Source organism: Rhinolophus sinicus, linkage group LG10 (assembly GCF_036562045.2).
Source record: "Rhinolophus sinicus isolate RSC01 linkage group LG10, ASM3656204v1, whole genome shotgun sequence".
Lineage (NCBI taxonomy): Eukaryota > Metazoa > Chordata > Mammalia > Chiroptera > Rhinolophidae > Rhinolophus > Rhinolophus sinicus.
The window spans coordinates 102,104,962-103,108,609 of NC_133759.1; the positions used below are offsets into that span (position 1 = coordinate 102,104,962).

The 1,003,648-nt window shown below is 46.1% G+C and overlaps 5 protein-coding genes and 1 pseudogene across 5 annotated transcripts; 4 read left to right on the forward strand and 2 right to left on the reverse strand.

Moving 5' to 3' along the window:
• The first annotated feature begins 3,036 nt into the window (after nucleotides 1-3,036).
• On the forward strand, nucleotides 3,037-127,538 carry WWC1 (WW and C2 domain containing 1). Its single transcript, XM_074313878.1, has 23 exons — nucleotides 3,037-3,522; nucleotides 63,287-63,396; nucleotides 67,251-67,454; nucleotides 77,033-77,109; nucleotides 78,492-78,571; nucleotides 84,006-84,135; nucleotides 85,521-85,667; nucleotides 86,882-86,955; nucleotides 90,597-90,839; nucleotides 95,842-95,931; nucleotides 96,790-97,325; nucleotides 100,452-100,560; nucleotides 101,002-101,082; nucleotides 101,730-101,816; nucleotides 102,976-103,168; nucleotides 107,638-107,790; nucleotides 109,775-109,866; nucleotides 115,363-115,477; nucleotides 116,690-116,854; nucleotides 122,015-122,107; nucleotides 125,264-125,497; nucleotides 125,705-125,826; nucleotides 126,788-127,538. Exons 1-23 carry the CDS (start codon nucleotides 3,404-3,406, stop codon nucleotides 126,852-126,854), a joined length of 3,321 nt encoding a protein of 1,106 aa, XP_074169979.1. The 5' UTR covers nucleotides 3,037-3,403; the 3' UTR covers nucleotides 126,855-127,538.
• A 4,195-nt stretch (nucleotides 127,539-131,733) lies between these two features.
• RARS1 (arginyl-tRNA synthetase 1) lies at nucleotides 131,734-153,609 on the forward strand. Its single transcript, XM_019740948.2, has 15 exons — nucleotides 131,734-131,831; nucleotides 133,123-133,257; nucleotides 136,282-136,470; nucleotides 137,387-137,495; nucleotides 138,050-138,150; nucleotides 138,734-138,855; nucleotides 139,999-140,119; nucleotides 142,093-142,222; nucleotides 143,215-143,319; nucleotides 145,182-145,360; nucleotides 145,883-145,992; nucleotides 148,709-148,814; nucleotides 151,960-152,132; nucleotides 152,272-152,519; nucleotides 153,393-153,609. The coding sequence occupies exons 1-15, from the start codon at nucleotides 131,787-131,789 to the stop codon at nucleotides 153,500-153,502; spliced, it is 1,983 nt and encodes a 660-aa protein (XP_019596507.2). The 5' UTR covers nucleotides 131,734-131,786; the 3' UTR covers nucleotides 153,503-153,609.
• An 11,055-nt stretch (nucleotides 153,610-164,664) lies between these two features.
• On the forward strand, nucleotides 164,665-166,055 carry FBLL1 (fibrillarin like 1). The gene has a single exon (XM_019740114.2). It carries the CDS (start codon nucleotides 164,991-164,993, stop codon nucleotides 165,918-165,920), a length of 930 nt encoding a protein of 309 aa, XP_019595673.2. The 5' UTR covers nucleotides 164,665-164,990; the 3' UTR covers nucleotides 165,921-166,055.
• Nucleotides 166,056-177,610: 11,555 nt separating this feature from the next.
• Nucleotides 177,611-204,173, reverse strand: PANK3 (pantothenate kinase 3). The gene is made up of 7 exons (XM_019740953.2): nucleotides 203,840-204,173; nucleotides 194,194-194,546; nucleotides 191,537-191,790; nucleotides 189,053-189,229; nucleotides 187,398-187,521; nucleotides 184,577-184,702; nucleotides 177,611-183,544 (listed from the first exon to the last, which is right to left on the reverse strand). Exons 1-7 carry the CDS (start codon nucleotides 203,865-203,867, stop codon nucleotides 183,494-183,496), a joined length of 1,113 nt encoding a protein of 370 aa, XP_019596512.1. The 5' UTR covers nucleotides 203,868-204,173; the 3' UTR covers nucleotides 177,611-183,493.
• A 46,829-nt stretch (nucleotides 204,174-251,002) lies between these two features.
• Nucleotides 251,003-802,975, reverse strand: SLIT3 (slit guidance ligand 3). Its single transcript, XM_019740962.2, has 36 exons — nucleotides 802,299-802,975; nucleotides 757,609-757,680; nucleotides 751,498-751,569; nucleotides 704,368-704,439; nucleotides 437,614-437,685; nucleotides 403,116-403,187; nucleotides 381,778-381,849; nucleotides 376,134-376,297; nucleotides 366,964-367,105; nucleotides 357,108-357,179; nucleotides 352,284-352,355; nucleotides 348,652-348,723; nucleotides 337,797-337,940; nucleotides 336,411-336,574; nucleotides 326,168-326,318; nucleotides 324,855-324,929; nucleotides 317,245-317,388; nucleotides 316,372-316,515; nucleotides 313,734-313,897; nucleotides 312,526-312,658; nucleotides 303,998-304,066; nucleotides 302,066-302,137; nucleotides 301,413-301,484; nucleotides 293,542-293,613; nucleotides 291,730-291,893; nucleotides 289,610-289,734; nucleotides 283,209-283,306; nucleotides 278,989-279,128; nucleotides 275,932-276,025; nucleotides 271,975-272,112; nucleotides 270,214-270,454; nucleotides 268,272-268,402; nucleotides 255,625-255,779; nucleotides 254,241-254,526; nucleotides 253,152-253,360; nucleotides 251,003-251,600 (listed from the first exon to the last, which is right to left on the reverse strand). Exons 1-36 carry the CDS (start codon nucleotides 802,493-802,495, stop codon nucleotides 251,365-251,367), a joined length of 4,572 nt encoding a protein of 1,523 aa, XP_019596521.2. The 5' UTR covers nucleotides 802,496-802,975; the 3' UTR covers nucleotides 251,003-251,364.
• Nucleotides 802,976-813,178: 10,203 nt separating this feature from the next.
• On the forward strand, nucleotides 813,179-813,843 carry LOC109451699 (methylosome subunit pICln; annotated as a pseudogene).
• Nucleotides 813,844-1,003,648: the final 189,805 nt, after the last annotated feature.

A 1,003,648-nucleotide genomic window follows, 5' to 3' on the forward strand; every position in this document is an offset into this window, starting at 1 on the left:
TTCCTTGAAGAATGCAGAAGCTAACCGGAAACTATTACTGACATATCTGTTCCTTTTTTTTTTTTTTTTTTAAAGCTTAATTTCTCCTCCTTCCCATCTTCGTGAAATATGTTACCCTGATGCTCTGAAATTCTCTGAATCACATTTGTGGAAACTGGCCTTCCTTTGTTGTTGAGTGGGGGAAAGGATTTAAGTGGACATCTTTTATAAAAACAAGACAATGTATCCCCGGCACAGGTGTCTCCAGTGAGCCGACTGGATATGAAAGTAAATGAAGAAAGGCTTGGCTTGTGGTCACTTCTGCTCAGCCCCCAGGCTGGCCATCCTGTCTCCTCCAGCTCCACTCACGGGCAGCCAGACGTAGCCCCAGGAGAAAGGCCGGGAAAGGCTGGGCCGCTTGCCTTCAGTTCAGATTCCTGCAGTTCAGTCACCTGTAGAGTAACGTCCAATTCGCTCTATCACGTGGCTCAGCCAGTTTTACCTTTAGTCCCTTTCAGGTTTGTCCTCAGCCTTGAAGAATGCCTGGGGATGATTCACCCGCCACCACCTGGGGCAGGCAGTCATCTGTTTTATTACCTCACCCTGCTTGCAGCTCCTGGGAGATAACCTGGGATTCTTTTGTTTCGGGGGTGTGTTGGGGCGGGGGCGATGGAGGGAAGAAGGATGGACAAACAGACCAAAGCTTTAAAGAGCCAATTCCTGCTATGGTCTCACTTTCCTATACCCCAGTTGAGATCTAAAGGTTTGAAGGAACAGCCATTTGGAAAATGCCAGGGCTTCGGCACCTGGGCTAAAAAAGAAAGTTGGGTTTGGCAGTGTAGAAGGTGTTTTCCCTTCACAACCAACACCAGCCAGTGAGAAGGTTTGGTTGCAAACCAAGACAAAAACAAACCCAATAATTAGGATTATCACAAGCAACAGTGCACAATTTTCAGGAAAGGGAAAGGCATGGGCTTGTGTTTGGAACAGAAAAGACTTCATCGGTTCCCATGTCATAGGGGAATGCTTGCTGCCAGGCAGTCATGCTCCAGATGTACCACAGTGAGGGCCCTGGGTGATGGCTGCCTGCTGAGTGCCAAGCCCTCTACACTCCTCACTTCCTACTTAGCTCTTTCAACAAGCCTACTGAGTCTGTATTAGTCAGATGTCTTCCAGACCTAAGACTGAGACTTTGTTTAAGCAATTTCCTCAAGGTCAAAGGGCTAGAAAATAGCGTGGATTTGGGACCCAAACAGACTGATTCCCAAGCAAAATGATATTATTCAAGGACCTGCTATAATTAAAAAACGAAAGAGAGAGAGAGAGAAAAAGTATAGGTCAGTATTTGAAAGCACAAGTGCAGGAGTAGGACAGACCTGGATCCACTGATTAGCTGTGTGTCCCGAGCAACAGAACAATATCTTGGAGCCTCAGTTTTCTCATCAGTGAAATGGATCTAAGGAGTAGTATTCCCTATTCCAGAGGGTTGTTGTGAGAATTAAATGAGATCATGTGTGTGTGAAGCATCTAGTACCATGTTGGTTTTACTAACCCATAGTGGGAGGCTATTGATTTTTCTGCAGTGAAGGCTTGGCCCAAGCAGAGGAAGTGTAGAGGGCTGTGGGAATGCCCCATGAAAGGGTGGGGAACTCCTACTTTTCGGTGTTGGTGGCCAGTCTGAGGCACATGGCATCTACAGAATGAAAGAGGGGAGGAAGGGCCAAATGCTGAGCCCATACATTGGCCTGCCTCGGGGAAGTAATTGACCCTGTAGAAGGCATTTGGAGGTGAGGAGATGCGTGGTGGGTCTTCCCCAGTGAGATGAGATGAGACCACAAACATGGGATTCCCGCCCTTGCTCAGCACACCTGGGCCCACCCAGCACAGGATGCTGGCTTGTCAGGGAGATTGTGGGGCTCAGCCAAGAGGATACACGGCACTGGGCCTCATTCCTCCAGCCCAGCTTCCTGACACACATACAGGACAAAAAATGACTAACCACACACTTAGGAAACAGACAAGTCCATTGATCCTCAACTCAGTCGGGCTACTATCTTTTTTGCATTTAATTTCACATTCTTCACTTCTCAAGAAATATTGTGTCAGATTTTTGAATTTCTTCTAATTTTTTTCAAGATGGAATTTTGCTTTGCTTTCTTTACTCCTTTTCATAACACCCTCCCTCAAAACCCATAACATACCTACCTCAAGGATGTCGCAGGAAAGAACGCATGTGAAACTGCTAGCCCACAGCCTGGGACAAGAAGTATTCAATTTCGCTAAAAACAGCAACCTCATTACTATTACTTTTATGAACGAAGTGCGCACCCTGACACCCTCTGGAAGACCTCCCGGGGGAGGGGATTCATAGCACTCCTAATTTTATGGACCCGTAGGCGAGCCTGCTACATTTGCAAATACGGGGTAGGGTGGGGGATGGGTGGATCAACATGGGGAGAAGAATGGACTAAGAGGGAGACAGATGGTGCGTGTGTTGGGGGAAGGGATCAGAGATTCTGGAAAACTTATGTTCCCCGATTTACAAGAATGTTTCTATTTAACCACTTCTTGCCTGACTCCTAATTCTACATAACAGAGAAGCGGGGAGTTGTAAGATCTGGGGCACCTGTGCCAAGAGCCTGGACACGCGGGGTGGAGAAAGCCAGGAGCGTTGGGAAACAGAGGCAGAGCGGGTCCTGCTTTAGCCTCCTGGGGCTCCAGTCTGGGTCCGGGACCCAGGTAAGGGGAGGTCTCCCATTGCCCTGACAGGGGCAGCGAAGGGGCGGGCGGGCGGCGGGCGGTTCGGACTGTCCCACGAGAGGGCGCGTCTCGGGCCCTAGGACCCGCCCTCGCGGCGCTGGGCGTGGGGAGGAGACCTGGAAACCCAGGCGCCCGGCGCTCCGCCTCCCGTTTCCGGGGCAGCGCGTTACCTGTACCGCCCTAGCCGCACCTGGCGGAGGCAGAAGTCGCAAACCGTGCGAGCGCAGAACCGCGGATCCGAGAGGAGAAGCGGGACCGGGCTGAGGGGAGGAAGAGGCGGCGGCGGCAAGCGGCGTGGAGGGCGCAGCGCGCCGCGCGGCGGAGGAGGGCAGGCGGCAGCTGCGCTCGGCTCCTTCTGCCCCGCCGGGCCGGCGCGCACCCGGGCCCGCACCGCGCGGCTGCGGGCGCACATGGCAGCGTGAGAGGCCGGCGGCCGGAGGAGCGGGCGGCGCCGGGCCGGGGCCGTGGGATCTCAGGGCCGCATGGACAGCCGCGCCACCCGGGCCAGCCCTCGCTAGGGCCCCCAATCCGCGGACTCCCCCCCCACCCCATTATGGTGCCTCGGCGGCCGCCCGGGCCGGGTACAGCCAGCCGGAGCCGCTGAGCCTGGGGCCCCCGCGGCTGCCGGGAGCTGCATGGGGGAGCGCGGGCCGCGCTTGGGAAGATGCCCCGGCCGGAGCTGCCCCTGCCGGAGGGCTGGGAGGAGGCGCGCGACTTCGACGGCAAGGTCTACTACATAGATCACACGAGCCGCACCACCAGCTGGATCGACCCGCGGGACAGGTAGGACCCCAGGAGGCCCCCACCCCCAACCCGGGCCCCCTTCTGTCCCAGGGACGACCAGCCGGGACTGGGCAGGTGATGAGGGGGAGCTCTTCCAGCCTCTTGCGCTTTCTTCAGTTTGTCCCCCCCGCCGCCCCATCCCCTTCTGGAGCGCTGCTGCTGTCCCTGTGGGCTGCTGGGAGGAGGGGACGGCCAATGAGTTGTCTCAGGCTGCTCCCTCTGCCATCCCTGGATGGAGGACTTAGGCCCCAGCCGGCACCTGCCCAGAGTTTTGACCTTAAGCTCTAGCCCCGCCCCCCGCCCCCTTTAGAAAGAGTAGGCGACCGGGGGCGCGGGGAGAGACCTAGCGGAGTGATGCTGGGGCTTCCCGGGGGAGGCTTTCCCCAGCAACCGGAGGGGAGAGCGGCGAGGGGGATGCGGAAGCATCTGGTTTAGAGGGGGTGGTAGGACCCCAGGATTCAGTGGGAGACTGCTGGAGGAAGGACACTATGCGGAGGGAAAGGCAGCCTGGAGTGTGATTTTTGACAGGTGACTTGGAGGCTCTGAGAAGAGTACTGGAGCAGCCCGGGGGGGTGGGGGGAGGCCTGGAGGCGGGTGTGGGAAGGAAAGGAAGGAGCTAGGGAGGGCTGATGGAGAGACTGGTTCTCCAAGAATCTCACAGCAACTTGGAAGCTGTTAGGGTGTCGATGGGGTGAGAGGCCTCTGGCAAAGCCCAGCCCATCGCCTCTTTCTCCTGCCTTTCTTTCCCCTGGGGACCGGGCTCCTCAGTTCTGCACCAGCACGCCCTGACCTTGATGGCCACCACGCTGGCTGTAGCACGGGATTTTTATTCATTTTTTTGCTGAGGCAGGTGGAGTCTGAGATGGCTGGTGTGGCTCTTAGCTTTCAGACTTTCTCCGGGTTTCCACCGGTTGGGATTTCTTTGCACACACATACTCCCTCCCCGTATATGTGTTGGGGGGAAGGGAGGACCACCTTCTGGGATAGCTTTGTTGTCGTTTGCCCATGCGGTCTGTGGTCAGAGTGGCTTAGAAATGTGACATTTTCACCTGGTCATTGCGACCTTGGGTGTCAGGTGACTGTAAAGCAATGGAGGTGAATTTTTTGGATCCTTCATCTTGCAGGAGTTGAGATTGAGGTCCCACAAGTCCAGAATGGGTGTGTAACAAGGGGAGGGGTGAGAAAAAGAAAAGCGAAAGATGTGAGTTGACATTTCCAGTAGTTTCTGTGAGCATTTAAATTCATTCAACATTTACTGGGTTCCTCTATGCTCAGAACCATGATGAATGTCTCATTAAGGTAAATCTGGAAGAGAAAATTTTAATGCTAGAAAGCGTCCCTCGGGCAAGCTGCCTTTACCTCTGAGCCTCAGTTTCCCTGTTTGTGAGACTAATGGTTGGCCTGGAAAGGAAGGCGTAAAAGTGGAACTTTTAAAAGCTGGGAAGGACGTAGAAGAGCTGAGTCCGACTCCTGTTTTCAAACAATAGAAAACTTGAGGCCCGGAGGTGTGATTTGCTGTTTTTAATCCTTCCACTGTCCTGCCATATGTCAGCTCCGAAGGTCTAGGTCTAGCCTAACGTGTTCTGACTCACTCGCCTTCCCCACCTACCTCAGGGTCAGTTGTCCCAGGGACTCTGTTACTGTGTTGGTGAACTGGGCAGCCCCTTGTCCTCTCCTAGAACAGATACAAGTTCAAGCTTCTGTGTCCTCCCCCAGTTTAGCTTCCTGAGGAAGAAGTGCTGGCAGCAGCAGGACGTCAGAGGCGGACAGCCTCATACCTGCGCTGCTGACCACTCCAGGTCATGCATCTGCGGACTTTTCTGGGGCTCTGAGAGGATAATACAGCTGCCAAAAGCTTGTCAAACAACAGTGATTCTTTACCCTTGGAAGAGGGGCAAGCAGTATAGCTTCCGTGGAAAACCGACTGGGCTAGAGCATAATTTCCCAAATTTTAGTATTATGTGAATCATCTTCACTACGTTTTGCCACATCCACCTCTGCTATTGCTTACATAATACTTGATTTTAAATCAACTCAATTCGAAATTTTTTTTTTACCACTTTCACAAATGGAAAGCTAGTAATATCTGTTGCCATAAATAGAAAGGATCCTTCAAACTACAGTGGAGGAAATAAAACAACCCAGTACCATTATATTTTAGCTCAGTACTGTGACCTGCCCCTGGCCCTAGCAACAGGCCTGTGCAGCCTTTGCTTTCAGGCAGATTGGCAAGCAATGAAGAGGGATTAAAACTGTACTGGTGCTTAATGGAGCTTCCCTCTTCTTCACCTTGCAAGCCGTTGGTTTTGGACCTCCCGGTCATCTCACATGCATTGGGCTGGTGTGAGGCCCCTGAGCTTGGGGTGCTGAGTGCAACCCTGGGGTCACTGTTGTGGTGGGCCAAATTTGGAAGTTTGGGGAAAGAGCTGAGCAGAGGGCATCCACTCGTGGCTCTCTGGAATTTCCCTCCTGCACACCCTGGTAGGGATTTCTGCCTTCTAGTCCTGCCTGGGTGGCCTCAGGCAAATTGCTTGAGCTCTCTGGGGTGTAAGTGCTTCACTGGTGAGAGAAGAGAGTTGATTTGATGACCCCTAAGGACCCTGCCAGCTCCCAGATATGATTTCAGACTCCTAGGCCTCTCTTTACCCTGCCTGACTCTATGGCAGAATTTGAGAGGTGGGTAGGCGGAGGGTGATGGTGCTACTACAAGGAGGAGGAAAAAACTTAACAAAACTAAAAAGAGCCGGACTCCTTCTTTAGGGTGGTGGAGGAGATAAATTCTGTAAGGTAGTTACATCTCTGTGACTGGTTAATGCTGTGAGACAAAAAAATCATACAAAAAACTTCTACTCCTTTCAGTGTGTGTGTGTGTGTGTGTGTTTGCATTTGTCTTGGCTTTTTCCTTACCTGAATCGAGGAGATGCCTGCCCATTCCCCTGAATTTAAAAGAAGTAAGTCAAATGGTCTTTCAGTCAAAAAAGTGATTTCTTAGCCACCAGAACAAAATAGTGTCTCGGGTTACCAACCCTGAAGAATGTCTTGGCACATTCCTGCCTCTGGGGCTGTGCTCTTTTGTGTGCTGTCCGGCCTGAGGCTGCTGGGGGTAGGGAATTCAGTTTTCAGCTTTCTCTTTCACCAGGAGGTTGGAAGAGCAGCCAGGCTGCTGGCCTTGCCAACTTTCTCCCCTTCTCACCCAGGGCAAGACTGGGAGGCTGTAATTCCTGAGGATGGTTGTCCCAACAACCGGAGAGGGTCCAGTGGGCAGCTTAAGCTCTGCCTACTGGGCCAAAGGCTCCAGCAACACCAGGGGCTGGCTCTTTCTGAGGCAAGGCCGGTCTGGGAGGGTGACCGTCCATGGGGCACCAGGTGCAGCCCCATGCTGAGGTGTTTCTTTAGCAGAATAACTCCCGAAGGTCTTGTGTCCTGCCTGTATTTGACTTACTGGTATGCAAAAAACAAATATGCTGATTATTCTCTAAGGAAGAATGGATTGTGGGAGCTGGCCTGGCCAGAGAAGGTTCCTGAAGCCTAATTCCTGTTTATTCTGTGGTTTGTGGTTAGACCTTCTTGGAGGAACCGGTTGGAAACTGGGGGCACGGTTTTGGGGTCTGTCTGATAAGTACCTGGCTGAGAGGCCATATTGAGAGGACTCAGCAACTTCTCTCATGACTTGAGGAAGAACTTTAGCTAACTCTGTTATTTCAGAAATAATGTGTATTGTGGGAAGCTGGGTCTACAGCACTCAACAGCTCTTAACCTCCTCTGGTCACAGACCCTTATGAGAATCTGACACAAACGTTAAGGACGCTTCCCGGAGAAAAGTGCAAACACGGTTTTTGGCACATAATTTCAGGGGGCTCATGGACCCCAGGTGCTTCAGCCCTGCCACAGGTGAACTTGTCACTAGCTATATCCCCTCCTGTTCAGCTAGGTGGGAAGGAAATAAGGACTGAGCGTTTATTGCACTCAGGCTGTCTACAAAGAGCTTTACATGGGTGGTTTCTTTTAATCCCCCTAACAACGCTGGGATAGGTAGTTATCTGCCTGGGGCTCAGGGGCTGCGTTTGGTGAAGCCTCTCAGCTTTTGTGGATCTGAGTGCAAATGAAGGCACTCTGAGTCCAGCGCGCACATTTCTAATGCTGCACCACTCAGATGCCGGCTGCATTAGATACGGAATCAAGACCTCTGCTGCACTGCCGAAGGAATTCGGCTTTGGGGAATGGAGCTGGGGCAGGCGTAATTTTACTTCCCTGCAGCCATTCTGGCGTGGAGGCCGTGGTTAACCAGAGAGCAGGTGTGGACAGTGATGAGAGGGTGAGCCTTTGCATCCTGGCGTCTTGGGTCTGCTACTTGCTACCTGAGTGACCTTGGCAACTTACATATTTTTTCTGAGCCTTGGTTTTGTCTTGGGATGGGGAGGTGCACGTAAGCCGATAAGGGCAGTTCTGAGCGTGAAATAAGCTAAGTCAGGTAGGGCAGCTAGCTAGCACAGAGCCAGACACGCTGGAGACTCTTGGAAATGCCAGTTCTTTTAGCTTTTACTAGAAGTACCTGCGAAACACTTACGTCAAATGGAGACTCAGTCTCTGCCCAGCTCTGTAGCAATTTGTCAGTCAAGATGGGCCTTTCTGTTCATGTAATCCAGCACTCTCATTTTACGGATGAAACAGACTCAGAGACAAGTGACTTGCCCAAGGCCACACAGCAAATAAATGTCCACCTGGAGTCTCTAGTACAGGTCTCCTTTCCTCTTTTTTTTTTTTTTTTTTTAATGAAAGCTTGTCCCTAAAAAGAAGATCCAGTTTCTCCTCATCCATTGTTATAATTTGGAAATATTTATGCTTATGGCTGAGTTATTCTTCAAAATCCTTTTTCACTGTGGAGACCGGCAAGTTTCTTTCATAGTGTCACAATCATTTGTGCGTTGTGCCACAGGAATTGGTTATGTGTCAAACAGTTAAAGTACCAGCAATTGCTAGTGAGTTACTATTTTTATAATCAATTAAAATGGATTTAAGGTTATTGTCAGACTGATGATGCCACTTTCTGCCTATTTACGTTTCGACATGCTTTCTTTTGTATTTTTTTTTTTTAAGGACCCATCAGCTCCAAGTCCAGTAGTTGTTTCAATCTAGTTGTGGAGGGCGTAGCTCACAGTGGCCCATGTGGGGATCAAACCAGCCACCTTGTTGTTAAGAGCCCCACGCTCTAACCAACTGCGCTAACCGGCTGCCCCTCGACATGCTTTCTTAAGTGGGAGTTATAACCAGCCCTATGAAGAATGTCTCCAAAGCCTCTATTCTCCATTCTTCTGCCCTTAATGATCCACTAATACCTATAGATTGGGCCTCCACACGTTAGTAGAGGGCTTTTCTTCTCTTTAGAACACTTGAGTTTAAGATCCACACATTCCATGGGAGTCTACGATGCATGAGAATATCACGCCAATTATAAGGAAAAAATAAGATTAAAAAGTGGTAGTATAGATAACAGGAAGAAATAAGAGACTTTGGAACCCATAAATGAATAAAATAATAATAAATGCTAACATCTGAATATCTACTCCGTGCTGCACAGTGTTTTATATTATCTCATTTAATCCTTCTGCCAACTCTACGAGATAAGTACTATTATCTCCATCTTCAGATGAGGAAACTGAGACTTAGAAAGGTTAGGTAATTTGCTCAAGGTCACCGGTAGGTGATTCACCCAGGATTGGAACTCAGGTAGTTGGACTTCTCTAACTCCACGCTCATATTGGCTGTGGCATTTCTGGGCTCCAGAGTGGCCTGTTGCCAAGTCGGGCTTGAGAGTTACCATTTAGTCCTCAACTGAGGCAAACCTGCTGTGGATCTCAGGGAGAGATGTGGCAGAGGAGATCTTGAACAGAGAGACCAGTGAGATCCACGTGGTAGTTTAGGAGACTGCTGGGCACAGACTCAACCTTCTGGGAGTATCCAGCTAAACCAGAGCTCTGGGAGGGAGAGAACAGAGATCGATGGAGGAGAGAGACTCTGAAGGATGCAGTGTGTGTAGAGAGTTCAAAGTCATCTCCAAGTCGCTTGAATAAATGCTCCCAACGGCCAGAGATTAGTAGCCAAGGCAGCTGCTGTCTGTCACCACCCCTCCTGCTTCCGGCCTAACCAAACTGACCTGGTTCTGCAATCCCCGGGGACTTCAGGTAGCTGGGAAACACTGCTCTTTTGAAGAGAATCAGGTTGCCTTAGTTACTGGGAAGGTTGGAAGGCCAAGCTCAGGTGCATGTAAGGAGAGCAAGGCTAGAGTAAGTGGCAGTTGAAGGTGGCTGTGGTTCGGATTGCTGCAGAGCTCTTGGGTGGAAGAAGCCTTGGTCAGGTTTTGATGGCATTTGCAGGGGCGGAGGGGGCGTGTGCCCACCTCCTGGCAGTTGGCTGTCCGTGCTGAGTCAGGAGCTCTCTCCGGCCTGCAGGTGATGAGGACCTGTGGTCCCCCAGCTCCGCAAGGGGCCCCGGATGAGAGAAATCCACTTCTTTTGTGAGAAATGGCTTGGGTGACATCTCCCAGGATTTCCACTGGGACAGAGCTGAGAGCTGGATCTGGGCTGGGTCCGTGTGAAAACTTCCCGCCAGAGGGGCCAGCCGGCTGTACAGCTCTGAGGTGCAACAGCGAAAGGCTCTGCTTGCTGCTGCTGACAGCCTTCTCGGCCTCCTCGAATCCCTGTCTCAGAGTGAGCTAAAAGAAGGGAAAACTCAGAAACTGGATACAGTGGTGTTTTGTTATTTAACCTTCACGGACAGGCCATTAAGCCTCCAGCTCCTGAGCAGAAAACCTGTTGCCAAAATATGGGGGGAGACTGAGGAGGGGACAGTCACTGTTGCTGTGTAGGGAGGACATGGAACGTTTCTATAAAGATGCTGGGCAGGATAGAGAGGGTGGAGTAGACTGGGAAGGAGGGAAAAAGGGCAAGTACAGTGGGTCCCATGCCCTCCCCCCGCCCATTTCCTTCTCAGTGTTTCTACCCGTGACATCTCACCATTGGGAAGAAATGGGATCTTTCAGTTTCAAATGTCTGCCTAAGAAAAAGGACCGGGGCTTAAATTCTCACTCAGTGATCAGCCAGAAAAAAGATGAGGCTGCATCGAGATTAGGGATACACTGGTTGGCTTTTTTCTTCCCCCTCTCCATTTATCACTCTCTGGCAGCCGGGACACCAGGCCAACGGCAGCTGCGGACTTGCCCCAGCCGGCTGCCTGCTGTCGCTGGGCCTGGTTCAGTGGCAGCCCGGCTGGCTGTCCCCACGCTGGCTTCTTCCCCTCCCAGTGGCAGTTACTCATTCGATTCGTCACTGGGGCAGCCCTTAGGATCCACTGACTGGTCCCTGACTTGGAAGAGTAGAAGTATCAAGATACAGGCATCAGGTGGCTGCTAGGATGAGATGACCCTGGGACAGCCTTCCCATCCTGCATCTGTCGTGGCTTTTCTTGGAGAGCGAGGGCTCTGTGAGCGTTTCATTGTGCATTTCCAGGAATTTCTGACAAGCGCGTTGTTTGTTGTCTCTGTGTCACTAACAATGAGAACAGTAAGAGGCCCCTGGTGACAGACAGCGGGATCGTCATAATAATCTCCAATCATCTTGATCTAGCGCCTGTCGTGTGCCAAGCACTGGTGCTGATTGTGTTTTTCTGGCATTTTGCAAATGGGGAAATGGAGGCTGAGAATGGTCAAGTGACAACCTCAAGGTCCTACAGGCAGAAAGAGGCAGAGTTGGAATCTGAGTCTAGGTCTGTCTGATTTCAAAGCCTCTCTGTGCCACTGCATTGTCTTTCGGTGAATTTGGAGAGAGGAAAGGAGGAGAAAGGGGCAGCAAGGGGAAAGGGACCTTTTAACTACAGAGAAATAAACAGAAACACACCTATTAGCATACATACCTTGTTCACTATGGAGTAAAATGTTTGTGGGGTTCCAGACACACATTGGTTTGACATACCGCACTATCTTCAGAGGACACCAAGTCAAGTCCTGGCTCTGCCATTTACATAGTAAATGACCTTGAATAAGTTCCTTCTTCTTGGCTGTGTGAAACGAGTAAGAGTACCTGCCTACCCCCGAGGTTGTGGTGAGAATGAAACGGGCACCAGACACGTCAAGTCTTAGCCCAGTGCCTGGTGCTCACCAGGCTTTCCGATGCGGGCGGTGACGAGTTAGGCTCATTTGCCCCCCATGTCTGGGTCGAGGCGCTGGGACCATTGCTCCGTCCTCCCCAGCTCAGGTCTCTTCCTGGTAAGCCACTGTTGACATCAGCGCTTGCAAGTCACCTTGGCAGCACTCGTTGCATAAATAAGTCAATAAATTCTTTTCCCCCAGTCTTATCGGAGGCAAGCCCTTCTTAGGAATTTCTGGGGTGAAGTGACTCTTGCCAGTGAGCTGGCAGCAGGGCTGTATGTGCAGCAGAGGTGATGAACCACAGTTGTCATGGCAGAGCTAAGAAGGCTGAGGCAGAAACCAGAGGTCTCTGGAATTCATGGGGAGCTGCTTTGATACCATGGCCTTCCACTCTGGAAGTCATTCCCCCACCCCCCCACACACCCAATTTGTGAACCTGCTGAGTTTAGCATGGTGATGGCACAGAAAAGCACTGGTTTTTATCTCGTCCCACCCAGTGGGGCCTGGCCATTCATTCAGCAGGTATTTCTTGAGTGCCCACTGGGCTCCAGGCCCCATTGCCAGTGCTGAGGATCAGAGCAAAGTTCCTGCTGCCACGGTGTACCCTTGGGCGAGGGACATGGACAAACAGTTAAACAGATAAATTGCACTAGGACAGGGGCTTGGTGTTCTCTAGAATCCCTTAGGAAGACGGGGGCGGGGGGGTGGATGTGTCTGTGACACCTGTTGGCAGTTATGGTGTGAACTTAGATTTGGAGCTGGGAAACCTTTGTGCCGAGAGAGGGTGTTACCGAGAGCCTGCTATGATGAGTGGGCACTGGGTATGCAGGGTGGGACAGGACAGACATTCCCCGACTCAGAGCCTTTCCTACAGATCAGTGTGGGACAGAGTCATCCAGCTGTGCAGCTATAGTATAAATACCAGGTTCTCTGAATCTTGGTTTCCTTCCTCTCCCGTTTCCTCTGGACTCATCCAGTCATTTGCAAGTATTGAATGCCTGTACAGGGGTAGTGTCTGTAATATGCCAGGGATTGTGCCAGCACTGGGGCTTCCGCAGTGATTAAACCAATAGAAATCCTGTCCTAGTGGAGTTTACATTCTAAAGCCATGGTTGTCAAATTGAGGGAAGCATCAGAAACGCGCCCCCTTCCAGGGCTGGTTAACCCCATTCCTACCTCCAGTTTGTCTGTATGGCTGCTGTGGGTTTGGAAATTTGCATTCCCAACAGGTCCCAGTTGATTCATTGAATCTTCACAATAACTTGGGAGGGGGGTACTGTATTACCCCTGTTTTATAGTCAGGGAAACTGAAGAAGGCAAGTGAGGTAACTTGATTCTCCTTGTGTTTTCCTGAGGATTGCTAAGGGCGTACCATTGTTCTTCTGGAGGGTGGGGGGATCCAGAAAGGTTTTTCTCCATTGTGAAATAAACCACTGAGAAGCAGGAGGTCTGGGGGGATTCTAGGAGCCACAAGGACATTCTCTTTACCTTGGAATGTCCAAAATGATATATCCTTGGTCACGAGAGGATCCACGGAAACACTCCCTCCTGTCTGTCAATGGCGCTGACACTCGTGCTGAGCTGCTCTTCAGAGGAAGGGTCCCTGGGCCCCTTCAGCCCTGGGAACTTCCGGGCCCCACCAGTCCTCATCAGCTCTAGGAGGTGCAGCGATGGCCGTGGGGAAGAGGCACGTCCCTCCTCTGTCCCCTTCTTGCTGAGGCCTCAGCAGCCCCCTAGGGCAACAGCGTCCCTGACTGCTCTCCTTGATGGTGACTTGGGTTTTACCCCCCGGCCTTCCCACGGGCTATTCCTGTGACCGTGGTTACATTACTGAACCCTCCAGAGCCTCAGTTTCTTCACTGGCAAAATGAGAATTAATTAAAGCCTGCCTCCTAGGGTGGGTCGGAATCAAGTTCGAGGTCTCTGGTTATATTCAAGTTCCGCTGCCCGGACCATTCTAACTGCAGCCTCGACAGCTTTATCTGTAGTTACATAGTTCCTGCTCAGTTTTTATATTTTCGAAAGCCACATTTTTGGGGGACACAAGCCACTTTCGTGTTTCTCTGGAAAAACCAATCCTACTGACACAGATAACCATATTCTCAGTCAACAATGCCGTTTGCCAACAGGAATGTTAAGAGGTATCTTAACAGCTCAAGGAGTTTCAAAGCCAGCTTGGTTCACTTCCGTTGCTGACACAAAACATTTGCCGACAGCCAGTGGAGAACCCTGGATGTTTCTTCAGCCGTCTTCTCGGTCACTGCGCCCAAGTGGTTCTCTGCATGTGGCCCCAGCCCAGCACATCTGTCTCACCTGGGAACTTGTTAGAAACTCCGGTTTTCATATCCCACCTTAGACATAACTGAATCAGAAACTAGGGGGTGGAGCCCTCCAGGTGACTCTGCTGCCCCGTCAAGTCTGGGAACCACCAGCCAAGTGTTTGTAGCCAGAATGACTTCTGAAAGCCTGTTAGTGGTTGCAGGCAAAAACTAGTCAGGTTTGAAGAACCTGCTGAGCACACATAAATGTGACCAGTTGAAATGGTCTTCATTAGCTTATGAACATTTTAATAGCATCCCAAACCCTTGCTGTCCAAGCTGGACCAATACTCTTCCTTCACCAGGCCCCACCAACACTTGACATCTTATTTGCATTAAGACTCAGCTCACAAACAGAGTTTAGAAAGGTCTTCCCACCTCCTTAGCCTGGGTTCCATGGCACCTTATGCTGTATAGTGGTAGGGCCGCTCAGTGGCTGGCATACAGTAGGAGCTCCCAAGCCAGGAAATGAATGCTCCCCAGTTGGGAGTTTGGGATTTTATTTCTGGCCCTTCCTCATAGCAGCAATCGCTTGCCTTTCCTGAGTCCTAGTCTCCCTTGCTCTCCACTGGCGGATAAGAGGTTGTGTTTGGAGTGTGCTCCTCAAGTTCAGGTGTACGTTGGACTTACCAGAGGGGAGTGCTAAAAATACTCATGCCCGACCCACTCCCAGAGATTCTGGTTTAATTCGCCTGCAGTTTGGCCTGAACGTGGCATTTCTAGAAGTTCCCCAGTTGATTGCGGGGTACAGCCAGGTTGGAGAAGATCTCCTTCCTCAAAACGCTTGTAGAGTTTGAATGAGATTATGCAAACGTACCGTGTAAAGGGCTTTAACATTTAAGATTTATACAGTTCTGCGTAGGAAAATTGAGTTCCTTCAGGAAGTATTAAAAAAGTTTGTGTGTGCGGAGAAGTAGATATTTGGGGCCATCAGGCACCTTGCTATCTAGTAGTTTCCCCTCTTCTGTACCTGTCTTGCTATTTCTTTCCTGATGTGTTAAATATCAGAGAGATTTGGGCTCATCTTTGCCTTAATGTGAAAATCTTTCACCTCCCGTTGTATCAGAAATGTTTTTATATAAATTGGTCTACGCTACTTTAGAGTTGTCGGCCTGGGGGTTGGGCCTCTCAGCTGCTGTCTGCCCTCAGCAGAACCTGGTGTGGATTTCATGCACACGTCTCTGTCCTTGAGACCACAAGGGAGTGGGGAGTGCAGATGTTGTCATATAGATCATAGCCTGTGCATAGGAACTGATAATAGCAAACACTGCTTCAGATTTTAGATTGTGCCAAGATCTGGCCCGTGTCCTTTGAACGTATCGTCGGGTTTAATTCTCATAGCAAACCTATGAAGTAAGCACTGTTACCATCTCCATTCTGCTGATGGGGAAACTGAGGCCGAGAGAGTTGAAAACTTGCCCATGATTGCACAGCTGACAAGGAACGGCACTGGGGTGTGAGCCCAGTCTGTCTGCCCTTTACAGTGCATGTCCTTCGCCCTCCTGGAGGTCAGACGAGGCTGCCCAGGAGAGCAACACTGCCTTAATCCTGGTAATGCAGACCAGAGTCCCTTTCACTACTGTGATTCCTGCAGTGGCAACTTCTCCCAGTGGCTCAGGCTCTGTCTGGAGAGCCAGACCTTTCTGTTTGCTCTCCTCCTGTTTTAGCAGATGTCCCTCTCTCGGTGAGCAGCGGGCGTGAGCTCTTTTTCTGCGTACATTCGTTTTCTCAAAATCCCTCCAAGGACTGAGTCCCCTGACCACACCCCCATTCCGTGGTGGTGATCAGCATCTCTGCTTCGTCCTCCTTCCACCCTGTTCTGCACAAGGGAGCCCCATCTCTCGTTACCCTGATATGAAAGGCTTAGCAGAATCAAGTTCCCTTTGCACGCTGGTGTCGGAGCAGCATACGGGCTTGGTCTGCAGCACTGTTGCTTGCCCCATAGACCATCCTTCAGGATGTTTGTTCTGGGCTCAGTAGAAGTCAGGAGGGTCATCTGAGACCTGAGGTGGCCCTAGCTGTGCACGAGTTACCTTCCGTTGCAATTGGATAGGACTGACACCAAACAATGACCTTCCCTTGGCATCGTTTGGTTCCTGGTGGGAGCTGTGCTAGGAAGGGGGTACAGCAGACAACAAAGACAGACATTATTCCGCAGGGAGCTTACCGACAAATAATAAAGACGTAAACAAAATAATTACAGATTAGGAAAATGGAGGATGCCGAATTAGAAATAACAGGCCTTGTGAGGGACACCGAAGATCAAACTACATTATAAAGGTCCGTCGTCAGAGAAACTGAATTTGCTTTTAATTTTAAATAACATACCTTTATAGTGATCACCTCTCTATGTCTTCGGGAAGATTGTCTTAGTTCCAGTCAGGAGATCGTGGCACCCACTGTAGTGGCAACAAGCAGTGCTGGCCTGGACAGAGGTGTTGTTTTTTTAACTTTGGCAAGGAGCTCTTTTCCCCCCAAGCAGCGTGATCTGTGACCACAAACATCTGAGCCTCCGAAGAGAGTGGCTGAAATGCAGGTTTCCCAGCCAGGCCTCAGTGGACATCAGAACCTCTAGATGGGGTGAAATGCAGGCTCCACATTTGTAAAAAGAACCCCGAAGTGATTTTGACACCATCTTACGTTTGAGAACCACTGATGAAGGGAATAGACGTGTCACACGTTGCAAATCATTCTAAAGACCCGGCCAGGACTCCAATCCTTTCAGCCTCCTCCACGGCCTGGCCTACTTCTTGGTCCTCACATTAAAACAATCTCTTCCTTTCTTCAGGCATCCATGGATTTTTCTCCACGGTGCTCAGGTGTTCCTTCTCCAGGAATAGCCTTCAGCCTTTACGCCCCTTTCTCTGAAGAGCTCGGAGGAGTTCCGTACCCAGTGCCTCCACCGCCCCCATTCAGACTTCACCCTCCATCCTCCTCCTCCCTCACCCACCTTCTGAGCGTAGTTCCAGGCTGTCACCAGGAGAGGCACAGTGCCATCTTCCATAACCTTCCTTGGTTTCTGATTATGTCACCGACCTTCCTTTACTGGCAGTCATTCTTATCCAAGAAAGGAAGGCATTTTGCACATTCTCCCTCGCGGTGTCCTGTGTCCCCAAGCCTTCACCTGCTCTGCCCATTTCCTGTCTCCCGCTGGACAGCGTGTCTCTGTCCAGGCCAGCACTGCACACTCCCACAAATCTAGAACGGGGTCCAGCCTGGATCTTGAACCAACAGCTTTGCCCCTCGTGCCCAGCGCCACCTGTACCCGTCGACGCCCCACCTCCCTCACAGACCACGCGTGATGTCACTTGCTCCACGAGGCCTTCCTCATCCATCATCTCCCTCCCTGCTCCTGGCTCGAGGCGATCTACGTTAAGTCAGGCCTGTTCTGGTCAAACCACCAGAGGCCCACATGCGATGGCTCTAGATAGAGGCTGCTGTGAAGTTGGAGATTTCACAGGCATCTAAAGAAAAGCATCGTGGCCCCCACTGCTGCGCAGGTGGGAGCTGCCGCTGGAGGCCACGAGGACCGGAGGCAGCAGTGTCTCCATGCACGTCCCTCTATTCCCGTCTGTCCCTCCATCCCCATCATGGTTTCCTCCAGAAGCTTACAAACAAACTACAGCAGATCTGAAATTTGCTCGTCCATTTGCAAACCTTGTTATGAGTCAGTTCTGTCTCGTTGGGCAGGCTGCTTAATCTCTTTGAGCCTCAGTTTCCTCACTCTGTACGAACAAGGCTAAGAGTAATTAAATGACAGCCAAGATTTGATTGAGTGCCAAGCACTGCTCTCCGTGTTTTATATTGATCAGCTCAACTGCCTGTCACACCGACCTTCTGAGGGAGGTACTATTACTGTGCCTAGTGAGACATGAGGACGTGGAGGCACAGAGAAGCTAAGTAATTTGCCCAAGATCACACAGCTAGACTGTGGCAAAGCTGCATTCAGACTCAGGCTTCCTGGCTCCATAGCTCAGGCTCTTAGACTGCCATCCACGTTGAAGGATTGTCGTGAGAATTACAGCAATGAATTCTCTTGTTTAAGGCACTTAGCAGAGAGCAACGCGCAGAGTAAGTTCTCAAAAATGTTGACAGGTATGACATCATTACAGCATTAGTTTGCAGGTGACTCATATGGCCTTCACGACCCCAGCCTATCTCATAACCCTTTAGCTCAGCAACCACAGCTAACTCAGTGTCCCCAAAGCCAAATTCTTGTGACAGAGGCTGATTTGGAAAGATCACAGAGCTGGCCTTGCACTGGATTCACCTGGTACAGGAAACCACGGCAGGGGTCGGGGGTCATGTGGTAGCCAAATTGGATGGCAGGTGCCCATTCAGGAGAGGCCGTGGGCAGTTGGCATCCTGAGGTCATTCTTTCTCCGAACTTCCGGAGTGAAATTGTTCTGAATGCAGTGGCAGTTAGCAGGACCCACTGGTTGCTGTATCTGAGCGCTGTTCAAGCCTGAGCCCTGCTGGGGCCTCACCCCTGGTGGCAATCTTCCATTCACTGTGTGATCCCGACCCTCTTGCTGCTGGAGGTGAGGGCTGTGGACCAGCGTGGTGCATGGGCAGGGCCGGGGAGAAAATGCCAGACTCACCGATCAGAACCTGCATTTTAACAAGACTCCCAGTGATTCTGATGTACGTTAAATGCTGAGTGGCACGGACCCTTCGACACTACCTCTGCTCGCCCGGCCTTATTGTTTTTTGTTCTGTGGCTGACGGTGCCTCTCACCAGCTCTGAGCTTGGGCACAACACATAGTTGTCATATTCATAAACAGCGGATTATTACAACCGATTGTAAACACATTATCAAGGGAAAGGAGCTTCCCAGCCCCTCGCCAGGGCCCCACGTGGAATAACAATGGAAGCTGGACTGGGTGGTTGGTGAAGGGGGCTCAAGTGAAAGGGGATCACACCTGCTGAGAAACGGCAGGGTCCTGAGGCCATAGCATGTCCACCTGCAGGGTCAGATGCCAGCGGTCAGAGCAGATGTTGGCTGTGCAGGAAGTCCACCAGGGCACAGAACAGGACCCCGGGGGGCATGGGGCAGTCAGAAGGTGGGAACCCTTGCAGGAGGGTAGGGCCTGTCGCCTGTCATGCGTAAGGATGACGTGGCCCAGCAGTCACTTGGCAGAGCTCTCACAGGCAGGATTCCATTCCTCAGAGAACATTGGCAAGAGCAGGACAAGGGTCTGGGGTCCCTGATAAGCTTCCCAGGCAGGGGCTTGAGCCAGCAAAATAAATGGCGGGCTCCTCGGAACTAACTGAACGGCAGAAATATTGCCACGAGGGGGCTAGCAGAAACAGTGCCTTCAACCGAGGCTTAAGCTGGCTGAGCCAGCCACCCTCCCCCCCCTTCCCCCAGCAAACCCTGCTCTGAGCTGTAGGGAGCCTGAGTGGGTGGCATTGGGGCTGCAGAGGGCAGGCTCCTGGTGGGGAACCGGTGACCAGAGACGGGGGAGGCAGCTCCGGCTGCAGAGTAGCTCTGGAAGAGGCCCTGTGAACCGCCTGGCCTTTCCTGGCATGAGGGTGGTGAGGCGGCATGGCCGGCTTCCAGCAGGCTTTCCCATCATTGCTCACGGACTCTGGCTCACCTGTGAACAGTGTTCCGGCATAAGCATGGACCTTGCCTCGACACATTCCTGAGACAACACCCACCACCGTCCTGTGGAACACAGTGACAGCCCAGCAGTGGGAGCCAGGCTCCTATCACCCTCCCTGCTTGCATTTCCAGTTTGTTTGATGTTGTGTGTATGTCTGTGTAAAATGACTGAAGAACGAGTCATTAGTGAGCTGTCCAAAATTCCTTTGGGGACATTCCAGGAAAATAAACCAATATTCCATCTAAGCCACAAGTGGCTTCCCCCTCCCTCCCATTCCTTTAAAACAGGATTTCTCAGAGTGTGGTCCACAGGCTTCCTGCATAAGAGTTGTCCAAAGAGCTTGTAAAACACAGATTCCTGGGCCCCCGCCTGAAACCTACCAAATCAGACTCTCATCAGGGCTTCCAGAAATCTGCATTTTTGATGTGTTGCTCAGAAGATTCTAATACATCTTAAACTCAAAACTGTCTCCTTCCCCTCACCTATGAGGTGCTTCCTTTCCTTTGCAAACATGTGTGCGCCCTGCCTGCTCATACTCCCTCCCTGGGCTGCTCCACCCAGCTAACAGCCACCTCTTCCCGAGAGACTGCCATGTCATCTTTGTCCCAGAGAATGAGGGAGCCAGCTGTGTACCCTTTGACACAGTTGTCATTTTTCACGTTCTGTGTTCTCCACGGAATGGTGAAGTCTCCACAGGGACACAGCACAAAGTTTTGCACATAATCAGTACTAACGAATGAATGAATGAGTGAATGAATGAATGCATGAATGCATGAATGCAAGTGAAGGTGGCAGAGAGGCAACTGGGAAGCTACAAAGTAGAAGAAGATAAGCAGACACTTCCCAGTAAGAAACTGCCACCTTCCGACTCTTCTCTGGGTCAGTCTGAACTCCTAGGGGAAGCACTGGACGCAAGGAGAGCCCAGGGCTTGAATGAGCAGGGACACAGCCCACCTGTTTGGGGCTGAGAAGCCCAGCTCTCTATCTACATTTCAGAAAGACGGACTTGGTTTTCCATCCCCGGGCCCAACCCCTAATCCAGGACGGCTGGAATGCTCAAGCCTCCCCGGGTAGCCTGGAGGAGGTAAAGGAGAGAGCTGTTGGACCACATAACTCCCTAGTCCTTTCCCTCAGCATTTCTCAGAGTTTGCTGCCATGGCGTTGGTGTGAGGCTCTGCATTGCTATTTGCCAAACCGGTAACGACTGACCCAACAGAAATCACACACAGATCTGAGAAGCCCTGGGCAGGCTGTGGGCAGGCTGTCTTAATCTTTTGGGGGGAAGGGAGAGCCAAGTGCCTGCCATCTGAAGAATGCTGCCCATCGCCTGGCTCTGAAAAACAAAATGCATTTCCTTCTTACCAACTCGAACACCACAAAACCTGCTTTTCCAGTCCAGCCCGGGCGCTTCCTCTGATCTCGCTTATCTCTGTGTGGGGGGGAGTGGGGGACCTCTGGGGGCTGGTGGTGCGGAGGAGGGAGGGGGGCTTTGGAAAGGCTTGACCTAATGAGACTCTAGGGTCAGTCCAGATTGCTGTGACCGCAGGGGACTTCAGAACAGGAGACAGACTAACCTCTTAATGTGTGAGGTCAGGGTGAGGGCAGCCTGTCTTCTCAGTCCCAAGCAGGGTCAGAACCTTCCTCGGTTCTTTGAAAAGAAAGGGTTGGCTGAGTTATTGTCAGAGCGGCTGAGGACTCAGTGCAGAGTGGGCCCTCAGCAAGTGCTTCTCGAATTGAGCTGGTGAAAGGGGGGCATCCAGTGTTAGTTAAATGTGGGCTGTGTCCGAATCTTCTGACGTTGGCTGTAATTCCCTGAGGGAGTCGGGTATTATACGATTTTAGGTAATTCCTGAGTTTCTCCTGTGCCTTTTTTTCCACAGGGATGTTATTTCTGAATCCACTCCCTTTTCTCTTCTCACCTCCCCACGTTACACGTGGTTTGCTTCCTGAAGGAAGACGTTACAGTGTTATCATTTGGTCAGGATTCCATATTCAAAAAAATGATAAAGTTCCAAAATCCAGCTGGATGCGTGACAGCTGCCATTTCCTGAGGAATTGAATGTGCATTTACTATTTCATTTGTGCTCATCTTCCAGGTGAGGCAGCTGAGGCCCAGAGAGGTTAGGGAATTTGTCAAGTTCACGTAGCAAGCTGGCAAGAAGGTTAGGTTTCAATCCAGAGCTCTCTGACTGCACAGCCTGAGTGCCTGCCAGTGCGGCATTGGCGCGTTTGATGTAATATTGCGAACACTCATTGAGTTCTCCACCCTTTCTCAGAGCATCTTGTGTGGGTCCTGATTGGACAGTGAGTTAAGCTCTCACAACCTCCAGGGTGCAGTGGCTGGAATGCAGGCTCTGGCAGAAGTTTCTGCCTCCTTCCTAGAGTCTAGATCCCACAGACCCTGCTCTGTAGTGAGAATGGGAGACGTGGCCCAGTGGCTGGCGGGCAGCATGGCCTGGGGTGCTGAGCAGGTGGGTCTGTGATGACTCATGAGGCGTCTGCTCCCTGTCAGTACCCAGGCCCCGCCCCCTGCCCAGCCTTCCTGCCATTTCCCCCTTTGCCTCCTGCCCTCTTAGGATCTACAGCTATTTGGAAATGTGAGCACAGGGGCCTTTTCAGAAAGAGTCCTGTTCTCCAGGATTCCCAGTATCCTCACTGGAAAGAGAGAGGCAGGATTATGTGGGGAGCATAAGCAAGTGCATGGGAACAGGTTGCATCTAATTGCTAGACTCCTGGAACGCGTCTCCCCAAAGTCCCTGTCGGCATTCAGGGACTCTGCCTGCCTTTGTGAGGGGCCACACTGCAGTTCAATGATGTGTTATCAGTGCAATGCAATAGCCCAATGACGTCGGGAAAATCCTGGCTTTATGAGGACCTGTTCCTCGATCAGAAGGCTGCGATGAGATGGAAAGGCCTTGTTACACTGCGGCATCCAGTTTTTATTGTGTTACCCTGGGCTTATTGGCCCTTTGTTCCCGTTTTCTTTGACAAAGAATTTTTTTTTTTTAACTTTCTGATTAGAAATCAGTAGTTTGAGCTTGCTAATCACCTCTTTGGCTTGGCAAGCAGACCAAGGAAAGGCCACAGTACTTAATCTATTTGCAAATGTTCTCAGTTCCAGAAGTTCAGAAATGTAGTCAGCACCCTATTCAAGGAAAGAAAAGAAGAGAAAAGAAAAGAAAAGAAAAGAGTGTAATTCAGGATAATTCCAACTATAATCATAATAATACACGTTCCAAGGTTTATTACACAGATACTTAGTTTTACTTTACTCTTGTAAAGATTATTTTTAATTGGGGCAAAATATACATAGCATAAAGTTTGCCATTGTCACCATTTTTAAGCGTACAGTTCAGTGGAATTAAGTACATTCACATTGCTGTGCAGCCAGCCATCACCACCATGAAAGATGAGTTCTTTTCATCCTGCAAAACTGAAACTCTATACCCCTTAAACACTAACTCCCATTCTCTCCTCCCCCCAGCCCTTAGCAACCCACCAGTCTGCTCTCTGTCTTTACCAATCTGACCACTCCAGGTACCTCATATGAATGGAATCATACAGTATTTGTCTTTTGGGATTGTCTTGGTTCACTTAGACTAATGTGCTTTAGGTTCAACTATGTTGTAGCTTATGTCAGAATTGCCTTCCTTTTTAAGGCCAAATAATTCTCCATTGTGTGTATAGACCACATTTTGTTTCTCCATTCATCTCTTCTTGGACAGTTGGCCTGCTTCTATCTGTTGACGCTCTTGAATGATGCCACCATAAACACGGGTGTACAAATTACCTGTTCATGTCCCCACTTTTAATTCTTTTGGTTATCTACCCAGAAGTGGAATTGCTGGATCACGTGGGAGTTTGAACAGCTACCCTGTTTTCCACAGTGGCTTCACCACTTTACACTCCCACCAGCAGTGCACAAGTGTTCCAATTTCTGTACACCCTCCCCAACACACCTGTTATTTTCTGCTTTTTCCTTTTTCTTTTTAATAGTAACTATCCTAACGGGTATGAAATGGTTTTGATTTGCATTTCCCTAGTGATGTTTAGCATCTACACAGATATTTAAAACAAACAAACAAAAAAACACAGATAACTCCTCATGTCGCTTCAAAACTAGAAAGGCAATAAAGTGGAACTTTACTTCTTTATCATATTAAAAAAAAAAAGGCTAGTCAGGGTTAGGGAGTGGTGGTTCCATTGTCACCAGGAACCCAGATTTCTTATGTCTTTCTGCGCCCCATTCTTAGCATGTGACTTCCATCCTTAAACTTACCTCATAGCCCAACAAAGTTTTAAAAGCTCAAGAGAATTAAATTGATCTGCCAGTAAATTAACTGCCCATCAGGATGAAGTTTAACATTCTTTAAAGAAGAAACATAGAATCCAGGTTCTCAACAATTTAGTGTTCACAATGTATAGCATACAGTAGAAAAAGGTATTAAACTTAGGAAGAAAGGCAGTCAATAGAAACGGACTCAGAGATGCCAGAGATGTTGGAATTAGCACAAAATGACTTTAAAATAATTGTTATGTATGTTTAAGGATTTAAAGGGGAATACATCAGTCGAGAAATGGAACTGAATAAAAATTCTAGATGGAAACTACAGTATTTGAAATGAAAAATTTGATAGATGGGTTTAACAGATCAGATGCTGTAAGAAAAAAGATCACTGAATGGGAAATCAGGGAAGTGGAAACTATTTACACTGAAGCACAGGAAGAAATAAAAACCTGGGAGAAAATAGTGAAGATCTCAGTGCTCTGTGGAACATTATTAAGCAGTCTAACAAATGTATATTTGGCTTCTGGAATGGAAAGGAAAGGAGAGAGAGCTATATTGAGAAAGAAAATATATTTGAAGACATAATGGCTGTAAAGTTCCAAAGTTAATGAAAAACATCAACCCACAGATCCAAGAAACTCAACAAATCCCAACCAAGGTATTCATATGGAAAAACCACACCTAGAGACATCATAGTTAAATTGCTGAAAACTAAAGATAAAGAGAAAAACCCTAAAATCCGCCAGAGAATAAAGACATGTTACATACAGGAGAACAATGAGAATTACTGCTAACTTCTCATCAGAAACAGTGCAAGCTAAAAGTAACTGAATAATAATCTCTAAGGTGCTGAAAGGAGGTAAAAACTGTCAATCTACAATTCTATAACCAACAAAAGTATCCTTTAAACAATGAGGGCAAAATCAATACATTTTCAGATAAAAGCTGAGAGGAATTCTCACCAGCAGATTTATATGACAGCAAATGTTTATAGAAATTCTTCAGGCTGAAAGAAAATGACATCAGATGGAAACTTGGATCTACATGAGAAATTAAGACCACTGGTAATACAAAAGACTTAAAATGTTTTTCTTAATTTCTTTAAAAGATAATTGACTGTTTAAAGCAAACACAATATTAGTGTATTGTGTGGATGATTTTTTTTTAAGAGGAAAAGAGAATTAAGAAACAGATAATACAGAAAACAACTGGCAAGTTGGTAGACATCAATCCAGCTATGTTAATAATTCATTAAAACATGGACCGCACACTCCCATTAAAAGGCAAATACTGTCAGGATGAGGGGGGAAAAAACAAGACAAAAGATTCCCTTTAAATATAAATACACAGGTTAAAAGTCAAAGGATGGGAAAGGCATACCATACAAATACTAACCAATCAAAAACTAGGATGGCTAAAATGATAACATACATACAAAGTATACTAAAAACAGGAGTATTCTCAGATACAGAGGGAGAGCTTTTATAATAACAGGCCAATTCGTCAAACAGACAAAATGATCCTACATGTGTACACACCTAATAGCTGAGTCCAAAATACATGAATAAATGGCTGGATCCAGTAGAGCAAGTTTCCCAGCTCTTGCAAGGGGAAGGATTGATGGAGGCATTTCCTCATTCCAAGCCTGATCTCCTTTGAGTCAATGACAGGACAGAAGTGGGCAGAAGCAAGGTGAGCTTCACGGTCTCATTCTGTGCCCAACATTGTGACGACTGTGTCCTTCCCATGCCTCTGGGAAGGCAGGCCCTGGGGCTCTCTGACAAGAGCCCTTAGGATACTCCTATATCCTACAGTTCCCCATAGGATACACCACCTCTTCTTGCCATAGAGCGTGTTCTGCAACGTGCCAATCTCACTTGGGATGTCAGCCAGTCCTGGGGGTCCTGGTTCCTGAGGTTGGAGAGCTGGGGTCATGGAGTGATGGGTGGGGTCAGTGTTTGTCACCGAGAACTTCAGGTGTCCCAGGACACAGGTTAAGGTGGCTGTGTTCACCCTCAGTCTGGCTTCTGCCATTCAGATACTACAAGGGGCTGAGTCAGCACCAGGTGGGTCGGGGAAGGGGTTAGGGGGGGTTTTAAAACAGTAATGAAAAGTTGCCTGGAAGAAGAGAGGTGCTTCCCAGATGGGGTGTGCCTGGGTTACAAAGCGTTGTATTGTTTTCAGGCAGTCCCATTAGCTGACAATCCAGCAATGATTGATTGATTCCTTTTAAACTTTTTTAAAAATTGTGGTAAAATGCACATAACATAAAATTTACAGTCAAGCATTTTTAAATGTGCAGTTCAGTGGTATTAAGTACATTCATATTGCTCATGTAACCATCACTACCATCTGTCTCCAAAACTCTTTTCATCTTGTAAAACTGAAACTCTGTACCCATTAAACACTAACTCCTCATTTCACCTCCTCCCTCCCTACCCCCTGGCAACCACCATGGGACCTTCTTTCTGTCTAGGAATTTGACTACTTGAGGCATTTTATGTAAGTGGAGTCGTGCAGTGTGTGTGTTTTTGTGACTGCCTCATTTCACGTAGCATAATGTCTTCTAGGTTCATCCATGTTATGGCATGTGTCTGGCTACTTTTGCATGTTATGTCTTCATTTTTAAGGCTGGATAATATTCCACTGTATGTACATACCACTTGTATCTTATCCATCTGTCTGACCCTGGGGTTGCCTGCACTTTTCCACTACTGTGAGCAATGCTGCTGTGAGCATGAGTGTACAGCAAAGATGTTTTTGTTTAATTTTGTTTTGTGTTAACGTGATGAGGTGAATGTTGGGATAGAAGTTAGTGGGTTCAGGACACTGACATGACAGCCTCGTTTCACACTTGAGACCTAGAACAACAAGAAACATTTGGGGGAGTTTATCTTTGCAAATCTGCATGTTTGATGGGACAGAAATGTCCAGAACTTTCAGTAGTTGAGGTCTTTAAAGTCCATCCCACCCTTCTACCAACCCCTCGCCCTTCATGGTCCCCATGGCCACTCTCTAAGATTTATGATGTCGTTTCATGCATTGGCTATGGTAACAGTCCCTGGCTAACAGGGTGGCCAGACTCCAGAATCATTTTCCAGCAACTCACGCTGAGGCTACTTTTAGAGTTTTCTTCCATTGGGCTTCCCCGAGCAAATTGCTCCCCTTCTCAGAAACTTCTCATGGTTCTCCAGTGCCCATAGGAAACCCCAAAACTTCTTCACATGCCTCAGGGCCCCCCTGGCCTTTAGCTCCCTCCCCCTCTTCTTCCCTCCATTCCTTCATTTATTGGTGAGTTCATTTGTTCACCCTGTGTCCTGTATTTTTGCATTTGTTTCTGACATGCATGTTTCATACTGACTCATTGAAATGGTGTGTTAAAAGGCCCAGCACATAGTAAGTGCTGACTGGAATGTTTATGATAAAAAGAGTTTTACCTTCTGAGGTCTCATGAGCTCTCCACTGACACTCTTGTGAGGGCAAATCATTTCATCCCCCATGGACAGGTCGGGAAATTGAGCTTTAGAAATGCAGAGAAATGGGTTTGTAGTTTTGGTCCTTGGATCAAATTCAGGGTGTTTTTCGGAGTGAGACTGAGGCTGTATGAAGTACTGGAGGCAGCAGGTAGAAATGCTGAGAGCCTCTGGATGTGCTGTCTGGCCAAGTCACGATGAGGTCTCGCTGGGGCTGAGTTTGAAGAACCATGAAAGGCCTGTAGACGTTCACTTCCCGAAAGCTCGACTGTAAAATGGTTTAGTGTAGTATGAAGTTGTCTGCTTTGCCAACTCTGGAAGGACATAGAATGAGACTAGAAGCTCACATTAGAAGGAACGTGCGTCTCCCATCATGGGGAACCCAGGAGTGAGGAAGCCTTACCAAAATTGGTTGCGGTTTGTGCTGGTAAACTTCTGAATGCTCAGCCAGATCAGAGAGGAAGTGGGAACAAGTGGGCGAGTGGAGACTCCTTCCTCCAGCGTGCAGCCCACTGAAATTCCACGGCTGAGGACAGCACTAAAGCCAGAAACACTTGCAGAGGGTTGAGTGACTTGTTCAAGGTCACCCGGCTAAAAAAAAGCTGAGCTAGGCCTCCAATAATTTAGGAGTCCAGGTTCAGTGCTGCTTCTAGCGTATCAAGCCTGCTTTTAATACACGTCTTCCATGTGGAGGCCTGCAGTGCAGGGGAAGGAGAGTGGAGCCGAGCAAAGTTTGCAACTTTGGCCCGGTTAGCTAGCCTCAGTGATCTCATCTGTAAGGTGAGATAAGAATGCCTGCCTCACTGGACTGGGCTGGAAACTGGTGCGCCGAGCAGGTAAGGCAGCCAGCAGCAGGACAGAGCTGGTTATTAATGGTGCTATTTCTTGGTGAGTCCTTGCTTCCTCAGCTCTTCTTCACTGCGCAGGGCAGGTAACCATCTCCTGGTCAAGATTCTTGGGTGATTGCACCTTACTGAGGTGCTGTCGCTGAAGGAATAGAGGTTCTGATTGGATACAAACGCCACACCACTTCACAGCCTCCCTTTTCTGATTAGAGCCTTTCCATCGGCCCACACCAGCCATCTTAGGGAAAAGTATGGGGAATTGTTTCACTTCTTTTTACCCCGAAGTACCTACATGACGTCAGTGTCTGATGACTCTGCTATCTGGTACTTGCTCAGCCGGCATGTATCCTGAGCTGGCGGTGCCCTACCCCTCGCCCACCTCCAATGAATCAAGCACACCTCATGGAGAAAATCAGCTGTGTCTGGAATGAGCGGGTGGGGTTCAAGATCTTTCACACCTGTAAAGTTAGCCATGCCCTTTGGATCCCCCTTTGTAAGAACCTCTTTCCTCCTCCCCCCTCCGTAATATCTCAGTGAGGAAGAAAGTTCTACCCTAGAGTTTCCAGAAAGTCACTTGATAGCATGGCTGACGGGTAACCCCATGTACCCTGGAGCAGAGACCTGTAGTTTTGATTGATTCCGAGGGTTTAGGCCTGAATCCTTGCTGGTGTCAAGGGCAAGTGAAAAATTGAGAAGGCCCAAGTCAGACATCACCTAGAAGGGTTTGAGGTTTCTTATTTTTATATATTTAAAAGGGGCTCCTTCTTCTGAGACTGAACTTCAAAGGATGCATTCCAGGGCACACTTCCTTTTGGTAAATCTTAACCAATGTAAATGTTTACTTTTGTGTTGTAAATCCCAGGAGGTGGGGAGAGGAGGAATTTCAGGAGCAGGTGTCCTGCCAGCAAAAGTTAAAACTTAATCTGTTCTCCCCCCGCCCTTTTTTTGGTATTTGGAGGGGAGAGGTGGCTGGGGAGGGGAGCGTGTATAATTACCGAGCCATGCTAATGAACCTGGGATTAGTAGACGTAGCCTTTTTGCCGAGTTCTGTGAATTCCTGGGCTCTACTCCTGACCCACTGTAAAGGAGGAGAGCTTAGGAGAACCCACCTTACCTCTTCCCCTTTTGGGGAGGTCGGTGAATGAACATGAGAGGGACCCAGGGAAAGACTCATTAAAAGGGTAGAAAGATAAAGGGAAAAGTGAAATGATGTAAAGCAATATCCATTGAAAATGGTTGTCTTTGGTTAAAAATGTAAATTCTTCAAAAGATTTCTAACAGAAGTGTCCGTTCCCCTGTGACCCCGCAGTGGGTCCCCTCACCATAGCCAAGGACGTAATACATTGAACAGGGGGATCTTGGGGGTTGGCCTGGGACCCACACCCTCCAGGAAAAAGATTTCTGACAGGCAGCTTGCTGCCCAAGAAACACCCCCTTGGAAGAAACCCATGAAAAACGGGGACATTCTGTGGAGGCAGGCCACTTATGGGTTGTTTAACTTAGGCAAAAGCGGTCACCTTCTCTGAGACTCAGTTTTCGTATCAGTCAAATCGGCACCTTCAGAATTGTGAGGGTTCATTGGGATGGTGTGGGCTCTGCATGGGGTTCAGTAATCATTATTGTTACCCACCCCCCTACAGAGCTCACTGTGCAGGTATGGAATGTGCCCGAAGGGGACAGTTTGGTGGGAGGGGAACCTGGGGTCATGAAGCTGAGACCTCCCTCCACCTTCACACGCACTCAGTTACGGAAGTCCCTTTTCCTTCTCTTTCTTCTGTTTGTATAGAAGGGGTGGGGGCTGGAAGGGGAGAAAAGGGGGCATGTTGCAGAGAGCACCACGTAGTGAGGGTGTCGGCAGGCAGCCGCTAGGTTTGGGGGCTACAGGGCTCTGCAGTTTAGGAAGAGGGAGATGGGAAAAGAGTGGGGCCCTCTTCACTGTCCTCTCCCCAAAGCTGCTGAATTTCTGAGTCTTAAGAAGCAGCAGGTACCTCCAGAATCCTCCACACCCAGTCCCTCCCCACCTCCTCAGAACTTCAAACTGACCTGAAGGCAGATCTGCCAAGAAAGAAGTGAGGGGGTGGCTCACAGCCCCCAGCTTGGGAACCCCAGAGTCCCTCCTGCCTTGCTGGGGGCCATACTTCAAATGCAGCTTTGCAGCGTCCTCACTTAACCTTGAGCGTGAGCGCCACAAAACCAGGAAACAGCCGAAATCTCTCACTCTGGAGCTGGATAGAGGAGTTACAGGGCAGCCATGCAATGGAGTGTGCCATGTAGACAGCTAAGAGAGCCAGGCAGAGCTAGAGGTGCAGGTACAGAAAGAATTCCAACATAGACGATTGAGCAGACAGCAAGATTCAGAATGGCATGTTGGTGTTTAAAAATGGGGTTCAAATTACTCACGCTTCCCTATATATTATTATTATTATTAGGTTGGTGCAAAAGTAATTGCAGTTTTTGCAATGATTTTTAACCTTTTAAGCCGCAGTTACTTTTGCGCCAACCTAATAACATCTTGTAGAGATGTGTCAAGGAATTCTCTGTCCCATAAAAATGTGTGGCCCACATGGGATTCCAAGCTGCTGGTCCAGGACCCCCCCTTGGAGAATCACTGCTCTAGAGTCTCCGTGTTCACTGCAGCACCGCCTTTCCCACTTCACCCAGTTACCTGCCCGACTCATGTGATTGGAGTTTGCAAATCCAAGTCAACAGAGTGAGTTGCGGGAGATTGTGTTTGCGCTGATGTGTAATTCATCAGTTTTTTTCACTTGTTTTTGTTGTTGTTGTTGTTGTTGTTTTACAAAAACAAAGCATTAACCTCTTCAATTGTTAACTTGTTCAAATAGGGGATGAATCTTAGAAATGCCGTTGGCCACGCTCATTGCCGACACATACACAAACTGGTATTTCTGCTGATGGACCCGGATCCTGGGCCCCTCCGTGTTTCCATTGCAAACCATTTAAGGACTATGGTGGACAGACCTTTGTTCTTAGCAAGAAAAATCTTTCTTTGACACCTTCTGGTAAATTCAAGAAGATACCAGTATCAAAACTCCAAGGTACTTTTCCGTGACTTGGAAGAAAATCGCAGAGACACACTTGGAGCTCTTTCAGGAAATGCCGCCTCAACGCTCAAAAGCACAAAGAATGACACAGTGAGAAATACACAGGTGCAGGTGACTCAGCGCTGAGAAAGGCTTCTGTCTTATCAACGCCTTCGCGCATTTATTTTGCTGATATTTTTTTTTTCATAAATGGGAAAGACAGCCATATAATGAAGTCCATTTCTACATAAGTCTACAGGAGCATTTTCAATCCATAAAAAGTAAATAGTCTAAGATAAAGAAAGCATTGGGCCATAGTTTATTGGCAGTGTTTTCCTTTCTTCATTGTATAAATAATAAAACTAGTTTTGTAACTGAGGCTTTCTTTCTTAGGTTTGATGTAGATTGTGTGTGCATGAGATCAGCATACATATGTGTGTGTGTGTGTGTGTGTGTGTGTGCACGCACATGCTGGGTACGCACACAGGCTGGTATGTCCATGACAATATTTCTGGAAGGGCAGATAGGAAATCTTAACTTTCCTGTTAACTTTCGCTTGCACCCATGGGTGAGGAGGAAAAAGGTTTACATTGCCTGTGTTTTAGGGTTGTTTTTGCTGATTCTTTTCTGATTTATTTTTGTATTTTCTCTGATTTATTATTTTTTTACTCAAGCCCCACCTCAAACCTCCAGGATCTCTGGGGGTGGGACCCCAGGGGGCAGGCAGCCAGCTTTGGTCATCCATCGAACCAGGCTGAAAGCCAGCCAGCGTGTCCACACTCAGGGGACCAAGAACTCCATGAGACTCATCAGGGTTTCAAAGAAACCACAGCGGGTCTTCGAATAACATCATTTCGTTGTAATGTTGATGAGATGTTGTAGGAACTGGCCTCTTGTTGCTATATCAAGTATCCGATGGTAAAATTGGTTTCATTATCCGTCGTTTTGATGCTGTTCCAAGAATCTATCGACGACAAGGAGCGAGGACTTACTACACTAATTAACTAGCAGATTAACTGTTGTTTGGCCCTCCTCTCTTCCTCCCTGCCTCCCTTCCTCAAATGTTTTTGGAGCACGTCTCCTGTGTGTAGTGTCAGACAAGCTTCTACAGAACTTCCTGTCCCTTCTGGAGCTGGGGTGGGGGGTGCCCCTTTTGCACTGGAGGTGCATAAAAAGTGTGAATGTCATTACAGGCCTTGGGCGTCTCTTCACAGCCTTTAGGCCTGAGAATGGAATGTGCCCTACAGGCTGGGAGTCCCCTATGTCCCCTTCCTGGAGTGACGCCATGCAAGGCCAGGTGGAGGTTTATCAGCGTCTAATGGTGGGCAGCACCTCTGTGACCTTTGCAACCCAGAGAGGCTGCTCTGAAGCATTATCAGTCCACGGACACTGCGCTCAGTGCTGATGTAGCTACCAGAGCCTTCCAGAAGGAGAGGATGCAGGAGAACGCCATGTGGAAAGAGGACAGGCCACCCAGGCTCCATCTACACAGCACCCCCACCCCCTCCCCCACCCATCAGCCCAGGTCCATGATTTTGACAGAGACTTTGCAAATCCCTGTACCTGGAATTTTCTCCCCTCCTCTCTTCACCCATACGCCTCCTCATCCTTCAGCCCTGAGCTTAATCACCACTTTCTCAGGGAAGCCGCGTCGCCTTGCTGACTATGTCAGACCCTCTTCCACACACTCTCTTGCCACTGTGTGCTGCTGCTCCGTAGAACTGCTCACATTGTGTAACAGTCTGTCTTCTCCGCTGCATTGCAAGCTGCTCAGCAGCTGGAGCTCTGGCTGTTTTCCCGTCATGCTCCATCCCCACTGCCTGGCTCCAGTGAGCTCTGAACACATGTTGCACAAGTGAATGAATGGACCACCCTCCTGCTAAGCAGCGATGCTTCTCCCAGAACCATGGCAGGCCCTAGCCCCAGCAGGATATGACTGAGGAGGCTGATTGGTGGGATGGAATGTGACAGGTCCCTCCCGTATCCTGGATACCGAGAGAGTGGGAATGTAAACTGGGCCCAGACACTGCATTCTTGAAATTTCACTTCAGCCCAGGAGGAGCCTTCAGGGAAATGAACCTGACCTTGAAGTTCTTGCCTTTATTTTTTTCTCCTCTCTTGAAAAAAAAATCAAGATAAAAGGTGCAATCATGCAACACATTCTTTCTGAGGTGCTGCAAGGTGAGGACTTATAAGTCACACTCCGCTCGTGACCCACTCCTGCTACGTGGTGGTGCAGGTGCGCCTTCCAAGATTCCTCGGCTTGCGTACCTTGGAGGAGGTGAGGTTCCTAGTGCATGCTCCTTGCGCACTTGCAGGTACATCTCAGCAACCGTTCCTCCAGTGAGGGGCCACAGAGGTTAAAAAGTGGTCTGATGAAAATAGCAGGTGTTTACTGAGCAGCTGTTATGTCCCAGACAACGCACGGGGCATGCTTCGTGTGATCTGGGTCCCCCATCTGTAAGGGAGGAATTCTTATGCCAACTCAACAGATGAGGTCAGGGCTCTAAGAATTGAAATAATCTGCCCGTAGTCACACAGTGGGGGTGGAAGTGCCGGGATTTGAACATAGATCCATGTAGGAGCTCTGAATCCTTTGTTCTGACGACTGCACAGTCTCCAAGTGGCCCTGAGAGCCAGCAGCCGACCACTTACCATCTTCTGAGCCCTTCACGTTCACTAGCTCATTTAATTGTTTACAAAACTTGAGGAGGAAGATGACTCTCCTTTCTCAGATATTAGATTCAAGAACTTTCGTGGCAGAACCCGGCTTCACACACAGCATCATCAGCCTGCTTTCTTCCCCCTCAGGGGATGGGAGTCTGTGTCACTTCGAGCGAATCACTTTTCCGCTCTGGTCCTCAGATTCCTCAGCTACAAAGCAAGAGCCCTGGACTCTATCCGGGGTTTCCGCACGTTCTTAGCAATGGAGCCATTTCTCCAAGCGGAATCTTACATTGCACCCTGGTGTGTGGACCCTCCCAATGCCTCCCACCCTCACTGCTGCCAGCCTGCCTGGATGGGTAGGGCCTGTATATCCCACACAGTCTCAGACAGAACCCAGTTTGAGACCCTGAGCAGTAGGTGGCTTGCAAAGGCCTTTCCAGTATGGTCAGCCATCTCTGCTTCTGTAATTTTGGGTCCAGTACGAGAACCAGGGCACGCTCTGTTTTTCAAAGCAGTACCCTGCGGTCTCCTACCTCCTCAGCACCCCAAGCCAGAAGCATCTGAGCCTGTGTCCCAGAACACCCTGCCCGTGTGTTTAGACACTGACTTTTTCTACTGGGAGTAGGGATGCATGTCACTGTTAATTGTGTGGTCGGCGTTTCTAACTTGCTAGGAAATCCATGTATTATTGCAAGGATTTCAATGGGTTCCAATCTCTGCTCCCTCACTTCACAGCTTGCGTCTGTGGGCAGGATCCCTAACCTCTCTGTGCTTCAGTTTCTCCCGTGTGTCAGAAGGTGATGATGCCCGTCTCACGTTCTCATATTAAACTGGCGGGTGTATGTACTCAACAAATACCAGCCATTCTTAATCATCTTGATTGCAAAGCATTCATTATTATTTCTAATGCACCACGACTACAGTTAGAAATTGGCACCGAGATGGATGTCCTTGGGTTATGTAAGGATCAGCGTGACATTCTAAGAAAAAGGGGCATCACCTTCTCTCCTTACCAGCCGCCTAGCCATCTACACCAACTGATGGTGGCAAAATTATTGGGGGTCCTGCAAACACCTGGACCTGTATGTCTCCTGTCCCCCTAGACAACTGTCTCTGGGGCAGGGCAGCTCCCTCCTTCCCCGAGTCTCAGGACACCCCCACCCCTCTGTTCTGGGGGAGTCTGGTTTCTACAAGGAGCCCGGCTGATGTGCTCTGCTTCTTCCCTCTCAAAGCTCCTTCGTTTACATAACTCTATGTGTGTCCTCACAGCTACAGGTCAGTGGCTTCCAGGGGGACCTTGGTCCCTACAGTGGCCAAGCCTGGTTTCTTAGCACCTCACATTTTTTTTTTTTTTTTTATGAAGATATAATTGACATTCAACATTAGATTAGTCTCAGGTATGTAACATATTGATTCGATATTTGTACACATTGGGACATGATTACCGCAGGAAATCTAGTTAATATCTGTCGCCATACATAGCAGCATAATTTATTTTCTTGCGATGAGAAATTTGAATATCTACTGTCTTAGCAACTTTCAAATATGCGGTACAGTATTGTGAGCTATAGTCACCGTGCTGTACATCACACCCCCATGCCTTATTTATTTTATTACTGCAAGTTGTACCCTTTGACCCCCTTCATCCATTTTGCCCCACCCCCAGCCTCTGGCAACCACCAGTCTGTTCTCTGTAGCCATGAACTTGGTTTTGTTTTTGCAGAGTACACATACAAGTGGATCATACAGTATTTGTCTTTCTCTGTCTGACTGATTTCACTTATCATAGTACCGTCAAGGTCCATTCATGTTGTCGCAAATGGCGATAATTCCTTCTTTTTTATGACTGAATAATATTCGTGTGTGTGTGTAATACATCTTTATTCATTCGTCGGTGGACATTTAGGTTGTTTCCATGTCTCCATGTCTTGGCTATTGTAAATCATGCTGCAGTGACCGTGGGGAGGCAGATGTCTTTTCAAGTTAGTGGTTTTATTTTCTTTAGATAGATACCCAGAAGTGGCATTGCTGGCTCATATGGCAGTTCGGGTCACAGGACCTTGGGGAGGGGTACTCTCATGCAAAGGAGAAAGTTATCTTGTCTGGTTTTGCCAGGTGGTTCCCACTTCAAGTACAGGGGCCCTGGATTTGGGGAACATTGTTATGTGTATATGTGATGGTTCAGTGCACGGGCTTTGCCTGCTTCTGCCATGTTCCTATAGGCAAGTTACTTAATCTCTGGGAGCCTCAGTTTCCTCATCTGTAAAGCGAGTGAGGCACCTCGCTGGGCTATGAGGTTGAAATAAGGTACGATTTGTAAAGCGCTTAGCAGAGTGCCCAGCGTAGAATCCAGGTTTACTGAGTAGTATTATGTGGTTAATTTAGGTAACAAACACTTTCACAAATAATGCATTTAATTTAACCTTTGTAACAACAGTTTGAGATAAGTACTATGTATTTTTAAACAACTTGATTGAGATAAAACTTTATTGGGAGAAGTGGCTTTTAGTAAATATATTCACAGAGTTGTGCCACCATGACCACAATTACTTTCAGAACATTTTCATTACCCCGAAAAGAAACCCTGCACCCCTCAGCTATCAGCCCTCAGTCTCCTCCCGGCCCACCCCCAGTCCTAGGCAACCACTGTCCGACCTTCTGTCTCTATAGATTTGCCTGTTCTGGACATTTCATGTAAATGAAACCAACCGTACAAGTGGCTTTTTGCATCTGGCTTCTTAGCATCGTATTTTCAAGCTGCATCCATGCTGTAGCATGTGTCAGCCCTTTGTTCCCTTTTCCTGTCAAGTAATAGTCCGTTGTATGGTTATACCACATTTTGTTTCCCCATTCATTTGTTGCTGGATATTTGGGTTATTCCCACTTTTAGGCTATTATGAATCATGCTATTATTAACATTCATTTACAAGCTTTAGTGTGGACGTAAGTTTTCATTTCATGGGTATCGGGTAGGTACTATTCTTATCCTTATTTTACAAGTGAGGGGGCTGAGGCACAGAAGGTAAGTGACTTGCCTTGGTCACACAGCTCATGTGTGACAGTTGTCATTAGAACTCAGGCAGTCTGGCTCCAGAGTCCATGCTTCCTGAGAGCTTCCTGTGTAGCAGCAGCTGGGCAAGGAGCCAGAGAGACAAGGAGAGCAAAGCAGACACATCCCTGCCCTTCGGAAGCTTCCAGAGAGACCACAGTGCAGTCATCAAAGGCAAAACAACTGGTGTGACAGCTGTAACAGTAGAGTTACAAGGTCTTGTCATGGGGCAGGGGTGGGGCACTGGGACTTGTCCTCGTCCTCGTCTGAGGTGTTTGGGCTGAGATCCACAGAATGTGTAGGTGGTAACCTGGAAGAGATGGAGGGAAGGGCAGCAGCAGCCTTGCACAGGTGCGTGCCCCCAGCATAGGATAGGTCCGGTATAGCGTGCCTCCTTCAAAGGCCAAGAACTTACTTTGCCTGTAGTTAGCACTCTGTGTAGGCACAGGGCTCCATGGATAACGGGTCCTAGGGGCAGTGCTGACTGAGAAAAATCTCTTCAGCTCAAGGTGCAGGCATGAACAACACATCTTGCTGTCGGGTATTCCTGAGGTCTCAGTCAGGGAGACCCAGATTTCCATTCCCACCTTTCATCTTCAACATTAAAAGGCTGGAATGCTTCAGATCTAAACCTGGGGTGGTGTTTTTCATCTCCTTCCCTCCAGTGAACTGGCCTTTCAAACGGGGGAGAATATCCATTCCTCCTCAAAGGGATGCTGGTGGCATTTGCTGATGAAGAATGGATATGAGAAAAAGTAAGGTGTCAGTCACTCGATAATCCCCTGCCAGGGACTTGGGCAGCCATGCCCCCTTCTGACCCCTTCTTAAGTGAGCCATGAAGAGGACCTGGTGATTCACCCGCATGCAGAAGAGAGCCCTGCCATCTCCTGCTGGCAGCATTTGAGCCCACCCCGATTTTCCCAGGAGGGCTGGGAGCAGGCCTTAGCTAATTATGAGCACCCCCACACAGAGCCATGCTCCTCCCTGCCCGGTGCCAGTGGGGTTCAGGGCCCAGAGTCAAGTCTGCAGCCTGTGTCAGACAACAGCCCGCCTGACGGGAGGAAGCAGCTCTCCGTCCCCAGGGCACGGCTTCCAAGTACTTCATCAGACGGAAGTTCCACCCTCCGCATGGGTGAGTTTCAGTGCGCAAGCCGGAGCAACTGCTGAGAGACGTTCACATGTGGGGAAGACGAGTCACAGCTCGGGTCCAGGTGGCCTGCTCGTATTCTGAACTGCGTAGAGCAGAGGAAGGGAGAGAGAAAAGCTACAGGTCAGGGTAACACGTTCTGGGGGCTGATAGAGCTGAAGCAGGGAGGGACCGTGGAGGGCAGAGTTACTGAGCAGACATCAGACCACGAGCAGCTGGACAGGCGCTTGGCCGAATTCAAGGCACAGTGTTAGGTGCTGCCGGGGATGGCAGCACCCCTGCCTCCTACATAGGAGCCTGCATTCAGCCAATGACGCGTGTTCACAAGTTTTCAGCAGTGAAATTAGACACAGGGTTGAATTCATGCTGACCGGGTTCCGGCCCAGGCAGGTGCCTGGAGATTTCATGGAGGCGCTGAAAGGTTTGTAGGATTTAGAAAGGCATGGGGTGGACTGGGGTTGTGAAGACCCAGGCATGCTGACACGTTGAGGGGGCAGGAACTCTGTGTCTTGACCCTATTGTGTGGAGGAGGGGGTTCACGGAAAGGGAAAGAACCCCAAAGGGTAGGTGAGGAAGAGCCCGAAGACCCAGCTAAGGAAACCCGTAGGCGACAGAGGTTTGTTCCTAAGCAGAGAATGTGAAAGTGCCACAGAGAACAGACCGTGTTGTGGATCGAGGGCACGGCTGTGGGGCTCCTGAGAATTTCCGCCCGTATCCAGTGGGCTTATCCAAGTGCCCACTGCCAAGGACCCGTGTCTGGGCGCCAGGCAGGGAGCAAAGGGCATTTTTAATTCCAAAGTCAAGCAGTTGTTTCTGTTTATACCAGAAGCTTGGAGTTCCATGCCCACCCCCTCAGCCCTAGGAGTTCCCCTGGGGACTCTGCATGCACTTCCCATTGCACATTGGGGGACTCCCGTCCCCAAACTTGCCCACCTTTAATTCTCTCTCCCATTAACACAAACCTATAGTCATGGTTTTGAAGGCTGATTTACACCTCAAGAGTTGAACTCTGGCTTGAGAGTTGTTTCTTCTCAGTGTTCAGGGGTTCGGACCTCTTAGAGCTTTTTCCCAGCACCCCAACTCAGTCTTCCATTGATGGCATTTCTTAATAATTCCTGTGCTTCTCCCTTGGCTCAGTTAGGAATTAGAGAACGCTGCCACATCTAGCTGTAGCCAACAAGAAGCTGTCAGGCAGCAAATCCAAATAGTGGCTTGCAAGGCCTTCTAACCATTTGAATTCGAGTTCCTCTGATACTCATGTTCTACCTAGAACATTCAGGATAGGGTCGTGGAAATGTACTAATTATCACTGCTTTGCTTAATGATTTTAGACTGTTTCTGCGAAAGGAGAGATGTTTGGCTGTGTTAAGGCAGCTTTGCAGATAGTTTCTAAAAAGACTTCATTGGCCCGAAAAAATGTTCGTTAGCCTGCAGGATTTTCATTGGTCCTTCTAAGCTTGAGAGAGCCCGGTATCTCATGGGAAAGAATAAGCAGTTAAAACTTGGGGTGCAGTCTAAAACTTTTACCTCTGATTTACGAGGCTTCCAGCACATACGTTCACTCCCTCTGAGCCTCAGTTTCCTCACCTGTAACACGTGAGTGTTCATTTTGCAGAATTGTGCTGTGGGTCAAGGTGACAGAGGAGAAAGAATAAGAGCTTTGTAAACTGCAGAGTTTGGGGTTCGTGGGTAGCATAGCAGTACACACTTGAACTGCTGGAGTTCCTGAAGGCAACAGATGGAGCCATACCTGGGAGAGTTCTGGGAAGAGTGAAAAGCTCTCTGCATCTCTGAGGAATATTGGCTGCTCAGCTCTTAGCAAAGCCGCCCACAGCAGGGAGCTGGGAGGCCTGGACAAAGCAGTGCCGGGGCTTCGTACTCCAAGGGGAGGTTTCATTTAGAAGACAAACTACTTAAAACAGAGGTCAGACATTTATAGTAAATATTAGGCGTGGGGGGAGATTTTATTAGGGCTTAATTTTGAGAAACAAAAGTGCAAAGTATGACAATTTGTGTATTTTAGGTCCCATTTAACAAAACTTAAGTTGTAGTTGCAACTATGGCCCCATTCTTAGTATGAGTAAAGTGTTGATTTATTTTTCCATAATTATTTGGGCACAATTAATGACAGCAATAAGGAACAGCTTGCTCTTTTCATTTGACTTTTCTCAGCAGACTCGTAAGGAGGTGGTCATTTTTGCAAAACATTGGAGAGAGAATCACCAGTTTCCCAAGGGCCTCGTTTTATTCCTTACTGGGGTTGAAATTCTCTTTTGAAGGGCCTATTGTCTCTCCTTCCTCCTCGTGGGTTTTCTCCTTAGTCGTTAACTGAGAAACTCGACCGCTCCTGGGGTGTGATTCGAGTAGTATTACGGCATTACTTTCACCTACTTGATGGAATCCTGCATCAGTTAGAATATCGACGATCTCCCTTTCAGTGGATGTGCATTGTATTTGCATTGCTTTGTCAACTGCAGAGACATCTAACTAATGCATTAAGATGTTGACTTAAAATGTTAATGGGCTGGGCTGGACACTGATATTGAAAGGAGACTAATATTTGAGTAGGCACTGATTTTATAAGTGCTCAGTTTTAGATTGTGGTCATTCTTCCCTCCCTAAGCGAGCTAAGATAATAATAATCAATATCCAGTTATTGAGTTTTCCATAATCAAGAGTGTGGGCTTTGGAGTCAAGTGCTTGGGTTTGAATCCCAGTGTCTACTTGTACAATCTGTGTGACCCTTGACGAGATAATTAAATTATGGTTTTTCCCACCTATATACAGGGGGTAATGTTGATCCCCTAACTCATAAGGCTTTTATGAGGGTTAAATGAGATAGATAGTTGAGGTCAAAGAGTTTAGTTCCTGAAACTTCGTGTACCCTCAGCAAGTGTTACTATTATTACCACATGTTGTTCATGGTTTTCACCAGAATTTTTTACTTATCTTTGGCCCAGTTTTTCTGTGGAGTCATAGTTCCCAGTGTCAGCGACAGTCTACATCCAAGTCTGAGGTCTAAAATAAATGGGGCTACAGCAGGAAGGAGGCATTTCAGAACCACATAAAGGTTTGGAACAAATGACCATACAAGAGTATGACCAGTTCCCAGCACCGCTCCAGGATCTCCTTGCCCCTTTGTGTGGTGCAAGGGTCTCTACCCAGCACTGCCTTGGTAAGGAAGACTCACTGACCCGTCTCATAACAATCAGATGGCCAAGGGAGGGCACAGCCCTTCGAGAGTGTGGGACCCAGATGCCGCAGCCCTGCCTTTCCAGGTGCTCCCTGAAGTGAATCAGGTGCCTTGTGCCTGATGTAAGAAGCAAAGAGGAAAAGGGTGTGGGAAGGGCAGGTTCTTGTAGACCGATGTCAGCAGGTCTGGCGTTAGGCTAGATATCTGTATTTTGGAGGTGCAAAAACCCTGTCAAGAGAACCACATACTTTGTCCTTAGTAGGCATGCCTGACATGCTTGTTGAGCGAATAAAAGGCATGCAGAATACATTGGAAGACCTCCTGTTTTGCTATGAGCAAAGGAATTCAGCTGAGCCATTGTTGAAAAACCTGTGCGACTAGTTAGGATTAGTTAAAAAGTAAAAGCTAAGGACCTCCCAGGGCCCAGGCTTGGTATGTATGCTCTTTGAGTGAGATTGTTCTGTAAATTAGTGGCTGTTTAGAAATGATTGCCGACATGCCTTCTTTTCTGATGTGACAATGGATGTTTGGGTCCCTGTCAAAGGATTTGAATAGGAGCTGTGTGCTTACGTCTGGCACTGTGTCCCCCTCCATTCCCAGGTCTTTCCCTCTGATGTCGGAGCACTGGACAAGCATTCAGGGGGTCTCTTAGCTGTCTCTGAGGGGGCTTGGAGGGCAGTGGGAGCTGAGCAAAGCAGGAAATGAGCCTGCTGCCCCTGTCTTAAACAGGCTTTTTCCCCTAATCACCCCTTCTCCCCACCAAAAAAAATCATTCTCAGTCTGTGACACTGGGCCTGCATGCTAAGTACCTCCTTCCTTTTCCTAAGGGGTCCTCAGAAATCACCCCAGGCATTGGCAATAATCCCTCATCCAGTCCCCCAAGGCCAGGGGCTCTTGCAGCTGTGCAAGGACTTGGGGGCACTCAGGCACGGTTTCCTGGGGCCCGGGATGCTGTGAATTCTTGATGAACTCTTTGGGCCACGTGCCCTTGGGGCAGACCCCAGGAGGGAGGCCAGTCCAGGAGGCTTATTCAGCCCACCTTGCCTGGAGGGGTCCATTCACAGCCCCTCTCCCCCCACTCACCTTCGTCTTGCCTTGAGAGAGGGTTTGGAATTCTGTGCCAGTTCCCAGCACCGCTCCAGGATCTCCTTGCCTCTTTCGTCAAGATGCTGGACTTGAGGAAAGGGTCTTGTGAAGTCCTTGCTTGTTCTGTGGGAGCTTGTTTGTGGGTCCCTCGCTAAAGTGCAACTAAAATCCTCTTTGTGCTACTCTGTCAGCTCATGGCTCCATCTGGACACAGCCTTCATTTTCCCACCTGTACCCTCAACCCCCGTGTCGGGGAGGGTCTGACGAAGGCACAGAGGAAACTGTGAGCATCTATTGCATGCATTAGCCTGGATGCAATCTGATGGGGTTGTTTTTCATGAAGTCATCGTCAAGTCCATCCAAAGAACCAAATCCCTATATATTCATGGTTATCGTATGTGCCAGGCCTTCTTCGCACTGTCCCCTGGGGAAACACAGTGAGCTAAACAGTCCCGATGCCTGCCCGGGGCGGTCATTGCCTGCAGAAAACATTGTAAGTCATTTGACGCAAAGCTGGCATCTCACCTGGTCTGGAGGGTCAGAGGAGTATTGTTTGGTGGTGGTGATTTAATTATTCGACATACTTACCCTGGTAAAGCGTATTGAGCACCTACTGTGTGCAAGCACTGTGCCGACCCCTGGCACGCCCTAGCTCCTTTATTTACCTCTGTGAGATGGGTGTTACTGTCAGCCCCTCTGACAGGTGCATGGTGCAGCATCGAGAGACACAGTGCTGTGTGCAGGTGCACAGCTGCCGAGTGGCAGAGCTGGTCCTGAGCGCTGGACGCAACTGCTCTGCGTGCGTGTGTGTATGTGTGTGTGTGTGTGTGTGTGGTGTGTTAGGGTGCAGCTCAGTTAGACCCAAGCCGTCACCCTCACCCTCTCTCCTGTTTTCCTGCCAAGGAGGGGCACGTCCCCAGGATGTTTGCAGGCTTTATTCCGCCTGGGCACTTACCCAGGCTCCTTTAATCCACGGCCGGATGGGAAGAGCTGCTGGCATTGCTGGCTGAGGGAAGGGCCACACACCATTGTCTCATTCATGAAGCACACCTCTCAAGAAGTTCCGGTGTGGGGTGGGAGCTTGGCCGGGAGCACAGGCCTCCCTTTATCCCACCTCAACATCGGACGGGCCAGGGGAGCCTCTCCAACTTGCCAACTGGGGGTGATAGCCATCACAAACAAGGGCTTCTCCAAGGAGGAAACTCAGAGGCTCCTCCGGAAGGCTGGGGACGGGGAAGATCGAGGAGTCGTTGTCTGGTTCGGGTCCCCTTGAGAAGCACAAAGAAAGATAGACATCAACCCAGGAAAGGGCCTTCCTAGGGCCCTTCCTGAAGGTAGCCTAGAAGGAATTTGGTTGGGGTGGGGCTAGGGGGCGACTGGTCCCCAAACTGCAGTCTGGGTTCTTTGTTTGGGGATGTGGGACGAAAAGGGTTTATCTCCTGGTGGAAAAGGTCCTGAGTCGTCTCAGAATTATAACAGCTAACATGCCTCGACTGCTTTCCGTATGCCAGATGTAATGCATGGTGGATTGTTATGAAGGTTAAACTACTCTGTGTAACTCGTGGGACAATGCCTAGCAAACAGTAATGCTCTGTAAATGAGAACTATTATTGTTACTATTACTGATGAGATGAATGACTGAACTCAAATTCAAACCCAGATCTGCGTGCGCCAAAGCCCTTGTTCCTCCACTGGCAGCCTCCCTCCCACTTGGAAACCCTTTGGTGTCTTTCGGGCCCTTGCAGGGGTCCTGGGACAGCCCCTTCCCTGCTGCCTCTCAGCCTTGGGCGTCTCCAGACTCAGCTCAGCAGTTTTGCTCACCTTCCTCTCCTGCCTTCGCTAAGAAGAGGCCACCACCAACTTTCCCCCCTCCCTCCCCAGGCTTTCCTAGAAATGCCCTGTAACTGGCCTGGCTCTTTCTTCCAGAATTTTCTTCTAGTCCCATGCTGTTCTTCCAGACCCCGAGGCAGTTCTTGCCCTTTGTATGTGAAGTTCTTACATGAAGGTAAACCAATAAGATGCTACTGATGTAGCAAACGGGACACCCCTGCTCCTAGTATCCGCCTGCTCTGACCTCACTGAGCCCGGAAGAACCAGGGTTGCTGCCTTTCCCTTCCTAAGGCCCCAGGGAGCCTGACCTCCTTAGCCCCTGGACCAAGGTCTTGAGGGCCGTTCCTCCACAGCTGTGTGCCATTGGGCCAATCACAGCCCCTCACAAGGCCTTAGTTTCCTCAGCTGCACACTGCCTGGTTGTGAAGGTTGAAGACAACCTTGGTTGAAAAATGGCTGCCCTTCAGGGCCCAGGCTGCTACTTCCTGCTTCCTTTCGGGAGCCTCCCGGGAGCAGTGCCGGATGCAGACATCTCTCCTTTCTCTGAATCCTGGGGCACCTTTCATGAACGTTTCATTTTGAACAACGTCTCCATTGTTTTCCTCCGTAGATGTTATTATGTGTGAATGAATATGTTTATGTGTCTATTTCCAGCTGGTTTGAAGCTCCTATATGGGACTTGGTGCTGGGCCACGTAGTAGCTGCGTCACAGATATTTGTTCAAAAATGGCATTTTTTTAAATCTTTTGTTTTCCAGTATTGATGACCGGAACAGACAGAAATCGGGGAGGGGTTCATTGCTGAATCTTTTTTAATGGGTTTGCCTGTTCTCTAAAGAAAAGAGAAATGTAAACTATTTGGATACATTTCTGAAATATATTTTAGCTGACTTTCAAAAAAAAAATCATTCTTTCTTTCCTCCATTCTACATTTTTCAGGAACGTGGGGTGTACCTACCACTAGCACTGTCCTCGATATAGAAGTAATTACACCTGAAGCTTGTGGGACCCTCGGTTGTTTACTGCAGATCCACTTCTAGGGCCTAACTTTTGCCCGTCCGCAGAGAGAGGTTTCTGGATGCCATGTGGTCACTCCATTGGCAGGTTTCTCCGGTGTGGACCTGTCTTTGTCCTGTCAGTTCAAAGTCTTCCCAAGGAGTGTTCTCAGAACCTGTTCTTTGGCAGTTCCCACTGTGCTGTGGGTGGGGGGAGGGTTCGGAGAGCACTGAGGTAAGAGGGGGAATGATTCCAGCACTGAGCCCTGGTGTAGGGCTTTGGGCTTTGTGCTCCTGGAACTGTAGGAGTCTGCTGCTGGCCTTGTAAGTGTTGGGCTCAGGGGCTTGGCCATAGGAGGGAGAGCAAAGGGAAAAAGAAAGGCGGAAAAAGAAATCCAAAACTTTTCCCCTTGGAGAGGAAGGGACCCTCACAAGTTCATTAATTCATCAGGAATAGGGCACATCAACCAACTCTGTACTCCATCATAGTAAGACAGAGGTGAGCTACGCAGGCTGGACCCATGCAAGTGGGAAAGGCCGTCCACGTGTCAACCACCAAATCCAGTGATAGGAAGTAATGGGAGGGCCCACTCCGATGGGTCTACCTGGGAACGCCTCTTAGAGATAGCATCAAGGCTGAGAGCTGATGGACAGAAGAAGACAGCCCTGGAAAATATAGATGGATTTGTGGGCAGGGATGTGTGTGAGAGAACTGCGTGAGCAAAGGCTGTGAGATGGGAATGAGGTTGCTGAGTTCTGAGAATTACAGAAAGTAAGGCTGGAGCGAGCGAGGCAAGGGTCTGGCTCGGGGAGGTCCCTGTACAGGCCACAGCAAGGAGGTCGGGTTTCATTCTAGTTTTGGTGGCAAGGGGCTGAAGCAGAAGAGCAACAAGATTAGATTTATTGGGGTTTTTTACGGAAAGGTGATGAGCTGGAAAGAGCAGGTGGAAGAATTGAGAAAGCCAACAGCTGGAGAAATGAGGAGAGGGGGCTACGAAGTGGGACGAGAGGAAGAGGCTGAAAGAAAGAGAAAAAGACTGACAGAGAGAGCAGGAGCGAGCCAGACATCAGTGATTCTCTGGGGGACCGTGATGAGGCCAAATGGGAGAGCTCTCGGGGCTTTGGGAAATCCAGCAGCTGAAGGTCCAGGCCACTGGCTGAGAACAGAAAGCTCAAGGATTAGTTTCCCATCTATGTGGGGCATGGAGAGAGCCAGAGGGAAGAATCGTGGTTCCTCAGCTGGTACTGGACCCAAATATGTTCTTTTCACCAGGAAATCTTGCCACGTGGTTTCCACTGATTAAACTTGTTAAGTAGCTGAAGAGTTTAGTTCTTGGAAGGCTTCATTCTGGATTGAAAGCAAAAGGAAACAGAGGAACCCACACTCCTTGAGCCCCATTCTGTGTTGGGAAGCACGCCGCATAAGTTCATGGCAGCAGCTCTCCTAGCTGGGAACCCTGGTCTGTGGTCCCCAAGCTCTTGCCCACGCCCCTGGCCTAGTTAAGGCTCGGGGCTCCCCTGTGTTGGTGTCCGTGCACAAGAAGCCAAAGTACATTAGTGTGAAGCAAGGGCCCTCCAAGGCCCCTGGCTGGGAGAGTTTCTGGGCAGCACACATGGTGATGGAGTCAGCGGGGGCTCCTGTGGGCAGTCCACAAGGATCCTTTCCACCTCCTTTTCCCAGGACTCTTGGAGCAGAGCTATAGAACGGCTGTAGCGTGCCTGTGCTGGGGAGGGTTTCGCTTCTCCATGATGTTGATTATACTAATGAGAATGAAACAGGAGTAGGAGACAGAGGCCTCCACGGCTACCCAGTGGGTTATCCATTCCCGGGCAAAGGAGAATTGGCTGTTGCCACACTTCTCCAGTTACTAGCTGGGAATGAGGGGGGAAACCCATTGGGACAGCTCATGGTGGAGGGGACCAAGCAGTGGGCCAGAGCTCAGATGGCTCCTGTCCAATCCTGGCACAAACCAGGGACCCGGGAGCCCTGTAAGTGTAGGAAAGTCTTGAGTGTTGGTTGCTTCATCTGGAAAGTGGGGGCATAGTAGTGATGGCAATAACGCTACTCTTGCGATGGTTATTTGAGCATCAAATAAGGTCAAGAATGCAAGAGCAGTTTGAAGACCCTACCACAGATTTCTCTTTGTTAGGACAGGACAAGCGAAACTTGGAAAGTAGAGGGCCTAGCTGTGAACCCTGCTGGGAATGCCAGTGAGACATTTCTTTCTTCATTTGTTCTTTTGTGAGCTCGTTTATTCATTCAATGAGCATTCACATGGTGCCCTCTCATATAGGAAGATGCTGAGGTTACAGTGATTAATAAGATACTGCTCAGGTCCTCATGAAACTCACAGAAGTGACAGACATATGGACACATAATAAACGTACGTACATTGTAGAGAAACAGTTCTCCAGCCCCTGCCTCAGATAGATACAAGTGCAGGGAAAGGTGTTCTGGGCAGAAGGAACAGCAAAGACAAAGGCATGGAGTGTATGAAATACTATGGAGTATGCATCACGCGGTCTTGGAGTTGTGTCTTGACAACGTCCCCAGGGAGCTGCCAGTTTTCCTAGGCTAGAACATTCTCAGGGCAGAGAGGGTCAGGGGGTTGGGTGAGAGTTGTTGTAACAGCGCCTACTGTCGAATATCCTAACGCTGGCCTCACCGCAGTTGATGTTATGAAAGGCTGGTCTGATCTCTGTCAGCTTTCTGTTTGACACACAGAAAGTTCCAAGTGGGTTATTCGTATTTATCACCCTCCACCAGCACTTCTCCAGCAAAATGTAATCGGTTGTAATTTGGGGTGATTGCTAATGGTTTGTTTTTTCCCTTTGTTCATACCTGGACACCAGTGGAGGGAGTATCTAGAAGTCATTTGCAAGTCTCCTCTGGGCCTTTCACATCAGGTCCTGACGGCCTCCCAGGCTGGTCCCTTCTGGGGTCTGCAGGCTTTAGGGAGGAGACCCAGGAGGGCCCACTCGGTTCTCTCCGGGCGGCGGGACCAGGGCCACTCATTGGCCTCCATTCTGCTTCATGGCCTCTCTTCTAAGCAGAGATCCTGTAACTACTCTTTATGCTTGTTTTCTTTCAGTCTTTTAATGTTTTTCTATGCTTTGAATTTTTTTATAAGAAAAAAATAGGATTCATTTTAGAATAATTTTTTTTTATGAAGGCATTGTAAGAGATTCTGAATAGAAGGGCTTGAAGATGGGTAGAAAAATGTACTTGGTATTTTTAAGTTCTGTGGTCTTATTTCTGGTTATAAAAGCCGCAGAAGCAAATGAGAAAACAAACACACACAAACACCCTGAACCTTATCCTCAGCACTGAAAAGCAACCACTGTCAACATCGTGGCATTTTTCCTTACAGTCATTTTCCCTTTTTCTTATAGGCAGGTATGATTTTACTGTCTGCACAATGTTTTATCCTGCTTTTTAAATTTCTTTTTAAATTCTGTGACATAAGCGTTCCCCCCCTTCTGTCATTAAAAATGCTCATGAGCAGACATTGTAAACAGTTGCATCAAATGGTTATAACCATAGTGGACCAACCATTCATTCCCCATAGATACTGAGGCTGCGTTCATTTTTGTCCCCCGATGAGGAACGCCGCTTAGAGCATCTTGGTATGTATATCTTTCCACCTGGGTGAGAACAGTAGCAATTCACGGATGCATTTGTCTTCAGGACAAGTGGGTAAGTTCTTGAGGCCTCTTCTTTTTAGGGCGCTTCTCTGCCTCGTTCTGTCCGTCACCAGCCGAGACCGCTGCTCCTGGGTTGGGCTCCAAAAATGAGCATCCATTTATCGGATGGATGATTCTTTTTCTTTTTTTCCTCCCACAGCCTCACCCACAGTGTTCCTAATTAACTAACATTAATTAACTAACATTCCCCATTACTAAAATGTATATCTGGGGGCAAAAATAGACCCCCTAATTTTTACAGTTTAAAGCTATCGGGGATAGTTTTAGATTCTCTAGTATTTTAAAAATTCCTGCGTCTGGCCACCCAATTGTGTAGCGTTGGCTGTCTCCGTTCGCTTTTGAGTCGTAGTTAAGGTCTGAATTCAATTCCTCAGTCTACCTGCCTCTTATAGCTGAGAGACCTCGGACAAGTTAGTATAGCTCTCTATGGCTCGATTTACTCATTTGTACTGTGGGATTGTCAGAGGAACCCCTGAACTAGACCCCTGTGAGAATTTAATGACCTCTAATACATGTCAAATGCAGAACATGTTTTAGTGTCATTATTCTCTAGAGCAGGGGTGTCCAAACTTTTTTCAACGTTTTTTACCAAGGACCATATGCGGTAAAATACACAAACACCCGGGCCACCCACTCGAGGTGAAGTACGTATTGCCTCACCTGGTTTATTTAAGTAAACTAAATATGTTTTCGGAATTTGCTGCGGGACAATTAACAATGGACCATGGGCCGCAGTTGGCCCGCGGGCCGCAGTGTGGACACCCCTGCTGTAGACGTTTTGACCCTGGATCTGTACAGAGGAGCATGCAAGTCAGTTCTCAGATGCTAGATTTTCGTGACAGAATGGCACCATGGAGTGCCCGACCTGGGAGGACTGGCTGAGATGGAGTCGATCCCCTTGTTTCATTGATGGGGAAACTGAGGCCCATAGAGGCAAAGGGACTTGACCACAATCACTCGGATGGATATAAGATACGGTACCACCGTGGTGTCCTGTGTTCAGGCAGCAGGAAGGGCTGATGGCTTCAGAGTCCAAGTGGAGCCCTTCTGCCAAGCCTGCTGGGTGCAGCCTTTGATGTCCAGACCTTGGGCAGGCTCAGTGTGGGGGGGCAGCTGATGTCCAGATCCCACGCATTGCCTGTTGAGCCTCTAAATCAATCCCAGAGCAGCTGGGAAGCTTGTGGAATATTAGAAACACCACGCACGCATCGATTCTCTCCTGTGCTGTGCCGGTGATCCCACCCCCTTACCTCCAACATGCGCACAAACCTCTTGAGCCAATCGGAAATTCATACATTCTCCCCTGGCACCAGAGCTGAAGGCGCCTGCCAACCTGTGGGTTTCTTTTCCGTGTGGCTTACCATCTGGAGTGGCCACCTGGCCTCCTTGTGGGGTGTGTGTGTGTGTCTGTGAGAGACAGAGAGACAGAAAGAAAGAGAGAGACAGAGAGAGGACATTTGCACGTGTACGTACGCACACACTCGGGCACCCATTCCCAGGGCCAGGGTACTGTGTCCCCTCTCCGTGCTTGAACAGCTGAATGCACAAGAGCAGGAGATCAGAAGACAGTGCCCAGAAGTCATCCTGGCAGTATGAATGAATAATTCATGTTGTAATCCTGATTTCCAGGGCTTCCCAAAATAGCTGTTTTAATTGCTTATTTGTCTCACTGCTGACTTCAATTCAGCTGCCTCCACTGTGGTCCCTAGTGTTGACTTGCAGGTAGGGTTTCCCTTGAGGGAACAACAGTCTATTTTCTTCTTTGAAAAGAAATGATGGGGGGGAAATAACCCTTAAAGAAAGTCATACTTTTCAGGGATGAAAACCATTTTCTTTTCAAAGCCTGTGCAGAGCTCCTTTGTAATCAGTTCCTATAAAGCCTCTGTGGTCTTGGAGAATAAAGAAATAGATGGGCAGACAAGGCGAGCTTCCGGGCTATGTCAGTCTGCCCCTTGTGATGCCACCAGCAAACCCTTGGGCGTCTGCAGGTTTTCAGAGCCTCAGACAGGCCAGGCTTGTGCTTCCCTAGATATGCCAGCTATGGCATCTAGGAAAGGTATCAGAATGGCCCCCTGTCTGAGCGGACAACCTGGGGGAATGCCCTGCCTCTGCTGCCCTTAGAATAGGAGGGGGGCTGTCCCCTGGGGCTCTGGCAGGATGCATCTAGTGTGAAGTGCATGGCTCGGCTTCCAAAGGGCTTCTTCCAGTTGTCTAGTGGAAGGACCTGGAAAAGGGGGGTGGTTGGAAGCCAGGCATTTGGAGCCCCTTACGTGTGCGTACAGGGCCAGTGAGAGGTAGAGATACAGAGTTAGGAGGGCCTGGGCAGATGAAAGCCCTGTGGGTTACAGTGACATGTCAGCTGTCATTGATAGCGAAGGAGCAGGAGAGGATTTCTTGAACGCAGGTTGGATAGCATTTATTTTTTAGGTCCCTGCAGTTAGGAGGTAGGGATGCTACACCAGTGGGTCCTGAGTGTGGTGGTAGGACCAGCAGCGTCAGCAGCGCCTGCGTGCTTGTTGGAAATGCAAATTCTCAGCCCAGCCCAGCATCAGAAACCTATTGAATCAAAAACCGTGGGTGGGTTGCAGCCACCTGCACGTTACCAAGCCCTTAGGAGGTTCTGACACAGCTCAGGGTTGCAAACCATTGAGCAGACGGCAGGAGGTATTTTCAGGGAATAAGTGAGAGGCAAGAGGAAGAGGGGTTTCAGGAAACCTGGATACCCAGGAGGATCCACTCCTCTGTTGCCACATGACCTTGGACAAGTCCTTAGGACACGGTCTTGGAAACTCAGGACTGAACAGTCCCCTGGCAATCACTGTGTCATCTTCTCATGGTGGGGATGGCAAATAGCAGCCTGGGGTGGAAAGGGGCTTGGCCACACTCAATGGCAGAGCTCATTTACCTGTCAAGTAGCTGAGTACTCCTGGATGTATCAGCCTCCCACTCTACCCCCCAGTTTCCACATCTGTAAAACGGAGCTAATAGTAGTATTTACAAGATTATTTTAAACAAGTTAATATCATATTGCACTGAACATGGGGTTTCCCTATATTTTTTTCCGTACAACTTTATTGAGGAATTAATTATTGAAATGCTAAATTGTATATATTTAAAGAGTGCAATTTGATGAGTTTTGACATGCATACGTGTGTGTATATATATTATGTATCTGTGAATCCATCTTCATAATCAATGTAACAGACATTCCCATCAGCCCCAAAATGTCTTTTATGCCCCTTTGTAATCCTTCACTCCCTCTTCCCTCATCCCTAGGCAACCACTGGTCTGCTTTCTGCCCCTATAGGTTAGTTTATATTTTCTAGATTTTTATATCAATAGAATCATGCAGTATAGTCTTGTTTTTCCTGGACTTCTTATGCCCAATAGAATGCTTCTGAGATTCATCGATGTCGTTGCATATATTAATAGTTTGTTACTTTTTGTTGCTGAGTAGCACGTATTCTATGGTATGGATGTATGGTCGTGCACCGGCCACATAACACTTCATCAGCGACAGACCACATAACATGGTGGTGGCCCCATAAGATTATAACGGAGCTGAAAAATTCCTCTCGCCTAGTGACAGTGTGGCTGTCCTAATGTCGCAGCGCAACACATTACTCACGCTGGTGGGGATGCTGGTGTAAACAAACCTACTGCACCGCCGGTCGTAGAAACGCGTAGCGCGTACAATTACGTACCGTGCATAATACTTGGTAATGGTAACAAACGACTGTTACTGGTTTATGTGTTTACTATTTATTATTTTAGAGTGTACTCTTTCTATGGAAAAAAATGTTTGCTGTAACCCTGTCATGTGAAGCTGGCAGCAGCCTCACACATCTCGTGTTTTTTGGGGAGGCTCTTGGTTGCATCATTTTCCCTTGTGCTTGAGTGAATCTCGTGTTGTTTTGGGTACGTAGCGTGTTGTACAGGCTTGTCACCTAGGAGCAGGAGGCTGTCCTATAGCCTAGGGGTGCAGCAGGCTGTACCCTCTAGGTGTGTGTCCGTGACTCTATGATGTTCGCATGGCGACGAAATCACGTTAACAGTGTATTTCTCAGACTCTGTCCCCTTTGGTAAGCGGCACGTGACTGCACTACATTTGTCTATCCATTCACCTATTAATGGACATTTGGGTTGTTTCCAGCTCGGGGTCATTACAATCAGCAGAACACTGATTTTAAGAAGCACCACTATTTTATGTGCCCCTGAGAAAGGAAAAATGCTGGCAACTAAATTATGACCCAATTTTTAAAAAATTAAGTAGACTGTTGATTTCATACTTGTTGAAATAAATCTTTCACACTTCAATTTTTTTTTTTACTCACATATTGCTTTTATACATACAACAACAACAACAAGGAAATACATAAACAAAACAAAGCTCCCGTGTTCCTAAAACATCTCCCTATTCTGAATCCAATGCTTTGGAGTCGCAAACTATTACTGTCTGTGCTTTTCATATCGTCCTCAGTGTCCTCAGGGGAGTTGGTGATGTTGCCTCGTGATGAGGACCCACGGAGGAATTCAAAGGCTTTGATCTGGGCTCTGCAGCCAGAGGCAATTATGCAAAGTCAACCTACTCTTGCTTTGGGAATGTTGCTGAACGTGTCTGTTCACTGCCTCCTCCACTCTTCCCCACAACCATTCCACTCCTAGGGGTTAAAAGTGCCCCCCTGTTGTCTCTGGGATTTGGTCCCAAGCCCCTGACACCGCTGACATCTGTGCACACATAGGCAGTGACAGCTCCATCAGCCACAGCCTGGCTGACAATGTGGTGAGGGGCCCGCAGTGGTAACGCACGCCCCCATTGCAGAGATGTTAAAATGTATTTACAAGTCTGCTGCTCAGAAGTGTGGCACTAGAGTCTCTGTGAGGGACCCTGACCAGGGCTAGGTGCTTTGTAAACACTCAGTGAAAGGTAGTTTTTATTATTATTACAAGCAAGCATCCGTTTCCTTGTTGGTTAAATGAGGGTGGTTCTTATCCTCCTCACCGAAAAGTTGTGATGATAAAAGAAATGATTTGTTTTACGGAGAGCATATGGTCCAGTGCCTCATACTTAATTGGCCTGCAGTAAAAGATGTTTTGATGATTGTTTCTTTGCAACTTCACAATGCCCTGGATGGGCCAGGGGGCCGAACGGGCCAGACTGTGGACTTCTGAAGGCTGACGCTGCAAGGAACCCTTAGAGATGTTACATCTCAGCTTGTTCTGCACACGGAAAGCCCACAAAGGGTACGTGCCTTGGCCAAGGGCACAGCTAATGGCGGCAATGTCAGGATGCAAACCCTGATCGTACCACTCTCCTTCCAGTGCTCTGTCTAAACTCCTGTCCTGGAAGGGGCCCTGGGTCAGGCAGGCTCCCGGACAAGCCTTCACGGCCAATTCCATGTCTCGAAGGACCAGCAGCTCAGGCTGCATGGCTGGGGTGAAATCAAGAAAACAAGAGAAATCAAGAAACAGAGAAATGGCCAAATTCCAGGGAAGGGTGGGCTACGACTTCTGTTCTTAAAGCTGGAGGCTCCTGGACAGCCCCGCACCTAGGAAGACCCCGTGGGAACCCAGGTCATAGGAAAGGAAGGCGAAAGCTGGGCGTTGAGTGCCCTCTCTGCGTGCCTGCCCAAGGCTGTGTGCCAAGTGCAGTGTTGAGTCATGCCTGTGTACTAGTTCAGTGTATCCCTGGGAGAACCCTGCAAGGAAGATTTTCTTGGCGACTTTGTACCTCTGGGGGAAACTGAGGCTTAGAGCTGGGGAAGGAACGGGCCAAGCTTACGCAACCAAGAAGGATGGAACTGGGAGTCCCGTTTGCTTCTGTTGGCCCTTCTCTGGGGCACAGGACTCCCTTAGCCTATTTGGGAATGAGAATGAGGATGAGGCTGGGGTGGGGCTGGGTGAGGAGAAGCATGTTTACCTGCCCTCTGTTCTGCTGTGGTGCTGGGCTGTAGGAAACTACCCCTTCGTGAGGAAATGAGCCAAGTGGGGGGGTCCTCCCACCTCCCAACCGTTTCTCTCCATGAAAGGGAGCATAGTTTCATATGGGTTCTTGCCCAGTGATCATTTTCCTTCCAGTATAAGGGGGTTATGACTATTCTATGACCCCAAAAGTACTATCAGTAGCTATTTCTTGAAGGCTGTTCAGACACCTGCTGCATTTCAAATGGATCCTAACTCGGCACCAGGATGAGTTGCTCTCTTGCTGTTGTGAGTGTGAGGTAGGCCTGGGGCTGTGCCCACGTTTTAGTCTCAGCCCTGCCACTGTCCTTGGGTGGCTCTGGGCAAGTCTTTCTGTGCCTCCGTTTTCTCACAGAGAGAAACAAAGCAGTTAGCTTCCAGATATCCCTGTCAATGTGAACACGCTTTAATACCCCTGCATTAGGGCCTCATTTAGATAACAATGGAAAGAATAATAGTGAATAACTCCCATTTACTGAGCATACACTGTGTACCCACATGTCGCTTCATGCGTTATCTCATTTTATCTTCACAGAACACTGTGGGCTGGGTCTGAACGGTTGCCTACCTGAAAGGGTTGTTACAAGGACCAAGTGAGTTAATATATGTAAGGTGCTTGGAACAGTCCCTGGCACATCGTGAGTGCTCAGTAAATGTATTCTTATTTTTCCTGTCTCGCAAATGCGAAAGCTGAGCCCCAGAATGGTTAAGTAGCTTATCCAAGGTCACACAGCTCAACTATGGCAGAGGCTGGGTTCAAACCCAGGGAGTCTGGCTCCAGAGTCCTGATGCATCTTGAGAAGACAAGTGGCAGGAGTGACCCGTGACAGAGCAGTAGGGACTGTGGGCCAGACACTGCCCACCCCCAGAAGCCATGCTGATTCCAGTTTCAAAACAGAGCACTGTAATAGACAAACATGTCTACGGTCTGAACTGGGCCCTGCAGTAGTCAGTTAGTTGGTCCATGATCTGGTTCTCAGAGTATAACCTTAAATCCCAGCGAATGACACCCAGAGAGGAACAGCAGAATGGATTCACTACTGAGTCAGTGAGCTGAAGGCACAGAGACATGGGGATGGCGGCCGAGGAAGGGGACAGGCCCAAGACTCAGGTGTGGGGTCCCAAAACCGAGTGAGGACAGAGTAAAGGCAAGATTGAGCAGAGAGAGAGGAGCCACTGGTTTGTGGGGACCCAGTTTGAAGAGGAGAAAGGGATGGGGGAGCAGTCTGGAACCCTCCCTCTAGCTCTCTCCCTCCTCCTCTCTTCCCCATACAAGAATTACGGGAGTGGGAGTGACGAGGTCAGGAAAGCTTCTGGATAAACCGGCCCAACCGAAGCAGAGAAGCAAGGAGATCTGGAGGTCAGAAAACCAGACTATTGAGAGGGGAGGGAAGGAGAAAACATTTTTAAGAGAAAGAACTTGAAATTTTCTTCAGAGAGCAAATTTTGAGCACCAGATCCACTCCCGCTGCCATTTCCTAACTTCTCTGGTTTAATTTCCAAAAAGAGCGAACATGAGCATAAGCAGACAGTTCCCAGCCTCTCTAGGAAGGGAGCTGGGGGGAACAGCGTGCGGCTTACAGACTTGTATCCTGGGCAATTACTTTGCCTCGGTCTCCCCCCCCCCCCCCATGACAATAGGGTTATACAACCTAACTCATAAGAACAGCTCGTTTTAACCACAGAGTCACACTCTGTACAGATGAAGCACCTCACTAATGAAGAAGCAGAGTCAGACAGGGTAGGGTTTGTGCCCAAGGGGACAGAGCAGGTAAGTGACGTGCCTGCATTGGAAGGTGGTGGCTGACTCTAGAGCCTGTGAGTTTTGTTTTTTGTTTGTTTTCTTAAGATTTTATTGGGGAAGGGGAACAGGACTTTATTGGGAAACAGTGTGTATTTCCAGGACTTTATTGGGGAACAGTGTGTTTTTCCCAGGACCCATCAGCTCCAAGTCAAGTTGTTGTCCTTTCAGTCTTAGTTGTGGAGGGCGCAGCTCAGCTCCAAGTCCAGTGGCCGTTGTTCAGCCTTAGTTGCAGGGGGCGCAGCCCAACATTCCTTGTGGGAGTCGAACCATCAACCTTGTGGTTGAGAGGACGCACTCCAACTAATTGAACCATCTGGCCGCCCAGGAGCTCAGTGGCTGCTCAGTGCAGCTCATTGTCTTCATTCTAGTTGCGGAGGGCGCAGCTCACTGGCCCATGTGGGAATTGAACCCGCAACCCTGTTGCCCAGAGCTCACGCTCTAATCCAGCCACCCGTCCGCCCTAGAGCCTGTGACTTTTAACCATCACCCATCACCGGGCATCTGTTGGGATGAAGAATGATGGTGACGATGATGATGATGATGATAGCTGACATTTGAACCCCTAAAGATGAAAAGTGACACAATTCTCACAGTGCGTAGAACACAGAAGTCTCTCGACCGATCACGTTAACAACCCACAAATACCGAGGGCTTATGCCACGCCAGGCCCTGTGCTCAGCACTTTATGTGGGTTATCTCACTTAATCCCCACAACACCCTCAGGAGATCGCGACTTCTCAGTTTCACAGAGAAGGAACCTCCTCCTGACGAGGTTACGTAACACACCCATGGTTCCAAGAGGCAAGCATGTGTTTCAGCCCAGTTTCATTGATTCCTGAGCCGTTGTGGGGAGTATCCACCCCTTCTCTCTATTAACCGTGAAGCCAACCACCATCCTCTTCCTCTCCAGCCTCTTCCTCTCCAGCCTCCCCTGGCTGAACCCCGTTGCCTCTGTCCCTTTTTCTCCCGATTCTTTGCCCTTTCACATCTGTGTGGCTGCCCTAGCACCGTATTAGCTATCCCTGCGTTCTCTAATTGTCTGTGGGGCACAGCCTCAGATAGTGTAACTGCCATATACACTGTCACCAGATGTCATGGGGATGGGTCCCTGCCTGCTCTCAGTGGAAGCCGTCCTCCCTGGCTGGACCTTCTGCTGAGGACGGAAACAAGGTTGACTCGAACGTCTGAGCCCTTATCACGCCTGGCATGGGATGGAGACGTTGTATCCACATGATCTATGCCTGTTGCTTGGAGGACAGATGGAAATGACAGAAAAGAGGGAAGCGGAGGGTGAGGTGTGAGCTGCTCCAGGCCACCGCCTTCAGGTGGGCACAGGGGAGGTGCTCAGAGCCCTTACCGGGGACCCCAGGGCCCTACCAGCCCAGCTGCTGACTCTGCCTCTGCCTCATCGCTCGTATCATAAAGAGAGGCCATGTGTCTTTCTTTAACATCCCTCAAACTTGTCAGCACTGTCCCGCCCCAAAGCCTTTGTGCCAGCTGTTCCCTCTGCTTCCACCATCTGGCCTCCCCTCAGAGATCACCTCCCAGAGGCTGCCCTTTACCAGCCCACCCCCTTCACTTGTTCCTGCTGTATTTTTTTAAATGACCACGTTGATTGGCATCCTGGCTGGGGTGTCTCCCCACTAGCATGTAAGGGCAGGGCTCGTGTTGAGTAAATGAGCTTTGTCTCTGATCTGGGCGATCAGCCCTCCTAACAAAGTTGTGAGATGGTGATTTTTATTATCCCCACATTTGTTAAAGGAATGAATGAAGGTGTTTGAACCGAGCTGAATGAGAGGAAGGAAGGGGAACTTCCTTAGTGCACTTTCTTCCCGCCCACCCCAGATGCGAAAGGTGGAAGGGACTGCTTAGAAATGGTGCTGAGCCACAGCCTGGAGGTGAAGGAGTGTAATCAGGGCTTGTGAAATCTAAGCTATGGGAACTATGCGTGTGAAACACCCCGGGGAGGGAGGAGAACCAGCCTGTCCATTGTGCTGCGCAGGGAGGAGCGGTTCAGCTGAAAGTTTGGACAGTTCTTGGCATGGAGTCTGGGGGGCCCTTTAGAAAGTGGTCCCGCCCAGCTGGCCCAAGGAGAGAGCCGGGTCGGGGGCCAGCATCTTGCTAGAGGAGATAAAGAGGTTACTGTGGGAAGCGTTGGGATTGCTCGGGAAGCACCAGGAACTTGAAAGATATGTTATGTGTTCTTCAGTCCCCAGAGAATCACCACCCAGCGTTAGACTTGGCAAAAGCCTTTCCGCTCCTTCTCTGAGCTGCCTTCTTAGAAAAGACACACTGTCTGAATACTGAATGCCGGGCGGCCGTGGAAGTGTGCTCCCAGACCCTCTCCCACAGCCCACAGGAAAGCAACGTGGAGCTGGGAGGCGGGACAAGTGTGCCTGTGCTCAGGGATCTGCCAGAACCTACCTGTCTCCAAGGTGACACATCCGGGCCCATTTTCCAGGAGGGTCTATTGTGAAACATTCTGGAATGTTTGTATTCCTTCAGAGATTTGTAATTAAGAAGAGGCAAAACTAGTTCTTGCTTGGCACCTTTCCACCCCTGTCCTCCCTCCCTCTCGCCCTTCCAGCATTTGGGTCATTTGATTTCACATCAGGGTTTTCAGCAGCCCAGGGTGTGGAGGCTGAGGGCTGGGACTGGATTGGGGCAAACCGCTTCATGGGAGGGTAGGGGCTGAGAGTTCCAGGCGGGGACCCCAAGTCCTGGCCACATCTGAAAGCGGACATCTCTTCCCAGCTCACATTCTTGGCACCTGCCCAAGGGGAAACGTTGCAGACCAGAGAAGCACCCACAGTTTCCCGGGAGGACTGGTTTAAACACTTCCTCTCTCTGGCAGGAAGACGACCATGTGTATATACGTGTGTGTGTGTGTGTGTGTGTGTTTAAATCCTTCTGCAGCTCAAAACACTTCTCTTCATCCTGATTCTCTGAATGACACGTCTCTGCACACTGAATAATTCATCTCCCTCTTGGCATTTCTTCCAGAGAGATGCTTGCTGTCCAGATTTTTTGTAAGTTGTATAGTCTTCTAATAGAAGCATTCTCTTTCCCATGGAAGAGCTCTAGGAGTCAGGATATCAGCCCTCTGCTCCCGCCCATGTCACTTCAAAGGGAACCCTGCATATCGAACCACCGCCTTCCTTTCTCCTCGCCCTCTCCCCACCTGGGTGCTCTTTACTCTTCTTCATCCCTGTTAGGCACTGTTCCGAATTCCTGCCGGTGGGAATCAGCATGTCAGCAGCCTCCCCGCCCCCTCCCCACCATCCACGGGCCAGTCACATTACGGGTTCTTGTAGCTAACATTTATTTCAGTCCTGACTTCTCGGTGTCTAAGACTGGAGCAATCTGCGGAGTTCATAGTTTTCTGGAAAAGTGATGCATTTGGTGTTTCAGTCCTGCCTCCCCCATCCCCATCTTCATACACAGAGAGCGCAGTGAATCACTTGGGTTAATGACTTTGAAATGTTTAATTGCCTCTTCATTAAGCAGCTGTGGGTTTTCCAAGTGTACTGAACGTCTTTGTAGGGAGGGATGTACGCGTATAACTAAAGGTACAAATACGCCGGAGCTCCAGTGCCTTTTGCCTGCGTCGGACTTCCCTCTGGTCCAGCTGGGTCATCTGTGTCTCTGACTTAGCTTACTCTGTGTTCCAGATTGTTCTCAGACTCTCATGGTCTCATGGTCTCATTCATTTTTGTTAGCAAAGCTCAGGTTTGGGAATCAGGCCGTGGGGCTTCATATTATATTCTGGGGTTTACTAACTGCGTGATGCTGATCTTTTCTTGTTGGTAAAATGGAGTAAGGGTGCCTGGTACCCAGAGAGGGAATGTGATGTGTGTAACGCGCTTTCTAGGCCTAGATTTAGCCATTGTTAAATATTTTAGTAACAATTAATACAAGTAGTATATGAACACTATGGAGAAATTAGTAAAAAAAAGAAAAAAGGAAAAAATTTAAATCAACGTCGAAATCCCTGTACCGAAATAACCTTTTAATGTGTATCTTTCCAGTTTCTCTTCTACACACAGACACACACACACTCACACACACACTTTAAGGCAAACTACACATAGCAGCATCCTGTAGATGTTCTTTTAACAATGTTTTTCTCATAGTAGGTTGAGAACATCCTTCCATGATAGCAGACTATAGAACACATTGTTACATATAATATAGAATACTTTGTTATTTTTTGTTCCTACGTAACATTGTTGTATTCTCCCATTCCACAAATATTTATTGAGCACCAATTATGAGGGACGTAGGATTCTGTTGCTCAGATGCTCCCTGGATGAAATCATGTCATTAATCTCCAGGGAGGAATTTTGAAAGGTGATGCGCCTTATACCAGAAGATTCAGGGGAGCTGTTGGGAAGGGACACATCTTCTCGGTTTCCTGGGTTGCAACTTGTATGTATCATAAGATTTCTCTCTCCACAGCCAGGCTGGCAGGCAGGGTTTTCAGGGCAGCGTGCAGGGAGAGAAAGGAGCCAGCAAGAGAAGTCTTGAATGTGTTCGGCCTGAGCTTTCCTGTTTCCTCAGATGTACCTGTCTTCATTAATAGGCTAACTCACCGTGGAGGGGAATGCCTATGTGTGCTTTTTCTTCAGAGACCCTTTCAAAGATTTGTTGGGTAAAATGATGTTGGATGAGATTGGGCTCTTGGTCCCTGGTCTTCATTCTCCATAAGGAAGACGGAGCAAACACAGAGAGAAGCTGGAGGAGGGGGAGGTACTCTGCGATGGGGCCTTTTGTTTCTGAAATCTGGGTGGAGCATGGGGTGGTGGTGGGGTGGGCTGAAGACAGCTCTGCAAACACTTTATCCAGACTGGCACAGACACTCCTGAACGAAGCGCATTCTCAGCTGAGGAAAGTTCCCTCCACGTGTGTATCTTCTCCATCTTTTCCTCCTTTTACTCCAAGGCAGTGGCTTGTGATGTATTTTCCTTGGGGCTGGGGAGATGCATTGACGATGTCAACTTTTAAGAGAACCTGTTGGCTCACAGCAGGGGCTCTGGAGACACTGCCTTCTTTGACATCCCATCTTCGTCATTGACGTTGAGAATGTTATTCAGTCTTTCTTAGCCTCAGTTTCCCTTCTGGGACACAGAACATAACAACTAATGTTTTCTGAGCACACCAGGATCTGTGCTAAATGTTCTTGCACACATGAGCTTATTTAAGCTAACCAATGACCTGGAGAATTATTATTATCCCCACTTTTCAGATAAAAATTCTGGGGCTCAGAGAGGTTAAGTAAGTTGTCAGACTCACACAGCTAATACAAGTGATGCTTATTGAACACTTATTAGCCAGTGCGTAGCCTGGTGCATATCGTACATACCTCTGGCTTCATCCTTATTGTCTCCTACAGTATAGCTATAAATTACTAATAGAAACTTTTGAGCTATCCATTCAATAGATATTTTTTGCAGCCTACCAGACTCTGGATATACAGTGGTCGTGAACACACCAGATTTCTTTACCTGGACTCTTAAGGTGTTGCTGTTTTCCCATGTATTTTGCTTTAAGTTTGATTTGGAGTGAGTTTAAGAAGGAAGGAAATTGCACAGGATGAGAGAGAGTCGGTTTCTGTGGCCTGGAGGGAAGCTCTCGATGAGGAATCCCAGACGCCAACCGAGGCACCTTTCTTCCTGTCCTGTTGAGCTTCAGTTTGCCAGTCTGTAGAAAGAGTGGCGACTCCGAAGCTGAGCCTCTGGGCTTCCGAAATTGGGAGGGGGTGGGAGCAGACAGGAGAGGGAGAAGATCCGAATGTGTATTTTAGGCAGAGGCAGTAAGTGGGAGAAACCAAAGGAACTGTCTGGAGGGGCCCCTCGGTCTGACTTTTGTATGTCTCGATTCCTGGCTCCCTGCACCCTGGCTGAAATACTTGACCAGTGGTCTGTGGTGTTTTCCAAGCTTGACAAGCCTTTGTTCATTTAGCTGGGTGATTTCTTTGTCTGACTGGGTGCTTACTGCCACTCCCCGCAAAATGGGGACATAGAGGGTGGTTATTGCCAAAAGATCAGTTTGGCCTGGCTTGTCTAGGGAAGGCCACCAGTGGGCACAGGCATTACGGAACTAGCTCAGGAGGCAAATAAATACTGCTTTTGGCCAAACTCACAGGGATGGAACATCTGCTATTCTAGATGCTGCTACTGCAGCTTTGCAGAGGGGAAGCGGGCTTGGCACACATGGGCCAGGGCCAGGAGGAAGACTGGGCATGGGGTGGGTACTTGAGTTGCGGGTGGAGAAGCCAGAGAGGGCTGGAGTCCCAGCCTAGAAGCCGGACTTGACCTGCGAGCCCTTTCCTGCAAAGCCCTCTGTTAGAGATGCAGAAACAGAAGCCCAGAGGAGGAAGGTGACCTGCTCAAATTACTTTTCGTTAGTGGCAAAGCTGGGGCGGGAACGCAGATTCCCTCGCCTCCTTCCATGTGTTCACCTTCCCGGGACAGCAGGGCAGATCTGGTGGCAGCACAGTGTCTGGATCTGTTGGGCTAGCCCTGAAGAGCAGGAAAGCCAAGAGAAGCAGCGAGTTGCAGGGGCGTGGGGGCTGTCGGCTGATGCGCTCTGTTTCTCCTCTCCCTGCCAGGTACACCAAACCGCTCACCTTTGCCGACTGCATCAGCAATGAGCTGCCGCTGGGATGGGAAGAGGCGTATGACCCACAGGTTGGAGATTACTTCATAGACCACAACACCAGTAAGTTCCTGGCCATCCTCCCTTCCCCATCCCTTTTCCCCGTTCCCCTCCCTCCACGCTCACCCCCAAGTCTGAAAGAGCTACCAGCGGAGGTTCTTGAAGCCAGATTGCGTTTTGTGTTATTAGTTCTATAGAGATGTCAGTGTTGAGATAGCTAGATAATGTATGTTCGTATAAAATAGCAGTTTAGAAGAGGTTTAAATAGAATCCGAAACTCCACCTCTTGCAACCCATCTCCCCAATTTTACAGAGCCAGAGCCCTGCTAACAATTTCTTATGTATCATTCCAGAAATTTCCCAAACGTGTGTGTTTATGTGTGTGCGTGCATGTGTTCTTTTCTTTTCTCCATGCATCAATTCACGCGTGTAAGATTTTTTTTGCATTAAAGATAGAGGTGTCATTGTCATTGACAGATCATTTTGGAGCAGCCAGAGCCCCAGCAAGCTCCCAGCCGCGTGCACACATGTGTGTCCACAGTGGGTTGGTATGTGTGTCTCTACCCCACCCGTCCACCACCCTCACTTTGCATCTGCGATCCAAATATCCTGATCCAGAATGAAGATTCCTAGTGTCTTTCTCTTTGGGCCTGTGATGGAGGAATAGGTTGAGAAAGGGAGAAGCATGTTGTCTGGCAGGTGGAGGCAGCCAGGTTGTGGTCCCCCAGCCAGGGAGACTTGATGTGTATTTGGGCCTCATCCGTTATGTACCTTCTTGGCCAAGACCACTCCTGTCCTCTGAAATTTGCTGCCCCATTTGTTCGTGTGTACAGAGGAAAGAGGGTTTTTCTGTTTTTCTGTCTCCATTCTCAACTTTCTGAACAAGAGGATTTCCTTTATCCTTTCAGGCAGGAGGAGAATGGAATGAGACGAGACACGCCTGGCAAAGCCTGAGGCTCCAAATCCTAGCAGCCCATTCCCTGAGCATATACTCTGTGCCCTGTGCTGGGCGAGGCCCCTTGACAGGCCTCATGTCATTTAATCCTCTCAACTACCCTGAGGGGTGTCGGATGATGGTCCCCATCTAACAAATGGGACTTAGCGGTAGTAATTGACCGCTCCGTACGCAGCTAAAACACGGCAGAGCTGGGGTTTGAACCAGCCCTGAGATGCTTCTCCGTCCACTTCCCTGTCTGGGTTTCAGTAGCACCTGGCCATGCCTCTGTGTGCCCCTCATCACCCCGTAGTGTAACCACTTAGCTGTTGCTGCAATTGTTTCTGGAGTAGGAGAGTGTCCAATTCATCTCCCTAACCCCAGGCCTTTGCCTGGTAGGACACACAGTAGGTGTGCACTTGACCTCTGCTAGAAAGAAAAGGGCGTAAACGCATGAATGCGTGACTAAAATGGATGAATGAGCAGACTGTTGGCACCAAAGGGTAGAAGAGTTTCTGAGAGACAGCTAATGGCATTAATTGCATTGTTGGGGGTAGCAGAGCTTTTTATTAGCACTCATGATTGCGTACTGGGTAATGAGAAGTAAATATGCCTAATTGAGTGTGTTTGGGGAATGAGGTTAGTGCTGGGAGGGCTGCATGGTGTGCTGGGTTAAACACGGATGCACAGGAACCCTCATCAGTCCTTTCCTGCTTCTAATTGCTGAGCGCACCCCCCTCATTAAGGTCTGATGGTGAGAGCGGGGTTTGAAGGTGCTTCTGGGAGATGATGGAGAGATGGAAGGAAGGAAGGAGTAGCGGGCAGTAGCAGAGTTTATTCTTGAGGGGATGATGGCAGACATGGGGTGGGTATGTGGTGGGGAGTGAGTAAATGGGGGTCAGAATGGGAATAATTCTATCTGGTTATTTTACCAGCTCTTAGGCTACTGGTTTCCTTCTTGTTTGAAGGTGCCCTTGTTGCATGGAGGGTGCCCCCTGTGTAGATGGAACCAGTGATACAAATACGGCCTGAAGGTGACCATCGAGGCCCTCGCATTCAGAGCTGTGGACTCGGACCCGTCCTCTGTCTGTGTGTTTTGTGCACTGACTGAAATTGCACTCTTAAGAGTTATAGACGCAATAGAATTGAACAACAAATTAAATCCACCATCTAGCATTCATTCATTCAGCAAATGTTTATTGACACGTGTTCCAGGCACTGTTCTGGGAGCTTGGGATACATGAGAGGGAAATGATCCTTGCTCTTAGAGAGCTTTCGTTTTGGCAAATGAGAAAATAAACAGAATAAATAAGCAGATTGTGCAGTGTGTTAGAAAATTATCAGTATTATGGGAAAAATTGAAAGCAGTGTGTGAGGCCGGGGTGTGCTGGGATGGGTTTGGGGGGCCGGGGGAGGGCAGGGGAAGGACTTGTTGAGAAAAGGCCGTGTGAGCTAAGACTTGAAGGAGGTGAGGGAGCGTTTCAAGTAGAGGACAGACAGAGCAAAACACTAAGGTGTGATCACATTCAGCTTGCTCTGGGGATGGCAAGGGGGCAGGTGTGCAGACAGCGGAGTGAGTGAGGAAGCAGGGGGAAGGACAGCAGCCAGAGGACAGCAGTACGTAGGTGGGCGGTGTTCTGCCTTAAGGGTTCTTCTGGCTTCGGCTCCATGTCAGGTGGGAGCCGTTGGAGAGTTTCAAGCTGCGAGTGGCATGTGCTCCTGGTTTTGAATACCAGTACTCAAAAGGCCTTTGGGCTAAGCAAAACCTATCTGCAGGCTGGATGTACCGTGTGGCCCTGATTATACAATTTCTGGTGTGTCAGTCATGCCTGACTCCACCCACCAAGAGGGAAATGACTGAGGAGTTGACAGTCTTGGGCATTGATGCTTTGACCTCTTCTACGTCTGCTCAGCTTCTGGCTAGCCTCTTTTCTTTAATGTCTGTCTGTCTTCTGACTCTCCCCCCCCCCCAAATTTTCACTGCACATATTTATTGTACATAAAATTTAAAAAATTAAAATGAAGAATCAAGACAGTGACTATTGATCATTTGCTAAGTTTCCGCTTAATCTTTTGGAGAACTGCATATTTATCTTGATAAATACAAAATTATGCAGTTTTGGACCCTGTACTTTCACTTTTATATCAGAAGCACCTTTCCAGTTTATTTATTTTCTTCAGACATTTTTAAAGACTGTCTTAGTGTATTATGTAAATATAACATACTTATTTGAGCACTTATTTCCTGTATGACCTTGAGCAAGCTACTTAACCTCTCTCTGTTTCAGTTTTCTCTTTTGTGTAATGGGGGTAGTAATAGAATCTCCTTTATAGGGTTCGTGAAAGAATTGAAGGAATAAATAGATATAAAGTAATTAGAATCGTACTTGGCATAGAATAAACATTATGAAGTGCTTGTTATTTATTTTCATTGGTATCGTTTTTATCATGGTTTTGTACCAATGCATCTTTGCCTGAATTGTTTATTAATTTTTATAATAAATTAGGGGAATTGTTGGTCAAAGGGTATGAACATTTTAAGGCTGTTACTGTGCATGTCAGATAGCCCTCTAGTTAGGGGGTTCTAGTTTACATTTCCAGTAGGGTATGGAGGTGCCTCTTTCTTCATATCCTCTGCAATGTTAGTTGTTTTACCTTACTCTTTGTCAAAACAGGTGCCCTTAAACATCTATAATGTCTTTGAGACTCTCTGTCCAGATTAGAACTCAAGTCTGGTCTTTCTCCTAGCGGTTTTCAGACAGATGGACTTTAGGTTTGGAAACCGATCCTGGTTTATGGGGTGTTGGTTTGCTTAATCGCAATGAATAGTCTCTGTTCTTTAATAGGTTAAGTTTAACCCATTCACATTGATTGTGGTTTTGTATTCGTTATGCTTTTTGTTTTCTGGTAGTGGATTCCATAGGCCCCCAACCAAACACACAGTTGTGAGGTGCTGACCTAGAGTCTCTGGGGTCTGTTCCAGAAACCACGCAGATCGAGGACCCCCGGGTACAATGGCGGCGGGAGCAGGAGCACATGCTGAAGGACTACCTGGTGGTGGCCCAGGAGGCCCTGAGCGCACAGAAGGAGATCTACCAGGTGAAGCAGCAGCGCCTGGAGCTCGCGCAGCAGGAGTATCAGCAGCTGCATGCCGTCTGGGAGCACAAGCTGGGCTCCCAGGTCAGCTGTGAGTACCGCCCCCCACCCTGCAGCACCCATCCCCCACCCCTGTCAGTGCCCATCCCCTGACCCCCCACCAGCACCCAGCCCCACCCCCCACCCCACTACAGGGAGAGGGGAATGGCTACCCTGAATCCTGCCTGTACTGCCTCTCAGTGCTTCTCTCATCTGCCTGTTTTCCTCCGTGTCCACTCCTGCGCAAACCATCTCTCCCTGCTCCTGCCCTGCAATGATTCATTTGCCGTTTTCATTCCATTTTTTGTTCATTCATCTGTAGTCACCTCAGAATGCCAGTCAAGTTACATTATCGCTTTGTTTCAAACCCTTCCGGGGCTGGGGGAAGTGGGGTGTGGAGAGTTCATGTTTAATGGGTATGGATTTTCAGGTTGGGAAGATGAAAAAGTTCTGGAGACAGATGGTGGTGATGTTTGCACAACCATAGGAATGCACGTAATGTCCCTGAACTGTACACTTAAAAATGGTGAAAGTGGTCAATTTTATGTTGCATATGTGTTACCACAATGTAAAAGCACGTCTTCAGTGGCTTCCCATTGCCCTCTCTGTGGCCTCCGCAGCCCTAGGTGGTCAGGCCTCTGCCGGCCACTTCCAGCCCATCTCGTGCTCTCATCCATTAATCTCCAGATGCACGGAGGCCACCCCTCCTCCACTTCTGCTTCCCTAGCCTGCCCTGCACCTTTGCACCTCAGCACTTCTGCACGCTGCTCGTTCTTTCTCATCCTTCCAGTCTTATCCTTCAGGCTGTGTCCTCTGAGAGTCCTACTTGTGACAACTCTATCAGCAGACCCCCCGCGCCCCAAAGTTATCCTCTGTAATGGCTCTGTGTGTATTTTCTTCATAGCACGTATCACAGGACATCTGCTTAGCTGCCTGTCGGTATTTCCTCCACTAGAAGAGAAGCTATAAGGCCAGGGCCTCTTTGTGGTCCCTGCTCCCTGCAGGGGGGCAGCAGGCATGTCAGAGCCCACCCCCCCACCCCCCGTCGTTCACTCCCACTGCATGGCCACACCAGAATGGTGGCTGTCACAGAGCCCGCTAACCTCTTCCAACGTGACTTTGTTTAAATCTTTGACCCCTGTTTCTAATACCCAAGCCTCTCCTGTGGTTGATGAGTGCTTACTACATGATGGGCTTTCTGCGAAGGTCGGAATTTGCTATTTCAGTTCATCCTTGTACCGACTCTAGGCAAGTACAATTAAACGTCTTCTCACACATAAGGAAACCGAGATTTAAAGGGGATCGATAACGTGCCTGGGGTCTTACAGCTGGTGAGAGGCAATAAGTTCCAAACCCATTCCGTCTGTCTCCCCAACATTTTCAGTGTGTGCCAAGGAGCCAGCATTAGGCCATAGTGTCAGGGAGGCCGTGGCTTGGCTGGGTCACCAGACACCCCTCCTCCTTATGAAGCCCTCACTTTGAGAAGTTTGGTCTGCCAGGGGCAAGTTTGGACAAAACTTACCAGGTCACTCACTGTCCCAGCCCTGCCCTTTTCCTGAGCAACTCAAGAAAAATCCCAGGATTTCAGATTATGGAAACGAATTCTGTTATACTCATTAGCTATTTCTGGGTCAAATTATGTCCTGGAAACTGTCGTGAGGGTTTTAGCTCTTAATCTGTCTTGGCTCAGGCTGCCATGACAAAAATACTACATAGACTGGGTGGTTTAAGTGACAGAAATGTATCTTCCCACAGTTCTGGAGGCTGGCAGTCCAAGATCAGGGAGCCAGCATGGTCTGGTTCTGGTGAGAGCCCTCTTCCTGGCTGCCAGACGGCCACCTCTCACTGTGTCTTCCCATGGCAGAGAGAGAGACAGCATGCTGTCCGTTGTGTCACTTCTTATAAGGCCACACCCTCGTGACCTTACCTGAACCAAATCACCTCCAAACGGCCCCACCACCAAACACCATCACATTAGGGGTTAAGGCTTCAACACGTGATTTTTCGGGACACAAGTTAGTCAGTCTATAGCATTGCCCTTACCGCAATCCTGGAAGGGAGATACTGTCCCTAGTGAAACTGAAGAAGTCTTTTTTTTTTGTCTCTGAATTCACGCAGTCTGAAAAAAATGACAAGTGTATAAACCTTCCTGTTTGAGGGACAGGATGTTTACATAGACCCAAAGTATCACCCCACAAATCAATCAGTAATTTCGGAGGATGAAGTGTATGTGCACGTGGCACAGAGCTGCAGCCACCGCCTTACACAGCTGATAAGTTAGCGTCGCCAAGAATGAGACAGACTGACATGTGGTTTCTGATGAGGGGCAGGAGGAACCTCGTGGAGGAGTCTTGACAAGAACGCTTACTCTCAATCGCATCATGACAACACAGCCAGACAAATCCATAACATGGAATATCCTACAAGATAGTGGGCTTGGACTCTTCAAACACAACTGCTTTGAAAAACCAAAAAGAAAGGAAGCTGTTCTAGACTTTTACAAAAGTCTCAGGAGGCATAAACCATATAAAATGTTTGCACCTTGATAAGACCCTGGATGGGGGGATGAGGGTGGGAGGGGAAGCAGCCGTAAAAGACATTCTCAGACAGCTGAGACCTTCTCATAATGATGTGGTGGCTTTGTAGGACGATGTCCTTGTTCTTAGGACACACATGCCTGCGACTTAATTCCAAAAAAAAGGGGAGGGAGATGATGTTGTCAGTCTCATGAGCAGATGAATGGATGTCAGTGACATGTTGATGGCTTTGAATGTGGGATGGGTTTTCATCTTGGCCACCATCTCCGGTGGGACTTACTATGAACCAGACATCTTACTGAGAGAAAGAATTGGGGTGGCGGGAGGGATAGACAGAACAAACATGGGGACATGTGATAACTTGGATCTAGATGAAAGATATAGCAATATTCATTGTGTTGTGCTTTCAAATTTTCCGTAAGTGTAGTTTCCAAAATAAAGTCAGGGTGGAGAAAAGAGGCGCTCGGGCAAGAATGAAGCCGCCCTGCAGAGCAGCACTGTGTGGGGGGAAGTGCGGTCCCTGGACGGCAAAGTCAGAAGTCTCGGGTTCCGGTCCCCGTTCTGTCGTTACTGTGTCCACTTGGGGACCGTACCTCATCTCTGTAAGTCTGAGCTTTGTTCCATTTAAATGTAGAAGTGTTCATGGTATGGACCTTCCTCTCGTGGCTTCGTGTCAGGGCTTCTCCACCTCAGTACTACTGACATTTGGGTCAGGTAAATCCTCGTTGTAGGCGTTATCCTGTATATTGTAGGATGTTTTGCAGCGTCCCTGGTCTCTATCCACTAGACACCAGTCGTCCTCCTGACCCCAAGTTGTGACAACCAAAAATGTCTCTAAACATTGCCAGATGTGTCCGTGGGGGCAAGATTTCCCCATCAAAAACCACTGGTCCAGGTAAAACAATTCCCTTAGAACATAAGTCACAGCTCAATAAACATTCTTCTTGGCAGGAAACACTTGACATAATATTTTGAGTGTATGGACTTTGGAGCTGGACTGCCTGGGTCCAAATTCAGGATATGCAATTTACTAGTCCTGTACCCATGCCCAAGTTATGCCACTTTTCTCTGCCTCAAAGTCTGCATTTATAAATGGACATAGTAATAGTATTACCTTCATTGGGGTGTTATGGGGCTTAAAGTAGTTAACAAATGTAAAGGACTTGGAATAGTACTTGTCATATCCTTAAGCTGTCAATAAATAATAACAGTTATTATTTGATATTATTAATTCATTGGCATTGAAATGACAAGGATTTTTAACAGATCCTTGGAACCTATTGAAAAAAATCCATGCTTAATGATAGGGAATAAACTATGCAGTCCTGTCATGTGACTTCTGGACGCTCCCAAGAGCACCCTCAGGCCCAAAGACACCTCTGTTAAAGAATGTTAAAAAACTTCCATCTGACGGCAGCGGGGTCATCTCAGGCAACCTGATCTGAGATCCACACTGGCCAGGAATTGGGGCGTCCCCCAGCCCAACCATCCCAGTTAAAGTGAAATGACCCAAGCTTCCTCATGACTTTCTTCGGGTTTTACAAGCCAGGTTTGCCTTCCAGGTCAAGCTCTTCCGCCTGTCGATAGACGGGTGAGGTTACATGCCTCGCTTCTAACTCACCTGGCCTGCTGGGGCTTGTGAGAGTTTTGCCACCTGGCCTTGGAATGTGGGGCCTGGCCAAAGTGGAACTCCGCTCTGGGGATGGAGACTTTGTTGTCACCTCTGGTGCAATCTCTAGCTCCATGAGGAAGGAGAAGACAACTAACATTTAATGTGCACCTGTTATATTCCTGCAGGGCAATGTGCTGGCCACTCTACACGTGCCATTTAAAGTAACCTCCCTCCCCACGCACGTACACATAGACACACACTCCTGCAGGATACTGCTGTTCTCATTTTACAGATAAGGAAATGGAGGCCCCGAGCGGGGAAGTAGCTTCCCCAAGGTCACCCTGGTAAAAAGGGGCAGAGCTAGTCTAGCCTTTTTACCCAGGAGTGTCTTACCCTAAAACCAATTCTCTTTAATTAAATCCAAGTCAGCCAATCAACTTCTAAGGTCCTTGGGCTACACTGGGGTCCTCCCATTCTCTGAAAGATGAGAACTCAAGCGTGCTGAGTTCTTTGGGACTTCCCCATGCTCTTTCCTCTCTCCAGGTCTTGGAGAGAGAAAATTCGAAAAATAAATCATTGGGAACCTTGCAGTTAAAAAGGCCAGTTGACCCACCCATCTGATTTCACTCACTCCTGAAACTAAGAAAAGATCAGATAAGAGATTTTTAAAGGCACATGTGCAGAAAGACAGGGAAACTTGGAGAAAAAAGAACAGCAGTAAAAGGTGAAAGCAGACAGGTGGCAACCTATCTGATAGACCTGAGAAAAGAGAAAATGTACCAGGAGTGAGAAAAACCAACACTGTCATCTACATAGTGCAAACTGGAGATGCACCTATGACTGGGATTGGGAGTGAAGTGAGGACAGTCTCAAATAGAGAGGATTGGAAGAAAGTTGTTTCTGGGACAGACTACCAGATCTCCTTCCCAAATTGGAACAGCCACGCAATTGCCCATCCCCAACCTGGAAAAAGACTTGAAGTTTATTTTTTTTTGGAGAGAGCAAAACAGAGTTTCTGGACTGCAGGATCAAGGTAAGTTCAATGCCAGGGTGTACCATACTGAAAACGCGATTAAGTGAATGTGGACAGTCAGGATTTTGGAGATGCCAGCCATGTGTACTCCTTGGTTCCCAGAATGGTGCCAGGCTATTACCCTCCAGGCTGGACAGTAGAAGAGTCTGGGGAAATCTGAACAGAGAAAAGAGATGAAAAGATGTAAAGACACTGACAGTGAGGATTCCTGATGAAACAGTCCAGCCAAGTCATGTACCATGGAATCCACAGTAAACAGCTCTGCTTCAGTCAACATTTTGGGCCCCCACTCTTAAATGTGAGCCAACAGCTGAGATTGCAGACATTGAGGAAAGGCTCACACATGAAAAATAGAGATTGATACAAACACATGGTGATGGGAGGGCCTCGGAGGGAACAGGAAGTATACGTGGAGAAGAAAACATAGAGAAGCTACGCAACCATGAAGCAAGCACAGGAGGCTACCTTTTATCAAAAGGAACCTCCAGAGAACAGGAAAGAACCTTTGAAAATTAAAATACGATAGAAATGAAAAATCTGTATGAAGACTAGAAAGTAACACTGGGGAAATCTTCTAAAAAGCAGAAGAAAAGTATAATGAGATGGAATATAAGAGGGAAAAATAGAGCACCCGGCCAGGAAATCTACTTTCTGAATAAAGAAAGTTCAGGCAGAGCAGAGGCAACGGGGAAAGAAGCATCAATGAAATTATACAGAAGAATTTCCCAGAACTGATGGCAGAGGGTTTTTAGATGGAAAAGCCTCTGGGAACAACCCAACACAGTGGATACAAGTCAACCTCACTAAGGCCTGTCGTTGTGCAACTTCAAACACTGGGAACGATTCCACATCTTAAAAGCTTTCAGAGAATAAAACCGGGTCACACAAAAATTATTAGGGCTCCAAACAGCTCCGGACTTCTCAGTGGTAACACCGGAAACCTAAAAGACAAGAGAGCAATGCCTTCAAACTTTTAAGGGTAATAATCGTTTCCGACCTAGAATTCTATATCCAGCAAAACTACCTTGAATCAAGTATAGAATAGAATAAAGATATTTTTAGGGCCGGCCGGGTGGCTCAGGTGGCTGGAGCGCCGTGCTCCTAACGCCTAGGTTGTCAGTTCAATTCCCACATGAGCCAGTAAGCTGCGCCCTCTACAGCTAAGATTGTGAACAACTGCTCTCCCTGGAGCTGGGCTACCCTGTGCAGCGTGAGTAACAGAAAAAAAAAAAGATATATTTAGACACACAAGCGTTCAAAAAAAGTATTTCCTTTGTGGTTTCCTTCTCGTGAAGCTCCTAGAAGTGGTGTTCCACCAAAATGAAGGGGTAGGCCACAGAAGAGAAGACAGAGGAAGGAGACGGAGGCAAGTAGGGAATCTCAGGGTGCCAGCTGTGCAGACAGAGTGAGCAGTTCACACTGAAGCTAACACGCCTGGTGAGGCAGAGCCAAATAGAGCAACCCGGCAGACTGGGCATACTGGCCTGGCCTCTGAGAGGAGACTGAATTAACTGGCAGGCTGTAAGTTTGAATCAGTGATAAGTTTGTAGACAAACATAAAAATGACAATTATTAACTCTTGGAAAAATAAACGTGCTTGGAAAGGAAAAGCAAGCAAGAGGCTACATGCCTCTGCCCCAAATAGTGTTTACAGAGTAAAAGCAATGCAAACACCAAAGATTGCTTTCACCGAAATTACGCTGTCTCTGAGGGGGCTAGGGCATTGGGAGTGGTGCACAAGTGTGGTGTAGGGCTGAGAAGGGAGGGAACCTAAGGCTTCCTTCTTCAGAGAGACAAGTGAATAAATAATGCCTAAAACTGATAAAAATCAAGAAGTAGCAATACAAGCATATTACACACATATAGGTGGATACCTGAAAAACTGGCTGACAACGTTGAAATGGTTCCCTTACAGGGAGTGAAATATTGGGGTTAGGGACCTGTGACATGCTCTTTTTTTAATAGCAAAACTCGTACTGTGTTGGACCATTAAGCTGTGTTCCTATATAACTTGAGCAAAAACTAAAAATTAAAAACTATGAAAAGGTGAGACTTTAAAGGCAGTCTCTAAGGTCCTTTTCAAATATAAACTTCTTTTTGTTGGAGGGGCAGTGAGGGGACACAGACACCAGCTGATGACCTGTTTCTTGATGGGGGAGGCTAGTTTGTTGAGTGTATTTTTATGAAAATTCTTCAAGCTGCCCACATATGATTTGTGCACTTTTCCATATGTATTTTTTTACGTTGATAAAATGTTTACTTAAAAATGATAACAGGCCACATCTCATTTCAGCAGCTTTGGGTACAAATAGTGTGCATTGCTCAGTGATGCTCCAGAGGATAATACTTCAAGCCCCGGTGGCCCAGGTGGCGGAGTCTGTTCTTTCTGGGGTTCCCGTTACTTCAGGATTTCTGAGCATGCCCACTGAACGCTCCCATGTTCCACAAGTCAGCCCTGGTATTGCTGGTCCCTGCAACCACCCTCGCTGTGTTAGGGGACAGGTCTTGCCATTTTTTATGAGTTCTCCCAGGCGGCTCCCATGCTCGTCTGACCATTTCCCTGAAGTGTGGACCCAAGTCCAGCACCATGGTCTGATGAGCAGGGTGGTGGGTAGGGCAGAACGCTTGCTAAACAGGCACCCCCTTTTTGCGTGTATCCCCATCTCATTACTGGAGGTGATTCTTGTTTTTCCCTGGGTTTATTCTTATTGATCAGTGGGTAACAAGTATATTAACTACCTTAACATTTTGTTGCCCACCTGGGGACTATGCTTAAGTCACTGCCTCCAGCTCTGCATCCAACCAGGTTGCCCCCACCCCCACCCCCAATCCCCAAGAGCAGCAAAGACCAAAGAAGTTAGAACGCAGGAAGTGGAAGCTTCCATTTGGAAACGAAACGTCCCTGTGCCTGAAGACCCTGTTCCATGCTCACCACGAGGGCCACAAGGCCCTCTCCATCCTGATGCCCCCTCCTCATCTCTTCTGGGAAAGCCCAGCCTCAATCATGCTCCTCACCCTCACCATCGCCATCATCACCATTGTAAACAGGCAGAAATGCAACACTGCCATGTGCAAACCATCCCATGTGCTGTTATGCAGAGCAGTTTTAGCTCTCCTTCCCCCCCCCCCAGCTTCCCGGTGTTACATTGTAACTTTCCTCATGCAAGCAGAAGGCCCATTCAAGTATTTTGCTACATCCGAAGAGGCAGAGCAGTTTTAGCTCTCCTTTCCGGAGCTTCCCAGTGTTACATTGTAACTTTCCTCATGCAAGCAGAAGGCCCATTCAAGTATTTTGGCCACATCTGAAGAGGATCATCCCCTTCACTCTGTATGTCCCGGTTGATCTCCAAATAAGCTTCTCTATCTTCAGAAAAATCCGGGTAGGTCTGTAGCCAGCAGGTGGTCTTGCTACACAGGAATAGGCAGCGTGATGGGGAGTTGGTGAAATTGGTCACACAAGTGGGATTGAGGACTCATGGGAGAAACACTTCTCTGGCCTCCCGACCAGGAATGGCTGTCCTTTTCCCAAACAGTGGGGTTGTGTTCACCTTAAGGATACTGTGAATCCTTTATCAGCCCTGTTTCCCTCTTCACAGTTCCAGTGAGGAAGCTCAGCCAGGTTTGTGGCGACTGGTCAGGAAGTGGGACCTCATGGATGCTGTGAGCCCTAACCTCACACCTATGGCCACGTTGCTGCCTCACTCTCATTTTCCCTTTTGTCTCATTTTTCTTTAAATGGATTTTGCTCTGTTGTGTTTATTTTTGCTAGCCTTAAAATCCTTTTTCAAGACATAACTATTTTTAAAATGCAGTAAGATGACAGTACACGATGGAACTGTCGATAAACATTGGAAGGCAACTCGGAGGAAAAAAAATCATTGTGTTAGGACAATAGGTTTATGGGTAATTCATTTTCCTTTTCAAATGTACCTTAATATTGTAAAGTACAATAAGTAATATTTTCAGTAATTTTTTTCTGATTGTAAAAATATGTTCGTGTTAGAAAATGTGGAAATGTAGAAAAGATAAAAACACGAAGATGAAAATTAATAGTATCCATCATCCAGATTTGTAGATATCAATGTTATCTTTTTGGTATATTTCTGTCCAGTCTTTTTTAGAGGTATATGCATGTGTATATATTTGTTTACTGTGTATATTTTCCATATTTAGGTTATTTATAATTTTTTGTAAACTATCATTTTCACATACGTTTTGGACCTTTTCTCTTTTGTTCAATATTCTTCTGCACCATTATTTTAAATCATATAAGTTGCATAGTCCCCATTTTATGCATGTACCATATTTATTCAACAAACTCCCCTTTGTTGGATATTTAGGTTGTTCACTACTAGTCATTCCTCTCTGGGGTCATCCAGATGGCCAAACAAGCCAACTTTGCCAAAACGTGTTTCTTCTACAGAATTTTTTTCTTTTTTTCATTGCAGTGGTTTCCGGTTCATCATCCAGCTCTAAGTATGACCCTGAAATCCTGAAAGCTGAAATTGCCACTGCAAAATCCCGGGTAGGGCCTCTTTGTCTGTGCTATTGATGGGGAGGGGGGGGTCACTAAAGCAGCCTTAGGCCCCTAGCCGCCCCCCACCCCCAAAAAAAGCAACAACAAAAAACAGAGTAAATCCTTCAAGCGGGCAGTGGCAGCCAGTGCTGACTAAGGAGGCCCTAAACAGTAACATGAGTAGCAGTAGTTGTCCTCAGCATGGGAATAGTAACAGTAACAGCGGCTACCATTTCACAACCAGTCACTATGTACCAGGCATGGGGCTAAAAGCTCCATACGTATTGCCTCAGGTCCTTAGGACAACGCCATGAAGTAGCTACTGTCGGTGTCTGCATTTGCAGATGAGTAAGCAGAGGCTTAGGGGAGAAGTGACTTGCCCAAGGTCACCAGGGATGGAGTCTTATTCCAGAGTTCGTAGTGTCATGTGCTACCTTCCTAGCTACTGCTCGTGGCTACGTTAGCTTATTTAATTACGTCACAGTTACCATTTCCCTGATGTAGAAACTGAAGCACAGCAATTAAGTGATGTGTTCAAGGTAAAGTCCGTATTTAGAACACTGGTTTAGTTAAGCTTCAGATGGGTTCTACCCACGCACATGCCTGGAAGCAGCCATACAAGTGGGGCGAGGGCTGGCGGTGAGGGAGGCAGACGCTCTAACCTGGACACAGACACCGTGTCTGAAGGAGCTGAATTTCGGCCCTCGCCTGCCGTGGCCGTGCAGGAATGTGGGCTCAGTGCTGGCACACCTTCAAGTATTTGTAGAGAAGAACTGCATAGCGAGGCTTATTATATGAAATTTCTCAATATTTAATTATTAGCCACTAATTTTTAAAAATTTACAAACCCTGCAGGCCACGCACAGCATTCCTGCCTGCCGGAGCTGGCTCCCGGCCATGTCTTGTCTCTGAAGTTACTGTATTGCCTCTTGCATCCATGCACAGCACTCCCACACCCATTACCTGCTTTAAGGAATGCCATCGGTGTCATTCAGCAGAACCGGAGGGGAGGCTCAGCGAGGGGAGAGGCCCTGAGAGAGCTCACCCAGCTAGGTAGTGGGGAGGCCAAGCTCTGTGGCACGTCCGCCAACTCCTGCCCGCCTCCTGTTTCCCTGGGGCAAGGGCTGGCTATGGATGACGTCCCGGACTCCGGGCTGCAATGCCGGCTGAAGGGGCAGTGCAGAGAACAAGGCAGCACCGGCCAGGGGAGGGTATTGTGACCAGTGTGGCCCATGTGGTGGTGACCTGAGTCATTATGCCGGCAGTGGGGGGAGTCTGGGGTTCCCTTTTGGGAGAAGGCAGCCTGCAGCTCAATGCCAACCTCTTACCTAGTCCCGTGTGTGTGTGTGTGTGTGTGTGTGTGTGTGTGTGTGTGGTTTTCTGTCACCCAGGTCAACAAGCTGAAGAGAGAGATGGTTCACCTCCAGCAGGAGCTACAGTTCAAAGAGCGTGGCTTTCAGACCCTGCAGAAGTGAGTCCACTCCACTGTGCCCCCCTCCCATGCCCCCCACCTGCCCTCTGTCTTTCTCTCTGTCAGGCCCTTTCCTCCTTCTCTAAATGTGGCTTTCTATTCATTCATTCTGTTCTGTTCCATTGGCATTGACTGACGATGTCATCACCCACAGTTCAGGTTTAGAAAGAGAAAGGGGGAATCATTTCAGACCAGAGTTCCTGTCGTCCCCTGAATTCCAGAAGCCGTTCAAGCCTGTTCCATTCAGTTGAGTTTTACGAGTCAATCCTAGAAACACATAACATGGAGCATTTCTGTGCCCCATCTCATCCGCTCCAGTAGACCCAGGAGATTCTCATAGGCACACCAACAAAACAAGCTCTTTTTTCGCCCACGACCTCCCTAAAACAGCAGCGACTTCCTCTGGTGTGCTCCACGGAAGCAGCAAGGATCTCCCCCACAACAAACAAATTGCTAGAAGAGTCCTTTATGGTGACTTACGGAGTCTCCGGGATGACTCTGACCGAGTTATCCTGGGTAACGATAATTCTCACGTTCAGAAGCTGACTTGGAGCCAAGCAAGATGTAGCTCTGTCGTTTCCTGAGAGCAGATGTGTTCACTGTCGTCCCGCTTGTGCTAGCGCAGAGCAGTTACTCCCTGCCAGGAAGTATTTTCAGTGTTTCCGCCTGAGTGACCTCGTTTGATCCTCATTGCAACTCTCTACGAAATGTGGTTTTCGCTAACTCCATCTTATAGATGAGGAAACCGAGTCACATAGTAAGTGCTCAATAAGTATTAGCTTACTGTCGTTATTGACAACACACATGAGCAAGACTTGCGCTTTGAGTCCCATGCAGTGTATCTGATGGGCTCATTGTACAGTCATTACAAAGGTGCCTGGTCTTGGCAGCTCCAGGCAGGACATCCAGTCGGACATTCTCTGTTCTCAGGGACACATCTCGTAGATTGCCAGGGAGGTCACATCTGTACAGACAGCAGCTTCTATAGTCACTTGCTTTTTGTCTCTCCCTGATTGTACCTTTTCCTTATCCTCTGAACCTCAAATCCACTTCTACCAGTCTGTGGCCACAGCCTGAGCCTTTGGATGTCTAGCTCTAAGACCAATTTATTGAGGGAACTGTGACCACCAGTTGAGGGGCCGGTTGGTTCTTATTCACATCTTCCCACCCCCAAGTCCCCAGTGCCTGGGGTGAACCACCGTGACTCCCCCACAAGGTATAGGAAAGTACGGCTTTGTATTATAGATGGTGTGTAATACATTTCTGCATTATAAATTACCACATATTATGGTTTTATACGTATGTGCTCATATAGATATATGTTAGTTACCTACGTATAGCTACATACTCAATCCTGTCTGAAACCGGATTCTAATCTCATTAAGGGATCGTGCTTTATGTTTCTCGCTGATCTTTAGTGCTGCCAGGGACGGTTGTGGGCAGTCATGTGAGCTTAGGAAATTCGTGTTTTTGACCTGGGAAGCCTCCTCAGTCCTCCACTTCACTCGCAGTGGAGCAGCTTCTGAGCACTTAGTTTCGGGCTCCTCACTCCCTCATCGGCTTACCCCAGCACCCTCCCCTCTGCCCTCTTCTTACAGTCCTCGGAGCTGGTGGTGAGAACACGTCCCATTATTCTCTGAGCCACCACAAACCTGTTTTACCACTTTGTCACCCTGTAGCAGCATTGAAAATTCTTGTCGTTTGGTAAGCTGAGCTGAAACCCCAAAGACAAGCCTCCTTTTGATTCCCTCCCTCCTCCCACCCGACGTTTGATATCAGCCCAGATAAGTAAGACTCCACCACAGCTCTGGCTGCCCACGCTCCCCAGCTGGAAGCCCGCTCGCTCCCGTGTTCCGTTTGGAGGAACTTCTGCTTTAATGCACACCTTGGCATGGGGGCTTGGGAATGCAGCCTCAGGAGGAGATGGCCTGGGTTCAAATGCGTTTCCTGGAATCTCTGAGCTTTGGTTTCCTTATCTGAAAAATAAGTCATTGTAAAGATTGCATTGGAAAAGTCGTGTCAGATGTGTGCCAGTGCCTGGTACATACGGGGAACCCAGTGAGTGGGAGGGGAGTGGGGTGACCTCTAGCTAATTGCCTGCTTGGCTTTGGGAAGGAACTTGGATGAACTAAATATCTGCCCTGGGCTGGAGGCTGTGCTGGGTAAGCACTGCGCCTCATTTCATTGCCTTTACCCTGTTAAGAGACGTCTTTATTCTGACCCATTTTATAGATGAGGCACTGACGGGGTGGAAAATATACCCAAGGCCCCCCAGCTAGTAAGCGTCAGAGCTGGGATTGGAACCCAGCACTGTTGGCTTTTGAAGCTTGTTTCCTAATACATGCCTCCCTTACTGGCATCATCCCAGATAACCCCTCCCCATCCAGAAAGCATAGGCTCCCTTGCCATCTATGTCCCTTGGGATTCTTTTCAGAGTCTAGTAGGGGACAATGCAGCCACTTCTACTTCCTGTCTGCCCTTCTTTGCGTTCCATGGGGCAAGGGGGAACGTAGCCATTTTTTGTTCAGTTCATGGTCACCAACCACAGTTTGCAAAAGAAACAAGGTTGAAGGCTGAAGGATACCTCTTAGAGGAGACTGAAGAATGAAGTCAAAAGCTGGGCACAGGGGCCTGCCAGCTGCCTTGAGCCCATGTAAATAGGAGAGTTGGGAGGTGGCACTTTACCCCTATGGGAGGAGGGCAGCACTGTGTCTTTCTGCATGTCCCCAACGCCACCCTGCCCAGGTGAGAGCTGCCTGGATAAGACCAAGAGGAGCTGGCTGCCGTCAGAGCCTTTCCTCTGCCTTTCTTCTCTGTGGTGGTCCTGTGGCTCCGGGCGTGTGAATCTCTGGAGTGCTGAGAGAAAGGACAGCTGCGTCATTTGGAAATCCTAAAACACATGTACCCCTCCCTTCCCCGCAACCACACAACTTTTCTTTTCCCTTAAAAAAAAAAAAGATTCATTCACCGAGTACATAATGGTGACCCTTTGTTCCCCTCCCCCCATCCCAATCCCAAGAGTGTTCCCTTTCTGGAGCCAAATTCCAGAGCCGGGGTTGCTAAGGCTCCTGAGAAAAATCAGGTAGAGGCTGTCTGAAGAGCCAGAGGCCCAGAGACAGACCGCTTCTGTCTCATCCTGCTGAGGATTCAAAGCCATCCTGACCCTGTTGGCAGAGGGCGACTGGGCACAGCCCCCTCCCCAGAGCCCCCAGCCCCTGCATGTACTCAAGCGCACAGCGTCTCCCCTGCTCTTCCCACCGCCCCAATTTGGGACAGGGCCCCCTCCAGTCCGGGACACTTGCCCTCAGTGATCCTCCTTTGCATGGGGCGCCTTGGGCAGGCCTCCACTGGGGAAAGCTCCCTTTAGACTAAGTTTCTCAAAAATCGGAGACCAGTCTTCGCTGACCTGGCAGGCTTGCCCAGGCCCAAGTTCTCGAAAGGAATAGACAGGCTATTTTTAGTGAGGAGACATAAATGGGGCTTTGTTTTCTCTCCACGGAGGCTGAAATAACGGAAGGGAAGGGGGGGAGGGCTCTTCTGAGGCAGTGGTCCCTCCCTCCCTCCCTCCCTCCCTCCCTCCCTCCCTCCCTCCCTCCCTCCCTCTCTCTTCCCCACTCTTGCTCAGAAGCTGAGACATGAGACCAGGATGAAAACCTGCTCCCGGTCAGTGATTCCCCACTCAGGTTATTTTTAGCCCAGGAAAATTTGGCCTCTAGCAAGAAACCAGAAAGAAATGCCTATGAGCCATTTCTTGTCCTAAACTAATAGGTTTGTGGTGTTCCCTCAGACTGTAAAACTTTCTTTTCTCTACTTAGAACTGAAACCTCAGGCCTCCTCACCTTGGGCAATAGTGAGAAGCAGTTAAAATTCTTCTCTGTCCTCAGGCCCTGTCCAGCCACAGCCCTCCTGTCCCCAGAGGGTTGGGATCCACACCATCTATGGTTTGATCTGGAACATCACAACTCTTAACTTTTTTTTTTCTTTTTTAATTTTTCCGTCCCCATCAAAATACACCTGTTTAGGACCCCGATGACCTGATGGGTGCTCCAGGCTGGGAGTATTTGAATCCCTTACATTTGTCTAGTACTTCCCAGTTCACCACCCGACTTTCCATCCTTTATCCTGCTGGCCATTCCTAATAGCTCTGTGACATAGGCAGAGCAGGTGACAATATCAAGCTTATTTTAAAGGGAGAAACTGGAGGTTCCTTGTGGCTGAGGGCCATGCCCAAGGTCACATTATGAAGTGGTAGGTCTGGGGCGTTTTCATCCTTCTAACCTTTCTTTCATTGTGTTCTCAACTCCACTCATGCTTATGACAGAAGGTAATTTTGTTCTTCTCCCCCAGATGACATTAGGCAAAGTATGGACACCTTTTGGGTTGTCACAACTTGGGGTCAAGATGATACTGGCATCTAGTGGGAAGAGGCTAGGCATAATACTAAACATCCTCCAATACACAGGACGCCCCCCCACAACAAAGACTAATCTAGCCTCAGATATCAAGAGTTCTGAGGGTGAGGGTCGGCCCGGTGGCTCAGGCAGTTGGAGCTCCATGCTCCTAACTCCGAAGGCTGCCGGTTCGATTCCCACATGGGCCAGTGGGCTCTCAACCACAAGGTTGCCAGTTCAACTCCTCGAGTCCCGCAAGGGATGGTGGGCTCCGCCCCCTGCAACTAAGATTGAACATGGCACCTTGAGCTGAGCTGCCGCTGAGCTCCCGGATGGCTCGGTTGGTTGGAGCACGTCCTCTTCCTTAACGGATGGTGGGCTGTGCCCACTGCTACTAGCAACGGCAACTGGACCTGGAGCTGAGCTGTGCCCTCCACAACTAAGACTGAAAGGACAACAACTTGAGGCCGAACGGCACCCTCCAAAAACTAAGATTAAAGGACAACTTGACTTAGGGGGAAAAAAAAAAGTCCTGGAAGTACACACTGTTCCCCGATAAAGTCCTGTTCCCCTTCCCCAATAAAATCTTTAAAAAAAAGAAAAAAAAAAGAGTTCTGAGGGTGAGAGATTAAAGGACTCGTCGATGCCAGATACTAAAACTACTCAAATATATTGCAGCCTGCCAGAGTCAAATGAAGGACACTGCCACATACATTATTACTTATAACACAACGTAGTGAGTGCAGCGTCGCATCTCTGTGCCATGTTATGGGAACACCGAGCCCTGCCTAGAGGACCCAGGGAGGTAGTCAGGGAAGGCTTCATGTAAGAGCTGACACTTAGAGGATGCTTGACTTCCAGAGTGGGATTGCCTCTGCCAGCCCACACTACGGGACATTTGCCATTTAACAGCCCCTCTCTGTGTCTCGTCCCATAGGCAGGACAGAGAGGAGACTTCTTGAGGGAAGGAAGCACTGTGGTCTGTGTTTTTCTCCTGGGGAAACCCCATCTTCGTCTGACCTTTCCCATTGACTGTCTCCTAGAATCGATAAGAAAATGTCTGATGCTCAAGGCAGCTACAAACTGGACGAAGCTCAGGCTGTCTTGAGGGAAACAAAAGCCATCAAAAAGGCTATCACCTGTGGAGAAAAGGAAAAGCAAGATCTCATTAAGGTACGAGCGTTTCCTTGATGTGGACCCCATCTCCATTTCTCTTGCACACTTTTCTGTGCCAGGACTCATGCAGGCTCTTTCCACTTGCTGCACAGATCACTTGAGTTCTCCTCACTGGTCACCTTGATCTTTCAGTCTCATCTTAGAGGGGAGGAAGCACTGAGTGACTTGCCGAAGTTCACACAGCCAGCGTCAATGGCAGAGCTGGACCAGGATCCCTTGAGTCCAAAGCCCATGTCCTTGCCACTAGCTCGGGGCACTTGGATTACTTTTCAAAGAACCAAATGGAGGGAGGTGTTTCAGCTTCATTAACCTGGTGTTTCAGCATCATTAAAATGGAGCATCTTGATAAGCATTTCGTTGCGTGTTCTGACTCTCTGCTGGAGACTGAACGAACGATAATAGATGTGATTTAATGTGCCAGGCACTTGTGCCCAGCACTTGGCTTGTGCCTCACTTATTCCTCACCTCAACCCTACTTTACCCCCATGATACAGCTAAAGACTGTACGGCTCAGAGAGTACGTGGTAGAGCCAGGATGCAAACGCGTGAACGCCTGACTCAGAAGCCCCTTCTCTCCACCCCTGTGCCTCTCCCTGACTCTCCCAGTAGCCGCCCTGACCTCTGAGATATGATTGTTCTCGTCAGCGGAGTAGGAGCCTGAGGCTCAGAGATGCTCTAAATTACTTGCTGCAGGAAGCTTTACGCTCTGTCCCAAACAGAATAATTTCGAAGCCCCTGCTCAGGGAGAGCATTCAGACGAGGCAGTAGTGGGCAGTGAGGCATGTTCCTGCCATGATGAGTAGTTCAGAGCACCGAGTCTCAAGGCAGATAGACTAGGACCAAATCCTGCCCTGTCAAGTGCCAGCTTCTCCATGTCAACTCCCTCATGGGTAAAGTGGGGATAATCGTGTCATTCCTGGCAGGACAATGGTCAGACTTGCGTAAGACAGTGACAAAGCTGACAGTTACTGACTATTGGCTGTACTAGCTCTTTCCATTGGTCATCTCGTTTAATCGGAATGGTAGCCATGTGAGGTCGGACCTGTGATTATTCATATTTTGCAGGAAAGGAAACTGAGGCACAGAGAGGTGAATCAACTAGCTCAGATCACACAGCTAGGAAATAGCATGGCCGGGGTGCCTTTCAGACAGTGTGACTCCCGAGCCAATGTCCACCCCATGTAAGTCGCTCCCATGTAAGGGCCCTGGCACCTACTAAGTATCCACTCACTGCTAACTCTGTACAAGATGAGCAGAATGTCTGGAGGAGCATGGGTTCCTACTAAATTACGAAAGGTAGAGAGAAAGGCACATGGCGTGTGACAGGCCCAGAGCTCCCTCCCAGGACAGGTGTGTCCCTAACTCTGCCCTCCCCGCTTCAGAGCCTTGCCATGCTGAAGGACGGCTTCCGCACCGACAGAGGGTCCCACTCTGACCTGTGGTCCAGCAGTAGCTCTCTGGAGAGTTCGGGTTTCCCACTGCCGAAACAGTATCTGGACGTGAGCTCCCAGACAGACATCTCAGGAAGTGTGAGTATGCAGTGCGCGCTGCTGGGGGCCAGCCTGGGGGAAGCTGCTGTGATGGGCGGTCACCTTCTCCTTACTCACCTGAGGCGCGGGCTGGTGGCTCTGTGGGGCTGGCTGCTAACTCAGCCTTCGGTAGCTCCGTCTTCCCCCAGCCCTCCTGGCCCCAGCGTGACAGTAGATAAACCAGCCCTGACTCCATGTCCGCAGGGTTGCCTGGCCATGTGCTTGTGTCTCTAGATACTGCACAGAAAGTGTTCTTGAAGGACCAAGGGTCTTTCTCTGGTTTCCTTCATACCATTTGGCAGCAGCGTTCTGTTTTTCTTTCAGTAGCTGGAAAACAGAAGATATTTTCCTCCCGAAACAATGCTGCAGCTTTCAGACAGCTGCCTAACCCCCAGTTCAAAAGCTCAGTCGCGTCATAAAATTAAATAGGGCAAGTCTGTCCAGACGTAGCTCAAGGAAGCAAGAGTAGGACCAACGTGTGGCAAGCCATTGTTTTTGGAGAGCTTTTGTTTCCTAGAGCAGGTGACATTGAACAAACTGTCCTCCCAGCCTCCATGGCTAAAATGCTATTTCTATCTGATTTCTATAGTTGTGTTCCCACTTGTGAAGAGAAGCTCTATCTACGTCTGACTGGGTGAGCCTTGCAGCTTCTTGCTGCTCTTGTCAGATTGGCATGGCCCACAGGGCTGCCCCCTCCGCTCCCACGCCACCCATGTGTCCGTCTCTCAGCCACCTGTGGGCCAAAGTATTTGTGAAGGAACTTTGTGCCTCCTTCCACTTCTAGGATCTTTTCCTCGCTCACCCAGTGTTTTGCTCCTGCCTGCAGCCTCCTGAGTTTTCAGTTGAGCCTCCCCAGTGCCCACAGAATGGCTTTCTTGTATATTGGCTGTCCCGATTTCCTCCTGACCAGCTGTCCTCCATGCTTCTGGGGTTTGAATGGGCTCCAAGCCATTTGTGGCTGCAAGATGATATTCTGGGCCCTCGGCTTTTCTTCTAGACGGGATCGAAGTCTGCGTTTGAGGCTCTTCCCACGGCCTGGAAGAAAGAATTTTTGCCTCACTCGCTTCCTTGCGATCCTCACAGCCAGCTCAGTAATTGGGGGCTGTTCTTAGCTACTTCCCACGCAAGCTGTCAAGTCTCTCCTGAGTTCCTGAAATCCCACTCAGCCCTGGCCACACCAGCCATATAATTCCTGACTTTGTTCTTTCCTCCAGTTTGGCAGCAGCAGCAACAATCAGTTGGCAGAGAAGGTTAGATTGCGCCTTCGATATGAAGAGGCTAAGAGAAGGTAATGAGAGGCTGGTGGCTGGGGGTGGATGGTTCCAATAGTAGCGATAATAGTAATAATAGTAACTATTGTGGAGGGTCTGCTCTGTGCTTGGCTTTTTACATGCCTCATCTTGTTTAGTCCTACAAAGGTTATGAAGATAGATATTATAATCTTCATGTTTTAATCCTCTCTGAAACTCGGGAGAGGAAATGACTGACCCAGGGACACTTAGATAAAGGGTAGAGCTATGCTTTGAAGCCAGTTTGGGTAAACCTCAAAGCCTAGTTAGTTATCTTTCCCCTTGTGGCCTCAGTTTCTATAATCAGGGTTTTCCAATGATCCTATATGCAGTTTAGTTTGAAGGAACATAACTGAGGTTTTAGCAACAGGGCTAAAAAACTATGGATCCTATCCACTCGTGTTTCCTGCCCAGCTGGGAGCAAGCTGTGCTTTTCAACTGTGTGGAGACCCTAGTGACTTTACATGTTCTGTGGCTTCACAGAATCCTAAGCAGTTGCATTCCATTGCCACAAGTAACATTAAAATAACAATCAAAGCCGACGGATTTAGGGCGTCTTTTATGGGCCAGGCATTGTACTAAAACATTTGTATGTGCATTGTCTCATGTAATTTTAAAAGCAGCCATGTAGCATAGCTTATATCGTGTCATCTTGATGTGAGAGAGCAGAAAGTTACGATCAAAACGTTTCATGACTTTTTAAGGTGGTGGAGTCCAAATTTGAACCTGGGTGATCTGGCTTCAAGTTCATGGTCTTGCTATACACTGAGCCAGCCTCCTGGGAAAGGCCCTACAGGGCACCATGGTAGTGAATGAACTCAGGCATGTTGCATCCATTCCTCCTTGGGCTAAGTTGCCTGGCCCATCGATCTTCTAAGCCAGTATCCAGGTGGAGTGTGGCAGCGCCCAGCTCTTCCCCTCTCTCAGCTCGGTGTGAGCAGCAGAACCCTTTGCAGCAATGATAGAAATTCGATAGGAAGTAGAGGAAGCAAACAAAGGAATTTCTTGGCTTCTTGAACTGCAAAGTACTGGGGCAACTAGCTTCAGGCACAGCTGGATCCAGGGACTAACATGGTATCACACAGACTCAGTCTCTCTCCCTTTCTCCACTCTGCTTGCCTTTGTGTTGACAGATTTCCTGTCAAAGTGGCGAGATGACCCCTAGCAGTTCTCTGCTTACATTCTACCAGGTTAGCAGCCCCCAGCTGAAAGAATGCCTACCTTTCCCAACAGTTTTAACAAGTGTGGGGGCTGAGACTGACAAGCTTTTCTGAGTAAACCAGTCATTGTTGCAGGATGGGGGGAATTAGAATTATCTGCAGGTCCAGGCATGGGTCCCGTGCCCAACTCTGTGTAGAAGGGAGATTGAAGTCAGCTTTGTGGGAACCAAGTGACCTGAAAATACGGGAGGAGTGATTTCCCAAAGAAAACTTGGAATATTAGCAACAGAAGGAAAAATTGGATACTTGTCAGGTAGAAAAAAACATGCTGTGCACTATTTCAGCTCCCCGTAGAGGTAGAGCAAAACAACAGGATTTCGGTGCTGGGACAGCCACTTTTTGTCCCCTCTGAAGGGGGCCACTCTGTACCCTAGATTTGTTCCAGCCGGCAGTCATGCCAGTCTTAGGGGATCAGTCTGGAGAGACTAAAGGATTGGAATCTTCCCTCTGGGGTTGAGCCCTTACACTTCTCATCACTGAGAGACGTTGCATCACAACTTCTGATCTCCTGGCATCCTGGCTTATCTGCATTTACAACGTTGTGTGCCCCACCCCCACCCCCAAAGCTAGTTTAAGTGTAAGAGACAGAGCAGCCTGCTGAATGGGACACAGAGGCTGCAGGACCTGATGGAAGGAGAGCAGATGGCTGTCATGCAAAGTCTGGTCAGTGTAGGCCAAGCTTTGTCACATATGCATTTCTAGGGAGTGAGTCTAGTAGTTTTCATCAGATTCTCCAAAGGATAGATGGCCCTGAGTTTAAGGAGCACTGGCATAGGGACAGTGCCACTAGAGAGAACATCCAAGAAAGCATCAATCACCCCTTCAATGTCCCACGCGTAGTGGGGCCCCTGCCAGATCCGGCCATACCGCTCTAGTCTCAAAGCAGCCGGAGAACAGCAGCTACGAAGTTGTTCCAAAGCCAGTCTTGATGGATTGCTGTATATGTGAAAATGGAATCCGCATTAATTAACTCTAAGAATCCCTGCTGAGACACTTGGCTGGGGAATGAACAGACCTAGGTGTGTCTCTCTGTATGGAATTTTCACTACACGACCTGGAGATCTTGTGTCCAACAGTGTGTTCTTAAACTGAGAGTTGGGCCACGTTGTTGGCACACAGGATCAAAGTGGGAGTCCAGCGGATGGGCTCTCGACAACTATTGGGCATGCTGAAGAGTTGCAGTCTTGAGTGAGCCAGGTCCTTTCTGGACATCCGCCTGAAAGGGTTAACCACCAAGTGTCATCCACCCCTCGAGGGCAGGCTGAGGCTAGGACATGGTCATCGAAAGCACTTTGCAAAGACTGAATCCTAAAGGACCACATGATTGCTTTGAGATACTTGTGTTAGTACTCTTAATTATACTACGGCTTTTAATTTGGCCCAACCATACCCCTACCTGATACCTAAAAGCACTTGGCAGTGGATAAAGAGCTCTTAATGGTAAGGTTCTCACTGGTCCTCATAACCCATCTCACAGGTACCATTATTATGCCCACCTTACAGATGACGATATTGAGGGTCAAAGCAGTTGAAGGATAGGGTTTCCAGCTCCCTCCTTTAATATCGTTTAAGTGCCTGCAGTGTACCAGGCACTGTACGAGGAGCCCATGATGCCAAAATGATTTCTTAACCAGAGTTCCCTTTTGTCACGAAGGCCAGAGCCAGGACTCGAACTCAAGGCCTCTGGCCCCAAATCTGCAGTGGTTCATACTGCTGCCACCACTCTGAACTGGGGACACCTGGTTAGCAGTTGTAGTGTGTGCTGTCGTTGCAGTGGGCCCATGACTGCCACCGGTTTAGCAGCTGTTGTGTGCCTGACAGTGGCTCATTTTCACAATTCTGAAGCGTGAACAATTGTTTTTTTAACCTATGAGGCTCATGGGGTTTGCCCGATGTTAATACCTAATAAATGGTCAAACCAGGTGATAACAGCAGAGGCAGCAGAAACATTTATTGAGTGTTTACCATGTGCCAAGTATTGTGCTCTGAGCACTTGCGGATTTTGTCATTAAGCCTTCACCTTCAACCCAGGAGGAAAGAGCTTGTGTGACTCCCTTCAGAGAGATGGCACGACTTGCCCAAGGTCACAGCGCGAGTGGGAAGAGGCTATTGCCTAGTGATGAGTCTTTCTATTCTGTCAGGCTCAGTGTCCCTCAAGGCAAGGTCATGGCCTGGTTTATGTGTCTCCCCTGTCCCTGCAGAGTGTACTCACTGTTGGCACGTGGCAGGTACCACATGGGTTTGTTAGATAACAGTATGTTCCTTGAGATGCCACACGGATCCAAAGGAAATCAGTAACTGTCAGGTTACACCGAGGCTGTCATGGCTCCTGGTCCCTCAGGATCTTGGCCATGCAGCCTGGTACCCTGGTCCTGCAGTGCCATGGGCACACGCGTCACCCTCACCTTCTCGGCCCACAGGATCGCCAACCTGAAGATCCAGCTGGCCAAGCTGGACAGTGAGGCCTGGCCTGGCGTGCTGGACTCGGAGAGGGACCGGCTGATCCTCATCAATGAGAAGGAGGAGCTGCTGAAGGAGATGCACTTTATCAGCCCCCGGAAGTGGTCCCAGGGGGAAGTGGAGCAGCTGGAGATGGCCCGGAAGCGGCTGGAAAAGGACCTGCAGGCCGCCCGCGACACCCAGAGCAAGGCGCTGACGGAAAGGTGCGGCTGGGCTGGACCCGGGAGGGGGCCTGGTGGTCAGTCCTCCAGCCCCCAGCACGGAGAAGGGGGGGGGACCACCTGTGACGCTTGGGCTCCACCCTGAGAGCGCTCAGTTTAGAGCACTTTCCAAAGTGGCAAATCGGGGGACATGAGTCACCATGCGTCTACCCCAGGATTTTACACACGGGGTCTCATTACCGAAAGGGTCCACTCAGGTGCGGGTTTTCAGAAACTATCTTCTGACTGAGGTAAACCATGTAACTGTAGAATTTAGAGCAGTCGTTTTCCTACTTTGTGACAGTGACTCAATTTATACAAAAGTTTCACAAAACAGTGCATACTTTTCCCTTTGTGTGGCGGCCCTCGGATGTTTTCGCTCTCATTTTGCATTTCTTTTTATGCTAGTCATGACCCACTAAATTGATTGCAGGCCACACGCTAAGGAGTTGCAATTTTTGGTTTGTAAAACACTTTTAGATTTCGATGGAAGTTGTAAACTGAGATGCTTATTGGGGTCAAGCAGATGACATAAATGCTAGAGGGCCACCTGGCCGTGGGCCAAGTCAGACTGGAGTGGGGACACCCCATTTGTCTAACATGGGCGCCCCCAGTGAGTGGGAGAGCAGGGCCCAGGCCGCCAGAGGCCGTATCTCAAGAAAAACATTGTTTGGATTGTTTTGTTAAATATTGGCAACGAATCCAAATTTTTCTTTTAAATGCTATAAAAGCGAAATCAGCTTCATCGGTGGGTTTGTTTTAACCTGAAAGCCACACTGGTTTACATTCTCTGGTTTAGAGACTTTATTTCCTTCAGTGTCCCACCAACCTCAGCACCCACATTACACAGAGCACAACCCCGTGTTCACAGGAGGTGGTGTAATCCTCAGCTTCCCGTTCATTCATTCACTCATTCATTCATTCTGTCCATCAGCCCAGTGTTTATTCACTCATCGAAGAAACGTTTTGTTGTACATTGTCTGTGTGCAGGGCAATTCGGAGGATTCAGAAATGAATAAGTCACGATCCCTGCCCTGATGCTTTAAAATCTAGTTGTTTTCACTTTTCCTGGCAGCAGACTTTATGGAGCAGGATCCCTGCCCTTAAGGAACCTAGATCTGAAGACAGTGATTTTCAAGTGCGCACGCGCATCTGTGTATGTTTGGGGGCAAGGGAATTCCTCTCCATGGTGAAATCAGAGGTTGAAGCCCAGTGTATAAAGCAGTAAACTTGCCTGTGTCCCAGTGGAAGCAGGCGGGAGGCCTAGGTGCCTGGATATGCTCTCTCTGTGTCACCTCACCCCAGGGTGGGTCCTAAGACACCTTCAGGGAGCCTATGAACTCTAAGGCACCCAGCTGGCAATCCCATTCTAGCAACTGAGTAAGCGCCATTTGCACACGGTGGGGTGCCGAGATGGATCAAGCTGACCAACCTCTGCCTGGCCTCTTGTAAAACATCAAAGAGTCCATTGACCAGTCAATAGCGGGGGCTCTCTCCCCACCAAGCCATTTGTGAGGGTTGTTGCTGGGGACAGGTCACTTTCCTCCTGTATCCTCCCCTGGGAGGGGCGGCTGATTCACACTGACCCACCACGAGGCAGGTGGGAGGAGGAGAAGGATAGGGCTTTAGTAACTGGTGTTTTGGAAGCACTTTCTAGAAATCTCCTTTAGCGCCAAGACTCTCTGTCCTGCTTTCCCTCAGACTGTGTGCCTTGGGGACAAGGCCCGTGTGTCTACACTCTCGTGCCTTTAGTGTTAGTTGAAAGAATAAGTGGTGTGTCGGCTTGGGCAGACCTCACCAGGTCTCTGCCTGCATATCCTGGTCTGTCTACAAGTCCTCTGGGTCCCTCCCTTGTTCCCAGAACTTACAGCTGCCACTGGGAAGCGCTTAGCTGTTGATCATGCTCACAGCCAGCTGCTAAAGAGAATCAGACTCATGGCAGCCTCACTCCTTGTGGATCAAAAGAGGTCTCCTGCCCACTGCTGACCTTGAACAGGTCATTGACCCCTATGGACTTCAGTTGCCTAATAGGGAAAAGAACAAAAACAGGAAATTACATTGAATACCTATATAGTCTGAAGGCAGGTGGTTGGATCAGATTATGAATTGAGGCTCTTCCCTGGTACCTGCAAAACATACCATTATGGCAGACCCTGTAATAACCTGTATCATCTCATTGAAACTTCCCAGCCACCTTGAGGTTAATCTCCATTTTATAGATGAGGAAACTGAGGCTCACCCAACATCCCCACGTGGCAGAGTTGGGATTAGAACGCAGACTCACTGGCTCTGGAGCCCGTATTTGCTTTAGGCTGCTTGCTGCCCACTCCTCTTTTCTCTCTCTTTCTCTTTCAAAATGAGAGTGTTGCGCTCCTCACCTTCACACACCGGCCTCTCCACTCAAGGTGCCTTTGAGGACAGGGCTAGACGCCTCCTGAAAGCCACATGACTGAGCGTGCCAAACCCCACTCACAAACCAGTCAGCACTGTAGACATCCCGACACCTCTCATCCTCCCCTGCGTCCCCGCCCTTCCCGGGGGCCCTCCCCACCACTGCCGAGCGCTGCCCTGCAGTCAGGCCGGTGCTTGTCAGAGCGTGGACTCCCTGGTTTCACCCTAGGGACCGGTTTCCCAGGCTCTTGCATTTTTAACCAGCACCCCAGGTGCTGAGCTAAGCTTGTGGGGAGTCCAGCCCCACCTTCTGGATCCTCTGCCTTCTACGCTTGATGTGTTTTTGGCCTCCCAGCCTGTGCCAGGCATCACACACAAATGCCACCTGACCTGGGGAGGAGGCCTCAGCACCTGCCTGTTGCTGCCGGTGGCCACACCCCGTGCTCAGCAAGTCAAGGCCACCTGACTCCCAGGGCCCTCAGCATCCTGTTGGGGGCTCCAGTGTGGACCTGCCTTTACACCTGGGACACACCTCTATGGTTTGCTCCCAGGGAAGAGGAAAACGGAGGCAGCGGTGGTGAGCCCCAGAGCTCACACCGCCTCAGTGCTTTGCTCTCATGGAGGGTCAGGAGAGTCCATAGTCCTGTCCGTTCCGTGGAGAGTCAAGGATTTTGTTCACTATGGGCTCCATCTGCCTGTCTGCTCCTGTCCCGCCCCTGAGAGGACTCTGGAAGAACAGTCCCAGGGATTGAGCTGGCCCAGGACCGTGCTGAGGCTGCTCTGCCCACTGCTCCAGGTGCCGTTTCTGGAATTTCACAAGTCTAGTTGCCCAGTACCAGGCCCCGCCCATCCCTCACCACTTCTCAGTTGTTCCAGAGCCAGGTCTGGTCTTCACTGCAGGGCCTGTGGTTGCTGGAGGGAGGGTGTGGTTAGGCTTTTCTATGGAAATGAACTCTTTCTCCCAGGCCCTACGCTGGGTTGGCTGTGCTTTGGGAGCACCAGGTCAGCCAGTCCCCTTCCAGCAGGATGGCTAGGGGGCCATCATCCAAGAGGCCAACTGTGGAGTACATCTGTGCATGGGAGATTGGAGGTCCAGGTCCAGCAGAGCAAATGAACTTGGCCTGCTTCAACTGGGGAAAAGTCCTGCCTCCGGCAGTTACTTGTTGAGCAGAGGTCCATGTGGTGGGCGCCTTGCTGGGGGTTCAGTGGCGGGAGGGCACAGATCCTTGCAGTGCCCAGTCGGTGCAGCAGCTCCTAGACCTAGTGTGCCTAAAACTCACCTGCCTCTTCCTCATTAACTCCCTTGCCCCCCATGCGCTCTTTTGTCTCCTCCAGAGCCACCTCAGTCCACACCATCTGAATCACAGCATTGCAGCCACCTGTCATTAGCCCACAGCCTCCAGCCCATTATCTGCACTTGAAAATGAAAGAGGCCTCTACTGAAATTCCCTGCTTGGAATGTTCTTTCCACTGCACTTTTCCTGGCCAGCTGCTGTCCATCCTTTATATCAGCTTAAATTTTTTTACTAATCAGAGAAAGCCAACTGCTGTTAAGAAACAACCCCCAAGTCTCTGTGGCCTAACCCAGTAGAAGTTTATTTCTTCCCTACGTAACCTCCAGGTGGATATTCCTGGCTGACAGGCAGCCTTCTGTGTGGTTGGTCATTCTAGGACCCAGACTCTTCTCGTCTTGCGGCCCCTCCCCTTTGGAGCCAAAAGAGTCCTCCAAGGGATAGTGGAGAAGACCCAGCCACCTCTCTAAACCACACCAGCCTGATGCTCATGACGTCTCTCACATCCTATTGGCCAGAACTTGGTCACGTACCCCACCCAGCCAGCTGCAAAGGAGGCTAGGAGGGTGGTCCAGCTGTGGGTCCCGGGAGCTGAGGAGAGCACACATCTGGGCCACACCCGCAGGTTCAACCACAGAATCACGTGCTCAGAGAGGCTCACCTGCCCGTCGAAGGCAGGTCTCTCGGGACTCATGTTCTTTTCTGTCATTCTGTACTTTTCCCTCATGGACCTTGTCACACAGTGTTTTAATGAGATATTAGATATTTGAGTGTTTCTTAATATCTGTGCTCCCCCAACCCTCCCCAGTAGAAGGTAAGCCCCATGAGAGCAGAGACAACTTCTGTCTTGCTCACAGCACCATCTCCAGTGCCAGTATAAGATGGGCATTCTACGAGTGGGTGGGGGGGGTGGATAGATGGATGGGAGGAAGGGAGAAACAAGAGGGAAGAGGAGGGAGGGAGGGTTGGGTGGAATCCTAATTCTGCCACTAAATCCGTAGCTTTAACTAAATTATTTAACTCTAAGAACCTCAATTTCCTTGTGTGGAAAGTGGTAAAAGCCATTCTGACCACGCAGGTATATTGTACACGTGAACGGAGGCAATGGCATACGTTTCCAAGCACAGCACCTGGTATATAGTAGGTGATGAATGATCTAGGAGTTCTTATAGGATTCTATGTGGAGGCCACATCTCCCCAAATAGCAGAGTAAAATGCTTCCAGAAAGTTCTTGTGTCTGTGGGTCTACCTGTAATTCCTCTTTCAGGGAGATAGAGGCTGGATTCCTTGGGGCTCCCACCTCATGACGTCTCTCCCTTTAGGTTAAAGTTAAACAGTAAGAGGAGCCAGCTGGTGAGAGAACTGGAGGAAGCCACTCGGCAGGTGGCAGCTCTGCACTTCCAGCTGAAAAGGTGAGTGGTGGGCAGTGAGGGACTGCCCCCCTGGGGCTGGCCAGATGCAGGCGTCCCGAGGTGGCCCCGCCCAGGCTCTGCCCTGTATGTGTCCTCTGGGGCCCGTGTGCACACGTAGAAGCACAGCAGGTGGGGGTTCACCTGGCAGACTCAGGCTGGGCCTGACGTGGCGAGGGCAGGGCACATCACCTCTCCAGCCTACAGCCCCCAGTCCTTCTGACAAAAGAGGACCAAGGCCCAGTCAGGCGCTGCTGTGTCTCATTCACGTCTCTAATACCTGCCAACTGACATCCACAGTGCACAGAGTGGGCCTTGGGCCTGGGCCTGGGCCTGGTGGGCACAGTGTGTCCCTGGAATTTCATCCCATTTTGTTTCTGTCAGATATTTGTAACAGTTGCCTTCTATCTGTAGTAAGTGATACTGCTTTTCAAATGAAGCTTAGGATAGAAAGTTTCCTTTTAAGATAAATGTATTAAAGCATAAAAAACTGAGTTGATTTGAAGAGAAATATTCAGAAGTATTATTTTGGACTCGATTCAACTATGGAGAACTATCGTGAAAATGGAATGCAGCCAGTGGAGGTCTGGGAAACAGAGAGACAGAGAGGAAAATGGCTTTTTAAGGCAGTCGGCTTGGGTTTGAATCCCGTGTCTGCCACCTTCTGATTATGTGGCCGTTTCGGGGTATCAGATTCCTCTTTAATGAAATGGGGGTGCATGGTCTCCCCTGGAGACTGTCAGGAGAGCCCAGTGAGGTGATGTGTTCTAAGTGCCTGTGGTGCTTTGCAGAGCCAGGCGGGACGTTCCCGGTGGCCCAGCCGCCCTGTGTGTCCTCAGCCTCCTTTCTCCCCGTCCCCAGCCTCTCGAGCAGCATGCAGTCTCTGTCCTCGGGCAGCAGCCCCGGATCCCTCACCTCCAGCCGGGGCTCCCTGGCGGCCTCCAGCCTGGACTCCTCCACCTCGGCCAGCTTCACTGACCTCTACTATGACCCGTTCGAGCAGCTGGACTCGGAACTGCAGAGCAAGGTGGAGTTCCTACTCCTGGAGGGGGCCACGGGCTTCCGGCCGTCGGGCTGCATCACCACCATCCACGAGGACGAGGTGGCCAAGACTCAGAAGGCAGAGGGGGGCGGCCGCCTGCAGGCCCTGCGCTCCCTGTCGGGCACCCCGAAGTCCATGACCTCCCTGTCACCTCGCTCCTCCCTGTCCTCCCCATCCCCGCCCTGCTCCCCTCTCATCGCTGACCCCCTCTTGGCTGGAGACGCCTTCCTGGGCCCCCTGGAGTTTGAGGACCCGGAGCTGAGTGCCGCTCTTTGCGAACTGAGCCTTGGTAGCAGTTCCCGGGAGAAGTACCCGCTGGAGGAACCGGGGACAGAGGACAAGCCGTTGGGCCAAGGTAGAGAGCGCCACCCCCGAAGGGTGGGAACCCCGAGGAGGGCGGAAGGTGGGCTGAGCCCAGGCCTGAGCTCGGGGCCCAGGGATCCTTATGGCCATCACTGACTGCTTTCTGTGTGCCAGATCTTGACGTGGTGTATTGCGTTGTTTATTCGTTCAGTGGGTATTTATTATGTGTTCACTATGTTCCCAGGTCCTGGGCAGAGGAAGGGTTTTTCTGTGGTGGATTCATTCGTTCCACAGATAATTATTATTCAGTACCTACTTAAATTAAATGCCAGGTCCTGTGCTAATGGATGGACATGGTTCATTCATTCAGTCACCAAATAGGCCGTGTCCCAGGCACTAGTTAATCATCAGGATACAGTGCTGAGGGCAGGTGCCTGTCCCCATGAAGCATATGTGCAAATGGAGGCACAGACAGTAACTGTCCAACCAGACCAATCAAAGCACTGGGAAGAAAATAGAACAGGATATGGTAGAGCCTTTCAGGTTAGGGTGGGCCTGCCCGTTCAGATTGGGTTGGGAAGGAAGGGGACATTTGAAGGGAGGCTTCAGCAGTGAGAAGGAGCCAGCCTTGGGAAAAGCAAGAGCAAGATCTCTGAGGTGGAGCAAGGGGCTGCAAAAGGAGCCAGAGGTAGGGGGTCACCAACAGGGCTGGAAACTCAGGCAGAGCCTGGGTCACATAAGGCCTGTGGTGAGGACTTTGGGTTCTGACCTCCTGGCATGGGGACGCATGTGACTGTTTGAGGCCAGGGAATGATCTGACTCCCGTTCTGCATGGGGTCAGAAGGACCATTCTGATGTGGATTGAGATTCAAGTAATAATCTTCCAAAAAGGTGACGATGCTGGTGGTGACCACTGAGACTTCCTGAGAGAAAACCTCTCTTAACAACCACATCCTAAAGCCTACTAGTTAACCTTTCCTGGGGCACATTACATGGTGAGCAGTGTGCGTTATACAGGTGCCTTTGGTTACGTCTGTTGTGCCCGTTTCACGGGTGAGGAAACGGGGGTTCAGAAATGGGACATCATTTGCCTTAGGTCCCCTAGTGAGCAAGTGGGAAAGCAAGGATTGGAGCCCACCCTCTTTGTCGTCACTCACCACGCTCCTCTTAGGATGCTCAATAGCTCAGTGTGTTCGTACCTGAGACACTCTGGTCCTCGCTGGCCCCACCACATCCATCTGGCCCTGGGAGTGAAGGTCGGGACTGAGCAAGGTGCTCAGTAAGCTCCCCTGGGGTTCCTGGGCCTTCCTGGCCATGACTGACTGAGTGCAGGTATACAAGACACAGGTACTGTTACGCGCATTTATTTGTTTAAGCCTCATAACAACGCTGAGGTTGGTGCTGCTTCATCCCTATCTTACAGGTGGAAGAAGTGAGGCACAGTGAGGTTAGACGATGTCCAAGGCTAGTGGCATTGCTCCAAACCAGTTGAGTCAGGACTGATAGCAGGACTACCTGCCTAGAACCCTCATGAAGGCAGGTACTGACTCCTGCTCCTGGTGAGCCAGCTAGGGAGAGGAAGCTGGACCCATCTCGGCCCTAAGGCTCCAGGAATGGGCAGGAGGCCACCGCCGTGCCCAGAATCCACCATTCGTGTGCAAGGACCAGTGGCAGCAAGGGGGGAAGACGATTTCCTGGTTAGTGAAAGACTCTGCTGGGTGAGTGCCAGCCATTCCCTTAGACGAGGAGCCGAGCGATCCCTGGGGCTCCCTCCTCAGGAAGAGAGTCATGCTGAGTGCTCTCAAACAAAAATAAAAGCAGGCTTCCTACTACAGCAGGTGGCAAACTTCAGAAAATTATTCTCTGGAGAGGAGGAGCTGCAGGTGGAACCTCTAACAAGGCTCAGGAAGTTCCCGATGCTACCCAAGGGGGTGTTAAGCCCAGCAGGGCACCCGCCCGGGAGTGACCCCCCTTCCCTCCCCCACAGCATCCCGGGGGCTGGGGGTCAGAGACTGCGTGTCTCAGGATGGCGTTTTCATCATGCCACCTCCAGAACCCTTCCCTCCGTGAGCGATGCCCGGCTGAGCGCAGACGCTAAGCAGGTTATGCGATTAGTGCTGCTGTTCAGTCAGCAGACAAATTAATCTCCTTAAGTGGTTTAGTGGAGGGTGGAGGTGTGGGGGTGCGGAGGCGGGAGGGCTCCGCAGGCTGCAGCAGGCGTGGGACACAGGCTGGGAAAGCTGCACCCGGATGGCTGCTTGCATCTGCCAGGCGTGCTGCCACCATCCCTTTCCCCAGCCTGCCCACCCCAGTCTCTTCTCCAGCCTGTCCCCAGCACCTAGCAGGCAGCCGGTGCTCAGCAGCAATGGCTTTGAAGTTGAGGGACCTGAATTTGGCCTTTTGCCGTGTGGAGGGCAGGAATTGTCCTCTTCATCTTGGTAGCTCTGAACCTGGCAATGGGCCTGGCACGCTGTCAGCCCCTGTGATGGGTCAGGAAGGAATGTGCAGCGTTTTCCAAGTGGCTGGTCTGAGCTGTGGGTCCCAGACTTTTGAGGGCCTCCGTCAAGGGCAGGGAGACAAATGGGGTAGGCCAAGGGGAGAGCCTGTGCTTCAATCCTTCCCTCCCCGTTCGTCCCCTTCCCTTTCCCCTTCCCCAGGGTGCAGGGGCTGTTCCTTTGCCCCAGGCTTGTAGGGATCCATCTAGAAGCCCTCGCCATAGTGAGAGGAATGACAGTCCTGGTAAGCACATCGGTAATGGGTTTGACAAAGCATTCTCTCCGCACTAGTCTCTGTGCTGTGGACTTCCCTGTAATGTCTCACTGCATCCCCCCAACAGCCCTACAAGGTTAAGTATCATAATCTCTGTTTTACGGATGAGAAATTGGGGCTGAGAGGGGTTAAAGCAGTGTCCCAATATCATGAAGCAATAAGTGGTGGAGCTGAGGTCTGAACCCAGGCAGTCTGACTCCAGAGGCTGGGATGCCAGACGCAGCATCTGATGCTCCCTTCACTTCACCCTAATGCAAGGCAGGGCCTGGCTGTGGAGTTCAGGGGGGGTTGGAATTCGGCAGGACCATCTTAAAACAGAGGATGAATAGATTAAAGTGCGTTACAAAAATGGTGCCTTGGTTTCTGAACCCCGTCTTGCCATCCTTCCTTTTCCCACTTCTTCCTCCAGCGGTGAATACAGCCCAGGGGTGCGGCCTTAAAGTGGCCTGTGTCTCAGCTGCCGTGTCAGATGAATCCGTGGCTGGGGACAGTGGTGTGTATGAGGCGTCTGTACAGAGGTGGGTCCCTGAGTCCTGGATCTCTGGGAACTCTGAGTCCGCAGAGTTTGGGTCTCCAAGGTATGGGGGAGGGACCCACAGGAGGACTTGCCTGGGTGACCCCACACCCCAACCCCCCAGGCAGCCCTGTTTGGAGCAATGCCAAAGATGCAGACGGTGCAGCTCCTTCTAGGGCTGGGGGCGCTTCGAATTTGGGAGAAGGCTAGTTCCACGATTGCCATTAGGGGTGTAAGGCTAGGGGGACAAGTACTGGAGACAGGGCAGCCCCTTTGAGAGGGATCCAGAGCAATGATGGGATGGAAGGGTCTGCAGGGAAGTACACTTTCCTCCTTAGGATCCAACTGTACCTTTCTAGACAGAACCCTGTTTCTGGAAAATGACTTTGGCCCCAGGTCGCCGCAAGGATGTATGACCCTTTTTCTTTCCGATATTGCCTTCCAGACTGGGTGCTTCAGAAGCCGCTGCTTTTGACAGTGATGAATCAGAAGCAGTGGGTGCAACCCGGGTTCAGATTGCCCTGAAGTAAGTGACAGGGAGGGCAAGGTCAGAGGGGAGAGAGTGGTCTGTGCAGGGTCCCTTCCTCGAGGGCAGTGTCTTACCAGCATTTACCTACCCGGCTGCACAGAGAGGAAGGTCACACCACCGGGCCCTGCTGACAATTGTAGGCTCCTAGCTAAAGGGGACCCACCTTTTCCCCTGCCTCCCAGCTCCTCACTTTACAGAAGAGAAACATGAGGTTTTTGAAGACCTTATAACCTGCCCTGACTCACTGAGCTGCCCAGTGAGTCTATTTGGCCCTTGTCCCTGTGGCTTTTGTCTGACCATCCCATCGAGATTTCAGCCACCTGGACCGAAGTCGACCCCTGGGGCCTGCAGCCCAGACTTATTGTTGTTTTCTCTTGATGGGGGGATGGCCTCAATATGTTTGTAATAGGAATTAATTGCCAACATTTAAATATCGGGACATGCCACACGCACGTCTGGCTTCTCTTTTAAAACTGAGACCGATAGCGCCTACATTTCTGAATGGCAGCAAAACCCTGGGTCTGTGCTCTCGGGTTCACCGCAGTCCCCGGCGCAGCCAGCAGCCACCACGCCTGTGATGATTAGCGAGAGAGAGAGAGAGAGATGTTACTAAGAGGTTCTCCATATGCCCCTTTCCATTTCAGGTATGATGAGAAGAGTAAGCAATTTGCAATATTTATCATCCAGCTGAGTAACCTTTCTGCTCTGTTGCTGCAACAAGACCAGAAAGTGTGAGTATGTAGCCCACGGGGTGTGCGTTATCCTCTCACCGCCTGCGGCCATCCCCAGGTCACTCTCTCTCACTCTGTCCTGCTCAGACAATAGGCCCTGTAAACCCACTGGGGGTATTTAATGCCTGTGGCATGATGCCGTGTCAGCACTGTGAATGTGGGTGCAGGCGTGAGGGCAAACACGCTTCACAAACCCGTCCTGCGCACCTACCATGTGCCTGCACGAAGAGCAGGGTGCCCAGCAGATCCCTGCCCTTGTGCACTTGAAACCTCATGGAGAAGAAGGTCATGGCCCCTTGTATCCGCTCTCACAAGTATTTCACGCAGAAAGACACAGGTCTTCCATTCTCAAGAGTCAGCGCCTGTCACTGTACTTCTATTGGAGGCGATGGGTGTTCCCTTGAAATTGAGAATTCGGCCAATTCCTTCACTGTCTGCCTGTTGGCTGTTCCCAGCGCAGACCGGGTGTATGTTTCACTGCAGTTACCTGCCTCCATGTTCTCCTTGAATCACACCGTAGCCTCACAGCAGCAGCAGGAGCTTTGTATGTATCTGCAGTCTGCACCCAGCCAGCATCGGGGGTGCAACGTGTGGGAAGGAGAGAGAAAGGCAAGAGGAAAGCAGACCACACAGAAGGAAGATGGGATTGGACCCTGGGGTTGTTTTTACTCTTTTGCTCGCACACACGGTGCCAGGATGAATAACCTCTGGGTGTCATTGGCACTTGTGCAAGGGTTTCAGTGCGAGGGTGCTTAGAAACGAGCTGTCTGGGTCAAAAGGGTAAATGCACCTGAGATTTTGTTAGGACTGGCACGTTCCCCTCCGCAGGGGTTGTCCGTCATGGTTTGCCCTCCTCCCAGCAATTATATGAGGATTCCTGTGTGTGAACAAGCACCCTCACCATAGAAGTTCACACGCTGCTGGCCTCAAGCTCCATATGCTGTGAAGTCCTAAGGATTTAGGGGGTTCAGGAGAAGGAAGAGCCATGTATTATTCTTCTTAGGGGCCCTTTCTGCAGCCCTCACAAACACCTGCGTGACCTCTTGAGCGATCACAGGCCCTGGTCCACGGTTTTCTTCATCATTTGCAGCAGCTGGTTAGCTCAGCACGATCCCAGACCTGCGCTGACCCAGGCTGCCCTGCGTTTGTCTCCCTGTAGCAACATCCGGGTGGCTGTCCTTCCCTGCTCTGAAAGCACCACCTGCCTGTTCCGGACCCGGCCCCTGGACGCCTCGGACACCCTCGTGTTCAACGAGGTGTTCTGGGTGTCCATGTCCTACCCAGCCCTTCACCAGAAGACCTTAAGAGTCGACGTCTGTACCACCGACCAGACCCTTCTGGAGGACTGCCTGGTGAGGGCTCTTTGTCTGTCTGTCCGGACTTCTGTCCTTCTGGGTGTTGGTCCACCTTGTACTTCATGATGAAGGCTTAGAGAAAACACAGATTGGTGTCATCCAGGGTCATCTGGGGCTCTAGGCAGACTCTTCCACAGGTAAACAGCATTCTCAGACTGACTGGGGGTGAGGAGAGCTCTTTTCACGGGAGGAAGAGTAACAGACCTGACAATGTTTTTCTGCACTATCAGAACCTGGAAGGAACTAGCCACATGTCATAGGTTTACCGTGCAGCATTAGAGGAGAGCAAATAGACAGGAGCTCAGATCCCACCTTTACCACTCATTATACAGCTGGGTGACTTTGTGTGAGTTACTTAACCTCTCTGATCCTCAGTTTTCTGATCCATAAAATGCAAATGATAATGCCTCCCTCATGCCCACTGGAAGAGTCATTATAAAGATGAAGTGAGAGAGTTCATGTAAAGCACCTACTCACGTGTGTGACACACAGTAGCTTCTCATTGGATGGGGCCACTGCTAGTCCCCTCCCTAGAGCAGAGCTCCTCCGATGTCCTCCTCCTCCTCCGCCTCCCCTCCCCCAGCATTGGCAGGAGTCAGGATTGGAGAGGAAGTAGCCCCGGGTCCCTAGAGACAGGCAGACCCAAGTGCAGATGAATGTTCCTCAGCTTTCTCATCTCTAAAATGGGGATTTGTAGCTAACGCAGGGGCTTGATGTGGTGCCCAAATGATTTAAAAGAAGTGAAAGCTTTGTTACCCGTGTGCCATTTAGATTTCAGAGCATTTGAATGATAATATGATATAAAGCCACCGTTGATGGCTGCCCCTTAAACCAGTGAGGATAAATGACGCATGGTGTCGAGGGCCCTGCTGGAGAACAATGGCTTTAGGTAGCAGGAAACATGGGCACCTGCAAAGGAGACACAGGATGTGAACGCCTCTCGGAGCTTCTCCCGCCCCCGAGTCTGGAAGCTGGGACAGTGGCAGTGGCCGTCCTGCCTCCTTACGGGCTGGTGGGAGCCACACGTGACCCGCAACCTCCTTGCTCTCCGTACTTGACGGATGTGCTTGTGCTATAAAACCTTTCTCTGCCGTGGAATTGTGGGGCCACGTGCCTTGGCCCTGAGGCTGAGTCACCAGCCCTGCCCTTCCCTGCCATGTCACCTAAGCCTCTTCCAATCTCAGTCTCAGTTTCTTCATCTGTAAAATACAGCTAACACTGCCTGTCTCGCAGGTGGTTCTCTGGGGATTAGAGAGGCTTCAAAGCAGCACTTCCCAAACTTTCACACCCCCCCCCACACACACACACACACACGAGTTCCCTGGGGCTCTGGTTACAATGCAGATTCTGATTCCGCACGTGTGGAATGAGGCCCGAGATGCTGCATTTCTAACCGGCTCCCAGGTCGTGCTGGTGGTGCTGGTCCCTGGACCGCCCCTTGGACAGGAAGCATGGAAAGCAGTGAGGCGTCTGCAGGATGCCAGTTCCCCTCCCCTCTCCTCCTCAGCTGGGGTGCATAACAGCTGCGTTGCCACTTGCGTTGTGATTATCACTGACAACACTGCAATAGCTAGTGTCGATTGGGTGCAATTTACGTGGCAGGCACTGAGCTGAGCTCCTTACATGTATGATCTCTATTGAGCTTCAGTCAATCTTATAAATAGGTCCCGTTATACCAGTGAAGAAACCGAGGCACAAAGATGAGAAAGAACTTTCCCAAGGACACACAGTCAGGAAGTGGCGGGAGCATAGAGAACCCACCTCTGAGGCCCCCCACGTCAGCTTCCCGGTGTTGTCTCTGTGCCAGCACAGCGCTCCCTGGAGCCCACAGGTGGGGATGGTAACCGGAGGGTGTGGCAAGCATGGTGGACGCTGAATGACAGGGCAGAACGCTTGTCCAAACCTGGGCTCCTCCAGTGAAGCGTTGCCTCAGCCCCGGCCATTCCGAAACGAGGAGAGACTCAATCCTGTTTTCTTCTCCTAATTGGATGCCTTTTATTCCTCGTCCCTAATTGAAGTCTGGCCATTGCTGGTTGCCATGGCAGCAGCCAAGCGCTCATCCCACGGTGGCTTTTCTCCACCCGTGGCCAATGGGAAACCTACTTCTCCGTATCCTGTGGGGACATGGAGTGGCAGGCTATCATGTTTTGGTGGCTGGAGGAGGCGAGGAAGTGAGCCACAAGGAGAAAGGGCTGTCTGCTCCCACGCAGACTCTCCCTGCAATGCTGCGTTTGCAGAATCCCTGGTCTGTTCAGAGCCATTGAATCAGCCAGGCCACAATAGTACATGTCCTGAGCAGTGTCTGTGTGTCCAGTACTGGCCTAAGAACTGTGTGCAGTACCTCATTTAATCCTCACAACAGCCCTAGGAAGAAGCATTAGGATTACCCCCATTTGACAGATAAGGGGTCAAGGCCCAGAGAGGCTAAGTAACCTGCCCGGGTTGTCCAGCACATAGGTTTAGAGGTCTGGATTTCAGCACAGATTCCAGCTTCCTTGCGCGTAGTCATCAAACTCTCCGATCTGTCACAGGATGACTTTAAGGGTCTCTCATGTCCTTGGACCTGGATTATGGTTTAAAAAGAATACATGGTCTGCCTTCCCCAATACCACAGGCACCAGTTCTCCCCAAAGCTTTCGTGTGGCATTAACAGGTCACAGCCTTTCCAGCTGGGTCCTGGTTGCCCACCCCCAGCTGCTAAGCTCAGTGCCACTAAAGCTCAGGTTCCATGGAGGCAGCCTTCTTCCCAGGCCCCACTCATGTCCCATAGTTAACAACAGTTCATTACACCATCTCCTTGGCCCCTTTCTCACTTTGCCATCCCCACTTGGCAAAATCCTGGCCCTGTCGAAGTGAACTCTCCACCTTTCCACCTATGCAACTGGACAAAAACACACACAGCCACACCAGATGGTATCATTTTAAAGTCATGGTCACCAGGCTCCCATGAGCCCTAATGCTGCCCAACTTACACGGCATCTCCGCAGACTTGCATGTCCAGTAGGCATCTCACATAACTTGTGCACGAGTGCACCCTGATCGTTCCTCCTGTGTCTTCACCGTCTCAGCTGATGGTGACGCCAGTCTTCCATTGCCCAGGCCAAGAGACCACAAGGTCATCCTTGACCCTCTCTTTCTGTTGTGCCCCACGCAGTCTTTCAGGAACTCCTGGTAGCTCCATCTTGAAAAGAGCCCCAGCTTCCAGCCACCTCTCAACACTGCCCCACACTGCCATCTGTCATGTGGCTTGTTGCAGCAGTCTCCTTCTGGGTCTCCCCGCCTCTGTCCTCTGTCCTCGCCTCCCTTCACGTCTTCAACACAGTAGCCAGAGTGATTCTATTAAAATTGCAAATCAGTGCATGCCACTCCTGCTTGAAAGCTTCCCATGGCTTCTGTCTCCACCTAGAGTCCACGCCTGGGCCCTTTACCTGGCCTCCAAGGCCCTCCAGGATCTACTCCTTGTTACCTCTTAGCTGTCATCCTCAAGACTCTTTTTCAGCTGTTTTGTGCCCCTGGAATACACCAGCATGCTCCCTACTCCAGACCTTTGTACTTGCTGCTTCCTCTGGCTGGAATTCTCTGTTCCCAAATATCAAGGCACAAGGCTCGCTGCCTCACCTCATTCTGGGTTTGGCCCAAGTGTCACCACCTATTGACAATCACATTCCCCCTCCACTCTCCCATCCCCTCCCACCCTGTTTCCCCGAAAAGAAGACCTAGCCGGACAATCAGCTCTAATGCGTCTTTTGGAGCAAAAATTAAATAAGAGCCGGTATTATATTGTATTATTATATTATAATTACATTATATTAAAGACCCGGTCTTATATTAAAATAAGACAGGGTCTTATATTAATTTTTGCTCCAAAAGACACATTAGAGCTGATTGTCCGGCTAGGTCTTATTTTCGGGGAAACACGGTATCCGCTTTCCCTGTATTATTTTTCTCTACAACTTTTCAGCACCTAATAACATTTCTCTATATCATAGATTTTAGCGTACGCGTTATTTTCACATTTTATCATCTCTGAAGTCAAGATGCAGTTTATACTCGATGGCGGGCAGTTCATAGTTTAATTGGCAACTATTTTTCTTTCTTTGTGGTGCATGAAATAATGTATGTATTCTTATCCCTCTCTCCATTTCTTGTACAAAAAGTAGCACACTGTGTATGTATCCTCTTCTGCACTATCCTATTTTTTCCATTAACGTATATCCTGGAGAGCTGTCTATATCAGTATCTATAGATAAACATTGAATCAGCATTTTGCAAGTGAGTAAACTGATGAATGACTAAGTCAGTGAATGAGTGAGTTATTGGAAATGATTAACAACTAGCCCTTTCTTTTTCCAAGGAAGCTTCCATGTCACCTGGACAGGTATTGCGCATACTTTTCCCAGGAGCCAGATTCCCCGGAACTCCTTTCCAGTCCTCGCTTATACTCTCCCTTTTCGTATCCTCAACAGGGAGGTGCCCAGATCAGCCTGGCTGAGGTCTGCCGGTCTGGGGAGAGGTCGACTCGCTGGTACAACCTCCTGAGCTACAAATACTTGAAGAACCAGAGCAGGGAGTCCAAGCCAGGGGGAGCCCTGGCCCCCACCCCGGGGCCTGAGAGCACGGTGAGCTGAGCCTCAGGTTTGCGCCATCCTCTCACCCATGCAGCACCGGGATGCAAGGAAGGAAGAGCTCTCCCAGGGTGGGAGATGTCTGGGTATCTGAGGTGGAAGAAATGGAGCAGAGGGGAGTGAGAGGAGAGGGAGAAGGGGCCAGGGTAGGAGAGATCTCTGTGAGGGACCAGTCCCCCATCTGCAACTGTCCCCCTTCCCGGTCGTGGTCTTCCTTCGGTATTCTGCTTGACCTAATTTGAAAACCTTAATTGATGGGTTTTTTTTAAATTAAGTGAAGAACGAAGGCGAAACCTGTGGAAGTCAGAAAATTCAGACCCTGCTACATGCAGAGTAGTCTGTCGTGGAGGCTTTCTGTAAGAGGCAGAGGAAGGTCACAGGAAGGACCGTCAGAAGACTGACCTGGTGTTTCTTAGTTGGCTGATGGGGGTCAATATTGTACCTCCCTGCCCCTCCATTTCTTCATGTTGAATCTGTTAAGTCTAAAAGGGTTGTTAGGAAGTTTGGAAGAAATGCAAGTTTTAAAGAGCACTTGGTAAGGGCTTGAGCCATGCTGTTTCATTATTTATTTCTTGAAAATCAACCTTTGCCTATTTTGGGCTAAAGATATGTATTGTGTTCACTTTAGTGCAGTGTACTTTAACCTATAAAAGTATCCTTAAACTGTTTCCTGCACTTGTAAGTCCACAACTGCTGGCCAACTAGACTGGCCAGAACTCCACGGAGCAGTGAAATTCCCCTTGAACATAGTGCCACAGTGTGTGGGATCCCAAATGGTTGGTTACTTGGGACATCACTGCCCAGAATTGCAATGGAGGGGGTGGGCTAGGTCACACAGGTAGGGATAGGGTGAGGATGAAATCTGTTTGCTTCTCTGCCTCCTCCTCCTCCATTTTTTATCATCATCCTCATTTTCTGCACTTCCTATGGTGTCAGGCACTGTCCTGTTTGTTATGTGCATTTTACCAAGGCTCCGAACGGTTACCTAAGGACATACGTCTCCTAAGCAACCAAGCCCACTCCAAAAAGAGTCTGCGAAGGTCTAAAAAATAGTCCCCTCTACTTTCTAGCGCATTTTCTTGGATGAGGAACATCAAATTTAGCCATATTAGTTTCCTCATTCCCATTTCTCAAGGGACTAATCATAATCTCTCCCTATCGGGATGGTTGTAAAGATTCCATAAAATGCTATATCTGTCAGTGCCTGGCATATACCAGGCCTTCAACGGATTTTCAGTTTCCTCTTTCCTTCCCCAAAGAAAATTTCAGGAATTATCCAGACTCTGGCTCAGGGTTTTTGCAAATTAGCCGTTTTCTCAGGAAACTACGAGATCAGTTTCACTGCTACTTGCTGCCATTTACTGGGGGCTAATTATGTGCTAGGTACTCTTCTGCACACCTTATGTATACTCAATTCATCTTCATAACCACCCTTTGTGGTAGGTATTAGAGGAAACTGAGTCTCAGAGAGGGTAAAGCATTTCTTCAAGTCACAAAGGCTTTTCCACTCGAAACAACATTCAGTATAGACCTTTTTCCTCCAGGTAGCCTTCCCTGACTGCAACCCCCCAAGCTGGCTTTGCCATTGTTCCTCTGTTCCCAAACATCCACACTTACCTCTCTCACAGTGCTTCTCACATTGTTTGGTTATTGATGGTTCATGTGATAGTCTCCCTGACTACATTGTGATTTCCTTATAGCCGAAGATCTCTAATTCTGTCTCACACAACTATTGAACTTGGCTGTCTTCCAACACTGTCCACATAGACTGGGGTTCTTCTCAAGAGAACTGCTAGTTAGGAGAACTAAGCACTGTATTTCTAATGTGGAAGTGACCCTGGGGCAAGACACTTACCCTCTGGTCTTCAGTTTTACCCTCCGTTCACTGGGAGGCTCACGCTCTGAGAAGCTCTGATTCTTGCCAAGAGGAGCGGTGTCCGTGATGTGCAGATGAGCCCATGAGCCTTTGTCTCCACAGGATGCCGTGTCTGCTCTGTTGGAACAGACAGCAGTGGAGCTGGAGAAGAGGCAGGAAGGAAGGAGTAGCACCCAGACCCTGCAAGACAGCTGGTAAGTGAGCGTTCCCTGGAGCCTCAGGAACGGGTCCGGCTTGGGCCTGGGCCAAGGGCAGAGATCCCCAGACACCAGGGCAACCAAGAGACGTGATCCCCTGGGGAGACTGAGACACTCTCTCTCATGGTTTCTCCACAGGCAACAGGACAGTATAATAGCCTGGTATAGCGGTTCCCCAAATCCCTTCCCAATTTGTTATTTTGTGTTCTAGGAAACAGTCATGCTAGTTCCCCTCTGATGTTAGTTTCTCTTGAGGCACTTACGTTTGTTTTGGTAAAAAAAAGAGAAAAGAACCTTAAAGGCATTTTATATTATTATAAATGGAAAATAAATGTAATTTGCCATAAAGTGACGATTCCTCATTAAGGAACGGCATTTGACTGCTAAGAACAGAAGACAGAAGTTTATTTCTTTGTGACTTGGAAAGAGGAATGGGAGAAGGCAATCCAAGGCTCATCTGTCAGCTCCAAGATGTCACTGGGAACCCCGACTCCTTCTCTCACTCTGCTGTGTCCTTACTGTGTGGCCTCCACCATCAAGACTGCGTTATAGCCCCAAATGGCTGCTGGGTCACCAGCCCTCGCATGCATCGGGAACGAGGAAAGTCAAGCGTGTGTCTATGTACCTTTTAACCAAGGAGCGTTCCCAGAAGTCCCACCCAGCCTTTTCTACTTGCTTCTCATTGGCCGAGCATAGCAAGTTGGCCTATCTAGCTGCAAGGGAGGCTGGGAAATGAGGTCTGTTGAGTACAAAAATCAGCATTCTACTACTAAGGAGGAAAGTGGAACTGGATATTGGGTGGGCCATGAGCCAAGTCTGCCTCAGAAGGTAACGATGGACAATTACATGTAATGAAAATAAAACAAGAGTATTGTTAGAGATATTGCTTGCTATGGAAAGGACTGAACAAATAGCTATTAATGAAGATTAAAAAGCTCACAGTAGACGCTCCATAGATGGTAGAAACTATTATTAAGAAAGCAAGAAGGTTGGGCAGCCGGGTGGTTCAGTGGTCAGAGCACAGTGCTGGTAACACCGAAGTTGCTGGTTTGATTCCCACATGGACCAGTGAGTTGGACCCTCCACAACTAGATTGAAAACAACGACTTGACATGGAGCTGATGGGTCCTGGAGAAACACTGTTCCCCGATATTCCCCAATAAAAATTTAAAAAAGAAAACAAGAAGGAACGCTGCTAACTGCGAGCTCAAAAGGAAGCAGGCAGATTCCATCTAGAAGATGATCGTAGCCTGTGAGTCTTGGCATTTGGGAGGAAGGACGGTTGGGCTGCTTCCTGTGGGAGCCCAGGTCTGGGTGAGGCCTGAGCATCAGTACATTTGAAAAGCCCCCCTGGGTGAGTCTAATGTGTAACCTGGGCTGAGAACCATGGCTCGAGGCCTCCTTTTGCTCATCTGTGAAATACAGATTTTAGGAATAGCCACCACCCATGGGTATTTTGGAGACTCAATAAAGTGATGGGTGATAAGCTCAACACAGACCCTGACCCACAGGAAACACTCAATAACTCTTCTGTATTATTCTGTTCCAGCCCGAAATTCTACATGTGGCCTCAGGAGGAATCTTTCCTTAATCTCTTTTACTCCAGGAGTCAGCACATGTTTGCTGGAAAGGCCCAGAGAGCACCTGTCTGCTTTATGGGCCACACAGATTCTGTTGCATCTACTCTCGCTGCTGTTTGGGGCGTGAAAACAGCCACAGACCAAATGCACACCAACCACTGTCACTGCCCCTGTCACTGACACTTTGATCCAAAACAGGTAGTGGGCTGGATTTGGCCCTCGGGCTGACCTCTCTTTTACGCATCTTTACTATCCTTCCATGTGATGAAGGGTATGGCAGCGTTCCTTAATTTTTATATGTTCATTTGTTTGTTTTAGGATTCTCTCTAAATTGTCTCAATTCCTCCCTCCCTTACTCTCCCTCCCTCCCTGTCCGCCCTCCTCTCTCTCTTCTCTCCCTCTCCCCCACTCCCTTTTCCCCCTTCCTTTCTGCCTCCCTTTCTCTGTCTCTCTCCGTCTCTCTAGCACACTGCTGGGCTGCACTGGGGTTCATACAGGCAAAGGTCTGGTGCCGGAAATAGGCTCAGGACCTGTCTTCCAAAACCTCGGCACCACATCAGTGCTTTCCCCAAATTCCAAGCTTGTGTTGAGGCTTTGCACACCATTGCCTAGCAACCGCCTTCTGTTCTCTCTCCCTTTGTGGCCCCTCTCTCCCCACCCTTTGCCATTCAAACTCCCCTAGACACTGACTTGCAAAGAGGGCTGGGAATCCCAGAGCTGCTCTACTGGGGTAAATCCATCTGCAGCCCCCGCCCCCAGGCGGCAGGCTTCTTTGGGCCCTGGAATGTTAACTAGCCTTGCTGTGCCTGCCCAGCTCAGGCGTCATGTGCAGAGGCCTCCAAAAGAGCAGCTCTGTCTCCTCATTTACTCTCCTTCTCCCCCAGTACCCAAGGCCCAGGGTGCCCTTGTCTTTCCCTCCTTTGGTTTGGTTAGGTTTCTTCAGCGCATATACTCAGAAGACTGGATCTTTTTTAAGATTCACAAGCAAAGCAAAGCTCTAAAAGTGTTAGACAATAGAGGGGAATATAATCACAAACAATGCTAGAGTGGAAATCCCTGTGTTGGCCTCCTTGGGAACTTGTGTTGGTCTAGGGCAGATGTTGAGAAGTGGCCTTGTGGAATAGTTCTCAAATAAGACGGCGCTAGGAAATGCTCCTGCCAGCAGTGATTACGTGTACCCCCAAACCTGCTGCCTCTCCGCCACTCAGTATAATCCAACTACAGTACTTCATAAAGACTCTGTCCATGCTTTATTCTGGCAGATTCTGCCAAGTTGACGTCAGAGTGTCGACCGGCTGCTCTAATTTACACTCCCCACAGGGATACGCCTGTTACCCCCACCTTCACCAGCCCTCGAGATTATCAGATATTTCTTTTCATGCTGCTCCAAAGGGTAAAAAGGTGTTGTCTATTTTAATTATTTCTCTCTTTACAATCGAGGTGTTTGTTTTCTTTTCTTTCTGAAAATATTTAAATCAGATTCATAATCAAAGGAGATTTCCATATGGTTGAGTGCTTAGAGGATTTGAACAAACCTGGGTTGGAAACCAGGCTCCACCACTTAGCAGCCCGTGAACGGGACAAGGCCTGTCAACTGTCTGATCCTCAGCTTGTGAATCTATAAAATGGAGGCAGTAATCACTTGCTGCAGTGCTACAAGGCCTTAGCATAGCACCTGGAGCTTATTAAGTCCTCAGTAAATGCCGGTTAATGTGGCGTCTGCAGAATTCCGGAGGAGGCACTTTTTGCATGTTCCCATGTTTAATGGTTCTTTTATAAGGAGACAGAGAGGCTGCGGGTGCCGTGGAAGGGAGAGCAAAGCCCCGCCGTATCCAAGCCCCCATCTAAGTGCAGAGGAGGTTTTAATGGTGGGGCTGGGGGTAGAGAACCAAGATCTCCCCACTGGGAAAATCCTAAGGGAGATTTTAGGTTTACCCACAGTCTCACTGAGCCAGCTAACTAGATGTCAAATTTTCTGCTTTTGGCTGGAATTCCTTCAGCTCAGTATGGTAATGCTGTCTCATGCTGATCAGAAGCCTGGCGGTTATGTATGTCTTTGAGAAGGAAAAGATGGGAATAGAGATAGATTACTAATTAACAAATGCAGTCCATTTGTCACACCAACTGCTTCCAACCGTGAAGTCCATGGAGAAAGACTAATTATGAAGAATATCACCAAAAGTAAAGCCTCTTCAACAAAGGATGCTGGAACAAATGAATATCCATATAGAAAAAAATAAATAAACTTTGAGCATCATGTACAAAAATTAATCTGAAATGGAGCATAGAGCTACACATAAAAGCTGAAAACTATAAAACTCCTACAAGAAAATACAGGGGAAATTCTTTGCAACTTTGGTGTCGGCAAAGATTTCTTAGGTAGAACATAAAAAGCACAAGCCATTTTTAAAAATTGATAAATTGGACTTTATCACAATCAAAAGCCTCTGCTCTTTGGAAGACACCATTTGGAAAATGGAAAGTTAAGCCACAGACTTGGGGAAAATATTTGCAAAGGATTTATATCCAAAATGTGCAATGAACTCTTACAACTCAATAATAAAAAAGCAACCCAGTATTTAAATGGGCTAAAGATTGTAAAAGACACTTTGCAGAAGAAAATACAGGGATGGCCAATAAATGCATGAAAAGGTTGTCAGTGGGAAAGTGCAAATTAAAACCACTGTGAGACGTGAGTACACACCCTGTAGAATGACTAAATTTAAAGACTGGCAATACCAAGTCTAGATGAGGAACTGGAATTCTCATAGCATTGCTGGTGGGAATGTAAAGTGGCATAACCACGGTGGAGAACCAGTTTGTCGGTTTCTTAAAAGTATAAACTTAGACTTACTGTATGACCCAGCAATTCTATCCCTAGCTATGTATCTGTTATGTTCTGAATTATGTTCCCTGCAAAACTCATGTATTGAAGCCGGGACCCCAGGACCTCAGAATGTGACTGCGTTTGAAGATAGGGCTTTAAAAGGTTAACTTAACATGAGGTTGTTAAAGTTGCGATGGGCCCTAATCCAATATAACTGGTATCTTTGTAAGAAGAGGAAATTTCGGCACACGGAGAAAAGCCAATGACGGGAAAAACCATCAGAGGACACAGCAAGGAGGTGGCCGTCTGCAAGCCACAGAGAGAGACCTCAGAGGAAACCAAACCTGCCCACACCTTGATCTTGGACTTTTAGACCTACGAGAAATAAGTATCTGTTATGTTAAGCCATCTACTCAGTGATATTATGTTATAGCATCACTAGCAAACTAACACAATATCCAGGAGACAGGAAAACCTGTATCTACACAGACCTGTCGGTGAATGTCTGCAGAAGCTTTATTCATAATTGCTAAGAAATGGAAACAATCCAAATGTTGATCACCTGATGAAGAGCCAAACAAACTGTGGTCCACCCATCCGATGGAATATTACTCAGTCACAAAAAGGAGTGAACTATTGATACAATCACCAACATGGATGAATCTCAGAAACGTTCTGCTGAGAGAATGAAGCCAGAGACAAAGGGGCACCTAACTCTCTGATTCCCATACACACGAAATGCTGGAAAAATCAGATTTCACCTATAGTGACAGAAAACTGACCAGTGCTGGGCTGGGGGTGGAGGGAAATTAACAGATAGGGCATAAGGGAAGCTTTCGGGGTAATGGAATGGTCTAGATCTTGGTGGTATTGGTCACAGAGGAATACGTTGGTCAAAACTTGTCACAATGTACACTGAAAAGGCATTTTGCTGTATGTAAATTATATCTCACTAAAATCGATTTTTTTTTTCTTCAAAACTACACCTTAAAACATCCTGGAAGCCCTCCCCTGGGCACATTTAAAGGCAGGTGAGCAGATCAAGGTGGTCTCTGGGTGGGTGACCAGAGTTCTGTGTCATCACAGGAGGTTCGAGGAGGAGACCAGCGAAAACGAGGCAGCAGCAGAGGAGGAAGAGGGAGAGGAGGACATTTTCAGTGAGAAATCCTCCCCAGAAATGGATGAGTGCCCAGCGGTAAAGGTAGGGAGGGCCGGGGAGACGGGAAGGGCTATCTTAGGGAAATTACCTTCAACCTTTGAGCCCGGGCAGTTAGAAAAGGCTCAGGGCTCAACTAAGTAAGTTTTGTCCTCCAGCGTCAGGGGACAGGCCTCTGGAATGGGTTGACCTGCAGAAGGTGTAAAGTAGTGTCGTTGCCTATACTTTCTCTACCTAGCTTTGCAGTCAGAGGGGTCTGGGTTCAAATGCTGGCTCTGCTACTCCCTAGCTGGGTCATCTTCGGCAGGTGACTCCATCCCTCTCGAGCCTTCATTGCCTCATCTCTAAACTGGACAGAGTAATGCTCACCATGCAGACAGGTTCTGGAATGCACGTCTTCATTTGGGTCGGCCCAAAGTGCACCAGCAGAAGCAGGGAGTCTAGTCAGGTTCCTCTCGCCCCCAGCTTCACTGCTGCACTAAGGTGACGTGTTACAACAGGACTCACTCCCCACAGAGATCTCTGCGCTCTTTCCACCTGCAGGACTCCTGGAAACAGAGCCCCTCCACTGTGTTTGTGCCGGGCTCCTGGAGGCGGAGCTGCAGGCCTTGCACAAAGGTGCCTGGCCAAGGGGGACCGGAGAAAAATCCAGGGTCGCCTTCTCACCGCTCCACACCAAGGGGAAAGCATTTCGCAGTTTCTCCAGCCAAAGGGGGTGCCATTTTCAAACTTACCCAAAGGCAGTGTTAAGGCTAATGGAGGCCCCGCATTTAGGTGTTTTTGTTTGCTTATCTTTTACTGGTGACTACCGTGAAAGGGCGGTAGAAAACCGAATCGCCTAGTGTAAGAAACGAAATTTGCAGGTTGCCTCCGTAATTCCAAGAAAACGTCAGCAGTTCTTGGCTGGGGCAGTGGAGGCCTTGGGTGTGACTTTGTCAAAATGTACCTGGCATGTAAGGCTTGAGGATATGAAGTCCAGGACATGTGTGGTTGAGGTGTGTCTGCTACTCACGCGAGCTAGCTTGGGGACTGAATATGCTCCCCTTAGCCCCAAGGAATAGTGGCCAGCACTCGGGACCTTGGGCTATGTTCTGGCTGAACAGGGCTGGGGCCAAAGAAGCCCCCAGCTGTGTCTGTGGGACAAAGGTGAGGTACCAGGAGTGGGGAGTCGCTGGAGAGTCTTCCCCGTGGGTCTTGGGTTGGGTGGCTGAGACCCTGTGGTTATTGGGGTCCTCACAGCCATGGCTTCTCCCTCAGGTGGACAAAGAGACCAACACAGAGACCCCAGCCCCTTCCCCCACAGTGGTGCGGCCCAAGGACCGGCGTGTGGGCACGCCATCGCCAGGGCCGTTTCTTCGAGGAAGCACCATCATCCGCTCCAAGACCTTCTCCCCCGGACCCCAGAGCCAGTACGTGTGCCGGGTAAGCAAATACTACGTTGTTCTTTCCTCCTCCCAGAGGGCCTGCTTCCCACAGGGTAGCCAAGAGCCTTCAGCCTTGCACAGTTCTGGGTGCAAATCCCCATTGCTCTCCCCTTGTCAGGTCACCTCAGGCAAGGTAACGCCTCTGAGCCTCAGTTTCCTCACTTGGAGTTAATGGGCCGACTTTACAGGGCTGTTTGAAGGATTGACTTTGGTAAAGTGTGGGAAAGGCTCGGTAACTCGTATGTGGCCAATATTATTACAATTCCAACCGACACTCCCCTCCTACCTGTCCACACCCTGCCCTTCCACTCAGCTGCTTGCTGAGCTCACACTGACCCCTCACGGTCCCTGAACGGGCATTTCTTCCTCACCTCCTGGGCAATCAATCCCAGGGTGCAGGTTCCATAATGGCCACAGACTTAGGAAACAGGAAAACTTCGGAAAGGCTATTAAACATAGAAGAAACACGGAGCGATTTCACTCAATGTCAGTTTCTCTTGAAGAAAAGGGACGGTCTGGCACCACGAGCCACACATTCTCTCCCAGCAAAAACTGGCTGAAGCCGAGAAGTTGAGTGATTGGAGGGGAGGGGGTTTTCCGGTTCGCTCTGGTCCCCTGGCTCTCTTTACCTATTGGGTTGCCAACCTGTCTGGCAGGCCCTGCTAGCATGTAGAAGCCCTGCTCCCCAGATAGTCTCCCCCTTTCCTAGACCAGCCCACTCCTTTTAGTCTTATCATGAATGAGGGTTTGAGCACGTGCGTGGTGGTTGCTGGGGTTAGAGAGCAAGACCTGTTACTGACCTTCCTCTGAGGACGGCACAGATGTGACACCTGTACATCTTACCTGAGTCCTGGGTTCAAGGGATGTGTCAACATCCATTTTTCGCTGCCACCATACAGAACCAGTGCACAGTGACCGGATGTGTAAGCAGAGCTTTCCTGCCTAATGTTCCAATAAATCATTGTAGACGGAGAGGCCCATGGAACCCGCCCTGTATCTTCAACCTGCCACCTACCTATCTACTGTTATTTGCGAGGGGCAGGGCATATTGAGGGGGGTTCTCGATATTCAGTATCCAAGGCCTACAAGTATGAGATTGAGTTGAGGACCTAACGTCTTCAATATATGAAAATTCCACTAATTTACTGGCTACTTATCAAATTAGTCCCCCCAGAAATATTCCCTGCAGTGCCTCCCAGAAATGCCATAAACCCATCCCTTCTGTGTCAAGTCTCAAAAGAGCTAATTGTTTGAGCTTGTAAGCCTTTGAATGAGCAGTATAAGCACAGTGCACGTTGGCTGCCTGTATTGCAAAAGGTACAGGGGTTTCCTGACGTCACTGCATGTGACCTGGACACTGGGGATTCCTGAATCACAGTTGAAGAATCCTGCAGTCAAGCCAGCTCACAGCTAAAGAAGAGAAAAACCCAATCCCTGTTTTCAGATGTGTTTTGAAGGATTTAGAAAAGCCCTTAGGATAATGGTTAAAACCCTCTGTGTGGGGTAACATTACCGCCTTTATGAACACACAGTGGAAATCAAATACAAAGTGAAGAATGTTGTGGGAAAAAAAATCACCCCAAAAGAAATTAGTGTTAGATTCATTCTGTTTCATCAGGATGAGCATGCAGTTGTAAGTTTGTTAAGTGGAAGACATAAAACACAGCTTTTGTAACGTGTCTTTCTTTTCCAACTAAAGACTCAAAACTTCCCTCCCCCCACCCGCACCCCAATGTTTGCTGTAAAATTCTGGTCCCCTGTTTAAATGGATTGATTTTCAGTGGCCCTTTTCTAGGTATGGCATCCTCAAATAACCAGGAGCTCAGTTCTATTTATTAAGCATCGATAGCACGCCTAGCACCACACTCCCCGTATTTTATCATCTGGACCAGTTTCCAACCCTGCACGGCTGCAAATTAAGAAACTCCCAGTCAGCATGGAACATATGCCTCAGGCAGACAGGGCTTTCCTTAGTACAGCCGTGTGTTTTTCTTTCCTGGCTTTCCAACTGGCCCCCTTCAGCCCAAGTTTACCTCTTTCTTGTACAATCTTACTGAAAGCTACAAGAAGTAGTCACTGGTACAACACCCTAAATTGTTTCCCATCTTTCACCCTAAAACTCCTTAGTCATGCCGTCTGTCTCCCAAGATACAACAGGTAACAATTTAGCTCTCTGTTCTGCACCCACTAAACGAGCATTATGATCCCCGACGGGGGACCCTGGACTCTGTGCTGCCCCCCCCACCCCCGCCTACCCCCAGTACCCAGCCAGCTCCACATTTTCCAGTCTGTGACATGTCACTCCACTTCCAAGCACCAAGTTCTGTGCTACTAGTCAGGGTTCTCAGTGGCAGGCAACAGCACTAAACTGTGGTCAATAGACGCGGGAAAGAAATTTTTGGAAAGGAAGTTGAGTCACCCACATATTTATCAGATGCCTGTAGAACCCGCCTCAGAAATCAGGGAGGAACAAGATGGGCCAGACCACAGCCAAAATCATACCACAGAGGCAATCAGGTGAGGACGTTGCCCGTGCTGGTAGAACTTGGCCCCAGCTCAGCCCACCACTGTCTCAGGGTTCAACACCGAGGCCTCCACGGGACTCCTGCCACTGCAGGAGGTCACAGCTCTGGGCGCTGCTGCTCACCACTCAGCGCTTCTTCCTGAGATACCGATGAACATGACATGCTGGTGGAACAAGAGGGTGGCCCGGTTACTCCCAGAAGCTCAGTAACAGAGAACTGTGTCCAACTAACCAGGCTGTGATTCAAAGATTGTGGCAGTTGCATCTAATTGTCTGAGTCTAGTCCTGTGCCTGCTTTTAGCTCAAAGGGAAGCCACCAAAACGAGACTGTGCCTTCAGCTTCATTAGTGGGAGGTGGGCTTTGTCTCCCCCCATGAATTATAAAGTGGGGATTTCCCCACCCATAGGATAGAGTTTCAAATGCAAATTAGCACCCCCCCCCAAAAAAAAAAAAAAGAACTATTTTCTGTGTCATCAAATCTTACAAACAATCCTGCAAGGCACGTTGCATTAACCCCATTTCATAGATGCAGAAACTGAGACTCAGAAAGTGAGAGCACTTTGTTCTAGGTCAAGAGCTACTAAGTGCAAAGCCAAGAGTGTGACTCCAGGGCCCTCAGCCTTTGTAGTACTCAGAGCAACCTCCTGAAGGACTTCTCTGCCTTCCTGCAGTCTGAATAACAAGTAAGCCCCTCTGCTGGCCTGATGCCAACCTCTGCTGGGTGTGTCCCTCCTGCGGTCTTCATTCAGCATGGCCTGCGTCACTTGGTTAGTGTCCTGGGCTTGGGCCCCCACTGAGCTCCAAGTCCACGAAAATAGGGACAGTGAATTGCACCCTTACAGCTCTCCAGCACCCCGTGTCTTAAAAACCTACGTATTGATCGGCAGTGCTGATGAATGGGCTGGTTGGCTCACCTGATGGATACAATCCTTCTGAAATTCTCATTCCTGAACTAGCTCTCTGTGGCTTGCAGTTATTTTAGTTTCCCTCCTTCGCCCATGGAAATAATAACAAGGCAGCAATATGTTCTACCATGTTTGAGATAAAATGCATTATAATATTTTATGTAAGAAAAAACCCTGTTAACTTCAAGGACTTATTATGGGTTTCCATCACTCACGTATAACATGGTTTTTAACACATAGACACTTAAGGATTAAGTGTCCTGATTCTGCAAGTGCCACCTTTGGATTGAAGCAATGCAGAATAAAGCTCCCTTCTGGTGTGATAGCCAGTCTGTTCATGTGTACGAGTTCACCCCAGTCACAATGGTCCACCCCTCCATCTGTATATTAGCTTCATCTCTGAGCCTTGTGTGCACCCTGGGGGCCAGGAGAGGACGTGGCCTTGGAGTCAGACTGGATGTTGAACTGTTATTCTGATGCTCACCAGCGGTACGACTTGTGAAAGTGTCTTGAACTCTCTGGCCCTCCCGTCCCTCTGTTAGGATTGTTTGAGGATTAAATGAAATCATCAGTAAAGCACATGGCACCTAGTAGGCGCTCTGTCCACGGGGCTGTAATTGTTGCTACTAGTCTAGTTCTGGTTCTGGTCGAGACTCTGCCTGGCACAGTAACCGTTTCATCCGTGATGTCCCTGGGGTGGCTGTTCATCAACATAGCAGGGCTATTGATATCATGATCACTAGTAATTGTTAATAACCACAAAAATGATGACACACAAACAGCTTCTCAAGACAGATCTGCAGCAGTCAGCTGCCAGCTGCCAGAACAAACAGGCTCTGTAGCATCGGCCTTTGGGGATCCCACTCACTTGGAAAAATAGGACTCAAGAAAGAAGCCCCTGCCCCACACATGCAGGGATGTGCTGTCATCCCAACCTCCCTTTCCAGTCCTGTGAGGAACACGCACACTCGGTAGAAAAGCATCTCCCTGGACCACAGCCTTGATCACTGGCCATGGATGGAGAACGTCAGCTTTCTCGGGAGGGTACAAATAACCAAAGGATTGAAGGGATTCTGAGGAGGGGAGAGAGAGCTGCGGTGGGTGCAGCCCTTGCCCAGCCTGTCTGCGCCATCTTCTCCAAGGATACTACCCCTGATATATATATATATAATGCAGCACAAGAACAAAGCCTCAGGGATATATATATATATATATATATATATATATATATATATATATATATATATATATCTCAATCTTGACAGTGGCTCCATTTCAGCCATAAAGGGAGACAGGGAAGAGTCCATGCAAATAGGACTTTTTGTGGTAGGTCAAGGGGTAGTATATCCTAGAGTCACACTGCTGCTACCAGCTCGCCAACCATGGGCAAGTCCCACAACCCCTAAGCCACTATCTCCTCACTGGTAAAAGCTAAAAGGAGGGTGCCCCCATCCCACGCGGTTGTTGGAAGGATTAAATGAGATGTCACACATATAGTGCGCAACAACATGCATGGTGCTGAGTACGTGCTCAGTAAACATTCCTCTAGAAAGGAAAGGCAAGTCAGAATGAAACCTGCCTCCTGCAGTCACCAGGGATCAGGAACTCTGGGTGTTTGCACAGGAGAGCAAAGAATGGGCTGAGTGGGGGGGAAACACCACCCTTCTGGCCTCCACCTGCCTTCCGAATGCATTTGGACCTTAATTTCCCTGACTTTTTTCCTTGTAGCTGAATCGGAGTGATAGTGACAGCTCCACGCTGTCCAAGAAGCCACCTTTTGTGCGGAACTCCTTGGAGCGACGCAGCGTCCGGGTGAAACGGGTAAGACCATCCGCTCAAAACCGTTTGAACATGGGCTCTGCCCTTGTTTCCCCAAACACATCCCCTGACTTCTGACTGTTCCTCCTCAGCCACTGGATTTAAGAAAGCCATTCTTGCGATTGTGCTGGTGTTTGAGAATGGACATTTGTGAACTATAAGGCCTTTGTAGGCCCCGGGGAAGGTGCCAGAGTGTAAATGTAACATTATCATCATAACGTATACGTTAGATCAGGAATGTGGCTTCCTGGGTAGAAATCCCTGTCGCTAAGAACTAACCAACCCAAGACGTTGCGGTCACCGATTCCCATAAGACTGCTCAGTGTGGTGTCCAGCGGGCTGTGTGGTTAAAGGTTCTGACAGCCCTCCGTGACGGCATAGACGCCAGGCACTTCCAGCACCAACCAGAAGCAGGGAGGCATGGGTGGGCGTCTCTCAGTGCAGTTGGAAATGCCCAGAAGAGGCCACAGCTGTCCCTGGAGGGAAATCTCACTTTTCCTTATGGAGACTTGGCTGAGGGATGCGGGTGGGGTGGCGTTAGGCAAAGGACTGACTCCTGATCGGGACTTTTAGCAGCCATGCTACTGGAGAGGCAGAGCGGCCCTCCCCTCTTTGTGCTTGGAACACAGACTTTACAGCTCTTCTGGTGAGTTTGCAGAACTGGAAGAAACCAAAAGCCAGAATGTCAGAAAGAGGTAGACAAAGGGAAAGGGAAAGGAGAGCGTGCTGACGGCCCCGAGCAGGGAAAGGTCTGCGTGTCTCTCCAGAAAGAACTAGAGTGAGCAGGAGAAAGCAGTGCAGACGAGGGTGCTGGCTGCGGGACAGTGTGGACAGGCGTCAGGTGGCGGGGACGGCCGACTGCCCACCCTGGGTCTCCTACCCCTTCCCTGTCTCCTGTGGCTGCACAGTCTCCTGGGGAGCTTTGGGTGATGCACCCTCCAAGGCCACATTCCAAGACCGTTGAATTCAGCAGCTGGGGTGGGGCCCTGGAAACTGCATTTTTAACAAGGTCCTCAGAGGATTCTGGGTCCATTCCAGGAGAAATGCCACTGCAGAAGTTCCCCCTTCCTCACCTCCTCTTCCTCGTAGCCAAGGGGATGACTTCCTCAGGAGCCTTTGGTGGTGGGTCTGAGCCCACACTTCTGGGGGGCCAAACTACACCCTGGGGAACAGGAGAGTCCAGAGTCTGGGCCAGGGCCCTGGACGCTGCCCTGAGCTGTGCCTCCGTCTGCTGTGGGTAGGTTTCTAAGACTGGACATCAGTCAGTGCAAAGCAAAAGAATCCACTTCTTCTTGCTCTGAGAACTGGAGCCACATAGATCCTCAACAGGGTTTCCTGACCCTGTTCATTTATGAGCACAGACCAGATAATGGCCACCCAACGAGCCTTCTAGAATTTCTGCACTGAGCTGTTTCCTGTTCCCGAAAGTATACAGGTCAGCCTTAAGTGAGGAAGTTCAGAGGAGCATTTTACGGACCATGTCACAAATCCCTTCACTGGTCATTGTATTTGTTTTCTGTTGCCGCATCACGAGGTACCATCAGCTTAGCTTAACATCATACAAATTCATTATCTCACAGTGTCCATGGGTCAGGAGTTCAGGCACAGGTTAGCTGGAGCCTCTGCTCAGACTGAAATCTAAGAATCGACTGACTGCATCCTCCTCTGGAATTTTAGATTCCCTTCCTGGCTCCCTCAAGGCCTTGGCAGGATTCATTCCCTTGTGTTTTCTTGCTAGCTGCAGGCCGGGGGCTATTCCCAACTCCTACAGGTCACTCCCAGGGCCTGGCCACAACATACATTGCTCCAAGGCCGGCAGGAGATCTCTCTCCAGGAACAGCCCAGTTCATCTTTTAAGGGGTCCCCTGATTATGTCAGGCCCACCTGGGATAATCTCCGTTTTTATTAACGCAGAGTCACCTGATTAGTTACCTAATCATGGGAGTGATATCCCATCGTATTCAGAGGTCCCACCCACACTGAAGGGGAGAGCATTGTACAGGTGTGTGGGTTAGGGGGTGGGAATCCTAGGGGCCGGCTTAGAATTCAGTCTCCCACCGTCACTGAGCTGCTCTTTTTTAACCATGGCTGGGTTTTGGTAGGAGAAGAATAGTTAATGGTTCTATTACTCAGGACTTTTACATGCAGGTAACTGAAGAACTCACACACAGCTTGAAAATGAAAGGGAGACTTCACTGGCTCATTTAACGGGAAACTCCAGGATGTTGGACTAGTTTCAGGCATGGATTGATCCAGGACTTGAAAGAATGTCCTCAAGCCTCAGTCCCCCTCCCATGGCGCGGCTCCCTCCAGATAGCTTACCTCTTAAACAAAGCCACCCCGTGTGATGATAAAGGTTTATATATTGCCAGCTTAACAACCTCTGTGTAAAGATACTGCTTTTTGTTCCAAGGAGCTCAGCAAAAGTCCCAGAATTGAGTATTACTGGCTGGCTTTCAATGACATACTCACCCCCAAAGCAGCCACTGCAGCTCTGATCGGCCACGTTCGGGTGGCATTCCCATCCCACACGGGTTGAGCATGGAGGAGGAGAGGATCCCCAGGGGAAGATGAGGGTGCTTTACTATAGGCCTGGGGAAGTCGAGGCTGGCCAAGCAGAAGCAACAGATGTCCATTACAGGAATACCACGTCAGGAAGACTAGGCTTCTGCTCTCAAAGGGAAGCAGATCTGCATGGAGGAAACAGCTGGAAAGCAGGACAGACACAGGAATGCACCGGCTGAGTGTGAATGTTGAGCGCACTGAGAGTGGGGAACCGGGCATGTGTGGGGAGTGAGTGGGTCGGGTCTGGAGCCAGCTGCCTGGGCTGGACTCTCAGCTTTCCCACTGATGACATGTGTGACTTAGCCCCTGGGAGCCTCACCTGTGCAATGTCGACAGAGGAGCCCTCAGAGGGTGGAGAAAAGGACCGGAGGTAGTGGGAGTAAAGCACTAGCACTGTGCCTGGGACCTGAAAATGCTCAAAACACATGAGCTGTAGAAGTGGGGAAAATCAAGACAGGTCGCGGGAGGCGTGGAGGTGGGTATTTGAGGTTCAAAGATGAATGGAGGCAGGTATCTGAGGTTCAGAGGAGGGGTCATGTGGCCTCACTGGTCCCGGCCCAGTAGGAAGCAGTCAACACCATCTCCGCCCCGCAGCCTTCATCCTTCAGATCGCTGCGCAACGAGCACCTGATGCGCACCTCGCTGGACCTCGAGTTAGACCTGCAGGCCACCAGGACCTGGCACAGCCAGCTGACTCAGGAGATCTCGGTGCTGAAGGAGCTCAAGGAGCAGCTGGAACAAGCCAAGAGCCACGGGGCGAAGGAGCTGCCGCAGTGGGTGCGGGAGGATGAGCGCTTCCGCCTGCTGCTGAGGATGCTAGAGAAGCGGGTAAGTGCCGCTCGCCAAAGGCGAGGGGGGGCGGCGCCCGGCTGCAAAGGAGACAGGCCCGAGCTCTGAATGGGTCCCACAGTCCTGAGCCCCACGGACAGTGTGGGTCCCTCGTTCCCATCCGCAAAGGGATTCTTTGGCTGACCCATTCCTGGAGGCCCTAAGGATTGTCCACAACCTCATGGCTTTGCCGGCTTTGCCCTACAGATGGACCAAGCAGAGCACAAGGGTGAGCTTCAGACAGACAAGATGATGAGGGCGGCCGCCAAGGACGTGCACAGGCTCCGAGGCCAGAGCTGTAAGGAGCCACCAGAAGTGCAGTCTTTCAGGTGAGTGAGCGAGCGGCCAGCTGCCCACCTGCCCTCCTTTCCCTTTCACACCAGCCTATCCAGCCGCAGACTTCTTTCTCCACCTCACTGCTCTCTTCTCTAGCAGAGCAGCGGCACTGTCTGTATCAGCTGTCCATCCTCTGCCACGGGGTCCCTGGTGGGCTGTGCGCTCTGCAGTACTTTTCCTCGGCTGTCTTGCTCAGTCCCCGCACAACTCGAGCTAATTTGTCAGATCCTCTTGTTTAATGAACGAGCCACCTGCCCTGGCCTCTCCTCCTAGCATTTCATCACCAGTAATTGTGGAGGATTGGCTGAATGATAAATAAGCTGGAGGTGATGGATGCCTGCCGGGGGGGGCCCCCCTGGCTCTGCCTGCTTCCTGCCAGGATCTCAGGGAGGCACATTCTTGCTGTGCTGGACCCAGGCGTTTCACAGCAGGGCCCCCAGCCCCAGTGATCTGGGCCTCCCATCCACAGAGGGCCTTGTGTTTAGACTCGTGATGTCCTCTCAGAGAAGACTAACAAACATGCCTTTGTGGTACATAAACATTTAAAATATACTGTAATTTATATAACCATGTTTGGACATCTTCTAATTTTCAGCCAGTTAGGAATCTAAAACAAACAAACACTACAAGTAGCCCAAAGGTCCTTTTAAACTCAGAGAGGTCCCTGATTTGAACTAAAAGTCACTGACCCTGCTAATGCCCCCTAAAGCACTGGTTCTAAACCGTGGATAATTTGCCCCCCAGGGACATTTGGCAGTGTCTGGGGACATTGTTGGTTGTCACAACTAGAAGAAAGGGTGGGGAAGCTGCAACTGGCATGTAGTGAGCAGAGGCCAGGGCTGCTGCATGTCCTGAATGCATAGGACAGCCCGCACAGCAACGAATGGTCCTGCCCATGCTGGCTGCCAGGTGAGGCTGGAAACTCCTGCACTAAAGGCATGGCCTCTTTCACAGGGAGAAGATGGCATTTTTCACCCGGCCTCGGATGAATATCCCAACCCTCTCTGCAGATGACGTCTAACGCCAGAAAAGTATTTCCTTTGTTCTCATGACCACGCTGTGAACATAGACTGTGGCTAAAGTTATTTATGTGGTGTTATATGAAGGTATTGAGTCACAAGTCCTCTAGCGCTCCTGTTGGTTGGAAGATGAACAGATTTTTTAGTTTGGGTTCTATTATTATTAAAAAAACAAAAAACCAGCATTAAAATGACAAGATTGTATAGTTTGTATATTTAGGAATGTATTTTTGAGAAAGAAAATTTAAATGAACTAAAGCAGTGTTAAGTCGCTGCTCTTCTTAAAGTTGTTTAGATTTTTCTTTTTTTGTTCTTTTTTTGTACAGCTCTACCTTCTAGAGGTTTCACTGCAATAAGTAAGTAATGTTTGGGGGACGGTAATCCTAAAAGGACGTCCTCCAGGCATCACAGCACAGCTGACCTTTCCTACTTAACATATTTTGTACAATATTTTAAAAATGCACAGGAACTGTTTGGGGGATTCTGGGGTGCATCCGTGAGTCTTCTTTGAGCTGTGATGTGTTTTTCTGTGGCCGCCTGATGTGGAGTGGGCAGTGCGGAGCTGGCAACGGGCCTGCCCACACCGGTCTCAGATGCCCCGTGAAGCCACTGAAGTGAATGAGGGAGGGCTGCGGAGAATTCCTTTCCGTTTTATCTCCATCAATAAAGTGGCCTTTCTGAACGAATTTCCTCTCTCTTTTTCTCCCCAACCCCTCCCGTCATCTGTTTCTCAGATTGTTGACTCTTCCCCTTCCCAAGCATTTCCTTCCCACCCATCCCCAGCCCAGTCCAGGTGATGTTTTGTTTGGTTTTGTTTGGTTTTAGGTTTTTGCCCACCGTTCCACTCATTAAATGAAAATGGCTGCTCACCTGGGACTATTGCAGACAATTAGAAGCCCACCTTTCACAAACAAGTGGCAAAATCTCTTCCTCCTTCCTTTCTCTGACATCGTCCAGTGCAACTTTCCTCAAAGTCTGTTGCCCCACCTGCCACATCAGAATCACTTGGGGCAGCTTGTTAAAAATACAGACTCCTGGGCCCTCCCCTGACCAGGATGGGCCCAGAGACCTGCTTTTATCCATGCTCCCACTGTCAGTCTTAGGCGCACTGCAGTTTTTGAGGGACCAACTAGTATAATGTGAATGAAACCCAGATAGAGATGGAAGCGTTCTATTAGAGAGTCACACAGGGGACACTGACATGTGGGCACTGGAGGCCACTGGGGGAGGCATGGTGGAGGAAGTGGAGCTTCCTTCCCTTGGCTGTGGAGACTCTCCCCCACCTCCCCACTACATTGCTTACCTGGCTGTTTCTCCTTATGTAGAAGGAACCTACAATGGCATTGAATCCACCATTATTCCCCACATGGCTTCCAGGGCTTTCGATAGCCAGGCCTCCCTCCAACTCTCCAGTCCAATTTCTCACCACCAGCTGGGACTTCCTCTTTCCCCAGGGTGTCACTTCTCTGAACACACCGGTGTCCAGTGCGCTCTCTCTCCTTTGTGAAATTCCATCCCACACGTTGAGGATTGGCTTTGCGTTTTCTTCAAATGAATATCAATGTCCCCAATCAGTTGCAGCATGCCCAAGAGCTAAAGTATTGTGTCTTGTGCTGCTCTTGTGCACCCTAATACCTGCACAGCTCAGAGCTTTGAGACACCTGCTGTCCTTGCTGACCTTGCCCTTCTGTTAAGGGCACTGGCAGCAGCGATGGAGCTGATGACCCAAACTGGGCAGTCAGAGTGACCCATCCCATTGGCTACCACGGATACATGTGGGATCCCGGCTGGGCCAGTCAGAGCCGTTCCCCTGCATTTTCTACCTGAAGGTTAAAGACTGGATTTTCTCTTCCAAAAGCCACCTGGAGCCATGGTTCCAGCTTCTGGGGCCAACCCAGCAGAGAGAAGCATATAAGTAGTGGGCAAAGAAGGGGTGACCTTGGGGTCAGCTGCATCCTCGCTCTATTTGTAAACTGGGGTGAACCGTGTCAAGAGTGCTCAACAAAACGGGAAGGAAGTTCTTGCGACGGGATTTTTTCACTCAGTCACACCTTTATCCGTGTTCAGCTTTCCCAGCAAGGGTCAGCCCCTCACAACTCCGGAGCAGCAGCTTCTGTGAAGGCGAGCTCTAAACGGCCTCCTTGTGTATGGGAAAGGCTACATAGAGCAAATCCTCCTGCCTGAGAAGTGTGTTTCGGTGTCACTTCAGCTGACGGAGCATTTGAGGGGAGAGCCAGACCCCCTCTTCAGAAGAAGAGGGCCCTCTGTCTACCATGGCATTGAATTCTCTAGAAACAGTCACTGGCCAACTACCAGAGTATCCGTTGTCATTTGCCTGGCAAGGAATTTAGGAATAAATAAACAGCCACTCATAAGCATGTACACGTTCTCCAGAATCTTCAGGAAACAGGAACTTAGAAATGTGAAATGACCTGCCCAAGGTCACTCAGCTAATAAGTGGCCAGAGCTAGAATGCACCTCCTGTCTTCAGATTCCAAAGTCTGTATTACCTTTCAGCTCTAGTTTCTGTTTCTGTTTCATAGCAATGTGGTCACATGAGGCCCTACTTGAAGGGACTTTGAACATGTGGTTTTCAGGAATGAAGTCTGAAGTCCTCTGGTTTCTCATGGAGGTATAAAGAAAGGGGGTGACTAGGATACTGGCCTGAGAAAAGACACTCAGCAAACCTCACTGGGTCTGATGGTCCTGTTCATAAAACCCGTGGTTGCCTTTTGACTACAAATCTTTTGCAATATGCACACTGGCTATCGTTTTGCTTCCTGCTTCTAAGAAGGCTAACAAGTGAGGTTTGTCCAGTTCACTGCTAATCAGACTCCAGCCATGCTCATCTTCTTCTTCCTTCCCACCACAGAGCCTTTGCAATTCTGGTTCCTTTTGCCTGGCATGCTCTTCCACTGTGTCTTCATCCCGTCTTCATATGGCCCTCTCTTTATCACGATTCAGATCTCTGCTCAAGCCTCACCTGCTTGGAGAGCCCTTTTGACCCTGACGTTAGGCCTGCCCATGCCCTTACCCTCCCACAGGTCGCTCTGGCAGGCACGGCAACCTGATTTATTGGCTTCAGAGCACTGTACCCTCGTCTGTCTCTTCCCTCTAGAATGTAAGACCTTAAAGAGCGACCTTGTTTGCCCTGTTTTCTGTTGGACTTAACAAAGAATAGGTACTTAATAAATATTTGTGGGATGAATGAATGAGATTAAATGTTTGCCCCAGAGATGAGTTTAGTCCCTTCTCTGTAATTACCAATCAGGAAAAGGGTTCTGGGTGGGACGGGAATACCTTTTTTGCCAGTCTCTCCACCACTGCCCACACCTAATACCCCTCCTGTTTTCAAATAAATTTAGTTCCTGCCTCATGCAATTTACTACCTCTCTGCCTAGCAGCCTTCTATTCTTTCAGTTAAGAAATAGTTTTTGAGTAATGCGCTGTGACAAGCTCCACTCTAGAAGGGTCTTCCAAGCCAAGCTATAAGCATCCCGGCATAGAGAAGACATTTTAAGGGATCTGTGGGCCTGGAAACAGTAGGGGAATCCATTTCCTGATCCTGACTTTTTGTATATCAGTACTCCTAAAATTGATTAGCCTGCAAACTCAGTCACCCAATTCTCTTTATACATATGCCCTTCTACAGGGAAAGGCATATCACCCGTCCTATTGCCTCAAGTGTAAATTAACAGGAACTGAACAAGGTACTCCAAGAATGTCTCTCTCCTGGGGGTGACTCCTTGAGCACCAAGCAAAGGGAGCTTAGTAAGAAGATGGCCCTTACTTTCTGCTTTATCTTGAAGGTGGAGATGTATCTGTCCATCAATTTGTCCATTCACCAACTCATCCATCCCTCCCTCCATCCTTCTTGGAATTAAGAAATGAGAAGGTGTCACGGGGACATAATATTAACACTTTTATTTGGTTTAAAAGTTAAAAATTAAGGCAAATAACTTTTACATTTAAAAAAAGTAAGTATGATTTAGATTATTTGATTTGACAGAGGATTAACTTTGCCAATTAATACGGTGGATACTTGCCATAAATCGGCTGAGCTAAATTTACAGCTCCACAGTTTTGATGGAAACACGTGAGAGCACTTACACAAGAAGCAACATGCCAGAAAATAGCCCATTGCGATAATACTATTTAAAGTGGTGGCAAGAGTTTGCAGATGTCAACTTTTACAAATCTACCTGGAGTATGAATTTTAAAAATTCTTTCATGCGGCAGAGAAACAAAAAAGTTTAGAGGCCGCTGCTTTAAAGCACTGGGGCTGCAGGGAAGCGTGGACAAGATGGTTAAGGCACCTGCCTTCTCAAAACTTACATCCCCGGGGAGCTGTTGAAAATGTTAACTCAAATGTTGCAGAGAGAGGGGGCTTCCCTGACCCGACTCACTCCACCACATTATTTTCCTGGCCAATAAAACTATGAGATTGATAGCTACTGTTTTTGTCCTGTATGTATCTTCACTCTAAAATGTAACCTCCATAAGAGCGGGGACTTTGTCTGACTTGTTCCAGCTTGTGTTCCAGCGCCTGGACTAGTGTCTGGCATATTAATGTGCCCAGTAAATTCTTGATGAATAGATTTTGTTCTGTACCCATTTCACAGAGGGGCAAACTGAAGCCCTTGAGAGACATTAGCTCTAGGTAAGTGCCTCTGTCCAAGTCAGTCCGCGCACAGAGCCGCTCTGGTCCGGTTCCCCTGAAACCCTCCGCCCTCGCGCCAACAACGGAGTCTAAGGGCGCATCGTCCCCGCCTTTCCCGTGGAGTCTCCCCTCAGTGCCGCCTGGATTCCGCCAGGAGGCAGCAGAGGCGGAGGCACCCAATCAGCCTCCGGACCGCGGGAGGGGGTTTCCGCTTCCGGGCAGGACTGGCCGTTTCCGCTTCCGGCCACTTGTTGCGGGAGGTGCTGGCAGGAGGATGGAAGGGCAGGTGGCACAGTGCTCCGCACGGCTGCAGCAGCAGGTAGGACCGCGTGGGGCCCGTGGAGGGGCCTGGAGGGCAGGGACCAGGCGGCGGCAGCGGCGAGGCGGAGGCCGCGCTGCCGCCCTTCGACGCGGACAGACGGAGGGGTCCCGAGCCCCGGGCCTGCGCTGCCTCGGAGGCGAACGCCCTCCCCGGGGTGGGCGAGGAGGAGCCCAGCATTCGAGGACCCCTGTGACAGTGAGGTTCAGTGGCACGGAGGGTCCCGCCGTCTCATGGACCCTCCCAACCAGCATCTCCGGTGGCCGGAGCCGTGCGTGTTCCGTGCAGCCTCTCTCCACGGTGTTTCTCTTGCCCGCGCACACGCGTGCTCTCGGGGCAGGCGGGAGGACAGGCCGAGGGACGGGGGATACGAGCAGGACCCCTGGGTTGGCAGCTCGGCCACTGTTCTGCCCATGACACTGAGCAGCAGGAATCCGCAGTAGCCCCGTGGTTCATTATCCAACAGGAGTTTGCTGTCTGCCTTCATAGTAGCTCCTAAAACTGAAAGTGAAACAGTTCCTTTACCTTTTACGCGCAGCAGGGAGGGGTGATATGAAAGTGGTTTATTCTTATCATATCAAAAGGAACTGCTTTGTAGGTCGTGCTAAATCAGCAGCCACAAAGTACAAGTTAGTCAAGTACATTGTTCGCTGTTCTGAGCGTACGTTCTTTGTCATTGGGGAGATGTAATAAGTACCTGTTCACTGGGTTAAGGTAAGAATTAGAGAGGTAATTTCTGAAGTGTTCAGCTCAGTGCCTAGAGCATAATGTGTGCTTATTTATGCCGTAGTTATGTCCTGGCAAACATTCTGAAATTTCAAATGAGGCCTCTCTCCCTTAGTAATGCAGTTAGGTTGGACACTTGACTTCCTTCAGAGTTGGTGTATCTTTTGTTTTAGGTATTAGAGTAAAGAGCCTCCTCTAGGACAAGACACTGGAAACAAAGAGGAAAAACATGGGAGAATTGTTTTGTCCCAGAAAGGGCAAAAGGCAGACAGTTGAGCCAAGGAAAAAACTAAGGATATGAGGCTTATCCCACTGTGTGCTTAGCACTCCTGTTCCTCTTCCCCAACACATACACTGAATTTGTTCATATTATGGGTGATATGCTAATGTCATGAAAGACCTTGAGGAAGAAGAGTCACAATTTATCAAAGAGACAGACCTTCATTCCTGTTACCTCTGCCATGCCCTGGTGGAGAGGGGAAGTGAAGTAATTTTATGGACAATTTATTACATCATGGAGGCCATCCATCATACTGGACCAAACAAAGTGCCTTTTCTTTCCTAGGAAAAAGAGATTAAGTCTCTGACTGCTGAAATTGAACGGTTGAAAAACTGTGGCTGTTTAGAAGCTTCTCCAAATTTGGAGCAGTTGCGGGAAGAAAACTTAAAATTAAAGTATCGACTGAATATCCTTCAAAAGGTGAGTACTCAGTTCTGGTTTCATCCTACAATTGGAATTATTGCACCTTTTTTAAAAAACCCTTGTCAAAGATTCTGAAAGGAAACCCTAATGGATTTGGCAAAAGGAGAACAACCCTATTCTTCTCCCTGCCTGAAACAATTTAAGACTAAGTTGTTGGTGCACGTAATGGAGAAGTTGGTGTCCTGTACTCCCAGGGCTCATTGAAATGTTTCATGGTACTTAATGTTTGGCCAGCTTAATGCTGGCTTCACGTAGGGTTTGAGACATTTCTTTCAACAGTGTATGCCTGTGCCTTTAAAAAAAAGTTTTGTTTTTGAATTTTAAATAATTGCTTCAATCAAAGGGAAATATTTTAAAATACATGAACAGTCCTTCACAGCCCTAAGTTGGTTTTTTTTACAATTTCATTTTTATATTTTACATAAAGTGTCATAGTGGCTGGGTTTTGGTTTTTTTTCCCCACTTAATATTTCAGAACTTTCTTTTCCATAAAGCTTGTGCTGTGTTTGTTATTTAATGACCTCGTGATCTAACAGTGTTTATCAGTTTTGTCAAAAAATTGAGCTTGCTTCATTTGGGTCTGCCAATGACGCATCCTGAAGGGTGACCTCACTTCCATAATTGTCCTCCTGTGTGTGTGTAAACTACTTCCAGCCAGGCTGCACTGGCACTGTATCTGAGTTTTTCATCTTAGACTCTGCCTGACCCATGTCCGTGAAGTCTTTCTTATTACCTACCCGTCATCTGTTCTGCTTCAATCGCTTTGTCTTAGCCTTCTAAAATCAGAGTTCCTTTTCCGTGGAATCTTCCCAGAAATATCTCACTTCTCTGATGACCTCATTCATTCCACACTTATTTGTTATACTTATTCCTCTATTTGAATTCAAAAGTATTATTAAATGCCTAATATTTGCTGGTGGCTATGATGGACAGGATACAAAAGGAAGTCGTAGGGTGTATTCTAATACACGTGTCCATAATAGAAATTAGCTCTAACGTGTAAATAGGCGAGTACAGTCAGTGTAATGCGGAAGGCGTATGGTTTCTTTCACAAATACTTTGGCCTGCGGAGTGACACTGACAGAGCTGAACACGAGGTGCACAAACACACTGGAAAACAGCAAGCCACAGAAGGAAAAACGACTGTGTGGGGCGCCCATTCACCCCACCTCTGACCCTGGTTCACTAGCCACAGGGTCTGACGTAGAAACACTTACTGGACGTCTGTCTCCGAGGCATTCCACCCTTGTTTTCCTTAACTCAGCCACTTCAGCTCTTCTTATCCCTCTATCTTTTTATAACAAAGTCTCATATTTAATTAGTACTTGCTAAGAATTACAGATACCTTTTTAACAGTGATGAGTTTAAGATTGCTGTTGTAATGGTGCCCTTGTTACAAAAGCAATGATTATGAGTAATCTGCTTCTGGTGCGGATTTCCTCATAAACTGTTATTTTTAGGATGTCATTTTTTTGCATATTGTGAGGTGTTTCAGAAAGCTTATGTTGAGTTATAGCAGAGATGTTCGTACCTTATGTAATATTTCTTAACCTCATGGAGCTTACTATTTTTGAGGAGAAAAGACTTGCACAAATCTTTGGCAAAAAGTATTAAATATAATGAAATACGAAGTTGCATGGTGCAGAAATCAAGTACAGTGGATTCATATATGTGTTTTTACATATATACACACAAAAACCTGCATGTATGCACATATACTGGTACCCCTAGCCTTTAAAAATACAAAGATAGAGATGTATTTGTAGTAGGTTTTGGGTCTTAGGATCGTATCTTAAAAGCTTCAGTATTCGCTATTGGAAATCTTTAGATTGTGAAAAGCATACCTCCCCCTTTTTTGAGTGTCACCGCAGAGGGGTATCAATTATTGATCAACTGAAAACTTAAATCGGTTTTTAGTAAATTTAAGAATACAATTTTTTCCATATACTAAAGGGGGTGCTGAGGAAGCATAGAACTTGGCTTCTTTGCTCCAGAGAACTGAGTTGGAATCCTGACTTTGCCACTTAACCTTTGTTTCCTTTGGCAAGTTACTCAATCTCTAGCCCACATGAAAGTGATAGAAGTGACAAACTCAGTTTTGCTGTGTAGATGAAGTAAGATGATGTATCTAAATACAGCACATGGCTCAGTTCTTGACACAGTACTACTCGAATAATAACTTTAATTATTGTCACTATTAATACTGCACATCACTGACATTTTGATTAACATAAAATTGTGACTAGTGTGCAGGCAGTATTTCGTTTGTACCCCATTAAAAGCACGTGTGTTCATTCACCATTTCCTGACCTGCTCCATGGCAGGTACGGTGGTGCTAGATGCCGGGGATAGAGCCATGAATAAGCACTTTCTCTGCGTCCAGAAGTCGGTGGGACAGACATCTGATTTTGTGGGGGTGAGAAGTGCAGTAATAGAGGTAATTAACTATACACCCTCTTAAGTGAGTATATTCGACTTCAAAGAAAATGAGAAATAGGTAGTTTCCAACATGGGATTATTTAATATTAAGACAAAACAACCTGTGTTTCTGATATATTGATATTATCTATCAATACAATGCTCCATTTCATTTCGTGCCTGGAAGATGTTAACATTTTAATAAAGAGAATAGATGAATATATTTTTTTACTTGTTTTTGTCCATAGAGTTTTCACTGTCATTTGACATGTGTGTATCAAATTTTATACTATTTTCTCAGAACTTGAGAGAAGCTGAGAAGATTTAGTCAGCCCTTTATGCTCCCTACTCCCAGTTTCTGTTCTGGTAAAATGATTGTAGAAGGAGAACTGAGAGCATTTCCCGTGTCTGCCTCAGGTGCTGTGGGACAGGCTTGTCCTGTTACCTTTCTCGGCATATCCCAGATAGGAGAGCGTGGTGCTATGAGTGTACGTTACCTTTTGATTCTTCTGCAGACATTTGAAAGTTTCTCAAAATATTTGGATACATCATATAAGATAGCTTTTTATTTTATTGACACATTTTTCATTCTTATCTTAACAGAGTCTTCAAGCAGAAAGGAAGAGACCGACTAAAAATATGATTAACATCAATAGCCGCCTACAAGAGGTCTTCGGTTGTGCCATTAAGGCTGCGTTTCCAGAGTTGGAAAACCCTCCTCTCATAGTGACACCAAGTCAGCAGCCCAAGTTTGGGGACTATCAGTGCAATAGTGCAATGGGAATCTCTCAGGTGACTGACTGTATTATTACAGAGCACTCTTGGTGATTTCATTTTCTGAAGCATTATCGTCATCGCACCATCTATATAAATAATAGTGAAGGGTTGTATCCTGAACAAAAACATTTTCCACAATTCTGAAAAACTTGAGGAAGGGAGATACATGTTTTTCTTTTACAAAAAGCACAGATTTGAATATTCAGTTAAATTTTTGTATGTATTCTCAATATTGAAGGGCGATAGTAGGGACCGTTTTATTTTGTTTGTTCCTTCCTGTGTGTCCAAGATTGCTGTGTTATTCGTGAGTGTTGGAAGGGGAGGAATTAAAAGTAAGCCATTTACCAACCAACATTTCCATCAAATTCTTGGTGCAGCTGTGGGCTGACATTTCATTTCCAGTTAGAAGAATTCCCTATTTTTAATAGCTACATTGTCTAATTAGTTTATGGCTCATTGTACCTGGTTTGGGACTTTTTGCTTTCCTTTCTTTGTTTAATAGAAAGGGTTAATCTAAAGAGTCCAGATTTTTCTTCCAGATAATTTCTGTGTGTCTGTGTTTGGGTTGAGTTTATAAGGGTGCTGTTTATTTTCCCAGCTCTGCATGTTGCACATTTCTGTGATTGGAAAATTAGAAATGTAAATATCTTGGAAACAGGCATAATAACTAAAGACTCTTATGTCTTCATTGAAAAGTTATAGATGTTTGTGGCAACTCATTTTGAAACGGAGATCACGTGGTTTTGGCACTTTTGTATTCCTCTTAAGACTATTGATGCTTAAATCTGTCCATGTACAAGGTCATTGGATTTCTCTGCTTCTGCCTTTTGATCAGTCTTATGTCAGATGCTTCTAATGCTTTGTCAGTTGTGCATTTCAGAGTAACTTGCTGAAACGTCTGTGTAATAAATCATTTTATATTGTGTTATAGATGCTCAAAACCAAGGAACAGAAAGTTAATCCAAGAGAAATTGCTGAAAACATTACCAAACACCTCCCAGACAATGAATGTATTGAAAAAGTTGAAATTGCTGGTCCTGGTATGACAATGTTACCCTTCTTAAGTAGTTGTATTGATGCTGAGTCCTTTTTGAAATAAAAAAAATGAAAACCACTTTTAAATATAAATGTAGGCTTAAGACTTGTATACTGAATAAGGTGGTGAAAGCACCTCAGATTGAGAGGTAGGAAACAGGTTTAGTCTAGAGTTAGCTGCCCAATTTTGGATGAGTTACTTTACCTCGTGATTCAGTTTTTGATCAGCAAAAAGGACATAGATAATGGCAGGTAAATCTGTGGCAAAAGGGCTATTTTCTGTTAAGAGGTGAACAAATCATTTGCTGAGTGTGAGGGGCCCTGGATCAAGTAAGAAGCTGTCAGGAGAGTGGTGTTGTTTGAAACAGATGCTGAAACTAGGAGCTGATAAGAGAGCTTAAGTCAAGGCCCCAGGTGGTATTGGGTTCCGGAAGCCTTTTGCCAGAGCCACATCAGCTCTGGAGCCAGCACCAGTGAGATTGAGAAAGCATTTGGGTGTGCGCAATCCTTCAAGACAGGAAGCTATCTGATTTTTTTTCTCTCTTCTGTTGTTCTTTAGGTTTTATTAATATCCACTTGAGAAAGGACTTTGTATCAGAACAGTTGACCAGTCTCCTGGTGAATGGCGTTCAGCTGCCTGCCCTTGGAGAGCATAAAAAGGTATATGTACAATTTTCAGTTAATACTAATCTATACGTTAGAACTGTGTGAAAAGCTCTTAACTGGGAATGGCTTTCATTTATATTGAAATTTAGTCATTAGTATTTGAGATTATGAACATAACTGATGTAGCCTTTCTCCTGGGTCTTGCTTGTTTTGTGATTTTTCTTTTTACTTCATTCCACAAGGTCCAGCTGATACTTTTGAGGTGTCGCTGAAATAGAGAATGATAATTTGTATAAATGAGTTTGACTCTTTTTTTAGTTAATGGTGAACAAGTAGATTCATCAGGAAACCTAACACAGTTGAATTACAAGCCAAGCTACTGTTTAAGTCCCAGTTTATTATTAAATATGTTATTAACGAATGTGTTAGCTGAATATAATGTTTACAACCCTTTAAAAAAAATCTCTTTTTTATTGAATATATTTGACATAATGTTGTGTAAGTTTAAGGTGTACACGTTATTTGATTCAGTCATATATTGTAATATGATTGCCTTTGTAGCTGTATTTGTCACATTACATAATAGTAGTACAATATTGTTGTCTATAAAAAGAAATCTCTTTATTTTCTATCCCAGGTTGTAGTCGATTTTTCTTCTCCCAACATAGCTAAAGAGATGCACGTAGGCCATCTCAGGTCAACGATCATAGGAGAGAGCATGTGCCGCCTCTTTGAATTTGCAGGGTATGACGTGCTAAGGTATGTGCTCTTGCCTTTGGAGATTCCCATAGAAATAGCACATGTCACTTGAGAAAGAATCTAACTCAATCAGTGATTCATAAGTGTGGTTCTGCTTCTATTCACCCAGTAAGTAGGCGTTTAAAATCAGTTATGTCCTGGATCTCTCTGAACTAGTGACTTTAGATTCTGTGGTGTAGAACCAAGGAAAAGGTCCCCCCACCGCTCCTTCATTCCACAAATATTTCTAGAGTGCCTCCAAAATACCAAGGATTTATATTCTAGTATGGGGAGACATCGGTGGGGGACAGATTATGCTGGGCCTTGTAGGCCATGGTAGGAAATTGGGATTTTATTGACTGTAATGAGAAGCTATTGGAGAGTCTTAGTTAGTGGAGCAATGTACAGGCAGACCTCAGAGATAGTGTAGGTTCAGGTCCAAACCACCTCGATAAAGCAAGTGACACAATAAAGTGAGTCATAATTTTTTTTGCTGGTGTAGGATCTTGCCTTCGATTTTTTATTTTTTTTTTAAATGCAATATCTGTGAAGCACAAGCAGAGTGCAGTAAAATGAGGTGTGCCTGTAATCTAATTAAAGATTACTCTGGCTTCTGTGAAGGAGCTAGGCAAAGGAGGGAGAAGTATGGTAATAAGTTAGAAGCCTATTGTAATAATCCAGGCAAATCTGGCGGTTTGAGATTAGTTAGAAGCAGTGAGGGATGGGAAGAGGTTGGATTGTCATATTTTGAAGAGTTTTGTCCATTGACATTTGAGAACCACTGGTATATAAATTAACCCTAAGAAAATTGGTTGAAGTTAAATTTTCATGAAATTGTGGTACATGAGCTCAGCTTTCATTGTCCCAGTTAACTACACAATAAACATTATAATCCATGGATAGAAACCTCAATCATTTCGCAAATCCTGGAGGCCTGCTGTGTGCAGTCTCTGCTACTGGGTACGCATTGCTAAACAGAACAGATGTTGTCTTTGCCTCTCCTGGAGCTTGCAGACCAGTTGAGAAAACAACTAAGTGAAGAAGATATTACTAAATGTGATGTACTGGCACTTAAATGGTAGTGGTTCCTAATGGAATATAATTCCCCTAATTTAAATATATTTATCATTTAAAAATTATTTTATGTTCTCTGATTGGTATTAGATTAAACCATGTAGGAGATTGGGGAACCCAGTTTGGCATGCTCATCGCTCACCTGCAAGATAAATTTCCGGATTATCTAACAGTTTCACCTCCTATTGGGGATCTGCAGGCCTTTTATAAGGTTTGATACCATTTATTGTTGTGTTATTGGTGTGTTTACCGTTCAGCATAATTACTCGTCTTCCTTAGGGAGTTCAGAATGGTATTTGAACCTTCCGTGGGGTAAATAAAAGTTGCTAAACTCTCCACCCTTTAACATCCCATCTTTGCTTTTGTATTGGTGTCTGCTAAAAATTGAATTCTAGCACATTACCCATTGTTAAGTGGGTTAGGAGTTTGTTAATCCAAATTTTAGTATTTAAAATGGTTTTGATGCTCTTGTCTTCTTCACAATACTTTGAAAATGTCATTAAGTATATGTAAGAGCAGTTTTATAAAAGACAAATGGACTATAAACCGTAATTTCAGAGTCCAGAGTGCTAACCATTATACAATGGAACCCATAAACCATAATTTCAAGTCAATCACTGTGGTCAGCTTTTTTTGATTTTTTGACTCATCCATATACAAACATCAGTTTCATCATTTGTGATTTTATTGTATTGTAATTATTTAACATTTTATTATAAACTTTATTACGTTACTTTATGATATGACTGCACATTGTTTTGTTGGATTGATGTACAAAGTTTACATTAATCTCTTGATTATTTTTTTCTCCCCCCATTTTGGGGAGTCTCTTTGTTTAGTAAATAACTTTGTCCACATAGGTTTTCTTCGCTGTTTAAAATTATATTCTAATGATAGACAACTTCCCAACAATAGGATTGCTGCATTAAAAAGTAAACATTTTAAAGAAATAAAAGAATGAACCAGTGTTTTTAGATCTCGTAACTGAGGCTGTATAATGAGATAGACATCTGGATTATAAATTTAGAGATTATGAATTTTGATTTAGTGATTATGATGTTTCTGGTTGTGCTGTAGGAAAATGGTATGATCCTATTGTACCTCAGTTAAGTCATTTATAATATAAACAATATCTACTTTGGCTGTTAAGAAATGAAAATAAATAGTGCAATCAATTCTTGATTATTAAGGCATTACCTACTTTGGGGAATTTTCCTATAATTTTGTTTCATTTTCATTTAGTCTACACTACCCATGTTTTGAAAATTTTGCCATTTGTTATTGATTATATTGCAGTAGTTATTAATACAGAGCAATAGATTGTAAAAAAATAAATAAACATTTGTGGGTTTTTTTGTTGTTTGTCTTGGGGAGATTTTTTTTGTCTTTTGGTAAATATTTTCTAATGAAAAAATTGAAAACAACTGAAATGTTTACTAATACCAGACAGATAAAATAACTAATGTTATAATCACCTTTTAGAATTCTGCACTCTGAATATAATGAGGCATATCTATGAGTGCAAGAAAATATTTATAATACACTGCTAAATTTTAAAGCCATAGTAAAAGAAAAGCCATATATTTACAGTTTTGGTTAAAACACAGTGGTGTGTATTTGCAAAGAAATGTCTAGAATTACACACCAAAATGTCACTGGTTTGGGGTGGGATTAACTATATACCTATTTATGTATTTTTTTTTACAGTAAGCATGTATTACTTTCAAAATAGAAATAAAACTATGAAAGGATTTTTATTTGCAAAAAAAAAAAATTACTCATCCAAGACCACAGGCAGAATGGAAAATTGAGCCCAGAAAATTCACTCCTACCTGTTAGCTATTTTTCACGTGTACTCTACTGAAACACGGTAGCATTGGTGTGAGTAGGCTTGTGTGAATTAGAAAAGTGGAGATAGCACTGTGGTGAGAATTTTGTGTTTTCAGGAAGAATAATTTCAAGCGAAATAATAGGATTCTTGGGAACATTAATTTGTAACAATATTCTTGATTATTAAGATAGAGCACATCTTTTGTTTTTGTTCTGGTATCTAAATTTTCACTTCCTGGCTTTTTTCTTGTGGGTTTTGTTCGTTTGTTTTTTGAAAAATGAATAAATTCTTAATACAGAAATGCAGGTTTGGCTCTTTTTTAGAAACCTCACTTTTTTTTTTTTTTAACACAGGAATCCAAGAAGAGATTTGATACTGAGGAGGAATTTAAAAAGCGAGCATACCAAAGTGTAGTTCTGCTCCAGAGTAAACATCCAGATATCATAAAAGCTTGGAAGCTTATCTGTGATGTCTCCCGCCAAGGTGAGTTTCTGGGCTTTTTTTCGTTCATTCAACAAATACTATTGCATGTAGTGTCCTTGAGAATTGATGTTAGGGTCCTTCAGAATTGACCTTACGTGACATGTTAAACTTTCAAGGACTAGCAAACAGATTTTTTTCTTAAATATTTTCTGAAACTGAAACAACTAAGAATGAACTAGAATAAACTAAGAAATAATAGACAGGCAGATGCAAAATTTAACTTTCTCAGAAGTCAGCAAAAATTAATTAGGAAAGAAAAAGAAAAGATCCTATTCACAGTAGCAACCAAAGTTATAAACACTTAGGGATACATTTATCCAGAAATGTATAGGACAAAATGAAGAGAAATGCACAACAAATATAATAGAATGTCTGACTAGGGTATCATGCACAGTCCCCCAGTGCTCCAAATTCATTTGTCGTTTTAAGACAATTTCAAGTTTTCAAACTTGATAGAGTAATTTTAAGTCACTTTGAAGGATAAATGGACAAAAATAGCCAGTAGATCTTTGAAAAAGAAGGCTAATGGTGGCTGTTTTCAGTACTAGGTAGTAAAATGGTTTCTAATGCTGCCATAGGTAGGCTTGTGTCACTGATGCATGGCTAGACAGATAGGTAAATGGGACAAATTAGGAAAAAGTAAGAAAATTTAGTAAATGCTTAATCTACAAATAAATGCTTTTCTCTTTTTGTACTCGTACATTTTTTAATTTTTTAAAAGGCACACAAGAAGTATGTGGTCTTTGCAGAAAAAAAGTAAATGTAGACAGGAAAAAAGAAAATAAAAATTATCTATATAGTCCCACCCACTTTAATATTTGAATGTGTGTCTTACCATATTCTTTCCACATTTTCAAAATGGCAGTATGTATATAATGTTCTGTATTGTACATTTTTTAATATTAATTTTAATAAATAAAATAAGTTTATTTTAATATAAGATGCACGTTTCCGGTTTGTTTAAATTCTTAACCCTTTTTTTTCCCCCCTAGAGTTTAATAAAATCTACGATGCATTGGACATCTCTTTAATAGAAAGGGGGGAATCCTTCTATCAAGATAGGATGGATGATGTTGTAAAGGAATTTGAAGATAAAGGTAGGCACTCTTTAGCTTTTATGAAAACTTTCAAACAAAGACAAAAGTGAAGAGAATATTATAGTACCCCCCTCCTTTATGCATGTGTCACCCAACTTCAGCAATTATAAATACAGGCCAACCAATATGTCTGTACACTGCTTCCATCATACAATTTTGTCTATAACTATTTTGGTATGTGTCTTTAAAAGAACCAGGCCTTTCCTCCAACTCCAAAATCACGGTGTCACTGTCACTCCATGAAAATTCATAATGATTTTTTAATGTCATTAAGTAGCCAGTCAGAGTTTAAATTTCCCAGATTGATTCGTAATCTTTTTTAATCAGGAGGGTTATTTTTCAGAGTCTGAACATTACATTTGTTTAATATATGTCTTAAGTTCTGTAAATCCGTAGGTATCTCTTTCCCTTCCTTTTTGAAGAAACTGGGCCGTTGATGTGTTTTACAGAAATTCCCACATGGTGTTATTTAACTTAATTCCATTTTCTGTATTTTCTAAAGCGGTTTGATTAGATTGTGGTTTGTGTTCTCTTTTCTTCCTTATTTTGTCTTTTGTTTAGTTTTAGAATGCAGACAATGTCTGGTTGGCTCTTTTATGATGTTAAGACGGATTAGTGGGTTAAGGTGTTGTCAGCCCTATCTAGCCTTAAATTTCCCCATTAAACTTTCCTCCAGTGGTTGTAGCAGGTATTAATGATCATGACTTCGATCCATTACTTCACTAGAGGTTAGAAAGTGGTGGTATTCTGTCATTCTTTCTTTGTCTGTTACCTGGAATTCTCCTGTACAGAGCTTTGTCACATAATTTTTTTGGTTATCCTGAGGTACAGTTCACATAAGACCAGCAGTATAAATGCATGCTTCTTTATTTTTCTTTATCAATTTTCAGAATAATAAATTAGTTTCTTAGCATCTTCCAGATAGGACAGCTGAGTTGTTTTTATCATTAATATGAATGAGGATATTTTTGTATTTCTCAGTCATTTGCCTTTATTCTTTTTAATGCTAAAATTATTCCATTTTTGGCTAATGGTAGCTCTTCAAATTGTCTCTTTTTTTTTCCTTGACCCCTATAATCTTTGATAGTTTACTTGCTTTCTAGTACATAATATTTGAGAATTATTTTGTACATTCCCTGCCTTATATCTGAAGTCAGCTAATCTGGTATCTCCAAGAAAGCCTGGTTCCTTGAATGGGAAATGGATTTATTAGTCTGGATCCAAGGGACCATACTTTTAAGATAATAAAATTGTAAGGACTTTTTTTTAATGATGAGAAAAGAGGCAGAGAAGTTAGTAACTTCCCAAGGTCACGGAGCTAGTAAGTGATAAATCTGAGACTCAAACCTCGGCAGTCTAGCTTCACAGCTTGTTTATAACCATCCTTTTATACTGCCTTTACCTTCCCAAGTATCAGTTTCCTAAACTGTACAATAACAATAATAGTATCTGACACATAGTAGCACTCGTATATAGCTGTTATCATCATCATGTTCTTTCAATACATTTTAAGAGGCCGTGATAGAAATTGCATCTGTCTCCCAGAAGAAGGCTATGGTTCCGGCTCAGCTTGAAAACAAAGCACGGAAAACAAATGTTCTGTACCTGCTGAGCAGGTAGACTCCAGTGAGGTTCTACAAAGAGTTTGGGAGCCAAGTGTAGTGTGGGTCCAGAAAACTGTTCCCTGAAAACACCCTAGGTGCCCAGACAACCTTGACAGGAGCCATTTTCCAAGGTTCATAGTTGGTCGTGGTGAGAAAAAACGTGATTTCTTGAGCTCACTAATAAATATCCTGTGATAGCTAAGCATTTATATTGCTTCAGGGTTCTTTTAACATTATTAATGAAGTTTATTTTTTTAGGATTTGTGCAAATGGATGATGGCAGAAAGATTGTATTTGTCCCAGGATGTTCCGTACCATTAACCATCGTAAAATCAGATGGAGGTTATACCTATGATACATCTGACCTGGCTGCTATTAAACAAAGACTATTTGAGGAGAAAGCAAATATGATTATCTATGTGGTGGACAGTGGACAAGTGAGTTTGTAGATCTTTCTATGTTCTTACATTGTCTGATTGGAGATGAGATGCTATGGTGAGGTCTGTGGCATTTGGCACTTGCAGACTATAAATTTTCTCCCAGAACAGCACTGTAACTAACATAGGTGAAAGAACAGGGTTTCGATTTGGCACTTCCCAGCTTTTCAATTTATCTCTGTAAACTGGAAGCAGTGTTACTTCTCTGAACCTCAGTGACCATTCCTGTCTGAAAAGGCAGTTGTGAGACATGAAATTTAATTGATATTAGTGCCCATGAACCTGCCCTAAATTCAGTTGCTTTAAAACCCTTCGAATATAGAAAGTAATTTTAATAGTCCTGCTCTTACTGTTTCTCATACATAGGGAATAAAAAAGAGCTTTTATAATTATACTTGCCTTACAAATTTTGTGAGCGATTTGAATTTTCCATATCTTTATTCTTAAGTGCAAGAGCTTTAAGTCATTTTTTTTATTATTAGAAAGTTTAGCAAGTCACTTCTTAATTCTGTTCTTTTGTAGTCTGTGCATTTTCAGACAGTATTTGCTGCTGCTCAGATGATCGGTTGGTATGACCCGAAAGTAACTCGAGTGTCTCATGCTGGATTTGGTGTGGTGCTGGGGGAAGATAAGTAAGTCTGGACCATCCACAGGTGATAACGATATACCTGAGCCCCAGATGTCTTTGGAAGAGGCTGCATTTCGTTTGATGCCATATTAGAATTAAATTTAGTTCACAATTTTTTTTTTAAGTCTACATATGTTCTAATGGTGAATCAGCTGAGCTGTTTTGTACCTATATCTTATCACTGCCAGAGAATGTAGCCTTTTATGGAGATTTGTACAAAGTTGAATGGAAGCCAGACTATAGACTTAACAGATTACAAAGAGGGTTTCCGTTCCCACAGATCTAAATTGTAAAATCTATCACAGTACCGCCTCAATTCAAACAAAATACTCATTAATGTATCTCAAATGTTTTGTAAATGTCTGTTTCTTCCCTCACTGTTGAACACCTGGCCAACACACAGAAAGAAGTTTATTGAGATTCCAGTTGAGTTTTAAGGTTTCCAGCTTTCATTTTTATGCTCATCTCAAAAATATGTTTATTGAGACCTACATGTTAATATCCATATTTTCAGTTTTTCTATTTTCCAGTTCTTTTCCCACATTCTACCCAATGTTTATCAAATAAAAAGGTAAATACAAGCAAATATTTATATACAATACTCACCAATTCAAAGGCACAAAATTTTTAACAGTACCTTGGGATCACTTAACTAATTAATCGACATGTCTTCAAAATCAAGCGTTTTAGATTTAGATTAGGTGACATGGCCCAAATAGTACCGTCGCACAAAGATGGTAACGCTTCTGAAAACCACATGAAGTAGCTCGGGCTGCTCCAGCCAATGTACAGAATCCCCAGTTAAGCATATAAAAGGCAGCCTCGGTGTGTCAGGGTCTTCCTTCAGGTACAGGTTATATGAAGGTCATAGACCTTGTTGGCAGCAGCAGCGGACATTTTTTAAGTATAATATATGAATCTTCTGTAGAGCTGCACTGTTTTGGGATCAAAAGACACTGGTCCTACTTAGTACGTAGTACAGTGTCCCTGATCCTGAGATGGCGCTGAGCTAACTGATGAGTTGAATATTGCTTATAGTATCTTAGTTTCTTAACTTGGGTTTTTGGACTATCATTTAGATGATTCTTCCTACAGTTGGGTAAAATTACCAAATTTGCTTTTATTCCTGATATTTATCACCAATATTCGTATCTTACATTGAATTTATCATGTAATGGCTAAGGGGCTTTTTCCCCTTGATTATTTTTTCAGTGTTGTTTTATATTTCCGCACTCTCAGCATCATGTAATTATGGCATCCTAGGCCATGAAAAATGAAGAATAATTTCAATGATACTTAACCAGTGGCAGCCTGCCATATTTTAAACATTTCCATTAAAATGCTCCCAGGTTCTTGCACCTATTTTTCAGTGAGATTTTTCTCTTTTAAAGAGTTCTTATAATAAATAATTCCTCCTTTTATTGAATCATCTTGCTGATGTTTCGTGGACAGCAGTCTTTTGAGCACCTGCTGTGCAGGGCATTGGCTGGGTGCTGCTCGGTGTACACACAAAGGTACATAGAACATGACCCCTTCCCTGACGGAGCCTGTCTCCTAGAGCAGGGCAGTGCTCTGGAGCCCGGGCCCCACCGGGGGTTACTGACTTACTAGGTCTAACATGAGTATTAGGCTTGTTTTTAAATCTCCTTCGGTATTCAGATATGCATCCCTCCACTGGTTAGAGGCGTAAACACACAAAAAAAATCACAAAAATTCAAGGTGCGCACAGGTAGGGAGTAACGAAAAAGACCAGTTATTGCAAAGTAGAGACATGAAGGAAGGCTTAGCACTCTGGCTAGGCTTTAGGATGGATATCATCTCATCAGACAGAAAACTTGGAAGCTGTTGGACACTCAAGAAGGAGCGGATGGCATAAGGAAAGCCATGAAGTATTTAATATATTTTGGGGATAATAAAAGAGTCTTAACTCTGTGGTAAAGGGCAAGAAGATCTTTCTAAGGCAACTCTGAAAATATAACTTTAGTAGGAAGTATCACAATTATTTTGGTAGGCTTTGTGTTAGAAAAGTATGCTTCATTTGTACCATTGTGTTTGAAAGATTTTTAACTTGAAAGAAAAAGACATTATATTCTCGGTGTTGTGCAAACTTCTGTTTAATAGGTAAAAACCAGTTTTCATGAAAAGCTTTTAATGATGCAGTTGCCCAGGGCAGTGCTCACCAGTGCCTTTGCCCCATCCACAGACAGTCGGATTTTAGTTAAGTGTGAATGGCGTCCTGGCATCATTTTAAAGCTCTCTAGCTGATTCCAATATGCATCCAGGGTTGGTTAGCACTGAACAAGTGGAATTCCCATGTAGAGAAATGCGACTGAGATTCCAGTTAGGAATTTGCCTACTTCCCAAACAATTCTAGAAGCAAAGTGTATTTTATTAATAATTTTTCTAAGGTAAAACAGCTAAGCCAAACTTTGTGTTCAGGAAAATGAACAAAAGAACAAATGTGTCCTTTCTTTCCCTTTCAGGGAATGTATTAAAAAGGTGAACATGCAGGGAAAGCTGTTAGGAGCCTAACACATAGAGTGCTTTGAGTTGAGGGCGACAGATGAAAGACACTTGGAAGTACCCGTTCTCTTTCTTTTGGCACCTTCCCTGGGTGCCAGCTGGAACAGAGTGGGGTCAGACCTTCATTTACAAAGATTTCTAAGTCGGATGGTCTACTTCAAAATCCACTTAATGAGGACTTTCCTTGAATCTTTTAGGAAGAAGTTTAAAACACGTTCAGGTGAAACAGTGCGCCTCATAGACCTTTTGGAAGAAGGACTAAAACGATCCATGGACAAATTGAAGGAAAAAGAAAGAGACAAGGTAATCCAAGACCTCATTTGCATATTGTGCACCATGCATTCTATTGTGATTTTTTTCATTTTTGTTTCAGAGAACTGAGAAGGATTATAAAGGGTCGTTCCACTTGGGACAGGCTTATGTTACTCAGATTTTATTGCACAGTAAGTTTGTTTCATGAGTTGCTGCGCATTTATTTTGAAAATACAGTTCTTGGCTTTTATACAAGGCCATGGCCTTTTTGCCTTTTGTTAGTGTGCATGTGGTCTCTGCCTTTTATTGGCAGTTCACCTGTCACTGCTTTGAACCAGTGGTGGGAGAACATTGCAGACCGATATGGGGTGAGTGTCCGACTTCTGGCAGAGTTGACATCCGCTGAGCTCCTTTCTCCAGAGCTTTTGTAGAGCGGTGACCGCAGTCAGCATCTCCCACCCCAGGCCGCTGCTGAGCCATCTGGGAACATGACGGGCTTTCATAGCGCCCTCAAAAAGGATTATGGTTGGATTTGTCTGCAATTTGGAGGAATGACATCACAATGAACAAAATGCAATGAGAAAATTTTTTAAGATGGGGTAACAGAGGTCAAGGATTGAGATTCAAAGGGTCTTATGTCTTTTACTCTCCAGCAAGTCAGGTGATACTTGAAATGAACATAACAACTGTAAATGCAAAGGTAAAATTACAGAAGGAGAAACAATAGGATTAAATATAGACACGAAAGAGCCAAACACGAGCAGAGGTCCTTTGAGGAGGCGCGCCCTCAGAGCTTCCTGATGACCCAGAGAGTAAGAAGTCGGGCCCTGAGGCCACGTTCTCTCCACCTACTCCCTTAAAAAACATTGCTAGCAAAATGAAATGTGAAATCATTTTGCTGTCTACTTCTAGTAGGTGGGTGCCCTGTGAACCCGGCTGGTATCTCCAGAGTAGCTTGGCCTTTTAGTCCTGGCCTAAGCACATCTGGTGCAATCAAATGAAAAGTGGAAATTTAGTTATCTAACAATTTGTTTACTCTGCATGATGACAAAAACTACTTTGGCTGTTTTATGTGGCCAGTCCAGCAACAATTTTTTGAAATTAATGTGCATACAATAAAATATAAAGCTTCATGAATTGTTATATATATATTCCTGGTAACACCAGCCAATCAAGTTCCATTTCCATCATCCCAGAAAGTTTTCTGTAACCATAGATCACTTTTGTTCATTCTAGAACTTCATATAAATGAAACCATAAAGTATGTGCTGTTTTCTGAGTATATCATTAGTTCATTTCTTTTTATTGCTGAGTAATAATATTCTGTTATACAAATATGCCACATTTTGTTTATTCTTTCCCCTGTTGGTGGACATTACGGTTATTTCCATTTGCTGGCTATTATGAATAAAAGTCTAATTTCAGTATTGTCATTCAAGCCCTTTTATGGGTACCTGCACTTTTGCTCTACGATATATATCTAGGAATGGCATTGCTGGGCTGTAGGGTGGGCTTATGCTTAACCTTATTAAACATTTCCAAGGAGCTCGCACCACGAATATATGGTTGTTCCAGTTGCCCCATATCTTCACCAGCACTTGATTTTGTTGGTGTTTTTAGCCTTTCTCATGAGTGTGTGATGGCATCTCACTGGTTAAAATTTGCGTTTTCCTGATGAGTAATGATGTTGACTACCTTTTCTTATGCTTCTTGGCCATTTAGTTATCTTCTTTTGTGAAGGGTCTGTTCAAGTCTTTTGTCCAGAGTTTGTTTGTTTCAAACTATCATTGTTATATTTATTCACATATTTATTCTTCCTGTGCATTTTATTCTTTCCCAGAGTTTTTTACTTCTATCTGGGATTACTTTCCTTCATTCTCCTTTTGGTATCTTTTGGTAGTGCAGGTCTGCTGGTGACAAATTTTATCAGCATTTGTCTGAAAACATCTTTATATTGCCTTCAGTTTGAACAATATTTTTATTGGTTATAGAATTCTAGTTTGGCAGCTGTTCTTTCAATATTTTAAAGATGGCATTCCATTGTCTTCCAGCGTCCATGGTTTCTTTTGAGTATCGCTTTTCTTGTTGCTCAATTAGAGATAATGTATCTTTTTCTCAGACTGTTTTTACTATGTTTCTTAGTCTTTGTTTTGGTGCTTTGACTAAGAAGTGGTTGGTTGTGGTTTGGGGTTGGGGGGAAGTTGTTTCTCTCCTTTGTACTTACCCTGAGCTTCCGAAATCTGTGGGTTGAGTTCTTTTATCAGTTTAGGAAAATTCTTAGTCATATCACTTCAAATATTGCATTTTTCCCGTATTCTGTTCTTTCTAGAATTCCAAGTACCTGTGTTAGAACTTTAATTGTGTCCTATATATGTCTCTCACATTGATTTTTTTCTTTCACTTTTTTCTCTCTGTGCTTCATTTTGAATATTTTCTATTTCAGGTATTACATTTTGTTCTACATTCCAAATATCTTGAAATTTTGCATCTTTTTATCTAATTTTGTCCCTCTAATTTTTTGAATACCTTAATCATAATTTTCTTTTAGCCTTTCATTTTGAAATAATTTTAGGCATGCAAAATTTACAAAGTAGTTCAAAGAATTCCCTTAATAGCGTCCCTAAATATTAATATTTTACATAGCCATAGTAGGATTGTCAAAATCAGGAAATTAACAGTGATACAATACTATTGTGTAATCTGTAGACTTTATTCAAGTTTCCCCATTTGTCTCATGAATGTCCTTTCTCTAGGACGGGATCCAGTCCAGGGTCACGTGGCATTTAGTCATCCCATCTCTTTAATCTTTTTTAACCTGAGCTGTTCCTTGCTTTCTTTGATTTTCATGACCTTGACACTTTCGAAGGGTACTGATCAGTTTTCTTGTAGAATTTCCCTTGGCTGGATTTGTCTGATATTTCTTCATAATTAAATTCAAGTTACGCAGTCTCGGCGAGAGTTCTTACTTCATTGATTTCAGGAGGCACATGATGTTGATAAGTCTCATAAATAATCGTTAATGTTGATTTTGAGCACTTTGGGACGGTGATAGGATTAGTTTTCTCCACTGTGTAGGTACAGTTTGTTGATAAAGGAGCACCATTAAATACTCATACCCTCGTCTTGTGCCTATGAGACACCAGGACAAAGGCAGCAGTCAGCAAGCTGTGAAGTATTTTGTTTGTTTTTCCTACAGGTCTTAACCACAGAGGAACTGAAGGCTGCCCAGACATCCGTTGCTTACGGCTGTATCAGATATGCCGATCTCTCCCATAACCGGTTGAATGACTACATCTTCTCCTTTGACAAAATGCTGGATGACAGAGGAAACACCGCTGCTTACCTGTTGTATGCCTTCACCAGAATCAGGTAATTGTGGGCACAGCATTGTTTTATTTTGAATCAAACAATGATTCCTAATTTCTGTCAGTCACTTTATGTTACATGTTTTTGAGTGAATAAGAATGTGTCTGGCAAAGGGAATGATGGCTGTTGCCTGATTTTTCAGGTCTATTGCACGTCTGGCCAATATTGATGAAGAGATGCTCCAGAAAGCTGCTCGGGAGACCAAGATCATCTTGGACCATGAGAAAGAATGGAAATTAGGCCGGTGCATTTTACGGTTCCCTGAGATTCTGCAGAAGATTTTAGATGACTTATTTCTCCACACTCTCTGTGATTATATCTATGAGCTGGCAACTACTTTCACGGAATTCTACGATAGCTGCTACTGTGTGGAAAAAGATCGACAGACTGGTGAGTGCCTCACCCAGTGACCACACGGGGGATGGGGCACCTTTGGGGAAGGCATGTATTTGAATTGGGTGTGGGTGGTTTTCAGCTTGTTTTATTTATAGAAGCCGCCCCCCCTTTTTTTCACAAACAGTTACACAGTGAGCCATATTGTATAACAGACAGAATTAAACCAACTCTAATAAAAGCGTTAGTGGAATTCATCCCAGTCCCAAACAGACTAGTTTTTCCACACACAGGCACATGGCATGAAACCGGAAGCCTCGAAAGAAAACAATTGAAGACCATTCATTAGGAATAGGACATTTCCAACAGAGCAGTGTGACTGAGGGTCCCAGAATGAATCTGTAGGGGTTCTTGATAATGGAAGCTGCCCTTGGAAAAAAAAATGATCAATTTTCTTACCTTAGGCTTTCTGCTCTGGCATGTTCCATAGTTAATGAAATAGACTGAACTAAGGTGTCACAGGGCAGGTAGGCGTTTCAGAGGGTCGTGCCTGTGAGCTGAAACTTTATTAGGAAAAACCATCTCACCATTATCATGGTATTAAAGTTGATACTTATTTCAGACCCTGAGGCCTAGGAAAGAACTCTACATTTTAAAAAGAAATATAAAATTTACAGTTCTAATCATTGCAAACCCTGTATCTCTTGTCCTCATTATCAGATAAAAATAGACTTCTTGAACAGGAACACCTTTATTTCTCGGATTGTCTCTTTATAGTTTAAGGTAAAGTGATTCTAGTTAAAGCTCAAGACACATATGGGTTAGGCTGTTCACTTCTCAGTAAAATCCAGAAGTAACATAGATTCTTTAATAGTGATTTTCAAAGAGAAAAACGAATTAACGATTATGCTCTTCTCTCTGTCTTCTCAGGAAAAGTGTTGAAGGTGAACATGTGGCGTATGCTGCTATGTGAGGCAGTGGCTGCGGTCATGGCCAAGGGCTTTGACATCCTGGGGATAAAACCCGTTCAAAGAATGTAATCCTTCCTAGGTTCGAACACTGTGTGTTTCTACCAAAGTGGCCATTAGCACTGTTTGCTTTTTTACAATCGTGAATACAAAAACAAGTAAAAGAAATTTGTCAACTATCTACGTAACATGTGGTTCTTTATCTCTAACACCTAGGCTTCTGAAAAGAAAAACCAATTCTTTCACAAATATGCTTGTTTCTGCTGAGCATTAAACCAGAATGGCTTAGTGGGGGACATGGAGTAACAGGGTTCGTGTAGCAGTGAGAGTGTTTATTGGCTGAGCAGGGATGTGATTTCATTCATTTTAATTAGATAAGGAATCCCATTGATTGAGCCCTGATACAGGCCCATGAACTTTGCGCACCTTCATTGTCCCATTTATTCCTTATTCCATTGTTCTATCGTAGATACTGTCCCTGTTTCACAAGTGCCAAAACTGAGATTCCACAGAAATAAGTAATTTGCCCTGGATTGCTCAGAAACAAAATTGGCATTCGTATCCATGTGTGTATCTAACTCTCAAATGTAAGCTCTTTCTATTTTAGCAAAATATGACACTGGCAATATAATAGCCCTGGATTCAAGGGAAGGAGCAAGAAAATTTAACAGATGGGAAATTTTCATGAAGTTCCAGATTAACTGTTAACACCTCATTGGTCATAATGCCGATTCCAGTTGCAGGGAAAGCTGGAAGAACTTGACTATCTAAGCAAAGAACAGGATTGCCATGATTTGCTCAGATCAGTCCAGATTCATCCCCTGAGCTTGGTATCATTTCACCCCATGAAATGGAGTTTTGCTAGCAAGATAGAAGGTGGAGATTTTTGATGACAGTGAGGGGGGGGTCAGCGGAAGGGAAGTAAGAGTGATGGTTGGGTCCGTTGTTGATGTAGTCTGCCAACATAAAGCTGAAATGAGAATTCATGTAAAGAAGCTAACACAGTACCTGCAAAAACAAGCGCTTGATAAACCCGAACAGGATTGCTCCCGGCTGTTTCCAAGGGTCTCCAAGTTCAAAGAAACCTTAGGGATGATGATCATGAGTTATAACAGTATCTGCGAGTTGCAAACTGGTGTATAAAAGTTGAATGAGGCCGGCCCGGTGGCTCAGGTGGTTGGAGCGCCAAGCTCCTAATGCCGAGGTCGCCAGTTCGATTCCCACATGGGCCAGTGAGCTGTGCCCTCTACAGCTAAGATTGTGAACAACAGCTCTCCCTGGAACTGGGCTGCCCTGAGCATCTGGAAGTGGGCATAAGCTGCCACACCGGTAGCCAGCATGAGTGGCCAGCAGTCAGCGTCGTAGGCTGCCATGAATGGCCAATGGCCGGCAGCCAGCGTGAGCGGCCAGCAACCAGCAAGAGTCGCCATGAGCTGCTGTGAGCGGCCGACCAACGATTGGTGACTGTCTGTCTCAGCTGGATGGGAGCGCAAGGTTCCTAATACCAGTATGGGCCAGGGAGCTGTGTCCTACACAACTAGACAGAAACCACGGCTTGAACCAGAGGGAGCGGGGCAGAAAATGGGAGGGAAAAGTTAGTTGGAAGGAAAAATAAGGTATGTTGTAAAAGAAAAAGTTGAATGTGTCCACATCAGATCACTGCTCCCTCCAGCAAACAAGGGAAGCTAAGCGGTGTCTCCCTAGCCTGCCGACTGCAGAGACCGTCTACCTGTACTACTGAGTCCACGGGTCAGGAGATCCGGGAAACTTGATGGGTAAACAGCATTCAATGAGAAGGAACTCATGAAACCCTATGGGAGTATATTACATTAACTGAAGGTCGTGATTAGTTCATATATTGACAAATGGGGACTCTTGGCTTTCTGCATCTGATTATTTCGTCTTTAAACCGTCTTACTAGAAATTATGGAAATGTGAATATGAGGCAACAGATGATATCAGACACTCTTCCCTTAGGCAGTAGTAAACCTGATTAGCCAGTTTTTGATGTGCTAGACTTTAGGAGAAGTAAGACTGTCAGAAAACAGCTAGACTTCTCAGTGGGGGAGTGAGGTTGGGGGAAAGTGAATGCTACCAGACCAGACCTCTGGATGAGGGAAGGACTAGGGGCAGCCCTGTGTCAGACAGAGCCCTGGGTTGGGAGTCCTGGCAGATAGACCTAGCTCCGCCCACAGCTCCTGTGTGACCTTCGGCCCTCGGCCTCCTTGTAAAAGGGAGGAGCAGACTAGAACATTTCTACTGTCCTGCTTTACAACCCTGGCATCCAATGATTGTGACGTGCACTTTAGTAACCAGCTGGCTGCTAGATTCGAATCGTCTTTGTCACTGAGTTCTGTTTTAATTCCATTATTGGAAAATATATACATTCCTAGTCTAAAATGCATTATCTCAATTCTGTGAAACTGTTGAGACTTCCTTTACAGCCCATCAGTTGTTTAGTTTTTATAAATGCTTCCTGTGCACTTGAAAATATGTAATGTCTACAGTTTTTTGGGTACACTATCCTATATAGTTCTTTCAATCCCTTATACCCTGTTTCCCCAAAAATAAGACCTAGCCAGACAATCAGCTCTAATGCGTTTTTTGGAGCAAAAATTAAGACCGGGTCTTACAGTAAAATGAGACTGGGTCCTGTATTAATTTTTGCTCCAAAAGATGCATTCGAGATGATTTTCTGGCTAGGTCTTATTTTTGGGGAAACACGGTATGTAAACTGCAGCAAAAATGGTGGAGTAAGGAACTTTAAAAGTCTGCCCCTCCAAAAAAGGAATAAAAAACTGGCAAAACCTGTCATAATCAAAGTTTCCAGAATTCTGGAAACTGACTAAAAGTTTGCAGTAACCAGGGCAACATAATCAACAAGAAACAGTTGAATCTTGGTAAGGATGGAGAGCTTTGTGGCATTTTAACTTACCTGGTCTCATCTCCCTCTCCCCCAGCTCAGCATTGGCTTTGAAGATAACAGCCACATTCCCTGTGAAGGTACCAGCACTACAGCCAGTACAGCAGCATTAAGTTGCAAAGAATTGGCTTTGTTCCTTTTGAACGGTCTGGTGGCTCCCAGGAGTACCAGCTCCTAGGCTTTGTCCTAACCTAACTCAAAACTCTTCCAGTACAAAAATGGTTACCTAGAGAGTACTTCTCCAAAACATTTACAGGTAAGTGTATTAGTTGCTGTTGCCTGGGGGGAACGGATAACAATTGGGGAAAACAATAGACTAACCAAAGAGCTTGAGTAAAGAAAGGCTGGGGAATGAGATGCTTTGGGGAATAAGGACTTTTGAAAACTTCTGATAAACAGCTGGGTACCTAGAAATCCAGGGCCGTGCCCAGGGCTGTGCATATCCTCTGGAAAGATCTGAAAAGGCCCAAAGCTCTTACCTTTCGCTGCTCTTAAGGCTTCATGCAAGCAGGAAGTAAATACTAAGGCGGAGTTGTGAACTTCCTGGCTGAGTGTTGAAGGTTGCGCCAACATGCACAGAGCACATCTGCAAGACCGGGAGATATTTTGGAATTCCAGGCTTTTAAGGAAATATCTCTCCAATCACTAGTGAACCACTACAGTAATAGAACTGAGACTCCAGTGGCTACACACAACAAATAATACAGACTTTACAAAATTAGTTCAGAAGTCATTAAACAAGCAATAACAATCCCTGGAAAGGGGGGAGAACCTGATTTCTAGAGTTGACACACTAAAATATTCAAAATGTTGGGTTTTCAAAAATTAAAAAAAAAAATTACAAGGCATGTAAAGAAACATACATAAGAAAAAAACTAATAGAAACTGGAGACGTGGAGAAAAGGGAACCCTTGTGCACCGTTGGTGGGAAGGTTAATTGGTACAGCCACTATAGAAAACAGTATGGCGGTTCCTCAAAACATTAAAAATAGAACTATATGATCCAGCAATTCTACTCTGGATATGTACTTGAAGGAAACAGAATCACTGTGTCAAAGAGAGATCTGCAGCCCCATGTTCATTGGAGCATTATTTTCAATAGCCAAGGCATGGGAACAACCTAAATGTTGATGGATGAATATAAAGAAAATGTGAGCTATAAATGTATCTATCAATATAGATCTATATATATATAATGAAATATTCCGCCATAAAAAAGGATATCCTGCCATTTGTGACAACACGGATGAAACTTGAAGGCATGCTAAGTGAAATAAGTCAGACAGTGAAAGACAATATTGTATGATCTTGGTATATGTGGAATCTGAAAAACCATACTCATAGAAATAGATTGATGGCTGCCAGAGGCAAGATGGGGTGGGGCATAAGGAAAGTGGGTGAAGGTGGTGAAAGGGTACAAACTTCGAAATTTGCTAAGAGTAGATCTTAAAAGTTGTCACTACATACACAAGAAATGTTAACTAGGTAAGGTGATGTACTGGTGAGCACGTCACAATACATGTACACATATCACGTCCACCTTAAATTTACACAATGTTAAATGTCAATTATAGATAGCTCAGTAAAGCTGGGAGAAAATAAAAATAAACTGATTTTATTTTTATTGAAATCACTTTCAATCGTCTGACACCTTGGGAGAACTTCAAGGGCAACTGGAATCATCCAGAGGTCAGTGGTACAGGAGGGGTCTCCTTTAGTCTCATTATTTCTTTCTGGAAGCCTTTGATTTTCCCCATCTTCCTAGAAATTCCTAAAGGGCAGAGACGAGGTTATAAAGATAAGGTTAGGGTTAAGAAGGAGTCATGGGGTTATTTTAGAAAAAGTTTTGTCAGGCTCTGCATTTGACCCCTCTGACAAAACGAAAAATTCCTGGAGGCCACAAACATGTTGTTTAGAGTTCCTTGGGGTCAGAGAGGATCCGTGAGAGCAACTGAAGCCCAAATATGTTGTTTCAGTTTTTGTGCCTATGTTTGGGGGTTTCCTGTTGACCATCAAATTCATAGAAAGCAGAGCAAACTAATGACACAAATACATTCATAGAGAACTTATTTAGAATATTGGGGTAAATGAGTCATTTGGCAGCCTTGATTTCCCCCATTGAACAATTATTCTTACAGCGGACTTAAATAAACTAGGGCATGAACAGTATCAAGGAGAGATTACTCAAAGTTAATTTGCATAATTTTATTTTAATTTTTCCAGTCGGTCTTTGACATTCCTTCTTGGCCAATGTCAGCCCCAAATGGCCAGCATTAACTATCCTAGAAACTTGGTTAGATAATACTCAGTTGGGTCACAGAAACTTCATTGAGGTTAATGAAAGTCCATAGGGTCAGTGGAAGTAAAAAAAAAAAAAAAATGCTATATTTTGTGTTTGGCATGCTTTGCATTTCCTTATTGGCCAACAATTTCATGACAAGTGTCGGCATTGCTTGCAAAGGATAAAATGTAATGGACTGAAGGAGAGCCCAATTCGACTCACTGTATTTTTGTAGGGTTTTAGATCATTTGTAGCAACTTGTGGATGGTTTAAGGATTTGTGGTGTGGACAAGCCAGCTAGCCTCTGAATCACAATTTCTTATTCTGTAAAAAGAGAAATTGCTAATGATTTCCAAGGTTTCTTCTAGAAAGACCACCTTTGGAAAAGTAGCTCATTACTATAGACTTAGTTGTGTCTCCCCAAATTCATATGTTGAAGCCCTTTCTCTCAGTGTCTGTATTTGGAGGAAGGCAGTCATTAAGGTAAAATGAGGTCATATGGTGTGGCACTAATAATAGCTCACTCTCTCCCCACCTTAGAAGGACACAGTAAGAAGGCAGCCATCTCCAAGCCAGAAAGATAGAGGTCTCACCAGAAAGTGACCGTACTGGTCCCCTAATCTTAGACCACCAGCCTCAAGAACTGAAAAAATAAACTTCTGTTTCTCTGGAGAACCCTGGCTGAAACACCCATTTAAGCCTCGTGAGCATTTACTGAGTGCTGGTCGCTAATTCTGCAGAGGGAAATAGAATGAGAGCTGGGGACAGTCCAGGGATGAAGGGCCACAGCAGCAAGATAATGGCCAAATGGTATGGGATCCCAATTAAGGGACCTGAGCTGGTCTCCAAGGCCCAGAGACTAGAAAGGAGAGACAGTTCTCTTTCTACTTCGTTCAACAAGACTATTAGCTATGACGGGATAAAGACTCTGGGTTTTAATCATGTGGTAGGAAAAGGTATGACTTTTGTCTTGATAAATACATTTAAATATATGCACCTTAAACAGTCGATTTTGTGTGTGCTGTTTATGTTGGGTACACTGGTCCAGGCGAGCCAGCCTGACATGATGCAGGGGTATCTGTGGCAAACACAGTTATTGTTCCCCCATTGTCCCACTCACATTTCCCTGCTGCCTTTCAGTGAGCGCGTGAGACTGGTTCTGGCCAGTGAGTTGAGAATAGAATTGACTGTGTCAAACCCAAGGCCAAAACAGAGAAAAAAAGAATGTGAGTTCTCCATGTGTTCTCTTCCCCCATGGTAACAACGGAAGCCTTCTCATTTCTCATGTTACAGCCACAAGATGTGAGCGCCTGAGCCCGTCAGTGTCCTGTGGAGCCAAGTTCATACGGACATTCACTGGACATGAAACCTAAGCAAGTAATAAACACAGTTGCATTAATGCATTGAGATTTGGGGTTATATGTGACTGCATCATGGCCCAGCTCATCGTGACCAGATACAGCTGTGGCTGGCACGGGGTGGGGGTGGGGGTAGACATGCAAATACCTTGAGTCACCTTTGGAAGTGAACTATGGCTTACAGAAAACAGGTGGGAGAAGCCACTTGGCTTATGACTGTTTAAGTACTAATGAGAACTGGCGTGGGGAGTCACAGCCTACAGCTATTCCAGTTTTACCTAAATCATGGCAGTCCCCCCTCAGGCGATTTTCTGGAACGGTGTAGGAGAGAAATAGAGCAGATTCTCATGTGTCTTGTTAAGTTTGTGTGTAGGACTGATGTACCCCATGTTCACTACCGGGGCCCAGCACAGATAGAATTGTGAACATCAGCACACGCATATCTTTCAGAATAAGAAGTCAATTGTAATGTGAACAAATGTTGAAGTGACCACAGTTGTTCCGATTGGCTGTCAGAAATGTCTGAATCATAATGTCAGTTTATCCTTTTAGGAAGCGTCTTGAGTAGATGGGTCTCACTGCTAAAGAACCTTTGGGAATGAGACAGATTTAATGTTGTCAGCAGCCCGAGATGAAAGTTTCAGTGTAACAGTTTTTTTGACACCTCAGGCCCCTTATAATGCCAGTACTTGGCATGAGTCCCTGCCTTGCTAGCATTCCAGGGTCAGGACAGGTGGAACATGTCCAACTGGGCTAAGAGTCATGCTGGCTGACGGGAGCTCCCAGCTGTAGGATCCCAACAGACGGGCTGTAACAAACGGCTGTGCCAGGTTGGGGTCAAAGCCAGGAGACAAAAGGTGTCCGTGAGAGTCATCACACACCGCCCTGAGAAAGGATGCCTCTGGTCAGAAGCAAGATCTGAAAACTGTGGTTTGGGTTCCTTCCAAGACTGTCACCAGCAGTGAGGCAGTGAGGAAAGGCCTGAGTCAGCTGCCCTGGGCTTGCATACCTTGAGGGAGGATGGTTCTGGAACCCTTAGCAGATTATTGGCAATGACAGCAGTAACATGGTGAAATTGATGGGTAGCCTGGGGCAGATGTGGGAAGATACCTGGAGAAAGTGTCACTGCTAGAGCGTAATGGAGGCTGCCTTAGTAGGAAATCTAGTGAGCAGGATGGGACACAAAACCTAGGGGAACAGGTACCTCCAGCCAGGTGGCCCATCCTATTGGTGGTTTACAGTAATTATTCCCCAAGAGCAACTCTAAATTCATGAACATGTTGCTCATTAGATAGAGCGTTTGTAATCACTAGCCGCCCCTCAGTACCATTTCGTGGCTCACATAGGAACGCACGACACCCTTGAGAGCATGCATCAGTTCTGAAATTAACAGCAAGTGCACTAAAAAGGGCACCTCGGTCCATTTAAAACAGAGGCTATGAACGCGGGTCTGGGAGATACTTGTGGTAAAGGAAATTAATGACAACATAACAAAGTGATAAGACAAAGGTCAGAATGTGTCAGTAGGTGTGCTCTCAAAGGCTTAAACCTGCAGTGGTGAACAGAATTATCCAAAGCAATTTAGGTAAAATTTTGGCGGATCTCTTGGTGTTGGGTTTGCATCTTCAGTAGCCTGGAGGCATAGCAGGGAGGATTCATTGTGCGGGATTGGGCTTTTGTACTTTGAATAAAAGCAAAGAAGGAATAAGCTATCCAAATGTCGCTGCAGACCTCAGTGATTCTGCGTACCACAGTGAAAAGTATTACTATTCATGGATGAGGATTTTGTACAAAGTTGAATATCTGTATTACAGGTATTTAGTACATTTATAGTACGACTTTCTTTCCTGGTATAATAAGCTTTATGAGCCCTTGTCCATTTTCTGAGTTACAAAGTCCTGGTTGTATCTGAGATGCAGTGGTCAAGTGAAGCAGGCGCTGTCGAGATGCCTTACCCAATATCCCCTGGCCCACCTCTGAATTCACCTCAGGTGCCTACCTGTTTGCCTGGGAACTCTGCTGTTTCAGGGGAGTTTGCTGAGCCATCCACAGGAGCAACTCAAAGGGCAAGGAAGTTAATGCCCTAGAAACAGCTGACAGTAGGGGAAAGGAGAATAACGGATTAATGCCCCAGCCTCCCAGCCTGCTGTAGAACAATTCTGAGTTGCCGTCCACAGTTTCTCAAAACAAGTGAGCCCTAATCATCCAATGTGTTCATCTGCTCATTAATGCACCCTTTCTTACAGCCTTTCTGCCTTCCCTGTCTCATTTTCCCCAACCCCATAAGTGCTTCCTGGGATCACCTCCCAAAAAACCACCTGGACCCAGGTCCTTGTGTCAGGGTCTGTATTAGTCATGGTTCTCCAGAGAACACAACCAGTAGGATAGGTAGACTGAGTTATCTATGTCTGTATCTACATCGGTATAGAGAGATTATAAGGAAACAGTTCACATACCGTGTTTCCCCGAAAATAAGACCTAGCCGGACAATCGTCTCTAATGCGTCTTTTGGAGCAAAAATTAATATAAGACCCGGTATTATATTATATTATATTATATTATATTATATTATATTATATTATATTATTATATTATTATATTCTACCCAGTCTTATATAAGATCCAGTCTTATAGTAAAATAAGACTGGGTCTTATATTAATTTTTGCTCCAAAAGACAAATTAGAGCTGATTGTCCGGCTAGGTCTTATTTTTGGGGAAACATGGTAATTACAGAGGCTCAAAAGTCCAAAATATGCAGAGCCAATGTTGCAGTTCAAGTCCAAAGGCAGACAAGCTGCTACAGGTAGAACCAGGAAGAGTCAGTATGCCTGTTGCAAGGCCGTCAGGCAGGAGAATTCTCTCTTAATTGTGGGAGGGTCAGCCTTTTTTAATTCAGACCTTTAAGTGATGGGATAAGGCCCACCCCCATTAGTGAGTGCAAGCTGCTTTACTCAGTTTACCAATTTAAATCTTATGTTTATCCCAAAACACCCCCACAGGACCACTCAGAACAATGTTTGACCAAATATCTGGGCACCCTGTGGCCCAGTCAAGTTGACATATAAAATTAACCGTTACAGGGTCTTATTCGGGGGAACTTGAGTCCACAGCACCAGGCGTAGCCCATCATTCTGGGGAGCACTCCTTAATTTGTAATGAGAGCAGGAGCCTCTGAGGAGAGTGTTTTTCGTGAACCATCCTCCTCAGGAATCATCCATTGCACTCTCTGACTTCCTTTCCACATTCCAACATATGGACTTGTGGCCCCCATTCAGGAGGCACTTTTGCCCTCAGGGAAAACCAGACCTGGTGTTGCTGTCCATGAATTTGAGACAGGAAGAGTCCTGGTATGGGATGGAATGAAAGCGTTGCTGTGTGCACATTCGGCACCCTCTGCCTGATATTTTCCCTGATCTTCAGGTACATTTTGTATCACATTGGAGCAGGCACTTAGTCCCACTAATATGGAGGTCTGCTAGTGGCTTACACCGCCTACACCACCTTCCCAGGCTATTGGGTGGGCCTCAGGCTAGCTCCGTAGCAAAAAAATGGCCCCGATCGGTGTCGCTGTCCGTGGTACTGACCAAACGCTCAAGCTTCTGTGTTGGCATCTGTTTGCTGTCCTTGGTGCTTCCCAATGTTTTTTTGTTTTTTTGTTTTTTGTTTTTTGTTTTTTGTTTTTTTTTTTGTTTGTTTTTTTTTTACTCAGGAAGATATTGCAGACAGAAAGAGCGGATTTTTGAAGCATAGAGTAGAATTCAAGGATAAACATGAGATTTTGGCTCCTGTTGAGGTGTATTGTAGGATTTAGGGCTCCGGCCTATGCATCCCCATTCACACTGAAGAATCAACAGTTTCTTGCTGCCCCATGTTCCCAGAACAGGTTCTGGGATTTAGCACGGCTGATGGAAGAGAGCAGACTAAGTAAAAGCAACCGTGGCTGCAGTTTGCAGGCTGTTAGCCACAGCAGAGAAGCACTATACTTTGGCAACCCCTGGCTTGGAATTTTCCTCTTTCTGACTTCCTATATCCAATCTATCAGAAAGCCCTGTGAATTCTATCTTCTAGGTATCTCTTGGATTAGTCTTCATCTCACCTCCACCACCACTTCCATGAGAATAACGGTCTTCACCAACGCTGCCATCACCGCCCTAGCTCTGGTAGTTCTAACTACTATCACTGGTCATTGCTGGGCTCATCCCTTTAGGGTAAAATTTTCAAATTAGTTAACTAAGTCGAAGTTTAGGCACGTCGTTTAAGTGTTTTGTCAGAGTATGTGTACCAATTTGCATCCCCACTAACCCTGTGTAAGAGTTCCAGAGCCACTCACAGGTGGCAAATGCTCTAACAGTAGTACATTTATTTAAAACAAAATGGTACGTTTTTTGTGTATGTAAACTCTACCTCAGTAAAAAAGACTGGCCAGAGGAAATACATTTTTTAAAAGAGCTAATGCTAATAGAGCACTTAGCATGTGCCATGGCTGGGTAGGTCCTGTTTTACAGATGGGATGAGGCACAGATAACTCAAGGTACTTGCTCAAGTTCAAACAGGATCCGAAGAGAGGGGTCAGGCAAGCTTCCCGAGACCACACAGCAAGCGAGTGGCAGGGCAAGCCCATGCTTGTCTCCCGGTCTCCTGCCGAGGAGACGCCCCGGAGAGGTGCCAGGGGTCCCGGATAAAGCCGAGGAAGAGGAGGCGGGCAGAGGGAGCGTTACCAGGCAGCGGGCTGCATGTGCGCGTGGTCTGGGAAGAGTGGCTTCCGGGGCTACAGAGTCGCCAAAGCGGGTGATGCAATCACGCCAGTCTCTGCGTCAAAGGGCGGCTCCAAGGATGCGGGGACTGCGGTGGAGCCGGTCCCGACCGCTGCCCACAACGTCCCCGCCGCGGCTGAGCTGCCCGGCCGCCGCCGCCGCCACCCTTCGCCCCGCGGCAGGACCGCCGCCCGGAGCCACCGGTAACGCCTGACAGCCGCCGCCGGGCAAGCAGGGCGCGCCATGAAGTCCGCGGCCAGCTCGCGCGGGGGTGGGTCTGGGGGGCGCGGGGGCGGCGGCTGGGGCGGCGGCGGCGATGGCGGCGGCCCGGGCGGCAAGGGCTTCGGGACGCGGACGCGCGGCTCGGGCGGAGGCAGGGGCCGGGGGCGCGGGGGCGGCGGGCAGCGGCGCGGCGGAGCGGCCAAGAGCAAGAGCCGCCGCAGGAAAGGCGCCAACGCGGTGTGCGTGGAGCCGCACCGGCACGAGGGCGTCTTCATCTACCGCGGCGCGGAGGACGCGCTGGTCACGCTGAACATGGTGCCGGGACAGTCGGTGTACGGCGAGCGGCGGGTCACGGTGAGCGAGGGCGGCGTGAAGCAGGAGTACCGCGCGTGGAACCCCTTCCGCTCCAAGCTGGCCGCCGCCATCCTGGGCGGGGTGGACCAGATCCACATCAAGCCCAAGGCCAAAGTGCTGTACCTCGGCGCCGCGTCGGGGACCACGGTGTCGCACGTCTCCGACATCGTCGGCCCCGACGGCCTGGTCTACGCCGTCGAGTTCTCCCACCGCGCCGGCCGCGATCTGGTCAACGTGGCCAAGAAGCGAACCAACATCATCCCGGTCCTGGAAGACGCCCGGCACCCGCTCAAGTACCGCATGCTCGTCGGGATGGTGGACGTGATCTTCGCCGACGTGGCCCAGCCGGACCAGTCCCGCATCGTGGCCCTGAACGCCCACACCTTCCTGCGCAACGGGGGCCACTTCCTCATTTCCATCAAGGCCAACTGCATCGATTCCACCGCATCTGCCGAGGCCGTGTTTGCCTCCGAGGTGAAGAAGTTGCAGCAGGAGAACTTAAAGCCTCAAGAGCAGCTGACCCTGGAGCCCTATGAGCGAGACCACGCCGTGGTGGTCGGGGTCTACAGGCCCCTGCCCAAGAGCGGCAGCAAGTAGCGCCCGCTCAAGCTGACCCCCCCCCGCCCCCCCCCCCAAATCGCCCCAGGACTGCTGTGTTCAGCGTTACTGTGTGTTTTCTTTGTGTGTTGTTTTCCTTACTTTTCGTTTTTCTAGTAAATGGCATAAAAAACAGCCTCCAGGTGTATTGGTGAGATCAGATTGGGTTTTGCTGCACTACCAATCCCCCAATCTCCAAATCCCCAAATCCCTCAAACAGCTGATGATAACAGCTGATGATAGCGGTCCATCAAGGAACAGCTTGGGAGCTGTGCTTACTCTAATCATTCAGGGCACTGACTCCCCAAGGCCCCTCTTCACACATGCTTGCGTGTCCCAGGGCGAGCAGGGAGAGCTGGGGAATTGGTAATGCGCTTGTAAAGTCCCCCTTGGAGCTGAGGGGCACTTCCTACACATTCCAAGTCACGTGAGCAAGCCTGATTCCAGGGAGTGACATTGGATACTGAAGGACCATAATACAGTATAGTCCAACACACTCAGCCTGCCTGTCTCCAAACCAGGGTCCTGACCACCATACATGTTCAGTACTTCACTCTTCAACTAAGCCCCTTTGCATTCCCATAGTCCATAATCAGCACCACAGCCTAAGAAGGCTTTGTTACCATTTCTCTTGTACCAGGGAAGCATCCGGCTTCTGAAGGCAAACTGGTGGCCCAAGTTTACACAGCCTGTAAGGAGGAGGGGCTTAAATGCCAGTCTTTTGGTCTCGAATCCACTGCTATTTCCTCTACACCAGTGGGACCTTCCCTCTCCTCCACGTGCCTCACACTGGAGAGACGGCAAGTCTCAACACAGGAACACAGACTGTGGGCTCTCTGGCTGCATTGTTTTTTCTTCCACCTTCCTGTGCTACCCTTTTCTTAGATTTCAAAGTAGGGTGTGGATCCACCTTGCAGAGTGTCCCACTGTAAGGCATGACATCACCACATGTCTGAGAAACTGCCAGAGAAGTGATTCTCAGAAAGTACCCGTCTCTGAAGGGCATTTCCTGCAGACCCTGAGTTGCTGGACTCAGCACATTAAATTCCGGTTCTCCAAACATGCCCGAAGGGAGCAGGAGAGTAGGCAATTCCAGGAGAGCTCGGAGTGCTCCAAAACCAGGCCTTACTAAGGCCTCTCATTTACTCATTCACGCACACACTCAAAAAATCCCCATTCCCAATTGGCAAGGTCGGGGACATGTATTCCGAAATGACGGCTCCCTGATGCATCTTTTGGAGAGTGGGTCTACCTTCCTAAAGATGTACTTGGGCATAGATTGCGGTGAGTCTGCACTTTCTGAGGACATAGTTTTTGAACCCCAAAAGAAGAAAAATGAGATTTTTTAAAAAGACAGCCACCATTCTACTCCTCCCCAGCAGGCCCCCACCACACGCACACACAAGCTACAGTTCCAGGGGGAGAGCTACAGTTCAGATTTGTTGGTCCGACTGACTCAGGAAGAGAGGGTGAAGGGAGTAAATGTCTGTAAAAACCCAAAACAGACATTTCCATACAGGGTGTGAAATCATTACAGCTCTGCAAAGAAGGGTTATTATTCCCATTTAACAGATGGGAAAGTGCAGTTCCGAGAGATGACGTGGATTGCTACAGATACCCCAGTGAGACTCACAGCCAAATATCAAAACCATAGGAGTCTGACTCCAAAATCTGTGGCGTTTCCATAGAGGTCTGTGCTGGCTCCTTTGCTTTGAAAAGCCGTCTCTCCAATCCCAGGCTAATTGGTTGCTGGCCTGAAACCCTGAGGCTGGAAATGGACTCCCAGGAAACATTACTTCCAGAATCTTACAGGATCCAGCCCGTCCTCAGAGCCAGCTCAGCCTCCATGAGAAGCTCTTGGTTCTTCCCTAGGGACGGAGCAGAGGAAACTTGGCCTCTTTCCCTGACATGAGCATTCGCACATACACACACACAGACAGTTCACAGCCCATGTCTGAAGCTTGAAATGAGAGCATCAGTGGAGAAATGGCATGAAAACAACCTCCTAAAGAATGCCTTTGAGTTTCAGGTGGGTTCCTGACCCAATAGAACGACAGTCAGCACCAAGAGAAATGTGGGAATAAGCACTAGGAGACTATAGAAGGGTTTTGGAGAATCAGGGCAGAGGAAAGTGTGGGGCTGTAGCTCCAGTGGGCAGGAAGGCCCAGGAAATAGACAGCAGGGACACTGGACACCTGACCTGCTCAGAGCCCAAAAGCGTGCGTTCCCAGAATTTGGGGCCTCTAGGTGTCAGACTGCTCAGGCTGCCGTAACCAAATACTACAGTCGGGGTGGCTTGAACAGCAGATGTTTATTTTCATACAGTTCTGGAGGCTGGAAATCTAAGTCACGGTGCCAGCAGGTTTGGTTTCTGGTGGAGTTTTTCTCCTCGCTTTGTTGATGGCTGCCTTTTCCCTTTGTCTTCACATGGCCTTTTCTCTGTTCCTGGGGAAAGAGGGAGAGATTGAGAGCGAAGAAGGGAGGGAGGGAGGGGTGGGGGAGAGAGGGAGGAGGGAGAGAGAAAAGGAGGGGAGAGGAGGGGGAGAAAGAAGGATCTCTGGTGTCTTCTTGTAAGGACACCAGTCCCATCAAATTAGGCTCCACCCTTATTATCTCATTTAACCTTAATTGCCTTTATGGCCTCATCTCCAAATACAGTCACTCTGAGGGTTAGCGCTTCAACATTTGAATTTGGGGGAACACAATTCAGCCCATACACTAGGGCTGGATGGGAACTTTCAGCTAAAAACCCTGTCTTACTGGCTTGTGAGAATTGACTGAGGAAACCAGTGTGCAACGTGAAATGCCTGCACGGAGCGCTGCATCTTGTTCTTTCCTCCTTGTTTCCTGTTCCTGTGATAACAAGGCAGCTGAGAGTTAGCCCAGAGGCCTGGGGTTGCATTGCTGTGTGGCTCTTAGTAGGGCTGCTGAGGGGTCTGGTTCATGCTGGGTTCCAGGTGGAACTTCACCCAGAGGGTCAGAAGCCTGACAGGAGCGGGTTGAGCCCGGCCCACATGTCCGTCTGTCTGTGAGGGGCCAGCTGCATTCACTTTCCGCAGCAGCTGCACTGAGCAGGGAGGCTGGTGCTCAAAGGCCAGGAGTGATGGATCCTGGCGCCAGAGGAAGTCGGCAGGGGCCAGCGGGAAGGAACACCCAGCTCGGACCTCCCCCCCACCCTCTGACAGCCTCCCCCTGCCCAGACACCTCCTGGGATGAAGGGAGGAAGGATGGGAAGGGAGAAGCTTTGAAGGAATGAACCTTTGTTTAGAAGGGACTATTTTAAACCAGAAGAAACCAACTTCCTTTAAACTGGCGGCTTCCCTCCCAGCTGCAATCCTGCTACCAAGCAACCACAGTGAGTACGTTTGGATTCTTCTATTTCCTATTTATCAAGCACTTATGATGTCCCAGGCATACAGCTCGGCACTTATTTGTTTTTAAAATGTATTGTTTTAAAACTAACAATGAGAAGAAAGATACCAGAAAATACTGAAACATCAATGTTCAGCGTAATGAATTGCTGTGAAATGAGCACTGATGTCGGAGCTTCCCCTAACATCTGTGTGGCCCGACGTGGCCTGTCCCCTGCTCTTTCCACCCTCATTTGTCCCAGATCCTGCAAGGCCTCAGGAGCCATGTCTGTAGAATCACAGCCCTCAAGGGGGAGATGCATTGCCCTGCCCTTCAAACAGCCTCTTTAAGCCACCCCTTGGGACTTGAGTTGCAAACTGGGAGAGTGGTCCCCTCTGGAGAGGACGGGCCTGGGGAAGGTGACGGAAGCAGGCTCAGGCTGTGCTGGCTGGTTCTGGTTCCTGGTGCTTGTTCTAGAAAGTGGGAATATGGGCTCCCGGGGTCGTGGGAGTTGTTTGCTATGGACCCCTTGCCCCGTGGGCCGAGGTGGGGACAGAGAAAAGCCACAGTGCAGTCCTCCAAAGTGCAGGGCCTAGGACAGGGCCTCTGGTGTAAGACTGGCCCCATGGCATCCCCACCCACCCAGGTCTCAGCATTCCTCCTTAATTGTCTTGCAAGCCCTTAGGCTGAAAGAAAGCTCCTCTTCTGAAAGCTCTAGATTCAGGTTCTGATGGCGACACCGTTTACATATTATGTGTCAGGTGCTTCCAGACTCCTTGTTTCACTCCCATATCACAGAAGAGGAAACTGAGGCTCAAGAAAGCGATGTGAATCACCCAAGGTGGTGTGGCTCGAAGGTAGCAGACCTGGGATGTTATGGAACAGATTGGCTCCCTTCTCTAAGTCAGTGGAATTAATATCAGGAACTCAGGGGAAGGCATCGCTTCGGTGTGTTTTTATAAGTCCCCCGGGGATTCTAATGTGTGTGCAAGGCTTACACCCACTAGTTAAAACCCCACACAATTCTCGTCATTGATGGGGAGAGGCCGACTCTGGACAGTGTTTTGAATGACAGCTGAGCTTTTCTGCGGCACCTGTTGGTACCTGGGGCCTCTGTGACAGCACCGGTTGCTCCCAGACCCCAAAGAGGAGGAGGGTTGAAGTCAGTGCCTGAAAACGCAGTGTTGACGCGCTGCGTGCAGGTGGCAGTTGGTCTGGAGCTCACCTGAGCTGGGAGACAGCCCTGAGCTGTCAGGTCTCAGAGCAGCTCAGAGAGCAAGGAGCGAAAAATAAAGGAGTTAAGTGTTTACAGGTGCGACTTAGGATTTTCCGACTTTGCAGTGGAGCAGAAGTGATACATATTCAGTAGATGCCACACTTCGAATTTTGAATTTTGGTCTTTTCCCTGGCTAGCGTCATGTGGGTGCGATACTGTCTCTGCAATACTCCCTCGTGGTGCTGGCAACACCCTGAGCCCAGTTCCCAGTCAGCCCTGTGATCACAGGGTCCACAGCCCATCCCCTCGTGTACTGTTTTTTGGATATTGTGTTTCCCATCCCATCATGACTACAGAACGCTGTCCCTGCGCCAGGGGGCCTTCAGCTGTGTCTGCTAATGACGAGTACCATGTGACCACCCTCTTTTCACTTTCAGTACAGTATTCAATAAATACACGAGACACTCAACACTTCCTTACACAGTAGGCTTTGTGTTAGATGACTTTTCCCAACTGCAGGCTGAGGTGTGTGTCCTGAGCATGTCTCAGGCAGGCTGGGCTAGCGATAGTGTTCGGTCAGTTAGGTATATAGTACATGCGTTTTCAGCTTGGATGTTTTCAACTTACTATGGGTTTCTCAGGACACAACCCCATCGTAAGTCAAGGAGCATCTGTACTTACTGCCATGAAATCAACAACAGGATGAAAGTGGAGAAGTCACCGACTCCCCTGTTCCATTTCCCCATGGAATGGGGTGCGTTAGCCAAGGGTCAAGGTGATCAGCATTTCGTGGTGCCAGCTCATTGTTGAGGGCGCCCCAAACAAAAGGCTCTGGCAGCTTACGGCCCCTGAGGCAGGTGGTGCAGGGATGAGGGGGAAAGGTTAGGAGGGAGAAAGTTCTGAGAACTGAGTCTGAGAGGGGGAAGAGGAGGAAAGAAAGGGAAAAGGGGGAAAGCGTCTTCAAGTTCCCCCCTCCCTTCCAGGAGGCAGAGGTGCCAGAAGGAGACCTCCTGTCCAAGACTTCAGGTAAGGAGACCTAGAAAAGTCGGTGATGGATGGGAATGTAAACGGGCTGCCAAGGGCCCTGAGCCCTTGACTGTAACCCACTCAGACAGAGACCCCCGTGCGCAGGTTTTGCGCCATGTCTGGTGTGGACAGAACACCATCCCTGTGAGGTGTGCCAGGTAAAGCCTTTGTGGTCACCTGTGGCCAGGCCTGGAAAATTGCACGTTGGTTTGCAGTCAGTGTTTATCTCCACATCTAGGCTTTAAGTAGGATTCCCAACACTTAGGTTGGTTTGAATGGGCTTTTCTGTCTCTGGAGCAAAAACATTTATGCATTTCTTTCCAAAATCTTACCTTTTTTCTTTTATTTCTCCTGTTCGCCATTTCTACTTTCTGGTGGCCACCAAGCTCCACATGGGCTTTGGCTCCAAGTCCCCTGTCCTTTAGACACCTCTTCACCCACTGCCTCCAGCTGAGCCTCTGCCTGGAGAACTCAGGTTTCTGAAACAAACGTCACGCCGGGATTCCGGCTGCGTGCAGTAGCCACTGTGCACAGAGAGTTCTATCTCTGCCACATGGGAAGAATTGCTGAGGAAGAAACCAGAGGCAGTTTTTATGGAGAACACTGCCTTTCTCTGCTCCTCCCACCCTAACCTCCTTCCTCCCGTTAGGTGTCCTTTGGGAACCCCAAATCCAACCCCAGGAGGCCTTCTCGCCTCTTGACACCATCTTTTCACCACCCCTCCACCTCCCCCGCCCACGTCGTCACTTCCCTCCTTACCTGGCTAAGATTTCATGGTCCAGCGATACAGTCACTAGCTTAATCCCTTCTCCCTCTGTCTTCATTTCTGCTTGTAAACTGGCTAATTCTTTTCTGAACCCACCTGTTTCTTGGAGTAAGTTATTAAATGGAAACAAAGCTGCCAATATGTGCTACTGACACTCTGTTTTTCCCAAGACCATAAATTCTTTGGCACATTACCTACCTTTCAAGTTAGCAGGTGACCGAAGTTTCTCTTCGTCATAACATGAGTCAACATCCTTCCATCCTTGACAGAGGTGTCTGTGCCCCCTGCTGCCAGCCCCCAGTCCAATGCCACATAGCTTAGGTTTTTGCTCTTCAGCAGCATTCCATTTCTGTTTTCAACTTCTTATCAGTTGGAAATAGTATGTCAGATGGTTTATGCTGCAGTCACAAACTCCCAAAGTCTGTGCCCAAATGAAGAGTTTGTTTTCTTCCTCACACTTCATTATTTTGCCTTCATTATTTGTTGGAGGGTTGAGGGAGCGGGGCTTCTGTTAATTTTAGTCACTTAAGAATCTGGACTAACAGAGTGGCCACCATCTTGAATGCTGTTGCCTGTGATTCTAGAGGGCAGAGATGGTTCCGGAAGGTCTCAAACAGGTGATTGAGTGCACCAGCTGAGAAACAGTGCACATCCTTTGTCACAACTCACTCACTAGTTGGGCAGAACTCATCGGATGAATCTGCTCAACTACACGGGAGCCAGAAATGCACTCCTACCATGTGTCTGAGAGGTGGGACTCTGATCTCTGCTGAATGTTAATGACCGCAAGAAGGTACTATTATTAGCCTTATTGTGCGTGTGACCAAGTACCCGGAAGTTAAGAAATTGGCCTGAGAACACATGTCTAGTCAGTCAGAGCAGGGTTTGAACCCGTGCTCAAGAATGCTTTTTTAAAAAATTACATATATATATATATATATATATATATATATATATATATATATATATACATATATTGAAATTGAGGCATAACTGACATACAGCATTATATTAGTTTCAGGTATACAGCATGATTTGATTTTCAGAATACTTGCTTTTAACCACAAGCCATCAGCAAATATGTACATTTTTATCTTCTTGTTATTGTCATATAACTTAATTATGATGTGCTTAGAGAACGTGGTCTTTTTTTTTTTTTTTTATTGAGACTTACTCTATGGTCTTGTATGTGATCAATTTTTATAAATGTTCCATGTGTGCTAGAGAAAAATGTGTACTCTCTTATTGCTGGATGCAGAATTTCATGTGTGTCCATTAGGTCCAGCTTAACTGTGGTGTTCCAACTTATATTTTGTTGATTTGTTTGCTTGAACTATCAATAATTGACAGAGGTGTTGAGGTCTCCAACTGTGATAGCAGTTTCATGCCATATGTTTCATCAATGTTAACTTTATTTCCTGGCTATTTTATTATTTGCATATATTTTTTGTTGTCTTGTTGGTTAATTGAACTTTTTATGATTATGTAATGACCCTATTTCTGATGATGACTTTTGTGCTCAGGATTATTTTACTTACCTTAATATAGGTACATAAGGTTTCTTTTGCTGTTTGCCTGATCTGTCATTTTTTACCCCTTTGATTTCAAACTGTTCAGGTCCTAGCTAATATTTATTACAAAAAGCATATAGATTTTTCTCTTTTAAACCCAATCTCCTTTAACTGGAAAATTTAGTCCACTTATATTTGTGTCTATGGAGATATTTGCCCTATTTCCTATGATTTTTCTTGTTCTGCTTTTTCTATATTGATTGTTCTTTCTTGATAGGGTTTTATAACCTATTTATTTTTTATTTATTTGATAACATTCTGGTGCCATATGCTATCATACTTCGCCAAGACGGAAAGGGTTTTGTTTTTTGTGGTTTTTTTTTTAGCACTGGAATGGGTAAGGAGACTTAGGGTTGAGCTTTGGTTCCACTGATAAACTGTTGTGTGACCTAAGACAATCCACTTGACTTCTCTGAGCTTTATTCCTCCCTGTAAAATCCTGAGTTTGAATTAGCTGCCTGTGAGATTCCTTCTAACTCTTGGATCCTCCATTCCCAAACCTGGCTCGTCACTGGCTTGTGGTGTGTGAAAGATCCTAGGGCACCTCTGATTTGAAGTTCGCTCTTAGGCTAGGAGTCTTTTTATTTTTTCTAGCTTTATTGAGATGAGTCTGTTTAAGATTCAAAATAGCCTTCTTTCTTTACAGTATTGGGAAGATTTCAGACTAAATTAGCGTTATGAAAAGGCACCCGAGAAAAAAAACAGAACATCAGTCGTTTCGTTTTACTTACTTGTCTAGAATTGGTTGAATCATAAATTTCATAATCAGGATCAAGAGAGGGAAGTGGCTGTGTGGACCAAGCGAGTGGTTACTTTGTATCTTTTTAAGCTTTATTTAGGCATAATTGATGCACAATAAACTACATATTTATAATAGACAATTTGATGAGTTTCGACATAGGTATAGATCTGTGAAACCATCACCAGTTAAGATATGAACATACCCATCACTCCCACAATCTTCCTCCTGATTCTTTGTAATTCTTGCTTCCCTCCAATCCCTGGACCCCACACATCAAAGGAGTAAGAATAGTGTTTTCAACAAATGATGCTGATCAACTGGGTGTCCATATGCCAACAAAGCAAACAACCAACCACCCCTAGACGCTTAACTCATGCATTTATAGACCTAACTATAAAAACTAAAACTACAAAATGCCTAGACTAACACAAGATAAAATATTCATGATCTTGGGTAGACAAGGATTTTAGGACATAAAAAATATAAACCATAAAGAAAAAAATGAGAAAAATGCACTTCCACAAAAGTTCTGTTCTTAAAAATAAGAAAATAAAAAGAGAAGCCACAAACTGTGAGAAAATATCCAAACATATATCCAACAAAGCACTTCCAACTGGAATAACTATAACTTTAACAATTCAGTAATAACAGAACACAAAAATGGGTAAAAGATGTGAAGTCTTTACAAGATACATGAAAGACCAATAAGCATCTGAAAAGATGCTCCTCATCAGTAATCAAGGAAATGCAAATGAAAACCACACAGAGATACTAGCCAAACACAAAAATGGCTAAAATGAAAAAAGACAGACAATACTAAGTGCTGAAAGAGACGCAGGGCAAGTGGAACTCGTGCTTTGCTGGTGGGAATGTGGAAATGTATCTCTTTGGCAGTTTCCCAGTTATTATAATAACCCAGCAATTCCACTATTTACCCCAGAGAAAAAATATGTCCATTCGAAGACTTGCATATGAATGGATTAGTTCTAGAAAGCCTAAAACTGGGAGGGATGGGGGATTGGGAGATGGGAAAGGAAAGGTGCATACTGTAGGAGCCCACTTAGGTGAAAACTCTAAAAAGATAAATTATAATCTAGTGACAGAAAGCAGATCAGCGATTGCCAGGGGAAGGGGATGGGAGGGCTTGACTAGGACGGGGGCCAAGGGAACTTTGTAGAATGATGCAGTATCTCTGAGTGGTGCTGACATGGGTGGGTGCATACATTTACCAAACTTATTTGAATGTTATTGTACTTAAACCATACCTCTATAAAGTTGACTATAAAAAAAGCAAACAGTTCTAAAACCAAAGTAAACAAAAATCAGTCGTAGTTACAAAATTCACCAAAATCATTTTTTTTAAGTATTAAACAGTTGTCCTGAAAAATTGATCAGGTGTTTTAGGAAATCTGAAAACACGAAGTATCATGATTTTTGATGCAAGCTGTTGAAATATAACTCCCCAAAAGAAACCCCTACATAATATGTATTCACTTGTGTGTCTCCAGGTTCAGGGCCTTGATTTTTCTGAAAGGTTTAATATAATGTTTTGGGGTTTTTTTTTGTTTTGGTTTGGTTTTTTTGCAAAGAAATCAGGGTAGCTGACTCCAAACTCTTACTAGAGAAAAATGAGCAAATTGGGTTCTTTACTTCCAAAGAACATGCCTTTGTGGCTTTGGCAGTCTGTGTTACTATTTCCAGAAACTATAAAGTCTCCGCTTCAAGCCCTCACTGGGAATATGCACTTCTTTATGCAAATGTCCAGTCAACTGCACTCTGGAGTGTATGCTGACCTCTGAGAAAAGCAACATTAAAAAGTACCAGTTTTTATGTAAAGGAAGACGTAAGGTCCCAGAGATGAGTCAGGTTTGCCAAGTTTATCTTAGGAAAAAACAAAACTTAAACCCCCTCAAAACCCAGAAGCATAGGAATATCTTAAAGTAGGAATTTATAAATCTTTTTGCATAGAAGTGATCAATAGACTTTAGATGCTGAAACAGTACCAATGTTTGCTCAATATACAATACACTCAGTTGAGGAACCTGTAACTAGGAAAGACTTCTTGCTTTCAGAATTTATATACCATCCAATACAAACCCCTTTTCCCTCCTGGAGTAAGTTTATTTTGAACGACACTCACACGTAGGTGAGTAGCCTTGAACTGTGTTTGCGCTTCAGTACTTCTAGTTGGAGAGCTAACTACACCTCAACCGTGTTATTTCCACACCAAACTCATTTCTCCCTTAGTCACCATCTCATACTTTTTTCATCCTAGTTCCTGCTGCATTTTTTTTTTTAACAGAAAGGATTATGTACTTCACATGGTACATAATTTAAACCATTCCTGTATACATGAAGTCTAGACAATCATGTGGTTTGAAAACACACAAGTTTTCCAACTGAATTCCTCATGTATTAAAAATCAATGCCTTTTTTTTTTTTATAAAGCAAATCTAAAAGGCATTGCTTACTATAAATAAATAAATGAAGTTTTGGTTTAAAGGAAACATGTGAAGTAACGCTCCCCCAACTGTGATACCAAAGCACCACAGGAGTTCTGGCTTCTGTCCTGTGAAGCACAGCTAAGAGGAGGGCGAAACGACGTCCACGTTTCTTTCTGGTGTGGGGTAACGTGGCCTCATTTCAAGGGGAAGCAGAGCTTTTCACGTTAACAAATGAAAGTCTTGAATTTCAAGGTTTTGCATCTTTGAAGAACTAACATTTGTGTTTTCTAATGTTGTGGAGAGGAAGGTGGTGAAAAACTATAATTACTTTTATCTTACACAGACCAGACAGATAACACTTTCTCTATAATTAATTCACTCAACAAATATTTCCTGAATGCCTTCTCCGTGCCAAGTACTGGGGGGATCCAGGCGTGAACAGGACTATGCAAAGTTCTTGCTCTCAGAGTTTACATTCTGCTACAGCTCATTTCAGTTAAACCTCACATTTAATCAGAGTGGAAACATGGGAGTACAATCTCTAAGATAAAAAATAATAAAAAGATACACATAGTAAACAACTTAGAGAATTTATTTATAAAGTAGGAAATAAAAAGCATGATTTTAACATTTATTTAGAATATGAACAAAACTAGAAAGTTAAACTACAGAAAAGGCAGAGAGTACTGAAGTTGGCTTAAAGGCCATACAATGTATTTACATACAAACCAGCCAAACCCGTTTCTTTCATGCAAGTAAGCGTTAAGAGTGTGGTAATGTTTATAGAATAGGTCACAACAAATATTTTAAAAATTTACAGAAGAAACTGTACACGAATGAAAAAATAAATTAGACAATTTACAAGAAATGTCTTATAGGTTATAATAGGCTATAACTTAGTTTATTATGAATAAAATTTGTAGTACATCCATCGTACATTTTTACATTACAGATGCAGTGTTAGAATTCCAACATGACAAACCTTAGACTTGACAAGAAGACTGCAATAGAGAGAGTAAGGCAACTTAAACTGAAATGGCTTTTATAAGTAAAATTAACACATACAAAGATCTACGTATGATTTGGTCAATAACTGGGAAGAATTAAGACAACTTCAGTTACAAAGTCAAAAGTTTTACTGTAGTTCAAATAAAAAGTGAAAGCACACAATGTATTAAAAAAATGATAAAACTATCTTATCATGACTTACATCCTAATTCCAACAGCTGTATTTGGAAAAGGAGAGGAGGATACTGATGTCAGGTCTATAAAGTCATCTTCTGTTTCTAAATGTTGTAAACTAAACAGAGTACCTCAGAAAAAAGTGGCAAATTTCAAAATGGCTTAATATCTGCGACAACTACTGACTGTGCCAGTATAATATCCATGATTCAGATACGATGTAAGGCTAAAATAATCTCAGACTACCTCCATTATTTGTGTAGACTTTACACATTTTGCAAAAGCAGCTCTGTCTCATTTGAAAGCTATTGAACTGGTGAGTACTGCAGAGTAGGAAAGATGTTAGTAACAAAAAATATATAGCACTAGCTTAGAATTGAAGTTCACTTGCATATTTATACAATTCAAAATCTTGAATTTTAACTTCATTTACTCCTTTGAAAAATACATTCCTCATTAGTTCTTTTGAACACAAAACTAGCGGCAGCTGCGGCAAAGACTGAAAATCGAAAAGGAAAATAACCTCTGACTACAGAAAGAGCCAGAGTGTAAAGATTTTCCTTTTTTTCTTAAGGGGGGCTAAAAACCTGACTTCCCCCTGACGCGTCACTCAGCACTGCCTCAGTACCTGAAGTCCCACTGTCAGCTCACTGCTCCATCTATTTTCAGTAGTACACTGGGAATGTCATACACAGGTCCAGTTGGATTCTTCTCAGACATCCCTAAGGATAAAAGTGTTTCCGGTCTTCATTACATTTGAAGTAGACGACTATAATCCATCACGAAATATTTCAACTAACTGGTAGGTAATTAAAATCGTGTTTTATAAATTTCGCTACAAACTGTTTGACAAAAGCAATCAATAATTGCAGGAGGGGTTTATGACACATCTATCCCCACTCACAATGTTCAGAGATAAACAGCTTGAAGAAAAGGCCACTAAAACCCTTCCCCAAAATACCTAATATTCAATTATCTATGGATTTAGTGGGATGTTTCTTTTTGTACAATGGAAAAGTTATAATAATGCCCACATAATTTTGAAGTTAACACAATTAAAATTCCAGATACCTTTACAGATTAAAGTACACACACTTTTATGGACATACTCGTACATAAAACCCTTCAGATTACTTTAAGGTAAACCTATTTGGCCCACATCCACTGACCTCTTAAGACAGATAATGCAAAAAAAGGGATCACTTTAAGAAGATGTGAACTTTCTGGAAGTGGAAGTTACTAAAAATTTAGATAAGGCTGCAAAGCTGGGATGACTTTTCATGCCATAATTTTTAACTAGCTATGCAAATACTTTAAAGGAAGGAAAAAATTACTTTTTTGGGTCTTTGATGATTTTTACCAGGCTCAGTAGAAAATATAAGACAATTACTGTCTCAAGTATTGAAAGCAGGCGGTAGTATATAAAGCACATTATTTTGAGATTATCTGATAGATAAAAGTTGGCTGAACTCCTACGGTATTACAATGAAACACTGTAATAAACTTATTGGGGAAAATAGGACATCACTGACATGTCATGGCAAATCATCTTAAATAGGTCCAAGAGTAGTATTACAAAAAGGCAATATATTCCTAGTTTTTTTGTTCATACGTACCACAAAATAGTAAGTTAAATGCAAAATAATGCACACTCACTTTCCTGGTGATTATTCTTTTTCACATGGCTTTAAAGGAGAGTTTCTAAACTACACTCTCAAATGCAACAGATTAAAAAGCATTACGTGCTCAACCAGAAAAAAAAAAAAGATAAAACACGAAAAATTTTGAACATAACAAACAGCGGTTGTGAAAGATATCTGGAAGCTATTGCCTTGCTAAGCATTCCACCCAAGAATGCAACCTTAGAAATCAAGGCAAGATGTGATGGACTGCTCTTAGAGGCAAGACTTATCGCTAGACATACCGGAAAACCTTTTCCCTTTCAGCCGCATCCTTTTGCTAACAGAAATGAAACTGTCAGGAAGCAGTATTTATATAGCAATCACACACAAAGGCAAGAACTCAGGAATCTTTGCAGAGTCTAATGTTTGGCAAATATTCTGACCCTCTTGAAGGACTGTCAGTTACCACACAGGTATTATTGGCAATGGCACTGACTACCTAAACTCAGAGTCCACCCATTTAGAGGAGCTGAGCAAGGAACTGCCCATGTCGATGGGCAACCGAGTCAACTAACACTTTGTCTTTGAAGAAGTCAGGCTGCAGAACTGAAAGCCACGACTTGTGCAAGTCTCTGGTTATAAAAGGCAGTCTTTTTTGTGTGGTGGTGGAAAGTTCTAGACCTTGTTCTTTACCAAGCCCCAACACAAATTGATAGTCCTCCCTGCATTTGCAATGTTACCACAATTTTTAGGAATGAAAATTAAATCCGAAAGGTATAAAGAAGATTCTCTTGGGTGTACAAAACTCAAGGAAGAATTAAAAGGGCCTCTTTTCACTCCTTTACGATTGGCTTCTGACAGTTTAATTAGATCAGGTGGGGGAAATGGAAGTCCCTAGAATCATCGAATTTGCTTCAGTGAAGGACATGTGCATTTTGGAGACTGAGGGCAGTCAGAATGTGTCTTGGGGACTCCATCAGTATCCCTGGAAAACATGACACACACTACGGTGAGACGGCAGGGTGCAATGGAAGGTATTTTTGGAATGGTCAGAAATACAACTTGTCTGGGTAAAATAAACTTGCCCAACTGAGCCACTTCCTATCCCCCTTTATTTGAAAAACAAGCTTCCCATATTTTCCCCTCAAACATTCTTTAAAAGCACATCTTCATGAAGTTTTAGTGGAGAAATCACAGTACTAGTTCTGAAACTGCATTCATTCAGTAACCACCTACCCAAATGTGGCTCCCGAGAACCATGGCTACTGAAACGTGGTTAGTCTAAACGGAGATGCGCTGCAAATGCAAAATAGAAACTGCCTTTGACGATTAAGTACAAAAAAGCCAGAACGTAAAATGTCTCCTAAATAACTTTTAATATTGATTACATGTTGAAATAACATAGAGGATATACTGTATTCAACAGAAATATATGAGAATGAATTTCATCTGTTTCTTTTTATTTTTTAAATGTGCCTACTAGAAAATGTAAAAATTACACGTGGCTCACATTTTATTTGTTAGCTCTTTTCAAGAACGCAGATCTCGGAGGCATTACATTGATTGGGACTAGAGTCAAACCTATTCACCATTGTATACTTACAAGGAATTTGAAATCAATAAAAAACTAGAAATCTTGGCAGCCTCCATCATAATTCTGTTATTATTCCAGTAATTCTAGGATACCCATGAGAAAAGCCAAGAGCAGGAGTGGAGGGGCGGTACTCCCCTCATACGCATTATAGCAGGTAACTTCAGTTACGAAGGACAAGAAGTATGAATCAGTTCCAAATTAACCGAAGTATTGATGAAATTAACTTACACAGACTTGGATCATTCCATTTCTTTCTTAAAGACCGCCCCAAACCCACAGCTGCTAACATACAGTTTGCCACAGGAATATAACTTGAAGTTATTGTCATTTAGAAATAAACACTTTTTGTACAGCCCAAATCGCAGAATTTTAAAATAGACCGGAGAGATAGCTTTGGCTGAAATGTCTAGTCATTAGAATGGAAACATTAAAGGAAGAAACTTTTAGTCATTGTAGGTTTTCAAAATGACCACTGGTTGACATAAATTCAAAGTTCCAAATATTCTAAATTCTAACAATTACCTTGACATACTTTCCCCCTTACCCACTCACTTCTGTTATTCACGTTAATGTCTTTAGTAAAGCAAACTGGATTTTCAGTAATTGAGCACAAAATCTGAAAACTACAGAAATGTCTTTATCAAGCACCTCTTGATAGTCTAATGAAAATTATTCTCCATGGAGCAAAACTGCATGTTCCGTAAAAACACATCGTAATACTTCTTTCTGTAATGTAAACAATTTTTAAGCTCTTCGGAGCACATCCAGATTTCCTGGTAATCTCAGGAGGCAAACTTTCCCCCCATCTCTCTACTTTGTAAACCATAAATAACAGTCTCGAACAACTTCACTCAACTACTGGACCTCCAAAATGTTACTGTCAAAGTGAAAATCTGAAAAAAATTATAACATTATAAAAAATGATTCAAAAGAAAGAACAAATTCCAAGGCAAAAGGATTTACAAATTTTGGAACTATAATCCCATTATTACCAGAGTGTATAAAACACTGATCCTTTTGTAATTCTGCAAATTACTGAAACTCAGAATCCCAGTTTCAAAACAACTCATCTTTCAGATTTCTGTTAACATCCTTTTAGAATAAACGTGATTTTGTTGCTGTTCATAACAGAAGGAAATCTTTAGCTTTGATGGTTCAGAACTAATTAAACAGAACTGACTGAGTCTGGGCCTGAGATAAGTATGGGATAGGAAACGCACGGAACTCTACCAATGCATGCAAACCATACTCCATTAGAATAGTCCTGGGACTGCATGGCATGGGCTTTCAAATAAGTAATTAAGTCTCCAGTTAAAAAATATTAAACATTTTTAAATGTATTGATTAACTAATAAAATACAGAAAATGCAATGTCACCAAATATGTGCATTTTCTAGGATTCACTTAAAATTCAGGCTAATATTTAACAGTATTTCAATTAAATTACAGCATTTGAAAAAGGTACTTCTGGGAAAAGATCACATAAACGTACTTTTTTTGGAGGGGGGGATATGTTAGAAAAACTACAATAATGAAAATTAATATTGCCTTAACATTTCTAAAATCACATAAAAATGATCATCTTTGATTGCCATTTCAATTAATTTTGATACAGGGAATGTTACTGTCTGATTACTAGTAACCAAAACACACATAGAACAGACTTGTAACAAATATTCAGAATCAATTATTTTCATGAGCTAAACATTTCTGAGATTTTTAAGATTTGTGTTTGAGCATACAGTACTGTAATGTTGGCTGCATAAAATAAATAGAAAATCTTTTTGAGAGAAAGCTCAATTATCAGAGGCTGTATTGCATTTAACACTGAATATATACAGAAGGGAAAGCACTTCAATTAGAAATACTTCACCTGTTACCGAGTTCTCTCTTTTAATATGGCAACATTTAGCGGCTTTCCATTTTGACATTTAAAAATCAACAGGAATAGTGCTACTCTTTTATCCTTTGGTTCCCAGTGACAAACAATGCAGTAATAATGCCTCTGGTTTTCAGTTCTTCTTGGATGACATTTATTAGCAGAGAGAAACCTGATGCTTTAGCTGAAATTTGGCAGCCCAAGAAGTGCACCAACTGCTCCAAAGTATCCCTGTATAATGTGAAAACAATTATTGATGAGGAACAGCTTTTTAAATTAGCATACAGCATTAACTACTATTAAGAACACATATTTATATTATAATCTACTTAAGAATATCTATTCGGATATTAACAATGTCTGTGTTGTCAGCTATTATAAAGAGTTTTTTAAACTGTATTCTCAATATATATACCTTTGCAATACCTATGTAAGTGTGGCTTTTAGACACTAAAGCTTCTAGGGCTATTATCACAGTTCTGTGCCCCATCCCCTTTCCTAGTAAACTTCCCATTGCTCCCGCTGCCACTCTCACTGCATACCCCATGCCACGCGGAGCTGCCAAGAGTTTCTATACCACTCTGATCTGTCCAGTCAGAGCAGCAGCAGTGAAGCACGGGCACTTCTAAGAGAACAAATACTGACTCTGTGTTATTACATTTTCAATATATCCCTTTGACGGACCAGAAACAAAGTAATTCAAGCTAAGTTTACTTAATCCAAAACATTATGTGAATTGGTATTTGCTTAGATCAGAATTTAACTAGATGTAGTGAATAAATACCAAAGAAAAAAATAAATAAAAAACGTGGAAGAATAAACTCCAAAATGTTAACAGTGGTTACCTCTGGAAGTGGGGGGTTAGGTTGTGGTGGGAAGATTAAGAACAATTTTCATTGCTAAATTACATATTGTTGTATTGTTCACATTAAACACTTGTTATCTCATGGGAGGGGGGAAAAAAGGAAAACAGTTTAACAAAGCAAATCATCTACTAAGTACACAAGCAGCCCCAGCATTTAAGCTCACAGACCTGACATAACTCTCTTAGAAGGACTGCGCCGTTCTCGTGTTAATGGGGTTCCTGCCAGGTCCTAGTAACCCCCCACCCCCCAACTCAAAATGAAGTGAGGGAATCAATGGACTACTCCGGTAAATCGTCGTTTTATAGTTTACTTATAACTACAGAGCAAGAAGCAATACATGGAACCTGCATGTAAAAGCATTACATTAAAATTCACAACACATTCTTTCCTGTCCTACCTCATGCTCTAGAAACAACGCTTTCAGTTGACCTTTTGACCAATAATCCAGTGCATATGCCAAAAGTTTCATTGAGAGAGTATTGACACGTAAAAAGTTTCCAACAAAGACAACTCTGTTTATTTTCTAAGAGAAAAGAACAAAGAAAATGACTTGAAAAAAGAATTATGACAGATTTCACAATGCAAGTATCTTGACTTAACGTAAACTACCTTTTATTAGTGTCTACTAAGTCCTGGTACATACCTCCATAATCCTGACTATTTAACAATTAGTTCTGGACATGTCACTGCACACTTGTCAAAACCCATAGGATGTACACCCATAGGATGTGAACCCAAATGTAACCTCCGGACGTGGTTACAGTGACAACGCTGTGTCAGTGCAGGCTCCCCGCCTGGAACAGAGCAGCCATGTGGTGCCGCATGTGGACGGTAGGGGGCGCTGTGCCTGTGGGGCCAGGAATATAGGGGAACTCTGTACGCGCCACTCATTTTTGCTGTGAACCTAAAACTGCTCTAAAAAATAAAGTCTATTTTAAAAAGGAAAAGTTCTGGAAAGACTGTAGTACATGGTTATAGATGAGACTGTTTTTGAAAATGGCCAAGAAATCTGTTTAACAAAGTAATTTGGAGAAACGTTACTGATGAGATTAAAGGAGACAAACCACGGAAGAGTATTTTAAATGTGTTTAGGGGTAAACCAAGCTGTACACTTGGCCAGCATGTTGCAGCGTATGCTCAACAATGACGTGCAAACCGTGGACTTTACAGAGGCCACACTGAGGGGGGTGCCGCCTCCTGTACTCTCTGTCCCAGCCCACCCGTCAGCTCGCTCTCTGCTAAGATCCCACTCACTAATGGTTGCTTAGGTATCCCTATGATTAGGAAATCTTAGAGGGAGGAACTGGTGTCTGTAGCTACAGAAAACCTATTTCTACTGTCACAATCATATATTGACTTTTGAGTATACATTTTTGCACATTAAATTTGGACAGCGTCAACTATGGCCTTAGTTACTATTAAGACGATTGGCCAGTGAAAATCTAGACCTGCAGGGCTATGAAAAAACGCCCCGTGTTATTATGAGCCCCCAAAAGTGAAATACTGCAAAACCTCGGTTAGAATGCCTGCCAGCGGCTCCTCCACCAACTCACTACACGGTTATTAAGAAACTAAAGAGATACAACTCTGGATTTCAACGGAATAATTCAGAGGATCAATTCGGGTTTGTACACAGTTATTCTCTCGGTTGGAGCCTCTCCCCCTGCCAAATATCTACATGTATGATTCTCTCATGAACTTCAGATCTTTGCCTAAAGGTCACAATTTCAAAAAAGCTTCCGTCAATCACGCAATTACTCAGCAATCTGTCCTCTGCCACTCTGGTCTATTCTCAATCCTTTGTCCTGTTTGATTTTCTCGTTTTGAAAAAGAGCATTTGTTACCTGATACAAACTAAACAATTTCCTTATTTACTACATCATTAGAATGAATGCAAGCTCCAGATCATCGTTTTCTTCACAAATGTACCCCAAGTGCCTAGAACAATCCCTGGTGCATGGTGTCTTGTAAATATTTACTCGATAAATGAATGAATGAACAAATGAAGGGTTCCTTCAAACAGCAAAATTCTCTATTCATTTAAAAGTATTTGACATTTACAAAAATTAAATGGACAAATATATCTATCACATGCACGCAGAATTGTATAGCCTCCTTCAAATAAAAACCATCCGCCTATGAGCTACATAAGCTGGAACAGTAAAAGCCGCAGACCTCGCGAGAAGAACAGCCTCCGTGCCGTCATAGCCCTGTACAATGCTGCTTGATCCATATGCAACAAGGCAGCACTGTAAAGAAGCCGAGGGCAGTGAGCAAACTTCCAGGCACTCCACTCAGCAAACGCAACATCAGCAGGAAAAAAACGAACAAAAAACCCCATGTTTTTCCTTTTACATCCTCAAGAGATTTAGTTTGTATATAGTCATGTGCCACATGCCAACATTCTGGTCAACAACTGACCGCATATACGATGGTGTTCCCGGAGATGATGGACCAGAGAAATTCCTATTGCCTAGCGATGTCACAGCCATGTCACAGCCATTTTAACTGTTGAAGCACAACGCATTACTCACGTTTGTGGCGATGCTGGTGTAAACAAACCTACAGCACTGCCAGTCGTATGAAAGTACAGCATGTACAATTGTGTACAGAACATAATAGTTAATAATGATTAACAACTATGTTACTGGTTTTGTATTTAGTATACTATACGTTTTATTGTTACTTTAGAGTGTACTCTTTCTAGGTAGAACAGTATGTCATTATTATGCCAACAGCAGCCTCACGCTTCTGTGTTACCAGGTCTCTTGGTTGCATCATTTTCCCTCGTGCTTGACTGAATCTCATGTTGTTTTGTGTAAGTAACGTGCTGTACAGGCTCGTAGCCAGGAGCAGGAGGCTGTCCTATAGCCTAGGGGTGAAGCAGGCTGTACCTTCTATGTTTCTGTAAGAGCTCTGTGATGTTTGCACACTGAAATTGCCCATCGTTAAGTGGCACATGACATGCCCATCGTTAGGTAGCACATGACTGTATTTCTTTTTGAAAAGGTGAAATGTACATATCTATTTGTCCTATTTCCGATTTGAGTGATCTACATTCTTTAAAGGTAATGTAACAACTGAAACTTAATGAGTCTTGGGATTTAATGGGTTAGGAGATCTGGACCCTATGGGCCTCCTTAAGGAACATGAAGAAGCCTGGCTAGATGTACATCGACTCCAATTCACATTTTCCCTGTAATTATACATGTTCTTACCTCATTAACAGCACACATTCGTGCCACAGAACCAATGTTATTGGTGATAGTTACTAAAGTAGCTCTTGCTAGATCTTCTTTACTAACAGATTCTCGCTTCTCCTTATAAATCATATTCCCAAAACTGCAGAGAAATGAGAAAACAAACAAAATCAAATGTGATCAAAAGCAACATTTCAGTCATTTTGGGAATTTAGCCTACAACTAAATCTACGCGTACACAGGGTTACTCATTGATCTACGAAATGGACATAGCAAAATCCTGGAAACAAACATCATCAAACAATGAAATACCATGAAGCTGTTAAGAAGGGGAGGGAGGGAGAAAGGTAAGGAAGAAAAGGGAGGGAGGCAGACAGACTACCGTAGAATATACTGCTGTTGAAGTGCATATACAGTACACCTTTTAATGGTATATAAATGTTACCTTCTGTATAAGGGAGGGTAAGGATACGTATTTATTTGTATAGAGAAACATTGAAAGGATACTCAAGAATTAATGAAAAGACTTTCCTATAGGGTGCGCTCAGAAAGATTTTTAATATCTAACTTTCAAAATAAAGGAGTGTTCAAAATTTAAAACCTGAACTGGGCAAGAGGAAGCCCTCTTATAACTTCCTTTAATTACAGTTGACAAATAGTATCAGGTGTGCAGCATAGTGACTAGACATCACATAACTCACGGTGTGATTGCCTCAAGAGTCTAACACCCATCAGACAGGATACATAGTTATTACATTATTATGCTGCACTTTGCATCCCCATGACTGTTTTTATACCTGGCAATTTGTACATCTTAATCCTTTCCCCTTTTTCATCCGTTCTCCCATCTCTCCTGCCATCTGGCCACCACCAATTTGTTCTCTATGAGTTTCTGTTCTTTGTTCTGTGCTCGCTTTGGCAGCACATATACTAAAACTGTTTTGTTTGTTCATTTATTTTGTTCTTTAGATCCCACATATAAGTGAAATTATATGGTATATGCCTTTCTCTGTCTGATTTACATCACTTAGTATAATATCCTCGAGGTCCATCCATGTTGTCACAAATGGTAAGATTTCATTCTTTTTTACGGCTAATATTCCATTGTATACATGCACCACATTTTCTTTATCCATTCATCTATCAGCGGACACTTAGGTTGCTTCCATATCTTGGCTATTGCAAATGACACTACAGAGAGCATAGGGGTGCGTATGTCTTTTCGAATTAGTGTTTTGGATTTTTTCTGATAAATACCCCCCCAGAAGTGGAACTGCTGGGTCCTAAGGTAGTTCTATTTTTAATTTTTTGAGGAAACTCCAAACTGTTTGCCATAGAAGCTGCAACAATTTGCAATCCCACCAACAGTGCATGAGGGTTCCCTTGCCTCCGTAACCTCCCCAACATTTGTTATTTGTTGATTTATTGACGATAAGTTATATCTCATTGTGGTTTTAATTTGCATTTCTTGATGATTAGTGACATTGAGCATCTTTTCATATGTCAGTTGGCCATCTGTCTGTCTTCTTTGCAGAAATGTGTATTTAGGTCCTCTGCCCATTTTTCAATTGGATTTGTGTGGTGTGTGTGTGTGAGTGTAAGTTGTATTGAGTTCCTTACATATTTTGGATATAAATAAGCAACTTCAATTACAACATAAATGTTAAACTTACCTAGATGCTACAGCCCAACCTGGCAGACCAAATCTTTCATAATCTCCTCCATAAATATCACGGACCAACTTGTCAGCTTGGGTGCTGTCACCTTTGGATGCCATTTCAAGAGCCTCTTCAAAACTTTCACAGCCAGTCAATAAACTGCATAAGCCCAGAAAAGTACCCCCTCCAAGGCTAAAGAAAGTAAAGAAACATGATGAGCTGCATTTATACACTGTGTTCTTTCTTCAAAGTAAAACGGTGGATCATTTATTTACTCAATAAACACACAGAAAGAATATACTACTAATGCTAAGTGCTGAAATATTAACATAATGAGGAAAGGTGAACAATGCTTAGCAAAACCAAACTTGTCAGATCAAAGAATAAACTGAAGGAATAAATCACTTGCTGGAAACAGCATGAGGACAGGAAGAGATCTTTTTATCTTCCACTATCTTCAGTTGATACTTTATACATTGTAATTGCTAAAAATAAATGTTTTTGTATACATTAAAAAGGAATGTGTTAAAATCAGTACCATATTAAAAGGAGAAAACTTGTAATTCTAAATGGCTTCCAGGAAATGATTTTCTGAAAGGCCAATTTACTTGGCCTGACAACGCTGAAATCAATTCAGTGTGATACATTAACATTTCACATGACCTAGAAATGAACACAGTGAGGAAATTTACATCAGGCTGGTCATCATGTTAGTGATGGAAACTACCTGGTTGTTATTCTTTTGGATACGCTCACAAAATGAAACCAAGTGCTCTCTAATTCCTAAAATCAAAAGCTTTGCTTCCCAGTCTCACTTAAAATTCTAACAGGGTCTATCCCTGAATAACTGTTGGAATTTAGTTAACAGGCTGAATTTCTGTCTTTTAGAATTAAGTAAGGTAATACTGTAGTCCCCTCTTACCTGCAGGGAATGAATTCCAAGACCTGTAGTAGATGCCGGAAATTGTAGACAGCAACGAACCCTGTTACATGCTATATACACTTACTTATGATCAAGTGTGATGTATAAATTAGGCACAGTAAGAGATTAACAATAACTAATACTAAAATGGAACAATTATAACAATACACTGTAGGAAAAGATGTGACTGTGGTCACTCGTGTCAGGGGATCCCTTGCTGAAGTCTTTCTGGCGCAACGCGTTGCCATCAGTCAGAACCGGTTTTCTGTTCGTGTCTTCCATCCGCAAATTTGATGCCTTTTCCATCGTAACTAAGCACTTACCACGCACGATGGCTGTAATTTTTGCAGTTTGAGGCATAATAGCAAAACTAGCAGGCATTTCTTTTACCCTTCTTCACAATTTCAAGCATAGAAAATGTGTTCTTACCACAGATCTTAGGAACCTCAGCACACTCTTTTTCTTCTTTCCTTATTAAGAACCTTCCCCTTTTCACTTAAAGAAGCACTTTAAGACTTCTTGGTATATCCGAATTGCCAGCATCACTACTCTTGTGCTTTGGGACCATTATTACTCAGTAAGAGTTACTTGAATACAAACACTGGGATACTGAGAGTCAATCTGATAACCAAGTTGGCGACTAAGTGACTAACGGGCAGGGAGTGTGAACACGTGGCGACACTGGATGAAGCAGGACAGCTATTCAGAATGGTGTGCAATTTCTAGCTTATAAATTTTCTCAGGAAATTTTGATTTAATATTTTCGGACTGCAGTTGACCACAGGTAATTAAAACCATGCAAAGCAAAATCGTGGATGGGGGAGGGGGAAACTACTGCACTGCCCTGTAATTCTCTGGCGTACATATACAATGGAGGTAGATTTTTAGCCATTACGGAAATGAAATACTAATTAAAGTATCATTTAAGTAGGAGGACTATTTTAAAACTGAAATGAGTTTTTTCTACAAACCAATCTAAAGTATTCCTGATCTTTCTTCCTCAATTAAAGATAGAAGTCTCCACCCTCCTTGAAAGTTGAAAAAATACGTATCAGAATCATAAAGAAAATTTAAAAATCTCATTTCACATTCATGTTTTAGGTAGTATAGAAAATTTGATAGGATATTAGGGACATTAATATTATCCCACAAACAGCTCATGTTAAATCAATCCTCTAAGAATTCATTACAGTGTTGCCCTGTACTCTGCATGAAATCAGCATGTAGCAAGCTTTAGGCTTGAAATACATCTATAAAAAAGTGAAAAATAAGGAAAGAAAAATGCTTTGGAAAATAGTTACTGGTATCATTCCAGATAAAACTTCACTCATGACATTATGGAAATTTTAATGCCAACTGATGCTAAGCAAACATAAATATTTAATGATTTTAATTTGAGTCATAATATTTGATACAACAGTATTATCAGCAACACTTTCACTTATATTTGCACATCTACATTTTTGCTGTGGAACAAATGCACATTATTTTCCTGATGAAGCTAGTATTAATTTAATGATTTTACAACTTCTGTGTACAAAGCACTATGGATGCTGCAAAAGAAAAGGGTTACTTACCTCGTCCCAGTTACTCGTTTATAGTTGTCTTTGGAATGGACTGCTAAAATGCTGACTCCCGAGCCAATGTTCACTACCAGCAGTGGATAGGGGTCATCCAGGTTAAAAGGCATCTTTTGGCATCGCTCAGGTTCTGAGGCATTAGCAAAATAATAGCACTCTGCTTGTCCATTGAAACTGACAGAATCTATATACAGCAAGCCCTTTACAAGGCAGTCAAGTTCATCCAGTTTGTGCAGGTGGAGGTTTCCAATCTGTAAAATAATACCAAAGAGGAAAAAAAAAAAAGAAAAATGTTTTACAAAGTGAATGAAAAACAGCATTCAGAATACTGAGTCAATTATACTGTATAATTTTCAAAATCATTTACAACCCCCCTCAGTTTCACTTGTCTTGTTTCATGTCAAAATCTCTATGGGACTTGGAGTCCAGTGGTTCTCAATGATAGTGGTGCTACCTCTTGGAGGCATTTTGAAAATTTGTGGGGACATTTTAGTTTTCACAAAGATGCAGGAGAGGGGAGGACAGAACTAACATCTAGAGGCAGGGGTTTAGGATGCCAGACATCTGTAATGGGTGGGGCAGTTGTGCAAAACCCAGAATTATCCCATTCCCGCATTATCTTGGTTTTGATGGACATTTTGTAGGTAGCAGAGGAAAATCTGTTTATAGTTACCGTATCTGAGCCTATGTAAGCACAAAGTGTTTATCTATCTGTGTGTATAAACATAGTCTTATTTACATGGTTTTAATATACACTGAATTGCTAGGAATGCAACCACCAAATAAACTGAGGGAGTACTTCTTATTGCTTGTGTGCTTGTGCAAGTGTGGTTTTAGCATCTTATAAAGTTATATCCCAACAGCAACAACATATATGTTATTAGATTCTCCAATAAAACATACCATATCATATCTAGGATTTGAGCTTTAGAGTTCACGGTGAATCTATGTAGGTGCAGGCATCTAACTACTTCATTATACCCTCCCCTGTGCTCATACCAGGGGCTCTACCTACTGACATTCACACCCTGTTTCCCTGAAAATAAGACCTAGTCAGACAGTCAGCTCTAATGCATCTTTTGGAGCAAAAATTAATATAAGACCCAGTGTTATATTAATGATATTACATTATTTATATTATATTTATTATATTAAAGACCCAGTCTTATTTTACTATAATTTACTTAATATTTTACTATATTAATTTTTGCTCCAAAAGATACATTAGGGCTGATTATCCGGCTAGGTCTTATTTTTGGGGAAACACGGTGTGGGTTTTTGTGTATGTGCGCGCGCGCACACACCTTAATTTCCTGTCTTCATGTTACACTTTGGGTACTAGTTTGAAATTATTAAATTCATTACAAATTCATTAGTAAAGAATCTATTATAAAGCATTTGTTATAAAAAACCTCAACTTAGATAACACTTCCTCTGGGAAGCTTTTCAATTCTCTAGGACTTATGTAGCACTCCTCTGGTGTTCCCATGGCACCTCTTTCCATAACAATAGTATTAATTATAAGGCATTGTACTTGTACTTGTAATTCACTTAATCTGTGTAGTCTAGAATACTGCACTTTGCGGGCTCAGTTTATGTGTTGTTCCCAGCAAAGTGTCTATCTAGCACAGTAACTGACACATCTTAGATGCTCAAATATTATCTTAATAATTGAGCATCAATAAAAACAAGTATTACAGAAACTCATTACTAGAAAAGAACTGATACTTTAAAAGAAAAAATCAGAAGTCCATGTTTGGATGCCAGTTATTTTCACTGCTTTTGGCAAACACATCCAACCAAACTGGGCTCAGATTCCTGAAATTTATGTTCAAATAACAATACGCTGAATATAAATCAGTATTATCCATCAAAGAAAAAAATTTTTAATAAAAATTTAGACTTTTAAATTATCCCAAATTGTTAGGGGCTCACTTATTGTAAGCCATGTACGTGATCACTTATGTTCTAGTAACAGACTTTTCTATGAATTGAGAAATTAAATGGTGTACATGCATATTTTCAAGGAAAACAAGTTTCAGTAGCCAGAAATACCAACTTTTTAATCTTTATTCTAATGAAAAGGACTAGAAGCCTGGCAAACCCCGATTAGTATATACCTCAAATTAACACTTATACAGTCCTCTTGCCATATCCAAATGGCCCCCTCTGAGACAACATAAAACCAGGGAAAAAAGGGTAGCGAACTTTCCATCAGGTTCTACTAATCAAAAGACACTGGCTTCAGCTGGGGTTTGGGAAGGAGGTGGCCCTGGGAGAGATGACTATATGGATAATATTGCAAAAAACATGCAAGCACAGCACACAGTAATAGTGAGAGTAATTGAAGCCCCATTTATATCTGGCTTTGCACACTGCCAAATTCACTGAAGTCCCTTTTATTGTAGCAGTCTCTAAAGTTAGCAGGTTTTACCAAACATTATGTACAACAATGATCCCAAATCTGGGCAATTTTTACTAATCCTATAAAGGTATTTAAATGCCCCAAATCAAAAACGAGTCATAAATACGTACTTCCTCTGCATCAGCAGGAAGAACTTATGTACGAAACATGCCAGATGGAAACTTAGCGTCATATTTTAAAAACTGAAGTGAATGGGTATCAATTTTTAGCTTTGAGTCAAGATACCTACTGTACGAAAATCTTTTTCAAACTTGTAAGCACCACCTCCTGTAGCACATAGCACCGTGTGTAATGTTGAGAAGTTTTTATCTCTTCCCATTTGGATAAAAGTAGGCAGGTCCTGGGTTGGAAATCTGATGAAGTGCAGGTTCCCTCTTCGGCCAAAAAGTGTTAAATCCTTCAGTTCAAGGTGTACGTCCCGAATACCAGTGGATCCATAGGCCACATTAGAAGTCAAATATTTCCGGATACTTTTCAAGCTTTCCACTTCTTCTTGTTCTTCCTCTGCTGTGATATCAATAGGTTCAAAATATGAAAGCTTTACTAGCGTTCCCCCAATGTCCATGCCAAACCATGGGAAAGCTGTGGATAAAAGACGAAAAAAAAGAATAAAAGATAAAAAGATATTTTTGGAAATGCGAATTAGGAACTAGTTCATTAGCCACAAACTTCATTTACTTGCAATCATGCATTCAGTCTGTAATACTTTGGGGTTAGACGTATCTTCTATGTGCAACTCACTTTTTCCCCTTCAAAGTGTTGTGTATTTTCTAAAGACTCCTAACATAGGATGCTGATATAGTTGGCCAAAAGCCTTTTTTTTTTTTTTTTAAAGATTTTTATTGGGGAAGGGGAACAGGACTTTTATTGGGGAACAATGGTCAAATTGTTGTCCTTTCAATCTTAGTTGTGGGGGGTTCTGTTCAGCTTCAAGTTGTTGTTCTTTCAGTCTTAGTTGTGGAGGGCGCAGCTCAGCTCCAGGTCCAGTTGCCGTTTTTTATTTCTAGTTGCAGGGGGCACAGCCCACCATCCCTTGCGGGAGTCGAACCGGCAACCATGTGTTTGAGAGGACAGGCTCCAACCAACTGAGCCATCCGGGAGCTCAGCGGCAGCTCAGCTCAAGGTGCCATGTTCAATTTTAGTTGCAGGGGGCGCTGCCCACCATCCCTTGCGGGACTCGAGGAATTGAACTGGCAACCTTGTGGTTGAGAGCCCACTGGCCCATGTGGGAATCGAACCGGCAGCCTTCGGAGTTAGGAGCACGGAGCTCTAACCGCCTGAGCCACCGGGCCGGCCCTCAAAAGCCTTTTAATTCCCAGTCTGGTAGGCTTTCCTTTTCCTTTATGAAATCCTTACCATGTAAAAAAATTTGGGCCAATTCTGTTTTAAATAAATAGGTCATCACCTAGGGCTTGAAAACATTTCTAAAACGATTTTAATGTAATAAAATTGGCCAATAATCACTTCAGGTACACTCCAGGGGAAAGCACTTCCTTAAAAAGAAATCTTGGGCCGTCCCGGTGGCTCAGGTGGTTGGAGTGCCGTGCTCCTAACACCGAGGTCGCTGATTCGATTCCCACATGGGCCAGTGAGCTGCGACCTCTACAGCTAAGATTGTGAACAATGGCTCTCCCTGGAGCTGGGCTGCCGTGGGCTGCTGAGTGCTGCCGTGGGCTACCACGTGCTGCCAGGAGCAGCCCGCAGCTGGAGGGAGCACAGCCTCATAACACCAGCACGGGCCAGGGAGATAGATGTGCCCTACACAACTAGACTGAGAAACAACGGTTTGAACCTAAGTGGGGGAAGGGGGTGGCGGAAGATGGGGGGAAAAAACAAAAATATATTTTCTTTGCTTATTGAGCATATTAGGTTTCTTTAGTAACCTGGTTAATAAAATTAGCTGTTAATACTACTGAAGGTATGTGTACTTGGGGGCAAGCACATTTGGGGGGGGGCAAGCCATGTATTTGGGTTTGGGACTTGGGGCTTTCTCACTGAGTGGGCCATGTGACTGGAAAAGCCAATAACCTCTGAATCTTAGTTTCCTCAATGTTTGTTTCTGTTCTCTGGGATTTTTATTAGAGAGAGACTCAAAAATAATTTAAGACTTAAGATACACAGATTCCAGAATGCCTGGTAAAATGTATTAATAATTTTTAATGTAAAAGTTCTCCAAGAAAACTACTTCCCTCTAAAATTCTACATTGTTTCTTAATTATTCATATTTTATTTATTTGATACGTGTGTACCATTAGGAACTCAGAACATGATTCAATGAGAAAGCATTCTCTACATTTCTCTATTTCAGAATTTATATTTATTGAAATGAGTAAATGAAACTGAAGATGAGGAAGGAGTAATTCTCATTCTCTTCTGGTGGAGAAATAGCTCATTTATATTTTGTGTTTGAAACCCAAGTTGCAGATCAAGCTCTACTTACATTAAGGACAATCTTTAGAAAGAAATATATATACACATAAATATATACGTATATATTTATGTGTGTATATATATATATATTTTTTTTTTTTAAGTAAAATGACTTTAGAACATCATTTGGGAAGCTAGGGCAGCAAAACCCTTTTTTGTGTCACCTGTAGATTTGTGTAAACAACTAAGATGCAGAAGAAACGGCCTCAGTCTTCTCAGCTCTGTTGGGTGGCTAGCAACGGAGGCCATCTTAGATAATAATCTCTTGAAATGAATGACAGGCTATTTGCAATTTAAAAAAAAGTAGAAACCATATAATATATCTTTAGGTAAAAAAAAATGTGCTATCACTACATTTTACTTTCAGTTTACTCATGAAATCCAGAATTCCTGCTTTAAGAGATTCATCATGTAAAAGGTTACATGTCAGCTTTCTCCCCCAACTTCAAATTAAGTCACTAGAAGCAGTTAGAGGGGAAATTCACGGCAAGTGGTTAGACAAACACATTTAAAGAAAAATATATGGAATAGCTCTATTGATCCAATAAACCAGAGATTCCTTCAGAATTTTCCTAATTTGTTGAACAGATGTATAATTAGGACACTTTTCATTGGGCATTAGATAAAATACAGGTCCTTCTGCGATTACATAACCAAAATGAATTCTCCCTATTTGATACTCGATCATTGCCTGCATGGGGAGGGGAGTGTGGAAATCACTACTGCCACATGAAGTACATTTTAGGATAGAAAAATTTCTACAAGGCGAGATTACTAAGCTAAAAACCTTTATTTTCCAAAATTCAAAACACATTAAAAATCATTTAATGTTTTTAGTTTTTCTTTCTGTGCCTTCATCAGTGTCAAACACACACAGGTGTCAAAGTATACACACACACAAATAAAAATGTTACTCAGAGAGCAAACTACAAAGCTGAAGCCTTACCAGGTTCAAAGTTCATGCCATTTTTATTTTCAGTCGGAAGCCTCTTTGCTCCTAGGTAATAAATACCTGAACAATGTCCTTCTTCAAAGCAAAAATTCCCGTCAACTTATGTGAAGAACTTTGACTTCTTACATAAAACCATGAATTAAGTTTCAAAGTAAACCTTACTGCCTAGGAAAACATTTCAAGTTTATAGTAAAATATCGGAGTGTGAGAAATTATCTGATTTTCTAAAGCTGATGCATGAGCACCAAGGTTTTTGACCCAAGGTATGTCAGCAGCCAATTCCAAAAGACAACTCTGGGGTGGGCAGTAGAAAGACTCACTGAATGAAAACCTATTTTTAAAGTCTAGGCTGCTGGAAAGTGTCATTTCACTCTTTCCCATAGAAAGAAAATGATTGTTTGGGTGTAACTATCATCAAATGATAAAGAAAAACCAAAACCTGCCACTGCTTCTTCTTTACAAGGCTTTTCGTTGATCTAGTTTCATGAAACCACCAAACTTGTCCTACCTCAAAAACATTACAGAGAAAGTAAAACACCTGTAAACAAAGCTATGTTATATCATTACAGTATATTGCGTCTCTCATTTGTCTTAAATTACATTCACTACTGAAGAAAATTATAAAATGTTTATGGTACGTAAGGCACAAAGAGTTACAACCATCAACAACCAGGAACTCATGAAACAGAACAGAACATGACCCCTCAATTTTAAACCGTTGTGTGACCCGCTCGTTTGTATGTATATTCGACTAGAGAAACAGGTTTTATGAAATGACTAAGTTGGAAAATGATTACATTTCCTTAAGGGGTGTTGCCCACAGAGGTAGGTTTTTTTAAATCAACAGTGCAAAAAGCCCAAGACTCAGCTCACATCCAGCCTATTAGCTACGTCTGTCTTTTCTTTTAGCGCTGTCCTTAAATGGAGGATAACTAGAGAGGCCAGCTGACAAATTTCTTAGTAACCATAATATGCAAACATTACCTGTCCCTTCTATTTCTAGCAGATCTCAATTACGACAATTTTCTTACTATTTGGAAGGTAGGGACTGAAAGAGAACTCAGTATTGCCAGTGGTTCCAAAAAAAAAAAAAAAGTTGGTAATAGCCCTCTTTTGCATAGGGAGCCTTCCGACTCAGCAGATCTGGGATTCATTTCCTTAGGCCAGAGAAGCAGTCACCAAGAAAAAGTGTGGGGGAGGCTCCAAGAACACAGAAGACACAAATCTTAATTATGATCCATCCTGTCGTTTAGCAATTGGTCTAATTAGGCACATTTACATTTTTCAGTGTATTAGGGAAAAAAACACCAAAAAACACCTTTATGTTTGTCATGTTGTCACTGACCAAAATGAGAGGGGGAGAGGGCACGGAGCCCAAACATTATCTGCAATGAAAGTATGAAAATAGTAAGGTTATTAAGTACAACCACAGGTCCAGTAATAGTTCCACGAAGTAAGAAAAATATCAGTTTCCTAAGACCTCAGGCAAGGATCTAGCTTTGTGGCTGTAGCCAAGGACAGGTTAATAGGTGACCAGTGCACAAGAAGCCTACTAACTGCATATAGCCTAACATTTCCTATTCTTTTAAGACTAAAATTATCCACTGCCAAGGTGAAAAGTGAAACAAAATACACATTTAAAAAACAAAACTACACATTCCATAAATATAAATAAGTACTTTGATGATGGCAAATATACATTACCTTCTCTAAACTGAGAATGTCCTAGAATCGCTTATGATCTGTATATTCGGTCTTCAAAAAATAGTAGCTTCTATTGTTTCTGATTGGAGCCTACAACTAGTTCCCCGTATGTTTCAAAAATATCCAAAACTATCATAAGGATAGTGCTACCAAAAATTATGTTTCTTATCAGATAATGTATGCAAAAGAAATCCACATGTCCGATCATCTTTTTATTTTTTCCAAATACGAAAAGCAGTTACAATTCAACTCAGCCGATCATGTTTTTAAATGACTAAACAGCATTAGCTATCTAGCCACAAGGGCAGACTGATAATTTCTTAAAAGCTTTGTTACAAAAGTTTGGTATCTTGCTAAGTATCAGTAAAGGGATGGGAGGAGAATCATTTAATTGTTATTGGCCCAGTGCAGATTTAACCCAAGCCTATGTGAAATTAGCATTTTTCTTTTGCATAGAGAAACCAAATGCTGAATATGTTCAGAACATTATTGGATTATTTTAAGGAACACAATTCTAAAATGGACATGTGTACTCGTAAATTCCAGATACGTTTCAAGTTTTTGGATAAAAGAAATTTCACTCTTCCTAATAATCATTCCAAATAAAAATGTTGGTGTTTTGAAACAGACGGGAAAAAAAAAACCATCTTCACATATTATAATTCCTTAGAAGAGCTCCAAGTAATCCCTCTCCCCCCACCTTTGGTAAATTAGTTACATCCATGGGGTTACCAGAAACTATCATATCCAATTGCACCTTATTATCTACTGGAAGTGGTAATTCTTCTTTTTTAAAATTAAATTGGAGTAAAATTGGTTAATAACATGTAAGTTTCGGGTGTACAGTTCTAATACCTCATCTGTATAAAGCATTGTCTGCTCACCCCCAAAGTCTAGACTCCATCCCTCCCCTTATATTTGACCCCTTTAACCTTCTTCATCCTCCCCCCCACCCCCGTAACCACCATATTGCTGTGTCTGAGTTTGTCGCTTTGTTGTTTTTACGTCCTACATGAGTGAAATCATATGGTTCTTGTCCTTTTCCGTCTAACCTCTTTCACTTAGCATGATACTCTCAAGACCCATCCATGCTGTCACAAATGGCAGTATTTCATCTTTTCTTATGACTTAAATAGATTACATAATACGAGTATATATGTACCATATCTTCTTTATCCAATAATCTCTCAAAAGACACTTGGTTCCATGTGTTGGCCTATAGAGAATAAAGGTGCAAGGAAACGGGTGCATAGATCTTTATAAGTGTTGTCAAAAGGGACTGCGAGGTTATATGGTAGCGCTATTCTTAATTTTTTGAGGAACCACCATACTGTTTTCCACAGTGGCTGTACCAGTTTACGTTACCACCAGCAGTATAGGAGGGTTCCCTTTTCTCTGCACCCTCTGCATCATTGATAATAGCCTTCTCACGGGTGTGAGTATCTCATGATGGTTTTGTTTTGCATTTCCCTTATACCTAGTTACACTGAGCATCTTTTCAGATCTCTGTTAGCCATGCGTATGTGTTCTTGGGAAACGAGTTTGTTCAACTCCTCTGTCGATTTTTTAATTGGATTTTTTGTTGTTTAGTTGTATGAGTTCTTTACATATTTTGGATATTAGCTCCTTACCGGAGGCATCATTTGCAAATATCTTCTCACATTCAGTTGGTTGCCTTTTGTTTTGATGATAGTTTCTTTTGCTGTACAGAAGCTTTTTAGTGTGATACAGTTCCATTCATTTATTTTTGCTTTCATTTCCCCTGCTTTCAGGGTCAAGTTCACAAAACCTCCTCTAAGACCAAGGTCTGCAAGTTTACTACCTATGATTTCTGGAAGTGATAATTCTCAAATAATGATTCAATTTACAAACAGGGCAACCAAATTATACAGACGCTAACTACAAACGTTAAATACTTCTCTCTGGTTTTGACAAAAACTTCAGATACTTTATTGTTTGGCTTAGCAAAGCCAGACGCAAAAACTGTATCATATCCAATTTTTAAACATATATATACTGTATTTTACTATCATCTTGTTAATCACGTCACATGCCGTATGGGTAAGCAAAACTTTAGTTTTGCTTAAAAAATTATGTCAGTTAAGGTACAGAGGAACACATGATTGTTCGGATTTTTAATATCTTTAATATCTAATATTTAAGCAGTACGAAAAACACAAGTAAAGTCAAAGCACACAAACTTTGCCATTATTTTGGTTCTCATATTTTAACTAGCCAAAATTTTTCATTAGGTTGATGTTTGACTTCATCCTTACCCTAGAGTTGAATTAACACACAATTCCAAATGTTAAGTTTTTAGTTATACAACCTAGAGGATGAAACCGATTCCTTTTTTCAAAAAATTTTCTAGTTAAACACATGCATTTGTTTTATAACCTGGTAATATATTAGAGACATATCTAAAAGCAAATGTTTTCTAACTCTTAGGGGAATAATGTAAGAAAGTGTGGGAAGCCATAGTCACTTGTTCAACCAATATGAGATAAAGCTTCTAGTTACTGGTGCTGTCGTACGTGCTAAATGAGGTACAATGCATATAAATAGTGCCTTACACATACTAAGGGCTCACTAAATTTATAATTATTAAAAAGAAAACCTATACAAGTACTCAAAAAACAAAACAAATATCTTTAGCTAATTCAAGTGGTTTAAAAAAATTAGAAACACTTTCCAGTAATAGACGGTGCCAAAAAAATGTATACACATTTTAAGAAAGGAAAAAACTGTATTAAAAGTACACTGATGGTAACCACTTTGAGCCCCTCTTGTAATTACAGAAGTCAAACGTGACACGTGTATTCATCTTTTGTTATCGATATATATTGATTATTACAATTTTAATACAGTTTTCCTTTCTTAAAATGTGTCTACATTTTTTGGGCACACTCTGTATTTCCAGGGCAGTTCATACTTTCTTCAAATAGAGATGTTCTTTATTTTTACCATAAAGAATTGAGTAGGCAGTAAAATCACCTTTTACATATAAGAAATTGAAAATGATATTTTAGACTTCTACATCAAATTAACTGACTAGGTTTTCAGCACGACCCTATTTTAACATTAATGGTCTCACAATGTAATAGATCAGTTACTTTTAAACAATAGGTGTCCTTTTATTTCTCAAACTAATGTTTATTTTATAAACTTTTAATCTTTTCCAAAAACCTTTGACAGAGGTGGTAGTCATACCTTATTATAAGTTTGCCCAAATCTAAGTAACCAAATCACTATCATGGCAAGAAAAACACACAACAAAAAAACCCCTACGAGTCAGCATATGAGCTTGTCATTGTTAAACTCATTATACTAAATGGAAATTCCAAGACAAGCAGAGAAAAATATACGTGCTGGGGGAAGATGGCCAAGTGTTTCACATACTGCATCTGTGCAAAATTAGTAATTCAGCAAATGTGAATTAGAAGCGTTTCTATTTACTTTGTCATTTAAGCCTTCACATCCCTATTTTATAGACTCTTTGAACAAAACTCTTTAGTTATCACGAGAAATCACCATTAATTTCTTTACATTGGTAACTATAGCTGCCAGATCAGAAAGGTTTGTGTTTCTCAGGGTATTTAGACTATGCCCTATGGGTGCAGAAGACACAACACTAGACTATGAGTCAGCTGACTTCAGGCCCTGAACTTCATCAGCACTGAGTTGGTTGGCTTCGCCTCGGAAAAGTTCCTCTAGGACTCAGTAAGTTCAAGTTACTCGACTGTAAAATTCAGAACAAATTATCTCACATTTAAGTAACAATTAGCAGTTTTCAGAGTGCTTTGGTATGTTTCCTCTCCTTTGAGGGTTACAAGGACCTTGATGGGTGGGAAAAGATGGTGCTTCCCTTTTACAGATTTCTTAGAACTGTTGGAAACATCACATGTGACAGTCTAAAATCTGCAAAGTATCAACACCATTCTGAGATATAAGCAGGCATCCTCACATTCCTAGTTGCTCTGCTAGAATGGACTTAAAGTACGGTCATCACAACGGCTGAGGGATTCAACAAACCATTTACAGAGGCAAAAGGTTTTAAGGCTAAAAACAAAAGGAAGCAAATGAAAGTTGATCTGTTCTCTGAAAACATGGAAAGAATGTTTTCAAAAAGTACATACATATGTAGTCATAAAAAAAAAATCTTAGTATTCACCAAAATGTTTAATAATGGTTTCACAGTAGTTAACCACTAATAGAGGTTAGCTCCGACTGGTGGAAATACCGCGATTTCTCTTTTTGTTCATCTTGTGTGTTTTTTCAAACAAACATAAACTCGTTATCCTTCTAAACAAAAATAAGCCGCTAGCAGGTTACAAGCATGTATATGTAAAAGTTCTGATTCTAACTACGGTGACAACAACTCCCGGGAACCCGCCGGGATTTCAAGGACACGAGCAGGAAGCCCAGAAATCGGTAAAAATGGGTGGTATCTGCCCCTGCGCAGTTTGACAGGCATGACCACCCGTTTGCAACCCGACTGCAGAGGAAGCACAGACAGGGCACTGGTGTGGTGGCTCGGGTCAAAAACTCCCTCTAGCACCCACCCGACCTCGAGGAGGAAGTAAAAGGGCCGGGGGCTGCAGGCGTTGGTCGCACTATAGGGGGGTAGGGAGGGCGCCTCGAACCCCAGGCTGAAATGGCCCCTCCACCCGCCACCCATGCAAGGCACCGGCGAGGAGCGACGGGTTTGGAACCAGGCCGCCCTGCCAAGGGGCTTCCGGACGGGGCCACGGTGCTCTCCCAGCCCAGGGGGCCCAAGTCCCCATCTTACAAGGCTTCTTGGCATCCTTGATCTTCATGGCGACGGCCTGGCGGACGAGGGGCAGCCCGGGTTCAGTGCAGCGAGGGTAGTGTGGCGACTCCGGAGGTGGCTGGGCAGCTCAGAGGCCTGGCGGGTCCCTCCCCTTAGGCCGGGCAGGCGGGGCGGGCCTAGGGCGGGGCAGCGGGCCCGAGGTGAGGCCCAGCCTCGGGGCGGCCCCCCACCCCCGCGAGGGGCGCCGGACCGAGGGAGCTGGGGAAGGCCACCGGCCTCGCCGCTCCAGGGCCCCCCCTCCCGCAGCTGCTCCAAACAAAAGGCCCGGTCCCCGAGCCACCACCGCCGCACTGAGAAATAGCCCGCCCCGGCAGGGCGCCCACGTGACGCTAGCCCCCCTTCTCTCCGCTCTCCGCCGGGCTGCTGGGAACTGTAGTTCTCCGGGGCGTGAGCCCCAACTCTCTGGCTGCAACGGTGCAGATGGACTACGAAGCCCAGGATGCATCACGGTCGCCCCTCCAAGGCCCCTCCGATTCCTAAGATCTCCTCAGAGTGGTCCCAGGGAGAAGGGGGCGGGGTCGTAATCACGCCAGTGACGAGGCGACCAATGGTGACATATGGGTGGGCTGGAAAGTCTAGGGTTCTGGCCAAGCCCCGCCGCCAAAAGAGAAGAAGGGGAAGGGAAGTCTGCGGGGACTGTCATGGCTGTCCTGCAAGTCGCAGGCTTTCCCTGGAGGCAAGAAACCTAGTCATTGTACCATGGAAAGCGCTCAATACGGGGCTCTCGAGGCACTCTTTAGACAGACCGTGGAATGCATTTATAAATAAGTCATTCACAAAGGAATCCCCTGGTTTTAACAGAGACATGTCAGATACTGGGTTTGGAGGGATGATGATGATGATGATGATGATGACAGCAATAGTAGTAATAGGTAACGTTGATTAAATGCTTACCATGTCCAAGGCACGCTGCTAGGTACTCTTTGTGAATTATTTGATTTCACTTAGCAACCTTGTGAAGTACTTACAATTATTATTCGTTTTATTGCTCATTTTAAAGATGGGGCAGGATATGAGAAGTCACTTGCAGAGCACATGCTCTTTGTCACCGTTCCATGGTCCCCTTGGGAGCTCTGCAGCCCAGCTCCCTCCTCCCAAAGGGGAAATTGATTCCCAGGGAAGAAAATTAGGTGCTCTAGTTCTCCTGGCAAAGCCAAGGCACCGTTTTCCCTCTGCCTCCTAGATTGTGAGTCCTCTAGCTGGAAAAGGAAGGGATGGCATTGGGAATCTTCTCCTGGCCTCCCCTCCACATCTGCCCCCCACTTAGCTGACCCAGGACTCAGGTCACAAATGCTTTGAGAATTGGCAATGGAGGATTGAGCCTTTTTGCCCCTTCCTTGTACAGGATAAACCACAGGCTATGAATAAGGACAGGGAAGGACACAAACTACCACTTAGGGAACGTGTTCTAAGACCTGGCACTATGCAAGGTGATTTACTTCTAAAATTTTAATTTAAACTTAATCCTCATCACCACCCTTTAAAATATTATGATAAAGAACTCAAACGTGGAGCAGCCGGTTATCTCAGTCAGAGCACAGTGCCCTTAACAACAAGGTTGCCGGTTTGATCCCCACATGGGCCACTGTGAGCTGCACCCTCCACAACTAGATGGAAACAACTACTTGACTTGGAGCTGATGGGTCCTGGAAAAACACACTTAAAAATATTTTTTTAAAAAACAGTAAAAAAAAAAAAACTCAAAATTGCATTTACATTTTGGTCCTACAACTTGATGATAAATTTGGGCAAACTGTTTCATCTCTCTGGTTCTTATTGGAAATAATGATGCTAGTCACATTTCAAGGGATTGAGATGGGGATTCGATGAAAGAAAGCATATAGCGTGCTTAAGGCATGGCCTGGTAATGATAAGTAAGTGATGTCTACATTTATTATTGTATTACAATTGTTATCTTAAAAATAAGAAAGAAAGTTTAAGTATCTATACTGCCCAAGGTAATTATTTAGGATTGGACCCCAAGTTTGATTGGTGCTTTGTTACCTTTTGTAATTTTGATCCCAGGTTCCACATTTATTGTTTAGAAATATATTTTTTATCTAGATTGTTTTATAGAAACATTCTTCCAGGCTCCAAGATATGTGACCTGATAACTTAGAACCCTGAGTGGTAGACTTAACTTTCTTCTCCTCTTGTTTTTCCCCTTTTGTCACTTCATCCCACATAGAACCCCACATATTCTTGAATGGTCTTGTTTTCTTACAGTTTTATTGGGTGAGAGTCATGATTTCTGATTTGACATAACTTCAAAGAGTGTTCATTATCTAATATGATTCACCCGCTGGTTGTGTAACTCTTGTATGCACTGCCTGTTCTCTACCAGCATGTATCTTTTGCTTGGTTCCTGCCTCGTTTTGATAGCATCAGCTTGGAAGTCAAAGGAGAAGTGACACACATACCTTATGATAGGCTGGCCATAGTCCAAGAGGAAGGAGGGCTAGAAATGAGAAGCCATAAGAATTTGGGTGATTTTTTCAACATAGACTCTTGTTAGTATCTGTGGCCACAGAGATGAGAGTACACATGGATGACTTAACTTAATGTAGCTTAAAAGTTAGGTTTACAACAGTGATGTTATATGCTAGGAAACCAGTGAACTTGAAATAGTAAGAATTCTTAATATATGGTGATGGAAAGAGAACTGACTCTGGGTGGTGAACACACTATGTGAGATATAGATAATGCATTACAGAATTGTACACCTGAAATCTATGTAACTTTACTAACAATTGTCGCCCCAATAAACTATTTTTTTTGAAAAAAGAATTCTGGTCTTAGATCAGCCCCAAAATTTCTTTGTGACTTTGAGAAAGTCCTTTTTCCTCTCTGGGCTTCAAATTACCCATCTGTAAAATGAAATGCTTGTGTGAGATTTCTTCCATCTCTGCTTTTTGAGGTTCACAAAACTATGTCTCTGTCAGGGGCAATACAAGATGTGTCCAGCTATGTTTGCCTTTAAGTTTCCCTCCTCCGCCCCCCCCACCCCCCCGCCCCATGTTACTGAAATTGACAGGTCATCCTGCTTCATTTTTTGGCAAGAGTCTTTCTTCTGCAGCCCCTGCTGACTGTCAGCCCCAATCCTCACCTCCAGTCCTGTCTGGTTACCTGCATTTTCTCTTTGCTCTAGCATGTCTTCAAAATCCTTCCCAGTAGAGTGGGTGTGAGAGCTGGGAAGAGCATCTAAAGGGGCAAAGAGGCTGTCTTCCTGTCTCAATATTTATTGTCTACCAAACACAATAAATCCACCCTATCTTGCAAAGTGATAGAGGACATCTGACACATCCTCATTTTGCTTTTACTGAGTGGGTATCCATGGAGACAGGTGGTAAATTATACCTAATGAGGACTCTGAGGTCCCCTGGCATGAATTAAACACACACACACACACACACACACACTAGCTTCAAAGCCCAGCCCACACTTGTAACAACGGATTCTTTTTCTAATTAGATGGTCAAGAACATGCTACAGTCAGTCCTTGGATCCACAAACTCAAACCGGCATCTCTCGGTGGGGGAGCACCCTCGTCTGAGTTTCATCGTCGTCATCACCATCATCACCACCATCGTGATAGGGGGAGCACAATTTCATCCAAGAAATATTAATTGAGCTTTAACTATGTTCCGGGCACTGGAGTACCTGATGTGGGGAAGAGAGGTAAAAAGAGAGAGAAACAAAACTCAGGTTAACAAATCTGTAAACAAGGGTCGGCTGGGATAAGGGATGTGAAGGAAACGCTCAGGTTGATGGGCTGGAGGGCGTCTGGGTTGCAGGAGAGGAGGAGGCTCTAGTTTAGGTTGGATGGTCAGAGCAGGCTTCTGGGACGAGGTGGAGGGTGGCATAGGGGCCGGGATCCACGCAGGTTGCTGGGGAAGACAGAGGTGTGGCCGGTCCTGGAGGTAGGTTTGGTTTGAAGAACAAAAGCCAAGGATGGGGAGTGGGGAGCAAGGAGTGAAGTGAATGGAGGTGAAGCTGGAGAACTGGGCGTGCTGGGCCTTGAGGGCCACTGGCAGAGTGTCAGCAGGGGCGTGACATGATGTGTGATTTTAGAGAGCTACTCTGGCTGCTTTGTGGAGAATGGGTGGATTGGAGAATTGCCGCGACTTGGAAATGGAAAGACTAGTCACCTCAGGCCCCTCCGTCGCCCTCCTGGCCCACAGGCAGTCAGTCACCAAGTCTGGGGGGCTCCAGGAGTTGTGCGGGGGCTTAAATCAGTGCAGTGACAGCAGAGATGAGAGAAGTGCTTGAATCAAGTGCTCCATTGAACAGATGCTTATGGAGCTCCTATCGTGTGCCAGGCACTGTTCTAGGGGTTGGGGATACAGAGAGGAACAGGACAAGCCCCTGCCCTCCTGGAGGTCACATTCCAGAGGGAATAGACAGGAAACAAGTGGACAGATGTATAAGATTATTCTAGATAGTATAAAGCAGACAGATAGTGATATTTAGATACCGTAAATGCTGTGACGAGAAAGAAGGAACGGGGCGTCAAGAGTGAGCAGGCTGTTGAAGACAGAGTGGTGATGGATGAAGGAGATGAGGGGAGGTCTGAGGGTTTGGGCTTATGCTTTGGGGGATGCATGGTACTGACACCAAGAAGGACGATCATGGGGAGTAAATAAGTGGGACATTAGGGTTCTGCCTTGGCCTTGCTGCTCCTGCAGGGACATCCAGTCCTTAGCTTGGGGATGGAATCCATGTCCTGTCACTTGTTTTAGCCGTTGACAATTAACAGCTTAGAGAACCCCAGCCTGGTTGGCACATACTTCCGTTCTGCCTGGGACTGAGTCCTCCCAGACGTTTGCTTATGGGGACAAGATTGAGCCTCTCTCTGGATCTGTGCTCTGCCTGCTGACCCCTACCTCCTGGCACTTTCCCTGAAGCCCAGACTCGAATTGCCACTCGCTCAGCCCTCTTGTCTTACCTGCTCGCTTTCCTGAAGGCCCTGCCTCAGCTGGTGCTGCCAGCACCCACCGACTCACCTGCCGGAAAAGTTGAGAGTCATCCTGGACTCTCACCCCTCACAGCCCACGTCCAATGAGTCACCCAGTCCTTTCACTGCGGTCCATGTGTGTCCCTCCCGTCCAACCTCCTGCTCTGGCCTGACCACCAGCCTCCTCATCTCACAGTTTTATACTCATAAAGGCCCTTCTTGCCTCTTGGCTGGCTTTTTCCCACCCACCCTCCTTACTGATGCCAGAGTAAGTTTTCTCAAAAGCAAAGCAGACTGTATTATTTCCAGGGCTTAGAAACGTGCCTCTCCCCCACCTTGTCTTCAGGATAAAACCCCCAGCCTTTTAGTTTAAGATATAAGACCCGTCATGATGGGCTGCTGTGGACCTCTTCAGCTGCCTCACTTGCAACTATATACCCTTCATTATATGCTCCAATAGGACCAAAACTGCTTATAGTAAACTGAGTACACGCAACGGCTAATGCCTTCACCCCTTTTTGCATGTGTAAGGTGCTCTTCTTGAGTTCCTGTTGAACACCTATTCATACCTTACAACCCAACCCAGAAATCCCCTCCTCCAGAAGACTTCCTGTAGTCTGTGCTACTTTCGGTCCTTGTATAGGCTTTTATCTTTGCCACTCATTGCATAGTAACAGAGTGAGCCATTTACTTGCCTGTCCCCTTCAATACTAGAAGAGCACTTTGAAGACTAGGGTCGTGATTTATTCTACTTGGAGTGCCCAAACCTCTCATAGGATCTGGCCCAGAATGGTGGCTCACAAATAATTAAATTGGATGAGTTTGGACCTAAGTCCTTCACAAGTAACCTAGAAGCTCTCATCCTTCTAGATGCTTACAGCAACCAATAATTATTTACAACAAAGGCAGTTTAGGGGTGTGAAACATACTTTATGGGCATAATATTGAAGAGAGTATGATCTGGGAATCATCAATGTACTTCCTAACGCCATGTTTAATCAGGGGCAGTCCTAATTACAGCTGGCCTCTTCCTGGGCCTGGGATGACTAGGAAAGTGTATTCATCAGGGCTTTGACAAGGTTGGAGTAGAGTGAAATAGTTGTAAACTAGGCAGCACAATCAGGCAAAATTAGGTTCCCATGTCTGATTGGTTGTGCAACTTTGGAGTGGTAAGTTTACCTGCCTCTGCCTTGGTGTCCTCATCTGTAGAATGGGGATAAAAATGGCTTCCCTACCATTCACACTTTGTGAAGATGAAGTGACTTCCTGCATATAAAGTGCTTAACACAGTACCTGGCAAATGGGAGCAAAAGGGTGACATTGATGGTGACTATTAGAGAATAAAGCATTCATGCTGGTATTTGAGCATTGATTTATGTCTTTCTGCCTCACTAGTGTACACATCTAGCAGACTAGATGAGGGTGCCTGTCTGACCTTCTAAAACTTTGGTACTTTTTTTTGGGGGGGTGAGGGGAAGGGGAACAGGACTTTATTGGGGAACAGTGTGTAATTCCAGGACTTTTTTCCAAGTCAAGTTGTTGTCCTTTCAATCTTAGTTGTGGACGGTGCTGTTCAGCTTCAAGTTGTTGTCCTTTCAGTCTTAGTTGTGGACGGTGCTGTTCAGCTTCAAGTTGTTGTCCTTTTTCAGTCTTAGTTGTGGAGGGCGCAGCTCAGTTTCAGGTCCAGTTGCCATTGTTAGTTGCAGGGGGCGCAGCCCACCATCCCTTACGGGAGTTGAACCGGCAACCTTGTGGTTGAGAGCCCACTGACCCATGTGGGAATCGAACCGGCAGCCTTCGGAGTTAGGAGCACGGAGCTCCAACTGCCTGAGCCATCGGGCCGGCCCCAAACTTTGGTACTTTTGTTCATAGCATTCCTCATGGTATTATTTCAATTACGTTTGGTCTAACTTCCTCTCTAGGCTCAGAAAACTCTTAGAGAACAAGGGCCCTGTCATTTAATCCTCAACTCTTAACAGTTGCTGGCACATAGAAAGTTCTCACTGAATGTTTGAATGAATGAGCAAACCTTCCCTACTGGCTGCTACCACTACAGATCTTGGCATAGGGTGTGTGTGTGTGTGTGTGTGCGCGCGTGCACGTGTGCGCAGGGTGGCTATCTGGTGAGGTAAGAGGTGAAAACTGTGGTAGAAAACCCATGGTGATGGCGAATGGTGGCAGACTGTTTAGGAGCTCAGCACCAGTGTACCAGGAAACTAAGAGCACATAAGGACAGGCGCATGGCATTTTTAAGGCTGTCACTGCCTCGGGCTGTGAGGCCAGTACGGACAAGAATAGTTGCATAATTCTACGCTGGAAAGCAGGGCTTTGAGAGTGTAGCCAACTAACCAGCAAGAATAGCTTTCTGGAGCTTAGAGCCTCATGAAAATTCCAAACCTGAGGACAGTTTAAAAAAAGGTTTTCTTGCTGGCTTTGAAAAGCAGGGTTTAAAAAAGAAAAAAACAAGTCTCAATATTCTCTTCATCTACGATACAAATTAACTGACAATTCTGTGCGTAGGCCCACAGATGAGAGGAAGGAGCCAGGAATCAACCAGGTGCTTCATCTGAAGTCACCGGCTAAGAAGAGTCAGGAATACAGGTGGTGGTCAGACCAGAGCAACGCTCTTGACACTGCACTGCACAGGGGGTGCTGACCCCCCTGCTGTTACCAGCTCCCAGTGAGACACAGAGCTCACAGCAGAATGTAAATCAAGTACCTCACCGAGCCCACGGGTTTTAGTTCGGCTGATATTTTTTTTCATAGCAACATATGCTGCATGAAGGTAGATTTGCGTAGTTGTCCATTTTGACTCCATCTGTCACTGCCTTAAGCTTGGGCCAGTCGCGGAGAGTTCACTGAGTAGCTCCTTGGACCAGCACTGCTCTAGACCCTGGGCCTTGAAATCAGTCAGACTTGGCTTTACCACTGAAAGTCCTCCATGCTCGCCGAGCTTTGGATTCCAAATTTGTGACATGGAGATTTAACAAACATTTTGAGCACGTACTACATGCTAGGCACTGTTCCACAAGTTGGAGATATTGCAATGGCCTTGGCTGATAGGATTCCTACAGATAAAGTGAGATAATTACAGCTTGTGATAAATGCTGTTAAGAAAAGTCAACTCTTTGATGCTATGTAACAGATTGGATGATTAGGGAGGGGTTGACTTGAGAAGTTTAAGAAGCAGCCAGCTATGCAAAGATCTCAGGGATGAGTGCCCTGAGCGAGCAAAGGCTCTGAGGCATATTGGGAAAACAAGAGGGTCAAGGGTGGAGTGAGCGAGATAAGGTGGGGGGAGTGCGGGGGTGGTGAAGTCCGAGAGGATCCAGTTTCCCCAGGGCCCAGCAGGACACCGAGAGTTTGGATTCCATTCTAAAAGGGATGAGAAACCATTGGAGGGTTTTAAGCAGACCATAAAGTTTCTTGTGAACCATGTGAAAGAATTTGGACTTTGTCCAAAGAACCACAGGGACGCACCAAAGACTTCAAAGGAGGGGAGTGTCAGGATTAGAACCACATTTTTGGAAGTTTACTTGGTCTGGGGTAAAGATAACAGCTGAGGCAAAGAAACTTGCTAGAGGAAGACATCATGGTGGTGGAAAGAGTGAATAAATGTAAGAATGATTGAGTTAGTATCTTCACTAGATCGCAAGCCTCCCTTTGGCAGGAACCTCCACTTCTGCAGCAGCAATTTGAGGTTGTTGTGCAAGTCAACTTTTAATTAACACCCACCTTGCTGACCTGACTAACACAAAATCAGACTGTACCCTCCATCCCCTCGACCGAGGTCGAGTCTGTGCACAGTGCAGGTCTTGCCCATGGTACAGAAATCGGTCTCCTTTCCCTTATTTGCTTTTCACCTGTTTACCTTCATACCCACCAATGCTCAAGGTCAGAAGGTGAGTCCGTTCCCAGTAGGAACTGAACTGGAACAGTTTCCATCTGGAACCAACCAAAGGCCCAAGCCCCATGTGACATGTCTGCTTCCAGAGTCATCCAGCCCCAGAGCCTTCTGCACAAGGCAAACGGGCGCATGGCCGGCCTGCTTAATAGAATTCTTAGTGCTTGTACACGGGAGAAGGCCTGTCTGTTATCGTGGCCTTGCCAGCCAACGCTGACGCAACCAATATCCAGTAACAATAATGAAATATTTATTGAGCAGCTACTATGTATCAAACACTGGGCTAGAGGATTTACGTTTATTCTCTGATGTTAAAGCTCACAATCTATGTAATGGGTGTTCTTACTTCTATTCTAAAGAGAAACTGAGAATCAGAAGCTAAGTAGTTTATCTAATGTCATGCAACTGTTATGAGGCAGTGAAAAACCAAAGGTAGCAAGCTGATTAATATGCAAGCAGGGTTTATTAGTGCTACGTCCTCTGGGAAGTGAACAAGACTATGGAGGTGGGAGAGAGGCCTCTGACCAGTCAGTCCCCTTGTCCTGAGGACTTATATAGTTTGCCAGGTGGGATGAGGGAATTACATATTGATTTGCTGGGAAAAGGTGGTGCAAGCTCTTCTATGGGAGGGCGTGAGCTTCTAAGAAGGGTGGAGTTCTGTTAACTCAGATCCTTATCTTGCTCCAAACTACCTCTTGTCCTCTGTGGCTGTAAAAACAGACGTGTGGCTGGAGGCAATTAATCAAAGCTATTTAGCGCTTTCTCTGTAGGTACCAGTATGGACACCCTCGTACCCCTCCTCCTCCCCCTACACTTTCTAACTTTTACCTAACACAACGAACAGGATGCCGAGTAGGATTTGAATCTAGTTCTCTCTGATTCTGAAATCTTCTGTCGTTTTAATAGTAAAGTTACATTTGTTATTTCTTTTATTTTTGTGACTCCTTATAATTATTAAAGTTATTTATGCTTATTGTCACATAGTCACCGTACTTAAGATTATATAAACTACTGAAAGTACTTGTACTGGCTATCGCCCGCTGTGTAACAAATCACTCCAAAGCTTAGTGGCTTTAAAAAAACCAAAAAAAAACAGTCTTTTAATTATTATTTCGCATGGTTCTGGGGCTTTACTGGTGTCAGCTAGTTGTGTCACTGATTTCTACATGGTTATAAGTGGATATCGGCTGGGGCTGGAATCTTGGTCAAGCTTTCTTACTATCACGTCTGGCAACTGATGCTGGCTCTACACTGGGACCTCAGTGAAGTTTTTGACACTTGGATTCTCTCCTTGTGGCCTGGACTTCACAGCATGATGGGTGGGATCCAAAAGCCAGCATCCCAAGAAAGAGATAGACAGTATGTACACCTTTCTTAAGACCTGGGCCCGAAACTGGCACAGTGCCACTCTGCTGCCTTCTTTCGATCAAGCAGTTACAGAGTCAGCATTGTAGGGAAGACACCTAGACACCGCTCTGGAACGTCAAAGAAGTTGGAGGTCAGATTTCATAACTACCACAGTCTATCTCTGACCACAAATTATTTACATTCTTCCTTCACACAAAATGCAGTTCCATCTGGCGACTCTTCCAAACATCTTAAAGAACAAAATTCAACAAGTGGATTTGAAGATATAATTGACTTTATTCAGCGATTCATGAAACGCACCTCATCCCACCCAGCAAATAGAAGGGAACCCCTAGAAGTTGTACAAAAATAGAAGGTTTTTATAGAAAGAAACCAAGGTGGGGCAAGGGAGCCATTAACCAGGAAAAGAAAGGATTATTTTTAGACCTACCTACAGAAGGGGACATTTTTGGGGGTAGAGAATGGGGATAGCAGGGGTTTTTATCATGCAGATTACCTTTCCTTTCATGGGAGGATGGGGAGGGCGGGCCCAAGTGAGAGATTATTTCATTGGAGTTGACCAGAAAATTCCAGACTGGTTAATTAAGGTTGTTTCTTGGAGGGGCTGAAACAGCAGTCAGGTCAGATATTAAATCTAGGTTTGCCATATGGGCTATAGCACAAGTGACGCCATTTTGGGCCTGTGGTTTTTCTCTTTACCAGTCTCACGCCATCAGTTTCAGGATCCAGGATCTCATTGTCTGGATCACTTTCCAGTGTGGATGAGGTGCCTTGAGTGTGCTTCCTTAGTTATAACTCTTCAAGAATGATTCTTCTTGATCTGATTACCTGGGACCTAAAAAGACAAGTTTTCTGTCTTCCACACCCAACATATATTGGTGGGATAGAAATCAGAAAACTGCAGTAAACACATTACAGATTCCTTGATTAGGGTCCAGTTCTGTTCAGGATTCTCTGCAGCTCTGCCTTCTGAATTCTTGGTTCCGTTTTGTGGATTTAACCTTCTTTTGCCATGAAATGTAACCTGTATTTGCCCCGAGTAGTTTCTGAGCCTACTTCCTGCCTGTTAGAAGTTCTGGAATCCAGAGCCCTCTTTTCACCCTGTACTATTTCCTCTTTTAGTTCAAGCCAATTCCAAAAAAAAAACACAAAAAAACTTTGAGGATTTTTTTTTTTATGATGCTTACTGGAGTTCTTTCCACTGAGAAAAAGAACCACAATCACATATCTCTTTGGCCCATGTAAGTCCTTTTTTACCCTGTTTCCCCCAAAATAAGACCTAGCTGGACAGTCAGCTCTAATGCTTCTTTTGGAGCAAAAATTAATATAAAACCCAGTATTATATTATAGTATACCCGGTATTATATTATATTATATTATATTATATTATATTATATTATATTATATTATATTATATTATATTATTATTTATTATATTATAAAGACCCAGTCTTATAGTAAAATAAGACTGGGTCTTCTATTAACTTTTGCTCCAAAAGACACATTAGAGCTGATTGTCTGGCTAGGTCTTATTTTCGGGGAAACACGGTATCTTGGGTGCCTTTTCAGGCTGCTGTGGGACAATGCTCTTAAGAGTCTTAAAAATCTTGTTTAATAAAGACAGACAGTGAGACATACCTGTAAGCTCTTTAGAAGATTTTTCTCTATTTGAAAGGATTAATGAAGTACCTTCCTAAACCTTTCTGAGCTCCTAACAAAAGATGTTAGGCCAACCTTTGCTGGAAGGGCATTTTAACTGGAGAATAGTTTTCCCTCTGGTGAAGCATGAGAAGTAGATTTACTTCCAAATCCAGAAAACGCTGGCTGTTTTACACACCCTCTAAATTTTGCCTGAAACCAAAAAAGTTCCTTTTTTTAACTGCACTCTCTCTTTTGCATTTTATAATAGGTAGATTGGCCAGATCGTCACGTTCATTATGAACTATTTCCTACTTTTCACATGACAGCAGAAAACAGTGTCTCCAAACCTTCCAGCACCCACAAAGGTCCCCTTTCCTCCAGCTTCCAGTAGATTTTCTTCACTTTCCTTTAAGTCACAATCAAGGCCTCTAGACTTTCACTAACATGCTGTTGGAGAGCCCTCCAGCTTCTGTCTGCTGGTCAACACACAGGATGATTGTGATATTGTGACTCATAATAGAAATATGTATTTGGTCTTTGGACTTTGAACTAGGGAGCAGAATTGTAACGATGCCACATGTTTAGGTTCCTGCGATAGCAGCAACCCACTTTTGATACCAAAATCTGTTTTATTGATCTATTGCCGTGTAATACTAAAAAAACAAAAAACAAACAAACAAAAAAACAAGCAAAAGAAACAACAAGCCAAAATGGAGTCACTTTTGCTAAGCCACTGCACCAAACCAAAACTTAACAACTAGCCTACTTACAGTTTCAGCCTCTCCCAGGAGTGGAATTTTAAACCAATCAGTCCGGAACTTCCTGATCCACACTAGTGTGACAAAACTCCTGCCATTGCCTTCCCCTCAAAAGAAGACGACCTGGCCTAAAAATAGTCCTTTCATTTCTCTCTTTCTCTTTCTCGCTTTCTCTCTCTCTCTACTTATTTATTTAGTTTTGCTAATAACTCCCCTGCTGTACCTTTCTTCTGTAAAAACCTTCCATTCTGTGGAACTGTAAGCGGAGGCCAAATGCATCCCGGGCTCATGCTGCCTGCACCGCTCAGCCAATAGACCAACACAGGGCCTGGGTCATAGAATGAACATTTATTATCAACTCACTGGTGGTCTGAGAAGGCAGTTGGTTAACACCTCCAAAAACAGCTCTACATTCTCAGACCGGCCGGGGGTATTTAAGGGAAAATCAGGGCACTCTCCCAGAGTCTGCATGATGTCCCGGAGGTCTGTTCTCCTTTCATGATGCCCCCGTCTGTCATCGTATCTCTTGTGGCACCAGTGGTCCAGGAACGTTGGGGGAATAACCTGGGAAAATGCTAAGCGATAGAGTTTGTACTTAATAAGCATCTACAAGGTGATCTTCTAAGATAAGGAGCCAGGGCTGGAACCGGGACAGGGCATCCTGGAGGCATTCTGAGTACAGGGGGCCCAGCTGCGCCCCGCTTCATAACCTCTTGGAGCACCTTCTAGCTGCTAGAGATCGTCCTGTCCAATTCATGAATCACTTAGTCAAGCCACTTAGATCGTCACATTTACTTGGTTGAATTTTGTGCTTTGATGGTAAAATGTCGCCCCAAACATAGTTGCTTAAAAGAATATTTTTGTTGCTCATGGTCCTTAGGCTGGATGAGGCTCATTTGGCCCATTCTCATTCAGAGTGTCTCGTGCAATTGCAGTTGTCTGGCTAAGACAGAGTCATTTTGCAGGTTAGCTGAGGCTATACAATCTAATTCCTCCTCCAGGAGGTGTAATTAGGATATTAACAGACTAAACTAGTTAACGAAGAGCCAAGCTGAGAGGCCATTGAGACTTTCAGAGTCAACGTGGAGCTGAGGCTGGTATGTTGAGTCATAGGCAAGATGGTTAAACAAAGCAAATCATGTTGGGGGAGCAAACTAAGATGCAGAGATAACAGCATGGGACATTCTGATTCCTGGTGGCTTTCTAAGTTAAGTCCTGACTGTGCTTTGTTTCCCAAATACCTCTGCATTCTCACCATAGGCTTCCATTTTGACTTGAGTTGGCCTGGGGAGATTTCTATTCCTGGCATCTGCAACATATTGCCCTGACCAAAAACCTGAATGGATCTTTATTATTCTCAGAAAGTGGTGGGATGAAATGTGCATGTACTTCAGGGCCATTGACTCGTGCATTCATTGATATCCATTATTAATTCAAGTAAGTCTCTATTGAATTTCTGTTAGGTACCAACTTCTGCTAGGCACTGGGTATCAGACCTAATGAGAATTACCCAGAGTCAAGTTCAAATTCCTCCTTTGCTAGTTACTAGCTGCGTGAAGTCCCCACTGAATTGGGGATTTTCTCATCTGGGAAATGGGCACACTTTGTGAAGATTAAATGGTGTGTGTGTGTGTGTGTGTGTGTGTGTGTGTGTGTGTGTGTGTGTGTCATATGGCACATGAAAAGCCCTTAAATATTTCAATCTCTTTCTTCCTTTGTTGTACTCTTAAATCAGAGTTGACATTTGCGGCTGGGTAGTTCTTTGTTGTGGGGCGTTGTCCTGTGCATTGTTTAGCAACATCCCCGGCCTCTACCCACAAGATGGTAGTAGCACTCCCCGAACCCCAAGCTGTGATAACCCAAAATATTTCCATACGTTGCCAAATGGGCCCCTGGGGTGGAGATAGGGGCTGGGCAGAATTGCTCACAGCTGCAAGCCATCTCTTTAGCTAAAAGGTGAAGACATTTATGCCTAACGCTACAGACCCCACCACCCACCTCTGTCTGCATTTGGCCTCCTAATCCCTCTGACTCCCTTTCACTGGGGTTTTGCCTCCAAAACTAAATGGCATTAGGAGGAAAGTAGATACCAATGCCAATTTTGTAGTGCTCGCACTGCAGAAAGGAAAAGTTGCATAGCAATCTCGCTCCTTCCTTCTCTGAGGCCAAGCCCAGTCCTGCCTGTTTAATTACCTCCAGTGGTTTCAGCATTAACCAGGGCTGTTGATCCACCCTGGTACTGGCATGAAAAACAACAGGCTTGGCCAGATCTGATAGTGCAGAGAAATTGGAGCCTTTCCCTAGCACTGTTCACATGGGCCCCAGCTGGGGGTTGAAGGTCATGGCTTTGGGGCCTCATAGCTGGAACATACTTGTCTTTGCCTGAGGGAGATAAAAGGGGTTCTGTTTCCAGCGGTTGCTCCTCGAGCACAGCAATCTGATTTGTGCAGAAACTGAAATTGCATGGCAAGCATAGGATTTATCCCACAGACGGTGGTATAACACTGTGAAAAATATCTTAGTTTTCTAAAAAGGCCTTTGTTTACACGTTGCATAAGTTTGAGAAAAAGTCAATCCTTTATGTTAATTATGATGGCGATGATGATAGTGATTTCATTTGGCGTGGGTGCTTTTTCTTGATGTTCTACCCTCAGAGCCTGTGGTTACGGCTTAGGACTGGCCTTGCTCTCTGACCCTTTGTCTTACCACATTCTCCCTTGCTCCTCTACTGGTTTCCTGCTGTTCTGAGAACACCAAGTTCCTCCTGGGTCTTTGCACTTTATATTCCCTTTACCTAGAGTATATTCTATCTTAGTCAAGTTGGGCTACCTTAACAAAATACCACAGACTGGGTGGCCTAAACAGCAGAAACGTCTATCTCACAGTTTGGAGGCTGCGAAGTCCAAGATGAAGGTGCTGGCAAAGGAGGTTTCATTCTTAGGCCTCCTCTCTCGGCTTGTAGGTGGCCTCCATCTCTCTGTGTGCTCCCATGGCCTGTCCTAGGTGCCTGTGCCCAGGGGGGTGGGGAGAGCAAGATCTCTGGTGTCTCTTCTTATAAAGACTCTAATCCTATTGGGTCAGAGCCCACCCTTATGACCTCATTTCACCTTAGTTGCTTCCTTAGAGGTCCCATCTCCAAATGCAGCCACACTGGAGGATAAAGCCTCAGTATATGACGTTTGGAAGGACGCAAACATTCAGCATAACAGTCCCCTGTCAGACCTACACTTGGCTTTCTCCTTAACATGAGTTAGCTCTTGGCTGTCTACATCACATCCTCTTCCACTTTTTTCCTGTTACGCTCTGTCCTTTGCTTTTCTTCCGAGCACTTCATGCTACTGAAAATTATTTTACTATCTGTCCCCACTTCATAGATTTGTTAAGGATTAAATGAGCTCGCTTGCATAAAGTATTCATTTAACACATGTTTATTGAATGTCTACAATATGCAAGCCACTGAACTACGGTCTAGGGTTGCAGTGGTGACAAAAGCACACATACTCCCTGCCCTCATGGAGCTTACAGCCTGGCAGGAACATTTATTGAACATTTACTGTATACCAGGTGTGGTGCTGAGACTTGTACTTAGATGATTTTGTTTGAACTTCATTAAAATCCTATGACATAGGTTCTACCGTTGCTAAGTTTGTAGAAGGAACAACTAAGGCCCCAAATGGATCAGCTATGTGTTCAAAGCCATTTCAAAGCTAGTAGTTGGATCTGGGTCTTGCCGTGTGATGGTGTAGCTGGTGCTCTTGACCGCTATGCTAACCTCTTCCTGGAAGGCTCGCTAGAGCAAAAAGCGTGGCCGAGGGGGTGAACAACGTCACAGATGGCTGTAATCTCAATGTCGAAAAGTTTTAAATACTGGTTATCCCCATTAACCATGAGAATCATCCAGAGTTATACTTCACTATAAACAAGCTTGGATATAAAAACCTACATGCTCATAATTGATACTCTGAGGCATTATCAATAACGTGATAAAAGTCATTGCTTTGGGATTCCTTTTCTTTAGAGTGTGTGATAGAAAACACAGTGGTGGCTTGGGAGACGGACAGACCTGGGTTCAAATCCTTGCTGGCACTTAACAGCCCTTGGAACCTTCGGCAGGTTCTGAGACTCGGTTTTCTAATCTGTGGAATGGAGATAATATCTATTTCATAGAGTTTTAAAATAGCCCTGTGAATAGAGGTCACTTAATAAATGATAGCTAGTTTTCATTATTGTCTTCACAGTGCATTTAAACTACAATTTGATGTTTAAAAAAAGTATTAACCTATACAGAAGCATCTGTACTACGTAAAGTAAGGCCAACCTGGGAGTGAGTTGTGTAAACTGGTCACTTAGAAGCAGTTCCTTTTCCATTAGTTCTCCTGAGGGCCTCAGCATAACCCCATCCATCCCCACTTCCCTTTCTCCTGAAAGGAATGTCTTTGGGATTGGCAGCCTGTCAAGGTTCTGGGAGGTCCAAGGAATCCAGGTCCCTTGGCATCACATGTGTCTCCTTTTTCTTTGCTTCCTCAACAGGAGGGCATCTGGATAGTGTGTGTGGGTTGGGTAAGGAAGAAGTGAGAAGAGGAAAGAAGGAAACGTTTGAACTTGAATCCAAGTCATACCCAGTTCTCCTTGGAGCCCCAGAAACCACCTTCCTCTTTTGGGCAGGGCAAAAAGAGTTAGAATCTCACCATCATTGGGCTTGTCAGACCATATGGTACCACGCTTTTGGCTGTGCGTATTTGGAAAGCGTCTGTGGATTCTGCCTGTCCAATCTCCATTCTCACTTCTAAAAGTAACGACTTTATTTTTTCTTTGGGAAACCAACCTTTTCCTGCTCTCCGTCCCTATTCCAGATCAGCCTGTAGCCAGGCCTGGCGATCAGCGTGTTCCATTCCTCTGGCCAAATGATTGGTTCAAGGATGGTAATACAATCCAAAACTGGACCACCGAGGCTTAATTTTGGTACTTTTATTGGCCTCCTTTCCCCCCAGGGATGTGAAGCTCTGGGGGTGTAAGCCTGCTTCAACCCTCTAGAGAGAATTGACAGCAGAGGGAAGACAAGGAGACAACGTCCTCATGCTCATAATATATTTGCGTTCTTCCCTCTTGTCAGGCTTGGATTTTCGGTTCCTTGAGCCAAAGAACCCAGTTCCTCTGTTCTTTCTTTTCTTCAGTTAAGTTGATTTTGGTTTGGGGCCCTTGGAATCAAGAGAGTCCTGAGTAATAGATCTGACTTTGTGGCACTGGAGTGAGGGGAGGAGGGAGCCAGGAGGTGAGGGGCCTGGAAGCCATGCCCTCGCAGAAACTGTTAGGGAGACCGGCAGTGTTCATCCCGGTCAGGAGGTCATGTCGCTGGGGAGCTTGTCCTGTCTGGTCTGGTTAGCTGTGCTCTCGGGACAGAACTAGACCAGAGAGGGGGTTACACAGGAACAGATGGTAAGGATGTTATTTCCAATAGTAACTGCGGGAGAAAAGAGGTGGAAATTCCCAGTATGGGAGTGAGAGCCTGTCCTTAGGCTGAACTGACACCGCCAGGAATGGAAGGTGTGAATTTGGATTGCCTTTGAGCTTCCTTTAGATTTTGAGAGTTTGTGATTGAATGCAAAATTTTTGAAAATATCATTTGCCTGGACTATGTATAAATAGGCCAATACTTCACTAATAAAATGTGTCTTTGTGGGCTGTCCCGGTGGTTCAGGTGGTTGGAGTGCTGTGCTCCTAACGACAAGGTCGCCAGTTCGATTCCCACATGGGCCAGTGAGCTGCACCCTCTATGTAAGTTTGTGAACAACAGCTCCCCCTGGAGCTGGGCTGCCGTGAGCAGCCAGAGATTGGTGTGTGCTGCAGCGGGCTGCTGTGTGCCGGCCAGCGTGAGTGGCCGGCAGCCAGCGTGAGTGGCTGTGAGCCGCTGTGAGTGGCCAAATGATGACTGGCGGCCAAGTGCCTCAACTGACAACCGGTGACCGACTGCCTCAGCCTGGGGAAGCACAAGGCTCATAATACCAGCTGGGCCAGGGAGCTGTGTCCTACACAACTCGACTGAGAAACAATGGCTTGAATGGGGGCGTGGGGGAGGTGGAAAAAAGGGAGGAAAAAAATACCTATTAGTCTGTCTTTTGAGCAATGAGTTTACTTTCATTGAAACTAAAATTAGTATTATATATGGGGTCTTGAAATCTTATTTTATGTTTACTATACATTCTATTTTTTAGCTAATCAAGATAAATATTTGTAGATAGCTTCCCTAATAATTTCTTAAATGTATTAATATCACTGTCTTCCTGTTGAAGATATCATCAGGGATGCAATTTCTGGTTCGCAAGGTATGCATATTTCAGCTTTAGTCAATACTGCTGTACAGATGTGTGTCAGTTTATACCCCCATCACCAGTGTATGAGAGTTCCAGTTGCTCCACAGTCTCACCCACATGTGATATTATTCTATCTTTCTAATTTCAGCTTTTCTGGTTCTGATGGGTTTGCATCATGTTGTGTTTTTGTTTGCATTTTCCTAATGACTAGCAAAATAAGTGCTTTTTCTTATGTTTATTAGATGTTTGGTTATCCTCTTTTACAAAGAGATCTTTTGTATCTTTCTCTATTGCGTTGTTGATCTCTTTCCAGTTTATTAAGGTGGAAGCTTAGGCTATTGATTGAAGCCTTTCTTCTTTTCTGACATAGATATTTGAAGATACGCATTTTCCTCTAAGGATTGTGTTAGCTACATCCCATAAACTTTGATATGTTAGGTTTTTGTTTTCATTCATTCGAGATGTTTTTGAATTTCTCTTGTGATTTCTTCTGTGACCTATGGGTTATTTAGAGATATGTGGTTTAATTTCTAGGTATTTGATGAATTCTAAGATTCAAATTTAACTCCATTAGAAGCTGGAGAACGCACTTTGATGACTTCAGTCCTATTATATTTATTAAGACTCGTTTAATGACATTTTTAAAATGTGAGTTTTTGGTGATTTATCTAGCTTTTAACAGTTGTTATTAGTAGCAATGTTGGCCTGTTGCAGCCTAACACAACGTGATGCCCTTTAGACATGACCAGCGCTGGTAAGTCCGAGGCAGCCAGGGCAGAGCAGATGGGCATGTCCTTCTGTGTTGCAGTACCAACAATGCCAGGGTTTGTTTGTATAACCGTGCAGCCCCCAACACACATATTGCCAAAGACACCCTGATCAGGGCAATGAGTCCCCACTGCCCGAGTTTTTCTGCTATTTGAATTGTTGTCTGTTCTGGCCCGTCAGTTGTGCTTTATCTGATATCCACTGTCCATCATTTTGACCTTTCTCCATGGTGTTGTCCCCTCAGTTATTTACCTTGCGAGCTCATACACAATGACCTTCCCCTGGGGGGCTCGCCATCTTGGCTGAAAAAGTGTGTCTAGGGCAAGTGCTGAAAGGCCTGGCCCTGGCTTGTGTTCTGAGCAGTTTGAGATGTGAGTATGTGTGGAGGTGTACACCTCAGCGTGTGTGCTCCGGCCTTACAATCTGGAACCCAGCACTGCTTATCTCCCTGTCCTTGAAGGGCCTGGCTCTCCCTAACCCTTGGGCCCTTTCCAAGAGCCGTCTTCTTTTTCTGAAATCCCCTCATCCTCAGGATATGGGGCAGGGATGAATGTCCGGAGCCAGGCTGTTTGCATCTGCTGTTCTCTCTGTCCTCACACTGCTGTTCTGCCCCAAAGTGCTGGCTGGCAGGCGGTTCTACCCCTGGCCCCATTGAGATGTGAGGAAGAGAAAAGAGGGGCTCTCGGATCCCTTCAGAATCTGTCACCTGGTTGGCACTGGGCTACCTCTTATTTCCTAGGCTACTACTTCCCACCTTCATTGGGACTGGCTGTCTTCTGGCTTTCCAGGGGGATTCCTCACAGTTTGGGCATGATTTCCTCAGATTTATTAACTTCCTTATGACCCTCATGTTTTCTCCAGGATCAGATTTGGGGAAGGGAGCCAGCAGCTCTTTTTAGTTTCTCATCTTGCTGGACCAGAAATGGTAATGCGTGTGGACTTTAAAAACAGCCTTTTCATATCCATGTGACTGTGGGTGCGCACAGCTATGAAATATGGCTGATAATGGTACCTGTTTCAGAAGACTTGTGGGCTGCCACAGCGCTGGCACATAGTGTCTGTTAGTAAATAGTTGTTGTTATTGTTGTGACGTGGTTTGGGCAGTCGTCAGTGGGGGCTGACAGTGGTGGCTGGAATTGTAGATTTGAATGTCATGTCTCTGGGGGAGTGAATAGAGTAAGAAATGAAGGAGGCTTAGGAAGTGGCCCTGCCATTTAAGGGTTAATGTAGGGTGGGAAAAGCAAAGGGGATGGAGAAGGGGGATGCATCTGAGCCAAAGGTAGGGTCACAGAGGCCAGGGAACAGGAGCGGCTCAAGCAAAGGATGGTCGGGTCATCTTCATGGGAAATAATTTTTTTTTTTTTTTAAGTCTCTTAGATTTTGCAATTAGATGCTCCCTCAGGAACTTAGATCAGCTTTAGTGGAGAGGAGGGTACAGAAGCCAGATTGCAGTCAGTTGAGAAATAAATAGGAGGTGAAGAAGTAGAGACAAATATAGACGTTTTCCCCAAAATGTCTGGCTGTGAAGAGAAGGAGATTAAAGCGCTAGCTGGCAGAGTGTCGAGTCAGAACAAATGCAAGCGGGTTTATTTCTTGTGGGGAAAGAGCCAGTTCCATCTCTCCCACCTCTTTCCCCCCTTCCTTCCTTGTTTCTTCTCCTTCTTCCTTTGCCTCTTCCCTCCGTCTATTTTCCATCTATAGGTTTAACTTTGCATCATTCTAAAAATGAGCCGTAGGTGACTGGGTAGATCCAGAAGAGAAAGAGACAGAAGCTACTAGTTGAGAGAGGGAATAAATGGTACATGGGTCTTTCCCTGAGAATGAGGAGGGGGTGGGGTCCAGAGCCCAGGAGGGGAGGACAGGGATCAATGGGTGTCAGTATAGGTAAGTTTGCAGTGGGGGAAAATGGGGAAGGGGAGGAAGTAATTAGGGTTACGTCCATTGTTTTCAGTTTGGTTTATTAAGAACATCAGCAGACTTGAAATGAGCGTTTCAGCTTTCCCAGAGGCTGATAATATTCTCTTGTCGCAGAGGTCTGCACGAGAGTGAGATAAAGTGGGGTGTGTAGAGGGGCTTTGTGAACCGTGAGCCATGCACTGCAGACAAGGGAGAGGCATCCATTGAGAATATCCAGTCTGGCCTGGTTATTGGCTCAGATGATGCCAACACTCAATGACATGGCTTTGACCCAGTGATGACCCTTAGGGGGTACCCAGGCACAGGGGTCATGGCCCGACACTCCTTTTTTGGAATGATTTTACTGGGGGAGTATAATGAGGTGCCCCTAGGAGATTAGAAATGAAGGAATCAGACTGCCTCCCACAGTAAAAACCTACCGTGTTTCCCAAAAAATAAGACCTAGCTGGACAATCAGCTCTGATGCGTCTTTTGGAGCAAAAATTAATATAAGACCGGATATTATATTATATTATATTATGTTATGTTATGTTATGTCATGTCATGTTATGTTATATTATATTATATCGTATTACATCACATCATATCATATTATATTACATAAGATTGGGTCTTCTAGTAAAGTAAGACCGGGTCTTATATTAATTTTTTCTCCAAAAGACGCATTAGAGCTAATTGTCTGGCGAGGTCTCATTTTTGGGGAAACTAGGTAGTAGTACAATTAGCAGGGAGCCGAATGGACTCCAGGCCTGCAAAACGTCACCCTGTGTGGGCCAAATGTTTTAAAAGGGTGACTGGTGACAGGATATTTTGGGCCCAGATGATATTTGTGGAGATAGCACCTCTACTACCCAGGCCTCTTACACTCTGTTTTCAGCGACATGTGTGTATGTGTGTGTGTGTGTGTGTGTGTGTGTGTGTGTACAATGTGTGCAAATGGTGGACTTTATCCACTATATGCAGATTTGTGAAGGAAGGGAGGAAGGAAGGAAGGAAGGAAAGAAGGAAGGAAGGAAGGAAGGAAGGAAGGAAGGAAGGGAGACAGAGCGAGGGGCGAAGATGAGGGGTGTATAGCGTTCTTGATTTTCTAATATTCTGTTTCTCTTGCGCATGAGACCTTCAGAGCTGAGAGCACAGGGCTGTTAAGAGCCTCCCTTGCTAAAGGCAGGTGCTAGATCAGCTCTAAAGAACATGCTTAATGGGGATCCAAACACCTGGTCCCCTTGCACCTTTGAGAGTATAAAAGAGGCAGGTAGGTGAGGAGGAGGGCAAAACCCAGAGCAGGAATTTCATTGACAGGTGCTGTGTATTTTCTTCCCTTGCGCGCACATACTGAGGGGATTCCCTGAGAACCACTGTGAGAACGTGACAAATGTCATTTGGAGGTCAGGGGTCAATCCGGAGCAGATGCTTTCTCCTTTCTAACATTGCAGTCAAGAGGTGGGGTAGAGCCTCGCTGAGTAGACAAGGCTACCCCGGAGCAAGCTGGGCTCCCACCAAGCCAGTTGGTGAGGGACCCAAAGGAAGCTGCCCTTGGGATTGGGCCTCTCAGGGCACAGAACAGGGTGGCGATGGTGGTGATTGCATTGGCCAACGTGGGTGCGTGCATGCTTGTGTGTGAACTGGGAGTCTGTTCTCAGCGGGCTGCTGAGAGAGCCTCATTCATCTCAGCGACTCCTTCAGGCAGCTCCAGGTTGCAATGTCCTCAGGGCTTCCCGTTGGAGTCCTCTTCAGCCTCCAGAATTCTCTGGGGTGATTAAAAGGAAATGTGGTGCCTAGAGCCAAGGCGTTTCAGCAGCTGCTCCTCATCTTGCAACACTCGTGAAGAAATACAGGGATGGTTGTTGGGCCAGTCTGGGCCTGGTATCCAGGGACATGGCCCTTCCCAACCTCCACCGTCCTCGAGCCCCCGGACTCCTTGTTACCCACCACCGGTTCTCTAATCTGTGACCCCTGCCCAGAGAGGTGAGGTAACCGAGCAACTGCCCACATTACCCAGTGCTGGGTGCTGGAGCTGGGAGGTCAGCTCTAGTCAGAACCGCTGACTAAGTGAAACAAGGGTTAAAGATGTGGGGAAAAGTCAGGAGTTACCACACTTCAAACACAGTGTGTGACATGGCAGCACCCCCCAGAGAGCAGCTGCTTAGTTGAGGTCTCTGCTCTCTCTCTCGGAAGATTTCACAGAGCCCATGGGCATTAGCATGGGGCATGAATCCGGCCTGCTTTCTCTAGTCAGCATCTCAAATCAAGACGGGACGCAGTCACACGACGAAGCCTTTTGTTCAGAAGGAGTTTGGACCTTCTGTCAGCAGACCTAGGTGCTAAGCCTGGCTTTGTCACATACCAGCTGCAGGACTTGGGTGTATATGTGTCACTTCCCCTTCCTGAGCCTCACTTTCTTGCCCTTGGAGATGATTATATTAGGTTGGTACAAACATAACTGCAGTTTAAAGGGTTAAAAATAAATGCTAAAGCCACAGTTACTTGTGCACCAACCTAATATCTCTTCTCAAGGATTGTTATAGGAATGGGATGAGATGACACACACAGAGTGACTGGCACAATGTCGGGAAGGAAAAGAACAGGGACACACAAGTTGCTTTCTTTCCTTGTCAGCTTTTACCCACACCCCAATCTCTGATCGTATCCGTGGGGTGACCACTGCTTGTTGGAAAGAGAGAGGGAGGGAAGGTTTCTGCCCCACACCCTTGTAATGCTGCTTTGATGGTAGAAGGAGTGGGCCTGGGTCCTCTTAGCCATTCCCAAGGGAATATCCTGCACTGCAGAATGGGTGGGGTGGACTCCCTGCGGGGTGCCAGGTGCCAGGGAAGGTACAAGGCGAGAGGTCCGTGCACAGGCCTGATGGGGCGGATAAAGACCCACAACCTGAAAGAAAGACCTGGCTCAAGGCCATCTCCGCTGGGGCTCACCCCCAAACCTGCTGGCCTCCTTACCTGATCCCCTGGCCCCAGCCTCCCACCTTGAGTTCATTTCCATGCTGCTCCAGGGGGAGCTTTCTCAAACACTAGCCTGTTCCCTTCACTCCTCTTCTGAAAACCCTCAGTGGCTCCCTGTTGTTTAGAACTGCGTTTTTCAAATAATGCCAAACTATTTGGCAATTTTAATAAAGTTATCATACATCTACCCTGTGACCCTAAAATTTTGCTCCTGTTAGTACGGCCAAAAGAAATGAGTGGATATGTCCAGAAGAAGACATGCACAAGAATATTTACAGGACTTTTGTTCACTGTAGCCAAACACTGGAAATCACCCAAATGTCCATCCACGGGAGAAATGGATAATTAAATTGTGAGGTGTTCGTCCAATGCAATACAACAAAGAAAAGGGACACACTACAGCTCATGCAGTATCGGAAATGTTTCTCACAGACACGATGTTGAGCTAAAGAAGCCAAAATCCCCAACAGTGGACATTCTTTGCATTTAGTTCAAAAACAGGCTAAATAAATTGATAATTCTAGCAGTCAGAATAGTGATTATCTCTTGGGCCTGGGGGGTGGAGAGGTTTGACTGGGAAGCAGCAGGAGAGAGTCTCTGGGGTGCCAGGCATGTTTTATATCTTCATCTAGATGGCAGTTATTATTAAATGAGCGCATGCATATATCGTGTTTCCCCAAAAAGAAGACCTAGCCAGGCCATCAGCTCTAATGTGTCTTTTGGAGCAAAAGTTAATATAAGACCCAGTCTTATATAATATAATTTAACATCAGACCGGGTCTTATATTAATTAACCGGGTCGTATATCAGACCAGTCTGATATTATATTATATAAGACCGGGTCTTAATTTTTGCTCCAAAAGACGCATTAGAGCTGATGGTCTGGCTAGGTCTTCTTTTCGGGGAAATAGGGAATAAGAATTTGTCCAGGTGCACACTTAAGGCTGTGCACTTTACTGAATATATGTCATATTTCAACACAACATTGTTACAACTTATAAATGTCAAAACTATCCTAATAGCATGTCAAATATGGGAGGCTCAAATTCCCACTTAGGAACATACTTACATTTAAAACGACCTAAAATAAATGTCTCACAAAACTATACTGGTATGTGATTGAGGCTGGCATTTAGTTTATTCAATTTTTTCTTCTTTTTTTTATGAGTTTCAGGCATATGGAACAACATAGTGATCAAACATCAATTTTTTTTTTTTTTTAAATACTGGTTACAACTCATGAAATTGATTTCATGATCCACTAAAGGGCATACGAGTTCTGACAACTAAGTTCGCGAACTTGTTACAACGCTGTTACTAACCTTTTTTTGATATCAGAGGGATTATTCATTATGAATTTGTACCAACTGGACAAACAGTTAACCAAGTTTACTATTTGGAAGTGCTGAAAAGGCTGCGTGAAAAAGTTAGATGACCTGAACTTTTCACCAACAATTCATGGCTCTTGCATCATGACAAAGGACCAGCTCACACGGCACTGTCTGTGCGGGAGTTTTTAGCCAGTAAACAAATAACTATATTGGAACACCCTCCCTACTCAGCTGATCTGGCCCCCAATGACTTCTTTCTGTACCCAAAGATAAAAGCAATATTAAAAGGAAGACATTTTGATGACATTCAAGACATGAAGGGTAATGTGACAACAGCTCTGACGGCCAGAAAAAGAGTTCCAAAATTGCTCTGAAGTATGGACTAGGAGCAGGTGTTGGTGCATAACTTCCTAAGGGGAGTACTTCAAAGGTGACCGTAGTGATATTCAGCAATGAGGCATGTAGCACCTTGTCTAGGATGAGTTCACGAATTTAATTGTCAAACCTCGTATACTAGGCACTGTGCTTCGTGTTTTCCATTTCCAATCGCATGTCAGTTTCATGGCCCTAAGAGGTGAAGGTTCATTCATGCACCTTGTAATGATGTTTTGGTTTTAGGTTGCAATCTCACTCCTGCCCCTATCAGTTGTATGAGCTTATACAAGATGTTAGGCTGATTGGGGCCCTGTATTCTTAGTCTTTGCAAAATGGGACTGATAATACCATTTTCATAATTTCTTTTTTTGGGGGTGGGGTGGGGTGGGGTGGGTGTTGAGGATTAATGAACTGCTTAGCACCCGATCTGATGACGCGTAACAAGGCTTTAACCAAAGGTAGTCACTATGGTTATTAGAGAGCGATTTGTTTTCGCAGAGGCCTGAAAGGAGCAGGAACACTGCTAGATTAACCGGTCTTTTCCAGACAGCAGGGGGGTGCCCTTTGTTGGGGCTATGGGCACTATAGACATACATCTGTGTACCCACCGTAGACATTCACAGTTGTTTGGAAATAAGCAAAGTTCTAACCCCAGAGTTTCCTTATGTTCTAGGTAAGGCTTATCATGGCCTAGAGGGTCTGAACCAGACCCTTCAAGAATTTTAAAGCTAAGGGACAAAGATGATGGAGTTAAAAAGATGCTGTCTGCAAGTGTGTATCCAGGGCCATATCTAGGAGATGCCACCTTCCCCCAAACCCTGCTCCAACTGGGTCCCTTCCCTGAGCTCACCAACCAGTTACAAAGTGGTCTTAATCACCAAACGCAAGCATGTCTGGGATTTTTTTTTTTAACTGAGGTAAATTCATGTAACAGAAAATTCCCATTTAAGCCATTTTAAACCGGATAATTCAGTGACTTACAGTAAATTCACGATGTTGTACAACCATGATCACTATCTAATACCTGAACATTTTCATTGCTCCCCCCAAAAAACTCCATACCCATTAAATAGTCACTCTCCATCCCCTCCTCCTCCCAGCTCCTGCCAACTACTAATCTACTTCCTGTCTCTCTGAATTTGCCTATTCTGGACATTTCATATAAATGGTGTGGGCGGAAAAGGGGCCACGGGTGAAACTGAAACCATAAGCCAAACGAGTCTGGGGCTCGTGCTGCCTGCGCCACTCAGCCAAGAGGCCGACACAGGGGCTGTGTCATAGAATAAACGTTTATTATCAGAGCACCGGTGGTCTGAGAAGGCAGCAGGTTAACAGCTCCAAAAACTGCCTTGACGTTCTCAGACCAGCCTGGGATATTTAAGGAAAACTCTGGACATTCCTCCAGAGGCCTCATGATGTGCCAGGGGTTTGCATGGAGTCTTCCCTCAGGCAATGTGGCTCCAACATGGTCATCAACCCAGGAGCGGTGATGACAGTAACCTGGAAAGAATGCTCGGCCATAGAGATTGTGATCAGTGGGCAAGGGGTACTGTGATCGTAAGCAAGCACAAGTTTCAGGGTAATTCTCTAAAGCAGGAAACTGGGACAGGGGATATTGCAAGGCCTCTTTTGTGGGGGTCCCTGTTTCAAAACCTAACAAGCTCAGGAGACGGAAAATAGCCACATAAGATGGTTTGAACATAAAAATTCCTAATTAAAAGCGAGTCGTGGCCAGTAGTCATGTCCTTAGCCTGTAGCTTCCTTGACAAAGGTCAATCTTTACCTTAAGTAAGCCTATCTGTTGTCTTTTTGCATCTAAGATAACATACCCTTGGAATGTCAGAGGAATCCCTTTTTCCAGACCCCCAAGGGGCACAACCCACCAAGTCAGAGCAGGAAACTACAGAATCCCTCGTGGTTATCTTGTTCCCCAAATACCATCTCTATGTGCTGTAAAGTGCTGTTAACGATCCTGTACCCACCAATGTAAAAGAAGTATGTGTCTCTCCATTTTATGTTTTATCCAATCCCAGAGATTTCCCCACTTTGCTTTCTCCCACCCTCTTAATCTACAATCAATGGATTTCATGTAACCCTCCTTCTTTGATTCTGATGTATAAAATAAGCTGTAAAATGGCCATTTTCCAGAGCATTTTTCTCAATCCATTGAGACTTTGCTTCCGGGTGAAGTAGGAATATTTCTCTGTGATGTAGGGGACTTTTGAGTGAGTTAGCTCCGGGATCGTGTCTCGTGAGAACTTAGAATGGAAACATGGACCAAGGAGAGGCAGAGTTTTAAAAAGAGGATAGTTTATTGAAAGCAAAGGGTCAAAGCTCCTGAGCGGGATGGGGTCCTGAATGGGGTGCCCAGTGACTGAGGCAAAAGCTCTTACTTTTATACCTTCCCTTGCCTGTTTAGGGAAGGAGAGCTGGCACCTTCTAATGAAATTTGTCTACCAGGTTTATCCTGCTTGCCATCTGAAGGAATTAGCAAAATAACCCACTCTTATCAGAACTGCTCCTTTTGTCATGCCAAAATGAATTTTATGATTAACCTCAAGGCATTGTTACATTTTGTCCTGGAGCGAAGGACTGATTTCAAAACCTGGAGTTTTAGGATATGGCTGTCTTTGTTTATTCCACTAGGGACTTCCCTGTCTACCTAACTACATACTAACTAACCTGTCTCACCGGCAGTTGTCAGTTTGGCTCAAATAAATTCTTACAAGCTGTGTTTCTGCTCGCTCACGGGCCATGCAAGAATTCGAGTGAGATACAAATATAGAAGATTTATTAAAGTAAGAGGAGGGTCGGCTGGGCAGAGTCTGCTGGAAACTACTGCGAACTACTACAGCTGAGTCTTTGCTTGGTCTCAAGTTTTATGTTTTCCTGTAGTTGGGGGTGGGAGAAGATGCGATAAAGCTGGTTATCGCAACCTTTGCATATATCATGTAGATTTAAGTTGGAGCCAGGAGAGTGGATCCTACACAATTGCAAAACCTCTCCCAAGTTACAGGGCCAGCACTGGGCCAAGTAAATAGAAACACTGAAACTGCATAGTAAACGTATAGGAAGCAGAATCATTAAGAGGCAAAGAAAAGAAAGCTTTCAAAAATTCCCAAGCTAAATTAATTACACTTTTTAATTTGAATTATACCAGAGATCCAAATCTCAAAAACAGAAGATTTAGTGCCACCATTACAATCCCCTGTCTTAACACAAGCTTTTTCTTAGGCGGGATGATTTTTGGTCGGCAATGGAATCCTACAATATGTGGCTTTTTATGTTTGGCTTATTTCACTTAGCATAATGTTTTCAAGGTTTGTCTATTGCCTAGAATGTTTTAGATACTTATTTTTGTATAAGCTCCTGTGTCTTTTTGACTTTTGCCAGTTGACTTCGTCATGAGGGTTTCCTGTAGGGAACAAGGGACGTTGAAGAAGTGAGGATGGAGGGGACGCTGGGTACAGAGCAGGTACACTTCCGTTCGACAGGTTTCGGTTTCTGCACTCCGTTGACAGTACTCTCGAAGCTCTTCTGTTAGGTATGGTGTCATGCGGGGTGGCATGTGGGGTCTCTGGTCCCGCTCCCCACATAAGAACACAGGATATGGTGAGGCCAAAAAGGAACACCCACGAAGCTATAGGTAGGGGAGTCACACCACTATATTCTCACTGGCGGCTGGGTTGGAGACACAGGAAGCAGGAGCCACACTATCCGCAACCTGCCGTCCACTTCTCTCTGCCAAGCAACCTCATTTGCCAGCTGCAACTGCCGAGCTAACTGCAATCCGCTCTTGCTAGCTCAGCCACCATCTTCTTGCTAGCCCCCACTTGCTGCTAGCGTAGCCACAGCAGTTATATTAGTGGCCAGTGGCTCACTGGTTACAGCTGACGGCCAACTAGCCACAGCTGATGGCCATCCAATCACAGCTGATGGCCGTTTACTACCCGAGCCAGCACCTTTCTATGTGAGGCCGAGAGCCTGGAAACTGCTCTCCTGGCTCTGTCCCCACACATGGCTGGAGGAATGAGTGGCGGGAGGTCAAAATTGGTCTATTGGAATTTATTTGGTGTGTTTGAGCTGTGGGAGGTCAGGTTAGAAAAGACTTCCCCGAGTAAGAGGGGTCTTATAGGGGGAGTTTTTTAGGGGGAGGTAAACAAACTGTTTCTCTTCAATGCACCACAAGCAAATAGGGAGCAGGACAAGGTGGCGTCTAAGACAAGATGGTTTTATTCAGTGCATTCCTGGCAGTTTCCCCACTAAGGTGGTTTTTGCTCCTGGCCTAATAGTATATTTTCTAACCAGGATGTTAGAAAATCTCTTGGGCCTGTAGTGGAATTTTCTATTGACTTCGGCTTTGTCCGTTGGGGTGGGGGAAGGTGCCGATAAGCTACCACCTGTGCTTATGTTACTTAGATTTAAATTGGAGCCAGGAGTGGATCCCACACAGATGCAAAATCTCTCCCAAGTCACAGGGCCAGCACTGGGCCAAGTAAATAGAAACGTTGAAACTGGTGTGCATAGTAAATATACAGCAAGCAGAATCATTAAGAGGCAAAAGAAAGAGAAGAAAACTTTCACAAAGTCCCAAGCTAAATTACACTTGTTAAATCAAATTATACCAGAGATCCAAATCTTAAAATAGAAGATCTAATGCCACCATCACAATCCCGTCTTAGCCTCTGTAGGAGTGTTTCAGTTTTTCTACCTGAAAGGTCCCTGACCCCAGCTGCCGTCAGAGTGATGTCTTTCTAAAGCACCCAATTCCCTGCAATGAGGTCAGGTTCGTTTAGGAGGAAGTGCCCATGTTTTAGAGTCAGACATGGATTTGCATCTCACTTCAGAGACTGCATGTAGGTCTGGGGAATCCCAGGGTAGAAGAGACCTGTATCCATTTTGCAGGCAGAACCTGGGAAAGGGACGCAAACCCAGAGATGTTCCTGTGCCACGTGTGGCACCCGGGGAGAGTAGGGATAGCTGATACTGCTGTTGGTATAGGATCCTGGCGTGTTCCAGGGATCGTGACCTTGCAGTTCCCGAAGAATGGGAACACGAATCGGAGAGGCAAGGTTTAATTGTAAAGCACAAGAAAACAGCTCTCCGAAGAGACGGGGGATCCGAAAGTGGAATGTCCCTCGAGCTGGGCTACGCTGGGAACTATTGATGTCTCTGAGTCACAGCTATTGGTCTTCTGCACCTGGGCAGTTAATCTTGGCGGGCTCTGCAGTTTGAATTTATTTGTTAGCTATTTTAAAGTCATTTTCTTTGGCTTTTGTTATGTTCTCGGCCTTAATCCCCTCCACTGGGGCCATGTCCCTAACTGCCTATGGTTTTTTCTAGCTCACTGTGGAGGAGGAAGAAACAGTTTCCTTTTAGGTCCCGCCGGCTGGTTTAACGCTTATATCTACGTGAGATAGAATAACAAGAGAAAATAAATAGTTCATTACATGATATACCTATTAGAACCCCACCTGCAGGATAGAGTCAGAGAGAAAGGGAAAATGAGGTGTCTGTGCCGTTCAGAGCTAAGAGTGAGCTTGGGTACCTGGGGGCTTCAAAGCGAGATAGGTCCTTTGGAAGAGCCCATGTTCAGTAACTAGTAGTTTGCCCGATAGGTCATAAAATGTTATTTCTGGTGGTAACTCGTACTATGGGCAAGGCCCCTAATTTAAATTCTTTAAGAGAGAGGTAAGAGTTTCTTGCAAGGACACAGGGTCTCGGCTGCCTTCAGCTCAAAATAATCTCCCTGTCCAAGTGACCCATCTTGGGGCTATGTGTTTTGCACCCCTTCCATGCCCTGAGTCAGCATGAAGAGTTCCCAAAGCCCTGTGTAGGAGTGGGGGGGGCAACAGAAGGACTTTTCAGTGTGTCTGAGAGTAGAAAGCAAGTGGGCAAACGGCCTCAGCTACATCTCATTTCTTATGGCCCCTGTGATGCAAGGAGTGTTTCTCTGTGAGCCCCCAAATGACGTAGAGACTTTCGAGTGAGTGAGTGAGGGCCAGGATCGTGTCTTGTGAGACCGAAGAATGGAAACACGGACCCTGGAGAGGCAGAGTTTTAAAAAGAGGATAGTGGAATGAAAGCAAAGGGTCAGAACTCCCAAGCAGGAGGGGGTCCCGAATGGAGGTGCCCAGTGACTGAGGCAAAAGTTCTTTTATACCTTCCCTTGTCCTCTTGGGGAAGGGGGCTGGAGCCTTCTAATGGAATTCATCTACCAGGTTTGTCCTGTTTGTCCATCCTGAAGGGATTAACGAAATAACTCATTCCTATCTATCAGGTCTGCTCCTTTGTCTGGCCAAAAGGGATTCAAGATAATTTATTAACCTCAGGGCGCATTCTCATATCTTTGTCCTGGAGTGAAGGAGACATTCCAGAACCTGGAATTTCAGGGTATGGCTGCCTTTTGCTTATTCCACCAGGGACCTTCCTGTCTACCTAACGACACGCTAACTAACGTCTCACCAGCATGGCATAGCTGCCATCGAGTGTGCCTAGACATCCATGGGGAGCAGAGAAACGGCATAAAAAACCCTGCATACCTGGAGAAGACCTGCTGGATAGATAGACAGGAAAATTAGCCAAGACAGATGTCCAGAGGTCCAGACGAGTCGCGTGCCATCTCGGCAGCTCCCAGGAATACTTGAAGACAGAAAGGGGTGGGCACCTTTCTAGGACAGGAGACACCTAGAATTTAGGTTCCATCCTGGAGAAAGGGAGTGGCAGACGCTGAACTGATTGAGATTTGAGTTTTTCTCTGCAGCAGGATTGGGGCTCAAAGCAGGAGCTCAGTTCACTTTCTAAAAGGCAATGTACATTTTTAGCACTTCTGAATAGGTAAACCGAGAATCCTAAATTAAAACATAAATTTTCCCCCCATTTTGCTTTTTTCCACTTCATTTCATTTTAAGGTCCTGACATAGACAGAGACTCTCTTCAAAAACATGATCAGAGAAAAGAGCCCATGATTGAGCTGAGGCATTGAAGAGGCAGAACTTTCTAGTCCAGGGGACCAACCTGCTGGCTCAGGGCTCAGCTCCTGGGGAAACTGCTACTGGCACTCAGCCTGAGGCCTTGTGCTGTGCTGTGTGTGTGTGTGTGTGTGTGTGTGTGTGTGTGTGTGTGCGCACTTAGCTCCTGTGCTGTCCTTGCAGCTGGCTCTTGTGAAAGCTCCACTTCAGCTGCAGGGCTTCCTTCCTCGTCCCACTCCCCCCTTTTGTTCCTTCCCTCTTTTAATGTTTTGTTGTTCTTTTTATTTTTTAATTGGGGTGGAAGTCACGTAACAGAAAGTTAACCACTTTAAAGTATACAATTCAGTATCCCTTAGTACATGCACGTGTGTAACCACTGTCTCCACCTCGTTCCAAAACATTTTCATCACCTTCAACAGAGACTCCCCAGTCTGTCCCCAAAACCCTGGCAACCACCAGTCTGGGCTCCTGTCTCCATGTGTTTCCCTTGTCTGCACATTTCCTATAAGTGCAACCATACAGTCTGTGATCTTTGCGTCTGGCTTCTTTCCTCGTCCCTTTTGTACTTTTTACTTGTCTCTTCTCCCTGAAGTTTTGGGGCCCACCCAAGCAGTCCCCCAGGCGTTTACAAAACCCATTTTCCGGGAATTAGGCCAGAGAGAGAAAGGAAAGAAGGTCAGAGAGCAGGGGTTGGTGGTGGGGGGGAGTGTATGTGTGTGAGGGGGGGCGGGGGTAAGGGGAGGTGGGAACTAAATCAGTTTAAGTAAAAAGAAACCCAGCAGTTTGTGATCGGCTAAATTTGGTTTTGTCAACATAAGAAACATCTAAACGTGTAGACAATTTTTATAAGAGTTTATTTGAGCCAAAACTGACAACATATGCCGGAGACCTTGCTCAAATGCTTTGGAGAATATATTCTTTTAAGCATTTGAAATTAAGGAGGGGACATAAGGAACTTTACGTGAAGGTGGGACAAAGCAAGGTGGCGATTGGATTACAGGATTGGGTAAGATTGTGTGCTCTCCTGAGGGTGGTTATACCTTAAAAGGAGGGTCTAAAAAGGCCGTTCACACATTAGGAGAGGTCTGAAAGAGAGGCATTTCAGAGGTGTGTTAACCCAGATGCACGGGAACAATGGGCAGGGCTGGTTTAAGGCAAAGATAAGCTGTTCAGTAAAGAAGTTACGTGCCTGGGGCGTGACCACTCACCCTGGGACCTGCCCAGTTAGGAATCTGTGATCAATCTCCCTGTGAGCTTACTTTCTTGCCCACAGCTTGGAGGCCAATCATTTCAGCCACTAGGTTTTAAGTGCCACGGCTGGGGCTTCTGAGCCCTGACCTTTAGAAGATGGGCTTGTCCTAGCCGCTGACTTGTAACAGATGCTCTATGCCCAATAAGGAAAGTTGAGTTTTGGGGGAAAATGCAGCCCGATTGAGGCTGTGGTGTGGCTGGATTTTCACAAAGCTATATTTATAAAGGGGCAGAAAAGCAGGGGAAACAGGCACAGGATCAGGTTGCCGCTTACTGTCCAAGTGTCTACACCTCCCGTGAGAACCGACAGTGCTGCTGAGATGCGTCCTGACCTTGTGGGCCAGGCCGGCACTTCTCTGGTTAATACTGTGGCATCGTATTGAAACTAAGCGGAGGAAGTTGTCCTGCGAGGCAACTGGAGGGGGTGGCTTCGCTCTGACTCGCTGTAATCTGGTTAAAGAGCTGGCTGGTGACACACAGCTGCCTCTCTGGTTTCTCTCTCTGGTTTCTGTGGAACAAAATGCCTACCTTCTGTTCTCCGGGTCAGAATTATAGAACCTGTTTTGGGCAGACTCCCTCTGGGCTTTCTTCATGCAGGATGGGCTTTTTAATCTTGATCGATGAAGGTGCGTCCGCCAATGTACCATCTCTGAGAATTAATGGTGGTTCCTATGACCTCTCTTCCCTCTAACATTGTTTTCATACATGAAACTGTATGAGCTTGGGTTAAGTCATTTCCCTTTTAAATGTGTCAGCTTCCTCCACTATAAATGAAGACAGTTCCTGTAGTGGGTTGAATAGTGTTTCCCCCCAAAACTCATGTCCCCCCGAAGCCGGTGACCCCTCCCCATGCCTGGCTCTGTGCTTCTCTTCTTCGTGGCTGATCTGGGTTATATCCTTTCCTAATAAACCAGTAAGCTAGTAAGTACACTGTCTCTGTGTTCTGGGAGTTGCTCTGGCAAATTAATGGAACTCAAGTGGGGGGGGCTTGTTAGAATCTCCAGTCTAGCCTGCCTGTCAGATGTACGTACAGGTAAAAACCTGGACTTGCGATTGGCTTGTGGAATGGATGGGCAGGAGGCAGTCTTGGAAAACTGAACCTTTAACCTGTGGACTCTGATGCTGTCTTCTGGTCGATAGTGTCAGGATTGAGTTAAATTGTAGGACACCCAGCTGGTGTCCGAGGATTGCTTGGTTGTTTGTGGGGATGGGGAACCAGCCCCCTCCCCTATTGGAAATAGGGTTAATGCAGGACCTTTTAACCAGGTGACTTTTCTGGGCTGCAAGTAGATTTTATCCAGCCATGCAGATGCTCAGAGCAATGACGTATTTACCCAAGTGATATAGCACGTGGGTGGCAGCCCCTAGCACTCTGGTTCACGTGCTTTTCTCTAGTGCAGGAAGGGGTAGAGGATATTGGTGATAATATTGAAGTGGCTCCAGTCAGCTGAAAAGTTTTGAGTCTCCTTGAGGATGTGTATGAAAGATGACCCTCAGCGCATGAGCTGAGCGCTGGTTGGGGAAGTGCCAGCTCACCAGCCACACCTGGGTGATCACAGCTAAGGCCTGCCAGTGCGACTCAGGCCTCATCTTCGTGCATCACGACTTCCTCCTACCATCAGAAACCCTTCCTGCATTCCCTCCCCCAGTCCATGGAAAATTATTCTGCAGACCAAAGGTGGGGTTGCATGGTGGAGTGGAAAAGTGGGTAGTTTTTGCCTTAGCAGCCAGGTTTGAATGCCAGCTCTGCAGTTTACTAGCTACCCGTGGAACCCCCAGGTAATGATCTCGCTTCTCTAACATTCAGGTTCCTCAGCTCTAATATGGAGATAGCAATCCCTACCTTGCAGACTTTCTGTGAGGATTGGGATAAATGTACAAAACCTCTGGTCCACAGCAGCCATTCCACAGAAGAGCTCTTCCATCATGTTCCCCAATAGTTGCATTGGCTTTACTCCAATGCTTACTACAAGGTCCGGTTTCACTCTTCCAATTAATTAACTTGTCAGCTTTCCTCAGTCCCATGAGCTCCAGTGTCTTGCACAACATACCCTGTATGTGGGAAGATGTCCAACAAGGGACTTTTACTAAGGGCTTCTGCAAATCGTGATGTTGTAGTGGAAAGTACATGGGTGTTGTTCTGAGTCAAACGTGGCTCAAATCCCCCCTCTGGCATTTCTTAGCTGTGGGCTTCAAGTCTTTCTCATTCACTGGGTAAATGGGGGTGAGCAGAGCCTGCTGGCGGCATTGCTTTGGTCTGACACATAGGGTTGTGTATAAATGTGTGATAAAGAGTGTGTGCTCCATGAATGTCAGCCTTTCCACCTTCTCATTCTGGGAATTCACCTTTTCACCCTGTGACTAGCCAATCTCCCACCTCCCCAAATGCTGCTTTTATATCCTATCAGCCGCCATCAGAAGGAGATTGGAGATGAAATCAGTTTCAAAACAAAGTCACTGGAGAAGAGGTCACCCTGAGAATCTCTCTTCAACTAAATTATATTTTATTTTAGGATTCAGAGCAGGGTTTAGCAAGTATTCTCTCTCTCTTGCCCATTTAGGTAAAGAGATATATTTTTAGGCTGCATTTTAAAATTTAATTTTTCATACCAAATGAAAATAGCACTTGAGTTCAATGAAGAAAGTTTTATAGACTTTCATGAATGTTAATAAGGCATTAGGTGTTATTTTATAGCGGCCGAATGTTGCCATCTGCACTTGTCGATTAGGTTTACTTGATGCGCTGGCATGCACAAACTGCATTCCTAGACTTAACTCATCATGTTAGGTCTGTCTCGTATTTTTGAGGTATACTTGACATATAATCTTATGTAAGTTTCAGAGGTACAAATAATGATTTGATATTTGTATATGTTGCAACGTGAGACTAGTTAATCACAATAAGCCTAGTTAACATCCATCACTACCCATAGTTATACATTTTTTCCTGTGATGAGAACTCTTAGCAACTTTCAAATATATAATATCGTACTGCTAATTTCAATTTAAAATACACCATGCAGTCCCATAGTCCCATGTTGTGCGTTGTATTGCCAGACATTTATTTCATAACTGGACGTGTGTATCTTTTGACCACTTTCATCCATTTTGCCCATCTCCCACCCCCCACTTCGGGCAACCACCAATCTCTTCTCTGTATCTATGAATTCAGTTTTTTTTTTGTTTGTTTTTTTTTGTTTTTTTTTAAGATTCCATATATAAACAAGATTCTTATGGTATTTGTGTTTCTCTGTCTGACTTATTTCACCTAGCATCATGCCATCAAGGTCCATCTATGTTGTCAAAAATGGTAAGATTTCCTTCTTTTTGATGGCTAAAAATATTTATATATACATTTATGCCACATTTTCTTTAGCTCTTCATCCATCAGGGGACACTTAGGTTGTTTCCATGCCTTGGCTATTGTGAATAATGCTGCAGTGAACATGGAAGTGAAGGTCTCTTTTGACACAGTGTTTTCATTTCCTTTGGATATATTCCAAGAAGTGTAATTGCTGGATCGTATTTTTAATACTTTGAGGAACCTCCACATAGTTTTTTTTTATGGTGGCTGTACCAGTTTACAATCCCACCAAGAGTTGGGTATGTTCAGTCTGAAAGATAAAGCAGAGCGCGCCATGGGATATTACAGAATTTATTATAGGGTAGTTTACTTATAGGCAGGCTGGGCTGGTGTGGACAGATGGCCCAACAGTTTTGTGCAAATTACTACGTTACCAGACCCCTGTTACAGTACTTTCTTAGTAGTGCAACTCAGGTACTAACGATTGACAAGACAGAGGGACAAAGAACGCAGTAGCATCACGGACCTTACCTACTGATGCTCTTGTGATGGATGATTGCTTATAATTGATACTCTTACCAGTTTGATATTTATCTCAGTTGTCATATCCTTCTGGCTGTTGCTAACAAAAATATTTATGGCTACATTTTGAGGAACACAGGTAATAATCATCAGCTAGGAAGCTTTGATATGCTTGTGAAGGACAGTAAAGTTGGTCAAAGGTCACAGCATGAAACTGAAAAATGAAATGAAATCCAGGATACAGAGATGGAGTTTGTTTTGTTCACATCTATGTCTTTACAGTCTGTTATGTGCATTTGGTGTAATGTGTCATTTAAGGCCAATATTTTCTTATTTTCTCTCCTAGATCTATCCATTGATGAAAGTGGGGCATTAAAGTTCCCTCCTAATTAGTGTATTGCTGTCTATCTCTCTCTCTAGGTCTGTTAATATTTACTTTATATACTTAGATGCTGCTATGTTGGGTGCAGAAATATTTACAAATGGTTTATCTTCTTGTTGGATTTACCTTGTGTCATTATATAATGACCTTCTTTGTCTCTTGTTACAGTCTCTGTCTTAAGGTCTAATTTTTCTGGTATCAGTGTAGCTACCCCAGTTTTCTTTACTTGCTTGGAACATCTTTTTCGACCCCTGCACTTTCAGTCTGTGTGTGTCTTTAGATCTGAATGAGTCTCTTATAGGCAGCATACAGGTTTTTTTTCAATTTATTTAGCCACTTTGTCTTTTGATGAGTGAATTTAGTCCATTTACATTTAAAGTAATTACATGGATGTATTTTTTGCTATTTTGTTAATAGTTTTCTGTCTGTTTTGTAATTTTTTATGTCTTCTCTTTGTGATTTGATGATTTTCTGTAGTATTATGCTTAGATTTCTGGGTCTACTATAGGTTTTTGCTTTGTGGTTACCATGAGGCTTACATAAGACAACCCATATTTATAACAGTTTATTTTATGTTGACAACTTAAGTTCAAAAGCATTCAAAATCTCGACATTTTTAGTACCTCCTGCACGTTTTATGTTTTTGTTTTTAATTTTTTGGGGGGAATACTGGGGAACAGTGTGTTTTTCCAGGACCCATCAGCCCCAAGTCAAGTTGTTGTTTTCACTCTTGTTGTGGAGGGTGCAGTTCACTGGCCCATGTAGGAATCGAACCGGAGACCTGGTGTTATGAGCACTGCACTCTAACCAACTGAGCTAACCGATTGCCCCACATTTTATGTTTTTGATGTCACTATTTACATCTTTTAATCTTGTGTACCCATTAACAAATTATTGCAGTTATATTTTCATTACTTGTCTTTTAACCTTCATACTAGCTTTAGAAGTGATTCACCCACCACCTTTATAACATTAGATTATTGTCAATTTTACTATATATTTATCTTTATCTTTACTAGTGAGATTTGTATTTTCATGTGTTTCCTGTTACTAATTAGTGCCATTTCATTTTCACTTAAACAATTCCCTGTAACATTTTTTTTAAAACTTTTTATTTATTTTAAGTGTGCTTTGCCAGGACCCATCAGCTCCAAGTCAAGTAGTTATTTCAATCTATTTGTGGAGGGCGCAGCTCATAGTGGCCCATGTGGGGATTGAACCGGCAACCTTGTTGTAAGAGTGCTGCGCTCTAACCAATTGAACTAACTGGCTGCCCCTTCCCTGTAACATTTCTGGTAAAGCCAGTTTAGTGGTGATGAATTCCTTTAGCTTTTGCGTGTCTGGAAATCATTATCTCTCCTTCAATTTGTAAGGACAACTTTGCTGGTAGAACATTCTTGGTTGGGATTTTTCTTTTAGCACTTTGCATGTATTGTGCCACTCCCTGTGGTCTGCAAAGATTCTGCTGAAAAATCTGATAGTCTTATGGGGGTAACTTTGTATGCAACACGTTTTTTTCTCTTTCTGCTTTAAGATGATCCCTGTGTCTTTAACTTTTGACACTTTACTATGTGTCTTGATGTGGGATCTCTGTATGTTCATCTTTTTCAAATCTCTGGGCTTCCTGGATCTGAATGTCTGTTTCCTTTTGAAGGTTAAGACAGTTTTTAGCCATTATATCTTCAAGTAAGTTTTCTGCCTCTTTCTTTCTTTTCCTCTCTGAGGCCCCTATAATGTGTGTGTCGGTCCACTTGATTTTGTCCCAGAATTTCTCTTAGCTGTCTGTATTCATTGTTTTTCATTTTTTTCTTTTTGCTCCTCTTATTGGGTGGGTGTCACTGCCTTGTATTTGAGTTCACGGATTCTTTCTTCCACTCCATCTAGTCTGTTGTTGAACCCCTCTCTTGTATTTTTCAACGCAGTTATTATTATTATATTCTTTAGCTTTGTTATTTCTATTTGGTACTTTCTTATATTTTCTGTGTCTTTATTGAAATTCTCACTTTGCTGATACATTGTTCTCCTGAGCTTGGTGAGCATGTTTATGGCTATTGTTTTGAATTCTATCACATAAATCACATATTCACAATTTGATTAACGGTTCTTTCTTTTTTTTTAAATGAGGTTTTAGCTTGATATTTCATTTAGAATATATTCTTTTATTTCTTCTTCTGTTTTTGTTTTGATTCTCTATGTTGGTTTCTAGAATTAGATAAAGCAGCCACCTCTCCCAGTATTCAGACAGTGGTCTCGTGTAGAAGACAAACTTTATCATTTACCCTTACCCTAGCTCTCGGTTGTCCCTCAAACCTTAGTCCAAGCAACCTACCACTTAAAAAAAAAAAAAGTGGTTTCTCCACAATTTTCAATATTGTCACAATTTAAAAAAATACTGTGCAAGCCAATGAAAGCATATCTATAGACCAATCTGTCCGTGGACTCCTTGTTTGCAAATTCTAAGGCTCATGACTGTGAAGTTCTGACTGACACTTGATTCATAATGTGGATGCTGCTGATAGTGTCTATGATAATTTTTCAGCTCAACTGTAACATGTATTCACCTGAAGGTGGTACTAGTTACACACCTCACATACCACAGACTATCATTATTTAATGCCTAGTTTCTGACAAGTGCTTTTCAAACACTGTTTCACTTAATCCTCACAATCCTCACAACAACCCTGCATGAGAGAACTACTCTTAGTAAATCCCAGTAGTTGAGGGTGAGACATGTCAGTGTCTCAAAGGGGTGGCTCTCAGCCAACTAATTGGAAGCCAGACTCTCAGGCAGTAGCTTTCCTCCCACCCCCTGTTTCTTTCGCCTGTTCCCCCCAAACCCCCCCATTCAAGCCATTGTTTCTCAGTCTAGTTGTGTAGGACACAGCTCCCTGGCCTGTGCTGGTATTATGAGGCTTGCGCTCCCCCCATGAGGCAGTCGGTAGCCAGTCGTCGGTCGGCTGATCACAGCGGCTCACGGCAGCTCTCGCCAGCTGCCTGCTGCTCACACTGGTTGCCGGCCACTCATGGCAGCACACGGCAGCTCACGCTGGCTGCTGGCCACTCACACTGGCTGGCACACGGTAGCTCACAGCAACCCGCAGCAGCTCACACCAACCTCTGGCTGCTCAGGGCAGCCCAGCTCCAGGGAGAGCCATTGTTCACAATCTTAGCTGTAGAGGGTGCAGCTCACTGGCCCATGTGGGAATTGAACCGGTGACCTCAGTGTTAGGAGCACGGTGCTCCAACCACCTGAGCCACCGGGCCAGCCCGCAGTAGCTTTTCAAGTATGCAAATACATCTCTTTCAGGGAAGACTGGGAGACAGGTGTTTCTGTCTGCTCCCTGTGCACTGAGCCATGGGTGATAGCCAGGTAAGAAGTGTTTCCTAGTTTGCCTCTGTGCCATTGAACCCATGAACACAAGCCCTGCTGGTCACCAGAGCCAGGTGATCCAGGGGTGTCCAGGGGTGGCAGCCACAAAACTCAGGACACCAGATGTGTGCACAAGCTCCCTTCCAGGAGATACTGGCGATCTGAAGCACAGCAGAGGGAGAGTGCAAAGATGGCACCCGCTGACCTTTGTCTATGGAGAGTATTTTAATAGGCTCCTAGATGTGTGTTAAATTAGATGCCTGCCCCTCTGGCTGGTGCTTTAAGATAAGCAAATAGGGCTCTTACACAGACAGACTGGTCGCTTTCCAGTTGGCTGTGTCTGTGCTGGGCCTTGGGGTTGGTGAGTCCAGTCGTACGATCCCTTTGAGAACTATTTCTCAATTCATTACAGCTTTGAGGGGCTCGTGGACGTGAGCCCTGGTGGTTTTCAAAGCTAGATGTTTTGGGAGCTTGTCTCTCAGGTGCAGGACTTAAAAGTTGGAGGTGCCTGATGTGGGGCTTTGTTTATTTGCTGATTGACACTCAGAGAGTAAACTCTTGGGGAACAGGGATGTGGTGTTGCTCATCCTTGGGGTCTCAATGCATAGCAGTACCTGACATGTAGTTAGATGTTCAAGAAATGCTGAGGGAAGGAGTGAATAAAGGAGGGAATTTAATTCGGCACTGAAGTTCCCAGGAGGAATCTTCCTTCACGTTTTACACAGCATTTGCCTCCTCGGAACTGGAGTGACTTCCTCCTCTGTGACCCTTGGCACCCAGTCTGTGCTCATGCAAGCCACACGCCCTGCAGACTCTAGCCGTGTGTTGGATCTTCTCTCCCATGTCTCTGGGGAGCTCTGGAAGCCAGTTTTCCCATTTCATGGTCCAAAAATCCATTCCCCCCCCCCACCACTAACTCTACACCAGACTTGCCCAAACTCCGTAAATGCAGTACTCTTTTCCCCAGAGAGTGTGAAGGTCAGGAATAAAAAGAAAACACACCACAGAGCAGGGCTGAGCTTATGGTATTCACAAGAGCATCTGAGAGCTCTCCTGCAACTCATCCATTTATTTTAACGACATCAGAATATTACAGTCTGTTGGGAAAAAATGCACATTAGTTATCCCATACTAGGGAAGTGGCACTATAACATTGTTTTTAAAAACATCTTAATATTTTTCTTCTTAGAACCTATTGTGGAGTTAGAGAAATAAGCTTTGCCAAATGCTCAATTCCATCTTTGCTGGTCCTGGCTAGCTGGCATCTCTCAACTTTCCCCAAGTGTGTCCTTTGGCACTTTTTAACCCAGAGTGGAAAACATGGATAAGCGCCGCCAAACCAGACAGTGCCCCAGCTTCCCAGCCATCTGAGGGCACTGGGAGATGGCTGTGGAGGAAGGCGGGGGATACTTTCCTGGCCACCTAGCAGGTGTTGGAAGGTCTATCTTAGGGTTCGCTCCACCTGGGTGCCCACTGTGGCGTAGCAGGAGGAACTGTGGGCTGGGTAGACACTGGGATCTATTCCTGCTTCTGGTGATTTGCTGGATGACCTTGGTCTCTGGTCTAGACCCTGTTTCTCTGATTCTCAGTTTTCCCACTCACAAGGGACCCCCTCAGTTGCTTCAGTTCTGAAATCTGGGACACTGAGTCTTTCAGGGGCAGGTCCATTTACGCTACGGGGTCCTGCTCCCAGCAAAGGCAGTGGGTGACTGCTTGGCCTTAGGGTTCATCTGGTGATAGATTTGTATGTGGTGAAGGGCAAGGTTAGCTCAAACCCCATCTTAGGCACTCTGGGGTTCCCGAGGGTCATCCTGGGTGATTTTCTCCTCTTTCTGTGGCCCTGGGAGATCTCCTGTTCCTCGCCCCTCTCCTCGTCTTCCTGTTTGCCATCTTTCTGAAGTGTTAGACTTGGGTTCCTTCCTATGAGATTAGAAAGGCAAAGCCATCTTCTACAAAGGACTTTTGGGCATGTCAATAATAGCAACAACAACAGTAATAATAACAACAGCATCTTACATGTAAGGTTTTTAGTTTACACTTTACAAGAGCTTTTAAATACATCATCTCATCAGTCATTTTAGGGTCCCTTTGTTGAGTCAGAAAAGGACCCTCCCTCCCCCTTTCCCTGAATCCTGCTCAGGGGGAAACAGAGCCCAGGCTCCCTTTTCTGTACATGTGCATGTTTCCCACACAAACACTGACCCATTAAACATGAAAATTACCTAACCAAACTCTTCCCACCCCATAGGACTTTGTTTCTAGAATTTCGCTGCTCAAGTAAAAGAATTTTAATCTCCGTTTATTGGAGAAACTTCATTTTAGGGAGCATTTTTTTTAATGGTCTTGCATTTGGCACTTCGTCAAGTCAGGGCTTCCAAAACTGAGGGAAGGCTCACAACCACCCCCAAACCACACTGAGGGAAGGAACCTGGTCCTTTTGGCTGCCTTGGTGGACTGTGGCTGGGCTCAGGCTCAGGCCCAGGGGGTGAACGGCAGAGAGAGGGCTTGAATTCTTTAAGGAGGCAGAGGGAAAGCTGCAGCCTGGCAAGTCCTTCCAGAAAGCCAGCGACCTTGGGTGGGGCTGTCGAGGTGGCAGGCTGAGTGGGCTGTGGGCCGGCTGGGCAGAGGCTATTTAGTGCTGGCGGTGGAATAAGGCTTAGCTCCACCTGCCTGCGCGGGGTGGGTGGCAGAGCATGGGGGTGGGAGAGGTGTTGGGCAGATCCCAGGACACCTCTTGCAGGGCAGTACTTCTGAGCTAACCCAGAGATTGTTGTGACCCAGCTGGAAATCAGCATTGTCAAGCCACAACAACCGGGAGCCCCCAAAGCCATTTTGTGTGGCGGAGCCCTGTCTCCTCTTCCAGGCCTTTCTCTACTTTGCCACCGATTCTCTTTCTAAAGCAGAGTTTGTCTTGCTATTCCCCCACTCCACACCCTGCTGGGCTCATGATCTAGCCTGCCACACATGGCTCTTTGCGGTCGAACCCCTGCCTTCATGTTCACCCCCCCTTCTCTCTACAGTGTGCATGCCACAGTCCTGCCACCCCAGACCTGTGATTGCTCTCCAAACACATCATCAAGCCTTTTCGTATTTTGCTGCTTTTTAAGAGGCCATCCCCTGGAAAGTTCAACTTCCTTTCTCATGTCCTGGCAAACTCCTATTCATCCTTGAAGACCCAGGATTGGAAATTCTGTACTCTGGTCAGCCATTTTCCTGGTTTATACTCCCATTAGTAAACTCATATAATAAAGCAACTGTCCTTTTCCACGATTGTTTCTGCCCTGGCTGGTAGGATCCTTGAAGGTTAGGACATGTTTCCTTCCCACGAGGAATGAGTTCTGAAGTCAGATAGTCTGGGCCCAAATCCTAGCTCAACAATTAGACATCTGCTCTCGTGTAAGTTCCGTAACTTCTCCATGCCTCAATTTATCCAACCGTAAAATAGGTTAGTAAGGTCTTTACTACAGAGTTGTTCTGAGAATTAAGTGAAAAAAAATTAGAATGGTATCCGATGTATAATGTAGTGAATACTAAGTAAGTCTAGCTGTTAACATTTGAAACAAGGCCCAGTACGTACCTGGAACGTCATGTATATTGTGTGTTGTTAAGTAAATTGCTCCATCTTGTGCTTCCCTCCCTCCTGCTCTTCATTCCCCTCGTCCCCCCTTCCTCCTTCCCTATCTGCCACTTGCCTTATGCTCCTCCACCTTCCTTTTTCTTTTCTTCCTCCCTTCTGGATCCTTGGAGCCTTTGGCTTACCACTGGTCCTCACAATCACTGGGCTCCTCTGTGGACCCTCAGTGCTGGAAGGTCTCTTCCCTGCCACTGGGGGAAGGAGAGGTGGGCGACTGGAAACAGGGAGTTGGTGCGAGCAGCTGAGCCTGAGGGGGGAAGGGGCAGGTCCCCTTCAGGAGGGCTGGCAGTTCTTGGAGTAGAGTTAGGGCTGCCTTTGCTCACATTCCCTGATACGTGACCCTTTGTCTAGAATCTTTCTGGCTACTAGGGAGGCAGAACAAGACAGACCGATAGCAGGAAAAATAGCAGGGAAAAATATCCACTTTAATTTTTGGTGGGTTTCCCTGATGAATATAAACTGCCCAAATTTCCCATGTTTACGCCATTCTGGAGACGGAATCTAGGGTTTGAGTCTGGGCACCATGGCCTGGCTCTTCCATTTAGCAGATGTGTGGCTTAAGGCAAGTTACAGAGGTGGAGAGAGGCCTCAGTTTCCTTATCTGTGAAATGGGGCTATGTTGTTTTTCCCTTCCCAGGGTCAGGAGTTACACGAATAAAATAAAGGGCAGTGCCAACATGCATTGGAAAATGGCCAGATGGGCAAGCGGTCTGTCATTATGACGCTAGCCTAGAAGAACAGGTTAAGGCCTGTCTGTCCCATAGCAAGAGCCTCCAAGAACTTTCCAGAGTCAGACTTCTACCAGGGCTGTGGGTCAGTTTGGCTCCCGACCGTCTCATCCCAGCAGCCCTGACGTCACAGTCCGGCGTGACATTGACTGGAGGGAGGAGAGTGGGTCAGAACCATCAGAGGAAGGGCCAGTGGCTGGGGCCGAAGGACACAGCATGACCCCTCCTGCTTCCCCAGGAGAACTGTGGTGGCTGGGGCGGGGCAGGAAAAGAGCAGCTATTCTAAAATTTGGCAGCACAGCCTCCGATGAAGCCTGTGTGTGAGCTCAGATAGTTCTGTAACAGAACCCAGGGCCAGTTGGGAGGGAGGAGAAGGGTCTGCAGGGGTCTGTCCCTGCAGGGGGTCTGGGGCAGACAGAGGCAGCGGTTTTTTTGAGGTCACAGCACAGACCAGAGCCCAGCAGCTTTTCCTGGAAGAACTGGGCATCCTGGACACCAACAACCAGGATTTAAAAACTTCTTAGGGAAGAAAAAAAAGTTACTAAAAATAAGAAGAAACAAAGAAAAGTTTTTCCTTCCCTCTCTTCCTCTTATTCCTTTTCCTGAGCTCATAAGCAGGTGTTGGTTTCTGCTGACATGACAGCGTTTCATAAACGTAAAGACTTTTCTTCCTCAGACTGGCTATCACTTCTTTATTCTTATCCTTTTAAAACATTTTTATTACTTTTTTCTTAAAATTTTTAAAAGCTGTTTATAAAAACACGACAAATACACAACACAAAACAAAAACTCAGTAAAAATAACTCACTATATGGTACATATACTCAGATGGTGTGATATATTTATATAATAAAAGATGAAAATAGTCACTTTCCATAATAAAAATAAGTTCTATTTTTTGTTTATTTTACAATATACTTAATATTCTCTTCTTTTCCTCTCCAGCTTCCACCGCTTGACTCCGAATCCCGAGGGGGTCCCACGTGGCTGTCCCCTGCCACCGCGCTGGAGTCCGAGCGGCCAGGCCGGCGGGCGGCTTAGGAGCATGCGCGGCAGCCGCACTCTAAGTGTCTCTCCACCTCTTCGACGAACGAGGAGCCGTCTGTGCACTGGAAGACGTATTTCCGCCGCTTGCTGCGGGTCGGCTGGCAGCACTGGGGCCCGCAGCCCCCGCGGCATTCCATCACCGGCACTTTGGAGGCGGTGGCACAGGATGCATAACCTTTCTGGCGGCGGATCGCCTCTCGGACTACCTCCCCCAGGCATGGATTCTCTGCGGACGGCAGCGGGTGAAAGTCAGGGCCGCGTGGCAGCGGAGGTGGTGGCGGTGGTGGCGGGGCAGGGCCCAGGGCAGGGCCTGGGAAGGCTGTTCCCATGACCACGCGTACTTCTTCATTCACTCGCCATCCCTGTCCCCACGACTCATCTGCCCACCCCACTCCTCCACATACTCACCCCCCACTCATTCTCCCCCACCCGTCCTCGCACCCACTCACGCACCCATCTACCCACCCAACACCTAGCTTCCCTCCATTCACATATCCACCTACCAGGCTTGGTCACTTCCTTCAAGGATCTTAAAGACCTGACTTTATGTGGCAAATAGGGGACCATGGGCTAAATCTTGTCGCCAAACTTTGTGCCTCACATGCTTAAAAACCCAATTGTTAAAAAGCAAAACCACCCTAGGACATCTCTTCCACCGAATAATTGGGATCTCTGGCTTCTTTGAAAACCAGGAGGTCTGGCAAAGCCGAGCCTGATTGCAAGGGTGGGTGATGGCAGGAACCCCGGTCCCCTCTGTCAGAAGCCTGTGTCCGAGGTGGAGTCTAGACATGAGTGACACGATGATGTGAATGGCTGTTTGTTTGTTTTTCTTTAAGGAGGGTGCAGCTCACAGTGGCCCATGCAGGGATCCAAGCAGCAACCTTGGGGGTATCAGCACCTCGCTCTAACCGACCACCCGAATGACTATGTTTGGAATGCTAAACAGATGGAGGCAATGAGGGACCTGCTCATGCAGGAGCCCGCAGCAAAGGTGGGGCAAGGTATGTTTCTGGGAAGTGACGCTGGGGTTAGATCCGAATGAGGAACAGGAGTCAGTGAGCCAGAGAGGGTGGGGATGGCTTTTCCACGAGTCTTAGAAATCACTGGGGGGACGGGAAGGGGACCTTCTGGTTGGACTCTGACCCAGCTCTTACCTCCACCCTCCACTCCCCTCACTGCATTGGGAGAGCGTCTGGAGCATGGCTCCGGGGAGGAGAGGAGAGGAATGGACTTAGAGCCAGGACGCTCAGCCACACTGCCTCTGACCACTCCCTGGTCACCCTTGAGCCTCATGGGGACTGTGGATGAGAAAGGGCTTCATGCATTTTAAAGCTTGATACAACTGTTGTACATTACGTATGAGATTGTTAAAAGGTTCAGGACGAGGCTATGTATATGGGCAGGGAATAGCCATGTGTGTGTTGTTCTGGCAAACCGGAAATTATTTCAAAATACATGATAAAAGTGTTTAAAATGACAACTTGGTTAAGGATAGTATTTCAACTAGGTATGAAATGCAAAGCATCCTTTAGTGAAGGGCGTCCTGCCCGGGAACGTGGTGGCAGGAGGAAGACTTCCGGTTCCCATGCACTTTTTGACTTAAAGGGCCCGGGGCATGAGAGTCTGCATCTCCAGGGAGCTCGCAGGGGAGCTGGCAGGGCTGGTTAGAGGGCGACACTGTCTGGGGCTCGGGTGCGGGTTAGGTGTGAAGGGCCCCTAGGGTCCACAGGTAAGGTGGGGCATCACACGGCCTCTGAGTGGCTCCCTGTACACCCACCTTGTTCGCAATGCTCCCCACTAAAGCCGGGCTGACACCGGCAATAGGGCTCCCCTCGATCTGAGATGTGGCACTGCCCGTGGTGACACTTGAAGGCAGAGCAGGCATTGGCAGAGTCATTCTTGTGGTCACACAAAGCCCCTCCGTAGCCCTCTGCACACTTGCACATGTATGAGGGCCCAGTCGCCACACATTTCCCATGGTTGCAGCTGTTGGCAGAGAAGGGGTGTCAGTGCTTCTGGAGGCCTCCCCCGCTGGAGACCCAGAGCTGTGGGACCATCTCCATCCCGTGGGCTGCCCTCCGCCAGCCCAGTGGCCTAGCATTATCCAGCGTCACTGCTCGGGAGAATCTAAGTGTTCTCTAAGCATTTTAACTGCTCTACCATCTTAATAATAACACAACTATTACCACCACCATGAGCAGCAGCCACTTGCGAATGCCAGGAAGTGCACAAAGTGCTTCCACCATCCCCATGACCTACAAATGCCGCTCTCCACCTCTCCCGCTCCCCACCTCTCCCGTGCAGTGGAGGGACTGACACCATTATAATTACCCTGCAGCATTGTCTCTCTTGGGATGACACGCAGAGCTCAGGTTAACTGTTGGCCAACTCATAATAGTTACACACATACTCTGGAGAGCTACTCAGGAAACTCAAACCCTTCATAGCGTCCCCGTCCCAGCTTGGTCAGCCCACCAAATTACCCATCGTGGCTCTGGTGTTATCTGGCTGATTCAAATTCTTTACGCTAAGATGCTGAGTCTCTCCAACAGGGCCAGGCACATAGTAGGCCCTGTCGGAGGCATGACGAATGAGTAAGCCATGACCTGTGATTCGGCTGTGCACAGTTACACACAGCTGGTGCAGGGCATGGGCACCCCTGTGCCTGATGAATGCCCCCAGGGCTGCTCAAAGGCCCGCCTTTTTCTAACCCACAGGAGGGGAAGTGCTTTGGCTGGAGATGCTACTTGCATGGGTCATCTCGTGACCTTTCCAGCAGTCACACCTAATCAGGTCCTGTCTACAGTCCGAACAGCTTCCTCAGGTGGGGGGGTCTGAGGGGGGAGCCCACTCTCGGGACACTGACCTGTGGCCGAGGCAGGGGTCCCGGGCCTCCTGGTCGCACAGCGGGCCAGTCCAGCCCGGGTGGCACTCGCACACCACGCTGTCCTTCTCCACCGAGCGGCACAGGCCGTGTTTGCACACGCTGCAGGACTTGCAGCCGGGCGACACGCCCAGGGCCTGCGGCGGGAGCGCTTTGAAGTCCTGCAGCTCGTTGTTGATGCGCACCTCGTGTATGCAGCCGTGGAAGCCGCCCAGCGGCCTGTCCGCGCCCTGACGCAGGGCCGAGAGCCCCGTGGAGGTGGGGATGCCTGTGGAGAGGCGCCAGGGTGTGGTCTGAAGACCGGCCCCGCCCACCCAGCCCCAGCGCACATCCACCCTCAGCGCCCAGAAGCTCGTTACAGGTCCCCGTTAAGCGCTCACAGCCCTGGGCTTCTGCCGTTCAAACAGAGGGAATGGGCCCAGACCTGGGACCTTGTGCACACAAGGTCACTTACCCTTTGTCCTGCACTGTGATTCTTTTAAAAAAAAACTTGGAATTTGTTCTCATTATTTAAATATAGAAAATATCCCTTAAAAATCGTATTTCAGGCTTCCCTAGAAAAAAAAGATCTGGCCACCCACAGCCACATGGCCACCCTGGCTGGAGGAGGGCCAGCACCTGTGTCCCTGTGGAGGAGTGGATAGTACACCACATCCCTGCTGTCCCTACCCGGCCTCGCTGGTGTCACATGCCACCAGGAGAGCACAGCAAGCAGGATAGAGTTTGGGGTGGCAGCCTCGATCAGTGGAACTTTGGGGGTCTTCAGAGGGAGAGAAGCTGTGTTCCTTCTGGGACCGCTCTGGACCAAAGGCAGGTTCCCCGGCCACTCCAGCACTCCAGAGGAGGCTCCTTGGGCGGAGGGAGTCTTGGGACTCTCCGTGTGGAACAAGCAGCTCTGGTTCACATAACCCCTTGAGAATGACCAGCCCAGGGCTGCATTTCAGGCCAGGCTCTAGTAGACTGGTGGCTACTTCTCTTTCTGGCCATTGTAAGACCTAAATCTCAGTTTTCTAAATGCACCAACTGAGCCTCACAGTATCTGAGCAGGTGGCAGAGCACAGGGAATATGATCCGAAGTCCACAGATGGAAGGGCCTGGATGCTGCCTCCATCTCCTCCCTGCCCCCACCATCCTCCCTGAACCACTGGTAGTCCTCAGAAGGAGCCCTGCCCTCTCTCCTCCCCATGCCCTGGCTAACTATTCAGCCTTTAGCAATCAGCTTGGCTGCTACTTCCTCCAGAAAGCCTTCCCTGATTGGCTTTGCTAATGGTGCCTAGATGAGAACAGTGGAGCCCCAGCCAGGGGGTCTGGGAGCAGGTGTCTGAGTGTAGAGGGCAGGTGTGGTGTCAGGGGAGAGGGGCTTTACCTCCAAGGTAGAGGGGGCTGTTGATGCCCACTGCTGGCTGCTTCTGGAGTTTTCCCAGGCTCTTGGGGGCTCCTTTATCCACCACCAGGTTCAGGGTCTGGTTTAGCATCACCAGCTCCACGCTGTGAAACTGCCCATCATTCACTGTCTCCACGCTGGGCAGGAGAGAAGGGGAGAGCCAAAGGGATTGTTTAGTGCTTTCCACAGCTGGGCTCTGGACCGTGCACTTTATTCATATTACTTGCATTTCATTTCATTCGCAAATATAATAACTTCAAACTTACATAAGTTGTAAAAAATATAAACAGTACAGAGAACACCTATTAGAGCTATAGATTCTCCTATTAGCCCCATTTGTTTTATCACTGACTCTATCTATCTATCTATCTATCTATCTATCTATCTATCTATCTATCTCTATCATCTATCTCCACACACGCATGTATATACATACACATCTGCACATACATACATAGCTTTCTGAACTCTGTAAAGGTAAGGTACAAAAACATAGTGGCCCTTATCCCTAGATGCTGCAGTGTGACTCCCCTAAGATGGGGATTGTCTTACGTAAGCACAGCAGTTCTCAACTTCTGTAAATGTAACACTGACACCATACTCGAATCTAATCAATCTCGTATTCTCATTTTCCAGGGGGCCCAATAATGTCTTTTATAACATTTCCCCCTTCCAATACAAGCTCCAGTCTAGGGCATTGCATTTGATTTTCATTTGTGCATTCTTTTCTAGCATTTCATAGAGTTGAGCCAATTCTATCCTTAGACACAATTTTTGATCTACTGCACACCACTGTGGCCATTATTTAGTTCACATAAAATAAGACCGGGTCTTATATTAATTTTTGCTCCAAAAGACGCATTAGAGCTGATTGTCCGGTTAGGTCTTATTTTGGGGGAAACGCGGTATGCACCACATCGTCCTAGGTGCTAGGAATCAGTGTCAAACAGGACAGACAGGGTACCATTACTCACTCACAAAGCTCATATTTCCTTAGCCTTTCTTCTAAACTGAACACCCAACTTATCAATGTAAGGTCTGGTCAAGAGATAGGGTAGTGGCGGGGTGGGGTGGTGGCTAAGAGTCCATTGGGGGATCTAGCTGGGTGATGGGGAGCCAAGAAACTACACGAAGGCAGACCTGTGTCTATTCAGCAGCTGCAGCTACTCTAAGTAGTGAGTCAAGGACATGGCAGAGGCCTGTGACCCCGCAGATGAGTTGGTGATGGTGGGTGGGGGGTGAGGGCTGGCGTGCAGAGACCACAAGCCTCTGACATTGAGCCCTCACAGTCTTTTCTAAACACCCAAGCAAAACTATGCTGTCCTGAATGCAAATGAACTCCCCTTCTCCCAGGTGTGTAAGTAGATGCTGGGCAGCCACCTGTGAGAGAGGAAGCTGCAGAGAGGCTGCAGCTCTGGGCACATGTCTTGGCGTTCCCTCCAACATTAATATTCAGGGTGTCGGGGGCAGCTGCTTTCCCATTATAGACACACAGACACAACGACCACATACCACGGATCCCTTCCTGGCTGCTGGCTCCCTTCCTTTTTTTCTTCCTGTGCTCCCCCAGCTGGCCCAGGCCCTGGTGTGCCATCTGGAGGGCACCTGGCCTGGAGACAGTGGTTTGGCAGGAGCCGCACGGGCAGAGAGGACCCGTGGCCTCTGGCTCCATGGAGGGCCTCCCCTGATGCCTACAAGGGAGAGTCCTAGGCAGGCCCCTTCCTCCAGGCACACTCTTCAGCCAGTCCATGCTCAGGGTTGGAGAGATTTAGTATCACACTGGGTCCTCCAGCTGAAGGACCCTGGGCAAGTCACATCACTTGGGTAAGCCCTAGCTGATGCTTCTATACAATGGGGGTGGTGATGGCATTGACCTCACTGGGTTTTAACGGCCAGTGCAGAGCCTGATACCTAGCATATGCTCAGTCAAAGGTGGAAATGATGATCTTGACCCTGACTCTGGGCTTGGAGGAGCTGGGTGTGGCAGGAGGGCCTGCGTTGGGGAGGAGGATAGTGGAGCCTAGAGAAGCCCTTCTCCTGATTCTCCACTATACAGCCGCCCAGATTTTGGGTTTCTATCTGCTTCCACTGGCTCATTACCATCTCTGGGAAGGGGACTCCTGTGAGCCCATTTTACAGGGAGGGAACCTAACTAACTTGACCAAGGTCACACTGTTAGGAAGTAGTGAAACTGAGGTTCAGTCAGGGTAATTAACCGAATCCAAACCTCCCATAATCTTGTCTGTGCCAGTAAGTGCTCCTGGGCTAACAGGTTGCCGCCTTCCTGGTGCATCTGAACCAGGGTCTCCTAGAGACTCTTAACCAGGGTCTCGTAATCAGGCCTCAAGCCAGTGGTTTGCAAACTTGGGTCCCTGGAGATTTTGAGTGGCTGGCCCTGAAGGCTGTAGTTTCTCACCATTGTCTTGCCAATCAGGATGGCTCCATTTCTACTTTTCTTTTCTTTTTTTTTTTTTTTAAAGAAAACCACCTTGGCCTTTAAAGTAAAATATCAACAGGAAAGATGGCTCTATTGCTACAAAGGAAGAGAAAAAATTGGGAGTAACATCATCAAAATGGCGGCATGAGGTGAGCCTCTGGAATCTCCCCTGGAATTTACAACAAATCTAACAACAATAACTCCACAAAGGACTCCCTGCACAGCAGACAGGCAAGACGAAGAGGCTCACTACTGAATTCACCTAAAGGTGGGCAAATTGCGCGAGTGGGGGAGGAGGAAAGGGAGAAGTACGGAGACTGAGCCGTGCGGGCGCAGGACGCAGACCCAGCTCAGTGCTCCGAGTCGCTGCATCCCGGAACTACCACAGCTGCGGGAGAGGGAAGAACTCGGACTGCTAGGGCTCCACTTATGGCCCACAGGGCTGAGGGGGCAGCATATAACACGGCTGAACCCAACGCACATGGCAGAGACCTCGGAGAAAAGACTGAGGGAAGAAAGCTGAAAACGTTGGTTTAAGCCCTCACTGCCGAGCAGAGAACGGAGCCTTAGGCACTGAGACTAGTCGCCCCCTCCCTACTCTCCCAGAGCTCGCCTCGCCCCCACCTACCCCGTGTTAGAAGTGGAACAGTAGCAATATCAGATCAAAAGAACAGAATATTTGCAGTTCTGAGAACTGTGGTCCGCAGACACAGATTCGCAGCCCAACTAGTTCCGGCAAAGGGGAGGGAGCTGTGGAAGCAGGACTGCTGTGGTGGTGGTTGCAGCCATTGCTCTGGGCCACCTCTCACAACTCACCCCACCCCTGTCCCCACCTATCTGGGCGGATCCCTGCAGGAGTAAACAGAACTGCTGAAACATACGGGCTCTGAATCTGGTGCAGGAAGAGCTTTGGAACTTCAAAAGCTCTCCGCATCCCCACAGGGACGTGACGCCCTATGACCCAGGTGAACTGTTAACAGAGGAGAAGCCCGCCTTCCAGGGAATCCCCCCATGGTGTGAGAAGTTGGAACAGTGCAGAGAAAACATAACACTCCAGTGTGAGAGAGAAAAAAAGGCTGCAGTCAGAGAGAAAATAAAACATTCTACCAACATGTACTGGAAAACAAAAAAAAGACCTCTTCCTATCACCCTGTCGCAGAACCCACTCCTGTAGATGTCTAGGAAGAGAAATAATAAATCATTAATTGCCATGAATAACGAAGGCAACAAGACAGCTCAGAAAGAAAGTGAAAAGTCTCCAGAAAAGGAACTTAAAGATATGGAAATATGTGACTTAAATGACAGATAATTCAAGATTGCAGTTCTGAAAAAAATGAACGAGATGCAAGAAAACACAGAAAGGCAGTTTAATGAACTCAGAAACACAATCAAAGAACAACATGAACATTTTACCAAAGAGATTGAAATTTTTAAAAAGAACCAAATAGAATTTCTGGAGATTAAGAACTCAATAGAAGAAATTAAGAATGAAATAGCCAGCTTAGGTAGTAGAGTTGACCAGATGGAGGAAAGAATCAGTGACATCGAAGATAGAAACCTGGAAATGACACAGATGGAAGAAGAAAGAGACTTGAGACTTAAAAGAAATGAAAGAACTCTACAAGAACTTTCTGACTCCATCAGAAAGAGCAATATAAGAATAATGGGCATACCAGAAGGAGAAGAAAGAGAGAAGGGAACAGAGAGTATATTCAAACAAATAGTCGATGAGAACTTCCCAAACTTGTGGAAAGAACTGGATCCTCGAATCCAAGAAGCAAATAGAACACCTAATTACCTCAACCCCAACAGGCCTTCTCCAAGGCACATTGTATTGAAGCTGTCAAAAATCAATGACAAAGAATCCTCAAGGCAGCCAGGGAAAAGAAGACGGTAACCTACAAAGAAAAGCCCATTAGATTATCATCAGATTTCTTAGCAGAAAATCTACAAGCCAGGAGGGAGTGGTATCAAATATTCAAACTATTGAAAGAGAGAAATCATGAGCCAAGAATAATATACCCTGCAAAGATATCCTTTAGATATGAAGGAAGAATAAAGACCTTTCCAGACATACAGAAGCTGAGGGACCTGCACTACAAGAAATACTAAAGGAGGCTATTTGACCACCATCAACAGGGACAATTTGTGGCAACCAAAACATAAAAAGGGGAGAGTAAAGGCCTGAACCGAATATGGGAATGGAGAAAGTAAGCATGCTGAAGAAAATGGAATACTCTAAATATCAAACTTTCTTTTACATAAACTTAAGGGTAACCACTCAAAAAAAATCCAGAACTGAAATATATACTGTAATAAAAGAAACAGAGGGAAACATCATAGAATACCACCACACAGAAATAATAGACAACAACAAAAAGGCAAAGAAACAATGGAGACACAGTCTTACCAGAAAACTAAAGATAGAATGATAGAAAATCCTCACATATCAATAATCACCCTAAATGTAAATGGACTGAACTCACCAATAAAAAGGCACAGAGTAGCAGATTGGATCAAAAAACTAAACCCAACCATATGCTGTCTCCAAGAGACACATCTCAGCTACAAGGACAAGCATAGACTCAAAGTGAAAGGGTGGAAATTGACACTCCAAGCAAATGGTACCCAGAGAAAATCAGGTGTAGCCATAATGATATCAGATGAAACAGACTTCAGGGTGAAAAAGGTAACAAGAGACAAAGATGGACATTTCATAATGGTAAAGGGGACTATACAACAAGAAGACATAACAGTCATCAATATTTATGCCCCCAATCAGGGAGCACTGAAATATACCAAGCAACTACTAACAGAACTAAAGGGAGAAATTGACCAAAACACAATTATTCTAGGGGACCTAAATACATCATTGACAGCTACGGATAGATCATCCAAACAGAAAATAAATAATGAAATAGCAGCCCTAAATGACACATTAGATGAAATGGACATAATTGACATTTATAGAGCACTTCATCCTAAAACATCAGACTACACATTTTTTTCTAGTGTACATGGAACATTCTCAAGGATAGACCATATATTGGGACATAAAACTAGCCTCTACAAATTTAAGAAGATTGAAATCATACCAAGCATATTCTCTGATCACAAGGCTTTGAAATTGGATATCAACTGCAAAAAGAAAGCAGGAAAAAAACACAAATACATGGAGATTAAACAACATACTTTTAAAGAATGACTGGGTCAAAGAAGAAATTAGAGGAGAGATCAAAAGATACATAGGAACAAGTAAGAATGAAAATATATCCTACCATAATTTTTGGGATGCAGAGAAAGCAGTTTTAAGAGGGAAATTTATATCATTACAGTAAGGCCTATCTTAAGAAACAAGAAAAATCCCAAATAATTAACCTCATGTTACACCTTAAAGAACTAGAAAAAGAACAAATGAAACCCAAGATCAGCAGAAGAAAGGAAATAACAAAAATCAGAGCAGAATTAAATGAAATAGAGAAAAAAAGACAATAGAAAAAATTAATGTGACAAAGAGCTGGTTCTTTGAAAAGATTAACAAAATTGACAAACCCTTGGCTAGGCTCACTAAGATAAAAAGAGAGAAGACACCAATAAACAAAATCAGAAATGAAAAAGGGGAAGTTACCACGGACACCACAGAAATACAAAGGATCATCCAAGAATACTATGAAGGACTATATGCCACCAAATTCAATAACCTAGAAGAAATGGACAAGATCTTAGAAACATATAGCCTTCCTAGGCTGAACCATGAAGAACTGGAAAATCTAAACAGACCGATCAGCACTAACGAAATTGAATCAGTCATCCAAAACCTTCCCAAAAGCAAAAGTCCGGGACCAGATGGCTTCACTAGTGAATTCTACCAAACCTTCAAAGAGGATCTAATACCAATCCTGCTCAAACTCCTCCAAAAAATTGAAGAAGAGACAGTACTCCCTAACTCATTTTATGAGGCCAACATTACTCTGATACCAAAACCTGGTAAGGACAACACAAAAAAAGAAAACTACAGACCAATATCTCTGATGAATACAGATGCAAAAATCCTAAACAAAATTCTAGCAAATAAAATACAATAATGCATTAAAGGATTATTCATCACGACCAAGTAGGGTTCATCCCCGGGACACAAGGATGGTTCAATATCCGCAAATCCATCAATGTGATACATCACATAAACAAAATAAAGGACAAAAATCATATGATTATATCAATTGATGCAGAAAAAGCATTTGACAAGATACAACATCCATTTATGATTAAAACACTTAATAAAATAGGTATAGAAGGAAAATACCTTAACATAATAAAGGCCATATATGACAAACCCTCAGCTAATCTCATAATTAATGGTGAAAAACTGAAGCCCTTTGCTCTACATTCAGGAACATGACAGTACTGTCCACTATCACCTCTGCTTTTCAACATAGTGTTGGAAGTCCTCGCCAGAGCAATCATGCAAGAGAAAGAAATAAAAGAAATCCAAATTGGGAATGAAGAAGTTAAACTGTCACTCTTCACAGATGACATGATGCTCTGTATGAAACCCTAAAGACTCCACCAAAAAGCTATTAGAAACAATCAACGAATACAGTAAAGTTGTCGGCTACAAAATCAACGTACAAAAGTCTAATGCATTCCTATATACTAACAATGAAATCTCAGAAAAAGAAATTAAAAAAAACAATTCCTTTTGCAGTTGCAGCAAAAAGAATAAAATACCTAGGAATAAACTTAACCAAGGATGTGAAAGACCTATATGCTGAAAACTATAAGACATTTTTTAAAAAAATTGAAGAAGACACAAAGAAATGGAAAGACATTCCGTGCTCATGGATTGGAAGAATCAACGTAGTTAAAATGGCCATATTACCCAAAGCAATATACAGATTAAATGCAATCCCCACGAAAATCCCAATGGCATTTTTTAAAGAAATAGAACAAAAAATCATCAGATTTGTTTGGAACCACAAAAGACGCCAAATAGCCAGAGCAATCTTAAGAAAAAAGAACAATACTGGAGGTATCACACTCCCTGACTTTAGCTTGTACTACAGGGCTACAATAATCAAAACAGCATGGTATTGGCAGAAAAACAGACACATAGACCAATGGAATAGAACTGAGAACCCAGAAATAAAACCACATATATATGGACAGATAATTTTTGACAAAGAAGCAAAAAACATACAATGGAGAAAAGACAGCCTTTTCAATAAACGGTGCTGGCAGAATTGGAAAGCCACGTGCAAAGGAATGAAACTGGACTGCTATCTGTCACCATGTACCAAAATTAATTCAAAATGGATCAAAGACTTAAGCATAAGACCTGACACAATAAACTGCATAGGAGAAAACATAGGTACTAAACTTATGGACATTGGGTTCAAAGAGCATTGCATGAATTTGACTCCAAAGGCAATTGAAGTAAAAGCTAAAATAAACGAATGGGATTATATGAAACTTAAAAGCTTCTCCACAGCAAAAGAAACCATCGACAAAATAAAGAGGCAACCAACTGAATGGGAGATTTTTGCAAACAGTGCCTCCAATAATGGGCTAATATCCAAAATATACAAGGAACTCATGATACTCAACAACAAAAAAACAAACAACCCAATTGAAAAATGGGCAGAGGACCTGAAGGGACATTTCTCCAAAGAGGACATACAAATGGCAAATAGACATATGAAAAAATGCTCAACATCACTAATCATCAGAGAAATGCAAATAAAAACCACAATAAGATATCACCTCACCCCAGTCAGAATGGCTATCATCAACAAGACAAATAATAACAAGTGTTGGAGAGGCTGTGGAGAAAAAGGAACCCTCATACACTGTTGGTGGGAATGCAGACTGGTGCAGCCGTTATGGAAGGCAGTGTGGAGGTTCCTCAAAAACTTATGAATAGAATTACCATATGACCCAGCAATCCCTCTCCTGGGTATCTACCCCAAAAATATGAAAACATTTATCCATAAAGACACGTGTGCTCCAATGTTCATTGCAGCTTTGTTTACGGTGGCCAAGACATGGAAACAACCAAAATGTCCTTTGATAGATGAATGGATAAAGAAGTTGTGGTATATATACACAATGGAATACTATTCAGCGGTAAGAAAAGATGAAATAGGACCATTTGTGACAACATGGATGGATCTTGAGATAATGCTAAGCGAAATAAGTCAGACAGAAAAAGCAGAGAACCATATGATTTCACTGATATGTGGTATATAAACCAAAAACAACAAAAGAACAAGACAAACAAGTGAGAAACAAAAACTCATAGACAGACAATAGTTTAGTGGTTACCAGAGGTTAAGGGGGGAGGGGGGCGGTAGATGAGGGTAAAGGAGATCAAATATATGGTGATGGAAAGAGAACTGACTCTGGGTGGTGAACACACAGTGGGATTTATAGATGATGTAATACAGAATTGTACACCTGAAATCTATGTAACTTTACTAACAATTGTCACCCCAATAAACTTTAATAATAAAAAAAAAAATTGGGGGAAAAAAAACCCCTGACGAAAACAACCTATTAATGCTAAAAGAAATGATCCTACTGTGGTTCCACGCCCCGTAACTAGTTTGCTGGGGAGATATTCAGGGATTTCAGGGGAGAGAGGGGACTCTGAGAGTCTCCCTCCTTACCCACTGGGCCAGAGGAGCCAGCACATCTGGATGCTTAGCTGTGACCACCAGGTGGCGACAGAGCGTCACAGGAACAAAAGTGTTCCTGGGATTTCTGAGAGGCAGCCGGAGACCTCAGTGGGCATTGCAGAAACCCCCACTCCTGGACCAGGACAGCGGGGCCCCGCTCTCTCAGCCTCCCCCTTTGTGTCCCAGCACGTGGCAGAGCGGGTTTGGGTGGGAGCCTGGGTTTGAATCCTCGCTCTGCCTACTCACTAGCTTGTGTGCCTTTGGGCCAAGGATCTCATCTGAGCGTCAGGGTTCTCAAGCCTAAAGCAGGAGTGATGATGCTTGCCTGGGCCTGTGGTGAGGATCAAGTGAGACAAAAACCTTGGCAAAGGCTGGGACTGCGGTAATTAAGACTCAGGGAGAATGCACTGCAAGCCAAATAGGGCTCTCTCGTGGTGTTTGAACGTGGCCGACATGTAACACTGAGGTATTTCACATAGACACCCTGAATGTCTAGCTTCTCTTGAGAACTCGCATTCCCACATGGCAGCGTGTGCTGGAGCTGAAGTCAGCCGTCCCTTTGGACGAAGCCTGTACCCTCCAGGCCACCACAGTCCCCACCACTCCCTACTGGACCCCAGCCGTCTTCCTTATGTCTGTCATCTTAGCTTGTGGGCCCTGCGTGTAGGAAATCATGCCTAAAGCCCCTCTGACAAGTCTGAGGCCTGGGATTGGTGCAGTCTGTCCCCATCCTGGGGCAGGAAGGGGTTGGGGTGGCTTTTCTGTGTACTTGCCCTGGAGCCTAGAATAGAACCTGAAGGTACCCTCCTTGCCACCTGTGATTACAGCCAGGCACCTGTGTGAAGGAAGCCGTGAAATCTGGCTGCTCTGGGCCGACTGCTCGTTTTCACTCTGGGGCCGGTCATCGGGGCCTCAGTGAGCGGCAGTCTGCAGGCTGCCAACTCCCCTGATAGGTCAGCTTTAGTTGGCGCCCTGATCCTGGCTCTGGCTGAGGAGACCTTCCTGGGTGGCCAGAGGTCACCACAGTGACTGAGGCTGGGATGGCTTCCTGACCCTGTCAGCGGCTGGTCAGCTTGGCCTGTGCCCTCCACAATCCCCAGCTCCTCCCAGCCCTCCAGGAAGCCCAGTTCCTTCTCTGCAAACTGATGGGGTCTCCCCGTGCCTAGGGCCTGTGGAAATATTTGTCAGCCATAGGTCAAACCTCAGCTCAAACATTCCCTCCTCCTCCAGAGAGCCCTCTCTGATACACCCAGCAGGAATGTTCCCACAGCATGCACCAGCGTCTCGGTGAGACCTGTCATTCTGCCCGTGGGATGGTTGCTTATTTATATGTGCGTCTTGTTCCCTGGACAGTTTTCACTCTGTGGCCCCTACACCTTGCCCAGGACCTGGCCCAGGACCTGGCCCACAAAAGGTGCCTGAGCGATATTTACTGAATCAGTGAAAAAGGGCCCTACTGGTCCCAAACTAGGGCTGCCTCAGGGAAAAGTATCTGAAAGCAAAACCATTTCTAATATGGTTTAATATTGGGCACTTGATGATTGGCACTAAAGGCTTGGCATGGGGTACTAGGCATGGGCATCCTTCCCCGGGTTCCTCCCACGGGTAAGAGAAAGGGTGTTGGGTCTCTCCAAGGCCCCTGCTAAGCCTCATCTGACTCCCTGACAATGGCTGGAGGAGGCCACAATTCTCCCGGTTCCCGTTTCGTTCCCTTCGTCCTGACTTAGGCAACAGCAGAGGGTTCCAATGTCCCACGGGCAACGTCACCCCTTCACCACCCCATGCAGAGCTCACCTCAGTGTGGGGAGGGCGGGGTTCTGCTGGGGGAGGACCCCGAGCTCCGGACAGAGCCCAGTGGCTCCGGAAGCCTGGATGCCACCTTCTGTCCTTGACATGCTCACGTGGAGGCTCAATTTGCCAAGTGCTTTCTCAAACCATAACCGTCAACAACACCCCAGAGGTACCTCTGATACTCTCCACAGTGCACAGGGGAGGAAACTGAGGCAAGAGGTTGAATACTGTGTTCAAGCCCAGATGTGGCTGCCACCACAGGCCTGCCCTGGGTTCTCTGTCCCTTCCACTTGGCGCATGACCAGCGGCTCCAGGAACCATGTTCGGAAGCCCTGACTTCAGGGAACTCTGAGGCCACGGGAGACACTCCTCCTGGTGTTTATTGTACTCAACTGTCCTAACTGGCTGGTCCTCCCGCACCCACCCTCCACCTTGGACCTTCCGCTTGGTCCTTTAGGCTTATCACTGCTGCTCTCCCTGCTCACACAAATTCTTCCCTTTCTTCCAGATCCTTCCCCGGGAAGGTTCCCTTGTGGGCCAGCACTTCCCAGACTCCTGTGTCACCACCACCTGGAGGCTCCTTAACACACAGATGGCCCTGCTGACCCCAGAGCTTCCATCAGCCGGCCTGGGGGTCGGGTCTGAAGGGCGTTTCTAGCAAGTTCCCAGGGGCCACTGCTCTGGGACCACACTTCGAGAACCACTGGTTTAGCTAACGGTTTTCAACAGGGTTTGTTGGGGGTGTATTGGGGGTCATCGGGGAAGTCTGTGGAGGGGAGCTCTGCGCCCTCCAGCAAGGTCTTGCTTCTGTGTAAGTGTTCTTGAGTTCGATATAAAAGTTTCGGTTGGCGAAAGGATTTAGTTACTGGGGAAAAAAGTCTGAAAACGGCTGCTCTTGCCCCAATCTTTATCAAATGGACTCTTGCTTCAGAGGGGAAGGCCAGCCTCTGAATGCGGGTCTCAAATACCCTCCCCCACCAGCTGTTTTACCTGATTTTGGGTGTAACAGACCAACACCTCTCCTAATAGTCATCTTTGTAACTATTACAAAAATATGGATAACCAAGAATTTTTCACTTTAGTAGCTCAGGATTACTTTTGCTGAAAAGGAGACCACAAGTCTAACATATCTAACGAGCAGATCTGTGATTGCACAGACACCATTACTTAAGATGAAGCTAGATTTAAGAAGTGAGCAGATTTCAAGTCGATGTGAGGTAGCGTGGTACGGAACAGCACAGCTGACAAACCGACACTGTAGAACTCAGGGTGACTGTTGGAAGGACCAAAGTTCAGGAACAACTGTCCTTCAGAACAGTTTGAAAATCACTTTAGGAACAGTCCTACCTCCCTCAGAGCCGTGGAACGTCTTCCCCTTGAACTGCATGCTAATCTCCCTGTTTTCTTTCTTAAACTAATAAAAGATTAGGATGACATTTTGAAAAGGGCATCTCATTAAGCAGCCTTGTCCCCTTTGGAGCTCAGGGGCTCCTGCAGTAATAGCCAGCTGGCCATTTATCTTACGGTACCGAGGTGTCACCTCCCCCGGGTCTGCCTTCCTCTCCTGCCTCTTCCTCCCACACCACGTTTCTCCCTCCCACCTGCCACACCCAGAAAGGAACAGTGTAGATGTTGGGGGCTCGGGAGAAGAGGCATCAGTTACGCAGCAGGGCTGGAAGCAGGTGGCAGACGCGGCGACCATGCATTGGAGGGACCACGGCGCTTACCTGTACACCGTGGTTGGCGGGGAACTCAGGCTGTCGTAGACGAGCCTCACGTGGCCTTGGTACAGCTCCAGTGCCAGGGGGTCGTTGTCCCCTTTGTAGAGAAGGATGCCATTGTCCTTGTCAGTGGCCACCTGGAGAGAGGCACATGCGTTAGGGCTCCCCTGAGGCCGAACCTCTCCACCTGATCTCAGAGCCTCTTCAGGTGGCATCTTCTGAACGACCCCCGGAATCCATGTCCCGATGTCCCCCTCCATCTAGACTGCGAATTCCCAGGAGTAAAGCCTGTACTTATACGTACTCCGGAAAATGCTGACGGGGTCATTCAACTCAACAGACATTTATTGAGCACCCATCTCGTTATATTTCAACCTACCCACCTATCTACCGGGAGCCCTGAGCTCTAACCGGCCTCTCCTGCTGACAGGCAGCGTGAGCCCACCCAAGTCCCTGCCCCTCTCGGGGGCTCAGTCTCTCTGTACAAAGTGTAATAATAATTATAAACAAAATGCTGACAATTACCATTGAGTTCAGTATTTACTATGAACTGGGCCCCGTGCTAAGAGTGCTCTGGGGAACTGTTAAAAACCCCTGTGTCTGGGCTTCACACCAAACCAATTACCCGTGAGTCTCTCCCTGGGGGGCGGGGCCCAGGCAAAGACAATTTGAGAAGTTCTCCAGGTGATTCTAATGTACGGCCAAGGCTGAGAACCACTGGTTTCCGAAGTTGTTGCCCAGAAGGCACCCATTTGCTGGGCGCCTGGCTGCAGGGCCGGGTCCTCTGACTAGTCTGCCGCCACCTGGCACAGGTACAGCCTGAAGGAATGGGCTGTGGAGCAGGTCACCTGGTAGGATGGAGTGTCTGGGCACTGGGTGCCGTTCTGGCTAGTTGGGACCCAGGGTGGGTGGGATGGAGGGAGGAAGGCAGGAGGGCGATGAGGACCCAGGAGGGGGTGATGGCAGCCAGCGCTTCCTTCTTGGTGGTGCCCAGGCCAGCCCTCCTCTCAGAGGCCTGCCCACTGGACTGTAGGCCCCATGAGGCAAACGAGGCAGCTGGGGCTTCTTGCGCATTTCTGTAGCCCCAGCGCCTAGAACGGTGCCTGGCATGGACGGCACCTAACAGGTCTTTGTTGAATGAGTATTTGCTCCGTAAGCTTAAGGCTGGGCTAGCACGGCCATAACAAAACGGGGACAGGGCCCCGTGAGCACCACGTGGCAGAAACTACTAATCAGTCTACACCCTCTACCTGTATCTCCGGGGTTCCCTCTCCCCAGCAAGCCCCTTTCTCTATCATACAGAACAGCATTTACTTCTCCCAGAAATGCAGTTTGGAATAAATGTGCTGAGGTCCACAGATGAGGAACCCGGAAGAAGTTAGTTGGAAAGCACTGGGTTCAGACTAAATGGTTTTCCATTCCCTGCTTGTGTGTGCCTCTGGCCCTTTGCACACGCTCATCTCAGCCTCTTCATCCTGCCCTGTCAGCCCCTCACCCCCTTACCCCTTTCCAGGAAAACTCCCGCTCAGCTCCCAGCTTGGTTATCATTGCCTCTGGGGAACCTTCCCTGATTCTCCCCAGCAGCGGGGTCACTGCTCTACCTCTGTGCTTCCATAACACCCAGGGCTGTCATCGTCCCTTTCCTTGTCATCCGCTCTAGGCAATGGGCTTGGCCTGCCTCGTCCACAATTGAATTCTCATTGCCCAGCAGTTGAATGAATATTCCCTACAGACATGAATGAATGAGGCTGGAAGTGGGGGCTACTGGTTGCCATGAGAGCTGGTCAGGGGTTGTCTACGGAACCCTCTGGACACAGCCGGCCCAGATTGCCAAAGCTGTGGGGGAGGGGCAGGACCGCTCTGATCTGGGGTGCCCCCGCTGTTCTCAGAACAATCAGAGCTTGGGGAGTGTGGGATGCATCTGAAGGCTGGGTGGGCTGGCACCTACCTGCAGGGAGATGTTGGCCTGGGGCCGGGCCTTGGCGGAGGCCAGTTCTACATAGGAGTCCTTGCCCACAAAGTTGACAGTGATGAGCTTCTCACACCGCGGGCCGGCGAAGCCCGGGGGGCAGCGGCAGGTGGGCTCCTGCTGTACCACGATGCACTGGGCCCCGTTCTGGCACTCGTACTGGTCGCAGGGGCTGGTCTGCAGCAGGACCATAGGCGGGGGGTGCTCGCAGAAGAGCCCGCTGGAAGGGGGTAGAGAAGAATGAGGCGAAAGGAGACCATCAGCTATTCTGGCCAAAGAGCCCCTGGCAGAGAGGTGGGAGCAAGATGGGAGCCGGGACGAGGTCCAGGGTCTAGTTCCAGCCCTGTTTCTAACTGGGGCAAGTCTTCCTTCTCCAAGCCCAAGCTCCCCCAGTTTTAAAATAATCAGGTTGGATTAGAGCTCAGGTCCCCAAATTTCAGTGTGACTAAGAATCACCTAGAATGAACTTGTTAAAAGAGCAGATTCTCATGCTTTCACAGGTGAATGGACAAATAAAATGTGGCCTATACACAAAATAGATGCTTACTGAGCCTCCAAAAGGGAGGGAATCTTGTCACACGCTACTGGATGAACCTTGAGGACATTATGCTCAGAGAAATAAGCCAGTCACAGCAAGACAGGTGCAATATGATTTCACTTATATGAGGTCGCTAGAGTGGTCAAGTGTGTTGGGACAGAAAGTAGAATGGTGGTTGTCAGGGGCTAGGGGGAGCAGAGAATAGGGTGTCAAAATTTAATGGGTACAGAGTTTCAGTTTTGCAAGATAAAAAAACAAAGCTCTGGAGGGTGTACAGCCATGTGAATGCACTTCATGTCACTGAACTGTACACTTAAAAATGACTAAGATGGTACAGTGTCTGTATAGTTTACCACAATTTAAAACTGTTATAAAAAGTGCGGATTCCCAGCCCCTTTGCAGCTGTGGGGCAGGGCTCACGGGCTTCTGAGCTCACAGGGCTCAGCCAGGCTTTGGAAGCACTGGCCTTGAGAACTCGGGTTTCTTCCAGGCTCTCCTTCCCAGCCTACGACCAAGGCTCATTTGCATGGCTGGGTTTATGCCACCCAGTGGGTACTGATACAGACGGAACTGTCGCCGGTCGGACCCCCCTGACATGTGGTCCCTGCCTTCCCTCAGTCATCCCCGTGCCCTTTCCTTCCCATCAGTGTGGGAGCTAGAGCTGGAACCCAGACCCCTCCTTCCACTGACACCACAGACAGCTCCTGACCACCTGGCCAGTGCCTCCATCTCCCCTTTCTGTCCTGGCATCACTGAGTCCAGTGACCGACCCCAAACCCTCCATTCACCTCCATTTGTCTGCCACAGGGCACCGTATTATTTTTGTTCTGTAACCAAGAAAGAAGATCCAGCCAGCGTGGCCATGTGGTTCCTCCCACCCACCTCCTGCAAGCTGGGCTCCAGGGGGGGGCACGTGCCATTGCATGGAACCGGGGCCCAAGCGTGACGTGATGGGAGCTGGCCCTCAAGTCCAGCTGGCCCTCACCTCCCATGCGGAGGTGACCGGGGCAGCTCTCCTCTCCGTCTGTAATTCGGAGTTAACAACACCTGTTCTGGGACTTGGGCGGGCTGAGGAAGGTGTGGGGGGGAATAGAAGTGACTCAGAGACGCAGGGCTGGGGCTGCCGTGGCCCTCCGGTCGCCAGCCCACCGGCCCCTGGCGTGTGGCCCAGATGGCACCTTCCAGAGGGCCCCGCCACGTACCTGAAGCCCTGGGGGCAGACGCACGTGTAGCCATTGACCGCGTCCAGACACTGGGCCCCATGGCGGCACCGGTGGGCCACGCACTCGTCACTGTCCACCTCACACAGCTTCCCACTGTAGCCAGGGACGCACTCGCACCTGGAACACAGCAAAGCCGGGCTGCTCCAGGCCCGTCCAGGTGGCCGCTCCTCCCTCCTCGGCACCCAATAGCTCCCCGTCTACTGCCACAGGCTCTGAAAGCCTGTTCCCACAGTTGCTGTCACTGGCCGTCCCCAGCCTCTGGTCCCTGCAAGTCCACTTTGCCTGCTTCCAGTGGGGCACCTTGTCTTCAGGAGCCAGGCTGAGGCACACAGGCTGGGACTCACTCAGGTGTGGGCTGGACCCACCACTTTCCAGCCCTCGCGTGGGGCTGGGGCTGTGCTAAGCGCCCTCCTGAATGCCTCACTGAGGCCTCCCAGCATCCCGCAGGGGCTCCTCCACGATGAGGGGGAGACCCGGCTCCGAGAGAGTGGACGTTCCGTACGTCCCCACAATGCAGTGACGCCTCGTTTACACTGACCGTCGGACGCTGTTCTCAGTGTGTCAGCCACTCCTTACCGCTCCGCTTCACCTTCTTCCTCTTAAATGTGACTGATGATGAATAATTTCACCTCTTAAGGTTGTTTTAAAAACTCAGTGACGCCCACTGCGCAGCGCATGAGGCAGACACGGAGCGAATGGTACGGAGAAGGTGATGGCGATGGTAGTGAAGACGACGTGTTCGTACTCCCTTTGATTTGATCTCCTTTGCTCATTTTCCCCCGAGATTCGGGCTGGGATAAGAACTGTGAGTCCCCCTGCCCTAGCAAACACCTCATACTGCCAGGTGACAGCATGGGAGCTACTGCCCCAGCCCAGGGCCCTGCAATGTGTCACCAGGGCCACCTGGTCCTGTGGGCCCAGGTTAACAATGTCAGAGAAAGCTGCTGTGCTGCGACTTGGCGTCCCTGAGTGTGGGCCCGAAACAGGCATCGCTGGGCTCCTTGTGTGGGGTAAGACTCTGCCGAAGTCCCAGTGAGAAACAGAAGGTACGTGACTCACGGGCTTAGGCACAGCCACAGGCACAAACATAAACACTTCCTGCCTCTTCAGCCTCCTGCAGGGCCTGGAGCCTGTGTACCTCTTGGCCCACCAGCTGAATTCTACTGGGCAGAGTAAAAATCACCACAGCCTTCCCAAGTCAGAGTAGGAAGGTGGTACCAACAGGGGGAGGTGGTACAGGCAGGGGAAGGTGGTACAGGCAGGGGAAGTGGTACAGGTGGCCAGGGTGGAGTGGAAAGCAAGACCTCAGAATACATAAAGGAACCTAACTGGGGAAGAAGCATCAGGACAAAGGATGGTCCTCGCTCCCCCCCGCTTTAGGAGTGGACAGAAGTGGCTTGAGTCCCAAGAGGATCCTGGCATTGGTTTTGCAGAGCCTGGTGCAGACTGTGGATTCATGGCTACGTAAAGCACTCAGGGGCTGGGGTGTCCCTGGAAGGGGACAAGTTCGACCACGGTACAATATGCTAAGATCTGATCTGTTTGCCTTTGGCATAGTTGCGGGCTCTCACCTCATAGCTCATACCCCCAGTCTTTTGAAGACACAGGTCGGGAGTGCCTTTGTGGGGTGCATGCTGAGTGCTGCCATCCGGCCCTCGGCCAGTGCCTGCACCACCTTCCCGTCTGTACCACCTTTCCCTTCCTCGTAGGCTTCTGGGTCTGTGTCTCCTGAGCTCTTAAGTGCCTGCAGAGCTACTCAAGCTGTGGGACCTTCTCCAAGGCATCAACAGCTGCTCAGTACTTACAGGGTCAAGTTCAGCCCTTTAGGCCTGGAGTCCAAGGTCTTCATGGGGAATTAGGGAAGCCGTGCTTACTTGCAGACCACGCAGTGGCGGTCTGGAGGCACATGTGCTTACGTCCTTCTTTCCAATGCCACAGTACTCTCCACACCTGCGCTTCTCAAACTTGGATGAGCACCCAAAACACCCAGGGAGCTCGTTAGTGCAATTTCCGCTTCAGGAGAGGCCGGGGCACTAGCATTCCAGACAAGTTCCCACGTGGTGCTCACGCGGCTATCACGGGCCTCACTTCCAATAGCGAGAATCCACCCAACATTTTGTCCTCCGCGAAAGAGGAGCCTGTGCTGTGATAACCTCGTTTCCTATTGTTTTCAAAGGTTTCTTTTAAAGTGTAAGACTGATGCGATTTTCCTAGGTATTTGACCTAGTGATTCTGGACGCGGGTGGGGTACCCAAGGGACAGCCTTGGTCCCAGGACACCAGGCATGTCCAGATGTTGCTGGGGACTCAGTCAGGCCTGGACTGACTCATGGCTGCAGCGTTCTCCATGCAGCGTGCCCAGGCAGCTCGCTTCCCCCACTCAGACAGCGGGTAACAAGCAGCCTCTACATCCTAGGATTGCTGAGTGTTACGTGCACGGTGCTGACACACGGTGAGTCCTCAGTACATGCCGCTCACTGTCATCTTTACTTCTGTGATTATTTTCAGTGTTTGTGGGTCGTGTTCACAGTATTTTCAGTGCTTTGGCATGTTAGTATTTGAGTGTTTATATCGCAGATAGGCATACAGTACCATCTGTCCTGTGGAGACCTCATTAGAACAGCACACAAGGAAATCTCCAAGGTTAAACAGCTTCAGACTTGGGGAAAGGTCTCTCGCTGATGTCCCTGCAGCTGGCCTTGTGATGTGAGTTGTTATGGTGATGGGAGCGGGGAGGGGGATACAATTATAAAATGTTGCACTGGAAAGAGAGATTTTTTTGACTTAAAAGAAAAAAATCCACATTATTGAGCTGGCAGTAGACCTCAGAATTCTCGATGTAGTGCATAAAAATACTATCTCAAGGTTCTGAAAGCTAGACCGGTGTCTTTCTTTTCTGTATCGTCCTAGAACTCAAGGGCCTTGGTTACAGTAGTAGAGTGAGGTTTTGAGAGACAAGTACCAGAGGATCGTGGTCTCTGGCGCTGCTTACGTCTCTGGCCTTAACTCCCCAGCACCCCGACCCCAGACCTGCACCCTGGACACTTCTGACCAGTCTTCACGCTCACTGTTCTTTTTCCAACCGGCATCCTGAGCCTGCTGCCCACTCGGCCTGGGGTGCTGCTGCCCTCCTCTGCACCTACGCACGTCCTGCCCACGTCCTGCCCATGTCCTGCCCACATCCTGCCCACGTCCTGCCCACGTCCCAGCCACCATCACTGCCTGCTAGGCACATGCAAAGCCCTCTGCATGCCAGTCCAGCCTGCTCTGTTGTGGGTTCAAGTTTATGGTCTGGGCATCTCTTCCCTCCCCTTCGCCTCTTCCTTCAGTTAAAGAGCAGCCCTGAACTGAAGTCCAATCCGGGGGCAGGAAAAGCAGGGAGAGGGGTTTTGGGAGGCACCCCTCACCCTCACTCACACGCAGGTAACTGGATTGCCTGACAGCCCAACTGGCACCTCTCTAGGGAGCGGGGGCAGACAAGGCAGCTTTGAAGGAGGGTGCACATGTGGAAGCACTGAAGCTTCCTTTGCTTTCGGCCGCACCAGAGGCCCTAACACACCGCTTGCATCTTCCTGGTGAGGAGCTGTAGGCTTGGGATGTCAAAGGAAAGGAAACAAGGAGACACACCCACGCCCCCCCCTCAGCCTCACCTACTCTAGACTCGCCTCCACCTGTGGGCCCTAAATCCTGCCCATCCTTTGGGGTTCACTTTACATCCCGCCTCCTAAAGTAAGGCGGGGGCGTCCGCCTCTGCTCCAACAGGCCCTTCTCTCCCATGCTGAGAACCCCAGCAGTACTCAGAGCCAGAATCAAGGACCCTAGAAATTTCTTCTTTTCTAGGGGAGGGGGAGAGAGAGAGCCCTAGAGCCTCTGCCTCAAACCCAGACTGTGTGGAGTCCCCAGAACCCCGCGCTGGGGGCACGAAGCCAAGCCTCACCTGAATCCTTTGTCCAGGGAGACGCACTTGGCCTCATGCTGACACAGGTTCATCCCGGGCACACAGTGGTCAATCACCTCGTCACACAGCTCACCTGGTAGAGTGGGGCGGGAACTCAGGCATCAGGGGGTCATGGATATAGGAGCCCCGCATTTGCTCTCTTGGCACATCCTCTCCCCTGTACCTCAGCCTCGGTTTCCCTAGCAGTGACAATGGGAAGATTCCAGGATCTCTCCTGGGCCCTGTCATAGCACCGTCATTTGGTTTTTTCACTCCATCATTCAGAGGCTGCTGCAGTGAAACCACCGTGCCCGACCCTGACCTTGCGCTCTGCTTATTTGTTTTTTTCATTTCACATCTCTTTATTGAGCACCTCCTGGATGGTAGGCACTGTGCCAGGTGCTGGGGACACAGCAGCGACCTGGTCCTGTTCCCCGTCCTCCCCATGGCTGTGTTGGGGAGACCTACAAATAAGCAGGCGATGACAACACAGAGATGGAAGTGGGAGGACAGGTGCCCTGAGGGAAGCCCAGAGGTTTCCTGGCGGTGCAGACATGGCTTAGCAGCACAGTTCACCTGTTACAGAGAAGTAAGCCCCTTGGATGTTCTCAGAGAAGAAACTATGGAAGGCATTCGGAATTCTGGTCTCTGGAGACATTCCCTTTGAAGTCCGCAGAGCCACGAAATGCCTAATGGGTCATAAATACCCAGGGAAGGCCCTGGCATATAAGCCCTGCAAAGCTCACACCCCCTGAAAGTGTTTTGGGAATGTGAGGGGTGACACAGGCTGGCAGGGGTGAGGCGAGTAGTAGGTATACCTCTGAGCTTGGGATTTCCTCAAATTCCACCGGGTCACACCAGGTGGAGAGCGATCGCGGAGAGGCAGACTAGCTGTGGCCGATCTCTCAGAGCTGGGGGTGTGGGTGTGGGTGTGGGTGAGAGAAGGCTGCCTACGGCTCCCAGGGAATAGCTCAGAGGAAGAAGGGTCCAGAGGGTGGGTGGGGGGGGGCGGGGGGAAAGAATGCCTGACACAGCTCTGGAGTCTATTCTCCGCTGTGGTGAGACAAGCTGACCCCTAGCCTGTCCTCATTTTGCTGCCAGCCTTTCAAGACCACAGAGGGCACTGAGCTCTTACAAGCCTCTTCTTCCTTCTCTGTGCAGAGACCCAGAGAAGCGGACAGGAGAGACCTGGGACAGACAAAGCCACAACATCCCATCCTCAGAACAAAGTGCACTATATCAGAAGTGCACCTGGTCAGCGGCAGACACAGGCGGTGCTCGGTGGGGGCAGAAAGCCACCTCCGAAGTGTCCCCTCAGCGCCCCCCGCTGCTCATTTGCCCACATAAATTCAGCTCAAACCCTTTGCCCCAAAGCTGATTTTGAGCCCTCTGCCTTCTCTTCTTAGCTGTTGGGATGTTTACTGTCTCTCTTCTGGCCTTGAGATTCTTTTGGACCAATGATTTTAACTCTATGACTCCTCTCGTCTTAGGTATAAGATGTCCCAGAAGGCCCTGGTGGGCGGACCTCAGACTTCTCTGTAAATCTAGTAGTGAGTTCAGTGCTCTGTGTACGGTAGGTGCACAGTGAGTGTTCCTTGTTGCTAATTCAGCGTGGCTGTAATTACACTCTCGGAAGATGGAAGACATAGGCCACGAGGGAGGCTGACCCTCGGCGGGTTTGCCCTGTACGTTCTCCCAGCACTGAGCCTTCTCGGGAGCCGGGAGGCCTAGATTAAGTAGGTGGTTTTCTGGTGGCCTCGGCACACGCCTGCAGTCCCCAGGGTTTGGCCGGGATACGTGGCTTTTGGGCTGGAGGTCTGCATGAGGCAGCGGGGCCACTGGGTTTCCTTCTCTGCCGGCCTCAGGACGGCTTCTGTTCATCCTCCTCCCACCTCATGTGTGACGCCTCAGCCAGGGCCCACCAGGCTAGGGTGGGCGAGACCCTAATTGTCCTAATCTTCATCCTGGCCTCAGGCTAGTATTTCCTGAGATACGTTTCTTGCAACACAGAGTGTCTGCGTGGGTAAGGGTGTTCGGGGGTAGGGCAGGAGGGAAGCTCTGAGATCAAATAAGGTGACAACATTAAACGGCTTTCTTTAAAGCAGGAATTGTCAGCACGCCTGACATGCTAATTTGCATCGTGGGCTCCAAGAAGAGGGCTATTATTATACGCAGTGCTTCCCAAACCCTTTTGCTCATGGAGTCTTTTTCTCAAAGCATTCACGGAATTCACGGAATCCCAGTTTATGACAGGCCAGGGTAGGTTGATCCTATCACAAAGTAGGCTGCTTGCACAACTTGGTCGCATTTTGTTCACAATCGAATGGTATGTTTAACTATCCTCATTAGGGGCTGTTACCGTGTTTCCCCAAAAATAAGACCTTGCTGGACAATCAGCTCTAATGCGTCTTTTGGAACAAGACTTAATATAAGACCTAGTGTTATAGTAATATAAGACCGGGTATTATATTATATTATATTATATTATATTATATTATATTATTATTATATTATTACTGGGTCTTATATTAATTTTTGGTCCAAAAGATGCATTAGAGCTGATTGTCCAGCTAGGTCTTATTTTCGGGAAAAAGGACTACAGGAAATACAGGTGCTGTTCTGGGGGTGGCTGGGGAGTCACCTCCTGCGGGCAGCCTCCCTTCATTCTCCACTGGGTTAGGCTGCTTCTCTGTGATCCCACGACAAATGAGAACAGGTGTCATGTTCTCATTCTATTGACCGGGGTCTCTCTCTACTTCCTGATGAGCTCCTTATGAGAAGGATCTCTGTCTTGCTCGTTTTTGTATCCCCAGCTCCTAGCAGAGTGTCTGGAAAATGTAGATTTGCAGAGAAGGCTGACTAGACCGAAACAAAGCATAAACACAATGCCAGTGTCTGTTACCCTCACACCCCTGGGCCTCCAGGTTCCCCAGGGAGGTCATGGCCATTAAGTCAGTGAACAGGAGGGGAGGGAAGGAGGTGGGGTCCCTGGAAGAAGCTCAGAGAACGGCTCCCGCCCTACCATCACACACAGCCCCCTTCGGAGCCGGGCCTCACCTGTGTAGTTAGGGGGGCAGACACACACGTAGGTGTTGATCCCGTCCACGCAGGTGGCGTTGTTCTCACAATCGTTATCGTCACAGTCGTCCGGGTTGAGCTCACACCGTTGCCCCTCAAAGCCCAGAGGGCAAGAGCAGCTTTGGGGACGTGTGGGTGGGCAGGAGGGGAGCCAGGGGTCAGGGAGGGGGTGGGTTGAGCGGCAGAAAAGAAGATTGGGGGGGAATAGAATTAGTCAGGTTTCTCTCTGGATGGAGGCCCAAGGCAGCACTTTGGAGTCCCAACAGGAAGACCTTCCAGACTTCAGAGGCCATTTCATCTCGCCTGTCTCCGGGCATTATCGACTCCCCTGGCCCTAGGGGGCTGCCTCGCCCCTGGGGACGGTTCCCCGTGGCAGTGCCTCCCTCACCATCCCCACAGCTGGAAGTGGCTTTCTGGCTCTCGCTTAGCTCCAGCTGTTTTCTCCACCCCTCTTCCTGTGACTCTTCCATGGGTAGTGTCTCTTGCGGTCAGAGAGAACCATAACAAACATCCCCCTCTGAGGGACTTTCTACTCGAGGGCAGCCTCTCTGTCCTGAGCTGGAGCAGGACGAGGTGGCTGAGATCCGGCTCTGCATTCAAGCATCTGTCTGGGAGCAAGTTCCAAGTCTGCCACTTCCTAGCTATTTGACCTTGGGAAAATGACCTCAATTCCCTGTCTCAGTTTCCTCATCTGTTGACTGGGGCAATATTATTTACCCCCAGGGTGGTTGCGGGGATTAAATGACATTATACGAGTAAAATGCGTAGAAGGGTACATGGTACATAGGAAATGCTCAGAACATGTGAGCTGGATATAGTTCTAGACAAAACCTTTTCCCACGGAGCCCCCTCCAGCTGCTGGCGGATAAGGGGAGGGGGTGGGAGGACCCTTCTCCTGCCAATACTGAGGCTTTCTGGGGAGTTAGGCTTTAAACACCACAGATCGGCACGGCACATTTCCTGAAGTGTTAAATCTCTTGGACGAAAACCTCAGCTCACCGTCCTTTGCATAACCTTGGTCATATCCCCAGGATTAGACATGCAAAATAAGTCAGAACCGATGAAGGCCGGGCAGATGAGAAGGGGCGAGGGGGCGTTTGGGCGTCCAGGTGGGAGGTGAGTGTCTGAGGAAATGAGTACTACAGTGAATCGTACTTCCTGTGGCCAACCCATAGTCATGGATTTGCACCCCATCCATGAATGTGTATGGAATTCCAGGTCTGCTGAAACAGACTGCTTTGGTTTGGGTTCAGCTAACAAAGTAAACTAATAGGAAGTGGATTTCCAGACTCCTACTCGACTTCCTTTCCTCTACAACCTGAAAACCACATCACATTTTCTACAAAAGGCCAGGGTGTCCTTGAGTCTGAGCTCTTAGGTAGAGACAAATGACTCATTCCTTTTTTCTGGATGTTCATGAGAAAGGCTATTTCTTTAGAGCCAAGAGAAAGAGGGGGTAGGTTTTCAAAGATCTGACACCATGGTGTTGCCTACTTTCCTGAAACCAGTTACTCTGGCTGTCCCCAGAGCCTTTGGAGTGCGTGAAAAGGGGATATGGACGGCTGGTCAAGGGAACGGCGGGGTGGGGGGAGCCTAAAGTCTCCCCTGCACTCACTGGAGACTCGGTGGGGGGATTGTCAAGGTTAGCTGTGAGAATGTAGGACAGGTCATGTCTCCCTGGTCTTGGTCTCCTGTCCGGCCAGCTCGGCCAGCCTTTGCTCTTTCCATGAGCAGACGATGCATCAGGACTGAATAAGCATCTGTACGAAGAGGCACATGACGTTTCCAGAATTCCGACTCATAGAAGTGTCATGGGTTGAACTGTGTCCCCTCAAAACGATTTGTTGAAATCTTAACCCCAGTACCTCAGAATGTGACCTTATTTGTAAACAGGGTCATTGCGTATGGAATTAGTTAATTTAAGACGAGGCTATACTGGAGTAACGTGGGCCCCTAATCCAATATGGCTGCTGTCCCTATAAGAAGATGGCCATGCGAAGAAAGCGATACAGGGAGAATGCCACATGGAGATAGAGACAGAGATCGGAGGGATGCAGCTGCAAGCCAAGGAATGTCAGAGACTGCCAGCCACCGAGTAGCTGAGAAAGACAAGGAAGGGTCCTTCCTTCAAGGTTTTATCGGGCGCACGGCCCTGCTCACACCTTGATTTTGGACTTCTGGCTTCCAAAACTGTGACAGAATACATTTCTACTGCTCCAAGCCACCAGTCTGTGTTACTTTCTTGCAGCGGCCCTAGGAAATTGATGCCATGGGAGAAGGAGCAAAGCTTTCCTGACAGGTGTCCTTTCTAGCAGGTGCTGACCTGATGAGAGCGAACTCTCCTGCCCCTTGGGAAGCCCCCACAAGCTGTGCCATTCTCGCCATGGAGCCCTATGGCCTTTACCCTCCACGTGCTTTCCTTAATCCTGTACATCTGGGCCCTTTTCCTTGAAAATTAAATTCTAAAAATATTTCTAGTTCATTTGAATTTCCTCAACAACTGAGGGTGGAAATGGGATACATCTGCTCACCGCACCTACACCTGAGAGGGGAGAAACCTTATGGCCCGTGGGGCACACTTCTCCCTCTTGCCAACCCCCATCCCTCTGCTGGGTGGGCAGAGCCAGGTTTCACCCTGGAGGTGTGTTTTCTGGCTGGGGCGCTGTGGTTTCTCCTCACTCTCGGCGAGAGGGTGAGGGTGGTTGGGCCCACCCCAGGCAGGAAAACGAATTCTGCCTTGAATTTCACTTTCCAAGAGTCAGTTTGTTGGGCCTGGCTTGGCAGGTGGACATGTGGGCAGGCTGGGTGCCCTGGGGAGAACAACAGAGCCCGAGACGCGATTTCTTTCACAGACCACACAGCAGCCCCCGGCCAGAGTGCCTTTGAAAATTAATGGTTTGCAACCTGAGCTCTAAGATGGCTGCGTACAGCTTGGCATCAGACACCCACTCCTTTACGGCCTAACCCACTGGCTCACTGGGTGGGCAAACAAGCCAGTTCCCACCAGTCTGCTGATGCCAAGGCCCTGGGCTGGGGAAACTGGGCATTGGAGTGCAGCTGGGAGGGTGAGAAGCAGGAAGGGGGCCCGAGGTTTGAGAGGGGTCTGGAAGGCCCATGCCTAGGACGGGGATGAGAAAAATGTGAATGACTTCTATTCTCTTTTCTTTCTTGTTTTTAAAGTGTAGTTGGCATACACTACATTACTTTCACATGGGATTCGACACTTACATATCTTATGACGTGATCACCACCCTAAGTCTAGTACCCATCTGTCAGCGTGCAGTTATCACAATGTCACTGACTATATTCCCCTTCGCCTTTCCACCCATCCCTCTCCCGCCTCCCCTCTGGCAACCATCAGTTTATTCTTTGTTTCTATGAGTCTGTGTTTGTTTTGTTTGCTCATTTTTGCTTCTTAAAAATTCCACATGTCAATGAAATCATACAGTATTTGTCTGACTTATTTCACTTAGCAGGACACCCTCTAGGTCTCCCCATGTCATCACAGAGGGCAGGAGTTCATTTTACTGCTCGTATTCCGTTGTATATGTACACCACATCTGCTTATTCCATTCATCTGCCCTTTTCTTCCTGAGCTCTTAGGGCAGGGTGGGAAGAGGTGGGCTGTAAGATTCAGCAATGAGTTTCAGGACATGTATCCTGAAGGAAATCAATCTCTGTGCCTCAGTTTCCTCATCTGTTAAATGGGGATAGTACCTACCTGTACTAGATAGGGCCACCGGGAGGATTTAAATGAGATCATATATGACTAGCTCACATAAACAGCATGGAATCCATGTCCCCTATTATTAATGTTTTTCACAACCCAGAAAAGAGTGGTGGCGTTGCCAGGGGAGCGGGTCTCTGAGCCACCATCCCATCCTCCTTTGGTTTCAGCCTGCAACTGCAGCCTCCCATGGGGTCCTCTTGGCTCTGAAGACAGACTACCTGCACTGAAATCCCTCTGCCAATGCTTACTAACGGTGCAGCCGCAGGCAAAGAATTCATCCCTCTGCTGCCTCAGTCTCCTCATCCGTACAACGCGGATAATCGTAGCCCCTTCCAGGAAGAGCCTGGAAATCACGCACAGAAAGGGCTCGGCGCAATCTGGGCACACAGCAAGCCCTCAGAGAGTGGCTATGCTTCTTCACCTGCCCATGAAGCCCCGGGAGAGGGAAGGCCCAAGGGTGAGCTGTTACCTGAACCCGTCCTTGTGGCTCTCGCTTAGGTGGCAGGTGCCTCCGTGCTGGCAGGGGTTCTGGATGCAGGTGTTGATGGGCGTGGTGCAGTCTTTGCCCTGAGGAGCAGAAGAGGGAGAAGTGCCTGGTTAGGGAGGCTTTCCATGGCTGAAAGGACCCAGGAGATTGCTGGGAGTTCCAGGCATCCTCTGGGATGCGGTTGGGGAGGTGGCAGGGGGCCCTGGGACTCGGAGAAATCCAAAGGGAGGAATGTGGAGAATTCAGGAGTCTGGGTTCCAGTTCCACTGTGTCCCGGAATTCACACCCTTCTCTGTATGCCAAACCGCAGGCAGAGCTTGGGCTTTGGGACAGGAAGACCTGGCTTCACAGTCTGTCTTTATCTCTCCCTAGTTGGCTGACTTTGACCTTGTATGAGACTTTTTACGTCTCAAAATCTAGCTCAGAGTTGTCATAAAAATTACCAGAACTTCCATACAAGAAAATGCTTACCATTACATAACATGTTTAGCACATAGTAGGCAGTCTATAGCTGCTAGTGGACAGGATTAGCCTCACTGAGGCCTAAATATAATCCACAAGTCGAGTAGGGTGTGGCCAACAGTCCTTGCCCTGTGAAGTGACAGCTCCCTAGAAATTCGTCTTTGATAGGTATGCACGTTGGCCCGTGTGGGTATTTATGCTATAGTTCTGCAGGAGATTCTAATGTTAGGTCGGCTGGAGAACCCCTGTGAAAGAGAGTTTTGGGTGGGGTGGGGTTCCTTCAGAGCAGGAAGGAGCCAACTCTGTGGTAGGTGGGGAGGAACAGGCCAAGTTGAAGGAACAGAGAGGGCACAGGCACCCCCACCGAGGTGGTGGGCTAAGCAGTGCTGTGGGCATTAACCCCCACACCCCAGGGAGCAGCCCCACGCTTGGCCCCCTGGCTCCAGCTTCTCCCCTGGGAACCATGGACCATGCTGCACCACAGTCTTCGCAAACAGTGCCTTGGAGAACCTCGGGGCTTGGGGAGGCGTCTGCTGCGTGTGTTTCTGGGCTGTGGGCTCGGTGTGGGCACCATGCCAGGCAGGGGTGACACAGGAGCCCTCCCATGGCCACACCACCTGCTTGCCATCTGCCTGAGACAGTCCCCTCCCGCTCTGCTGCTGCCAGTGCCGATGATGGAGAGGGACTGGGCTTCCTGGCTGGCATGCTGCTGCCAGGTGGGCGCAGGACTCTGGGGCACTGCCTGCTCGCGACTGTCTCAATCGCCTAAGCCTCAGGTCCCGTCTCCAGCAACCAGGAGGCACGGCATGCTGTCTGCTTCTCTTCCTGCCCCATCACATTTAAACAGCCAGAGGTTTATTGGAGGGAGGAGAACGCAGGTGGGGTTGGTCCTAAAGCTGAGCAGCATGGGAGCTCTTTGGGGAAGTCCGCGTGGGAATGGAAACGGCAATCCTCCTTCTCACTCAGGTTTTTTGAGCACATTTTCCATTCCAGGCCTCATGCTAAGTGTTTTATACTCACGATACTCATATGGATGTTCACCACAACCATATGAGGTCGGTACGATTGTTATTACCCTCATTTCTACGGACCAGGAAGGCTGATGAATTAAGTGAGGTAATGTGTGCGAGACCGCACAGCAGGAAGTGGAACAGGCAGCAGCTGAGCCCAGACAGCCAGTCCAAAGCCAGCCCTGGGAACCTCTGCTGGGCCACCTATTCTTCCCCTCACGAGCGTGGGGTCTGCACTTGGGCAGCTGTGGCGCACCTTCCAGTCTGGCTGCCATGTGCCTTGAGGAAATTACTACCTCTGAGCCTTGCTTTCATCATCTATAAAATGTGCATCATAATACCCACCCTATGGAGTTAACGGGTGATTAGAAATGACATATGCGTCATATAAGGCACCTGGCGTGTCATGGCAGCTCCACAAATAAGAGCCATTCTGATGAGGAGGAGGACAATGACGACCGAGTCAGAGGCAGGGCTGAACATGGGTGATCAAAAGACTTCCAGGTCTGTGGTTGGTGCTAAATAGAAGTGTGTGTGTGTACGCGCGTGCGCTGGATGAATGGGCCATGAAAGGCAGGACAGGAAAACTTAAGAAGGAGGTCGGGTAGGCCTTCCTAGCCCCGGCTTGGGCCAGCCTCTGCTCTGGGAACTTTCAAGTACCAAGGACTCTAAGTGGAATCCTCCCCTGGCGTGGGGGTGGTAGAGGAGTGGGTGGGGTCTCCTGCAGACCCCTATGCCAAGCTCAGAAATTCTGGAGACAGAGTCTAGCACTTGATGATATAGTCATGGGGCCTGGAGGTGGGGATTTCTGTCGTACACGTCCTTGAGAAATAATCACCACTGTCAGTGCTTGGCTAATTAACCTTTTTCAGCGTCATTTGGCTCAAATCCACCAGCTTTGTGATGCTCCTTGGTCATCCTCCTCCGCCCCTACCTCCGCCTTGAGCATGTGCGTGTGACAGACATGGCTGGACTCATGGCTGCCTTTAAAGGGCGTTGGGAACAGCCATCCCCACTGGAAAGCGCTCCCTGAGATGGGGTCAGGAAGGCTGCTCTGTGACCTCGCTCCTCAACGTGTGGCCCTTGGACTAGCAGCAGGGGCGTCCCTGGGAGCTGGTTGGAAATGCACAACCTTGGGCCTAATCTCAGATCTAATGAACCCAGAAGGTAGGTGCGTTTTGTTAAGGTGACTCTTGTGCACATTGAAGTGTGAGAAGCACTGTTTTGAGACACTGAACATATGTGCACGCAGCTAAATGGCTGAAAAAGAATCAGCCAAAATATGTATTTTTATTTCCCCAAATTATAAAACAGTGGCAGAACATTCCCCTTTGTGAATTATTGGCTGAAGCCTGCATTGAGGCAGGCATAGTACATACGTGGCCCCTCCGAATCCTTACAAGAGCTCTGCAGGGATGAGAATTCCCATCACAGGCAGGGAAAGTGAGCTTAGCGGGAGTTGGTGCCAGGGCAGTGGCTGAGCACAGGCTTTCCCGCGAGAGAGTGCTGCGTTCTGGGGCCAGCACCTGTGCTCTCCAGGTGTGGGAGGCGGGGTCAGGTATTTGAACTTTCTAAACCTCAGGCTCCTCATCTATCAGAAGAGGACCGTACAATTTGTTTCGGAGGACGATGAAGAGCTCTAATGAAATAACGTGCTTAAATGGCTTCACAAAGGCCTGGCATTAGGGTAGATTAACAGTAGCTTCACGTGAGCATGAAAACAGTGGTTGCGATCTTCTTTTTTTTCTTCTTGGATTATTGTGGCTTCCCAAAGTCACCCAGCTATTGGATGGGAAAACTGATATATCTGGAAATAGCTAGATAAATGCCTGAACTTTGAGCTTGGTTTTGTGGGTGTCTGGTGACCATGGTCGCACCCAGGACTACTACCTCAATTGTTCTTTCTGGGTGGGCGCCAGCCCCGGAGGAAAGGGAGGCAGGGGAACAAACAGGACAGGGGCTGTGCTGCAACCCACAACCAGAGGACTCCTTCGGTTCTACCTGCTGCAGTTTACAGTTGAGGAACCTGAGCTAGGGAGCAGAGCAGGAGCTATTCAAGGTCATGCAGTCAGGTAGGAATAGGACCGGTGTTCTCTCCAACCCTCTCCCTACTCTTCCCTGTTTTGGAGATTCAGACAGGTCCCAAATGGCCAGGGACCCTCGCCCTCAGCCCTGGTAATCATGGTGTTTGTCAATAGGCAGTGAATGTGGTGGTCAAGAGCGTGGGTTCTGGAATCAGTTGGCTCTGAACTTTGAATTCCAACGCCCTCACCTACTATCCTCAGTTTTCTCAATTGGAAAATGAGGATCATTTTAGGACCTGCCTCCTAGGGTCCTGATGAAAAGTATACAAGACAATGCATGAATCTGGTTTAATATGCTGTCAGTGCATAGGAGGCACTCAATAAATGCTGGCTGCTCATATGACTGTTGTTGTCATAGGCATCAGTGTCACCACCACCACCACCACCATCACCACCATCACCACCATCACCACCATCACCATCATCACCATCACTATCACCATCACCATCAAAATACATCCCAGACCTGCCTGGGTCCAACAGATTCCTAAAGGTCAAAAATTCTGTGCAAATTCATCTGAAATCTACAAGATGTTCAGAATCTTGTGAGCTAAGTCCAAACAAGTGATGTCATCCTGCAGAAGCCCAGAGGGGACACACTCTTTGCTTGGGCACTGATAGCCAGGCCAATTTCATGGTGTCTTCAAGTGTAGATGGAAGAAACCTGGGTCTTCAAACCCAACCCCACTGCTTTCAGACTGAGGCCAATTTTAAAAGGAAGAAAGTAAGATTCAGGATGTGAAGTGGTTTACCTTATCTTTCACATGCTGTAAAAATTAGAGGAGCGAGCACATGTATAAGGTGCAGTTGAGTGCCTAACCCATAGTTGATGCTTAAGAAGGTAACTATAGGGCGGTCGGATGGCCCAGTTGGTTAGAGCGCGAGCTCTCAACAACAAGGTTGCAGGTTCAATTCCCGCATGGGATGGTGGGCTGCGCCCCCTGCAACTAGATTGAAAACGGCGACTGGACTTGGAGCTGAGCTGCACCCTCCACAACTAGATTGAGGAACAATGACTTGGAGCTGATGGGCCCTGGAGAAACACACTGTTCCCTAATATTCCCCAATTTAAAAAAAGCAAACTACAAATGTATGGAATCGGGACATTGTAAAGAGATGTCACCATTCTAGGGGAGCAACTGACAGTCTTTGGCACTTCACAGTGTCACAGACTGAGAACCCCCCACCCCACACCCTGGTCTGAGGGCCCAGCACAAGGTCGAAGGTAAAGTTAGCAAGGTGCCATCTACTGAGTGCTTCCTGAATGCCACACATTTGATTCTCACAGCAAACCTGTGAGGCAGGTAGGTCCTAGTTTACAGATGGGAAGGCTGAGGTGACACCACTGGCCACTGTCACACACCTAGTAACTGACAAAGCTGAAATCCACACCAGCCTTTGTGTAATTCCACAGTCTGAATTTTCTCCACTGAATTAATACAAGGGAGTGTGAGGATCCAGGCCTCCTAAGTATGTCTGCTTAATGTCTATTCTCCCCCTACAACCGTTGAGTGTGCATGTGTGCACGCACGTGTGTGTGTGTGTGTGTGTGTGTGTGTGTGTGTAGGGGCATGAATCAGCCCCTGGGGGTGGGCCTGGGCAGGGCTGGCTGCCTGGCCGGCTTCAAAGGGAATCCTTTGGCTCTGTTGTCTCAGGCCCGTAGGTGGCACTCTGACACCGTCTGCTGGAGGCACAGCTGCAGCTAAGAAAGCCCCAATGGCGCCATATTCCCCAGTGAGTCTGTCTCTGGAGCTTGGCCCTACACACACAAATGCCCGTGGAGATGACAGCTCCCTCTCACTCAGCCTGTGCCAGGCATGAGCATTAGACGGACCAGGGGGTTTGTCAGGTGCCCAGGGAGGCTGGAACCTGGGAAGCTGGAGAGTCCTGAGGAAGAGGATCGGACACAGCTTTGTGGACCCCAGGAGGCAGACTGAGGGGCTCAGTGAACCAGGAAAACCTCCAGGGGAAATGGTGGGGCTCTGAGATCACACAGTCCTGGGTCCCATCCTAACCCTACTGCTTACAAGCTTTGGGACACTGAGTAAAGCCCTTACAACAATCGGAGGCCCAGTTTCCCAATCTGTAAAATGGGAATGAATGAGTCCCTTCCTCAAAGGTTTGTTGGGAGTGTTTAAAAAGAAAAGGTGAGTAAAATGCCAAGCAGATTGCTTGGCACATAGCTCATACTCTGTAGATGTTAGTAGGGATAACATGTTCTGGATGGTGCTGCGTGAGGAGAGAGGAGAAAAGCATTGCTCTGGCATTAGCCTGGATTTCTGCAGAGGACAGATGGGGAGCTGGGCTCTCCATCCCCTTCCTGGCTGACAGCCTGTCAACAGTGTGCTTGGCTTGGCAGCACATAGGCCTTTTAATCCCCATTCCCTATCTCTTTCAAGCTGGAACCTTGAAAGAGGCACTTTCAGGGCTGGTTGTCCTGAGGGCAGAGTTGGGGAGGTAGGGGGAGGGTCTAGAAATCCCCCTGGAAGGGAAGCCAGGAGAGAGGGTTTAACGGATGCTCTACTTGGAAGCACTTGGACTCTCTGTCTTAATTTCCCCACGCTTAACAAAGAAAATACAAATATTACATTTTCTCCTTATCTCAGAGCATCACTGCCAAGACTGCATGGGGTCCTTTGTGACTGGCAGGCTCACGAGAAACTGGGCTGCCCCCATCACGAGCACAGAAGTGTTACTGGCAAATGCTACTCTGGGGTACCCTGTGAAATGCAGCTATCCAGACTGCCCCTGGAGCAGGGAGGGACAGCAGGGCACAGGGCCCCCCTCCTTGGGCCAGGAGTGGTGGGGGCAGGGCCTCCCGTCTTACCTTGTAGCCATAGGGGCAGGCGCAGTGGTACAGCTCCACAGGATCCTGGCTACACGTCCCGTTGTTCTTGCAGGGGCTGGAGAGGCAGGCATTGCACTTGGCTACAATGTTGATGTCCACTGGCCCTGGACAGCAAAAGCACAGAGTATTTAGTGGCAGGTCCCCAAGAGGGCTCACTGTTATGTCTCCCTTCCCCTCTGCTCCGGTCCCTTCCCCAGCCAGCAGCCAGCCCCTCCCCATCTCTGGGCACAAAGGGCAGCTGGTCCTCCCCAGCCAGCACATCCAGTTCAGCTAGAGTCCCATTAATTCAGCCATTGTCCAGTGAGGAAAAAAAATCACAGTGGGACATCATTCGGAAGCACTTCTGCAGTCAAATCAATTACTATAATTAGCCTGATCCGATTTTGGTACTAATCTGTAAACAATACACCGTAATTAGAAACCTCTTGTGTATCTTTTTTTGTTCCGGAAGCTCTGGGCCCAGGCTCCATTTGGACCTCCCATTCCTCCGTCCCAAACACCCCTCCCCATGGGACAGTCTGTGCCAGGCAAAGCAGGACATAGTGCCTGGGCCACAGGAAGTCCTCCTTGCAGGAGGAAGTAAGAAACTGACAGGAGGAAATCAGAAACGGCCCCAGAGGACACAGCGATGAGCTGATGATGGGTGGCAAGCTGTGCTCAGGTACATTTTGCATCCATGACATTTTCACCGGTTCTCTTCAGCTGTCAGGGCTGGAGGGAGGGACAGAGCTTTGCTGTGGCCAGCTTTGACAGTAAGCCCCGGTAAGCATATGCTACCTAATGTCAGGACTTGAAATGAACCCACAATAACAGTCGTCAGATTGGAGGCCGGGTTGAGATTGAGCCCAGTGTGTGTGTGGCCAGTTTTGGGGTGAGCGAACACAGCGGCTATATGAGAATGACAGCCTAGGGCAGGCGCTCAATCCTGGCTTCACATGAGAACAGGGAGATTATTTGTCCCAGGGAGACTGTGTGTCCTAAGCACACAATGACATTTTAGAGGATAATTAACATATATCTGTAAAAAACAAACATTAAGCAAAGGACATTAACGGGCAAATGTGTAATACAAACGGAAAGTCAATTTTTGAAAAAAAATTCAGTTTCCTCAATAATCAAAGAAAGACAAAATAGAAGGAGATACAATTTTTTAACCTATTGAGTTACCAGTGATTACAAAATGAGGTAAAATAATGCAAGAGTGAAAAATACACGCCAATGGTGCTCGTGGGGCATAAAATGGTTACAAGCATTTTTAAATATCAGTTTGGCAAAATGTGTGAAGACTTTAAACGTCACCATATACTTTGGCTCAGTAATTTCTGTTCCCTGAATCTTATGTAGGGACATAATTTTAAACAGAGAAAGACCTTTATGCATCAATGGTAAGGAAAAAACTGGAACTGCTCTGAAGGCTCAAAACTCGGAACTGGCTAGAGAAGCTGCAATGGAATATTACAGCGCGGTGGTCAAGGGCGAGAACCCGGAATCAGAAAGACCTGGAATCCTCCTTCCCGTGGTCTTGCAAAGTCATGTCACCTTGGTCAGCCTGTCGTTTCATTTTTGTAAAAATGAGGGTGATACTAGTGTGTACCCCAGAGAGGTGTTGGAGAATGAAATAAATACATGGAAAGGGAACATTAAATGAAACAATGCCTGACAAAGTGCTTCACATAATGCCTGCCACGTGGTAAGCCGTGGTTTGTTACCATAGTAACGACGCAGCCCATCAGTCACGTGTGCCAAAAGTTTGCTGTAGTAACAAAGGGAAAATCACGCTTACGTTTTCAGAAGGTTGGATAAAAAAAAATGCAGGTTAAAGATTTTCTCAACTGTGCAATAAAATATACAGAAAGAAGTCAAGGAGGAATATGGAGAAATGCCAGCAGGAGGCCTTGGGGGGAGAGAACGACAAATGGACCCCTAGATACAGAGTCACATCAAGCTTAGCATCTGAGTCTCTTTGTGTGACCCGCGGAAGAGACAGATCCACGGTTTTAGAAGTCATATCCATTGAGACATCCAGCTCTGACAGGCTGCTGGAGGCAGAGCAGACCCCGGGAGGGGCAGTGAGGGGGGAGGCGAGGCGTAGCACCTACCTTTGCACTGGAATCGGTGGGCGGGGGTGGTGAGCAAGAGTCTGTCAGCCATGGGCTCGGGGCTGCTGCAGCGGGCGATGCCAGGCTCCTTGTACCCCGCCTTCACCCACTCCGACAGCCAACGCAGGCTGCAGTCACAGTGCAGCGGGTTGGTTCCCAGAGCCCTAGGAGGCAGAGCAGGAAGTCAGGCCTCCCGCACCCAACTTGACCTGGAGACTCCATACCCTTGGCTCTCTGGAAAAGCTGAATTTCCTGACTTTGGCTAGATTGGGGGTGTCTGGCATGAGGACCAGTTGACTCCAGACGTTACCTCCATCCCCGCAGGTATTTCAACCCCACCCAAGCCCCTTCCATCTCTGAGGCTCCGCTCTCACCTACCCTGGTAAGACTCAATCCTCAGCCTCAATCCTGGCACCTCTAGGAAGCTCCTGGGCCTTTGGCCATCTCGTTATCTGGCCCTCTTGCCCTACTGAAGGGCCCATTGGAGGATGTACTTTGCAGAGAAGGTTTTAATACCCAGCAACCTAGCAAGCAGCTTCAGACAACTGATGGGGCGCAGAACACGCTCAGAACAAATAGATGCCTTTGGCATTTGATTATTTTGAACCAAAGGCCATGTGAAAAACGGCAGATGCGGGAAGGGCTCTCTGATTTCCCCCCTTCTACCTAAAAGCAGGTCGTATCTCCCACAAGAAAGGTGCTCTTCCTGCACCAGCACAATTAGAACATTCTTATAACTAGACACTGGGAGTCTAGGTTGACATGGACCTGTACAAACAGACCTACTCAACGGCTCTGCTCTTCCCCTGGGTTCCTCCGTATGTTTCCTAGTCACTGTCCCAAAATTTACGGCCCCCCAGCCCAAGCCCCTCTCGTGTCCCCACAATTTGTCATCCCCTGTGTCAAAAGCTGTGAGTGTCGAGGCCAATGGCTTCTTTGGATTTTCATTTTCCTTTGAAAACGCCCATGTACCCATAAAAATATTAAATAAGCCCGTGTGCTGTTTTCCTGGTAATCTGTCATGGCACAATGACTCTTAGGCCAGCCACAGAGCAGAAGAGGGGATCTAGAAGCATTTCTTCCCCGACACCACTCAGCTTGAAATGCAGGAGAGGGGGTGGCACTGTCCAGGGCTGCCCTCTTCAAAGTGGTGTCCAGGAAGAAAACACTAGAACCTCTGTTTGTTATTTTGTTAAATCATATCCGTCCACATTTCTATTTTGAATGCTTTAGAATATGCATACACTATAGGCACACAATATGAAAACAATGAAACACATATCGAGTAGGTTACAAACTCAAGCATTTTCACTTGGCAGCGGTATGTGATAACAATTAGGGCCTCAGCTCCCCCTGGGTGTAATGGGAGGGGAGTGCCTGACTCCCTGAGTGCAGAGGGAAAGAATATGTGCTCTGGAGTCCAGGCAAACTGGGACTTGAACTGGAGCTCGCACAACTAGCTGTGCAGCCCTTGGACAAATTCTTTAACCTGTTTCAGGGTCATCATGTGTCACAGGGGGATACAAATGCCTATTGCAGTAAGAAATAAGTGAGATAATTCATGTAAAGCGTTGCGCGCACAGTAAGAGTTTTGTGTTAGCTCTTATTCAATATGTAATTACACTGTGTACATAATTGATGGAGCGTCTGAAGGCATCTGAGGCAGAGAACACACAGTGTGCCGATGTGGGGACCGTGTTGCAAACGTTCTGCATACAGAGAGAATACCCGGTGCGACAGAACAGGGATGCTGTGATCTGTGGTGCTGTAAGGACGTTCCGTTTAGCTGGGGAGAAAAACATGGCTACTTACAGATGAGAAAGAGATGCCAGGTCGCTGAAGGAGCCTTCGGGAACACTGGAAATGTCATTGCCGTGGAGCGTTCTGAAGCAGAAGCACAGGTCAGGGGGTTAACACCCAGTAATGGGTCTGAACTCAGGACACTCCCAGGGTGTCCCAGGCTGGCCCAGTCACCCTTGGGTTTCCCTCAGAGCCCCACTGCTCGCAGCAGCAGGTGCCATCTCCTTGTGGCAGGTGCGTCAATGTTTCCCTGCTGGGGACCGCAGGGAGGTGGGCGGTAGTGCGTTTAGGAAAGAAGAAGATGGACTTTGATTCAAACAGGCCTTCAGAAGTCAGTCCCTTTTAGCTGCGGAACAATACGTAAGTTACTTTCCTTTCTGGGCCTCCATGTTTGCACCCGGGAAATGGAGAGATAAAGTTGTGTAATGGAGGCACTGAAGTTCAGAGAGATCACGAGAAGAACTGGGGTGGAGACCATAAGTTCTGGAGCCAGGCCGCTTGCATTCAAACCCTGATTCTGCCACTTACCAGCTGTGTGACTGTGGGCAAAGTTATTACCCTCTCTGGGCCCTGGTTTCCTATTGTAAAATGGGAATAAAGTAAAAAGATTTGCCACAGAAAGTGGTCGTGAGTGCATTCATCTATGCAGAGTCTGTCATGTGCTAAGTGCTAAATGATGAACCGTTATTAGTATTGGTGAAAGGGTCTTGAAGAATGTCCGGTACAGATCAAGAAACTGGTTTCCTTTCTAGTCACCTGGAGAGATTTTGGGGGGCTGCAGAGATGCTATCAATCCCAGCTCAGGTGACACAGGAAGGCGGGCACTCAGCTCCTGTGCAGACGGCCTGCGAGCCTGACACCAGAGGGTTTGGTGTCAGCCACGCACACACATGGGTCTGGTGCTTGTACATCAGAGAGCATTTCCCTACAGCACGTCCAAGGGGCCAGACAGCCTGCCTGGTATCCATCATACCTCTCTGCACCCTGCGGTGCAGCAGCCAGGAACTATTCTCACCTGCAGAGCGGTGGCATATACTGAGCTTTCAATAACTGCCTGGAGAATAGGTTCAGGGAAAAATGAATGAACATTGCCTCACTGCTCAAGCAACAACACGATCAAATCCACAATGCATGGATTATACCCTCCACGGAAGGCTTAACCATCAATCGAATGCAAAAAACCCACCAAATTGATGACTCACTTTGTGTCTGTCCTAGGAAAGGCAAGGTGGGTGAAATTCATAGACTCACAAAGGTGTCTTTAGTGACTGCTGGGCACCGACCGACCCGCATGCTGTGAAGGGAGCCCCAGTATAAGGGGTGATTAGCATTGACCATGGAAGTGTAAACACGATAACAACTCATGAATCTGCTCTTTTGTTTTCCTGGTAGCTGAAGGCAGCCTGCCCTGGTCTTGGGCTAACATACAGACATGAGCTTAATTATACTTAATAGAGAACAAAGGCCTTCAAACTGAGCACCGGAGCTAAGGCACATGCAGATTTCTGAGCCTGGTCCCAGAGATTCCGATTCAGGGGGTCTGGGATGGGGCTCCCAGGTGATGCTGACACTCCTGCTCCTCTGAACCACGTTTAGTTGCCTAAATCGGCATCCTCATCGCCCTAAGCCCCTCCTCTTCCTCCTCCCCAGGAAAGCAGGAAGAGGGTGAGCCGTACTCTAAAGAGCGGTCCAGGTAGCTTCTCACCTCCCTGGGCAGGAGGGGCTAGCAGCTTCCTAACCCTTTTATCAGTATCAGTTAATCTCTAATTCATGTGGCTATTTATGAATCACACTGGCCCCTGCCTGCTATTAACTCGGGTGACTTCATGGTTGCTTGCTGTTTGGCAAATGCACCCAGCCCCGCTGTTAATCATTTCCAAACGAGGCCTGGGCCCCAGGAGAGGCTCGAAGCCCTAATTTAAAAACACCAAACGACCGAAGGCAGCGTTGGCGCTGTGACTCCTGCAAGTCACGCTCCCATTTATTCTGGACCGCGCGCTGAGATCTCTATAATCTGCAGAGTAATGGGGCTATAATTTACTGGGACAACAACACTAAGGAAACCTGCCTACACTGCAGGTTCCCGCTCCCGGTCTGGCCCCAAAGAGGGACTCTCGCCCCACCCTGAAGGATGCCAGGGAAGCAGGAGAATGTGCCCTCCCAGGAAGCAGTTAGCACGCCTTGCTTCTCTCTCACACCGCACAGGGGCTGGGCCAGGCAAGCATCTCTGAGCTCCCAAAGGCTCATCTTTAGGCACCTGGGACTCCCATTTCCCCTCCTGACTCTTGGGGGTGTTAAAGGTAAACTTGGGAACTTGGGGTCCAGATGAGGCTGCCCTCAGAGCAAGGTGAGGACACACCCATTCCGTGTCAGTCCCAGGCTGCCTGAACTTGGGTCTCCGAATGCCCAGGGCCTCTGTACGACAGATGTCAGGGATTGTCCTCATCCTAAATGTGGGCTGGGCCAGGGGGGTGGTGGTGGATGCTCTTCTCAGCAGGCTGCGCCCCGCCCTGGTGACGGGGTTAAAAGCTGGAGTCAAACTCTCTCATCATCACTGGCTGTGTGAGCGGAGACAATCTACCCGTGTCTCACGTCTGTCATTTCTAAAATGGAGGAATTCTCAGTATTGTACTAAAAATCTTTTGGGGCGGGTGTGGGTTGCTTGGCTTTAATACTCTCTTTTCTGTAACAGTTCCTCCCTTTTCCATTGGGGACCCACCCCTCCCTTACTGTTAGTCCAAGTGGTTTGGCCCCACGGGCAGGCGGGGCTGTGGCTCAGGTCGGCCCAGTTGGAGCCACAGTGAGTGGTCTGAGGTCTGAGGTTGAGTATGTGACCTAAGTGGGTCAATGAGAGACACTTGTGGGGTTTTCGCTGGGACTACAAGGGCAGAGGCAGAGAGAGACAGGAATGTGGCTGTACCTGCAGCCAGCTCTGGAGCTCAGGATATATTACTGAACTTTCCAGTTAACTTGCGTCGCTAAATTCTCTTTTCATGCTCAAGGTGGTCTGAGCTGATTTTCTCACCCTTGAGTCAGGAAGAAAGTTAATATACCACTTCATAAGCGAGTGGTGAGGATTGAGAGGTACGAGGCAAGTGGTCCAGCTGGTGTTGGTCCTACCAAGCCCTGCACGTGGTAAGGACTCACACCAGCTATGTTACTGTCAGCATGGCCACTACTCCTCCCCCTCTACGCTCTTGGACATATTTTGGGGTCACTCTTCTCCAAGCATTACCCACCTACAGCAGAAGCCTGAAGGTATTCGGCCTAGAGGTGTCCAAGGTGGTAGTGAGCCCGTGACGGGACCCCAGGACTGGAGAGAAGACACCCTGAGTTTTGGCAGCATGATCCCGTGCCCCTCAGCTTTCTCCCGTGTCTTTCATTCCACCCCACTCTTTAATTCTCATCAGAGGACTCTCTACGCAAGGAAGAAAGGAGGCCATGTCCTTCCAATCTTCAAGAAAAAGTCTGAAATGGGTGGCGATAAAAATGGATGATGACCTACGATGAGGAAAATGGTGGGATGTAGTGGAAAGGGCATTGGGCCAGGAGCTGGGAGGCTCGGGTTCCAGCCGTGGTTCCTCTCATAGCTCTTGGCTGGTCTGCAGCAGCTCTTCCTGCTCCCAGCCCAGAAGCCACATTTCCGTAGCCTCCTGGGATTCCCCTAGCGTACATGCAGGGCCTCCGTGCAGGGTATTTACATTCTCCCAACCTGGAATGTTCTCCACACCCATCCCTACTTAGTTATCTCCCACCGGCTTCTCAGACTCAGCCTTGGGGGAAGTTAAGAGCAGTGATTCTGAGAGCAAATAGCCTTGGGTTCGAATCCCGACTTTACTCTCTATGGGTTGGCGCACTTTGGGAAAGCTACTCAGTCTCTCTAAGGCTCTGTGTCCTCATCTATGAAATGAGGACAACAGTGGTATATTCTTTATAGGATTGATGTGAAGGTGAAAATAATAACGTCACTGAAGCATTGAGCCCCGTACGTGGGATCCGTAGTGAAGGTTTAGTAAATGTCAGAGGTGATCACTACCTTCCCTTCAGAAAGCCTTTGTGATGGATAAAGTTGGTTTCCTTGCCTCTCACTTGTACTCCAGTGTCTCACTCACTCTCTCATTCACAGGTGACCCCCTGTGCTGCACTTGCTTATTTCCTGGTCGATTTCCCCTTCTAGACCAGGAGCTCCCTGAGGCAGGGGCGGTGTTTCATTCCCTGTTTTTTCCCCTTGGTGTTTATTTAGCACAGCATTTAACGCACAGGAGGCATTCGGGAAAGGATGGATAAGCAAATGATCTTGAGCAAGTCACTAAACCTTTCTGAGTTTGTCTTCTTATGAATGAGAGGTTTGCACAGGATAATTTCTAAGACTGACTCCCCATTGCTAAAAATCCCAATTAAACTTTTGTGTGTGTGTGTGTGGGACCAAAGGGCCAGACCAGGACCATGGTTTAGATGTCAAAAGGAGTCCCCTTTTGGCTCACCAGAATTATCTAAGTTCAACAGCTGGTCAAAAATGAAATGGGGTTGTCTGGGAAGGGAGTGAGCTCCTGGTCTCTGAAGGTAACCAAGCAACAACGGGCAAACAGGGATGTCATTGGGAGGATCCATGCAGTCCGTAGAGCATGACCAACAGGCCCAGGTGCATACACAGCAAAGACATCTTACTCCAGGGCCTAGGAGCTAAAAATACTGAGGACCATGAATGCTAATCCAGTCCCTCCCTCGTGAGCACATGCAGAATCAGCCCTCCCAGCGCTAACTGATTCCAGGTGGCTTTCCTGCGGGGCTGGGGCTGGAGAGTGACAGTCGGGACCACACACGCACAAGGCATGTGGCTCGGTGTGGGGCAAAGATCAGGGAACACGCAGATCCCAGAAGAAGAACTAGAATGTCCGCGAGAATGTTCTCATCTAGCTATTTTTAGGTTCGGAGCGAAGCAGGAAAAGCGTATTTTCACACAATGTTTTGTACTCAGGGCTCCCTGACTACCCTCCTTTCATATTCTCTGAAATGTGTTCACATCCACCCGCCGACACACACACTCTGTCTCTGTTTCTGTCTCTCTCTCTTAAATGCCAGGTGTCTCCTCTGCTTTCCAGATCGCTTTTGGGCCTCAGTCTGTGGTGGGACCTTGATGCTCCTCCCCCACCCCAGACTGCCAGCCTCCCTGGTTCTCTGGTCATTTCTGAAATTTAAGCAAAATGATGAGACCCTTTAGAAATGAGAAACAAATACACAAATGCTTAAATGCAGCGGCAGATATTCAATTACCAATTTCAAAAAACCCCTTTCTCCCCACCAACTCCCGAAATTGTAAATACGCTATTCTTCATTCATCTTTATCTTCACCTTCACTTATGATGGAAATGATGTAACACTAGCAGTTAGCTACGGATGAGATTTTTCATTTGTCCACGTCCCTTACAATACTTCCTCAGATATAAATGCTTACCAGTTCTAACTGTAACATATGTACAGATTAGGTTTATTTTTCCCTGTGATGTTATGTGGCAAAGGCTTTGCCACATTGCTATCCAGTTTTCGTCTTTACCTCCTACAATACTGCACTTCATTGACTGGTGGCACCATGCTTCCCTTCAACATTTCCCCACTGCGGCACTTGTAGGTACTATTTAAAATTTAGGTTAAAAATAACAGTGCAACCAAGATCTTAATGCTTGGAACCTTTCCCTCATTTTGGATTATTCTCTAGCATAAATTCCTAGATGTGCAATTACTAGGGGGAAAGGATACAAATATCATAAAAGAAATGTAGCCCATGAACATTTTTATTTTTCCTGAAGTAGCCCTTATGCAGGAAATGGTTGCTCCCCACTGAGGTAGATGGTTGAGATGAGGTCTCTAAGACCCCTTTTTATCTACAAGATCCCATGATTCTAAAGTCATGATGCTAAAATCTACTAGCTCTTAATTCAAGCAGCAGGCACAGTGTGTTGCCTGTTTATGTGTATTCCTGATGCAGTAATGACAGTGGTGGTTCTGGAGTGGGGCACATGAGGTGCTGAGGAAGAGGAAAACCCTGCTGAGGTCCACTCTACCACCCAGGCAGACAGACAGATGGACAGGCATGCATTCACTTTCTCCCCATTATGTGTTGAGGTGTCCTACCCCAAACCACTCTTATAAACATATGCACAAAGATCCCATTAAAATTGGCAGGGCACATGCCCTGGCAGCAAACCTGTGCACAGAATTGGAAGACTGGGTGGGAGACAAGAGGTTGGGATTGAGGTGGGTGGTGGGAGGGAGAGCAGGTCCAGCCTCAGCCCCAGCCAATGAGATGAGCCCATCTCCCGTTGTGTTCAACTGGAAAGAGGGAAATGGTTCTGCTGATGTTTCCATTCTCCAACTCCCCAGAGAAGGTGGGTAATAAATAAGTGACAATAACAGATTGCACACTGTCAGCGCAGGCACTCCTTTGCCCCCAGAGAATTGATTTTTAATAACAACGCAGATGACATGTGGCGGAGTTGTCGCTGACACCGGTGTTTCATGGGTCTCAATAAATCACATCAGCCTGGAAGCTCCGAAATGGACCAGCTTATTGGGTGCGAGTCAGGAGGCTGGAGTCTGCAGCGTCCTACTGCTGGACCTTGGGCCGCTCCCCTCACCAATCTGGGCCTCAGTTTTCCCACCTTTAAAATGGGCACAATCCTCTCAACCTCACAGCACTGTTGTAAAAGGTGCTAAGAGGCAGTGGCCGTGAAAAGCATCTCTCCCCTCAATATAGTTATCGCCATTATAGTAATAATGGGCCAGAAAGGTAAGAGGCTGATAGGTTTGGGGGCAGAGCGTCTGGCACCTCTGCTCTCATTCAAAGGATCCTCCCTGGCTAACAAAATAGGGGCTGGATAGGAAGGTACAAAAATCAGAAGACAATCAGGCCCAGGGTTGGGGGTGGCAGTGAGGTGCGATTCCTGCTTTTGCAAGTGCTAACGTGGTGACACTAATAACAAGTGAATATTTACAAAGGGTTTATTGTGGGCCAAGTGCTTCATATACAGTATCTCAGTTAATCCTCATAAGAGCCTGAGAGGCAGTTAGCATTATTATCTGATTTAATGGATCAGAAGACACACAGCTAGGACGGGGCAGAGCGGTGCTTGGAGAACAGGTGACTCCATCTGCCTCAGTGGGGCAGGCCAGGCAGGTGTCATAGGTGACGGGGGCGGGGGGGTGGCAGGTGTGGAGGCTGCAGACTGCCTAACCCCATCCAACGCGGAGGGCTACTCAGCCAGGCAGGGATGCAGAGGGGAGCCCTGAAATGGCCAGGCCTCTCCATTTTCCCAAAGAGCATAGAAATTAGGGTTTGTATGAGAAACCTCCTGATATTTAAATGTTGGCTACTTACTAAAATTTTGTTTTTTAAAGAAGATACCCCATGAGCAGACTACAAATGCTAACTACTAGCTGTCAGTGAGCTAGACCAGCCCTGGGCTACCAGCCTGTGGTCTCTGGTGTACGAGCTGGGTTTCCTTACGGAGGGTCACAGGGAAGTGAGAGGGACCAACTGTGGAATAACGGTCATCAAAACGGCGCTATGTGCTGCACACTGTGCTGTGACCGCATATCCTAAGCCTCGCGAGGCAGACGCTACTGATCCCATCTTACAGGTAAAGAGGCAGAAACTCAGAGGGGTTAGTGATTTGCTCAAGGTTGCACTGTGGCAGTGGGCTGGGACCGGGGTGGGAGACTCTCAAGCGTATGCTCTTTCTGCCCCACCGAGCAAATGAGGGTGCTAGGTGGGCAGGTATGCATGGGGGGCGGAGTGGGCACCGAGCAAAGGAGAATGGGGACCAGGAGCGCCCAGTACTGCCTGCTGTTGCCCGGCCTGAGGTGCACGGGCCCCGGGTACTCACAGCACTCGGAGAGACCGCAGCCCCTTGAAGGCGTGCACGGGGAGGCACCGCAGCCGGTTGTAGCTCAGGATCCTGCGGAGAAGCACACGGCGTGGTCGGCTCTCCTATCTCAGCTCCCCAGGGGCACCCTGTCCACACTGTGGCCCAGCCCACGCACGTGGTTTATCTTCCCCATTGTAATATAGTGAGAAGAAGCATCCCGACAATAACGGGAAGAGAAACATCTCCCATCACTGGCTTCATTTCCCCACTTTCCTCCCATGTTCTCTAGCAGGCTGGGTCCCTAACCAGCTTTGCCATCATCTCCCTCTATCGTCAAATGGGGAGTGCTCACAACATGCAGAGATAATGCGAAATAAATGGATCTGAACAAAATAGAATTGTGTAGGGAAATCCTCCACTGGGAAAGAAATTTGCAAAGCACAGAGGCACTCCAAAGAGGACTTTCTTCAGGAGTAATTAGGCGCCAGTTGCTCTCTAACTGCCCAGGAAGTGGAGTCCAGAGCTACTTTATTTTCCTCCTGACGATTATGGTCTGCCCTGTGCGGGGGCAGCCACAGCTGTGAGGATCATTAGAGCAGAGGACCTAGGCCTGGGGGTCAGGAGGAAAGGATGGCACAGGCTACTTCATGCCAGCACCTCAGTGTACTCACAGGGTGGAGAGGTGAGACATGTTACTGAAGGTGTAATTGGTCAGCACGCTAATGCTGTTGTTGCTCAGGTCACTAGGAAAAATAAAACAAAAGGGTCACAGTTTACTGTTAAGTGTATCCGAAGGGGGTCATTCCCAATGTTCACACATGCCATCCATCCACCCATCCATTCACCCATCATCCATCCATCCATCCATCCATCCATCCATCCATCCATCCATCCATCATCCATCCATCCATCCATCCATCATCCATCTATCCATCACCCATCCATCCATCCATCCAACATCCATCCATCCATCCATCCATCCATCATCCATCCATCCATCCATCATCCATCCATCTTCCTTCCTTCCTTCCCTCCCTCCCTCCCTCCCTCCCTCCCTCCCTCCCTCCCTCCCTCCTTCCTTCCTTCTTTCCCCCATCCTTTCATCATCCATCCAGCCATCCACCCATATATCCATCTACCCACCTATGCATCTACCCACTCATTCATCCAAAGTTCATTTATTCATTCAATATTTATTCAAGCAATCATTCATTCACTCATCTATTCACTTAGCTAGTCAATCACTCCATTACATGTTTATCTATCCATTTCATTCTACCAGCAAAACATAACACATAAGATAATCTCTCCTGATTCCAGTACTTTGCTTTCCTGATAGGTTTTTACTTTCACTGTCCCTCTACCTCCCTCTCTTCTGGCATTCATTTATGCCTCTTATCAGATTCTCTCTTAGGGGGACTCAGGTAGGTGAGGCTGTAGTCCTCTGCCAGCTACAACCTCCAGCTTCTCCGTAGGAGTAAATATTCAGAGCAGTGCTTTTCAACACTAGCTGCACATTAGAATCACGTTGGGAGCTTTTCATCCTCTGAGGCCTTGTCTAGGGTGGGCTTCAGCATCAGCATTAAAAAAAAAAAATCCAAACCAACTACTCAGGTGATTATTGTATTCGGCTGAAGTTGCAAACTACTGCTTTGGTTGTCACTGCTAGGGGAAGGGAGCTACTGGCATCTAGTAGGCAGAGGCCAGAGATGCTGCTAAACATCCCACAATGTCCAGGACTGCTCCCACAACCAAGAATTTTCTGGCCCCTCATATCTATAGTGCCGAGGTTGAGAGAGTGTCATCTAGAGGCTGGTTTCGGGCTTATCAGGGCAGCCAGGTTGAATAAGTGCAGGTGGCTTTCTTCTCCCTTTCTTCAGGGGCCCCCACTTTCCCAAGTGGGGCACTGGTTGATTCTGAAAGAATGAAGGCTCTTTTTCCCCTTGTGGATGGTCTCCCACCGCCTAAACACACAGGCATCTTTCAATGACCACTAGCCGAGGAATTATTTGGCGCCCTCCTGGGTCCACCTCCTTGACAGGCAGGGGAGCTATTGAGGAACAAATCTCAGACCGCCCAGCTTCCTGAGTCCTGCCTACGCCCAGCAGCCCTGCCCTTCCTTCTGGGGTTTTCCTGTGTCTTGGCCTACTTGGAGTTGGGGAGCAGCTACCACCTGAGGGAACCTCAATTTGAACCATCTACTTAGAACATTTTCTGGGAAACTAAAGGAGGAAGGAGAAATGCCCATTTATGCTTTTGGCAATCAAAAGGGCAGCCATACCTGCAAGAAGCTGGAGACTGAAGGGTCTCAGGAATTTAACTGGGGCCCTGGAAGGTCAGAGGCTCACCCACCTCCCCCCAAGCCGAGGGGAAAAGTGATATGGAAGGTCGGTGATGCCAGGCGCTGGGGTTCTCACTGGGTAAGGTGGCAGGCACACCGGGCCGACCCGTTTCTCCCAGCTGCCTCTCCCTGCTCCACTCAGGGAGAAAAGGGCAGAAATGCTGAAAGCCTGCAACGCTGTCCTCCCTCCCTCTCCATATCGGTTTCCCGCGCTCCCCCAGGAGAGAAAATGAAATGTCCCACCCGAAGCCCAGCTCCTTACATGAGTGTCAGGTGTCGGAGGGCAGACAGCTCCCTGGGCACGGCCGTTAAGTGGTTTCCTTCCAGGTACCTGGAAAAGAGCTGCAGAATGAATCCAGGCAGACAGGACGCACATGGGCGTGTTTTCAGAGATGCCTTCCCTGGCTTTCCAGACTAGGTTGGGTCCCCGGCTTACTCTCATAGCTCCTTTCTCCCCTTTATAGCACACACTACATTTGTCATTTAATATTTATTTGTGAGATTATTCAACTAATGACATTTTCCTCCACTGGGCTGCTAAGCCGCACGATGGCAGGACTCTCGTCTAAAACTGTCTAGTGTTGACTCTCCCCAAGACCATGTACAGAGCAGCACACAGTAGGTGGTCAATACACATGTGCTGAATAAAGGCACCCACTTTGTACCCAGCCCTCACAATACCCTTATGTGACAGGGATTCACAGTTGAGGAAACAGAAGTTCAGAGATGTTAAAACACTTGCCCAAGGTCACACAGCCAGCAAGTGGCTGACTGCACTCTGACCACAGTTCCACCTGGCCTCTACTCAGCATCCTCATCTGAGACAGGGAGGCTTAGGGCCTTGAAGGATGAGCACCAAGACAGATTCTTCTGGAGGCTCGGGGCCCCTGTGCCAGCTCCCCTGCCCCCCCCCACCCCCCGCCCAGTTCTCATCAGTGCTATGCTGGTGATCAGATCAGCCTCTTTTCCTGCTTAAAATCCTTCCCTGGCTTCCACTGCTTGCGAGAGAAGCAGTACCCATCTCTCTCTCTCCCCTCGCCCCACACCTATCAAGAGAATATATTTATGTAAAGGAATCGACTCATGCCACTGGGGGGCTGGAAAGTCTGCAATCTGTAAGGCAGGCCACCAGACTGGAAGCTCAGGCAGGACTTCTGCGTTACAACGTTGAGGCAGAATTCCTTCTTCTCTAGGAAACCTCAGCTTTTTGTTCTTAAGGCCTTCAACTGATTACAGGAGGCCCCCCCTCCACATTATCGCAGGTACTCTCCTTTACGTAAAAGGCCAGCTGACTGTAGATGCTATTGAATCTACGAAATACCTTCACGGTAACATCCAGCTGGTGTTTGCCCAAACACTGGGCACCACAGCCTGGCTGAATTGACGCAAAGTTAACCATCCCAGTCCCTGTCTCCCTTTCTGGTTCTTTTTACGGCAAACTCTGGACCTCTGGCTCCAACTGCACTGAGCTTACTCCTCCCCAGACGCCCCACGCTCCCCTGGGGGACAGGTGTCTGCACATGTGAGTCTCTCGTCTCCCTCCTTGTCTATTCCCTCCCACAGACGCTTAGATCTCAGCTCAAGTATCACTTCCCGATATCATCTCCCACACCCACCGGCAACACCACAGGTTCCCAAAGCTTTCGGTACATTTTCTTCACAGCGTTTAACCCCCATGGTGACTTCTCTCGTGTGATTCCATGATTAATGGGGCAGAACTGATTCTGTGTTGCTCGCCACACAGCCCGTACACTAGCTGGCAAAGCACATGCTCAGGAAACTTTATCCATATGATGAGAAACCCCAAAAGCCCCAGGTGGGGCTGCGTCGGGCGCTGGGAGGGAGCAGCTTTGAGTGCAGGTCCCTGGAGACCTGGCATCCGCAGCTCAGAAGACAACCAATCAAAAGATTTCACTTCAGAAATGCAGATGTGGTTGTGTGGGGAAACTTCTCTTTGTAGGAAGCCCTTTGTGACAACTCTGGACTCCAAAGTTGTCTGCAGCCCGCAGCCCAGGCCCCGGAGGGACGCTTTCGGAAGACTGCACTCTTGCCCCGCCAGCCTTAGAACCACCAGAGCATTTCCAGTGGGTTAACCTTCATGTTGACCTGCATTTAAATGCTCTGTTTCAGCCCCAGAACTAGCATGGGAGGATACACCTGCCTTGCATGAAAATCCATACAGGTCTCTGTGAATGGATGTTTCCTGGTCCTGTTTTGAGCTTTGCGGTGCTGACTTGTGCCCCCTGCCACCTCCCCCCGCCAAAAAAAACAAAAACAAAAAAACCCCACGAAACTCTAGGACCTGCTCAATGGTGAATGACAGAGGGTAGCCACCTTCCAGGAGCTTCCACTCCATGCCAGGATTTCCACCACAGCCTGCGGTGACGATGTGGGAGCAGCTCAGGAGTCAGGCAGCACAGGCTCACATAGCTAATAGCTGTGTGACCTTGGGCAAGTTACTTAACCTCTCTGAGCTTGTTTCCTCATCTATAAAATGGGGCTTATAATAATCACTACCTTAAAGTGATCAAGAAGATTAAATAAGAGTGTCTGTGAAAAGCTTTTGGAGCAGTGCCTGGCACACTAGTGTTCAATACATTTTGACTGTCTACATATATATCGATACACACACATAACTCCATCCAATAATACATATGATTACTGAAAGACAGATAACCATCCCCTTGCTGCCTATTCTCTATTATCTTCTGGAGTAATATTTCTAAAATGAGAATCAGATCATGTCCCTTTGCTGCTTAAAATTCTTCCTGGGCTCCCTCATTCTCCTGGGATAAAGAGCCGTATCCCTTCTCCGGTTTTCAGCACACAACACCCTCTTTCCCATTCTATTTGCTCCACCTCACAGCCTTCTCGTTCTTGACTTTAAGATCCTACCGCCTTGCAGTCTTCACAAAACATGTTCTTTCTACTCCTTTCCCTCCTTTCCTTTCCTGGGACATACTATTCCACTCCCTGTCTGAAATGCCCAGTTTACTGGTTAGCTTTCGTAGAGTCCGTCTCCCGTATTCCAAGTTTCTGACATCAGGGGTCTTATCTGTCCCCGTGGCTGCTGCACAGCTCCCATGACAGCATCTGGCACAATAAGCTCAATAAACACTTGATGGAGTGAAGGGGGCTCTCTCAGCTCTCAGTAGCTCCCACAAATGGTCGTGACTGCCCAAGGGCCTAGAAATATCTCTGCGGAAGCCACCTGCTGAGGTCTCCTCCGAGCCTGCGCCAGGCCTCCTGTGCTACTATGCCCAGAGCCAGCCAGCTCTCCGAAGATGTGATCACCCCCTCAGGCTGGTTGTAGGCAGTTTCTGTCCCTTTCCCTGGGCCAGAGAAAGGCAAGGATGGGCCATTGCTCTATAAAGTCTCTGGGGAGCCTGCCCAGTGCTGGGGGGTGGGGGGTGCACAGAAAGCTGGCATTGCACGAGAAGGTCCAGCTGTCAGGATGGACCCAGACAGAACCACTGATAGGTACCTACAGCATCCTGGCAGGGGTGCTGGATTTGCCTTCTCCCTGCTTAAATACAGGCGGCAGGTTCCAAGGAGACCTGTGGCTACCTTCTGCAAATCCCCAATAAGGCAGTGGCCGATAAGGCAGGCCACTGGGCAGAGCACATAGGGATCTGGGCCTCTGCTAAGAGGAGGGAACAGTTTAGTGGCTAAGGGATGGCCTTGGGGTCAGTCAGACCTGGGCTCGAGTCTAGGCTCTGCTGCTTCTTGGCAAGATGATCTTAAGAAATCGTTCAACCTTTCTGAGCCTCAGTTATCTCATCTGCAAAATGGGAGTAAAAACAACTGCCTTATAGGGTTGTTGGATGAAATGAGAGCACACGAGAGAAAAAATCCAGCATAGCCCCTGGCACACAGTAAATGCTCTATAAATGGTTAATTGTGGGGGATTTCATGTAGACAAGGCATTTTCCCTGCTTTCCTAAAGGCCCTGGGTGGGCAGGATTTCCTGGATCCCTCCCTATTCCAGAGCACACACTGTCACTCATTTGTGCTTGTCACGACTGCATGGCTTTGCCCCTTGTCTTGCATGTGTGTCCATCGCCTTCACTGGATGTGAGATGAGGTGAAAGCTTCATCTGAGCTGCCTGCTGTACCCAGACCTCCATTCTCTAAACCCTTGGAGCCACCCAGTGCCAGGCCACGTCCCGCCCTCCCCTTAACCAGTGACTCTTGTCATCTCCTGCCATACTCACTCTCAAAGAGCTGCGTCTCGCCCTGTGTCCTACTGGTTAAGCCCCATCCCTTACAAGTCTGCTATCGGTGCAGAGTGTGTGTGTGTGTGTGTGTGTGTGTGCCTGCCTGCAATGCCAGCCAGCTTCCCATGACGTCCTCAGACCCCATATCCCAATAGAAACCCCTTCTTCCAACAGCTGTTCCTGGAGCGACATATGCCGTACTTCCCTTCCCCTCTCCTTGGGATATCGGTGGTACGACAACAAAATCTAAGGTCAGGGTCCTCAGACCAAAATCAATATCAAAACGGCCTGGTTATTAACCAAGCGTGGCTTGGCAGAGGGGTTTGGGGTGGGGGGTGGGGGAAGCACTAGATTCTGACTCCCTGTATAGCCCTCAGGGAGATGTGGGCTTGCGGAGTTGCTTCCAGAACCAGAAGTCCTGATGTTTGTAAGGCCTGACGTTTGCTCCCTTAAATGGGAGCAAACAGATTTTTAGGTTTAAGTTGTCCCAGAATGGCACGCTGAGTCTAGAAGACTCATAGCACAGCAACAGCAGCATTCTGAAGCCGATGAGGCCCTTTGCATGGGGTATTTGTGTCAGTGACCTTGGGGGCTGAGATGTCCCACATCTGCTTCTGCTCTGCACTCAATAAGACTTTGTAGGCGTGCTTTGAAATCAGGAACTTACCGCTGACTTCCGGCGGGCGTCTCTATGTATTCTTTGCCTGCTCGTGTGCAATGACCTGAATGGTTCCCAGTGTCGCCCACGGACCCTTGGTGGTCCCTTAGACTCTTTCAGGGCTCTCTGAGGCTCAGCCTATTTTTGTGATTAGATTAAATCATTGTTTTCCTTTTGCACTGTGTGAGTAACATTTCTGACACCCCCGTATGAATCAAGGCAGTGGCACGAAATGGTATCAGTGGTTACTACATTCTCCACCTCCATGCATTTGTAGGACAGAAAAAAAAAGAAAGAAAAAAGCCAGTTTCACTTAAGAATGCCCTTGACGATGCAGTAAAAAATGGTTAATTGCATTAAATCTCAACCCTTGAGCACACATCTTTTTAATGCTCTCTGTGATGAAATGCGAAGTGTGTACAAAGCACCCGGATTGCACATGAAGTACACATTGGTTGTCGTGAGGAAGAGCACCTATGTTACAAGCTGACCTAGCCTTTCTCCCCCCATCAAACACCATTTTTACTTAAAAGAATGGCTAGCAAACAAGTTATTCCGAGACAAATATTTAGTAGACAATTTCTCAAAAATGAACAGAGTGAGCCTGTCACTTCAAGGGAAACTACTGACAGTATTTGTTGGCGATGATAAAATTTGAGCTTTCAAGTGAAAATTACAATTTTAGAAAGCTTGTAACTGCCACATTGAGCTTGACAGCGTCCCTTCACTTAAAGGCTTTGCTGATGAGATCGGTGGTGATAGGAACGGCTGCGGCATTTTCGGTCTTATATGATGCAACGTGTCAGCATCGGGAAGGCCTGCATAATTCTGCGAATCCGTATTTTCCAAATGACCACTGAGTGCTGTTATAAGACCACACAGGGGGAAAATTCCATTCAGAGTGCAAGGCAGACCAGGGGATTTTCACGTCATTGAGCATGGTTTCGAGTTCCACGCTGCAATTGGCGTTTAAGAAACGATCACTGTGTGGTTTGGTGTATCATCAAAGAAGAACAGCGACAATTATTTGAAAAGGCTATTAAAATTCTTTCTTTCCTAACTACATGTCTGTGTGAAGCCAGATTTTCTACTTAGACTTAACCCAAAACAACATGTCACACAAAGAAATGAATGAGTGCTAAAGCAAATATGAAAACCGAGCTGTCTATTACGTTTGTAAAAATATAATGTCACTCTTTTCAATTCAACTTCTTTTGGTTTGTTTCTCATAAAAGAATGCTTTTTATATAAATATGTAATGGGTATATTATTAAAATTATGAATTCTAAACGAATTCATAAACTCGTATTTAAAAACTACCTCAGTTGCAGTTTCCAATATGGTTAACGTCAATAGATAGAACCCATGTCAACAAAAGTTCTTTGAGTCCATGATGCTTTGGACAAACGTAAAGGGGTCTGGAGACCCCACAGTCTCAGAACTTCTGGGATAATGGCCACGAGCACGGGATCTGGGGTCAGACTAAACTGTTTTCTCATCCTGACTGGGCTGCTTCCCAAAGGGGAGACTTTTTACTTCCCTGGCAGCAGCTCATCGTGACACAGCGGGCACGTGGTGCTACAGCCCTACTTTAACGACAACACGCAGGGACTAAATGAGCAGATGCGAGGGAAGCAGCTCTTAGCTTGGCCTGTCTCCCCCAAGGAGAGAGACCAGAGGAGACAGAGAAGGGCGGAGGGATGCAGGAATATCACTTCCCACTGGGACGACACCGCCCTGCTCTCTCCTGCTTGCAACAGGCTCTCTCACACCCTGCCCTTTGGAGAAATGTCATGTAACTTTGTTTCTTCTTCTCAGTGAATTAAACTTAATTTTGCTTTGTAAGCTGGCAGCTCTGCCTGAGATAACTAATGGTGCCTGAGGGAGCTGGGAAGTCAGCGTTGGAGGCTCAGCGATGCCCCTGAACCACAGGCCTCCAAGCCCGTTTCCTGGGGGCCTGCCAGCTTTCACTTCTCTGGCATCTGTTTTCCTGCTCTCCGCCCTCACTTCTCCCCTCCAGGAGATGGTTTGGGGACAGAGGTGAGTGCTGCTCTCCTTGGTGAGCTTTGCAAACGACGTCTGGCTGAGGGAAGCGCCATCATTTCCAGAGCAGGAAATCGGGTCTCCTCCCAAAGCTCTTAAGTTTACTTTATAATTACAGCCAATTATCTTTGTTATTTCAATCTCTGTTTCATGAGCTTTGGGGAACAGTATCCACGGGCCTGTTTTTATGGCATTTTCTTCTCTTTGACATGTGTCACTTGGCACTCAATTAACCCAAGAAGGAGGCAAGTACCTGGGTCATTTTCTGCAGCCCCCCACCCACGGCACAGCCCGGCGGAGGAAAGGGCCTGGAGCTCACTGTGTGAGGGGCGTTTGCTCACACAGATCTCCAAGGGCACAGCCTCAGCCCCAGCCCAGGGCCGACACAGACTTTTTAGTGACTGTTAAGGCCTCTGTTCCTTCTTTTGGGCCCCCAGCCCTGGTGACAACTTCCCTGGGTGTCAGGAGATGCCAGGAACCACAACACACACCCAGGAACCTATCTGCTATTCCAAGATAATGGCACACTCAGGGTCCACCCCAGGAGGCAAGGGCAGAGCCCGTCAGAGAAACCCACCCAAGGAGGCATCTGGGTTGAATTCTGTTGCTTGGGTCTGAGGGCACAGGCTAAGCTGGTCTGAAGGAGGGGCTGTGCCTGGGGCCTGGGGAGAAAGTGCAAGCTTGAGGCGTGGGTGGTGGTGGTGGTGGTGGTGTGTGTGTCTCCTGCTTGGGCACGCTGGGTTTCGTCAGTCCCTCTCCTGGCTCTGCCTGCTCCTGACGCTGGCCTTTGCTCAAGCAGTGACTTGCACGTGCAGCAGCCCTCCCGCCCTTCTCGCCCTGCGCTCCTGCCTTCAGCCTGCAGCTCTGGCTTCATCTCCCCAGAGCAGCTTCCTCTGGGCATCACATCGAAGTCAAACCTCTGCCACATCACAGCATCCGTGCCTCTTTTGTGCAGCACTTTTCATGGCTGTCAGCTCACAGGAGCCTCTGAGACGATGGAGCAAATGTCCGACTTCCCAAGAAACCGTGACCCCACAACAGGAGGGGCCATGCCCGTTTTGCTCACCACTGTCTCCCCAGTGTTAGCAGAGTACCTGACACACGAGGCACCCCACCAGTATGTGCTGAATGAAGGTAGGAGGAAGGAAGGAATGCAAGAGCGAGCACAGCTTGTGTGGGCTGTGAGAGTGTGTGATGCTGACTGGCTGCTGCTGGTACACACCAGAGAAAATGCCCTGCCCGTGGGACTGCTGGGCTCTCCAGGGGCAGAAATCAGGTTTTCTTCACAATATTAAGGGCCCCACAGGAAGAGAACAACATGTCTTTCATTTAACGGGGAGTTTCTGGGGCAGAAACAACCCCTGGGGAGTTAGTGTCAGGAGCTTGGGCTGTGGAATAAGAAGGCTCCTGGATGGACAGTGAACTGGATTCAGGACTCAGATCTCATCTGTGAAATGGGTTGTTTGAAGGTGGCATAGGGTCATCTCCGTGGGGTGCTTGGTAAGCCATAGTGCCTGCCGAATGGTGTTTGGACGATTATTCTGTGCTGTGTCTGGTGTCAGACTGAGAGGTTGTTGGGGAATCTAAAAGGGCAGAGTACAGAGCAGGTGCTTGGCGGGGGGGATACAGAAAAGCAGACAGTAACCCTCCCACTTGTATTCTGGAGGATCAGGGACTTGTCACCTGCCAGGCAGAGGCACAGGGAGGAGTCCTTCCTGTCCCAAGTCCAAGCTGCTGCTGTCCCCAGGCCAGGCCAAGGCTCTGCTGCCGTCTCACTGGGATCTGTTCAAGTGGGGCTCCCCCAGGTAGCCTTGGGGTAACATGTGACAGATGCAGGTGGGGCGGGTTCCAGGGTGTCCAGGGGGTACTTACAGCTCGGTCACGTCCTTGGGAATGCCCTTGGGGAGGGTGCGGAGCCCCTTGTTGCTGCATCGCACCACCGTCTCCACGCAGGTGCACTGCTCTGGGCAGCGTGGGCCCAGGTGGCAGCTGCTGTCATCGTTGCCTGTGGAGAGCCCCAGAGTCAGCAGGGCGGGTGACGGACGCCTACAGAGGGGACGGGTGCGCAAGGCCAGGGTGGGACCACGCTGTCTTCAGTATAGGGAAGCCCTCGGCTGCAGGCCAGACCAGGATGAGGGAGCCTACTGGTCTCATCCATGGTTGGAGGGGAAAGACTACATTACCTGCCTGGTTGGGGAGTAGGGCTGCCCACCTGCTACCACACTTAACATAAAACGAAGACTCTAAAGTCCTGATGGACCGAGTGTTACGTAGGAAAGCGGTCACTGTTAGCCCACTCAGGAATGAACCCAACGGACTAAAGGAGCGGCTGGGGCACAGGGCTGAGCCCTGTCCGTTCCCTCCCTCGGTCTCCTCCTTTTCTTCCCTTCTTCCACCACACAAACCCTGTGTGGTGGCTGCATCCCCAGCCCCCACTGTACCTTAACTCAGTTAATCTAGAAACCAGTTAACCTGTCTCTAGATAACCTAAAGCTGACCAAGTAAAAACTGTGCTGGCTTGCAATTATGCAAACAAATTATACCCTCTGGTATCCTGACAGCCAATGCCTTGGCTCTCCAGGTGTTCATATGCCCTAGCCAGTGACAGGAATCTCCAGGAGCTCATCTGGAAGTGTGCTTCTCATTCACACACACTGAGCCTCATGATGCCAGCAGGAAAACTGAGGCCCAGGGCGTCCATGTACAGTTGTGCAGGTTGTGTACTGCACAAGGGTTTTGTATCATCTCATGGGCACCAGTCTCACTGTGGACATGGTGGGTGTGAGAGTATTTGGTTCAACAGTGCTCTAAAGTGTCCGGTTTTAACAAAATCGGTATATTATGACAAACTTGAGACTGATGGAAGCAAAACGTGTTGAGAAAGAGGCACCTTTTCCTAATTTGCACAGAGGAGCCACATGGTCTAGCAGCAGACCTGCAGAGCCCTTTCCAGCCCTAGCTGCATGCCTGAGGGCAGAGTAGAGTCAGCTCTCAGGGCGTCCTGAGCTTCAGCAGCTGCTGGGCCTCTCCTCTCTTGCCCTCCCGGGTACTGCCCCCTGCCCTGCACACAGCTTTCTCACCTTCACAGGTGAAGTCCTGGATGGCCACGTCCTGGATGGGAATCTCTTTGAGGAAGAACGGCTTCTGGCATCGGGGGTTCCCGCTGACGATTCGCCTCTTCCTCAGCCACTTGCCGAGCCAGGCCAGGTGGCAGTTGCAGTTGAAGGGGTTGGACAGGAGGTTTCTGGGGGGAAAGAAGGGCCCTTTCTGAGCGGTAACCTTCCACTGTGGGAGCTGGCCCTGTGGGTCCTGTTCTGCAGCCCTAGGGCCCAGCTCTCTAGACAGAGCTGCTCTGGGTCCAGCAAGAGGAGGCAGGAGGTCTGGGGAAGGGAATGCAGACTTTCTCCTAAAATCCAGACACAGTCTTTGCGAGTGTGTCATCCCAGACCGCCTCCGATGGACGTGACCCTGCTCTGCTGCCATGACCTCCCCTGTTTGCTGAGCTCCGGCTGCGACAACTGCCTTCAGTTTCTCATCAGAGATTGTCTCCCATTTAGAGCCTTCACGTGCAGTTCCTCCTGCCTGGGATGGATCTCTCTACTCTTTGCCTGGCTGGCCTCTCCCCGCATCCGTCAGTCCTCAGCTTACGTGACCCCTCGGCAAAGAAGCTTTGCCCGAGCCACTCATCTAAAGGGAAATGAAAAGGTCCACCCTGTCCCTTTCTTCTCCCTCATTTGCCTTCACTTCTTCCATAGCACCCCTCAGAGCTCGTCACGACTGTCCAGTGTTTGCCACCCTCACTGCACTTTCTGTGCCCCGAGGGGAGGCACCAGGTCTGTGTGTCTGCCTCTGTGTCTCCTGGCACTAGTGTGATGCCAGCGCAGGCTCTCCTCACACAGCTGTTGGATGCAATGACTGGGGTGATGGACGGATGAAGGGATGATAGCAGCTATCACGCTCTGAGTGTTTCCTAGACGACTGGAAAGGAGAAGCACTCTGTAAATCCACTCTCACTCAGCTTGTCACAACAACCCTAGGAAGGAGGTAACACTATTCTCGTTTCACAAATGAAGAAAGTAAAGCTTAGGGGAGTTGCAGAGAGGGCCATATGGCCCTCGAGTGGCGAAGATATGACATGATAATGAGGAGCTTGGGAGTCACACGCTCCTGGGCTTGAGTCCTGGCTCTGACACCCAGTAGCTGTGCAAAGTTGGGCATGCTGCATTCCAAGTCAAAGCTGCTTCCCTTAACACTTTGTGACCCTACCCCTCTCCGCATCTGTCGTATCTTTGCATTCCCAGCATGGAGGCACCTAGGAGCGGCAATAAGTGGGCTTGAATGAACCATCCCACTGGTGCTGGTTCCCAACCCATCGCCCCCCATCTCAATATCACTCATTCATTCAGTTGATTCACTTATTCAACAATTAAATAATGGGTATCTACTTAGTGCCAGGCACATATCTAGACACTGAGGATATAGCAGTTAACAAAACAGTTGCATACGAGGAGCCTTTTTCTCATGTCTTTTAAAGAGTCTTTGGGGAAGAGAAGAGAGAGAGGATGAATTAGCAACTGAGGGTAAGAGAGCCACATGGCAAAACGATGCACAAACATAAAAGCTAACATGGACGTTGAGTACTTTCTATATCTCAGGCCCCTGCTGTGTGTTTTACAAATAATAACAGAATCAATCCTCGTAATAACCCTAGGAGGTAAATTATGTAGAAAGGACAATTAAAGCCCAGAGAGATGAAGTAATTTTTCCAAGGTCACACAACTAATGAGAGGTAAAGCCAGGATTGGAACCCAGGAAATTTGGCTGTAGCACCCAACATTTTAACTGTTATTCTAAACAGCCTCCTTTGCCAATACAGTGAATTACCTGGGCAGGAAGGAGCACTCATGTAGGTGTCCAGAAAGCTATTTGGTTGGTGCAAAAGTAATTGCAGTTTAAAAGGTTAAATTGCAAAAACTGCAATTACTTTTGCACCAACCTATAGATTTGAACTCTAGTTTTGATAAGCAGCCAGTGACATCACTTAAAAACCCCTGTTGGGGTGGCGGGTTAGCCCCGTTGGTTGGAGCGTGGTGCTAGTAGTACCAAGGTTGCTGGTTCAATCCCCGCATGGGCCACTGTGAGCTGCGTCCTCCTTAGAAAAAACAAAACAGAACCCTGTTGCTTCATGACACTGGCCTGCTTAAAACCTTGAGTGGCTTCCTGATGTGCTTTGGATGGGGAACACAGTGGCCCACGGCAGTCCTGCAACCTGGCCTCACACCATGCCCTCTCTCACTCATGCAACGACCATGCTGGGCTTTGCTCAACCCTGTGCATCTGCTTTGCTCCCACCCACCACAGGGCCTTTGCACGAGCGCTTCCCCCAGGAGAAAATGCGCTTCTCACTTTTTTGAACAGGCTAACTCCTGCTTATCTTCCAGAACACAGCTCCCGTGTTCCTCAACAAGGCCCACGCTGGGTTTTCATATCCCTGTGGGCCTCCTTTTGTGATTCACTATGCTGTGAGCTCCAGGAAGGACCACGCTTGTGTATCCTCAGCACCTAGGTGGTGCCTGGCATGTGGAGGGAGCCTGACAAATGTTTATTAAGTGTATAGATGGGTGTTGACCTTGACCAAAAAGGACTAGGAGGTAGGAGGGGAGAGGTCTGCAGGGGGGGAGCCCAGAGTGAATGTGCAGTGAACCCAGGAGGACTTACATGGTAGACAGGGACACGAGTGTGGTGAAGGCTCCAGGGGTGATGGTGGTGATGCGATTGTCATAGAGGGACAGCAGTCGCACTGAACTCAGGCCAGCAAAGGAATCGTTGCTCACACAGCTGACCAGGTTACTCCTCAGCATCCTGCAGGGAGAGGGGTGGAGATGAGAGAGCACAGGCAGCAGCCTTTCCTTCCCACAGCGGTGCCACAGAGTGTGTGTGTGTGTGTGTGTGTGTGTGTGTGTGCGTGCGCGCGCATGCATGTGTGTGTGAAGCTTTTGCCGCCTCCAAGCCCAGACCGGTCACATTGCTGGTTTGTCCTATGACAGCAGGGCCTGGGTCCCCATGGGGACTACCTGTAAATGTATGTGGACATGCTTCCTTTTAAAGTGGAGGCAGGTGTCATGCGTACATACCGAGTGGTGGCTAATGTATGTATATTTCTGGGAGGAGGGACATTAGCTTGTGTGCATATGTGTGTGCTGTACGTGTATGCATGCTTGTGTGTTTAGCTCCACGTTGCGTACGGATGTCATTTTTATGTACATGTGTATATGTCTATATTTGTGAGTAAATGCATGAGTGTGTGTGTGCCTCTTTCAGCATGTCTCTCGTACGAATCTCTATGTGTCTCTACATTAGTGTGTGTGTGTGTGTGTGTGTGTGTGTGTGTGTGTGTTGCGCGGTGCTTAGCATGTTAAGCTCTTTCCTCTCAAGGGCTGGGAAATGTGGGAAACGTCTGAGGCCACTATGGCCCCAGGAGAAAGGGATTCCGCAGGCCAGGCCCGCACCCGGCCCGCCAGCCTTCACACTCCCTCCCTGATGACCTGCCCTCCATCTCCCTCTGCCCTGGCCCAGGCCCCCTGCACTCACAGGGTCTTGAGGCCACTGAGGCCACGAAACATGCGCCCATGCACGGTCTCCAGCTGGTTCCCTGTCAGCATCAGCTCCTGCACGCCCGCGGCGCCGTCGAAGGCGCCCTCTCTCACCTCCTTGATCTTATTGTTACTCAGGTTTCTAGAAGAAGGGACAGAATGGGTCAGGACAGACGCAGAGAAGGGACCACCAGCCCTGCAGCCAGCTGGGGACCCTCCAGGGCACCCCTGGAAGACTGGATGTTGGGGAGCGCGGTTTTGAACTCCCTGTCGTTTGGTCGACAGCACTTGTAACTCAGGGGAGCAGGGACCCCCATCCACACAGCGGGGGCTACCTTTGTGAAGCAGACTGTGAGGGTTTGAAGTCTTTTCAGGGTCAGCATCGTTTCCATGCTCTGGAGACTAGTAGATTTAAAATAGTGATTCTCAAGTTCACTTTCTCTTTTCAACAGATACTCTCGCTAAGCAGTGAATCTCAAGAATTCTTGAGGGCATGAGAAAAATATAAGATAGGCTCCCCCGGGTGGGGGGTGGGGGGTGGGTGAGACATTTGCAGAACTCGCTCTCTCACCAGTTGAGATCCCTGAATGTAAATGGATGCTTTCTAGCCACCACACTTCGAGCACTTGTTATGTACTAGATACCACGTGAGGGGTTTGGCCAACAGAGTCACAACAAATCCTCAAAACAAGGCCTACCAGATGGCTCTTATTTTTTATCATCATCTCTTTTCATGGAGGAGGTGACGGAGGTTCAGAGAGTTTAAGTAACTTGCCCACAGTCACAAAGCTGATAGAACTTGGATTTGAGGCCAGCTTTCGGGTACATGAAAAGTCCTTCAGTGAACTGCCTATTCCTGAGTTACTGTTCCTGTGGTGACGTGATATACCGGCTTCCTCAGATGCCTACTTTGCGGAATTCTGGGTCTGGTGCTTCCCTAACATGGACATGGTCCTATCACTGAGAGCAGGCTCTTCCCTCCGATGCCAGTTGCCACGTGGCAGGCCTCACAGGACGTCTGAACGGCAAGCAGGGCCTGCAGCACTGTGGAGATCCTTCCCGGGCTCTCCATGGGCCACCCCAATGTCCAGGCCTGAAAGGCATCCCAGGTGGGACGGGCGGAGCAGGAAGTGATGGCGCTGACACCAGCTGAGGGAGGAATCCAGCCTCCCAAGCCAACAGCTGGTCAGAGCCACGCCCAGGAACCGACCCTGTTCTGTGAACAAGAAGACCCACATGCGGGTGGAGACAGAGCTGCTAAGGGGCTGAGCACCCTGAGGCCGGCAGAGCTGAGGGCACGCTGGAGATGGACCGGCGGCCCACAGTGCCGCTGGGCATGCTGCTGCAGGTACAGAGCACCTCGCCGAGGCCCGGGCACTGTGGCCTCTCTCACACGCCCTCCTCCCAAAGCTCTGGGCGGCCCCACAGCAAAGTCTCGGGCTGAAGCCTCCCTTAGTGACAGACTCGGAGCAAGTGGTGGAAATGGGCACCCAAGGGCTCCATGCGGGCTGCCTACCCCCCTCCCAAGTAAGTGCTGGGCCTGACGGTGCGGCAGTGCCCCCAGCGGTGGGCAGGTGTGGGGGAGAAACGCTACGCTTCAGTCCCACTCTTGCGTCACCGGCCCCTCTACACTCCTTGTCATAACCTCGTCCCCCAGCCCCTTCCGTCCTGCCGTCCTGCCAAGGCAACAGGCACAAACCTCCTCAGAACCCCTCCCCCAAGATCAGAGAAAGTCGGGAGACAAACACTGGATTTCTGCTCCCTGCCTGGCTCTCCTGAAATTCAGCTGGTTTTCTTACAAATCCTGGTAGTCCTGGTCTGCGATAACCCAGGAATGAAGGTCGTGTACAGGGGAGACTGCAAATTACCCCCGAACTAGACATGGGAGGAGAGAGAGGCTCGCCCTGCAGCTATAACTCATCCAAATGCTGGAGGAGGAGGATTTTGCTCCAGGGAGCTAGGCTTCTTGGGGAATTAAAGTAGCTGGGCCGAGCCATGAAGGTGAGTTACAGCACCCATCAAGGGGGAGGGATCCCATCTCCTGACATCTGTTTCTTTAAATGAGCAAAATTAACATCACATTACTATAAGGTTTGTGAATTGGATTTCCTTGGGCTGGGAGAATGGAAAACATAAGGAGACTACAAAAGGGGGATAGAATTTTCCAGAAGACCAGGCTGCTGTTCTCTCTCCATCCATCAAAGTACTGCTCAAAATTGCAGGCAACTGGGGCTGGAGCAAGAGAGAGAGCAGCTTGGGGCAAGCACTCTAGACAAACGGAGCGCGTCAGGCCTCTGCAGAACCGCCTGAAGGAACCCTGCTTCAAACTCTGACTCTGATGAGGATGGGGGTCTCACGCCCCAGAGGACACAGCCTCAGGAGCTCCCACCCTAGGCCCAGGCTGGTTTAGAGGCATGAGAGCAGGACCAACCTCGCGCTGGGCCCCGCTGCCTCTGTAAGCTGCTGGGTGAACCTTTCAGACTTTGTTCTCCTTCTGCCCAAGAAACACCGAGGACCCTGGAGGCTTGGGATTCATATGGCACCTCTGCAAAGTCTGAGCCTGAGGCGGAAGCTGTGCCTCTTCTAGGTCCATCTCTCTCCAGCTTTGCAGGACAGCATATAAACTCTGTCTGGCAACAGGAAAGGATCTGTAGTTCTGTTTAAAGCCCAGCCCCAGACGGAAAGGCAGTAGGGAGAGAGAGCTAAGGGTTTTTTCTGGAAACCGAGGATACGGGGTCATGACTGAGCAAGCACTACGGCTCAGTGTCAGTCGGGGAGGTCCTGTCATCCTCACGAACCGCTCTCTCCCCTTGAGGTGGGAATCCTATTTCAAACTGGGGTTGTAAGCGCAAATGTCCCCAAGGTCCAGGCAGGCAACTTAAGGCTGGCAGCAAGACTGGGGACACGGCCGTGACTAGGAAAACACACCCCGTGTAAGCACACGGCAGCTCAACTCACTGCAGCTGTGGGAATGTGGGTCCAGTTCTGCCAGAACTTCTGATTTTCTGAGATGCCAGAAATCCAGATTTTGTTTTTTTCCTGTGCAAACTCCTGAGTTTTAAAAGTGGGCATCTGGGGACCGGCCTGGTGGCTCAGGTGGTTGGAGCACCATGCTCCTAACGCCGAGGATGCTGGTTCCATTCCCAAATGGGCCAGTGAGCTACACCCTCTACAGCTAAGATTGTGAACAACAGCTCTCCCTGGAGCTGGGCTGCCGTGAGCACCCGGAGGTCGGCGTGAGCTGCCATGAGCTGCTGCCGTGAGCTGCCATGTGCTGCTGCCGTGAGCTGCCATGTGCTGCCGCGGGCTACCTTGTGCTGCCACGAGTGGCCGGCAGCCAGCGTGAACGGCGGGCGAGAGCTGCCGTGAGTTGCTGTGAGTAGTTGACAGATAACTGGCAACCGACTAGTGACCGACTGCCTCATCCGGGGGGAGTGCAAGGCTCATAATACCAGCATGGGCCAGGGAGCTGTGTCTTACACAAGTAGACTGAGAAACAACGGCTTGGACAGGAGTGGGGGGAGGAGGCGGAAGAAAGGGGAAAAAAAGTGGGCAATTAACTCTTATTAAAAACACAACCATAGCCAACAATTCCACCCACGTGGGGGGCTGCCATTTTCCAGCCTCTGGTTGAGATTCTCCTCCACAGAAGTGACCTGCAAGTCCCCTGAGAGAGGCCTCGACTGTGCTCTGAATGTGATGTCATTTGAAAAATGGCCTTGGCTGACCACAGTCCTAATAATCCTCGTGGGTAACAGTTCGCACTTCTCCTGCACCCTTTAGCCCACGTGATACTCAGGGAGATCTCGTTATTCTGACCTGACAGGTAAGGGCGCAGAGGTTCAGCATGGCTCGCAAGGGCACGCGGAGTCTAAACCCCTGGCTCTGTGTTCACTCTCCCTGGCCCACAGGCCCTGTCAGGGTCCATCAAGAGTGTAACCTTAGGACCCTGGCCCCACAGCTCTTGAGGAAGCTCAGCACACTCAGGCACAGGCACAGCTGGCTTTAACGACGCTGATGGGCAGAAAGCCAGCCGACCCACCACCTCTATGGGGTGTACGGGTGGTCCCAGCGCATAAGCATTCTTTACTTAACAAAAGGAGTTGCCATCAAGTTATTTTATGTGAGTGGCTGCAGCTGGTGGCTGTTGGGACTGGATTTGCCCCATCGGGTCACCTGGTTGGTCGGCTGGCATTGTTTATATGGATTTATGCACACGTGTGCATGCACACACATACTGACTGCCATTGTATGGTGCGTGCATTGCCCCGCTCACCAGCCCTGTCACCACTCCTGGCTCCTGGACTGCTTGTTGATTTTTGATCTTGGACAAGGTACTTAACTTTCTGTGTTTCAGCTTCCTCATTGGTAAATGAAGTAATCTCCAAGCTCTTTTGTTTTTCTTGGTGAGGGTTAAAAGAATGAACATCAGTGCTGTGTGGCACGGAGTAAGGCGTTTGAATAGAGTGTTAGTGGCTAGCTCCTGATACGGTTTGCTGTTCTTTACTACTATTGCTACTTTATTGTGGCCTTGCACCCAGCCCCTTGCACATGTGTGCACAACCGGGGCTCTGGACAGCATCTGAGTCTGCAACTCCTGTTGTAAATATATGACCAGTAACCCTGGGTCACTCAACTCAGATGTCCTCTGTCTTCCTGCACCTTCTCGCCCCAGTCCCAGGGCCACAGGCCATGTCTTCCGTCTTATCTCTTCATTCCTACTTCTGATCTTCACCATAACTGCCAATCGGTAACCACACGATGGCCACGGGGATACGAAAGTCAATTTGGGGAATGTAATCAATAATGTTGTAAAGATGTAGGGTATCCGATGGACACTTGTCTCATTAGGGAGACCACCTCAGGGATGATGTAGATGCCTGATCACTGCACTGTACACCTGAAGCTGAAGCTGAACAATAATGAATGTCAACTATAATTTTATATATATATAGTTACAAGAAGTGGAGTACAGCATTACGAATAGAGACAGTGGAAATGTAATGACTGTATGCGATGTCAGAGAGGTCGTAGATTGGGGGAGGGGGGTTATCACTTTGTGAGGGGTATAAATGATAAATGTCTAATTATTACAGTGTTTTGTACACATGAAACTAATAAAAAGAAAGAAAAAATGCTAAAGAAATAGTAAGGGGGGTAACTTACAAGGAAGGTGGATTTATTTGTTATGCAAATAATGGGATTAAGGCTCAGACAGGCTAAGGACATTCCCAGGGTTACACAGCAGGGAAGGGGCAGGCCTGTCTGTTCTTTCCTCACATCTGGGTTTTTTTGGCTGCTCTGGAGAAGTGGGAACATTTGGCAGTTGTGACCTACATTCCAGCAGGGGAAATACTGGGATGAGCTGAGTGGCACCTGCTGAGTGACACTCTTTTGTTGGGAACTGGGCTTACATTTTGCCACAGTCCCCACCACTCCCTTTTGTCGCTTGGGTGCTGAGGCCACTTATCGTGTATTCGCACTATTATTTTCCTTGGCGTACAAAAATAGTCCTGTCAAAGTGGAACAGTGAAAGATAGACTCAAAGTGCTTGAGTTTCACCTAAAATGGGAGCATCCATGTTTCTTTATGGAAGCGAAGACTACCTGATCCAGTTACTACGCAAATATGCACTTGACCAGCGTTACTTATTTTAATACTTTTATGTAAGTTTCTGTCTTGAAGTTAAAAAAAAAAAAGGGTGCATTTCACTGGGTTGAATTAAAAAGAACTCTCTCCTGGCTGGAGACAAGTGATATTTGTGCTGGGTCCCTAAAGCTACAGGGGACCACACAGACAGCCACGACCCTCATCAGGACCCACGTGTGCCCCGCTGTCAGCTGTCCCTTCAGAGTGCTCTCCGCAGCTCCCAATTACAGAGCAGTCACTGCGGGCAGGGAGGGAGGGAGGAAGGCTGAACAGCACTAATGGAATCCAGATGCTGCACAGAGCTGGAGAAGCACTCTCTCCTCGCATGGAGGGGACAGATGGGTGGGAGAGTGCAGAACAAGATAAAAACAATAATTGCAGTCAATTCTCATTATTCTCTGTAGTTGTGTGTTACCAAGTCACCAGGAGGATGAGTTAGGGAATGCTGGACCACTGCTCCTAGGGGAAATGAAGGGTTAGGTTCCTGTGAGCCTCTGGTCAGTGCGGAACCTTGTCTGACGTGTGTTTCTGTAGGAAGGAAGACCCCTTACTTGCCGTACGTTGCTGATTTATTTACACTGCACTCACAGCTGGCGGCACTACAATTTGTGCCTGAACGAAGCCATGTAACACGCGTGTTTTCTCCACAAGACACATCACGGCCTTGTTGTGTTTACGATCACTAGGCAGCCCTTCAGCATTGTTTTGTGCCATTTTAAACAGTGAAATCGCCAACAAATGGCACAGACATACAAAAAAAAAAAGTGACACTAAATATACTGTGAAAAGACACTTGTTTACAGTATGAGAGCGGAAACAAGAAAGCGTGGCCTTGTTCGATTTCGGCGGGCGACATGCATGTGAGGAGACTCAACGCTTTGCTGCTCTGACCGTGTTTATGAAGGACCATGGAAGCACCACGAGAATTGATTTTGAGATTACACGTAATGTTTAGCGAGGATGCAAATTAGCAATTAGGATCTGTGCGTCGTGAGGCTGGACCATATTTCCTTTGTCCCGGGGGCAGACCCGAATTCTAAGGCTGGGAGACGTGGAGCAGGGGTGGGGGTGGGGAGAGGGGTCAAGGAGATGGGAATGCGATGGTAAAGAGCCCCTCGTCTGGGCTGGTGCTTCTGCTGGGGTTACCAGGGAGGGGAGCGGAGGGGAAACAACCCTGACCTCACACTGTGCTTACAGAGGACCCGAACCTGAATGCCAGCTCTCATGTGTATTGGCTGTGTGTTCTTAGAGAAGTGCCAGAATCTCTCTGAGCTCTGCAGGCTTCCTCATGTGCACAGAGGGGATGTGAGGCCACCATCAAGCAGGTGAAATGTGCAAGGACTAAAGGAGACGAAGCACAGGATGCAGGGACACAGCTGCTGGCCCAGGATAAATACGCTAATAACATCGTTCCTGTTATGTTTATGATTTGGCCCGAAGTCCTGGGCAGGCACCGGGGTGTGACAGAGGCAGCCCTGGCAGTGGAAAGGCCAGCATAAAAGCACGTGGGCCCTTTGCCCAAACACAGACTCTGGTCACGCCTAGAGAGTGCAAAGCAGCTGGCATTTCCTCTCCAAGGTGCCTCACTGAGGCCGAGGCCTTTAGAGGCCATTTAAAAACAAACCTTTAAACTGTCACCTTATAAAAATCACTAAGCGACATGCACCCTAGACCCCATGTCCCATTCTTGGTCCTTTCCTGAGTCCTCCCCACCACCCTTTGGGGTCGACAGTGGGTGTGGGATGGGGACTGGGGTGAGCGGAGGCGATGGCATGGAACCCCGCTCTGCACACCACCTGGCAATGTGCAAACAATGCCGCTTCAATGTGGTCTGTGCCCACGGCCATGCCTTCGTGTCCTGCTTCCCGACACATGCCCATAGCAGGGGTCGGGGGAGGCTGAGGGAGCCCCCACGCCCTGGCATTCCGCCTAGTCCCCCGAGGGCCCGAGCCGACTTACATCTTCCGTAGGTTGGGCAACTTCTTGAAGATACCAGTGGCCTCTAGAACAGATATCTCGTTGTCGTTCAGTCGCCTACATGGGAAGCAAGCAGATGAGGTCGGTACCTCTTTTGCTGCCCTCCACCGGGCGCCCCCCCTCCGGGACCCCCATGGCTTCGGCTGACTTGCCGCCTGGACCTCACACTCAGCCAAGATCAACAGACCCATGGAAAACTTCAGGGTCTGCCCCATCAGCCTGGGCTGGGGTGGGGTGGAGGGAAGCAGGGAGAGGAAGAGTGAGGGGAGGAAACGAGAGGCCAGGCTCCTCCTCCTGGAGGAAGCCCCTGGGACGAGGTGTGCTGGACTTTCTGAGTACTCAGCACCGAATCAACTGTGAGTGATATGCGTTCATTTTGTAGAGGCCCACTGACAACTTAAACCCCCCAGGGAGGTTTCCCCACATTCTCCCAATGCTCCAAGCCTCTCAGCTCCTTTATGACCACTTCCCTCTGCTGGGGGCGGCTAAGGGACTCCGTGCCCAACATTCACACATGCTCGGGACAGCAGGAGAGCCATGTGTGAAAGAGCCTTGCCGTGTGCTACTGTGACTCGTGAAGGCAGCGAGAATAACAGTGATAAGAATGAGGACCAGCTTCATGTCTCCAGGATTTCCTGGGTTCCAGATTCAAGAAGAATTCTGTGCTTGCATTCTCTTACTTAGTTTTCCCAGACACCCAAGGAAGGAGGATCACTGCCTCCATTTTATAGCTGAGAATCTGACACTCAGATCTGAGAAGCAACTGGCCAAATGTCAGGAAGACGGGAGAAGACAGGCATCGGACCAGGTCCATCAGCTTCCGTGTGTTCTCACCCCCACCAGGCTGTAACTTTTTAGCTCTTCCCTTTCTGGATAAACCAACACCCCCCTTTCGTAGCGTGGATAGTTGGAGGCTCAGATATAGCTAATCATCCTAGTTGCTGTCTCGCTTTAAGACAATTACTTATTTAATATCCATCTTTCCAGTTACACTGTACACTCATAAGGGCCAGGAGGGACTGTGTGGTTTGTTCACTGTGGAAGCTGGTGGGCCTAGCACAGTGCCTGGCTCACAGTAGGTGTTCAGAATGAATGAACTGTCTTTAGGTGCGAGCAAGCTGTCCCCAGGGGGTGCCTGGCTGTCTGCCCTCAGCCCAGGACGTAGAGGACAGCCAAGGGGAGCCCATGTGACTGAGCCAGGAGGGGGCCACCTCCCGGAGACCCTGCTTGGGCTGGCTCAGGGTGACTGAGGGTGTGTGTGGCGGGGAGCACGTTCACGCCTGGGCAGCACTTACAGGTCGGTGACGTATTCGGGGAGGTGGCTTGGGATGCGGGCCAGCTTCTGGTTGGAGCAGTCCACAATGGTGCCCTCACAGCGACACTTGTCGGGGCACACGAGGTCCATGAAGCAGTCGCTGCTGAACCTGGTGCGGTAATCCTCTGAGCCTGGGCGGGGTCAAAGAAGGACGTCAGTGTCACCGGGGTTTCCAGTACCAGGCAAGGCTGTGGGTAGTGGGGGTCCAGGGACACAGGGACAGGCACAGCATTGCCCCTTGGCCACATTGCTGGTGCCCCCCGAGCCCCTCACTTTCCTTCTGGTCTTTGTCACTCAACACTCCCGGTGCTCTCAGAGACCAGGCCCCAGCTCTGCAGGCTCGTATGCTTTTGTGGGTCACGGACCTTTTTAAGAAGCTGATGAAAGTCAGAGAAATGCTCCTAGAAGGCACCTGTATACAGAATCGGCCTGTAATTCAGGGGGCTACTTCGTCCATGGTGCCCATGGTCATGACAATCCAAATGACACATTCTGATGGGGCTTTGAGGGGGGCTATGCCAGGGGTGGGAAGGAGGTAAGGGAGGGGGTCAGAAGCTTAGCTGTCCTCGGGGCCTAAGTAGGTAACGAAACGATAAAGGAGGCCCAGCACATGGCACGCCATGACCACTGACATCTCGCTTCATACTGACAGACGGTACTGCAACTGGGGGGCCCGGGGAGCGGGGGCCCACGGCCCTCAGGCTTGGGAATTTGGCTCAGGGTTGCCTGATAATCCTTTAAAAAAAAGCTGGTAAGGAATTCAAAACGCTGTGAAGACAAAAACAACTCCTGTAAGGGTCAGATTTGCCCCCCTCTGCCTGTCAGAGGAAGCCCTGCTTAATGGTAGTGAAAGGCCCGTGATGATGAGCTAAAAGCCGGTGGAGCTAAGATTTATTGTTTTCGAGATTTAATTCCTCTCGAGGCTGCACAGTAATGGTAACAGGACGAACGACATGCTGTCTGAGAGGTGCCCTGGGGAGCTGCATTACTGGCCAGGAAGGGCCCTGGCACCTGGGCAAACCTCTGTGCGACTACACGTCGCGTCCGAGGTGACGGGGGCAGCTGTCTCTCCCATCAGACACCAGCCGGCTGATGGGGATCCCGGGTCTTCTTCATTGTTTCCCCATCAATGTTTCATGAGCGCGATGCTAGTCTCAAAATGAGAGCTGGGTCCACTTTTGTCCAACGCAGCAGTGGGATGCCACTAGCACACCAGGCCCGTATGTGGGTATTTCTTAAGTGTTCCAGAGAACGTGAACATCGTTTGTTTGCTTACTAGTCGCTTACGAGGAGTCCCTTGGTGATCCTATCTGCAGGAGGAGCCCCGTGGGGCACTGGCAGGTCAGAGGTTTTAGCAGCAGAGGGCGTGGGTTTCTCCAGGCTTTGCCACGTACTCGCCTCAGTCTCTCCACGTGTAAAATGGGCATCAAATAATTGCAACGTAGCTCACAGGGGTTGTTGTGAAGGTGCGAGGAAGATCAAAGCAGTAAAAGGGCTCTGGGAAAAGGGCCAAGAGTTGTCCAGATGTTTGTGATTCTACTACTGTTTTTTCTAGAACCTACTGGAACATCTGGCACGCTGGAAGCCGCTAAAACATCAGTGTAGCCTGTGACATTAGCTGACGTTTACTGAGCATGGACCACGAGCCAGGCACTGTTCTTTGAGATTCAAATGGGTAAGCCCATTAAATCCTCATGAAATGCTGTGGTTATTATGACTCCATTTTACAGATGAGGAAACTGAGGGCCGCAGGTCCCTGAGTACATGGCAGAGGGACAAACCCAGGCAGGATACTACCAGCGCCCACGTGACTAGTACTACGCTTTGCTGTAGGCGTGCTTGTTTTGACAAAACCTTTCTCTGAGTCCTTCTCGGGATGGTGATGAAGTCCCTCTTGATGGAGCTAAGCTGAATGGTGTGTTCCCGCCGTGGGCTGCAGCGAGGCGGGGAGCCGGTGTCTTTCACCCTCTTGGTTCTCCCACTATCAACCTGTACTCATTCCTGACTGAGAATGAACGTGGTGGGTCTCTGGTTCTCAAGTGAACCTTCTACCTAAAACAAGGGGTCAGAGGCCTGGACCTGTCTCCTTTCTCTCTCTGCTCCCTCCCTACCCACCTCCTTCACTCCACCTTCCACCCCCAGGCTTCTGTGAGCAAAATCTGTCACGGATCCCCATGGTTATTTGGGCGGCTTCCCGGCCCAATGCCTTATGCAAATCCCTCGCCCTTGGCTTGCCAGCATCCGTCCCACTGACTAACTCTGACCTGGGCCATTTGCCCATTTCCCCTGCAGACACATCCGTGTGCCGAGTCCTGGGTGAATTTCGTTTTGCAAACCCTGCTAAATGACAGCCCTCTCTTGTCCCCTGCAAGTGGTTCCACGCAGTGACGGTGTGAAGGGGCATTTCGTACATATGCATATGTTTTTCCTTCAGAAGTGTCTAGGGGGGGATCCTTGCAAAGCGGAGGATCCCCGAGTGCTGATCAAAGGCAGGAACACAAGACGGAGCACAGTTTGCTCTTCTCCACAATGAGCCTGAAGACGCGCCCCGGCTGGGCTGTGTCTGGGGACAGCCGCCGATTAAATGCGTTTTCGTTTTAATCAAGGTGAGAGCAGCGGTAGTTAGCAGGAATAGCTCTCTGTAGTATAGTTAGATTATAACTGGCGGACCTCTGCAATGGAGCCACTGACCCATTTTAATAAAATGATTTTGCAATTAGATTCGACGGACTAATGTGTTCTTTCCAGCATTTCCCCCCTGCTGTTTTTGTTATTGCCCTGGTTTGTAATAATGAGGGGGTCGGAGTGTAATATTTTATGTGAGTGGGAGCCAGAAATATTAATAATGGCGTACGGACGTAACCGAAAGAGTTCGTTCCCCAGTCACAGCCAGCCTGTAATGCCACCTCCATCACTTCATATTTCATTACTGAAACTACCCAGGGTTTCTCGGAGCCATTTGTTATGCCTAATGCTCATAACCACCCAAAAGTATTTTTAACTTTTCCAGAGCTTTAAAAGTCAATTTCAATCTCAATGTATATTTGTCACTGCCAGAAATACTTAGTAGGAGAGGACGAACTGAAATAGGCTTCTTCTCTTTGGGGCGAGTTCAAACAGGAGAGACCTCGGAGGATTTCAAGAAGGACCATAAAACTAAAGCCCGGTTGAAACGGGTCTTGGGAGAGCTGATGTCATCTGGCATTTCACCGGCTCCTGCCCCTGCCCTGGAGTCCCCCTCCCCTTCCCCGGGCAGCTCAGAACAATGACACTTGGTACATGATCACAGAGATGCTTTAATAGACCAGGGGGTGGAAACGCGTAGCAACGTGATTTTATTGTGAGTCCCTGCCCTCCAGCCTCTCCCCAGGAGAGAATGTATGTAAGATGATCGTGGGTCTGGGGCGGGTAGGGAGCCGAGTGCCCATTCTTTGGATGGACTTGGCTACAGAGGCAGCACTGGGCCCAGGATGGCTACTGTCATGAGCAGTCTGCTTGTTTGTGTCAGCCGCTGGGCAACCAGTTTGTTGAGCGGAAGTCACAGAATCTCTGTTATCTGATGACCATGGACCTGTCAATACACATGTCCAGAGACCTCTTTTTCTACCTCCAGTATCTCTGAGATGGGAAGGATGACAGAAAGAAGGAAAACAGCAGGAAGAGGAATTGAGGGGAGCAGGAGGCCTGCTGGGGTCCATCAGCTTGAAAAGAGACTTATGTGGATGAGAAAAGGGCCGTCAGTCATGGACGGAAACAAGAGAACACGGCCAGGCACACAGTTACCACTCGTGGGCAAAGGCCAGGGGACCAGACACCAGTGGCTGGCGTGTTCCCAGCAGTTTGGTGATCATTTGGGTAAACAGCTGTCCTAGTAAGCTGTCCCCACCTGAGTCTGTTATGTAGGTAACCATGTGCCTGAGTGCAGAGGGAAATGCCCGTGGCCCGTGGCTGGGCACGGCCTGGTCACAAACCTGCTGCTGTAGGACTGGGGGGTGGAGGGGATGCCGATGGAAGGGCACCATTACGGACACGCTCCTGGCATGGGGGGACGGCACTGAGCAGCTCAGAATGCCCCCTCTGCTCAGAAGGAAAGAACATTTCTCTGGGCCAGAGCATCTGTTCTGTGCCAAATTGATCTTGGCATATTCATGCTGGAGAGGAGGGCCCATTTAAATAGTGCTGGTTATTCTCTTTCCTACTCGTTATTTTCCATGAACGGAAGTAAGCTTGAGAGGGAATCTGAAAAAGGAATGTCAACTTTTCAACTCTATATCAATTCAAGTCAAGGTCTTTTTTGATTTTGTAATTCAAGGCAAGGGGACTGTCCATAGCTAGGAAGGCCGAGTATTACAACTGTAAAAAACATTCATGCTGGAGTCCAATGACCCTGGGCAAGTCGCCGTGTTTCCCTGAAAATAAGACCTAGTCGGACAATCAGCTCTAATGCATCTTCTGGAGCAAAAATTAACATAAGACCCGGCCTTATTTTACTATAAGACCCGGTCTTATATAATACATTATCTTATATAATATAAGACCGGTCCTGTATTAATTTTTGCTCCAAAAGACACATTAGAGCTGATTGTCCGGCGAGGTCTTATTTTTGGGGGAACACGGTAGTTAAGCTCCCTGAACCTTGATATCCTTATCTGTAAAATGGGACTTATGGAGAGGGTTGTGAAAATGAAACCAGGTAATGATGTGAACAGTCCAGCACCTGGCCGACATAGCACGTGATACAGGGTAAAAGACTCCAGAGAGCTGCACAGGACTCTCCATCACTCAGCCATGCTGGGCCCTGGCTGGTCAGTAACCTGAGAGAGAGGAGACACATCCCCTTGGAAGCTGAGAGCCCGATCCTGGGCCTACGCCAAGCTTTGGTTCCCGCCATGGCGCTCTCCTGTGGGATAGGACATGGACACCCTGGCATGAACCATCAACACAATCTTCTGGTTATACCAGGTCTAGGATTTATCAAGAAACAAGCAGAATGGGAGGCACCAAGATCCCTCTCTTTATTGTCAGAGACAGCAGGTTTCTACGGAACTAGCACCATGGAAGGAACCCAGTACTTTGCCTCCATGTGAACTACGCTTGGAAGGTCAAGGAAACAGACTGGACTTCAGGCTGCATGGGGATTAGGGCCAGCGCACTCATGAGGAGTGGGGGGTCGGTTCAGGCGCAGTCTCATAGGTTCAACCTCAAGCCTCAGACTCATGCCAGTGTCACCCATTCTGAGCTCACATTCTTTCCCAACGCTTCCAATAGAGATGGCAGGTGTGTGTGGGGGTGGGTGGGTCATAAGCAGTATGACCTTTGGGTTAGCGACCACTTGAGAAAATGACCTTGGGCTGGGACTTTTCCATGAAACAATGATGCATGTGCCTTGGGTATACCTGCTCCCTTTGGATAGAAGAAGGTACGACGGTGGTTTCTCAGCTTGAACCTGTCTCTCTACCCGTTGGCGGGCATCGGGACTAGATTTGGGGGATGGCAGCTCCATCTGGGGTAGCTACAGATCCTAGCTTGCCCCCGTTGCGCTTCTCCATACCCATTCCAGCCCACATCTGCTCCCCGGAGGGGAGGTGCTCTGTGGATGCTTCAAGACTCCCACCCCCGCCCTCTGTGAGGCTGGACCGGGGCAGGTGGGCGGCGGTGCTCCAGAGCAGAGAAGAGGTGTCCAGCGATGGTGGCGGCGGTGGCGGGCCATGCTGCAGGAGAGCGCGGTGCTTTCCGCGGTGCTTGACAGAACCATGTTCCGTTTCCATCGTTCCACCACATGGTTAGATCAAGCACAAAGGAAAGCCCCACGGCGACCGGTCAGAGTCAAGGTCAGGAAGCAGCGTCAGAGAGAGGACAGGAGCGTTGAGAGGAAGCAGCGTGGAGAAGCGGAAGCCGGAGCAGGCCCCCACCGAGCGTGATTAGTGCCAGGAGTGGGGTTCCACGGGAGCACTTCTGAAGACAGGAGCCCCCTGGCCCGTGCCCCGCCCCAGGGCAGACACAGGAGGGAAGGAGGAGAATGGGTGGGCGACTACTGGGCACTCGTACTCAGGAGTATCAGGGCAGAATGGATCCTTCCTAAGGGAATTACAGAAGTCAGGGGTCTGTGGTCACGTCACAGGCCTGAACCGAGCCTCTAAACCCCACCCGATCACACCATCTGATCTGACAAGACATCAGACTCAGCAGAAGCATCTTCTGCTCGCTCTGTAACCTAGAGTCCATCCCTGCAGTAGGTGCTTCCATACGCTCTGTTCCCCCAGCCCCTTCAACAGACGAGCCACAATTCCCAGTGGTCTAGCCAATCTGCAATGATCTTCTTTAGGATAAAATCCTCTGACGTGCCACAATTCAGGAGTCTCCTGTGTCCTCAGGGTCCCCAGAAACCCTCTGGCTGACAGACGTTCCTCCCAGATCGCTTGAGGTACAATGGGGGGAAGTACTGAGAGAAAACACATGTTCCTGGTCAGGGAGAAAGACAGGGGAGCCAATGGGACCCCACGTGTGGGGCTGGAGACCTACAGTCACAGAGGTCTGAGAACACTGACTTTTTACAGAGGAGGTGACCAGTGCCTTCAGGATGAGGGGTTAAGGGAAGGAAGGAAAGGGGAGACACCCGATTCTAGGGTCCTTCTTGATTTTCTGATTTCCTCCATGGCTGAGAATCATGACAGTGGGTCAGGGGTGGGGTGGGCAATCAACAATCAACTATTTTGGATGCCAAGAGCCCACATGAGGGCGCCCCGTCTTTAAATCCCTACCTGCAAGAGGTCAGGGGCAGTTTCCATGCACCTGCTGGCTTGGGACTTCCTGCCAAGCCACGGGGAGGAGATGTGCACCATTCAGAGACCAGAGCCAGGGCCCGGTAACTGGGACCCTCCTGGCCCAGCCCTCCGATAGGAGGGACAAGTCACCGATCCTCCACAATGTGTTTTTGGGACAAGATGGTCTCAGCATCTCCACGGCGCATGGGTTCACTGCAGCAGTGGGCCGGTTAGTCAAGGTCCCTGCACAGTTCTGGGCCTTCTCTTCCTAGGCCTGCCCATCTCACCGACTGGAGACGGCCACTGTAATCTCGACTTAACTCTGCTATGACCCCAGACATGCAGAGTTTGGGGATTTCATGTTCAAGTTTGGTCAGGCCCTCAGGAGCAGAGCAGGGAAAATGCATCCCCCTCAGTCCTGCTTCCAAGCCTTTAAATCTTATCTCCTTCTCTCTGGTGTCCTCAACAGAAGGAAATGGAAGGACCAGGGGAAAAGTTACCAAGAATCTTCCTAGGTTTTGGAGCTTGTCCTGAAAATACTAATCTAAAATCTTAGGTAAAACTCTTCTGCTGTGCAAGCCCCAACTTGTCCCTTTCCAGCATGGACTGGGTGGTCCCGGAGGCTCCACAGTTCGAATTCCCTGAGAGGTGTCTTGCTGTCTGCCAACTTTGGACACAGTAGGTCACCACCCTCTGTACTTTTCACCATGAGAGCTTCTCCTTGCTGACTGGCTCTCTGCACACAAATCAGGGAGGCACGATGGAAGACAGGCAGCATCTTTCAACTGCTAAGTGCTTCCCCGCCCCGGGGAGGGCTTGGGGTCCCAGGCAGCCAGACAATGCCTTTTCAGGAGGACAGACTCTGATGGTCAGATTACCCAGCTGGCAGCCTTCACCTCTAACCTGATCTTGCTGCCCAGGGCGATGGGTGCAGCTGAGAGAGGCAGACACAGGGCAGCTGGAAGACCAGATACCCTGCCTACCGAGGGGCTTTATGTGCTGCAGGAGCAGCCCTCAAATTGGTTCCTAATTACATCAGCTGTCTTTGCAATGGGGTGCTTTTAGGGGAAAGCAAAACAGAGTTATTATCTGTCAAATCCGGTACGTGTCACCTGCCCCTCCTCTTCTGGGGTTTCCTGGAAACAGAGCTTTAGACCTATGGCTTCTGTCTCCCACAAGGCCAAGGCTGGTCTGGGCCCCGGTGTCTCTGAAAGCCAAGGTCTGTGGAGCTCAGCAGTAGCTCTCTCTACCTCTCTCTCTGCTGCTACAGAGGATAAAAACATGCAGAATGCTATACGTCAGACTCATCACAGCTCTCACGTTCTCTACCTTTATAGGAATAATCTTTCTGCTTAGTATCGATGTAATACAAAAGATATTTTAGAGAGGGTCAGTCCAAGAACCCTGCCCCTTCTCCCTGTTTGTTTCTTTTTTATATTTCCAACCATTCTGACCCCACATAGGAAAATAAGCCAGGACCCCTCCAATGCAAAGGTAGGTAGCTAGGGGCCGAGCTAGAGTTAGATCTAGGCTCCCCTGTACTGTTTCCTAGGTCTACTTGCTATTTCCTCTTCTCCTACTTAGTTTTCTCTGTTACTCCCCCACCCCCTCCAATTCCAGCCTATAGTCAATCCTAGACAACTGCCAAGATTGTGTCCCTGGGAGACGCCAGGCCTCACACCCTGGGCTGATTCACCCCCGCCCCCCCCACTCCCCCAGAGCCTTCAGATCAATCTGGAGCCCAAATCACGACAGGACTCCCATGAGAACGAGGGGTCGGGATTGGCAGATGGCATCCTGCCTTCCTCTGCCTCTTATTGCTCCTCTTCCTGGGCTTAACTGCTTGTCAGAGCTAATGAACACAGCCCTGGCCAGACAGGGGTAGGGACAGAGGGACTAGAGGTGTAAGTCACAGGAAAGGCCCCTGGGAACCAGTGGTTGTGCCTCGGGTGACAGCTCTGAGCCTGGAGAGGATTTTCCTCCCAGAGATGCTAACGGCTCCAGGAAGGAACTTTAGGCAAGAATTCAGGGGTGTGGTGGGGCCATAAGACAGGGAGAGAAAGTCATTCAAGCAGCTGGGCCTCCCTCTCCTTCTCTCCTAGATGCTGCACAGCGTCCAGGAGTGAGGCAGACCTGGGGTCTGGCCCTGCCTCCACCACTGCTGGCTGTGACCTTGGGGTGCCCCTTCACCGCTGAGCCCTCGGCTCCCTGCACTGCTGAATGGGGACCCATCCTGTTGATCTCACAGGACTTTCGGAAGAACCAAATCAAAGCAGAAGTACTCAGCACAGGCGAGAAACTGCCCTCCAAAGTGACATTGTTTTTCTGGGCGCACCGTCTCACACTGCCACAAATTCCCTATATTAGCCCCAAGCCCTCTCCAGGTGTTTGCTTCTGTTGGAAAAAAGAAAAGTAGCTAAAGTTTACCATCCTGGAGACCTGGGCTAAAGAATCTGACTTTACAGGTCAAGAACCACTTGCGAGAAGCAGAAGCCAGCCTGCTGCTCCTCTCCCGGCGACCAGTGCCCACGCTGGCATTCTCCCCAGCAAAACTCACTCACACCAGGCGCTCTGGGGCTGGGGGAGAAGAAAGGTTCTTGCTGACACACAGATTGTGAGGGTTGGCTCCAGCCCGTCTCAGCACGTCACGCTATCAATCTCTCACCACTGGGAGCACAATGCAGCTTGGTGGTTTTTTTTCCAGGAGCAAATGACACAAATGATAGTCATTTTTAACTGCCTGTTCACCTAGCTATTGGGTCAAGGAGAGCTACTTCTCTTTCCAAGATGAGCTGAGAATTCCTCTCCCATTCACCCCTCTCCCCCCGTGTCTTTCCGGGGTACAGTGGGAAGAAAGGTTTGTAGAGAGGGTTTGGGAACCGGAGTGCAAGGTTTTGCTGTCTTCCCAAGCACAACCCTTTGCTGTTCTCTCCATCATGAAAATGTACCAGTTTGCGGTGGGGGAGGGGCTGGCGAAAATGTCTGTGAAAACCTTTAAAACCCTGTGGTCTAAGGACTGTACTAAGGTGGTCTTAGAGGGGATGACAGGCCCCCAGGATCACACGCTGCCTGCAGTCTGGCCTGGGGTACATCTCTCTATCTGCCACTTGGGGAACATGCTTTAGAAACTAAAACAAAAAAAGAAAAAGAAAATACAGAAAGGCTGCCCCCAGCCTCTAGCTTTGACGGAGCCCTGGAGATAGGCTGCCGCCTGGGTTCTATCTCTCCTGAAACAGCGCATCGCCCCACCCCATGCTTTTATTGTGTGTGTATTTTATTTTAAATCCATAAGGTAATTGGTTTTCTGCAGGACTAACTGAATTTCCCCAATTTAATTTGCAGAGCTGCTCCCCAGGAGCCATTACAGCACTCGCCGTCCTCCAGATTGGATTATTGGGCCTCTCGGGGGCTACTGTGCTCCGAGTCGGAAAGTGGGGCCCAGCCCCGTAACCTGATTACCTGAGCAGCGGAACTTCTTGCTCTTGACCTGGCTGATGCGTTTGTTGGCCAGCCGGCGAGGGCTGCTGCAGCGGGCCCCGCTGGTCTCGATGGGGTTGTCCTGGAGGTAGTCGGCCAGCCACTTCAAGTGGCAGTCACACACAAATGGGTTTTGGGCTAAGTGGCTGCGAGACGGAGGGGAGTTCATCAGGAGTGACCGTGGTGCCTACCCCTCCCCCACCCCGCGTGGTGCTGGGCAGTCCTAGGGGCACGGGGGTTGGGGGGAACATGGGGGCTGCTTTCAGACAGGACCCAGAGAGGGGGCCTGAGGCCTGCTATCTGCAAAAGACAGTCACAGGTGTGGCTGCCATCCATCGGTCTGGGGACTCAGCGTCCCTCCGCTCACTTGGGGTAGGACCCACAAGTGGTCGCCTCGACTGGCACCCACGCCGATTCTGAAGGGCAGAGCAAGCTGCAGGCCTAGGGTTTACCCTGAGAGCAGACTGCATTTTACTTCTCCCAGCTCAGTAACACCAGGCGCCCAAAGCAGCTGGCATGGCGACTGGCACCGGGTGGGCATTCCATATATAGCAGCAGGGACTGCTATTGTCCTCAGCATCCTGACAGCAGTGCCGTGGGGCTCGTGTCCCCTGGCTCAGTAAGGAAACTCTGCAGAGCGCAGCACACATGCTTTGCACGTGGCAGGGGGTCAGTATGCAGCCGCTGTTCTAACTCTTTATTGGTTCCTGTGTCTGGCTATGGGGCCAGTGAGTGCCAGGTGACTCAGCAAGAGGCTCCCGAACCCCTGGGCTCATGGTCAGGCCACGGGCTTGGGCTAGGGTCTCAGCCTGGGGCTGGAGCCATCAGAAACACTGCTGAGATCTGCAGTCAGTGGTCATCTATCTGACTGAACTATTTCTAAACATCTGCAGCGCTCGGGAGGGAGGTGGGATACTCCCAGAATACCCGCACTGGAGGCTTGGTTTTGCAGGGTGTTCGTAGGCAGGAATGGGTGACGAGCAGAGATGGCGCCTGCTCAGAATATAGTGGCCGCAGAGGTTAAGAGAGCAGCTGAGCAGCACCTCTGCCTGGATTCAAGTCCTGCTTCTTACTGGCTGTGCCACTGTGAGTAAGTTACTTAACCTCTCTGTGCCTTGGTTTTTCTCACATAGACCTGGGGGGTCTTAACAGCACCTACGTCATCGGGTTGTTATGAGGCTTAAGGTTTGCACAGAGGGAAGGTCCTGAGCGTGGTACCGAGCCCAGCGTGAGTGCTCAGCACAGCATGATGCGACCCTTCCATCCTCACGGAAGGCTCCAGAAAGCCTCCTGGGCCTGCTCACTCTGCCCTCATTTTGGGGGTTCTCTGTGCCTGGGCATGCGCTACAATCGAGGCAGTGTACTCACAGCGTCTGGATGGCCTGCAGGGGCGCGAAGAGCCCCTTGCTGATGGTCTGCAGCTTGTTGTCATACAGGGAGAGCAGGTTGAGGCTCTGTAGGTCCTGGAACGTGTTCACCCGTAAGCAGTTGATCTTGTTGGCGTTGAGGAGGCTGCAAGCAGGAGAGAGGCCGTGACTCACTAACCCTGGTCAGGACCCAGGGCCACAGGCCCTAGAGCTCCCCAGGCGCCCCCCAGCCTGGGGCTCCTGCTGCTGAGTGGACAAAGAGAGGGACATGCATTCCTGTGGCCACAGAAACTCAGAACACGCCTGGGCACCTGCACACCTGGTTCCCACGGACGCTGTGCCACATGCCCTCACCTGGAGCCTTCCCTCCAACCCGCTCCCCTACCTCCAGGAAGACTGGAAATGGTACCCCATGTGCTTCACTCTCAGCTTGAGAAACAGAGTCCAGGAATCAAAAACCAAACCAAAACAAAACTCATTTGGCTCAATTGTTTTCAGGCTTTAGTTGACAAAGGGCAATTTTGATTCAGAAAAGTCCTTAGAGTTCTTTTGCATCACCTACCCTCCTGGAAATCTGATGCAAGTTATAGGTCATCCTCCCAGAAAAAATACATCCATGGGTAGGCATGCACGTATGCGTATACTTAGTCTCCCTCTCTCTGTACACACACACACACACACACACACACACACGCGGCCCTGTGTGATCTGACCTCGGCCCCTCTACCCTCCCATCCAGCCACCCCACTCAATACCATTCAATTCCTAAAATCCACCATGTGCATTTTGGCCCAGGCCCGTTGAACACTCTCTTTCCCCCGTTTCATAAGGTGGTTCCCTCTCCTCCTCTATCTCAGCTCAAAGGTCACCTCCTCAGAGAGGCCTGCCCTGACCACCAGACCCCCCCCCCCCATTATTGTCTCTCACAGCCCCATGATTTTCTTCATAGTGTTTCTCTCAATTTGCAATGATAGGATATTTGTTTTTCTCATCATTTGCTTCCTAGGCAAGACTGAAAGCTCTATGTTGGCACAAATGACATCTATTTTCTTCCTCCCTTTATTCTTAGTGCTTAGCACAAACATTTATTAAGAAATATACCCACATCCTTATGCAACTTCTGGGGGTCACACTCCTCCAAGGTGGCACAGATGCCCCCAGGTCAGCCTCCTACCCGCGAGGGACAGTCGGCTGTGGTTTCAGTTTTTCAGACCCCTCCCCCATCATTAAAAAGTATCACAGGAAGGTGCCTTTTTGTGAAACTCTGGTCTAGCACAGATGATGCCGAGAGGGTTATAGGAGAAATTTCTAGAATGGCGCTGGAAAGTCAAGCAAATTTGGGTCCTCTTAGTACCCATATTTCCTTCATGATTCTAGACTGACTAGTTGTGCCCTGAAAACTAGCTTAAAATCATTTCTTACTCGCTTCTGAATGGACGTGGGGGAGGGGGAACTAAATTACCAGCTAAAATGTTGAATTTTAAAAAATTTCTTATTTTTGAGGCTGGCTCAGAGCTTTCAGTGACGCATGAGGTTTGTAACAGGCTGGCTTGTCTCCGGGGCCTCTTGATTCCAAGGTCCGGGGGGACTTTGGTGGTAAGGGTTGGGCTGCCCCTGGGAGCTACCTCAGCCGTGCCACCTGTCCTTGCTGCAGCCCTGTGTGCAGGCAGGCAGCTGTGGCAGTGACAAGTGGAAGAAGGACGGCCTGTTTAATCTGGCTAATAATGGGCACGGTCCCAAGGGTTTACACAGATGTCCTCCTGCCTCGCAGTGGAAGAAAGCTCACGCTGCTAGAACACGTCTCATGTTTTCCAAAGTGCCCTTCCGAAAGCCTGTCATTCTCACCACAACCTGGGGAGAAGGGCAGAGCCAGCCTCACAAGTCACAGGTGAGGAAACTGAGGCTGAGAGTTCGGCGGGTTTCCAGGGAGCAAGCTGGAAGCAGTTATGATAATAACTGGTGTCTGGAGGGTTCAGTTCCTTCCTGATGGATGCCCCATCTACCCCACCCATGTGTCTATGCTCTTTGCAGCATTTCTCCCAAGAACTTTCTGTCCTTTGCATATTACCTTTTTGTCAAGGCCACTCCGTTTTGGACGTCCCGGGAAGGATGCTATGGAGCAGAGCATTAGGAAGAAAAGCTAGAAAAGCCCAACAGGGAGAAGCGCCAAAGAGTCAGGAATGAAGGGGCCCTACACACACCACACACACACACACACACACACACACACACACACACACACACACACACACACACACACACACACACTTCTATTTTCTCCTGAAAACAATTTCAGAAGGTCTTGCCGTTCTTGGCCCGCTACAGGCAGCTATAGAGTGGCTGTCCCCTTTAGGCAGGATGTATGTTCTCTGTTTGCCACTGTCCCCACTGCCCCCTCTTGTCTGCCCTCATGCTATCTACCTTGCCTGAGGAGGCATTTGGATCTGAGACCCCAGTACAGAGTCATAAGCCCACTGCAGGACTTGGCTCTGGGGAGAGCTGGACGCTGGCCAGATGGGAGAGAGGAGTGGCCTGCCTTGAAAGGGTATCCAAACGGCATGCCACCCTGGCGACCGTTCATCCTAACTGCCAAGCCGTCTTTTTCTGATCCAGATGCTTCCACGTCCCTACTGCTTCTAGATCTCTCAGCAGGAGATGGTATCGCAAAGATGGAAGGCATCACGACCACCCAGGCTGGCAGGATTACTGGGTGAACACAGCATGAAGTGCAGCTGGCATGAGGCAGGAGCACAAGAAAACACCAAGGGAGGAGTCGCAGGTCACCGACTCTCTCCCAGGATGCTCGGCTCCCTGAGGCAAGGTGCAGAGGTGCCGGGAGAGATAATGTTAAGCTGCTTATCCTGAGTTAGATGCGAGGGCAGCCTCCCTGATCCCCGGCACCTGCTGGATCTAACGGCCTGGCCTCTGTCCTCTCTCCTTTGGGAGGAAGGTGGCAGCTACTCAGCCTGGCTTCCGTGGATGGATCTCTGAGCTAATTGGGCCATGGACAAGAGCTGGACGCGAATTAAAAAACAAAAACAAAAACACGCTATGCTGGAGCAAGTGGAGAGGAGACAACCATCTGAAATGGGGTTCAGCAGCTCTCCCAGAAGTCCTGAGCACAGGCCTCTCCCTCTTTCTTGACCTGTCCTGGCTGAGCCCGGAGGAGCAGCGGTGTGACCACTATGTGACACGATAATAACGTGGCACCATCTATGAGACCACAGCTGTGTGCGCAGACTGTGCCAAGCATTTTCCAAAGCACTTTCCATGCAGTCTTTTCTTTCATCTCCAGGGCAGCCATATAATCGTCCTCCTTTTGCTGATGAGGAAACTGAGGGTCAGAGTGGTGATGCACGTGGTGCAGGTCACCCAGCAGGAAGTGAAGCTCCAGCCTGTCCGACTCCAAAGCTCATCTCTTCTCCACGACATAACATCCATATTCTCATTTCCTTGCCTGATGGAAGGTGTCTCTGTCTCTGGGGAGTGGCTATTTTTGCTAGCTTTGGAATGCGCCTGGGCACGCTTCCGGTGGATGGAGGTCTGGTTGGGTCTAGAAGACTGCTTGCCTGTTGGTTGTGTGGTGGTGGCATTGGAAGTCCTGCCAACTCTTAGGAGGACTTGGCACCAAGCTGGCAGAGATGGGCTTCTCACCAAACTGCCATTGGCCCAAAGTGGCAGGCTCCTCAGTGAGTGTCTTGCACCTGTACAAAGCAGGGTTTCAACCTTCAGGGGTCATGGACTAAATGCTGATTTGGAAGCTGGTATGCTTGGCTCTGCACTCCCCTCATGTAAAACGGGGTGCTCCAGCCATTTAAGAGGCTGCCTGGCACGCAAACTCAAAACTTGGTCGCCCCAACTAAATGTCAGCTTGATCTGCTTACGGTTGGATTGAATCCAGGGGTTGGGATCATATCACGTTCATAAATATTTCCCCCAAAGCATATCTTTTGGGACCACCTGTTCCCAGACCCACCTCTCAAAGGAACCTCGGAAGTCATATAGACCAAAAGGCGGAGGGGGGCTGAGATGATCAGACCAGGTGCACAGCTGAGCCCACATAACCTAACAGGTAACATGTTAGGTCACACCTAACAGGTAGGAAGCACTACCTGCAGCCAGGTACTCGCCAATCACCTTACAAATACTAGCTTTTTGAAGTTCCCCACACCCTGTGAAGTCAGTGTTCTCCCCATCAGACAGATGACACCACTGGGACTCAGGAAGCCTACGTATCTTTGCCCAAAGTTGCACGATTATTAAGTGGTAGGTTGAGATTTGGATGCATGCTATCTTTGTCCAAAGACTCCCCTCCCCCCCATAACGTCCCCCTGCTGCGCAGCCCCGCCCTAAGGGACCACAGGAATCACCTAGTGCTTATGGGACGAGGTAGCACTACTTCTTGAAGCCACTCTCATTAACTTAGCAATGACTCTACAATAAAACAAACCCCCAAAAGCCATGTTCCCGTCACAGGAAATTGAGGAGAGCGGCACATCTGAGAGTGGGAGTCCATGCACATCACCTTCTAAATTTATTTCCACGTGTTAGCTGTATGAGCCACCCCTGCCTCCACTTCTTGGAGCACTTTCGGCGTCCACATATGTTCCATGTCAAGAGGTATTAGCACTCAGCTCATTGACTAACCAACATAACGATGCTGCTGAGAGAGAATCCTTTCCAGGAGCTGTTGCCTCCAGGAAACGCAAGGCAGGAAACAGCCACTGAGAACCCCAGAGCTAGAGCTTGAGGGGTGAAGTGAAATACCCCAAGTCTCGGTTAAGGAGGGCTCTTGTGACTCATCCTGCTGCTGGGGGACTGAGCCTGGCTGGGCCACACACGTCCCAGGGGCTCTTAGCACTTGTAGCAGCTTCACTCACTCCAGGTCCAGGTAAAAGGGGGGAGGGACCACGGGAGGGAGAGAGGTCCACCCTGATCTGCGAAAAGGACCCCCCACAGCCAGCCTCTCTAAAGAGGCCAATGGGCAGAAGACCCCTGAGGCCCCATTTTTAGCTAGTAGCTTGGTCACAGCTCAGTGACAGTTCCCCTGGGGTTCACAGGCCTTTGCTGCGAGGCTTGGCAAACACAAACATCTGGAGTCAGGTTTAATGATAAACTGCATTAAAATCACCTTGGCAACTCCAGGGGTTCACATGTTGATTCAGTGGCCCAGAGCTATCATTCTGGTGGTATTTATATTCTCCACACCTGCCTGAGGGTCTGTGGAAGACAGCGGTCTTCGCCCCCCTACTGATAGCTTTTGGCACCTCCAGTTTGTCTGGAAACGCTAAAAGCACATTCCAAACTCCACAGGACAAGGCCTTCTCAGGAAGCTGGTGCCAGGGAAGAGTGTAGCAGCCTCTTCCTGGACAATAAGTGAAGCCCTTCCAGGAAAAACCTTGAGATGGAATGACGGGCCCAGACTCCTGCCAAGGGGGCGTCATGGAGCCTCCTCTTCCTGACGCAGGGCTGGGGAGTCACTGTCTGTTGCATAAACACTCATATGCCGACACACAGGAGGGGAAAGATGGTATCTTTCTCTGGCTCCTTCCACAGGAGACTTAAGTCTTAAAGAATGGGTGAAAAGACTCTTAGTTATTAAAAGAAGCTTCTCCACGTATCCCTGGCAGTACTTAGCACTCTCATGTACTGGCATAAACTGTTAGAGAGAATACCAATTAGGGGAGCTGTTTTGGACCCGATTAAGCTGCAGGATAGAGTCAAACCTCCCTCATTAAAAATCTTAAAAAAAAACCAGATTCTCTAGAATTAACTCTGCCATCCTGAATTTCCTTATCTATTAACTGTAGTAAGAACCACTCTCTTGCCTTAGAACAAACATGCTTTCATCCTTCCCCTATAAAATATGGGGGATTTGTTTTGATCTCCAGCAAAGGCCAGACACAGAGGGAAACCTGGTGATCCTTGTGCCATGAGGTCAGGGAATTGTAACCCTGCCCAGAATCTTCTCTGCACATGGGAATGAGGGTTCTGGGTCACGTCACGCTGAACATTCCCTAGAGGACACAGGAGGAGCCCTCCTAGTCCCAACGGGGGGCAAAGTGACTTCACTTCTTTCCTGATAATGACTGACTGCTGGTCACGGGTTATGGGTTGCCATGGTGACTCCTGATGCAAGGGCAACTGCACATACAGCAATGCCACCGGGTGGCCTGTCTGAAAAACAGTGCCTCCTTCAACCCCACAGACAGGGGGGCCCTTGGAACAGTGTGCAAGCAACTGGGTTTTCCTAAGGCAATCGGCAGGAAGCTGAGATTCTGAGAGACCAGATAGTGGAGCCGTCACCTGCTACCGGGAGATCAAGGGGCCTTACCTGGTGTGATGTGGCTTGCCCCCTCCATTTCTCAACCGCTGGCAGCATGGCCACTTGCCTATCTGATTGCCACCTGGTTACTAATAAGTCCTTTAAGAGGGGTCACCCATTCACTCAATGACCAAGAATGGGAGGATTCCAGAACTTAAGTCTCCCCAAGGGTTTTCCTTAGGAAGCTCTAGGTACACAGAGAGGGAAGAACTCTCTCCAGAATGTATCACAAAGTAAGTCTGCTTCCACTGCTGGGGAGCATTCTCATCTCACCTCAATCCTGTTTTTAAAAACAAGTAGCTTCTTGTTTGCTACTGTCCAGGGTTCAGGGCAAGTGCTCGTGGGGGGATGGCAACGAACCAGAGAAGTTCCATGGAGACTGAGACATAACAAGAAGAGCTGACTGACAGTCACTTCTTGTTCCGTGTCACACAAAAGCAGGTCAGCAGAGCTGCCTGTGACTGGGCCTGAAGCAGGAGTCTCTGGCACATACTCCGGAATCAGACTGCATGGGTTCCAATGCTTAGTCAATTCCATGATGAGAGGCAATGGGCAAGTTACTTAACTCTTCAGTGCCTCAGTTTCCCCATCTGTAAAATGGGTCTTTCAAAAATACCTTCCTTAGCATTGCTGGAAAGGTGAGATGAGATGGTGCATATGAAATTACTTAGCACAGGTTCTGGAGCATATTAGGTATTCATAAATGTTAGCCGCTGTTATTAGCAGCAGCAGTAATACTAGTGAAACAGCTGGCGAGGGAAAGTGAGCTGTAGGGAGTGATGTTTTGCCGCTGCCCTGTAATTGGCATGTTGCTTGGCAAACTCCAAGATCCTCAAATGGTCTTGTCTGCCTTCCAAGAAAATCAAACAACAGGTGCCTGGGCCGCGTTAACTTACTCCAGCCCCAAGACAGTCTGGTTGGTCTCAGATCTCCTGGAGCGAGTTTAATATTTACCACGGCCAGCATTTACATGAGAGCTGCCACCTCAAATGACTGCCTGCCCCACCTGAATGACTTTCCTACACATGCCATGCAATCAGTGAGCACTACAGAAATGCTCTAGTTCCCTGGGGGAGCTGTCACAGTGCAGCCTGCAGCTGCCCATCAGAGGAGGAAGTGACGGCTCTAGAGACATGCTGACCACCTTTCTCGCCTGGGGGAGAACTGACCTCTGAGTTACAAGGCAAAGGGTGTGGGGGCACTCCGGCTGGCTGCACACCCAGGATCACCATTTCCACAGATGGCCCAGAGCCCAGGGGCCCCGGAGCCTGGGTAGGCAGAGGAACAGCGGGGAGCAAACCCTAAATTTCCAGTGCGGAAGGGTTGGATGGGGCTTGGGAGAAGAGGGCAAGTCACTTTCTTGGTCCCTCAGCGGCTGCCGTCCCTGGAGGTGGGAGCCCGTGCCAGTGCACGTCCTGCCCTCACCGTGGACTCTGAGATGCCTCTGGTTCTCAGCAGTTTCGGAAGGAGTCTCTAAACACACTTCCTGTTCAGATGGGCACCTGACTTGCTTCCCAGCAGCCTGTGTAAGAAGGGAAGCTGACAGGCTACCTTGCGTCTCCCAGATAGAATAAGGGTTGTTACTAATTACTAATGAATGCGTGTTTGTACCATGAATGTCTGCAGGAACGATCTATTTAGGATTAGATATAGGGAGACATACTAACTAGTTTCAAACATGTGGAGACTATGAGAATAGCCTTTTCCGAATTTCCCAGAGGCCTTTACTGAGGTTTAGTATAAGAAAGCGCTTCCTAACCTTCTAACTAGTACGCGGTGAGGACAGAAACCACCACCAAATGACCACAGAGGATTTGTCAGAGTGCAGGGGAGGGGCTTCCGTGCCAGCAGGTGGGAGACTGTGCTGAGAGCGCAGAAGCTCCTTTGACTCTAAGATTGTGGAACTTAAACGAAAGGAAGTGACTTGTGAGGCCGACAGCCAGAGGACGGGGTGTAGGGGGTCGTTCCCAGGAGAGCTGAAGGTAGTCCACGTGACCCATTTGCTGCCGCCTCTGAGAAACTCTGAAGGCTGAGCTATTCTGCTATCAGTATTGGCCATCGGTCAAATGAACATGCCAAGAAAAAGACCCAGGGGGGCTGGGTACAGACCAGGTTGGGCAAGTTTGGCGGGATGGTTGAAAAGTTTGGAGAAATGGGGAAAGGGGGGTGGAGAGTGGGGAATGGCCGGACAACCAACTACAATGTACCCATTTTATTACTGGCAGCATCATGACAAGTGCCAGGAAGGAAATGTGCAAGATCACCGCGTGTGACAGAGCTGACGTGGCTTTGTGATGCGCCAAGAATTTGAGACGGAGAGAGAAGGAAAAACATAAACCTCTCACAAAAAGCCTTCGAGTCAAAGGAGAGGAAATTATCCAGACTAGCAGGGTTGTCTAATCAGAGCCTTCTTACCAGAGTGTCTCTAGTGTAACAAGGAGACAGCCAATCTACAGCGGCTGAACGCTAAATTAGATCTGATCAGGACCTGCTTTCCAGTTGCTCAACAGCAGGTCAAAAGCCAACGAGGGCTACACTTGCTGCTTCTTTCTGGAAACTGAGCCTGCCTGAGTTGTGGCAATTCTTGGTCTCGAGAGGGGAGGACGCTTTGTCTTTACTCCCAGCTACTCAATTCCATCTGTGTAGACTGGTGATATTAAACGACAGTTGTCTCCCTGGCCCCATGCAAATTCCTGTTACTTCTGTTAACTTGCAACTGCCGTCAGCTTGGAGTTGGGAGACATGTCCTTATTTAAGAAACATGCGTTTATTGAATGTGTGAGGCACGCTGTGTTTCTCCTTCCAGGGCATTCTCTTCTCCACACCAAACACACAGATTGTGAAAGGATATTCATCCCAGCCCAGTGGAATACAACACCCCAAATCCTGCAGGCTAACGCTATTGTTATTCTTCCTTTAAGGGATTGATAGCTACAGTTAACTAGCCTTATGGTGGCAGTTATAACTTATGGTTTCTTTGCTACAAGCAAAGAACGCCATCTGTGCAACCCCCAGCTCCTGGGGTGTCATTCTAGCAAACAGCCTTGAAGGCCCACTGAGGGCGGGGACCTCTGGACAGGAATTTGCCCCCACGGAGAAACACAGAGTGGGCCCACATGGAGGCACGGGGGGTGGGGAGATGCAGGGAAAAGATACAGACTTTTCTTTCTCTTGATCTCAGCTTCATTGACACAGGCCTGCCTGCTGCCAGGAAACAAGCTGGGCACTCGCGGCACTGGGCATGATTCACATTATTATATTGTCTGGGGAGGATGAGCCGTAAAGGACATAGGGACGGAGGACAGATGTGAGACGGGAAAGGCTGGAAGAAAAGTCTCCCTGCCTCTTTCTTGAAGAATCTTGGGTGCCGCCATGTCAGATGTGTCACCTGCTTTCCTCTCTCCACCCCTCCTGCTCCTGGCCTCTCACCCATCCAGAGACCCAGCTTGCCCACCTCATCTGCAAGCTCATACTGGAGCGCCACGTAACTGCACACGGGGGCAGGGAGGCCTCTGGCCCCTTCCTCACAGCCTGTGCCTTGGAGGTACACACACACACACACACACACACACACACACACACACGCACACCCTGAACTCAGATGCACACCTCTGTGCACACACGTCCCGTGCTGTACAGCACACGGGGGGCTCCCTGAGCCACAGCACCACATGGTTTCACTCCCGTTTCTATCCCTGTTTTGCTGCGTGACCGAGGGCAAGTCATTTAGCTCTGAGACGTGGTACTTTCCATTGACAGGATACTTAAGATCGATTCCCAATACCAACAGGAACCGTGACACAGACACGGAGCAGACGTGGGCGTGGACGTGCACAGATGTACATTCCCGTATCCACAGTACACGCGTGTGATGCTACAGCTACCCCCTCACACACCAGAGATAATTCTCCCCCATCACAGAATCTTAAGGTACAGGATGAGCTAAATTCCTTTCCTTGCCTCTCCACATCAGAGTTCAATTATCTTCTTCAAACATTTAAGCTCAAATGACCAGAATGAAATAAATGCAAATAAATAATCCTGGAGCTTAAAATTCAAGGCAACAAATCTTCCTTTAAATTAAATAAACGCTTCCCACTCAGCCATCTCTTACCCAGATAGAGTCATATCGGTGACTGATTATGCTCGTCCCTAATTATTTCATCACCCACCCCCACCCTTCCTCAGGGTCACATGTCTATCAGCAGCTCTGCTTTGCCCTTAGTATTGGCACTTGGTGCGTGGATGTTTCAGTTTGCTATATTCCTAGCACACGCTGGCCTGGGCAGGCTCCTAGCTCTATCATTTAGGTTTGTTCACACTAATCTTGGCCTCCCTGTGCCAACTCTCTGACTCTCCTTCCACCGCAAGGAGGTGATGGAGGTGAGGGGCAGACAGTTCAGAACTTTTTTTTTTCCTTTTGGTGCACATAAAGTCAAAAGAAGAACTCTACAGAGCATGGCTGAAGATTGGCAGGAAAGAACCCACAGACAGTCCCGGAGACACAAACCGTGACAAAGTTCCTACTCACAGTAGCTGTAGGGACACCAGCCCATCAAACAGCCCCTTGGCAATCTCGGTGATCTTGTTCCCATAGAGTACCCTGGAAAGGAACGGAGAAGACAGCAGTTACCACGGATGTGAGGCCACTGGGACCCGCTCATGTAGGAGGCCATCACCTGGGCCAGCTCCGAGGAGGCGGACTCTCAGTGTGTCCTTCTAACTCCACCTCCTCCCTTCTCCCCACAGTGAGACACGAGGCAAGTGCCACTGGGGGCTGGAGGGGGGCAGGCTGTCGGGAGGACAGGAGAAATGGGCTCCATCCTGTTTCACTCCTGGGCAGCCCAGATCCATAAATAATCCACAATAGGAAGAAGCAGTCCCTCTGTGGTGTCTCCCTGAGCCGCTCATGATTCACACCCTAGAAATAAATAAGATGAGTGGGGAGCTGACTGGCCCTGTGTCTCCGTGTCTTTCGTGGGTATTGATCAGGCTGAGCCCAGCCTATAGGATGTTTCCTTCTCATGTCCCATTGCACCCTAGGAATTCCTGAGCTGAGTCCCTTCACCATCCATCTAGACAGGGCTTTGGGTATCTGGGGACCCGTCCAGATGGCTCAGGGACTGTTGAGTCCAGGAATGGCTCTCAGGAGAAAAGGAGGCACAAGGTGCTGTTACCTCAGAGGGATGGCGGCGTCTATACTCCAGCCCCTTTTCCTATTCTCACGCTCCGGGAAACAAGGAACTCGGACTTCTCTCATCCCCCTCGCTCAGCCTGCAGTGTCCCTCACACTGGGTCTCCTATTTGTGGGCTGGTGTCTGGTGACTTGTGAAGCTTAGGAAAGAAGCCTGCTGCATCTGTCTGTCCAGCCCAGTGTCCATGGGTCCGGCTGGTCTCCAGCACGGCAGCGAGGGCACTCTGGCCCCTTTGCTCTCACCCATGGCACAGGCTTTGCTGTCTCTTGGATCCAGTCTCTCTGAGATGGAGGGAACTTAGCTAAAGATGGTGTTTCTTCTTCTTTTTTAAAATTTCCTCTTGGGCCCTGAAGCGCACTGAATGAAATGCAATATTCAATCCTAAGTGTCTTTGAGGAGGCAAAATGGTAGGACCAGGAGATGGTAAGTGGGAGCGATTAACCAAACTCCCCATTTTCCAGACGCCACCAGGAGTTAACAGTGAGTGCCTCTCTCAGCCTGTGGGTATGTTTCATTAATGTTTCAACAAATTAATGACTAAATAAAAGTCAGCATGATGGCTCAGGCTCACATTTCTAATTCATATTAATGTCCCACCGCTCACGGTGCCACATGTAGTAATGTCACAGTCTGCTCCTTTCTGCAGATGTCCCAACTTCTCTACAGTAGAAGCTGGAGGGGCCGCGGGGCCAGGGGTCTGAGGGTCCTTGCATCACCCATCATGCATCTGTGCGGGACGTCTCAGAGCCGAGTGGGTCAAAACCACTCTCCAACAGGCTGACAGGGGCGTCTGGGTGTAGACCCCTCTGGCTCTCCCCCAGGATCTTTCCTTGACTTCCTTCTTCACATCTTCCAGGTTTGAGCTCAAGCACCTCTTCCTTGGGACGTCTCTCTCTGGAATATTCTGGTTAATGTTTTTCACTACCTGTCACCCTAGTTTTATTTCTTTCTCACTTTTCATTATATCCTGTTATGTTACTTACATGTTCATTTAGTTTAGACATTTTTTGTACCTCCCCTTCCACCCACCCACCCCCGAATATAGGCTCCACGTGACATTATGTGGCTTGTTCATGGCCAAGTCCCTAGAGCTGAGGACTGAACAGGGCTTAGCAGTCAGAATTGGGGAAAGAGTGAATGCACAGACATGGGGTAGAGGCTTTCCTGCCCTTTGCCTTGGCTGCTCTTGAGTTTGGATTGAGTGTGTTTGTGTTCAAAGCTCCATGAGACCAAAGGTCTTGTCTGTCCAGGTCACTGCCACAGTCTCATTCCCTACACTACTACTCAGCATGCAGTAGGCATCTAGTGAATGGCTGAATGCGTACATTGGCAGTGAGGAGCACTGCACTTATTAAACAGCACCCCGATGTATTTCAGAAGTGGCTGGTGGCATGTCTTTTTCATGAGTGGCAGTCATATTCTGAATTTCTTTTCCTGCAAGACCAGAAGCATCTCACTGTCTTCAGGCTGTCCCCAAAGGCCAGCAGAGGGAAACCAGACAAGGTGAACAGGACGGTGGGGGCAGGGATAGGGTCCTGGTGGCAGACGGCTGCTCTCCCTTCTCCTCTGTGATCTTCAGCAAAATAAGCAGACACTAATCTCACACACAATCCTGTCTTTGATATCCCAGCCAGATGTTCTACCCGATAAATGAAACTAATTTACTCTGCCAGCAGCAGGCAACAGCTGAATCAAGAGACTTCCCTGTTCTCTGCCCGTTCCCAGAGGGATGGGGCCAGGTGGGGGAAAACCGTGTATCAGATTACCTGCCCACTCACTAATTAAGCAAACAGGTTGCATAGAGGGGCAAAGCGTGGACAGCTTGCCTCTGAGCCTCCTCAGTCTTGCCCAGGTGGGCAGGTCACCAAATGATACCTTTGTTGTATCTTATGTCCACTTTTCACATTATCTCAAGAGGCAGCATAGCCTAAGGATTGTGGGTTCTGGGGTCAGACTGCTTGGGTCCAAATCCCTCCTTTCCCACTTGTTACAGTGGACTTTGGATAAGTTACATTGATTTATCCACCAAGATTTTTTTTTCACACAATAACCTTTTGCCAGGTACTGTTGGAGGTGCCAGAGACTCAGCCAGGATGAAAACAGATAACCCCAGTCTGTGTGGCGTTATTATAAACGAGAGAGGAGGACAGATTCTCTATTCCAGGTCGTTGTGAGGATGGGACGTATAAGATGCCTAGAACAGCACCTGGCACACAATACGTGATCCACAAGTACTGCGCTTCTAATTACTGCACTCACGGCCACTGCTGCCTGTGTGTTAGGCAGGAAAGGCAGCTCTGGCCCCATTTTGCCTGTGAGGGAACATGCACGGGAGACTCCAGTGACATGCCCTGTGCCACACACTGAGTCACTGACAGAATCGGGACAAAGCTTTATGTTTTGGTGCCCTTGTGGGTTTCTGAGCCCCTGGTAGGTGAAGCTTTGGTTCCATCCATGGCACTGCCCTAAGGTTTCAAAACCAGAGGAAGGAAGCACTTGTAGGGTGGGGTTGATACTTTCTCAAAATGGCCATGAGGTTGGTTGGAGAAAAAGCCTGAATATCAGGGAAAGAAAATTGGCTCCTCCCTTGACAAGGCCACATTCATGGGGAAAATACAGATGTCGGGAATAAACAGATGTTACGTTCTCTCGCTCCATCCCCCTAGAAGGCGCTGTGAGGCCTGTGGGGTGGGACGGGGGACTACAGTTAGAGTGGAAGGTGCATTCGAATTAAAAGCCAATAACTGGGCAGGCCGCTGGGCACTTAATCAATACAAATAATGCATTAGGGTTGTAGAAATATTCCCCCAGATCAATTTCCCCTGAAGAAATATTTGTTTCTTTGACCAGGTTGCCACAAGTGTGTAAGGGAACATAAAGCCTTGATAAACACCTCCTGGAAAACATGGATGCATCCAGCTCCCCTTCCCCCGCGCCCCGGCCCCCCGCCACTCTGCTCCCCACTTACAGCGATGTGAGTGACTTCAGACCCTGGAAGGCATCTGGGGCAATGTCCGAGATCTGATTTTTGCTGATGTCTCTAAAAACATGAACGGGAGAGTCTGAGAACACGGCCATTCCTAAACGTGAATCAAGCATGTCAGGTATTCAAAATGGTGGAGAATTAATTAATCACTCCATCAATTTTATTTATTTATAGTACAAGAGAAGGGGCTGAAGGACAATTCAGTTCAACTGCCTCATGCTAAAATCTACTCCATGTGTGTCACTCTTCTCGGCTTTCAGAGAATGTTCAGCCCCGGCACCTGGACGTGGACACATGGCTTTGCACAGGTGAGTCCACATTTTGCAGGTGGGAAACTGCACCCAGTCAAGTTACGGCCTTGTCTAGGTCACATTACCAGGCCCTACTGCATAAAGGAGAGAGGAACTGGAGTCCCCCAACGCAGCCCAGGGGTCCTCTAAGCATCACCTTCTGCCTCATGCCTCAGCAAACGCTTATTTTTGTCCCCCCCAAATCCTGAGTCATTTCACCTCCTCGGTGACTCTTCCTCCCTGACCTGCATGGAGGTTTTGAGCACTGACTTCCGGCTTGGTCTGACTCAGTGCATCCTCCAGGCTGTGTGATGGAAACACATCACGAGATTCTCATGGGATGGCTTTGAGCCGTGGGCAGGAGCAAGCCCAGGGTGGTGATGCCCAGGGCTTTGGGATAACATGAGCGAGAGGGATGCTGTGTGTTAGGAGGCAGCTAACCGGGCCTGGCTGGTGCAGGGGACCTGGCTCTTTCCCAGTGACTTCTGAGCACTGTGCTAATGGCACTTCACTGAGGGGGAGGGCTTTCTCTCAGCGTCATTAGCTCAGGGACAGCCGCTGAGCTCCTGTCACTGGAAGGGGAGATGCTCCAATTTCCAGCCACAAGGAGCCTCTCTGGCTGTTTAACAACAATAAATCAATGGGTCTTTTGTGCAGAAGAGGGGGAGCTAGGGTCTTGGAGGGTCAACAAGGAGGAGACAAGGGAACAGCGAGAAGAAAGCACATCTAAGCAGATTCTTGAGCAATTGCCTCCAGCGAGGCCAGGCTCCCAGCCCCCCAGCCTCTGAAGCACACACTCCTCCAGCCTGTTTCTCGCCTCCTCCTCCTCGCAGCCTTCCAAAGCACCTGCACCACCTCTGGCTAGGCCTCTGCTCCCTTCCCTCCCTGCTTCCAAAGCCTGAACGCTGAAAGATACTTCACAGGTTAAGGCTCCTTAGGCACAGCTGTCGAGCTTATCCCTTTAGCTGGCAAGATCGCCTCTGACAAATCCACAGATTGTGCTTGCAGACTCCTCAGCTTACACCAGGCTTTTCTTCAGCGCTCCATTTTTGTATAAGGGTCTTAACAAGCAAATGCCCCGGATTATCCTGATCTTGCTCACCCTCAGCGTGGCTGCCTAGCAAGGCATTTGAGGCCAGTGTGCAAGGTCTGTGTTCCAATCAGACTGGTGACAGCAACTGGTGTTTCCTCCCCCACCCCCTATCCTGGGATGCCCCTTCAAGGTATGTAGACCTCTCCCATGCAAGACGAAGTTCTGTGATCAGTGGGGAAGCCTTCTGCCTTAGCTCTGTGAGGGCAAACTGGTTTTCAGTCCCCAGCTGGGCTATCGGACGCACCCCTTTCTACAGCACGAGGTGAGACGTCTCGTGGTTTGGGATGGTGAGGAGTGGACATTGGAGAAGTGGTAGTCTAGCTGGGACTTGACCCTGGGGTTCATTTCATCTTACTTCCTAATTCTGCAGGAACGGCAGGAAACAGCAGCCCTGTGAGGTAAAGGACCTGGAGTCACAAGTGACACGGCTATTTCGGTACAGAGCTGGCATCTCGACCCTCCCTTGCACCTCACTATGAGGGATGCAGAACGCAGCGGCACTGGACAGGAAGGCAGGCTGGGAGAGGCGTCAGGTGCCCACTGACCTCCAATGCTTGACCCCTCCCACTACGGGAGGGGGGTCCCAGAGCAGACTCTCGACCAGTGGTTCTCAAACCTCCAAACTTCACTGGGGTGTTTACTAAAATGCACCCACAGAGTCTGACTGGGTCAGCTGGGGGGCTGGGGTTAGAAATCTGCATATGTTACACATCTCCAGGTGATCCCCACCCAGGTGGGCCCAGAGTCAAACTTCAGGCCACAGCGTTTTAGAATTTGGTCTCAGACTCACCCCAGTCCCCTGGGACTTATAAACTGAACAACCCAGAGGGACTGAGTGGCCTTTCCAGACTGTTCAGGACAGGAGGGCAAATTCCAGTGCCCACAAGGGTCAAGCGGGAAATAAAGGTGCGTGCTCTACCTGAGGGGCGTGCTACCTGAGATCACGCAAATGAAGAACTCCACACACCATGCTGGCCAAACAACACAGGTTTGTCCTCAGGCGTTAGCACTACCAGCCAACCAACCCCATAAGGCAGGGGGGTCCCCTCCAGCACCTGCTACTCTCCCTCCAGATGGTTTCTCTACCTTGATACTAGTGTTTAACTGCAAGTGTTTTTGTGCTAAGCTGACCACTAGAAATTGGTGGGACAAAGCCATTCATTCAGGGAGAATTCTTCATCTTGGTGTTATTATTAGAGATAAGAGAAGCATGTGGTTCATTCATAGCTGAAGGGAAACCTGTTTTCGTTAGATATTAGAGTTAAACTCGTCATGTGTAGGAGGAAGAATCCACACTGAGGGTTTTAAAATCCATTCTCACCAGGAACCTTACTTCTCCTAAGCTATCACACTTCAGTCACGGTTTCTGAAATTCTGTTAGCTGAAAACGTTTTTAGTAGTCTCTCTTCCCTACCACCATCCCCTTGGGGAAAAAAAGGCATCATAATAAATACCATCATAAGTGATCAAAAATTAAAGTCACTTTCCAGGTTGTGACTGAGACGGTCTTATGAATTTTGAATGCACAGATCATGGCAAGTCCAACAGGATGGAGAAAGGACAGTAAAACATAGCCAAGCTCTAAATTACCTGGACTTCACAAAAAATTAGAGCAGTAACTTAAATCATGCAAGAGATATAGGTTGGGGCAGTGACTGAAGTTGTCATTTTTCACTGGAATTACTATCCGGCTGCATAATCAGGCTGGGCTTTAAAAATGAACTGGGGTGGGGGTAAGGAGAGTGAGTGGGGAAGCAGGGAGCCCAGGAGATTAATGGCCCAAGGTTTTAAATATTAAGGCCTATATTTCTACAGCTCCTCCAGCAGGAACGCTGCCAAGGGGAGGGAAGGAAAACATGCTTCGGGCTGGCTCATTATGTTGGTTTCTACTTCTGGAATTGTACCAGCAGAAAATCTTGTTTGGTTTGGATTTCCAGGGAGATGGGAAGTTGGCTTCCTGCGATCTGAGGGAAAGCCTCCCAATGCCAGAGTTTCGTGGGGATGTTTATTTTTAACACAAAAGGAGTCAGCGGCACTTAACCTCTTTCCCATAGGCCACCTCCTCCTCCTCGAGGGAAAGCGGTGACTCAGCCTGGAGTGGAAGGGAACATTAAGTCCAGGTATATTTCTACCTGCCTTGTCCGTCTCCTCTGTGGGGGCCAGAGAGAGCAAGTGCAATGAAACCAGCATCTCCATTTCTGGGCTGTAATAAATGAGTCCGTAGCCTGGAAGAGGGAAAGACGTCTCTCTCCCAGATTCCTGGAATCTCTGACGGCAATGGATGGGCCCCTTCTGAATCCTACCAGCCTCCCTTCAGATGCCCAGCTCTGGGTGACTCACGGAGCAGTGCCCAGGGCGCTCCCATGATGGGGGCGGGTGGTGTGGACGATGCTGCCACAATGGCAGTGTTGAGGCCTGTGACGCTCTCAGTGGCTGCCGCGGTACGGAAGGTACAGCAGTGCAGGCGTCACCAGGTAGTGATAAGAGGTGGTGGTGGCAGTGATATTGGTCAGAGGGGAATGGGGATAATCGTGGGCAAATCATGCTGTTGGGGGATAAGAAGCTTCCCAGGCTTCTCGTGTCACTTGGGAAGAATAGAAAGTTCTTAGCATGGCCCACAGGGTCCACAGGATCCAGGCCCTACCTGCCTCTCCACCACCATCCCCACCACTGCACCCCTCACTCAGCCCCGCCCGCAGGCACACTCCCCAGGGCCTTTCAGTGTCCTTCCCTGATAGCTTGTCGTGCCCCACTCCCTTCCTTCAGTCGGGTCACCTTCACACAGAGGCCTCCACGGGCAAAGCCCCCTGAAGACCACCCACCATGACGCCCACGCCTTTCTTCCCCTCTGTTTTACTTTCTAGCACTTACAAATTTCGAGTGCTCATCGAGTTCATGTTCTGTGTCTCCCACTCAAACATTCACGCTCCACGGGAGCAGACTGCGTTTCAGCTCACCGCATCACCCCCAGATCCTAGCACAGCTCCTAGCTCGCAGGGGACGTTCACTGAGTGGCACTGAATGTGTGCATGGTTGTGGGAATGTTGGTGACCGTGCTGCAGAACGGTACATGCCACTGTCACATCTCCCCTGAAAGTCCTACTTCAGATCCACAGCCCCAAAGCCAGGGGACAATAAGGGAAGAAGAGCCAGCTGAGCGCCACCTCCCACCCAGGTCATTGTACTTTGCTCCAGTTGGAGAGGCCCTTAGCTCTGAGGTGCCTAAACCATACGCCTCACCATCTCAATGCAACACTTCTGACCCTTACCTCCCGCGCTTAGGAGAGCTTTCCAGGCCTGACACTGCACTGTCCAGGCGTAACATGACACGGCCTGTCTTCTGAGTAGGCTGCCCACCACACCTGACATGTTATCCCCCAAACTGAAAACATGTGGGCTCGCTTCTCCCCAGGGGAAACTCACATTCGCTTCAGCTTCTTGTACTGGGTGAAGGCTCCGGCAGGGATGGATTTGATGGAGTTCTGTTCCAGGCGTCTGGGAAACAGAGCAGAGAAGAGTCAGTGACGCACCCACCCACAACCAGAGGTTGCTGAGGGCCCTGAGGACAGAATGGTCTCTCCCATCACATGGCACATATTCTTGCTCACAGGAGGCCAGGCGAACTCTGTGCAAAAGCCAAAGACTCATGTTCCGGTGTATGGCGCACCCAGCCCAGGGTCTCACTCCCTTGGGAGAAAGCTAGAAAAGATGACTTTTCCTTGAGGAGTTTTGGTTCTTGCTTATTATAAGATGGCTTTGGAGGCAGCCAGCTTCTTCAAAAAAAGCTGTAGGAAGTAACCAGAGTGCTGGAAAAGTGAAAGGGATAAAGAGAAGAAAGAGTAAAAAGAGATGGACTGTGAGCTAGCAATGCTTATATGGAAGCACGTTACTATTCTGTTAAAACTCAACCACACTGTGCCGGGGGCTTGTACAGGCAGAAGTGACAACGGCTGACTTCATTTCTGGGTTTTCCTTTTCTTTTCTTTTCTTTGGTCTTCTTTTCTTTCTTTCTTTTTTTGGGTATAATTGACATATTAGTTTCAGGTGTAGAGCATATGATTCAATGTTTGTTTCTGGGCTGTTCTAATATGGTGGAGAAAAAGCCTTCAGGTCTTTAGCTTCCAGCCTGACATTCATCAGACTGGCTCCCTGACATCCTGGTGGCCCCAGGGGACCCGGCTGGACCACTTCCCTGGGCTGCTGCGCAAATCTATGGCTATAACGTCTTACGGACTTTCCTGAAATGCTTCTTCCTCTCCTATTATTCTGGGAAGACAAGAGATGCTGCAGGCCCAGGGCTCAGAGCTTCCTTGGAAGAGAAAAGGCTGGGAGAGCAAGGAGCATTTCCATTCTTTATTCTTTCATCTCTCAAATGACTTCCTGTCACCAGGAACAGGTGTGGTGGGAAAGAGGCCTGAGCAGCAGGCAGGGCCCTCTATTAGAGGTGATGAATGGTACCCAGGCCCAGGCTGAGGACTCAGCATCTCCCCCTCATCCATCTCTCTTGTCTCCAAAGGTGTGGATCTTTTCATCACTTCCTCATTTGGCATGGATGCTTCCCAAACCCTCAGCTGGGGAGACATACAGAAAAGGTGTGTGTGGGGCGGGGGTGGGGGGCCAGCTGGAGGAGGAAACGGGAGGAACTGGCTCCCTCGGAGGCTGCATCTTGTGGATGCACATTTCTGGCTGGGACGAACCTGTTCATCTTGAAGAGTAATTCCTGCTGCAGAGCCGGGGAGACAGTCGTATTAATTTGTGCCTCTGCGATCTCATCTTCATTGGGGGAACAGAGTATTTGTTACTGGAACCGCTAATGGAGCAGTTTGCCAGCAATTTTCCCATTTCAAACAACATCTCAGCTGCTAATGTGGAATGGTTTGTCAGGCCTACCCATAACACAGACAAATCACTCTCCAGGCCAAAGGAAGGGGGAGAAAGATGAAGGGCGGGTGAGAGGAGAGAGGGGGCATCAGGACAGATCATTCTTGGATGCCGGAAGAATGGAGTCTACAAATGAGACTGCCACGGTCTGTTAAGAAAGCCTTTGTGGCCAGCCAGAAGGCGGGGGTGTGCTCTGCTGGGCCCGTGGGCACAGGCTGGCTGGGCAGGGACCTGGCTGGCTCACGGTGAGCCACAAAAACATGCCACAAGGTCTCCGAGGCTGCAGACTCCTGATGCAGCCGCCTGCCGAGGCAGCTGACTTGGGCAGGCTGCCTTGACTGAGAAGTTCCAAGGACATTCTCGTTTTCTAGGTGAGGAGAGTTCAGCAGGAGTTTCTCAGCCGAGGAGGCAGCAGCTCTGTGGGTCTCTGGGGCTGCCAGTCAGGTGGCAAATGCTCTCCAGGAATCCTGTGATTCACCTGCCACTTTGGCAAGGGACTGTGGCTGGATGATGCCTCTGGAGAGAGCCACTATCCGTTAACAATGGCGATCCCATCAGCTTTTCCAAGAGGACCCATTGCTCCCAGCTGTGGGCCAAGAGCCCATGCGAGTCATGTCAGCACCGGGTGTGAGGTCAGCTGGCTGCCACGCAGTTCAAAACCAATGACCCTCCACTTTAGGGATGGGTGCAGGGCTAAGGGAGGGATGCATCGGTGAGCAGGAGGTGATACCTGCACCCAAAGAGCTTAATGCTCTGGTGACAGAGGCCAGCTCAAAACGGCCCATCACAGAACCAAATTTTATTGCTACCGCACAGGAAGAGCTATCTTTTATGGCGTTGAGTTGATTTATGTCTATTATCTCTTTTAATCCTTACACTTAGGAGGCAAGTTGTGTTGGCCCCATCCGGTGGATGAGGACAATAAAACCTAGAGGGATCAAATCGCCTGTCCAAGCTGACAGCGCTAGTAAGTGGCAGAACTGCCATCTCTCTGTTTCTACCCACTGGACACACTGCCTATTTTTTTGAAAAAGGAGAAACTGAGACCCAGAGACAAAAGTGGCTTTCCCAAAGTCACAGAAAAGTTTAAGGGGTTACGAGCCCAGGGCTCCTTCTGACATATCGTGCAGCCTCTGCAGAAGTATGCATTTTGTAAAACAGCTGTAGGAGTTGAGGGAAGATGGAATGTAGATGTGAATATGGATGAAATACGCGAGTAGCACAAAGGTGTGATTTCTGAACAAAGAATTCCAGCCTAAGCCTGTAGCCCTGGCAGGGACGTCGCTGGGCATCCTGTACTCGAGACTGGTACACTTAGGGGAGGGTGTTTGTCTCTGGTGTTGCTCCGCTTCCTGTGCGGCTGTGGGCACTGGCTGGACATCCAACCCCAGTGAAATGTCAAGGCCATGGGATGTAGGGTAACCTTGCCCCTGGGCCATCCATTTGCCTGGGGGTGGCTGGGTAGTTGTGAATAGTCAGTGTACTTCACACATGAAGGCAAAGGTAGGATCATGAAAATCAGGCGCTTAGAATCAGGCATTAGACTAAGAGATCTCCATGGTGCGTCTAACAACATTCACGCCTCTAGGAGGCAGAGCCTATTCATTATTACCATCTCCACTAAACATGAGAAGACCGAGGCTCACAAATGTTAAGTCACTTGCCCAGATTCACAAAGCCAGGAAGAGCTACAGCCGGGACTCAAACTCAAATTCATTCAGTTCAAAAGCCTGAAGTCTCCATCACTGAGCTGTGCTGAATACCGTCGGGGGCTGAGGCATTTCCATTCTGTTAGTCATTGCCTGCACTCATTCTCAGGGAAGTGGCCCTTCCATCAAGGAAGTAAGGCTGGAGGGTGTGTGCACACATGCGTGTGTGTGCACACACTGTCTCTATGCAGCGGGTACCTGTGGTTGCTTTTACACATACATAGCCCAGTCCTATAGCCGGGAACACGCATGCAGAGATCCATTCTCCCAGGGACAGAAATTCAGTGTGAAGGACAAAAAGAAGCATTCCCATCAGCAGAAACGGTCACACTTGGGGATGTGTCTGAAGCCAGCAGCTGTTTTAGGTCTCTCTTAACCGGCACATGTTGTCTTTCTTTGTCTGGCAAACATTGTTTAGGCTGCAAACTGCTTTCCTAGAACTAGCACAGAAACAAACATACCAATCAAACATCTGAGCATCTTCTAGGACAAGTGAAAACAGTGGGAACATCGGATGGGGATTTCAGTCATTTGTGCTGGTGTGGATTTGCCCTAGTTCCTTCGTGCTTCCTTAATGATCTGTCATTTGCACACATGCGACTGAACACAATATATTTCTAGCAATACATAAGTCAACACGTCGCCAGAGTGACTGGCAGGGACACGGCTGTGCCGGGCATGGCTGCGGGTCCCCCGGCAAAAGGGTCTTGGCGCTGGGCTGGACTCCTGGTGGTGGTGTGACTGAGGCAGTGACGATGAGGGACAGCTGCCATTCACTGAGGATTCACTGAGGGCTTTTTATATGTCAGACACGGGCTCTTCACACACTGGCTCACTGTATTTAAGACTACAAAGCAAGTGGTCTCATAAATACGCCCATTTTACGGGCATGGAAGTCGTGGGACAGAGAGGCCAGTTAGCCTCACATCAGGCTGTACGCCAGGGCCTGGACTTGAACCCAGACTGGTCTGACTCAGACGTCTGCGTTCTTAACCCCTAGGCGACACTGCCTCCTGTAGAAGGCACCATCGTGAGAGTTTACAATGGTTCTTACGTCTTCCCCATCCCTCTTAGTTTTCCCTTGACTTGGGAGCTCGTGAGTATGTTCAGATCCATGTTTATCCCTCACCCAAGTTTTTCTGGGCCATTTGGTTGGAGACCAGACCACGATTCAGTTTCTGAGGCTTCACTGCCCTTGGAACAGGGCTGAGGGGGAAGGTTCCCATCAGTCACATTCCTGGCCGCTCCCTTTCTTTACCTTCGCTGCTGGTGGTTCTTCGGAGAGGCAGGGAGTCCTAACCTCCCGCACTGAGTTTATGTGTTTGGTCCACAGCAAAGGTGAGGAACGTAGTGTGTGACGTGAGCCATTCCTAAGCTACTCTGCAGAACACCTGGCACTGCCCACAGAACACAGAGGTGCAGACACAGAGCCCGATTTGCTCGTTACATACAGATGCCCAGAGGCCTCCAACAGAGGACAGCTGTTTTTCTTCTTAGAAAAAAAATGAATGAAGAATAGTACGGGGACTTGAGGCTAATCATTCTATCACGTTGTATATGTAAACACGTGCGTACGTTTTTTTCTTTTTAGATTCCATTTGGTAGCTTCCAAACAGTGTGCTGCTTTCCTACACGTTATGCTATTTAATCTTGCAGGAACATCTCTAGTGGGTACAATGAGCCCCATTTTTCAAAGGGGGGATCTGAGTGAGCCAGATGTTAGAGAAACATGCCCAAAGTAAGAGGCAGGATGGGATTCACACCAGGGCTATTTATCCCGAGGCTCTGCTCTGAATTATCCTGCTACCTGACCAGCTTCCCTTTTACACCACCAGCCCCTGTGCCACCCCATCTCTCTTCCGTCCACTGTGGCAGCCCCGCAGAAACAAACCCGGCGCTCTCAGAGCATTTAAGAATCACTGATGTTAATGATTTCCAGAGCGCCTCTGCCTCTCCATTCTGCTTCTTTGTTTTTGATTTTTAGTTCTCTCTCTCTCTCTTTAAAATCCCCTAGTGACCAGTGAAATGGGAGGATATTTGCTTTTGTTACGCAGCTGTCTCCCCACCCCAGACAAACAATGGGGTTGAGGTGAGGCTAGGTGCAAAGGGGGGCTACTTTTCTCCCGAGATGCCTTCATTTCTGACTTGACCTTTAAGCCCATCCACAGCCTTTCTTCAGCAAATAAATTAACCAGCAATAGTGGAAGGCATGAGACACTGGATGCCACTATGTGGGGGTGTGGAGCAAACATGGAAGAAGATGGGACAGAGATTAAGACGGGGCTTGAGGTACAGATGGCCCCTCTCCAGCCTTGAGGATCCAGGAGGGTGGACTGACGATGACAGAACAGAGAAGCATGTGGGTCTCTGGCTCTTCCCAGAACCCATCCCTGCTGGAGGCGGGAGCGGGTTGAGAGAAAAGTTGGGGAGCAGCAAGAGCAGTGCTGTTCATGGGAGCGCAGTTTCGAGGAACATCTGCAGTGAACCATCTCACTGCGGGTTCTCTGGAAGAAAGCTATTTTTAGGAGGAATTGGCGATGTGGGGAGACCAGTACACACTCCCCTGAGCTGCTCTGGCTTTGGAAAAATCTAAAATTCTGCCTGATTGCTTTGCGTGAGACAGAGAGCACGCCCTGCAAAATATTGGAGAGGGCAGAACCCCTCCCAAGGTTTAAGAACACCACTACCAGCTAAGGACTGAGCATAGGGAGTAGAGAGCCTGCCAGGGTGCCAAGCACGCCTAAGGAGAAAGGAGAAATATGGATTGTGTACGAGGTTATGGACACGAGGTGGAATTCTTGATAGTAAAAAGAAAAAGTCCCATTCGGCTGACTTTGGGATGATAAATTAGACATGTCCTATTCATCCTGGGGCGTACCCTGAAGTTTCAACTCTCTGCTCCCTTTTTTCTCATCTTCCAACCTCCCCCATCGGCTGGTCTTCTCTCACTGCTAAGAGGATGCATTTTAGCTGCTTTAAAGATGTTCAGGCCAACCCACAGGTCCCCGAGCACGGGCTTTGTTGCTTCTAGGAACAAGTAGGTTTCCTCCTCCAAGCTCTTTCTTACAGGTCACCTCTCCCAGGACCCTCAACCGTAGTCTCGCCTCCTCTGCTTTAATGTCTCAGCTTTATTTCATCACAGGAGAATGAGGCAAGCACAGCACGTGAATGAAGACCTGGGCAATCTGTCTGATGGGCTGTGGGTGCCAGGTAAGCAGGGGCAGTCTTATTTGCATGTTTGCATACATTTGCATGAAAATGAGCTACTGCCAGGCTCAATTTATAACGCTAGTGGCTAGGCTAGTTCTTGAACCTATTCTTTCAACCATAACTTTCAAAGAACTGACCTAGCTTTACGGAGGGACCTCTTATTCAGGCAGTTCCAGCTCCTATGGTTTCTAACCCCTCTCACCGTGCCTAATAAAAGTGGTGGTAGTAATAGCAGTACCACTAAGAGCAGTATCATTGCTAACACAGTATCCCCCATGTACCAGACCCAATGCTAAGCATTTGACAGCAAACGTTCACTTAACTTTCACAAGAAGCATTAAGAAGGTACCATTAGCCTCTGCGTTTTTCAGTTGAGGAAACCAAGACTCAGAAACGTTCTTGGTCAATGGCTAAAAGGCAGGGCTGGCGTTAGAATGTGGGTTTGCCTGAATCCATGGTCTACACTCTTAACCACCTGGTTGTCGTTAGTGGTTGCTTATTTTTGGAAGTACTCTAGCTAGGTTAGTCATTCCCAGACTTTGGGATTTCATGGGCTAGGTGGTTAGAGACCTTTTATTTTGCCAATTAAGGCATTCTCTCTCTCTCTCAGTTATACATAATACACATTCATATAAAGATGTACATTTATAATTCTATAATGACTATGCATATAATAAAACATATTTAACACATACATGTATCCTGCCTTCAGTGGCCATCATTTTATAAAAGAAATGGCATTTTTAATAACAACAAAAGCAGAACAAGGAAGTCCAGGAATTTACAATAAAGGACATTCCTTTAAGCTGAATATTTTTGCTCAATGGAAAAACATCATGTTGTTCTTGTTTTTCTCACTTTACCCCAAATCAGGAAAAACTCACTAATAATCAGACAGCCTCTTGGAAATCACTACTCCAGCTTGTTAATATCCCCTTTAACATTCGATGTCCAGGTTTGAGCTCAACGGCCCAGGTATGGTCTGGTGTGCGTGGGCCCCACCTATGACGTGGACGTCTGCAGTCTCTCTTTCCCAGACACCTGAGCCGTGCACCTCTGAGGTAGCGAGATGTGGAGCAGGAGGGCAGGGTGGGCAGCTCAGACCTCCCGCATCAGGGGTGGGGGGGTGGGGTCAGTGGTTACAGCCTGACCACACAGACTGACCTCTTTCCTCAGGCTGTGGTTTGAGACCTGGTCAAGGGAAAATCTGTGCCTGCTGAAGAGAAAACCTGGCAGATGGAGAAAGAAAGGAACCATCTATGGGGATCTGAAATGATGAATGTTGGCAGGAATTCTATCTTGAACATCCATCTGGGAGGGGGGCAGAGTCCTGCCTTGGAGTGATGGGGGGGTGTCTTATAAACAGGAGCAAAGGGTTAACTGGGTGGAGAGAGAAATGGGGCTGGGAAGTGAAGTGGGAAGACCATGGGCGGGAGAGGAAGAGCAGGGGGAGAATGAATCAAGGGAAGGGAGATAAAGAGAAGGGAAAGGCTGCAGAAAGGGAAGAGAGTAAGGACAGGGATAAACAGAAATGGTAGGAGGAGGGAAGCAGAGGGATAAGCAGGAGAGTCGGTGAGGTCGTAGGGAATTCCATGCACAGAGGGGCTCCTCAAGGCTAGAGTCTGGACCTCAAGGAGTGAAGGAGAGTTACGGTAAAACACAAAGGGAAACAATTCAATTGGTGATTCTTGCTGAAAGGATGACTGAGGGCTGAGTGAAGGTGGATGAACACCACAGACGGTGTGGATGTCAGGACGAGAGGACACTTTGCTAATTAGCTCCTACCTCCAGGAAGGGCGCGGAGGAATGGATTGCGTCCCCTGGGGCTGGGGAAGAAAGTATTAAAGGAAATCAGAGAAGAGCTGGCCAAGCAGATGAAGAAAGAGGGAATAAGGCCTCACGGTTGGAAGTCACACGTTTCTTCTCCTCTCAGTTAGGGTGAAACCAAAATCCTTAACATGCCTCCATGATCTGGCCCTCATTACCCCTCTGACCTCACCCCGTGACACTCTCCCTTGTGTTTACTCCATTCTGGCCTTGTGGTACGCCAGGTAGACTCCTACCTCAGGGCCTTTGCACATGCTATTCCAGCTTTCTGCAACACTCTACCTCCAGATATTCACTTGTTTTTTTTCCTCATTTACTTCAAATCCTTTCCTTGGTTTAGGTTTCTCCATAGAACCTACAACTGTCTATTATATGATCTCATTTATTTTGCCTTGTTGGTTATCACAGTCTTCCCACCACTAGAACACAAGCACCACAAAAGCAGAAACGGTGTCTGTTTGTTGAGGCCCCCAAGCACAGAGCAATGACGGGGACACAGGGAGCTCATAACAGATATTTGTAGAGTGAACGCGTGAATGGAGGAGCCAATGGGCCACCTATTGGAATGAACTGGGAACCAAAGGGCAGGCAGAGGAGAATGAGGGGGAGGAGGAAGGAAAAGAGGAAGATGGGGGAGGGAGGCGGACATGATGCAGAAGCAGAGAGGCGAGGGGAATGAATGCTTTTTATAAAGAGGGATTTCAGCTAATGATGTTTTCAACAGGAGGGTCCCACCTAATCATGTTTTTAATAAAGCCACCTAAAGGTGAAGGCAGAAAATGAAAACAATTATTGTCATACAAAGAGCGATCTGGAGGTCAAAGCCGACTGGCGCTCTACTCAATCGAGAATGAGACACCAGCCATTTTCTAGTGCATGAGGGAATAGTGGGCAAAACTGAGCTACGTGGACAAACACATTTGACGGGAATTTTGGGCAGCTGTGCACACACACAAACACGTCCAATCTTGTCTCTACCTGAAGATCGATCTAGGGGACAACGGTCCAATCTGAAGTGATTCAGAGCTCAGTCTCTTGCTATGGAGTCAGTTCATCCTTCGCACACGTCCCACCATGACCACCACCACCTTCCAGAGCATGTGCCCATGTGCCAGGGACGGTGATAAGCGCTTACATGCAGTATTTCATTTCATTTTCACAAGGGCTCACTGAGAGTACTATGATTACCACGTTATTAGAGGTAAGAAAACTCAACATGAAAGAGCAATCATTTCGCCCAAAGTCAACCAGCTGGCCCATGGCGCCAGGACACAATCACAGGGTGACTCCAGGCCAGGGCCTGGCAAACCTCTCCTGTAAAGGGCCAAACAGGATGTCCATTAGGCTGCTGGGTCACAGCCACTCGCTCCTGCCTTAGAGCCACGCACAATACGTAAACAAACAGGTGTGGCTGTGTTCCAAGAACATACAAAGCTAGGTGGCAGGTATATTAGGCCCACGGGCTGTAGTGTGCTGATGGAATCTACGCTGTTGACCACAGAGCTACCATACCTGGGGGAGCCTGGAAGCACAGCAAAGAGATTCCTGAGGGTCAGCTCTAGCAGGCCAACAGGCTGCCTGCTTACTGGGGGATTGGCTGAGGCAGTGAAATGGTATCGCCAGGGACAGAGGGTGGCAGATGGGGCACTTACATTTCCACGATGCCCTCTGGCAAGTTGGCAGGGATCTCCGTCAAGCCCTTCCCGCGACAGTCCACGATGTTATTACTGCAAGTGCAGGCCGAAGGGCAGGAGATGGAGTTGGCATTGCAGGATGGAGGCTCTGAGTGGGGGCCTGTGGGGCCAGAACACAATGGTCAACTCACATCAGTGTCAGGAGCCTCCTGGGCTTCCGGGCCCCTTAACCAGCTTCCCAATGAGAAGGCGCTGCTGATAAAGCTACCTGAAAAATTATCAGCAGCTGACATTTCCGCTCATCTCAGAGACACAGCTGCCACTGGCTGAACACTGAGCCAAGAGGAGAGACTCTGACCTTGAGCTGACTATTTCTGGATTATTCCACCTGCTCTGTCATCTCATCATCTTAGCCTTTCAGAGAAAGAGGTCCTCTCAGAGTCAATCACACATGAAAATATGCAAAGACCTTATCCTGGGACCGCTTTCTCAGGGTGCCCAATGTCTGAATGACACCCGAGAGTTTTTGGCTTTTGTCTGGGAATTGATGCTGAGTGTAGATACACCTTCATTCCTTTCTCAAGTGGCTGGAAATCACTATCCAAACCAAGTGCGAGGAAAAAAGGTGGCAGAATTTCCCCATCTGGGGCATCAATGTCCACATATCAATACAGTCATCAGCAGTGACACCCAAGACATTTTAACAGCTGTTATGTCCAGAGAACACGCAAATGAAACTTACCTCATTAGAAACAAAATAAGTTACTACATATTTTCAACTCGGCTCTTACTTTGGTCCAAGATGAGAACCAGTGTGACTTTAAAGCAAAGTGGTAAAAACCCAAGAAAATGGAATCCAAGGAGGTTACTTAGAAAGGCAAACGTAGACAAACATACCCATCAGCTGGCAAAATCAAGATTCGAAGATCACAAGAATCATAATCACTGTCGTGGCCATGTCAAATCTCTCATACAAGAAGTAAATTCAAATGTTTTCAGCACATTATATACATTTTCATGCTATGACTCCTTCTTCAAAGTGAGGTAAGAGTCTCAAACCTGTGGTTAGCTTTTCAAGTGTGGACATTGTGGTCCAAAAGGTAGACTCAGCCCAATGGCCTCTTATCCCTCTCCTGCTGGATCCAGACACAGAGGTCATTTCAGTCTTTCCATCTCCCTTTTCCCAGAGCAAAGGGCCACAGGCGAGACCAAACCCAGCATAACTCTGCAGACAGCCTCACTGCTCAGACACGAAACTTCTGGCTGGGAGCTGTCGATAGAGACTAAACATGAAACACAGAAAATGACTGCAGGGAAAAGTGACCTGCGTTTGGCCTCTGTTCACTGGATGAGCTGAGTCTGGGCAGTCAGAGTGAGTCCAGCTACAGAAGTTGCATCAGAAGACTGACTGGGCCTGGGGCAAGTCCTCATGTGGACACTGAGTGAGACTTACGAGTACGGTGGAGACAGCTGCCGAGCTCAGTAGTCCCCCTGCCTGGGGGTGAGCCTTCTGTAGAGGCTCAAACAGATGCCTGTGGCTTAATTTGGGAGGTTTGCCTTGCCAGAAAGTGCCAACCCAGTGAATACAGAGTTTTATTTCCCATGGTGCCTCTCTCTTACACCCACGCGCACACACACACACAATTTTTTTTTTAAAACATCCTCTTAGCTGGACATTTGAGAAAATATTTGTCTAGGGTACAAGGACTTCGAACTCTCCAGTGGCACACTAGTGGCTCCAATGGAGACCATGGAAAATGCCAGAGAGATGATAACTTACACTAAACTCCCCACCTGGAACATTCATGTTTTTTGACAGAGAGGTGATACTGGCTTTGTTCCAAACTGTGAAAGTCTTTACACTTCTAAGACAATGGCAAGCCAGAGAGCCAGCCTGTCAGAGCCTCAGATGAGGAAGGAGAATGTCACAGATGAGAGCGTGGGCTCTGGAGTCCCACTGCCCCAGTTTGAATCCTAGTTCTATCATTTCATCCTTATGTCCCTGTGCCTCAGTTTTCCCCATCTGTAAGATGGGCGGGGGGAATAACAATGCTTATTTCACAGCATGGTTTTGTTGTGAAGGCAAAGGAAGTTAATGCATGTAAAGTACTTACAAGAATGCATGGCACAGAGTCAGAGCTCAGGAATGCCTGCTATTGCTATCATCCTTATTAATGTTATTATTACCAACTGTCTGCAAGACCTTGGGCTAGTCGTGGTACCCACTCTGAGCTTTTCGCTACCTTCTCAGTGAGTAAGGAGTTTGGATTGCAGATGTCTGAAATCCTTTTTGGGTCTAATGACTGACTACCCCTGTTCTTCAGAAAAATGGAAGCAGAAGTGAGACACCTACCAGCACCCTTCCCACCTCAGCTCCACCTCTCTTTGCAGGTGACTAAGAGGACCTACGGTGTGATGGCCTCCTATCCCCTCACCCACATCCCGGGGAGGCTGGGAGCAGTACGGCTTCAGACGCGGGGCTTTTGGAGCACAGATGGCGCTCCTCCAAAGAAAACTGCCAGGTCTGGCCCTCCACATCAAGGGGTAAGTGCGCCAGACAAAGTCAGGGAGAATTGCCTCAGCCCGGGTACCGTCCTGTTTGGGAAATGTTGGGCTCCTGGGAGGGCTGGAGTCGGAGCTCCTGCCTTTCCGTCCATGGAGGAGGGATGACTGCCCCTCTTTTGATCTGTCCATATATTACTTGGTTGGGGTGTTTCTGAAAAAAGGGGGAAAATAAGACATTATGGTCAAGGGCTTCTATGGGCAACAGGAAGTTCTGAAATGGGACTTTTTTCAAAAGTGCTCCTTTGGACGGCTCTGCTAACGTTAGTTCTGTTTAAACCAGACCCAGGTTGCAGCCTTGAGTCCCTCCCAGAAGGAGCTGGGTGTTTCCCAGGGTAGCTCTGATTCTGTAGGCAGTGTGTGCTCCATTTCAGGGGATGTTGTTAAGGCAAAACAGCCTTTGAAAAAGACTCCTTAACCAGGTCACTAACAACACCTTTAATTACGCACAGTGGTAATTACAGCCTCCTGAGCACCCGGGCTGGCAGCTCCCCAGCCAGGCACTCACACATAGTAAGGACATTACTCCCTTGTTAAACAAAATTTCAGGTTGAAGAGGGTGCCGAAAGATGGGTTCATTTTCCCTGGAAACATTCCCCTCTGATCAGTGCTTGATGGACCAAAGCCCATTTCGCTTTGGGCCTCTGAGTGACGTCAGAAGTCCCTCCCCTTTGCTTTCTGTGTCTGGACAGACTGAGTCTCGAATGTAAGTTCTATAAGGGCATTAACTTTTTTTGTCTTACTTCCTGTCACATCCCATGTGCCTAAAACAGGGACCGACACAAAACACCGACTTAGTAAACATACCTTGGGTGAGTGAGAGGACAAATTCACAAGTGAAATTGGCCCAGAAGCCTGGCAGACATGGGAGCCGAATGTCACCAAGCTATGGCGGTGAGCCTTCCTTCTGGAAGGGCGCTGAGGGGAGCCCTTGAGTTCTGCGTGCCCTGGGCTCTGGTCATAGAATCAGCCACAGAGTGGGGGATGGGACGGCATTGGCGAGGTGGGCTCTCATGCCTGAAGTTGAAGGCTTTCTGCCACATCTGCCCAGTCCTCTGGGGCTGCCGATAAGCCTTACTCACCTGCATGGGTCAGGGTGTCCTGTGTGCTCCACTGAACTCTGCCAGCAAATCCATCCCTCCCAGCCCTTCCTGTCCACACATGTCGAAGGGGACGGGGGTGGTGCAAGGGGCAGTGGATTTCCAAGGGGACAACGCGAGGAAACACCTGCCGTTCTACAAGCTGGGAGGAAGAAAGAAATGGGAGTGGAGTTTTCATATCAGGATAGGAAGAGTCTCTACGTCTCTGATGGAAGGGACTGTCTGGGATGGGCCTCACGCGTGTCTCCATGTTGCATAACATGTTCTCACGGTGCCCACGAGTCTTCATCGTCCTGGAGCAGCCTGCCTACTGGTGCCACCTCCTCCTCTCCCTTACATCAGAACGCAGCGATGGACAAGCAGGCAGAAGCCCCTGTAATCTACGTTCTACAGTGTTCTACTCTAAGCTTAGGGGTGAACGCGGATTTGCTCTTCATTCCTTCCCTTTTAAGTAAGTGCCCAAGCCCTCGGCTCCTGGAGGCAGGAGGACGTTCTCACCCTCAACTGGAGGTGAGGGTGTGGGCCCAGAGCCCATCACCCAGCCGGGGCCCATCACCTTTCCTCAGTCAGCTTCTGCTCTACAGTTCCGATCTGGAGCCAGAGCGACCTCTGTGCCAAACAAGAGGGATCGGAGATGCCCGCCTTCTGAAGTCTCCTAAGCTTCCCCGCATTGTGGCCTCATGTGTTGATAAAGGGCAGGGCAGAGCTTGGGGGAACACGGCACTGGCCCTTCTCTGCTCTTCACTGATCACTGGGGTGCCCCTGTCCCATCAGGAAGAGGGGCGCTCCGTGGGCAAGGGGACAGGAATGCATTCCCCGCCTGGCCTCACACAGGAAACATGCTCATAATCACCAGCGTGGACAGGGAACTAACCATCCTGTCTCTGCGGGCGGCACAACTCCCCCTCTGGTTCTGAGGGACCAGAAGCTGGAGTGGTGACCAGGGAGGTGGATCTGGCCCAGCTGCCACCTCACCTTTGTTCTCCTAATTGGCAAACGGGGATGATCGTCACGCTGAAAGCACAAAGCCCTAACTTACCCACCCCAATGAATGGGGCACATGTCACTGAGCTCAGACCTACAAAGGGCCATGGAGACGGTGAGGAAACAGGAGCCCTGAGCGAGGGGAGCTCTTGCCCAAGGACACAGTCGTGGCCAAACTAAGAATAACCATCATTCTCGTAAACGCAGCCAACATTGACGGCATGTTTCCTCCGTGCTGGATGCTGTATTAAATGCTTTGTATACATGACCTTACTTGCGCCTCATAACACCCATGGCGTAGGTTCTATTACGATTGTCCCTGTTACACTGGTGAGGAAATGAACGAATAGGAAGGACAAGCAAACTGCCCAGGATCATGGAGCGAGTGAAGCATAAGGCGCCACATTTCAGTGCAGTGCTCTTCTTACCATCTCCTCTGCCCAAGACACCCACAGGCCTCTCTTTACTGCTGTGAAATTGAAGAGCATTAGAGCTTTGGAGTCTCGTGAGAAAGAGGCAGTTCGGGTGGTGACATGGAACGGTCACACCTGCTGGTGTGAGAGCTGCGTTTCTTTCTTCCTGTCTTTAAAGAGAATATCACCGAGTAGAATGCACAGAGTCGAAACACCCAATGGCCTTGTGAGCATGTGGAAATAAATTAATTCCAGTATTCAAATTAAGCATCCCTGTTGGCCTCTGGCCTTTCAAAAGCCAACAACAGACTGTGATGACAATGGGACTCAAGCAATTATGATGAGAATATAAATGAACGTGATTTAAATACCAGAGGCATGATAATTTTGGGAATGGCCATAAACCTAATAATCTCATTCTTGCAATGTCCAATTATGGTGTTTTAATTAAAATCTCCTAAGGAGATGGGCGGCCAGTCAGGCTTACCTTAATTATCTTTATACTTAGTAGCTGGTCCCAAATTAAAAAAAAAAGAAAGAAAGAAAAAAAGTGGGGTGGGGGGGAGTTTCCTGTTTCCAGGGAGATACACCTATCTCATTTTCAATAATAAATGAGAATATGTTCATTGAGAGGCTATTAGGATCAAACACTGTTCTAGGTATCGGGGTATCTGAAATGAGGTATGCCATGGCCCCTTATTGCTAAAAGACAAGATTAATCTTCATGAAAAGGTATCTCACATTCGAAGGCCATGGGCAGATGAGTGTGAAATGGGGGGACAACCCAATGGGTTCAAAGATGTTCAAAGGAAACAGATCACTGACTCAGGAGGTCAAAGGTTTAACGAATCCCCTTGAATTACAAACTGTGACTGGTAAAAACGTTCTCAGATTAAGGTGTCAGCAAATTGACGCATGGAAAGTAAATCCTAGAGTTTAAACTCCCAAATAAGCCCTTTAGGTAAAGACGGAAAAAACCAACCAAACGAACAAAACTTTGCAACTCACATAACACGAGCCAACTAATGGCCAAAGCAGAACCTTTCTTCGGGGCTGTGATAAGAACTCTGAGAAAGTCCCACTCAGGTTCAGGCAACAGACCAGAACTCTTCGAGTCCTAGGGCACTAACCTTGGTCTTGAATCAGGAAAAGCTAACAGAGAAATCATTTCAGCAGTGGCTGAAGGAAACCAAGCAGTTCAGTTGTGTATCACAGAAAAACGTTCATAATAAATAAAACAAAGATATAGTCCCTCACCCTTGTGAAAAATTCCTAATTGTCTCCCCAGAGGAAAAAAAAAATAAATGCCTTCGACAGGAAGGGCGCAGGTGACAGAGGAGATGAATTTTGTCAAAGCATGGTGCTAGTGAATTCCTGGGTTAGCTGGAGTGACAAGGGGCCCGTCGCTGGGGCTTCTGGGAAGAGGCTGGGCTCCAGACAGCTGGATTTAATTCAAAGGGAGCTATCAGGGACTCGGACAGGCAAGGCCCTCACAGCCTGAGAGATCAAGCTCTTTCCTGTCTCTGCAGTCGGGTGTTTGGCGAATTTTTTGATACCATCTAAGGGCCCAGGGAGGTTTTCTGATGCTGCCTGTACAGGGGCCACTGGTGATGGAGCTACACGCAGGGATGGCTTAATTGGTGCCACACACCTTTCTTTCTCCTGAGCAGATAACCTCTATTTTTAAAGAGATGGCTTGCTTCCCCTGCCAACCCCCTGTCCCTGGGCCTTTCTTGACTAAAGTCTTCTTGCTGCAAGTTATTGGGGGAATAGCTTGCGAGAGGAGGAACACTGCTGGTTCTGCAGCTAAAACGGCCGCAGTCAGGTCTGGACAAAACCACCTCTTTCAGGTGTCCTGCTGGGCTCTGCTATGGGGTGGGGCCTGCACCGCCGGGCGATGCGTGTGTGGGGGGTGGTCAGTGCATGAAAATAACCCTTCTCCTTGACCTCTTCTGTGTACACAGCCTGAGTCTTGCTCCATGCTGCTTCCTCTGGCGGCCTTTTATCACAGTCTCACCAACTACGTTTAGCAATTATCAAAGAGTTAGCACTTTTTGGAGAAGGTGGTCCTCTTGGACGCCACTAATGATGGCGGCGGTTCGTTCATCACGGATGTTCAATACACCAGTTCCCCCAGGCCATCCTATCTGCCTTGGATCTTTTCAGAAAGGAGCCCGCACATATTCTATTTTTAACCCGAGACCTGGGAAAGCACCTAAAGATCTCCTCAATGGACTGTGGTCCCACTGTGGGCCTCCCCTGAATTCATACTGTGCTGAAAGGGTGGAGGTCAGTGGCCTGGTCATGCACGGAGTCTGCAGACTAAACGCTCATGTCCTCCAAAGACACCTGGTCTCGTATTAGGAAGCTGCAGGGTCTCCCACAAGCAATGGGCGTCACTGCCATAAACGGGAGGCGATGAGGACATTTCTATGTGACAACGAAGCCGCCTGTGAGATCTAGCCGCTCCAGACGAGGGACATCTGGGGAGCTAGCACCTCCAGGACCCAAGAGGATCGCCTGGCCTTACCCCCCTGGGGTTTGGATCCCGACTACGGTTAGATAAGCAACGTCTCACGACTGCTTCGATGGGAAGGCACTTCTGTGATGAGGTGGTGTTTATGTTCGTGTGCAGCATGGAGCTTGGTACCACCTATAACGATGTGTTTTCACATTCTCTCTAATTAGTTTTTCTCATTAGCTCTTGGTTGACTCCTGCACTCTATAATTATTTCTTTCACTGGCACTTATGCCGGTATTGTACCCTTTGCCTAATAATTACTGTAATTACAGTCACTGTGTTTGAGTTTGGTGCCTGTGTGATAAGCGGTTTTATTATCCGTGTTTGATGGGAAGTGATTTCTAAGTGGGCGTCTATAGGAAATTATTGAGGTACTGCTCTGAGACGTGTTAGGATGTCGCTGGATAATAAAGAACTTGATGAAGTAGTAACATGACAGGGGCAACAGCAGAGAACGAGAGGAAGCTGGATTCAAGGAAATGCTTACATATACACATACTGCAAGTGCAGCCCAGAGAAGAAGAGGGCCGACCCGCACTCCTGTCATAGCAGCTCCTGCAGCGTTTGCTGCTCAATAAACCTGCAGTACGGAAAGCTGCACCAGTTAAGAACGGTGGGAACTGCAGCCCCACCCGTGCTAAGCGCCCTGTTGTTCTCTCTTCCTGCACCGTCTCCCTGAGACCGGCCTGTGCAGGCCATTGGGCCCTGATCCCAGGACTGGGTTCCTGGATGTCAGATATGCCTCTTTGGGAACGTCCTCAACAACCATAGTTTCTATTGTTTCCTTTGTTGAGGAAATCAAGGGATTCGCTCTACTTTGCCAGAAGAAAAGGGAGAATCGGTGGGACTGGAGGATATCAACGGAAAGTGAAAAGCAAAGCAGCAAGCACATTTAGGATTCTGTGTAAAAGCGGCTCCATCCTCTGGGACGACGTTCTCGGTCTCTCAACCACCTCCCATCCCCGGACGTCCGCGCTGCCTCAGTATGTCTGTGCACAGTTCTGTTTTCTGTGCTTCTATTACATTTCGATCGCCTATAGATCAAACGCCTATGTTTGCTCAGCTCATTTTGTGGGCCCACTAAACTATAATAATTAAGCCTCACTTATTAGCTCTTACCAAGTGCTGTGTATTATGCTAAGGGCTTTCTATGCATTATTTCATTTAATCCTCCCACCCATCCTGTGAGTTATGTACTAGTATTATTTCCATTTTGCAGACAAGTGGAAACTTGCCAAAGTCACACCCTGGTAAGGGGCAGAGCTAGGATTTCCAGCCAAGGAGGCTGACCCCACAGCCTCCATTATCCTGTCTCCCAATTGCTGTGAGCAACTGGAGGACAGAAACATGTTTAGCAAACGCTCAAGTCCCTAACAAATGTTAGGTTTCTAACAGAAAGTGGTTCATGAGTTCTTTGAGCCTTTTCACTTAACAGATGACAAGAACTTCTTGCTTGGAACCCCTTGAAGGCCTCCAGTATTCTCTAAGCACTGGGGTGACCTGGGGTTCCACACCCAGCTCTGGGCCAAGGTGTGTGCTGAAGGTCAGGGTGACCTCCTGGGTGGGTGAGTGACAGCGCAGGAGGGCAGAGCAGGGGGGCGGCCTCACCTGGGCACACGTACTCCTTCTTCTGCACGTCTGCCACGTTGAAGCCCCTCAGGTGCACAGGAGCCATGCAGAGTGTGAACTGGCCGATGGTCCGCCGCTGTCGCAGCCAATCCGAGAGCCAGGCCAGGTGACAGTCGCAGTACAAGTGGTTGGAGTGGAGGCGCCTGGGAGAGGCAGCGACAGAGGGAAGACATGTCACAGCATGAAGAGGGGAGGCTGCCACTGGCTGGACAGAGCGGGCCAAACCTCTGTGCCCTCTGTCTAGCGTGATAATGCTCAGGAGCCCAGGGGAGCTTTCCCCTCTGCATGACTGAATTACTACAGGAATCTCAACCTTTTATTGCCAGCCACAAATGACAGTTATCTTCACACGGAGGCCACACCCAGCGGAGGCCTCCAGGGGCTGAGCAATTCCCCAGTTCTTAATAGTAATTCCACCCTTTTCTTTCCCACTCAAAACACCTTCAGCACGTAGGAGGGGGAGAGTGACAGGATGACAGTGACCATCCTGATTCAGGTCAAACTTCCATAGGGGTGGCTCATGTGCGAATTTCAGTGCTGTAGCTAACATGCGTTACAGATGGCTTGAGACAGCTTCTCAATCTCAATGCCCCGGGTTATGGTGGCATGGCGGCTGAGCTCTGCTGCTGCTTTTACCCTTTCGTTCTCTCCCTACGTGTCCTTTAATGAAGCCCCTGCACGTAATGCTGGTGAGCCCAAAACCAATACCACGGAGAGCACCAGCCAGGGTGAGCAGAGCAGGGCATGCAGAGAAGGATGCACCTATTTAAATAAGTGTTGTCCACACCACACTCCTGTAACCCACAGCCGTCTCTCCATAATGCCCTTCATCTTCCCAAGTTCAATTCTACCTGGTTTATCTGCTCTTCTGACTGGCTCAGGTGCCTCTGAGAAAGCCAGTTCCAGGACTCCCTGGCTTTCTCCCTCTAGTAGCTGATTCCAGATCAATTTCTTGCCCTTGACTGAGCAAGATTCCCCAGAGCAATCTGCAGGTTCCACTTCTGAGGGCAATCCCGTCTGTTACATGACTTGAATTTCCTTTCCATTAATTGGGGGACAAACTAAGGATATCCAGGGGCTTCTAAAGGTTCTTCCCCCAGGTTTCTCTACCGGAGCTTCCAACGTCCACATTCCCTAGAACCCTATGTCATTAGAAGTGGTGATAGGCCAGTTTTAGTCACATCAGCTTATCGTATACTTGGCTTTCTGATGCCCAATCCGGGACATGGTAATCAGAGAGCAGTATCTGGGGACTTTCAAGCACTCTGTGTCAAGCCAGTTAACACTGAGTGGCAGTGGAAAGCAGGGACTCGGGCTGCCGCCATGCCTGAAATGGAGAGAGCTGAAGGGCTCTTGACCACACTTCACTTAGCGCGAGGCCAACACCGCTAAACATCGGGCAAGTGCAGCCAACTTGTGCTGCATGCCGGTGTAGCCTCACTGCCGTGCACGGGGGAAAACCCTGGGCATGCCGGAGCCAGTGGGTGCCTTGGCAGCCTCGGGGGGGCCCCCACATCCCAGCCCATCAGAGGAACTCAATGAACCTGATTCCCACATAGAATGTCATTTTATTTTTCCTGCTGAAAAGATTTTTATGATTTTGTTTTAACATTAATTTAGATGATGTAATTTTCTTTTTGTATTCCAGGGCCAACATTTAAGGCCCAACCCATTTTAACAGCTTCCTAGGCCCAAGATACAGTGCCTATAACGGGCCCCAATCAATCCTCCCCATTGAGTTTCAAAGCTGGGATCCCCCAGTGCTGCTGAAGGCACTTCAGAAAGAAGTGCAGCAGTTGGCAAGGGTTTGGAGAAGCACCTCAGTTCTCACAGGGGGTCTGGGGGTGAACTTGCAGCTGGTTTCTCTTTCCTAAGGAGCATGAGGAGAGAAGGGAATTCCTTTACCACACTGGGCCTTGCTGGGGAATGGCAGATGAGTGAAAATGGTCTGTCTACTGACCCAGTCCTGAGCTGTGCTGAGAGAGAGACAGGACTCCATGGCTGGACATAGACCCTGGGGTACAAAGGCTGCCTGGGACTGACCAGTGGGTCAGTCCTGGTGACAAGGTGGTGGCATGTGCAGGCTGAGGGGCGGAGTTCTTTCATATGCCAGGAGGATCACACCTTTTAATGAGAGTGGGGCTTTCGTTAGGAAAGGGACTGCCCTCTGTGGCAGTGAGGAGGGAAAGCTGAGGACACAGGGATTCACTCTGAAGCAACGAGTGTGGACCTACGAGGCGGATCAATGCGAACAAATTCCCGTCAGTTCCAATCAGGGCTAAGAGATCAATGGAAGAACCAAAATGAGGTTTAGGTAAGTCAGATCCTCACTGAGAGGATTAATTTCTGAGATAATCAAAATGTCAGAGGTTTGTTCCCCTTTTGGAAGATTATATTAGGTTGATTCTTCCTCAGTCCCTGCCTGCAGCTCAAGCCACCTCGCTTCTTACCCTTGCTGCAGATGGTCCCTGTTCCTTTGTCTGTCTTTGTAAGAATTTCTCTTCTTCCAAAGGGGACCAGGAAGAGAGGTGACCAAAAATAACTTAGAAGCCACGTGAAGGCTCTTGTCAGAAGCCGGAGGCAGTTGATGGGCTCAGCTCCCCCCGTTCTCGGAATTTTACCCATCAAAATGCTGGGAGAGAGGGTGCCAGAGCTAGTGGTCGCAGACTCTTTCAAGCTGCCTTTCATATCATGTCTGGGAGACCAAATTGAGTAATAACATCCTAAATACTAAGATTAAAAGAAAAAAATAATCATGTTTGTCATGAAACGTGAGCCTGGAAACCGCCAGGAGTATTTTTAGTCCTCCTGAGTGAGAAGGGAAATTATTTTACTTTCAATAATTTTGGTGAGTTGGGAGGGTGATGACACGGGGGTGGTCCCTCCCTTCCTAGGTATTGAAACGATTCACGAGAAGTGCTTAGCACACGGCCTGGCACGTTGTAAACCACTAAAACAAAGCCTGCTGTTACTACCATTATGAGGAAACTAGCTCCACACTGCAGTCTCGTCCCAACCCATGGTCCTGCCTGTACAAGGCTCTCATCTCTGATTTAGACACAGAAGCATCGAGGCAGCCAGGAGGTTCCTGCATGGTGTCCTGCCATCTTCTGCTGACGGATACACCATATTCCAAGTTGGCTAACCCACCTTTACAGGAGATAAGGTGAATGAGTACAAATGCCAATTTGTAAAAGGTGCCTTTTAGCAACAGACACTAAATTAAATTTCCAGCAAATCCTTTTAGAGAGGGTCAGTGTTCATTTTCTATAAAATGTGGCTTTCTGAATTCAATATAAAAGCTTTCCTTTAGAAATCCCATTTATGACTTCCTCTCTCCTCTTCCCCCCTTCTCCAGCACCAGTTCCCCTCCCCCCCCCACTTTAATTACAGTGAAGGGGGATTAGTCAGCTCAAGTCTCTGGAGAGTTCTATACAGAGCCATCTCTGAAATTAAACTAAAGAGAAAATGGCACCAGGCAGGGAGCAAAGAGAACAGACGAGATTGATTCATTGATTTGAACTCATCAGATGAGTGTTCAGGACCACAGGGGAGGACGCCAACAGAACACTCTGTCCCACCCTCTTCCCTCACCCCATACAGCCAAACCAAGCCCCCAAGACCCAGACCTAGCCATCTCCCCGCTTCTGTGGACCCAGCCCAGCTTGTCATTGCTGCTGCTAAACTGGAAACAAGAAGCAGGGGAGTAGAAATCACAGCAGCCCCTGTGGTCACAGAAGCAGCATTCCCTGGAGCTGAGCCAATTTCTGCCAGCCAGAGCCGTATTTCTCCTAATCAACCCACTCGTGGACACAGGCCCAGCACCCCGAGGCCAGGACCGCTGGGCCATTCTCTTCTCAGGCTCATCGGTGTTTTCTGGAGACTCTGAGGAGGTCTTTGAAGACCCAATGGTTTCTCCTTAAAACTCCATTACGGGCACCATTCAATTTTTAAAAGGGAGGGAAAAAGGTAGATGCCCTTGAAGGAATTATGTTATCCTATGAGGGATCAAAAGGAGAACTGGGGAACAATGATGGAAGCTGGGCTTGGATCATTTTTCTTCTTCTTCTTCATAATAACTAGTATTTGTTGAGTGCACACCATGACTTTACACCTTAGCACATTTCATTCTCATTAACTTATTAACTAGCTGTCCCTGAACGGCAGCAGTGGGAAGAAACTTGCCCAGAGTAAGTGGTTGACCTTGCATTTAAATTCAGGTTTGCCTGACTCCCAGTCTGTGTCCTTCTTAGGGCACTTTATGCTGTTTCCTTCTAAACTGCTTCTCACTTAGTGAGGTTGCTTTCTCGCTAATGCAGCGGTTCTCAGACTTTAAGAGCATCAACACCTCCTGAAGGGCTTGCTGGAAACAGGTGGCGGGTCCCACCCCTGGAGATTCTGATTCCATGGGTCTGGGGTGGGGCCTGAAAGTTTGCTTTTCTAGTAAGTGCCAGGTGATGTGGACACTACCCATCTAGGGACCCCCTCTGGGAACCACTGCTCTAAGGGTTTTCCAATTTCTGTGGATTCCATGTTAATTAGGCGCCACTGCTAAGCTGGGTGTTTGGTACTTTCAGTCCAGATTTCTGGCTAAATACTGTGATGATAATGATTGACAACGAAGACGATGATAAGAAAACAAACAATTAATATCATTTACTGTCTACTCCGTGTCAGGCACTTTACGTATCTAGCTCATCGGCTCCTCACCCCGCCATGGTTTGTAAAGGAGGAAACAGAGGTCCCGGAGCCAATACAGGCACAGGAGGGATCCAGCCCTGTATCTTGGCCCTAAGTGAATTTGGCGGAAAGCTCTTGGGGGCTGGTTCTCCCTTGGAACTGTGATGCTCCAGCCCTGAGGCTCCACCACCACGGGGAAAGCATGAGCACGAGCCTCTTTGGAAGGGGCAGCGGAGTCCATTCGCAGAGAAACTTACACAGGGTTTCCGGCTAAGAGTAGAGGGGAACTCCCCAGGCAATAAGGCACCGGAGCTGCGCTCGGTCTGGGCTGTTGTCGGGAGACCTGCTGTCCCAGCCCACACCCTGCTGGGCTTGAGCCCACCCAACATTAAAGCTCAAGAACCAAGTTCCTGCATCCCAGTATCAGAATATCCTCCAGCGAGCAGGTGAGCACGGGAGTGTGGTGAGTGGGGCTGGGAGGCAGGGGACCAGGAGCCATGAAGACTCTACTCCACCGCTCCCAGAGGGGAAAACCAGTGTAACCATTGGCAATAATGATAGAACTGTCAGAGGTACATGACATTAGCCAAGGAAATGGTGAGTCATTACGGCCTGGTTCTCTATGCTCTGTGACAGGGTAACACGAATCGACTTTCCCACCAAGATGGAAAACACAAGAAGATTCCCACAGTCCCAGGATGGAGAGCAATGAGTCTGTCTGCTGCGGAATGGGGGGGCGAGAGTGACGGGGGGCACCGTGACCCTTGCCCCCGTCTGCCCTGGCTCACCAGCACCCCCTTAGCTAATAGCAGGAGGAGGCAGCATTTGGATAAGGAAGCATGGGGCACGTCATAGCACTGCAGGCTTGACAGGCAGCTTGGAGGGTGCACTGTGGGCTGCCTACAGGGGCGGGGGGGGGGGAGGACCAGGGCCCGTTACTCACAGAGTCCGAATCTTCGGCATGTGGTTGAAGCTGGTGACCAGGATGCGGCTGATGTTGTTGTTGTTGAGTGTCCTGCAGAGACCAGGGAAAACGGAGACGGTCAGCAGGGAGCAGCCTGAGGGGCACCAAGAGCCGATGCGCAGCACAACGGGGAGGGACGGATGTGACTGCAAGAGGGACCACACCTCAGCAGCCACGGGCCAGTGGGCGGAGCAGCTGGGGACAAGTGGGCGGGCCTGCTTGGAGAACCCGATTCCTGTTGCCAGTGGATCCCTCCCCCCCCTTGGCTGCTCTCTCAGTACTTTGTACCCACCTGAAGCAGTAATATGGCTTCCTGAAATCCTACTATGTGCTGAGTGCTTCATGACAGTGTCTCTCATTCTCACACCTACAATGCCAGTTACGTATTACTGTTCTCATTTTAGGGAGTAGGAAGTGGATAGACATCATTTTGCTCAGTGACACACAACCCTACAAGGTAGGCATTAGCCTCATTATAGATAAGGAGGCTGAGCTACAGAGAGGCAACGTGGCTGTTCCAAGGACCCACAGCTGAGCTCTGGAGATGGGGCTTGAACCCGGTGCTATCGTGCTGCAAACTCCTGTGTTGCTCCGGGTACATACTGCCTCAAACAGGATGCCATGTGGAAAGGTTATTCTGTAAGGATTTTCTAGGCATCTTCTGACTCTTTAAGCACATCTTACTTATCTCATGTGAGTCTGTGAGCTCTGTGGGGACAGGGATTAAGTGTCCTCTTTCTGGAGCGTCCCCGTGACCACAGATGAGAACTCCTACAGTGCAACGTCAGCACTAACTGGTTTGTGCGTAAGTGAAACGAGAGCGATGTGAGCTCCGGAAATGGATCACGGTGAAATGAGGCTGCCGAAGAATGAAGTCAGGATGTAGCTAAGTACAGCCCTGGGCTTACCCTTCTTCAGGGACCTATTGTGGAAGCCCAAGGAAAGCGTGGCCGCCAAGGAAGCCATTTGCAGAGATGGAAGGAAACATTAGGTAGCAGGAGGGCCTTTTCCGGTCGGTCACTGCAGCGACTGTCCAGACGGACAGGCAACCGCACACGGCAAGGCTGGGCCTTGTTCTCTGCTCCCTGGACCATAGCACATAGTAGGATTTCATGACCACTGCACTGTGCATCCCTGACAGCAAGAGCTGTTCCCACAGCCCTTGGCCCACTCCTTCATGGGGAGAACTGGCTCCTCCGCTTTTCTTCTGTCCCCCTCTCACCAGCCCAACTCCTCTAACTCTCACAGGCCGGCCACTGGCCCAGGAAGGGGCCTTTTCTTGGAAGCCTTCATTATTTAAACAGACTTTTTTTTTTTTAAGGCCCCCTGGCCCTCAGTGAACACATTCTTTTCCTCTTAAAATGGCCTCTAACGTTTTCTGTCTTGTACATTACTACAGCTCCATGAGCAAGTCCACACGTGGTTCAAATTGAGTCTTCTATACTCTAGATGTGTGGTTTGGGGCAAATTATCAGCATCTCTTACCAATGGGTTCTTTACTGGCTGAAGGAGGCAGGCCAGGGTACCACCTCACAGGCGGTACAAGGCTTAGCGTGTAAAAAGCTCAGCACGCAGGATGTACTCAGGACACGGAAGCTACCGTTTTACTGACGTTGATGGAGACAATCTAGTCCTGTCCTGCTCATTCCTGTTCCCGCTCCCCACCCCCATGGAAATAGAAGCAAAGCTTCGCCCGGCACACAGCGGCCCCCGTACCACCCCACCCACGGGGCCCTGCATGGATTTCTCCTCCAGCCCTTGGTGACCCTAGTTCACAGCAGGATTCCAGGGGTCACATGCCCCTTCCTTCAGTCTATTCCTCAATCCCCCCTGGTCTACCTGGCATTTGTTTGGCCAGGAGGAAATCCGTTCACACAAAGGCACAGAACCTAACACTTTTTCCTCCCTCTTTCCCCTAGTTATTGTGCATCTACCATGCGTCTGGCATTATTTTAGGCATATACTGTGGTAAAAAGGACCAGACCGAATTTCCGTTATCTGCTTCTGCCCGCTCTGCAACTTTCCGAACGCACCAGCACACAGCCATCTTGCATGTTATGAAGTTGAACCTACAGAGCTATTTTGTTTCATGTGGCTTATCTTTCCTATGAGTATGAGTGTGTGTGTGTGTGTGTGTGTGTGTGTGTGTGAATCCATCCTATCTCCATCCACTCAAGAAGCCTTCAGAACATCATCAGACCAGGCTCTCCTGTTTTTGCAGGGGTGAGGACCATGCCCCCACCCCCATTTCTGCATCAGATTAGAAATGCCTCTGGGGCAGAAATGATGCCTTCATTTCCCTTCCTATCCAGCCCAGAATTCTGGGCTCCACACGTGGAGGATTGGTACCTAGTCAGGGTTGTTGACTCACCATCAGCCAAAATCCTGAGCATCCTCTTTATCTCTCAAAGGCAAAAAGCAAGATGCCTTTGCAGAAAAGAGGCTTCCTTCTGACCGTGCTCAGCCAGTCACCATCAGGGTTGAGTTCACAGCCAGCCCTGCTTTAGCTGCATAGACAGTGCAGTTATATGCAGGCTTTGACTCTAACTGCATCCGGCAGTGATCCAGCAGCGATGACCTATTAGTGTATTACTACGCTGATATTTAAAAGTGAGCCGTAATGAGGGCTATGAAACATTTACGATAATAGCAATTATTCTAGGACCAAAATGACTTAACACAGTATTTAGAGTTCTGTGATTTGCTGCGTGGGGCTGGCCAGCCCAGGGACGTCAGAGGGTTGGTAACCTCTCGGACGCTGATCTCCATGGCAGCTAGAGTTTTTGTTTCCCTAATAAACACAGATTTATTTGATTTCCAGCCTCAGTGGCTTTTGCCCGCGCAGGGAGCTCTGTGCCCTGTCTGGTTCCTGTGCCCCCTGCCTAAGCATCTGGTATTTGCGGAGGTGTCATTGTGATAACCCCAACATGGTGAAGCAGAGCTGGTGAGCAAAGGCCTTGCAGGTGGAGACCTGGTTTAGGTTCTGCTTCTGCCACTTACAGCCTGTGCAACCACAAGTAAGTTTTCTTAATCTTAAGAGGTTTCTTCCTTTGTAGCATGCAGATAATAATAGCACTGGTTTCACAGAGCTGCAGCAGTGATTAAATGATATACTAATGACTGTGAGCATTAACTGAGAGCTTATTGTACGCCAGGCAGGCACTGGGTGGAGGGTCCTACTTGAACCATCTCATTTAATTCCTCCGCCACCCTGTGAAGCAGGTCTTTCTTATCATCTCCATTTTCTGGATGAAGCAGGTGGCGCTACCAGGGTCTGAGTTCAAATGGGCCGCACTCCAGGAATGATGCCTGTATTCATTGTCTATTGCTCCTGGAACAGATTACCAATCATTTAGTGGCTTACAGCAACACCAGTGTATTCGTTATAGTCTGGAGGTCAGATGTCTAACATGGGTCCCCGCGACCCTGTTTCTTCTGGAGGCATCAGGAAGAGAATTTGCTTCCTCGCCTTTTGCAGCTTGTAGAGCCACCCACATTCCTTGGCTCGTGGCTCCTTTTGTGCACTCCAGCCTCTTAGTTCTGTTGTCACATCTCCTGCTATTCACTGTGAGCTCCTGCTTCAGTTCTAATGAAGACCCTGTGGTGACATTTAGAGCCCAACTGGATAACCCAGGACAACCTTCCCCTCTCGGGATACTCAGTCACATCTGCCAAGTCCCTTTTGCCATATAAGGTAATATCCGTAAGTTCCTGGGATGAAGACATGGACATCTTTGGTGGGGCATTATCCAGCCAACAGCCATGCACTTGAAATAAGGCATGGGAAGCATACTTGTTAGTTAGTTAGTTAGTGCAATGCCTGATTCATACCCAATGGTCAATAGTTACTAGCTATTATCACTGTGGCTTGTTTGTTTAGTCCTTTATAGTTTAAAAACCACTTTCACATTCATCTCATTTGATACTTGTAGCACTCTGAGGTTGGAATTATTACCCCCATTTTACAGATGGGCAATTTGAGGCTACGAGAGGTAAGGGACTTGCGTCTCCTGGAGGAGGAGGCAGGCCTTGCTATTCTTCCTTTACACCAGTTCCTCTCAACTTACCCACTGCCTTCTGTTTCCAGGGCAAGTTTGTGATTCCAGTATGGATATGCTCTCTGTCATCTCCACTCAGGGACCCAAAGCTAGAAATAGCTGCACAAGCCTCCCGTTGCCTCTTGTTCTATAAACTTTCTTAAAATTTAACCAACAGAACAATAAATAGTTTGGTCTGACAATGATCCACGCCCACCCCCACGGGACGGCTGGCTCAGATTCAGTGATGGTGACCTCATCAACCTCGTCTTATTTACCTCCATGTCCTGGAAGAGTTTTGCTAGCTCCAGGGTTTAGTTTCATCCTCATCTCTCTGCTCCTCTGGAGATACCTTGAGAAAATATGCTTTACTCAAGTCACCCAGATTGGAGGTTTTTCCCCAGGTAAATTCTTTCAATTCAGCATTTTTCGTGAGGGTTCAAGCGTAAGCTCAGGGTCAACTTAATTGTATAAAACTTCAGGACTGTTCTCGCCTTCCCTGTTTGCACAATCACAAGCTACCGAATGGGCATTTCAGTACGAACTAGAAATAAGGCAAGCCCCTGCCCTCACTGGATTCAAATGACAGCCCTTCCCCATTATAAATACTGCATTTATATTAAGACTGAGGTTTGACCTGTATACTGTCTAGTTCTTCTTCTGTTTTGTCCAACTTGGAGCATAAATGCCTAATTAAAAGGGATCATTTTCCATATTAAAATGATCTGTTTGGACAATGCTTCTTTTACTGATGGATTGCACTCTCTCTCAATTGTGAGCACGAGAGAGGGGGCATTAAACATTTTTTCCAGGGCCCTAGGGATTACTGAACTTACTGCTGTTTCTATAGCGCGTAAACTGGACCTTATGACCCTGAAAGAGTTGTGCTCCCCTGTGTTCCTTAGTGAGATACTGGGGTGCTGTGGCAAGACGAGGGCTCCCTAGGAATGATGAATGTATGAGGAAGTGGTGAACATGCTGGTTTGTGCCAGGGGCTGGCAAACTACAGTCCACAAGCCAAATCCCATCCAACACGGCCTGTTTTTGTAAATAAAGTTTTACTCATTTGTTTATGTACTGTCTGTGGCTGCTTTCATGTTTCAACGGCTGAGTAGTTGCGACATAGACCATATGGCCTGAAAGCCTAAAATATTTACTAACTGGCTTTTTATAGACAGTGTTTGCCGACCCCTGGCTGCTCTAGAACTGGGCAGTGCCTGTCCTGTCTTTCCCAGTGATCACATTCAATGTGCCGGCCACGTCGCATGGCCACTCAGTAAGAAGACCAGGTCGGAAGCTTTCACAACTGAAAAACAAAAACCACACGCAGGAAAGCCCAGGGGGCAAGTGGCAGAGCTGGGATTCAAAGCATGCCGTCTCCCTCTGGACTCCACACTCCTGGCCCCACCTGGGCAGACGGGGCCCACTCTCCTGGAACCTGCAATGCTGGGGTGGAAGGAGAGCCTAGGAAAGGCTGTTTAAGAGATGGGGCAGGTAACTTACAGCAGTGAGCTCACTAACCCCTAGTGCCCTAGACTCCACATGAGTTGGCTGAGGAATGAACTTGGCAGTGGTTCTCAGTGTGGGGTTCCCGGACCTGGGGCATCACCTAGAACTTGCCAGGGATGCATGTCCTCAGGCCCCACCCACACCTGCCGAACCAAAAACTCAGGGGTGGGCCCAGCCTTGTGTCTTTTAATGAACCGTTCAGAGAATTTTCATGCAAGCTCCAGTTGGAAAACCACTGAACAAGGGAAAAGGCTAAGAAGAAAGCCTTTACCTGAGTGTGGAGGGCAGCACACAACTGTCCCCTCTCCACCTTTGGGACAGAAGCCTGTTGTGCGGAAGGCAGCATTTTCCTGCTTAGGAAGAGGCCCAAGCTCTGAAACAGTACGTGGCTCTCAATGGCGGTGGCTGGTCCCCTTGGAGAACTCCAACGTGGTGTCTGTCCCTGCTCCCCGCTCTTCTCTGCTGAGAGCTGAAGTGTGGCTCTCCCGTGCACCCCTCAAGATAGCCATCTTTGATCTGGAGAAGCTAAGTCCAGCTGCAGCCACGCCACCCTGGCAACCTTAATCAGGCTGACATTTTCCTCTGTCCCCTCCGATTAGGCCATCGCTTTATCACTCTGTGCTTTCCCGGCTCTGGGTGTAATCTGCGTGTTGTGTGTCCATAACACTATGTAATTGGCTCTAATGCAGCCATATTATCTGGGAGCATGTATCACATAATTGCAAAACCAGGCATCCACAGTAAGTAAGTGCCACTGCGATCTCCCAGTGTGCCAACCTTCCTAGGATACTCTTGGAACCCCTCTTTCTCCCCTCCACGCAGGTGAGGATCCAGACTTTTGGGTCAGAGAGATTGGCCCATGCATCCCTGTCTGGAGGCAGGCTGACATTCCTCAAGTCTAGATGAGTAAGATGGTTCCCTCCTTAACATTCCCCAGGAAGGAGACTCAGTGAGTCATCAGCAGCCATGGCAACAGGATGTCTTTCTCCGTGAGCCTGGAGATATCCTGACTTTCACTTACAAATGTGCTGGCCCAATGGCCAGCCAGCACTCTAAGCCTGGAAGACGTAACTACCTCCAGCACTGCCTGTGTTGAATTCACCGTGGCTGAGCACTTTTCACATATTATCTCATTTAATTCTCCCAACCATCCTGAGATTTGATGGTCATTTTCATTTTGGATCCTAGAAAGAAGGATCAATGAACTCTTTCCCTACTCACACAGCTATCGAGTTGTGGAGCCAATATTCCAAGTGTGATACCAGGACCTAGATTTTTAACCATTATGCAAAACTGTCTTTTCCAGCACAGTCTTCCGACAGACGTTAGCTGCCTAATTTCTGTGTCTTCCCAAGGTGGAGGTGAGTCACGGAGGTTAATGGTGGACTAGCCCTCACGGACTTGGAAGTGGCAGGGACGGTGGCATTGGCCTCTCTGCCAAGGCTGCTCAAAGCAACAGCATTACCCTCCGTTGATCTGCAGGACAGAAAGCACTCAGCACAGAGAGTGTGGGTGGTGTCGGAGGTGACTTGGAAGAGAGGGTGATTACGTCTCAAAGCCACCTGAGGTCAGGGACTGACTAACAAGTCTGTTGCCCAAAGCCACCCTGACTGTTGGCTTGGTTGACTGGAATGTTTAATACCCTCAAGAACCAAGACTACAGATCTGCTCCTTACACAAAGCTCCTCTTTCGCCCGTTTGGAGCAGGCGATGAGTCTCTGAGGGCACTTGGGGCCAGAGGAATGGAACGCAGAGGGAGAGAGGAAAAAGGAGGGCGAGAAGCCACCTCTTCCGTCGCTCGCTTTCCTGGACTATCCTGGGTGCTGCATATTACTCATTTCCTTGATGTCCCCGCGGACCGTTTAAATTAAAGCTCATAACCATTGTGTGGGCATATAATGAAAACAACTGATGCTGCACTGATTAGTCCATTACTCTCAACTGTTAGAAAACATAATGATCTCACAAGGGGCCTTATTCACTGACGTATAGCAGTAGGGCTCTCATTTGACACCTCAAATTAGCAGCCAAAGCAATAACAGCTGGGGTTTTTGTCTCAATATTTGTACCCGACTCTAAAGTGCTTTGGCACTGGGTGAGTGTTATTTTTAAACACAGAGCTCTCACCGCCAAGTAACATTTTAAATGGTCTCCAGGTGTCATGTAAAACCTACAGAAATAAATAAAAACAATCAGCTGCCAATTGGGGCCTTGGATGATATGGATTCCTTAACAGAAGGGTCTGTCTTTGGGTCTCCCTTTATTATCTATTCCTATTGTGACAGGCAGACACTCATCTCCTGCTGCCCAGCAGAGCCTCAGTGACAACAACAACAAAAGGATGCCTTCGAAATAAATGTGAAAAAGTGGAAGATCAAAAGGGAAAGATCCATTTTCAAATCCCGCCATCGCTCAGTGAGACACCGGTGGTGCACGTTTTCATGCTGCTCCAGTGTCACCGGTCCCTGGATTCTGAAGCACTCCTCACTCCTGTACCGAGAACGTCACACATATTGCCTAGCGGTGATTCAGAATGAGTCAACTGCCTCCCAATGACCAATTTAATTGTAAAATTGTACCTTAAACGACAACATGAATGAGATGGCCGCAGTGTCCTAATTCTATTTCATCATCTATAAACCAGGAGCCTGGACCATCCATCTTGTCTGCTACATTATTTCAAAATCAGGCCGCTTCCAGGGTGCCCAGATGTCTGCAATGGGCTGAGGGTGAAAGAATGACCTCCGACTTACATAACTGGACATAGAGATTGTGGTTGAGAGGGGGACACACGGACAATTTCCACGTCAGCTGCATTTGCTGTCCAGCCCAGTGAGAGAGGAAGATGAGGAAAGTGTTTAAATACCCACTGCTCTGGGCACGAAGTCAGGACAGAGAGCACGCCTGCTTTGCTCCCTATTGTATGGGCGGGGCCTAGCCCTCCATTTGGCACACAGGATGACTCAATAAATATTTACTGAATAGATGGATGAGTTTCAAAATGTGGAGGGCCATGCTTTTGGCACCTTTTAATAAAAATAAATTTCCACTCTGAACAGCGTCTGGGCTGATCGGCGAGCACAGGAACAAGGGTTGACATCTGATTAAGTAAGTGGGCTGGTGGGGCTGCAGGAAACGCAATTCTACTCCATGGGATTGTCACTTTTCGTGTCACAGGAACGTTGCTATGCTGGGATGGGGGTGCAGTGGTGCCAGATGTTCCCTGTTTTAACGAGAAAGCCAGACATCTAGAATTTTTATGTGAGGTCTCCTGCTTTTTTAATATGGGTGACTCAATCACCTTAAGGTACAAAAGTCACAAATGAAACACCTGGGGGAGGGATCTGGCTTGCAGATGCCAGTTTTTGGTCGCTGTACCAAACAGATGCATTTAACAATGTGAATCAAATATGTGTATTTCACACACACACGAGCGCATGCGTGTGTGTGTCAAATATATATATCGAACACATATGTATACAATCAAAGTATTTTAATAGCCTGTGGTGGCATGTGGTAAAGCCTTCCATCCATACTGCATCACCAGCTGAGATACACTCTGGCAACCCACTGTTCCAATGAGCTATCTTTAAACGGTAGAAAATGACTCAACGCTTTCTTTCCCCACTACCATTTCGTGGAGACAAAGAGCCCTGAAGAAGTTTCCGTTTAAAGAATAAAGCTGTGTTTCGCCCGGCAGGTGTGCTCCTGTCTGGTTTCTGCACGCCGCTCATCAGTTCTGTGGCCAAACATACAAGTTGCCTCTTGTGCACAGTTCAGAATTGAGCCAGACCAGAGCTGTTAGCAGACAAACTGCACAGGATGCGTGAGGCTCAGTTCCTGGGCTGAGATGCCAAACAGGTCCTGCTTTTACCCTCTGCCATTTGTGAGGGAGGGACCCTCAGGGAGCTGGCTGCAATTACGCCTTGGGCTATTGGGGTTCAGAGACGGGCAGGGGACCCCAGTGTTACTCACTGGGATCTGGTCAGCACTGGTAGCCGAGATCAATGATGTGGACATTCATCTCTTTCCAGATTGCTCTCTGATTGGACAGCCACCTGTTGGGGCACTCGGGGGTCAGCCCCCAAGCAGTGGCCGCAGGCAGGGAAGGCCCTAGAAGGGGAGGGTGTGGTCCCCATGCTGAATGTAAAATGCTCCCTCTGGCAAAATGCTGGAGATTAAAGGAGGATGAGATGGCAGGACTCAGAGGCTGTCTTCACACATTTTTGTTTCCTGCGTGCTGATATAGGGGAAAGGTAGACAGCCATATAGAGCTCATTAGATAAAGTCAATAGAGCTGGCCGTCTTCTGGCCTAATTCCTCCCTGAAATTTCCCTGCGGCTGTGAGCAAGTCACTTAACCTTTTGGGTAGGTTTCTTTCTCTTAAAATGAAGTGGTAGGAACAGTTGACGTCCAAGGTCTTTCCAGCCTACAGTTCCCCTCTTCGATTCTAGCTGGGCTGATGCTGGTTCTAAAATGTCCTTTCTGGAACGGGAATAGTTTTCTAGACAGCATTGGAAGGGATCGTGGATGCTCAGATCTGTATAAAGACAGGACATCTGGCCAAACTCTGAAAGTTGCCACCCGACTCCACTGGGCAGCATTTGAAAATAGTTACGTGGGGTCGGCTCTTTTTCTTTCTTTTTTGTGCAGACCCCTGGCTCAGCTGCTGGGGGGTTAATGGCCTTGCTTCCTTAACCGGCTGCCACATTTCCAGCTCACGTATGCAGAAGGGACGGGTCCAGACATGGGAGTGATTTCCCTACCCAATTGACACTGTGGAAGTCATTTACAAGGCTGAGAGAAGAGAGTAATTGGGATCAGGGAACTAATTCACGCAGAGAGGGTTTTGCTTTGTTGGGAGACGGCTTTATAATCATTCTCCAGGGTTTCCATGCAAATGGGTTATTTAGGGGAATCAGATCCAGATGTTTAAATTAAGATAGAGAAACGGAAGCGTGAAGGGTGAGGGGAGTGGCAGATATTCTGACGTATTTAGTTTCAGAAAATACACTGTTTAAACACCGTGCTTCTTAATGAATGTGAAATGGCCCCTGAGATTTGGGGCCGGGCAGGCAGGCAAGCTGGGCTGGTGGGAGCTATGGAGACCTGCAGAGGGCAGGCCCTGTCCAAATGGGGTGCCTGCCACTGGGCTCTAAACCTACGCTGTGCAATAAGGTAGCCACGAGCTAAATGTGGCAATTTAAATTGAAATCAGTTAAAATGAAATGAAAAACTCAGTTTCTCATTTGCAGTAGCCACATTTCGAGCACGCAAGAGTCACGTATAGCTAGTGGCTATCATCCTGGACAGCACAGGTATGAAGCACTGCCTTCATCACGGGAAATTCTATTGGATAGAACTGCTCTAGACCCTCTCAGCATATGCGGGCCTATAACCTCTAGATATTCAACGAAAGTTCAAATCATACACTTTCAAGTAAAATTACCTGAGTTTCAAACGTTGGCAACTAATTCTATTTAAACAACAACAACACTGTAAAGACCCAAGCAATTCAAAACAAAAATCAAATCCCACATCTGCAGGTTTCATTCAGCCTATGAGCCAATAGTTGGGGTCCTCTGACGTAGGTATCAGTCAGTGGAGAAATGGGCTCTCTAGAGCTGCTTTACGGTGAGTCCAAAGGTGACCCTGGAGAAACGGAATCATATTGCCTTCATCCCTCCTGCTCACCATCCCCTGCTTCTGTGAGCCTTCGCAGACAGGAAATGGAAGCTCAGGGAAAGGTCGGAACTCTGATTCTCTCTAGCTCTGCACCTCCACTCTCCCCCATGCCTTCCTCCCCACCACGAAGCCAACTGGCAGAGGAGGACAATTTCCTGCTTGAGTTCCTAGGATCTTGGCTTTCAGGACCCACGTCTGCAGAGTCATACACTCCTGACCACAGGTAAGCCAAGCCATCTAACATTTCACATCCTGGACGGAAGTGGCAGCAGCAGCAATAGGCAGGGTTGGCTCTTCAAGGGGATTGTGGCGCCTATGAGAGCCATGAGACGACAGCAGATCAAGGAGCAAGATACTCCCTGAACATGCTCAAATCCTGGCCACCAAAGCCACTGCTGGCAGCTGGGGGATGGATGGGAAACGGGCAGAGGCTGACCATTGGCACAGGAGCACATTTGCAAATTGGTGCAGAAGCTCCATTTTGGGAATGAACTGATCCCCATAGGCATTTCGCGGCTCTGTGGCATTTCCCCACTGGCCTCCTTAGCTTGCGCCTGGGAGAAAACCCTCTGGACTCTCTTTTCAAAGACAAAGAGCTAATTTTCCATTTTGTTTTAGCTGGGAGAAAGCAAACCAAAGGGATACTCCCAAACCTGGTTTGTCAAGGCAGAATTTCAGCCCAGAGACCTGGTGGCCAGAATCTGCGTCCACTGGGGACAGCAGGACTTCCATTATGATTCCACCTAAATGCTGCTCGTAGAAGAAATGGATAACGGGGGTCCCACCGATTCAAGAGCCCACCGATTCAAGACCAATTCAGTGATCCTCACCATAGCCTCTTAACCCAGGAACGCATACCAATGCGTTTCCATTCAGCGAGGAAACTAGCCTTAGTTAACAGGAAGAGGAAATCCAACAGGAACCACTAATCTCCCCAGATCCTAGCTAGTTACCTCAACTGTGAAGGCTGCTTATTGAAATGGAACAAAAATTACCTTACATCCCAAAGAAATGTTTACTTTTCTCTTAAGCTGATGTTCTCAAAACCAAGCTAGTCGTTTTAACAGGACTATGATGAAACTTCAAGTTGGGTGACTCTGAAGGATGGATGTGTGGTGTGGCACAAACCACCCAATTATAGGAAACCCAGGTCCTTTCCTAGCATTCTGGGTGCTGAATGGAAGTGACTGGTGCTTTCTACAAAGTGTCATTTTGATACTGATTGCCTGAACAAATCACAATTTGCAGCAAAGTACCAAAAAAAAAAAAAAAAATCATACTCTGGAGATTATTTTAAGACTTTCATTAAGCCATGACAGTTCTATATTCAAAGCTGTGTCATGACTAAACACTCTGAGTCCAAGTCTATTGAAAAAACAAAATGTTTGCATTTCCCAGAGAAACCCAGGTGAAACATTTTGTAAATAAACAAAAGCGAGTCTTGTCTGTTGGAAAACACCAATTTTCCCAGTGGCTCTAATTTTGTTCATTGTTAATAAGAAAAAAAAAAAAATCGGCATTTAGCTGGAGGAATTAAAAAACAATGGTAATGTGAGAAATGTACTGGTTCAGTAAAATATTACATTGTTCAATATTTAAAATAACGCTGGGACAACCACCATCGTTCTGTGTGGGCCAAAACATAACAGAGAATCCAGGGGCTGGGGCAGAGTGCGCCTCCATTCACTTAATTTCAACTCGATGTGGTTCCACGTACTTAACCAGCGACCTACTATGTGCTGGGCTTGTGGGAGGCACTGGAGATCAGGCAGTGAAACAGTACAGGGCAATTCTTTAACCTCAATTATTATGAGCGCCCTGATTGGGTGTCTGCTACCACGTTTCCCTGAAAGTAAGACCTAGCCAGACCATCAGCTCTAATGCGTCTTTTGGAGCAAAAATTAATATAAGACCGGGTCTTATATATTATAATATAAGACCCGGTCTTATATTAATTTTATAAGACTTGGTATTATATTATCTTATGTTATATTGTATTATATTATATTACATTAAACCCGGTCTTATATTATATTAAAATAAGACCGGGTTTATATTAATTTTTGCTCTAAAAGACGCATTAGAGCTGATGGTCCGGCTAGGTCTTATTTTTGGGGAAACATGGTACTTGCCAGGCATACAAGTACGGTATATCTCCTTTAGTCTTCATAACTAGCCTAAGGATTTGAGACTACTGCTTCTATATCACAATAAGGAAATGAACCCCAACCACCCAATCTGGTGAAGCTGGATTGGTAGCCTGTCCTATAGGAGGACTCTGCCACCCGCAGCTCAGCCTTCGCCTCGTTCCTCCACGTCTGGGGCAGTTTCGTGGCTCTGGATGTGATGCTGATTACGCTGAGGTCATAGGTTTTAGTTCCGAGTGCCTTCTGGGGCCACTGTGGTTCCTGAATTATGCTGGGCATTTACTATAGCCAGTAATCTCACTAATGCCTATAACTGCTTCTCTGGTGTGTGTTTTGGAATACATTTAAAATTTTTAATCGTTTTGTAGCAGAACAGCTAAGTGCAGGGGCTCAGATATCAGGCAGAGCTGGGATTGACACTGGAAGAGTAGCCCCCCTGTACTCGCCAGTGTCACACTGGGCAAGTCATTCAACTTCTCTCAGCCTCAGTTTCCTCACTAGTCAAATGAGGAGGCTAACAAGATCCACCTTATAAGGCTGTGGGGAGGATTTACATAAAATGCTTCATTGTAATATCATAGTGCCTAGAAGATAGTAGATGTAAAGAACAACAGAAACAAAAATAAATGGAGGCTATAACAGTAATGAAAATATTTATCATGACTATACTAATAATTGTTAAATATCATTGTATTACAGTAGTCCCCCCTTTATCCACAGTGGTGCTTTCTGTGGTTTGTTACCTGTGGTCAACTGCGGTCCAAAAATTTTAAATGGAAAATTCTACAAATAAACAATAAACAATTCATAGCCATTCTCAGTAGCGTGATGAAATCTCATACCCTTCTGCTCCGTCCCATGCCGGACGTAAACCATTCCTCTGTCCAGCGTCCGCATGCTGTACATACACTAACCGCAGGTTAGTCACTTAGTAACCGTCTTGGTTATCAGATTGACTGTCGCAGTATTCACAGTGCTTGTAGCCCTTATTTTACTTAATAATGCCCCCAAAGTGCAAGATTAGTGATGCTAGCAATTCGGATATGCCAAAGTGAAGCTGTAAAGTGCTTCCTTTAAGTGAAAAGGTGAAAGTTCTCAACTGAATAAGGGAAGAAGAAAGATCATATTCTGAGATCGCTAAAAATCTACGGTAAGAACAAATCTATCCACGAAATTGTGAAGAAGGGAAAAGAAATTCGTGCTAGTTTTGCTATCATGCCTCAAACTGCAAAAATTACAGCCATCGTGCGTGGTAAGTGCTTAGTTACGATGGAAAAGGCATCAAATTTGCGAGTGGAAAACATGAACAGAAAACAGGTTCTGATTGATGGCAACGCGTTGCCCCAGAAAGACTTCAGCAAGGGATCCCCTGACACGAGTGACCACAGTCACATCTTTTCTTACAGAGCATTATCATCATTGTTCCATTTTAGTATTAGTTATTGTTAATCTTTTACTGTGCCTAATTTATACATTAAACTTGATCATAGGTATGTATGTATGTTTGGAAAAAAACAGTATATATAGAGTTCGGTACTATTCAAGATTTCAGGTATCCACTGGGGTCTTGTGACATATCCCCGTGGATAAGGGGGGGACTACTGTATAGAATATATGATTGCATTATTATTATTGCTTGTTAATCAGAGCATCTAGTTCCACATCCAGAAGAAGCTCGGATGAAGTAGAGGACAGACTGCCACTTGTATGAAGTGCTGGGTTTGGTGAACTGGACCGATAATGTCTGAATGTCCCTACACCCAGTGGCCAGAACCCCTCAGCCCAGACAGCAGCCCCAAGCTAGGAGACTGCGCACACCTTATCTGGGTATCAGGACTGTTGTCAAGTTCTTTTCACTGCCTTCTGTTACCACTAACGGGCTTTCTTCTCCATTCTTCTGTGTCTACAGGAGGGGCTCAGGGTCAGGCCATGTCGTACCCACCGGATGTGGAATTAGAACCACCCTAAAAGTCTGGTTAAGTCCTACCACTGCTTTAAGTCTTGAATCTCTTTCCTCTCAATGTGGGCTGAGAGGAAGCTCAGTACACAGGTTGACGCAAGGGTCTGGGGAGCAAGAAACTGGGTGGGGGGGGGTTCATCTCTTGTTTCTCATCATTTGCATAAACCCAATTACAACCACTTTAAATTAAAGGGAATATGGAAGCAAGCTGAACTCTTGAGAAGAACTTCCCAGAAGATGCAGCTTGAGAGATTCCTGCTTGCTTCTGCGGGGTCCTTGCTCAGTTTGGGGATTCTGGATGCTGCGTCGCTTAGTTCTAGCTGTCTGTACATGTCCATTCAACTATTCTGGTGAGCTCTGGCCTAGAGAGTTTGTGCACCTGCTCACGTAAAGCTTTACTGTCCCTGGCATCGGGCACTATGCAGGCACACAGTGTGTCCTTGCCTGGGTGGGTTACAGCAGGCTCTGCCTGGGCTGGCAGGTAACTTAAATGAGTGGGGACTGGTGTGAAAGTGGTGTCTACATACCCCATCAAAGGAGGGTACGTGCACTTCAGCTACAATGGACGGTTGCAATGCAGAAATGCAGCGTAGGGCCACCAATACTTCTGGTGTGTTAAAAGTCCAAAGCTGGAAATCTAGACTTTTATGAAAAAAACATTGTATGTTTTAAATATTAAATGCTAATTTCAAAATTTTTAGAAAACACTCTACAGTATTAAAAAACGCATCCGTGGGCCCAATGTTATCTGCGGTCTAGTTTGCAACCTCTGGTTTCACGAGAGCTGAAAGTGGGATCCTGGGTTAACGTTTGCCCTCCCCCAATCTCCTAAATAATAAAAAAACACTTAACGATAGGTTCTGGAAGGACAACTGCACTTAGGATCCCAGTCTTACCGGGAGGTTTCTCCTGAACCCCCTAACTCTATGGAGGTGCCCAATGTGGGCAAAGAACGTGGGATCAGGGCTCTGGAGACCCCGCTTCTAGTTTCTTTGAACCGCCAACTTGCTGTTGCCCTGGGCGTCTCCTAGCCAGGGCCGGGACTAGGGTGAGGGAAGCCCAATGTGCAAAATGTTAGGAGGCATGGGCCTTACTCTAGCCCCGGCCCTGCTCTCAGCTTCTCTGCGCCTTATCTTAACAATAAGAAGGCATTCTGCAGACACCTAAGGTCCTTCCAGGGCCAGCCCGTAATAATGTCACTGAATTTCCAATATTGGCAAGTGCCATAAATGGGAGTGAGACCGTCAAAACAGCACACACCGGTTCTCTGCAGGCCTGTAGACGTGCAGACAGTTTCGTGGTACCAGTGCTCTACCAAGGGCAGACCACTCACTGGAAGAAGAGAGCGTGCTCAGGATGTGTTCCCGACATCTCTGGTCTGGCATTTTGGCAGCCTATCTACTTGAACTTCTGATTTGCTACATGGAGTCAGGAGACAATGCCTGAAAACCTGTTTTCTTCTCCTGTTAGACTACTGCAAAAAATGTAATTAAATCTTGTTAACTAAGTTTTCTCATTTTTTGTTTCATTTGTCCATACTCTTAACATTTCTTTTTTTTCGTTAAATATTTTTCTTACCCAGGGTGGCATGTTGGGCAGGGGGGAGCCTGGCATAATTGGTGAAATACCTGGCTGTCCTCAACTTTGCCAACAGGGACTAGAAAGCCATGGCTTAGAGCACCCCCACAAATGATGCCTGACCACACGGGCTGGAAATGCAGTCTTGGCATATTCGACTGCAGTATAAATAAGCACACCTTCCTTGGAGAAAACCTACTATGTGAACAGCCAAACATGTAGAACAGGTGGAAACAAAAGGACAATGATTTGGGTAACAGAAGGGTGTCTGACTCACAGAAAACAGGGCCCCTAATTAATAAGCTTAAGTGCCATACAGAAAGTCGGGGCTGTATTTTGGGGAGATCTGGAGAATGGAACCCCCAAACCGTTGACTGCCAAAGTTAGTTGGCAACATTCAAAAGTGAGAAATCTTTTCTGGGACTGGAACGTTAAGTTATTGAAAAAGCAGGATTATTTTCTTCCCCTTGTGAGTCTGATTTCCCCTGAACTCTGTGGAGACCCCTAAACTGGGTGAAGGGAAAGACATGTCACAGGCTTGTGGGAAGCGCTGACCTTCTCCTCAGCGGGGTTTTGAGTCCCTGGTAGCCTGCCTAGCTGTGCGTCAGGGGCCAGAGCACAGCACACGGTGCCGTACGCTGGAGGCGTCAGGGGAGCCAAGGCCATGGGCACCTTGGCAGCAGCGATAAGAAAGGCAGCCTGGCAGGATGGTTACTCACACAGCTCTACTGCTGACTAGTTAAGCCGTGCCTCAGCTCCTCTGACATGCGTTATTCCTCTGTACACGGAGGGCGACAATGGTAGCACTTTCATGGCAGGATTGGTAAGGTTGCAAAGAGATAAGATATGGCAAAGCACTGGTTATGGTGTTGGGGACGGGTAACTGCCCGAATGCTAGCGATTGTCACCGGCGTTGGGATTCCTCTCCTGTGGTGGCACGGGAGCCTTGAGAAGACTCACTTATGCTGGGCTTGTCTTAATCTCTTTTCTGGCTACCTGCAAAGGGGAGGTGGTGGCTCCGGGCCTTTGTCCACCATACTCTGTGCCGCACATTCCCCCTTAGGCATGAGCCAAAAACGAGGTCAAGGTGGATAGACTGCACAGTCTTTTCCAACCTGGCACTGCTTCCTCTCTCCTTATTGCCAGTAGTTCCTGCTGTCTCGCCTCCCGAGTTCTCATTTGATGCAACCGGTGAAACCAACCTCAGCCTCGATGGAAAGAAGTTTTACGGCATTTCCATCACAGGGTGATCCTGTGTTAAATATTTCCACTAGTACAGCTGACCCCTGACCAACATGGGTTTGAACTGCGCAGGTCCACTCACACATGGATTTTTTACACTAAACAGCTATACTGTTTTCAATCCGAGGTTGGGAGTCTGCAGATGCGAAGGGCTGACTGTACAGTGCGACAATTAAGTTTGCGCACTTTCCACTGTGCATTTGCTCTACACCATTTTATATAGGGGACTTGAGTATCCATGGATTGTGGTATTTGTGAGGGGTCCTGGAACCAACCCCCTGCGGATACAAAGCGACAACTAAAGTTTTAGGGGAGTCAAAAGTTATATGTGGATTTTCAGCAGTGTGGGGGTTGGCACCCCAACCCTCCTTGTTATTCAAGGGTCAAATGTAGTTGACGTCCACATACTTTCCTTAAGTTAATTCATTCTGAGGGAGCTTTTTATGAGGTAATGAGTCCTTGTTTTGTACTTCATGCTGCATAATGTCACAGAGGAAACACCCCTGAAATATTATATTTTGTCTTCTTAATTTGCAGACTTTTAAAGCTTTAGATACTTAAAGATGACCTTTCCAGGGATAGGGTGTTTGCCACTTCTTTCTCTTTCTCTGAATCTCTCTGAAGAATTTATTAAGTTCATGTGTGATACCCTCACTTAGTTCCTATTTATTATTTCATGTGAAGATTCTTTATGGTGCCTAAGTTGTGATTACAGGGAAGTATTATAAACTGTCAATATGTAGATGAGAGTTGGAAGGTCTGGGGCTGGGGAGGGGAGGTACTTTAAATGGAGATGTCAGCATTAGCCAATTTCAGATGGCTCACCATTAAGATGGATGGTTCCAGAGCTGTGTGCCTCTGCTGGAAATTAAAAACCCATGGAATAACTGATTATGATTAATTTTAAGTACTTAGCCATGTGAAGCCAAATGAGAGTGTCTTTAAAACAAAGCTATTGATCTGGCTTTGTTTGGAATTGAGAAGATAAAGTAATCAGATTTTGTGGGCTTTTTTCCCCCCCTCTTATTCCCATTATAGGTTTTCAAGCTTTAAGTTTGAGAGACCTGGTATACCTGGATACCAACATTTAATTATTTATTTTAATAGCAAACATCTGAGCAGAGAGGAACAGTCCAATTCTTTCCTGGACAGGAGTTTGATGGGGAGAAAGTGAGGGAAGTGGAAGGGAGAACATTTGGAGAGCCCTTCCTATGACGTATATAAGGCGCCTCTTCTGAACGTTAAGGAAACAGACTCAGAGAGGTTGTGTAGCTTGCCCAAAGTCCCATCGCGTCTGGGATTCCACACCCAGGTGTGTCTGACTGTAAAGCCCTTCCCTCTCCCCCAGACAGCCTTCCTGGTGAGGCGAGACACCACACTCCTGGGAGAGAATGAACATGCGGCTCTCAGGTCGCCCAGCTGTTTCGTGGCAGCTGGTGACTTTCATTTCCTGGTCTCTTCCCAAGGAATTTGCTCATCCTTTTCAAGAATAGGGGGATATGCTCCTAGCAGCCCTTTCCACAAAGGCTTCACTGCAGGCAGGGGAAATTGTGCCTACTCTTCTTAGTTCCAGCCTCTTGATAAGAGAAGTCCTAAGTTACTAAATTTGGGCTGCCATCCTCGCCCTAGCAGACATGCATTTGTTGCCTGTTCTGGGGTCAGAGTTTGGGTGAGGAGAAACCATCCATCTTACGAATGACAACCTAACCTCCCAGGCTGTGTGTCCTGTCTTTTCTGTACGGGGAAGTCTCAGCTTTCACCAGATTTCCAGCAGCTTGCAGCATCAGCATCCCCTTTCATTTCCCGTGATTCCTCTTGGAATCACCTTCCTCTCACCCAACGTGGAGAGGAGCTCTCCAGACGAGTGCTTCTGTCTGCGGGGCCAGGTGAAAAGGAAGGTGAAAGGCAGCCCTTTCACTCCTTCCTTTCTGTGCCAAGGGACATTTTAATATATTCATTCATTTATTTGTTCAACATGTATTTGTTCTTCTGGAAGTCAGAGATATGTAACCTGGTGACTATGTACATTTTTTATCCTGGAGGGATGCTCAACAAACCCCACCTTTACCATTCACTGGCTGGAACTGTACCATCAGAATTATTTTTAGAACCAAGCAATTTAGAACTTGGAAAGGAGAAGTTACTCCCACAGGACAGTAACCAACCCCTTCATTTGCCAGATGAGAGCACTGAGGCTCCAAGGGTGGAGGGGACTTGTCCAAGGTCACACAGCTAATTAGGGGCTGAGTCGGACCGAACCACGTATGTCCTGACAGAAGTTCTGCTAGGTTTCACTGCCTGCCTCTCCAGCGTCCCCCAAATCAGGGACAGTAGAAGTGTAGCATGAGGTGAGAACAATCAAAATGTTTTCTTACACAATTCAACTTTTGTTTGACCCCAGGATGATTCCCGGCTGACTTTGCCCCTTGACATCATGTTTCCTTAGCTAGACCCATTTGAAAACCCGGAACACAGAAAGGCAGCTACGGTTTCCTAGATAAGGGAGATAGAGTGGGATTCAGGGGAGGGTCACTTCCTCGCATCCTTCCCCACCCCCACCACTTTAAGGTTACTGTTTAAAGTTTGGGTTTAAACCTGAGGTGAGATCCTAGGAGCAACGGCAACAACTGTACTTTATCTGCCTGTCTGACATTCCCCTCCAGTTCTGTGCCAAGTTCCCTTTCTGATTCTAGGGGATTCAAGTGGACCCCCTCATGCTCCGCAGACCTGTAACCTGGTCTCCCCAGACCTGTAACCTGTCTCCTGCACACTCACACTCAACAGACGCCCCCTGAATATGCTGGCAGGTGCTGGGGGCTACTCCAGCTCATCTGTTTCCCCCAGCAACAAACGCAGTGGGAGCATCGGGGGAGAAAGGGCTCAGCTGAGACTTAATTAGCAGGAGCCCGTTTGTGGGAGGTGAGAAATCACACTTTGCTGCCTGCAGACACTTTGGCCAAGGTGAGCCGGAGGGATCTCCCACTTCCCAATTTTAATAGCACTGCAGCAGCAGACCCAGAAATGCACCCGCACGGAACCCCCTGCACACACACACTCCCCCTCTCTCTGCTCCTACACGCGCACGCACGCACACTCACACACACACACACACACACACACACACATGCACACAAGGCAGCGATCGCAAAATCAACTCACAGGATCTCCAAGTCGCGCAGCGCTCGGAAGGCTCCATCTTCAATGCAGCTGATGTGGTTGTTGTCCAGTTGCCTGTGGAAAAGCAAGGGGAGAGCATGAAGGCTGAGTGGGGGCAGTGCTGAGGAGCGGCTCCTGGGCCGGGCGTCCCTGGCCACCCTAGCGCCGGCCCCTCCACCCCTCGCAGGCTCTGCTCGTCCCCGCCAGGAGCTCGCGCAGAGCTAGCCTGTCTGCCACGCTGCTCCGTCTCTCCTCTCTGACTGTCTGAGAGAACTACACAGACGAGCGCACCAAAGGCTGTCAGGTCTCAGTAAATATTAATTGCGCATTTTTTTTTTTTAAGGCAGAAGGGAGTAATTTCATTACATTAGGGCATCCAATCCATTACGAGCTCTTACCGTCATGTCACTGAAACAATTTCATTAAGCTAAAGGCCTGTAAATCATTGGAGGTCACTGCTCTGCCCTCCGAGACCTCCCAGAATGCTTTTTTTCCCTCGCTCCCTCTCCCTGGCTCCCTTTTACTGGAAGTTGCAGTCTTCTGCTCTGACACAGTGCTAAATCTCAAGGCTTTATCTGCCCAAGAGCGGCAAGGGTGCATGGGGAATATACCAATTCCAAATTAGACTCAACTAATCTAATTTTATAGTCTTTTTATTATTCTAAGCACCAAATGTCTGTGGTGGTTTGATGCCTCTGTGCTTTGTTATGGGGCCCATCTGGTAGGTCATTCTATTGAAGCTTTTTCTGACTAAATACAGATTCCCTCAAACTGCACCAACCATCATCAACATTAATGAAATCCATTGATGGAAACGTTCCTGATGGGGGGGGGGGGGAAGGAATATTGTTATGGCCTTAAAGACGTACCACTTAAATGTAAATTGGGGAGAATTAAATGCACCTATTTCAGGACTGCCTTTTTTTATGTTCCTTTCCATCTCATGAGAATGAAAATAATGTGTTTTAAAAAGATGCATTGATGAATATATAGTCTAGTTGGAGATGAAGGAATTTCAGTCGAGAAATAACAAATAGATACCGTAATTTCTGAATCAAAATATAATATATCTGATGTGTACGTCAGGATATTTTGCCATGACCACACTCCAACTTAAATACCATATATTATATATAACTCATTTATGTCTTAAAAAAAAAAAGATGTATATAAAATCGTTATTATCACCAGACTGTCTATTGTATTTTGTGTGCAGAACACACCACAGTCTTTGGGAGTAGGGGTGGCTGGCCAAAAGAAGTATGGCTGAAAAACTCCCTCACAGGCTCCTGTTTCTTTCCTTTGTTTCAGAAAACACCAGTCCCTCCCAGGTGGAGGGATCTCCTGATGCTGGAATTTTCATTTGTTAAACTTGTGCCTACCTAGCCCAAGACAACTCTCCGCAAAAGATATGTCAAAGCTGCGTTTGGTAACCTTCACGGAGTGTTTCACATTCTGCTGAAGGAAGGCAGAATTAGAATCAAAATACTGTTCTCGCTGAAAAAATATATAGATATAGGATTGTGTAAATACACACGCGTGCAATGCGTGCAATGAGAGTGAGGCAATGCATCACGACAGATACACTCTGTCACGACAATATGGGAATCGAGTCATCTCAATGGATGCTCACGGTGCAAGAGAGCAGACAGTCAGAATTTCACAGTAAACAGGAAGCAGGTATCTCAAGAAGCAGAAGCACTCTTTAGGTTGACGTGCTCGGTATCTGGTATTCCAAGTTCTTGCTGATACCCACTCCCGCGGAGTCTGAGTTCTCTCTACCCCTGATTCTGCTGGAGCCTCTCCTAATATAAGCTTACTGAGTATCCTTTCCATAGACTTCCCGTAAGTGTCGGGCCGCCGATTCCCTGCAAAGGCTCCATTAAGGGAGCCCATGACTGCTGCCCAGCTTCTGGATTTATCATCAGTTTCAGGGCCGATGAATCAACACCCCCTGCCCCGCGCCAAGGCCACCAGACCTTACCAAGCAGAAACGCAGTAGAGCTGGCTCTTGGCTCCAAGAAATTGCTCAATAAACATGCTGAATTCGGCAAAAACGGCACCATCCACTTAAGTAGAAAATCATCTAAATCATCAAATTGGGAAGTCCGGGGTAGTGTGTAGAGATGGCAGTCTGTGGTGTGTCTAGTTTTGTACAGACATTTTAGAGAGGTCCCTGCGATCAGAATATTGTTTATTTGCTGGATTTGTGAAGCATTTTCTATGCCTTTTCTTTTTGAGAACACTAGAAATCAAACAGGATACTCTAGATGTATAGAATTTTACATGGAAAGGATGCAATCTGCAGGAAAGAAGAGAAACTCACAGAAAGAAGAGGAAAAAAATAACACAGTGATGGAAAGAGCTATAAAGGGTGAGGGGAAAGGAGATGTGAAAAAGATTAAAAAGAAAATCTACCACTGAATGTCCCATTGGTGTCCTGCAACCCATGATGACGAGGCTTAGAGAGGCCCTGATCATTTTAAGGCTGAAAGCAGAGATGTCTACTTCATCATCGATTGCATGATGTTTAAATATTTTCAGTGGGTGGCACAAGTCAACACCCAGTTGTCTATTAGTAACGGGGAAAACCAAGCTTTACTATAAACATTTCTGTGGGTGTGTTTTTTATAGACCATTTTAGAACATACAAAGTGTATCAAAATTTAAAATATTTATGCTTAAGTGTGCTTTTCCAGAAGACATTTATTTGTCATAACCAAGATTGTCTCCTTTCATTCGAACCACAGGTCAACAGTACACCAACCCCGGTTGTTAGAGTCATTCCCAAGATGCACCGTGCGCGTTACCCGAGTCTATAGGCGGACGATGCCTACGAGAGTCCCGTCAGACAAATGAAAACCTAAGTCACTTCACTGCCCAGCTAGTACATGATCATGGCAATGGAGCATCAGCGTGTTCGTAAAGAGCTCCTTAATTATCTGCAATCAATCCTGTTATTTCATGCAAATAAGCTAGGTCCCTAAAACAAAGTAAATACACACTTGGATCACACAAGGTTGCTTTTTCTTTCAAAAGTACATCGCAGACACACAAAAATTGGTCCTGACGCTCAAGAGAGGGGAGGTGAAATGAACACAAGGCCAGCATTTCTGTGAGAGTTTGGTAAACACACAGAACCTTCTGGAGCTAAGGCCAAAGAACGTGACTTAGTAGTTTGCTTCTGGGGGTTGATGGAGGCTGCTGAGGTGTTTTGAGCTCTCAGGTCAAAGGTCTGGATCATGCCTTTGCAAGGCCTCCTTCAAAGATCCTCTCCAAAACAAATCAAGAAAGCCCACCGGCCAGTCCAAACGAAACACAGGTACCCGGGAGGCCTGTGCAAAGCAACTCTGGAAAAGGAGCACAGAGAACTCAGCAACATTAGGAAGACTTTTAGGGCTCTTTCCGTTTTCCTTGGTGACAAGAAATGCATTTTGTTCTATTACGGACTCCGTTCTTTCCACCACACGAAGTAACCCCCTCCGGTGCCTAGCACAGAGCCGGGGAGTCACAGTTGGTCTCAGATGGCTGCGAATGACTCCTTCCATTGAAAGTGTGGCAGGGCTGGGCTCAAACTATATGGAAGAAAACCCGACGCCATAAGCCATGCAGGACTGGCTGTGGCCCTAGGACCCTGTTATCCCTAGTGCACAATGACTGAGCACTCCCTCTACGACCACACGGGAGCTGTCTTTCTGCCACACACACCTCTGCTGGGGACCATCTGAGGAGGACACTTGGAATAAAGTAAGATTTCTATGGGCTCGGGTACAGGTGAGGAGCAGGGAGGCAGAGGATGGATGGAAGGCTGGCTATTTTTTGGAGGCAACTTTTTTTGTCCTCTGCTTTCTACAGAATACTCAATTTGATTTACACGCTCCTGCCTGTGAATAAGCTGAGAAGCCCCAAAACGTTCTTGATATTAAATTAACTGGTCTAATTTCCCTGGGCAGCTCGGATTTCGGCAAACAATGTGAGTGCTAAAATGATCCCAGAGTCCATTTAGACAGGAATCCTCAGACAAGAACTAAATGCAGACTCCCTGAGAGGTGCTTCCTGGCTACTGTATTTTATACTCTGAGAATATAAACAAGTCAGAAAGGAAAGCCAGCATGAGTGAGGGCTCAAAATAAGCTCCACAAACAGCAGGCAAGGAGGCAGCACTTTCGAAAGAATTCCCTTCCTGTAAGCGGAATGTTATCACAATTCATCTCTTTCAATCACAACGTCAAATTTCATAATTGAAGCAGGATAGACCTATTTGTGTGGTTCAAAAATTTCAAAGAAGCGTATCTAAATCCTTCTAAAAGGGTTTTTAAAAACCTGATCGTGATATTAAGAGCAATCTACCCATCTCCCAAGCACCACCTCAACAACAAAAGAAGAAAGACAATTCCATGATTTCAATGGTGTCGTTGACTCCCCATGAGAAATACCTTGACAACAGAAATCTCCAAAAACAGGCTTTGGATATCTGGAAGGAAAGTAGAATTCTCAACTGGTTATCTAGATGCAAGGTCTACATACCGGGGCACACCCACCAGATGTTCACTTCTCATCCAGATGTGCTGGGCGTCCCAGGCCTCTCTGCCCTTGGGACTTAAACTTAGCCTCAGGGTGCTGTCGCTCTGGGCCCCCAATCCTGCGGCAGCTTTCCTCTCTAGGACCTCAGCACTCACCGCAGTCCTCCTCATGCTAAATGGGAGAAGTAGCTAAGGTTCAGTACCCTTTCGAGTTTGAAACAGTTTGCTAATTTCTGAGCAAAAAACTACATGACATGTGTTTAACAAGCGGAAGCACTTCTGCATGAAATTTCCAAGGGAAGCCTTACCAGAAATTCAAAGCAAGTCCACGGTCTCCGAATCCAACAGTAAATTAACCCATAAGAGCCACTGAGTCTTATTAGACATTCATGCTGTATTAGGTACCCAGCATATAAAATAAAGCATAAGGCGGCCTTTGAAACTATTTGGAAGAATGTTACCACCTATGGTTTTTACATCTCAACGATCTTAAGGGGTACAAGAGAATTCTAAAAACTAAACTAATTTGGATTTGCTTTTGATGAAATAGGTATGTTCACACACACACACACACACACACATATATTTCGAGTGTACTTCTTTTTCTACACTGAGGAGAAATAAAATGCTGTAACTGTTAAAAAAAAATACCTGGGGGAAGTCCTGCTTTCTTAAAATAAACCAGAAGACAAAACATGAGGTAGCCTTGACATGCTATTTCTTTTCTCTCCATTATCCATTTGTCCTTTAAGCAGAAAACAAGAAATCTAGTAGCAGTTCTGAAGGTTGTTTTTTATGACAGTTTAATGTTCTAAAAAAGTCATTATTGAAGAACAAATTATAGAAGCATTTGTCTGCTGCTGGCTGGGGTCTTCAAAAGAAAGAAAAACACAAAGCTCAAGGTTATTTCAACTGAAAAAAATTATGTTCAAAAGAAATGCATACACTTCATATAATTGAGTATTGGTCACACTTTGTAGGCAAATCAAACACGATCTAAGCTGTAGTCTGCTAATGAATTGTCACTACTTGTCATCATTAAGGAGCTACTGTAATTCCACATTAAAATGACATCTCAAATGAGCAAAAAGAGGTGAATCTATTACTTTGCACATTTTGTACACTTGTCCACCAGACCCAAGAATACATGCATATAGATGTTTACTGATCCATGAATTATTTATGTATCTACAAAGATTCCTGTCTACAGAACTGACAACTTTATGCCTATTTTTCTTACATAATAATTACACGTAATCTCTCCCTATCGAATGCACGTAAATGCAAAAGCATATTATAAAATAAGTAAAGTGATTGTTGACGGCCAAAATGTAATGTACCTGTATCGTTATAGTCACAGATTTATTTGGATAATCAAGTGATTGTTCGCATTCTAAAGGCTTCAAGCAGCCAAACCTTCTTTGTAAAGGACAGAGTCCCAGGTTAACTAAGCTCTCAGATCAGCATATCCTGCCTAGAATTTAGTTAAAAATAGAAGCGTGACTCTATTTTAACAAGCATTGTTACTATGCATGCTGTGCCCAATGGCTAGCATAATGCCTCTTATTTAGTATATATCTTATTATTGTTCAACACTTGCAACTCCTCAGCAGGAGAGTAACTGCATCCACTCCAGTGGAAGCGCCTGAAAGTGAGCTCTGCTGTAATGCCAACACAGATGATGGATTAGTACCAAAGAGGCACGCTGGAGCTTGGGGAAGAAAAGGCTGGTTTTACACACCGCTGGGAAACAGCAATAACTCCACTGCTGTGTTTACATAGTTTCCGGTTTGTTGGGGACTTGGCAAATGAATTTGTGCTGAAAAATGCAGGGGGAGAATCCTTGCAAACCAATTTAGCATGAAGGAGAGTTGTTGGAAAGAAGCTGAGCTCTCATTTAATTTAGACAAGTTTCAGTATGAAACAAATTTCTGGCATTTCTAGATAAATTACACAACAACAACAAAACCAACCAAACAAGAAGCGAATCAAACGGAAACACCCCACATTCATGATGAGAGAGTTTCATTTGTTTCCCAGCAACTTTTAGACCCAGGGACCAAACTCGAGCTTCCAGTCAGGTCGGCTCTAAAAGGCTCCTCACTCATCTACTGTAAAATGGGCTGTCCCTTTGCAGACAAACACACCTACAACCAGGCTGGTGGGAGCCCTGAAAGTAGCTGAAATGTTCTAATGTGCATTCTCAACCTTCCACAATGGGAATTAACATTTCTTTGTAAGAAATATCTGTTTTACTCGGAGGCCTTGCTGATGTCATGAATACTCAGAGGCCAAACAAATAAAAGGCTGTCTCCATAGCAATTGGGGCAGGTCTGTGGTTTCCCTAGTTACACTCTTGAGCGATAACCATCTGGGGTTCCTCCCTGGCAGAGGGAAGGAGTGAGAAGAGACACCGGAAAGATGAAATGTAAAAATGTGCTTGTGTTAATGGGCCTGAAAGTTATCTCCCACATGTTTTTACTCCTTCTTCTTCTTCTTCTTCTTCTTTTTTTTTTTTTTTAAATCAACAAGCACAAACTGTAGTCCCTTTTAAATTTTTTTCACCCTCATGGGTGTTTCAGTAATTTTCCCTTTGGACTCTAGAGGTAAATTATCCCAGCCGTGGAATATGACCGACAAACAGTAGCCAGAGCAGAGAATTTCTTCCTAGACTGAAACAGCTGCAGGCACAGGAGCCCAGGCGGTACGCTGATTTTTACTCAAATACAAGGACCCTCAGCAGCTCTACTCTGGGGTGAAGTCCCGTTGCCCCCCCTACCCCCTACCCACAGTGCTTGGAAGCTTCATGGGAGGGCAGGGATGGCCTCCTAAGACTTTGAAAGATCTTTGTTTCCCTTTAAAAGAATCTCACGGATCTTGCATGTAGAAATTGAAAACTTTCTTGAGTTTCCAACCCATGCTAACCTTTTGGAGGCTCTCAACATTTGCTGTCCGTTTTATAAAATGGAAGACTCGGGCTCCTGTAAATGTCTAGCGTTGTGAACAATGTGGTGCACATCTGGCCCAGGGATCCTGGATGGCAGAGCATTGACTCAGAGACCATTCTTAAGTCTTAAGGTTTCGGCTTGCTCGGGACCTGTCACTCCTTCCTTCTTCCCTGTTTCTCCCTTTTGGAATGGGAATGTCTGTCCTGGGCCTGACCCACCATTGTATTTTAGAAGCAGGAAGCACATAATACGTTTGATTTCACAGGTTCACAGTTAACAGAGCAATCTTCCTCAGAATGAATCTACCTCGAGTCTCACCCATATGTAATTTAGATGATATTTAGATGAGACATCGGATTTTGGACTTTTAAGTTGATGCTGGGCTGAGTTTGGACCTATTGGGATAGAATGAATGTGTTTCGCATTTGAGAAGAACATGAATTTGGTGGGGGAGAAGGGCAGACTACCGTAGACTGAATGTTTCTATCCCCCCAAAATTTATAGGTTGAAACCTGTTCCCCAAGGTGATTGTATTAGGAGGTGGTATGTTTGAGAGGTAATTAGGTCATGAAGGCAGAGCTCTCACAAACGGGATTAGAGGCCTGTAAAAGCTCTCTTGCCCTTTCACAATGTGACGTTACAGAGGAAAGATAGTCTTCTAGGAAGCAAACCCTCGGCAGACACAGAAAGTGCCAGCATCTTGACATTCGGCTTCCCAGCCTCCAGAACTGTGAGAAATAAATTTCTGCTGTTTGTAAGCTACACAGTTTGTGGTATTTTTTGATGGAGCAGCCTGAACGGACTAACACACCCCGCCTGCCCCCAAGTCTCAGTTTCTTCATCTATAAAATGGAGATAGTAACATTTAGCCCAAAAGGAAGTTTTGCGTATGAAAGTAATGAAATGTATGTAGCCTGCAAATATATTTGTGGCATTGCTCAATTTGCTTTGAAACAAATAATATTAAATATAGGAATTCATCTGACATAATCTCCAAAGTCTCTTTCAGCTCTGAAGCTATGTGGCCTGAGGTCAATTTCTTATGAGATTCTCAAGAAAAAGTTCCTGTTCATCTTACTCAGATCTTTCTGTGATTTGAGCCCATCCCTTTATCCCTTCTTCTTCTGTCCCAGACCAAAGAATCTATTATTTGAGATATTCAATATAGTCTTTCTGAACTGAGGGCAGCAGTTCAGACTCACAGGCTTTTTTGTACTTCTCTAGCTGATATGAGATTGAAATATGAGATGCCATCAAAAACCTATGCAAAATACAAATTTTTCTCTTACTGGGAGAATGATGTTAACATGGGCCCATATTCACAATTCCCCTAGATGAGAACCATTAAGGAGAGTTAACTGAAAAATTGAACCCCATTGCTTGGTGGCCATTTTCAATGAATAACCAATCACGTAACGTATGGAGCATCTAAAATAGTCAAACGCCACACAACCCTCTAGGGTGTATAATTTCTTCATCTTCACATTCCTTAATGTGCACATAAGCCTCCAACGACTCCCTACCCTAGGAAGCGGAACCACAACACAACCGCAGTGATAAGCGCACAGAGCATCCATCCAGCATATTGTAGGCAGCAAGTATTGGGCCGAGCACCTTCAATGTCCTGTTACAGTTGGGCTCCCAACAGCACAACCCCCATTTTACAGAAAAGGCCAGTGAGGCATTGAGAGTTCCATTTCTGTGCTGGGCTGGGAAGCCCGCTCTGTCAGGCTCGCAGCGACTGGGTGACGTGCTTCTCTACGAACAGCCAGGCTCCTCAGCGTGGTGCTCCTGCAACCGCTCTGTGCAACACGTGAACGCACCGAGTCCTCGCACGTTCGTGCCTCACACGTGCTGCTCCTTCCCCCTCCTCCGTCTGGGGACTCCCTTCCCATCCGTCAAGGTCCTCCTCGGAGGCCGTATCCTCTACGAAACCTTCTTGTACAAACCCAGGCAAAATGGACTCCTCCCTCCAAACCCGCCTGGCCCTTCGATCATCCCTCCTTTAAAGTACTTCTTTCCCAGCGGTAGGACTAGGTGCAAACGCATGGGGAAACCGAGGTTCAGAGAGGTTCTGCATCATCATCAAGGGAACTCAGCTGATCATGAGAGTCCGGTTCAAACCTGTCTTCCTGTGCGGGAGGCCGGGGGCTTGCCCACCGTGTTATTCCACCTCGCTCTGACATGCCAAGTGCAAAGCTACGGAACCTGTGCTATGACTGTGCAGTCTTAACTCAGTTATCTTACGTGGGGAAGAGGCTGCTGAGAAAAGTCAGGGCTTGGTTTCCGCGTTTGTCACTGGGACCTAGTTGCTTTCACTGATCTGCAAGCATTCTTAGCCAGGAGATAGCAGGTGAGGGCAGTACATGTAACAATGTTCCCTCACTGTCCCCTGTGTGTCTCTGTTAGATTCCCTGGGAGTCCCAGGCCACTTGACTTTGGGATTGCTGGGGGAAGCTGACTGATTTTAGCTCCAAATGCTGGGATGCTGGACAGACACCCACACCCTAAGCAGATGCTACTATGCCAGGTCACCTTTTGGGACCTGACAGGTGTCTCCTGACCAGGCTGGACAGCATAGTGCTTTCTTGAGTAGGGGCGAGGGAACCCCCAAGGAAATGGCTCTTTGCTCCAGGCAAGTGGCAAATTGCACAGGCTTTAGTCAGTTCTTCCCCGGGCATGGCCTTCCCCAGTGGTGACACAGGCTTGTCTTCCAAAGGTGTACAAGCTGCAGGTCCTGAAACAACTGGCAGCACAAACGAACCAGGTCGTGTAGTCGGATGTGCGGGGTCAGTGGCCATTAGCGAGGTGTCACTCAAAGGTATCTTTGTGGTAACAGAAGCCAATTAAAATGTGTCCTGGAAGCTCGGTGTAAGGGGGATATCAAGGTCCCCATAATTAACTGCTGGAAAAAGGTGCATCAGAGCTCAGCACATGGGCAGTGCTGATAACCGCGCTCAATCCAGCTGACGCGCAGAGCTGAAATACTCTCAGAAAAGGCCAGCTGCTTTTTCTGTACTATTACTTTTTATGAATAATGAACACCTGGACTGTTCAGCAACAGGACAGAGGGGGCAGGATCTGTCTTGCTCAGGACTACACCTGCCACACAGTGCCAGGCACACAGGAGGTGCTCAGGACAAAACCCTAGAGGGGTCACTGTGAGGTCCCACTTTATACCCAGTAGGGCAGTTATCATGAAAACGATGGAAAGCGAGTGCTGGCAAGGATGTGGAGAAATTACAACCCTCCTCCATTGCTGGTGGGAATGTATAATGGTACAGCTGCTGTGGTAAATAATTTGGTGGTTGCTCTAAAAGTCAAACAGAGTTACGTGATGACCCAGCAATTCCACTCCTACGAATATACCCCAAAGAACTGCAAACAGGTGTGCAAACAAAAACTTGTACTCAAATGTTCATAGCACCACCATTCTTAGTCAAAAGGCAGAAAAAATCAGCAGATGAACGGATAAACAAATTGTGATTCATACCTACAGGGAATATTAGTCATAAACAGAGGATGAAATACTGATATATGTTACAACATGGATGGACCTTGAAAATATTATGCTCAGTGAAAGGGCCAGACACAAAAGGACACATTTTGTATGTGAAATATCCAGGTAATAATAGAAACAGAAAGCAGATGAGCCAGGAAGTGAGGGTAAAGGGGGAATGGGAATGACTACTGTGTGGGTGTGGGGTTTCCTTTAGGCGAATGAAAATGTTTTAGATAAAAATGATGGTTGCACAACACTGTGAATATACGAAATGCTACTGAATTATACACTGCAAAATGGTGAATTCTGTTATGTGAATTTTACCTAAAAGAGAAAAAAAGAGGACCTCATTCTTTCTGTGACACAGAAGACCTTCATGAGAGATTCACAGTGTGAGGGTAATTTTCCTGTGACATCACAGAGAAGGGCAGGGAAACCTTGGGCCAGAACTTGTCAGGATCAGGCAGCAAACCCAACACTGTCTGATGTGGAAAGAAGTATCTTGGCATTTGAAGAGCAATGAGAATAAAAGAAACATGGCGGGATTTGATTCGCCTCCTTTGGGGGTTATTGAGAGCAAGTTTTAAAACTCTCTCTCCTGGCTTGCTCTGGGGACACAACCCATCACTCTACACTCAGGAAAAACCAAAATTGGTTGAAGCAAAGAGAATGAGGTCGGTCAAGTTGATGGGAGGGGGGGGAACAACACCTGCTCAACTCCCAAGTCAAATACAACATGTGGGATTAGCCAGACTTTGTATTTTCCACAGCACTGCTTGCTGCTCTCCACAGGTACTGGCACAGGTCACTCAGGGGGTGAGTCTGCGTTTCAGAAGCTGAGTTCCTCGTTTTCTTTTTGCCTTTCCTCAGACTGGTTCTTTGCCTTCCCTCTCTGAGAAGGCTAGAAAGGAGGTCTGGCTGTCACCTTCGTGGCAGTGAGAGAAGCGTCTCTGACCACAAATTCTCCCTGCCTGGGCCTCTGGGCTGGGTGGCCTATGGGAGCCCCACAAGCAAGGCTCCTGGGGAGGGCTGAGGGTGAGGGCCAGGTGAAAATGGGTGCCATTCTTCTTACTGCGTGACTCCAAATTCTCACGGGACAGTTTGGAGCAGTCCCATTGGTTTCACTGAACTGAATAAATCCAAAAAAGTTGAACCAGAAGGAAGAGGCCAGAAGAACAAAGGAAAGAAAGGGCTGGAAGCCAGGGGGGGCCCACTGCGATGGCTCCCACCTGGGTACAAGGTGAGGGCCAGTTCCATTGACAAGTTCCCTTCTCTGAGTGACAGTCTCAGCCTTGCTATCATGGCTGCTGCTTTTCAGCTGGCCGCATCAGGCCTGAAGTCAGTTTCTAATTTCTCCCAATTCCAGAAACGAGAAATAAGGAGATGGCTTACATTTCCAAACTGAGGATGAGCACTGCACTTGGGGGAAAATGGAAAAGAGAGTGATTCTCTTTTCCTCATGTGCCAGCAGTAGCGTTTCAGCTAAGATGGTGTGGTGCTGGGTGGGGGCCTAACTTTTTAGGGCTAAAATGTCTCTATCAGTAAAATAAAGGCATGAAAGGGAAGATGTCTCTGCATCCCGCCAGAGCTGCCAGTCAGGGCTGCAGAGTTTTAATCCACCTCTCACAGGAGGATTTTCTCGTTTGTTGTTACAGGTACTGTCAAGGAGCCAGATTTTATTTTTAATGCGGTATGTTGAGAATGCAAATGTAAGTTTCCTCCTGTGGAGAACTGTTAGCATGGGAAGACTCTAGCGCACTGGAGGTTTGAACAGTAGGTTAGGAAAAAAATACAAGCGTGAATGAAATGTGGTATTAACTTCCGCCAAACTGTTCCATGGAAACCCACCAAGCTCAGAAACCCTCAGCAGTGCCTATTGGGCAGAGATTCATGCAGCATTTCTTAGGTAGGACAAGACCAGCTCTCTCAAACTTCTGGGTGCTTATGGGATTAGAAATAGGCGGCCAGGCTGCTGTGGCTCCCTCCAGCTTATCTCCTGGAGATGTCTCCTCTTCTTGGTCAGAAACATCCTCTCTCTCTCCCTCTCATTCGTCACAGAGACAACTTTTGAAAAGCATTCAGTAATTTTTACAATGGCCCCAGAAAGCTCAGGCTAGCTATCCCCATCAACAGAGGACTAGAAAACTGACAGTGTGGGGGTGTGGGGGGCACAGCCTCAGAAGGCGGAAGGGGGTCACAGCCTCAGAAGGCAGAAGGGGGGGATACAGCCTCAGAAGGCGGAAGGGGGGGACACAGCCTCAGAAGGCGGAAGGGGGGATACAGCCTCAGAAGGCGGAAGGGGGTCACAGCCTCAGAAGGCGGAAGGGGAAACAGCCATCCCTGGTGATACACTCATGTTGAGTGACTCACCAAGAAGTTCCTGAGAGGTACAAAGGCAGAGAAAGCCTTCTAGACTTTCTAACATTTGTCACTAAAGTACATTAGAGATGGGACCCTTCCAGAAATGACCTCTGCATGCGCACTGCTCTTTCTGCCAAATTCATCCTATTTTTATATTCCAGCTAACAGCTAGTTCCGTCACAACCCTTGGTTTGGGCCAAGCAAGGCTTGTTTGAAGTTGGCCCTGAGGAGGCGATGCTCATTTCCAGGTTAAAAGTGTTGTTATCTCAACCATCTAGACGTTACCTGGACAGTCTCCTGGCCTCTGTCCACAATGTGCCCGGAAGCAGCGTCCCTCACTGAACGGACGCCCAGCAGCTTTCCCATCTCCCACGGCTGTTGCTGGGCCCCTAAGCCCGGTGCCTGATGGATAGAAACACACGAGCTTGTGTCTTCTAAGACTTCTTCAAGCTCTCTTTTTTTTTTTCCCTTAAAAAATCCTTTTACAAATTCACCACCCAAAGTTCTAATTTTCCATCCCAGGTTCTTCTCCTTTCTTGGGCGCTCACATCCTGGGATGGACCTCAGCATTGGCCACGACACATTCCCATCCCAATGCACTCTGGAGCCTTTGCCCCCTGGCCAGACTAGGTGCAGGGGGTTCAGGATTCACATGTGAAATGTGGCCCGGGGTGACCACTGCCTCGAGGCTTCTCTAAACAGAGTCCAAAGGAGGCCTGGGGTGGGGTGAACCCAAGCGTCTTGCTACAGTGAGCAATGCCACCTCCTAGGACTTCAGAACTAAGAAGTCGGAACCCATCTGCTCAGAGGAAAGGGCTGGCTAGTCAGAGCTAACATTTCCTTTGTCTGTGATGGATAGCCACTTGGGAACTATTTCCTGTCCTGATTTTCCCTTTGGTCAGCATTGCTGTGGAAGCAGGGGGTGGAGAGCTGGGGTCTATTTTGATCGTGATGTCTATACAAACCCCTCTAAGAAGAGCGCAGCCCCAGAATTGTGTCTGTACAAAAGGTTTGCATTAACTGTAATGAAGCAAATGACAAAATCAATAAAGCAGGAATTGCGTGCTGTCATAAAGATGATGTAAATCCAGGGTTCACGATGGTTATGAAGCTATTTGGAATTGTAATTAAAACCAGCACCATTTTTTTCAAGATAAAAGCCCCTTTGACAACCATAAATGCAAGCTACAGGAAATTTTCAACAAATATATTCAAAATTAATGTATGGCACAAAGATGGCATAAATTAACTGAGGATAATCCATAAGTCCAGGCTTCAGAATGTAAGAGCACTGAGTAAAGAGATTTCGATTTCGCATTTGGTTTTCAAGCAATGTGGTTTTCAATTTTAATCAAGTTAAAGCTTGACAGAGCACTTAGAGACTCTGAATGAATGGCATGTTTCTGACAACTACTTTTCAATGAGACTGAAAATGCTGTCTCTGTATTTGCCCAACTTGAGATCTGACAGCATTTGCTATTTTATGCATCCCACATATTTCAGAATAAAATCTAGGGGTGTGTGTGTGTGTGTGTGTGTGTGTAGAAGATGACCTTTTTGTTTATTTGGGAGGGAATAGGAGGAGGTTGCAGAGGAAGGGGTTGACATAACCAAGTCTTCTAGTCCTAATGCGCTATCTTCCTTGGACTTATTTTCTGAGCCCTGATTGCAAATTGTGACACTGAGATTTCTTGGGAAACATCTACCTGCCTACCCACCCACCCTCCTACCTACCTACCCGTCCACCTATGCATCCCCCAACTTCGGAGCATCACTGCTTGCTTTGAGGTCATTCACAACATCACCTGCTATGGCCATCAGTCCTGCTGAAGGAGATCCCAGCCCTCTGGGTGGTTATAACTGTGGAACCATAGAATGTCAGTGTGCGAAGCATCTGAGAGATCATCAGGTCCAAGTGCATCATTTTTAACAGAAGAGGAAAGTAAGCATCAGAGAGGAAGCGTTACTTAAAATCCTAAAATCGCATTTGGCAGAGTGGTCAGAACTTGATCACAAACCCCTTCGTCACACTATTTGGACAGGGAAGAATGACACGATACACCAGCAGAAAAAAAATAAGACAGTAAATGATGAGTAAATTGCATTGTCAAGTCTGAAATGCCACTAGAATTCAGGGCTGCTTAATTCTTTCAACCCATGTTGGCCTTCAAATGTGATGATGAGGTGGGGGGCTAATAAGCAGGAGCTAAGGAGTCCCAGGAACTTAGGGGTGGATCACCATGTTTTATATTTTATGATGGTTTCACAACTTGCGGGGGATTGGGGAGAGACTGCCCCTCTCAGAGCGAGTTAATTCCTAGAGATAGTAGTAAACAACTTGGCAGTGAGCCTGTCTTTCATATACAAACCAACCACTCCAGACAGAGTCCATCCCCCCAACCCCTTCCTTTATCTCACTTTCACAGACCAAGTCCATAGTTCCCTTTCCTAAGTCACCCAGAGCCAGGTATCAGACCACTTGGACAGTTGCTAAACTCCAAGGCCCACGGGAATTACTCAAAGTAGCCAATCCCAAACGGTTCACCCTGCCCTGCCCTGCCTTGCTTTTCCCAGGGAAAGCTCAATAAAGGCTGTGGCCCATGCTCTCCTCTCGCTCCTGCTTCTGCCTACTGTTTGCTGCTTCCCCGTGAGGCCCTGCGTGGAATGGTGTGCCTCTCAGTTCTAGGAGAACTCTGGGTAACAAGGAACTTTTCTTTCAATGGCACTGGTTTCCGTTCACAGCCACTCAGTCACTTTTATACGAATAAATTAAGAACCAGGCACAGGTCCAAGCAACCCAGGTTTTGGTCACAACTCCTGTTCACTGTCTGAATGATCCTGGACAAGTTTAATCACCACATTAAAAAAAAAAAAAAAAAAAGAGGGAGAGAGGTGCAGACTGTGTTTCCTTCAGGTTCTTTCTAGCTTGGTAAACCTCTGACGCTAAGTAAAGTGACCTGAATTCCAACCCCTGAATTCAACAGGCAGAGAGGCAGGCTGCAGTAGAGAAATTGCACGCCAGTCAAACCACTTATTATAAAAGCACAGCTTATACTTGTCTCAGTAGTAAATGGGCAAAGAAAGGAATTCATTTTAGGAAATCTAACTGCATGAAAGAGTTGATTCCAGAAAAGGGTCTTGGATTGATAGTCCACTGAGAAGGCTTGTCGTCTGTGATGAACAATCCAGCAGAGAAAATTTGCACATTCACAACTCAATTACACTGGTTGACAACAGGTTCCCAAACTGCACACGGGCCACCTTAATGTCTGGAAAGAGGCAAATGCTGTGAAACAATTTCACAATGGACGCAAATGGAAGTTCAGTGCTAACCCTCTCTTTAAAATGGCCTGAGACATGTAAAGAGGACCTGGTAAGATCTGATTCAAATTGTTCAACTTCTGACACACACAATAAGGAAGACCCTTAAAATTCAAAGCAGGAACCCTGAGTTTGGGGGCCTTGGGATTTTTGCTTGCAGGGCAAAGATGGACCCTTTTTTAACATTAGTGGCTGGTTAGTGGCAGCGAGAGCGCCCCTTCATGGGCCATGAGAGGTGCAATTAGGAGAGAGCCTTCTTTTTAGAAAGAGAACAAAAAGGGACCATTTCTCAAGCAGTTCCAGTGGCAAATCTTGGTTTTGTGGTCTAGGAATTTTCCCTGCATCTGGAAAGCATGCCGAGGGCTGACATGGGGTCAAAGGTCAAAGGAATCCCTTGGGGCATTTAAAATAAGGCCTGGGCAATAAAAGGCAGATCAAAGAGAATGGTGGCAGGGACATTCTGCTTCAGGAAACTTTTGGAAAACCCCTTTTGTTTCAACCCCCATGAATGTCTTAAAGTCAGAGTGCAGAAAACCAGAAACTGATTAAAGTTCATTGAGGTTGTATCGCCTGGGGGGGGGTGCCCGCCTTGTTCTGTTGTTCTAAGTTGAGTCACTATAACTTCCTCCCCATTCATTTCTCTCTTGTCCCTAACTGCTGAAGATCATCTAAGAGAAAGCTGGGTTTTATCTTCTTTATTGTCGGGTGTGCTAGGAGTGGTGGAGGAGAAAAATGCCATGCATGAGACACCCCTAGTACAAGGCCGGAAGTGTTCACAGACCTAAAACAAACGCAGTCTGTTTCCAACACCACAAAGTTTGATTTGCCTGACAACTGAGTAATGACTCAAAATCTGTGTCTCCCTAATGAATCAATGCACCGGCTTCTTTCTGCGACCACACAGAGCCCGAAGAACGTTGAACTTGGGTGTGGAGTCTTTTTCTTCTTTTTCTTTTTCTTAAGAAGAAAGCAAGCAAACGTTTGTGTGTTTGTGAGCTGAATATGCTTAAGTAGACAAAAGCAATATTTAGCCAGTGATCTAATTGACATTTTACTTGGGCAAGAGACCTGGGGCCGGCCCAACGGCAGGCAAATTCATTTTCCAAAGGTCATGGGGTTGGCTGCTGGGGGTTCAATGTTGAAAGATATCTCAGGGCTGGTCAAGGCCATAATCAGAGATAACCTTGGAATACAAATAATTCCCCCTCATTCAAAACTGGCAACTAGGCCTGTGGGTCAGTGTGGTTGTACTTATGCAAATGGAAATGATCATAGTTTCTAGTTACGACGGGTCAGCTGTGACAGAAACAGGAGACACAGGGCATAGCTGGCTCAGTCTTGTGAGTTCTTGTTCAGAAAAGCACTCGAATACCTTGTGCAAGGGAATCAAGTGAAACGAGTGTGCTCCAACTCTTTGGGCTGAGATCAGATGATTTCTTTAACTCACAAAACTGTTTTAATAGGTAAACATATACACATGATAAAGGAGAGTTCAGAGACCATCGAAGAGTTTAGCGTGAAAAGCAACACCCTGCTGCCTCTGCCCCTCCAGTTCTGTATTTTCCTTCCCCAGCAGGAACTACGATTAGAGTTTCCTGTAGATCTGTCCACAGATATTTCACACATACAAAAGCATGTGAGAGCAAACATGAGCACACTGTTTTAACAGCACAAATAGGAAAAAACGACAACGACCTTCCTGCACCCGTTTTGCCATTTTTTGGCTTTAGATGCTGTCCTGGGTCATATATAAAGATCAATCTCACAGCTCTTAACTACTCTGTAAGAGTCCCAAGGATGACACACCATGATTCATTTAACTAGTGTCCTACTGAGGCGCGTCTAGGTGGCTCCCCAGAAATTTCTCTACAAATGACACTTACCTATCCATCTTTTGGGGACTTGTACAAGTTTATCTTTAAAATAAATGCATAAGAGTTCAATGGATGGATTGAGGAGTACGTATGTTTTCAATTTTGATAACCACTGACAGATTGCTTGTTAAGGGGATTATACGAAGTGACACCCCCATTGTCAGTGTAAAATATGCCCCACATCCTGATCAATTCAGTGTCCCATAAATTCTTACCCGGCACTTAAGAAAATAAATCTCTCTAATCACATCTAAATTGCATGGGGAGAAGCTGGATGCACTGCCCTGGAATGGAGAAAGCCACGGCCATAATATAGTAAGGCTTTCTTTGCCCATTGATGGCAGCTTTCTAAAACAATGGGATGCAGGACAGGCTTTCCCTACTCTGGTATTTGTTGTCATTGTTGTTAAGTAATGTATGTTCATTGTAGAAATATTGGAAAACAAATAAAGTAAAAACATAAAATCAGTCTTAGGTATTTACCCAAGAGCAATGGAAACATAAGTGAATATCCATACCAGTTTTGTTCACAATAACCAAAATTTGCAAACAACCCAAACGCCTATTGACAAGGGAATGGATAAACATATATTGTACTGTATCCATTCAGTGGAGTACTAGTCAGCAATCAAAAAGAACAAATTATTGACAGACAATACAACATACGATGAATTTCAAAATATTATGCCGAGTGAAAGAAGCTAGATACATATGACAACATATTGTAAGAATCCCTTTATATGAACTAGGTCTACAGGCAAAACTGCAGCGACAGAAAGCAGACTGGTGGTTGCCAGCGTCAGGCCTGGGACAGGGGACTGACCAGAGAGATACAAGGCACACTTTGGGTGGTGGTTACATGACTGTATACTTTTCAAAACGCATTGAACTGTATAGTTAACACGGGTGCATTTTATGGTAGGTAGATTACACCTTGATAAACCTGATTAAAAAATTAAAATCACCTTCCATTTCCAGTTAACCATTGTTAGCATCTTGGTTTATGGCCTTCAGACTTTATTCCCCACGCAAATATATACACACATAAAACTACACTCACACTTTTCCATGTACCTTTCTTTTTATATTTTTAATAAATGGGAACATATGGTTTGGTAACCTGATTTTTAAAAAAGCCTTCATAATATATTGGCTAGATTCTTAACAGTTTAATGCCTCGTCTCAGACTGCTTTCTGGCTCTAACAGAGGCGGTGGTCCGAGTCGCCTCCCTACCCAGCCCAGCTGTAGGTAAAGTATCACCCTCGTAGCTAACCAAGTTTGCAGGAGCGCCGTGAGTTTGGGCATCTCTTTTTTTTCAGATGCTGTCTCCTTCTCCCTACAAGATGTGTGGGTTAAGCTGGCCGCAGGCAGATGGCAACCGTCTCACTGCCAAGCCGGGGTCACGTTTTCAAGGTACAGCGGAGTCAGCATAAACTGAGAGCTGGGCCAGGGTCACCCACAGCTCGTAGGACACTCACAGGGAGAAACCCCGAACAGGCTCCAAAGCAAACCAGAGGTCCTCCACCCTCCACTGTTTGGGGAGACAAACGCCTGGAAGTAACTTTTCAGGGAAGTTTTGTTCTCTGGCTTTGCTCCAGGGGAGACCCTCCTGGTCCTCCAAGCCATTGTCAGGGGCGGTATTGCCACTGACAACATTCCAAGGGGTTGACAAATTAAGATGGCAGAGGTGGGGGGGGTGGTGGGGGGGGGGTTGGGGGGGTTGGGGGTGGTGGGGTGGTGGTGGGGGGGTGGTGGGGTGGGGGGTGGTGGTGGTGGTTGGGGTGGTGGTGGGGGTGGGGGTGTTGGGGGTGGTGATTATTAGGCACAAACGGAGTCAACGTGAACCACAGCCTCTCAGCCGAAAGGAACAGGGAAATCCAACGCAGACAGCACTAGCCTGGTATGGGTTCCCCTCTTCTATCCTTCAGGCCTCTTACCTCTCGTGTTATTTCTGGATTGATTTCCTAGTACTGTTTTCAGAACACTCAACAGTGTGAGTCAGATTAAGGTTGGTTCAAACTTCAGCTCTGCTGTGTGGTGTCTGCAGCTCCCTGTCCTTGCTGAGTCTACATTTCTCATCTTTAAGAAGGACAATCCCACCACCCCTACTGAGCTGTTACAACAATTAAATGAGATAATAATAATGAACATTTGCAGTGCTCACTACATGTCAGCGCTAACTACTCTACAAACATTATCTGATTTAGATACTAGTCTCCTGAAGAAAACCAAGCTTGGAGAAGTTAGCAACTTAAGATCAGTGGGGCGGCTGGCACTCGCACCCAGATTTCTCTCCCTTCGATGCCAAGTCCTTACTCAGCACACCAGTAGTTCTCTTACGTTATAGAATCAGCTGAGGAGTGGGTTAAAATGCCGATTTCTGGGCCTAACAGGACTCGCCCAGAAACCACGATTCCTTCAGTCACTAACAGGACTCAGGAACCTGCGTTCTTAAGCAGGCCCAGGGCACTTAAAGCAGCGGGTCTTCAAACCGCATTGTGGAAACACTGCATACGGCAACAGTGAAACAACTGTAAAGCAATTGTTACTTTACAATTGTTACTTTAGAAAGCAAACTGAGAGAAATTCTGGGGTCCCCAGGGACAGAGAAAGGAAGGGGACGATAAAACTTGTAAGCTCTTGATTCTGGCCAGTTTCCAAAGAGCAGGCAGACAATCAATGACAGGTAGAGATGACACTGGGGACGGGGGTGGGGGGCACACAGACTGTTTAGTCAATACATGCAGGCGATCTGTCTGAATAACTGAGTCAAGCTAAACAGTGTGTCGGTCCCGTGGGGGGTAGAGGCTTTGGGAGGCTTATGTGAAGATGACCGCTGGGGTGTGACTTTGAAAGAAGCATGCCAGAGTCAACTGCTGCAAGAATGGACGAGGGCCATACACAGATGTAGCCAACCCAAGAGTATTTGGCTGTGATCGGAACAGAAGTTCAAGTCCAGGGTTTGTGCTCTGCTTAGCACATTAGCAATGGTCCACGCAATGCGGATTTAGGTGTAGGTGTCCCCACATTTATCCCTCTCTAGCCATCTTGGTTGCCACCATTAGAGCCACTCTTTCAGGGCCTTTGGAGACACTTGGGTTTTGAATGGTTAAGGAATTAGGACACTACAATCTGCCAACACATTAGCAAGGATCAGATCATTGACACACAGGGCTTCGAACCTCAAGACCCTCTGTTGTCCCCAAGGAGTGGGGGCGCCATCTAAGCCAGACACTTGTGGCTGAATCTGACCCATAGATGGTGCAATTTGGACCCACTCGATGTGGACACTCAGTGTTTAAAGAGATTCTGTGTTAAATGCCAACATCTCAAAAGCAGATGATTTCACATAGAAATCTAAATTCCTTGCTTCTCTTAGGAAAATGAAAAAAACAACTGTTAAAGCTGGGCCTAGGTGCATCTGGCAGAACTGACGGGCAGTGACGTTGGAGCACGCCTTCTTTCTTTAGGCACAGTTCCCACCACTTCCTGGTACTTCCTAACAGCACCCATGCTGAGTCCAATTGTCATTTGTCAACTCGTGGTATATGAGTTTACAATCCCTTACTGAAGAGTTTATCTTCAACATACTGGATCAGAGAGAACCCCCACGACCGCCAGACCAAACCATCCCTCTCCTTCACCCTCACATGCCAATAGTCCAACTGTGAGACAATCTCCCTCTGCATCAATAGAGGTGAAAGGATGTGTTCGGATGCAGTGCAGAATAGTAATACTTATTGAGCATCTATTTTGTGCCAAGCTCTAGCTTAAGTCTTTCCCACTTGCCATCTCATTTAACTTTTACATGAAAATGTGTGGCTCAGATAATGGTTAATCATCTTCATTTTATTGAAAAGGACAGGAAGACTCAAGGAGGAGAAGCAGTGTGCCCACCTCTTGTGCTGGAGACAGGGGCTCTTCCTAGGGGAAGAGGTGGGTTGCTAACTCTTCCTTTAAGATGACACATACGACAATGGGATTCTCCAGAAGTCGGCAGGTCTAGTGAACAGGCCCGCCCGGCACAGGAGGGCACACACTGCACCCAAGAGGGAAGCTGCAGCTCAGGTCCAGTATATTGTTGCCACACAGGACTGAGCAACACATGGTTCAACGTCTGAGGTTTCCAGAGAAGCTGGGAATCCAGATTTTTCAAGCGAAATTACTGATTTTTGAAACCCTATAAAGAAGAAATAAAACCTCTGTGGAGGTGGGATTCGGTCCATGGTTTTTGATTTTCATCGCATGCTTTTCTAAGCTTAGGCAGTATTGTATAGTGGTTTCAGGCTCTGGATTTAAACTCTCTGAGTTCAAATCCCAGCTCTGCCACGTACGAGCGTGTGACCCTAGATAAATCATTTCTCTGCCTCAGTTTTAGCATCTGTAAGCTGGTGATGAAATCCGGAAGCAGTCATGAGGGTTAAGTGAGATAGTAGGTAGAAATTAATAAGACCATGTCTGCTCCATGGCTAGGGTTCTCTAAGAGCTCAGTGCCTACTATTTATTCTCGGTGGGGGGTGAGGGGGGAGGTAGATAGGAGCACTTCAGGTTAAATCATGGGCATTAGAGGGATCTCACAATACACATCCCATCCCAGAGCCCAAGACATGGTGTTGCCTCTAAGAGGAGAAAAGGAAATTCAAGCTTCCATGATAAAACGTTCTTTAGCTATAAAATCTCACAACTGCAACTGGATCATGCACCATATAAACCAAACCTTCTCCGCTGGGTACTTATTTGTGTGGCTAGGTAGTTTTGCCGGCAGACACAGACCCTGAGAGCTGATGGTTGGCATTTAGAAGTAATTTCGGTTTGCACACTTGTGCCTGGGGACTGGTTATGGAGAGAGTTTTAAAGGAGAATGTTAACAATAGCAAACAGTAGCTGTCGTTCTACATGGACACATTGCTACAAGCTGTCCGTTTACGGAGCTGAACACCTGTGGAAGACACAGAGCGCTTCGCTCTGGCACAGCGGGCTCTGAGCACGTGGATTTGTCAATTCTCATACAAGGCTCTCTGAAACACCAGCTCCAATAAGACCTGCACCCACCAGGAGCAGAGTCGCGGCTGAGATCTCAGGCTCTGAAAATCACTGTCCCACACCCTGCACACACGACTTCTTTATTCTCCCAGCAAGTATTTTCTGAGCACCGTGGCTGGCCAAGTCTTTCCCCCTGAGTTCTGAAGAACTCTCCTTCCAGAACCAGTCATTTCCCTGAGACGCAGAGTTGTTTATCGGGTAGCCAGCAGGAAGGGAGGCAGTTCAGGAGCGCTGGTTGAACTAGACCTGCTGCAGAAATGTCTACCCCCTCCTGAGGATGCCCGAAAGATTTCAGAAGACTGCAGCTCCATTCCAGGGCCTATTTCCCAGTCAACACCCAGCTTTCCCTTTTCCTTTCCTCGGAAGGCAAGTCCAGTCTATGTCTTCAGCCTCTGGGACCTGGTGTTATCCTTATTCTCTTTTCTGCCATCCCCCCATCTGGCCCATTGTCTCAATGACAAACCCCAGCTCCTCTCTGATGGAAGATGGTCTCAAAGAATCATCACACGTTCCACTCTGAACCCACCTGAAAGGTAATCTATCTAGTCCAATGATCTTTCAAGCCTTGTTTGCTTATTTTTAAATAGGTCTCTTTGTTATACAAAATCTCATGTTGAGCCCTGTTGTCTCAAAGAGGCAACTTAAAACTTTATCATTATTGAAAAGGAACTTTTCATTGGTGAGATATTGAAGCACGAGCTTTCTCAGAACATAAATTGAAATCCACTGATCACGACGCATCCATGCCTTATTTTAACAGATGCAAAAATGAAGACCAAGAAGGTAAGCAGCAGCCAGGGGGCTTCCTATTGCTGCTGTAACAAAGTACCACAAACGCAGTGGCTTACAACAGTGACAATGCATATTCTCAGCATTCTGTAGGCCACACGTCCTAGATCAGTTTCACTAGGTTACAGGCAAGGTATCAGCAGGGCTGTGTTCCTTCTGGGGCCCCAGGGGAGCGTAGGTCGGTTTCCTTTCCAGGATGCGTTCTGTCGTCATTCCTACATCACATGGTCTTTTCTACCTCTGCGTCCAGCACTTGTCTTCTTTCTTGTAAAGACCCTTCTGATTACATTGGGTCCACTTGAATCATCCAGGATAATCTATCCATCTCAAGATCCTTCATTTAATACCTGTAAAGTTCCTTTTGCCATGTGGGCCACACTGTCACATATTCCGGGATTAGGGGGTGGGCATCTTTGGGAAGGGGCATTATTCAGCCTATCACAGGTGGGCAGCAGTTAATGGCCGAGCTGTGACCAAGCCTAGGACTCCTGGGCTCTTTTGGTACTCTCTGCGTCTCCATGGGGACAGGGGGAGGGGGAGGTAGAGGGGGGAGGAGGAAGGGGAGGGGCCAGGGGTGGGGAAAGCACACTCTTTTTCTCTGACCTATTTTGTACCTGGCCTCTTGTAAGCTATACACGAAAACAGGACAGACCCACTAGAAGAAAGAGAAAGTGTGATGAAGTTAAATATTTTTAAGAGTTCGGGTTGCCTGGGAGCCAGAACACTATATATATAACCTTTGTCTCTGGGCATGGATTTTCTAGGAAGGGGAGATTTAGTCCATTAGATGTCATAACCTGAGCCAAACTGACTCTCAGAGATGGAATAAAAGCAGAATAATATTAATTATTACTCTTCATCACAACATCATGACGAAGGTAATATTCTTTTTACTTAATATCTGGGGAAACTGAGGTAAGAATGAGTTATGTAATTTGCTTAGCACGTAAGTGGTAAGAACCAGGCTTTGACTCCAGACAGCCTGACTCGGAACTGTGAGTACTTAACTGTTATCTAAACATCCTCAGCGTTTATGCAGAGTTTATATACAACTCCAGGCCTGGGCAGGTTCTTTGAACCACAGGTCTTCTCTGCACTAGAAGGAATTCTAATGCTCATACCCCAGGCTACGGGTGGAGAAGCTGAGGCTACTCTGGGCTTTCTTGCTGACTGGCTCTATGGCACTGAAACTTGTGGGGCGTCACCCTCTCTCTCAAAGAAGGAAAAAGATTCATGTTGCCAGAGTCTGAAAAGCTGAGTATATATAAGCTGTTGTGAAGGGCTGTGAAAAGGTGAGGGGCTTTACCTGTACTTTTAAGAGTTTACACTTTAGGGCTTGGGAGAGTAGGCAGCACACAGGGGATTTTTAGGGCAGTGAAATTACTCCATATACAACTACAATGGTAGATATAGGTCGTTACACATTTGCCCAAACCCACAGAATGTACAACACCCACGGTGAATCCTAATGCAAACTATGAATCTTAATTAGAATGTATCAATATTGGTCCATCAATTGTTACAAAAGTAACGCACTAATGCAAGATGTTAATGTAATGGGAGGAGAAACTATGGGGGGGGGTATATATAAGAACTCTACTTTCTGCTCAATTCCTCCAGAAACCTAAAACTGCTCTAAAAATAAAGTCTATTAAAAACAACAACACACTTTTAGACAATTTTGATGGTCTTCTCAGAAAACCTTTCCCACGGTGACCATGTCTGCCTGCGCCTGCCCAGGGTCTGCTGGCCTGGAGCTGGAAGCCAGAAATGCTCTTCCAACACCCGCAGCTGCTCTGTCGCTGCTGTTTCCTTTAGGATATCACTCCATGCTACCAAATCTCAGAGCTTGGCGCAGCTAACCGCTCAGAGAAGCACTGGCTGAGATGCCAAACGAGTCCAGGGATCCCGTCCTAGCCTTGTTACTGACCAGCTCTGCTGCCTTGGGAGAGTTCCTGCATTTCTTTGAGCTTTAACCTCTCCATCTGCATCTCAAGGCTAATAAATGTTTCCCTAATGATCTGGCAAGGCTACTGTGCTAATGAAACAAGATAATTCACGGGAAGGCTTTGGGTGAACCACAGTGTTCTTCACGCATGTGAGGCACGTTCTCCTCTTTTTCTCCTCACTAGGATTTTTTCCATTTCATAGATTAAGAGACTGAGGCACTTGCCCAAAGTCACAAAGGTTGTAGGCAGCAAAGCTGGGATTGGAAGAAAAAAAAAAATCAAGTCTGACTCCAAAACTCCTACTTTTAATCACTATGCAAAACTGACTCCAACGAGGTAAAGAATGAGAACATTAATAGTTACTACACTCTCAAAGCGTACTCACCACTGTACCACTCATGTCCCCTCAACCCCCTTTCGTTTCTCTTTGGAGTTAAAAATCTCCAGGCATAAGCTCAGTCCAGGGGCGAATGTCCCATATGACCCCTAGGCCCAACTCTGAGAGCCCAGAATCACCGCCTTCTTGCCAGAATGTAGGAAAAACAGGGAATGTATTTTACATGTGTATTTTAGACCCTTTTCTTGCTGGGGATTTAGTGCTCAGAGGGGTTAAATATGTGGTAAGTTAAAAAAGAATGTTGTCCACAAATAAAAATGTCCCAGATAATATATTTTAGCATGGGAGCCAGAAGAATGGTCTCCATTATGCTGAAAAAAAAAAGAATGAAGGCTGCTTTGGGCTGCTTCTTGCTGCTTTGCTTTCATTCTTCTTCGCGCCAGGATACAATCATGTACTTTTATACAGGGTTTAGCTGCTCTCTAAGTGCTAGAGTCTCTTTGTGCTGAAAGTCACCCATTTATTCATTGTTTACTGAATGACTATTACATCCCAGGCTTGGGACTAAGTCTTGCAAATAAAACAGCGAACAAAGACTTGACCTCTCCCTCTTCGTAGCTTCCAGGCTACTGGAGGAGAGACAGCTGAGCAGACACCTATAACTGACTGTGTATATAACTGTGTGTATTAAGAAATATGCAACAGAGGACCTCTAACGCAATATATAAATTTGTGTCATCTGGCCGGGAAGGGAGTCCATGTACTACTCAACTTCCGACTCGAGGCACAGCTTCCGGGATGGGGCACTTCCCAGCAGCATCTCCTTGCCATTGGATGACACTATCCTGTCTTTTTCAGACAAATGGCATCTAATTGACTGGTTTCCCCTCATTTCGGGGGATTTACTTTAGTAAACCCACTGTATACTGAGCACTTACATTGTTAGCCATGGGGCAGACACAGAAGAGAGTTCTAGACGAGTCCTTACCAGATTATACACGCTCTTCATGTATCTGTCTGCCTCCTTCTGTAGGTGAAATTTCTCAGGAGCAGGCACTGTGCCTTATTTGTCTTTTTACTTCTAGGACGTGCTTGGGGCCTGGCAAGGGGAGGGCTCGATGATGATGTGTGGAAAGATGAGTTGAAAAATGGAAGCGCGGGTGGAAAAGAGGGAGGGAGGGAGGGAGGGAAGGAGAAGGGACAGAGGGAGAGAGGAAAAGGCAGAGAGGGAGGCAGGCAGGCTGACCCTTTTCCTGAGACAGCTCATTTTGGGTAGCACTTAGCGGCTGGGGCCCGGTCCAGCTTCTTCCAGCAGCGCTTCTGAACCAGACACACTCAGCCAGGAATGCAGAGGAGGGAAGGCCAGGGAACCTGCTGCACCACGGGAAGGTGATAAATCATCATCTCTGTGCCTCCTGTGGGCAGATTTCCCCAAATCCCTCTTCCAAGACACAGCACTGCTGTCGGGAGAGGTGGGCACTGTTCCCGTCAGCGCGGACAGAGATGCTTTGCACTGATGGCCGCCTCTGCCTCAGCCTGATGAGCCCCGGGACAGGCACTCAGTTCACCCGACCCGTCAGCTGCCGAAGGCCTATCGGCTTTCCTATCGGCTTTCTCCCGCAGGTCTCTGTAGTTAGACACTAACTCTTTTGGTCCACTTTGCCTGTTTGATTCAGGCTCCCACAATCTTTGAACAACTGCAGAAATGCCTGGCTCACTCTCGGTGCTCCAGTCACGAATCTCTGACAAGTGTCAACTCTTTCACACACCTCGATGCCTTTACACAGGTTGCTGACTTTTCACATGCTGTTCCTTCTGCCTGGAATGCTGTTCCCTCGGATAAACTCCTACTCATCCTTTAAGACCCAACTCAGGTCACTTCCTGAGTGGAGCCTGAATCAGGCCTGTCTCTCTGGCCTTCCCCTCATTTTTGTGCCTCCAGCAGAGTCCTGACCACGTCCTGCAACTGCTCGTTTACCATTTGCCCCCTCAGTAGACTGTGAGTACAAGGACGGTGTCTTATTCTTGCTATAATTTTCATATTAAGCATTTTAACAATTGTGCCTGATTTCCTGTAGGTAATAGGCCCACTGCAAACACCTGAGGAATGAATAAACAAATACATTCCTTCGATGCATTCTTAGTCCGCTTTCCTCTCTGCAATGAATTGTTTGCGCGCTGGGGATCCCACAGTGACTGAGATAGGCAGGGTCCCTGCGTACACGTGTTCATTCTGAAACATAACTGGGTCCGGGGATAGAGAGGAAGGGCAGTGGGTGCCAAGGAGCTGCTTTACATGGGTCAGGGAAGGCCACTCTGAGGAGGTGACATCTGTAGAGAGGTCTGAGGGCTTGGCACATGCTGTCTGTGTGAACAGCAAGGGCCAAGGCCCTGAGGCAGGTAGGAGCTTGTGGTGTTCACGGAATGCAGTGGAGCACGGGAAGCAGGAGCTGAGCGAGAGGGGACCCGACCACGGAGAGCCTTGCAGGCCATGACCAGGAGTGCGCACTCTGCTCCAGGTGCAGGGACAGAATGAACAGCTGCCGAGATGAGCAGGCAGAGCGCTGCCAATGGAATGGGTGCTCCGCGTCCCCTCCCACCCCCCCTCACCCTCACGCCGGGCAGAGACAGCCTCTCATTAATCTCAGGAAGCGGGAGGGCAGACTTGGGCAGCGCAGCCACTCAGACTGACTAGAGAACACAAAGGAGACGGCCCAGCTTTGTTTTGAAACTGTCAATTCCAAATTCTGCGAGCTGGCAGAGACAAGGGTTATTGATTTTCCCTTCTGGAATGCATGTCCTACAGAGTCCTCGCAAATAGGAACCGAAAAACAGAGGAAAACATGACTGCTGAGAAAGGCAGGGCAAGGGGACGTTTTTTGTTGTTTTTTTTAAAAAAACAATCTATACTGGTTTTTGTCTGTTTCTTATTATGCTTTGTTGGATTGTGGCTTGTCATCTCTCTTGTTTCCTATCTCTATGTCGTTTTGATTTCTCTCTCTCTCTCTCTCTCTCTCTCTCTCTCTCTCTCTCTCTCTCTCTGCCTTTGTCCAGTGCCTACACAGTGTTTACATACAGTAGGCATGTAATGCTGGTGCATCAAATGTTGGTCTACTCACAGGTCAGTCTCTCTGAGTGTCTCTTCCTGCAGATCAATTTGTCCATCTCATTGCCTGTCTCTTTACATAGAGCACCTCTCTCTCCCCCTTACAGACAGGCAGCAGAGTGGGACCAGCCCATGAAACCAGCTTTTAGTAATTGCATAGAGAGGGATCCCCAGCTAATTACTTTCTCTTTCTTCCCTGGAGAAGCAGGAAGCAATTAGGGGCTTTCTTCCACAGCCTGGGGCTCTGGGCACCAAGTCCCTTCAGCACCAGGGCTACATCGGGGCTCCCCACTCCCACACGGTTCCAACACCGCCCGCCTGCCTCCTTTCTGTCAGCTCTGATAAAAGCTGCTGGCTCACCTGCTTGCCTGCTCCACCCACTAGCGGCCTCCTTAGTTACTTTTCATTCTTCCCGCTCCATCATGGCTGAGCGGGGAGGAATTGTGTAGACACACGTGTCTATGAATAGATGTTTGGGGGTGTGACTAAGGGCAGGCTAGCTGGGGAGGCCTTGGCCTAATTGCGTCTGTTGACTTTTACCAAATTACACACACCGATCGAAACTTAGTGTCGTCATCTGCAAAGTGGGGATAACAAAGACTCTTCCTTCTTGAAGGGGAATGTCAGGAGAAGCAAAGACAATGTGAAAATTACCAAATTATTTTTAAAAAATAGACCATCCTTGATTTTCTCCTCTTCCTGAAGCTTATGGTCCTACGGATAATCCGGCCCAACTGTAGCCAGGCCACAGCCTGACGGTCCAATAATTCATCTTCTACTCCTATTTGGCTTAAGTAATAGTAGAATAATGTTATATTCCCAGGCTCATACAGGGTGATGGACGGGACTCGGGGTCTGGGAGGTGGTTCTCAGACTGAGGACAGGAAAACATACTCCTGAGATTGAAAACTCGCCACTCATCACTGACAGGCTCCATGTGGGTGACTGAGCTGGGGGAGGAGAAGTGTTTTCCCCAACAGGCTTTACACAAACCTAATTTCTGCGAAGCGTCTCCTCCTTCACGTGTACGGACGCAGATTTAAATGTACAACTTCAATTACCGCTTCTACTCAGACGTTTCCCTTCGCCTTCTTGAACTTGCTCCTCAGCTCTGGGCCTATAGCTCCAATTACCAGCACCACCTTTTCTCTTCCGGCTAAAGGTTATTGAGTGAAACTCCCTCTTATTAAAAACATGGAAGCTGACATGTTTTTAATAAGCCATTGCCCACAGACCAAAGTCATTTCCCAAGCAGGGACAGGAAGGCATGTCAGAATGACGTTTCTGAACGTAGAAGCTGCTCCACCCACACTGTCCGTGAAAGACTTGGCATCGCTTCACAGCCAATTCATGTCCGTCAGGCCTGGTTCTCCCTCCTGACCTGTCAATCTCTGTGGAGTGGAAGCTCCAAGCAGGCAGAGCTCACAGATCGACATACCTTACTTCCTATGGTTTCCCCCAGAACTGGCCTTTCATGGGCTCAGAACATATTTCGGTGGCTGCTTGGCTGAACGACTGAGAACTTGCCATCATGCTCTGTATTGTCGCAGTTTGGAGCTCATCAGTTTCCACTTCTTTTTCCCTGGCTTCCAAGAACTTGTTTTTCATTAGTTCCGGTGACTTGGCCCCCACCCCCCCAGTCCTTTCACTTCCCGCTGCTCCCTCCCAAGTCCAAGGCCTCGTCCCTCATATTGAACCACGCCCCCATGTTCCTCCTCAGCCTTTCCTTTTGCCCCTCATCCTGTCCCAGTTCCGCTTCCAGAATGAACGCTTTCCTCATGACCTTGCCCAGATCAGAAGCCACCCACATTCTTAGACTCTATCTCAAGTCCACACTCCTTGCGGGTGAGGCTCGCCGCCACCCGGCCTCCACCTCCTCCCCTTCTAACCTCATCACCTATCATTCTGCCTCATACACCCCTCCCTCACTTCCACGAGGTGACTCTGTGTCCCTTGAAACACGTCGCACACAGGGTTGCCGCCACACTTTGCACACACGATTTGCCTTGTGTACTCTGTGAATTCCAGAGATCACTCAGGCTCAGCTACAGTCTTTACAACTGTAACAACAACAAAGGAATACAGCACAATGGTAACAGTAGCTAGAACTTTCTAAATACCTCCCATGTGCCAAGCATAGTACTGGTCTTCGTACACGTTATTCATTCTATTAACCTTCACAAAAACCCCAGGAGGTTAAGGACAGTTCCTATCCTCATCTTATAGTGGAGGGAATCTAGCTCAGAAGCGTCAAGTGATCTTCTTATGGCCCCAGACTTGGTACCCAGCACAGCTGGAAATCAGACATACATCTATCAGGTACCACAGCCAGGACGTTAACCCTCAGGCGACACTGCCTAAAGCTACTTTTCTTCTCTGAGCTCGGACAGCCCTTTCCCATGCATAGCCACTCATGTGCCGATTTTCATGTGGACTGCTAAATCACAAAACGCTCTCTTGTATGCACATGTTTTTTTTTTGGTCCCCAGTTTTACTGGAAGCTACCTGAGAACAGGAATTATACTTTTGTACCTTCTAATGTGTGCTGACTGCACCGATTAGAGGTGTAAAGCAGTCAATCCATCTTTAGTTTTGAAGGCTAATTCACCCGTTAAGCAGCGAGTTTACTCCCCTCGCCTCTCCCCCCCAGGACCACATGCTGACACTGGGTATAAACCAGAGAGAAGACCCTTAAGTGATACACATCTGCGCGGCCTGGAGGAAGAGAGCCTGACAGGAGTTTCTGAGACTCAGAAGCCAGTGTTTGTAGAATGTTGAACCTTTTAGCTCCTGAGGCCTTTGCAAGGTTAAGGGTATTATGGGAAAACAACAACAATAATCTCCAAACCCTCCAGCAACTACTGAGGACCATTGTAAGATGGAATCACTTTCCTGAGAATCAAAAATGTAGTTGGTAATTACAGTTCTTCCTCTACATCATCACTACACACACAGACATACATATGTATATATATATGTGTGTGTGTATATATACACACACAGACACATATATATTTTGTTGTTAACTGGCCCATGGAAAATGAAAGCTGTAATATCTGACAGATACACCACTTCACATATGTAAAATGCTAATCTGGGGCTCAATCATCAAGAAGCTGGCTGGCCCGGTTTCGCCACTGCCCTTCTCTGGGCCTCAGTTTTCTCACGGCTGACGGCGGGGTTTTACAGGCTCTCTAGGGCCCCCTCTGGCCTTGCCTTCATTTCTGGGATGCTACTGAATACAAACATCTTAGTGTTGGTTTACGGGCACAATCTTGAGTCACTTTCTCTGAAGCTTCGTCCATCCCAGCAGCCCTGTCCTCTCCTGCCCTTTCCAGGGCAAACCTTTCCAGATGCAGCAGTGGGCCGCCTTCCGTCTGGGAGCCCCTTACAAAGTCCTCCCTGCCCCCTTCCCTGCACCCGAGATGCCTCTGCCCTCTTGTGTGCTTTGCTTGTTTAACACCAAAAGCTTTCCGACAAGTTCTCAGCACCAGGGGATGCAGATAACCTCTGTCTGGAAGCCATCATCAGCTTCCCAGTATACTCCAAGAAAAAGTGACAGCTAAAATAGTTTTCAAAAGCCTCCTTCAAGACTTCTCAAGTTGAATGTGAGCCCATGGAGGAAGCCAGTGGGCAGAAACGCCTGCTCACACAAACCAGAACTTCTGTGCCCCTCTCTAAACACATGTTCTGAACACATCGACACACTGATGTGGGTAGAAAATTCAGAAGGCATGCTTCTCGTGAAGCTGAGGGCCCAGGAGACACTAACAAGCGTGCAGCACAGTGGAGGCCAGGTAGGAAACGACCGAGGTTATCCGGCAAGTTCAAAAACGCAGTGATGGGACAGTCCTGCATCGATGGCAGCAGTGGGCACAGGGATTGGCACGTGATCAAGTTACACAGAACTGCGCGTGTGCATGTGTGCACACAAACATGCACACACGCGTGTGCACACGCATACACACATGCACACCAATGAGTGCTCGTAAAACTGTGAAATCTAAAGAATAAAGTCAGTAAATTACACCAACATCAGTTTCCTTGCTTTGATGTTAGACTACAGTTTATAAGATGTCACCATTGGGGGGAAAAACTGAATGAAGGAGTACATGAACCTGTCTACCAGTTTTTGAAACTTCCTGTGACTCAATAGGTATTTTTAAAAAAAAAAAAAGTCCGAGCCCCTCGTGCAGTGGATCTGCCTAAGTCCCCATGACCCTATGACCCTGGGGCACAAGCCCCTGGGCTCTCACGAGATTCTAACAACAAGTGACATCTTCACCATCATGACCTTCATCATCTTCTTTATCACCAAGTCTCCCATGTGCTGAACATGTACTATGTCCGATGCAGTGCGGATTTACAATATTTTCTCACTTGCATCCACACCCCCACCAGGCTACCACCCCAGTTTTAGGGACAATAATGACACTGGGAGAAGCAGAGCTGAGCAGCAGGCCACAGACCTACTGCGGGGCCAGGCTCCGACCCAGGTCTGAGACGCGAAGGCGCCTACTTGGGGATGAAACACCGGAGAACAGGACCGTGTGGAGCTGCTGTGCGTTCGACGTGTGTTCCCTGGGAACCACGGAAGCACAGCCCTCAGTCTGACTCAAAGGCGCCTGGCTCAGGCAGTGCGACGGTGACACGGCCTCCCTGTCCCGTCCCTCGTCCCCCCTCGTCCCTCACCCCTGCTCCGGCCAGAGAGCCACACCTGCAGCAAAGCAACAGAAACAGTACTTACAGGTTCTTCACGTCGGCGATGCCGCGGAAAGCCTTCCTCGGGACACCCAGGATCTGGTTTTCGCTCAGATCCCTAAACAAGGAGAGAAGAGGCACCGCGTTAGCCCTGAGGCTGGCTTTCTCTGCATCTCATTATGATAACAAAACCCCATGGAGGCTGTTTGGGGGACTGTTTAGTCTCAGGCCCCAGGCTGCCACAGCCTGCATATTGTTCCTCCCGAGATGGCCTTTGCTGAAATGGTTACAGGGCGAGCAGCTCGCCTCCAGGGCGGGCTCTGTGGGTGGTCTCACACCTCCAGGCCACGAGCCAGGACTGGCCTCTTTGTTGCACAGACAGTACCCAAGTCTGTTTTGCCACCTCCCAGAGACGACCCCTGGCCCCCTCCCCCAAGGCATCCCTCCCCCTGCTGGGGCAATACCACCCCAACCCCACATCTCCGGGACTCTGCCTTTGTCCTCTGGGATTGGAATGGGAGCATGGCCATCCTGATTTTCTGAGGGGGAATGACCATCTCTGCTTATTCTAGAGCCCCAGAGACACCCCCCAAGGGGGCCTCCTGGATCGTCTTAGTGACAAGCATGATGAATTCAAATTGCATTTCCACAAAACCATCCAAAACGGGGATCCCCGCTGGCAGCGCTAACATGTCGCTGAGTGAGGAGGAGGGTCAGTAACAAAGCCTCAGGTCTCAAAGCAGCTCAAACCCAAGTCCTGTGTCAGGGGCTTCTTTAAGAACACCCAAAGTGGCAAACTCCTTCCCGAAGACCACGCGGCCTTCTTTATTTTGTTTTCCACTTTTATTTCTTTATTTCTTTATTTTGCTAGACCAAACACATGCACTTGTTTTCATTCCTATCTCCAGCTGTTTGGGATCTCAGAGAGTAATCAATCATATATAGCAATCATATACATGTATATACACACATATGTATATATCTTTGGTCATACATGTATATTATATATATATAATATATAGTATATATTTGTATATATATATATATTATTTTGAAAACAACACAAAAACCTTCAGATATTATGGTAAAAAAATTACCTACCCAGACATAACCCCTGTTACTAATTAGGAGGGACATACATACATTTCACCAATATGCTCTCATAGTATATAGTCTGCTACAACCTCTGTTTTCACTCATTGTACTGAGAACATCTGCTCATGTCATTACCAGTGCATCTATGCCAACGGTTTTAATGCCTGCGGACCATCCAGCTGTATGGATGGCTAAGGGATCCCACAACGTTGGGTATTCATTAATCACTTTTCTATTTAAGGAAACACTAGGATGGATTTTCCTGCCCACACAATTTGGGGACACCTGTTCAGCTACTTCCATGGTACAAAGTCCTGTGAGGAGAACGTGCGGGGTCACAGGGTAAACACATCTTTCACTGCCGAGTTTTCCTGGAGTCCGAGTGTACCAATGGTCACTCCCACGCTGATTTCCACGGACACCTAATCAAATGCTATGGATTACTCCAAATATATTTGGAAAGAGAGGTCAGACCACCATCCTCCACCAAAACCCGGGCTGTCTAAACGAACATTTTGCAAGGGGGGCAGGAGGAAAATGAGAAAGCAGCAGAGAGGTGCCCATTTTCCTGCTCTCACCTGAGAAGATGAGCCGCCACACTCTGAGCGGCTGAAACTCAGACCCTTGGGGGTTGCCTGGGGACACTGTGAACAAGGCTTAGAGTTGGGGTGCAGAATGAATACTAGTGGCTTCTGGGGCTGAATAACAGGGTGCTCCCCATCTCAAGCCCAGTTTCCTCCGTCTGCAGCTGATGTAAGTACATTTAGATGCATGATGAGCCCCGTTGCAGGCTCCCCCTGGCTGGACCTGATTCAATGAGCAAGGCTCCAGCCTGGAGTCCGGCGCTGAACAAAGCCCACGATGACAGCAGAGGTCAGGCAGTGTCACCAAGGCCACTTCTCTGCTCTCCATCAGCCTCCAGGAGAAGGGGGCCCATGTCCTGTCATCTGAGTAATGCAATTTCCACCAGGCATCTGGGCTGTACCCAAGGCTCCGGTAGCCACCTTGGGCCCAGACTTTTCTGCCAAGCGAAGGTTGGTCTCTGCCCATCACCCTCCCAGGCTTGGCTGCTAAATTTGGCCGCCCCGGCAAACAGCTCAGACCGTACTTCTTGGCAAATGGCTGATGATTAAAATCAGAGGCAGGGGGAGCAAACAGGAGAGAGGTTCAGAACTGTCAGCTCTAACTATGCCTGGAAGCCAGAGAAGGGGCACACACCCAGGAATGCATTAACCCTTCGAGTTTAAGTTGCCCCAACCAAACTGAAGGAACAGTGACCGCACAAAGGTCCTGGTTTGCAATACGGTGGGACGGGGAGAGGAGAGCAATATTTAAGCAGAAAATGCTGGTCGAGTTGCCGGGAGGTCTCCCACAAAAGGGCGCACACAGGCAAAATCCTGCACTTGGGCGGGGCAGCCCTTGGGGTTTCTGTTCACTATTTTCTTGTGGTAAATATCCCCAGTCCTGCTCTAAGTTTAGGGAGCCCAGTTTAAAGCACAGCTTTCTTTCCACCTCCCTGCTGTGACTTCCCTCCTGCCACAACTGAGCAAACCAATAGATTGTAGGGAATTTATCTGTTCTCCATGACAATCCGCTTATAAATTTTATTAATTTTATTTTCCATTGAGGGTCTCTGCTCCGGCTAACAATACCGCTGCCATCCATCTGTGGGATTGTATATTGATTTCATAAATACCTGTAGTAGGCTGACAGACTGACAGCTTTAATGGTGTTACTGATGGGACGAGGAGGAGGGTTCGGGGCTGGTGCTTCATTTTCTGTAACTGTCCCTTCGCAATTAACTCGAGGGCCTTGGTGAGGGCTCCCAACAGTGAGTGTATCTCAGCGTGATGCTGGAGCACGGGGCTATTGTTAAGTACTGTCCTTGAGAAAGACAAGAGCCACCGTTTTGCAGCTGACACTTAACATAAAAATAACAAAATCTATCTGTAGTGCCCTGGAGCCTAGTTCAGGCCAATTGCTTGTTGGGGCTTGAGTGCCTCATCCTTCCTGAGGGAAAATGTTGGGAAGTGACGAGGAAAGGGGACTTGCTTTTTTTTAAAACATTAGATGAAAGGTATGAGGTTAGAGTCGGGTGAGAGGTATGCTGGGGTTTTCTGGGGAAACAAAGGAGAATGACTGGTAGGAAAGGCTTTCTTGTTTGGGAAAGAGGGTTACGAATTTGGGCACCTTTTTAAATAATTAGGGCTCTCAAAGAAAGGGGAACTGCATTAGCTAAAGTGCATTTTCCTGCTTCCGGAAAATGATTAACTGACTGATTATTCCATCCAAAAACACAAGACCAAAGAGGACTTATTAAGGAGACAGTAAGTCATATAGGAGTTGGCAAGAACCAATACATCTCCCTTCCAGCCACACCCCCCTTTTTAATTTACTAAAATGCTTTGGACACAGATTAACTTTCTTCGCAAATTTATTATTGCTTCATCTACCTTGAAATGGGAACTGCAGACACTTTGATAAATGGATTGAAAGGTTGTCTAGTTTCAGTGGAGCTTTTGAAATGCTTCCCGGGGCTCTCCCTGCAATGTCAGGCATGCTTTGTTCTCAGAGCACCAGTGAAAGACAGTCCCCACCTTCACCCCCATCCCTGCCCACCCCATGTTTACCAGGCAAGGAGCAGGAAAACAGTCTCCTCTTTGCTCCACTGCAGACAATGCGCTCATCTTGGTCACATTCATATTACCAGGAAGTCCTGTCTGTGTTAAATGACAGTTTGGGGGGCAGAGAGGGGATTTGCTCCTAGATATCAATCTCGAATTATTCTAAAGGTACAAAAAAGCGCTTGGAAGCTCCCCCATCTTTGGGGAATTCTTGTTTCTGAAGTGGGTGAAGCTCCTTATTAGCTGTATGATCATGCAAAGTATTGAAATGCTCTATGCCTCAGTTTTCCCATCTTTGTAGTAGGACTATTAATTTTACGGACCTCAGAGGTTAATTGTGAGGGTGAAATGAGTTGATATATGTGTGTACTTTGCACAGCACCTGGAACCCTGTAGACATTCAATGAATGGGCGGCATTTACTTTTTGGACTTTCCCCCCATTTAGCCCTGGATTCACATTGCTGAAAACATCCTTTATCATCACCCTCAGGACATATACCTACAACTTTGCAAAGAACAAAACTCACGAATGTTGCTAATATTCTTTGGATAAGATCTGAGGGAGGGATTAAAGAGTCCCTCATCTATCATCTAGAGAGGAATAGCCATACTTGATTCTGGATCCTTTTGGATGAAACAGGAGAGGTTGTTCAGGGTCTGTCTTAGGTTGGGCTCTCTCAGAAGCCAACACTTAGTCGAGTGATGGGTTCACAAAGTGCTCTTGGAAGAGGCAGTAAGGGATGGAGGAAGCAGGATGGAGAAGGGGAAGGAAGGACAATTAGGTCACGTCCTGGCCTTGGCCCAGGAATCTGGGAGCTCTGTCTCTCACCAGCGGGTCTGGGTGTTTGCAGCCCTGCATCCGACAGTCCTTGGCTGGAGAGAACAGAAATGCAAACTCCCTGGCTCTGCCCGCTCTCCACATGGCTGGACGAGGAGAGTCCAGGAACCCAAGGACAGATTGCTGAGGACGTTCCCAGCCATGACCTTCAGCAGCATAGTCCAAAGAAGCAGGGGATGGGGGCCAGTGTCAGCAACCCACGGGATTCAACCCCAAGTATTCATAAGAAGGCTTCAAGGACAGTTCTGAATCAGGAAGTGATCAGAAGGTTAAAAAAAAAACGAAACAAAACAACAACAAAAAAAACACTCATGAAAGATGACATAATCCAAGACCGAAGATCAAGAGGCCACAGGTGGAAGCTAAGTGACCAAAGAAAACTGAACAACCTAGTCTGGAACCTTCTTTCTCTACATCCCCAAGGCCCCTCACTGAGACCAGTCAGGTGCCTTTTCAGTAACATTAAAAACAAACAAAAAAATCCATCAACTCTTGATTAGCCAAACTAAACCAGGAAATGATCTGAAAGCACTTATATCTCACAGCATGACTGGATTTGGGATTAGGGCAGTGGATTACCATTCTGATTCTGTTTGGCCTGAGTATATATTAGAATTACTTTCTCAGTCATTGCCTAGTAGGAGGAAACCAGCCCATTGGGACAACAGGTATCAATCAAAACTCATTTAGAGATTTTTGAATTTCTGATGGACAATCCATAAATCTACAATGTCCTGTATTCTCAATACTACCCTCCTAAACAAAAGCTGAACCCTGCCCCCCCACCCCGACTCCTAATGTATAGTAACGGTGACACAGCACTCTGCTCCAGAAAACAAGGAGAAAGATGTTATTTTGCTTATTGTATCCAGCAGGAAGGACAGGAAAAATTGTTCCCTGGGGATTTTACAATGTGGACTTCAGGGAGGATTTAGCTTAAAAGGCAAATCTCTTTTGCAGGCAATTTATCTTAATAAGCAAGATTGTATGTTTGCAGTTGGGCCACTGTCAAAACCAAATGTGACCCAAGCATATGTCCCAGCTAAGAAGCCCCAGTGCCTCCAGCAGGGTTTCTGGCCAATGGCATCCTTTGTCCAGGAGAGAGTACAGGGAGTGACTGAATCATTTCCTGAAAGAACCGCCACCTGTCTTGGGGATCCAGCGAATCAAAGTATCAATGGTGGACAAAAAAACCACACCAATTATCCCCACTGCTCTAGTTGGGTTTTTGAATATTTCACAGCAGCAGGAGTTTACATTGCTTCTTTCCTGATGTTCAAAGTTACTGAGTGAAAGATATCAATAAGAGCCCCTTCTGTTCTGCCTTCTCTAACAAGCTCATTCGAAAAGTCCTAATCATACCACTCAGACATTTAACATGGGCAGATTACATGTCACCTCAGAGATTTATTTCATTCACATAGTAGGTGCTCAATTGAAAAACTGAATTGAGCACCTAGTATGTGCTACACCATGTCACATGTTGAAATACACAAATGAACAGAACCAAGTTTCTGTCCTCCTGGATCTTGCATTCTCATAGACCCCAGATACAAGGGAACAGACACCTAGACATTTAGGAAGGTAAAATAAACTCCTAGATACCTCAAAACATCAGAGCTGCAGTTCACTGTTTTCTCCCTTTTCATCAAGAAGAAAGTCTGTAGCTCGACTCACACCTCAGATTGTTTCTAACCACCAAGAAATATAACTCACAAGTTTTGCTTGAGGCCCCAAACTCTTTTTAGTTTTCTAAGGGAAACAAAAAGGGAAAGATGCCAGCCAATCTTAGTCATCGTTCCATCAAGTACTTTGGCTTTCTAAGTGGACAGGTTGATAAAAATCAGGACAGTTCGATGTCATTATAAAGAGTTGGCGTGGCACAGGGCAGCTGTTCTCACTGTGGGACTCATGGCCTACCTGGCCAGAATTTACTGATAGGGCTTTGAAAAAATATATGACCCTGTTTTTCTGTTTTAATTTAGATGTGAATATGGTATTGTGGATTATTGTTTCTTTCATTTATGTCTTTATCTTTGAGAGATACACACTGAAATAATTAAGCATGAAGTGATGAGTAACATAGAATCGGGGGAAGCAGGTAGATGTACAGAGGAAACAAGATTGGCTGTGAGTTGATACTTACTGGAGCTGACTGATGGGTATCAGTCATTTATAACCTGTTCTTTACTTATGCATGTGTGAAATTTTCCATAATAAAACATTTAAATGCAGATTCCTGGGACCCACCCCAGACCCAGTGAATCAGAAACCCCAGAGACGGTTTCTGGAGTCTAAATTTTGAACAAGTTTGAGAACATGAGTAGAATGATTAGTGCATGGGATTAGGTACCAAGTTCCTGCCCCAGCTGTGCTACGGAACAGGCCATGTGTCTTCAGGAACATCCATTCAATTCTCTGAGCCTCCGCTTGAACGTCCGTGAAATTAGGATAAGCATTGCAGATAATGGACAAGCAAGCGCTTTCTGTACTCGGATGCAATGTCCCAATGCAAACCACGCTCTTCCTTTTATTAGCATGAACAAATTTAGCATCCCACTACCTTGATGTCTCGTCTGATTTTAGGAAAAATCTTGGATCCAAGACGCAGCGACCTCCTTGTGTCTCAGTGTGAGCCTGTTGGGGTTGGGCCAAACGCCTAAGGGATGGAGAGACTCACCGGAGGTGGCTGAGGGGGTAGAGAACGAAAACAAATGGTCTGTATGTTGGGAAGCCAGTCAGGGGCCCAGTCTGGAGGCTCACCTAGAAGGGGTAAGAGTCCACAGGTGGTGACACCCTTCCTTGGGGTCTCAGAGACACGGCAGGAGGAGGGCACGCACTTTGCCCCTGGCCTCTCCCAAATGCAGAGGGCAGACTCTGGCTGACTGGGATTAGGGTGGCACCTCACAGACGGGTAACTTCCTGCAGGTTTCTAGAAGGGCTCCAACCACGGGGGGAGGTCACTGCAGGGCAGGCAGTGGGCAGGCTGAACGGCCGGCCAGCAGCGTATCCAGGGCTGTGAGCGTGCGTGGCAGCCTGCTGCCCAAGGACAGCGGCGCCAGTCGCCTCTGAGGCACTGAGGGCTGAGAGCTGCTACACAGGGCTGCGGAGGCAGCCATGGTGCTCTGTGCTCAGTCACCAATGTGGGTGCCCGTTTTGCCTCTTTATGGGCAGATGTTCTAGAGATCACCGACTCAAACACGTTAGGATTACCCAGGTTAAAGTAAATGAGTAAAGCAGGCTGAATGTCCACACTAAACGTCATGAGGGGGGAGCTGGGCGAATGCAGGGCCCATCTAAATGAATTTCCCCCAAATGGTCAACGAATAACCCTTTGTGCTGGCCAACAGAACCGTTCAGCCCGGGGCTGAAGGGTGCAGGGGTCAATACTCCTCGGGGGAGAGCTGCTCACTCTAGGACAGCACTGTCCCAGGGAACACGACATATCCATACGGTTAAAATCGTTTCACTAGCTGCATTAAAAACAGTAGAAAGAAACAGTTAAAATGAATTCTAACAAAGTATTTTACTTAACCCAATATATCCAAAATACTATCACTTCAATATATAATCAATGAAAAAAATTATGAGTAAGATCTGTGACATCCTTTTTTCTAACAAGTCTGTGGGTTCCAGTTGAATTTCACGTACATCTCAGTTCAGACCGGCCACATTTCAAGTGTTCAGTAACCACATATGGCTGGTGCCTAGTGTACTGGACAGTGCAGTTCTATGCTAAGGCCAGAAGCTGGGGGCTACAGCTTTGTGCCCACTTATGGGTGCGAGGGGAGAGAGAGAGAGAGAGAGAGAGAGAGAGATTGGAACCAATCTCAAGGAGCCCAATATGGGACTCCTTCGGGGTTTAGGTATGTAACAGGGAATGTGAAGGGGAGCCCTTCAAGATAGAAACCTCTGGATTATGGGAAACAAGCCATGGCTTGAACTATTCTAGTCATTCAGCCATCCTTCCTATGAGCAGAGAGTGACTTTCAAGCCATAGGATTTAATTTGAATCTTTCTGAACCAACAGCCTTCCAGGGCGGGCAGGGTTCACGGAGGCTTCCAGTCTACACAGAAGCTTTCTTTATTTAATTATCACAGGCCACTCCAACGAAGGCCCTTTGTGTTCAGGAAGCAGCACTGTAACTGAGGGATGATCTCCAGCAAATGGTAGTGAGGCTGGGCTTCTCAACAGCTCACGGACCTCTGGGATTATCACAGCTCAGCAGCGAGGCAGTTCACCCAGGCTGCTCGGGGCGCTCTCACTAGTGTCATCCCGACTGCGCCTTCTGCTCTGGCCCAGACTTCCCTGCTTAGCTAAGTGGTCCAGGAAACACCACCAGGATTCCCGCGACAGGCAGCTGACTCAAGTCCATGCATCTGTCACCACGTACCCCTCGGGGGTACAACTGGGACTTTGGTGTCCTTATAGCCCACGCAGGAATCTGATGCTGGAAATCATCTGCTCATCAGGATCTAATTTTGCAACTGAGATCGTCCCCTGCCAAGTTTTAGGGCCAATGAGATGTTTTGGTTTAACTTATCAGTCTTGGTTATGGGGTGGGGAGGTCCACCTCGTTCAAAACGATGGAGACCAGTGTTTTCTTTCCTTTTTTTTCCCCCTGTTGGAAGCTATGTGTCTGCCCAATGGAGTTTGGGAAAGGGAGCCTATTTCTGTGCAATCCATCCTCCTCCCAGGCTCACACACTGTTCCCAGCCCCTCCCTCCCCGCCATCCCGCTCCCTTGGCAGTCCTCTGAGGCTTTCATCCCTAATTTGATTGTCGTAGCCGACACTGTCAATCTGAAATCCAGTAGCATGTCTAATGCTGGCTGGACAAGGGGACTGCCGGGGGAGTAGAAGGAGGCAAATTCATCCTGAGAAGTAGCTTTATGTAAATCGATGCTCTCTGGCCGAAAGCTGGAGCCAAGCATTTGCTGATTAATTGGAGAAGCGCCCTTGTTCCCGTGACTTGATGGCCCAAATTGAGTCCTCTCTTCTCCACAAAGACATCTCCATGCCAAAAAGCTTTTGCAATTAGGAGATGAAACCTTGGGAGCCAGCGGGAGATGGTGGGGGTAGGGGGGACGTTTATGGAATTGTTCTGAAGTGCAGTGTGTGCTTGGCCTGCTTCGTGATTAATTGCTGCCCTGGGCACCCTCATTTGCCTCCCAGATGGTGGCCTGATAGCCTAGGTTCTGAGGCATAATATCCCATAGGTGAAGACCAGCTTGTGCCGTAATCAGCAAAAACTAAGGGGATGGATGGAGAGCGTGCTTTCTAACTTGCTTTTCTGGTGGATTCTAAGTTTGTATTTTCAGTTGCTGCTTGGGCCCACTTCTGTTGGCACCAGGAAGGAGGGAGCGAGTCTGTGATTGAATCAGTCTCTTGCTCTTGTCTCTCGTACCTGTTCTGAAAAGGAAAGCTCAAGCAAAATGGCAGATCATCCAGCAACAGGGTCCTTTAACTCAGGAGCTGTCCCAGGGCACTGTCAGAACTGACTGTACCAAAACGGTAAATGTGAATTAGGGTCCTGGGCAGAGGTAAAAGTGAGTTTGGATCTGGGGAGAATGCTTGTTTACTAACCTACGTGCTGACTGAAGGTCAAGCTTATAAGGGGACATGGCCTTTTCCACTGGCAACCTTATTACATTATTAGTTTCGTGTGGTCAGAGATTTTTGCTGAGCACAAGGCCTGACACACAGCTTTAAAAATATGTGTTGAATGGATTAAAAAAAATAAGCAAAAATGATTTCATGCCATTTCCTGGTTCATGGATGATTGAGAATAAATCTCAAGCTATGGGGATTTTCTTTTTTTTTTTTCCCCCCAGTTCATTTTGTCCCTTTAGATTAGAAAGAGGCTCTTGTCCTATTCCTCCACCCTTCTTTCTCCGTCTCCCTGGTGGCGTGTCATGCTCGAGAACTAGTGACACTAGAATAGGCTTTGGTTGGAAGGAGTGTCAGATAAGGTCTCCAACTGGGAAAAGATTAGTGAGCTAAACTGAAGCACGGAATGAACACTTAGATTGGGAAGGTTGGCTAAGCAGAACTCAGAATAGAGTTGAAACCTGACCTGAGAGGATACAACAGATTTGGAAAGTGAATTCGATCCAGAAAAGGACCACGTGTGCCTGACAGTGTTTCACCGCCAATAACAACGCCCCCTCTCCCCGTTTCTGAATCCTGAAACTCACTGAGACTAGGATAATATAGATCCTGAAAGTCCGGGTGCAGAAAGAGACACTTTCAGCATTTAGTTCCAGTAGCTGTTAGAAGGGGGTGATTGGCAGTGAGAAAGTTTTGATTATCTTTGTGATAATCTGCTCTGCGATCAGTTTCCTTGCTGCCAAACTGTCTAGAGAAAATCTGAAAACCTCACAGAGCCTGAGGATTTAGCAGAAGTCAAAATGGGGTAGGCGAGGAGGGGAGGGGGGAGGAAGAGAGGCAGTCCAGAGGGCCCAGGGACCGCAGTTTGGAGCAATGGAAGACACTTCCTAATTCCCACCCTGTCACCTTAAATGTTCAACTTGATCATGAAGACATTTCTTTGAACACGCCCCGTGTGTGCCTGACCCTATTGAACAACTGCTCCCTTCTCCACTAGCGGGGTTACTCTTCTGTGGTCCACTCTGTTTCACTGAAGAAAGGTCAGCACGCGAGGGCGGGTAGGGAGGGATTATGCCTTGCTTGGAATTTGCAAGGCAGAGCTGTAGCTCAAGGAAATGTGGCTGGTATATGCCAGTTCCTTCCTGTAACTTTTCAGAACCCCATTAAATAAGTGAAACCTCAATGGTGAAGGTGAGATGTTATCCTGGGGCCATCTGCCGATAAAATCAATATGGCTTCAGAAAGGCTCAAAATTATCTTTTACTGAAGCAGGAAAGCAATTCAGCAAGAGCTCAGCACCCTGAGTTGCAAGGCTAGCTTCTTGAAGCGAGTGTTGCAGTATATAGCACCTTAAGCCATTAAGCTATGTTAATACTACAGCTGACATTTCTCATCATGACCCCCTGCACTATTTATTGCATTCAAAGCAATTGCAGTTACTGCTAATATCTCACACCTGTGGATGTCCTGGTCCTGACGAAAGGAGAATAGATGCTGTTCTCTTGCTTATTTACGTAAAAATAGATTTACACCGAGATTGAAGTTAACACTAACATTTAATCCCAGATCTGCTTCTGGCTGTTTAGCTTCAAAGGCCCTAGACAAGGGATCTGAGTACTAGGAGAACCTGGTGATCTGTAAAGGTGAAATTAATTAGTGACAAATGTGAGGCTGCTGCTACTAGTCTTATGCCAAATACAGTAAACTCCTGTCCCAGGGAAAGAGGAAAGGACCTCCATAGAAGGAGGTGGGGGGCAGAGAGAAGGGATAAGGGGAGAGTTCTTCTGGAACACCTCCCTTGCTTCTCTGAGACTGTTCCTATACTTTTCCTGGTAACTCGACTCCTTTCCTTTCATACCTGACCCCAGAAGTCCTGCATGTGGGCAAGACCCCAGGAGGCAGTCAGGCCACATATTGAAAGCATCACTCAGGAGCCTGGGAGATGCTGGTGTGAACTCCACCTCGGCCTCTTGTTAGCTGTGTGGCTTTGTATGAGTAGATACCCTGTCTACCCCTCAGTTTCCTCATCTGTAACATGGGTGCAATGAAAATACTTATGGAATGACTATGAAATGACTAATGAATTTAGAGCTCTTTGTATGTCACCTGGCTTTAGCACTTTAAAAATACTAATTATTACGAGTACTTGAATCTGTTCAAGTCTGCATTCAAACACTGTGAACAGAAGACAAGAAAATCCCTTAAACTCCTTGGCCCAGAGAATAGTGCACAGAAACTCAAAAACTGTAAAGCAGCAACTCCAGGTCAAGTTCAATACCGAAGAAAGCAATAATTGGGTTCCCCTCAGCCTCCTGTGCCTCAGTGCTTCACTGGGTCCTGCATGGGGACTCAACCTCATGGAATCTACCAGGCTCTCCCTACGATGAAGAGGGTGTGGCGGCCAAGGTGGGGACATAGGTGAAAGCCACACCACTCTCTGTAACCCCCTAGGAAGCTGGCTGCAAATGGAGGACTGTGCAGCAACTGCTGAGCAGAGAAGTCGGCAGGAGACTTCTGCAAGGAGGGAGAGGATGGAAGAGGACAGCCCGAGGCAGCTGGTGGGACAGCTGAGAGGAGGGCTCTGAGGTCACAGCCTGGGCAGGGTGAGGTGGAAAGTGGCCTCAACCCAAACACGGGTTCTGGGCGGAGAGCAGAATGTTGACCCAGCCACCTGGGCACAGACTCAGGACAAGTCACAGCATCCTCCACCTTCCGAAGGAGGCTGGGGACCTGGGTGAGCTCCCAAGGGGCCCAGAGGCAGGCAGGAAACATCCCTGAGAGGAAAGGCTGAGATAAGTCAAGGGAGGAAGGTGAGTTGAATTGGCAACTAAAGAACACTCCCTGGCTGTCCTCACTACACTGTAAAGACTGTGGGGGCTGACATTGCAATGAATGGTCATCATTAATAGGGTGACTACAGCGTACCCACAAAGTTAGGTGCTATGGGTCAAAGCTAAGAAAATGAGAAGGCACGGTTTGTGGGAGAGGACAAAGGGGACAGCAGGCATGACGTCACCTCTTAGGAAATGAACTTCCCCTCTGCAGATGGACCCAGCTGCTAAGGCAAGATGCAGGGGGTCTCTGTCCTCTTTCCTATCCCCACACCCAGTGGAGGAGGCTGCTCCAGGAGTGAGGGGGATTGGACCAGAAAGACCTCCTCTCAGTGCCAGTGTGGAGGGGCTGAGTCTGCGTACAAGGGTGCTTCTTTAAAGTTAGCTGTCGATGAGCAGGGGAACCGAAGCGAAGAGGGATAGAGAGGGAGGGATGGATAGATAGATAGATAGATAGATAGATAGATAGATAGATAGATAGATAGATGGCTGGATGGATGCTAGTTAGAAAGATGTGATGAGAGAGACAGGAGGACAGAGACAGAGAGGGAAAGGTGGAGAAAGAAAGAGTGAGAGAGGGAAAGACAGGCAGAGAGACAAAGACCAAGAGCGAGAAACAAAGACTAGAGAAAACAAAAGAGAAAGTCACAGAGAAACCCACATACACAGAGACAGTGATTTCACAGAAGCGACTGTGAAAGGCAGAGACACACAGATAAAGAGAGTCACAGAAATGAGACAAAGAGAAACAGGGTGAAGACTGGTTCACACACACAGAAGAGATTCACAGAAAGAGACCGAGAGAACGAGAGACAGAGGACAGCAAGAGGGAAAGGATCCGGCAGAAGCCAGCAAGAATTTGCAAGCCTAGCAGAAGTTCCTCTCCCAAAGATCCTAGCTTTGGGGCTTTCCCAGGCTGAGGGGACCAAGAACTGGTGTGTGTGTGGGGTGGGGGTGGGGGGGGTGTGTCTTTCTCACATCTGACTTAAAGGCTGCTCTGGGGACAAGGAAGTGTCATCCTCTCTGTCCGGACCCTGCACTGAGCTCAGGCTTGGGTCCCCCAGCCCCACCTTGTCTGCCAAGAGAAGCCCCCAGTGGGAGGGGAGCCGCTCAGACCAGGGGAGGCCAGGCGGGACCTCTAAGCTCCCATCTCTGGCGGATTCCATCCTTCCTGTCTCCCTCTGCGGCGGAAGCCAGAGGAGCGAGCGGTTTTGGCACAGAGAACTTGTGGTGGTTTCAAACTTTTGTACATTACGAAGCGAGTTTTTAAAAGCACCATAAAATTTCAAGGCACATACTTCATGTTCAAATGGCAGAATACATCGATCCATGCCCACCGTCTAGTATCTTAAGTTTACCCGGAGGACCGTTTTATTTAATTAACTCGGTGCTTTATTAATATAAATATTCTCCTATTGATCATAAGAGGGCCTGACAGGCACTCAAGCTGGGTATACATCACCTTCTATCCAACCAGTGCCACTTAGAGGAGTAGCTGGCTCAGAATCAAGGAGAGTGGCATGAAGTGGTCCCCTGGGACATTAGGCACAGATGAATCTATAGCATTTTTATGGAGGGAGTGTTTTTTTTTTTTTTTTAAGATCCAGCTCCTTGCTTCTCTGAAAGCAGAAAAGCATATGGAAATGAGATATGAAAATGGTCTTGGCTTACACGTATCAATTAAGCATGTCAATACCTTAATTAAATCGCTCAACTTAATGAGATTTATACCAATGAATATGTTTTATAGTTATAATAGCTTTTTTGGCCACTGTTCAAAATGTCAAATAAATTGTGAAAAGGGGATTAAAAAAAGACATAATTGACGTCCTGAACTGAAGCCAGCTTTTTCCTTCCTTCTTTTCCTTCCCCTTTATTCATGTGGTTTTGGAGAATGTATATAAAGTAATGGACCCCATAATGGATTGGCTTTTCAAGGGTCTTTTTTATTCTTTAGTTCTAATCCTTCTTATCAACTTTTCTAAGCCTCACACCATTGAACCTGCCACCACCCTGCCTTCACTTTCTTTGGGTCCTTTGGAGCTTGCTTTTTAAATAATCTTCAACTAGAGTTCCCTGGTGCCCCCCCAGACAGGGAAATGGACACCCTCTGCCCTGACAAACAAAACCCCAAACAAAACAGGGCAGAAGGTTAAAAGGTATTATTCCTGAGAAAGCTATTACCATCACATCAAAGCATCTGGGTAGAAGGATTCCTAATCTCTTATGTAAAAGCCAGGTTTAAAAGTCGATTTTCTCTAACAGAACCATGTGGCCAAGAAGTCAAGATCCTTGCTTCTTTCTTCTTATACTCTTTCTCTCTCCGAGCTTTTCTACATCATTTCTACATCAATTTATTTATGTATAGAACTACAGTCTATATTTTCCTAAGGATGGAAAACAGAGAGAAGAACTTCTAGACATGTGCAAAGAAATCGTACACCTGTTGTGGGAGCCTCCCAGTAGGTCAGACAGAAGGAGCAGACTGTGAGTATTGCTACGGAAGTTCAGAGTTACTATCGAAATCTGCGATTGCAAAAAAAGAAAACGAGAAGAACCAGAAAGGATTTGGGGACCCTCATCTGAGATACACAAGTGTATTCTGAGTCTTGGTTAAATACCCCAGTCCTGATACCTCAGCCAGCCCACTGGGTGGCACGCTGCCCTAAAGCAGGGTGACAGGCAGCAGGAGGTGGGTGCCCCGTGGACTCCTGTGCACCCTGATTCCTCTAAGGATCTGGCATGCGAAGGCTGTACTGTGGCCGCTCAGCCTTTCACAGCCACCCTGGCCTGGGTCCTGGGGGAGGACGGCTCCACACAGAGGCTCTGGAGTGAAGCAGGGACCAGGTCAACGCTCCCAGTTTGATTCCCTTTGCTGACACGCTCTAGCCAAGATGAGGAGAAAGGAACGAACACCCTGAGTCACCGGACACTACTCAGAATGAAGCATCTTTGCTCAGAACCCAGGATTCTTAACAAATTTTAGAGCTACAAGAGCCAAGCTTCTTGGCTGACAGTTGGCAAACCCAAAACAGAAAGGACCTGTCCAAGGTCACATGGCCTGGAGCAAGAATGCGGAGCCCTGCCCCCCCCCCCCCCCATGTGTTGTTTCTGTTCTATAGTAAGGGGCAGGATAGGAGGGAGGTCTGGGTGCAGTAGCCGTCATTTTTCTGGTTGCCAGGAAGCATCTGGCTGACCTGGCTGATGGGGCAGGTGCCGTCCCTCCTTGGCTCTCTCTCTGCGACACGCGCTGCAACTTGTGAACAGCCCTCTGAATGCTCTGCCTGCAGTTAAAATAGGTCCATCCATCCACAAACATTTACTGAGTACCTACTATGTGCCAGGCACAGTGGGAGGCACAGGGATAGGTGGTGAACTAGCTCTTGGTTCATGGAGCTCATAAAATTGTGCGGGAGACAAACATAAGCAAGCAATTGTACCGATGAGTTTTTATCATTCATGTGGACGCTATGAAGAAGGACAAGACGCTTGTGTGATAGGAGCGTGTATAAAAGGAGCGCTCAATCCATGCTAGGCAGCCAGAGGGAGCGGGACTCCAGTGGAGCCGTGAAAGATGAGCAGGTGTCAGACAAGGGCAGGACGGGCATGGGTGGGGTGGGCGCAGCGCTTCTCACAGTGCGGGGTCTTGACCAGCAGCCTCAGTATCACCCAGGGATCTAATTTCTATTAGAAATGCAAATTATCAGATGCAATCCTAGATGTTCTAAATTAGAAACTCTGGGGGTGGGGAACAGCCATCTGCGGGGTTTTTTTTTCCCCCTCCAAGGAAATCGTTTTTAATGTTTTAGTAGAAATTTAAAAATATACACAGAACTAGAGAGAATAGTATAATAAACATCAGCTTGAACAATGATCAATTTTTTGCTAAGAGCATTTCATCTGTCCCTAGCCCCCTCCTCACATACACATGCTTTGTTTCGGTTGTTTTGTGTGTGTGTTTTTTTTCCCTTTCTGGACTACTGTGAAAGCAAATCTCAGACATCATGCCATTTTACCCACATATATCTATTTCAGTATTAATTCCAACCAGTAAGGACTTTTACTTGAACCACCTAGCGTCATGACACCTAACAAACTTAACAAGTCCTTAAACTTGGTTTGTAGTCAAGGTCGAAACAAGTCCAGGCATTGCATTTCATTGCATCTCACTGCATTTTACTGCATGTCAGCCCCCTGTGTTTTAAACAGGCCCTCTGGATGCTAATGCAGGCTGGAGTTTGGGAACCACTGGTGGAGGGCACGCTGGGAGAAGGAAGGGGGTGGCAGGACTCAGCTGCTCCTGCATGCAGCAGGCTGGGAGGCAGACAGAGGTAAGTGCGGCTACAACGGGGCGAGGGGAGGGCAGTGGCTGAGTGGAGGCTGGTTGGGAAGACGGGAGCTGATGGCAGATGGGATCAGGTTTGGACTAGATCCCAGGACAAGGAGAACCACCGAAGGGTTTGAAGCAGGGAGAGGACAGTTCTGCATCGAATGCTGATGAGAATCTCCCGACTAAACAAGCAGACCAACAGGAATAGGTCTTCCTTACGCTGATTTGGAAAGCCAGTTAAAACATAGCTGATATTTTAACTAATTCCCAGTTTCACGTACATTTTCACTTAAAAGGCCACAGACCGCTGCTCTCTCATGCATGCCTCTTCCTCATCCAGCTCTCTGCAGTGAGGAATAAGCCCACCTAAGTCTCCACCCTGGCAGGAGATAGGCAGATAAAAACATCAAAAGCATCTGCTCCCTGGGGGTGTGAACCTGCTGCCCCTGGAAGCCCATGGTTTCCCTGTCAGGGCTGTAGTTCTTTGGCATTTCCTGATGAGTTATGGACCTCTCAGCACCTCAGCATTTCAGCAGAGGAGGGAGCTGGACCCCATTGTCCAGGTCAAAGGGGAGGCTTTGCCCCGGATCCCACATCACAGAAAGTCAGGCCAGGACCCCGAGTCCTTGCTCTTAGTTCTAGCTGCCCACTGCCGCCCAGGTGAAAAGAGCGCACTTCTAGGGGAGTGGGATGGGTGACTTGCAGTCAGAGGGCATTCAGGCCTGGCCCCGTGGCCGTGTGTGCGTGGCAGGAGCACACTGCCCTCTCAGCACCCTGCTTGAGGTCCCTGCCCCTCCGTCCTCTCGGTCACTGCCCTGACCCCACCTCTAGCACCTAACCCTCCTTACTCTCCGTAAGTATCAATCATGGGATTCCTTCCAGCATGCTTTCATCTAGTCCTGTGGGTTTAAAACTACTATGTAAATGCAGACTGTTTTGTCGAATGGGCATTTCCATAGTACCATGATGTACGAAACAGGTACAATGACAGGGAGCTGGCTTGGCCGCACTCCCCATCACCTAGGGCGCTTGGGCAACCTGTGAATGTTACCAGCCCCTTCCACTCACTCAGGAGGAAGCGCAGGCCCCCACTCAGCAGAGGGTCACTGAAACCAAGGCTCTGGCCTGCCTACTTCTAGAGCTGCACTCCCCTCACTCTGTTTCCAGAAGCTTTGGAAGGTTCAGAGCCTGGAGACCAACTCAGTGGACTCCCGTTTCTTACCTCATCTGCATTTGCTTACTAGTAACCAACGTGGGGGCCACACACTCTAGATAAGAAACACTGCATTTCATTTTCCTCATGGCCTTTCCTGCTAAGTTTGCTTGGGGTACGAGACCAGTGATTAAAAAAAACAAACACCCAAATAGCCTAATTCTCCATTCCCGATAATCAGTCTCTGTGTGTTCAGGCAGTGAGTCAGAGCGCCCCTCAGAGAGCAAGCTATAGAATTTGAAATTCAGAGCTTCCCTCTTCTTTGGGGCTAATCCAGAAAACTTTACTTGAGAAATAATAATGACAATAATAACAATGATTATAACACCTTCCATATACTTAACCAGCACTTAATCACGTTGCTAGTATTCTTCTAAGCATTTTGGCATAGGTTTCAATTTCTCTTTCCTATGAGCAGAACATAGAAAAAAAAACACACAAAAAACCTCCCAGACATCACTGCAGAATGCTAATTCGGGCTTTGGGGGCAGGATAATGGCAGGAGTGTGAATTGCCATGGAGATAATAGTTCTGTGAGACGTGTGCATAATTAGAGGAACCCACGACAAAAGGGCTCATACCACTGGTCTCTGGGGGGGGGGGGGGCAGTTCCTCTCTGCCATTATTTTGGCAGTCCAGGGTGCCCTGAGCTGGCACCGAAGTTCTAGATAATCCTGGGTTTCCTCAGGGTTTTATCTCACAACCTTCTTTAAAAAGACAGAGATTTTCAAAGCCCTCCAACAGGAATGCACCCATAAAGCTAGGAGTGCTGGCTTAAGTCTGCACTCATACTCAGAGAGACAAGCATTTGATGAGCACCTACTATATGCTCGCTTCAACTTCCAAAACAATGATGAGGCAGGCCCCACTGTTCCAATTTTACATGTGAGGACACCACAGTTCAAATACTAGGCAGCTTGCCCAGGGGCACAGAGTGGAGAGGAGCTGAGATTGGACGTGTCTGTCTGATTGCAGAAGCTTGTCCTGCCCTTGCTAAAGCACAACGCTTGCTCAGAGGAGCCTGGTTCATCACCGCCGTCTCCCCGACACCGCCCGGTTAGAAAGGACAGCCTTAGATACCCATGAACACAGAGACGATGTCTCGAGTTTTTGACCTTGGAAAGAAGATGGTATCTTTCTGGTTTAATATTGTCAATTATTCTGGAGTTAAACAGTATTTTATTTCAGCACATTTCATTCATTGGGGTCATGCGAAAGCTTAAGCTTCCATAAGATGCTGGGGGTACAACAGGCTGAAGAGTCAGTCTCTTCTGAGAAGATTTTAACTCATGTCCCATGTCGTGTAGCATGAACTCGTGCATGGAAGTCGGTTCTCAGTAAGCTCTTGGTTGAGGTATCGAGTGTTAGAAAGCGAAACATTCAGAGGGGGTGAGAGTTAAACAAATACAAGGGGCTAAGAGGACTCAACTGGAATGCGAGAAACAGCAAGGCCAGAACCCTAATTATCTGCCCCACACCCCTCCAAATCTGCAAAAACGGAGTCAGCAGTATGTTTTCTCACAAGGAAACTATCACGTTCCCCTCCTCACATTCCCCCTATATTTTAATGTTCAAGAAAGGAAAGAAGAATGAGAGAGAAAAGAAAAGTCTTAACACACCGTACCATGCTATTATACTTAAAAATACAGAAAGAATTAACACTGCCAAGACCACATTAAAAGTAATGACTGGCTTGGTCCGACCTCACTGCCTTGCCGTTGCCCATTGTCTCGAGCAATGAAGAAACATCACGGGCAATTTATTGGGAGTTATTCTCAAATGAATTGCATTTGCTGAGAAGCGCACATTTAGCATTTGGTGATTCGTACGAGGGAAACATTACTGCTCTGGAAAACAGCTTAGAATAAGTGAGATTTAGAACCCAGGGGATAAAAATCCTGAGAGTTTAAGTTTAATTAAAGAAAAAAAAAAAAAAGCAGGCACCTGTTATGTGTCTTTGTGTGATTATGGATATGAAGGCAAGTGTATCAGAAAAGTTCGGTCCCGTACCGTGTTTCCCGAAAATAAGACCTAGCTAGACGCATCAGCTGTAATGCGTCTTTTGGAGCAAAAATTAACATAAGACCCAGTCTTAGATTATATTATATAAGACCCGGTATTATATTATATTAATTATATTATATTATATTATATTATATTATATTATATTATATTATATTATATTATTGATAAAAACCAGGTCTCATATTATAGTAAAAGAAGACCGGGTCTTATATTAATTTTTGCTCCAAAAGATGCATTAGAGCTGATGGCCCGGCTGGGTCTTATTTTCGGGGAAACATGGCATTAGCAGTGGCTACACCTTCAGTGAGGAGTGGGGTTGTGGGGAGAGCGTTAAGGGGGAATTGTCCGCATTTCTTTTTTCAATTAAAAAATAGAGGGAAAGAAAAAATATATGACCAGAAACATCCACTCTATAACTCTTGATATTTACGTATTTTAAATAACTTTTATAATAAAGTAATTATAGGTTGTGTGCACTTGAAAGTTAAAATGAAAGGGAGTGATTACATTTTCAGAGCTCCTTTTTACCATCCCTGGGAGCAAGGGAGGGATTTTTTTATACTTTCTCATCAAGTATTTGAAACCTGTATGCTCCATGTGGCTGGTGCCAGGCTCTCTGCTCTGCCAAACCGTGTGCCCATGCAGAAGCACAGCTGTGAGCGAGCGAGGAAAGCAGCCTTGGTCCTGGGACCGCACACTGAAAGGCAGGTCACTGGAGCATAGCTGCCCGCTTTCCTTTCTCTCCAGTTTGTCTTACTGGTTTATCAGGCTGCAAATTTATTACCTATTGCCTCCCAGGTCTAACGCCATTCTTATTTCCTGCAATACCTGTTTGCACGCAGATACAGCATTCTTTTTCTGAAAGTTATTTTTTCCATTACATAGGTAACAGAAAAGATATGTTGACTATTTTGTTACTTAGAAGGCAAATTATTCAACAGTGGTAAAGTCTGATCATGGGTATGCAAAGAAAAGACCAGGGAGGTAACATGCAAAAAGAAATTAAGTACCATCAGCTCTGAGTTCTGGGTTGTGAGAAAATGAGTGACATTTATTTTCTTCTTTTTGATGATTGGTCATGTCCAATTTTGCTCCAGTGACTTCAGTGACGGTATTAGATGTATAATAAAGAAATTTATTTCCTTAGTGCAATACACATGGAAGGAAGACATTTTGGAAAATACAGGAAGGTAGAAGCGACTACCTATAATCTTTCCACTCAAAATAATCACTGTAAATATTTTGCCTATTTCAGTCTTCTATTCATAAGTTGGTGTGTGTGTTTATATACATACACATCTATGTAAATAAACATACAAATCAATATACATACTTAGGGAGCGAGAGGTGGAGAAAGCTTTAGCTTTATACTCTTTTTTCATTTCACATCATGTCACCACGTGGACAGCTATGTACAGGGGTGGGAAGGAAACTTCATCATATGCCCTTTTGTATCTTTTGGATTTTGAACCATGTGGATGTCTTGCCTACTTTAAAATAGATTAAAATAAAATATAATTCCATGTTGTATTCAGCATTTGCCACACTCATCTTTTTAAGTCATTGTGTTGTTTTCCTTGCAAACATTCTGGGAGGACCGTGACCAGGACAGCCACCACGTCAGTGGTGCTCAGGGCCCCTTGGTCCTCCTGACCGTCTCATCCCCTCGCTCTCTCTCTCCACCTTATCTGCCTGGGTGGCATGCGGGCCACGGCTTGGTCTGTGGAGGACTGAGGGCAGCTTTCCAGCCCAGCTGATGTCACTCTATGGGAATGTACCCTGATGTCAAGAAGGATGCGTGGGGGAGGACGGGAGCCTGAATTAATAGCATCTCTAATTCCCAGACCTTCCACAACTGCGCCGCTAAGCTGAGAAGGCAGACATGCTCTGGATCGACTGCTCCCAAGGTGGCCCCAGGGACCTCTCCTTCCTCTGATGACACGGGATTTTGGAACACCTATAAGCAGGGTAACAAACTGTGCAAAGAAACACGGTGAGACCTACACTGGGAAAAAAGGAGGAAAGGAATTCTGAAGACCAGCAAACACAACTGAGGATAAAGCTTCCTTGTCCTGAAATAACAGAATAAAACAGACCAGTTAACAAAGTTCGCCGCCATTTTTCTAAGCCTGATTAACTCTCTATCATATATTAAGAATGATGGAGGTGTCCAACCTCCATTTCAAATGAAAATGCTTCCCTTTTAAGACCTGTGGAGGAATCGTAGAGGCACACACCCCACGAACCCTATGTCAGGGGCTCCCCAACGATGCTCTTAACCCCAACACCTTGACTTGTGACCTTCCGTACAGATACGGAGATGATGTGGGGACAACTTTCGGGTGCTCACCCAGTCTTCTTGCCTTTTCTCCCAGTATGCTCAGGAGCTTCTCTACGCAAACCTGTATCACACACACAGACATCTGTCCTCCAGTCACACATCCATCATGCCCATGTGTATATGTGAATCAACAGCATCTAAGACGGAAGGGGATATTCTCGGACTGTTCTCACACAGGGGATTAATATTTAGGGCAGAGTTTTTCTTTGACTACAGCAGATGTTGCAAACTGGTGTTTAATTTGGCTTGCACATTCTTTTTTTTTTTTTAAAATCTGAGCTAACATTTTCAAATCTCAAAATTGACAGAAACATCTGGATTTTTGGCTACTTTTGAAAACTCCAAATATCCATCAATTTAGGCCCTCTCTCCCATGGCAAAGCTCAGTGGCAGCTGCCCTCTGAGGAAGGTGCAGGCAGTTTGTATTTCAAGTTCTGCATCACACACAGAAGTCCCTATTGCCTCCTAACATCAAGGTTCCTGTGTCCACTGCCATTTGTCATTGAGCTTCCATGGTTGTTTTTATCCTAGAGAAATAATTTTATTATGCCTGCCCACTTCACTCAATTGCTTTCCCTGAAGGTATTTGATATAATCCCTGGCCTAGAGTTCTGAGAATGTGGCCTGAAGATTTATTTTCGCATGATAAAAAAGTAAGAGATGCAAGAACAGAACAATGTTTTCTGCTTTCCTCTCCACTGTGGCAATCCCCTAACTTAGCTACTTCTTGCATCAAAACCGGGTTTCGAGCATGTTCGAAGGGCCTGGAGCTCACGGTCCACTGAGCCAAGACTGGACATGTCTGCTTAGACTTGGCTCTCCAGAGAAAGTCCCGCCTTCCTTTGCAGGCTCTGCTTTAAACCCATTAACTTAATTTGCTACAAATGTGCAGCGTTTTCCTCCTTGTTAAACAGGGACAGATAGGTACATGATTTCAAAGCTGAGAGAAGCACATAATCAAATGATTTTGTGCAGAACGAAACCATCTGGGCTGGAAACAGCTTCTTAAAATAATTGTCTCCTCCCCTTGCTGGTGGATCACATTAGAGTATTCCGCTGTTTGGCTGATTCAGCCTAGCTATGTAGATGGAGTCTGTTTATTTACATGGTAATGAAACTGAAGGCTCAATGTTACGTACTCTCCGTACTCTCCGCTGTCACAGAAAAATCAACTTCAAGACCAAAATATCTAAATGAGCAGAATTTCCATTACATTAGCTCATTGCAGTTGTTTATTTAAAGAAATATTTTTATCCGTAAACACACGCATACACGTTTATATAATCACCTATGCACATCCGTATGTTTACACACTTACACACATACACGCGTATTTGGCCATGCATCAGTGATGGATTAAGCCATCACACGATACTCCCAAAGTTAGACGGCAATAACAAGTGGGCCTATGTACTTGACCAAAATGACCTCTGCGACTAGAGCCTCTCTTTGGGCTTTGTCTCCTTACAAAGGGCATGTGGAGCCCTACCTGTGAGACGTTGAAGGAAGCCACAGCCCCCCTTCTTCTTTTGTGAAGAAAACACTACCAAAAATCCTGGACTCTGGGAGATGGAGAGTGTGCAGCCTGATGTTTTGCACCAGGTACAAAAGCAAAACCAGAAAAAGCTGTGTTTAAAATCAAACAGCTTCTTCATTGGTTTGATGAAAGCCAGCCTCCGCTTTACTCCTGACTTTCGTCTCAGCCCAACTTCCCAAGACAAATAGTGCATGTTAATTAAATACCACATGATTATTAAAAACACTTGTGAAGGAATCATTATTATGTACATAACAGATATATGTATGTTAGGCCGCAGTGCATAAGTTTTGAATAATTTATAGGGCATCTGAGCTGTAGCATCGAGCCTCTTAGCGTTTCTCCTTTTCTGTACAGTCTCCAAATGCTGGTATAGAGAGTGCACGTGGGAGAACAGCTGCACGGTGGATTTAAACTTATTTTCTGCGACTTTTCATTAGCTCCCAATGAGTATGCTTTTAATGAAGAGTCTCAGATTAAAAATGGGGTTTTTGCAAAATCTAAATTAAATGCATGGCTTAGGAAATTTTTTTCTTCAAACTGTCTCGCCACATGTTGAGTCTTGCTAGCATAACAAAAACGTATATGCGCTCTAGCAATAAGAAGTGGCCATCATTTAATCACCCTCTGGTTACCTTTCTAAATAAGTCCAGCCCCCGATTTCAGAATAAAGGAGGTTTATATTGGATGTCATGTTGGATGCAAGCCAGGTTCAGGTTTGAGTCTGAACTCCATAGCTTTTCAGAGAAACCTTTCCCTCCTTGTGTCTTAGATCTTATCTTATGTATCTTAGACACTCTTGGATACGATTTGATACAACATGGTTTTAAAACAGCCTGAAGCCTAGACAGCATGAATAAATGCTGGCTGTGCTGGGCCCCCTTCAAGTCTGATTGGCTTTCATTTGCACAACCACCACTACCACTTAACCAAACACTTAGAATGCACCGGTTTTTCCACCGTTCCCCATCTCCCAGACAAGAAAACCAAGGATCCCCGAAATCAGAGGAGCCTTGTGTCACACAGCTCCCAAGGGGGAGCGTGAAGAATCAGATCCAGACAACCTGACTTCCACGTCAGTGAGTGAGAGCTCTGCCATCGGCTGCCGCCGCATGTCTACTCCTCTGGTTTTGCTCTCTCTCCCCACCCATACTCACCCAGAGCCAGAAAAACTTGGCTGTGTGTTACATGCAGACTGACCGCTGAATGTGCATTATCTTTTTTAATCCTTACAATGTCTCTATGATGCATTTTCCACATTTTACAAATGAGGGAACGGGGGTGCATGTGCTTGTCTATGGCTCCTCAACAAGTGGCCAACTTAGGTTACAAACCCACATCCTATCAAACCGAAGCCCTTGAACCTCTACACTCAGTCTCAGCTCCACTGCTCTGGTCCTGCCTATCCTTTCCCCAAACTGCTCTCCCTCTTCTTTGTCCCAGCCAGAACGCATCATCCACGATGGTTCATTTGGCTTAGGGATTCCACCCCTACCAAACTGGTTTCCAGAGAGAAGATTCTCTTTCATATTGTGAGGCACCAAGAGCCTAAAAGCCAAGCTCAGCATTTCATTCCAGACCGGTGGTGTTCCAGTTATTTTCAGGTCTAAGGGTCTTTTCTCCCTAATTGGACATCAAGCTCCTTACCACTGGCCTGTCCCTCCTCACTGCATCTATTCAGTGCTTAGCACCTCCAGGACTCAGTAGGTAACTATAGTAATGGAACTGGATGCTGCTGGTTTGAGAAGCACTATTGTCATCTTGTTCAGAGACCAGAAGACCACATTAAAAAAAAATAAAAAATAAATTGTTCCATTGGTTCTCCTCTAACCCAGTTGCTTTATCTGAACACACACGCTTGTTTATAAATTCAATATTTAAAAACTACTTGTCTATGATTAAAAAGAAACAGATAGATATAAAAAGTAAAATCCATTTCTTCCTCATTCTGAATTCTACTCTCTTCTTTTGAAGATCTTAATATTTTCTTGTATGAGGTGTGATTAAACTATACGGTGAATGTTTAAATAAAAAAATATTACAGTAAAAGACACATTGCCATTAAGCCCCCTCAGAATACTCCCCTCGCTCCGAACACACTTATCCCATCGTTCTTGCCACTTTCTGAAGCAGTTCTGGAAGTCCTCTTTCGTGAGTGTCTTTAGTTGCGCTGTCGTGGCTGCCTCAAGGTCCTGAATCATTTTGACTTTGGGGAAGAGCCAGAAGTTGCACGGTGCCAAATCCAGTAAATAAGGTGGATGAGGACACATCGTAATGTTTTTATTTGACAGAAACTGCCATACACCAGAAGCGATGTGTGACATGGAGCGTTGTCAAGATGGAGGATGATTTACAGCACACTTTAAAACACACCTTCTCTCAACCACAGCTCACACCTGACTGACTGCACCAAACAAGATGAAACTTGTCACACACTGTTACTGAGGTTCGACACACCACTTTCCGTATTGAAGATTCCTGCCTTTCCATTGGATGGCACTTGGCAGCAACATTCACCATGTTTTGTGATCACAATGGAAAGACTCTGTGTCACACATCGCTTCTGGTACGGCAATTTCTGTCAAATAAAAACATTACGGTGTGTCCTCATCCACCTTATTCACCGGATCTGGCACCGCCTGACTTGTGGCTCTTTCCCAAAGTCAAAATGATTCAGGATATCGAGGCAGCTACGACAGCGCAACTAAAGACCCTCACAAAAGAGGACTTCCAGAACTGCTTCAGAAAGTGGCAAAAATGATGGGATAAGTGTGTTCGAAGTGAGGGGGGAGTATTTTGAGGGGAATTAATAGCAATGTATCTTTTACTGTAACACATTTTTTTATTTAAACATTTACCGTATTGTTTGATCACACCTTGCACTTTTCTTAAAATGTAATGCATACACTGGCATGTATACATAGCATTTAAAATAGTCCCAAATAAAATCTAATACTGCTATACATTTTTTAAAAATTAACGATACCGTTTAACTTGACTACCTTTCCCATATCTGCACATACAGCTCTTTGTAGCTCAAATGACCACATACTATTCCTTTACATATGGATGTGCCATGAATTATTAACTGGTCCCCTATTGAAGGTTGCTTCCAGTTTTCTGTAAGGACAGTGAACTTTAAGTCACGTATATCTTGGAAAATTGTGTGAAGGTATGTTAGAAAAATTCCTGGCAGTGGAATTGCTAGGGCTAAGTGGGTACATGCACTTAAAATTTTGATAAATGTTACCCAAGGGGTCTCAAAAGAGGTTGCGCTAATCTTATTTACATTGAGTAATTCACATTGACAATGTAGGTTGCAGTCCCCGAGGAGAGCCCTGAACTGGAGCTAATGCCATGGGCAGCGGCAGAATCTGCCCAGGGCTTGGGGAAAATGGGATCTTGGTCAGAGAGAAGTACCACGGCAGTAGCATTAAGCTGTCATCTGCATGTTGAAAACGCAGGGCATATGCTGAACGGGCACCTTCCACTTGCGACGCCTGCTGCTCCTCAGACTTCCTGGGAGCAGCCCCTTGGTCCCTAAGAATCAGCACAGTGGTCTCCTGGGACAGAGGACACCTGGCTTCTGGTCCCAACTTGGCCCTCGCTTTGCTGTTCTGCCCTCAGCCAGTCCCTTCTCCTCTCTGTACTTTAATTTCCTTATTTATGACAGAAGGTGGACTCGGGGTCACACACTCAAATACAAACAGAGACAAGACAGAGAAGCTGCCTCTGGCTGGGTGGAGAAGGCCTCCAACAATATTTATAACTGTTACATCTAGGTGATGGCTATCAGAGGGATCTCAGTTTAAGTGAGCTTTAAGGTCTCTTCCAGAAGGACATTTGTATGATGCTGGTTGTATATCTGCCTTTGAATTCCATTGCTCTGGGAAAGGAGAAGCATATACAGCAAGCAGTGAACTCTCATTCTCATAGGGTTTTTCACTTTCCTTAGAAAAGGGGGCTGGGAGATCCCACAGCCAGGGGAGGCTGTCTCCGGAGCCCTGCACGGAGGGCTCTACACAGAGGGCTGCAGCTCAGGCAGCAGGGCCTGGGGGAAGTCAGGTCCCAGCTGAGCATGGAGCCAGAGGGCGGGGCCCCCTCCAGGCGCCAAACGCATCACTTACCGGACTCCAGGCAGGACGCATCCAGCACTGTCCTTCATTAGCACTAATGGAATTTCAAGGTCAATGACCAGTCATAAACATCAGCCCTAAATTAAGTGTATCTGAGGCTCCTTGCCCAGAGGATTTTTTTTCTTTTTTCTTAAAAGCCAAGTTGCTTGGGAGATAGGGGAGTGTCAAAAATACAGTTAACCTTTCAAGACGAAAACATTATCAATTCTATTGATTTAGATCATAACTTGCTTCCACTTAACTCATCAAAAAGGATTGCCAATTTTAGAAATAATGCATTTTTCAGTCTTACGGAGTTTTTTTTCTTTTTCTTTTTTCTTCGCCATCTCTCTTTCTCCAGGCAACTTTTCTCTGCGCCACTGGGGAAGCCTCATACAGGAGATTGACGGGGGTCTGCCTGGATTGCTGACAACACCAAAATGCTGCACACCTCACCCGTGGTGCTTTGTATTATTGATAGCAGCTTCTCCGCCTGTCATTTCTCCCCCTCTGTTTCCGAACAGCTGGGAATATCCCTGCAATCCTTGTCATACAACATGACTAATATGTTCAGCTTCAAAGGTACAAAGCAGACGGAAATAATGAAAGGATCACTAAACAGGAGTTTTCCTTCCCCTTCAGGGGGGATACTGAGTACCCAGCATCAGACGGCCACGGGCATCACTGCACAGTAATCATCAAGTTGAGGGCCCGAGAAACTCTCAAAGAAGCTGAAATCAACACCCTACCTAAGGTCAAGCGTATAGTGAGCTTAGGTGCCAAGGCCAGAGTCAGCAGTAATACTTAGCTGAATCCTAGTGTCATCGCACATTGGACTCCCAAGGCAGATTTTAACAGCACCGAACCCCTCCTGCTCGGCTCTGTCGGGGGCCTTGTGCCTCGGCTCTACACGTCAGCTCATCCCTTGCCTACTTCTGAATCTGTGTGTGGCACTGCAGGAAAGGAAAGATTGGGTTCCCTGATATAAATAACAGCCAAAGGCACGCCTGTGTATGTATATGTGTGTGTTTGTTTTCCATGCTGAAGAATTCCAACCAGAACTCCAAACAAGGCACACCCTGCTCTGGACAGTAACGACAGTATTTTACAAGACTCTGTCTGAAGAATTATGGACAGAGCCCTTCCACCATGCCCCTATGGCTCCCTGCCAGCCTTCTCTCTAAATCCTGAGGTCTGTTGTAATGTCTCCTGTTTCCTATTGAAAAAGAAGCATTGCGTATTGCTTTTTTGTCCATATTATCTCCAGAAACATACCCTCCAGTACGGAAAATTTTGGTGTGTTCAAATCTAATTTCGCTTTGGAGAAGCCCAGGAAACCTTTGCAGTGCTATTGTATAATTCTTTTCTCCCCAGGCTGAAAGGGTTAGCTTTATCAAGCTAATACAATCTTCTCTTCCAAGACAGGCTAACTCTGACTTTAAACAATCTGTGAATAAATAGCTCAGGCTTCCCCCAAGTCTCTTTCCATTCATCTCAGCTGAGGAATGAGGGCCTATGGATTATCATTTTGATTACAAATACATTTCTATCTAGAGGAAGATCTACAAAGGGCTAAAGTCACCTCTATAAATTTAAACAGTCTCCAGTTAGCCCTGAAGAGTTAAAGCCTCTTTTTTAAAAAACAAAAACAAAAACATCTTGGTCCTTCAAAGATGTTATATTAGACAGATGTCACATCGATATAATAAACAGCAACGCCAGATCTAATGAATTAAGGGAAAAGAGAACCACATGCTGAGATTTTCAGATGAAATCAGGTAATGACAGGGAAGAAAAATGAAGCCGCATTTAAAACCGGCTCGAGAGTCCAAAATTCAAGGTGTGGAGAGAGACTCATAGCAGGAGAAAACTCCACTGTGCACTGCTTTCATCTTACACATACATGCATTTCTGCCTGATGTTCTGACTTGGGTAAAACTAAAATAAAATAAAACACAGAGTGAGATTTTAAGGGTCCCTGGGGTTAGTTGTGCTTTGGTAAAGGGAGTTCGTTTATCGGTTGTCACTGAGGCCCCAGCCATGTCGTCAATGGCTACACGAAGGTGAGGGTTTCTGGAGATGTTTTATAAGAGGTTTGTGAACCTGATTTGTGTTTCCAACAACTTCCTTGCACTTGCCATTAATTATGGTCAGATGGAAGCACTCAGCTCGCAGTGGTTTGGATCCTGCACAGACATGGCATGGCCACCTCCCTAAGCATCAATGCGGTGATGCAGCATCTTTAGCCAAAAAAGACGTCACAGCTTCAGGGATGCATTCAAGGTTACACATGAATGGCAATGCTGTATTTTTTGTCTAAAGAACTCTGGCTTTAATTTGTGCCTGTTTCATTTTTTTCTTCAAAATGTTCTGCAGACATCGCAACCTCCTTCTCAAAACAAAAATCAAAACGCCCTCCAGAGGACCAATTAGCAATACCTACCCAAACAGAGTGTGTTCATACCCTTCACCCCAGCTATTCTACTTCTAGAGATTTAGCCTATAAATATACTCAGAATAATGTGCAAAGATACATCCATAAGGTTGTTCACTGCACCATTGCATTAGCAATACTAGAAATAATTTAAATATCAATGATTATCTGCTTAATGTTAAACTAAATTCTAGGGTATCGTGACAACAGAATACCATACAGCTTATTAAAAAAAATTATGTTCTGATGTGAAAACAGAGCTATAATATAGTAAGTGAAACAGCAAACCTCCAAACAATATAGAGATCATGCATAGAGACTTTCTGGAAAGATACCCAACCTTTTGATAGTGGCTGCCTCTGTAGGGAGGGATATGAGAGGGGATAGAGACATTTATATTGTAAGTTTAGGTAATGTGTGTTTTTTTTAAAAAACAAAGAACATTATTACTTTTATAATTAAAGACTGAAAAAAAAAGTCCTTTATCTAATAAAGATAAACTGAATCACACATGAGTCTTTTCTTTTCCTGTCTTTTTCGGATTCAGCTCCATCAAATGCTTTAATTTTCAATAATAATATAATGATAATAGTAGATTATATTTTGGATTCTACACATTTATTATTTAAAGTCACTTCCTCGTTGATAAAAACTGGGAACATACACGCAAAGAACCTTTTCCATGCCGTTTCAATGGCTACACTCAATTTGATATTATTCAATGTGCTTTCCTCTATTCAGAGACTTTGCTTCGAGAAGAGTCCATGTCCACAGTCAGTACACACTAAGCAACTTAGCAGGGTTACCACCAAGGGCGGAGAGGGGTTGGTTTTTACTACATGGAAGTGACTGTCATTTCTTTTCAGCAGGGAGCTCTAGCACCTTGCGCTCCCCCAACAGCCAACTCTCTGTAAGAATGACCTTGATTACGGAAGATAAGCGACGTTCAGATATCTGGCTCCATTTGGGCAGAATTCTAGCAGAGGGCAAGCAAAGGATACAAAGAAAGGAAATCAGCCCTGCCTTCAGGGAAGATGTGTACATGTATTTGATTCATTTGGCTTATATTTTGGGAGTCAAAGACTTCAACAAGCTGGCGCCTCTGGCCCCTTCACATCAGTCCCCTGGTCTTCGGAGACCCTATACCTGTGAACGTCACCAGGTCACTAACTCCCCCTCTCCAGGACACCTCACACTTATGGAATCACAACAGCTTTACATACCCGGGCCAATTTTGCAGAACGCAGAAACAATAACCTAACTAGAGGTGGGGAAGATAATCTCAGGGTGAATTATTCACCAGTGGGACAGTCACGCTGCACAAAGGGAATGCAGGTGCCCACGGTGGGGCTACGTCCATCGACGTCCTCACTCAATTCTGATGCACATTTCCAGCCCTTGTGAATCGAGTGTATTGACATGCAGGGAACTCCGGTGTCCAAAGCACTGCCTCCTCTCTCCATCTTCTCGTTCAATCGTATTTCTCTGAGTGTGGGTGAAGTCTCTTCTCCTTAATTCCTCTTTTGTATAAGTCAGTTTCTCTGTCTCTCTCTTTGTCTGGCTTATTCAAATTGAGTCTCTCTCCCTACTCACTGAAATAGCAGACACAAGGCACTGCACAAACACCTACAGGGCACCACTCGCTCTTTCATCCGTAGCCTGTGGAATGAATAACTGCATCCTCACTACCCTGACACATTGCTAAGCTCCTTCAGTGGGGAGCAGCTTAGCAGAATGCGAATGCAGAAGCTCTGCAGTCAGACTGCTGGGTTTATCCCAGGTCTCTGATTTAAAAATCCGAATTTTGTTCTCAGAATCTGTGTATTTTGATATCATCTGTCACCTGACATGTGGAAGGAAAAGTGACAGAGAACCTCTAAGAAGGTATTTCTCCATGCACGATCGTGCACAGTGTACAGCTCTCCCTTTCCTTGTTCTTCTCTTCCCAACCTCCTTGAAAACTCTCAGGATCCCACACTCCTCACATTCCCAAACACCCACCTCCCTCAAGCTTCCACTCAGATGCACCCACCAACGCTCATCCATTCCCCTCACGTGCAAGATGAAGAGGACAGTTTGATGTAGTAAAGATGTATGAGACATGCCAACCTCAAGTTCACATCCGTTAAAGCATTTCTCTGTTGGCAACATTTTTACAAGCCTCGCACAGCTATATGCTTAATTAAAATAAAAGGGTGATATACATCATTGCACCAAATCCTTGCTGATGTAAAGGAAGGGAGGAAAAATTGAGTGCATTAGTTCTCCTTTATTAAAAGAGTTATTTCAGCATGACGTCTCGAATAAAGGCCAGCCATTAGCAAAATTAAAAATTAGGTGAAGTTGATTTTGGGAAATGCACACATTAGTGCCCTTTTCCTGCCTCTGGCTGCACCGCCTCACGTCTCAGTTCCAAGCCGCCTACCCTCTCTGCCCAGGTAGCATTCTTAATCTTCAAGTTTCCCAAACTGATCATCATAATGATGGAGTGACAAGCAGAGGGAGAATAGTTTGTTTATAAATTGTGCCTGATACTTCCTCAAATTAAGTAAGAAAAAAAAAAAAAGTCAACCTTTACTGAGTACATACTATGTGCCAGACACTGTTCTAAGCACTCGATTCATAAATTGTTTAATTATTCAAACCACTCTTAGGGAGTGTGGGGGAAGGAAAGCAATATTTACCAAACACCTGTCACATTCTAAATGTATTTCTGTTAATATGCATACCAACCCTGCAAGGTTAATGAAATGAAGCCCATTTTACAGATGAGCAAACTGAGCTTTTGAGAAGTTAAGTAGTTGGCTCCATGCTGCAGTGTTAGTAAGTCAAAGAGCAAGGTTTCACCCTGAGGTCTTTCCTTTTGCAAACAAGATTAATCCTGTATAGAACACAATAAGTGGAGCATGGGAACAGACGTGAGTCAAAGCTGCAGAAGTGAGAATGCACATGGTACATTCGAGAGAAGAGGCTGACCAAGGTCAAGGGGTCCGGAGAGGGAAGAAAGAGAGCGAGATCAAGGTCATCGACAGGGGCTGGGCTGCAACTGCAGATGTCGGAATGCCAAGTGAACGGCCATGAGCTTCAGTGTGGAGGCAGTGGGCAACCATCTGAGGTTTTTAGGGAGGTACACAAAAAAGTGCTTCATGAAGTTCGATCAGGCACTGATGTATAAATGGATTGTGAGAGAGCCCCACATGCTAGTAAGGGGCTTGAGGGGGCCCCTGGGAATGATTAAGAAACTATGGGTGCTGCTCGACAAGGGAACTTCTGCCCCCCTAGCTCAGGAAATGAATTGATTCAGAGAAGTCTTTTGGGATTCCCTTGTTAGTGGAACATGTTATACCCAAAGTCTTGCTGTCTGAACTAGGAAGTGAGCAGATGAGGAAAGCAAGGATATTTGCATTTAAGCGATGTTGTGTAGCTGAGTCGATAGATCATGAACTTCATTGGAGGAGAGCAGGACTGGTGGGAAAAAAGGAGTCCAGGATGGTTCCTGCCTGGAGCCTACGATGGGACAATGGCAGACAGTGATGCCTAAACAGAGGAGAGATGCCTGGATGGAGACTGTGTTGGGGAAATGGTTGACTTGTACAAATCTTCAGGTGAAAGAGAAAGAGGGAACACGCTGACCCTCGGAACAAGCCAGGTCGTGGGTGTCCATCTTGTTGTTTCCCTCCTTAATTCTTATATCTGACCAATCACCAAGTTCTCTTGTTTTTACTCCCAAATATGTGTGCAATTCACTTCTGTCTCCACTGGCAGCTTCTTCACTCAAGCCACCATCATCACCTGGGCCTCTCAAATCCTGCTGTTCCCTTCCAATCAACTCTCTGCCCTGCAGTCAGAGGGCTCCTTGACAAACAAATATAATGAGGCAACCCCCTTCCTAAATACCTTGTAAAGGCTGCTCAGTGTCCTTAGACTCGGCGAGGCATCAGGAAACGGTGGCCTCTGGGTCCCCTCCAACCCAGCCAAGCCTGAGAGAAAGTTTCCTGGGACACAGCCGCACACACTCACTTCTGTGCCGTCTCTGGCTGCGTTTGTGCTGCTCTGCAGTTAAGGAGTCACGACAGAGCCTGTCGGGCCCTTCGCAGAAGAAGTCTGCCAACCGCTGGACTAGAGGAGACCTTAACGTGGTCCTTGAGGCATGCACGACGTGATCTCCAGCCTCTCTTCACATCACCGACCCCCTTGCTCCCGGCTTTTCAGCCATCCTGGCCAGCTTCTGGTTGCCCAGGGTGGGGTGGGGGGGTGGGGTTACAGAAACAGGGCTAATGGCCATGGATTGGCATGGCCCGTAGAGCATCATGTGTTTCTGGGGGACAGCCCTTGGGACTCAGGGCAGTCCTGGCTGCAGCCTTTGTCTGGTTTCCCCTTCTCTCCCTCCTGTGGATTGGGGCCCAGTAACCTCCATCGCTCTCACTCCTTCCCCCTCAAACTTTCCTTTTAGGAAAGGAGCCCAAAACAACCACTGCACCTCCCTTCTACTCAAACCTGGATAGTGAACATAGGAACCTTTGAGCGCAAGCCTTACTTCTAAGCGAGACAGACTTTGCCCGTTTTCAAAGCCTTCCGAAGGTCAGTGAGCAGGTGGAAGCAGGTGGAAGGACTTGGCAGAATGGAGGGACAAGCGTAGAAAAATCCCTTCCTCACATCCCTGAGATTGAGTCATAGAGGAAAGCAGTGGCCCCCTCCACCAATTTAAGCCCCAATTTCCGCTTCAGAGTAAACCAGTATGCGTGGAGCATCTTCTGGGAGCTGGAAGGAAGCTAGGACTGTTTCCTTGTTATTTTGTGTTGTTCTCCTGCACCGTGTAAACGCGTCTGGGTTCTGCTGCGGGTGGTAGGACTCCCTCACTCTAGATAGTTTCATGGGAAGACGGACAACGTTGGAAGCATCTATCAAGTTTGTAGCAACTAGGATCGGATGCTTACAAACCTCCTGGATGGGCTGGAGAAACCGGCTCCAGGACGCAGCTCAGGGAGTAACTCGTTGGAAAAATACTGCAGACGTAGCCAGCAAGGGAGCTGCTTGTACGCACTCGCTGGGGAAGCAAGACGCCGCTGCCATGACTGCTAGTTCCAGAGTCAGACCATCCTGCTGCCACACGGGGTTTCAGAAGCTACATCCAGAGCTGCTGGCTCCAGAGCTATGCCCTGCGTGCAGGAGCGACACCAGCAAGACGGACCCCTGGCAGGCCTCCTCCCTTCCCACATAACTCGGTTCTGGATTCCAGTCTCGTACAAGTGCATCTGGTAGCAGATATTAAGTCACCCCCAGAGCCCTGGCTGCAGGAGAGTCCAGGGACTGTCATTTGCAGCTTTCTCTTCTCTGCAGTAAAGTGCATAAGGAAGATGGAGTGAACAGTGAGTAAGGCAATCTATAGCCTCAATTGTGTGAAAGAAAACAAAAGGAGCTGTTTCCCTGATTGTACAGAAGCAGATACTGAGGTGCTGAGGGCGATGTGCTCAGTCCCAAAGTCAAGTCCAGGTTTGCCTACTCTAAGCTCCACTGCTTTTTCCAACACAAGAGAATGTCATTTGCTACATTCAAAGGCAGTAACCAAGTGAAGCCTCGGTCCTCTTTCTGCCAAAAAGACACATTTTGGAGCTCTGCTAGCTTCTGGAAAACTGATTAAACATCAGCTGACAAGGGTTAGCTCGTGACCCCGGGTGGGTAGGCTCTGGAAGCCCCACCAGCTTTTCCCGCAAGTCACCATTCAGAAAGTGATTTGCAGAGGACATGTTTCATCCAACAGGGCATTCAATGACAAGTGTTTTTCTCCAGGAGCAGTAACTCAGAATTCAGGATCGTCATAAATCTATAAGCCATAGGTCGCAAAGAGCAGGAAGCCTGAGTCCATCCACCCAGCTGTGGGGGAGGCGTGGTTGTGAGGTCCTGAGAAGCCCGCTTCTCTAGGAGGGAATAGATAGCTCCGATTTGGGGGGCCTGCAGTTTTCAGGAGTGAGTAGACATAGTTATTCTGTTAGTCATCAACCCTGCCTTGGTCCCGGCTCTCATCATTTTTCAACTGGATCTTGCACAGCCCGCTTACTGGGAGCCCTGGGCTGTGTTTCTATTCTCCAATCCGTCTTTCTTACCGCTAGACCTATGTTTCTACAATGTGGATCTGACTGTGCTAACTCCCTGCTTAAGAATCTTTGCTCATCACTGCTTAACAGATAAAGTCCACTCAACAACAACAAAACCACCCAACGAAAAAAAATGCGCAAAGGACTTGAATAGACTTTTCTCCAAGAAGATATAAAATAACCAACAGCCGCATGAAAAGATGCTCAACATCACTAAACATCAGGGGAATGAAAACCAAAGCCACAATGAGAGCGCACACTACACACACTTTAGGATGGCTGCTATCAAAAAAAATTTATTACTTTCTAATAGTTAAGTGTTGGCGAGGATGTGGAGAAATTGGAACCCTTGTGCATGGTTGCTGGGAATGTAAAATGGTGTAGCTCCTATGGAAAGTGGTATGGTGTTCCTCAAGAAGTTAAAAATGGAATCACCCTATAATCCAGCAATTCCACTTGTGGGCATATACCCAAAAGAACTGAAATCAGGATCTTGAAGAGGTATTTGTACATCCATGTTCGTAGCAGCATTATTCACGAACGCCAAAGGGTTGAGGGAACCCAGGTATCCACTGACAGATGAATGGATGGACAGAATGTGTACATACACACAGTGGACTGTTATTCAACCTTAAAAAGGAAGGGACTTCCGACACGTGCTCGAGCATGAATGAACCTTGAGGACATTCTGCTGAGTGAAATAAGCCAGACACAAAGGACTAATACTGCATGATTGCACTCATGTGAGGGACGTGGGGCAGTCAAAGCCACAGAGACAGAAAGTAAGCACTGGCTGCCAGGGTCTGGGCGTGATGGGGGAGCAGGGTATAGTTTCAGTTTTGCAAGATGGAAAGAGTCCTGCAGATTGCTTGCACAACAAAGGGAATATACTTAATGCTACTGACCTGTACACTTAAAAATGATTAAGATAGTTAATTTTAGGTTATGCGCATTGTACCACAATTTAAAAATAAAGTCCAAGGTAGTTAGCGTGAAATACAATACCTTAGACCAGTGGGCTCCAACCTCTTGCTCTAGCTTTATGCTGCTTCTTGCGATGAATTTTACTGGTCATTCCTGAAGCTCACCACACCCCTTTATGTCTCTGGGCCTTTGCTCAAACTATCCCCTTGATCGTTAACTGGGTGACTGAGTTCAAATGTCATTCCTCCCTGAATTCCTCCCGTCTCACTTATCCTAGCAGAATGGATCGCTGCTGATCTGGATTGGTTTGTACTTTCTTCCACTGTTAGCACATGGCCTATCACCTTGTGTCACAGGTAGCGTGGTTGTGGTTATTTCTCCTACCAGATGGAAAGCTTCCAGCCAGAGACCATACACTGTTACTTGTGACATTCCAGTACCCCGTAGACACTTGGCAAATAATAGGTGCTCCGCAAAAAGTTTGTTTAATGGAGCATTTCGAAAACTTTGGTCATTTTTCTCACCTTCAAGATTTTTGTCATATTTACTTACATTTTCCTTTAAATCAGCTCACATTTAAAGTATCATTCAAGGAGGAAAACTAGTAGTATCAGGGAAATCAAGAATTGAATGTATTAGTTATATTTTCTCTATTATACATTAAATTAATGCATAATAAGAAATTTCAAAACGTTTTCCACATAGCCCTAAAATTATGTTGACCACCATTCTTTGCAAAACACTGGTTTAAAGAATAAGCACCTGATTCCATGCCACTCTGGTGTCCCTCCAGGATTCCTGGCAAGGACTGGATTTGGGGTCAAGCCCGGAAAGAAGGTAACAGAGGCTACTGTGTATATCACATCTGCCCACTTTTCCTCCCTCTGCTTAGAAGGTGGGCCACTTCTTGACCCCTTGTGTATGCTCACATCTTTGTAGGAGGAAATGCCAAATGTAACTTAAAAATCTCTAGCGTTTGACACTCTACATTCTCCTTTGGAGGATTTTTAAAATTTATTTTTTAAACATTTAAACAGCTCGGAGTGACTCTAATGAATATTTCTGTACTGAAAATAGAACTTTTAGAGCTTCAGCATGTCCACACCTGTTCTCCCATTTTCTCTTCACAATCTCTCTGGAAGGAAGCGGGGAAATGGGCACTACTTTATGGATGGAGAGGCTGACCCAGGCTGAGAACATTTAAATCCCTCGGCCCCCAGTCCCCGGGCTGGTCCATGTCACATCCTTCTGGCTCTCAGTGTAAAACTCTCTCTATTAGGTTATAAGTCACTGGTCTGGACCCAATAATACATCATTCATTAGAAACACTGAGTAATAATAATGATAATAGCTAATACTTGGTGAGTGCTTACTATTGCCAAGCACTGTTCTGAGAACTTAATTCACTCAACTCTGTGAGTTAGGTACTCTTACTGTGTCCATTTCACAGATGTGTAAACCAAGGCTAATAGAGGTTAGGCTACATGCTCGAGGTTACACCAGCAAGTGCTTCCCAACTTCACCCAACATCCTATAAGAAGAATTGCTATTAGCATTGCTGTTGCTATGGCAACAGCTGACATTTATTGACGGCTTACTATATGCCACACACTGTGTTGAACATTTTATATGATTTCAATAATTTAATCACAACAATCCTATGAGTTGGTGCTATCATGACCTTCGTTGTATACATGAGGAAACTGAGGCCCTGAGCAGTTAACCAAAGCTGTGCTGGCAGATACATGGTGGCAGCAGCGGGACTCAAACCCAAGCATCTCCAGAGCCTGCATCAGCACCGGTCAGAGCAGAGAGAGAGCAGAAATTCTGCACGACTGGAAATGAGGCTTCCTGGAATTAAGCGGGAGGGATAGCTGTCTGTACTGACTGGCAGGTTATTTACCTGAAGTCTGTCTGAGAAGTCTATTTGTGCATGAACGGAAAACGACGCCTGGCTCCTGTGGGGAGGGAAATGTCTGGGAGACTGTCCAATAAGTAGTTCACACTGGCCCTCGGGCCACAGTGAAAGGAGCTTCTGGAGAAAGTGGACACCTGCGAAGTGGCTGGGGCTGGTCTCCACTGCAGGGGAAGAGGCATCCTCGCAGCCAGGCTCTGGCCTGGTTTATTCTGTGGGCTGTTCCTCCCTGGGGATCATACCCACATTTGGACCTGGTGTCTGCACTTAAGGCAGGCAGGCAGGCGTGGAGGAGACATGGTGAGCCCAGGGGCCTGAACACATCTCTCCTGAGACAGAAGGGAGGGCCCCGTCGTGTTACAGAGGTGAGGGGAGTGGTCCACCTGCACCGCTGGGGAGAAGTCAGGGTACAGATTCCCAGGCATCCTCCCAGATGAAACAGCGCCAGCGCGGGGGAAGATGGGAATGTAAATGCCTCCCTTTTAATTTCCTCTGTACAGGCCTCCCAGGGGAATAGGTGTACATGTAAGCCAACGATAAAACAGGCAGATGCACTGGCAGGTTGAATGGTTTATTGTTTGGGGCTCTGAGGCCCAGCAATTTGCTTCCAATATGGATTCTGCCACTTCTAGCCGTGTGACTTTGAGAAGTTACCGAAACCTCTCATAGGCTTGTTTCCTCATCTCCACAGTGGAGATAACTGTCCTTACTGTACCCGAGTTGTTGGGAAGCTATAAGGAGACAGAGCTAAGAATCTGAGACGCAATAAGTGCTCAGCAAGTACAAGCCCTTACACTGTTACTGCTACTATTATAATTAACGAGGACGTCTAGGGTACTGTCTTCCCCCCTCACATCTAGAAACAACCTTGGTGAGGGGTTCACAGCTGACACCTGCTGCTCGGTTCACATGAGGAAGTGAGCTCCAGTTCTGGACATTCTCAAACCAGGTAGAGGGAGCGCCCTCTAGGTGACCCCCCAGAGACCTGACCCAGCCAGCACACTAAGTCCTTTGTGCCATTTCATGGTGCCACATGGCATAAGGACGTGCGTCCTGGTCGATAACTTGTGGGCTTTCAGGCCCAGGGAAGATGAAACCTCCTGTTTCAGAGGATAAATGTTACAAATCCATGGAGAGCCTGCAAAGCCTTCTGGAATCTCCTGGGCCTGACAATGCTGCTGCCTCCCTCTGCTGATACCTTCTCCAGCCCCTACTGTTGCCAACCAGGCCAGGCCCAACGACCTCCATGCCCTTATCAGTGAAAACCTGGGGGACCCCTCTAGCTGCATTATTGCCTATGATTTGGCAGGAAGGAAGCACAGGCATAGACCAAACTCCCCAGAGCAAGTCATCTGTGCATTCATCCATCTATCCATCCATCCACCCATCCATCATCCATTCACCCATCCATCTACCCATTCAAACATCCGTCCATCCATCCATCCATCCATCCACCCATCCATCCATCCTCCATCCATCCACCCATCCATCATCCATTCACCCATCCATATACCCATTCAAACATCCATCCATCCATCCATCCATCCATCCTCCATCCATCCATCCATCCATCCATCCATCCATCATCCATTTACCCATCCATCTACCCATTCAAACATCCGTCCGTCCATCCATCCATCCATCCACCCATCCATATACCCATTCAAACATCCATCCATCCATCCATCCATCCATCCATCCACCCATCCATCCATCCTCCATCCCTGCTGCAAGTATTATTGTACATCTATTATATGCCAGATGTTGTGTTAGGAACTGAGGACGCAGGGGTGAGCGAAACAAAGAGACGTCCCTGGCATCAATGAGCCTAAGGACGAAGTAGGAGACAGACCTTTACCCCACCTATTCCTCCACAATAATCTCAAGTCACATTCAGAGTTCAGATAAAAGTTCTCTCTGGGAAGCAAAGGACAGTGTGTTTTGAGAACATGTACTAGGGCAGTGACCTAGCAGATGGGGTGGGGTGGCACTGGACCATCAGGGGACCTCATGGCCACAGGCCCCGCTTCCTGGCTTCAGCGCTTTGCCGCTAGGCTGCACTAAGTGAGTGTCAGGGAATGAAGCAGTGCTTTGTGGCCGGAAGGTCTGTGGCACGGTTATCTGTCAGCACACACTGTGCACAGGGAATGCTGCCGAGGATATGCTGGCCCGAGATGACTCCTGGAGGCTCCCCTGCCAACATCTGCTTTAACAGCTTCCTAGAGATGTTTTCACCGTGTACTCATGCACTGGAGCCAGACTTTAAAGCGCTCTTTGACACTTTCCCTCTGAGTCACAGACCTGCCGGCGAGGGCCGCCCACCCCCCTTTTCGGGAAGCCCCGCCTGTTTGCCAGGGCTGCAGCCGTCCCAGTGCTGCTCGTGGGATGGTGCTGAGCGGTCGTTTCAAATGTGGTGGGATCAGGCTACGGTTTATCAGTGAGAACCACTGACTGGCCAAGGGAGGGCAGGCTGCCTGCTACAGGGGAGCACGGCTGCCATACGCCAGGAGCTCCCTCTAGGTGGCCAGACCTGTTGGTACCACTTCTCCTAACTCAGCCCCAAATCTCAACTCCCCACCCCATTCCTGACACTCTTCTGTTTGACAGAAGTCACCCTAAAGTTTCAAGTCATTCCTCTGGCCTAGATAAGAAGAAGGGAAAGAGGACGAGGAGAAAAAGCCACGAATGTATGGGTTTCTTCTCCTTAAGTCCTCTCTCTTCCTGGGCCCCTGTCTTACAAGGAAAACAGACAGAGCGGTAGTTTCTGCTTTTGTTTTTTTTGTTGGCAAAATTCCTCGCAGGATGCAAAGCCCTGGTCTACTCATCTCAGTCAAGCAAACAACGTGTGTGACGTGGGTAAGCAACTGGGGACACCTCATGGGGGCAGCAGGGAGTCACCAGTGAAGTTGGAGGGAAACAGACCTGGGGTCAAGTCCCAGCTCCTCCACCTCCTAGCTGTGTGACTGGTCAATTTTTACCCTCTGTTTCCACATCTTTAAAATGGGGAAGTGTGCCTCCCAGGGCTGTGGTGAGAATTGAGTGAGGTCATGAATGTCTAAACCAGCCCAGTGCACGTCAAGACTTGAGCAGCACAGACTACGATTTGGGTAGCGCCCCCTAGAGTTGAACACTGTGCAACATGCATAACCTTATGTGGCAGCCGGGCCCCTATCAAGAGCTCCGTCAACACCAGCGATTCCTATAGGTGCAATCCTTGTCTTTGGAATCTGACACTATGGCTGAGCTTTCCAGGTGAATCACACCACCAAGCACACAAGGCGCAGCGGGAGAACTGCTAGCTTATAGAGATGACGACATCCAGTCTCACTGGATAAAGAGAATCCCAGGACGGGAGAGAGCATGAGCAAAGATTCAAGGCAAAGACATGTGAGGGTATCACACAGAGCAAATGGGCTGATGCGGAGGGTATTTGACAGTTATTAGCATATGACAAAGGACCTTCTAGTCTGCTAAGCCTTTCTGACCAGCATCTCTTGTAATTCTTGCCGTCACCAGGAGGCAAGAATCGCGATTCCCTTTTCAGGGTGGAGGAAACTGAGGCTCCAAGGAGCTGTGCTCCTTCCCCTCGAAAGCGTCATTAGTAAGAGCTGGAGCCAGGCCTGGAGCCCAGGGCCACTGGCTCCAAAGCATCGATTTGCACAGAGTGTCAGAGAGAAAATGACAAAGATCGTCTGGGACCAGACCGGGAGGTCAGCAAAGGCCGAGCGGGACAGTTTGGATTTTACGGAATAAGCAATGGGGAGGGAAGGAAGGTTTTTCAGCAGAAGAGGAACGTGATAACAGAGATGTTTTAAGAGGATGAACCTGGCCGGGATGGGCTGAACGGCACACGGAATGGGGAGAGAGGTGAGGAAGAATTCATCCTTCGTTTATTACGCACTGATATTTACTGAGCTCGGTGCTGAGCAGGTGTTTGCTTGATTGACCCCCCACTCCTGCCGTTTCTGACGTTTCTGAAGGGAACGTTTCTGCATTCAGCTCTCCCAAGCAGCAGTGGCTCTGGAGTTGTCACAAATACACAAACTGCAGTACTTCGGGGGGGGGGGGTGCTTTGCCTCCCAGAAGCCCCCCAGGACTTCAGCTCTGTCATTGTCTACAGAGATCCATTTGCCAAAGTGGGCAAGTCCTCTTGGCAGATGGCATAGCCCTCATCACCCACAAGAGCTTCCAAAAAGAATTATTAACCTACCGGAAGCTCCTGCTTGTGGGAAGAGACTGGAGAGCCGAACAGGCTGATGGTTTTGAGGCACCCAAGCCTGCTTCCCATTCCTGCTGTTTGAAATTCTACTTAAATAGCTCTCTTTAAATGATCTATTTCCTCTTTCACATATTCTCTCTGTGGAGTAAAACTACAGGAGAAAAATCATTCGTTCATTCATTCTGCTAGTTATTATTGAACCTGTTGTGGGAAGAAGCAGAGGTCAGTGTGACAGTGTCTGTGCCCCTAGGAGACGTCAGGCTGATACCACACTGAGATAACAAGGAACCGTGAGGCTGCAGAGCTGTACAGGACGAGGGGCAGGCTTCCTACTAGAATTGACATTGACGTTCAGTCCTGAAAGAAGAGCAAGTCATCCTTTGAGACTGGCCAGAATGTGTTTGGAGGGCAGAGCACCTTTGCAAAGGTCTGGAGGCAAGACAGCCTGTTTGGGGAACTAAAACAACAATAAATAATGACTCATTATTCTTGAGCACTTCTCGTGGGCCAGGCTCTGTGCTAAACACATTGTATACATTATCTCATATATCTTTAAATACAGAACAATAAAAAAACAGTAAGAGAATAACAGCTCTATAGGTAGGTCTTGCCCTCACTTTGCAGTTGAGACTCAGTGAGGGCAGCTAATTTGCCCAAGGTCACATGTTACTATATAGTAACATAGGATTCAGGTAAAGGTTAAGTCCCTCCAGGTCCTGAAATGGAGCCACTGCGCTGTGCACTGAAGGCCTTTCTGGCCACACCTCCTCCAGGAAGCCTTCTCTGACTTCATCAGCCTGCAGGGAGAGTCTGCTCCTTCCCTGGTTGGCTCTGGATTCCATCTTATCTGCACAACCAGAGAGCACCTTCCTCAAAGTCAGGGGTACAGCCTCCACTCTGTTGTTTTGGTACGTTTGTTTCATTCCTTTATTTTAATTCTCCCACAGTACCTGAAGAAGTATTTGTCAACTGATCATTCTTTTGTCCCAGTACTGATGAAATGATTTTCTTTTAATGGAAAAGTCTGTTGGGCCCACATATGCCTCTGACTCCTGGCCACAAGGGAAGTCTGAGTGCGTTTCAGCTTTCATGGTGTTTCCATAAATAGGGGTCTGTCTAGGGTTACAAGGAGTAGCTAGGAGAGCGAGCTTCAGCACAAATCACAACATCCCGTTCTGAGCGCCTAGGGCCCTAGAGAAATTCAGAGAAATTTCATGACAGCACTCACAGGCCCCGTGGTGTGGTTTCTTTGAGAAGCATCCTTTGTATTTGTGTCTGATTCTTGTTTAAAGAATATCCTTTCCAAGATGGCAAACATTAAAGGAGCAAATCTGTTTATATTTGTCTGGCAACCAAAAAAACAAAACAAAACAAAAAAGCGCATCAGAAAGTAAATTTCAAACAATGAAACGAACCTGGCCAAGCAAATAAAGGCTCTGGACTCCCATAGTTATAATTAGCTTTCCTTGTACAATTAGGCACGCTTAACCTAGAGACGACCACATGGGTGCGGGACTAGTGAAATGGAACAAAGAGATTACAGGCGAAGCTGCCCCCTGGCACTCAGGTACTCGGATCCCATTATTTGTGGGGGATGGGAAACCAGCCGCCATTAGGCCAAGTCCACTCACATGGCCCTCCTGGACCACAGCTTCTTCACTCAAAGCAAGCGGTCATTTGTGAAGACCTCCCAAGCCCTAGGATCCACTCAGTAAAAATGAGTGTCCCAGGAGGAAATTAACTCTGTGAACAGCCTAGATCATGCTGGACTGACAAGCAGGGAATAGCACAGCTAAATTACACATGCTGCAATAACACAGCTTTCCATGTCCAGGACTACCCGTGATGTCTTATCCCCAGGCTGGATGAGCAGCTGACACTGATTCCCAGTAGATGCAGGGTGCTGCTCAGCAAAGGGAGGGGGCTTTGGAATCATTTGCTCATCATACATTTACTGAGCACCTATTAGGTGCTTGTCCCATGCCAGGTACCGGGGCTACAGTGGTGAACATTTAAGCTCTCCAGGAGCTTACAGTTTAATGGAGGTACCAAGAGAGTAAACAACCACACAAGTAGCTCTTTAATTATAACTGGAAGCGGGTTTATCGCACACAGAGGAGTATTATGGGGGCAAGAGTACAGTCAGAGAAAACTTCCTGGAGGAAAGGACACTCGAGGTGGGGTGTGAAACAGGAGTAGAGTTGTACCAGGTGGAGTCGGGGAGAAGCTCCGATGAGGCCCTGTGGTAGGACGGAGTCTCGCACACGGGAGAGGTCGGGGGAAGGCCAGTGTGTTCACAGCACACAGGCGGAGAGCACGCACGTGGCGAGGACGCTGGGGTGAAACCAGGCAAGGCCCGGAGGCCACGGGGGAGGATTTTCATTTCTGCCCTAAGAGATGGGGGGAACCAGTAAAGCGCTTTAAGCAGGGGAGTGAAAGGATCAGATGCGCATTTTGGAAGAGACACTGATTTCGCGGAGCATGAGTTGGATGGGACAAGAGAGCGTGAGGAGAGACCATTTAGGAGATAGCAGTGAGGAAAAGGGTCATGGCAGCCTGGCCTTGTGTGGTGTCAGTGAGAAAAGTAGATCAATTATATGTTTCAGAGGTCCGGTTTATCCCCGAAAATAAGACCTAGCCGGACCATCAGCTCTAATGCGTCTTGTGGAGCAAAAATTAATATAAGACCCGGTATATGTTATATTATATTATATTATATTATATTATATTATATTATATTATATTATATTATACCCGGTCTTATAATAAAATAAGATCGGGTCTTATATTAATTTTTTTCTCCAAAAGATGCATTAGAGCTGATGGTCCGGCTAGGTCTTATTTTCAGGGAAACACGATACAATCAATCAGGCTGCTGAGATATGGAGTTGGGGTAGGGGGGAGATGGTATCCAAGATGGCATCAGCCTCACGCACCTGGATGGGAGGGCCTGGCACTCTCTGAGCCCGGGACACTGGTGGGAGCTGGGGCTGGGAAGGAAGATCGCAGACACGGGTACGGATCCCAGATTGGCCACCCACTAGCTGGGTGAGTCATGCAGCCCTCCCTGCATCTCAGTTTTCCTTTCTGAGTAAGAGGAGTATCAACAGCTACCTTGTATTTTTTTTGTTTTTTAGGCACAATAAAGTATGGTGTCTAGCACAACGCCTGGTACATAACAGTCTCTAAGAATTGAGAGCAGTTATAATCATGATTGATGTATTTTCTAATGCAAACCATCAGACTCACACTAAAGCTCCTGGTCCAAATGACCTTAGACGGAATGTCTAACTTCCGGAATGCAAGTGTACACTGTGGCCATAACCCTCAGGGGTCCTGCCTATATTATAGATACTGTAGATCTGTGTATTTATGACATTTTCCACCCCAGAACATGGCAACACGGTCCTTGTTCTACATATCACAATTTTCCGACACGGAGAAGTCAACTGGAGGAAGGGTGAAGGGCTGTTTCATACAACTTGCTGTGATTCTGTCCATGATGAGAGAACATGAGGTGTATTCTGGCAAAATACTAAGCAAGAAAGCCCCTTAAAAAATGCTGTCTGCATTTAACTGTCAGTATGGATGGATTTTAGCACCTAACTTTTACAGAGAATGTTTGATTCTAATGCCAGGTATTAGTGTGTGAGGGAAAGGGTCATTTAACAGGAAATAGGTGAGAAATGCATGTAAAGTGTTTAGCCCATCTCCTGGTACCTAGTTAGTGACAAATACATGGTGGCATGGTTGGGCTGCTGCTAACGATGACATTTGCCACGTTCTAGAATAAGCGTAGGTATCTAAGGACTGTAATTTATAAGAACCCTCTCAGGGCATTTAGACATTGCAATTTGATTTTAAATCCCCTCTATCCTGCTTTCTTTCTTTCTCTATACAATAATTGTAGCAGAAACCAATCTACCCCAATTTGGAGGCTAGAGATACTTGTACAAAGTGGAAGACACGATAACCTTCAGATCCACTGCCAGACAATGACATGAAAAAATGTCCTCACTCCTGTAGACAACACAGGAATGGACACCCAAGGGGAGACGTACAAGGAACGAGAAATACAGAACAAAGGAGAACCCGAGGCAGCCAAGCAGCCGCAGGCCAGGTAAAGGCACCTGGCTAACAAGTCCGCTCCGGTTGCAGATGAGGGCTGGACTGATGAGCAGGGTCTCCAGGTAGTACTGCTGTGCTTGGGACATTTTACAGTGGGATGCCAGCGTCCCCTGTCCCCTGACTCACTACATTAAAACAGGTAACAGGGAAGAGCACGATTTGTACCTGGCTCAGAAATTCCAGCTAGAATTGCTGTCTGGTGAGTGTCCCAGGAATACAGTCAAACTTGAAGCATCTCACACTTTAGAAATCTGGAATTTTTGCTAACTCAGAAGGCTTAAGATGCTCTAAGCATATTCTATGAAGGAAGCCTTGGCTAACCAATTTCCTAAAGCAGACAAGATAGAGGGAGAAGTATGTTGTCAGAAAAAGCAAGCATTCAAAGCACATCGGACAGCTTCAAGCGCTCTCTATTTATCAAGTACGCTGCCATAAGCATTGCTGTTGGTCACTATTTTGCTGGAGGAGATATGTGTATATATGTATATATATGCATATATATGCATAAATGTGTATACACATATTTATAATATAAAATAGTACATACTATTTTAAAATGCAGTGAAACGGATTTTTGTCATAAATGTTCTATAACCAAGAGTTTTCTCAGATGCACACCATCTACTTTTACGCAAGGCACTGTGCTATACAAAAATGGAAAGTAACATTTAAGACCATGTTTTATGTTGTCATGCTCTCTGTATTAATCATAACACCAGCTACCAGTTATTAAGTAGTTTCCACGTGCTCGGCAGTCTGTTACAGATGCTTCGTACATTACTTAATACAATCCTAATATCCAATTTTTATCCCTGTTTGATAAAGGAGCACACTGAGATTAGGGGTTAAGTTAAATAGCCACGGTTACCCAGGTAGGAAATGGCAGAGATGGGATTTGAACTGGAATGGACTAAGTCTAGGGCCCAGGCTCTCAGCAGATGGTAAATACGTGTGGGAGGAGAAGTTAAAAGCTAAATAAAACTGTCAGGCAATAAATGAGAAGTGTCAAATGAGATGTGGGTAAGATGATGCTAACAGAGGTCATGGCCCTTGATAAGTGCCACTGGCTGGTTTGGTAATAACAGGTTTGTTCTGTTCAAGTCTTTGTCTTGAAAAAGTATGATGGCTGCCCCGGGCTTGAGAACGGGAAGACTTAAATGATGGACTGTTTCTGAATGGTGCTTCTATAGGCTTGTCATATTGAATGCCAGATGTCACTAGTCCTTCATGCAGAGTGGTAATTCCACAGAAAGTAGGTGGTTTCCCACTGCTGCAAATCAACAGTTAAGGAGAACCACATCCTTGAATGTATTTACCACCATTTATATTCAAATGACATCACTGGTAGCAAAGAAGGGAAAAAAAAAAAGAAAGAAAACAGAATCTCCTAGACACATAAAGTATTTTTATCATCTCTGTTTTAAAAAAAAAGGAAGCAATTAGAGTCTTCAGGTTCTTTTACAGCCTGGCCTATTTTGCAAACACCAACCGTCATATTAAGGGTATCAGCCAGACTAGGGTGATTTAGTTCCAGCCTGGAGATGTGAAATAAACTACTAGGCAGGTTGCATTAAATCAATCCTGAAATGAATCTTCCAGATATCAAGTCTGGGCTTTTCAGGACAGTTTTATTTGCTAATAAGCCTAATAAATTGAAAGCTGCCAGTGTTGTCATGAGATATGTACCTGGGAAAATATAAACGATGGAAGCACGCAGGTTTGCAGCAAGCAGACGTGGCAAAGGGGAAGGGCGAAGGTGTGTGTGTGCTCTGTCTTAGTGAGGCTCTGGCAGGTCTGCCCGCATCTCCAGATGGAACCACCCAGGATCCCTGCGAACTGTTGTCATTCCTGAGTGAGTCAGAGGAGCCAGCGAAACGCAAGACTCTCATAGGAAAGCGAACTAGCCCACAGGGCTTGGATAATTAAAGTCCAGTCAATTTTAACTTGGGAATCTTTGAAAGATGATCTTCTTGTTTTCGCCAGCAGTTTGCCTGCTTATTTGTTTCTCATTATTCTGCTTTGAGGCCTTTCGAATCACCAGAAATTTGTAAACAATTTAATTTTGTTCCACTTTTTCTGGGTTCCCACAAAGTTTGGGATGGATGCTTTCCTTGTTTCCCATTTCTATCCAGTTTTCTCATGAATTCTAATCAGGGAAAGAGATCAAAGACATGGGGCCCATTTATCTGTCAATTGGAAGAATAACAGAGCCCAGTCGGCCAGAACTGAGTTCAAACTCTGGCCCCACACACTACCTAGGTTAGGTCATTTTATCCTTACTTTTCTCAGCTGTCTAGTAGGAATAAGAAGTGCTATTCCATAGGGTAATTTTTAAGCATTAAATGGGCTATTCGTTTTAAAGTGCTTACATAAAGGGACTGACCGGCTGGTCTGGCTGTACCTCTCAATGCCTCTGGAGTTGTGTGGGGTCACCAGAGTCTAAGACAGGATGGTAAAGAGATGTCATCTTGCCAGCCAATCCTCGACTCTTGGTGGTGGCTGCTTGGGGGTCAGTTTTGAGATGTGTTGGAAATCTAAGCCCAGGCTAAGTAGAGAAGTGTGTGCTGATCCATTAGTAATGGCTGCAATGGGCTTAGGAGGAAGAAGTGGAGGCACTGCTAATCCTAAAACACACCAGGAGCTCAGATTTACCTACTTAGAGTTTTAATTCTTACCAGTTCACCCAGAGGAATTGGGGGCCCCAAAAAACTAAGTGCTAAGTGAAATGATAAGAGATTGGTAACTTACATCTTTCCACTGACCCTAATATCTGTGTTTCTAATCCCAGGATCCTCAGAAGGGGCTCAAACATTTATTCTAGGGAGGTGAAGTTATGACCAATTTCCTCAAGGAGGACAGACTCTAGTGAATATACCAAAAGAAGAGTTTGAGAAAATACCCAAAGAACAGTTGCACGAAAACTGTTGAAAATTTCTGTGTACAAAATTTTCCCGAGCTCGGGAAGGGGAAGACAGTATTTAGCAACTAAATTAGTTGTTCAAAACTGATATATATTTCTCATGGCAAATAAAGGAAGAAAAATGATCCCAACCAACTTGGTTAATCCAAATATCCAGCCGCCATGAGCTGAACACATACTTTATGGTTAAAACACATATATATGTAAACTGTGTTCATATGTGTTTGCAGAATGCTAGACTAGGAATAGCAGGTCTGAGTGGTAACCTCCTTTCTAGGGCTATCGCGCTTGGTGACCACAGATTAACCTCTCTGAGTCTCAGTTTCAGTGTCTGTAAAATCATTATAATAATGCCTATTTACTCCAAAGTGTTGCTGTGTGGGTAAAATGCGAAATGCGAAAGTGCTTTGTAAAGCTATGAAACATTATGCAAATGCGACGTATTATATGGGCACACACTCTCTCTAGACATGCACATGTCCACACAGTTCATGAATAATGCATGAGCTCCGTGGGCCTCAGATCCACTCTGATCAATAATCGCACCTCCACGCTCATACAGAACATCAGGGACAAATATCTTGGATTAGCACTTTGACAATAACTACAATGGCATTGAAGAACAGTGTTGAAAAAAGGAAAACAAACAGGAAACTGCTGACAGCTGCTGTAAGCCACAGACTCTATCTGAATAAAACTCCTTGGTGAATCCCTAAGCAGTAATTCAATAAACAAAGCCATTCGCTCGGTTTTACCCCCAAAGTCCTTGGTGGCCCAGTAGCGTGCGTTCTGAAGGTTCACTTTGTTATGCGCGGTCCCCACCCTAGGACTAATCTTTTTATAATGAACTTAATCCAGTTAGAACTCCCTAGAATGGCCACATGTCAAAGTAATTGGATAACGGCCTGAGATTTTATAATTATTCCTACTCTTTAAGCAGAGCTGGTTTGAGTCTGCCCCCCACCCCCTTCCTATCACTGACAACCCCTCCCAGTGATAAAGCTAGTGCCAAGGGAGGGAGTCAGATGAGCTCTGTGTTGGGGGGAAGGGGTGTTGGCGGGAGAGAGCCGATAGAGGGAAAGGAAACAGAGGTGGAGAGTCAGCTGCTCTTCGTAGACAATCTGTCTCTCTTAATAGGCTGCTCCTAGCATTAAAGAAATGCAGACTTGGGAAGGGGAAGGCAGAGGTGTCTCTGCACCACGGGGAAGAACAATTAACCCAGTTAAGAAAATGGTTTGGAACAATTTTGCAGCTGCTCGGGCACTGCTTCCCTCCTGCTTTTCCAATTTACCTTTCCCCCACTGAAGCATGCCACACTCGCCTCTGTTCTCCCTGTTACTCTTCAGACACAAAGACACAAAGCCTCTTTAGGGCGCACTTGGCCCAAGATGCTCTGAAAGAGGAAGTGTGGGTCGAGTCAGTGATTACGGAAATAAGGTGTCAAAAGTGTTCCCTAAAAACAGAAAAGTCAAATGAACAAGAAAACTAAAAGGGCGCCTTCCACTTCCCAGTTTGTTTGATTGTCTATGGGTGGAAGTCATTAGCAAGTCTGGGCTTGCCATCCCCCAAGCCATTTTGTAAGGGGACTTGATGGCTCTTTAACATCAAACGGACCTCTCACTTGCATCCCTAACTTTCTCTAAGCTGAGAAAGGCAGTCCCAAGTTAATAAGCCCATTTGAATACGTTGAAGGGTCTGCACCTCCATTCATCCAAAGGATGCTGATGAAACAGAGATGAGTGTCAGAACCCCAACTGGGACAGACCAGTGATACTAGAGGAGAGGAGGTGGGAGGTGGTGACCAGGTCCCGAGGTGGTACCTCTCTCCAGGTCAGCAGATCTGCAACGCTGATGCATAACTTGTGCAAAGGGCATGGGACGCTGGTAAAACTGGCAACCCATGTCACTGGAGCGAGACCCTGGTAAAACTAGCTCACACTACCCAAAATTCCACCACATGGCTTGGTATCAGGGAGTCCTTTTAACAACTTACAGTGTGAAATCTCATTCCAGGTTAGAAAGCCAAAAGATCAAAGGTGTCTGGACTGGAGTCCATGCTTAGGGCAAAGGAGAGGCTGACAAATTCGGGCCCGGCCTCACCTCAGTGTGTCTGCGCCTCTTCTCGCTCATTAATGCCAGAGACCCTGCTTGGAGCTCAGCTTTCCTTAGACCCTGTTTCCCCGAAAATAAGACCTAGCCGGACAATTAGTTCTAATGCGTCTTTTGGAGCAAAACTTAATATAAGACCCGCTATTATATTATATTGGGTCTTATAGTAAAATAAGACCCGGTATTATATTATATTATATTATATTATATTATATTATATTATATTATATTATATTATATTATATTACATTACATTACATTACATTACATTACATTATATTATACTGGGTCTTATAGTAAAATAAGACTGGGTCTTATATTAATTTTTGCTCCAAAAGATGCATTAGCAGTGATTGTCTAGCTAGGTCTTATTTTCGGGGAAACACGGTAGTATGTTCTAGGTCTGCTTTCAGTTATTTCAAATACAACACTGAGATAGGGGGGGAAATTGCCCTGACTGCTTTAGGGCTAAAGTCGAAGGCTTCCTCCCAACACATAGATCAAAACACATGCATATGTGGCTCCATGAAGAGGCAGCCAGCGTCTCAGGAAACTCAAAACCAAGTAAAAGGAAAAGAGGGCATTGGTTCTGGTAGGTCTGGGCCAAATCTCTCTTGATTTCTTCTAATCTCTGCGCTGGTGCTTATTTTCATGATTGGATTAGAGACAAGATTTTCCTCCCTGGCTAAGGCTTTGGAAGGTTCTTTGGGTATTCGTTCTAAATGCCTTGTTATAATGATAGCTGCACTACATGTATTGTTTCATATGCATTCCTTCCATTTCATTCTTACAGCAATGCTGTGCCGGAGCCTCATGTAACGCGGGTGAAGAAACGGAGGCTCTGAGATGCGGGACAATATCCCGAGCTCACCTGGCCTGTTCAGTGAGGCTGAGGTTTGATGTCACATCTGTGCCCTTAACCACTTCACACGCTGGCCCGCAACCCTCTCCCACTGCTTCTGACTTGGCAACTGAGGGCCTGAGGGCCACGGAGGGTGGGGGACTGCGAGGGAAGGGGGGGCTTGGTGACCCTAGTTCTCTTAGTCCCCTGGCCTCTTCAGATAAGAGAATCAGTCCTGCCCCAGGATAGGCGGCACCAGAGAACCCTGGTGTCACCCCTGCCTGCCATCATGGGGCAGCAGCTTTCACTTGGGGACATTAAGCCCCAACCTCCCAAACGCCTGCAAATAGGACTGGGCCTGCCTTGTCCCGCTGTGCCTCCCCCAGACCCAGGGCCAGCACTTCCAGGGAGGGTTTTTCATCATCCACACGTGCTCCCCAGTGTTCACACAGCACAACAGTGACATCCAGGGGAGAGGCTGGGTGACAGCAGGGACCGCCTGTCTCCAGCATCTTCAGCAGGTTTCGGGGTGGACTTACAAGCACACAGACCCTGAGTCATCAGAGGACAGGCATCTGGGAGCCTGTCAGTCAGTACCTCTCCCCCTGCAGCTTGCCTGGGTTCCTGCTACACCACTGTCACTATTACATGCCCTCCCCTCACACCCACCCCACCCCCCGCCTGTGGTTCAAGGAAGCCAGCACTTAGGGAGGGCGTCGCTAACTTGACCTAGCTGAATACACAGCAGCTCTCTCCATGCCCCGAACACCTCTCCATTCATGAGGTCTTTTATCAGCACCATCCTTTGATAGAAAAGTTCCTGGAACTGAAATTAGCTCCGTCCTTCCCTCACAGAGAAAACGTTTCACAAGCAAATGGCAACTGTGCTAGGGTGTCTTATCAGTACTATTAGGTCTCTCACTATTATTTTATCATTCAGAGTCACTACTGGTTCCTTTATGCTTGATCAGCACTACAGAGAGTAAAGGTTGTCTATGGAAGCAGGGAACATACACCACACATAATTAGACGAGAGAGAGAGAGAGAGAGAGAGAGAGAGAGAGAGAGAGAGAGAGCACATTTAAGCATCTAAAGAGACACTAGGGGGGCAATGTAAACGCAGAGGTTGACAGAGAAATGCAGCGAGAGAAAACAGATCCTTGCCTCTGCCGGGGCCATTTTCTGGGGGAGCACTTGAGCTGCTGTCGGCCCATCACCTGTGCGTGGCCTGTGGGTGCTGTCTGCAGACTGTACTCCTGGATACTCCTTGGATCTCTCAGGAGCTGCCCGGCCATCTGGACGTCACCTCCCAGGTCCTGCTCCACACCCGCTTTGGCCAGGAGGTGGCAGGGCAGAGACGCTGCGCAAGACGGAGGCCCAAGGAAGCGGCTTAAAGGAAGGCCTGGCTGGGATGCAGGGCCCGCTGCTGCTGCGCTGCAGCCCTACACAGGGAAGGACTGAAGTTTCAGGGCTGCCGGCGATGCGGTCAGGGGCCGTTCCTCTGCACGCTTTGTTGGGTTTGGTGAAATCCTCTCAGAACATGAGCCCCACCTCCAGGGCCTGAGGCAATGGGGAAGGAGCCTGACAGTTAGTTTGCCCCATCTGGGAAGAAAGGCCGGACGGCAAGTGCACTGGAAACTGTTGCCTATGAAAGGGTGGTGACAGACCACATTCCTCCCTGTCACCTCTCCAGGCTGGATGGCCCACCAAGTATCCTGCACACTGTGTCCAGGGCATGACTCAGGGCCTGGTGCATAGTAGGTGCTCAACCACTGTGTGACTTGTAGTCATGGCTACAAGAGGCATTGGAGCAGCTGAGGTGAGCTGTTGTTTTCTGGGTTTAGAGGAGAAGGTCACAGAGGCCAGTTTGCAGTGGGCAGGCTTTAGGTCTGATGTGATTTAGGTACAAACAGGACAGAGTGGGGCCTGGGGGAACTGTGGATGGATGCAGGGCTGCAGGCAGCAGCTTCCTCTCAGCTCCTGAGAGAAACGATCGTGAAGGATGATGAATGGGTGACCCCTTCTCTGGAGATTTTAAAGAAAAGGGGAATCTGGTAGAAAATATTCAGTGGATTGATTTGCTGCAAGGTGCAGGGCTGAGTGATTTTTGTGTGTGTTTTTCCCCCTTTTTCTCCCCATTAGCAGATATGTTTTCTTGCCTGCTCTTGCTCTAGAAACAAAATCTGACATGAGCCTAATACATAAAACACACAGATGGAGTCTGGCTGAACACAGACGAGGCGGAGCTCTGCTACCTGCCCCCCCCCGCCCCCCCGCGCACCCCTCAGGTGTCCCTCCCTCCCTTGGACAGCCTCAAAGCCATCTTTGTAAAAACCCAGGGCTCTGCTAACAAGGGAATCCCAGGTGGGGACAGACTGTCAAGGCCCCGGGGTTTGGCCCTGGTGGGTCAGCTGCAGAGTCAGTTTTGGATGCCAGTTCCTGAGCTCTCAGGGAGGAACGCAGGTCTAGATCAGCAGCTGCCACACCAGGCTGCTCTTCAGACCCCTCGGCAAAGCTTATTCAAAACACAGACCCGCACAGCCCACATCTCCAGGATCAGAACTTCCTGGGGGAGCACGAGCATTTCTGGGGGCTCATAAGCATTTTTGGGGGCTCTGACGACCGTGGCATACTGACCTGTGAGACCGCCTTCACTGGAAGACTTCCAAGGCTCTGCAGCCCTGCTTTGAACCCTGAACACACCTAACTAGTTTGGTTAAGCGTCCCTTCCCTTCCAATAACATGTCCCCAGAGCACCGGCCACAGCACGTCCAGGCAGTCAGGGGGACCCAGAGGCCAGGGGCTCAGTTCACAGGGAGGCGTCGCTCTTGTTATAGCCAGCCCAGCCTCTGGAGAAGGCTTCCTTTGAGAATCCTCCAAACACACGTACCATGAGGACAAAACAAGCATGAGGCCAAAAACAGCTGACCAGGTTGGGTTTAAAAACAGCAACAACAACAAAAAAACGCCAACAACAATCGAAGTGCCCCAGGGGAGGGAATCTTTTTGGGGAATCTATCATACAGAAGCCAGTGTGTAAGGCAAAGTCACAGCTAGTTAAAACTGCCCTTGAGTCACCCATAAAATACTGCAGTGGATGGCTTTGCGTATACAGCTCTGTATAGTAATGTGTGCGTGTCAATATATAAGCAGGGGTGGGAAAACTGTTCTTAAAGGGCCACATGGTCCACATTTTAGGCTACGTGGGTCCTACAGTCTTTGTCACAACTATTCAGTTCTGCTGACGGAGCATGAAGGCAGCCACAGACACAGGGAGCATGGCTGTGTTCCAATAAAACTTTATTTACAAAAACAGGCAGGGGCCAGACTTGGCCCTCTGGCCAATTTCCAGGCCATAGTTTGTCACCTCTATTATAAAACAGTAAAGACGGAAGGATCCCGATTGCAAGAAATATCTGCCTCTTCACCACCACACAAGGAGGTGGGGTTGGAATGAGGAGCAGACTCCTGTTTTCCATCTCAGGCTCACCCTGGGCACACTGAGCAGAGTGCGTGGTGAAATCACCCAATAATTAAATGACTGATCCATCTCTTGCTGCTCAGCACACAGAGGTGAAGTCTATAAATTGACTATTACCCTTCATGACCCAAAATATAAAAACAAACGTCATGTCTGTTTTTTCCCCCCCTCATTTCAGTGAGCTATGCTACATCCTGTAGGGTTCAACTATGGCACGTCTCAATCGTGAGTGGCAGGAAAGGAAAACGTTACAAAAGTCAGGTTCTATTCCTTTCTCTGAGAGATGGCAGTCACCGAGAGAAAAGTCAGCCCCAGGGAAGAGGATTAGCAAGGGTGTGGGAGGGGGTTTCCTGACCGCGAGGTTCAGCAAGACAATAGCACCGCTCTGTTTCTGTATAATAGTCAAAGCACAAAAGTCCTTGGGAAAACCTTACAGATAGTTGGCCTGGAATTCAAGGCAGTGACTTAATGTTGCCTGGTGAAAGGAACGACTTATTCCCAGCCGTAAACAATGCTTCTGAAAAATATCACCTCAGGCAACAGGAAGGAGCTGCACTATTGGATGGGAAAGTCCGAGAAACGTGCTCCTGGCTTACTCCTTGTGGAAGGGGGCCTGCTTTATAACAAGGGGTTCCTGCTGATCAGGAGGCCGACCCACAGCCTGGCCTGACCTGTCACTCTCCCCATCTGTCCCTACACAATGGTCTCGTGAAGACAGACCTTTGCCAAAGGAAGGTGCTGAGTCGAGTGAACAGACTGAAGATCTTAAGCACACAGGCTATTCCAATGTGGGGGATCCAAACACAGCCTGAGAACCCCAGCTGGAAGGATACCCCCCTCTTCCCCGTTCTCCCTCACCCTTGTCATCCTGGCTCAATGTCAGGAGATCCACCGTGTTCCACGCCTCACACCTGTCTTGAATTTCCTGGTATTTCTTGGAGATGTAGGAGGCAGCTCTAAAGAGTTGGGAAATAGACTTAATGAGAAATATTCCCCCAAAGTTCTCAAGTTCTGTGGGTTATGAGGCCATGAATCACGGGGCCACCTGTAATATTTTATAAGCGGTATTGGAAAACCACCTTTAATAAACTTGGGGGAAGACAGATCACCTTCCTGAAGAAGCAGAAAGGGATTTGGAGGCATAAATATATGCAAAAACCCGACTCTGAGCCATCTCTGGTTAGGAAGCAGTCCCGGCACCCCCGCTGTAAGGGCTTTATTATGGGAGCTTGGCACAGCGTACGGTTCCGGCTGACGGTGGGCACCAACGGCACATCTGGTAGGTATCACTTCCCCTAAGATGCTGCACGCCCCCCCATCCCAGGTCTGTCACCCCAGAAATTCCTGCAAACATTTCCCCTAAATCTTGGAGGCCTGAGGAGTGACTTTGTGGGGAGCAGGCGAAAGATGAGGAGGAGAAGGGGAGAGGAGAAGAAAGGGCGAGAGTGGAGGACGGGGAGAGAGAGCAGGAAGAGGACGAGGAAGAGGAAGTGCCAAAACGTACAGGAGAGAATGGAAAGGGAAGAAAAAAATGAGATCCAAAGAAAAGGGAAGATTACAAAGAAGAGGAAAAAGACAAAGGCAAAGACAGTAAGAAAAGGAGAAACGAGGGGCGGAGAGCGTGGCAGGCAAACCCAGTGACTAGCTCACTGGGCGGGAGGCATCTTTGCTCTGATGCCTTCTCCACAGAGACTTGGGTACAGCCCGAAGGGAGGTCTCTCCTCCTGCTACCATGGCTGTGAGCGGATCAGTACAAATGGTGTTCATTCATTGCACAGGCATTTCTGTGGCATTTATCACGTCCATGTCAGGAGGGCTGTTGTGAGGCGTCAAAGAAACACGAGTGCTTAGCAGAGGGGCTGCCTCCCAGGAAGGGCCCACAGCATCTTAGCAACTATTATCATCCCAATGAACTCACAATTTAGGGAGGAACAGGGAGAGAAAGAAGTGAGACTATTATCTTCCCTTTCTTGGCTGGTGTCTACTACACACATCAGGTCAGTCAAAAACAAGTCTAGCAGGTTCTCATCTGTAAAATGAAGGGTTGTGTCAATTAAAGGAGATGAATGCAAAGCACTAGGCAGGGTCTCTAGGCACCTGCCAGCGAGCACTTCCTAAGCTGTTATCACCGATGCAGGGCCCAGGGCGCGCACACAGCACACGCTCAGTATCACCTTGCTGACGGAACTTAGGTGCTGAATGCATATTCACTCCCACTCTCTTTTGGGCTCCATCACTGACTCGCAGCCCAGGGAATTGGGACAACAGAATCAAACATTTACTGTGCACAAAGAGCCCTCATACATAAATATTTATTTGCCCTTCAAAATGTTTTCTCTGCTGCTGGCGGCTGAGAACGGAAGAAATGCTCTGTTTAAGCGTCTGAATTGATGGCTTCTAGAATGCAGCCATAATGGGCCCCAAATAGGCTTTTCCTGTGGAGCCAGGAGCTGAGAAAATTTTACTTCAAAGGTGTCATTGCTGCTCCGGGGAAAAGGGTGTCACTCCAGAGCCCAACAATTCTCTGAAAATTGCCTTATTCTAGAGGATCAAGCCCCAGCAAAGAAGGAGGCAGTGGAGGGGGGCAGAACACTTTGGCGATTGCTTCTCCAAAGGACTTATCCAACCTCCTGGGCCCTAACTTCTCATCAATAAACTAGGAAGAACAACCCTAACCCTGCTGGGCGGGGAGGAGCACAGATAACGGACCTAAAGTGAGAGAAGTGTGTCTGGCACATAGAAGGCTCTCTATACATGTTAGCTATTATCATAAATCATTATTATTTTTTTTTAATTAGAAATAGTGGCTTAGTTCTGGTTGGGATCTGGGGAGCAAAAACACACCTTTGCGAGGAAAGGAAGAATATTCCTTTCTAACACCTTCAAGATTCTTATCTCACAGTTTTAAGCTGGTAAACACTCTGCAAAGTAGGCTCCTGGAGATAATTATTCTGTCAGTTAACTGACAAAATATTACCAATTGAGCATTATCACTTCCATTTCACAGATGAGAAAACCAAGGTTTGCCCGCAGGATATGACCTTTCAAGGTCATTTGAAGCCAAGGTTCTGTCTCCAAAGTCTAAGAACACAGGGAGCTCAGACTCCCACACCAGTTAGGGGCCAGGTAGGTGAAATAGAAGAGCGAATGGCTGGAAGTAAAGCCATTGTTTGGTACAATGGAAAATGAAGGGACAATTGTGCTAGCCGATTGCTGCCATAAAAGAATGTGGGCCAGGGTGGCCAGATCTTCTGATTTCCAAGCAAAACAAAAATGCTGGATTCTTAATGGTGACAAATTAAAAAAAAAAAGTACCTACATGTGAGATTTGACTGGACCCACCCCGCATCTCTGCCTCCAGAGACTTCAGGATGTCATCTTGCATTCTGGAGGAAGACTTGTCCCCTGGCCATACTTCTCTGGCCACCTAGTGGCCCTCCTGGCCTTCCCCATGGGGGGGGGCCCAGCTCACCAGGTGTTTCCTATTTAATTTTGATGTGCAGGTTTTAACAAGAGCAATTTATACGTTTGACATTGTCAGTGGTGGTCTGAATGGCTTCTCAGACTAATACAAAGGCTGCCAGAATCCATTAGCAAATCAATTGGGTAGCGTGCGTTTTTGAAAAGAAAATTATTTTTCTATTTTTGCAGGTTAGACAGCAGTGCTCCCTGGACGCTCCCCCAAGAGGGACTCCATGTGGCTGTTTTCTTGAAGTTGCGAATACTAATGGTTTGGACTAAAGTGCTTCCTGCTCTCCCTCCCACACCTCCCTCTCCCAGACAGCAGGCCCAGCCTGTTCACTAGTTGAGGTTGCTGGAGTTGACTGAGCTCCTCCTGTGGGTCAGGCTGTTCTGAAGGGTAAGAAACGAGGAAGGCATGAGATCAAAATCCACGGCCCTGACTACACCCCGGTACACACATTCCAGCTAGGTGGCAGGTAAACTGGTGCATGCAAGTGACAGGCCTGGGGAGCATGTCATCGTTGGAGCAATTCCAAATCTTTATCGGGACCAGAAAGGGCCATGGGCTTCAGGCCACTGCTGCAAGATTCAGTGTAAGAGTGGGGGTTTTAGAGACTGCTGATTGAGGTGAGGGAGGAAGACAAACCCAACAGAGTCCCAGCAGGGAAGCGATCTCTAGGGAAGAATCTGTTTAGATGTTTTGTGACATGTGATGGAACCTTCCTTTCTGCTCTCTCTACCCCGCCCGGCAAATCCTGCAGAAACATGTCCATTAGTGGCTAAGATTTCTGGTTTAGGGATGTGATTCTGGCTGAATCTGGTCTAACGTTGCTCAAGAAACAAGAGGAGAGACCAGCCAACAAAACATTTGGGTTATGTCCATGCCAGCAACACAGCAGGACAGCAACCTGCTGGCAACACACAGACTGCACAGCCACTCCATGACAAGGAAAACTCACTTTGAGATTTAAAGGGGAAGCGCGCGCGCACACACACACACACACACACACACACACACAATGGTACCTGTAAAATTAGAAATCAAACAATAAACCTCCCTAGTGAGAAATGAAATTCCTTCCCACCTCATTTCAAATGTAAAGCCTGTTTATCACGCACACCATGTGCAACCGCTATTAGAAGTAACAAAAGAACAAAATTCTTCTTCAAAAACAATCCAAAGGGCATAAAAAGCCATTAGGATCTCTGAGAAATCAGAGTAAGACAAGCAAGGTAAAGATGTTCTCTGCATGTGAGATAAAGACAATTTGGGGAAAATCTGTCTACGTTTCTGTAGGTATTAGTAAGACTGATGCAAATACATTTGAAGAAATATTAAGGTTCATTAAAAAAAATCAAATCACTTTTAACTTGCAGCGAGAAGGCTCAACTAGCTGACCCATGAAGAAAGTGGCTGGGATTTGAAATTATTGCTGACATGCCCCCAAGGTCCAAGGCTTAATTTTACTCCATCCCAGGTCTGTATAGTCTCTTCAGGTCAAGGCAGATATTTTTGTTCATCTCGGCCCCTTCTGAAGCGCATTGCCTCTGGACTGGCCTGTGAGGACCTTGTACTTGACTATCCTGTAGGGCGTCAGCCAGTAGGGGGCGCACATCCACGGGGCGGGTAGGGGAGTGGGGCTTGTTAACGTGCAGATTCTGACTCAGGAAGGCTGGGCTGGGGCCTGGGCTTCTTTGCTCCCAGGTGATGCCCATGCTTTGGTTCTCGGGTCCACTTGGAGTGGCCAGGGCCCAGCGATGGTTGTCTGACCTGAGTGCCTCCGAATCACCTGTGCAGCTGGTTTAATCATACAGGTTTCTGGGCCCCACCCAGGAGGCTGTGATTATATGATACTGAGGTATATTTTTCACAAGCTCCTCAGGTGATTCGGTTGTACCCTCTACTGTGTACACATACAGGTGGGGAGGGACCATGGTGCCATGGCTTTTAGTCCTGGTTCTTCTACTGTGTGACCTTAGACAAGTCACCTAACCACTCTGAGTCTTAAGATCTTCAGCTCAACACTGGGGTGGGGGTTCAATATAAATACCATGTTTCCCCGAAAATAAGACCTCACCGGAAAATAAGCCCTAGCATGATTTTCAGGATGACGTCCCCTGAACATAAGCTCTAATGCGTCTTTTGGAGCAAACCTTAATATAAGACCCGGTCTTATTTTCTAGGAAACACGGTAGCTCAGTTTGGTTATCTAAATATTAACTCCTTCCTATTTCTAATACAACTATTTTAAACAGCAGAATGATCACAAAACCATTTCATTTGATCTCCCCTGCCCACACACTGCCTTTCTACAACTTTTTTGCAGGGCTGTTGAGAATTGTTAGCTTCGGTCCTGACACTCAGGCAACTTTGGATGGAATATTCTGATAATTAAAGTATCCTAACTAACCATATACGATCACCCTATAATCCATTAACTCATATTTCAAGATATTAGGATGTAACAAAATTCACTTAGCACAAAAGTTTGTTTAAAGCTCTCACAGTTGAGAAAACCTACTAGTGAATAGGGCTCTGAGGGCCTCATCATACATGAACATCAGTTACCCAACTGGAAGAATGACTGATTAGTAGTTCACAGCTGGAGGGCACTCTGCACAGCACTTTATATTTTCAAGATACGTACATACATGTCCAGCTGCCATTTTATTACACGAGAGTCTATTATATGCCAGGATCTGTCCTCAGGGTTTTCCACGTATTCTCTCTTTTTATCTTCACAAAACCCCTATGAGACGGGCTTTATCATCCCCACTTTACAGATGAAAAAACTGAGGCCCAAAGAATTAAATACTTGCTCAAGGTAAGCCAACTATGAAGCAGAAATGTGGGATTCAAAGTCTGCACAGTCTGTGCCCTTAACCACTATGCTACAACTGCCACCTTTCTCATCTACAACCCACGACAATTCCTTGGCATAGACTGGATGGATTTTTACCTCAGGGGGTGGGGGTGGGGGGCTGGAGAGAAGGGAAATTAGATGTTTGCCTGCAAGGGGCAACTGGATGGTGTGTGTGCTGATGGAAGGGGGTGAAGTGGTGTACTGACATACCCGTCCACATTCTCCACCAACCTTCACCTCCTAATTTAACCTAACGCCTTAGATTTTCCTTCCTACCTGTGGCTTATGATTGAAATTCTACCACGAGTGGTGCCTCGTTTGACTTACATTAAGCCATGGATAATGGATACGTGCAATACATGGCTCTTCTCGCCTGTGCGTGGCAGACATTGCTAATCAATCATAGCTCTTATCTCCAGGAGGCTGAATGTAGCCTCACCACGCTTTCTTGCAGAAGCCTCCAGGTAGGCACAGCAAACAGATTTGGGTTGAGATTTGAAAAGATGGTGGTTGTCTTTGGGCACTAAGCCTTACTGGCACTGTGGCAAAGCAGAAATAGCACTTGTCTGGAAATCTGGAAGCCTGAGTTCTAATCACACTCCTTGCACCAATTTGTTTGTGATTTCATGGAGGTTATGTCTCATCCTGGGCCTCAGTTTACCATCCGTAAATGAAAGAGTTGGCCTATGCCCTAGAGAATCTAAAGCTTAACCCGAAAATAACATCCTAGCTTCTGACAGGTGTTCAAAGCCAGGTGAAGCTCATCAGGAGAAAGAGAGGCTCTGCCTGTGTTGGTTCACACATATGACTGCACAGCCAAACTTGTGCAAGAAAAGCCCCCACATGCATATGAAAAACCACCTTGGAGAGACCACTATTCTATATCATCTGCAACTTTGCAGACTAAAGTGTCTGTAAGTAAAAGAAAAAGCAAACACGATATCCTTTGCTCAAATTATGAGCGACAACCTGGCAGAGGCCCTACCTGCCCAGCTGTCTGGAGCAGGTGATCTCGGTAGAATGGAACCTGAAGTGTGGGGCCAAGAACCTGTCCTATGATGTGGGCAGAGGGATTCTGGACCTTGAGACACGGCTGCTCAGTTCTCCTGCTGCCCCCTAGCCCCCAGCTGTCTTCTCTGTGCCTGGGATCAGCTCCAAGTTCTCCTCTGTTCAGCTCAGACATGCAGGACTGTGGCTGTGACTTCCGAACGCAAATGAAGACGTCTGGCATTTTGAGAACCGTGTTGCCCAGATAATAACAGGGAACAATCACAGAGCGCTCTCTCTGCACCAGGTATCATTACCTACACTTGAACCCTCGCAACAGACCTACGAGGCAGGAACTGTCAGTCTCCTCATTTCAGCGATAAGGGGACTAAGGCACAGGGAGGTTAAGTAACGTGCCCAAGGTGACGTACTGGGAGGAGGCAGAGCCAGGACTCACCTGCAGGCAGGCGGACTCTGGAGCCCTTCACTTCAGCCACATATTACACCATGTCCCTAACAAGGCTGGTGGTGCTAAAGAGACTCGGGGACACTGTTGCGTTTCTATGCACTTGTTTAAATAACTATCTTCTCTGCTGGATTATCAACTGCAGGAGGGCAGGGGCCCTGTCTTCCGTGTTTACTACTGCGCCAGTGGTGTCTAGTAGACACGTGGCAATAGCAGGTGCCCAGTGACGCTGATGTATAATGCACACAGGAATAGACGAGTGACTGCGATTCAACACACAAGAGTTCAGGAGCAGTACTTCCTCCCTAGAATGTTAAGCTTTCCAAAAAGAAGTTACACATATTTGTTAAATGCCCACTATATGCCAGATAGTGAGCCAAATGTTTGCCATGATTGGTTTCTTTAATTGTCATAACAACTACATGAGGTACAGCGTCACACTTCCTTTACGCATGGGTGAGGGTGGGAACGGAGGCGCTGGGAACTTAAGGAAATTGCCCAAGGTCACGTAGATTTAAATGGCAGAGCTGGGATTCAAACTCAGAACCGACTGACTCCCAAGAGCCATGACTCTTCCAGGAACGTGCGTTCTTACCAGTGTGAGTCCAAAATTAAACCAGCCCCTGTCAGAGATACCTTCAGTCACAGATACCTTCTTGGCCTGGACTGTTTGGTTTGGGAGAAAAGAAAGAGGCACAACATAGCAACATGTAGATAAGATAAAACCAAGTAGCAGAAGTGATGGGTTTTAGCCTGGCACCTTAACTATGTAGGCACAGGAAGCTTCTCCGGTCTGGAACCACCTGTAAAACGAAGAGGCTCAAGCAGATGACCGCTCAAGGACTTCCCAATTCTAACGGTCTGTGACTCTGTGGCAGAAACAGAGCCCAGAAGAGGGCCAGGAACTGTAGTCGTGGGGTTACTGGAGTCGGGAGAAGATGCCCTCCCTCTGGGCAGCTGGAGGAGGTGCCGCCGGAGACAGCAACGAACACACAGATGTGCCCCCCTTAGATTTCTTTTTTCCCCTAAATTTTCCCAACCTGCCTAAACCTTGGGAAGCTTCAAAGCCCTTAACTCATCCAGACATTCATGAGCTCAATGGAGGAAACTGGTGGCTATTTCTTCAGTGTCCCAGATAATGCTATTATTTTAAGACAGAGCTGACAATACAAAGCCGGGTTATGGTTATTGGAAGGAAAATGTCTGGGGGTGTAGTAAGGATTTGTAGTCACAGAACCAGAGAATTCTGAAGTCAGATCCCTAGCGCATTGGGAGGTACGGACTAGACGCTCACACAGTATTTTAATAATGAAATGCGAGCTAAAACTCCAGATTTTCAGATTTTCTTGGGGGAAAAAAAAAAGATCTGAAAACTGTGGGCCTTCACTCTCACATGGTAAACATTGGATGGAGTGAATCAGGTACGAATCTTGTCACAAGTAAGAGGAAACCCAAGCCACATACCTGAAAAGCCCAGAGGTAGAAGGAAGGCACGGGTGGTGAAATTTAGGGCTCAATAAGGTCATCAAGCGCCCAATTTATGTTTGCATCCCCGTTCTTTCTTCTAAGATATTGGTTTCATTACAAGGCAGGCTGACTCCTGGGGGCAAAATGGACACTGGCTCTGGTCTATACCACTGAGGGGAAACCAGCCTTTATGTGTCGCAGAATTCCCGAGCTTTGGGCTGACGGGGCCATCTTGAATGAATACTCGTAGCTTTGGGAATACCACGCTATAGGCTTAAAACTGGGTTACCTGAAATAATCACGAAAGTAAAGTGTATGGGATTTTTCGGATTCGTTTACATCAGTCAGGGGCACAACATGCGGCTTGGGGTGGGTCCCACTGTAAGCACAGGGCTGCCATCCAGTGGGGGAGGGGCAGGCTTGGTGTTGGATGTAGTGTCATTGCCCACTAGATCCTGCTGTCCCCCTGGTGGGCACCTGCTCCCCAATAACCATGCTCCCTACCACTCCCCATTGTCTGATACCTTGCTTATCTTCCCGTGCTTCCCAGGTGTTAGACAGTGACTCTAATTCATGCCCCCACCTCCCCAATGAAAGGAAAGAACATGTAGGCACCTAGAAACACACAAAAGGTGGTAGATGGGTTGGAATCATTTTACAGATGGGGAAGTTGAGGCTCGGGGGGCTGGGGCATATTCCACAGCTGCAGGTCAGGCAGGAGAGTTAGTTCCACGTGGGGGGGCGGAGCCAGCGACAGAAGCAGGGAATTTCTCACCGTGCACATGTCGGCAAGCCTGAGTGATTTCCAGTCCACGTGTAGGTGGCAAGGGGTGGTGAGATCAAGTCTGTTCAGTTTGGATGAGCAGAGGCAGCCTTCCCCATAGGCAGGGCTGGGGGAATCCCTGTTTTAGAGGTGAGGCTACTGCCTTTTCTGCTGAGAGCAGGGCTGGACTAGCTAAGGCGGGTGAAAAGCTGCCACAGTAGTTTGCAACAGTGTCCCCAGTTCCCACTGCTAAGCGGCTCCTGTAGGTTAGCTGAGCTGAACTGCGTATAGACTCATGGACACAACCAGGTGGACGGTTTGACGGTTGAGTCAGCAAAGGTACAAATCAATGCGCATGGATACAGGACAGGTAAGTTTTGAGGATGACATTAGGTCAGGAAAGGTGGGCCTAAGCTGCACCTTCTAGAAGACGTGGAACACCCTTCGACTAGAAAGGGGCTCTGGGCCTGGTTGGGGTGGGGGAACACAGAGAGGAGAGGAAGAATCCAAGGGGAAGGGGAAGGGAGCTGGACCTTTCTTTACTAGCTTGCTGAAGGTTAAATCTGTCTTCAGGAAAAAAAAAAAAGGCACCGCACTCAGGAAAGATCTTGGACTGAGACAGAGGGCAAGCAGCAAGACTTCTGGTCACAATCTGTGTCCTAAGAACTGACCGTTTGGGCTGTAAAGATGGCTGATAACTAGTGACCTTGAAAACCTTTAGCTCCTCACCTGTGTAATGAGGAGTCAATGGATAATCCTTAACATCTCCCTTTGCTCAGAAAAATCTTCATTTCCAGAAAGAATGATCATTCCTCCCTCCTCCCCTTCCCTCTTCATTGAAATACCCAGTCAGGGACCAAGGCATCTTTGATTGGAAAAAGTCCTGGTAGGGGAGAAACCAGCAGGTAGCAGGATATAATTACTGAAGGCTACTCAGGTGCTCACTGCAGAAGGAAATAGCCAGCAAATTCACTCACTTATTTTAAAAAGTGTATTTAGTTTCATCCAGGTACCAGATATCATTTTAGTACAACAATGAACAAAAACAGAATTGACCGTATACACAGACCCTGCCCTGTTTCTTGCCCCAGGATTGATGAGGAGGGTGGGGGATGAGAAATAAGACTAACTGAAGATTAATCAACATTTATCAAATAACATAAGTAAATATAAAACGATAGTAGTAATAAATGCTTTGAAAGGGAAATACTAGTGTCATAGGAGTTTAGAAATAGAAAATAGACTTAATAAGTTGGCCAGGTGTTTGAGTGGAGAACAAGGTGAAGAGGTCCCAGGGAACGGAGCTTTCCACAAATGTGCAGAGGCTCTGTGTCAGGAGGAAGCAGGATGGGTGGGTGCATTGATAAAAGGTTCAGTGATGCTGGAGAAAATGCAAGATGACTCTGGAGAAGAAAGAAGCCCAGGGCCTAACTATAGGGATATTTTATGCCATGCTAGGAAATTTATCTTTATCTTTAAAGCAATAGGGTACGATTTAAGTATGCATACGCCTATGTGCGTGTATGTGGTTATATATATACATGTGAAAGACATACACACAGAGAGAGAGAGAGAGAGAGAGAGAGAGAGAGAGAGAGAGAGAGCCAGAGCTGTGCTTTGAGATCGTTCTGGGTATTGTATGGCGCATGGATGGGGAAGGGCGGGAGGTGTGGCAAGGCCACAGGGCCATGGTTCCCCTCTCTACTGCACAGAACTGCAGTGTTTCCGCATTCTTACTGGGCAGACCTATGGACTCTGATACTCTCAGCCACCTGCTCAACTGCTGCCCCCACCAGGGATCTCTGACCAGTTCTGGTAGCCACGGGGTTCAGGGAATTTCTCTAGTGGCTGGCCACACCAGAAATGCGGCTTCCAGATGTAGAAAGCACAAGCATTTTGCTTTCCAGACAGGACCAGATGATGAAATTCTGCTGCCTTGGAAATCAAACACACACACACACACACACACACACACATACACACACACACACACGTATATCGGTACCCTGCATATCTGTCAGAAATCTTTTCCCTGGACAAATGATGATTTATGGGAGGCTGCTCTATTTCCCGCCTTTCTCTTGTTCTATTTTAGGAGAATGTATCCAGACCATGTGTTTTTGCTTAGCCTGACACATTCCAAAGAAGCTTTCTGTATTCCATGTGCTGGTGAAAGGTCCTCTCTTAAGAAGCAGAAGTAAAAAAAGAGAAAAAGAAAAGGTGAGCCCAACCCCCATCTTCCCCGGGCGGCTAGAGATGTCATTATCCACCCACTAGAAGTCCCAAGGAGTCCCCAGGGCAGCCCGGGCAGCCACCTCCACGGCCTGGTTCTGGGGTATGCCAACAGACGCCCCATGTTTCATAGACGCCCCTACTTCAGGCATGACGAAAGCTGGCAGGGATGTAAGGTGGCCCCAGTGGGGGCCACGAAGCACTGGGGCCACCAAGCACTTTCCCTGCCTGGGGCCTCTGGACCTGCCATTCTCACTGTCTGAAATGCAGGACTTGATGCTACTGAGCTCCGTCAGGACTGAAGCTACAACGACACCCCTCCAAAGCAGCCATTCCTGTCCTGACTGCGCTATACAGAGCGAGCGTCCCATTCCCCGTCCATCTCAGCGCCCTGCTTCCTTGATGGCAGTGATTACCTCTGGTGATTATTATAGTCAGTTCTTACTTATTTTCACTTCTTTCTTTCTTTTGGCTAGGGGTCGGCAAACCTTGGCCCATGGGCCAAATCCAACCCATTGCCCATTTTTGTAAATAAAGTTGTGTTGGGACATAGTTACTCTCGCTCATTTCTTTCTTTCTTTTTATTATTATTATTTTTTAAGTGTGTGTTTTCCAGGACCCATCAGCTCCAAGTCAAACTAGTTGTTTCAATCTAGTTGTGGAGGACTCAGCTCACAGTGGCCCATGTGGGGATTGAACCAGCAACCTTGTTGTTAACAGCACCGTGCTCTAACCAACTGAGCCATCCGGCTGCCCCCTTGCTCATTTTTTCACCGACTGGCTGCTTTCATCACACAGGGCAGAGTTAGTGCTTGTGACAAAGACCGTGAGACTTCCCAGGCCTAAGATACTACTCTCCGGCCCTTTTATGGAAAAGTTTAGTGACCCTTGTATTGGAAAGCAAACTCCATGAGGGCACAGATGGAGCCTGTCTTGTTTACCAATGTGTTACCAGTTTCTAGCCCAGAGTCTGGCCCATCATAGGCACTTGGTAAGCATTTGTTGACAGATCTTAAAAATGCTAGGTTGGGATTGCTGAGTCAATGACCAAAGAGGATGACTTGCATCTTTAAACCTCAGACTCTTTTTATTATTATTATTATTTTTACATTGTTTAAGAGTTGCCTTGAACTTAGTTTGTGGTTAAAAACCAGGAGAAAATACTTTTAGTTCCATAACATCGTGCCTTTACAAAAGAACAAATGGTAAAGTTTTAAGAGAAAGGAAAAAGAACAAATCCTCAAACTGCATTTTAAAAGACCAACAGGGCCATAAATATGAACAATTCTGATTTATGAGGCCACAGAGGGCCGTCCCTAGTTGCAATAGCGAGCTCCAAGAAGGCGGCCCAAATGGAGAGAAATGTGAGGGACTGGGGGAAAAAAACACACATTAGCTTGACTTTTCTCCAAGTGGGCAAAGACAGCCTTTCCTGCTGATAAAAGGCTAGTGTCTGTGCAAATCTTAATTTAATAAACATTTGGGCAAACACTTTTGTAGCACAACCAAGATTTTTAAAGTCACCCAGTCATGGGAAAATATTAGGAACAATTTAACTGGATTCAGTGATGAAATACTTTGAAAATAATATTTCAACAGAAACATCCAATGTGGGTGTATGTGGGGGAGTTGAACACCTAACCTGTTGGAAATAAGTTTCCTGGATAAATTACTACAATAGGAGATAAGACAGATGCAGATATTTACATGCACTTCCAGAAAGCCTGAGGCCTAGTTTCACATATTATTGGCCCACAAGATGCATGAGGGGAAATTAGGAGACTGCTGAATACATAGCACTAAAAACAAACTCATTTCATTTTTCAAGCTGAACAAAAGCTAAGAAGCCCGTTGAATTAAGTGAACTTTCCTGTTTATAAATAGAGCAACAGCTGAATAAAATGATCCAGTTCAACACAGCCAACCCGTGAAATTTCCGGTCACCGGCAGTACTTGTTTCAAACCTTTGGGCCCAAATGTTGTAATGGAGGCAAAGTTACAATACAAACTAGGCTGAACGTGGAAGAAAGAGCAGTCAGTCTGTGCTGCTAGTAGCTGAGCCACCTGGAGGTCAGCAAAAAGGCACCCCCTGACCATAAGACATGTCTGCTCTTCACCTGCACACAACACAAAGCACATTTCCTGACATCTAGTAAGGCCCTTAATACATTTCTAGTGATGATGGCTCATATCATTGCTGTGTCCAAAAAGGGTTTAGAGATCATCACCAGGCCCCGAGCCAGGACTAGGGTGAAGCCAGCAGAGGCACCTTAGACACCGTTTTAGGAGGCGCTCCGTCAAAGGTGCTGACCCTGCACTTGACCCCTGAGAGGACGCGCCCGTCTTGGACAGGGTGCCCTGGGCACCTTGCTCACCTCACCCTCGTCCTTTCGTTCTTCTCAGAACACCTGAGCCCACATGGATCACTCTCAAAGGGAAAAATGATTTCCTTCAGACGGAGGATCATGAAAGCGAAAAATCTTTAGATGCTAAATATCTATTAATGACAAAATGTTAAGAACCACATTAAGGCAGAAACTTATTCGCGTAACAGTTAGGAGATAATAACATGCTAATTAGGGATGAGAATTTACTCACTTTAACTCGAAAAGATACTAAAATACTTCAAGGAAAGCTAAAACAGGAAGATGAAGTTTCAGATTATAACAGCCAAGAAGCAAACAAACTTTGATAAGGCATTTTTTCTTACTAACATGAACTTGAGGTAGCTATAAAAGCTGCTCAAGTACTTGGTCTATTCTAGTCAGCCCCAAAATATACCATTGTGACTTTCAGTGCATTTTGACCAATATTAAGTTAGTTCAGGAAAACATGACGAATTCTGCCTATTCACGCATGGTTCCCTGCCGGCCTATCTCTTGCTAGCCATCCAAAATGGACTTCATGCCAAACGCACTTTGATACACCATTGTTGCAAATGGCTGTTATACGGCGACTCTAAGTACAGACAGAATTCTTCTCTCTCACTTATCAGCAGTGACACGTACAAGTTCACTGTCTTTCTGAGGGCAAAGCTTCCACATGATTCCGAATTAGTGTTTCTGGTTTCTAGGTTAATAGCTCAACAATCCCACTGGAATGGACTGAGACGTGTCTACCTTCCCAATTGTGAACTCACCCCGACTCTCTCCCTGCCCTGTTTGGTTGGGGAAACAAGATCTGCCTTCTAAGTCACCCAGTGGTAAGATCTCAGAACTGAGTATCTCAACAAGGAAAAACAAGCCACAGCATATGGTTCTCTTATCAGAGGCGGGCCAGGGCTTCGGTGCTCCGTGCTCGTGATGTGCAGAAGGGCCTGAAGAGACGCTATATTGATTATGAGATACAATTGTGAATTTTATTACCTTCTGGGAAAAAAATAGGGACATAAAAGCAAGAGTTTGGTGCCAGATGTAGGAGCTAAAATGCTACAGTTATCTGATTAGCATGAGAGACATGTGCTTTGAATGCGAAACACTTGTAAGTCTCCCCAGGTGAGCTCTCGATCTTATCTGCACCATTTATGTCAGACTTTCAGATGCCTGCTCTTCTCAAATGGGACCCAGATGAAGTTCAATCTTTTGCCTAGAAGAGACTGAGGAGGTCGCTGGATTTTATTTGAAAGCCAGGGTGATTTTTGTCAGAGAAAGAAAAAACGTTGGGACCTCGCTTGGAATCCGCAGGGCGCATGAGACAGGAAGAAGAGCAGAGGGGTCAGCGTGGTGCTTCCTGTCCGTGGGTCCCGACCATGGGCCCGCTCGCTTGTTTCCCTACGACGTGTGTACACTCCTGTGTAAACTGGCGGTTGTGGCGGCAGAGGCCGTCTCTTGATTCTATATATTAAACCTGACAGAGAGAACCTCCCGGTCCCTGCCGTCACCCATACATTAAATGCACTTTTATGTTTTGTTTTTAAATCGTTTTTCAGTTACAGTTGACATTCAGCATTAATTAGTTTCGGGTGTACGGCACAGTGGTTGGCCATTTACACAATGTATGCAGTGATCCCCCCCCCCGCCCCCCGACTCGTCTAGTACCCACCTGGCACCAGACATCGTTGTGGGCACACTGCTGACTGTATCCTCTGTGCTGTCCTTTACCTCCCCGTGACTGTGCTGTAACTACCCACGTTACTTCTTAATCCCGCCACCTTTTTTATCCGCTCCCCAACACCTCCCCCAATTCCTTCTCCCCACCAGTTTGTCTCTGTATCTATGAGTCTGTCTTACATGGTTTGATTCCCCAAACTCCTTCACCAGAGGCTCTAAATGGCAGTGCCTACCCCTTTTCAGCCTCAAGAGTGCTGGGGGTGGGGGTTCCAGGCAGTTAGGTCATGGTGTTCCTTCCATCCTCTCAAACTTGAACAGCATTAACTTTCTAAAAAAGAAAAAGATGATACCCTGTGAAAGTGAGGATGGGGAGAGGCAGATGCTCTCACTCGCTTCTGGAAGGAATATGAACTGGTAATGCCTTTCAGTTGGGCAATTTGGCAATACAGCTCAAAAGCTCTTAATGTGTGCATAACCTTTATTTGGCAACTCTGCTCGTAAGGAAATAATCTGACAAAGGTACAAAAAAATGATATGTACAAGGCTGTTCACTGGAGAACTTTTGATGAGGGAAAAATCTGGAAACCACCTAAGCTTCCCAACTGTAGGAGCTGAATGTTATGGTCCGCCACTACAATGAAAGACCAACGGCTGTCTCGGAAAAGGCTGTTTTTCATAAACTTAGAAAAAAAGCTCTGTATATATATTTTAAGTGAAAAGGGAAGTTTCCAAAGAGAATGCATAGTGTAATCCAATGCGATAAACATAAGTGTGTGTGTGTGTGTGTGTGTGTGTGTGTAAGGAAAAAGTTCTGGGGAAAAATTGTACCAAAATATTAATGATTATTTTTAGGTGATGGACTATAAATAAATCATTTTTATCTCTTGGCTTCTCTATATCATGCAATTTTTCTGCAGTCAATATCTAACACTTGTATATTTTTTTAAAAAAACCCTCGCATTCCTCTGGCATCCCTATGTCAAATCTCTGAGGGATTTTTATCACCAGACTTACTTGCACCTGTGCAGCTCATAGCTCTACAGCTACGATCTTTGGTGTGGTCAGCCTTCCTCTGCAGGAAGCATAATGCATCAGTTTCCCAGAAAAGATGTGGGCTGCACTCACATGCTCACACCTCCTGCCAGCATCTCCGCCCTGGCACCAGATTTTCTTCCCAAGCCTCGCTCACCTGCTCTGGCAGGCGTTCAAATTCCTTCCTCACTCCACTCCCTGGGCCTTGGAAAGAGTGGGTTTTTAAGATTCCTTACCACCCTCCTCCCTGAACATAAAGATAAGGAATTATTTATCTCTCGCCTCCGTTAAGCGTGTCAATCGTCCTCTCACAGCCTATCTCCTCCTCTGCTTTCCCAGGTCGGCGGGACGGGCACATTGATCACCACCATCTTATCAGCGAGCTCCCCACTCTGCCTCCCTCCCGTGCCCTTGGCTCAGCTGTTACTCTTCTGTGTCTCCCAACGCAACATGTAAATCTTCTCATTTGCCTCTCCGTGTTATCCTGGAATTTCAGACTTCTCTCTTCCCAAATATGGCTGGGATGGGTGCCCCCGTCTTCCCATTGGACAGTGGCGAACCCTATCCCTGTCGTCACTCTGGCAGGCACCATCCTTCACTGCCGTCACTGTCAACATCGTCAACTGTGGAGAGTATCTTTGTAGTTGGCTCTGTTGGGTGCACTACAAAGGACAAAGTTTCGCAGGCCTAGTGACATGCTCTTTTGAAGTACGTGTCTTCAAGGAGCATAAAATCTCCCTGGGGAGATAGGACACAAACCTTAACTTGCTTTTCCACAGTTGTCCGGCTTCCACTGCATCTGTCAATCCAAACGACTTTTCCAAAGTTAGAGTAACTTCCTATTTACCAAATATATCTCCTATTTCACTGCGTCTTGACTTCCTGCCTTTGTAGGTCTTTGCCCTACTGACCAATATCTCCTACATGAAAGGCAAGGATATTTGGAGGCTCTGACTCACAGTGACTTACGTCTGTCTTAGCTCTGATTCTTTCTAGCTGTGTGACCTTGGGACAGTCATTCTACCTCTAATCTTCATCTATGACATGGGGACAATAATGTCTACTGCGCATTGATGTTTTCAGAAACAGAAGAAAACACAGTTGGAGTCTGTGATTGGGGTTTTGCTTTCCTAGTCTAGAGAACTTTTGTTCAGGAAAAAAAAAATCACAAAAAAACAAACAAACAAAAACATCCAGAGCACTTTTTCCCCCCAAGAGACACCAAACTTGAAATAATGATAATCATTTTAATGCAGTCATTTTCATCTTAACCAGCAGAGAGGAACAAAGTCATCTGAGAAGTGAAATGAAAGAACTGCTGTGCCGTTTTCATGTCTGGGTTTATCTTAACTTCGTCAGCTGATTCTTATGTTTTCTCTTTTAAACGGACACAGTGGAAGCAGTAAAATGAGCTGAGACTGAATGCAGACAAGCAGGGAGTCAATTTTAGGTTGTGATGAATAAATTATACAGAGGTTTTCAGCTTTAATTTTCTCCTCAGTTGACATGTTGTCCCTTGAGCAGCATACTGCCCAGGAGCCAGAGTTTAACCGGACAAAAATAGCCAAAGCCAACCTGTACCATCCTGGGCAGAGGCGGTTCTATTGTTGGCGTCTACATTTCCCCCAAGTGCGGCTCTGTTTGTTTTCCTCCTGTTCAGAGGAACAGCAGCAGGAAGAGAGACCCTCCTCTCAGGTCATCCTGAAAACAGCCATCAAGCTACAGGCCGGAAAAACAGCTGGATGGATCTGCTCGACTCAATCTGGCTGAGAAACGCAAAAGCATCTAGATGGTTTTCTGACAGGTTAGGAGTTGACAGCTTGATAAATGGGAATGAGACGCCCTGAATTTGTCTGTGACAGGTGCAGTTTCCACAAACTTGCTTTCTATCGCTGTAGCAGCCCCAGCTCCTGGAGATGGGTGAGGCAATGCTTATCTCAGGTTCCCTTTAGGGTCCTTGAAACAACACTTCTCATAGTGACAAAAGGTTAGTTAACACCCTAATTCTTCCTCACCATCCTTTTCTTTAAAAACAGGAAGAAAAAAAAAAAAAAGACAACGGTTCTGAACTGCACACGAGTAAGAAAACCCAGAAGCAGTACCTTTGCGGGAGTCCAGTGTTGAGCTGCCTTTTGCCCACAGATGCCATTGTTTAACGCTGTCCTGGCAAGTCACAGCATTGTGTGTGCGCTTGTGTGTGCGTTTATCTCAAATTCACTCCACACCTTCACTTATTCTTTTCTATGCAGTTTTTTACTCCTACCCTTAAATTGCCAAGTCCCCTTTTCTCACAATTATCAGGAGCCTGGATTGCCATTATGTTACCACTTCCTGGCAATGTGACCTTGGGCGGGTTACATAATCTCTCTGGGCCTCAGTTTCCTCGTTTGTGAAATGGGGCATCATTCATTCAGCAACTATTTATTGAGTGCTTATTGTATGTCGGCCATTTCCTCGGCACCGCATCTGTGGTGGTGAACCACAGCCAAACAGCCCCTTGCATGCAAAGAACTTGCCGACTTAGAGAACCCACCTCCTCTGTTCATTCACGCAACAAACAATTACTACACATCTTGTACAGGCCAGACACTACTCTAGATGCTGGTGATTCAACGGTTAAAAAGGCAAGTTTCCTGCTCTCAGGGAGCTTATGTTTGTATAGAGGTCACGTGGGCACCAAACAAGATAAAGCCGGGAAGGTGTGCCCAGTATTGGCGTATTGTGAGCGCGAGCTGTATGGTGACCACTGCTCTCATCATAGTCCTTGTCATCGTCATCACTATGCTCCTGTGTGAGTCACCTGAGATCACCGTCGTGGCTCGGATACAGGGCTCTCACGCTCTGTACCTGAAAAGGTACATCACGTCTCTAAGCCTGTTTCCTTGTCCATAGAAGTGGTATATTAGCACCTACTTTTAGGGATGATGTAGGGACCAGGTGAGCTGACGGTGAAACACCTGGTGTGGTGTGCAACACGTAATGAGGGCTCCGTGCCCCTTGGCTCCCTTTTGTTCTCCCGCCCTTGCTGTCTTCTGTACACTCATACCTGCGTCTGCCTGTTGGAACTCAGTGTGTGTGTGCTCGCACCGGGTGTGAGCGGCATGCAACATCTCACCCACACGTCAGGGCAGCTGTTGTCACTCTGCCTTCTCCTCCTCTTTCCTGGGTCAAGTGCATTCTTTCCAAAGTCCTTCCTCCCCCCACGCTGTGCCACAAATATCCCCCACATGGATTTGGAGGTCCCCTTCTCCTCTCTAGGTGTAATTTCCTGATAAAAGCAGAGATTAAGAAGTGTTTGGCTGAGGCAGAACACTGCCGGTGACTGCAGCATGCTTTCCTTAGATGACCTTTGGAATTCTTTCCAACGTAAGGAAGCTGAGCTCCAGCTCGGCATCGAGTCTGTGTACGGTCCTTGCAGAGCCCAAAGGAATGAAAGGGCACAGACAGCTTCCTGCTGTCTTATTTTGTGTCTGTCATGAATATAACGACAGTTTTCTAACGGTTGGCTTCTGACTCAGGGTCAGAAGCAAAATCATCTAGAAATAACTTTCCCCCTCTATTCTTCATTGAAAAATTTCAAACCACTTTATCGAGACGTAATTCATATACCTTACGATTAATCCATTTAAAGTGCATCATTCATTGGCATTTAGTGTATTCACAGATCCATGAAACCATCACCACAGTTAATTTCATGACCTCAGAAAGGAATCCCATATCCTTTGGCCATCCCTCCACACTCCATCTCTGCCCTGCCTTCAGTCCTAAGCAACCACTAATCTACTTTTTGTCCATAGGTTTCCCGATTCTGGATTTTCATAGGCATTGAATCATACAATACATGATATTTTATGACTGGCTTCTTTCCCTTAGCTTAATGTTTTCAAGACTCATCCACATGGTAGCATGTATCAGTATTTCATTACACTTTATGGCTGAATAATACTCCATCGTATAGATACTTCACATTTTGTTTATCCATTATGGACATTTGGTTGTTTCCTCTTTATGAATAATGCTGCTATAAACATTCGTGCACAAGGTTTTGCGTGAACATGGTTTCATTTCTGTTTAGAAATAACTTTTCAAAAACGCCTCTTTGAATAAATGGATAGGATGGTGCTCATCAGTCATAACAAATATATTGTGTTGTCTGTTGGTGCCAAAACTGCGCTAAGTTTATCTCGTTGAATTCTCATACGGCTGGCCCAACCGAGTTAGGTACTTTCTTATCCCTAGTTTACAGAGCAACCTGAGCTTTACAGAATCTGAATAACATAAGAGGGAAGAAAAACTCCTAGACATCATCCAGGTTTGTTTCTCTTCTTAGGAGAAGCACACGTGAAAGGCATAGACTCATCCTGAAAACTTTTTCTTCCAAAGGGTCACAGTCCCTGTGACACTTAGCCCCACCCCAAATTTTATATTCATTTTTCCAGTGAGATTCACCTTCAAATTTGCATCCACTTCCCTGTCCTCTAATGACTTCAATATAGAAAAATAATGCTGTAAAGATGACATAAACAAACACAGGCATCAACAGACACAGACCTGGGGCTTGACCTGGACCCGGATAAGATGAAGGCTGTGTTTCTCCCTGGAGTTATATGTCAGGAAGCAGTTAGGCAACCACAGGCGGTGAAAAAGGAATTCCGATATTTACTCGAATCTCTCAAATTACACTCTTCTGGAAACGACGTTTCAGACACCCTTTTTCCCGATCTCCACGCATCACGTATGTACCTCACGCATGTTCTGAACACCCTTACCTGCCAACACACCCCAGCCCTCAGCTAAAACCCTGCCTCTCAGGTCCTGTCTCTCTACCCATGCTCCAGATTTCACATCACAAGACATCCAGGAACGAGGTTGGTAAGGACGGGCCTTTCCTTTGGACAGCGGGAGTCAGGGAGGCAGCAGGGAATGGTGGAGGAGAGGAAAGGAAGGGGACGGAGAAGGAGGGAACTGTTTGTGGTGTTTATGTTTTCTTCTTACAATGCATTCATTTTTCACTTTGTTCTTCCATGAGTGGGAATGGGAACATTCTGACTTGTTCAAGGGGTCCACTCAGATCATTTGACTGACAGATGACCAGGAAAGGCAAATAGATACGTAAGACGTACTGTGCCCATGAGCAGCAGGATGGTAGAATGAATCATTTACCTAGTTTTGACTAGAATGCAAATGGCTGACATTACACAGATAGCTGATTTTCATTATTCACAGATTCCGTCTCTGTGAATTCGCTTACTTGCAAAAATGTATTTGTAACCTCAGAATCAAACCATGCAGTGCTTTCGAGGTCATTTGTGGACATGTGTACAGCGGCAAAAAATTTGAGCTGCCCAATGTAGAGGTCCCCAGCTAAGGCCAAACAAGGTGACGCTCTGCCTTCCTGTGTCAGGCCTCCTCCAGAGATGGCAGGGGGTGGAGGGTGTGGTGGCAGGGCAGTGCCATACGGGAGCTGGCTCTCAGGCCAGGTGAATGGGGTTGAATCCCAACTGTGATACCTATTGAGTGGGGTGGCCTCAGGCAATCTACCTAACACTTACTTCTGAACATTGTTTTTCCTTTCATAAAATAGAGAAAATAGAATTTGCTAGGATGAATTGTTCTGAGGAATCAAGATGATAATCCATGTGAAATGTGTGTGTGTGTGTGTGTGTGTGTGTAATTCACTAACTCAGTGGTACTAGGTAACTTTATAGACCGTAAGGACCATGAAGAACAAGACTCGACTGCCTATTGGTTCTACGGTCTTGGGGTGGCTGGGATGATGGAAGGGAATCCACACCCACCTTGGAAATCAGCATAGTGCTCAGGATACGTCTGCCCAGGACTCACCAGCTCAGATTTCTATTTGTTTCTCTATTTACGATCACAAAACTTAGCCATGGAGACTTTAGACTTTAAAGATCATCTGTTTCTCTCTTTTTTTTTTTTTCTCATGACATACCCTTTCTTTAAATGAAATCTGACACAAAAACCTTAATATATAAATCAGATAAAAATGGAGCTGTATCATTACAAGTGGGGCCCAGGGATACCTGGAGTCTTGACAGCTAGAAATTTCCTCATGTCTTTTCTCCCCACCCCATTCTGAAAAAGGGGGCACGTCCAGAAAACCCAATCAAAGGATGAAAAGACCATGAATATAGCCCAACATCCTCATGGCCTGTTTGTGTAAATTAACAAAGTTGTAAACAATATGGTCCTCCACGTTCTGTAAGGTATTACAGTTCCTCTGAAGTTATCTACCAGAGGCCAAACTGTCAATCAAGACTTGCCTCTAATTTAACTTCTTTATCTCCAATACACACGGCATCTAGTATATAGTGGGGAGGAATTTTTCTCAGTTGACAGGAGGACATCACAGATGTTAGCTGATTTTAGTCCTAAAACGGGATATATTCAACACTTTGTACATACATTCCGGCCATTTGTAATCCAATTCAACAATATTAAAGGGAAAAAGTTGAATTTCTAAATTCATAGGGCTTTCGTGAAAAATACAGGTAACAATAAAATGATAATTATAAAAGAATCCCATTCTCTTGTTTGGAATACTTAATTTTTTTTTTTTTTTGAAAAAGTGGGATTGATGTATCTAACTACTTACTTACCTAAATATTTTCACTGAGTTTGTTCTCAAGTTTGGAAAATTAAGGTCAAGTGTCTTGTTCAAGGTCACACAATTAGTTTGCAGAGGAGCTAGACCTCAGTCTGAGGTCTTTTGCCTCTTGGGTCACTGCCTTCTCCACTCTTACCGTTATTTACTGAAGTTGTATCAGCAAAGGCATCTGACTGATGACCCAGAACTATACTGCTCAGCAAAAAGAGAGCAATCCTTTGTCATGCCCATCCTCTTTCCAGTTCAAGCTCGATCTTGGCCTCTACTACTCCAGGGAAGGCAAGATCTTAAAAGAAAATAACATTTTAAAAAGTAAGTTCCGTTTTGGCTTTTGAGTTTTGAAGGGACCCGGTTCTGGAGACTTCAGGGTGATTTTAGGGATTTTTCAAGGGTACAGCTGGTCGTACAGATTTTCACATGACTGCTGACTTTAGAACCAAACACTTGCATTCAATGGACTATATTGAATTTCCCTTCAAAATATGTTCCACTTAGAGAAGCTCTTGGGCTCTGGAAAAGGCTTGAGAGAAGAGGAGAGGTGACTCTTTAATAACAGTTTAGAAAGTGGTTTCCTCTGCTCATAGGGAGGGGCTGTCATGTTCCTACTTTCTGCCCTGGGCCCCCAGCCTGACAGACGAAGGCTTAGCCAAGCCGATTTCTCCTTTGCTAGCGTTACTCTTGCTGCCCAGCTCTCATGACTGACCTCAGCTGCTGCAAGGGATTCAGAAATCCCCAGAGGTGGTGGCCCTGGTCTTCTACCTGCTGACACCTCTAGCGTCTCCTCTGACGATAGGGAAAGGACTGGGAGTGTCTCTCGCAGTAGTTCTGCTCATTTGCCGGGCCTTCCTCCTTGGCCTTAGGTGGCTGGTTGCCCACCGTTCCCTTTCCCAGGGTTGGCTACACAACCCCCGCCTCCTCCTACACAACCGGTCCTCTATTAGGTAGAAAAATCGGTCACTAGAAGGGACAAACAGATCCTTGAGCAGAACTGCAGGTATTATAACATAGGAAGGGACTTCCTGGGCAACGCACTTTCCTAGACCTGGCGGGTGATGTCCAGCCAGACCCCCCTCAGTCTACACAGGTGTAGGTGGAGCTGGACTCACCTCACTTGCTGAGGAAGCCCTGTGTCCCCCGAGTCTCTCCAGGGCCAGGGGGAGGGGCAGAAACCAGGGCTTTCCCCAGTCGGCTCTTGTTCTGAGGTCCTACTTCTGCTAACGGTAGATCAGCTTATGGGTCATCTGGCCAGTCTCACATGTGCTGTTCTGTCATGTCCCCCCAGCCAGGAAACCCAGCTTCCTTTCCTTTACTTATGACCATCACACCTACCCTGACACACACACACACACACACACACACACACACACACACACACACACGAGCACACACTTATATAAGATGCAGACGAATGTGATGCAGACGAATGTGAAGGTACTGGACATGGAGGGAAATTTAACGAAACAGAAACAAACTCATAGATACAGAGAACATTTTGATGGTTGCCAGATGGGAGAGGGGGGTTGGAGGGATGGGAGAGAAAGGGGAAGGGATTAAGATGTACAAATTGCCAGTTATAAAAACAGTTATGAGGATGTAAAGTGCAGCATGGGGAATATAGTTAATAACATTGCAATAATTACGTACGGTACCAGGTGGGGACTAGAATATTGGGGTGATCACTTCGTAAGGTATATAGCTGTCTAGTCACTATGTTGTACACCTGAAACTAATACAATGTTGTATGTCAACTGTCACTGAAAAAAATAATTAAAAAATCTGGAATCTCAAGCATCTGTTTTTTAAAAACTTCACCCACCTTTGCCTGCAACACTCCACCTCCTGAGTTCTTCCCTGAGTTCTCTCCTTTGCTCTTTTCTGTTTTGAAAAAGGCCTCTAGAAACCTGTTCCTCACCCCACTTCCTTCCATTTTATTAGGCGGAACAATTTAACTCCGCCGACTCCCCACCTGCAAGTGGAGGGCCTACTTTTGCATCCATATCTCTCTGTGGGCCCCAGACTGGGGTCCCATTCACTCTCATTCCTCCAAGCACAAGGCAACAGCACAGAGATTAACTTCTACAATCGATCCTCCTGCTTTAAGAGCCACAGCAGCTAGGTGGATTTTAAAATTTTAAACAGCGGTAAATATCTCTCCATAACCACCAACTTCAGCCTTACTCTGGCCCACTAACTCCACCACCGTCACTGAGAACCATACCGAACATGTTGGTTACCAGGGGTCACCGTGACTTTAGGCGCTTTGCATTTATTGTCTCATGCAGTTCTCAAGTGCCTTATGAGGGGGGTGCTCTCATCTCCTTTTACAGGGAGGGAAACTGAGGCTCAGAGAGACTATATAACTTGCCCAAGTTTGTAGAGCTGAGATTTCCTTCAGAACTTGTCTTCTTGACTCTAGTGTTATGCTTATTTGCTCGCTACAGATTCCACTGTCTACACCATGGTGGTCGAACCCAACTTCCTGGGAAACTGAAGACCCAGAATTTCCAGGTAGGTGTCCAGGAGGGAGTGGGGCTGAGTGTCGTGCATACCACTGCCTAGTCACTGCTGGAGAGCCTTTGCAACTTCATGGAGTGTGACATTCCATGCTAACCAATCATTTGAAATTCCTGCAATAAGTGAAAAAATAAACACACCGTTGAGGATATAATTCAGCAAACCTCGCTCCCAAATGAGGCTGATTGCAGATAGAAAGCAGATTTTCCTATTTACTGTATGTGACAGCCGTAGGAATTAAATGAATCATCTGTCTATCTCTCTTGCCTCGTTCCTCCTGTGCTGTACAGATCTCTCCCTGGGGTTGTCTGTCTTCCCATTCCAGGAAGACGGATCAGTGTAGTTTCAATTATTAATTCCATGTTTGGATCACAGCAACACCCGTTTCAGTTCAGTGACCTGCAGTTCCTATTGATTTAAGTGATGAATTATCTACACCACAATGTATTATTAACTTTATTTTGTCTCTTATTCCTTCTGCATTCATGCATCAAAATAATAAAGCACCATTCACAGACTAAAAGGACCCATTTCCCTCCTCATATTTCCCATAAGGGCAAAGCCAACACACACCGGAGAGGTAATGACACAGAGCTGGGGCTGGGGGCTGGGTATTTATTTTGCCTGTGAATTATTTATCTTAGCTGTGAATTCGGGGGAGGGTTGGGACAGAGATGTGAGTGGTGGCAAGGATCTGAATGAGGAACAAGGAGACCCAGGAGGTAAGTTAATGAAAACAAGTGAAGATTAGCCCCTTAGAGATTCAAAAGAAATACGCTCAACGCGAAAGGTCACCTCATGGGAATGAATCTGCCCATTCTGATGCTGACAGGTGCCTGGGTGTGGGTGAGGTGGCCGCACCGTGCAGGGAAGGAGCCAGGGAAGAGTGGCACCAGTTTCTCCTGTCGTGTCTGTTATCCTGTGTTGCTCTGTGTGCTGCCATAGCAAGACCTCCCGAGCAAGTCCAGGCCTTAGTGAGACCTGGACTTGCAGATGTTTGGCGGAAATGGGCTGCTTCTTGGCTGTCCGCCATGGCCTTCACCTTCTTTGGATAACAGCTCTCTGTCCTGCTACCTACTGAGAAGTTGCCTGGCCCTGCATACAATCTGGTAGGACCGTAAATCAAGACGCCCTACCTTTCCCTGGCCAAATGCCTGGCCCAAGCTGGGCCAGTCAGAGTCTCTGCCCATGGCACTTGAATTACAGGTAAAGGGACCGAAAACGCTGCAAGTGGTTGGCACCTGTCACTAGCACTGGTGCCTGGGTATGACTGTTAAGTGACTGCTGTTTTGAAGACCCTCTGAAAATGAGCAGTGCCTGTCTCGGCAAGCCCTGAGTTTCAACCTTCCCTTTGAGTTGAGATGCTCCATCCCACACACTTTCAAAAACATCCCTTCTTATGTAACTAGATTTGTTGTGTTTTGTTACTTTCACCTAGAGAACTGGCTAGGCAGCCAAAGAGGTGTCTGGAATGTCACCGAGCCCTGAGAAATGGAAAAGGTGAAGAGAGAGGTGCTGGGACCTTGTCTATGCCTCTCGCATCCATCAAGCACCAATCACGCAAATGAGGAGAGATGGGCAGGAGAAAAAGAGAAAGCATTCCTCTGTTCACTTTCTCCCAGTTCTCATTGGAACTGAACCCAACCTCCCAGCCTCCAGGATTCCTGTTAGGGCGATCCCAAAGCCAGAGAGCCTGGAGAGACACCCCATCTGGCAACCCCACCCGAAGGGAAGACCTCAGCACGAGTTGCCTGGGGTCAAACATCCGCCAGTGAGCCAAACCCAGAGCGGAAGGAGAGACACCCAAGACCTCCCAGCTTGAAAGGGAAGGGGCGGAGGCTACATGTGTAAAAGTTTCCATGTGCAGACAATCGGAGCATTACCTGGTTCTCCTTCCTAACTCTGTTAACTCCAGAGCGTTAGTTTGTGGGAGGAGGCCAATCTCACCTAGGCTGCACCCGCTTTGTGACTCACAGCTCGGGAGACAGCCTTGGTAAGAAGCGGATGTCACAGCCATTTTATTGTGGCTCAGACTTGCCACCCTTCATTCATCTGATTCAGACAGGAGAGGCTGCGGCCTTCTTTTCCTTCCTTTTCTTCTTCTCTGCTTGTTCCCTCCTCCCCCATCTGAAGAGCACAGAGCTGAACATCCAAGAGGTAGAGCCTCATTTTACCATCAATCCAGCCTCTTAAAAGAAGTAGAGAATGGCCCGTGATGCCCGAGAAATGGAGTTCTTTCTCGTTTCTGAACTTCACCAAATAAGGAGAAGAGGACCCGAAAACCAACGTGATTAGATTATATAGAAGAGGGTCAAAGATTAAAAATCGCTGCCTCTCATTATTAGAGCCGGGATGACAGATTCAGACCAGAGCACAAAAGAAAATACATTATTTCAAAACAGGATATGAAACCCAGTCCCAGGCGATTAGTCTCTGTTAAGTAAATTTACTATCTAATCTTTTAACTGTCTCCCGAAATGGCCGGTCCAAGATTCTCCCCCTCTTCAGTTGGAAGCTCAACCTTGGGCGGTGCTGTCATCTGCCCTGACTCCATCAGCACGTTGGTGGGACTGGGATTCATCTCATGGGGGGAGGGGGAGAGCATGGCGGGGACTGGAGCAGAAGGGGCTGGAAGCGAAACGCATCTCGTAATAGAAACGGGATGTGCGCGCCACAGCCCAGCCTGACCCGCGGAACAGGGATGGAGGGCAGGGCGCGGTCCTGGCCGTGGAGGTGGAGGAAAACTAGACTCTTCTCTTTCTACTCAGTGGCGCGGGACTCACGTGCCAAGGAATCCGGGCTCCCGGATTGTCCTCAAACCGGACCAGCCTTCAAGGCTTTGATTTTACATAAATGCTGCTTTGCGGGCCAAATCCTGCAGGCCTGCGTTGGGGCCTGAAGGGGACAAGATGTGCGCTTGGAGGCCCGACAGGCAAACAGAACCATCCAAGTGATGAGAAAACAAAGAGAAAACGGGGCCGGTGAAACAGGGGGTCTGTTTCTCAGTCTCTTTCTTGGCTTGGGTGCCACGGTGAGCGTGGAGCCTAAGAATCAGAGAGGTAGGGAATGTCAAACCCAAAGCAAGCCCTTCTTTATTTACCAAAAGGAACTCTTTTTTCCTGTCTTTTTTTTTTTTTTTCTATGCTTCACTATTTTCTCATCGTCTGTTTAGTCTAAAAGGCTGAACTATTGCACAAAGAAAGTTCTCTCCAAGAATGAGTTTTCCAGAAAAAGCTCTTCAGACAAGGGCAGTGTGTGCAGTCCTCTCCACAGCCTGGAGAATGGGGCATGTGTTTAACAGGAGGGGGCTGCAGCAGCGCTGACTCCCCAAAGGATTCCTGAGGTGCTCTGTTTGTGTGATTTATCCCCTCTGGAAAATCCAAACATACAAATGTGCCTGCTGCAGGAGCAAGGGCAGACGCAGGCCTCGGGCTCCCAAACAAAGCCAACCACATACCATTTGCCCTCCCTGGGGCTCTCTCAGTTTTAACCTTTGTTGGTTTCAACCAGAACAGATCAAAGGGAGGTGGATGTAGTTTTGCTGGGGAACAGCGGGTGTCATTCCTCTTTCTCCCCTCCCTCCTCAGGAGCGTGCGTCACAGCGAACCCTGGGAGAGTGAAAACTGGGCCAAAGCGACTCTTGTTCAGTTCCTGGGGTTGCAGAACCTGACACTGTCATCCTGTTCATCAAGGAAGCGAAAACACACATCTCTGAGGCCCTGCACGTGGAGAGGATGGGACACAGCCCTCAGAAGACTCAAACCCCAAACCTGTTTCATCCAGTAACCATTTGTTCACACCACAGAAGAGCGAGGCCAGTTCTGCATGCCTTTGAAATTCCAGCTCCCCTTCTTCCCACCTAAAATGTACTATGGACCCATGCCCAGGTATGAGGGTTGTATAAAAGTTGATGGAGATGACAGTCAGAGTTGAAAATGTGTCCTCACTCATACGTCATTTGACCAAGGGGAAGGCTGCTTCCTAGGCCAGGAACTGTGCTCCGGGCTTGAAATGCATGATTTTATTTGAGCTTCAAAACAGTCCTGTGAAGTCAATGCTTTTGCTTTGACCCCTGCTATATGTAGGCAAGTGAGGCTCGGAGAACGTCGGTCCTTAACGAAGCCCACCGAGCTTGGCAAGAGGCAGAGCGGGGATTGGGACCAAAGCCTGTCTTTCTCCACAGTCCAAGGTCTCCTCTGTCCTTGGCTGGGGCAATATGACAAGGCTTCAGGAAGGCCCCAGAATTTTCCATGCCATTTGATCCAGTGCTTTCAAGGCCATGGATTTCACCTAAGAAGACAATCATGATGGCAGACAAAGACATATTTATAAAGATGTTCAGTAACACTACTGATTTACCAGCAGAAATTTGGGAGAAAAATAGGGTCTCATTTCTATACCATAGAATACTCTGCAATAGTCATTAAGTCGCTAGGATAAAACAGTATTTAATGACCTGGGGATGTTTACAATGTAATGTTAAGTGAGAAAATGAATGTGTAACCAAATGTCCATCGATGAAGTAATGGTTACATCCATTTTAGTATAGCCAGACAATGGAATATTATGATGCTAAGAAAAAACATGATTGAGTTCTATATACTGACTTAGAAGGATTTCTGCTTTTTGCTCATTTGCATTTTTCCTTAACACATATTTAAAAAATAATAATAAAAAAAGCATTAAAAACAATTTTCAACAATCATGTGCAAGGCACTATTTTTAGAGACTGTCTCAATATGTGATTCTGTCATTATGTGTGTGATGACTATATATACGTTTATCAATATACCTGTAGTTTGAATCACACGTTGATTTATTGTTGTGTACTTGGCACACTGTGGGGTACAAGCTAAAAGGGATCTGACGATGCAACAGGTCAGATTTTGGTAAATGGGGGGATCCAAGGGAGGTGGAGATGCGATCTGAAGAGAGAGGGTGGAGAAGACAAAGGACTATGATGAGACTTGGGGGCATCTAGGAAGGAAGTACAGGGATTATTCCTTCCTCATAAACAGGAGTGCCAAAGCATGCGGCAGGGGTTGCATACATAGATCCTCCCTCACGCCCTTCAAATAAAACAAAACAAAACAAATAAAGCCTCAGGTGGCAGGCCCGAGAGCAGGCCTCAGTGGCTGGCACTGTTCCCTGACTTTGATTACTGCAGATTGAGTCAAATGAGTTGCCCATTCAATTGCTCCCCCCATCTCTCCCGCCCTTTACTATAATAATCATAAGTCTTAATTTCATCTCCGATCAATACCTCCACGCCTGAATTCTTAAGGTACATCATAGGCTCTCATATCCCTCTGATAAATGGTGTGCATCAATGTCAGGTGCATTATTCCTACAGTTCTGGGTTACTGTATCAAAGACATCAGGTTTCCTAGGAAGCTCCTCGGACCGTGGCTATTTAAGGGCACTGAAGGCTGGAGCTAAGACTGGCATCCCAAGAACGTTCAGGTGCTCACTGCCAGTCCATGAACTGTTGGTTCCTGGTCTCTGAAGACATAACACCGAAGCTGAGAGTAAATTATCTAGAAATTTTTACAACGGTTTGACATAACCACATCCTACCTAGTAAGTGACGTTCATCACCTATACATGCACAGGGTTGTAATTATTTTCCCTTTTTCTCACTATGTGTATTCTGATATTTTTTTGAAATTTCATTCTAGGCCTGTCTCATATTTAAACATTCAGGCTTTTATTGGGTGTGTCCTTTTTATTCCATTTTTATTATGTTAGGAAATGCATTAATCTATAGGTTAGAGTTGTTTTTTTTTTAAGGCAAAAAGTCTATATCCACAGATAGTTTGGGCTCCGTCCGTTCAGCTTTTTTTTTTTTAAATAGAGCGAATCAAGAGTTGAACAGAGCTGGCTTTTGGGGTCCTGCTTTGTTACTGAGCAGAAGCCCAGCTGGGGGGCACCCAGCTGGGGGACAACCAGGGCTTCTAAGAATCTCTGTGGACTAGGCTGATGGGAAGGTCAGTGACGGAGAGCATTCCGGATCGCAATCGCCTTATTTCGTGCCGAGGGACTGCTGTTTATTAACAGTTCTTTCAAACAGTCATTATCCCCACCGCACCCTGCCTTTTGGAAATCTCACTCAAACGTTCTGGGCTGCATACTTGTGGTCAGCAACATTCGCACTGTGTTTGAAACAGCCTCTGCCACAAGCACACGTATGTAAGATCGGTGTGTGTGGTAAGATATCAGCCCCATAGCATTTAACTTACGCGACTGGTTTCCTTTGAGGAAGGATAACCCTGCATTTTAAGCCAAACAACCTAAGGCACGGAATATCCAAACTGGAGGGTGAGAGTAGTCATACAGTTGTCCTGGAGACCTGGGTGAATCGATGCCTGTCTCTCAGGGGACGTTCCCATTCGCATTCGAGATGGATTGGAACGTCAAAAGGCTAAGTCAGACTTCCTGCTATCTACCGGCTCCAGAAAACTTAGCAATCAAAACATCCCTCTCTGGACAATAAAATGCCCCTCACTTTGTAGCGCTCTCGCAAGCCTTATCCCCTCGGTAAACTCCCCAAGATTACCTAAAGCCACGGATTTCCCTGTCTGGTGCCAATTTATCTTTCCACATAAATCAATAGTAGGTGAGGGCTAAGGTTTTTTCCACGTAAGCCCCGCAATCCCTTCTCATAGGATGAGAGCAAATATCTTCTTTATCAGTGATGTTGCAAATCCTAAGTGGGACTTTGATGTGGCCTTGTTTCTCTGAGGCTAAGATTCTTTTCGAGAGGTGGCACAGAGGGGTGGAGAGAGACAGAGGCCTGAGGTCCATTCCTTGCTTAGCTGTGGGCCTCAAGAGGCATCACTTAACAGCTCTGTGCCTCAGTTTCCTCATCTGCAACATGAAGGAACCTGATTCCTAGAGTTATTGTAGAAATTAAATTATAAAGCACCTAGAAGGATGCTTGGCACATGGTAAGCATTAGATGCAATAATGACTTATTTAAGACGGTCTAAGCTATTCCCAGAAGGATTTGTTTAGGTGCATGACATGGATAGAGAAATTACAGAAAACGTTTTCCTTTCTCAAAAGAACCCTCCCCCAAAATCTGAATCTTGGCATGAAACTATATTAGGATATCATTACCATATTAAAAGGGGGCCAAGAGAGAAAGGAAAAAGAAATGAAGAATTTCATAGGAAAAATAATGGAAAAAGAAGGGCAAACGTAAAATGCACTTGTGACAAACCAGAATGCCACTTGAGTTTGGAACTGAGTACAGGCCTACCTGGGAGACACCGAGGGTTTGGGTCCAGACGATCACACCATCACAGTAAAGTGATATCACACACACACACACACACACACACACACACACACACACATATCCTTCTATCATAAAATTAAAAAAAAAAAATAATGAAAGAACTTAAAAAACAGTCCCAAGGGTGGAGGAAACAGACAAACGCATCGTGGATTTAAAATGCGGGTGAACATGAAGAGAGGCGAGAACTCAGCATTGGAACTGGCTGGGCTGTCGGTGTCTGATGCAGACTTCTCAAATTACATCGCCCTCTTTCACAAGGGAACTGGTTATTCAATCTGAATTTCCTAAATGAGAACCAGCTACCCCATCTGAATCACCCAAATTCAATTAAGTCACCTGGCGTGCTTCCTGTCATGACCCTCGCTCTGAGCTGGCTTTGTCTTTTAACCACGATGGCCTCTGAGCGTGAAATTGGGGAAGCCATGCTGTCTGTATGAGACCAAGAACAGAAGGAAGCTTTCCCAGTCCCCGAGAAATATCAAGGTGAGGCTGCATGCGGCTTAATGACCTCATTGGGGGAAAATGTCAGGGAAACTCAGAAAACCTCTTGCTTGCCCTGCTTTTCCAAGAGGAGGGGGCCATGTACAATGTTTTCTGCTTCTTAATGGGTTACTTCCAGAATTCAGAGGAACGTAATTGTAGTGTGAGGCTGATTTTTGGTTAAGTGTTGATAAAATGGGAGTTACAGGGGACATTTGTACATAATGGAAGAGCACCTCAAACTTAGCATCAACAGGCAGCTCCTGGTCTCTCACCCCCATTCTGCACTACAAGATCCACGGTAGGAGAGTTCTGCACCTTCAAGCACCCAGATGATTCCAACAATAACCTTTAGGAAATAACGATCCATAACCATCACACATAGAAGCGAAATGTAAGAGAGAAGCAACAAGAAACCATCAAGGGGTCATCTAAAATATTCTGGTTCCTTCACAGAATTACCGTGACTCGGCCCTCAGGTCCTACTAGATGAGGCCAGGGATTTTCAGTGTTGTACCTGTGGCCACCTGGGCTCTGCACTGTGCAGGAAGAGTTCAATTCCTGGGAAGGGAACTGAACTAGGCTAAGTTCACTTGAACCGGTTCAGCAACCAGCTCAGGAGTCAGGACCCAACTCCCTTACAGCTCTCATTTGAGCTGAGCCAGGAATATGCCATCCTGGTCCCCAAGGTAACGCCCATTTTTCTGGATTTTGTAAGGTCTTAGGAATCTCTGCTCTGCTGTCATTGTTAGCAAGTCATCAGAAGAACGAAGTAGCAGCTTTGGTTCCACAGGGGGAGTCTGTATCCCAAACTGAAGGGCAAGGCAATGATGGGGTCATCTGTTGATTAGTGATTTATCTCCCCAGCATTTCTTTCCTGCTTTTTTTTTTTCCTTTTGAATTGCAACAGCCTGAATTTTTGTTTGCACGTTTCAGTTCCTGTGCATGAGTGGGAGGCTCATGTGGCCCTGGGCTGAGCCAATCAGAGCTCCTCATTTCTCTGTCCCATGACCCAACTGGAACCAATGGGAGGAGGTATGTTTGCAGGAACAAGGGAACAAAGACAAAGGCAGGTATTATTCTCCACTCAACTTGAACCTGGAGAATGTGAGGTCTGGAGCTGTGATGGCCATCTTGCCACGGTAAAGGGAGCACCTTTCTGCAAATGGAGCTCCTGCAGAGAAAACTAGTGGAGGGAGGGAGGGAAGGAGGGAGAGAGAGAGCAAGAGAGAGAGAGAGAGAAAAACTGGATGTGGCGGTTGTAGCTGAACCCCTGGTTATGTAATCCAGCCCTACTCCTGCTCCTGGGCTTTTCAGATCCGTGAGGCAATCATCTTTCTTTTTTTTTTAAAGTCAACTTGGGTTGGCTTTTCCTAAACCTTTGTAACTGAAAGATACCTAACTAATCTAGTGCGGCATTTTGCATGAGCTGTCCAGCCTCACAAAGAAAACACGACATTTATTTTTTTTGTACAAAGATGCTGACCCTGAGGCTACCCCATCAAGCGTGCACATGCGGTTGAGGAAATCAGAATACAGCGCGGAAGTCAGTTCTTTCACGTCTCTTCTGACATTGGAGTCTCACAACTTCCCATCCCGCAGTGCTAAATGCTACTTAAGTAAATTCCGGGAGGTCGGGCACAAATGGTGATGCCCATGAGACAGATGAGGCAACTGAGACCAGGAGACGAGGAGCTACTTGCCTGAGGTCAATGGACCAATGAAGCAGTCAGACCACTGCATGGCCAGAGGTGTGGAGATTGGAAAGTCAGCCCTAACAGTGGGGTCCTTCTCGCTTGGGCTACATGGTCCTCCTCGCCCCTCGCAGTACAAAGGCAGCTCTCAGCCCACACTGGTAGCTGGAGAGGATTCTCAGCATATTTCTCAGCCAGAACACTGGCGTCCAGGCGTCCAGCTCAGCTCCCAGTGTCCTCACCCATCTCTCCCCTGCACAAATCCACCTACGATGCTCGCATGACTTTGATTCTTCCAGAAATACTGTGAACATTATTGCCAGTTCTGTTTCCCTCCACGAGGAAACATGACGAGGTTTTAGCATAGGCTTTCAGTCACAAGGGCCTGGGTTCAAATGGTGACTTTCACTTATTATGGATGCGACTATGTGTAAGCGACAATCTCTAGAAGGCTGTTTCCTAACCTGTAAAATGGGGTTCATAATCAGGGCACATAGAGCTTTTGCAAATTAATGAGATATGTGTCAAACCCTTAGCATGGGTCTCACTAACAACGATAATAAACATTGTTAACAGAAGCTAATATTTATCGAGCACGGACTCTGTCAGCACATCACTTAATAGTCACTAAGCTGCAGCTTGCTCTGTTTATAGAGTCCTACCTTTCCTTCAACGGCTACTTCAAATCCTGCTTTCTGCCTTCACCTTTAATGCTGACAACTCTAGTTGTCTCTCCCCCTTTGCTGTGGGTTCCACTGCACTCGATGTCGGAGCCATGCCCTGACCGGCACCCATCCTTCATGTCTATATATCGAGGATGACCTACTTCTCCCACTCAGACTATCAGTGCTGTCCTGTGTTTCTGGTCACGCTAATCTTATCTCCAATATAGTCAAGTGGTCAAGTTCATGACGTTTAGGACCATGCTTATCCTGGTTGCAGACTGTAGCTCTTAAAAAAGTGACCTCTGTCTCACTTTCCTCATCTGTAAACTGGTGATAATAATAATACCTACCACTCAGGGTTGTTGGAAACCAGAGTTACCGCACGCGAAGTGCTAAGCATGTTTGTTTATCACGTGCATAGTACAAGTTCGACCTTTGTTAATCTCATTACAGTCTTAGCTGCACAGCACTTAGCTTGCTGCTTCATGCCAGGTAGGGGCTGAATTGATTTAACCCAGAGGCATTTCCTCTCCATGGTTCCCTGCACTCTCCCACATTCCCCCTCATGGCCACGAGGTGGCAGCCTATCCATTAGAGAGGAAACATCCACTCCCAGAACAGGGAGAGGATGAAATGATTTCTTATGGAATACGTAGATGAGTTTTCTTCTTCTTTTTTGGGCGCGGGGGTGGACTGAAAATCCTCGGGCTTCTGCTTCCACTTTCTGTGAGTTTAATAATAGTGCACAACAACCCAAAATGGCACAGCTGAAGCTGATTAAACAAGTCAACTGCAAGTTAAGGTGTTACATTTGGGGGAATGTGGTTGGCACCTACCCCCTCGTTGCATCAGCCAGGCTCCCTCAGCCTGCTGGGCCAAGAAATCCCCTTGAGGCTGGGCTTCCCCTAAGCATGTCTACAGTAGGGTTTCAGGGAGGCTGATGCAGGGCACAGTTGCGTACACCTGGGAGACCATCCTGGTTTGCAAACTGCAAGTCCTGTGTCTCAGGAAGGCCTTCAGTCCCAGGCAAGCCAGGACAGTTGGTCAATCTAGGGCATTTCTCTGCCCCGTCGCTCCTGTAATTCAACGACGTGGTTTTTCTGTTTTTCTCAATGATGTAGACATAGAAATTTGCCAAAGCCCTAGAATTCTTTAATTTTATATTTGGAAGGGATCACAGGCACTACTACAAGAATGGAAAGGGCTTGCCCAGGTCATATGCAGGGGCTGGCAAGGAAAGATCCAGAACCTTGGGTCTCATCCACAGCTCTTTCGAGGGGCTTCCGCTCCACTTGGAGCCATAGGGGACAGAGGAGGGGTGTCTGGCTTCCGGGCCACGCTCTCAGAAGAGCTTCTGGAAATGAGCAACCCCGGGCAGGACATACACAGGAAGGCTGGAAGATCTAACTGAAAGCAAACTTCACACCAGATATTTAGGGAGATAATTCATGTGCTCCTCAACTCACACACATCGTATATGAGGATGAGCGGTGGGATTTAAACTTAACCTCGGTGGCAAGCCTTCCCAGTAACACTTTAGTCGGCCGGAGGAGGATCCACTAGGAGATTCCCGTGGGGCCAGCAGGGCAAGCACTGAGCCACGGCAGCAGGCTGGCTTTGGCCTCCGCAGCCAAGAATGCACCAGCTTTCTTCTGGAATCTCTCTGCCGCTCCCTGTCTCAGCAGTACCAGTGGTTACTCTCCTTGTTCACTTCAGAAAGCAAAATTTTCTGGATTTATTTTCATTAACAAATCCAGCTGCAACAAACTCCCGCTCTCAATGTTATCGGACATTTACATCTCCACAGTTTCAGCCTTGGCACTAAATTGATTTGCCTCAGAGACACACCGCTGAATTCAAGTTTTTTATTAGAAAGCTAAACTGAATGCAGAAAAGCTTTGCAAAACAGGACGGAAAGAATGCCTCTGTTACAGAGCCATGAAAAGCAGACAAATCCATTCACGATTGAATACGGTTTAAGTATACATTTTAAGAAATGATCTCTTTTGGGTTTTTTGGTTAAAAAGGCTCACAAAACAAAATTCTTGTTAGTGAAAAATTTAGAAATCTGTTTCTCAAAACAAATTTTGTGGGGAATGAAAGTCTCTGCAAAAAGAAGACAAAAAGCCAAGTGATTCTTCTATAAGATAGAAGATGAACTGTAAACTCAGGTTTAGTTTCTTGAGTGAAATCTGCTGAGAACACAATAGAAAGACTTTCTGCCGTCTGTGGGATGTGCCGCACTTGTCCCCTTCCCCAGGGTCAGAAAGGAAAGACCAACCAAGGGAAGACCATGGGTACAAGTCACAGCTCACCTCTGCATCTACTGTAATTCCAAATGTTTGACACGTGCGTTAGCTAGATCCTAAAAGACCTAGAGAAGTCTGAGTTGTCACCAGTGCTCACAAGATACAAACTAATGCAGAGCATTTGGGCAAAAGACCCGGAAGAAGAAGTGGTCATCACTGCCCGTAGCGCCACTAAAATGGGAGGGCCACAGAAAATGAGCTGAGAAATCGATCATCAGCTGAGAGCTCTGGGGTTTAAGCCCAGGGCTGCCAGAATCCAGTGCAAGGACCCTGGACAAGTTATTCACCTGTCTGAGGTTCGTGTCCTTCTCCTGCGAAGTGATGGGATCAGGTTGAAAGTCCTTGGGGGTCAGACCCGGCCGGCAGATCCAGAGGGCCTTTCCCCTGAAGACGGGAAGGGATGGGCTTGACTAACAACTGACTGCTGTCCAGCGGAGTCTAGACATGTTTCACGTGTGGTCGTCGGGGTGCCCGTCTCTGCTCTTGGTCACTGTGGCCAAGAGGGCATCTCGGTCAGGAGCACCTTCTCATTCTGACCGTCTCATCCCACAATCTCCTCTCTCATCGGCCCCCACCCCGCCGTCAACAAAGCAGACAGCAAAAGAGGACTGCGAGGGTGGGGCCTGGCGAGAAACTCCAGTCCCAGCTCCAGCACGTTCAGGGAAAGCCTTTGGTTTCATGCTCTGCGCGTATGTTTTTGTTTTGTTTTTACATGACTCAGATCCCGTGAAATCCTGTCACTTCTATTTCACTGTCTTATCTAGGTCTTTATCTCTCACCAGACCTTCCTTCATCACCTTGCAGTCTTAAGAGTGTTATCTGTATTAAATTTGATGAGAATCAAAAAGTTTAAAACAACATGTTCCTATCTCAGCCAACAACCTGGACACCATGGCTCCAAAAGGGGGCCAGGGTGCAGGCCCGTGGGGGGGTGCCCTGTCCCTCTCTGGTGGGTCAGCACTCTGTCCACGATCTGGCCGCTGCTTCAGCTGGAGGGACACAGTCTGAGGAGACTTTGGGGGAAAAAGCACAAGTTCTCCTTGGAGAACTCCATACTTGGGAGCCAGCACTAATAACACCTACCATTTACTGACTGCTGACTCAGTTCGTGCCAGGCCCTGTGCTAAGCACTTACTGGTATGACCTCCTTTCATTTGTCACTGCTGCCTTGTGAGACGGCCACTATCATCTTTATTCGGCAAAAGGGGAAAATGAAGCTCAGAGAGGTCAAGGAGTGTATCCGAAATCACACAGCTAGCAATTGGCACAGCTGGAGACGGGCACCCAGATCGTTTTTACTACAAACCCATGCTCTTACTTGCCTCCCCACAAGAACTCATAACTGCTGATGTTCACGGAGTGTCTCTGTGTGCCAAGGACTGAGCTGTGGGTTCCATGACGATTGTCTTCTTTCATCCTTCCAAAAGGCTATGAAGCAAGTGCTATTTGTATCCCCATTTTAGAGCTGAGGAAACTGAGGCTCAGAGGGCTCAAAAGGAGAGAGCAGTGGGGCTAGGATTTGAAATACTCCAAGGTTCCTTCTCTTGCCAGCAGCGACCAGCACAGCCTCCCCTGCCACCTGGCTGCCAGGCACTCATTTTTCATTTTAAAGCAAAGCAAACAGCGCTATAAAAGGGCCCACATAGGAACTCAGTGTGCAAATAAGAACTGCCTTGGGCAAATTCATCGAATTTTCGTGAAAATGGCCTTTTACCCTTTGGCCCCAGAGAGTAGAGGGCGCGTGCCCCAGGCTCAGGAGGGGCATGGCAGCCCCAGGTGTTCTGCCAGCCGGAGCCCTCTCGGATCCCAGGCGAGGTCACGGCATCATAAACCACAGATGCCCACCTTGGCATTTCTTTTCAGCCCCAAACCTGTAGCCAGAATTGGGAAATACAGTGCCCTGGTGGTCGGAGGAACCAGGAAAAGGCTCTCCCTTTCCCGTGTTTGCTGAGACCCCTAGGAAGGTCCTCTGTAGTCTCTTTATAGCAGGCAAGTTATTTTCCAGGACTCGCCCCAGAAACCTGAGAGGAGAAAACCCCTCAGAGTGGCCACCCCTGCTTGTCCTTCACCATACAAACCCAGCCCAGACTCCTGCCTGCCTCCACCCCGTACTCACTCCCTCTTGACGCTGGGCTGGCAGTTCCCATCTGCCTCTGACCCTGGAGCGCGGGGGTGGGGCAACACTGTGCACACCCTTTCAGGGCCCCCCTGGCTGGCAGGCACTCATTTTTTATTTAAAAGCAAAGCAAACAGGAATATAAAAGGGCCCATATAAGAACTCAGTGTGCAAGCAGGACCTGCCTCAGGCAAATTTATCGAATTTTCCTGAAAATGTGCATTTTACCCTTTGGCTCAAAGCCATTACATTTGCCTCTGGACTTGCCCCCTACCCCACCCCCTCTCCTGGGTCACCATGTAGTGTTTGAGAAGTTGCCCCTTGCAGAAAAGAGACTGACCCCTGCGTTTTGTTCAGATAGGGAAGATTTCTCAAGTTTTCTCACTCTCCAACAGGAGCCCATGGAAGTTACTCACACAGAGCGCAGGGAAACTTTATGAGTTAGGAGTGGGGGTGGGGTGGGGTGCTTGATGACAGGTTCAAGGACCCTCCACTACATCCGAAAGGGAAAAAAAGGATTATGGCAACTCAGGATGCTGAAGGATTCTGCTGAGGTTTACTTTCACTTCATGCAAGGGCTAATTAAGCTGGATTTGTAAATGGATTTTTATTTACTTCTTCCTGTGACTATAATTATAGCTTGAATCCTGTGGATGGAATCTCTAAATAAGCCAGTGGCCCTTCCAACTCTTCAAAAAGCAGTGGAACCTTCTGTCAATGAAGCAGCACACACATCCACAACATAAAGGGCGGGTAAGAGCAGATGGTCCCGGACCGAGGTGGACGGCCTGGAGCCCGGCCCACTGGGCTTCTCCAGTGGCTGCCCCTTTCCTCCTGGCCCCCGACCCCTGTCTCTGCCTCTGACCTCGTCCATGGAACCTCAGGGTTCTGAGGAATGCGGTTTGAGAAACACTGCTCCTAAGGAATGAACACTCCTTGGAACACATTTCCTAGCCTCTGCTTCCCAGGATGACTGAACACAGAAGGGGAACGACGGTTGCATATCCCAGTGTCATCAGCATTTCCGTTTTCATCGGGGTTGATACAGTGGCCCGCTCGTACTAGAAAATGCCGGTGGGTGTTAGCACAGGCTCTTCACGTGCAGAACAATGGTCACAGAGCTTGGTGAGGTTCAAAGAGTTCTCTTTATTGGAAAGGGTGACAAGGGGCAGGATTCAGCCCTGAGTCTCTTAAGGAGGGTCAGCTTCTGGGGCTTCAGTAGGTGGGTGTTGAGGGGGTGGGTACGGGGCAATCCATGCAGCTCTTTCAGAGCCCAAATGAAAACAATCCTTATGTGCTCACTGCAAGCCTCGGGTCTGACATTTAGAGATTTATCTTCCTTTTCAAACCGAAAATACACATTTCCTCTCCATCTCCTAAGGGCCCAAGGAAACCTGAGACGTCAGCCTAGAATAGGTCCACGGGGAGCTGTGCACAGGCTGATGTGACAGAGCAGGACTCAGGGGTTCTGTGCTCTGCCCGGGCTCCCGGGGTCAGGGCACAAGCTCTGACATGTACGTCTGCGCTTATACAGGCCTTGCCAGCAAGGATCCTAGCCTTGCTTTTTCCCATCACCCTCTGACACAAGCAGGACCCACAGGAACCCACTATACAGAGGGAGGCGATGAGACGGTGTGAGGTGAAAGGTCAGACGATGAAATCCCCCAGGTGGGCAGCCTCTCTCCTTAGCTCAACGTGCCCTTTACTGCCTGATCCGAAATGCTGGAGTCTTAGAAGGATTTTCCATTTGTAGTGACTACAAGCTTTCTATCTCCTCATCAAGATTGATGGAAAAGCGTCTTTGTTTTCTCATATACTTTCTAAGTAATCAGGAAAAACAACATTCTGACTAAAGGATGAAGTGCAGGAAATAAAAACAAGAAAATATGGTGTTGACCGGCCTGGAAGGCCGTCCTGTCGCTGCAGGGCGGTGGCTCGCTCCTCTGCTGCGTTAGCTACAGAGCCGCTTCAGAAAAGTGATCGCATCATCCCGCCTCTCCCCCATCCTGGCAGAGCCCTTGGATTTCTCTTGATGTCGTATTACAACGTAAGTCAAACAAAAGCAAAACACAAGGAATGTAAGTTTCAGACAGCAGCTGACTGAGGGCTGCTCCAGGTAGCTAGGATTGTGGGGCACGTGGGACCACAGTGGGGCAATGGACACGAGAACTCAGGAGGCTGGGGTTCTCATTCTGACCTTGCCCCTCACACGAGCTGTGTGGCTTTAAAAAGAGATGAAGGCAAAGGAAAGGACTTTACCAGGCTGCCCGTGGACACACTTGTCCCATAGGCACAGGAGTGGGACGGCTGTGTGGGATCCATGGGGGAAGCCTCCAGAGCCCCATGGGCTATAAGACTCATGACCTTGAGAACAAACAGGCTAAATGGGCCCCTTGGGGCTGGGAAGGGATGATGCAGTGCTGCTCTAGCTGGTGAAGACCTGCTGTCAGGGCTTCCTGGGACATACAGAGAATCAAAAGGCATCTTCTGGATTCCTACAGGAAAAGAGCCCTCACTTCCACCGCCCTCTACCTTTATTTTCCATACTTTCTGACCTGGACTTACTCGAACCCCAGTAAGGGTGAAAGGACCATCCCAGGATTCAGTTATCTGTCCGTCTTGGTCTCCTCCCACTCCCAACCATGTAATTACGTGCACGCTCACACTAGCCCCACCTCGCTGCCAAGACTGACAGCCTCTCTATATCCTGGTCAAAATGGTGATGAACAGGGTAATAATATTTAGCCTATTAAACCCCGCCATGTGTCAGGCTTTCTACTTTGCACATGTGATCTTACTTAGTGCTTATACCAAGCTGGTGCAGTTAGGAGCTGTTAGTATCTCCATTTTCACATGAGGGAACGAGGCACAGAAGACTCTGGTGTCTTGCCTAAGGTTACACAATTAGTAGCGGGCAGAGGCAAGATTCAAACCAAACCTAACTTTAAAAGCCTCATCTTTTATGCGTGCCTCTCAATGGCAGTTTGCATCTGCCCTGCAGGACACGCACAGCACAAACAAGCAAACCAACACTGTGTGACAGTACCCCAGGCCTTCAGGCATACAGAGCAGAAAGATATTCACCGGGAACTATCCAGGGCTGGGCTGAGAAGAGGGCGGTGTGGGAGAGGACAGGAAAAAATTAGCCATTTGGGTCATCCAAGATGAGGGACACTCCAAGAATCCCTTATTCTCTGCTCATATTAACTACATGACTTTAAATATATTCTCCCCACTCCTAATGGTGACACCTTAGTCATGGTTTGTACAAGCTACCACTAAACCTAGTTGTTCTTCCCTGGGTAATCAATGGTTAAGTGCTGAAAGCAAATGATTTGAATTGTGTTAGGGGCTAAGAAGAAAAAAACAAACTTGGTAATCTACTGTCAGAAAATTGAGAATTATCAGTGTCAAGAGGTTGTCCCCTGAGTGGACCCACTTGACATATTTGCAAAATAAATGATTGTCATTAGTTAGATGGAAATGGTTCCAATGGCTTGGGAACTTGTGGTCTCCAATGGCGGCTTCCCTTGCAACCCCTCCCCACTCCCTTTTGTGGCATAACTGCTTACTTGGCAAACCAGCGTTAAGCTGGTTCCTGCCAACTCTGCACACAGCCCAGCTCCCAGAGAGCAAGGCCAGAACACACTGGGCCTCTGGGCCTCTGTGATCGTCTAGAGCTTGAGAACTGTGGTTGATTTCCCAGAGAAGGATCACCTTTGAATCCCATTCCCCCTGACCAACCCTGAGTAGCCTTCCACGCTCTCCCTGACCCACGTGCCACTGGTGGCTGCCAAGGTCATTAATGTACATGAGACCCTCAGCACAGCACGAGGCACAGAGCAGGAGTGAAGAGACTGTGTTCTGGCGACAGCTCTTCCCTTGAAGGGAGGGCGTTGCCCTTTCTGACAGAGGAACAAACACCCAGGCACCAGGTCTGCTGGCAGAGACCTCCAAAGCCTGGCCTGCTCTCCTCTCGCCCAGATACACAATTTTCCTAGGCCCAAGTCAACATGGGACAGCTACAGACATCCTGTCCCATTTCACACCACAGTGACAGAAAATGGCTCCATGTGAAGTGGAGGGAGGCTGGGAAGAGCCTCACTTTCATTTTCAGTGAACACAATAAACCATCTCCCCTAGGCACTCATACCCGCTCCCCGCAATCCGCACTCATGCAAGAGAAATCACCTATGATTTCCAATAACCCCGAGAGTGCTTACGTATATTGGGGGGGCTCAGCTACAATGTCAAGCCCCTTCCCGATGCCACGGTCTGATCTCTTAAAAACGGTGAATTCAGACAGCCGTAAGGAACTGTCCACTCGGCTTGTAAGAATGGACCCGACGAGAGTTACAGCAGTGCCTTTTTAAATGGCCCTTCACACATGGGCACTCCACTTGGGCTGGTCAGTGATGGCATCCAGCCCGTTCATGTCACCCCCAGGCATGGTGCTTGGAAGTAGCACTCCTCTATGGATGGGCTCTGGCCACCGAGGTTTTTATGGTCTCCAAAGGGATGCAGAAGCCAGTGAGACTCAAGCCTGCCTCGCTAAGTACCGTGGGCCAGAGCTGGTATAGAGTCGAGTCTGGTGCACGGCCGGACCCAGTTTAGGAGCCTCTCAGCCACCGCAGGACTATCAGGTTCTGCGGGCGTGCTGCAGGAGAGCCTCCTGACTTACAACTGGGAGGCAAGGTTAGGGCCCCCCAAGAAATCGTGGTGGGAGGGAGGGACCAGCTTCCTGACTGACAAAGATTCCTCCATCTCCTTGCAAAGAACCTCAACATCTGCCCCCTACAGAGGGGACTGGACACTGTTAGCCCCCTCCTGAAGAGTGACATCTGCGCTCTGCAGGACACGGCCTGGAAGCTGGGCCCCTGAGAGTTCACATCATCACCTGGGAAAGCTGTGTCTCTGCTACGCTGATCCCTAGCGTGAGGGGGGCTGGCGAGGGGCACCCCCTTCTATGAGAACCATGGCCCTAATCTAAGGTCAGTTACATTATTTCAGGATCAAATCCGGGCTCTGCTGTTTTTCCTGCAAGGACAGAGTGCAGTTATGTTTCTGCATAACCTGGAAAGAGTTGAGTATTTTGGGCCCTGGGTCTATGGGCATGAGGTCCTGCTGGGAACGAATGGGATTTGAAAGGAGATGCAGAGCGACCTGGAAAAGAGGTGGGAAGGGGCTTCTTTCCTGAAAACTAGAAAGGATGGGGGAGGGAAAGGTAGTCAAGGGACACAAAGATTTGGGAGTGGCCTCACTCCCTGCTGTGCCCCAGGAAGGAGGAAGGAGCCCCAGAATCACAGCTGTTTGTCTTGTCTAGAAATCTGGCTTCCAAATCCCTTTCCGAGGGACCTCAGTGGCCTGGGCAGTGGGGGTCCGGGCAAGCCAGCCTTTGTTTCTGGGCACCAGGCAGACTCTTAACTCTGCCAGGACGGATGCTGGAGGGCGAAGGGCATTCGATCCGGACAGTGACTGACATGGAATTTCCAACCAGCCAGATAAGATGAGGACTGATGGGTCAAAATCAGGTTCATGGGAATGGTATTTCTTACACACCTGAGTTTGTCCTGTGCACGCCACACCCACCTGTAGACCTTGCTTGGCCTTATCTTCAGTGTCTATAAGGGACCAGGGGTTCTATTCTTCACGTACTCACCTTTCCCTGAATTTGGGACCAATTTCCGATCTATTTATCTCCATCTCTGTCTATTTCTCTCTCAACTGTTCATAGTCAAAACTATGTGAAAGCTCTCAGTAAAAAATTCTCGGAATCTCTTGGGACTTACTAGGAATGGTTCCTGGTTTCACAGCGTTACAAGAAGAAAAGTCATCCAGATTGTCTCTAGAAGAAAATGTCACCAGAAAATGTATTTTAAGAATGAAATACTCTGTCATGGCTTAAAGGGACACAGCCTTTCATCCTTTCTTCAATTCATTTTCACTTTAGAAAGCACAAATAACTCCAAGTGTCTTCAAAAGGATCTGGTTTTCATGCAACATTGTTAATGTCTGAATTATTCAAATAAGCTGACTTTCCTAGTTCTAGTGTTTTGCACCAAAATTTTATACCATCTTCATGTACTGGTGAACTCTGAAGCTTGGAACTAAGAAACGGCCACTGGACAGAATGAGGTTGATTTTACAGCAGTGTTCTCACAGCGGGGTCCTTGGATCAGCAGTATAGAGTCCCCTGGGAACCTGATAGAAATGCAAATTCTAGGGCCCCACTCCAGACCCACTGACTCAGAAACTCTGGGAGGGGGGCCCAGCAACCTTTGTTTTAATGAATCTTCAGGGGGATGCTGAGTGAACTTCCAAGTATGAGAACCTCAGGTGAGGGGTTCAGGATGCCGAGGACTGGGTTTTTGAGTCCCAGATCCGCAGTCACTAGGTTGTTGATTTTGTGCTGCTGGTTTCATCTTTCTCAGCCTGGTTCTCTGATAAACAGTAATATTAATCTCCATTTCATAGGATTGTCGGATCAAGTGAAACAACACATCTACCGAGCCTGGTGCAGGTGTTTGGGGGATGCTTTGTGAAAACTAATCATAACCCCATCCATTCCAAGTTCTAGACCAACGTGGACCAGGCAGATGGAGACCAGAATGTTGGCTTTATTTCTGACAAGGCTCCATGGAAGGAAGTGACCCAGGCATTTGGCCACCCTGGGCTTCCTCATGCTGCCTCCCAGAACATTGCACAAGGTCCCCGGAAGGGTGGTTTGGGGGGTGGTGGCAGGTATGCAGAGGAGGCATGTTGAAGCACAGTCTGCCTCATGCTGTCTAACCCCATGAGTGTGAGCAGAGGGCGTATCCATGGGCCTCATATGGGATGCTCCTGGCTCCGCCCCAGGGGCAGGCTCTGTGGCTGCAGCCATGGTGGGCGCCCACCTGCGAGCTTGCAAATCTATACAAAAGGGGACTTGCTGGACTCAGGTGGTTCTCTTGACTCAAAGACCTTGTAGCTTTGGGCTCAGAGTAGGGAGAAGTGAGTGAAGGAGTGTGGAAGACAGCCTCATAATTCTTCCTCTTGGAGCCTTGATGGTCCCGCCCCTCTGTGGAAATAGGAGGAGTGGGGACCAAACATTCCCCATCTCTAGCAAAAATCCGTGCTCAATAAATGCCGTGATCATTATTAAGAAGTTATATGACATTTTCAGATTGCTACAGGGGAAAAAAAGTGGTAACGTGGACTATTTCTTGGCAGGTAAGAAGAGCAATAGTCAATACGCATGGGTAAGTGATTATTGGCTAGGCATGCATAACTCAGCATAGTAACCCAATAATTCTCACACCGCCACTATGGGGCAGGTATATTTCTCACTTCCGTGCTACACATGAGGAAACTGAAGCACAAGATTTTCAGCCAGTAGCCAAGAGTGACACAGTCAGGGAGTGGGGGAGCCCAAATTCAAGTCCAGGTCTGCCTGCAGGGCCTCTGTCCCCAGCCACGGGGCTACAGCACGGATCCACTGGCCGGCTGGGGCAAGGCTGTCAATTCTGAGTCGTGTATGCCTTGTCTCAAAAACCGTTAGTCAAAAACACAAAGAGTTGTAAGAGTTATGAACAGGACCCATTCCAGAATTGGCAAGTTCTTTCAGTTCCATTAATGCTTAAGTCTGCAATTCAGAATTATACAAAGAGAAAAACAGAGGAATCACAGAAAATGTTCAAGAACCCGAAAACAATAATGACAACAACAACAAAAACCTCTAGCTAAGAACTAATAACGGGAACTTTATGGTATTAGAAGTCAGAGCATAAAGTGAATCACACAACGCGGAGTTGAACATCACAGGCCTCGTAAACATTGTCTGCACTGAAGGATGGTCGGAAATGACGTTCATAAAACTATAGCCACAAAAAGAAAGGCATACACCTGCCAGTTATGAAAACCCTGAGCATACGGTAAGCAAGCATCCGATAAAGACGGATCAACTGATTGTTACAACAACAGTCCTGAGAACCTATGAAGTCATTATTTATTTTATCCTAGATGCTCATATTTTGGAGGTTTTAATTCTAAAACTTCTCTTGGATAATTTTTCCTGCTAATCCGTCCTTTGAGTTGTTTCCAACACCTTTTTTAGTGAATTCTGCACTGAGCAGGGTCACAGGTAGAAAGCCTATCACTTTGTCATCTTATGTATTAGTAAAGTTGTGATACGTCAGAAGGGCATAAATAGTTCTGTTCAATTGAAAAAATGCTTTTCTGAAAATACATAGTATTTCTCACATTTTAAACCACTTCCGTGTTTACCCAAATGCTTTGCTAATTTTTAATGAATGTCTGATGGGGATGAAATGAAAATATCTCAGAAAACACTTCCAGAAGTTCCTCATAGCTAGTGCCTCTCCATCATCCTAATCCTGAGAAAATAAAAAGTTCTCCAACTACCCCCACTTACTAATCTGCAGTCACTCTCCTCTACTGATTCACTTAAAATTCACTTTCAGCTTAAAACGGAAAGCCCCGCCCCCATCTTTTGAGTTTGGCCTTAAAATAAAAAGACTGAGATAAAAACGCAAAATATTGTAACTCTCAGAGGTACCCACACACTCGCTACTCATGTCTCTATTTCTTTTTATCCTCGAGTGTTTACAGTGGAGCATTTCATCTTGTTAGAGTGGGAACGAGAAAGTGAAACAGACTAGAAACAGGCCAATTTCATTTTTCTGTCAGCATCTCATGACAGGCCAAAGATAAACCTCATAAACTGTGAAAAATGAACAATTCTTGGTTTTGATAACCATGGCTGGGATGAGGACCAACGAGTTAATATTTCTGGAACCCAGGAGTTTATCTCACTTGTTTTTCAATGAATAATCACAAACTTATCCCATTTCGTCAACAACTCCAAAAAGCCAAAAGGGAAGTTTTAGACACCTGGCTGTAGCTCCGCTCTGGGTCTCGGCTACGGGTGCCAAACAAAGTGGTCGTTAACCCAAAGTCCCCTTTCTTGTGACATGCACAAGTGCAACGCAGCAATGTTCCCAAGAAGGGGGGCACCAGGGTGAACTGCAAACAGATTTTGAGGGCGGCAGGGGCTGATGAGAGGACGAAGAAGAGCACGGATCTGGAGGGAATCACACTGGTGAAAGCAAAGAGGCAAAATGGACATGGAATCTGGGCAGCTGGGGCGGACGGTGGAAAGAAGAAGAGTTTCCGAAGGGGGGAAACAGAGAGATACGTAGCATCAGGTGGAAAGCCAGACTTGAAAACCCAGGTAGAGCAATTTGGACAACGTGGCGGCCACTGGGAGCCATCGTGTGTTCTGGGGCAGGAGTCTTGGGGTCTGAGTGGGTGTTAGGGTGGCAGTGGTGTGCAGACAACTGGGGAGGAGACCAGAATCCGGATCTAGTTTAGAAACAGCTCAGAAATCGGGACAAGAGGTGAGGAGGGCTGCATTCTTTCATGTTTTTCTTCCTTGATTCAAGTATTTCCTTATTCAGTATTAGCGAATTTTGCCACAGATACATAGAACCTGTACTAGTTACTTATTTATCCATATCCACTAATAACTTGACCCTTCTGTTTACTTACATAATCTGTTTTAGCCTCACCTTTGTCTGTACTATTTGAAATCATAAAGTTGATATATTATATATATGTATACATACACGTATTTAACCCACACAAAAATAAGTACATGGCTAGTAAAATACGAACTTTGTCTGAGTTGTACTTAAAATCATCTCAAACTGCCAGTGGGGCATGTATACTTGGGAGAAAGCCGCCTTAGTTCAGGGGTTCTTAAGCTTACCAGGGTCCCAGGCTCCTTTGCTTACCTACTAAGACCTACAGATCCTTTTCCCAGAAATGAATGTCTGCACACACACACAATTCTGTACATCATTTCAAGTTCTCGCTGTCCCTTGGGTTCAAACCCTCTTGACTTATCTGAGGCTTGCAGAATGTGAATGTTAGCTTCCCAGCAAGCCAGATTACTTGCAAACCTTCCCGAAGGTCACCACGGCTTTGGAGAAGTTCATCCAAGAGCCTGGAACACCCTCTGGGGTAGTCTGACCTCAGCTTCTAGAATGTTCTATGGTGAAAACCATTCCTAACAGCTCCCCAGACACCCTTGCTCTTTTCAGAGGCTCCCACCAGACAATTGCCACAAGGAAACTCTTCCTATGGCGCTGGTCTGCAGGGGCCAGAGCCGGCAAGTGCATGCACACACCCACTCCGGGCAGAACCTGGCTGCGGCTGGACCAGGTCCAGGGAGCTGAGCAGCCCCATCCATTCTCCCAGCCTGTTGCTGAGAGAAGCGTTTGGTCTCACCCATGGCCTGTGGCTTGTGATTGCTCTGTCAAATCAATTCAAGAGACTATAAAGATATAAGAGCTGAACAGCATCAGCAGGGGACTCCTTTTTCTTTTAAGGCTCCTTGCCAGATAAAACAAGAATAAATATGAAATGGCTTCATATTCCAAGCATGAACTAATGTTGGGGTTGCGGCTGATAAGTACAGAACAGCTAAACAGTCTTTGACACGGTGACTCTGGAGAGGGCAACATTCTCACTGGAAGTGGGGGTGTGGGGATTTATCGGGGAGGTTGGGGAGTGAACTGTCTGGAAGAGGTTCCTCCCTCATAAAACACCCAGGCCCCTGCTGACCGATTCTCACGTTAGGAAAACACTGGTAAATCATCAGCATAATCCAAGAATTATTCCTTTCCTCTGCTCTGAGCAACGGGCCCTTCTCTTATCTGTTTTTAATTTTCTTCATGGGTGCTGCTCCTCGTCCATTAATTGAAAGGATTGTTGGCTGGAAGCCCATGACCCGCCTGGAAAAAACCCACAAAATCGGAGGGGCTGAGATTCTGTGTGTCTCAGAGAAGGAACAGTGGATGGGAATGGGAATGGTTCCTTCAGAACCAATGATTTCTGCGGGGTTACGTCTGGAGCCCTGGGGCACAGGTAGGGGCTGGACATCTCCCCCTAGCCAGGGAGCCACAGTCAATCACTGGCTTTCAGAATGTGCTCTGGAGAAAATAAGGCCATTACAAGGCTTTTAAGATCAACCCTCATAGACTCCCTACAATTTGCTTTTCTTCTGTTGCTTTTACTGACCCCTCTGTGCCTTCCTCTATTGCCAAGTTTGCTATTGCTCAGCATGGCGGGGAGGTAAGAGAGGGGACTTTGGGAGCATACAACACACTTGGATTAAAATGCTGCCTCCACGCTTTCCTAAGCAAGAGGCTTTGGACATGTAGGCTGAGTCGTCTGGGCTTCTTTCTGTGAACTCGAGAGGAATCGAGTACTTGCATCACAGCACGGCTATGAGGCTTCAGTGAGTTGATGCATGTAAATCGTATAGATTTCCTGGCACATGATAGGTGCTCAGTTAATGGTGAGTATCATCGTCATCATCATCATCACCACCAACACCTTCTCTGGGGACCTGGGCCCATATTGAATAAGGACAGACACAGTAAGTTCAACTCAACTCAATGGCATTTAGAATGGATTTGCAAATTGCATTTACGATAGCACCAGTGCACGCACGTACACACACACACACACACCCAGTTTCATTCTTCAGCTACACAATTGGGATATGGGAAAAGACACAGCTGTAACATTCATTCATTCAGCAAATATTGTCCTTTCTCTGTTCCAGACACTTTTCTACAGAGGTGGATACAGCTGTGGCGAGATGGACACAGTCCTTTCCTTCTGGAGGGTACCGTCACCTCTCCCATCGTGGCTATGACACAGCCTCAGCAAACACAGTGCAAGACGCCTGAGTTATCGCCCAGGTTTAGTTTTACAACCAAATTACACTACACAGCAGTCGTCAGGGCCACAGTAGCTTAGATGCCACCCTTTCCCCAAACACTCACAAGAAATCCCACAGGTATTTTCTGACATCTCCTAGGTAGCAAGTGCTATGCCAGGCCTGAGGAATGCTATGGTGGGCAGAGCAGGCACAGTCCCAGGACATGAGGTTAGGGTACACGATCCAGCAGAGGGAGAAGAGAGACAAGAAAACAATCATCCTGTGACATGTCAAGGCCCGATCCCCACGGCATCTGCCACATCCCTGTGTTTCAGGGCTTTACAGCATCAGCATCCACCGGGCAGCTCATCTTCTGGAGCAGAGTGTATGCTAAACCTTAAGCCAACTTTGCGTATTCTAATCATCTATTTCATTTACAAGATAATCTTAAAGATAAGGGAAGCAAACATTACCTTCCCCTTGTAGAGCTGGGACAACACTAGAGAATTTAGCAGATCTGAACTGTACCCGACTGTCCCTTAACAGCAGGACTCCCCATGGGACCCACTGGGAATCGGCCCCTTCCCTCCGTCTTCCTTCCCTAGCCCCCAGCCTCCCACATGAGCACATAAGTTGTGTTCTGGGACTAAGAGGGTTTTGTTTTTTAAACAGTTAAGTCTTTCATTGCAGACCAATTAAAATTTAAAGACTCTCCCTTCTCCCCCTATCTTCCTCCCCCCCCCTTCCCTCTCTCTCTCTCACACACACACCTCTGAGTACAAAGAGCTGATGACAGCCTGGTGTTTACTATTAGAAACAGGATTTGAAAATGCAATGAGAGAAAACCTAGCTCTTGACCTTCATTTGTTTTTTCCTGCCCAAAGTTCCCCAGGCGAGAGCTCGCTCTACCAGGAACCCCGAGTGCCTCCCACTCACGCCTCCCTTTTATCGGAGGGTAAAGCCAATCCCTTTGGCCTTCTCAGCTGTCATTCCCTGGCAGAGTGCGAGAAGGCACATGTGATGCCCAGGAAGTGGCCTGGGCACTCGGTGAGACATGCCACTCCTGTCACACAGCTCTGCCCACTCCACTCCCCAACTGCCACCTGCATACCTGCCAGGCCTCAGAATTTTGGACATTTTCCTACTCTGTCATCATGACTCACGGACAATTTCAGGGGACGTGCCTGATCATCAAGGGTGGGAGGGCGGGACATTAGGTCACCCTCTGGCGCCAACCTCATTCTACACACCCTTTGATCCCCAAATAACAGACTTTAAAATGAGATTAGGTAGAGGGTCTAGGAGTCTCTGGATAGGTGTGTAAATGTGTTTATGTTGCACTTGTGCATGTGTGTGTGTTCTTGAAAGCGTGCATTTTGGGGTACACAGTCTGCGAATGTTTGCTTATGTACACTGCATCCTATCTGCTTTAACTTTCTCAAAGGAGAAAGTTCCTCTCAACAGCTTCTCTTCCCAAGAGTCGTCAGAGCTGGCGATGGCCTCTTCCCAATGCAGTTATGTTGTGTGTACACAAGCGTGTGTACCCATATGTGTACCCACACACATACCTGCACAGGTGTGTGATGGGCACAGGCACACACACATCTATACACAGGCGCACACTTTGCTTTTAGAAGTCTTGGGTTCCCCATGAGGTCTATTGCTGGAACACTCACAGCCCAGGAAGTCGTCCCTGGGTGTTACTGTGGACAGTAATCTTCCCTGCTAGTCTCCCTTTTCCCTGTTGCCTTAAAGGGACACCAAACAGTGACCTCCTTGCAAAGCAGCCAGCCTGCGAGGAGGTCCTGGCACCCAGGTCCAGGAGAACCGCCACTGTCCTTGGGTATTAGTGCCATTTCCCCGAAAGTAAGGCCTAGCCAGACAATCAGCTTAATGCGTCTTTTGGAGCAAACATTAATATAAGACCTGGTCTTATGTTACTATAATGTAAGATTAGGTCTTAGGTAATATAATATAAGACCGGGTCTTATATTAATTTTTGCTCCAAAAGATGCATTAGAGCTGATTGTCTGGCTAGGTCTTATTTTCGGGGAAACACAGTGGGTAGAGAGCAGTCATCCTGCCATGGAGTTGGGCGTATACTCCCAGCTCTATACGGTTCTTAGTGAAGGGATAACTTTATTCTTCTCCTGTGTAAAGCCCATTCAAGGAAAAAAGAGAGTAAAAAGCCAAAATAAGATCAATTCTTTGTGATGGAAAGAAATCATCTCTGGCAGGATGTGAGTTAGAAAAATCTCAGGGTCCCATGGAGAAGAGTATCTCTAGCCTCCTACGAGACAAGGCGAATGATTCCTGTGGTCAGTCATCTTTGGGTCACGACATAATCTGTGCCAATGGAGCTGAGAGGTGGGGAGGAAGCCCTAGGACAAGGAGGACACCTGGAGAATGGGCCCTGATTTCCCTGGCCGCAGCGAGGAGCACGGAGGCTTGGAAAAGCAGCCGTGATTAGCGCTGGCATTGAAAGGAGCCAGAGAAACCCACACAGCTTGTGGTCCTGGCCAGGTCTACCTTACAGAGGAAGAGCAGCCCCCAGCTCAGCTACTGACTTCCCTTGTAGGTTTGGACAAGCCACGTGGCTTCTCTGGGTCCAGCCGTCCCTTTTTAAAATGAGAAATCACCCATTCTTCCTTTCCTCACAGAAAAATCATTCCAGAAGCAGTAACAGCAAACGCTCACTGCGTCCTTGTTATGCGCCAGGTGTGGCAGTGAGCGCTTGGACATATTTTGTCACATGACCCTCGCACCGCCTCACGGCAAACACACGCATGTGCTGTTATTATTATTCTGACAAGAAAGCTGAAGTTCAGGGATGAGCTCACTTGTTTGAGGTCACACCGCTCCTAAGGGGGCGAGCTGGGATTTGAGCAGAGCAGTTCGACCTTTCTGCACCCAAAGTAACATTTCAATATGAGCAATAGTTACTGCTCCTTTTAGAAGAAACCGGGAAAGGTAAATTAGGAGAGAGAAATCGCCTTGGAACACAAAGCAAGCATGAAAGGCCTTCAAAAGGTGTCAGCCTGAAAATCACCTTCCTCCTCTTGAAACATCCATTTTCCGTCCATGCCCTCCCCCACGGCTGTGGAAACCCACAGCCGGCTAATTCACTTTCCAGATCCCACGCAGCCATGTCTCTGGGTGACCATAAGTTGGTTGAGTCCGCTGTCAGGGTCTGCAAGGCTCTTGGAAAGATATCTTTGGTTGGAAATTATGCCAAATAGCATGCAGGGAGTGTGTTTGCAAATACGCTCCTCCCTCCTCCCCTAAGGGCAAGCATTCTGTGTAGCCACCAGCTCCCTTCCACGCCAGCTTTCTGTGCAGGCTCCTCAGGCCCACTCAGCGACCCCTGCTGGTGAAGACGGGACCGACAGTCACCCAGGGAGGTAATATCTGCTCCGCGGTTGTCATCCACAGTAGCTCACTTTCCTGAAAGGTGCCCAGGCTCCAAATGGTGAGAGCCCTGCAGCTGATGGCTGCTACAAACCAATACCACTAAGTAGTTATAAGCCACCAAAACAAGTTCAACAAACATTCACTGAGCACTTCCTTCAGGTCAAATAGCCGACGTGATCAAGTGTGGCGCCCACCCCTCCCCAAACTGTTTAAGTGTAGACCAGAAAACGATCAGTGAAAAAATGCCACGATATCGGGTAGAATCAACTACATGCTAAATCAGCATTGTTTTAATTATGGTTGGAACATATTTTGAACCATTAATTTGTGTTTAGTTTTCATCCATGTTTTCCTTTCCTGCCCACTCGCCTCAAGCAAGTAGCCGACCATCCTTGCTTTCATTGACTCAAAGATGGTTCATTGCAGAGACAAAGAAGTCACGTGTAAGACTCCCTGGATTTAATATTCCAAAAGCTGATGCCCAGAATCGAACCAGTGGGGTTTATGCAGGAGGAAGGAGGACAAAGAAGAATTGGGGGAAGAAGCAAAGTGAACTGGAGAAAGCGAAGGTAGGAGCGGCCCTCTCCCAGAACAGAGAGAAATATCCTGGGGTGGGGACAGAGGGAGGCAAGAATGAGAATGAGAGAGTGAGAGACACTGGCTGAGGCTGGATTGTTGGGTGCTTAGGCAAAGGGGGCTTAACCCCTTGATTCTTGCCTGAGCAAGACCCCCAAAAGCAATGGCTGTGTGGTATGTCTAAGCAAACACAAGAGGAGAAGTGATTCTGAAAGAAAAAAAAAAAGTCTCAGGTTCCCAGGGTGACCAGAGAGAGCTGCTGGCCCTAACGATGCCATGTGGAGGGGATAAGGGGCATCCCAGAGGTAAATGCCTTGGCTTCTGCCTCACTTTGACAATGACAAGTCCCTAGAACTGTGGCTCGGACTAAGGGTGGAACCCAAGCAATTGCTACCACAGTGACCTGCTGGTCTGGAGGGATAGGCTAAGGTTGCCAGACACGACATAGGAGCCTGTACCGTGTCCTGTATTTTTATTTGTCCAATGTGGCAACCCTAGATTGGGCTTGAGGTTGACATTAACAGAAATTATTTGGATGAAAATTCATACCTGAGTTTGTAGAACTGAATTTGTGGACTGAGATTTATACCCATTCAAATACAATGCCTTTTATTTTTGGAGGGCTTTACAGTTTATGAAGTGCCGTCACATAAACTATCATGTGATTCTCCCAGTGACCTGGTGAGATGAGAACTGTGGTCTAATTATTTCCAGAAAAAGAATCGGGGCTCAGGGAAGCTAAGCCTGCTGAAGACGCTAAGTCCATGTGGTCCAAAGCTGTCACCAAAACCTGCTTCGGCTCCCAGGGGGCTCTGCTCTGGGACCCTGCCCTGCCTCTGAGGCCCAGCCTGGCCCAGGCTCCAGCGTGCCACAGACAACACTACGCAGTTCAGTTCCAAAATGCCTCTCACAACACACAATGCCTCACAAGCTTGTGTGAGGCAAGACATTTTAGGGGTGTCTGATTCCAGATGACTTCTGATTTGCAGAAGAGCCGGAACTAGGCAACGGTTCTACGTACTCCGTGAGATGACCACAGTTAAGAGTCCATTACAAGCCTGTAATAGGTTTAGCTGCTAACCCTCCGGTTCTTCACGCCCCAGGCCAGGCAACACCTCCCTACCATAAGATGGCTTGACCCCACAGCCGCTCAGAGAAGACGGTGTGGATGGTGATTTATGGAGAAGAGAGCTGTGCAAAGAACGAGGCCAGACTTTGGGGCTGCCTTGTGGACCCCTGAAGAGACCAGGCTGCGGAACGTTCTGTCCCACACACTCAAGACAGCCATTTGCGCGGGGGAGGGACCCACTCTGTCAGAGCTCAGGGTTTTACACATCCTAAAATCGTTACTTATGGACATCAGGTCAAAGGGAAGGGAGAAAGCTCAGCCAGACTCAAAAAGTTACCTGGTGCTGCTGTCAGCAAATGGACTGCAGCTGTTTTTGCTGTTACAAAAGCTGGTGCCTTTTTTTTTTTTTTTTTTAAAGGTATGTTTTAGAAGTAAAGCTGTGATTCTGGGGAAGCTCCCTGTATGCCACTGCCCACTTTGATACAAATTTCACTTTTCACAGTACATAGAGGACTTCAAAGGCAGGGAAAGGTCCATTTTTTTATAAATGGATGTTGGAAGATAGGAACCAGTTTAGTTGTCATTGTTTAATTCTTTATACCTTGATATGTTATAAATATTATTGATCACTCACTAAGTAATTAATACAAGCAGGAATCACTCTTCCTTGTTGGTAGACGCCATTTTTTGGTTTGGGGAAAGGGCAACTTCTAGATTGGGAAATGAGACAAGGATTTTAATGATCACCAAAATATTCATTATAAACATCTCTTTTGTAAGATTTCCAAAGCAAAATGACACGAAGCTCTGTGGACCTGTGATAACTGTATCTGAATCTTTCTTTCAAGGATCTCATCGAATGGCAGCTGTGGACTTGAGGCTCGTCCTTGGAAGGACGCCACCGCTAAGGAGCTGGGGCCAGCCTTGTGTCACTGTCAGGACTCTCGGCCACCGTGTCTGGGCACGAGTGTGCTCCGTGGAGCGAGGTGCTCTTTTTACCTGCCTGGCTCACCTGAATGGACAGAAGGTCAGCAGGACTGAGCTCAGGGCCAAGGTCCGAGTCCCCTTCCTGCGCCCAGAGCTGGTGATGTGTAAACGTGGAAGCTCTGCTAAGCACTGTGATTTCATTAGGGGCCTCGCTGCCATTTACTAGAGTCAAACAAAGAAAAGATCTAGCCGTGGAAACCATTCTCCACCCATGTGTCTCCCTCTCACCGTTTCCCCCGACCCCCAGTCCCACTTATTTATCCACTAAACAGCTACCAACTGAGCTAATTCTGGAAAGTTGCCCGTATCAAGTATCTTTAGAAATCACTTCAGAAAACGGCATTCGGAAGGTAGGTTACCTCTTTCTGTTTGTCTTACTATGGTAGGTCTGGTGCCTACACAAGGGCAGTAAAGCAAAACTGTGAAGAATCCAGACTCTGAAGTCAGACCCAAGATAAATCCTGGCCACTGCCTGTGCCCAGACGACCTTGGGCAAGTTATGTAATCGCTCTGAGTCTCACTTTCTGCATCTATAAAACAGGACTAGGACTCTGACCTACTGTAGAACATGTGGAGAGGGTTAAGCAAAATAGTGCATATCAACTGCTTAACTCAGTGTCTAGCACATAGCAAGTGCCAAAAATGTGAGCTATCAACCGGGGGTCTTTTGCTGGCACCGCCTATCTTCCCGTTGCAATGTTCTATCTCGTGCATAAGAACTAAGGGGAGGAAAAGACAGAGTCAAGCTCCTGGACTCCTAAGTCGTCCCATCCTTTCGTGATGTCATCATTTGAGCTGCAGCCCGCGTCCCTGAACTCTAAACCCCTGCAACCAGTCCTCACTTCCCACACGCTTTTCATCACCCACTCGCACACAGCTGGGCTGCTGTTTCCATCCTACCAGTTCATGAGCCCGTCCAACCCAAGTTCCATGTCCAGCCTTATCCGAGCAGCCATACAGAGCAGGATCTGTAGGAGGGAAGCATCCCAGGGCCTACAGGATCGGAGACAGGAAACCTTCCTCCAGGGGAAGCTGAAATGTAGCAAAATCGGACATAGGCAGCGACATCGCTTTGGTTTCATAATTAAAACTGAAAGTCGATCTCTCTGCTTTGGGAGGCCTGCCCACAGGTTTCATTTTTCAAAGGACTACCTGGATGCCCATGAAGGGCTGACTTGTCCCCGGGATTGGGTTACTCCACTTTCAGCAGCTGCTTGACCTCTCCTAAGCCCGTCCTGAGATGAGGACTCACCTGGAATTCAACCCTGGCTCAGGAGCTAGTCCAGGGCCGCCAGGGCCAGAGGCAGTTCCTGGGTGGACAAATATTTCTTTTGAGCAAGGCTGGCTCCTTGTACTTATTCAGGTTTCTGCCCAAATGTCTGCTCCTTAGAGAGTTGTTCCCAGACCTGCAAATACGAAATCGCTCATCTCTTATCTTCTCTGCACATTTCCCCTTATATTTCCTCATGCCTCTTACCCCAAAGCATCTCATTTATACAGTTGCTTACTTGCTGCCCCAGACAGTCCGCTCCATGAGAAGAGAAACTCTGCCTGTGTTGTTTATGCTATCGGCCCAGGATGCGCTAGTTTCTGCAGTGAGTAGATGAGGGAAAAGAGGAAGAGATTTATAAAATGCCACAGAAAAACCAAGAGACCTGCCTGCCAGTGGGGCTTGGAGTACAGAGAATGTTTCCGGATGAAGGGAGGGAGGGAAGGGGGGAAAGAAAGATAGTTATTTTACTCCTGATGTCCCAAAGCTTTACGCCACACTCGTGGACTGAGTTTTACTCTTTATGACATGATAAAGAAGGACTGAGAAATTCAAGATGCTTTTACCTGGAAGTATCACCTGCCTCTACACATTATACACATTCATACTCGTTCTGTCTCTCTCTCTCTCTAGCTACATCTAGTGAATTTTCTGAACCTAAGTACATGGAGTGGAAAGTCAGTATACATTTGGTGAGAGCCAAGAAAGCTGAAGGGCGGGTGGGGGAGAGAGGATGGTCAGATGGGAGAAGGGACAAAGATAATCAGGACTCTCCTTTGCCAGAAGTCTAAGATTGAAAAAAAAGGACAGGTCAAGACAACGTCCAGCTGGCTTCCCTCCCATGGACACGCACGCTGCCCTTCTCTCCTCTGAGCTGGGAAACTGTTCTCGGTGCACAGGGCTGCAGGGAAGGGAGATAAGCGGGCCGAGAGGGGTAGCTGTGTTTGCAGGAGGATTAAAAAGCAACCTCGAAGGTTGTAGGCCTGTAGGCTACAGAACAAGACTTCCAGGGCGGCACAAAGCAAAACCTGCTCATTGAGGAAGGCTATGTGTCCAAACAAAAATAGATTGCAAACCAACTAACAGAACAAAGACAAAGCTGCACCCTCGCTGGACTGATGTATTTGGCCCAGTGTGGATTTTCTGTATATTATGAAAAAACAAAACGAGAGCAGGTCTGGCTGCCCTGTGTCCTGGTACCTATCGTGGCCCACCCTGGCTGTTCTTACCCCCAGCATGGATGTGCTCCTGCAAAGGCAGGCTTAGGGCATGTTCTCTGGTGACCCTGAATCCAGCGGCTGGAGCTGTGGGTGCCTCTGCACAGGGAATTCCGAATTCCAGGAGCCAGTTAGCAACGAGGTTCACAAACCCAGAGTCTGGCAAAGTGCACGCGTGCAGGCACGCCGGACAGGCAGGCACAAAGTTTCTGTTACGACTGTCCACAATTGCCACATCATCCGTAGCTGTGTAATTCCGTGCAATAGCCTCTCTAGAACTTTCTAACCTCACTGATAAAATAAGACATTGGAATAGATACTCTCGAAGGATGTTCCAGTTTAAAAATCCTACACTTCTGTGACAAACATTACTCTTCACCCTCTTTTCTTTCTCTCTTCTGTGCCTTTTCCCTGTCATTGTCTGGCTTTCTTCTGTCCTCCCTCTTGGTCAAGGGGCTTCATCTGCCTCACAAAGGCCACTGACCCCAGCAGCCAGCCAGGGAAGCCAGCAAATCAGTGATTGCTTTCACAAGGTTTGAAGTAGCTCATGTTCCCCAAATATGCTTCAGCTCTTCAGTCCTTAGGCTCTCGGACAAATCCCCAAGTCTCCTGTTGAGTAATAAAGAAGAAGACCAGCCAGGCTGCAAGCAAGGGTCTCCTCAGTGAGTCCTGGTCTCAAGTTTGGTCTAACACAGAAACAGGTGCCCACAGAAATGCAACATTTCTGCTGCAATCTATACAAATATTGAATTGTTATGTTGTACACCCGAAACTAATACAATGTTATATGTCAATTATACCTCAATAAAAAAAGAAAAAATAATTCAATGGGAAATAAAATTCTGCAGAAATCAAGACAGAGAGCTAATGGGTGAAATGCTAGCAACTAAGGTATCATGCTGATTCTAGGAGGAGTAAATTTTATGGATCCAGAAATTCTTCCTAGGAGAAACCACATAATGTACAAGTTTGATGAAACATAATAGCATTTTCATTAAGTATGTCTAGTCCTATAAATTGAGAAATCACTCCATCTGGGACAGGCCCATCCATTAAACATATATAATACACGTAATTATCATTTATCGAGCACTGTATGCTCCGAACTGTGCTGAGCTGCTCATACACATTTCATTCAATCCTGACAATAAAATGTTAGCACAGTGTTAAAAGCATGTTAATAGTCACACAGATTCTGCCCTTCCCTGCAGTTCAGTTTTTTCATCTGCGAAATGGGACAAATAACAGGATATGCTTCAAAGGGATGGCATGACTTTTCAATTACAGAATGATGTACAGCACGTAATGCAATGGTAAGAACACAGTATAATGCTCCACAAATGTAATTTATGGTTTTTAGCATCATTTTGCACATACGGCTACGAGAGCCTAGAGAGTGTCAAGTGACCTGTCCAAGGTCACACAGCTTGTACAGGGTTTGAAGCCAGCTCTGTCTGCCGTCCCTTGTGATATAAACGATCACTGCTGAACTTAAGATGGCTGGATGGCACCTGCTTTAAATGTTCACGTAAACTGCGCACCTTCTGTGTGATTTGTCCTGCAATCTACCTTGGATCTGCAGTTCCAATAGATTGGACCTGATAAGGTCACGTAAATTTGTGGCATATGCAGCCGGGCCTTAATTCGAGTTTTGACTTTGAGGTAGGCAGTGCAGGCTGCTTCATGCATCACCTGTGATTCTGAACATTGCACCTCATCGCCCAGCCCACATTCCAGACTCTTCTGGGGCACTGCCTTCTGCTCCTCCCTTAATGACCCAGCTCACACCAGGCACCGGGGGTCCCTAACACAGTCATCTGGAGGAATGAGTCAAGGAAGGGTGATGGCACGGGTGGCACAGGGAGGCACAGACCTGGGAACACGGGAGGCTACTCCAAAGGAAGCTTTTATGGAAGGGAAAGCGGCCACCTTGGCAGCTTGGGGAACATTCGTAACGCTTCTGCCAGCCCTTGCTTGCAGCAGGGCTGGGAAGGGCGGGCCAAGTCCACACCATCTGCAGCCAGAATCTCAGAGTGGGCAGGATGCTTCCCCGAGACTGTGCAGAGCAACGGGGCCAAGTTTCCTGCAGAAACGGATGACCTCAAAGGTGGCTGCTGCGGTAACTCTAGGAAGGGTGACAAAATGCCTTGGATAACCCATCTTATGAGGAAGTCCTAAAGGAATTTTGTCTATAAGACAAACAAAACAAAACAAAACAGGCAGGAAAAAAGGGATGGGGATGGCTTAGTGTCTTCAAGCAGCTCCAAAGTTTTATTTAGTTTGCTTTTACGAGGAAGAATCAGAGAAGTAATTTGGCGCCACCAAGGATCAAAGAAAGGAATATAGGCTTAGGTGGGAGGAAAATTCCAGTTGAACAAAAGAAAGTCCTTTTGGAATGCCAACTGATGAGACTGCTAGATTTCACTGCTGAGTGAGGTTATGGGTATACCCAGAATTCTTCAAAATATAACTCTCAAGCAAAACGCAACTCTCCTCCCCACCCCTAGGCTCCTGTATGCTTCCTACTTATACCACTTCTCCCAGCATCACCGGTAGCAGTCACCTGGAAAGCGTATAGAAATGCAAGTTCTCAGGCCCCACCCCAGACTTCTGAATCAGAATCCCTGGGAGGGGGGTGCCCTGTAACCCACATTTTTACAAGCTACCAAGATGATTCCTGTGTATACTGAAGTCGCTGGACAGTCCTCTGTCTGCATTAGGGGCGTGAATCAATGTGAGGTGACTTTCCTTTTTCCTTGCATTCTCTGATTGTACACATTTTACCAAACTCATCAGATGGCTGCTGGCAAGAGCATTAAAATAAAAATAAGTGCTGCCTTTTCCAGGGAGATGGGTTGCTCAGATGCTAGAGCACCATCCCGAGCCCAGGGCACTGCCAAGCTGTTGGGTTGAAGAGGAAGGTCTGGCTTTGGCCACCGTTGTTTGCAGGCAGACAGGTTGGGAGGCTGCCGGGCCTCCTCTGAGGAGGGATCGGGAGAAACTTCACTTTAGGGCAAATTCCCATGCTCAGAAACCACATATGAGCACAGGACTGCTGTCCTCGACTAAGGAAAGAAATCTCAGGGCAGTTTATCTACCCCTCTCTTATCCCTGAGTTGGGCGGTGAACTGTGGAAACGCACTTATTGATTCGCTCTTCCGCCCTCACTGCTTTGCCGTCTTGTGGAGGGAACTGAAAACACCCCCAGTGATTCTGGTGGTGGGTGACTGGCTAATTCCAGGGAAAGCAGGGGGCTCCAAGGCACGTTTCTTTTTCCTTATATTTCTACTACATGTTTCGAACATGAACATGTGGGCTGGCGTACGGGTCGCCCTTCATGCCTGGGCACTCCTGTGCTGACTTTCTCCAGGTCACCCAGAACACACTCTGGCCTCTCTCCATTGGGGTGCCCATAGCACCCGGCTTTGACACCTAGCCACTCCTGACTTTGCCAGGTCCATTTGCCTCTTCCTACTCTGGGCTGCTGGGTGACAGGAGGGGGAGCAGGTGGCTAGGACTGTTTCACCGCCTTCAAAGGGAGAACTTCTGAGCTGTGTGGTGGGGAGGGGAAGGGAAGTGACATGGTGTTAGAAATCAGTCACCCAGCTGTGTCAACTCATTCCCTAAGACTGCGAATCTCTCTTGCCAGTGCAAACACTGTCCCTTCTCTGATCTGGGGGTCAACACTTTTCAGAAGAGGGACGTAAGTAATGGAGTGCCTAAAAGCAGCAAAACGGCCTGCCGGGCACAGCCGGTTGGAAGACTTGACTCCCTGCTCCTTGCATCACAACCAACTGTGGGGTGTGCCATGCGCAAGCCATTAATAATCAGATGATCGCTTAAAATAATAAATCAGAAAGACCTTGGGATCACTCCCACTGCCTTGCCTTCTGATAGCTTCCTTGAAGGAAAAAGGAAACTTAAGCTTGCCCAGATCAGTGGACTTGTGCATACCCTGCTGTGACTCGCGATGTACCCCGAAGGCTCAGGACTGGTTACATCCAGGAGAGCCAGACCGCACCTAGCAAGCTGTGATCACCCACCACCTCAACTGTTTGCTGAAAACTAGCTGGAGAGCATCCTGAAAATGCAGATTCCTGGGCCCCACCCCAAGTACTGAGGGTGGAATCTTGAAATCTACATTTATAGTAAACTGCCTCTTCATAACTAGCACTCTTTTCCTTTGAAGCGCAGCTACAAACATCTCTCTTTTTATAAAGGATTAATTAAATACATCGCTGACTCCTTTTAATCACTTTAATCCACTTTCTTTTGCTGCCTGTAGCACCCAGAGAAAATATACATACTGTTTTTCAGGTCTTTGCAAATACGCTAAAATGTGCCTATGCTGTGTTTTGCTTGGGAACAGGTATCTTCCCTGTCTGGAACAGAAGTTGGCAAACTAGAGTCCCTGGGCCAAATCTGGCCCACTGCCTGTTTTTGTAATAGTTTTATTGAAAAAACGGTCATGCCATTTTGTTTACATATTGTCTGTGGCTACTTTTGTACTACAATGACAGAGGTATTTGCAACAGACAGGATGGCCTGCAAACCCTAAAATATTTACAGTCTGGCTTTTTGCAGAAAAAGTTTGCGCAACAGTGGTTTAGAAGGGTAGCAGAGACTGGCTCGCTATTCGATAAACTCATTTCCTTGTCTTCCTGGCCATATATCTAGACTACATTTCCCAGCCTCCTTTGCAATTAGGCATGGTCATGTGACTGAGTTCTGGCCAAGATTTCTTGAAAGAAAACAATATGAGTCTAGCCTAGCCTGGCCTATTAAATCTCCCTAAATTAATCCTCCATGCTGCAGACAAGCCTAGCCTTGATCCTAGGCAATCTCCTGCTGAAAGTGACAGAGCCTCACGAAGGAGTTTGATTCTCTTAGTCATTACTTGGAGGCAAGCCCTCAACCATCAGGAAAAGCCATTTTGGACTTTATACGGGAGAGAAATAAACCTCAATCAGTAGGAGTCGTTACACATTACACTACATTCATTTGTTGCAGCAGTCCAATTCAATTTAACTTAAACACAGAGCCTCTTCCCGTGGGCTAGATGTTAGAGAGAGTTGAGGAAGGGCCTTTCCTTATCCAGAACACCCTTAGCATTTCCAGAAGGACGGATGGGAAGTATGGGGACTGCTACTTGTGTACAAGGGAAAGAGAGGATGGAGGGGGTCAGAGAGGGTAGTGGTTGTGGGAAGCCTTTTTGCACAACGTCTCTGCTCACGTCCTACAACACCAGCACACGGAGTCGGTTCTCCCCATCGATGACTCGTAGGTGCCCCACCACCTACAGTGCTAGAGGAGGAGACATGCCCCTTTGTCCAGGAAATAATTATTTCCAGGGGGCATGGCACCGTCTAGCGTCACGGTTAGAATCCCGTAGAAAGCCATGAGGTATAGGAGAAAGCGTTTGGAATAAGGCGGGCAGACCTGGCTCTCAGATATTTCCTGCAAAAATTAGCTGTGTAGCTTCAGGCAAGTCACCACCCCTCTGACGCCATGACTTCCTCATCTATACAAGTCTATATTTTCAAATGCAAGAGCCAGACTGGATTTCAGATATAACCACCTCAGTGATTTCCAAAGCAAGTTCCAAGAACCCGGCGATCCTTCAGAGGTGCCTCAATATCTTCTGTAATGTTTATGGGATGGGCAACGGGCAGATTCTGGGGTGTCCACCGATTCAATCAGCACAACACAACTTTTTATTTATTTGTTGTGGGACTGCAGTGATAACCGATCTGTTCCATGATGCACCCTCCAATACACGTACAATTTCTTGTACCCAAGCAGACAGGATATATTCCACCTTTGCCTTAGGGATGGATTGTCTCAGCACCACACAGAGAACAACAACATTAAGTCTTGGCTTTTAAGTTTAAAAAGTCCAGACATGTGCTGTCCAGTATGGCTATTTGTACTTCAGTCGATTAAAATTAAACATTCAGTTCATGGGTCACCAGTAACATGTAGCTGTGGCTACCACAGTGAAGATTCCCATCACACAGAAAGTTCTGTTAGACAGCAGGGCGTGAACTCGGGGTACACTAGATTAGTCAGCATTGGTAACCACCCTCCTCCTAGGATTTCTCCTGCTGGGGAAAATAAAAGGATGAAGGAAGCTGCGACACAGAAGAACGCATGCTGAGAGACCCCTTTGTAAATATCTGTTTGTACCAGGATGCAAGTGGGCGGGATGAAGGGGAAAGACCAAAGCTGAACTCTGAGGAGATATACGCCTCTCTACCAGGTGGACCCAAGTGAGATGGCAAGGGCTCCCCGAACCCCCAAGGCTCTATCCTGGGGCAGGAGCATTAGAAGATGGATAGCCTCATGGTGGCAAATAGCAGCCTTGCCGGAAAGACAGCCTTCAGTGGTTTCCCACTGCTCTGAGGAGTAAGGAAACTGAAGGATAATTTCCTGAACCCTGGAGGTTTGCAGGAAGAAGAGAGCTGTATGAAAAGGGCTTGTCCCACTGGATGCCAAGGTGAGCAGGCTGAGGATGCTCAGCTCCACCTCCCTAATGCTGAGCACCATTTAAACACCCTGGAAGCTGGACATAGCCCTGTGAAAGGGTATGAGGGACCCAGAGTGCCTGAGATTTAGTCTACGTGGAAAGTGGACACAAGTGAGAAATTGTTGTATACGGTGACGTTTGCAGACTGAGTTTATACCCACTATGTATTGCTTATGCTTGCCTTGTCTAAAACCGATCTTACTGCTGAAAACAATGAAAGGCTGAAAAATTATGTGAGTCAAAGAACTCTGTTTCTTGGCCCTAAAAGCCTCCTATTGGACAGAATGGGTTTTGGGTCAAACAGGCAGGTACAGGATGGGATTTCAGGTGTCTCACCATTTTAGATGAAATGCTGGGTGTGTAGAGGTGACAGAATTTTCCCGTGTGCCCTGACACCCCTCCTGAGGGGAGCGAGAGCCATGCCAAGTAAACAACTGTGTGTGTGCTCTAAGCTTAAACACAGAAGTGCACCAAGTGAGAACACAGCCCATTCAAACGTAAAGCCCTGCTTTGTTCCACCAGAAAATGAGCAAGATGGGAACAGGTATTAAGCAAAAAAGTATCCCCTTCTCGGTAACAGCACTGTATTGTTTGTACTTCTAGTGACGCTTCCTCGAAAATGATGTCCTCTGCACATAAGAGGATGTGTAAAGACATGGAAGCTCTAGCTTCCATCATCTGAGCATAATTTCTTAATTATGTTCCCGAATATTTTCTTAATCAAGTTATTCAGTGTCATGCCAGCCACATTACGGTCCCTGTGGGTGCCCATCTCTCGGTGAGGAGCTGAGCAGATGTCCAGACGCACAGAGCTGCGTATAACGCACACACACTGAGGAAGGGCCTGAGAGCCACGGCTGTGAGCTCCTCATGCTGGTGTCCAGAGCAGCGAGCCCCCCACGACGGCCTTGGAGTGTCCTGTCCTCCGTTACTGTGAAAAATGGTTTGTTCTTTGTAAAAAGAAGGGGCTGAGTTCTTTTGGGGCTCTGTTAAAAAAATATGCAGGGGGGCATGGAATTTTCATTTAAAGAAGCATGATTGTAAGACTAAAGATTTTCAAAGGTCCTGACATCTGCTTTAGAGACAGCTTGAGAGCTCTGGGTTGGAGGCACTGCCACTGAGAAGAGGCGACGATTCACCTTCCTCAAAGGTTTCTGTGCACCTGGGGACTTCTAAGCTCACTGGGAGACCTCCTCTTTCCCTCCTGCTCATGCCTCTCATATTTCTACCCTCTGTTCTCTGTCCTTCCCACCCTCCGCTACTTTCTCTCTCTATCGCCTTCTGTAATTTTCACCTGCCTTCTTCTTTGCCCTCGACTCCTGGGCTCCCCTCACCCACACCGAAGGCCTTGCGTGCAAGGTGCCAGCAGAGGTAATGAGGCTCGGGTAAGGGTTGTGCGCCGTGTGAGGAAAGGGGGTCAGAGCCTGGGCATCCTACCTGTGCTTCCCCATCTCTGCAGACGGGGACCAGGTGTCATAAGGGCACATGCATCTTCAGAAACGCCTGGGGACTGAATACAGAGAAAGAGAAAGAACTGTTTTCTGTCCCCAGAGGAAAGATTTATGTCCTGAAGTTGTGCAATTTGATTCTGCCAGCAGGTCATGCTGGGTGTGTCCTTAACTGCGGGGCTCACGCATGCTATTTTATTCATCCCCCCAAACCAGCTCTGAGGTCGGCGTCATGATTCTCTTCGTACGGGGAACCAACGGAGAATCAGGTGCAGGACATGGCCAGTCACCCAGCTGGTCAACCTCTGAGCCAGGAGCTTACTGCTGAGAGCAAGGTCATGCAGTCCACCCCGGGAGGAAGTGGAGGGGTGTTCCCACGGCAATGAGATAACAGCTCCTATTTACTGAGCCCTGTCTGTGTGCCTTACCTAGTAAGCAGCAGGGCTGAGGTTCAGAGGAGTTTGAGTCCTCTTTTAATAAACCCCAACGTGAGCTGTGGGCAGACACACATTGTCCACCTTCGAGAGGCAAACTTTTCCACTGAGAAGGGAAAGCAACTGGTCAAAACCTTCTCACTGGGCAGTGGGAGCGGATGCACTTTTTTGGCCAGAAGTTGCCAGAACAGCTGTGAGATGTTTCCGGCCGACTAGGCCATGATCCTGCTCCAGATCGAGCTGCGGCTGCTTCAGTTTCCAGAGCAACAGCATAGAACTGGGAGAACATACGTGGTATCCTATTAGGACAGGGAGGCGAGCAGCAGTGTTTGTCGGTGGGAAGGGAGTGTGACACAAACAGCCTGGGCTCTGTGCTTTACCCAATCTGTCATACACACCCGTCCTCCAGAAGCAAACTGATAACAACCCTGAATAATGCCCCCCACCCCCCGCTTGTCTTTAAAGAAAAGTAGCGGAGTAATGGGGGGAGGGGGGAGGAGACAAAATAAAGAAAAGATACAAGCCCAAGGCAGGTCCAGCTTCAAGCAATTCCTACCCAGGCGTACGGAATCCTCAGAGGGCCACAGGGTGAGAGAAAGACAGTGACTCCAGGAGTCTCCGAACACCTCCACATCTCACCAAACGAGACAACTTGCAAAATTGAATTACGTCTCATCAGGACACTGTTCTTCATTATTGGCGCTAGTGCTGTTTCAGAGAACAGGTCTGAGTGGAAGTGTGAGGCAGTGTGGGAAGCTTCAGAATGCAATCCCTCTCTTCTGCTGGGCCACAACCAGAGGGGGGTGTTTAGAGAGGAGTTCTCTGGACGTGGTTCTGGAATCAGTCAGATTTAAGAGAGAGGATTTTGGGAAAACTGTCTACAGTCCATCTGGAATCTTAAAGATACTATCATTCAGGGAAGGAAAGAGGTGAATTCAGAAATGGCTTCTGCCCAGTAACAGAGCAGCAAGTTGGACTCCTGAGTTCCTGGGCCATTCTGGAAGGTCATATTGCGTTTCCTCCAACATCTCTGGCCTGTGGTGGAGTCTGTAGACGTGATGTACAAGAGACCACAGCAGGTGGGTCCAGAGAAGAAGTAGAGAGACTCACAACCATTTCCCCGGCATACATGGAAAATTCTTTGCTCTTCTTCTTTTCTTTGGTCTTGTCTCATGAGACCCTGTTGCAGGATGGCCTGTAGGACGGCGGAATCCAGGAGCCTCATGCCCTCCCTGATGGAGACCAGGCACATAGGACACCTGGCCCCCTTTGTGGTAAAGAATCCACGTGATGGCTGAGACCGGCTCTGTTCTTCATAGAGAGGGAAGCACTCAACTCTAGGGACCTCCTAGAGCCATGATATGCAAATAATCCAACAAATGGTTTAACAGCAATGTTGTCAAAAAAGAATTTCCAATTCCATCACCATGGTGACAGCTCCTCCAAAAAAGTAATCTAAAAATTGCCTTCATTTGGCTGATGAAAAATAATAAACAGGGCTCCTGGGGCCTGCCGTTTGTATTAACTCTCACTCACGGTCCTAACTCTCCCCCAGCTCCACCCTCTTACCTGGCCGGTCCTTGCATAGCTATCACCAACTGTGATTCCCCAGGGTGCGCTGGAGCCCATGAACTTTAAAGAGAAGTGGCTCATTCTCCAAATGTCCAAGTCCCCAGCCTACCTCCTCTCCCCATGCTCTGGCTGGCAGTCATTAACCTCTGACCCCGGGTTTATTGGCTGTCCACAGCAATTCCACACACAGGCCATTTATGGAAATGGCTCTGAGCCCTTGGCTGGAACACCTCCAGGGAGAGAGTGCTTGCAGCAGAGGAGACGAGGACGTTCCCAGGGGCTGAGTCAGGAATGGCGTGTGTGACTTCCTTCTGTTCTAAGGTAAGTAGCCTAATTGTCATATTAAAAACTGAATTGTACAAATCTCCAAGGCATCCTGAAACTGACAATGCAGATGCGCTGCCATTTCTAGGAGGACGGAAGTCCAAGCAATGGCTGTTGAGGGTGACGTCTTCAGGAAGTGGGTACAAGAACAGGGTCTGAAGGCCAGGAGTACCTGCTTGTAAGTGCACGTGTGTTTGCTCCGTGTTTGCAGAGACAAGCGGATGTCAGGGACCACGCAGGCCCAGCAGGTGTGTCTCAGGGAATTCTGACACACCAGCCAAGGGAACTAGGCTACAACCTACAAACCGCTGACCATCGATGATTATCGATGTACAAAGCTGCCCACGACACGCTGTTAGCAAAAAATCAGGCTACAAAACAACATACGCAGTACAATCCCATGTAAAGTGTATCTTTATGGGTGTGTGTGCATAGGAAAAGAGAAGGCTATATACCAAAATATTAAGGACTGTTATCCCTGGTGGTTTCTTCTTTTGATCTTTATATGATTTTGGTAACCAAAGCAGTATTTTATGCAGTGAGCTTGTACTGATATTATCGTGAGAGAAAACACAACACAAAACCCTAAAGCTACCTGGAGCTCTTTTCAAGAGCAAAGGACAGGGATTCGTTCTCTCCTGGACCAGGCACAGCGGAGGGAGACGCGGCCCCTCTCCTCGAGGGGCTTGGATTCTAAACGAGGGGATACATGAAATAACCACTAAGTCACAGATTTTTAGGAGTAAGTAAGCCAAACGTTAGCTGACGGTGGATCATAGTCACATGGGTGACAGACAGTTTGGTGGTTTAGAGGAAGAGGTCCCTGAGGTGCCCGTCCCACACGGAGGTGACATGGGTCAGGTTGCCTCTCTGCCTTGAGGTACCCGGAAGTGGGGTTAGTAACAGTCGAGCATCCACCTCAGAGAACTGCTGTGAGGTTTAGATGAGATACAGACATAACCAGTGCCTGCGGGGGGTTCATTAGGGAAATGCCAACTGTTGTTATTACTTCATTATTATCAGTCTCACCGAGGGCTCTGGGAAAGCAGGTGTGGGAACGGCCTTCGATGGAAGAAAGCAAGCCTGCCCTTTGGTGTAACACCTCCTGGAGGCGTACAGGCATCTATCTACCTTCTGCAAAAGACCCTGCCTTTCGCTTAAGTGTTTAAACACGTTTGAAATGAAACGGCGCTCACTTTCCCAGGAACATGGGAAGTCTGGCCCACACGTCCCTGGCACAATGCAGTTTTTATTGTACTGCTTAATCTGTTGGTGACTTAATCTGTTGATGAAGCCAGTCGATGGCTGCCCCCCTTCCTAAGCAAATGACTCGCCTCACTCCAATCAAAAGGCACCTTTAATCTGATTCCTTTTCACTCAACTCTCCACCATGACCCACATGTCATTTCATTCCTCCTTTCCCCTCCTGAAAGTAATCAGCCTGGTCCAATTTGCTTGTATAAACAGGAGGCCGAGGCAGGGGACGTCAGTTGGCCATGGCGGTTCTGCTTTTTATACATCCCCCCGCCTTGTTTCCTGAGACCTTTCAATAGAGCCAGACTTGGAGGAGAGTTATATTAAACAGTTTGACTCCAAACCTAAACAGCCCCTGAAGCATTAGCGGTTCAAAGATCTCCTGGCGCATTTATGAAAAGCCATTGATCTGGGAAGAGGTGTTAGCGGACTTGAAATGCACTAAGAAAACTCCTTTGCTGGCAGGAGGCAGAGTGGTTTTCATTAAGAAACTGCCCTTTATCTCGTCACATTACTGACCTGCTCAAGCCGCGATGGGTACTTCTGCTCGCCTTGAAAGGAGGCGGCCTCTGGTCAGAAACCACGATAAGAAAGCGTTCATTTTTAAGACAGACACAAAGGACAGAAGTAGCGGGCTTTTCTGAGCCCGAACTCCAAAGTGCCTTTAAATTCTAAGTTTTGTGACCACCTCTGACACATAAAAGCCTTGAGAACGCCACAGGTCATTTCCACAACATTCGGTTCTTAGGACTTGGAAAAAAGTTCTGACTCCTGAGACTTCAGAGCTCAAGGAACTTGAAATATCACCAAAGCAGGGGGCATTCTTAACTGAGAGTCATGCATTCCCAGAGGACCACTTATCAGCTTCAGGCCTCAAATCCCGCTTGTACTGCGTACTACCAGGTGACCTGAGATGAATACCTTCGCGTCTCTGACATGATTGTCTCATCTAGAAATTGGGCACGGGGACCTCACAGGGTTGTTGCGAGGATTAAATATGATCATACAGGCAAAGTGCTTTGCACAGTGCCTAGCATATAGTTGACACTCGATAAAGGCCAGCGATTTTTATCGCTTGTTATTACTACCTTTTTATTTATGCAGTCTAAACACTGTAAGCAACATTTGGCATTTATGTGCACATGTGCATTTTCTTGGGAAGAGGTCCATACATTTCATTTTCATTTTTTCCCCAAAGAGGAAGAACCACTAATCTAGCTAGACTAACTCTCTCCTTTAATTGATGAGCGAAATCATGCCCAAGGGTTTAAAATGCTTTTTCCACAGTCACATGGTACAACAGATGTAAGGCCAGAGCTAAAACCCCAAATTTGTTGACTCACTGTCTAGAGCTTTGCAAAGTACTGGAAACATTAGCAAAAGTAGCCCAAGCCTTACCCAGCCTTGCATAGAAGAAGCAATCTGTAAATAAACGTGGTACAGGATTAGACACACATTGGTGGCAGCAAGGCAGAGAGCATGTTCCGGGGTCTGGAGGTGTGGTGTCTGAGGAGATGTCAAAAATCAACTTGCCAGTACGAGTCAGAATAGGAGGGTATGCAAACAAGACTGAAGGAGGAAGGGGTGAGGGCCACCAGGAAGAACCTGCCCCAGTTCCAAGCTCCTCTGCATGTGCCATAGCAAAGCACCTTTCTCCCATAACTCACATGCTTTGCAAAATCCAAGAGAATGTATGCATATTTGACTCAGGAAGTAGTTTTTAAGGTCAGAGTGACTGTACCTCCTCTTCCAAGGAGATGCAGCTCTAGGACCCTGAGGTTTGCATTCTCTTTTCTCTTTTTTTCTTTCCCCAGGTTCTTGAAAATACTTAGACATTTTCTTAGTTCAGGGGTTTTCAAAGAGTGTCTTGGGACCACCACCATCAGTGTTACTGGTTAGAAATGCAAGCTTTGGGGGAAATCCTCCTGAGACCTACTGCATCAGAGACTCTGGGATGGGGTCTCTCAGGGGATTCAAGCACACTCAACATCGAGAATCCCTGATTCTGGTCACTGGTGTGGTAGAAAAACCTAGCAAGAAAAGAGGACTTGGAAAAGCTTACCAGAAATCTGAATCCCTGAAATACTTTTTTTTTTTTTTTGGTAATATATAAACTGGAACTAGATTAGTAACCTAGGTCCTCTTGTATTTTGCAAACAAGGGATCTTGGAGGGAAGTGGAAAATAAATTTCAAGGCCTTTCATCTCAGTTAAAATGACACGTTCATTTAGCATTGTGTGAAGAGGGAGGGAGGGGGGAGGGAAGGGGGAGGGCGGTGGTTAGGCTTGGGAAGGAGAATACACGGTTCCAATGGAATCCACTGTAATTTAGGTGCAATTAGAGTCTGCACATTCTCCATCCGTGAGGCTTCGTTAATCCAAGTAATCCTCATCTTCTAATAAAAAACAAACACCCTTGAGTGTACCTGGGATCCTTTTAACACCTCTGCCCACCTGGATGCTGTCCTCTGCCCTGTAATCCAGAGCTTTTAGGAGCCACTTCAGCTCCTGCAAGGGGCGGAGGGACTCCCCACCGTCTTGGCTGGGTCCCACCAGCCCCTTGGAAATAAGCCCTCTCCCAGGCTGCACCCTTGCCTGAAGCACACGTTCTCTCTCTCTCTCTCTCTCTCTCTCTCTCTCTCTCTCTCTCGCTCGCTAGACCTGCCCTCTCCCTGCCATCATGCAAGTCATTCTCAATACTTCCTTGCTATTTTGGGCAGCCTTCCCTGGCAACTCCTTGCCTGCCCCTTGGCTAAGTAATGCAAGTGCTTGGAGAATTTAATGTCTCACATTGCTAAGGCACTTTACAGTTTCATTCGATCCTCCAAACTCGATAATGTCATTAGGATTCTTCACTTCCTCACCCACTCTGCCCCCTGAGGTTCGCAGATGGGGCCACTGAGGCTTCCAGGGGTTATGTGACCTACCAATCTCACACAGCTCATCACCGGATGACAAGGTGGGTTCAAACCCAGGTCTCCCAATCCGCAGGCGAAGCTCTCCCTGCTGTATCACCCACCTAAATCCCTAACGCTGGTGAATGATGTGCTTGTTCTTCACCGTGTTTGTCTTTGGAACGTCTTGGTAGCTGTGAAAATCAGTGCATCTTCCTTCATTTAAAAGCCCTTAAGGAGAAGAAATCACATCTGTGTAACTTGGGCTCAGATAATAATGTAAAGCGCTTCTACTTATTCAAAATATTTTCATTTTATCTCATTTTGTCTACAAAACAACCCAATGAGCTACGTACGTTAAGCAATATTACACCTATTGGAAGGGTAAGAAAACTGAAGCTTGGCCAGTAAAAGCGCCTTACTGGCTCAGAAGTAGAAAGTGGTGTCACTGGGAATAGGTTACAGATTTGTCATTTCTGCTGCTGTGTTTACCTACTAGATATGTGGTTTTAAAATTATGTTCCTGAGAGACCTCAGGGTTCTTACATGCTGCCTCGGGAACTTCTGGGGGAGCCAGGGAAGGGTGGGGCCGGCAGGGCTGTGGGAATTCTACCCCGGGTTTAACGAGAACATTCTCTCCCCACTGGCAGGTCCTCACTTCCTGTCTGGAGTACCCAGCATGGTGGTAGTACTAGGCAGGTGTAGACCACAGCTGCGGATGCTATCAGTGCAGTTGGCCCCGATCAGCCTGGAAGTCCTTGCAAACACTTCCGACCTCCTGGCTTGCTCTCAGTGTAGGCAGTGAACACTGCACTCTGTCCCCAGGGAGGGTAAGCTACCCCTCAGCCTCTGCATATTCTGTTCATCAATCCAACAAATATTTGTGGAGCGATTACATGTACTTAAGTTCTGTGCTAGGGTCTGGGACACGAATGGGAGAAAAGCAATATGGAGGTGATTCCATCTCTGCCCTCATGAAGCTTCACACCAATAAACAATTCAAATCATAATAAGAGCTCTGCAGGAAACGTCTGCTGCATGAAAGAGTGAACATGGGGGATCTCATCCCCCTGAACTGATCAGGAGGTCAGGGAATTACACTCCCGGTGGAGATAACGCTGAAGCAGGGTTTTCTCAGCGGAGGAGAGAGAAGCAAGGCGAGCAGCCCTGTCACACGGAACAGTGTCATCTAGATGTGACGTGACAGGCATGTGGCCTGTCTGAGGAATCATGAGATGAAGCTGCCGGTGCCCAGTGAGCAGGACCAGAGTATCAGGAGATGGGAGAGGGGTCAGGAGGAACAGAGCTCACAATTTACAGGGAGGAAAATGGACAGCCATTGCAGCGGTCTAAGTAGGGAATGTCATGCAGGACTGACATGTTTTCAAGACGATTTGGGTTATTGTCCGGTAGGTCAACAGTACAGCGACAGGATCTGTGAGGAAGTTGGTAAGGTGGTTTTTCTATAATGTGACCTAACTCGCCCAATTAATTTCCGGTACTGGAAACACTGAATGCTCTTGGGTGCGGAACAAGTTATGGAAAAGAAAATCCAGTCACACAAGGAGAGATGCCCCTGAGGCAGCTTATAACTGTATGTGGGAGAGAGAGCTCTTCGAAGAGTGATACAAACACAAAGTTCTACCTTGGAGGTAGGTGATGAGGTGCCAGTCTCAGAAGTGTAATGTGGGACAGGCCACTCACCTAACTCTCTGGGCCTCATTGTCCCCATTTGTGACAAGAGCTAAGAATCCAACCTCCGTTGTTAGGAAGCCTGATTACGTAATACAAGTGCAAGCGCTTTGTAAACGGTAAAGCATTATTAAAACGCAGGATGTCATTTTCATTAACCATGACAATGTATACAAAGTAATTACAGTTCAGAGTAAATATGAATAACATTTTTATCTCCGATTGCATCCTGAAAATAAGTTACTAGAAACCAAGGATTTTGTGTTCTTAGGTTGGTTAGAAGTTTCACAATATTTCATAAATCTAACTTTATTTTTTCCCAAATGCTGAGAAATGTATAATTACTGAATAAAACACTTTTATTCTTTAGAATGACACATCTGCTCAGAATTATAATCATATTTGTTTCAGATTACGTTTCCCAAACCTTAGTTCTTTATGCACTAACGTTGTATTTTACACTATAAATGTGTAACTATTAACTTGATATTTTATTTAAATTGACTTTATATACATTACCCTCCACTTTTTTTTTAACAGAAATTTCAACCTAAAGACTATTTCCTGTGAAATCACAGGGTTGGTATGCTAGTTACATTTTTTCCTAATTTACATTAAGATAGTTATAGCTTTAGTAACATATAAATAATCTAAAGTATCTAACAGGCTCTCACACAACACCACCAGTAAACACTATGCTTGGGAAACAATAGCTTATCCCACTCATATTTCAGGTCTTCTTTCAATATCAAAACTAATAGGGCCCCCACTAGCCTGGAGTTCTTAACTAACCACCTGGAGAGGTCTTAAAACAATTCATGCCAAGTTAGACTCCAGAGCAGTTAACTCATAACCTCTGGGAATGAGAACGAAGCATCAGTATTGTGTGAATTTCCTGGGGTGATTCTTGTGAACCCAGGTTGAGAACCACCTGGGTTCTTAGATGCCTTCCAGGACTGTCCAGGCCTCCTAGGACGGGATCCACATTGAGGATAGACTGTAGGGGAGAACCTGGCAGTAGTGGACTCAATCATTGCTTTTGTCTCATATAGAAGGGAACGGCCATCTGGATAAATACCAGTAGTAACAGTCATACTATTACTAATAATAGGCAACATTAATTGAGGGATAACTTAATGTCAGTTACTCTTCTAAGTACCTTATAAGAATTATCACATTTAAATCTTCACAGCAACACTGGAAAAAAAAAAAAAAGCACTACAGAGGTCCATTTCTAAGACGAGGCATCTGAAGCCCAGAGAAGTATAGTAACCTTTCCGATGTCACCATTGGAAAGAGCTGGAGTGGGAGGTTCCTTGAAAGCAACCCCAAGTTTCTATTCTATCTTAGGCTTCCTACTTAAAGCAGGGATGCTAGAACCCAGAATCCTGTTACACAACCTTTGGCTCTCCTTTCCCTGGGCCTTTTTATCCCCCATCCCTGATTTTACAGATGAGCACATCTCATCAATGTGGAGATGAAGACCTACAGAGGCCGCGTGATTTTCCAGGTCATATAACCAACTACATGTGTGGTCTGGTGAATGTCCCCTCACTTCTCTTGGACATGGCTTTTCTCATTCGAGTTGCAAAAATAAACCCTTCTGCCTTGTAGCCATTAAAGCTGGGAGAAGAGGAGGCATCCCAGGTTGGGTTCCCCACCACTCCTTGCCCTGGAGAAAGCTCTGAAAGGAAGGAAGGACGGTTGCCAGCAGCCCCAGAAATCACTTTTCTCTTTTGTTGGATCCAGTTACACCCAACAGACTTCAGCCTGAATAAACGATACCAGATTGACACACTTAGGGGATCTGTGCGTCCAGCCTCCGTTTTTTACTGTCCAGTTACAGGGAGGTGAGAAGAGCTTGTTGTTTTCTAAAAGAGAGATGAAGACACCACCCTCCAATTATGCAGCAGAGTTGAGTAAGGGGCATGAAATCGGATGTTTTTCAAGCTCACAATAAAGCAGTGGAAAACTGACCTCCCTTCTCCCTCCATAAAGAACATTTAAACACACTGCTTTTCATTTCCGAATAGGGCAATGTTCTTTTTAAGGGAAATGTTAAGTAGGGATTAGAGACACGATGGGCTGTGTAACTCTATCCTTAGCCCTTTCATTGTTCATAGTATTTTTTTTGGCGGTGTCTGTGCAGAGATGTGGGAAAACCCAAAGTCATGTAAATGAGAATCGACACGCTGATAAGCCAAGCGCCAGACCTGAGGTCTTAATTACACAGGAGTCTAGATGTCAACATGAATGCAGCTTATTGACAGTCAGAAATTTCACTCAGTATTAAGTTGGACGACCTTCTTCCGGGAGCAGAGAGCAAAGTGCAGGTTTCTCGTTTCTCAAGGCCACGTTCACAAATGGCAAAGGGCTATGGTCGTGCCCGGACACTTTTCGGGTGGAATGTGTTCCTGAACTTGGACACCCACACCTGTTTGTCATGGCACAAGCCAAGCACGGTGTTTCCAGCTGTGGGGTGAGCTGCTGCTAACTGACCAAGGGTTCCTAAAAGCCAAGGTCTCCAACTGGCATCTTTCCCAATCCTCCTACGCTCTACACCGCCTATGATATATGAAAAATCATGCTTGGCCCCTGGAGCACTGTCAGAGGCATCATCTCCTTGCAACAGCTAATACTTCCACGAGATACATCAAAGCATTAGGAGCCATGGTTTAAGGCTGAGAAACCTGCAAAGTCCATCATTAACGAGTGTGTGCGTGTTGCTGAAGATGAGGACACTTGGGGGTGTAGCTCGCTCACACAAGTTGTTCCCGGGGACTAGAATCTAGTGAGGTTTATACCACCCGGCCTACGGCTCTTTTCATCGGCTGACATTCTGGCCATCGTCCTAGGGGGTGAAGGCTGTGTTTTTAAAAGGAGAGGAGACCGCATTCAGGCTTGGGCATAACCAAACAGTTCTCAGTGGGTGTTAGGGTCTTTGCCTTGGAATAGAAAAATAATACACCCTTTCCCTCCACCCATACTAATTAAAGTGTCAGAATGGGGCCCCAACCCTGATTTGACACATGACATGACGTCCCGTGTAATCTGACGTGTTTTGCACTTACATCAAAGCCCGTCAGGGGTAATGGGGTGGGATACTGAGTGCACGCCTGCTGCAGTCTGACATATAACTCTATCCAGCTTCATTCGCAGGCCCTCGCTCACCAGGAGATTAACCCGACCAGCCACTGAGTGAAAAGGGACAGAGCAGACCAAAGCAGGCGACCTGGGACGCAGCGGAAATCAAAACCAATCCACCTGCTCAGGGAAGACTTTCCTGCCGACGGCCACACCATGACCTCGTCCTGCTGTGGACATCTGTGGCAAGTGTTATCGCGACCACGGATGTGGCACTGGGTCATTCACAACTGCCTGTGACATCATATTTCACTACTGTGTTTGTACTGTTGTTAAACAACTTCGTGTCACCATCTCTTTTCACTCCAAATAAACCTTAGCACCTGGAAAGCTTTGGTCTGTGTCTATTCCAGCAAACTTCTCCACTGATTCCGTGAAGGGCCAGTGTGTTTCCTTTTTAATTTGCCATTTGTCATGCACCAATACTGTAGAATATTTATTATATTGTGGGATATAATACAAGTGAGGTATTGGAAAAATGAACATGGGCATGGATGTTTTAGGGGTGTCAAATTCCTTTGTGTCTAAACACTTACTCTCAATTTCTGTACCTGCCTGTCTCAGACCAATGACACACACAGTTTGCTAACTGGCCCCAATCTGTGGGGCACATTTTGAGCAGCACTGAACCAGAACACTGGACCTCCTGGAACACGGTGGAGCACAGGATAGCTCGTCAGCACGTGGCTGCTGGTTGAATATATATGTATATATAATATACACATATATGCACATGTCATCTGTATACATACACGTCATACATTCATACCAAATATAGCTGCATGCAAATACATTCAATTAAGTTATATTTGACACATGGATGTACTTGGAAGACAGAATTACAGAATGGGGACCTCTACCTAGGGGAAAGTCAGCAAGTGGCCACCCAGACTCACCTGAAACGGCGCACAGGAAAGGGAGTTAGGGCCGAGCAGCGCCTGGCCTGTGCTCCGTGCTCCCCACTTTCATCCTCACAAGCTCTCTGGATCAGTTCTCAAACTCATAGTCTACCCACGGGCCAGTGAAGCTCGCTGAGGATAAGTGACTGCCTGGGTCACACAGCACGCAGCGGGAGATGGGATTCCAGTGCAGGGCTGACTCCACAGCCCCGGCTCTCCACCCCACCACGCAGCTCGTGACGTCACGGTAGCTGTGCGTTGGTCCCCCCACACAGGGTCCTGAGAGGAGGGCGGTGTTCCTCCCCCACCTCCAGGCCAAGGTGGTTGTAAATAATCACACGGGGGCTGCCTAAGCAGGTTTCTTGGGAGGGCAATTCTACTGACGAGCCTCTAGGAAGTTGAGTCCCTCCCAAGAGAAAGGCATAGAGAAGAGATGACCCTTTCTTCTTCTGGAGACTGAAGCATCAAGATATGACAGCTCGGATATCCGACAGTCATCTAAGACCCAGGGAGAGGGTGCTGTCAGCACACTGGGGAAGGCAGAGCACCAAGAGAACTTTGGAGAGGCAGAGTCGGAGCCCGAAGTTCTTGTATCTGGGGTGTCCCCTCTCCCCCCATCTAAAGACATGAGTCACTACGTCCCTTATTCAACCTAATCCTAGTGGGGGCTGTTCTGTTACTTGCAGCCAACGACATCCTGCCTAATGCAACCTTCTCATATGATTCTGTGACACGCAGTTCACAGTCCCTTTTAATAAAAGCCAGTGCTTGGTTCACACTGTTGGGCCCGAATCTGAAAGGAAACTTTCATCTAATTTATGGCAGCAACATACCTCGTTCAAATCCCAATTTGCAATGACATTTAGATGACTTGATGGGACTGTAAAGAGTTTAAATTGGGAAAAAAAAAAAAAAAAAGAAATGAAAGAAACCCCACAATATGTAACGTAATTCCTTCTGACGACATCCGGGGTTTAGTTCAACTTTCGGGGCGCAGTACATCAAGCCACGCGCAATCACAGTCTGTCAGCTCTGTTTAGGAATTCCCCGGCTCCTTCCTGCTGTTTACACAACTTTAATACTTTTCTATATTGGCTCAATAAAGCATTTTTTCTACTGAGATGGCATTGCTCATCTGTATTTATCCCACAGTGAGGAGGCTGCACTCTCTTAACAGCCCGTTTTGGTAACTGTAAAGCTGATAAATTGTGTATAAACAACTCAAATATTTCTCAGGAAATAAAACTGGAAAGAAGACGCTTTGGCTTCAACCATGGGAGACAGTCTTGCATATTTAGAGATTAAGAATGAGGTGAGGGTTTCTTTCAGCTAAGCCCTCATCCCCCTGCCCTGACAACTTAATTTCCTGTCCTCTTTGGGAGACAGAAGTATGAATATTTAGTGTAGAACACGATTGTGATTAAGCTTCCAAATGTATCTTCATCTGGATTCCAGCTGGTGTGGCATCTCAATTACTCCTTCGTCCCCCTATGGAACCGTCTTATTGATGTAGTCAGCTTTGCCTGATGGCACTGGATTAAAAATCTCCCAGGACCCTCCAAAACTTCTGACCTCATCAATTATCCCTTAATAAAGGGGAAAAGGGAGTTTTGTGCGTAAATTAGGACCTGGAGAATCCCACCAGTAGGCAGCAGACCACTGCTGATTAGCTCCCCTCGAGGAGCAGAAATCTTTCTCCCAGCCGACCCCTTCCTCCTGCTGCCCACCTCTGCAAAAGGTGATCGATGGATTAAAGTGAGGCTGATAAAGAGATGGGGGTGGTGAGTAATTGGGGTGCTGTCCATGAACATGAGGAAGGTTGCAAAACGTGCAGCTCCCACAATGTCTTTACCTGACCAGTATTCCATATTTGTCACTCTTCCCATGATTCCTGGTACTATTATGCCCAGACTAAATTATGAACCTTACAGTATCATTCTCCAAATCAATGGTGAGTATCTTGGATAGTCACGTATCATTTTTCAGCATCATTTCTTTTGAGAAGAGGCCCCGATTCATGCACACGACTTTCATTCATTCACTCAATCATTCATTCAACATTTCCTGAGCTGTGTGTAGCTTTGATGCTAAGTGCTGGGGACAGAGCTGCAAACAGAACATAGGCATACAACAAGTCCCTGCTCTCGGGGAACATAGTCTAGTTGGGGTGACCTAGAAGGAACCATGGACCAGACACTGTGGGGACACATGACCGGAGCCTCTGCGTCAGGCTCGGGAGGATGGGCAGGGAAGGCTTTCAGAGCTTTTCTTGTGATCTGTTACATTTGCAGTGTTCTCAGCATTTAGGCTCAGTCTCCTTAACTACAGAATAACCACACACCTGCCTTGCCTCCCTGCCTTCCCTCCCTCCTTTCAGACGCTCCTCCATTCTTGTATTCACAATCCAGGAAAATATGATATATTCATGAAATATTGGGAAAGAAAGGCAAGCTAAAAGGTATTTCCTATTTTTTTCCTGCCACAAATATATCTTACCTGATGAATGGCTATGGATGACTAAATGCTTCACCCAAGGTTGAAGACATCATGGTTGCTACAGGGGTTTGGAGAATAGGGGCCGCCATGTGGATTAGTGTATTTGGGAGATGCTTCAGAAAATGAGGCAGCCGACTTTGTTTTCTAAGATAAACTGATCTGAAGTCAGCATTTCCCACTTCTGTTAGACAAGACCTTCATTTCCAGCAAGCAGACCTCTGAAAGTAAATCTTCTTAGGAACCTAGGTGGGTCGGAAGAGAGCCCCCAGACCACTTCCTGGGATGAAGGGGGAAAAATAAGCTACGGACGCCATCCCTCGTTCAAACCTTGCGGTTCTAAGGAAGGCACTTCTCTCCAAGAGGGAAGCTTGCTTCTCCCACTTGCCCTCTTGGCTCCGTGGCTGTGTGTATACAGCAGGCCCACGGGGCACATGCAAGGAAACTGGGAAAATGAGAACGAATACTTGGCAGTGAAATGGAAGAGGCCAGTTCATAGGGCCACCGGGAGGATTTTCAGACTTTCCAGAATCACCCTTCCAGGTAGTCGCCATGAGAACAGAGCTCCTCTAATACCTTCATATGGAGATGCTTAAACTAAATCGCTCTACACAGTTAAAACATCCTCAGAAACCAGCAGAGGTTGGAATGGTAGCCTGAAGCACTATGAACTCATGAAAAATTAATTCAGGCCTCAAAGTCAGCACCAGTCAGGACTGTTCTACATAACAAAAAGTTCTCAGTTGCCTTATTAAAAACGCTGCTTTGGAGTGACCAATTAATTTCAAAGGCTGCATACACTGCATTAGAAGTTGTCAAAGACAGATGTGCTGAAAGGTTCCTCTGTCAAATCCAGTCCCATCTGCTCTCCCAGGGTTATCACTGAGAGCCTTATTATCATCGGACCACTTTTGCTTTCATTTTAACTGAAACGTTTTTGTGAGATTTCCCTTAAAAGCCCAATGCAGAGCAAGATTAGTGAAATCAGTCTTTTTCCCCCAGGCGCAGTATCTCCTTTGACCCAGAGACCCCAGGCTGTCACATACAGTCTGGTCCCATGAAGAGGGGTGGTGTTTGCTGGCCACACCTGCGTTTGCCAACCTGATAATAAAACTGTGACATTTTTCAAACCAAGGCAAAAGATGGGGGCTTAAGATTGACAGGTTGTGTCCCATTAAAAAAACAAAACCCTACTATTCAAAAATTGGAAGTATAAAAACCAGACAAAACTTGAAGTGATTCATCCATTTACAAAAGAGGATTCACCATGGGGTTCCTTAAAAATCAGATCACTAATGTAGGTAATATGTTTCATTGTCCAGAAAATAAAAAATAAAAGGGTGTGTACGTGCACCATTTCTGGAACACATCTATTATTTAAAGAAAGGTGCATCTATTGTACGGCTACTGCTAATGGCTTCTCCTTCCTGAATGGCTGGTATTTATGTGACTGTCTCTGTGCTCACACTTTACATAAGTAATCTCATTTACTGCCCAGAACAGCCCTGCAATCTACATATGAGAATCTCGTTTTCTACTAGAGAAAAATGCCTTGCTTTGGGTCACACAGCCAGAGCAGAGCTGGAACTCAAAGCCAAAGTCTGTGTTACTTTGCACTTCACTCTTCCGATCTTGTTAGAAATCAGATTCAATGGCTGTACTCTAAAGTCTCTTTAGTTTGCGCTGGTTGAAACACATGACAGTCTAAATCCGCTAGAAAAGTCTGAACCACAAACTGTACACAGATTATCCACAAGTATCCACAATGGGTTGGTGACGTCACTGTTTGCAGGAGAGCCTTTAGGACTCACTTTAACGATAAGAATTAATAAGTCATAACCCTAACGCATAGAGGTAATGAAACACACAACTAAAACACATGAAAATATTTAGTTTCCTTAAGTGGCCTTAGCATAACTTGATAACTTGCTTATCACAATCTCGTTTGAGGGCACTTTATACAAACTTATGTTCAAGGGCTCGAAAATTCGTCAACAGTAAACCTTAATGTGATTATGCTTTGCTTTTAATTTCTTCCAAACCCAAGTTTTTTCATTTGTTTGTTTTGTTTTATTTTTTGGGTTTTCTATTTCATTAACCCCTTGGTTTGGAAATAAAGAGAAGCAAGAGATAAAGAAACAGCATGGGAAAGCGATGAGCTCTTTCTCTCCTCTCTCCATTTGCTGGGGCAGGAAGGGCGGCCCATTTAAGAGGCAGCAGCTCTGTCTGTCTTATCAAATCCAGGCCCGACAATTAACCAAGAAGGGGAGTAAGAGGCATCTTCACCTTTGAAAGGCATGGGATTTGGGAGCTCAGGGTCGGGGTGACGCACATTCTGGCCAGGTTAACAGTAAACACGCTGCAATGATGAGAGTCCCAAATATTAAAAACTGTCCATCATCTTTGTTTCCATTCTAGGAAAAAAAAAAAAAAGTGAATCCTAGATAGGAGGAAACTGTACTAACAGGAGCAGCGAGTACAGAGAAGCAGAAAAAGCCTAGAGTGGCCAAACTGACGCAGATCAGAAAGGGTACCACTTCACACCCTGTAGGCACTAGGATGGCTATACCTAAAAACAAGAAAAACAAGCACAAAGGACAATAACAAGTGTCAACAAGGATGTGGAAAAAATGGAACATTCGTATGTTGTTGGTAGGAATATAAATGCTACAGCCACTTTGAAATTTCTCAAAAAGCGAAACATAGAATGACCATACGACCTAGTAACCCCACTCCTAGGTATACACCCAGGACAACTGAAAACACACGTCCACACAAAAACTTGTACACACATGTTCATAGCAGCATTATTCACAATTGCCAAAAGGTAGAAACAATCCAAATACCCATCAACCGATGAATGGATAAACCAAATGCGGTTTAACCATCTGGACAGTAGAATATTATCCAGCCATGAAAAAGGAATGCAGTACCGTTACACGCTACAGAATGGATGAACCTTGTAAACACTATGCTAAGTGAGAGAAGTCAGACACAAAAGGTCACACGTTACATGATTCCATTTATATGAAATGCCCAGAAAAGGCAAATCCACAGGGGCAAAGAGTAGCTTAGTGGTTGCTAGAGCTGCAGGGAAGGGCTCAGGGGGAGAGACTGCCAAGGGGAGGCAGGTTACTTTTGGGGATCATGAGAGTGCTCTGGAATTAGACAGTGGGGATGGTTGCACGACATAGTGAATATACTAAAAACCACTGAATGGCACACGTGAAGATGGCGAATGTGATATGATTTGAATTCTATCTCAAGAGAAAAAAAGGAGGGCGAGGACTTTGCTGGAAAGAGAATGGCCCCAGACTGTGGTGCTTTCCTGTCTTTCAATTCCGCGGGACTCAAGAGCCCATCTGTGCTCGGGACATGGAGAAGGAGACGCCTTAGTGCTGCGTTTCTGCAGCATCAACAGGAGCAGTAGGCAGGGTTTCCCTAGCGCCCTGCTGTGCAAGCTTATCTTCTCTGCAGAAGCAGCCCCTGTCCGTGGCGGCTGGGGAGGACCCCCCACAGCTCAGGACTTGCTCTGGGACAGAGATGCTGGAGCACACTAAGGTTTCAGCGGGCTTAGTGCTTCAGTCTCCTCCTCGCTCTGGGCGGGGGGTCTGACACAGCTGCAGCTGGACACGTGAATGGGATGGCCAGGTTCTCCCTGAGGAAAAGCTGGGAGCAATGTGTGTTACTTCTAAGAATTTCAAGTATGCAGCAGCAGTGGGTGCGTGTAAAACTTGAAGGATCCTATTTGGTTTTTTAGGCCGTTTGTGACAGCAACTGAGGATAGCGACGCGTTCCTCTGTGGCTTGTCACGGTAAGCAGACCTAAATTTGAAATGGGCTGGGGGAGTAGATGTCGGGGGCAGGGGGGTTGGTGACTGGCATTGGGCTGGAGCCAGTGGGAAGCCAGCCTGGAGCCCTACGTGAGATGAGACTGGGAATGTGCAAATTGGGTGCAGCTAGGGTTGCTGCTTCCTCACTGCCTGGACTCTCCGCCATCCCTGGAAGAGTCCTCCTGGAGGCTGCTTCAACAGGCAGCAAAAGAGAATGTGTATTAATCTTACTTCTAAGATTTTCTCAAAATACGGTCCTTGCAGAAGATAAAGGACTGAGATGAAGTAATTTACATCCTGGAAGAACTGATATCTCAAGACCGGTGTACACCTGAACACACCCTCAAGAATACTGCTTGGCACGTGGTAGGTATTCAATAGGTATTTACTGAATGAAGGAGTGAATGAATAAATGAATGAATGGTTGAATGAATATGGGCTTGTTATGCATTTACCATGTGCTACGTACTTTACTAAGGTTTTAATTTATCATAAAGTTTTAAAGCCACAGAGGAATTTAGTGACTTGCCCAAAGCAACACAGTTTGTAAATAGATCCAGGATTCAAAACATAGCAAGCTCTTACTCCCTAGTCTACCTCACCATGGTAGGGGTCCACACAACACAGTGCTTAGTGTATCACTCAGTGTAGACATACTGAATGAATGAATGAATGAATGTGACTTGATGAGTGACCGTTAGACAGACTGAACAGGGAAGGTAGAGAATGCGAAGGGTTTGATGGATAAAGGTAAAGGTGTAGGAAGCAGTTGTGTGGATGGAGACCACCCCCCCAAACACACCCCATATCTTACTTGTGGGCTTGGCTGCAGGTAAGGGGTGGTATTGCCTAGAGAGACTGTAACGAGCTGGGGATCTCAAAGCAAATTAGGGGGCACCGGGTCTGGCAGTGGAACATCTGTACAGCACATTGTGAGTGCCAGATGAAAGGCATGCAAAGAAAAGCAAAGATCACAGCACAATTTTTGCAGAAATGAAACATTCCTAAATTAATACAAGAAGGGAGGTGAGGCTCCCGGAATTGGATACACTGCAGAGGATACCGGTTCCCTTTGACATTGCTTGAAAAGTAGGTAAGGAAGTAAGAATAAGGCACAAGAGAGACTGAAGATTTCTTCTGCATCTTTGAAACTTCTCCAGATCTGTAACCTCGGGGTCTACTCTGGGCAAATCAGAGCTGAGAGGTGGACTGCACATTTAGGAAAGCATGAAGAAAGCCATGGAACGGTTGGGAATCACTTTCTCCTCGCCCTGCTCCAAAACTACATTCTTTGGAGCACCAGGATCTGTTCAGCAGAAAGCAGCAGTGCCTCCAGCCTCTCAGGCAGGGGGGCTCTCACCCTTATCTCTCCATCTCTCCCATTGCTAAGCCCTGTTCTTAAAAGTATTATGAGCCCCATGTGTATAAAATTAAAAACAAAAGTGATTTCTTCTTAGAGATAATTCTCCTGCCCCCTTTTCTCCATCCTTCCCCAAAAGCCCTCTGCTTCCGGCCCCTTTCCAGGTCTAAAGCCCTCCTCAGCAGCTGGGTGCCTATCCCAGACGGCCAAAAACACCATTTGCTTTCTATATTCTGGGCTTTGCCACAGGGCGTCTACTCCGGCCACAGTCAAGACACAGTAATTCCGGCATTATTTTTACTGGCATCTTTACTTCTTTAAGGAGGATTCAAGTTCTATTTGTAGATTGGGAAAAACAAAGGCATACAGTAATGCACAGCCGAAGAAAATATACTTCACCTGATGTCCTGTAGGCATCACAAACCCAACATGTCTAAATCTGCACTTGTTGACAACTCCCTGACCAATTTCTCAAGCCACCTCTATACCCTCCATCCTGGTAAACAACACCCCCACCCACCCTATTGCTTCAGCTAAAAACCTCAGATTCATTTTCCCCTGTTCCTCTCAGCCCCTTTTCAAATGTCTGAGTTCTGTGGATTTAACAGTTGAAATGGCTTTTGAATCCTACCCTTTCCTCCATCCCCGCTACCTTCCGTCCTAACATAGGCCCTCACGCCCATCTTTACTGGGGTCTCTGCCTTCAGCAACCCCTAAGGGTCTTCATCGCTCCAATGGCTTTAATGCTACTGAGGCTTGTAACCATCGCCTCCCACACTGATTCCTTCCATCCATTTGGTCTGACGAAATCCCCCGATTATGGTGTCACGCGCTGAATATGCTGTATGTTCTCACGTTTCTGGGCCTTTGCACACAAGGCTGTTTCTTTCTCTGCAGGGAGACTTCTCCCCCCACTTCCCTGGCTTTCTCCCCTGCGCTAGTACAAACCGGACACCGCTGTATGACGGGCCTTGGGCCATCGTGCCACTAGGGCGCACTGCGTTGTCACATGCTTTTCTAGGTGAGGGAGACTTGAAAACAGGACCAGGGTACAGTCAACTTCGTACGATGTCTGATAAAGGTTTGTGGACGGAAGAGCGGAGGAGGAAAGAAGACAGAAAAGAAGGAAACGCAGTGGAAGAAAATGCCAAATTCCTCTTCATCACTGCTGGCAGGGTCCACATACTGCCCCCCAAATTCATTTAGTTTCTTTCCATGCCCCTTGCATGAAATTCAAGCTAGAAAGGAGAAACCGAGGAGGCTCAAAACACAGAGTTTGCAGCAGACAAAGGTTTGTGTAGTCACCGTCTGTCCGTGGGTGATCTCACTTCACTTCACTTCACCTCTCTAAGCCTCAGTTTTGTCTTTTTTTTTAGATTTTGTTTATTTTAAGTGTGTTTTCCCAGGACCCATCAGCTCCAAGTAAGTAGTTGTTTCCATCTAGTTGTGGAGGGCGCAGCTCACAGTGGCCCATGTGGGGATCGAACCGGAAACCTTGCTGTTAAGAGCACCACGCTCTAACCAGCTGAGCTAACCGGCCGCCCCAATTTCCTCATTCTTAAACAGAGAATCAGCAGTTTGTCTACAGAGTTCCCTTAATTTTTGACCAGAAGGGTAAGGTATAAACCATTCTGATGACAGAATCCAGCACTTGGTAAGTGTTCAGTGAAGGATAATTTTTACTATTAGTTCTTATTATTGTCCTTAATGATCTTTTACTGGTAGTTCCTCAAACTATAAGACAATCTCTACCCTGGTGAAGCTGGCCATCTAGCTGGTGTGACAGATGAGGTGTGACGATCAAAAAGGAGACTGATTTCCTTAAACCAGACTTATCAGCATTATCACAAACACGTCTGTTCACAGCAAGTTATTTAGTTTGCCTACCGACTTGTTCCAGTGTCGCTGCCAAGGGCTCCAAAAATGTTTGTACTTTTTAAGATTTGGGTATAAAAAGCAACAGGTTCCAGTTCAGTAATAAACATTAAAAAACACCATACTTTTGCTTCAGATAACAATAATAATAATAATAACCATATTAAGTTGTTATAGTTACCGCATCTACCTCATTTCTACAGGTGACGTGGGATTCTGCTGGAAGGAATCACAACTTGAAAAAGGGACCCCAGCTCCCTTGCCCCACCGGTTCGGTTGCTCAGCAAAAGCCCCCATTTAATTAAGACATTGCTCTGGAAATGTGGAGTGCCGACTAGACTGAGCAACACAGAGGCCGGAACTTGGGGCCCCTGGAAGCCAAGCATATTGCTGGGCCTTTAGCCGAGGCCTGAAAAGCCAGCTTGACTGAGCGGAGAGGACAGTCAGGCTGTTTTCTGATGAGAGCCAACAGCCTACAAGGAGGCCACTGGAATTACTGTGGCGGGTGGGGCCGTCTTACAGGTTAGTCAATACCTACGTCACCTGGGCTTTGTCAGGGCACATGGAAATGTTTGCCCCGATACACAAAAAAGTATAAAATCAAAATGATAAGAAGCAATAGTATAAAAATTGCTTCAGTTTTTCTGTGAATTTATGATATTTACTGTGTGATGTAAGTGCAATTTACTGTGTGTGCTATGGTAGGAAGGTGGGACGCCTCCAAAACTAAGACCTCTAGGGCTTTTATAGTTTGTCGGGTGATCAGAACAGATCAGGAGGAATCAATACACATACTTCCTGGAATCAGGTATTGCTTTGTTTGACTGCTGGTCTCTTAGGTCATGTTATTAACCTTTCCTCTGCCTCCCTCCAAAAGCTTTGTAAGCAGGAAAAGCCAACCGGAAACGGAAGTGGCGAAGTGGAGAGGAACACTCGAGATGTAGAGAGATTGTAATTTTTTCGAATGATCATGAGTGGAAGCATCAGAAGTTCTCATTTCCCCCCCAGGAAGGCTAGTCTAGGGCCCCAGACTCCCTGCTGAAAGCTGGGAAGTTTCTACTTGTCCCAAGATTTATTGCAGTGGTAAGAGGAAGTGACATTAAGATACAGACACTGGTATTTGGGGATGACAAATGATAGGCAACACGCTTACATCTGTTAGACAAAAACCTAAATTTGGAAGTGGGTGAAAGAGAAACAAAATGAAAGTGTTCTGTAACTCCCAGGGTGGGTTTGTGGTATTGTTTTACTTGTTGGCTCCATGTTGGTCAAGAAATACTGCCACAAGTGTTTAATCTTTACCAGGGAGGTGGTAGCCATGCAATGTCAGGCTTGGACACTGGTTTCCGGGCAGAGTTAAGCCATTTATTCCGTTTTGGCTGTCTCCCTCCTATTTCCCCTCTTAGTAAATGCCATAGCTCCCGAACAAGAGGTAAAAGAGGTGTGTTGGGGAGAGTATTTTCTCTAGTCAGCAAAGGCGTGGAGTAAACACATCAGCAGACCCTAGATTTCCCAGACCACACTGCTTGATGTTGAGGGCTCTCTCACCATTCTTCCCACTCATTGCCTAAACCTAACCAAAGGGGAGTCATGCAACAGTGAGCGATGGAATGCTATGTCTCCTTATGCACAAATATCCAGAGTCTATGAGCTCTTTCTTGAGAGTGAACATGGAGCCTTGTTTACCCATCATCAGTTATTTGTCCAAAACAAAATCTCTTCTCATTTCCCTTTATCTCACCTTATCCATCTGTCCGTCCACCCGTCTGTTGATCCATCCATCCATCCACCCTCCATCCAATAATTATTCTCTCTGACCAGCTTTCCGAGCACAAAGTTGGCCCATGTTGCTTTGAAATTATTAGGTTTGTGGCCAGAAAATCCATTCATTTAACACATATCCATTCAGTATCTGTGACAGGCTAAGCACAGTGCTAGGCTATCAGAACGTGGTAATCAGCCAGGCCAATATTGTGTCAGCCCTAATGAGATTTATAGTCAAATAAAATACCAGTTAATGTTAGGAGTTGCCTAACCACTGCCCCCTTTGAACTGGATACTATGCAGCCTTTAATGGCACTTTTTTCTTTTATGCAACCACGTAACACTGTTCATATTGAGCTTGCTGACGTCAACTGTCATACTTAGATCTCCTTTCTGACTAAGCGGACTACACATGGAGAAAAGGGGATGCCACGGGCTTCACAGCCAAATCACATCCACCCCTTCTAGAAGTTTCTATGTACCTGGAACATAACAGAAATATGTGTTGAATGAATTTGTTGGCTTTATTTCTTTTATGGCTTTTATTTCAACCCAGTATCATTCTAGCCCTCTGCTATCTTTTGGAGCCTGGTTTGTTATCTGACATAACCTCTCTCTTATTTGGATTTTTTTTAAATCTGAAAATACCACTAGAAAGCCATCGAGGTCTACAACCAAAAGATGGAAAAATTGAAAGCTGGCTGTACCAGAAAGTTTGTGTCAACTTTTGAACTTGTCAGAAGTAATCAGAAGTAGACTTTGTGGGTCCTTCAGAACCAGAAAGGAAAGGAAAATCAAACATTCAAGGGATCAATTTAGATTCATAAAAAAATAGAAAGGAAGGAAAATGAAAGCCAACAGAATTAATGCTAGTTTGATTCAAAAATAAATTGCTTTTTTTTTTTTTTTTAAATTTCTAGCCTTTTTTTCCCTCCACAAGACACTGGGGTGCTGTATATAAAGGAGTAAATCAGAGCTGTGGGTGCTGAATCTCAATTCTCTATTTAAGTTTCCTCCTGCCCAGGAGTGACTCCAAGAAGGAAATGAATTCTCAGTGGGGCATCCTGTAGTTGATTAGCTTTTACCTTCCAGAGGAGACGTCAATCATGTTAATTGGAATCAATAGACAGCTGTTCAGGGGCCCAGGATAATTAAGCAAGTCATAAAGGGTAGAATTAGAGCTCTCTTTAAAAATTAAAAGGGATCCCACTGTTTGCTAACATTTTAAGCCACTTTGGCTACCTAAGACCTATTCTGATTTAAACTCACTGATCAAAGAGAGACCAACTTTTTTTGGGGGAGGGAACAGGGGAAGAGAGCATATTCTCATCCTGTGGGAAAGAGAAAAATCCACCATTAGAAGTGAACTTCCGTGGCATTCCAAGGGGACTCGGAATTTGTTGAGTTTTGAGCTTCTGAGCCAGGTTGTTTGATAGAACTGGAGGGTGAATGAGTGAGCACACACACCAGCGCTCTGGGCGCTTGTCCATTTTACGCTTGCACACCTTTGGTGTCCCCTAACCAACCTACAGAATTCATCACCTGTGACCCAGGTCTTCCTAGAGGGCGGCACAGAGAAAACTTCACAGGAACAGAAGGAAAGAAGACATACGGACAGTAAGTTACACTAACCGGACATCCTCAGCCCCTTCAAAAAGATGCCCCTCCTGCCAGAGGACTTCTTCCCAGAAATGCATGTGCATTTTTATGCTCCCTTTAAAACTTGAAAGGGAACTCACATACCCCCCAACCCCCCCTCCCCACCTCAACACACACACATTTGCTTAAAGCCAGAGAGGGTTCCTTCACCCACATGGCAACATGAAAAGAAAATGAAATTCTGTCCCAGGCTTTGTGATTTTTTTTTTTCCCTTTTCCTGAGTCAATGAATGCCAGATGTTCTCACAAAACGTCTTCATATCTTTAGGACAGCCTGCGAGAATACTATTTATTATTGCTCAGAGGTCAAGAGGCCATAACAGAGTTATAAGAAGGCTGTGGTCACCCTCTGTGTCCCCTATACTTAGGAGATATATGTGGCAAGAGTTTAGGCGGCTCTTCTTTCTACATAATTTACTTCCTCGGGGCCAATTAGCTGGGTCAGAGTGAGAGCAGAGGTGGTTTCCCGCCTCCGGCAACAGAAAGCTTGTCAAGGCCAAGACAAGACTTTCCAACTGTCAGAAGAAGTAGAGGAGGGAAAATGTCCAAAAGAATAAAGAGTGTGAGAGCCAGTAAGCCCGTCTGTCAACAATCTGTAAACTGTGGTGGGTCACATCCGCTTTTGGCCTCGACCTGGCAATGTCTCAGCCCAGTAAGTGATCGTACTACCGAGGTCCTGCAAGGTTGAACTGGGTCCTGAGGAGAAGGAAGGTGGATTTCATTCTGCACCATCCATCCAAGCTTCCTCTCAGGCCACTGCTGAAATACTGTATCATCGCCTCTGCCTGGTGCCTACAAATTCAATCGGCCTTTTCACGGGGATCGCCACCCACCTCTGCCCCACTCTTTCAAAGCATGGGCGGATGTTGCAGAGAGCCACGGCCTCCAGGTAAACATGCTGAAAAGCACCGATGCCCATGGGAAAGCGGGTTGCGTTTGGTCTGGACATCAAAGTGGCTCGGCAATAGGCACCGGATGAACCATGTCGGAACAAGACCCTGGATTATGGGGGCCACGGTGGAGGGTGCTGTACCTGTGTAGAGTCGGCTGTTTCCTGTGCAACTGAACGCTCTTCTGAGCTTCACTGCCGCTAGAGTTGGCCTCCCTTTTCTAAGGTTTTCTAACCAAACAAGACACTATTGATTTCAACCTGGCTCCCGAATGAATGAAGGGTCAATAGATTAGGCTGGGAAAACAGGTTTCCTTCCTTTTCCTCCACCAGGAAAACTCAGGTTGTGTCTGTGGCTCGAGTTTTTAAGAAATCAATTGAATTCAGTAATTTGATTTCCATTTTGGCTTCTGGTCTGAATTTTGAGGAAGGTAATGTTCCCTTATGCTTTACTCATGCAGTTGCTTTTTTTTGCCATTACTTCCTCTCTCGGGGAGTTCTTCAGGCTATAAGATTGCTTTGGAGGATGTGCTAAGTATTTGTAGAAGAGAAACACGGATCTTGGGTTCTCACTCCTTGTATGATGTAGCCTATAATTTAATGACTGGCTCTACCCTCACCCGACTGCATAAACCCAAAACATGGGAATCTTTCTAGATTACCCTCTCCTTTAAACTTTCACAATCCGCTTAGTTTCGAAGACTTATTGAATCCATTTCCATTCAAGTCTGGAATTGTCCCCTTTCTTTCTGTTTACTTCCCGTGGTTGAATTATGTCCCTCCCCAAAGATACACTGAAGTCCAAACTCCTGTGCTATAGGTTGAATATCGGTGCTTCCCTCCCCCATTGCTGTGCTGAAACCCAATATTCAATATGATGGTGTTAGGCTCAAAGTGTGGAGCCCTCACGAATGGGATCAGGGCTGCATAAAACAGACCCCGACAGAGCTCTCTAGCTCTCTTTCTGCCACATGAGGATACAAGAAGTCAGCAGTCTGCAGAACCGAGGAATGTTCTCACCGGACATGGAATCTGTTGGCTCCCTGATCTTGGACTTTCCAGCCTCCAGAACTGTGAGAAATCAATTTCTGTAGTTTATAAGCCACCCAGCGAATGTGCCCTTACGTCAGAATGGGGTCTTTGTAGATGTAATCAAGAGGATGTCATCAGTGTGAGCCTTAATCTAACATGATGGGTGCTCTTTAAGAGGAAGATACCTTATGAAGACGGACACACAAGGAGAAGAGGCCATGTGAGGACTGAGACAGCGGTGGGAGCAATGCAGCCGCAAGCCAAGCAACAACTGAGGCTGCCAGAAGCTGGAAGAGGCACGAAGGCTCCTCTGCTGGAGATTCAGAGGGACGTGGCCCTCCTTGCACCTTGATTTTAGACTTCTGGCCTCCAGAACTGTGACAGAATACATTTCTGTTTTAAGCCACCTAGTTTGCGGTGATTTGTTACAGATGCCTTAGGAAAGCATTACACTCCCCTCGTCCAGGCCCATAGGGTCTCTTAAGACCAACATTTTCCTCCTCTGACACATCCTTTCCACTAGGGCAAAGCGATCTTCCTAAAACCAAACCTACATCCGCTCCCCTTCTTAAGAGTTTTTGTGGTTGATTCAAGGTAAAGTCCAAACTCCTTCACATTAGGAAGGTCCTTCTGAATCTAAACCTCTGTTTTCCTGCTTCTCCTTCACGGGGATCTATTACTCCAGCCATCGTATGACAGATGTCTGCCAGAATCTCTTGGGTCTCTTAATGTTTGCTTTTCCTCTGCTAAGAATACGTCAACCCCTCGTTTGTCTAACTGCTGTTCATCCTCCAACATACAGATCAAGGTTTGAAACCCCTTCCTTGAAACCCCTGACCTAGGGTCCCACTCATTTTGTTACAATTCTTTCCATGCTGAACAGATATACAGAGTTTTCTGGGTCCTGAATTTTGTGAGGTCAGAGGCTGCTCTGTGACCCCAGTGTGTGGCATACAGGCTGGCAAATAGTAGGGAATTAGTGAGTGTTGAACAAACAAATTTTAAAATCAATGACGGAATCTCTGGTAAACTTCAATATGGTTGTTTCTCAACTGGTCACGGAGGCCATGGTTAGTGGGGAAAGGAATTAGCCCAGTCAGTCAAGTTTCATGAGGACACCAGCCCTGAGCCAAGAGGCATGCTGGGCACTGCGGCTGTGTCTGCGAAGAAGACAGACCAAGTCTTTGCTTTCTGGAACCCGCCACTGTAGATGGAGAGATGGACAGTAATTGAGTAAATAAGTAAATTTTCAGATGGGATATATACTAAAGGAAATAGAACAAGACAATACAACCTATTTCAGATTCTCTGAGGAGGTGATATTTGTGATTTGACTTGAATGATGTACTAAGTCCAAAGCAGGACGTTCAGGCTGAGGTTGAGCAAAGGCCCAGAGGCAGCAGCATCTTGATCTAATGAAGTCAGAAGAGCACGCAGGCCAAAAGAGGCTGCCGCTCAGGGAAAGCGCCGGGCAAAGGGATGAGAAGTCAAGGAAGCACGCAGCTGTCAAAAGACGCAGGGCTTCATCGGCCATGGTGCGTAATTGGAATTTTATTCTCAATACGATGGGCCATGAGTAGAGGTGGGTTTGAGCAGGGCAAGACATGATCTGACCCAGGTTCTCCATGGAACACGCCGGCTTCTCCATGGATGTGGGTTGTAGGGGGCAGAGTGGAGTAGCAGGCTAGTTAGGGCAGGCCGGTCAGGGTAGGCCAGTCAGGATAGGCTGGTTAGCACAGGCTGGTTAGGGAAGGCTGGTTAGGACAGGCTGGTTAGGACAGGCTGGTTAGGGAAGGCTGGTTAAGGCAGGCTGGTTAGGACAGGCTGGTTAGGACAGGCTGGTTAGGGAAGGCTGGTTAAGGCAGGCTGGTTAGGACAGGCTGGTTAGGACAGGGTGGTTAGGGAAGGCTGGTTAGGACAGGCTGGTTAGAACAGGCTGGTTAGGACAGGCTGGTTAGGGAAGGCTGGTTAAGGCAGGCTGGTTAGGACAGGCTGGTTAGGACAGGCTGGTTAGGACAGAGTGGTTAGGGCAGGCTGGTCAGAGCAGGCTGGTTTGGACAGGCTGGTTAGGCAGCTCTCTCATAGGAGCCTGGGAGGGAGTGAAAGGGGCCTAGGGGAGGCAGTGGAGTGGGGTGTTCAGTATTTTCTGCTCTGGTAAGAGTACTGCGCAGAAAGGGGCCTGATTAGGTTCTGGAGGCCCTCCTCTGGGCAGCAGGAGTTTCACTTGCTGCGAAGCCCGGTGGGTGAGGACCGGCTCCTCCTTGATCAGGGGACGTGTGGATTCTTAGCCGGGCAGACTTCCCAGCATGGGAAAGGGTCGGTACAAAAGATTCTTCGCTTATTATGCCGGTGTTTGTTCCTTCTGTGCTCCGTTAATATATATGTTGATACATACTTACATATCCCTGTGCTGCTTTCCCAAAGCACCTTTGGAGAGGCCCGGGGATAATTGATTTGTCTTTTCAATGCACGTTACATCGAGTGATTTTCGACATCCCATTGCCATCAATAGAGAGGCTTGACTTACAAATTATTTAGTGCTTACAACAGATCAATGGCCACCTCCCAGACAGTCATAGCTGGCAGGCTCTTAAGAAAAGATTCCACGAGGCTCCAGTGATTTCAGCAGTAACTGCTGGATGCAGGGTTTGTGCCTATTTGAGGCCGAGTTCCTGCCGTTCGTGAAGCTGCTGATTTCATGGTTTCCACTTTATAATCATTTTAAGGGGCCGGGAAGCAGATTGGCAGAGCTGATGTTGCCCCATGGCTGACTTCACAGCCCCGTGGAGGAAACAGTGCCCTAGCAGCAAGGCGGCATGGGCTACAGAAGAGCATTCAATCAAGTCAAAACACCCATGTGCTCTTCCCAGCTGTGCCATTCGCAAGCTGTGTGACCTTGGTGGGTCGCTTAACCTCTCTGGGCCTGTTTTCTCAACTGTAAAATAGGAAAATGCTATCGATCTACCTTACCTATTCCGAGAGAGAGGGAGGGAAGGAGGGAGGGAGGGAGGGAGAGAGAGGGAGAGAGAGAGAGAGAGAGAGAGAGAGAGAGAGAAAGCGAGAGAGAGAGAATGAGAATTCAGAGAAATTGTGTTGTGTGTTATGAATGGAATTGGTGCTAAAACTTTTGAGAACCTGTTTCTAGATTGAGATTGTGGGGCATTTTTTTCTGGTGCTGGTCTGTGGTTCTGCCTGTGCTGGGATAGGCTGTCTATGGCTTTCTATGAATTAATTTCTAATTCTGTTTCCTTCTCTGGCTATCCTGCACCGTGGCAGTTGAGCCCTCCACTATCTCTCACACTTTTTATGAGATTCAGACAGTAGGCTGAGACCACAGGCAAGAGAAAGATGGCCTCAGGTTTGTAAAGTGCATCTCCCCAGGGGAAGGACTCTCTGCTGCTCCAGAGGGTAGCAACGAAGAACCTCCAGAATATTCCATGCCAGGAAGCCACCATCTCAGGCCCCGTTGCGCAGAGTAAACACAGTTAGGATGCTGCAAGGTCCCAAGTGAAGATCACATGTGCAGGAGAGTTTTTCAAGAGAGCTGAGGAGAACCCTGAGTAAGAGTGTTTATTTTAAAGCTTGAGCTGCAAGAACACGTGCTTTTGTCCTGAAGCTGGTGCTGAAGGAGCAGGTCACAAGCTTATGGCCTCCTTTGACCTTCTTGGTAAGAGAGTCACTATCTGAATCGTCCTGGCAAACAGAAAGCTGCGATTTCTTTGGCTCTAGAAGACCGTGGAGATTCTATGAAGGGCACCACAGCGTAAAAATGCCTTTCTGTCTTTCTGGGTAAAATCAGGTAGCTCACCCTAATGCCTCCTTGACTACAGGCATCACAATAGCCACATTCTTTAAGCACTTAGTACTTGCCAGGCACTGCACCAGGTATTTCCAAAGCATGATGCATTTAATCCTACAGCAAGCCTGCAAGGTGGCACCAGGGTCCCTATTTGATCCAGATGTCCACTCATTTATGTAAGTTGCACAGCTAGGAAGGAGAAGCCCAGGGATGTGAACCCAGTGCCATCTGTCCCAAAGCCCTAGCTCTCACCCTCTCCTGCAGACGTCTCAAACAGGTAGCCCCTGGGCTTCCTTCAGCCCACAGACATGCTGAGTATGCGTGGCACAAAACTGAAAACAGTTCTTTAAATTAGTTGCCAACATCTGAAAGGTGGAAGATTTCACCTTTAGAAATCCAAATTCTGGCTGGACTTAAGACATAATTAATAGACCTGAGAATCCCAGCCCTGCATTACCGTGGGGCTCAACAGCCGAAAGCTGAGGAACAGCAGCTACTTGGACAGACTCACATTTGCCTGGCTTTCACCTCCCCAGGGACCTTCCCAGCCCCAAGGGAGGTGAGTTTTCTAGTTGTGTGTACTGACCTTAGACCCCACTGCAGGGTGAGCAGCAGTCTGGCTCAGGACTCCGCATGTCTCTTGCTCTCTAGCACCCCAAGTGACACAGCCCAGGCCCTGGGTGAAATTCCAGCCTGAGGTTGACCAGAAACACCGATGGAGGCAGAAAAGGACGGTGGACGACAGGCTGTGCGAGGGACTCACCACAACCTGGTTTGATGGACTCGGGTCCTGGGTTAGAAAACCGGACGGTTGTTCAAATGCCGCTGGGAAAAGCACAGCCCCTCCAGCTGTCTGCTCAGGATGAACCACCCATTTGCCCTAAATGGGAAGTGCAGACGTGCCCACCTGGGCTGTGGGGTCACAGACACCAGGGCATAGGTCTCACGTAGTCACTCCGTAAGCTGTGTGCTTGAGCAAGGCTGTCACCTCTCTACACACCAGGCCTCATTTGCAAACTGGGGATAGTAACAGGAGCTGTCTCCTGAGATGCTGTGAGCATTCAATGAAGTAATTCATTCGCGTGGTGTCTAGAATGAACATTCCATAAAGAGAAGCAACTCTTTATCATTTTCCCATTAGTGTTTCCTTCTTGGATAACTTGGAGGGATTGTCAACTCAGGCCAGGGAGGAGAATGGCCCTTAGAACGGTGTGGATGCTGTGTGCGGCTTCAGTGGTGTCTTTGGTGGCTCTCTCAGCAGTTTGGTCCACGAAACCAGGACAGGAAAGTTCTGACCTGATGTTTCCCACACGATGTGTGTGTGACTGGATGCTGACTAGTGACGTGCACTGAACTAGAACCCAGGTCTACTTGCCCCTCAGGTCTGTTTTGTTCTACATAAGTCTCCCCTCACTCACCCGTGACTGTAATCACCATTCTTCTGAGACTGAGGCCCACCTCCCTGCCCTTTGGCTCCTCCTGTCACCCCATCGTCCTGACTGCAGAGAGTATCCTGTTGACCACACCAGGTGAGGGCCGATGGGCAGACACTCTTCTGCAGCGTCTGAGCCCCTGTGTCATCTACACTTGAACGTCTGACAGAGCTCTCCCGGAGCCCCACCCAGGATGCTGGGAAGGCGGACGCTGGCTCCATTTCTGTCATATGAGCTACTGACAGTGTAGTTCAACAGCCAGAAGTGCTGGGACAAAGACTTTAAAGCAAACATCAGTGAGTTGCTACCAGCCCTTCCTGGGAAAATGTTGGAACATCTAAGGTCATGACTTAGGCCCTGAGAAACCTCCCCCTTCCCTACAGCTGGAGACCAGGGTCACGATGATGGAATCGTTCCCCATCATCCACTCTCTTGGCGTCAGGAAGGCACCTCCTAGAGAGGCTGAATCTACCCCTCTATGTTGGGGACAGTTAGAGTCTGTCATCCCAGAAAAAACTCCAGGCAGTTCATTTGACAGAACTTTGCCAGCCATTCTTCGAGGCGGAATCTTTATTGCTGGAAGATAAACCCACCCAATTTGTTCAGTGCTCACTAAAGCTTTAGGAACCGCAGTATTGCTCAGGGAGTCTATACAGACGTCTAGGAATAAACTTTGGAAACGGCTTAATCCTTCTCGTACCTTCATGGTACAGACAAGCACCTCCCATCTTTGAGTCCCCACCGTGACCCATCCCATCTGACCTCTCCTCCTCCTCTGCTTCTGCTTCTACCCTCTTCCCCTTCTCACTGTGCTCTGGCCACACTTTCTTCCTTTCTGTCCCTTGAACTTGTCAAGCTCTGCCCTTTCTTCTTCCCCTGACACCAGTCACTACTACATTATATTTTATTATTATTATTATTATTTTACACTTTCTGAAATTAGTTCATTTACTCATGAGTTTGGTTACTATGGCCTGTCTGCCGAAGACAATGCAAATTCCGTGAGAGCTGAGAGGTTGCCTGTGAGGTTGTCTTACCCATGAGTCCCTCTGGCACAGTGTCAGGTCCAATAGAGTGTTACTCTTACCATCATTTTCTCATTAATGTTCCCTCCCTGCCTTACCCATATGGAGACATTCTCAATACAGCCAGAAAGGAGAAAGGTCGTTAACTATGAATGAAAAGACGGTCCTGGAAGATGAGCAAGACCATAAAGAGGGTGTGTGTGTGTGTGTGTGTGTGTGTATGAAAGAGAGAGAGAGAGAGAGAGAGAAGAGAGAGAGAGACAGAGAGAGAGACAGAGACAGAGAGACAGAGAGAGACAGAGACAGAGAGAGAGACAGAGAACCTCTTCAAATCAAGCCTTCGCTAAGATGTTCCTTATATTTTGGAAAATTTACTTGTATGAACTGTTATAAAAAATGCACTGTTGGGTTGTCTGCCAAGTAGACAGGACACTTGGACAAAGTAGGACACTGGCAGTTGGATACAGATGTAGAGGGAGGTTGGGAATCCTAAATTCAACTGAGCCCAGCGCCAGCTGTGCCCAGAGGGCCACGACTTGCCCTGGCGCCAGATGCGGGACCCGGATGTACCCTCCAGGGTCACTTAGTTCAGTCCCCTGTCACAAGACGGCTCCTTGGCATCCCATTACACTAGCTCCATCTCTGGAAGGAGGGCTGCGGGTTTCCTTCCCGCCAGGGGCACACGATACCCCTCAGCGTTTCCTCTCCCACAGGTCTCTGCTCCCCCAATCCGCTCACGTTCTCTTTATTCTTCCATGGCTGAAGGAAGGAGTGGGGACAGACTTGTCAGAACGGAGGCTCCCAAATACTGCCAACTCCAGCTGGCTTCTGGATGCTCTCTCCTAGACTTTACACCCTACAGGTGACTATCGGTTCCACAATCGATGCCACTTGGGGCAACAGTCCACCTCCTGACTTCTTCCCATGCATAAGAAAGAGGGAGCAGCAAGTGCAAGTTTTATGTGTGTGATGTGGACCCCATAAATCAGAACCCTGGCAGTATTTAAATCTGTGAAAAGCAAAGGGAATTTAAATACCAAGCCAGCCATGCAGGCAGGTGGCCCCTGAAGCTCCGGAATGTTCATCTCATGCTAACAGCTTGCACATTTATGTTATGGGACTGGAAGCAGTGAGCAGAAGGAGTAGAAGGTGTTAACAACTACTGCAAAATATTTCTTTAAGGATACATTTCCTCCATTTCCTCTCAACATAAATTCTGACAACACAAATGTAGTATTTATCCATGAAATCATGTATCTGGGAGGACTGCTTTTAATTTATGGAATGATTTGAAAAAGCAGTCCTTTAATCTATACCGGGAGTAGTTAGTTAATGTGATGTAATTAGCAGGGTAAATTATTTTCATAAGGAAAGGGTTTAAGGCACAAAACCAGCCCATTGCAAATGAACACCTTTCCATCTTGGATGGTGCCAGAAAAATGGATTCCGTTGCTCTCTTTTAAACAGATGCACAGATGCTCTTTCTCGGATTATTAAAAGTCACACTTAACTCTTGTGACTCACCTGTGACTTCCTGGAAGGACCCTAACTGAAGTGGGAAGGCGAGGCAGGGACAGAACAATCTGTACTTGAATATTTCTTGGCTTGGGGCCACTGCCTATCGACTGGGGGGCTGAAATAGAAACGTGTCTTCTCTGGTGTAGTCCAATAATAGCAATGGTGGTCCCACGAGTGAATGCCCACTCTGTGTGAGGTCCTATGACATGCACGCATTTTAGACATACAACCTTATTCGCCACTCACAAGACTCAGCAGGTGTATTCGCCTTTTTTTTTTTACAGAGATGGAGGCTAAGGTCAGAGAGATAAAATGATGTGTTTTTAGTTGCATAGACAGAAAGTGACCCCGGAGGATTGGAATCCAGGTCTTCTGCTGCCAAATGTAATGTCCGTGGTATGTAATGCTGCTTGAGCGCTGAGTGTTACCGCTTCCCACGCCTGACTGTGGCTATCAGCAAGGGCAGGCAGTCTCTCCTCCGTGCACATCTGTACTGTGCAGCTGGATCTCCTTCGATATTGACTGAATTCTAGGAGCACCTTCTGTGTTCTAGGGATTTGCTGTTGATGAATCCCTTTGGACATTTCATATGACTCCCAGATTGTTGTAACTAGAAGGGACCCAGCTGAACTCACCTTTGAAATGAGATGGTGAAAGAAAAGCTTCAGAGGCTTTTTCCCGGTCGTTTTAAAACTAGAACCCAGATTAACTGCTCACCTTGACACTATGAGTTGACCTTTCACTCCTACTATTTAATTTTCTCTTCCAAACTTTTCCTTTGAGGAAATTGTGGAAATTATTGCTATCGCCCTTGAAGAAATGGAAACCCAGCAGAACAAGGGTCACATAGTTAGACAACTGTTTCCACCAGGCAATACTGGTGGAGAGGTTCAAAGCTGGACCTGGAGATAAGACCCAAATGCTCAGAGGATTCCTCAGAGAGTCTTAGACGTGCGTAAGAAGTAAGATTAATGCCGCACTCAAACCAGCTTGAAACACACTCCCATCTCCTCTCCAACTCGCAGACAAACATTCACCACCCACCTTTACAGCAGCTACTGTGTACAGCATCACACAGGGTCCTGGAATCAAAAGTGGCAGCCAAGATTCTCCCTACTCCATCCCAAATGGATAACGTGGAAGCCGTCACACAGAGCAGGGCCCAAGGGTCATGTCCGTGTCCTCATAAATCCATTTCCCTCCACTTGGGCGGCCGCTCTGAAATGTCTGTAGGGCTGAGCCAACATCCTGATGTCCCCAGAAGCTCTAAGCCTGTGTCCCTTGGGAACGAAATGGAGGCGTCTGACCCCCAAAGTTATCCTCCTTTGGCCTTGACCTTTGCCTTGACCTTTCACTTGACCGTATTAGGCATCCCACTCACTGCTGGGAAATGCGAAGGCCAAGGCATCCCCCACAAGGTGTCCTCGGGGCCTGGGAGCACTTGTATTCTCACGGCATTGTGGGCGAGGACAGAGGAGGGATGTATGCAAATGCCCAAGAGGGGCTGGTGGGCTTCCTTCTAACACAGCATGCACCTCTTCCCACATGTCCCAAAGGGGAGGGAAAGAAGGTGGGGGAGGGCCCACAGGGTACATCACGGTGACTCAAACCCGACATGTTTCAGCAGAAAACTGGACAGCATTCTGCACAGTCTTGAACGATAATAATGATACTAACGTCTTTCAATGGCTGCCATCTGTGTGACAAGCGCTATGTTTTCTGAGCTTTATCACATTTGCTGCTAGAGAAAACTGTGAGATAAGGGTCATTATCCCATTTGACAGATGAAATTGGGGATTGGAGAGGTGAGGCAACCTGGCTTAAGTTCACAGGGCTGGTAAGTGGCAGAGCAAGGACGCAAGCAAAGTCTCATTGTAATGACACAAATAAAACAAGACTGTATTGTACAGTTTTAAAAATACTTTGGGGCAGCCTGGAATTTGTTACACGTACTTTGTTAGACTTGACTGCAACCCTAAACCCAGAGTTGAGCCTATGCTTCCCTTTAGCATGAAGTAACAGAGCCAGTCAGTGGGGGAAACTGTCTTGGTAGAGTAGGAGGGCTACCTGGGCCACTCACAAGGTGATCACACCAGAATTGATGCCACGACACAAAATGGGTAACACGAGAGGGGACAATCCACGAAACAAGGAATCTGAGTGGCTGACACACACATGAAAAAAAACAACAACAACACATCAACCTGACTCGGGTGGGGAAAGCAAAAAGCACAAAATGAATCAACTACTATTCCTTGTTCCTTGAAACCTAGAAAAGAATATTAATCGTACAAATTTTAATTCCCTGTATCGGATAACATTAGCAAAAACATTAACATTCTCTAATTCCTTTGACCAGCATCTAAATTTTTCATCCAAGAAAATACTCATGACTGTGCTCAAATCGTTTTTAAAAGGATATTAATTGTAGTGTTGCTTATTATAACAGAAGTCTTAAAAATCATTTACAAGTACAACACTGGGTACAGGTTATTAAATTATGGTACAGCTTTGTAATGACATACTCTGCAGACCTTAAAAAATGATTGTGTATTAGATGGTTTACTGACATGGGAAAATGGTCATGATATATTGCTAAGGCAACAACACGATGCCATTTCTGAAAAACAAAAGTAGAGATAAATATATGCCTAGAAAAAGACAAGAAGAACAGACATGCAGCATTAATAGTAAAACAAACTGTGATTGTTCTGTTTCTTCTAGGCGTTTTCAAAAATTTCCACAATGACCACATTTTGGTTTAATATATATATTGTAAAGGATAAAGAGTGAAGACTAATTACCTCAGTAGGAAACAGGGCTCCCCTTCATCCTCTACAGGGCAATCCAGTCACCTCTGTCCCTCTAAGGCGAAAGAGCTGGCAGACTGAGGGAGGATGTGGCAAGTTTTAATTCTTAGGCCACTGGCCAGTATGGATGTGGCTGTGCCTTTGCAGCAGCCTTTGGCAAGCTCACACATCTCCAGCGAGTGGGCTTCCCAACTTACATCCCAACTAGTGACCTAAACGTAGCTGGGGACGCATTCCAATTGGGCCAAGCTTGTGAGAAGCCCTGCTTAGAGGAAGGCACTGGCGGGTGTTGCAAGCAGCACTCCATAAAACACAAAACATGAGCTCTGAGGGACATCGCGGTCTGTCCCCTGTGTCTGCAGCCTTCCCAGCCTCTGACATAACACAGTAGCTCTGTTGTGCACAGAAAAACAGGTAGGCTGTGGTCAGCCACCGCTAACACGCAGAGCGTCAGACTGGGCAGGACCACTTGAGGAAAATTATTTAGTTACGATCTTATTAGCTGCTTTCAATCACAATGATGCACTAATGTAGCAGTACTTATGCTTGGGGAAGTCAAAGAGGATCCACTAAAAAATCTAATTAAGAGCCAGTCCTTAAGAAGAATCATGGCTTATTTATCTCTCTATTAGGTAATATAAACTAGTGAACTGTGCAGCTTGGAAATTTTCTACCGGTCGAGCTGGTAAGGACTATTCCCTGTGTGGCCGTAAAGTACAATAAATCCTGCTTTAAGGAAACTCTCACTATGTTTTAAGAAGAGAGACAATGAGGACAGAAAAAAGAGAGGGGGAGAGGAAAAATGTTAATAATAACATTCCGTCATCTATTATCTTGCCATTTTCCAAATCTCTCTGTCTCTGTCTCTCTGTCTCTCTGTCTCTGTCTCTCTCTCTCTGTCTCTCTCTCTCTCTCTCTCTCTCTCTCTCTCACACACACACACACACACACATTTCTATAGAAAAACCCATGAAGAGTAGTCTGTTGGTAATAGATTTTGGGAAACAGATTATCATTAAACAGTATGTACTATGGGCCAGGCATAGAGCTAGGTGCTGAGGCAAAGAGACTAGCGAAAGGAAAGTAAGATAGACCACTAAAATGAAGCCTGGGATAAAGTCAGAAGACGATGCTGATTAACAGAGGGACTTGTTTAAAGTAGGCTACAAGTTATACTCTGAGCTTCCCAGTGTCCAAAGCAAAGAGTGATACAAACGTTTACAAAATAGCAATAGTTCTATAGAAATAAGAGTTCTTCTTGACAACCAAAGGCTGAAAGGAATTTCTTCAGTGAGTCCTCAAAAAACAATGTCCCCAACAATACCCTTCGAGAGGCCACATCCTGGCATGTTTCACAGGACTGCCTCTTACGATGCCCCTGGGAACCTTATGTTTCGTATGATGCCCCTTGTTCAGCAATAGCTACTCTTCAAAGGCCTAAAGCCATGAGGCCTGAGCGCCTAGGTATCAGACAAGACAGAGCTTTGATGGCACAGCAGCCCTGGCACTGGGTATGTGTGCACGATGCACACACAGTCTGCCCCGATGGAGAAGCTCTGCCATAGCGCTTTTACTCCACTTACTGTGGGGACACACCTATTAAACATCTGCATTTTAAAAGCCTCAAAAGAAAAATGCAGAATCTTTTTCTTATGATCCCACAGGAAAAGGTTAACTTGTAAAGCAGCGGCAGCTCAGGGGCAATTCGGTTTCAATCAGTAAGTTTGTGGGGTGAGTTTTTAGCCTCTACAACGTACAGGAGAATGAGTGGAGACGCAAATGGTGCTTCAGTGGGGCAGAAGGCACTGAGAGAAGAGCAGCGCTACCCTTTACTGACTAGCAGAAGCCCGACGTGGGCTCTGTGCTGGATACAAATTCTCTCAATCCTCCCAACCCTTGGAGGGTGTTACGACTCCCATGCCCCACTGACAGAAGGGGCCCAGATCAAGAGGCGTGAAAATCCCGTGTCAGAGACGGGAGCTGAATGCAAGCCGGACTCGAGACCATGCATCATGTCCGGGGACTGTCTTCCAGACGCCCCCATCTCATGAAGGGCAGAAGAGTGGATGTGGCTGGCAGGTGAGGCACGTGAAGAGAAACGGCCAGAGATACGGAGTCACATTAGGACCAGAGTCAGCAGGAGGAGCAGGGGCATCGAAGGCTCATTCAGTCCCCTTTTGCTCACTGGCAGCTCTGAGCATGACCTACAAGCCAGGTCCTATCCCTGGAGAGAGAGGACCCCTGCCTCTTCTGTGGGAGTGCTTCCCAGGGGCTTGGGAGCCTGGGAGAAAGACATCTAACTTCCACTGAGGGCTCAGCATACTCAGTGCAGTAAAACCATTACAGGTAGAGGCAATTGTGCGAGAGAGCACGGCCTATTGGGGAGGGAGGGTGGTAGGAGGGCAGGGGGACGGCAGGTAGCGGGTAGAGAGGCAGACAGACACATAGATGGCATGAAATTGAAAAACAGAGTGTGGAGGGTGTATAACTCATGAGGACAGAGAAGCAAGCAGGAACCTGTTGAATCCAGGAAAGAGTTTGGGTTTCATTCGGAGAGCAGTGGGGAACTTCTGAAAGATTTTAAGCAGGATGAAGTCAAGGTCAGATGGGTATTTTAGAAAGGTCACTCTGCCTGCATATCGGCACAGGAAGGCAGGATGCACAGGGTAGTGGAATGGGCCAGGCGAAAGGTTGTGTGGCGCGAATGAGGGCAGAGGCAGTGGGATGGAAAAGGAAGGGAACGAAAGGAGGAAAGGGGGGCAGACGGTCCCAACAGATGCAGATTTCTAGGTTCTGGCTGAAGGTGACAAGTGACTCAGAGGGGAGAGGGGACTTTCAGGGTTGCACCAGGGCATGAGTGGAGGGCCTGCTGTATAGTCAGATGACGTGTCTGCGAGGTGGCTGCCATGTGTCCAGGAGGTGGCTGCCATGTCTTGGGGTTCAGGAAGCGTCCCCGGGGAGTAGCCCACGGCAGACTGAAGAGACGCCCCTTGGAGAGGTGGCTGCCTGTCACTACACTCAGGATGAATGTCTAACTCTGCTTCTGGCCCAGCTGAAGAGAAACTTTTTGATCACCACGCATTCTATATTGGGTCTAATCTCAGATTGTTTCCTGTCCCTGAGCAGATGTTGCAAAGTGGATTAAAATTTGAGGTTTCAGCTAAAACTCTCACCAGGGAAAAGCAAAAGGCAAACTTGAACTAATTGCTCGGCCGGTTGAGGTGACCTTTAGAAACAAGTCTGAACTTTGTCAGCGTGCTATCGGTATTTCCATCAGGAAGTATTTCAACCAGCTAATGTTTGCCAACTGGGAGGACCGAGTGTTCGGTTCAGCATCAGGGTTGCTGTGCTATTCTGACCTTCTGAGGTATTTAAAGATGCAAAGGCCAGATTCATCACTTGAGTTCCCAAACCCGCTGCCTGAATGCCAGCATGCTACGTCTACCAACATATGCCTAGACTTTCTCTCTCCCTTTGCCTCAAAAAAAAAAAAAAAAAAAAGTCTGACGCCCTAACTCGCAAACTGACTTTACAAACTTTCTAGAATCCATGATGCTAAGCCTCCTTAATCATCATCCATCATCGTCCTTAAAAGGAAGCATGTGTCGCAGTTAGGTACTTGAGCTTTGGAACCAGCGAACTGCACTGGGCCTACGTCCTGGCTTCCTGGCTTCCTAGCTGTGTGGCCTTCCAAGAGCTCCTCAGCCTCTGGAAGCTTCCATTTCCCCAGCTGCAAAGTGCAACTAGCAAGAGAACTCATCTCACAGGTGAGGTAGTTATGAAGCTAATAGGAAAGGAGTCTCACAACTGTGCTTGTCACCGCAGTGGCACCTGGGTAGTTAGTTCTTGATACGCGTGGCCGTCGTGCTCAGCAAGCCTTCATTACACTCCGTCACACAGAGGGCGCTGTGTTAGTTTCAGTCCCTGATGGGGCCTGTGTAGCTGACACAAACCAGGGACTGTGCTTGTGTGTCTTCTTCTTCATAAGCAGAAGCAACCGATAAAATCATTTCTGCACAATCCAGTACCTCCAGCTGTATTTCCCTTCTCTAAGAAGCAGCAGCAAGAGCAACCCAGAGTTTAATTAAACTCTTATTTTGTGTGACATAAGGTTGGAGAAAGAGCCTTTGAGGCAGAGGTAGTTCATAAAACACTGATTACTGTGGTGGAGGCACACAGAGCGACAGAGGACTAAACTAGAACCAAGCGTTGGAAGAGGGCTTTTTCTCACTCTAGGAGTTTCCTTCAGGTCACAGCCCCTCTAAAGAAGCCGCACGCCTCTAGGATACTCAGTGCTTTCCATTGTCCACTAACAGCACAGGGGACTTTCTGGGTAACCCTGTGACGTGAGTCATCACTGGGGGTGAGCCTAGAATCCAGGACTGCGACTGGAATGGAAACTGTCCCCTCTGTTCCCACAGCAAAAACCCTGAGCCCTCGAGTTACCACCACAACTGACGTGACCTCTTGTTCAGGAAATGGCCACTCGTGCCTTCTCAATTCCTCGTGTGAGGGTGGGACCAGGCAGGCAGGGGGCAGGCATTGGGTCACTATGGTTAGAGGAGAAAGGGGGGGAAATGACAGGTGCAGGGCTCTCGGAATGTCACAAGGAAACACTAGAAGGTAACAAAAGCTCCCTTTGATGTTTCTTGGATCTAAGTTGACTTGAGTTGGGAATAGAACAAAAGCTCAGTTTTGATCCCCAAGAGCCAAAGACTCCTTTATTTACAGGTATGAGAATTACTACCTCAGATTCCAGAAACTAGTGAGGGGGAGAGGAAGACGACCGTCACATGAAAGTATTGTATCAAGAGAGAGGGGACTGTGTACAGCGAGGGAAGTGTGCTGCTGGGCCAGAGAACAGCGGAGAGCCATGACAAGCAGGAAGCATAAGGACACTGCTGAGTGCTGCCATCTGACTGGCTGTGTGCTGCGGGTTATACATCACTGTCTCCTCTCACCCTTACAGCTGCCCGGCAGCCTAAGTCCAGTCCCAAGGCTGTCAATCACACACTGTGCTGTCCCGTCCCACTACGCTGCCATGTCTCCAGACAAGAAGAGTGACAATTGCACTGGCACTGCACCGAGAGACTGGAGACCTAAGATTCGCCCTCTATTCACTGCTCTGTGACCTTGGAGATGTCACTTAAGCTTCCTGAACCCCATATGCCTATCTCATTTATCAAATGAGGTTTGTAAATATCTGTTGGACCTTCCCCAATGGGTTGAGAGAAGCAAATGACTAAAAGCATGTAAGCCTTTGTGTAAAATCAACTCTTCCATTATTCACATCATGTTTTTCCAGCTCCAAAGGGACTGTGACGAAAGGTGAGTACAAATGAAGATGTGGCTTCTTACTCCAGGCTGAAGGGTCTCAGATGGGTCAATGGAGCCACTGTGCTGGGTCTCGCCTGTCTGGAGAGGTTTCATCATCCTGACATAGCCACCCAGGGAGAAGGTCAGGGATGTTTCTAGACTCCAGCTGGGCAGGGGTCACCAAAGAGCAGTGAGGGCCCGGCCAGGGAGGCTAAAACACACGGATCATCTATGTGGCTGACTCACTGGCCAGAGTACTCCCTCAGGCAACCTTATGGCTGAGCTGGTCTGAGCCTCTGGAGACTCTTCCTGCCGCCTCCCCTATCTCAGCCGCTAACCCCCTCCCTCTTGCACAGATAACATCACAGCTAGAGTGTAGGAGCCATCGGGGGAAGGGCGCCTGCTACTCGTTGTGACACTGCCAGCCTCCAGAGCAGGCCCCACGTTGAACACGCAGGCGGCTTCCGGTGGTCAGTGGGCTCATCCCGTAATTACAGCACATTCATTTCCTATTTATTGGGTAACGCTCACGCAGAGCAGGGAGCATGGAAATCACTGGGAATTTAGCCTTCAAACCCAATACCTCACATGCCATTGTTGGGCTTGTATTTTCAGGCTTCTACTCCCCACGAGGTCTCCATGTTACCGGGTTTCTCTTTAGGGGTGGGGGAAGTCAGCCTTCTAATTCTCCTGTACTTCCAGAAGCACCGGCACATTAAAGGGAGGGGTGGGGCTTGTGCACGACGGTAATCACCCCGCACAAGCACAACCCTGCCATATCCCCATCCTTCTTCTGACATTGGGGGGATTCTCCCCATTTGGAGTCTCGGTGAGAGACAAGGCCCCTTTTGACAGCGGAACCAGACAATGCCAGATACTCGCCTCCTAGATCGCCTTGCAGACTGTGTTTCCCTGAAAATAAGACTGGGTCTTATATTAATTTTTGCTCCAAAAGACGCATTAGGGCCTATTTTCAGGGGATGTCTTATTTTTTCATGTACAACAATCTACATTTATTCAAATACAGTCATGTCATCTTCTTTTGGAACATGGTCATAACGTACTAAAAGCGTCTGTCTGGCTGACGATCTTAACTGGGGCTTATTTTCGGGGCAACAAGGTAAGAGACACAGCGCAGAGTCTCCACCAGTCAGACAGAGCTGAGCCATAGACGAATTTGAAGAGTGGGGACTTGGAAGAACCCTTTAGTGAGAATGAGCGAGATCATGCACAACGCAAGCTCCGGAGCTGGGGCGGGGGGCGGGGGGTGCCCTCAAAGTCAGGACTCCAGGGCGATGGGGTGTTGATCCTGGCCGGGCGCCTCTGGGTATCATTTTCCCTCTCTGAGCAATTCTGTAGGCTACCCCAAAATAATTTTTAATGCATGCCTTTCCTGCTCAAATCAGCTAAGTCTGATGTTGCAGCTTGACACTAGGAATCCTGAGTGATACACCAAATGACACAAATAAATAACAAGACCGATAATAACAATAATAGCTAGCATCTATTGAGCATGTGTTTCCACATTCCCAAAGTTTTTCATATAATAACTTGTTCACTCCTAAAACCTATCCTATGCAGTAGGCACTCTCATTAACCCAGTTTTACGTGAAGAAGCAGAAGGTCTGAGAGGTGAGTAACTGCAGACGTCTCAAGTGTAACCCTTTCCTTCTACCCCCTCCTAAGGAGCGGGCTTGGGCACGGAATTCAGGCTGAAAGCCATCATGCTGGACTCCTAATTCTGGCTCCTTTGTGTTTGGACCTGGGGTGAGCTTTCTTTAAGGGGGAACCTTTACACCATCAAGTGTTCTCTGTGGCGATGCTGAAACTCCTTCCAGAGGACCAAACTGCGGTCTTTTCCCTTGACCAGCCTTGCGACAAACAGCTGGAGTGAGGGCTCAAAGTGGGCCAGGCCCCCGGAGCGCCTTGCGTCCAGAGCTCCCCGAGGGGCTTGGGGCCCTGGGACCAGCTGGCTGCAGGGAGGACAGAGGGTTCACTCTGGAAATGTCACTGTTGACCTCTTAATCCCCATCCTGACAGGGGATGGATTAGGCCGAGAGCTGCACAGATTGAGCTGTTCTCAGACGTGGAGCAGCTCTATAATGCAGGACACCCAGTGCAGAAGGCCAACTGTCAAAAGGGGAGTCAGATAGAAGCAGAATATGTCACCGAGAGCCTCTGCTGCTGGCCAGGTCATGATTCGTCACCTGGGAGTGATTGCTTGTCTTCCCTTGGTTCTAATTTTGGATCAGACACTTTGGGGTGACAGTCGGGTTTGACGTTTTAGCTGTGTTTTCTCGTTCCACCAGAAAGTCTGAAGTTGCTGTGCCTGCGGTAGGAGAGGGAGGGTGGAGGGCATCTGTTGACACCAGGGAATTCTAGTCTTTGGCAATTCTAGAATAAGTTGTAGAGTATTGCAATTAACATTTCCCAAGAATATTCTTTTTAACTTCAAGGAGTTGAGAAAAGCTAATCAGAAACGATCTAGTTCACGCCGTTGAGTACAGGACTTGATACACAGTGAATGAAACGTTACTGAACTGATAGGTCTTGGGGAACAAAAAAACAAGTACGTAGAAAATAATAAAAACATACCCCAATTTTATACCACCCTCACTAAATAGAAAGGCGCACGTGTACCCACAAAGGTATATATGATATTTCAAAAAGCCAGCGGTGGATTGTCTCTGGATGGTCTTATAGGGGTTCTTTTCTACATTTTCCAGATTTTTCAGAATGACTGTCCACAGTTTCCTCAATTATTAAAAATGAAACTGTCATTGTAAAAATATTAAATGTTATTTAAAACAACAACAACACTTCCCAGGTGTACTTTTCTCAGGCCGTGGCTTTGTTCACACCGAGTTTGCTGCCTGGCTTGCTGGGCCATCTGCCCATCACAGCCCCAGCCCACGCAGGCTCAAGAGCGTGGCCTGAAGGTCGCAGAGCCCTAGGAAACCTCACCTACTTTCCAGGAGCACAGTCTGGAACCGATCTGCCTTTTGCTTCCCCCGTAGGAACTGTATTCTGTGCACTCCCACCCACTCCTGACCCCAAACACCCCCTGCTTCAACGGAATCACATCGGGTACAAAGTACAGGGTTCAGCGATGAGGTGAGGTCCAAGAGCAATGACTTCTCAGGCTTAAGTGCAGCCCAAACTCACCAGGAGCGGCAGGAACAGGCTAGATTTTGAAGCGAAAAAAAATCCAACCCTTCCTTTTCTCATTCTCTTGCTTCGCCTGCTTCACAGTCTCTTTCTTTGTATCTTCTTTGCCTCTCTTTTCCTCTCCACCTTCGGATTTCACACTATTTTGTACCTGATGTACCCAATCCATGTCTCCTTGGGTACACACCACCAATAAAATGCATGGTCTTCTTCCCATTGGGTGGTGGAGAAACCTGAGACTCAGAACTGCAAATGGCCCAGGGGAAGCCACAGACCCAGTGTGTGAAAGGCGGGGGCCTCCTGCAAATCCCTCCTACCTCACCCCCTTCACCCCCAGGCTTTCCCCTCCTTCCTTATTCTCCAGCGTCCCCTTCCGATCACATTCCTTTCCTTACCTTTTACACCTTTCTCCTTCTAAGTAACATGAGAAACGGTAAAATGAACACACAATGAACATAACTGGGCTAAGGGCTTTCACACACAGTATCTCAAAAAATAATTCCAATAATTCAGTAAGGTACGTGGTACGCATTCACTCAGGTGCGTACAGGGATTGGACGGTCACGGTGTGGTCGATATAATACTAAAGGCTCCAAGTGAAGTAAGTTTTTAAAATAAGACCCAACTCCTGCCCTCAAGTCACTTAAAGTCTAGTGGAAACTTCCACTGACATTTGTTCTCAAAAGATAAAGAACCTGAGGCTTGGAAGAATTAATTCACCTCCTCAATGCCATAGTTCAAACCCAGAATTGTCCTTTGGGACTCCAGAGTCCAAGCCTCGTAATGGCACAGCATTCTGGGGAATAGCAGAAAAAAACAAAACAGATTTCCAGAATCAGCCTTAACCTGCAGCTCTCTGAACAGGACAGAAAAGAACTCGGAGGGAGAGTGAGGGAGGTGGGAGAGTGGGAGGGGAGAAAAGCAGTCCTTGGCTCTCATCCGTGTGTATCCCAGGGCAATGAGTCACCAATGAATTCCTTCCTTTTCCAGCTGGGAGGGAACAGCTTCAAGGGGCCCACAGATTTCAGGCCCGGGTTTGCCCAGGTGGTTGTGTAAACCAGAGATTACAGGGTGAGGCGTGTTGTTACAAACCTGCCTCTTTTCTGCTTTTTTTGTTTTGTTTTCAGCTTTCACAGCCTCTAGCTAAACAAAGAAGCTTTGCTTCTCATCCTTGCATCCTTGGTCTCCCAGCAGAGAGCATTTCAATTCTTTCCGCTTAAAGGAAGATTCCTGCTGACCAGGCCAAGGGAGCAGGGTCAGAGGGGGAACTGCAGCTTTGGGGCCCCACAAGAAGGAGAGGCAGATGATGGTCATAGCACGTGACACTTACTGGGTATTTATGTGCCAAGCCCTGTGCTAAGTGCTGTTCTATTTAACCCACATGAAAATCGTTTGGCGAGGGAGGTGCTAGCATCATGCCCCAAGGGGTCAAGGGCTGGGAGACAGGACAGAATTTGCCTGAGACCCCCACAGTAGGTGACGGATCTAGGATTTGATGGCGGGCAGTCCGGCTCCAGAAACTGCCCAAGCACTACTATGTCAGACTGCTTCCCTGGACAAAACTGTCAAGCGCATGGTGGGCACTCAGCGAATACTATTACTGTCCTCTTCTCTTTGTATGACACCTCTGGGGGAAATTGTTTTCACAAATCTCTCCCTTCCTGCCCACCAGCCACTCTCCATTCCACCATTCGGCCAACTCTGCGGTCGGTGGTCGGTCGGGTGGGGGAACTAACACCCTCTTCCTTCCAACCCTCTTGTTGCAGATGAGCTTCCGAGTGCTCAGCTGGCTGCCCCCAAATGTCACCTTTGTGCTGCAGGTTTTCCCCACCACTCCCAGATGCCCAGGTGACTCTCAAGCACATTAACATTTAAGAACCACTGCTCGCTCTAGAGAACACTTGTGCTTTGCTTCTCCGAACAACCATTTATCATATTTCATGGTTTTAAAGACGAAAAACAAAAACATAAAAAGCCAGGCACCCTGGAGGAGCTGACAGGATAACCTCTGACCTGTGGCTTAGGATGGGAAGGAATGCACAGCTAGCTTCCTGGCTGTGGCTGGCCGCCCCCCACCATGGCTCCTCTTCCTCCTGGTGTGTGGACTTGTAAATGGCCTGAGGCCAGAGGGGGTTGGACAGGAGAGGGTCCAGTACTGTCACAAAGGGCCTGGGCCAGGCCTGGCCAGCCAGGTGCCTGCCACTTACAAGAAAAACAATTTTCTCAGGTTGAAGTTTACCTCTTGTCTTGGAGACCCCCTGGAGGGGTAGATGCCTTTCTCTTTCATTAAACAAGGGTAGGGGGTACTCAGCAGGGTGGGAAGGAGCCTGGGAGGAGAGGAAGAGGGTTTCAGGCCTCGCAGGCAGGGGGCCAGCCGGGCCTCTGCCCCCCAACCTGGCCAAATCCAGCCAGAGAGACGCATAGGTTCATAATTCATCTTAATGAAGGGCCTCTGTAAACCTGCCATGCCCTCCGGTTTCAGCAGGAAGCTCCCGGCCATTTTGCTGACACGGGTCCCCAGTCGTGCAGGTGCTAACGGGCTCTTTCCTCCTGGGGTTTTATGACATGTTTTGGAGTGACTGGACGCTTCACAGCCTTTTTCCATCAGGGCCTCCAAGGATAGGGGATGCTGAACGGAAGGGTCTGCTCTGGGAAGGTCCCAGAAGCCACTAGAAACTTCACTCAGCAGCACACATCCCTGTTCAGCATGTAGCTAGAGGGGGGCGTGAGTAGTGGGCAGCGGTGCTTGGAGTAGGAGGCTGAATAGAATGAATTATATTCAAAGCAGCTAAAAACGCCCCAACTTTATAAAAAATCCATCCTGCACTGTACTTTGTCCCATACACTCACTCCTCACAAAGATAGGCCTCATCAGCGCAGGTTTTCAGTTGTGAAAACAAAAGCTCAGAGTGGCTAAGCGATTTGCCCAAGGCCACACAGCCAGAGAGCTGCAGAGCCAGCATTTGAACCCAAGCCAGTCTGACTCCAGACCCCACACACCACAACACTTAATAAGTACTGACAAGGTAATATATATTCAGTTTCCCTTTTAACGTAAAGAATTCTGTTAAGGTCCTTATTATTAACACATTTTGCAGATGACAGAGACGGAGCTCAGAGAGGTGTAGGGAGTTGCACAAAGTAACACAGTAACTGTCCTTAGCTGGAATGGAGGTGGTGATTCCGCAACCCCATCCTTGAGTGGAACACTATGCTAAACAAACCACTGCTTTTCGTGATTAGTTTAAAACACTCAATCCTTTCTAGCTTTTTTTCTATTTTTCCCTTACCCTCCCAACGAAGCTCACACACCCTGAAGATACAGGGTTCATATTTTATGCTCTGATTTTTTTTTTTTTTAAATCTACAGAGCTTCCAGTTTTAATTTCTGGCCAAAGATGCAGTTAAGCTAATGTTGGAGTAATTATTTTTTATATTGTATGTCTCGCTTATTTCCAAAAGAGTAATGAGACTGTTTATTTAAAAAAAAAAAAAGTAACACACAGGCCTCTACCACCCTGTAAACTCCTCAGGGTTGGATGTCTGTCTACTGACTTGCTATACCTACCCCAGTGCCCAGGTTTGGGAAAAGTGTGTGTGTGTGTGTGTGTGTGTGTGTGTGTAAAATTATGTGGCAGATGGGAGAAATGAATGCACCAGGACAATATGCCATTTAATGTTCAGTTCAGAGTATCCTGGTAACTCTGGACAAAAGTGAGGAGATGGTAACTCTCCATGTGCCTTTATTGAACCCTTCCTTCCTGTAAGAGGCTGTTTATCTTTCCGCCGTGATCAGGTACCTTCATCAGCAACCGTATGCAATTTCATACTCCTTTCAGAGAAGTTAAATCCTGCTCCTTTCTTGCCTCAATAACACCGTTCACACAGTCATTGATAAATGTGTTGCCAGCAGCTCAAAACAGGGCAAATCCACAATTTGAACTTATCCATTTTTCTTTGAAGGAGACCAAAGTTTTGCCTTTTGCAATATAGATTTTACACTGGTTATTACGAAGCAAAAGACTCAAGAAGATTCTTTGATCCTCCCCCTTTCCTGCCTAAGAGATTCAGAGGGCAAGGCTTGCCCCAGGAAGGAAACCTTAGGATATTTACCTCAGCCTAATTTGAATTAAGTATGGTAGCTAGGAAGGCACCAGCAGGGCCCTGTTTACTCATCAACCCCATGTCCCACTGAAGGAAACATTTACCTGCCACTGTTCCTCAACTACCTGTAAATTGCCTACTTCCTTTGAAATCTCAGATTCTTAACCCCCTTTTCTACTTTGTCCAAAATGACATATATACCCAATTTTACTTCACTGCTTATGTGAATTTCCCATGCGCACGTAGTAAAATTTTATCTTCTCCTGTTAACCTGTCTCTGTTAATTTGATTATTAGCCCAGCTACAAGACCTTAGAAGGTGGAGGAAAAGTTGTTTTTTCAGCCCCTACATCTTACGGCTCCAAAGCAAATGGAGTGATCAAAGAATCAGATAACCTGATCTTTATCCAATAACTACCATATGTGACATAACTTATCCAAAATAAGAATTAAGCTCCTTTGGTGGCTGGTAAGCAGCACTGTCCCTCAGAACTATTTGGAACCAAGTGGTCACCCCGAAGAGGGAATAGGATACACAAAGGCCCCAAACCAAACTAACCTCATCATGGACACTACTTCCATATATATAACGTGCATTTGCATTTACCCATCAAATGCATGGTCATCTGGATACATGTATGAATACACATATACGGGCAGCAGGACGTGTATCTGTTCCTTTAATAGACTTATACAAAAAGACTCTCTGGGTTAATTGGGCCCCTAAAGCTTGACTAATGTAAAATCCACCCCCCTCCCCCAAAGCACACATACTGAAAATGAAATGTGGGAAGAAAAGCGATCACCAGCAATCTGAGATTAGAACTTTCAGCAAAAAGGGAATGGTGTGGAGCGCCATCAACACGCTTTAGTTAAATTTAACACAATCCCAAACTGATGCGACCTGGGGTTGCAAACTGGCCAGCAGGAAATTGTCCCGTGATCTCCTGCTCTTCAAAGGGAGCCTCTCCAGTGTGTTTGTCAGTTTAGAGTTTAATTAGCCATCTCTATGCACTCAATCTGGGCTCAGCAGGGAGGACCAAACACTGTCAGGGCTGGAGTCAGCTGTCACAGGCCTCGGGGAGCACGGAACTCTGCTCAGAGCTTGGGGCACCAGGGAGCTGGCATGCCAACCGCCCTCCAGGAATTCCTCCTTCTGCTTCCCCGCTTTTTAACTCCCCAAGGGGAGACCCGGGATTCTTCTAGTCTGCCTAGCAATTAAAGAGGTACGGCTCACTGTGGGCTACTGAAAACACCCCCCTGGAGCACGACTGGCCCTCCTGGTTCGCTCCGCCTGCTCACTTAGAACCCCCTCTTCTCCCAAGGGCCCTGTGTCTCACTTCTTTGAGACTTTACTCTCTTCTCTTTGGAGAGCAGTCTCTACCTTACCAGTTTGAACATGCTCATGCTCGGCGCTTGTTCTTTTCCAAATGTGCACTCATCTGGGTGGAAGAATCATAGGAAAGAATCCCAGAATCCTCAACTCTTTTGTTTCAATTGTGTGTGTGTGTGTGTGTGTGTGTGTGTGTGTGTAGGAGTGGAGGTGGTGTATTGCCATATAATACCAGTGTCTGCAAACCTGCAGCCCAATCCACCCTTCTTCATACATGCCTTGTTGGTTCACGCCAACACTACTTAGGGGAAAGAAAACTGAAGTTGTGGCTTACATTTTAAAATAGGGGTGTTTCCCACCCAAAAGTTAGATTTCCAGTATATTTTGAAAATAACAAATCAGAGGCAGTTAGCCAGCTGGGTCCACACCTCTGTGTAACAAACGCTGTCTTGAGCTGAGCAGTGTACCCCTTTCAGGGGGGCAGGCCACTGCGTTTGGTTGGGTCCGGTAGTGCCTGCTGAGGGGGCGCAGAGGGGCTGAGATCAAAGCTGGTCCAGTTAGCGTCTGCGGGGAGGAAGGGGCCGCTTTTCCTAAGTGACACAAAGGCTCCCTGTGGGCCAGAGGGGCCCAGTTCCCTCCACTGGCCACCTGTCCAGCTTCACCCATTTATGTTACCTGCTCTCCCAGCAGGAGCGTCTAATCCCTGCCACAGACAAGAACCTACAGCTATAAACTTTTTACAAGTTCAACAGCACCAACACGTCCATTAGATTTCTACCCAGGCTTTAGAGAAAATTCTTACTAGGTTGCCATCCAAGTCCAACCTTTGCTAGACCCCAGGTTTCTAGCTTTCTTAAAGTCAGCCCTGACTTCTGCTAAGGCTTACGTGCTTGGCAGGGTTCTGGAAAAACACAAAACCTGACTCTCAGAGCCAGAACAGATAGGCTAGAAACACATGTGGCTTATTACCCCACTGAGTTATAAAAAATAAGAAGAGCCAGTGCAACGTGTGGAGCGGCCCGCTGTCTCGGAGGCTGTCAGCAACCTTGGGCTTCTGCTCTGATGGCATCTTCAGACCCAGTGAGCAGACCTGGGCAATAAAATGCAAATCATTGCAGCAGTCAATGAATCCCACTGAAATTGCCTCACACAGCAGTAAAAGAGGGGGAAAGAGTTGTTTTCTCTAGTCTTTCTCTACTCAGAGATAACCTGCAGAACCTAAAGAACTTTCAATTGTCCAGATCCACCCCAATTCCCCAAATCCAGGCCACAGGCATGGCTGCTTAAACCTTAATGAAAATTAATGAAACGGAAACCAGAAGGAGGTAACGGTTGTGACTCAGAACTGCCTGGTGTCAACACCCAAACCAAACACAAGCTGCCCCAACGCAGCAAGACAGAACCCGTCTTAAAGGGACCAGCAAGAAGTCTGCAACGCTTACCCCGGGCCTAACGCTGATCCATCTTCTCTCTTGTTTCTGCAGTAATGAAAGTCTGTGAATTCATGAAAATTCCTCCTGTAATTTTCACAGCTGGATAGAAAGCATGTCCAGGCTACGAACGGAAATGACCTGGGCATTGCCAGGCGGCACCATCTTGCTCTCTCTAGAAGCGGACCCAATGTTGGCATCTTTGATCTCCAGCTGACTCAGCCACAGGGCACCAGCCTGAAGCCCAGAGAGTTGGCACCAACCTTTTAATCCCACAGTGCTCCCGAAACCCTCTGTCAGAGGCCGTGACTGAGGGGATCGGCTTCCACAGCAAACACAGCAGCCCTGCTCTCACGCCCACGGCGGGTCCACTCCCAGCCACAAGTGTCCTTCAGGAGCTCTAGCATCCTAAGTAATCGATTCCTATTCACTGTGAGGACGGTCAAAGCCAAGGAGCAGGGACACTTTGGTTTCTAAGACCTTAGAGGTTAGACAGGCCGACTCCCCACTTCGCACATGAACAAAACATAAATGACTTGCGGGTGGGTGAACAGCTCGGGTCAGAACCCAAGAATCCAGTCATATTCTGAGTTCTGAAAGTGTGTTGCCATCACCCCGATCCCTCCCCACGTTCTCTTTCTTCTCCAACCTTACTGTGCTTCCCAGACCACTTACAAATGGGGGCTCCCCTGGCTTCTAAGGTGGGCAATTGCGGCAGGAGGGCAGGGAGGGTCCCTAGATGCCAATATTGATGTCTCTTTACTTTTGCAGAATGCCCGGCTCTTTTCTAGGCTGATTGCTCCCCAGATTCTGTAAAGTAGGTAACAAAGGACAGTGGCTTAGATAAGGTGGGAGCGAAGCACGTGTACCTCCTAGAGTCGGGGGCTATCTGCCTGGTATTGCTGATGAGAAAGGGCTGCCCTCCCTCCTAAGTGGTCCTCATCTTCGCCAGGGGGTATATGGCACATCAGAAGTTTTGGAAGACACAACATGTGTTACAAAACGTCCAGCAGCGAGTTTGCAAAATGCTGAGATCCTCACTGCCCTGCGACACCTCTGTCAAAATGTGTTAGAAGTTGTTCTTTGTCACCATCACAACAACAAGAAGAACAACAACAAATATTGGGCACTGGAACAGCCAAGCCCCAAAGCATCACAGCATAAAACCAGCATTTCTGAACCAGGGCTTTCCAACCAGCCCGGACGTGAGCAAGACCGGAGAGATGGATGTAGGGTGGGGGGAGCAGTAATCACAGCACGAAGACCTAGCCCCTTCCTGGCCACAGCCAGTCTTCTCCATCCTTCACGCTGGCTATCCCTCACTGCGTCTTTGGTGGTTTTCCCCAGTTACCAGCATAGCGAATTGCATATGATGGAGACAAATACATATCATTACATTAAATTTAGGTTTTATGCCACACCTGATCTTGGACTCCTGATTTAGGATAATATTGCCCACACGATGAGGTTAATACATTCCAATATTTCTACCCTTCTATCCAGACTCTACTCTGCAGGTCTCTCTACCCGGTAATCTGACACCCACCCTCCACGGTGCTGCAGTGGAGAATCTGCTTTAAGTGGCAGAAAACACAGTCTTCCAGTGACAGTAGTAGTCCCACTCTTCCTGCCTATCCTTCCTACCCATAGTCCCTGAAAGGGATGGTAAGCAATGGGAGAAAAAGCACCTCTTCCATCCAGCTTTTCTTTCGAGTCATCCAACTCACAGAGATGGGCCCAGGCAGAGTTTCTCGAGTCCCCTGTGTTAATGAGCTAGAAGCCGAGTGGCACAGTGTGTGCAGCGTTTTTCTGAGTAGTTCATGATCGAGGGGATAAGCTACACTGATGATCACTGAAGCAAGCAGCCTCACTGTGCATCACCAAGAGGGAGGGGCGGCATTCGTTTCCGGGGAGACAACAGGGAAATGACAAGGTGGGCAGGCTCCATGGAATCCGTGGCTTGCTGGGTGCTGCTCCTCGGCCGACTCTCCTTCTGCCCACAGTGCAGCGCAGACATGTGCTAAGCCATGCGGCGAGGCTGAACCGGCCTGACAGTAAGTTACCACTCGGTGCTGTGGGCCCATTTAGAGTCTGCTCACAGATGGCATGAGCCAGACTGAGGGCCTTTTGGAAATCACACTGCCTAAGGCTGATGGCCCGGGGAGGTAACAGGTTCCAGGCAAATCACTGGGCGGCCAAGAGAAGTGACTCACAGGTGGGCAGGGTGGGTCAGATCATAGGTTCTGGTTGACCCATGGGGGCAGGAGGTGAGCTGTGGCAGTTGCTGAAGGCCACGGATGGTGAGCGATACCCATGCAGAGTGGCAGCTTTTCTAGGAACGGGAGGATGGCCCATAGTGCATACGTGCCATTGTATTTTATTTATTCCTACTCGACTCACTCCACTCCATTTTTTTTTTTTTTTTTTTGCTACCTAAAGTCTCAGGGAGAGGGGCAGTCAGTCTGTCTTCCTCTACAAGTCAAAATGGCCACTTCCCCAGACTCCTTTGCAACTAGAGCAGGCATGTGACCGAGGCTCAGCGGATCAGATACACCAGCCTGAGATTTTGAATCTGAACTTTTAACGAAAACACTAACAGTCAGCATGTAGAAATCTTGCAGGGGTGGTAGCACTGTGCATTTATGGGACAGCAGTGCCAGAGAAGGCTGTCTGTGTGCAGGGCCAGCACCCAGCCAACACCGGATGTGCTGGCAGTGCCGGGGCCTTCTCTCCATGGTGGCCCTTTGTGGTGCTGGTGGCCCAATTGTCCTGGTTCCCGGCCCCATCTTGAGCCCCGTTCTTCTGATCTCTAGCAGTTCTGAGACCTGCCTGATTTGCTTTCTATAAATAAATTTGCTTTTCACCTCGGCCAGCGTGGATGACTGTTTCTCGGAACTATTAACCTGGCCTGATCCAGAGTGTCTACTGGCTTGTTTCTAAATGGTTAGAGGAAGCGAGAGAAGTTTGCCTTGTTTTATCCAGAGCAGAGCTCTGAAAAATGATTTACTTTTTTTTTTTTTCTGTCACAGCATAATCGGTTGGATATATTTGTCAAACCTCTTTGAAGTACAAGTGACAGAAACTGGTTTAAGAACAATGACAATTTATTTATAACTTTAAAGTATGGGGGTTAACAGGATCCAGGTACAGCTGGATCTGGTGAGGAAAGTAATGTCAAGAATTTCTCTCTCTTGCTTTCCTCTTGACTGGTTTCCTTCACAGGCAGGTCCTGCTCGTGTAGTGGTCTTTGGTTCCTCCAGGCTTGTGTCCCACCAGCTTAGCGATTCCAGTAGGAAAACAAAAAGCTCACTTCCCCCCCAAAGTCCAGCAAAAGCCTGGGACAGACTATAATTGGGTAAAGTCGAGTTTAAGCTGTGGCCAGGGTGGGGCCGGGTGGCGGGGAGGATAGGGGCTGACTGGCCCAGGTCTGGATTGTGCTGTGGGGTCAAGACGATCATTCTGTTCAATGTTCTCAGCTTTTGCTTACGACCTTTGTCCCTCATTCCCCTCACTTCCCCAATTTATGGGAGCTAAAGTCTTACAATAGAGTAACTCATGCTTTAATTTTTGTTTTCTTTTAGGACAATTAATATATTATTAGTAGAATTAGTTGCTTGCTCTATTGGTAGTGTCAGATACAAGACAGGCTGTTGATCATAAACTGATGTCCCATTCATTTCTCACCTTCTCCAAAAAGAAAAAAAAAATTATATTGCAATGCAAGGGAGTAAAAGTGGCCTTATTATCGGGGTACCTTGAATCAATTTTAATTTATTAATTTTTAAGGCAGGTAAAATCTATCATTATTTAAAACAAAATACTTCAAATAGAAGTAATTACTACCACTTACTACCAGATTACACTATGTTCCCAGTGCTGTTCTGAGGTCTTTCTATCTGTGAACTCACATCATCGTCCTAACATACGATAAAGTAGGGACTTTATTAATCCCACTTTACAGATGATGAAACTGAGAAATAGAATTATAAAGAACCTAGCCCAATAATACAGCTGAGTAATGCTGGAGTCAGGATTTGAATCCAGTAAATCTGTTTTCTGTATTCTTAACTACTATGCTATCCTTCCTCCATTTGTTAATCTGACCTCATATATGGAGAACCCAGTGAAGTGGCAGCTGTCCCTATTTTACAGATGAGGGTGCTAAGGCTCAAGAAGTTACACCACTTGTTCAAGTTCACAGAGCTAATAATGTCTTTGGGCCAGAATTCAAAGCCGCTGCCCTTAACCACCTCCCAACACACGGCAAGAGCCCTGGGGGCCGAACAGTGTTGGCACCCCGGGATGTAGAGTCATCGACTTAGAACAGAGCTTGCAACGATATGGATGGACCTAGAGAACATTATGCTAAGTGAAATAAGTCAGACGGAGAAAGACAAATCCCATATGATCTCACTTACATGTGGAATCTAAAGAACAGAATAAATGAACAAACTAATCAGAAACAGTCTCAGAGATATAAAGAAAAAGTGGGTTGCTAGATGGGAGGGGGGTGGGGATGAGGGAGAAGGTAAGGGGACTAGAAAGCACAGTCGGTAACCACAAGATGGCCACAGGGATACGAAAGACAGTTTGGGGAATGTAATCAATAATGTTGCAAATATTTTGTAGGGTATTTGATGGACACTTGTCTTATTAGGGAGACCACCTCAGGGACAGTGTAGATGCCTGATCACTGCACTGTACACCTGAAGCTGAAGCTGAATAATAATGAATGTCAACTATAATTTAATATATATATAATATGATCACAGGATGTGGAGTACAGCGTAGGGAATAGAGTCAATAGAATTGTAACAGCTACATACGATGTCAGAAGGGTAGTAGGTGTCGGGGGGGGGCGGTTATCACTTTGTGAGGGGTATAAATGACTAACTATTACATTGTTTTGTACACCTGAAGCTAATTAAAAAAAAAGATAGTACAGAGGTTGGCAAACTATGGCCCATGGGCCAAATCTAGCCTGCCATTGTTTTTATAAATAAAGTTTTATTGGAACACAACCATCCCCATTCATCCACATGTCTATGGCTGCTTTCATGTCACAACAGAAGAACTGAGTAGTTGTGACAGAGACCACATGTAATGCAAATCCTAAAATATTTACTCTCTGACTCTTTACAGAAACAGCTTGCCAACTGACCCCTGCCTGGAGAGGACCCAGCACGGCTCATGATTCTCTGGTTCCACTTTACCCCACAGGGACCACCGTGGATGGGGTGGGGAAGGACAACAACAACTGCTTCCCTGCTACCTACTCCCAGAGATGAAGTTTGACAATCATGTCTGCAGCGGTGAAACTTGATTTCCCGATTTCCGCCAAGTGCTCAGAGCCAGGGCACACCCTTGTTTCAAACAAGAGCCCCAGATCTGGCCACCTACTCGGTTTCCTCTTGAACAATGTACAACTCCTGCTCATCCCCGGAAGCTCATTTCAGTTCTCCTCCAACTGGGTGGATTTCCTAATGTTAAAAATATGAATGCAGAGTCGTCTCGCCCAAACCACATCTGACTGGCACTTTCACATGTTCCAGCAACTGTTTTAGAAACAAGCGTTTTTTTCCTCCTCATGCTAAAAACCAAACCCAATTGTCTAGTCAGTTTTATGAAGCCCAACAAGTCCTCTGGTCCTCTCCTGCTAGAACACAACGTGAAGAAATTACAAAATCAGCATGGGGTGTGGACTGAGAAGAGCACCCCCCACCCCCTGCCCCAAACCCCTAGTTTGGGCTGCCGTGGGACCCCAGGGCTCTGGCTAGCCTCACCGTAAGTATCCATGACCTTCGCACATGCTGCCTCTCTAGAGAGTGGCCCAGTGTGACAACAGGTGTAGTGCTTTTGACGTTTACTGTGAATAATGACTTCCCTCCATGCTAGCTGTCTGCTGCCCTTCCCCGACCCTCACCTCCTCCTGCCTGTCACAGGGCCACGTTGGTCACTGTCCTCACTGCCCATGACACCAGTGCCTTTCCAGTCCCATCGTTTTATTCTTGTGCCCCTTCTGCTTGGCATCATGTTCCTCCCCCATCGTTCCACTATCAGAATCAGTCTATACCTCAACGTTCTGCCCGGGAGTCTTACATTCTCTATATAATACTTTTTCAATCAATTTTAATTCAATAAGAAATACATGAATGCATTCTCCTGAGCATAACGTGAAAGCATTAAGGACAGGGCTGAAGTCTCTGTTGACAAAAACCTTCAAGCTCCATTCTTCCTCAATGGCAAGCATTCTTATATGTTTGTTGCATATTTTTCCAGAGTCCTTTCTACGCATTTGCATAATTACGTATGAACTGGTGGAACATATACAATATGTCTTGCATGTTTTACACAAATGGTAACATCCTCGACTTTCTGTCATTCAACAGTCCCTACTGGAGACTTTTCCACGTGACTCAATATGGGTAGAATGCATTCTTTTGTTCTGCCATAGTATGAATACCGCATTCCTCTTCTGACTGACAGACTTTTCCCAGGGATTTGACAGGAAAATGATGATGTTATGAACAGCCTCGTCTAAGCCTCCTTGTGACCTTGTGAGTTTCTCCAGGGTAAATTACGTATTATTTATTGTGTTCTAATTGTTTACAGCAGGGATTGGCAAATGCTTTCCTGTAAAGGGCCAGGTAGCAAATATTTTAGGCTCTGCAGGCAAAACGGTCCCTGTCACAACTACTCGACTCTGTGCTTGTGCTTTGAAAGCAGCCATAGACAATGAGTAAATGAATGGGTGTGGTTGTGTCCTAATACAATTTTATTTACAAAAACAGCCTGTGGGTAGCATTTGGCCCAGAGGCCCCAATATACTGTCCTTTAGTTTGGAGCATAACTTCGAGCTAGACCATTGGTGTTTTATCGGTATTTCTAGACTATTGCACCGAAGCACCAATGATTACGAATATTTACTGAGCCCTTTAGATAGAGGTTCATGCCCACTGCTATGTGCTTTGCCTGCATTAGCTCATTTAACCCATGCGACATTCCTATGAAGTAGTCCAATCACTGAGGCTCAGCGATATGAAATAATTCTTTAAGGTCACCAAGCTGGTAGCTGACGGAGCTGACATTCCCCTCCAGGCAGCAGGACCCCAGAGCTCGTGTTTCAGCTACCACTACCCCACAATGTCTTCCTCCTATTAAAGAGAGAAGAGGTAGCATGCAGATGGGTGAAAACGCAGCTAATCAGTAACTTAAGTTCCAGATGGCTCTGACAGATAAGAATCTGATGAGTTTGGGGGACCATCTCTCCAGGAATACGCACATGCGTTTTGCCTACAATTTCAGTTCATTCGGTGCTCTGGACCGGCACCCATAAGCCTCAGGTTAAGATGCCTTACATGCCCCAATGTGGCTGGACATCCATGCGGGGCTGAAACACCACCACCTGACTGCTCTGCCCGCAGTATGCACCTGCCCCGTCTGCCAGGCTGAGCTCCAGTAGTCTGAGCTCCCTTCCCTGGAGAGGGACCCTCCCTTTTCTTCCCCACTTGGTCCAGTAAGTTTGGGAAGTGGCAATAAAGCTGGCTTGAGTTTCACCTACTAAAGGATGAAAGGAGGATGGATGGATGAATAGATTGGTGAACAGGTAGAGGGAGCAGGTAGATGGAGAGGAGGAAGGAAGGGGAGGGAGAAGGAACAGAGGGAGGGAGGGAGGGAGGGAGGAAGGAAAGAAGGAAAAAGGAAGGAAGGAACAAAGGAAGGCAGGAAAAAGGAAAGAAGGAACGAAGGAAGGAAAAGGGAAAGAAAATCCCATTATTAAACATATATGGCCCCCCATTTTCAGGTTCTACAAACTTTATGTAACACTTCATGAAGCGTACAGCTCCTCTCAGAGAACTGCTATATATGCCCTTTAAAAATTATAGTTATCTATTACCCAATATGCTTTCATCTCTTAGGGACAGTTTGGGGACCCATTAAGACTATCAAGGGCAGACTACCAGGGAGAGGTCTATTCTGCAAGGAAGCGGTTATGGGACAATGTGCGCCTAGCAGCCATGCACAATTCGGGCCACAGGACATTCTGGGGGGAAGTCAGGTGAAGCGAAGTAGCAAGAGTGCTGTCAGTTTGACAGTCGTGATTTACAGCTCGCTCTGGAGCCCCCAAAAGTCCCTCAATGCTGCTCCCCATCTGCCCTTTGTTAGGTCCAAACCCAGGTCCCCAGGCACAACTTGGAGAATCAAGTGCATTTTCCACTCCGTTTCTGCCAACTGGAAAGCTGAGACCTGCCAAAGCCAGAGCTGTTAAACACATAAGTGGGGTACCCCCCAGGGCCTGAACTAGGGGCCATTCAAAATGTTCTCCTCCTTTTTAAATTTTTGAATGTACTTGACAAGCGCTTACTCTCAGTTTGGGGAAAACCTGTCAGAAGGGATGCCCAGAGCAAAGGAAACCTCTGACTCCGGGCAAGCTGCCCGCACCTTCTCGATGGTTATCACTGGGCCCCAGCTTGGTTTTATTTCTTTTGGAGAGCTGACTTCTCACACATGATGTTTCATGGGCTGGGGTTCATTACTCAGTCACAAATTACTCCTTCCCTTTTCATGGAGTCAAGTGACCAAGTGTCTTTCTTCCTATACAAAGAACCTCATCTTTTGAAACATGGGCACCCCCTGCCCAAACCACGCCCATGTGCATGATGTACATGCGTTCCAGACACGCAACTGGTAACTACACGCAATCTTAGGCACCTTTGGCCTGAGTGTGAATCCATTCCGAGTGGATGCAGAAGCTTTTCTTCCCTGAGCCCAGAGACTCAGGGAGACGATTCTGATGACATTCAACCAGAACATGAACAAATGCTGGTAGGATTCCACCTCCCAGTGGATTCGCTGTCTATTGTTCCACACATCACGCGAGTCTCATTTGAGATATTTGCAGCTCTGATAATCTGGAAAGGGAGAAGCTGCATATAGTTTGGTGGACACGAAACAGCTCAGCAAGCACACACAACAGCGAAAGTGGATGAAGTCGACATGCCCACCTACGAACGCGTCAAACGATGTCTGAGTTACATGTGGACGGCTTCTGACAAAGGTGTCATTTGAAATCTTAGATGTCTACGCTGCTGCACCGGCTCATTACAATGGACAATTGTTCTCACACAAGAAGCAGAATTCACATATTCCCAACCTGTCTGTACTTTTCCCCTCTCAAAGGGGCATTTCTTGAGAAGTTAGAGGAATTCTGCTGATTACATCTCCAGCGCAGCCACATTCCAGGAGGTGGGAGGGTCGCACACCTGGGCAGGGAGGAGAAGGCCAGCGCGCTGAGCTCTGAGGTCAGCTCTCAGATGTCGGCCCTCTCCTAGCAGCACAGGAGCTCAGGGCCTGCTCCCAGTAGCCTGGGGAAGGCTTCATAAATCGGCCACCTCTGTTGGACCTTCTCCAGAGATGGCTTGGAGACTTAAGGAAGCATCTTCTCCCACCTCACCCCTTCTCCCCAGTCTTCTGCCATCTCAGCTATGGACTGTCCTTTCTTGTTTCTGGAATTCACTGATCAGCAGAATGTGCCTTTCAGATTATACAGCTTGTTTGCAGAAAACAGGTGACGGATAGGTGCAGCAGCACCCGAAGACAGTGGCCTCGACACATCAGGCTGGTAGGAAGGATTCAGAGTACTGCTGGGGCCCCGTTCTTATCCGCGTGTTTCTATGTGATGGCTAATTGTATGTGCCAGCTTGACTGTTGATGGGCACCCAGATCAAGATTATTTCCAGGTGTCTGGGAGGGTGTTGCCCATGAGATTAGCATTTGAATCCGTGGACTCGGGAAAGCAGACTGAGTGGGCGTCACAATGTGCTGACGGCCTGACTAGAACCAGAGGTGGAAGGAGGAGTCGTCACCTTTTTCTGCCTCACTGATAGAGCTGGGATCTCATCTCATCTTCTCCTGCCCGAAAACTGGGGTTTATACCATTGACTCCCCTGGTTCTCAGGGCACTAGTTTCAGACTGAATCACACCATCGATTTTCCTGGGTCTCCAGCTCGCACATGGGAAATCATGGGACTTCTCAGCCTCCATAACTGTACGAGCCAATTCCTTATAATAAATCATATCTATCTATCTATCTAGCTACCTACCTACCTACCTACCTACCTATCTATCTCCTTTGGTTCTGTTACTATGGAAAGCTGAGACCTGCCAAAGCCTATGGAGAACCCTGACTAACACACTTGTATGACTTGTTCATCATCCACTCAACCATTTGTCATTTCTTAATTCAATCAATTCTTCCTTCCTCCCAGGTTTCCTCCTTTACATGTGCACTTACTAGACACTGGGGTACAAATAATAATAATAATCATTAACATGTTCTGAGCACCTACTGAGCACCCTTCATAAGGCTGCATGTTTTCTAGACATGACGCCATTTTATTCTCACAATAACTTCTGGGTGAATATGCTTATTAGCCCTGTTTTAAAAGCCCAGATGGAAAACTGATCCTCTGCGTGGGTCACACAGCCATGATGTGCTAGAGCTGAGGTTGAAATCCAGGTAGTCTGACTGCACAGCCCAGCCTCGTGCCAACGGTGACCGTGTCCTGACACAGACCCTTGCTCCTTGCCTCTACCTGAGTGTGCTCACAATGCAGGAGGCGAGGTGGCCAGCTCATGTGGGGTCTGCGATGCAGTGTGACAAGTGCTACTGGAGGAGTAAGTGTGCCAGAGGGGCACCTAACCCTGCCTGAGGGGAGGGGAGAGGGGACTCGAAGGTGAGCCCTGGAGGCACGTGGGACTGTTGCCAGCTGGGAGAGGAAGGTCCAGGCCCACATGCTGGGTTTACCTAAACAAAGGCCTCCCGACCATGAGCCACACGGCACTTTCTTCCCTGGGGAGCAGGTGTCAGAAAGACGACTGGCCTTTAGCTTGGGACGCCTTCTTCTGTTTCACCTCCTCTTATCTAATCACCCTGTCAAGCTCTCCTCGGGCACCCCGAAAGCCTGGGCTGCAGTGATAACACAGAGCAGCCAGCACTGGCCCATGGAAGCAGGGAGGGGCAGGCCCGGAGCAGAGCCAAGCCGAGTGCGGGATCCAGTCCAAAGCAAGAGGGGCCACGGGAAAATGGCCAGGGTGGGATCCCGCTGGGCCCAAGGAGACTGACACACACCACTGGTCAGACAGGGAGGAGAGGGCAGCACAACACTCTGGACTTAACCCCTGGGTTCAGGACTCGTGGCATCACATGGAAGCTTGGGAACTTGGGTCAATGCCTCCGAAATAGGTGAGCCTCAGTGTACCTATTAGTTAAACAGGGAATATGATATCCACTTCACAGGGTTGGTGCAGGCACACAGGAAAAGGTGGCAAGAAAGTGCTTTGTAACGAAGGCAGGTAAGGTTCTCTGCAATGTATGGGAGTCAGAAATACGGGCCCATGATCTCATCTAGGCAGAGGAGAATAAGGGTATCCCAACAAATGATGTGTGAGGTTCCTTCTGATGCTGTGTCATTCCTTCAGACACTGAGGCTGGGGAGAACAGGGGCACAAAGATGCCAAAACCATGATCCACAACCTTCATCAGGACCATCTGCCACCAAGCATCTATCCCCGAGCCTGTGGTGGAGCGAAAGGCTGGAGCAGACAGAGGCCTTCCATCTTCCAGGCTCCTTGGCTAATTCCAGGCACTCTATCCTCACTAATGGGCCCTGCGACACCTCAAGGTTGAGGAGCAGGCTGACACATCCGTCAGTGTTCTCCATGTTCATTGGAGGACAACAAGTTGACACAGGGAAATCCCATTCATCAATGAAGCCTGCTGGCAAGAAAATGCTAGTTGCTGCCTCTCCAAACGTCCTCCTGTGTTTTAAACAAACAGCCCAGCGTGGGGAGCCAGAGAGAAAGTTGACGACTGGAGCCTGCCTCCCTTGTGCTTTTTTGACTTCCGTTTGTTTTGACAAAGGAAAAGTCCGTATCAAGCATTCATTCCCATCCCAAGTCCCATGGATATCTAAGTCAGTGTTTTCACTTTGATGGTCTAAGGGGGTAAAGGAAAACTGGTTATCACCTTCCAAGAAGAAAACCATGAACGTGAGCATCAAGGGACAATGAGAACTTTGGTTTGCTGCGCAATGTTTAGCCCAGAAGAACAGCCAACTAACGTCCCAAGGTCATTACTGAACTCTTAAATAGTCCCTCTTCACAGGACAGAACCTGGGCAGAATCATGAGGCGGGTGAAGTTTGTTTGTAATGCCTGAGTACCCTCTACGCCTCCTACCATGGAAACTTGCTCTTGGGGACAGTCCCTGAACTCACTCACATTGAAGTGTGACACGAGATTAAATTCTTCTCCCGCACACAGGATATGACAGAGATCTAAGATGTCACTACTAGAATGGGATCTTAGACTTCCAGACATCTGCCACGGAGACGCCTTGGTCACCTTGCCCAACCTTTCCTTCTCAATTCATTCTTCACAAAGCAGCTGGAGAAACAGTCATTTCTCTGCTAAAAACCTCTCAATGGTCTTGAATCACTTTCAAGAAAAACAGCCCGATGATCTGCAGCTCCTTCTGTCTCTGGCCTCAACACCTGCGTGCCGCCATTGCTCCTGCTGTGGCAGAATATCCTCTAAATTCGTTCTGCTTCCCTTAACACAGGGCCTTTGCACGTGCTATTATTCCCTCTGCTTAGAGCATCTTTCTTCTTCTCCACTTGCCTAACCTGTGCAACCTTCACAACTTAGTTGAAGGCCTTCCCTAACACCCTCACTACCCCAAACTGGATAACCCAGTCCCAGCACTTTACCTCTGTCCCAGCACTTAACGTGCAGCACTGCAGTTTTCCACTTACACATTCATCTTCTCCAATAGACTGTGAGCTCCTTAAGTGACGCGACCCATGTCTTATTCACGGCTACCCTGTCTCCTACCAGTGAATATTGATTATATGAATGAATCCTATATTCTGGAAGGCAGCCAACTTTCCCAGTATCCTTCAAAAATTTTCTCCATTGTCTGTGTTGAGGTGGCTATAAAAGGGAGTATGTGTGTTGGGGTGGGGGTGAGAACCGGGGATCATATGCCCTGTACGATGCGGACAGTTGAAATCACCTCCAGCAAATTTGAGACTACTGCTGCCCCATCTTCAGTTATTTGGATTCTTTTAAATAGGAAGGTATGTAGACAATCATGCATATGTGTGTATACACATACACACCTCCCCACACCAAACTTGGCCCTTAGGTCACATATTAGGGCTCGCCGGAGAAACAGAACCAATAGGAGATTTTACATATATGTGTGAGTGTGTGTGTGTGTTTCCCCGAAAATAAGACCTAGCGGGACAATCAGCTCTAATGCATCTTTTGGAGCAAAAATTAATATAAGACCCGGTCTTATTTTACTATAAGACCGGGTCTTATATAATATAATATACTTATATAATATAATATAATGTAAGATCGGCTCTCATATTAATTTTTGCTCCAAAAGACGCATTAGAGCTGATTGTCTGGCTAGGTCTTATTGTCAGGGAAACACAGTATATATAAATATGAAACAGCCTATTATATATACATATTACATGTATATAAATGTGTATCACACACACACACACACACACACACACACACACCATTCACACACAGATTTATTATATGGAGGCTGCCAAATCCAGAATCTGCAGAGCTGATGTCTCAGGGCTAGTCCAAAGGCAGACAGGCTGCTATAGAACCAGGAAGAGTCAATGTCCCAGTTCCAAGACTGTCAGGCAGGAGAATCTCTCTTACTCAGGGGAGGTCAGCCTTTTTGTTCGATTCGGGCCTTCAGTGATTGAATGAGGCCCGCCCACGTTACCGGGGGCAATCTGCTTTACTCAGTCTACTGATTTAAATGTTCATCTAATCTCAAAATACCCTGACCTAAACACCCAGCCTAACGTTTGCCCAATATCTGGGCACCTCATGGCCCAGTCAAGTTGATGAAATTAACCATGACAGGTCACTTTTGTTCCAAATCAGTGGATTTCAAAGATGCTTTCATACTTCAGGAAACTCTTCTTTTCCTTCAAACAGCATCTTCCCCACAACGCTAATGTGATAACGACCAAGGTAATAATGAACAGGAGCAGTAATATTTGAGCGATTACGTGCAGGCCCCATCCGTACTGCTTACATGCATCACCTCACCGACTCTTCACAGCAATCCTGTGAAATAGGTACCATTCTGCTTCCCATTTTACGCAGGTGGCACGTGGCGGCTGAGAGAAGGTAGGATAACACGTTCAAAGTCGCACAGCTCATAAGCAGTGGAGGCTGCATCTGAAACCAAGGCATAGGATTTTTTCCCTAGCATGTTACATGAAACAGACAAACCGAGCCTGCGCTGTTGGAAGGGGAGGTGCGGCCCCCTTCTCCCAGCAGTGTCCCTGGACGTGGAGTCTCTGAGTAGGGGTCTGAGGAGCCCTGGCTCAGGTGGTCCTGAGTCTGTGAGGAAAACCAAGCCAAGGATATGTGATCCTGTGGCCCCCAGCTCAAGAAAGGTCAACTCTGCCTGGCGAGTTTTAGAGCAAGTGGCTCTGAGTATCCTGAGTCGTCCCTTGGGCCAGGGCCAGTAGCATATGTGGAGAGTGAGACCTCTTTCCTACTCTGGGCCATTCGTTTTCCACTGGCAAAACACAGGGATTAAATTACACACCGTCCCCAGGGTCCCCACGCTGTGACTGGGCGATGGCAGGGCCTGCCTCTTCTCCGCCGATGGAAGGAATCGCCTGCAGCCAGCAACACAGGAGCTTTCTGAAAGCATGGCCGGGTGCCCCCTCCCCCCTTGTCCCCCCTCTGGCCAGGGGCAGGCCGCACAGGCCTGGGGCTGGCCATGCTGCCCAGAAGCCTGGACTCCCAGCCTTTGTCTCTTACCAGCATGGAGAGTCGTGAGACCAAGGAGAGAGTGAACCATGGCTGGCCCTGCAGCCCACCCCCGCCACCAGAGTGGATCTGCCACTGGCTGCTCCGTGCTAGGGTTTCCTCAAGCCCGGGCTGTGAACTCCGGAGTCACTCGTTAGCAGGGCTGGCTACAACTTGTCAGGGATCCTGTTACTCCCGCATCCAGTTCCAAAAACAATACGCGGCCTGATATATTAACCCTGATTAAATTGGCCCACAACATGCTTTTCACTTAATTCACCTATTTTTCTTCTTGCCTCTCCTTCTTTCGGCTCCACCCCTCAAAGCTCAGTTGGGAAATACCCTCGCATTTGCTCTGAAGGTGGGCCCCCTGCTGAGAGGTGTACCCATGAAGCCATGCCAGCAAGGAGACAGAGCTGGGGCATCACCTGCCTGTTGTGCGTTTTTACATCTAAGCTTCAATTAGGGGAAAGGCCCGCAGAGCAAATGTGTGAGAAATAAATAAGCCTGTGCAGAAACACCAGAGAAGAGGGAGTGCACGCCCGGCTCCATCATACGTCCCCATTTCCTCATGTATATTTTCCCTGACATCTTTACGCAGGGTAATTCTGATGAGGTTTTCACCGGTCAGAATGAAAAGGCTTTACAAACTAACAGCCGATTTCACACAGGGGCGCTATTTAATCTGAAATCAAAGACCCACTGGATGCCTGCGAGGAACTTCACATCCACCAATGGATCCGCAGTCAGCTTTCTCCGGGTCCCTGAGCGTGTGTGCATCCCACCTTCAGCCACGCCTGGAGCCGCATCACCTTCTCCCGGTGAGTTTTCCTTGTATTATGGAGGGGGCACTTCAGGAAACCAACCATTCATCCTCTTGTCCAGTCACCTGGCAACCAGGGAACCCTCTGGGAACCACACAAGCATATCACACCCCGGTGGTCAAAAATCGGCAGCTCCAAGGAAAAGTCGCCCGGCAGAAAAGGAAGAAAACCAGAGGTTTCCCGGAGCTGGGTTCATGGGTCCTGCACTCCAGCCTGCCCTCGGACGTGTGCCCTTCCCGAATGCGGGAGACATTTTGAAAGCAGCATGCAACAACATTTTAATGTCAAGAGAAGAATTAGTGTCTCAGAAAAGCCTCAAGTATGATCACATGTAATTGTTTTATAGGCGCTGGCACAGGTTCAGGGAAAAATGGGTTTTTAATACCAAATCTTTCCATTTCTTTTTGTTTCCCTGTGATTTGTGGGCTCCGTGAGTGGCAGGTTTCTGGCACATCCACGATTTCGATTTCCCCTTTGTTTTCTCACGCTCGTGGAGTTCAGGGTTTCTTTTCTTTAACTTTTGTCCCCCATGCATCACAAATACTGTTTAATAGGGTGGGGGCGGTTTTCTCCCTCCCTGCCCCCCAGAGATACATCGTTTGGATAAACTGCATATAAAGTTAACCTCTCTCCAAAGAAACATTAAGGATTCCAATGCACGTATATGTACATGCTCACACAGATTGAGAAAGCTTTTCCTTTTCCTTTTAAACTAAGGAAATACCCAGTACCTATCATTACTTGCCCCATCTTCGCCCCCATGGGAAAGCCATTTTCAGGCAAAGGAATGCAGGAGGGCCATACTCAGCTGTGCTGTGAACAGTCTCCCTGTGCTGTGAACGAGTGTTCCTGAGACAGCGGACGCCTTCTGGGTACACGACAGCCTCAGGAGGGCCTTAGGACTGTGAAGATAAGACTTAGCCACCAGCCAATGCCCTTCAAGGTCATTCTTGGATGCACCAACATGTTCCAGAGCAGGAAGCAGAAAGAACAGGATTCAGAGATCCGAGTCGGCAGCCTTGGGTTTGTATAGAATGCAGAGGTCAAGAAGACTTTTAAACAGACAGACGTGTTTGAGCAAAATCCCGCCGGCTGCAGTATGCAGAGGAGACCACAGAGCGACCAGTGCTGGGACCATTGCAATAGTATGAGTGAGGGACGATGAGGGTCTGGACAAGGGTGTGAAAGGGCAGGAGAGACACGGGAACTCAATGAAAATTTCTGTCCAATGAACCGTTCTCCTTAGCATCGCTAGTGCAAAGTGGTTTTTCTGATGTGATCATCTTGACAGTCATTTCAATGTTAACAAATGTTGCATCAACATGCAAAATACTGTTTTAAAAATGACCAGTTTTGAGGGCAACCATCATCTTACCCCTGATGCTGTACTGTTTCTGACCTCCTCCTTCTTTGTCTCCATCCTAAGCCTCCCCTATTCCTGATGCTACGCGTCCCATCACCTCCTCCCTGTCTCCCGGCAGCACATCAAGGCATTGCCACACGCACTGACAATTTACTGGCTCGATTTCTAGGTCATGTCAAAATGACCCCATGTCAAAATAGCTAGGTCAAAATATCACCCATTCCGGTGCTGAACTTCAAAATAAGCAACAGTCCTTTAGCTTTTGCAGATAAACCCTCAACAGAGAAGGCTGGGGAGACAGCCATTCCCTGTAGAAAGCGGTCTCCAGAACCTCTAGCCAAACTCAGCTTCCCTGTGCATTCCAAGGTCACACGCATCTCGAGATAAGCTGCAGGAGCAGGTGAGATGCTGCCAAAAGTATCAGAGGAGGCAGCACCTGTCAGCCCCTCATCCAGGGCTGCCCACCCTGTGCAGGAAATGGTCCCCACTGGTGTCCTTGCAGCCACTTCAGCCAGGCCTTCGTTTGCTTCTAATTAGTGCTGAGCAGGGCACATAGTTCTGCCTCCTCACGGCTGCCCATATGGCTGGACCTCGCTCCTCACTGCTACTGCACAGGTGAGTGAGTCTGTCTGTCTCCCTTTCTCTCTTTCATACATCAGCCCTGCAGCTTGCACCCCTCCCAGCTCAAGCTTGCATTCCAAACCCGAAGGTGCTGGGGGGCGAACAGGGTAGAAAATTAAGCTTCCCTCTCGCACTTTACAGACCTGAATGCACTTGTTGGCTTTATTTAATCTCCTATGAGCTGTGGCATACGTACTTCCCTGGTGCTAAGAGGTATAACCTGGGCTTTTCTTCCAAGTAGATACGGGTTTGACAGTTCTGAAGGCTTGAAAAAAGCTGTTCTGATTCTAAGCTGTGTGCCTTGAACGTGGTAAGAGGACTGGTTGGGTTTCTGCGTGTGATAGCGTCTCCTAAGGGGTGACGGCCCCAGACAGGAGGCCTGGCAGGGCTCTTCAGGATGACACATGGGAGGCCTGGCATGTCGTGACCACAAGGAGCCCGGGAAGGAGGCGGGCTTAGCGCCTTTCACTCTGTCTGTTTGGGTCTGGCGTCTGATTTCAGACTGAGCAAGAACCACCACTTGGTCCTCTTCTCTCCAGCCCAACCCGCCTCCTTTCAGTTCCTCCAAACTGTCCCACTCTCGGGCCTGTGCCCACACTATGTCGTGTGCCCCTCGGCTTGGCTGGCTTTTCTTCTTCCTCCTATTTCCCTCAAGAATCTGGGCTTCTGGGCTCGGGCTCTAGGCGACGGTGGTGCAGATGAAAGAAGGGGGTGGTGTGTGAGATACCCAGGTCTGCACCTTGGGCCTCCCTTACGTCCAGTTCAGACTGGGCTCTAGCCCAGCGCTCGGTATGCACTGAATTCATGAACTGAACTCCCAGTGGACTGAGGGTCATTTTGGCCCAGGGGCTTGCTACACGGTTTCATGTGTGTCTCTCAGCTCTGGCAGGCTGGTGTCTGCGGACTGGGAAGGACAGCGATTTGTTCCGTGTTTAGCATGGCTTGTTACAAAGTGGGTGCCCAGGCCTGTAGGCTCAGGGGGTGTGGGAGAGGCATGGGGTCTGTGCACAGTAGCTGCCTTTGTCCCGACACAAGGCACAATGCAGCCCTTGCTCAGTGCCCGCGTCCTGATGCTGGTGATAGTGGTGGTGACAGCAAGCCGCGGCCTCCGCAAGGTCCCTGCAGTTGGTGGGAAGAGCTCGGCTTTGGAGTCCGAAATCCTGGGTGTGCTGCAGATTCACTGCCTGACCTTGGGCAGTTACGGAACTAGGCTCTTGGAGTCTCTTTTCTCTCCTTTGATGTGGAGAAAGCAGAATGCTGGCCACACCATAGAACTTCGTGACGGTTCAGTTTCTGCCCTTTCCCTCAGGGGGCTCAGGGCCCACCATCTCAGGTTCAAAGCCTCTCTGCAGTCACTAACTGGGTGACCTTGTGGGACTTACTTTACCTCAGTGCCCTCACCTGTAGAATGGGAATCATGTAGATACAGTGAACCTTCTCTGGTCGCTGCCCAGGTCTGTTCTCCACCCTCGGCCCTTCTCTGAGCCCTGGGGAGGCTGACTCAGAAGACACCATCAGCATCACCTTGCCCTCTGATTCCGGCTGGGTGGGGCCAGTGGGACTCACAGGCAGCAGTACAGAGGTCTGACCATGTGTCCCCTGGCTCCTCTCTGCGGGCTGTGGCCTGGAACTGCTGAGTTCCTGCACCTAAAGCCACAGCTCCTGTGGGGCGGCCCTTCCCCCATGGCTACTGTCCCCTCCTCATTCTGGTAAGTGTTCCTTCTGCTTGTCCCTCGGCCTATGGGTGGACATGACTTGTCATAGTTGCCACCTCCTCCATGCTTAAGCATCACTCAATGACACTTAAAACCCACCTATATCTTTTGTTAATATCCCCTTCCTTAAGCCCTATTTTTAATTGTGGTAAAACACACATAGCATAAAATTTACCATTTCGATCATTTTGAAGAGTACAGGTTAATAGCATTAAATAGCTTCACGCTATTGTGCAAACACTACCCCCACCCGTCTCCAGAACTCTTTTCATCTTGCAAAACCAAAACTCTGAATCCGTTAAACAATAAATCTCCTGGTAACCACCATTCTACTCTGTATGAGTTTTCTACTTCCGATACATCATATAAGTGGAATCATACAGTATTTGTCTTTTGTGACTGGTTTATTTCATTTAGCATAATTATTCTCAAGGCTCATCCATGTTGTAGCATGTGTTAGAATTTCCTTCCTTTTCAAGGCTGAACATTATTCTACTGCATGTATAGACCACATGCTGTATATCCATTCATCTGTCGATGGACATTTGCGTTGCTCCTACCTTTTGGCTGCTGTGAATAATGCTGCTGTGAACATGGGGTGCACACATTCTTCCACCCTCTTTAATTATCCCTTCAAGGGTTCCAGTGGGTTTCTACCAAGACACTCACGGATATATAATAGGTATATACGTTGTTTTGGGTAATTGACTTAATACGTGTGCAGCAGAACAGCTCTGGACACCTGGCAGGTATGTGATAAATGCCCGCCACTGCTGTGACTAGGAAGGTGCCTGTGGGCGGCAGAGATGGGGTGGCAGAGCCTCCACATCTGGAGCACCAGCTAAGTACCTTCCCTAGCTGAGTTAGGCTGGGACAACATGACGCCCCCTAGAGAGTGGGATGTGACTGGAATGGGCCACCCCCCTCTAAAACCCCTCTCCCATCTGCCCATCAAACCCCCTCCCATCCAATGCTTTATGCTTTCTCCCTTTCTGGGGCTCGACACCCAACCTGCAAGATCCTGGGTGCCACATGTTAAAGATGGCAGAGCCGCTATCAGCCTGGGTCCCCCCATTTGTGGAGGAGAGGTAGGTGCTAGTATTGCCATCCATGTTTGATAAAATCAGGAGATTTGGCAACTTTTGCAGTGAATGGCAGAGCCTAGATTTGAACCCCAGCACGCGGTCTGGCCCAGGGTCCAGTCCTGAGCTCTGCTGTACACCGTGTCTGTCAAACAGGAACGAGGCCTCGTATTTAGGTCCCCCTTTCCCCAGACAAGTCCCAGAGCCAGTGTAAACTCAGGATTGCCGTGGTGGGAGTCCATGGAGGTAACCGCTGCACCGAGGTATCCTGGACGTTCCAGTTCATTGCATTTCATTCCCAGTGGGGCACGCGGGGCGGGGGAAACAGATCAGCGCTTGCAGCAGCCCCCTGGTCACCTCTGTCCTGCTCGTTGGTGCTCTTTTCTCCTAGAGCTGGTGGCCTGCTCTAACCACTCAGGAAGTAGATTGGAGAAAGAGGGGTGCTGCCTGGCTCCACAGCAGCAACGTCGGGATTACCTACTGACATTACAGCTGGCAGTCTCCGGCTGCTGGCAACCTTTAAAAGAGAACATGCTGGCAATTTTCCAGCTAAATTCTCCCAATTAGGCAGTTAGAGAAACATTATCCACCCCAGGATAAAGCTGATGAAATGGAGAAGCAAGGCTGGGGGAAAAGGGGTGCTAATCTGTCTTTGTTGGGCCCACAGCCCAGAGCACGTATTTTCCAGGGGTTCTCTGTGTGCATGGGAAGGCATGTGCAGGGGACTGACGAGCTGCCTGGGGGGAAGTACGTGATCTGTCCCTCTCAGCCACTTGAAGGGCCCCATCTTTCTAAGCTGGGAACACAAAACAGTCTCAGAAATCCCAACGCACTCCCAGCTCTGGTCTGGACTTAGTGGGTGAAGGGGGACAGAAGAACAGAATTACAGAAAGTTAGCGGCAAAGGAAGCTTCTCTTCCCCCCCCACCCAATTAGACTTCATGTCGGGACTGGGGAAACTGAGGGCCGCCGAGTCCGAGACGTGACGTGGGTCAGCGTTCCCGAGTGTTTCACCACAGCGATCCCACTGCTCCCTCATCAGCGGAGCCTTTCCTGAGTGTCGGCGCTGTACACCCATCATCACATGAATTCAACGACCAAGGGAGGTGGGTCCTCCTGTTCTTTCCTATTTACACCTGAGAAAACAGACTTAGTGACACGTACGAAATCCCGGCCAATGGTTCCAGGCATAGACCAAGCCCAAGTCCACCCCTCCGAACGGCCCTGGGTCCTGTTACCAGACTTCTATTCAACACTCATCTATTGAATGAGAATGACAATAATAGTCGTGAACTGAGCGCCACGCCAAGGGCCTAACCCAAAATATCTCATTTAATCCTTACAACGACTTCTGTCAAATGAGTCATCACTCCCCCCACTTTGCGAATGAGGAAACTCTGGACCAGCGAGATGAAGGAACTTGCCCAGGCCTGCACACTGGGAGGCGAGACAAGCCTCAGTCCTCCTGACTCGGCCAGGGCTCCCGACATCCACGTCAGCCCAGCTCTACCTGACGAGGCCCACACAGCACAGCAGGCACAGGGGGGCACGCGGGGCGGGGGGGGGCAGACGCAGAGAGCAGCCCCTGCCCTTCAGGCAGCCATTCCATTGACAGCGGAAAAGAAGGTCCTGGCCTGAAAGTGCTGAAGGACAAGAGAGACAGAGCTAGAGATAGCGAGACATAGAGATAGTGATGATAGATAGATAGATAGATAGATAGATAGATAGATAGATAGATAGATAGACAGACAGACACCCACTGGGGTTGGGGCTCTCAGGATGGTCTGAGAGGGATGTGAATTTGAATGGCGCATCACTGCAGGGCAGTCCAGCCAAGGGAGGCCATTCTGAGTGGAGATGTGTGTGGTGAGACAGGTGTCTGAGGGACCATGAGCTCCCTGGCTTGGTTTCCACAGAAGAGGGGTGGGACACGAGGCCATAAACATGGTTTGAGACCATGCTGTGTGGCTGTGTAGGGATTCAGATGTCTGACTCAGAGAGGTAAGACTTCACCCCAGGGAAATGTGGAGCTATTGAATGTTCAAGGCAAGGTGCCGAGATATCGCTCTAGGATCAATGAGCTGGTTACATGTCCAGGATCATTTGAGGAGGGACCGAGTAGAAGCCCAAAGACACTGATCATGGAATGGGAGGGGCGGTGGGGGGGGTGTAAAGGCTATCCTGACAGAATATGGTGGCTGATTGCAAAATATAAGCAACCAGGACTATTACCATCACTGATAAGATGATGGTTAATGTGCATGATCTTTCACTTAATTACATTTCCTTTGGCCACAAATACTTCTTCCCCTCAACAAAATGCTGAGGTCGGAGGGAAAACCAGGCTAATCAAGCTTGCAGTGTGAGAAGAGGCTCCAACTGCTTGGCACCCACGCTGGAGAAAAGTCCTCAAGCGTGAAACAGCCTCCTGTCCTCGGATTCCCACGGCAATCACGGCCTGATTGTTTACATGGAATCTAATAAAAAGCAAAAGGTAGCTGACTTGTTGAGGTTTTCCTGGGCCAGCCTCAAAGGCCATGGAGCCTTCCAGATTTACATACGCCTTCAGGGAGGCCGCGTCCTCACGGCCCCTTCATTCCCACAACATCCGGGAGCTGGAGGACCCTTAGCCAGGAACTCAGCACATCAGAAGCTGCCCTTGGTCCAGAAGGAACGTGGCTTCCTATGAGGAACGGAGGAGGTGGGTAGGGGAGGAGGGCAGTCCCTCTTGATTAATCAGCGACGGCGTGAAAGGGAAGGCACCAACAAGCGTGTGTGTGCCTGGTCTGTCCTGCGGCACCAATAAAAATAAAGAAAACACTGCTTACAAACTGCCAGGATACATAACTTCACAATGGACTTACAGTCTATAAAAAGTGCAACTCTGCCCGGCCTCAGGGAGCTGGGAGAGCCAAACCGGAAGTGAGTGAACAGCGCTCTCGTGAAATGGCTTCCTGGACGCAGCTCTTCATCCCTGGGCCATTCACAGCGATTACCCTGGACAGTCTCCCCAGCCCTCCTTCCTCTGCACCCGCCCCCCACCTTCTCCCAGCCCAATTTTGCAAGCCATGGATATGTTTCATTGGGGCTTGGCTCAAGTCTGCCAGGAAAAGCAAATTCGGGCCAGAAATAGTGAAATTTGGACACGATGGCAGAGCCAAGCTGCTGCCAACCTGAACTTCACCTCAAGTTTGATGTGGGAGGAGGAACAGAGGATTTCTACCACCACTGATGGGCAGTGTTAGCCAGAGTTCTGTTTGTTTAAAACATCGTACCCAACCCAAGGCCAAGGTTCCCGTTCCCTGGAGGTTCCATGCCAACCGAAGGTCTCCCTTCTCAAGAGAACTCTCTTGTTCTCCTACAAGGTAAGCGCTGAATATTGGCAGTGAAGTCAGAACTAGATTGAACAGATTTGAAAACTCTGGGTTCCTTCCCCTTGTCCGTTTACAGTAAATAGCGCTTGATGACCCTTCCGAGTGTTTTAAGCATGAATTGGCATAAAAAGGAAAAGCCACTCTGATACGAGCTCATAGTTCTTTGATTCCATGATGCATGCTTTCTACTTTAATATCTTTGCAATGTGTACCTTTCCAATGTGTATGCATAATAGTCTTTATTCCCTCAATGATTTTTGTTAGACAGGTTGTGTGAGGCGTTCAGTGAAGTCTTCAGTGCAGGGCATTTGTGTGCTGGGGGAGGACCGTTTGGCAGACGACACTAAGACCACACGTTGGTCTTTGAGTTTGTTTCCCCTGTAACAGTGCCTGGAGTTGCCTATGACCTGAATGCTCCCTTAAGTCGTTGAGGATTCCTTGACCTTGGAAAGGCCACAGGAGACTAAGAAGGGAAAGGAGAATTTGGAGTTAGGGGTTTTGCTCTGCTCTCTTGAAATCCTAGGCAAGACCAGGCCGTTAGCCCAGGAGAATTGGGTCAAGGCGCAGAAGGTAGAGATATAAGATGCAGCCTCCCAAATGGTCTGCTCTGGTCTCTAGAGGAGAGATTGCCCAGGTCTGGGGGATTTAGGACCTCTGACATCACTAGATGAAACTTGGCGTTTTTAAAGGAGAGGGCGACTCACTTGGCAACTGCAGGAATACGTTTATGGGCAAACCTGCCACTCTGCTAGTGACTTGGACAGCGGGGAACATTCTAGACACATTTTCACCCGAATGGCATTTATGACATTCTTCAGTTTGCTTCTGCCCTTCAGGACGTATCCCATGACATTTAAGTCCCAGAAAACAGAGTGAAGTTTCATGAATTATTTTTTAAGGATCTGAGTGGTGTTCTCAGTTTCTAAACTACTATTTCTGAGCACTCACTATATACCAGGCACCATATTAAAAGTATGCTACAAGACTTTATATTTATTCCTGTGTTAAAATTTCCCACATGCCCCACTGCCAGTTAGTGCTAAAGCTCATATTTAACCGCAAGTCCGTCTTGACCAAGATCCCACACACGTCTACTAACCCTCGATGCTGGGACTGCCTCTGCAGCTATGAAAGCATCCAAGCCAGTGCCTGTGGGAGTCAAGGCGTGGCTGATCCACAGCAAAGGTCTCCCGGTTCCACCAGAACAGACTTGTTCAGCCTCACAGATGATCCCTGGAACTGATCCCAAACTCAGTGTCCCACAGGAACCTGTCCTCTCCGTGGGCACAGGTGGCACTCCTAGGGAATAGTGCCCACCATGGGATGAGTTTCTGATATTCATGAAGGTTTGATAAAGGCACAAAACCTCGCTATGTTGTTAATGATTAGAAACTGTTATCATGCTGTTTAATGCCGCCATTGTTAAAAACAATCATTAACCCAGTAGGAAAACCCAAGGCAATGAAATAGTGATGAATCAATCTCAAAGGAATTGTCAGGTGATGTTTATTTCATGAGAACTGGAGGGAATCAAAGACACGATCATTTTCCTTGACACTGATGTTCTGTCCAACCTGTGGGCAGCAGCAGCAGTCAGAGCCCACCCACATCCCATTTCAGGTGTACAGTCGGCAAAGGTCACGCAGGGGCAGCAGGAAAGGGATGGGGGGGGTGTCTTTGGCTGACCACCCAACCTTGGTACGCTGCCTCTGTAGGTTTCCCATCTTTCCTCCAATCTTAACATCTACTTTCTCAAGACCGAGTGCTCACCTGAGTTGCTAATTAAGTAATTTCCTTGTTCCTCTGACTTGGATGGTTCTCTTGCAGCATTGCCAAGTGGAAATGGCTCTTAATTATGTCAACTCATGAAGCCACACCAAAGACAGCCTTATCAGAACATTCGTTTGTCATATTATTTAAAGAAGGAAAAAAATCAGCTAACTGATGGGAGACCCTTAAAAGCCCTTTTCAACATAAAGCTCTTCGCAGCTGCACCTCTCATCGGCTTCCAAAACCAGCCTTGGACCTGGCTATTTAAAACCCTACTCCATGTGCACGAACAGAACAGAACCAAGAAGGAGACCTTCTTAAGTAGCAATGTAAAGAAAGTCCTACCTTTCTTTCCATTTAAAATTAGACTTAACTTGATCTTTCAAGAAACACAATGACCACAGATATAAATGCAGAGCATTCAGCTTGGGGGTGATGGCATAACACATCCTCATACCTGCTCTGGGAACACATGCTTTGGAGAAATCTTATGGAAGGGAAGTGATTTCTGTCTAATGCCACCATCAGAGTTCTACTCCTGGCCCAGGAGGAGAGAGGAAGTGATGTGATAACAGAAACAGAGAGAGATTTAAACGCTACCCTGCTTCTTGGAAGACGGACAAAGGGGCCATGAGCCAAGGAATGAAGGCAGCCTCTAGAACCTGCAAAAGGCAGGGAAACGGAGTCCCCCCTGGAGCCTCTAGAGGGAGTGTGTGGCCCTGCCAACATCATGATTTCAGCCCATTAAAATCCACTTAGTGGTTACCAGAGGGGAAGAGGGGAAGGGGGGAAGTAGAACAGGAAAAGGGGGGTCAAATATATTATGACAGAAGGAGATTTGATTTTGGGTGGTGAACATACAATGCAATACATAGTTGATGTATTACAGAATTATACACTTGAAACCTACATAATTTTATTAACCAATGTCACCCCAATAAATGTAATAAAAAATAAACTTAAAAGATCCACTTCAGAATTCTGATCTCCAGAAGTGTAAGAAAATAACTTGTGTTGCTTTATGCCACAAAATTTGGAACAATTTGTTACAGCAGCAGTAAGAAACCAACACAGCGTGTGATCTAAGACTTCTCCTACGTTGCACACACACCTGCTCTGTGCCCACCCCCACAGCTTCCCACTACTCTTCTACCTACCACAGTCTTGGTTTACCTGCCTCTGACCCACCACCACAACTCAACCTCCAGCCATCCCGTTCTCCCTGTTCAATGTTGCCGGGTCCGATCCTAGTGTTTCAGGCTAAGGGTCACTATAGGATCCTCTCCTGTCACCCTAGCCTCCATTCCTTAGGAATTTACCGTGAGATCTCTTACTTCTTAGAACGACTCACTATACTGTATTTCCCCCTATTTAGCAATAAGGGAGCTAAGGTTAGAGAGGTAGTAACTTGCCCAAATCGACATAGATACTAAGTGTAGAGCCAGGATTATAACCCAGGTCTGTCCAACTCCAAAGTCCGTCTTCTTAGGACTGTTCAGCATGGCCCTTCCCATGACCCAGCCCTGCGGGAGCCCCGAGCTGGCGCAGAGCCTGGTCTCTTAACTCCAATGGCTCAGAATGAGCTTTAGCTTCTCCACTACCTACATTCTTCTCGTGAGAATCAAAACTGACTTAATCTCTACCTGATTTCATTCTAGAGAGAACAAGGTCAAATCTAAGTTCTAGAGTGGCATGCTTTGTATAGCTTTAGTGTAGCTTTGTATAGCTTTAGACTCATCAACTACAGTGATGCAAAAAATACCCCCCACCCCTGTGGACTTGTGTCTCTGTCTGAAACGCCTGGCTCTTCTACAGGGAGACTGTCCCATGACCTCTGATGGCCTGTCTACCCCAACCGCTGACTGACACGCAGCCTGTCCTATCCTGTCAATGTCCAGTGTTCAGAACTGAAAGGGCTTGATTTTCCTAGTCAACCAATGTACAAGGGGTCATTCATCTCAACATCCCTTTGCTGCTCTGTACAGTAGTAGCTGCCATCTCGCTTTCCACTGTTTCAGTTACCCTCAGACAACCATGGTTCAAAAATTATTAAGTGGAAACTCCCAGAAATAAATAATTCATCAGTTTTAAATTGTGCATCGTTCTTAGTAGTATAATGAAATCTCACACCGTCCCGCTCCGTCCTACCCAGGACATGAAGCATCCCCTTATCCAGCATGTCCACGCTGTACATGCTCCCCACCCTTAGTCACTTTGTAACCATCTAGGTTACCAGACGGACTGTGGCATTATCACAGAGCTTCTGTTCAAGGAGCCCTCATTTTACTTAATAATGGCCCTGAAGCCAATCACATGACTTTTATTATAGCAGATTGTCATAACTGTTCAATTTTATCATTAGTTATTGTCGGTAACTTCTTACTGTGCCTACTTGATAAAATAAACTTTGTCATAGGTGTGTATGTATAGGAAAAAGCATAGTATACATAGGGTTTAGGACTGCCGGTGGTTTCAGGCATCCACAGGGGTCTTAGAACGTGTCCCCCACAGATGAGGGGGTGATTATATTTACGTTTAGAGGCATTTGTGTGAGGTAAACACAATCTCATATTAACATGTTTTAAAACCCCTCTGTTGGTAAAAATTGGAGGTACTTATTCTGCGAAGAGAGAGAGGGGGGAACCAATCATCATTTCTTCCTGGTTTGAAGGCTTTTCCTTGTGAATAATGTTTCTCTAAGGCATCCTTGGCTAGCGGCTCCATTCACAAAGCCATGGGGTTTTATGGCAGGAAGGACCCCTGGTGAGGAACTGGAGATGGTAATACCAAGGATCGCGAAATACCTGAGCTGCTGTGTTCCCTAGTGTGGTGCTTCTCCTCCAGCACACATCACCACCTGACACTCCCATTCTACTGATTTCTCAGAGAATTCTAGAGCTGCACATAAGCCATCCAGGGACACTGCCTCTGTTTACCAAATGGTGGGTCTTTCACTAACGTGGGGGTGACTTCTTGTTGCTTGTCACTGAGCGGAGAGTGGGGAGTTGGCCCTCTTGGGCCCAGACTGCCCTGCAGATAATACTGCTCTATATCCCGCCTCACTACACGCTATATGTGAGCGACCCAGAAAGGAGGGTGCTCTGAAATAGAACCCCAAGTGAAGGCTGCCCCAGGATCATGAGGAGCACAGGCAGATGGCATTACACACTCAGACAACACAAGCCAAGGTCTCAGGCCACACTCGCATGAGGAGAACCCAGGATAACTATTTGGTTGTTCATTAAACTGTGATTATCCCAACCCTGAAATTAAAACAGGGCCGCCCCAGTCTCTGGGGACAGGGGACCTATTTCTGGCACATGGCTGCCCTTTGCATGTGCATCAAAGCCCTAGGCTCAGGTAACCCAGCGTCCTCCGGGCTCCTCACAGCTTTTCTGTGACTTGAGGAAAACATTCTAGGAGCCATTTGGGTCCATTATGTCATGCTTCCTGGGTAGCTCATGCTCTCTGTTAGGCTGCCTCAGTTTCTCCAAACTGAACAAAGGTGAGACCATACAAAGAGATGTAGATTGAAAAGAGGATGAAATAATTTGACCATCTTCTATCCTAGAGCACAGCCACATGGTCACAGGCCACTGGTGACACCATCACCACCCCCGGAAACACGAAGGTAGCTTACATCCTACCGGCACGGGGGGGTTACTTGGGTCTTTCATTGGGCAGTATCTGTTACTGACATTTCAAAGTCCAATATTCTGGCTCGTCTGCCAATCTATTCTATTCCCGGGAAATATGGAGTTAAGCATATATAAGGAATAGCAAGGCCCAAAGAAGCTGGTTCTTGTGAAGAACCCTTGAAATTCACCTACCTTTACAGAAAGCCATTCCTAAAATCTGAACCTGAGAATAAAGAATCCTGCTACATTTACACTGGGAAATAATTCCTCTTTGTAATGTAATATGGTGGTTATATTAAATGGTCAAAATGATTAACATGGAGAGAGAGAGAGAGAGAGAGAGAGAGAGAGAGAGAGAGAGAGAGAGAGAGAGAGAGAGAGAGAAATCTGCAGCAAGAAAATCCATTGTCACTGTGAGTCAGAAAAAGGCATCTCTTCTGGGCAGTAAGTTAGAAAAAGTTCCCCTTTCCTCTGGGAAGACATAGTCCAGGGATGGTTTGGCAAGTGGATCAAGAGATGGATTTCAGACTTTACTCATCTCTTCTAAACCATCACAATCCTAGACAAAAGATAGTTGGATTTGAATATGGATACAGGTAGAGGCTGCTAGAACTAGAATAATCGTAAGTCATCAGGAGAAAGAAAAAACTTTGGAAAACAGAAAAACTCCAAGGAAAAATAATCACCACTAATAGCACCTTGAGAAACACGATGATCTCTGGTGTTTTCCATTCTTTTCCAAATGCATATGTAGAGAGAATTCCAACACTGTATGTCCTGTACCTACTGTTTTATGGCCTTTGCTTTTGGCCTGTGACATCCTGCCCATCTTTGCACATGAGCTAAAACATATCCTCAAGTATGACCTGCAACAGCCATGCAGCGTTCCCTGGAACGCTAAAGCATTTGGCCAAGCCTGGAGTGGAACTTCCGGTTCTTCAGGTTGCCGAATTCCTGCCTTAGCCACCTGCTTGCCATGAAAAGTCATCTGGCTGGAAACAGAAGCAAAGGGAACAGCACGCCTCCAAGTCTGAATGGAGCTATGGCGGTGCAACTCCCTGCTTCGGGAGCATATATGCAGGGCAAGCGAAGTCCTTGCCGCGCCTTTCTGACTTGCGGTGAAGGCTTATCTCGCCGCCCACTGGCCACCCACCTCCACCATTAGGCACATTCCTGGCTTCCCCACTCAGAGAGTCAGATGCCACTGCTGGAATCCGCTGACAAGCAGCAGCTGGCTGAAACTGAGACAGCTTGTTCTGCAGCCCGCTCCCTGCGGAACATCCCCCTCCAACATGGTTTTTCCCCCAAAGCAGAGAGAGGACGGATAAGAACGTGACTCCCATTTGTGCCTGGGTACCATCTAATTCTTGCCAACAAATGCATTCCTTCCATACCTGTCCATCAGCTTGAGAGCAACAAGGCCTGGGAACAGGGGCTCACATTTCCTGAGCAAAGTTCTTTATCTTTCCTCAGGTGGAGATGAAACCAGCTTGCTAAGAGATAAGATGTGCTTCCAGCCTGGCTGTTGGAAGAGCGTGCCAGTGTCCAAGAGTTCACGCTTCTCAGGGACTTCATTTTGGAGAACTTGCTTTTGAGCTCATCTCATGACAGCACGTTTGCAGCAGAACCCACTGAGAAAAGGGGCCCCACGGGATAGCAGGAGATACCGCATTTAACCATAGAAAGACCATGAGGCCATGTCAGATTGCAGCTCTCCAATGGTGCATACAGTTTGATAGCAAACGACCTTGTAGGAATATTTTTCCATGCAAGAGACTGTGATACATTTTTATTTACAGTTTTTTTAAATTAAAAAAAAATGATCCACTTTGGACATCCTATTTGTGTTCCAAAGTGAATTGTTCCCCCACTCTGAACAATTGAAAAGCAATCACATATAGATAAAGGAGAGAGAGACAGAAAGGGAGAGCAGGAGAGGGGGAGAGGAAGAGGGACGAGGGGAAAGAGGGAGGAAAGAAGGGAGAAAGAGGGAGAAAGAGAGAGCGAGAGAGAAAGAGAGAGAGAGAGAGAGAGACTCATTCAGGGAACGCCATGCTGCTAAACGTATTTTTAGTGACCCTCAGAGCCTCCGTCTCTTTTATTACCAGTGAACCAAACGTGTTAGCATAAGAGAAACAACCGTGATTCAAAGCCAAGGGACTTCAGTGGTGACACAGTGAAAAGCACAGCCTGGGCCGGATGACTCTCTCCAATGACACCATGGCTGACACAGAGCGCTGCCTTTCACACGCGCACACACGCTCCGTATCAGCTTTGCTCAGACATAGGCTCTGCTCTCTTGACACGGCGATATCAACCACACGGTTCCGGGGGCCAGTGGGAAAGCTGGAGATGCATGAACCTGACAGTGTGTCTACAGCTTTCCTCTGAGGAGACTGGGCGGCGGGCCCTGAGGAGTGCGAGACCCTTGGTGACAGGAGGCAGCATGGGCTGCCGGTTGCTCGCAGACGAGGACTGCCTCAGGCCTTGTCCTGGGGGGCCCGGATTTTCTCCCTAACTCAACCCAACGACCCCATGACCCATGAGTCACTACTGGTATCCACCAGGAGTCATCGAGACTTCAGGACCCACACAATTACAATGAAATGTCTGCACTGACTGCAACGATGCAGTGATTTATACAAAATGCTCCTCAGACAACTGACCGTGGTGTCATCGTCAGAGCTAGTCTGAGACTTCCTGCTGCGGCCTTCAGTCACAGGCGGCTAAGAGGCAGACATTCATTCCTCCAACCCCATTGGGAAACCACTTCAAGATGGCGCCTCTCACGACCGCTCATCAGCACAAAATGGAAAACGTCAAACAAAAACCTTTTGTGTGAGGCTAAGATGATCAATGAGTAGGGTCCGAAGGGTAGAGTGATACAATCAGGGACTTTCCTCTCCAACACAGACAGCGGCAAAATGGGCATGGTCCTTTAAACCGCTGGAGATAGCATCCAGACTGCACTTTCCATTCTTATCAGAAATTTGAGGGTATTTCAATTGTTAAAAGGAGGCAGCAGCAATAAGGCCCATGAGCACCAGCCATATCATCAAAATGGTTCGCTCACACACAGAGACAATGCTTTAGTTTTGCCTCCTGGGCTCAAATCAAAAGTCCCTCAAATTGAATGTGGAGTGGCTGACTTTCTTTAAAATCAAAACAGCTCAGTTAGAAAAATAAAACTGGAGGTAGACAGTCGGCGTTGAACCATCAAGCCTCTGGTGGAAAGAGATGCTTTCAAAAGGGGTTATGTAACTCTCTTCTCAGCCCAATCATGGGCCACCTGCTGTTCTGGCCCGGAGGGCAGTTCTGGCCTTGCTCAGCATCTTATCTTCACAGCTGCTAGAATGCTTGACACACAGACTTATGTGAACGAAGGAATGAATAAGTGAATGAATGAATGACGCAGAACTTTAGTTGTGGCTAACTCAAAGTTTAAGGCCAGAGAGCAAGCAGTGACGTAGGACAGGGTTAGAAAATTCAGCATTATTATTTGGCTTCCATAGAGCTCTAATAAAATGTGTTCCCCCTCTACCCCAGAATGCATCAAAAGCCTTAAAAATGTTTATAATCTTTGGTCCAATAACCCCACATCTAGGACTCTAGTTTATAGAAATAATCTGATATATAAGGAGAAGAGAGTTTTATTTCTCTCAGCATTGAAAATTAACCAAATGTATCATAGAATGATTAACTAAAGATTTAAATGAGAAACTATTTTGTATTTATTTAATACCATGTTTCCCTGAAAATAAGACCTAGACAGACAATCAGCTCTAATGCGTCTTTTGGAGCAAAAATTAATACAAGAGGTTATAATCCCTCGGTCAGCTGCTTGTTCACCGAAACCTACCCTTTGCCATACTCTGCAATCATCTGGCCCCTCTAGTCTCAAGACAAAAGATCATTCTCTTGTTTCCCTGTGTGTGTCCTCGCACCAGGAGAGCACCCAGGCAGCAGTGTCAAAAAGATACCCCTTTCTGAAGGGCTAAAATGTCAATGTCTCATAACTGCTGGGACCTACAAAACCCTAATTCTCAGGTGAGTCGGTTATGGCTCTCCAAATTCTTCATATTACCTCGTTTGGACATTTGTCATAAACTAAACTAAATCAAGGACTCAGCACACTGTCGAGGTCATAAAGAACAAGGGAAGACTGAGAAGATGTCACAGACCAGAGGAGACTGGGGAGACATGACAACTAAACGCAAGAGGGTGATCTGAACAGGATCCTGGAACAGGGAGGACATTAATGGAAAAACTGGTGACATCCAAATAAAGTCTGGTGCTTAATAGCACATCCATGTCAGTTTCTTACCTTGGCAAACATCCCATCCTAACAGAAGGTGTAAATCAGGGTGACAAAGCAGAGTACACGGATGTGAGGTATAGAGATGCTCTCTGCGCGACCTCTGAAACTTTTCTGTGAATCGAAAGTTATTCCTAACTAACAACAACAACAACAACAATAAGTCAAGGCCTCCAAAGAGAATTCAGATGAGCAATGATAGTTATCATTAAACTTGCTGAATACTGGCTCACCAGAAATCCTGTTGAAGTGTTAGAAAGAGTGTTAGAACTACAGTGAGAAGATTTGATTCAAAACGCCCTGCTCTTTTCAGTGGGCACCTGGGTAAGTCCTTAAATTTACAGAACTTCGGTTTCCTCGTCTGTAACATGTGAGGATCAACACTTGTTTGATAGATTTGTTGCAAGTACCATGTTGAAAGCATCAGGAGGAGGGGAGGTATTAATATAGGTCATTCCAGCGATAACCCTGGTGTCTAAAACAGCCCGACACAAAGTAGCTACCAGGCAAATGTTTGTTACATGAGTGAATATATGAAAAGAGTTCAAAATGGCACCTCACCTCAGTATGTTGCTGCTATAGTAGCAATATCAAAACCTTATTAATCCTATTGAAAAGAACTTGAAATACGGGGAAAAGATAATGCATTATGGTGTATGAAAGTGAAACAGTACAAAACAGTTAAAACAAATAAACTAGGTTGAGATGCATCACCACCACTTGAGTTCAATATCATGATGAATAAAAAATAGTAAGTTAGAGAATAATATATGCAGTACGATATTGTTTATGTAAAACGTTTGCAAGGTTGCCAACCGCATATGGCAACCAAAAGGGTGCCACGTATCGTTTATAGATACTAATTCATGTGGTGAAAAAAATCAAGAAAGTGGTCATCTTGAGGAAAGAGCCGAGTGACTGAAGATGGACCACTGCCCATCCCTTTGGAGGCACTTCAGGCCATAGGAGCAAAGAGCCCCTGGCATGTAAACAATGTAACCATTGATGATTCCAAGGGCGAGTGTAGCTGGCCTGTAAACAGCATCAATTATCTGCTATTATGTTATTTAGTTGCTAAGGAACAAAGAAGCACAAATTAAAACAGTGTAGTTTAGAAAACTTTGCCATGGGAAGTACTGGTTGCAAACTGCATGCCTGCAATTGGTTGGCACAGTGGTTTTCAAAGTGGATGGAGTTCCTGGGCCCACAGCATCAAGATTGCCTGGGAACTTGATAAAAATGCAAATTCTCAGGCCCCGCCCCAAACCCATTCTGGGGGTGGGGCCTAGAAATAGGGATTTTAGGAAGCCCTGCAGATCATTTTGATACTTATTCCAGAAGAGAACCGCCCAGTGAGTAGAGTCTGCCAGATTTGAATGGTTCTTGCCCTGCTGAGCCATTACTGAGTCCCTTTATCTCTGACTTAGTGTCTTCATCTCTTTAAATATGGATCAGGTCCAAATGATCTCTAGATTCTTTTCCAATTCTACAAGTTTACGATCATATACCAACCTACAAGAGGGTAAGGCTAATTCATACCTTTTCAAGTGGGAAAACGAAGATCACCGCGTCTACTTCTCTGTAGCTTAGCTACCCCCAAACTACCCATAATCCAGTTCTCCTTCGTCTTCCGCTACTGCTGAGATGGGCAAACTAAAATCTGCTCTCTCCCCACTTCCCTTGCAGCTAGGCACACCCACGTAACACGGTGCTGGCCAGTGAGATGTGAGTGGAAGGGTCTCCTTCCTAAATGTAAAGCACAGCCTAGAAGGAAGCAGGCCTTTCACAGGCTCACTTCTGTGGAGCACCTTCTTGCGAACATGAAGACAAACGTCACATGGGAAGGACGGAGACCCAGGAAGGCACAAGGTGCCCGGGCTTTGATGTCATCCTGGAACAGCCAAGCACCAGCTCTGTTCTGCCTCCTTCAGGACTCAAAAGCCCGCGTTTCTTTAAGCCGCTCCCTCATTCCTCTGTCCCTGCAGCTGAGCACACTCCTCCCGTGGGATGCACCCCTATGATGTGCCCTGCTCACATTAGGCTCTACGGAAAGCCCGGGATGATGACAGAGGAGGGAGAGGAGGGAGAGGAGGCAGAAGAGGAGAAGCAGGACGGTAGGGTTAAAGGGACACGGGTGGGATTCCTGAGGCTGGCATTCCTAAAAGGAGTAAGCTTTGAGCGAGGCTGTAGTGAGAAAAGGCCTAGAAGAGAGGGAAAAGAAAGCATGCCAAACCTGTTATTTATACAAGAAACTTTACTACAGCCATTAAAACACGGGTTTCATGGCTGGCTACACATATTTTAATGCACACTAAAATGAATACGTGACTATGAAAATAAAAATATATCTCGGTCCATGTGCCACCAAAAATCATCTTGTGAAGCCACAGAGGTCTGCCTGGCACTCGGGGAGCGCTGACTTGGGCAAATTCCTGGCCAGAGGGTTTCGGCTTTTGGTCTGAAACAGCAAAAGTAACCTGGAATGATCCAGACCTAAGGCTGCCTGAACTTAGAGGGAAGCACTCCTTCTCAACAAGCACACTCTGTACCAAGCCGAAGGTCTTTCCGTCTATTCTCTTTATTTCCCTAAGGTGCACCAAACTTCTTGGCTAACCCCAAGTATAAAGGAAATATAATGGACACAGAGAGGGAAGAAGGGCTCCTGCTCAGGCCTTGGGGAGGCCCTGTGATCCCCAAACCCGTGGGACATTTATTTTAATGTATATCCAAAGCAGGGTTGTGTATGTATTATATATTGTAATGTGTATTTGCTATAGGTTGAGATATAGAGCCCTGTAGCGAGGCATATTTTTAAAAAAAAATGCCTTGTGGTGTTCTGGTAGCTTTCATCTTCAAGTCATTCGCTTCTTTCTTCTGCTCTCAAAACTTCTTTTCTCTTGTGGCTTTTCTCTTACCGACTACCTTCCCCCCAGCAGAGAGATGTGAATAACCCTCTCCGGTGTGTGGAGAGGCCATAATACGCACACCAGCCAAGATGAGAGACCAGCAGGAGGTGTTCATCTGTCTGTTCATCTGTCTTTCTCCACTTACCCCAGTGGAGACGTGGGCATCTTTGGCGGCAGCAGAAGCTTCCTACCCCTCCTCACGCCCTTCCTTCCGCAGAGCTCCCAGCCTTCCAGTCCAGCTCTGCAGGCATGGCCAGCACCCAGCCTGACATGGCTTTAGGGAGCTGTCAATGGGCCCCTCTGGAGCGCACGCGCAGCCTCGGTCCAGCTTCTTGGAATCTTGAGTGGTGAGCCCACCTTTGCCACCTCCCTGTGAATGCAAAGCCCGGAGCCTGTCTGTCTACCACCTAACAGCCGCTGGGATATGTCACCTATGCAGGGGAGTCAGCTTGCTAGCAGTCTCCATGGAGAAGGTCAGAGGTCATAAGAGACGCCACAGAGAGACATGTCAACGCATCAAAGGATGCTCCAGGTCTACAGGGATCACTTTCCTTTCTCAAAGTGGAAGAAAAAAAAAATCAGATCTTTATAGTAGGAGCTAGATCAAGGGGGAGGGAGAGGCAGAATGGGAGGGGTGAGCATGACATCTGCGTCAACTGTTTATTTTGGTAATTGTCTGCAAGTTGCAGGCAACATGGCTGAGCAAAGCTGTCATGGAAACATGATTTCGTTGCAGATGACAAGTTGGCATAAAGATAATGTAGGTGGAAAAGAGGTACGGGAAACAAAACTACCTGTCAGGCAGGCGGAAGGAGAAGAAAATCTACTCTCACATACTTTCCCGTAATTAAATGTCAGATTTACACAATGCAGCCAAATAATTAGCATGGCATAATTACTGTTCCGATGGAGGCCCGTGTATATGCCAAGCAAATTGCTGTACTAGAGCACAAGCTGCTGAAACAAATTGAGTTACTTAAGTTTTACACATAACAGCCTGTTTTATCATTTTCAAAGATGCATGTTTCATTAGAAATGCAGTCTCTCTAAGTGTGCAAAGCTCCGGGCCACTGCAACAGGTCCGCTGGTCTGCAGACAAAACTCAACTGATCTCCCTCTTTCCACACCCCCCCTTCCCCCGCCACCCCCACACTCTTCTCTGTACATCGTAACCATGGGGATATTTTCCAGCCCCAAATCAGGTAGTGGCACATACCTGCTTTAAGATCTTTCAGTGGCTCTCACTGCCACTGACCTCAGAATAAAAGCCAAAGGCCAAAAGGAGTGGGTTCCTGCGTCGGACAACCTCAGGCCTGTCTCCCCACCACTGTGCTCCAGCCACAATAGCTTTTTTTCAGTTCAGATCCAATTCCTCTTGGAGCCAAGGTCTTCATATTTGCTCGAAACACTCTTCTTCCACGTCTCCATCTCCCACTCCTCCATAGTTGCCTAATTCTCTTATGTTTTGCATCCTCGGGGAGACTTTCTGATCACGTTATAAAAAGCTGGCATCTACTAGACTCCCTGCTTTTTTCGCCCTTGTTTTTTCCTTATAGCATTGATCACATTTTATACTAAAATTTTACATGTAAGTCTGTGTTTGGTTTAATGTTTACCTCCCTCATGAGACTCTAAGCATTTCAAGGGTAGACATCACACCTGTTTTGCTCACCACTAAACATCCACTGCCTAAGGCAATTCCTGGCATGTAGTAGTTGCTCAGTAAATACATGTGGATTGTGTGTGACCCTGTGTAAGTCATTTCCCTTCTGTCTTCTCTGTCTTCTCCTCTAGAAAATGGGAGTGTGGACTAGATCAGTGTTCTTTCAACCAATGGGTCGCTGTCTGTTCCTAGGTTGACGAGACAAATTTGGTGGTTATCAAGACTAATACTTTCAAAATGTGAAATAACATAGAAACTACCAGAAACATGGAAACAATACTTGCTGTCTCCACTAGCGATCCCAGAAGCGTATTATTTTGTGATACCCTTTTTTCAGTATTTATATATTTATATGCATTTGTTTACTGGGTCATGATGTAAAATATCCATATCTTTTTCTGGGGACAGATAAAACATGTCAAAAAGTGTTAAAAACACCGCAAGCTGGAAGAGGACCGGACTAGACAACCTCTAAGATCCCTAAGCCGGCTCCCAGCCCTGGCTTGCTCAAAGCCTTCTGACCCCCCCTTTCTCCACCGAGGGTAGATGGGACCGTCCTTCTCAATGGCACAGCAGCTCTCTCTGCCCCAGGAGACTGAGAAGAGACTGGAAGCAACAGCTTTGGCCCACAGGAACACGTGTCCCAGTCTGTCCTGCCTGTAGTGCCCTAGCAGTGTGGTCTTGTGGGTCCCAAACAGGGAGCCCTGCCCCCTCCCAGGACAATCTTCTGAACATAAGGAAATGGGTCAGAATGCCAGACAGGGAGAACTAGAAGTAAAGGTGACTCTCAATTTTCCTATCACGTGGGGAGGAGCTAGGCTGGACATCACAGTCAGAACTCAGCTCCAGGGGGTGCGGGGGACCCCTTCCCCAGAGCATCCCCCAAAGTGGCAGACGTCTCAGTGGCTAACACTGATCAGGAAACATGAGAAGAAACCAGCACGGCAAATGAGATGCAGCGGTGACCCGAGAGACTCCTCAATGAAAGGGAGTTGGGGGTGCTGCCTCTTGTAGGGGCTGACTACGTTTCCCAACATGCCCTCCAAAACCCATGCACCCAAACCCCATCCACTCCCGGCCGCTGAAGCAGAGCTGTCCCTCCTCTCTGACTAGAGCGAGGCGTCGTGGCCAGAGTTCTGCTCTAACCTGTGGTGTGACCCCAGGTGATCACATGACCACCTCCACGCCCAACTGGCAGGAAACGCGGTCCAATCAGGAGTCACACTGGACCGTGTGTCTACAGTGCTACGGGGGATTGCTAATTGGGTCATCCTGGACGTTCAATGGGTGACCCTTGGCCCCTTCTTTCAACTCTTAAACACAAGCTTAAGCCCAGAGTCTGGGCCTGCTGTCAGCTTTCTCATCTGGAGAATAGGCCAGGGTATTTTTCTAGCGAGAAGGGTGTGTGTGTATGTGGGTAGACACGCATGCACATGTGTATATATGTATACACACACATGAATATATGTAGGTGTGCATACACACATGTACATGTGTTCATTATGTAGATTATTCACATGTGTGTGAGAGCTGAGCCATTATAGCCTAAGACTTGATCCTGGGAACCCAGGACCCAGTTTTGCTTTCAGGCCTCTGCACCTCAGATCTTAACCACCCATCTGCCTGCTACACAGAAAGCTTCACCAAAGGACATGACTATTCATGAGTTTCATGGCTCCTGACTTCATGATCGTTTTTCTTGTCAGTTCTGCAGAAGATACTCAGATTCAGACGAGTGGGCCCTTCAAAAACACGGGCAGAAGCTATTCCATTGCCCAGCCGCACGGATGGGGTCGGAACCTAACAGGACAGCATTCACTCACTGGACTGCTCCAAATGTGCATATCTCCCCCACCTTCCCCACCACACACACACACACACACACACACACACACACGCACACAGCAGAACAGCCTGCTTCAAAGCAGGAGGCAGGAGGAGGGTATCTATTTCTGGCAAGCTCCCCAAGGAGGCCTCAGGGGGCTGGTAACTTACTCCCCTCCCCTTCTCTGCTCCATCCAAGTCTCTCCTCTCATTAGCCCACCCTGGATCGCAGACCACCCTCTCTGCTCAGCTCCCGGCCAGGATACCCTCCTGCCCTGGGCTTTTCCTGGCTTGCTCCCCTTCACTCATGTCCCCTAAATAGCCCAGGATGTGGGGCTTTCAGTGCCCAAATTGGGAAAGTCCTGGGCAAAGCAGGATGAGTTGGTTATACTACAGAGCCCATTGGGCTCCTCTCATGACCTTTAACCTTACTTCCAGGCCTCAGGAGCTCATGTCCCATGCATCTCTGGTTTACTGGGTCCTATCTGGCCCTTGCCTGGGACACATGCGTTAACAGGGAGGGAGCGTAAGTCACGCCAGACCAAAGGCACTGGAGATAGGTGCCTGGGCTTGACTCCTGGCTCCACACAGCTGTGGGTCAATGACACAATCACTGCAGACCTCAGTTTCCTCATCTGTAAAATGGGCCTACTAATTGGATCAATACATGCTGCTGGTGCCCCACACAGTTCTCCCTCATAGTCCCCCAGCTGCCATGAGGTTTGGCTGCTAATAGCTCAAAGTGCCTTGGAACATGCGAGCCCCTCTCCCAGAAATGCACAGGGCGTTATGCCGCACCTTTTCCTGGCAGGTGTGACCTTCAGCTAATGACTGATTGACAAGAGAACAGAAGCCCTGCCCTGCTGCTGCCAGAGAGAACAGATCTGTGGTGCCATTCACATGCCAGTACCTCCTCAAGGGACCAGGCTGAGGCTGGACTTTGTCCTGCAGCCACATCTCTGCGTGGCTCCCTCCCCTGTCCTGCCTGCTTCCCTCACTTCCTGAGCTTTTCTCCTGGAGTTCTTCCTCATGGAATCACTTGAAGCATCCCGAGTGCAGGCTCCACTTCCAGGGAGCATGCGCTAAGCCATCTGCCTTCCAGAGCTGCCGGGAAGATGAAATGAGAGTGTGCACATAAAGCGCCTGGCATGTAACAGTGCCCCTGCTGTGGCTGCTCTGTCCCAAGCTGTGCCGCTCAGTCTGTCCCACGGAGCTGCACGTCGTGGCCCTCCCCCTGCCTCCCTTGGCACCACAGTTGCTATCTGTGCCCTTATGTATGACGCCCTTGCACAGGCAAAACCAGGGCTGTGCCAAACTGGGGACCCCAGCAGTTCCACAGCCCCCGGCTTGCGAGGCAACCAAGTGCTTCAGAAGGGAAAGGGCCCTGAGTGACGCCGTCAAGGGCAGGTTGTTCTCATTTTTACAGCAACCATTTGGAAACCTCAGGAGTTCTGTCAGTAACAGGTTGCTCATGGCTGGCTGATCAATTGATTGCCGTTGAGAACTGCTGCCTGCATCTAGCTTCCCCCCACCTTCCCCGCCATCCCAGCCCTTCCTGGAAGGAAGACCTTCCGTGGCCTTTAACCCACTTCCCAGAGAGGCCACAGACAGAAGTGTCCTGCTCTCAGTTTTCACTACAAGCCCCGTCCCAGGTCCAGAGACAAGTCTTCTCCTTGGTGCCACTGCCTGGGGCAGTGAGGGCACCAGCCTCTGACATAGGACACTTTGATTGAAACCCCCACACTGTTGGAGCCTTCCTGTGTACCCAGCACTGCGCTGTTAGAACATCTGGAAGAACCACAGAAGAATCCGAGGGTTCAGTCCCGTCCTTGAGAAGCTTAGGGCCGACAAAAGGATCCAAGAATCACTAGACATTTATTGAAAAACAATGCTTAACAAGAGCCAGGCTTTATTGAGCATTTACTATGCATGAGGTGTTTTGCTAGCTGCTCTGCATGTCTGACGTTATTCAATCCTCACAGCTCTCTGTCCTCCTCCTCACTCGCCAGAGGGATGTCTGAGGCCGTGAGAGGGCAGCAGCTTGCCCAGCATGTGTGTCCAGCTGGCGAGAGCAGGGTATATCCCAGGAGCCCGGTCTGGGCCCACGCTCTCCGCTACTAAGCTCCGTGCCTCCTAGCACTAGCCTGACTCTTGGGGCTTCCAGCTGAGTGGTGGACACAAACAAACATGGGAATAAGGACCATATTCTAGCAGAGGTGGAGTGAGTGACGGGGCACTGACAACATCACACAGTGCCAAGCGGTGAGACTGAAGTGCTCCTGGGAGAAGCCGGGCTCCTTTTCCATTGCCTCTTGTCAGCAGCCAGTAACCCCCTCCATCCGTGCCAAAGAAATGAAGAATGCTGCAAGGGAAGAATCTATCTACCAGCGTCCCAGGGACCTGCTCCGTGCCAAATACCCTCTCGAGCAAATATTGATATATTAACCGCAGCTCAAACACTGTGAGTGCAGTGAGCATGCCTGAGCAGGGAGGGGGTGGCTGGCTCACTGCCACGTCCCACAGCCCTCGTCAGAGCGAGCAGTGGGCTCTCCTTCCCAGTGGCGGGATCTGTGCACCCTTGCACCAGCGCTGGCGGGGGGACAGGTGTTCAGGATGCTAAGAACTGCCCCACCCCCCTACCCCCTGCCGAATGGGCAAGTGACAAGCCAGGCTGGAGATGGAGCGAAAGCCTGTTCATAAAGAGCTCCAGGGGCTGCCAGCACCTCCTCGGCAGGCTTCAGGGACGTGCAAACCAGGCCGGGAGGGGGCTGGGGAAATGGAGCTCAGGAGGCATGCCAACGCCGCCGACGGTCTACGTGGAGACCCCGCACTGAGTTCTGCTCAGTTACACATGACAGAGCTCTTGTACGCAGAGTACACATAGTGACAAAACCCGGGAACCTGTTTGACCTCTTTCCCTTGTTATTTCCTCTGTCACGAAAGGCAAGATGGGAACCTAGTTTCTTAGATTTTAAAGGGAAATACTTAATTAGCTCAGAAAATGCCAGAGCTGGATGAGGCACAAGACACCACTTCATCCAACTCTCGTTTGAATGATGAGGGGACTGAGTCCCAGGCAGGTGGACTGATTTGCCCGAGGTCCCAGCTAGTGAACAGCACGCCCAGCACGGGACCCAGCCCTCCATCCTCCTGCAGCATTAAGCCTCGCCCCTCACCATTGCCCCACCCTCAGATACCACTGCCATTTCCAGTGGAGGCCATTGTGTCTCCTCAGCTTTGACTGACATAGGAGGGGTTGGGTGGGTGGAGACATGAGGGGAGAGCGGTGGCAGGTGGGGTGGGGCACGTGTGGGCCTCCAGTCATGGGGGAAGGAAGGTGGGCAGGCCCAGGTGGTGTTGGGTAAGGGCGCTCAACAGGCAAGAACTATCCTAGGAACCCACTCTTACTACAAACTGGAATTGGCTGCCTGGAGCATTTTGTCAAGAACGATTCTGAGGCGTCTTCCATGTTCTATGAGACAGTGTTTTGTGATCAATGTGCAAGGCAGGGCCTGGGCACGGGGGTGGAGGGGTGTCTCAACTAAGACGCCAGTCATTTGCCATTCCCTCCTAAATGCATAAGGATAACGCTAATGCTTGAGGCTGTCATCTTCCTCTCACAAGAACCCTTCCAGGTTCTTCCAAGGAGAAAACGGAGTGTTCTACGCAGAATACCAAGTACATAATAGAAGCTTAATAAATCTATTCATTAGGAGAAAGAAGAGGGAGGGAGGGAGGGAGGGAGGGAGGGAGGGAGGGAGGACGCAGACAGGTTACCTCTGGCACCCAGGAGTTTCACTGACTTAACCGACTCCACCTTCACTCCTGGACTTCTCTTTCCTCTGGCAAGACTGCTAAGGGAGAGTCCAAGACCCGTCCCATCCACGAGGGACCAAACGTTACTTAGAAAGTCCAGAAGCAGCAGCGGGGCCTGGGTAAGAGCCAGAGCCCATGTACTTCACAGGGACCCGACGTTCCCCCTTCCACCCTTCCTCCAGGAGCAAAGCTTCACTCTGGGGCCCACCTCCCCCTGGGGCTACACCAACAGGAAGACCAGGAGGAAGGGGAGGAAGGGGAGGCTGGGGGGCAATCGGGAGAGCGACGTGGGGCTGTTCTTCCAGGGTTTAAGGAAGACACCGGTTAAAAGAGGGGGAACCATTTCTGAGGGATGGTCCCAGTCGGAAGAATCATGTAGGCCAAAGGTTAGGCCAACCATGCCCCTCCCCCACTGCAAGAATCAGTGGTTTCCCCATTGCTTCCCAAATCAAGTATAAAACCCTTTGCATCTGGGCGCTACCCTCCAGCAGGACCCTAGGGTCTATCTCGTGTCCCTTGCATCTTCCTGCCCTCTTCAAATCGATCCTCTTACAATATCCTAAACAACCCAAACTTTTCCTCTTCACAATGAATTTGAGTTGTTTTTTCCCCCTTCCTTTTCGCTTCTGTATTGGTCAGAATCCGATGCATCCTTCAAGACTCAGCGCAATGCCACCTGCTCCAAGAAGCCTTCACTGTGCCCTTGAGTTGCAACCTCTCTCTCTCTCTCTCTCTCTCTCTCTCATACACACTCAAATAGAAATAGACTGACCTTTACCCTAATTCCACCTCCCAAATCATAGAACTATATTCAAAGACACACTGCTTCAAACAAAAACAAAAACATAAAATGTCCACTGCCACGAGCTGATTTTAGGATCGCCAAGTCCTCTACCCCAACTCTCCCCACTTTGGAAAAGATTTCGTCCAGGCCACAGAGACCTTTAAAAAATCTTTTTTTTTTAAAAAATAAAGTCAGGTCATGAGCGCGCATAGTTTTGTGGTGGGTGCCCATCCATTGCATATTCACTGTGAATATAAACTAAAACTTAACCAGTTAACTTTATTTATACTCTGGATGGAGCCTTCTCTTTTAATAAAACAGAATCCGTTAAGGATTATAAACAAACAGTGTTTTATGAACTAAAACTGCAGTACACTAGTCACTCAAGGGCAAAAACCGGGCTCTGGGAGGCTCAGCCAGCTATAAATAAAGATAAGGCCCTGGCCGGCATGGGCTCGGGCAGAGTAATTGCTGGCTCCCTAATCAGCGTCTCCCCTCCTCCCTTCAGGCCCACAAATCACTCGGGCGTTGGGTGACTGCCCATTGGATTCAGCCCAGAGACAGAGAGAAACAGCAAAGCAGTTCATTAGCTCCGAGACTGACTGTGAACTGGGACTCATGAACCGTCCAGGTTCTGTGTCCACCTACGGGGCAGTGATCCTCGGCGCCCATGTGACTGACGGGTCAGGTTAAGAGCAACTGCGGGTTGAGCTTGTGTTGCACTCTGGACATGGGCCCTAATGAGGGGGTGTCTCTGCTAAATCGTCCCACCTCCTATGGGGGACATTGCTCCCACCCCTTGATCCAACCATGTGGTGGGGGCTCCATCCACCCAAGCTCAGATGCCAGAGCCCGAGTAATCAGTCCACATGATGGGTATGTGTGCCAAGCAGAGCCAATGAGAGTCCACACTGGGGGTGGTTCTAACGGGAGCTGAAAGAGGGCATCCATTTCCAGGTTGGTCACCAATGGGAGAGCATGTTTTTGGAGCTTCTGGAGACTGCCTTTCTTGCTACGTAAAAAGCGCATCCACAGTGAAAATACTCTGCGTGATACAACACTGATGGATGCGTACTGTACACTTGTCCAAACACATGGAATGTACAGCACCAAGAGTGAGCTCTGATGTAAACTATGGACTCTGGGTGGTTATGACGTGTCAACGTAGGTTCATCAGTTGTAAGAAATGTCCCACTGTGGTGGGGACGTTGATAATGGGGGAGGATGTGCCTGTGTGGGTGGAGGGGGTGTAGGAGAAATCTCTGTACCTTCTTCAATTTGCCGTGAACCTAAAACTGTTCTAAAAAAAGAAAGCCTTAAAGAGAAAAAGAAAGCCTATTTGCTGCAGGGAGAAAGAAGCTGAGATGCCAAGAGGAAAAGGGGGTGATTGTTAATAGCCTGTAGGTCTTCATTTTTGTGTACGTTGTGTCGCTGACTCTTTATTCTAGAGGCTCCTTCTTAATAGTCTTTCCAGTAACTATAATATCATGGATTGAGCACCTACTAGGTGCCCGACATTGTACGAAGCCATTTAGTACTAATAATGTTTATTATCGTTACTATGTATTTAGAGTTTATAGTCAGCTAAGGGCTCTCCAGGGATGGTCTCATGTAATCCAAACCCCGTCAGTGAAGTACACACTCTCCCCTTCATTCTGTGGATGAGAAACTGAGGCTTAAAGAGGTTACGTACAATGTCAAGGCCATGGTATTGGTACAGCTCGGATAGAAACTCACTCTGACACCAAAGCCCATCCACATACTATCTTGCTGCAGCATGACTTTGATTTTGTTTGCATAAACAATATGGATCTGTGTGTGCGTGTGTGTGTGTGTGTGTGTGTGTGGGGGGGTTACAATAGGCAGAATCATGAGTAGATGGTGAAAAACTGGGAGACAATACAGACATATCAAAGCACAAGGCCCTATGGTCACACACCGCCAGCATTAAGCTGAGGACTGTGATTCCAGCCTTGATTCTCCACTGTAAGGAAAAAGCCTGGTAGGATCTCAGTCAATATTGCTGTACAGATAACACAGCCACAAAGCTATTCTCTCACCTGATCATCACCAATTCTCTGTGGTGTAGACAAGGCAATGCCATTTTTGTTTCATGGATGAGAAAACCAAGGTCCATCAAGATACCCAGCTTCTTCCCTTTGTCTTGTGACACTCATCCCGTTTCCCTTTGTGCGCCAGTCTACCCACCTGTATTTTCTGTTCTTTGAAGGTGTCACGCTCACTCTTGGTCTGAGTCCTTGTGCCTGTTCTTCCCTGGGACGAGAATACTCCCTCCTTCTGTCCCATGTTGACCTGTCTAACTGAGGTCCACGCCTGATGGCATCTCAAAAGTCCTTTTCTTGGGGTCATCTTACCTGACCACTTTGATGTCCCTGGTTTATGCTCCCAGAGACCCTTTCCTTGCATGCCACGTTTCACTGCCTCCAGTAACATATTTGGATTATGATTTCATTCCCCTCCTACTGGCCCATCTGAAGGCATGGAACGTGTGTGGAGCTCAGGATTTCATCCCAAGGGTCTGGGACGTGTCTAGAATGCTCTCAACAAACACTGGATGAATGATGAGTGAATGTGTAGTCAGGGCGACCCTGGAATAAAAGGTGCCCCTAACATATAAGGTCCTAAGAAGGGCTCCGGGCTTTTTGGGGAGCCATGTCCACCACCACCGAGCTTGGCCCAAGTCTCCTGGTTGACTTCGACGGCAGGAGTTGGCCCACTGGCCAATACCTCACAATCAAAGACCTATAAGATGCCAAGTCTTGTAACCTAGGCACAAAAAGATGGGCTTGTCCCACACCCGACCCTGTAACAGCAGAAGCAGTTGGGAACCGAGCAAGGAGAAGCCAGGAAGGAAAATGTCGCCTGCCTGGGACACAGGCGCCTTCCCTCGCTCCTTCCTTAACCTGCCAGGGAGCACTTTTTACATCCAGCTGATTATGTTTAACCACGGGCTTTGTGTCCTTGCCTTATAATTACTGCCTTTTTAAACCCAGTTGCAAAATTAATTGCCCCTTAATGAAGCAGCGTAGCAATTAAAGGCAGCGAACCTTGTGAGGAAGGAGAAACACACGTTTGTCTGAGGTGCACCGTCAGGAGTCTGACTTTGCAGCCATCGTCATTCCAGTTGTAATTATTTTCTAAGGCTGTGTGACACCTCCTGAGACCCAATCAGAACTGCCAGGCTCTGGAGAAACCCATAGTTCCCACAGAGTTAATTAGGGTCCAATTTGGAGCTTCCTGTCTCCTGGACTGGAGAGGAAATGCGATTTATTATTGCTCGATGCTACTAGGTTCGCCGAGGACAAGAGGCCTTCCCAGGAAAGCTGTCTCACTGCACTGCCACTTCTCCCCTGTCAACACTTCTCCTAAGGTACAAATGTGCAGATGCTAGAGAAGCCCAGAGCTGCAGGCAGAGCCCTCCACTGGGTGAGGTTCCCCGGATACAAGGAGGCCCCTCCATGCTCTCAGCCTTATGGGAAGGAGGCTGAATTTGGTTCTTCGCAGCCAAGTGGCCGGGTTCATGGGTTGGGCTCCCCATCACCCTTCAGCGGAGCTAATGACCTTAGATGGCTGAGGAACAGAGGGAGGTCCCTGCCATCCTCTGAGCTCTGGAACAATGCTCACGTCTCAAAGCTGAAGATGATGATGACGACAGGAGAAACAGCACAGCTGACACATACTGAAGACCGACCAAAGGCAGGCCCTTCAGTTCTCACAAGAACCCCATCAGGAATGCACTGTCACTCCCTCCATTTCACAGCGCAAGAAAAACGGAGGCACAGAGAAACTGAGTCACTTTTCCAGGGACACACAGCGAAGTGGCAGAACAAGAACACAAAACCCAGGCTTTGCTCCTAACACAAACGTGCTCCCTCTCAAGCACATACTGGTGTTGGTGTAAACAGCACTGATGCAGTGGGTGGCCCACGACCCTGCTAACTGAGGGCAGTTTCCACCTTTAGGACAAGGAGACCTACTGCCCTGATGGACGCCGGTGCCTGGTCCCCTGTCCCCCAAGATTCCGCTGGCTTTGGGGCTTTCATCACTTCATTTCCCCTGTTCTGGTTTGATGACAATGGCTTGAAGCTCCAGGCCGCCCACAGGCCAGCTGGCCTCAGTCCCCTGCTAGCCTTCGCATACCCTCCTCTGCTGCCACCTGCCTAGGACACCCTGGCTCTTCCTTCGCCCCACGTTGGGAAGGGCTTCCAAACCCAACTGGTACGCCCTGTATCTACGGCATGTTTGCCAAACACCCGCTCATGGACACCCCTTCCTCCTGAAACCGCTGGCCCTGAGTTGTTTCAGGCCTTACTGGGCACATACATTTTCTGTGCTGGTATAAAGAAATACATATATACGTCTGTATGTGTGTATGTATATACGTGTGTGTGTGTGTGTGTGTGTAAATTCATGATACATTTTGTGTTTGTTTGTTTGCAGCAGAATCCCTGAGTGACTACTTACAGTTTCTGTGCCTTAGTTTCCCTGTCTATAAAGTGGAGACCACGATCGGGCGCACCTCATAGAACTGTTTGTAGGGAAGCTGCTTAGCCTCGTGCCTGGCTCATAGTAAGTGCTCAATAAATGTCAGCTGGTATTATCTAGCCTCCTGGATGACAGCTCCGTGAGGACGGAACCATGTCTGACGCTCATGCGCAAAGAGGACTTACAAGCGTGTTGGAGAGGACCTGGACCTCTGCACCTTTCTTTTTAACTGCTTTGGACGTGTCAGAGTAGGAGCGTGGACGGACCTGGAGCTTCCTGCTTCTCAGTGGAGGGCGCGTGGGCCAGCCTGCCCCAAGTCCAGTGTCCCTGGGCCTTGGGTGTCTAGGGACTCGAGTCCTCCTTACTTAACAGTGCAGCGAACTGCATTCCATCCCACGTGTGCAGAGGTGTGTGCCTTTCCTTCTGCCTCCATGTCCTGGCACCCACGGGGCTGCCTCCCTGCACTACCGAAGCCAAAAGAGAGTCCCGTACTTCTCAGAGGAACAGCCTAAGCTGATCTATCCCTTTCTACTTCTGAAGGTTAGAGTGAAACAGGAAGAGATGTGGGTTAGCAGCATTGGAAGGCAACCCTCAGGTCTCCTTGTACCCAAGTTCCTGTCTCTGCTCCTCCTTCCACGCAGCTCCGAGCTCCAGGGGCTGCCAGGGTCCTTCACGTCTCAGTCACTATTGCCGCCTTATGTGCAGCGTCAGAATCGTGCAGGTATGTTTTGAGGTTGCTGGAAAATCCCAATGGGTTTGGAAAAATGGAGACAATCCCAGTAGCCAGTACAGGGCCTGTATTTAACCAATTTAACTGCAAAATGCTCCAACTACACATATGCATGGGCTGCTGCTCAGCCTCTCTCTCTCTCTCTCTCTCTCTCTCTCTCTCTCTCTCTAAGGCCAGCGAGGAAATAAAAATGAATGATGACAAAATGTCCACACGGGTAGAAAAACAGAATAGGCTGAAAGCTCCAGGGCAGGAACTGACACAATTTAATTAACTATTTGGAATAAACATGTTTGGTGCCGCTAGCAGACCTGTTTGTTTGCCTTCACAAAATAATGCTCTTAATAAGTCTGAGATTAAACCTTCTAGAGACTAATTAAATGCAACACCTTGACTTGAAATGTTAGAAATGGCTAAGAAGGCATAATATTTTCTTTGCACACTGTTCGGTGGCTGTTGTCATCTTGCATAAACAGCTCTCGAACTCCGTTATGTGTTGTATAAAAATTGTCACTAATTCTGATGCGGCATTGTTGCTCTATACAAAATGCTTACTTCTTAACTAGTCTAATAAACATTTAACAAGGAAATAGGATGGATCAAATTTAAACTGTGACAGTAGTGAGGCGGACACACTTAACTGTATCTTGAGAGTCTTACGCTGCTGCTCTCCCAGGTGTTTGTGACTGACACTGTCTTTTGAAAAATCAAAATCATCATCATATCTGCCATTTAGTGAAGAGTCACCATATCCCCGGTAGCGTATTCACTGTACATCTACTATTCACAGAAGTCCTTGAAAGGAATCTCCTTATACGCATTTTATAGAGGAGAAACTGAGGGTCAGAAAGGTGACATGATCTGCCAAAACCTAAACAGCTAGCAAGTGGAGGGCGCTGGGATTTGAAGCCAGACCACTCTAACTCTAAAGTTCAGCCCCCAGCCACGTCGTAGCCTCCTAAAACAGAATAAAGAAACATAGTCTGGGAAATTCTAGTCACATGCTAATTGCATGACAAATTAAGAGGAAATGATACTAACAGATTTTATTTAATTGCTTATAGAAAGGCATTCTGTACTCGATGCTTGTTTTGGGGTAAAATCATGGTAAATGGTCTTGTTAGAAAAAGATACAGCCTGACTTCACAAAGGAAAACAACGCGGGGCTTTTCTGGTCATGTGGTGAGACTCTTTATTAATTCCAGCTCCAAAATGCTGGTCCTGTCCTCTGCACTGCAGCCTGCCTCTTCCCTGGGAGGGTTCTGCAGTTACTGACTGTTGACTTCTCTGTGTACCCAACAATAGGAGGCCGAGACCCCAGGGGACTCTGGGGCGCCCTCTAGTGGTTATGCGCACGAGTCCCTAGAAACAAACGGGGAGCTGAAGGGGGCCATAGTTGAATTACTTTTGCTTGAGTGTGTGAAAGCAAAGTGGAGCAATTTGTCTGACGTTGCACAACCTGAATGACCAAGGGTCTATGCAATGGTGTCCCGAACTAGGAAGGTGTAGAGGTGCTGCTCCTTAACAATCAAATTCTAACCAAGTCTTCTCTCCGGAGTCAGCAGGAATCGGCATTAGATGGCCCTCCTTCAGCAGCCTCTAAGCTGCAGGCACAGTGGTCCAGCTGGGCACCGGGCAGCAGAGGGGGTACACAGGATTCCCCACGTCTGCTGACGTCCCTGTGAGCCGGGGACAATGCCGAGGGCCCTTTGGCTGAGGAGCTCATTGATCCGCGTTTTATCATTCCTGTTTTATAGATGAGGAAACTGCAGCTCTGAGACATTAAACAACTTTCCCAGGACCGTGAGGCCAGTGAGTAGGATTTCAACCCTGGCAGATGCCCAAACCAGGTTCTTCTTTGTTACATTTTGATATGCAATTGCATATTGTAAATATTCCTTATACGAGCAACAGATAAATAACTGGTTTCTGTTTTATAAAGACATCTGCAAATTAGCAAGGGGTCTTCGGATCCAAACCCCCCCCCCCAACATCCTGTTGCATTTAAGACCTCAAAGTTAATTACTGCACCAGACACTCCATGGCAGAGATAAACATCAGGGCCCCTTGGTTTGTGTGTCTGCCATTATGATCCGCTCCAGGCAGGGCCTGCAAATGGCTAATGAGGTTAAATATAAAGTAAAATAAAGATAAAGCTATGAGGCTGTGCAGGTTCTCGGGGCCAGCAGATGACACTGGGTCTAAACAAGGAAAGGAAAATGACCTCTGTCCCAGGCGGAGATCAAAGAACAATGTCCTACCTTACTTCACACACATCCCTCCCTGACACACGCACTTTTTCTCACATATGGACACCTCTCACATGGAGCGGGGGAAGGACTTGGGCGAATGGCAATTTCTCTTCTAGCCACTCTGTCACCCTTTCGCCACATGCGAGTACCAGAATGTAGAGAGTAAGAGGGTTGGCCTGGGAATCAGGTAACCTGGCTTCTGTTCTTGGTCGTTACTGAAGCACTGTGACCTCGAACAAGACCTTGAACAAGAGCTTCCCATCTGAAGAAGATGGGTCTGATCTACACATCTTCAAAGGCCCCAGGGGTGTAGAACAGTGTCCAGCTATCACTTTGTAAATTATCTGTCATTCTTAACGGACTACCCTTGCACGTGGCTTTGGGAATTGGCAATTTGAACTCATGCCAGAGGTGGTGGAAATATCTACTGAAATTTGTCCCCAGCAATATGGAGAAAGCAAAACGCAAACTTTCCCTGCCCCCGAGAGAGGGCCCCTGAGCATTTTGTAGCTGGACTTCTGCACTTGATCTTAGCCAAAAGGCCGAGAAGCGATAGTAGCTGGACTTCTGGACATGAGAAGTCCAGCAGTGGAAGAAACCCTAGCAACACAACTTGGGACGTGGAGGCCAGGAAATCAGGGCTGGGAGTGAGGGCAAGAGTTAAGTGTAAGGAATACCGGGCTCAATGTTTGAAACTGAGGCAGCAATCACCCTGTTCCCCACTGAGCCAGTGGCTACTGGCCTGGCTGGGGCCATCTCTCTCAGTACAGCAGGTGGCCATTTCATGAAATGCACCATTGGCAGCCCGTCACTGCCTGGGAGTGTACTTGGCTCCTGGCTGAATGACTCTGCTTCCCCCGCCCCCCTTTCTGGGATCAAACCTCTTGTCCTCATTTCTGAGACCTCACTGAGCTCCATGCACAGTGCCAGGGGGACCAGGTTCTAATGGCCCATTGCACTGTGGCGCTCCAAGGACTAACTCACTTTAAGAGTCAGTCTGGAATCACAGCTTTGGCAGGAGGAAGATCAGTGCTGGGTCAGCCCTCCTGTCAGGGACCCAAACTCTTCTCTGGAGAGTACAGGGTGGTGCGGTATCTGAAGAATGTCGTCAGCCCTGGCAGGAGGGGCTGGCCAGGGCTTCACTTGGGATCAGTGTCATCCTTCTGAGGACTTTATTTCATCAGCTGATAGGGTTACTTGCTACAAAGTTCCCAGGCGATGAGCAAGCCAGAGAGCCCGGGATAAGGTGCTCGGGTCTGCTCCTTCTAGCCTCTGAGGGGCTGGCCTTTCCCCCAGTGTACGTGAGCACACGGCTCCCTGGTCGGGCAAAGCGTGAGGAAGAGGCAGACGAGTGAACTGGTTACGGGCATGGACGTGGGAGATGCCTAGGTCTAGGTTCAAACCCTGCCCATGGCTCTTACATGTGGAGTGATCTTGTTCAATCTTTCCTTGCCTTAGTTTTCCTATCCATAAAATGGGGATAATCAGAGCTCCTCTCTGAAGAGCAAAGGAGATAAAGCATGTATAACATTTAATGCCAGGTGAGATCTCAGTACTTGTTGCCATCATTATTATAATTATTATTACTAGTATCATTACGACTGAATGGTCAGCAGTTCTGTTGGCCAGGCAACACCGGACCAACGGAGGCCACATAAAGAGTTCTAGTTTTGACGTCAGGGGGCTTTGCCTGAAATGTCCGTCTGCTCTGTAACTTACAGTCCACACTCATTCAAATGGGGTTCATTCAACTACATGTGTTTGTCACAAAGAAGAAGAGAGAGAAAGCTGACACTGGAAATAGTTACCTGCCACACCACTCGGGAGGCAAATTGCGCCAGTGAGCGTGGGAGGGGAGGCCCGCACGTGCCCCTCCTTGGGCCGTCTCAGCTCCTACACGCCTCTCACCTGCCTGCGTCTCAGCACACTGAGCATTATGAGGTTTTCTTTTTCTCATGAAACATGACCTCTAAATGCAAATCCACTGTTTCAGCTGGCAGTCCGCGGAGCAAACTGATCTCTTCCAATTCTGGAGAGCAAACTGGCCCTGCACTTGGGAGGTGATTTGTTATTTTTCAGGGCAATTTGGGCGGTAAGTTATTTGTTGCCTCATGTGCTGAGTATAGGGCCAGAAAGTGTTGGTGCAGGGGCTGAGGGCCTCCTGTACTGCGGTGTGAACCTCGTGATTCTCATCAGAAAAGTGGGGGGCAATAGGTCTGGCCGCTGCATCCAGTACCGGCGATGATATCAAACCCATTTGCACGTGTGCTTTGTAAACCACACTGACAAATACAGGGAATAACAATTTCCTTCCCTGACACTGTGGATGTCCTAGTCTCAGGCTAAACAGAGGGGCAGCTACGATTAGAGCTGTCCCCTGCATGTCACATCCACAGAGTGTAACGACAGGCTCTCCCACTACCACCCCAGGGGAGTAGCCAGGGGGCCTCCCCCAAATCAGGGATGAGCCTGGTGTGGCCACGAGCCATTCTCAGCTTTGTGGTCTCCAGACGGTTGGCACTTTCGCTTTTCAGGTTAAAACATTCTAAAAATACCTGCAGAAGGCGCTGAGGTCCCCATAGCCGTCCCTGCTCTGATTTCAATCCAGTTCACATCTCCTATGGTGAGTGTCTGGGTAAGACCTCGCTTTTCTGACGTGGGCCACGTCGCAGAACTCACAGCTGAATACGGACGAGTTGCGTCCAATCGAGTTACATGGCTCACCCCTCCCTCCCTCCACTTGGACCCAGGAGGAGGGGAGGAGGACTCCTAGCCCTGCTTTCACTCAGAGTAAGTTTCCAGTATTTGGAAAATGGACAAACAATGATTTTCCTCTCTCTGAACAACCCCCGAAGTCCAAAAATTTCATATCCAACTTCCAGACTTTACAAAGCAAAGGAAATGATATTGGGGAGTTTACAGGTCCCTCCGTAGAATTCCCATTCTCTCGACAAATATTATATCCTGTAAACTGTGGCAGCAAACAGTGTTTTATTTGAGTGAGTGGCTAGGTGGTATTGCAACACCCAAGTCTGCTGTTTTCCTATCTCCACTAACAGACTCTCAGACAATGTTCAGATACTTGGCATTTTTTTTTGGAAACGCTCAGGCCTGGGTTTTCTCTTTGGCTCCAGGACAGGCTGTGTGTCAGGCGTAGCCAGCTTGTATTCTGCCTGGGGGACTGGTCGATACTAGGAGTTAATTATCACTTGGGCAGAGAGGATCTCAGGATTTCTGCCTCACATGTTGGGACCCCCCCCCCATCAGCAGCATGGCTTTGACTTTGGTTCTAATCCTGATCTTTTAGCTCACCTTTTGCCTTCAGTCTCCGTCTTGGACTCTGGTTTCGACATTATTGATTCCAGACATTTCCCTCTGGTCTGGCCACATTAAAGTGAATTATGTGGCACCTGTGTCCCTTCACTTGTGGGTCCTGCCTCTGAACTTTACCCACCCAAATGAAACCTTGACAAAGTCCCCTGATGCTGCCAGCCTTTCCAGATGTCTGGGAAACACAGACTCCTGACTTTTCCATCACTTTCTTCTGCTCCCATTACTCCTAACTGTATCTCCCCGGGCTGACAGCTCCTTGGCATGACCTGCGGCCATACCCTCCACTTCCCTCACCTGTGCCTGCTGCCATCACCTACAGCTGGGCGTGAATCTGCCCCTTCTGTCTGGTCCTCAAGTTCTACGTCGAGCCTCTGCTTGCCTGTTTCATCTCACTGCCGGGAACAGAGCCGTGCCCAGGCGTATCTTGAGAAGAGCTGCACAGGCTCTGGGGTTAGACAGCTTCAAATCCCAGCCCCAGAGCTTCGTCGGCTGTGCAACCTTGAACATATTCCTCGATCACTCTGTGCCTCCATTTCCTCATGGTGAAGTCAAGACACCCTCATGGAGTTGTTAAGGAAATCAAATGTGATAATGAATAGAAAGGAAAGCATGGTGCTTGGTGCCTTTTAAGTGTACCATAACTATTAGCTATTATACAAATGATGTGGTGTCGTTATTTGGGAATTCTAAAATGTATTTTGAAATCTGTAGCAAACTGAGAATGAGGATCAGAAATGAGCATGATTAGTTGGAACACTCTTTGTGAACGTGTATTCTCACCACGGCTCTTCCAGATTAACCTTCAAAGCAACCTCAGATTGAGCCATCTTTTCGTCACATATCTTATGGCAAAAAGAATGCTCTACTTGGGCTCCTTAACAGAGGAAGCCCTCGAAAAATCAGCTCGACGAATGAAAAAGGATGAGAAAGTCAGAAACAGACATTCTGGCCAAACAGCTTCAACCAAGACCTGGTTAAAATACGTCCGACGTGCAGAAGCAGTTGCGGTTTTGAGTAACCTAGTAATCGGTGGCTGGGGTTGAGCCGCTAAGCCCTGTGTCTGTGAGTCAGATAAGGACCAGTTTACAAAGCACATCCACATATTTACCTCGACAAGAGGACAATGCTCTCACGTCTTCCTATCAGCGTGGCCAGCCCTCGGAGGTTGCATTCCTACTCAGACAAAGCGAGACTGTTCCAACCACTGTCAACACCTCAGTGTCTGCAGCCGATAGCGATCAGAGCTTTTCTCCTGGCTCAAGTCACGTTTACATAACGCACCATCACGAATAATTTGGATCTGAAATTAATTCATTGAAAACCCCAATGCCCCACAAGCTGCCAAAGTTTTAACCTTTTGTCTCAGGTAAAATCAAATCACTGAAGCAAATGGGCCCTAAATGAGCAGAGATCTCAATTCCATTGTGGGTACAGGGCTGCCATGGAGAGAAGGTAGGAAGAAGACAGGAACCTGAGTCTTCCTTCAGATGCGTGGAATGAGCCTGTACCCCTGTGTCACTCGGGGGACTCGACTCTTTGGGGAAACCCAAGGCAGAGTCTTAGAACTTTTCCTTACCTTTAAAATAAGGGTTTGTGGGGGCCAGAGGTGTAAGATATCACTCTCCAATTCCCCAAGTGACAGATGGAAACTGGCAATGCCTTTTCTAAAGGTACAGAGGGGGCACAGATGGGGAGTTTGCTTGTGCACCTTGATTAAGAAGACCAGCAAGACTCTTCTTCAACGCTGGGAAACTTTCAGCCTTGTCTAAGGAACATGTCCTACGAGATGTCTGCCCAGGACACGAATCTCCGGCGATTCTCCGTAACAAAATGGAGCCACGACCAGGCAAATTTGAGAAACACTGCGCTGCAGATTTCACAACGCATGTCAGCACATTAAAGATTCTTGGAAGTCTCACAATAAAGAAATGTAACTTATTTTAACCTAGTATTTCTCAAATGTTTTTGACCATAGAACTTTAAAATTTATTAGCCCATGGAATCTTCAGAAAACATTCTGGGAAAGGTTAGGCGTATCATTGTAAGCTACCCTGTTCTTTCTTCTGACTGCTAAAGGAAAAACCGGTGACTCTCACGCCAGCTCATTCCCTCCTGACAAAGAGTGAGAAATCCCTATGGCAATGAAGGGAAGCCTCTGAAAACACAGTTTCCTCTAAGACAGAAGCCTCACAGAAGTCCACAAGGAGCGTGTACACACACACACACACACACACACACCCAAGCAACATCCAATTTAATGACCTTATGACCTGAACTGAGGCCATCCTGACTGATCCCATCCCCAGTGGCCACTCTGACAAGTGTTCTGCTCAGCCTGTCAACAGTCTTCCAGCTCAGCAGCACAGTCCTAGGATCGGCAGGAAGAGCAGCGTTCCCAGGCTGTGGAAATGGGAAGGCCCAGCCACATCTCTCTCTGTCCTGTCGGGGGCTGTGTCGTCCCCTTCCCTTGAGACCGGCTCTTCCGTCTCATTTCTGATGGACACTATGCAGAATCTTTAAAAATAACCACCAGGGAATTTACAGATGGATTTAGAGATGAACAAACCATGGCCCAAATCATCCACTGGCTCCGGTCTGCCCTGCTAGAACCATCAAGGTACCTGATGAAATGCTTAAAAAGCCACTGCTGAGGACTTCCCCTTTTGGGAAGGTGGAGTAGATGAACCATTTTCTTTATTCCACTCTGGGATGTTAGAACAAAAGGACTATTCTGTGGCTGGGATTTTCCTTTTTTCTCCCACTTAGTTCAGTGTAAAGCCCTGGACATGATATGAAACAAAGATCAGAAGACTCTAGAAGGTGGAAAAAAGAAAGTCTGGCTAGAGACTCAGAGGAATCACAAGGCGGAGGAGGCTCTGGGGTTCCTTTTTGCCTCATATATCCCTGACCTGGTGCTAGTGAAGCCAGTAGCCCCAATATGCCTCACCTCTGCCTGCTTTACACTCGTAAAGCCTGCTTTACTAGTCAAAGAGCAGAAAAGAGGCAGCTTAGCAAATAGAAAACTTCTAGACAATAACTGCTCAACTCCAGCCGAAGATCACAGAAGAATCTTTAGCCCCACCTCCACCAGCACTGGTTGAGTGGGAACCTAGACTTCTACCCTCATCAGTCTGACAAGGCATGCCGCCCCCTTGCTGGGGTAGAATCAGAGAAGGCCCAGCTATCCCTGCTGAACAGTAATGAAATCTCTCCCCCCAGGTGTCAGTGGAAACCGTGTGGGGAACCTGGTCTTCTAGCCTCACGTGGTGGTACGTAACCAGGTGGCCCTCACCAGTGACCTTTGACTGGGGTGGGGTCAAAGGAGTCCAAGGGAGGGTCAGCACTTTCACCACTGCCCAACAGTAACGATGCCTCCCCTGTGTTGGGGAGGCCATCTGAGGAGCAGGAACACAGCACTTTTGACCTCCTAGCCAGGTGGTATCAGCCGAGACCCAGTGGGGAGCTGAAATTCCCACTCCCGTCCAGCCTTAACGAGGAGTCCTCTCCCCCAAATATCACTGGGGGCCAAGTAGGGAATCAGGACTTCCACCTTCACCTGGCAGTGACAAGGCAGTGCCACGCCTTCCCACTGCCAAAGCAGTGTCAGTAGCCATCTAAAACAGAAGATTTAAATAATAGCCCTTTACATAATAGCCAAAATGTTCAGTTTCAATAGAAAAATCACTCACCATCCCATGAACAAGAAAAGTCACAAGTTAAATTCTCAGAGACAATCAAAAGGTGCCAACACTGATGTGGATTTTAAAGAAGCCATTATAAAAATGTTTTCACTAGCAATAAAGAACATGCTTGGTACAAATGAAAAACTAGAAAGTCTCAGCACAGAACTGGAAGATAAAAGAAGAACCAAATAGAGTTCTCAGAACTGAAAAATACAAATATCAAAATAAAAAATTCAATGGATAGCCTCCACAGCAGAATGAAGTGGGCAGAAGAAAGAATCCGTAAGCTTGAGGACAGGATAATAGAAATGACCCAATATGAACAACAGAGAGAAAATAGACTGAAAAGAAATGGACAGAGCCTTTGGAGATCTAACATTTGTGTCATTGGAGACCCAGAAGAAGAAAAGAAACACAGCAGAGCTGAAAAGGTACTTGAAGAAATAACAGCTGAAAAATTCCCATATTTGGAAAAACACATAAGCCCACAATTTAAGATAAGCAGATTCAAACAGGATAAACCAAAAGAAATCTCTATCGAGATGCATCATAGTAAAACTTCTGAAAACTCGAGGAAAAAAAAAAAATCTTGAAAGCATTCAGAGAGAAACACCACCTTTTACCTGTAAGGGAAAAACATTTCAAATGACAGGAGATTTCTCATCAGAAATCATTAGGTCCAAAAGGAAGTGGCACAAATTTTTTCAAGGGCTGAAAAAAAGAGCCATCCACCCAGAACTCTATACAGCAAAAGCATCCTTCAGAAGGAAGGGAAAATAAAGATATTCTCAAATGAAAACAGAAAAAGCTAAGATAATTTGTCACTAACAGATCTACCCTAAAAAAAAACAACAAAAAACAAAAAACAAAAAAGGGTAAAACAAATTCTTTAAATAGAAAACAAATGAACATCAGAAACTAAAAATGGGAAGAGTAAAAATATAAGTAAATTTATTTCCTTCTCCTTTTAAGGTTCTTAAATTATGTTTGGTGGTTGTCTAGTGTGGTTCTTAATGTATGCAGAGGGAATATTTAAGACAATTATAGTTTGGAGAGGTAAAGGGACATAAATGGAGGTAAACTTTCTATACTTCACTCAAGCAGGTCAACTGTCAACAGCACTAGAATGTGATAAGCATGTATAATTAATACCTAGAAAACTACTAAAAATGCTATATATAGAAAGACATTCAAAAACATTATAGATGAATCAAATAGAATTCTTAAAAAAATGTTTATGTAACCCAGAAAAAAGAAAGGAAAAGGAAAATAGAGAAACAAAAAACATAACAAACAGAAAACAGAAAATAAAACATCAGACTTAAAAGATCAATAATTACGTTAAATGTGAATGACCTAAATACATCAGCTAAAAGACAGAGATTGATGGTTTAAAAAAAAAAAGAATGACTCAACTGTATGCTAATATGATGTAAGCAGAAGTGTTATGGGGTTACTTCCCTTAAAAGGCAACTGGCACATGTTGTTTCCCTTTATTGAGTTTTCCTCCATTCTGCCTCTTGGAAAATGTATGCGATGGCTGCCACTCGAATTTAGACTCCTATCTTAGACTACTAGGTTAAGGCCACAACAGAAGAGATAATGGAACAAAAGCCAGAGCAATCTGGCTCTCTGAGGACTTGTTAAAGTAGGGCTTCTACACCAACTCTGGATTCTTCTACACCTCTCCATGGATTCTTAGTTCAAGGAAAAACAAATCTCTACCCTATTTAAACTCTGTTACTGTGGGGGTTTCTGTTCCTTGCAGTTGAACCTAATCCTCATTAAAACCAAAGAATTACAGTTACTGACAGTCTGGTTCTATCACTATGCCAAGCCCTTCACAGAGACTTTTTTTTTTTTTTTTTAAATGAACTAAGGAGAAAGGTACTAGTTTTTTCCTCATTTTATAATGGTAAGGAAACTATTGCTCAGAGAAGTTACGTGATTTGCTCAAGGTCACACATCTCATCTGCCTGGTGTAAACCTGAGTAGCATAACTCTAGAGCTTGGGCTGATAACCCCAACAGTGTACTATCAAATCTCCCCTCACTACCCCCTCCCCACCCCCAAAACAAAAATAAAACAGGCTGTCTCATTCTCTCTAGCCTGGCTGAAAGGCTTCCTTCCATAGTCACATGGGACCATGATGATCTCAGAGAAAGCTTTTATTTACCAGACATGTCTAAAGAGTTAGCTGAGATTCTTTTTGAATGTATTATCTTTTTTGAACATAATCAATCAGTCCCCTCATTCATTCAACAAACATTTATAAAAGCTCATGGCCAGGCCTTGAGATAAGCTAGAAGAATAAATCAAGGGATGTGACCCTGTTCCTTCAGGGGTCTCCATTATGGGTTGGCACTGAGCTCGTTTATTCTGAAACTTGATTTTCCCCCATCTCATTGCTCAGCTCCAAGCCCAAGATGTCAAACAAGCAGACAGGGCAAGGGGTTCACTGGGGAATTTCATTTTCCCAGAAGCCCCATCGTTCCATCCCATCTACACTTTGAGGGATCTGGGTCAATTTTTCACTATTTCTTCTCCAGAGACTTTGATGTCTCACCTTGAAGACAGAAGAAAGGGCAAAACGCTTCAGAGATGGTGGCCAAAAAGGCCTTGAGATCATGCCAAGCCCCAGCAGCGTGGCTCGGTCTTTCCTCTACATTCCCTGGAATGAAGAGTAGATTTTTCTAGCTTCCATCTCACTCCCACGTCCCCACCCCGTTCCTGGCTCCTGGCAGTGCCAGCACTCATATCCCGGGAGAACAGTCAAAATCGCCTCCTTCTTCTCTGACAATAAAATACAACAACCATTTGGCATCCCAGCAGCGCCCCGGTCTCCTGACCCCTGGCTGGGTCCCAGGGGATTTGTGGTCGGCTGCTAATCAGAGCCCTGGCCATAGCCATTTCCCATGACATAGCTGGAATTCTCCCACTGCCTGCCCTCTTGGCTTCAGTTACTCAGCCAGGCTGAAACTATTTGCTCCCCGCCCGCCCTGTCCATCACTGCCCCTTCCTTAGGCTGCCCCTCTGCACTGCCCGCCCGCCAGGCTCCCTGAGGCCCTCAGCTGAGGGGGCTGCAAACCTCTCTCCACTTTTATTACTGACCCACAACCTACCTCCTACACTCCTCCAGCCCACAGGCCTCTTTCAAGCACCCTCCTCCTGAGCAATGATAAACCTTGGTGCCAGACAAGTTTACAGAGAAACAGCCACTCCCGACTGACCATATTGGTATCAGAAGAGAGGTCAAGCATGTGATTTTCAAGCTGTGGTCATGAAACAGTCTTCTTTTCTATAAACGAGAAAACCAGTCTCTCCGGCCTTTGGAGGGCCCATTCTTAGCCCACCTGGAAACGGGAAAGAATGTTTGCCAGCACAAGCCAGGTACTGCGCTCTGAAGCACTGAATGGCCAGCTGCCTGGGTTGCAGTCCAGCTCCCCCGACCTAGGAGCTATGGGATCTCAGGCAAGTCACGGACCATCTCCGGGCCTCAGGCCTCTCTGTACAATGAAGAAAATGGGAGGACCACCTCCTAGGCTCGTTACAGGCATTAGATGGGTTCATATGTGTGAACGATGCCAGCAAGTGCCTAGCACACAGCAAGAGCCGTATCCATGTTGGGTAAAGACATAGTATGTATTTTCGTGACGTCAGTTAATTTTCATAACAGCTTGATGGTTTCATTATTTTCTTTTTAGAGAAAAGTCTACTGGATCTCCCAGAGTTGTATTAACTTGCAGAAACTTTCGGTCAGACAGTAAGTGGGAGAGTAAGGTTTGAACGTGGGTTGTACTTCTCATGACAATGCTTCTCAAAGTGAGGCCCCAGACCACCCAAGACCTTGGTGGGAATGCAAATTACCCAGCCCCACTCAGACCTCCTGACTCAGAAATCCCGGAGGTGGGTCCTGGATGTCTACCCAGCCGTCCAGGAGGGTGTCTGCCCGAAAGCTGGGTTGCACCATCATCACCTTCCCCTCACAGCGGGAGAAGAAGCTCTCCTTCCTGTCTCCCGCTAATTGGTACAAAGTGAACACAAGCTGCACACATCTCTCAAACGACACAGACATGTAAGTCTTCTGGGCACCAAGTGCTGCGCTAGAGGAAGCTGAAACTTGAATGGACTCACTTGACTTTACCAGGCCTGGCCTGGATCAGTTCCTTCTGTTCCTGGGCAGACACGGTGCTTGTGGGCCGGGCCAAGAGCGGCCCTGGGGCAGAGGGCAGAGTGGAACTGAAAGGGCCTGGGAGAAGGGTACTGGTTGATGGGTTCCGACAGCACCCAACCCCCACCCCCTCACCCCAGGGACTTATGTTCTAGAAGGATTTTAGCAAGTCAAGATGTTTTGGCTGCTCCTTTTCAAAGCCATCATAAAGCAACCCAAGGCATCTCAATATGACCACATATTTGGAAGTCTGGCCTATTGTTCTAGGATTTCCCTTGAAGGCCGTTCTGATCACCGCCCTCAGACTCCCCACCAAGACCAATAAACATAAGTCAACAGGAGGGAAAATGTGACCTTAAATCTTTCCAGCTAATTCGATTCCCTTGGAGAAAGCTCTGCTTCCAAAGGTCCCATTGGAAGCGAGTGAGGGGCACCAACCGCAGTGTCTTTTCCTGAAGAAGCAGCAGGGTCGTGATTCCATTTTGCTCGATTGTTTTAGTAAAAATTATCTCTGTGGCTTCAGGCTGTGCTTCCACTCTGGGTGGGATAATGAAGGGAGTGATTTGTCTGTCACATTACTCAGCCCCAAAGTATATGGCACTGGGGACAATCTTGGCTTCTGCATTTCCCATTCTCTCTGGGGTGTTCTCTCATCTCTTGTGAGTCAGCCTTTTCCTGGGCCGTACCCAGCCAAAGCCTCCAGGCCCTGGCTCTGCCGGATAAAGAGCAGTTGTTTGGGTTGGGGGCAATGACCGTGCCCTTTCCTTCTGGTATGTGGGGCTATTGTTCCCTTGGTCCACGGCTGCTTTTATCTCAGGCATTCCTAGCTCAGGATCAGCAGATCTGGGCCTGTCTCATTGGGTTGCTTTCCACTTCACTTCAACTGCAAGCCAACCACAAGCCCTGTCCCCTGGCTTCCCGTGCAGGGCTGGCTGCCCCGAGGTGGCACCCCAAGCCTTCACACAGGGACAAAGATGGGGGCAGACTCATAGGTAACCCATAGAGGGTGTTGTGCCACAGGGTGCGTGGGGGTGAGCTCCAGCCAGGCCGCTTACTGCTACACCTCTCTGGGCCAGCCCCAGCCCCAGCCCCAGCCCCAGCCCCAGCCCCAGCTGCACACACTTGGTTTTCTCAAGCAGTGGCCACGATGCTTATCCTCCTGGACTCGGGGGGAGGGGGGGACTAAAGAACCAACGTACACATGTAAAGCTACTGCAGCACACCTTGCCCACAGTAGCTGCTCAGGAAATGCCCGATCCCTTTGCCTCTTCTGAGGCAGGTGGGCAGCTGGCAGGCGCCTGCCTTACCTACCCCCCCAGGGGTAGGAACAAGTAATGCAGAATACGGAAAACCTGTAAAGGACTACGTGTATAAGGGACCGTTATTATGACCCATGTACTATGTGTGATGAGTCTTAGAGCTCGTGCCTACGCCAACCAGAAAGAGAGGGCCACTGTACACTGTTTGCCAACGGAATCAGAAAGAGCTTTCTGCGGCTTTCCTTTCCGCCTATCTTGAAAATGACTTTTCAGAAAGCCAGAAGTATGGGACGTGGCAACTTCTTTGCTTAAGCTGCTAAATATAAAAATAGCTAACACATATTGAGCACATCTTATGTGTCAGGCACTATTCTAAATGATCTACATTTATTATGATCATATGCGTATTTCATCCCCACAACCTCATTCATTCACTCATTCATTCAGTAGTGTTCTTTCCCCAGGTATCCACGTGTCACGATGTCTCAGCTTCTCCAAGTTATTAGTCAAATGGCACCTCAGTGCGGGCTTCCCTGATGATCTCACCTAAAATTCACTTTGTCGCTCAATCATCTCTGTGCTTGTTCTTAGCATGTATCGCTCTAGCCAACATGCTAGTTGTTTTATTCACCAAACTTGTTTATCGTGTGCCTCCGCCACTAGAACACAAGGCCCCTGGGGACAGGTATTTTGCTCTGTTCCACTCCCAGCCATGTCCCCAGTACCTGGAACAGAGCAGCGTCTGAGTGTCTACATCAGAGTGGGTGTTCAACAGATACGTGTTGACTGAATGAAACCAATGAGGTAGGTACTATTAACATCATCAAACCTGTCTTACAGATAGAGAAACTGAGGCCCAGAGAGGGTAAAGACCTTGCCCAAAGTCACACAGTAAAGACTGAAGCCAGGACTGGAAATCGGAAATCGCGCATTATGTTTTTCACCGTTCAGTCTAAGGTCAGAGTCTGAACCAATGCTACCATCTTTTATCATCTTCCTCCTCCTCCTCCACTCCTAAGGTCATTGCTTTTTGTTTCTGACCTTCTTTTCCACAGAGACCAATGACTCCCCCAAAGGACACATTCATGCCGAGACACACATGTTCTTAATGAGAAACCGCTGCCCGGTGAATGATTCACTCCGCGTGTTCATGCTCAGATGCTTCATTTAGCAGCGGGCCCATCCAGGTACACGGAGACGCTGTGATTGCCGGCAGGGCTGTGGAGAGCGTCTTGAGCTCTAGGACAGCAGTGTGAGGTGGCAGAATCAGCCCGGATCCCAGAGCCACACACCTGGGTCTGCATCTAGGGAGACCTTATTACGACACGGCTGTGGCCCAGTCAGGTCTCCAATCCCGACATCTGTTTCCTCACCTACAGAGAAACAACTTGCCGGGTTTGGGTTAGGCTAATCCAGTAAGTACTTAACAGAGGGCTGGGACATGGTAGGTTCTCCACAGATGGTATTTCCATGCTTTCCTCTGGCCCCGGTCCCCAGATCACCTTCCCTAAAATGCCACAGGCCTCATCTTTGCCAGTTTCTGGTTTATGTCAGTAATAGCACTGAGAGTACAAGTGAGAGAAACTCAGAAATAGTAGAAACAATGAAGAATGAATGGTAGAGCAGAATCAAGCTTTGTATCCAGAAAAGTCTGTGTATGTTCCCATATCCCTTGGAGAATCTGGAATATTCTCCAAAGTGACTTTCCCACCTCCCTTCCCCCATCCCTGTGCTAATGACAATGACATTGGGCAACGTGAACTGAATGATTATTTGGTTCCAGGTCCCGTTCTACGTACTTGTGTGCATTATTAACTCATTCTATCCTCACAGCAATCCTGTGAGCGGAACACTATTCTCATACCCACTTCACAGATGACAAAACTGAGACCCACAGAGGTTAAATAATCTGCCCGGGGTAAGTGGCGAAGGGTTCAAACCCAGGTAGGCTGGCTCCTGGCACTGTCCCCTGCCCACCCCCACCTGCCTCCTAGCGTCTCCCTCATTGGTCCCCTGGCAATACTACTAACTGGAGATGAGTAACAGGGCCGAGGCTGGGTGAATGCTGGAAAGTGCTCCGGTTTGGGGGGCAGGGAACGCACAGCTCTCTTGGAACACTACCTGAGAATTTCCTAACCTCTGCACCGTGAGGATCTGAACTCTAACGTTCTGTTGAGGTTTCTGGCAACAAAGACGGGCATTAATGAGGGAATTTCCTGTGGGGGCTCCTCTCCGTCTTTCCAAGCATTTCTCCACACCATAGGTCAACAGAACCCAAATCCCTCACATCCTCCTGGGCCATTCATTCTGCGCACGGGTCGGCCCCTCGTTGCAACCTCCCAGTAGAGAAAACACTTTCCAGAGAGGAGGCTACATGTCTCACTGTGATTTAGTACTTATTTCCAAAATTGTTCACTCAAATCAACTTTAATACGGTAAAAAATGACTCTGTGGAAAATAATATTCTGCCATATTGTTTTCTATTGTCCCGAAATTGCAGAGTCCCCGAGCCCCGGGACTGCTCACTAATCTGGTAAGTTCTCTCCCCTTTTGACAGGGGAAAACGCACTCCACGGAGTCAGAGGATAAAAATAGCAAACACTTACTGAGACTGCAGTAATTAAATTCTGTGCACTGTGCTAGAAACTTCACATACATCATCTCACTTAATTTTTACAACGGCTCGATGAGGTAGGTGCTGTGAGTTACATGACTTCACAACAGAACAAAATGGAATTGAATCACTGGGAAATGAACTAGCTTGTCTCAGGACCCCACTGTGGTGCAGTCAGGATTCAAACCCAGGTCTGTCTGGATGTCAGAGTCTTAAACCACTCAGTTAGACAGGAGCCTGTTCAAGTTCTTAACTATAAGGAATGCCCCCACCAGCTGGTGGCTGATGTCTCACCTGCCTGCGTCCTTCAGGAGGAACACAGGGAGAAGGTGACGGGAGGCAAACTGCAGAGGCGCCTTGTCCCACTGGCCAGAGACCTTGCTCGGACAGAGAGTCAGGGGCAAGCCCAGCTCTACAGCACTGAGAGACCCTCTCAGGAGTCATCCCAAACCCTGTGACCCTGGGGCACTGTCACCCCAGAGCGGGTGCCTTTTCTAACTTACATAAGGGTATTGTAAGGGCTCATCTATAAAATGGGGAGTTTGAGCTTCATCAGGGGTGGCTGCACCTAGGGAATATGCTGCCACTGCCAGTCCTGGGTCCATGGCAACCAACCAGGGTGCCTTCCTGAGTTTGGATGGGACTCAGAATCCTTTTCAACGAACGACCCTGGGCACCGGGTATCTAATCACAGTGGACACTCAAGATGTAATCTATTTGCAATGCCTACACTAGGTCTCAAAGGACCCTTTCCGATTAATATATCATTTTCTGGTACGTCTATACATGAAGTGTATGAAAACACACATTTTTCTGGAATAAATAATGGAATCAGCTTTCAATGACATAACCGGGGAAAATAAATTATCTGGCTTCTCCCAAACCTTTCCATGTGAGAAGATCCTGAGCCCAGGGGCCCTGGGGATGTCAAATGAGAGAGAATGGAAGACGTTTTCACAGTGCAGAAAATTAGAGAGGGGATCCCTGGCAAAGGAAGTCTCACCACAAATTGGTCCCTATCAGAGATTGCTGCGTTGTCCAGGCGGTAATTAGCACGCCCCAAATCCCTTGCCGGCATCAACACAACTAAGACCCGGGGACAGAGGGGCCTAAACTTGAGAGAAGCTATATTACCGCAAAAACAGGGCTCTGACCAAGGACTTCAAGATGAAATGAAGTCACTGTTCCAATTAAAAACAGACCTAGCAGTTTTTCTCAACCCCCTATTTGTAAAACCCCACCAGGCAGAGGAGCTTCAAGGCTGGATCCTGACCCTGTGAGGCTGCGTGGATTAGCCACAGACGGGAGGTCTGTGATGTGGGGCAGGCAGCACAGGCATGAGAGAACGCTCTGAACAGGCAAAGGATTTCCTATGGGTTCCAAGCCGGCATCCTCTCTGCGCTTCCCTGACAGCACCCACTGAGGGCATTTGGCAGTGCTGGACTGGAGGTGGCAAGTGTGTTGTGAGGGTCCAGAGATGACACGGACGCCCACTTTTGAAAGGCTCGTGCTTCCTCCCCACGCCCTGGCCTTCAGACTCCCAAGAAGAGCATCTGAAGATCTTGGTATTGCTGGGTACCCTATTCTATGGGACGGAGATCGCCGTGTCTGGCACGCCAACCTCTCAGGGGTGAAAAGACTATGGAACCCATCAGAGAAAGGTCCAGTAGAATTTAAAACAATTTCCACACCCAGCAAAGGAAAAGGGAGCCCTGCTAGGGGCTGCTCTTCATACAGGGCAGTGAGGAAGAGGCCTGATGGCCAGCCCCTCCAGTGGTCTCCACCATCACTGGCCAGTCGGCCCTGACCTTGGGGGCTAAGGTCATTCCAAACCCTGTGACCCTGGGGCACTGTCACCCCAGAGCCAAGGTCACCTCTTCTGTGCAGTGCTGCTGGAGAATGAAGCTCTTGTCCCCAAACCTTAAATGGCTATGTGGGTTATGAAGAGAAATGAGCAAGGCGCATGTGGGCTGGTGAGAGTGATGGACACTTTAGCAAACTGGAGAAAGCCTGCTCCTGAGAAGGGGCGCCCCAGGCTTGGCTCTGAGGACTGTTGCTCTCTGGGAGTCAGGGCCCAGTGCTGCTCCCAGAGCTCCCAGTCTGAGGGGAGGACAAGCAATCTGGATTTTTATATGAAATCTCTCAATTTTTTAAATATAGTCAACTCACTTTTTAAAAAATTGTGGGGGCCAAACACAATGTATCCGTGGGCAGGATGCTAGCTGCAGGACCACCATTTGCCATTTCTTTAAATGAAAGGGTGGTCGCAAGAGGAGGAAGAATGGGGTGATTTTTTTTTCAAATCCTTGACTTTAGCCAATCAGGTGGCCCAATCAAACAGACAAGTAACTTCACCAGCTATGCTATGCAGTCTACACCAGCAGACCACGTGATTATCAACCACGCACTTGGAAGACAAAGGCAGAAACAGAGGGAGCGTCCCGTTTCGTAAGAGCAAAGATGAGCAGCAGTCCATTAAAACACTGCAAAAATACCACGAGAAATGTCATCAATGTGGTTCCGATGACCACGCTGAGGAACGCGGGGACCCAAATGGGGTGAGAGCACCACGAAGTTTTCACTGAATGCGGAGGGCCTAAGGCTTGGGGACTAGATGAAAGGAACTGGTGTTTCCAGAACACCAGGCAGTGTGCTCAGTGCTTTATAAGGATTCCTCCATTTACTGTTTGCAAAAATTGTCTACTGTGGCCCCCTCACTCTTCAGAATCACACACACTGTCTCTAGACTCGGTTAGGCCGTAGAAGAGAAGCAGGCATCCCAAGCAGGGGGAATGGCAGGGGCCAGAGCATGGAGGTGGCAATGGGTCCAACAGATGTGTTGGCAGGGGAGGCGGGAGTCTGCATGCGTGCTGCAGGCTCCTTTGTGCTTGTGCCTTTTATGCAAGTGTTTTATGCCTTTTATGCAGCTCCCCGAGCTGGGGAGCACTCCCTTGACCTGCATCCTCAGGGAAAAGATTTCAGCTGACGATGGGGTCTCCCTGCAGGAGGTCCATGGGTCAGACTACACTCCTGAGGGACAGGGTGGCAGAGCAGGGAAGGGCCCCGTCCCTTGTGGACTGCAGCCCACCCAGTGAACGCATGGCTGCTTTGGGAAAGCTGCTGAGTATTTGCAGGCATCCATCTCATCTCGCAAAGCTGGGAGGAATTCCCCCCACCCGTGGAGGAAGACTGGGTAGGGTGAGGTCGGGATATTGGCTTCAGGCAGGAATCTGGGTTCCAACAACTCACCAGAATGCCTCAGGAGACCATAACTACTCTCTGCCTGTGGGGCCAGAGAAACCCCTAAAGACAGAGTCAAAGGAGCAGCGTTGAGGGTGATGGGCTAGGAGAGGAAAAGAGAGGACCAGCGAGTTCAGACACGGTGGGAATGGAGGGGAAATGCCACACTTCTAGCAAATCAGGGGAAGATTTGAGAAAGAACAAGGGTGTGAAGAAAGCCTCTGAAATGCTTCTTGACTTCAGTGGAAGGAAGAATCTGGAGAAGGGCCTGGATGTTGTATCAGAACCGACAACAGAAAGGACCTTAAGCGTCACACTGAGATTGCAATTAAACGGGCCTCAGAATCACCAACCTGAACTGACCAATCTTTGGTCCATTTGATCACCATGGTGTTCCAGGGGAAATACTGACTTGCCCTCAGATATTTTTTTCAGCATCTTTTTATGGATCTTATACTTACAAATTAACCTGACTTTAAAAAGTTCTAACCTCACATTTTTTCAACACCAGTGAACACAGATTCCACTGTCAAAAAATGTTTGGGAACTAGCTCTGCACTTATTTTCACCTCTTGGAAATTCATAAGGCATATGAACAAGGTAAAGGCTCTGAGAAGTCCTGCAATCAAGAAGCCTTCTGTATTTCCTTTAGCACATTTCCCAAACATATTTGACCAGGACACATTTCTTTGTTTTACTGAACATCGATTAAGATGGAACACATCTGGGAAATGTACATCTAGACATTTCAAGCTGATGTGCCTGTCCTCTGCCTCAAACACCTCAAAAGGTAACGAGTTCCCTGAAACCAGCGTCTGCTCTACGGCACTACTTCCCATTTATTAGGGACTGAACGTTTATGTCCCACCTCCCACCCCAGATTCAGAAGGCGGAAGTCCTAATCTCCAACATTTGGAGGTGAGGTCTTTGGGAAATATGGTTTAGATGAGGTTTGATGAGTAATGAGGTTTAGATGGGGTCAGGAGGGTGGGGTCCTCATGTTAGAATCAGCGCGCTTGTCAGAAGAGATCAGAGAGCACTTGTGCAAACTGAGGCCCAGAAAAGCAAAATCCTGTCCCCGTGGGGCAGAGCTGGTCTACGGTAGTCATTCTGTTTTGTTGCCCCCCCACTCCCACCCCTAGCATGCCGAATGGCTAAGCCGTCAGGCAGACTGGGTTTTCAGCTCCCCCATGTACACATCTGCTTGAGCAAATTACACTGAGCGACAATGCCTCCTCAATAAAATGGAACAGTTATACCCACTTCCCAGGATGATAATGAATATTAAATGACAAAAAAACAAAGCCTGGTACTTTGTAAACATTCAACGAACGGTAGCTGCTGCTACAGGGTTGTATGAACGACTATTGTTTCCACTACGCCCTCCCGTTTTCCCAGGTTCGGACCCCATGCCTATTTTGCAAGAGGTGCTTTTGGTTCTGTTTCCAACCCGAGATTTCCACAGCTGCAGACGGCACACTGGTGACATCAGCAGGCCTGCGGACACACCACGTTTCCCCGCACGCACTGCAGATGTTCAGGGCATCAAGTCGCTCCAGGGTGCCCCACAGCCTAGAGAACTGCTCCCACCTCGGCTGCAGCAGAGCTGGTGGCCCCCAGCCTCCCCCACAAGGAAGCCATATGGGTCATGTTCTCTGACAATCAGCACTGCATAGGCAACAAAGGCCAGGGAATGAGCTTAGTGTCACCCAGGTCTTCTTCCCTTTGCTTTTCTCTTAGTGCCTGACAAACAACATGATCAAGTACCCTTCGGTCTGCTCCACCATCTACTTCACCGCAAGAAAACAAGATCCCCTCACTTCTCCTCTAGCTGGTGTGTTTCTTGTGCTTTGGCTGCTCACACACCCCTCCTGTGGAGAGAGACGAGGCCTAGATAAACCCTCCTCACTGCCAGTCCTCTCCCTTCTTTTTCTTGGGAAGCAGTGAAGTTTAGCTGCACGAAGACAGAATTTGAAGCCAGACAGTGGGGAGGATTCCCAGTTCTGAATCCCAGTTCTGCAATTTCCTCACTAAATGACCCTGAGCAAATCACTTCACCTTTCAGAGTCTCAGTTTACTTTTCTGTCAAATGGGCTCATGCAACCTACTAAGTCACATGCTTTCGGAAAAAAGTCCACATGAATAGATGCAGAAGCACTAGAGTGAGTGGTAAACATTCTAGTTCCCTTTGAATTTCCTTGACATGGGATTGAATTATCTGAAGGAAGAAAAGTTAAGGGGTGTGATCCAAATTAATCTCTCCATAGCCATATAAAACACTTGTTTGAAAGTTCTTCTGGTAGAGCAAGAATTGGCAAACATTTTTTTCTATAAAGGGACATGTAGTAAATATTTTTGGCTTTGGAGGATACGTAGCCTCTGTCATAACTTTGCAACTCTGTCCCTATAGCACAGACACAGCCATAGAGTGCCTATGAATGGAGGGTGCGGCTGTGTCCCAATAAAACGTATTTCCAGTAGCAGGTGGCAGTGGGTTAGATGGGCCCATGGGCTAGTCGGTCCAGCCTGGCCTTAGATGTTTAGAGAATTTGAAGCTGGGAAGAGCATCCCCCTTGCCCAGCAGCCTGGAGAGTGAAGTTCTGTTAGCACCTTCTCAGAAACCCACTCGTCAGAGAGCAGGAACCCACGCCAGTGCTGCAATTCCCTCTCTGCCTTTGAGAAACTGGAGGCTTAGATTTATGGGCATGGCAATTTGTTTCACATAATTCTGTCTGTAATTACATCGGCTTCCACCAGTAGCCATTAGGTAAATGATTTGGGCCTTTCCCCTGAGTAATATTTTCCCCCACTGAAATCAATGGAGGGTGCACTTCTCTCCCATAGGTTAAGCACATTATTTGCCTCATCACACAAGGCAAATGCGGTAGCTCGGAGCTATTAGTCTATCACTGAGGCAATCAGACGGCTGGGAGCCAGAAGTAATTTACAACAGGGAAGTAAACAGGGCTCCAGATAAATAAAGAAGAAGCCCGGGCTGGTCTGGGGCCTGAAAAGATTAAGTAATGAGAGCATCTAGCGAGAGATTTAGTGCTAAGTGAGCTAGGACCAGAGCAGCCTCCCATGATGGAATCAAATTATATCATTGGAAAGAGATATTACTGAAGTCCCTCAGGCTGAGCTGGGAAGTCAGCTCCTCTTGGGAGCGGTGGGCTGCCATCATTAGCATAGCAACTGGGGACTCCACACTGGAGGCTGGCGGATTCGCTACAGGTGGATGTGACATGTGACATGTGACAGGCAAGCAGGGTGCAGAACCCCAGCCCACTAGGAAAACCTGGTCAGCTCCTAGTGGCTGCTCAGTTATAAGTAACAGGCTGGGGTCTTTTTGCTTAAGTGCACGGGCTCCTTAAAAGGATCTGTCCTTGGAGAAGTAGCTGGGAGGGGAAAGAAACTGCTGCTGCTGCTGCTACCAAGCTGACTTTAGCTTTTTAACACCTGAAATTCCTCGAGGGTGGCGATTCAGATGTGCCAGGGAGGGCTGCAAACGCTGAGCAGCGGTCCCCATCAGACCACTCCAAGAAGACTTCCTCTTCTCTTCGCTTCCCATTGATGGCGCCTCCGTGCTCCCAGCACCAGGACGAAAGCCTTAGGGCAGCCTCTCCGCCTCCTTTTTGGTTGCCGGTTTTGTTGACTCTCTTCTTGGAATGGCTCGCACATGAGGTTTGCCCTTTCAATTCCCCTCCTTAGTAGGTTGTGACAATAACCACATAAGCTTCCACAGAACCTCCACCATCATAGGGAAGAATCACTCAGCCTTACTTGGATGAGCAAATTTATAACCAGTATCGCCTCTTTCAAAAGAACATCCTTTTTCTTAAAAGATAAACTGCTACGCAAGCCACACTGACCCCTGGAAGCATTAATCCTTAATCCTTTGTAAGCCAATAATCCTTCTTCCATAGTTTTTCTTCCTCCTCACTTAATGAACATCATGACCAAGGTAAGAAGGAATCTTTGGGCTGTGCCCACAGCACCGGACCAGGAATCCGAGGGCTGGGGTTTGTGAGTTCCCTACTGCTCCGTGCCTCAGTTTCTCCAACTTCATAAAATGAAGGCATTGGCGCAGAAGTTCCAGAAGGTACCAGCCAGCTCTGGCACTGTATGAAGATGATGCTTCCTACCTCCTGATGGGGTGCTGTAGAGACAGACGCTTACGTAGAGCTTGGCACGGAATGGAGAGGTTACGTGTGTGATCAGATTATTTCCCATCTGCCTTGGGAGGAACCAGAAAAAGACAAACACAAAGCTAAGGTGTGTTTTCCTCCAAAGAGTCCTATTTTCTTGCTTTCCTTTCTCCTTTACTGTATCTATTTTTACCACCTCTGTTCCATGCTTGTTGTTGTTCTTCCTCCTCCCGTCTCCCCTTATTCCAGGTTTCCTTCCTTTCTCTCCATCCTATCTTCCCCCTCTCCCCATTCACCTAGTGGATATGTCTTCACTGAAAAGACACATCCTCTTTCCTCATGACACGGAATTCAGGATGGGGACTTTGTCAAGGGTTCAGAAAAGCAGCATCACTCATTATCCTGGAGCGGGGGGAGACAGAGAGAGAGAGAGAGAGAGAGAGAGAGAGACCTGCCTTCATGGGGGGGGTGGTCGGCCCACTGCTGAATGGTGATAGGTTTGCAGAAAGGAGAAGTGACAGAGGGGCAGGGGCTTGGTGGGTGCAGAAGAGGAGCAAACAGTAGATTGGTGGTGTAGCCATACCAGCCAGAGGCCCAGAGTGCGTTAGTTTGGAAAGCATTAACATGTTGATGTTCCGGTGTGGTTCTGGTTCACTTAGTTAGAAGACACGGTTCACTTCAGGTTTGGACTCATCCATCAGATGTCTTTCCAACAACCTCTGGTAGATCTCAGATCAAGGGGGGAAATAATTTGGAGGGTTAGGTCAATGTTCACTAAATTAGTGTAATCAATTCCCCCCCCCCAGAAAATCAGCATCCCAAAACAACATTCCCTCACCGGCTCCCAGTCTCAGGCATGGGCTCACATCTGCTCGCAGAGGATTCTGGCACAGGGTGTTTCTCTGTCTCTGGTGGGAGCACAGAATCACACCCCACTGGCCCTCCAGGTCAGCTCACCTCCGTGCTGCATGGAGGTGTCATGGAGGGACGTGGATTTCTTCTGAGGGTGATGTGGTTGAAATGGGGGATTAGATCTGATTTGTCTTAAAACGAACAAGGTGGCTTTTGGATGGATGGTGAGGGAACGTGCATCGAAGCAGGAAGATTTAGTGAGGAGGCCCTTGTAGTCATCTAATCCAGAAAGGATGGGGGCTTAAACTGGGGTGACGGCAGCAGGACAGAAGGTGGTGGACAAGTTGGTGATGCATGGTGAAGGAGGCGCTGGCAAATCTACCCCACCTCCCCACCAGTCTGTGTGACTCCCCACTCGGGGACGGTACCCGTGTGGAGAAAACGGTGAGTAGAGTATTCCCTGGGCAACTCCACTTTCCCTGCTGCTGCTTTTCTGGCCTCATTAGGCCTTAATGAGCTCCCATCTCTCACTTTATTTAAATAAAGGAAGTGCCCTGCATAGAGGAAGGGGATCAGCAGAGAAGGCCCGTTAGCAATGGAAGCTATAACAATTATTTCCTAAGCTAATTTTGTTCAATGGCTGAGCCCTTGGGAACTCGGGTGGACAATGCTCTTCTCTGTGTTATAAAATGTAGTAAAAGTCCCCGAGGGTCTCGGGTAGAAGCCTGACCCATGAATATCTCTTCCAAGGAAAAGAGAAACTCTCTGGAGATGAGAAAACATTCATAATAATTTATTGTCTCTGACGCAGATCTGCCACTACGATCTCTATGCACCAAACACACCAATTATGAGACAAGGAGACAAAGCATCTCCCCTCCCTGTGCCACTGCTTGTGCCTTTCTGACCCCCTGATATCTCCTCACAGTGTTGCTCAATGATTTCAGCTAATTTATAAGTCAGTATCCTGCACTCATGTGAAATTATGTCTGTGCTTTCGTTCAGCAGCCTGAAAGGGATCGTCATTTATCTGCCTGGGATCGTCCTATAGAGAGAAGGTTTTAAGTGTATGTGTGTGGTATGTTATGTGTATGTTCATGTACTTTTGAGAAAAAGAAAAGGAGAGGAGGTAATATAGAGTCATAGGAAAGAGGTGATTAGGGCCATGGTATTAGTGAAATTGATGATCCAACATTTTTTTCTGTATTGCTACTACTGATTTCTATTTTCTCAAAATGTATTGAAGCTGGGTCTCTCTGAGCATCTGGAGCCAGAGCTCGGAGTTGTATGAATCCTAAATTAAAATGAAACTGAGATGAAAGGAACCAATCCTTGGTTACCCTTTCACCCTCTTAAAAATGCAGTTTTCTCCCTTACAGCATTTTGACCTCCAAAAGTCAAGATGCGCCCTTCACTAGGGGAAATGTTGGCATGATTCTATGTATATTCCAATCAAAAGCTGACTCACTGATAAAAAATTCGAGTCCACCACCCTAGACACACCAATGAAAGGCCAAACCATCGGCTCAATAGCTGAATACTCTACTTAGCCAACCACCGGGAGAGTTCTTGGCTATACACCAGGCAGCGCCAATCTAGACGAGGCCAGACTTCCAAGAGGCGTCATCACCCTAAGTAGGGTGCGGAGAATTAGAGAAGGAATGATGGGAAGAAAGAAACATCATGAATAAAACATTAAAATATTATTGTAAACCATGAATCAGAAACTCAGGTCCAGCACACCACATCCAGGCAAGGAGCGTGCAATTTACTTAAACTTCTCCATTTCTATTTGGTTTGGACAGTACTGTGTTATCATAGTTTTGCTGTTGTTAATACTGTGTCAACACTTTCATTACAAGCTTCAATCTCCAGGACTTTGTAAATGGACTGCAAACCTTACAAATGGAAATTAATGTTCAATGTCCAGGATACTGTGCCCACAGGAAAGCCAGAAGAAAGCCAAAGTTACAGACTTTGTGTGTGTGAGTGTGATCTGAAATTATGCTAGAATTTGGGGCATCAAATTAAAACAGTATTTGTCCCCTGGAGAGATTCCCAAATGTTGGTTGAGAATGAGAGATGATTAGGCTCTTTAGAAATGTTTCTGTTGATGGTGAATGTGATTCGAGAACAAATATTTCAGGATTATTAGATGTGGGTACATTTGCATCATTCAGGCAATTGAAGAATGTGTGTTTGGGGTCTGCCCACCTCAAAAGGCTGATGTTTTTCTATATACAATGTGGTATTTCCCTGACATTGTCAATTCCCTAGGCAGTTTCTACCTCCAGATTCGGAGAAGGAGGACCCCGGGGTACGGGTGAGGCTGGCCTCTGGGTCTCATTCTCCGCAAACGGCTGTTGTCACTGGAGGACGCAGCCTTTACCTGAGCACTCTTGGAAATGGCCATGCAGTCCTGCCGGCTGGCTGACCCTACCACATGCCACAGCACATGGTGCTCTGAACTGTTCCAACCCTGCAGGTGGGTCCCGGCCAAGGAAGTCTGAGGAGCAGCCAGGTGGCGAGGAGCCCATACTCACACCCTGTGGGCTCAGCTCAGACACGTCTGCATTCTGTCCTCAGCATCCTAACCACCGGCACGTGGCAGCGACACACACACACACACACACACACACAGTAGGTATTCAGTGAATATTTTTAGGATCCTGGTCACGCATTTATTTTCCTGGGAACTGGACAGGAATGTCCCCAACGGGGAATTAATTGACTGATTTCCAGGTATCAGCTGGGCGTTTGTTTTATTTTTACATTTTCCCAACTCACTGTTTCCGTCCACAGCACAGAGAATGCCCGGCCGGATGTGCGAAGGCTTCCAGTGGCATGTGAGAGAGCTGAACTCTTCTTGCCATCAGCTGTTTAACGTACCACCCACGCGGAGATTCAGGAGGCTTCCTGAGGTCCTTACACACCTGACCCAGTCTGCCTGCATTCTTCCCTTTTCCTTGCAATTCCGTTGGCCCTAGGGTTTCAACATCATCACCAGGGTCCAGTGTTTTGGACCAAAGGTTGGGCTGACTTCCTTTTAGGGTAGCTTGGCTCACCCTGATCCATCGCATGACTCTGGAATGGTTAACCCTTTGCACATATCTTCAGAAAAAACATCTGGGAACCCCCACCAAGTAGACCAGCAAAAACCGTTTACCTTCAAACCAAAGAAAATACTGAATCCATGAAATCACTTAAGCCACCCTTCCAAAGAAAGGGGGACTCAGAATGTTTTATGCAGCAATCTATAAGAAACTCATTTTGTGGGATGTTTCACATTCCAGCCTATGGTTTATTCCCCCATATATCCCTGCCAGTAATATCAACCAGATGTGGCAAAGAAGTCTGCGCAGAATTGTAAAAATTACAAGCATATTCTGTAATTCCAAAGCATTGTAAAGTCACAGCTTGGTTTTCTTTCTTAAAAAAAAAACAACACACACACACAACAACTTTCTAAGCTGGCAGAATGTTCTCAGTTCAACTATTGCCTGATCACTTTAGAAAACTGTTCTGCTGGCCCAAAGAGCTGAAGAATTTGAAAAAGTAAAACCCAAGTTTATCTTTGATAAACTGGAGGGAATTTAGAAATGTCTACTTGCAAACATTCATTTAAGTCTATAAATTTTTTCTCTTTTAATGTTTCAAGTCTTAATATCCTAGATCTCAGATATGAACATGTGTTCATATATGCTCATAGGAGCATAAAGTACAAATACTGAACTTTGAACGCTGCAGAGATCCATGATTGTTTTTTCTCTCTCTCTCTTTCTCTATTTCAAGGTATGCTTCAACATAGGAGGCACATGATAAAGTATAATAAAACCACAGAATTGGGTGTCAGAAAGACCTGGGTTTATTTCTGGTGAGTTAAACTCCTGAAGACTCAGTTTCATCGCGTGTGGTGGGCATAGAAATACCTGTCTTGCAGGAAGACCAAGGAAGGTGGCAAAGGCAGAAGGCACCTAACACATCAAGAGATGTTCGACTGCTTCCCTGCCCCCAAATCTGTAAGGGGCTGTACTAGATCATGTTTCTGAAAACATGCCTCATGGGTGCCGGGCACCAAAATCACCCAGGGCGCCTGTTTACAAAGTCAAATCCCTAAGTCCATTCCTGATCTACTGAACTAGACTTCTTGGGTACATGGCTTAGGAACCAGCATTTTAAACAGGACCTCAAGGGATTTGTTTTCCTCTCCATATGCTAAGTTTGAGAACCATATAGCCTAGATCCTTGCTCTGCAGAGTGTGGTCCTGGCCCTGGGACATCACCAGAAGCGTGTTAGAAACGCAGGCCCTAAGGTCCCACCGCAGACTTCCAGAACCAGGACCCATACTTGAACAAGATTCCCAGATCTTCCGACGCATGGTACAGTTTGAGAAATGCTGGCCTAGATAACTTTTGTTCCTAGCCCTGAAATTCTATAGGATGTGTCTGCAAGACAATTCTAAGTGTTAGCCTGTCATCAAGCATAAGACTACAGGCTTCTGTGCTCGGTACATAAAACTGCAGTGAAGGAGAGAGAAGAAAAGAAACCTTGAGTGACTTCTTTCCTGGTTCCGGTTTAAGGTCCTGCAGAGACAGTACAACTCACACAAAGGAGAAATCCCAAGAGCGACACGGCCCCCACTGTAATCCATTACTTATCCACACGCGGATTAGAGCAAAGCTGTCTTCCAGCACAGGACAGAAGTTGCCATCAAGGAAGTATTCATATTCCGTAACGCAAACCGAAGGTCTGCCTCACCACAGCGTTAAGCACTGGAGGAATGGAGAATGAGGAGGTGGAAACAGAGCTCCAATTTGCAGGGACATTTTCCATGAGCTTTAGGTGGCTGTGCCCCTGGAAAAAGTGACCCCGTGTCTGCAATGGTGAGGCTGGTCTCACCATCCAACCCTGGCCTCTGAAAGCTGGGCCAGCACTACGGGAGCAGGTGTCTGGGACCCAGCCACAGTCAGGCAGGCACTGTCGGAGGTTGCCACCACCACAAGGGATTGGTTTTCCCATCATCCTATTATCATTTCACCACATCAGGTAACAACTCTGCTGGAAAATTGAGCAGCATGGGTTTTGTTTTCTCCACCAGTTTTTCACTTTTATAGCACTGTTTCACATCAATACAGAGTTTTATGGAGACACATATTCCATGTAGTGATGCTTTAAAGTTCAGTGCAGAACTGGAAGACTAAGGTGGCTGCAAAAGAATCTGTGAATCGCAGAAGGTACTACCTAGAGTTACAAATCTGGACTCATCTAGGGCCTCACAGAAATCAAGGAACTAGAGCCAACCAAGCTTCTACTACGTGCCTGGCACGGGGACTAACTAGGAACGTCTCGTGACTACAGAATGGAAACCGTGGTGAGCACTGTGGGCTCTGCAGTCAGGCAAGCCTGGGTTTGAATTTTGGTTCTGCCAGTTACTGGCTCCGTGCCCTTGGGCAAGCTGTCTAAGTCTCGAGCACCCTTGTTTCTTTGTCTCTAAAATGGGGACAGTATAGTATCTAGCCTCCTAACCTGAGAATGAGTAAGAGAATATACGGGAAAGCAGTTCGCAGAACATGTGACCCACGGTAAATATGCAACACACATTTGGAAACGATTATGTGTTAATGTGTCCCCCACTCCCATCCAATTCATATGTCAAAGCCCTTGTCCCCACTCCTTCAGAATGGAGATCAGGTCTTTCAAGAGGTGATTACGCTAGACTACGACCATTAGTGTGGGGCCCTAAGCCAATATGACTGGTGTCCTTATGAGGAGAGGCAGAAACACCAGGGGTGTGTGAGAACAGAGGGGATGGCCATGGGGAGAGGCAGCAGGAAACCAACGCTGCCAGCACCTTGCTCTTCACCTTCCAGGCCCCAAATTCCTGTTCTTTAAGCCATGAACAGGAAACGAATTCCTGTTCTTTAAGCCATGCAGTCTGAGGCACTCGGTTACGGCAGCCTGAGCATCTAGGACAGGAACTACGATGGTTCTTCCTGTTGCATATAGCAAACCAGCTGGAGACTGAGCAAGGGGAGGTCACTGCACAGGGTCACCAGAGAGGAGGATGCAAACCCAGGCCTGTACACTTCCCTAGTTTCTGTTCTTTGTGCAAATACTGGGTTGCCTCAAAGAGACATGAGCTCACCTTGCTGAACGCAGCTTCCGGGTTGATTGGGGAAATAGGGCATGTACACACACGGCTGTGATAAGAGCTGAAAACGGCAAGCACAGAGGAGAGGTACAAGTATGCAGAGATGAAGGGCTCGCTCATTGGAAATAAGTTCCCTGGAAACGGAAGTCTCATGTCCGAACTCTGAGGGCCGCTGCTCCGCCATGATAGGAGCCCCAGGGACTCGGGCTAAGTTGGTCGGCCACATTTCATAGTGTTTCCAACTGCCTGGGGATTAGCTTCCCGAGTGTCTGCTACTCCACTGACCCAAGTGAGCAACAGGTTTAACCCTAGTGGCATCTTTTAAAAGCTGTCAAATACCCTGCAGGACTGAGCAGAGAACAGTTGGAGGTGTCTGCACCACTGCTAGCATAACTGCCTACCCAGCTACTGGTTTACAAGCACTGCCAAATATTTAATGGGCTCTTTGGACCTAAATGCAGGAGAGGTGGGCCAAAAGGACCCCGGTGGTCTGCTCATCCTCAGATGGCGAAGCCAAACCCTTAACAAACAGTTGTGAACAACTGTGTCGCTCCTCTACTTCCAAGCTCTAATCGAGTGAGATGGAGAAGGCTTTTAATCCCTGTTTTCACCTTGTCTTCTGCTCCTGCTAAAGAATTTCTAGCAGTGTTAGCTGCTTAACCTCCAATAACCAGAAATCCCTCACTCCCTCTTTCATGTGTAGGTGAAAGATACAGTTGGAAGGACACACGCACACACACACAAATTAACCCACAGACCATGTAATAGAACATGCTCCACCCCACCCTCCCTAGCTGACCCAACTGAGACCCAGAGCGCTGAAGGAACGTGCCTAAGGTCACACAGCTTGTGGTGGGCGGAGCCAGGGTGAGGACCAGGCTCTTCCCACTCCAGGAGCAGTGCTTCCCTCAGCCCTCACCTATGTTGAAGCCTGGATTCTTTCCCAGGTGCTGAAATGTTCCCACCACGGATGCCAAGGCCCCAGCACATGCACCGGTCCGCCAGTCAGCTAGCGGAAGTGAACCACTGTCATCTCTCCCTGAGCTCTTGCTATGTGCTATCCTCAGTGCTACAGACGGCCCACGGATTGTGTCCACGTATCTTCACACTGACACAGAGAAGGTCCTGTTGGTGTCTGTTTTACTGATGAAGAACCTGAGACTTGGAGACGTTAAGCCTCACGGCTCCTAATCGGCAGCCCCTTCACCGTTTCACTTCCCTGCCATCTCCTAGGCTGTGCTCTGGATCAGGAGCCCCTAGGGAATCTGGGAAGGGTGGAAGCACAGCCCCGACCTTGGGAACCTTACGATCTGCATCAGGATGGGAGGGAGCCGATGTCCACTGAGTGGAAAAGGCATGACGGGGAACCTGCTGGGCGTTTCACAGACCACGGTGATATTACAGCACCTGAAGCTCAGGGCACTTCTAAACCCTAGCAGCTACGGCCGTGCTCCATGTGCTTGAGAGCAAAGTAAGAGGACAGATACACCAGTAATACACACGTGCATCAATGAATCAGATGGCACTGGGTCTGAGGGCGTGGGAGCGGGGTAACCAGCCAAGGCCTCACAGAAGTGCTCGGATATATGGCAGGGCCATTATCGGTCCTTTCCAGCCTAACTTTACGTCTCCATAAATACTCAGCATGGCAATGTGGCATGGTAGTAAGTGTGGTGACACAGGCACACGTGTGAGTCCCTGGCCCACTGTATCCTGGTTACATGAGTACGGATAAGTTAGACAACTCTTCTGAGCTTCAGAAGTAGATTTAACAAAGATTCCCTTCTGGTGTGAAGGTTCAATCTGAGCCTGAGGCAGAGTGTCCAGTGCAGTGTTGCTTCTCAGAAATACGGGCTGTACGGACAAGCCATTGAAGCTCTGAGCTCTAGTTTTCTCTTCTACAAAATGGGAGGATTGAGGCAGGGAGCTGATTACAGTAGAGAAAAGTAGACTCCGGTGTCAGATTATGCAAATTGGAGTCCTGGTTCTGTCACTCAGTAGTTCTTTGATACCGGGCAAGTTCTTTAACCTCAATGAGCACCAATTTCATATGTACAGGACAGTAATATGCACAGTACCCACCCTCTAGGGTTGTTAGGAGTATCAGATGCGCTACATGTAAAGTGCTCAGAACAGTACCTGGCACCCAATGTGCTTGCGACTGTTACTGTCTTGAGGTGTTACTGTGCGGTGCCAAGGCACTCATGCACGATACAGGGAACTGCAGAGAGTGGATGCTCAGGAACCGTGTAGGTATCTGTTGTTTTCAAGTTTGCATCCGTTCTGGCGTCTGATTACAGAATTATTCTTTCCTTTGAGAATCCCACGCCCAGGCCCTCATCCCCAAACAAGTGGGATGGATACCCGACCACGGCTTCCTCGCCCAGAGGACACCTATCACTGCAAACAGGACCTCGCTCAGACACGGTTGTGTGGCCAAGTTAAGCTTTCCACCTTCAGTTTTCTCCTGCAGGACTGCTGGCCAGGGCACCCCCTCCCCTGAGTTGCTGGAGGAGAACCCGCGGAGTCTTCTGCTTTTGGCCACCGTCATGTGTACTGAGCCAAGGGATGGACACCACTGAGCCCCTGGATCCTGCTGTCCCAAAGCCACCTACAACCATCATGGGACTCGTCAGGCATAGGAACTAATACATGTCCTCTTTGGGTGACACTGACTTTAGTTACATTTCTGTCACTAGGAAGTAGCAGTATTACAATAGCAAAGGTTCTCAATAAATATTATTTCTCTCTCCCATCACTACTCGAAACACGTCTGATTACACGTCCATAGCCCTTGGATAAACACTGAGTATTAAGGAGTTTCTGTCTGTAGCCCCAACGAGAAAGGGTGTGACTGGAGTTGCTGCACGTCTCACGTGCAGGCTCAGGCGCAGACAGCCACACAGTCTCCACATTTACCATTCCCTAGAAAATGGCCCGCTGTGTCTGCTGAGACGCAGCGCTCTTTTAAAACAGAGCCGGTGGCATATGTGTATACACACTCATGACTGCACAGTTATTGATTTCTAATTTGTACCCTGTTTACTTCCCCAAACGGCCCTGGAGTGGCTGACAAAGTAAGACAAAGACACAATAGGGCCATTAAGAAAAATCAAAGCTCAAGCCCAGAGAGAAAAAGGGATTGCTGGTTATAGCCCAAACCGGCGTTAATATAGCTGCTTCAATTAAAAACAGAAAAAAATTCTTTTTAGCTCTTAGCCTTTTGGTAGCCACTCAGAACATCTCATGATGGGGCACACAGAGAACTGCCACGCTGGAACAAGCACCCGGGAAAAGCCTACTGAATGAATTAATGAGTGAATGAATGAATTGTGGGTAAAAGAACCAAGGATCCCCTGAGAACGCTGTTTATACCCTCAGGCCTGTATCATTCATCCATTCATCCGCCCATTCACGAGTGTCCACGTGTACCACACTCTGCCTGGCTAGGGGCCTAGACAGAGCAGGAGGGGGATGCCAAAATGAGTCCAGCATCGTCGTCCCAGCCTTCCCGGTGTAGCTCTCTGGCTTGAAGCAAAAGCTCAGCACTGTAATTTATGTCAGTGCTCATAGCAACTCCTAGTTTCTTCGTTGCTCCCAGAGAAAGGAGATTGGAAACCAAGGTTGTGAGGGATGCAGGAGTAACAACAGTTATCATGGTGGTTACACTCACATCACACTTTATCCCCTAGAAAACACACACGCACCGTCGTCTTACTGGACACTTACAGCTGCTTGTGAGGTAGGTAGAAGGGAATAGGGCCTGTCTCCCTTTTCCCGATGAGCATATTTAGGCACAGAAGGGAAAGTGACTCTCCCAACCTCCCTCAGTAAGAAAGTGGAACACTCAGACCCCACCTGCTCAAAGCCTCCTAGCAGGCCCAGCCCGAGGTGCCTTCTATTTGCCTAGAAAGCACTGCTGAGATTCCAGACGAATAGCAGATAGTCTGCATTATTTAGTTAGGAGCAGGTTGAGAAGGCACAATGGGTGAAGAGATGGCTTTTAGGTGAGCATTTAAAGAAGGAACAATACAGAGGAGAGGAAGTTCAAAATCAAGGTGATTTCCCTGTATGCCCTCTTAGTATTGCTCCCTCGGCCGGCTAGACACTCACTGTGCTTCCTCCGCCCTCACGCCCATCAAGGTGAACTCAGAGTGAAAGAGCGGAAAGGGAGGCATATACTTCCCCACATTTAGCAAAGTCGGCCAGGCGGACTGAGCGAGAGAAATGCAACACACAGCACGAGGAGACCTTGACAGAGTACTGGTGTGTCCTAGAGAAGGCAAGTGAGGTCATTGTACCAAGGAAACACCAGCCAGACCTTGCCTATTCTTGCTCCAACAAAGCACCCTTAAAAATACATTCATGTATATAGTCTCACTGTGTGTGTACAGATGGATGTAGTGCTATAGATTCCTAATTCAGAACTCATTCTTCAGGGTACACACCGACATGTGGTTCATATTTCCCACTTTATCCCGGGAATCGCATGCACTGTTTGACTGCACAAGTTGGTGGTAAACTCGGCCATTGGAAGTGAGCATGGTGGCCACCGCTTGGTGCCTCCCTAGTACCGTAAAAGTCTTCCCAGCCAGGCTATAAATCTCGCTGCCTGACTGCTAAGTAGCGTGTCACTGTGTCACTCCATTCAGAAGTCAAGCCTTGGGCACCCCAGTTCACCCCACAATGTATGCTAGTCCCTGCCAATAGGACTCTCAGGTTCAAAATCACAGAGTGGCTCACCATCAATAATAAGCACCCGCCTAATGCCCACAACACGGGAACCACAGTCTCCATCAGATGTACTTCTCCAGGTCCTGACCTTCCAAATGCACACTGAGTAAATGCACAGAGGCCTCTCCAACTCCTCCCGCCACATTATATCCTGGACCATTCCGGAAGACAAAGCAAAATTCAAGGTGTTTCTTTTCCCACAAAACGGCAGGCCTCCGACCCAGGGTTCCCAGACTGGCAGTGGTAGGAAGAAGGCGACTTGCCGGACTTGTAGCCAGCAAGGAGGTAAGGCTGAAATGTTTAGTCCAAATCCATGCCCTTGGAGACCACTGGGGGGGTCTCCTGTGAATAAACTCACCTTGAATCCCCCCTCAGGGAATTCCCCTGAGGTAAGTTCAGACCCAACTTAAATGGCAGTGTTTCCTGCACTACACAAGCTGCTAGCCCCCACTGGCCACTTCGGCCGCGATCCTGGGAGGGCAGGTTGGGGGCACAGCACACGACGCCCTGCCGAGGCCTAACTGCCAAGGTCCTCACAGCCTGAGGCCCCACACACAAAGGCAACCACGTTCTCCACATGACCAAAGCCAGGCAAGACACCAGGCAGAGAACACGATTCGACGCTACTCACAGTCTGGTGAGCTTCGGCGTGCTCTGGAAAAGCAGCTCTGGAAGGACTTGGAGCTTATTCTTGTTCAGACGCCTAAAGAGGAAGAGGAGAAAGAGAGGGTGTCAAGGGGACATTAGAGTGAATCAAGCATCCAGACACCAGTTCAATCAATCAATGAACACGTATTAAGAGTCTTTCCAGATTGTTCCTCGTGGGATCCTCAGCACATATAAGGCGTATTCCGTCCTGTGGAGCTTGTAGTTAAACAAGTAGGGGATGGAAGGCGGAAGGTCACTCATAAGCGAGGACAGCCTGCCCACTGCCCTGCCCATCACGAGCCTGGAAGAGACACCACGAAAGGATCACAACATTCTTTCCCACCGACCCAGACAAGCCTTTGGAATTTTTCTCACCATGTGCTCCAGAGAGCGATTGTCCAGTGACAGAAGTGGCATGTGAAATGGGTGGCTAAAAAGAAATAAAATACCAGAGAGAAAATTCCAGATCCTAAATGGTGAGGTGGGAGGGAGAGACAACGGTTGCTATAGGAACAGAGACGAGGGCCAGGCACATCCCCATGGGTTGGAGGGCCCAGTGGAATCTCTGCCAGCCTGGCTCTTTGGACCAGAACAAGCAGGGCCCCTTTCATGGGCCCTGGACACCTGTGCCTTTGTGGGTACCTTCTTCCATAAAATAATAAATAACAACAATAATGATAATAATAATATATTTTACAACTGCGTTGGTATAAAGTCCAACATGTTAATATTCTATATTATAACATGTCCTTTGACCTGAAAGTTCATTTCTTTCTCCTATTTGTAAAAGAAATTAAACCATTTTCATGGGCCCATCCAAGTATCATTGGCCCTGGGCACTGTCTACACAGGCCCAAGGGTACAGCCGGCTCTGGGCCAGGGATCGCAGTTCTAGGAAATACAACGTAGCCCAGTAGGAATGCCCCAGGCTGGATGCTGCCAACAGAGCTTGACTCTCCCCTGGGAATGGTCCATGCTAACGTCACAGAAAAGAAGGCAGCCTGGGTGTCTGAGGGATGCCGAGCCACTGTTGTGGTCTCCATGATGGCTGCCGTCCTGGGGTCGTGTGGCCCAGAGGGAGACGCTGTTCCATGCTCCCTCCCATGCCTCTCTGTCCTAACGTCGTCCACAGCATAATCATTAGTGAATACCCAAACCGGTGTCCCCACATCTTCTGCCCCCAGAATCCTCAGCATCTCACTCCCCCAAATCTCCTGGGGCCAAAGATCAGTTTCTAGCCTGGTTGAATTTCTCCGCTTAGCGTGAACGGTGTTTGCTTGGTTACGTGGGAGAACTGCAGCGCCCCATCCGAGAGCAAAGCCGCCCGAAGGGAAAGAAAAGGGGAGCTTCCTCTCAGCTTCTGGCCCCAGAGCTCACACTCTCCCCACACACCAAGCAGCCACATTGCCTGGGTGGAATTTTGCTATTTTCCCCCTTTCATCCTAGGAGATAGCTGAAAACTTCAGAAGGACAGGGGACTAGAAAGAAGTCAAAAAGGGCAAAGCGTGTGAGAGAGGAGCATTGAAGACCTCAGAGGATAAGGCTGCCGTCAGAAGTGTGTTGCTCGGCCCAGGGGCTTCAAGCAGTGTGTGGCAGGCGTGGCAGGCGTGGACCAGCGGTGCTGCCGCTGTGACCCCTGGGGACCTGGCCGGGATAAGCTCCGATTCCCTGGCCACAACGGTGGCATGACACCCGCACCCGTGCTCTGTGAGTCAGGTTTTTGTTTTGTTTTCTAAATTGTGGTTAAAAAAAAAAAAATCACATGACATAAAGCTGACCATCTTAACCATTTGAAGTGTGCGGTTTAGCAGCGTTAAGCATATTCACTTTGTTATGCAACAGACCTCCAGCACTTAATCGTCTTGCAAAATGGAAAGGCTGCACCCATGGAATAAGGCCCCGTTCTCCCCCCCAGTCCCTGGAAGTCACCATCCCACCTTCTGTCTCAGGGCTCTTTTGATCACTCCTGGTATCCCCTTCTTTAGTGTTCCTGTCACTCAAGTGGAAAGAAAGTGAAGAGCCCTGGGGAGAAGAGGGGGAGGAGGGATCTGGTTCCTTATTTAGAGCAGTTCCCACACCGTCAGCGATAAGTCCCTTTAAATCACGTGGAAGCACTGACTGGTCCTGGAGAAGGCGCGGTGGCAAAACTGGGGTTGGCCAGGGCAGGGTTCAGGTCTGGCTATGCCACACTCTTGCTGTGGGAGCTCGGGGACCTTATCTGGCCCACTGAGCCTCAGTTTTCCATCTGCGTAGTACCCCTCCTCAGCGGGTTGCCCCAAGTCTTCATGACAGTGTATGCATAAGTGCCTAGCATTGCAATAACAGCACGGTGATAATATAAATGGTGCTTGTCGAGTCCTCCCTGCATGTCGGGTGCTGTGCTACATGCTGCATGGGCAGGATCTCAGGCAGCGGAGCTCGGAGGCGGGAGTTGTTACTGTCTGCATCTGATAGGTAAAGACCTGCGGCCTAGAAATGGTGAGCACATTCCATAAGACCGCAGTGTTGGGAAGTGTGGAGGCAGGGTGGGGACCAGGTGGTCTGCCTCCAGAGCCCTGGCTCTGAACCACTATGTTACTGGCAGCCTTTCAATAAACAGCTCCCTTCCCCGTTCCTTTCTTTTTCCTCGTCTGCCTTCCATCCAGGGTTGCCGCCCAGACAACCATCCACCCTGAGTGCACATCCCTCCTTGAAAAGGACTCTCTTGGAGGTCCCTGAGAATTGGGACTCTTTGTGGGCCTGTCTGGAACCACCCTCTATTGTCACAGCTGCACAAAGCCTAGTAGTGACAGTTACACTCAGACAACCAACACTCCAGTCTAGGCAAAAGTCCTAAAATTCAGCCCACCGTTGCCTACTGTGGGAAGGGTGTTTAGCATTCTCAAAGTCCAAAACCATAGTTGAAGCTAAAAATATAACCAGCCTGGCTCTAGGAAGGGAAGGAATCGTTTTCTGTTTTTTGCCGGTATTTGTGGCTGGACAAAAATAAAAACACAACCAAATTTAGCCATTTTTGCTCTGCCTGCTGCTTCCTAAACCCTGAATGAGGATTCCAGGGCGGCTGGGCTGGGCCCGGCTCTTTTCCCCAAAGACTCAGGGTCTTTCAGATCCAGCCTGGGCGGGCCACATGCGGGTTCTCTGGATCACAAGGAGCTGCACACTCCATTTCATTTCCAGTTGATTCCAGAATTAATTCATGTTTCCTTAGTGAACCAAGCTGGCCTAGAAGGTCTTCCTGGAAGAGCTGATGAGGGCTCTGGGCTGCAGAAGGTGCACTTCTCATGTGGCTACTGTCAGAGCAGCTCCCGAACAGGGAAATGAACAGACTGAAATGTGCCGTTGTCCCGAGAGGGACAGGTAAGCACTGGACTACAGACAGTGGCTTTGGCCATGGTACCCTCCATCACTAATGCCATCTGCTACTCTGTCACCCTGGGCCCAGAGGTGGCATTCTCCTGCCGTAGTTCAAGCTGGAAATAAAATCTGAGATGCCTGGACGGAGAAAAGGACTGAAAGGGACCCATATGAGGACACACCTGAGGAGGTGGACAAAAGAGGCTACAGGCCAGGTCGGCGATGGGATAAAGCCCCCCTTGGGGTCCTTACTTCCCTTCCTCTAAGATCAACACACTTTCTCAGCTGTCCTGCTGGAACAACAGGGAACATCAACGTCAAAAACCCACTGGCTGCCAGTAGCAAGGTCACTCTGCTTTTCATCCTGAACTGGGAAGCTTCAAGAAATAGAGCCTGTCTGTAGGACCACAGATGAGCTTCCTGGAGGTACCTGGGTAGAAGGTCTAATTAGAGGTTTATGGCACTTTGTTGAATTCATTCATTTATTTGTCCATTCAACCATCCAACCATTAACTTACCCATTCATCCAATCACTATCTGCCCATCCGTTCATTCATCTATCCACCCATCCACCTATCCATCCATCCAGCCAGCCATCATCTCTGCAGTCATTTTTCAATATGAATGTACAAAGATTAATAAGGTCCAGTCCTTTCCTGCATCTGCATAATAAAATGCAGATGATTAAGAATGTTAGATGATTAAGAATGTTTCTTGTGGAGGAAACAGACATGAGAACAAAAAGTTACACCATGATCTTGTAAGGAAATGTACTGCGGGAGCACAGAGGAGGGGCAGCTAACCCAGAGATGAGTAAAATAAGGCTTCTCAAAGATAGTGGTTTGGAGTTTGCTTTTGAAGCATGATTGTGACTCTTCTGGAGACAAGGGCAAAGGTTTTAGACTTCAAGGGCAGTATGTGTGTGGCTATGGGGCATGAGGGGATGGGGGCAGGGGACTGAAAAGCATCTGGGGAGCAGGCTTGCATTGCTGGAATATGGAGGTGACGAGAAACACAAGCAATGCAGCTGTAGAGCTCGGGAGTGGTCACGGCACAGGGGTCCTTGTGGGTCGCGATGAAGGATTTGGGCTTGGCTGTTCCCTGAGTCATAGGGAGCCAGAAAAAGGGTGTGAGCAAGGACATGATAATGTGGTTTGGGTGTTGGGAAGTTCTCTGGAGTAGCAGTAAAGCAGTTTGGGAAGAGCGTGACACTGGGAGCAAGGAGACCAGTTAAGAGAGTTCCTGAGTAATCAATGTGGCTGTGTGAGGACCTGGTTAGGATGGAGTGGGACTGCAGTGCAGGAGGGAGACGTGATGTCCAATCAACAGGGCTGTGGGACTGGATGCTTATGAGGGTTGAGGGAGCACAGGAACTGCAGGAGCTAAAAGCACCCCTGGGACTCTTGCCTGGGTAACTGATCAGTTGAAATTACCGATCACCGCTGAAGGGAACAGAGAAAGGGGGCACCACCACGCGGAAGTTTCAGGGTTTCTGTACCACAGGTGTCTCTCCAATATGTCTGACAACTGACAGCAGTAGCTAATAAGAACACTAAGACCACGAGTCAGGCACGGTACTGACCACTTTACCATCTCATTTAATTCCCCACAGAAACACTTCGCGGCTAGCAGGCTTCGTCACCCTAAGGAAACAGGCCTGAGAAGGGTTAGGCACTTGCCCAGAGTCAAACTTGACCAAAATGATGGTGCTGGGATTTGAACCCAGACATCTGAAACTACCTATGCTCTTAGCTACTGTGGATAATGATGATCTTCAATCCAACCCTTCCTTATAGACTGTCTTGATGTGTTACCTGATGCGTGGATCTCATCCTTCCATTATGTTCTACGGTCCTCGAGAGTGGGCAACACATCTAATATCAGCTTGGTGTTCAATAAGAACCCCTTGAATTTCATGAATAAATCACAAAACAAGGATGGTCAATTTGGGGAGCCTGAAGAATCAGGTGAGGAAAGCTATCCTATCTGGAGGTCAACAGGACTTCCAGAAAGCCCACTTGCTTGAGTCTGTCTGAAGCCTCAGAATCTTCTCAGAGACTCAGCTTCTAGACTCACCTGCCTTACTGACCTGCCAAGGTGTGAAGTGGGTGGGGCTCAGAGCTTCCCCTCACTAGGTCAAGGGTGGTGTGAGAGGCCTCCAGGCCAGAAGGAAGCATGGTACGTCAGCAGCAGGCCCCAGCACCACCAGAGCAAGTCCCTCCCTTATCTCAGGGAGGCATGGAATGTCCAGCTGCCCAGCTACGCCTAAAGGAGGGAAAAAGTCAACGTGTGGGAACTTCTAAAAATCACCAGAATTGTTTGCTTTAATAACGAAGTTAATTGGGTCCCCTTCTCCTGGCACTTTCCTAGGCAGCCTGGATGCTTTCCATGTCTACTGGCACTTTCGGAAACACCAACTTGTCTGATACAACCAGGGCCAAAGCAGCTTTGTTACTCAGAATAGAAGGTCTAGGCCTCCCCTGATGGAGGGATGGAGAGTCCCAGGGCTCCCTGTGAGCTGGGACGCGAGGCGGGAAGCCCCAGGGATGATGGCGGGCTCCAGGAGAAGGGTAGCACCAAACTGCAGAGGTCTGGAATCCCAGCTCAGAGGTGGCGACATCATCCATGAGGATGTACAGATGTCACGGTACATCAAGGGAACTCTGTGAGCAGAGTCCAAAGAGCAGAGATTTTGTCTTCAGTCACTTGCTGTAGGTCACTAAAGGTCTCATATTTTTTTGGTTTCCTTGCCTGTCAAACAAATGACAGTCAGGCTTTTTACATGCTATGCAAATTTTCAGAAAGCAAATTGGATGCACCCTGATCAGTCTGGTGAGGAACCTGATTTGTGATGGTTGCTGGTTTACCCCACCGTCTTGCTCAGAAACGGTCCCACGTGTGTGAAGAAAGCTTATTTGCCTCCACAGCCACGGCCACTTCAGTTGCTTGACTGGCTCCTCTTTGCCATTGAGATTTTCTGTTTCAGATTTTATTTTTATTTTTTGGTAGTAGCTTCACTGAGATCCCACTGGGGCCTCTTTTCAACAGCACTTCTGGACTAAGCAACAACTTATTTGATGGTTTGGGAGCAAGTTGACCTGAGTCTTGTGTTCCACGGAATTCAGCATTTGTTCAGTGACATTTAGGTTGGCTTATGACAGTTCTGAAGATGTTATGTTTAATCTGTAACTTCAAAGTGTCCTAATTAAAAACCTTTATTTTTGACATCTCTGTAGGAGAAATAACTTTGTAGTTGGTCTAAAACTCTCGCCTGTAAGCAGTTTTTCCCTCATGGAAGCTGTTTAAGAGAACCCTTTTTATAAAGAACTTTAAGTTTATTTAGGAACACAATGTCATGTAATAACAACACAGGTGAGCTACCTGAGAGGGCTGACTGGTTTAACCCCTGCATTGGGATTTGCAGTGTTTCTCAAAGACTCAGTAAATGGCAGCCATTGCAGCTACTAGTATTATCATTATCATCATCCCTAAATGCCCAGGAGGTCAGTAATACGGGAGATTTCTTTTTCCTTCAGAGGTGACTGTACTGGTCAGCGAGGCTATTAGCAGTAACAAATGAACCCCCAAATAGCTCTGAGTTAACACAGTAGACACAGATTCCACACTCATGTGAAACACTCGCCCCGTCTTGTAAGATGCCATAGAGGACTTGTGGCCTCCAAGGCCATGGTGGCAGGGGAAGAGAGGCAGGGAGGAGCCACCCCAGGTCATCATTTCTTTGACAAAGTCGTGACTCATATCACTTCTACTCTCAGTCCATTGGCTAGAACGGGTCACATGGCCAAACCACTGCAAAGAAAGCTGGGAAATCCACAGGGGTACTTGAATATTCGGTGTGAACTATCATAACAACAAACTTGCCTTAGCATCAAAGCAATAATAATGACCTCTGTGTTCTTGTTGTTTCTTTCTTCCTTCCTTTTATCTACCAACATAGTGCATATAAGGGTGTGCTAAGTGTTGTGTGAGGTGTTTTATATGCATTATCTCATTTCACCCTAAAGCAACTCTTGAAGTAAACATTGTTACTGTCATTCTTTTACATACGGAAACGGAGACACAGAGAAGTTATGTAACTGTCTGAAGTCACACAGCTAATAGAGAAGGTCTGGACAGAGTTCTCTCTACCAACATCTGTCCTTGAACCCTTCAGCATTCTGCTTCCTTAACTCTTTGGTGCTTGGCTGACCAGGAGGCATCACAGCAATCCTAGGAGGGAGGCCAGTAACAAGTATGTGCCCATTTTATAGCTGTAGAAACTGAGTCAAAGCAGACTAGAAAACTGACCCTGTGATCCCTTGGCCTTGCTGTCCAAAGCCTATTTAATGATGTCCCTCTGGTTTTAGAAGAAGGCTCTGAGGGCTCCTAAAAATCACTGCCCCCAAGGCAGGAGAAAAAAATTCTGAGCCATCTTTTAAGAGCATTTATCTTCATTTCCCTCTCAGACCTAAAGGGTCTGTCCACGCAAAACTTCACCAAGGGTATTTCAGCCCCTGCCTGCCCTTGGAGGTCACTCTATCCCTAGATATATAAGATGTATGATCAAACAATACGGTGAATGCTTAAATAAAAAAAAAATTATTACAATAAAAGACACATCACCATTAATCCTTCTCAAAATACTCCCCCTCTCTTCGAACACACTTATTCCACATTCTTGCCACTTTCTGAAGCAGTTCTGGAAGTCCTCTTTCATGAGTGTCTTTAGTTGCGCTGTCGTGGCTGCCTTCATGTTCTAAATCGATTCAAAACGTTTACCTTTCATGGTCATTTTGACTTTGGGGAAGAGCCAGATGTCACACAGTGCCAGATCTCACAATGTTTTTATTTGACAGAAATTGCTGTACCAGAAGCGATGTGTGACATGGAGGCTTTCTGTGGTGATCAGAAAATATGGTAAATGCTGCTGCCGAGTGTCATCCAATGGAAAGGCAGGGATCTTCAATATGGGAAGTGGCAGTCAGTTGGGTGTCAGCTATGATTGAGAGAAGGTGTGTTTTAAAGTGTGCTGTAAATCATCCTCCATAATGACAATGCTCCGTGTCACACATCACTTCTGGTACATGGCAATTTCTGTCAAATAAAAACATTACGGTGTGTCCTCATCCACCTTATTCACCAGATCTGGCACCATGTGACTTCTGGTTCTTCTCCAAAGTCAAAATGATTCAGGACATCGAGGCAGCCACGAAAGCATAACTAAAGACACTCACAAAAGAGGACTTCCAGAATTGCTTCAGAAAGTGGGAGAATGATGGGATAAGTGTGTTCAAAGAGAGGGGGTTATTTTGAGGGGTATTAATGGCAATGTGTCTTTTACTGTAATTTTTTTATTTTTTATTTAAACATTCACCATAACTTTTGATCACACTTCAGATACAGTCCTAGAGAGCTCAGGGGCTTGCCCAGGATCTCACCTTACTGGGATCCAACTCAGGACTTCAGCATGAAAAGAAAACAAGCACAAAGACCTCCAAACAACCCCTTTTGAACTTTGCCGCACCTCACATTGGACCAATTTTCCTCCAATTACACGGTTGTTAGGAAGAAAGCAGAGCACATCAGTGGCCTGAGCCTGCCTTGCCTCTGACCCCTGTTCCTACTGCTGCCACATGCTCAAATACAGTTCAGGAGACCTTGACTTTCCGGAGGAGAGAAAGGGGTGGGGGAAAGAGTGGAAGGAGTCCTGTCCACACAGCAGCAGTGGACACTAGTGGCTCTGCAGAGCACGAGGCAAAGGGCACCGAGCGTACCCTGCTTCCAGGGTGGGTAACCCACAGGCTAAGTCATGTTTGCCTAGAACAATGCAGGGAACCCCAGGAGATGTGACCAATAGGCTGCTATCTAGGACTAAAGCCATGAGCCGGGTCTCTGAGGATCCCCAGCAGATTGTACATAGAACTCCATTAGTACACTGAGGGCTCAGACTTCAGGAAAACATGTCTAGGGTGGGAGAAGACAATACTTTACACAGGTATGTGAATGCCCATACATAGACATGCAACACACGTGACATACACGGCAAACACAATGCACATGCCCCGTCAGAGTCACACATAACTGTCCGAGCTGGCCAGATCCATTCCAGGAGGCCAGACCATGTGGCTGTGGCCCAAGCTCGGATCCCCTTAGCAGTGTCTTCACCCCACATTTCTAAGGTGGCCAATAGGGCATGTAGCTCCCGAGACTCAAGAATCATGCCTCCATCTTTTCTGACTCTCTCGCTCTGTATCTCGCCCGACGCAGGGTTCTGCACACACCCCTCCCTTCTCTGGGAGTTCTCTTTGCTCTGCTACCAGGCTGGCAGCTACAGAGGTGTTAAGATGGAAATCTTGTGAAGGCAGAGCAGACAGGATTTGCTGATGGACTGGAAGTGAGGCATGGCAGGGGGAGGGGATGGCCAATTAGGGTTACGGTGAGGTTTTGGCCTGTGTATCTGACACTTAGAATTGTTGTCACCAGAGATGGGGGAAGACTGGACACAGCAGGTTTGAGGGGACTCAATGTGGACATGTTACATTTGATATGTCTATAAATATCCAAGAGTAGATACGTCATGGACAATTGGACATGCAAACCTGAGCTTCAGGGGTAAGACCAAGGTAGACATGTAGAAGGTATTTAAAGCCACGAACCTGGATGTGGTCATCACTGGAGATGAAGTAAAGAAGAGGAGAAAAGTCCGAGTGCTGGGCTGCACTGGAGACTAGAGTCTGGAGGAAACAGCTTTCGGTGTGGTAGGGGGAGAAGCGAGAGCGAGTGGAGACGTGGAAGCCAAGTGAGAAAGGGCTCCAAGGAGAGAGGGAGGGCGGGGTTGATTTGCCAAATGCTGTGCCGAGGAGGACGTTGGATTTGGCAAAGTGGAGCTCCTTTTGTAACCCAGAAAGCGCAGCCTGGTACAGACGAAGGCAGGAACTGTGAACTGCAGTGGTTCGAGGAAGAGCAGGGAGAGAAAATCAAGGGGAACCAATGATTTTGAGAGATTTTGCTCTAAAGGGGGACAGAAAATAGGCTGTTAGCCAGCAAGAAATATGGGGTCAAGAAAGGTTCTGTTGCTTTATTTTTTAAGATAAGGGAAATTGCTTATACTGATTGGAGTGACCCGGAAAATAGGGCAAATTGATGATGCAAAGGATAAGGGGGAACTCTTAGAGGCTCACAAATAGGTGACAGGAAATCCCAGGGCACAAGGGTTGGCAGTGGCCTCTGACAGGGCCAAAGACAGGTGATCTGTGCCAACAGCAGCGGGGGTGGGGGGGGTTTGGGACAGAGGTTAGAGGACAGTGTATGGCAGATATGGTGCTGGGAGTCTGTGAAAGCCTTTTCCGACTACGATTTTCTCAGTGAAAAAGGAAGCTAGATCCTCAGCAGAGACCGAGGAGGGGACGGAGGTGTTTGATGACTGAGAAGAGAAAGTGAGAAATAGTCGTCTAGGAAAGAGCAGGGCAGTGAATTGACTAGGAAAGGCTGGCGGGTTGGCGGGCAGCAGCCAGTCTCACTCGAGGGTAGTGGCCCTGAGTTGTGAGTGAGATTTGTCCACATAAACATGTGTTTATTCTCCGGTCACCTCCAAGTTGCCTGGGTGGCAGGGTGCAAACCACCCAAGATTGAAATCAGCCAAGATTAGGGTTTATCCAGGTAACGATGGAGGAAGAGAGGAGCAAGGGAGTCGAGATGTGCTTATAGTAATTGTGAAAAGGGGCCGTGAAATGTATGCTGACTGAAATAGGGGAGGTCGCTACGGTCTGAATGTCTGTGACCCTCCACCCAATTCATGTTGAAATCTTAACCCCCAAGGTGATGGCAGTAGGAGATGGGGCCTTGGGAAGTTGATTAGGACACTGGAGCAGAACCCTTCTGAACGGGATCAGTACCTTTATAAAAGTGGCTCCAAAGAGTGCCCTCGCCCCTTCCCCCATGTGAGGAGACAGCAAGGGGCTGGCTGTCAGCAACGAGGAAGAGGGTCCTCACCAGAAGCCCACCATGCCGGCACCCTGCTCTCAGACTTCCAGCCTCCAGAGGTCTGAGAAATAAATCTCCGTTGTTTATAAGCTACCCAGCATTGTGTTAAAGAAGCCAGAAGAGAGTAAGACAGTGGTGGTTAGGCGGATGAGGGCCAGGGCCTTAGGGAAGCCAGGCTACGGTCCTAGCTCTGCCACCAAGAGCTGTGTGACTGTGTAAACCACAGCAGCTCTCTGAGCCTCGGTTTTCACAGAAGTCAGAAAGAATCAGTGGGTTAGATGAGTCCTATTCTAAGATCCCTATTTTACTCTTATTCTAGGAGCTGGATAGGATCCTTGGATTCTAAGTCCAGCTCTAAATGAGCTGTGTGTCCTTACGATTTAAACTCTCTGTGTCTTGGTTTCTTCATGTGAAAAATGGGGATGATGATATCTATGAGAATATTCCTTAGATGTGAAGTACCATGAGAATAGGGATTTTTGTTTTATTCACTGTAATTCAGAGTTTGGAATAGTTTCTAGCAACTAGTAGGTGCTCAATAAATATTTGCTGGTTGGTTGAATGAATAAATGAATGAATGAACGAATATGTGAAGACCCACTTCCCCTGCCCACAGAATTACTGAGGAACAAAGGAGACCTCGATGATGGTAAACCGTGTGAAACACTTGAAGTGCTCTAAGGTGCTGTGCTGGGTGCTTCACTTCCGGCTGTTCCAACCAGGGTATCTCACTAGGGACCTTCCAGCGTATTGCAGCCAGGTTCCTGGAAGGCTGCAGCCACGATGGTACGGAGTAAACGCTTTTGCCACAGTGCTTGACAGAGGGTCCTAAGCATTCGGAGTATGAAACACACGTCAGCTGATTTGTAGAAAGGGCTGAGGGGGAGGCAGCGACAGCTTCCAAGTTGAATGAAGCCAGACGGAGGGTGAGGGTCTCTACACCATGCGGGGCTTTGAGTGAGGTTTCTATCTCAGCAAAGTCTGGGGTGACAAAAGGCAAAGGCAGAAGACCCCCAAAGGCTAACTCTTTCCTGTATTTGCTGCCTGGGCATGTATGGGAGAGTTATGCTGGGGGGCAGGGGAGGAAGACTGAGAATTCCTTAGAAGTTCGTATTGCTCTACAAAAGCACGCTCCGTAAGACACGAAGCATGCCGGGAGCAGCCTACGGTTAATGTAGAGTCATTTCTACTAGGAATTAAGAGGAACATACTTTAGGCAGCTGAGGACATTCCCCCCTTAAAATTTCCCAAACAATGCAGCAAGCTGGTTCTAAACTGGAAGGTGTGAGCATAGCACACCACAGACTTTCCATGTTCCCTCTGGATTATTCTAGGCCTTTCGTTTGAGTCTCCAACCTCTTTGACCCACAGGGAGGAAAACAAAAGATGCAAACTGAAGGATAAACACTCTAGCTGGTATATTTCATGGAGGGCAAGCACGACTCAGCACAAATTTTCTGGAAGTGTACTGTTTAAAATGGTTCTGCTTGAGAAAGTTCAAAGTGAAGAAAGAAGGAAGGAAGGAAGGAAGGAAGGAAGGAAGGAAGGAAGGAAGGAAGGAAAGAAGGAAGGAAAGAAGGAAGAAAGAAAGAGAGAGAGAGAGAGAGAGAGAGAGAGAGAGAAAGAAAGAAAGAAAAACAGGCCTGACAGCTAAAGATTCAAACATTCCTAGCTCGTGAATGACAAATTTCCCTTTCATTTCTGTTCTAAACACTTGCACTCTGCAAGCTCTGTTAATGATGGTATGCTTCCCTGGGTGTTTATCGAGGTATCTAGATATATGTCTACATATCTAACAACAAAAGAGATCTTTTGAGCCTTCTCAGGCATGAGATAAGGAATGTAGAGTAATTATCTGTGACCAATTCTCATCTATAACTAATTAGAATTTTACTTTCTCATAGCATATCCTTCCTGGTTCAGGTCCATTTTTTTTTTTTTTCTTCTTTTTTTCCCTAGAAAAGGAAGATACCTGGATTTACTTAGAACTTAGGGTAGAAAGAGAACCCACTGAAAGAGCAAAAGGGTGCTTTTCAGATTGCTTTATTCAGACTGAATCTCCTTTGGTTAATTCCTGCTTTTGAATGCTTTTCCAGCACGGGAAGAATTTCTCAGCTCTCTGGCTATTGCATTTGAACCAAAGTCTGGAGAATAGTTTAAGAGCCTCTGCTCACCTCGCTCACTCCCACTTTGGGCAAGCAGACCCCCATCCCAACCACGGCTTTGAGATCCCATCCAAACTTGTTGGCGTCTCAAACTGAACCCCAGATGTTCACTTAGCGAGAAATAAATGAATGGCCCAAGCTGTGGACTGAGTCAGTGATCTCACAAATAGATTCCAGGTGTGTTGGCATCTGGACTGCTGTCTCTTTTTCTGTTTTACACACACACACACACACACACACACACACACTACCAATTCCATCCTGAAAAGAATTCGACACCATCTCCAGATGTAGAGCTGACGGAGAACGCCAGCACGAGTTACCTAACATGAATTACATCTTTTCAATCATGGACAAAGGCACAGGGGTCCACACATACCCCCTTTGCCTTCCATAATCAAAATCAGGACACGCTTGGTGTTCAAAATCAGTTTAGGCCCAACAGAGCTTAGAATGGCAAAACCATCTTAATTGGCACCGATTTTCATTGTCAACCTTAGACACCTCCTGCATTTCCTTTGCAACTCATCTTACTGCAAATTTAACAAGCACCACTGTTGGCCTACCTGGGGCAACGCTGGGAAGGGAAAAGAGAGAAGGCAAGATTTTTCTGCCCTCAAAGAACGTATAGTCCCGTTGAAACAGCAAAATTCAAGTTACTTAATTCATAAATTGATGAGAAAATTGAACGTTTACGAAATGCCTATTCCATGTCATGCTCTGAGACACACAATCCAGCAGCATCCTGTCCTTAAGGAGCTCACAGTCAGCCTGGGGGAGAAAGAGAAGCACACTGATGACCACTAGCACGTGTGATTTGTGCTAAGAGAGAAGGACGTGCAGCGAGCTGGGGGCGAAGGCTTTACGGCTTCATGGAGGAGGCAATATGTGACTCGCATCTTTAAAGAAAAGGAGGAATGAGCCAGGGGATGAAAACAGAGAAAGGGTAGAGAGAATGCATGGTGAGAGGTACAGTGATGGGGCACCGCAGCCCCAATTTTCATATGCAGAGTGAAGGAGGAAGAATATCCATGGGGTGGGTGGAGAGAGACTTGGCAGGCAGAGGCCGTGTCAGGCTTGAGGCTCTTGTGAATCACGTTGGTAAGATCAGCGCATGGGAAACGATGAGAAAAGCATGAGCTGGAATCCTGGGCAATGGGCTTAGACTATAAGAGAAGCAGGAAGGGAGAGCCGACTAGGGCCTAGGGGCCTGGTGGAAGATGCAAGTCTTAGAGGACAGGTATAGAGAAAGGGGGAAGGTCTTCCAGGCTCAGAGGGTGCTAGGAGCAAAGCTCTGGGCAAATGCCTTTCCATGACAGGTACACAGATAACAAGGGGAGCATGATGACCTTAAAGGGAAATATGCAGAGATGAGAATGGAGACTAGACAGGTGGGACGAAGCTGCAAAGGCTTGTGGGAGGCCCGTGTGTCCCAAAGTTACCCTCTAGTGACTTCAGAGGGTAAACGCACAAGCATGTTTATTTCAATCAGCATATATTTTTATGTTTTTAGAAAGACGTATAACTCTCACGGTCATTGTTACTTACGATGAGGCTAGGGAATAACGTGAGTTGACTTAAAGTCAAATGAAAGATAATAAGGAATAATAGTACAGGTGCGACCCAGATTGACCAAACCATGACAGGGACACAGAAATTACTGGCATCTGGGGAACCATGTTGCTAAATGGCTGCTCACTGACGTTTCTGGAGCAGGATCAGCGTGAAGAAAGGATCACATAGGAGAGACTCAGGCAGGGGCACGGAGCAGGGCTCATCGGGGAGGAACCAGAGTGGACGGGGAGAACGTGAAGGAAGCCACTTTGGGAGGCAGCGTGTGAGCTGACGAGGATCAGAGGTGCCCTTTCTTTCACCAGAGGATGAAAGACACAGGAAGATAAGGGAAAACTTGGTGACATTGGATGAGGACAATTGGGACAGACAGGGAACATGGGAACATGGTAGCTTGATTTATTATTTCCAATTCTTCCCTCCTTCTCTGCTGAAGAACCACATACCCAATCTTTAGCCATGGGTGTCTGTAGCATCTCCCATGGAAGTGGGCTGTGTATGTCTCCTTGCCTCACTGGGGTTGGGCTGGGCCGTGGGTCTTGATTTGGACAAGAGAAGGTAGGTGGGATATGAACAGAGCTTTAAACATGCTTCTGTGACTTGGCTTGATCCCAGCTCCTCCCCTATCTTCCATGAGAAAACATGCCTTGGGCAGCCACCAGCCGAAGGAGAACAAGCAGCCACATGTAAGACCCGGAACGCAACCTAGAGCCCGAATCCAAGCTCAGCGGAGTCTAGCTGAGAACAGCTGACATCAGCCAAACCCATCCAACCTATGATCTGTCAGCAAAGAAAATAAATATTTATTTTTGTAAGCCACGGAGACTGTGGGGTTGTTAGGCTAGAAGGGAAAACTGACCGATAGAGAGGAGGGGTTGAGTTCAGATGTGCAGTGATCTCTTGACTGGCCCTCCTGCTTCTGTTCTCACCCCTCTTCACCCCTCTATGTTCTCCTCTCCACTAGCACTGCGGGGATCCTTTAAAACCCACGTTAATCAAGCCCTTCTCTTGCTCAGAACACTCCGATGGCTCCCATCTCACTCAGACTGAAAGTCAATGTCCTTGCAATGGGCCACTTGGCCCCTCAGGGCCTGTTCACTACGCTCCTCCTTTACCCCTCAAACTTCACCTCCTTCCACTCTCCCCCTGTCTCTCTCTACTCCAGCCACACGGCCTCCCTGCTGCTCCTGGGACGTATCACGGTGCACCTCCCTTGGGCCTTTTCCTTGCTTTCCTCTTCCTAGAAAACAAGTCCCTCAGACACCCAAACAGCTAGTATCTTTACCTTCTGTCTTAAAGCTGTGGAATGAATGGCACAGGTTGCTGCGGAAAGAATCCAACTGGACATCTCCTCACGAGGCCCCACAGGCATACCCACGAGGGATGTCACCACCTCCCTCTACCCCAAGGCTGCTCGTGCCCACGCGGTCCCCATCCGAGGGAGTGGCCTTCTTCCATGCTTCCCTTCTGTTCCCTTCACACTCCTCGTGAGCAGTCGCCACACGTGCTGTGAGCTGTGCCCGTTGAACACGTCTCCAAACCATGCCCCTCTTCTAACTCTGCCGCCACTCCCCCAGTGCAGGCTACCACGGTCTCCCCTGCCTTGCGGACATGGCTCCCACCGGCCTTCACGCCTCCAATCTTGCCAACCACCCTCCCACTCAACGCTTAAAGCCAGCCTCTGTATTCCAGGGGGAAGGTTCTCCCTAAAACAAAGCCTAATTATGTTGTCCGCCCGCTGAGAAGCCTCCAGCAGCTCCCCACTGCCCTCAGAAGTCAGCAGGGCGTCCTCACCCTTCCTGGGAAGCTATGTGTCATCTCTCCTGATGCTCCAGCTGTGATGGGTGTCATTCAGCTCCTGAACACACCCTGCTCTCTTTCACCTCTGGGCTTTTGCAAATGTTGTTCCCTCTCTCCAGAATATTTTTGTCCCTTCTTCTCTACTTCTTTAACTCCTACTTACCACCATATCTCAGCAAGCTGAGGGAGCATCTCTTGCAGGAAGGCTGCCTGACTCTCCTCTCTACTCCGACGGTCCTCTGAAATTACTGTACTACACTGCCCGTTCCCACTGATTTGCCTCTGTCATTAGAGAGGGGGTGCTGTATTGCAAGGAACCTCTAGCTCAGGGTTGGTAAGTGTTTTCTGTAAAGAGCCCGGGGGTCATGACTTCAGGCTGTGCAGGCCCGGAGCTGGTTTGTCACAACCACTCAGTTCTGCCAATGTAGCATGAAAGCAGCCTTTAGTAAATGATCTATGAATGCATGGGTGTAGCTGAGTTCCAATAAAACTTTATTTACAAAAACAGGCAGTGGGCAGGCTTTGGCCCACTGCCGCCGCTTGCCAGCCCCTGTCCTAGACTGTCACTGTATCTCTGGGTGCCTTGCACATCCAAGGGCCTCAACAAAGATGTCTTGATTAAGGAAAGAAAGGTTGAATGAATATATGAATAAATGGCACATTTCAAAAACCAAACTAATCTTTTTGGAAAAACTTTCCTAGACTCAAACTCATGCTTTAGGAACTGTTTTTCTTGTTCCCTCGTGTCTAAACCACTGCCTGCACATAATAATAATATTTGTGGAGTGTTGCTCTTTTAAATACTTCACACTGATTAACCTATTTTACCCTCATCATAGCCCTATGAACGAGGAAATATTACCTTCGACTGCCTTATGAGGCAGCCTCAGACAGGCGCCTCAATGATGGGGTTCTGCCTTGCCCGTGGCGAACCCCTCCTTCCCCAGGGCCCCTCACAGGGCCTGTGGGCCTTCTTCCCCCTGTGTCTTTGTGGTGGACCTGGATCCAGGCCTCCCCTTGGCTTGCTCGCCCCTGTGCCTGCACCCAGCCTGGGGTCAGACAGCCCTCATTCAGGTCGCCTGATGGCCTAACCCTCTGATTTCCTCACCCACAGTCTCCAGATCTGACGCTGCTCGTCTCTTCCCCTCAGGTTTCTCTCTCTGCTCTGAGCCCCAATGACCCTTTGAGCTCTATCCTATCACTTTTTCCCTTTCTCTCACCTTTTTTCTGTTCTTCAAGGAAGTTTTAACACCAGCATAACATGTTTCAAAGGCCAACACACAATTGACTATATCTAGAACTTGTAAAGTGTGAGAAAAATCCGAGAGATGAGAAACGCTCTGATAGAGGCAGTAGCAAGCTCAGCAGTCTTCCTATGGAGATTCGGCCAATTACAGAAAAGACTTCCTTTGGCTGAAAAGCTCACCATTGAATCAGTCTCAGGGAAGAACACACTGTAATGTTAAACCCCAAAGGGCCGCTCTCTGCTCCGAGGCCCTGATTTCATCTGTAATTCCTCGATGGTTATCTGAAGTATGTTCCCCGTGAGGATTTAAGGGCTCCTAACAAAAGCAGACCCCTCATTGAGAAGCTGGAGGCAGCACTTGCAGCCTGAATTTGTCTTTCCCCCCCTTTTGGGACATGGGTCTCTGCCTCTCAGCCTGAACTCAGCAGCTCCCGGGGCTGGTTTGAATCTGACTTAGAAGCCAGTGGCTAACACCGCAGTGGGATGCTCGGCGTGGATGCTAATTGCTCATTAGCCGTCCGTGCGTGCTGGGCCTCAGCTGACAGACAAGAGAGAGACTAGCAGCCGCCGATACCTGGGAGTCCGGCTACCGTCACACGTGGAAACCATCCAGGGAGACCTCAGGTTCAATCCACAGCTTGGCCACATACTTATTTCTCACTAAAATAACATCTGGCTTTCATTTTTTGGTGACAACTCGTTTGGACAAGACCTTGAGTAGGTTGAAAAAAAAATTAGATTTTTCCCCCCCGTCCCCCAGCCTTGGGGAACTAAACTTTGTTTAAGCTCTTTTGTGAGCCAATGGTGTGAATAAGGGATCGGTATGAGGGACACAGCTGGGTGTAAACAAGGAGTTATTTGTTTCTTCTTATTAAAAGATGAGGACGCTGAGGAATTCACACACTCCTCACTTGTATGTATGGCAGAGTTCCTGAGGTGAACGCAGAGCAAATTGCATGAAGTTCCCAGGAGTCCACAGCAAAAGTACCTGGCAATCCAAGGGTGGACGCCATGGCCACGGGACCCCAGTGTGGGTGACTGGGTTTGGAGCATGTGAGTTGCGCAGTGACCCAGAATATGACATCCTGCCAGACAGGCTGCGAGTCCTTGGAAGAGCCAGTGGCCCCGGCGGCTTCAGCTTACATCATAAGCTCCGTGAGGATGGAGGCTGTATCCTTTTGTTTTTTACTGCAACCTCCACCCAGCAGGGTACCTGCTTGTAGTAGCCACTCACAAGTGTTTGCTGAATGAACGAACAGATGAATACAACACACAGTAAAACTCTTCCAATGTATACCCAGAATATTTCCCATCATCCTGAGAGGTGGGAGGTCACCAACCATACGGTAAAGAAGGTTCCTTGAGACAAAAATACAAGATTCCTTAGTGACTGGAACCGTCCGTGAGGGAATGGGAACTCCCGTTTCCTGGCTCTCCGGCTGGGGCAGTTCTGAGAAGGATTTGGGTGAGGTAGCACAGGAAGTGAGACATTGCATCAGCATCACACATCCAAACTTAAAATTGAATTCAGTGCCTACTGTGTGCAGAGTACGTGGCATGAGAGGCTTTTGCTCTTGGGCTTGCAGAGATCTTCTCGTAGGCCGTGCTCTTTTCTACCACAGACCATTTGCACATGTTGCTCCATTATTTGCATGCATGCCCTTTGCACATCCCCACATTCTTTTGAGTAGCTTCAGATCTCTGCTCAATCATTGCGACCTCAGGAAAGCCCTCCCTCATCATCACCCCCACCAGCCTAGGTCGGCCCTCCCTAGGATGCCTTCAGCAACCAGATAGTCCTTCTGCATAGTATTTATTACACCTGTAACTTTCTATCGACTTTTTGGTGGTCATTTGATTAGCAACTCTCTCCCACTACCTGCACTGTCCAATACAGTAGCCACTAGCCACATGTGGCTATTTAAATTCATTTTAATGAATTAAAATTAAACAAAAATTAAACATTCAGTCCCTCAGCTACAGTAGTCCCATTGTAAGCACTTAACAGCCCCATGTGGCTAGCGGTGATCGTACTGGACAATACAGGGCTAGAACACTGCCAGGCCTGCAGAAAGTTCTACTGCACAGAGCTGTCTTGACGGCACCCTGATGAAGTCAGACACCGTGACGGTTCTTACCTTCATCACAGGCCACCCTGAGTATCCCCGTGCCCACCACACAGTGAGTGTTCAGTGAGTGGGAAACTTCCCAGTTGAGCAAAGGAGACAGACTTGTACGCCAGAACACAAGGCAGCATGACGCATTGCCACACGGGAGCCCAGGGGACAAGAGTGTCATGGGGAAGAGGGCTGTTCTTACAGGTGAGACTCTGAAGGTTTAGTGGAAGAGGCAACATGTGTGTTGGGCTTTGAAGAGTGAGTAGGAGTTTGACAGAAAAGAAGAGGTAGACTCTTATGAACAGTAAAAGAAAATGGTACTTCATTAGGGCCGTGGAATCAGGAAAGAGCATGTCGTGCCTGGGGAAGAGCAACGACTCCTGGAGGCTACATGGGTGTTTGCAGCAAAGGACTTGTAACGGCATGCTGAGAAACCTGCACTTAATCCACACTCAACTTCAGGTAAGATGATCGTCCGCCTACTATGTGCCAGTGCTAAGTGACACGTGTGACCTCATTTGATAGCTGCAGCATCCTTCTGGAGTAGGTACTATGATGATCTCCACTTGCAGATGAGAAAACTGAGTTTCATACAGACCATTTGAATTCCTGTGGGTTAATGAACCTGATATAGGTCACGTGGCTAACAGGTAGCAATAACGTGATCACCGGGATGAGCTCTATAAGGGTAGGGACAGACCTGTCTCGCTCTCCATTGTATCACCAGTATTTAGCACAGTGCTGGAACATACTACAAGGCTAAGGTAGTGGTTGAATGAATAAGTGATCAAACATGTGTTTGCTGGTGATGCCCCAGCTGTAGTGGAGACAGACAGGAAGGAGAGAGGCAGTATTGCGGAGGGGTTAGGAGTGAAAGCACTGGATTAGACTCTCTGGGATCAACAGTGGAGTCAAAACTTACTCTCTGGGTGACGTTGAGTGAGCGTCTTGACCATGCATGCATCATCTGACCAATGGCAATGATAAAAGCATCTTTGCTGAACAGTGGTACAGGCTTAATGAAGTATGTAATTCACATATCAGCTATCATGCAGATAATGGCTCTGTTATTAAGAGGTGATCAGGGCCTTGTCCCTTTCTCTAGGTTTTGGAGAGAAGAGATGGCAGAGATACGATGTAGGCTGGAACCACTTTAGGAGAACCACAGGAAAGCTGGGGCCAAGGAAAGAATCAAAGGCTCCTAGGAGGAGACGAAAAGCTAAACGTGATCATGATCAGAGGTGGGAAGCACAAGAAGAGAAAGAGGTTTGAGTGCAACATAAAGGTCATGGTGACTTCCTCTGGAGCCCAAGCCCAGAAATCCAGCCAAGACTAGAAAACAGACATGTTGGAGGGCACCGAAGGCCCCCCTCTCTCAGTCCAGTGGGACTGATTCAAGACAGATAGGAAAGAGGTTACCCAGACCAACCTCCTGAGAACAGAACAACCGCCCAAAGCCTTGCAGGGCTTAGTGTCTCACTAGCTGAGAGCCCCACCGGACGTTACCTACACCATGAGTGGGTGAGCCAGTGGCTGCCAGGCAACTGTGCACGAGGTCAAATGTTAGACCCAGCAAAATAGATAACACACCAAGATAAGACGGTGTGGAGTCCTAGTTTGGTGCCATGTCACTCAATGAAAGAAAGCGTGCTCCAGGGACCAGCTGCCTCACCTGGGAGCTGGTGAGCAATGCAGAGCCTCAGGCCAGGCCCCGGATCTGCTGCTCCACCTCTGCCTATCAACCTCGTCTTCCGAGGACCCGCGTGGACATTAAGGTTTGAGGGTTTAGAGCTGTGCAGACGGGCTGCCTATATTCTGGTTCTGCACTTATAGCATCTGTGACTTTAGGCAAATGATTTAACATCCCCAAGCCTCCAATTCCTCTTCTATGCAAAGGGGAAAATAATCAAACTGACTCACTGGGTAGTTCTGAGGCTGACCCAAGATTACGCATATGGAAGTAGTTAACACAGAGCTTGTAACTGGCAAGTGCCAGCGATGGCTACTAGAAACTCAGTGCCCAGACAGGAGGCAGAATGATGGTCCAATGGACTGCTCTTCGGGTTATAAAATGTTCTGAAAGAAACGAATCAGTACAACTAAAGTAAAGCTACCACCACCCGGCCACCGTCCCCAGATGCATCTGTATCACGCCTATGCTTAGAGGCTCCACCCTGCAGAGTACTTGAACCAGACCTGGCCCATCTTCTCCGACTTACAGCTCAAGACACACAAGATCAGGCCCAGAGCCAATGTAAACATTGGAATGGGCCCTGAATCGCTTTCCCGATTAGATCAGCAAACACATCGAGGCCACATTCTCCGAGGACAGAGGCAAACACCAGCGGGTCAACCTCAGGCCCTGACCAGCAGTGGTTTAATGGCCAGAAGCGACACAAAGCCCACCAGACTGACCCCCCCGCCCCCCAGCATCGGTGGTGCCATCGGTTGACACAGAGGCAGGATAAGTTTCCAGAAGAATAGTGGCAACACCTCCGAGGCTTTCTTGAGAGCGAAGCAGCAGTGTGCTAGGGGTTTTATAGGTTTTAACCCAGTGAATCCTCTTCACAACCTATAAGGCCCAGACCATTATTAATCTAATCTTATAGAAGATAAAACTGAGGTGCAGAGAACATGGGGTACTTGGTACACAGGTCATCACCCCACTAGTAAGCGGCAGAACTTGGAGGTAGGCTGGGTGCAGAAGGCACCTCTCACCTCTGTGCCTTCACTGAACACTCCTGGCTCCCCTGCTGTCCGTCTGTCCTGTATGGCCAGAGGCTGTCTGTGCTGCCCCGAGGCGGTAAGGGTGGGCGGGCTGAGGCAGCAGCAAGGGGCTCATCTTCCTTGGGAGGGATGGATTCCAGAACCACTTGAGGGAGGCTTGTCATCTTACTCAGCCTCAGCTACAAGCGAGCAGCAACACTTTCTGGGACGCCTATTCCTACCCCGAGAAACGGCAACGTGGAAATTCAAAAGATATCAGAGAAACAACTTATCACCAAAAGTACAAAGACAGGCATCTGTCAACAAAGGCACATGGTCATAGGTGAGCATTCATTGAATGGCTCCTTCTTCCTCTGCTCTCTCAAGCCTTCTCAGACCTCACGTGGACAAGAAGCCTCTAGTTTCAGGGACTCAGTGTTGCGTGTGTGGAGACACATGCAGAGGCAAACATAGAGGCCGCGATCTCTGCTCGGTACGTGCTTCTTCCGTCTAGGCTCCTCACTCACCCACCAGGCGGCCAATCCCAGTGCCCCTGGGCCTCCTCTGCCACCCCGGGTCTGCAGTAGTGGCTCCTGGCTCCCCTCCTCAGACGCGGCCTCGCTCACACCCTCCAATCCTGCTGCACTCAGGGCTTTCTCATTCCACCCCTTCCCTGTCCTGGGGACCCCACGCGGCCCTGGGTACCACGGTGCCCCACGCGGCCAACACCCCCACGAGGCCTCCGCAGAAGAAATAAGATCCTCAAATCAACCCACTTGTCCACAGGCCCTCTTCATTCACAAATGGGCAATGGGTCCTCGCCAAGTGCAAGAAAAGTCTTAATTTGGAGGTTAAAAAAAAAAAAAAGTCCAAATCCAAGCCCAGAGACTGTACAACACCAGGAATAAATGGTCATGTGAACTACGGGCTGTGGGTGATTATGACGTGTCAGTGCAGGTTCATCAATATAACAAATGTCCCGCTCTGGAGCAGACATTGATAATGGGAAAGGCTGTGCTTGTGTGGGGGGAGGAGGTAGACGGGAAATCTCTGTACCTTCTTCAGTTTTGCTGTGAACCTTAAACTGTTCTAAAATATAGGCTTAACAATTTTTAAAAATCTACAAAATAACGTTCAAATGATTTAAAAAATTGGATCCATCCATGGCAGGTCCTGAGGTTTAAGGTTTTTTGTTTGTTTTCTATTTTGTTTTGTTTTTTGCTTCCTTCTGGTTTCCTTCAACTGTACCAACTAATTATATTCTCCATCCATGGATAAAACTCTCATTGGTGTATAAGATCTCTCTCTCATAAGTTTGCATAAGAATAATTTCTGGAAACATAAAAAACAAAACAAAACAAAAACCTGAGACAATGGCTACATTTGAGGAGGGGAACTACAAATCAGGTAAAGCAGGGACACTTACATTTTGTTGACTTTTAATCCTTAATAGATTTGTACCGTGAATATAGTACCTGAGACTTCAATTTCAACAGCAGGCAACAGTGGAGACAGAAATTTCGTCACGTTGTGTGCCCGCTCCAAACTGGTCCTTCAAACCAACCCCTCCTCCCAGAGCCCTCTGCACACGTGCGGACAACCAGGAACAGTGACTTTCAGAACAAATCTCATCCACCTCAACGCCGCTCCCCTTCCCGACCAGACCCTGCACTTGGCCTCTACTTCTGGCTCCCACTCTGTTTAAATCAGCTGATCTGGTTTCTTGGGACCAAGGATTTGCCCAGGATGTGCCCTCAGGCTTTTCCTTACAGTGCTGACTCCTGGATCCCAAACCCAGAGGGTCCCACCCCAGTCCCTGCGAGGGGTCAGGACCCGAGAACTCACTTTCTCTATCCAGCAAGGATGCCCTTGTGCTAGTTCCTGATTTCCTTACGGAATCAAACTGGAGCTCGTGTGGAGCTCCCAGAGGAAATGTAAACCTGTATATGGATCAGGGTTCAAAATCCTGGCTCACACGGACAGAAGAAAATCTCACGACTAACTCAGCAAACAGGGCTCAGAAAACGAGTGCTTCCCCTCCGGCTCAGGCCGCCCTGTCTACGCACCACTTCTTCCCATTCAACAGGCTGTCATTCTGTGAGCGCCCATAAATCGGGCTGCATCACAGACACAATGTGTCATTGTGCCGCGCTGCCAGAATCGGAACACAAAGACCACTAAACTCAGACCCAAATCAAGGGGCCCACAAATGAGTCACCTCAGAGGTGCAAAGACAGCTTTAGTCTATTCACTCCACTCCACAGTATCACGCATTGGAATGGGTGTAGGTCCCTGGGAGGGGTGCGTGGTGGGGTCTGTTCACTGCTTCTGGGGCCGGCACTCGCTGAGGCACGTCTGACCGGGGGTCCCCGTGCTGCTCCCTCTGTACCTCCTCTGCCCTGTAGCCATCAGCTCGTGGGGCTGCATCTGCCTTTCGCCACCTCCCCAGCACCCCCTTCCGACCGACGCTAACGTGAGGCGTGGGATGTGTAGTCTCGTGGGACGTTCATTCCTCCCCACCGTGTCTCCTCGTCATCCAGAGAGAAGGACGCAGGGAGTGGTCTATATTTCAGTGCCACTGGCATGTGGACAATGGGAAGTACACAAGGACGTGTGTGAGAGCAGTTTCATTAAAAGTCCATTACGGCCTCGCTGGGCGGTGAGCCGTGCAAGCTAATGACCAGGTATTGTGAAATACTCTAAGGCTCTGGCTCACCTCCCTGAATAATAAACTGACTAGCTTCCTTGGGGACGTGTGTTTAAGTACATCCAGGGCAGTGGCTTTTGAGAGTCTCATCATGCATATACCACCTTGTTATCGTTTCTAGGCATCATTTGCATTATTATTTAATATATTTCTGTACATTAACTCACCTTTTTCATTTTAATTAAAGGCCTGCTTTACTCTTATTCTAAGCAAAATACCCTTAAAGGCCACACATTTGAAGACTTATTTAATACTCATCACACACACACGAAAATCCATGAAAATGTTATGTCTGTCACAGCCTGGCACACTTGGAAGGAAAGTTACCACTCAGAAGTCAAGAAGCTCCACCGTGTTGTGAATTCTTTGTATTTCCCACCAGGCTAGCGAGGAATCTTGTACATAGCAAGTGCTCAATAGCAGTCTGCTGGTTTGAATTGATCTCAGGTGTCATCGAACCAAAACTGTCAGGATCGTGATTTTAAACAAAAATTATATTCCAGGATCTAAGCAAATTATTTCCCTGATTTCTAGGCCTTGAGACTTGGAAGCTACTGGAAAAACATCTTCGTCCTGAACTTCTTGGCTCAATTAGAAGGGTCTGAGGAAACTGACACAGTTATGCCATAATTTATTCTTAGCAAAACAAGACAGCACTCAGGAAAACAGAGCTTGCAAAAACGATGCAGAACTTTGCTGCAAGTGTCTTTAGGAGGAAGAATGTGTGCAGACACAGACCTTTCATGGAGAGTTGGTTTATGCACACAGGGGCCATGGGTGGATGTCTGTGCTTCAGCCATTGTCATCAGGTATAAACCTCAAGGGCCATGGTGAAATCCCCCAGCCCACCCCTGATCAAAGCTGGTTCTGAACCGAAATGGCTAAGGCATGGCTATTCACTCAACAAGGGCACAAACAAAACCCAATGGGAAGGTCTGCTTCCCACCAGAGAAACTGGACTGTGCATGGAAAATTCCATGCCACCGTTCAAAGGGGCATTGTGACCTAATAAATTTAGCTGCATGGGTTATTAAAGGCAACTGTAAATTCTGCCTGAGGTTCCCCCTTCCCCTCCACCCCCTGCTTTTCCCACAGCTGAAACACATGTTAAAATGGAGAAAGTTCTCAAAGAAGCTTAGTGCCTGTTTTGATTGCATCTGACATGCCAGGGCCAGGATGAGGGATGCCTCTGGAAATGACTTGTTACTGAAGTCGTGACCCCAGGAATGCCAGCCTGGAATCTCCACTGAAGGCCTCGGAGTCTGGCATCTTGGACCTCCAGCTAAAGAAGACCAACGGTAATTGGATCCGCAGCCAGCCAGAGCTGGGAACACTTCCTGTTGCTGGCTGGTTCTAACACCCGGTGTCACTAGAGAAGCCCTGTCAGAGTGAATAATCCGTGTGCCCTTGTTCTCGGGGTTGGCAGCGTAGGTGTCCTGACAGGTCAAGCAGCAGTGACAGCGATGTATCTTTAGGGATTAGTGCCAACTTGACTCCCATCTGATGGAATTTAGCTCTGCTCAGACCTTATTCTGCAACCTGTGCGATCTCAGGATCAGAAAATAAAGTAAAAACAGCAGAGCTCAGGGTTTAGAAAGCATTGCCTGGGGAGTAGCATACATAGCCTCTCTTTAACTTCTTCTTTGGTATTTTTAAGAGAGACCTTTGGAGATAAAGATTTTGAAATTCCAAAACGATGTACAGAATGGGTCCTTGTCAAATAAATCAACCAAGAAAAATAAAACCGGCAAAGAGGTTTCTTTTTTTCCAAGGGCTGACTCAGAGATCCATTTCTGTAGCAATGCCTACATATGTGTCTCCCAGGCCATCTGCAGGGATCTGGGAGGGAAGGGGGAGGCTGTAGAGACGGGTCCTCTGCCTGTGGGCTGCCTCCACAGAGCCTGCTCACACAGCTCACAGAACAAGCAGGCTTTTGACTTTGGAGGCACAGCTCATCTTTCCCACTTAGGTCTTAAGAAAAGGCAGCGCATCAGGCGAAGGCAAGGCCGTCCGCTTTGGAGGTAACAAGAGCTGCTTTCAAATCTTGCAATGAGGCTCCGGTCAAATTATTTAACCTCTCTGGACTTTGGTTTCCTTACTGGTGAAATGGAAGCACAATCATTACTACTCCCAGGGTTACAGTAAAGATGAAACAAGGACAGGTATGAATGCCAGACACATAATAGGATATCGCTACAGAAATTAGACAGTATACAGGAAATTACTATGAGAGATTGCCCAGCTTACCAACATACTATAATTACTCAACCTGGCTCCAAACAGTTTATCCGTTTTTAAAATTAAATGCACACTCTAAAAAGTCAGATAACACTCAAAATTTACATATTTTATTTTACATAAACTATACCTCAAAAAAAAAAAAAATGCCACTGAGAAGGATGTTCAAAGTAATATGCTGCTGAACATTCAGCAAATGTTCCCGGAATACCTACTAGATGCCAGGTCGTCTATCAGAGTCTGGGGACAGGTGAAAGGAGGTCTAGAAGAGGTGTTTCACAAATAGCTCCTCACTGGGATGGGTACATGGCCTCAAAGGTAACAACTGTGACAGGCAGGTACTCAGAATGAAGTTCTAGATGCTTGCCATTCCCATTGGGGTGTGGCAGAGGAGAGGCCAGCATACACCGTCTAACTGGAGATGGGAGGGAAATGGTGAGGGGTCACTACGGTTACCCTTGGGTCTGGCTGCACCTCTACCTGGAATCACCAGCAACACTGCCTGAGCACACGACAAATGTTAAGCATGGTTTGTGGCCAGGCACCGTTAAGTGCCAGCAGTGTGTGCTGGGCATGTTGTTTCCATCTCAGGGGCTCACAGTGTCACGAGGGAAATGTCAGCATCCCTAAGGGATGCAGAAGTACAGGCTGAGATGAGCAAAGGGTCAGAGTCCTGCAAGAATGTGCCAGAGAGGAATTTAACAGCCTGGAGAGGCCTGGGCGGCTTCCCTCAAGAAGTGACCCTGTCACAGAGCTGAAGTACGAATGGCTGTTACTAAGTGAGGATTTGAGGGAGAAAGGGAGAGCGAGGGGAAAAGGGAGGCTGGAGGTGAGTGGGGTTGGACCCTGTGGGCTCTGGGGCCCACGACAAGGGACTGAAGCTGATGTTAAGAGCCAAAGGCAGCAGAGAAAGGATTTTAAGCTCGGTCTGTATTTGAGAAGCTTGCTGCGGCTTGCTCTGGCTCGGAGAACACTTTCCCTGGGGTCACAGTGGGAGCAGACAGGTAAGAGAGAAGGTGTCGTGGTCTCTCGAGTAAGAGAAGACGCTGGTGTGGATGAGTTACCTGGCCGTGGAGATGGAGACGAGGGGAGAGGTGAGAGGACACGGTTAGCAGGCAGCTCCCCCCCAGCTCCCTCCCGGTCCTACGATGCACAGAGGGAGGTGGAATCCCTACTCTCATGCCCACTTACCACTCATCGCGGCCCAGGGAGCTCTGGGGGTACAGAGATGGGTAAACCCATGAGCTCTTGAAGGCAGCAGGAGGACTAGAGACTGACGCTTAATGTTGGGCATCGGTGGGGGACAGTGTCCCACCCAGGTATGCCTTTGGGAGACAGGACCTACGCTTCCTCAGCTCCTGTCTTCTCCCAGACCCATCCCCACTCTCAGGATGGGAAATGAACTGGCCTTGTAACCACTCCCCGCCGCTCGGTCCCCACCACAAAACCAAAGTCCCATAGAGACCTGGAGCACTTGCTTTGGTCTAATCTTCGGTCCTAGGTGCCACCCCCTGCTCCGTGGGACAGAAAGCAAGGGATTCACCTTCCCTGAGATCCAGTGTCCTCCTCCGAAAAATGCTGAGAATAACCTCTGCCTTGCAGCATAGTTCAGAGAATGAAGTCATACAATGTCTGTAAATCCCCAAGCGCTGAGTCTGACTGAGTCGGTGTCTAGTAGGTGTCCATTATTCTAAGGGAGAGGTTAAGTCCAACATAAAAAATGCCAGCCTGTTGTCCTCAGCCCCTTTTCTCACTTTGTCACAATCTGCAGTGGTAGGTGGTGATGGTGGGTCTCAGGATGCTCAAAGACCCAAGGAAGATTCATTTTCATTTGTGCTCAGACCCAGGCCTAGATTCTCTCTGTCATCTTACAAAGTGGAAGCTGAAGGGGGCATATTAACACTATGAGACGAGGGGACACCTCAATGAGAAGGATACTAGGACTGGGGGAGTGGCAGTGACTTCATCTGAACTCCCCACATTCCTCTGCATCCTTCAGTCCTGTCATTACAGCTCCCACCTTATAGGAAGTGGGGACCAGCTTGGAAAAGGGCGGGTCCCAGGCAACAGCACATGTACAAGATCATGGGTAACTGAGCGGCATGGAGAGTTGCTATGTACAGGTCATGGGGTGGCCTCCCTGGACGGCCACTGGTATAAAAGGGATGCACACACTTGAGCATCCGTGAGTTAGGGATTAGCTGTAGTCCATCTTCAAATTTATACTTGCTTCCATTCTTGGAAGATATTTTTATATACTAAATTATGTCACTTAAATCTGTCATGTTGACGATGATATAATCAACAGCTAATATGCATTAACCAGCTACTTTATTTTGTGTCAGGTGCTTTGCTAGATACAAGACATGCATTATTCCGTTTAATCCTCTCAACAACTCTGGGGGAGGTGATTCTGTTGCCTCTTTCTACAGATGAGAGAGTGAGGCCCTTGCCTAAGGCTGCACGGCTGCCCGTGGAGACCCTGAGAGTCCAGGGAGGTAGCCTGGGACACAGCCTGCGCTCCGAATCACGAAAGCCATCTCCACCAAAAAGCAGCATTTTGGCACTACAACATGGGTAGCTTCCACAAAGGGCTGCAGTCCCAACTTTATCGCCTTCGATCCGTAGAAACCATAGCATCACATGTGCCCAGGTTCCCCACAGAGGACCTGATGATATACTTGTCTAGAAATGAGCACCACTCCCCAACGCCATCAATTATAAATGGTATATGTGCACACTGTGCAGTAGAAAGTTCTCCAATGTGTACACAGATCAAATGAACAAAGTAGCACAAGAACCAATCACACACGTTTAATCACATTTTATTTATTTAGGTGCTCCTGGGAGAAGAGCCTCGCAGAGCTGAGGAAGGCTGTGGGACTTTGAGAAAACAGCCGGAAGATTCTTGGGGGGAGGGTCTGAGGCCAAGAGCCAGAATGAGCCCCCAAGAGAGGGGCACTGCCATTTAAGAGAGATTTCCTAAATGACAGAAGCAGGAGAACATGCTCTGAAAACAGGAAAACTGTCAGAGTGAAATTACTGGGTGACAGCAGTGAGAACTGCCAAACAGAAATTCTCTAAGTAACAATATGGGTGCAATCGATAGCGGCCTCTAACCATTTGAAGCACTTTATGAAGCAAAGGTGTCTCGGAACTATTTTTTTTTTAATACATTTGTTTAGCATATCTGTCTCCCTATAGCATTCACATCTCCAAGATAAACTGTTTAACAACTTATGTTTCATGTGTGCTTGTTTTGTGCCGTTTGGTCTCTGGCCCCTAAAAACAAAGCAGCACACTCAAAACATACATTTAAAAAGAAAAGAAAATGAAAGCATCGTGGAATGTCCTTCTTCGTTTTACCACTCTAAAGCTCCTAGGGATCTTCCTAGTTAAAACCTTAATTATGGAAATTCTCATTTGTATTACATGATTTATTTAAACCCCTGTCTTTCCAAGAGAATAAAATCCAGGTTTTGAAGCACCTTTCAAAACAATTTATTCTTCTCCACTGACTAACTGCTTTGGCCGGCAATCATGAATTTATAGTACATTATGCCAAAGCAAAACACTCTAATAACTTAATCAAACATTTAAAATCCAGCTCACAGCCATACAATATACAGAAGCAGTTCTCTCAGCTCTCTCGTTAAAGGTCAATCACCATTTTTATTCCAAACCTCCGCATCTTGGAAAAGTGCCCCCCCACACACACACACCACACACACAGAGCAAGAGAGAAAAAGAGAAGTATATAAGCATTTTAAGATTCAATGTTGGCTGACATATTCCCAAGTTTAGAGCAATTCTCCTTGTTACATTTTGAAATGACAAAATTGATTCTTCAGACATTCTTTAAATTCTAACCAAAAAATGATATAAAGAAAGAGAATAAAACAAATGAACCTAAAGAACTGGTTCTTTCGATCTTCAAGGCATTCAGAGAAGAACCGCGCACAATTCTAAACTGCTTATGTGGCCACGGCCCCACTAGGACAGTAACAGAGAAATATTAATGATAATTTGTATCATTTTATCTGTTTGCCTTTTTATAGTAGGTTAGTAGATACATACTTTCTGGCAATGCCCTCATTCCTATCAGACAGAAAATACTATTAAGCTCATTTATCTGATGAAAAAAACATGCTTTGACAACTTCTGATGGGAGAACAGGGACAGGAAGGCAATTTGGGATGTATTTGGCATGGGGTGTTTGGCCTAAGAGATGGAAAAAGCCAGTGAGTAAAGCTGTAGCCATTGGCCCACTGAGTCAAACAAACTGCTCTCTCTTTGTTCATCTCTCTTGGCCTGTGACGATGACGAAGACAGGGAAGAGAAGGAAGGTTCAGGAAGATGGCTAAATACACCGAGGGGTAACTGTGGGAGCACTTCCCAGGGCTAATGTCATGAGTGCCCCATGACGTGGGTTAGCAGTCATGCCATGTGCGCATTGAGCCTGAGAGTGAGCTGGAGTGTGGGCGCTCTGCAAAACTCAAAGGAGAAGGTGAGAAATGCAAGGTGCAGAAGGTCCTGCCAGCCATTCTGCTCAACGAACCTGTGCCCGCAAATGACCCTGGCTTAGAGACGTGCGTCTCCTTTCCCCTCAGCTCTCAGGCCTCAGGCACTACTCCCAGCGAGCATCTCGGCAATGGGGACGCCAGTGGTCAATGGTGCTTTTCATATAAAATGGTCCCAACTGGTCTTGTGTATGGGAGATAGAATCAGCGATAATTTCTAATATTTTCCATTTTTATTTTTGGTGCCAACTTTAGAAATGAGCCTGTGTTTTTTTTTTAAAGGCAACTCCGCTCAACAATGATTATACCCATTTAACAGATGGTTCCTGGGGCTCTTAAGAAACTTGCCCAAGGTCTCATGGCTGGTAAGTGAAACGAGAAGATTTATCCAGGTTCAAGTCCGGGCCTATCTGAACTCTGGAGTCCACGCTCTTAATCAAGAACCACACACTCACTCTCACTAAATCAGCAGATTTAAGGGCCTGTGGAAACTTCTAGGCAGTGGCCCTTGCTGTTCTTGCCTCCAGCCTAAATAAGCCTGTCTTGGAGATTCTCCAGGAACACATATCATTTTTTTTTGTTCCAGTTCTCTTTAAGGGACTGCAGTGAAATTCTTATGAGCATTTACTATGAGCCAGACGGCATCCTAAATTCCTCTCGTGCATGCTATTTAGTTTTCCCAACAACCCTATGAGGCAGACATACAGGCATTTTATAGCTGAGGAAACCGAGGCTAAGAGAGGTTCACTGATTTGTCCAGAGTCAAACAGCATGTAAGCCGGAGCCACGATGCTAGAGCCACGTCCCTGACCTCTCGGCCATTCTTTCCTCCTACTTCTCTGATTAAATTCTTGTCATCATTAACTTACATTCCTGAGTTTTATTCTCTAGAGATACAGCCCCGTCCTCCACTAATTGGAAGATTTTAGGTTTACGTCTTCCACCAACCTCCTCCTCATCTGCCTTCGTCCGTCCAGAGGAGAAAGTGTGGAGGGAGAGAATCCACCTGGGCTCGTCTGGGCCACAGGCAGACAGGCCCTCCTGGGTCTTCTCGTGACCCCCAAGTCTTCTCCAGCTTTTAGTTTTCCTCTTAATAGTTCCCTAGTTTTGTGGCTTCCCTTCAGTCTGTCTTGTAATTCTTGAGGAACCGATGGGGAATATATTCCCAGATAGAAGTTACTTTTTTTTTTTAAATATAAGGAATAATAAAGTAAACCAATCAAAAATCTGTCAACAGTGGTGTTTCTGGCGTTGGCAGGTTACACACCCACACAGACACTGGGGGTTTTTCATGGAGTTAGAGTAATTTAAGTGTAGACAGCGCAGGCGATTCATTTCACAAAGAAAACCCTGTGCATAATTCTGAGTTAATAACAATGGGCAGGGTTTGATGTTGATACAAATGAGGCCCCGGTGAAGAAAAAGCCACATTCATGGCTGTTTGAGGGTCTGGTCTCGAAATGATCAGCTCAAGAAACATAACATACGTTAGTGCTAGTGGGACAAGCAGGGTTCTATGCACCAGAACAAAAGAACCCTTGCAATAATTTAAATATAAATATATATATTTGCCACACGTATGCATTTAAATATGTAATATAATTATTTACTTTACATCTAATTAAAGGGTAAGTGGGAACTGGGGGTTAGAGCTAAGGACACCCTGTGTGCTGCTTTTTGGAAAAACTGAGCTACGCCCAGGCAACCCAAGCGCTCCAACACTGCATGCGGCGTGAGCATTTCATGGCAGTCCAATTCCTCTCTAGCTTGTTTCCTTGTCTGCAAAATGAGGACACTGGGTAATAGCATGTCTCAATCTCCTGCGCCTTTCTTGTTCTGAATTCAGAATAGTCCTGGATTCAAATCTTGGCATGGTAGGTGACTTAAACTTTCTAAGCTTCAGTTTTCTTTCTCTGTGAAAAGGACACATGATGATTTTTAAAACTACATTTAAAGTATTTTTTTTTAATCAGAAAATGGTCAAAGGAGAAAAGGAGACATGTGTTGAGCGTTCACAGGCCCACTCCTCAGATTCAACAACTATTTTCATTTCGCTCTGTTTTATTTATTTTTTATGGAATCATTTGAAAGTAAATTATAGACATAAAGAGACTTGATCATTAGATACTTCAGCGTGCATCTCAAAAAGTGAGGAGATTTTTCTCACACAACTAGAGTACCATTATCACATTTAGCAAAATTAATAATTCCCTAACACCCTCTGACACCCAGTCCACTTTCAGATGTCTCCATTTACGTATCCCAAAATGTTATTTTATACGTTCATTTCTTCAAACCAGGCTTTAATTAAGAGCCATGAATTGAATTTGGTTGTTATATCTATCTCTAAAGTCTTCTAAAATAAATTATGTTTTGAAGTGCAACATATATACAGAAAAAAGTACCAATCAAAATGGTAGGGCTTGAAGCATTCTTCACCCAGGGAATAGATCCACAAACCTCTACCCATATCTAGAAACAGATGACAACACATTGCAAAAATCCCTCAATGCCCCGTTCCATTTACAATCTCCCAATGATAAAGACTACCCTGACTTTTAATATAATTAGTTTTGCCTGTTTTGAAGATTATGTAAATGGATTCGGGTAATATATATTCTTTTATGTCTGGCTTTTGTCACTCATTCTGTTTCTGAGCTTTATCATGTTGTTACATGTAGCAGTTTTTTATGCTGCTGTTTTCATTTGCAATCTATTTTTTCTCATGTTGATGAGCATTCTGCTTGTTTCCAGTTTGGGGCTATTACAAATAGTGCTGCTATGAACATTCTGTGCAATCTTTTTGTGGGGTGTATATCCAGGAACAGAACTGCTGGGTCACAGGATATGTGTATATTCAGCTCCAGTGGACACTGCCGAAGTGTTTTCCAGAGTAATTGTATCAATTAGTCCACAGCAGTCTAGGACAAATGTAGTTTGTTTCATATTATCTTCAACATATTGTAAATTTTAACCATTCTGATGGGTATGTGGTATATGTGCGAAGTTTGACTTTATATTTCTCTGAAGACTATTGACACAGTGAGTATCTTTTCATATAATCATTGGTCATTTGGATGTTCTCTTGTATAAAGTGTCTGTTCAAAACTCTTACCCATTTTTCAACAGGGTCATTTGTCTTTTTCTTATTGATTTGTGAGAGTTCTTTATATATTCTCAATGTAAGCCTTTGTCAATTGCATGCACTGCCAATATCTTCATCCACTCTGACATGTTTTTTTCACTTATTCGATGTTTTTTGATGAATGAAAGTTATTTATTTTAATGTAGTCCAAGTTATCTACTTTTTCCTTTAAATTTAGTTCCTTCTGTATCCTGTTTAAGAATTATCAACTACCTTCAAACCATGAAGATATTTTATGTTATTTTCTGATAGTGCTGTTCTATCTCTCATGTGTACATATACAATCCACTTGTAACTGATGGTAAGAGGTAGAGGGCAAGATAGTTTGTTTTCCAAATGCACACCAGTTTATCACAATTCCAAGCTGCTTCATGGTACCACCTTTGTTACACATCACGTGTACTTTACATCGGGGTCTCCAAGATGATCTTGGCTCTTCTTAACCTTCTGCATTTCCATATAAACTTTAGAATCACCTTAATTTCTATAAAAACCTATTCGCATTTTTTTTTTTTAGGATTTCACTAAATCTCTATATCAGTTTGGAGAGAACTGACATCTTTGAGATAATGAGTTGTCCAATCCATGAACATAATATTTCTCTCTATGTATCTGAGTCATCTGTCATTTCTCCCAGTAATGTTTGTTTTTTTGTGTTAAGATTTTGCACATGTTTCACTAGCTATATTCCTGGGAAGCTGATATTTTTTGGTGTTATTGTAAACATCATTTTTAAAAATGTCCTAATTATGTGTCACTGGTATATAGAAGTTATCCTGATTTGTTGGTATATTGATCTAGTGTCCAGTGACATTGGGAATTAACTTAGGAATCCTGATAATTTATATGTAGATTATTTTGTATTTTCTATGTACTCAATACTGGCATCTGCAAATAATGACATAATTCTTCTATTCCAATCCTTATATCTATTATTTCCACTCCCTCCTTCTCTGCCTCCCTTCTTTTATCATTGCCAGGACCAGGATTTCTAATACAATAGTGAACAGAAGTCACGATGACAGGCATCTTGCAGGAGAAACAGTTCAATATCTCACCATTAACTATGACGTTTCTTTTAGGTTTTATGCAAAGGAGTTCCATTTTATTCTCATTATTTTAAATGCTCTTAAATCATGACTTAGTGTTGTATTTTATCAAGTACTTTTTTCTTCATCTATGGAGAGGAATGACTTTTCTTATTTACTGTCAATAGGATGAATAAATTACATTATTATTTTTGAAATAACAGAAGTTTATTTCTCGTTCATGTAAGAGCCAGATGCACGTCAGCAGGGACCAAGAATCGTTTCCTTTTGTGTTTCGACATCCTTTAGGTTCTCGGAGAGCTGTCTGTTTAGCCAGCGTAGGGAGAGAGCAAGCACGGAGGATTGCGGACAGCACAGCCCTTCTCTCACCGGATGCTAACACCGAGTCACAGGTCCCCACCTAAAGTCCAGGGAGTTCTGAGGTTCACTCCGTCTGTCCTCAGGCCACTGTCTCTCCACTTGTTGGGCTGTATGAAACTTGTTCTCTGGTGGATTCCTCAGCATGAGCTCCATGGGCGCCCTGATGGCTGAGTCCCTGAATTTCGTAACAGTCAGCTGTCATTACACTTTACATGTATGGCTCTAGTTCACATTTTATAAAACCTCTGCTTCACGGTTTATTTCCTTAAGAAGTTATTCAATCGTATTCTGGCTTTGGTGTCAAAAGTACACTGGAAATCTGATTTTCTTTCCATTATAAGTGTCTCAGTGAAGAATGTGTAAGGATTATTCTTTTTCCTTTAAGACCCAATAGTTTTATTAGACTATGTTTTGGTATTAAATCTTCAGGGTCTATTTTTCTAGGCATTCAGTGTCCTTTCAAAATGTACCTTCACATTATCTTTTATTTCAGGAGTTTTTAAATTACTATTCGTTGTGTTTTGTTCCATTGCTTTAGTTTTCTTCCTCAGACATTCATATTGTAAATCTTAGAACTTCTTTGACTGACTTCTGTATCTTTCACTTTCTCTTAAATCTTTTTTACCTCTATATTAATATATAGATTTTTAAAATATTCTCTTTGCCATTTTCCATTTCTCTTAACGCATTATCCATTACATTTATTTGCTCCCGAATTCCAGCTAGATTAGTATGTATTATGTATATTTCATATAAAAACAGTAACATTTGTTTTGCTCATGAATCTGTAACTCAAGCAGGGTTTGGCATAGTCAGCTTTTTTTTTTTTTTTTTAATATAAATGTTTTGTATTAGAATAGATTGAGATTTACATACAAGTTGGGAAGATAGTTTGAGTGATCTCATGTGCCCTGTTATTTCCATCTTACACTAGTGCAGTACATCTGACACCGTGAACCAATACGGACATGTTATCATTAACTAAAGTCAATGCTTTATTCCCTCATTATATAAATATATATAGATTCCCCCCTCCCCCCCACCCTGTTCTGGGATACCATCCAGGATGCCCTATTTATTATACATTTTGTTGTCACATCTCCTTATGCTCCTTTTGGCTGTGACACTTCTTGACATTCCTTGTTTTAGATGACCTAGACAGTATTGAGGAAGACTATTCAGATGGTTTCAGAATGCCCCTTGGTGGGGACTTCGCTGATGTTTTCTCATTAGACTGTGGTTATGGGTTTTCGAGATGAATATCATAGATGTAAACTTTTTACATCTGTGTGTCATAGTTACTGTTCCCCGCCCCTGTTTCATACAGTACTTGTGAAAGATCATTATGTGAAGCCCGCATTTTAGGAGTAAGGAGTTATACTCTACCCCCTTGAGGGCAGAAAATCTGTGTAAGTTACTTAGAATTCTTCTGCATGGGAGATTTCTCCTCTCCCTATTTATTTACTTATTCAATTATTTATTTATATCAGTATGGACTCATGGATATTTATTTTATACCTTGGCAATAATCTAATTTATTTATTTTGTTGCTCAAATTGCTCTAGATTTGGCCATTAAAGTTCTTTCAGTTTGCTCCTAAGTCCTTTGATATACCCTAATAAGTGTAGGTTGTTTGGGGGTTTTTTTGTTTGTTTGTTTTTGTTTTTTTTTTTACTTCCTCTCTGACACAACACATCTCATGCCGCAGCCCTAGAATCAGCCCATTCTCCGAGATGCCTTAGTTGCTTTTTACTGGAGAATGGCATTAGAAACTACAGTTGGGCACTGGGCATGCTCATTGTCACTGCCTCTAGGGCCTCCTGCTGACACAACAAGGGATGTTTGCTTATATACAAATCTGTGTATATTCGCATGTCAATAAATGTATGAATGTATATCCATCCATCTGGATTAAGGGAAGCATCTATATTAGGTTAGACATTCGTTCATACTGACGTCCCCAACTCTAATCCATTACCAGATGGATCCCTATAGCTATCTCCACTGCTTGTCCGTACCCACCATTTTACTAGTGAGAAACCAGTCCCCACCATCTATCATCCATTGTTCAATCGCAATGTACATATATGGTGATTTCAGAATTGTTAACCTGTCAGCCTGTGGTAAACAATGTACCAATTAGAGTACAGTACTTAGTGCTGTTCCCTTTGCCTTTTAGTCTTACAGACTCCATTCAGTTCCAAATTGACCTTTTCCCCCATCACCTTCAATGAGGTTGACTCATACGAGGTCTGATCAAACAATATGGTGAATGTTTAAAAAAAATTACAGTAAAAGACGCAGTGCCATTAATTCCCCTCAAAACACTCTCCCTCACTTCGAACACACTTATCCCATTGTTCTTGCCACTTTCTGAAGCAGTTCTGGAAGTCCTGTTTCATGAGTGTCTTTAGTTGTGCTGTCGTGGCTACTTCGATGTCCTGAGTCATTTTGACTTTGGGGAACAGCCAGAAATCGCACGGTGCCAAATCCAGTGAAAAAGGTGGATGAGGACACACTGTAATGTTTTTATTTGACAGAAACTGCCATACACCAGAACGGATGTGTGACACGGAGCATTGTCATGATGGAGGATGATTTATGGCACACTTTAAAACACACCTTCTCTCAACCACAGCTCACACCTGACTGACTGCACCAAACAAGTTGAAACTTGTCACACACTGTTACTAAGGTCAACGTGCTACTTCCCATATTGAAGATCCCTGCCTTTCTGCTGGACGGCACTCGGCAGCAGCATTCAGCATTTTTTCTGATCACAACAGAAAAGCTCTATGTCACACACTGCCTCTGATATATGGCAATTTCTGTCAAATAAAAACATTATGGGATCTGGTATACCATGTGACTTCTGGCTGGCTCTTCCCCAAAGTCAAAATGACCATGAGAGGTAAACGTTTTGAATCGATTCAGGACACCGAGGCAGCCACGACAGTGCAACTAAAGACACAAAAGAGGACTTCCAGAACTGCTTCAGAAAGTGGCAAGAACGATGGGATAAGTGTGTTCGAAGCGAGGAAGAGCATTTTGAGGGGGATTAATGGCAATGTGTTCTTTACTGTAATAAATTTTCATTTTTAATTTAAACATTCACCATATTGTTTGATCACACCTCATACAGTCATCACAGTCTGCATTCCACTTGGGGATCCTCCAATTTCCAAAAGATTTTAAATATTGTTATGTATTAAGTTTCACCCTTTGTGCCGTAAAATGCTTTGGGTTCTGACAAATGCACGTGTCCACCATTTCAGCCTCCGACAGCAAGGTCTCACCATCCTGAGCCCCTCCTTCCTCGTGCTTCACCTATTCAACATTCACCCCATCTTCCCGGAATCCCTAGCAACCAAACACTGATCTGGATTGCATAAAACTCTGTTAAGATATGTAAGAAACTGCCAAACTGTCTTCCAAAGGGGCTGAAACATTTTGCATTTTTGCATTATTGAAGAACAATAAATGAAAGTTCCTGATACTCTGCCTCCTCACCAGCAATTAGTAATGTCAGTTTTCAGTATTTTCTCCATTCTAATACATGTGCAGTGGTATCTCATTTTGCTTAATTTGCATTACCATAATGAAAAACTATGTTGAGAATTCTTTCATATGCTTATTTGCTATCTATTTATCTTCTTTGGTGCAGTGTCTGTTCTAATCTGTTGCCCATTTCTTTTTTTTGGGGGGGGGCAAACGTGGTTTGTTTTCTTACTGTTGAGATTTGAAAATTCTTTGCATATTTTGTATACAAGTCCTTTACCAGCTATGTGTTTTGCAAACATTTTCTTCTAGTCTGTGGCTTGTCTTTTCATTTTCCTAACAGTGCCCTTTGCAAAGCAGAAGTTTTTAATTTTAATAAAGTTCAACTTATTACTATTTTTTTCTTTCATGGTTCATGCTTTTGGTGTTATAACAAAAAAATATATCCCCAAACCCAAGGTCATGTAGATTTCTGTTATATCTTCTTCTAGAAATGTTATAGTTTTACATTTTAAATGTAGGACTACAATACACTTTAGAATTTATTTTGTGTAAGAAGGTTTGTGTTTAGGTTCATTTTTTTACACATGAACATCAAATTGTTCTGGCATCATTTGTTGAAAAGACTATTCATTCTCCATTGAATAGTCTTTGTACCTGTTAAAAATCAGTCGACTATATTTGAATGGGTCCATTTCTGGACTCTCCATTCTGTTCCATTAATTTATATGTCTATTTTTCACCAGTACCATGCTATCTTGATCACTGTAGCTTTATAGTAAGGCTGAGATTGGAAAGTACAATTTTTCCAAGTTTGTTCTTCTTCAGGATATTGGCAGTATTTATTTTGAAATGACTTCTTTTATTTCTAAATTCTTTTTTTTTATTTCTTCACTCCTTTCAAATCCTACTTTTTTCTAATCATCTAATAACTGAGTTTTTAAATTTAGATGTATGTTGTTCTTTTATACTTTATATGATCTTAAATTTGTGTAGCTTGTTTTGAACTAAGCTATAATAGTTTTCATTGGTTTTATTAGTACCTTTTTCTCATTGTTTCAATGGAGGTTATTATGTTTCTTATTTAAATTTTTTCTTATAAAAAAAACTTTGTATGAGCTTCAATCATAATCCTTTGGTTGTTTATTTCTTAAATGAAAGAAATTCCCTCTAGTTTTATGAGGGAGGGGTGGGAAGTGATAACTTTTTTACTTTCAAGAGTCTAGAGCTCATTCTTGGTTTTTCTTGCAAACTAATGAAACACAGGGCCTTGTATTTTCTAAGATACGATTCTTCTGGTGATTTCTAACACTTTCATCAAGAAGTTCTCTTTTCATTTCTACTATTTTGCCTGTTCTGATCAACTATTCCCAGAAGTTTCTTATCAATGCTAGGCCTTTCTTTGAAAAAGAGCCTTGTTTTTGTTCGTTTGAAGAGTTTATAGGGCCAAAAATACTCCAAATAAGTCATTATCACATATGGTTCCTTTGTACTTTCCATAAATTGGATCTAATCAAACTCCCTTCCGATTTGGCAGCTTTTCTCAGATTGGCCACTCTATTTTCTTTCCAGTGAATGCATATTGGTAATTTAAATGATATCCTTTTCTCAGGGTCTTAAGAATTTCAGTGACCTTCCCTCTGCTTTCTCTGACACAGATGAGATAACACAAAAGTCTTGTAACCATAAGTTGTTTTCCCCCAACACCTTAAAGAGGCAGGGATTTACTGGGATACTTTGTCCACTAGTTTTATTGTAGATGTTGTTTGTGTGTCTTTGGTTTTGCTATCCTAGTTGCTCAGCATGTGTTTATTTGGGAGAGGAGACTTTCAAATATTAAACCAACTTTGCCTTCCTTAAATAAACCAAATTTGGTTGTAATATATCCCTTTTATGTATCACCAAATTCATTTTGCTACTATTTAGTTAGGATTTGTAAAGATATTCATGAAATACATTGGTTCATATTTTTACTTGAAATTCTCTTGGTGGGTTTTGCTATAAAGGTAATGTTGTCCAAATGACAAATATCCATTCTTTTTGGAGAATGAGTTTTATGTTAAATTGATATTTATTTCTTAAAAGTTAGGTAGAATTTACTGGTGAAGCCATCTGAACCTAGATGTTGTTGGTGAAATGTTTTAATTAAAGATTTCATTTCTTTAATAGGCAAAGGACTATACAGACTTTCCATCCCTTGTCTCAGTTATGAATTTCACCTAATCTTTAACATTATTAAAATAAAGTTGTTCAAAATCTGCTCTTACCATTTTAATCTTTGTAAAATCCATAGTTATGTCCCCCTTTTATCCTTTGTATTGGTAATTTAACCTTCTGCCTTTTTGTTTTCTGATCAGTTTTGCCAGTATTAATAATATTATTAATTGTCTCAACAATGAAAGTTTGGCTTTTTAGAGTTTTTTTAATATAAATGTGCGTGTGTGTGTATTTATTTATTTATATTTCATATACTTCTGCTCTTACTGATTTCCTTTCTTCTACTTTGTTCTTTCTCTAGCTTGCTATGATGAATACTTTCATCAAGAATTTAGCCTTTCTTCTTTTTAAATATATACCATACATAATATATATCATAAATTGAGTAATATAGCTTCAAGGCTATACATCTTCCTCTGACCATGGCTTTGGCTGCAATCCACACATATTGTGTGTTTACTAAGATCAGAAAAATATATAGTTTAATTTCCTCTATGATATGTTCTCTGAGAGTTATTTAGAAGTATATTACTTAATTTCCTAATATTTTGGAATTTTTAATTTATCCTTTTCTTATGACTTCTTGAATATTTCTGTTGTGGTCAGAGGAAATAATCCATATGTTTTAAATCCTTTGATATTTGTTGACACCTGATTTCTAGACCAGTACTTGATAAACATTCCATACATATACTTGAAAAGAATGTTTATTCTACAGTTGTATGCTTTTGTCAAAATTTGCTTTATGTATGTTTTTACTCCTTTATCATTATGAAATATTCCTTTTTATCTCCAACAATGTTTCTTGTTTTAAAGTCTATTTTATCTATTATCAATAAAGCCACACTGACCTTTATGTGTGACATCTTACATGACACTGTCTTTTTGAAGAGACCAGGGCAGTTATCTTATATAACGTCCCACCTACAGGATTTGTTTCCTCTTAAGTTTGATTTCACTTGTTTCTCTATCCTGTTCACTTTCTGGAAACCAGAAGTGACATCTAGCTAAATTAGATTTAGGGTAAACATATTTAACAACAACACTTCATGGGCAATATTTTGAATTTTATATTTTGTCATGTCAGGGACATGATAATTCTAATCTTATAATATTGTTGTATGGATTAGATGAGAGGCATAAGTCAAGTGCCTAAGGTACTGTCTGACACATAATAGGTAAATATAACACTAGCGTTTCTCAACCTACGCACTATTAACATTTTGGACTAGATAATTCTTTACTGTGGGTGTTGTCCTGTGCATTGTAGGATGTTTGGCAACATTCCTGACCTCTACCCATTACATGGCAGTGCATCCTCCAGTTGTGACAACTGAAAATATCTTCAGATATTTTCAAGTATGCTCTAGGGGAAAAAATTGGTCCCACTTCAGAAACACTGGCATAAGACAAAACCCTAATTATTTAATGAATATTCCACAAGCAGTTACTATCATGCCTTATGTAAGGCTTTGAGATTAAGAGCTAAATGGAACATGATTGCTGATCTCCACACATTCATCATTTGGGGAAAGACATCAGGCAAACAAGGAATTAAAATGTGGTGTGATTAAGTGCTGTGACAACGACAGACATGTGCTATGACAGGAGGGACAACCCCCTCGGTCTCGAGCAGGGATCTTTTCATGGAGAAATAGAGAAATCTGAGTTCAGACCTGCAGGTCAGAATTCCCCGCCTTTTCTCATTGAGGCTCAAGAGATCAAAGCAATAATGATTGTTCTGAAGAAAAATAAACAGTCCAGAAATGAATTATCACGACCTATATAATTTCCAGCCTGTATTTCAGAATATGACCAAAAAAGATTAATCTACTACCAAATACAGAGACACACATAAGGTAAGTCAGGAGTGAGAGCTAGAGATGGAACGATCAGCCATCTACTTCTTTAGTTGTTAACAGCAAATATATTGTATTTTCCCATTTTATAGCTCTCAGTCTGTTTGGGGACAGACTGAATAACTAAAACCAGATTAACGCTAGTCAGGATGTCTGTCACACACTCTCCCTCTCGCTGACACTTAAAGACCTTAAAGTCTGAAAGTGCCTACCCAGCTGTGCATACTAGTCAGCTGCCTATACTTCCATTCTTCTTCCTAACCGAGCACTTCTTCAGCTTGCTCACAATATTAACTCAGAGACTGGTTAGTTGTTTACTAAGCCTGTTTCCTCTAGTTCCTGGGCATATCACTCGACCACCTTTCCCAGTCTCCCCAGCAGTTTCCTGTGCCTGAGTTCTAGCCCAAGGTATGTACGAGGGGGAGCAACCTGTACCCTTTCCAGGTCTCGTCCTTGAAAACACTCCATGTGCAATCCTTCATGCGATTTTCCCTTCCACTGGCTTGATGCAGACAAAGACTGGTACCTTGGAAGGCCAGATGTAAGGACGACAGGGCTAAGGATTGGAGAAAACCCTGGTCCTTGAGTCTCCTTGCAGGAGAGAGGCCCAGCAACCAGGATTGCCCTTCCTGGGTTTGATATGAATAAGAAGTGACTTCCACAGGGTTAAGCCATGAGATTTGAGGGTTTATCTAGTACAGCAGCTAGCCTTATCCCACTAATAAGCTAAAGGAGAGAAATAGCCAGGTTTACCCTGCACGTGTAATACCCTTAGTCCCCCGACATGCGTGGTATTTCAGCCATGTTCACCAACTCAAAGAAAAGTGCCTTTGCCAGAACATTTCCCTGATATTCCCTAGAGTTACATGGGCATGTGAGAGGCTATTTGCAGGGCCATTGCTAAAGATCACACTTCATCTAACGTCTGCAGCACAGAAGTATGAAAGGGTGTGGGCTTTGATGTCAGACAGACGTGGCTTTGAATCTTGGCCCCCCCCCTGACAATTCTTTGGCTTCATCTCCCTGGGCCTCTATTTCTTCATCTGCAAAATGAGGGTAATAACACCTCACAGGAATTTTGTGGGGATAAAATAACAGCATATAAAATACTGGCACAGTTCCTCGCATGTCGAAGGTACTGCACTAGTTCCCTCCCAACAACCATGAAATTAATGAATTGGAAATTTATTTACTCTTCTAATCAGAAGATTAAGTAAGAGGTGGCCTTTTCACGAAGAACTGTGTATTTATTCTTCCATAGAAAGGTTGCCTATTGCAAATGAAGGAACCAGGTCCAACAAATACTTGTATTTTTTTCCTTGGTCTAAGTAAGGAGCAGAATTTAAGATTTAAGAAACTTAAAAACAAAAGCATAAAAAGAAGCAACATTCATTATTTGTATAACTATTTTCCCTTATAAGAAAAGGTCATATTTTCAAACCAACAAGAGTAGAACATATGCTGATCTTTGACCCAGCAGGAGAGCAATAAATGAGACAGTTCACACAACAGAAAGAAGAATAGAGGATTTTGCTGGGTTCCACTCCTTTCCATTCCCATGTTGCCTCAGACGATCACGGGCTGACAAGTTGGTGGCAGGCGCCCCACCTTACCCACGCTCATCTCTGTAGGTGAGATCTGACAACAGGTCAAATGGAACGACCTTCTAGGTAATGTGTGGAGCAGGGAGCTGTTGCAGCCCCCCAGTGCCTGAGAGCAGAGGAAGGAGGCTGAAATGTCAGGCCAACCAGGACGTGGAGGCAAGCATGGAAGAGAGCCGCCCACCAGCATGACTAAGTGCTCTTGGGGACAATCCCCGCTCAGAGGGCAGAAAGCAAATATCCAGATGTTATGAGCTGCCAGATGTGATTAACTGAAGAAAGGTGAAGCTGCCCACTTAACCATCTGAGCAGCCTCCCTCATCAAAGTGACCTAAGAGTTTTCTGCTGAAGCATTAATCAACAAAACAAATGGGGACCCCATCCATCTCCCATCCTGCTCCTTTTCCTCTCTCCCTCTGATACAGTCAGAACAGCGGCCTATTTTTAACCCACTGGCAATGTATTCTCTCGTGGAAACGTGTGGGCTTCTTGACACAGGCCGATGCTCGTTCAGAGGAGATACATGCTCTCTGAAGGCTTCGCCCACTGTGTCCTTCCTCTCCCATGAGAATGGGGCAGAGGGGGCGCAGGGAGGAGGTGAGGGCCTGAGGAGGGTGGCGCCCTCTGACGCCGGTTTCCATAACAGGAACTGACTGCGGGCCTCTTTCCGCGAAAGGGAAGGCTGAGGTTTGAGCCAGAAGTAGCCCCACACACAGATACCAAGAGCGAGCTCAAGGCTGGGAAGAAGAAAAACCAACCCCAGATGCCAATTCTAGCATCTTTTTTTTTTTTTAAAGTGCTTATATGAATCTTTGTGCTTCTGTAACATGAATCTAATGTGCTTTAAATATAATAGCAAACATTTTATTAAACATTGGAGACTTTTTTTTTTTTTTTTTAGCAAGGTCACAATGAAGCCAATTTGCGAAAAGCTAAATAAATCAGACTTCCAGAAAGGTGGCTGTGCTGTACTTACAATCGCTCCAGCTGCTTCAGATCCTGGAAGGCGCCCCTCTCGATGACGCTGATCTGGTTGTCTTCCAGATGCCTAGAAGCAGAGACAGTGGTCAAGGACAGCAGGGGCCCAGGATGCGCACGCTAGACTCCCAGCCATGCAGGTGCGGTCACTCAGGCCCCATGACCCTCGCGTGCTCCCCACAACCCTCCACAAGATCAGTACAGTGGGATGAGAAAACACACATCCCAGCTTGGTGTCACGGTAACCAGGGTTTCGCCGCCTGCACACTTCTACCTGGCAGATTGGTTTCCATGCCTCTATTTTAAGAATGTTCTCAGCAAATGTCCCCCCAAGCACTGCAGGATGTTTCACAGAAAAGGAAGAGGTAAAAGCTGCTTCTTATAAAAACCACACATATAATGAGCATCTCTTCCCTTGGAGTTCCCTCCCTCAGGGATTCAAAATTACTTCCTTGAAAAGGGCCTGCTCTGCTCACTCTGTCTCTGGGTCGCCTCGTAGAAAGGGTGGAGCTATTGTTGGACAACTGCCTGTGACGAAGAAAAACCAGCCTGGTGCCAGCAACTCTGCTACCCGGGGCCTGGCTGTTCCCAACATGAGGCTGATGGTCACAGAAGTTGGGGCTCCCGGGTCACGGGCTCTGCTGACCTCCAAAGTCTTCCACGCAGGTGTTTAAAAACCGAAAGAGTCTGCTTAAATGAATTGGGTTCCTGCATGTGGCATAATCCTAAGACTTGAGCAGACAGTGAGACATCTGTTTCCCTGACTTTGAAAAAAAAAAAAAAGTGGCAACTTAAACTGGATTAGCTGGACGTTGGGAAGGGAAGCAATGAAACTGCGTAGTTTCCATCGGGGGCTGCCCCTGGGGGCTGAATGGGACTTAGGGTGGATGTCATTCTGACTGAAGGATGCTTCTTTGGAGGGTGCAGTTTAGGAAGGGCCGAGGGTTGCTGTGGATTAGGCAGGAAGAGAGGCTCCCTGACGCACCTGAAGGCAAGGCCGAAGGAAGGCAAAGGAGCCTCGAGGAGGCTTAGCTCTCTGTTCAGAAGGAGTCCTTCCATGACAGCCCTCCAGCTCTGACACATTCCAGAACCCCCTGCACTTCTTAGGCTTAACACTCGGGCCACTGTTATTTTCAAGTCTAGCTCCCCAAGATGCCTAAGGACCAGGAAGGGAAGACCTTCCATTCGTCTTCATCTTCCCAGGCCTAGCAAGTCATCAGCACACTTAATTAAGGCTTACGGAATGGATGAAAAACTAAAGGGGACTTTGGGCCACAGCACGTACTGATTTTGCATCGAGGGAAAGGCTAGTCTAGGAGACACATAGTTTCTAACTGAGACTGTCAGAGCGATGCGGCATTGTGTTTGGGCTCAGTGACAGCTTATGTGTTTGTGAATTTGTTGCGAACAATTAAAAATCAGGCGCTCTCTCTCTCTCTCTCTCTCTCTCTCTTTCACACACACACACACACACACACACACACACACACACACACGAAACTCCTTTTGAAAAATCAGCTCTCCCATTTCCAAATATCAACAATTTGCCAGAACTGAGTATGGGTCTGGCAGGACGCATGGGCTCCCCAGTTTCCACCGTCCTCATCTACTCTGATTCACACATTTGTGTTACTTCTGGCCCCTTTAGGCTAGTCTCGTATAGTCTACTCACTTAACGAATATGTACACCACAGAGCAGAGAGGTTAAGAGACGTGTCCCAGGAGAAATGATTTGTATAAAGTCACATAGCCAGCGAGGGTGGGCCCTCTAACTCCCAGGCTGGCGTGCTTGCCAGAGTTGGTTTAGAATCACTTTCCTGCCTTCTTACCAGCTGACAGGCCATCTAGTCGACCTCACTAAGACTCAGTCTCCTCCTTTGTAAAGTGGAAAAAATGAACACATCTCATCAGTCCTTGTGAAAATAAAAATGAAGTGTGTAAATTATCTCGTCTAGGGTCTGGTACACAATAATGTTCTTTTCCTTCCCTCCTCTTCCTTTTCCATCCGCCATATGGCAAGGAGGGCCTTGGAATGCTAATAGGCTCACACTAGCACATCTTGCTAAACAGGGATGCAGTTCAGTATTAGTGACGGGTGGTTTGTTCAGCTGGGTTTTTACTATCAATCAATCCATCACAGAGCTGGTTGTCATCACTTCCCAATTATAACAAGGAGCAACACTAGGGTAGCTAAGTGTCACATCCCCTCTGGGTTTCTGAAGCAGTCAACCTCCTATGTTGAATCTCTTAGTTCTGTACTAATTAATCTAACACTGCTAGCTTCTTTCAGAAAAGGGAGTAGAAGAAATGCAAATATATCTGTACAGATATCTGCTCCTTTCCTGCTCTGCTCAGGCCCCAGGAGGCTAACTTCTGGCAGCTTCATCAGACTCTGGCTTCCTGTTGGGTTTGGCCAAAGGGAGTCACCAGCAGGTGATCAGCAGGTGAGAGGACATCCTCCTACCTAAGAGCACAGGTCCTGTCAGGTAGTCCCTACTTTCCTAGAGTAACCACTTCCTCCCACTGCTCCTCGAGGCCTAGGGGCCTGTTGTCACAAGCTCTAGGGAATTTCATCATCTTTCCTTGGTTTCTCTTAACCTTGCCTCTACTAAGTCTTTATTTAGCGCTCCTCGTTGGTCCTGTGTGAGTATCTCTCTTTTCTTCCAGGATCCTGACTGATACGGTATCTAGGGCCCCTTCCATATTACTTCCTAGATCCATCAGCCTGGCACATAAAGGCTCGACAAATCATCATTATCTGATGAATCGATGAGCTGTGAACCTCCTCCCCAGACTTCTGGGTTGAGATGCAGTTCAGGAGCTTGTGCTAAAGCCTTGGATATCGCTCTCATCTGACTGACCAGATGCAGGCGCTCAGGGCATCCAGACTAGGCTGGACTGTCCCTGGCTTGAGTCTGTTCTGCATTAGAGGATACAGACTGTGTTCATTTTCAGCTCCTTTGGCACTGTTATTTTTTTAGTTTTAACACTGGACCAGAATCGGAAGTCGCTCCCATGTGATGATGGCTGGGTGGAGTTTAGCTCTTTTATTAACCCCATTTGGGATAAAGCTGTTTCCCACATTGTGGGCATCGCAGAGTCCTTGCAACAGACTACTACGCAGGGAACTACATGACAGCACCAGAGGAGACCTTTTCCTACTCCTATCCCATGGGAGAGAGAATCGTCACGGGCAACTCTTATATCTTCTTGCTGAATGCACTTTATTTGGGAAAAACTGCTTTTGAATGAGGCCCACGTTCCCCAATCTCCATTTTATCTGCTTTTGTCCACCCACCAGCACCATATTAGCAGTTCTGCTTGGAAATGGGTGGCAAGCTCAAATTATTCAAGACTATGGAGTCTTTTCTGACTTCACTATAAACTGTAAATAAGAAACAGATACAGGGAATATGCCAAGGTGTGATGAAAGCTTTTCAGAAAAGATAATTGTCTAGGTTACTCAGCTACAAAGAATAGATTGAGGGGCACTATGGTTTATATGTCTGGGTATTTTCCTGGTGTTTGTTAGAAAGCATTTCAGCGATCCCACCTAACCGATTCTTTCACAGTAATAAAGGGCCACTTGAATGGGATTGTCTTTGAGTTGATAAGGAAGATAATGAAACCCAGTATATTAATAGAGTCTATAAAGTGGGGAAAGGGAGAGGGCTTGGGCACTGCTTATCAAAAGAAGAAGAATGTACCAATTAACTGAAAACATAAACTGTAGTCAAAGGAATGTTGCAGACCATCCGAAGGATATTAATACAACCTTTTGTGATTATTTTAAACTTTCTATTTGCAGAGAATAGATATGGAAATTGGAATTTTTATTAGTCCTTCTGAAGTAATGGTAAAATCAAAAGATTATTTTTTACTTTGTTAGAAAATGAAACATTTTCTGACTTGTATGAAAGGAAATCTTTCACAGAGGCAGGGGTTAGAAACGGGGGGAAAAATAAAGAGAGAAGTTACTGCCTGTTCTTTACGCTGGCAAATGATCTGCAATTAGGTGTTTACTACCTGCATCGCCTCAATAAAAATCACTTTAAAATTAAGCCATGGAATTCCCCCATTCTCATCCCAATCTCAATTCTGATCCCCACCCACTTGTCAAAGCTGTCAGTCATTTGACAGACATATAACTGCTTAGAGCCAAAGAGAGACTTGGCAGAGGGTGGGGTCTGCCCTCTGAGGATGGCGAGAGGACAATGTACTGGCCAAAGACTAGAGAACACGTCGTGGGGAGAGTGTATCCTGGCTGGGGCCCCGCATGCAGATCCCAGCGTGCTCAGGGAAACTCAATCAGCCGCTTGGATGTCAGTGCTGCATTTACAAAGCAGGTAGACAAGTCCCTCTTGGTTTTCTAAACTCCCTCTAATGCAAACTAACAGTGGCACTGCCCGGAGGTTAGAGAGCACACATCCTGGGCTCCAATTCCTCCTCCTTCAGTCACCTGCTGTGTGGAGTGGGGGCCACTTACCCGATCTGAGCCTCTGCTTCCTCTGGGCAGATGGGGGTTAATAACTATGTAACACAGAGCTGGGGCTGTGGAAGGTACCACATGTACTTGGTTATCGTCATCAGCATTACCACTCTTACTTCTCAATCAGGAAAACAGTTATACAAGCAACACTCCACAAGCTGCACTGAGAATACATAGGCTGTTCATGAAAATGCTAAAACCATAAAGCATTGTATGTGCGCTTATGAGAGTCAGAAGGAATTTTATTTGTTACGGATTGAATTGTATTTCCCCCAGAATTCATATGTTAATGTCCTAACCCCCAGTCTATCAGAATCCGACCTTATTTTGGAGCTAAGATCTTTACAGAGGTAACTGAGTTAAAATGAGGTCATTAGGGTGAGCCGTGATCCAATGTGGCTGGTGTCCTTATAAAAAGGGGGGATTTGGGCACAGAGACAGACAGGCACAGAGTGCAGACAACAGAAAGAGACCCAAGGACAAGACAACCATCTAAAAGCCAAGGAACCCGAGGCCGCCAGAAGCTAGAAGAGGCCTGGACCGGATCCTTTCCTCACAGCTCTCCAAAAAGAACCAACCTGTCGAGGCCTTGATTTTGGACTTCTGGCCTCTAGAACTGTGAGACAATAAATCTCTGTTATTTGTGCTGCTTTGTTACAGCAGCCCTAGCAAACTAATATGCTATTCGTTCCCTATGTCGTGGATGAGAAAACTGAGAACCAAAGAGCTATGGTGATTTGCCCAAGATCGCGTGGGCAGTCAATTCTGCGTCAGGACCAGGACCTGGTACTTCCTGTCCTTCGAATAAAATTCACTGTGTTATAAAGGGCTATTAGTACAAAGAAGGAGGTGGCTTCCGATGCCAAGCCTTTAGCTGCTGCTTCTAGTAACGATCTGCCAGCCAAGATTCCATGAGGAAACAAATACCAAGGCAGTGACCAAATGGCCCAGATCAAGCTCCAAGTCTGGAGTCACACTTATGGGGTGCAATCCACTTCTGAGTCCAGAAGGAAAGAGGGTCCACTTGCACCTCTCTTGCACAACTGAATGCCTGAGCCTTGCCCGTGGACCATCACTTGGGCAGCTTATCACTCGCAGACTTAGAGATGGCTGTTCAATATTCAGCAATGAGACCTGGCAGTCCCTGCTCCCCCATTCCACCAATGCCCATCTTAAATTCTGCTACCTGTCTGCACAGCTGGGCGTGTTCAGCGAGGGCTCTGACCCTATCTGACTCTCTCCCTCCTTCCTCCCCGCCTCTCCATTAAGCAACAAGATAAATAACTTTCGTCTTGATTGCTCTTTTGACGCACAGGCTGGAGAAGAAATTACAATCTCTTTGGAAGGGAAGCATTGCTGTCATCCCAGAAGCTGGGCATGTTGATTTATGTGTGTGTAGCCTTCGGTTTCCCTGTTGCTGGAACTGACTTCTTCCATTGGTCTGGCCCAGCCGGCAGCACCAAGACACCTGTGAAAACCTGGGCACAGCAACACAAGGCTTCCTGCTGCAGGATGCTGAACGCCTGTTGCCCAGTGCTTATGATGTCAGGGCAACGGAACATTTTTACAAGGCAGAAGAGCTGAGAATGAAAACGTTTGGGAGAGTCACATGCGACTTACAAGACTCGGAGATTCTTCAGTCCAGCGAAGTCCATCTTGGTGATCCTGGTGATATTGTTTCTGTCCAGGTCACTGCAATAAAGAACAAATTCGCGTCAGATTTTTGCAGGTTACATTTATGGTCTATTCAACCCAGACTGGCTTGGACTGGAGGGATATTGTGTGTCAAGGAGAAGGCAATTCCAATGATAAATGATATCCTCTGAGCATGCCCAACTAACCTTAAGGATACTGCATGGAATAAGCTGTCCGTTATGCATGCAGTAGAGCCCTGTTTATGGAGCTGCCTTGCTTCTGTCACCCCTTCATCAGGTAACTAATTTTTCATTGGAAGCTCCCCTCCCCCAACTCTCAGACCCTGTCACATAAGTGAGGCTGGCTCCTGTCCCAGCTCCAGATGGGCACCTAATCCAGGCCCGGCTGAAGCCATCTGCACTCCCCTGACCACAGTGGTTGTTTCAGGAATGGATACCCCACTCCACTTCCCAGCAGCTTTCTCTCCAGTGGAGTCGCCAAGCTGCCTGAAGCCATCTTATCACCACAAAGGGAGAGCCTTCCAGAGTCGGGAGACAAACATATACAGACTCCTGCTGCTATCCTGGATCCACCCATGACTGAAGCCACGTACCTCTGTATTTTAAGATTACATGAGCGACTCCATCCCACCTCCCTTAAACCAGTTTGAGTTCTATTTGCTATCACTTGAAACCAAAAGAATCTTGACTGACTGTGGTACCTAGCTAAGTACTTGTCGACTTTCCAGCCAGTTTGCAGACTCCGTGAAGGCAAAGACCATACCTCATTAAACTCCATAGCCCAACACGGTAGCATACGTGCCTAGCACAAACTACGGTCATCTCCTACATCATTAATCTCATGTAGGAGGTAACGACAGCTATATGGATCACTCCGGCCTCAACTTGCAGGCTGAAGTTCCTGAAAATGGCCCCAAAGAGAAAAGTATACCATGGGAGCATTATGGTGTCAGTGACATTGGGGAGAAAGGAGAAAACCAAAGTCCAGAACGAACCTGCGAACAACTGTATAAACACTGTGTTCACAAAATTATCTAAGAAGACTGGACACACAAAAGGGACCATAAATAATATGATAATTCTCAATAACGAATGTTGAACGATTCATTCCCATTTATTATGCATTCTTTATGAGAATCTTTTCAGGGTTTTGGTCAAGTTGGGGTTTCAACAAGACACCTGTAAACTGGCTTTGCTTGCTTCCAGAACATTAAGGTACTAAGAGGCCATTTTCTGGTCATGGTCCCCATCCAACTGTTGGCTACCGTAGTCCCCACATAGCCACAGTTTCGCTTTCTGCAGTTTTAGTTACCCATGGTTAATGGCAGTCTGAAAACATTAAGTGGAAATTTCCAGAAATAAACAATTCATAAGTTTTAAATCATGCGCCATTCTGAGTTTCATGATGGACTCTCACGCCTTCCTAACCCATCCTGTCAGGACGTGAGTCACCCCTTTGTCCAGTGCGCCCACACTGTCAACGCCCGCCGCCTGTGAGTGGCCGTCTCGGTGATTAGATCAACAGTCGTGAAACCACAGTGCTTGTGTTCAAGTCAGGCCTATTTTACTTCATCACGGCCCCAAAGCAAAAGAGTAGTGATGCTGGCAATTTGGATACACCAAAGAGAATCCGAAAAGCGCTTCCTTTTAAAAGGAAAAGGTAAGTATGTACAGGAAAAGACATAGTACACAGAGGGTTCAGGGCTAGCTGCAGTTTCAGGCACCCACTGGGGGTCTCGGAACGTAGCCACCATGAATTAGGGGGGAACTACAGTACTTTTTTGGTTTTCCTACTCAGATCCTCAAGTTGCCATCTTGCAATCACATCTCAGTAAGACTTGTGAGTTCTACAGTTGCATAAAAAGAAGGAAACAATGTTCAGATTGTAGCACTTGGCACAAGGCAAAATCAAGCTGGAGGAAGGATTGGTGCCCTGAGATCTGAAATACTGAAAAAAAAAACAAACAAAAAACAGTGGGTCCTTGAGCAACGTCACCTGGGAAGCACCGCCCCTCCTCAGCCAGTGTTCCGCCCTCTAAATAGCAAAGCCATTTCTTAACTGGCCTGTGATGGAGAGCAGCAGTATTTAGACTTCTCAGGCCAAGCTGAATGCTGGTACAAGAAGAGCAAGAACGGCGCAGGGAAAAGGGCTGCTCCTGCAAGGAACAGGCCAGCACGCAGGCAGGAGTCTGCGTTCTCACTGTCACCCTGCGTGCTCTGCTCACCCCATCACAATCAGGACGGTTGTTCAGGGCCCTTGACAACTCTGAATACGACAATGCAACCAAGGGTTTAATTACTGGGACACAACATGGCACCCCAGCATCAATATTTTCAATTACTGTGTATTACGTGAAGGGGCACAGAGTGTGCTGCTGAGATGCTGAAGGCTTGAGGGTAGGGTGGGGCGACTGTGGGGCTGCCCCAGTCCACGTTTGGGAGGCTGAGCTCCGAGGAAAGCAGCCCCGAGTCTGAATCCCTGGCCTGCTCCTTAATGGGTGACCTCAGGGCAGTTCACTTCATCTCCCAGGCAGAGTTTCTCTGCCTACTAAACAGGGGTGATAATCTTGACCTCAAGAGTTATTATGAGGGTTAAATGAGATAATGCATGCACAGCTCTTATGTGACACTTGTTAAATATTCAATCATGGCAGCTATTGTTACTATAATAAGTTGAACTACATATCCCCCTTTCCTGTACTCTGAAATTTCAGTGCACCAACAACAGCTGACTGCCCCAGGCCAAACTCTGGCCTAGAGATGAATCCTGGGGTTCTCCAAGAGATAGAATATCTTCCAATAGGTGAAAAGAGTGGCCCCCTCACGCTGCCTAGGACACCTATTTCCATGGTATCTCCCCGGCGCCACCCAACAAACACAAACTGCCAGCCTGCGAGGGAGAAGGTCAGGGAGCATGTGTGCTTTGAGGTGAGACAGGTCAGGGTTCAAGTATCTGTCCACCCCCCACTCCCAGCTCTGTGAGGCTGCATAATTTCCTGAAGTTCTCTGAGCCTCCATGTAACCCTCTCCTACATGCAGACTTTGGCATTGTGAGAAGTTGCAAAAATGCTTGGCTGAAAATGGGGATTAAATAAATGGACACAGAGAAGGCTGTGCTACCTCACGTTCCCGTCCTTGCGCAGCCCGCATCTGGCCAGTCCAGGCTCCTCTGCCTTGTTAGCCAGCTTTCTCAGCCCTCAGCTTTGGCCTCAGAGGGAATCAGCAGATCTCAGCCCAGGACACATTCTGAACCATCTGCAGGCATGGCCCCACCCAGGGTGATTCTGGATGGAGACGCCATTACAGTATCTAGATGTGGGTGGTTTTAAAACATGCCTGCAGGTGGTTTCTTGGATACACCTGCCATCAAGAGGGGAGTGTATGCCCCTTTTCCTTGAACCTGAGCTGGACAAATAAGATGCAGGCAGACGTGATGCAGAACTTCGGGGGCTGGGTTAGAAGAGACAGTAAGTGATTGACTGGCTCTCTGAGTATTTGCTCCCTAAGCTGCCATGTAAAAGACCAGAAGACCATGGGGAAGGGAGGAAGGGGTGGGGGGACAGGGGAAGAGGGAGTGGAAGAGGAAAAGGGAGGGAGAGAGGGAGAGAGGGAGAGAGCGGTGCCTGAGGAGCCCCAGCTGCTTCAGCCCTGACTGTTTGAATCTTTCTAGCCTAGAAGACCAGCACATAAATGCACATACCTTTGAGATTCCATCTCTAGCTACCATCTGGCTATAACTGACGAAAACCTCTGAGCCACATCACCCAGATGAACCACGCTTGAACCCCTGCCCACAGAGACGGGGATAGAGAAGACTACACCGGATGCTACGTCTTAAGCCATTAAGTTTTGGAGTGATTCATTTTGCAAAAACTAGAGTGATGGAAGAGAAAGGAAGAGAAAGCCAGCTTCCAACATTTAGTTTCCCACTAACCACGGAACTACAGTCATATGACGCTCACATGTCCTTTCTGAGGCTTGTCTGTCACCCTTGAGACTCGGCATTATGGTCACGGATGGTTCACAGGGGCCAAAGGCACCCGTGCCAGGCTAGGGATGAGGTGTGAATCCCGCAGGGTCTGAGGAGTAAGACTGCATAACTAGGGTTGCCTATCCCTCCAAGAAGGGCTTAGGATACAGTGGGAATCCCCCAAGCGTTCTATGAATCACAATAGTGGGCAACAGTCATTGAACATTGGGGCAGAGACTGGCAAGCGGTCCATGGACCCAATTCTCCCTCTTTCTGGTGCACACAGATAGATCCATCTCTCAGCTTCCCTCCAAGGTAGGTGCGACCCTGTAACCGAGTTCTCAGCAGGACGGGCAGAAGCAATGTGCGCTGTCTTCAGGCCTGATCCATCAAACTTCCTGCCCCATCTTCCACACTCATTCTCTTTCCTCATCTTGGGCTGGATTCACTAGATGCAGGGGAGGACGCAAGGATGGCAGACGGAAAGAGCCTGAGCCCCTGAGTGACTGCATGAAACAGAGACCTCCCCTCCCCCTCTCCTCATTTACTCACATTAGGGTCAGGCATGTTCAAGAAACCACTCTTAAGCCACTGAGATTTGGGGACTATTTGTTACAGCAATCTACACCGACAAATGCAGTATCTTTGAATCAGGAGCCCTCCATCCTTTTTGTTTTTTCCCTTGTCTTTGCAATGGTTCTGAAAGGTAGTATTGTCATCCTCCTTCAACAGATAAAAATATCGAAGATCAGCCTGAATAAGAGTCGGTATTTGTTGGGCCCAAACTATGCACCAGGCACTGTGCTAAAACCTTCATGTTCACTGTCTCTTACCCAGACAGCAATCAGACGTGGGAGGTACTCTTATTAGCCTACGTTGCACAAGAGGAAACTGAAGCTTAGTCTCCCCCACCGCCACCCCAGGTTAGAAGATTTTACCAATAAAGCCACTTGCCATGAGGTCACACGACCAGTAAGTGGCAAAGGCTGGGATGTGAACTCGGGTCTCTGGATGCGAATGCCATGTTATTTTATCACATCACGCTGCCCATCTAGAGCGTAAGCATCTTCTACTGGGTCAGGTTAACTGCCAACTGAAAGAAAATGAGTCAAGAAACACAACCAAGTTCCCTATCCCTGTGTCTTGAAGAAAGCAAAGGGGTGCTCCCAGCGGCCTCGCTTCTCCCCACTACAGCCAAGATGGCCCGGTTCCTATTCTGCTGCCCAGTGAGGTCAGGCCAGGGGCTCCTCTGCCACGTCTGGGCACAAGCGCTTCCTTGCTATTTCTGCCCAGGTCTGATTGCTGCCATGTTGCTCATCCTCTATGACCAGGGCATCACCATGGTAATCCCCTGTATTGTTTTCCCCATCCCAATCATGAATCATACACCAACCCTGTGACTTGCAGCTCTGTGGTATTTTCACATCTGTTTGACACCTTGGGTGGGGTGGAAGAGGATGAAGGAATTCAGAACTACACTGGAAAAAATGAAACAACAATGTTCTAGGGCAGGCCACTGTCACTATCTTGGCACATGTATATTCATAGCCTTCTTTTGATTCATTCTGTGGCATTCCTGCACAATGTCTTTCCTGCTATGGCTCATGTGGGAAGGGGGAGCAGTGAAAACATCGCCGAGTGAAGCCGTCAGCACAGAGTAAAGCAAAGGCTTCAACTGTAAACCCGAAGATGTGCACTTGAGTCCTTTCCCTCACTTCTTAGCGCAGAGAGAGACCTCTTGAGGCAGATGGGAAGGAAGTGCGTTGGGTGGTGTGGTGACAGCAGGGGCCATGGTGGGAATCAGAGAGTGAAGGGACTGAGGACAAGGGCAGACGGCGTGATGCACTCACATTCAAGATCCCACAGCTCGATTTGGGGACTCCTGCTCAGGAAAAGGGAAAGAGGGAGCAGCATTAAGATACCTTATGGCCCAGCCCGAGACCTGTTTACCACCAGCAAAGAAGACGCTCTGACCAAATCAGAATAAGTTGGCGAGGGGGCTTTGGCTGCAATTTCAGTTATTCGCTCTCCGCCTCCTGGGAGGCTGACCTGAATGGAACACGTTATGGGGCTGGCTTTGGTGCCCTTCTGCTTCTCTGAATTGAGCAGGAGGTGGGAGGAAGGGAGCAGAGTGAGTCAGAGGTCAGGCAGGTTAGCTTGTGTCTCCACCAAAGGTCACAGCTCCCCTTCAGACAACCTTTTCCTGTTTCTAGAACATTATACCTCTTCTCATCTCTTCTGGCCCCAGGGTGGTAAGAGCTCTGTCGCTTCTAGTCCTGGCTCCTGAACCACGCTCACACTTCTGAAATAGTCCCTTTGTAAGTTAACCTTCCGTGACTAACCCTAATTTGAGTATTTCCCACTTGTGTATCTTTTTCTGATGGATATACATCATTTATTATTCATTCATTCCACAAATGTCTTGACCATTAAGTTTCAGGTGCTGTACTAAACGCTGACAAGACTGGCACGGTCTCTGCCCTTGAGCAATGAAGAGTTTAGTGGGGAAAAATACACAAAGGGTCCATCACCATAAACTGCAATAAATACATTAGGGGTTGGCAAATTTTTCTTTAAAGGGCCAGCTAGTAAATAATTTAGATTTTGCCAGCCATATTTTCCATCACCACAGTTGGGCTTCCTAGCATGAAAGCAGCCCAAGACAATACACAAACTAATGCGTATAACTGTGCTCCAATAAAACTTTATTTACAAAACAGGCTGAAGGCCAGATTTGGCCTGCAGGCTGTAGTTTACTGATTCCTGCTCTATACTGTGTCAGCGGTATAAACAAAAGCTTATGAGAGAGAATGGAGGAAGGAGAATGGAGTAATCAGGTTACAAGGGTCAGGAGTGGCTTCTAGGAAATGGTAACATTTTAATTGAGATCTCACAAATGAGCTGTCCAACTCCAGGATGGTTGGCAAGGGAATATGTGAGAAGGAGGGAAAGGATTCCAGGTAAAAGAAACAGCATGTATAAAAGCCCAGAGTCATTGCCTTGGGATAAATGCAAGCAGATTTGTTTGGCTATTAAAGCATGTTGCAGGGGAAAGCAAGATCTTTCTTCCTTCCTCCCTCCCTCTCTCCCTCCCTCCCTTCATCCTTTCCTGCCCCCTTTCCTCCTTCCCAGCCTTTCTTTCTTCCTACAATGTACCTTTATGAAACACCCACTTTGGACTTGGCACTGTAATTATGGCAAGGGATAGATTGTTGAACAACAACAAAAGATTTCCTTTCAGGGAACTTGTAGTCTCCTGGTGAGTGTGGCAGATAGGTTCTAGGGTGGCCTCTATGATCCCCACCTCCTGGTATCAGCACCCTTGTGTAATCCCCACTCCTTGAGTATGGGCAGGACCTACTGACTTGCTTCTCACCAATAGACTATAGCAAAGGCCGCAGGATATCACTTCTGTGATTACATTACACGACTGCAGTGCCCATCCTGCTAGGAGACTCTCCCTTGTGACCTGTGATGAAGCAAGTGGTCATGTTAGGGAGCTCCCTATGGCAAGGACCTGAGGGCAGCCTCCACAGACAACCAACAAGGGACTGAGGATGAGCAGCAAGAGCCTGAAGCCCTCAGTCTAACAGGCTGCAGGGGACTAAATTCTGCCAACAACTTCGAGAGCTTGAACATAAACTCGTCCCCGGTTAAGCCTTCAGATGAAACTCAACCAACACCTCAATTGCAGCTTTGTGAGACCTTGACATAGAGGCCCCCAGCTAACTATAAGGTAATAAATGGGAGTTCTTTAAAGCTGCCGAGTTTGTGTAAGGCTGTTACACAGCAACAGAAAATTAATATAGTGGAATATAGGCAACCACAAATAAACAACAGGACTAGAAATTACAAGAAAATAAATAGGCAGTCATTTCACAGTGAGGTAAAAGGAATGAAGGTGGGGGTGGTAGGAAGTGGGGTGCACAAGCTAGGCTGGTCACGAGGAGCCTCTCTTAGGGAGAGATATTAGGTCTGAGACCTGAAGGAAAAGAAGGAGCCAGCTGAGAGCAGAGGCTGAAAGGAAAAGTTTCCAAGTGGAGGAACAGAATCACAAAGGCCTTGAAGAGAGAAAGAATTTGGAGGGTCTGAGACCATAAATGAGGTCGGGTGACTAGAGCCGAATGGCAGCAAAGGGGAACACAGAGTCACATGGCACCCAGTCTGGGGAGCACCCAGGGTACAGATGTCATACCTTCAGCAATCAGAGCCACAGAAGCGGTCAAGCAGGAAATGCCTGATTCCACAGCCCTCCAACTTGTTCCCTGTCATCAAACCTGCCCCCTACGACCAGATTCGTTTCTCCCACGTGCCAATTTCTTTCGCAGGGCAACGGTACTTCAGCCAGGTTGGTCTCTCTGCTGTTCTCAGCCTGCCTCACATAATTATTTCTTCTTTTGGTCCACAGACATTTACGGAGTACCCACCAGATCAGGTAACTCAGCTAGGCACTCCAGTGACACATATGTCCCTGCTATTTGCTGGCTTCTAAAGCCACCACCATCCTTTCTCCATCCAAACCCTACCCTTATATTATGGGTTGAATTGTATTCCCCCAAAAGGTGAAGTCCTAACTCCCGGTACTGGTGAATGTGACCTTATTTGGACGTAGGGCCTTTGCAGATGTAATCAGGTGAAAATGAGGCCATTAGGGTCCCCAGGCCCTAATCCAATATGACTAGAGTCCTTCTAAGATGAAGAAACAGACACACACAGGGGAACGCTGTGTGATGACAGAGGCAGAGATCGGAGGGATGCACCTGCCAGCCAAGGACTGACGGCCACGGTCAGAGCCAGGAAGACATGAGGAAGCATCCTCGCCTGCAGATGTCAGAGCCACTCTGGCCCTATCGACTCTTCAGTTTCAGACGTCTGGCGCCCAGAACCACGACAAAATGCACTTCTGCTGTTTGAAGCCACCCAGTTTGTGGTCCTTTGTTACGGCAGCCCCAGGAAAGCGACACCCTCTTTTCAGGCTTTATGAGGCCTCCCGTCCTCCTGTCTGCAGCTTTCCCAGCCTCTCCTTCTACTCTGTTCTCTCCCTTCTCTGAATCTCTCAACTTCTGCATCACTGAGCCTCTGCACAACTCATTTTGATCTCTCATCACATTTCCTTCCACTCTGTGTTGCTGCCTGCTTCCTGTGTGTTTGCCTCGTCTCCCAAAGGAGTGCGAAGCTCTGTGGGAGCCAAGACCACAGGTTACGCGCCCCTCACTTCCTCCCAGACACCTCGGCTGAAGTGAGGCCCCTTGGAGACATGCAGAGAGACACACACTAGTTTTGTCTGGATGTTGGGGTGAAGAGTTTTTGTGTTGTTTTCTTAAACCATTTTACATTTTCCTTATTAGGACTACCAATCTTTTCCCAGTAAATATGTATTACTCATGCACACTTCTCTTGCCCCCAAAAATGTTGAAAAATGTGGTCCTGTGAAATATGACTCTGGCCATAGCTAAAGTGACCGGCAGAACTACAGACATTCAAGACTCTGGAAATCTGGCCAAAGGGCAGTTCTTGGGACCCCTAGCCTATGAGGGTCTTTCTGTCTGTGCTTCCTCTCCCCAGCCCAAAGGACCTAATGCCACCTGCCCGTCATCCCTGATGGAAGAGAGGAAACAGCACGTGTTCAAGAACTGTCAAATGACTGCCGCCAGGTCACAGGCAGCCATGTGTCCCTGGGGTCGCCCTCACAGAGCCGCCATCCTGATTTACCAATCCTGACTTGCACAGCAGGAGGCAACATTCAACTATTCTCTGACTCGTGCACGCATTCACATCACTTACATATAAGTTTAAAAACACGTACACATATCCGGGAGAGAAATTGATTTTGATTTAAAAACTGGCTCCACACTACCTCAGTTGTTTGGGAACTGAGCCTCCCTGGGCTAAATTTCTGGCTTGGCAACAGTCCTGCATATATAATTTTACACCTGCAAAAGAGTGCAGCCAGCACTGTGCAGACAGCTACCTGCAGGGAGGAGAACGGGCCAGACGGAGGGGCAACCTGGACGGCAGGCTGAGGGTCCTACAAGGAGGAGGGGCGGGCTTGGGTCTCCACTCTCCTTCTCCTCCCAGCAGGAGGGCTCCCGGCCACCCCGCCTCATCTGGCTCTGTTCAGCGCCATGCCCAGCAGGAAAGGGCATGCATGGGATATATCTAGCTCCCGGCTGGACCCAGTAGAGTAGAATTTGCAAACTGGTAGCCCAAAGGCCAATTCTGGCCTACGGACATGTGTAGTCTGGATCTCAGTATGGCTTTAAGATTTGTAAATCAATTGCCAATTTGGGAGAATTTCACTTACAAATCTGGAATCTGGGGTTGTCTCCAAAAAAATCCGATGATCTAATAACCCTGGGCCTTCGGGGCCACTGTAAACTGGAGCTAAGAGGCAACTGCTCATTTCGGACAAGGCATGTGCTCTGCATTTCATCAGTCCACCCGAGCTGCTTCCCTCACTGATGCCACGTGTTTGGTTTTTACAGGCACCTGAATTTGAGATCCCCGCTCCAAAGCATACTGCCTAAGAAAGACGGCCTGGAATCAGACAGCCTCAGCTCAAGTCTTACCAGATAGTGGTGTGACCTGAGGCAGGTTACGTAGCCCAGGCCTAAGCTTGTCTTTCCTCATCTATAAAATGGGTAAAATGACAGTACCTACCTCCTAGGATGTTGTGAGGATTAAATGAGATGATAAAGCAATTCTAGAACAGGCATCTTATTCTATTCTGAGCAATAACCTCCAGGTTATAACTATCTATCCAAAAGGTTCACCCTTTATGTCCCACTTTATCATTACAAGAAATCTCAAATTCTTCCAAACTCTTCTCAGAAGGCCTGTTCTTAAAACCTCACCCAAATCACATATAGAGCATATGAAAATACGGTTCTGCAAATCCCCGGGGGTCAGGGGACAGAAATCTCAGAAGAGACTGGGATCAGCCTTTGGAAATGTGACAAGGAATGGCATATGGCATGGCAGAGACCATGTTATCTGTCAAACAATCTATTTCATTTTCCTCCTAGGTACACAGCAAGATTAAATTTCTCAGCACCCCTTGTGCCTCGGTGGGACCATAAGACTGATTTCTGATGAAAAGAATGTGGATGGAAGTGATATACACCATTTCTAGTCAAGGCCACAAAACATCCGACAAGACGTTACACTCTCTGCCCTTTTTTCGTCTTGACATGTGTAGGCCACATGTCAAAAGTGGTGGTAAGATGGAAGGAGCCTGGGTTCTGGAGTGACTGCATGGAGCATAGGCCACGGCCCAGACAGACTGCACTGGGCTATGATATGAGGATGCAGTACCATCTTCCTGTGTTTTGCCACAGATACATCTGGGGTTTTGGTTCCTGCAGCATACCCTTGTCTGTGCTGACTAATACACATGGCAATATGGCAGACTGGGAAAGAAAGGCCTAGAACTTAAATAATCACGATCTTTCTCTGTGCTCTGCTTCTGTCTCATAGCATGACCTTGTAAAAGCTACCTCCCCCAACTTTACAAGGAGGAAAATAAACTAGTTAATCCCCCGGGGTCAGAATCTCGGTGTCCGTGAATTATCCCCCAGGATAATTCTCATAGGCTTTGAACTCCCTTACTGTGTTTCCCTGAAAATAAGACCTAGCCAGACCATCAGCTCTAATGTCTCTTTTGGAGCAAAAATTAATATAAGACCTGGTCTTACTTTAATATAATAGAAGACCAGGTCTAATATAATATAATATAAATATAATACCGGGTATAATATAATACCGGGTATAATATAATATAACATAATATAATATAATAAATACTGGGTATAATACTGGGTATAATACTAGGTCTTATATGAATTTTTGCTCCAAAAGATGCATTACAGCAGATGGTCCGGCTAGGTCTTATTTTCGGGGAAACACGGTAATGGAGTTCAAAGCCTATGAGAAGTATCCTGGGGGATAATTCAGGGACACTGAGGAAACACGGTAACATACATTACCTTAAATTATGCCTTTTTAAGAGAAGGCTACCAAAGGTCTGGTCAACAGAAGTACCACAGATGCAGTCAGTCCACATTAGGGTCTAAATAAGTATCTCTGAAACGAGTAATTATTATGCAAGAGCCAGGGTGCACTGGGTACTTCCCAGCTGCCGAGAACTATGCTTAGCACTTGACATTGAGCGCGTCTTGCAATCCTCACCACCAGCCTATGAGGTCAACGCTATGATTACCCCCATTTTATGAATGAACAAATGGAGACACAGGGAGCTGAGACCCTTGTCTGTGGTCACAAGCTGATAAGTACATACGTGTGGGCGTCTATATCCAGGCAGTCAGGTGTCAGTGCCTAAGAACTTAGTAATCACCTTCAAGGAAGAAACACAGAATGCTGAAGGGTGAAAGACAGACTGAAATGATCTAATCAGCTAATTTTTGTAACATTCTCAAAATTTTATCGAAACCAATAACCTCCAGCTTCCTGGGCGTCAGGACCATGTCTTATTTAAGTTACGTCCTCAGGGTTCAGCATAGCACCTGGCACGTAAAAGGCACAAAGAAACATCTGCTGAGTAACTGAATGATTTGGACTTGAGCTTTTGACAGTTTTAACTGAGTTACGTTTGTTCTTCATCGACCATAACTTGCGATCCAAAGTCGATGTCCGTATTTCACTTATACCAGCAAACCTGGGCACCAGGTAGAACTACAGTGACCAGGTAACTTACCATCCAAACCTGAATGCTTTTGCAAGTCAAAGGAGATGTCTTTAATAATACCAGGAAACCAGGAAAACCTGGGACTATCCTGAGCAAATCAACACAGATCGTGGTCCTAGGTAGAGCTACAGAACACCCACAACAGCAGTAAGTAGACAAAGGAAGTGCTCACAAGGGGGCTTGTTGCCCACCACACACTTGTTTTTAAGGAGTCCCCTTGTCCACTTGGGCCACACCACTCTAAAGTTGATGCCATTTGCGGGACGTATCATAGTTAAGTGTCATTCTCTGACTGGTGCACGTCTCCAGGCCCCACGAGCCATAGAGCACACACACTATCAGCTCTTTTTTTTTTTTTTTTAATTTAGTGGGGTGACAATTGTTAGTAAAATTACATAGATTTCAGGTATACAATTCTGTATTACATCATCTATAAACCCCATTGTGTGTTCACCACCCAGAGTCAGTTCTCCTTCCATCACCATATATTCGATCCCCCTTACCCTCATCTCCCACCGCCCACCCCCCTTACCCTCTGGTAACCACTATTGTCTGTGTCTATGAATTTTTGTTTCTCATTTGTTTGTCTTGTTCTTTTGTTGTTTTTGATTTATATACCACATATCAGTGAAATCATATGGTTCTCTGCTTTTTCTGTCTGTCTTATTTCGCTTAGCATTATACTCTCAAGATCCATCCATGTTGTCACAAATGTTCCTATATCATCTTTTCTTACTGCCACTATCAGCTCTTAATATAGGTGCAGCAATCACTTTAAGAAAACAGGAAGGGGCAGCCCAAGGAATGCAATGCTTGTTGCAGGAATATAAACATGGATTGCACTGGAACAGACTACATACTTTGTATAAACACTAATAAAGAAAGTTCAGGCTGAGCTGTGACTTTAAAGGAAATTCTTCCCCATACACATGTCCTGCCATGCCCTAATAACTCTTTAATTTGATGCACATTTGGGAAAGATGATGCGAAGTAATCACAGAATAATGTTAAGGTCTGTTGAGAAGGAGGAGTGGTGGAGGGGATGTGATGCAACTTGGAGCTAACACCATCCACCACAGAGTTGGCTTCCATGCTCATTTCACACATGGAGGGAATTTGCTGAGTGACATGCAGGAAATCAGAGACGGGTCTTTGCAGGTTAAGCACAAGAAAATGCTGGGTGTCATCTGATGGCGCCATATAAGACTCCTGGCTAGTCAATTTCTGGCTTGCCTTTTCTTGTTGGAGACAGCAAAAGTGGCTTCCCCTGGAATGTGGACTCTCCATTTCCTAGATCAAGGCTGTCTGAATGTCAACTAGACTACAAGCTCCCTGAGAGCAGAGAACACTTCTGACCCATCTGGCATCACCCACAGGGCTGACACAGCCTCGTACCCCTGTGAGAAGGCAGAATGACACACAGCTGATGACAGCCAGACCAGGAGCTACGACACCACAGCTCAGAACCCCGTTCTGTAACTTCCTAATTGTGTGGTTCGGGCAAGCCACTCTTCTCATCTGCAAAATAGGGTAACAGTACTTGCTGAATCTCAGAGAGCTTTTGAGATGAGCAAATGAAGTGTTATAAGAGAAAGGACTTTATAAATTAATTACGAGTTGTACAAATGCAGGAAATTATCACAGCTGGGAAAGTATAAAAATAATGATTAACAATAACAAAACTATTTGGCCTTGTATTGAGTTCTCCTGATTTATCAAGTGCTGTTCATCTCCTTTGAGTTCTCACAGCAATCCTAGGAAGTGGATATATTACCTCCATTTTACAGGAAACTGAGGTCCTGAGAGGTTAAGTAACTTGCCCCAGTGCACAAATCTTCTGATTATTATCCACACGGTAGTGCTTCTGCAGGGCAGTACTAGATTGTCGGGGCTCCCTGCTTTTTGCCCCTGTAGCTCCCAGGAACTTTAAAGAATTGAAACACTCAAATCTGTATCTAGAGGGCAAGGGCTTTGTGGGAGCCCCTTCCACGTCTTCAGGACCCAGCTAAGAACTGGGGAGTTAAGGCCTTTTTAATCAAAGGACTGCAGTTTCTTCCTTCCCCAGCCACTCTTACTTGGCATCAGACCCAAGAGCATTTGGCCAAACACACAGCTGACTTTTGTCCAGGTCTATGGCACTGGTCCCTCAACCCATCACGGTTCTCTACCTTCACCAAGGTAAGAAGCCTCAGCTTTGGGCTCTGGACGCCTAAAAGTGGAGCCCAAGTAGCTCGTCCATCCACGCAGGTCCCTCCCACCCAGCAGGCTCATTCCAAGCGCCATCCCTTTGCTCCGGCAAGCCCCCCATCTGTAATGCCCTCTCCCATGGCCCAAAATGCCATAGGAAGCTTGGCTGGGGAATGAGGACCCATGTCAGTAGTGTGCTGAAAGAGAAGAGCTGGAAAGGAAGAGAATATCTTTATATAATATCAGTTTGGTGCAAAAGTAGTTGTGGTTTAAAAGATTAAAAATAAATGCAAAAACCGCACTTACTTTTGCACCCACCTAATAGTAACACACCGGGCCAGGATGGACCCACTAACCCCATTCAGATGGAAGCCATTCTCCCCCATCTGGCACTGATAAAAAAAAAAAAGCCAAGGGACAGGAATTGGGCAGGGAGCAAGAAGGGCCTGTGATTCTCCAACCGGTCCTCCATGTCCAGACCCAAGGAAGGCAAACCTTGCTTTCATCATTCAGGAAACGATATCTTGCTTATTATAACAATTTTAAAAACTTCTCTGATTATTCCTTTGAGAATCCAGTTTGTTTCCTTTGTAAAGAGGAAACAATTCTCTTCTCAGTTTGGGAGGTGGGGACATTCCATTTTTCTTCAGGGGGGAAATCTGTTTCCTATTACAAATCACATTCTGGAGGTCTATTTGTGAAAAATCTCTAACTTTATGTAGAAAACACAAAATCCCTCTTCCCTCTCCTACAAACATTCGTGAAGACCCACCGAAGGAGGCTCCTGCCCACTTCTCAGCCATGGTGGTGACAAAGGTTGGATCGTCCACCCCTGCTTTAAACAAGGGAAACTTGGGACTCATTCTCTGAAAATCAGCAGTGTCCCCGGGTCATTCAGCACACCTGAGAGAGTCTACCCTGGAGTAATTCATTCAATCAGTATTTGTGGCTGGAGACTGAACCAGGACAAGAGAGACCCTGGGAAGGCAGGGATTGAAAGAAACACAGAACCCTCCAAACCCGGAGCTCTAGGTCAGTGAACTGAGGTCATGGGCCGAATCCAGGCCACTGCCTGTTTTGTACGGTTCACAAGCTAAAAATGGTTTTTATATTTTTAAATGATTGAAAAGCATCAAAAGAAGAATAACACTTCATGACACATAAAAAGTCTATGAAATTCAAATTTAACTATCCACAAATATAGCTATCCTGGAAGACAGCCACGCTCATTCGTTTATGGATTGACTATGGCTGCTTCCATGCTATCTGGGCAGAGTTGAATACTTGCGACGGAAACTGTACGGCCCCCCAAATCTAAATATTTAATGTGTGGTTCTTTACAGATAAAGTTTGTGGAGCCCTGATCGAGGAGCTTCTACAGTCCAGGAGCGTCAAAAACCAGACACGGCCGCATTACAAGTGTCTTCTCCTTAAATTCATACGTCGAAGCCCCAGTGTGATGGTACTTGGAGGTGTGACCTTGGGGAGGTAATTAGGTTCAGGTGAGGTCATGGGGTGGAGCCCCACGATGGGCGTAGTGTCTTTATAAGAAGAGGAACAGACACATAATGGCTGAGTGGCACCAGGGTCACCCTAAAGCCCACTCTGCACTTGGCACACTGCCCCCGTGTCACGTATTTCAATTCCCCGTGCCTCCACTTCCCTGTGGGTCAGATGGAGAGAATCCGTGTCCTTCTTGGGTTGGGCTGAGAATGAATCAAGTTTATACAAGTTAAGATTATAAAACAGTGCTGAGCCCGTAAATGCTCAATGTCTCTTTGCTCTTATGACCAGTCCTGCTGCTTGCACACCCCAGCGGACACTGTTCAGGAGACACAGGGAGACTGGCACCGCTGGGGCATCCGATGTGTTTGGTGACCCCAGGAGTTCCAGAACATGGTGGCCCTGGTTATAGCTAACATGACAATGATGGCTGCACAGAGTTTTGAGCAAAGGCAGCGAGCAGATGCTCCATTCAGATGGCGTAGGCAGGTCCCATGTATTTTTATGGCCATGTCATTCACTCTTCCATTAAGAAAGAGACCCAAGAATACAGCATCAAATGAGCTGGAGGGGAGGACCTTCAGCCCAGACTCCCAGCCTCTATGCCTGTCTGTCTCCCAGCCCCGGCCCCTGCTCAGTGATCCTGGGGTGGGTCTCCAAAACCCATTGCTGCGATTACACCTTGCTTCTCGTCCCTCCAATCTCAGGCTGTGGGCTATTTTAAGCCCAAATTAAAGACTCCTCTCTCCTGAACGACTGCAATTTCAGTCTGTGGTTTGTTCACTCTGACGTGGCTTGGGGCCATGGGGTCTGGTTCGTGGGGCACTGCGAGAGGGTAAATTGTTTTAGGAAGGATGCAAGGGGCTTTGCAGGAACCGTTTCACGGCAATACACTCTCTGTGGAAAACAGAAGCGCATGGATGGATAAATAGAAAGCAAACAACAGTGGGAGAGTCCCATATATCTAGAGTAGGATGCTAAAAATAGCACCACATCAGACGCCAGAAAGAACTGGAAGCTATGTGGTGCTTCCAACCCAGAGAAAGGGACATGCCCCTCGAATCCCATGAGCCCGAGCCCGCGTTTCTTGGTCAGCCTCTTAAAGAAAGGCCCCTTGAGGCTGACACAGGCCACTTGATATACAGAAACCTTGCCACAGACCCTGGCATCACACGGTAGAGCTCGGGAGGCTGAACCCACAGGCGAAACCTCCAGGACTGCCCCTGGGGGATGTTGGCCAGCAGTGCGGTGATGGGCCAATGAGCACAGCGCTGGTGAAAGAAGGCAGGTGAGGACAGAGGGGGACCAGAGGGAAATGGGTGGGGTGGGAGCAGGGCAGAGCCCACCAAGCCCTCAATATCGACAATTCCTGTCTAAGAATGGGCGAGAGAGCTCAGGGTCCTAGTCTTCCTTCTCTCTGACCCACGCGTCTCATGTTTCTAAAGGGACAGAAAGGGAGAGTGAGCCTTTGAGTCATACTTGGAGGGCAGAGTCACTGCCATACCTTCCCTCCCCCACGTGCAGCCTCACCAGACGCCCACACTGACCCCCGGCCCAGGCCAATTCCCAGTTTGGCCAGGTGCACTGGGAAGCGTCCGCAGCTGCTCAGCGTGGGCTTCCTGAGCAGCCGCTGCTCCCGAAGAGCTCACTCCAGGGTCAGGAGTCCATTCTGGGCTCCTGGGCTTTAGACCCTCACACAGACGGAAGGGAGACTATGGCCCTTTAGCCAAGCGCTCACCACCCTCGGTGGCTAGAAGTGGGTGTCACACCGGCTGTCCAGCATTGAGCCCCATTGTACAGACTCTGCTTTGTTAACCTGGCAAAGAGGGTTTTTATAAAATGACTGTTGGCTCGGCGTGTGGTCCCAGTTCACTTCTGGCCCCTGGTAGCCCCTCCCATCACTTGCTATGGCTCCATAGACAGCTCAGTTCACCCTTTCCTGTTACTGGTCTGGCCCAAGCAGGTAATTGGATTTGATTCCAGGCTTGACTATGACTGGGTGCTTTCCCACCTGGTGTAAAAACTCCGTGAGGAGAGAAACCACGTCCTACGCACCAGTCCTTGCTCCAATCCTAACACGACGCTACTTCTCAAACCACAGTGAACGATCTGAATGTACTGCTGTGGTCACGTCTCTACACTCAGCTTCTGAGTCCACATGAGTAGAGAGAAGGGAAGGGAATGAGAATTACTCACCCAACCATCTCTCCGGGAGACTTGATCCTACAGTTCTACGGAAGCGCACCCCCACCTGCCCAGAGCCAAACTGAGGAAGATGGCTGTAGGTGAGCCAAACCTGGGCTCTAATAAAATTGAGAACAGCTGGCACTTCTGAATACCCTGATCCCTGGGGGCCCGGGCTGAGTGCGCACCGGTAAGCACCAGCCCTTTCCCCTTTGGCTTCTTGTCATGCTTAATTACACCAGGATTGTGCTGAGTCAAGCAACCTGCTGGGGGAGAAAAAGGGGGCACGCATGACCTTTCCCATTGCTCTCAGCCAGCTCATGGGTGTCAAGTAGCCGTGTGCATTTCCACCGAGAAACCCAAGAATAAACTCAGTGCCGATACACATGATGCCAAATGCTAAGCCCCACACCTCAGATCCTGGGAGGACAGCCCCTTCTGGAAGAGGGTGAACAAAAGGGCCTTGCAGCAGCCACACCACCTGCATTCAGCCCTGAAACAGAGCCCCCTTGGCTATGAAATGTGGCCATCAGCAGTCAGCCGACGGCAGCCATTGTTGGTAGGCAAGCTCGATGCCCTCAAGTACCCTTGGGCTTTGCCAACTTTTTCCCCAGGCTTGACTGCCAATCCCTGCATCCTCATCCTGGAGTCAGAGGGGCTCACTCTGCGCCACTTAAGGAGCAGCCCGTCGCCTCGTGCAGCTCTGCACACGTGTGCATCCCGTTGCACGTACGTAATGTGTCTCTGTAAACACCCCAGACAAGTCACGCAGCCAAGTGCTCTCGATCCGGGTTCTCCACCTCGGCTGCCCATTAGGAGGATCACCAGGGAGCTTTAAAAGTCTTGCCACCCAGGCCACACCTAGAGCAGTGTAACCAGAATCTCTAAGTGCAGCTATCAGGCATCAGTATTATTTTAAAGCCCCCAGGTGGTTCCAGTGTGCAGCTAAGTCTGAGACTCTGCCATGCAGGGTGTCATGTGGGGTCTCTGCTCCCGCTCCCCACATCAGAACGCAGGACATGGTGAGGCCAAAAAGGAACACCCACGGAGCCATAGGTAGGGGAGTCATACCACTATACTCTCGCTGGCGGCTGGGTTGGAGACACAGGAAACAGGAGCCACACAATTCGCAACCCTCACTGCGCCTCTTGCAGGCTCAGCCACCATCTTCTTGCTAGCCCCCATTTTTCTGCTAGTGTAGCCATGGCAGTTATATTAGTGGCCAACGGCTCACTGGTTACAGCTGACGGCCAACTAGCTACAGCTGATGGCCATCCAATCACAGTTGAGGGCCATTTACTACCTGAGCCAGCACCTTTCCACGTGAGGCCAAGAGCCTGGAAACTGCTCTTTGGGGCTCTGTCCCCACAGACCCATTGCTGTAGGGGAACTGAAAGCCCTGGAAATCCCACCCAGCAACCTGTGCTCTGAGGCTGCGCTCCCAAGCTGGAGCCGGGTTCAGGAGCTCAGGGAGATCCGGAGGCTGCTGCCCCCAGCTGGGCTGGAACCCAGGTGGGCTGCTGACCAAACCCACCGAGTGATATTCGTTCAACAAACACGACTGAGCACCAGCTATATACTAGACGCTCTTCTGGGTTTCTAGAGATTGTCTCAAGAGCTGTCCTCACAGAATTCAACGGGCTTGCAATGGGGGTCTTAGCGAGGTAGGTCTCTGAATCAAGGAACCCACCAGCGGACACTTACCTGACACCCAGTGTGTGCTAGGCTCTGCAAAAGGTGCTAAAAATTAGAAGCTGAAATTCCTGACCTCCAGGAGTTTAAACCCTAAATGGAAAACCTAAGAATTTGCACATGGAGAAAGAAAAACACTACATGGTGTATAAAAGAGAACCGAATGTGCGAACAATTCCAAATAACATACATATCATACTATGCACGACTGTGTGCCTCGTATAATGCCACAGGAAACCAGACAGGAGCCTGGTGCTCAAAGAGCTTGGACTAGAGCAGGGGTTCCCAAAGTGGGTTCCCCTGGGCAGCAGCGCCAGCATCACCCAGGGATTTGACAGAAATGCACATGCGTGGGCCTCATCCCAAACTACTGAGTCATAACCTCTGGGGCTGGGGCCCCATCTGGGTTTTAACAAGCCTTCTGATGCCTGCTCAAGTCCGGGAACCACTAGTCTGGAAGACTAATTAATGCTACAGGAGTCGGTAAAGGGAAGGTTTCTCCTTGGGTCTAGGGTTGATGAAAGCCTTGAAGGATTTGAATCCTGGTTCTCACATAATTTGGGGGAACTTAAGCAGCTACCTTAACCTTTCTCTGGCCTCTATTTGGTCAACTGTAAAGTAGTAATAAGCAGTAAGTGGTAATGGGGTCTACCATGTAGAGTTGTCTGCCGAGCACGCGGGATAAGACGTAAAAGTGATGAGGCAGTGCTTGGGGACTGGTAAGTCAACTCAGTAAACGATCTCCCGCGCCAGCAGCCATGATACAAGGGAGCTGTGCCGCAAACAAATGTTGACAGAATGAAGGAGTGAATTAATACATGATTGAAGGGACTGGGTGTGGCAAGCTTGGAAAAGCAATAAAGAATGAGGGCTTCATTTAATGGGAAAATGGGGAGATGGTCAAGATAGGACAAGGGCTTCTAAGACTGATGGGTCAGAGCACAAGGCAGACCTTGAGACTGGCATCTTCTCAGCGCAGCTTCCTAAGTGACTCCAAGGCAGGGTTTCCTGCCACGACAGCCAGTGTGTTGGTCATGCACCTGGGCTCTGGGGTCAGACTGTCTGGGTGCAAGTACTTACTAGGTGAGTGGTCTTGAGTGAGCCATTTAACCTCATTAAGCCTTAGTTTTCTCTTCTGAAAAATGGGTATAATAATAGTACCAACACGATAGAGTTGTGAGAACAGAACATGATAATATGTGTAGACCATGTAGTCTGATGCTTTAAATATACTGTGTTTCCCCGAAAATAAGACCTAACCGGAAAATAAGCTGTAGCATGATTTTCCAGGATGCTCGTAATATAAAATAAGCCCTAATGTGTCTTTTGGAGCAAAAATTAACATAAGATCTGGTATGATTTTCAGGGAAATATGGTAGGGCTTATTTTATATTAAGAGCATCCTGAAAAATCATGCTAGGACTTACTTTCCGGTTAGGCCTTATTTTCGGGGAAACACGGTAGTGAGTGATCTCTGTTTCATGGCAGGCAGCTGGGTATTACCGTGCCCTCTGCTCATTTATGGCTGGCTGGGATTTTTCAAGCAGACCAGCATCAGTGCACTCCATGCCAGATCCAAGAACACAAAATGGCTATTTGATTGCTTCATGACAGCAGTAGCTGCCGAGTACTGGGCAGCTGCCTACTTGCAGGTTGTACACAGCTGCTTCTCCTTTATAGGTGCTGTCCACATGACCCTGGGACATAGGCATCATTGGGCCCATTTAACAGATGAGCAAACTGGAGTTTAGTGACTCATCAGTTATACAGCCATCGGGTGTCAAAGCCTGGGTTTAAATTTAGCCCTAATTCAAAACCCAGTGGTCACTGTACTACCATGAAATCACCCCCAGAGGATGCCTAAAGACATTGCAAATGGGGTTCACCTAGTGGCGGTGTCAGAGGGCCACTGCGCCATACGTGCATCAGGAGGGGATATAACTCAGAATTCTGAGTTAGGAAGAAAAAGTCCTAGGTGGGCTGGGGCAGGATGGTGCACCCTGCAGGAGGTCAGACTTCCGGATTCTAAGACAGCTCCCCCCTTGCTGACAATGATTAAGTGTGTACATCTCACATCTGTGCATATGTCTCTCGAGGGAAAAGGGTTTTTGAAGGGGAGGTGAGGCAAAGACTTTCCTTCTGAATCCAAAAATAGTTACCAACTTAAACACAGAGGGAGAACAACCGAATGCAACAGAAAATTCACATCAGCTTTTAGAAACAATTTTCTTCTTTTAAAAGAAGCATTCTAGCCCATGAAACGACGCAGCAAGACAAATCTCTTTTATCTCCTCCCAGGTCTACTTCCTTAAGGGCCAAATTGTGGTCTTCTTTCTTCTTCCCCCCAGATACCACCTGTGACCCTGCCACCGGCCGAGGAGCTCTGTAGACCCACAATGCCTATTCCTGAGGTTTCGAACTATGTCATTGATAAATGGAGAAAAGTGTAGTTGGCCTCCTGTTTTCCCTTGAGAGTTTCTAACAAAGGTTCCTGGAGTCCAAATACCAACTTGGAGTTCGTCCCCCCACCCCCTTTGGCTCAACTGGTCCAAGGAGCCTCCAGATGCTTCAACGGGAACAAAAAAGACACAGCTTGGTTGGGATTACGAGTTTTTATAATAATTACTAACAATTCACTCTCCTTTAAATTTAATATTTACCTGCAACAGGCCCTGTCACCTCCAGCTAATCACACCCGCCAAAAATATTACTGCATTTTCATGTTTATCATCTTTGTGTTCCACAGTTGCCATGGTAGTAAAACTTACACTCAACAGCCTCACTGCCATTTTCAACTACAAATGAAATTAGCTGTTCCCAGTTTGGTTCAGCCAAAAAAGAAATGTATACCTACTGTATGTCAGGCCCTGTGCTAGGCATAAGCCTGGGTGCTAAGATGAGTAAGAAAGGGATTTCTCTAAGATTTTGCTCCTTTACAAAGCAGACTTTGTTCCTCTTGTGATGAGATTGTTTTTGTTTTGTTTTTTTTAATTAAATTGTGGTCAAGTATATCAACATAAAATTGACCATTTTAACCACTTTTAAGTACACAGTTCAGTGACATTAGGTACATTCACAATTACCATCTCAATGATCTATTTCCAAAACTTGATCACCCCAAACAGAAACTTGGTACCCATTAAGTACTGATTCCCCACCCGCAACTCTGCCAGCCCCTAGTAACCTGTAATTTACTTTCTGTCTCTAAGAATTTGCCAGTTCTGCATATTTCATATACGTGGAATCATACAATATGTGTCCTTTATGTCTGGCTTTTTTCATTTAACACTATGTTTTCAAGGTTCATCCATATTGTACCATTTATCAGAACGTCACGGCTTTTGGTACTCATGGAATGAGTATCATTCCATGATACATATATAGCACATTTTGTTTATTCAGTCATATGTTGATGGACACTTGGATTGTTTCCAACTTTTGGCTATTATGATTAATGCTTCTAGAAGACTGGCATCCAAGTATCTGTTTGAGTCCCTGCTTTTGATTCTTTTGACAAATTTAGGGGTGAAACTGATGGATCCTATGGTAATTCTATGTCTAACTTTTTGAGAAACCTCCATACTGCTTTCCACAAAGGCTGTACCATTTTATATCACATTTAAATTTCTCCACATCCTTACCAGCACTTGTTATTTCTTCAGCTTTTAGTTTTTTGTTGTTTTTAAATAGCCATTGTAGTAGGTATGATAAGGTTGCTCTTTGTAAGAACAAACTGCTGAGGGAAGAACTGGCTGGTTCGCCAGAGCATGGCACACCTGGGTGTACTGAGTACAGCTTTGTTGACTGAATGAATGAACGGGCCTTCCTGTTTACAGCTCTGTATTACTCCCTTGGACTTGAGGTCCTGCACAAGTCTTCCCTGAGCTCGCACAAGGAAGCCCCATTCCACAAAAGAGACTCAGGCAACAGCTGAGATCACACGCTCTCAGGGCTTTCATGCAGGGACCACCTGCGCCTCTCTGTGCATTTGTTCCTACACGTAGCAATCAGTAAAACCTGCTGCTTTAGAGTCACGGGGGCCCAGTTCGTAGCACCTCAAAAGTAAGAAGACTAAGCTATAGAGTGTGTAGTTAAGAAACCAAAGCTACAGGTCAAACAGCCTGGCCTGAATTACAGCTTTAGCATTTGTCATGTGTGTGCCCACAGCAAACTGCGTATCCTCTCCGTGCCTCCGCTTGGACTCGATCCTATCCTTGTGAGGATTAAATGAAACAATAAATACTTAGCACAGTGCCCGATGCACTGCGGGGTCTCAATAAAAGTGAGCTCTTATTGTTTCTGTGACTGCACAGACCCAGACAACCCCCACTCGGCTCCTTCCTCTGGTCGCCAAGACTCCTGGGAATGCAGAAGTGGCTCAGGAGGAGGGCAGACTCCTCACTTAGTCTCTTCACCATCTCCCATGCTGACAGGAAAGGCTGACAATACGTATCCAGGTCCGCAGTCAGGACTGAAGACCAGGACCTCAGCCTGGTTTCCTCTCCACCTGGGCCACCAATCTCTCCAAGCTCATTTTGGCAAGAGGTTTGAGGAGAGAGCAGAACCATCACCACACAGCTCTCCTGCCAAGACCTAAAAGCCACACCCCAAGAGGTCAGAAAGAACTTTCACTGTATTAAAACCCACAGATGGGTCGAGTTACCAAAGAGAAGGTTGACTGACAAGCCAAAAATTCAGTAAGAACAGCAGGGGACTGTACCATGAGGACCCGAGAGAAAACACAGAAGGAATGAGCTACGAGGCTAAGCAGAGTGGTATTTCATGCTGGCAGCACCGTAATTCTTATGTGCATGGAAGGCAGCAGTATTCAGCTTGGCCTGACAAGAAGCTTTGTATTAGACTGAAGCATATTGAAAATATCAAAAATCCCATGGAATAAAAAATAGCTCCTGGGCTCAATACTTCACCTGTAACGTAAAAGTTTGATTGTACATGGAGACCCTCAAACCAAAAGCCAAGCCACTGGGGATGAAAGAAGGAGCATTACATAGCAGGCCCCTGCAGGTGTGTGGGAGCCATGGCTGTGACCGGATAATCACAATAGATCCTATTTATTGAGCACTGTGCTAGGTGCTTTCCACACATATTGTCTGACGGACATGGTACAGCAGCTCCAAATGGCAGGGATGTTAGCCCCGTGCGATGGACGAGAAAACCCGCTGCGTCGGTGTGTGTACGTGTGTGTGTGTGCTCTTTCTGAATATACACACATACACGTACACAAAGAAGACAAAGCCAAATGACTTCAGTATCATATATGATGATGAACTCTATAAAATTACTATTATTCAACCTCTTCTACCAACAAAAATGCAAACCCCTAGGGTTCAACCTAATGTAACACCTTACATATTAAAATTTTATATAAAAAATGTATAGGAATTATATCATACATTACAAATTACATATAAATTATATCACACATAAATGTTCTCCTTATTAATGAGGTAGTGTTATCTATAAACTGTATACCATGTGTATGAGGCACGATGCGTCGTGGTCAAGAACGTGCATTCCTGAGTCCGACAGCGTGGGAAACTTGGCTCTGTCACTTACTAGCTATGGGACACTGAGTAAATAATACATACTCTCAGTGCCTTTGTTTTTCATCTATAAAATGAGCTAAGAGTAGTACCGACCTCATAGGATTGCTGTAAAAATTGAGAAAACACAGGCAGTGTGCTAGAACAGTGCCTGGCACGTATTATTTATTAGCTGTCATTATTCATGCTTCTATTCACTCACTCCTTGCAACGACCCTTGGCAATAGTCAATGCTACCTGGATTTCACAGTGAGCCTGTTCACAGATTCAGATCTGTCCAGGGTTATACACCTAGCAAGAACGCACCAAGAATTCAAACTCAGGTCTTTCTAACTCTCAAACCCTGCTGCTCCTTCTAAACTGCCAGCTTTTCCTGGTGGTCTCTGTGGTCTCTCCAAGCCTTCATTTACCGTTTAGTGGAAGGACAGGTCGGGCCAGCTGACTTCATGGTTCCTTCCAGCACCCCCATGCAAGGGGGCTGTATCAAAGCTGCAGCACCAGATAAATGGGATCGAACGCTTTCGGCTCCACTGAACGCTGTATCCTTAGCCATGTGGCCAGAAGCATTTCTGTATTTAGGGTTCCAATTTTTTTTTCTTTTCTGCTATTTCTTTCCAGAGTCCTCAGTACATTTCCTAATTAATCACTCCCACTTAATTTCCTAAAGCAATCACATCCTCCCCGCAGGCAAGCGGCCTGTCTCAGGGAGAAGCACACACACCAGCTGGCCCCTCAGCTACGTGGGAGTGTGTGAGCAGCCTTTGGACACAGACCAAAGAGTGGCACAGACGCAGGGAAAAACGCAGCTTGGGAGCTACACTCGGAGGACACTCTTCCCATCCTGGTGACATGTGGGTTTCCTGGTGAGCAAAAGGAACACTGAGATTTGGTTCTCTGAGCAAACCCTAAGAGGCAGAAGATCTGGCTGGAGCATCCCAGGATGCAGGAAGACTCTGCCAGCGGCTTCTCTGTGATGCCAGGCAGGGCTATGCTGCTGAGGTAGGAAGGCTCAGCTTCTCTCCCAGCTTTGCTGCTTATTTTCTGCGTGAATTTGGTCAGACCCTTCCTTTGTTTGAGCTTTAGTTCTCCTATTTTTAAAATGAGAATAGTAATATATCCAACAGAGAGTGGGTGTAAGGAAAGAGCCACAAATACAACAGCCTGAGGAGCCAGAAGATGGTATCAACGAGAAAAGCTGGGCTGAGCAGAAGAAAACAACATGACACCAAACGGCAGCTGACACATAGTCTCAGTGCTGGAGTCACTAAGGGAGTGGTGAGGACTGCAGTGAAATAGACACGTGTCATCTCAAAGCCAGTCAATAACTGCCTTAGAGCCAAGCTGACCCCCTGTTGCCAAATTTCCCAATTTTTGAAAAAGAAGCTTAGAAGTAGGTTTTTATATGAATTCACCCAATCTTAAAATGTTGGCAAGACACTGACATAAAAAAACCCACACAAAACAATTATATGAGCCAATACATGTGAGCCAAGCACAACATGTCGGAGGCCTGGATTTGGCCTCCTAGCCACTGGTTTGCAAACTCTGTCAGTGTAAGTATTAATTGAGACAATGTAATACATAAAGCACTTAGTCGTGCACGTAACACATAATAAACACTCAATAAATGACAGCCGTGGTTATTATTACTATTAACTTCTCGGTAACTCAGAACCCCTACCCGTAACAATGGAAGTTGGGATTCCTGGTAGCTGTCTGGCTCACGTGCATCTGGGAAAACCTCTGCAGGCACTACAGAGATTAACGACTGCCCATACACAGTCATGCTCTTCATTAATTGAAGCGCACTTCACTGAGATTGGGCTAGAGCAGTGGCTCTCAACCAGAGGTGATTTGGTCCCCCCAGGGGACAAGTGGCAATGTCTGGAGACATTGTTTGGTCGTCTGACTGGGGTTGGGGTAGGGGGTAGTATATGCCACGGGAATCTAGTGAGTAGAGGTCAGGGATGCTGCTAAATATTTTTAATGAACAGGATGGCCCCTCACAACAACAACAAAAAACACCTAGCCCCCAATGTCAATAGTACTGAGGTAGTTTCCCTTTGCAACCTCTTTATAGAAAGGACTTTATAAGAACAGAGGTTTGGATAGTTTCCTACATGGTTAGATACGGGAGAGGGTTAAGAGGAGATGAAAGAACCAACATCTATAATTGTCCCCTCTAAGAGGGTCAGGGCCCTGCTTTCATTCTGCTGCCCACAGGATCTTCTCATCATTGTTTTAACTGCTGTCACATCAACATACTGCCTTAAAAATTCTGTTGAACCTGCACCAACTGGAACATGGGCTCTGGGGAAACTGAGGACTCAAGAGATGAGGTCCTGCTTGAGCCAAGGTCACTCAGCATGTTGCAAGGCAGATCTGGGTCGTGGGCCAGGTCCCACAGGAAGACAACACTCAATGTCGCTGTTGCCATGGTAATTATAAAGCAATTTCATCTATCCCTTAACACAGTTACTCCATAGAATGCTCTCACAAAGCATTGTTGAACTCACCCTAGTTATTCCATGGATATGAATGTAATCACATTTTTTATGTTCCATAATTCTGGCAACATGCGTGATTGGCCTTCACCTCAAATGGTATAAATAAGTAGGGTTCTATTGCACTGTGGTTGTCATGCATTGCTATGACTACTCCAAACAAAGAAAACGGTGCTGGTGGCAGAAGCAAGTGAATCTCATTCACCTTAAGAAAGGAAAGAAAGAGCAACTTTTGCCAGTTCCTACATTATGCTAAGTATTTTACATAACTTATTTAATCTTCCCTTGATTTGAAGAATTTCTTTAGGTCAGTTTTCTCAAACACTGCTGGAGATCAGAGCTACCTGGGAGCTGTATAGAATCACAACACCCAGGACGCACCCCGAAATCATTAAATCAGAATGGCTGGGGATGAAACTCAGGCATCGGTCATTTTTAAATCTCCCTGGGTGATTCCAGTGTGCAGCCTAGTTTGAGAATCAGGGTTTCTGGACTCGTTATCCTTATTTTACAATGATGCCAACACCCTAAGAGAAAAACGAACTTGCCTAAGGGTACTCAGCTGGTGAGCGGAAAACTGTGATTCAAATCTGGGTCTGCCTTTCTCCAAACGCCAGGCGTCATCTTGCTCATTATGCCACCTTCTCCCCAGAAGTTTGTCGTCGGTGGCTCTCTCAGTTAGAGTTATCTGGTTACAAGTGTACGAACTTGAGCAAAAGGCAAATCACTAGACGGCTACCAGGGACTTGTAGATTCAATGGGGAACAGCACAACAGGCATGTCTGGTCATTACACAAGTGCTCAGATGAACGGCAGGCCATCGTGTCCACTCTCCTTGTCCCTGTGGTCAAGATTTCAAGTCCAAGGCAGAGGCATCCAGTAGAACTGACTTGGGTCATGAGCCTATCCCTTGACCAGGAGAACGTAAGGTCTCTGATCAATTCCAGCTGACTATATGCCATGGATGAAGAAGACGATACTCCGCTAGGAGGGGACACTGAATCCTGTGCAGCCCAAACACAACACACGTCCACTACAATGGAGGGGATAGATACAATGTCTAAAAGCAAAAAGACGTAAGAGCGCCTCCCAGGTACATTATGACCCGCAAGTAGAGCTCAGCAAAACCCCAGAGCCCACGTAATCAAAATCCCTGAAACAGGTAGGTCACTCAGAAGAAATACACCACCTGGGGAGGTGCTCGTGAATGGCCTCAAAATCATTTGCAAAATATTATGAATTGGTGCATTTTTCTAAAGACAGGTCGGTGTACTTTATCAGATTAGCTAGATTCTTTTTTTTTTTTTTTTTTTAAAGGCTAAGGCTGGGGCTTTGGGGCGATCTTAGGGAGAAAAAGGAGAAGCTCCTAATCAATAGTTTCTAACAGAACCTTGGGTCCTATAAGCTATCTAAAAAAAGAAAGCTGATGTCCTGGCTGGTACCACACAGATAAGGCTGGTACAGTTTGCCAAACTTGAGCCAGGAAAATGATGCTTTTAAAAAGGCAACAACAAAAACAGGCACAAGGTAAAGAGGTAACACGCTTGCTTGTAGTAAGAAAGAAGTTAGACCCAAAGAGGAAAAGAGACATGTGGATATCTGAACAAAATGGTTAGAACTCGAGGAAGCTAGGGCTGCTCTGAGGTCAAAGCCAACAGGGGCAATTAAAACTCAGTTGCACATGTATTCAAATAGAGTGCTGTCCCGAGCTGCTGGCCTGGGCCTGGGAGCTGCTTTCCAGGGATGCCCTTCATCCTGTGCGGTATCCTCCCAGATCTAGGCATCAACACACCCTAGCATGCAGGGCCTCGAGAAATGAGGCTACTGTGACTTATTAGCAGTACGTCAATAATTGGTCAATGCATAAATTCATGGATGAATCAATATGCAAACAAAAGAACTACAATTGTTAACTGTGACTACTCAGTTTGTAGGTACTATGTATTAAGTACCTACTGTATGTGAGGATGGAGCTAGACTTTTATATAACGGATTTCTTATCCTCACAAGAACCCTAAACGCATAATATTATACCCATTTTATAGACAAGGATCCTACTACTCAAAGAGATAAAAGGACTTACAGTAGTCACAGAACAATAAGCAATGGGATTTGAAACTGGGTCTCCCTACGCAGAGCGGCTGTGTACTTGCCACAATGCCTCACAACATTCATGAGCACCAACTATGTGTGGGGCATTTGGCCTGTATTATCCCTAATGCACACAACAATCCTGGAGACAGATACTACTGTCTCTTTTTTATTGGATGAGAAAACTGAGTCTAAAAAGACAAGCAAGATTTGCCAAAGGGTACATTTTGAATACAGATGTTTTTTGAATAAATCTCTTTGGCTTTGAAGCTCAGGGTCTTTCCACCAAGTCCCCGGCCTATCCAATTTGATTTTTAAAAATGTATTGACTTAGTCTTATTTTCACAAGCATGTACTAAGCCTCTGGAGAGAAATGTACAGCTCCTGCCGTCAAGCAACTTTAATCTAGTTAAGAGATTAGTTACACATTGTAGAAGATAAGGATGATATTTATATGGCTATAGAGGATTTAAAACATGGCGGCAGAGTCTCTGGGACTTCTTGCTTCAGGAGCTGGTCTCCATCCTTGAATCTGGGCTACAGCAGAAGAGACACTATGTTGCTTGTAAGGCTAGTTCCTAAAATGCCACGCAACTTCTGAGTTGTTCAAAGGTACAACTATTCTCGGAGCTCTGAGCCTCCATGTATGAAGTCAGACAACTCTAAGGCCACCTTGCTGCAGTAAGCTCAAGCCCCATCGAGAGGTCACCTGTAGGTGCTCAGGTCAGCAGTCCCTGCTGAGTACAGCCCTCAAGTCAGCTGGGCCTGGGTGTCAGACACGTGAGCCAGCCGCCCGTAGGGGATTCCAGCACCTGCTGTTCACGTCTCCCCCAGTCATTCGCGCACTCTCCTGCTGAAGCCTCAGACATCAGGGAGCAGAGAGAAGCCGTACTGCTGAGCCATGGCCAAAATCCTGACCCAAAGAATCATGCAGCATAATCAAATCGGTGTTGCTTCACAACACCAAGTGTTGGGGTGGTTTGCGAAGCAGCCGTAAGTCATCAGAGTTACGGCTTTTGGAGCAGTTATTTAATGCCAGCCAGGCACTGTCCTCCGAGCTTGACATTTATTACCTCATGTGAGCCTCCCAGCAAGCCCAGCGCGTTCCTGTGAAAGAGCATGCCTGAGGTTACTTAGCTTGTGATGGCATTCCAGCCCAGGTCGCACGAACTCCGGCATGGATACTCTGAACCGCTCTGCTGGAGAGGGAGGGAAATGATGTCTACGCAGAAAGTACACAAAGCCCAAAGCCACGCAGTTGTAAGAAACACCAACTGCTATTTTTGAAACTAAACATCTTTTTCTTTCCTAATTTCAGAAGGCTTACTGTGGAGCTGAGCTAATTATTTGAGCCTTAATCAGGGCCCAGCCACTCCCTGAAGCAGCTGTCCTGGCCTCTCGACTGCCTTCAGAAAGTCCCTTGGGTTGGCTAGATGTTGGCTCAGGTCTAAACCCCAAATCCCAGCCCCCAGAAGTGAGAATGCATCAGGCTGAAAGGATCCTTAGAGACCTTCCAGTCTACTCCTCTCACTCCCTTTAAAGATGAGGAAACTGAGGCCCAGAGAGGTCAAGTGACTTGTCCAAGGTCACACAGCGTGGCTGACGTCCAGCCAGGTCCCCACATTCCCATGCAAGCATTCTACCCACTGTCCCATGCGGCCGCTGCTGACACTTCCCCAGAGCCTCCTCCCTCTGTCCTCCTCTTAACAAAGCTGTTCCCCCCACACAACTACACACAGCTACATTTGGCAAGAGGTGCTCTCGGGCCCACTCTGCTCATGAAATGCTGTTTTGCAATAGGGCCTCTTTGTTCATTAGCAACACAGACAAAGAAAACTGGAGTGCAGTCTTCTCGGAAGGAGATGTTTCCTGTTTTAAAGGCAGAAGAGAGCTTCCTGGCTGAATATGGCTCAAATCAGCATGCAGCTCCAGTCAGGAGAGAACCCAGAGGAGATTTAGGTCTTTGGGAAATTTCTAGAACATACAAGGAGGGCACATGGTAGGAGGAAGCGTATGGGAAACATTTTAAAAAGTATTAGCATGTTCGCCTAACAGAGTAAACAGAGCACACTGGTTACCATCTTGTGGTATGAAGTAATTAGTGGGCAGGGGGCAGTGCATTAGGGTTGTTAAAACTCCCAGGAAGTAAGTGGCCTTCCCATTTGGATTCCTGCTCCAGTCCTGGTTCCCAGTGCTCCTTCCCTGCAGATTTCCTATCTGAGATCTTCCCATTCTAGAAGCTAAACAAACTACCTTGGTGCTGATGGCCCTCAGGATATGATCTGCAATCCGAAATCACCCATCTGGTGCCTCTCCCCTCTGGCTCCACAAGTCCTTATTTTTTGTACTAGATTCCATCCCTCTTCTGTCTCCCTAGCTTTCCAGATTGGCAGAAGCTTCGTATGGCTCTGAGAGATCTTTAGTGAGCACCAAACGCTGTGAACAAGGCTGAAAGGAAAGCAGGGCGAACTTCTTCTGAGGCCCCCTCCCATTACAGACATTCAGCTGTCCAGGAGGGCCGAGATCGGTGGGGAGGGGGAGACTAGATGACCTCCAGAGAGACCTCAAAAGCCTGAAAATCTCTTGGCCACCGGAGGAAATGAGGGGGGAGGGACAGAACCAAGTTCCGTGGCAGAAATTCAGGCTTGTAAGCTGGCAGAGGATGGAAAGAAAAATGCCAACTTCTAGTAGGAGGAGATGTAGTGCACGTGTTTCTTAGAGCTATTGCAAGCCACAGGGCTTCCATTCCAAAGCAGTAAGTGAATGCTGCCTGAGACCCACCCTCCTACATACATGCATGACAGGTCTCCAGACGCAAGACAAGATCTCCAAAAAAAACTGGGCCAAATGACAGTTCTTAGACCCTTCCCCTCAAAGCCGAGTTCCCCCACAGACTATCCCACAAAGCTGCCCAAAGAGCAAATTTCAGTCCAAAGTGCCCCCCCCATTTCCCCCCGGGGGAAAACTCCTACCTGCTTAGTTAAAGCTAAGAGAGGAGAATGAGGGAATTAACACCACAGGGAAACCATATCCAGTGGTCTAGTTATAGCTGGAACAGCCCAACAGGGGAAGCTGGCCTCTCGAAGGAGGCCCTGTATCTCATTGTAGCTCAAATGCTGCTGTGCTGTGTCCGTGTTTACGAAATGTTTCTCAAATAAGGTCAGCGCTCTAGTGCTCTAAGACTTGGGGCTCTAATAAAATGCAGACCCTGCGCTGTTTGCCAGCTAGCTGCAGAGGCATACTTGAATGCTTTCTCAGAGACAATTGTTCTCAGATTAATATTTTCCCCATGAGTTTTTTTTTTCTTAATTCTATATGTACTATTTTTTTAATGATGTGTGAATGTTTCTACATATTTGTACCTCTTTAAAGGGATGAGTGGGGCTTGCTTTACTCAGTGGTTCCTGACGGCTTGGTGTCTAGCACTTCCCCCTACCATCTCATAAATCACTCTGAACCTAGTATGGTGGCCTTTCCCTCGTCAGTCATTGGGTGGGAAGCAACACCCAGAGTGATTTCCTATTATTTTGAGCTGTTCTAGTTATGTGGACATTTCACTCACTTATTCATCACTGTTCCTAGCACATAATAGACTCTCAATAAACAGCTCCTTTAAATAACCCTCCATCACGGAGCCCCTTCTTTGGTTCTACTTTCTTGGAAACTGACACTTATTAATTACTTAGTTAGGCCAAAAGTCCTCTCAACTCAAGCTGGTTGAGTAGCTAGCATGCCTGGTGCGAGGCTACATTTGCATTTGTGAAAGATGCATCTTGATGAGTGAAAAGGAAAAGCCCAGTAAGAGTTTGAAGACATGGGTAAGTCTGAGCAAGGCTTTTCAGCTATCAAGTTTCCTCACCTGTGAATGCAAGATTCTAAGACAAACCCTGATCGTCTTTCAGATACAGGATCCCGTGGTTAAAATCAGACATTGCAGGTGGACGAATTCAAGTATTTGCATAGCACTGAATAGAGGAGGCATTTGTACATATCTGATCTCATTTAAAACTTGCATCAGTTCTATGAGAGAAGTGTTATTCCTACCATTCTAAAGGTTACAGATGAGGCAAACGAGACTCGGAAAGATACTCCAACAACGTCCCACAGTTTAAAAAAATGACGCAGACCACAATTCTGCCTAGGTCTTTTTACTCATTTAAGGTTACGTCAAGTTGTACTCCCCATTGGATTCCCATTAATACCACTTAGAAACCTCACATACAAAATACTTTTCTACCTACTGTCTAGAGCTAGGAAGAGATGAGAGGAGGAAAAAAAAAAATAAAGAAGAATGTCAGGAAAGTTTTAGACAGTCCAGAGATTCCTGCAACACATTTCTGAGCAGGACAGCTCTCCAATGACATCATCCTCACTTAGCTTCCCAATCACAGAACAATCTGCTCTGTTCTCTTGAGTTGTAGGGAGCTCAGGGGCACATTGTTATTCATCTTTGACAGAGTCCAGCCCTGGTGTCCTCTACACACCACCCTGGGCATCAAAACAGGCTTCAGATGGCCATGAAGACGAAGTCTGAAGTTATTTCCAAGACTCAACCATGGGTTGGGAACCTCCAGTCTCCGATGAAGGCCCAGGTCATAAAAATCCTCCTCAAATCCAGTCTCGGGAGCTGAAGCTTAGATAGTACAAGTCCAGGTTCAGTCCCGAGGCTAAGGAGAGCTGCATGAGGGGAGGAGAGAGCAAGAGGCCAAGCTGGACAGCCAATGGCGGGGTCAGGAGCAGCTCCGGCTCAGGGAGAGATGCACAAGGTGTGTACGTCTACAGTCAAGCCCACAAACCTCAGATGAGAAGAGGTCCATGGAGTCCACACCCTGCAGACCAGCCTGAGTTAAGGCAGACACTAACTGTAGAGGGCAGGGGAATAAGGAATGGGTATGCTGGGTAGCAGACACGAACTAGGGAGGCCAAAAACTCAAGAGAGAGGCAAGGTGGGTGGTTAAATGTGCTGGCAGACTTTCAGGAACCACAACCCACACTGCTGCTAAAGTGCACAATGAATCAGGGGTCAGGAACCCAGACTGGCGTTTCGGACATGAAAAGAGGAGTCTGAGCCCACACAAGCAGTGATAAGACTGTGAAAAGTGAAGTCACATTCATTCCTGCCAGGACGCATCTTATATCCGTCTGTTCTAGTAGGACCTGATCTCAAGGTAGGGGGAGCCTTAAGATCATGGCTGAGAGAAAGTGAGCAGTAAGTATTAAGACATCTAACTGGAAAAGAAGGCAATTCCTGTCCAGAGCAAGGCAGATACTTGTGGGGAAAAATACTGGCCAAGAGGGCTCATCAGAACTATTCTTGGAGGGTTTATCTCCCGAATTCAAAATTTAAAAAAATAACAATTAGCCACATAGCCATGTGATGTTTTTCCCTAAGACTTGACCTACTAGATTCTGTTCCAAATGCCCTTTTAGATAAAACTCCCTAAAGGGCAGCTCCCATCATTTTAAATTGGGCTCATGCTCTCTTAGGTTCCGCGCAACCACAGACATGTACGAATCTGTACATGTTCCCATTTCTACCTATAGAAACCCTATTCAAGCTCCAATTCAAATGCCACCTACGTCCCCAATCTGGACACCAGGTGTCCAGAACGTAGCATTGGCATTCCTCTCCGGATGCCTTGCATCGAATCGATGCCCACTGGTTCAACTGGGACTCATTGTTTTTCTCTTCTAGTTGTTCCTTGAGAATTGAGTTTGGAAGACAGAGAAGGGGCTGTCTTAAAAGATTTGGGAGGAATGACATGACCAGTAGTTGCAGGGCAGACCTGAGACCAGCCTACCTGATGAACCCTGATTCTTCGGCTCCTACCTGGGGAAGTGCCTGCACCTCTATGACTCAGTTTCCTCATCTATAAAGTGAGGACAGTATGAGTTCCTGCCTTGCATGATTGTTAGATGATGAAGTGAGTCCGTGTGTGTCAAGTATGAAAGCAGCGCCAGGCACAAAGGGGGCTCGATAACTGGCAGTTGTGGTCATGGTGGTGGTGGTGGTGGTGGTGGTGGTGATTTACAGAGATTTCGGGAGAGCCTGTAGACCTCTGTTCTCTATGCTTCATCCTTCTTCACATCCAGTCACAGCAGTACTCCAGCAAAGGAGCCTGTACAAATGGGTACCCAAGATGGTAAAGGAAATCACTAAGAAGCTGAGGGTTCTCAGACAAGCTCTACTGCTGACAGAAGGGCTCAGTTTCTCAGGCTGAAATATTTTCCAGGAGAAAATCTCACACACACACACACACACACACCACATCCGTGGGCTTCTGGCACCAGCCTAATAGGACACGGATGAAGCTAAAGTCATGATGGAACGTGCTATGAGAAACCAAGAGGTTAGAGAAAATTCAACAAACAAAGGAATTAAGCATTAATAGGAATTCATTCCAGAGAAAATATGAACAGAACCCCAGGGAAAGAAGATGCTATGGGCCAATAAGACCTCAACAATTTTATCCATCCCAGCCAGAAAGAACAGGACAATGTATTTATGTAATCCACACCCCAGACCACAGAACGACTTTGAGAAAAGCAGACAGGACACTGCTGATTATATTGACAACTTGGATAAAGATCCATAGGGCAAGGTCACTGAAATTGCAGAGGAAATGGGGAGAGCAGTGGTTAATATGCTAGAGGAGAAAATAAAAATAGAAAATGTTCCTGAAAAGCTGATGAAATGAAACCATTAGCCAAAATTTAATTAGGATAAATGCAAACTGTTGCACTTAGACTCCAAAAAGTCAACTGCACAAGTCTGGGTCTGGAATGAATGAGAGAGAATAGGATCAACAGCAGGGAGGGCAAGGGAGACACTGAGAATACAGTGAACAGCCCGATCAGAATGACCAAACCAGGGGGTGGCCGTCCAAAGTGAAAACGTCCCTTTAAAACACATTGATGAAAGTCAAGATAGCATGACAGCGGATGGTCTCACAGTAACATAGGCAAAGAAAACTGGAACCTATTTAGAATAAGATAACTAGGAATGGGGATAGAGCCTGCCTCCGAGTCTAACACATGCACAATAGTTGAGGAAGTTATAAAAATCTATGGAAGAAAAGAGAAGACTTGGATAAGTGGGTGGTGAGAAACCCAACAGCAATAGATTTTTGAAATCCTATCATTTGAAAGAAGGATTATACTTGCTCTGTGTAACAACAATCAATGGGAGAAAAGTTCAACCCCCAAAGAAAAATTTATTCTTAGAACTGTTTTTAAAAATGGAATAAATTGCTTTAGGAAGAACTGAGTTCCTCACCATTGAACGTAATCAAGTAAAGGAGAATGACCACTTTCCCTTTCTCCAAAATTATGAGGTGTGATAAAAAAAATACGGTGAATGTTTAAATTAAAAAAAAAATTATTACAGTAAAAGACACATTGTCATTAATCCTCCTCAAAATACTCCCCCTTGCATCAAGCACATTTACCCCATCATTCTTGCCACTTTCTGAAGCAGTTCCAGAGTCCTCTCTCGTGTCTCTAGTTGCACTGTCGTGGCTGCCTCGATGTCCTGAATCATTTTGACTTTGGGGAAGAGCCAGAAATCGCAAGGTGCCAGATTCAGCCAAACAGGTAGATGAGGACACACTGTAATGTTTTTATTTGATAGAAACTGCCGTATATCAGAAGCGATGTGTGACACGGAGCGTTATCATGATGGAGGATGCTTTACTACACACTTTAAAATACACCTTCTCTCAACTGTAGCTCACACCTTACTGACTGCACCAAACAAGTTGAAACTTGTCACACACTGTTACTCAGGTCCAATGTGCCACTTCGCATATTGAAGATCCCTGTCTTCCTGTTGGGTGGCACTTGGCAGCAGCATTCACCGTATTCTTTGATCACCCTTCGTATGTTGGTGGAAGCTCAGCATGCACATGGTTGGAATTTGGACAAGAGAACCCCTTTCAACCCTAACAATTTATCATATTTTTTTCCAAATCAGATTTTATCTTGAGCATGCTCTGGAAGGAAGACTAATAAATAAGGATTACAATACTAATAATTATAAGACTACTTATAGAGGATACACCATGATTGAAGCAATCGATGTGAGTTAATTCAATACTCACACCATCCTATAAAGGAGATATCATTGTTATTCCCATTTTACAAATGAGGAAACTGAGATCACCCAGCTAGTAAGTAGTACACCAGGACTGGAGCCCCATCTGGCTCTGGAGTCCACACCTTTACCCACAAATATCGTTACCTTCCCCACCTCCCTATCTGCTCAATATTGAGGACTTCAAATCACACATCCTCCACCAATGTACAGGGAAGAGCTGTATCAGATGGTTCTGGCAACAGATCTATGAAGACCACAGTGGGTGGGGAGGAACGTATAGCCTTTGGTAGACCAGCAATCACAGTACTTAGAAAACACAACCCAGGTCTTCAGAACAGAGAAGCAAAGGATTCCCAGTGTGAGCTCTTCCCACCTGGGTGAGGCTGATTTGAATTTCAGAGAGTGATGACTAATGAGAGTCTTGAAAAGTCAACACCCTGTACCCCAGCGGGAACCCTCTACCCTCTGTCCTCTCCGGAAGTAGTGGTGGTTCAGAAAAGCTCTCCGGAAAAGCTTCCAAGCCTTGGTTTTTGTTTTTGTTTTTTTTCTTTTCAGCAGTTCTAAAAAGGGTTAAGACCACCTTACATAATGAGGGTGGAGCATGCTAGTTAAATGCAGCTGTTTCAAGTAAAAGCAGTAATGGAGGCAGGCACGGGAAGTCAGTATGAGGAGGTATTTAGGGAGAGACAGGAGGAATGAGCATTGAAAAAAAAACAGTCAGGGCCAAAAATTCCCCTTGAAAATCCAACCCGCCCCCCACCCCAAATAAATAAGTAAACTGCATTCTTTATTTAAATATACCACAAAGCAGCACACCCATGGAAAAGACATAAATCACTTCAACCGTAATCCCCTCTTCATGGAAGGGAGGCCAACCTGGGCTTTACTAGAGAGGAGCGGGAGGAGAGCAGGCACGAGGGTGTTGGGCACAGCCTGCCCACAGGCCAGGAGCTTACCTCCACAGGGTATGTTTAGGGTGGGCATCTCGAACTTCCAGCTGAATGGGGCCTGAGATGAAGAGCTGGCAATAACGGCCATGGCCACCATCTTTACCAGTGTGTGGCGGACTCCGTGCCAGGTACCGTGCTAAGCACTTCCTGCCCATTAGTTCCTTTAATCCTCCCCAAGAGGAATGTTTACTGTGCCCTTTACAAGGAAGGAAAAGGAGCAGGAGTGGATGAAACACTGTGCTGGGCACTTTTTTGAGCGCATTACATGGGTTGTCTTGGGCCACGTGCACAGCATTCCCATGGGGCCCATGCAATTATCATCCTGTGTTATCGGTGTGGAAATATGGTGCAAAGGGATTAAACAGACTGCAGCCCAGAGGACTGGAATGACTGCCCAGGGTACAACAGCAAGGACGTAACAGAGCCAAAACTCAAACCAGAGCCATCTCCAGAGCCCACGCCCAAACCACTAGGCGCGGAGCTCTGACACCTTGCCACAGCCCATTTAGTCGACGCAAAAGATCCCACAATGCTCAGACCCACTGTTCTCACCTTCTAGGGGAGAAAGAACTCAGTGACAACAAATGGAGCTGGAGAGAAACAATATAACAATCAAAATGGCAAATATGCAGAAATAATACAAGATCCAGATGATGGGCAAAAGCAAAACTTAATAATGATCCTACAAATACATCAATCAATACAAGAAGAGCCACCATCAAAAGCCACAGAGAGTGCAGGATGACGCCGCTGAGTTCCTGATTAGAAAGTCCTATGGTTTAAGTGTTCAGGATTTCTAGCTCTTTTCACTGGCATGTGCACAGTAGGAGTTTTCTAAGGTTGCTAAGCAACACCTGGCAACCAGACTCCAGAGTGAATCACTCATTAGGAATCCTTGGTAACTCTAGTAAGGCAATAATGTCTAGTTCACGAAAGCCAAATTTTAGAAACCCTTAATAACTCATGTAATAGGTTACTAGTAAATTGCCCGAAGCCAAACATAAAAATACAAATCTGTTAATTGCCCATCTTTCACTTGTAAGAACTAAAGAAAGACTTGCATTTTTGAGAATCATCATTAATTTAGTCAGCATGTATTACTTGAAAGCCTACTATGTGCCAGGTCCTGTTCTAGATACTGGGGAAGAGGACCATACATGAAAAACCATTAAGACTACACTAAGTTTCTACTTTCAGGAAAACAAGGCCCAGAGAGGTAAAGCAATCTGTTCAGAGTTGCACAGCACACTGGAGGTGTGTGCGCTCAACTGCTCATGTCCAGCCCAGCAGACTTGCCAGGAGAGCACTGGGCTTCCCAAAAGGCCACATCATCATGGTTGGCTCAGACAGGCCCCGTGATTCACCAGCTTGCCCCTGGCATTGTTAGCTGGCCCTGAGGGCAGAGAGTCCGAGAAAGCAGGGCTTGGCTGTTGAGCATCTTGGAAAGTCTCCCACTTGACCTCGGGACCTCTGTGGTCAAGTGAGGGAAAGCCTATGATACGGTGTGGGTTTTTATTGGACCCAACCACCAGCGAAGTTTGCCGTCATCTGGAGTGACGGAGAAAATTAAGTTACCACATTCTCACGTTTCAGCCTTTCGCCCGTTTTCCTTCGCAAACAGGAAATGTTTATTTAAATACAGCAGTCTCCAGCATGTTCTGGAGCCAAGTGAAAAACCAAAGATGTCCACTCTTGCCCCACTCCGCTGTTCAGGCCACCACCTCGCTGCGGGTGAGAAGTGGGCCTCTGCCTCTAGGCAGGCCGGGGAGAAGGGGCCCCACATGAGAGTTCATTTTCATCTGTCTCCTCTTTTCCAGGCCGAGATTGTGGTTGGAGAAGAATTACATCTGTGGGCTCCTTTTGTACTCAGAAGGGTAAAGGCAACATCTGTTTACTCTGTGCTCTATGGTAAATGTTTTGTTTCAGGCACCACTGTTCACTTCCTCTCCTCCTGTCCTCTATCTTTGCTGCATGGATAATAAATTACACTGAATTCTCCTCTGCGTTTATTTAGCTTTCTTGTGGGTGTCACCTCCTCATTGAGGGGGAAAGGACTGTCAGGAGTTTATAAACGACAGAGTTTCTCTTTCTGTGAGATGTGCTGACATTATGGAGAAGGAGCTGGAACACAGCCCCCCAACTCTGATAGCAGCTTAATTACAAACAATTCAACAGGCCCCATTCCAGGCCGAAAGCAAAGTCCAAATGGTGACCACATTATCCCCATGCAGGTTTTTCTTAATGGCACAGCATGAATGGACGAGGCCTCAGAATCAGAAACACCAACCAAACACACACACACACACACACACACACACACACACGCACCTTCAGTAAAGCTTCTTTGGGAGGTAGAGCAGCAAAAATAAAGAAGAGAGAAAATGCGTCTTTTTTGTTATAAAACACAATGTAAACATTTGGGATCAGAAGAGTGGACTTGAGGAAGGTCCCGAGCATCTGACGGCAGTGCTGACAAAACTTACGCCCCTTGGAAAACAGCCCCGAGGAGTTTGAAGTCCTCACTAAAGGAAGTTTCCTTCCCCCGTCCTTTGCTTACATTCTTTACGTTGAATTTCTGGCTTTCTTCTGTATACGCAGTGGTTTTATATACAGTTACTGGAATGCATAAAGGCTCAAGTAATGTTTGTTGAATGAATGAAGGAAAGAAGGAAGGAGAAATTCCTCCCTAAAGAAAGCCTTTGCAGAGGAATGCCAACTATCCCTCCACAAGTCTGCAGACTTGAAATGCTACATCTGAGTTGACTGAGACAGTGAGGGATTGAAAGACTGCTGGTGGGCTGCTCATGACCCCTGCAGCCCCCCTGGGCCCAGCTGGCTCCTAAACGTTGCCCCCTTTCCTGGGGAGGAAGAAGACGAGAATGAGGGCCAGCCTTGGCAGCCGTATCAGCCCCAGCACCCCAGCCAAAGCAGTCCCAGTGACCAGAACCAAGGCAGGTGAGACACAGGTATTTCTTCCAAAGCACCTCCTACCCTGTCCATGCTGGCCAGTGACCATGACTACAGCAGCGGGCCCAGGGAATGCCCAGGATTCCGATGTCTGCCTAGCTTCTCCAGTTGTTGAGCAAATGGGCAGCCCGGAGCTGCCTGGGTCTCCTGGGGGAGGTGGTTGGGTGGCCTGCTCGCTACAGTGATGTGCCTGCAGCGTTTGAAGACTTCCTATATGCCAGGAGGAGAGGGGTCTACTCTCCTTGGTTTCCCAAACATGCAACATGATTTTGAAGATGGGGGAGAAGTAATCGCAAGACCCCCAAAGGACAGCTAATGTCAAAGCAAGCTGAATGTTGTAAGGTACAGCCGAAGTGCCTAGTCCAAGACCCAAGCCCAGCCAGAACCTTCCCAAGGCCGTCTTCTGTTTATAGATCTTGGCCCAACTAACCCTTGCTCCAAGAATGTCCAGCAGAGTACTAGGTGTGGCCTTAGGAGCCAATACGCTCAAATTCAAACGCTTCACTAGCTACATGACCTTGAACAAGTCACAAGATGACTTAACTGTTAAGTGAAATAATAAGCATTATCTATATAACTAATAAGACTATTATAGAGATTCAAAGAGATAGCACATGTAAACAAATTGAGCAGGAAAAGCATTCATTAAACATTAACCACAGTTATTATTTCACTAACTCATGTGGCTGGCCCTGACGTGAGGAGGGAGGGGGATTTACTTTATAAGTTATAGGCAGACGAAAACACCACCAAACCCCCTTTTCACTGGTATGGTAGAACATACTGTCTGACTTAAATTGTGGGAACCTGGATTCTGGTCCTTTCATCACCATCAACTTAGGGTATGACCTTGGGCAAGTCATTTCACATTTCTGAGCCTTCTTTTCTACATGTGTTAATGAAGATTCAGCTCTAACCCTCTAGAATCGCATGGTTCAACCCCACAGAATAATCTCTGCAGTGGGAGGAAGAAAATGTTTTGAGCCAAAGGAAAGCTCCAGGAAAAAGGCGGTTCTATTGAGTCTCCACCCAGGGACATGTAAAGAGGAAAAGGAAGAGAAGAAATGGGGTGACAGGAGGTGATTCACAAGGATAACACACTCTAGGACAGTTCATCTCAGTCTCATCACCACTCTCTCCCAGCCCAAAGTCAAGAAGGCAGAATGGAAGACTCAGGCACCTACCCCTAAGACACGTGGGGAAAGAGGATGGCAGGAGAATAAGACCTGGAGAAGTCCACCACCGGAGAGCAAACCCTCACCCACTCTGGGCTATGATCCCAGGCCAGTTCCCACTCGCTCCACCATTTCTTCCTCCTTTCCCAACTTCCCAACTGATGGCTAGGAAGAACCCACCCCAAATCCAAGTTTTGAATTTGGTCGGAGGATCAAAATGATGAATGTTTCCAAAACGTTGACATATGAAAAGTAAATATTTGGTTGCACAATTGAGGTTAAAACGAGGGTCAATCCATCCCACTCTCCAAGTGCCTCTCCTCTCCCTGCCAAGCCCAGGATCCTAGGCTGAGTGCGGTTTGTAAGATTATAGCGCTCGGTCTCATTTAAAGGGCTGTCAGCATTTCCATTCTCCAGCCCTTTTGGGGAGGCATTTATAACCAAGCAATAAAAAATTCACCAGGGCTGCAACTTGGCATCTCCAAGGCTGCGCTCCAGGCAGGGCAGGTTTTGCGAGCACCCACTCTGAATTCTTTTGGTTCCTCAGAAGTTAGACCTTCACACACACGCTCAACTTTCCTTGCAAGGGCAGCCAGAGAGCGGCTGGCCCGGCCGTTCGGATCTCCAAGCGGGTCACAGTCTGGGGCCCTCTCTCCTGTATCGGCGCCCTAAAGTCCAATTACCCCTCAGCTCTTCCCATCAAGCCCCTCTTTAATGAGCACAGACCCTTTACCCTCACCCTAAGACCTCGCTGGCTGCAGTGTTCTCTCTCCTCCCCACATCTCCTGCCAGCGTTCTGCTTGGAAGCTGTCAGCGGGCCCTGCATCTGGAGCCTTTAACCCAGGAGAGGCACTACTCTACTCATCACAAGGGGCTTCCAGACCTCTATCCCCAGACCTGCCTAAAGCCACAAACCCCTAAGTCAGAGAATGGAGGATCCCATCCAGGAGAGGGTCAGAGCAGAGAATGCATGCAACGTGACCGAGGGCAAAGGCAGGATCTGGCGCCTGGGGGCCCCTCTGTGGGACCCCAGTGGGTGGCCCGAATGGAGGCTGGCAGGGGTACTCACAGGCGTTCGGCGTTGCGGGGCATGCCCCGGGGAACCGCCCGGAGGCCCAGCCCGTGGCAGTCCACGCTGGCGGCAGAGCAGGTACACTTGGTGGGGCAGGCGGCGGCGGGGGGCCCGCTCAGGACGCTCGCCAGCGCCAAGGCCAGCGCCAGGCGGGCGCGCACAGCGGCGCCGGACCCTGTCCTCCCGGGGACCATGGTGTGCAGGGGCCCGCGCCCGGAGAAGGCTGCCTTGGCGGGGCAAGACGCTTGAAGCCCGGAGAGGCGCGGGGGAGCACGGGCGGCCTGGGGAGCGGGCGGTGGAGTTGGCGCGGAGGAGGAGCGAGCTCGGCGCTCAGGCGCACGGGGCGCGGGCGGAGTGGGGCGCGCCGGGCGGCGGCGACAGCAGCAGCTCCATCGGCGGGGCTGGCGCTGCCCCGCTGCGCATCGTTCGGAGTGCCCAGGTACCGAGCGCCCCCTGTCCCCGCTGGCCCGCGGCCCCGAGCGTGGGCCGGGTCGGGGTCCTGGGGCTAGAGCAGTGGGGCACGGAGCCCGGGGAGGTCCGGCTTGGGGCCGGGCTGGGGAGCGCAGCGTCGGCGGCTGGGACACGGGGCAGCCAGGCGAGCTGGCCGGCGCTCGCTCTCTCCATTCACTGAGCAGGGCAGACACTAGAGACGCGGCCCACCCCTCCTGCGCCTCCCCCCCAACCCCTAGCCAAAAAAAATAAATAAATAAAACATGCCAGCTCCGCCTCCCATTGGCTGCGCTGCGCGTCATGTAGACTAAGTTGGGAACTTTGCTGGAGCAACCGAGAGCCCGAGGGAGGAGGAAGCAGAGGAGGGAGAGGGAAGTAACTGGGTAAGGGACGGGGCTTTGCCAGGAGAGCCCCAGAATTGAGATTCATTCACTCTTAGGAACCAAGGATAGATCAGGCTGGTGGCACTTTTTCTTGATTCTGTCACTGAGCTAGGCACTCTGTTCATATTCTTTCCTTCTGTCCCAACTCCGTCCCGCCCGCAAGGGGGCATCTGAGTGCCCCCATTTTATAGATTGAAAAAAATAAAAAAGAAGAAGAAAAAAAGCTCAAATTAGTGAAGTGACTTGCCGGAGGTCACACAGCTACTAGGGGGACGCCAAACCGTGGCACTGTGTAATTCACCCACGTTCTACATCACAGTCTATCAAAGCTGCGTTCCTACCTCATCTACAAAGATACTCAAAGATCCTACCTCATCTTGGCAAAGATCCACAACTTATTCCTAAAGGACCTACTGTATGGACACGAACGCACTCCTGTCACACGTGTCACAGAACTGGCTAACCCTACCTGGAGGCCTGCCCTGCTCTGCCCAGAGCCACTGCCGGCTGTGCAGCTAAAAGCAGTGATGGCGGGATGTGGACCCCTGGATTCCCCAAGTTTCCACTTCCCGACTGGGTGACTCTGGGTCAATCATGTCACCTCTGAGCCAGGGGGCCACAGCCCTCCTCACTGGGGTGCACAGAGCATCAAAGAAGAGAAAGTGTTTCTGCAAAACATTCATACGCGAGGCATCACTTCTGCTCCCAGCGCCTTCCTTCTTTCAGTGCCTCCTCTAAATTAGCCAGGTCTGAGCTTTTCCAGATGCCTTTGGGGAGGGGCTCGGGTGTTAGAGGCTCCATAAATACTTGTAGGAATGATTTTGTTTGTTTGTTTGGAGGCAGAGAACAGGAACTGGAGGAAGCATTGCCCAGACTTCCTTGATGTCTGCTCACCCTGGAAAATCCTGAATGAGCCCTGCACATACACACATTCACACACAGACGTGCGCACACACACACACACCTGTGCACACACATGCTTACACATCCATACTCAATCACATATGCAAATGTGCACATCCATTCTCAAAAAACACATACAGTATCACATGTACCACAATACCAACTATGCCACGGAGAACACTTTTTCTTTCATTTAAATGCTATTCTGATTCCTTCTTCATTTTCCTTCAAGGGAACTTTCAACTATTGACCACATCCTGCAAATATATGGTAGAGGTGCAGATTTTGTTTTATTGTACTTAGCAGATTTTCAAAGTCATAGCTCCAGGCACCCAATTCTACCTACATGCACACACACACAAGCACACTTCAGCGTCCACCATTCATGAACACATTAGGTGCAATTTACTGCTGTTATTCTTGGGAGGCGCTTTCTGTACACACACTGTTGTGATCGCCCTCTGGTGGCCATAGAGGTCTTTGGGCCTCGGGGCCTCAGGGTGACTTCAGCTTTTAAGAACTCTAAACATCCTTTCCTCTGAAGCTTTCCTCCAAACCTTGAACCAATTTAGTACCAGGTCTGAGGCAGATGAGAAAACTGGGTAAAGGCCCAAGGGCACACAAGCATCTCAGACTGTCTGGAGTAGAAAAGAGTAGGGTTTTCTTTGTTTTCCCAAATGCACACTAGAGCATGTTTTTTTTTTCTTTGCAAACCCTTCAGGCTGGGCCTGGGTCTGTGCTCTGAGAACGGTGGGGAGGGGGAGGGGAAGCTTTGTTTTCATTTAAGCTGCTGGGGGTTTCCGCGAGCCTGACTAGATCTGTAAGTGACTTCACAGGCATTCAAACATGCTTTTCCCTGGGAGAACCACTTTAGCACAGAGTACAGGGGTCAATCACCACCAAGGAAGAGGCCAGTGGCAGCAACAGGAGGTATACAGGCCACTGGCTGCACAGAATAAGGGAATATTTGGGCTGAAATAACCACCGAAATCACCTAACCCAGCATTTCTGCAAGTGCTTTCTGATCACTACTAGTTCCACGTGTTTTTTTCATGGAACTAGTAGTCCCATGGGTTCATCATGGGGAGGGAGGTTGTTTCCTTGGACAGAAATGCAGTGAGAAATGCTGCTCACCTTCACCTCTCCTGGAGATTTGCCTCACAGATGAGCGAATTTAAGACCCTGAGAAGTCCTGCAGTAAAGAGACAGGCTTAAGACTTGTTCAACCCAGTTTTCCAGTACAGCTGACTCTTTTACATGTAAACTTAGAATTCTTTTGGAATTTTTGAAGACCCCTCAATATAATTCAACCCTGTATTGACTAATATGGAAACTGAATCTCAGAAAGGAGAGGACGCTGGTACAAGGTCACCCAGCTAACTAGTAAGAGAGCCACAGCCAGGACACAAGGCTCCCAGTGCCTAGAATGGGGCTCTGTCCATTGTCGCCCACTGCTTCTGGGGCATCTGCAGAACGTGTCAGCCTCCCCTTAGAATTACCCCCGCCCCGGAGAAGTCTAGATAAGTCCTTGGGAGGCCAGGCTGTTGGGTGGGACTTTTTATGTCTAAGTGCCAGAAATGGCTTTTACTCTGTGTGGTGTCATTTTTTCAGAGTTCCACATAAGCCTCTGGGGCCTGATTTTGGATTTTTCTCTATTTTTCCATAGGCTTCTCAAAGCAAATTGCCCACCCTCCCCGAAGTAAGCACCTCTCACACATGCACCTCTACCCGTCTTCTGTCTTTCAGTGAAAGACACCACCAGACTCCTGGCCGCGTTAATCAGTCAAGGTTTTCTTGTTGAAGCCACAGAAAATGACTAACTGGAGTTTAAAACAGGACTCTTTAAGAAGGCTTTTGGGTGGCCTACAAAATTTATGGGGGAAAAAACTGAAGAAGGAGCCTTCAGAAAAGACAAGAACCAAGGCATGATCGAGATACCAAGCCCAACATTTCCAAATTCCCAGGAGGGCAAGACTGGTTGGCCTGGCTAAAGGTCACGTGATCGCCCTCCCAGCCAGAGAAGACAAGAACTTATGGATGATGGTTCCGTGGAAACTATACTCAATGGGATAGGTAGATGCAAGCTCTTAACAGAAAACTGGGGAGCTATTAGCTGAAAACGTAGGGGGGTGATGAAGAGGCCAAACAGCAGCGAAGCACTTTCGCTCTGTCTTACATCACAACCATTCAGTCCCTGAGTCCTGTTAATGGTCCCCCATGATTACCTCTTGCATCTGTCCCTTTTAATTTTGGGGCCTCCTCCCATTGTTCAGGTCCTGGTTTCACGCATGGCCATTGCTCACATTGGCACCCACATCAGTTCTCTAAACGTTGTTTGTTTGTTCCGCCAATCCATTCTTTACCCTGATGATCAAGGGGTTTTTCTAAAATGCAAACCTGACACTGCAATCCTAAACTTTGAAGTAGATTCCTGCCTCCACCACCTCATCTCCCACCAAAGCCTAGACTCAGTTTTGCTGTCCAGTCCTCCAAGAAACCTCGCTGATCCAGACTATTCGATTCTCAAGGGCAGTGTCTCTATATAATCTATTTATTCCAACATTTTACTATAAAAAGTTTCAAGCACACAGAGATGTCTAATCCATTTTTGCATGCTTGATGCCTTAGAGGTACAAATAAATCTTTGATGATTGATGAACGAATAAATGAACAATTATGTGAATGAATAATCTTCCTAATCAGCCAGTTTATCTGACATTCTCTTGTTGCAGTTTTACTTATTTTGATCAGTGCCACTTGATCATTTGGGGGAGGATGAGGAGGAGGAGGAGGAGATTATGTTCTTTCAGAATTTCTGGGCGAGTTTTTTGAAAACTATACACATCCCCCCTCCCCCCTCCACATGTTGTGTCCAGCACGACAAGAATTGTGAGAAGCGAGGAGGGTGGTACAAGGTCAAAAAAGACAGTAGACAAGAATAGAGTGCAAGCACGGCCAAGGGACTACAACCTCAAGGACTGAGCCCCGAATTGGGCCAACGCATGGCTTTTATTAGTTAGGTGTGGAAGTAAAAGAAGTAAAGCTTGTCAATCTCAAGATCTGTGAATCCCATACATTACAATAGGAAACTGATTTAAACCAATCACCCTTGCCTGCAGGCAGGTGAACCATAAGTCTCAGGATGTATGTACTTCCCCAAGGGACAAAACCTTTATGCATATGAGTAGATGGAGTGCACATCATTGAGTCACTTCCCCTGCAGGTTGAGGGAATGAATGCAGCCACAGAGGCAGAGGCTCTCCTTAGCCTGGGGAAGGTGGGGAGCTGTGCCCACCTCTATCGAACACTGCAAGTTCCCCAGATGGTCCCCACATGGCTGTGTCTGGCTTGGGTTGTCCTCCCCCACCCATGGGGAATCATACCGGTCTTTGACTAGCCAGCCATCTTTCTGGGGCCAAACAGGGAGACATAAGGTATAAGCACAAAGGTGAAGCAAAGTCCCTGAAAGGATCCTTCTCACAGACTCTCCTTTCTTTAGGGGCAGGTACCAGGAGACAGATGGGTAGGCTGCTGCGTGGCAACACCCACACAATTCTGATATGTTTGTTCCCACCCCATTGAAAGTAGCCATTTGTTCTGGTCATTCTCCAGTGGGTTGTATAGATTACTCTCTGCCCATTGTCACCCTGTTCTATTACCCAGGATGCTTATCCCTACAGTCTGTATCACCTACACTCTCTTGGGTCTGGCCACATGGGTGGCACCTCAGAGAGCTGGAGGAGAGGCCAGAACTTCCTCCACAAGGACAGCAGTTCGGCAGTAATTACCTTCCCCTACTGAAGGTCATAGTTCATGTCCTCCAGCCCTGTCCTCCGGGTACCATACCCACCACCTTATCTCTTTAGAGGATAAGAGTAGGAATAGCTTCCCACTGTTGCTAAACCTTAGGCAGCCCATCCCTTGTTGATTCTTTAACCCTGCCTCACTTTTCTAAATAATCCTTTTACTAAATTTCTTCAATTACTTCTTTGAATTGTGTCATCTGTTTCCTACCAGTGACCCTGAAACTGACACACTACCTCACCGAGTCACTGAGGCAGATCTCTGAAAAGTAGGTGAACAGGGAGGGGAGGGAGAGACAATGAAAACTCCAATTTGATATAAGACTATGATCCCTATTAAATCTTCCTGGGAGAGAGACCAATCATGTATGTGAATTTCTGGAGAGTAGGGTTAAGGGAAAAATATACCATCAGCTAGACCTGGGAGGCCATTTTTTTTTTCAATGCAAATGCTTCTTTCTCTCTCCCTTGACAATGAAAGAACAATAAAGGTTTACTGCCAGTAAATCTATTGAGCTTCCCTATGGGGCAGGATCTATTATGACTGGATAAATGTTTGATAAATAAATATGTAATTTTAAAATAAATAACCTATCCTGAAGAAGATAAAGCAACACAACTTTCCAAAATCCATATTTACCTACAGTGGACAAGTATTATTTTCTTTCGCTCCAACCATGAACCTTCTTGTTCTTATATGATCTTTGCCTCACAAAGACAGTGATTTTCTAGGGGTGGGCACAGGACTGAAATGAGCCAATCAGAGTCTTCCCTGGGATTTTTCCAACTGGAAATGGAGAAAGAGATTCAGTACCTCTGTGGTTGGAAAGCTGGAACATGTAAGGAATAGGAGTGAGTGGCCATGTTTTTAGCTGTGGGGCCAAAACTGGTACGATAGAGTGGATTTGACCCATTGTCCAGAAGTTTAAGTGGCATTTAGCTTAATTTAGCACTCAAACAACAATTTTGATAACCTTATATATGCTCAGGAGAAGAGACAGCTCACAGCTACCAATAATTCAATTAGGAAGACAAAATTAAGATATATGAGAGAAAAGATATGGTACATAATTAAATGTTAATTGATGTGGATCACACAGTAAGGGCTATGAAATTTTAAAGAAGGAGAAATCACTTCAACCTGCGTTGGAAGGGCTGAGGAATATCATTTGACTTTTGAAGGATGCATGGGTTTGATGATATCAGTGGGAGGGAAAAGGGTGTTTGCATTAAGGGAAGCAGAGGCAAGGAGGCAGGAATAGAATGGTGTATGGGGGTGGGGAGAAGACTTTGAGAATGTGCATTATAAAAGAGTTTGGGGCAGATTTCTACTGGTCTGAGAGAAAATTTGAGAAAAACAGCTTTGATGCCTGATTTGTCCTTGGATGTGGCTAGCCTCCTTGCTTTAGAAGCTGGAGAACACTGTGCAGAGGCAATGGCTCTAACCTTGAGAGATGATACAGATTGGAATCCCCAGAAAGGAACCAACAATGTGCCCCCAGATTGACTTTGCCCTGAAAGGAGGTCTGAAAGGAGGTCAGATGATGTGGGGAGCTCTTGTTTCTCTAAACTGGTGCATCGAGATGGGCACGCAGTCAGATGTGGAGTCAGGATCCTGGTCTTCAGCACCAAACGGCTGACCTGAGAGGCCTGGCAGACAGGTGAGTGCAACCACGGGCCTCTCCAAACTATGCAATAAAGATTTGTCTCATATTTGAGCAAAGCAAGAACTATCACTGGGGAAACGGCTCTCCAACTTGAGGAGTATTAATCACCTAATTAACCAGAACACCTGCTCATAAAACTCATGCCACCCAGGGAACCAAACTGAACAGTGCATGAGGATGTGCTGCACAGACATGGTGGTGGCATCTGCATCCTTGGCTGGCCTCCTTGGCACTGGGGCTCACAAAACTCTCCAGCCAGCTGTTGGGCTTGACAGAAACTTCAGAATCCCAGCCTTGTTTAGCAAGCAGTGATTAGTGCAAACTCAGAGGAACTCCTCTTGCAACTTATTTGGAACCATGGATGCCCCTGATGTGCTGGGCATGTTCTGAGTGTTTTGCATATATTAACTGTCTAATCCTCACAACAATCAAGTGAAGTCCCCTATTGTGGAAGAATCTGGCTGGATGCTCACAGATCCAGTTTCTTCCTCCTGGATACACAGGAAGACTACATGTCCCAGCCTCCCTTGCAGTTAAGTTGGGGCCATGTGCCTCATTTTGACCAATGGAGCGTATGCAGAGGTGATGCATGCCACTTCCAGACTTGGTCTTTGAAACCTCTTACATAATCAGTCGAGCTTTCTCTCTTTGTTGGCTGGGCAAATAGAGGGGATCCAGTGAAGGATCCTAGAGTGCCCTGAGAGGATGGGAGCCACAGAAAGGAAGACGCTGGCATCCCTGACTCATCACATAGAAAGCAGCGGCCAAATATTCAGTCTATAACATGAGAAAAACCTAAACTCCCCACTGACATTTTGTTTATGATAGCTATTAGCATTCATTACCCAGGCTGACATACCAATGCAATCTTGGCCATTATGTTCCCCCAAATCACAAAGGGCCGCTCTTAGGGAAAGCTACTGTCTATGTGGTATGATTTCAGAAACAACATAAAATTCCTCCCTCCCCAAAATAATACCTCCTCCTATTGATTAATTGATGAAATGCTTTTAATTTTAGTAACTCCTTATCTGTCCTTAATCTATTTCTTATTTATTCATTCCACATATATTTACTTCCTAGGTACAGGTAATGTTATACATGCTACAGTGAAGACAAATTAAACATGATTGCTATTCTCATGGAATCTTGTATGGGCAGCTGATATAAAATAATCAATTGAACAAGAAAGTAAATACGTAATTATGAATTATAAAGTTTTGGGAAGGGAATTAATAGGGTGATGTGACAAGGACTAAGTGAGTCTGGCAAAGTTTCAAAAAAGTGGTCAGGGAAGAAAACTCAGAAGATGAGAAGAAGCTAATTATGATATAATAAGATATGAGTGGGTAGGTCCCTATTCCAAGAGACAAACAGTCCATGCAAAGACCTTACAGTATGAGTGGGCCAGTTGTAGGAATATAAAGAAGGGCATTGTGAAAGGATCCTAGGACATAAAGGAGACCTCTTCTGCAAAGGTCAGAATTATTTCTCCTTCGCTGCTCTATTGACCTCAGTCTATATGAAGTATGACAATGAGTATTATTACTGCTTCCATTTGTATGTATGAAGAGAAGCCTAAACTTTTGGATCAATCTGACGTGACATGCAGTCCATTACAATTGCAGGGGTTTCTGCAAACAAAGGGGCTCATAAACTAATTAGGTGATTTGTATTAAAGTTATCTTGTATAGGCAACATCATATTTTTCTACAGCTTTTAAGCTTTTGTGGCTATGGGGTAAGGGGTGGAGTTGATGAAAACCACGGTGGTAGGAGGTTAGAGACCCTCTAACCCACTCTTAGAATCAATACCTCATTGAGTGATTATGTAAATATGAATGCACCCAACAACAGAGTTTCAACATATATGAAAACAGAAACTAGTAGAACTAAAAGAAGAAACAGATTAATCCACATTTATAGCTGGAGGTATCGACAATCTTCTCAGTAATTGCTAGAATACATAGCCAATAAATCACTAAGGATATATAAGAGAAATGAGAAACACTAGCAAACAAGTAAGCCTAATTGACATTCAGAGAACTCTCCACCTGACAGTTGCAAAATACACATTATTTTCAAGTCCACTTGGAACATGCACAAAGATATACCATAGTTTGGACTACAAAGCAAGGTTCAATAATTTTAAAAGTACTCAAATTATATAAAAATATTCTCAGACCATAATAGAATTAAACTTAGAAATCAAAGACACAAAGATATATTGTAAATCATAAAAAATTTTGAAAATTAAGCATCATTCTTCTAAATAAATCATGGCCAAAGAAGAAATCACAAGAGAAATTAGAAAATATTTTGAATTGAATTAAAATGAAAACACAACATATGAACATTTGTGGAATGAAGCTAAAGCAGTGTTCAGAGGGAACATTTTGACATTAAGTGCTTATATTACAAAAGAAGGAAGGTTAAAAATCAATAATTTAAGCTTCCATTTAAGAAACTAGATAAAGAACATGTTGAATCCAAAATAAGCAGAAGGAATGGCATTATTAAATAAAGAGCAGAAATCACTAACATTGAAAAAGGATTGCAAGGGAGAAAACCAATGACATCAAAATTAGTTCTTTGAAAAAATAAAAACAATCGAAAACAAAACTAGAAAGAATAATTATGAAAAAAGAAAGAAGACAAACTATCAATATCAAGAATGAAATAGGGGTCATCTCTGTGGAGCTGACTAACATTAAAATAATAATAACATAATATTATGGAAAGTTTTATGCCATATATTTGATAACTTAGATAGCATGAACAAGTCCCTTGGAAGACACAATCTATAAGAGCTCACTCAAGAAGAAATAAATAGCCAAATCAGTCCTGCACTTATTTTAAAAAATTGAATTCAGTTTCAAAACATTCCTACAAGGAGAATCCAGGTTAGATGGTTTCCCTGGGAAACATGACAAATTTTATACAAATTCTTTTAGAAAACAGAAAGAGAGAGAACGCTTTCCAAATCATTAATGAGGTCAAAATTACTCTGATAACCAAAACTAGACAGTATATAGCAATGTACCTCATAAATATTAAAAATTTTTAACAAAATATTGGGAAATGAATCTGTGATAAACAAAAATGATAATATGTCATGACCAAGTGGATTTTATCCCAGGTGTGAAAAATTGGTTCAACACTTGAAAATTATTCAATGTCATTTACTACATTAACAGAGTAAAAAGGAAAAATAATATGACCTTGAAAGATGCAGAAAAAGTATCTGAAAAAATAAATTCTCAGAAAACTAGGTGGTAAAAAAAAGGAAACTTCCTCAACTTGATAAAGGACGTCTACCAAAAACTACAGTTAATATATGATGTAAAAATGAATGCTTTTCTCCTGAAATCAGGAACAAGGCAAGGCTGTCTGATCTCACCATTCATTTTCAACACTCTACTAGAAGTCCAAGCCAATGTAGTAATATGAGAAAAAGTAAAAAGGCATGCAGATTAGAAAGGAAGAGATAAACTTCTATTTATAGACATGATTATCTACACAGGAAATCCCAAAGGATCTACTTATAAGGGAGTTTAGTAAGGTTACAGGATGAAAATCAATTGTTTTCTTAGACACTATCAATGAATTAACTGGAAATTGAAATCACAAAAGCAGGCTCACCTGGCCTGTATCTTCATGATCACTGCTGCAATGAGCTTCCTCAAAAGTTTCCCGCCACTGGGGTCAGCTGAGGGGCTCCTGCCAGACACCCAGGCTGTGCTTGACATTGCTGAGAGCCACCTGTCTTGGTTAGATGGCTCTGGATTAGGATTCTCACTGGAACAGTCATCACTAGTTTGCATGCGGTGTCCAGGGGCCTAAATGCATCTCCAGGAGAGCATCTATATGTTATGGTGAATCCAGATTTGAAGAGGAATCAAAAGAATCTGTTGCTGAAGAAGAAGAGGAAGACATGATGAGTTGACCCTATTGCTGAATTCAGATTTGTGCCCAGTGATAAGTCAGCATTGGAGGCAATGTTCCCTGCAATGTTTGAATGCCAGGCTTTGTATCCTGACCCTGAGGATGAAGATTCAGATGATTACGATGAAGAACATGATGTGGAAGCACATGGACAAGGGCAGGGGGACATTCCTACATTTTACACCTATGAAGAAAGATGATCCCACTTAACAGCAGAAGGCCAGGCCACACTGGAGAGATGAGAAGGAATGCTTTCGCAGTCGGTGCGCAGCCAGGGTAACATGGCTGGAGTCCGGACAGAAGATTCAGTAAGAGATTATGAAGGTGGGATGGAGGTAGATGCTACACCGACAGATGCTGGGCAGTTTGAGGGTGCAGACTCTGAGCACTGAAAATGATTTTATGCTCTTTTGGGATTCTGCTCATAACTGTAGGAGAGACCTTGGTGACTTTTCCACTGTGGCGTGGGTGTTGATGAAAGTATTTTTCCTTTTCCAAAACTTACCTGAACCGGTTCTTTCTTGAGACAGACTATACCGAGGCAACAAGTTGTCAGCAGCAGAAGAAACTGTGACCTTTACTAACAAAGGTGAATTAACTAGGAGGGTGTTTGTAGTTTATCGTTTACCCGCAAACGTCCTGTGTACAGATACCCTCTGAGCAGGCCAATATTCCTGCCTTCAGTGTATGCATCTTCCATAACCCAGCAGGGCTATATGGTGAAAATGCACAAGTACCTGAAGGTCTAGGTAGACGGGATGGGACAGAGGCTGAATCTCAGATATACACCCTTTAGGGCCTATGGATACCTTTATCCCTTAAGAGAGAGACAAAAAGATCTCAAAGAAATCTTGGCCTCTGCTCATTCTCCACAGGGGTAAGGGTCTTTTTTACTAATTTGGGACCCAGATTAATTCATTCAGGCATCTCTAGGGAGCCTCTGCGGAAACATCCCGGCCACACATACTACCACTAACACAGTGCTTCTGACTAGCTTCTGCTCCTTTAGCCACGTCCATCAGTTTGTTCTGCTATAAGCTCTGTAGTTATATCCTTTCATTTCCAGCCTCTTAGGTCAGTTTCTGTAATAGAACAAGTGAAACTGGGATGAAGTCCTCAAAGAACTTCAGATGATAATTGTTTTGTCTTCATAATAGCTTAACAAATAAATCTAGGTTTTCTATATTAAAACAAATAAACAAACAAACAAAAGCAGTACGATTTACAATAGCATTAAAGAACATGAAATACTTGAAGGCAAATGTAACTAAATATGCACACGATTTAAATGCTGAGAATGACAAAATGTTGATGAGAGAAATCAAGAGGACCTTATAAATAGATAGATATAACTGCGCTCATGGATTGGAAAATTCAGTACTGTTAGATGTCAATTCTCCTCAAATTGATCTACATATTCAGTGCAATCCGAATCAAAATCCCAGCAGGAATTTTTTTTTTTTTTTTGGTAGAAATTGACAGGGTAATTCTAAAGTTTATATAGGAAAGCGAAGGAGCTAAAATAGGTAATTTTTAATAAGAACAAAGTTGGAGGATTCGCATTACCTGATTTGAAGACTTACTATAAAAATACAGTAATCAGGATAGTGTGGTATTGGCTAAAAGAGAGCTACATAGATCAAGGGAATAGAATCAAGAGTTCAGAAACACATCCACATAGATACAGTAATTGATTTTCAACCAAAGCGCCAAGGGAATTCAATGGACAAAAGATAATCTTTTCAGCAATGAGTGCTGGAACAATTGGTTATCTATATGCTAAATAAGTAAATATCCTTGACCCTTTGCCTGCACCATAAGCAAAATTAACTTGAAGTGGTCCATATCTAAATAACAGTGTTAAATGTACAAAATCTTTTAGAAGAAGACGTAGAAGAAAACCTTTTTGAGCTTGAGTTAGGCAAAGACTTCTTAGATAAGAAACATAAAGCACAGACGCTAACAGAAAAAACTGGTAAGTTGAACTTAAAATTAAAAATATCTGTCACTTGAAAGATATTGTTAAAAAAATAAAAACATAAGTGACATATATCTGATAATGGACTTGTGTCCAGAATATATATATATATAAAAACAAAATACAATGCAACAAGAAATGCAATAGAAAATGGATAAAAGCTTGAATAGATACTTTACCAAAGAAGACATATAGATGGCAAATAAAAGCATGAAAAGAAACTAAACATAACTCATCATTAGGGAAATAAAAATAAAAATCACAATGAGATCCACTACACATTCATTAGAATGGCTAAAATTAAAAAGTGCTGTTGAGGATATAGAGAAACTGGATGCTCCATACACATTATTGATGGGAATGCAATCTGGTAAAGTCTTTGGCGGTTTCTAGTAAAGTTACGCATTCACTGTGTGATGCAGAAATCCCACTCCTAGCATTTTAACCAAGAAAAGTGAAAACCTATGTCCTCAAAAGACCTGTATACAGATGTTTATAGAAGCTTTACTTATAATAGTCAAACAACAGAAACAACTCAAATGTTCATGAACTAGTGAATGGATAATCAATTTGTGGTACATAATATAATGGAACTTAGTAAAAAAACAAAACAAAAACAATAAAGCAACAAAATGTATGACTCTCAGAAGCACTAAGCTAGTGAAAGAAAGCACGAAACTTGCATAGTATATTATTACATTTATATGACATTTTGTAAAGGCAAAAAGCAGAGCAGAAACCAAATCATTGATTGCTGCAGACTGGAGGTGAGGGGAGAAAACTGACTACAAATAGAGACAGAAACCTTTTTTTAGTGATGGAAGTGTTTTATATCAGAGTTATCGTTTTGGTTACAAGACTATATTCATTTATCAAAACTCATCATACTACACTCTTAAAAAAGGGAAAATTTCATCATCTATAAATATCTCAATAAACCTGATCCCTCCAAAATTTCACCTAAGCCTCAACCTCATCTATAAAATTGCAGTGATTGTTATTATTCTTCTCTTAGAAACGATTCTTTTCCATGAAAATATTGTCCTGGCCCTGATTTCTAAGTCATTGCTTTGATTATCATTTGTCTTTTGTGTTATGGATAAATAAAATAAAAACACATTTACAACACGCATCTATTATTATGCTCCATATGTGCTGGTAACTTGCACAACACTTCTATGAGTACTTACATGAGTATGCTATTTAGTAAAAGAGGCAGAAAGAGTCTTTTTATTAGGGTCCAAGAAGACACTCCATACAGACCATGGTGAGAACAATTTGCTTTTTTTTTTTTTAAAAGATTTTATTGGGGAAGGGGAACAGGACTTTGTTGGGGAACAGTGTGTATTGCCAGGACTTTTTTTTTTTTTTCCCAAGTCAAATCATTGTCCTTTCAATCTTAGTTGGGGAGGGTGCCATTCAGCTTCAAGTTGTTGTCCTTTCAATCTTAGTTGTGGAGGGCGCAGCTCAGCTCCAGGTCCAGTTGCTGTTGCTAGTTGCAGGGGGCACAGCCCACCATCCCTTGTGGGAGTCGAACCGGCAACCTTGTGGTTGAGAGGATGCACCCAACCAACTGAGCCATCCAGGAGCTCAGCGGCAGCTCAGCTCAAGGTGCCATGTTCAATCTTAGTTGCAGGGGGCGCTGCCCACCATCCCTTGTGGGACTCGAGGAATTGAACTGGCAACCTTGTGGTTGAAAGCCCACTGGCCCATGTGGGAATCGAACCAGCAGCCTTCTGATTTAGGAGCATGGAGCTCTAACCACCTGAGCCACTGGGCCAGCCCAACAATTTGCTTTTTGAATCCATGCCCTGCCCTCTTTTCTTACTTTGCAATGGAATGTTGACTGGGTTGAAGGAAGAATTCTCAAAACTGTTTCTATTTATTTTTCAGAACCTATGAAGTATCAGGGTTCTGACACAGCAATGTGACTTGTAAATGCGTTTTCATAGCTGACAGAATTACACTCAGAGTTATTGAATCTGTTTTGTGTTTTCTTCTCTTCCATTTCCTCTGGAAGTTTCCTTCTTTCACGTGGCCTCTAACATAATTCCCATTGCTTCACCTTCGTGTCTACTGCCTTCAGCAGTCTTTTCTGCTATCCTGATGTATCCCATCCTATGGGCCCCCATTCCTAGTCATTTATTTCAACTAGAGACAAACTCCTTAATCCCACCAATAGTGGAATTTTCTAAACCAGATCTATCTGCCAAGTGTATCATCGTGATTGTTACTTTGCTTTTTAATAATCATCACGATCGTAATAATAAGAATATGGCAGCCATTACCCTTAGTTGGTAATTGGGCCCAGGACAATCCTACATACTTATCACTAACCCTCACGACTTTCACGTGAGATAGGTATGGTCCCCACTTTACAACAAGGTATGGGGGCACAGAGCATCTCAGTCAACGGCTGCGCCTAGCCCCATATCCTATGAGTGGCCTGTCTGGGCTCCAGCACAGGTCTGACTCCAAAACGTATGTTCTTTCCCTGGCTTAGAAGGATCAAGAGCTCACCCTGCCTGTCAGCAAGGACATATTTGCCCAGAGAAATAAATGAGACTTCAAAACATACTGGCAAAGCTTTCTTCTTGATCAAGCCACAGACAACCTTTAGACCTCTTGCTTAGCCACAGCACGGCCAATCTGCAGACAACTGTTTTCCTTGATGGCAGCTGGTGGGCAAATTCTGGCTTCAAGTTGATAATTATCTGCCCATATGACCACATACTTATTAGATCCAACCCATGGAAGACATCACTAATCAAGCACAGAGCTCTTAGGTGGTTTCCCAGTCTCACTGTTCTGCTGAGGCAGCTTCCAGCCACTGATTACCACTGATAGATGAGTTCAAAAGCATTTGCCATCCCTGTCCTGGCTGAGCTTGTTTGGCTTGCATTTTCATTCTTCCCTTTTACAGGTGAAAGCACAGACAGAGGTGGCAGATGAATTGCAAAGGTGTTATCTGGTGACCAGTGTCCTTTCACATCTCTACTGAGACCATATCCAAGGAGATCCACAGGTGCCCTTAAGATCCGTCATCCCCAGATACTGAGCCTCATACTCAGCAACCTTGACTGTATGCACCTCGTTCTACATTTAGAAAGCAAAAGGTAACTGTACCTGAGAAGGATGCAATCTAGAGCAGCAGTTCTCAGCCCAGATGCACACTCGAAGCCTTGGGGAGCCCTTAAACTATACAACTGCCAAACACTGTTCTAGACTAATTAATTTCACATCTAGATATTCATCCTAAAGAATGCGACAATTCCACATCTAGTGCATGCATATAAAAGATGCTAATTATATTATAGTACTGCTTGCAAATGTAAATTATTGGGAAAACCTAAATGTTTACCAATAATAGATAAATAAATTGTGATTATACATACAGTAGAAAATATGCAGCAGTTTAAATCAATGAGAGCATTGTGTATCAACATAAACATAGTTTTAAAACACAATTAAGTGAAAAAAGAAGTTCAAAATGACAATGTGAAGTATTATGCCACTTATAGAAAGTTTAAAACAAGCAAATTTAATACCATATATTTTTTTATTGACACATTCATATGAACAAATTAGAAAATCAATAGAAATGTAAACACTAAATTCTGGATCGTAGTCACCTCCGGGGAAGAAGGGAGGCCAGTGGGATGGGCAGCTTCACCTCTCTCTGTGATATTATTTCTTTAGAAAATTCTATACGTATGTTAAAGTATTTCAAACAAAAATCACTCCTTCTGCCATTAAGATCATCAAATGAGATGTATGAAAAATCGTTAGCACAATGCTCCATACCTGGTAGTCAATAACTGGTCATTAAATGGTAGACAGCTTTCTTATGAAGTCATCAATTATGCTCAAGTATGCTCAGAGACATTCATTATAATAAATTTTACAACATATTTAAAGCACTTTAAATGTCCAGTAATAAATTATTGTGTAAAATATAGTACATTCATTCACTTGAATATACACATTAGAAAATGCAACCAATTGAAATGATGGCTTGGAAGATTAATATTATGGAAACTGCTTAATACATAATGTTAAATGAAAGAAACAATATGTAATGCTGGATGTACACGTGCTATTTAATTATGAGAATGGAACAAAAACTGGCATAAAAAAAGCAAAACACCAAGGAGAAGGGGTAGATGTATGGGTGGTTTATCTTCTTTGCTCTCTTTGCAATTTTATGTTCTAAACCCTTGTGACTTAAAAAATTAAGACATCAGATGGAGTTCATACTTTTATAGGTAGCATCCAAAGAAAAAAGTACTACATGATTCCACATTCTCAGAGAACTGAGAGCCCGAGAGAGAAGCGGATACACACAGGAGATCTGATGACGGTAACTGTGAGTTTTTGAACATTGGCTTTTGCTATATTATTGCCAACCCTCACAAAATCTGTGCAATTCAGGAATTCCTGTCCCTAATATTACTGAGGCTCAAAGATATATGTGGCTTTCACATTGGCTCTCTCCCACTCTCCTTTCCCCTTCCTCCTCCTTCCCTTCCTCTCCACTAGTCTCTCTTTGAACTTGGTTCTTAAATCACTGAGAAAACTGAAGCTATCGCAAGGGAACTTCCACCTCTATAGGTCCCACTGAAAACATCTAGCAAATTGCTACAATTTCCATCCACAGACTTCTTCTTGTCTTCTCATCTGTGTGTGAACCATCCGTGTTCCCACCTAAAGCTAAGCCCCTCCACCTGTACACCAGATCCTATCTCATCTTTTCCAGGATCATTCTAGCAATTCTCCCCTTTCTCTTCTTCTGTTTAATTAAATTTTCCCTACTGGGCCTTTCCTTTCAGCATAAAAATGTATTTTTTCTCCTCCTATTAAAAAAGAAGAAAATTCTTCTTTACCACACTTTAGCATCTGTCACCAACTTTTCTGCACTTGGACAGGCTTTCTGTCTAGGCTGCTGCCACCCATGCTTCTCCTCTACCCCGCCACTGAAAACCCTCACCGAGGTCAAAAGACCTCTACGTGTCGCTGAAGCAACAGTCAATCCTCAGCCCTTGTTCTGACCGACTCCACACAGGTGACCACTCTCAATACTTTATCCCATTGCACTGGTGCTTTTCCTCCTTTGCTGAATAATCTGCAGCTGTGTCCTTCGCTTGTTCCTCTTTTCCCCAAACTCTCACGTTCAAGTGCTTCAGGACTCAGTCTTTGGACCTCTTCTCTCTTCTTTTCATTAATTTCACTTATTTATTCAGTGATCTTATCTGGTTCAGGACTTTAAAAACCATTACATACTGATGGCTAACAATTTTATATCTTTATCCCAGATGCCAGATTTGTACATCCAATTGCCTATTCAGCATTTCCACTTACATGTTTAATGGCAATCCCAAACTTAGCAAATTCAAAACTGAATTCCTGGTGTCATGCGGGGTCTCTGCTCCCGCTCCCCACATAAGAACGCAGGACATGGTAAGGCCAAAAAGGAACACCCACGGAGCCATAGATAGGGGAGTCATACCACTATATTCTCGCTGGAGGCTGGGTTGGAGACACAGGAAGCAGGAGCCACAATGATCCGCAACTCTCCTCCGCTTGCAGGCTCAGCCGCCATCTCCTTGCTAGCCCCCATTTTCTGCTAGCGGCAGTTATATTAGTGGCCAATGGCTCACTGGTTATAGCTGACGGCCAACTAGCCACAGCTGATGGCCATGCAATCACAGTTGATGGCCATTTACTACCTGAGCCAGCACCTTTCTATGTGAGGCCGAGAGCCTGGAAACTGCACTCCTGGCTCTGTCCCCACACCTGGTCACCTTCCCCATCGCAGCGAATGACAACTCCATCCTTTAGTCTCTCAGCCCTACAACTTTGGAATCATCCCTGACTCCTTTCCTTTTTCTCACCCCCACTACGTCTTAATATATCAAGAAATCCTGTCAGTTCCATTTCAAAATACTTTCATATTCTGGCCACCTCTCACTACTTCCAAAACCTTCTCCAAGGGTGATCACCTTTCCCCACTAATTGGGCTGTTTCCATCCCTGTTGCCCACAATACTCCAATGACTCCCCACTTCTCTCAAAGCCTAAGTTCTTACAATGCCCTGAGCTCAACATGGTCTGACATTGATGGTCTCCTTCCTTGTTATTCCCCCACTGTGTTTACTCCACCCCAGCCCCACTGGCTTTCTTCGTTGGTCGCTGAATTTTTGGTCAGCCTCCTGCCTTGCTTGGTCCCAGACCTTCTTTCAGCCTGGAGCAAACCTCCCCTCCATATCCACTTGGCTCACCCTCTCAGCTCCTTCGAGTCTGCTCATGTCTGACTCGTCAATGAGTCCTCCACTGACCGTATTACCTAATATAGAAGCCCCTACCTCTAGCCCCCACCTACTCTCCAGAGTCCTCCTTACCTGCTGTGTTTTTCCATTGTTGCCAAGCACTTACTTATACATTTTTTGTACCGTGTAAGTCACTTTTTTCATCTTTATCATTTATTAACTATTTCCTGTACAAGCATGAGAATTTCCTAAGGGAAGGGCCCTTTATTTTCATCAGTGATGCATTGCAGTGCTAAGAACAGAGCCTGGCAGGTGTTCAAAACAGTGTTGTTGAATGTAAACAAACTAATAAGCAAATTGCCTAAGGTCTCATGGTAGGTAATAGAGATGGGTCTGTCTGACTCCAAAACCCAAGTTTTTCCACTAAAGCTCATGCTAATGTAAGTTACGCATGTGCTCAGAGGAAACCATTTAATGAAATAAAGTTTTTAAAAGAACAATAGGCATGTTGTATTTCAAAGGACCCTTAGGAACCTCTGTTCTCTTCCCAAATGCCTTTCTACTGGTGAACAGGTAAATCAACTGCATTCCATCTAGTCAATAGAATACTACTGAGCAATAACAAGTGAAGTATAGATACACAACAGCTTAGATGAATCTCAAATGCATTATACTGAATGAAATTAGTCTGTCTGAAAAGTCTACAGGCTGTATGATTTCATTTATATGATGTTCTGGGGTGGGGGCAATGGGATTGATGACAATGCGGCGTGAAGGAATCTTTTTGTGTGGTAGAACCATTCTGTGTCTTCACTATAGTAGAGATTGCATGACTGAATTTGTCAAATCTCATAGAGCCATGCACTAAAAGGAGAATTTGTCTCACAGAAACTATAAAGAAACTATACTGAGTAAATATATGTGTGTGTGTATATATATATATATATATATATATATAGGCTGACTGCTGTTTCCTCCTCAGCACTTGGAAATTCTTATTCCACTGCCTGCCATCCTCTACTGTTGTTGATAATGGTATTTCTGGGCTTACCTACAATATGTAAAAGGGTGTGTTTATTTTCATTTATATTTATCCTGCTTTCCAAATCTGAGGAGTCATATCTTTTATTATGAGATCTGAAAAATTTCAGCATTACCTCTTTGAATGTTTAATCTCCTATTCTATTTTCTCATTATGTAGCATCTATTATAGATAAATTTGATCTTTCTTATTCTTACATTCCTTTTTATATTTTCCATCTTTATATCCTCTCGTTGTATCCTGGAGGATTTCTTCAGATGTATTTCTCAATTTTCATTTCTCACCTCACTTGTTGTCTGATCTCTTTCAACCAATCCATTGCCTTTTCAAAGTTAAACTATTTATTGAAATAGAGCATACATACACAAATACGCATGAATCATCAATGTCAACTCAAATAGTTTTCACAAAGCAAACACACTGTGAAATCACCGCCCAGATCAGGAAATTCAGTGTTGCCAGCACCCTATAGACTCCCTTTGTACACGCTCTCAGTCACCAGACTCCTGGCCAAGGCAACCAGAATTTTGATTACAACACCATAGATTAGTTTTACTCGTCTTGAGGTTAATGTAAATGGAATTTTCGATCTGAATTCTTTTGGCTCTTTTACTCAACATTATGATTGTGAGAGCCATCCTACTGTTGTGTATAGCATTCACTCTCATTGTGGTTTATTATTTCCCTGTATTAAGACATTTCATATGATCTACTATACATTTATGTAAAGGTGAGTAGTTTCCCATTTGACGCAATCATGAATAAGACTGTAAGAACATTCTTGCACATACAAGAATGCCTTTCTATTGGGTATATAATTATGAGTAGATTTACTGGGTCATAAGATAGATTAGTATTCTCTTGATACTGTGACAAATTGCCATCAATTCAGTGGCTTAAGACAACAAAAATATATTAATTTACAGTTCTGTAGATCAGAAGTCCAACACGAATCTCACTGGGCTAAAATCTAGGTTTTGGCAGGGCTGCATTTCTTTCTGGAGGTCCTAGGAGATAACCCATTGCCTTGCTTTTCCAGCTTGCAGAGGTCAGCTACTCTCCTTGACTCATGCCCGCCTTCCTCCAGGAACTTTGAGCCAAATCCTCCTTAGTCTGTCATCTGGTTCTCTCTTCTGCTTCCTTCTTCCACTTTTAAGGACCCTTGTGATCATACTGGGCACACTCAGCTAAATCTCCTCTTTTGAAGGTCAGGTGATTTGCAATCTTACTTTCATCTGAAAACGTAACTCCTCTTTTCCATGTAGCCCAACATATTCACAGATCCTGGAGATTAGGAGATCCTTGGGGAGCCGTTACTCTGCCCACCACACAGGATATGCACATGTTCAGCTTCATTTTACTGTGTGATACTTTCCCCAAGTGTCTATACCAGTTTACTCTCCTACAGCAGTGGGGGAAAATTCCAATTGCTTGATACCTTTGCCAATACTTATTTTATTTTTTCATTTTATTCATTTTGGTGGCATTATACTGGCATCTCACTGAAGTTATTTATTTATTTTTCTATGTCCCTAATGACTAATGTTGTTGAGCATCTTTTTCAGTGTTAACTGGCTTTTGGAAATCTTTTTTGAAGTACTTATTTTTGAGTCTTTTGCCCAATTTTATCTTTATTGTTAATCTGTAGGAGTTCTTCAGATATTATAGGTAGCAATCCTTTGTCAGATATATGTACTGTAAATATCTTATCCCCCCTATGGCTTGCCTTCTCACTTTCATAGAGGTGTCTTTTGACAAATAGTTCTTAATTCTAGCGCCATCCAACTGTCTTTTATTGTTAGTATTTTATGGTTGGTTATCCTATAAGAAATCTTTGCCTGAAGATTTTTGCCATTTAAAAACTTTATTGTTATATTTAAATCTACACTATAGGGAATTTTTGTATAATATGAGGTATAAATCAATACTCAATTTTCTCATATTGATATCCAATTGATAAAATATTAACTTATTGAAAACACACTTCATTTCTTATTGTATTTCCGTTTCACTTTTGTCATAAAATGAGTAAACATGTATATGCATGTGCTCTATTGACTTTTCAATTTGAAATGCAAAATTTTTCCTTTTTAAAAGATCTGCTAATTTCTTTTTCAAATAGTTTTTTCTTTAATTCCCAAACAGTACCCTATATTTCTGTAAATAGTACTTCAAAAACTCAAAATGTACTTTTTAATATAGCCTCTATCATATAATTCCATTGCTTTAGGCTTTTGGAGCATTAATCCTCAGTTTGCTATGTCTGCCTTTCTCCTCATAGTGGATTGCTTCCCTATGCAACATTCTTTGTATGCAGTCTTTTTTTTCATTAAGCAGTGTGTGTGTGTGTGTGTGTGTGTGTGTGTGTGTGTGTGTGTATGTGTGTGTGTGTAAGAATCACATGTGACATGAGTTTTGGCTCAACACATAAAAGTTTATTGTTCCCTCATGCAAAGTCTGAAGCTGCCTTCCAAGCAGCAACCCAGCAATCTGGCTGTTTCCATCTAGTGGCTAAACTATGTCAAGATGCAGCTGCCACTGTCACTGAAGAATGAAAAGGAAGAGGAGGAGACCCCATGATTTCTCTTCTATGCTTCAGTCCAGAAGTGACTGTGTCACTTCCACTTACAGTCCACTACCTAGAAATAAGTCACATAGCCCTAACTGCAAGTGGCCTGGAAATTGTGGGGTGGCACGTGAATATTGGGTGAGCAGTAAATGGTTCTGCTTTTTAATTACCAAATATTCTTTATCCCCTTTCTTCCGAGTTATAGAAAACATTCATCCCCTTCCCCTCCCCCAAGGGAAACAACACAAAGGCCAAACCAGTCACTTCATCTAGTTCAAACCCTATCAGATCCAGACATGGTTCCTTTTTGCCTTGAGGTCTATGAACCAAAAAGACAAATGTCTGCCCTTCTCCTCAACACAGTAGAAGAACGCCAGCAGAATTTCAGGGAATTTCATCCATCCATTCAGAAAGTGGCAAAAGAGAGAGGCACCACAGTCATCTGTCTGTAGCCAATCTGAAAGGGCACTGAGCAGACGTCATGAGGGTCCACTTCATGGGAATGGGAAATTCTTGATTATCATGTAGTTTCTTTAGGAGTGTTCTACAATATCAGTTCTTGGAAGGCTCCTTCTTCAGTCAGTTGTGTCAGCTGACTCTCCCTTATGATTGCCCACTTTCTACTTTCTTGCGTATTTTGTAATTTTTGTTTGTGAGCTGATCATCAGTAGGGATCTGTGTGCATGAGTGTGGTCAGTCATTCGAAAGTGTTTCTGCCAAGTGCTTCAGGGAATTCAGCAGTCCAGGACTGCTTTTTTTTGTTTCAAACATCAGTTTCTCAGTTGGAGATTTTTATGTCATGGAAGTAGGGTAAATTTAGACTCACTCACCCAAGAACAAGTTTGGGGGTTTGATTTCTCATTGGAAGTTTCTGACTTCTCTGAGCCACAGAGCATTCAGTTAGAGCCTTTCCTCTTCTTTCTCCAATGCCACTGCCCAACTCTCTTCCTCAGAGGTTATTAGTATTATGAAGATGGTTTATATCCTTTCCATTCATGTATTTATACTTTATATGTGTGTCTAAAAATAGTATCTAGTTTTGATGGCTGTTTTAAGATGTATAAAAATGGCATCATATTTTGGTTATTCACTGCAACTTGTTTTTTTCCCCCAGTGAACATATTTTCAAGATTTAAATATGCTGATAAATACAGATCAAGTGCCTTTATTTTAATTGCTCTGTAGTTTTCCACTGTAAAACATCACAAATATTCATCAATTTTCACTAAAGATTGAAAAGGAAATTTAGGTTCTTTCTAATTCTGCACTATTACAAATTACTGGTATCTGAATATTTTTTTGTACATGATTGTGGAAGTGTATATGGGCTATATACTTGTTATGGAATTATTGGATCCAAGGATTTGGACATCTTTAAGTTTATTAAATATTGACAAATTACTATCCTAAGTGGTTTTGCCAATTTATATTCATAAGCATTTTGATAGAGAATATGATATTGGCTTTTCAATATCCAAGTGAAACTTATTATTTTTAGACCTTTTACTTTTTATCTATATAATATAAAATGCTATCTCACTGTGGTTTTAGTATGCAGTTACAAGATTACTATGAGGTTGAGATTTTTCAACATTATTGGCTGTTCAGGTTTCTTCTGTGAATGATCCATTTTTCTATTGTGATTTAATCTTTGCTTTATTGATTTATGAGGAAGTTTTATATTTTCTGGATGTAATCCTTTGTCAACTTTGTGAATTGTAAGTATTCTCTTCCAGCTTGTGGCTTGGATGCCTTCTTTAGAGTCCTAAGAAAGCCTTCCTTGATTGAGATTTCTGGAGTCTGTTGCTAAATTGTATTGTTCATGCTTTCCCACCTTGCTACAGTGTGGCGTGGACATCATGGGAGCAGGTGACATTTCCAAGTTCCTCTCGGACCCATGAAGACACTGCTCTTGAAGCTGGATTGATTATCCTCACTGAGTTGCACCCCTGGAAGTCCTGACTACCAGCAGGACCCAGGGGTCACTGGTCATTTTAGACTTTCTGGAGCCACTTCACTAGATGACATCGAAGTGAAAGCTAAAGACTGAAGGCCTGAAAAATCATAATTTGATCAAGAACTCACTAGCAGCCAGGGGAAGACTTCCTATAAGTTACAGATAGAAATGGTGCCTAGATTCAGGAACATTGAATTGGAAGCATTTATTTGACATGGAAGACTTATAAGCTATCAAATCCATTGGACAAGGTTTCTACCACAATTGTAAGATTTAATTGTGAGAAAGAATCACAGAAATAGGTCTACAATTTATATTAGAGCTAGCCCACATATAAGCTATTTTGTGGTTGTTATTTAAAGAGCACTGCAGTGCCTTAGCTCTGCACCCCCAGGCAAGGGCTGCCTTCTCTTGAAACCTCATTTTCTCTATGTCCAGTTAAAGATACATGTGTGTAATATAGGAACCAACAGTATAAGATGCTATTGCAGGCTCCATTGGGCATCACTGAGCCACAGGAAGGCCCGGCACACTAGGGAGAGGGCCAGAAGAAAGGGTACTGAAAACATGAATTTCCCCAGAACCTACTTCTTTCTTCTAGCTGACCCTTTACAGAAACCGAACTCTCACTCACCCTGTCAGTCTGATACCATGCCTGGCCCCAGCAATCATGCCTGCTCAGCATTTCCACAGATGGATATCGTTTTCCAGAATGGAGTGTGGAAAACGATATTTTTCTTCTGCCATGATAACATCCCCACAATTAGGGGGGGAAAAAGTCAGCAACTGATATTTTACAAGGTCACGCTTCATTTTGCCCAGCTTGATGCAGCCTAGGGAGGAGGACTCGGTTTCTAAGGGGCCAGTGGCAACTCTGGGGGCTGAGGATCTGGTAGAGTCTGTACCTTCAGAGTTTGGTGAGTGTTTTGCAGAGTCTCGTTAAGTGGAAGAACTTAAAGTTGTGCAGAGAAATGGTTTAACATGCAGCCAGTTGGTGAGGATTTGTCAGATCAATGACGGCCAATTCTGAGTGTTCCCTGCTGGGCTTCCTAACGCCCTGGGACATTCAGCTGAATTATCTATTAAGAATATTTTCCCAAGTCATTTGTGGTAGATTATAGGCTATAAACTGCTTATTGTTGCCTGTCCCCCATAAATATAAAGCAATCATTTTAATGCAGGCAGCTGCTGGGCTGGCTTCTCCAAGAAGCTTTGCCCAGGGACTCACATTTTGCTGTTTTCTCCTTCATCAAGTGCATTTCTGATGGTTTTTCTACTCCGCTGCATACCACACACGTGGTGGTGGTGAGGTATAAATTTTCCTTGCAGAGCTTTGTTTAGACAAGGGTTTCTATAAATATCCAAAAGGAATTGAAGGTGCAGAGGGGCAATTTAACTTGTGTGAAATCTGGTGACTCAAGCCCTCATCACAGCCTCTATTTTCTTTAAATGGCCTTGGAAGCACTGACCCATTTTTTCTACCCTCCAGCAATAGGATTTGGGGTTTTGGATTATCTGTATCAATTCAAAAATTCGTTCTTGAGGGTCTGCAACGTACTAGGGCACTGTGCTAGAAGCTGAGGACATAAAGGTGAGCCAAAATCGACAAGATGCTTGCTCTTCTGCCTTTTTCCACCTCCAGCTTTATCAAGGTATAGCTGACAAGTCAAATTGTGAGATACCTACCTAAAGTGTATAACATGGTGATTTGATATGCGTATCTACTGTGAAAGGACTCCCCCCAAAGAGTCAATGAACACATCCATCACTTCACATTTTTACCTCCACCTTTTTTCAGTGAGGACATTCCAGTTCTACTCCCTTAGCAAATTTAAATTATACAACACAGTGTTATCAACGTAGTTACCATGTTGTACATTAGATAGTCAGACCTTATCCATCTTCTAACTGAAAGTTTGTACCCTTTACCAACTCACTACTTCCTCCACTTCCCAGCCCCTGGCAACTACTTTTCTACTTTCTGTTTCCAGGAGTTTCATCCCCTGCCTCTTTCATCTAGCAGGAGAGACGGACTGACAAAAGAATTGCATACATTGTGATATGAGAGATGAAGAAATCTAAGAAACAAATAAAATGCCTAATCTAGTGATTCATGGAGACTTTCCTAAGAAAGCAGCATTTGAGCTGAAGGTTAAGTAGAGTCAACACTGCAAAGAGGGAGGTGGGGGTGACGAAGATGAGATTTCCAGTTAAGGTACTTTCAGAGGCTGGGAGGTGGGAATGAGCATTATAAGAACTGGGTTGAGGCCAGGGCGCCAGATGAAGAGATGAGACAGAAGCAGCACAGTGGGGCTGGAGAGGAGGCAGGGTCTAGTCAATAAGGGCTTTGGGGCTGTGTGAAGAGGAACTTTGAGGCCAATAGGAAGCCATTGGAAGCTGTTGCCATTAGGGCCTCAGGAGGAAATTGCCGGTTTCCTTGAACCATACTTAAGTGAAATGTTTTCATAATTTGGGATTCTTTTCATGGGTGTGGGTGGAGTTAAAGGAACCAAGGGAGGATGTTGAGACACCCAAACAAACCAACATCAAGAAGCTATTATCACCTCTAGGCCTGAAGAGGCAAGGGGAGGAAAGAGTGAGAGCTGGAGCCAGGAAGTTGAGCCACCGTGCAGGAGCTGTGGTCATGGAAAGTCATAGACGATGACAGAACTGCAGGATTCCAGCGGAAATGAATACTTCAAACCCTCTTGCCTCTTATCCTCCAGTCTCCTACTGGATCCTTCACTGTCTGAATGCAAACAGAAGCAAGAAAGCCAGAGGAATCCTTTTATATCAGTACCCATCCCCACAACCAGGCACGAAAAAGGGCAGAGACAGGGGCAAATGGAGAATAATCAACACAGAAGGCTGTTTAGCCTGTCAGCGACATGATCAGATTCGTATCACAAAACAGCTTATTCGGACAGCTCTGCAGACGACCAACAGGCAAGAGATTAAGAGCTGTGGGAGGACAGGTACAGAGGCATCTGTAGCACTTAAGGAAGCAATAATAAACGGTAGCCTAAGCCAGAGTGGTGGCCGAGTTGATGAGCTGATGGGGAGAAGTGGCCCAATTTAGGGATTTCTAACATGATGGAACGTGGCCAAGACGAGAAGAAACCCATTCACGGTCTTCGAATCAACCCATCCATTGCTGCAAGACAACTAAGGCTCCGAAAGGAGAAGGGATCTGAGCCTGCGGCAGTTCCCCCACCCCCCACCCTGTCTACCACACTCCCCGCCCAGATCACAGCCTGCCCCTCACTTTTATTCTCCAGGACAAACTCCTTCCTTCTTCAGGTCCCTGAGGGTCACATTGCCACACTCACCCCCAAAACCTTGATTTTGTCTCCCTGACGGTAGTTTCCTCGACTCCATGACCTCCTTGTTGGGGAGACCTGAACACCAGTGACCCCGTCGAGCTGGATACCTGGAGGTCACCTCAATGGTTGTATCAGGATAAACAAGGGGTGCTGCAAAAGCAAAGCACAACCTCTTTTTACATTTCTAACAGTGAACAATTATTGAATGCTTACTCTACGCTGGGCAACATTTAAATCCCCAAACCACACATGGGGGCCACACCTATGATCAGCCTTTTACAAATGAGCCAAATGAGGTTCAGACAGGTTACATCACTTGCCTGAGATGCACAGCTGGTAAGTGGAAATGCCCAGACTCAAACCCAGGACCCCCGCCTCTAAATATCTGCAGTTTGCGCCCCTACTCCATACTGCTGCTCTGCTACTTGTCAAGCACTGTGCAGGCTCTCTTGTGTGGGGCACTGGGTTTGGGAGGGAGAGTCCCCGGCATATAGGAGAAGGTAGTGGTAAAGAGCCAAAGATGGTAATCACCAGTCCCTTCCCTCCTGTGTGTACACGCTCCTCTTTGCATCAAGAGGTCATCTAATTTCCCTCCCCTTGAATCTGGGCTGGCCTCAGTGACTTTGTTGTAACCAACTGAATGCTGGGATTTCCGAGGCTAGGTCATAAAAATTCTTCCTCTTAGAAGCCGGGTAGCATGCTGTAAGCAGCCCAAGCCACATGGAGAGGCCACGTGTAGGTATCCCAGGTGCAGCCTCAGCTAAACTCTAATGCAGGCCATGTGGGTGAGCTGTCTTGGACGTCCAGGCCAGGTGAGCCTTAGATGACTGCAACCCCAGCCACCACTTGACTATAACGACCTGGGAGAAGTCCAAGCGAGAACTACCCGGGTGAGCCTCTCACTGAACAACTGTGAGAGATCCTAATGAACTGTTTTAAGCCGCTTAATTTAAGGGCAGTTTGTTAAGCATTCACGGGTACTCAGAACACAGGTAAGAGCTCTGACGTCACAGAAACACTATTTAGACAAATGGAACACAAGCATACTACACATTCCTGTTCTATGTTAACAAAGCCCCCTTTCTGGAAGCTTACCCTCCTCTGAAAAATGTGGACCCCACCAGTTCTTGAGCACAGCCTAGTTCTTAGTCTGCAGGGGCTTCCTTTCCTTTTCCTGCGAATGCCTCAGTGTGCCAGTGAGAGGCACAGCCAGGAAAGGTGGGGAGCACCCTGGACCACAGCTCTCTGCCTTCTGCTCTCCCAGCTCTGGCCACGCAGACTCTCCACCAGCATGGACTGAGGGTGTGGAACAGACTCGAGAGTTGGAAGACTCGGACGAGAAGGAGGCAAACCATGGGTGAAGCAGAGGGTGCGGTGGGCCTTGCAGGCAAGCTCGCATCCTAGAAAGGAAAGGAAACACCCCTAAGTTACCCTAAGCCAGGACTAGGAGGGTTCTCAGCCTCAGCACTAATCACATTCTGGACATGAGCACTCCTCCTCGTGGGGGGTGTTCAGTGCCTCACAGGACGCTTAGCAGCATCTCTGGCCTCTACCCATCACGTGCCAGTACCACTTATCCATCCACACGTTGTGACAACCAAAAATGTCCCCGATGTTGCCAAATATTCTGGGGATGGGGAGGAAAAGCCAAATAACCCCTGGGTGAAAATCACTACCTGGTTCCTTCTTTCTCTGCTCTGCATACTCTTCCTCTGGGATGCGGAGGAAACCCGGGCCTTCCTGCTGCAGCTGTCATTCACCCTTCTATCTGCATGAGCGGCACAGCATTCCGCCGTCTAGCTCCCCCTGGCTCCCCTCTCCCCAGTCTGCCCCCGGCCAGATGGCACTCGAGCTCTCCAGAGGGCATTTCATAGACATGATTTGGTGTTACTGGCTGAGTCCATTCCACACCCCAGGCTAAGGATGATGCAGGCCGGATTAGTGGGTGAGCCGCTGGGCAGCTATCCAGAGCACCAATCAATACGGGCTACTGAAATGTCACTAGAATAAAACTAGGGGAGGGAGCCAGTTAACTCAGGTCTCCACACATGACTGCTGACAAAACTGGTGAGATATAAATTGGTTTGGCTGCAATTAAACACTCCCCACTGCTGCCAGCCTATCTCCGTTGATAGTTTCGTGGCAAGTACATGCAATTTACATGGTGGTTATAAGGTCTCACCACTAACTTTGAGAACGGCCCTCTGAGAGTTCCCTGCCTGCTAAGATTCTGAAACTGAAAAATTCACGATGCTGTCTGTGCTCTTTCCTGGGAATGATTTATTAGAATGTCTACATTGAAAGAGTTTAATATACCTCTCAAGGAATTGTCTAGTTCAGAAAATCACATGTAATATGTGATGAAAAACAAACCTTCATTTTGAACATAGAAAAACTACTTTTATCACTGTTTTCTATTCCTACTAAATACTGAACAGACATGTAAAGAATAATAGTGTAAAAGGCCCCCAATTATTCACCTGCCATGTTCACATCTCATTCTGCCCTGGGTGCATGGACAGTGGTAATAGAAGACGATGGTACAGAAACTCAGAGAAACGGCACTAGAAACCCTTTCTTTCTACTCTCATTTATTTCCACGTTAAACCAGATTAAAATGAATTTTCAAAGTAACTTTAATGTGGAAATAAAGTAAAGACCAAACAAAAAAGAGTCTGAAATATAAGTCAGGAAACGGGGAAGAGATCATCCATTTGGCCTGGGGTTTTGAGATAGGCTAGGTGCTAAAGTCATGTATGGAAGAACCTCGCATCATTAGGCAGCTCCAAATTCTCTTGCTCCAATTTTTCCTTGATTCACTAGCCAGCACTCTCTCCTACGCCCTAAGCAAGGAAGCACTCACTAGCTGCCGTGGTTGGAGAAGTCTCCTTACTGCATGTTTCCTGTACAAGCTCAAGGTCTCCAGTGTGTTATTCCTGATCCTGTAAGAAGCACAGGCCAAGAGGGGATTAGATATGCAAGATATCTATTGGGAGAACGTCTGCGAGAGGATCAGAGCAGGCATCAGAGGAGGCTAGGAGAGCCATCACACCACAGTGCAGGTGGGGCCCTGTGAAGGAGAGACGGAAGGAAGGAGGGCTGAGTTGACACAGAATTAAAGGTTTTGGCCAACCTGACAGAAAGTCCTCAAGCCAACCTATCCAATATCTGCAGAAATTAGACTGCCTTAGTAATGCCTTCTGCTCAATCACTGGCTAAGAGCAGCCTACGGGAAGCAAAGCCTCAGAGCAGATGGCATGAAGGACTTGGAACACAGCATTTGGGTCTGTCTATCAATTATGGTCCCTGTGGCACAGTAGGAGTTTCAAGGCCACCATAGGTGTGGAAGCCTCCATGCAGCAGAAGCCCATGTTTGAGCAGGAGCAGAGAGGAAGGAAGAGGAATACAAGCAGGTAAGGGAGGCCAAAGACCTATTTGACCCAGGTCTGCTCAAGGCCCAACTCACCTCTCAAATGAGGGCGGGGACTATTTCTAGACCCCTGAGTCCCAGGCCAGCACCAAATCCACCAGGTTAGCTAGTGTACACTAGCCTGCCTGGAAGACAAGCACCACATTTTACTTAAAAGAAAATGTAACTCAAGTTCCAAACAACCAATTTTCAATTGGACTTTGGGATGCAAGCATGCCAACACAGGGAATTGTCAACGAGAAAGTATTTCTGCTCTTACGATGGTGTAGCCGTCAGCAGAGTATATCCAAGAGGAGAACAAGATATCTACCTTTACACAACTGATACTGCTGCATGGCTGAGAAAATCCAGTTAATTCTTTTCAGAAATATTGACTGAGGCCTTTTGTGTTGTCAGAAATTGTCCCATGTTAGATGTTAGAACAACCGGTAGACATATTTGGAGTTATTCAAGAATGAAGGACTAAGAATATGTGGGTAGAAGTCATAGGGAGATAGATTTCGATTTAAAATAACAAAGAATACCTTCATTTTTTTTCAATTATTCTGTTACACATCACCTTCCAATGTGCTTCTCAGTCCTCTTTTATATTTATTCAGCAACAGATTTTTTTTCTTTGAGTGCTTTGTCTGTGCCTGCTACTGGCATCTGGGGAGGCCTAGATAACTAAGACACAATATCTGTCCTCTAGGAACTCACATGAAGGCGAAAGACGAGGAGCAACGCAGTACTAAATGGTGTGTGCTATTGTTGTGGTATTTACTGAAAAGAGCAGGAACCTCAGGAGGGAACATCTAACTCTGCTGAGGGGGTGACAGTGAAGGAATTCATTCATCATAGAATTGATGACTCTTGAGCTGAATTATTATGGACAAGTAGAAGTTACTCAGGATTTTATCCCTAGTTTCTAGCACAGAACAAGTCCTCAACTCATCTCTGCAAATTGAATGAATGAATGAATGAATATGAATAAACAGAGTGTAACTGAGAGTATCTTTTCTTATTCAGCAACTATTGCCCTTGGTTCCGGTAACAGCAGCTCACCTCTAGCTCCAGAAGTGGCCCCGTGACCCAGGCCTAGGCAATCAGTTAATGAACAGGCTCTGGCTAGTGATTGGTTGAGAAGTGTGGGCGTGGTTGAACTCTGTCCAATAAGCAATAAGCCTCATCCCAGGCCTTGGTTGAAAAAGGGGAGGATAGAATCTATCTGCTGACCTGGAGCTGTGAGGATGTCAGCCTGGAGCATCCAGGAACATCTTGGTTGAGAGAAATCTGCCTCAGGGTGAAGTCACATAGAGAAAGCAGGACTGAGGGGTGAAGACAGAAAAATTGGGTCCTGATGACATTATTTTAGCCCCTAGATCCAGCAATATAAGAAGTGAGTCTATTCCTTTTCCGCTCTTTGTGTGATCATTAAATTGCCATGGTGGCGGGGGGGGGGGGGGATGAGGGGTGAGGTGGGGTTTAAGCCAGTTTGCGTTGACTTTTCTCCTACTTGCAACCAAAAGTGTGTTGACTAATAGGAATAAATAGATATCTAGAGTATGAGTTGCTTCATAAAGTATTGAGTTTCCCATTTCCAAAATGGTTCACGTAAACTCAAGACAAGTCTACCAGAAAAGGCAATGCTGACTCAGCGGGGAAGCCTAAGGTCTTGTCAGCCCTGCTGATGGAGGCTGGAGGCTTCTGTCTGTGGCCTGGAGCAGAGAACGCATGCGGAAGAAAGAAAGGCAGGAGTGCAGGGAGGGAATCTTCACCATAATACCAACCAGACTGCCCAGCAGGCTCCCCATAAAGGCTTGAAATGTTTAGCCAAAAGTATTATTTCAGAATTACTATTTACTTTCTGCATTTTTGGTGAGTGACAAGATTGACCCAAACCAGAAAGAACTGACACACCAAAAATTTTGTTAAGAAGGATTAACAAGTGTGCAGGTTGGTTGAGAGAAAGAGATGTGGCCATGAGACCTGCAGCTGAGAAGAGTATTTTTCTTTTCACCATCTGAGGGGGGAATTACTATCCACGTCCAAAGTCCCCCAGCTTCTTGACAAACACAAACATCCTCACCACAGCGCCAGCCTTGGCAGGGACCAGAGGAGAAGGTGCCCACTGCCCCCACCCCCAGGGCGTTGAGCCCAGAGGCTGAGGAATCTGCAGCACATCTGGGCAGGAGAGCAGACGTCTGATGGGGCAAGGCCTGGAACCAGAGAAGATGCACTTTATGGAGCGGAAATACAAATAAATAGCTGACACCAGAAGACAGAGTGTCTCCTGACTTTAGAAACCACTAGACTCTGGTTCTATTTATAAAGATGACACATTCCACAGAACCAGTTCCCCTGTTACTAGGGGCCAAAGCACCAACATATTCCAGGCACGTGTGAAACGGAATGGAGATGTGGGTTCCGGGCTCTGACCTCTTTAATGAATTCATTCTGGCTCGGGGTCAGGACACATACAGCGTGTTTTTGTATTTGCTACTCTCAATAACTGGGGCAGACAGAGATGCATAGCCTCCGTCTATATTTCTAGTCCTTCTCACCTTCCTGACAGTTTCATCTTTCTTCTTTCTTGCTTGCCTGTCTCCCATACCTTCTTTTCATTCCCTCTTAGCAGAAAGAATACTCCTGACTAGTCAAGAGGCATGGATTCTGGTTCAGGCTTTGCTACTATACTGGCTATTCAACATAAGGCATCTTAGTTAATCTCTTTGGAGCCCAGTTTCCTCATCTGTAAAATGGGCTTAGATAAGTATTTACCCAATTCATATTCTCCAAAATATTAAGAACTGGGGTGCATGTGTGGATATTAAAGACCCCGAGATATACTGCAGTAAAGAATCATGTTTCACTTTGCTTTGCCAGCATGGCTCAAACTCATTTGAGAACAAAACATCTTTTAAAAAAGTAACATCTACATCTCACTATTCTATGGTATATAGATTGAAAAATGCTTGTTGGGGCCATTACTTGGGTTGGTTCTCAAAACCTTTTTATCATCTTTCTATTCAGAGAGGGTGGGAACAAACACTGTATTTTTCAGACCTCCTTGCAGCTCGGATTCTGTATTTCTATTACATTCTGCCAATTAGGTATATTCATGTGAGATGGGGAAGACATTTTCATTTCTTGCCCAGTCCTGATGGATACACTGTTCTAGACTATCTCTAAAAGCTTAGTTCAACTCTATGAGACTTTTATATTTTCTCTCTTGGCCATAACTTCTCTTAGGCAAAGAGCTCTTATTTAGATATAGTGGGTCTAGTTCATTTCTTCTCTTCTGAGTTGTAATAAATCCTAAGAAAGAGACCCACGACAGATTAGAAAAGGGTAAATGCTAGCTGGATCATCTTGCTCTGAAGTTTCCATCATCTTTTACAGTTTATTTTGCATTCAATAGGACATAGTTCATCTTCCTGGGGTCTTGCAGCAATTCCAAAAAGAGAGAGACTTGCTAAGAAGTTGGAACTGTAACCACGATACCCCATGAATCCTCTGGCATCCATTATGAGGATGGATTGAGCTGGGCATGCAGAGACTGTCACCTCTCAGCATCCTCTGTTGTTAATTTTATTGGGGTGATTGCATTTCTCATCACATTCCAGGAGCATCTTAAATGCTGCTCCAGTTTAAAAAGAGTTCTTGGATGGGAGAGACCTCGCTCTGGCTCCCTGATCACTTAGTACGGAACTTTGGTCAGGAGAGATAACCATTCTATCCCTTAGATTCTCTGGGTCTAAAATCAACAAAGCACCATTTTCCTTGGCAGCCACTCCTTTAGACAAATAGGAGAACCTGTACTGCAATGAGTTTTAAAATTGAGCTTTTAAAGTGGATGCCATATACTACCGATGTCAATCTTGACCTTGACTCCAAGAAGGTTAAACACTGGAAGTAAAGGTCATTGGGGGGGAAAAAAGGCTCACCAAAACATGATATAAAGGGAAACTCTCGGTGGCTGGTCCTTTGGCAAAACTGTAAAGTGGTTAAAATTTGTTTTCTTTCTTTTTTCAAATGTGAAAATTTCAGTTTTCTAAATTTCAGTACCAGAAACCTTTCCCTGCTCTCCTCTGCACCCTAGAATTGCACAGTGTTTTAGCTCTATTCTCGTTCTCAGGGCAAGGACAAATAGTAAGCTCATTTATCCTGGGGCTGTGGTTTTAACCCTGGCTGCTCATCAGCCCTCGATAGCTTTAGAAAGCATGGATGCCAGGGCCCCACAGCTAGAAACCCAAGTCAGTTGGTCTTGGATGGGGCCCAGGTACACTACCTCTTCCAGAGTTCCCACGGGTTGAGAACCATTAAGGTATTGTTACCTACAAACAAACGCCTCTGCACAGAGAATCACGGGAGATGTTCTAGGGATGAACTAATCTTGCCTCACTCCTACTCAAAATTTCCAATGCCCTTATTTCCATTCACTTTTACTTGCAAGCGTCAAGATAGCCAAACTGAAAATGTGGCTCTTGCCATAAATAAGCTCATAAAATCTTGCAATCATGCCAAGGTTAGTTTAGTAAGTCTCTACATAGTAGCTGGTGCCCCATTCCAGAAATTCTGTGCCCATTCTGCCTGCTGGCTTGATTGTGCTCAATTATCCCATCCTCGAATACCCCCAGAACCTAATTTTCAGCCTCCATCTGGTGTCCTGTTCTTCATCTAACCTTCTAGTGCTAACCAAATAATGACAAACATATGGGCTTTGAGTTAGATCTTATTCAAGTTTTGACCCCACCACTCTGAAACTCAGGATACCTTGGGAAAGTTATTCTGAGTTTTGGTTTCTTCATCTGTAAAGTAGGGATGCTATCACTAGTCTATCAGCTTAGGGTTTGACACATATTAAATACACAGCAATTGTGAGGTCTCTTTCCCCCCAGTCTCATTGGTCACCTTGTACTATTTCTACCTCTCATTTATGTGACTGTTAACCCAAAAGATTTTTAAAGGTAGGATTTGGGGTATTAGTAGGAACACGTTTTAGGGACAGCAATACATTTGTGCTGCAACTGAAATTACAGCCTACTGGTCCCCACTAACTGTCTCAGCTCCCTCAGTAAGGGGTATGACCAAGGCATTCAGGACGGTGATGGGATGGGGGAAATTAATGAATGCTGTGGGAGGAGTGATCTGAAGAACCCTCTGACAATCACTTGTGGGAGGCTGAAAAATGAACCCAGAGAAGACCTGAAAGGGCAGACCACCAGATGTCCAATTAGGAAGCAGAAATCCTAGCTGGAGTCTGTTTCAAACCACAGAATCTGAATTTGGGAAAGAAAGCATTAAAAACAATAAATTACCCCAAATTTAGGATTCAACTGCCTCAAACTGTAACAACTTATACACTTATAAAAGAGAAATATTCCAGATGGTAAAGTGGAAGGATGAATTATAGAGAAGGAAGTGGCTAATATCCTGTGCAAGACTTTGAAGCAATGCAAACAGAGAACCTTCCTTGAAGGAGGAGTTTAGCTGAGAGCCTGGTGTTTCTGAAAGACAGAAATGGGGTGCCATTCGGTCAGGGTCAGCTGGCCTAGCTGGCCAGCCCTGGGTGCTTAGGGCTCAGGTGTGATTTCAAATTGCCTTCTGTCTTCCAAGAGATTCTGGAACAAATGGCTCTGGAGGCCTCAGGAGGATGTCTGGAGTGACCACTTAACACATATATGACTTTGATTTGACATGGTCCATCTGGCTTCATTGCTTACTTCAGGGTTCCATGGGCCTAGGTATGAATTCAAAGTGTTTCTGGTCCCTTTTAATCTTTTCCCTCTTTGTATATGAGGTCACTCAGCCCTGGAATCAAGGGGATTGAATCTGAACAGGTGAACTGAAGGCAGTTCAAGGACTTTGGCTGCATCTTGGTCAAAGAAGCCTTAGTTCTGGCTTCTCAAAATATAGAAGGTGTGATTAAAACATACAGTGAATGTTTAAATTTTTAAAAAATGATAGTAAAAGACACATTGCCATTAATCCCCCTCAAAATACTCCCCCTCACTTTGAACACACTTATCCCATTTCTTGCCACTTTCTGAAGCAGTTCTGGAAGTCCTCTTTTGTGAGTATCTTAAGTTGCGCTGTCATGGCTGCCTCGATGTCCTGAATCATTTTGACTTTGGGGAAGAGCCACAAGTCACATGGTGCCAGATTCATTAAATAAGGTGGATTAAGACACACCATAATGTTTTTATTTGACAGAAATTGCCATACCAGAAGCAATGTGACATGGAGCCTTTCATTGTGATCAAAAGACATGCTGAATGCTGCTGCCGAGTGCCATCCAACAGAAAGGCTGGGATCTTCAATACGGAAAGCGGTGCATCGAACCTTAGTAACAGTGTGTGACAAGTTTCAACTTGTTTGGTGCCATCAGTCAGGTGTGAGCTACGGTTGAGAGAAGGTGTGTTTTAAAGTGTGCTGTAAATCATCCTCTATCATGACAACGCTCCATGTCACACATCCCTTCTAGTATACAGCAATTTTTTGTCAAATAAAAACATTACAGTGTGTCCTCAGCCACCGTGTTCACTGGATCTGGCACTGTGTGACTTCTGGCTCTTCCCCAAAGTCAAAATGATTCAGGACATCGAGGCAGCCATGACAGTGCAACTAAAGACACTCACGAAAGAGGACTTCCAGAATTGCTTCAGAAAGTGGCAAGAATGACAGGATAAGTGTGTTCAAAGCAAAGGGGAGTATTTTAAGGGTGATAAATGGCAATGTGCCTTTTACTGTAATTTTTTTATTTTATTTAAACATTCACCACATTGTTTGATCACACCTCGTAGTCCTCAGATTATATGATCTGACTGCATGATGCCCCAGCATTACCTGGGGGAATTATTGGAAACGAGCCACCCAAATCTACCCAATCAGAACCTGCATTTTAACATGATCTGCAGGTGTTTCAAGTTCATGCTAAGGTTTGAGGAACAATGTTGTAGTAGGTTTTATAGACAAAGGAGGGATGTAGTCCCACAAAGATCTGTGTCCTTCAGAAAGGACACGCCCGTGGAGGTTGTCTAATTCTCAATAATATTGCACCTTATGGAGTCTACAGCTTCCTAATAGTACTGCCAAGGCCTTGACCTCAAGACTACTAATAAAGGTCTTTTGGTCTGAAGCTGGGTCCATAAGAAAAGGGCCATCCAGTGTTCAATCTCAGCCTTAGTCACTCTGTTCTATGGTTTCTCCTCCTCTGCTCATGAAATAATCCATCCCATGGAGGAAAGCCATGGCATGAATGAAAGTTGCACAAAACCTTCTACTGCTTTCCCATCACACTCAAAACAATTCAGGTTCCTTTCTGTGTTCTTCCAAGGCCCGATATTCTTTGGCACCTGACTACATCTCTAGAGCTTATCTCTTGCCCTCTCTCACTCTGCTCCAACTACTCTGGAGTTTTTCTTTCTTGAACACACCAAGTGCATTTCCAACTCTGAGCATTTTCAGTCATTGTCTCCTCTATGGAAATGCTCTTTTCTCATATCTTATCATCGCTGACTCCTCTCATTTATATCTCAGCACAAACACTATTTTCCTAGGAAGACCAACACTGCCACTCTATCTGAAACCCTACCCCACCTCATACATCTCTATCACATTACCCTGTGTGATTTTCTTCATTGCGTTTGATGTTATCTGGTATTGTCTTGCTAATATTACTGATTTATTTCTCCTGTCCTACCACATATAACATAAACTATAGAAGAGCAGAGAACAGTTTCCTTTTACTGATTGCTGTATCCCAAGTGCCTAGAACAATGCCTAATCGAGTATTTGTTCAATGACTACTTACAGAATTCAAGTGAATGCTATCACTAGGGCATACCTACTGATTTTTCAGTCACCTGTGCATTCCTGCTTCTCCTGCTGTAACCACTCCACTCATGCCCATGGATAACTCAGAAGGGTTTAGATGGCAAAGGTTGCGTTAACGATGCTTTAGGTCCTATGGAGGATTGAGACAGTTCATGTTGTGGTCACTTCAGAGTTGCATAATATTTCAATTCAGTACAGTCCTGTGAATTCCTATTGACTGCCTGCCCATGTACAGGACACTGTGAACTACAAAGGCAAAGTATAAATACATAGGCAAAGGCATTCCAGAAAGGCAAAATGGCATGTGCAAAGGTACAGAAGCAAGAAAGGGGGTTGGGGGAACTGCAAGTAGTTTGGTAATGCCAGAATGCAAGTGCACGGTTTGGGCAAGCAGAAGGAAACAAGGCTGGGGAAGGAGCCAGGAGCTTGAAATAATGCAACTCCTTCAGGTGTTGGACCTACTTTATGTTTGAGGTCAGATACAAATGTCTCTAAATCTTTCTAGTCCAAAGAGCCAGCAGCGAGTTTAGCTGAGAGCCTGTGGCAAAGTCTAACCCTCCTCTGGGTTCCCCTATGGCACCATGAGCACTATAACCAACAATCTCCAAAGCCCCCACATACTGGACCTATTAAGTACTGCATACTCCACCATCTGAGTCATTTCCCCCTCTGCCAATGATGGTAGAACCCAGAGGAACTCTTCACTAATTGAATTTGAGATGACTCACTCTAAACCAGGGACTTGAAACTTGAAAACCTCAGCAGAAATACCTTGGCAGTAAGACTCTTGGTTCAAATTGTCTAGCTTGTTGTCTACAGAGCCAGTAGGAATGAGGGGCTAAAGTAGGGGTGTCTGGGGGGGGGGAGTTTGGAGTACGGACTTTAGGTTTTCTCAGAAAGCTGGAAAGACAACAGCATCCACTGCATGTCATTGCTTGTTTGAGCTCCAGCTGGTTGCCAAGAGCTAAAAAGACACTCAAACATGTTTTGTTTGGCACACCTAGTTTTGTTTACAATATTTGATGCAATATTTAAAAATAAAAAGCTTTCACATTGAAGTCTAGATTTCTGGATTTTCTCAAAGATTCGAAAGAGCTGGCAAAAACCCACTGCAAGTGAAGATTGGCTGCCCTTTATACAGGCTGCGTGCTCCCCAAGTTTCCCAGGAAGGCTTCCATGATTCACACCCCAACTTCTACATTTTGGTGCCTCTGCACCAACACCCAGAATGCTTCATTGGCTTACGGTACCTTTGTGGCCCTTGGGGGTATTTGAGTTTGCAATCCCTGTTTTGAAGCCATCACTCAGAGGACAAACTCTGATGACATTTTCGGTAACAAAAGAAAGGACCTTAAAATATTATCTCTTTGGAAAATTTCACCTGCTCAATGCTGAGGAATTTATTAGAAAATAATATAATGAAAGGGCATGAAAATACCAACCTCTATCCCCTGCTTCTGTCCTGGCAGAATATATGGCACGTACATGTGAGGTCAGGGTTATATTTTCTTTATTGTCTTATGTTCCTCATCATAATTGCATCACGGTTTGCATTTAACTGTTGCCCAATAAATAGGGAAAGAATGGAATGGCATTGCTGGTCTAGGTCCTGTGCATCTGTATCCTCCCCCAGGAGGCCTGACACCCGGGATATGATATGTTTTGTTCTTTCCTCCATCTATTCATGTTTTAATGCTCTCTTTCCTTCTCATCTGCCTGCTCTTTCAAGAAGCGTTTCATGATATCCCCAAGCTGGAAGTATTTGCTTTCTCTTCTCCAATTAAAATGAGTACTTATTTGTTTTTGTCATGTAACTTTCTGAGGTTTTGCTTCCTTCATGGGAAAAATAATATCTACTTCATAAGATCATTATGTACATGGTCTGGACATGGTGAGAATAATTATTCCCAACACTTACATATCACTTCTAGGAAACCTTTTAAGTGTTGAGTCTGTATGTGTTGCCTTATTTAATCTTCATAACATCACTATAAGGCGGGTACCGATGTTATTATAAGCCCCGTTTTACAGAAGAAGAAGCTGAGACATGAAAAGGTTAAGTAACTTGCTCAAGGTCACCCAGCTTACAGTGCTGAAGACAGCCTTCACACCTCAGAAGCTGAACCCCGAGTGTATGGCCCTAACCACTAAAAATACCACCGCACGCTTCCGAAGAGAGCTCTACACTATATGGAGGTTTCTTCGTGCTCAGGATTGCAAATTGTCCTCCGTTACCCATTCTATCGGTGCTAGTTTGTATTTTCAGTTACATAAAGCCAGATGAAGTCCTACTTGCTTTTAAAGCATGAGTTGACTAGCTGAAGAAGAGAAAGGTGGGGAGAGAAGTTTCAAATAACATAAATAAAACTTCAGAGGCAGGGTCCTCTGTCCTTCCTTCTCTTCCCTTATTTGGGCAGGAGAGTCTTCAGGCAGAGAACACTTTGAAAAATAGCTTTATCAGAAGATAAAAGAGCTCTCCCTTCTGAGAGCTCTTTGTGTTCCAGAAATACCATCCATACACTCAGCATAAATACAAAATACCCCTGAGGCCAAGCAATGACAACTGTCAGAATGCAAATGGTACTGGTTTTCCATTTCATCATTTTCAGATATGGATCTATTCCCAATTCTAACACTAATTTACCTCTACCATTTGGTAGAGACTCTCTTATATTTGTCCTTAGTTCCTTCAGCTGTAAAATGAAGGATTAGAAAAGACCACAAGTGGCAAACAGATTTGCTTTTGTAGGCCAGAAACAATTAATTAGCTGTATTTGCCTGGAGAACTGCAGGCCATGGCAGTATTTGACCAGCCCCCTCTGCCACTGGAGAGAAGTGTGGGTCAGCATATTTTCCAAGAATTTGCCTCCCTGGATTTGATGATTCTCCAGGCTCCTATACAATTTTATGTTCATATGAAAATAGCTACAAGGGGAAAAGAGAATAACAAAACAAGAAATATGAAGAAGATATTTTTAAAAGATATAAAAGATTGTGAGTAAACAAGGTTTTAACTGTAGAACTATCATTTCTACTAGAAGCAGTGAAGAGCAGGACTGATATGGCAGAAATTCAAATCAGGCATGTGGTAGACAAACATAAAATTAACGCAGAGAAAAAGAACAAAGTGGGAAGTGAGGCAAGAAGGAGTTGGGTGTGATTATAAACAGGCAACATGGGGGATCTCTGTGGAGATGGAAGTGCTCTGTGTCTTGACCGTGGTGGTGGAAAGTGGATCAACACGTAATAAACTTCATATGACTAAGTACACACACACACACACACACACACACACACACACACACACACGAGTACAAGTAAACCTGGGGAAATCTGAATAAGATGGGTGGATTGTACAAACGTCAATATTCTTTTTGTGAGTCCCTACTTTTGCTAGGCGTTACCGTAGGAGGAAACTGAGCAAAGGGTACACGGGATCTTTCTGTCTTATTTCTTACAACTGCATGTAAATCTAAAATGTCTCAAAATAAAAATTTAATTCAGAAAAAAAGAACAAAGCTATGAAGACATTAAGGGAGAATTAGAGATGAGAAAAGACACCTAATATATAGACAAATAGTGTTATAAAATGGAACTAAAAGCAATGATCAAAGGTAAAAATAGATTAAAAGGTTTCTATGCTGAGAAAATGCCAATATTCATGGGTTTAAAAGGCTCACCGAAATCTAAGCATGATGAAAGAAAAGAAATTGATTCTTAAACATATTGTGTCAAACTTTCTATACTATGAGGCTTGCAGCCAAAAATGACAGCCAGATTAAAGAGCTAGGAATCGAGAGCTTGTGAACTGCCCTCGGGGGCCACAGTGGAAACGCATAGCCCGTGGCATCAATAAGCCCTCCCCCTACAGCTTGTTTTAGGAAGTCCATTCCCCACGGACTGGTGACAAACTTGAAAATTCTGCTGAATCACAGATGCTGAAAGAGAACATCTGCACTAAGCAGGAGAATGGATAACGTTCCCTATCATTCTGAATGATTCCCTACCATTCATAAATGATTTCTTGAAAAACATGAAGGCAACTTTTATAGTTAATATTTAGTTGTGGATCTGGGTAGAAAGCAAATTCAATCATCCCAATACTTGCCCTCTGAAATATTTCTTTTTTTATAAATTTTATTGGGAATTATTGGGGAGCAGTGTGTTTCTCCGGGGCCCATCAGCTCCAAGTAGTTGTCCTTCAATCTAGTTGTGGAGGGCGCAGCTCAGCTCCAAGTCCAGTCACCATTTTCAATCTTTAGTTGCAGGGGGCGCAGCCGACCATCCCATGTGGGAATTGAATCGGCAACCTTGCTATTGAGAGCTCGCGCTCTAACCAACTGAACCATCCGGCCGGCCCTGAAACTTTTCTTTAGTTTTAATGCCATGCATTCAATTAATGGACATTTATGGACACGTAGCAGGAAGAAGGCACGAGGAATGTACAAAAACACTGCATCAGGCATGAGCCCTACCCCAAACAACCCATTAGAGATGAGGATGTAACACTAACAATAAAAGTTGTGATTTGAGTGTTATCTGCATTCCAGACACTGCACAAGTACCTTATATATGATTAAGTTTAATGACCTCAATAATTCCACTGAAGGCAGAATTGGGATTTTTCTTTGTTTCTGTGACCCAAAGACTATGCTATTCTCTATGCTCACTGCCTATCATTTTTCAAGATGAAGGTCAAATCATACAGCCACCATGAAATTTTCTATAAACATGTGCAGATTCGCCACTGATTCATTCATTCATTCATTCATTCATCAACAAATATTTATTGACGTCATCTATGTACATGCTGGGTCCTGGGATACAATGATGAGAAAAACAGACAGGAATCCATCCTCAAAGCCCTTAGAGCTTTGAGTCTAAGGGGGGAACTGGTATTACTCAAATGACCAAACGAATGTAGAAATACATGTGTCCATGGCAAGCGCTATTGAGAAAGATTTCTTACACATGTTTTTGAGAGCATGTAAGAAACCTATTTGACCTAGTTAGGGAATTAGTGAAGGTTTCTCCAAAAGAGTGATCCTTGTAAAGAAATTGGAGGAGGGACTAAGAGTTACTGGTTGAAGAATGGAAGGAAGGACTCCTGGAAGAAAAAACAGCATGGGGAAAATTCTCGTGGTGGGAAGAGGCATGGCGAGATGATGGGCTAACAGAGGACCACAGTGGAGAGAGAGAGAGAGGTGTGGTGCAAGATGAGGATGGAGTCTTAGGAAGGGCCAGGACATGCCAAGCCTTGTGGCCCATGTAGGGAGTTTCACCTTCATCTTAAGAGCAAGAGGAAGCCATGGGAAGGATTTAAAAAAAGGAGTGTAGGGACGTGATGGGTTTTGCCTTTTCAATCTTTTTTTTTTTTTTTTTCTGCCTTCTATAGCCAAAGATGTCAGTGTGAACTTCCCAATAATATTCTGTCTTACACAGTTTACTGTGACATCAAACATAAGAAATATCATCTTCCTAACTACCGTGTTTCCCCGAAAATAAGACCGGGTCTTACATTAATTTTTGCTCCAAAAGACACATTAGGGCTTATGTTCAGGGAATGTCCTCCTGAAAAATCGTGCTAGGGCTTATTTTCCAATGAGGTCTTATTTTCGGGGAAACACGCTAGAGGGGAAACACCTTGAAGATTGAAGCCACTTCATAAACTACATTTGACTGGATTTAAGACACCCAAATAAATGCTGCATTCCCGTAAAAAAGAAAATATGTTGACAATTAGACATGCCATTGATTATAAATAGCATCTCTATTTCAAAGATTTTAAAATGTGAAATAATGTGCATCTTTAACTCGATGAAATAGTCTGCTTCCTTGGGCTCTCTTACAGTGCCCAGTACAATACTTAGCTGGTCATAAGTGGAGTGGGATAGTACTAGATGTCAAATGAGGATGAATTTGCAACTGGCTCTGCCGTGCACCTGAGCAAGTACGACTTTTTGGGTCCCACTCCACTCTCTGTAAAATGACCACGTGACCCTGGAGATTTCTCCCAGATCTACATCTTCTCTGTGCAACAGCTGCCTGTCAGAATCTCTAGGAAGATGATTTCGAGGCTACCTCTGCTGGAGGCAGTGCCTGGCAGGGAGCTGTGGGAATCCCCCCCCCCCGCCCCCAATATTTCTCCAGGTAGAATGCAGTAGTGAATTGTCATGTGGGGCGGCCTGTGGGGCCTCTGGTCCCACTCCCACATAAGAACGCAGGATATGGTGAGGCCAAAAAGGAACACCCACGGAGCCATAGGTAGGGGAGTCATACCACTATATTCTCGCTGGCGGCTGGGTTGGAGACACACGCAGTAGTAACCATATGATCCGCAGTCTGCCATTCACTTCTCTACCTGCCAACCGACCCACCAACCAACTGACCCACCTAGCCGGCCAACCAACCTCACTTGCTCACTGCAATCCGCGCCTCTCTGCAATTTGCAATCCACCATCCACACTTGCTAGCTTAGCCATGGCAGCTATATCGGTGGCCAATGGCCAACTGGCAACAGCTGATGGCCAACCAGTCAAAGCTGATGACCGTCTGCCACCCAAGCCAGCACCCCTCCACATGAGGCCAAGAGCCTGGAAACTGTTCTCTGGGACTCTGTCCCCACATTGAATTTGCTTGGAAGCCACGCAGCCCTGAATGAGAGGCAGAAAACTGAAAGTTTAAGAAATCTAGAGGCCAAGGAAAGTTTCTGTAGGCCCCATATTAATCAGAAGATGAGAGCAAAGGATGGGCTGTGTAGTGTTACTGTAGAGATCAAGAAAAAACCCTGTATTTGTGATTTAAAAAATTAGTATGGACCTCATTAGTATGGCCTTGGTGAGACATGGCTCAGGAGCAGCAAACATGAGAACAACTTCGTGACTTCAGTTGATTACAAGCTCACTAGGAATGCACAATGTGGCAGGCTGCCACTTAACCTTTGGTTGATTCAAAGAAACTTAGCATCACACACAATGAAGAGGGTGGTCTCAAAGTGTCCTGGGCTGGTCAGTCTGCACCTGGAGATGCAGTTAAATCTGAAAATCATATTTGAAAAGAACCCTGACAACCTAAAGGCCACCCAGGAAACATTCCCAGGAAGGTGAAAGGTGTTCAAAACCTTATATGAGAAATACCTTGGAGATACTGGGGAAGTCTACAATAGGGGAAAACAACCTGTGGGAGACATTACAATGAAGGATCTACCTGGAAGAAAGATTTAACTGAGCTGCACAGATCCAAAAAGTGGGCCAAAGACCTTCCAAGGGAGACATCTCTCCGGGCAAAAACGGATGGAAGCGCGTGATGATGACGTCTACTACGTACCAAGCACAGAGCTACTATGTATCTACTTTATTTCTCACAAAAGCCTTTTAAGTAGCAAGCCCTCCTACTTCCAATTTACAGATTGAAAAAAAAAAAATCAAGCTTAGAAAAATTAAAATAACTTGCCCAAGGTCCTGAAAATCTAGTGAGCTCTGGAGCAGGGATGCACCTGTGTTATAGGTTATTATTTTAGTTACAAAAGACCCGGGTTACCAAATCTGCTAACGGCCAAAGGTGACTACAGGGTGGGACTGGTTTAAAAAGCACTTAATTTGTGTGAGGACCTGGGCGATACATTTTACAAGCACAATTTATTTTAATTCAACAATGGCTTGAAATGGGTATTGTTATTCCCTTCTTACAGATGAGGAAACTGAGGCATAGGCAGATAAAGCAACTTGCTCAAGATCGTAAGTAACTGAGACAGGATTAAAACCCTGTGGGGCAGAGAACCACTGTTTCTATGCAGTCTCTCCTCGAGAAGAAGAAAGAATTTTCTGGGAACTAAAGCTCTCCGAAAATGCTTGAAGAGGCAGTCAACTCTTCATCCCTGAAGTTCCTGTGTGAGGGTGGAATTGTAGACAGATGCCTGGAAACTCCAAGCCTTCATGATTCTGTTCAATTTGCTTTTGGAATTCATTCTTCACAGGGCGTGCTGAGTACCAAATAGGTGCTCAGTAAGTAGATGTTGACTTGCATGGAACAGAAGTCTGCTTTCTAGAAGGGGACCCCTCTGTGCATCGCTGTGGGAGTTGTGGCTTTGCAAGTGAACTTTCTAGCTATTTGTGTCAAGGCTGAATTAGAGGGAGGCAGGCTTCCCAGCACAGCTAGCAATTAGAGTCCAACCCACAAATGCATGCACTGGAAGGGCTGCTTGCGTGGGAAGGAGAGGGAAGGAGGCACCTTTAAGGGGCAGTGGAGTAAAGTAGGGGCAGCAGTGGGCAGCAGCCCTGGGAGTGTGGCCACAAGAACAGCCTGGGCAGCTGGTCTCAGTCTTGATTTGGATTAAGATGTTTATTCTGCTCTGCCTCCCAGGCCTCTCCCTTCCTGCCCCAAAGGCTGTCCACTTGAACGACTGAAGAGGTGATTAATTAGATACAGACTCTCAGACCCAGCCAAGAAGTGTTCTCCAACTAAGATTCACCATGGGAGTGAAAGATACCCTCCCAGAGGTACTATATAGAAGTCCCCTCCCCTAGCTCACTCCTATAGTTTTAAGGTCATGATCCATGAAAAACAAAATCTGAATTAAATGCATGTCACACTAAGCTTTCGCCTGAGCACTGATTTAAGTGGCACTGTAAAATGGGAATGTAGGGACAGCACGTAACCCAACTCTTGACTGGGGGTTCCCTGGGTGCAGATGTTCTCAGAGGAACAAGCATAGATTGTCCATTTGGTTTTTGGAGGGAGGATAAAACGTCCTCTTCATTCCACTGGTTTATCAGAAACACACAAATCATCACTTCTTTGGGTTAAAGCAGTGGTTCTCACGCAATCTGGTCTCAAGCCCCACTTATCCTCTTAAAAATAATGGAGGATCCCCGAGAACTTTTGTTTATGTGAATTATACCTCTCAATATTTACTATAATTTGCTAATTCCTTTTAAAATGGCAAAATGCCATTACATGTTAACATTTTTCTGAAAAAACAAAACAAAACTATTTTCCAAAACAAAAATATTTAGTGAGAAGACTGTGATTGTTTTACATTTTTGAAAATTCCTTTAATGTCTGGCTTAATAGAAGGCAGCTGGATCCTAATAGCTGCTTCTGCTTTTAATCTGTTTTGATATGTTGTTTGGGTTGGAGGTTATGAAGAAAATCCCACCTTACACAGTATGTAACTGGGAAAGGGAGGAGCATTTAAATAGCCCTTTTAGACAACTGTGGTGATTCATTTTTTACGACACCAAAACACATTAGTTAGACTGTGGAACCTGACCGCATATCAATGAACTTTTCGTACCATTTCCCCGAAAATAAGACCTAGCTGCACTATTAGCTCTAATGTGTCTTTTGGAGCAAAAATTGACATAAGACTGGGTATTATATTATATTATAGTGTAGTATAGTATAGCCGGTCTTATATTATAGTACAATAAAACCGGGTCTTATATTAATTTTTGCTCCAAACGATGCATCAGAGCTGATGGTCCAGCTAGGTCTTATTTTTGGGGAAACATGGTACTCTATTACATTAAAATCCATCGACCTGTCCTGAACTTTGAATAGATCTTTTTACCCCTGTATGATTTTGTAATATTATACATTAATCATTTGGAAAATACTGATTCACTAAGTTATGCAGATCTTCCAAATGTTGATACATTTTATTATACAATATAAAAAGAATCACTGTGTTAATATCACCACTGATCTTATCAGAAAAATCTTTTAAGTATTGGGAAACTGTCAAGCTCACAGTGGCAGACACACATTTTTCAAAATTCTAATTCTCACTTGGAAGCTCAGGTTTTATCTTTAACTGACATCAGATACTGTCAGTTGTTTTCCTTGAAGTGACAGAATCACTTTTCATTTTTGAGAAAATATCTGCCAAATATTCAAGTCTGAATAGCCAGGTTTTTTGTCAGTCATTTTTTTCAAGAAAAAATGGTGTTCCATGACAAAAGTGGCAAGTTTAGTTCACAACTCAAGCAATCCCACAAGTGCTTTTCCTTGAGAATTTGGTGTACAGCACAAGTGTTTTATGTGTGCTTCCCATTTCGTCACAGAAAACATTAAAAATATATCTACTCAATAGTTGAGATTTTAATGAAATTAACAATATTACTTCTTCATAAAAGTTCTTAAGAAAACTGCCTTTTGGTTTTTCCCACGAGTGTGTGGTGCTGCGAAGGCAATGCCAGTTGAGCATCGCTGCCTTGATGTGTTCTAAGCACCAGCAGTTAAGTCCACAATTGCTTTTGCATGATCAGTGCAAATGTTAACTTGGTGAGAATGGCTGATAGCATCTTAGTATCATTATGAAAATAGTTTTGACTTTGCAGACCTCCTGAAAGGTTCTTGGGGACCCCAGAGGCCCACGGACTGCACTTTGAGAACTGTTGAGCTAACGTGCTGAAAGACCTTATTAAAATGCAAATGTCATCTGGGAAGGATGGGTAAAAAAAATAAAAATAAAAAAAATAAACTCTTGGCAGTCACTGTCAGCTTTGCAGGGAGGCAGGCAAGTTCGGCAAGCATGACCCTCAACTTGAAGGGCCAGAGAAATCTGAGATAGAACAGCAGACCTTACTCTTTTCTAGCTTTATAAATCATGTAGTTTTTAAGGTCTTGGGTTTTGCCATCTGTAAATAGAAATAAAGATCCTAAACCCTTAAATCTGCTATTAGGATTTAATATGGTTAAGTACCTAATGAACAGTACATACTCAGTAAACATTAACTGATTTTATAATTTATGTTCTTATAACCAAGATAGAATGAGATAAAAGACAGCTAAGCTTTTATAGGTTTCAGAAACAGGACAGGAAGCTTCCTGGGTGCCACAGAGTAGGAAACTTCTGTGTGTCAGCAAGATTAGCCATCTTGGGGGTGCAGGAAAAAGAGATGAAGAAGGAACTAAAGACAACCTTCACTTTTTCATCCATCCATTCAACAAACATATGATCACCTAGTACATATCAGGCCCCGATTCTGCACTAAGAAAAGCCACAAGGTAATGACAACAACTGGTCCTGGGAGCAGGATGTGGGACTCCAGTCAGGAAACCTGGCTTTTGGTCCCAATTTTGTACGAGCTGTGTCACCGAGGGCATACCCTTTCAATCCTCTGAAATCTGGTTCCCCTATTTGCATAATGAGGAAGATATTAAATGTTTCACGGTGATGTTTCAAAGAATAAATGTAAAAATGCGGTTAAAGCAATCTTTAATTATTTTGGTGCCTGTGGTTGTTGAAGTGACTCACCTTTTAACGTCTTGAAAAGCAGCATCACAGGGAGGAAGGAATCCCTCTATCCTTGATTTCTTTTACTCTAAATTGGGATAATACCTGCCTACTTTTGAGGGGTCTTAGTATAAACAGCACCAATCTAGTTGGTGTGTGTCACAGGGTAGGTGCCCCGCAGAGAGCTATGATTTCAAGATGAGATAGATGTATTCCCCATGGAAGCCGGCACATGAGAAGCCAAGAAAATAAATGACAAAGAGAAGGACGTTTAGCATAATATCAACTAATGAAATACACCAGCAAGGATTTAATATTGATAGAATCAAAGGTCTGACTATCATGTAGAGACTCATTCTCTGGCAAAACCACGGTGAGGGCATCTTCTTGCCTTCCTACCTCCATTCTCAAGCTCTAACCTCCTCCCTTTAAGCAGTATTGGAAGAAAGGAGCTGTATAAATGATAAATCGTGGGAAACAAAGGATTTTAAAGGATTAAGCAAGTGTGGGAGCAGAGGGACAAAGCAGCACCCAAGAAGGGATGTGAGGGCTTTGGGGACACTGGGGCTGCTTCATGGGCACCCCAGGAGTCCACAGCTAATATCCCAGGCCTGTTCCATGAACTGAAAGATGGAGAGAATAGCACAGAGAAGTCTCCTCTACTCTCTACCTCAACAAGGAATACATATGTTCAAGATGGGAAATGCCACAAACTCAAAGATTGAACATTAGCCTGTATTTCTCATAGCAGTTGGACAAGCTGACAGTTAATCCACTGAGTTATGGGCTGTATTTTATGCTATTTGAAGACAAATATTCATCCCGTACTTACTAAGTGCCAGGAAGTACTTCACACATATTCTGTTAATCTCAGTAACGCAGAGTGAAGTAAAGCCGAGCGCCCATTTTACAGCTAGAGAAACAGCGGCACAGTAACTTGCCTCCAGTATTCCATTAGTCAGGGCAGGTTCTCAGGAGCCCGAGCACCAGGCCCCAGAGTGAAGCCTCGCAGTCATCTAGCTCTACTGTAGAAAGGAGCAAACAGGACCCCGATGCCTTTGATGCTCATGAACGGTACTTGATGGGGTGACAACGATCAGAGGCAGGGAGGCGCTCGCTGCCAAGTCAATCTTGACACTATAGGGTAAGACTCGCAGACGGCAAACGAATTGACTACTATTCTTATTCTTTAAAAAGAAAATCACTGTGTTTTAACCCCCAGTTTAACGTGCTGAAGGGTCGTCTGAGGTCTGCACCAGGGGCTGTGAAAGAGGAAAACGAGAGCAAAGCCAGAACGCTGATTCGCATCTCCTTCTGCTGCCCAGCTCTGAGCCTTGACTCCTCCTCCTTCCCCAAACCCCCTGCAGAATCCACCAGGCTTGCAAAGCTGCTGCCACTGACGCCCCTAGACGTGGATGGAGCCTCCGCCTTCAGGGACCATTCATCTCCCACTTGAAAAGAAACTGTAGGAGAATGGTGGGAAGAGAGATGTGGGTTATATTCCTCAGGGGCTGCTCAGCACGAAATGAGTTTTTGGAGGAGATCTGAAACGATCATTCACACGATCCTGTGAAACCAAATAGCTTCTAGAAAACCTCTTTATTATGTTTGCCTCTCAAAGCACTCGCTTGTCCAGGAACACTACCGGGGCCCTGAAGTTGCCTGCTCCCCTGGGCTGGCCAATGGGCTTACAAAGGGAGAAACAGCCAAGAGGACCAGCTCAATTGGAAGCAGGCAGCCTCCTTCCAACCAAACTGGGACAGCTTCTCAGTTCTGGCCACAGGTTAGAATCACGGAAGGCAAATGTAAAACCATACCTGGAGCCCAGATTCCACCACCGTCCACTTCAGTCAGAGTCCCCGGGGGGAGGGCCTGTGCATTATTCTTTTATGAAAGCTCTTTATGAAGCCAGCGTCAACGGACGCTGTTGACTGTCACTGATAAAGAAGTTTAAATTCTGCACAGCCAGGACTCTTCTCACGGTTTACTGGTCTTGAAAGAAGGCTTCCTAGTAGAAGAGGAAGTGTCATTTCTGTAGCATAGGAAGAACCCAGGCTTTGGAGCTCTGGGTTCAAATTCTGGTTCAAGCAGGTACTGACACTGGATTTAAGGCCATACGTTTGTTGAGTGCTGAGTGGCACAGCGATAAATCAGACACAAGGTCCATCGTGAAGTGAAAGCAGTCTGGGGTCGAGCCCAGGTTCTCCTAGTCCCTGGCTGTGTGACCTCGCATCTAGACCTCTTCATCTGTAGAATGGGTATATTAATGCCTGTCTTTCCAGGGAGTGTGGTGAGATTATAAATTCTACAAATAAACCATTTAGTACAGGGCTGGGCACGTGGTAGCTATTATCCTAAGGACTTTGGAATCTCTTACATACTCTCCCCCACCGCAACCTAACATCAAGCCAAACCAAGCCTGTGAGGGCTGCGATTTCTAAGAAGAGGCTGGGGGTAGGCAGAGACTGTATCTGGGAAGGCTTGTAGAACATTGTAATTACTGTGACCAGTGTGTTAAATTATGCCGAATGGGGACAGTCCAACTTGCACAGTGAGAAGACCACTCTCGCTGCTGTGTGAAGACCAGGTTGGAGCTGGATAAGACTGGGAAGGAGACCTGTGAGGAGGCGATTGTAGTAAGAGGGGCGATGATGACGGAGATTTACAGTGAGGACATGGCAGGAGGATGAAGACACATATCTAATGAGATCAATTTTGAAAGTAGCAGGGAGAGGGCTTGCAGATTCACTGGATGTGGGAGGTAAGAGGGAAAAAGGGAGCGTCTCATGTCTCTCAGTTTTCTGATTTGGACTCCTGGGGGGAAGACAGGTCCATTTGCCAAGATGGAAGAAGGCTGGAGAAAGGTTTTAGAGGACAATTGAAAGTTGAGTTTCGGTCATGTGAACTTTGAGATTCGTGTGAGTCATTGGAGATGAGAAACATAGAGACAGTTAGGGACAGGTATGAAGCGCCAAAGAGAGGATTGGACAGGCGACATATATTTGAGAATCATCTTCATAGAAATGGTGTGAATTCATGAGAATAGCTAAGCTCATCTAGGTGAAGATATAAAGTGAAAATAGAAGGAAAGAAAAGGAACCAAAGATGGATCCCTACAGAGCACTAAAAGAAGCCTGCTGTGTTTCAACTAGAGTGTAAATCCCTTGAGGCCAGGAACAAGTTTGAGTCACTCCTGGGCTCCCAGTGTCTGACACACAGTAGGTAATTACTAAATTTGAATGAATGAATGAATCAACCAGCAAATCAGTGAAGTATGTGATGTACCAAGAAACACCTCTGATTCTGAAATTCTGACTGTTTGTGTGTGTGTGTGTGTGTATGAGTGTGTGTGTGTTTGTGGTGTGTGTGAGTGTGTGTGTGAGTGTGTGTGTGAGTGTGTGCGTGTGTGAGTGTGTGTGTGGTGTGTGTATGTGTGTATGTATGTGTGTGTGAGTGTGTGTGTGAGTGTGTGTGAGTGTGTGTGTGTGGTGTGTGTGTGAGCGTGAGTGTGTGTGTGGTATGTGGTGAGTGTGAGTGTATGTGTGTGAGAATGAGTGTGTGTATGCACATGTACTTTCTGTGAAATAGGAGTAGAAAGTTTGGGAGGGCAAGCTCAGCCCCTGAGGAAACATGAGGACTCTTAATGGTCCAGAGAATTCTCTCTGCTGTAACGCCATGGCTCCCACTGTCTTTTGCCTGAGGAAGCCATTTGATGTTCAGGCCTCCACACAAACAAGTACTTAAGGCATTAAGAAGAATAAAAATGGTTTAGCTTAATTACATGCTTTCAACCCATTGGTTCTGTTTAATGAGGTTCATCTCCTGAGACACTTTAATCAAGATGCAAAATAATCCTCTATGAAAGGGACTGACATTTCCACGGAGACCGAGATGGGGCCAGTTCATCTCAGAGAGCTGTCACCCCCTGCACCTCCCTGGTAACCTCTTCATGCCCCCTCTGAGCCATTGCCTCTCTTTTCTTTAAAATTCAGTGAACTCTCCCATTACTTCTTATGCAGCTCTGGCTCCCACAAGGGAAAGACAAAGAAGCAATTCCTCTCCCAGGTTTACTTTAAAAAAAAAACACAACTGACCGGCCACCTGGTTTACATTTGCCAATAATGGTATGTTACAGACCCAAAAAGGGGCTGTTCAGGCACCCTGCAAAAAAATGAAAATTCAGAAGAGGAATGTTCTAGCTGGCCTCTTTTCTCCCGCCTGTCGGGGTGGGAGAGCAGCACAGTGGCTATGAACACGGGCTTTCAAGCCAGCCCGAGTTGGCAACGTGTTCTCCTGCGCCTTAGCTGGGTCTCCTTGAGCACACTGCTTCATTGCTCTATACCTCAGCGTCCTCATCCATAAAATGGGAAAGTTACCTGTAATCTAGGGTTTTAGGGAAGAGGAAATTAAATAATAGATACAATGCATTTAGTACTGCATCTGGTGCAAAGTAAGTACTCGGGAAATATACGCTGTTCTAACCAAACAAATCCCGGGTTTCTCTCTCCTTCAAGCCATCAAGTCTGAATATCAAGTCTCCACTTAGCATTCTAGGGCACTCCAAGACTGTCTACAGAAATCATATCTGGTGGACCAAACTTGGGGCTTTCCCAAGTTGCTGTTATCACTCTGGATCTCTCTGATTGCTTTCTTAGGCTTTAAAAATGTCCAAGTCACATCTTGACATCCATAAGCAATCAAATGTAGATTAAAAAGTATGTATGTGACATTAATAGAACTTTCCCCAGGTACAAGCAGATTAAGAGAACATGCTCATCATTCTGAATGAGAGTCATGTGCACAGGGCGTCTGCGTCCCATCGTGGGTGCAGAATGTTTGCAGGAGTAACAACAAAGGATTCTACTGTTCCATACATATGTAAATTATATCTCTGGCCGGCTGAAACACCTTGAAGGAGAAGAAATAACAGACACCATGCTATTCACGTCTGGCATTTATATTACATTCAGGCCCTATCTAGGCACCATTCTGGAACTCTATTACGTACAGTTTTTACATTACTAAAGCCGTTTGCTCAGACCTCACCATGTTCCTTCTGGGAGCTCTAATCCAAGAGAGATATTAATGAGTAAAGCTTGTTTAATGAGGACGTCTAGGAGAGAGAAGAAGGGTTGAAATTATGTCGCAAGTGTGTAGCAGGGGCCCTTTTAGGAAGGTAATTGTTGTTTAGGAAAATATTTTGATAAATTGCTTTGGTGTAGAAGATGAGACCCTGTGGACATAGCTTGGGAGGAGAGAGCCCTGAGTAAGTAATGAGCAGGGATTTCAATACTGTTAAAAAAAAAAAAAAAGAGAGAGAGACAGAGATTATGATGTAGGGAGAATAATGAAGAGAAGGAACTAGAACAATGTGCGAGAGGACATAATCTGGTACACAGGGACAAATAATAAATTGCTGGTGCAGAATGAGTAAGAGATCTGAAGAACAATAATACCAAATATTTATTTTCAAATTGTGTGTGTTTGGAAGTGGAAATCGCCTCTATTATCACCATCAGTAAAATCTGCCATACACCCACATGTGTGTGGTTTAAGGGTTCACAAGAATGATTTTGATGTCAAGATCATTGTTGGGTAAAGAGTTGAGAAGATCCAAGGCAAAGAAATATAAGTGAGACAGAGTTCTGTGGAATTAGGAACTCAAAGCCAGAGGTCACCTTAAGAACATAAATCCCAAGAATTCACAGAAACCTTGGGTGGGGCCTTGGATTTCCCACAGGATGTGGGATTTGAGGCTCAAGCCAATTTTATTTAAATCTCAAAGGACCCGCTGTCCTGAATTGACATCTGGTTTTTATGAGGAATAATAGAAGTTACTGGGCATATCTGGCTTGTAAAGGAAGGTACCTAGTGGATCTATGAGCTGTAGTGCAACATCTGAAGGAAGATTCAGGCAAAATAAAACAGAACCAAAAAAGCCCGATTTCATGCACTTCCAGAGGGCAGAACCAGAGCTTATTCCCTAAATTTATAGATCATTTGTCTTCATATAAAGGAAGAATTTTCTAAGAATAAGATCTTTTCAATAATAGAGTGTGCTGCCTTGTGAAAATGGTTAATTAATTGCCTTCTCTCTTCAGAGGTTCCCTTAAAAAAGGACTCCTTTAATGAGTCAGATTGGATTAGGTAACTTTTAAAGTCCCTTTTTAACTCCAAGATTCCTGTGCTTACATCTTCATACTTATTGGGCACCAATACTGTACCTGGTACTGTGTTAGGTGCTGAGATACTATAACGATCAAAATAACCCACCCAAGGGGGGCAATAAAACAGCCTGGTGAAATTTTATGAAATGTACAATTCTGGGAAATGTCTCTGCCTATGTAGACAACAAACAATACTGAGTGTCTATCACATTCAAGGCATATTACGTAATTACCTTACCCAATCATCCCATCAGAGCTAATTACTATTCATCACGTTGCAGGTGGAAAATATAAAGCTAGAAAGTGTAGCAAGAACCTACTCCATACGTGACTTTGGATGATTGATTAAACTTTATTCGCAGCCATTTCTTCATGGGTCTAATAATAGCATCCAGTGCTTAGGGTTTTTGTGATGATCATAGTGAGTTAAAACTTGTGAAGAGCTTAGTAATGCATGTTAGTGATTATAATGATAATTGTATCACTGCCATTATTGCACAGCTTTCAGTAATAGATATGAAAGGGAACAGTGGTCTGCTCCTTTCAGAATGCCTTGGCCTCACATAGAATGGGGCCAGATGAGCAGTGAAGGGAGTTTGGTGCCCTTTATTTCTCTTGAACAGGAAAACTAAAGCCGTTAGAATCACTGACCATGGGGGGATAGGCATCTGAAGCTCCCAACTGATGTCGTCTCATTTCAAGTGTCACTAAATCGGGCAGTCACTCCTATCTATAGGGAACTCGCAGCAGAAAGATGGAAGAGGAAGAAATTAAATCACCCCATAGGCTTCATGACCTTTGGCTCATTCCACATTTTGAGAAATTAACGCACTGTGTTGTTTCTCCTACAGACCATGTAAGATTAGAGTGTGTTAAGTACATGAAGACTAGAAAGGCCAATGGGATTTATTTTCCAGCAACACATGGAAGATAAAACACAAACAAGATTAAAAAATACTAACTGATATACGTTCCATAATCAGTGGATAATTGGTTGAAATGTTTAGGAAGCAGAAATAGATTCTAACCAATCTTTACCGGTATCTGCTCACTCCCTTCTGATTATCTTAGCCACAGAAGTAAATCTGGACTGGAAAAACCTTTTCTTTCCATTTACCCACCTTGAAGTTCTCAATGATGTGCTAATTATAAAATTATTCTCCCTCCTGCCAGAGAGATTTAATAATATTAATAGTTGCTGCATAGGTATAACAATTAGTAAGACATAGCCTGTGCCTATAACATAATAATAATAGATATTTTTAATTGAAAGGTCATTATATGCCATGTATTCTGCTAAATATTTTATTTACTCAGCATTTGGGTCTACAACTAGGATCAATATTTATGGACTCAATTTGCCAGATGAAGAAATGAAGTATTGGGTAGTTCGGGATGACATTCCTGATGAAGACAATTTTTTAAAATCTAGAATATGTACAACATCTTCCTCTAAAAGTGTCACAGAGCAATTAAGTTAGAAGTGGGATTACTAAGAAAAGATCTGGGAGAAAACAAACATCTCAGAAAAGTGAGCTTGCTTTGGCCTGACTTTAGCTCAGAGGACACTTACTGATGCAGCAGAAGTGGACAGAAGCTGAGCAGTACTTTCACTGTGCCATGAAGGATTACAGAGACAAAAGTTGAAAATCAGGCCTTGCCAAACTTAAAGGTCCTAAGAAAACATACTATGCTAAGGATCAGAATGTGGAAGGACTAGATTCTAGAAATATTGATGAAATCACATTCATATGGAATAGTTTTAATTCATGCCAGTGGTTCAGAAAAATTCCAAGTCCTAAAATTGGATTCGGATGACCCCATGTTGTAATAGGCATCTAGAAAAAGCAAATGACAATCCTCTCAGGACAAAGGTAACAGCGTGATAGTCATTACATTATTTTTCTAAAGTCATTTTTATATATAAGAGCAAGTACACAGTCAACAATAAACAGGCCAAGAGAAAACATGATAATATAAAAGAAAATCAGTAAAAACAACTTAAACAGACCACAAGTGCCCCAAACAGTAGAAATTCTAGGCATAGATTATGAAAATAATTAGCTCATTATTCCCATAGATGTAAAAGTTGAACTTAATATTTTCAGCAAATTACTAGAAATTATTAAAACTAGTTTTGCTGATCTAGAAAAATAACTAGAAATCCTAGAATTAAAAAAAGAACGCTGGTTAGATTCAAGTTTATTAAATAGAGCTGAAGAGAGAATAAGTAAACTGGAAAAGGAGGCACAAGAAACTATTCAGAATATATCACAGGGAGAAAAATGTACTTAAAACAGAGTAGAGGAAGTAGGATCCCAGAAGATACAATGAAGAGGGCTAACATACCTGTAACTGGAGAACCAAAATAATTAGAAGGAAAAAAAGACAAAATCGGGAAGAAGGGATGATGGCTGAAAATGGTCTGAAATTGATGAAAATATTGATCCACAGTTTTAAGATAACCTAATAAATCCCAATATATATCATATATATCACACCTAAACATATCATGTTGAACTTTTGAAAAAGAAAATATTCTTTAAAGGTATCATAGGCAACACAGATAACGTTCAAAGGAGTAAAGAGTGTCAGATGAATTTTAACATTAATCATAGAAGCCAGCAGACAGTAGAATGACAGCTTTTTATTTTGTTTAAGAAAACAATTGCCATCATAGAAATCTATATCCAGCAAAAATATTCTTCAAGAATAAAGATGTGAGATGAATTCTGGGAAGATGGCTATAGTGGTGACAATGGGTGTCTTTCAATCCCTCTGAAACACTCCATAAAATATACTCAGAGCAACTAAGATTAAAAAACAAAGAGACCAAGAATGATATCTGCAACGAAAATAGAGATTAAGGTAACCCTACCTACACAAACCTAAGTGATTTAGACCAACAGCTACTTGACATGTATGGTGTCAGCATGTATGTGAGAGAGCAGAGAGAAGAAATGGCATTTGATTGTCCTGAAATGAGAATCACAAAATCCTCAACAGCTATTCCCTGAAAAATGTAAGAGTCCAATTTGAGATTGAGGAGCTTAAACTGGGAGGGATTTTTTCACATAATTCACAGTTGAAGTCAAGGGATCTGTGGTAAAGTTTGAATGGCTAGAGCAGACGGGGCCTTTCGATTTCTCTAAATTAACCAGTTCAAGTTTCCTTCCAGAATAAAAGCTTCTACTGGAGAAAAATGGCTAGAGAAAGAATTAAAATTCAGGATAGGGTAACAGAGGCAAAGAAAAGAGAAGACCCAGATAACAGTGGAGAAGGGGGGAAAAGCCAGGAGGTCTCATAAAATATGAGGCCATATATATATATATAAACATTTTACAAAAACAATGGAAGGAGGCACTGTTGAGTAGCAGAGCTAGAAAAACTATTCATCCTACTTCCTAAAAGATCAATAACACATTTCATGAGTAAAGAAAAGAACCGAAAGGAACCTTGATCATTACCTATTTGAAGTTATCAGGAGAAAAAAGAAAGTGGAGAGCAGGTTAACATTCTTACAGACACTGATATTACACCAGAAAGACATGTCCACAAAGATTGTAACCTAATTCTTTATCTAACCAAGCTGAAAACAGATTAAGAAAATAACCAAAATATAAAAGAATAGCATACAGTAGTCCCTAACCCCATCTGCAGTTTCACTTTCCACAGTTTCAGTTACCTGTGGTTAATGGTGGTCTGAAAATATTAAATGGAAAATTCCAGAAATAAACAATTTATAAGTTTTAAGTTGCCCATAGTTCTGAGTAGCTTGATGAAATTTTGTGCTGACCTACTCTATCCAATCTTGGACACGAATCATACTTTTGTCCAATGTATCCACGCTGTATATACTTGGTTATCAGGGGAAGAGAGAGAAAGAGAGAGACACCACATTCACATAACATTTATTACAGAATATTGTTATAATTTGTTCTATTTTATTATTAATTATTGTTGTTAATCTTGTCTTGTGCCTCATTTATAAATTAAACTTTATCATAGGTATGTATGTACAGGAAAATAACCCATAGTATATATAGGGTTCAGTACTACCCATGGTTTTAGGCATCCACTGAGGGTCTTGGAACACATCTTCTGTCAATAAGGGGATATTACAGTACATCAGAAATTTAAAAACTCAGAAATAAAGTGAGGGGATTCGAGGAAGAATGAGAAAGAAAAGGAAAGGAAATGTATTTTAGAAATAAAGATTAAACTAGAAGGAATATACTAACAAACAAAATAATGCCTTAAGAGAAATATGAAGTGAAAAGGAAAAAAATCAAACTGAAATGAAGAGACTAAAATTATTTGAGAGAAAATAAAAGATATAGAAGGTAGGTGTATCTGAAAAAAAAAAATCAAAGCAATGGAAAAAAATTTTAAACTATAATTTAACAAAATTTTGTGAAAATTAAAAAAAAAAAGCTTAAGACAGGAAAGTACATATTGAAAGGATACACCTTCCATGGGAAAATCAACCCAGAACAACCAATACCAAATACATTCCAGAAAAACAATTGAACTTTATAGAAATAGAAAAATTCCTTTGGATGCCCAGACAAAGTTTCCAAGTAACTTATAAAGAAAAAAAAAAATCACATTGTCATGTGATTTTTTAATAGCTATACTTGAATGCCAGAAGACAATGATGTACCATATTAAAAATTCCCATGGAGGGGAATGTGAATTAATTATTTAGTCAGTCAAATATCTTTTAAGGATAAAGGCCCAAATAAACCATGAACATGTAAGAACATTATTTGCATTTGCACTTTTGGAAGAAAGTAAGAGATGAAAGGTTTCAGACAACCAAAATAAGTTGTCAGACATAATATGAGAGTTATTGGTATAATATGGTTACACTTGGTCAATAACTGCTGTCATCACACACACACACACACACACACACACACACACAAAATGTGCCTCTTGATGAAAGGACTCAATATCATGTCTGAAAAATCTTTCCAAATAATTTAATCTGCATTCAATAAATCCATTAACTACCAATCTGTGAGAAACACAGGGAGAGAGGAACATGTTAAGTGACAGTCCAGAGATGCTCTCAGCAAAACTACGTTTATGGGGAAACTCTACAGAAGAAATGATGGTAGCTCCAAAAAAATAAAATAAAATGTAAGCAAAAAGCAGAGAGAAAGCTGTTGCTTAAAATCATTAAAAATTTTATTACGTCATTACCATGTATAGACTTTATTAGGACCCGGCTTCAAACAAACAAACTGGCAAAAAACGAAGATTAAAACTGTCATTTTCAGACCAAGAGAAGCTGATAGAATTTGCTGCCAGTTGATTTGCACTAAAGAATGCCCTTCAGACAGAAGAAAAATGATGCGCACGAAGGGACAAGGGACATTAAAATGTAAATATGGGAAATAATCGAAATGGAATGACTAAGCAAAGTCAAACTAACATGGTCAATATATCAAAATCAACTGTTTCTAAATTCAAGTGGCAGTTTGAAAATAAATTTTATAAAAAGGAAGCATTCACAATAAATTTTAAAAAATCAAATTCCTAGGAAGGAATTTAACAAAATCTGTGCAATATCTCCTCATAGATTATAAATACAATGAGTGAAAATTTTAAAGTCCTAAATAGAGATATATCTTGATTGTGAATTAGAAGACTCATTGCAAAAGTGTTCAATTCTCTCCAGATTGGTTTTCCCTTAAAAAAAATAAATCCCAAAATCTTTTCTGTGGAATTTTTCAATCTGATTTAAAATATAAACAGAAATGCAAATGGACAAGAATAACAAAGACAACTTAATGAAGAAAAACAAAATGGGGAGACTTGCTCTATTGGATATCAAGATTTATTATAAAGTTATAGTAATTAAGGTAATGTTTTATCAGTGTAAAGTTAGACAAATAGACCAATTCCTCATAATAGAAGCAGATCTACACAATAAGTGGACATTTGATTTATGCTAAAAGTGTCACTGCAGAGAAGCAGGGAAAGCATGGCCTTTGCAATAAACAGTCCTGGGATAATTAGATACGCATATGAAAAAAATGAGACTCCTAACACGATAAACAAAATATCAAGTATAGGTGGATTATAGACCTAAATATGAAAAAGCAAACAATAGCATTTTAAATGATAATAAAGGGGATTATCTTTATGACTTTAGTTTGAAACAAAAATTCTAAAATGTGACATAAAAACACTAGGTTGATACATTTGACATTAAAATTTAGAATTTCATTTTCTCAAAACATACCATTAAGCAAATGAAAAGGCATACCACAGAGTGTGAATAGATAATTGCAAAACATATCACCCACAAAAGGCTCATATCCAAGACATATAAAGAATTCTTACAAATCAATAAAAATAAGACAGATAATCCAGCAGAAATATAAGCAAGGGAAAAAGTAAAAAAGAAAAGAAAAACAGAGAAGAGGATCTAATAGGTTTTTTGCAAAAGAGAAAATCCAAATAATCCCTCCCTTTCCATAAGGAAAGGTACACAACCTACCAATAATCAAGAAGAGTCAAATTAAGAGCAAATGAACTATCACACCCCTAGCAGAATGGCTAAAACTGTTTTAAAAAGACAAGATCAAGTGTTGGCAAGGATGGAAAGCGACGGGAATTGTTGAACTCTGCTGACAGAATTATAAATGGCACACTCCAGAAATACTTGCATTACCTACTAAATTTGAAGAGAATGCATGGCTATGACGCAGCAATTCCACAATGCACGCACATGTGCCCCAGAAGACATGGACGGAAAGGTTCCTAGCAGCACTACTTGTCATGGCCACTAACTGCAATAACCCAAATGACCACCACAAGAAGAATGGCTGTATAAACAACCTGTGGTTACAGTTATATAATGGAATATTAAACCATAATGAAACTGAGTGAATCACAGCTACACACAGGATGACGGAATCACACAAACATAATATCGAGGGAAAGAGACCATGCACAAAAGAATGCGTACTACAGATTTCCATTTTAACAACATCCAGAGCAGAAAATACGAACTACAGTAATTCAGGATATTTAGGTGGTAAAACTGAAAAAAATGCAAAGAAGATATCGTTATGTAATCCAGAATTGTAGTTACATTTAGGTGAGAGGGTGAAATGTGATGGGAAAAGGGCAGAGAGGGCTCCCAAGGTCCTTATGAAGTTCTATATCTTACGCCCTGATTGCTGTGACCTGGTGTATTCACTTTATAAGAATTCATTAAGCCGCATATTTATGGTTTAAACATTTTATCTGTATAGTTTCATATTATACAGTTTTAAAATAAGATTTAAAATGAAGATAGGAACCCGAGGATCAGTGCTTTTAATGGCGTTGTCTCAGGTGCTATGCCTATCAACTCAGGACAGCCCTGACCCCAAAGCCCGTGCCCTCAAGCATATATACAAGTTACCATCTAGTGGAGAACACTAGTTAGATCTAACATACAAGAAAGAAATAAACAGTGATGTAAGAGAGGTAGAAAGAGAATTAAACCAAGGAAGAGATCACGTCCAGCCCGATTATTAGAGCAAACAGCGTGGAAGTGATGTAACCTGTAATAAATCCAAAAGACCACAGCATTTAGCACGCTGAAAGCTTCCAGGCCTAGCTGGATATGGTCATCCTGACCCAGAAGGACAGATATGGTGCCAGTATTGCATCTGGTAACCCTCTCAGCCCTCCATGAAATAGAGGTAAGTTTCAGTTTGGGGACAAGGGACTTGAAGAACAACAATCTCAGACCTGACAGCTCAGGTTCTTCACAAACAGGAAATCATAGCTGCCAGGAGTAAACTTTGAAGGATTTGTAGTCACAAAATTATTCTCATTAAACAACAGCTTAATGAGTTAAATGAATGAGCCCATATGGATTTAATTTCTCCAGCAAATGTGCAGATGGGCTCAAAGAGTAAGAAGGAAAACACATGAGAACAACCGTCTCTAGAGAATGGATTAAACCTTGTGGGACTAGAGCTTAATTCCATCTAAATGGAGGAGACTAAGAGCTTAATTCTATCGAAAAACAAATCTACATGTCCCCAGTCCCGCTCATTTTCCCCTCCCCACTGTCAGCCTGATCCCCCACCCTACACCTCACGTTTTTTCCCAGGAGCCAGAAGCTTCTGCATCTTCCATCTGGCACACACAGAAGTGACTCATAGCAATAAATACCAAGAAGAAAGGAGCCCTTCATGAATACAAGGAAAGGAGTGGAACTGGCATGAAGCACTCAACTCTCCTCCCTATGCAGTAAATAAATACAGCACTGCCAACAACTTATAAATGACATGCCTCCTTTCCACATTCCCCGTCACATGCCCCAGTGTCTTTCCTGCATCTGACAGCATGACAAGGCAGCGTCACTCACTAATTCCTGTCTTTCTGGGTAGGTAGAGACATGCTGTAACTTTCAGAAACTTCCTCCATATGCCTCCAACCCTGCACAGTTGGCCCAGCTCCTGAGAAAAGAAACACTGTCTAGAAGTTGTACAGTGCCGCCAGAGTGGAAGGGTCCATCTTGGTTTTCTTCTAGTCAGCAGACCTCTGGGCACTTCTGGGCCTGCTCATCTCTTTGGCAGCCTCTGCAGTTCTTTTCATATGATAGAGCATATACGAAGGGTCAGCTCTGCCAGGCTCTCTGACAGGTGGTGCATACAGGACCTAGACGCAGGGCCCACTCTCAGGAAGCAGTCTAGCAAGAGAGACAGCCACAGTAATACACGAATGCCATTTAGAGGGATTGGTCGGTAAATTAAAAGGTACTAAGGGGATGGATACATTCTACCTGAGAGAGCAGGAGAGGTACCTTAGAAGAGCCAGAATTTATTGAAGAATGATTTGGCTTCTACAAAGAACACAGGGGAAGGGCGACTCCAGACAGAGACTATTGCAAGGACATGGAGTACGAATATTAATACTCAGCCTAATTTGAATCCCAATTCCAATCAGTATTGCTAACCCAAACACTAACGCTCCATTTATTGAGGATTACTATGAGTTTTGCACTGTACCACGCTCTTTAATTGCTTCATTTAAATCCTATAACAATCTCACAAAGTAGTAGTTATTATCATCATTCCCATTTACATATAAGCAACTATGGGTGGAGAATTCACACTGCTGGTCCTGGAGGGAACCTGGATAGTGAAGCACACATTTGGCCATTAGGTTACGCTGTCTCTGGGACGGAGGCAGCCTAACCAAGAAGGGCATTACGATTCGTAAGAAGATAATCCAGCGGGTAGAGTCTTTCCACTTCTGATAGGACACCAGAGGTGATACAAGAGATATGTGTGAATGGCTCGTTACGTAGGCATCTCCACCTGTGAGAAATTCTGCCTTGTAGGAAAGAAAGGAGTATAAAACCGTGCTGAGCACAGATAGAGTGAACAGAGATATGTTGATGCAATCCTAGAAAACTAGATCTCAAAGGATCAGATCAACAGCAGCTGAAATACTACTTTACAAAGCAGAGAGGAATCTTCTTTAGCTTTTGAAAATAACTGGAAAAATACTTCAAAAATGATTTGGGTAAACTCCCGGATAAAAAGCAATATGTTTAGGATATAGAGCTGACATCAAGACCATCCATTTCTTCCTGGGCTCCAGGTAGCCTGGTCCCGACCTGCCTGTCCTATCGCCACGAAGAAATGAGTGACTGGGGAAGGCAGGCTTCAGAGAAATCCATTGGAAAATGCTGAGTCTTCAGTTTACAATATTGACACACACTCACTTGTTAACGTGTAACAACCATAACAGCAGCAGTAATATTAGCCATCACTTACTGAGCTGACAACATACTGAGCACAGCCTGCCTTGGCTCTCTGACTCTCCCACCAGTGCTGTGGGGTTGTTTTACAAGGTCCCACAGTCAATATAAGTAGAGAAAAGAGGGCTCAAGCCCTGGGCTTCTGGACTGCAAGTCCTACTCGCTTCACCTGGGTGTTAAGAAAAAGTGTGAGAACAGAAAGCATGTCCTGGAGACAATCAACAGCCTTGGCCTTCAGGGATTCCAGGAAGCTGAGTCAGGAGCCAGCCTCACACAGATGCGAACCACATCTGTCACTTTGTGGGTGTCAGCACAGAGAGCGTTGACTCTGCAGTCCATGGGGAAATTCAAATGGAATTCCTCATAGGATTCTCAACGCACCTCCAAGCAGGGGGAGTTTCTCCTGAGTGTTCTGTAGGCCTGAGATCTTACAAGGGTATGAGCTGGTCTAACCAGACAATGCCCACACTTGTCTGCAGCAGTGAGATGCTCAGAACTTTGTCATTAGGCAGGAAGCAGCCAGAATCACCCACGAATCTGTTCTTTGTGACGAAGGCTGGTGAGCCCATTTCTGGATTCCTAACAGAGGGCCACTGACTTAGCTGCTGGGAGGTTCTGAAGGAAGAAGAGCTTGGTTCCTCTGGCCCAGGCCCTGGGCCCATCTCCAGAGGGAAGGGAGTGAAGACGAGGCCATGTGGGTCTCAGAGGAGACCCTGACTCCTCTGGACCTTGCATTAAAATAAATGGAAGGCTCTGCTCTCCAGGGTAATCCTCTCCTGCTGCTCCCAAAGACCTTATGAACGGGTTACAACCCCTGAGCGCCCTTGAAAGAATCTCACAAACCTCTGTGGTCTTGATTGGGATGCTTTCTCTGTATACCCAGGGCTGCACACTACAATCATAGTATGTTTGTATCAGTTAGCAGCTCAGGGCGTTTGTCAAGCTGCTAGAGCTCAAATCCCAGCTCTGCCACTTACTGTTACTTTGGACAAGTTATTTAATAACTCTGTGCTCAGGTTCCTTCTCTGTAAAATGGGGATAATAAAAGTAGGGGTACTACTTAACACCTTGTAGGGGTGCTATGAGGATTAAATCATGTAACACACGCAAAGTGAATATATCGATATCTATCACATCCAACACTCAATAAAAATGGGCTACCATCAGTTCTTATCACTTGTCACGGTCACCTTACTTTTCTGTACCTCTCTGTCCAACTAATCTGTGAATATTTTCATGATAGTTTCTGTCTTTTATTTCTGTATCACCACTTAGCATAGAATTTAGTGTATGACAGACACTCAGTAAAGTTTGTTAAATTAAAGAGGACTTCATTCACTCACTCATTCTTAGTGAAAGATAATAATACTAAACGTATTCAAGAGGTATCCAAGGAATAGTAATACGACGATAGCAACCCAGGGCAGAATACATCCCCCTTCTTTTCCCACCATATGGGACTTGACAAAAGAGGAAGCTTTCATCTGAAAACATCCAAAAAGTCATACCATTGCCAACCTATAGTCAATCCAGAAGGAGATTTTGATCCTAGAAGATTATTTCTCTATAGGAGATTTGTAAACCTAAAAAGATTTGTAAGTCTTTCCTTGTTCCATAAAATAAAACACTTTTCCCTCTTCCAAAATATTTGAAAGACAACTGCTTCCCTTCCTTTCGTGTCCCTCTCCGCTTCTTGCCAAGGAGGAAGGAATGGTGTAGTTGATTTGTGAGATGGAAACTGGAGCAGGAATTGCAGGGCTCGGCCCCTTGCGGGTTGACTCTGAGATTCTCCACAGAACATGAGTGTTCTCTGTTCTCCCTGCAGTCCCATGGAAGAAGGTGAACTCACCTGAGCAGGGTTTTTTCCACCTTGTCTATGGGCGGGCGCATAAGTCTAATTCTAGGTGGAAAGGGAGAAGCCCATTCTCAAATAGTTAATAAAGTTGAAATCTTGATTCCTTTCCGCCCTCTGCCTCCATTTCCCAAATGGTTCCAAAGTCAAGGAGGAGACTGAAGACTGGCTTCTCTAAAACAACATTCCCACTCAGTGAGTTAATACGTCCACCATTCAGTAATCCAAGGGTGATGGTTGGGAGAGAGGTGAAGAACTCTGGAGCTTCAAATGCAACGTAGATGTCCTTTGGAAAGTAATTAGTACCATGATGTACAAAAATCAGTCTTCTTTTTACCCTGACTTTTGTATACAAGGGTTATTCTGTCAGTGAGGCCCCAGGGATACACTCATTGAAGAGGGTTTGTTTACAAAGGAACTAACGGCAAAGCTGTGGGTGGCGTGCAGGGCAATGCTCCCAAGTCATCTCCTTCTGTCTTCCATTCCCTTTGTCTCCCACAACTGAGGACAAGTCTGGCAACCGATGCTAGAAAATGTGGCTTAATCTACTTCCTCCTTTAAGGATGTGGCTAGGGCTAGAGAGCAGACCCTGAGTTCATTAACCCCACAATCTGTGTGGCCAGCGATGACCAGTCTGTCTGAAAAGAGCAAGGCCCTTTGAGAACAGCATAAGGAGACAGAAAGAGAAGAAGACCATACGCAAGGCCTGACGCAGGTAACTCACCCACTAGCAGGTGACTCAGTAAATGTTCTTTGTTTCATCAGTTGAGTCAGCAGCGCTCTCTGGGGAAGGATAGAGTATATATGTGGAGATGGGGAGAAGGATAGTTCCCCCCCTTTGGACTCAGGCAGAATTGTGGAGGGAGAGGAGCGAGGTTCCCTTCCCTATCAAAGGCCTTTCCTCGGTTTAGGATGCTCCAAACCAGCTTACTCTATTGGAAAATGACCTAATGTGGAAAGTATCATTTACCAAAGTGAAAACGGACCCTGGGCTGTATACAGGTGAGGGAGGATTTATCTACACATAAAGATGCACCTGTACCTACTCTGTCTGTGACCATAGCTTGAGAGAGAGTGTCCTGATGGAGAGAGGACTCTCTGTATTCACATGGACACGTGACGGGGACCCTGGAAGAAGACAGAAAGAGAAACCCCTGCTACTTCAGTGGGATGCAATTCAGAGATGTCTCCCTGCCCTCTTAAGGGAAGACTTCTCTACCCATCTCAGACATGTATCACTTCATCTGAACCCGAAAGATCTCTGGGGAAATGACATCATGATTTCACTTGAAAAATCCTCAAGATCCTGATAGGAAGTTCTTCCACCTGACCCCCGGCAATAATGGGAATCCATTTCCTTTCTACGGGTCCTAGGACAGGCTTTATTAAGTCATTCCTCAGCTTTGATTTCTGTCACTAGGTAACCACAATCCAGTGGGATTTGCTCATATCCTGCCTGTCAATAATTAATCAACCTCTCTTGAGAGCTCTGAAGAGCTTTGATAAGGTTAAGTGACGATATCCAGAGTCAATCTTGTCTAATCATTAGGTCTAATGCTTGCCTGGCCTCCTTCAAATTATGAGAAGCTGTTCCTGTTGAAAAGTATACAGCTGAACTAGTTTTTCACATTTAAAAAAAAATCTAGAAATCCATGTTTTAGACTAATTGTTCACTCTGCTGTCCTACCTGTGACCTGCTAATTTGTTGGACCATCAAGACTATCACCACCTGGACCTTCCCATCTCATGATCGGTAGGGAGTGATGTTCAGGTCACTTAGAAAGAGTCTCGCAGCATTTTGGTTTGTGCAGACAAATACTGAATCACTGCCATGCATTCATTCAGGCATTAGCATCACAATTTGAAAATGACAAAGTGCATTTGATGTAGGAGACGGGCCTCTGAAAAGCCAGGAATGTGCAGAATTTTTGTAAACCAGAATTAGCTTTCCATGTACGTTGTTAACCGCATTTTAAAGGTCCTCAATTCCAGAGTCATGGTGGTCAGCCTTGGGTTTATCTTCAAATTCCCACTCTATCCCATCCCTAGATGGATAGTTAATTTTATGGACAACAGTAACAACAAAAATCCAAGCGCTATGGAACCAGTGATGGCCTCTATTTAAGAGATTGTTTTCATAAAAGAAACTCTTTAGGCCTAAGCAATAAAAACAGGACTCTCCTATGACAGTGATTCTAATACTTTTGGATTTTACTGTGTAGTAAAATTGCCCAAAATATTTTAGGAATTGATAGGATAGTCAACACTTTAGTTTGCTAAATAAGGGCATTATAAAATTTTAAAAATAATAATAAATACCATTTGGAATCATCAGTACTTCATAATAGAAGGGACATTTGAATACCACGCTATAAGCTCACAATAAATGAAGAAACAACAGTTGCCAGTAGTGCACTGATTTTTAAATAGAGATTTAAATACCTTTAAGTGTTGAAGAACTTCAGGATACATTTTAACTCGTGGTGTTATTTTGCATATACTTTACTTTGGTACATTTGGTCAAGTTAGGAATATACATTCACCAGTAGGATGCAAATTAGAGCTCAAACATTCAACTTTTGTTGTCATGGATCTTGTTTAAAATCCAGGTTGATATAAGCATGTGGCCCCAAATGGAAACAACATACCTGATACTACCATTTCTTTCTCTAAAGACTAATGTAGGTTGAATTGTGTCCTCCAAAGGGCTATGTTGAAGTCCCAATTCCCAGTGCTTGTGAATGCAATCTTATGTGGAAACAGTCTTTACAGAGGGAATCAAGATAAGATGAAGTCGTACTGGATTAGGGTGGGCACTAGTCCAGTGATTGGTTCTTTACAAGAGAAAGGAGAGGGGCACAGAGACAAACAGAGAGGAAAGATGACAGTGCGAAGGTGGAGGCAAGCCACGAAATGCCAAGGATTGCCAGGAATAACCAGAAGCTAGGAAGAGGCAAGGAGTTTTCCCTAGAGGCTTCCGAGGAAACATGGCCCTCTCAACACCTCAGTTTTGGACTTCGGCCTGCAGACGTATGAGACAATACATTTCTGGTTTTTTAAGCCACCCAGGTTGTACTGTAACTTTGTTACAGCAGCCTTAGGAAATGAATACAGAGACGATTCTGGGTGAACTGAAAGAAGCCAAGGAAAAACAGTTCCTCTTCTAGTTGCTGGCTCTGCCTTCTTACTACATGGCCAAGGAAAGAGCAGACTGGGGATGTAGACATCAGAGGTTATAGGAAAATGTGCCTCACTCAACAGTTCCCCGCGGGAGCAGCAGTTCTCAAGGCCCTGGACACTCACAAGAAACAGAATTTTCTATAAAAGGGGTGCCACACATTTTGTCCCAAATCAGCACTGGTCATCAAAGCTTTCCCAATTAATTAAAAAAAATAAATAAATTAAAAAGCAGCCGTGACAAAGAAGCAAGAACACTGTGCATTTACACATTCTGGTTTTTGTGTAACAGGTTTTCTTAAAGCAAGGTCACCCTCCATTAACCAAAAAGGCTCTTCTGGAAAAAAAAAAAAAAAAGGGGCTCTTTTGGAAGCTGAAGCCCAAATGGCCAATCTTGAAGAGAAAATTCTGGGGCCTTCGGCCTTCTAAATAAAGAATTCTCTGTCTCTGCCCTCCGTGCTCTTTAGATAAGTCCATTAACTGAGAGTTTCCTGCAGGGCCCAACTATCCCCAGTAGCGACGGGGCAATGGTCTATAGGGGAACAACTGTCCAGGCCACTCAAAGCACTTAAACAAATCTAGGAGAGCAGCTCTTAAAGTGTCCCCGCTGTGTTTGCCCTCCTCCACGCTTGTCTGCAAGCCTAGGGAGGACTATGTCTTCTTAGTGGCTCCTGGGTTATGGAATGTATTTAAATGCCTGGTTCAAAGCCCTCATCCACCCCTCTCAAATTTGACAATTGTTTAAGCATTATTGCCTGAATGGATGCAGATGTTCAGCTCATCTCTTATTGGGAAGAGTGTTTCTTTATAAAAAGGGGGGAAATTGGCGTTTTTCTTCTTTCTTTTTTTTTCCGACACATATTTTATCTTTATGTTTGTATCAAGAACTGCCAAGAGATGCATCTGGTCCCCAAATCAAGAATCTCACACTCCTCCTCCCAACTCACAGCTTGCGGAGTGTCTTTCTTTGTGATCTCTGCCCAAACAAGCTGTAGGCAGAGCCCACTGGACAGATGACCGACACCTCATGCAAAAAAACAAAGACTCACTTTCTCATCATTGCCAGGAAGAGTGGCACCAATGGCATTTTTCATGTTACCCCCGCCTTTTACTTCTTTTGTGCAACTCATTTTCTGATTAATATTTTCAGCAGCTAGAACAAATGCCAGTTTAATTAAATTTCCACACCATTCCCTCCCCTTTATCCAATTAGTGGGTTCACTGGCTCCTCAACAACCTTCAGCGGCTGCGTTTTCAGTGAATGCTCAGTTGCTTCTGGCCTTGCCAAAAAAATCTGTTACATATTAAGTTATAATAAGATATAGGCAATTATAGTAGCAGCAGGACAAATAGATTTGTATGGTTCATTACAAGGGATTTCTGGAACATGCGTAGTGTAAATAGCCAGTTTCTGGGGCAGAGCATATTTTGGAGGAAAAATATAGATACAAAAAAGAGGGAGTGGGAGGAGGGAAAGAGGGCATTATAAGAAAATTTTGAATATAAGAAAATCCTACAGCTCAGTCGCTCTAGCTGTTTAGATGAGCAACATTCCAATATGAGAACCAAAAATGGAAGTAAAAGATAAAAGGATTTTTAATGGAAAATGGAAGGTTACTTTTTTTTTTATTATTTAGAAGGAGTAATACCATCGTTACAGCGCTGGAATAGACTGAATAAAGAAGAGGAATGAATTAACACTAGCGGAGCATCTGACGTTTGACTAGTTATGTGCTATACACTTTGCACACTCATTTCACTTAAAACTCATGACAGCACTGGGGGATATTAGGTTGAGGCACTAAAATGACAATTTCACAGAGTTTACCCTAATAGCTATCGTTTTATACGGGGGAAAGCGGAGGCCGAAGAAGCCGTAACTGCTCAAGGTCACCCAGGGTCTGCCTAGCTCCAGACACCACGCTATTTCCACGATGCTATGCCAGGCAAAGAGGTCCAGGGTCATGCATTTATAAATACCAGAGCAGTCCCTCTTTTAGGTTAGTTAATATATTAGACAAAGAAGATCACTCACTACACATTAGGTTATACTTGATATTTAGCAGGTTTTGATAACAGAGTAAAGAAATAGTATTCTGCTTGAAGGGGGAGAAAAGAGTTTCTGTGATGGGAGTAAAAATGTGCCAAAGGAAAGCTAGAGTAGGAAAAACACATTGGTGGAGTTCACAATTTTGTCTAAGTAGACCCTGAAACTGATGGACCTTAATTGCCACAACTCTGCCTCAAGGGCTTAAAAAACAAAAATAAATACAAAAACAAATTGAGAAATGTATTTTCTTTTATACTATGTTCAGGAAAAACACTACTGTCTCAGAGCTATACCTGGAAAGAACCTTGAGATATCTTGCTCCTCCTGTCACCCAACTTGTCCCTAAACTATAAGCATTGTTGTTTTCATCTTCATGGAAAACAACTTCCTGGAAGGTGGTTCTCCAGCACTTTTCTACTTTCCATATGGATAACTATTTTTTAACCGATACCACTCTACAGAATCCATTTTATGATCCCCAGGATAAATTCAAGGCATTCTGCCTAATTCTTCAGCCCAGATTGGAAAGTGGGATTGAAAAATCCCATATAAGTAAATACTCCATGATTTTATATGGGCTGAAGTCACCGAACCCAGAATATTATCGAGCTCCCCGGAGAGCCTAAAGCAGCATGTGAAAATGGCTTTAAGGAGTCGTGCCAAGATGCTGACCTCTTTCCCTTAGAGAAGCAAGGGTGGGAATGGAAGATCCTGAGCCAACACTGGTCACTTGGAGGGGCAGGAAGTTGGGCTGAGCAAAACCTGTGTACAAACGTAGAGAGAGAGTCAGCTGAACCTGCAGATGCCAGCAGCCAACCGAGGAGCAGAATCCTGGCTGCTAAGTTGTGAGAAAGTGGGCAGTGTTTTCAGTCTGAATGGGGCTTAGTGATGTCAACATGGGACCACTTACTAGCTTTAGTGTTCTGGGTCCATATTTGCTGGCCTCTGAGTTGCCTGTTCCTCCCAGGGAAACAACATGGTACAGTGGGGAGTGCTGGATTTGGAATCTTGGAAACGAGTTTGGTCTGTCTCTCCAGTATGTAGTTATTTTTAATCAAGACTCTTCTGAATTCTCCATTTGCTCATCTCTAAAATGAGGGGTCAAGAATTCATGACCACAGGCTCTTTTCAAGCACTAAGACACAAGTGTATTCTCTGAGTCAGGGACAGCAGTGGGCAAAGTTAAATGCCAGAATTCATAGAGGCTATCCTGTAGAATTATGTGACAGAATTTAAGAACTGCAAATTGATTGTCAGGCATAAGCAGAGACTCTGGAACTGACTTCTCCAGGCTCTTAGTCCCTCTGTAGCAGCACTAGTTAATCATCAAATCCAATGGGCCAGGGCAAAGCACAAACAATTTGTATAAGACATGTCTCCTAGAGAGACTGTCCCACCCATGACCCTAATGAGAGGGCAAATCTGGGTTGCTATGTTTAGTGCCATTGGGCCCCACCTAAATCTGGCTGGAACTGACAGGACAAAAGTTGAGCAAGCAATCCACAGTCTGTACAGGGAAACTTTGAGCCAAACAGGGTGCTCCATCAAGAATTCAGAATCTGTAAACTGAACGATTAAGCCAGTAAGAGTAAAGTAAGGAACTTGAAAGGGTGTCATAGAAAAAAATCTAAAGGCCAGAGGCAGCAGTCAAGATGGGTCATAAGCAAATCAAAGTTACGAGGGAGCAGAAACTATGGATAAGCAAATAAATAGTTCTATGATAGCTGGTCTTCAAAGGTGGCCCTTCCAATCGACCAGTCACCTGGGTTTTCATGCTCTTTTATAGTCTTCTCCCCTTGACTCTGTCCTGACCCTGTAACCAGTCAAATATGGTGGGGGTGACAGGCTGTGACTTCCAAAGATAGGCCATAAGAAGCCTTGCAGCTTCCACCTGGGTCTCGTGGAATGCTGGCTCCTAGGATGCTCTTTCTTAGAACCCATGCCAAGAAAAACATCAACCACACTGAGAGGCCACATATAATTCCTCCCGTCAACATCCTTAGCTCAACTTCCACCATCAGCAGCTAGCACCCAGTGCTGGCTGTGTGACTTAGCCATTTTAAAAGTCCAGTCCAGCTGAGCCTTTAGATTGCCCCAGCCCCAGCTGCCATCGGACTGCACATACCTAGAACACCTAGGTGAGAACCGCAGGGTATAATCAACGCAGAGAAGTATGAGCGGCAATGATCACTGGTAGTTTAAGCCACGAAGTTTTGGAGTGGTTTGTTGCAGTGATGGATAACGAGACCAGGCCCATAGAGAAAGGAGCAGGCGGACAGAGAGAAGTGCAATCTCCAAGAGAGATACTGGTTCCCAGGGCTGCCTTGCTGTCCAAGATTTCTAGTCTTCAACAGAGACACATCTATTTTCAAAACACCATTATTTTATTTGAAGCAAGTTAAGGAGATCTCGATTCCTTATAATCTAAACTAACTAAAATCCAACTGGAAAGAGACCGAAACAATGATAGTTCAGGACCGACATTTTTAGAAGCTAATCCATGGACATAGAAGTTAACAAGGTTTTCACAACTCTGTAATGTCATGAGAAATATAAACACGATCTAGAAATTTTTGTTCATGAACCTAAATTTATTCAAGTTAATGAAGGCAGCTTGTGAAATGATCTATTCAGAGTCTCAAACGTGAAATAAGAGGGAATCAAATTCCCACCACCCAAGCATTCACCATCAAATTCCTGGCCATCAAGAGATGGGCACATCTGCACATCCGGGTCTCTCCTTGCCTCTCCTTCCTCTACCTCTCTTCTTTTCCCCACAAGCTCCAGGATCGAAAAGGTTGGGAGTTGCTTTTACCTCCTAGATCTCATCTACCTGCACTTCCCTTAGGGAAGGGGGAACTCCGACTTCCCACTTCCTCTATGTCATGTCCTTCGTCCCTACCCAAGACTCATATCTCTCATCAGCAGTACATGGTATAAGACAGGCTAGTACAAACATTTGGGGGATGGGGGTGGGTACGTAGCTTTTATCAGATTTAATAAAAGAAGCCTCCAATATGAGACAAGTAGAAAAATCTATTATTGCTCAGTGCCCTTAGCCTTGCTCTAAATTCAGCTTCTTAATCTATATTTGAGTAAAAATAAGTAAGTAGAGAAAATCTTTTCAACAAGATGCCCTTGCCACTCTTGCCCCTCCAATGCCTCCTAGGGTGTAAATTACCATATCTCAGATAGTTTGAGGACCGCTGCTAGGAATCCGGTTACTTTTCCACACAGTGAACAGGAAGGCCCTTCCACAGGCTCCACCTCCAAGGTTACAGAGCAGCAGTGGATGAGCAGGGACAGGGCACACAGCATTCCCTGCCAGCCTATTCCTTAGGTAAGCACTGCTCAAAGCCTGGGCAGGGAGCCCAGCGAGACTGATTTGCATCATGAAAGTCACCTGTCCAGCTCTGCCCCAGAAGCAAAAAGATCAAAGCTGGGAGGGTAGCTGCGGTCAGGGAGGGAAATAAAATATTGATTTAATGATATGCATATTAATTCTCCTCCATCCACCTTTTCAGTAATGAAAGTGGCGTTGGGACGTGACAGTTCCTACCATCCTCATACCATAAGCTCACATCATGGCTCCCATTTGCCCTCCCAAGTGGATCACATACAGCTTTGCCCAGAAAAGAAAACACAGGAGGGAAAGGAAGACTAAGAAATGTACATTCCGACACTTTCCCAAGTGCTGCTACCACCTCTGCAGACACGTTCTGTAAGGAGGCAGGTTCTGAATTCTTTCAGTCCCAGTTTAACAATAATAATATGCAGAAGCTCAAAATCTAAAACAGATAAAAGAGCATCTACTGTCCTCAAAAAGAAATGGGGAGCAGGGCTTACTCTGGAGTCCCCAGCCCCTCTTCCCAGTTACTGAAGAAGCCACAGAAGGGAAACGACTGTTCCATCTTTGGGCATTTCTACTGCTGCAACACTCTGACGTTCACCTTACTTGAGCTGGGCTTTAATGAAATGGGGTTGGAGGGGCGCGTGGAAGTCGATGAGAGTAAGAAGAAATGTCTAGCTTGGTGGCAGGCCGAGATATTGGAATAGCATATAAAATTCAGAGACTGGACATATTTTTCTGGCTGGGAAGGTGATGGGGGCAAGAGATATATTGATTGAGGTCCTTGGGGGATTCTCCATCTGAAACTCCTACCGAAGGTGACGTCACTATTCTCATCAGAAGCCAGGCCCCTGAGAGCTGTGGTTCACCACAGAAGCAGCTCCAGTTTCTGGGTAAGAGGAGCCAAAGCCTCTTTGGCCCCGGCTGCAGTGTGGGCGGGTGAGGGAAGATTTAAGGATTACGCGGTGAAAATGTTAAGTGAACATGGGCTCCTTATTCACTGTCTAGATCTTAAAATCTTTCAGCTTCTTTACTGCAATACCCAAGAACAGCTTCTGTATTTGTTCCTCATATTTCTAAAAATATAATAAAGTTGCCTTAAAAAAACAAGTTGGCTCCTTTCCCCATGACAAGTAACCCCCCTCCCCCGGTGCCATTTGCAATCGGGTCTCCAGCTGAATCTCCCCACTTCTCAGAATGTTCCATTTTTTCATACCTTTGTCTTGTGTGTGAACATGTCTCTTCCCAGATGGCTTTTCCACCTGCTCTATAGGAAATACTGTCACCAAGAGCAGGGAATCTTGGAGTTCTGGGTTCCAATTCTGACTCTCCTACTTACTTGTTATGTGACTTTGGGCAAGTCATTGAAACTCTCTGAGCCCCAGCTTCCTCACGGAGGGTAAGGATGAAGAGATAGATCTACAGCTAGCTGTCCAATCACATCGCATGTGCTTGTGGAGTGGAGCTAGTCCCCTGGCCAACTTCAACTCCATTCCTCAATATGCAGCTTTGGGGAAACAAGCCCTGAGAACCTCCAGTGACTGGGGGCTCACTTCTTTACAAGCAAGGCTCTGCATTGTTGACAGAGAGTTGTCATTATATTGCCACAAAACTTCTTCCACCAGCAGATGCTGTGGAATGAACACCCCTACTGCAGCTCGAGGAAAATGTTTTGTGCAGGTCACACTGCATAGGTGAGCTAGAGAATCCACTACCCCAATGTGCCTTGCTCCCCTCTGTTGGAGTCACAGCAGAGCCGGGGGGTTGTAATGCAGGGACTCAGCTCCTGCTCCCCCCACAAGAACTCAGGATATGTGAGGCCAGAAAGGCACAACAACGGAGCCACAGACAGGGGGTTCATACCACTATATTCTCCACGGCGGCTGGTCAAGCCACAAAAGCAAAAACATCCACCAGTACCCCAATGAGGGATCTTCCTGCACCGCAGTCTCGCTAGCAGCGGCCGGATGATTCACTGGAAGTAGGATCCACATAATCCACAATGTAATCTGCTGGCTAACGCACTCGCTAGCCACAATCCGCCGTCCACTTCTCTGCCAACCAACCTCCCAGCGTAGGCACGGCAGTTGTATTAGTGGCTAATGGCTAACTGATCACAGCTGATGACCCTCCAATAACCGAGCCAGCACCTTTCCACATGAGGTCGAGAGCCTGGAAACTGCTCTCTGGGACTCTGTCCCTACAGGAGTGAAATTCACCTCTTCTAGGCTGGACATGAATCCAAGCAGAAGAGGAGAAAGCCGCCCTCTGCGCCTGTGCCTGGATGCTCTAAATCCTGTCTCCATCAGTGCAGCAGCCTGCTGATTTTCAAGCCCATTATTCCTAACACCTTTCATCTAGGCTTTGTTTCTTTTTCTTCTTTTCTCTTCTCCTTCTCCTTCTCCTCCTCCCCCTCTTCTTCCTCCTCCTCCTGCTTCCTCTTCCTCTTCCTCTTCCTCCTCCTCCTCCTTTTTTTTTTTGCCAAGAACCCACCCAAAGCATCTGGATCTCTGAATGTAAAGTAGATATCTTGGATGGTAGAATCTCACTAAGGAAGGTGAGAGGAAAAAGCTTTGGAGAAACACTGAATATTGTCTGTAATCCAGACACTTTATGGGTTTACACTTGCAGAGGCCTCAGGGGGGTGGGGTAAAATGTGTCAATGGGCAGGAAATGGAAGGTAAGAGAAATGCAGTTTGCAACATTCAGGACATCTGTCTACAGGCTCAAGTTCAACGAGGAGAAGAGCTGGAATCTCCACGGCAGGAAGGCAGATAAGAAGAGAGATTCAGTATGAGATGCCTTTGCAGATATTTCTCAATCAGAGAGATTATCTTGACTACTGCTGCTGCTGAGAGCCCCCTACTGGATTCCACATCCTCCCAACATTTTCAGCAAGCCATCAGCCTCAAAACGCCTGGGCCACACAAAGACATCATTCATTCATTCACAAATATTTCTTGCACGTCTAGAACTCTCAAGGTACTGTTCTAAGTCCTAGAGATGAAAACAGACAACAATTCTTGCCCTTGAGGAGCTTACACTCTAGTGTAAGGCATTCTTTGTCTGGCAAAGCACCGTAGCACCTTGAGATTCAAGGTCAGGATTCTCAAAGCCAATGCCTCTAGAGGCTGGATGGTAGCAGCCAGGAGTAATCTAGTTGCAAAGCATCAGGGAGTGCTGAGGACTGTGCAAACTAGAGGTCTCGTACTCCATCAAAAGGAGGGCGCTGCTATTTGGTTCCACACTATTATTTCCACACAACAATGTCACTTCTTTGCTTCCAGATCTGGTTTGTCAATAGAAGCCAGAAATCAAGATTTCTGTGAAATTGTCCAATTTTTAAAACTTGGAACAAATTGAGCTAAACCCATCTGATGGCCAGGTCCTGTCTGAAAGACATCTGCTTGTGACTCCTGCTCTTGGTGTCCAGCGGGGATTGTTGGGAATTGAGGAGTGGGGTAAATCAACTACAAAACCTGGAGTCAAAAAAACATGGCCCACACGAGATTCACCATTTTGTACCAGTGTAATAAGGTTACTTTTGAAAGGCAGGTTACTTCAACTCCTTGACCCTCAGTTTCACTACCCATGAAACAGAAGTCAAATCATAAAAGGTTACATTAGGCAATAAATAATAGGTGTATAGCCCCCTTGTCTGCTACATTATAACAGCACAATAAAGGTTATAACTGTCAGGGTCCCAGCAGGAAACACATTCAGGTAAAACCTTGTACCTTCAAAGGTTTTAACTGTAGGAGTTTAATTGTTCTCCTTATAGAGGCATAGACAGGGCTTGGTAGGAAAGCACAAGGGCTGATGAAGCACCCGGACTAAAAATATTGAAAAGCCTTCACAAGCCCTGGCCTGTAGGAGCGAAGGCACAAACACTCACCAGGTTCCGTTGAAAGACAGAGCTGCAGAAGAAGGGCACTTGGCAGGAGCTGTGGTCCTACAGGAATGCCAACTCTGCCCAAACTCAGTGAGGCATGGAGGGAGCAGGAGAGAATACCATACCTCACAGCCTCTGCTTCTCATTTCCTGGGGTGGCCTGCCATTGGCCAAACCAATCCCGAAGCCATAAGGCAAGAACACCTATGCAGTGCGATCGGCAGCGGTCAGTCCCCCAGGGCACAGGCAGAGGTACACAAGAGTGCAGTGGGTGGGCTCAGCGCATCGGAAAGAAGACACAGTGACCTTCGCTGCTCCTTCCACTGAATGTGCACCAGCTGTCGGCAGCCTAGGGCCAAGGATTCCGGTAGAGCCATCTCCACTCTACCTCAACAATGCTCCTGACTTTGAACTTGTCAAGCAAAGCAAGAAGAAGTGCTCAGAGTGCTTTTCTGGGAACGGCATCTGCACTGAGTTCCCCACGGGAGATCTGGGAGGGGTGCAAGACTCAGCAGCTGAGTGGACAGAGCTAAAACTTACATGGTGCTAAGCTATTCCTGACCAAGCCCCTTGCTCTTTACAAGTCACTAGGATGGGAGGTTTGCGAAAGAGATGCAGCAACGGAAAGAGCAGACTAAAAGTGAGAGGAAGAAGGCAGGGGAGAGGTGGGAAACAGGTTGTCCTGCTTTTATCGCCACCTTGGACTGCGAGTGGGGGACTGAGTAGGAAAGGAGGTGATCAGGAAAAGCCCAACCTCAAGCAATAATTGAAAAATATTAGTTAGCCCATCGGTAGTCTGCAAGTAATTGAAAACTCGTGTAATCACCAATCAGGTGGGGTTTGGGCAGTTCCGTGGATCTGACAGCTGGTCATGGGAAGGCTGCCCCAGTCTCAGGACTCATATCCAGACATAACAGTATTTAGAAGAAAGAAGAGTTAGCTTCTAGTATGTCAGTTAGAAAACAATCCTCTTTTCAGATGCACCCAGCAAATTTCTCGTCACATTTCATGAGCCCAAACTGAGTCATTCTACCACTCTTTAAACAATTCCTACGTCCAAGGAAATACCACGTGACGACTGACTTAGAGCTGGGTTACCAGAAACAACTTCTATGGCAACGAGAGTGGGTGGGATTACTCTATTCCAGTGACAATTTTCTCAATTTCCCCTCGGATGGTACATAACTCGTACCATTTTAGATGTATAGGAGAAAAGGTCATCCATTACATACAACAGACATCTGAGAGCATTAAGGCTGAGTTCTCCCAATGAACCCCACAGAAAATGACCCCCAAATTTTAGTGCCTTTTAAAAAGAAGATTTATTTCTCATTCACATGAAGTATCCAGTGAGGGTCAGCTGGGAGCTTTGCTGCATGTCTCCTCCCTCAGAGACCCAGGCAGGACAGTGTTTTTCACACCACCTCATAACCTTCCAACTGGAAGTGACACGTCAATTCCACTTACATTTCAGTGACCAAAGCAAGTCACACAGCCACTTCTAACTTTAAGGCATTAGGGAAGCACAATTTGACATTATATCTGGAAGGAGAAGAAGGAAAATAGTTGTTAGAAGCCCTAGTAACTACGTAGTACAACATTGGCCAGAGTTAGGTGAGACGGACACTCGCAGGCCCCCCGGAAGCAGTGCAGATTGGCAGACTCTCTAGAGAGCAAGTTGGCACTGGTGTTAAGGGTCTAAAGAGTTTATTCTCTTCATGGAACCTTCTCTTAGGAAGCAGAAACTCAGACAAAGATTATGAACAAAAGTGTATGTTGAAGCACTGCATATACAAACCAAAACCCAAACAACCAGACTGTCCAACAGCAGGGTATGCTTAAATAAATCAAAGAATAGCCACATGATGGATAAATATCTAGTGCTTTAAAGTGTTGCTTTTGAAGAGTGTTTAATGACATGGGAAAATGCTCACAATAAGCAAAAGTTAAGTGAAAGATAATAAATTATTCTGTACAAATTTATATAAAAATAAAGAACCAAGAAGAAAGACACAGAAGATACACTAAAATATTCATGATGTCTGTCTCGAGGTGAAAGCTATTATCTTTGTTTTTTGTATTTCTTTAGTTTTCTATGCAGATAAATAAGTACTTTTTAATAATCAGAAAGATTATTTAAAACATATATGAAGATATTCACTACAGCAATTTTTGCAATAGCAGATATTGAAAACATCTAAACTCCATCAATAGGGAGTTTGTTAAATGAATCATAGTCCATTCAAATAATAGATTATGATGAAGCACTTTAAAATTAAGATCTATTTTATCTGCTATGGAACATTTACTAAACTATATTAAGAAAAAAAATCAAGATGCAGAAAATGAGGTGTAGTATACTGCCATTTGTACACACACAAACACACACACACACTTACACACAAAAGACTAGTAAGAATGGTTGCCTTCGGGGGGAATAGCTGGGAGACTGGAAAGCTGATTTATATTCATAAAAGAGAGACTTTCAACTCTCAGCCCTTTACATTATTTTAAACTGTGTGTGTGCATCATGTATCTTGAGTTACAGTTTATAAACAAATAATAAACAAATAAATATATCAGATCCTGGCTCTGGCAGATACGTCGCAACTACTGGTTACCTTCCCTGCCATTTTTCTGTCTTTAGATGATTTCGCTCAAAGCCTCCGTCCTAGGTTGGGCCTTAGCTACAGCTTAACAAGGCTTAGGAATTGAGAGTGAATTTCATTGATCTGTCTGCCATTCTGAGCAGGAACAGCAGAGGGTTCCCCAAGGCGGCTGGACAGATAGGCACAGGGAACACGAGTCACCCTTCCCAGGGCCCTGTCTGCTAAAAACACAAAAGCCTCCCCTGGGCTGGTACTGAACATTTCCTGCAAACAGTTGATATCTTGGGCCCAGGCCTTTATGTCTGCCTAGGGCCATTTAATTCTGGGGAGTTACTTACATCCATGGATACTGAGCTGGACCAATCACTGTGGACAATCCCAGGGTCAAACTTTGTAAACAAAGAGAGGCTTCAATGCTGATGCAGAACACTTAGCTCTCAGTTCCCCAGAGCGAGGCATTAGAGAATGTCTCTTCAAATTCTATGTGTCCCAGGACAAGCTTGGTGAGAGAGCAGTCACATGCAGACAAGATTTTGCTTCTGAACTTTATTCTGAAATGGGGTTTCATTGTTCTCTTGGCTTCAGCCTCTCAGGCCCTCTCCCAGTACCAGCAGCAGCGTATTTCCCATGTCTGTGGGAATGGTCTCCGATAAATGTTACTTATTCATACAGCAAATGCCCACTCCAGGCATTGGGGATATAGTAGGAAACAGAACCAAAGAATGATCTCTGCTCTCGTGGAGTTTACATTTGAGTAGACATACACAAATAATAAACAGAATTCGAAAAGTGAAATATACAGTATGACACAAGTGCTGTGGAATTCAATAAAGCAAGGATGTGATGGGAAGTGCCAGAGAAAGGGCTCACTTCAAAAGGGCAGCTTGAGTGAAGCTCTGAAGGCAGCAAGAGAGGGAGTGATGTGGGTATTGGGGAAAATGTGCTATGTGGGAAGGGGCTGAGCTTTACCCCCCACACACCCCCATTCAGAGAAGGTAGAAGTAGACAGCTGAAATGCAGGAATGATGTTTTCAAATTTCCATAATAAAATGCTTTAAAATGTATTTCCAAGATCTGAATAGTTACAAGAAATAACCTAAATGTCCAACAATGGTTATATCACGGGACAGCCATGAACTGGATTATGATCTAGGCACTGACAACCAGGAATTTGACAGAATACTTAATAAGGTGGGAAGACACGCTTAAAATAAAATGTCCGGTGGGAAAAGTCGAGTGCAAAATTATATTCTAGTTTGTCTTGTTTACTGTGATAAACTGGTTTAGCAGCCAAAACAGTGCTTGGTATATGATAGATACATAACAAATAGTAATAAATACTTGATTGAATTAACTGTTGAATTTAAGTATAGTCGGAAATAAACTAGAAGGCACATCAAGTCAGTAACGGTGGGACCTCAGTGAGGAAATTCTTGATAATGTTCTCTGTTTTCCAAATTTTCCACATTGAAAAAAAAAAGGGTTACTTATTTGTTAAAGGATTTAAACATGTAGGATTGCATTTGAGCCCATCTGCCATGGACACATTTGACTGTCGCTGCCCTGACATAATATTAGCAGCTACAAAACAAACAAACAAACCAACAACCCACAAAGATTTCTTCACGCAGCTTGAAGTGTCTACCATTCTTAGTGAAGTATTAGCTAAGAACTTTCATTTATCAAATGCAGATTTGGGGGCCTAACAATGTGCTAGTCCTTTTACATGAGGTATTTTCAGTTTTGGCTGCACATTAGAATCACATGGAAGCTGCACTGTGGACGAATTAAATTATATTTTTGGAGGCGGAACCAAGGCATCAGTATTTTGTAAAGCTCCCACATCATTCCAGTATGTCGCCAGGGTGGAAAATGACTATTTAATGTATGTCTTATTTTATTTTCTAAGGCGGTAGGTATTTTGACCCCCAGTGTACAGATGACAACTAAGGTTCAGTGGTGAAGGTCAGCTTGCCAAGGCCATATGCTAGGAAGCAGGAGAACCAGTAGTTTAACTGCAGACCTGATGGAAATCACTTGGCCTGATATTTTCACTTGAAGCAGCTGGTATGCAGGGAGGGACCAGGAAGAGATACAGAGAACAGATGGGTGGTAATCAGAGGGGTAGGGGGTTAGGGTGGGCAAAATGGGTGAAGGGGGTCAACTGTATGATGATAACCAGACTTATCATGGTGAGCACTTTGTGTTCGATACAAATAGCGAATTATTATGTTGTTCACCGGAAACTAATGTTTATGCCAATTGTAATCAACACATAATTTTTACAAAGAATTCCGGGTTTGGTTCTCGCTCGTCCCTCATTGGTTAGATGCAGGGGCTTCCTTCTCACGCCAATACATGGCCTCTAGGAGCACAGGACCCACCCTCCACTCGAAGACACCTGAGGATGCTAGGCCAGTAGAAGAGGAATGTCTGCCGGGGTGGTTGGATGTGGACCAAGCAAATTCTTAAGCCCACACAATCATTACTTGATTATTGGGGACCATCTGGCTGATGGTCGGTCACCCTCCCTGGTTGGCAGTGACAAAGATAAGTGGGCGAGACCTTAGCTGCCCCTTGACTCTGTTGATGACTGGTTTCTGCTGTGTGCATCAGTCCCACATGGTTGGGTCTCCCTTTTTTTCCTCCTCCTTTTTTTCTAGTCATAAGGTAGGAAATGGATCAGCAGGTGGCTACTAGAATCTCCTTTCTGTCTCACTTTTGGAAATTGTTAGCGTAGGTTTGTGGCCTTTGTCTCTTCGTTCTGTAGTGAGTCGTGCCTTGTGTCAGGAACACAGTGGAGAGGGTACGGGTCTTCAGGGTCCTACTTTTCCAGTCCTACGGACTCAAGAGCAGGGTAAACATGGAGAGGAAACCAAGATGACTGATAAAGCAACGCTTTCCTATGACAAAGACAATAGGCCAAGAGCCTCAACAAAGGCTTTAAAATGCTTCTTTTTGTTCCTGGGTGAATGTATGTGAAAGTAAAGTAAGTGTTACTAATATTACTATAGCTATTATCTCGGCTTTTGTCTATCTACATTAAACCTTAAAAGAAACCTCTTGGCCAGAAGCCTGGCCCTCTAACAATTAATTTCCTTTTCAGGCAGGCCAAAGAATTTCCTGGGCAGGCTGCATAAACCACCAAGCACTCTGGGCTGGATAGAACACACTGGTGCAAATGCAAAAGGTCACCTTGGACTCAGCCAATGAACTGGCGCTGCCTGATACCTCAGTGTATGCCTATCGGACTGGTAATTTCACCATCCCATCGAACCCTGGCCTCCGCCTCTGCAGCCCAAGTTGACCCGAGTAGAAGGGTTTCATTCACTGAGGGATCCCGTCAAAATTGTTCACACAGGAACCTGTCCATCCATGATTCTCAACCTGCTAAAAGCTCTGGTCAGGCCCTTTAGCAAGCTAGCTTTTTTCCTGCATATAACCACTTACAGATTGGGGTTTCCCCTCCCTGACATGAGAAAAACAATAACAGGAGGCTCATGAACTTGCAGAATCATAGAACACAGCTCTCAGTGTCCTTTCTGCAGGCACACCCTTTCCACTCCATGCAGGGGCCCAATTCTTCACTGCTCCCAGGGCTTTTTGCCCAGAAGTGAACTTCAAAGAAATAGGAACATAAAGATACACATGTCAACAGGTCTATAGAATACCCGGAGAATCTCATTGGAATGGGAGGCCCAACACCCACTGAATATTCATCTCTTCACCGCAATCCGATTGCATTGGCTTAAGTCAGTTGAGAACTTGGTCTTCTACTAAAACACACACCTTCCTGGGAAAGGTTCTGCTCCTGGTTAGGTATCTGCATCTCTTTGGGAGTCTGTATGTGTACAGGAACTGCCTGCACTCAAATCCAGGTTCCTGCTCTTACTGATTAGGGCCTGTTCTTGAATTTCTCTGGGCCTCAGTGTCCCCACCGGTAAAATGGAAGTTACAATGATGTCTACCTCATAGGGTGCTGTGTACATTAATGGAGTTATTCCATGTACAGTACTTAGAACAGGGTCTGGCACATAGTGAGTGCTCAATAAGTGTACTTATTTTACTCCCTAAAAGTAGGCTTTGAGCAGGAGCAGCACTTGGGCAGAACGGGACCCTTCTGGGGGAAAAGGACACTGAAGAAAAGCAGCTGGGGGTGCTGAAATTGAAATGCCATCCTGAAGCTGTGCTCTGGGTATCTCTTGCAGACAGGTCCACAGAGCCAGGTAGAGATGGAGACACAACGACAGGCCCCAGCACAGTAGGGTACAGTGCTAACTGGATGCTAAGGGATGCATGAGTGACAAAAGCAGTACTGCAGTTTTGAGGGGTTAAACTTGCATTACAATTATAAATATAATGAATACTTCTGTAGAAAATTTGAAACAATACAAAGAAAAATTTAAATCAATATATCTACTATCCACTGACCATTTTAATGTATTTCAGTCCAAACTTTTTTTTCCATGCAGAACTTATATACCTAATATGTATTCTGTCCTACTCCACATTCAATTTTAACAATATTGGGATCATATTTTAAACTACTTATTCCCCACTTAATATAGCTTAAGAACTTTCTCCTCATTAAACATGGCTTTTAATAGCTACATTATATTCCATCATATGGATTCATTTATCCGATTCACTATAAACATTTAGGCTGTTTCCAATTTTTTTATTATTATAAATCATGCAGCAATGAACATCCATGTACATAAATCTTTATGTGCATATCTGGTAACTTCCTCAGGATGAATTCCTAGAAGTGGAATTACTGGAACAAGACTTGTGCTCATTGTGAAGGACCTTGAAACACATCGCTCTCTTTCTTGCTGTAAATGTCCACACACAGGAATGACACTGTCTTAAGTCAAGCACCCTTTCTTCCTTCCTCTACTCTCTGGCCTTGGCTAAATATTAGTATTTCTCATCTTTGCATACTCAGTCCAAGAATCGCCTCCCCCAGGAAGCCTTCCCCAACCCCTCCAGGCTGGTGTAGATGCTCCTGTTCTATATTCTTTTAGCCCTTGCCCTTGACTCTAACAGCATTTCACATACTAGATTGTACCTGCTGATTTACCTGTATGGCTTCCTGACTGGACTAGAAATACCGTAAGGGTAGAATAACCTCTACAGTCCTGACCTGGCACATAATAGACGCTCAGTAGTTTGATGGAGTCGATGCACAGCCAGCATCTGAGTGGGCCGGCTCTCTGTCGGGGCACATGTGGGGCTCGTCTCTGCTCAGGTCAGCCTCCTCCATCATGGCCGGGGTAGGTAACGTGCGCTACTGACCTCCCAGCCCAAAATGCTAACCCAAGGACTCTTCTTACACCTTTCACAGAAGGCTGATCGACACAGAGGATTGAGGGAGAAGAACATACAGGCCTGTTTAATAGAAGCCCAAACTCTTGACAATTATAACCTCTGGTCAGAAGTGTCAGGAGACAAAGGTCCTGAACAGCACATAGCAGGTCATTAACAAGACCACAGATTTTTTAAAGAAGCTGAAAGGAACCTAAGCGACTACCTTGGATTACAGGTCAGTGTACCAAGGACTAGAGAACTACGAACAATAATACTTACACCATAGGATCATTCTAAGGATGAAAAGAACCACAAATGTTAAATCCTAGTAAATACCCAGTATATCATAACTGCTCAGCAAAGGGGATTAATTAATTAATTCAATCACTCATTCAGCTAATATTTACTAAATGCCTCTTGTGAGCTGTTACAGACTAAACTGTGTCCTCACAAAAATTACATGCTGAAACCCTAACCTTCAATGTGACTGTCTTTGGAACAGGGTCATTGAGGAGGTAACAAGGTTAAATGAGGTCATTAGGGTGCAATCCTAATCTGATAGGACTGCTGTTCTTACAGGAAGAGGAAGAGACACCAGCGCACGCTCTCTCTGCCTAGAGAGGAAAGGCCATGAGGACACAGCGAGAGTGGCCTCGCCAGAAACCAGCCCTGCCAACGCCTTGGACATCTAGCCTCTAGAAGGGGGAGGAAATTCATTACATGGTTTAAGTCACCCAGCCTGTGGTATCTAGTCATGGCAACCTGAGCACACTAATGGGTGCGCCATGGTCCAACGCTAATGTGTTGCAGTGCTCACACCCAGTGTAACTTGTGCCGGGAAATGATTAAAAGACACGTGGGATAAAATGCAACAATAACCTTCTAATCACGAAGGGCTCTCTGCTTTCTCATTATTCAAGGATGCTTTGCAGCTCCCAGTTGGAAAGCCATCCCATTCGTTACATTCTACAAGTGGCTACCTATTCGGCATTGCTGCTCAGTTCTATGACCAGCACAGAAATGTCACAGAAGGCAGCTTGCTGTCCCAGAAAAGGCGACCACTTCTGAGTCACACATATCCAAGTCTGAATCTCCCATGTGTCACTTACTAGAGCTGGGACTGCAGAAAAGTCATTTCACCTTTCAGAGTCTTTGTTTCCTCATCTGTACAATAAGGCTATTTGTATATACCTTTGTGGTAAGTAGCATAAAAGCTCCCCAAATATGTCTACACTCTAATCCCCAGAATATGTGACACAGTTATTCTACATGGCAAAAGGTACTTTGCAGATGTCATTTAGAATAAAGACCTTGAGAAGAAGAGTTTATCCTGCATTATCCAGGTAGAATCATATGAATCCTTAAAAGTGGAGAATCTTTCCTGGTTATTTCCTGAGGCCGAGTGTAGCAATGGAAGCATATCACAGAGCTAGCAACATGAAAATACCTGACCCACTGTTGCTTGCTTTGAAGATGGAGGAGGGGCCACAAGCCAAGAAATGCAGGCCGCTTCCAGAAACTGGAAAAGGTAAGGAAATAGATTCTTTCCTTGAGCCTCCAGAAAGCACCTTGATTTTAGCCCAGAGAGGCCCATGTTGGACTTCAGACCTACAGAAATTAAAGATCAATCTGTGTTGTTTTAAGCCACTAAATTTGTGGTACTTTGTTACAGCAGCTATAGGAAACTCATACAACTTTACACAATCATCGTAAATTTCAAGAGAATATGTGGTTGGGGCGGCCGGATGGTTCAGTTGGTTAGAGCGCAAGCTCTCAACAACAAGGTTGCTGGTTCAATTCCTGCATGGGATGGTGGGCTGTGCCCCCTGCAACTAAGATTGAAAACGGCGACTGCACTTCAAGTTGAGCTGCGCCCTCCACAACTAGATTGAAGGACAACGACTTGGAGCTGATGGGCCCTGGAGGAACACACTGTTCCCCAATGTTCCCCAATAAAGTAAGAGAGTATGTGCTTGCCGCCTAGGAGGCCTGCACACAGCCTCATTCGTGGGCCTCTGAAGGAGGGCAGGATATCATCATTGAAAATAAGTAGTTTATATTTAAATGTCTCATAATAAAAGAATCAATAAACAACTGTCCTTTAATGGCAGGTGATGAATGTGTGTTTGCGTCTGTTCTCTACCCTCCCTTCCTCACCACTCTATGGAGTCAGCAACAGCTAACTGCACACGCTCCTCTCCCCAGGGCCTGGCTGACACTCCCAAAAGGGTTTGCACTTTCCTGTCTGTTAACACACGTCTTCTCCCCTCACTCCACTGAAGGCAGGCTCCTTAAAGGATTTCTTATGCTTTGGCATAGCCATGGGCCAGTCAAATTTTGGGTTCAAATTTTGTTGCTGCCATTACTTGGTTGTGTGACCATGGGCAACCATTACACCTTTTAGAGTCTGAGATTTGCCTTCTGACGAGTAAGGGTGACTTCTACTTTACACGGTGAGTCACAGCAGGAAAAGAGATACGTTTGCAAATTGCTTAATATAGTGCCTGTCACACAGAAGTTGCCAATAAGTGGATTAATTTATCCAAAAATATAAAAGGAGAACTAAAAACTCTGTATGTACATACACATAAGAAATACATATTATAATTTATATATTGTTATATATAAATATACGTACATATATAAACATACACACATACATAAGTACACATATATACATATATTTGTGTATATATATGTGCTTATAAATGTGTATATATGTGAGTGCACGCGCACACACACCCCGCATTGAGACCTAGGGCTTGTCTTCAAATTTCCCACAGTCCAGTGGGAACAAGACAGGTAGAAGAGGCGATTACAAGGTAATGTGGTGAGCTCTAAAGCAGGAGGAAGCAGCCAGTAATTTAGGTTCAGAGACGAGAGGCATCTAAGCCAGTTTGTGTGGTCATGGAAGGCTTCTGGGTGAAGCTCCCTCTAAACTGAACCCTTCAGGATTAAAAGGAATTGGGGTGGGTCAAAGAGAGAGGAAATAAATAACTATTATATGCAGATCAAATAGCATGTACAAAGGCCTAGCATAAGGGAGAACACTAAAAAGAAATGAAATGAACATACTATTACCGAGTGGGAAAGGAGAGGCAATATAGAGAAATTACTTACTGATGTCACTGTTACATGTGAATACGACTATTATTATTAGGTGTGTCAGACAAAAATATACTTTTGCATTAGTATATAGCCTATTTCCCTCCCCCATCTGCTAAGGAAAATTCTGGTTACCACTCAACCCTATCCTAAGACCTGATGGGAAGATTGAGGCAATCAGTGAAGTAGAGAAGTGCTGAAAAAGGTAGAGAATTATTTACCCGAAGAGCTGAGAACTAAGGGGAAAGAAAGATCGGCGATGAGGAGCAGAAGTACTCTAGCTTTTGTGTTGCCTTGAGAAGCTGTAGTAGAGATTTAAATTAGTTTCGATTTTTCTATTAGTTATCTGGATTTGATTCCATGCCAAGAGTGGACTTTGTGAGGCCTGGTTTTCTATAGCTTTCACATATATGTATAAATCCGAACCGTCTCCAGCCAGACTATTTTATTTATTGTTCCTTCAAAATACCTATCTCTAACCCTTTACTTATGCTGTTTGCCCTGCCTGGAATGCTTTCCCTACTTATCTAAATCCCTCTCATTCTTCAAGGCCTAGTTTATGCTCCATGAAAGCTGTCCCAGCACAGAAGAATGTTCCTTTGATGAATTTAATGCATTTGTGGCCTTTAGTGCTTATCTTCCAGAAAATCTTCACAAAAACATCAAAGGAAAATATAGGGGGAAAAAAAAAGCATCACCCCTTAAGACCACTGCCCTAAAGGAATAATTATTTACCCACAATCCCTTCCCTTCCAATCCTTAATTATGGGCATAGCTAATCAATAATATCACAAACCATGGTAGGAATTTTGATTTCCTTTCTTAACCATCTTCCTTACAATATTAGTGACGTTTTAGGTCTAGAGGGCACGTCCCCTCTACCTTTCTGGCTTTTACACAGCATGGGGTCTTACAAGGTTGCAGTCTTAATCTGTAGGGGAAAGCAGTGTCTCCAACAGAGAAGTTGCTCAATAAATGCTAATTACTCCTTTGAGCAGCTGAAAGCTTCCTAGAAAAGGCTGTATCATGTTTTTTTGTTTTGGTTTGTTTTTTTGTTTTTTTCTTTTTTGTTTTTAATCTCCCCAACAACTTAACAAAGGCCACAAATTCAAACACCTCTAGGAGCCAAGCCGATTTTGTAAATGAATAAATCAGGCTGGTTATAGGATGAAATGGACAGGTTCAATAATGAACGTGCTACAGCAGCTGTTACCAGCTTGTAAGAGCCAATTGTTGTATTGTGAGGACTTTTGCAAGCCTGAAACAAACCTTTTGTTAACTTACCACTACATATTAATAAATTACATTGAAAACAAAGGTAGTAAATTGTCCAAGTCACCACTTCCGAATTATTTTACTAAATGCAGCTCTTATCTATGCTTTTAAGGTCGTTTGCATCTGTATCTGTATGATGGAATCCCATCTGTATACTGTGTGTCCCTATACATCCCTGGCCTCGTCCTCCTTCAGTGATGTCAAGTCGGCAGATGGAAATTGGCTATGGTGGGCATGTAGACATTACAGAAATTAGCAAACGCTACAAATCAGGGGTTGACTTGTTTTGTTGATTTTTTACACTGAAGTGAGTGATGGCAAAAATGTCATTAATGATAAAACTTAAAATTGTGTTATGTTTATATTCGTAGCATCCTGAATGGTACAAAAAAATGAGGAAATAGTTTCCTAGCATTCAAAACCTAGTATGTGATTCAGCAAAGAAGCTACTCGTGTCATTAAAGAACAAGTGAAGTTCTTCAGTGCGAAATAAAATACAGGACACCCAGTTAAAAGTGAATTTCAAATCAACAAGAACATCTTTAGCATAAGTATATCATAAATATTGTTCAAAACATACTTACACTAATTTTATTTGTTGCTTATGTGAAATTCAAATTTAAGTGAGGCATCTGTATTTATACTGCTTTTGGCAACCCGAGGCATATATCTTCATTGTTTCACTTTTATCTGACTTGTTAACATAAACAAAAATATCAGTAAACATTCATGTTAGAACAACACTTGTTTGTCAGTTGGGCTATGGATAAAAGAGCTTGCTAAAAATCAATAAAATAATCCTGGGAGAATCAATTGGCTATATGAAATTTACAACAAAGAATATTGTGTATTTTATTATTACTTACAAATTTTATGCTAATACCCTTTATGTCAGTAAAATTTACAATAAATTTATGAGTGTATATACACACACATACACATACTTTATTAATCTTTGGAAAGCTGGTCATTAGATATTCATCAGCAAACCACTGGAGACATTGAAATGGTGATAAACCATCCCTTGAGAATGCATACAAATTAACTTTTTAAAGCACAGCCCTTCTAAACAAAACTTTTTCACATCTCTCTCCTCCAATTGCCATTTTGCTGTGTCAGATCTAGGACACAGGTCAAGGTCAGGGCCCAGTGGAATAATAAAGGCAGAGTTTACACTACTAAGAAATCAGTCATCTCCAAATCATCTAAACACAAGCAACTGAAATAAGTTATCTCCCTGCTTAAAGACTAGTTTAAAAAGAACAAAGGAAGATCATTCTTCTCTAACCCTCCACCCTCTTTGGGAGCCCCATCCAGCCATCTGAACTATATTCCACACCACACCCATCTCCACCCACTTCCCACTCGAGCTGAGGCAGCATCTCTGGGTGCCATCAGGCTCTGGCAAATGGGACTCATAACCATAAGCAGACAGTATTCGCACTTGTGCCAGTGTGGTGTTCCTCTTGGGAAGGCTGATACAGTTGGTGATCCTGCCTAGTTATGCTTCTGCTGCCATTCTCTGACTGGAGGCCACCTGGACCTTGCTTAGGGCAGTCCTGGGGCCCAAGAGGCCCCTGGAATGAAGATTCCCTCTGAATCCACGTGGTTAAACATATGAGAGCAGGAAGCGTGTCAATGAGGCGACATCTTTAGACAGTCTCATCCTCAGAGAGGCAGACTGGCAAAGGCAGAAAGGAAGACAAGCTGGGCCTCCAATCCCGATGCCTGGAAAGAGCCAGGGGCTCCAGACAGATCGGGTTCCACATTTCAGAGCTTAGCTCAGCTCCCGCTTGGTTCTCGTGCCATACACTTGCTTTGTGTTAATAACAAGAGACAATCAACAAACTTCAGGCAATAAATACCCTCTAGCTTATTTTATGGGTTCTCTCTCTCTCTCTCTCTCTCTCTCTCTCTCTCTCTCTCTCTCTCTCTCTCTCCTTTCCTTTCCTTTCCTCCCTCCCCAATAAACAAAGACAATAGGAAAATAAAGAATAGAAGAATAGAATCTCTTATGTGGGTATTACTGTGGTATTAAAATATTTGACATATTCCCAACTCTATGCCCTAAGCCAGCATTTTCCAAAGTATGTTCAGACAGACGTATATTTTATGGAAAAATGGGAGAATTCCATGGTCAAATAATTTTGGGATATTGCAGGTTTAAAGTTTTAATTACAATTCTTTGCAGAAGAACTTCTCAGAGCCTTTAATATGCAGATGTGCTTTGAGAATCTATTCACTGGAGTGAAGTTCACCACATTTTCCAAATTCATTCATTTGAGATAGGAACCCCCTTTTCATAGAGTGTCTTACAGAACCAGTGTTCTATGGAGCATATTTTACAAAATTCTTAGGCTCCAACTATTTTCTATAGCTTCTCATTGGTCAACAATAGACTGACGTTCACATTTCCATGACTTTGCTCACCTACTCTCCCCCTCATCTTCAACTATAAAAGACTTTCTCTTTCTTCAAAGCCCTTTGAGTGTTTTCAGAGCCCCTGTCGTAATTCCCTTTTCTCCTTTCTTTGCTCAAACAAGATTTCTCAGTGCCGATGTCCTCATCATTACCACAAGCTCCTGGAAGGCAGTGGGGCTTTGTGGAGAGGGCTTGAACTAGAAGCCACGTGGCCTGGAATCAAGGTCTAGCCCCAAGTGACCTTAATCAGGTTACTTTACTGTTTAGAGGATCAATTTCCTTCTATGTAAAATGGGAATAATAATATTTTTGTCACAGACTCATGGTGAGACTCTCATGAAAAAGTTTCATGGAAACGCTTTGTTATCATAAAGTGAAACTGAAAAATTATCATTAGCCCCATTTTCCCTAATTCTTTTGATCCTAAGAATCACCTAGGCACTTATTAAAAAGAGATTCATCTGAGGAGTCTGCTTCCATGGGTAGAAACTATAATCTGTGAGTTTACCAAGCATCCGGGTGATTTTTACCATCAGTAGAATTTAGAAGGTACTGAATTATCTGAAAGAAATGAGGAATGAATGGTAAATTTAACAGCAAAAGCTACAGACAACTGGGAGATATTTAGTCGGGGGTGAAACAGGTGAAACAAAACACTGCAGCGCTCCTTCTGTGTATTACACCCGGTAAGCATGTGGATATTCCTTCGCTGGGCAGAGATGGGCTGAGCATTCGACCCTTTACAGTAATTCCTGGAGTACACATTCCAAAAATGTATTGTGAAATATCCCACTGGTCAAGATTTATGCAAAGTAGCCCTAGTTACTTCTTTATTTGAATTTTGGATCTTTTTTTTACAAAAAAATCAATTATAATTTTGTAGATCATCATAAATAGAGGTCTAGGTTCAAGAAATTGATCTCACTGAATTTCTGATCAAGGATTTGCTGGCACAAGAGAATACACATACGCACGTGCACACACACACACATCCACACACACATCTCTGCACCATCTGGTGTCACATTTGGCATTTATAACTCTTTATGTAATTGTTGAAGTGTTCATGAATGACAAAAATAATAACCCCATCTCTGCAATAATCTCTCTCTGTTTGTGTATATTCTTTATGCCGCCTGCATCCAGGAGCTGGGATTACTTAAAGATTTTATTTCTTCAGTGGAGAAGCAAGGGGATAAAAACAATATTTGCTTTATTAAAAATAAAATAAACACCCCCAACAAAAACTCATTATTTCTAGAAAATCCCCTCTCATGTCCAACCACGAAGGGAGCCTCTATTGCAACTGATTTCTTGAAAAAGTCCAAATCAAAGCCGGGAAAATCTTGTAGCCATTAGACTGTAATCTCTATGAATCACCAATTTGTTTTTCATGACTTTTCCTGCATTCCTTCTACATTTTGTAGTTTATTTTGTTCAGTGTTTTCAGCAACAGCTTTGCCAAGCCCCAGAGTGTAGAAGCCATCCAAGCAGGGAGCGTGTGTGCTGCACTCCACAAGCTGCTTGTCTAAGGAACAAAGCATGCATCTGACTTCTCTGCCATCCCATGCTTTCCCTGTTCGGTTACGGGGACAGACAGAAAACAGCCAGACCTAAATTGTCATGGAATAAGGCGTCATTCCAGCCAGGGAATCCAGTCAAGAATGCCATGAGCAAATCCTGAGCCTTAGGACCCGTTCTTTCCTATTATTCAAGAGTGCATCGTACAAAGACTAGGCCTTTAAGAGAGAAAAAAAACCCCAAAAAACCAGGAAACTGCAGTTGTGACCCGTTGGCAGCGGCCACATTGCGGCTTAGTTAGTGCAATAAATAGTTTACTTTAACTTAGCTCCAGCTTACCGAGTCTCTCCCTTCTCCACTCCTATACACAAACAATCCCCTTCTCGTTTACAAATATTACACATCTGCATGTGTAACCACACTCTTTCTTGTTAGATAGATATTTACTTCTCTTTGTGCCCAGCATGGGGAACTGGTTTTAAAGTAAGTTAGCCACATTAGCCTGTGTCACTGTACTAAGTAGACTGGGATTTCTGGATCTATCTCGGTGGTGACAGCAGGGTGCGTATCTGATTTATTCATTCAAGCACCCACTCATTAATGCATTCACCCATTTATTCGTTGAGTAAACATTATTAAGTGTCTATTCTGTGGTGCAGGGGCATTGGGGTAGGCACTGGGGGTCGGGGTACATGGTGAATTAAATACGTGGAATCCATGTCCTGGTGGAAATGTACTGTCTAATGGGAGAGACAGACATTAAACAAATTTAAAAATTTTTATTTAAAAATTTTAATTCTACTAAGGACTGCAAGGACAGTGAAGAGAGCTGTGAAAGTTAATAAAAAGGGAACTGAGGACCACATATTGTCTGACTCCATTTATAAGGAATGTCCAGAAGAAGCAAATCTGGACAGGGAGAAAAAGGAGATTAGTGGTTGCCCAGGGCTGGCGGTAGCATCTGGAGGGATTAGGGATGACAGCTGAGAGGAACAGGGTTTCTTTTTTAGGTAATAAAAATGTCCTAAAATTGATTGTGGTGATGGATGCACAACTCTGTGTACATGCTCAAAGCCTTGAATCCCTTTCTCTCCATTCACTGCTACTTTCTTTGGGGCAAGATTCATTTTCAGGGCGCATGTCCACCTACGGCTATTGTTTATTCTACCACCCTAGCAACCCAAGGCCAGTGAGGGCCTTTATCTCCTAGGTCCAGCCAAAGCCCTAAGTCGTGGGGTTTAACTGATCTGCCTTGTTAATATGTATCTGCTTCTGCATCCCTCATTGGTTGGGCGAATGTGGTACCAGAACGGGTACGTGCCTGCCCTGGGAGGTGGAGGCAGCTCTACCAGAACCTCATGCTCTGTTACCAGACGCAGAGAGGCTGAGCAGGCAAAAGCAGCAGCGGCCCACCTGGGGGCTATCAGTTGCCTCACACATCCTCGGAATAAGAGGTTCATCTTAAGGGTCCACAGCCCTTAAGGATACAGACACACTACATTTCAACTGTTACAGAGAGTGTCTAATTGCTGAATCATTCAAAGTGTCACACAGAGAGCCTGAAAAATTTGAAACTCTTAATGAATTCTACTACTTAAATTAAAAAAAAATACAGTCATTAGCTTCAGAGTAAGATTTTAAAACAGTTAATACAGTTGCAAGTTGATGTATGTAGACATATTTAATTCATATTAATAATTCTGATTTGCATTGTTGCTGTGGGGTTCTTTTGAGGGGTGATGTTGCGAGTTTCATTTGGTTTGGTTTGGTTCCTAGGTGCATATATCACTTCTGTGAATCCTGAAGTTCCAAGGGGTATGTAATAAAAAGCAGTCAAGTAACTTACATCTTGGGATAGTTCCACTAACAAAGGGAGAGGAATTATAGGCAACACATTGATCTGTTACTTGCTGTCTTAGGAAATTCGCTTTGCTTGCAGGAAAATGTAATCACACAGTGGTGGCAAATGCATAGCTGGAAGTCTCACTCTCCTCTTCCACGCACGCCATGAATCGATCCCAGAGCTCTTTCCCACTGTTATTCAAGGTGACTTCAGAAAGCTCTTTAACACGACACTTTGGGAACTACCAATAAAACATAGATGGAAACCACCAGGATGAGCGACGTGAGCTTGGAGAGTTATCTCATTTCACTAAGCCTTACTTCACTTGTTATACTTACAAAACCTGTGTAGGCTAGTTACTAGCACGTTTGCTCTCATAAATTGTCAAGATGAGAACATCCAGATGAAACCCTGAACATTCTGCAAGAAGCCATGGAGGGAGATATTGCCCATTCTGTCCCATGGTGTCCTTTATACAATGACTCATGTGATGAATGTCTAAGTTTGGTTCCAGGAAAAAGTTTGTCTCTGCAGAAAAATGTGTATGCTTTCCATTGTCAGAAAACCAAAACTAAGTAACTGAACATGTTTCCATTTTGCCTTCACTGCCAGGAAGCTTGTGCCAAAAATGTACTACCCGAGAGTTATAATTAGCCCAAATCAGGTGCCCAAACACATCAACAATTTTTGATTCCTTCAGACATTCCCAGTTTTCTTTTATCCTTAAATAGTTTATTTTATACTGATTACATGTGCAAGCATCTTTAATCCCACTGCAAGAGTTGGGTCACCTGACCTTTTAAGGTCTCTTTCAACTATAAAATTCCTTGAAATCTTCAATAAAATTTAATCATTAGAGCAAATATGATTAGTTTCAAAAAGGACCAATGGTCTCTGGTATCCAAATACACCAAAAAGAGAGATGAAGAGATTTAAAACATACTAAGAACCTACTGCAGGTTAGGCAGCACACATCTGTAACTAGTGCTCTTGGGCTCACTGGTCTGTGGGTACAAATGTGACCATGTTGTCATTCAGAGCCTCATCTGTAGCTCAGCGCCCCCACCATCCCCTGCATAGCAGCAGGGCTTCAGAGTTCCCCCAGTGGTTCCTGAGACTCCGAGTGTCTTATGAATATCCCATGATCTTAGGTCGCTGCTGTCATGAGTACAGGATGTTGGCTTTGTTAGACAGCTGAGGGTGTCTTCATTCCTGCCCACCCAGACCGCTCCTCTGGTAGGCTCTGACCGACCTAGGATTATGTCTTCTGGAAAAATCCCAAACCTGAAAACCACTTGGGGTGCCAATATGTGACTATGTATTTTCTTCCTCTTGGTTTGTTCTATGGAGTAATGGGAAAACCATTTTTCCATCCCTTCTAGTGGAGTAAAAGTAGGTAAAGAAAAAGAGTCTGTGAAATCATCCAGGAAGAGAGTGTCAAAGAAGAACACAATTGTTTTTAGGTTCGAGCATTAAGGAGCTTCAACTCAAGCTAGCCTGGAGGAAGAGAACAGGAGACTGAGGAGAAGGAGCCAGGGAGGCAGGAACAAAATGCAAGAGGGAATGGTGTTGCAAACCTCAGTGTGTTTCTCAAAGGCAGACCAACCCCTGCTCTACGTGATATCAGACCTTCCCAGCTCCTTCGCCGTTTCTTATGGAATTCAAAGTGATAATAGATGTTACCACTCCTATTTTACAGAAGCAGAATCTAGGCCCCGAAAGGTTAGTTTCATTTGGCCAAGATCACAAAGCGAGTTAGAGTCAGAGCTGAAACTCAAAGCCAAGTCTGCTGTGCTCTTTCCATGACACACCTGTGTGAAACGGATTGTAGAACACGCCTTTCCTGTTTCTCTAATTTCGTCATATCTATTTCCCAAATCTGCAATAGACCATTTCTATTACAATGCTTCTAAAGTCAACTTCTCATTCTGATAAATGCCAAGGACAGCAACCAAGGGCTTAAAACTCAGACGTCCAACCTCTTATTTAGGCCATAGTGGCAAGGAGGTCAGGACTCACAGGGAAGATTGGAAACTGAGATAGAGTTTGGAGGTTTGACTTTTTAATGTTGCCATTGTCTGTGAATATTCTAATGGATGCAAATATGCTTCATAAAAGTCATAACGCACACATACATAGGATTATTGGCTTTATTGGAGTACAAGAAGAGAACGGCTCTTTGGGATTTTATATTTGCTTATTCCAACTACAAGCCAACATCAATACATAAAGTAAGACTATAATAAGGCTTGCTCTTCACAGAGAGAAGTCTTTCTCCACCTATATCATCTGTGTGACTGACTTTTTTGGAGGTGGAGCAGGGCGAGGTGGATTAAACAGGCTAAAAATATTCTGAGAGTTATGAGAAAAACATTTTTTGAGGGGAAAAGCATACTTTCTGAATATCGTGCTAGGTTCTGGCCTTCTGGCACTGTAGCCCCTTTGACTCCTTAGAAAAGGGCGAACAAGCTCCTGGAAATGTGCCAAGAGGAGCCCTTGCCAGGCTGCGTGCGCCAACATGTACTCTTCCCAGATCCGTGACTAGAAGACATGTAGTAACGCATTTCATGCCGACAGGAAACTTTGTTTCCCTAGAATCACAGAATTTTAGAGGCTGAAAACACCCTGAAGACCTAACCAGTGTTTTTAATGTTTATTTTTAGGATACAGATCCCTTTGTATGTATATATGGATAAAACAAGTAGAAAAACTAGTAGCTTGACATTTGACATCCTAATCCCTCTTAGGGAGGAAGCGATCGTTGTTTGGAAAACACCTTCGTCAACATACTTGGGACACAGCATCCACCGGAGCCAAGACCTCAGACGAGAAAGAAGACAAACTATTCTGGGTGAGAAGAGAGGAGAGTGACGAACAACAGTTTGATTCTGTTTCTGAATGCAGGGAGAAGAGGTAAAGAAAGAAAAGAATGGAGAGGGGGAGGTGAGAGGAACCAGAAATTCAAATACACACTATTATTATTTGAATTTATATATGTGTATATAATGCACGTCTTATTTCTGTATACATACATATATATGCACTGTTCTAATGGTTTTACTTATATTAACTCATTTCATCCTCATACCAATCCTGTGAGTCAATATTATCATCCGCATTTTAAATATGAGAAACTGAGGCACAGAAAGGCTAAGCAATCTCCCCAGATCCTACAGCTGGCAAATAAGGAACAGGCCAGGAGTCAGTGAGACGGCGTCTTAAAAACAATCATGTCTGTTGCTCCGTGAAGCTGATTACCTTGCTACAAATTAAAACTTTTCTCTGCTTTCCCAAACCTGCCCCCACCCCTATGTAAAGCATCTTCTGTAAAGTCTACAAACATTTGGGGTGATTGAGTTAGTTTTTTGTGGAATTCAAAAAAAGGACCAAGTCCCATGTCTGGGTACAGCGCAACTTCTAGAAATAATCAGTCGCCTGAGAGCTAGAGGAGGTCATGAAACACACGCTCCACTTCCAGGAACTCTCGGGGTATCGGGCAGGTGTTTGAACTTTGGAATTGGCAGATTTCAGACACTTTAACCTGGATCTCGGGGGGCAAGGAAGACTCGAGTGGTATCTGGAAACGCTGGTAGAAACAGCACTACTCTGGTTGGCACTGGGTGGGGACCAGTGCCCCACCGGATGGCTCCCTGTGGCCCCCACAGGAGCCTCTAATCATCACACAGAACATCACACTTCACAGACTTAGGACTTCTCTCTAACCGGTGAGCAAACCGAGAAGGAGAACATTGTACTCTAAGAGGCTGCAAACTGTATTTTATTTATTTTTGCCCTGACCAGTGTTTTTAAAAACGAAGTCACCAATATTTAAAAGGAGTGGATTTTTCATTTGAAAGGTCAAGATTTCTTGCTTTTCTCGAAAATCTAGAAAACTGTGCTGTCTTCCAGCAGAACCACACTCACTCCCCACTGCACATGGGGCATGGAATTTCCAGTGTCACGGTCCCCACCCTGTCTGCTTCATCCATTTACCACCTGATCAAGACCTGAATGTGAAGCTACCGATAAAGCACACAGGCAACAGACTTAGTGACAAGACAGACCTGAAGCTAAACCTCTGCTTTCCCTTTTCAGAGCTTTGCTGTGTCATAAAGATCAGATTCTAGCACCGGGGTTTTCTTACCAATGCATTCTGGTGTCTAGTACACTGTGGGTATATCAGAAGAACTCAACACATATGGATGGATGGATGGATGGATGGATGGATGGATGGATGGATGGAAGGATGGATGAAAGCTCGCAGTGTCCATGGTGGAAGGAGTTATATCCCCCTTTCTCTTCCTACCACCACTACCACCATCACCCAAAACCTTCACAGACAGGTCAAGAGCCCTGTTGACTTTGTCTCTTTAGAGAACCTGCCAGATGTAACCACTGTGACAAGGCCTGAAGCTCTCCACCTAGGGAAGAAATGTACCACCCCTCCTTCTTAAGTATCAACTGCTCCAGCTGGTTCCCAAGGTCATGTTCTCAGACTGGGGACCTGAAGAGGAAAAGCCAACGCAAACAAAAGCAGGGGTGTGGACAACTCAGAGGGTCTTCAAAAGACAGGCGGGGCCCAAGGAATCAGACGCTGAGTCATCATGATAAACCCCAGATCCCAAGGCACAGCTCTATGCAGCTTTGCTGTTGGCTCGATGGTATTTGACGCCTTAATTATTATTCTGTTTTATACTTGCAGTCTCAGAGCCTCGCTATTAAAGTGCTTTCAAATGTTTGGGAAGTCAGTCGTGTTCAAGTTTATCCTCTTACTGTTTGGTTGACAGGAACTATTTGTAAACGGAGCACTCTGCCAGTTACCAGCATTTATTTGCAGTTATATCACAAATGTTTTTGAAACTTGTGTTTATCTATAATTTGACACATCAAGAGGACTTTTGCTCTTGGCCCGAGCTCCTGCCAAAGCAAATGGTTATGTGTTAAAGTTGCTTTCATCAGACCTTCACAGACCTAATGGCTGACTCTCGCATCTCCCTCGCATCAGGGTTACCCAAACTGATGTTAAGAAAGCAATTGAACACATATGTGACAAGTTGGAGAGCCCAAGTAAGAGAAAAGGGGGTTGGGTGGGGGGGCAAGCTCAGTTTGGAGTAATGTTTTAAATAAAGGGCTGTTTTCAGAGAAGCTGGCTCTGACGTCCACAAAGGCAATTTGGCAGAAGACCTCGTTACTCTCTCATCTATCTCTGTACTGATTATGATGATTGCTTTTTGCTCTGTTGCTAAACTCAGAGGAAGATGTGTCGGCACCCGAAGGCACATGTTTCACTCGCCTTGCTTATCCACCATTTCAGTTAAGCCCTAGGAAATCCTATTTTGGCCAATTTGTGGAGCAAAGCTCTCCATTGGAAAGATGAATGCTTTCTGTGATGGATTTTGAAAATCATAGTATTTCATAGCTGGAAGGAGACCCTCAGAGATGATCTAGTACAAACCCTGGCTTATCTAATTCATGTATTCATTCAGCAAATATTTACTAAGCTCCTTGCACATGCCAGGCACCAGTCAACATGATGGGGAAATATGGGAACAAGACACACAAGGCTCCTCTTTTACGGAGCAAGTAAACAAATAGCATCATTTCAGAGAGTGTTAATTTCTATAAGATAAAAACACAATACGAGATCAAGAGTGACCTGAGAAGTGGTTTTTTCAATAGGGAGACCCTGAGAGAAGGCTCTACTGAGATTAAGTGATCAGAAACCAGCCGAGCAAAGATGTTTGGAAAGGCAGACAGAGGAAAGAGCAAGTCCAAAGGCTCTGACAGAGAACAAGTCTCAGACGCTGTAGAGCAGAAAGCTGACTGGGAAACTGGGGCTTATAAGGTGAAGTTGGACACTAGCAGGGACCAGGTGAAGCAGGGAGGGCCCTGGGGATGAGATGAGGCAGAAACAGCGGAGGGACTGACTGACTGTCTGTCATACAGCACATGCAAGCACAGGCCTCTCCACCCCTATTCAGAACTTTCTGAGCAGCACATGTTATCCCTAAAACAAAAGCCACCACCCTTTCTCTCATTATATGTATTTTCCCACCAGATTTGTGCTCCAGGAGACATAGGATATGGGGAAATATGTCTTGGCACAACACAGAGAGATTAATCCAGGAGTATGCTGCTTTCATAATGAAAATCACTCTGGATTAAATGATATTTCAGCCTGAATTGTTTTATGTGCTTGTTTCTTCACATGCTTTTAAATATTTTTCATCCCCTGTGATCCAGGTTAGAAGAAGAAGAAAATCCCCATAGCCAGCATTTCCCCAAATTCACCCATTTGTGAATCACCTTCAGAGCTCATGCCATATCTGTATCTCACCTCTACTCTTTTTTACTTAATATTTCTATTTAAGCTGACTTATTATTTTATACGTTTTTCTACCTGCCCCAATAACATCCACAAAATTATGAGTTTGATGTGCTTGCCAGTTTTTATTTTATCACACATAAAATAAACATAATTTTAAAGTTTGAAAGTTTTGACTTTTGTATCACCTAAAATCATACCCTCAGGTAAATTTTTTTTTTTTAGGGGGGAAAAACCCACTTCTTGTGTCCAATAGGGGCATGCTGTCTCAGGTTAGTGATATAAGCTTCCCTTTATGTTTCTCTCTTTATTTTTGCTCGTGACAAACAATTATGCCAACTTGAAATTGCTGCACTAGCTCAATGATAGAATCTCCAGAATCTCTCATTTCTAAAAACACTAGGATCCCTAAATGAGAATAAGTAATACGACCATCAACTCTTTTCAACTCCCTTGGAAAGTGCCACTTATGTTGGGGAAACAGGGAAGGAGAAAAGAGATGCCTTCTGGAAAGCCATCGTTAAGTGGCAGATGCACATAAAAGCCATGGGCCAGGACAGCAAAACAGAGCCACAGGCAGTATTTGTCAAAACCAAGCACATTTCTAAAATCCCTCTTTAATCTTTATTTTAAAAATATTTCTGTAAGTAAAGACAATTGCATAATGCACAGTCATGTACGCAGCATCTGCTTTCAAGGATTATCAACTTACCAAGCTTGTTTCCTCTATTCTCACACCCATTTTGCCCTCTCCAGGGGATTATTGTGAGGCAAGTCATAGCTATCGTTTCATTTCATCTCCTCAATATTTCCGTACGTGTCTTTAAAAAGAGGTTGATTTTGACTATAATCATACTACCAGTATTATACTTAACAAAATTAATCATTCTTTCATATCATAAAATAGCTAGTGTTCAAAACAGAATTTTTTACAATTGTTTTGTTCAAATCAGGATCCAACAAGACCCACATCATCCATCTGATTGTTATAGTTCATACGTCATTCTAAAGTGATAACGCCCCCGACCCCCAACCGCCTCAGCCTTTTTCTTACAACTATTTTGTGAAAGAAACGAGATCATTGTTCTAAAGAGTTTCCCACATTCTGGATCTTTCCCGATTGTATCCTTGAGTGTGTATAATGTGTTCCTCTGTACTCCAGTCGTCCCGCAGATTGGTGTTGAACTCCAGACACGTTCTGTCCGAAGTGGCAGCCACTACCCACATGCCTACTGAGCACCTGAAATGTGGCCTGTCGGAGTGGAGATGTCCCGTCAGTGTGAAATACACCCCAGATTCCAAAGACTTGGCACCAAAAAAGTAAAATAGCCCATTAAAAAGGTTTATGTTGACTTTTGTTGAAACAATAGCACTTGGTTTATATTGGGTTGAATAAAAATGTATTTAAATTAATTTCTACCTGTTTCTTTTTATTTTTTAATGTGGCTATTGGAAAATTTAAAATTACATACATGACTCACATATTTCACATAGCCGGTGCTGCACCAGAGGTGGATCAGGTTCAAATTTGATGTTTTGGTGAGAATATTTCATATACTACACAAGGGGACAAGAACAGCTGGCTCTCTCTCTTTTTGTGGAAAGATTGATCAGCGTTTTCAGTCAGATCTCCCTGTTCTAAAATTACCTCACAGTCCCTCACTGGACAGTTTTCGCAGCAATTAATAATTAAGAATTACTGTCTCAGCCAGGGTTTCTCAGCCTTGGTGCTACATTCGTGTGTTGCATAATGACGTTTGGGTCAACGATAGACCACATATGTGACAGTGGTCCCATAAGATTATAATGGAGGCGGAACATTCCTATCCCTAGGGACGTCGGAGTCATTGCAATGTTGCAGCACATTACTCGTGTTTGTGGTGATGCTGGTGTAAACAAACCTACTGCACGGCCAGTCGTGGGAAAGTACAGCACAAGCAATCGTGCGCAGTGCGTAATACTTGATGATAATGATTACTAAACAACTATGTTACTGGCATACGTCCGTATTTACTATAGCTTACTTTTAATCGATATTTTAGAGTGTGCATTATTTTGACAGCCATGGTCACTTAAGGACAGCAATACATTCTGAGAAACACATTGTTAGGTGATTTTTGTCATTTTTTGAACATCTTGGAGTGCGCTTACACAGACCTAGATGGCACAGCTGACTACACACCAGGCTGCGTGGTACACCTCTCGCTCCCAGGCCACAAGCCTGTCCACCACGTTGCTGTACTGAATACTCTAGGCATGTGTAACACAATGGCAAGTATTTGTGAACAGATCTAAACATAGGAAAGGTACAGTAAAAATACGTCTAAAAGATAAAATGTGGTCCGCCTGTGTAGGGTACGTACCATTGGAATGGAGCTTGTAGGACTGGGAGTTGCTCTGGGTGTCACTGAGCGGGGAGTGAACATGAAGGCCCAGGACCTTACTACTCGCTACGGTAGACTTTATAAACACTGTCCATGTAGGCGATACTAAATTAATTATAAGTATTTTTCTCTCTTCAATAAATTAACCTTAGCTTACTATAACATTTTTTACTTTACAAATGTTTTTTTTTTTTTTTACTTTTCAACTCTTTTGTAATGATGCTTAAAATACAGACACATTGTACAGTTGTACAAAAATATTTTCTTTCCTTATATCCTTATTCTATAAGCTTTTTCCTGATTTATTTTATTTATTTATTTATTTCACTTTTTAAACTTCTTTGTTAAAAACCAAGCACAAACACACACGTTAGCGTAGGCCCCACAGGGTCAGGGCCATAAGTGTCACCGTCACCGCCTCCATCTCAACCCACTGGAAGGTCTTCAGGGGCCGTAACACACAGGCAGCTGTCATCTCCTGTGAGGACACTGCCTTCTTCTGGAACACCTGCTGAAGGGCCTGCCTGAAGCTCTTCATGAGGAGGTGTCGCTCTTTAGAAATATGTCCACGGTGGTTGGCTCGGTTTGCTTCTTTTTTCATCATAGATTTGCTTGTAAGCAGATAATACACCAGGAACATTCTTCTCTCTCATGAAAACCTTTAGGTGCTGGGGTCCGTGTTTTCAGACGTTTTAAGGAGCCTGTTGAGGTCTGCAAAAGCTTCTGCTAACCTCCTCCTTGTTCTCCTGCAGTTTCCTTTTCTCTTGCCTCTCCTTCAGCTAAGTGTTCCTCTTCCGGATCCAACACGTCCTCTTTAGTCGTTTCCTCAGGAACCACGTCCAGGAGCTCCTCCGTGTCGTCCTCACCCACACCCAGGTTCAAGTTGTTTGCCATCTCAGCCACAGCCGTGTTGATTTTCACAACCTCCTCATCCTTGGTAAATCCTTTGGAGTCATGGACAAACCTCTTGGGTGTCTTTTTCCAGATGTCATTCATACACTCCTTGGTGACATCACCCAAAGCCCAAGAAGGCCATAGATGCAGTCATGGATGGTGTAGTCCTTCCAGAATTGCATCAGTGTCTTCGTCAGCTGCAGCGATAGCCTGGGCAAAGGTCTTCTTGGGTCGTGGGCCTTAAAGCTGCTAAAACGCCTTGATTCATTGGCTGGATCCAATAGGTGGTGTTTGGAGGGAGAAACACCACTTTGACACTGGGTTGAGGATCACCAATAACAGGAGGGTGTCCGGGAGCGTTACCAACAATAAGCAAAATGGTGAAAGGCATGTTATTCTCCACACAGCACTTCTCCATTTCCCTGGCACAGTAACCCAGGAGGGCATCTTGGAAGAGGAGCTGGGTCATGCATGACTTCCTACTGCCCCTCTAGTACCCTGGCAGTGTGTGCTTACTGATATATGTGAAGGCCCTGGGGGACTCCCTGCGCCAGATGGCAAAGGGTTTCAATTTGTGGGGTGCAGCATTGCCCCTAACAAGACTGTTATCCTGTCCTTAATAGTTTTGAAACCTGACAATGACTTGGCCACCTTATGGATGAAAGTCCTTTCAGGCATCCATTTCCAAAACAGGGAGTTTTCATCCATATTGAATATTTGCTCTGGCAAGTCATTTTCTTCCCCAATCAGCTTATCTGGAGTTTCCAAAAATTCTTCAGCTGCCTTCATATCAACACTTGCAGAATGATCACTCACTTTCACATTATGTCATGAATAACAATTCTTGAATCCTTTAAACCATCCAGAGCTAGCAGTGATGAATTCAACATTAGAGTCAGGTCCAGTCTTTTCTTTCAACATCACAAACTTTTTGTTTTGGTACCATGATCACCATGGTACTGAGAAGGATAAGCTTCTGTGTCTGGTCATCAATCCAGGTCATTTGAAGTTTCTCAATATCTCATATAGACCCTTTTCAAAGTTCTGTTAGCATCATTCCTTTCAATGAAGCAGATCCTTTAACAGCTTCTTTGTTCTTGTTCTTCAAGGTCTTGTAGCTATGGTGTAAGGGGACATGTCTGACTGGTGAGCAGTAACATCACTGACTTTCCACCTCCATGGTCCTTAATCACTTTCAGTTTTGTTTCCAGGTCAATCACTTGACATGGCCTCTTACTGGCAATATGAGAAGTGGATTTTACATGCTTAGGAGCCATAATGAGCAAAACAACATGAGATCAAAGCAATCACAAGAGAAAATGATGCAATCAAAAGACACAGTAAGCATAAGATACATGAGACTGCTGCTGGCATAACTCAGCATACTGTTTTACAGTAAATTTATTTTTTTATAAGTAGAAAGAACACACTCTAAAAGAATGATAAAAGTTTAGTGTGGTAAACATAAGCCAGTACCACAGACGTTTATTATCATTATCGAGTATTATGTACTGTGCATAACTAAATGTGCTATACTTTTATATGCCTGGCAGCACAGGTTTGTTTGCACCACCATCACCACAAACACGTGAATAATGCACTGTGCTTTGATGTTATGGCATCACTAGGTAACAGGAATTTTTCAGCTTCATTATAAATTTTGGGATCACAATTGTATGTATGGTCTGTCGTTGACTGAAACATCGTTATGTCACATACCTGTACTTCATTCCTTTTTATGGCTCAATAATATTGCACTGTATAGATATACCACTTTTATTTATCCATTCATCTTTTGATGGACATTTGGGTTGTCCATCCAGGACATTTGGGTTTACATTTTTTGGCTATTAAAACATTTGTATAAAAATTTGTATAAAAATTTTTTATGTGGACAAATGTTTTCATTTCTCTTGGGCATGTCAGTAGGAAAAGAATTATTGAGTCATAGGATAATTCTATGTTTAACTTTTTGAGGAATTGCCAAGTAATTTTCAAAGTGTCTGTACAATTTTATAATCCTACCAGCAATATATGATGGTCCAATTTCTCCACATCCTCACCAATACCTGTTATCTGTCTTTTTTATTTTAACCATCTAAGTGGTGTGGAGTGGTATCTTATGATTTTGATTTGCATTTCCATAATAACTGAAGATGTTGAGCATCTTTCCACATGTCTGTTGGCCATTTTAAAATCTTTCTTGAAAAAAATGCCAATTCAAATACTTCGCCCATTTTTAATTGAGTTATTTGTCTTTCTATTTTTGAGTTGGAAGAGTTCTTCGTATTTTCTATATAGGTCCTTTATAAGATATATGATTTGTATATACATTTTTTCTCCCATTCTGAGAGTTGTCTTTTCATTCTCTTGATGGTGTCCTTTGAAGTCCTCCAAATATTAATTTGATGAAGTCCAATTTACCTATTATTATTTTTGTCCCTTGTGTTTTTGGTGTTATACTTAATATGGCTTTGCCTAAGCCAAGGTCACAAAGATTTACTCCTATATTTTCTTGTAAGAGTTTATAGTTTTAGCTCTTACATTTAGGTCTATGATCCAGTTGAATTAATTTTTGTATGTATTATGAACAAGTCTGTTCATCTTTTGCATACAGATACCTAGTTTTCCCAGCACTATTTGTTGAAAAGATTATTCTTTTCCCATTGAATGGTCTTGGCACTCTTGACAAAAATCAGCCGACCATAAATGTGATTCTTTATTTATGGATTCTCAATTCTGTTCCATTACCTAAACGTCTATCCTAGGACAGTTACCACGTGGTCTAGATTGTTATAGATTTCTAATAAGTTTGATAACTGAGAAATGTGAGTCTCCCAATTTTATTCTTCTTTTTCAAAATTGTTTTGGTTATTCTGGTTCTCTTGAATGTCCATAAAAATTTTAGGTTTATCCTGTCAATTTTTGGAAAAAAGCAAGCTGTAATTTTGATAAAGGTAGTGGAATCTTTAAATCAACTTGGATAGTATCATCATCTTAAATCTTCCAAACAATGAAAATATAGTGATTTTCCATTTATTTTTGTCTTCTTTAATTTATTTCAACATTGTTTTGTACTTTTAAGTATGCATACTTTGTACTTCTTTTGTTAAAATTATTCGTAAGTATTTTATTCTTTTTGATGCTACTGCAAATGAAATTTCCCTTTGGATTTCATTAGCAGTGTATAAAAGTACAATTAATTTTCATATGTTGATCTCATAACTGCAACCTTGCTAAACTCACTTATTAGTTCTAATAGGATGTGTGTGTGTGTCCTTTTTGCCTAGTTGCCCTGGCTGGAATCTCTAAAATAGTGTTGCATAGAATTGAAAAGAGTGGACATCTTTCCTTATGCCTGACCTTAGGGGTAAAGTTTTAAGTCTTCCACCATTAAGTATGATGTTAGAAGTATGTATTTTATAAATGTCCTTTATCGGGTTGAGGAAGTTGCCTTCCATTCCTACTTTGGTAGGTGTTTTGTTTGTTTGTTTGTTTGTTTTTTATTATCATGAAAGAGTGTAGTATTTTGTCAATGCCTTTTCAGAGTCAATGGTATTATCATATGTTTCTTGTTATTTATTCTAATAATATGATGTGTTACATTGATTGAGTTTCATATGTTAAGCCAACTTTGCGTTCTTGGGCTAAATCCCACTTGGTCATGCTGTATAATAGTTTAAATATGTTGCTAGAATCAGTTTGCTAGTATTTTGTTGAAGATTTTTGTATTTATAGTCATAAGGGATATTGGTCTGTGGTTTTCTTGTCATGTCTTTGTCTGGTTTAGGTATCAGAGTAATACTGGCTTCACAGAATATATTAGGAAGTGTGCCTCCCTCTTCTATTTTTTGGAAGAGTTTACATAAATTGGAATTCTTTTTTAGAATTCTGATAGAATTCAACAGTGAAGCCATTTGGTCCAGGGATTTTCTTTGTGGATTTTTTTTTTATTATTATTCTTATTATTAATTCATTCTGTTTATATTTTGTAGGTCTATTCAGATTGTCTATTTCTTCCTGAGTCAGTTTTGGTAGTTTTATTTCCCCTAGAAATTTGTCCATTTCATTTATGTTATCTAATTTGTTGGCATACAATTGTTTGTACTATTCCCTTGTAATACCTTTTTTTAAAAAAAAATTCTTTAAGTTCAGTAGTGATGTGCCTTCTTTCTTTCCTGAGTTAAGTAATGTGAGTCTCTCTCTCTCTCTCTCTCTCTCTCTCTCTCTCTCTCTCTCTCTCTTTCTCTATCTTTGTTTTTCTTGATAAATCTGGCTAAAAGATTGTCAATTTTATTGATCTTTTCAAAGAATCAACATGTTGGTTTTATGAATTTTCTCGATCTTAAAAAATTTTTTTTCCCATTAACTTCCACTTTTATCTGAATTATTTTCTTCCTTCTGCTAGCTTTGGGTTTAGTTTCCTCTTTTTTCTCTAGTTTCTTAAAATAGCAGATTAGGGTTTTGTTTTGTTTTGTTTTTATGTGTTTTTTTTTTAAGTTTACTGGGGTGACAATTGTTAGTAAAGTTACATAACATGTTAGGTTTTTTACTTAATATCTGTTTAGCGACTTTCCAGTACTAATTCTATGAAGTCTGTATTATTTCTTGCGTGGAGCTGCTGAAGTCTCTGCTTGGTTAGCTTAGTGTTTAATGATTAGACAAGAGATTTCTTAAAGGTCTTCAACCAAAAAAATCTCTCAGCCTTCACCAGGAGGTTCTCTGTGTTTGCTGGGGCATGACTTCAACGCTCCAACACGTGGTTGATGACTCTGCCTTAGCCTTCACTTTCTGATTGTGCAGATGCTCAAGGTCAGCCAGAGGTGTGATTAGGGTCTTCTCATGTACTTCCTGAGCATGTGCACTGCCCTAACTATCTGCACGGCCTTCTAGATTCCCAAGGATACGCCATAGTTTTCAAATTCTCCTATGAACATTTCCTTCCCCAGCTTTTCCTTTAAAGACTTTTGGTGGTGGGTTTTTTGTTAGCCTTAACTGGTATCGCTACCATAAGCAACTGCAATGTTAAACAATTGCCACTGATTGTTTTGACAGATTCCCAAGGGATAGGCAGGTCTGTTCACAAAGAGCAGAGCTCTGCATCAGCCAACCAAAGACGAGCCCTAAGATTGGAGCTTTTACATTTTTTGACATTGTTAAAATTCATGCTTATTGTGGCTTATGCACATAGAATGAAATTCACCTGTTTTAAGTATACATGCTGATGAGTTTTAACAATGCCGACATTCGTATGTCACAATCACGATATATAACATTTCTATCACCCCCAAAACTTCCCTTTTGCTCCTTTGCAGTTAATTCCCTCCCCTAGACACAGGCCCTGGAAACATTGTTTATTTTTCTTTTCGTTTTACCTTTTCTATAATGTCAAAAAATGGAATCATATAGTAAGTAGTCTTCTGTGAGATGTACATTTTTAAAAATTCATTCCTGTTGCCTTGTGGAGAATGAACTGGAGAGAGCCAAGAGAAGAAGCAGTGAGAACAGAGGGTAAAAGGGGTCAAATATATGGTGATAGAAGGAGAACTGACTCTGGGTGGGGAACACACAATGTGATACATAGATGATGTATTATAAAAATGTACACTTGAAACCATATAATTTTACTAACCATTGTCATCCCAATAAATTTAATAAAACAAAACAAAACAAATAAAAAAACCCAGAAAGCTATTATCCTAGTCCAGGTGCAAGATGGTGGGAACTGAGGTACATTGGTGACAATGGAGGTAGAGAAAGGACTCAAAGTAATAGGGGATGAGGGACATGGCAAACCTCCAGATGACTCCTAATTATCTGGTTGTGGCCTTTGCTGAGATGGGGATACTGGGAGAGGGAACTATCAAGAGTGCTATAATTTAATCACATTGGAAACCTTTCAGAGTAAGAAAAAAATCATGCTTCCTATAGCAAGCTATCAGAATTTCCACACTTTAAAATGTAAACCCATTCATCCTTTCTCATGGACTCTCAGAGTTTCCCACACAAATACCCATTTCTACATGCACTCAAGAAAATGCCACTATCAGGCAGCTCTACCATGGACTATATATCTGTGGGCAGAGTCCTAAGGAGAGCTTTCATCTTCGCCCCTTGTACTGACAAGCTGAACAGGAGACACTTTACTTTGCCAGTCTTCCACTTAAGAGAGAACCTAATTAGATCATCTTCTGGCTTTGATCAGAGACGGTCTTCAGAAAGTTTAACGGGTCAAAAGGAACTCGATTGCCAGACAGAGACCAGTGTGCCAAAAATAAAGCATGAACCAAAGCCAAGACAGCAGTGTTGGCTGAGGCAGGGCTTGGTATGGGGCTCTAGGTATTTCAAACAGCGGGGTTTGATGGAAGCAATTAGGAACAGCAGTAATTGCCTGTCAGGCAACATTGCCATTTGTTAAGGACAGAGCTGATACATTCAGACACAAAGGCTGCTGGGCCTCCATTGTAGCCTTTTGCTTTTGGAGATGTCTTCTGGTTTCCATTACAATGAAGCTCAAGCTGCCGACCCCATTAAAATGTCAAGGTGGGAGGGAAAGGAGGTCTTGAAATAAGTCTTTCAAGGCTATTGCCATAGTTGGTTTTATTTATGGAGTAGGGTTCCTGTACACACTTATTTTACCGCTTCTTTACCTTAAGTGATGAAAGGACCGAGTCCCTTTGCCCCATCATCAAGGAGCTGAGAAGCCAACTTTTGTTCTCTCGGTGGTAGGGCAAACTCTCCCTTCTTCTGTTCTTCCCCATACCTGGAAGACTAATCTCAGGTGCTCTAGGGGAAACCTTTCTGCACAAGTCCCTTAACCAGTGACTGTCAACACTTCATAGGGTTTTAAATACCTAGTTCCACCACTAGAAATGTTATGGAAATCTGGAATTCCTCTTACTCTCCCTTTGTTCAGAAACGTCCCATCACAAGTAGCTGTTCTTGCATCAGATTATTTTATCTCAAATTCAAGGTCAAGAAAAGAAAGAAGGGTGCCCATCCTCAGGGTTAGAGAGGATTGTGATAATACACGTAATGTGTCTGTAGGAAATACATTTTCCAGTATGGAATTACGCTCCTAGGCTCCCTAGAGAATAGCAGAAAACTCCAGGCTCAGTCACAGGCAGTATAAGCATGGCCAGCAGTACAGTCATTCCTTACTTTGGAAAATATACTTGAAATAAACCAAAACAGGAAGGTTGATCTGGAAGCCGGAGACCCGGGTCTCTTCATATTATTTGTCCTTAACAAGCTGTGTACTCTAAAGCATGATTTTAACTTTTTCTGTGTAGAGTCACATACTTAGGGCCTAGAAGACGACCTGATACATAAGAGGTTCTTGGCAAATACTTGCCCATTCATCTTTTTTGAACCTCAGTATATCGGTCAGAAATATGGGGAATTTATTTAGTTTCCTCAGGCTTTCATAATAGTACCACACACTAAGTGGCTTAAAACAAAAACAATTTATTCTCTGACATTTCTGGAAGATAGAAGTCCAATATTAGGGTGTCAGCAGAGTCATGTTCCCTCTGAAATCTGTAGGGGAGAAGCCTTCCTTGCCTATTCTTGGCTTCTGGTGGCGACTGTCAATCCCTGGTATTTCTTGGATTGCAGCTGTGTCACTCCAGTCTCTGCCTCTGCTGTCATAGGACGTCCTCTCTGTGTGCTCCTTCCTCCTCCTCTTATAAGGACACCGGTCAGATTGTATTAAGGTCTATCGAGTCCAGTACGATTTCATCATAACTAATTATATTGCAACAACCCTATTTCGAAGTGAGTTCACATCACGCGGGTATGGGGGTTTAGGACTTCAATATGCCCTGTTGGGGGACACAAATCAAACCAATAATTCCAGTTGTCTGATCCATCCCATCATTTGTTATGGGGACTCATTAGGATAATGTCTTTAGACATCATGTGTTTGTGGAAAAAGTGTGTAGAAGTTACAGATTATGATTTGCAAGGTCTGGAAGAGTTTCTTCCCCTTACTATTTACTGTGAGGGTGTAATAATATTTCATAAAACTTAAATTGCCAACATTCATACTTAATAGAACTTCAAAGTTTATTAATTCCATTAATACACATGATACCACTTTAGCCTGTGAGATGGGCAGGGCAAGAACTATTATTCTCATTCTAAAGGTGAAAAGGCTGAGACTGAGATATTGAAATGACACAATCAAAGGCAAACAGCCTAACAATAGAAGAATCGGTACTAGATCTCAGGGTGTCTGCCTCCTGTTTGTGATGCTTTCTAGCTCACTGCGATGCTGCGATGACAATTTCTCCTTAGAGCTTTCATTTCCTCATTATTAGGTGGTCTGGTGCAGAGAACCAGGGTTCATTTCCCGATCTACTGAGACTTGCTATTGCTATGAAACTTCAGTTCAATTGGATCTAACTCCCTATATTGTGGTACTGGAAATGCAAGGTGGGATAAGAAACAAGGGGGCAATAAAAAAAATGAGGATAAAGAGTAATTACAATGAGTAGGTGAACTCGCAATTCAGCCAACAAGGCATGAATTAAGTGTGGTGTATAGGATAATTAGCAGTCATTTAGTGCAGGAAAATTGCTACCAGCTGTTCAAAACCCAAGACCGAAGGGCTGATCTGTAAGTAGTTATCTGAACGAGCAGGCAGACAGCTCCAAAATGAAGCTGTGACCCAGGGACTAAAGGTGATGTTTCATTGTCCAGAGATGGTCTTGCCCTGAGATGATTCCACTGCACACATTAATTACTGTTACACAAATTTATTGACCTGGCCCAAAGCTCCTAGAGAACACTGGGTCATGGATCTGTAGGCAGTCAGACCAACAAAGGGGTAACGATGGATGTCAGAGTCCTGAAACCCAGAGACTGCGCTCAGGATGAATCTCCCACTTTTTTCTCTGTAGCCCAGTCAACAAATACGTCTTATTCAGCGTCAATGCCTGTTTCCTCATTGAATTCCTCCTCTTATTTCTCAATAGATGAGCATAAACACTATTTCAGCATCTGACATCACTCTTTAATTTAGCACTCAAAAGCAGCTAAGTTACTTGGGAACCTTTGGAACAACAACAAAAATCACAGGCAGAAAATGTACAAGCATTGACCCTGGAATGTCTCATCACACCTGAAAAGCAAGGACACTGTCAAAAACTGTTTTAAGAATTAAGTCAGAAGGTCAAGAATCAGCTCAAAGAGGCTTCCACTGATTAAAATGGGGCAATTGAGAGCATTGCCATGAATAATATCATAACAAGGAATTAAAACACTTCAAATATATTAAAATCCATGAGTTCATAAAACACTAAAAACAATACTTAATATGACACCATCTTTGGCGCTTGCTGAGGAACCAACACATTACTCTGGAAGATGGTAAATAAAGGAAAGAATCAATCAGTTAACATGATTTCCTGTAGGACCTGACCTGTACCTCAAATAACAAAGGTTGATGAGGAAAAGTTTTTCTTTATAGAAGGGTTCCCGGTAATAAATGAAGAAATGATAGTATCCTTTTTGCAAACCCCTAACTAAATACTGTACCCAAGCAAAGATAACTGAAAAGAGAAAAACAACAACAAATAAGAGAGAGAAGGGGGCATTATGGTCCTCCTGATAAAAGTACACTTCATTACCTATGAAAGATCCTTGTGAAGTCACATCAGACAAACCTCTAAATCTAACCACCAATTTACAGAAAATGCAAAGACCAGAGAAATATGTCAAATAACACTACGGGTATGCCATCAGAAAAATCCAGAATGTGGGAAATTCCACAGGACACATTATTTGGTTTCTTCAGCAAGTAAATTATAGGGAGGAAAAAAAGGGGGGAGGGGAGGAGAACAGTGATTGACTGAATTGTTGGCCTCTGTTATTCACCTCTTTCTACATCTACACCAATACTGCAGCCCCACTGGGGGAGGAGTGTACTTCCCTGCCCTTGACTCTGGGCTTGGCAATAAGAATTGCTTGAGTAATAGAATGGAGTGGAAGTGACAGGGAAAAGCTCTGAGCTAAAGGCCTTAAGAAGTCTCTTGGGTTTCCACTCCCCTCTTGTACTTCTGCCTTGTATTGGAAAGGCCTTTCCATGGGTAGCTGTTGATCCTTTTGTCTGGACAGTAAACACATCAATGGCAATAACAATGTACTGAAGACAGGAAACCACAACCCAATATTCTAGACAAGATATACAACCTTCCCATCCTGCCACCGCCACCACCACAACTACAGTAAAATGTTCTGACTTCTCTACAGATGGAGTGAAACCAAACAGTGCTGATTTAAGAACAAGAAATAGTGAAGCACCCCATTCTAATTCTCTATAAACTAATTTTAGTTCCTGATCTTTAGTAGCTTAAGTACCAAAGACAACAAAATACAACAACTGGCCCCTAGGACAGAATCCTTGACTCTTGTGGCAGATAAAAATAAAATGTGTTATCACCATCACCATGTTAAAATGTTTATGTGGAATATTTCTGGGTAGAGACTTGAGCATGTAAACAGGCAGAGATAAAGATTTCTTACAAGCAGCTCTCCGGCCAAAAAGAATGATTGCTTTTCTAACTTGAGATAACAATTCAGGTCCCCATCTAGGTTTCTTCCCTGTGAGAAGTCCCGAGGAAGCATGATGGTCCCCATCGTCAGCTTTGTAGGACCTTGGGATCCAAATGTAGGGAGCGGGGGGATCAAATACACTTTCATCAAAAAGACAGAAGATGTGCTGAGTTGAATTTTTTAATTGTTATGAACAGAATTTACTGCGGATGTTTGCAGCTTGGAGCAAGGCAAGAACATGTGAAACGATTCTCTGCTGTATTTCCTCACTTGCTTGTCAGAGGAAAACAATTGGGAGAAACCCTAAAAGGACAGGGCCACACACAGCTCTCAGCATAGCTCATGAACCCAGGGGCCCCACAATCACTTCGACTAGCAGGAAATCCAGGAGTTGCAAGTATGCCATGATCTCTCCCACCCCAGGAACTTCAGAGCTAATAAACGGTGAACAGTCCTGATTTTAAAACATGGTTAGGGCAATATTTTCAGTCCCACATCCTCTTCCAGAACCTTCTCATCAAGAGGACTCTATTTTTTTCCCCTTGAAACTGGGCAAGACTTTGTGACTAATTTGAACACAATGCAGTAGCAGTGACGCTGTGTGACTTCTAAAGCTATGTTATAAAACGCAATATCTCTCAAGATTCTTGTGTTTGGAACCCAGACACCCTGCTGTGAAGAAGTCCAATCAAGCCAACGTGGAGAGACCATTTGGTGAGGCCCACGTGGAAAGGAATCAAGGCCATAAGTCAACAACCAGTATCAACCACTGCACATGTGAGTGAATAAGCCTTCAGAAGATTCTAGTCTCTAGCCTATGAGTCTCCCAGCTGAGACCCCAGGTATCCTGGAGCAGAGCAAGCTGTCCCATTTGTGCTCTGTCTGAATTCCCAACCCACTGAATATATAAGAAACAGAGAATCAGTATAGAAACTCAGCTTCTGAATCTCAAGGGCCAAGAGCCCCAGTGCTCTAATGTCCCTCTGGTGGTTTCCCATCATACTCATATAGGCATTGGTGATGTGTAAATGAAATGACCAGAGGACTTCGTCCTGGTTGGAAGAAGATTGTAGTTGATTTGTCAAGGATTTTGAAGCCATACTATGGTTGGTGAGACGTTACCTCTTTAGAAGAAAGTACTTAAGAGGTCATAAACTGGGATAGTCAAGACTGCAATGGCAGCAGGGAATCGGGGCCACACAGCCTAGGAAGAGCCTCCTACAAAAAGGATATACAACATTGATCTATGTGTCTGTTTTTATGCCAGTACCATGCTGTTTTGATTACTGTAGCCTTGTAGTATAATTTGATGTCAGGCATTGTTATACCTCCCACTTTGTTCTTATTTCTCAAGATTGCTGAGACTATCTGGGGTCTTTTATGGTTTCATATAAATTTTAGGATTATATGTTCTATTTCTGACAACAAGGGATATGTCTTCCAGACAGAAAATCAATATGGAAACAATGGCCTTAAATGACACATTGGACCACTTGGATTTAATCGATATTTTCAGAGCATTTCACCCCAAAGCTGCAGAATACACGTTCTTCTCAAGCACACATGGAACATCTTCCAAGATAGACCATATGCTAGGCCACAAAACAAGTCTTGATAAATGTGTTGAAGTCCCATACTATGATAGTGTTACTGTTGATCTCTGTCTTTATGTCAGTCAATATGTGTTTTATATATTTAGGTGTTCCTATGTTGGGTGCATAGATGTTTGCTAGGGTTATGTCCTTGTTGGATCGATCCCTTTATTATTATATAGTGCCCATCTTTGTCTTTTAATATGTTCTTCATTTTAAAGTCTATTTTGTCAGGTATAAGTATTGCAACTCCAGCTTTTTTCTCATTTCCATTTGCATGAAATATCTTACTCCAACCCTTCACTTTCAGCCTGTGTGTGTCTTTTGATCTGAGGTGAGTCTCTTGTATACAACATATACAAGGGTCTTGCTTTCTTATCCACTCAGCCACCCTATGTCTCTTGATTGGAGCATTTAATCCATTTACATTTAAAGTGATTATTGTTAGGTACGTAGTTATTGCCACTTTTAAATTTGTAGTTAGATTGTTTTCATCTTTCTTCTATTTACAGAAGTCCTTTTAGTATTTCTTGCAATGTTGGTTTGGTGGTAATAACTTCCTTTAGCTTATTCTTTTCTGGGCAGCTCTTTATCTCTCCATCAACTTTAAATGATAGCCTTGCTGGATAAAGCAATCTAGGTTGTAGGCCTTTGTTTTCCATCACTTTGAGTTATCTCCTGCCACTCCCTCCTGGCCTTCAATGTTTTTGTAGAAAAGTCATTTGATAGTCTTATGGGAGTTTCCTTGTATGTAACCCTCTGTCTGTCTCTTGCTGCTTTTAGGATTCTCTCTTTGTCTTTAACCTTTGCTATTTTAACTATAATGTGTCTTGGTGTGGGCCTGTTTGGGTTTATCCTGGTTGGAACTCTCTGCACTTCCTGGGCTTGTATGTTGGTTTCCTTCATCAGGTTAGGGAAGTTTTCAGACATTATTACTTCAAATATGTTCTCAATCCCTTGCTTCCTCTCTTCACCTTCTGGTATTCCTATGATGCACGTGTTGTTGCGCTTGATGTTATCCCAGAGGTCTCTTAAACCATCTTCATTGTTTTTTATTCTTTTTTCTTTCTGTTGTTCTGTTTGGGTGATCTCTGCTAACTTGTCTTCTAAGTCGCTGATTCGATCCTCTGCTTCATCTAACCTGCTGTTAATTCCTTCAAGTGAGTTCTTTATTTCAGTAATTGTGTTCTTTAGTTCTAACTGGTTGTTCATTATGATTTCTCTATCCTTCTTTATGTCATCTCTAAGCTCCTTAAACATTCTTATCATCAGTGTTCTGAACTCTGTCTCTGATAGGTTGGTTACCTCTGTTTCATTTGGTTCCATTTCTGGAGGTTTCTTCTGTTCTTTTATTTGGGACATGTTTCTTTGTTTCCCCATTCTGGCTGACTCTCTGTGTTTGCTTCGATGTATTAGGTAGATCTCCTAGAGTTCTTAGTTCTTGCTGGGTTATCTTTTGTAGTATGTGTCCTTTATATTTGACTTGCACTACTTGGTTCTTCTCCTCTGCGTGTGCTCCAAAGGTGACTCTTGTGTCGTGTATATTGTCCTGTTAAAGAAGATCTTTAATTGCTTTTCACTTGTGAGTAGGTGGGGTTAACTCCTAGGCTGACTAGTTGTGAGACTTGGCTCTGCGCACCCCAGGGTGTTCTGCTGCGTGAGGGTTGACCACTTAAATGTGGTTTGGCCTCTATGGGCTCTTGTGCCTATAGAGAATTCCCTCTGGGTGTGTCACTTGTAGGTCAAACCCGGTAATACTCTGGTTTGGTCTGAAGTTGGCCTCTGGGTATATTGAATCTTGTGCCTCTTAAGCTGGGCCCTGGTAGGGCAATTTCAGAACAAAGCAAATCACCAAGCACAACAACAACAACAACCACAAAGAAAAAATCAAATACATTCACATGTAAAAACAACCGACAAACCCCACTCAACACAGGCAAAGATATCAAAGATATAAAGACAAAACAAAAAAAGCAGCGCCAGTTTTGGCTTAAGCCCACCAAGTAATCTCCAGGTTGTCCTCTGCTGTACCAAAGAGTCCCCTGCGTATTGTGCAGGCAGAGCCAGTCACCTGGTGCCCAGAGTGACGTTGGGACTGCAGATTTAGATGCATGGGGCTGAGGGGTCTGGATGGTAGTTTCTACGAAGGCAGTGCAGTTTCTGCCCTTGCCTGCACATATGCGCACTGAGAGTAGCACCACCAGCCCTGTGTCCAGTTCTCCTGAGTCTTAGGGCACTTCTTCCGTGTGTGTGTGTGTGTGTGTGTGTGTGTGTGTGGCGGGCAGGAGATTTCTGAGTTGCTGAAAGCCCAGAGCTGAGTCTGCGCCTACTGCTGATCCCTGGGAGTGTCTCCGCAGTTGTAATTGCCCTGCCCTAGGCAGGCCAGAAAGGGTGGGGGCTGGGGATGGAGGGGGTCTTCTCTCTCCCAGCCCAGCCATGTCACACTCTTCCTGCAGGCCAGAAAAGGTGGTGGCTGGGGGTGGAAGAGTCCCTTCTCTCCTAGCTCAGCAAAAACCACACTCTTCCCAGCCTCTTCCCTGGGTCAGAGCAGCAGGCAGGTCTTCCCAGAGCCTAAGCACTAAGGCTCCTCTGTAACCTGACACTACTCCTCAGTTCAGGGGCCAGTTTAAATCTCTGGAAGAGCAGGGTGAGGGGCCCAGGTATGGAGTTTGTGTCCTTTGTCTGAGGTAGAGCCCAACTGGAGGTCTCAGCTGAGATTATTGCCTCAAATGCTGGATATGCTGCCCCCTCGGCGGGAGAGATCAGCTGTGGGATGCAGGGAAAGAGCCCACCTCCTGGCTTTTGTGCTCGTTGTTCGTCCTTGGATCCCCTGCGTCTCTGCAGCTGCGGATGCCGGTGGCGTTTCCACCACTGCAGATGCAGACCGCGTCCCCACAGCCAAAGGTGCAGGTCGCATCTCCACTCTGCTCCCTTCCCTCTTCACCTGCTCGCCCAATTTGCCCACCTTCAAGTAATCCTTGCACAAGTCTCTTAGCTGTTCTGCGTGATGAGCAGAGAGTCCTTTGATGGGTTATAGATATCCCGTTTGTGATTAGATCTGGAGGAGAACTCAAAAAGTGCGCCCCACTGCCACCATTCCTATGACATCCCACTTATCCTCATTTTTAAGATAATAAGACATATTGAGAGAGTTTACACAATTTGTCCAAGGTCCCAGAGTTTGGAGAGAGAGAGCCAAGATTGAAACCCGAGTTATCTGCTTCCCAGTGCCATGTGTTTTACATGGTGTCACACTGTCTAGGAAGAGCCAAAGTTGAGTCACAGCCAATGCCTGGAGATGGAGCCCTGTATTTTCTCATACCCTCGCCCACTCCTCAGGAAACAAGAAGGAAAAACAGAATTCTAACCTCTTCCTATGTAGTTTTAAGCAACGTGACTCACTTTTATTAGTCAGGGTACACTAACAGCTACAACAAACAAACCCCCAAAGCTCAGTGGAAAACAAAATAAAGGTCTATTCCTTCTTTGTGTCACAGTTCAAAACAGATGGTGGTGGAGAGATGCTCTGCTCATTCCTCACAGCCATTCACAGACCCGGGCCCTGGACTGCACATGGCAACCTCTCACTCGGAAGCACTCCAAAGGTCACGGACAAACCATCCCTCCCTGAGCGCAGTGCCTGAAGGGGTCTCATCATTTCTGCTTATAATTCATTGGCACACCTCAGTCGTATATCCAGACAAAACTCTAAGGAAAGTTGGGTATTTCAGCCTAGCTGTGTGCCCACAAGGAGAAATCACGGTTTTGATGAACACATAGCATTGTCTCTGCCACAGTTATGGAACTAACACATGTAAAGTATAATGAACGTGATGATGGGTAACTTTACACCAACTTGACTGTGTCTTGGAGGCCCAGACACATGACTTCTGGGTGTGTCTGGGAGGTGCCTCTGGATGAGATTAACACTGGCATCAGTGAGGTTAGTAAAGCACACCACCCTCCCCACCATGAGTGACATCATCCTGTCCCCCGAGGGCCTGAATGGAGGAATGTGCCCCTTTTTCTTCCTGCTTGCGTGCTTGAGTTGGACATCAGTCTTCTGCCCTTGGACTGGGATTCCCACCATCAGCTATTCTGGGTCTCCTCTAGCTTGCAGAGGCCGTCATGGGACTTCTCGGCCTCCATAACTGTGTGAGCCAATTGCTCATAATCAATCAATCTCTCTTTCTCCATATAAATATATACACACACACACATATGTACATGTATAGATATGTATGTATGTATACATATATTTACATATTTATTTATACATATATATGTAAAGCATTTGCCCAGTTCACATAGCTAGAAAGTGGTATGGCAGGGATTCAGACAGACTGGCCAGGTGCCACACTCCCTGAAATTTCCTTAGGTGGCCTTTTATATCTCAAATCAGATACTCTCATCATGGGGAAGGGGGTTAGGGGAACCAATAACAAACAGTACTCCTTGTGTTACAAAAACAGTTTTAAATTCAATGTTTTTCATATAAATGTCTTTGAAAATTTTTCATGAATGTTCTTCATTGCATCCTGGCTTTGACACAAGACCTAATTAATTATCTCTCTGGGTCCCACATTATTCTTTGTGGCAGCTACAAATTCCTCCCTAGAAAGAAAACCAAGTCTCACCCTAAGAGGAAGGCTGGGGAAGAAAAGGAAGGGTCTTTTTCCTGTTCTAGTCAACTGTTTACTTAACCCTGTGGCTGAATTATAAACACCTTTTTTTTTTTTTAAGGTGAAACAGAGAATTAAATTGATTCAATAAAGTGACTTAGAAGGAAGAGGGCCAAAGTCTGACTAGGGCTCCAAAGGTTCAGGAATGCATCTATCTTTTTTTCGTATGTTTGCGTTTTTCTTTGCTACTGTGTTAAAAGCAGCAAGGAAGAGGAGGATGGGGGAGATGAAGAGGGAGGAGATGGAGACGAAGAGGGAGGAGAGAGCAGGTGAAGTGAAGGAGGAGGAAGAGGAGAAGAAGGCAGCTCCAGGCACATTGCCCAGCTCCTTAGAGACGCTGAAGATAAGGCTGGAGTTTGTTGTGCCTGGGGAAGAAGCAAGTCTGCTACTCATCTGCTCGTGTGAGCTTCGGCAGCAGGGAACAGCTATGCATGGAGAATCCTGGAAGACTTGCAAACAAGCTGGTAACTATCTTTCGCTCCCAGCACCGTCACACCAGGTGCTTGATCCTCCTCCTATGACCAAGACCTCCACACCACCCAGTAACCAAAGGGCTGTCTCGTGATACGGAAGGGGTCCCCGGGAACTGCTCCATCTCCAGGGTGGCTATGCCCAACATTCCTGCCCTAAAGGAGTACACTGACTATACCCTTGGGCAGAAATCTCTACTCTGCAGCCTGGGATTGAGGCTGCCACTGTCCCAGGCTGTCCTTGTTTTGTTCTTCTCTGACTATCCCTGGCTGAGCACTGCAGGTCAACTTGCCTTTTGCCACCCACTGAAGACAAACAACGGTAGAGGGACTGTGTGCCAACTCTGAGCTGGGGATGGAAGGGATGGAGAGACTGAGGGAGCAGAGAATGGGGCAGGGTCAGTCAAGTTCTCAGGGTGAGAAGAACAACCTGTTCTTGTTCACATAACAGAAATTCATAGGGTGACTCCCTGTTTTGGGTGCTGTACAGTTTACATGATGTCACACAGTTTGTAAAACTCTTTCACATACATTCTCTCACCTGGTACTCATGACAAATATTTTGGTAGGCAGGGCAGGGCTGATGATTCTGGTTTCACAGGAAAGGAAATGTGAATCCAGAGAAGAGATGTGACTTGCCAAGGTCCTGGAGCTAAACTTTGAACTTCCGCATGTAGATGCCAAGTCCAGCTCTCCACGGCGCCTTGTTAGTGATACACGCGGACTGTCAGAAGAAGAGTGATTGAGTTGGGTCTGACATCTATCAACATCCCTGTTTTCATAGCATGTTATTCATTCCGATTTTATTTTGCCCTCGTTCTTTCATATGTCCTTCCTGATAACGCTGTGAGGACATCAGAGGACACCTTAGTGCCGACATTTTAAAACAAGGCAATGAGACCCCAATGACATTCAGCGATTGACAAGGCCACCCACGCACGCGGATGACAGCAGAGCAGGGCTGAGGGGCGATGTTCTGAATCCCTATCCAAAGCTTTCCTGTGCTGTGCCATCTACTGCTCACACATCTTGTGTCCTTCCAAGAAGGAAAGAGACAGTTTGGGTAAGAAAATGATGACTCATCAGCTGCTGATTCTCCATCATCATGAGGAGAGTGGAAATGCAGATGAGCCACAGCATGAAATACACCAGAGAGAATTTATCATTTGGGAATGTGTTCTTAGGTAGGAAATCTACCTCTTCCATCATGTTTTGTTGTGCTTCCAATAGAAAGTAAAAGAGGTTGGAAAACATGAATGTTTACTACTTCCACTACATTATCTCATTTAACCATCATAACAGCTATTATGTAAGAGTACTATTATCCACGTCATATAAATGAGGAAACTGGCTCTGAGGCATAACATGATTCGCTCAGTCTTGCAGGCAGGAATTGGCCCTCCCAAATGCACATGAACTGGGTAAGGAGGTCCCCCCTAACATGACGCAGCTCTGCCACTTGGAGGAAGAAGCACACATTCTGGCTCCATCCCTCAGAACCTGTGAGCCAGTTATTGTTTAGTTCCCCGACACTCAATTTCCTCATTTCCAAACTGCAGGTAATATGCCCCCTTCACCAGGTTACGGGGCCTAATATCAATAGCTTACAGCTCCTGATGGTTTACTGCGTGCTAGGAGCTGTTTTAGGGACGTCCCATCTTTTCTCTCACCAACAGCTCTGAACATCTCTATGGCAGTGTGTATACTTTTTCACCCCATTGCCCAGGTGAGAAATCTGCAGCCCGTAGCATTTAAGAGACACATCCAAGTTAGTAGCTGGAAGGGCCAGTGTTTGAAGTCCAGGAGTCTGACTCCAAAGACCACACATGTAGTAGGAGCTCAGTGGTGTCTGTTTCATTATCATTAGGGCTGATAGCTGAAGTGAACCTGGGATGGGCAATGCACTGGGCCCAACCCACAAGACAGCTTAAATGATCCATCTAAGGTACACAAATGGGGGAGACGGAAGGAGTCCTCCACAGACATAGAGGGAATTAATAGAAGCATCAACAGGTTTTCAATGGCCTGATGGAGGCCTCAGAGAGAGAGGCCACCCACTGCACCTTATAGTCCAACAGGGGCACACACCATCTGTGGAAGGTTGGGGGCTCCCATGCCATTATTCTCTTCTCTAGGTTTCCCTTGAGAAGCATGGGTTCTAGAAACATTCAGAAAACCTAAGTGTCTGTTATTAAAGAACAAAGTATTTTTAATAAATAAAATTAATGTTATATGGACACACCCAGCTTCTCTCTCTCTCTCTCTCTCTCTCTCTCTCTCTCTCTCTCTCTCTCTCTCTCATACACACACACACTTTTCACAATTTGTCTTCTCTCTTTCACGTACTTTGCAAATAACCCTCTTCAGCAGCTGGCAAGCTGTCGCTCGTCCTCCCACTCAGCGAGTACCAGTTGTCCCACCATCACAACCCAGCCTCTCACAGTGGTTTCAGTTTCCAAGAGACAGCTTGACTCAAAATGCCATCCAGTCTGATGCCAGGGGAGGACGAGGACTCGTCCAGCAGGGAGGGACAGAAAAGATAACAGCCAGAACCATCATCCCAGGAAAACTCTAGGAACACGAGCATCTGTAAGGCACCCAACATGCCAGCCGGTCAGGGAGTAAGTCATGGGGCACGAGGGTCTTCAGTATTAGCTTCTGGCCAAAACCTACCTTAAAAGTTAAACGTATGAGACAAATCATGCATTTCATGTTACTCGCCTACCTCTCCGTTTTGCTCACTAAATGGTGCATCACAAGTACCTCACTTTGTCCTAAATTTTACTCATATTTTAGCAAGAAACTCCAGAGACCCAGGAGGGATAGAGCCCGAAAATCTGAGAGTTCTCTGACGAATCTTTCTTTCATTCAGTCTCCCATTGCCTATCAAGTTTTCCTGTAAGGTACTGACGATAATCCTCTGTGGAAATATCTGTGCTATAACTTCTTCATCTGGGAACAGACCTGGCCTCAACCGGGGCCATGGAGTTGGACGGGTGACCAGGCTGGGCCAATCATAGCTTCTCATCACCAGGCACACAGGTTGGTCCAAGGGGTGAGCACATGATCCAAGCCAACCAATCAGAATCCTTTCCCTGGATTTTCAAAACCAGAGCTGGCACTGAGAACTACTTCTGATTTGGTTGTAATACTTGGCAGTCATGAGCCAAGCACTGCCTGCATCCATAGTTCCAGTCTACTGAAGAGAGCGGGCCAAAGAAAATAGAAAGATAAGCTGAAAGGCCATGGTGCTTCCTGGGTCTCCCCTTCTTGGTTTTATGAACTAATGAACCTTTGCTGTTTTTGTTGTCATTGTTGTTTTGTTTTCTTGTTTGTTCTGTATAAGCCAGGCCATTTCATTGGTTTTGTCTTTTGACTAAATAATGGCCAGGGTTTGAAATGTGGTGGGGTAGGGGAATGAGCTGGTAAGTCATCTAGCCTCCCAAACCTTGTCATAGTATTGTAGCCAAAGATGAACAGATTTTCAGAGATTACATCTCAGTTAGGATAATGTGTTGCTAAGTTACAAAAATAAATAAATAAAAATTCAGTTCAAAATAGCTAAAAAATAAAGGAAATGTATTGACCCATGCAGCTGAAAAGTCCAGAAGTGCTCTCACATACAGACAACAAAGCTCGATCCAAGAGCTCAAACACTGTCCCCAGCAAACAGCTCAGACCCTCTCTCTGCATCTCTCCTGTACGCCTTCTAATGTCAGCTTTATCCCTGGGCTCCATGCAGACAACTGAGGAAATCCTGGTAAGGCAGGCTGACTCGCACCCCAAGTATGTAACTTGCAGCCATGTTTAGTTGTAAAAACAATCTAAAAAGTTCAAGTATGGTGCAAATGGAAATCGTGCTTCCATTCTTATAAAATAATTTCAAAATTATCTACATGGATTGTGTCTGTATGACCGTATAAGCACAAAAATGCATGAAAGGGTACATATCAGGTCACTGAAATTGTTTATGTGGGGTGGGGAAGTAGCGACAAGGAAAGGATGGTGAAAGACTTAGAGGGGAAAGTGTTCTTCACAATAATAGTATTTACAGTACGTATTAGTTTCATGTGCTTTTCCAGCTTCTAGAGGCCACCCATTCCTCAGCTGGTGGCCCCTTTCTCTATCTTCAAAGCCATCAATGACCGGTCGAGTCTTTCTCACATCACATCAGTTTGACACTGACCCTTCTGCCTCCCACTTCCACACTGAAGAACCCTCGAGACTACACTGGGCCCATCGGAATAATCCAGGATAATCGCCCCATTTTGAGGTGCACTGGTTAGCAACCCTAATTCCATCCACTACCTTCATTCCCCCTGCCGTGTAATGTAACACGCTCACGGGTTCTGGGGAGTAGGATGCGGGCACCTGTGAGGGCTCTGCCTGCCATAAATTGTAATCCCATTTATGAACATGTGGATGCATATATACATAAAATGACAGGAGATGGTCATCAAAATGATTCAGTGGTTCTCACAGGTAGTAAAAGTCAGTTCTTTTTACTTTCCCTTCAAATTTTTATGTAGTGTCTTATTTTATTTATTTATTTATTTATTTATTTATTTATTTATTTATTGCGTATTTGCAAATCTATGTACAGAAAAAAAGCAACAAAGCTAGCTAGTTCCATTGGTAAAAATGATGAATTTTAGAGGGGTGTGTGACCCAGACTCCCCTTGGATATCAGAAGTGCTGGGCCCTGGACCAGGAGGTTTGGCCCCAGAGGAACTTTGTACCTACTACCCTCCCCCAACACCACCAGCAAACCACCTTCTTCTGTACACAAGGGGAGGTACTGAGCCAAGGCAATAGAAAGACTCCATCTGCTCATAATCCAGCGAGAGACTCAAAGCCAAGTAGAACATGCAGACTGATGGATTTGCAGAAACCTATTTTGCAGTGGCTCAGCGTGGAGGTAGGGAGGGTTCAGAGGGGTTGAAAGCAACTCTGAGGGTCTTAGAACATACATCCCCAAGGAAACACTTGCTCTTCTTTCCCCCACAGCCCACTCCAAAATGTCTACTAGTTTTCATCACCCTACAGCTGTCCCTTTCCATATCCTTGGTCACTCTCACGCACATCCCTTTTAACTTCTCCATTTCCTGGTCCCAGAGGGCCAGCACACCCTCCAAAAGCTTCCTCCCCTCACTAATTCTTGCTCCTAGAAGACAATCTGTGACAGCAGCATCAGCTGAATCATCAGATATTTATTAGGTGTTCAGTGAAACATGATTCTGTGGTCAAAACTTGGGAAGACAAAGCAAAAGCAAAATGAAACTCATTCTTCTTCTGCAGGATGCGCTGGCCTTAACACGCCAATGTGCACTGCAATACTCCAGACAGAAGGTGGCTATAGTAAGCAGTAAATCCACCTAAATGTGGAATCATGTTATCAAAGGATAACTAGTGAAATTAGTTCTCCACATGTTGGAAGCAGTATTAAAAACCTCTGTATGATGGTAGGGCATGTTATAAACCTAATCTTGGAGCCTGAAAGAGCCGTAGAGAGCCTCTAGTCCAACTTTATTTTAAAGCCAAATAACGGAACAGAGAAGACAAGCGACTTGCCTGAAGTCACAAAGCTAGTTAATGGCAAAGATGAAAATCTCTTTCGAGTGCCCTTCCCTGGTGCTCCCCATTATACTGTCTCAAGTTACCTCTACCACACACAAAAAGGAGAAACACCCTGTGTGGCAGACCTGTGAGAAATCAGCAATTATCCCTGGACACTTGAAGCCTTATCTAAGTTGGTACACTAGCTTTGCTACCTCTTGAAGGCATTTCAGACATCATGCTAAAAATGACTTGAGTTTTTTTGGTTTGTCATGGAAGTGAGACAGTGAAGCATGGAGAACTGTAATGCTGCTTAAGGGTTTCTTTTTTCAACATTCCACCTGGGACAAGAATTTCATTTATGGAAACACACACACAAAAAATGATTATAGGATTCTTAAAAGCTTCTTTATTAGGAAGGCTAATTAATGTATCATAAACTGCACATAACGAATACACTACACATTTACAATTTGCTAAGTTTCGCTGTATGAGTTTCACCCATAAAACTCTCACCACAGTCAAAAGAGTAAGCCTAACCATCATCCCCAAATATTTCTGCACCCCCCACTGTAATCCCGCCAGCTTGCCCTCCTCATCTCCGCCCCCAACAACAACTGATCTGCTATCACTATTGACTAATTGCATTTTCAGGACTTTTATGTAAATGGCAACTTGCGAGCTACTTTGGTTTTGGTCTGACTTCTTTTACTCAGCATAACTATTCTGCAATCTATCCAGACTGTTGCCGGCATCGGTTTACTCCCAGTGATTGCTAAGTAGTATTGCACTGTATGTATACACCACAATTTGTTTATCCAGTCACCTGCTGATGGACTTCGGGGCTGTTTCCAGTTTGAGCTCTTACAAATAAAGCGGCTATGAATATTCATGGACAAGACTTTATGTGGGCATGTGCTTTCTTTTCCTTTGGGTAAAAACCTAGGAATGGAGTAGTTGGATAACATGTTAGGGGCATGTTTACTGTTTTAAAGAACGTGCCCAACTTTTTCCTGAAGTGATTGTACCCTTTATTTGCATTCCCAGTGGGAGTGTGTGAGTTCCCATTCTTCCACATCTTCACCAACGTGGGAAGGGGGCAGTCTTACGAATTTCAATCATTCTAAAAGGTATTTAGTGTATATAATTATGACTAAATTTCCATTTCTTCAATGACTAATATTGAGCTTTTTTTTTTTCATTTGCTTACATACCACTTGAATATCCTTTTTGCCGAAATGTCACTTCAAGTCTTTCCCCATTTTTAATTGGGTTGAGTATTTTCTTATTATTGAATTATGAGAGTTCTTCATATACTATTCTGAATACAAGTAGTTTATAACAATCTGTGCCTTGTCTTTTCATTCTCTTAACTTTGTCCTTCAGATGCTTTTTAAATATTGATGAAGTCAAATTTATCAAGTTGTAGTTTTCTTACAATATCGTGGTCTTAGTTTGGGATCATGGTGACACTAGCACTAAAGAATGAGTGGGACAGTATGACCTCTTCATTGTCCTTGAGAGTTTATGTAGAGAGTTTATGTAGAGTTGGTATTATTTCTTCATGAAATCTTAGGTAGAATTTACCAGTGAAACCATACGGGTCTGGATGGCTTCTTCATAGAAAGATTTTTAATTACAAATTACAATTCAATTTCTTAAATAGATTTAGGCTATTCAGGTTATCTATTTTTTGAATGAGCTTCAGTGGTTTGGGTCTTTCAAGGAAATTTGTCCAATTTATCTAAGTTGCTCAATTTATAGGCATAAAGTTGTTCACACTATCCCCCTTGTTATTATTTTAATATATAGAGAATCTGTAGTTGGTTACTCAGTAATCAACTGATACTGTAATCTCAGTGGTTACTGATACTGGTAATGTGTGTTCTCTCTTGTTTTCCTCAGCAGTTGACTACAATGATCAATTTTAATGATCTCAAAGGACCAGCCTTTATTGCATTGATTTTCTCCATTGTTTTTTGTTTTATAATTCATTGATTTCTGCTTTAATTTTTATTATTTCCTTTCTATCCTTAGTTTGGTTTTAATCAGCCATTCTTTTTCGATTTTCTTATGGAAGAAGCTGAATGCATTGATTTGAGACCTCTTTTATTAATTTTCTAATACAGTCATTTGTAGCTATAATTTTTCTCCTAAATATTCTTTTAGCAGCATCCCACAAATGCTGATATGCTGTATTTTCATTTTCATTCAGTTCAAAATACTTTCTCATTTCTCTTTTTATTTCTTCTTTGTCTCATAGGTTATTAAGCAGAATATTACTTAGTTCCTAAACATTTGGGGATTTTTCTACATATCTTTCTGTGATTGATTTCTAATTTAATTTCATTGTGGTCAGAGAACATACTTTGTATGACTTGAATCCTTTTAAATTTATTGAAACTTGTTTTATGGCCTACAGTATGGTCTGTCTTGATAAATGTTCTGTGTGCACTTAAAAAAAGTGCATTTTGCCACTGTCGGGTGCAGTGTTCTATAAATGTCAGTTAGGACAAGCTGGATGCTAGGATTACTTGAGTCTACTACATTCTTGCTGGCTTTCTGTCTGCTTGTTCTACATTATTGAGAAAGAGTTATTTATCTCAGTGTAATTGGGTACTTTTCTATTTCTCTTTGTGTTTCTTTCAGTTTTGTTTCATGTATTTTAAAGCTCTGTTATTAGGAGCAGATGTATTTAGGATTGTTATATCCTTTCAATAAATTGGACTCTTTTATCATCATGAAGTGACCTTTTCATCCCTGGTAAAATTATTTGCTCTGACGGCTACTATGAGATTAACATTGTCACACAAGCTTCTTTTTGACTAGTGATAGCATAGTATGTTTTTCCCATCCCTTTACCTTTAATCTATTTTTGTCTTTACATTTAAAGTATGTTTCTTGTAGAGAACATCTAATTGTTTTATACCAAACCTACAAATCTCTGACTTTTAAATGGGGTGTTTAGACCAATTACATTTAATATTATTATTGATATGATTAGATTTAAGTCTATCATGTTGCGGCTTGTGTTATATCTGTCTCCTTTGTTCCCTTTTGACCCTCTTTTTCTGAGTTGTTCTGCATTGATTATTTGTATAATTTCATTTTATCTTCTTTATTGGCTTATTATCTATAGCTCTTTTTATTTTATTGATTGTTTTAAGGTTACAAAATACAGTTGTAACTTATTAAAATCTAGCTTCAAGTGATATTATGACACCTTATGTATAGTGCTCATAGCACTATACTTCATTTCTGTCCTTTCAGGCTTGCTGCTATTTTTGTCATACATTTTACCTATGCTTATATAATAAAGCTCCAAAGACACTGACATTACCATTGTTTAAACAGTCATTTTCTTCCAGAGATATTTAATAAGAAAACTTGTATATATGCATCTGTACAGTTACTGTATTGGCTACTCTGCATGCCTCTGTGTAGTAATTTCCATCTGGTGTCATTTTCGTTCTGTCTAAAGGATTTCCTTTAACATTTCTTGTAGTGCAGGTATTCTAATGATGAGTTCCTTGAATTTTTGTATGAAAATATCTCTATTTAATCTTTAGTTTGAAAGATATTTTCACTGGGTATGTAAGTCTGGCTTTGCAGGGTTTTTTTTTTTTTCCTTTTCAGTACTTACAGATGCTGTTTCACTGCCTTCATTGTTTTTAATGATAAATCGGCTGTCATCCATATTTTTGTTTCTCTGAACATAGTGTGCTTTTCTTTCTTTAGCTGCTTTTAGTATTTTATTGCGAGTTTTGAGAAATTCACTATGGTGTGCCATGATGTAGTTTCGACATGGATTCCTTTTCATGCTTGGGGTTCATGAGGGTTCATGATTTGTGGGTTTTACAGATTTCATCAAAATTGAAAATTCTTCAGTCATTAATTCCTTTTAAAAATATACTCCTCTCTTCTTTTAGGGACTTAAAGTATATGTACATTAGGCTGCTTGTACTTTTCCTATAGCTTACTGATATTCTTTCTATTTTTTTAAATTCTGTTTTGGTGTGTTTCATTTTGGATCATTTTTATTGCTATATATTCAAATTCATCAGTATTTTCTTTTGCAATGTATAATCAGATGTTAATCTCACCCAGTGTATTTTCATCTCAGACACTGTAGTTTTCATCTCTAAAAGTTCAAGTCAGTTCTTTTTTATATCTGTTTTGACTCTAATTAATATATTGAATTTTTTTTCTGGATCTGTAAATACATGGGATACAGTTATATAACAATGATCTAATATCTTTGTCTATTATTATTATCATCTCTTTTATTTCTGAAGCAGTTTTAATTGATTAGCTGGTAATTTTGATTGAATACAAGACATTATGAATTTTACATTGTTGGCTGTTGGATATTTGGTATTCTTATAAATATTCTTGAGTTTTGTTCTGTGACACTGTTAAGTTACTGGGAGAGGGCCTGATCCTTTTGGTCTTGGTTTTAGTTAAGTGTATTTATTGTAGGGCTAAATTTATCATACTATTAAAGTAAAATCCCTTTAGTACTGATCTCCAATTAAGATAAACCCTGATATCCACTTAAGATATTAAGATTTTCCACTCTAAGTGGTAAGAACAAGCACTAATCCTGGCCTCTTTATCTGAGTCCTAGGGAGTGTCCCTTGTTTTATAGCAGGTCCTCAAAACATCATTTTGTTCAAGTCACTTCATTATAATGTTGATGAGATGCCCTAGAAACTTAACTCTTGTTTATGTCAATTAGCCTGTGGTAAAATTGGTTTCATTATACCTCATTTTGCTTAAAGCCACAGAAGCTATCAAAGACATAAAGAGAGAGCTTACTGTACTTTCAGGTGAGTCTTACCTAGGTTTGGGGTAGTTTCTTCACATGCACGCACCAAAGAGTACTTATCTGAATACTGGAGTGACATCACCTTCAGATCTCTAAAGATCCCTTTCTGTGCAGTTCTCTCCCTCCAGTATTCTGTCCTGTCAACCCTAACAGCCTTGATCTCGCCAGATTCTCTACTCCATTTCTTCCAATTCTAGAATCCAACAGGCACTGTCAGGGTTCCTTCTGTGCTGCAGCCTGGCAACTCTCTCAAAGCAATAAACTGGGACAATTTTAGGGCTTACCTCATTTTTCCTATCTGACACGGATCACTGTCTTTTGTTGCTTGATGGCAAGTATTTTAAAAGTGCCGTTTTATAGTATTTCTTTGTTTTGTTGTTTGTGAGGTTTTTGTTTATTTGTTTGTTTTTTGTTTGTTTGTTTTTCCAGGCAGGAGGATGGTCACTTTTGCTCTACATTAAGTGAACATAGAAGTCCCTGATTGTATTTTGATAAGGCTATGCTTCCTCAATTTTTCACTGACTTTACCTCCGTTTATGCTTTAAAACTTGGTATGTTTCCATTCAATTGTTCTTCACCCTCATCCCTCTCTTCCTGGGAGATCCCATCCCAGCGTTTCGAGTAAACCAAGTATTGATGAATCCTAAATTTCCCTCATCATCTCAGTCCATTTTCCTAATTTCTATATCTACTTGCCAGTGACTTCCTGGTTAGCTGATGCTAGATGTCCCATAAGCTGCTTGAATTCAACATGTACAAAACAAACAACTCCCTCCTATATGTTCTTACCAACTCTTATTTAAATCTCCGTATAGCATTCATCACACTATTTATAGCTAGTTGTTTGTGTTTTTCTCTCTTCTTAAATTGTTAGCAGAGATTATGTTTTTGTCATTGTTATTTTTCTAACACGTAGCACAGCTTCTGAAATTAAAGAACTTCTTAATAAATATGTTCAATTAAACTGAATCCCACATATAAGGGGATTTGTCAGAAGCAGGTGAGATAAATAGTCTAAGCTAAAAGATATCACACTGAACAGGACTTGGTCCTGTTCTCTCTGAAAGGATGCATTGGGAAGCAGAGCCAGTCTGGGGCACTGGCTGACTTTCCATCTCTGGCCAATTTGAAGGAGATACCTGGGGAGAGGCAAGGATGGAAACTTAAGTGGAAAGAATGAAAGGGAGCCAAATTTCTGAGCTCCTAAATATTAAACATTGCAGCTTAGAACTGTTTCCAAATTAACCACTCCTATTGCTCCCTCGTGTGCTGAATGTGCTTATACCAAAATCACTATGCATTGCTTTCTGAAGTATTCTTGAGTTGTTTTATGTGAAGATATTTCATCTCTTCAATCATATTATAAACTCCAACTGGACATAGTAACACCTATTTTCTTAGTAGCTTTCGGAGACTTTAGGAGAAAAGACCGTATCTCTTTATAAGACTAGGTGTATCCCAAGGATAGGGACTGTGACTCTTTTTTTGTCCCAGGGGGAAAATAATGCATAAAAATACTGATTATCTGTAAAAAGGAGTAGAGATGCAGGGCTGGCTTGGGGTCTACAGCCCTGGTAACCCCACATCTGGTAGTAAACCTCATTTCTATCACAATTTCTCTATCCATACTACAACCATCCTCCAATCTGACTGAGGAACCGGGCTGTTCCACATTGGCAAGCCAACTTCAGCTTTGCCTAAAGCTTGTTTGCCAAAAAAATCTTGGCCCAGCTTCTCTGGATGCAGACTCCCTGGCAGAGCATGTTGGTCTGTCTTTGGGGAAAGTTCTCAGCATGCTCTGCCTCTGTTCAAACTGGCTGGGTGGAACTAGAGTCAACAGGGGATTGGAGAGCAGGCCAGCCAGGTGTGAAATCCTCTTCCAGAAACCCAAACATTGAAAAGCCTTTTCAATCATCTTGTCTGGTGTCCAGGTCTGGTTCCTCTCAGAGAGGGGGCTGGGATGGCTCAGCCATCTAAGTTCCAAGACTCAACGTTATAGAAAGTCTAATTAGACTTGCCTTAGAAGACTATTGTTATAAAGAACAGTCCAACTTCTCAGCAACCACACTGTACTCACATCATGTTCTAATAAAGTTTAATAAAAATTCCCAAACTGAAGATGCAAGGCCATAAAGGTTTAAAATAAGGATTTTAAAAAATGATGTTTAATAAGTTAAAACAACCATGTGATATTATTATTTGCCCAAATTGACAATTTTTTTGAAATTGATAATATCCAGTGTTAGGAAAAGAAACAGTAATTGTCATATACTCTTGGTGGAAGTATAAATTGAGACACCATTTTAAAAGGGCATTTTAGAAGTATATATCAAAATTTACTGTGACTGCCTTTCAACTCAATAATTCCAGTTTTAGCTGACTGTCCTTGTGAATGACATTCACATACGGACAAAGATACCCAGTCAAGGGTGCTCAATTCAGCATGGTTTTTAAAGTCATAAAGTTATGAGTAAACTAAATACCTATTAATAGGGGCAAGGAAAAATTATTCTACCCACCAACATTATGAAATACTATACCACAACTCAAAAGAATAAAGGATCCCTTTGTATTATGACAATTTCTTAGCTATATTGGTAAATGACAAAAGGCATTACAAGACAATACAGATAGATGTCACGTTTATGCAAAACATACAAGAACCTGGGAACGCTACGTCTCTGTATGAAACACACTTCTAGGAGGCAGCGCATCAAAGTGTTTACAGACATTAATGCTGGGACCCTGAGAAAGTGAAGGCACAGGGAATGGTGAGAAAAAGAAATGGGAAAGAGCGAGTTTTAAATGGGATTCTAGACTTGTTTGGGAAAATTAAGAAAAGGAAACAACATGAAGAAAAACCCTATTCCTAAGTGATATTCTTGAAGAGGTGGGAGGTCAGGTCTTCCTCGGAAGCAGTGTTTTTCAATTCTGGCTGGTATGGTAGAATCACTTGGGGACTTGAAAAAAAAAAATGTGTCTATTAAAGTTCTATAGAAAGCAGAGCCTGAGGAAAGGATTGAAATGATTGACACTTTCTTTGGGCAGTGCAAGCCCAGGACAACAAGGTGAGGCGGTAAGAGAAGTGGGCAAAGAGAGAGGCAAAGTAATGGGATACAGTCTTACTTTGATGGAAGCAGGTCATAAAAACCATTGAGGAGACAGAGCAGTTGCTCATCAGGATTTCTCCAGATGTGTAAGGAGCAGCCACAGGTAAGGGCAGTCCACTCCAGATGTGTAAGGAGCAGCCACAGGTAAGGGCAGTCCACTCCAGATGTGTAAGGAGCAGCCACAGGTAAGGGCAGTCCACAGAAGAGAGGAAGAGCAGCTGAGGGGAATCTATCTACCGCGTTTCCTCCTGTCTCCCATTTCTTATTAGTCAAGTTTTGCCTAGTGGGGAACTGCTTTCCGAGCATCATTCAGTCCACCGCTACTCTCAGGAAATCAGATTCCATGCCCTGAGGTGTGGCATTTTATCTGTATCTTTATAAAAAGAGAGAAGACTTGGAGTAGCTAGAGCTCAGCAAGTGGGTCATGAGATTCTTGTTTCTTTGGGTTTCACCTTGAGCTCCAGCAAGCTCAAGGGGTGGGAGTTGAAGAGGTGGTGGTGGAGGTGGGTGTTCTGCAAGGGCCTAGCAAAGACAGAAGCAGTGGAACATGGTCAGAAAGTCAAACAGGGCTTTCAGGCATGTGGAAGAGATCAATGGAAGATAACAAGGTGCATGAAGCTTGTGTCCCCTAGGGTAAGTCTGACTCTACCTCATTCTTGATTAATTAAATCAGAGTGTCTGGGAACTTGAATTAGGCTCTCTAGATTATTTGAATATTCAGCCAGGCTTGAGAACCACTGCTCTAAAACATTCATCAAAACAAACAGCTTGGAACAATTTCATATCATGGTACCCTAATTTTTCTTTTAAACTAAAAAATGGCAAAACTACCTGGAAGGACATCTTAGAAAGCCATTGTGCCTCAGAAACTTAAGTTATTTCAGAGTAGGTTCTGGAAGATGCAAACACTTCATGACCTTGACTTCCTATTAGAGAAAAGGTCACAGAAATTCTTCATGCAAAACAATGAAATTTTCTATTAAGTTACATTTAAACAGCAATTTTGCAAAGGGTAGGGAGAAACAGCAGGTTCCTTAGACTGAAGAGGTTTTGTTTGAAAAGATATAATCAGTTCACTGCCTTGGGTTTGAAGGGCACATCCTTCCTCAAAACAAATAATGTCACGTTTTATTTACTCCACAAATTGGGCCCTAACCATGTGTATCCAGATGAAACCAAAACATGAATAAAGTGATTTCTTGGGTTTTTCCTAGTACATATTTTCTGGTACAAAACTCCAGTTTTTGCACTTGTACTAAATCCACTACGTGCTAGTTTACCTATGAATAAAGAGTAAGAACTTCTCTGAAAAGAAGTGAAGTATTGCACTTCATAATACAAGTCAAATGCAACTTTCTTAGATTGACCTTTGTCACTTCAGCAACTAGAGTAAAAATTATCACAAGTGATGATGAACTTGGCGCCTACCAAGAATAAGATACGTAAGTAATATCCTGAAAGATATATCTCTTAGGTATATCCCTTCTCCTATCTGTCACAGTTTCCCCATCTACAAATGAGGGGGTAGGCCTCTGAGATTTTACATTTCTAAATGTTTGGACAATTTCCCATATGCATCTGTTAATATACACACTCGACTGTGAATTCTACCCACAAAATTTCCAAAGACTTAGTGGTCAAAAAAAATTATCTCAAAATAAAATAACCAAAATTTAAACAGGCTTGTAGACTAGGTATTTTATATTCTGCAAAACAATGTAGAAAGATGTAGAACTCTCTTCTGGGAACTTACAATTCATTCTCTGTTATCAGCAGAGATAGAGGGAAAAGCGATAACAACAACAGAATCCAGATGTTGAGAAAATGTACGCCAAGTAAATTTTTTTAGAGTATATATTATGGTTTGGGGATTTTGAAGATTATATTTGTTGATGATAATCATGAGCTAAATATGGATGAATTTTTTAAAATGACAAATAATAATGAGGACCCAATTCTTTATATGTAAAGCATCTCCTTCAGTCTCTGTCTACACTATCAGCCAAAAAGCTTGTTGATATCTACAGCTCAGATTCACGGAGTTACTAGGAAGCCTTTTCATAATACGTACAAATGAGGATCATGCATTCCTGCATTGCCTATGTCCCATTCTTATAGGACCCCTGCTTCTCCTTTTTAGGAGCTAAAAGAAATTACTTGTAAAATTACTTAATATCTATCATTTCCAGTGGGTTGTGAGAATCGCAGGAATGGAGGCCGAGGGTCTTATCTACCTCTGATTTCTGTGCAAACAGCACAGGGTCTTATTTACCTGGTACATGGTGAATGCCCATACATATCTGTTGGGTGCTTGTGTGAATATATCAATGAAGAGGTAATATCTACTTCCAGAAGACCTGAGGTGACTAACGATGAAGCATGTGCTGACCATTTAAAGAAGGATATTGGATCACAAACCATATAATGGTGGAGAAGGGAAATATAATTCAACTAGAACCCTTGCCTAAAGCTACTCACCACTATTAAACACAAAATTTTAACTTTGGGATTTCTGGCAATTAAGGCATAAAAAGTAAACATCATTATGAGCATACAAAAGAAGCATACTGTTTTCTGCCTAAAGAGAAGCACTTGAAATCAGGACTCTTTTTTATAAGTATCTTAAGGAATAATGACCAACATAGTGGAGACATCTTCACTCACTTCACCTGAAACTCAGAACACATCAGTTACTTGGGTATCCGCCAGTGAGCCTGTCTTGACTTCTGTTTTTCCGAGGTGAGTTGTGTTTGGTGAGCATTCCTTTAGCCTGCTTGGGGCTCTGTTCAATGCTAACCATTCTGATCCACAGCTTTTTGGTTGGGAATATTCTCAAGGATGATGAAATGAAGAAAGTGTTTTCCTGATAGAGTGAAACGAGAGAACCATGTTAAGGTTTTTGTGTCAAGGTGGGGAATATTTCATCATTCCTTTCAGCACATCATGGAAAAGTAAATGTCCACTTTCCAATGTCTTGCAAATGACAATAACGATGAAGAGGTACCACTCCAATGCTCAAGACCACTGTGTCCAGGTCTTCTCCATTTAGGGAAGTTTCAACATCTGTGAGTAAAACGGAACTCTCATTTGATGACTTGTTTAATACAGTTTTAAGTAGATTCATGAATGGGAGAAAAACATGTCTGTGTTTTAATACAGTGACTGGTGGCACATAGGAGAACCTCAATATTATTACTACGTGTGTAATTTTATTTAATCCTCTCAGTAACCATGGAACATGAAGATTATTTATTTCCACGCTACAGATAAAGAAACTCACATACACACAGATTAAGCAAATTGCCCAGGGTTACCGAACCAGTGAGTGGCACTTTAGATACTTAAGCCCAACTATTTGAGACTACATATTTCAGGTCCTTTTCACTATAGTATATTACGGTCTCAAAAGAAAAAGAAAAAAAAAGCAAGGTCTATTGCTTTTGAAATCCCAGAGTACCTGGTATAAATAACTTGGAAGATGAAAAATACTGCCTTTGATTATGAGACATAGTTAACCTTTTAACAAAATAACTAATTTATCAACTAGTAGCACTAGAAACAACGGAAGCTTCTGGTGACATGTGCTATGCCTCCACTTAGAGGAGTCTACCGATAGGTATCAGTAAGGATGATTTCTGTGCCGAGTAACGTAAGTCCCAACTATTATTATAAGTATCCTCAGTAACATGAAGGATATGCATTACCCCCCAAAACAAGAGGCCCAGTAGAAGTAACTACAGAGGTAGGGTTAGAGTTGACTCAGCATCTCAGCAATATCAGCATGCCCCTGATAATACGCCCCTCACATCCATAAAATCATACTTGTGGAATGCCTATTATTTCTAGACAGTTCTAAATGTTTTACAAGCATTTCAACTCAGTTGGGTTTCTCAACACACCTATGAGATAGGTATCATTATACTGGGATAGACAGAGATGCTTCATAGACATAAAACAGCTCCAGCAGACCAAGTATCAAAGCAAGAGAAGAACAACCAGTGAAAAAGAGAAGGGGTGTTGTGTTCCATGCACCTCTTCTTCCCAGAAGCCACTGAGCAGACTTTCTTTCTCTAAGTTTCCATGTTCAAACTAGTCACCAGCCAGAGAAATGGAAATTATCACAATTATCTTAAGCAAATCATGATTCACACAAGCTCCTCTAGAGTGGAAGTCCCCCATTTCTTCAAGCACATGGCCACCAAGGGAGGCAATACCTGAACAAAAGCTGGGCTTTGCTGCTACACCTAACTTCACCCCCAGCTATAAAGGGAACATCCTTGGACACAGCCAAGGTTGATGGGTTCTCTGAGAAGCAAGGCGAGCAGGCTGGAGATATTGAAAGGATTTGCTAGTGTCCTTGATAGAGACTAACAGTGTCCTGTTTGAGCAATTGTAGAAGCACTGAAGAAAGCCAGGCACTGAAATGAAACAAACAAACAAAAAGCGCTGGCTCTTGGAGGAGACAAAGTCAAGGTCTGAGTTTCACACGTCTAGCATGACCGAAAGTAATACCATTTGGAGTTTACAGACATGGGGAAAGAAGCCCCAGTGTGACTGTAAAGAGTTCTGCAAAGCAGGAAACATTCCTGGTGGGCTACATCATGCTGTATGAGGTAGAATTTACTGCATCACCCCTGCCATCGTGCCTCCGGTGATGGCAGAACTCCTTCAAGCTTCACGAAGATGTGCTTGTGTTTTTGTGTAGCAGCTAAAAACGTGTGTTTTCAGATGCAAGGAGTGTGTGTATTGACGTGCATGTGTGTAGAAATTTCCCCAATTGTAGATGCCGTACTATAGGCTGAATTTTATATCCCTTAAAATTCATATATTCAAGCCCGAGCCCCTAGTACCTCAGAATATGACTATATCTAACGATAGGCCTTTAAAGAGGTAATTAAGGTAAAATTAAGTTATATAAGTGGGTCCTAATCCAATAGCCCTTATGAGAAGCAGATATTGGGACATAAAAACACAAACTGAGTAAAGACTGTGTGAAGAAAGGGGAGAAGTCATCCGTCTTCAAGCCAAGGAGAGAAACCACAGAATGAAATCAACCCTGATCAACCAAGGGCTCAGACTAGCCTCCAGAACGATGAGGAAATAAATTTCTATCATTTAAGTCATTCAGTCTGTAGTGTTTCTTATGGCAGCTCTAGCAAACTACCACACTTAACAATTTGTACAGGATAAAAGCGTATATGAAATGCTTCCTATACGGAAAGTTGGCTTTTCATAAATGGCTGGCTCTTCCTTAATTCCTCCCTCCTGAATGTATTGCAGGATGACAGGTAATGTGGTTGAGCAACAGCCTATTGACCAGTTTAGCTATCTATTCTGGATCAGACAAACCAAGCAGCCGATGGTATGTTATGCATAAATTAAATAGCAGATAGCCCTAAAATGTGACCCAGACAATTGCTTTCCTCCTGAGCTCTGGCTCTTGAATCATGAAAGCATTTTGGTCACCAACATGTACATATGACTTACCTCCTCTTCTCTAAAGAAATTGGATTTCATGAGAGTGGTGAGGGGTGAGGTGGGAAGTAGTTTAAGCTAATAGAGTATCTTAAAGCTTGCCTTGGCCTTCTTTATTCTCTCTCAAAGCTTTTCCTTAGAATTGACAACTTTGGGCGTCATCTCTCTTCTGCTTTCCCAACAGCATTTACCCCATCTAGATGCCAGCTAGAAAGCCAAATCCCAAATTCGCTACTCTATTTAGCCCCAAACCCGTCTCTACTCCTCTAAGAACCTGAATGCCAGATGGCATTACCAAGGCTCCAGGAGCCTGGGGTGAATGCAATATCCTGGACACAGCCAGGCTCTCTGGGCACAGCCAGGGTTTCTCAGGGCACCACCAGTACTCCTGGGCACTGCCAGACTTCCTGGACTTCTTAGGGTACCACCTGTCTTCCCGGACACAGCCAGGGTTTCTCAGGGCACCACCAGTACTCCTGGGCACTGCCAGACTTCCTGGACTTCTTAGGGTACCACTAGTTTCCCCGGGCACAGCTAGGATTTCTCAGGGCACCACCAGTACTCCTGGGCACAGCCAGACTTCCTGGACTTCTTAGGGTACCACCTGTCTTCCCGGACACAGCCAGGGTTTCTCAGGGCACCACCAGTACTCCTGGGCACAGCCAGACTTCCTGGACTTCTTAGGGTACCACCTGTCTTCCCGGACACAGCCAGGGTTTCTCAGGGCACCACCAGTACTCCTGGGCACAGCCAGACTTCCTGGACTTCTTAGGGTACCACCTGTCTTCCCGGACACAGCCAGGGTTTCTCAGGGCACCACCAGTACTCCTGGGCACTGCCAGACTTCCTGGACTTCTTAGGGTACCACTAGTTTCCCCGGGCACAGCTAGGATTTCTCAGGGCACTGCCACTTTCTCTGGGAACAGCCACACTTCCTGGACACAGCCAGGGCTTTCAGGGCACTGCCACTCTCTGTGGGCACAGCCACACTTCCTGGACACAGCCAGGGCTCTCAGGGCACTGCCACTCTCTCTGGGAACAGCCCGACTTCCTGGGCACAGCCAGGGTACCTTCAGGGCTCTACTACTCTCTCTGGGAACAGCCCGACTTCCTGGGCACAGCCAGGGTATCTTCAGGGCTCAGCCAGACCTCTCAGCGCACTGCCACTCTCTCTGTGCCTCTCAGGGTACCCTGCTGGAACAACAGCGACTCACAATCAAGGTGCTTACATATTCTCAATGGCGGCCAGTCAAGAGACAAAAGCAAATATCCCCCAGTTCCACTAACAACAGTTCCCAAACAAACAGTCAAGCGGTCCATTAAATTAGGGATGGAAGGCAATTCCCCATAGTCCATAGTCATTCACCAGGGCTGTCCTGGGGGTGAGGGATGACCTTGACCTCACCCTCATCTCCCACGGAGGACTCAGCAAGCGTTACCTCCTGGGACTGTAAGTCCCGCATCCGGGCTGCCTGAGCAGGAACTTCCCGGCCCACAGGGCTGCAACGACCTTCGCTTTCTCCGGCCTGTGCTGGTTGGGGAACCGTCCACATCTTTCCACCTCTCCACGGGGCTCCATCTCTCCAGCAGCTGCATGGCTTTTCCTGTGCTGGTGGGAGAACCGTCCACCTCCTCCCACCCCTCCACGGGGGTCCAGCTCTCCGGCAGCTGCTCCTCCTGGTCTTCCTCAGACTGAGTGTTCATACGCACAAACTGCTCCACCGTCCTTTGGAGAGCTTTGGCGGGCACCATATCCTGCCGACTACGCCATGTGTCGTGCGGGAGACCCTGCTCGCTGCGCCATTTGTCATGCAGGGAGACCCGCGGGGCGGCCTGCGGGGTCTCTGCTCCCGCTCCCCATACAAGAACGCAGGATATGGTGAGGCCAAAAAGGAACACCCACGGAGCCATAGGTAGGGGAGTCATACCACTTTATTCTCTCTGGCGGCACTATACTCTCACTGGAGGCTGGATACACACTGTCCGCAAACCGCCATCCACGCTTGCCAGCCCAGCCGCCATCTTCTTGCTAGCCCCATTCCTCCTCTCTTCTCCTTCTCCCTGCTAGCACAGCCACAGCAGTTATATTAGTGGCCAATGGCTCACTGGTTACAGCTGACGGCCAACTAGCCACAGCTGATGGCCATGCAATCACAGTTGGCCATTTACTACCTGAGCCAACACCTTTCTATGTGAGGCCGAGAGCCTGGAAACTGCTTTTTGGGGCTCTGCCCCCACAGAAGCAGATATTGGGACATAAAAACACAAACTGAGTAAAGACTGTGTGAAGAAAGGGGAGAAGTCATCCGTCTTCAAGCCAAGGAGAGAAACCACAGAATGAAATCAACCCTGATCAACCAAGGGCTCAGACTAGCCTCCAGAACGATGAGGAAATAAATTTCTATCATTTAAGTCATTCAGTCTGTAGTGTTTCTTATGGCAGCTCTAGCAAACTACCACACTTAACAATTTGTACAGGATAAAAGCGTATATGAAATGCTTCCTATACGGAAAGTTGGCTTTTCATAAATGGCTGGCTCTTCCTTAATTCCTCCCTCCTGAATGTATTGCAGGATGACAGGTAATGTGGTTGAGCAACAGCCTATTGACCAGTTTAGCTATCTATTCTGGATCAGACAAACCAAGCAGCCGATGGTATGTTATGCATAAATTAAATAGCAGATAGCCCTAAAATGTGACCCAGACAATTGCTTTCCTCCTGATCTCTGGCTCTTGAATCATGAAAGCATTTTGGTCACCAACATGTACATATGACTTACCTCCTCTTCTCTAAAGAAATTGGATTTCATGAGAGTGGTGAGGGGTGAGGTGGGAAGTAGTTTAAGCTAATAGAGTATCTTAAAGCTTGCCTTGGCCTTCTTTATTCTCTCTCAAAGCTTTTCCTTAGAATTGACAACTTTGGGCGTCATCTCTCTTCTGCTTTCCCAACAGCATTTACCCCATCTAGATGCCAGCTAGAAAGCCAAATCCCAAATTCGCTACTCTATTTAGCCCCAAACCCGTCTCTACTCCTCTAAGAACCTGAATGCCAGATGGCATTACCAAGGCTCCAAGACCCTAACGTGAATGTTACCAGTGTATTTTCCAATGAAAGCCAAGGTCTCATCATCAGAAGTTCTAATACCAGCTGTTGAGAGAGTAAAATTATTCTCCTATCTTTATAAGGAAAATAAAAAGAAAGCCAGAGAGAGAGAGAGAGAAAAGACAGAAATATGTGGTTGAATACAAGCATCTTAGATCCTCCAATTGTCATTTGTCAGAGAAGAGAGGTCAGTGTTTTGTACCCTAAATAATTTGACAAGCTTACCAGCCTAGAAAAACTAGAATATGAAAAGTCGTATAGTACTGCCTGTGAGGGTTAGCGAATGCCATTCTCAGAGACAGAAAACAAAATAAAACGTTGTTTTCCTTTTGGATTAACATTAACTTGCATTAAACACACACACACACACACACACACACCACAAATTATATTTAGAAATGTTCTAGCCCTGACTTCTCAGTAGGGGTAAGTGCCTCAATTTCCTGCAAATCATTGTCAAGTGTCTAGACAGGAGAAGTGGAAGCAAAGATAAGAGATCCTGAATTTCAACAGAGGGGCCATCAAGCTAAACCCAACTGGCTGTGCTTTTTCATTTGGCAACAAGCGATAACCCTCTGATAGCCATACATCTTACTTGTTGCCTTTGACTTCTGATAAGGAAGAGGAAAGTGGGAAACAATGATGAGCGCTGATGATAAACACCCCTGGTTGTGCATTTTCTTTGGCCTTTTTAAGTTAACTGAGCCCCCGAAGAATCCCAAACCCTACAGGCCTATCTAATATCTGGTGAGGTTTATGAGCACTTGAAGCTACAGATTAAGATGAACAATAGTTTAAAAGGTTTGTGATTTGTTTAGCGCCTTCACATTAAATACACCTTTAAGTCAATAAAACATGCTTTGTAGAAATTCCTAGTCTCAACACCCTGTGTGAAAGAGGGTTTCACAGTCGCTTAATCTGTAAGAACTGGACAGGACCTCAGAGGTCAGCAGCAGCCTATCCCCACACAGGAAACTCACTGTGGGAATAGCTAAGGTCGGCAGCAAAGTTTCTTTCCTTGGACATATTCAGAGAATACCTTCCCCGAGGATCTAATCTCCCACTGTGCAACAAGACATGAACGTATAATTTGCCTGATTCACCCTCATTTGCTTACACCTCCATTAAGCCCTTCTGAGTGCTTTATCGAACAGGGTAGGGATTATGTGGGTGGGTAGTGGACTCCGGTTGCCTGGTTTAAAACTCTGACTCTGCTCCGCACCTGCTGTGTAAATCTGAGGAAGTTATTTAACCACTTGAGCCTCAAGTTCCCTCTCTGGAAAATGGGGATACTGACAAGATTTACCTCTTAGGATTGCGGTGAGGGTTAGAGAGTTACAGATGCAAAACACTTAGAACAGTGTTGAAAATGCAGTAAATGTTTAATGAATTTTAATTATCACTACTCAGTGCGAAGCACTAGTCTTTAGTCAGAAGAAGAAAATGTAGCTGAAAAGAACCTTGCAGGGATGATGGTGAAGAGAAACAAATCTACCAATTCCTTAAGAATTAAGAAATCAGACAACCCAGCGGCACAGAGGTAGTTCCTAGCACTTCTTTTGATATGTTTATAATGATCTTCAACAGCAACTTGTAAGACAGTGCTAATTAGATTAAACTTAGAACAAACAATTAAACAGTGTGGCTTGAAGGACTATAGAAATGCAAAGAAGAGATCAATGTGGACTGAAGGGGCCAGATGAGATTTCACGGAGGAGACACGACCTGTCCTGGGCCCTGCTGGACAAACAGGATGCAGATGAGCAGATGGAGAAGGAGGTTATGGAAAGAAGAGCATAGAGGTGAGAATTATACTGTGACAGAGGTCACAGTGAACATCTGGACTAATTCTCAGTGGTTGGTACAGGAAGCTGGCTTACCCTCTGCCTTGTAGCTTAAATGTAGACCTCTGTATAAGCCTCAGGTTTCCTCCCTTCCAGTAGATTCTACACAGTCTCCACCAGTTCAACCTTCTTTCAACACTACTTCTTATTTCCACCTGCTCCTAACGCCTTCAGCGTCCGCCTCTCCCTCAACCCCCATGCTTTCTGGGCAAAACCAAGCTCCTTAGCCCGATACTCAATGCTCCTCACAATGTGACACTTACACGCCTTCAGTCGTGTGTCCCAGTATCCTTTCCCTCCTTTTTCTCACAATTCCTTCAGCTATGCCTTTCTTTTGTGCTTTAATCACTCCAAACTCCAACATGAAATTACCTTCATTCTCTCCTTAACTATCTAATCCTTCATTATATATCTGTGTGCAAATTATTTGTGAACTTTTTGGTTCTTTGCCAGTTTTCTAATTCTTTTAAATTTTTTGCTAACTTTCCAATCTCTTTGCTAACTTTTTTAACTCATCACATTTTCTCTCTCCTGTGCTCACAGAACATGTCTGTTCTACACACCAAGCAAGTACATTTATAATATTCCTTCAGCTAGAATTTTATAGTTATTTCACTTAGCTGATTTTTTAAATTGAGATCTTAGTTTTCAACCTGGACTGTAAGTTCCTCAAGACCAGGATTTGCATCTGAGTCTTCTTTTTTGCAAGCACAGTAGTTGACTAATGACTAGGGATGACAGAAAGCAGGAAGGGCAATTTACAAAACTAAACTACCCAAATGGGGGCAAGTAAAACGTAAGAAAAAGTTGGATGTCAAGGTCGGTAGGTTATAGATCCTGGTCCCTCAAAAATAAAACGTGAAATGCTGAGGTTTGCACTGTTTTGGTTTGCTTTTGCTTTCCTTTTGAGAGCTTGAGACTTGCTTTCAGGAAGTTACTGCTCTTGGGATCAATACGAGTGGGGCGTGAGGCACAGGGGGTGAGGGATAGACTGGGCAGAGGAAGAAGTAAGGGGTGAGCTGTGAGGGGGTTGTAAGAGTCTTTATTCCGTCTCATGGGGATCTCTGGAGCTGGGATGGCCCTTAAGTTGTCCCAATTGAAGCAAGGGGGCCAGGTCTTTGTATGTCCATTTAGACCACTCTTCGGATGTGGACTGGGGAAGGGGAATAACTCTGTGCAAGCAACTGCTTTTGGCAATTCCTGGGGAGGGATGTGCTGTGAGCGGTCAGGAGTCCACCCCCCTTGGCTCACCCCTAAAGGCAGAGTCTGATGGCATTTCACAGTGTCCACTGGACCGTGTTTCCCCAAAAATAAGACTGGGTCTTACATTAACTTTTGCTCCCAAGGACACATTGGGGCTTATGTTCAGGGAATGTCCTCCTGAAAAATCATGCTAGGGCTTATTTTCCCAGTTAGGTCCTATTTTCGGGGAAACACGGTAGTTGGGTAACAGGACAGCACGAGCCACTGGCCTTCTAACCTTAGCTTCTGTGCTTGACACTCAGCTCCAACTGGGATCATTCTGTTTGCTCTCTATTATGTCCTCCATGCCCGACCTGACCCTAAGCATGTCCACTTGTAGATCAAAAGCTAGTCCTTCATAAATGTTCCCTTCCTGGAAGTTTCTTGTTCCGCTTATAAGAAAGAGACAAACATTTTAAAAACCTGCTCATTAACTGGACCAGCAACTGATCAGCGCCCAAACCATCAACACTTGCTCTGAAATCAGACAGGTAACTTCCATCAGATGATGTCTGGGATCTCAAATGAAGGGCCTCCCCAGAGGGTCAGCCTTCATGGGATTCATTCTAGGCAAGATTGGCAGGATAGCCTTGGGGTTTCAGCACTTCCTGGAAACACCAGCTGACCAAACACTTGGAAATGTCAAGATGCCAACAACAGGACGAACCTGTCTTAGCATGAGGAAAGGAAAACTGACTTAGCAAAAGGTAAGGAGGAGACAGATGTGCTGATTCATGACCACCTGGAAGAGCTGCCCCTTCCATGTGGGTGGCCTTCCCCCAATCCATCACCCCTGCCACTTCTCATCTTTCCATCTTTCGTTATTAATGATGGTAATGACGATTTGAAAATTTAACAAATACAGAAAAGAACCCCAAATAATGAAACATATATTTAGGTACCTCCTTCCCCAAATTCACTATTGTTAACTTTTTGCCATATTTGCTTTTGTGTTTTTAATAAAAAATGTACTATTATAAGTATAATTCAAATTGCCTCTGTTCCTACTTTCCATAGTCAAAACCATGACTTTGATGTGCATCTTTCCAGTTCATTTTTAATAATTTTAAATGCATGTGCTAGATCCATGAGAAGACAAAATGTATGGTTTTTAAGTTGGCATAAATGGTATGCTATATTATACTATCATTTGTTTTCCTTTATTAACTTTTTTTGAGAATTTTTCATAGTTATATGTAAATTTTGTTCATTTTTAACTGTTTATGATAGTCCATCAAAGAACCACACTACATTTTATTTATTCATTTTCCTATTGATGGACCTTGAAGTGGCTTCCAAATTTCTTTTTGTGCCTTTTCTTCCTGACTTCCTTGACAGCTCAAAATGAATGAAAAGTCTTTTTCTTTCTTTTTCTTTTTAATTTCTTGCTGAGATTGACCAGACCTCCAGAGAAGAATTCCCGCTGTATCTTTGTTCTTTGCCCTTCTGCCTCAGCCCTGACAAATACCAGGTGCTCGTTTCTAAAATTTCCATTGTTTCTGAGTTGCTTCTGCCAACAGATTTCAATCCTAGCCAGACCTAAGGAACAGATTATAGAAGTGACAAATATAGGCAGAAGGAGTACAGTTCATTTAACCTCAAAATAAAATAAAATTGGAGCTACTTCTGGGAATTTATCCCAAGAAAATAATTCAAAAAAATCTATATACATGAAGGTTTTTATTATCGAACTATTTTTAATGGCAAAAAATGAGAAATAACTAAAATAGTCAACAATGGGGAGTCATTACATAAATCATAGTACCTCAACTCAATAGAATACTAGTCATTTACAACGATGATTCTGAAAACTCTGTTTTAGGCAGAAATGTATGAAATTGCTCTATCTAGCTCACAATAGTTGAATACCAGCACTTTCATGTAATCCAATTTAAGAGTAACAGGGGAAAACAGATGATGGTATAATGTTAGATGAAAAATGCAAAAAGCAAAATCACATCTACCGTATGTGAAAGCATACCTGCATTTGGACAAGAACTTGAAGGAAGTACAACAAAATTTAAAACGGTTATATTGAAAAAGGAAAGTGGGAAAGAACTAAAACTTAGACTTATATATCCAGGACCTTATAACCATGATAATTTAAACACACACACTCACACACACACACACACAGCTTTTATTATTCCTACTTATAAATGAGAAAACTGTGGTTCAGAGTGATGAAATAAGTTGTTCAGTGTCATAAGTCAATGGAATGGCAGAGATAGAATTTACAGCCAGGCCTCTTTCATTCCAAAGCCTGGGCTCCACCCACGTCCCTTTCTGAGGCAGATGAAAGAACCATCTTTTCCTTATAGTTCTCATATTATTACTGGTGTAATAAATAGAAATTCAAATTAAAAATTGCCAAACGGGATGAGGATAAGGAAGATGGGTTGTGACACATCGCTCCCTGTTTCTGTCTGGTCCAGAGTGACAGGGCATCTACTAGAAGGGCTCTTTGATTTTCCATGCTTGCCCTGAGGGTTCCTGCTGTAGAACAAAAGGCTGCTGGGGAGAGGGTGACAGTCAACAGACAGAGCTGACTGAATGGGGAGTGAACTAAGCCATATATTGCCTAAGGCCACTTGATCAAAGCTCTTGAACAGAGACCTCAGTATTCCATGACTCTATCACGAGCAAGCTGAAAACCATCTGTGGGTGTGTGGATGTTCTTAGGGAGAAGCCTCTGAGTTCCAGCCTGAATCAATGAACAGAGGAACGCTGGGCCGGGAGTCAGGACTTCCGGGTTCCTGAAAACAGTTTCTAAGCAAACGTGTGTCGTTAGGTGAGTCACCCAGGTACTCAGTTTTCTCATCTGCAGCATGACAGAGTTTTCCTCTTTCAGCATTAAGTGTTTCTCTGGCTCTTTTTTCCTACCCAGAAAGAAGAGCTCTATGGTCGGCTACCTGGAAAAATCATGTGTTAGATTTCTGAGTGGTGAACAAAGTGCTTATTCCTCTAATCTTCACACTCTCAGAAAAGAGGGGACTTCCACCAACACTTCTGCTCTTCTCTCCCCCCACTAATGGCATCACTACCTCCTGTCCAGTGAATTCTCCGGCCGGACATGTCCTGGATCTAGCGTGTTGGAGGTACTCTGTCACAAAGGTGGACGACAGGCTCTGAACTGTCTTACTTCATCCACCGGCTAGCAGGTGGGCCTAGGGGCACTTTGTGCTCCCCCCTTAGGCAGAAAGCTGGCTCAGGTTGTGGATCTGCCTCCGAGGGGAGACCTGCAGACCCAGCCCCTCCTCAGCAATCTGTCCCACCCCGTAACTGGCTAGCTAAGTGTCAGCTGGGCAGACCCCAGAGAGGGCACCAGAGTTTAAACTCAGGGTAAGGGGAAGAGGAAGGAAGGAGTGGGAGGCCCCATTAGGACTTCAAGGTCAATTTGTATATTCAAGCATAGACTGGAGCCCCAAATCTGGGGGTTCACAAAGCCGATCCTGAAATTTGATCTTCCCCAAACTCCTTATATCTGTTTGCCCCTGGTAAAGAACCCAGGAGAGAAAATGAATGGATAACTGGCATCCCCAAACCTCAAATACAGAGCCAAGGTACTGAAGAAATACCAGCCCAGGACCAGGTATAACCTCCTCATCAAACTGTTGCTAAGAGAATGAGAGAACGCAGGGGTCAGAAGAGAAACAGAAAACACGTGGATGGCACAACTGAAATAGCATTTCTGCAACTGAGCTCTGTGAGGGGCAGCACTGAGTTATAATAAGAATGGCAAATGCTGAACTCCAGCGGAGAGTGAGATGTGCGTGAGTAAGCCTAGGCCCAGCCAGGGATGTGTCCTGGTTCCCAGCAAACCAACGCTCGTAAACAGGGCAGAAGTAAGACATATAACTGTTAATAGGATCCCACTGGGAAGTGAGGAAGCAGGATGGATAGGTGGACTGTCTTCCACCCCAGAGTGCCTAAAATCAAATGCCACCATCACTACCTCTAAGATAAATGACCACAGGCAAAACGAAACCACTGCACCCTCAGTTTTCCTAACTGCAGAACAGGGATGATAATAGTCCCCCAACAGAGTTGTTGGGAGTATTTAATAAGATAATCCATGGAAAGCACTAGCACATACAGTGTTCTAAAAACACTGGGCTCCCCTCCTGACACACGAGATGGTAAGTTCTGAGAAGGCAGGGGCCATGGTTGAATTTGCTAATCGGTAGATTCTCAATGCCTAACACAGTATCTCAGAAAACATGTATTGTTGTCACTGACATTTTGGTATTGGATAAAGGACTTGAAGAAACAATATTTGTATCGCCTTCGTCCTGCCTAGTACACCTTCCCTCTCATGTGAAGCCAGCTAAATCTATTGCTAAGGGTGAGCCTACATCTTTCCCATCTAAAGATTCGGTTTTCGCTGTTCCTTCAGGAACCATCACTGTATAAGGAGATGGAAACGAACCTCCATCAACCTAGCTGGAGTCTCAGTCTGATTCTTGCTCCTCCAGATGGGTTAGCAAGGCAGCATAACACACACTTGCCCTGATTTGAGTGATATGATTTAATTTGATTGATTTGAAAATTCCTTTCTTATTCTCACTCCAAGTTCCCCAACATTTGAGGGAAAGGGAAGCACCAGGTTCTATGTGGTAGGTGATGAGCTCCAAATCTCCACTGTCAGAATAAGCGCCCTTACACGGTTGGTCGTGGCTGGAGACAAAGGGGCTGCTGGTGGAGTAAAGACTAAAGGAAGAGATGCTTTTTCTAGTTTAGATAACTTACTTTCTGAGAACAAAATTTATCCATTTATAGCCAGACTAAACAGTTGGCAATGAGGGTTTTGGATCCTGGATTCCCGCCAATAAGGAGGAACACTGAGTTTCATTCATGGTAGACCAATGCTAGTAGCCTAATCAGGTTCCTAGTATCATTTAGGATCGGGATTCTAGGTAGGACGTAGGTAGATCCTTACCCGTTCACCAATTCCCTATCTTGTGGCCCCTGAGTTGCCACAATCACACAACACCTTTGGTGGCCAGGCCCCAGGTGACCATCTGCAGGCTGGCGTAGCATGAGGAGCATCTTAGATGATTAACAGATGTTCAGTCAAGTTTAAACATTGAGGTTGTCTGTCTAGACAGCTAGTCAAACCTCTTCACACATCCCATGAGCCCTGCCCTGACTTCTCCCTCCCTCCAGCTGCGGGGATGACTGACATTTTGGAAACCTTAGAGACGTATACTTTCTAAACATGGGATCTTGAAGCGAGAGAATGAGAGAACTGAATGGGGACCACAGGACCTCCCTAGGGAGGGTTCACAAATGAAGGAATGTGTTCAAAACCCCACAGTCTGTTGCAGAATAACAACTTGAGCTTAGGTCTTTGGACTCCAAGGCCAGTTTTGTTTCTATTAGATGACCTGGATATTGAGAAATATCGTGACTTTTTTCCGTATTTAACGGAGTATCGATTATGGAAACAGGATTTATTAAGCCATCTTCTGCACCTGCCACGGGCATTATAGACACTTAAATGTTCCCACCATTTAAAAGCCCACATTTCTGAGATGTCAACAATCTCATCCAGGAAGCAGTTGGTCTGTCTCGGGCATATGAAATAAGCTCTATTAGGTTGCTAGGGCTACTGTAACAAAGTACCATAAAATGGGTGGCTTAAACAATAGAGACCTATTGTCTTATAGTTCTAGAAGGTAGAAGTTCAAAATCAGGGTTTTAGCAAGGTAGGGTTGGTTCTCTCTGAGGGCTGTGAGAGGAAGGTCTGTTCCAGGCCTCTCTCTTCAGTTCGTTTATGGCTGTCTTCTATGTTTCTTCACTTTGTATTCCCTTTATGCCTGTCTCTGTGTCCAAATGTCCCCAGTGACACTGGAGTAGGGTCCACACTTAGGATTTAAAATTCACTGTCTGAAAATTGCAGTCCAAAACTGCAATTACTTTTGCACCAACCTAACATATTGTTTCATTTTGCTTTCTTTATGAGGTTTATAAAAATAGTACCCTATGTCATCTCTTGTGACTTTTTCATTGTATTATTGGTTCAATTGTAGATGGGTTTTTGGCAAAGGTTGATTGGACTAATAATAATACCAAGTATCAATGAGCATTTGGAGCAACCTGAACTGCTTCGAGTATTGTCAATGAGTATAAGCACCAAACAATTGGACATTATTTTGTAGGACTGAAAAAATGCATTTACTGTTTCCCAGCAATTCCTCTCCTAAGCCAAAGCATCAAACTCTTGTATCCATGCACCAAAAGACACGTGCAAGAATGTCCATAGCAACACTGCTGATGATGCAAATACTGGAGGTGAAGTATTTTGATCTTAGGGATTATTCCTATATTCTCTCTCTGAACGAACTGTTTTTGAACTAGGCAATGTATTACTTGCAGTAGGAAAAGACATGAAAAAGGTGGTTTTATCTGTTTCATTAATAAGTAAGCAATTGGGATTAGTGCTAGGCTAAAATATGGCTTTTATGATTGTATCATATATGTAGGCTTAACATTTTTAAAGTGCTAATTTCTGACTCTAGGAAATCAACAGGGTTGATGTCATAATTTAGTAGCAACTTCTCTGAATTCATTTGTCACAGATTGGAGAGGGTGGGAGAGGTGATGGCAGAGGCAGATTGAGGAGAAATGAAAAGCTTATAGATTTCATACCCAATCACCACCCTCTCCCCACCCCTTCCCATCCCCATCTGGGGAGCAGCAAAGTTCATCTCCTGTGCAGAGAACCATGTTTGTTGAGTCTGAGACAATATTAGATTAATTTTTGTTAGCACTTGTTACCTATGTAGAAGTATAGAAATTTTGACTTCATGTTTAACGTTGAAGGTTCTCTACTTTGGGAAGGAGGACTGAGAAGTTTGAGGCTTGAGCTTTCCCACCAAATGATTTTTTATTAAAAATAATAATTCTTTTCAGAGTCTTTAAAAATGGGCCACATAAGCCCAGAATGCCAAATCCGCTGCTCCTTCTGAGTGACTACTCAATGGTTAAAATGTGCCACAGAGATACACATATACAAATATATCAAGTGTTAGAGTAGAAAAGATCTTCCAAAACGCAAAACAAAACCCCAAACGCAGCTGTTACTGAACACGTCACTCTCATCTTCCGCAAACCCCGCTTGCCCAGCACTCACAAGATGTCCCTGCATTTAATGGTGGAATTTCCCCAAAGAGAACGGTTAACCCTGCTAACTGCCGAGGTCACATGACCTGCCCCTGATCTCGGGGTGAGTTTTAGAGTCAGGACCAGGACCCAGACCCCAGGACAATCTTTGTTGCTAGACAGGCTGTTTCCTGTCTCTCCAGCAGTTTCCACATACAGTTCCCTGGGAAGGAAATGCTCTGTTACTATCTTTGTTGTTTTGTCTCCACACTCCTCAAAATGCTTTGAGGACTTTCTTAATGTGACTTGTGGAGTGACGCTGTTTGCATCATCATCAAATGAGAGGCAGGCTTGACAGCTCACCCCAGCCCCACCACGCCATATGTAAGAATACCAGTTACCACCCGTAAGATCAGTTTGAGCTTCACTTGTCATTAGCTTCCTTCCTAAGAACAGCTCCTACCGCTTTCAGAGGCGGCTAGCTGGGCTCCAGTTCCACAGAGTACACAAGTCTGCTTGCTGCAGACTGAAGGGGGAGCTTTTCACAAACTTGGGTCACTCCACCTCCTGCCCACTCTGTTCCCTTCCAAGTACAGCCAGAGACTTAGCAACAGTTGTATAAGCACTAACTGCAGACAGGCACGTAATAGGGGAGGAGTGTCCATGAAAAATGACAAGATGATGTTTTCGGGCCAGTCTAAGGGCTTTAGCTCTTTTGCTGCAGAGGATTTGCGAGGGAATGAGAATCTCTCAGTGTCCTACAGAAGAATGCGACATGTACTGCCTACCCTCCAATTCCTTAGACATGTTTGCACACACGTATACACACAGATAGACTGCATCTAAACAGTTCTTCAAAATGTTACGTGGCAGAACCTAATACTTTTACTGTGGGTTGAGAACCACTGTACTGCAAGAGTCTCTGTGGTTAAAAGGAAAGACAGTGTCCCTGAAAAGGTAAGGCGACACTGTCATGGGACGATACAGAAACCAATGCTTTAGGAAACTCCTGCAATATTCAAGATCCAAAGGGATGCTTTGAAGTTAAGGCAGTTGGCAATTTACCTCTCACTTAATCAATGTGAATCAATAGGAATATTTTTGGCATCCAGATATACTATAAAGATTGTTGTACACTTCACCACGTCCAGGGGGCTATGGATATCACACATAGGGCAAAATAAAGGAAAGAAAGGCTGACTAGCCCTGACGCTTCAGACAGGAAATTCCCACAACACCCCACAAGCCCTTAGCTCAAAGATGCCCCTCCTTGATGCTTCCAAAATGCGAGTGATTTAAGCAGAAGCAGAGGGATTCGAAGTGGGTCCTCTGTGTGGATGAACAAGACTGGGGAATCGATGTGTAAACCAAAATGTAGAGACAGAAATATGATGTCCTTGGGCTGTAGATGAATGTATTTGTATTTGCAAATGTGTGTAGAAACATAGCTCCCAGGAACCATCAGGAAAAATTCACTGTTTGAGGCTGGAGCAGGAAGCTGTGACCACAGGCTGGGTGTCTACGTTATCCCTGGCAAAATCTCTATGGACATATAGATTCATTCTCAAGAGGAATGGTTCCCACAGCTCTGGACTCAAAAGCCATTATGGATAACCTCACTGGAGACAGGGATCCCAACTCTTTCCTTCTCAGTGCTTCAATTCCCACATTTGGAAGAAGGTGATAATGGCTTTCTCACAGTTTTGTGACTAAATAACATACCAGGGATGACAGGGCTCCAAAAAGGGGTCCATGTAATACCTCAGTCAACAGAGCAGCTGCCTGGTTGTGTAAGGTGGGCAGTCCCCTTGACAACAAGCCAGGTAACAGGAGGGCAAGTCTACTTTTATAGAATGTGTACGTTGTGCCACATATTCTTTTGGGTACCTTTTAGTCCCTACCTCATTTAGTTCTTGCAAGACCCCTACAAGAATATGTATTACTATCTCTACTTAATAGACGAGGAAACTGAGGCTCAGGTTGGGGAAGGCTTGTCAGGGGAAGGAAGCCGGTAGTGATTACCCTTCCTATAAGAGGTTACAAATGCCATATGCTCACTTTCAATGCCTCTGTCAGCTAGAGTATGGGTGTCTGCTCCAATTCAGGTCCACAGGACCTGGGGGACATCTACTGGGCCTTCTATGATGGATCCAGAGAAGAAAGGCATTTCTATTTCTATCAGAATACAAAGCTACTCCTGGCTCTGCTCAAAGTTCAGGGTGTTGCCTCTTTCGAATGGAATACAATGATCTTCTCATTTCCCAAGACTAAAGCTGAACAATGTTTTTAAGAAATAAATAAAATAGCCAAGTAGATATTAGCTGAAATGAAGGTAGGGTAAATGTGGAAGAGTGAACCCATACTGAGAGTCCACTCGGCGTAAGATCCTTTGCATAATAATATCGCTGTGGTCTATCCAAGTCAAGAGCAATGCTAAGTGTGCCGCATGTGCTAAGGGAAGAGAAAGGTCAGGGAGCAGTGGAGAGCATAAGACGTGGCTGCTGCCAACTCTCAAGTGTGGGTCAAGCAAAGGACACAGGAGACATTAATGCAGCAGCTTTAATGGGGCGAGGACTGATCAACAGGAGAGCGTGCATTTCATACATTTAGGTGCTTTTCGAAGGACACTTTTCCAGACTACCTGGATTCAAATCCCAGCTCTGACTCCTACTGCCTGTGTCCAAATACCTTAGCCACTCTGCCTCAGTTTCCTAATGTGGGAATTCCTAAAATGGGAGTAACAGTAGCATGTGCATCGTAGGGTTGTTACGAGGATTAAATCGGTTATTATTTGTAAAATACTTAGAATAGTGTCTGGTACATATTGTGCTAAATAAAATAGTGTTTATGAAATAAAACAGACAAGGTAAGTAGCATTAACGAATTGTTTGTGATATTACAATGATATCCTCAAGAACTATAATTCGTTAGTTATGTCATATTTATTTACTTTTATTTTTGTCATATGAGATTTCCTTTCAGAATATTTTAGCCAGACCTAAAACAACACTATGTGTGTGTGTGTGTGTGTGTGTGTGTGTGTGTGTGTGCGCGCTGGGGAGGGGCAGGGCAGGTTACAGGAAAGAGGAATGTAGAGCTAACAGAGATGGATAAGTCCCGCAGCTTTTTGCATTTTCCTTCTCTGACATCTTTAAGAAACTGACCCACATAAACAGTCCATGTGGCTCTACTTAGATGATCAATCACAGTGTCAACATACTCCTTGAAGTTTGACACAGAAATGCCAAGAGAAAGGTCTCTCTCTCCCTTTGGATCCTAAGTCATTATGATACAAATAGGAGATTGCTAACTGCCATTTTTCTTACTATGTGTTAAAAACCTGGCTGAGGACCTCTAGTGGGAACCAAAGCCAAGAGATAAGAAAAAGAAAGAGCTCCTTGACATCATTTGATACCCTGGATCAGACTATGCCTGAAGTCCTTCTTTGGGTATCCCAGTGCCATCATCCATTAATTTTTATTTTATGTCTATTCCAATCTGAGCTCTGTTTCACCATCTTGTGATACCAAAAGAATATCATCCAATTCACTCGAATCATCCAGTGGAGATATTTTAATTTCTAAATGGAGGTTTGGGTCAATACAAAGTATGGCATTCCTAAGAGATAACCAAAGCCCAACCCAAGAATCTCTGACTCAAGCTTTCCTCAATCTAAATGCAAATTCACATACTGGCTTCTTCACACGGGACCTTCTCAGACACTCTGTTTCTCAAAGAGTTTGCACTGTCCCCCAGACACTGTGTGGCAACCTTCCTCCCCAGTCAAGCCTTGCCCCCAGGTCCCTACCAACCATGAGCCCACTTGGAAGTCTGGGAGGGGGCAATGGAGCCATCAGAGCCTCGCGTGAGGAAGGCCTAGCCTCTGTACCTCCTCAAACTTCACAGGGCACTGGGTTGATTTATGAGAAAAGGTTATTAAAGTATGTAAGAGCTCCTGCTGGAGAGAAAATTATCTGTATAAACAAAGTGTTATTATGGGAATCAGGGAGGCCACATGTAGGAAAGGTCATTAAAGTAAGAAAAAACTGGCATATGAATCTCCTCTAAATCACTGAACTCACATGAGAGAAGTTAAATATCTTTGTATCTCACAGGTTCCTTTTTGATCATTAGTCCTTCCAGCTCAGAAGGGGACATTCTCAGATGCTAAACTGTTGAGTACTTTAAATTAGAGGAAATTTCTAAGACATAAGTTGTGAAGTTGGATTTTTGAAGGAGGGCTCAATTAGAGATTGCCTAGTAAAACAGAGCAGGCATCTGAATCCCTGGGGTGTTATTTTCTCTCCTACAAATGAAAGACTAATTTTTTTCCTTTGCTTCATTTGACAAGATTTGATATTTTCCACTCTTTCTGCTAACAAGGGGAACGCACAACAGTCATATTGTATACAGTGCTATACTTCATACAAATGATTTTCAGGCTTTGGGTTAAGAAAACAAATCTCTTTAGTAGATTAGTTTGTATTTAAAAAAAATTTTTTGAGCTAGGGCCAGATTCCTCCCATGGAAATCATATTAGTAAACAGTTGGTTCCATTAAGATGTTTTACTCAACTTTGGTTCTCTGAGATAGATTCCTTTGTTCTTAACAGGGGTTTTGACAGCCCAGCTCAGACTACTGATCTATATTCTTTAAACACATGACCATTATAATGTGCCTTTGATTTCCCTTTTATTCATTCATTGGAACTTTAATTCTGGAGTTTAAAGTCAATAATATTTCATCTAAATGTTCTCAAAAGTATTTTTTTTTTGCAAGGTAATAATTAGGTGCAATTAAGTGGTGGTATAAAGATATTATAATGGTATGTTAGCCAGGGGGCGTAGCACTACCTGAATTCTTGCCATAGGTTCACACTACTTCTTTTATAATGTCTCCAAGGGAGTTTTTAAACAAAGGAGGCAAAGTAGAGGGTCTGTGACCCCAAATGGCAAAGCAGAATTCAAGCTAACTGGGCTCGAATTCATAGAAAGCTCCTTCAGCCAAGGGATTCGGGTCTGAATGGATTAGAAGCAAGTAGGAAGGCTATTCTATCTCAACAAAGCCCGACCAGTTTGAATGCTTATCTCTGCAAAGTTTTCCATGCCACGCTGTACGGGGCCTTCTTAGGATCTAGTGGGAAACAAGCATCCGAAGACAGACGACTGACCCTTTTCCCACTGCAGCAGAACCAGTCTGATATACCACCCCAAAGGAGAAGAGACCAAGTTTTGAACCCTGTACAACGACTCTGCCCAAAGTGATCAACTCTAGGCACAATCCCCCCATTTGAGGGTGGAGAGAAGAGGTTATAATGAAAAGGAGAAGTTCGAAGAGCTCTTCCCCATTCTTAGAAACCCAAGTGTGACAATCTTTCACACCCCAGCATTGTGTATGTTACCATAGGTCTACTTGGCTCATTTAGGAAGCTTACTTTCCCAATTGTATGTGTCATCTTTTATATAACGCTAGACATAATTAGTCATCCAATGTAACGGGTTTGGACATACAACAGAACTGAGTTGTAATATGTACTGGAGTCCCCGTAGCTACACTCCAAGTCCTTCGAATCTATCAAAAGCATCCATGATGTGAAAATCTATTACTTTGCTGTCTGGAATCTTTCTATCTTTCTTCCAGTAGCTATATCCCAATTTCCCCCACTTTCAACCCATGCGCTTCCAGGGGAGTTGACTCCACCCTTAACTCAAGAATGAGGTGAATGATCCAGATACGGCCAAAGTCCTGCATTCTGATGGCATCAGGAATCAACTCAAAGGTGAGCACATGGACTGACCTAGTGCAATCAGAGTGGACCCCAGAATGATTTCTGGAAATGGTAGGATAAAGATGCTCACTGCTTTTCACTGCCTTCCAACACAGACGCATGCAGCTCCAAGAGCTGATGCAGGCCATCTTTCAAGCATGAGAAGGGAACCACTAAGAATGGAGACAACACCAAGGCAACATAGCTGGGAAATTTATAGAGAAATTTATGAATTCTGGAGACACCATTTGGGTCTGAATTAAGCCATATCTGAAGCTGGTATGTCTATGAATTGCTTGAATTACGAGCACCAATACATACTTTTCCATGTTTAAGCCAGTTTGGGTTAGTTTTTATCCTTTACAGATAAAAGAATGCCATAAATGATACATATATGTACATCTCATAAAAATTAACCAAGATAAAATAACACTAAAGGATAAAGATAATTCTATAAACTCTCACACTAATAATAAAACTTAGATCTAAGATTTTTGAGTACTTACTGTGGGCCAGACACGGTTGTAATTTCATTGTATGTTTGAATTCATTTAATCCTAACAACAAATCCATCAGGTAGATGGTATTATTTCCCTCCCCCCTTACATATGAGGAAAGTGTGACATAAAGAGGTCAAGAAACCTACCCAAGGTCATTTTAGTATTAAGGTGGCGCTCCACGACTAACACACGTCATCTGATTCCAGAGCTTGTGTGCACAACTGCTATATTTCATTGCTAAGACCTCCAAAACAATCTACTTTTCAACACTCATCAGCTATAAAGGTGTCTGCCGAAGAGATCAGGGTCATCACATGGTGTAAAGATCAAAAAGTAGCCTAAAGGTGAAAATGAAGAGCCTCAAATAAAGGTATCTCTTTAATGTGCAGTATAATGGAAACCAAACCTATGACTTCAACAACGTTCGTGTTAAGAGAATGGCCTTAAGTATCAGTCTTTTTAATCATGAGCATGAAGACAGGTGTTTTGAGGCTTCTCTCTCTCTGTGTGGGAAGGCTAGTGGGAAAGGGGTGGAAATCAGGATGTGGGGCAATGGGGTATGAAAACTAAGGTTTCAATTTCCAGTGGCTTCACAATCTAAGGGGCCCCCTCCTATAGGGTGGTTCAGGTGGAGTGTATTCCAGCAGGGCCGGGGTGATAGTCAAAAGTAGTCGGTATAATACTGGGGACCTGAGTAATCAGTTCATGGGTAGCAGGCTCTCAGGCCCTGTAATGGGCTAAATTGTGTCCCCCCAAAAATCCTATGTTGAAGCCCGAACCCCCAGTACCCCAGAAAGTGATTGTATTTGCAGATAGGATCTTTAAAGGTAATTAATTCAGTTAAAATGAAGCTGATAGGCTGGACTCCAATCCAATCTAATTAGTGTCCTTATGCAAAGAAGAGATTCGGACACAGAGCGACACCAAGGACACACACACAGAGAAGAAGGACCATGTGAGGACACAGCAAGAAGACAGCTATCTGCAAGCCAAGGAGAGAGGCTTCTGAAGAAAACAAACCTGTGACACTTCAGTCTTGGACGTCTAGCCTCCAGAACTGTGAGAAAATACATTTCTGTCGTTTAAGCCACCCAGCCTGTGGTTTTTTGTTCTGACAGCCTCAGCAAACTAAGGCAGTCTGTAACTGAGAGTTCAGGGTAAAAGGCACAGTCAGGACCACCCAATGGATGGTAGCTCTAAATCTACCTGGGTAGAGTTTACCAAAAGCTAGGCAAATGACGTGGTTCCCACCCAAATCGGGAACTGGAATACTGAAATGAATGCCTAGGTAAAGCAAAATTGTAGGGACAGGCCATTGGGCAGTGCTTGGCAGGCATTGGATTAGAGACCCACAGAAAAATCCTCACTCTGCAGCTAACTAGTTGTGTGACCTTGTGTATGTCTTTAAGCAGTGAGCCAGAGTTTCTTCGTCTCTGAGGACCCCTATCTCACAGATGTACCAAGGATTAAATGAAAAGAGACAACACATGAAAAATGCTCAGTGCAGTTCCAAAATCAAAGTAGGTACTCAATAAATGGAAGTCATTTGGTAACAGTTTGGGCGGATGCTGCATCGCTAGGCTCACCCTAGTCAGAACCTCCGACTTCCAGCCTGACTCCTTGCATTACTCATGAGTATGCAAAGTCTTCTGGCCTCCTGCCTGCCTTGGTGGAGATCAACCTCCCAACTGGGTTGTGCTGGCAGGAGCAGAAGTTCAAGACCCATAGCTGAGCAGGCTGAGAAGCCAGAGTTGAGATTTTCTTCCCCATGCCCCCACAGAGATAAAAAAAAAATTATGCAAGAGAGTCATCTTAGAACAAAAAAGGACATCACCAAGCATGGATTCCAGCATCCTGTTTAGCGCCCCCTTCAAAGCACTCTATCTGACCCTCTAGACCTCCCTTGAAAATGATGAGAGAAAGCTCTGGATGAGAAAATTCCAGGGATAGTATGCAAGGAAAGGGTCATCATTTGGATATATAGATGACATTTGCCGGAAAAAAAAAAAAAAAAAGCTCTTGAATAATGAAAAACACACCAAAGAGCAAGAGTGAATTAGGGTACAAATAAAAAATGCCTGAGACCACCGCTACAATGAAATTAAAAAGATTTTTTAGTCAATTATGATTCTAAGAAAGGAGTTTTACAAAAATGGAAGCAGGATTTTAAAAATATTTCTTGAGATTCAGTAACTTTAGGGAGGAAATCATTTTTCTTAAGATATTTTCATCAAGGATGATTTTGTTTTCTCTCTCTGCTGAATAAGAAACACATTTACAATGCCAAACTATTAGAACAAGACCAATCCTGTTATGACAAATATCACTGCCTCAGCCAATGGTCCACTCATTGCAAAATGTATTTAATAAACATTTCCAGAACCACTGAGAATGGAAAAACTATGAATGCCATTTCCTGCTGAAGGGATCTGGAGCAAGCCTAATGGGAGAAGCATACATTTAGAGGGGGGCCTCTGGTGCTGAACCTAGTGGAGTGTTTACTCAAAGCATCTCTAGGGAGCGTGGCTGGAAATGGGTAGGGGAGGAGGAACCAGAATCATGAAGAAGTCAAAACAGTCACCAGGAAAACGACTTCAGATGTTAAAATAGAAGGGTGAGGCAAGGACAGAAATTGGAAGGTGAGTAACAGTCTTAGCACACGTGAAAGTAAAACGTAAGTGGGAGAGAAATGTGAAGTCAGAACTGGAGCCATGAAACTTGAGTACTGAGGCTTTCTTAACGGGCCAGGTAAATAAATAAAGAGTACAGGGTTGGACATCAACTGAAATTTATTTCCTGACATACGCTGTTGAGAAACTGAGCCTATGGAAGAAGACACAATTATTCAATTATTGTATAAAACCATTAAAAACTGTTCTAAGTGACATGCTGAATTTCCATAAAAATGAAGACAATTTTATTTTTAGTATTTATGCTTACAATAATATTACTGCAAGTTTTTAGTTCTAAAAATCGCAACTAATTGACACATGTGAACACAGAACAAGTATATACCGAGGTTGAAAATTGAGTGCCTGTGGGTTGAGTCTCGTTGTGTTTCCCCTGCGCAGCATTTGAGAAAACGAGTTTTCCAATGTGGAACTTCTATCCCCCGGGCCTTCCTCATGTCTTACAGCTTCATGTGTGTGTGATGGTGAGTCCAGGGGGGCTTCCGCTCGAGAGCTCTCTGACCTCTCCCTGATGGTAGGAGGCTAGGGCTGACATTCGTGGTCCTCATTTCTTAATTGGGGAGTTATTCTATTAACAATCGGAGAGTGCTATGATTCCCCACCTCCCCACTCCACACACACAAGGCAGTTCTGCATACCCAAGGTTTCTTCTGAGGACAGTGGGAATTAGAAAATACATCTGCCTGCAGATGCTGCCTTGTTCTTCAATGAGCTTTATCAGTAATAATCTTGACATTTTGATCGCCATCTTACTCCTGTGTCATTTCTCAAGTGGTAACGAATGCAAGAGGAGAAAAGACGGGGTATAATAATTCATTGGCTCCCCAAAACTCCAAGACATTACCAACATTTAAACAATGGGACATTTCATACAGAGATCTAGGTTTCTGACTCTTGTGGAAAAATGGAAGGTCTGGCAGGACTGGGCCTTATTGACACATAGTATCCATAATGCTGAGTAATGGACGTCACCTTTAGATGGGGCATGAGTGTCCCAATTTGCCATAGTCCCTGCCACTCCGTATTATTTACACTCAGGCATTTAATTCAGCCCTGAATCTTGTCCTGGCATTTACCTTTGCATTTCCTACTATAATCATAGAATGGTGTTTAGAATGATGATCCTCTTTTTTTTCTTAGTGGACTCCTGATGACTGGATAGAAAGATTCGTAAAAATGATGAAAACCTTTGGTATGACAGGTCCTGTTATCGATTAGGTTTGATTGCAAAGCTGTGTTCTAGCATTCTGGTCCCTGCCCTCAAACAGCTACACATCTCTGTTATTTCACACCACACACTCCCAGTAAACGTCAACCTAGATCAACAGTCTTTTTCCTAATTTTAGACACTGCACCTGCCAGCTTGGAAAAATCCTATGAAAACCCTATAGCAAAGAAAATCCTGCATCTCTAGCTTATATTTTGTGTCCAGACATTATAGGGCTGTGTCTCTCTGACCAAAGCAAAGTAGAGCACTGGAAAATTTATTGAAGTAGTTCAAGCAAAGCACATGTCAAACAACCCAGGTAATTTCCAGAAGAGCCAATGTTTTCTCTGCATTAGAGTATTTGGAGATTTGCCCCAACCACCTGTATTGCTTAGGTCATGGAGACTGAGACTGTGTTTTCACAACTAAAATAACCATTTTGAATCAGCCACGGAGGCCTGTTTCAAAACAGAATTTTGCTACATCACTTGTGTATCACATTACCTTTAACACAATCAGTTGTGGGGATAGTAAAACATATTAATTTGATTGTCCTGAAGTAATTTAATCATATTACACAGATATGACTAATATTAAACTCAGTCCCAGTTTCACATTACAAGATAGCAAAATGACTACTCAATCAACCATTTGTCCTACTCAAATGATACTAACAGCTGCTTTGACATTTTTACTTAATTAATTGACTGCAAGATTGAGATTCCTTCATATACTGTTATGGTATCAGGGCTACAGGCTAAGGTTTAGCTCCATTAATTATTTTTTCCTTTTTTGGAAACTAGCGTTCTTCTTCACAAATGCTTGTTGGATGTCTTCTAAATAAAGCTAAATTCCTCCACTGGATTTCTCTCCATTGGCTCTTGCCTATGTCTTTGCTGTTTGGAAACAGTCTCTTCTGGCTCACCCTCTGAAAATCTTTGACACAGATGTTTTTGCAAGGTGATGAATCTCTGAACTACCTGTGAGCGCTCCATACCTGGAGTCCTGGCGCTCATGATATCATTCACTTCAGAAAATAAATGCAAAGTAAATATGATTCCAGATTTACATCCAAGAACTGGAATAAGCACTACAGACCGGAGTGTTTGGCTTCACTTCTCGCTGTGAGTCAGAGCCAGGAGGTTCCCATTAAGGTGTATATGAATTGTATTACTACACGCTGCAGTTTTCTATAACGTAATGTTGTAAAGCAGCCAAGTTCTTCTAACAATCTCATGGACCAATATTCAAAACATGTCAGTATCTCATTAGATCCTTCATTTGTAAAAAGCTTTATATTCTACTCAGCAAGCCATAGCTACACAGATATTTTGTTTTAAGGTAAAGTAAAACCAGTTTTAAATAAGTTTATTACTTCCATTGTATTAGTACTTCTCAGGTTGTCACATTCATCTGGAATGAGTTGCCATAAAAAGAGGAGATAAGTGAACAGAATTATGCATGCAGCATGCTTTGATATAGTTCAAAGTAATAGGAGGGGCGTTTTTCAGGGAAAATTTGTTCTGCACCCTCAACACTTTGAAAACCAGGGAATAAATCCCTCAAACTAAGTCACTTGGCAGGACAAAAACTGTTCAAATAAGCACAAAACATGACAGAAAAAAAGCAACAAATAGTCTCTCTTCAGCTTCAAACCCCTCTCTTTTCCTCTTGCTCCTCTCATTTAAATGAACCCCTGAAGAATTTTGGGCAAATATAGTTTGATAAAGTGATGAATCCCGAAAGATTTAGCAGTTGAAGAAAAGAGTTCACTGCTAATCTCCCTCCCACATCCCCTCCTTATTCTTCAAAAACTACTTCTTCAAATGATAACTTGTGAAGACGTCCCTCATCATTAGGTCATCTCTCACCCTAGTATGTCACCACCTTCAAAGATAAATGACCTGGTAAGACGATGAAACGTACTGTGGTTCAAAAGCAACCATGGACTCATGGTACCAGCACTATAGCTGAAAGATTTCTTTTCTTGCCTCTTAAACCTGGGGTTCCATGCTGAAAGGACAATGGTTATTTCATCGGCTCCAGAAGTGAGAAATGAAGGATCAGGGCTGACAGCAAGGCTGGAACCAGGGACTGTAATCACATTGTTTCTAGGGGAGAAATAGCCACAAACCAACCAAACAAACAAACTGAAAAAGGAAACTCAATAGACTCTGATAGCACAAAATGAAGAATGAACACCGGTCTATGAAACCTTAAAGAGTATATTATTGAGAGGCTTTGAGGAAGTAATCAAATGTTCTCTAATGTCATTGAGAAAAGCAAAATTAAATGGCACTGAAATATATTAGAAGATTATATATTAAGCAAAGCTCCATGACTGGGCAATCATCTTCTTCCAAACGGTCTTTAAAACTTAAATAGTAATAATAATAATAATAATAATATAATAATAATAATGTCCTATTCTAAGCAGGGGAGTATATGAAATTTCTAGCAGAATCTATGCATCATGTTCCTGTTCTCCTTCTACCCTTCCAACCTATTTCATAAAATCTGACTACTAACAGGTGACAAATGGGTTTGTTCCTGTGTCGCTCCTATCAAACATGGATACGCACTGTCTGTTTCTACGTGCCTATTTCTTCTACTAAATTGAAAGCTCCTGAAGGAAAGAACATTGTCCTGCTCAATTTTGCAAGATTAGACTATGGAGATGTATTGTGAGAAGTTCAATGTCTAAAGTCAACATGAAAGGCAAAAATTTCCTATGTCAAATCATCCTGGGAAATCTCTCAGAAAGGGACAATTTGGAGACCATTTTTTATTAAGTCCATCAGAGCCAGGTTTCCTCTGGTTGGAGCAGGTCAGTGTATCAATACATTTTTATTTGTATGAAACTTTATATTCTACTGATTTTTTGGTTGACTATCAGTTTGATTGTGATTATCGCCCACATTATTTGAAACATATAAACATTAGAATCTCATTCAGGGTTACAAGATATCTCAACCATGAGAAGTACACAAAATTTGATACTGAATGAGGAAAGGGAGCATTCACGTCTGTTATCTCATGTTCACTGCAGTCAGGATCTCATCAAAAAAGCAGAAGCCATGCTAGGTGTTTCAGACAGTGGTGATTTAATACAGGGAATGGGTTACACAGTGATTGGAAAGCTAAAAGAGCAAAGAAAGGTTGCTAAGGTAACCCTGGTATTAGCAGCATGGGAAGCAGCTGCCACTCTTTGGGCTGTGAGAGTGAAAGAGGAGAAATGGTGTTAACAGAACCTGGGAGCTGGGGGACGTGTCTCCACAGAGCAGATATTCAGACCCCCAAGGTACCACTGCTCAGCTGGTACTGGGAACTCTGAGGGGTATATCACAATTGCCACTTGGACTCTTACAGGGAACTCGAAGAGGAAGTGTGGCACAGTTGCTACTGGCACCTCTGAAGGAGCCACCACAGAACTGGTGCTAGAAATGTGGAAATAAGCTGGAGGTTAGAGTCCTACTTGAGTGCTACTGCTGAAGGGAAGCTGATTAGAACTGAAAACAGGAAGAATATTCCTTCTGCTCTCCTGTCACCTTCTAATCTCCTACTAGTGCCTCTATTTGCAGAAACTAACCAGAAGCCAGCCAGCAAAGAAGTCTGGGACATGCAGTTTGCATAGTCTCAGCTCCAGTGTCACAGCAGAATGTAAAAGTCTGACCTTGAGGCTCAGAGACAATAGGTAAAATATTCTCAGATATAAATTCATTGAGTGCAACGACAAGCAGAATTTTCTTTCATTTTCTTTTACCATAGTTGCATTCCAGTAAGTTAAATGTATACATGATGCAAATTCATTTGTTCTTGTACCCATAGTTCATTAGCTCAATATTCCACTTACAGCATGTGATTAACCTATATACATTGAATGGATAAAGGAATGTCTTTTTAGCTTTTTAGTGCTTAAGGATCTATTAGTCTTGTTTAATGACCACTTAGAGTTTATAGCAGAGAAGATATATAGGAACCAACTTCTGCCATAGTTCACTGACACTGCAAATGTACCTGCCCAAAAGGCACAATTAGTTTCTACCCGTGGCTGTGTTTCCTAACTCTCCACTTGGAGTTTGTATTGAAAAATCTCTACTACAGCCAAACTTGCATAGCTTAAGAGTGACATCCAGTGGCTTATAACTTAATCACTTATTTCAATACATCTGGAAACATAATCAGCTCTCAATGATCAGTATAAATAGAAAGGGGCATAATATATAAAACCCTAAACAGAAAATAAAACCATTACAAGTACTTTGGAGGAAGATTATTGAAGATTTGCCTACTAATTGTTTGAGATCTCATAGTCACGTTTGTTTGCATTTTTCCTTTCCTGAGAATATGCCTGTCATAATTCTGGTATTGTCTGCTACAGGCATAAGCTGATGAGCAGAGAAAGAAACTGGGAACAGGTAGGACTAGGACGGCGAGTATTAACCATTGTACAGTTCTAGACCTAACTCCCAAGGCCAGAAGTTCAGTACTCAGGGCCCCAAACAGTACGGAGAAACTCAGCCTAGACCCAGGTTTGACCTAATACCTCAGGTGTCCTGTCTGGCAGTAAAGCCTGTCTGTACAGGGTTCCAGGCAGAGGCAGCATTTAGAATTGGACAGACTCTTCAGTCAGGGTACCAGGCGATCAGCGACTCAAGGAGGAGTCCAAGACAGTAGTTGCTCTAGGGAGCCTGGGATCAGCAAAATGTGGGGGCAGCAACTACACTGCCTCAAGAGCAGAGTGGTGCTCCATTCTCCATGACACAATGGCAGGAAGCTGAAGGGGATTTTTATTGGTGGTTTGGGAATCTCATTCTAGAATAGACAATCTTAAAAAACAAAAACAAAAACAGAAATTTCATATATGTTTTAAATTCTCCTCTTTTTTCCCCAATGGAATAGTCAAAGATACCAATAACTCCATCATAAAATTTCACACTTAAATAGGAATAGAAATCTTCTCATCTCTATTTAGATAAATTTTAGCCTGAAAATTACTACCAATTCAGAATTCACAGTGATTTGAATATGTTCTCTTACTTGAAGGAATTTGGCACAGACAAGCTCCTTCCCTACTTAATAGTATTTTCCAGAGGCAACCCAACAACAACAAAAAGTATTTATTCGTAAATATGCAGCCGTGAGTTCAAAGGAAATCTCAGTGGTAGCTGTAGTTAGAATTATTCAGATAGCTTTCTGATTCTCCTTGATTTGGAAGCCGGATAATAATAGTGAGTCATGCATATGATTAATACAGCTCATGATGTCAATATACAGAAAGAAATTTCTTGTGGCTTCCTCCCATGTAATCACATCCCACAGGGAAGCGGGATATGATATTTTTCTAATACAGAGTCTGAAAGGAAACAGTTCCCACCATGTTTGCTTGCCTAGCACATCAAAAGGATGAGCAGAGTTAGCCTCTCCTATGGAAACTTCCATGCATTTAAAAAATATATATATGAAAACTTCAAGGCAGAGCACTATGAAAATCCATAGATGCTTTTAAACTCAAAATGGTCTTTTCTTCAGTGAGAATGTGCCCTCATGATGACGATGACGATGATGATGATTTTACCTTTTACCAGGACACTTCCTTGCTCCTGTGGAAAACCGGGATTGTCAGCAATCAAATGGAAATAATTTCAAAGTTCAGCCTCTTAATGATAAGGTTTTAATTACCAGAAAAAAAAGGCAATGTCTGAAACTTAAATAGCCAAGTAGATGATGTACATCTTTCATCTTTTTCAATTATTCTGGGCTCACAATGTCTAGTTAGCCAAGAGAGTATAAGGTACATATTTTGATGAAGATAGAAACTTCTTTATCAGTATTTTGTCTAGTGGTTTCTTTTTCCAAAATTATTTCTTTCTAGGACATTAGATTTTAATACTAGGAAACAGAGTAGTGTATTTCTCGAATCTAATCAATAAACGAGAACGTTCACTTCCTCTAGTTTATTGTTCATAGCAAAGCTGCCTTTGCGCTTTATTTACTTAACCTTGGACATTCTCCCACCAAAAAAGGGACCACAAGAGATAGAGTAAATCTGGGAAATGCTCCAGAACTCAAAATTATTTTGTGGCTTGTTCTGCGTGATGGCAGAACTAGTGATAACAGAGGGCACTATTTTCAAGTGACCCCTCAATTTCATTAGCTCCATCTCCTCTGATGGCTCAAGTCTGACAGCTGCTCACTACAGGCAGAGCTCACAAGCATACTTTCCCTTCAGAGGAGGGAGGCCCTCTGATTGGAAACCCAGCTCACACAGGTGGAGGGTAATTTCAAGGGAGTGGCTCACAAGAATCTGGGAAAAGGTCAACGGTATCTCTCAGGAATTGACTTTAACTCAATGATAAGACTTTTATATTAATTTCTGTCTTTGTGGAAAGTGAGAAAGGTCATTACTTAAACAGGCAATGGAGAGTTAAATTTTTTTTTTAATCTATCTGACTGAGGGCATTGTATGGTGTACATGAAAATGAAGAGAGGCTTGTAACTGATTTCTCTTAAATACCTGATTTAGACTTTCTACCATCAGTTTACCTGAGGAAAAAGGAACAAAATACAATATCAAATATCTATTAAGGTCCCAATGGAGCATAGATTGTTTTGAATATAAGCATAAAAAATATTTCTTAGAAAAGCAGAATATAATTCTACCAACAAGCACAGCCTATAAGCTCAAATTCTGTCTTCTCTAGAAATTATAACAGAGTCAGGCCCTCTGAAAAATCTTCTTTGCTTATCTGGGTAGAGCCCTTTTGTGTAGTTCCCAAGAAAGAGAAGGGTTCATATTAAACAATATTTCTGACTCTCTGTATGATACCCCTGCTCACTTCATGCCCAGGGTACTAGGAGGCCAACCCTTGCTTACATTTCCAGTAAATCAAGGAAAAGATACTTGACCACTCAGAAATTCCAGCTCTCTGGACCCAGTTAAAGTACCCATCTAAATGAGACACTTGACATAAATGTGTGACCTTGGATGAATGACATCTATGCTGAGTGTTCAACATTATGTAGAAAGTAAATATGCTAAAGTGCAGGGGAGAAAGGTAACAAGATTAGTAAGTAAAAGTAAAGAGTTAAATTAGAAAATCTAGGGGAAAAAAGAGTATAGGCTGATGAGACCTTTAAGTAAACAAAAAAATGTCAGAGAACATGTTTATATTCTTGTGACCACAAGAATAAGCATAACCAAGAGCACTTACAGCCCAACCAGCCAAAAAGATCTGAGGAGGTCCCAATGAGATGGAACTCTCTGGTCCTCACTCACAATCCCCTGGGCAATCGGACCTCCTCCACATGCTAATTGCATCATTAGGAGACAAGTCAAATGCAAATGAAATAAACAGTAATTTGGGGCAGAATGTGACATGTGGACTAGGCAACTCCTCCTTGGAGACAGATCAGGGGAGGGGTTCTGGAGTGTCTGTGAAGCAAACGATGAGATCAGCATAAAAGGATAGACTGGGCTTCAAAGCTCAGACATTTCTCAAGTTCTCCAGATATACCTGCTATATTTTGCTCTGAATTTGTTCATGGTCAAGGTCAATAATAACCAAATGCAACAGCCCTCCTGGTACCTGACCTATCGCACTTTGAAAAGGAAATGACTTCGGACTCAGAGAGTCAAAAGGGCTCTTTTGAGATGTCACAGGAATATTTGCATATCCACACAAAGACAGATAAACAGGGATTTCTCAGTGTAATATCATTTATAATAATGTAAAATCAGAACAACCTAAATATCCACGAATAGGAGAATGCCAAATAAAGAATAATATATTTATTCTAGGAGCAAAATGTAGTGGCTGGAACAAAGTTTGCAGAAACAAGCTGCTTGGGTTCATGTCTCAGCTCCACTGCTTACCAGCTAGGTGACCTTGGCCAAATGGCTTAGCTTCTCAGTGACTTAGTTTCCCCCAATGATAAAATTTCCTTCTTTGTAAGGCTATTGTGAGAATTAATTGAGATGCCACTCTAAAGAGCCAGAACATTGTCTGGCACATAGCAGGTACCCAATACATGTTAGCATGATTCTTATTTTGAACACATGATTACACAGCATTTAAAAAGAGTGAATCCAGCTGTAGCTCCTGCCATAGAAAACTGTAAAATATACTGTGAGGTTAAAAAAAAAGTTGCAGGAAAATATGCAATGGAGGGTTTGATTAATTTTTTAAAGTACATATAGGTAAGCACGCATATGTGTGTATATAAATGCACAGTGGAAGGATCAGCCAATAGCAACACTTATCTCTATAGAAGGAATTGAATTGGATGGAAGAAGGAGCTGAAAAGGAATCTTCACTTTCTTCTTCTCTGTATTTCTGCACTTGGGGAATTGTTTTACAAGCACAGATTTACATATTTCTTATATGCTTTTGAAAATATAATAAATAGACAAATAAGTAAATGAGCAATAAGAACAGTGGAAAGAATCCTGAACAAGTGAATGCAATCTGAGTTTCCTAGGAAAACGGCAGTGGGCCTTCTGAGTCTGTGGTCATGGTCTAACACAAGGACAGGACCAGGATATGGCAAGTGAGGCAGCTAGTGAACAACAACAACAAAAAAACTGAAGGGGCACTCACTTTTAGGGCCATGACTTGCATAATCAGGCCTGGCCCTGGTCTAACACTACATTGAAAACATACTTGAAGTCAAAAATATTGCACAAAACCAATATCCTGGACTATACAGTTTAGATATTTTTCCCTCTCCACCCCCATTTTAAAGAAAAACAATAATAATAACAATTGATTTTTAAACCACTGATTTTTAACATCTGGAGTGTAAGTCTAATGTATTCGAGGCACAGTCTCCCAGAATGCAGATGAACAAAAGTCCCATCCACTTCCTAGCTATTCACTCTGCCCTTTAGGAATGTCATCCTGAAAAAAAGGAGATTATTTGGATGGGTGTGAGGGGGTGTCGAGGAAGTTTTCATGAGTCTTTTTAAACACTTGAGCACTAATCTTTGGACTTTCAAGTGGTTTGACAGAATTCACCCTCTTCCTTTGGTTAGTGTGATATCAGCACAATCATTTGTAAAGGAAGCTGGCGTTAGGAATGCAGTGTGACACTGGCCTAGCCCAGAGTGAAATGAAATATCCAAAACAGAGTGGTATTTGTCTATTTGGCTGAAATGCCCTAGTATGGCCCTACCATTTGTTTATGAAAGACATTCATTCTGATTGGTCAGTGTCCATGTCTTCTTGTTTGTAGATAATTTTGAATATCAACCCTGGAAAAATTAAGACTGTGGCCCAATGAATAGTTTCATGCATTAACCAGTTGAGCTAATACCTATAGATATTGAAATGCTAACGTAGTCCTCTTAACTGCATGGCAATACCACTAGATGGCAACAGTTCCTGAATGCCATATGCCAAACTGGACTGAACCCCCAAACATGATGAATTTTTTCAAGTGTTGGCCTTCATTATCCAAGGGAAATTGATCCCACATGAAGTCCACATAAAGTAAATCAACTTAAAATGGGGACCAAATTTTCATATTTAATAGGGTGGGGGAGAAAAGTGTGGATGTAATTTAAAAATAGAAAAAATTTTTAAATGAAATTGCTTTCATCTTTATGTTTATAACTTATAAAATTTAAGTTATAATCATAACTATCTTCTGATTATTAGGACAAAGAATGAACCACCTTTTGATTGTGTTTAGAGAGATAAACGTAATCTAACAAATGTTTTGGGAGCCTAATACCATCCCCTTTGTTTCAAGACTTATTAATGACAACAATAACAGTCCTAGGCAGCAGCTGCAGCAAAAAACAAAACAAAACAAAAAATCACACATACACACACACACACACACACACACACACACACAATTCTTTACCCAAACTAGGAAAAGAGAAAAAACAAAAAGTAAGAAACCAGAACAATCTACAAATGTGTTATTTTTTGCACACTGAACCAGGGTTAGAGAAGGATGTGAAAGATTTAAGCTCAGGGCTCTTGGGATGTGAGGCATTAAGAAAAAGTACTTTTATTATTACATTTGTCTTCTCTACTATCTTGTCAATCATGTATTTTTATATTATCTTATAGTGGTTTTCCTGAAAATTACAATATTCATTATTAATGTATCTGATCTAATATAAATCAGTACATTTACAACTTCCCAAGAAATTCAAGAATTTTACAACATTTTAACTCCATTTACTTCCCTCTTGCCTATGTTCAATATATTTTACTCCCTTAGAGATATCTGCCCATTTTTCTACTGGGTTGCCTTTTTTTCCTTATTGATCTGTAGAAACTTTTTTATTTTTAATATTCTGGATACCAGTCCTTTTTCAATTTTATATATTACAATATTTTCTCCTAAGCTATGCTTTCTTTTTTTTATATAAAACAGCTTTATGGAGGTATAATCAACATATAATACACTGGACCTGTTTAATGTGCATAGTTTTATGAGTTTTGACATATCTGTACACCTGTGAAACCATCACCATAATCAAGATACTGAACACATGAATTATCTCCAGAAGTTTCTTCATGCCCCTTTGTAATCCTTCCCCTCTCAGACCCCTCCTCTCTACCCCCATCTTCAGGCACCCAATGGTATCCTTTCTGCCTCTACAGATTACTTTGCATTTTCTAGAATTTTACATGAAAGGAATCATACAATATGTACTCTTTTTCCCTGGGTTTTTACTCAATATACTTTGAGATTTATCCATGCTATTGCCTCATTTCTTTTCATTATTTTTTCTGAGTAGTATCCCATTGTATGGACATCCTAATGTATTCACATGTTGACAAATATCTGGGTCATTAATACTACTTGGTATTAGCAGTCTTTTAATTTTTATCCATGCTTGTGGGAGTGAAGTGATATCTCATTCTAGTTTACATTCCCCTGATGACTAAAGTTACTGAGCACTTTTTTGTCTGCTTATTAGCTGGTGTCTGTTTGTATCTTTTGCCCATTTTCAATTGGGTTGTTTGCCTTTTTACTATAGAACTATAAGAGATCTTTATATATTCTGATATAACTCCTTTATCATACAAGAACATACTGAATAATTTTTTTCCCAGTCTGTGACTTGCTTTTGAAAGAAAAGTTTTGTTTTGCTTTTCCTTCACATTCAGAAGCAGCAAAGCATATTTTGAGGGTTAGTTTAGTAAATATGAGAATCTGAGTTCAATTGTTTACACTATTATTTAAACAAGAATAATTACTCTCTGTGTTTCCATCAGTGAAGTATTTACACAACATCTCCCTGATGTCAACTAAATACTGCCTAGAACAGCACAAAAGGTCCTTACTTCACTGACATAAAGTTGTTAGCTTTATAATATAAGCCTCTCAAAAGTAGCAAGGTTGTCATGGTAAAAATCTGCAACTGATTTAAAGTTCACAAGTTATCAGCTCTAATTAATAAACTGAGCTCATCCTCCAAAAGACAGTTTCAGAGACTATGGGAAAACAAAGACACTCTTAACTTGCTATACTTAAGTGCTACTTATGCTTTCAGCTACATGAGATCTGTGTGAAAGCAATTCACTTGGTTACCAGGATCTTGCAAATGTTCATCAGCAATATCACTGATTTCATATCTCATCCTGCACATGATTATCCTTCTAAATTTAATCAGTGTCCAAAATGTCCCTCCTAGAAGCCATCTAAAACTCTTTTCTCTCTGGCATCGATTGCAATAATACAGCAGAAGGATGGGAATCAAAAGAGAGCAAGAGAGGGAAGAACTTTGCCTGTATGAGGCAGAGCAAGATGACACTGGGGGAAACGATCAAAAACACCCCAAGAAGAAAAATCCACTTTAATGGGAGACACAAATCCATTTTTCTGTGATAACACTGGGGCAGGGCGATAATTTGAAGTGTCACATAAACTGCCATGGTTTTTCCTCCCTCCAGCCTTCCTTTGCTGGCACTCACTGCCCACAAGGATAGGAATCTAAGAGCAAAAATGCAAACAGTGACAAAAGAATTGATCTCTTGGCTTTTGAGCTTTAAAAACCAAGGGTTAAACCTAAAGAACAAAGTGAGTCTTTCCCTCCCCTCTTCCACCTCCTCTCCCTTCATGCACTCTGACAAGGAGAGTAAAGAACAATGATGACTAAATGCAGTTAGTAATCCCAAATTGGATCCTAGATTAGAAAGAGAAAAATACCTCCAAAGGGCATTGCTGAGATGATAGGGAATTTTTAGATATACTTGTAGATGTATATTATTAGTGATACCAGTAAAAGCATTGTGTCAATATCAAATTCCCAAAGTGATAAGATAGAAGAATGTGTTGTTCCTGGGAGATACATAGTGAAGTATTTCAAGGTTAAACGGCATGATGTAGGTAACTAACTCTCCATTGATTCAGGGGGAAAAAAGTGTGTGTGTGTGTGTGTGTGTGTGTGTGTGTGTAGACAGAGAGAGAAAGCAAATAAGACAAAAAGTTAAGTACTGGTATATCTAAATAACATAATAGGTATGTAGATGTTCATCGTATTACAACTTTACTGAAAGTGGAATTTTTCCAAATTAACACACTTTTTGAAATAGGAGAGATAGAATCAGAAAGGAAAGTAAAACAGTGAGATGCTGATCAGGGGCTCTCAGCAAAGGGCTAGCATTTGTTGTAAAAGGGAAAACGACACAATGAGCAGATGTGACAATGTGACAGTAGAGGGGACTTCCACCCGGATTCCTGGGAGACACTGTCCGTGCCTGGGGGAATAAGACTAAGAGGGCTACATAAGAGTCAAGAGGGCTCAAGCCAGCCAACCACACTGCCCAAGACAGAACAGAGCACTGAGCATCGCCTCATGTGTCATGTGTGCTCCAGAGGGATCTGCTCGCCTCCCGCCTGCAGTGGGCTCATCGCCCTGATGCCATGGTTCCATCTGCCACCCCAGGAAGAAGGATGGTGAGAAAGAAACTCTCAAGTTACTGAGTTTAAACCTGGAGAGACTGAGTTTACCCACAAGTGACTAATTTCATATTTTATGCCACTCAACAGAATGGGGCTTGACATTGAGATGAGCTGGTGCTTTAAAAAAAAAAAAAAAAAAAAGGAATGTTACATTTTATACACCTGTGTTTCTGTGGCCTGAGGGTCTATATCCACAACAACATTTTCCCTCTAATAAACTCAATATTGCTTGGAGGTTGGTAACTTATTCCAAACCTCGGACATTGGTAATTTAATCTGTATTCTGTTCCCAAGGAATGTCAGCAATCAGTAATAATGAACTGAGAGGAGAAGGTGATTTCACTTTTATGAATATCAAATATGAAGACTCAGCTTTTTGCCTTCCAACCACCAAATTTCTCTTTTGGGAAGTGCTTCTCTGTTAAAATGACACACACTTTTAAAGTGACAAATACTTTAAAAAACTAGTTGTGTGGGAAGGCTTTCTAAAATCAAAATCCAATTTTGGTGATTACACAGTTGTTTCTTTAAGCTCAGGCAAGGCACCTTGTATACTCATAGAATTTTGGAAGAATTTACAGCTACAATTATCAGCTTAAATTGTGTTTTAAATGTTAGCCCTCTAAAAAAAAAAAAAAAAAAATCACCCAGGAATATTCCTTGTAGTCTGTGTCATTAAGCTAGATTTTCACTTGGCAGTGCTCAAGGTGGGGATTCTTGCAACATTAAAATAATCTCTTCTCTGTAGGTTTTTATTACCTTGGGAATTCAAAGATCAAGTTGCCTAGAGACCCCATGGAATTTGCAGAAAAAGCAAACTCTAAGCTTGACATCTGTAATTAATGTTTTATCTTACTCTGAAAATTCAGTTTGCTGGCAGCTTAGCTGCTCTCTGGAGCTGAATCATGTTCTCGCTACACCGCATCCCACATGCTTTTCCATCCCCAGGGTGGATGGGGTGCTGCGGGGCTCTCTCCAAGCTCTTCTCTGGTGGGTACAGCATTGAGTTCTTGCTCTTGGTACGTAGTGGCTGCAGATGCCCAGGTTTCCTTTCAGTCAAGCTCCCCGCAGGTTTCCTAAGCTAGGCTAATGCTGGCCTCGTTTCAATACTTTTTACATCGGGGTCTCAGACCAATGTGTATGTATGCACAGCACACAGGATCAGTGGAAGGTTGTGAAAATATAACATCTCTATAACATATAATGCAGTGAAATGTGAAAATATCTGCATAATTCTGGCCACATTTTAAAAATACATCTTATCTTTTCCTCAGTAACCCAGACCATAACCCTGACTGATATGTACACACACATACATATGCACAAATATGAATTTTAATGGGACTAAGGCATGTGCTAGTTCTAACTGTTCCAGTACTTTTTCCACATATTTATATTGTGACTCTTTGAGGTGCACGAGTACTTGTCTAACACACAGATCAAAACCCTCACCAAAACTGAAAAGGTAGAATCCATCTTACTCTTAAAAGACACCGTGTTGACTTGACTAAGTAGCCAAAGTCCATAGAGAGAGCGTCACAGTCATCCTGTCACTCATTCCACAACGATGGACTGAACTCATATCCCGGGGCATCTTTGCTGAAAAGGCCACAGGACACAAGACAGAGTAGGTCCCGCTGCTTCTCATCTGACACGCTAGTGAGGGGAGAGAGACACTGGATAGGAACAAAATTAATAAAACAATAGTCAGATGGTGAGAAGAGCCTAGAAGAAACTAACATAGAGTGATATCTTACTAGAGTGGCTGTAGGTCTGCCTCAGACTGAGGGATCAGGGAACATTCCACTAGATGTGATTTTTGAGCTGAGAGCTGACTCACAGGTATTTGGGATGTAGCTCTGTCTTCTGATTGGGGGTCATTTTATGGCTTGGCCATGAGAAAAAGATCCTGTTAGTAGACATTCAAATGTAGTTATTAGAATAAACATCTTGTGGATGGGGTTCTATATTATACCCTCATTTTCCCTTTTTAAGCTTTGTTTTAAAATGATATTATACCACTGGAATCCACTTTGGAAATATAAACGGCAAGTCCAGACCCATTAGCTGTGAGTGATACAGAAACCTCAAAAAGATGTTCCAGCAGAGGCTGAGCTGGCCTTTGAGACAAAAATAATGAGTTCATTGCTGTGCCGGCTGCCACAGGCTTGCACATCTCAGCTTCTATCAGTGACCAAAATCATCCAACAAAATGACTCTTTAAGTGCGTCTGATGAAGAACAGCTACCAACACAGCCAGGCAAGCATTCTTCTATTCATATCTCCTGCAAATGCATCAGCCCCCAGTTCCCATGCTCAGGGTAAGGAGCAGATACAGCTCTGGTCAGGCAGTTGATCTATTGAGATGCTGTAGGATGTCCATAGTCCATCACCTTGTGCTTCATGACTTAGCTTGTAGCCATGACTCATGACTTATGACTCGTAGTCAATAGAAATAGCCACCTGAGGGCATTACCATGCAAAGTTCTGAAAAGGTTTATAAGAGAAAATAACCACTAGCTGTATAACCTTGTGATAATCATCTCCTCTCCCTAAATGTTACTTTTGTGTATATAAAAAGAAGAAGTTTAACAGATGAACTCTTATTCTAATTCAGTTCTAATTTTAGTAGTCTTTAAGGATTCTGTGAAAATGATTCAAACAATATCTCTATGTAAGGTAAGATATAAAACGTTTTTATACGCAAGAAAGAATAATACCCGAGTTTGAGTGTAGATGCTTGATTGTGAACCAATAAAAGAGTTAACAGTGGCTTTAACAAATAAGGGTTCCCCACCCCGACAAAACAAGAAGACTAAAGGTGAGTCTCAGCTGGCTTTGGGTCGGTAGCAACACGTTAGGATCAGGCTATCTTTTGATCTTCCCCTCACTTGTAGCCTCAAGTTCACAAAATGGCTGCTACAACTGCAACAATCAGACCCTCAAAATTTGCTGAATAGCGCAGGGGAGCCAGGAGCAGTGCCAGTTAGGTGTGATCTTTCTACAAAGAAAACAAAGTATTTTGTAGAAGCTCCTGCAGCGGCCAACCCATTGGTCTCATGTGTCACATGGCCAACACAAGGTCCCAGGATGGCTGCAAAAGTGAGTACACAGCTTCTCCAGCCTGCAGGGTGGAGATCCCTTCAACGGCTCTAGGGTCAGCCAAGTAGCCATGCCGATTACAATCATTTCAGTATTGTATCTTCATATCCCTACATATTTCCTTCATTACAACGCCCAGGATAGTTGTATCTAGGGTTTCACTAAAATGTAGATGTAGAATCAACATTAAACTATTAAATAATTGAACATTTAGGAAGGTACTGGCTTGTAGGAAATGTTAACAGGGAAAACTAATACCAACTGAGTCAAACAGGAATGCCTCAACATCTGTCAAAACAAATTAAGTCTGAAAGTTGGCTGATTTTCTAATTGTAAAAGAAACACAAGCTTATTGAACAAGAAACTTAGATTGTTAGGAATTATGAAGAAAAAAAGTGAAAGTCACCTAAAAGTAACCCCTGATATAATATGTGTTGTATATGTCCTTTCATACGTTTTTCTAAGCAGTCTACACATATTCTTCCTTCCTCCACTCCTTTCTTTCTGTAACTATGCTAGATTTTTCTGCAATCTACTTCCTTTACCATGTCCTCTTTCCATGTAGTTGCTGTGTTATATCCCATATGTAGGGGTTAGAAAGTACAGACTCAAGACAGACTGCCTGGACATCACCCCCAAGTCTACCACTTAGCAGCTGCATACCCCTGGGCAAGTTACTTGACCTCTTTGTGCCTCACTTTCCTCATCTTCAAAGTGAGATAATAATACTGTCTATGCTGAGGATTATTTGAAAATTATGTGAGTAATCCCTATAACAACCTAGAACAGTGGCATGCAAATAGTAAGTGCTCAATAAGTTGTCATCTATTTTTATTGTATAAAGATATGTCAATTAATTTCATTAATCTTGAATTAGTGGATATTAATATTGTTTTATTAATAAAATATTTTATTGTATAAACGTTCCATCCATTAATATCCTTGAAAATATATCTTTGGAAACATGTGCAATAATTTTCTAAGGATACACACCCTCAAATATGATTGCTGGGCCAAAAAATATCTACATTTGGAAATTGGACACTTATTTCCAAGCTGCCCTTCAGAAAACTTGTTCCAGGTCATGTAGGATTGCTTATTTTTGGTACAAGACTGCATGTTTTCCCACACTATTTCCAACATTGGATATTAATTTGTGCCAAAATGGTCAGTGAAAAATCTCATTATCCTAAATTTGCATTTCTTTGATCAGTAAAAAAGTTTTAAACTTGAAAAGTGTTTTTAAACCATTCATATTCCTTTTTTTAAAAAAAATGAATTACTTGATTGGATCCTTCAAGACTTAATTGATATTTTGTGATAGGTGTTGGTTGACCTACATGCTCTTTAAATTAAAGACTCCAGTGACAAAAGTGAGACTGACAATTTTCCAAACATTTCTTTTTACATTTTCAACGACTGCTACCAATTTTTTTCAGTTTGAAAGAAATATTTAGTCAAGAGAAATTTTCAGCCCTTGTGAGATATGTATCTCAGAAAAACCTACGAAAAGGAACACGGTGAAAAAAATGAGGGACAAAAACAGAAAGAAAATTATTTCAAATGAGAATAAGTTTCTGAATTATCTAGCTGATTGTTTTAAAAATTTTGATTATATTTTGATTTGTTCCAAACTGCCAGGGACACAGGGTGTTTTGCTACGTGTTCCTTGTGTGTGTCTTTGGAAGAAATATAAATCACGTGACAAAGCTTTTTCAAAACCACTTTCGAGGACACTTACCTCAGCATCACTTGGAGAATTTAAATATCTGATTCTGGAGTTCAATTCTCATACTAATGATGAGAGTCTCTAAAAATATAGATCAGACAGTTACATCTTATAAAGTCACTCCCCAAAGGATTCTTATACATACCAATATCAGAAGAATTTTGAGAGATGCCAGTTTATTATAACATTAGTTCATTCAATTATTCAGCCATTCATTCAAAAAAGAATTAAAATAACTACTGAGCACCTACTATGTGCCAGCCACTGTTATGGGAATATAACAAAGCCCATGTTCTAATGGAGGTTATATTAAAATGGAGGAAGGTAAATAAAAAGCACATAAATGCATATTGTTATGTGGTAAGCGGTAACACAAAGAAGAAAGCCAAGTCAGGGCAAAGAGTGATGAGTGATATGGAGGAGGTACTACTTTGTATTTATTAATAATCAATACCTTTCATTTATCTCTCTTATAAAGTTACCTTAATGTCAATCTTAGAAGCATTCCAGTTTCTCAGTTCACCTGAGTTTCGGGCTGGCCCTCTAACCTTCAGCATGCTCTTGCTTCCTCCCATCCTTACCTACTCCTGGAGAATACTGGGCCCTTTGGAGCATTAGCAAGGGATGGACTCAGTGGCCAAAGGGCTGGCCATTTCCATTAATAAGATCATGAAAAAACTAGTGTGTGTAAACAGCATAGACGACAATCATACACTGGTAAAATACACATAGGAATGAAAGCAAATATTTATAGTCTGCACAAGTCTAATAAATTAGCAACTACCATCTTGAAGAAATGCACAGCCAGTCACGTAGAAGCGTCTGGCACATCGGACAGCAGCGCAGCATGGTGGGCTCTGCCACTGTCCCAAGCATTCTACCGCCCAGAGCTTAGACTAAAGGAAGGTCTGGCGTGGAAGAATGAGCTAGAAGCTTTGAAAGACACTGAAACGTGTCTGATTAAACCAAGCACTGGCCAAGAAGCTTTCAGACTCTAAACCTGCGATCTAGCCAGAAGCCCAGACCAACAGCTCCTCCTCATTCACCAGTAGCTGGCACAGCAATAGCAGTGGAAACAAACACCTGGCCAATAGTCATGCACAGATACATAGCAGTTAGAGTTCACTGTACAGCCCTAGGGATTCAAGGAGGGGTCTGCTCACTCAAGGTCAGAGTTGCTTAACTGTATCCACGTCCTGACTGGTGCATGTGCCGCCACGAAGTAAGCAAACTTGTGTGTGGTGGTGGTGGGGAGTGGGGGTGGGGGTGGCAAGGGGATTATGTACATGTGCATTTTATTTCTAGGAAGAAAGTCTGTAGATCTTATCAGATTCTCAAAAGAGGCCGTGCCCCAATAAAGCTTAGATCAAGGATCAGCATCCCTTGGAACTTAAACCGGAATATCTAATTCAGCCACAGAAGGCTCACAGTGAGAATGAATGTCATGGAACACTCTTTCCACACTGACAGTCTCCCTCACAGTTATAAAGTGGCTCATGCCTTGTAAGCTCAGTCCCCTGGTGAGGATGGTAAAAGTTTTATGTTATGTATGAGGACCTGTGTTAAGCTCTTTAAAAACCACATCTGTGTGCTAGGTACTACTGCTACAGGATAAACCACCCAGAACTTAGCAGTGTTACCTACCTGTTCATTGTTCAGTAAGGTCAGCAACTTGAACAGGCTTCAGCAGCACAGTCCTTTTTTCTAGGGATTACAAGGCCTGAGTTTGGAATCCCACAATATTGCTTTTGCTAAATTCATGAATCAAGTTTCACAAGGCCAGAAACAGACTGCACCTCCTAATGGGAGGAGACGTAAGTTACACTGCAAAGGGGCTGCACACAGCAAAAAATCACTACACCTGCATACTGAAGAATTTATGGTTAAAAGAATATGATCTCTGTAATTTTCTCAAAAAGTCCCAGAAAAATATTGATGGGGCAATAGTTGAAATGAAAATGGTAAAAAGTGATCATTGTTAAAACTTCATGATGGACACATAGGGTTCTTTACATTAGTCTGTAGCATTTCTTTTTCGGTCCTTTCTTTGGGTTTCCATCTCTCTGCTTACACTGCCCATCCGTTCATGCATTCTGTCTACTTTATCCATGAGAGTCCATATCCATATTAACCATAGTTGTTTTAAATTCCTGGGCTGATAAGTTCAACATTCCTGCCATGTCTGGTTCTGATGCTGTCTCTTCAAATGGTGGTGCTTTTTGTTTTGCTTTGCTTTGTTTTACTTTTGGTATGCCTTGTAATTTTTTTCTTGATAGCCAGACTTGACGTAGCAGGTGTTTACTGTTGTAAATAGACTTTTAGTGATGTGTGGTAATGTGTGGGGAAGAGCAGATACTCCGTAGTTCTATGACCAGGGTTCAGTGTTTGGTGGGCCTGTGTCTCTGGACTGTGAACTCACTGTGTTTTTCAGTTTTTTCTCCCGTCGTAGGTCAGACAGAGAGGCTAAAGCCGACTGAAGTTGAGTATTTCCCATCCCCTGGTCAGTTAGGCTCTGATAATACCCCGAGAGGTTAGGCTCTGGTTAACTACTTTCTCTTGAGTCAATCCTTGTTAAGAGGAACAGAGTGCTCTGTCTTATTTCAAAGCGATGCCTTTCTCTTCCCTCTGATGGAAGCATGAGGGGCTATTTCTCCGATATTTACTATGGGAACCTGGTCTGGCTCCTGAGGGTAAATATGACAATATTGTGGGCGTCTCCTTATATCCTGCATCCCCCTCCGACTTGCCCACACTGAGCCTCCAGCTCAGGTTACAGCTCAGGTCTTCCTACCCGCTCTGAGTCTCTGACCCAGGAAGCTGTGCCTCCTTGGGCCTCCTGTCTGTCTCTCCGATCTTGGGGCCAACAGTTTGCCCTGTGTCCTGCCCTCTCCTCTCCTACAGATCCTAGAAGAGTTGCTTAGTTTTCAGTCCCGCTTTTATTTGTTAGGACGGAGTGTGACTTCTGAGCTCTTTACATGTGGAACTGGAAACTGAAGTCACATTGGTCTCTACTTTTGTGTGTATTTATAATTTTTTAAATAAAAAGGTTAACACTAACAAAACACATGCTCTCAATGAATCCTTACAAGAATTCTCTTGTTCCTTATATACCTGGGGACACTGGGATGAGGGCAGTCCTGTGACTGGCCCTTGCCAAGGTGAGGTATTTAGTACTAATGGCTAACCTTTCCTAAAAACATCCAGTGGACCCGCACCGCTCCAATCACATTGCATGTCACATCTCTTTTAACCCTCACAACACTATGCACTAGACATTATTATTATCTCCACTCTGGGATAAGAAAACAAAACACCAGGAGGTTGCCCAGGGACACAGAACAAGTGAGTAAAGCAGGACATGGATCCAAGAAACGAGGCTGCAAAGCGTCCACTCTTAGCCTCCTCCCTGCAAAGAAGTAAAACAGAAATGAGACCCGAGGCCTGTGTGTCTCCAGTGGGACTCGCAAAGCTGGGTGCTTCCCCAGTCATGTTCTTCAGTCCGCTGACTGTCCAAGTTCCTCCTGCCAAACGTGCACATTGGACTACAATGAATACCCCAAACTCAATCACGATCCGACTACATTGCACAATCCATTTTCCACCGGGGGAACTCCCCAATTTTCTTGTACTAAATAATATAATGCGCCTGCAAGTACTTCATAAAGTGTAAGGTAATATGCAAAGTTCACTCATCCTCCAACTTAAGTGACATTTTAAACCAACAACTATTTGAAAGTTATTTTTAAAGACTTTCAATAGAAGCCAAAACTTGTGGTAAAATTCCCCCTTTAGAATTTTCCTCCCCAGCATTGCCACTGTAAATGGGCTTTGACCTGCGTCATTGTCGGGTGGGAAGGAAGAAGACTTGTGAATGAGGGGGTATTTTAACTATGAAAGTTTGTTTCCAGGAATAACCTGAGAAGGAGTGCACGGAGCAGCCTGGGGTTTTTCAATTACTCTTCTTTATAAGCTGAGGTGCTCTTGTCACTTCTAAGTACTTCCCTGTCTGTGCTCAGAGCCTCAGGCATCCCAGCTTGAAGCCATAGTTCATCAATCCTGACTCTGAGGAAGTGAGAAAGTGTAATTTACCAAAATACTTAGTGAGGAAACAAGAGGGATGGGATTTCAGGCCTCTGTCATGTGAAGTGTCACTAGCCTTGCCCTAAGGGATCTTTTTCAACTCCATCAGCCGCAGTAGTGCTACATCCCAACTGTAACAGGAAGGTCTATAGATACAGATAAGGGAGGTAGGTGTGTGTGTGTGTGTGTGTGTGAATGTTGATTTAGAAGTTAAAAGAGGACATAACTTATCTAGAAACATACCAAAATGTTAAAAAGGGAGCAGTCCCTCTAAGAGTTAACTGCTGATAAAAAAAAGTTCATGCAATATTTTATTGAGATTCTCTAGGGTCCTAAAGTACCCTTTTGTAACTAGGGCTTTGTCCCTTCCATGATGAAGGGAAAGAAAGTAAAGCGGTGTGTTCCTCACAGACACTAAACATTGGCTCTGTTTGTCAGTAGTACCCCCCCTCCCCCACGCATCTCAGCTTTGCAGAGGGGACATGAAAGGACTAAGGACATTAACTGATTGATTGATGGACACTGAGCTTTCCAATGTTCTCTGATGATTCACCTTCTTAAGAACTAAAGATTAAGAAGCATGAGAAAGCAGAGTATTTAAAAACTTAATATTTGCAAAATATAGAGAGATAAAACACAGAAGAGACAGAGACAAAGAGACAGAGAGAAGAGAGACCAAGAGGCAAGCTCCTTACAGACAAGCTCCTTAATCAACCAGGTCTCAAACTCAGTCAATTACCATAACACATAAAACAGTCAAATATTTAATAAAAACACAGTCAGAACTTGACCTCCAATACTCATAGGTGCATTGTATATATCAGGTTTCCCAGAAACAGGAGTAGTAAAAACAGATTATATATAAAGAAGTATTTTCCCTCTCCATCCAAGTAAACTCTTCCCCTGGTAACCACACAGCTGTTGCAGTAACTGTCTCTGGGAGAGAGGTCATGTGCTAACTTTCCGTTAAGTTCCCTAACACTAGACAAAGGTTAATCATAAATTGAATTCTCCTTAACTTTCAGAATTTCTGAGAAAATAAAAGTCCATACCAGAAAACTGGGTCAATTACCCAGACACTGTGAAGGGATCATAAGTGAGAGAGTTGAAACTGCTGGATTTTTAATTTTAAAGTCAGTACTATGCAGCCTGGAATGCACACTAGGTCGCAGCCCTCAGCACATGCCCCTTGCAATCATGGCCACCATTTTTCTTTCACTGTGGGAAAGTGTCAAATCCTTTCTCTTTGTGTGCGCATATTTGAGTCACAGGAAATGGTCTTTACATTCCACTCACAGGAATGAATGAGGTGTGAGAACATTTTAATTTCACATAAATGCTTCATGTCTTTATCAGACTGAATTTGCTTTTGTTTCTCTTATGTAATTGCATTTAAAATTCTAATAATTATAAAAGTGATATAGGTTCACTGTGGAAAATTTGGAATGCAGATAACGAAAGAAGTGTGGGAAGCCATCAAAAGTCATTCAAAGAAAACTACTATTAGCATTTCCTATTGTTTGGAAGCCTTTTTATTAAAATTTGATCATAATTTTTTTCATTATTAAGGGTCCCCTTTATATATTCAATAAAAGTACCTATGAAATAATTTATAATTTCATCACACATAATTCTGATAATTATAAATAGATCATTATGACAATGTTATAAGTTTTATTTTAAATAATGCTTATTGTAATAAACAATAAGCAATGATGAAAACTGAGAAATAAATCTGAATTTGCACCTACATAATTAGAGGCAATTAATGATAGTACAAACAATACTGGCCTTGGTTAAAGTCCCAGCTCTGACACAAACCTATAGTGTGATGAAGAATAACTTGCTTTACTGCACCTTAACCCAGTTTTATCTGTAAAGCAAAGGGATCAAATTTTATCCCTAAGGTCCCTTCTTGTGCTAAAGTTTTCTGATACTAGGTGGAGTAGAGTCAACAGCTGAGCATTTCTTTGCTAGACATTACCCATAAGGCAACCACTTCTAAATATTCAAATTATTAATTTCTGTTTTTCATTTATAGTTGAGCTTTTCCAGATGATCACTTTAATTCTCCATCAATAAAAACACAGCCAAAGAAGTCAATTTAAGAGTTATTCTGCTAGTTATAAGTTCATTCATACTGTAAGCAGACTAAATTGAAATAGGACAGAAATGACATTTGAGCTACAATATAGTCAAGTCTCTTTCTAAAGCAAAGTAGCTGACAATCTATAACAACCTTAAGAATTCCATTTGTCTAAAAGAGAAGAATCATAGAATCAGTGTGGAGGACAGTGGAGCAGTAACATAACCTAATCTTGCCTTATATCTTGGATGGCAAATTCAAATGCATACAGAAACCATACATATAGGTAATGTCTCCTTATATCTGACCCATTTCAAACCCAATGACAAAGTGACAGCGGCTGGGGTAAATTGCAAAATACGTGCTCAATACAAAATACAAAGACCCACCAGATCGCTGGCATGAGGAATGTGGGCACAGCACAGCCAAATCTGATTTTCAAGAGAAACTAGTGATCCAGCTGTGTGTGTGTGTGTGTGTGTGTGTGTGTGTGTGTGTGTGTGTGTGTGTAAATTCCCAAGCTTCTAATTTTGGCTCAAAGTTTTTTCTTCACTCCGTGGACCAAACAGCACAACAGTGGGCCGCCAATGTGCAGATCTCTAACTTATATAGAAAAATTAACTTCCTCCATTTTCTGGAATGCATGCTACGTAGGCATGCTAGTGAAGCATTCAGGCAAAAAGTGGAAGGCCAAGGCAACCACCTGGCAAAGGGAGGACTTCATCTGCAGTGCCATAAAACAAGCTCAACATTTACACCCAATGAGATCAATTCTGAAAGTATTTCCTCCAAATAGCTACATGTTTCCTCACCTATCAATAAAATAACTGATGAGAATTGAGTTTTATCTGTAGGTGAATAAACATGCAGCTCTTTGGTTTTCAGAGTTGGCACCCTAAAGCCTATTATCAGTGTATGCAATTTCCTTGAATTCAGTTTGAACAAAATTATCCCAAAGCCCCTGATCCCCCCACCTCCACCTCCAGGCATGAGAAAGGAGAAGCATCACGGGAAGAGAGATATTCCACTGCTTGGCTGACATGCTAAACATTAGAATACTTGTCTCTCCTTCTCATTCCTATAAAAACATCTGTGCAAAGAGGGCCCAGCTGGCGTGCAAATATGTTCCATGATGCAGGCCAGCTTCCAGCCCCTTCCTATCACCCTTTGTCTTGTCTCCTTTCTGCCATTGTGCATTTCCCTTTTAAACATCTAATGCTTAGTGAAAAAAATCAGTGTTAACAGGTTAAAAGTTAATGCGCTTCATCTGTTTTACCTCCTGCCATTAGTAAACTTAGACCAGCGAAGGGGTATTTGACACATTACCCATTTGCCTATCTCCTCCATGGAAGAAACTATGAGGGGTGCTCAAGAGCTGTTCATCAAAATGTCAGGCTCTAATTTGGTAAAATCATTACAACACCTGCTTTCTGGGAATTATTGTGAAATCTTACTCCTTTTCCCTTTGTGTACAGCCTGCTATTAGCCAAGAAATACACCCACTCATGACTTTTATGTATAGTTCAAGGCCTGTTTGGGATGGTGAGGAGAAAGGAATTTTCGGGAATCAGCTAGTGGTGAACAGTCCTTAGAAGATGAGGCTGAAAGGCATTGAGACTACTTGGGAAGGAAGCCTCCTGAGATTACGGGGTTCTTATAAAATTGTCAGGGACTTCTGAAGTTTCCATTAGTTCATACTCAGTACCCGATGAGAACAGTTTCACCTGGAAACTATCTCAACTCCAGCCAAAGCAGCAAGCATCTGATATTCAGATAAATTTTAAAAATACAATGTGCAAAAAGAAAGTAAGTCTGAAGTGCTTGAAAGTCATAGAGAAGGCTCAAAATGGCAATCCTTTGGAGACCACAGAACTGGGGTTCCGGGAACCAAAGCCTATATTCAAGAGTCAGGTCTTCACCTATTTCCACAGTCCATTTTCCTGCACAGTGACTCTCCTCTCCCACACTCCTCCCTGCTGGTCACCCAACAAAACCCTCAGCAAAAGGAAAATGCAGGCCTTCTCAGCTCATTGAGGAATTTGAAGTAGTTTTTAATTCCAAAATTACTCATGCCTTTTTACCTACCACCTCTGCAGCTAGAAGGGATAAAAGACAAGCCATAAACCCTGACGATTAAAAAGACGGAACTCTCCTGGAAATCAGCTGCTGATTTGCCTAAGAATGAACCATGCTCTCCTACCAATTAGCATTGCCATATGTAGCAAATGAAAATACAGGACACTGGTTCAATTTGAATTTAAATTCAAATTCAGATAAACAGTAAATATTTTATTATACATCACAAGTATTGCAGGAACATTATTTATATTACAGAATTATTCATTGTTTAGTTGAAATGCAACTGGCCATCCTATATTTTATTCAATAATCCTACCACCAGCGGATTCAGGAAAATGGTTGGACTTTAGAGCCCAGTGAATTGAAGAAGAAAATGCATTCACCAAAACTAGAGAATAATTTTAAAATGTAGCAAGCTCTTAATGGCCAGAAAAAGGCTGAGGGACCTATCTTCTCCTGCCGCTTGACACAGTCAGCTAGCCCAGTGATTCTCCACCACGGCTACACATCAGAGCCACTAGGGAACAGCTAAACATCGCTGACATTTACACCCTGTTCTGGACCAAATGCATGGGAATGGGATTTTTAAAGATGCCCCGTGATTCTAATGAGCAGTCAGACTGAAAAGCATTGCGCTAAAAAAGCCATAAAGAAAAGCTGAAGTGTGATAGAGAGTGTGCATGACTGTTTTAGCCCAGGTTCCCAAACTCTGCTGCACACTGCATTCTCCCGGGGATCTTTAAACATTCCTGTTGCCTGACACCCACCACCAGGCATTCCAATTTAATTAGCGTTGGGTACAGGCTGGGCATCAGGAGTTGTAAAAGCTCCTCAGGTGTTTTAAGGTAGGACAAAGTTTGGAAACCACTCTGAAACTTACATACCTCTGTTTCTTAGGATGACAGCAGCACTAATTACTTTTGTGGGTGTAGGAATGAAATCAGACCTGCCAATCATATTTAAGAATAAATTAGATGTTACTTTTTAAGCTTATCTTTCCCACGTTGGCTGGGAGATTTAAACCCTATGAATGGAATGCTGTTTTCAAGAACTTAACTCTGCTTCTGTTTATAGGACACCTATTAACCCCTTTGCCAGGAGGTTTATCGGTGGGAGGATAATGGTCACCCAAGACCTTTGTAACTCCCTGCTTTCAATCAAAAATAATAATAATGATTATGTGCTGATATAATTCAGAGGCTTCTTTTGTGCATAGAATTTGCTCTACGCACGAATGCATGGATTGACTTGGAGGGAAGAGCGTGACGCCAACCTTTTGACTAATTCACAAAAAGGAAGAAAATAACCTGGGCTTTGCTACATTCACATGTAGTCATAAGGAACACTGTATTCCTCTGATTTTTCTTACAAATTGCTAAATGCACAGTGATCCCTGGAACTCTTAGTCCTCCAACATTTAAAAGGTTACTCACCCCCAAGAAATTATTCAGCCCTGATCTGACAGGAAGTGCAAGAGCATGACTTTTTAGTGCCAAAGCCAATAGATCTGAATTTCCAAAGAAGCATGCTTTGTGGGAGGATATGGGCTTTACCCCAACTGGTTGGGTAATCTGAGAGCCAAAGGAAGACATGACTGTCAGAGAGGACACCTGACAAGTTCCAGAACTTTAGCTCAGGGAGGTATTTCACAAGACTGACCAATTTATCAAAAGCAGACAAATACTGCCAGCATGTGGTGTGTCATGGGGGAGTTGATGGGGTTCATTTGTGATGAAGCCAGAGTCTGCACATCCTGCTTGATAATGGAGAGGAAAATAAAATGATAAAACTATGACCAATACAAAGGAAAGTTTACATCTAGTATCAGGGCTGCCTTAGGTTTTACCACCATGATAAGAAAGAAAGGAGCTTTCACTATCTGTATAAGGTATGTAAAGACCACAAAACACTTTCTCATTTCTCATATTTTGAGAAAACTTTGGAAACATAAAATTATCTTTTCAATACAAATAATTAACGTTTCTCATTACTGTGCTTTTGAGCCTTATTCATGTAGTTCATCATTTCATAACTAATGGACTTCAGGATTACTGAAATTGTACACCCTTTTTAATATTTTCTAGTTTGTGAAGAGCAATAGGACAATAGGTGCCAGATTTATTTTGCAGGAAATAAATAAACCGGTCCAAGACATAATAAAATATTAGGAAAACATGAGTTTTAAAACTTTAAGTACATCCAGGGTGGCTCTTCTTTTAAGAGAATTGAATACATGAAAGTCTATGTTGACACAAAAATCAACATTTACTTCAATTCAGCTTAGGATTCTATGCTTCAGAGGCCTCCCCAATAGGGTTGTTTTCTATACTAAGTTTTGGAGTACAATTTAAAATGAAATTTTAACATCAACACATAAATTCTCAATGAAGAAATATTGGTTCAAGTGAGGGACACATATTGTCATAGGTGAACGAAGCAATTAAAATTTCAGAGGGTATCAAATACCCTAAAGTACTTATTTGGTATACTGTCTCTGGGACATTTAATTTGTTTCATGTAAAATCATTAACAAATTTTCAGCATTTTTCACTGAGGATTAAATTAAGAACAGTAAATTTTTTTTACAAGTTACTTGACTTTGATCTCTCAAAAAGAGTTTATAGGTTCCTCATATAAATCAATGAATTGCATTTTTCCTTCATTCCTCAAACTTGATGTTAGCACTTAGCACGTCCAATCACTATCACACTTGCTGGGAGAAACCATAGTGAGCAAAACATATATAGGCCTTTCTATCCTCAAAGAGCTTATAATTCAGTGAGGGAGGCAGACATAAATTCCACAAATTACCAAGGTTAAGGATTCAGAAAAGGAGAGAGAGAGATTTGAGCTGAGACAATGCTCTTAATAATAACAGCTACCATTTACTGACATTATGCTAACTGTTGAAAAAATATTAGCTCACTGAAACCGTACAACTACCTACTGAATCAGGTACTTCGTATCCCATTTTGTACTTGAGAAAACTGAGGCTTAGACAGCCTAAGCAGTTTGTTAAAGGCAACTCACACAACTAGGGAGTAACAGAGCCTGCAAATGAACCCAGATGCTGCTTCCAGAACGTGTACTGTATTCTTAACCATTAGTCACAGAGCCTCTCCAGGGAAAAGGATGGGATGGAGTATAATCGTCTGCTCGGGCTGCAATGAAATATTTAAACAACAGAAAAATTGTTTCTCACAGTTCTGGAAGATGGGAAGTCCAAGATCAAGGTGCTGGCCCATTCGGTTTCTGATGAGGGCGTTCTTCCTGGTTTGCAGATGTGGCCTTCTCACTGTGTGCTCACATGGCCTTCTTTCTGTGGTGCACGGAAAGAGAGAGAGAGAGAGATCTCTCATTCTCTTCCTCTTCTTATAAGGTTACCAATCCTACTGAGTTAGGGCTCCACCATTATGACCTTATTTAATTGTAATTACCTCCTAACGCCTTTATCCCCAGATACAGTCATATTGGGGGTTAGGGCTTCACCATATGAATTCTCAGGGATACAGTTCCATTGACAGCATAGAGTAAACTAAGTAGGAGAAGAACGAGTGTCCCAGATAAGAAATAACTATGATTACAAATGACTAAGAGTGTAGGTTATAACAAATATGTGTGTTTGGCTAATTTTCTAGCTTAATCTAGCAACGTAACTATACCTACCGACAGAATCCAATTTCTGTAACAAAATACCTTCCCTTCAGATAAAATATTTGCAAACACTGGCACCTAGTGGTAACAGGCAGGAGGTAACTTATGGGCAAGTATTACTGAACAGGTATATTCAGCTGCTTACTTAGGGGTGCTGACTTATCAATTTCCCCTTTTACTGTGTGCACTTCCAAGTTGCTTTTGCTAGGAATAAAATACATTAAATTAAGCATTACAACATCAAGGCAGTTGCCAGTTCTTTCCACTGAATACACACACACACACACACACACACACACACACACACACACACAGATTTTCAGCCTCTCAGAGAAAGATCAGGACCCTAAGTTTAATCCCATCCCACTTGAAGTTAGACCAAATAAATGTGGGCTAACAAAACAGTAAGTAATATAAACCATTAGTTGTAGTCAGCAGTGTAGATTTGGGACACTGTACTGGATAGAGTCTCAAATGGTTGAGGTAATGTCAGAAAACAAAAGGAATATGTAATGAGTGCTAGAATATAGGAAGTCATAGTAGCAACCACAGCTTTGTAACTAGTTGAAAAAATTAGGACACTGGTTTTTTGTTTGTTTGTTTGTTTTTATGTACATATATATCAAACTAACTGGAGTCAGTACTATTCTTAGCAAGTAAGAATCATAACTGATATAAATATTCAGTCTTAATTCTAACTGGCTTAGGTGCTAAAATCACCTGAAGAAGTCAGCTTACCAGGGGCATAATGGTAAGGGAAGCAGTGCCAGTAAAGGGATTACATACAAGCTGTTTGGATCCTTATTTTCCTCTACTATACATGAAGATCCTTCATTTAGGATAAACCTTCTTTCTGGTTCAACCAAAGTACTTTTCTCAGAGGAACCATCACTAGATCCTCTCTCTGAAAGATAGCGACTTTCAATTTTAGCCTCGTAAAATCCTAAATGTAGAATAAGAACTTGACAGGTTAATTAGTCCACTAAAGCTCAGATGTAAGTATCATTGAGTGCATTGGTTAAAACTCTTTATGTTGCAAGTAACAAGAAAATTCAAATTGAATCCACTTGAGCAAAAACTAAACAGTTCAGGGACATCTCAAGAAGAACCTCATGTAGGGCCCACACAGCACGACCAGAACTCTTTTCTCCCTCACTATTTATCAGCGCTGTTTTGATTCTATTTGAGGCTGACTTAAGCTTCATGGACCCAAGATGGCAGCTGGCAACTCTGGGCTGCAAAGTGGAAGTACAGAAGGGGTTAATAAAATCCATTTTTCCAGCAGCCCCACAGAATGTGTCATTTTATTTCATTGACTTAGATTCAGTCACACCTCTGAACCAATTATATAACCACAGTGATGGGATAATCTAAAGCTGAAGGGCACTATCAATTTTAAACAATCCACATGGCTGAAAATGGAAGGAAAGATGTATTACCCAAAGAATAATCAACACGCTTTTGGCAGGAAAAGGAGGAGAAAATTGATGCTGGGATGTTAACCAATAAAAGCCCACAATATTGGAATGGTGTGCCTTTGCTCCAAGTGAGGGTTGCACCTATTCAAGGTGAAAAAACGTATACCGTGTTTCCCCGAAAATAAGACTGGGCCTTATATTAATTTTTGCTCCAAAAGAAGCATTAGGGCTTAAGTTCAGGGGATGTGTCATCCTGAAAAATCATTTTAGGGCTTATTTTCCGGTTAGGTCTTATTTTTGGGGAAACACAGTAGCAATAGGGCTCACGGAGAGTTGAAGCTGATGCTCTCCACAGCAGAGCCAGGAGAGACTGCAGACTGGGTTATCATCATCATCATCACTGTTAGTCAAACCTGCCTCCTGGTACAACTATTCATTTTGATAGCAAACTACCACAGGAGCTGTGACAGTTCAATGGCCTGATCTCTTCTCAGATGGCTCTTCTGTTTCTTTTGTCAGATCCTTACTCTCCTCCCGTTCAGTGAATCAGGGCAATTACTGCACATAGCATCCTCTCCCCTCTCTCTGACCTTCTTTTCTTGATCTCAGCCATCCTCCAGGTTTCAATGACCACAATCTTGAGCGTCACTTCAAAAATGTCATCTCCTGGCCCATCTTATGAATCATGGAACTTTGTAAATCAATCCAGTTCTCATTTGCAAACTTTGTGTCTCAGAGTCCTGGGTTTGTTCTTGCTTGATGCCAAAAAGACTAGCTTGGAGTTTTACTAAATACACGAAGGAGCAAGAAGTCTAAGCCACACTCTGAGTAAAGGTTTATTGTTTGGTAAATACCCCTCCCACTAAATGCTCCTTGAGGACAGAGACTATTCACCGGTGCTACCAAAACCAAATTTAATCAGTAAGTTCATGTCAAAATACATACAGCTTTCACTACAATGCAACTCTCCCTTCTACACCTTTTCTGATAACCAATCCTCTCATTTCCACTAGAACAGGTACAGTGAAGGAATGATGGCTAGTTACTATAGCCATCTATCGCAGCTTTGAACAGCTATAATACGTATGAGGAATTGCTATTAGGAATTGCATTGCTGTGTGTGTGTTTGGTGGGGGGGAGGGGGGTTGTTTCCCAGCATCAAAATTCCCTTCCTATGCTTGGTGAACTCACCTTCTGTGTGAGGAGGCAAAATACAATCTCTCATTGTGTAAACTGACAATGACAGATAAGTGTTTTTTTCTTTGACTTTTGACATTTAGTGCACGGTATGCGGACCTCATCTGGGTATATGGACCTGCATCTGGAACTGTGAATCTTAAGCGATTTATCTAAACAAGCAGGGACCATCTAGCATTCATTTCACTTGTGACATCTCACTTGTGACATCTAGTGTCCAGCGGTGGTAATGGCAGTTCTCTATTCAGACAGTTCCTAAAGAATGATCTTAATAATGGTATCGGTAGCTTCTGTGATTTTGCTAATTACCTCTTGGATAGACTCAATAAACCCAGATCAATTCTTTATGATCTGGCCTACTTCAATCAAAAACAGAAGTCTGCAAAGGAAATTGAGAAAAGAAAAAGACGGTGTAGCATCCCAAGACCTAATGGCAGACTCACTGAGTGCAACCAACTCTGTCAGGTGTCAAGAGAAGTGAGGACTCAATAATGGATTTTGTAAGATAGAACTCACTGGTGACTTGAGAAGAACCATTTCACTGGATTGGCAGGGACCACAACCTGAAGTGGTAAAACGTTAGAATAAAAGGTAAGAAAATGAAGATACCAAGTCTGAAC

Bases quoted from the DNA above. Each gene is read 5' to 3' on its own strand.
- WWC1 (XM_074313878.1), top strand. From the start codon at position 3,404: ATGCCCCGGCCGGAGCTGCCCCTGCCGGAGGGCTGGGAGGAGGCGCGC. The intron at 97,326-100,451 runs GTAGAGAGCGCC...TTCTTCCTCCAG, and splicing joins GGACAAGCCGTTGGGCCAAG to CGGTGAATACAGCCCAGGGG. The intron at 107,791-109,774 runs GTGAGCTGAGCC...TTGTCTCCACAG, and splicing joins CCCCGGGGCCTGAGAGCACG to GATGCCGTGTCTGCTCTGTT.
- RARS1 (XM_019740948.2), top strand. From the start codon at position 131,787: ATGGAAGGGCAGGTGGCACAGTGCTCCGCACGGCTGCAGCAGCAG. The intron at 142,223-143,214 runs GTGAGTTTCTGG...TTTCCCCCCTAG, and splicing joins CTGTGATGTCTCCCGCCAAG to AGTTTAATAAAATCTACGAT. The intron at 145,361-145,882 runs GTGAGTTTGTAG...GTTCTTTTGTAG, and splicing joins ATGTGGTGGACAGTGGACAA to TCTGTGCATTTTCAGACAGT.
- FBLL1 (XM_019740114.2), top strand. From the start codon at position 164,991: ATGAAGTCCGCGGCCAGCTCGCGCGGGGGTGGGTCTGGGGGGCGCGGG.
- PANK3 (XM_019740953.2), bottom strand. From the start codon at position 203,867: ATGAAGATCAAGGATGCCAAGAAGCCTT. The intron at 189,230-191,536 runs GTAAGTAACCCT...TACTTTCTTTAG, and splicing joins AAACGAGTAACTGGGACGAG to CCTTGGAGGGGGTACTTTTC. The intron at 187,522-189,052 runs GTAAGTTTAACA...ATTTCTCTGCAG, and splicing joins GGTTGGGCTGTAGCATCTAG to TTTTGGGAATATGATTTATA.
- SLIT3 (XM_019740962.2), bottom strand. From the start codon at position 802,495: ATGGTCCCCGGGAGGACAGGGTCCGGCGCCGCTGTGCGCGCCCGCCTG. The intron at 704,440-751,497 runs GTAAGTACAGCA...CTTCCTCTTTAG, and splicing joins CTGAAGCAGCTGGAGCGATT to GCGTCTGAACAAGAATAAGC. The intron at 251,601-253,151 runs GTGGGTGTACAG...TGCCGTCCGCAG, and splicing joins TGGGGAGCATTGCGAACAAG to AGAATCCATGCCTGGGGGAG.